At 35.9% G+C, this 1001762-nt stretch overlaps 1 protein-coding gene across 6 annotated transcripts; it reads right to left on the reverse strand.

Annotated features, from left to right (window-relative positions):
- Positions 1–120711: 120711 nt before the first annotated feature.
- Khc-73 (Kinesin heavy chain 73) lies at positions 120712–962951 on the reverse strand. 6 transcript variants are annotated; one of them, XM_090407553.1, is made up of 43 exons: positions 962729–962951; positions 916734–916818; positions 781733–781748; positions 773436–773586; positions 752870–753050; positions 727048–727135; positions 724149–724283; positions 716258–716370; positions 679691–679802; positions 670794–671006; positions 662523–662558; positions 654058–654093; positions 644020–644124; positions 573023–573157; positions 558755–558891; positions 550548–550657; positions 545084–545224; positions 520479–520668; positions 492409–492453; positions 471725–471887; positions 438920–439066; positions 431368–431514; positions 412762–412920; positions 403827–403997; positions 390611–390768; positions 378583–378715; positions 351347–351590; positions 345149–345275; positions 341813–341868; positions 332431–332558; positions 298808–299023; positions 280392–280445; positions 275138–275290; positions 253485–253562; positions 245205–245388; positions 239061–239182; positions 220830–221063; positions 213037–213209; positions 181524–181944; positions 166862–167105; positions 151389–151589; positions 139547–139726; positions 120712–123264 (listed from the first exon to the last, which is right to left on the reverse strand). In XM_090407553.1, the coding sequence occupies exons 1-43, from the start codon at positions 962781–962783 to the stop codon at positions 123041–123043; spliced, it is 6201 nt and encodes a 2066-aa protein (XP_090263679.1). In that variant the 5' UTR covers positions 962784–962951; the 3' UTR covers positions 120712–123040. The 6 variants fall into 6 exon arrangements, with proteins under 6 accessions (XP_090263679.1, XP_090263678.1, XP_090263676.1 ...); XM_090407552.1 differs by having other exon boundaries at positions 332431–332555; positions 403821–403997; XM_090407550.1 differs by having other exon boundaries at positions 181527–181944; positions 403821–403997.
- Positions 962952–1001762: the final 38811 nt, after the last annotated feature.

Here is a 1001762-nt window from a genome sequence, read left to right on the forward strand (position 1 = left end):
TTGCTTTGGGTCTTGCAAATGTCACTGAATTTCAACTAAGATGAATTTTCGAAGTGACTGTTATTCAAAAATACACCTGAATCTTTCTGGAGCCGAGAAGGTAAAGCACGTTAACATTACTAACATTTCAGACCATAAATGGATCGTGTTACTTACTGCCATCCACACAAAATAGAAATTGATCAGGGCCCTAGAAGCCACCAGATTTCCCATTATTTCCTCAGCTAAGCGTCAACTTACTCCTGGAGAAACCCAGTTTAGGATTGAAAAAATTGGGCACATTTCAAAATATGACAGAATGGGATCAAGAACATGCCTATCTTTCAGATCTCGCACCCAGAAGGCCACACGAAAGAAGCTAGTTCGTAGCCAGCCAAAGCTAAGGAATACTATGCGAGAATATCATGAATAAATCAATATGGAAATAGATACAGAAAGGCAAGTGAGAAAAGACTTTGTTCATCACTTACCTACGCTCGGAAGATAGACCATTATCATCTGTTACAAGAGGCACTTTGTAAAGTTCAGATAGGAAATTAACAAATCACCGAAGGCGGTCACATCAAGACGTGACGTCCTTCAGCACTTACAAAGCAGCTACAATGAACTATACAAAAGATTGTATAGTAGAGGGGAAATGTCCCTCAAAACGATTACCCTCCTGGAATATTATTACTAGCAAGCATGGTTGCATCATCCTTTATATAGCGGCTGAAATAACCTTCAAGCAAATGACTACAAGAAAGCGCCTGATATCGACGGATTGGCGACAAAGTTTTTTTCAGTGAAAGAACTTCACGCTCTCCGTTGACGTGATACTTGCTACCACCTTCTTTACACTGGAGAGGTACCAGCGACTTCGCTCAGTGCCACGCTGCCTGGATGTTCATCCAGGACCAAAGATTCTTCTCTGAAGGACTGGCACCATATCTTACAAACACAGACTACAACATCCTAACCGAGACACTCAAAGTGTTGAAGAAATGTCATCAACAACACCAAAGTATATGGCATCCCTGGTGGAACGATATCATTCGATTTATTCCTTAAGATTTTTCTATCTATCAAGAAATTCCCAATGACAACTTTTCATCGATCTAAATCGAGTGTTTGACATAATCTGAAAATGCTTGTTTCACATCGTCTAGAAAGTTGGGAGAGGAGAGGTCCTTTCTGTTCTATAGGGAGTTACAAAAACTCTTTCGTATCCAAATCATACTATACTATTTCTATCAGAACCCATACCCCTACGTTTTGCACTAGTCCCTGTACATTTCCTAGAAGCAATTAGCAACACCAGTGCGGTTAGTGGAATATCACTTCCACTCACAACAGAAGTATCCAAAATGACTTCAGTAATCACAACATCCTCGAAATATTGAGATTACAGAATTTAAAAACCCGGGATTAAAAGCGAACCACAATAAAAACACAGTTGAATACCTATACATTTGGTCCTAGTTACTTCCTAGATTTAATTACTAAGGAAAATTCCATCTTAGCGATTCCGTATCGACAGTCAAGGAATATGAAATTCGACCAATGTAAACAGCCTTGAGGCCAACAGTAATTAAAACCATTTTGTGCCAAAACTATTAACACGTCGTTGCCGACGAAATAATACACAAATATTTTAGCACAAGAGAATCGGCTATACAGAAAAAAAATTTTCGGCGGCAACCTATGCAAAAGAGTTGACATTAAGATCCGACAGTCAAGAAATAGGAAACCGACCATCGTAACCAACCTTGAGGCCAACATTAAGACCCGAGTAATATCGCTTTCTATCTCAAGAGCATACTGCAATCCAACCATCTTAGTAACAATATTGTTTAGTAATACCTCTGTTTCAAACGTCACTAATTTTAATGTACAGATCCAAAGAGGATATTGGGCAATACTACAATTAGCTTTTCCAGCTTCTTATCCAGGTACAGGCAACACTAACCATCATCGGAAGCAAGAACCGGTACAATCTGATTTTTACATTCTATGTATGGATATCGGTAATTCAGGGATAAGAAAGTACCTGTCGTAGATGGTGTATACTAGCATTTTAATCAACTAACACTTGACGATTTTACAACACAAGGAACATCCTATTACTTATGCCCGGGACGGAACACCGCGAAGAAGGATTTTTATAAGTTCAGATCCCGGAAACATTTGGAGGAGGTTAAAAAGCATGCTCTGCATCCTTCTAACGTAGGATGAAGTTGTCCTAAAGTTCCTAACCCCAATGTACAATAGCCAAAGGATTTATGAATAATAAAAATTAGAAAATTTTCACGTCTAAAAAGGTGTCGGAAAAAAACATGCGAATAACATCAATTCTCCTAGCTGGACGGAAATCTCTCAGATTATTCTCTACGTTTCCTCATGATATAAAAACCGATTGAGTGAGCAAAACATCCGGTGTTCGCCTCCCAGAGCTATGAAGTTTACATTCCTCTTATTATGAACAGATGCTACATTTAGTATCTTCATTCCGTTTCTATTTCATTCTTCCACAGGGATTTACTCGAAAACGAATCCATAAAGCATAGCCCAGCGAAAAAATAACAACTGAATCAGTGACAAAAGTTCTGGCGGTGGAGTTTCGGAATCGCGAACTACATCCCAAAGTAAGAGCTGACAGTAGTATGTCTGCCGCTTTTGATAGTTGAAATTTGCGAAGAGTGGGCGAGGTCTTTCACCACACGAGTGAAAAAACCTGGTCTTCAAGCCAGAATCTATGTCGAATGGCATCCAATACCCAATGTCACCGCTACCAAAAATTTTGCCATTCATAATGCTGAAAGGGCCGACTTTCGGCGAGTCAAACAACGATTATAAGAAAGAGAACGAAACCAGCAAAATGCGCCTACTGCAGTGGCCACGCCCTGCCAGTTATAAAGGACGGAGTATCAGATCTCCAAGAAACTGGTAAAACCAACTGGTAAGCATAGCATGGGTGCCCGCGGAGCACCCATGCTATGCTTAGTTTTTGCAAAGAGTAAGCTCCTACTTAATGATAGTAAGAATATATTGCAGTGAAAAATACCGCCATAAATGGTACTCACAGGTGCAAATAACTATGTTTCTCGTGTGCGGTTGGCGACACTTCGGTAAGATATCTTGAGACATTGTAAGAAGCTGTCTTTGATATGCGTATGGTTCCAATGTTCCATCACTTTTTCCAGTGAAAAGGCTTATGTTTTGCTAACTGGACAGAAAACTATCTTACTAATCCTTTAGGTGATTTGGAAATATTCCTTTTCATCGTATTATATCAGTTTATATGAATGATTTCCGATGCTTCCAAATAACGCTATGTTCAAGTAACAGAGCAGTTTTGTTTTGGTTCTCTTCGAAACTAAGGGATGTTATATAAAGTTTTAAATTTAGTTTGTGTTCTGTAACAGTGATGACATTTTCACAGCCAATGGATCCTGTAAGGATCCAAACCATCCGTGCCATCGGAGAAGAATCCAGAGAAACCATGGCGGCTTGTCCCGCTCGGAGAGATTAGCATTAAAGGCTCTTCTAGAGTTGGGCGCGGGATCTGCCAAACAAGAATCATCACAATGTCTTGATTCAGCGAAATCTGAAGTACTCTCAAGTGACCTGTCTCGTTCAACCTCACCCGCCATCCAGCATATTAATAACCTTACACGTCGTATATATGTGGATAGATGAGCAAGTCACCAGCGAATCTCAAGATGCACATTCTGACTCATACAGGAAAAAAAATTAATTTTGATTCCGCTATGTAATATTCACAGACTAACGTGCACTTTATTAAACTTGATGAAATTGGAATTTATTTTATTTTATCAGGCGAAAGGAAAGACATCTGTTCGGTATGTGCGAAATAGTTTCTACGTAGCGACCTACCTCAGCAGACACGTGAAAGAGGATCACTTGTTTCTTCGCCAAATATTTGAATAATCATGTGGTCAAGGTTCATCGTGTAGCAAACAATCCCTCCCGAAGAACCAGCAGCTGATAATCTTCTATAAGATATGTTTTGAGTTTTAATTATACCGAAATCTGTTAAGGAAGTTATTTCATTGGCTTTTGATTTGCCACTGCACCCTGTGCGATTTTTGTTCCAATCGATTCTTCTTAAGTTACGCGAATAAAGCTTTGCAAAAATCAGAAATTTCGTGCCGTCTTTGGAATATGCAGAATTCCTGATCTAAAATTAAGTAGAAAAATTTCATAACCTTTAATGAGATTTGCACACTGCGAGCATCGTCTTCGATTATAACCATATATTTCTGTCCTTATAATTTAAGTGTTAAGCTTTTGTTTTCTTAACAATGTATGTGGTAAAAGTTCTTAGATTATAATTTTTCACCTTTTCAAATAATGCTAACTTAGCTCGCGTGAGGATGTTACTGGCCGATTTCTACTTTTTCGAAGGTCAGTGATATTCTTCAGACAGTGAGCTTTTTCTGTACGATCAGCTCGACAAAGTGCTGTATCGTAGGAGGTTTTGACAATGCACTTTAGTTGAGAACATTTGGTTTTAAACTTCGGCTAGGAAGCAATTTTTTTTTTTTTTATTTCATATCGCAAAAAAAAACACACCCAGTTTGATAACTATAACGAACTTCGGAGATTAAAGTATTAATTAGTTTCACAGCTAAATAAATTGGCAACTGACAGGGCACTGAGTATAATATGCAAATTGTAAACAGGCCGTGTCATCTTGCTTAATAGTCGAGCCAAACGTTCATATTTCCTTAATAGCTATTCGTGAATCAGTTTGACGTTTGATTAAGTAAATTGCTATATTAGTCTGCACATTCGGAACATGTTTTCGTTTTCTATATGAAAACGAAAACATTAACCCGTATATGTCACACACCGAAAGAACAATTTTTGCATTTTGATAGTTATGGCAGATCAGACACAAATTCTTCATGATGATGTACTCTTCGTGTATATCCATGCAAGGACAGTAGATGCGCGACTTCTACTCGGGTGGTTGTTGGAAATTTACTCAGCATTAGAGAAAGCGAAATGCTCATGAAGGGTCTTGTCCTATAAATTTGCTGAAGAAAGTTAAGCCATTACAGTATAGAATAAGAAAACGCTTCCTTGAGATAGCGAAACGTCCTGTATATAATTTTCAACATTTTAGTTCTATCGGCTTGTGGACGAAGGGCTCCCCCATAGTTTGCCAGGGCACTCGGTTTTCCGTCTCTCCCATCCATCTCACTCCTGGAACTTGTTCCAATTCATTCCTCGATCTTTTTTTCGGTCTTCCTCAATCCATTGGCTCCACTGTTGTTTTCCTAGTCCACCTTTTGTCATTGCAGCTGGTAATATGGCCAACCCATCTGAACTTAGCCTGTTTAATGTTTTTCATTTTAGGATATCCATGGTACGAGTTTGAGATTTTATCCATGTGTTTGTTTTCCTATCTCTTAATGTTAATTTTTAGCATACTTTTCTTCATTCGATGTTGTTGTCAACTTCTGTTAAAGTCCATGCTTCATTTCCATATGTTATCTCAGGAAGTATGTATTGGTTGAAACCTTTTATTTTCAGATTCATAAGGATATCACATCTGAGTATGTCTCATTTTGTCACAAGTCATCCAACCAATGCGAGTTCTCCATTCAAACTCTTTTCTTTCGTAGTCCTAAAAAGACATCAGCTTGTCCAAATATATAAGAGGTAGCTTGTTCTATTTCATGGTTTTCAAATTTGACAGGTCTTTGGTTTATTTAATAATTGTTTTTGTTATTTTTAAATGCATTACTCTGAAGGTTTCATTTATAGCCGATTTAGCGTTCCTTTCAGCTCTTCTGCTTTTAGGACATCTGCAAATTTAAGATGACGAATCCTTTCTACACATGTTTATTCCTTTTGTTTCCCAATCAAGGCTTCTAAAGACTTCTTATACTGCAGCTGTAAATAGTTTGGAAGATATGGTATCGCCTTGTCGGATGCCTTTTTATGTTTATATTGGAAACTTTTCACTGTTTTTATATAATTTAATTAAATTACTCAAGTTGCAATATTGTAAATATATTTTAGTGTTTCGATATATGGTTTCTAAGTTCCCTGGGCTTCCAGAGCTTTTAATATTGCAGATATTTTATTTTAACTAAATCAAACGCTTTTCCTAATCTCTGTATCGACTACGTGCGATTCGCGTAGTGGCTATGCGGTTCGCAATCATATTCCTGGGAAAGTAGTATCGTGGATTCGATTCCCTTCACCGAAGTGAGATTTTAAGGATCATTCTCAGACATGGCCATTCAGCCGGTCTTGGGTGTGGACAGCAGCGTTTTTGTTCCCAGTTTATCTGGGATTTTTCCCAGACCACCTGACCCGCAGCTACAGCCATAGAATATACCGGGAGCACAGGACTAGTCACCTTATGCTTGGGACGGGTATGACTTAAGATGACCCTGTAACAGGCCAGTAGGCCTGACCAAGTAGAAGATATATATAGGCCAGACGTAAGGCCTATTGTATTCAATTGATTTTTCAATAAGTTTTCTCAATGTGTGAATATTGTCCATAAGGTATTGTAATTTTTCCTAAATCCATCTTGTTCACAGGATTGCATTCCCTCAACTTTAGATTTTATTCTATTGTAATTTTTGTGAAGGTGTGTGTATATTGTATTATATATATATATATATATATATATATATATATATATATATATAGTGGGTGGAGTAGGCTTATAGGTGTGTAGTTTTTTGATTTCTGCCTTATGCCCGTTTTTTTTGTTTAAATTATTAGGAGAAAATTGTTTCAATTTTTTGGAATTAATGTTTTAGGCACTAATTAAAGCGTTTGGTCAGCTGTATGAGGACAGGACTTGTTCTCACTTTCAACACGTCTACCACAACTCCATCTTCTCCTGGTGCCTTTCTACCCTTAGCTTCCCGCACTGTCATTTCCACTTCACCTTGTAAGATTTGAGGGGAATCGTTCTTCTCATTACTCGAATTATCCATATTTGATTCTTGGGTGTCTTGTTCTTTGTCATCTTAACGTTCAGCATAAAATTACTGAATTTCTTTTTTTTTTTTACAAAAGTTCATTTTCCTCTTACAGCAGCTATTATTATTACCTGACACCTCCAGTGAGTCCAAAGACTCCTCGCAAGAGGGCAACTATCACCAACTACAACGAATCTCAACTACCGTCTACCATCTCTAGTATTTTCACAAGCATTCGACTCTTTCCTTTGTTCGTCTTATGATCTTCATATTTTGATTGCTTAATTTTCTATATACACGATCTAATTTTATTTTCATCCATTGGCGTATAAGATTATAAATTTCCGAATATTCTATTTTATTTGTAGTGTACAAATCTTTCTTTTCATCAGAACTAGTTTCCTGTCTTAACGTTCTTCTTTGGTGGCTTTTTACACCTATTTCTAGTGCACATTTCAAGAGAGATTTTAAGATTTCGTTAGCATAACCGATGGTAGTTCATTTGAATGATTCTCTATCAGCTTTTATTCTGAAAAAAAGGTTTCGTAGGTTCATTAAATTAGTCATTTTTCTTCTGAGCTTATTCCGTAGTTCTTTAATTTTGCTCTTATTAGTCTGATCAATTCCTGTATTGAATCTATTGAGCACTTCGTTATTATTAAAGTATTTTGTAGGAGACGATAGAGTCCATTTCTTTATGTTTATTTGGGCTTCTACATGTTCTTTTCGGTTAATCTTCTTGAAAAAGCTGTTCATAATAAGGAGGTTATTTTCTTCTACGAATTAAATATTTTCCCCCTTTCATTTCTCTTTCCAAATCCAAATTTGCCGATGGCGTTTAGATGGTCATCTCCGATTCCAATCTTGGCAATAAAGCAGCCCATTTGACATATCAATCGATTCAACGTCTCTCCATTTAACGTGTTTAAAGACTATTTCTCATAAGCGAGTACCTCATGTCTCAGAATTCATAAAAATGAACTGTCTGACTTTGAGCAGTTATCAAGAGGGAATTATTATTGTGAAATTTCATTCCCAAACACTTCTTCCTCGTGACTGGAAACATGTTTGGAATGAAACAAAAATTAAAATGTCTCGAAAACCAGAGCTGTAAATATTCGAAATGCGCAAAACGGAATATTTAAATGGAATCTTGCATTGCACAATGAAAGATCTTATTAGCGACATGGTGGTAACAAGGGCTGACCTCAAGAGATGCACACTTGGCCCTAGAATGAGATGTGTAACCCATACATTGCATTTGGTTGTCCCCAATAGATTGAACTGATGGGTCTGCAGTAACAACCATCATGTTTTAACCTGTTCGCTCAAACTCGCACCACATAGCTTTGAACTCATTGCTACATAGAACGTTATCATTTTCACCAGTGTCACTAACTAGATTCAAATTTGATAATAGTACCCCTGCATCCCCAAAATACTCTATGCTGGATTCCACTTATATCTGGATCTGACTCAGAGCCAGCTTTCAATAATGCCAACAATCTTAAGCTGCAACGTATCCACCAGTTCAAGGAACTCAATCCATTTGATTGTAATGCCACTGGTATTTGTGTGTAGACAAGTGTTACATCCTGTGGAATTGAAATGAATGCATGAAACAAAATGCTACATAGTAAAAGTTGTCAAGAAAAGTTGAATGCGTTTCAATTTGTGTCCAAACAATTCATCTCATCGTGGATGAATCTTTCGGAGGGAAAATTCATCGCGAGAAATTTGAAATAGTGTAATGATACACACATTAACTAATGCATAAACAAGCCGGTTTACGAAAAGTTTATTTCAGTATTAATTACTGAAAAGAATTAACTTTATAACATTCCGAATAAAGTTAAATTAATATTTTGCATGATACTGATAAGCGATTTCCCTAATTTCTTACATTAGGTCTCTTTGATAAGTCTTTGTAGATGAGATATTAATCTTTCTATTCTAATAGGAGTAACATTGTCCAATTTGAGAATGTTTATTTTTGTAACCATTTGCTATTTTTATACAGACTTTAGACACTCATCTAGATAAGTGCTTTTCTCTGAACTAATTCAGAACATGAGGTGCTTTCAATTATAAGACCCGCGTATTTTGGAACTTGCTTTTTTCCATAGTAAAGATTTAAGGCAATTGTTTTTCGCGAAGACTACACTTACACCTCTGAATAAAATTAAACAAAGCGATAGGGAAATTACAAATCTTTTCATTTATAAATCAGCTGTGTAATCACTTAGTTGACAATACATTATCAATGTAGCATTGGTATTGTAATGAGAGCAAGATTTCGGAACTGGTCACTGCTAATTTAAAATTACGTTCCGATCTATTAATTTTCTTCCAGAAACTTAAACATGACTCCTCTCGTTAACAGATAGAATCAAGGAAAATTTATTGCTTGGAGGATTATACGAGTAATGAAAATATTTTCAGAGGAATTATTTATTCCTCATTACACATTAATATCCGCAACATTCTTTTACGGATATTAATTATGGATTACGGATATTAAGAATCCAAGTGGATCTGCAATATTTTTTTTCTGTATTATATAATAAATATGCTCGGCATTCATTTTATTTCTGTACACCGCAGTCAGCTTAAACATTCAGTGTTAAGCCCAACTCGTTTAATGTTTGCAAAGTCAGATTGTGCTCTCAAAGTATTTCGATTTTAAGGTTAGCCTAGGTCAGAGATTTGCTATCTCCGACATAGGCTAACCTAAAGAATCCTCGTTAACAGATTACATTAAGAAATCTGCTTTTAATTCTATAGCGAAAACTAGATTGCCAGTACTTGATCATTCGTCTCTCCCTTCAGCGTATTTGAAGTTCTCAAAAGTGAATATCTTACGTCTGCGGAATCAGAAAATTAACTTATTCAGTGAGCAGCAAAGAATTGTTATTGGTGGCAATTTCATTTCATACATGTCCTCTTCTTGGAGACATATTTGGAATGAAACAAAAAAAAGATTAAATGTTGACGCAAACGAAGAATTTTAAATGCGGATAAATTTAATTTTTAAATTAAAGTCTTTCATTGCAAGATATTTTATTAGCGTGATGGTGGTAAGAAATGCTGAACTCAAGAGATGCACAGTTGGCATTAGAATGAATTTCTACTTATGAGATTTCATTGTACCCAAATAATTTTCGGATTATTCATGCAATGCACTTCATAGTTCCCAATAGATATACTGCTATGTCTGTAGTAACATCCATATCTTATTGTCTCATCACACCAGAGACCTCCAACCTAATGCTACATGGAACGTTATGGTTTACATGAGTTTAACTAGACTGAAATGCGATATTAATAGTAGTACCCTACACCCATAAACGTCACAAAAATAATATATATCGATTCCACTTAAATGCGATTCAGAGGCAGCTTTCCGTTATGCAATCTTAGGCTTTAAGGTATCCAGATCAAGAAATTCAATCCATTTCTGTGTGATGCTCCTGGTGTTTGTAGGGAAGAACGTGCTTTTGGTTTTTGTATACAGGCAACCAGTGTATAAGACATTGGTACATGCCTAGAGAAATGAACTGCATTGCGTGGGGAACCCTGTTATCTTAGATGTAATTTTTCGGTATTTTTCCATTATTTTGTGAATCCCTGCTATTGAATCCATTTATTTCTTATGCGCCTGACTTTCCTGCATAAAGTATCACGTGCTGTGGAATTGGAAGGAATCAATATGCCACATTGTGAGAGTATGTCAAGGAAATTTGACTACATTCAAATTTGTGTGGCCAGACAATTCACTGAGAATCTTTTACTAGGGAAAAGTTATTGGTTAATTTCACTTTATGTTCTGTATAAAGTGAAATTAATATTCTCTATTTTGCGTATCAGTGAAATCCTCCCAAATTTATTTTTTAGATTCCACAGACTCGTAGATTGATATTAATATTTTATTAAAGTGTGTTAGGGAGTAAGAGCATCAAATGTAAGAATGTTGATTTTTCGTAAACACCATTTTTCTCCGTACTTAAGACTCATCCAGATGAGTACTTTCATTGAACTATTTCCGTTCAATGAAATACTGGCGCACTTTGACACTCCATGCAATGCACATATTAATGATTTTGAAGACTATTGTTTAACAGGAACATTGAGACTATACATTCCTCTTTCAGTGATTAAAACACATTGACAATGAAATTACACAAGTAAATCAGATGTTTACTCACTTAGTCGACAATATATTCGTTATAGAAAAATTTGATTCAGGATAGTTTGTCAAAACAATATTAGAAAGTAATGAAAATCAGAAAAAAATCTTTCAAGTTACAAAAGTGTTTTATGCGCTTTTTTGTAAAATATTAATATTCCATCTACAGCTATTGTACAGGAGAAAAATTGAAAAAAATAGAAATTAGAAATACACTGATGACAAACTACAATATTAGGTTCTTTACACAGAAATATATGAAATAAAATAGAATTAAATAAATTACAGAAAGAAAGCTATAATCTAAAATGTTTAGTCTCTGCATATCATTACAATATCTCAATTTTCTGATTATGAATTTTTCCCTGGAGAAAAAATCGAATTTTACACGCTATAAATTTTCTATGAACCATTCCAATTCTGTTTTGCTCCTATATAAATAGCACCTAAACATCCCAAATTGTAACAAATAACCCGAGGATAGGTTACGTTTGAAGATACCGGTCATCTCTAATGACTATTTCACCTAAAACGTTGATTACTAATATCAACTTTTGTTTCTAATAACCTACCGCATATTTGATCCGAAAGATCAGCATCTCACAAATTATGAAATTAGGCTGATGATTAATCTTATAATCTAGGATTTCAAGTAACATGCAAATTAAGTCAATAAAAATTTAACATAAGCAGATGTCATCTCTTCTAATTACACCAAGAGAAGCTAGTGACTTATTCAATATCCTGCTCTGGAAAGCAGACAGCATTCAGTGACCAGTTGGAAGAGAAAATTATTTGAATGGGAAAGATATTGGGTGGGCAGTAAATTTGTTTTTATTAGTAAATGAAAAACATTCTCCTAATACCAATGCTTCTGTATTCTTCGTCTCCTGCGTAATTTCTATTCTTAAATTAGCAATGAACGATTGCTAAATGTTGCAGTTACGTTGATGAAGGATAAGAATTTTAATCATTAAGGTGTTCAAAGTCTAAATTACTTTCCTGCTTAGATTACCAAACGTTTTACCACCTGTGTCGTTTTTTAATCTTTATATGAAGTGATAACATGCTGGGGAAGCCATGGATTCATTCTTTATATTATACTCGTTTCTGATTTATGGGAGTATCGGAATAAATTTTATTTCGCTATTAGATTCATTAATAATTTGACTTCATGAATATCAATAAAAGAATTTAACTGATCCACCGTACAAGTTAAACGTCACTTGTGAGATTATAGGGAATAATGCTTTGTCTCGTGGATATGCCTGTCCCCAAGTATGGTCCGATACGCGAGGTGATGTTTGCTAGTCGAGATATCCAGATCTCATCTGGATACCTACTGCTGGATAATGCACCATGGCTGATTACTGGTTCGTCTCCATTAAGCTTTAACCATTTTATTAGCCGGAGGCTGACCTTACTGATTTCGTAGACATAAGATTGTTTTAGAAATAATCACTGGCAACCATTGTTTTCCCATATTTCCTTATTGCGCCGGGATTATTAGCGTTTGTTTCAGTACACGGAACAAATACTGAGAACAAGATGTTTTTGATCGATAAAGCTTCCCTATAATTACTATTAAATAATAATATAGAATTTCTATGAAAACGTAAACAAAATTGAATTTATTCACTCCAACACTGAAGGAGACTCAACTTGGGAAAAAAAACAATACATTAGATTTAATTTATACTGAAAATTTTCCACAACTCGTTTTAGGTTTATTGCATCTGCAGAACTATAGTTGGTTGGGAAAGAAAGCCTTCGGCTGAATTTGCGTGAGTCAACTTTCAAGCTACTTTAAGGCCTGATCTTTGATGTGGGCTGCAGATCTCATTTAATTCTACACTCCATGTCAAGTAATTTTACTAATAATGTATACAAAAAAGTCTGTTTAGAAAATCTAAACAGTGTTTTCACAAGATAGCATTCAGCGATATATAATAACTACACTTAGGATGGTTTACTAGCTGTAATTTTCTACTTTAAGTCTTCTGGAACCAGACGTCAGAAAATTCTGGACCATTGACACTGAAAACGCAGCAAGTGATTCCACCAGGCTACATCAGAAAGGTTTGAGTATATTAAGTAAAAGCAAGTGTTTCACTACTTAAGGAAAGAGGCAAGCTCAACACATTTCATAACAATTTTATTAATCGATCGACAATCAGTTCAGATAAAGTTTCACATGTAACAATATTTTCTTAGCCTAAATATGCAATGATTGACAAACTAACTGCTCTAAGTTATAAAACACATTCACAATAGTCTGAAAATATTTGATTTAACAGCAGCACCATTTGTGATTAAACTTTTTCAAATTAACTGGCGATATTATTAAAGATTGCACTTTCAAATTAGAAGAACTGACATTTAGAATATTCTTTTTACACTCAATCCACTTGTTTTACAATATTGAAGTAGGGTTATGTGCAATTATTGAAGTCACAAAAATAGAAATTAAATAAATAAAATATGGGCTTGAAAACTTCACGAGATGATAACACTTCGTGATCTCGAGTGACAGTTGTAGTTTACAATGCTAAATTCATAAAATTGCACTGAAGATTGTTCATCGCGTGAAGGTTTCAAGTGGGATCTGTGGTCAGTTTCTCCTTATAAACAGCCCAACCTTAACTGATTGGGCTGTCTGAATTAGATTAATATTCTAGTGCAGAATTTACATTCGGCGTTTGTAAAACCACGCATTCGATTTCTATTACTGAAAAGTAAATTAGCATGCCATTAGCAGTTTACTCAAATATCCACCTAAACAACAATGCCTTAAACTGACGACAGACTCTCCTGGAGGAAGTTTGATTGTTAAGTTATGAACAGCTACATACGTTCAGGCTGCAGTAGCCTGCAAGTATTTGTAAAGTTCCTTGAGACTAAGATTTAAAGGAACACATCGAGTACAAGCCAGTTTGTTTTTGTTAACCACCATAAAATTGAAATATAGACAAAATATTAATACTATAATAGCATGGACCACATGCTAATTGTACACTTGGTGAATTGAAGGTGAATATAACGGTGGCTTTGCTATGCTTCCGATCCTAATAGCAACGGAGAGTTAAGCCAAATTATTTCTGTAATAGATGTGTTCACGTATGGCATTTTTAATTTAACTGGTTCATTGATTTGTTGGATTAGTGGGTCTTACCTCGGCAACCTGTACAGCAGAGGTAAGAAATCTTGGTTATACCAATTAAAATATTCAATACAATGATATGCATCTCAAATCTTAGATCTGCACAATTTTTGCAATCATGAGTTTCAAAGTTTGCTGCATTAGTTATTAATTTACATACAAACTAAGAGAAAGTACAGACTATTCACGATACGATTAAGAGAAAACAGCAACCTGTTGTCAAGTATTTATTCCTCAAAATCCATCCTGCAGTTAAAGTAGGTATCATTTAGAATTTTGCGATGTCGACCAGGAATATTTGGTTTAGATTTATTCCAGGCTGCCCTTAAACTCAGCATAAAAACCTCATTTCTGAATGAGGTTTATTGCCAAGTTGTGGGTCTTTTTAAAACGGAATTCTTAAATTTATCATCTCCAGTTCTCACTGACAATTACTTTCAGATTAAAAAGTTCGTACATGCATAAATAAAAAATGAATTTCTTTTTCAGTAATGAAAGCTTAATTAGTTTAAAGAACCACGAAAAGTGCCATTTGTCAGAATCTAGTATTTGGAACTAGACGAGGTCTGTTAAATTCAATGTTAATGCTTACACAAAAATAAACTCTGCACGTCATGCTGATGCGATAATTCGACTTAATTAGAAAGCCATTCCTTCTGTTCAGTGGAATTTTTTAAACCCACACATCGTATACCTTATTGGAAATGAATATCTACCCAGTATTCTTTATAATGGGAATCCAAATTTTACGTGAAATTGCGTCCCAAGCGCATTACTTTAACTTTGATTAGGTTTCAATGAAATAATTGGAAGTGCATGTAGGTTGAAGTTCTTTCCCTCCCCTTTAATAGAAGAGGGCACCATCGAATCCAATTAAGTGAAACTAACCTTGAATATCTAAGAAAGCTAAACATTTCTTGGCCATTAAAATGATATCGCGATTAAATTCGGAGATGGAAGTTAGTCTGCTTTACATGTAAGGAGCTTTGGCTTCTAAGTGACTTATTTGAGAAGAATGTTTTGACAAAGGAAATTTAAGATTAGTTTTTATGGTTACTAGATAAATGCATGCTTTATGACTTCAATATATAGTTTTGTAATATACGATAGAAGTTACTAATTCGTAGCCTCATTGTTAAGTTCAATTAGATCCGAGTCCGCAATTTAATAGCGAATTTTAATTCAGTGAAAGACTTAACGTTAACTTCTATTTCCAATTAAATATGGAACTGGAGTTCAACTATTAGTTCAGTAATGAATGTTTCATTCTTGACAATAAAGAATGCTGATTACATTTAGTTGTTTCAAGGTTCAAAAGCCACGTCCCATTAAGGCGGTTTGCAATGCTTAAGGCAAAAATCGTCTTAATAGAAAACTTGTTTGTCTTATGATATTTAAAACCATTTAACTAAACCCGAGTTTCTTTTTAAATACTATGAGATTTAAACATTTATAGCTACTAGTCCTGTTGTGCTCACATTCGTAAAGAGCACCACGGACGTTCCGATAAAACCTTGATTAAAATTTCATTGAAACAAATACGATTAAAATACATCCTAGCATATTGTACAGGAATGGAGTTACTGTTTTGCCTCTTGAATACGTTCAATCAAGAAAGATTTCCACGTAGTTTAATTCCTGAGGGATTGTGCATTATTCTTAAGAAAATTCATTTGGAGATAGTCGAGTACACCAGTCACTCATTTAAAACCAATTGAACTAGATGATACAATAAATGAAGTTTATAAAATTGTACAGAACGTAAACTTTCAACTGCGGCTTGAATTACATCGGCCAAACTTCAAAGAGCCTTGAAATTAGGCAAAAAGAACATAGGTGACGTCAATAATAAAGAAAAATCGGGGTTAGCGTTTCGTTTCTCAAGAACGAACCATACCATAGAGTGGGATAGAAGCACAATTCCTTACATGAAGGAGAAGTCCGCTCCCGAATTTTTAGGAGGCCACAAGAGTTACCCGCTGTACACAAAACCTTAACAGGAACCAAGGACTAATCTTGCCCGTGATCTGGAAGACCCTTATCAGATCCTTCAACTCGCCAGAACTGAATTATAGTGCCAACTATAGAACCTTCTTAAATAAGAAGCGAAGCCATCCACGCTCTATGAATGTGTTGTACGCGCTCTGTTCTTTGTTTCATATAATTGGAATCTGTTGATTTTAGTTTGTAACAGTTTTTACTTTTTAGTGCCTTACATCAGTTATGTACCCTGAAGATACCAGACTTAGTTGGTGAAACTAGTTGGTATAACTTAGTTGTTTATTATATACACTTGATCAATATAATCCCAATAAAAGTTTTTCCTGGATGGTATTTTCAAAAGCAAAGTCTGGTGAGAGAGATTTTGGAAAATACTAAATACAAGGGTGATGTGTGTATGTAGGGAAGGGGGTTGGATGAGAAATAGCCAACTGAGTTGCTTTGAATAGGAAGATACTACACAGTTGCATCTATAGTAGCATTGGTTATATAAAAGATCAGTTTCATCCTAGTAGGAGTATATACCAAAAGCGTCTCCCTATAATTGAATAAAAAGTATTTCCAAAGGAATAACTGCAGCTGTGTTTTACAAGAGCTATAATGTTTAAGGTAAAATTGAAGCTTTGGGTTTGCCAGAAAGCAAACACGGAATTAGCCGGTTCATTCGCAATTATGGTAAAAATATAGCCGTGTCAATTTATGGTTAGTGTAGAACTCTGGCCATGGCAATTGATGAAATTAACCCGTTTCAGCATACGAAAATAGCTGAGATGGGTGAATGTTTACCTAATGGGTAGCATAAAATGTTGAAGTACTTTTTTTGTTAATACTTTTGCCACTGCCTCCTCCGCCAAAAAGAACCTTACAGGATGACTCATACCATTATAGAACATCGAGACAATCGCCATAACGCAGGAATCTTAGGAATTGGATAAAATCTGGAAAAATTGAGTTCATGTTCAAGTAGGCTGGTAGTATACGGTACTTACTGCTACAGTGCTGCTTTCTTAGGGGCTGCGGTATTAGGGAAACATTCATTATGAACTGTGTACTTGCATCCTAAGTATGGTCCTATACTTGAGTAAAAGTTATTTCGAATGGAAGAAAATTCACCTTGGCTTTACAAGTGCTAGAGTTTTGTTACTTGCATCAGTAAATATTTACAGCTTTCAGTTTACTGAAACTGAAGATTGAGTCTATGCTCCACGAGTAACAATGCTATGGTGTCCTGATTTGTGTAATTGGTCATTAGTTCTCATGCAAAGGCGAGTGCTGAATAGGGCATTATCTCACGGTTAAGAGCAGTCTCAGTAATGATCGTCTCAGGTTAGCTCAATTCGTTTGGATCCTTCGATGAAATTTTGTACAAAACGGTCAGACATGTTTGACCGCTGGTGCACAAATTTTGCAGGAGTTTAGATCGTGTAGGTCTGAGCTCTTACTACAAAATTGGACAAACCATGTTTTATTGTACGTATCGTTGAGCAATGTATTTATGATGACAAGAGTATCGTCACCCATGCATTATGCCTTTATAAAAAGCATCCTGGCACTTTGCTCTTCACTCTAGCCAACTTGCGTTGTGCTTTGATATATGCAAGTTAGTGTATATCGCAAGACAATCTTACTAAAATAGGAACTTTACATTGTTCTTAAGTAGAAAGTTCGTAAGACCAGCTATTCCTCTCATTTCACTTCAGTTTTCAAGAGTGATTCTATCTAAAAGATAGAGACCATATGAGCATAGCAAAATAATGAATTTACGTTATTGGAAGAAGATGCAATTAAGACTACGAAAATACAGTTGAAGTGTGTTTATCACTGGATGGAGCTACGGCTGGTTCAAAGTACCCGTTTCCTCTGGGTTTTATAATTTTGGACGATCTCGGGAAAGCTTAGTGTGCTCTTAGTGCTCCAGCCAGTGTGCCCACAAATCGAGTGGCGTTCCTAGATCTTCACTCAGAATGCTTGATTACATAGAAGCTAGCAGTTTAATTGATGACCGCTCCCACCAGTCACTTAGTATTCTGTTAATGCATTATTTCTTCAAGTATGTTCATATGTTCCATTGCTGCTCTGAATTTAGCACTTCAATCCTATTCTCATGCACTCATACGAACAGCTGCCCATTTACAGTTCAACTTCAAACTTATCGAATCAACTGCCCATCCTCCTCTACACCTTAGCATTTGCGAACAGTCTTCCCATTGACTACAATCTTCAAGTTTTCAAAACATTTCTCCTGCTCAACCACCCGGCACTATCGAATCATTAGATATTGAGACCTCGAGTGTGGGAGAAAAAAAGAAATAAATGACTTCTGATGAAGGTTGCGAGAATTGATTAAAATGAAAGCAGTGGAAAAGGTTATCGAAAAATAAAGGATGAACCATTGGTATGCCGTTACGGTAGTTTAAGCGTAGATAAATATACATCGTACAAAATTCTAATTTACGCAAAATTCTAAATTCTAATTTTTTTAATTCTAAATAAACTAATATTTAGAATTAAAAAAAAATAGATATTGAACAAAAATAATTGTTCAGTTAAATATTCCTAGCTTAACGTAACACGTAGGAATGCTTATTACATCTTTAAGATGGAAGCATTATCCTCAGTTATCTTTTGAAAGGGTTAACCTTCAAACCAAGATAATTCCTATTCGAGAATAACTAATGCAAATGATCTGTAGTCCATAGAAGCAATTCAGGAAAAAATTCAGTGAGCGATAACACCTTTTATGTTACAGGAAGAATGTTAATATTAGCGTTAATAACTTATTAACAGCGATTTCATGAGGTGTTATGGATTTTTATTCTCTCCAGTAACATTCCAAAACAGGTAGATTGTTTTTAATCATACAAAAGTGTAAATGTGGTTTATTGCTTTTTATGAATTTATTTCCTTTGTACTAGTAACACAATACTGATTAAGAATTTTTAAATAGCCTCAAAATCACGCGCTATCTAGAATTACCGCACAGTAAAATTCTCGAAGTAGCCTCGACAAACGTTAGTGAAGTTGTCTATTTCACTTTTATTATACTAATCAGAACTGATGAAATTCAGGTTCTCTAAATAGCCTCGATGTCAATCTTTATTGTTCAATTGTGTATTTGGTTTAATTCTAATTAAACCAATATGAGACTACTATTCTCGTTAGCAAAGCTTGAAGACAACCATATAAATATGGGCAATTTTTAAATATACAAATTTTGTGTAGTTTCGGATTACATTTCCTACTAGAATCACCAACAAACATGGCAGAAGTTTTGAGTACAGATCTTATCATGGGTGCATCTTCTTGCAGCGATTCTCATCTTGCAAATGTGAAAGGAAATTACAGAGGTCTCGAGGACCTGGACTTGCACGAGAGAATAGCTGTCGTGGCACTCCTGGAACTGGGTATTGAAACAGTGCCACAAGAAGAACTCTGTGACCGACCAACATTTAGAAGAAAAACTGGCTCTCCAAAACCCGTTGGTGTGAAATTTGCAACTGGATTAGGAAGTCGAAAGCTAATCTAAAATCTCATCTTAACTCAGTTAAGCATTTAATTATCAAATGTTTGTTTTTCAGTTAAAAAACTGAGGTTTTCAATATTTGAAGCTGGATTTAACACCAAATATTTTTGAAGCATTAGAAAAATAAAATTTCCCTAATTCATTTATTATTAAATGAAAATGCTTAATATTTAAATTTGGCGTGGTTCAAATATTATTTGAGCATTATATTTTATTTTAGCAAAATAAAACTTTCTTCATTATTGAAATTACTTGTTTAAATTTGTCGTTCCTGATTTAGAAGTCAGAATTGTTATTCATTAATCGAGGTTAATTCAGGGTATCATTTACAAGAACGAGTAAATTTTAAAAAGGTCTCTATCATTGAAAAAAAATTAACCTTGCAATCTAATTTTTCATTTAATTTATTTATTCGTGTTATTTCTTTACTAGGGGAAAGGAAGTACTCCTGCGAATAGTGCGGAAAAACATTTTCCAGGAGCGACACATGCAAGACACTACCAGTCGACTCATGAGAAGCGATCGCATCAGTGCGAGATATGCTTGCTTTCGTTTGTTCGGCGGGACCACCTTGTAAACCACATGGCGAAGGTACATCGTCTGGAAAACCCTTCATCATGAAGGAAATAACATTCATCTGATTTTTCTGGTGGATTTTGAAAGTCGCTCCTACTCCCATGCACTCGCATTTTTTGATGGTCCAACTATTATATTTTCTAATTTTATATTTAAAAATGTTTAAGCCTCTATTCATTCAGAATATATGCTAAGGCAGTATTATACTCAGATTAACGTGTTTCGCGTTTATACATGGGATATTGCTGTTTTCGTGGTGTTTCATTGTTGCACTTACGAATTTATTACTTTATTTTTACAATTCGTCCTTCTCATTTCTCTATAGTTGGATAAGACCTTTTCGTGTTTCCGGATGAAGTACGTTTTTATGGAGTATTTTAATCATTATTAATTAGGGCCTTTATACTGTTCTGATGTAACTGATTCAGATTAATTCATTAAATGAGTCACGAATCGAGTTCTTTCACTCAAATCTAACTTTCGCCAATTTCTCTAACCGAAATCTTTTCTTTTTCTATTCTCTTTCAAAGTTGTCTTTATAGACAAAAGCCAGTCAAAATATGACAATTTTCCTTACGACTTCTACGTGTACAAGATATTTCAAACTTGAACTGCGAAAAGCAGCTCAAGGTTGAAGAAAAACCAGATCGTTGTGGTTGCTTCTCGTAGAAGAATCAACCACCGCATCTCTCGATTTGACACGGTAAGATATCCTACTGAAGGGCATCTAGGTTTGCCTTGTGACCCTGCTGTGGACATACTTGAACAGTCGATTAGAGTTGAGCAACAGGAATTTGATGGATGCCTACTTCCAAGGCCCATACCATGACGGTATGTTGGATAAGAGACTGATAAATAACTATCCCCTCTTAAATTCCATTCGCACCCTTTCTACAGTTCGTCTGTGCACTAGCATAAAGTAGAATAACTTTGTTTCTAATGAAAACTTCCGCACCTTTGCAAAGTGTTTGTAATTGAATCGACATTGCACGTGCAGTTTGACTGGAAGACCTCGGTTCGAATTCCTCATAGCATGTGAAAATTCTTGTAATGATGACAAAAGCGATGACAAAAAACAGTAATAACTATTTAAAGATAATTGAGTAAGAAACAAGAGCGGAATAATTTCATGTATTCCTTCTCATTTATTCAAAAATGTACATTTATTGGAGATTTAAAACATCAAATTGAGCTAAAGTAATACTAGTCTCGCGTGAAAATTTAATTCAGACTTCTGAAATATGATTTAAAAATTCAAATTGCCATGCTACGTTTTGTATACACTTCTGTATACAAAAGAATTTCAAAGTTAATTCGGTTGTAATCTTAATTCGGATTAAGCTAGAGAGAAGAGCAGACAGATTTGGAAAAACATCTGCATACAATAATACAATTATCTTAATTCATAATGCAGGATAGATTTTCTAAGAGAAACTGATTTTTAATTTTAAGATTTAGTGCTCAAGCCTACTAAAACTAGATTTGAGCACCAAACTATGAAAATAGCCTCGACATCACAAACCGAAATTTAACATTCAGTGTAAAGAGGCAAGCTGTATGGCAAAACAACCAATTAACATATAAGTTCACATGCTATTACATAATTCACTAGATTTATTGTGAACACTGAGCAAAAGAAGTAAAATGTCTATTGAAAACCAAGTCACGTTCTATAGCAGTGATGATATTTTAACAGCCAATGGGTCTGTAATGATCCCAAACATCCGTGCAATCAGAGGAATCCACAGAAACCTTGGCGACTTGTCCCACTCGGAGAGATTAGCATTAATTGCTTTTCTACAGTTGAGCGCGGGATTGATCAACCAGGAATCACAATCGATTGATTCAAAAAAATATAAAGCACTCGTTTCCGGTTTATTAGCGATCCGTTTTGTTCCACCTCACCCGCCATATTAATGATCTCACATATCGTATGTGGTTGGATGAGCAAATCACGAGCGAATATCAAGACGCACATTCTAACTCATACAGGTAAGAATTTAATATTCATGGACTAACCTGAAGTTTAATAAACTTCGTTGATGAAATTAGAATCAATTTCATTTTATTTTTTAGGCGAAAGGAACTACATCTGTTCAGTATATGCGAAATCCTTTCTACGCAGCGATACTTGTAGACGACACTACCCTCAAACACTTGAAAGAGGGATCGCATAAGTGCGATTTATGTCCTCACTCGTTTCTTCGCGGGACTATTTGAATAATGGTATGGTTCATCGCGTAGAAAAAATTCCCTCACGGAAAAGCAGCTGAACATATTAAATGTATATATTTTGATAATTTAATTAAAATTATACTTAACTACTGTTAAGTTATTTCATTAGTTTTGATCTCCCTGGTATACCCCCGAGATTTTTCAAAATCTTTGAAAATAACAGCGAATAAACCTTTGATTTAAAAAAGCAAATTGTTTGGAATATGCAGATTTTCTAATCTGCAATTAAAATATTGAAATTCCATAACTGTAATGAACTCAGCTTACAAACGTATTTCTGTCCTTAATCGAAATCTTTAGTTTTTATATTCTTAAGTTGTGGTCAAACACATGCCCTCCTGAACCCGACGTAGCTTAACATCTTATATCAGATACGTTTTGACAGATTATTATATCCAACCACTGTTAAAGAATTTATTTGGGTTATGATATACCTTGGCATCCTCCGATATTTTCAAACGATTCTTGTAAATAACACCGAATAAATCTGATTTTCAAAGTGCAGTCTTTGAAATATGCAGTACTTCTGAAATTATATAGAATGGAAATTCCTTAACTAATGAAATTTCCATACTGCGAGCATTGTCTTCAAATTATAAATGAGAGAAGTAGGTTTATAATCTAAGTATTTATACTTTGTATTATTAATGGAATTTGTCCTGATAAAGTTGATTATATTTTTTAAACAGGGCTGGCTTAGTTTGTCTCAGAAGCTACTAGATTTCCTTTTTCGAAGGTCCGTGATATTCAACAAACAGTTAACCACTTCTGTAATCTACTTTCCATTTAAAGTGCATTCGATCGGAAACCTGTCATAGTATCCTTAAATGACTCTCAACTATCGTAGCTTAGTCGATTTTGAGAATGTCCTTTAGCTGAAAAGCTCTGGGTTTAAACCTTTCGGCTAGAAAGCCAACGACCTTTGTGCTTTTCAATTGAAGGAGAGTTCGGTCTCATGGAGGTTTTGTTCATCCAGTAATAATATTCGAACTCTCATCATACACTCAAATTCTTCGTGTATCCCTGTCGGGAGATTATAGACACGTTATTTCAACTCAAGTCGTTCATGAAAATTCAGTATTAGAGAAGGCAGTGTACTGAAGCAAGCTACGCCATTGGAGGATAGATAAAAGGCTAACTTAGATGGTGAAAAGTAGTGCATGATTTTCTACTAATATTTTAATTAGTTTTATTTTCCAAATGAAAATAATTTTGAAATTTATCAGAGACTGTTTCACACGCTGAAGGTTAAGTTTCTTTCCCATACTAGTTTATGGTCTTCCGAATTAACAGCCGTCTTTGAAAAGGTCTTTCAACCTACTGAAAGTGGTTAAGCTTAAGACACAGCAGGTAAAATGGTGAGAGAAGGCTTCGGCTTTAATTCTATACTAGATCTATGCTGACTACAAATGGTTAACAATCTTTTTTCTTCTAATAGAGGGGAAACGCGGATGACATTTTAAACGAGCTTTACAGGACACGCATATAACAAATGTAGTTTTAATTATCCTTTGTAAATTTGAATTAGTGTTCAGGAAAACAATGAAAACTCATACTAGCTGAAGTGCACCCTTAAGGGCGAAAACCCATTACTCGCATTCCAGGTGAAATCCATCTTTTCCACATTGAATTTTGGAAGTTAACTGATCGTTCAAAGATCGTGAATGGAATTTTGAATAATGTAATTACTGTAAATTTAATAATTTGGTCATTGTCCAACATTAACGTTGGAGATTACTGGCCATTTCGAATGGTTTAATTCGAAGAAATGTCATCCGGATTATAGTGAATTCGTACGTCTGATTTGAATCAAGTTTGCATTGTAGTTTAGAATTTACAACACTAAATCTTTGGAAATTATATTCACTGCAAAACCTAATTTCGTTTATGAGAGCACGTGAATAATATGCGGTTCCTGCTCCGAAATGATTTTGATAATGCATAGCCTGTTTTAATCCAGAAAATTAATCTGACAAATTATTACTTTTATCTATTAGACTGAAAACAGCAATTCTTAACTGTATTTGGACTAATTAAATGCAGATAATAATGAACTGGAAAATTAATCTTGTATGTTCATGTAATTACAATACAATTTGATAATACAACCATTTAAAGTATTACTAATAGACAGGTTCTTTTCTGCTGATTGTTACACGAGCAAGTGACAAACATTCAGTAATTAGGAATGTTAGAAACACTTCAGATTAACAGGAAACAGTAATACAAGAACATTTCGCCATGTGTCATGTGAAATTTTGGAACAGGTTTGAAAAATCTTAGTATAATCTATGAACCTCTGCGAGGCGATTAAATTTAAGTTCGAAAGTCATGATTATGTTCAGGAAAGAAGTGATTATCCTATCACATTACATAACTATTAACTACCCCATTAAGACATTTAATATTTAGAGGTGTCTGAAGTTGTCATTCTGAATAAACAAATGTTTGAATATATTTTGTTCTAAACAGAATTAGGTCATCGGCATATATTACCTTAAGCATAATGGACTTGCGAAGGAGATCTTTTGCATTATCGAAGTTTTCAATCAGAATGGGACAAAAATAACGGTCAGGTTTATTCTTTAACTGAATTAGTTGGATGCTATTTGAGCAAAGCGGTAATGATCTAGTTACAGATCGCAAGTTTCTGTCATGGTGCTTCGAAGCGTTTTGTTTGGCATGTTGCATGAAAGCATTAGCCAATAGCGACTAACTGAAATTCTTGGTTGTCACCTATCATTCCAAGTTATCAGATCATACAAAAAGCATAACAAAAACGTTCAAAACGGAACTTCAGATTCCGGAAAATCTGTTTTCATTTGAGAAATTACTTCATTTACAACGTACGCATATCTGGTTACTCAGATTGCTAAAATGTGTTATACAAGTATGTACCTGCCAAGTCCGATAAAAGACTAAGATCTTCACGTAGATTATATTTAAAACCCATTGTGGTTTGAAATGAGTTACTGAAGTCAGAAAAGCATCACCCCTTCCCGAAAGTTAAATACCTGCGTTTATAAAACCTTAAGATTTTTACATTCCCAATTGTCAACTTGAACACCGCTTTCGAATTTTTTTCTACTTTTATCAAAGAAAAGTTTTAGAATGCGGTAGAATCTAAAATATGGATAATAATTTAAAATAAGGGAGTAAACGTTTTAAAAACAAATGTCAAATGAGAGTGAAGAAAATTCAGCCGATCGTTTCGTAAATCAAATCTAAAACAATTTAGTCCAAAGGGCATTTCATGGTGATAAATTGAACTAATGAAATGTATGGAACGAATCGAATTCCGAATGACCGTTCACTCGAATTTAATATACTAGACTACGAATATTAGTTGGGGTTCTTGACAGGTTCCCTTGAATGGCACAATTAGGCTTAAAATCAGTTGTCTAGGACAATCTGAATTGTTAAAGATTTTACGTGATAATTCGTGAACTGGATTTAAGGAGAGCGCTAGGTAAGTGTTCCTTGCCGGTTATCTTCCTAGAATGCAGAATCTGGGTTGGAATCATACAAGTAACTAGGATGATTCTTTGCGACTCCCATTACGGGAAAGTTTAAAACCTACAGCACAATTAATGTCTGATAGTTTTTGATCATTAGTCCGATTATTGGTCCTCATATTTCAGGTCTATCTGACTTTCTCTTCCGTGAGATGGAAGAAAATCAATTAATGATTTTCCCACATCTATCCAGTAGATACCAATTTATGAAGGGCAGCTGTTGATGCTGTTCGGAGCCAGCAAGTTAACTTGCTATGTTCACTCATTTTCAAAGCTTCCACCTCCACGTATTGGACGCACTTCAGCTGACTACTTCAAAGTTGGCAAATTGCTTATAAATTTAGATATCTATGTTTGCTTGCAGAAAAGCGTTTTCACGATTAAAGTAATTTTACGTGATAATACGTGAAATGGATGTGGCGGTGGCTATGAAAGAATCTTCACAGGACAATTGATATTAATGAGTTCATCTTAATTTAAGATGAAATTAAACTTTGATGCCTACTTCTCAAATATTGAGAAGCTCAATTTGACCCAATAAAGGATGAAGTGCTACGTGAAATTAGCGCTTCGTAATGGGATTAGTAAAAATAACCCCATTTTATAACTAAAATTTAGTTACAAGTAGACTGGAAATTAAAAATTTACACTTATAAAATGCAAATCGTTATTTTCGGTCACTTATCTGAATGTTTTTCAGAGAAGTTCCTGCTACTTTGGTATGGGAATAAAATGGCGTTAGCTGATTTTTTTTTAGAAAGGAAAGTGATAGTAAGTTATTAATTGTTGTATTATCTTACAGAGATAACCGAATCACCGAGGCATTTGTGATCAATTGGTGTGGTGATAGCATTTAATATAATTTGATTTTTTGTATGCACAATATTAGCAATTAATATCAAACACTCTTCCAGAGAGTTGTCTTTGTTGACGAAGATTAGTTGCATTTTCTCTAGAAATGGCGGAAGTTTACTATCTTTGTGTTCTGCGGATGTGCGAAGCTGCAGAAATTTCTTAAATCGGATACTGCATATTTAAAATGTATTTATAATAGATGTGGAAAGTCGCTACTGGTAAACAGCATGGAAAATCAAGGTTGTTTGATTGTAAACCGTTTTATTAATTTCATGTTTGGTTTGTATTTGACAGATTGTATGTGTATACAATCTTTGCCGTTAAGCCTAATGTTGCTATTGTGATCGCATTGTTGTTATTAAGCCTAATCTTTTCATTCTCTGAGCATGTGTACTGGGTGTCAAATTGAAACTATTGATTATAAGTGCATAATACTGATATGATTATTGAAGCAAGTGTAATGATGATGCATTTTGGCAATTCCTGCAATTTTGTTAAGTAGTTATGGGCACGGTACTTTAAAGAATCCTAATTTTCTTGTCAAAGAATCCTAATATGAATATATTATTTAATTCTAGTTCAGAAATCAATAAGATCACAAAATTTGCTTGAAAGGGCACAAAGATATTATATTAACCGCTTTTGGTAAACTACTTGCTAGTGAACGTTTGGTGGATGTAACATTATCGTGCGAGGGAATGACCCTTAAGGCCTCACAAAGTAGTTCTATCTGCAAGCAGCTCTCTTCTATACAGCTTATTTTTTTAGAATAACTCAAGTTTTCATTCCGTTGTGACATTAAGTGATAAAGTTTAATGACTTAAGGTTGATGGTCCAATATATGTACCAGGGAGAAATTAATATTTCACGGGATAGGCTTCCATTGTCAAAAGCTGCGGAATTCCTAAAAATGAAGATTTCTTGGAAGTTGCTAGTAAGTGCTATGATTCTGTGGAAGGCACACAGCAGGAAGCATGTAAACCGAATATGCATAGTCATATTGTGTCTGGCCAAAGAAAACGGCATTCAAAGAAGGAAACACAGATAAGTGAATAAGGGAAATCGTCAAAAAGACCTATGGACTTAGATCTTAACTTTACGAAGAGTCAAATAGCCAAGAAGACTGATAAGGATAGTCTAAGGCAGTCGTTGTCAGAGGTTAAACATCTTGAAATGCTGGTTTCGGTTTCTATCCCACTTGGTGGAATTAAAGTGGGTAAATATTCGAAAACAAGATTTGACAACTCGGGTGACAGTGTTAAGGATGACTGTGTCATTGAGAGATAAGGAGTCGAACTTCAAAATGAGTATGGTTATTTAATTCAACATTCAAGCGGCATTGATCTGGTTGCCGAGGGACAGCTGTCAGGTGAATGTACATGCCAGTGTGTTGTCCCTTTCAGTAGGGAATTCTCACCTACCAATGGAAGTCCTGGGTAGTGATGACAACGATCCTTTCATCAATTCAGATGAATGTTAATGCCAGTGTATTGTCCCATTCAGTTACTGATCCTACAGTTAATTCTGACCTGCCAGTCAAAAGCTTGGCTAGCGATGACATCAATCCTTTGTTTTCTCGTTTTGATATGTCACCTGGGTCAACCGTTTCTTCTGTGGTTGCTGGGGATGTCAGTCCGGATTGATTGACATCTTTATCATCTTGTGTATGATATCACCTCTAAAATCGGATGTCAGGGTGGAAATGAAAGATTGTGCAGTCCATTTCACATCGTCTGGTGTATCAACTGTTTTGCCATGGACACTGAAGTTTTAGTGTAATACGATAATACATCTGGTTTGTCTAATGTCCCAAGTTTGGGTGTTGTGGGCTGTGTTGTGCAGGTTTTTCTGTGACAAAGGAACTGAAATTTTTAAATGACTAATATATTTTATGATTTTGATCTGAAAAAAATTGTATAGTCTATCTTTCAGCATTCCAATGTTCTAATGTTTTTTTTTTTAATGGAATAGAAAGTATGGGGGATTAAGAATGACGAAGACTGATTATTTAGTAACGGATTAAGTGAGTGTGCATGGAATAAGTAGTGCAGAAATACATAGAGATTGCTGAGTGATATACAAAAGAATGTGGGAGAAGATGGACAAAATCAAGCAGTTGGTGTCAAGTTAAGGAACAGAAAAAAGTGCTGTATGGGTATGAAAGATAGTCAAGTAATTAAAGTGTATCCAGGGTCAAAGATTAAGGATATAATTGAGGCTGAAATTGCAGAACGATAGAATGAGCGAGATGATTGCAGTTATAGGGACGAATGATCTAGGTAGCAAAAGATTCTGTTAGACAGAATTTGAAGGATTTAATGATAGCAATGAATGCTAAGAGCGAGAGTGGAAAGATCATGAGTGTGCTACCAAGATTTGACAGTGATGAATTAAACGGAAGATCAATTATAGTAAATGGAATGATGTCAAGATTATGTAAAAGCTTTTGCAAAGAAATGAAATTGAATATTAATTTTATGAATGTCTGGGATGGGTTTGATAAAAGGAGTATTTTAAGATAGATGGTTTGCATTTAAGTGGATTGGGTGCTTGGCATTTAGAACATTTATTGTTGAAGGATACAGTAAATGGTCAAAAACAGGGAAATGGGATTTGCTAGGGAGGCAGGTGATAGAGGCAGCTGTAAATAGTACTAAGGTCATTAATCGCTGTGAAATTGGGATTAATCGTTCGCAGAAAATTAATAGTATGCAAAGTGGACTAATTCACACAGGGAGATTATGGGAGGAAGGGAGTATTGCAGTTTATGTATACTAATACTCGAAGTATTCGGAATAAGTGCGAAGGACTTTTGTCATTACTTAGTACAACTTGGCCAAAAATTAGGAATTAGTGAAACTTGGTTAAGTAAGAATGACACAGTTATAGAGATTGATTGTAAGGGGTACAGTATTTGTAGGCAGGACAGAGATGACAGAATGGGAGGAGAGGTTTTACGATTCATAGACTAAGCGTAAAAGCCAAAAAAGGTAGAAGTGCCTCAAGGTGACATATGTAGAGGGCAGTTCATAGGAGGCTGTTTGGTGTGAGATAGAGATCAACAAGGTGAAATATGTAATCGGTTGTTGCTATAATCCAAGGGACATAAGGAAGAATGTAGATAGTATGTATTGGCAAATTAGCACGATGAGTGAAGGGCTATTAATTATTATGGGGATTTTAAATTTGGGGGGATATAGATTGGAAGGAGGAATGATCTCAAGGAACAAAGGAAATGGAGTTTGTACAGTTAAGAGATAACTACCTGAGACAGCATGTAATGAAAGGGACAAGAGATTTGAGTATTAGATCTGGTCATAACACCGGAGAACATAATTTAGTTACACTGTCTCCACTTGGGGAGAGCGATCATGTGGTCTTGACCTGGAAGATGTAAGATGTGCTGAATATTCTGTTAAGGGGTATGTGTGGAATTAAAATGCTGGTGATTATGACAAGCTGAGAAGTCAGCTTTCAGCAATGCTATGGCATGAGAATTTGAAAGATGATGCGTGGGAGATTCTCAAGGAATATTTAAAAAAAAGCTGTATCAGAGTGTATTCCCAGAGCCAGAAGGAGAAATCAAGTAAGATGGATGAATAATATTATTCAAGAGTTGCAAATAAAGAGAAGGTTATGGAGGAAGTACAAAGAAAAAGGTGATGAACATTCCCATGAGCAGTACAAAGTACAAGCAAAGAGTCACCTGTATGGTAAGGAAAGCCAAAGCTAATTATGAGAGGAAGCTAGCTGATGAATCCGAAAGAAACCCTAAAGGATTCTTTGGCTATGCGGCAAGTAAAAGGAAGAATAACCATGGAAAGATTACTTTAAAATGTGTTGATGTTAGAGAAATAACAGAAGCAAATCAAATAGTCGAGTTGATTAGTGATCATTTTGCAAGAGTGTACCATCATGGTTGTGATGTGCAATGTTAAATGTGTCATTCACTGATGAGAGTCTACAGCCAGCCGAAATAGAGGTGCTTAATATATTACAGAACCTTAATACTAACACTGCAATTGGGTTAGATGGCATATCGGCCCATGTGTTACGAGAATGTGCAAGAGAATTAGCGCCTCCTCTAACCAGGCTGTTTAATTTAGGCCTCAGTTCTGGTATAGTACAAATAACGTGGAAAGAGGGGAAATAATCACTTCACAAGGGAGACTCCAAGACTGAGGGTGCAAATTATAGACCAATCAATGTCTGGAGTGGTGTTTAAGGTTTTGGAGAAATTGGTAAAAATTAGAATTCGGGACTGGGTGGACAGCAATGATACTTTATAAGGGACAACATGGTTTTGTGAAAGGTAGGTCTTGCCTCAGTAACTTGCTTACTTTCTATGATCAAGTAACAATAGTTGGATAAAGGAAATCCTTACTCAGTAATACTGCTGGACTTTGCAAAGGCATTCGACAAGATTCCACACGGAACCTCTGTTGCATAAATTAGAGCAAATGGGTACCGATCCGAAGCTGGTTATATTGATTAGAGGTTGGCTGGTCGATAGATATCAAAGAGTGGTTTACGGAGGAGCTGAGTCCAGGAGAAGGCAAGTGACTAGTGGTGCACCTCAAGGCTCAGTGCTTGGTCCTCTATTGTTTAATTTGTACATCAATGATATTGGGAATACTTTGAACGGAAATGTCCACTTCTTTGCTGATGCAAAATTAGCAAGAGCGATAGTCAATTCAGATGTAGATATCTTGCAGGATGACTTGAATAGGCTGGCGGTATGGATAAAGTAAATGGCTGTCAGTTTAATGTGGCTAAGTGTAAGGTGATGCACTTTGGGAGGATGAGATCACATGCTGTTTACTATATTAACGGAACTGAACTGCAAGAAGTTGACGAAGCAAGGGACTTTAGAGTCATTGTGGACAGAGAACTTAAGTTTAAAGGACATATCGCAAAGATAGCCAAAACATCACATCAAATTACATGGCTGTTGAAGACACTAACAAGCAGGGATAAGGAAGTTATTGTTCCACTTTATAAGGCACTAATAAGACCACATTTGGAGTATTGTGCACAGATCTGTTCACCTGGATTTCTTGAAGAAATGGTGGAGAGGATTCAGAGGCGAGTTACAAAGATTGTTGCAGGGCTGTGGGATGTTCCCTACGAGGATAGATTGAAGATCTGTGGGCTCCAAAAACTAGCTGATAGACGTAGGAGAGGAGATATAGAAGCATATAAATTATTAAAGGGATTTTACAGGATTGATGCTGATGACAATTTTAAGACCAGTGCAGGACTAGAGAACGAGGAGCCATTCCTGGATATTATTTAAGAGTGGTTAACAAGGGTGTTAGGAGTAGATATTTTTTACTTGGAGGGTTGTGAAGGAGTGGAATGCATTGCCAGGTGGTTGTGAATGAATTTAAGGCGAATTACGATAGGTATTGTGTAAATAATGGTTAGTGTCAATGTGGGGTCTCCCGCGATGAGTCTTTTGACTCCATGGAGACATCGTTATAATAATACTTGCGGTTGCCTGATTATCAGCTGCAATTAACCGGCAGGCGTTACTTATTCCTAAGAAACGTTTAGCACGGTAATCAATCTGTTAAATCATGTACAGTAGTATCGATTAACAATGAGATCTACGAGTAGAAAAAGCAATGCCGATTTTTCGGAGTGGAAAGGCAGAAAACGTTTTCATTGAGTGGATAATTAATCAAGTAATTGGCGCTGCGACAGGTTACATGAGTACAGCACACATCAAGATGGCGAGTTGCAAATTCACTTCGTACGTGAATCTGTAGCAGCCGCTTGTCCTACAAATGTGCATAATCTTGTAGAAACTAGTTAAAGACAAGCACATCAAAAGTTTATCAATTTCAAATTTATGTTGCTAGTCATTCTGAAGAATAACTAGAAATATTATCAATATCGATGAGTGGAAAATTGGACAGTGTTAAGCATTAATCAAGATGAAATTCGGATTTAAGGAACATTAGTCTAATAGTCGCTTATCCTTTAAACTTGAGTTTTGTACACATTTCAATTAGTTGATTCTCATTTTCTGAAAGTGGAACTTCATTTCCATGAATTATGCTTATTTCATTTAAAGGACTATTTCAACTCATCAGATAGTCTCCTGCAAAAATTAAGTGCGACTGTACCGGCTATTTGGAATGTTTCATGTATTAAGAGAAAGGAATAGGCTGATATTCATCTGGCTTAATTGAGTACAAATAACAGCTTTAGTGCTGAGCATTGTTTAAGCACCGCATGGAATACTTAAATGACCAGACATATTTTCAGCAATTTAAAATTCTTAGTTTAAAAGCAGATTGGAAGTCATTACCTACCAAGACGAAGTTCCACGTGGAGAAGCACTCATCTTTAATTACAAAAGAAATACTGTAAATTATCCTCTTTTGGCACTAATTACATTTTAAAGAAACTAATGTACATGAGATTGACGCCAATGTTTGAGACGGCCGAGAATTTTCAGGCGTAGGAACTAGTCTAAACAGCTACTGATAAAAAATGCACACAATTGCCTTGTATCAAGGTACATCAGTTCTGAGATATGCCGAGTTCAAAATATTCTTTGTTATTCAGCGGTTGCAGGTTGGCGCCAGTTTGAGACAAATCAATGCAACTTTCAAGAATATTTTACTAGATAGCAGATCGGTAGGGATGAAGCCCTTCGGTCGGAAAGACCTGGGGGTATCTCCCGTTCATGACGGGAAGAACCTTTATTTCGTTTATCAACTAAAGGCGAGTTGTGGTCTCATACGGAGGTACGGTTTTTATCCGGAAACTGGCTATTCGTTCCCCAGAATATGGAGAAATTACACAGCGAAATGCTTAACCACACAGGGGCTCAACTGGCCCCAGTAGGACAAGGTGAGAAAAGGGATGAAAACTGCATAACGGTAAATGACCTAGATACCATAAACGTGGACAGACTTGTGTTCGTCGAACATGTTTATTTTTTAACAGTATATATTAGAACACAAACTAAGTAAATAATTAATTTATTAACTTATTGCTGATATTTCGCTGGTGTTATAACCAGCATCTTCAGAGCACAAAAACACAGTTTGTCACAATACGCGAGACTATAACAACATGGTGTAATCAACGGACTAGTTGAACAAAATTGTAGCAGCAACAGAGACTAGAGTCCTGATTTTTGGCGCCCTCTATCTGAAAGGAAAAAACTAGCTATCACATAAGACTAGGGCCCTAAACAAAATTAGTTTTTAAGATGACTGTCTCCCAGATCTTAGGAGAGTTAATACAGCCATATTTGTTGAGATCGAGTGTTTCAGGGCTTCTGTCGCCTCTAAGAACAATCTCTCCGACTTGTAAGAGCTGTGTAGTACTTGTGTTTTTCCAGTTGATCCTGTGTGAAGGGGTATCGAGAGCAAGGTCTGCTAGGCCCGACTTGCCAGTGATAATTACGGACGTATCTTGTGTTCGCCGATGTTCACAGTTCCTGTTTGACTGTAGTAGGCTTGATTACATGAGCAGGGTACTAGGTAGACTCCTGGATGTGATAAAGGGGAAATGCTGTCCTTGGGTGAGCGGATAAGGGTTGCTAATTTGCTACATGTAGTGCGTAGTTTATTAAGAATTCTTGAAATCTTATCGGATGTGCCTTTAATGTATGGGATGGCGACTGTTTTTTTGTTATAGTTCTGTGGTGGATGGTGGGAGGGGTTTCTTAGGAGCGTTTAGTATTTTGTTTATACTATGTGGATTATAGCCATTGGCCAAGAAAGTGTGGCGTAAGGCGAGCCAGTTCAGCAGCAAGAGCATTGTCATTGGAACAGATTGCTCTCGCTCTATGGGTTAGCGTTTTTAAAATGCCATATTGTTGAGAAGGATGGTGTGATTGTTTGTATAAGTATCTCCCTGTATGTGTGGGTTTTCTAAAAACTGAAAATGATAAGGAGCCATCTGGAAAACGTGTGATAAGTGTATCCAGGAAGGGCAGACAGTTATTAGCTTCCAGTTCCATTGTAAAGTGGATTTTTGGATGTTGGCTATTTAAATGCGCTAAGAATGTTTCCAATGTCTCTGGGCCATGTGGCCAAATAGCAAGCACATCGCAACATAGCGTAGCCAAAGTGTTGGTTTGAGAGTGGCTATATTGATTGCTAGTTTTTCCAGGTGTTTCATGTAAAAGTTGGCTAGAGGGGGGAAAGGGGAAGCCCATGGCTGTCCCATCTATTTGTTTGTATATTTTCCCTTACCATGTGAAATATCCTGCATGTATTGTGAATTTGAATAGTTCAAATATATCGGGGGAGTGTGACCTCAGTAGATGGGGGTTTCTATTAGTGGTAGATTTGTGAATAGCGAGGTGATATCAAATCTTACTATTAAGTCTGAGCTTTTTAGAGGTAAGGTGTTGTAAGATGCTTTTTAGGTGGGCTGAATTTTTGATAGAGGGAGAACTGTTTGTGAGAGTAGCTAGTAGCTTCGCTAAATGTCTAGCCAGTTTGTATGTGGGACTATTTATACTGTCCACAATTGGGCGTAAGGGTGTATCTTGTTTGTGAATTTTTGGTGCTCCATAGATCCTAGGTGTTTTAACATGGAAGGGCTCGAGTTTGTTAACCGTCTTTGGGCCAGGAAGTGACTTTTTTTCAAAAATTTTCGTGCCTTATTCTTTTGTGTTGGTGGGATTGCGATCTATAATTTTGCATGTTGACTGATCTTGTAACAGTATGTGTGCATTTTGTTTTCATATGCTGTTGTGTCCCTCTTTGTGTTGCTGCTACAATTTTGTTCAACTAGTCCGTATTGTGACAAACTGTTTGTGCTCTGAAGTTGCTGGTTATAACACCAGCGAAATATCAGCAATAAGTTATTTACTTAGTTTGTTCTAATATATACCGTTAAAAAATAAACACGACCTAGATATCAGTTAAGTGATTAACTGTCCTGAGATGAAGTGAATTTTTTCTTTACAAAAGAACGAGGGAAAAGACAAGTCACTGTAAGGAAGTTAGCTTCAGATTGACATCCAATAAAGTGTAGAATGAGAGGAATTCAACCATTGTTCTGTTATAAGCAAATAAATAAACTGCAATCTCCAGTTATGTTAACTAAGAGTAACCATTCACAAATGTGAAAACGGGAATCAGTAATGCAAACTAAATGTTCACTGCGATGACTTTCTCAGATGTAACATTTCGCACACAAATTGTAAACAAAAATTGTAGGACTGTTCACACGATCCCTGTGGAAGTTTTCCAAAGAAAACTCTGCAAATAAGGAATTTAGTGAAATAATTTCAGCTGTGGCAAGATGCTGTATACTTTCAGATTAGAACTCAAACCTTTGACGTGCTCACTGATGTGATTTTACAAATCAGTCTACATAGAGGAATCCATACCAACGAAAGACCATAATGTGATAAATTTCAATCATTCACATTCGTGTAAATCAGCGAATTTCGCAAAACATTTAGACAAGCCATTTTTTCAGACAAATTTACTACTAATGAACCATTGGATGGTTTATGACCAAAGACGTTTGGTATCGCATCGGTGAAAAGTTGGAAGAATTCACATTTACAACCTGCTTCTCCCGGTCACATCTCATGGTAATTTAAGTTCAATTGCTGAATCTCGAAAGTTCCCTTGCACCTTGGCTTTCGTAGAATATTTAAGTTAGCAGTACACGCTTTTGTGATCAGAGGGACATTTACGTATTGATAGTATTTTAAATACAAAACGGAAACTAATACTTAATATTCACTATCGTTCAGGTAATAAGTCACTAATTGAAATTAACTTGGCAATGAAGCTAAGTTTGTGCTCTTTACACATTAGGGATCGTTATAAGGTTATACATCATCGCAAACCTTGATGTTCCCGATGCACCCAGAGTGAAGTACAACAGCATCAGTTGGGTCGAGGCCATTAAACTCGATATTTTGACGAAGAACATCTATGGAGCATCGTTAATTACGACCTTATCACCCTATTAGATAACTTCAGCACTAAGAATTTACCACTTCTGAAGATTTAGATCGAAAAACCTTCACACCGTTTAAGTCATTCACACCATTATGCAAAGTAAGACTTAACCACAAAATAAAAACAAAACCAATGCAACACCATACACGTGATATATTGTTTTACTTATCAAAGCGACTATCTAGCAATGCAATTAGGTTATTATGGGAGTATTTCCCAGATTGAAAATTGAAAGAAATGGGAGCATCGCAAAGAACTATTAAAAATGGTACGAGAAAAAGAAATCCTAAAGCTCTAAGAGCCACGGCTCACGTAATAGAAACCAGAAACGGCATTGTGTTTCTGGTTTCTATTACGTGAGTATGACAAAACTAGCAATCAAACGAAAATAGTAATGTGATGAATATTCATAACCCCTGTATAGATTTGTGCATCCTAGCATATTAAAAAATTGCTAAAAAATCTTTCTATTCAAGGGAGTAGGAAGATCAAGCCCGACGACCGTTCTCGGGGCTTGATCTTCCTACTCCCCTCCCCAGGGCCTAAAACGAGATGGCAGGTATACTATGCATCGACTGGGAAACTCCAGGCATTACTTTTCAACGTCTGCACTCCACAGACGAAACTGAGCTTTCTCACAAATCCATACCTTTACCTACACAGCGTTCATCACATAGCTGGTGGTGACGAACTGTATACAAGACACGCAAATCAAGGTCGGGAGCAACTGCATACCAGGTACAATACAACAGGCTACAAAGCGCTAGCGCAATATAGTTCACCCACCATTTCTAGATCCCTTCTTGGCTTGGTGCCAAGAATAGTCGAAAGAAATGAAGGATGTACGAATTGGTCGCCAACATGTGAAATCACGTTCCTTCTCGTCTGTCGCTGTACTAGTACTAGCTTGATTTTTGTTGTTCTCTTTTTGCATTTTTTTATTATTAAAATGTATGATGGATCCAGTACAGTCAACAAGTTCTATTGTTCAGTAGCTCTTGCAAAAGAGTATTGAATAATGTGCTACATTCTGCGAAAAAGAATGTCAGAAGGCCGTCTTCTGGTTCCCCTTTCTCAAGTCAAAGTCATAAAACGTGCAAGTGCAATTGCGGGCGTATCGGGGTCGACTGTTAAAAGAAGTCGTAGGGAATCAAAAGGTGAAGGTAATCCAAAATTTAAATCTAAAAAAGGGCCAGAGAAAGAAAACCATCGAAACCGTAGCTTTGAATGATTTTGATGTAGACGTTATAAGAAGAGCTATTCACGAATTTTACGTGGTCGAGAAAAGAGTGCCAACTGTTCCGAGATTGATTCCTGTGCTTAAAGAAAAAATTAAAGTTGGTTGTTTTCCAAGGAAAGTTAAGGAAAATACTTCATGAAATCGGATTTTGTTTTGAAAGGTCCCAGAATAAAAGGAAACTTATCATAGAGCGAAGTGACATTGTTTTATGTAGAACGCAGTATTAACACTACTACGTACATTTTTCGAACTATTATACAAGCAACAGTTACTTTAAAAACAGCAATGTTCGTAAAAGAAAAGCTAAATTTTCCGACATGTAATAAACTCAGTTTGTTTATTATTACATCCCAGAAGACAGACTGATTACCCTATTATCAGAATGGATTCTCCTTTTTCTGACATGCGCAGAAGTGTCGAGGGACCTCAAATCGGTGGGCGAACTATACCTGACCAGTGTTTGGCGATATAAACACCCGAGCCTATACCGCTGGAAACGTCCATACAAGAATTTATAGGATCTACACATCACTTGCTTAAGATCTTCCAAATCAAACATCGACGAAGGTATTGTCGACCACAGGCTACTATTTTGCTATTGCAGTTGGTAACCGGCGTAGAAATGGGACTTGGACCTTGGAGACATGCACCTAACCTTCTGGTAACCCTCTGAGAGATTACACGGTTTTTGTGACCACTAGAAAACGATCGCCTGGAACAACGGCTTTCTTTAAAATTGACATCAAGAAAAAATCGACTGAATGATCCAATGAATTGGCATTTGGTAGAATAAGCGAATACTAAAAGGAGAGGAGCTGGATTGAGGATAACCAGCACCTTACTTCGGTAACAAAATATGGTTATTGAAGAGAGGACGAAGAGCATGGAAGCAACAAGTTGTGTACCAAAGGTTAGCAAATACTCCAACAGCGGTATTTTACAGTAGAAACTTGTATTTTCGAACAACGGTCGTACAAACGCAGACTAAGGCATGGAAAATATATTTTCTCCCTCACATTCAGATGGATTTTCAATTCCTATATCGGTTTAAGTAGTAAAGGAAGCCTTCACGAAATGCAACAGGAAGTTCCCAGATTCAGATTGGCTCGTCAAGGAACTACAGTGAGGTCTGAGTATCTTTCCCAGCTGTAGCAGTGTACATCGCTTCCCGTAATACAGGAATAATACCTCATGATTTCACTGTTAATCCTTTCAAGTGTAGCAAAGATTAGGTAAACAATCACTGGCGAACAATGTTGATTATAAAATTGTAATCGGTTATTAAGAGAAATAAAAATGGGAATGGAAAGCGTAATTGAAAGCACTTAAATCTATGTAATTCCAGCCGAGCCGGATATTTCATCTACTTCGAGATAAAAGATAGTCACCAGGTCAATGACCATCCTTTCAGTGCTTTTAGCCAAAGTTTTTGGCTCGTTCAGCACACGAATTCATTTACTGTCTTAGAGCAGGTAAAAATAGGAACAAGCTCCTTATCTTTGTCGGACCCGATACAAATTAGGGTGTAAAACAAGGCTGTCCACCGAGTATTTGTTAGTTTAAAATACCTCGACTTTATTCACTGTATCTGAATTTTCTTGAGAATTCAATCTATTGACTTTCATAGTAAGGATGCTATGGTTTATTTCACGCACTGAAAGATTCTTAGAATTCCCTTGCTCCCTGTCGAAAGAGAACAGGGTCACTTACTTTGAGTCCTACAGAACATATCGCCCTACCCGTTTCCAATATACATATTTGCACCACTAGTAACGACATCTTCAATAATCACGCAATTCATACCAGATGAATTCTACCCTTCAATCGCTTTGTTCCATAACTTTTGGCTTCTTGGCTGCAAATCACCATCTGAGTTTAATGATAAAGAGAAATTCCAGTGGCCAGCGGTAAAGCAGCATAAGGAACCCAACAACTGTTTATATTTCCCCATAGGAGTTCAGTTATGTCTAAGAAAAATTCTTAGACCACCATTTCTAAATGGATATCCTGGAGACAAGATCCTATTTTTCTAACTTAACAGCCATTTCATAAATGAAATGGCTATGCAGATGCCATTGTCAAACAAGCAAAGTGAAAACTGATTTGAAAAGCAACTGCTGTCAGTTTCCTTACGCACAAATGAAGTACTTAATAATTAGCAAACGCGAATGATAAAAATTCGAAATGTGCAACATGTTTACTTTCTGACATAATAGCTATCAAACTTGTGATAAGTTCGTTACTGATACTAACGTATTTACAGCTTACACGACGCATGTACAACTTTCAGGAAACCAGCCAGACACCGTCTTAACTTATTGTGCTATCCTTCTATCGAAGGTCAGCAACCATCTTAGCGAACAAACTGCGCTCTTGTGCTAATCTGAGCAGTTGTGCACTGCTCTTTCCTGTCCACGTCTTGATGTCAAACCATGATATTCTTTTTCTTTCTCTAGTTCCTTTGCCATCAATTCTTCCTACCAAAATAGTTTGTAGAAGTTGGTATTTGCTGTTTCTCATGATGTGGCCAAGATATGAAGTTTTTCGTTTCTTGATTATTTGTACAAGATGTTTAGCTTTGCCAATGGATTTTAAGACATCTTCATTGGTAATTTTTTCTGTCCATGATATCTTTAGCATTCTTCTGTATAGCCACATCTCTAAGGCTTCGATTTTCTTGATGGTTGTCGCCTTCAATGTCCATGTTTCAACTGCATAGAGCAGAATAGACCACACGTAGCATTCGGCATCTGGCTTCCATGTTTAGGTCTTTATTGCAGAATAGTGTTCTCATTTTCATGAAGGACTACCGTGCAACTTCGATCCTTGTCTTTATATTTATTTCTGGATCCCACCGTTCATTAAGCCAGCAACCAAGATATTTATATCTTGGCACTTGATCGATATTTTTTCTCATTGAGTGTCAGTTTCATTGATGAAGCTGGATGTTTGCCGATGATCATGTATTTTATCTTGATGTTTATGTTTATTCCAATTCTTTGGCTTTTTATGTATTCTGTCAATGAGGTTTTGTAGATCCATAACGTTATCTGCAATTAGCACGGTGTCATCTGCATATCGTAGGTTAACAATCTTTCCATTTATTGCGATTCCCTCTGGACATTCTTCCAATGCTTTTTTAAAGATTACCTCTGCGTATATGTTGAACAGGAGTGGTGAGAGCACACATCCTTATCTCACTCCTCTTTTGATGTTAATATCACTCTTGGTAATGTTGTCTAATTGAATGGTAGCTGACTGATTCCAATACAGATTTGTTATTAGTCTTATGTCTTGTTCGTCTAGCCTTATTTGTTGAAGGACTTCTATTAAGTTAGTGTGTCTGACTTTGTCAAATGCTTTTTCAAAATCTATGAAACAGACAGATTTCTGTTTTTCTATGCATTTTTGTATCAATATTTGGGTACAGAAAAGGGCCTCTCTAGTACCAAAACTATTCCGAAAGCCGAATTGTGTTTCACTTAGAGTTTCTTCACTTTTTCTATAAATGCGATTCGGAATTACTTTCAAAAATTTTTAATGTTTGGCTCATTAGACTAATAAGTCTGAAGTCACCACAGGAATTCGCTTTCGGTTTCTTTGGGATAGTGATAAATGTAGATTTGAGCCAATCTGATGGAAATTCACTTTCATATATTTTATTATGATAGTTTTAAGAATTGTGATGGTATCTGGTTCTATTAATTTTAAAAATTCTGTTTACACACCATCTGGTCCACTGGCTTTTCATGTTTTACTTGTTCGTATAGCATTCTCTATTTCGCATTTCATGATTGCTGGTCCTTGAATGTCATCTTTTATATTTATAGGCTTCTGTCTAGTATCATTGAAAAGTTCTGTTACATATTTTATCCAAATCTGTGCTCTATTCTCTTCTTCTAGAACTATTTTTCCATTTTCGTCTCTTAGAGACACTATTTGCTTTTCATGAGTTTTCCGGAAATTTCATTGATTTTCTTATACAGATTGAAATTATGTTTCTTCTGAAGCAGTTCAATTTCAGTACATAAATTTTTCATCCAATTTTCCTTGGCTTCTTTTATTTTTTTCTTGATGTTATGTGTTTCTGTATACCTGGCAATGTCTTTGTTTTTGTACATTCTTCTTGTATCAATAAGAGAAAGAATCTCATCTGTCATCCATTCCTGTTTTATATTATTCACATAACCTACTTCAATACTTGTTGTTACGATGGCATTCTTTAAGCTATTCCAAAGAGATTCACTCTTAACTAGCAACCATATAGTACAAAATTATGAGATACTGTGTTATAAATCTTCGAGGAAAAAAGCTAATTACATTTCCCCCGAGAGCTTAAAAGAATATTACTTATTTTAATAATTAATGTATGCAGTCATTTTCAGTTCACTTATGAAACTAAGGCTGCCATGTGATTGCTACTATTAGATTGAGGGTCTATTGAGACTCAATACAGCTTAAATGTACCAAGCCGATGTCTGACAGACTAATTTGAGTTAGTAATTCATGAGCTACTGAGACAATCAGTTCCTAGACGAGAACTCCGGGCTTAAGCCACGAAGGCTAAGCGTCAGAAAATGTTCCTACAGAACAGGTTCAAACATGGGCATTTAATGTGTGGACTATGAAATAAATTGCAATCATTGCCTGTTTCGCCTTTCACGCTTAAAGTTAGCAGAAACTGTTGAATAAAACTGAAGTTTATGGGAGGGAGGAAATTTAATGCAACTATTAATGCTAGGAATGATGCCTTCTTGAAAAAAGGACTAACTACTCCCATTAGTCCCGTTTAGAAAGGAATGTAGAGGCCAACATGAGCGAGCACTATAAGAACGCTTAGTAAAGTTTCTCTCAAGATCTTTATACAACTTCAATTTAGTTGTGTAACACGGCTACTTTAAGCTGTAAATCTAAGCACTAGCCTTAATTTAAAGTTCAGCGGAAAACCAAACATTAAGCTCAATTATATTTGCATATTTATTGGCTCCGGATATTCTCGTTGTCGATCTTTTAGATGTGGGAGCTTTTGTTACCAAGTGATCTGCAAGTTTCATTAAAAGAATTGAGCCAAGAAAGTAATCTGCCTTTTGTTCAATTTACATAAAAGGAGAACGAGATGTATTTGCATAGGAAATGCAAAACATACCGACCTGTTTTATCAGGTTAATACTAGTTAGTATCAGTGAATAGCCTATCCCTTCAACGTTGTTTCGTATTTCAGACACGAATAGCAACTGTCCGGAGACTAGACCGTTTTCTACAACTATCTAAGTTTGAGCAGTACGAATTACTCATCGACGTTCTATCAGACAAGAATGTTTTAGATCTCTTGTCTCATTAAATGAAACAGTTAAAACCACTTAATGTCACGTGCTTGTACATACAAAGCTCGGCTAGGGAATTTTGTAATTATTCTGTTCTAGAAAGTAATAGCCGCGGGCACGCTAAATTCAAGTCGCGTACATCCACACTGCTTCGAATAAACTTCAAAATTGGAAGCATTTTAGTGGAGCATATAGAAACTTAACATTTCATTAAATGCTTTAAGATGCAATTTATTCACAATAAATATTCCCATTAATGACATTTTGATTGTAGTTCAGAAACAAAGTTAATAGGTTCGACAAGAAAGGCTATTAATTGCGTCACTTGAAATTCAGTTCAAACCATTCAAGCTAGAATTTTTCAGGTTTTTTGTGAAAGCTCGTAAAACTCGCTAATGAAAGATAATTTAGTGATTCTTAAGATGTCTAATGTCAATTATTAGAAGTGTAGTGGAAGACACTACAATCTTTGAGCACAAACGTATAACAGTAGATGTAATATCTTGATATTTAGGGTCGAGATGTCCAGGCTAGCAGGTGAAAAGACATACCAGAGTAGAAAGATTTGCTATTTGTTGATTTAGTTACTATGACTCTTGAAGTAAGGCATGTATATTAAAGTGCTGACCTAGTTTGTTCATATCGAGTACTAATGAATATATTTGATAACGCACCTAGAAATTTCAAAAGGGTGTAACAGACTTAGTTGCCAGGCAAGCCTTTTCAGGGCCCTGCTACTTCAAATAAGGTAGAGCATTGGGTTCCCTTGTTTTAGGGAATTGTCCATGCAGGGCGTTACCTGCTTTATCAAAAACGCTTTATTCAAATCGTGGGGGACCTACAGCTATCGCATATTACAAGGTTGTAGGAGCCGTGAATGGGAGAATCTACCCGCGCGGTGGACTGATTTGGCGAAACGTTTCACTCCCTAAAACACTGTTCGCAATAGTGTTTTAGAACTCTATACTCAACGAGGAACAGAGCACCATTGCGAAGTCTGAATTTATATCGCAGTTAAGCAGTTTTTAGAAACTGTACCAAAGCCTTAGAATATTTCGTTTTCTTAGATTTGTGTATTTTAGTGTAGTCATTGTGCTACAGCATTTTATAAAAATTTCAGAAATATTTAGTTTTTATTACTCTTCAAAATGACGCCAAAAACTCGTAACAATGCAGTTACTAAAGCTGTAACTGTTGCCAATGAGCAGAGCGTTTGTCCTAAACAAAAGGATGCGATAATTTAAGTGAGGTTCACGTTGACATTAGAAATAGCTCAGTTAAAAGAAATTAGGAAATCGACCAGGGAATTAGAAAACGTGGAAAAACGTTTGTCTAAACTTCGACAGGATAAGAAAAAGAACAGGCGAGAAAATACTGAACATGGAAATCAAAATATTAGGAAGGTAAGTCAATATCTAAGGGAAAAAAGGTAATATGGAATGCGACTGAATTTTCAAATATTAAAAACACTTAAGTCCACAGTAATAACTTTAATTAATAAATAAGGTAGATATTTCGTACTAAAAATAGTACATCTTCAGTGTTACAAACAGATAGGAATAGAATACAAGTAACGAATATTCAGTGGATCACCTATTAAAATACAACGTTGTCGCGAGCTAGGAAATTAAAGAAATTAATATTTAATAGTTTTTTAATGATTACATAAAATAAGTCTCCCAGATCTTCGAGGGAGAGGCAATCATTTCGATTTAAATTCAGTCGGTGTAAAAAAAGCTTCAAATTTCTTTAAAGAGGCGTTCATATTTGAACCTGCATCTATGAAGGAGATAGCTTTATCCCACTGGATATTATGGGTAGTGGTAATACTGTTGTGCTAGACCAGACTTCTAAGGTTTGTTGTAATCAACGTAATATTGAGGTTCTTTAATTCTTTTCACCACAGAACAGCCAATTTGTCCAAAATAAGAAACATCGCATTCACACGGTATTTGGCAAACGCCAGATGAGTTTCTTTTGTAGAAGGCAATAAGAAATTTTGTTGATAGGAATATACGTGGGAATCAATTGGTACTTCTTTAAAATTCTACCTATAGGTTCTGAGATTCCTGGAATGTAGGGGATTGGAACTCTGCGGACTGTTGAAGAAACCTTCAGGTATTAGAACATAAGATTCAATTATCTGTTGGATTTGATTAGGGTGGTAACTATTAGATTCCATTAACTTTTTAATGATGGAAAGTGCTTGTAAGATTTCTGGAGAAGAGCAAACTTTGTGCTCCATTAAAGACAAAGAAAGTTTAAGCTTTTTTACACCAATCGAATTTAAATCGAAATGATTGCCTCTCTAGAAGATCTGGGAGACTTATTTTATGTAATCATTAAAAACGAATTATCTTAAATAATTTTTCAATTCCTAGCTCGAGACAACATTGTATTTCAATAGGTGATCCACCGAATGTTCGTTACTTGTATTCTATTCCTGTTTGTAACACTAAAAGATGTACTAGTAGTTTTAGTATGAAATATCTACCTTATTTATTAAAGTTATTACTGTGGACTTACGTCTTGTTTTTAATAATTATACTATGCCACAGGTCCCTCTAAAAATAAGAATCAATTTTAAAGTTTGATAAGAATCAATTTTAAAAATTTGAAGCTGGATTTAATACCGTACTTCAAAGTGTTCGAATATTATTGAAACATTCGCAAAACAAAATTTGAATAATTCATTCATTAAATGCTTAATATTTAAATTTGACGTTCCTGATTTAAAAGTCAGAATTGGTATTCATTACTCGAGACGATTTCTTAGTGCAAGGTATCCACCAAGAAACAAGTAAATTTTAAAAAGGTATCATTGTAAACAATTTCCAAGCTTGAATAAATAAAATGAAATTAGATTGCATGTTATTTCTTTACTAGGCGAAAGGAAGTACGCCTGCACATTGTGCGGCAAAACATTTTCCCGGAGCGACACGTGTGCAAGATATTACCAGTCTACTCACGAGAAGAAGCGATTGCATCAGCATGAGATATGCTCGCGTTCGTTTGTTCGACGAGACCAGCTTATAAACCACATGGCTAAGATGGTGGATTCATCTGATTTTTCTGGTGGATTTTGAAAAAGTGGCTCCTGTCTTTTTGATGGTCCAACTTACTTTTTCTAAGTTCATATTTTCCAATTTTAGGCCTCTGTTCATTCAGCTTATATGCTAGGCAGTATTATACTTTTGCCAACTTGTTTTGCGTTTGTACATGGGATATCGCTGTTTTTGTGGTGCTTAATTGTACTGAAAAACAGATTTTTTCTGTCCAGGTCCGTCTCACTTCTGTATAAAGTTAGATTAAACGTCTTTGTGCTTGTTGATGAAGCACATTTTTATGCTCATTTTCTTTTCATCATGATTAGGGCGAAATCATGAGATTTGAATGCATTTATTCTACTTCACTATCACAATTGCATTTCTTCGGTGTTCTCCTTTAATTATTTTCGTCTACTGTTCTGATGTACTTGATACAGATGAGGTCATTAAATTTGAGTCACCAATACAATTTTTTCATCCAGATAACTTTCGCGAGTTCATCTATTCGAAACCTTTTCTCTGCCACTATTCTTTTGGAAAGTGGTTTATATAGCGACAAAAGACCCATATCTCTCGTTAACACGATCCGGGTGAGCTACAGGATTTACTTCCCGCAGTCATAGTGCTATTTCTATCGTATTCAGAAACAAATACTTGTGAATATTTGTTTGACTCGATACGCTATCCTATTCAAACTCGTCTGGGGTAACCTAGTGACGCCGTTGAGATCATACTTTGATAGATTAGAGTTGAGCACTGGAACTTTTGATGAATACCTACTAATAAGGACTGACATGAGGTTATGTTGGATAAGGGACTGATACATGACTATTTCTCCCTCTGGATAAAGTCCATTCGCAGAATTTCTACAATTCGTCTATGCCTTGCACTAAGTAAAATAACTTTCGTTGCACACGAAAGTGGATGCTTCCTTATTTCAAAGACCTGTTCATTACTGTGTCCTACTCTTGGAAACTAACCTCGCAGCACTACCCTAATAGTCCGCATATCGCCAGTTGGTTTAATGAATACTTCCGCACCCTTTGCTTCGTATAACTCAATCGATATTGCGCATGCAGATTGACTGCAAGAACTGTTCGAATTGCTCTTAGTATGTGGATAACCTTGCAATTTTAACTCTCATTTAATATTTCCGGATGTATATTATAATCTTGCGAACCTTTAGTAAACTAAGTCGGGTGAAGTTTGCACCATTATCTTGGTTTTATGAAATGCTATGACCAGTGTACTTAATGTGATATGGATTCTTTCAATAAAATCAACACAAGATTCAGCAGTTAAAATTTTCTCCTTCGTTTTTCTAGAGATAATGTCTTTACGTTTTGTGTTTCTATTTTTGAAATAAGTGTTTATCTATAAATTTCTAATAGTGTTTGAAATTTTACACTTTTGTTGTACGTTTTCTATTCAAGCTTTAGCTTTTTTAGTCTGTTTTCTTTTTTGTAATGAAAGAATTTAGTTACCATTCCAGGGATTTAAACATTGCTTGTGACCGTCGTCTTATGTTTTCAGTTTGTGCTGGCTGTTTTAAGCAGTAATGCTTCTCGATTTTTTCTTTTTATGGGCATTCAGTTTATTCATGCATTTGCTATCGATAATACGAGAATTTTGGTTTAAATCTTTTCTTTTGCCATTATTGTTCAGAATTTGATTCCAAAACCCAACTAAACTTAATACTCCTGTGCTCCCCCTCACATACCAATTGTTTACTTGATTCCTCACTGAGACTGTGTTTCTCATTTAAAAATCTTTCAAAGCGTGCAAGTACAGTGAAGCATACAAAAACTAGTAAAAAAGTTTAATTTGTCTTCATACAAGAAAACAAACTAATTCCAACAACCTGACAGGCTGCTATCGAGTCTCGCTGAGTACTTCCTTCTCAGGAATTCGTTGTTGGGTCTATTAAGGTTATTACACGCATGCATAGCGTCTCCAATCTGATTTTTAAAAGTTTGGATCAAGAGAGGGCGAGTTTGGCATTGGAGTGGGAGCGATTATTTTACATTTCGCCAATTACTTTTAAAATTTTAACTGGAATATCGTGCGACCTTAATTTTCTTAACGTACGTAATTTAATAAACCCTTTTATTGCTAATAAGTACTCGTTTATTTAATCCTTAATATCTACAATGCAACTGCAATGCAAGGGGAAAAACAGTTTTCATAAGTCGATACTTTGAAATTCCTTCGAAGAACAATTCTCCGGATGTAAAATGAATTTCATAATATTGAGATTCAACTTTAGGATGTCTACTCTAGTTTATAAAATAAACTGCGTTCACCTATTTTGTAATCAAAATTCCAGATTTGAAGAGATTACTTGCAGCACCCTATTCAAACTGTGCAGAGCCAACTGAAGATTAACAGTTTTTCTATTATAAATGCTAATTTATAAGGAATCGTCTCTTCAAAATGAGCGAAAGAATAGATTCAGATAACATTAAAAAATACTAATATTGGTCTAATTATAAGCATTCAGTAAACGTCCCTGGATTAGTTCTCATATTAATCCAAGTAAAACGAAAGCGATTAGTTGGCTTTTTAATATAGCTTCCTCAATAAGTTCATCTATAGATGATTCATATTTTATCACAACTTATTAAAAATGCTCTAATTCTGAAATTTGTATATTTGGAGTGAAAATATTAAGGATCTGTGTGTAAACCAGTTACAATTGATCAAATACCAAGAGAGTTTTAGCTCTATAGGAAGTTTTAGTTCAGAACCTAAACAGGATACATGTCAAGCTGATTCAATTTCATTGGAGAAATTTTCGCCGTAGTACTAGAGGGTGAATTGGTACAACAGCTGCTATAATCACATCTAGAACTCCTGAATGAAATCTTTTATATTGTCATAGCCATTACTAGAACAAATGACATTCGATAGATAATTCATATTCAGGCCTTCTTGAAGATTAATTTCTCCTTAAATGCGAATAACTACAGATAGTTAGATCTGTCTTTAAATATTTTACTATTCACGTAAAGCTAGGAATCTAATACTTTAGGAATGGTAGCGTTGGAATGTTTGCGTTCTGCTAAACAAACTGATCAGAATACACAATGTTGCCGTCAGTGTTAATCTTGGTAAGTCAAACACTGACAGGATACAAATTAGATCCTTCAGAAAACTACGAAAATAGTAGAGAGATTATGCACAACAGTAGATAAGTATCTGTTGTACTGTTTCTGCACTAGAAATAATCCACGTTCATTCACGTGTTGCGCCTATTCCAAAAGGAATATCTCGGTACTCAGGAAGCTGTGCATGGTGAATCGTGCCATGCACTATTATTCAAAGAAAAATATTTGTTGGTTCAGTTTACTATTTCATATCATAAATTTTAGAAAAACTAGTTTTGCACGACACTTCTGAATCCGCCCATTTTCATAAAATGCTGCCCATTAAATATAAGGGCACGTCAAGGAGTTGTCGAGATCAGTTGCGCACCCAGAGCGGACCAAGTGGCCCTGCCTCCAAAGAAAAAGGCAAAAACATTTGAAAATTTCACAAATTTTTCCTTAATTATTTTTTTTTAATTTATGTTGTCTATTTCTAAACTACTTGTGAATTAGCTATCATTGCAGATGCTCAGTCACAGGTCGTATGGGATTTCGTAGTGTGTATTCTGCAATCGTCTACTCAACTTCCAAGATTAAATCGCGAGTGCGCTAGTGGTCGAATTTCAGATTTAGAATGCCTAATTAACTTCGTGCGCTTAGTTCTCACGATAAATAATGACTCATGTCCAATGAAACGGGATCTAGCCATTTTAGATGAAAAAATTCAGTGGGTTGGAATTGGCAACCAAGGCAAAAAGGTTAATTGCGCATTCTTGCTGTTCGATTTGCTGCATAGAAGCAATTCTACGTGTGAATGCATTCTATTCACTTGAATTCTTTTACACTTAATTAGTATTCAAAGCCACGTCTTTCCAACCGCAGATTATCTTTAAGAAGGGCAATGTTCTCTAGTGAACTCAATCATCGCAATTGGAAGAACGGGAGATTTTCCTTCGATTGAAAAAAGTTGAGGAATGTTTATGAATCTCTTATGCAGATAGGAAGTTTCCTCATCCCTGAAACAGATTTTATCCGGAATAGACAAATTTGCCAGAAATAGTATTAGTGGACGAGAGTCCACGTTGCGTGCATTTGGAGGATTACGTAGGGAAGACTGAATTGTCTTTAGTGTAGTGTCATCTCACGCTGTACCCATAGAGGCGTGAAGTAATGGTAACTAAGTTGAATTTAGTTTGTTGGCAAAACAGAATTGTTTTATGAGAGTTCCGAAATTTTGATATTACCAGTGAATTTTATATTCCAGAAAATTTCCATTGAATTTGTTCATTGACGAGCCACTTCAGTATTTAATGGGAAGCATTTGATGAAAGTGGGCGGATTCTGAATGAAACACTATAGAAATCCGTCTGTCGCCCACCACCACCAATAATGTTGGCGGGAGGCAGATATTGAACAACGTTGAAAGGGCGCTTCCATGAATATAATTGGCGCTTTTAAAACTAACGTTAATTTTTTTTTTAACCGAATCATGTACGTAAAATCTAGATACGGTGGTCTAGTAAGCTGAAGGAAACTTAAGTTTGTTTGAATTATGAATGAGAATTTAGAAATCCTACTTTAATTTCTGGAATAACTTTTTCAATCCAACCCACGGAGCAGCTATTGACTGAAGACTAATTTTATATCAAAGTTTGAAGCTTCTGAAAAGGGCTACATATCCACTTAAATCAATAAGGAAAACTCTCGTTAGTATCAAGGAATACGTTTGATTCCTTGGATAATAGAAAATCACCCCAATCGCATTCATCTTAATGGGAGATTTCACCTACGTGAAATCCGATCCTAGAAGAAGAATTTTAGAATCCAACTTCAGGGACATCAGGCTACTGTGAACTATAAATTTAATTGGGAAATGCTCATCACCGAATTACGATGATCACAAACCCAAAACTAACGTGATTTGGCAAAGGACTTGATACTAGGCTCGACTTTTTTTAACCTATATTACTTCCATTCAAAAAGGTGAAGTTAAACCGTCAACGAATAGTCTATTGGACACTTAAGGATTAGCAAGTATTCTCGACGCCTCTAACGAATATACCGAAAGATTCGTATTGTAGAAACTGTCCGTGACAGTATTCTCCACCCTCACGGGAGCAGAACACTAATGCCATACCACGCCACAAGACCTAGCGTATAAAATGTAATATTTTGTTTAGTCCTGTAACATTAATTCCAGTTTACAGGAATAATAGACTGATACAACCTAATTCAGTACTTTATTTACTTAGCATTGATTTTAAACATCACGGCAAACAATTCCCCTTAGATTAGTAGACGTTAGATTGAGAAAGGTGGGTTCTCAGACCATCAGCCAAAGTTCAGAGAACTTGAAATTTTGACGCCATCACGATTTAGATGCATGAGATCAGACAATATTTCGATAAAAGTTTAAGCGTTTCCATATTCCTGCTAAGTTCTAGATCTGGTTTATATAAGGGGGAAATTATTCAAATTAAGTGGCTTTGATTACAACATTATATAAGCAGGAAAGTTTCAGAACTCATCTCTTCAAAGTACGAATGTACTTACTATTTCTAAAGAGCACGTAGAGAACATTCTCAGGAAATGTAAAAAAAAGAGTCTGCAAAACATTCATAAACTATCGTACAAACATTGAGATATTTCAGAGATGAGAATGCGCAAAGTTGTATAAATGAAGGCACATTCATATTGCATGTCCAGTGAGTACTAGACATATGGAAATGATACTTGAGTAGCATTTCACTAAGACGTGTAATTGCCATCCAAACCTGGAAGTAACCTGTCATTTTTACAGGATTTAAGAATAACGAGCCAATTCAAAGGACTAGTGCTATGAATAGCAATGAATTAAGCAGAAACATTGATCACAAGGTGATCGAAACCAGATGCGAGGCATTATTCTGAATGAAAACAAGATTTTAAGCCGCCAAAAGAATATGGATACAATGGTTCCTTCTACACCAATGCACATTTCGTATTCAAACCTTTTCCAATTTCCTATTCTACAAGTTTTAGGCTGCTGTTATCCATTAAATTTATACCTACTCCTCTTTTGCTCATGATTAGCTAATTATCTATTCAAATTAATTTTTTTTGCGTTTCTGCATAGGAAATCACTATTTTCTTGGCGCATTTCCCTGTACATGTTATTTCCATCGAAAGTTGATGTTTTTGCACTTAGGATGAATGAAGTATTTCGACCCCTTTCAAGGTTCGACATTCTAATGGTTATCCTATTTGCTTCATTAAAGCAAAATTCAAATTTTCTGGACGTATTCAGGTTTTCACTGCTCCTCTTTTTTCTGGAATACTTTTCTTGTACTATTCTGACGTAGAGGTTTACCCGAATGATTTCATTTATCTTTAGATAGGTGGAAGCTAATACAATTCGTTCACCTGCATCGAATTTCTGCAAGTGCCAATTCGATTCTCCGCTTGAAAGTTAGTCCAGTCGAAATGATTACCATCTACCATCTTGGCGTTTCTTACCAAACTTGTTGCAGTAGCTATTACACCTCGTAGAATGGTCCTAAACGTTGAATAGTCGAGGTTTGTTCCAATCCGTTATGGTTGCTCTTCGCAGAGATAATTGGAGAAAGTTTCACAATAGATCTCTCCAAACGCAATCCCGGAGATGTGCTGTACGATTTAAAACTCTCGTTCAGAGTATCTTTTGCTGAACCTGTCATTCGGAAAATCATACGCGATAAATATGAGCAGTGTGAATAGCAAGTTCTTAATAAAAGCATCTGGGATTGTTCACTGACGTTCCTCGAGTGTGTTATTAGTGAGAACGGTACTTCAGATGGATTACCTAAAAGGCCCATACGAATGAGGGCATTTTAGAAGTACAATCGTATTGTCAGCCGTACTACAGATGTGCATAATTGCACCCCATCTATCCAGAAACGTTTGGCTTTTTATCTTACTCTTGGAAACTAAACAGCACTACCCTAACAATGCACATCAGCAGCTGAGGTGTACCCCAATTAGACAGAATTTCAGTAATTGAATAGAATTTCACTATTCACGTTGCATTTAAAGACGTCGGTTCCAATCTCTTCGAGAATTGGAAGTTCCTTTACAGAGGCACATTATGCTGACTTTACAGCCTTTTTTGCCGCAAATTCAAATACTTACCACTCAGTCTTGAACCGATGAAGTTCAAGGCTAAATAGCCAAGTTAGTATTAGCGAACAAATTAATCCGAACTTATGTTCTTGTAAAATCTGTTTACAAGTACAAAAATTTATCTAATTTTACCCAATAAGTTATAGCTACTTCTGTTCCTAATAAGTTCATTAATTCGCTTTAGGAATGGACTATTAACCTAACGTACAACACATTTCAGCATCTCGAAACTATACTGTTGTGGATTGTGTTTAAGTTATCAATGTAATTTTCAAAGTCTTTCAACTATAATCCCGTGGACTATTTCCTTCGCTGTCTGCCTTCGATGGGCTTCCAACTTCTGCCGGATTTGACATCTTAAGAACCTGTCCCGTGAAATCTTCGCATAATTTTGCGTAAAATGTGTGTAGTTATAGGACCCGTTTAATTCTTTTAAATACTGAGCTTTCGCAATGCCGTTAAACGAGTTATTTCGGTAAAACTTCAAGTGCGCGATCCTTCGGTAATGGCGGCACTGTACATAAAGAAGTTTCCTATTCACAGGCAATGAACTGTCGCATTCGCCAGCTACCTGCTTTTATAGCAGCATAAATCATTCGGAAAATGTATTTGCATTAATGATAGGGTTGCAGCGTTTCACTGCGTACCAGGAGTATACCATACGCACCTGAACGTTTACACAAAAAACTAATTCCGGCAAACATGTTAAATCGTTCCGCTGAGTAGAACCCAGCTACATCCTTCCGAAATTTTAAATTTAATTGTCCTGTATATTATAATCTGTTTATCTTATCAAGATTTACGAAAAACAACTCGCCTACACTTTGCACTAACGTTTCATGAGATGCTACGACTAGTGTTCCTTGTGAGACATGAATGCTTCCAGTAATCCACGAAAAGATTTAAGTTTTATTTAAGTTATCCATATCAGAAATAGGAATAGACAGAAAGATTAATATTAGCATTTTTACTACTGTATGTTATCTGTTGTGGCTTCAGCATTCAGTTCGGTTTCTTTGTAATACAATTTAGTCTATTCCAAGGATAGAAGCATTGCTGGTTACCATCGTATATTAATTTTCCATTTGTTTATAATGGAGCCTTCGTTTTAATCTGTTATCCTTAGTATAGGTCTTTTTTCTGGCAGTTTATTTTTTTAGAAATAATGCTGTCCGATCCCTCGCTTTGTTCGTATATTTGTTATGAATGTTCAGCATCAAATTGTTTCCGAACCAATCAAACTGAATATTCCTGTGCATTTATAAAACGATCAAGTTCCGTTTGAAAACGGATTCAAAACTTCCGAGATACTAGCTTCTTGCATCTTTTGATCCTCTGGATGATCAGAGAAGAATCCATTCGAATAATGGGAATTATAAAGGACGAATATATCCTCATTAATCTATCCTACTGGTAATGAACGCGATCCTATTTTTCGTAATATCGTATACACTTTCTCAGAAAAGAGCTTGGGATATTATATGCACAACCCCTCAATGCGTTTTAAAGATGTGCATTGTAATGAGTTCATAAGTATCATGCCTGCAAATCTATTCTTTGCAAAGGCGATAGTTGCTGTGGAGGAGGAAAAGCAAGCATGCATTTCCTCCTCCACACACTTTGACTAACTCAGAGTCAAAGGGTTTGTTTCGTCATTTAAAATATTCGGATGCAGTACTAAAGTTTTACACATCTGTCTTAACACCAGAATACTAAATTCCAACACCGCCTCATAATCACACTAAATTTCCTCAGTCTACCCGCGTATTTGACTAAAAATAGAGTTCATTATCAGATTATAATTACACTTCAGGATTTCTTTACGTGTAATTTAAGGATTCCTTTAAGTGCAATGATGCAAAAATGTTTTTCATTTGTTTGCTCCAGCCGTATTAATTTTATCTAAGAAATATCCATTTTGTAAATGCATTCTATAAAATGCAAAAAACGGCTAAATTGGTGCTTAACACCAATTTTGTTATAATTCTTTGAAGTAGCCAGTTTATTTTCATCGCCTTCATTTCATTCTACGAAATGTTACGGTTGTAGAAATTAAAGATAAATTAATATTCGCTTAGTTTAGTTTATGAACTAAAACCTTCACATTCATTCTAGTATGTCATGTCGTTATAATTTCGTGCAGTTTTTTCCGATACTTTTCTTTGGGTTTCTTGAAAAAAATTCGCTGCGGGTAGTTGTCAATGTTAAACTAATCACGAAGGAAATTAATGGAAACGAAATTACGACAGTACTTAATTCACTAATATTAGAGATCAAAAGAAACCTTTAAGATGCCCTCAAGGAAGACGTTCTACACATGGATATCCTCATTCGTGAAAGACAAATGATGCAGCAACAAGACACCAAGTAATTTAAATTTCATCTAAAGGACTAATTCAGTCCTCAAAAAGGAAACTTCGTCCAAAGACTGCATCTGAGTACAATTCAAAGCAAGCTTTGTACGTGTAACTTAAGTTTTCCATCTGCGCGAAGGTAATCCATGCTGATTCGGAAACTAATTAAGTTACCGGAAAGTTCCATTTGCATTAGTTGCTATAATGTTTTTAAATATCGCTTATAAGCAGTGTTAATACATTTTCTGTATTAATACTTTATTCAGAATGCGAATAAAATTAATACTGCAAGCTGTTAGTAACTGAACACAAATATAAAGTTTCTGGCTTCGAAATTTAAATGTGTGCAGTGTTGGTTATACCATCTCACCGATATGTGGCTTACAGTAGATCCATACACCAGCAAGGCAATTGTAACTTAATGAGACAAGTCCGAGAGAACGTACCCGATAGCCGTTTTGGGAAGAAATTAGCACGAAGGTGGGAAAAAAAATCAGTTACTGATTTCGTATAACTGTAGCCGTTGTACAAAGGAAAGGGGCTTTTTTCTGATCAGCTAACTTTCTATTTCACTTGGTAGGTGGATGTTCATTAACTTTGCCGTTTAGGCTTAGGATTGAACGTTATGGGAATGTTCCCATGCTTTAAGCTTATGGGAGAACGCAAGAAATTTCTTGATCCATCAAAGTGGAGTTACGAAGCAAGTGAACGACTGATTTGCACACGATTAGTAAGATTGATGGACAAAATTAGAACAAATTGATGAGTATGCCAGGAAAATCAAAACTAAATTCCAGTGATTTATTAGACAATATCGATTATAGGACTAATTTTGGCCGGAAAGAGCATTAAAGTGTGCTCAGATTTCTTTGTGCATTTGACTAAATTGATTGGATATTGAAATCGTACATATCGAAAACGTTTTACGTTCAGTTTTATTTCCGTGTGATGCGACATGGATTTGTAAGTACTGTTATGGAGTATCTTCCAAATCTAAAAATATTAAGTGTTCAGTAATTTTTCTAGGGATAATTATCTTAATGATTTCATGTTTTCTCTGAACGAATTAAATGCTTCTACACCGAGCATCTTAGATTACCAGCTAAATTTTGGAATTAGCTTCCTGCTAATCGTATATTTTGTACAGTGCAAAAAGTCCGCACTCAGTTATGTTTAATTCGAGTGGTAGAGCTAAGACGGCAGGCACAGTAATGGAACGTAATTTCGCTCTTAAGGAATCTAAGAAGATTTAACTGATCAGTTAAATCTTACTAATTGATTCTGTAAATTTCCATCCTTCAATTTTCTTGATTATAGCATTTTATTAATAGCACAGGCTGCATTCTTCAGGTAAGGATGGTACTTCCCTGTTCTAATAGGGTTGAAAATTTAAGCTCGGATTTTAGTGGCAGGAAGCATATGCTAGATAAGAGAATATGCAACATTTTTCTCTATTATGAATACTGAAGAAAATATTATTCAATTAACGCGTGCTGCCATCTAATCAAGATCTACATCGAAATTAGGAGACAATTAGATATCAATGAAGAGCATTAAAAGGGAATTTGTCTTCAGAAAGAATCTGATCAAGTTTTAGTACTAAAACTCTTTCAAAATAATTAGTCTAATATTTAGCAGAATTTCGGCTGAAAACATTAAATTTTAAGTTTGCCAAGTTCCACGAAAGCACCTCCGTAGCATTAACCGGAGATTGTTGTCCATAAGCGACGTTACTAAAACATTGTTAAGTGCATTTGGGTCAAGTATTCAACTGCAGAAGTTGCCAACTTTACAGGGCTCCTTCACTTAAGAGATTGTAATCGGTTTGCATGAGTCAATTACTTTGAATTAAATGCAATGGTAAAATTTTTCCATCAGGAAAATCGTAGGAAAATTCTGAGTTCACTTGAAATCGCTTTATAATGGGATCAAACTGACTGAATTATATCCATACGAGGCTTAATGAGACATGCAGCTTAACAAGAAACAAACTAATAACTGCAATACCGAGAGGTTCATCTTGTCTTAATTTCAATTAGATTCAGAGTTGGAAACACATCAAGTCGTGAAACAGTTTCCTTCCATTTTTAATTCTTAAATAAAAAATTTAAGAATTCCGATATTTCCTGCGTTGCATATGAGCAAATTGATAATTTGGAACGCGAATTAAAGGACAGTTTTAGAAATTTGTTCCTGTGAATTTGACCTCCTTCAGTAGAGCAGGCTCTGCTACAAAGTATTTTTGTTTGCAATATTTCACTTAATTATCGAGCTAAAGCGAGTAGACTTGCACAAGACTATACTATGATCGAAGCTGTTGGGTTATGAATTCTTAGGGTGTTAAAGATTTGAGTACATAGCAATTAACCATTACATCAGGTGATCAAAAAGAATGCAATATTTTGCAAACATTGCAATTGAACAGTCATCAACTCTGAGCAATAATTTGCTAGTCAAACTTTTGAAAAGCTACTTCAAATAGTTAAAGCAGTTTTGAATGTAGTGCCCGAGTTTTTGCCCTTCACGCGCAATGAGCATTCGTGTTAGGTTCTTAAGACGTATGCACACCTGAAGTAGTTTCCGAATAACTGCTTAACAAGCATAAGTTTGCTTTGACATTTTGATATTAACCCAAGGGGGTGTCGAGTATTCCATGATAACACTACATAAGTTAGTAATTAATAGTCTTAACAGATCCATATATGGAGAACAGATATCAAACCGGAGATTGTTCTCTTGTCTAATTTAAGATTTAACTAGAAATACTAAAAATGGCTATTTTGAGATCCTAAAATAGTTTCATATATTCAACCTAGCTACTGCAGAATTTGCAAAAATTTCAATCAAAATTAAACTTCACCGATTGTCACGTTAGATTCCATCAATGAATAGTTGTTGCAACATAATTTTGACAGGTTTTGTTCTTGATAGTAGTTCCACAGAAAAAAGCATTTCGAAAAATTCTGTCCATTAAGTATAGTACACCCAAATAGCAATCTCCTGTATTCAAGTATTCATTACAATAAACGTAATTTGTAAAACATTCACTTAAAATTTACTTACTGCAAAAGATATTTCATCTGGTAGTCTATTATCAGAAATATTTAAATGGCGATGCGGCGACTTAACCGCACATCAATCAATCAAACGCAGGGCCTTTCCGGAAGGCCCAATTGTTCGAACTATTAGCTTATAAACTGAAGTAGCAGATACATCTAAGTATCACAAACAAGGCTTGCAGCAGTTGCAAGTTACGCGACGGAAATAGGCGTATTGAATAAAATACTGTACGCCATTCTTGTCGCAGAGTTATGGTTAACGGGTAGAATCTTTATCTGAAATCCAAACAATTTGGACCAAGTGTCTTTAAGACTACTATGAAGAACGGTAGCCTTTTGTCTTGAGATATTTTTAGACTACTTAAATGCAAGAATGAGTAAAGCAATGTCATCTTTTAGACTTTCAGTGAAGTTGAACTGCGATCAAGGTTGTACAAAAAAATAAACACGTAACCGAGGTCGTTTTTCGAAGTTGAAAATTTCCTTGTGCTTCCGAAAGTATTTAAAAATGGTGTTAATAGTAGATTCACTTTCAGAAACGTACCCCTATTATGTTATATAATAATCACACTGGTACTCTCATTTTGAAGAAAGAATGAAGAAAGACTTGCATTTCTCAGCGAGGCAAGTGCTAGTTCAACACCTGTTAGACATTAAGCGAAAGGCAGTTTCGAAAAACAAGGTTCACTTGCTTTTAGTATTCCACTAAAGTGTCTGATAAGCACATTCAGCAACATAACCATGCAATAGAGTAGAGGCTAATAACCATATATACGCGTCAGGCAACTGATCCACAAATCTCAGTAGTCTGTCGAATATTCAGTATTGATTAATATGGTAGTTTTATAGTTTGCTGGTTGAAGATTTTCAATAACATAGCACTGGTAGTCTGACAAGCTACTCTGAAGATAATCTGCACACATATTTAACAGAAAACAATAGGCAATGAACATTTGAACAGGGAGTTAGACAACGAACAAGATTTAAACGGTCGAATCACTAGTAAATAATTCTATTTCAAATCAAATACTGAAATTAACTTTACATTTTAAGGTAAATTATCCGGATAATTCAGCTATATTCTTCAAGAGGACGCCTTTCACTACCTGTTTTATATCACTGATCCTATGGTGATAACACGTGAACACATTCATCTGAATACGGGAAGAACTGATGCACGATCGACATGCAACGTGGGGAGGTTGTAATAAATCAGCCACTCATTGTGAAATCATTTTCCCTTCTCCCCCGCTACAATATTATTATCACACAAAAATTATAAAGACAATACAATTTCAGACGAAATCTTTAACTGAAATTTGTAGGCATGTAGTGCTTTAGATAAACTAATACTCAACCTGCATAAAAGGTTTATTTAGATATTTCTTTTCATAAAGGGTTATGAATAGCAAGAGGGTAAATAGTACGAAATACAAAAACACCTAACAAAATAAACTAGCGTAACATTTAATCTGAATGCAAGTTAGAAATGTCGAAAACTTGTTAATGATTTCTTACTCAAAACCCACGAAGAAATTCTCAAAAAATTTAAAACTCCGAGGTGTGTTATCGAATAATTTAAGAGCCTTAATTTCTGTTTTAGCAATTTATAATTGGAAGGCGAATTCTCCAATTACTCTGGAACTACTGGAGAAACAGGATATTCAGTCTAGAATGTCACTCTTGGAGAAATTTATGTATACCTCGTCTACTCCTTTCAGATGAATGAAAGACGTTAGTGCGTTTATTTAGAATAATTTGAAATATGGCCATAAACAGCGGAATATAGCGGAAGCCACTTCGACAGACTTAATAAAAACAATGGATGCGTATTAAGAAACGTCAATTACAATGTGATTGAAACCAGATGGGTGATTTCTGAATGAAAACCATTCAGAGGGATTTACTCTGGCTGCAAGTAGATCTAAAATTTGTTCAAACTTTAGATTTGAGTGTTAGCAGTTTGAGATCAAACTACCTAGAGTGGATAGGGACAAGTTTAATCAAGTTGTAAAAGAATATGGATGTCATGCGGTTGTGCCAGCTAAGGGTAGAGGTATGTTAACACATTTATGAAACGGGCCGAGTAAGTGATCTTTGAGAAAAAGACTGTAGTTGGCTGTCCAAACTGCACTGCAATATGGCAAGGAAATTAGCGCCTCAAAGAGAGTCGTTACAGATATCTTTAAATCTGAATAATATGGATGCCCTAGTTTGTTTCACTTGAAATCATGATGAAAATGGATGTGTAAGATCGTCGTCATGTAGGATAAAACAATTTCTTTACATGTTATGAGACCATCTTCTCTCCTCCGTGGTGGCTGAAATAGTTTGCATAGCAAACTAAACTTGAAAGTGCAAAGTTCCCAGATTACATGAAAATATATATAAAAACTTAGATAAAATTAAATAAAAAGCCTTACTAATATAAGGAGGTTAATAACTTTCTGGGAGGCATTACCGGTTTTAAATGGTAACGAAGAATGATGTGCGTTGTTAACAAAACTAGAAATATTACAAATCAGTCAAAGAAAAGGGGTGAAAGTTCTAGGATACTACTATTAAGGCCATATAAGAGGCGAAAACCGCTCCGCATGATAGTGAACGAGAGAATTGCAAAGCAGAAAAGATAAGATTTGTTTTGTAAATAACTGGATCAATGCGTTTGATCCGGTCTCGCAGTGGAAAATATCAAGACTGATTAGTTCTAACTTCAATGACCAAACCTTATTAAGAAGGTTCCAGATATTGAAATTCATACTAAATATTGAAAGATATTGAAATTAATTACTGATAATTTAACCCCCTGAAACTATCAGTTAATATCCGATTCCGTTATTTTTTCGACTTAAGTGAACGAACCAGCAGATTTTCCCTGATATCTCCTTTGACGAATGCGACTAGAGGGGAGCCATGCAGTGAGGTGCCTTGGCATAGTACGAAGTGAATTGCTTTAGTGAAATATGGAGGTACCGACTAACCCCAAGGAGTCATTTGTGTGTTTGGGAAATTTTATGATGGTAATTATTTGGATGCGAGATGGCTGGAAGGATAGATGAATGGAATTTTAGTTTCCTTTACGAAAGTAAATCCTGCACATGTTTGAGAAGGGGGTAGATTAACACCTACAAAAGTGTCTCATGAGAAGGATTTGAGGTAAACGAGATGTAAGAATACAATCGCATTCATTCGACTCAACATAAATGGGAACTTTCTAATTTAGGGAAAGTAATATCGTGTATCATGTCCTAAATGAAATGTGCAAAAAAAGTCCATCCAAAAGAAATCAGATCAATGAAATTAAAAAACGAACGAAACGAAGAACCAATGTCAGAAGATTGCTTTAATTAATGAAAAACCTTAACGAATAGCATTTTCTATTAATTGAGTTGCCAGTAACAAACTGTTTTGAATACATGGACTTTTGCTGAATATTTCATATTCTCTTACGCCTTAGGATGAGTGGTCTATGACGAACACGTAAATTGGCATTCGTTATAACCTAACGGAGTCATAATAGGACGAATAATTCACTGCGTAATGAATGGTTGTCAATTGCGTGTTCTCCTGGCCAATTTGGTTTGAGAAATTAAAACTAGTATTAGAACTGGAATAGTTTTAGAACTTGTAAAAAATGAAAGAATTCTTGCCAATGAAGAGAAACGTAAAGACATGCTGTGATTACTTACAGAAAATCCCAAGGAAAACTAACCATATTGAAATCAGTTAATATTAGGAAGCGAAATGACGTAACTACTTGGGAACGGAAAACATGGGAATTACTGACTTGTTAGATTATTTTCTTCAGTAACGTTCTAATATTATTCAGTTAGATTCTTTTGTAATTGGTGATTTTTGCTTTTAATGCATTTATTTCCTTTGTACTTTTAAGTAATTATTTTTAAATTGCCTCTAAATCATGCACTATCTAGAAATACCGTCCAGTAAAATTCTCGAAATAGCCTCGACATCGAACGTTTATGTAATAGTATATTTAGTTTCATTATAGTAATCAGAAACAATGAAATTCGGGTTCTCTAAATAGCCTCGATATCTAACTGTATTGTGCTATTCAATATTATTAAATGGTACTAACTAGAACCAATGAAAGACTACTCTCGTTTACAACCCTTGTAGACAACCATAAATATGGGCAAATTTAAAAAGTTTATCAAATTGCGTGTAGTTTCGGATTCGATTTTCTACTAGAATCACCAACATGCATGGCTGAATTTTTGAGTACAGATCTCATCGTGGGTGCATCTTCTAGCAGAGGTTTTCATCCTGCAAATGTGAAAGAAATTTATAGGAATCTTGAGGACAAGAATGAACAGGTTCATTAGTGTCCTACATTTGGACTTGGACGAGAGAATAGCTGTCGACACTCCTAGAACTGGGTATTAAAACAGTACCACAGGAAGAACTCCCAGTGACATTCAGAAGAAAATAAACTGGCTCACAAAATCCCGTTGCAGTGTGAAATTTGCAACTGAGTTAGCAAATCGAAAGCTAATCTAAAATCTCATCTTTTAACTCACAGGTTAAGCATTTAAATATCAAATATTTTGAATTTCAGTTAAAAACTGAGGTTTCAATATTTGAAGCTGGATATAATACCGTACGTCGAAGTGTTGAAACATTAAAATTGATATTATTGAAACATCAGCGAAATAAAATTCGACATTCATTATTAAATGAAAATGCTTAATATTTAAATTTGGCGTTTCTGATTTAGAAGTCAGAATTGTTATTCATTATTCTAGATGATTTGTTAGTGCAAGGTATCAATTTACGAAGAACACAAGGTAAATTTTAAAAAGTCTATTATTGTAAAATAAAAATTCCAAGCTGGAATATAATTTAATTTCTACGTGTTATTTCTTTACTAGGCAAAAGGAAATACTCTTGCAGATCGTGCGGTAAAACATTTTCCCGGAGCGACGCGTGTGCAAGGCATTACCAGTCGACTCACGAGAAGAAGCGATCGCATCAGTGAGAGAGATGTTCGCGTTTGTTCGACGAGAACATCTCATAAACCACATGGCTAAGGTACATCGTCTGCAGAACCCTTCATCACGAAAAAAATAGTGGATTTTGAAAATGTGGCTCCTGCTCCCCTGTACTCGCCTTTTTGATGGTCCATTTTTATACTTAAAATTTTTAGGTCTCTATTCATTCAGTTTAGATGCTAGACAGTTGAAGGGAGTTGCAGACCTGTTTGATAGATAGGGTTGAGCACGAGAACTTTTGATAGATGCCTGCTTCTCATGCACGAGATGTTGGATAAGCAACTGATACATAACTATTTCTCCCTCTCGATAAATTTCTACAGTTCGTCTATGCTTCTGTCTTACTTTGGCCAAACAGGCAGGACAGCGAATATCGGAACACAAGGACTACATCCGTTTTCACAAATAGTCATTCTGGGCTTGCGGACCATGCTCTGGATACACGCCACAGAATACGGTGGAAAAAAGCTACAGTGATACACCGTAGCAAATACAAATTTGAAAGACTCTTTATGGAATCAGCCTCAGCCCTGAGAAATTCTCCAAACCTCAACAAATTTGGGTGTATGCGACTGCCCCAAATTTGGGAGACCTACATCTGCAGACCTTCAGCCCAACGGCCTAGAACACCTACTTAGCCCGCTAGAGGGCACCATCAGGACTGTTAGGAGAACAATAGCTTCATCTTTTCATTCCCAGTTTGTGTTGTAGTGCCTAAGTTGCACGTAACTTTTTTTATAAGTTCCTTTAGAAAATGGCAATGTGACATTGCCAAAATATCGGAAAATATTTATTAAAGTTTAATTTAATTTATATTCCTAACTACGCTGTTCTATTCCTTAAGTGTTTTAATAATGCATAACCAACGTATAAGCCTGTCTACGAGTTCGTCTATGCACTTGTAAAAAAAGAAAACTTTCGTTGCACACGAAAGTGGATGCTCCCTTATTTCAGAGACCTGTTCATTACTGTGTCCTACATTTGGAAACTATCCTCACACCACTACCCTAATAGCCCACATATCGCCAGTTGGTTTAATGAATACTTCCGCACCCTTGGCTTTGTAACTATCGATATTGCGCATGCAGTTTGATTAGAACTCCGTTCGAATCGCTCATAGCATATGAATAAGCCTTGTAATTTTAAACTTCATTTAATATTTCTGGATGTATATTATAATCTTGCATATCTAGCAAACTAAATAGGCACCAATAACTTGGTTTTATGAAATGTTATGACCAGTGTACTTCATGTGATGTGGATTCTTCCAATAATCCAGACAAAAGATTCAGCAGTTAAATTTTTCGTTTTTGTTAGGATAAATGTCTTACGTTTTGTGTTTCTATTGCTGAAATAAATGTGTTTATACACCTATATATATTTCTAATAGTATTTGGAATTTTACACATTTATGTTTTCTATAAATGAACAAAAAAAGCCAAAGCTTTTTTATTCAGTTTATTTTTTCTTATAAAGAAAGTATTTTGTTATCATTCCGGTGATTTAAGCATCGCTGGTTATAAGCGTCTTTTGTTTTCGGTTTGAGCTGGTTGTTTTTAGCAGTAATACTTGCTCCATTTGTTTGTGTGCATTCGGTTTGTTCATGCATTTGATACGAGAATTTTGGCTTAAATCTTTTTTGCCATTATTGATCAGAATTTGATTTTGAAACCAAAGTATCTGTAATACTCCTGTGTATTCATACAACTGAGTTCCGGTATAAAATCCAAATATTGAGCTACAAGTTTCTTTCACCTTTCATGCTCTTTGGAAGAAGAGCAAGATTTAAGATGCGAGAATTCCCCTTCCCCACACTTCATTAGAACAATGCGAGGTATTATAAAGGATGAATATATCGTCATTAATCTATACTAAGGGAAAGGGCGCGATCTTGTATTTCGGCAATGTCGGATAGATTATTCTCTGAAAATAACGTAGCTTGAGAAATGATACGTGCAACTACTCGATATTTGAACAGATACTCATGTTAATGAGTTCATAAATCTCTTGCCCGCAGATTTCTATTGGTTGCAAATATGATAGTTACTAAGCACACATGCATCTATACCTCACAAATTATTCACCTGATTCCACACTGATTCAAAGGGTTTCTTTTGTCTTATTTAAAATCTTCGAAAGAAGAGCATAAGTATACCAAAAACTCTAGTAAAAAGTTTGAGATTTGTCTTCATACCAGAAGACAAATTCTAACAACTTGCTATCGAGTCTCGCAGAGTACTTCCTTCTCCGGGCATTCGTTTCTTTTGCTAAGTCGATTGAGGTTATTACACGTATGTCGAGCGTCTCCAATCTGATTTTAAAAGTTTGGATCAAGAGGGCGAGATTGGCATTGGAGTGGGAGCGACTGTTTTACATTTCAATTTCTTTAAATTGAAAACTGGAATATCGTGTAACCTCAGCTTTCTGTAAACTTGTTTAACTTAATGAACCCTATTGTTGTTAAGAATTATTCGTTGTTTATTTAATCTCCACAGTTAAAGTGTAATGGAAGAGTTTTCACAAGTCGTTAACTTTGAAATTCAGTCGACAAACAATCCTCCGGATGTTGGCCGACAACGTCACGAACATAGAATGAATTTTATGATATTGAACTTTAGGATGTTTACTATAGTTTATGAAATAACCTGAATTCACCTATTTTAAAATAAAATTCTAGATTTCAAGACATTAATTGCAGCACCCTATTCAAAGTATGCAAGGCAAACTGAAGATTAACATAATTTCTATTATAAATGCTAATGTCTACGGAATCGGTTCTGCAAAATGAGCGAGAGAATAGATTTAGATAGCATGCTAATACTAATATTGGACTAATTATAATCAATATCAAATAACGTCCCTGGATTAGTTCTCATTAATCCAAGTAACAAAGCGATTAGATTGTTTTTTAATATTGCTTCCTGAAAGTTTATCTATAGACTTGGTATTTTATCAGAAATTCTCTTATTACTTAAATCCTCTAATTCTAAAACTGGAATGTTTGACGTGAAAATGCTAAGGATCTGTGCGTAAACCAGTTACAATTGATCGAGTACCGAGAGATTTTTTTTAGCTATATAAGAAGTTTTAGTTCCGTACCTAAACAGGATATGTAAAGCTGATTAAGTTTTTGCTGTAGTACTAGAGGATGAATACAACAGCTGCTATAATCAAATATAGCAATCTTAAATGAAGTGCTTACATTCTGACATAGCCAAGTTATTGCCGTTACTAGAACAGACGACATAATCGATGGATAATTCATATGCAGGACTTCTTGAAGATTTAATTTCTCCTTAAACGCAAATAACTATAGATAGTTGGATCTGTCTTTAAATGTTTTACTATTCTTCATGTAAAGCTAGGCATTTAATACTTCAGGAAGGGTAGCGTTGGAATGTTTCAGTTCTGCTGAACAAGCTGACCAGAATAATACACAATTACGTTGTCGTCAGTGCGAATCTTGGCAAGTCAACCTGACAGAATTCAAATTAAATCCATCAGAAAACTTCGACAATAGTACGGAGATCATGCGCAACAGTAGATAAGTATCGGTTGTGCTGTTTCTGCATTAAAATAATCCACGTCCATGCACAAGTATTGCGTTTATTCCAATAAAAGTACCTCGGGTATTCATCACAAGCTGTGCATGGTGGATCGTGGCATGCACTATTTAAAAGAAATTTGTTGGTTCAGTTTATTATTTAATGTCATAAATTTTAGAAAAGGTAACTCGTTTTGTGCGACACTTCTGAATGCATTTTCCATTAAGAAATGAGTTGTCGAGCTCCGTGACGTACCCAGAGGGGGTACTACCCCCCCCCCCCAAAGAAAAAACACTAGATTTATTTATGGGGATAATAAATCGCTCATTTCAAAGCCGAATAAGAAACTCGACTGTAGAAATCTCAGTTTCATACCGAAGAACGTTCGGTAAGTCAATGCCTGGTGGTAGAACACCAGGGCATCTCGGATGTAAAACGCAGCTCCTAGGAGATGCATTACTGTTTTACATAACGAGGGAATGTCACTACACAGACTGGTTTCGACCTTTGAGGTCGAAGTGATAGTAGACCTGGATAATACCAAGGTTTTTTGTGACGTTATACATTGAGAAAATATAAAGGACAGTGATCGAAGCTTGGTCCATCTTTGCTCCGAGTTACCGTAGTGTTTCCACAAAGCATTGACTTACCGAACGTTCTTCGGCACGAAACTCTGATTTCGATCGTTGAGTTTCTTATTCGGATTTGAAATAAAGGACTTATTATCCCCTTAAACAATTTACGGCGCCAAAAAAGCCTTTCGACTCTTTATTGTAGTAATAATATATGGGTACACCTTTCTGGCAATTCGTATAGTAAAGTATGCAAGCTCTGTTCACAAAAAACCTTGGTATTATCCAGGTTTCACTGACGAGATACGCTTTTGGATCGATGAAAGAGGATTTGCATTTTTATCTGCTTACTTCGATATATTAATCGTTATTTTGCTAACTTTGTTCCTGTTGCTTATTGTTACTAACCTTAACCACATTTTAAGCGCTGCGCGATTTTTCCAGTCTTAAGACTTATTTTTTTCAGACGCAGAGACCAATAATAAGCCGAGCGATCCCCGTTCCCCACCAGACCCGGACCTTATGAGTAGAGATCCCAGGTTGGAGGACCCTGCGGTCTTAACCAAAGTCCTCAAGGAACTTGTGGGAGTGTAGAACATGTTCTCCCTCACCACCTACGGAGGAGGACGATTTCTGTTTGTAGTGAAGAACGCGGCGACGAGAGATAAACTTCTGGAGGATTCCCCGTCCAAGGCAAGCAGGTAATCCCTACCGTAGTGGGGTCGCAAGTTCACCAACTTAGAATCGACCGCTTCCCGATGGAATACCTTGAAGCCAGGAGACAAGGTGCTCATACAAACTTTCAGCAAGTGGAGAAAAGTGAGCAATATAAAGAGCGTCTCCAAGGAGGACCCCACTTGGTACTCCGGTGAAGTCACCTTCCCATGGACATCTGACAGCCTGTGCCCAACATCGTCACCATCGGCACGTCGCGTGTTATGGTGAACTCTCCCGGGGTACAAAGGCAGTGCTTGCGATGTTGCTCGATGGAACATCTTGGGAGCGACTGCCTCCGAGCGAAGTGCCCGAGGCGGTTGAAACACATTTCCAGTACAGAGCACAAAGTAACATCTTGTCCTCTGCGCACGTTCGCCCACTGAATCACTTTCCCCGCAACCTGCTCGAGACGTTGGGGAATTCCCAGAGCTTCCCAACAACAGGGAGAAAGAATTTACCCAAACTATTCTGGGAAAAATAAAGCGTCAACGCGCAGCAACAAGGGCAGATAAAGCTGTTCTTCCCCAGCAACAACATCAGCTGAAGAAACAGTCCCCTCGGCTACTTCCACCGTTCCATTACCAACGACGGAAGAACATACAGCGGAGAGTACAGACAAAAGCTAAGGAGAGCGTTCCACCAGCTATTCCCCTCAACACCAGAGAAAGCTTCGTCGGTCGACTCTTCAGACCTCCCCTGCAGTAGTCTGTACCCCCAAAGAAGAGGAAAGAAGCGAGTTCCCTAGAAAGGACGAAAAACATCGAAGCCGTTCCAGGAGAAGTACGGACTCATCAACATCCGAGTCCGAAATGGAGGTGGAAACCCCTTACCAACGGCAAGAGTGTCAACTCAAAAATGAGAAAATATACATGCTCCCAGTTCAACTTCTAGGATTAGAAAGTTGAAAACAATAAGATCATAAGTTTTAAAATCAAGAATATTCGCTACGAGTTCCTCTCGAGCACGTATACAGAACTGGAAGTCGGGGTCTGCAGGGTGCCAGATACTCTACCCCCCCGCTACAGATCGAGTCTCTCAAGAAATGTGAAACCATATATAATAAAAATTCGGCTCCTTTCTGTTCGACCTCTTGCAGAAGGAGGTCAGCAGTGGACTACTCATCATGAGAGGCTACAACAGCTCCACCCACCTCCTCAACATCCAGAAAGGGGTCAAACAAGGGTGTCTGCTGCTTTCCTCACTAGCCCTTGAACCATTTCTACGGGCTGTTAACAGTTCACGTGCAGTCAGGAATTCCACTTTCTCACACGGGTGATTCCAAAGTGATTGCTTACGCGGATGACGTGATGGGCACTGTTAGGGACAACGACTCCATATGGAATTTCTTCAACATAGAAGTTCAAAGTGTCGGGGCTACCATCGATCCCCGACAAAACCAAGATCAAGATGTATGGAGTCTGGGACCTGAGTAACATCCATACAGGTCTCGTACTTGAGATCGAACACCTTGATAACACAGTCGAGAGTATCAAGGACTGGACAGATGTCCCTCTGTTCTAGGGCCTCCGTCATCAAGACCATCATATACCCTTCACTTCAGCATGCTGTAAACATCAGCGAGGATCAGGAAATCTGGCTTTATAGGAAGCCGCTGAAGTTCTTCTGGGGCAATCTATGCCAGGAGGTTGATAAAGATCTTTCAACTTCCGGAGAAGCTGGGAAGCTTCGGCCTCCTCTCAAGGGGGCCTGCAGACCGAACATCCCTGTAGTTATCCTGTGCGGTATTTCTTAGGTTTCAAGCTTACCCTATTTGGGATCCTAGTCCACCAGGGTCCCAAGACGGATATTGTTCCAGAAGTCTACAACAGACTTTGCCAGCTCATGCAGCTCCGCTCGTCTGGTGTGAACACCGTCGGGATCCGGAACAGCCACACCTGGTAAGGACACCTCTCCAAACATCGAGGCTACCCACCGAGAAAGGACCTGGCATGGAGGATAGCCAAATGATAGCTTCCAGTCAACAATCTGGTGGTTTCACTACACCTGGAACCCTTTGTGACTTCTGCTGGAGCTTGGACACTGTAGGGCACTCATTCTACGAGTGTCTTCCATCTAACACCATCTGGAGGAGACTTGGGGGATGTGCTCTGCCTCCCCTCCTGCTGCAGGAAGTCATCTTCCTGCAGCTTGCTCCCCCAGCCAACAAGCAGACGTTAGTGCTATTTATAATCAACGAACTTAAATACCACGCTTAAATATCTGAAAGGTAAGAAAGAAATTTAACTCCGCTAATCCTCCAAGTCTGTTGGAGGTCTCTCGAATCGTTTTATATAAGTTCTACAGCTCTTTAAGGAGGTTCCTACATCTATAGAAAGATGGTTTAGGTGACACCAGATTTAACAAGTGGTGTTTACTTACTATCCTGTTTTTGCTAAACAGAAATAACACCATAAAGTTCTGCTTGCTGCTGTTTTAACATCTTCTGCAGCAGCATCTCCACTTATTAGCTATTTCTCTGGTCTCCTACGAAGGATGTTTTGTTCCCTAGGCTCTCACGGAGGTAGCCTGGACGAAGAATCCAGGCAGCGCAGGCCTACTCGAGGCGGGATGCTCTGAAGGCGCTGGTCACCCGCTATCTCCGTGGTCTTTTCCATCTCATGAGACAGGCAGTCAGGGGTGAACAGTTATTTTATTGCATGGAGCTAAGAAAATGAGAAGTATGAACTGAGGCCTATTTTTCTTCTTTTTCCCTATTCCCTTTCCCATCCACCCCACCTTCACTTCCTTACCCTTCTCTTCACTTCAGGGGCGCTCTGACCCCTCCATTCTTCAATAAGCCATGATGGGTTTCTTTACTTTCATTCCCTGCAAGTGCAGGGATGCAGGATATCCGTTATTCAATGTTTGCTCTTTTGTTGTATTTGTTACTTATATTGTTGTACTAACCTTTTTTTGCATTTTTGGTACTAACTTTACCAACCTGCTGGTAGTGCGTTTCGACGCACTACGGGATCTTTTCAGAGTCTTAGGATTCTGAATATTCTTTTTTTTTTTAGAATGCAGAGACCAGTCATGAACCGAGTAATCCCAGGACCCAGACATTAGGAGTGGAGATTCCAGTCTTAAGGAGCTAATAGGAGTTCCCAACATCTACTTCATCCCATATGGAGGAAGATTCCTTATTGTTGTAAAGAACCAAGCTTCCAGAGAAACTTCTGGAGGGTTTCCTGGTTCAAGGGAAGCAGGTAACACTTACCACGATGGGGTCGCAAGTACATCAACTTAAGATCGACCACTTCCCAATTGAGTATCTAGAGGCCGGAGACTACGTGCTCGTACAAACCTTCAGTAAGTGGGGAAGTGAGCAACATGAAGAGCGTCTCCAATGAGGACCACGTCCGGTACTCCGCCAAAGTCACCTTTACCATGGATATGCGACAGCCAGTGCCCAACCTCGTTACCATCAGTACGTCGCGTGTCATGGATAATTATCTGAAAAGAGTGCCTGCGATGTGGCTCGGTAGAACATCTGGGAAGTGACTGCCCGCGAGCCAAGGGTTTCAACTGCGTCGGCATATCTCCAGCCAGTGCCCACACCCCTGCCGAAAGTGCTCCAGTACAGAGCACAAGATAACAGCGTGTCCTCTTCGCACATTCGTAGAGGAGGCAGGGGCGCCGATCGAACCTTTGAACTCGCAGCCTGCTCGAGAAACCGGTGAATTTCTGGTACTTCAACACAATAGGGGAGAAAACATTTTCACAGACAGTTCTGGGAAAATTAAAGCGTCCTGCATCAACAAGAGCAAAAGAAATTTTTTCTCCCAGCAACATCCGCTGATGGAACAATCTCCTCCTCGGCTATTTCCACCATACCACTAACGACGGAAGAACATACAACGAGCGTACAGATGAAGCTAAGGATCCACCAGCTATCCCCACCTTAACAATACCAGAGGAAGCTTCGTCTGTCGACGTTTCTAAGACTTACCCAGCAATATTTAGCGTTCACCTGCAGAAGAAAAGACAGGAAGGAGTAGGCTTCCCCTAAAATGAGGAAAAAAACGCCGAAGCCGTTCCAGAAGAAGTACGGACTCATCATGCGATTCCGAAATGGAGGTGAAAATCTCTCCTCACAATCAGGAGAGTATTAATTCCTAAATAAGCAAACGCACCTGCTCCCAGTTCAACTGCTATGACCACCAAATAGTGGACAATAAACTAACACGCTTTAAGATCAAGAACAGTCGTTACAAGTTCGAGGTCCTCTCGAGATCGTGTGCAGAACTGGAAGCCGTTCTGCAGGGTGTTGGATATTCTACTTCCCCTACAAATAGAAGATTTAATCAAATATGTCAAGCAATTGAGAATCAAGGACCTAGACTGGGTATAACAACGTAAAACATAATGCCGACACCCTAAACAGAGGGCTCCATCCCCCATCTAAACAAGAGGGTGTGGAAGCTAATGCAAGCGTTCCACATCCGGCTTTTGTTCCTGTAGGAAACTCACTTCTTCCATTACAAGGACATGCAGGAACTAAGCCATACCCAGTAGCATCGTTTTGGAGATACAGAAACAGCGCCTGGGTACTTATGTTAGCACCCCTCCTCTGAGCCTTCCATAACATCGAGAGAGACGCGGAAGAGACGGTTCTCCCATCGACTGGAAGTACCGGGGCTGTACCACTAGTTTCATTAACATCCACGCCCTGGCAGATCCAACATCAAGATCGACATTCTTCCAGTAGCTTTATACTTATATGGCACCTATCACAACTTGACGGGGCACTTCAATTGCGTGGCGGACCCGGCCTACGATAAAGTAGGGGGTAATCTCAAACAGGTTCTGCTGGCTACAGGCAACTTGAAATTCACCTCAGGAATCTCCAGCTGAGACATCTGGAGGATCACAACCCCTACTGTCGGGATTATATGTGGACAGATCAAGGTATCGGCACATGGCTCGACCTGTTCTACTTGTCATCGGATCCGAAGCTATAAGGTACGTTCAATTATACCATCCAATTTACCATCCATTAGAACCAGTAGAAGTTGGTCTGGACCCCTGGAAGTTAGCAGGCTTCCCTTACCTGTTCTCTGAACAAGCTTCGCCTGTGCTCCACTTTGGGCACCGCTGGCTAGGACTGGGACAAGTGCACACAACTTATTTTTTTAGTTGTGTGCACTTATTTTTGATGTTCTTGATGGCATTGACATGGAAAGCCTTGGCCGGCCAAGAACGTGCCTTCCTCAGAAGATTTCAGCTAAGTGATCCATACAAGAAAAGAAGCTGGTTCGTGGCCGACCAAGGCTTTCCATGTCAATGCCATCAAGAACCCATGCAGCGCAGGCCTACTCGAGGTGGGGTGCCCTGAAGTGGCGGGTCACCTGGGCACTGGTTACCTCCGTGGTCCTTTCGATCTTTTGAAGCAGACCTTCGAGGCAGGTGAAGAGATCTGATAGCTTTAAGCTAGCAAGATTTAAATAATCAGCTGAGGCCTATTTTCTTCCTCTTCCCACCCTATTCCTCTCCCCTCCCTCTAGCACCCCACCTCAATCTGTCACTTCCTTACCCCTCTTCATTCTCTTCGGGGCACTCTGACCCCTTTTATTTTCAATAGGCCGATGGGTTTTTCTTTACTCTCACCCACCTCAAAAAGGTGGGAACCGGTCTACGTAGTGACCTATCATAATGTAGAACAGCAATACATCTCCTAGGACGCCGTTTTACATTATGGGAAAATATTAAGGACAGTGATCGGTCTTGCTCCACCTTTACTATGAGTTGCCATGGCAGTGCACTATAGTTCGCCCACCGTTTGTAGGTCTGCTTGGCATCTTGCCAATAGTCGATTCATGCTGAAGGTGAAAAAGAAATGAAGGACGTACGAATTGGTCGCCAACAAGCGAAATCATGTGCTTTATAGGTAAAATTTTCCAACTGTTATACAAGCAACATTGTTAACTATGTTGCTTGTATAACAGTTGGAAACTGAAATAATAATATAACAACATAACCATGAAAGAGAAGTTAAGTTAATAATATACAACTCATTTCACAATACGGACTGATTACCCTATTATCGGAATGGATTCTCCTTTTTCTGAGATGCGCAGAAGTGTCGAAGGATCTCTAATTGGTGGGCGAACTATACCAGGTGTTAGCTTACGCTTCGACTATAACTTCCTTAGTTTCTATATTCGGCATGAAACTCTTGGATTAGATTTCCTATCTTTGAGTTTCTTATTCGGCTAAGAAATAATGTGGTATTCAATATCCACTTAATTTTTGCTTCGCCGAAGTGAAGCCTGTTGGCTCTTATTTCAGTAATTAATTTCCTAATTTAAATTTCATTTATGAGAGCACGTGAATAATATGGTTTCTGCTGCAAAATGATTTTGGTAATGCATATAGCCCGTGTTAATTCAGATCTAGGGAATTAATCTGATAAATCATTACTTTTATCTAGTATTAGACTGACAACAGCAATTCGTAATTGTATTTGGACTAAATAAATGCAGTTAACAATGCACTGGAAATTTAATCTTGCATTTTCATGCAATTACAATTCAATTTGATAATACAACCATTTTAAGTATTACTGATACAGGTTCTTTTATGCTGATTGTTATTACATTAGCAAGTATCAAATATGCAGTAACAGGAATATTAAAATACTTCAAATAAAACAGTCATACAGGAAAATTTCGCCATGTGCCATGAAAATTGTGGAACAGGTTTACGAAATTTCAGTGTAATTTATGAACCTCTGCAAGGCAATGAAATTTCAGTTTAAAATTCATGATTAAAAATTCTATCAGATTAACGTAACTATTAACTACCCCATTAAGATATTTAATATTTGGTGGGGTTTGAGGTTTATTCAGAATGACAAATGTTTGAATATTTTCTGTTCTTGTTAACAGAATTAGTTCATCGGCATATTACCTTAAGAATAATGGACTTAAGATATATTTCATTATCGAAGTTTTTAATCAGAATGGGACAAAAATGATGACAGTCGGGTTTATTCTTTAACTGAATTAGTTGGGTTTTATTTGAGAAAAGCGGCAATGATCTAGTTACAGGTTTGCGAGTTTCTGCCATGGTACTTAGACGCGTTTTGTCTGGCATGTTGCATGAAAGCAACATGCAAGATAAAATAAAGCTAATACCGATTAACCGAAATTCGCGGTTGTCACCTATCATTCTAATCTGTCGGATCATACAAATATACCGACAATGTTCAATACTGAACGTCAGATTCCAGAAAAATCAGTTTATTTACAAATGACGTATATCTGGTTACTCATTAATTATGAAATACGAGTTTCAAATATGCACCTTCCAAATATGAACTGGTGCTTTCAAACCGATCTGGCCACTGATAAAAAAACAGCCGTGACCAGGATTCAAAGCCGAGTTATCGCCATAATTGCGTACGTCCAAGCAACTAGGGCCCTGATAAGTTTGAATTACAGCTACAATGCTTAGAAGAAAATGTAAATGCCCACTTTTGCCAAACAAACCAGAAACATCTGATGCTGCTGCTGACACAGAACACTTTCAGCCATATTTTGGTAGTCCCAAACAATCCATAATGAACAGTATGCTCTTCATGATCGCTGAGAAATTAGAATAGTCTCTGCCAAGCGTAGTTGCAATTATATGTGCGATACTGGATATTTGTTTGCTTGATTTTCCAACTCAGGGAGATTCACCAGGATCTCCACTCCATATATCTGTTGCTGCAAGATTGCTTATATACTTGGTCTTCTTACTACATTATACCAATCTTTTGAAGTCAATGTTTCCAACGTCTTGATTGTGAGAGCCATAAATAGCTTACAATAAATTTGAACAGTTGAGATCACAAAATTCTTTGGATTTTTATATAATAAATTACATAACGTTCGGACGAAATATTAAAACTTTGAAGACTTGGAAATTGCTTTGAGCAGTCAAAAAACATGTACATGCAAGAGATTTGAAGAATTAACAATTTGAAGAATTGTTAATTAAGCGCGTGATACCATCGTATCAATTTCAGTTGATTGTTCTAGTTTTTCCTACGATGAAAATTTCCGATTTCACTTAATCCCTTTAATAACATGCTCAAAAAGATTCTTAAAATTAAGTCTACACCCAACGTTATTTGATATAACATGCTAACGAAAACCCAACTAAAAACCGGTGCACTGAGGCGTTTATCCTCCCATAATTGAATCAACTAGATTCACGAAGTCGCAAACACATTAAATGTTACTTTATTTCGTTTAAAATTTGTAATTCTTGGATATTCTTTGAATTCGGATATCCTACCTGCCATGCACAAATTTGATGACACCAATGAAGAGCGTCCTTATATCTGAAGTTCTTTGCACCGTCTACTAGATGAGGTACGGATCGTAATGGAACGATTAGTTTTAGAGATTTGTTCTGTATATTTAAATTGCCTCAAGTCGAGCTTGCACTACCGGAAAAGCCCGAATATTTCACATATCGAGCTGACGCGAATCGACTTGTGTAAGTCCATTGCATATTAAATGGCAATTCGTAGAGTGCTCAAAATTTAGTATGTAATAGCTAACGATTATATAGCAGATGATTGAAGAGAAATGAAAGAAATTTTGCAAATCATAGTTAAATCGGCACCTTCGACTCCGATCAGTAATTTGCAGTTTAAGGTCCGTTTTGATAAGCGATTGCCAAAACGTTGTAATTAACAATTTTGAATGTAGTACTCGAGTTCAATCCTGTTTTGCACTTCTCACGCATTACGTTCTTAGCACAGTTTACACTGTCTGAAGTTGCTTCTAGTGAACTTGAAGTGCAAGAAGCACGTTTAATTTTGCTTTCATTTGATATGAAAGCAAGGAGGGAACAGTATACTATGATAATACTACAAATTGTTTTAAGTGTCCTATCCATTTCATACTAAAATTGTTATGTCCCAAACATATGGAGAACGGTGGACATTTCGTTAATACAGGCACTTAGAAATGTCAAATCGGAAGACAGTTCTCTTGTCTAATTTAACTAGACATGCTGAAGCGACTTGATCCTAAATTCATTTCCCTACATTCCACCCGGCTACTGCAGAAGCAGTAGGAATATTTTAGAACATTTCAATCAAAATTAATTTGTGACAGTGAAGTTGTATCATCAGGAAATGTTATTGCAAAAATTCGACTCATTTGCTCCTGCAAGTAGTTGCTAATGGTAAATAGATTTCTTTGAATGTGTTCTACTCTGCTATGACCTCATATTGGAAGTTCTCATTACATTTGAGTATTTTGGAAAAATATTACTGACGAAAGAATTATGGTCGATTTATCATCGAAGGTGGGTCGTTAACTTTGATGTGGTAGTTTGTTAGGAGAAAAATATTGAACAGAAGTCTTCGACGTTTCCCTATATTCATTAAGAGATTTACATAAGCTTAACATGAATATAAAATCAAACTCGCGGAAATAATCATGAATTTTACGCCGTTTTCCGTGCTACAGTGATATGGTTAACAACGGGTGGAAGGGTTATCTGAACCGTAAAACGTGGTTAAAGTATCTGACTTATCTGAAAAAGAGAAGTCTTGTCTTTAAAGAAAAAAATTCAGCGTACTTGAATCCAAGAATGAGTAAACGAATTCACCTTTGACACTTTTAGTAAAATTGAGATGCGATCTACGTTGCACACAAGACTTCATAACCTAAGTTGGAAATTTCTTCTCGCTTTCGAAGTACTTGACCAAGGTTTTAATATTAATAGTAGATCCATTAAGGTTGGTACCCACGTGTTTTATATTAATCACACCGGTACTCACATTTCATTTTGAAGAGCGATATATATTAGAACCTAGAACGAAAGACTATTTTTTAACCCAGGTCAGTTCAGCTATTACGGCGAATGAAAGTTCCGGGAAATTTGACCAGGTTTTCACTTTCCTTTAGTGATCCATATTAGTCGGAATTATATTTTGAAACATAACCTTACAAATGTAAGGTAACAGTAAAGGCCTACATGTACTGGTCACGGAATTGATAAAAAATCTGGCAGTCCACCTACTGTTCAGTATTCACCAAAACAGACAAATACTTCATTGCTTGAAGAAACTTACTTTTCCACAACACTATCGCACTGGAAGTCTGATAAGCTACAACTGAGATATGCACGCCATTGAACAATCAGTCAGAGCATTTGAACTGAAAGTTAAAACGACACTGAACAAACTTTAATTACCAAACAAGTAATTCTCTCATTCCGAAGAATTCGTTTATCAGATCCAAAATGTAATTATTTTACTTATTAATGTAATGCAAAACAATTATTTCATAGTGTTGGTCTACATCACACGTTAGAAATAATTATCATTCCAAGTCACCTGGCGCTACCTGCTTTTTATCACCGATCGTACACTACACGTGTAGGCATTCATCTTATGACCCAATGCACGATCCACATGTAACATGGGTTGGTTATAATAAATCAGCGACTCACTGAGAAGTTACTCCTCCCCTCATTTAACAAAAATGAATACGATTTCCAGGCGAGATCGTTATGCAATTTAACTTTATGTTCGGTGTATTAGATCAATTTCCAGAAGTTAACAGTTCCGACCTCTAAGTACTACCATACATAGAATTTCAATAATTTAATTTCTCTGCACAGTCGGATTATATTTATAACTAAATAAATGTCGCAGTTCGTTTGGTTTTTGATTTCTTACAAGCAGAAAGCATCGAATATTTATATTAAAGCTGAAAGTAGAAATTTGGCTGATTTGCTCGAGTGTCTATTAGGTACACTTACCTATTGGTGATTTATTAATCCGGTAAAAAATGATCAGAAAGCGAAAGATATGCTAATGAATGCAAATTCACTTCAGAATGTCCTCCATGAGATGTTTAAGTTCAGGTCGAATGGGAATTTTGATTTGCTAACAAAACTATTTTCATATGCTTGAAAATAGTATTCCTAAGAACGTTAATTAGAAAGTAACCTTGAAAAGATTGTTCGAATTTGGTAAATAAGTTCGTTCTCGAGTAGGTATAACGAAGCATTTAAAATGTTATTTGAGCAAGGAATATTTTTACAGGAAAAATGCTGTTCTGCTTTCGAGTACATTGCTATGTCCTCGAAGAAAAGTTATGAAAATGACTGACGAAATTGAAGATGCGATTAAGGTTGAGTAGGTGACGACTATTCTAATCGTGGGCTGTTAAAGTACATCAGTTATGAAATTGGTGAATGTTAATATCTGAATCCAAACACCATGAAGAGAACCTCGAATAATTTAAACGTGTATACCTGTGCTGTATAATTTAGCGAAAGAATTCACACAATGAATTGTTTGGAAAAAAAATGTTTTCATACAAATACGCTTAACTGTTATTGTTCAGATTTCTTTGGCAATTTCGATTTTCGACAATATGCAAGATACTGCCCGACGAGTTCTGAAAATGTTTCATCGGCAAGGGAGGAAAAGTAAGGAACTGGGATTTTTCCCACAGAAAAATTAGACATCTTCTCATCGGAGAGATTGTACGGTGATATGAATGGGGTCTGAATTAAATGCCATCAGGGTAGTAAGAAAAGATGAATTGAAAATCAAAACTGGACAATTGAAGGGAAGAAAAATCCGTATTGTAGAACTTTAAACGCTATTAATATAATTGTAGTATACCCATTCAGACAACAGCATGCAAAACCAATCTTAAAATAAAAATGATCTTGAGTTATCGGTGTGATGTGTTCGAATAACTTTGGCTCGTGAGTAGTTAACTATAATTTGCTAACAAGAATTTTTGGATAACTGATCGGAGAATTCTCTCAGTCTAGCTTCCAGAATTGAGTTAGATTAAGTTTTTAGGTAGTGGTTTATACACTCATTCCAAACAGATTTTTTTTCTCTCGTATTTGCAGTATGCTGTGTATTGCAAATGGCCAGCATATCTATATGAATTAAGTATCCGAATTTGAGATTTGTTATTTAAACATAAAATTAATGGTTGACGTTCACTTTGTTACGTTTGTTTTTATTGCATTAGATATAAAGGACACGTACTGTCAAATTGATGCGTTTATATTTTTCTCGATAGAGCTGACACTAGGTGGCGCAATTAGAGGCAGCGTAATTGACACACTTCGCTTCTTTCCATAACTTAGTTTGGAATCTTGGGTGCTGCATCATATGTTAAACTTATTTCACGTTTTTTAAGTCTTTTTTTATCTAAGATAACAGAAATATATTCTTTCCAGATAAAAATCTGATATAGGCCAAAAGAATCTGATTTTTGGAAGATCAAGTGATTGAGGTTTGCTCCACCTTTGCTGCGAGTTGCCCGATATTGTACAACGTCATTCCCCTCGAGATATCGCTTCTCGGAATTAATATAATTAAAAATATTTCAGTCGCGTTGACAAAGTGAACTCTTCCGAGTTAGTTCGTCTGAGTGGCAGAAAAAAAAACCCGATGAACATAGTTCAGGCGTTTTCTGAAATTTAGAGAAACCGAGTTAACATGCTGCAGTATAAACTATTTTTATTCAACACGGAAAGGCATTTCTTATTTGGGGGAATATTAGCTATATTTGAAGCTCAACCATCAAGGAATAGTCTAATGGACACTTTTAGGGATTAGATGAAAGTATTCTTGACGCCAGTAACGAATCGTTACTGGCGTCAGTAACGTCAGAACCGAAAGACGATTCGTATTGTATAAACGATGTCCGTGACAGTATTCTCCACCTCACGGCAGCAAAACACTAATACTATACCACGCTACAAGACCTAGCGTATAAAATGTAATATTTTGTTAAGCCCTGTAGCATTAATTGCTGTTTACAGGAAAAAATAAACTGATACAGCCTAAGTCAGTACTTTATTTACTTATCATTATGATTTTAAACACCACGGCAAACAATTCCCCTTAGATTAGTCGCAGACGTTAGATTATCAGCCATTAATCTAAATCAGCCAAAGTTCAGAGAACTTGAAATTTTGACGCCATCACGATTTAGATGCATGAGATCAGACAATATTTCGATAAAAGTTGAAGCGTTTCCATATTCCTGCTAAGTTCCAGATCTGGTTTATATAAGGGGGAAATTATTCAAATTAAGTGGCTTAGATTCCAACATTATATAAGCAGGAAAGTTACAAAACTCATCTCTTCAACGTACAAGTTTTGATAAACTGCGAATGTCATGACTCTTTTGCAGGGAAGGAAGAGAACATTTCTCGGGAAATGTAACAAGTTTCTCTGAAACATTCATAGTACACCATCGTACAAAAGTCAGACATTTCAGAGATAATACCCAAAGATGTATAAATGAAATTGTGCTTCAAAAAAAAAAAAAGCGTTTCATTTTGAATGGCTAGCGAGTACTTGACATATGGAAATTATAGTTGAGTAGCATTTCACAAAGACGTGCAGCTGCCCTCCAAACTATGTCAAGTAATCACTCATTTTTACAGGATTTAAAAATAACTCTAGACAATTCAAAAAGAATGGTGCTATGAACATAAAGAATGAATTAAGCAGAAGCATTGATCACAAGGTGAACAAAACCAGATGCGAGACTCTTCTGAATGAAAATTATTTTAAACCGCTAAAGGAATACGGATACAATGCGATTGTGCCAGTTAAGGCTAATCGTACGTTAACCCATTTATGAAACGGTCTGGGAAAGAGCCGAGAAGTTTGTCCTCACTGCACTGAAATACGGCAAAGAAGTTGGTGCTTCGAAGACAGCGATTATGAAGATTAAATATGAATATGGTTTTTTCCATTATGTGAGGAAGTTCGAATCCACCATAAGAATGGATGATTGTTGTTGTAAGATGTCATTTGGTATGAGATTATCCCTCCATTTGTTTGGGGTGAAATAGTTTGATAAGTTTCATATTTTGTCCGTGAACTGAAATATACATGAAAATATGCAAAAAAATCTATTAAAGGTTTAACCTTCTGTAAGACAGTGGCAGAAACGATCATAAGATACGTGTAGTTTGATTAACTTGTTTGATCGATATCACATTGGAAATCGAAAAATTCCAAACTATGATCAAAGTTTAGTAAAGAGAGAAGATCCAGAGTGAAAACTATAAAGATCAGATTAATTGGTAAATTCCAGGTGGTTAAGATAATTTGTATTCTATTTCTTTGACTAAAAGATTCCCTGATATCTACTTCAAGGAATGCGACTAGACGAAGTGAGAACGGAACGTGATTTTGCTTTTTCAATCATGGTCTTTATTCTTTGCACTTATCAAAGAACCTTTAAGACAGTTTTATGGCGTTATTTTCGAAGTGGAGTGGCCTCGAAATCGCATTCTATTTAGAATTACTATCGTCAAAGAATTTTTAAGAGCCTCGAAATTTCCTGAAATGGAATATCCGTTTATAATCAAAGAAATTGAAAACTTTCGTTAGTGAACGTTCTGGACAAAAATATTGGCGGTTTTAGTTTTTCAATTAAATTCGGTGCAAGTCATTTCGCTACTAAGTGGTAATCGAACATGGCCCAAGCTGAAACATGGAAATCATGTATTGAACTTATAACAGCGGTTCTCATCCTCTAAATGTTAAAAAGGAATTTACAGGAATCTTGAGGAACTGGAGTTGAACGAGAGAATAGCTCTTGGAACTGGGTACAACAGAACCACAGCAAGAACTCCAATGACTGCCCAACAGCCAGAAAAAGAACCCACAAAACCCACTACGTTGCGAGATTTGCAAGTGGATAAGCAAACCAGCTAATCTGAAATTTTACCTCATACAGATAACCGCTGAGGGATCATTTTACTCGATTAAAAACTGAAAGTTTCGATATCTGATTTTATACCGAAGTTAAGATTTGGTTGGATATTTAAATAATTCCTATTATTGTAATAAATGTTACTTCATGTTTAAATTCGGTGTTGCTGATTTAGAAACCAGATTATTTTCCTTTATGATTATAACTGCCAGTGATATCAGTTAATAATTTCAGCTAATTTAATTTAGAGTTAATACTCCAAAATTCATTTGAGCAAGATCATTTACCAACATAAAAAACATTGTAATAAGTGCTTTTTCACTGCAAGCATGAAGTTTAAACATCTTCCATTTTATTTCTTCATTAGGAGAAAGAAAGTATTCCTGCAGCGAAGACATTTTTCAGGAGCGACACCTTGCTGATACGAAGGCTCATGTGCGATCGCATCAGTACGAGATATGCTCGCGTTCATTTAATCGACGGGACCATCTTGCAAATAACAGACTACAAAATAACCCTTCGACACGAAGAAATTAATGGATTCATCCGCTTTTCCTCATGAATTTAAGACAAATGGTCCCTTCTACACCGAGGCACGTTTCATGACCAAATTTTTTCCCCATTTTCTATCCTATAAGTTTCAGGCAGCTATTGTCCATTCAATTTATACGTACTACTATTTTGCTCATAATCAGCAAATTATCTATTCAAATTAACATTTCAATTTTTTTGAATTTCTGCATAGGATATCACTGTTTTCTTGGCGCATTTCGCTGTACATGTTATTTCCATCTAAATTTGATGTTTTTGCACTTAGGGATGGATTAAGTAGTTTACCCCCTTTCAAGGTTTGACATGCTAATGGTTATCCTGTTTGCTTCATTACAGCTAATTCAAATTTTCTGGAAGTATTTACGTTCTTTGACTGTTCAGTTTTTTTTCCTTTGATTGCTGTTCATTTTCTTACTCTTCTGATGTACAGGTTTACTCGAATGATTCGATCTTTAGATAGCTACTACCTAATACAATTCGCTCAACTGCATCGAATTTCTGCAAGCCCCAATTCCATTCTCCGCAATTAGCAGCGACCATCTCGCCATTCTTGCTGCAGTTGCTATTACACCCCGTATAAGTCTTACACCTTCAGCATAGTCGAAAGATCTTTTCCATACCGTCATTGTTGCTCTTCGCAGAGATAATTGGAGAAAGTTTCACACTAGCTCTCGCTAAACTTAATCCCAGAGATGTGCTGTACGATTTAAATCTGGCGTTCAGAGTATCGTTTACCGAACTGTCACATTCGGCAAATCAGAGATAAATAGCAGTGTGAATGGCAAGTTATACTACTGAAAGGATCTCAGATTGCTCAGTGACATCCTTGAGTGTCATTATGAAGTCTTATTAGTGAGAACGGGTACATTAGATGGATTGCCTACAATGTCCATACGAATGAGGGTATTTTAGATAACGGTAAAATTTCATTGTCAGCCATACTACAGTTTATAGTATGGGTTTGCATATAATTGAACAAATTGCACCCCCATCTATCCAGAAAATTTCTGCTTGCTATCCTACTCTTGGAAACTAAATACAGCACTACCGTTACAGTGCTCCTCATTAGCATCTAAGGTGTATCCCACTTTAACGGAATTCCTGTAATTGAATCGAATTTCACCTTTCACTCTGCATGGAAAGACCTCGGTTCCAATCTGAGCATAAGATCCTTTACAGAAGCAAATCATACTGACTAAAGATCTTTGGCTGCTAATCCAAAACTTCCCACTCAGCCTTCAACCGGTAACTTACACACGTTCAACGTTAGAAATAATTTTTGACCCGCAGTAAAATAAAGCTCGTGTCAAGATACTGATCTTAGTCTTTGCATACTTCATTTCCTACATATATTCTTGCAGTGATAGTTTGGATTTAAATGCTAATATTTTGAACAGCAACTTCAACCGATTTATCGTAATCAATAAAAGGTGACAGGATTCCTTTTCGAATTAGAGTAGTTCGAAGCATTTTCATATCTCAAATCAACATTTAGTTCAAGAGAACAAATTAATCCGAACTCATGTTCTTGTAAAATCTACTTAAAACATAAGTACTGTACAAAAAATTAAATTTTACCTAATAACTTATAGCTACTTCTGTTCCTAATAACTTCATTAATTCGCTTTAGGAGTGGACTACTAACGTAGAACACATTTCTGCAAATCGAAACCATACTGTTATGGATTGTATTAACAGGACTATAGTTGAAAGACTTGAAAAATTAAATTGGCACAAATAAATTAATTTTTAATTGTACCAATTTAATTTTTCTAGTCTTTCAACTATAGTCCTGTTAATACAATCGACTTCAACTGTGTCGTTCGTTGGGCGTCCAACCTCTGCCGGATTTGACATTTAAAGAACCTGTCTTATGAAATCTTAGCATAATTGTGCAGTTATAGAACCCGTTTAATTCTTTTAAATGCTCTGAACTTTTGCAATGCCATTAACAGGTGTTATAGCAAAATTTCGAGAAGCGCGCGATCCTTCGGTAATGCCACCAACGAAGGAAATAAGATACGACGGCATTACCGCCGTATCTTATTTTCCATTTGTTTATATAATGGAGTCTTCGTTTTAATCTATTTTAATCCTCAGTGTGCGTCCTTTATGGTGGCCGGTTTTTTTTTTTGTTGTTTTCAAAAGTAATGCTGTCCGATCCCTGCTTTCCATTTGGTTTGTTCGTACATTTGCTATGAATGTTTAGCATCAGAATTTGATTCCGATCCAATTAAACTGAGTACTCCTGTGCATTTATAAATAAAACGAAGTTCCCTTGTGAAAACCGATTCTAAACTTCCGAGATACTAGCTTGCACCTTTTGATCCTCTTTGAAAGATCAGAGACGAATCCATTCGAACAATGGGAATTATAAAGGACGGATATATTCTCATTAATCTATCCTACTGGTAATGAACGCGATCCTATTTTTCGCGATGTCGTATAGACTTCTTTCTCTGAAAATGAAACTTGGGAAATGATATGCGCAACCACTCAATGCGTTTTAAAGATGTGCGTGGTGATGAGTTCATAAGTCTCATGCCAGCAGATCTATTGTTTGCAAAGGCAATAGTTGCTAAGCAAGCATGCATCTCCTACCGCACACAACTTAACTCCGAGAGTCAAAGGATTTGTTTCATCGCATTTAAAATCTTCGGAAGTGCAGTACTAAGTTTTTCAGATTGTCTTAACACCAGAACACTAAATTCGAACATCACCTCAGAAGCACAAAACTAGATTTCCTTAGTCAACCCGCGTATTTGACTAAAAATCGAGCTCATTCTCAGAATATAAATTACAAAATTTCGTAGATAGCATCTAATACACTTGAGGATTCCTTTTAGTGCAATGATGCAAAATGCAAAGCGAAAATGTTTTGCATTTGTTTGCTCCTACCATATTAATTTTATCAAAAGAAATATCCATTTTGTAAATGGATTCTATAAAAGGAATAAACGGCTGAATTGGTGCTTAACAGCGATTTTGTCTTTGAAGCAGCCAGTTCAGTTTCATCGCCTTCATTTCATTCTACGAAATGTTACGGTTGTAGAAATTAAATATAAGTTAATAGTTGATGTTCGCTTGGTTTAGTTCTTTATGAACTAAACGTTCATGTGCGACACTTTCTAGTATGTCATGCCGTTAAACTTTCATGTAGTTTTTCCGATTTTTGCATGATGATCTTTTCTTTCGGTTTCTTCAAATAATTCATTGCGGGTAGTCAATGTTAAACTAACCACGTGGAAATTAATGGAAACGAAATTACAACAGTACGTAATTCACTAATATTAGAGATCAAAAGAACCTTTAAGATGCCCTCAATGAAGACTTTCTACACATGGATATCCTCACTCGTGAAAGACAACTTAAATGATAGAGCAGCGAAAAGATACCAAGTAATCTACTCTTATCGGCGAGTTTCTGAATTGCACAAAGCAATAATTCAGTCCTTTAGATGAGAACTTCGTCCAAAGACTCATTGCATCTTAGAGTTCAAAGCAAACTTCGCACTTGTAATTCAAGTTTTTCATCTGCGCGAAGAAAGTTCATCCATGCCTATTCGAAAACGAAGTAACCGGAAAGTTCCCTTTGCATTAGTTGCTACAATATTTAATTGTAACCCTCATTACGGGTATAGACCATATTGGTCTGTTCCGGTCTCATTAATCGACTTACAATATTTAAATATCGCTTATAAGCAGTGTTAATGCATTCTGTATTAATGCTTTAATATCATTCAGAATGCAAATAAATTAAACTGCAAGCTATTAGTAACTGAACGCAAATAAAGTTTCTGGCTTCGAAATTTAAATTTGTCAATGTTGGTTATACCATCTGCTCACCAATGTGGCATACAGTAGATCCATACACCAGCAAGGCAATTGTCACTTAATGAGACGGGTCCGAGAGAACGTACCCAATAGCTGTTTGGGAAGAAATTAGCATGAAGGTGGAAAATATTTACTACAGTTACTGATTTAGTACAACTGTAATAACGGAAGATAGGGGCCTTTTCTGATCGGCTAACCTTCAATTCCTCTTGTTAGGTTCAAGAACTTCGCTGTTCAGACTTAGGACTGAACGTTACCATGCTTTAAGTTTATGGGAGAATGTATGACCGGGAGAAAACTTTCTTGATCCATCAAAGTGGAGTTACGAGGCAAGTGAAAGACTGATTTGCACACGATTAGTAAGATTATACAAATTTAGAAGTGGATTAATATGCCAGGAAACCCAAGAATAAATTCCAGTGATTTATTCGACAATATCGATATTATACGACTAATAGTTGTCAGAAAGAGCACTATAGTTTATATATTTCTAATCTGTGCGTTTAGCTGAAAAAACGCCTGGTGTCATGTGCATTGATTGGATATTGAAATCCGAGTTACTTATATCCAAGATGTTCTACAATCCATTTTCTATTCATGTAATGCGATATGGATTTGTAAGTACTGTTATGAAATAACTTGCAAATCGAAGAACATCGAGTGTTCAGTAGTTTTTCCAGGAATAATTACAATACAACCTTAACGATTTCCATGTTCTCTGAAAGAATCGGATAAATTCTTCCAAAAACCCTACACTAAGAATCTTAGGGTAGGATTGGCAGGTAAAGTTTGGAATTAGCTTCTCACTAATCGCATATTTTGAACAGTGCAAAATGTCCGCACTCAGTTACGTTTAATTCGAGTGGTAAAGAGGGGGCAGGAATAGTGGAACGCCATTTCGCTCCTATGCAATCTATGAAGATTTAATAATCCGGTAAATCTTACTAATTATTGTAAATTAACACTTAAATTTCCTTGGTTATAGCATTAACCGGACTGACTATATTCTTCACGTGAAGACGATACTTCCCTGATCTAATATTGTACAAATTTCCAAATTTAAGCTTGGACGTTTTAGTGGCCGAAAGCATACACTAGAGAGAAAGCACCATTTTTTCCGTGTTGTATTATGAATACTAAAGAAAACACTGCCTTGAATTAACGCGTGCTGAATGCCATCCAATCAAGATCTACATCAGAAGACATTAATGAATGCCATTAAATAAAGGCAATTTGTCTTTAGACTGAGAATCAGATCGAGTTTTAGTGCTAAACATTTTACAAAATAATTTCTATTGTTAAGTCGAATTTCGACTGAAAACGTGAAATTAAATTAAGTTTGCCAAGTTCCACGAAAACACTACCATAGCTTTGACTGGAAATTGTCCATAAGCTAGGTTACCAAAAACATTGGTTAGTGCAGTAGTGTCAAGTATTCAACTGTAGACGTAACCAACTTTGCAGGGCTCCTTCACTTAAGATTTTAATCCGTTTGACTGATGCAATTACTTTACATTAAATGTGAATGGTAAAAGTTTCCCCATCAGGGATTTGATAAGAAAATTCTGAATTCACTTTATAACATTATCAAACCGACTTTGAATTATGTCTATACGAGGTTTAATGTTACATGAAGCCTAACGAAAAACAAATTAACTGCCATACCGAGGAGTTCACCCTCCTTTAATTTCAATTATATTCAGTTGCAAACAGATTAAGTCGTGACAACAGTTTCCTTCCAATTTTAATTGTCAAATGCCGATATTTCATCCAAGGAACATTAATGTTCCTTAGATGGAACCAAAATTAAACGGCAGTTAGTTTTAGAAATTTGTTCCTGTGAATTTTAGCTCTTTCATAGAGCAGGCACTGCTACAAAGTATTTTGTAATATTTCACCTAATTACCGAGATAAAGCGAGTCGACTTTGCGCAAGTCATTTTATACAAAACTGTTGCGTTATGAATTTTAAGTCTTTAGCAGATATAAGTACACATCAACTAACGATTACATCAAGTGATCAAAAAGAATAAATTTTCCTGCAATCATTAAGATTGAGTTAAGTTCTTAACATGTATGAACACTTGAAGTAGTTTACGAATAACTGTTTAAGTTTACAAGCATAAATTTGCTTTAACTTGATATTAACCAAAAGAGGTGTAAAGTATTCTATAATAACATTATTTAAGTTAGTAATTAATAGCGTCTTAACAGATCCCAAATTCTGAGAACAGATATAGTAAGGCACATGTCAAACCAGAGACTGTTCTGGTGTCTAATTTAACTAGAAATACTGAAATGTCTATTTTGAGATCTAAACATTACCATAGCTACTAAAAAATTTGCAATTAAAAAAATTTCAATTCAAATTAAACAAACCGATTGTCACGTTAGATTCTATCATTAATAGTTATTGCAACAATTTCGACAGGTTTTGCTCTAAGTTGTAGTTCTACAGAAAAAAAGTATTTCGAAAAACGTTTTTCGAAATTTACTCATTACGATTACGTAATTTGTAAGAAATTCACTTAAAATTGACTCACTGGCAAAAGATGGTCTTTCATGGTCGATAGCTTTCCTCTGGTAGTCTATTAGCAGAAATCTATTTAAGTGGCGATGCGGCGACTTCTCATTAAAGCATATACGTGGGCTTTTTTGAAAGCCCAATTGTTCGAACTACTAGATATTTTTGTTGTTTAAGTTTAAAAAGGCACGTCTCGTAGAAAAGGCTGGCAGCAATTTAAATTACCGACGGAAACAGTCGGGTTGAGTAACTTTATGCCATTCGTGATGCAGGGTTATGGTTAATAACGAGTGGAATCCTTATCTGAAATCCAAACTTAGACCAAGCTCTTTAAGACTACTCTGAAGAACGGTAGCCTTTTGTCTTGAGAAATTTTCGGACTAACTTAAATGCAAGAATGGATAAAGGAGCGTAATCTTCTAGACGTCCAGTAAAGTTGAAATGCGATTAAGGTTGCATATAAACATAACCGAGGTTGTTTTTCGAAGTTGAAAATGTCCTTGTGCTTCCGAAAAGTATTTGATCAAGGTCTTAATAATAGATCCACTTTCACAAAAGTACCCACATTGTGTTATATATTAATAACACTGGTACTCACATTTTGAATAAAGGATGATTAGAACGAAAGCCTTACATTTCAGAGCGAAGCAAGTGCTAGTTCAACAACTGTTAGACTTTCCGTGAATAGGAGTTTCGAAGAATATGATAAGGTTTTCATTTGCCTTTAGTGTTCCACTGTGTCTGATATACTGAAAAGCACATTCTGCAACATAACCATGCAACAGAGTAGAGGCTAATACCATTTATTTATCAGGCAGCTGATCCACAAATCTCAGTAGTCCCCTGAACGTTCAGTATTCGTTAATATAGTCGTTCTATAGTTCACAAGTTGAAGATTTTCTACAACACTAATAGCGCTGGTAGTCTGACAAACTACCCTGAAGGTAATCTACACACTATTTAACAAATGAACAATCGAATAGAAAGTTAATCAGCGACACCAAACGAGATTTGAATGATCTGAGTTACTAGCAAATAATTCTCCAATTTCAAAACAAATACTTAGTTTGTTACCTTTCTATTTTTAAGATGAATTATCGGAATGTTATAGTCACCACTAAAATAAGTTAAGAGGGTGCCTGGCGCCACGTGTTTTATATCACTGATCCTATGGTGATGTCACAACACGTGAACATATTCATCTGAATACGGGAGAAACGATGCACGATCGACATGCAACGTGGGTAGATTGTAAAAAATCAGCCACTCATTGTGAAATCATTTTTCCTTCTTCCCCGTCACAATATTATTTTCACACAACAAAAATTAAAAAGCCAATACATTTTCAGACGAGATCCTTACTTCACTCAATTTCGTAGAAAAGTAGTGCTTTCGATAATCATCTAAATTTGGGAGATGCATAAAAAATTTATTTAGATCTTTCTTTTCATAAAAAAGGATTATGAATAGCGAGAAGGTAAATGGTACGAAAACATAAAATACAAACGACACATAATAAAATTAACTAGAGTAACATTTAATCTGAATGCAAGTTAGAAATGTCGGAAGCACGTGTGGTTACTGACCTTTTACTCAAAAACCATAAAGAAAATATCAAAAAAAATAAAATAATAAAATAAAATAAAAAAACAAATACTACTACTAATAATAAAATAAATAATAAACCTTGGAGGTGTGTTATCGAATAATTTAAGAGCCTTAATTTCTGGTTTAGCAATTTATAATTGGAAGGTGAATCCTCCAATTACTCTGGAACTACTGGAGAAATAGGATATTCAGTCTAGAATGTCACTCTTCGAGAAATTTATGTATACTTCGTCTACTCCTTTTAGAGGAATAAAAGACGTCAGTGGCTTTATTTTGAATAATTTGAAATATGGTCATAAATAGAATGTTTAAGGAGATTTATTTTTGATCGCTTCTGTGCTTCACACTTATAACGAACGAATTGTTAACGATTATATTTGGTGTTGATTCTGACAACTAGAAACTATCGGATATTTATATGAAAGCTGAAAGTAGAAATGTAACTTTTTTTTTCCCTCCGGTTTCTATAGGTAGACCTTATCGATTGTTGATTTATTAATTCGGTAAAAATGGTTCGCTGGAAGCGAAGATACAGTATACTAATGAACGGAAATTTACTTCGCAATGTCCACAATGAAAATCACAATGGGAATGGAAATTTTATTTTGCTAACAAACTATTTTCATGTGCTTGAATATGTATTTCTAATAACGTTAATTAGAAATAAATATTCAAACGATTATTGTTATTCGAATTTTGTAGGCAGTTTTCTATTGGTTGGAAGGAAAAGTTTTCCTTATACATAGCTGAGGACGAGTAGTATTTGGAATGTTATTTGAGCAAGGAATATATATATATATATATATATATATTTTTTTTTAAGGGAGTCTTGATTTCATACTCGCATTCTTCAGAATTCAGAAGATGTTTTTCTTGCATTTGCAGTATGTTGTATATTGGAAAGGCGATATTTATCGCTATTCAGGGATATTTTAATTCGTTTTCGGAAAGAATAGGCGAAGTGAGAAAAACTCTGCATATTCACATGAAAAAAAAAATGAATCCTATGTTTTATGGACAGCAGATCCATACCATTAAATAAAATATTTCCGAAATTCTGTTTATGTTCAGCTTTTGTATTTTGAATTTAAACGTGAATAAAATTAATGGTTGATATTAACTTTGTGACGGTTTTGATTTCAATTTATTATACAGTATATAGAAAGGACACGTATTGTGAAACTTTGGTTTCAGTTTATATCTTTATCATCACAGAGAAAACTGACACTAGAGGAAGCGCAATTCGAGGCAAAGATGGAGTAATCTACATGCACTTCGCAGCATTCCAAAAAAAGGGACCGATGAAGCCATATCATATGTTAAACTGATAGAAACAGATACTGCATTTATTATTATTATATATATATATATCCTCTGTCCAAAATGAAACCGAACTTTTGATAGAAAATAAAACACAGGCCAATTATAATTATTCAAATCATTTATCTCAATCAATATACTCTCCCTCAACTTCGATACAGCGTTTGGCACAGTCAATTAAAATCGGTAAATGAGTTTTTTATATCGGTTTTTGGGATATTGTTGAGGGTCGTGGTTACTGCCGCTTGAACGTTGAATTAGGTGAATACGGCGATTGATCCAATACACAATCTTAGTTTCTGCCCACAAACTTTCTCAAATTGTTCGAACGATGAGATGGTGCATTATCGTGCAAAAGCGACCAGCTGCCTACATCACGATATTAATGCCGTATGCGATGAATTCTCGCTATCAATCGCTTCAAAACTTCGAGATAAAACTCATCATTGACGTTTGGCCAGACGGAACGAATTCTTTGTGGATAATATCCTTGGAATCATAGAAAAAAAATCAGTATCGTCTTTACTTTTGACTTCTCCAAGCGACTTTGTTTCGGATGCCTCTCTTCTGGTGACCTCCACTCAACATTCTGGCGCCTTGTTTCGGGCTCATACACAAAACACCACGTTTTGTCACCAGTAATGATCGTTTCAAAAAGTTTGAGTCCTTACGAACGGTTTTAATGCGGTCCTTGCAGTTCAATTCGATACATTTTTTGGTCGTCGGTCAACTTGTGGGGAACAAATCGCGAATTCAAATTACGAAGGCCCAATCTCTGGGTCAAAATGTTGTGCACAGTTTATTTTGGAATCCCAATTCATATTCAACCAATTTCACTGATGATTTCTGGTTTTCTTTGATGAAATCACTTTTTGGATGTTAACTTAGCTCAGTCCATTTTTTGGACGATTCAGCTTTTTGTCGTCCTCAAGCGTCTCACGACCACTTTGAAATCGCTTAAAACAACCGTGAACTTGAGTACGGGATAAAAATTCATCGCCTTATGCTTTCTGAAACATTTGATGCGTTTTGGTAAAACGTTTACCAAGTTTAACACAAAAGTCAATCGCAGCTCTCTGTTTGAAACTCATTTTCCAACCGTTCGTCAAAACACACTGTCACTCTTGGCACTATAACTCGGCTTCTAATGAAACAAACGTCATAAACAGTTGATACAACACTAATGAAGGTTGCCGCTTTCGACAACAAAAAGATACAACAGGTGGCACCACTGGTTTCTACTATTTTCGAAAAGTTCTGTTTCTTTTTGGACAGACGGCGTGTATATATCTGATATACTCCAAAGAGTGCCCACCCGCGCTGAGTCCTTCGACTCCTTGAAGGCGTCACGTAAGATTAATAATCTTTAAATTAATTTTTGGAAGAAGGCAAAAAAAAAAAAAAAAATTGCTTGATGCTTGCTCCACCATTACTGTAGCTCTCCTTATTGTACAAGCTCATTCCCCTCGGGAATCGCTTCTCGGCCTTAATATAAGTATATGCGCGTGCTGAGTCGAGATGTCAAATGCATTTTTTTTTTTTAAATTGTGAACCGCGGTCGAAATAGTTTCAAACACACACTGCCCTAAGTAACTAACGAGTATTTTTCTCCCGCATAACCGATGAAATCTGAAAATGAGCACAAGACATTAGGACTACATGGTATATTTGAATGCGACAAATCCCTGTACTAAACAATAATTCTTCATTCCAGTAGATTCATGTTAATCTGTTCTTTGAAACGTCACGAAATCGTCCAAACCTTAATCTCTCTCTCTCTCTGATTGTACGAAACTTTCAAACTTCTTCGAAATGATTATCATTAGACGTTCATAACCTAATCAGTGTTTTAAATATTTAATTTTGGTTACAGAATAGTCATCGGAGCTTGCTCTACCCTTGCTATGAGTTGCCTCAGTTTGCACTACCAAATGGGTTATGTGTTGCACTATCCAGGTATTTGCTTACGCTTGGACTCGCCGAACTTTATATAATTTCTACATTCGGCATGAAACTCTTTGAGTTTCTTATTCGGCTAGGAAACAATATGGGATGTAATATCCCTTAACTTAAATAAGGTCATGTCGCCGAATTGAAGCCTTTGGCTCTTCATATAATTAATAATGAAATATTCAGATTTTTACTGCCGCGACCATTTTGTGCAAATACATGATTAATTCCATACATCAAAGTGAAGACCGATTCCCATAAATTTTAAGGTCTAGTTGGCTCGTAATTTAAGTGGAGAAATGGAAAGAAATCATTGTGTCATATTCGTCTCCCACTACCCTCACGATTGTAGGACATGAGGATACTCTACTTTCTACTTCATATATAAAATATTTTATACATGAAGTCTTGTAACATTTCTTTAATTCCTGTTTACAGGAACAATGAAATTAAGCCGATAAAGCCAAATCCAGTACTTCATCTACATAGTTATATTTTAAACACCCAGCCAAAACGTCTGTTTAGTAGCTTACATCTGAAAACTACCACCCCTTAAAGTTTAGAGCACAAATAAAATATTGACGTTTTTACGATTTAAACGCATGAAAGCAATAGTCGGTTTTTGATAAAACTGAAAAGGGTTTCCCCATAAAAATCCTACTGATAGATTGGGATGAGATTTAGGTAAGGAAGTTTTTAGAATACAATAGGCGTTAATCTCACAACACATGCTTTAAATTTCGGTAACTGCACTATGAATATTACTACTCTTTTTTGAAGGGAGGGAGGCGAATTTTTTCTCATGAAAAGAGAGTTAAAGCAAAACTCTGTGAATATTCATTACGCTAACCATACAAAAGTCACGAAAAGCCAAATTTCAGGGAAATTCATGGGAATGTGTGAAGTTGTATAAATGAAATAAGCTCTTGTTTCCGAAAGAACTGCAATCTTACATGCCTAGTAAGAATGAAAAGTGTCATATGGGAATGATCGTTTAATAACATTTCGGAAAGGTGCGGAGCTGCCCCTCAAACATTGTTTGAGGGGCAGCTCCGCAATAACTCGTTTTTATAAGTTTTGTTAAGCGTAAGAATAGCGGAAGCCACTTCGACAGTCTTTTAATAAAAAATATAATATGTTCGTGTTAAGAAACGTCAATTACAATGTGATTGAAACCCAATGGGTGGCAATCTTCTAATGAAATCAATCCATAGGGGGTTTACTGCGGCTGCAAGTCACAAGCTAAAATTTGTTCGAACTTTAGATTATTGGAGTGTTATTGCTTTAGTGAAATATTGAGGTACCGACTAACTTCAAGAAGTCAATTGTGTGTTTGGGCAATTTTACGATAGTACATATTTGGATGTAAGATGGGTGGAAGGATGGATGAACGGAATTCTCCTAATTTCCTTTACAAAAGTAAATCCTGCACATGTTTGAGGAGGGAAAGATTAACACCGAGAAAACAGTGTCTCACGAAAAGGGGGTGAAAGATTAAAGAAATGTAAGAATACAATCGCATTCATACGACTCAACCCAAATGGGAGTTTTGTAATTTAGGGAAAAGTAATATCGTATATCATGTCCTAAATGAAATGTGCCAAAAAGTCCATCCAAAAGAAATCAAATCAATGAAATGAAAAACGAAACGATGAACCAATATTAGAATATTGCTGCAATTAATAAGAAATATCAACGAATAGCATTTTCCATGAATTTTAGTTGCCAGTAACAAACCATTTGTTTTGAATACACGGATTTTTGCTGAACTTTTAAAAATTTTACATATTCTCTTACGCCTTAGGATGAGTGGTCTCTTACGAAGAAGTAAATTGGCATTCGTTATAACCTAACTGATGTCATAATAGTATGATTAATCTTACGTGCATAATAAATGGCTGTCAATAGTAAGTTCTCCTGGCCGATTCCAGTTTAAAACTACTATTGAACTAGTATAGGTGTAGATCTTTTTAAAAAATGAAAGAATTCTTGCCAATGAAGAGAAAAGTAAAAACTTTCTGTGATTACTAACAGAAAATCCCAAGAAAAATTGACCACATTGAAATCGGTTATTAATATTAGAAAGTGAAATGACGTAACTGCTGGGGGACGGAAAACACGCGAATTACTGACTTGTTATAGATTTTTATTTTCTCCAGTAAAAAAAAGTGAAAATGTGATTTTTGATTTTTATGAATTTATTTCCTTTGTACTAGTAACACACAGTACTGATTTAAGAATTATTTTTAAATTGCCTCTAAATCATGCACTATCTAGAAATATCACCCAGAAAAAATCTCTTAATAGCCTCCACATGAAACGTTATTATGCAATTGAATATTATTATTAATTTTATATAGTACTTTCTAGAACCCATAAAAGACTACTCTCGTTAGCAAACCAGCAACACAACCATATAAATATCGGCAAATTTCAAGGTTTATCAAATAGCGTGTAGTTTCCGGTTAGAATTTCTACTAGAATCACCAACAAACATGGTTGAATTTTTGAGTACAGATCTCATCATGGGTGCAACTTCTAGCAGCGGTTCATCCTGCAAATATGAAAGGAATTTACAGGAATCTTGAGGACCTGGACGAGAGAATAGCTGTCTTGACACTCCTGGAACTGGGTATTAAAACAGTACCACAGGAAGACCTCCCAGTGACCGACCAGCATTCAGAAGAAAAGAAACTGGCTCACCAAAACCCGCTGCAGTGTGAAATTTGCAACTGGATTAGCAAATCAAAAGCTAATCGAAAATCTCATCTTTTAACTCACACAGGTAAGTATTTAAATATCAAATAATATGTATTTCAATTAAAACTAACGTTTCAATATTTGAAGCTGGATTTAATACCGTACTTCGAAGTGTTGAAACATTGAAATTGATATTATTGAAATATTAGCAAAATAAAATTCGACTAATTCATTCATTATTAAATGAAAATGCTTAATATTTAAATTTGGCGTTCCTGATTTAGGAGTCAGAATTGCTATTCATTATTCAAGATGATTTGTTAGTGCAAGGTATCAGTTTATGAAGAACACAAGGTAAATTTTAAAAAGGCCTTTATCATTTGTAAAAAAAAAAAAAAAACAAATTCAACCTTGTAATCAAATTTTTCATTTTATTTATTCGTGTTATTTCGTTACTAGGCGAAAGGAAATACTCCTGAAGATCGTGCGGTAAAACATTTTCCAGGAGCGACGCGTGTGCAAGACATTACCAGTCGACTCACGAGAAGAAGCGATCGCATCAGTGCGAACTATGCTCGCGTTCGTTTGTTCGACGAGACCTTCTCATAAACCACATGGCTAAGGTACATCGTCTGCAGAACAATTCATCACGAAAAAAATAGTGGATTTTGAAAAGGTGGCTCCTGCTCCATTGAACTCGCCTTTTTGATGGTCCATCTCTTAATTTTTCCAGTTTTATATTTAAAACGTTTTAAGCCTCTATTCATTCAGTTTATATGCTAGGGAATATTATACTTTTGCTAAAAATTTGCAAACTTGTTTTGCGTTTGTACATAGGATATCGCTGTTTCAGAGGTGTTTCATTGTACTTCGATATTGGTTATTAATTTTTTTACTGTCCACTTCTGTATAAAGTTGGATTAGACGTTTTCGTGCTTCTTGATGAAGTACATTTTTATGCTGTTCTTTTAAGCTCATTTTCATCATGATTAGGGCGAAATCTGGAGATTTGAATGCATTTACTTATTCTACTACACTATCACCATTGCATTTCTTCGGTCTTCTCCTTTGAATGCATTTTTAATTATTTTTGTTTTCATTTCATTAAATCTGAATCGGCAATAAAATTTTTTCACTTCTCTCTCTCTCTCTCTCTCTACATATATAACTTTCGCGAGTTTCTCTATTCGAAATCTTTTCTCTAGCACTATTCTCATGGAGAGTTGTTTAAGTAGACAATCCAAAATATGTCCTCATGAGTTCCTACTTGAAGTTGGAACTGCCACTACGCTTTACAAGATCTTTCAACCTTTAACTGCGCAAAACCAGATCGTCGTAATTGCTTCGCGTAGAAGATCGAAGAGAGGGTTCAAAGACCATATCTTTCATTAATCGTATTCGGAAAAAAAATACTATATGAATATTAGTTGGACTCGATACGCTATCCTACTGAAACGCATGTGGGGTTGCCTAGTGACGCTGCTAAGATAGATTAAGGATTGAGCACGATAACTTTTGATGGATGCCTACTTCTAAGGTACATGAGGGTATGTTCGATAAGGGACCGATACATGTCTATTTTTCTCTCTGGATAAATTCCACTCGCAAAATTCCTACATTTCGTCTATGCACTTTGAAAAAAGTAAAACAACTTTCGTTGCACACAAAAGTGGATGCGAGATTGATGCTTCCTTATTTCAGAGACCTGTTCATTACTGTGCCCTACACTTGGAAACTAACCTCGCAGCACTACCCTAATAGCCCACATATCGCCAGTTGGTTTAATGAATACTTCCGCACCCTTCGCTTCGTAACTCAATCCATATTGCGCATACAGTTTGACTGGAAGAACTTGATTCAAATTGCTCATAGCATGTTAATAACCTTGTAATTTTAAACTTCTCATTTAATATTTCCTGATGTATATTATAATCTTGCATATCTTGTGAACCTTTAGTAAACTAACTCGGGTGCAGTTTGCACCATTATCTTGGTTTTATGAAAATGCTATGACTAGTGTACTTCATGTGATATGTGGATTCTTCCAACAATTCCCACACAAGATTCAGCAGTTATTTCGCCTTTGTTTTTGTTAGGATAATGTCTTTTACGTTTTGTGTTTATCCATTTATATAATTCTAATAGTGTTTGCAATTTTACACTTTTTTGTTGTATGTTTTCTATGAATGAGGGAAAAAAATGCTTTGGCTTATTTATTCTTTTTTTTGTAATGAAATTATTTAGTTACCATTCTAGGGATTTAAGCATCTCTGGTTACCGTCGTCTTATGTTTTCCGTTTGTGCTGGTTGTTTTTAGCAGTAATACTTCTCGATTTGTTTGTGTGCATTGAGACTGAAAGGTTTCTTTTGTCTTATTTAAAATCTTCGAAAGAGCAGCGTAAGAAGTATACAGTAAAGTATACCAAAAACTGGAGTAAAAAGTTTCTGAGATTTGTCTTCATGTCAGAACGCTAACGAATTCCAACACAACCTGACAGGCTGCTATCGAGTCTCGCTGAGTACTTCTGTGGCCATTCGTTGCTCAGTCTATTAAGGTTATTACACGCATGCCTAGCGTCTCCAATCTGATTTTAAAAGTTTGGATCAAGAGAGGGCGAGTTTGGCATTGGAGTGGGAGCAATTATTTTACATTTCGCCAATTTCTTTAAATTTTTAACTGGAACATCGTGTAACCTCAGTTTTTTGTAAACTTGCCTAACTTAATAAACCCTATTATTGTTAAGAAGTATTCGTTGTTTATTTAATCCTCAATCTCTACTAATTCAATTGTAATGGAAGGGGGAAAACAGTTTTCACAAGTCGTAACTTTGAAATTCCGTCGAAAAACAATCCTCCGGATGTTGGCCGACAACGTCACGAGCATACAATAAATTTCATGACATTGATGTTTAGCTTTAGGATGTTTACTATAGTTTATGAAATAACCTGTATTCACCTATTTTGTAATAAAATTCTACACTTAAAGACATTAATTGCAGCACCCTATTCAAAGTATGCAAGGCAAACTGAAGATTAACAGTATTTCTATTATAAATGCTAATGTCTACCGAATCGGTTCTGCAAAATGAGCGAGAAAATAGATTCAGATAACATGCTGATACTGAGCTAATTATAAGCAATATCAAATAACGTCCCTGGATTAGTTCTCATTAATCGAAGTAACAAGAAGGCGATTAGTTTGCTTTTTAATATAACTTCCTCACTAAGTTAATCTATAGACTTCTGATATTTTATCAGAATTTCTCTTATTACTTAAAAATCCTCTAATTCTAAAACGTCTTAGTTCCGTACCTAAACAGGATATATGTAAAGCTGATTCAATTTAATTGGAAAGTTTTTCGCCGTAGCACTATAGGGTGAATTGGTACAACAACTGCTATAGTCAATTATAGAACTCCAAAATGAAGTTTTTACATTCTGACATAGCCACGTTATTGCCGTTACTAGAACAGATGACATAATCGATGGATAATTCATATACAGGCCTTCTTGAACATTTAATTTCTCCTTAAATGCGAATAACTACAGATAGTTTTATCAGTCTTTAAATAATTTACTATTCACGTAAAGCTATGAATGTAATACTTTATAAAATGGTTGCGTTGATATGTTTCCGTTCTACAGAAACTGACCAGATTAATACACAATCACGTTGTCGTCAGTGTTAATCTTGGTAAGTCAAACTAGACAGAATAAAAATTGGATCCTTCATTTAACCTTCGACAATAGCGGGGAGATTATGAACACAACTATCGGCTGTACTGTTTCTGTACTAAAAATAATCCACGTTCATGCACACGTATTGCGCTTATTCCAATACAAGAACCTCAGGTATTTATAGGAAGTTGTGCATGGTGAATCGTGGCATGCACTATTATTTAAAGAAAACTATTTGTTGGTTCAGTTTACTATTTCATATATTAAATTTTAGAAAAAGTAACTCGTTTTGTGCGACACTCCTGAATGCATTGTTCATTAAGAAATTAGTTGTCGATCTCAATGGCGCACCCAAGGCAATTCCCCCCCCCCCCACCCCTGAAGAAAAAGGAAAAAAAAAAACACTAGAAAATTTTCTAAAAATATTTTCCTAATTAAAATTAATTTTTTTTTTTAATTTATGTTGTGCCTGTCTTCTATTTCTATACTACTTATAGATTAGCGATCATTGCAGATGCTCAGTCATAGGTCGTATGCGATTGGGTAGTGTGTAATCTCAAATGGTCTACTCAACTCGTCCTCCCTCCCACCACCACCACCACCACCAAGATTAAATCCCGAGTGCGCTACTGGTCGAGCTGCAGATTTAGAATGTCTATGTAATTAACCTCGTGCGCTTAAGTTCTCCCGATAAGTAGTGACTCATGTCCAATTAAACGCGATCTAGCCATTTTAGATGAAAAAAATTCAGTGGGTTGGAATTAGCAACCAAGGTAAAGGTTATTAATTGCGCATGCTTGCTGTGCGATTTGCTGCATGGAAGCTTTTCTACGTATGAATGCATTCTTATTCAGTTGAATTTTTTTACACTTAATTGGTATTCAAAGCCACATCTTTCCAACCGCAGATTATCTTTAAGAAGGGCTAGTGAACTCAATCATCGCAATTGGAAGAACGGGAGATTTTTCATCGACTGGAAAAGTTGTGAGTAATGTTTATGGATCTCCTACGGAGGTAGCAAGTTTACTCATCCCGGAAAGTAGAGATTTTATCCTGAATACAGACTACAGCCCCAAAGTAAACGGACAGCAGGCATACTGCAATGCCGCTTGTGATGGTCGAAATCACTGAAACGCAGCGCGACATATTTGACGGTACGAGTGTTTGAGACCTGGTCATTAAGCTAGAATCTGTCGAAGGGTAGCTTATGGCCAAATATCACCGCTAACAAAAATTTGACCATTCACATCTCTGCTGTAAGGCAGAGGTTTGAGTCAAACAACGATTACACATGCAAGAAACCGGGAACAGAACCAGCAAAATGTGCCCACTGCGGTGGACCACATTTTGTCAATTATAAACGGCAGAGTATATCATATCTCCAAGAAAATGGTAAAACCAACGTAGACCCAACCCGATAACAAGCGGGAAAACCTATCGCATCCAACCCACACAATCTGAAGATAAAAAGTGATAGTGCCTTAAAAAAAAAAAAAAAGCCATAGCAACCCCAGGGTTCCGATAAAACTGTCTAGATTGCAGCCATTCTGGCAGGCATGCATATTGGACATTACAAATCCATCTTGACTCAAGACTTAATCCTAGTAAATAGTACACCTCCACCCAGCCGATAATCTAATGCTCAGAAATTATGTTTTATATCGAAAAGATATATCAAATTTTTATGTTTCATAAAGATGAAATCGAAGCCCTGGATTTCATCTTCACCTGCAAACAATGAGATCACAGGAGTGCAAATCCAGGAAGCATGAAAATCTACTCCGGGTATAACTGCCAGCAAATGGCTACTTGAAACCGACTTAGCGGAGATACTGGATACGAACCGAGCAGTGCTAGTAACAGCAGAACCGAACGCCAAGCACCTAACAGAGAATAGCAGGAGCACTAATCGGAATTATGAAATCCTTACATTTCTTCCATAAGAAAATTCTTCACGTAAAACGTTCCAAGTTCTTAAGAGGAAATGTTGCATTAAGAACTACTTGAAGTACAAACTGATCGCTGTTCGGTTTCTCTTGAGTTTGTTCTTGGTCCCGTTAAGTGAACTTTTGAAATTCAGTGTTCAGTATTTCGTTTCCAAGGTACCTCTTTCCTTAAAGTTCTGCTCTTTAGGAGCCAGTACACTATTCTTTTCTTTCACACGTTAGATTTTCATTTCTCCATAAATCCTTTCAATATAGGTTTCGCCACCTCGTGTTGCTTTATGCAGTGCGTGGCCTAGTTAACTCAAGTAAATCACAAGCTTTAAATCTACTAAATCATCATTTCGCTAAATTGCAGCTCACATTTGTTCTCATCCATTCTTTCAATTAGGATGCATTACATTGATATTCAAGAACCGACGATTCGAGCCTCCTCCATTACCTTTTTATTCTTTACTCATTTGATGAATTAGCCTTTCGATTTTTCCTTTACAGAGCACTATCCTTCCTGGTTCTTGGCGAGAGAAGGAATCCTTCCGACTTCGCTCTTTTCAAGCCATTTAAATCTTCTCATTTATTCGTTTCATCCTGACACTCTCGAACGACATATAGTGACTCTTCTTCTCTCCCATAGTCCTAAATGGACCATTGGGTCATTCATGGCTACTAGATGATGTTCTTTATCCTCCTCCAATCATCTCGTTCTCTTGTTCTTGGTGTCATAATGTCAGTTGAGAAAGGGAGGAATTTGTCCATGTTTTGATGTTATCAGTCCATTTTAATCGAGGTCGGCCCCTAACCCTTGATCCCAGAGCGATTCCTTCTAGCGTTTGCTTTGGAATGCCATTAGCCCTCTCCACATGTCCGAACCATTTCATCTGTCTTCTTCTGATGACTGACAGAATATTTTCCCTTTTATTTCCCGTTTATCAAATTAATCACTTTCCGAACATTTTCATTGGGTTTGTGAGCAGTATAGGGAATTCGCAAGAGTCTTCTGTAACTTTTCTTTTCGAAAGACAGGCGTCTCCTCTCATCTTCCCTCAAGTCCAGGTCTCACAACCATACAAGAGGATAGAATATACTCACTACTTTTTTTTTAATCCTAGATACACATCCAATTGTAGTCACAAATCTTCATCTCAACGTTAATGATTTTCTAGTTGCATTTTATCTGTAATTATACTAGATATTCTGGAATCACTGGTTTAGTACGAATCCAGTTCTACGAAAGCACCTTCAGGAGAAATGCTAATAGAGTTTTACCAAACAATCTGATCAAATACATACAGTTTTCAGTCTTGTGCTTCTGTTTTAATCTACTAACTTCGAATTCATTTAGGTCTTTCGAGTATTTTTTTTTTTTTTGACCGTACACTAAGAAAACAGCCTAGATTGCCTACGACTCAAAGGCATCCTAAACGAGACTTATAGAAATACAATTCTTCTCCTCGTAAGTGCCCTATTGGCGTATGATTGTCAGCGTAATTTGTGTATTACACAAAACCGACGTGCAGGTAAGAATAAATCTCTTAATTACATATCGTGGTATGTTATTATCCAAATTAAAAAAAAAATGTATATACAAGCCTGTCGTTTATCATAGGTCTTCAGTAGGTGAAAATCAGAAATATTTCCGTAACAATGAACTGATATGCTTGGCTGCTGGATTTACACATTGTGACACACTGCTATGGTAAATGAAAACAAATTGTTTTTAAGTAGCATATTAACGACGCGTGTCAAGCAATAATACCTGTAATTATGTAATATCATGCAAATATCATTGGCGAAGTTATTTGAACACGAATTCTAAGATGTTTTGGAGTAGTGGAAGAATCCACAAGCATAGAGGTCTGGGGTAGGAGAGACCAAGTTGCACAACCACCTCTCCCAAGTTTATAAAGGAATAAAACGAAGTTTACTCTGGCATCGAAATCCCATTATCTTTAAGTTTAAATTTCCTTAATGTTAATTATCAAGCTTTAAAACCGAATCTAATAAGTGAACGTCTCTTCTTAAACCCGAAATTAAAGATTATTAAATAAATCCATTTTGAAATGAGATTGGTTTGGTATTAAATATCTTGTCATGGTGTATGAATATTTCTACATATCGACATTTCGAAATATAAATAAAAAAGTTCTGTATTAAATTACTTATCATATGAAATAGTCTTCCAAAACCGTCTAATTAGAGAGAATCCAACTTGTGGGATAACACCTCAATATTCTGCTACGCTGCTTATACCTACTGAATAACTATTCTTTATCTGAAACTCAGTTGCCAATCACAAAAACCCCGGCACAGTTGTTATAATGGACATCAGTCACAATTGTTGAGTTTCTGGTAGTTTGAATCAGTTCGTTTGTATCACAATGCAGCCCAAGTTGTATTTTTATTTCTAATTGCGATTGTGCTTTAATTAGTAATAATGAGAGACAATGTGGTCAGCTACTACAATTGTTGCGTTTATTTTAATTTTCATTGTTATAACTTTGTCTTCATGCACTTACAATTAAACTTTTTCTCGTTTGTAAATAACACAACTAAAACTAGAAATTGAGTATCAGACGGTCAACTTTATTGTAGACTGGTGTATCCTTTTGAAACTCCTAAGAAAGAAAGATTATTGTTTTAAATAACACAAGTTGTGTGGTCGATTTGTCTTAGGTGAGGGTTCTAATGGAAGGAGAAGTTTAGGCAACCACCAAACATCGATTAAGTCAGGAATCGACCAAACAAAGATCTAATAAAAGTTGTTGCACGTGTACATTTATTGAGTAGTTAGATTAGAATGCTGTAGGTTCATGCAATGCACGTGCTGCAGCAAGACAATTAGATTTGACATTCACAACGGTATGGAGAACTTTGAGTAAAGGGTTGCAATGTTACCTGTATAAGTTCAACCACAGCCAAGGATTGCAAATGGGGAGGTGCCAACGTCCGAGAAACGTTTGCGTTGAAATTTATGGTGCTCATGAAGGTGTATAAGCGGCAATGGAATATCTTGTGGAGTGATGAACTACATTTGCATGTTTGTTGAACAATAAAAACTCAAAGCTGCTGCATCTGGGCGCCAGGGGCGCGTCAATAGTATCCAGAGCCTGTGTGCAAAACTTTAGTTGGCGCCCCTATACCCCCTTATACTAATTGTAGAAGTTGGTCTACAAATTGTAGTAACTCTTGTTCAAAGCGGTTTCGATAAAAACACTGTCTACAAATTATAGTAACCTTTTTATCTTTTCATATAGTTTTCACCGCGCAACTTAAAAATTAAATTTTATCTTCGTTAAATTTGCTTCTTCCCGTATCGCGAATGTAGTTATAAGTAGCGATTTATATTAGGGGAAATACCCTTTAACACGCATGTTCGTCAATTGTTTATCGTATAAAGTGTTTATTGTTGAAAGTCCTTCTGCCAGGAAAGCGTGTTAATCTCAAGCTGAGCACTTTATTTTCTGGTGAGTTACATAATTAACATGTAATGCTTTTTTTATGGAAAAAAATTATCTTTATAGTAATGGCCACTTATAGGGCTTTTGCGATATGGTTGAGAACGAAATTAGCGAATTAATGGGAAAACAGATTTAAATGAGAAGAAAGTGGTACAATTAATAGATGACGTCGAACCAAATGGCGGGGAAAGTTCTGCCGAAGATTGTGATGAATCCGTTAAAGAATTCAGTTTAAAGAAATTAGCAGAAGGTTGGAACTTGGCAAGAAAGTTGGGACGTTATTTTATGGATAATGATCCCTCAATGGAGGGCTACCGAAAATTCACGAGACAATTGGATATTTGTTTAGCTCCGTATTATGAACTTAGTAAAAAAATTGCTTCTTGATAACTAAACCATCCGAAGTATGCAAGGTGAATTATACAAATAATGTCCAAGAGATTTCAAGTGATGACAACGACCGGCCACTCATAAATAAAGAACATCTACGAAATGTTCGTTTTGAAGACAGTGACGACGATCAAATTATGCACTTTATTTTATTTTGCCTAAAACCTTTATACAATAAACATACAATTTGTACGTGTAAGTTTGTACGTTTTCTTAACTTACACGAATTACATTAATTAAATAAAAATATATTTTTTTTGTTGGATTTCATTGTTGTTTATATAATTAAAAAAAAAAAACGATTTCGGAACATAACCATACTTTTTGTGATCTGAGTCTCGCATAACGCGACATTTCTCTGGAACCTAACAGACGCGTTATATGAGGGTTACCTGTATATTAATTATAAGTTTATTGAACAAAAAGCAGAGATTACGAAAACAAAATGCATAAAAAACAATAAACATACAAGAAGAGTACAAAAACAACAAAAATAATTTGGGAAAAAATAAAGTAATTTATGTTATTTGGCAAGAAATTCATTTGCGAATTGCACCTTATATAGAAAAACAATCAATTGTAATTAATTTTATTATAATTGGGTGAAATTGGAAAGTAAAATAAAATTCGAAATTATATTTTTTATAATATTAATAAAAAAAATTAATACAAAACACAATTTTTACAATGAGCATTCCATGTATAAATTTACTAACATAAATTAATATTAAAAGGAAATGTCGAATTATTAAATATATGTGTATATATATTAATTTCTTTAGCGACATATCTAAAAGCGTGAAAATTTAATTTTTTTCGTGACAGTTTAACAAAATTAAAATATGTATATATATATTACGCTAAATGTACGAGAAAAGAATGAATAACTTACCTTAGATCTTAGTTCAAATTGAAATTTAATTTCTGCTCTTATGTTATTACTGATGCTCTGCGCTTTACTGTCCTATGTCTAATTACAAAAACTTACAACTGATACCTTTTTTTGATTAGTGATACGATACAGTACGTACACTGTAACAGCAGAATATAGAATAAAGTTGAAAACTGCAGCAGATTTTCTTATATATATATGTTTAGAGCAAATGCGAGTTTGAACAAGATTAAACAAATTCAAACGCGCGTCATCCTGTAAACAGTAAACTCACGCAAGTTCAAGTTTTACTTGTTTACACTAAACTACTTGTCAGAACTAGGATGAAAATAAAATAAGATCTTAAGGAATAATAACAAATAAGTGATCATAAATAATTTAAGACAAATCTATAAATAATTAAAATAAAAAAAAAAAACTTAATTTATTTTGACATAATTAATGAATATTTTTTTAAGTATTTCCTCCTCGCCTGAAATCTTTGACGCTTGTGTGCGTCGCGCATATTGCCGGTGCGTCCCTGATCTGGGCTATAGAGAATCCTGTACATTTCAACAAGCTACCACACATTAACGAAAAATCGCAGTATGGAGAGGATTTTGTTATCAGTCCGATTTTTAATTATAAGATTGTTTTCTCCGGTTTGCTGGATTTCTTCGAAGAAATTCATCGAACTGGACCTGTACCTTGCAGTCACCTCAACAAAAGTGTTCATGCAAGGAGGAGCACCTCCTCACATAGGACATGAAGTTCAACAATTATTGCGTGAACATTTCACAGAGGATAGAGTAATTAGTTACGCCATTTCCTATGACAGGGGTGTTCAACCCGTCGATCGCGATAGACCGGTCGATTGCGGAGCGATATTTGGTCGATCTCTTGTGTATTCCTCCTTACTTACATCAAAACTGAAAACATAATATTTTATTTATTATTATTATTAATTCGCTTTAAGTGCATTGCTATTGTTTATTTATTTTTCGTTAAAATTGTCAAATCAGTAATTTTCCTATAAGTCCGGGTAAATGAATTAATTTGGATCAGTGGAAGTCAAACAGTGAATACGATTGAATTATAAGCAAACCGAGTGAATACGATTATAAGCAAAGTGTAAAAACTCGATTGTAGTTTTAATATTAAATATTCCAAAGCACATTACATCGATTTTTTACTTAGGTTAAGTCCCATGTGAATATTGTAAAAAAAAAAAAAAAAAAAACTTGTTATATAGTTGGTATAGTTTGTTTTAGATGTTTTTGTAAATAACTCTTTTGAAGCTAACTGTATATACTGCTTTAATAAGAATATGTTAGAGTGCTAAGAACAAAGGCAATGTTTTTGTTGCCGAAGCTGTACATGGCTGCATTAGAAAGATTGTTATTGAAACTGGTATGTATGTATGAGAAAGGCTTGCAGGCTCTAAGTGTAAACATCTCCGAAGTCAGTCAGAAAGAGTTCAAACAACTTTCAATTGGCCGGTAACTTACAATCAAAAGAAAGCGGAGGATAACCAAAGGCATGCCGAACTTGAAACGTAAGATGAAAGACTCATACCGATTCTCTGTGGGGTTGCCAAACTTCATGTGAGGTCTCAGTGGTGGCCTAATAAAAAGAGACTGAAGCAAGCAGAAGGGGTCCCGGTTCCAGAATTGCTGTCAGAGAGGAGGCTGCCAGATCCACGTTGCTTGAGAGAGGAGTATCCCGCTTCCAGAAAGGAGCTTCTCGGTTCGAGACGTCGCTAGGGAGAGACTACTTCTAGGCCGCAGACAAGGTTTCAAATTGCCAAAAGGAAGAGTTCTAATTGCCGGAGAAACGTTTCCAGGCCAGAGAGGGATCTAGTTAACAGTTGGCGGCAGTTCTAGCTATTGAAACAGCAGAAAAAGAAGGCAGTCGTCCAAGCATTTTTGGCGAGCCAAGCAGAGGAGAAAAGGCAAGGCAAATTTCCCGAAGCACCTTCGCTCGTAAGTTTTTCTTTTCGCCAAGGGAGAGTAACCTTTTGCCGGAGCTGAATGAGCCCACAGCCCGCTACGTTCCCGATGAGATGCAGCCGAGCCAAAATTTCCTGAAGAAGATATGAGACTAAAGAATTGCCATAGCACTTTTATTGAAAGACTTTTGACTGAATGTGAGATACAGAGCCTTTGTAAGTTTAAAACTTTTATATAATTCCTGTTATAGTTGATACAAGAAAGACTTTTAAGATATATGTTTAATAGTTTTAAGAAATGTCCATAAGAAAATCAATTGGCATGTTAGAGGTTGATATCAAATGTGTAAAGATAACTTAACACAGATTTAGGTAACCTCTTTACGAGTAAGCGTAGAGATTAATAAGTAACATTTTGTAAACTGAGAGTAGGTAACCTTATGTGTTAAAGAAAGTATTTAATGTTGAAGAAAGAAGGTTCTAATTTTTGCTAAACAGTTTTTATGGATGGATAGAGAAAGCAATCTCCCTAACGTTAAAATTGTGTATATTTCATAGTAATGTAACTAATTGTCATTTGACTTTTTTTGTTAAAAGAGTTCTGCCTGTTTGTTTATTTACAACTGCACTGTTTCTAAAATAAATCGGACTTGTTGAGCGGGAATCTAAGTGAGTTGGCTAAAGCTTGAAATTAAGAAGAAAAAAATAGACCACGACTGTTTGTGAAAGTTTTAATGTAGGAATATGTGTTAGAGAAAGAGAGAGAGAGAAATCTACCAGCTGTTAGTTATTTTTGCTAATCAAAGATATTAGTGGCGCAGTCTCATTTTAAATAAATTTTCTAATATCTTAGGAATAAGACTCGTAATGTGAAAGGTATGGAGGCTGTTCAATAAGTTATAAGACTATATTTATACAGAAAACAGATTACCTTTAATTGTCATCATTTACATGGTCTTTTCGAAGTAACTACCGTGAGACGCGATGCATTTGTCCCAACATTGCGTCCACTTCTTAAACGCATGTGAAAGTCATTTTTTGAGAGTTCTTTCAAAACCGCCTCCGCAGCTTTTACACATGCTTTGTTGCTTTCGAAATGGCGGCCTCTTACTGGTTTCTTGAGCTGAGGAAACAGCCAGAAATTGCACGGTGCGAGATTAGGACTGTATAGAGGGCGTGGTAGGATATCTATGTTGTTCTTCTGCAAAACGTCCACTACACCACCAGCAATATGTGGCCTTGCATTATCATGGTGCAATAAGAAGCCATTCTTCAGCAATGGACGCTTCCTTTTGACATGCTGTACCATTGTCCGTAAAACATCCGCATAGTATGAGCCGTATTCCCGGGTTCTACAGCGTGTTGGTATACAATGCCTCGTAGTCAAAAAACATTATGGTCATAACTTTATCAGCCGATTTTACAGTTTTTGCTTTCTTGGGGGTAGGCGAAGACAGATGCTTCCATTCACTGCTTTGTTGTTTCATTGTAGGGTCATAGTGATACAACTACGCCTCATCTGCTGTAATGGTGCGTTTTAAGAAGTTCTTGCCTTCTTGTTCCAGTCTTTCTTTCCATTCTGTGCACACATCCACTCGATGCTGCATTTGCTCCGGTGTCAAGAGTTTGGGAATCCATCGGACACAAACACGTTGCAGTCCCAAATGTTCAGCCATGATTGAGTGAACACTTCCCACAGAAATATTTAGGACAACATGCAGCTGGCGTACTGTAATTCTGCGATCCTCCTTGATGATAATCGCTGTTGTGTTGATCATTGTCTCTGTGATGGACATTGAAGGTCTTCCCTCACGTTCAAGATCTTCCACATTTTGCCTTCCTCCCTTAAAAGTTTTATGCCAGCGAAAAACACTTGCCCTCGACATTGCTTCATCGTGGAAAGCTTCGCGTATCATGTTAAAAGTGTCCGATGCCGATTTTTGCAAACGAACACAAAATTTAATCGCATAACGCTGTTCCAAGGACGCTTCCATTTCGACGACTGGTCGCGGCTTGTAGGCATGCCGAAACAAGCTGGCGTTTAGTCACGTGACACTTTGTCACATCAGCCCGTATACGCCATCTATCAACCTCTTTTGTTAATACAGACTTTTCTTTATTCCACAGAAATTAATATAGCGATGAGTGGTTTTGCGACAGTAAAATTAGTCTTATTACTTATTGAACAGTACTCGTAGATAAACATAGCACGATAAACAAGAGAGATTCTGAGAGAGAGAGAGAGAGAAAGCGCGTACAGCAAATTAGAATAATGGAGAATAAGTATAGAGTAAAAGACATCACAAGTAATTAATAGAAATTACAAGTATACAAAGTTAGATAATAAAAGTTTACAATGTCGCAGTAACGACTGGATAACAAAAGCACATCGTATGCGTTTCGTTTAATTTGAGGATAATCATGCGTGTATCAAAGAAACAGAAGACGTATCCTTTTCACAAGGCATGGGAAACGGATTTTTTCTTTACAATGGTAAATGGAAAGTGTTGTTTGATTTGTAATTCATCTGTAGCAATTCCAAATAAAGGTAATATTGAGAGACATTTTCGATCGCTACATGCAAACTATGAAGATTTTCCCAAAAATTCCAAAATACGTAAATCAAAAGTTATAAATTTAAAGGCAGGACTTTCTGGACAACAAAATATCATTTCGAAAGTAGTAAACAAACCGATATCAGTCACTATTGCATCACTGAAAGTGTCATTTATTAGCAAAAGCAAAAAAGCCTTTTACTGATGGAGAGTTAATAAAAGAATCGTTTCTTGCTGCAACAGAATCTTTATTTTCTGATTTAAAAATAAAAATGAAATCATTTCGAATATTAAAGATTTACAACTTTCCAGAACAACGGTTATGAGAAGAGTTGCAATTTTAAGTGCCGATCTGAATACTCTGTTAATGTCAGACATTCACCAGTCTGTTGCGTTTTCTTTACAATTTAATGAATCAAACGACTTCACTGATATTGCTCAGTTAATGGTATTTCAAGATTATTCAAGTAAAGAACTTTTGAAAATTATACCATTATTGGGAAGGACTAGGGGAGAAGACATTTTTTCGGCATTTGATGAATTTTTGAAACAACACAAACTTCCGCTTTTTAAACTTGTGTCTATTACTACTGATGGTGCTCCTGCAATGATACGTAATAAATCAGGCTTTGCATAAATCATTTCATTATGCAAAAAGGATGACAAATATCCAGATTTTTAACGTACCACTGTATTATTCGCCAAAAAAGTACTGTGTAGTAAAAGATTAAACACAAAAGATGTTTTGGATATTACATTTAAAATTGTAAATTCTGTTGGAGAAAAGCCCTGCAACGGCGATTATTTAAATTACAGGCAGATGATGATAGGGAACTTCTGTTGTACATTAATGTTCGCTGGCTCAGCAGAAGTCAATTTTTAGAAAGCTTTCTTGTATTAATTAACGATATAAAAATTTTTCTTGATGAAAAAGGAGATACTTATTTACAATTGAGTGATAAAAGATGGTTGTTACACTCATCATTTTTTAGTAGATTTCTGTACGAAATTAAGAAATTTAAATTTCGAGTTACAAGGTAAAGATAAAAATTTAATTGACATGTTAGTTCAATAAAAACTTTCCAATACTTACTTTTATTAAAGAAAAATATAAATGACCGCGAATTTTGACATCTCCCATATTAAAATTTTTTGAACAAAATCAAGAAATGCTTCGCTGTGATTTAAAAGAATTTATTCGTGAAATAGAATTAGTTGAGGAAGAAATTCAAGATTTAAAGATTTTAATAAAACTGATTATATCTTTTATCAATAATCTATTTCAAGAAAACTTGAACATCACAGAAATTTCAAATAAAATTAGTGGGCTGTTTAATATAAACCAAGCTGAAGTAGAACTTGAGATAATAAACATTCAGAAATATTTACAAGTAAATAATTTTCACTGTGGTTAATAACGCGTTTCTTTTAATTAGAATAGTTTACATTTAAAATCAATAAGCAATGAAGTCATTTGGAAGTATTCACATGAAAAATTCCCAATATTAACTGATATTGCGCGAAAAATTCTATCGTGTTTGGGATCGACAATACTTGTCAGAATCCGCTTTTTCAAATATGAACGTCATAAAAAATCAATTAAGAAACCAAATTACAAATGATCATTTGGATGATTGTCTGCGATTGGCTACTTCTTCATATCAACTTGATTATGAAAATATTGCGAGGTCCAAACAATGCCAAATTTCACATTAACTTTTTTTTTTTAATCAACCAGCATTTCCTGTAACTTGTGAGTTTGTAATCAATCTGTTGTTTTTTCTAACTTTGGTTTTCCAAAATAGAGAAATAAATATTTTATTCCAATATAATTAAGTGATAAATAAATTTTTAAATACACAAATTAGTTGTGTATTTTTTTTTTTTTTTTTTTTGTTTATTTGTGCGTAATCAGATATCGGGTTGGGGGAACGTGATATATATAAGAGAGTAGATCGCCGAATAACTTTTTATAGAAAAGTAGCTCGCGTAGTGAAAAAGGTTGAACACCACTGTCCACGGCGTACACGAGACTTTAATCTCTGTTAAGTTTTTAAACTTTCGGTTTACTTCAAAAACACAGTGTTCCGGGAGAAAGTTCTTCCCCTAGCAGGCTTGAAAGGCGAAATCGTACATCATGTATGAAACCTTAACACATATCAGTTGCTTTCTGCAGTAGACGATACTGTATGACGGTATGATCTAGATCGTGACAATTCCTAGCAGCATATTCGCTCTATACGAATTTTTTTTTTTTGAATTACATTATTTTATAAAATTAGCAAAATAAACACTCAAATTATTTTGGCTGCCATTGAGTTTGAATCATCTCAGAATTTCATACCATCCGGTTCACACTAATGTAACTTTTTTCATGCTCACAGTCATATTTCTCCTAACAGTCATTTTTGCACTCTTTTTTTTTCAGCCAAAATCTCTTACCAGTGATATGGTTAGGGTACCCACCAAGGTTGTGGGTATTTCATCAACTGGTCCTGTCTAGAAATTGCTCTGAATAGGGATACTTTAATTTGAAACAGTGTATATGCATAGTATAAATTTTGATGTTATAAAAAAGCAAAATAGAGAAATTAATTAAGTGTGGGCCTGGTTGGCTGAGTAGATAGCGTATCTGCTCTCCAGTCAAAAAGGCTGTGGGTTCGAATCCCGCTGTGGATATGGATGTTTGTGAATGTCTGTGAAAATACTAGTGGTGATGATGAGCAGTAGATGGCAATGGTGTAGATGATGACAGAGTGGAGACAGAAAGTTGTAGAGTAGGTGTCCTCCCTCGATGAGTCTTTGAACTCCCTGGAGGTGTCATATAACAATAATAAATTTTTGTTTGAATCACAGGAATAAAAACTGCAATGAAAAAACTATTAATCAATAGAAAATTCAGAAGTTATCCACCCTAACAAACAAAACTGTTTGAGATTATTTTAATATTTGTTGATAATGGAGGGTTATTTGTGTAAATTTACTGTGCATGTGTGTGTGGATTTGCTTCTTTCCTTTTGATCTGAAGAGAAAAGTTATAGCAAATATGATTTGTTTTGTTCATATTATATAAAATTTATATGGGACGACTCAGCCGACACTTCACTACCCACACTCTCACCATCCTCTCAGATAATGCAGTGCTTGCCTGTATGGATAGTGCCTCAACTTTCTAATCAATACACTATGTGTAGGCTGGTTACAACCTGACAGTATGTTTGCATATGTCGTTAGGTGAGAGAGATGTTTCCTCACCTGGTGCAAGCCTATCATCTTGCTTACTGGAAGTCTGTGGCAGCTTGATAAAATTTTATAACTGCTCTCTTTGAGCAGCTTTCTGTACAATTGAATCCTTAGCCTACCCACAATTTTAATATATTTTTCAAAGGTGGAATTTAAATAAAAAAAAATCCATGCATCTCCACGTCCTGTAAAAAAAAATTAAAAAATCATTTAAATCCTCTTTATTCTTTAAAAAAGAAAGTAGTAGGCTCTTTTGTTTCTAACTTCTTTTTTTTTATTAGTAGGTAATCAGTCTCCAAATGTTTACTATCACTTTTTATTATTCTAAGATCCCATGGAGTCAGAGACTCATCTAGGAGGTCCCTTTCTTTTATCCTACACATAGCTCATCATACCATATCTTATACATTCCAATTCTTAAAAATTTCCTGTTTTTAGAATTTCAGTTTATCTAATGTTATGGTTTCTGATTTCCTTCTGCTATTTATTATGTTTTTAGTATTTATTATGGCGAATTCCCTAGCTTCACTACTATGTTCGAAAAGACTGGATATAGAGCCATTTGGAGACAGACTGTACAAATGGGACTCCAGATGGATGAGAGGAAGAATTTATTATGTTATGTTGTTAAAATACAGATGACCTGGGAAGGAAGGCCACATCTAGAAGTCAGAGAACAAGTTGCAAAAGCTGCAAGAATATCAGGATGTTTGAATGAAACAATATGGAAAAATAAACATCTTAGAGTAGAAACAAAAACCATAATTTATAAAGCAGTAATCAGGCCTATTATGATATATAATGCAGAAACAAGACCAGACAGTATGAAAACAAGATAAATGTTAAACACGGATGAAATGAATATATTAAGAAAAAATAGTAAATAAAACTAGACTAGATAAAATTAAAAAAATACAAATATAAGAAAACAATGTGAAATACAAGCAATAAACAACTGGGTATCAACCCGAAGAATAAAATGTACTGAACATGTGAAGAGAAGAAGTGAAAATAGAATAATAAAACAAGTTTATATAGTTGGAAACCAAAGAATAGGAGAAGAACAGGAAGATCTAAAAGAGATTAAAGGATACTATTAAAGAAGATGAAGTCTTGGTCGCAACAGATATTACATCTAATGCATGAAGAAGTTGCTAAAATCATTATCTTTCCATAATTATTTCATTTTTTTTTTACTTATATCTATATACCTTGTTCGGGTACTTCAAGATTTTAAATTATTTATTATTTAACTCTGTTTCTCGTTCTTTTATATATAATTATTCAAATTTTCTCTATAGAAGGTTCTGATTTTCCTTTTAACTATGGCATGCTTTCTTTCAAAAATTATTTTGTTTCCAACTATATCAGAAGACACAGTTGAAAACAAACCATTTTATCCAACCTTCATTTTTCACTTTAATTTATTCTATATGTTCCTTCCAATTTTTGATGCCTCTTTTCCTGTGCCTTTGTTTTTTTCCTAAACCGTCACCAACTACTTTCTTTATTATGCTTCATATATTCTTACATTCTGTTTCAATATTTTCATTTACCTTTACATCTAGTCAATTGTCTTCTAATTTTCCTTAGTACAGGTTTCGAAAAATGTGTGCATGTTACAATTTTATTTTAAATACACTTTGTGTTCGTCTTTTATTTGTCTTCATCTTCAGCCCTTTTGGAAGCACTGATATGTTTCCAGTAACTGCTTAGTAATCTCTATCTAAATTTAAGCTTCTGTAAACTTTGACATCTCTTATTAAGTTTATTTTTATTTCCTGTTACATAATAATTATTATTATTATCCTAAGACCCCCACTGAATCACACTCATCTAGATAGTCTCTTTTGTCATACACAGCTCACCATACCATGCCTTAAATACATTGAAAATTCTATGCAGACACCACGTTCTCAGTCAGTGCATTCCAATCATTTATGACTCTCCATGCAAAACAACCTGTTTCTTACTCCCCTGCTCATATCCTCCTTATACAGCTTCCAGGGATGACCTCTTATTCTCCCCAATCTCCCACATTTTATGAAAATTCTCTTTATCATTAATCCTATAACAACTTGTATGTCTGTATCATATCACCCCGCTTCCTCCTATTCACTAGATCCTGCAAATTGCATTGCCTGCAAATTAGTTGATCACCTCTTGACCCACTCCAACATCTCTTCATCCTTTTGAAAACCAGGTGACCAAAAAGCCACACATGCACAGTAGTCCATGTGTGGCTTTATCAGAACCTTATACAATGGAACAAGAATCTCCTTACTTGTACAAGTCAGTGCCCAAATCATTGCCAGAATTTGTTGCATTTCCTCAGAATTTTGACAATATATCCTCTTAAATTTTAGATCCTTATCCATCCCAAGATCTTTTATTCCCTCCACCTCCAACAAGATATTCTCAATAAGAGGAAATCATGTATCCCATCTTTGTTTTCCAAAATTTAAAAACTTATATTTTTGCAACACTGAATTGGCATTCACACTCCTATGCCCATTCATCAGTCTATTCAACTCTTTGAAAGGGCACATCTGCTCTATTCCTCATAGTTCATCTCAACTTTGCATCATCTAAACAACTGTTTATCCCCATTCAAATCTTGCCCAGTATCATTAATATGCTAAACAGTTAAACAGTAATGGCCATAAAACAGACTCCTGAGGCACAACTAGTGACTTTCCTCTTCCCATATACAACTTGTTGAATCCAATGCACCAGTCTAATATCCAACCGCATCTGCTCTAATTTGATTATGAACTTATTGTGCAGTAATCTATCAATAGGAAAATATAGCTTAATTATTATAGCTGAGTTGATTTTCTGTGAGAAATAGTGAATTATTGTAAATTTTTTAATTTTTTAGATATATATATATGGATAAAATCTTAGCTACCAGGAGGGGAAAAACTACTTGTTGTGCCAGAGATTGATTCATTCATTAATCTGGGAGATGTCCAGGAAAAAAGTCCCACGAATTTGTAAATGAAATGAGTCTAACCTACGAGTTTTTCTTTTGGCAGCTAGCAAAACATTATAGTAACAGACAAACTGCCAAAAGGCTACACTGGAACTTCCACTTTCTATGAGAAAAAAAGAAAACTATGAAATATTTGTACATGCACTTGATGTACATCACTCCTATATTATACTATAGCTGACCTTCCAGAGGCTCAATAACTTTTTTTCCTTATCTACTTTTCACCTTCTCCAAATTTTCTTTATGTCCTCAGATTCAGTTAATTATCAACAAAATTTGTCAAAAAAAATTGTTTTTTTTTTTTTAAATGAGTTATCCTTTTGATGAACTATTTATTTGATGAATTGAATTTTCAGTGAATTTTTTTTTTTTTTGAAGAACTGACATTCGATAAATAGTTTTTTGAGGAAATTTTTCCTGGAATAAGCCATGATATCAGATATAGTTTTACACAATTAAGAAAAAAGAATAAACAAATCCTTTTTTCAGAACATAATTAAATGAGTGACTAAGCTACACTCATAAATGTATATGTAAATAGTAAATATACATTTGTAAATGTGGTCATGTTTACAATGACCAAAACAAAAAAAATAAATGATGGCACTCTTATTTCATCATTCATTCTTCTGCAGAATGAGGACATAATTCCATACAATTGTGTTGCTGCATTTTTACCATATAAAAACAGCTGGAATTTGAAAGTTTATTAATTACGCAACTAGTTTCGTGAAATGTATGTGTTTCATACTATCATTAGAAATAAATGAATAAACTAAACAAATAAAATAAAAGTCGGATTACAAACAGGAAATGTTCATAATAAAATATTTGGAAACGGGAATAATAATGGAAGACCTGCATGTGCTATGAAGGTTTTAGCTGGTTCGTGGCCTTCTGGCAACCACAGACATATTGTGTTTAATGAGAGAAGACCAGACTTGATATAAAATTCCCCCCCCCCCCTTTTTTTTTTTTATTGTTGCACTGTTTTGGAAGAAAAAAGTCTTAAATTTGTTAATGCAGAGCAAAGTAGGTCTAAAACTCTGAGTTATGTAAAGTTTTGCGATGAATTAATCAAAACTTATTTTATTACTTTATTCTATAACTTTTTTATCACTTTATTGTATAAAGTTTATGTATATGCTTTATAAAACATTTGTTCACAAACTTAGTTTGAAACACATACCTTAAATAACAAAATGAATTGCATGACTTCATAAATATATAGTTCTTATTACAAATTTTATATAAATAATAAAAAATGTTAATACTTTTATTATTTGTATAAGAGCCATAATAAAGGACTGAAAATGATTAATGAATTTAAATACATCATTATATTTAATAATATTTAACAAATAAACAAGCAAACAATTCAAGGATCAAACTTTATTGACTTCAATCCTACATTTATTCACAAACAAGACTGGCAGGTAGAGAAAGAAATACTGTACAAACTTGCTGGTCCAACATTATTTGGAAGCAATAACCTGGGCAGCAAGTACATGTCTACCAGTTGAGCAAGGGTTGGAATCTACTGATCTCCTCTTCATTATTAACACCTAATTTACATTTACATCTTTTGGAGAGCTGATAAAAGTGCTACAAATATACACAAAAACATCAGGATAGAAAGCCTCTTACTGATACTGGACGAATGAGATAAAATACTTCACTTGTCACAAGACGACAAAGTGCTACCAATTAACAGTGATCATTCCAAGAAAGGTATATGCTAGCACAATTACCTGAAAAGGAACATATGTAAACGAAAGGGATTAAATACAGCCTGCCACTTCTGCCTCATTTGAAAAAATGCTAAGTTTTAGAAACACCAAACAAGTTTACTAAAACATTAATTATGTACATGAAAACTGTCTTCTGTAATGAACAAATGTGATGCTTGCCAATAACAACACTGTCAGGTTTATTATAAATAATGCCAGTGTTGTTATAGTAGAGCCAAACATATGTTTCAAGCTTTAGTTCTAAATGCAAATGTTATTTTTCTAATGGTATTTTGAAAAAGCATCTTCCAGATGACAGCCAGATTTGTAGTATATAGAGGTTATTATTAGAAGAATCTATATCTAAAGAAAACTCATATTTGCATTATGTGTGTTGACAGAAGTTGAAATTGTGCAGACTTTTACCATTTAAAGTTACTTGGAGGACGTTTCTGATGAAGTGAAGAATATATTCATCACAGATGTAAGCTATAAAATAACTAAAATAAACAAACAAAACTGCAATACCGAACAACTGTTGGAATGTCTTATCTATCACAGCATTTTGCTTTGTTAAAATATTAGCTGCCAAATTAAAACTTTACAGATCACTTAAAAAAAGAGGGGAAGAAAGAGACACTGCTAGAAAACTTTCGCATGCTTTGATGTTATATTATATAATGCAGCTCCTTTATAGGTACTATTTAAATAATTTGCACATTATATTTAAAATTACTACTGAAAACTAAAAATTACTATTAAAAACATTGGAATGGTATAAAAAAAATAAAATGCCTTCTAAATCAGTAAAATCTAACTCTTAGATGTAAATTCTATAACTGAGCAGAATAAATACGTTGAACTTATTTTATTATAAGAAGATGCATTTAAATGAAAAATAAATAGTATTTTCTTCATATTAGTAATATTAAAAAATATATTTGTATAATTACTACAAAAATAAAAATAAATAGCATTTCTTTAGAAACTTGGTGATTTTACATTAAATTTATTAGTTAAAATACTAACTACTATTTGTCAAATAATTTTCCCCAGAACTTTAAACCAATCTAAATTAGAGTAGTCTCTATAACAAAAATAAACCATGTTCACAACATAAGGCTAAATCTTTGGCTTTATGAACTTAAAGTAGTCCATTCTCAATATTTACAAATTATAACACCTACAAAATATTTATAAAAATATGTGCCAGGCACATTTATAAATTAATATTATAATACATCTAGGTTGTCAGAGAAATACACATGCTCATGCTCATGCCATGCAACATTCAATAGGGCTAACAATGTGACTTACAAAAATTCCAGCAGTGCCTTTAAAACCTCTTCTAAAATGTAAATAAAAGAAGTAACATTACACTACTCAATATTTTCATGGCACACTTGGCAGCAGTTCTAAACATATGAATTACCAACTGATAATTTATATATATATATATTTATATATATATAACAAAGTACAATAGTGTCTCATTTATACAGTATGTACCATTTAACTGGCATCCTTCCACACCATTTTACAAATATATCATTCCATTTATGAACACAAAGAAAAAAGGTTTCAGATAAAAATCACTATATAAATATTAACAATATGCTTATAGGTTTTTTTTTTTTTTTTGATATAATTAAACAAACATCTCAATACCAGTATGGAACCTTCATTGTTAATAGAAAGAGGAAGCATTGGTCTGCAGAAGATGATTTGTATTGATTAATTTGGTGGACAGCAATTGGGACTCAACTACTCTCTAATCTTGGCAGGTGACAGTAATGGAATGGATGGATGGGTAAAACTTGTTGAAGTTCTACTCTTGCCCAGCAGGGCAGCTAAGTGATAAACTAGTGATCCTGGCACAGTTGATGGACAATACTCACAACATGGATCACTTGAGGCCTAGTGATGAGTCCAGTTCATGCCTACTGAACACGAGTTCTCTTTTCAAAGTTTTTAAATCATTTTTTAATTTTAGGACCAAGTGTTCTACTTTTTCCTAATGTAGATCCTTCCATCAGCCCATCACCACGACTCCTCCTTATCCTACCATCTGTGTGATCAGAAGCTTTGGAAAGACCCTCTCCTTTGTTTTGACTACGAGATATATTAACTCCTATTGAAGAAAGTCCCTCTCCTCGACTATGACTCCTTTGAAGTGAATTTTCTATTGTTGAACATAATCCTATAGGGATATAAACATGAATTACATCACAGAAAAAGTTTATAAAATCATATAATGCTGTGAATCATACAGGAATTACTTTTTCTGAGAACAGTTTCAAATTTGCAATTCTAGAGCATTATAGTTATAATTATTAATTTAACAAATTATTTTCTTTTTATAGAGAGTGAATTTTAACATGTCCATCTTTTCTGCATTGAGTTTTTAAATATCTTGTAGATTTATCAGTATTTATGGGATAGGTGGTTTCATTTATTTATTTTTTTTTTTTGTAGAATTTGTGTATAAAAGAAGTATTTCTGAAAACAATTTCATGAGAGCACAAATCATATAAGTAATATCATACAGCATTAGTTTTATGACAAAAGTAATGATATATATAATGAATATTTCAAGTACAGAAGTAAGGTCAGTGTCTCTGAATGTATTAATTGTATCAGTAATAAGACTATTTTATTGTTGGAAAGTTAAATGAATGAAAATGTATCACCTGTTGTTTTTTCTTGAGAAATGGGAAAATTAAAAAAGAAAATAGCATGGAAAAGTTGAGGATAGAAGGGAGTGGTAACAAAGTAATCTCAGTAAAAGTGGACCATACCTTTTTTTTTCTTTTTATCTATGACTTCTTTGGATTGGGGTCAGTAAAGGAAGAAACAGTTGTGGTAAGTGAAGGGCAACCTGGACCTAAAAGGGGAGTTCTAAATAACAACCCACATCTATCTTCAACATATCTTTAGACAGACATACACACACTATACCAAGGAACTGTGACTGTGCTGCATAGATCAATTGCAAGTTTATATTTTTAGACATTGTGATACCTCAAAGTTGCACATGTTTGGCTCATGCAATTTTATGGTAGAGCGGTTCCCCCCCCCCCCCCAGAAATTATGAACTGGATGTATGTAACATTAAGCATTTGTACATGATTTTCAAATATATTTAAAGTTACAAAAAAAAAAAAAAAAAAGAGTTGCTCTTTTTTTCTACTCGTTATTGCCGTTTAGAAAACTCTTTCTTTATACAAGTATCAGAAAAATGCTACTGTTAATGTTTTAAGCCAAGTACCTGAACTGATGTGTGGTGTTTCTGTGTACAATGAAATTTGTCTTTGTTTATAAACTCTTAGCTATTTTACTTTAACTATTTTAAGACAGAATTTTTTTTTTGAAGAAAAGAAGGGCTATTACTGGAGAAAAAATATGAAACTAAAAACTGAAGGATATAAAATAAGTGACTGGACTTAGTGAATCAACACTTTGTACCATTAGAGCCAATGATGAAAAATGTTATAGAATAGTGCTATGCAGTGAGTAAGTGGAACAGTCTCTCTCTTGAAGTGGTGAAGCAAACTTTTCCACTTACTTACTGAATGAGTTTAAGAAAAGGTGTGGCAATAGTCTGGGTGATGTATAGCCTCCCTTGATAAGTCCCATGACTCCCTGGAGGTCTAGGATAACAATAATAATATGAAAGCAGCTTGAATTTCTATTACCTGATGAGTGATTATGAAAAAACAGTAAAGAGTTCTAACTTCATGGACTGAACATCAAAATAAAGAGTGTTCCTACTCAAGCTATTTATTCAAGATAAAACTCTTATTATTAGTTCTTAAAAAATGAAGATTCTGAGGCTAAAAACATTTAATGCTAGTGCTGAGTGGTTCCAGAAATTCAAAGACCCATCATGACTTTCACAATTTAAAACTGATGGGAGCTGGTGCCACTGACAAAGAAGCTGGAAATTTTACATACTGAAGGCTGTAATTGTTAACCAAAATTATGAACCAAGGCAAGTGTTTAACTTAGCGGGAAATGTTCTATTTTGGAAATAGGTGTGAAGCCTGGTTGCAAAGCAGCTAAAAAGTGATGTACTCTTTTGTTCAGGTTTAATACTGCAGAAGTTGTAAGTTAAAACCACTGATGGTTTACTACTCCGAAAAACCAAAAGTTTAACTTGTTTGTCAGAATCAGAACTGTCAGTTGAGCAAAAGTCAAAGAAGTGTATACTTTGAGAGATTACTTTATCAATCTATTTATTCCTGAGCTGGAAAGTTACTATGAGAGGAAAAATGGTTCTGGGACATCTGTAGATTTTCAGAGATATGAGAACATTAAAGTGCTATTCTTGCACCAAACACTACTACATCACAAATCCAGCCTATGGATCAGAGGCTGGATTTGTGATGTATACTGATGAATACTGAAGAAAATGATACAAAAACTGGATACACCCACAAAACAAACAAACAAAAGAAAATGAAAAAAAAAATTTTAATATTAAAATAACTATAGACATTACTGGAGAATTCTGTAATGGAGTAACACAGAGTTGCTTACAAGACAAGTGGAAGAAATTTTTGGCCTGCAGAAGATTCGTGATAATTACCAGTAAACAAGTCAACAGATAATACAATAAGCAAAAGGATTGGCAAAATCAGTATTTGATCAAGTGGATGAAGAAAATGAAGAAGAATCATTAGTTTCATATCATCAAGAATAACCAATATATTTAAATGAGTTATTATATACTGAAGAAAACAATGAGTAGTCATAAAAAATCTTGACTGTCAAGTGGAATGACTAAGGCTTTTCTAACATTTGGAAAGTTATTTATTTTATTGAAAATGATCCAAATTAAGAAAGAAGTTTGAATGTTTCAAGGATGACAAAGATAAAAATGTACATTATAAAGAAGTTTATATAGAGAAACCACACACACAACAAAAGTCAGATGCCTTCTAAATTTAATGTCAGTTTAATTTATTATTTCTTAATTGTAGTTTTACTGATTTTTCTGCTATTAAATTTTCATATGATAAATTGCAATACACATTTGCTTTTGGAATTATATCGATGTGAGGGATTGCATTTGAATGGCTTTGGAGTGAGTGAACTAGAGAAACTGTTGATTGAGGGAGGTGCAGTGCAAATCTGAAGTAAGAGATGAATTGAAAAATCAGGAGAGTAGTTGAAAGTTTATTTTTCACTTGGTTAGACTATAATAAATTTAGTTTAATCCTTTATCCAAGTGTGAGCAAACAAAGTTTGCACCTGAAAGTATCTTCAGGACTGGGGTAAGGTGGTACAACACCGGGAAACTCGTTGCAAAGGTGGAGCAAGCCAACATCACTCCTATCTCAGTATCTCCCATAATGCAAAACACATCTCCTTGCGGATATGTATAATGTTATGCATTAAGGGAAGGGCCACTACCCAGACTAGTTTCGACCTTTACTGAGGTCTCCTTAGTGGGAGCCAGGCCCAAGTGCAGATACCAGGCAGAAGCACCAGCAAGGTCATCTCTACCTATAGGAGTTGCCAAACAGTGTGCCACCTTTTTATTAAATTACTCTGGATTTAGAGAAAGATGTTGAAAGTTTATTTTTCACTTGGTTAGACTATAATAAATTTAGTTTAAACTTTGATAAAGGATTAAACTAAATTTATTATCTCAGTTGACTGCAATCTCATTCCTGATAGAGTGTCTTAGGGCCACAGTTACATCTCTTAGACAAGCATGTGAGTTATTTTTCCACTGATTAAACATCCAGGATATCTCACATTTTGAGACAGCAATCAGCTGTGCTTTGCCTTAGTCATATCCTCCTTATATAGTTCTAGATATAGACTGTTTTCTACCTTTTGTCTCCCTCCATTCTATGAAAAATCTCCTCCACATTAACTTGATCACAACCAATTTACATATCGCAATCATATCTCTCCCTTCTCTTCATCATGAAGTTCTGCAAATGGCATTCCCAATGTATGACCTATTCACAATATTCCCATCCCCATGAGTAATGGATGATTGAAATGCATTGTCTTGAGAGTGTTGAGATGGTGCAGCACGATGAGCCATGCACCTGACAGATTAACCTCTCATGATGAGTCCATGGACCCTGTAGATGTTTGATGATAATAATGCTTAGATCTACTCATCAGCTAGTACATGTGACATCGTTCTCTGCAAAGCTTTCATCTCTCATAATATCACTTTCTGCACTCTCACAGGATAGGATTAGGGTGGAGTGTGCCTTCGCAACCCTAACAAGCTGTTGTCCTAATGCAGCATGGTCAACCTGTCCTTTGGTGGTTAGATACGTCTTCTGTATCATTATAACAGTTAATAGTCAGATATACAAACATCCTACCGATCCCGAGTGTTTTAACATGCTGAAAATAATAGGTGGCTGCATTCTAACCTTGTGAAGGACTATTACAGTTACATGGCTCTTCCCACTGCATGTTAACCAATACAGCTAGACAACTCTCTCTCTCTACTGATAAACACATGAATATTGACTGTGCACAGCACCACTATGGAACTGGGCTTGCACAATTCTGTGGACAGTGCAAGAAGGGGGTGTGGCAGTTCTAACAGTATTTATGGCAAGTAGTTTCCCATCAATTACAACTATACCTAAATTAAATGAGCTTTTAAATGAGTATGCAGTGATTTCCATGTTACAGTTTTCACAGTTTCTGTCTTTAATTCTAAATATATGAAAATATATTTTGTTTATCAGATTTTGCAACTAACATTATTCCTGTACTTACTGCATTGTAAGACTTGCTGACTTACAATGCAGTACATATACTGCTTTGTGTGATATCAGTTTACTCCATACAAATGTGTAGCATTTTGAACATATTTACTCTTTATGACATCTCTTACAGTTCTAAATCAACTTAAATACAGATCCATTATACATCAATGATTTTTCAACAATATGTTTTAAAGTAAACATGCAATCCCTATTTAGCTTGAATCCAGTTTGTCCTTCCACAAATTTCTCTTCAACAATTTTTCTTAGTCTGCTTTCAAGTATGCTAACCTTAATTGTTGGCCACTTGTTGGTCAATTTATTTTTATTTTTATTTATTTATTTTTTTTTTGTCAATGTAGACCTTTCATTTCCATATGTCATGACCAGAAGTATACAACTGTAGAATATTTTTTTTAAGGAAGAGTGGCATGTTACCTTTGAGTACTTCATGGTGTTTATCCACAGGTTATCCAACCAAGCAGAATTCTACATATAACTTCTTCACAGTCTTCCTCTACTGCAGTCTTTTGTCTAAGGTAAATATAGAAGGCTACTATATAAATATAGAAGGCTACTATATCAATTTCCTTATGTTCCATTTGGACTGGCTTTTTGGTGATGCATTTGTTATACCTTATTTTTGTTTTGTCTTTATATTTTAATATTTACTTTTTATTTTCTGCATTCAATTCACTGATCACTTGTTGAAATTCTTCTGCAGAGTTTCTCAAAAGAACAATTTCATCAGCAAATCATAGGTGACTTAGTTCTTTCCCATTTATCATAATTCCTCTATTTTTCCAATCCAGGTCTTAAAAAATTTCTTTTAGAGCTGATGTAAATAATTTAGGTGAAAGGAATTTCCTTGTCTAACTCCCTTTTTTTTTATAGGAAATTTCATATCTGTTCCTGATTTCACAGATGCAGTTGAATTTTTATATATATGGATAGTATATCAATGCAAGTTTTTTTTTTTCAGTTCCTTTATTTTTAAGCAAATCTAAAATAGCTAATGTTGAGATTGAATCAAATGGCTTTTCAGGTCAATAATTGCCAGCCCAAAGGATTTTTGGTGTCCATTTATCTTTTCAATTATTTGTCTTATTACATAGGAGGAAGAGCTGGAAAGTTCTGATAAACACCTAGAACAAAAATGATATTATAGGGGACTTCAACTATGGGAACAAAGACTGGAAACAAGAAGAACCACACAGAGAGAAGTAAATGGAATTTATACACATATTAAGTGATAACTACTTGAAATAAAATGTAATGAAGGGTATTCAGGATTGAGCAGTGGATTGGTGATAGCATCAGAAGATTTGTCCATAACTAAGGCAGTTAGATTGCTTTAACTGGAAAAAGAACTGATCATGTAGTTGATTTAGGAGGTTGCTAAACATGGAATTTTCAGTAAAGAAGGTGGATATGTGGAACTACAAGGGAAGATAATTATGACAAGATTAGAAGGCAGCTTGAAGCAGTCCCATAGCAGAAGAATCTGCAAGGGAAGGATGTTAGCAGTGTGTGGAAGATAGTCAACGGGTGTTTGAAGGAAGCATTATCATGTGTACGCAGAGTCATGATAATCAGTCAAGTAGGAGGAGTTAGATGGATGAGTAATATAATTAAGCAGAAGCTAGTAACAAGTTATGGAGGATATATTTTTATGTTCACTATAGCGAACACCACTATAAAAAATTCACTTACCATAATAAACTACTGAAAAGTCCCGACCAATTCTACATGGATACAATATTACATTAAAAGACTACAGAAAATTATTCACAATAACAAACTATTCTTGTGGTCCCCTCTAAAACCACTATAGTAAGAGTTGACTGTACATAAGGAGATCAGCACACTCACGAGCAGTACAAATTGCAAGCAAAAATGGCCGAACAACATGATAAGAAAGGCAAAATCAGATTTTGTGAGGGGGTTACAGCAGGAAAACAATCAACAGAATTGTTCACAAAATAAATCCAAAAATAAAAGATTATAATAAGGTCACAGCCATCCCTTATATTAAGGAAATAATAGAAAAACAGAATATTGGTAGGTGACATCTAGTATCAGCTCCTATGTTTTGAGTGCTCCTGAAAGATAAGCTGTCTGTTTTTTTTGTTTTTTTTTAAGTAGCAATATTAGTCAGAAATTGTATTAGAGGTAGATTATACTGTGGTAATAGTTGATGTTTTGCTTAAATATAAGTCCTGTATGTTAAGATACAAGCATGGCACTAATATGAAGTAAATAATAGCACCCAAAGCATCATCATTCAAGGAGTTCAACTTGAGGGATTTCATGCAGTGCAATGTGGGAGACTGAAGTGGCAAACATAACAGAGAATGTGTGTGAAATGTATGCAATGAAGGTGCTAGGGAATTTACAATGCATTTGATCACAATGCTAATTTAAGTTTCAGCTCTCAGTTGGTTCCAAGGGTGTAGGAAGAAAAGAAAATGATTTTAATGCATAGAGGAAACTCCAAGACTGAGGCAGCAAATTTCTGACCAATCAGCATCCCTGGGGTGGCAGTCAAGGTATTGGAGAAATTGGTTAAGGAAAAAACCTAGGAATGGGTAGACAGGAATGGGATACTATACATGGCTTTGTTAAGGATAGGTCAAGCCCCAGTTATTTAATCACTTTTTATAACACAGCGTGGGCCGAGTTGGATAAAGATAATGGGTATACGATAATACTGCTGGACTTTGCAAAGGCTTTCAATAGGATACCATGGAATTATGATAAATAAACTGAAACACATATGAAGGTGGTCTGAAAGTTCTCTGACTCGACCATAGATGGCAACACTATCGGAAAGATTTTTTTTTTCTAAGTTGATACATCTGTCATAAGCATCCATGTGAAATTGCAATTCATTCTATCAAGTACTTTGTTTTATACAGCTGTCTGAAGCAAAAGTGTTGTCTGTATCCCTTGAAATGGATAAAATTGAGTAACTTGTGGTTATAAAATTCTTTGTAAAAGAAGGTTTAAAGCCAAAAGGAATTCATTCGAAGTTCATAAAAGTTTATGGGCACTCTTCTCCTTCATTTTTGACAATAAGAAATGGGCTGCTGAGTTTAAACATGGCCATACCAGCCTTGAAGATGATACATGTGAGGGAAGTCCAAAATGCATAACAACAACAGAAATCATTGATCAAATGCACGATATGGTATTGGATGACTGGCGAGTCAAAGTGTGTGAAATTGCTGAGACTATAGGCATTTTAAAAGAACATGTAGGATATATTTTGCATGAAGAATTGCAAATGAAAAAAACTTTGTGCAAGATGGGTACCGCACTTGCTCACAGCAGATCAAAAATGCACTTGCATGAAAATCTCTTAACAGTGCTTGAAGCATTTTAACAAGAATAAAACTGATTTTATGCATTGATTTATTATTATGGATGAGACTTGGATTCACCATTACACACCAGAATCCAAATAGCAGTGAAAACAGTGGACAGAAGCTGGTTGTTCAGTGCCAAAGAAGACCAAGTCGGTTCCATTAGCAGGAAAGGTTATGGCATCAGTGTTTTTGGATGCTAAAGGCATTTTGTTTATTAATTATCTTGAAAAGGGTAAAACAATAACGGGGGAATATTATTCCGATCTTTTAACCAGACTAGATGAAAAAATTCCCAAAACTAAAACTCTTCCTTGCTGATCAGCTTTTTTTTTCAAATCAAGAGGTGATTGCAGTTGTAGAGGGGTATTTTTGCAGATCTTACTGAGAACCACTACAGGGACGATAATGGTGCTGGAATAAATGTATTAGTCTTAAAGGAGATTATGCTGAAAAATAAAAATAATTTTGAAATTATAAATTTGCGTTTTCATTGTTAGGCCAAGAACTTTTCAGACCACCCTCGTAGGGATAAATATGAAGTTACGGAAGTGAGTAATAAAGTGATCGATGGAGATATACCAGACACTAGTTTATTCATCAGTAGAGGCCAGTGTAACTAGTGATGTGCTACAGGGCTCTGTACTTTGGCCACTGCTATTCAATTTGTACATTAATGATATAGGAAATGATCTAAGAAGAGATACTCAGTTGCTTGCCAATGATGCAAAACTGGGTAAAGCAATAGTCAATAAAGATTATGTTAAATTTTTGCAGGATGATTTAAATAGACTAGCAGTATGAACAAAGGAGAATGGATATCAGTTTAATGTAGCAAAGTGTATGGTTATGTATTTTGGGATGAAAAAATTACCAGTTGTGTACATATTGATGGAACCATACTTTAAGAAATTGAAGAAGTCGGGTATTTCAGGATGTTAGTGGATAGGGAGTTGAAATTTAGAGATATATTGCAAAAGTGTCTAAAACAGCTCATCAGATTACTTTGTTACTGAAGAACACTCAGAAGCAGAGATAAACAGGTTATTATACCTGTTTATCACAAATCTGGTCACATGGGTTTGGAATGAGGAGTGGGTGGAGAGATCCAGAGGCAAATCACCAACACTAATCCTCGTGTAATCTATGGATTGCACGAGGATTAGTGTGTAATAGAAATTGATTGATAGGCAGAAAGGGGGGGGGGATATGACAGACAAATTACTGAAAGGTTTTCACAGGATGAATAAGGAAATTTTTCAGAGCAAGTCTGGTGGTGAAAGAACTAGGGGTCATCTTTGGAAATTGAGCAACATTGTGATTAGCAAGGGTGTGAGGAATAGATTTTTTTGCTTGGAAAGTGATGAACGAGTGGAATAGGTTGCAGAGTGGGGTGTGCATGGAAATCAATTCCACAGAATTAAATTCCAGCCAATAGCTACTGATATAGACCCACTTACAGTGGAGCTATGGAAATTTTAACAAAGGGCTCACATCGTCGAGAGAGAGGAAAAAAAAAAAAAGGCCTAACTTAGCCCTTATAATACTTATATTGCGACTTTGTAGAGCTTCTGACAGATATAATTCCTGTAGGATATCAATCATTAATGCTAGATCTTCTAAAATTCCAAATTGAGAAGTTGGTTTAAAAAGCCCTTATATTTATCGTTTGATGCAAAATGCTTGCATAAAGCTGGGTAATTTCTCCACAAAGCAAGAGCCGTTCGTAAACTGCAAGCTGCCCATCGTGGTCCAAACACATGGCCTATCTTTAACACGTTCGCTGCCAACTACGAGTATACTCGTAGTTGGAACATGTTTTAACATGTTAAAATTTTGATACCAAGGTCTTTTGCAATCGTATTTAATTCTTGTTGATTTTTTGGTGATTGATGATGAAAAGCATATAATTTATCCATAAATATTTCAAAATGATTTATTTCTTTAATGTTTTTTTATCGAATTGTCTAATGCTAAGTGTAAACGATGAGCGCAATGCCAAATCACAACGTTGGGAAATTTTTGTAGAAGTTTGATTGCAACACCCGATTTGTTTCCTAACATTACACTAGCTCCATCAGAACAAAATGCAATGAAATGATTTTTTATATAGTTATCAGAAAATCCATATGAATTTAAAGTAGCAATTATGGTAGCATGTATACATTCCACAGTGGTATTTTCTAGTTTTACAAAATTATTAAACAAGAAGAACAAGGGGCTCGCAAGTTTGAGAAAAATTTAACAAAGGGCTCGCACGAGCCCCTTATAGCTCACCACTTCCCACTTATATACAAGTTGTATTTATTTATTTTTTAATATGTTCCTTCTAGTGTATCATAACATAGCTTCTGTCCCTGTGTATAAATATGTATTTCTGATGATCTTAAACTAGCAGTATACAAGTATCCAAACCAGTTTTAAGTTATGGATTGAAGAGTTGGGTTAAAAATAAAGCACTTGATCAATGATTAGAGGCCTGAACAGATGGCATCAATAGCAGAATCATATTAAAAATGAAGACATTAGGAAGGAACTTGACATTGTTTGCATTCAAGAATGTAAGAACAAGACTAATCTAAGGTGGTATGGTCACTTAAACAGAATGGGAGAGGAAAGAGTAGCAAAACAGGTGTCTGATGCCAAGATAGTAAGAAAAAGACCCAGAGAAATACCAAGGTCTGGGCAGATTGATTCAGTCAGAAACGACTTAGAATAACAAAATGCTAGATATGACAATATTGGAGTGCTGACAAGTAATAGATTAATTTGGAGGAAAACTATTGATAGGAAGTTAATAATAATGCAAAGTTGATCATATAGTGCTGTCATAATACCAGAACACCCTTTGATGATACATATCAGGAAACTGATGATAATGAAGGAATTTTATGCAATGGAAATAAGATGCAAAGATGCATGGTTATCTTTTCTCTGCCATCCATTTCCATTGACAAATTAGCAGCAGTCTCTAATTTCTATTTGTAAGACATCAATAATAAAAAACGTTAGGTTAGTTATACAACAGATTTTTACAACCTCAAAGTTTTTTTGTTTTTGCTTATGCAATCCTATTTGAGATCCCAAAGGTAATATGTGGCTAACTAGGTAACCCATTCTTTTATTACTATTATTAACATTAGACCAAGAACCAGTAATAGAAAAAATTAAAAAATATAAACATAAATGGATGGAACACATTTAAAGAATGAAAACAGAAAGATTACCAAAACAAGCCTTAAAATACAAGCCATTAGGAAAACGAAAAACCAGGAAGTCCTCTTAAACGATGACTTTTAAGGCCAGAACAGGCCATGCTAGGTGCCTAAATCCTTGATATGCATGATGATGAACATTAGACCTCTATGGAATCAAAAGACTCATTGTGGGAGGCAAACAGTTACACAAAAAGCCCATCTGACTGTGCCTTAAACTCATTCAATGTATCTGCATTCACCACAATATCAAGCATCTGCTCCATAAGAGGCCTGGTCAAGGTCTTATACAATGGAACCAGAACCATTTTCTACAAGTTAAGGTCCTCTGCATCATTACCATAATCTGATGTGATGGCTTCATGACTTGTGCAATGTGACCTCTGAACTTCAGATCCTTGTAAACCACCACTCTATACTCTCTTATCTCCTCAAACTCCTCCAAAAGTTCACCACCAAGTGTATACTTTGCATCCCATTGTTGCCTACCAAATTTCAGAACCTTACACTTTGCAACACTAAACTGACAGTTCTATACCGATGCCCACTTGTACAATCTATTCAAGTCCTCCTATGATGTAACAACATATGCTCCATTCCTCATCACTCTCTCCAGTTTTCATTATCTGCAAGCAGTTGTATATTACCAGTTAAGTTTATTCCATTATCCTTAATATACAAATAAAATAACAATGGTTCCAAAACAGATCCCTGTGGCACACCACTAGTGATTTTCCTCTTTCGAGATAGTGCCTTCCCCCCGCATCCACATGCTGAAGCCTATTCAATCCCATCTACTTCAGTTTAGTGACCGACTTGTGGTGTGGAAATCAATCAAAAGCCTTCGGAAAATGTAAGTATACTACTGTATATGCATCTCCCTTGTCCAATACATACATTTATCACCTTGTTATAGTATGTAAGCAAGTTGGTAAAACACGACTTTCCTTTAACAAACCGATGCTGACAAGCACAAAAAAAAAAAAAAAAAAAAACACTGTTATCGACTCATTTTTGTATCTCATATCTCACCAACTTCTCCAATACTCAACTACAATTCCAGATATACAGATTGGCCTATCATTTGTTGCCTTAGCCTTATCACCCCATTGTGTGGAACCATTTCGCCTTCGTTCCTCTCCTTTGGGACACTTGAGCTGTTGCAAGACTCTTGTTAAATAGGTAGCTTAAGGCAGATGCTAATTTCTTGGAACATTCCCTTAAGTCATGTGGTGATATATCATCAAATTATATTGCCTTATTAACATCTAGCTTGTTGAATTGAATTTAAACGGTATTGATGCGAACACAGATTGATAAGAAAATAACTATTTATTAATTTAAAAGCTAATATTTCGCTGGTATTATATCCAGCATCTTCAGAGCACACAAACAAAGTCTGTTACAAATGTGAGGCAACCACAATTCAGTGCAACAGTGGGGCTAGTATAAGTAATTGCAGCGTGCAACACAAGACTAAAGTCCTAATACAGCACCATCTAAGATAAAAAAATAAAATAAAATAAAATTTAAAAAATAAATAAATAAATATTAATTTAGTCTTAGGATGACTGTCTCCCAAATTTTTGGTAGATTTACACAACCAAATCTACCAAAGATTTGGGAGACAATCATCCTAAGACCAAATTAATAGTTATTTATTTTAATTTTATTCTATTTCAAAACTTTGGACTACTGTTTTTTTTTTTTTTTTTTTTTTTTAAACTAAGATGGCACCGTATTAGGACTTTAGTCTTGTGTTGCACACTACAATTACTTATACTAGCCCCACTGTTACATCGAATTGTGGATGTCTCGCATTTGTAACAAACTTTGTTTGTGTGCTCTGAGGACGCTGGATATAATACCAGCGATATATTAGCTTTTAAGTTAATAAATAGTTATTTTCTTATCAATCTGTGTTCGCATCAATACCACTTAAATTCAATTCAACATGTGTGATGGATGCATAAGCCTATCCATTTAACATCTAGCTTACTTAACTCCTCATATAACTTTTGCTCACAAGTGTTCTCTTCATTCTCTACACTTGAGTTTCTGATTTCACACTGAGGATGAAACACCCTGATGAACTGTTCGCTGAATACTTCGACTATATCCTCTGCAGCAGTTACCAATCTCCCACTTTCATCCATTAACAGAATCTTACCATAATCATTCTTCTTCCCACTTGTCACATATTGTAAAGACTCATGAGGGTTTTTCTTGACATTTGCTAATTTCTGCTCATACTGCACTTTTGTTGTCCTTATCAAATGAGTCACTCTCCTGATTTGCTCTTTATATGCTTTGTACAACTGATTATTACCATTATTCATCTTGTGCTGTCTCTAAAGTGCCATCTTATTCGAGATTTTATGCTTAATCCCCTCATTCATCCATTTTCCACCTACCTTATTCAGCCCTTTTGACCTTCAGAATACATTCACAGATTGATGCTGTTATGTATTTCTTTCTCAGTTCCCAAGCAGAATTTATTTTCTTACCACTCAACTCCTCATTCCACACTATAGCTCCAAGCTGTCGCCTAAGGCTGGCATAATTACCAGCCTTGTACTTCCACATATATCCTCTCACAGAAGTCTTCATATGACTAGCTACAACCCAGGTGATCACATCATAATCACTGAGTTATTCTGAGAGTTTCTTCTTCTTTTCTTGTCGTGTTCCATGTTTCTGATCCATATGGAGTGATGGAAGAATGTCATTATTAAATAGTTTTGTCTAATAACCACAAGGTACTCAATTTTATCCATTTCAAGAGATACAGGCAACACTTTTGCTTCAGACAGCTGTATAAAACAAACTACTTGATAGAATGACTTGAAATTTCAAATGGATGCTTATGACAGATGTACCGACTTAGGAAAAAAAAATTGCGGCGAAAGTGTTGCCACCTATGGCCAAGGCCGAGAACTTTTCAGACCACCCTCGTATATCCTTTCAGTCTTAACTATCTCACTCATGTTCCAATCTATTCCATTTCTATGCTGCTCTTCTCCATACATATATTCATTACTACTACTAACATCTACTCTCCCTATGCCATGTCTCCCTTTCCACTCCCCATTCCCCAATTTCCCTTGCATTCCCATTCTCTCCATCTCTTATACTACTACTCTTTTCACTGCCAAGCACTTCAGTCTCACCTGTACCACTCTCCTGATCTTTCACTTCACCTCTTACTTTTGATTTCTTGCTTGCATCACACTGCACTTCCATCTAGCAACAGTTTCTCCAGTTCACTCACTCCAAAGCCATTTGAATGCAAGCCATCACATCAGTAAATCCCATTCTGCCCTCAAATATATGCCACTTCCACAAACTGCACTCCCTTCTCCTCACACAGCTCTGTCAGCATAACATTTATTATTCTGACTCTCCATCTCAACTCATCATTGTCATATCTCAGCAACAAGCTAATAACTGTTCCCACTATACTGTTATCTTTCACTCTCCTCAATAACCTCCTGATATCTGCCCTTACATTCCTCCTGATGTCCACTTAAATCATTTGTTCCCATAACCATCACTAATTCTGTTGCTCATTTCTTCCTCATATCCAAAGCATGAATTATCCTGCTTGTTTTTTCTCCTGGATAGCAAACCTTATGGGCCCACTCATTTCTCAAATCATTTGTCACCTCTTTCTCTCTTTTATTCTATTCTTTGGCAATTGTTCACTTGTTTCTGCTAAACATCTAATATCACGCCGCATATTCCTCATTTCATTTTTCATTTTGAATATTTCTTTCTTCAAATCTTTCATTCTGGCAATTTAACTCTCTGTTACTCCGACATTCTTGTTTGTTCTGCCATACCTTACTTCAATTTCCTCATTCATACTTCCTTTCATTTCCATATCACTTACTTTCATTTCTTCATTCTTGCATTCTTTTACTCTCTCAATCTCACTAACTTTTGTTCTGACTATAATTACATTTCTTTCATTTATGCCAACTTTCATTCCTTCAGTCTGTTTCATATTTGCTGATAACTTAGTCTAAAAAATTATCGCACTTTCCAACAAATCCATACCTTCTCTTGTTTCCTGTTCAGTCTCTGCACAAGCACATCTTTCACATTTTGCCACACACATACATGTTGCACTCACGATGTTGAACCATTTTTGAAAAGTCGACATTGTTAATGGCATTTGATCTTTGTGCCACACAACAAGTTAACCTGGCTCGAAGGTGTTCCCTTCGAGAAAGATTCAAAACTTCAATAAAAAAATGGCAGTAACAAAACCACAAGGCCAACGATCATGCATGCACATTAAGTTATCAAAAATAAACAACAGTATTCTAAAATGCAAGCAATATCACTAATTATTACACAAAATAGCACATCTTTTCCAGAGCCAATGGTAAGAATGTTGCAGCCCTCTAGTGGCCAAAATTCTAGACTTCAATTTAAAACAATTTTATTTCAATCAGTTTGATGCAAAGGAGTTTTTTTTTGTGTGTGTGTGTTAGCCTGATGGTATATTAGTAATGATGACGGATGAGTTTGAAGTGAATCAACATTATTATTTTTCACAGAGCATATAAAAATAGTTTCACATTACACACAAGAATCACTATATTACATTTACTTGTAACATAAAAATTATTTCAATAGAATTCCATCAAAAAAGTAAACATTCAATGTATATATATAGACAATGACTTTTTGGTTATTTATTTATGTTCTTGTAATTCATTCCTGAAATACAAGAACATAAATAAATATACATAAATAAATCCTGAAATGTTATTGGTTACAATAAACAATATAACATAACAGGTGAACAAATACACTGACTTTAATTGTGTGAGTTCAATAGGGTCAATGGTTTTTGAGTTCTGCCATGTTTCACTGTTATCAGTGACATGTTATGCATCATGCATTTAGTCTGGCCTTGCTTATGTAACTGTGATATGAAATTATACTATTATATCTTATAATGCTAATGTAGAACACTATAAACTGATAAGCATAAGTTTGCCATTCCTGTTAAACATTTTACCTACATACTTGGATAAACAAAATAATGCAGGTCTAGAAATCTCATCTATAAATAACAAAAAATCTAGCAAGTCTATTAACATCAGTTAATAAATGTAACATAATGCCATTTTTATAATAATTACCTTCTCCTCTGCTTCTGGACCTTTTTAATACTCCATCTGAAACTGTTCCACTGGTCTGCCGTGCTATACGAACAACCCTTCCTCTTTTATCCAGTACCAATTTATCCGGACGTACAAAAATACCAAATCGTGGTTTGCATTGGAAATACCGTACTCCATTTACAGAGCCATCATTTTTACCTATTAACATGAAAAAAAGTAATTAAAAAAATAAATAAATAAATAAACTGCATGCATATATCCACCACTGACAAGTTATGCATACTGTCTTTTCTCCCTCAAAAATTAATCTTTTAAATGTGGAATTTTAAGTGTCGATAGAGAAGGGGAATGAGAAGCAGATTGTGGAAAGATAGAAGAAGATGAATGTGAATATGTGGATCAGCAAAATAGTAAGGTGGATACAAGAATGACAGCTTGATTGTGACAGGGTGAAAGACATGGGAGTGGCTCTCTGCAAAAAGAACAGAGAAACAACAGTGGGCAGAGTAAGGTAAGAAGTATTTCTGGCATGTATCTAATGAGATACATGACACAGAGGCAGTACAGGATAGTAGCATAGGTGGGATCTTCTAAAAAAAAACAAGACTCGTCATATATGAAGAAGTAGAAAGATAGGAAGAGAAAGTTTAAAAGGTTATAGACTGGTGAAACAGTAAAAGAGAGTAATAACATAAGTATGACTTATGAGCCTTTATGTTTGTATACTAATGCAAGGTGTATCAGAACCAAGGATGATTAGTTTGTGAGAATATATAAATCAGCTTGTTCAATGATTATTGGCACATATGAAACTTAGTTAACTGAAGGGTAATATACAGGAGAGAATGAAAATCACATAATGTGGAATCTTCTAGGAGGACAGGAAAGACAAAAGTATGAAGAAATTATGTCGACTCAGGTAGAGGATATGTCATGACGTTGATTAAGGCTATTTCATATGCAATTGACACAAGCAGAGCAGAATATCCAATAGGATGTTGACATAGGCCTGTGAAGGTTTAGATAAGTGTACTGGGTAAGAAAAAATTAAGATGCCTAATGGGGAGAGAGAGAGAAAATTTCTGGAATTCCTGCAGGATATCTACCGTATTTTCCGGTGTATAAGACGCACCCAAGAAATTTAATACAATTTTCTGGAAAAAACCTAACACAAAATATCTCAACACATCAACTCAATACTGATAAACATCGGTAACTGATTATTCGGATAAGATATTATGAAACTTTAATAGGGACTCCCTGTTCTTAGCCAATGATGCGCTAAAAGTCACGTGAAAGTCACGCATCAATTTGATTGCACCATTAACCGCCTACAAAGATCTTGGAACATAAAAGGGAGTGCGTATGACTTTGAAAAGAGGAAACAATCTTTACCTTCATTATATAAGACGCACCCCATTTTTAAGATGAATTTTTAAGGTAAAAAAGTGCGTCTTATACACCAGAAAATATGGTATATTAGGCAGCATGTGATGAAAATAACATGACATTTAAGAGTGTTGCATTTGGTGATAGCTTCAGAGAATGGAATTGTGAATGAAGCATAAATGCTACCATTGCTATTAAGAGTAATCATTAACTGCTAACTTGCTGGAAGTCAAAATACAGGATATATATGTGGAACTCTAAGGAGGATGATTAGAGAAGGTTCTGGTCAGCTTAAATCAATAAAATAGGATGAGGAATCATGAGGGGAAAGAGACTGATGGGGCCTGAGATTTTGGTTTGAAACATCTGAAACAAGCAATATATGCAAAGCTGTTAACTAACGAGATACATGACACAGAATGTGCAAAGGAAGATAAATAACACAGGAGTAAAATAGACAGAAGATAAGCTTAAGTAAACACTAAAAAAAGTTATGAAGGCGGGAGGAAGTAGGATACAATGCAATGACCAATGCATGAGGAATATAAGATGCTGGCTAGAAATGTGACAAACATAGTGTTATATCTTGGATGTCTGTGTGACTATGTGACTGCCTTATCGTTATATCCTTAATTGTCTTTAATTTAGCCTTACAGTTAACATAAATTTTTGTATCACTTAATATCAGATATTCGTTTGCCGACGAATGTGTATTAATTAAAGACTGCGCCAGCCGGCAACTAAATTCTGATATGTCATCCAAGAATACTTAAAAAAAAAATGTAGGGATCAAGAAGTAAGCAGTCGTGGTCCCAATTCTTCTATCACTAATGGTTTCCCCTTAAATGCATGGTACGAAATTTTCCAAACAGTAGCTCAAATCCGCAGAAAGGATGACAAACTCATTTGATTATATTTTAAGAAACACATTTATTATTGCACAAAGACAAGTATACATGTTAATCAAATCCTTAATCTTAAAAGAGTCTGGGTTCCCTTTACTTAATTAATCGCATCCATAACTTCTATACTAGTCCCTACTTTGACATAAATTCCTCACTTCTATACGTACGTCTATTCTCAGACTCTTATAACTAAGTTACTCAATATTATCACACATGTAATGTTGCACATATACACAATACAACTCAATAATTCTGACATGAACTTCTCTAGGATAATACTTCCTATTTTACTTAATCCCCCCTCCAAAATTTTAGTTAACAATTAGTTTCGTTCTGACCATATAACATTACTGTTCTTAAATCACACAAACAGTTCGGACCTCGGCCTCCTGTTCGGCTGGAGCCTAATATGCTTCCTTCTCAATTGCAGACAAAAGTGTCCAAATCGCAGACTGTTCCTATAACACTACAAAGAAATAGCATGCTTCCTTAACTTCTGTTTCCCTACTCTTCGGTTACTTTAATTCAACATTTAACATAAGAAAATCTTCCGCTTACCGTTGTTGCCTTGAACTGGATACTTTGGTCAGCTTACTGTACCTTCACTAATGGGGTCTTGCTATTCCTTTGTTTCCATACAAACCGAAAAACACCCATACACAGATTTAAACACTGACGTTGATTTCATCAGTGGCTCTTTCTTCTTATGGATCTGAATACATTGTAGTTGCAGCCTTGGCCCACGTAGCACACATAGCAAGGGGGAATTCTTGCTACACGTGGCGGCAAGCTCTACACAGCTCTCCGACAGGACTAGGTGCTGACAAAACCTGGAGACAAGAGATAAGAGAGTGATTCGAATCCCCGCCGAAACCTTTATACCTCAGAACAGCTCCCTCACTCGGCGGTGTCGTCACGCATACGGCGGCTGCTGATTGGACGCCGTGGCTACGAACTGCTTTTACATGGCTTAAAGTTTGCTCTGGCTTATACACATTTACTTGGCAATTTATACATGATTTTATATTTTAATTCATTTAGAATTATTCTCTATTAAACTAATGGGTTATTTTAACATTGTTTAGAGCTTACACACTTGGATATTTATGTACTTGGATTGTAAAAAGGCACATTCTCTGTCCGGAGGCATAAGCATGTCCTTATACTCTCCTTATGAGGTAACTTAATGTTGGGCAAGAAAAAAGGATGACTCATCATTTTTTTCCGACACAACAATAGCAAGGAAAGAAAAAAAAAGCACAATATGAGAGAAGATGCACCAGCCAAGCCAAAGGAATGGTGGCGATGTCGCCACTGCTGTGAAATTAGTGATTGAGTACATTGTCAGTATATTTTATACTGGTGATCATGATGATATTTAAAACCCAGCAAAGAGACTAAAAGTGAATGCACTGACATTTATTCTACTCAACACCCATACACCTCCAGTATGGAATAAACGTCAGTACATTCATTTCTAATCTCTTCACCTCTTGAATGATATATTGTAAGGCATTTTTAGGAAATGTGCAAAGGTATTCAACTCTGCCCTTAAATTAGTTATTTAACTCAGTGACAGACTGCTACATGATAAGCTGAGATTATAAGCAACACTTAATCTTCACTTGTAAGTCAGCAGTTAGAATTGAAGGAAGTACAGGAAGATGGTTTAATGTTAAATTTGGTGTCAGACAAGGATGTACATTATCCCCTCTGTTATTCATTATCTATATGGATCACATTATGAAGGAAAGTGGTAATAAACCTGATATCAAAATTGGCTATGTTAATGTCAGCTCTTTGTTTTATGCAGATGACGTTATACTTCTAAATAAATCCGCTAGAAGTCTGCAAGATTCCCTGACTAAACTGAATAACTGTTATAATAGATATGATATGAAGGTCAGCAATAACAAGACAAAGACAATGAAAATAGGCTGAAACATTGCAAATAACCACTGCATCATGAAAGGAGAACCTATAGAACAAGTGAAACATTTCAGCTACTTAGGCACAATTTTTAGTGAAGATAGTAAATTAAATATGGAAATAGACAACGGAATTAACAAAGCTGGTATGGTAGGAAGTCAACTAAATGAATTTATATGGAATAAGAGAGAAATCAATGCCCCATTGACACAATATAACTGTAGTGTTTTGAATAGCTTTTCTCTTGGCACTTTGTCATATGCCTTTTCCAGATCTACAAAACTAAAATGCAGACGTTTGTTATATTCCCATGATTTCTCAACTATTTGTCGTAAAGTGAAAATCTGATCCTGACAGTCTCTATTTGGCCTGAATCCAGCTTGTTCTTCACCAAGCTCTTCTTCCACAATTCTTCTCAAGTATATTTGTGTAAATCTTACCAGGAACATTCAGTAGAGAAATATCTCTGTAATTCTCACACATTCAGTTTTATTTCTCTTTTTATATATGGGTACTATGAGACAGCTCTACTCCAATCATCCACAATTCGTCCCTCTGTCCAGGCCTTCTGAACTGTGCAGTGCAGTCACTTTAAGGCTTTTAATACCTCCATACTTGAGCATTTCTTGTCGAATATCATCTGCTCCTGCTGCCTTTCCACATTTCAAGCCTTTGATGGCTTTTTCTACTTCGAGTATGGATATGTATTCCTGACTGCATGCCTGATGATTGTTTTTTTAACGCTGTGCTGTCACTGCTTGTTTCATTTAGCAATTTTTCAAAGTAATTACTCCATACTTTAAGGATATCTTTTTCTCCCATTTTTCATGTCACCTTTATCATCTCTAATTCCTTTTACAATACTCTTTCCTCCATTTCTGAGCTTCTTCAACAACCTCCAGAATATCTTGCCACCTTTTTGATATTTATTTTCTATGTTCTTACCAAAGTCTTCCCATGACTTTTGTTTAGCTAGTTTTACACAATGTTTAGTTTTCTTACATTTGTCTCTGTATTCTCTAAGAGCCCAAGCTGATTTATTTGCCAGGAACTTTTGATATGCATTCTTCATTTCCTTCACTGCCTCTTTAACTTCCTGTGTCCACCCATGGAATTCTGATTTTTCTATCCATGCAGATAGAAAACCTCACTACATGTCTCTCTGGCTGAATCAATCATGTTTTCTTCAGGACTTGCCACTGAATCTTCAAGGTTTGGTTCCTGTTCTCAAACACTTTCATCATTTGTTCTTGAATGATGTTTCTACAGTTCACATCTGAGAGCTGTTCAACTTTTATTCGCTTTAAAACTTTCTTACATGTTCTTCTTTTCAAAATTCAATTTTATCCTGCTCAAAACAATAGTGATCAATTCCAATTTCAAATCCTCAGTACACCCTGGTGTCCTGCACAAGGGAGAAAACATCACTATCAACAATAACATAGTCAATGAGACTTTTTTATTCATTGCCTCTTCTTTCCATGTGAATTTGTGCACATTTTTATGTTGGAACATTGTGTTAGTAATAACAAGTCCATGTAACGAGCAGAAATCCAACAGGTATTTGCCATTATTATTAGCTTTGCTCTTTTCTCCAAATTTTCCCAAAATATTTTTGTATGTCTGGCAATCATTTCCTACTCTGCTATTTAGATCCTCAACAAGGACCAACTTTTCCTTTTTCATTGTGTCAGTTCCTTCTCTAAAGCCTCAAAAAATTTCTCCACTTCTACCTTAGTAGAACCTTCTATGGGACCACAGGCACAAATAATCATTGTCCAGTTCCCCATTCTGATATTTGCCCACATTAATCTATTTGAGACTGCCTGCATTCTAGAAGATTAGCCTCGTATTTAGTGTTGAATACTATGGTTACTCCTTTTTTTCCTTGATTGTCATTGCCTGAATATAACATTTTGTATTTATTGCTCAGAAAGATCTCACCAGTTTTTGTCTTTTTTGTTTCAGTCACCCCTATTATGTCGATCTGGTACTTATCTAATTCCTCAGCTAGCTCCATTTCTTTGCCATTTAGGCTTCTTATATTGACAGTACCGATCTTGAAAACTCTGGTGATGTTGAGCTGGGATATGTTTTAAGATTTGTTCCAGTAGCTGACTTTTTGCCCTGGTTCCCTGGTGAAAACAACTGGGGTCTTGTTTAACCCCATTCAGCATGAAATTCTCTCATGTTGCATCATAATTTTATATTTTGGTTTAAGCCAATAAGAATACAATTTGGTCGGCTAAATTCTAAATTTCCAGCTCATTGTCGTCCGTTCAGTATCCAGGTAGATAACAGGGTACACCACGAGAAGGTGAGGATTGGACATTAGGTCAGAAGCCCTGGTCGGTTCTCCGCATTCCTTTAAAGGCTATGTGGAGGTCTCCTCTCAGTGATACAGCTTTGAACCTTAAGCACCCCTTTATATGATTTTGTATTACTTTTAAGATGCTATTCCTGTTCAATCATTACACTCCTATTCCATTTACTTGCATAACTCTTGGTGTACAGCTGTGCATCACTTATGTCCAATACTTCCTTATCACTTCTGTCAAGCTCTTTTCTCCATAGCTCATCAAACTAAGGTACTGATGCTAGTTGACTATGTTTCACTAACCAATTCCATATTCCCTTGCTGGCAGTAACCCTTCTCTGTTTATCCACCTCCTAAACCAGTACCCTGCTATCACTCTCACCAATCAACATCAGTGTTGATACCTCATTTACAAACAAATCCTGGGAAGATATTAGCAAATCCAGAACTCAAACCTTGTAGTGCTTTAATCACATGCTTATTAAGATAGTTATCCCTCAAAAACTCAACAAATCCACTCTTTTGTTTTCATACATGATTTCCTATGTCACATGATCATCCTTTAGCATATGCATCATCCACATTAGTCTATCAATCAATTTTATCATTCCCATGATTCATATCAGTCTTCATTTTCATCACATAATTGTGATTTATATGATTTTGTATTACTTTTGTGATGCTATTCTTGTTTTATTAAGCACTTCAGTCCACCACTACATACACATGAAAATTTTTATAGCATATGCTGAGAAAAATCCAGCAGAAAAACTGATCTTTTGAAACTTTCTACCCTGCTGATATGTGTGCTTCCTTACAAATGCCATTTTTGAAACATCAACCAGACACCAAACAAAAATCAACCCAAACCCAAGAGGCAGTTTATTATCAGTTTTTTAATGCTTGTATAAAATAGGTGATTTATATCTGTCTTATTGTGTTTTTTATCTAAGAAAATTTATGTTTTATCACATATTAGTGCATATTTTCATGATTTATAGTATCAGGTGTTATTATAATGTTGTAAAATACCAAAAATGCGCAAGGAATAGCGTGAATAGTGAAATCGAGAACAAGAATGCTTGCACTACTGAAGTAAAACTTGAGGATACTGAAAATGCAGTAACACGTAAAATCGCAAAATTAGACAGACAATGTAGAAATTATAGAAATGTAAGCTTTTAAAATTTGGAAAACAAAGATGGTTTGTAGAATTTACTCTTGGTGGGAATATATTGTTATTGGAAGTGGAGGAAATAAAAGATCTTGGGGTAAGGGTGGATAATGATCTAAAATTTAGAGTATTGCAAAAATTGTAAGGACAACACAACAAATCCTGACAATGATGTGGAGTACACATGTAGAAGTAAGGAGATTCTGGTTCCATTGTATAAGGTTCTGATAAGGCCACACATGGACTGTACACAGATTTGGTCACCTGGTTTTTTCAAAAAGAAGAAGAGATGTTGGAGTGGATAGAGAGGTGATTGACTAAAATAGTTTCTGATCTCTGAAATGTTGGATATGAAGAAAGGTTGAGATGAAACAATTTGCAGAGCCTATTGGATAGGAGGAAGTGGAGTGATATGATAGAGATGTAAAAGTTGGTAAGGATATGCTATAGGATTAATGATGAAGAGGAATTTCATAAAATGGTGGGAGATTGGGGGAGAACAAGAGGTCATCCCTGGAAGCTGTATAAGGGTATGAGCAAGGGGAGTAAGAAGTAGGCTTTTTGCAGAGTCATGAATGATTGTCTTTATCTGATCTCATTCTCAGGAATTTCATTACCTGAGATCATGGTGTCTGCAGAGAATTTTGAATATGTTTAAGGCATGATATGATGAGCTGTGTATGTCAAAAGGGACCACCTAAACGAGTCTGTGATTCAATGGGGGTCTTAGGATAATAACAATAATAATCATTATTATATAACAGGAAATAAAAAAATAACAAACTTAATAACAGAAGCTTAAATTTAGATACAAATTATTAAGCAGTTACTGGAAACATATCAATGCCTCCAAAATGGCTGAAGATACACAAACACAAAGTGTATTTAAAATAAAACTGTTACAAGAACAAAATATTAGAAAACTGTACTAAAGAAAGTTAGAAGAGAATTTACTAGATATAAAGGTAAATGAAAATATAGAAACAGAATGGAAGAATATATGCAGCATAATAAAGAAGGCAGTTGGTGACAGCCTGTGGGAGGGCACAGGAAAAGAGGCATTAAAAACTGGAAAACAAACTAAATTACATATATTAAAAAAAAAAAAAAGAATGCCATAGTGAAAAGGAAAATTAAACAATACAGGAATGGCAAACATGGTGGTAAGTATTGCTTATGATAAGTGATTTGTTATGTCCTCTCAGAGTGGAGGATTTGGATGGCAATGGGACTAATGATTTTAAAAGCATACGGGTTGAGATAGAGATGGGCAGAAAAGGATATTTAGTGGAGTGCTGCTTTAAGCCAGGGAGCATACAGGATGAAGAGCAGGAGATGTTTAGGCAGTTGAGCCAAGCTCAACTGCCGAAATAGAATGATTAATAAATGTAAATAGAATGATTCGTATGGGAGATTTTAACTACAGCAGTATAAATTGGGGAGAGGAAGATGCATATAGAAATAAGGGAATGGAATTTCTAGAATTCTTGAGGGACAAATATCTTAGGCAACATGTAGTAGAAGGAACACGAGGTTCAAGAGTTTTGGATGTGGTCATAGCATCAGAAGATCTGATTATAACTGAGATCTCTGCCTCTGAATTGAGAGAGTGACAGGTGGGTTTGACTTGGAAGATAAACAGACATGCAGGAGTATCAAAGAGAAAGGAATGTATATGGAATTATAAGGCAGGTGATTATAAAAGTCTTAGATATAAGCTTGGGGCATTCCATGGATGGAGGAATTGGAAGGGTGAGATATCATCAGTGCTTGGAGACTGATATCTCACCTCGTGAAGGAATATTTATTAGCTGCAATAGCAACTTATATACTGAGAGTGAAGAAGAGAACACAATTTGGTGTAAAGTGGATGACAAACAATATCAAATGGGAACTGCAGGTAAAGCAGAGGTTATGGAAGAGATATAAGGAGAGGGGTGGAGTGCAGATGCATGAAGAGTATAAGACTCAGGCTATCAGAGTGACTAGTATGGTAAGGAAGGCAAAACTGCAATATGAGAAGAGATTGGTGCTGAGATCCAAAGATGATAAAATCCTAAGGAATTCTTTTATGTGGCCAGTAGGAGGAGAAATTATTGTGGAAGAATGACATTGTTGGATAAAAAATGTGAATAGAGTGAGTGATGCAAAGGACATAGTGGAGTTTTTCAATGAACACTTTGTTGGAGTATTTCATACTGAACCCTGGTCCCACAGGGTTCAGCAATGAGACCTGTATTGTTTAGTAAGGATGCGTGGACTAGATTTTTTGATCAGAGAGTTGGTAAATGAGTGAAAACGATTGCTAGAATTAGCTGTGAGTGTCCTGACAGTGAATCAGAGATAAGCGCCTCTGTAGCTTAGTCGGTATAAACAAAGCCCTTTGGTCAGAAAGACCTGGGTTCGATTCTCATCCGTGATGTGAGGAACAAAGAACGAACAACAATATATGAGTTAGTTGGTCTCATACAGAGGTAGAGATTTTTTCCCCCACCTGGAAACTTGGATTTTTCCTCCCTCAGAACAGGTAAACTGGTCCCATGAACACAGATGGATTTACAGCCAAGAATACTTATAATAATGTGGAAGAGATAGGGTCCTCACCACATTATTCTTACACCCATAGTCAACCATAAGTCACATCATGGTAGTCATTATGTGGAAAGTCTCATCAGTGGGAACTAGACCCAACCGTCACTAAAACTCAGTTCTGTCTGAAGAAAGAGCTTGCATACTCCCCCCCCCCCCCCCCTTACCTTCCGTAATACTGATCCAAACATGATCAGCTTTCTCTTCTTGGAGTGACCTGCACCTCTGATCTTTCCTGACACAAGCATATTCCAAATATAGCTTCCACAGCTGCCACAAAACTTGGTGTATTTTTTGCACAAGACACTACTCACACCTGTTAACTCTATACAAAGCCCAAATCCACCCAGCTATGGGACATTGCTCCCATTTTTGGGGTGGTGCACTAAAATCCTTTCTAAGATTGTTCGATTCTATCCAGAAGAGGCAATCTAGCTAATTAATGATCCCTCTCTGTCTCTCACAGATGCTCAGTTCCTGCATTGTACTTCTACAGATACTTTCATGGACAGTGTTCTGCTGAATTGGCCACTATTATTCCTCCACAAAATCCTTAAAACAAGAGCCACTGCTAATCAACACCCTTTTCCAGTTCATCTTGAAACTCACCAGACCAACTTCACTGCCTCCTCTTTCAATTCATCTACTTCTATCCTCTGGAACAGTCTCCAGCACTCTGCCTTTTCCAAAGATTACAACCCTCAGCTGTTCAAGCAAAATGTGAACAGACTCCTCTGTTCTATTCCTGTTGCCCACACATGGCACTAATGTGCTATAGGTCTTGTGGCCTTTCATGTGTGGATCAGATAAAAAAAAAAAATAAGTCTACCTCCTGGACAGAGATGACACATGATGATAATAGGAAATACCAATATAATAATAATTATGGGAAAGAAAGGGTCACTACCCCGACTGGTTTTGGCCTTTATTGAGATTTCATCAGTGGGAACTAGACCCAAGAAGATGCCAAGGTTAAATATTAATGCAGAAGTCATATATTTTCCATATACAAGTACGAAAAAGGGTGTATCACCTTATCTTTATATACTCTAAATGAGAGATTTGAGTGTAGTTCCCACTGATGAGACTTCAAATAAAGATCAAAATTGGTTTGGGTAATGACCATTCCTATGATGTTTATACATTATGGAAATGCTAAGGTAACTGATGTGAAGTCAACAGTCTCTGTATACAATAGACTAGTGGTGAATCCTTTATACTTAGACTTGGGTGTCAAGTATAATATAGTAGTTACTTGTGTCCATGATTAATTTGAAACATCTATAAGGCAAGTTAATAGAATTTATTTTTCTATTTGTTTCTTTCCTTCTTTCTGTTAATTGAAATGATATTTCTCTTATCAGTGTGGGTGGAAACATTCTACTGTTAAAGAAAATCATTTCCTTAACTGAATCTTATCACAGAACAAGCACTCACATTAATATTTAACAAATAATTATTTAAAAAAAATTAATTCAGATTAAATCTCATTGAATAATCTTAAATAGTATATCCCATTAGAGGTATCAAGAAATAGAACAGTGAACAAATACATACCTGTTGGAGTATCTAATTCGATTCCAACCCAAGCTCCAGGAGCAAAGTCAGTAGGTCCAATGAAGGCAACAACTCCTGTTTTGTTGTATGGACTAATCATAACACTTTCTCCTAGAGTGACCCAAGGAGGCAGTGTCACATCAATAGAATGAAGATCAGCCCGACTACCAAAGGAACTTATGCTGAGACTATCATCTGGATCTGAAAAATGAGTATGTTAAAAAAACAATGCTTAAGAACACTTCAAATGGAAAACTTGGAATTGCTCTTTGTTTGAAAGAGCTTCTTTTATGAATGAACAATATAAAGAAGTAAGCCCATTTACAAAAAATAACATCTCTATAATGTAAATAAAGAGCACTATGGTTAATTTTAAAAAATTCATTACATATAAAATTAACAAAGCTATTTATCAAGTATGTGATCAGACTGTTAAACATTTTATTATATGAGAATTAATGTTTTACAATCTTAGCACTGGGGAGAAGGAAAAAAGGATTAAATCTGATTGACACCAGATTTAATGCCCCCCCCCCCCCCCAAAAAAAAAATAATGAATATTAACATTTGATTTAGTGCTGATCTGTTTAAGAAGAATATCTAGTCAGATAGTTTTATTACTATTTGTCTATCTTTAAGAAAAAAAAATAACTACTGGAATATGGAAATAATTGTAACAAGCAATAAAAAAAGAACATTTACTCTATTTTGCAACAGAAAAGAAGAAAATATCATTTTTGTCAGTCTTGCCATTATTTGTACAAATTTTGATTGAAGGTTAATCGGGAAGTAGTCTTGCAAGTCCTTCTGAGACATGCTTGACACAGAGAATGGAATTTCTAACAACTTATTCTAGAGGAAAATTTGAATGATGGCCATAATTTATTTATATTACATCCAGATATTTGTAGAAGGGACTGCTGTCTTTTGGAAATATAAGGAGAGACAGTTGGACAGGCTTGTAAACTACTTTGAAATTATAACTTTTGAGTAGGGCATCAGCATTGATGAAAAGATTTCCAGTGTATGGGATGGAAACAGAATCATAGTATGGAATGTTAGGATTTTAGAGAGGGAGGTGTATCAGGCAATGCATTCTACTCTCCATGCAAAAATATCTGCCCCCCCCCCCTCACTGATTGCAGATTCCAGAAATGGAATTTTTGTTTTGCTCTTATTTCCAACCATTCTATGAAAAATTTCTTCCATGTTAATCTAGTAGCAATCCCTTATCAATTTACAAGTTCTCAATCATATCATCCTTCTGCTAACATCCCAGCTGTGTAAATGGTATTCCTCAGCTATAGAATAGCACATATGCCACAGTAAATAACTTTTTTATTATGTAAATATTTCGTCTTATGTATCATAAAACATCATTAACACAAATAACAAACAACAATAGGAAATTAATTCAAAAAACAGTAATGAGCATGCTTAAATTGGAATCTCTCTATGTATACATTCGCATGTTCACGGATTAAAAACTAATGGGCTGAAATTAAAATTATTTAAATAAAAATAAAAATATAGCAGATGAATTATTGAATACAGTTGAGGATAACAATTTCCCAAACTTTTGGAATAGTGAGACAATCATTTCGATTAAGATTCGGTCTATGAAGTAAGGCTTCAGCACTTTCTTTATATAACTGTTTATGTGGATCTATGTAGTAACTTGGCATTTTGCCACTGGATCCTGCGGTTAGCATTTTCAATTCCATGTTGTGCTAGGCCATATTTGTGAGGTTCGATAAGGTGGATGTGCTCTTGATGCTCAGAGATACGTTTATTTATAGATCTTCCTGTCTGTCCATAGTAAGACACGTTACATGAACATGGTACTTGGCATATACCAGGTGCCACATTATAGGTGAGAGTTTGTCTTTTGGAGAAGGTAGCAAGTTGTAAATTTGGTTGATGAGTTTGTACATAGCAATAAGTTGATATCTTTTCATAACTTATCCACGCAACCTCTTTGATAAAAAATTCCATAGAATTTCATACAAGGATAAAGGACATTAAAAAGGTGAGAGACATCGGAGAGTGTTTACCTTTTGAAGAGGGGGAAATAAATTGAGAGTTTATTGATGGGTATAAAAATGTATCCCATACATTTCTGGCATTTAAGAACTGATTTCCAGAATTCTAAAAAAATACGATTTAGTAGCTACTTTTATACTTATCAATAAACTCTCAACTTATTTCTCCTCTACAAAAGATAAATGCTTTCTGATGTCTCTCCCAGGTGTATACTAAGTTCCTTGTGACTGTCATCTATACTACTTTGAACAAACTGGACCTCAATAGAAAAGAGATTACAAAAACATCAATCATATATGTTCTGCAGGAAATCTAATAAAACTGGATTGGCTCAACATGGAGCAGATACAGACCACAACATTCTAGTCTGAAACATGCCTAATACATAGCTCTTGATACAAATTTGAACATTTATTTAAGGAGCGTGCTGAAGCCTTGCTTCACTGCACGAATATGAATGACTGCCTGTCAATATCAAAAATATGGGAAAGATTGATTAGAATAACGCATCATTAATTAAAAAAATTTTTTTTATTTAATACTGTTATGATTAACCTTTTCCGCAGAACATAACATTACTGGAAATATCACGTCACATGTCTCACTCTATTTGAAATAAACCCATTGTTTGCATTCTACCTTGTATCAACTGTTTCTGGCCACTGAAGATGGTCTGTAATTTTCAGACTGAAATATATGGCCTTATAAATTATTACCTTTACCCTGAGTTTATGTTTAAATAATTCATAAAACTATAACATAGGTTTCTGTAAAAGAAACTTATTATGCTTTCTTTTCACAATTCTCTCCAGTTCTGTATCATGTGCAAGCAACTTCATATCCTATTTACACCACCACACCCAACATCAATAACATGTTAGTTAAATAGTAAAAATTCCCAAACTCTGCAGCACACCACTGGTGACTTTATCCTTCCAGGATACCCAACTTGCTGATATCCTGGAAGAGGAAAGTCACCAATCAGCAGCCAATCTACTATCCAGCTCTCTGATCAATTATCTAACTCCAGCTATCCTGATTTTATTATCGACTTGTCATATGACAATCTAGCAAAGGCCTTTGGAAATTCTAAATATACAAGTGTATATGCATTTCTATTTTCCAATGCATTTCTCACTCTACTTGCAATAGACAGGTTGTCAAAATATGACTACCAAATCCATGTTGACCACCACAGAGAATCCTGCTGTTTACTTAATTTTGGATTCTAGCTCTCCAACACTTTAACTGCAACTCTAGACATACTGACTGGCCTACAATCTGAAGCTGCAGTTTCACGATCTTTTGTGAAGTAGAACAGAGCAGTGAATGTCTTTCCACCTCTTTAGTGCTTCCCCATTGCAAGGCTCTTGTTCAACTACTACATCAAGGTTAACTCACTGGAACAATACTTAAAACATATGGTGATATGCCATCATTCCTCATATAATGCAAAGAATTCTTTTGCTGTGTGGTGAGTAAAAGGAAGAATAACTATAGAACTTTAAAATGAGCATTGATGGTAAGTAGATAACACAAGCAAATGAAATAAAAATCACTGGGGTGATAATTTTGCAAGTGTACCATCCAGGTGAAGACAAAACAAAGATTTTACAAAGGTATTTGAACAGGATACTACATGATGGACAGACTAACTGAAAATGTGCATGAATTGCAGATGCATAAGATATTGCAGAACCTGAATGCAAATTTGGCCATGGGATTAGATAGAATATCAGCTTCTGTAATATAAGAATGTGAATGTTCAAGGAATTGGCAACTCCTCTAACCAGGCTGTTTAATTAAGTCTTAGCTCTGAGAATTTGTCAAAGGAGAGGAAAGAGAGCAAAACAGTCCTGCTGTAGATGAATATATGATACAAGGCAGAAGTGCCAAATTATAGACCAATCATTATCTCAGAAGTGATAGTTATAGTATTGGAGGAATTGGCAAAAAGCAGAATTTAGGAATGGATGGAGAGGAATATGCTACTCTATTGGGGACAGCATGATTTTGTAAAAGGTAGGTCTTGCCTTAGTAATTTGTTCTCTTGTTATAATAAAGAGAGAACTGTGTTGGATAGCAAAGGAGTCTCCTCCTTGTTGCACTTGAAGACTGGAATGGAAGAATTAACAGATGACTAAAATTTAATTTGACAATGGCAACGAAGGCATGACAGCAAACTATGTGACATTGTCCGGGCACACTCTGAGACAAAACAGAGATGTGGCCAGTCACCATGGAAGATACAGTAACCACACCACGTAACCTTCCATAGTAAACCATGAAAGAGAAAACCATGATGAATTTAAGCAATAGAGACAAGGTTGGATCCTCTGCAACTTTTGTCTCTTGGAAACATTACCGAGAAGAAGAGAAAGAAACTAGGGAATGTAAGACATATACTATGAAAATAGCATATGAAGAAGATACCTTAACCCCTCTGGGAAGGGTATCTCCTGATCCTTCCTCTCTGAAAACCAAGAATATTCTCTTAAGGCTTGCAACTTGGGACATAAGGACCTTATATGAAGCTGGGAAGTCAGATAACCTTATACAAGAACTTGACATTGCTGGTATCAGTGAAGTCAAATGGACTAATAGTGGAAAAATAAACAGAAAGAGTCATTCAATTATATACTCATGTGGAGACAGTCATAGGAATGGAGTAGTATTTGTACTAAAAAATAAGATTTCCCAATCCTTACTTGGATTTTGGCCCATAAGTGACAGAGTAATTGCATTTAAAATTGCAGCTCAACCTTTTAATATTTTTATTGTCCAAATATATACACCTACTTCTGATTACCCAGATGAAGATGTAAAATATTTCTATGAAGGCATTGAAAATGCACTTAACAATGCTAAATCAGATGACATAACTATTGTTATGGGAGATCTAAATGCTAAAGTAGCTCAGAAAGGATCTCTTCCTGCATGGGAAACCAGGGCCTGGGACACAGAAATCCAAGAGGAGAAAGATTAATACAGTTCTGTGAAGTAAACAATCTGGTAATAACAAATACTTTATTTATTTAGCCAGCCTCCTAAGACTTTACACATGGAAAAGTCCCGGAGACAGCTGTAGAAACCAGATTGATTATATAATGATTAAAAAAATATTCTGGAATAACATCTTACAAGCCAAAACATACCTGGGAGCTGATACTGGATCAGACCACAACTCTGTGGTCATTAAAGCAGCAATAAAATTAAAGAAAACAATATAGAAAAATATGATCTTGGCTCCCTTAAAAATGAATACAAGATAAATTTTTAAAGGAACTGGCACAATCCACTGTTAATGTTCCTGATTCCACCAAGTATCCTTACCCTAAAGATGAGATTGAGGATAGATGGCAGAAATTTAAAGAGGGCATAAAAAAGGCAGTAAAACAAACAATTTCCAAATTTGAGAAGAGATGAGTAAATCCCGGATGAATGACAAGATACTGAAAATGATGGAGGAAAGAAACAAACACAAAAATTGTCCTGAATGCACGAACTTAAACAAAGAGATCAGATTTTGCAATCCTACGAAAAAATGTAGGATTGAAAGAACTATGGTACAACAAATGCAAGGAAACTGAACTTTTGGACAAAAAGCACAAAACCAGAGAACTTCATGAAAAAGTTAGGGAGCTAACTAGCAAATCTTGCAAAAGGATAGGTTCTAATTGCATTGAAGATAACAATGGAAACATCCTAATGAAGAAAGACAAAATAAGGGAGAGATGGGTAGGATATTCAAAGGAACTCTACAATCATGATAGAATAGATAAGCCATTGCAAGAAGATTTGGAGGGGCCTACTATTCTAACATGGGAAGTAACAAATGACAGTAGGAAATTGAAACCAGGAAAAGCTCCAGGAATGGATGGAATTATGGCAGAATATCTAAAGGCTTTAAATGATAAGGCTTAAGATCACTGACTGACATATGTAACAAAATATACAAAACTGGACACCTGCCAAAAAGATTTTAAGCACTCGACATTCCTACCGATACCTAAAAAATCGAAGACAATCAAATGTGAAGAGTACAGAACAATCAGTCAGATAGCAAATGTTATGTTATATGTATCATCCTAGAAGGAAATAAACATAAAATCAAATTGGTAAGTAATGAAACACAATCTGGTTTATCAGGAAAATAAAGGAACTAGAGAAGGACTCTTCAACATTAGAATTATTATAGAAAGATATCTGGAGAAGTAGAAAGAAATCTACTTATGCTTTATTGACTACACAAAGGCCTTTGACAATATACAACATGAACAACTAATTGAATGCATCAGAAAATTATGAGTATATGGTAAAGATATCAGATTACTGATAAATTTATATTGGGAGCAAACTGCCTCAATAAAAATATCAGGAGAAAAACCTCAGAGGAATTTCCAGTAAAGAAGGATGTCACACAAGGCTGTGTTCTTTCTCCTATATTGTTTAACCTCTATACTGAAAATATCTTCCAGCAATCAAGAATTTAAAGGAGTCAGCATAGGAGGCAAAAATATAAATAACTTAAGATATGCAGACAATACAGTACTGCTAGCTGAAAATAAAAAAGATCTTCAAACCTACTAGAAGAGACGCTGAAACTAAGTGAAAAATATGGACTTAATTTCAATTTCAAAAAAAACCAAAGCCATGCTGGTAACAAGAGAAAAAGGGAAAATACCCAATATAAATATTAAGATCAGAGGAAATACCTTGGATCAAGTAGAGAGTTATATATATTTGGGTCAACTAATTACAGAGAATGGAAAGTGTGATAAAGAAATATTAAGAAGAATAGAAATTGCTAGATCAACCTTCATTAGCATGAAAAACATTCTGACCTCAAGGGAAATTCACACAAAAAGAAGAATCAGGCTGTCCAAATGCTACATATGGTCAACACTGCTATATGGAACAAAAACTTGGACAATATCAAAATATTATGAAAATACACTAAAAGCCTTTAAGATGTGGATCCTCAGAAGAATTCTTAGAGTGCCATGGACTGCCAAAAAAACTAATTTAGAAATATTAGAGATGATTGGAGAAGATAGGTTGAAAACCATTGAGAAAAGGAAAAACACCTACCTTGGTCACATACTAAGGCATGAATCCCTACAAAAAAAAAACTCCTAAAACATTCTTCTTTCCAGAAGAATGGTACAAGGAAAAAGAAGAGGAAGGCAAAGAACAGATTGGATGGGAAATATTAAGGACCAGACCTTTTTGTCCTATGAAGAATGTAAAAGAAAAGCACAAAACCATACATGGTGGAAGCTCATGGTAGTCAACCTCCTGGAAGGAGATTACATCTGACAAAGACAAGGTGTTGGATAAAGGAAATAGATGGATACTGGATTTTGGAAAGGTATTTAACAGAATACTACGTGATGAACAGATAGCAAAGAGTAGTATATGCAAAAACTGAATTCAGGAGAGGCAGGTGACTAGTGGTGTACTTCAATGCTCTGGAATTAGCCTACTGCTAATTAACACTGCTGATACCTAAGTAGACAGTGAATGGTTGCCAGAAGTCACTATAAGTGCTTTATTCATGTTTCAGTTCAAGAAGAAGTATGATGGGTATTGTGTGAATAATGGTCAATTCTGGTTTCTCATAATGTGTCTTGGATTCCATTGAGATGCCCAAGAAAATAATAACGATCTCTCCTGCTCACTCACTCACTGCAAGTTCCACCTTTGCCATTTGGGACATTAAATTTTGTTATTGCAGAATTAAATAATAAAGACCATAACATATCTTTAAATATTCAATTCTTGGTATAAAAATATACAAAACTGTAAATAAGGTTTAGAGCTGTTCATCTAAGCGATATAAACCTTTTTATATCTGATGTGTAAAAACTAAGAGGGGGGGGGATACTGAAGTAATATGTCCCTTGTGATAGTTTCCTATTTAAAAGAGATATATAAATGAAATTTAAAAAAAAAGATCAAATCAGGTTTCTACTTTAATTTTATACTCTACTATTTCTCAACATAATCTCAGTCCCTCCCTTTCAATAGATTTTCCCATTTTAATAAGTTTTTCAAAGACATCCCAATAAAACTGAGTTATTTTTGGAACCATTTTCTTACCTCTGCTTGCAATTATTCATTTTTAAAATGCATATCCCTGAGATGTCTTCAATTTAGGACATAATCACAAGCCAGACAGACTAAAGTTCTTAGGCTGTAGAAAGATGCTCCACAGTTTCATGCTGAATATCTTTGATAGCTGTCATCAGATTCAAGATATCCAGCATGAATTGTGGAAATCCTCCCCAACCCTAAAACTTGGGACTTGGCTTTTGATTATTTCCTAAATTTAAGATGCAACTTAAGTTATCCATTTTGAAAATGAATAGGTGAAAGCAGAGGTGAAAAAATGGTTCTGAAAATAACCTAAAGTTTACTACAATGGCTTTGAAATGAAGAGAGATTGTGCTGAAAAGCAGGTCATGAAAATAAAATAGACATCAAACTTTCTTACAAAATAGGCATCATTTTTCAGAACACCCGTTATACAGAAATCAAGGAATAATTTCCAACTTACCACATGAAAAAAAAAAAAAAAATATATATATATATATACACACACACATACACATATAGAAGAGAGTCCATGGGACTAAGATGGCCTAATCTTATTAAAAGGTATGCTGAAATAAGTGGCTACTTGCCAGTTTTTGCCAGCTAGTTGGCTGAGTGGCTAACATAACTGCTTTCCAACCAACGTGATGTGAGTTTGATTCCTGCTGCAGGCATGGATGTTTGTGATTATCTTTAGGTAAGATCACTGCCCAGATTATTGGAGGCCTAAAGTGGCTTGAAAAAAGTTCCATGCTTGGTCTCTAGAGCAGGGTTTCTGAACTATGTAAAAAATAAATTAAAAATACAAAAAAAAATATATAAAATTTATAAATATAGAAAAAAAAAATTCTTAGCTTAATCACAGTACAAAATGTATTATAGATTTGCAAATAACCTTTCGTGGCAGGGAACAACATAAAAGAAAGTTTCTCACATTTTACCTCATCCATATTGCTAGCTGTTTCATAATCATAAGTCAAATGTCTTGTGATTCTTCCTTTTTCCCATTATGTAGTCACACATGTGCAAAATTAGCATAAGAACAGCAACTGCCTGGACTTTGGATCAGAAGAGGAGGCCCAACTGTTTGGCTGCCATGTTCTCCAGATATGATGCTATTGGACTTTTTTTGCATGGGGCTTTATTGAATTCTCTGGTGTGTACCAGAGAAAAGTTTGATTGGACAATCTGAAACAGCATATCATTGTGGCAGTTGCTCTAATAAAACCTTAGATGCTGGAAAACACTCGACAAGAGCTCGCACATGGTTTTGACATGTGCGAGCATGTCAAATGAGTTACTCTGTATAATAACAAAAAATTATTCTAATAACCCTTAATCATATGCTGAGCTATATGTGTGCATTTTTGGATATACCTCTAGCCATATCAAAATGAATGTCTGACACAAACATGAGAAAATGAACCTCCCATCCTCAGAGAGGTGGTGGAACTACCTATCAAAAATATGAAAACTGGAAAAACAGCATGTAATAATGTAATTTATACCAAGATGATAAAGAGCAATGATTTGAAGAGATTAAAGAGCAGAGATATGGGAAGAATAGGGGTTAAAGTAATAGTGAGATTATGCAATCAATATTAAGGCATACTGTACAGTTCCAGAGAAGATATAGACTATTCTTCACTGAGGTCACCGGTACTGGGTTCATCATCATCTGTTTGGATATGCTGTACAGCTGGTTGAAGCTGCATATACAGCTGCAGAACATTTAGCAGGAGGTTGAAATTCCAACAAGATGAAGTTCTCTCCTCATTTTCAGAAGGAAGTGTAACTATGTTTTGTCTATGCTGAGTATAAACACTTATACTCGAAAGTACCATTCAGCATGGACAAGTTTTTGATCCAAGTGATGCAGGTTACAAGAATTTCATACATGAAACCAAAATCAGTCATTAATCTGAGCTCTTTACAACATGAAGATGATATTATACTCTTAAATAAATCCAGTATAAGTCTGTAGGAGTTTATCAAGCAAACTGAATAACTGCTGTAATATACGGAGGCTGTTCAATAAGTTATAAGACTATATTTATACAGAAAACAGATTACCTTTAATCGTTATCATTTACATGGTCTTTTTCGAAGTAACTACCGTGAGCCGCGATGCATTTGTCCCAACGTTGCGTCCACTTCTTAAACACATGTGAAAGTCCGTTTTTTGAGAGTTCTTTCAAAACCGCCTCCGCAGCTTTTACACATGCTTTGTTGCTTTCGAAATGGCGATCTCTTAGTGGTTTCTTGAGCTGAGGAAACAGTCAGAAATCACACAGTGCGAGATCAGGACTGTATGGAGGGTGTGGTAGGATATCTATGTTGTTCTTCTGCAAAACGTCCACTACACCACCAGCAATATGTGGCCTTGCATTATCGTGGTGCAATAAGAAGCCATTCTTCAGCAATGGACGCTTCCTTTTGACATGCTGTACCATTGTCTGTAAAACATCCGCATAGTATGAGCCGTTTACAGTATTCCCAGGTTCTACAGCGTGTTGGTATACAATGCCTCGTAGTCAAAAAACATTATGGTCATAACTTTATCAGCCGATTTTAAGGTTTTTGCTTTCTTGGGGGTAGGCAAAGACAGATGCTTCCATTCACTGCTTTGTTGTTTCATTGTAGGGTCATAGTGATACAACCACGCCTCAATCTGCTGTAATGGTGCGTTTTAAGGTCTTTCTTTCCATTCTGTGCACACATCCACTCGATGCTGCATTTGCTCTGGTGTCAAGAGTTTGGGAATGCATTGAGCACAAACACGTTTCAGTCCCAAATGTTCAGCCATGATTGAGTGAACACTTCCCACAGAAATATTCAGGACAACATGCAGCTGGCGTACTGTAATTCTGCGATCCTCCTTGATGATAATCGCTGCTGTGTTGATCATTGTCTCTGTGATGGACGTTGAAGGTCTTCCCTCATGTTCAAGATCTTCCACATTTTGCCTTCCTCCCTTAAAAGTTTAATGCCAGCGAAAAACACTTGCCCTCGACATTGCTTTATCATGGAAAGCTTCGCGTATCCTGTTAAAAGTGTCCGATGCTGATTTTTGCAAACGTAAACAAAATTTAATTGCATAACGCTGTTCCAAGGACGCTTCCATTTCGACGACTGGTTGCGGCTCGTAGGCGTGCCAAAACAAGCTCGCGTTTAGTCATGTGACACTCTGGCACATCAGCCCATATACGCCATCTATCAACCTCTTTTGTTAATAGAGACAGCAACATTTCTTTATTCCACAGAAATTAATATTGTGATGAGTGGTTTCGAGACAGTAAAATTAGTCTTATTACTTATTAAACAGCCCTCGTATTTCATATGAAAATCAGCAATAAAAAGACAAAGACTATGAAAATAGGCAGGAACTGTAAACATCAATTACATGATAACTGGAGAAGTTATAGGACCAGTAAAATATTTCAGCTACTTAGGCACAATTTTTAGTGGAGATTTCCAATTAAATATGGAAATATATACAATAGAATTAGCAAGAGTGGTGTGATAAAAAGTCAACAGAATAAATTTATGTTGAATGAGAGAGAGAGAAATTGGTCAAAACATTAACTAGCCATACACAAAACAGTATTCAAATCAGTTTTAACTTATGGATCTGAGAGTCAGGTTAGAAATAGAATACTCGATAAAAGACTGAAGACCACTGAGAAAGATTAAGAGAGTGAAAAGATAGCATCAATGATGGAATCATTGATGCTATCTTTTTATTAATATTAAAAACAATAATATTAGGAAGGAACTTGATACGTTGTTAGCATTTAGGAATGTGTGAGCAGAGCTAAATCTCAGGCAGTATGGTTACTTCAAAAAAGCGGGAGAGAGAAAAGGTTAGCAAAATTGGTTATCTGTTTCCAGGATGGCAGGAAAAAGATGACCCAGAGAAAGTCTAAAATAGAGTGTGGTGCGAAGGTCATGTTTTATTAGTAATTTCTTGGCCAATGGCTACAATTCCTATAGATTAAATACTACATAGTCCCATTACTTTTTGCTCCTCCAACACATACACACACACACACACACACACAAGAACAAAACATCACTATTCCTATTCCCTATGTCAAAGGTACAGCAGAAATAAAACAATGCCTTTGCACCACATGTTAAATTAGCAATTATGATCTACCCTCCTAAGGATAAACTCTGTCCTCCAGCAAATCTGGAGTAAATGAAGTTCCTTGTGATTGTGACTTGGCCTACCATGGGCAGAGAGGAAGGCCTGCTAACATCCACCTTAGAGCAGGGGTTCTCAACCTTTTCCAGTGGCATACCACTATATTAGATGTACCAGTAAGGCAGTGGCTCACATACCACCAGTGGTATGCGTACCATAGGTTGAGAATCCCTGCCTTAGAGAACATAAAAAAATATGTTTACTACTATTATTATAGCAAGTCAGGATTGGCAGACCATGCTTTGGACATCCCTTCACACAGAATTAGATGTAAGTAAACCAAAGTGCTGTTCAGAAGTTGTTACAGGATAGAAAGATTATTTTTAGAGTCATCTATGGCTATGAAGAATTCTCCTAACCTGAACAAGTATAGTTAAATATGCATTAATTTGCCAAAAATTTGGGAGACTTATCGTAAGATCAACACCTACATAGTCATAATAATTCTTTCTTTACAACATTAGAGGGTGCCAAATTAGGACTTTAGATCCTTTGTCTGTTACAATTTGAGTTTTGTTTCACTTGCTTATTGTCATGTGTAAACTATAACATGCTACTTTGTGCTCTGAATTTGCTGATTGGAAATTCAGCAAAACAGAAGCCACTTAATAAACTTTTTTTTTTTTTTTTTATCAAATAGTTTGTTTGGTGTTGTTAAATAAATTATAAATGAGAGTATACATGTATTGTGCATTTGATGAAGATGACGATGATTGTTTATGATATCATACCACACCTGGTAAAATATAGCAAGGATATGTAAAAAAAGTTCACATTCCATTACTATCAAGGATAATTGATGAACTGAAATAATGCATTTGGGAGATCATCACATCAAAGAATATGAATGAACTATGTTATGTAGAACTTGGCAGGAGGTTGAATATATGAGGCACCGCACATTTAGATTGGATGGTCCATATATAAAATCCTTGTAACTTGCATCACATGGGATAAGAACTTAGTACTATGCTCAATGGTATTTTAGAGGTATGTGCATTTATTATTCATGAAGGCTTATAATACACCATTCAATGCGTGCATGCATGTGTGTGTGTGTGTATTTATGTATGTATGTGTATTTAGGCTGGATGGTGCATATATAATATTCTTGTAACTTGCATCACATGGAATAAGAACTTAGTACCAAGCTCAATGGTATTTTAGAGGTCATCATGTTGGAGGCTTAATGGATTGTATACAGCACTCAGACTCAGTCACTGACCCATCTTCAGGGATTACACAAAAAAATTAATGTAACATGCACACAAATATCACACAATACTAAGCTAAACCACGTGGGTGACTCTAAAGTCCTATCTAGGTGGAGCGCCCTCTAAGGGCGGTTGTAGGTGGCCTGGAATGTAAGGTGGGATCTCTGATGATAAGTGTTTCCCAAATCTTAGGAAGCTTGATGCAACCGTATTTATTAAGATTTGGTTGATTTCTGAGAGCTACTGCTGATTCTAAAAATAGTCTCTCTTTTTTGAATTTGCTGTGGTGGAGCATGGTGGTATTTTCCCATGAGATCCTGTGGGTTGTATCCAACACGTATATACAACCCACAGGATCTCATATCTCACCTAGGCCTGACTAACCATAGTAGTGGCTGCAGATGTATGACATGTTCCGTGAACTGGTTACAAGTGTTCTGCCGGTAAAAGATGTCACATGACACAGTTCTGAATGTAATTGGCTACTCTGAATAAAAATGTAGAGGGAATTATTTTCGTTATAACACAGCAATTAACTATATTGGAAGAAGAGATCTCAAGTTACTTTCTTCCTTAAATACACACAATTATGACTGGATACGAAATCCATTTGGCACTGTTAATACATCGAGTTGTGAATTTTCGTTACAAGAAGAAGAACAATTAGCCAATGGATCGTACTCTAAAAATGACACTTCTATGAAATAACTCCTGAGGAATTTTTGGATTTTTGTCCAAGCCGAATACCCAGCTCTCTCTCTCTCTCTCTCTCTCTCCACAACAGCAGTGAAAATATTGTTATAGTTTCCAACATCATACTTATGTGAGCTCGGTAAAAAGCGTGACAGACTTGCTAACATATACAAAGAGATGAGGGTAGCAATATCACATATTAGATCTGATATTGCTGAAATCTGCAAAAGCCGACAAGCTCAAGTATCGCATTAAAATAAGTTCCATTTTTATAAAAGGCAAGTCCATGCATATTTTTATTGTTCGTTTTATGACACTAATGCTTTTGGTATTCCCCAAATTTTTATTATAATCAAAAATGTTCCGTGACGTTGAAAAGGTTAAGAACCACTGCTCTAGGTGGATGGTTGCTGATCTGCCTGTCTGTCCAAAGTATACCGGCTTACAAGAACAGGGTACTTTATAAACTCCAGGCACTGAGAGAGGAGGAAGCTGATCTTTTGTAGACCAGATAAGGGTAGCAAGTTTGCGGTGGGGCTTAAATGCTGTGTGTAGGTTGTACTTATTCAGAATCTTGGCTATTTTTCCTGATGTGCTACGGGTGTCGGGTATGGTGATGGCATTTCTAAACTCTTTCTGACAAAAAGACCTGGGAATGGGGGAGGAACTGATTATTTTTCTAATACTGTGATCGTTGTAGCCATTGGAGAGGAAAGTGTTGTGTATGTGGTTGAGCTCAGTTGTAAGGATGGTTCCACTGGAACAAAGATTGTGGGCTCTCTTGGTTAGAGTTTTAATAATGCCATATTGTTGAGAGGGATGGTGGTGGGAGAGTTTGTGAATGTATCTGCCTGTGTGTGTGTAGGTTTTCTATATACAGTGAAGGAAACAGTCTACATCCAAGAATCCATCGTAAACTGGATTCTTGGATGTAGACTGTTGAGGTGACTGAGGAGGAAGTCTAATATGTCAGGGCCATGGAAAATATAATATAATTTTTATTATATTTTATTATAAATATGTCATATTTTATTATAAATAATATAGTAAAACATCTGAATTAGGCATTTTGGGCTTTAAAGAAATGACTGACTTGTAATTGTGCATCTTCCCAAATTTTTCAGTAATATTATGATTAAACTATAAAAGAAAAGTGATGAGAAATAGCATTAGGTCAAAAAATAAAAATAAAACAAATAAATAAAAGGCAAGCCACACACCAAAGTCTTCTGAATTCTTGCCAGGTGTTGCATCTCCATTAATTCTGGAAGTGAGAGGTTTGGACTGGCTACTTCCAATATTATTCATATGCAAAGGCAATTCAGTTTGTTCCCTGATTGTAGATTTTGGATGTCTTGTTGGTTGGGCAGCTGGGTAAGAAGCTCTGTGTGTAGCATGGTGGAGATGGGTTTTTTTGTGGCGCTTTTTTACTGTAGTTGATGTATTGATTACAACAGGAACAGTCTGAAAATAAAAAATAACAGTTAATGGAGAATAATAAGATGTAGTGGGAAATGCATTAATATGACAATGAAAATATGAAATATGATAATATGAAAATATAACAATCAGAAAATAAATTAGTTTGTAATAGGAGCATTATGTTGGCAACATCAAAAATAGACCTTTCAAAAGGTCAAGTAATTCAGATAACCTACATTTGTTTCCTTAAATGTTTTTAAGAAGCACTTTAATACATTTCATACATAAAACCCATTTTATTAAAGAACAGGTTGTTTATGTTTGATTATTATTATTATACAGGTATCTTCATGGAGTCAGAAGACTCATCATGGGAGTCCCATTATTCACACAGTATATATATCATACCTTACCTTAAACTCATTCATTGATGAAGCATTCACAACACATTCTACCCATTTACCACACTACATGCAAAAAATGTAATCCTAAGACCCTTGCTAACCACACCCTTACACATTTCTACAGGTGAAGACAGGTGACTAGCTTGTCACCTATCTTCACCTCTTGTCTCTTCCTTCCTGCTATGACTGAAAAACATTTACTTTGTCAATCCAATAAAACTCCTTTAATAACTTATATGCTTCTATCATGTGTCCTCTTTTTGCTTATCAGTTAGTTTTTGAAGCCCACAGATTATCATAATCTATTCTCATAGGGAGCATTCCATAGATTTGACACAATCTTTGTCACTTGCATCTGGATGCTCTCCACCACTTCTTCATTCCCACAGAATCCGGACATCCAGTTCTGTGCAGAGGTACAGATGCTGGCCTTATTAAAGCCCTATATAGGGGGAACAATAACTTCTCTATTAGTTAGTGTGCTCTTCAACAACCACGTAATCTGATGTGTTGTTTTGGTTTCCTTCACAATAGGCCCTCTAAAGTTCAACTCCCTGCTCACAATCACCCCAAGTCCCTGGCTTCATCAGTTTCCTACAGTTTAGTTCCATCAATATAGTTTATAGCCTGTGATCTTTTCCATCACCTTACACTTGGGTACATTAGACAGGCAGGCATTTACCTCTGCCCATACTGTAAGTCTATTTAAGTCATCCTGCAGGATCTCTACACCCCCTTCATTTACCACTGCTCTTCCAAATTTTGCAGCATCAGCAAACAACTGAATATTTCCCATTAAATCATTTCCTATTTATCACTGATATACAAATTAAACAACAGAGGACCAAGTACTAAGCACTGTGGTACACTGCTAGTCACCTGTCTTTTCCTGGACTCAACACCTCCATAAACCACTCTTTGATATCTGTCTATCAGCCATCCTCTAATCCAATTCACTAGATTCATATCCATCCCTATAGCAAATAGGGATGGATATGAATATGTTACTTTCACAATATGGGCATATTGTGAAGGTAACAATTTATGCAGCAGAGTTTCTATGTGGAATCTTATCAAATGTCTTTGCAATGTCCAGCAGTATCACTGAGTAGCCATTTCCCTTAAACAACTCTACTGTCACTAAGGCAAGACCTATCGTTCACAAAATCCATGTTGTCACTTATAGAGTATCACATTCCTATCCACTTAGTCCTGAATTTTTCTTTCACCAATTTCTCTAATACCTTAACTATCACTCTTGAGATTGCTGATTGGCCTCTAATTTGCTACCTTTGTCTTGAAGCCTCCTTTATGCAATTGGGACTATTTTGTTCTCTTTCAAATTCATATCAACAGACAAAACAAAAATCATGGCTTTTAAAGGCACATTTTCAATTAGAAGTAAAATTATAATTGAAAATAAAATTTTAGGACAAATTACCTCTTCAAAATACTTTGGATGTACTGCATCATATACAAAAGAAGCCAACACTGATATCAAGCAGTTACTTCAGCAGTTACTCCCCCCCCCCCACACCTTACCCAAAGGTCAGGTTTAGGGGATCTTTATTATTTGACATATTTATTAATGATTTAGGTTCATGTATTAATAGTAAAATTTCCCTCTTTGCTGACAAAGTAAAATTACATAAAGCAGTAAATTGTTCAGATTATTTTAAACCTTTTTTAATTTTTTTAATAAAAACCTTTTTTTAAACCTCCAATCTTAAAAGGTTGGAGGAGTGCACAGTGTAATGGCAATTAACACTCAATTCGGAGAAATGTAAATATATTAGATTTGCTTAACAAAGAGGATCAGATGAATATAAATTGAATGGGAAAGATCAAAAAGGAGTTACTGATTATATATAAGGATTTGTTATGGTGGATAAGGAATTTAAGTTCAGGATTCATATTAGACAGGTAAATAGTAAAGCATAGCAGAGTTTTGTCTAATTAAAAAGAAGCTTCACTGCAGGAAGAATGAAATTATGATGCTCTTAGATAAGTGTCTCGTCAGGGTCAGGCCAGTCTTAAACCATAGCTCTCAGTTTTGATCACCCAGATTTCTAATAGATACTAAAACAACTAACAGAATACAGAAGAGGTTCAATAAGTATGTTGATGGATTAACTCAGCGAAGCTATGACTGATAAAATGCCAATTACTGGACTTAGCTAATAGGAATTAGAAAGGGAGATTTAACTGAAGTTTGTAAATTATTTCATAACAAATATAATTAGATATTCTGTCTCTTCTGCACTTAGCTGAGCCTAGACTTACTCAAGAACGTAATAAAAAGATAATGAAGGAAAAATGTTAAAAATAAGTAAGGAACTTGAGATTGTTTACAGTCAAGATAGAAAATTTATGGAATTTTAAGTGCTGCAGATCAGTGGTGGCCCATGAAGTTTTAAGCGGGGTGCTGCCTATACAAAATAATTTTTAAAAAATTCTTTTTTTCCTAATTAGTAACCAATTTATTAATAAATAAATCTACAGATTTATTTATTAATAAACTGGTTACTGATTAGGAAAAAAAGAATTTTTTAAAAATTATTTTGTATAGGCAGCACCCCCACTTAAAACTTCACGGGCCGCCACTGCTGCAGATACAGGTAGTATGAATGGAAGTATGATTTAAGAACTACATATATAAATCTTATGGGTAGAGTGTAGATTAAAAACATAAATGTATAAATATAAAATTTTAAATAATAATAGAATAATAAAAAAGACATGTCTATGTTTGTGTTGGTTGATAGAGGATATGACTAACTTATATAATTAGAATTAACATTTTAATCATTTTGAGACTAAGCAGGATTATTATACTACAACAGTTTCCTGGTATATTCAGGTATATTCATAACACATTCCAGCAAAAGCTGGAATGTGTTATGAATATCATCTATTGTTATCATTACTGATAACTTAGGTAGTTCATATGAGAATCAAGAAAAAATGGTTACTTGATCAGACATTTGATCATATGTGATTAACACTGTTGAGCATAATGGAGACATGAGTGTGAGAAAGTGCAAGCCATCTTATCGAACCAAGAATTCAGAAAGATAATTACATGTTTCAGTGTTATAATGGTGGTGTTATTACCAACAGTGCCCTAAATATTAGCAGTTGAGTGTTGAACCCGTATATGGCTCAAATGTTGGTACTTGGAGCTATTTTTCCTCCAGGTGTTTAAGTTTTCCCCCTCAAAAACATGAAATATGAATGTAATCTAGAACACTTTTTAAAACTAAATGAGATTTGATGTTGTAATCCTTCTTGAATCTTGGTACCCTAGTTGAAATAATAATACATACATACATACATACATACATAAGAAGAAGCTAAGAAAAATTGTGGAAGAGAAATTTAAAGGAAGAAAAGCTGAGCTTGTGGCCAAACAGGAGGATTGTTAGGATCAAATTTTCATTTGAAGACAAATAGACAAGAAATATAAGATTAGTATTTCAGTTTTGTAGACCTACAAAAGGCATAAGACAGGAGGCCATGTGAAAAGCTGTTCAAAACACTACAATGATAGGGTAAATGGGAAAATATACAAAATAATATACAAACTTTATAAGTCAGCAGTGAGAAGTGAGGGAAGTACAGGAAAGTAGTGTACATGTTATCTCTACTCTTATTCATCATCTACATGGATCACAATATGAAGGAAAGTAGCATTAAATTAATAAATAATAAATCAAGACATTAAAGTTAGACCTTTTGCTTTATGCAGATGTGTTATCTATAAAATATTATCTCATAAAAACCACCATCTCCTAAATAAACACAATACAATTCATCAGGATTCTTTAAACCAAACTAAAATGAATAAATTTGGCATGACAATCAAAATAAAAAAATAAAAATTATGAAAATAGGCACAGAAATAGAAAACATCAACTATATTCTCAATGGACAACTTATAGAATTTCTCAGCTATTTACATCAACTATATTCTCAATCACAACCTGTAGAACAAGTACATTTCAGCTATTTGCATCAACATATTTTCAATGGAGAACCTACAGAAAATTGCACCCAAAACGTTTCAGCTATTTAGGAATAATTTTTAACAAAGATGACATACTAAATAAATTTATATAGAATAAGAGAAAAATTAGTCAAAACATTTAACTAACATTATACAAAGACGATGTCTAAACCAGACTAGAAACTAAAGATATGAGTGTTCTGAAAAACAAATTAGAAGAAAGAATCGATGGCATTAACTGCAGAAACATAAGAAAAATTAATACATTAGAAAAAAATTTGACAGTGTCAAATTTCAAGATTATTTATATGTGACAATCAAAATTATTTAAGTTTGGCAATCTAGGTTTGATGGTGTCACTTAAGCAGAATGGGAGAGGAAAGGATACACAAACACGTGTTGATGTCAAGAAAAAGATCCTGAGGCAGACTACAATCTAGGTGAATCGATGTATTTAGAAGTGTATTATTATTATTATTATTTTCCTGACCTTCATGGAGTCACAGTACTCATTATGGGAGGTCAACACAAAGTCTATTATACCACTCCTTAAACTCATCCACTGTCTGAATGTTCACCACCCTCTCTGGCAATACATTCCATGATCCTACTATTCTCCATGCAAAAAAACTTACTTCTCACCCTTTTATTCACCACATGAAAAATCTCAGTGCTAATACGAAAATAACCCTTGTTATTTCTATCCTTTGTTTTCTATCCGCCAAACTCTGCAGTCTGCATATCCTTAGTCTGTCCTCATAATCAATATTGTACTGGCCTAATATCATTTATGCCAACTGATATCCACATTTGTCTGCTTACTTTTACAGCCTATTCAAATCTGCTTGAAGAGCCAAACTTCACACTATTAATAATAATCCTCCCAATCCTCACACCATCTGCAAACAACTGAACATTTTCTTGTAGTCCTGTGACAATAACATTGACATAAAGATTGAAAACAATGGTTCCAGTACTGAATTCTGTGGAACTTCACATGTAACACTTCCTACTTCCCTGATACTGCATCCCCCAACCCCCATATGCAACTCTCTGATATCTACAAGAGAGTCAATCACCAATCCACTAATATGATATCCAAACCCATGTGTTACAAATTAAATGCCTTTGAAAAAATAAACAAATCCATGCTTGCCTGCATAAACAATATTGCCATCATCTACTCAATATAGCCTGCTATATTCCTAAAATATAAAAAAGCCTGAAACACTCTAATAAAGTAATCATTAAATAGTTTAACTATGTCATCTCCTTTGGTCACCTGATTCTCATCTCCATATATCCACATAAAAAAAAAAAACTTCTTGGATTTCTGTGCCCATCTCCTCTTATATTCAAATTTTTTTTCTCCTTCCAATATTAGCTCTTAGCCTAAGCCTTATATTCCTCATTTGTTCTCCACCTCTATCTTTATATGGCTTCCATAATCTCTTTTTCTTCTGCAATTCCTCTTTTATTTCTTTTGTCATCCATTTGACTCCAAATTGCTTCATTTTCTCCACTCAAAATATACAACATGTCATTGATGTCAACAATTATTTTTTAACTATCTGTCATGCACTAATGACCCCTTCCTTCAAATTCTTTCATCCATTGCTCTCCCAAGCTGGTTTCTAAGTCTATGTTAGTTGACTACCTTATAATTCCATATACATTCTTTCTGTTTTGTTACCTCCACATGCCTATTCATCCTTGAAGTCAGGACTATCATGGTCACTCTAACCAACAGAGGGCAAGTATAACATCTCTGTCACAATCAGATCCTCTGATGCCATAACCAAATCCAAAATTCTGGATCCTCATGTTCCCTCTGCCACATGCTGCCTAAGACAGTTGTCCCTCAAGAAATCTAAAAATCTTTCTTCTTCTTATTATTACATCCTCAATGGAGCTGACAGACTCATCGTGAGAGGTTCCATTCAGCTGACAACATATTTATCATAGAAGCTTAAAATCCTTAACACTCCTCGTATTAGCAACACATTCTGGTAATGCATTCCATTCATTGACAATTCTCCATGTAAAAAATCTACTCCTCACACCCCTTCTTCACCACACTTTTACATAACTTCCAGGAATGACCTCTGGTTCTTCCTCTCCCATCTTCTACTCTTTTTATAATCCCCTCTGGATTAATCTGATAAAATCCTCTCACTAACTGAAACATCTCTAACATATCACCTCTCTTCCTCCTATCCACCAAACTCTGCAATCCACATTTCTTCAACCTCTCTCCATAGCCAGCATTCCAAACTCCTGATATTGTCTTAGTCACTCATCTCTGGACCCTCTCCAATGTCTCCACATCACATTGAAAACCAGGTGACCAGATCTGAGCACAATAGTCCAAGTGTGGTCTGGCCAGTGCCTTATGCAGTGGCACAACCACTTCCTTATCCTTGCATGTTAGAGTACTTCCAAACATAGCAGCACTACGATGTGCAACCTTTGCAACACTAGCAATATGTCCTCTAAACTTCAGTCTACTGTCAACCATCACTCCCAAATCTCTAATCTCATCCACTTCCTGCAGTACAGCACCATTGATATAACACACAGCCTTATATTTTTGCACTCCAAAATGCAACACCTTGTACTTATTGATATTAAAATACAATCCCACTCTTTTGTCCAAGTAAAAAGTGTATTCAAATCTTCCCGAAGGGATTCAGCATAAGTAGTGTTACTTATAATTCTTCTCAACTTTGCATCATCAGCAAATATCTGAAGATCCCCAGTCAGTCCACATGATATATCGTTTACAAACAAGTTAAACAGGAGGGGCCCAAGAACAGAACCCTGGGGTACGCCACTGGTTACCCTTCTTTTTTTGAGACACTGCTCCATCATATACAATCTTCAGAGAGCCAATTTCTTATCCATCTAACCGATATACTATCTATTCCTATTCTCTGCAGCTTGTAGATCAACTTATCATGTGGTAGTTTAATCAAATACTTTTGCAACGTCTAAGAATATCACTGTATATGATTCTCCCTTATCTAACACTCTTGTCACCTCATCATAAAATGCAAGTAAATTACTAAAACAGAACATACCCTTTACAAATCCATGCTGACCATCATAAAGAATGCTATGTTCATCAACCCAATTCTGTATTCAGTTTCTTACCCATCTCTCCAACACCTTGACCACAACTGCAGTTATACAGACTGGTGTTAAATTTCTCCTGTATTTTTTTTTTTTTTACTTTATCTTAACTTAAATTCTTACCTTGTGTGTGTGTGTGTGTGTGTGTGTTTGTTGTGTTTATAATTTGTTATTAGTAAAACTTACGATTATTATCTTTAGTGAATATCCCTATTACTTGATATAATTTCTCACGCTTACTTTCACCCTTTCCACTCAGTGACCACTACTTAAATTGCTCACATGTGCAAAACTTGGTAGACAAAGAAATTGCCCATGGCTAGAGCCAAATTTCCTTGATAAAAATCTGGAATTAACTCCGTGTCAGAATATGGAAAAATTTGTTTGTTAAAGCTGTGCCATCCAAATTCTTAGGAGAATCTTCCTTGTCAGGGAGTTAATCTCTCAGTTAAGCTAACTCAGAATGACACACTATTTGATAATCAAGCAATTAAATTTCCCAATTTAAAAAAAAAAAAAAACTTCATATATCTTTACTCTTACTGCAGTCGTAGCTATCCCCACAATTTAACTCGCACCGGTTCTATTTTTTTGAGTGGTGCATTGAGTTCACAGATCAGGCAATTTGTTAGATAAGAAAAAGAAAGGTTTATTCATTACTCTAATACAATGCACAAATATTAAGATCACTTAACACAACTGAATCTCTCCTACAAAATTTAAAATGATTAACCAGACATAACCCTAATACTCCTAGTCATAAACAATATGAGACAACATCTACTACCAGTTAAATTTCTGACTTGATCCTATTCAACTAACATTCTTGTACAAGCATTTATCTTATTCTAGATTCAAGAACTATCAGGCTATAACAAACTTTAGCAATTCAATACTACACTGTACATGAATTCTTACTCAGAGCTAAGACAATATACCAGTTGATTAGATACGAAAGTCCTGGTTCAGTTTTGTAAGTCCAATCACTGAACATATCCGCACAAATCTGCACACTAACTGTTTCTTGCATACAAAGGAATTGAAGTTTCTACATTACCGAGCATCAGGATCTCTCATGCCTTTTCTCACGATCTCCCAAAAAATTCACACAGCTTGTTACCCTCTCTTACGGTCAATTGTCTTCAGGTAGGACAAACTAGTGATTATGATCACGAATCACCCTTTCCGATGTGGGCGAAGCTGCTCTGCTGGGTTCGGTCCACATGGTTCTGCATGTTGATCGGTTTGCGCTGGCATTTCTGCTGTACCAATGATTATGCCTGCACTGGATCGCTATCTGACTGCATGGCTGCCACCGTTCTTTTCGACGCTCTCATGCAACTTCTCCGGGAATGACTGGAACAGGAATCCTGAACGAAAAAAAGAGCCCTGAGTTGGCGTCGTCAAGCTCTATATATCCTTGCTGAGCTGTTCTCCCTCTTACGTCACACTTTTCTGGCTGGCACCTAAAGTTCTTGCACTCGGTACCGTTCTCTCCTCATTGCATTCTCCACGTGCACAACTTGGACCTCGCATACGTGACTGCCTGGGGTCATTTCTTTAAGCCAATTATCTCGTTGTATACTTAGATCTAACTTTCTCGTGTTAACATAATTTTCACTAAATTCCAGCCCTTATTGGTTTTACAAGGACACAACAATATAATACATAGGAGAATTTACAATTAAATGATTCGATACTTCTGTCAACAATTTCACTTATACCTATATACAAGCATTTTTTCCAGGAATTTTTTTGTACCTGTTAAATTTGAATGAAATATTTTACAATATAATAAACCTTTCATTCAAGATTTAACACTGGCCTATAGTTGAGACTTCTGTCTTAGAACTATGCTTGTGGAGTGGTACTATTTTGCCTTCTTTCCATTCCTTGGGGGGGGGGGGGGACTTCAACTATAGTCATATAAACTGGGCAGAGGAGACAGCATGCAGTAATAAGGAATGTGCATCACAATTGGTTATGCCCTTGACCTGGTTATTTAATGAGTCTTCTTTGCCTTTTTTCCATTCCTAAGGAATGAAAAGAAGGCAAAATAGTACCACTCCACAAACAATAACACTAATGGCTTTGAGAGTATATAGTGTGAGACAAATGTTTATGAGACAAGATATTTAGTGGAATGTTTTTACAGACTAGGAAATATAGGTAGTGATGAGCAGAAAATGTTTAGGTAAATTAGTTTGGCAAGTGCAAAGTGAGTGATCATTATTGGGGGGGGGGATTCAACTATAGTTATATAAACTGGGAAGAGAAGACAGCATACAGTAATAAAGAATGTGCACCACAGTTGGTTATGCCCTTGATCTGGTTATTTAATGAAAGTTTTCTTTGCCTTCTTTCCATTCCTAAGATATGTAACTATAGTTGAAGCCCCATAATGATTGCTCACTTTGCACTTGCCAAACTAATTTACCTAAACATTTTCTGCTCATCACCATCTATATTTCCTTGTCTGTTAAAAACATCCCACTAAATATCTTGTTTCATAAACATCTATCTTACACTATATACTCTCAAAGCCATTAGCGTTAATTCCACTGAAATTCTATGCCACGAGAGTGCACAATTCATCTGTTATCATGAGTAACACTCTACCACCATGTTTACTTTCCCTAACCTGCCAAAATATGCTACACCCTTCAATTTCCATCCCTGTTAGAACATCCTCCTCAGTTAACCAAGTTTACCTGATACAAACAACCTTTGGAGACACTGAGTCAAATTCATTCCATTTATTCCCAATGTTCCTAGCATTTGTATACAGAACCAGTGTATTGTCAGTATTCTTATAGCCACTATTACTCCCTTCATACTTCACCTGGCTCTGTAATATAGTGTACAAATTCCCTCATTTCTCAAGCTACTATCCCTACATGATGCCATCCCTGTAACATTTCACCTGTGCAATTCTAGTTTCCCTATAGTTATATAACTGACATACTCACTTGCACAAAAAACAATAGTCTCATATAGCTCTCTTCTATCCTCAAATGTACTCCACACATTCATATATTCCAAACCTCTTTTCCTACACATTCTCGCTATCATCTCATTCATCATCACTGCTTTTCTCTGTTAGTTCCTTTGGCACTAAAATGTGCCAAAGGAACTAACATTCCTTTGGCACATTTTAGCTGCACTATGTCTAACATCAACTTCAAATCTCATGCTATGCAATTCGCACTTCCTCTCAGGTCCTCTTTGTCCAATGCACCTGTCATCTTGTTATAGTAAGTAGATTGCTAAAACATGACCTTCCTTTAGAAATCCATCCTGTCTATCAAAGAGTATGTTGTTATCATCAACCCGATTCTGAATCCTGATTCTTAGTAGTCTCTTCACTATCAGTGACCCCTCCTCCCTTCCTGCAAAATATCCCCAAAATTTCACGTCTGAAATTTCAACTGCTCTCAAGTTCTGAATGATGCTACTCTCGTGAGGATGAAATACCATTATGAATTGATAAATGGCCAGTTGTATTCTTGTGTGTCATTCAAAGAAAAATAGATTTGTTGTTTTTCTGCTTTGCTTTTTTTTGGGCAAGGAACTTGGGGAGATAAGAATATGTTGCCAATGTTTTTGTAAAAGTCTTCCCAAGTGTGTTGACAATCGCTGACGGATGAGGATAGAGAAGTTTGATAGTACATGTGCCTTTATTTTCCAGATCTTTACCCATACTTCTTTGCTGTTGGTGGATCTTGATATAGAAGAAGTTAAAAAAAGAAGAAAAAAAAAAAAAGAAGTAGCAATGTTTTTGAGTGTGCTATGAAAAGCGGTTTCAAACAGTGTATAGTGTGGCTTTTTTTCTTAAAATTGTGCTTCATATTTTTTGTGATGGATACAAGTGTCTTTCAGTAGTGTTGTTGTTGTAATTTTGTTGGTTTATTTGTGTTGTGCTACTTGCTCCTACTGCTTCAACGTTCTGAAAATGGCATCCATAAAGAAATGCACACGTACAGCACAGAATGATTTGGCACAAAGATCAAGCTCTGCTCTGGATTTTTCCCAGTGGATGCATTGTGAGAATTGCTTCATGTATACATCAACAAATGTGAAAGATCTGTGGACTGTTAAAGTGAACAAAAAGAAAGGAAGTGTTAAAGTGTGTGAAAAGTATACTGATAAGTTAGAATGTTTCAAAATGGGAGCTAGCATCAGGACTGTAGTAGAAGAGCTTAGGCAAGAGTTGGTGCAAATGACAAGTGAAATGAAGCATCAGGAAGGTGAGATTAAACACCTAAAGAAGTTGATATTACAAAAAAGTCAAAGGATAATCATACATCGTTGTATAGACTCAATCATTAGGGGTGTGATGACTAATAAAGTACACAAAACATGCTTTCCAGGTGGAACACTGAAGCAAATAACCATCTGAATTAGCGATAGTAGTAGGCACGAATAACTTGAAGAAAAAAAGAACGTTGACAGAGACTCGAGGAAGTTGTTGCAGGAGGTAAAGGATAATAGTGTTATTGGAAAAGTTGTTAGTGTATTGCCCAGATGTGACAATAGTGAATTGAGAAGAAGAGCAGAGATAATGAATAGTAAGATGGCTTAGTTATACGAGTTCAGTTTGTGAATCTGTGGAGTGAATTTGAAGGAAAGGTGGAATTGGTTTAAAGTTGATGGATTGCATTTGAATGGGTTTGGTGTTGGGCATTTATTATTATTATTATGTGACACCTCCAAGGAGTCCAAAGACTCATCGAGGGAGAACATCTACTCTACATCTCTCCGTCTCCACCACTCAAATCCACCAACTACAATGAACCGCATCATCTACTTCCCACCACCACTAGTACTTTCACAGTCAATCACAAACATCTATTTGTCACGCAGTCTTTTGGCTGGAGAGCAGATATGCTAACCACTCAGCCAACCAGGCTAGCTACTATTTTTTTTAAGAAAGGCTACTGTTTTTTGAGAAGGCACAAAATCAAGAAGTTAATGAAGATAATGATCATTACGAAGTTTTGATAAACACCTAGAACAAAAAATTATATTAAAGAAACTGATATTTTACCACAAGAAAGAACATATCTTAAAGCCCTTTAATCCTCATGTTTCATCAAATTGTAATAATTTGTTCTTTTTTTCTTTTAGGATATATAAGAAGACATGTCAGAGGTTTTGAAGAAATTTGAAGACACAGAGGTGCAGGCCATCATCAAGTTTTTCAAGTGCTGCAAGAAAAGTTGACAACGAAGATTCACCAAACTTTGTGTGAGACTTTACAGGACAGTGTCACAGCATATCCAACAGTTGCCAGATGTGTGGTCAAGTTTAAAACTGGGCATCCTAAGACAACAGATCCTCCAAGTCAGGAAGGTCTTCCACAGTGATCACATCCAAAAACATCGATGCAGTGCACGCCATGATCCATGATGATAGATGAATGCAAACCAAAAACATTGCGAAGACTCTGAGGATATCCAGGGAATGAGTTGAGGTTGTTATCCACCAACATCTGGACATGCAGAAGCTCTCAGTGAAGTGGGTCCCCAAATGCTGACCAAAAGAGAGAATGTGTGCTGTCATCTCAAGGGATTTTGGGTCATTTTGAGAAATCAGGTACAAATTTTTTAGCTTGTATTGTGACTGTTGATGAAACATGGCTTTATCATTATGACCCAGAGATGAAACAACACAATGGAGTGGAGACACAAAAGTTCTCCACTTTTATGATGCTTGCATTTACTTTGATCTTTTCTTTTGACAGTCCATATTTCTGAATTATATATAACAGAGTGGGAGTGGCCATTACTTTATAAAACTGAAGGTGAGTTTCGTATTTTGTTTTTGATTCTATGTTCTTTAAACTGTTCTACAGATTTTCTGAAATTTATTTATTTTTTCATCTGCATCTTAGTCTTTTAGATTTGGTTGTCAATTTAATATTGCAAAATGTAAGTTACACACTTTGGAATGAAATGAGTGCATACCATGCATTATGGAACTGCAGAAAATTGAGAAGGCTAGAGATATGTGGTAAAAGCAGTCAGAGAGATGAAGTTTAGAGGGCATATTACAATAGTTGACAAAATAATTCAAAGGATTGCTTCAATGTTGAAAAACACACTAACAAGTGAAGATAAGGGAGTTGTTATCCCTCTTTATAAGGCTATGATTCATCCATATTTGGACTATTATGCAAATATTTGTAACCTGGATTTCTTGAGAATCAGGTGTGGAGATGAGTGACCAAGCTAGCGATGGGTCTGTAGAATGGTTCCTATGGGAGTAGGTTGAAGGTGTGTGGGATGCAAAGAGGAGAAATGGTAGAAACTAATAAATTAATAAAAGGACTCTATAAGATTGACACAAAGGAAATTTTTAAATAGATGAGGGAAAGCGAGTACCAGGGTGACTGTGTGGTAAGAGTGTGCAGACTACATTTTTTGCTTGGAGAGCAATAAATAAGTGGAATGGATTGCCAGAAGTAGTTGTGAGTGTCCTGACAGTGAATGAGTTTAAGGAGATAGCACACACACAGAATGATAGGCATTATGTGTGTGTGCATAAAGTTTAGTGGGGGTTTCCAATGACGAGTCTTCTAATTTCATGGAAATACCTGTATAATAATGAACTCTGAGGCCTTTCACTGAAAAGGCTACCATATTCAATGTAGAATTCACATACATCAATGAAGCATAAAAAAAAAAAAATCAATGTTTCATAGAGTTAACTTTTGTTTATCACTGCTTGGGTGAAAAACAGCATTTGTATCCTACTTCAGCTAAGATTACAATAATTCAGATAGTGATAAATGAGTAATATAATACCTCTGAAAAGTTTTTGTGAGATATGCAAAGAATTACTATTCCAAACATCCAATAAAACATAACAAAAATACAAATTTTATGTTTGAAAAGCTTAAAACAAAACAAAACATACCACCTTTTGCTTTTCTTCTATGATGGCATCATCATGAAGAAACAAATCTTCAGCAGATTTTATTAGTTTTTCCACTCCAACTTCTACAGGAAGAGAAACTAAACTAGATTCAGATAATGTCTCATTTATGTGAACAGTTTCAACAACATTCACTTCTTGAGGCATGTCTTGCACTTCACAAATGTCAGATATTCTATTCCCTACACTTCCCTGAATTAAAAATTTATTATCTTCATTTACTGATAAATGCTCATGACAAAACTGTTTATTTAATTTAGAAGGTGTAGAGCTTACAGGTTGTAAAGCAGGTATTAAAAGTTGTTCATTTTTTGTGTTTTCAAGCTCAGTCCAATGTTCTTCACTGTAACTTCCTGGAATGGATGGCATCACTTCAGGTAGAAGAGGTGGAGGTAACGCTTTGCTATAATCCGAGAAAAAGAGGAGAAAATTAATATGAACATAAAATGCAGTGGATACAAGCAATTTGAAAATGGCAACATATAAATTATGTTTCAATAATTTGTGGTAGCTTACCTACCATACTAGCCATGACGTGTTTACACATTAATCCAAACATGGATACGAAGTGTCCATTAAAATTAAAACAGCATCTGAATAATAGCATTAAAACAACATGGATATGAAGTACAAATTATCAGATATATTTTAATCATATGGCCAGTTGGGTAGTTAAATATCAAAGATGAATGGAGGAAACCTCCATATAACCTGTAAGGAATATGGAAAACTGACTACGGCTTCTGACACAATGCTCAATCCTTACTTTTCCAATAGTTAAGGTAGGCTGACAATTTGGAACTTAGCCAACTAAACTATATTCTGCATAGATTTAAACAATATATACAACATAATGACAATAACATAATGAAATAATTATTATTATTCAGGCCTTCATGGAGTCAAAAGACTCATCGAGGGGAGGTCCCCCCCCCCCCCAAGAAACACAAAGTCTATCATACCACTCCTTGAACTCACTGACCGTTCTCGCTCTCACCACTCCATCAGGCAATGCATTCCATGGTTCAACCACCCTCCATGCAAAGAAACCACTCCTCACCCTCTTGCTCACAGTTTCCTTTCGTAACTTCCAGGGATGGCCTCTTGTCATCACTCGTTCCTGCTGTTCAACCAAGCAAAAGAACTCCCCAGTGTCAACCCTGTAACCACCTCTCAACAGTTCAAAAGTCTCAATCATATCACCTCTCCTTCTTCTATCCACCAAACTCTGCAGTCCACATTCCCTGAGCCGATCCTTATAACTATCATTGTACAGTCCTGAAACCATCTTTGTTATCTGCCTTTGTACCCTTTCCACAGTTAATTTATCCCCCTTCAAATCCTGGGGACCAAATCTGAGAACAATAGTCCAAATGTGGTCTGATCAGGGTCTTATACACTTATCATTCTGTTGTATAAGACCCTGATCAGACATTTTATCTCTGCAGGTCAGTGTCCTTCTCATTATTGTAGCAATCCTCTGTGTTATCTTTGCAATATGTCCCCTAAATTTCAGGTTTCTATCAATCATCAACCCCAGATCTCTTGTCTCCCCTACTTCCTCCAGTATAACTCCTCCCATAGAGTATGCAGTGTCCCATCGATGTTTCCCAAACCTCCAGACCCAAACCTCATTTTGGTGCATTAAACCAACACCCACATTCATTTGCCCATCTATCTAGCTTATTCAAATCCTCTTGCAGGGCTGCCGCATCTGCACTATTACTAATAATCCTTCCCGGCTTTGCATCACCGCAAACAACTGAATATCCCCTTGCAATCCACTGACAATGTCATTGATATAAAGGTTAAACAATATAGGTCCCAGTACTGAGCCCTGTGGGACCCCACTTGTAACCCTCTGCTTCCTTGAAACTGCCCCCACCATACACAACTCTCTGATACCTATCAGACAGCCAATCCTGAATCCAGTTGAGCAATCTGACATCTAGACCTATGTGCTGCAACTTAAATATCAGCTTATCATGTGGCACCCTGTCAAATGCCTTTGCTAAGTCTAAGAAAATGGCAGTATATGCCTTTCCCTTATCTAATGCTCTTGTAACTTTATCATAAAAGGCTAGCATATTTCTAAAACAAGAGTGCCCCTTCACAAATCCATGTTGACTCTCAGAGATAACATTACCCTCATCTGCCCAATGCTGTATATGGTCCTTCACTACTTTCTCCAAGATCTTACTAACTACTGATGACACACAAACTGGTCTATAATTAGACACTTCCAGTCTGCTACTGTCCTTATGCAATGGCACTATCTTACCTTCTCTCAAAACCCATGGTGAAATACCATCCAGCCCCACAGCTTTACTGACATCCAAAGTACTGAGTATTTGAAACACACTCTCTTCCTGTACCTCTAAACATTGAACCTACCCTATCCCTCTAGCATTGAAACTGACTCCTCCAGGATGAAATACTCCAATAAAGTGTTCATTGAACAATTCTACTATGTCCGCTGCATCAGTCACTCTATTCCCATTTTTATCCCACAATATCATTCTTCCACAGTCATTTCTCCTCCTATTGGCCACATATCTAAAAAATTCTCTAGGATTTTCTTTGGATCTTAGGGCTAATCTACTCTCATATTCCAGTTTCGTCTTCCTTACCAGACTAGTCACTCTTCTGGCCTGTGTCTTATATTCTTCATGCATCTTCTCTTCTCCTGTCTCCTTATATCTCTTCCACAGCCTCTTTTTCGCATGCGATTCCTGTTTAATATTGTTTGTCATCCACTTTACTCCAAATTGTGTCCTCTTGTTCACTCGTGGTATACAACTTACCATTGCTGCTAACAAATATTCTTTCATAATTTCCCATGCACTAACGATACCCCGGCCTTAACATATTAGCAAATTAGTGGAAATAACATATTAGCTAAGAAGTGAACTGGTTCATCAGAGATGCTCATGTTTGTCAAGAAACCAGGTTAAAAAATTAGGAACTTGAAATTCAGTGCAATTAAAGATAACTAATATCAACATGAAGCATCAACCATGAAACTGGGACAGAATTAGGAGAGAAATTACAGAAATATGATAATGACAATACTGGCATTATTGACATGACAAAAAGTAAAGCAGCAACATACTTCTAAATAATAACTACAAGATGACTTCATTGAGCAATACTAATCACAGAAAGGAAGGAAGGAGTATCTATAGATGTTCCTTTCATTGCTGATTAAAAAAAGAAAAGGGTACCTATAGTATTCAGCACTAAAACATGAAGATAACTTCCAGAATAGAGCCAATTTCTAAACAGAGTGACAATCACAAATTTCATAACAGAAAATCTGGACAATGAGACTTATTTGAAGCATTAGAGAAATCAGCTGACAGAAAGAAAAAGGAAAAGATAGTTCTTGCTGGACAATTAAACAAAAGAGAAGAAAATGAATCTCAGGCATTAGTAAAATTTGGTGAAAAAGACAGGACTAATAATAATAATAACAATAAACACCTACTAGATTTCTGTTCAGGACATGGACTATTCATGCTCACTCCATGTTTCAATGTAAGGATGCACATAAATTCACGTGGTTGCAAACACATGGAAAATAAGACAAGGGTTAGTTATTGTGATATCTTCAGACTAGTTCATGATATAAGACTAAACAAGAAATTAGAACAGAAAAGTCATCAGTTAGCTCTGAGAAGGATAACAAAAGAGTATAATATTGGGGAAAAAAGTCCACTAAAGTTTTTTATTATTATTGCAGGCTCTATGGAGTTTTAAGAGTCATCATTTAAAGACACATTTCCCAAACTATGAACAGTAACACAATACCTATTATACCTCTCCTTGAAACCATTAACAGACAATGCACTTACAACTGACTCAGGAAATCGATTCCATTCCTTCACCACTCTGCAAGTGAACAATCTAGTCCTCATACTCTTGTTGTTAACCACACTTAAACCCAACTTCCAGGGATGAGCTCATTTTCTGCCACTTTTGACAAGTGATGAAAAAAATCCTTGCCTAATCCTATAAAATCCTTTAAGTAACTTAAATGTTTCTATCATATCCCACTTTTTCACCTATCAACCAACTTTTGCAATCCACAAACTTTAAATCTATCCTCATAAGGAGCATTCTGCAGACCACTCACCATCTTGGTCACTTGCCTCTGAATCCACTGCACAACTTCCTCATCCCCAAGAAACCCTGGTGACCAGACCTGAGTACAGTAATCCAGATATGGTCATATCAAGGCTTTATAAAGAGGAATGATAACTCCAAGTAATCTAGCGAGCTCCCCTGGCTACTTTAGCAATATGCCCTCTAAAATTCAACTGTCTATCTGCTACTACCCCAAAATCCCTGGCATTATCAATTTCCTGGAGTATAGTTCCCTCAATGTGGTACACAGCCTGTAATCTTTATACCCCAAAATGCATAACTTTACACTTTCCCACATTAAATTTACATCCATTATGTTTTGGCCATACCTTCAGCCTATTTAAATCATCCTGCAAGCTCTCTACATCACCCTGATTAACTATTACCCTATTCAACTTTGCATTATTATCAGCAAACAACTGAATATCTCTCTCTCTTAAAATTATTTCCTATATCATTTATGCACAAATTAAACAGCAGTGGTCCAAGTACAGAGCCCTGAGGCACACCACCACTAGTCAACTCCTGGATTCTGCTCCTCCACATACTACTTTTCGTATCTGCCTATCAGCCACCCTTTTATCCATATCACCAGTTTCATATCTCATCATGACAGGAGAAATCTTTATATGGACTTTTTCAATTGAAGGTGAGTTAGTCAATCTCAAAGGGAGGTAGTGGAGTTTTTTCTTCTAAAAACTCAGGTTTTTCATTCTGCATACAGACAAATCAGCCCTTCAGAACACATGCAATTTTACAAACAATAAAATACTAGTTGTGGTGGTGGTTGGAGGTAGATGGCAATAATGTAAATGATTGGTAATAGAGGTTCGGTGTAGTGGTGGAGACAGTTGTATAGAAGGTGTCCTGCTGCAATGAGTCTTCAAACTCCTTGGAGGTGTCATGAATAATAATAATAATATCCATCCCCATTTGTTGCAGATTGTGTAATACAATTCCATATGGCCTGTAAAATGCCTTTGCAAAATCCAGCAGTATCAATGTGTAGCTATTCCCTTTATCCAACTCGGCTATCACCCTATTATAAAATATTTGTAGATTACTAAGGCATGACTGACCCTTAACCAAGTCATTCTTTGTGAAGGGTTGGTCATGCCTTAAAATATAATAAGAAAATATTATATTCTTACCCACCCATTCATGAATTCTATTTTTACCCAACTTTTTCAGTATTTTTACCACCACTCATGAAATACTGATTGGTCTATAATTTGATACCACAGACTTAGATCCTTCTTTATGGAAAGGAATTATTTTGCACTCCTTCCACTCTCTTGGGACTTTGCCATTTCCTCTGCACATTCTCTTAAAATGCAAGCCTATATCCCATCCAATCCCACAGCTGTATTTGCATTCAGATTCTGCAATATGGAGACTGAATGAAGAAACTCAGGTGTATGAAGAAGAGGTATTACAGCTGTTGCACAAACTGAATAAGAATTCAATAATAGGGACTGATAGGATTCATTCTCTGAAACCCATCAGTTCCTATTACTGACTCTTTTAGCATGGGTGCTAAAAGAGTGGTTAGCTGAACTGGCTATTCCTATATAATTTAAGTCTCAGAACAGGGAAGATTCTGCAGAATGGAAAGAATGTATTGTAATCCCATTGCACAAGGGTGGTGTAAAGACCAATGCCTTCAATACTATTGACCAATAAGTCAATAGTTGAAGTGGTGGTTAAGATTTTGAAAAAATTGGATAGGGCTCACATTCAGAAATGGGTTGACAGTGAATCTCTACTTTGCAATGGACAGAATGAACAGCACTACCCTTGTGCAATGGGATTACCATACAATCTTTCAATCCTTGCAGAATCTTTCCTGTTCTGAGACTCAAATTATACAGCCTGGACTAAGAAAGGATCATGTTTTAGCAATGTGCTCACATTCTATAATAATGTTACCATTGAACTAGACAACATTAAACCATAATATTTTTGGATTTTGCTGAGGCTTTTGACAGAATACAGCATGGAAGACTGTTGCATAAACTGGAGAATATGGGTTTGGATTATAAAATATTAGTGTGGATAAGAGGATGGCTGACTGACAGATGTCAAAAAGTGGTGGTATATGGGGGATGTGAGTCCGCAAGATTTGGGAATCCGAAGTGTTGTTGTCTTGGCTTGCACATCCCCTGAGACACTTTGCAAGTGTGGCAGTAGGCAGCCTTCTAGGGGCAATTCCTGGACACCTTTGGGTGACTGACTGGCCTGCTACGCTATTCCTCCCTTCCAGGGTTAGCATCCCTAGTAGGGTTAAGTTTCCTCGCTTGCAATAACTCATCAGATGAAGGTTCCTACTCTTATAAGCCGGAGCCAGGAAACTCGTCAAGTGTGAATCCAGATGTCTGTTTCTTGTTTGGAGGTGATCCTGGACCTCCAAAAAGCCTTTGATAGCGTCTCCCTTCCTGCTCTCCTTTGAGCGCTGTCTATTGCTGGATGTCCAGAATCCTTTCTTTCCTATGTTATGGAGCTATACTTGGGTAGCTCCATCACTATCACTACAGGGTCCAGTGCAGCTTTTATTCCTGCAGTGTGGGATGTTCGCCAGGGTGATCCTCTATCTTCCCTTTTCTTTAACTGCATCAAGATGAGTTTCTTCATTCTCTTCCTAGCCATATAGGCTACTCTCTAGGCACTTCTTCCTTTAATGCTATGGCCTTTGCGGACGATCTTATTCTCGTAGCCTCTACTAAGATAGGCTTGCAGGAACTCCTTGACTGGGCAGTTGACTTCTTCTCTATTCGAGGCCTTTCTATTAATGTAGAGAAGTCCTGCTCTTTAGCTCTTGTCCCCTCTGGTCGTGACAAGAAGCTTAAGGTTGAGACTATGAAGTTTTCCCTGCACGGGAGGCCGTTGCATGCTTTGACCATCCTGGAAGAGTGGAGATACCTCGGTATCGTGTTCACCCCAAAGGGAAGGTCTTCTGTCCCTTCTATCCTAGAAGCTGGGATTGCTTCTTTGAGGAAAGCTCCTCTCAAGCCTCAGCAAAGACCGTTTCTCCTTTCTCACTATCTCCTACCTTGCTTTTACCACAACTTGGTGCTTGGTAGGACATATACCTCGGTACCGTCCCGAATGGACAGGGCTATCTGTTCAGCCATGAGATCATGGCTCCAACTGCCACCTGACACTCCTACTGTATATTTCCATGCGAGGGTGAAGGAGGTTCCATCACTTAGATGGTTGATCCCATGCCTGCGGCTGTCAAGAATCACGCAGTTAGAACTATCATTTTCCCCCATCTGCAGAGAGGCTTTCTATAGCCCATTAATAGAAGAAGACTTTAGGTGGGCTAAAGGCTGGTCCCATTATCAAGGTACTTTAATCGAGTCAGCACCCGCAGAACACAAGAAATGGGTATCTCTGTTGCACTGTTCTGTAGATGGTGCTCCTTCGAAAGAGTCATATCTGGTGCCTCCCCATCATGATTGGGTAAGGGATGGCACCAGACTCCTCCCTGGGTTCGAGTATATTGACCTTATCAGGACGAGGATCAATGCCCTGCCTATTTGAGCCCGCACAGCTCGATGGGGTAGTGATGACTTCAACTGTAAGGCTGGCTGCCACTATAGTGAGACATTGTCTCACATAGCCCAGTGTTGCTTCTGCACCTATGGGGTCTGTGTGAGGAGGCATGATGCCGTGGTCTCCATTCTGAACAACTGCTTTAAGTACAAAGGTCGGGAGACTACGGTGGAACCACATTATAGGACATCCACGGGTTTGTGTAAGCCAGACTCAGCGATTAAAAGAGATGGTGACGTTTGGGTAGTTGATGCCCAGGTGGTGGGAACAGCTCGCCCACTAGCCTATAGCCAAAATAATAAAGTAAATTATTATAAAAATAACCAAGATCTAGTTAGTGAGATATGGGAGGAGCATGGGGCAACTCCGAGGTTTACCAGCACCACCATCTCTTTACATGGCGTATAGAGTGCAGATAGTTATAAGGACTTAAAACAGCTTATGCAGAAGGATATAAAAGTTCTTTCCTTGAGGGCCCCACAGGGCACACTGATGGTATGGCATTGCCACCAGAGAATGACTACAATGATAACTAGAATAAGCATAGAGTAAAACACTTGTAAAGGCTTAGGCCTATATCAAGTCTGGACGTGATGTAAGGGTAGTACTGCCCATAACCAGTACAAAGATTAATTAAAAAAAAAAAAATTAAACTAGTGATGTACCACAAGGATCAGTCCTTGGTCCACTGTTATTCAATCTGTACATTAATGATATTGGAAAGGATTTGATAGGTGACATACAGCTATTTGCTGATGATGCAAAGATAGGTAGGGTAATCAGGAATGCTGCTGATAGGCAGTACTTGAAGGATGATTTGAATAGGCTGGAATTGTGGGCATAGGAAAATGGATGTCAGTTCCATGCCAGCAAATGCAAAGTCATGCACTTTGGTGTGATTAGATATCCAATGTCGTATTACACTGGTGCGATTATGCTAGAAGAAACTGATAAGGCTAGGGATCTTGGAGTGTTAGTAGATAGGAAGTTGAAATTCAGGAGCCATGTAGCAAAGATTACAAATACAAATCAAAAAACGAACTTTCACATGTAAAGATAAGGATGTCATTTTGCCTTTTTACAAGGCCTTCATAAGACCTCACTTGAACTATTGTGCACAGGTCTGGTCTCCTGGTTTCCATGGTGATTCTGATATGAGAGAGAGAGAGTGCAAAGGAGAGTGTTAAAAATGATATCAGGATCGTGGAATACTGATTATGAAGACAGAATGGAATTTATAGACTGCAGACACTAGCAAACAGGAAGAAAAAAAAAGGTGATATGATTGAGACTTACAAACTCCTGAAAGGGTCATATAGGATTTCAGTTGATGGAATTTTTTCATTTTATGTAGGGAGAAGAAAGGACAAGAGGACATCCTTGGAAGATGAGAATGAATGCTGCTAAGAAGGGGGTGAGGGCTAGATTTTTCTCTCATAGAGTGGTGCATGACAGGAATGGATTGCCATTGGATATTGTGTGTAGAAGCAGCTGAATGAATCGAGAATAAGTATGATAGCTGGGGCGTGTACTAAGTGGCCTCCCTTTGAGTTCCTGACTTCCTGGAGGTCTCTCTTAATAATAATATCTTAAGTACCTCCAATATTCATCAACCTCTGTTCTTACATCAGTTCCCATCATCTCTGCCATAACAATATCTTTACTTGAATGATATATTTGTAAAATGGTCACTCAGTAGCTCAACAATTTCATCTGCCTGTGTCAATTCCCTGCTGTCCACACTTATTAAAGTTATCTTTCCATTGTCATTCTTACTCCTACTTGCCACATAACAAAAAACTCTTTGGGATTTCCTTTAATCTGTTAGGCAAACTTCTTCCCATAACCTTATTTTGCCTTCCTTACCATTTTAAATGGAATAAAAGTCAAGCAGTTTTTCAAATGTGAATGGAGCACTCAATTATATAAATAATATTAGAGAACATGTGAAAGTGTTTGAAAACAAGAACTCCGGAAGCCTAGTGACAAAATTGGAAGAAAACAGACTGATTACCACCAAGGATCCATGTGATGTAATTTTCTGTAAGAATAGAAAAATGGGAATTTGTGACAGACTGAAGATGATAAAGATGCAGTTCTAGAAAAGAGGTAATTCTGTTGAAAGTTTTTGAAAAATATATTTGCATGAACTCTTAGAAAATATAAAGAAAAGTGCAACAAAGTTTATATTTTTCATTTAATTTCAGAAGTAAATTATGCAAAAAAGTAACAATAATAAGTATGGGAAGACTTTGGAAAGAATATAGTAAGATGTTCTGGAAGCTGTGAATAAAGTTTACCACAAAAGGGAATCAGAAACGATACAGGTAACATAAAAACTGAAGTTGAGAGGATATTTGGGATGACTGGAGAAGCTACTTTGAATAATTATTAAATGAAATAAGATGTGACAGAACAATGGTAGAAAATATCCAGGAGGAATGTGGTCATAAGTAGATATCAATACTCGAGGTAGAAAAACTAATGGAAACTTGAAATGTCAGAATATATGATATTTGATCAGAAATTCTCAAATTTGAAGGTATAAAAATTTTACACAAGCTATACTACATAATTCAACAGACCTGGTTAACTTTCAGATGACTCAAGTAATGCACTCATAGTATCCATCTATAAAAAGGGAAATAAAACTGCATGCATAAAAATCTACAAAAACAATACAAACAAAATCCCTGAAAATTGGAAGGAATATGGTTAACAGTAACTGAACTGTCAATGATGAATCCAGAAAACGAGTAAAATTTCAACTACTTATGTGAAAGTTTTAGTGACAATTACAAATTATATACAAGGGTATGAGGAGTGGCTGAATAAATTTATATGAATTATGCAATATATTCTTGTTTTCCCATTTATTTTATGCATTTATGAACAAAAAAAAGTTTGCGTGAGAAACATCTTCATGAATAGGCTACTTGAGCATGACCTGAAACAAGAACTTGGTCAACTCATGGCTTGAAACAAGAACTTAATCCTCGTTCTCTACTTACATTGATGCAGAACAACCATCAACAAACGGTCAAATTCAGAAAAGACACTTCTGCATAAATCATAGTGGTCTTCTAATCTCTTGCAAAGGCCATTTGATGCAAATTCAGCTCTTCTGCATTTCTACTGCTCCCTCTCACCTACATAGCGCTTCTGTAACAACTCCTAAAAATAAAGCAGATTTTTAATTATCCTCATCCAACTCCAGCCACGAGGTGCTTAAGGGTCAAAGCTGTATAACTGAGAGGAGACCTCCACATAGCCTTTAAAGGAATGTGGAGAACCAACCAGGGCTTCTGACCTAATGTCCAATCCTCACCTTCTCGTGGTGCACCCTGTTGGGTATCTACCTGGATAATGAACGGACAACGATGGGCTGGCAATTTAGGATTTAGCCAACCAAATTGTCTTCTTACTGGCTTAAACCAAAATACAAAATGATGGTGTAACATGACAAAATTGCATGCCCGGTTAAACAAGGCCCCTGTTGTTTTCACCAGGGCGAACAGCGAAAAGTCAGCTACTGGAACAAATCTGAAAACACACCCCAACTCAACATCACCAGAGTTAAAGATCGGTACTATCAACATAAGAAGCCTGAATGGCAAAGAAATGGAGCTAGCTGAGGAATTAGATAAGTAACAGATCGACATAATAGGGGTGACTGAAACAAAAAAGACCAAAACTGGTGAGATCTTTCTGAGCAATAAATACAAAATGTTATATTCAGGCAATGACAATCAAGGAAAAGAAGGAGTAGCTATAGTATTCAACACAAAATACGAGGCTAATCATCTTGAATGGCAGGCAGTCTCAAGTAGAGTGATGTGGGCAATTATCAGAATGGGGAATTGGACAATGAGACTTATTTGTACCTATGGTCCCATAGAAGGTTCTACTAAGGTAGAAGTGAAGGAATTTTTTGAGGCTTTAGAGAAAGCAACTGACACAATGAAAAAGGAAAAGTTGGGCCTTGTTGGGGATCTAAATAGCAGAGTAGGAAATGATTGCCAGACATACAAAAATATTTGGGGAAAATTTGAGAAAAGAGCAAAGCTAATAATAATAATGGCAAATACTTGTTGGATTTCTGCTCAGGACATGGACTGGTTATTACTAACACCATGTTCCAACATAAAAATGTGCACAAATTCACATAGAGAGAAGAGGCAAGGAACAAGAAAAGTCTCATTGACTATGTTATTGTTGATAGTGATGTATTCTCTCTGGTGCAGGACACCAGAGTGTACAGAGGATTTGAAATAGGAAGTGATCACTATTTTGAGTTTATAAAATTGAATTTCATATTGAAAAGAATAACATGTAAGAAAGTCTTAAAGCGAATAAAAATTGAGCAGCTCTCAGATGTGAACGGTAGACTAAAATATACAAAGATTATTGAAGAAAAAATGAAAGAGTTTGAGAACAGGAACCAAACCCAGGAGATTCAGTGGCAAACCTTGAAGAAAACCCTGATTGATTCAGCCAGAGAGGCATGTGGTGAGGTTGTCTGCAAGGATAGAAAAATCAGAACTCTATGCTGGACACAGGAAGTTAAAGAAGCAGTGAAGGAAAAGAAGAAAGCATATCAAAAGTTCCTGGCAAATAAGTCAGCTTGTGCTCTTAGAGAATATAGAGACAAATGTACGAAAGCTAAACAGTGTGTAAAACTGGCTAAACAAAAGTCATGGGAGGACTTTGGCAAGAACATAGAAAATAAAGATCAAGAAGGTGGCAAAATATTCTGAAGGTTGTTGAAGAAGCTTAGAAATGGAGGAAAGAGTGTTGTTAAAGGGCTTAGAGATGATAAAGGTGACATAAAAATGGGAGAAAAAGATATCCTTGAAGTATGGAGTAATTACTTCGAAAAATTGTTAAACGAAACAAGCAGTGATAGCACAGTGGTAAAAAACACTCAACAGGGATACAGTCAGGAATACATATCCAAACTTGAAGTAGAAAAAGCTACCAAAGGCTTGAAATGTGGAAAGGCAGCAGGAGTAGATGATGTTCGAACAGAAATGCTGAAGTATGGTATAAAAGTCTTACAGTGGCTGCACTGGATAGTTAGAAGTCCTGGACAGAGGGACAAATTCCTGATGATTGGAGTAGAGCTCTAATAGTGCCACGTATATAAAAAGGAAAATAAAACTGAATGTGAGAATTACAGAGGTATTTCCTTAATGAGTATTCCTGGCAAGATCTATGCAAGTATACTTGAGAAACAGTTGAGAAGAATTGTGGAAGAAAAGCTTGGTGAAGAACAAGCTGGATTCAGGCCAAATAGAGGCTGCCAGGATCAGATCTTCACTTTACGAAAAATAGTTGAGAAAGCATGGGAATATAACAGAGATCTGTATTTAAGTTTTGTCGATCTGGAAAAGGCATATGACAAGGTGCCAAGAGAGAAGCTATTCAATACGCTGCAGTTATATGGTGTCAATGGGGCATTATATCAAGCAATACTTAGTCTTTATTTGAGTTGTAAGTCAGCAGTTAGAATTGAAGGAAGTACAGGAAGATGGTGTAATGTTAAATCTGGTGTGAGACAAGGATGTACATTATCCCCTCTGTTATTCATTATCTATATGGATCACAATATGAAGGAAAGTTGTATTAAACCTGATATCAAAATTGGAGATGTTAATGTCAGCTATTTGCTTTATGCAGATGAATGTTATTATTGAAGACAAAGACAAAAGGCAATAAAAAGACAAAGACAATGAAAATAGGCAGAATCGTTGAAAATGTCAACTGCGTTGTGAATGGAGAACCTGTGGAACAAGTAAAACATTTCAGCCACTTAGGCACGATTTTTAGTGAGGATGGTAAATTAAATATGGAAATAGACAACGGAATCAACAAAGCTGGTATGGTAGGCAGTCAACTGAATAAATTTATATGGAACAAGAGAGAGAAATTAGCCAAAATTAGCTGTATACAAGACAGTATTCAAGCCTGTTTTAACTTATAGATCTGACAGCTGAGTCAGAAGTAAAACACTTGACCAAAGACTAGAGTCTGCAGATATGAGAGTCCTGAAAGGTGTGAACAGATGGCATCAATGGCAATATTATTAAAAACGAAGATATTAGGAAAGAACTTGACATTGTCAGCATCTAGGAGTGCGTTAGCAGAGCTAATCTCATGTGGTATGGTCACTTAAACAGAATGGGGGAGGAAAGATTAGCAAAACAAGTGACTGCCAGGTTGGCAGGAAAACGACCCACAGGAAGACCAAGATATAGGTGGATTGAGATGGTACAAAGTGCCATAGATGATAGAAATATAAGATCTGATAATGTTGGAGTTTTGACAAGTAACAGACTGATTTGGAGGAATATTGCAGACAGGAAGTTAGTAATGATGTAAATTTTTCATGTAGTACTATCATATCCCGTACACCCCTTGAAGGTACATAGCAGGAATCTGATGATGATAATTATGAACTCCTGCCACACCAGATACAATACACCATATGCTTCCTGTAGTCATTTGGCAGTAAGACATCAAAACAAACAACCTAAATACCAAAGATGTCTTCTGGTTCTGATAATACCTCAACATAAAAGTTGTGCTCTAGAACTATGTCCATTGTGCATCATCTTTACATTATTTTAAAATTAAATGCCATATATTCTATTTTAAGACATGGAACAAGCTTATATTCAATCCATATAGTTTGATGTCAGACTTTTATCTCCCATTTCAAGAAAGGGAGATAAAAGTCTGACATCAAACTATCAAACTCATTGCATTCCCCTCAAAGTCCTCTCTAGAATAATGAAGATCATCATTTGTCACCTTGTACTATAAGAAGGGGACAAATACCTTGGACAAGGGAGATGCATATATATAGTGGTGTACTTGGATTTTGCAAAGGCTTTTGATAGACTATCACATGACAAGCTCTTAAATAAACTGAAACAGGTGGGATTGAATAGCAGACCTGTATTGGATCACTGACTGGCTGTCGGATAGGTATCAGAAAGTTGTATATGGGGGTGCAGTATCTCAAAACAGAAAGGTCATCAGTGGTGTGCCGCAGGGGTCAGTTTTGGGGACATTGTTGTTCAATTTGTATGTTAATGATATTGGGTTGGGTTTAATTAATGACATCCAACTGTTTGTGGATGATGCAAAACTGGGGAGAGCAATGCACAGTCAGGCTGATGTTAATGCCTTACAAGAGGACTGAATAGATTGCATGAATGGGCAGGTAAGTGGAAATGTCAGTTCAATGTTGTGAAGTGTAAGGTTTTGAGATTTGGTAAGCAATGATGTGATGCAAAGTATACACTTGGTGGGGAAACTTACACAGAAGTAGAGGAGATGAGAGATCTAGGAGTGATGGCAGACAAGAACTTGAAATTCAGGGGCTACAATGCACAAGTTGTGAAGACATCACATTGAATAATGGCAATGATGCGGAGAACCCTGACATGCAAGAAATAGAGAGGTCATGATTCCATTGTATAAGGCCTTGATCAGGCCTCATATGGATTATTGCACACAGATTTGGTCACTGGGTTTTCATGGTGATGAGGATATGTTGGAAAGGGTACAGAGAAGATTCACAAAGGTAGTCAGTGGTCTTTGGAATGTGGAGTACAAGGACAGATTGAGAGAATGTCAGTTGCAGAGCCTGACATTCTCTCAACAGAATAGGAGAAAGAAGGGGGGATATGACTGAGACATATAAGCTGGTCAGGGGTTGTTATCAGGTAAACATGGAAGAGATTTTTCATAGAATGGGAGAGGAGAGTAGAACAAAAGGCCATTGATGGAAACTATATAAGGAGGGTGTGAGCAAGGGAGTGAGAAGCAGGTTTTTTTGCATGGAGGGTGGTTGGTAAGTGGAATGCATTGCCTGAGTGTGTTGTGGATGTGGACACATTGAATCAGTTTAAGACGCGGTTGGATGAGCATTGTATGCAATAGTGAGTACCTCCCAAGATGAGTCTCTGACTCCATAGAGGTCAAATGTTAATAATAATAATCATTTGACTTCTTCATTACCTGGAGGCCCACCAGTATGATTCTACCACTCTAGATCCATGGTACATATTTTCAGTACATATGGCATGGAATGATCTGATGAAAGTATGCTGTAGCTCCTATCTCTTCTAGGAGATGAGATGGGATCTGGCAATGATAGCAAATTGTCTTCCTTTTGTCTACTACTCCCACTTTCAACAAATGGGCAGTCAGTTTTTGATCTGATCAATGACAGTACACTATATTGGTACTGCGTCCTCTCTTCAGACCTCATTAATGCAAGAGTTCCCTGGGCTCTGAACACTTACGCTCTTTTTCTTCTATATACGTAGGTGGTCTGAAAAGTTCTCAGCCTGACAATGAAAAAACAAATTTATAATTTCAAAATTATTTTTATTTTTCAACATAATCTCCCTTAAGACTAATATATTTATTCCAGCAATGCTCCAGCGCCATTATCCCATCCTGTAGTGGTTCTCAGTAAGATCTGCAAAATACCCCTCTACAGCTGCAATCACCTCTCGATTCGAAGAAAAATGCTGACCAGCAAGGAAGAGTTTTAGTTTTGGGAAGAAACAGAAGTCAGAGGGAGTCAAATCTGGGGAATAGGCTGGATGTTCCAACAATTCAGTGCAGATCCCTTAATTTTTCCATTGCCAAAACACCTTTGTGGGCAGGTGCATTGTCCTGATGAAAAATGATTTTTTTTCTTCTGGAAACCAGATCTTTTCTCATGAATTTTTTTCACCTAGTCTAGTTAAAAGATCAGAATAATATTCCCCAGAATAATATTTGAAGTTGATTCCGTTGCCCTTTCCAGTAGAAATAACAAATATATCCAGTGTCCTTAAGACAGATGAAACTCTTTAATCAGCGTTTCCTCGAACATTCCTTTAGAAAATCGACTGCAATATCTTCTTTTATTTACTAATTACTTGCTGATGGTCTCAACTCCTCCAGTTTAAAGATTCACAGTTTTATTATTCCTTTTTGGAATCTACTATTAATATTCTTCTGACTGTCACATAAAACTAAATAAACTTCATAAGAACAAAATTCCTTTGGTCTGCATTCTTAAACTTCCATTTATCCTTTCTTTTAGGCTTGCATGGTGATCCAAATGCATTTTTGGAAATTATGGAGACAACTACCGTGTTTGAATAAAAACTTTAGTTTAATATTACTAAAATTTTACAATTCGACGTTTCGACCTTTATGTCAAGGTCATCTTCTGGAGCGTACAAATATACACAGGAAACAAGCTATACTACAATCATACTGGTTCGTTAAAGACACTGACTAACCGCTACCACAATTGTTGGCCTGACCTCTGGTGAGAAAAAAAAAAAAAAATTATACATCAACGCTAGAGTCCTATTATTTGTGTTGTCTACTATATACATATATTAACATCATTCCATCCAGTTGGAGTGGAATGGTTTCTAATACTAGCGGATTGGCTAGGGTCCTGACTTATGTTGAATCTTTCATATTAGGTTGGCTGAATGTGTGCCATCCAGATCCTTGGAAATTTCATACCATCTTTATTGTTGATATTTGGGTGGTTTATCAGGATTTCGCAGGATTCTTTAAATTTTCTTTCATACCATGTTTTTGTGCGATGTAAGGAGCAGGTGCTTTTCCAGTTGATTTGGTGTAAGGTGTTAAGTGCATGGTCTGAGAGGCCTGCTTCACCATAATGGTTTTATTTAATGTGTCTAATGTGTTCTTTCCATTTACTCTCTCTTGTTTTTCTTGTTACTTCAATACCAAACGCTCTCTCTGTCAGCTGTTAATCACGCATTATGTTATTTTGTTATTATATTACGCTAACAGAGTTAGCGTAATATAATAACAAAATAACATCAATAATGGACACATCGCAAGTGCCGACAATACATGTTATGAAATCAAAACTAATAATGTACTAACTGTACAAACATAAACAATTTGTAAAAATATTCATAATTTTAAATTATGATTATTTATACATGCTTTACATTTCATTTTGCCAAAATAAAATCAATAACAGGCACATTGCAAGTGCCAACTATACATGTTATGAAAACAAAACTAATATTGTACTAACAAAAATAATTTGTAAAAATATTCATAATTTTAAATTATGATTATTTTTACACTTTCATGGTCATGGGCATTGTTCCACTGAAAATCCATCGTTCTATTTTTCATTAAGTCAGTTAAAACATGAATAGTGGCTACCCAACCAGTGTTCTCCCTAGAAATTTTTACCAGCCGGGCGGAATGAAGCATTAGCCAGGCGTACAAAAAAAGATGCTGCACAGTATTTTCTATTATTTGTAACAATAATAACAGTGAAAGCTTCAGAATTTCATATTATCTTCATGGAATACCACCAACTAAAAGCTGACATCAATATAATATTAATATTGTAAATATAACTTTAGTGTTTGTTACATACTAAATAAACTTCAAATGCAAAAAGTTTCCATCATATTTAACTGAAAAATGTAAATTCCAATATCCATATAAACAAACAAATCTTAGCATAAAGAAGTGAATCTTCAATAGAATATTATAAAAACACACATTTTGAATATGAGTTAAGAAAGACCCTTTTTCATAACAAATTAAAATAGTAATTTTATTAGAAATTACTTCAAACAACAATAATATTTTATATAGTAATTATAACAAACAAGACTAGGATTTTTCTTATTTTCTCATTAAGTAATGAAAAACCTAGTAATGCTCACAGCTTAAAATTCTACACATTAATTCTTCTCTTCTTCTTAGAAGCCCAGTTGTCAGCAGCTTTTTCGTAATTAAAATCTGTTGGATCTGGTCCCTCCAGTGAAATCAGCATCTGATTATTTAGAGTGTTCTGACTGATGCGATTCTCATACAGGTTTTTATCCTTTTTAAGGCAGAGAAACCCCTTTCACATTCAGCTGTGCTCACAGGTTATGGCCAGTCCAACAACAGCTAGTTTTGCTAAATTTGGAAAAGACTCTTTGAGCTCAGATGTTGTTAATTTCAGCAGTAGTTGTCTTGGATCTAGATTTTTTGTATGACTGTCCATTAATCATTTTTGATGCAACTGCCTATTCTAGTTTAGTACTTTCATAGTTTAAAACTGTAGGACTTCCATTTCTAGAATAATAATCAAAAAGAATCTCGGAAGCCTCATGTTGATCATGACTTTTTGCATTGAAAAGTCTTGAAAAGCAGGAAATGATTGGCATATCTGGAAATCTTGCTTCTAGATGTTTAATAACTGTGCCTATGTATTTATCATATATTGTAGTCTTAAACATAATAACATTAGAATCTGAATAATCAATGTGAAGGTCTGACCATTCACCTGAAAGATGCTGATGAAGATTTTGAAAATGACTGCCAGGAGTGTCTTTCAATTCCATGATGGATAGTTTTCTGGCTTCTAAGAATGGCTGTTAGATCTTGAATGGGAACTCTTTTAACAAAAAAAGTCATTCATTCAAGATTTAACAAGAAACACAATTCTGAGCTAGAAATGCTTGCACTATTAGTTAAGTAAGAAAAATATAAAAGAAAACCTGTTACAATTACCTTAGAAAGAAGTAAAGTTGAGGAGAAAACTGTATGTCTAAGTAGAATTATATTGTTAAAATTATTGATGTCAAAATTATATTGTGTAAGAATGTAAATCTAAGTGCAAATAAAGGTTCAAAGGTTACTAGCTAGCTGCCTACGATGACGTACCGCTGCAATGGAAGCATTCGTGGAAGGTGAGCTGAACTCGCGTTCGGCGAAATGAGTGCTCTTCAAGGAGAAGAAGTGTGATGCAATCGCGTAGGAGCGAATAGGAGAGCACAGTGAGAGATCCTCCATTACGAAAAGAGGGAGCTACAAAGAAGAATAAAAAGTGATTTCATTCGGGTTTGAATCCCCGCATTTTTTCTGTTCCTGTTTTCTCGTGTGGACAAGCAGGGTGCTGACCAATCAATGGCACTGGAAGTAATCTCCTTCCCGGTTGCTAGCTGAAGGAGTCGGGCATGCTATACGTGAGCTGACGGCAGACACCAACTAGGGCCATTGGTAAAAGTTTACCGATGCGAAACAGCGGAAAAAGTTCCCCAAAAAGGATGGCCGAAATGACGATATCGATCCAGTAGATGAGCGTTTGTGCGGCAAAGTGCAAGGAATGGCAATTTGCGTCGATCAGCATAACCTCCATGTGGATGCAACTTGATAAAGCAGAAAGACATCTGACTACAAAGGACGGACGAAAAGAAGCACGATATCCTCTCAGGACACTGGTAACGTACAGTAAATTCCTTATTCTTGTAACAATTAGTATTGGGGCAAAGAGAGAAGAACAGATTTCTAATTGAGAAGAAAGAGAACTTTTAAGTGACTTTTGTGCTCAGTAACGTGTTAATCATATTGGACTAGTAGTCTGAAAGTCTGAGAGTATTGTAACACTTAGTTGAATGTGAATTGATCTTTGTTAGCAAGTTTTACTTAGAATTTTGAATTAGTGTTTTATGATGGATGTGTACTTATTAACCTAGAGATGTAAAATGAGAGTATTTTGACAATTAGAATGTTCCTTATAGCTCAGCTAGTGAATTAGAATTTTGATTTGACATACCTTTGATGTGTGGAAGTTTATTGTATGTAATACTGATAATTAATAAACATGTTTTTTCTATGCAAGTCCAACTTTGTCTGAACACGAGACTGAATTTACCACTCGCTAATGTTCGAACCTGTGAATAAGGGGAAATTAAAGAAAGTTTAGAAAGTTTAGGCCATGACTGCAATGTTGAAGTTTCTATAGGCACTTAATACTTTATCAAGATTAGGTAATACTTGAACTCTGGGAAGGTTTCTTTGCACAAGAATTCTTCATTGCTAGGACTCTGGCTGGTGCATCTACAATAAACAAATTTTGTAAGAGTTCCAAAAGGAGAAGCGGCCCCAGAGAGATAGGTTAGAGATTTCAGGCTTAGTAGGTACGACAGGGATAGAGGATAGAGAAATAACTGGAAAGTGACGCCATAACCAAGGTGTGCACAGAGAGACACATGATCTATAACATGGCTCTGTTTCAGTTAAGTCAACATCTTGCCTTTACCATGATCTAGACAAGTCAGATAAATGTGGTAACGCATCTGAAAGCATCATTAAGAAGCTATGAAATTGTATGCTCTGATATATTTACTTAATCCTTCAGCTGTGATATCATTTCATTCGGTGGCCTCTCTTTCCAATGCAGCTATAACATTCACCATGCATTCTCTTAGAGACTGTACTGCAGAATCATGAGACAGCCATCTAGTGTCACTAGCCATTTTAAGTTTAATCTGAGGACTGTTCAGTATATTTTGGATTTGGGTTAAACCAGCCATCCTGACTGAGGAATTTTGGAAGAAGAAAAACAATTGCCTTAAGATATCATTAAACATGACTAAATAAGGCACTTCAGCAGCTGCTTGGGCACTAGCAAGAGCCAGTGGTGGTTTACACAATGACAGTTGACCCATGAGTCCATCTGTTTTATCTTTGAGCAGTTTTGCAACTCCCTTTTGCTTTCCAATCATGACAGCTGCTCCATCAGATCCTAGGCCCACCAGATTACAAGTTTTTAAGCCTAGACTGTCAATGGTTTCAATTACTTTATTAGTTATAGTCTCAGCTTTGCCATCAATAATATTGCAAGTTGATACAAAACTAACCCTGACCTCTTTTCTAAGTCGACAAACATATTTAATGTACACAATCAGCTGTTTTAAAACTGAGATGTCTGTTCCCATAAAACACTGAAATAATCTGCAGAATGGATATTTTTCAGTATTTCAGATCTAATTTCTGAAATACTGAAATTAGATCAATCTAATGGGATCAATCAACTCTTGCATTATTCTTTCTCAGGTATAATGTGCATTTTTACCAACGTTAAGATGTTCTAAGTAGGAACAGCCCATAGCCTTGCAATGCTCAAGCAATTTTTCAAATAATGTAGTATGTGGTAACTCATTTTTTGCTAACCAATACAGATCTTAAAGTTTAAAGATCTTTAATGTCTGCAAATTATTCAAAATTGAAATTGATTTTTCAATTTGCACTATTCCAGTTTCTTCTAGTATACATTTTTCAATTATATCTGAACAAGAATCAGTGTGTTACTTGCTTTGTTCATGGTCAACCAAGCTTTCTTTTCAAAGTCTTCTGCATGGCATAGTCATCCAAGTCACTTCCTTGTTTTGGGTCGTCTCTTTCCATATTTTATACATGTGGAACACATCATTCCATTATCTTTCACCACTAATCAATGGAATTTTTTAAACCCACTCATTGTTAATATCCGATAAGCGGTGTTTAGATGCACATTTTACATTTGAAAGAGACTCTGCAGAAATCGACGATTCTGTTGTTGGTTTGGTGTCTTCGCTACTATGCTTATCAGTTTCATCTTTCTTAAAATAACTTAAGAGTGTGGTTTTCTGACTTGGCTTTTTACTCATTATGGGATAATTTAATAAATACAAAATATCATTGTTATTAAATTAATCAGAACAAATCACTGAATTGTGCACTGACAGTAATACCCGAGACACATAATGCATGTTATTTCGGTCCTTATTTACAGTCTTAACTCCTCCACTTTAAAGGCTCACAATTCTACGATTCCTTTTTCAGAATCTTCTATTAATATGCCCCCTATTGTAACAAAAACTTAATTTCCTAAGAACAAAATTTTGCCCCACCTGCATTCTTAAACTTACATTAGCTCTCTTTTGTCTATCCTCTGTTCTCTGATACCGAATGCTCTCGTTATCTTCATTACAATATTGAATGCTCTCTCTGTCAGCTGTCAATCACCCATCAAACTCCTTGGTGAGCATGTGCACTACATGAAAGTGGCAAGCAAGAAGTTATGTATAATTGCTGACGTGTCATCGCCGTTAGCGTTACGAGAATGTCTTTACAAAACACGGCACTTAATAATTTTAAACTCAATCCTGTTCCTTTACCACAACAAAATTTCTGAAATTAATACAACTATTCAAATCCAGTAAGTACATAATTATTTTTTAAATGCTTCACATTTCATTTTGACAAAATAACATCAATAACATGCATATCGCAAGTGCCAACAATATGTGGTATGAAACCAAAACTAATAAGTACTAACATAAACAATTTGAAAATATTCAGAATTTTAAATTACGACTATTTTTACAGGTGTGCATCAAAGTGAATATCCAAAGCTCTCGAGATTGGCTTGCAGAGTAAGAAATTGAGCTGGTCTCACGAGTATCGCGACTCTCCGGTTCGATTCTCATGACTGTTAATTAAAAAATGTCTAAAATTATTTTTCCATTCTTGCTCATTATTTAGCCATGTCAATTCACATCATTAATTAGCCGGGCAGTTAGTAAAACCAGCCGGGCAGTGGGTCCAACATTCTTTTACATCCAACTGCAACCCCCCCCTCCTTTCCCACAAAAGCTTCTCCTCTGTCTTTCACTCCATCTACTTCCCTAATTTATAATTAGGGAAGTAGATGGAGTAATTCCATAATTGCACTTCCTTATTATTCATGTGCAAAAATGTGTTCAATTGTGTGAAAATGATCATGTATCATTATTAAATAAATAAATAATACATGGTATGTGTCATTCATAAATGCATGCCTCATAGAATGATAACTAAATTTCAAGTAGTTAACATATTTGCTTCAACACCTGTGAGCTATACACGGTAAAAATTAGTCAAACATTACCAAACTGTTTAAAATTGATCAGGTCCATGATTAAATACATGACTATGATCAGCATTTAAAAACACACACATCTGCTAGGGGTGCTTAAGGGTCAAAGCTGTATAACTGAGAGGAGACCTCCACATAGCCTTTAAAGGAATGCGGAGAACCGACCAGGGCTTCTGACCTAATGTCCAATCCTCACCTTCTCGTGGTGCACCCTGTTGGGTATCTACTTTGATACTGAACGAACGAGGATGGGCTGGCAATTTGGGATTTAGCCGACCAAATTGTATTCTTATTGGTTAAACCAAAATAAAAAATGATGGTACAACATGACAAAATTTCATGCCGGCTGGGGCGTCGCCCGGTTAAACAAGGCCCCCGTTGTTTTCGCCAGGGAACCAGGGCGAACAGCGAAAAGTCAGCTACTGGAACAAATCTGAAAACAAACCCCAACTCAACATCACCAGAGTTAAAGATCGGTACTATCAACGTAAGAAGCCTGAATGGCAAAGAAATGGAGCTAGCTGAGGAATTAGATAAGTACCAGATCGACATAATAGGGGTGACTGAAACAAAAAAGACCAAAACTGGTGAGATCTTTCTGAGCAATAAATACAAAATGTTATATTCAGGCAATACCAATCAAGGAAAAGAAGGAGTAGCCATAGTATTCAACACAAAATACGAGGCTAATCTTCTTGAATGGCAGTCAGTCTAAAGTAGAGTAATGTGGGCAAATATGACAATGGGGAACTGGACAATGAGACTTATTTGTGCCTATGGTCCCACAGAAGGTTCTACTAAGGTAGAAGTGGAGGAATTTTTTGAGGCTTTAGAAAAAGCAACTGACACAATGAAAAAGGAAAAGTTGGTCCTTGTTGGGGATCTAAATAGTAGAGTAGGAAATGATTGTGAGACATACAAAAATATTTTGGGAAAATTTGGAGAAAAGAGCAAAGCTAATAATAATGGCAAATATCTGTTGGATTTCTGCTCAGGACATGGACTGGTTATTACTAACACCATGTTCCAACATAAAAATGTGCACAAATTCACATGGAGAGAAGAGGCTAGGAATAAGAAAAGTCTCATTGACTATGTTATTGTTGATAGTGATGTTTTCTCCCTGGTGCAGGACACCAGAGTGTACAGAGGATTTGAAATTGGAAGTGATCACTATTTAGTCTTGAGCAGGATAAAATTGAATTTCATATTGAAAAGAATAACATGTAAGAAAGTTTTAAAGCGAATAAAAGTTGAGCAGCTCTCAGATGTTAACTGTAGACTAAAATACAGAAATATTATTGAAAAGAAAATGAAAGAGTTTGAGAACAGGAATCAAACCTTGGAGATTCAGTGGCAAACTCTGAAGGAAACATTGATTGATTCTGCCAGAGAGGCATGTGGTGAGGTTGTGTGCAAAGATAAAAAAATCAGAACTCCCTGGTGGACACAGGAAGTTAAAGAGGCAGTGAAGGAAAAGAAAAAAGCATATCAAAAGTTCCTGGCAAATAAGTCAGCTTTTACTCTTACAGAATACAGAGACAAATGTAAGAAAGCTAAACAGTGTGTAAAACTAGCTAAACAAAAGTCATGGGAGGACTTTGGCAAGAATATAGAAAATAAATATCAAGAAGGTGGCAAAATATTCTGGAGGTTGTTGAAGAAGCTTAGGAATGGAGGAAAGAGTGCTGTAAAAGGAATTAGAGATGATAAAGGTGAAATGAAAACAGGAGAAAAAGATATCCTTGAAGTATGGAGTAATTACTTTGAAAAACTGCTAAATGAAACAAGCAGTGATGACAGCACAGTGATAAAAAACACTGACCAGGCATGCAGTCAGGAATACATATCCATACTTGAAGTAGAAAAAGCCATCAAAGGCTTGAAATGTGGAAAGGCAGCAGGAGTAGATGATATTCGACCAGAAATGCTGAAGTATGGTGGTATAAGAGTCTTACAGTGGCTGCACTGCATAGTTCAGAAAGCCTGGACAGAGGGACGAATTCCCGATGATTGGAGTAGAGCTCTCATAGTACCCATATATAAAAAGGGAAATAAAACTGAATGTGAGAATTACAGAGGTATTTCCCTACTGAGTGTTCCTGGAAAGATCTATGCAAGTATACTTGAGAAACGGTTGAGAAGAATTGTGGAAGAAAAGCTTGGTGAAGAACAAGCTGGATTCAGGCCAAATAGAGGCTGTCAGGATCAGATCTTCACTTTACGACAAATAGTCGAGAAAGCATGGGAATATAACAAAGATCTGTATTTAAGTTTTGTAGATTTGGAAAAGGCATATGACAAGGTGCCAAGAGAGAAGCTATTCAATACGCTGCAGTTATATGGTGTCAATGGGGCATTATATCAAGCAATACTTAGTCTTTATTTGAGTTGTGAGTCAGCAGTTAGAATTGAAGGAAGTACAGGAAGATGGTTTAATGTTAAATCTGGTGTGAGACAAGGATGTACATTATCCCCTCTGTTATTCATTATCTATATGGATCACATTATGAAGGAATCCGGTATTAAACCTGATATCAAAATTGGGGATGTTAATGTCAGCTCTTTGCTTTATGCGGATGATGTTATACTTCTAAATAAATCCGCTACAAGTCTACAAGATTCTCTGACTAAATTGAATAGCTGTTGTAATAGATATGGTATGAAGGTCAGCAATAAAAAGACAAAGACAATGAAAATAGGCAGAATCATTGAAAATGTCAACTGTGTTGTGAATGGAGAACCTGTGGAACAAGTAAAACATTTCAGCTACTTAGGCACAATTTTTACTGAAGATGGTAAACTAAATATAGAAATAGACAACAGAATCAGCAAAGCTGGTATCGTGGGAAGTCAATTGAATAAATTCATATGGAATAAGAAAGAAATTAGTCGGAACACTAAATTAGCTGTATACAAGACTGTGTTCAAACCAATTTTAACTTATGGATCTGAGAGCTGGGTCAGAAGTAAAACACTTGACCAAAGACTAGAGACTGCAGATATGAGAGTCCTGAGAAAGATTAGAGGTGTGAACAGATGGCATCAATGGCAATATCATATTAAAAATGAGGATATTAGGAAAGAACTTGACATTGTCAGCATCCAGGAATGCGTTAGCAGAGCCAATCTCAGATAGTATGGTCACTTAAATAGAATGGGAGAGGAAAGATTAGCAAAACAAGTGTTCTCTGCCAGGTTGGCAGGAAAACGACCCAGAGGAAGACCAAGATATAGGTGGATTGATACGGTACAAAGTGCCTTAGACGATAGAAATATAAGATCTGATAATGTTGGAGTCTTGACAAGTAACAGACTGATTTGGAGGAAAATTGTAGATAGGAAGTTAGTAATGATGTAATTTTTTCATGTAGTACTGTCATATCCTGTACACCCCTTGAGGGTACATGGCAGGAATTTGATGATGATGATGATGATGACATCTGCTAATCCGTGATGGATGGGAATTCTTTTCTGATGAGTAAGAATCAGAAGAGTTTCAGTTTAATCGTCTGTTTTATTTACATAATGCCAATTGTTTCATGTTTTATGCTATAAATAAACAGTTTTTTTTTTTTTTTTTTGCATGTTTACATTACTTATTTCACCCATTAGGAATGGTGGTCATTACAAATGCCTGTTTGGTTATTATTTTTTTTTGTTGTAATGGAAGAAAGGATAGGATATGCACACATCATTTTAAGTTCTAGAGGCAATCATAATTCATGAATGCACTAATAATATAGTTATATGTGTATTTTTATTAAGAGTTTTTTTAATGATAGTGAATGGTTTTCAATATTTATAGTGGCAGAGAAGAAATTGTTTTTATAAAAGTGATTAATGATATAAGTGTTAGAAGTGCAAAGATAGTGAAAAATAGCATCATTACAAAAAAAAAAAATAATAATAATAAATAAATAAAAAAAAACAATAATAATAAATGGTCTTGTATCTTTGTGTAAAATGCGTGTTTTTTTTTTTCTTTGCAGACTGATGAACACACTAATGCATAAGTAGTTAACACATTTGCTTTTTGACTTCACATCAAGTTATTCAAATATTACTTAATTCACAGTACAAAACAGTGGTAGTTATACAGAGGCACTTCAATACTGATAGTTATACAGTGCAAAAATTAGCCATAGAATTAAAAAAAATTTAGGAACTGATTAAATACATGACTGTGATATATCAGGCAACTGTGTAGAGTACATCCTTCTGAATTACTTCACCTTTGGTATCAGTGGAAGCTGACCCAGAAGAGATAAGACCTTAATAAAGGTTAAAACTGATCTAGGTAGTGCCCCTTCCCATAATGTATAGCATTATAGACACCTGAATATATACAAGTAGCCTAGTTGTGAATAAACTTCAAGCACAAACTTGTTTACTTACACTTAAAGGATTAAATAAGAATATAATTTCCTGGCATTTTAAATGTAGTGTCTGACTAGTGAGTCAGCACAAAATTTTTCTATATTTCACGGATTAGATTTTCACAGCTATTGGACATTTTTCCAAACATTACCTTATATGACCATATAGCTGAATAATAAAGTAGAAAAAAAACTATTTATTTCTAAAAAGCACTACTAGTTTCATCTTTCTAGAAGATTTCACTGGGTGTATTATGTAGAAGTGAAAAAATTCAGAGATACATAAAAATACATTACTTGAGTACATTCACCATAGTTTTAATTTATTAACAGACTTATTTTTCACGGTATTAACAACACTTTTATCACAAAGATGTTTTATTAACGCTTATATTTCGCTGATTTTCAACTCAGCATCATTGGAGCACAATACACTTGTATACATGACAGTGAGTGAGTGAAACAATATAATTGCAAAAGACAAAAGCTCTATAACAAGAACTAATCAACGTGTTAAATCCTGAAATATGGACTGTCTTACAGCACATCTCCAAAGTTGCAGCAAAAAAAAAAGAATTCACAAAAGTAAAAAGCAAACCCCTAAAGAAATATGAACTCCTACAACAGCGCCAACATACGAAGTCCCGACCACAACTTCGACGAGACCACGTGGTCGTAAACCTATCGTCAGAAACAATCACTGAAGAAGCCAAAAACGCTCTCAGTCTAGGACATAACTTTGCCATCATGCCCAAACAAATTTCTAAACTAGAAATTATGATGAAAGTAGAATGAGGTATCCACGATCATCTACCAGCAATGGCCAATAACGTGTGACTAGATATAGCAAGTTTGCTAAACAAGACTAAGCCTCCAAGAAGCAATATGCCACATAAGCAAATAACTGCCCTAAAAAAGTTATATAATAATAAAAATATTTTCGCTGATTTTCAACTCAGCATCATTGGAGCACAATACACTTGTATACATGACAGTGAGTGAGTGAAACAATATAATTGCAAAAGACAAAAGCTCTATAACAAGATCTAATCAACGTGTTAAATCCTGAAATATGGACTGTCTTACAGCACATCTCCGAAGTTGCAGCAAAAAAAAAGAATTCACAAAAGTAAAAAGCAAACCCCTAAAGAAATATGAACTCCTACAACAGCGCCAACATATGAAGTCCCGACCACAACTTCGATGAGACCACGTGGTCGTAAACCTATCGTCGGAAACAATCACTGAAGAAGCCAAGAACGCTCTCAGTCTAGGACATAACTTTGCCATCACGCCCAAACAAATTTCTAAACTAGAAATTATGATGAAAGTAGAATGAGGTATCCACGATTTTCTACCAGCAATGGCCAATAACGTGTGACTAGATATAGCAAGTTTTCTAAACAAGACTAAGCCTCCAAGAAGCAATATGCCACATAAGCAAATAACTGCCCTAAAAAAGTTATATAATACTAAAAATATTATCATTACAAAAGCCGATAAAGGAAATGCAACAGTTATCATGAATCAAGAAGAGTATAACAGAAATATGCAAGATCTCATATGTGACAGTTCCACATATCAAATTATACATCAAGACCTTACGATGTCTCAAAAGAAAAAAGTCTGAAAATTACTGAAAAAAGTGACATCATGGCCCAAAGAAATCATCAGGAAAATAAAACTAATTCATGTTAAACCACCCCGTATTTATGGCTTACCAAAAATCCACAAAACTAATATCCCCCTACGTCCCATAGTTGATAGCATAGATAGTCCCACATATAAACTGGCCCGGCATTTAGCCAAGTCGCTTCCCCCCTCCACACACACACTGGCAACTCCTCTACTTTTGTAAAAAATTCAGTCCATTTCAAAATACTGGTTAAAAATCTATTCTTAAAAGATTCAGACATAATGGTTAGTTTCGATGTCACCTCCTTATTTACCAATGTACCACATATAGACACTCTTGATTTAATCAAGTCTAAATTTCCCCCTGATATTTTTGAATTATTTCAATTTACCATGAATGCAGGTTACTTTACATGGGGAGGAAAATTCTATAAACAGATTAATGGTACTGCTATGGGTTCCCCCCCTCTCCCCCATTAGCAAATTTTTACATGGAACACTTTGAAAACAAAGTACTTACCACAGCTACATACAAGCCATGTGTGGTTATGCTATGTAGATGATGTGTTTGCCATCTGGCCCCATGGACAAGACACTCTGGATGCTTTTGTCACCTACCTAAACAGCCAACACCCCAAAATTGACTTCACAGTAGAAAAAGAATCAAATAACTGTTTACCATTTCTTGACACATTAGTCACCCGCCTTTCAGATGGATCAGTATCTTTTTCTATTTACAGAAAGCCTACACACACAGGAAGATACCTACATAAACACCAACAGTATGGCATTTTAAAAACACTTACACACAGAGCCAGAGCCATTTGTTCTAACGATACAGCTCTGACCAGTGAACTCCAATACCTGAGCCATACGTTCTTAGCCAACAGCTACAATCCCTACAAAATAGATAAAATAATACAAATGCCCATTACTCTGCCCTCCCCTAATACACAAGAATACAACATGACCATTTCTATTCCCTATATCAGAGGTGCATCAGAAAAGATAACCAAAGTATTGTTGAAACATGGCCTTCGCAACACTTTCATACCTCATGTCAAGCTGGCAACTCTGATCTGCTCGCCTAAGGATAAACTTCGCCCTTTAGCACACCCAGGAGTGTATGAAGTTCCTTGTGACTGTGACTCGGCCAATTATGGGCAAACAGGAAGATCAGTGAACATTCGCCTGAAAGAACATGAAAGATACATTTGCTACTATTACCATAGCAAGTCAGGACTGGCAGACCACGCTATGGACACTCCTCCACACAGAATTAGATGGAGGAAAACGAATGTGCTAGTTAGGAGTCGTTATAGATCTGAAAGATTATTTTTTGAGTCAGCAATGGCTTTGAAGAATTCTCCCAACCTTAACAAATACGGTTGCATTAATTTGCCAAAAATTTGGGAGACGGTTATCCTAAGAAAAACTCCTGGATAGCTGCCCCCCCCTGTTAGAGGGTGCCAAAAATAGGACTTCATCATCATCATCATCATCATCATCATCAAATTCCTGCCATGTACCCTCAAGGGGTGTACAGGATATGACAGTACTACATGAAAAAATTACAAAAAATAGGACTTTAGATGTTGAAAGTTTATTTTTCCCTTGGTTAGACTATAATAAATTTAGTTTAATCCTTTATCCAAGTGTGAGCAAACAAAGTTTGTGCCTGAAAGTATCTTCAGGACTGGAGTAAGGTGGTACAACACCAGACAACTTGTTGCAAAGGTGGAGCAAGCTAACATCACTCCTATCTCAGTATCTCCCATAATTCAAAACACATCTCCTTGCGGATATGTATAATGTCATGCATTAAGGGAAGGGCCACTACCCAAATGCCATCTATCGCCTATCATCACCACCACTAGTATTTTCCATACAATCACAAACATCCATGCCCATGGCAGGATTCGAACCCGCAGCCTTCTGGCTGGAGAGTGGATACGCTGATCACTTGGCCAATCAGGCCAGCTATGATAATTCAAATACTAGATAAAATAAGCAATTAATTTTTACTCACCACTCTTCAATTATTAATGACTCCTTGTGGGCAACAGGAATAAATTCTTTATCAGGCGTGTCATCAACACTCATACTACGGATGGAGGTGATATCTTCTAATGAAACAGGTGTGGCAGACATACCCTGAGAACCATAGCCACTGGAAACTATGCTTGGAGTGCCTGCCTTTGTCTACAATCAGAAAGTTAAAAAGTATTTGAAATGTAAGAATAAAAAAATTCAAAATGTCTATGCAAATATGCAAAATCAATTCACAGTGAAGAACTTATGGAGACACAATACACATGTTAGAATGATTACTTTATTTAATACTAGGAAAGTAACACATTCAACGTTTCGACCTCTGTATTAAGGTCATCATCAGGAAAAATATATATGTATAAGATGCAAGCTACATGACACTGCACTATACAAAAGTAAGAAGAATCTAAATGCTTGTTAATCATTTAACCTAGCCTGACCTCTTGTAGAAAAAAAAAAAAAAATAAATAAATAATAAAGAAAATAAAAAGAAATATATATATAAAAAATTTATACTTAAAAATAAAATAAAAACGAACTATATTAAACGTTCTAAAGTCCTCTCGTATTCAGATTTTCTTCTGTTTGGGCTTGTTCTGATTGCTATGCAGATTGCTGATGGGTCCTCCATATTCTTGGGATGATTAATCCATCATTTTTGTTTTCAGGTTTGGATAATGTTGCACTTCACAAGCTTCTTTGAATTTGAATTAGTTTTTTGGTTGTTACAACCAAAAAAAAAACAAAAAAAAAAACTAATATCCATTACGCCTGCACTCCCAGAATTTATGGCCTGCCAAAAATACACAAAACAAACACCACTACGACTGATAGTTGAAGGAATCGACAGCCCTAATTATCACTTAGCCAAGAAATTAGCAGCCAAACGATGTAAGTCAAATGACATATGAAACTTGTCAGGTTTGTTTATTTTTATATATCTTAATAAACATGTGGTCGCAATACCAGAATCTTTCTTTTGAAGATTTATTAGTTAGTTTGACATAACTGTCCTTTTCACTAATGTCCCAATCAATGATACTATTCTTCTCTTACAAAATATATTTCTGCCCAACATCACGGCCCTCTTTGCCCATGTACTCCGTTCCAGGTATTTCGTGTGGCAAAATGATTTTTACCTACAAAAGAAAGGTACGGTCATGGGCTCACCACTCTCCCCTCCCAGCTAATTTTTACATGGAAGACTTTGAGCAACGAGGTTTAGATTCGGCCAGCCTAAAGCCCAAAGTCTAGCTCAGATATGTTGATGATATTTTTGCCATTTGGCCCCATGGACGCAAAACTTCAAATACATTCCTAAGCTACCTGAACAAACAACACAAACGTATCCAATTCACCATTGAAATTGAAAACAACAACTCTCTTCCTTTTCTAGACACACTTCACATGTCTTCTCTCAGGCTGTCTCTCCTTTACAGTCTACTGCAAACCTACAGACAGGAGACAATACATACATAAAAATTCATACCACCATCCAACATAGAAACTAGGGATCATCAGAACACTCAAACACAGAGCCATAACAATTTGCTACAATGAACAAGCTCTGAACCAAGAATTTGAAATCATTAACCAAGTATTTGTAAAAAAATGACTACAATAAAAAATTTAAAAAAATAATAAAAAAAAAAAAAACGGTTCACAAGATCCTCCATAAAAATGCCATTAAAAACAAAAAAAAATTATAAAAATGCCAAAAGTCATACATTAGGGGCATTTCAGAAAAAATAGATAGAACACTACTTAAATACATTAAGCCTACCTTCAAACCCTTGACAAAATTAAGAAATTTACTTAGCTCTTTCATATCTGAAAGAGAAAGAAAGAAAGAAAGAAAGAAAGAAAGAAAGTTTTCCATAATGTAGTTGTGGCATTTGTCCTCCAGCTGAAAAAAACTGAGTTTTCGTCCCATCTAGATGTGAGGAATTTATACTTATAAATAATTTTGAAATTACAGGTATGTTTGCTAGTATAAGGTTTTTTTTTCACCTCTTGTCAAAGAGGGTTTTCATACCTTTCCTTGGTTGTAATGCCAACCGGTTTAAACTTATTTAAGAAAAAATTAAGTTTAGGAAAGCCTAATTATTTGCTGTGACATGACAACAGGCAGAGTACATAATGAAGATGAGATAAAAATTTTTCTGTTATATTTATTGTGCAGGAGTGTAATTGTTCCAAATGTAACTAACACTTACATTGAAAGTGAAATTCATTCTAACACTCAACTTTATATGCATAGCATTAATGGTTAGCAATAATCATACTTGCTAGTGAAAAGACAACAAAAAAAAAAAAAAACTTTTTTTGTTGTCAAATTTCAAATATGATTTCTCTCTCCCCTCACATTTCAATTTATTTCTGCTTTATGATCATAACTGAACTCGATGCCAATAGTCTATTGTCTTTTGTACAGAACATGTGGAGCTATGTGTTCAATTTTTGAGATAAGCTGACATCTAAAAGATGTTATAATTTTGTTTTATGATGGATTTTTAAAAATTTTTCCAAATATAGGTCAAAGCCTAGAATGGTAATGTATACACAGAACAGACCAGAAGCAAGTAAGAAAATTATCATGGATAATCATGAAAAGATGTATTTTGTAATTGCATTCTTATATAGTTACATCTTCATTATTATAATATTGAATAATGTTACCGTATAAGAATGCAATTTTTTGGTCCACTTGTGATAAAAACAAGAAAAATAAAATTATTATAATTTTGTTTAGACAATAGAAATGCAATTAAAAAAAAAGAAAAAGAAAGAAAAAAAAAGAATTTTTCTTAAAGCAGTCTGTAACCAAGGGCTCCTTAAACAAAGTTTGTACTTTCCCATACAAACTTTGTCTGCTTACACTTGGATAAAGGATGAAACCAAGAATATAATTTTTTGGCATGTTTAATTATAGTATAACCAAGTGAAAAAACTTCAACATCTATCTCAAATCCAGAGTATTCTAGTAATAATGTGTAACACCTTTTGACTACAGTACTTGTATATGGAAATATGACTTCTGCATTACTTCAACCTTGATATCACCTCTTGGTCTGGCTCTCATTCATGAGACCTCAATAAATGTTGAATTGGGCTTCCAGTCTTAAAATTCTGCTATTTAAGCAATATAGCTCTAAAAAAATCAACAGTGGTTGCAGACATACTACAACATTCTGTGCTTAACTCTAAGATTGCTACAACATTCTAGCATTGACATTCTTTCCATGAAAAAAAGTTACATTGGGTATAAAGAAATCTTTAATCTCTTTCACTGAACTTCTGCAGATCCAATTGGATCTTTAACATTGGAGATCCATTCTGTGACATCTGCCCACTTGCCATGCATATTTGGAACAGATCATATATGTTGGGAATTCCATTACTTACAACAGAACAGGTTATTTTTTTTTTGCAGTACCCACCACCTGTCAGCAATCATCATCATCATCATCATCATCAAATTCCTGCCATGTACCCTCAAGGGGTGTACAGGATATGACAGTACTACATGAAAAAATTACATCATTACTAACTTCCTATCTACAATTTTCCTCCAAATCAGTCTGTTACTTGTCAAGACTCCAACATTATCAGATCTTATATTTCTATAGTCTAAGGCACTTTGTACCGTATCAATCCACCTATATCTTGGTCTTCCTCTGGGTCGTTTTCCTGCCAACCTGGCAGAGAACACTTGTTTTGCTAATCTTTCCTCACCCATTCTATTTAAGTGACCATACCATCTGAGATTAGCTCTGCTAACACATTCCTGGATGCTGACAATGTCAAGTTCTTTCCTAATATCCTCATTTTTAATATGATATTGCCATTGATGCCATCTGTTCACGCCTCTAATCTTTCTCAGGACTCTCATATCTGCGGTCTCTAGTCTTTGGTCAAGTGTTTTACTTCTGACCCAGCTCTCAGATCCATAAGTTAAAATTGGTTTGAACACAGTCTTGTATACAGCTAATTTAGTGTTCCGACTAATTTCTTTCTTATTCCATATGAATTTATTCAATTGACTTCCCACGATACCAGCTTTGCTGATTCTGTTGTCTATTTCTATATTTAGTTTACCATCTTCAGTAAAAATTGTGCCTAAGTAGCTGAAATGTTTTACTTGTTCCACAGGTTCTCCATTCACAACACAGTTGACATTTTCAATGATTCTGCCTATTTTCATTGTCTTTGTCTTTTTATTGCTGACCTTCATACCATATCTATTACAACAGCTATTCAATTTAGTCAGAGAATCTTGCAGACTTGTAGCGGATTTATTAAGAAGTATAACATCATCCGCATAAAGCAAAGAGCTGACATTAACATCTCCAATTTTGATATCAGGTTTAATACCACATTCCTTCATAATGTGATCCATATAGATAATGAATAACAGAGGGGATAATGTACATCCTTGTCTCACACCAGATTTAACATTAAACCATCTTCCTGTACTTCCTTCAATTCTAACTGCTGACTCACAACTCAAATAAAGACTAAGTATTGCTTGATATAATGCCCCATTGACACCATATAACTGCAGCGTATTGAATAGCTTCTCTCTTGGCACCTTGTCATATGCCTTTTCCAAATCGACAAAACTTAAATACAGATCTTTGTTATATTCCCGTGCTTTCTCGACTATTTGTCGTAAAGTGAAGATCTGATCCTGACAGCCTCTATTTGGCCTGAATCCAGCTTGTTCTTCACCAAGCTTTTCTTCCACAATTCTTCTCAACCGTTTCTCAAGTATACTTGCATAGATCTTGCCAGGAACACTCAGTAGGGAAATACCTCTGTAATTCTCACATTCAGTTTTATTTCCCTTTTTATATATGGGTACTATGAGAGCTCTACTCCAATCATCGGGAATTCGTCCCTCTGTCCATGCTTTTTGAACTATGCAGTGCAGCCACTGTAAGACTCTTATACCACCATACTTCAGCATTTCTGGTCGAATATCATCTACTCCTGCTGCCTTTCCACATTTCAAGCCTTTGATGGCTTTTTCTACTTCAAGTATGGATATGTATTCCTGACTGCATGCCTGGTCAGTGTTTTTTATCACTGTGCAGTCATCACTGCTTGTTTCATTTAGCAGTTTTTCAAAGTAATTACTCCATACTTCAAGGATATCTTTTTCTCCTGATTTCATGTCACCTTTATCATCTCTAATTCCTTTTACAGCACTCTTTCCTCCATTCCTAAGCTTCTTCAACAACCTCCAGAATATTTTGCCACCTTCTTGATATTTATTTTCTATATTCTTGCCAAAGTCCTCCCATGACTTTTGTTTAGCTAGTTTTACACACTGTTTAGCTTTCTTACATTTGTCTCTGTATTCTGTAAGAGTAAAAGCTGACTTATTTGCCAGGAACTTTTGATATGCTTTCTTCTTTTCCTTCACTGCCTCTTTAACTTCCTGTGTCCACCAGGGAGTTCTGATTTTTTTATCCTTACAGACAACCTCACCACATGCCTCTCTGGCAGAATCAATCAATGTTTCCTTCAGAGTTTGCCACTGAATCTCCAAGGTTTGATTAATGTTCTCAAACTCTTTCATTTTCTTTTCAATAATATTTCTGTATTTTAGTCTACAGTTTACATCTGAGAGCTGCTCAACTTTTATTCGCTTTAAAACTTTCTTACATGTTATTCTTTTCAATATGAAATTCAATTTTATCCTGCTCAAGACTAAATAGTGATCACTTCCAATTTCAAATCCTCTGTACACTCTGGTGTCCTGCACCAGGGAGAAAACATCACTATCAACAATAACATAGTCAATGAGACTTTTCTTATTCCTAGCCTCTTCTCTCCATGTGAATTTGTGCACATTTTTATGTTGGAACATGGTGTTAGTAATAACCAGTCCATGTCCTGAGCAGAAATCCAACAGATATTTGACATTATTATTAGCTTTGCTCTTTTCTCCAAATTTTCCCAAAATATTTTTGTATGTCTCACAATCATTTCCTACTCTACTATTTAGATCCCCAACAAGGACCAACTTTTCCTTTTTCATTGTGTCAGTTGCTTTTTCTAAAGCCTCAAAAAATTCCTCCACTTCTACCTTAGTAGAACCTTCTGTGGGACCATAGGCACAAATAAGTCTCATTGTCCAGTTCCCCATTCTCATATTTGCCCACATTACTCTACTTGAGACTGACTGCCATTCAAGAAGATTAGCCTCGTATTTTGTGTTGAATACTATGGCTACTCCTTCTTTTCCTTGATTGGTATTGCCTGAATATAACATTTTGTATTTATTGCTCAGAAAGATCTCACCAGTTTTGGTCTTTTTTGTTTCAGTCACCCCTATTATGTCGATCTGGTACTTATCTAATTCCTCAGCTAGCTCCATTTCTTTGCCATTCAGGCTTCTTACGTTGATAGTACCGATCTTTAACTCTGGTGATGTTGAGTTGGGGTTTGTTTTCAGATTTGTTCCAGTAGCTGACTTTTCGCTGTTCGCCCTGGTTCCCTGGCGAAAACAACGGGGGCCTTGTTTAACTGGGCGACGCCCCAGCCGGCATGAAATTTTGTCATGTTGTACCATCATTTTTTATTTTGGTTTAACCAATAAGAATACAATTTGGTCGGCTAAATCCCAAATTGCCAGCCCATCCTCGTTCGTTCAGTATCAAAGTAGATACCCAACAGGGTGCACCACGAGAAGGTGAGGATTGGACATTAGGTCAGAAGCCCTGGTCGGTTCTCCGCATTCCTTTAAAGGCTATGTGGAGGTCTCATCTCAGTTATACAGCTTTGACTCTTAAGCACCCCTGTCAGCAATGGGAAGAGAATATTGATTTTTATACTTAATGAATTAAAATATCATTAATGGATGGTAAGAAAGAAACGTGGATTTGAAAACCAGCAATATGACATACAAATGCTTTATAATATTGTATTGTGAAATTTTATTGTTCATGAGATGATTTTTATATTTAGAAAGAAGCATTCTATTTTTACTATGAGAGGTATTTTAAATGGCTCTATCCAATTAGTTCACAATGTGGTTAATTGCAGGGATGACTGGAGAGCAATTCCAGACAGAGAAAGCCAACTCGAGGCGATTAACTCAGATAAGGTTTAGTTTCAATCTTTTGGCTGTTTATCTGCATGAGACTGGTGAAAAAGGAAAACTGATAGCCTTTTTTGGTTATATGATGATATAAAAGAGATGAGGCCTTTTCTCTCTCTCATACTATCTATCTGTCTTTTCTTTCTCCTCATACTATTATTCTTTTGCACCTCTAGGACTATGATGAGCACCCATTTATTTTTTCACCTCAATAAAGGTCGATACCAGTATGGGTAGTGGTCCTTCCCATAATGCATAACATTATACATGTCTGTAAGGTTATGTGCATTGCATTATGGGATACTAAGGCATCTGATGTGAAGTCATTAGCCTTTATACACAAGTAGCCCAGTCATGAAGTGACTTCATGCACAAACTTTGTTTGCTTACAGTTGGATAATGGATGAAACCAATAACATAATTTCTTGTCATCTTTAATTTATGATATTTTATTTAATTTCCAAGTTCACAAATGTGTTATATATTCATTTGGGAAAATTATCTTATGTAGGCCAAATAAATGAAAGTTCTTAAAGTTTAATACAGCTATTTTCCTGAAGTTCTGTAACAATACATGCACAAAAAAATATTAAACTTCAACTGAATTCCATAAAGACAAGACCACTGTACGATGTACTCAAGAGTTCAAATATGAGGCTTACCTGTAAATCCACCAAACTATCACAAGTAAATGAATGCTGAATTCCTAATTTTTCTTGTTCTGTTGAATCAACTTCTATACTTTCTGTGCTACTTTTCATTTCACTCAAGCGAGTTGTGACTGTTTCACTTTCAGGTCCACGATAAGATTCAAATTCTGTAAATTCATCATCATCATTCTGATTCTGCATAAAATGCTTGCAATTTTTTTTATGCCTTTCATCCTCGTCTCCAGACTATAAAAATTAAATAAACACATATAAGAACTATCTTTTCAAGATATCAAGTAATTTTATATAAACTTAGTTTTTAAATTTTAATTAAAATTTTAATTTTAATTTTGTCTAAGAACTATTTTGTCATCTATAAATGTAGCTGCCAAATAATAATCATTTTATATTAAAAAAAATATTTAGTTTTTATTAGGTTTAGGATTATTATAAAAGATTTAATGGATTAAAAAACAATGTTGAAAAACAAAAGGATCAGTGTATGATAAACTGACATTGCTTCTCTGATGACACTGGATAATGTAATTAATATTTAAATGAGATAAAAAAAAGTATATTATATAAATTCATGGAAAAAAAAACAATGACAGTCATTGTTATACTGGCATGGCAGAACCGAGCAAATTCTATGAATAATTATAATGTACTCATTATGGTTTAAATTGGATATATTCATCACAACTCTGACAGATACTTTTGAAAGTTACACAAACTGAAATTTTAGATTTGTTTATCAGAGAGATTTTTCTTTTTTCCTGTTAATGTTTGAGATTCATTTTGATGGCTAGTTGATTTGGACTAGCTGAGAATGCTAAAAATGGACTACAACACCAGCACTGGTAGTCAGTTGAAGCCATCTGCCATGACATGTACTGAATGAGAGAAGAATCTACCAGAATGTCCATTTTGTAAAAGACAAAGGGTAGACCAAAAAAGATAGTAATTTGGCAAGAAGTAATTTTGTGGTAAATTCTATGAATATAATGAACGCATTATGGTTTAAATTGGATATATTCATCACAGCTCTGACAGATATTTTAGAAAGTCACACAAGCTGAAATTTTAGATTTGTCTACCAGAGAGATTTTTTCCAGTTCATTTTTATTTTGGGATTCATTTTGATGATTAGTCTGTTTGGAATAGCTGAGAATGATGTAAAAAGTGACTATAAAAATCAACAGCATTGATGGTCAGTTTAAGCCATCTAATTTTGACAAGATGTTTGGAAAACCCATATATTTGCTCTTGACATTTCCAAGCATTTGATTAGATCAAGTATAGAAGCTTATTCAGCAAAACTACTATCTTATGGTCTATCTTACATCCTTTGTAATTGGGTGACAGGTTTCCATTCCAACTTATTAATTACATCCACATCTAAAAGAATCCTCTCTTTGGATTTCCTACAAGTGCTGGACTTTTCCAGGACACTGTACTTTTTGATCACCCTCTTCCTCCTATAAATAACTTTCACTGATGGGAAATTCTATTCATAGTTTTTCTGATATGCCTTATTTTCATTTGATAAACTTTATAGTGACCAAACATTTCAAGCTTGAAGCTCTTCCATAATCACTACATGAAACATAAACCTCCTTGTCAATAATCTATGGGCTTACTTATCAACTTCACTGCTACTAAAGCATAGCCCTATCTTCTTTCTTGCAAAAAAATTTATCTCACCTCTATCTACATTTGATTAATGAGCTCCCCAGACAAGATAAAATTTCTCATCTCAGGGTATCCGGCCATTCTTGGCATAAATACACTGCATCCATAGCTTCCTCGGCTTCCAACAAAGTGTGTGCTTTATTGAATTAAAACACTTCTTCTCTTACCCCAATTACTAACACTATATAAGTATCAAATTTGCTCAGCCTTTAGATACTATTTTCACACAGACTATTACACTAAAATGATTGATGCTATCTAGAAGAGAGTAATCTGGTTAAACAATGACTATCTCTCACTCTCTCTCTCAGACAGGTTTCTCAAACCTCACTTTACCCAATGTTTCATCTTTAATTTGTGAAATGACTTCCATCGTTCCTGAAATTTCCTGTAAATGGATGCTGCTGTTCACCATCTATTCACAAACTTGGTAAATTATATATATTATTATATATTATATATATAATAATATATTTAATTATATATATATTTCTCTATTATATATAATTACATCCTCTTGTCAGAGGATGTAATTATAAAGGAGGTGTCAAATCACCCACCAATTGGTGAGAGTGACCATGAGGTGATTACCTGGGTAGTTGCCAGCAGTGTGAGAACCTCTGTGAGAAAAGGGTTATGTGGAACTACAAGGGGGGGGGGGGGTGATTATGAAGAGCTCAGGAGACAGTTTGCAGGTGGCATGGAATGAGGAGTTAGCTGGAAAAGAGATCAGTGCAGCTTGGGAGATTTTCAAAAACTATCTAGTAGATGCAATGTCTAATGTATTCCAAGGGTGAGAAGATTAAATAAGGTAAGTGTGAAATGGATAAATAAAGAGATTAAGCATGCGATACAGAGAAAAAGGGCATTATGGAGGCAGCATAAGAGAAGTGGAAATAACCAATTCCATGAGGACTACAAAGACCAGGCAAGGTGGGTGACCTGGTTGGTGAGTGGTAACTAAAGTGAGGTATGAAGAAGGAATGATTCTGGAAGGATGACATTGATTGGAGATACTTAATGAGCAGTTCATAAAGATCTTTCAATCCTGTGGATGTGATTTCATGGAGAGATTGAGATTTGATGATGGGGAGGAGAGACTGATAATAATAATAAATTTAGTTTAATCCTTTATCCAAGTGTGAGCAAACAAAGTTTGCACCTGAAAGTATCTTCACGACTGGGATAAGGTGGTACAACACCAGGGCAACTTGTTGCAAAGGTGGAGCAAGCTACCAACACTCCTATCTCAGTATCTCCCATAATGCAAAACACATCTCCTTGCAGTTATGTATAATGTTATGCATTAAGGGAAGGGCCACTAACCAGACTAGTTTCGACCTTTATTGAGGTCTCTTCAGTGGGAGCCAGGTCCAAGTGGAGATACCAGTCAGAAGCATTAGCAAGGTCATCTCTACCTATAGGAGTTGCCAAATGGTGCGCCACCTTTTTAATAAATTACTCTGGATTTAGAGGAAGATGTTTAAAGTTTATTTTTCACTTGGTTAGAATATAATAAATTTAGTTTAATCCTTTATCCAAGTGTGTGCAAACAAAGTTTGCGCCTGAAAGTATCTTCGGGACTGGGGCAAGGTGGTACAACACCAGACAACTTGTTGCAAAGGTGGAGCAAGCTACCAACACTCCTATCTCAGTATCTCCCATAATGCAAAACGCATCTCCTTGCAGTTATGTATAATGTTATGCATTAAAGGAAGGGCCACTACCCAGACTAGTTTCAACCTTTATTGAGGTCTCTTCAGTGGGAGCCAGGCCCAAGTGGAGATACCAGGCAGAAGCATTAGCAAGGTCATCTCTACCTATAGGAGTTGCCAAATGGTGTGCCACCTTTTTAATAAAGTTTCGACTAGTTTCGACCTTTATTGAGGTCTCTTCAGTCTGGGTAGTGGCCATTCCCTTAATGCATAACATTAGACATATCCGCAAGGAGATGTGTTTTGCATTATGGGAGATACTGAGATAGGAGTGTTGGTAGCTTACTCCACCTCTGCAAGAGAGTCGCCCCGGTGTTGTACCACCTTACCCAAGTCCTGAAGATACTTTCAGGCGCAAACTTTGTTTGCTCACACTTGGATAGAGGATTAAACTAAATTTATTATATTCTAACCAAGCGAAAAATAAACTTTCAACATCAAGAGGAGAGGCTGACTGTAAGTGAGCAAAGAGGTTTATGGGGAATTGAGCAAACTAGGTGTTAATAAGGCTGTGAGACTTGATAATATATCACCATGTATTCTGAAGGAATGTGCCAGGGAGTTGACGCCTGCCTTGACAAAATTTTTTTAATAAAAGTCTTGCACTGGGTCAAGTTCCTATGGAGTGATAGGAGGGCAAGATTGTGCCACTTCATAAAGGAAAGTGATAGAACTCAAGCATCAAACTATAGGCCTATTTGTGTGTCAGGTGTTGTGGTTAAGTTGTTGGAGAAGCTTGTGAGAACTAGGATACAGAATTGGGTTGACAACAATGGTATCATCATTGATGGACAGCATAGATTTAAAAAGTAGATCTAAAATATGACCTTCCTTGCTAAAGGAAGGTCATATTTTAGATCTACTTTCTTATTACAATAAGGTGACTGCTTCCTTGGACAGAGGAGAAGGATACAGTAATATACTTAGATTTCGCAAAGGCTCTTGATAAATTACTGCATGATAAGTTGATAGTCAAACTAGAGTAGATGGGATTGGATGTTAGACTAGTGCATTGGATTGGAGATTAGCTGCCTGATAAGTATCAACAAGTTGTGTATGGAGGAGCAATATCCCAGAAGAGGAAAGTCACTAGTAGTGGTATGCCTCATAGGTCTGTTTTAGGGCCATTGCTGTTTAACCTGTATGTTAATGATATTGGGTAAGATTTGAATGTTGATATACAGCTGTTTGCAAAAAAATATTTCATCTATTTTTAGATGATGGAAAACTGGGATGAATTATGAGGAGTAGAGCAGATGTTGTGGCCTTACAAGAAGACTTGAATAGACTGAGTGAAGTTGTGTATGGAGGAGCAATAGTGTATTGTGGCTATCTGATAGGCATCAGCAAGTTGTGTATGGGGGAGCGATATCCACGAAAAGGAAAGTCACTAGCGGTGTGCCTCAGGGGGTCTGTTTTAGGGCCATTACTGTTTAACTTGTATATTAATGATATTGGTGAAGATTTGGATGGAGATATTCAGTTGTTTGCAGATGATACAAAGTTGGGAGGAACCATGATAGAGAAGATGTTTTGGCCTTACAAGAAGACTTGAATAAATTGAGTGATTGGGTACGGGAATGGTGATGTGAGTTCAATGTTGCAAAATGTAAGGTTTTAAAATTTGGAAAACAAAGATGGGATGCAGAATTTATGCTTGGTGAGTATATATTGTCGGAGGTGGCGGAAATACGAGATCTGGAGGTGATAGCGGAGAAGGATCTGAAATTTATGGGATACATAGCTAAAATTGTGAAGACAACACAAAGGCTTCTGGGAATGATGCAGAGGACACTGACTTGTAGAAGTTGGGAGATTCTTGTTCCATTGTATAAGGCTTTAATTAGGCCATACATGGACCATTTTGCCCAGATTTAGTCACCTGGTTTTCAGAAGGACGAAGAGATGTTGGAAAGGGTCCAGAGGCAACTGACTAAGGTAGTTTCTAACCTCTGGAATGTCAGGTATGAGGAAAGATTGAGAAGATGCAATTTGCAGAGTCTGGTGGACAGGAGGAAGAAAGGAGATATGATAGAGACCTATAAGTTGGTTATAGGATCAATGCTGGAGAAGTTCTACAGAAAATAGTGGGAGATCGGGGGAGAACCAGAGGTCATCCCTGGAAACTGTATAAAGAGGGGTGTGAGTAGAGCATTGAAAAGCAGGTTTTTTTCATGCAGAGTTGTGAATGATTGGAATGCCTTGCCTAAGAATGTGTTTGAAGCATGGTATGATGAGCTGCGTGTATGATAAAAGGACCTCCCAGATGAGTCTTTGACTTCATGGGGTCTTGGGTAATAATAATATTATTCTTATTATTATTATTGCTACCAGCACTGGATGGTGGACCACATCTACATCACAGTATAAGATGAAAAAATAAATAAATAAAAAACAACAACTATCCACTTCTGCAGTGCAGATGGAAGGATGCGATGTGCAGCATTTAGTTATAAAAAAGACGATTTCAATTCAAACTTGTTAATGCGAGGGACATTTTCTGAAATAATATGATTTTTTCAATCGAAGGCAAGTTAGCAGTTTCATGTGAGGGTGATTTGGTTTTGGCCAGTCAGACAACTTGAGGTTTCATTCTGCAAATAGAAAAATAAACATAATTGTTCTGTTTGCAGGATGGGAAAAAAAAAAAAATTAGGGATGATAAATATTAAGAACCTATATTCAGGAGTGGTAAATAATGCGAACTCAAATAACTGAAGGGTGTTTGGGCAGAAAACTTGGCACTGACTATAAAGAAAGAAAGAATGTGTTAGTAGTGTACGGAAAGCGGTCAGATTGTTTGAGAGAAACAATCCCTGACCACTTCATGACCCAAAGACTATTACTTGATTATTGTTGGGAAAGGAGTAGTGAGAGATGGAAACCACTAGAACCAATTGCTTCCCCTCCCCTGATAATAACTAGCTAATATATTGGAAAAAGTTGAAAAGTGGTTAAAGACACACTCGAAGGACAAGAAAGATCAGCAGCAAAAGGAGAAACAGAAAAGCATTCAAGTAAAGATAATCAATCAGGTAGGTAAAAACGATTACAGAAGGAAGGATATTATATGGTATGGAGATTCAATCATAACACGTGATTGATGACCATGTCATTACTTCTAGTTTTACAGGTGCAAAAATCAAAAATTTAATGGATGTAATTTGTTACATTTGTGATTCCAGCTCCAGTAAATCTGTGCAAAAGAAAAGAGATGGCGATTTTGATAGGAACATATGATTTGTCCAGTGATAAATACAACATGAGGGAGGATTTGGAAGAAGCGAGAGTGAAGAGTGAGAAAGTTAAAATATTACTTGGATACAATAGAAATAAATTAAGAAGAAGAAGGGCTATGATGGCAGATGATTCGATGTGTAAGCTGTGTAGAAACAAGAGATATGAGTACTTAGATGTGTGGCATGAGTTTGAGGAAATAATATATCTGTATAAGAGGGATGGGCTATAGTTGAATTTATTTCACACACATCACCAGACAGGATGAACTCTCTCTCTCTCTCTCTCTCTCTTCTTGGACTGACATTTACCTCTGTCCTCTCTTGGCACAAGCGTATTACATTAATAACTTCCTCAGCTTCTATAAAACCAGGCATTCTTTTCCACTCAAGAAGCTATTTACATCCACCCAGCTATCAACCATATATAAATCCCAAATCCATCCATCCATCCTTAGAATACTGTATACACACATTTGGGGTGGTGCACCTAAAACCTCCTTAAAAATTCTTGATGATGTCCAGAGGAGAGCAATTTGGCTCATAGATGACCCTTCCCTCAACAGGCTCACTTCAATCTCTATCTCACAGATGCAATGTTTCATCTCTCTCTGCTACAAGTACTCCAAGGTCATTGCTCCAGTGAATTGGCAAACATCATTCCTCCACTTGCTGTTAGGCCTGTTAAAACAAGAGCAGCTGCTATCCAACATCCCATTACAGTACAACTGCAAACTCACTGAACTTCCTTCTCCTCATTTATTCCATCTACCTTTGCCCTCTGGAACAGCTTTCCTCATGATGTGTTTCCCAACAATTTCAACCTACAACTCTTTAAGAAGAATGTCAATAGGTTTCTTCTTTCTCAACTCCTCATCTGCACCTCACACATGGCACTGACATGCTATAGATTCTTGTACCTCTCAGGTGTGGGATAAATATATATATAAATTGATATTAGGAGGCTGGTGAAATTATGAACAGGCATGAGAACTAACAGAGAGAGTCAAAGTAACTAGATTATGAAATGATGAGAATGTACACATAAGTGTGACCACATTGCAACTGTATTAATGATAGGAATGTGTATTATAATGGAAATGATTATGAGAAAAGAATGGCTGTGTGGTCATCTAGTTTAGTCTTATTAAGCAAGTGCAAGGATGACTGCATAAGTAATTCATTAAACAAGAACAGAGATCTGCAATTTGTGCAACTGGGTCAAAGAGACTTCAGAAGTGAGCACACACACACAAAAGCAAGTAACTTATTATGTCTATACGAATGCAAGGAGCATCAGAAACAAACAAGCAGTGTTTGTTGCCTTAGTGAATATGCTGGTGCTCAGATTTAAACTGGTATTGAGTAGGAAGGATAGGAGAGGAGATGTGATGCTAATGATAGTAGATGATTTGAATCCACTTGGAGTAGAAAGTATGACTGCAATATTAGCAACAATTTTCTATGTGGTAATGAGTTTGAAGCTATCTGGTGTGAAGGGAAACCCAATAAGATCAAATATACCTAGTGGGGTGTTGCTACAGACCTAGTGAATTGGTTGTTAGTGATGACAAAATGCATTACAAAATAAACATCATATGTGCTAAATTAGTAATCATCATGAGTGACTTTAATATCCAAACATTGTTAGGATATGGTGAAATCTCATAAAAAGAATGACTCCAAGTTTAATGAGCAACTGTGAAACAACTTACTCGAGAAACATGTGAGAGAAGGAACTTGAAATCAAAGAGTGTTAGATTAAATAATTGGAGTGAGTTTCAGCTCAAGATGCAAGTGTATACGCCTCCAGCTGGTGTGATCATGCTCTACTGACTTAAGAAATCTCTACATTTATGGATGATCCATTCAAAAAAATGTTACATGCTAAACCACAAAGCAGGAAATTATAACCAGCATAGGTGGCTGCTAAGTTTTGTCTCATGGTACTGGCTGGTAGATGGAAAGAATATCGACAGTGTGTGTGTGTGTGTGTGTGTGTGAAGCATTTAAAAAATACTTAAATGATGCAATATTGGGATGTGATAACAGAGTTTGAATAATAAATTAGGTAGGAGTGAAATGGATGTGTAACCTTATTAAGCAAGAGACTCTTAAGAAAAGATGTGGAAGGAATACCATACATAAGGATAATGTCAGTTATGGAAATTATAAGAGCATGCCTGAAGAGTTATAAGTACAGTGGTATCTCGCTAATCTTAACCTTTTTAGTCCAAACCCTCCAGTAATCCGAACTGCGGTTTGAAAGAAAAAAAAGTTTTATTTATTAGATATTATTTTGTGTACCAACATTTTTATTTAATAATTATTATTATTTATTTTATTATTATTACAGTACAGTATTTTTTTCATATTGTCGATTGTACGGTTATACTGTACTGTAGGCCTATTTTGATTTATTGTGTTCACGTTTGCTTTTTTATACCACACAGTAGGTATTGTAGGCATGAATCACCGATGTTGTTAATGAACTGATTAGTCACCACTATTGCACAATGTTTGTGTATCTTTACATCCCTTCAACAACAACGACGACTTAGCCTAAAGCCTGGTTGTATATAACGCTTAGTTTTTCTTTGGTTATTGAAATGAAACATTGTACTGAGTTGCCGTTTATTGTTTTGTGTTTTCATAAGTTTTCAGTGAATGATTATCGATTGTTTTAGTTTTTCATTAACTTCATTTTTTATTTTATTCTTTTTAACACTAAAATTTATTTCATTAAAATGGCTACCGGGTGAAGCCTACCAAAGGAAAAGACGTAACGTTATCATTGTCGGATGTAAAATAATTCGGCGTCTAGAAAAGGGTGAAGCAGCCATATAACTTGCTACTGAATACAATGTCAGCAAATTTACAATCAGTGACATAAAAAAAAATAATAATAATAAAAAAAGACAGGATTTAATTCTTATGTTTCAATCACAGAAGAAGGACCAAGCCTCGCTTGGTCCTTAAGAGACAAACTCTGAAAACAAGTGATTTTTCTTTACTTGATTCTGCTGTTTACACATGGTTTCTTCAAGAAAGAAGTCGTCATACTCCCATCTCCGGAGACATTTTAAAGCAGAAAGCTAAGCATTTCCATTTACAAATTTATCCGGATCAGAAATTCAAAGCAAGTGATGGTTGGCTAGAAAAATTTAAGAAATGCCACGGTATTCGGTATCTATGAATATCAGGGAAAAAACCGTCTAGTGATGTTTCCACCCATAGAACCATTCCAAAAAGCTTTCTTAGAAAAAAAATTCTTGAATTAAATTTAACCAATGATCAAATTTATAATGCAGATGAAAGTGATCTTTGTTCGAGAAAAACTCTAGTTCACAGAAATGAATACTCAGCGTCTGGTTGAAAAATGTCCAAAGAGCATGTCACGATCATGCCTTGTGCAAACGCCTCAGGAAAACATAAATTAAAGTTACTTATGATTGGAAAATCAAAAAAAACTCAAGACCATTTAAGAACTGCTGCTTTTCGGTTTTGTACCGAAGTCAATGTAAACGATGGATGAATATCGAACTTTTTTCAAACTGGTTTCACAACGATTTCGTACCGTCTGTTAAAACTTATTTAAAATCCCAGAATTTAGAACAGAAAGCACTTTTATTATTGGATAACTGTCCTGGACATCCTCTGGCAGATGAATTGATTAGTGAGGACGGAAATTTTATGGCTATGTTTTTGCCTCCAAACTGCAATCCACTGTTGCAACCTGATCAGAACATAATACAATCCATTAAATTAAAATAACGTAAAGACCTGTTTTTAAATGTCAGAATTTAGAACAGAAAGCACTTTTATTATTGGATAACTGTCCTGGACATCCTCTGGCAGATGAATTGATTAGTGAGGACGGAAATTTTAAGGCTATGTTTTTGCCTCCAAACTGTAATCCATTATTGCAACCTGATCAGAACATAATACAATCCATTAAATTAAAATAACGTAAAGACCTGTTTATAAATGTAATTTCCCAAAATTATGATGTTACCACATCAAAAAAAAAATATAATTTGAAGGATGTAGCATTCTCAGTTGCTGCTGCTTGGGAAGCTATCGAACCTGAAGCAATTCGAGCGTCATGGAAAAAAAAAAAAAAAAAAAACTGTGGCCTTCTAGAATTTACCAAGATAACTATGGTGATACACAAAAAGAGGAAATTCAAGTAAAACGTGAAGAGGCAGTTGACAGTTTTAATATGTGTATAGAATGGGCTAAGCAGAATGATACGCGACTCCACAAAATTTTATTGCTAATGCAGTTCTGAGAAGAAGCATCCGAAAAAAGTTTAGCTTCCAAGAAGCAAAAGAAAATCAATGAATTTTTTTACAAAGAAATAAAAAAAAAAACTTTTTTTGGTGTTATTTTGTGAAACTTTTTTTGTGTTGTGTACTGTAATGAACTATGCAATTTTATTAAATCAGAATCCCCAACAATACAGGTACACACAAACTAAATTTTTTACTAAAATAAACTTGTGTACTGTATTATTTTTTAAGTTTTACATTACAGTATAGTAGCTTTTTTTTCTATCAGTTACTTCATTTATTTACAGGATTAAACTGATGTACCATTAGAATCTGATTATTTTTGTCTCTTAAACGCTAGTTGTTGTTGTCTCTTGGGGGAAATTTCGCTAATCCGAACGAGCACGGTTTTTATTAGTTCGGATTAGCGAGACACAACTGTATTGTACAAAGAGCTAAGTCTGAGCATGAAAAGAAACTGGTTTTCCACAAGCTACACACAACCCAAAAGAATTTCATCATTATGCAGCAAGTAAAACAAAGAATGAATGTGAAAGAATAACTCTACTGAATGCAGATTGTATGTGGGTGACAGATGCAAAAAAAAAAAAAAAAAAAAAACTAATGAGTGCCTGTTTTGCTAAAAACTATCAACCTGGTGTATGCAACATCGATATCACTGCCGCCACTTCAATGGATGAAGAAATGCATGGATATGGGGAGGAAAAGTACATATATGTACACCCACAATTGTTACAAGAAATTTATTTCTTGTAACAATTGTGGGTGTACATGTAATAATTTATTCTTTCTTTTCATCATGTATACAGTTGCAAAGATTTCTTCATGTTGATGTGAATGTAGCATAAATATCCTATCCTATAAAAGGTTAGTTAGCTGGTCTCATATGGAGGTAGGGGATTTTTTTCACCCAGAAACTCAGGTTTTTTTGTCCGCCCAGAACAGACAAACCGGCCCTGTGAACACACGCATCTACAGACAGCACCCATGACCTTTCCAAGTATTCTTGGACTTTGCAACCACAACTATAACTCAAGGATAACGTGGCTAGCCCAATGCCTTCCGGTGTGTCCTATGTCTGCAGATGCATGTGTTCACGGGGCCGGTTTGCCTGTTCTGGGGGACAAAAAAAAGTTTCCGGGTGAAAAAAAAACCCTACCTCCATATGAGACCAGCTAACTAACCTTTTGTCTAAAGAGACCAGATAAAGGTTCCTCATGTTACTGATGGAAATTGAACCCAGGTTTTTCAGACTTCATCTATACCAATTGAGGCTCTTAAGCATGAATATAATAGGCATAATAATAATAATAATAAAGATAGTAACTTATGAACAGCAGAACATGCACTCTTCAATTGGAAAAGACCTTGGTTTGATTCTCATCATGACGAGGGGAATCCTTATATGGGCTTTTTCAGTGGAAGGTGAGTTAGCAAATTTCATATGGAGGTAGCCGGGTTTTGGTTTTTTCTCCCAAAAACTCGGGAGTTTTTGGGAGACAAATCAGCCTTCAGAACACATGCAATTTACAGACAAAAAAAATACAGTTGTTGGTGATGATAGGTGGTAGATGGCCTTGGTGGTGGTAGTGTCGTAGAAGGAAAATTAAGTAGTAGTGGACAGGGTGAGATATATTTAGCAAAGTGGAGTAGAGTGCCCTCCTGCAATGAGTCCTTGGACTCTGTGAAGGTGTCACTTAATAATAATTAAAAAAAAAAAAAGAGCCATTATTGTGAAAATTCTTGAATTATATTTTAAAAGGATGCTCCTTTCAGAAATTTATGTCATTTCTTTTAATGCTTGATTTGCTTTTCTGAACTTTCATTTAAAAACTGTTGACTTATCTTCATTTGTTTTTGGATTTAATCCCTCCCACCCACACACACTTCAGATTACCAGACTCAATTTTTTGGATAAATTTATAAAGGGAAAGATAATATAGGATAGGATAATGATAATACTCTATACTTTTCTAAGGATTTTTCCCACATCCAAGCAATTGTTTGAGGTATTTTGTCCCTTTTTCAACATACCTTTTTAACTTCAATTCCCTGTCCAACACTGCAGTGATATCCCTAGTGTCACTAATTTCTTGCAGTCCAATTCTATCAGGGGCAATACACAGCTTGTAGTCTTTTCATTCCAAACTGTATCCACTTACACTTTGTCATATTAAATTAACAATATCCTCCTTCACCTGCAATGTCAGTCTATTCAAATTATCCTGCAGTGTTTGCATCGCCTTTAACTGCTGTCCTCCTCAGTTTTGTCTCATCAGTAAACAATAGAATATTTCCCCTCAAATCCTGCGCTATTAATGTACAAATTAAACAGCAGCATCCACAATCCAGGATCTTGTAGAACACTACCTATATAAACTAATCTTTGATATCTGTCTGCCTGTATGTCAAATACCCTTTTATTATTGTCACCAGCTTGATACCAATCCCATTTGCACTAATATGTGTAAATGATGTCCATGTGGTATTCTGTCGAATGACTTTACAAAGTCCAGTATCATGGTGTATCCATTTCCTTTAGCCAACTCAACTATCACTTAATTATAAGAAGTGGATAAATATTTAAGCAAGACCTTTCCTTCACAAAGCTGTACAACCCCTATATAGCACAGAATGCACCATATTCCTATCCACCCATTCTGGAAAAATGGCTTTAATAAAATTTTCTAATAACAGGAAATATTCTGAAATACTGATCAGTCTATAATAGTTCAGTTCAATAAAGGAAGCTCTTGGAGTTTCCTGCCAGAACTGATAATTCAACAGTCTGGTCCAAGACACTGCAATTCTCTTTCACATTCTTGTAACATCCCATTCAATCCAATGGCTCACACTGAAACCTTGTAATATGCTAAACTCTTCTTGGTCATCTACCTCTATTATCACATGTGTCACTACACCTAGATGAAAAACTCTTGGTGATCACTCAGTAATTCAACTATTTTTTCTGTGTCTATTTTTCCATACTATCAACATTCATAACGTTATACTAGCATAATTTTCTTTATTTATCACATAGTTTCATCTCATAATCTGATTTCTTCTTCCTTATTACAGTGAGTTTGATGATCGCTTTCTTCCTTACAAACACTTCACAATTTATTTTTATTCTTTTTATTCAAAAAAAATTATGCTGCTCATCCATTTAACTCATACTTGATTTATTCTCTTGAACACAGGGAGGAAGGGGAGGGTATGCTGTCTGATAGTGCTTCAGTCAAATGCTACTTGAATATTTCACTCATTATTATTATTATTTTTTTTTTTTATGTGTGGTACCCATCTAAGAAAGGCTAACATTAACCGATAGTACATTTTGTACTGTGGGTGGGCTAAGGATTTTTTTTGCCATTTTATCAATTTTATACATAGTTTTTGTAATTATTTATTTATTTATTTTACATACATGCTAATATCCTTTTCTTGCAGCTTTTTATGTCATGGCAATGCTCCAAGCTTCACAATATTTGTCATAATCATCAGCTCAGTAGTTCGACATATTCTCTTCTTAATCAAAAACTGCACATGTTTAGCTATCTTTCATGTAGGTTGCACAATCATATCTTTAGCCTCTGATTAAGTCATATGTATAACCCAGTCACAGGCTACTGTTGCCTTGGTTATAAACAAATCCTTGGATGCTATCAAGCAAAATGAAATCCCAGATCTTATTTATCTCATATTTTAGTAGCTGAATAAATTTTATTTCTTAACTGTTCTGTGTTCCTTTTCCCTTTCTAATTTATATCCCATAGTTGATTCCTCATATAATAAATACTCATCCTACGCTCATTAAGCAAATCAGCTAATGCCTTATATGTATATATTTCTATGAGAATCAGATATATCCACATGCAAACAAGAGTTCTGGTTATTCCTTCATTCAATCAATCAAAGGAAAATTTAAAAAAAAAAAAAATAGAAATATTTAAACTAAACAAAATATATATTCATTTTATACTCAGTTATGTTGTCAATTAAAAGAATTTATATTTTATGTGACTCCCACCCATGAAAGGTTGTAAACTGAGTTAATTTTTAATTCTTTTTTTTGCTTTTATTTTTATTGTTTTTTAATATTTTTTTTTTCTTGAAATTTTTGCATAATCTGCAAATGTTGCTCTAGAAACAGGGAACTTCCTCTGCCTAAGTCACTTCAAGTCTCTAGTGAGGCTGTGGTCTTACGCTGGGTAATAAAATTCATCTCCTACCTAAACATATTCATAAGTTCTTAGTAAGGGAATACTGTGAGTAGACATATAAATACAAAATTAATGACGGAAAATCTCACATAAAAAGATTTTTTTAATAGTATAATTTTCGCCTGTATGTCACAGGCATCTTCAATACTATTAAAAAAATCTTTTTACATGAGATTTTCCGTCATTAATTTTGTATTTATATTCATAAGCATTCATGCATGTAGTAAGACTGGAACCCATGACCTATTTATTGGAGGGCAGAGATGCTACTGACTTGACCAACTAGCCTGGCAAAAAGAACTGTAGTGATGAGAATAGGCTCTAAACCCAAATAGGGCAACCCCAGTGGATTAGCAGTCCATCAATCTAACCACTTAGCCACCTCGTAAATAAAAAAATTCCTCAGCATTTGGTGAATATGAACAAGCCATTTAAAATTTTATATTTTTAGACTTTTGACCAAAAAAGGAATGAGGGAAATCTTCTCTCTCTTAATTGTATTATTTTAATAGCCAGACAGACTGATACAGAATGACCATAAACAATGCTGCTTGGGTGATATTCAGAATTATCTAGTAAAAGCAATGTTTAAATGTATTCCAAAGGTCAGAAGGTTAAATAAGGTAGGTGTAGAATGTATGAATGAAGAGATTAAGCATGCAATACAGAGAACAAAGGAATTATGTAGGCAACATAAGAGGAGTGGTAATAATAAATTCCACGAGGAATACAAAGAACTGGTAAGGAGGGTGACTCAGTTGGTAAAGGTAAAGTAGCAAAACCTCAGTATGATCAGCAGTTAGTTAATGAAGCCAAAAAAAATGAGAGTTATTTTGATATGTAGCCAGCAAAAATAAGAAAGATTATGGTAGTATGGCACTGATTTTAGAAAATGGTATTATAAGGATAACTGCTGTAGAGGATATAGTTGAGATATATAATGTGCAATACATAAAGGTCTTTCAGCCTTGTGAATGTGACATCATGTAAAGTTTCAGAACAGTGGATGAGGAAAAGAGACTGACTGTGAGTGAGGAAGAGGTATATGGGAAATTAAGCAAAGTTGATATTAACAAGGCTGTAGGATTGATGATATTATCACCCCATATTTTCAAGGAACATGTCAGGGAGTTGACATCTGCCTTAACATATTTGTTTAATATGAGTCTTACATTTGGTCACGTTCCAAAATAGTGAAAGGAAGGCAAGACTGTATCTCTTCATAAGAGGTGAGAGAACTCAAGCATCAAATTATAGGCCAATATGTGTATCAGGTGTTGAAGTGTTGGCAAGACTAGTGAGAATCAAGTTCAGGAACTGGGTTGACAACAATGGTATTATCTTTGATGGATAGCAGGAATTTGCTAAAGGGAGGTTATGTCTTAGCAATCTACTTACTTATTACAATACGGTGTGACAGCAACACTGGATGTGGGAAATGGATACACAGTAGTATACTTAGACTTTGAAAAGGCTTTTGATAAATTACTGCACGATAAGTTGATAGTCAAACTAGAGCAGATGGAATTGGATATCAGACTAGTGCACTGGATTGGAGATTAGCTGCCTGATAGGTATCAACAAGTTGTGTATGGAGGAGCAATATCCCAGAAGAGGAAAGTCACTAGTAGTGGTATCCCTCATAGGTCTGTTTTAGGGCCATTGCTGTTTAACCTGTATGTTAATGATATTGGGGAAGATTTGAATGTTGATATACAGCTGTTTGCAAAAAAAAATTTGATTTTATTTAGTTTTAGATGATGCAAAATCAGGATGAACTATGAGGAATAGAGCAGATATTGTGGCCTTACAAGAAGACTTGAATAGACTGAGTGAAGGGACATGGAGTGGGGATGCCAGTTCAGCATTGCAAAATGTAAGGTTTTAAAAATTGGAAAACAAAGATGGGATGTAAAATTTACTCTTGGTTGGGATATAATGTTGAAGGCGGAGGAAATAAGAGATATTGGGGTGATAAGGAGCTGAAATTTAGAGGACATATTGTCAAAATTATGAGGATAATGAATTTATTGCAATGATAAGGAGGACAGTGACTTGTAGAAGTAAGAGATGCTGGTTCCATTGTATAAGGCTCTGATTAAGCCACATATGGACTACGGTACACAGATTTGGTCATCTTGTTTTCAAAAGGATGAAGAGATGTTGGTGAGGGTCCAGAGACAATTAATCAAAATAGTTTCTGACCTCTGGAATGTTGAATATTCCAGACTTTCAATGAAAATTCCAAGTCAGGTGGAGCTGTCAGTTCTTGTGCACAGTCTCTCAAAACCTGTGGCGAAATCCCATCAAGTTCCATTGCTTTATTGGCATCGAAAGTGCTCAGTATTTGAAACACACTCTCTTCTTGCACTTCTAAACCATGAACCTACTCTATCCCTCTAGTATTAAAACCTACTTCTCCAGGACGAAATACCCCAATAAAGTGTTCCATACAACCTCAAGCATGAACCGCAGATCTCTTGCCACCTGATTCACACTGCATCTCAAGTCATTCGTGCCATTACAATCATCTCATCCACCTCACTTAACTGCTGTAGTCACATTATCTATCGTTCCTCCAGGCAAACAATCTTGTACACCATGGACCATCAAGTCTTCATACATCACACCTCTTGCCACTCTGCTTTTTCCTTGCTCGTCCTGTCATCTCTCCATCCCTGGTCTCTGCACTGTCTTGCCTTTCTCTCATTTCCTCTCTTTTACTGGTTCTCCTATTCTCTTACCCTCTATCATTTCCCTAGCTTTCTCACTCCAACACTGTTTCACTTTGCATTTGTTGTTTCCAGTCACCTAATCTCTTCTTTCACACTTCTCAACTCGTTCCTGATATATTCTACTTCTTCTTTCAACGCATCTATATCTGTCTGCAAGCTACTTCTTACTCAACATTCATCCTCCCAATCAACACTATCTTCGAAAACTTCATGACGTTTCAAACCTATTCACTCCTTACCTTTATATTTTGAATATGCATTAATTATAAAAAAAAATAGCATAATAATATATATGCATGTTAAACACTAATAATGGATGTACTGGCAAAGAATGAATCAGCTGATGTTACCTCATCAGATTCTTCTTTTTCTAAAAGGGGACGTTCTTCTCTGTGACTTTGTTCCTCTAACAACGTCCTCATAGGTTTGACTACTTTAGTTGGTTGGGGACTAATGCCAGTTAAGGTTGATGCTGAAGAATGATATACAAATATTTAAGTTATATGAGTTTCTTTTAAATGAAAATAAAATACTTTAAGTTAAAATTTTACTGTTACAATTACAATGCTTTCTTTTCTTTTTTTTCATTAGAAGAGAAAGTAAAATAAAAAATATTAATCAAAATTATTATGGGTATATATTTATGACAAAATAAAGTTATGATTTATACATTTTTGTTTTTAATATATTTTTTCTGTAGCTTGCATTCATAATATTGAAATCAAGGGGGAAAAAAGTCACAATGGGTGTGCATACATATATATTTCAGTAATCATGCAAATATTTCAGTGATATTACACTATGCAATCCATTAACAGGAGGAAATACTGATCTCATAACACAATGAAACAAACATATTAGAATATGTTTGCTTTGAAATTTTGAAATTTGAAAAGTTTCTTAATACGAAACTGAATATTATTTATTATTTTGCAAGAATAATTTATCAATCAATTCCATTTCCACATAATATAGCAAAAAATAACATAACCAGAGATGACATTCATAATTAAAAATTACTCACAATTCATATAAAATAATTATTTTAAGAGTTTTATATTTTTTTTAGATTTGATATCTTTTATAAAGTTAACAGATATTACATTAAATTTTTTGTTATTGTTGTTGTTTGATTAAATCCCATATTCTAAATTTAAACAGTTGGTTGCCAGTCAGATCCACCTATCAAACTGAGGGCACAATTAAAATTTTACTGATGGTTAAATAAATCACTGGTGCAGGCCATTATAAGGATTAGCAGCATAGGTTCAATGGCTCCAATATTTTTACTGGCTGGAAAAGTTTTTTTTTAAACAAAAACGAATTTCTGCATAATCATCATTGTTAATGATTGAATCTAGTAGTGTATTATAATATTCAAGAAATAATATTTTTGTTTTCAACCATACCATACTTAAAAAATATGTGAACAGAAGTTTGCTTTTATTTGTTGTTCATTATTCATTCATTCATTATGACTGTGAGATTAGCTGTTCTATGCAAAGGAAATGATTGCAGATAACTTCAGTCAGATTCAAAGAAGTCCTCTGGTCAGAAAGATCTAAGTTTGAATTCAGTCTAGGACGCGAAGGACCTTTACCACAGCTTTTGAACTGAAGGTGAGTAAGCTGGTCTCAAACCAGCCAGAACACACAATTCCCCCCCCACACACACACGTGTGTGTATATATATATAGGCATAAGACTTTATTCTAAAATTATGGTTATGAAAGTCAGTCTGGGCAGGCAGTGGACCTTAAGTACTGTTATTATTATTATTAGTGACATCATTCATTACCATACCGACTTAACCAAGGCTGTTTTTGACATATGAACTGTAGATCTAATTTTGCCTGGCCTAATTTTGGTTAAAATGATCCAATTATAAAGAAAAAAAAAAAAGATTTCAAATCATTATATGTAAACAGAATTATAAAAGGGAAAACCCTAGGACTGGTTTAAGAATGAAAATTACTATGCAGTTATCTATTCATTTTACCACAAAGACAATCAGTTTAGCATTTCTTATAATTGTCTACACAATAACATAGTTTAAAATCAGTCCAGATGAATTTTCAATTGCTGATATTTCTATTGTTTTTGTAGGAACTATAAAAAAAATGACTCCATGGAGTTGTGGTTGTGCTTTTAGAAAAGTCTGATAAGTGTGAAAAGTTATAGATAAATGCTTATTACCTGTCAACCTGTTTATGGCTTCTTGGCCTCAAGAAATAATTTTGTTTTGCCTAATTTTGGCACTGTCAGGCAAAATTTGCCTATGCTTTTTGTTAGTAAATTACACTTGACAATATATATATATATTTGTTTAATCTTTTACCCAAGTGTAAGCAAAGGAAGTTTGCATGTGAAGTATCTTCATGACCAGGCTACATATACACAGAGAAGCAAGCGATTGACTTCACATCCATTGCCTCAGAATCTCAAAATGCAATATATAACAAGAACTCTAGTCGTATATTGCTAAGCATAATGGGAAGGGCCACTACCCAAACTGATTTCGACTTTTATTGAGGTCTCATCAGTGAGAGCTAGACCTGAGAAGACACAAATCTTCCTGGATCTGGTTCCCACTGATGAAACCTCAATAAAGATCAAAACCAATCAGAGTAGTGGTCTTTCCCATAATGGTTAGCAATATACACTTCCAAAAGGAAGTGTGTTTTGCATTATGAAATACTGAGGCAACGGATGCGAAGTCAATAGCTTCTATACAGAAGTAGCATTGTGAAGATAATTCACATGCAAACTTTGTTTGCTTACACTTGGGTAAAGGATCAAAGAAGAATATAATTGTTTAACAAGATTAATTTACTTTAGAACTAAGTGAAAAAAAACTTTCTACAATTATACATTAGTGTTAACCACGGGAGAGCTAAGAGTTAAATATTTTGGAAACCTTGCTCATGGGACCAAATGAACTTTTTCAAACCATTTAAGGTCTCCAATAAATGGAATTGTGGTCTCACACTAGTGATTAAATTCTTAATTTCTCATGCTTGTAGTGGGAATCTGAATCCATGACCTGTTGGAGAGTGGAGATACTATCCACTTGAGTAAAGAGCAGGCAAATTTCATTAAATTCATTCAATTAATGCAGAATCATTATCAGCTTGAACTATTTGGGCCAAATTTTCTCAGTAAAAACGATATGATTAACTCACATGAACATCCTGCATACAACTCAAGTCTCAAATTTTATTAAATTAGATTTAGCCTGAGCAGTTACTGCAATATATAATTTTGATGTTTTGCCCTTTATGCCTCGTCATTTGCTCTGATTGACACACAAATTGTAAAGGCTTGAAAATTTTTGGTAGTAAGGATTCTAAACAACAAATTTCAATAACATTTTTCAGCTAGCCAGAATCTAGAAGTAAATTGCATAGATGAATGGACATAATGAATCTAATGGGGTGCTTATAAAATTTGCAAAACATACCTAAAGAGCAGGTAAGAATGTAATTTCATGCACAAGCTACTGTTTGCACATACTTGGATATAATATGGATGAAATAAATATAATTTCTTAATAAGCTATAACATAGATATTTCATTTTTGTACAATATTTAGAATCTGATTATATATATATATATATAGCTTGCATATTAATTACATTATTAAATAATTGTATGAAAAACAAACATGAACTACACAAGAAAAATATTTCCTCCTTATTTCTGAAACTAACATCATAAGATCATGCACAACATGAAACAGAAATTAGAACACAGCAAAATAAAATTACGAAAACAGAAATAACAAAATTAAAAGACTTGAAATTAACAAAAAATCTGCCTACTAATATTCTATGACAAAACAAAACAAAAATGTTGCTCGGCAAAAAATAATATGAAAACGTTCCACAATACAGAACAAGGATGATGATCATCATAAATTAATAAATAGACATACATTTGGAAGCAATGGCTTGCCTAAGACTGAGATTCAAATTGAAATTGAGATTCAGGAATGTTGGGCGAGCTGAAAAAGAGCATGAATTTATTTTATTCTAACATCATCAAATTTATTATGATTATTGCCAAAACAGTACAGCTACTGAATTAATATAAAAGTTTAATTTTTATATTAATAAGATAATAAGTAGTGAATCAGGTTTAATATCAGATACAGATAAAGTTAGAATAAAATTCTCTTAGGAGAATACTCTGGTAATTTTTCATACACAAATATCCAGCATACCAGAATAAAGTTTATCTAAGAAACAAACTAACTATATAACTAATATGCCGAAATGAAGCAACTGTTATATTCAATAATAATAAAGTCATAATATATCTTGAAATAAAGATTTTTTTCCAGTCAGAAACATATAAAATTGGGATGTAAGACAAGAATGATTCCAAATCTTATAGTTCCTTTTTATTCTTATTTTTTAAATGATAATTTGCACTTATTTATTTATTTTTATTATATAACTTTTAAAACTATCTTATTGTATAGATGATATATTTTACATTATCAACTGACACACATATATATAAGTATGGTGATGATATAAGATTTGTTTACACAGGAATTTTTAATTTTGCTATGCATTCTCATTTCATATTTTTTGCTGTTTGTACTTAATTCTTTTTTGTTTGTTTTATATTAATCCCATACATGACAAGTTACAGACCTGAAAAACACAGCAATGACATGTATGGGCAAGTAGTTAAGGAAAAAGAAGGAATATATTAACAAATTTCTTTAAAAGCTTGAGTTATATTCACTGTGGAAAACTATGGAGAGCTGTTCCAAAAAATGAAGTTAGATGAAGATAAGAAGCAGTTTGATATGTTTGGAGTTGGACTGTGTAAGGAAGTTAACCATTGGCTGTAAGTATTCATACTCAATTAGAGGAAAGTGGAGGAGTGATAGTTACCAGCCTGGTGGAACAATACCTATGAAAATATCTATAAAGAAGGCATAATGCAGAAAGAGAGTACATATGAGCAAGTGACTTGAGGAAGTCTGTGTGTGTGTGTGTGTGTGTGTGTGTGTGTGTGTGTGAGTGAGTGAGTGAGAATAAGTGAGTGAGTGAGAGAGAGAGAGAGGGGTGGGATTCACTTATTAAGTGGATTGCCTTTCTCTGTATACAATTAAGAATTCTTAGGGAAGTTTGTGTACACCATTCCAAATGTGAGAACAATATTCTAAGGTTGGTTCGGTATTGGCCTCATAAACTGTCTGGAGTGCTGAAGAAAAGAAAGATTTTGAGGGGGAAAAAAAGAAAGAAAGAGGAGAAAAAAAAAGAAAGAAAGAGGAAAAAAAAGATACCTGGTCTTTTGAAGACTGAGAAGATAATTGTGATATGTTTATTCTGGGATAAATGTTAAATGTAAAATCAGTTCAAGAAGAGAAAACTGACTCCAAATGAATGAAAGGAAAATGTTTTGATAGCATTGAAATCACTGGTTATCTTCACTTGAATACTGATGTTTAAGACATTGGTTTTGGAAAATTCTGCAGCTTTAATCATCAGTGCACTACAAGGTTTCTCAAATGAAGTTGAATGGATTGAATTATACTCTATAACAATTTATTTTATTTTATTAGTTTTTTTTTTACATCAACTGCTTTCTTCATTTCTTCCATAAAAAGCCCTAATGAAGCTGCCAGGTTATAGGTGTTTGTGTCATAGTTAGTTTTGATTAATATCTCTAGTGTATTGTGCAATAAATAATAAAAATTCCTAAATGCTTATGTTCTTCACTTTTTCTTTGGGATTATGATTAGATTCTTAACATGACTGAGCCTTTGTAATACAGTAGGCTTTTTATGAAATCCTTTGGTTTTAAAGATCTGGGTTTGAATCTGATCAAGAACGTAAAGAACCTTTACTTTTCAGAACTGAAAGAGCATTAACTGGCCTCATATGAAAGTGGCAGGATTTTCTCTTCTAGAAATTTGGATTTTTCATCCTGCAGCCAAGCAAACCAGTCAGGAAAACAACTGCAATTTACACACAAAAAATATTTAGGTATAAGATGAGCCATCTTTTCTTAAAATTAGAGTTATAAAAGTCAATTTGGGCAGGTCATAGTCCTTAAAGACCTGCAAGTAGTGTGGATTATCATCAGATATTTAAAATGGTGGCCAACAATAAAATAAAATTTCATTTCATTTGTTTATGCAGAACTAGCACATTAATCAAATTAATTTAACATATAATTGTCAGTTCATATTTATGGTATATGTTTATGTTTATGGTATATGTTTATGTTTATATTTATGGTATTGTTTTATCATGATGAGTTTTGTACTTTTGTTTTGCCATCATTTTGCTAACAAATATCAATGTTTATTGTTATTTTTGTTAATTTACTAGGGTACATATTGACTATAGACACTGGTAAATTGTATTGAATAACCTAACTTAATTTTCAACATGAAGAACTTTAGACTCCTTGGAGGTTATAATAATAATAATAATGATAATTTGCCATAGAAATAAAATAATTGCTACTTACTTAGTCCAAATGGATTTCCACTGACTACATTATTTCCTGAAGATGATTTGCAATCTTTACCAACATCCTTTAGGGATGTTGACCTAGAACAGAATCGATCTAGGGTACTAGTAAATGAATGCAATGACAAATCAGTGACAGAGTCTGCACGACATTCTTCTAGTTTGCCTGAGGATGGCAATATCTTGAAAGGAAAGGAAAAAATAATAATAAAAGAAAACATATTTCACATGTTCTATTATTAAAAATTCTCTATGATTTTAGAGAAATTAGAAAATTTACAACCACTTTTTTTTTTGAAGTTTTATTATACCTATACAGCCAGTTTTTCATAATAAAAATTAATAAGATACTCTTACAGCATAGTCCTATAATAGATGATTGTAATAATGAAGGAGACAAACATTTAGGAATTCTTCACACAGAACAAATAATAGCATATATGGAGATCATGTGTGTCTTCATCTGTAATTTGTATTAATTACAGCAAAACAGCACCTGTCATTAGTATACATTGTGACTATAATTTGGCCTAGAACCAAAATTTTGATAAAATCTGGTATTTTCACACTTTTAAACAATCCTATTCTATTATATGTTTAACCTCATATTTTCAATTTCATTCTTTGTACACTTTATAAAAAAGCATAGGATATTATTATTATTACTATTTATATGGATACTCCATGGAGTAAAAAGACGTGGGAGACCCACTCTATCCATTAACACAATTCCAATCATATATATCCTTAAACCTACTCACTACTGGGGCTCTCACAATCATCTGGCAATTCATTCCACTCATTCACCACTCTCCAAGTAAAGAACCTACTTTATATCCAAGTATGATCCTTTGTTTTCCCCCATGTACTAAACATTTTTTTTATGTCAATCTTATGGAATCAATTATAAGTTTCTATCATATCCCTGCTCCTCTGCCTGCCAGCTAAACTCTTCAACCCAACCCACAAACCCTCAATCTATCCTTATAGGGAACATTCCACAGACATGTCACCACGTTGGTCACTCCTATCGGAATCCTCTCCACCACCTCCTGATTCCCAAGAAACACAGGTGACCAAATCTCTGCATAGTAGCCAACATGTGAATGAATCATAGCCTTATAAAGAAGGATAGTAACCTCCCTATCTTTACTTGTAAATGTGTTCTTCAGCATGCAAGTAATCCTCTGAACTATTTTGCCAACACTTGTAGTATGTCTTCTGAATTTCAAATATCTATCGACCATCACCCACAGATCCCTAGCCTCATCAATTTCCTGTACAACTTGTACAATCAATATGATATGAAGTGTGTAACCATTTCATCCTGAAGACCATTTTACATTACCTTGCATTTAACAACACTGAACTGAATACCATTGTCCTTTGCTAACACTACTAATTTATTTAAATCATCCTGTAAGATATCTACATCACCTTTATCAACTATTGCCCACCCCCCTAGTTTTTGAATCAGCAAACAACTGAATATACCCCTTCAAATCTTCCGCTATATCATTAATATTCAAATTTAAGAGTTGTGGTCATAATACAGAGCCCTGGGACACCCCGTTAGTCACTCTTGTTTGCCTTGATTGTACTCAACCACACATCTCTGATATCTGTCTATCAGCTACTCCCCAAATCCATGGTGCCAGCCTCATATTCATCCCATTTGCTCCAACTTATACTATTAATGTGGAAAATTTTCAGTATTGAGATCACATTATGATGCAAAGAAAGAAAGAAACCAGATTCTGGTTTATCATTTGTATATAACAGCTGTGAAGTTATCATAGCATCTAATATGTGTAATTAATTGTTTATAGTTTTTTGATGTGTAAAACTTTTTTTTGTACCAGTACTCCTGATGATATAAGTCTTATGACTTACAAAACTTGTCGGGTTTTATTTGCTTATTTTTATTTACATTATAATGTGGTCTCAATACTGAAAACTTCCCACAGAATTGCTAAACCAGAGAAACTTATGTTTTCATTATATTATTATTATTACTGTACAGGCACCTACGTGGAGTCCAAAGACTCATCACAGGAGACCGAATCTATCCACACAATCCATCATACCTCTCCTTGAACCCATTAACAGAAAAAAGCACTCACAATTGACTCTGGCAACCCATTCTACTCATTCTCTCCAACTCTCCAAGCAAAAAATCTAGTCCTCACACCCCTATTAAACATACCTTTATTCAACTTCCAGGGATGACCCCTTGTTCTGGCCCCTTCAGCGAAATGCTGAAACATATTCCCTGCATCAATCCTATAAAACCCTTTAAGCAAGTTAAATGTTTCTATCATATCCCATCTTTTTCCCCTACCAAACAACTACTGCAATCCACACACCCTCAATCTATCTTCATAGAGAATATTCCACAGACTACTAACCATCTTGGTCACTCACCTCTGAATCTTCTCCACCCCTTCCTCTTCTGCCAATGAACACAGGAGACCAGATCCGAGCAAAGCAGGCTTTATACATCCAGATGTGGTAGTATCAAGTGCCTTATAAAGTGGAATAACAACTTCCTTATATCTACGTGTTAATGTGTTCTTCAATAATAGCCAAGTAATCTTATGGGCTACCTTAGAAATGTGTCCTCTAAACTTTAACTAGGTAATAATTTACCTTGTTCATCTGTGGCACTAAATGCTACCCCCCCCTCCCATTATATAAAATTCTAAAGGTAAGTTTATTATTAAAAACAAGTTTCATGCTATTTAACACCTTACCGGCCATTATGGATCAAATACGCATCCTCATACGCTTCGTATCCATCATATATATATTAATGTAATATCAATGGTATTATAATTTTAATATGCACTTCGCATCCATGTTTACTTGGATGTATATATACATCCTGGCCGGTAGCATGGTTAATAAAGCAATCACATGTAATTGTTTGAATTTTATTTGCAAATTATATTTAATCAAAAAACCCACAACCTAACTTATATTATACTATCCTATCCCAATGGCTTTAACAGGCCTTTTAAGGCCCACAACCTTCCAAGAATGTTTGGATTTTGTAACCAAAGTACGAGGATAGGATGGTCACCCCCTATGCCTGTAAGTATTCTTGGCTGTATCTCTGTGTATTCATGGGGCCAGTTTGCCTGCTTGCAGGATGAAAAACCCCAGATAAACTGGTGGAAAAAACCCTGCTGGCCACACACAAGACCGGCTAACTTGGCTATGGCTGAGGAAGATCCTTAAGCTCCTCACGTCGATGACGGAAATCAAACCTAGGACACTCCTTCCCCAAGGCATATGGTTGTGAAGCGCAAAGCCACTAGGCTAACTGTGCAGACACTTATATTACTGGTGTGATAAATCTCATATTACACATATCAGTTTGAAGACAGTGCTGATTAGTCAATATATTTCACCCGATATTTGATGTCTCTTTCCCCATCCACACAACACTAATCAGTCTCAGGCTGATTATGTGGTTGTTTTCCTCATCTCCACTTCCTCCTCATTTCTCTTAAAAGAGGAAAGCAAAACTGGAAAAACCCGTGGCAGTAGCAATACTTAACCTTCATGGATTGGGAACCAGGTAAATCATGGAGCTGATGCTACTACTAATACCCTAAACTCATAAGCTTAGAATCATTCAGTAAATTGAAAACAGCATGTGCAAATAGATGCATCAATTTCTATCACACAATATTATTTCTCATCTTTCAAGAACAATTTTGATAGCAGTATCAAAAGTGTATTAAAAGTAGAATCTGAGACACCATCAACAGAAAAGAAATGGAACTAGCAGAAAAACTGGATAGGTACCAAATCAACATAACAGGTGTCACCAAAACAAAGACACAAGCAGTTGAGAATCTTCTAAGCTTGAGTCTTTGTTTATAGTACTTTGTCTTCTTAAAGACAAAGTACTATATTCATGTAATAATGATTAGGAAAAAGAAAAGCAATGGAGAAATTTTTTTGAGGCATTAGAGAAGTCAGATGATACAAAGAAAAAGGAAAAGATGATCCTTGTTGGAGATCTAAACATTAGAGCAGACAATGACTAAAAGGCAGACAGTTATGTTTTGTTAAGATTTGGACAAACGAACAAAGTTAATAATAATGGTGAGTACCTGCTGGTCCACCACACAGACTAGTCATACATTGTTTTCCAACATAAAGATATATTATTATTATCATTATTTAGGCCTCCAAGGAGTCAAAAGACTCATTGCAGGAGGTCCTTCCTAGGAAACACAAGTCTATCAAGACTCATCGTGGGAGGTCCATACAAAGTCTATTATACCACTCTTTAAACTCATTGACCGTTCTAGCTCTCACCACTCTATCAGGCAATGCATTCCACGGTTCAACCACCCTCCATGCAAAGAAACCACTCCTCACCCTTTTGATCACAGTTTCCTTTAATAATTTTCCAGGGATGGTCCTTTGTCATCACTCTTTCCCACTGTTCAACCAAGTGAAAGAACTCCCTAGTGTCAACCCTGTAACCTCCTTTCAACAGTTTAAAAGTCTCAATCATATCATCTCTCCTTCTTCTATCCACCAAACTCTGCAGTCCACATTCCCTCAGCTGATTCTCATAACTAACATTGTACAGTCATGAAACTGTCTTTGTTATCTGCCTCTGTACCCTTTCCACACTTAATTTATCCCCTTGAAATCCTGGGGACCAAATCTGAGAACAATAGTCTAAGTGTGGTCTGATCAGGGTCTTATACAACGGAATGATAACTCTTTTATCTCTGCAGGTCAGCGTCCTTCTCATTATTGCAGCAATCCTCTGTGTTACCTTCACCAGATTTGCAATATGTCCCTTGAATTTCTGGTTTCTATCAATCATCAACCCCAGATCTCTAGTCTGCCCTACTTCCTAAAGTATATCTCCTCCAATATAGTATGCAGCGTCCCATCGATGTGTCCCAAACCTCAAGATCTTACAATTTGCTGCATTAAACTGACACCCCATTCATTTGCCATCTGTCTAGTTTATTCAAATCATCTTGCAGGGCTGCTGTATCTGCGCTATTACTAATAACCCTTCCCAGCTTTACATCATCTGCAAACAACCGAATATCCCCCTGCAATCCATTGACAATGTCATTGATATAAAGGTTAAACAATATATGTCCCAGTACTCAGCCCTGTGGGACCCCACTTGTAACCCTCGGCCTCCTTGAAACTGCCCCACCATACACAACTCTCTGATACCTATCAGACAGAGAGTTGTGTATGGTTGGCCAATCCTAAATCCAGTTGACCAACCTGACATCCAAACCCATGTGCTGCAACTTAAATATCAGCTTATCATCTGGCATCCTGTCAAATGCCTTTGCTAAATCCAAGAAAATGGCAGTATATGCCTTTTCCTCGTCTACTGCTGTTGTAACTTTATTATAAAAGGCTAGCATATTACTAAATCAAGAGCACCCCCTCATATATCCATGTTCACTCTCACAGATAACATTATCCTCATCTGCCCAATGTTGTATACGGTCCCTAACTAATTTCTCCAAGATCTTAACAACTATCAATGACACACAAACTGGCCTATAATTAGACATTTCCAGTCTGCTCCCACCCTTTTGCAATGGCACTATCTTACCTTCCTTCCATTACCTTGGCCCATAGCCAGAATTTCATTGAAAAGCCAGGTCAAAGGAGTGTCAATTCCATAGCACATTCTCTCAAAACTCGTGGCAAGATACCATCCAATCCCATAGCATTACTGACATCCAGAGTACTCAGTATTTGGAACACGTTCTCCTCCTGCACCTCTAAACCTCGAACCTGCCCTATCCCTCTAGTATTAAAATTTACTCCTCCAGGATGAAATACACCAATAAAGTGTTCATTGAAGAATTCCACTATGTCCACTGCATCAGTCACTCTATTCCCATTTTTATCCCACAATGTCATTCTTCCACAATCATTTCTCCTCCTACTGGCCACATAGCTAAAAAATTCCCTTGGATTTTCTTTGGATCTTAGGGCCAATCTCTTCTCATATTCCAGTTTCGCCTTCTTTACCGTACTAATCACTATCCTGGCCTGTGTCTTATATTCTTCATGCATCTGCTCTTCACCTGTCTCCTTATATATCTTCCACAGCCTCTTTTTCACATGTAGCTCCTGTTTAATATTGTTTGTCATCCACTTTACACCAAATTGTGTCCTTTTCTTCACTTGTGGGATACAGCTTACTATGGCTGCTAACAAATATTCCTTCATAATTTCTCAACCGCTAATGATATCCCGGCCTTCCAATTCCTCCCTCCATGAAATGTCCCCGAGTTGATGTCTAAGACTATTATAATCACCTGTCTTATAATTCCACATATGTTCCCATCTCTTTGATACTCCTGCATGTCTATTCATCTTCCAAGTCAAAACCACATGGTCACTCTCCCCAACTGGTGGGAGAGATGTCATCTCAGTTATTATCAACTCTTCTGATGCTATGACCAAATCCAAAACTCCTGAACCTCTTGTTCCCTCTATTACATGTTGCCTAAGATATTTGTCCCTCAAGAATTCTAGAAATTCCATTCCCTTATTGCTACATGCATCTTCCTCTCCCCAATTTATACTGCTATAGTTAAAATCTCCCATAACAATCATTCTTCTTGCACTTGCCAAGCTCAACTGTCTAAACATCTCCTGGTCCCCAATCTCTGTGCTCCTTGGTTTGTAGCAACACCCCACTAAATATCCCATCTTGCCTATCTCTACCTCACACCATATGCTTTCAAAATCATTAGTGTCACTGCCTTCCAAAGCCTCCACTCTTAGAGGACATAAGTCATCACTGATCATAAGTAGTACTACACCACTATGCTTTCCCTTCCTATCCTGCTGAAAAATGCTGTACCCTGCTACTTCTATTCCTGATATTATATCCTCTTCTGTCAACCACCTCTCAGTGATCCCAATAATCTTTGGCCAGGCTGATGCTATCAGTGCCACCAATTCCTTTATTCCAGATACTCCTGGCATTAGTAAAAGCATAAAAATGCCACTATTTCTATATCCAGCATTATCCCCTCTAGACTCCACTGGGCTCAGCGCTATCTGATGTTGTCCCCCTTCTCCCAAGTACCCTTTCCCACAAGAGGCTACCCCTGCTACCATCCACCTTGAACACAGGAAATAAAAAAAGTCTCATTGATCTTGTTCTTGTCGATACTGATATCTTCAAACTGATTTAGGACACAAGACTATACACAGAGGATCTGAAATTGGAAGTGATGGTCATTTAGTTCTGAGCATGATAAAATTGAATATCATATTGAAAAAGAAGAGTGTGTGTAACAGAGCTTTAAAAAGAATCAAAGTTGAGCAGCTTTCTGAAGTGAATTGCAGATTCAAATACACAAATATTATTCAAGAAAAAATGAGAGTCTGGGTGACATAATATTTATATAGTACCAATTATAGATTACCAATATTAATGATCTAAAAATCAAAGTCTCAAAGAAATCAATTTAAAAAAAAATTTTTTTTCAACAATTTGCTTTTAGAGTTAATTACTTTCAAGACAAGCATCCTCTCCCTTTCAATACTCCCACCTGTAAGTTTTCTGGTACACAATTTATAATTTTTTTTCTCTCTTTCTTTTCTACATATCAAAATATCATTTATGCCAGTAGTATAGAATAGTATGCTTCTTATTTTTTTGCAAAATGTGCTTTCCATCTCTTGCTTCCTTCTTTCTCTTTCCTATTTTAATAAAATGTTTTAAAATGTACCAACTATACTTGATAATCCTGTGCAAAGGCAAGTAGATATATAATTTTTTTATTATTACATAATAGCAAAATTACTTTATTTTGGCTACTTCATTCAGTTATACACACTTAACACTCATGCTGGGAGGATATTAAAAGCAAATCAAAACTTTTTACACACTATCCTCACACACACACTGCTTGTATTGTTCTCAACATATAATCTTTAACAATGTTTATAATCTTTAACTTTTTTTTTGACAAAATTGTCATACAATTTAATAATATAGTTTGCAGCTAAAGCTAAACTTCCTTATCAAGGATAGCTAAAACTATAAATGCAAAAAAAAAAAAAATAAATAAATAAATAAATAAAATAAAATTACTTTTTATATTATGTCTTCTTCCTTTTTTACTTAATATAAAAGAAATTTCTTTTTTCTGCAGTAAGCATTATTAAACTAATTGTGCATTTATATTATACAGTATCTATAATTTATTAGGAAAAGAAAATACAATTATGAGAATATTTAACTTACATGAGAAATATTTGGTACACTTGCTGTTTTTCTTAATGGTCTTCCTTTTGATGCTAGTAATTCTTTTACTGCTACTTGCTGCAAAGAGAAGTTTTTTCCACTTTTAGGTAAGCATCAAATATATATATATATATATATATATATATATAAAGGGTTCAAAATTCCACGTATAAACTTTGAGGGGAGGTAGAAACATTAAAACCAACCATATTCACATAGGAAAGCATGACCGGAAATGCCACCCAAAAGTGATAGATGACGCTGTTCGCCAGCGCTCTACGTGAGCAATTGGGGCTTCCCCAATCAAGCTTTCGACGTCATATGAAGAACATCATTTTATGAACGCTGAGATGGCAGACATGCACCTCGTTTACCATATTATGTATACAACTGCTATTGAACTGTTCAGTTACACCTAACAGTTATGCCTAATGAAAACACGATGTTTCCTACTAGAGGAAAACTTCATTGCTCTCTCTCTCTAGTAGGAAACAACATGTGGGTAAGAGCAATATTGGAACAGGGAAGTGCAGGGCATGTCAGATTTATGAAGAAATCCCTATAGCAAGTGATGATGATACTTTTCCAAATCATAGAACAAAAAAAAATAGGCATCTAATTTCTCATAAACTATATCCATAATAGTCACTTTTGTTTAAACTTTATTTTTTTGCTTTTAAGCTGCACATATATATGTACACCACACAGAGCAGGTGTGTGTGTGTGTGTGTGTGTGTGTGTGTGTGTGTGTGTGTGTGTGTGTACACAGGGTAGTTCAAAATTCCACATACAAACTTTGAGGGAGGTACTTACTGCCTTGTGTTATTTCTGTATCTTTCAGTCCCTGTAAGTACCTTCCAGTGGCATTTCCGGTCATGCTTTCCTATGTGAATATGGTTGATTTTGATGTTTTCTACCTCCCTCAAAGTTTGTATGTGGAATTTTGAACTACCCTGTATACACACACAAACACATACCTGCTCCGTATTTTCCCATGCGTGTATAAATCTTTAAACTGTGTGGTGTACATATATACGTGCAGCTTAAAAGCAAAAAATAAAGTTTAAACAAAAGTGACTATTATGGATATAGTTTATGAGAAATTAGATGCCTATTTTTTTTTGTTCTATGATTTGGAAAAGTATCATCATTACTTGCTATAGGGATTTCTTCATAAATCTGACATGCCCTGCACTTCCCTGCTTCCAATATTGCTCTTACCCACATGTTGTTTCCTACTAGAGCGAGAGAGCAATGAAGTTTTCCTCTAGTAGGAAACATCGTGTTTTTTACTAGAGAGGAAATAGAGCTGTTTTAGAATAATTACTTTACACAATATGTGGTGGAAGTAACATGCAGAACATGAGTGCTGAAGTTAATAATAATGTTATATACAGTAGTAATAGAAGAAGATGCCATGAGATTGCAGTTAGTGAGACCAATTTTGTGATTTTGAAGCAAAGAGAAGTAGCACTGTAGAGCAGGAGTTTATGATAAACTTAGGAACATATCAGTGACCTGAAACATATTAGTGACATGGAATGATCAATTGCAAAGTTGGGAAATCTGTAAGATCTGGGACTTGGTTCAAGATCAGTAAATGATCATGATTCATATCAATATCAGGCTGTATTCCTAAGTTAGGAGAATGATTTAAAGTTGGGGAAAAATGGATGAATCATGAAATAATGCAGATGCTGCAGAGGAAGAGGGTAGTATGAAGAAGATGATAATGGTACTCATTCAGCTGTATAAGGAATATAAGGCACAAGCTAGGAAGCTGATGCAAGTGAGAAAAGAGAAACTGGTATATAAAAGGAGACTTACTGATGCAGTAAAGCAAAACCCTACAGAATTCTATGAATGCATGACTAATAAAAGAAATTATAAGTATGGAAGATTTCTTTAGAAGGTAAAGATGGTGACACATAGGTCACATACATAAGCATATACAGTACAAATGTTCAACAAGTATTTTTTCAGCATATTTCATGTTAGAGAGTGGGAGCAGTGCTGAATATAGAAGGAAGAGAGAAATTGGCAGTTTAGGTATGCAGAGCATTTGGAATATTATTTAATTTTGATACTGATAAGGCTTTGGAACTGGATAGAATATTGCCACACATGCAGCGAAATAGGCAAAGGAATTAATAAAACCCTTGACTTAAATGCTCACCAAGAGTCTGGAACAATCTTTAAATGGCATAACTATAAAACAACAAAATTACATAATAATCACAGTAATAAACTTCATGAAAATAAAGATATTTTGTTCTGAAAATTATCTTCATCAGTGTTAGTAACCATAAGAAAATCAAAGAATAGAAATACAATATACATACAACAATCAGTTTACCAATTAAAAACAGTTGCCACATGTTTTTAATTAATATTATTGATTAATATTAATTAATATTAATAAATAATATTAAAACTATTTTTGATGTGTACATAAAATGAGAAGTTCCCAAACTTTTGGGGGGGGGGGAAGAGAATGGTTATGATTCAGGTTAGGCCAATTTAAATGGCTTCACAACTTTCTTTGAAAAGGCATCCATATTTAAAACTGCTTATATGGAGAAGATGAGCTTCATCCTACAGGAGAGTGTGTTTGGTGTTAATACTATGCTGTGAACCAGACCACTCTGCAGGAAGAAGAATTAATGAACATCAATACTACAATGAATATGTGAAACCTCAAGAGTCTGTCTTCCTCCTTTTCTAAATGTACTGCCAGTTTCTCTCAGATTGTTCACTAAGTGTAATGGTGAAAGATGTTTTCTCTTCCGATTTTCTTATTAATATTAATAATATGTTCTCTTTAAAACGACCTGACCCTCACATTGGCCTCAAATCCTATTTATAATTTTGCAGCTCATAGTATTCTCCACTCAATCTACTCATATGACAAACTTTATAATGCTCAAGCATCTGAATCTTTCAAGTTCATCTATAAGTGCCCTAAACATCGATCTCTACACCATCCTTCAATAGAGAGATAACAATCTACTCACTTTCAATGCTACCAAAAGGTTTTTTCAGAAGCATTGATTTTTCTGTAGGTTGTTTTCTCTCCATTTTCACAGTTCTTCATAATTTCCATTTTCACCAAAAGGTCTTTTTTACTACTCTTATCTTTAAAAATACTCAACAGTTAAGACTAGATTTCTTTCTTCTCAGATTGACTCTTATTCCTGGCCTTTTCAGACATAATTACATCACATTTATAGCAAAAATCAGCTTAAAAAAAAAAAAAAAACTGTTCAGAAGAGAGCAGTTCGAATGATTAGTGACCCTCAACCCTCTCTCTCTCTCTCCTTCTTGTTCTTGGACTATTTTCAGCTATTATATAGATGGTCAATTTCTGCATTATACCTCTTCCATAGATATTTCCATGGTCTCTATGCACCAGAATTATGATTATGATCCGAACCTCCATTATGGCTCCATGGAGGTCAGGAATAATAATAATAATAATTTCTTCCATGTCAGTTAATTCTGTCCAAGTAAATTGCGGGTAACACAAAATTCATTACAACATATTTCATATCTATCTCAAACAAAAAAAGTAGGAAATTATGACCACCTGAGGAGAATGCTGGGTTCCGCATCAGGGAGCTGTTGGATGAGGAGAATATTAACAGTGAAGGGGGAGGTGTTTAAAAAATACTTAAATGATGAAATATTGGAATGTGTAACCTAGAGGTCAAAAAATAAATAGAGTAGGAGTGAAATGGATGTGTAATCTAATTAAGCAAGAGATTTGTAAGAAAATGATGTGGAAGAAATACAGTGTGCATAAGGATGTCAGTTACGAAAATTATAAGTAGCAGGTCAGAAGAGTCACAACTGTTGTATCAAAAGCTAAGTCTGAGTATGAAAAGAAACTGGCTACAAGCTAAAGTTATGCTGCAAGTAAAAATAAGAACGAATATGAAAGAATAACTCTACTGAATACAGATGGTATGCAGGTGACTGATGCAGAAGATAACTGACGATGGTAAATATCCCCCAACCATTCTAGACACCCAACATACGATGCTCCCCTATATCTTTTTGGCAGGATGAGATCAGAAAAATACTGCCCAAATTAGACACAAAAAAAGTCTCCTGGCCCTGATGGCATTCCCCCAATTGTCCTGAAAGTTTGCACACCAGAGCTGACCCTATCCTATTGTGCCTATATATATACAGTCATCCCTCAACTTACATCCATTCAAGTTACATCCTCTCAAAGATACGTTCATGATCCCATAAGTGGATAAATAACATTTTCAGCTATACTTTCGAACAAGATGCAAGCGAGCATAAGGTAAAGCATGCACAGTGGCAACAGCACTATCAGCGGCAACCCTCAGCAGTCGGCACGTGTCTTCAACAGTTCCTCTGTTGATTTTGTGTTTGAAAAATAGGTTATTTGTGTACTTATCATTACATATTTTGTGATGTTTTGTGCAACATGGCCCCTACATGCACAATGAAAAAACCTAGTGAAGAATCACAGAAAAAGAGACGAGCAATTGATCTTGAAATGAAGTTGCAAATTATAAAGCAACATGAAGCTGGTAAACCCGTCAATGTGATCGCACATGACTTCGGATGGTCTCATTCTACAGAGTGACGATCGTTTTGAAAAATAAGGATAAAATCGTAGAGGCTGTGAAAGGATCTGCTTCCATTAAATCGACGATAGTGACGAAGCAACAACAAGGTCCTATCAGTGATATGGAAAAGCTACTTGCATCATGGATAGAGGACCTGAATCAAAAGCACATACCCCTTAGCACTGTGACCATAAACGCTAAGGTACTAAGTCTCTTCAACATGTTGAAGGAGAAAGCAGAACCAGATTATGACTACGAATTCAATGCTTTTTCCAGATGGTTCATGAGATTCAAGCAGCATTTTGCACTACATAATGTGAAAATGTATGGGAATCTGCAAGTGTTGAGAAGGCTGCCAAGGAGTTTGTGGAAAAATTGAATAAAATTATTACAGAGGAAAATTATTTGGCACAGCAAATATTTAATATGGATGAGATGTCCTTGTTTCAGAAAAAAATGCCTGAGCAGACATTCATCCACAAAAAGCTATACCTAGTTTCAAAGCTCTTAATGCCCGTATTATGATTCTGTTATGGGTAGTGTAGCTGGATATAAACTGAAACCATTTGTGATATGGCACAGTGAGAATCCACAAATCTTCAAAAACATTAGGAAGCATACTCCCAGTTCATTATCGGAACAATAAGAAATCGTAGATGACTCAAAAATTGTTTGAGGATGCCCTAATCAATTGTTATGCAAGCGAAATAAAAAGCTATTGTGTGAAAGAAAATGTAGAATTTAAACTTTTATCAATTCTAGATAATGTTCCAGCCATCCATCTTACAAGTCTTATAGCAGTGTTTATCACCAAGTTCAAGGTCATGCTTCTCCCTCCAAACAATACTTCATTGATCCAACCAATGGATCAGGGAGTTCTTGCAGTGTTTAAGGCTTATTATCTATGGGGAACTTTTTCACAAGTAATTTCTGCAACTGAAAGAAATGACCAAACTCTCATGCATTTCTGGAAAACATTCAATATTTATCATGCTATTAAAAATATTGCTGTGGCTTATACGAAGTGACCTCTCAAGGTATGAGTGGCATATTGAACAAAACATTAAAAAGATTTGTGCATGATTTCGGAAGTTTGTAATAGTGAGTGTAGCAAACAATCTGAATCTCGAAGTGAATGATGACGACATAATTCAACTCATAGAAAGTTCCCCTGAAGAGTTAAACAACAAAGAACAAAGATGCAAGTCGAGGGAACTGTACTCTCTTACTCCACTGGAATCTATCCCACAAACTGGAAGTTGGCCCATATTCAACAATTCCCAATAAGAGTGACAAGTCACTGCTGTCTAACTACCACCCTATCTCACTTACCTCAGTCATGTCTAAAGTAATGGAAAAAATCATCAATCACCAACTCCTACACTACCTCGAAGACACCCACCTAATAAACGATCGCCAATATAGATTCCGTCGCTGCTGATCAATATATAGATCTGCTCACACACATCACCCATCTCTGGACAAATGCCATGGAGAAGTTTGGTGAATCTCAAGTGGTTGCACTTGATATCTCCAAAGTCTTTGACCAGGTCTATCACAAAGGCTTACTAAGCAAACTACCATCATTTGGTCTGAACCAGGACTTCTGCAGTTGGATTGCCAGCTTTCTGTCTGGACACACACACACTGTGTGTGATGGTGGATGGTTCCCTATCCTCTCACCATTCAATTAATGCTGGGGTTCCACAAGGTTCTGTCCTCTCACCAACCCTCTTCCTTCTATATATCAATGACCTACTTCAGTTGACCTCCAACCCAATACAGTTTTGCAGACGACAGCACATTACACTCCTCACTTTCATTTGATAAACCTTACCCTACACAACTTGCCTCAACCCACAGAACATCAACCACCACCACTCTCAATTCCGATCTTCAAGCCATCCTACAATAGGGTTCGAATAACCTCATCAATTTCAATGCTAATAAAATCCAGTTCTGTTCTATTTCCCATAAAAAAAGAACCATTTTACTAACTATTACAATAACGGAATTAACTCACGTAAATTATTCTTTATTCGTAGAATTTTCACCTGAGTATCACAGGCATCATCAGTACAGGTACAAGGCTAATTAAATGATAACTGTTATATTCACAAAGCGCTACCTAAGTAGCTAAGGTTAAATTTCCTAAATTTATTTAATTATTATTATCATTTTTTTTTTTTGATCAGGCCTCATATGGATTATTGTGCACAGATAAAAAGAACCATTTTTTCCAAGTATCCTTTTTGACGATACCCAAATTTCCAGACAATTTGAGATCACTCTTCTTGGAATTACCCTCACTTCAAACCTCTCCTAGCATAAACACATCACAACCATTGCATCCTCAGCTTCAAAAAAACTAGGATTTCTCTTTCGCTCAAGACATTACTTCACCCCTGAACAGCTGTTAACATTATACAAATCACAAATCTGCCCAGTTATTGAATTCTGCTCCCACATATGTGGCAGGGCCTCTAAAAGCTTCCTCACAATGATTGACTCAATATAGAGGAGAGAAATTAGACTTATTAATAACCCATCTCTAACTAACGCTCTCCCCCCACTTTTGCATAGATGTTTGGTTTCTGCAATATGCATATTCTAAAAATATTTCAATGGGAAATGTTCATCTGAAATAGCATCAATAATTCCTCCACTTAATGCTAAGCTCGCTGGAACACGTGCAGCTGCTGCTCAATATCCCTTCACAGTACACCTAGAAACAAACAGAACAAGTTTTTTTTTTCCTCCTCCTTCATCCCTGCAACTGCTGCACTGTGGAACAGTCTCCTACCTGTTGTGTTTCCCAATGAATACAATTTACAGTCATTTAAATCAAATGTAAACAAGTTCCTCCTTTCCCAACCCACTACCAATACATGGCACTAAGGTACTATAGGTTGATCAACCAACCTCTTGAGTATGTGCACAAGATTAAAAAAAAGAAGAGAATGCTAATCTAATGAGTAGTGAGTGGCCATTTTGCTAAAATCTGGTTAAAAGCTATCAACCTGGTGTATGTATGTAACATTTAGCTCTCTGCTATCGCTTCGCTGTATGAAAGGGGGAGCGGTTACCAGAGCAGTTGCACAAAATGAATAAGAATTCTGCAAAAGGAATTGATGAGATATCAGCACAGATGCTAAAAAAGTATTCAGCTGAACTGGCTGTTCTGTTCCTTTGATAGCTTATATAATTTGTGTCTCAGAACATGGAAGATTCCCCAGGGGCAGAAAGAATGTATCTCATTGCATAGGGATGGTGCAAAGACTATTGATGTATCCAACTATCAACCTATCAGTATTTCTCGAGTGGTGGTGGCAAAGATTTTGGAAAAGTTGGTTAGGGATTGCATACAGAAATGAGTTGACAGAGACACCATACTTTGAAACGAACAGCTTGGGTTTACTAAGAGAAGGACATGTTTGAGTAACTAGCTCACATTCTATAATAATTTTACCATTGAGTTAGACAACGGGAATGGATACAACCATGGATTTGGATTCTGCTAAGGCTTTTGACAGAATACAGCATGAAAGAGTATTCCATAAATTGAAGAATATGAGGTTGGATTATCATTATTCTTAACACCACACCTCCATGGAGTTAAAAGACTCATGAAGGCAAACACTGTCACACACAAAGCCTATCAAACCATGCTTTAAAAACTAATTCAATATGTATCTGCATTCACCACAATGTCAGGAAATGTATTCCACTCAATTACCCTCCATGCAAAGAACCTACTCCATATGCCCCTGATCATACACTCTTTATACAGCTTCCAGGTATATTTCCTTGTTCTACACACTTCAACCAATCTATGAAACATTTTTTCCACATTAACCTGGTAACAACCTTTTACTAAATGAAATGTCTCAGTCATATCCACTCTCCTCCTCCTATTCACAATGCTTTGCAAACTGCATTCCCTCAATCTCATCTCATATCGCACATTCCAAGGATCAGTTACAACCTTAGTCAGTTTTTCTCTGTACCCCCTAATCCAACATATCTTCATCACCATGAAAGCCAAGGGACTAAATCTATGCTCAATAATCCATACGTGACCTGATCAACACTTTATACAATGGAATCAGAACCTATTTAGTTCTACAAGTTAAGGTCCTCTGCATCATTGTTACAATCAATTGTGACCTCTGAACTTCAGATCCTTCAGATAAAAGATCTTGGCAGTGGTGGTGGTGCACCACTGCCAAGATCTTTTATCTCCTCAACTTCCTCCAATATTGGCATGGATAAGGCAACTGACAGATATCAAACAGTGGTATATGTAGGATGTGAGTCTGTAAGATTTAAGGTAATCAGTGGTATGCCACAAGTATCAGTCATTGGACCATTGTTATTCAATCTGAACATTAATGACATTGGGAAGGATTTGACATGTGGCATACAGTTATTTGCTCATGATACAAAGATAGGTAAGGTAATCAGTAGTGCTACTGATATGCAGTACTTGCAAAATGATTTGAAAAGGCTGGAATTGTGGGCATGTGAAAATGGCTATCAGTTCAATGTTAGTAAATGTAAAGTGATGCACTTTGGTGTGAGTAGATATCCAATGATGTATTATATTGGTGAGATTATGCTAGAAGAAACTGATCAGGCTAAGAATCTTGGAGTTTTAGTAGATAGGAAGTTAAAGTTCAAGGTCATATAGCAAAACTTGTAAATACAACTCAGAGAATAATGCAATGCTGAAACGAACCTTGATATAAAACGATAAGAAAGTCCTTTTGCCTCTCCAGGCACTGATAAGACCACACTTGGACTATTATCTGCAGGTTTGGTCTACTGGTTGCATGGTGAATCTAATACAATGGAGAGACAGTGCAAAGGAGAGTGTTAAAAATAATATCGAGATTGTGGAATACTGATCATGAAGACAGACTGAGAATTTGTAGACTGCAGACACTAGCAAACAGGAGACAGAGGAATGATATGATCGAGACTTACAGAATTCTATAAGGATCATACAGGATTTCAGTAGATGGAATTTTTCAATGTATGGAGGATGAGGAAAGGATGCAATGACATCCTTGGAAGTTGAAAATGAATGCTGTCAAGAAGGGGATGAGGGCTAGATTTTTCTCTCATACAGTGGTGTGTGACTGGAATGGACTGCTGTAGGATGTTGTATGTGCAGGTGGTGTGAAAGAATTCGAGAACAGGTATGACAGCTGGTGTGGATAGTATGGCCTCCCTCAATGAGTCAATGACTCCCTGGAGGTCTCTCTTAATAATAATAACATTGAAATTGCATTTATGTTTACTGGTGCTTCACTAAAGCTGTTCAACCATAATTTTTCTTCTCCTTGTTTGGATAGTGCTACTGCTTCATTATCCAAAAAACCACCAAACTATCAAATGTAAACAAGTACCTCCTTTCCCAACCCACTACCCATACAAGGTACCAATGTACTATAGGTTGAAAAAATAGTGTACTATAGGTTCAAAATTATTTTTATTTTTCAACATAATCTCCCTTAAGACTAACACATTTATTCCAGCAATGCTCCAGCACCATTATCCTGTTCCTGTAGTGGTTCTCAGTAAGATCTGCAAAATACTCTTTACAGCTGTAATCACCTCTTGATACGAAGAAAAATGCTGACCAGCGATGAAGAGATTTAGTTTTGGGAAGAGCTAGAGGTCAGAGGGAGCCAAATCTGGGGAATAGGGTGGATGTTTCAACAATTCGTATTGCAGATCCCTTAATTTTTCCATTACCAAAACACCTTTGTGGGCAGGTGCATTGTCCTGATGAAAAATGATTTTTTCCTTCTACAAACCAGGTCTTTTCTCACGAATTTTTTCATCAAGTCTGGTTAAAAGATCAGAATAATATTCCCCGGTTATTGTTTTACCCTTTTTCAAGATAATTAATAAACAAAATGCCTTTAGCACTCTAAAACACCGATGCCATGACCTTTCCTGCTGATCTTTGGCGCTGAACAACTGGCTTCTGTCCACTATTTTGAGACCGCTGTTTGGATTCTGGTGTGTCATGGTGAATTCAAGTCTCATCCATAGTAATAAATTGACACACAAAATCAGTTTTATTCTTGTTAAAACACTCCAAGCACTATTCAGAGATTTTCATGCGAGTGCATTTTTGATCTGCTGTGAGCAAGTGTGGCATCCATCTTGCACAAAGTTTTCATTTGCAATTCTTCATGCAAAATATATCCTACACGTTCTTTTGAAATGCCTATAGTCTCAGAAATTTCATTCACTTTGATTCGCCCGTCATTCAATACCATATCATGCACTTGATCAATGATTTCTGGTGTTGTTACAATTTTTGGACATCCTTCACGTGGATCATCTTCAAGGCTGGTAAAGCCACCTTTAAACTCGGCAGCCCATTTCTTAATTGTCGAAAATGAACGAGAAGAGTGCCCATAAACTTTTACGAACTCCGAATCAATTTCTTTGGGCATTAAATCTTGTTTTACAAAGAATTTTATAACTGAACAATACTCAATTTTATCCATTTCAAGTGATACAGACAACGCTTTTGCTTCAAACAGCTGTATAAAAAAAGTTGCAAGTCATTCTACTTGATAGAATGACTTGCAATTTCACATGGATGCTTTCGACAGATGTACCAACTTAGAAAAAAAAATCTTGCCATTAGTATTGCCATCTATGGTCGAGGCTGAGAACATTTCAGACCACCCTCGTAGATGACCAAATTTTTGCACAATAGTCAATATTTGGTCTGATCAAAGGTTTGTATCAGCTACTTCAGCGTCTTCTTTATTATGGCAACAATTATGTAATGTGGTGATCTTTATAGCTCTTGTGATGTATCTCTGCATCTGAATTTGAAGAGCACCATTTCACCAGTACAGTATGTCATACTACATTTCAGCATTACACATTAGGTGTGGAAGGAGATTGAAAAGAAGACTGATTATACAAGGTTGGAGCTAGGACTGATGCAGTGAATTATCCAATCAGTACATCTTGTATCAAGATCATGAAAAGTGGTTAGGAATGCCATCCAAAGGTGGGTAAAGAGCAGTAGGATCTTCTACAGAGGACAGTTTTGTTAAAGGTAGGATTGTTTTAATAATATGCTTAGATTCCATAATAGAGTGACAGCAGAGTAAGCTGGATAAGGGAAATGGTATGCCATGTACATCTGATTTTTCTAGGCCTTTGACAAGATTTCATGCTCATCATCATCATCATTAGTGTTCTGTCTCTTGAGAGGTCCAACAATATATCTCAGTAAATTCATTTCCTCCAATTTCCTGTCTCTTGCTTCTTCCTTCATTTCTTGATATCTCCCTTGTGCCCATTATATCAGCAAGCATCATTAGTAGTCTCCTTCCTCTTGGTCGCTTTCCTTCAGTGTTCCCTTCTATCATTCTTTTCAGTAGACTATCTCCTCTTAATACATGTCTTATCCAGTTATGCTTGCTTTGTCTTATGGTATTTAGTAAATTCCTTTCTTCTTCTTCAACTCTTTGTAATACTTCTTTATTGGTAATTTTTTCAGTCCACTTTGTTTTCTCCATAACCACATTTCAAATGCCTCCAACATTTTAGCTTCCTTCTTCCCAATTGTCCATGTTTCTGACCCATATTAGGTCATACTCCAAATATAACACTTAATAAGCCTTTTCTTTAAATTTTTATTCATGTTATTAATAAACAAATTTTTCTTGCTATAAAATGCATATTTTCCTTTGCTAATTCTTTCTTTTATTTTCATGTCACATTTTCTTGTATTATACTACCAAGGTATTTGTACTGTCTCACTTGCTCTACACTTACTCCATTCATCATCACCTTGACACTTTCTGGTTTCTTGGAGACTCTCATCCCTTTTGTTTTCTTTGTGTTAATTTTCATACCATATTTCTTACATATACTTTCAAAATTTTGCATTGGGTGCTGCAGTTCATCTTCAGTATTAGCTAATATTGCTTGATTATCTGCGAATCTAATATTTTGTATTGTTCCTCCACCAATAGTGATTCCTCTTTTCTCTTCATCAAATGATTCTTTTATCATTTTCTGCAAATATATTGAAGAGTGTTGGTGACAGGCAGCATTCCTGTCTTACACCTCTGCCACTCACACATTTTTTTAGTTTTTCCTACTTTTGTCTTTATTTTGGCAGTCTGGTTCATATATAATTCAGCTATTAACCTCTGGTCTCTCCAATATAAACCTATTTTGAGTAACACTTCCATCAGATTTTCCCATTTCACCATGTCAAATGCTTTTTCAAGGTCGACGAAACATATATAAACTTCTTTATTCCTTTTGCGTATGGTCCTCATTACTCCAATTGCATCTCTAGTTGTCTTTCTAAATCAAAACTGATTATCCCCCAGAAAATACTCTACTATATTATCCAATCGTCGATTTAATATTCTTAGCAGTACTTCAGAGGCATGCGAGAGTATGCTTATAGTTCTGTAGTCACTGCACTTTGTAGGATTGCTTTTCTTTTCAATTAGTATAAGAATACTCTCTGTGAAATCTTTAGGCTATTCTCCTGTTTTGTAAATGAGGTTGCATAGTTTTTCCTGTTTCTGTTATACCTTTGTCCTCCAGCTGTTTTAAGATTTCACTAGGTATTCCATCCACTCCTTCCATCTTTCCACTTTTTAATTCCTGTTTCTACTTCTCTCTTTAGTACTCCAGGACGTCTTTCTTCTATTGAGATTTCATTTTGCTCTTCTAATTCAATTTTCGTCAGTCTTTCATTTTTTGCATAAAGTTCTTCGATGTGTTCCTTCCATCTTTCACCTTGTATTTCAATATCACAAATTAATTTTTCTTGCTTATCTTCTAATGGCAGATTTCTTATGCTTTTTTTAATATTTGTAAGTTCTTGTAAGTTCAAACATTTCATCATATCGCACCCTTTTATCCATTTCTTCAATTACTTTACATTCTGCTTTTAACAATTCCACTCTTGCTTTAATAGTTTCTCTTCTTAGTTCATTATTTAATACTTTGTATTTTTTTCCTCTTCAGTGTTTACATTTTTCCATCTTCTTCTTTCCTCCATTTTTCTTATAATTTCATTTGTAATTCATGGTCTCTTAATTCTTTACCTTTCCACAAAACCTATTTCTTCAGCGACTGTTTTTTGCATTAACTTCACTCTTCAAGTGATGTTAATCTCTTCAGGTATATCTTCTTTGTTTCTTATTTTATTCTCCAGTTCTCTGAATTTCTTACCAGCATCTCCCTTGAGTTTTTCTAGGTTCCACCTTTTCTTGCTTTTACCTTTGTTTATTTTCTTAAATGGTATTCTTAATTCCATAACAAGTAAATTATGGTCTGGGTCAATATCAGCTCCTGGATATGTTGATATCCTTTTTACAGTGTTACTATACCTGTTTTGTATTAACATATAATCAATCAGGTATCTTGCAATATCTCCTGGCATTTTCCATGTATATATTCTTCTCTTTGGATGTTTGAACCAAGTATTACCAATAATTAGTTTGTGTCTTTTACAAAACTCTATAAGTCTTTCGCCTATCTTATTCCTTTTTCCAAGGGCCCCATCTTCCTATTATTCCCTTCTCTACCTTTTCACCTACCACTGCATTCCAGTCTCCCATCCAGATGGCCTTTTAGTTCTGTCTTCTTTCATTATCTCTTCTATTTGATTATATATTTCTTCTACTTTATTTTCATCATGGTCACTTGTGGGCATATATATCTGTATAATCATTATGTCCACAGGCTATGCTTTAAGTTTAATCATAATCACCCATCACTTTTATATATTGTTTTTTCTACTGAATTTTTAAACTTTTCATTCAACACAAATGCTACTCCATTTTTTCCTCATGTTCTACAGGAATTTATAATTCAATAACCATCACTTTTAAAATCTCCTATATCTTCCCATCTAACTTCACTTAGACCAACCACAAATGAAGGTTGTTATACAATCTTAAAGGGATGGGTGTTCAAAATAAACTTGTGACATGGATTAGAAAGAGACTGACTGACAAGTATCAAAAAGTGATGTATGGAAGTGATGCGTCTATGAGAAGGAGGATGACCAGTAGTGTACCACAAGGCTCTGCACTTGGATCACTGCTGTTTAACTTGTATGTTAATGATATTGGGAAGAGTCATAAGTATGATATCCAGTTGTTTGTTGATAATGGGATGCTAAGTTAGGAAGAATAAGGGCATTTGGACTAATGTGGGCAGACACATCACCTGAGTTCAATATTCATGAAATATTACTAGTTTATATTAAAATCATCAAATGTTATAGGCATTAGTGAGACTTAGCTAACAGCAGATGATGTAATTACAGGGATAGAATGCAAAGAGTTTAGTATTTTCAGGAAAGATAAGATTGGGGGGGGGGGGAGTACCACTGATAATAGCAGATGAATTTTGCAGTCACAAAGAATAGGAGATAAGCAGGAGGGCGGCTGTTCATTTGAAGCAGTCTGGTGCGAGATTAAGTCTACAAAAAATAGTTGAGTAACTGAGTAAATGCTTTGCAAGGGTATATCAAACCTAGTGAGGTTACTGCTTTAACATGTGACAGACACTATGCAGGAACAGAGGTAGATGAATTGGAGGTTCCTAGGATATTACAGAATCTCAATGTAAATACAGCTGTGAGATTAGATATCAGCTCAGGTTTTGCAGCTGACTAGGCTCTTTAATTTAAGTCAGCTCTGGTAGAGTTCCAAGGGAGTGAAAAGAGGGTAAAATAATTCCCTTGCATAAAGGAAGTTCTAAGACTGCAGTAGCAAATTATAGACCAATCAGTATCTTAGGCATGGTGGTAAAAGTAGTGGAAAAATTAGTCAAAAAGAGAATTCAAGAATTGGTGGATAAAAATATTATACTGAGGGCAACATAACTTTGTGAAAGGTAGGTCATGCCTTAGTAATTGACTAACTTTTTATAATAAAGTAACAGCTGAGGTAGTTGAAGGAAATGGCTACACAACGATTCTTCTGGATTTTGCAAAAGCATTTCACAGAATAACACGTGAAACTCTGTTCTCAGGCAAATGTAGATAAGAGAGTTACTGGTTATGTGGATAAGAGAGTGACTGCTGGACAGATATCAAAAAAGTGGTGTGTGTGTGTGTGTGTGTGTGTGTGTGTGTATATAGAAGGGTACAATAAAGGGGAAAGCAGGTGACTAGTGGTTGCTGAATGGTTCAGTGCTGGGACCACTACTGTTTAATTTATACATAAACAATATAGGTAATCACTTGAAAGAAAATATTCAGTTGTTTGCTGATGATGCAAAGTTAGGTAGAGTAATAGTTAATCAAGGGGATGTTTAGAGCTTGCAAGATGATTTAAACAGGATGTCAGTATATGCAAAAGATGATGAGTGTCAGTTCAATGTAGAGTTATGCATTTTGATATAAATAGATTACAAGCTGTGTATCACATTGATGGCGCTGTACTCCAGGAAATAGATGAAGTTAGAGATTTAGGGATGGTGGTAGACAGAGAGTTTAGAGGACATATTGATAATGTCGCTAAGGTAGTCCATAAGATTACTTAGCTATTGAAGAACACATTAACAAGTAGAGATAAGGAAGTAAGGACTTGATGTGTCCACATCTGGATTACTGCACTCAAGTCTGGTCCCGTGGGTTTCTTGGGTATGAAGGAAGTGGTGGAGAAGATTCAGAGGCGAGTGACCAAGATGGTGAGTAGTCTGTGAAATGTTCCCTATGGGAATAGATTGAAGGTGTATGGATTGCAAAAGTGGTTGATAGGAGAAAATGAGTGGATATGATAGAAACATTTAAGTTGCTTAAAGGGTTTTATAGGATTGATGCAAGGGGATATGTTTCAGCACTTGGATGGAGGGATCAGAACAAGGGGCCATCCCTGGAAGTTGAATAAAGGTGTGATTAGTAGGGGTGTTAGGACTAGATTTTTTGCTTTGCATGTTGTGAATGAGTGGAATGGGTTGCCAGAGTTGGTTGTGAGTGCTTTATCTGTTAATGGGTTGAAGGAGAGGTTTGATAGAATGTGTGGATAGTATGAGTTTCTTGTGATGAGTTTTCAGATTGCATGAAGGTGCCTGTTCGATAATGATAATAATTCCTTATTTCTCTTAGGCAATTCACATATGTAGTCATTTAATCATGTGTATACTTGATTATTAATTGGGTATTAATTATGCATACATATTTGATTGTTAATACTACACTATTAACAATCAAATGACTGCACATGGAAATTACATAAGAGAAATAAGGAATAAACAAGTAATATTTTGTGAGGAGTATCTCCCCAAAACCATCAGAGTGAGTACACCCAAAGGGAATGGGCTGTAACAACAGGCAAGAAAGAAACCAACAGAGGTTACAGAATGTTTCTGTTCTACTGCTCTCTGGCCAGTCATGTTATATTATTGGGAACCCATGAGATTAAGTGTTAATGACCATTTTCTCAGTTCCCATAAGTTCCTAATAGTATTGCATGACTGGCCAGAGAGCATCAGAAGAGAAGAACTCTGTAATTACTATACTTTTTCTTTCTTGCCTCATGTAGAGGTCCAATCTCTTTGTATGTACACCATCTAACATTGTAAACGACTTATGGAGTAAACTACCATCTATTGTAGACATGGAATGTCTACAATAGATGTAGACATTCCCATATTTTGGTGTACAAGCTAAACATACACCATCCAACTTTTAAGGAAGAGTTTTGGGTTTTTTCTATCCCACAAGACACTCAAACCAGCCAGAGACTACAAACAGTTAAAAGTCAGCAGCTTATGTAGGCATGATTATCCCCTCTATCATAGCATTAATTAGGTTTCTAAAGCCAAATAATTTGGCTATAATGACTGGCCATTGAGTTTAACATGTAAAGATGAATTCTGAATAATGCTATCATATACATAACTTTCTGGTATCTGTCAGATGCCAATCTTCTATTCATTTGACTAATCTCATTACATATCACCCACAGTTTGTATAGTGACTTGCTGTGCAACAATTAGATGTCTTCACAAAGTCCAAAAATGCCATTGTACATATCTCCATTTCCACCAGATTTGTCACTTTAACGTAAAATGCAAGTAAACTGCTAAAGCAAGACCTCTCTTAAAAATAAAAACTTATGCTAAACATATTCATTTCATGAGAAGAAAAAAAGCAATTTGTCATGAGAAAAATCCCACTAACTTCAACTTAAAGTCAACTTAAATCTGGATAGAAAAAAATTTAAAAATACTTCCATCACGAAAGAGAAAGCAAAAAATATTCAGAATTATTTGAAAAGTTATAGTAAAGATAAAGTCAATAAATTTCAAAAAATTGACCAAGCAATTCTATGCCAAAGAGAAAAAATTTTCCAAATTTCCAGGTTTTTATTTATTTATTATATATATATATATATATATATATATATTTTTTTTTTTTTTTTTTTTTTTTTTTTTTTACTGGAGAATCCATCCACAAGAGGTTGGTCAACCTATACTACACTAGTAACATGGATGGGCAATAAAGTAACTTGTTCACATTTGACTTGAAAAACTAAGTTGTGAGAAGTATGTGGTGGAAGACTGCTCCAGAGGACAGCAGTAGAAGGGATGAATGAAGAGGAGAAATTTGTTCTGTGAGACAGTTTTGGTTAGCTGCTGCATGTGTTTGGATGGATTTGCAAGAGAATGGGGGGAATTACTGATGAACATCAGCCACAGAAGTATTTAGAAAAGCAGACTGTAGAGACTGAATGCCTGCATGGAAGTGAATGGAGTGTATTAATGAGAGAGCATTCATCAATCAATCAATCTAACCGCTTTTTTCTGTATAGTAGCATCCAGTAGGGAGCTCTTAGGGGCATTACTCCAGACATAAGAGTATTATTCAATGGTCAGGCAGATTTGTGATTTGTATAGGGTTAGGAGTTAAAGTAACACCTTGAGTGAAAGAGAAAGCCTAATTTTTTGGATGCAGAAGAGCAATATTTGTGATAAGGTTATGTGCCAAGAGAGATTTGAGGTTAGAATTATTATAAAAAGGTAAATGTCATCCCTTGTGTTTTGCTAGCACTGAAGTTTGAAACCTATTGACGAATGTTTTGAAGATCAGAATTTAAGGTAGTACAAGGTTAGAGTTCTGCAGGTTGTAATGATTTGTGCTTTGCAAGGTTTGTCAAACAAAAAGGAGGAGTGCAATGTGTTGTCATCAGCAAAACTCTGTGCTGACTGGCAGTCAGTAGAGTAGATCATTTATATATAGAAGGAAATGGGTGGGTGAAAGAATAGAGCTATCCACCATCACTCGAAGTGAATATCCAGAACTTTCCATGGTGTTTATCCAGAGATGGGTGACAGGTTAGTACCAGGTAACCAAAACTCTTCGTGCAGTTTTTCATACTAAAAATTAAACAACTGCAGAAATTTTCATAAAATGTTTTATTCATTAAAATGCACCTTCACAATTTGTAACTCTTTCCATACTAACAAGAATTATTTTGGCAATTCTTTCCTGCATACAGGTTTGGCTCAGGTGACTGGAAATAGTAATCTGACCAAGGAAATGAGGCATAGAAGTTGTGAAGATTATCCCACTTAGTTTTGTCCCACTTAGTGTAGTGCAGATCTCTTTTCCCTTTTCAAGGGAAAAGAGATCTGCGCTACAGGGAACTGCCTGTAGCGCAGGCAGTTCCCTGTGGATCCTTCTAAGTATGCTGTGAGTATTGTCTTCCTAGAGGGAAGACAATACTCACAGCATACTTAGAAGGATTGCTAGTGAAGAAGAGATCCAGGGTATTTGGGAAGGTTCTGGTATTCTGGTGGGCATGTGGACAATTTCTGTGAGATTGTTTGTGATTGCAAAAGTCTCAGTCTCTCTCTACCTGCTTGATTTGTGCAGTTGGAAGAGGGCAGCCAGCTGGTGTTGTGAACACTGAAGTCTCCAAGGAAGATGACTTCACTGTTTGGGGAGTTGGATTGAAGAAATTGAATATTTAAGGAAAGGTGAATGAAGAGTTAAGAGTGGTTGTTGGCATTGGACAGTTGGTAGAGAAAGCATATGAATTTGGTATAATAAGGTATGGTGATTTTTAGCCAAAGGAAGTCAAAATTGGGAGATTCCAGGTTGGATACTCTTTGGCATGGCATATCAGAGCAAACATATATGCAGATCCCACCTCTGAGGTGAAAGGATTCAACGAGTGAGTGTGTAGTTGGGAAAGCAGAGATGAGTAATGTTTGAGGAAGTTGAGATCCGAGTTTCTGTCAGGAAAAGTAGTTCTGTGAGGTTTTTGCAGATCGAAGGTGGAAGTGAACATTAAGATCAGAACTGAGACCGCATATATTTGTAAAATGGATCTGAAAGGTTTGTGAAGTTTGATGTTGACCAAATAGATCCCACACATTCTCTATGCAATGTTTGGAATCAGGTTATTATGCTCGCTATTTGCAGAATTTGATTTTCTCACTAGCTTTCCTTCTTTATAATTAATTGCCATGCTTTGTCTCTACTTTTTCAAGTTTCTCTACCAGTTCCTGTCATAATTGCCACTATTTTTTATGCAGTGCACAGGCTAGATCTGGCCAGGCTAGTAAATGTGATGTTGGTGCCTTCCAACTTGCTGTTCACAGCTGATATGAATGCAGATCTGCTTGTCAGGTATCGCAGGTCACTTTTATTAAGTGTGGGGAGACTCTTTTTTCTTTTCTGAAATGTCTAGTTTGCAGCTTCAGCATTTTAAAGCCTCAAGAGGTCTATCTGCAGTAGCGAGACTAAAAGTGCTTTGTCATCACTCTGCTTTGTTGCTGCCATCTTTGCTTCATGCTGCAGGCATGGTTACATGTGGGCTGCTGGTGCCAATATTAAAATACGAGAAAACTTTTTTTTTGAAATGCTAAGAGTACTTATGATTGGTTTAGTGACCTTAAGGTCCCTTAAAAACTATTGTTCTACTCTCTTTTCTTTTGGGACAGAAGATTAAGTGAAATCACTTCTAAAATAATATAATAGCAGGGCACAATCCACAACACCACTTCATATTAATAAGGTTAACCATATTCTGATATGAAAATCAGCAATACAGGTAGAAAATCATAGTGTGTAATGTGAAAGCTGTGAGACAGTTTATGTAATATAGACAATTATATAGTTTGAAGTAAACTTTGTTACTGTTCAGTCAAAACTGCATATGTTTGTGAAATATGAAAGGACGTGACTTTCCTTTCAGTATGTTCATCATTACTGATAACATTTTTATTATTTATTTATGAAATATGAAAATCTTGGATTAACTTCCAAACATAGCATGGCCTCAATAATATTACAAGATAACATGAGTCTTCTTTCAGAAAAAAATTAAAGATGCCAAGAAATTATATTCTTGGTTTAATCCTTTATCAAAGCCGTGTGCTTTATGCAAGCAAACAAAGTTTGCACGTGAAGTAAATTCACGACTGGGCAACTTGTATATAGAGGCTAATGACTCTATATACGAGTTTCCCATCATAAATTTACTTTAATGACTTTATTAGAGGTTAATGAAGTCATTAGCCTCTACATACGAGTTGTCCAGTCATGAATTTACTTCATGAGCAAAGTTTGTTTGCTTACACTTGGATAAAGGATTAAACCAAGAATACAATTTCTTGGCATCTTTAATTTAATTTAATTTTTTAAAAATGTAATTTAAGTATAATGGCAGAAAAGCATGGAAAAAACATGTAAAAATTGATCTGAAAGCTTCAGAAGTGTTAATTATGGCCAAGACTACATTTCAATAACAAGTTTGCATATCTCTTTAAAGATGTATTCTCAAGGAGAGAGGTTTCTCAATGTGCACAATATATCTCAAAAGGACACTGAAAAAAGGATGCAAGAAATTAAGAGAGATCCAAATAAAATATGAGTTTGCCAACTGAGATTTTATCATTTTATTTCAGATGTTTTAACAAAATGTAACAATGCTTACTTTAATGAAATGCTCTGTTTTTAGTTCTCTAATTTTATAAATGTTCTTCAAATTAAATTTATAAATACTAAAAACTTACTTGTCTTAACCGATCTAATGTTAAAATACTTTCTACAGCAGAGACTCCTCTGGAGTATTTTTCAATGTAACTTTCACCATCGTTAGTTGCTATATCTTCTCCTGAAGCAGCCATAAGAGCTAGACTTTCTCTGTCTTCTGGATCTTCTGATGCCTAAGTTTAAAAAATTGCTAACATCAATAGATGAAATTTTTATTTAACACTTATTTAATAACTATGTTTCTTACCAAACTGAAAGTCATGGTATTTAAAAGTTTTTTCTAACTGCTTTTAATGTAAAATAATTTCTAATATTTGTTAAACTTTCCATCATTTCCATAGTTATACATTGTTATTCTGCGATCAGTTGGCAAAGCATATATGTATCTAAATAAAGTTAATATATCCAGGTTAACTTAGCTAATATTTTGTTATTTTCTAAAATAAAGTAAATGCTAGTTAATAATAATCTCATCAACCAGTGCTCCGCATTTGTATTTATTTATTTTAGCTATACGTGTATTCAAATGTATAGAGTTTGAACTGTATTTAGTGATAATATTCATGAATGTTAATTAACACAAAAAATATTAGTCAATTAATTATTAACATCAGTATTAATATTTGCACAGCAGCATAATTTACACTTAATGAAGAATGCTGGCCAATAATGAATCGATGAAAATAAAATATAAAATAATGATAAAAATCAGCAAAAAGTTCTTTTTTGTTTCATTTGGATGTGCTAGAAACTATATTCAGTGAATTTTTCAAATAAATTATGTTACTTAAAACAACCAGAAAAGCAACTTTTCAGCAGTATCCTTCTCAATTCAACATACAATAACTATAATAACTTTATTATAGTTATTGTATAGTTATTGCAATAATATAATAAAGTTATTATATTATTGCAATAATAATATAATAACTTTATTATTTTATTATTGCAAACATTTCGACCAGAAACTAACTGGTCATCATCAGTGCATCAGCATAATCATAAGATGAAGCTAGAACGAAGAATGTTAATCCTATGAATGGATAAAAGATAATACGCCAAAATATTTATAATCTCACATCCAATCTCTCAATCCAGATCAAAAGAATTAATTTCAAAAATAACAAACTGAGAAAAGAACAACAACAACCAAAATTTATTTTTCACATCATAAAATGTAGACATGTCGGCCTGTTAGCACTTCTGTAGCATAGGTAGAAGAGTGATCGAACATTGTGCATCAGCAAAAGACCGAAATTTCATTCTTGTCATGATGATGGGAATAATCTTAATATGGACTTTTTCTAACTGAAGGTGAGTTAATCAATCTTATATGGAGGTGTTAACAGGTTGACATATCTATATTTTGCAAAGTGAAAAATAATGGGGCTTGGTGAGGGGGGGGGATCAAAAGTAAAGGGTTTTTGAGCCAATAAAAATTTAATGTGAAGTATCTTCATGCTATCTTCTCAAACATCCTACTATAATGCACAGCACACTTTCTTTTAGATGTGTGTGTTGCCATGTTACAGAAAGGATCACTACCCAGACCAGTTTTGATCTATAGTTAGGAATACAATTTGTTCAAACAGTTTTGGAAACAGGGTTTCCAAAAACTGAATAAACTATGATAATCTGATAAGATCGCTTTAATCACTTTAAAGATACATTACCATAAGATATTGGTGTAAAATCTCTTGCAAGAAATTAAACTTCATAAATTTTTCGCTATAGATTTTCCAGCTTTTTATTTTAAATTATGAAAGAAAAATATACTAAATAAGATGTTATAAAATTTGCTATAAGAATGCACATACATTTAACCTGTTAGTAAAGCTTAGTAGTGATTAAGCCAGATTAGCAGTGATCAGTACCATCCAAAGATTTTATGGTCGAACGGCCAGCAATGACGTCATTTCGCTACTGGCTAATCCTGGTAACTCCATAAAACAATTAGGTGATTCCACCTGTAACACCAAGAAGAGCTTTGATAGGCTGAAAGAAAAATCCTCAAAAGAAAGGGAGAAAAGAACATAGATCTAGAGAATAAGGCTAATATAAGAGTTTTAGAGAAAGAAAATTTGACCACCAAACCAAAGTCAGCAGATTCTTCAGACATGGATGAAATAAGATTGATTATTAGGCAGGAGATAGAGAAGATATATCAGCCAGTTATGGAGCGACTAAATGCTATTACTAAGCAACTAAGAGAGCTCAATGCAAGAACCTCCAAAAATAGCTCATGTCAGGATAAGGAAATAGTGAGGGGAAGAGCAGCAATTGCTACAATTTGCTACAATTGTAACAAAGTTGGACACTTAGATTACAACTGCTATAACATCATCTGCATAAAGCAAAGAGCTGACATTAACATCTCCAATTTTGATATCATGTTTAATACCACTTTCCTTCATAATGTGATCCATATAGATAATGAATAACAGAGGGGATAATGTACATCCTTGTCTCACACCAGATTTAACATTAAACCACCTTCCTGTACTTCCTTCAATTCTAACTGCTGACCTACAACTCAAATAAAGACTAAGTATTGCTTTATATAATGCCTCATTGACACCATATAACTGTAGCATATTGAATAGCTTCTCTCTTGGCACCTTGTCATATGCCTTTTCCAAATCGACAAAACTTAAATACAGATCTTTGTTATATTCCCGTGCTTTCTTGACTATTTGTCGTAAAGTGAAGATCTGATCCTGACAGCCTCTATTTGGCCTGAATCCAGCTTGTTCTTCACCAAGCTTTTCTTCCACAATTCTTCTCAACCGTTTCTCAAGTATACTTGCATAGATCTTGCCAGGAACACTCATTAGGGAAATACCTCTGTAATTCTCACATTCAATTTTATTTTCCTTTTTATATATGGGCACTATTAGAGCTCTACTCCAATCATCGGGAATTCATCCCTCTGTCCAGGCTTTCTGAACTATGCAGTGCAGCCACTGTAAGACTCTTATACCACCATACTTCAGCATTTCTGGTCGAATATCATCTATTCCTGCTGCCTTTCCATATTTCAAGCATTTGATGGCTTTTTTTCTACTTCAAGTATGGATATGTATTCCTGACTGTATGCCTGTTGAATGTTTTTTACCACTGTGCTATCACTGCTTGTTTCATTTAACAATTTTTCGAAGTAATTACTCCATACTTCAAGGATATCTTTTTCTCCTGTTTTCATGTCACCTTTATCATTTCTAACTCCTTTTACAGCACTCTTTCCTCCGTTTCTAAGCTTCTTCAACAACCTCCAGAATATCTTACCACCGTCCTCCCATGACTTTTGTTTAGCTAGTTTTACACAGTTAGCTTTCTTACATTTGTTTCTGTATTCTCTAAGAGCACAAGCTGACTTATTTGCCAGTAACTTTTGATATGCTTTCTTCTTTTCCTTCACTGCCTCTTTAACTTCCTGTGTCCAGCATGGAGTTCTGATTTTTCTATCCATGCAGGCAAGCTCACCATGCCTCTCTGGCTGAATCAATCAGGGTTTTAAGGCTTGCCACTGAATCTCCAAGGTTTGGTTCCTGTTCTCAAACTCTTTCATTTTTTCTTCAATAATCTTTGGGTATTTTACTCTACAGTTCACATCTGAGAACTGCTCAACTTTTATTCACTTTAAAACTTTCTTACATGTTATTCTTTTCAATATGAAATTCAATTTTATCCTGCTCAAGACTAAATAGTGATCGCTTCCGGTTTCAAATCCTCTTTACACTTTGGTGTCCTGCACCAGGGAGAAAACATCACTATCAACAATAACATAGTCAATGAGACTTTTCTTATTCCTTGCCTCTTCTCTCCATGTGAATTTGTGCACATTTTTATGTTGGAACATGGTGTTAGTAATAACCAGTCCATGTCCTAAGTAGAAATCCAACAGGTATTTGCCATTATTATTAGCTTTGCTCTTTTCTCCAAATTTTCCAAAAATATTTTTGTATGTCTGAAAATCATTTCCTACTCTGCTATTCAGATCCCCAACAAGGAACAATTTTTCCTTTTTCATTGTGTCAGTTGCTTTTTCTAAAGCATCAAAAAATTCCTCCACTTCTACCTTAGTAGAACCTTCTGTGGGACCATAGGCAAAAATAAGTCTCATTATCCAGTTCCCCATTCTCATATTTGCCCACATCACTCTACTTGAGACTGCCTGCCATTCAAGAAGATTAGCCTCATATTTTGTGTTGAATACTATGGCTACTCCTTCTTTTCCTTGATTGTCATTTTCCTGAATATAACATTTTGTATTTATTGCTCAGAAAGATCTCATCAGTTTTTGTCTTTTTTGTTTCAGTTACCCCTATTATGTTGATCTGGTACTTATCTAATTCTTCAGCTAGCTCCATTTCTTTGCCATTCAGGCTTCTTATGTTGATAGTACCAATCTTTAACTCTGGTGATGTTGAGTTGGGGTGTGTTTTCAGATTTGTTCCAGTAGCTGACTTTTCGTTGTTTGCCCTGGTTCCCTGGTAAAAACAACAGGGGCCTTTTTTAACCAGCAACACCCCAGCCGGCATGAAATTTTGTCATGTCGTACCATCATTTTTAATTTTGGTTTAACCAATAAGAATACAATTTGGTCAGCTAAATCCCAAATTGTAAGCCCATCCTAATTCATTCAGTATCCAGGTAGATACTCAACAGGGTGCACCACGAGAAGGTGAGGATTGGACATTAGGTCAGAAGCCCTGGTCGGTTCTCCGCATTCCTTTAAAGGCTATGTGGAGGTCTCCTCTCAGTTATACAGCTTTGACCCTTAAGCACCTCATTTTCTCATATAATAATAATAATAATACAAAGATTGTGAAGTCGACCTATAGGATTACCACAACAATGAGGACAGTGACCAGCAAGAACAAGACGGTGGTAATTCCCATTGTATAAGGGCCTAAATTATATATGAATTACTCTGCTTACATATTCACTGAGCTCATAGTCCATAGATGTTGATGGAAAGAAGACAAAGGAAGTAGTAAATAAGATTGTAAAAATTAAGTGTTTACATGGAGAGTTCTAAGACTCGATGTGAGGAGGTCAGCCTTAGAACACTTCTTAAATTCATTTATTGTCTGTACTCTCAGACCACCATGTTATTGGATAATTTGGACATCTCATGATGAGATAAGACTTTATGCAGATCAGGAATAATAACAATAATAGAAATATTTAAAAATCCTGAACATTTTTTAAGACTTAAATACGTTATTAAGTTAATTAAAGTGCACACTTGGTATTTACTGATTTACTCACTTTTGGAATGTTAGACACAACTTCATATATTACACCGGTTACAGAAAGACAGTCCTAAATAAATAAATAAATAAAAACTGAATGGCATATTTCAACAAATAACAGTACAAAAATATGTCAAAATTTATGATTGTCATATTAATTGGACTTATATTAATCAAAAAGAAAGGAGTTAAACTAATTAAATTCACTGCTACACAGAATAATATACATAATCTGCATATTCATAGTATGACTATTATCTGATTTTTTTTTTTTGCATATTATGAACCATTATGCAAAAAAAAAAGAAAAGAAAAGAAAACTAGTGAATTTTATACAAGATCTCTATAAAGTCTATGACTCATATCAATAATCAGTCAAACATGTATATCCATCAAAATATAAAGACAAATGTATCATGTCTGTGAAATGCATCTTTTTTTTTTTAAAGATGCATTTCTGAGTTAATTGCTTTCTGAAAAGAAAAATCCTGAGTTTCTAAAAAAAATAAATAAGCACCTCCATCTACCAACCAATTAACTCGGTTTTGGTTTAAAAGGCCTGGAAAATGGTCCATGGATTGGCATTCAAATTCATCTTTCTAATCAAGACATGAATGTGTCAATAAGCAGAAAACAAGACATCTTCTGAAGAAAAAACTTTGATTTGCCCACTCCCCCCCCCCCTTTTATGATAATTCCTGTTATGAAAAGTTAGAAACCTAAAGCATATTAAGTATATGGGTGATTCAATGATAGATTAATTTAGGAGATCTTTCCTTCCCCTCTCCCACACACCCAAACCACTTCAAACTTTCATGAATCTATTCTTTCTTTCAAGGTTACACAGTAGTCAGCATTCACTGTGAAAAATTAATGGAGGCAAAAACACACGTGTTAGAGTAATTATCTTACTCATAATTATGAAAGTAACACTTGATGTTTTGACCTGTGTATCAAGGTCATCATCAGGAAAACACACGTATGCACAGGACACAAACTACATAACACTACACAAAAGTAAGATAAATCTAAATGCCTTGATGTTTGTAATCACCCTAGCCTGACCTCTGAAGAAAAAAAAAAAAAAAACAATAATAATAAATAAATAATTATACACCAATATAATTAAATTAACAAAATAAAAGAATTTTTTTACACATAATAAGTATAATAATATACAGATGAAAAAAATAAAAATAAAAATAAAAAAAAGTTTTATAGTGAAACTACATTAAACACATCTCTACAGTCCTCTTATATTAAGGTTTTCTTTGTGTTGGGGTTCCTCCATCATGTTCTGGATGCTATATAGGTTGCAGTTGGGTCCTCAAGATTCTTGGAATTACTAATTTTAAGAATTTAATGAATCTAACCCACAAGGAAGTTTTACTTCTCCAATTCAGAGCATTATGTAGCACTCAAACTATCAACCAAAATGTCACTAAATTTGGTAGGGAGACTAATCAAGACATGGAAGGATTCTGAAAAAACAACAACAAAAAAACCTTAAGTTCAAAAAGTTGCCGATAGGAGGAATATGGCACTGTTGTAACCCAGGAAGCTGAAAATTTGCATAAACAAAGTTAAACACCTATTTTGTTGGCGATCGTAAGAGCAATAAAGTAAATGGAAAACTTCATACACGCATTCCTATTGATAATATACAATAAGGTAAACTGAGGTACTTGTGTAACACAAGTACCTCAGTTTACCTTATTGTATATTACTTGTAAAGTTATTTTATCTTAATGAGTGCAATGCATCAGCCACTCTTTGTGAATTTCAAACTCACTAGAACTTGCATAAAAGTCCTCTGTCAGCTAATGCAGTTAGATCCATAATTCAGAAGTTTGAAGAAAGAGGATCTTTGAAAGTTTGACCTAGCAGAGGACAGAAACCAGTGCCACCATAGGTAATTGAAGAAGTTCCACTGTGATTGTCGACAGATCACATGAAAATGATGCTGGTAGTAGCAGCGTGACAATTGGATATGCCTTATTCCAAAGTATGGAAAGTCTTGCACAAAATTATCACATTTTATTTTATATAAGATCAGCTGGGTACAGCAGCTACTACATGATGATTATGAAAAGCAACTGACATTCCTGGTCAGACTGGAAGTCGACAATGGCCTTGGAAAATTCTGTAGGGAGATGAGGCACATTTTTATCTTAACAGGACTGTAAGCACCCAAAGTTGCCAAATTTGGGTTTCTGAATCACTCCATGTGATTCAGAAACCAAAATTTCCCCCATCGGCGAGTTTTGGTAATAAATCTTTTTTTCTCAGAATTCATCTCCCCACGTCTTCGAAAGTCTCAATATTATTATTATTATTATGGGCAACTCCAAGAAGTCCTTAACTCATCGAGGGAGGCCCTAAACATGATGTCAACAACTATTCAGCTCCACACAGTATCTATCATACCTTGCCTTGAACCCACTCACAGTCATGAAACACCCATTATATTCATCGAAACCCACTCCAGAAACACCCATTATATTCATCAAAAATTACCATTTGTGTGGCTTCAGAGCAGATTTTATAATAGAGCCATTCTTTTTCGAGGACATCACTCCGACAGGACCAGTAACTTGTTCCATTGCCACTCAGAAATATCATGATATGCTGAAAAGTTTCATCATTCTGCAACTTCAGCAATGATGATGTCTGAATGAGACCATTTTTATGTAAGATGGAGCACCTTCCCACATTGCACGACCAGTACAGCAACTTCAACTGCATCGCTTCACAGAAGAAAGAGTGATTAGTCACTTCTTTTCAGCTGCATGGCCACCTCACTCTCCTGACATTACTCCATGTGATTTTTGGTTGCGGGCTGTGATGAACATTCCTTCAGACATGTTATATTCTGCTGTTGAGAATGCTGTATACAGGATGCAAATTCACATCCACAAGAGCAAGGGTCACATTGAACCATATCCTCTTTCGCATGGGTGAACTCAACATGCTAAAGTTGTACAAGAGGTTTGTGACAATACTTACACTCCAGTAACTGTAATACTGTAATTGCTGTGTTATATTAAATTGATTTAACATTTTGTTGTGTTATCATAAGTGCAACACAAAGGTAATCTTTCATTTCAGTTTAGTCTTTGTTATTCATTTGTCTACATTTTAACACTTTTTTTTTTTTATTTGCACAACTTCTGACATGCTCCACTCACACACACTGACTTCAATGGTTGCTACACAAAAATTGCTGCATCACCTGACTCAAAAGTTACAACTGCAATTACAGTACACTCTAGTGGACAAAGCTGTAAACACGTTTGTTACTTTTATTCAAATTGCTGTCCTGTAAAAAATCAACCTCATTACATAATGGGCACACTGTGTGTGTGTGTGTGGTTATTATGTAATGATGTATACAGTTGCATTTTATTCAACAATGAACAGACATTTTATTTGAGACAGACTATAAAATACTTGTAACAAGCATTTATGGAGTGGTGAAAAATGTGTGTGTGTGTGTGGTGTTCTCTATGAGGAAGGTGGAAGGAATAAAAAGGAATATGCCAACAATTGGGGGGTTAATTCCTTGAGTGTTGATCAGGGAGATAAAAAAAAAGAAGAAAAAACAACTACACACATGTATACCATGATCAAGTTATGTAATCTAATTCCTGAAAGCATTCTCTGAACTTACTGAAAAGGTGCTGAATAAATTTTCAAATGAAGAGCATGCCGACATCCATTTCATTTATGGAGTATGTAATGGCAACGTGAAAACTGAAGTTAAGGAACACTGATGATGAGTTCCTGACTGTAACCTGCTCTTGATAGCAAATAGTATTTTTTCAAGTCATTTCTTGCCTCCAATAAGTAAGCTGGTGGTTTCACAGAGCAACAAATTCAGAATTTGAATCCATGGCCTGTTGGTTGGAAAGTAAAATGTGCTAGCTGAGTTTAAAACAACACACTCAAGCAGAACAAGTAGAGTTACTATCTATCTACAGGGGTGGCCATAAAATAACTTTCCCTCTTTGGAGGCATCTGTAGCTAAAACCAATAAACGGAATGAGACCAACTTTTATATTGAGACTTTTGAAGGCATGGGGAGATGATTTCTGTGAAAAAAAAAAGATTTAGTACTAAAAGTCGGTGATAGGGAAATTTTGGCGCTGGTGGAGCCAAAAACAAGCGGATAATTATATTAAAGGCAGATAACATTTCGACGGTGTGAGCGACAGCAACGTTACTCATTCCAGCTGGATATGTGGCACGTTACAATGATAAGAATAATAATAATAATTATTAAACTAAATCAACAACTTGCGAGAGACACAGAAATGTAGTGATTGAACTCACAGGAAATAATGTTTTATTCATCAGAATCAGGGTCCCCTGGACCACATACACGATTTTCAATGTGCTGACCTTTCTTGGGTACAACGAATTGCATCCGGTGTGCGACATGCTCTACAGCTGAGCGTAAGGAGTCAGATCGGATGTTCATAACAGCCCGTTTTATGTTCTCTTTCAAGACATGCAAGTTGGGAACGCAACCAACATACATGACGGATTTCAAATACTCCCACAGCCAAAAGTCACATGGAGTGATGTCCGGGGATCGAGGCAGCCATGCCGTCAGAAAGAATTGACTGATAACCCTCTCATTACTGAATGCTGGCGTAAAAGGCGCTGTACTGAACGTTCAATGTGTGGCCATGCTCCATCCTGCATAAAAATTATGGAGTCCAAACACTGTTTTTGCTGCAATGCAGGAATGACAAAATTTTGCAGCATTTGTTGATAAATCTCTCCAGTAATGGAGCAGGACCTGTAGGGGGTAATACACTCAAAAAAGTATGGTCCTATTATGAAATCAGCTGTGAAGCCACACCACACGGTTACTTTTAGAGAATGCAGTGGTACTTGCTGGATCGCTTGGGGATGTTCAGATGCCCAAATTCTGCAGTTGTGAGTGTTGACCGATCCATTCAGATAAAAATGAGCCTCATCACCCCACACCATTCTCCAAGGCTAGTCATTGTCGACCTCCATTCGGGCAAGAAACATAAGCGTGAAGGTAATGCGCTTATCATAATCTGCGGTAGTTAGTGCTTGCACATGACTGAACTAATACAGATAGAAGCGAAGCATTTTCCGTATGATTTTCCAGAATGTACCATAAGGCATATCAAGTTTGCAAGCTATGGCATGAGCGCACTTGGACCATTACTGGTCCCTGTGTCGTCGAACACTGCAGTAGCAAGGTCTGTTACTGTCTCTTCTTGCACTGATTTCCATCCTCTGCCAGGTCTAACTCCTAGTGATCCAATTTCTTCAAACTTCTTAATCATAGCTCTCAGTGCTAGAACTGACATAGAACCTGTACACAGGTTATGGGATGTTCAGATGCTCAAATTCTGCAGTTGTGAGTGTTGACCGATCCATTCAGATAAAAATGAGCCTCATCACCCCACAATATTCTCCAAGGCTAGTCATTGTCGACCTCCATTCGGGCAAGAAACGTTAGCACGAAGGTCATGCGCGTATCATAATCTGCGCCTTCTAAATTTCCGAAGGGCCACTACAGAATTGCACTGTTTAAGGCAAAACAATTTAACAAGTAAAGCACACTGAGGCAAGGCAGGACGCATATTGAGCACAATTCGTCAGTCATTCGAATAACTGCCTGAACGTTCCCAATCCCTTTTTTTAAGTGGAATTGGTGGCGCTGACGTCACATATGGACAGTAAAATTTCCATAATCCTTTTTTACCTGCGTTTACTGCAAATATTTGGTTTGAGTGCTTTTGGCTCTGCCAGCGGCAAAATTTCTCCCATCGGCGAGTTTTGGTAATAAATCTTTTTTTCTCAGAATTCATCTCCCCACGTCTTCGAAAGTCTCAATATTATTATTATTATGGGCAACTCCAAGAAGTCCTTAACTCATCGAGGGAGACCCTAAACATGATGTCAACAACTATTAAGCTCCACACAGTATCTATCATACCTTGCCTTGAACCCACTCACAGTCATGGTACCCACAACAGACTCTGGCAACTTATTCCACTCATTCACCACTCTCCATGCAAAAAATCTAGTTCTAACACCTTTGCTAACCACACTCTTGTCCAGATTCCATGGATGGCCCCTAGTCCTCCCACCACCAGTCCTATTCTCAAAAATATCCTCTGAATTAATCTTATAGAAACCCTTCAGTAATTTGAATGTCTCAATCATATCACCCCTCTTCCGCCTATCAACCAATGTCTGCAACCCACAAATCTTCAACCTGTTCTCATAAGGATCATTCCATAGACCTGCTATCACCTTGGTCACTCACCTCTGGATCCTCTCTACCTCCTTCCCATCAAGAAGAACCCTGGTGCCCAGATCTAGGCACAGTAGTCAAGATAGGGTCTTACAGAGGAACAATAACTTGCTTGTCTCTGCTCGTCAAAGTATTCTTCAGTAACCAAGTGATTTGATGAGCTGATTTAGCCACTTTTGCAATATACCCCCTAAACTTCAACTCCCTATCCACCAACACCCCCAAATCCCTGGCTTCGTCAATCTCCTGTAGTACAGTTCCACCAATGTGATATACTGCTGCTAATCTTTTCACCCCAAAATGCATAACGTTACACTTTACCACATTAAATTGACATCCATTCTCCTTAGCTCAGTCCTCCAATCTATTCAAATCATCTTGCAAAATTTTGACATCATGTGCATTCACTATTGCTCTACCCAACTTTGCATCGTCAGCAAGCAAATGAATAGTTCCTCTCAAATCCTTTCCAATATCATTGATGAACAAATTAAATAGTAGTGGTCCAAGAACAGAACCCTGCGGCACACCACTAGTCACAGGCCGTCTTTCTGACTCTACTCCTGAATAAACTACTCTCTGATATCTCTCCATCAACCACCCTCCTATCCATCTCACTAACCCTATATCCATCCCCATATGTTACAGTTTGCTGATTAGAATTCCATGTGGTATCTTGTCAAAGGCCTTAGCAAGGTCCAGCAGTATGACTGTAAACCCATTACCTTTATCCAGTTCAGCCGTCACTGTGTTATAAAACGTGAGCAAGTTAGTGAGGCATGATCTACCTTTCACAAAACCATGCTGTCCTCCATACAGTATCCCGTTATCATCTATCCATTCCTGTATTCTTCTCTTGACTACTTTCTCCAAAACCTTGACAACAACTCCTGATATGCTGATCGATAGATAATTTGCAACAGCAGTCTTGGAGCCTCCCTTATGCAGTGGAACTATTTTCCCTTCTTTCCACCCCCTCGGGACAAACCCGGACCCGAGACTCAAATTAAACAAAATGGTCAAGGGTACTGACAATTCTTTTGCCGCTTCATGTAAGACCCGAGCTGGTATACCATCCAAACCCACAGATGTATTCATATTAAGGTTTTGTAACATACTATTCACCTCCATTTCATTTACCTCAATCCCTGTATAACCTGTTGGAGCTTTCGTTCCTGCAATATCACCACCTGAATGATATACTCTTGCAAAGTACTCACTCAGTAATTCCACTATATCAACTAATTCAGTTACCTCCCTACCACCGGCATTGCTTAAAATCATTCTGCTGTATACATTTTTTCTTTTATTTGCAGCATATTGAAAAAACTGTGTGGGATTCTCTTTAGCTTGCATGGCTAATTTCCTTTCATAATCAGCTTTTGCTTTCCTTACCACACTCAATACCTTTCTGGAATGTGCTTTATACTGTTTGTGTGCCTGCAGGTCACCTTTCTCCTTAAATTCCCTCCACAGTTGTTCCTTTTTTTGAAGATCAAGCTTAATGCTGTTATTCATCCATTTACTACTTGATTTACTATCCGGACTCTAGGTATATATACAGTCAGCCATTACCTCCTTCAAACACTCCTTTACCACTTCCCATGCACTATCAATCTCCTGAGCTTGTCATACTTACCAGCCCAGTACTTCCAAATGTACCCTTTCTTAATTGAAAATTCCACACATTTGGCCACCTCCCAGGTCAAAACCTTATGGTCACCCTCACCAATTGGTGATAAAGTGGTCATATTCATTACAGTCAAATTTGCAGATGCAATTACTAGGTCAAGCACTCTCGAACCCCTAGTATATTCCATTACATGCTGTCTCAGTCAGTTATCCCTTATTAACTGCATAAAATTCAATTCCTTCATCCCATGTGTCCTCTCCTCCCAATCGTTACCATAGTTGAAATCCCCATAATAATTACTCTCCTTCCACTCATTGCATCTATTTGTCTATGCATACTATCTCCACCATCTATTCTATCACCTATCACCTGGTCTATAGTAGCACCCAACTGTATATTTTGTTCTGCTTGTCTCAATCTCACACCAAATAGCCTCAAATGTGCTCTCTTCACTATCCTGCAGTTCAACTTCAATTCTCCTTGTCTGCAGTTCATCAGCTATCATCAATAACACTCCCCCCCTCCCATTTTTTCTCTGTCCCTCCTGAACACACTATACCCTTCACATTCTATCCTACTAGCTATATCATCTTCTGTCAGCCATGTCTCACTAATGCCAATAACCTGTGGCCAGGAAGAGCCAACCAGGGCCAAAAATTCTTCCTTCTTGTTCCTAATTCTCCTGGCATTAGTATACATAAAAGTGCAGAAACCTGTTAGTTCCACCTCTATCTTCATGCCCTATACTAACTATCCCATTCTGATTTGTTGTCCTTTGTACTAGCTCAGGCATATTATTCACATTCTTACACTAAACTGCTTCACTGATTTCTGCATATGCACTCCCCCCCCCTTAACAGCTCTAGTTTCCCTGATTCTGCACATCCACTTTCACTTCATTCAGCAACACTTTTTCCAGTCTCTGACACCAAACCCATTCAGATGCAATCCATCCATCTTATATAAGTCCTTTCGCCCATCAAACTCACTTCACACCACTCCTCATACATAACCTGCGCATAAAGTCATTTGCAATTATGGCCCTTCTTCTCAACTCTTCTCTGTCATACTGCGGCAACAGATTCACTATCTTAACTCTCTCACTCATTTCTTTTGTTACCTCTAGTAATCCCTTCAAGTCTTCTCTCACATCAAATTTATCTCCTTTCAAATCATTCGTTCCTGCCACTACTATTACTTCTTTCACTCCCTGCTTTTGCACTCTAATAACCTAACTTACATCCTTAATTTTCGCACCTGGCATGTACGATTTTATCGAACTCTCATCTATTACACCTCTTACAAGTGAATCACTGTACAACACTCGTTCCTTCATTTTCCTTTCACCACCAATCATGCTCTCATTTTTCGTATCACACACTTGCTTCCTTCTGTTAGCTGACGCACTCGGAAAGCAATTTTGTAATCGCTCCAGCTGCCACTTCGCCCTATGTATCACTCCGCGCAACCGTGCGATCTCCCTTATTGCAACAAACTATTTTTTTTATCACTCAAACTACTCTCACACTCTGTACTTTTACTTTCACTCTCAACCTTAACACAGTTCTCAATACTATCTGGCACTACATCGCAAATTTCTATCATATCACTATGTTCTACAACATTATGGCTTTCATCCATTAAATCAATCTCGCGACCTGAGACACACTTCAAATTCTCACATTCCTGACACTTTCCCACCACTATCATTTTTGAACCAAGCTCCTGCCGCTCTCAGGAAAGCATACATCCTGCAGATGTTACATTGAACAAAATCCCTTGGGTTAAATTTATTCAACAAAGAAGCAGATTTGGACACCATTGTTTTTTTTCTAATTGGCACTATGTTCAAAGCTAAGTATGTATCTTATCAAAATACTAATTAACATCATCATCATCATCAAATTCCTGCATATACCCTCAAGGGGTGTACAGGATATGATAGTACTACATGAAAAAAATTACATCATTATTAATTTCCTATCTACAATTTTCCTCCAAATCAGTCTGTTACTTGTCAACACTCCAATATTATCAGATCTTATATTTCTATCGTCTAAAGCACTTTGTACCGTATCAATCCACCTATATCTTGGTCTTCCTCTCGGTCGTTTTCCTGCCAACCTGGCAGAGAACACTTGTTTTGCTAATCTTTCCTCGCCCATTCTGTTTAAGTGACCATACCACCTGAGATTAGCTCTGCTAATGCATTCCTGGATGCTGACAATGTCAAGTTCTTTCCTAATATCCTCGTTTTTAATATGATACTGCCATTGATGCCATCTGTTCATGCCTATAATCTTTCTCAGGACTCTCATATCTGAAGTCTCTAGTCTTTGGTCAAGTGTTTTACTTCTGACCCAGCTCTCAGATCCATAAGTTAAAACTAGTTTGAACACTGTCTTGTATACAGCTAATTTAGTGTTCTGACTAATTTCTCTCTTATTCCATATGAATTTATTCAGCTGACTTCCCACCATACCAGCTTTGCTGATTCTGTTGTCTATTTCTATATTTAATTTACCATCTTCAGTAAAAATCGTGCCTAAATAGCTGAAATGTTTTACTTGTTCCACTGGTTCTCCATTCACAACACAGTTGACATTTTCAATGATTCTGCCTATTTTCATTGTCTTTGTCTTTTTATTGCTGACCTTCATACCATATCTATTACAAGAGCTATTCAATTTAGTCAGAGAATCTTGCAGACTTCTAGTGGATTTATTTAGAAGTATAACATCGTCTGCATAAAGCAAAGAGCTGACATTAACATCTCCAATTTTGATATCATGTTTAATACCACTTTCCTTCATAATGTGATCCATATAGATAATGAATAACAGAGGGGATAATGTACATCCTTGTCTCACACCAGATTTAACATTAAACCATCTTCCTGTACTTCCTTCAATTCTAACTGCTGACTTACAACTCAAATAAAGACTAAGTATTGCTTGATATAATGTCCCATTGACACCATATAACTGCAGCGTATTGAATAGCTTCTCTCTTGGGACATTGTCATATGCCTTTTCCAGATCGACAAAACTTAAATACAGATCTTTGTTATATTCCCATGCTTTCTCGACTATTTGTCGTAAAGTGAAGATCTGATCCTGACAGCCTCTATTTGGCCTGAATCCAGCTTGTTCTTCACCAAGCTTTTCTTCCACAATTTTTCTCAACCGTTTCTCAAGTATACTTGCATAGATCTTGCCAGGAACACTCAGTAGGGAAATATCTCTGTAATTCTCACATTCAGTTTTATTTCCCTTTTTATATATGGGTACTATGAGAGCTCTACTCCAATCATCGGGAATTCGTTCCTCTGCCCAGGCTTTCTGAACTATGCAATGCAGCCACTGTAAGACTCTTATACCACCATACTTCAGCATTTCTGGTCGAATATCATCTACTCCTGCTGCCTTTCTACATTTCAAGCCTTTGATAGGTTTTTCTACTTCAAGTATGGATATGTATTCCTGACTGCATGCCTGGTCAGTGTTTTTTACCACTGTGCTGTCATCACTGCTTGTTTCATTTAGCAGTTTTTCAAAGTAATTACTCCATACTTCAAGGATATCTTTTTCTGCCGTTTTCATGTCACCTTTATCATCTCTAATTCCTTTTATAGCACTCTTTCCTCCATTCTTAAGCTTCTTCAACAACCTCCAGAATATTTTGCCACCTTCTTGATATTTATTTTCTATATTCTTGCCAAAGTCCTCCCATGACTTTTGTTTAGCTAGTTTTACACAGTGTTTAGCATTCTTGCATTTGTCTCTATATTCTCTAAGAGCACAAGCTGACTTATTTGACAGGAACTTTTGGTATGCTTTCTTCTTTTCCTTCACTGCCTCTTTAACTTCCTGTGTCCACCAGGGAGTTCTGATTTTTTTATCCTTACAAACAACCTCACCACAGGCCTCTCTGGCAGAATCAATCAATGTTTTCTTCAGAGTTTGCCACTGAATCTCCAAGGTTTGATTCCTGTTCTCAAACTCTTTCATTTTTCCTTCAATAATCTTTGTGTATTTTAGTCTACAGCTCACATCTGAGATCTGCTCAACTTTTATTCGCTTTAAAACTTTCTTACATGTTATTCTTTTCAATATGAAATTCAATTTTCATATTGAAATACTAATTAACACTAATTTAAAACAAACTTTTTATGCTAAACAGATTAACTCCGCAATATACTATAATTCTAGCACAGTTGTTAATTAATAATCCTTTTTTTTTTTTAAAAAACTAAATTACTTATCTTTTGCAGCTCTTCAGACATAGGCCTACCAACAACTCGCCCATTAATGTCCCATATAACATGTGGTCATTCCGTGTATTAATTTTAGCTACAGATGCCTCCAAAGAGGGAAAGTTATTTTATGGCCACCCCTGTACATGCCTTGGAGTTCCTGAAATAATTGTTTGGAGAGTGTTAAATAAAGGGTATTTATATCTGTATCATTTGCAAGAGGTGTAAAACTTTGAAGAGGCAGATTACAAGCTACAAATAAATTTTAGCTCTTCGCTGCTCATAAATCCTGATGTATGCAGTTGCATTTTATTCACCACTGAACAGACATTTTATTTGAAACAGACTGAAAAATACTTGTAACAAGCATTTATGGATGGGTGAAAAAATTCCCTGTACAACAGCTGAAATAAATTTCCAACATTTTTTGATAAATACATGGTGTGAATTAATTATGTGTTCAATGATCATCTTAGTGAGAAAATTTTTTTTAAAAAACTGACCTTCCAGACCAAAGGAAGATGTTCCTTTATTGATGCAACAACACATGCATCCATATCACTAGGTACCGTATTTTCTGGTGTATAAGACACACTTTTTTACCTTAAAAATTCATCTTAAAAATGGGGTGTGTCTTATATAATGAAGGTAAAGATTGTTTCCTCTTTTCAAAGTCATATGCACTCCCTTTTATGTTCCAAGATCTTTGTAGGCGGTTAATGGTGCAATCAAATTGATGCGTGACCTTCACGTGTCTTCTAGCACGTCATTGGCTAAGAACAGGGAGTCCCTATTAAAGTTTCATAATATCTTATGTGAGTAATCAGTTACCGATGTTTATCAGTATTGAGTTGACGTGTTGAAATATTTTGTGTTAGGTTTTTAGGTTTTTTCCAGAAAATTGTATTAAATTTCTTGGGTGCGGCTTATACATGGGAGCATCTTATACACTGGAAAATACGGCATTTTTTCTGACAGGTTCCCAATTTGCTGAACAATCACTATCCCAATCCAAGAGACTGGTCAAGGAAGTCTTTATCCTTGGCCAGTTAGATCTCCCACTCCTTTAGACTACTAAGTGTGGGATACCACTAAAGCATTAGTGTACCATAAAAGATTAAAGACAGATATACAATACAACTGGAGATTTTGGATACTGCACACTTCTTTAAAATTATTGATCAAAAACAGGGAAAACAAAATAGCACTATTTTAATCACAGATATGTGGATACACATTTTATACATATATGAAATACAGGTAACCCCTGTATAACACGGCATTCCTACAACACAGTTCGAGAATTGGGGAAATCCCTGTACAACATGGGATGTGATGAGAGCTTTTAAGAGCAAGCACCATCTCATTTGATATTTTTTATTTGAGCATGTATGTCGTGTCAGATTTGCATACAGAATTTTACAATTTATTAGAATTTTAAATTCATTTTGTTCGTGGAGTATTAAACATATTTTAAGACTTTCACTGTTTTCATCTTTGTACTATTCTTTGTATGTATTATTGAACCTTTTTTAAAGAAGTGTTAAATATTTCATTTTTTGTGAATTAATATGTAGCCCTGAACAATGTCTGCCAGAAGTAAAAAAGTACCTCTTAAAAGACATTTCATCTCGCTAGAATTAAAAATACAGATTTTGGATCGTCTTAAACAGGGGGAAAAGTATCATATGTTGCAAAAACTTTGGATTTAAATGAAGCAACAATCTGGACAATATACAAAAATGAACAGAAAATTAGAGCTTCCGTTGCTGCAGGTTGTTCTATCTCTGCAAATATGATAATTCATCCCTGAGCACCAATACTTGAAAAAATGGAAAAAGCTCTTAGTATTTGGATTGATGACTGCTCAAAAATATGGATCCCACGGGACACCAATGTTATTAAACATAAAGCTTTAAAAATTTACAACTACTTAAAAGAAAATGGAGAATCTGCTATTAACCCCGACTTTGTTGTAGCAAAGGTTGGTTCAGCCGTTTTAGAAAACGCATCAGCTGATAATGAAGCTGCGAAAACTTATCCAAAGGAATTGCAAACAATTATTGAACAGGGTGGATATAACACATCAGGTTTTTAATGTTGACAAGATGAGCCATTGGCGGAAAAAAATGCCCAAGAGAACATTTCAAAAAATGAAAAAGTTGCACCAGGTTTTAAAGCATCAAAAGACCATGTAACATTACTCATGTGCAGTAACGCTTCAGGCAGTGGCGTAACTAGAGCTCTTGCCACCCAGGGCGGTTCCTGAGTTTGCCGCCCCTCTCAATACACACCAAAAAAGTCAAAATTATGTATAGGGAAATAAATTAAATCACTATATTTATTTTTGAAGTAAAAGTTTAATTTCAACATTCTAAAATGTTATTTTTTCTTGCTGTTCAGTTAGCGTCGATGACATTGGCGAAGTCTATTTCATAGTAATGTAGGTAATTCTTAATCAAATTTTATTTAGAAAACTCCTCTCACAACTAGCAACACTTACAGCAATTGCGAGGAAAATTCACAGTAGTATTACAATAGTTAAAACTGAGTTCTCGAGACTGTATTTTAGAATTAACTGCAAAAGTTCAAAAAGGTTCAAAGTGCCGTCTGGGGCGGACCACCCCCTACCTATGCCACTGGCTTCAGGTGATCACATGGTAAAACCCATGAATCCTCATGCAATGAAAAACCTAAATAAGAGTGCTTTACTGGTATATCGGACGGCAAATAAGAAAGCTTGGGTAACTACTGATTTATTTAAAAAATGGTTTCTAAACTGTTTTGTACCAAGTGTGGAAAACTACTTACAGCAATAAAATCTAGATTTTAAAGTTCTATTGATATTGGATAATGCACCAGCCATCCAAAAGATTTAAATCACCCAAATGTCAAAATAATTTTCTTACCACCAAATACAAGTTCATTACTTCAACTGCTAGATCAGGGAATTACGGCTACATTTAAAACTAATTCCATCAGGAAATTGTTGCAATGAATTTTGAATAAAGTCAATGACAAATCTATCGAAGTCATGGAAGAATGGAAACTTTTTAATGATTAATTTTGGACTGTATTAATCTCATAACTTCATCCATCAGGGAAATAAAACCAACAACATTAAATGTCTGTTGGAAAAATATATGGCCAGAGTCACTTCAAAGCAAAAATCTAATTGAGCCAGCAGAAAGCAGAATGGATGCAATAATAGAACTTGCTAAGTCTCTAGGAGGAGAAGGTTTTGATGATATGAATGTTGAAGATATTCAAGAATTATGGTGGAAGAAGAGACTGATGAAGCAAATTTGGTGGAAATGGCATCTGGGATAAACCAAATTAATTCAGAGGATGATAGCATGGATGGAAACGATGAAGTTAAACATTTTATCCTCCTCGTCGTCCAGTAGCATCCTCTAGCAAGAGGGTTGCAGCAGATGAGCAGCTCTTCTCCATTTCTCTCTGTCTGTCGCCTCCGTCATTCTTAAACCAGTCCATTCCACGATGTCATTGAACCACTCTCTAGCTCTTCCCCTCAACTTTCCCTTGTAATATAGTTCTTGTCAGGTGTCCCGAAGAACCTCTCAGAAGATGTCCTGCAAATCTGATCTTTCTTTGCATAATATTCTTGAACAGTGTTCTTTCCATCCCAACTCTTCTTAAAACTTCTTGATTTGATATTCTCTCTGTATAGCTAATCTTTTCAATCTTTCTATAACACCACATTTCCAATGCATTACTTATTTCCATCTCTCTCTTTCTGAATGTCCATGACTCAAAATTCCATAACTTGCAATACTCCAAACTGTTGCTTTAACTATTCCAATTCTAACACCTATTTTAATATTCTTGCTTATTAAAATTCTCTTCATTTCCATAAATGCCGATTTAGCTTTGCCTATTCTATTTCTAATGTTCAACTGTGAAGTTCCTTTCTCTGAGATCCAGCTACCTAAATATTGAAATCTTTCCACTTCTTCTAAAATCTTTCCTCCACATCTTATCTTTACATTATCTATTTTTCTGTCCATTATCATTATCTTGGTTTTCTTTGTGTTAATCCTTAGTCCGTACTCTTTACAAGTGTTTTCAATTCTTTGAACAATTTGTTGTAATCCATTTTCACTTTCTGCCATCACCATTACATCATCCGCATATCTTAAGTTATTAATGATTCTTCCATTTATTTTTATTCCTTCTTCTACATCCTCAAGTGCCTCTCTAAGCATCTGTTCACTATAAAGGTTAAACAATAATGGTGATAACTTACATCTTTGTCTAACTCCTCTCTCCACTGGGAATTCTCCTGTTTCCTCTCCATTTACACATACTGATGCTGTTTGTGACCAATATAATCTCTTTAAAATTTCCAAATCATAAGGGTCAATATCAATATTTTCTAGAATGTCAAAAAGCTTTTTATATTTCACTGTATCAAATGCCTTCTCAAAATCTAGAAATCCCAAAAACAACTTTCCACCATGGTTTAGTGTTTTTTCCCCAATAATTCTTAGACAAGTTATAGCCTCTCTAGTTCCTCTGTTGGTTTGGAATCCAAACTGTTCCTCATTCAATTCTTTTTCTATTTTATTCTTAATTCTCTCTAAAATTATTTGTGCCAAAATGTTTGCTGTGTGAGTTATAAGGCTTATTGTTCTAAAATTTTTACAGTCTAAAATTCCAGTCTTTTTTGGAATGGGGATAAAAATTGATCTTTTAAACTCCTCTGGTAATTCTTGTCCCTCATAAATTCCGTTAATAATTTGCTATAACACTTCCATACCTTTTTCACCTATATTCTTTATAAGTTCTATCTGTATACCATCTATTCCAGAAGATTTTCCTTTTTTCATCTTCTGAATTACTAGATTCAATTCCTCCCTCATGATGTACAGCCTCTGCCCACTATGCTCTTTCATTTGATTTTCTCCTCTTTCTCTGTCTTCATAAAGTTTACTTACATATTCTTCCCATCTCTGTAATATCTTCTCTTTTTCTATCAGAATTTCACCTCTTTCATTCTTGATTGCTCCAGTCCTTTGCATCTTTCTCCTTCCTATCATCATATTAAAGTTAAACATTTTACCCTAAAAAGCATAAAGAAAGGCCTAGACTTAGCCAAACCAATCAGAGGTTATATTTTCTAAATGAAGATCCTTCCACTGAAAGAAGCACAAAATTTAAGAGAGAACTTCACAAGTGCTCAGCTCCATACAACGAAATTTATAAAGAGATCTCTCAGCTAAAAGCAAACAATCGAAAATACCAGATTTTTTGCAAAAAGTAGAGCATAGAACTCAAGATGCTGCTGAAGAAAGCTGAAAAGATGAGGATATTTTGCCAGAAAGAAAACGCCCTCATTTAATGGTGCTTAGTAGTGATGACAAACAAAACATTATGTAATAATATTAATATGTAATACTTTTGATCAATTATTATTTTAATAAACATACATTTATCTTAGTTATAAAAAGAATATAGTATATTTTTTTAACTTTTGGAACCTAACCCTGTTTTTTGTACTACTTCTTTGGTTTCGTATAACACAAATTTGCATAACACAGCATTTTTTAGGAACCTAACAACCGTATTATACAGGGGTTACCTGTATATATATATTTCTGTAAAGAGACAACTCTTATAAATGATTTATTGATGTTCATTTCTTAAAATAATTGATTTTCAAAGTTAAGAATGAGTTTTAGGATAGAATTAAAATATCTTAATAACCTCTATAAAAATAAATCAATCCTCCAACAGTTTTTTTCTCCAAAGGGAGGAAGCAGAATACTTTTAGCTATAACTTTTAGAAATTAGGGAAAGTGGCTACCTCTACCTTAGTCATCACTGAAAGCAGAGTCAGTAGCTCAGCTTTAGAAGGTACTGGTTTAGAAGCACTGGATGAGAGTATAATAGACCACAAACTGACAGATCTCATGATCCTAAACTTGAACACTCATATTGCTCACACTATTAGTGTGAGTTCTAAGATCTGTTTCTGAGATATGATAAAAAATATCTGAGTTTTAGGAGAGAGAGAGATAGTTTTAATACGATTTCAGTTTAGTTTTTGCTTACAACTGCCATATCTCTATATCAGTTCAAAGATAATAAACAAAATTTTTTTGCTTAAAAAAAAGAAGAAAAAAAAATTTATATTATTTTATAAATTTTTGCATTTTTATTTTATTTTTGTTTAGTATATATATGAATATATGGATAATGTGTAAATAGAATGCATACCTGTCTTCCTATTTTCTTTCTTATTCTATCAGTTATGGACTGTTTTTTATATACATTAATTAAAAGTCTTTTACGAAGAATGAGATCCATAGTGGCCGGATGGCTGAGATGAACTGATGCTTTTAATATTAAATAAACTCTCTCATTTTGAGGAGTGACTCTATTCAAATACACAGAGTCATGGATGGATGAATCCCAAGATGCTACTGCACATACCTGATTACAAAACAAAAGACAAGTGTCTATAATAAAATATAAAACAAACATATTCAAAATCAAATTTTGATAATGAATTTAACATATACTTTAAATATGCATTCATTAATAAAGTACAAGTGAATGAAAGATCCAATAAAGTTCAAAAGTTAAGGAAACATCTAATATTTAATTAAGCTGAATATTCAATATTAAAAATCAAGATCAAATAACTGGATGAATGTGAAAGAATAACTCTACTGAATGCTGATGTTGACAGATACAAAAGTGATTCTTCAAATAATGAGTTCCATTTTGTTAGAGCAATCAACCTGGTGTATGCAACACTGAGCTCATTGCTACCTTTTCAATAGATGAAGAAACTCATGTGAATGAGGAAGAAGTACTACAGCTTTGTGAAGTACTACTATTACATAAACTGAATATGAATTTGGCAAAAGAGACCAATGGGATATCAGCACAGATGCTATAAGTGTGTTCAGGTGAAGTGGCTATGCCTTTGACTAGACTGTATAATTTGAGTCTCAGAACAGAAGATTCCACAGGAGTGGAAATAATGTATCATAATTTCATTGCACAAGGGTGGCACAAAGACTGATGTGTTTAACTCTCAACCTGTCAGTTTCTTTGAAGTGTTAGTGAAGATTTTTGAAAAGCTGATAAGAAACTGCATACAGAATGGGTTGACAGAAAATCATACTTTTCAGTGAACAACATGGGTTTACTAAGTGAAAGTCATGTTGTGTACCTTGCTCACAATTTATAATGTGATGGTTGAGTAAGACAAAGGGATGGATACACCATGATATGTTTGGATTCTGTCGAAGCTTTGACAGTATTTATCATGGAAGGCCGATGCACAAGTTGGAGCATATGGGACTAGTTTACGTAAGAAAGTGACTGACTGACATATAACAAAAATGTGGTGTATGGGAGTTTACAAGATATAAGGTGACCAGTAATGTATCATTTGAATCAGTCTTTGATCAACTGTTATTCAATCTTTACATTAATGATATTGGGAAAGATCTGACAGGAGACACAGCTGTTTGCTGAGATGATGCAAAGATAGGTAAGATAATCAGAAGTGCTGCTGATATGCAGTATTTGCAGAATGATTTGAATAGGCTGGAATTGTGGACATGTGAAAATGGCTATTAGTTCAATGTTAGTAAATGTAAAGCCAGGTACTTTAGTGTGATTAGATATCCAATGTTGTATCTAGAAGAAACTGACAAGGCTAGAGATCTTGGAGTTTTAGCAGATAGGAAATTAAAGTTCAAAATAATATAGCAAGACTGCAAATATAACTCAGAGGATAACTGCAATGCTGAAACGAATGTTGACACATAAGAGTATAGAAGTCATTTTGCCTTCATACAAAATTGGATGCAACCTCATCTGGACTATTGTGCACAGATCTGATTTTCTGCAAGGTGACGTAAATACAGTGGATTGGGTGCAAAAAGGAGAGTGCTAAAGATGATATCAGGAGAAGAGAGATTAAGAACCGATAGACTGCACATGCTAGCAAACAGTATCAGTGTCAATGAATGAGACCTACAAACTTTTGAATGGGACATAAAGAATACTAGAAGATGGAATTTTTCATTTTATGGAGGGTAGGAAGAGGATATTCATGGAAGATGAGAATGAATGCAGTCAAGAAAGGAGTGCAAGCTAAATTTTTCTCTCATAGAATGATGCATGACTGAAATGGTTTACCTTTGGAGATTGTGAGAACAAATGAATTCAAGAGAAGGACAACATGTAGCGTGAGTGATACCTCTCTATCCAGCATTCTTTAAACAGAGAGAGAGAGAGGTCACATATCACTCCCTGCTTCCTGACTCCTTGGAGGACTCTTGTAATACTAATAATAATTGTATTAAGCAATTCACTCTGTGAGCCACAGTTCTAACCTGAAAGACAGAAGATTTACATAGAAATACCCTTCCTGTTCCAAGTAGTATAATCATGCATGTTAGTTAAACAAAAATAGCACCTATTCCATGACTTATTTTTGGTTTACATTCTACTATTTGGAATAGTAAAAGAAAGGGACTTTTTATTACCTTGAGTCCATTTCTTAGCTGTAGTGGCAAAGTCTATGTGGTGCTTACAATTTATCTTGCTTCCCAAGTTTCATCCAAAAACATGCATAATTTTGTAATGTCATAGTACTTCTTTTTCAGTATGAAACCACCATCATCATAACAAAATCTGTCTGGATATAAGCTCTTGATAACATAATGAGTAAATGAAAAATAAATATGTTCACAAACAGAAAATATTACTTAGACTGAAATGTTCCATGTGATGTTCTGACCCTTACATGCACACAAATATACAAACACACATTTTATTATTTTTTTTTTTTTAATATCAATCCAATACAAAAATTTACAAAACCTGTAGTGCAGCAGTACTTTGTGTAGACAAGTGGTAATAAGAAAACAAGGAAATGTATGTTTTTTGAACAGCTCTGAAGGAGATAATTTTTATTAGAGAAAACAGTGCAGGTAAGACAGTTCCAAAAAATAGAGGTATATGGAATGAAAAAGGGAAGGATGAGAAATTGAGATGAGAAGGGTGAGTTGCACATGGATGCTGAACTAGCAGCATTCTCTGAGCATGTAAAAACATGCTTAGAGAAAAGTGTTAAGAACAGTGTCCATAAATCTGTCTCATGCCTTTTCTGTAGGTATCTTGTAAGCAAGTCTATTAGAGAGAGAAAGAAAGATAGAGAGAGTGAGAGATTCCATTCTTGAGAGATACTTGTGACATTAAACTAAGAAATATAAACACGTTAACACAAGAATATTTTAATATTTGCCAAATATTTCAGTCTGAAATTAACAGACTCAGTGGCTTGATAGGAACAGTTTTTTTACAAGGTGGAATACAAACAATTGATCATTCAAAAGTAGAACGAGCCACATGATGTTACATTGCTAAGCAATAAAGAGAGGTAAATTTCATCAGAGTGATGAACCAGTATCGATTCACCTACTTACTGCGGAGCCAAATATTTAGTGGAATTATTGAAATCACATATAGGCAAATCATGCTCATTTTTGAAAAACTCTTCTGATTTCTTAAACAAATTAAAAAATATCTTTACAACCTACTGATCTTATGGTGAGCTTTGATGTACAATTTCTATTTACCAATGTACCTCTCAAAGAGACCTTACATTTACTGGCGGACATCTTCCCACGAGATATCGTAAAATTATTCGATTTTGTGAGGCACTCTGGATATTTCTTGTGTCAAAACAAATTCTACAACCAAGTAGAAGGAACAGCCATGGGAAGTCCACTTTCACTTGCTCTAGCCAACTTTTATTTGGAACATCTAGAAGACATCCTTTTTCCATCTTATATACCCTCAACCATCCTTTTGGGTTAGATATATAGACAACATTTTTTCAGTGTGGCATCACAGCAGAGATTTCCTTACCTTCTTTTTAGCCAAAATCAATTCTCTACACCCTCATATTAAGTTTACCATGGAGATTGAAAAAGACAACAAGTTATCCTTTTTAGAAATACTTCTCATCTGCTCACCTTCAGGTATTCTGACAACAACAGTTTACAGAAAACCCACTTTTACTGGACGTTACATTCTCAAACAATCTGCACATCATCCTTATCAAAAACAGGAATTATAAAATGTTAATCAGATGAGCTACAACTAATTGCTCAACTCCCCACGAATTACAGAAGGAACTTTCAACTATCAAACATCACATGAAATTAAATGGCTTATCCGAAAAGACAACACAACATCTGTTCGATTCCTACAATCCTATCCAGAAAAACAAAGAATCAATATGTCCAGTTCCAATTCCATATATTTCTGGAATCTCAGAACCAATTTCAAGAATTCTGAAGAAATATGATTTAACAGACACTTATATCCCTATTAACAAAATATTCACATATTTCCCATCTTCTAAAGATAAACGCTCAACTATGTTGCTTCCTGGTGTATATCAAGTTCCTCGTAACTGCAATCCATCATACTTTGGACAAACCAGATGCTCTATAGAAAAAAGAATACAAGAACATTAATCATATATTCTTCACAACAAATCCGATAAGTCTAGATTAGTGCAGCATGGGATAGAGACAAGCCATAAAATTCTCTGGTCCAGGACTCGCCTTCTATACAGATGTCACTATAAATTCAAACGCCTATTCAAAGAGCATGCTGAGGCCTTACTTCAACCCCTAACTTGAATGAAATGATTGCCTATCCTTTGTCAAAAATAAGGAAAAGTTTAATCCAGATAACACACTAGCTTTTTTTTTTTTTAATTCAGACCTTCTAATTCCTACATTAGTCAAATGTTATCTTTAATTGAATTTATAAATCATCATCATCAAATTCCTGCCATGTACCCTCAAGGGGTTTACAGGATATGATAGTACTACATGAAAAAATTACATCATTACTAACTTCCTATCTACAATTTTCCTCCAAATCAGTCTGTTACTTGTCAAGACTCCAACATTATCAGATCTTATATTTCTATCATCTAAGGCACTTTGTACCATATCAATCCACCTATATATTCTGGTCTTCCTCTGGGTCGTTTTGCTGCCAACCTGGCAGAGAACACTTGTTTTGCTAATCTTTCTTCGCCCATTCTGTTTAAGTGACAACACCACCTGAGATTAGCTCTGCTAACGCATTCCTGGATGTTGATAATGTCCAGTTCTTTCCTAATATCCTTGTTTTGAATATGATATTGCCATCGATGCCATCTGTTCACGCCTATAATCTTTCTAGGCTCTCATATCTGCGGTCTCTAGTCTTTGGTCAGGTGATTTACTTCTGACCCAGCTCTCAGATCCATAAGTTAAACTGGTTTGAACACTATCTTGTATACAGCTAATTTAGTGTTCTGACTAATTTCTCTCTTATTCCATATGAATTTATTCAATTGACTTCCTACCATACCAGCTTTGCTGATTCTGTTGTCTATTTCTATATTTAATTTACAATCTTCAGTAAAAATTCTGCCTAAGTAGCTGAATGTTTCACTTGTTCCACAGGTTCCCCATTCACAACACAGTTGACATTTTCATGATTCTACCTATTTTCATTGTCTTTGTCTTTCTATTGCTGACCTTCATACCGTATCTTTTACAACAGCTATTCAATTTAGTCAGAGAATCTTGCAGAGGATTAATTTAGAAGTATAACATCATCCGCATAAAGCAAAGAGATGACATTAACATCTCCAATTCTGATATCACGTTTAATACCACTTTCCTTCATAATGTGATCCATATAGATAATGAATAACAGAGGGGATAATGTACATCCTTGTCTCACACCAGATTTAACATTAAACCATCTTCCTGTACTTCCTTCAATTCTAACTGCTGACTTACAACTCAAATAAAGACTAAGTATTGCTTGATATAATGTCCCATTGACACCATATAACTGTAGCATATTGAACAGCTTCTCTCTTGGCACCTTGTCATATGCCTTTTCCAAATCGACAAAACTTAAATACAGATCTCTGTTATATTCCCATGCTTTCTCGACTATTTGTCGTAAAGTGAATATCTGATCTTTACAGCCTCTATTTGGCCTGAATTCAGCTTGTTCTTCACCAAGCTTTTCTTCCACAATTCTTCTCAACTGTTTCTCAAGTATACTTGCATAGATCTTCCCAGGGACACTCAGTAGGGAAATACCTCTGTAATTCTCACATTCAGTTTTATTTCCCTTTTTATATATGGGCACAATTAGAGCTCTACTCCAATCATCGGGAATTGGTGCCTCTGTCCAGGCTTTCTGAACTATGCAGAGCAGCCACTGTAAGACTCTTATACCACCATACTTCAGCATTTCGGTTGAATATCATCTACTCCTGCTACCTTTCTACATTTCAAGCCTTTGATGGCTTTTTCTACTTCAAGTATGGATATGTATACCTGACTGCATGCCTGGTCAGTTTTTTTTTACCACTGTGCTGTCATCACTGCTTGTTCCATTTAGCAGTTTTTCAAAGTAATTACTCCTTACTTCAAGGATATCTTTCTCTCCTGTTTTTATGTTACCTTTGTCATCTCTAATTCCTTTTACAGCACTCGTTTCCTCCATTTCTGAGCATTTTTCAACAACCTCTAGTTAATTTTGCCACCTTCTTGATATTTATTCTTTCTTTTAAGGTTACACGGTGATCAGCATTCATATTGAGATATTTAGGGACACAAAACACACGTGTTGAAAAGATTATTTTACTGATTAATAATAAAATAATAACTTTACGTTTCGACCCCTGTGTTGAGGTCATCTTCAGAAGGATACATGTGTATAAGAACAAGCTACATACTGTTGCACTCTATACAAGTAAATTACATCTACGTTATTAACTAATCTTTTTTCTTAGCCTGCCCTCTAGTGGGAAAAAAAATTAAATAAATAAATAAAATAAAATAAACAAAAATAAAATAAAAACTACAATAAACTCTGCTAAAGTCCTCACATACTGGGATTCTTCTGGAATTATACAGTTTATATTGTTATATTATGATTATCTTCTGGATTTGTACAGTACAGGTTGCTGCTGAATGTTCAGGAGAAAAAAAAAAAAAATATTTCAAGTCTTCTTGTATTAAGATTTTTCTTTGTGGTTGCTATGAAGGTTGTAGATGGGTCCTCCACATTCTTGGTATTGTTAGACCATCATTTTTATTCAGATTTAGATCATGTTTGAGCATTTCACATGCTTCCTTGAATTTCCGCTCGAACCAGATTTTGGTGCGGTGTAGGGACTTGGTACCTTTCCAGTCTATTCTGTGGTATGTTTGGAGTGTGTGGTCAGAAATCAGAAAGGCCAGTTTTTCCAAAATGACGGTATTTTATGTGACATTTGTGTTCATCCTTTCTGATTGGGATGGTTCGCCTTGTTTCCCTTATGTATGGTATGTTAAATGTGCAATCTATTTTGTAAACCTCTGGGTGCGCTAAGTGTGGCAGGGGATCCTTGGAAGAACTGAGTAGGTGTCTTAATTTTGTCGGGGGTTTACAGGTGGTTTTGATGTTGTATTTGTGTAGTGTTCTGTCTATTTTTTCTGAAATGCCTCTAACATATGGTATAACAATAGCATTCTTGAAATCTTTTTTGTTATTAGTGGTATCTTTGTGGAGGATCTTGTGAATGGTTTTTATACTGTATCCATTTTTTTATAAAGGTATGTTTGATGGTCTCATATTCATGGTTAAGAGCTTGTTCATTTGAACCAATGGTTTGAGCTCTGTGTTTAAGGGTGCTTATGACCTCTAGTTTTTGTGTTGGTGGTGATAAGAAGTTTTGTGTATGTACTGGCCTGTGTGTGTAGGTTTGCGATAAACTGAGAAGGAGAGACAGCATGAGGGAAGACGTGTGACAAGTGTGTCTAGGAACAGAAGAGAGTTGTTTTTTTCAATTTCAATGGTGAATCGGATGCGTTTGTGTTGTTTGTTCAGGTGGCTAAGGAATGAATCTAGTGCTTGGCGGCTGTGGGGCCATATGGCGAAAATATCATCGACGTATCTGAGCCAAATTTTGGGCTTTAGGCACACTGATTCTAGAGCACGTTGCTCAAAATCTTCCATATAAAAGTTTGCTATTGTGGGGGAGAGTGGTGAGCCCATGGCGGTACCCTCTTTTTGAAGGTAAAAATTGTTTTTCCAAATGAAATATCCGGAGCGGAGTACGTGGGCAAAGAGGGCCGTGATGTCTTGTGGAAATATGTTCTGTAAGAGTAGGATAGTATCATTGATTGGGACATTGGTGAAAAGGGAAGTTATGTCAAAGCTGACTAATAGATCTTGGTTGTTGAGTGTAATATTTTTAATTTTGTTTATGAATTGTTGTGTATTTTTTATGTAGGAAGGGGAATGACCAACCAATTCCTTGAGTGTGGCCGCTAATTTTTTGGCTAAGTAGTAATTCGGACAACAACAAACAAACAACACAAACGCATCCAATTCACCATTGAAATTGAAAAAAATAACTCTCTTCTGTTCCTAGACACACATCTTCCCTCAGGCTGTCTCTCCTTCTCAGTTTACCGCAAACCTACACACACAGGCCAGTACATACACAAAACTTCTTATCACCACCCAATACAAAAACTAGGGGTCATAAGCACCCTTGAACACAGAGCTCAAACCATTTGTTCAAATGAACAAGCTCTTAACCATGAATATGAGACCATCAAACATACCTTTCTAAAAATCATGTTGGAGACTTAATGGATTTTTTACAACACTCAAAAAGAATTAAAATAGAAATTAATACTTCCTATATTTTGTCTTAGTCACTACGGGGATTACAAAAACAATTAATGTAACATATACACAAATAACAAACAATACTAAGCCCAACCACGTGGGTGACACTAAAGTCCTATCTAGGTAGAGCGTCCTCTAAAGGCAGTAGTAGGTGGCCTGGAATGTAGGCTTGGCTGACCATGTTTTGGACACCACCCATAGGGTATCATGGAAGAAAACTACCATGCTCCACCACAGCAAATTCAAGAAAGAGAGACTTTTCTCAGAAGCAGCAGCAGCAGCTCTCAAAAACCAACCAAATCTCAATAAATACGGTTGAATTAAGCTTCCGAAGATTTGGGAAACACTCATCACCAAAGTTCCCACCTTACATTCCAAGCCACCTACTACTGCCCTTAGAGGGCGCTCTACCTAGATAGGACTTTAGTGTCACCCACGTGGTTGGGCTTAGTATTGTTCGTTATTTGTGTATATGTTACATTAATTGTTTTTGTAATCCCTGTAGATGTCCTAGTGACTAGGACGAAATATAGGAAGTATTAAATTCTATTTTAATTCTTTTTGAGTGTTGTAAAAAATCCATTAAGCCTCCAACATGATGTCCTCACAGCACTTAAGCCTCTACACACATATTCTAATCATCCATGGAGAAGAATTAGCATGCAAATCCAAGCAATACGGTAAGTCAAAACTACGACTATCTAGGCAACTAAATAGGCTGGCCTTTTTAAAACGATGTCGGGATACAAGAGTGATACCAAACTGCGTTAAAATGAAGATCAATTTCCATTCCAAAAAAGCACTTCGTATATATAACTGTGCCAGCCGGGCATTACTCCGCGAGCAAATCGCCTCTGCACTTGCTACCCTCGCAGTGACGAATGGCGCCATTGGCTCCTTACATTCCGAGCTCTCCACCGTTCTTAACCCTGAACTTTGGTCGATTCTCTCTGGCATTTCGGACACTTCCGCACAGAGAGAATTCCAAAAAATAAAAAATAAACACATCAAGAAATATAGCAACGTTGTGAAAAACAAACCACAACCACAAATTCAACCGCTCCAGACAGTAATAAACCTCTCTTCCAAAAGGCTCAACGGCGATGCCGTCAGCACCCTTTGCCTCGGCCGTAATTTTGCCGTCGCTCCGAAGGAAGTGCCGGTGCTTGACGTAATGGTGAACATCGAACGGGGAATCGGTCGCTTACCATCGGAGATAGCTAACAACATCAGACTTGACGTAGCCAACATCCTTGCGCATTCTTCGCCGCCAAAAAGTAATTTATCATATGCCCAACGTACAGCTCTCCTGAAACTACGTAAAGAAAAAAGTATCGTCATCACCAGGATAAGGGTAATGCCACAGCCGTTCTTAATACCAGTGAATACAATCGTAAAATGAACATTATCCTCCAGGATCGCGCTACCTACATCCCGCTAGAACACGACCCCACAAAAACACAAGCTAAGAAACTAAAAATCTTACTCAAAAAAGTATCTTCCTGGCCCCCTGACATCACGAAAAAACTTAAACCTTTCTGCTCCTGTCCCCCCCTGAATATACGGTTTACCAAAAATCCACAAACCCAATTCCCCACTCAGGCCTATAGTAGATGCCACCAATGCACCTTGCTATAGACTATCTAAACAGCTGGCCAACTCTCTGATCCCCCTCACTGGAAGGTCTCCTTCCTATATAAAAAACTCGACCCACTTTAAAGCCCTCACAGAAAATTTAACCTTGAATAAGACAGACATATTGGTAAGCTTTGATATCTCCTCTTTGTTTACCAATATCCCTTAATTGACACCTTATCTCTCTTAGAAAACGTTTTCCCTCTGACATCTTAGATCTCTTTTCCTTTGCCATTAACTCTGGGTATTTCTCTTGGAACAACAAAATCTACAAACAGAAGAGGGAACTGCCATGGGTTCCCCCCTCTCACCCCTCCTTGCCAATTTCTATATGGAAGATTTCGAAAAACGAACCATAGACTCAGCCCCACTCAAATCCTCTATCTGGCTAAGATATGTAGATGATGTGTTCTCTATTTGACCTCATGGCCCAGACATGTTAGACTCCTTCCTCATTCATCTCAATAGTCTACATCCAAGAATTCAGTTCACTATGAAAAAGGAAAAGAACAATTGTTTACCCTTCCTAGACACCTTAGTCACACACCTACCTAATGATACACTTACCTTCACCGTATACAGAAAACCCACACACACAGGCAGATACATTCACCAACTCTCCCACCACCACCCCTCTCAACAATATGGCATTATTAAAACCCTTACCAAGAGAGCCCACAATCTTTGTTCCAGTGGAACCGCCCTCACTACTGAGCTTAACCACATACACAGCACTTTCCTCTCCAATGGTTGCAGCGATCACAGTATCAAAAAAATAATCAACTCCTCCCCCATTCCCCGTCCTTCTCGTCAACAAGATTTTAAAAATGCCATCACCATACCCTACATCCGTGGCACATCCGAAAAAATAGCCAAGATACTAAAAAAGTACAACCTACACACAGCATATAAGCCCCACCGCAAACTTGCTACCCTTATCCGTTCTACGAAAGATCAGCTCCCTCCTCTCTCTCTGCCTGGAGTTTACAAAGTACCCTGTTCCTGTAAGCTGGCGTACTTTGGACAGACAGGCAGATCAGCATCCATCCGGCTAGAGGAACACAAGTCGTACATCTTCAAACACAACTATGGCCATTCAGGCTTGGCTGACCATGTTTTGGACACCACCCACAGGGTATCATGGAAGAAAACCACCATGCTCCACCACAGCAAATTCAAGAAAGAGAGACTTTTCTTAGAAGCAGCAGCAGCAGCAGCTCTCAAAAACCAACCAAATCTCAATAAATACGGTTGCATTAAGCTTCCGAAGATTTGGGAAACACTCATCACCAGAGTTCCCACCATACATTCCAGGCCACCTACTACTGCCCTTAGAGGGCGCTCTACCTAGATAGGACTTTAGTGTCACCCACGTGGTTGGGCTTAGTATTGTTCGTTATTTTGAGTATATGTTACATTAATTGTTTTTGTAATCCCCGTAGATGTCCTAGTGACTAGGACGAAATATAGGAAGTGTTAAATTCTATTTTAATTCTTTTTGAGTGTTGTAAAAAATCCATTAAGCCTCCAACATGATGTCCTCACAGCACTTAAGCCTCTACACACACACACACACCTTTATAAAAAATGGATACAGTATAAAAACCATTCACAAGCTCCTCCACAAATACCACTGATAAGAAAAAAGATTTCAAGAATGCTATTGTTATACCATATGTTAGAGTCATTTCAGAAAAAATAGACAGAGCACTACACAAATATAACATCAAAACCACCTTTAAACCCCTGACAAAATTAAGACACCTACTCAGTTCTTCCAAGGATCCCCTGCCACACTTAGCCCAACCAGGGGTTTACAAAATAGATTGCACATTTAACATACCATACATAGCGGAAACAAGGCGAACCATCCCAATCAGAAAGGATGAACACAAATGTCACATAAAATACTTCCATTTTGGAAAAACCGGCCTTTCTGACCACACACTCCAAACATACCACAGAATTGACAGGAAAGGTACCAAGTCCCTACACCGCACCAAAACTTGGTTCAAGCGGAAAATCAAGAAAGCATGTGAAATGCTCAAACATGACCCGAATCTGAATAAAAATGGTCTAACAATTCCAAGAATGTGGAGGACCCATCCACAGCCTTCATAGCAACCACGAAGAAAAATCTCAATACAAGAAGACTTGGTGAAGTTTTTTTTTTTTTTTTTTCTCCTGAACATTCAGCAGCAACCTGTAAGGTACAAATCCAGAAGATAATCATAATATAACAATTATAAACTGTATAATTCCAGAAGAATCCTAGTATGTGAGGACTTTATCAGAGTTTATTGTAGTTTTTATTTTATTTTTGTTTATTTTATTTTATTTAATTTTTTCCCCCACTAGAGGGCAGGCTAAGAAAAAAGATTAGTTAACTACTTAGATGTAATTTACTTGTATAGAGTGCAACAGCATGTAGCTTGTTCTTATGCACATGTATCCTTCTGAAGATGACCTCAACACAGGGGTCGAAACGTAAAGTTATTATTTTATTATTAATCAGTAAAATAATCTTTTCAACACGTGTGTTTTGTGTCCCTAAATTCTTCAATATGAATTCTTGATATTTATTTTCTATATTCTTACCAAAGTCTTCCCATGACTTTTGTTTAGCTAGTTTTACACAGTGTATAGCTTTCTTACATTTGTCTCTGTATTCTATAAGAGCACAAGCTGACTTATTGACTAGGAACTTTTGATATGTTTTTTCTTTTCCTTCAATGCCTCTTTAACTTCCTGTGTCCAGCATGGAGTTCTGATTTTTCTATCCTTGCAGGCAAGCTCACCATGCCTCTCTGGCTGAATCAATCAGGGTTTTCTTCAAGGCTTACCACTGAATCTCCAAGGTTTGGTTCTTGTTCTCAAACTCTTTCATTTTTTCTTCAATAATCTTTGTGTATTTTAGTCTACAGTTCACATCTGAGAACTGCTCAACTTTTATTCACTTTAAAACTTTCTTACGTTATTCTTTTCAATATGAAATTCAATTTTATCCTGCTCAAGACTAAATAGTGATTGCTTCTGGTTTCAAATCCTCTTTACACTTTGGTGTCCTGCACCAGGGAGAAAACATCACTATCAACAATAACATAGTCAATGAGACTTTTCTTATTCCTTGCCTCTTCTCTCCATGTGAATTTGTGCACATTTTTATGTTGGAACATGGTGTTAGTAATAACCAATCCATGTCCTGAGCAGAAATCCAACAGATATTTGCCATTATTATTAGTTGTGCTCATTTCTTCAAATTTTTCCAAAATATTTTTGTATGTCTTCACAATCATTTCACAACTTGTTGGAGATCTCACAATAGATCTCCAACAAGTTGCTTTTTCTAAAGCCTCAAAATATTCCTCCACTTCTACCTTCGTAGAACCTTCTGTTGGACCATAGGCACAAATAAGTCTCATTGTCCAGTTCTCCATTCTCATATTTTCCCACATTACTCTACTTGAGACTGACTGCCATTCAAGAAGATTAGCCTCATATTTTGTGTTGAATACTATGGCTATTCCTTCTTTTCCTTGATTGTCATTGCCTGAATATAATATTTTGTATTTATTACTCAGAAAGTTCTCGCCAGCTTTTGTCTTTTTTGTTTCAGTCACCCCTATTATGTCGATCTGGTACTTATCTCTAATTCCTCGGTTAGCTCCATTTCTTTGCCATTCAGGCTTCTTATGTTGATAGTATCAATCTTTAACTCTGGTGATGTTGAGTTGGGGTTTGTTTTCAGATTTGTTCCAGTAGCTGACTTTTCGTTGTTCGCCCTGGTTCCCTGGCAAAAACAACAGGGCCTTGTTTAACTGGGCGACGCCCCAGCCGGCATGAAATTTTGTCATGTCGTACCATCATTTTTTATTTTGGTTTAACCAATAAAATACAATTTGGTCGGCTAAATCCCAAATTGCCAGCCCATCCTCGTTCGTTCAGTATCCAGGTAGATACTCAACAGGGTGCACCACGAGAAGGTGAGGATTGGACATTATGTCAGAAACCCTGGTCGGTTCTCCGCATTCCTTTAAAGGCTATGTGGAGATCTCCTCTCAGTTATACAGCTTTGACCTTTAAGCACCCGCATGAAATTGTGAATTTATACCTATAATTTTTTCATCACTCTGATGAAATTTACATCTCTTTATTGCTTAGCAATGTAACATCACGCAGCTCGTTCTACTTTTGAATGATCAATTGTTTGCATTCCTACTTGTAAAAAACTGTTCCTATGAAGCCACTGAGGAGTGTCTGTTAATTTCAGAGTGAAATATTTGGCAAATATTAAAATATTCTTATGGTAATGTGTTTATATTACTTAGAGAGAGAGAGAGAGAGAGACTACATCTATGAACTTTTGGATATCACTAATCATTTTTAGGAAAATTTCTGATGCACTACATGTTCATTCTAATATTCTAAGGTTGGACAATTTGGAATTTATATACTGTTAGGAGTTATACAAGTAAGAGTTGATATCTTGAATGGAAAGGGATGCTAAGGAACTAAGGATGTGCCTGGAAATGCCAAGGTTTGGTTCATAGTTTATTTGGCACAAAAACTACAAAGGTCATACTGTGCCATACTAAGGTTACAACTAGACATGAAGCAGTTAAAGAAAATTGTAAACAATATGCCTGTACAAAAATTAGCTTCTACAAAGCAGCATCTACATAGAAACAGAATTGCTGCAGAGGGCACACACAAGGTTAAAGGTTATAGTAGTACAAAAATTGTCAACAATACAAGTTAAATAAACAAAATGTGTGTACAAGACACCAAACCAAGGAATGCAGTATCTACATATAGTTAAAATTATAACAGATGTTTTTACAGCCATACATAAATAGGCAAAAAGGAATTATTATACAACATGCATGCATAAAAATAAAATTTCTCAATGTGTTATCTACATATGAACAAAATTACAAGAAGGTTACACAAATATACAAGGTATCCTGCAGCAATACATAATTAGTCAAAAAAATAGTAAATAATATGTATGCAGAAAAGCTGGACACTGCAGTATCTACATCATCATCATCATGCATATCAAGGATTTAGGCCTAGCATGGCATGTTCCAGCCTTAGAAGTCATCTTTGAATCGTTTAAGAGGACGTCCTGGTTTTCTTTTTCCTAATGCTTGTACTTTAAGGCTTGTTTTGGTAATCTTTCTGTTTTCATTCTTTAAATGTGTTCCATCCATTTATGTTTATATTTTTAGATTTTTTTTTATTACTGGTTCTTGGTTTAATTCTTTCATAATATCTTCGTTTCTTTTGTGATCAAATAGGTATACTTTGCAGTTTTTCTCATAAACTTCATTTCTGCTGTTGTTAATCTTTGTTTGTCTTTTTGTTTTATCGTCCAGATTTTGCTTCCATATATTAAGACTGGTAGGGCAAATGTATTGTATGTTTTAAGCCTGGTTTGTTTTTGAACTAGGTTTGGTTTAAATATAGAGTTAATTACACCTGTTATTTTTAAATATTTTGCAATTTTTATGTTTATATCTTTTTCATTTTCATATGTGATCATACATCCTAGGTAGTTAAATGAATTCACCTGTTCTAAGATCTTGTTATCTAATACTATTTTAGTTCTTGATGGATCTTGTCCTTTAAAGGCCATAGTTTTTGATTTTTCTGTTGATATTATCATACCATAATCTTTGGATATCTCATTTAGATCTAAAATAGCTTTCTGTAAGTTATCTTCAGAATTTGTAATAATTATTTGGTCGTCGGCAAAGAGGAGAGTGTTTAAGTTAACTGTAGGAGAAAGTTTAATTCCTTGATGTAAATTTTTATTCCATTTTATTATTATTTCATTTAAGTAGATATAAGAGTTGCTGAGAGGGGACACCCCTGTCGGATCCCTTGATTTATCTCTCTTGTATATGATAGCTTGTGATTTAATCTTATTTGTATTTGATTATTTTCATATATACTTGTGACAGCTTTAAGGATATCATTTGGTAATTGTCTTTCTTTTAATATGTTAAATAATATGTTTCTTTTAACTTTGTCAAATGCTTTTTCAAAGTCAATAAATGCAATATGTGTTTCTAAATTGTATTCTCTTCTTTTCTCTATTATTAATTTTAGGCAAAAGGCCGGGTCTATACATGATCGTCCTTTTCTAAATCCATTCTGTACTTCTAGAATAAAGTTTTCAAAATATTTCATTAGTTTGTTATTTAAGATTCTGCTATATATTTTGTAACAGGATCTACATATAAACAAAATTACTGCAGCATTTAAGGCAGTACATAATTAGACAACAATACAAGTTAATAAACAAAATGTATGTACAACACCAAGCCAAGGAATGCAGTATCTACACATAAGATTACTACAATAAGATTACAACAAAAGTTATTACACTAATACATAGAGTTAAAGAGGAATTATTATTATTATACAATATGTATGCATAAAAATTAAGTTTAGCAGTGTGATATTTACATATTAACAAAATTACAACAAGGTAACACAAGGCTACAGAAATACATGAGTGGTCAGAAATCAAATTAATAATATATACATTAGTACTCAACTCCTGCACATATACATCACAAAAAATTACATATTTTGTAATATATATGTACAAAAGTCAAGTGAAGCAATACACTATTTACATATAAACAAAATGACAGTCAAATGTGTTTGTATAAATTAATTCTTTGTAAAAAATTAAAACCATCGTGCAATCTGCCCGAGTGTATATGGTCTGGCCAGGTAGGCAAAAATTTCATTCCTCTCTCGTGCAAAGTGCTGGCACTCTACCAGTATATGATAAATGTTGAGATGTGTATTGCATTTTTCACACATGGGAGGGTCATTAGCTTTCAGTAGATAAGAATGTGTAAGATGACTGTGACCTATGCAGAGCCTAGTGAGAACAACTTCCTCTCTTCTCATTATTCGTTGACTAGAATGCCAATGCTTAATTTCAGGTTTAATATCATATAATTTGTTTGTTAATGCTTCCTGCCATGATGACTGCCATCGAGCAATTAGCTTTGATCATATAGATTGTCTGTAGTCTGTATATAGTACTGTCAAACAGTACGTGGAGAAAGTTTGAGCTGATTTAGCATTTGCAGCCTCATTTCCCTTAATTCCAATGTGGCTGGGAATCCAGCATAACTGAACATCAAAATTAAGGATTTTCATTTTGTGAAACAGGTGTAACACCTCATAAAGTACTGGATGTAGATTATGCATAGGAGAGGAGATAGCCTGTAAACAGCTCAATGAGTCTGTATAAATTATACACTTTTGGTAGCAGTTTTCTTTTATATGAACAAGTGCAAGCTAAATGGCATGTAACTCTGCTGTATAATTACTGCAATCAGGTGGGATCTGGTTGGAGATAATAATGTCAGGAAACACAGCAGCACAGCCAACAGAGATATTAGTTCTTGAACCATCAGTATAGATAGGCAAGAAATCAGAGTATGCTGCTCTGTGTGCATTAACAATTGGAGGTAGACAGATGATGGAGTATGAGATTTCTGTAGCTAACAAAGTGAGAGGTTACAGGATGGTGTGCAAACCTGCCATGGAGGGATGCTGTTATGTTTAGTGTAAGCAATGTTGTCAACATTTATACCAAGAGCTTGCATAGTCTCTTTAACATGCATACCCAAAGGACGTACGGCAGTTTGAAGTGTGTGATATTCAGCTTCCCAGTGCAGAGAAAAGAGACTAGTTCATGTAGGATGATCTGGGAGAGATTTTATCTTTAGGGCATAATTAAGAGACAACTGTTTCTGAAATGATAGAGCTGGTTCATTTGCTTCAACATAAAGACTCTGAGTGGGTGATGTGAGAAAGGCACCAGTAGGTATACTCTGATGATAGATGGAATCCAACCATAGCAGGTTACTCTGTGTTGCAGAACCATAGACTTGAGACTCATAATCCAGCTTTGAACATTTGAACGTATAAGTGAACGATAAAGATGGAGCAATGAAGCTCGATCAGCATCCCACTCAGTAGAAGATAGAGTGCAAAGAAGGTTCAATGCTCTCTTGCACTTTTGTCTTAGTTGAGAAATGTGTGCTAGAAATGTAAGTTTACTGTCAAAAATCAGTCCCAAGAACTTGGCTTCTGTAGCTACTGGAATAATAGTGCGTCCCATTCTTAATTCAGGATCTGGGTGAAGAGTGCATTTTTGACAGAAGTGTACACATACACTTTTTTTCTATTGAAAACCTAAATCGATTATTAAGACCCCTCCACAGAGAAACATGATCAATTGCTTGCTAAAGTTGTCTTTCAATTATCCTCATGTTATGGTAGTGACAGTAAATTGTGAAGTCATCAACATATAGAGCATTGTCTAAAGTGGGAGGAAGCTGTTCTGTGATTGAGTTAATTTTAATAGCGAAAAGTGTCACACTTAAGACAGAGCCTTAGGGAACACCCTGTTCTTGATATGATCGAGATGGCGTATTTCCCACTTTGACTTGGAAAATTCGACTGGAAAGAAAGTTTTTAATAAATACAGGAAGGTGTCCTTTAAGACCCAGGTTATAGGGGTCTTTTAATATGCCATATCTCAAAAAAAAAAAAAAAAAATTGAAACAAGATGTTCTTGCTTCAGAAATGCATCTTTTATACAAGTTTCTAAACGAACCACATGGTCTAAAGTTGAGCAATGTCTATGGAATCCACATTGTGTATTGGAGAGAAGATTGTTGCTTTTTAAATACCAGAGAAGTTTGGCATTAACCATTTTCTCTAGTATCTTACAAAGACAGCTGATCAGAGCAATGGGTCAATAATTATTTACTTGTGTTGGATCTTTTCCTGGTTTTAGGATAGCAATGACAATTGACTTATGCCAAGAATTTGGAAACTCTTCCTCTGCAAGTATTCTATTGTATAATAAGAGGAGGAGATCCATAGAAGATGATGGTAGATGTTTTATCATTTCATAATGGATGTCATCAGGCCCTACTGCACTAAGGTGAGATAATAGGAGAGCTCTTTTTAGTTCCTCCTTAACAAATGGCTGATTGTATGGCTCAAGAACATTGGTAGAAAAATTTAGCCTTTGTTTCTCTTGCTGTTCTTTCAGAATTAAAAATTCAGGAGGATATGAAGCTGTTGCTGAGATTCTGGCAAAAGTTTCTCCCAGAGTGTCTGCAATGGCTTTGGGATCAGAAATAACACTTCCATTATGGCCTAAGGTAGACAATCTGTTCTATATCTGCCTTTCATTTTCCAGATTTTATCCCATACAATTTTTGGACTGGTCATTTGATTAATTGATGTAGTAAATTGGATCCATGATTTTTTTAACTCTGACACCTCACACAGTGTGCTTTGGCTCGAGCACGCTTGAAAGCTCTAAGGTTTGATGTGGTGGGATATCTACGAAATATATCTCATACTCTGTGTTGATCTTTTTTTGGCTGTCTGACATTCTGGTTTCCACCAAGGCTTTGGATAGAGTGGAAACCAAGATGATGTTTTTGGGATGGAGGCTGTTGTTGTCTGGACAATGCACTCTGTTATATATTTTACAGCTTCATTGATAGGTGTTTAACTGATGGCATCAGCATTAAATTTTGCAAGATGAAAGAAAGTGTTCCAGTCAGCCTGGTTCATTTTCCATATAGGTATCCGTGTGGGTGAACATGGTTCCTGTGAAGATATTGTGCAGAGAAGAGGAAAGTGATCACTTCCATATATGTTCTCTTCAATGTCCCACGTGAGCAATGGAAGGGGAGCAGATTGTAAGATCAATTGTAGAATATGAACGGGTAGGCATATGGAAGAAAGTATTGAGTTTAATATTTAAAAGAGAGGTTATTATTATCAAGAATTCTTTCAATGATTTGACCTTGTTTATTAGTGTTGGCACTACCCCATAGAGTATTGTGACCATTAAAGTAACCCATCAAAAGTATGGGTCCAGGCAGTTGCGAGATAAGGTTATCAAGATCAATTTCATTTAACTCAGCATTTGGTGGTAAATAAATTGAACATATTGTAATAAGAAATCCCACAGAGAAGTGAATCGCTACTGCTTCCAGAGAAGTATTAAGTTGGGCCTGATGGAATGGAATATGACTGCCCACTAGGATAGCTACTCCTCCATGAGCAGGACCACTCCAGTTCTATCCTTGTGTAAATTCCTAAAGGTAGGGTACTTATTGGGTCTTAAGTATGTTTCCTGTAGACAGAAACAGAAAGGTTTGTGTTTCTGCAACAACATCTTGATATCATCGATATTCTGGCGAAATCCAAGACAGTTCCATTGTACAAATTTTCCTACTGTTTTGGTTTTTATCATCATCATCATCATCACCATCAAATTCTTGCCATGTACCCTCAAGGGGTGTACAGGATATGATAGTACCACATGAAAAAAATTACATCATTATTAATTTCCTATCTACAATTTTCCTCCAAATCAGTCTGTTATTTGTCAAGACTCCAACATTAACAGATCTTATATTTCTATTGTCTAAGGCACTTTGTACCATATCAATCCACCTATATCTTGGTCTTCCTCTGGGTCGTTTTGCTGCCAACCTGGCAGTGAACACTTGTTTTGCTAATCTTTCCTCGCCCATTCTGTTTAAGTGACCATACCACCTGAGATTAGCTCTGCTAACGCATTCCTGGATGCTGGCAATGTCAAGTTTTTTCCTAATATCCTCGTTTTTAATATGATATTGCCATTGATGCCATCTGTTCATGCCTATAATCTTTCTCAGGATTCTCATATCTGTGGTCTCTAGTCTTCAGTCAAGTGTTTTACTTCTGACCCAGCTCTCAGATCCATAAGTTAAAACTGGTTTGAACACTGTCTTGTATACAGCTAATTTAGTGTTCCGACTAATTTCTCTCTTATTCCATATGAATTTATTCAGTTGACTTCCCACCATACCAGCTTTGCTGATTCTGTTGTCTATTTCTATATTTAATTTACCATCTTCAGTAAAAATCGTGCCTAAATAGCTGAAATGTTTTACTTGTTCCACAGGTTCTCCATTCACAACACAGTTGACATTTTCAATGATTCTGCCTATTTTCATTGTCTTTGTCTTTTTATTGCTGACCTTCATACCATATCTATTACAACAGTTATTCAATTTAGTCAGAGAACTTTGAAGACTTGTAGCAGATTTATTTAGAAGTATAACATCATTCGCATAGAGCAAAGAGCTGACATTAACATCTCCAATTTTGATATCAGGTTTAATACCACTTTCCTTCATAATGTGATCCATATAGATAATGAATAACAGAGGAGATAATGTACATCCTTGTCTCACACCAGATTTAACATTAAACCATCTTTCTGTACTTCCTTCAATTCTAACTGCTGACTTACAACTCAAATAAAGACTAAGTATTGCTTGATATAATGCCCCATTGACACCATATAACTGCAGCGTATTGAATAGCTTCTCTCTTGGCACCTTGTCATATGCCTTTTCCAAATCGACAAAACTTAAATACAGATCTTTGTTATATTCCCATGCTTTCTCGACTATTTGACGTAAAGTGAAGATCTGATCCTGACAGCCTCTATTTGGCCTGAATCCAGCTTGTTCTTCACCAAGCTTTTCTTCCACAATTCCTCTCAACCATTTCTCAAGTATACTTGCATACATCTTGCCAGGAACACTCAGTAGGGAAATACCTCTGTAATTCTCACATGCAGTTTTATTTCCCTTTTTATATATGGGTACTATGAGAGCTCTACTCCAATCATCGGGAATTCATCCCTCTGTCCAGGCTTTCTGAACTATGCAGTGCAGCCACTGTAAGACTCTTATACCACCATACTATAGCATTTCTGGTCAAATATCATCTACTCCTGCTGCCTTTCCACATTTCAAGCCTTTGATGGCTTTTTCTACTTCAAGTATGGGTATGTATTCCTGACTGCGTGCCTGGTCAGTATTTTTTACCACTGTGCTGTCATCACTGCTTGTTTCATTTAGCAGTTTTTCAAAGTAATTACTCCATACTTCAAGGATAACTTTTTCCCCCGTTTTCATGTCACCTTTATCATCTCTCTCTCCTTTTACAGCATTCTTTCCTCCATTCCTAAGCTTCTTCAACAACCTTCAGAATATTTTGCCACCTTCTTGATATTTGTTTTCTATGTTCTTGCCAAAGTCCTCCCATGACTTTTGTTTAGCTAGTTTTACACAGTGTTTAGCATTCTTGCATTTGTCTCTATATTCTCTAAGAGCACAAGCTGACTTATTTGACAGGAACTTTTGATATGCTTTCTTCTTTTCCTTCACTGCCTCTTTAACTTCCTGTGTCCACCAGGGAGTTCTGATTTTTTTATCCTTACAGACAACCTCTCCACATGCCTCTCTTGCAGAATCAATCAATGTTTTCCTCAGAGTTTGCCACTGAATCTCCAAGGTTTGATTCCTGTTTTCAAACTCTTTCATTTTTTCTTCAATAATCTTTGTGTATTTTAGTCTACAGTTCACATCTGAGAGCTGCTCAACTTTTATTTGCTTTAAAACTTTCTTACATGTTTTTCTTTTCAATGTGAAATTCAATTTTATCTTGCTCAAGACTAAATAGTGATCACTTCCAATTTCAAATCCTCTGTACACTCTGGTATCCTGTACCAGGGAGAAAACATCACTATTAACAATAACATAATCAATGAGACTTTTCTTATTCCTAGCCTCTTCTCTCCATGTGAATATGTGCACATTTTTATGTTGGAACATGGTGTTAGTTTAGTTTTTATAGACTTGTCTAATTTTTGGGAGGTTGAGGGCTTACCTTTGTCATATTTATATTTATCAATTGTTTTGGGGAAGTATGGAAGGCCAATGTCCATCTCTTCCTCTGGCAGAGTATTCAATACATCTGATGTGTTAGGGTCAGTTGGTAAGTTTAGTTTACTTTCACTGGGTACTGAAGTATCCATTTTTTACTGTGGGAGTATCTGGTGGTTTATCTTTAAGTGATATCTTGGCCATAATTTTTTGACAAGTGGGTTTTCATCAAGTGGGATCATTTTTGGAGTTGTTTCTGGAGTAAGGCCATAGGTCATGTGATTGATGTGCTCAACAGAGAAGTACTTGTGATCATAAGATGCAGGCATGATGAAATTAGCAGATGGTGGAACAGACATACAAGTTTGAGTTGCTACTGTCACTTTCTTAATTGTTACCTTCTCAGCATAAGAGGATCTCAGAGCAGGTGTGATAGTGGCTAGCTTTCATTTTGCATCCTGGTATGTTATATTTTGCTCTGTTTTCATTCTTTGTATTTCTTTTTCATCTTTCCATTTTTGACATGCATGAGAGTAAGCTGAATGATTTCCCTGACAGTTGACACATTTAGCTTTTTTTTTTTTTGCACAGCAAGATTTGTTATCATGCTCTTTACTACCACATCAAGCATAGGTAGTAAAACCACGACAGGCGGTTTGGGCAAGTCCATATCGCTGACATTTAAAACATCTCAGTGGGTTAGGGATGTACATTCTAACAGGACAGCTGAGATACCCTGCTTTTACAGATGTTGGAGGCTTAGATATATCAAAAGTAAGGATGATGTTCTTGGTTTGAATTAGGCGACAATCCCTATGTATCAGGATGTGCCTCACACTTGTCACTCCTTGATCTTTAAGTTCTGAACATATCTCTTGATCAGGAACATCAAGGAGATCTCATTCTGATATCACTCCTCTACAGGAGTTAAGTATTTTATGAGGTGTTACTGTAATTTCTATTCCACCCATTGTTGTTGCTTTCAGTAGTTTCTTGGAATGTTGCGGACACAATGTTTCCACAAGGACACCAGAAAGCAATTTCTTAACAGTTTTGGGAAGTCCTGCCAGTCCTCCTAAACCTTTTTGAATATAGAAAGGTGACATTTTCTCTATTAGTTTTTCACCTGTAGTATGAATGATTAAAAATGTTGGTACATTTATGTTAGCATCATATATCTTTTGTTTCTTAGTTCTGTTTCCATATGCTGTATCTACGGTATCAGTACTTGGTTGGGACTTTGTTAGGACCTCTGAAACATTTGAGGATGAAGGATTCATGCTCAAAAGGGTGTAAGTCAGTTCAATAATAAGAAGAAAATATGATCTTGCTTGGAAATCTGGGTATTATCAATGGCATGAAGAAGTGAAGTGAGATTATTCTTATGAGAAATAAGACAGGACTGGGTTTTGGTAGCATTGAAAATCACTGAATTGTCCTCATCTCATTCTTTAATGACAAAGAGATCATATTTTCTTCTTATTGGTGGGATTCACATTATTTTTATTTTTTTTTATATAATGTGAATCCTACCAACAAAAGGATGTAAACTCAGTAGATTAGTATTAGTACTGTGGGTGGAATAAGGGTTAAATAGCTAAATATGCAGCTTTTTTTCTACTTATTAGAGGCTACTTCAAGCCTCTAATAAGTGAGGTGGCAGTCTCATGCTAAAAGATGACAGTCCTCTTCTAGAGACATTTATAAAGACATTCACCCCAAGCAATGACATTCATCTACTATCTAAAGATATTCATTAACATCATATGAAATTCAAACTCCCATATCTGTCGGATGAAGAGCAGGTATGCTAATGCATCCGAGCAGGTATGCTAATGCATCCAAGCAGGCTAAGAGATATTTATAAGATTATGGAAGATATTGAAGCTTGAATTATTTGAGTACTGCCATAAGTTTTGACAAATGAAGAGTAACTGAGTACTTTATCATCAGCAAAACTATAGAAGAGATTTTGGAATAGTGAAAGAAGGTCATTCGTGTAGAGGAGAAAGACTGGAGATGAAAGCTCAGACTTAGGTTACTCCAGCATTGGTGAGGGAATCTGAAGAAATTAAACCAAGTATGAGACATCGTGAACAATCAGAGAGAAAACTGGTGACCCACTTGCAAAGGGCAAAACTTTAAGAGGGTGGATTCATAAGAAATATTGACTCTTGAATTTCCTCCTTGAAAATCAAGAGTGACCACTATCAAGTCTCTCACTAAAACTTTCCATAATTAGTTTTCAAAGGCAAATAATGTTTGGAGATGTGTTTCAGAGAAAGAATGGAAGAATACATACTGGCAATCACTTATTAACTGGTTACACCTCCAGGTAGTGAAAAAGTTGCTGTATGATGACTTTTTCCATTCATTGTTAATAGAGAACTAAGATGAATACAGTGAGAAGATAATTTGATGGATAACTTTTTTTTTTTGTTTTGATGGCCTCAAAAAATGTTTGCTTCTGTGTACAAGCCAGACAAGAATGACATAATGTAAAAATGATTTTTTTTTTTTTAATGATAATCTCATTAAAACTGAACATCTGTGTGAAAGGGAGTGGAGTGAACTGGTGAGAGATGGGTTAATTATTCAAGTACTAATGCAGAGCATGCTATCATCCACAAAACTGTGTAACAGATTTGCAGTCAAGTGGAGAAGATTGTTAGAATATAGAAAGAAGTAAGTGGTAATGACAGTGACTAGTTCAGTAGAACCCAGTCTATTCAAGTCCTCTTATAAAGCCACAACACCTGCTCTACTTCTCTCTAACCAACTGACCATCACCTCTGAAAACAATTGAATATCTCCATTCAACCTTCTTCAATATCATTAAGATATAGGTTAAACAGCAATGGCCCTAAAACAGACTTCTGAGGCACACCAGTGGTGACTTTCCTCTTTTGGGATGCTCCCCCATATACAACTTGCTGATATCTTTCAGATAGCCAATCTCCAATCCAATGTGCTAATTTAATACCCAACTCCATCCTTCCCCACATGCCTCTCTGCTTGAATCAACAACCCCCCACCACCACCACCAGGGTCTTTCACCGAATCTCCAAAGCTTGATTCTTGTTTTCAATCTCTTTCATTTAAGTTGAATTATTTAATACCTAATTAATTGTATTTTCTTGTTACAAATAAGTTTAATGATTACTGTGGAACATGAATATATGGCCAAGAAAAACAAATGCAATTTCAAGACACACAAGAAGTAGTTGGTGAAACAGGCCATTGCACATAGCATGAAGGGAAGATGGAATATGTGTATGTATATATAGGAAAAGAAAGGCTGAATTTTCATAACACATGGACATATATTGTTTATATTATGCATGAAAAAAAAAAATCACTAAATTTACTTAAAACATGGTTACTACTCAATAGTTATGGCAAGAAGCTTCTATAAAAAAATAAATAAATAAAAATAAAAAACAGTGTACAGAGCAATCTAGTAATGAATCCCACAATTATACAAAAGTGTGGTCACCATTGTATTTATGAGAGCTATTAGAAATCACTTAAAATACAATTGTGTATCCATGATGCTGGCCAGCTGTTGGAGATCTGAATAGAGGAGCACATTAGCAAAGATCATGAAAATGGGCTGAATTAGTATTTCTATGTTCTGTGAAACATAGTACATTCAAGTCACTTGAATGTACTATGACTTGAATTCATTCAAGTCATTCAAGTGACTTGAATAAAGAAATAGAGATAGCAAATTCATTTGCTATCTCTATTACTTTCAGAATGCTATCATTAATTCTGAGCATTTCTGATTTTCTTTCTTTAAATATTGAATTTCCCTTTTCTAACTTGTCCAAATGAAGCTTTCTGGCTCTATACTTTAAGTAAAAATTCATAGATACATTTCACAGATGTACTCAATTACACACTCTCAGACTCTGTGTCAAATGTGGCATATGTCCACATGTTTATGCTAATTTCCATCATCAGAAAATACAAATACTATCATTATTGTGGGAAACCCACACCAACTTTTACACATATAGTACCTATCATACCTTCTTCTTAAACTCATTCTGTAAGGGTACTCACAGCTAATTCTGGAAATCCATTCCACTCGTTCACCATTCTCCATGCAAAAAATCTAGTTCGCACATCCTTACTGACCACACCATTACACAATTTCCACATATGACCCTTAGTTCTCTGGCTATTTATCATATATTGAAAATTTTCCTTTGCATCAATTTTATAAAATCCCTTTAATATCATATAAGTTTCTAACACGTCCCCTCTTTTCCACCTATCAACCAAACTTTGTAACCCACACACCTTCAATATATCCCCATAGAGAGCATTCCATAGAAAGTCCAATTTATTACTCAACTCTGAATCTTCTCCACCATCTCCTGGTCTTCAAAAAACCCAGGTGACCAAATCTCTGCACAGCAGTCAAGAAGCGACCAAATCATAGTCTTATAAAGAGGAATAATATCTTCTCTATCTTTAGTTCTTAGAATATTCACCAACATCTAAGTAATCCTTTGAGCTTTTTACCAACTTTTGCAATATACCCTCTGAACTTCAATTCTCTGTCCACCATTACCACCAAATCTCTAGACCCATCAACTTCTTCCAGTATCATCAAGTGCAATACACAGTATGCAACCTTTTCGATGTGGAGTGCATAACCTTACATTCTGTGACATTAAAGTGACAATCATTATTCTGTGCCCACAATTCCAATTAGTTAAATCAACCTGCATGATATCGGCATCACCTTTATTAATTATTGCACTCCTCAGTTTTACATCATTAGCAAATAACTAAATATCCTTCTCCTTAATATCCAAGCGAAAATTTCTTTTTGATTTTTGGGTAAAATTTTCTCTCTGGTTCATCCTATCATTTCCCACTGGAATTTTTATAAGGAATTACAATGTGGAATATATGTTAGTTAGAATAATTTAATTATATTTCAAAAAGCTGCCATCATCTGGAAACAATGAACAAACTAATTTGTATCTGCGTGCACAAATCAGTTTGTACATTGTTCCTTGATGATGCAATTTGACTTTGCCAAAATATTAGAGGTATTAATTAAATTATTCCAATTAATATACATTATATTGACAAAAGCATTTGGAAACCTAGTTGTGGTAATAAAAAAAGTGTTTTAATTACATTTTAGTACTAAGTGGGACCATCTTTGGCCTCAACGACAGCAACTACCCTATGGGATATGATTTCAACCAATTTCTAATATGTCACGGCAGGAATATTCTTTTATTCCTTGCACCAAGCTACCCTCCATTGCTGAAGCTGATGATGGTCGCTGTGGTCTGGAGTGAATTTGCCATTCTAATTTGCATCAAAGATATTCAATGGGGTTGAGCTCTGGACCTTGAGCTGGCCAGTCTAACACTTCAACACTGTTTCGTGGAAACAAGACTCAGACACGCAGTGAAGTACATGCAAGGTCACTGCCATAATACTTTCACAGAGTCGGAAGCATGAGGTTGCCCAGGATATCCAGGTAGTCATCAGATGTTATGGTTTTGGTCACATCCCCAAATGAACCTAGCCCAACCAACTGAAACATCCCTATATCATTACCAAACCTCCACCAAACTTGGAATGACACAGTTGGAGTAACGCAGTCCTGCTGGAAACGTTTCCCGGCTAATTCCTGATCCAAATATGACCATCAGAGCAAACATCTGGAAGTGCGATTCGTTGCTCCACAGAACTCTTTTCCAATTATCTACAGTCTAGGAACAGTGTGAAAGATACCAGTCCAAAAGTCATTTGGCATCGAGAGAAGAGGAGGGGGGATAAGCGTGGCTTGTTTGCAGAAGCTCTGCCATGATAACCTAAGGCATGCAACTTTCTGCAGACAGTTCTAGTGCTGACACGTCTCTGCAACATTTTCCAGATTAACTGCGATGAATGCCCCTGATGATGTTTGGGATGCTCGAACATTCTCAGCGAGCTCATCAATCTCAGTCAGTGAGTGTCAATGGCCTCCTGGGGGGGGGGTCGTGCTGTGGAAAACTCCCAATGAATGACATAAGCAACAGTGGATTTTGGTCCACTGAGATGGGTAGCAATGTCATGTCATGGACAGAAAGACCACTCACATGACACCCAACTACCATTCCATGTTGGAAGTCTGTCATAGATACAGTACAAAACATGCAGTACATCTCGCCTTTTATGACCAGACTTATGCAGACACTCCCTGAATATATGCATGTGGTAGAATGCAAAATTTTCATGGCATGTAAGGTGTCCAAATACTTTTGTCAACATAGTGTATATTCTATATCATAATTTCTTGTGAAAATTCCAGTATGAACAATTTTTTTGACAAGCAAGTTCTCATTGAATGGAATCATTTTTGGAGTTGTCTCTGGAGTAAGACTGTAGGTCATGCAATTGATGTGCCTAACAGAGAAGCACTCACAATCATAAAGTTCAGGTATGGTGAAATTATCAGATGGTAGAATAGACTAAGGTATTTGAGATACTGTTGGCATTTTCTTAGTTGCCATCTTCTCGGCATAAGAGGATCTCAAAACAAGTGTAGCAGTGGATAACTTCCTTTTTTTGCATTCTGATATGACATATTTTGTTGTGTTTTAATTTTTTGTATTTCTTTTTCATCTTTCCACTTCTGACGTACACAAGAAAGAGGAAGCTGGATGATCTCCCTGACAGTTGACATATTTAGCTTTATTTGTAGAGCAAGATTTGTTCTCATGTTCTTTACCATCATATTGGGCACAGAGGGTAGAGCCATGACAGGTGGTCTGGATATGCACATATTTCTAACATTTGAAGCATCTTAGTGGATTAGGGATGTATGCTCTAACAGGAAAGTTGAGATACCCTGCTTTTACAGATGTTGGAGACTTAAGTGTATCAAAAGTAAGGATGATGTTCCTGGTTGGAACCCGGTGACCATCCCTATGTATCAGGATATGCCTCATACCTGTCACTCTCCGACTATTAAGTTCTGAACATATCAACTCATCAGGGAAATCTCATTCTGATATCACTTGTCTACAAGAGTTGAGTGTTTCATGAGGTGTTAGTGCGATTGATATTCCACCATTGATGTTGCTCCTGGCAGTTTCTTGGAATGTTGCTGATATAATGTTTCCACAAGGATATCACCAGAATGTAATTTCTTAACAGTTTTGAGATATCCTGCCAGTCCTTCTAAACCCTTTTGAATAAAGATGACATTTTCCCTATTGGCTTTTCACTTGTTGCATGGATGATACAAACACACTGATACATTTACACTAGTATAGTACAACCACATAAGCGAGAGCTGTCGTTGGCAGACTGCCAAGAAGAGTCAATTCATGTTGAAAGGGAGAAAGAAATCAGGCGATGTATGAATTGGTCACCAACACGTATGTAAAATTTTCCAACTGTCATACAAGCAAAATTAGCAAGATACACTTTAAAAACTGCAATGATTATAAAAGAGAAGTTAATTTTCCGACGTGTAATAATAAACACTCATCCCACAATACAAATTGATTACCCTATTATTGGAATGGATTCTCCTCCTTTTGAAATGCACAGAAGTGTCGAAGGGTCACGTGTCTGTGGGTGTACTATATCATATATCTTTTGTTTCTTACTTCTGTTACCAAACACTGTATGTACAGCTTCAGTACTTTGTTAGGACTTTGTCAGGTCCCCTGAAACATTTGCGGATGAAGAATTCATACTCAAGGGGTTTGGGGTTCGGCACTAGAGCTCCCCACCTACTAACTGACATGCAATGACCATTGCAGACAAGCCTGCTGGCCAACTGATCCTGGCAGGCCATCCAGGACCACTCATCTTGTCAAAGCAAAACAGAGGCCAAAGTAGTGAGCAGAATCCCTCTTTCCGGATGTCCATGGGTTGCACTGCACAGCAAACATGGCATCAGAGTGTTGGGCAAAGTAGAGTGAAGAACATAGGAAGAAAAGTAAAGAAAAAAGAGAAAGAATGAAAAGGGCCAATACCATCACTGGGAGGTCCTGTCCACCATGAACAGGTTCCCCACAGGGAGGAGGATTTCAGTGGAGACTAGTTTGGTCTGAGCAAATGGTTCTAGCTCAAATAGCTAAGGTTTTGATAAAACCATATTGCTGGAACAAGTGGTGATGTGACAAATGTATGTACCTTCCAGTTTGGGTAGGTTTTCTCTAGACAGAACACGAAGAGAAGGATCTGTTGAGTAGTCCAGTGACAGCGTCAAGGAAGGGGGCAGAGAATCACTGTTTTCTTTTCAATGGTGAAATGGATCCCTGGGTGCTGGCTGTTGAGATGTGCTAAAAATGTTTCCAATGTATCCCAGCCACGTCACCAAATAGAAAAAAATACGTGCACATAGCTTACCTATATTGTAATGAATTACAACATAGATAAGCTATTGCACCTAAATGAACATCGCTATGAAAATACAGCACTAAAAGTTCCTCTCAAACTCGCAATATGGCTATGATATGTGATAGATGTGTTCACCATTTGGCCACACTGCTGAGGTACGTTGAAAACATTTTCTGCACCTCAATAGCCAACATCTGAGAATCCATTTCAAAATTGAAAAGGAAAACAATTATGCTCTCCTTTTCCTTGAGTTATCAAAATCATGGCTTTGATAAGAGTTATCAAAATCTTGGCTAATTGAGCTAGAACCATTTGCTCAGACCATACTAGTCTCTCCACAGAACACAGTCACACCACAGTATTTGTTTATCCGATGACTTTCTCCTACACAAAATCAAGAGAATATTCTCCCATCTTATACCACCCCCCCCAAAAGCAATTCTCTTCCTAAAAAACACTGCAGTTCCTTACATTTGGAGCACCTCAGAAAAAATCTCACAGGTTTTAAAAAGGTATGACATGTACACCTCCCTCAGTCTATACCTAAAATTAGCTAGCCTCATTTGTGCACTAAAAGATCCTCTCCACCAACTAAACTAATGTTTCTCAAACTTCTTATTTTAGTAACGGGTAGTTTCATCTTTTCATTTCACAATATATTTATAGAACAATTATATTCACTATGGAAGATACCTATATTTATAGAACACTCATAATTAAAACTCAAATGCATTTTATTTTTGAAAACAAAATCAAAATAAACACATAAAAATTATAAAATCAGTTGACGATTAAAGCTGCATTCTACATAAGTTATACGCATATATACCAAAACAACATGAATTATGATTTTAAATGAAAAAAAAAAAGTTGCATTTTAATGAGAGCGGTGTTTCTGTCTTTGAATCATAAATTTCTTTAATCTCATCAAGTATAATGTAATGCTGGAAAGCATAACACCTAATTATATATATATATATAATCATTAATTAAAATTTTGCACGAAACACTTGTTCCGTGAAAAATCGTAAGTTGCACGGAACAATCTCACAGAAGATTAGTGTTCGCTGGAACACGGTTTGGTAAACGCTGATCTCTATAGCATCTCTTGCTTCTGCAAACATTCATATTTTTCGGTCAAACAGAATGGAACAAAACCTCCCTTTTATATAGGCACTTACATTGGAGTAATTAGATCTGGTATCTGCAATACAACACTCACCATATCTGAACAAACTTGGCTGCCTCATTTTACCTAAAACGAGTAAGACATTTATTTTATAACTTTCAATAAGTTTCCATTGCTGCACCCACATAGGATGCCAGTTAGGATTGTAGGATCCTGCCTTCCCTACTCTGTATGCATCACCGTCAACAGGGTGTAGCATAGAGGCAGCCTGCCTCATTGCGCGGCTTAATAAGGGTGCTTGTTCAGCCATATTGCGGTAGGTGCCGTCACTACTACGCTAATTCCTGTAAGCATAGCAAGTAAGGAAAGAAGTTTTTCCAAGCTTAAACTGATTAAAAATTATTTGCAAACAGCAACGACCCAAGAAAGATTGGTTGATCTAGCAACTATATCGATAGAGGCAGACATAGTTTATAACTTAAATTTAGAAGAGCTTATAAACAGTTTTATTGTGCGATATCCCCATAGAGCAAACATTTAATTAATATTATTATGTAATCGTTTTGTTAATGTTTGTCTATGCATTATGAAAGGACCACTACCCAGACCCAAAAGCGATACAAAGATTGAAGTAATGAGATGTCATATTTCCATATATAAGTAGTCAAAAGGTATCACATCTTATTACTAAAATACTCTGGATTAGAGAAAGATACTTGTAGGTTTTTTCACTTGGTTATATTATAAATTAAAGATGCCAAGAAATTATATTCTTAGTTTAATCCTTTATCCAAGTGTAAGCAAATAAAATTTTGCACATGAAGCAGCATCATGACTAGGCTTATTTTATTGTATATAGAGGCTAATGACTTCACATTAATTGTCTTAGTATCCCATAATGCAATGTACATATTCTTAAGGACATGTATAATGCTATGCATTATAGGAAGGACCACTATCCAGACACCAGTTTTGACCTTTATTGAGGTCTCATCAGTGGGAGCTAGATCCAGAAGTGATACCAAGCTTACACTTGGATAAAGGATTATACCAAGAATATAATTTCTTGCCATTTTTAATTTATAATATAACCGAGCAAAGAAAAAAAAAAAAAAAAACTTTCAAAAATCATTTGTTCATTTTGTATATTCAGGATATATAAAATTATATATTCTTACTTCTTTTTCAAAGTGATTAATTACAGCTAGATTATACAATTTGCTTCCATGTTCCTTTGGTAATATAGAATTAGCTCCTGCTACTCTAATTCCACTTTCTCCAGACATAGGTGCATTCATATCATCTGCTAAAATGAAAACACAATAATGCACTTGTATGATTGAAAATTTCATTGCCAGATAGAATGAGAAACATTTAGTGCACATAATAAATAATCATAAACAAAATTCCTGGGTATTATGAAAGATAAGAATTTATTTTTTTTTATTAAGTAATAAGAGCATTGGTTGGTTACTGTATGGGGGAGGGTCCCAATTTTTATTTATTTATTTTTCCTCCCCTATAGCTTGCATTTCTGATATCTGAGTCTGTTATTATAGAAACTGAAATGTTTCTACTAACTTTGGGTTCAACTTAGGATATACCTAAGTGCTCTATCATTTAGACTATCCTTAACCAAACACTCTGAAATGAAGCAACATGCACTGTCCCAATTTACCCTGATGTTCACGTTGGATGTATCAGGTTTTCCTCCCAGGTAACATGGATTTTTCACCCTCCAGACAGAGATTGAGAGAAACATGATCAGGAAGAACTCTGCGACATCTGACTATTAATCCTCCTTAAACTGAATATGATCCTTTCATTCCAAAGAAATGTTTATCAAACCTGTGGAGATTTGAACACACATTGTTTCCTACCAAAGGACACAGATTCGCATTATTCACCTACCTGGGCTACAGAGGCACTACAATACAAACACAATATTTTTAATTATGGTATATCATCTGACATCTAAAAGTGTCACAAACTAAAGTGATTTGAAAAGTAAGATTTTTTCAATTTCTGTGCTGGTTCCAAGTTTGGTCTCTAGAACAGAGTTTCTGGATTATTTAACCCTTAGCCTGTCCACAGTACAGTACTAACACTGCTGTCCTACAGATTTACAGTCTTTGAAGATTGAGATTCACATAAAAAATAAAAAAACATGATATATAGGATGCTTATACCAATATATAAGTCAGTCCTAAACTTAAGACATATGTGACTTATGATAGTCATCCCATTAACATGTTCACAAAATCTATCACCTCACTACTGCAACCAATGGATGTTATTGCTGTCTTCAAAATAAACTATTTAAGAAATATTTTGCAGATCTTACTGAGAACCACTACAGGGACGGGATAATGGTGCTGGAGCATTGCTGGAATAGATGTATTAGTCTTAAGGGAGATTATGTTGAAAAATAAAAAATATTTTGTAAAAATTATTTTTATTATAATTTTTTTGATGTTATACAGAAATTTGTGTTATAATTTGAGCATTATTAATTTTTTCATTATATTTTTTCAGGTATTTAAGGAACATTTAGGAAAATAATCGTGGAAAAATTTACAACCCAACAACGAATCAAAATCATGCAATTTATTTCAAAAATCAGCATTCAATTATTATTAATTAGCCATTAATTTGATATTAATAATTGGCTATCATGTTCTCCATATCTGACAGCTCTTGACTTCCTCCTATGGGGTTACCTGAAGGAAAAGGTGCATGTGAGCAAGCCACAGACACAATTCAACAGCTGAAGATTAGAATATTCATGCAAAAATTAGGATGCTAGAAACATTAACAGCCATATGTCATGGAACATGCCATAGAAAGGACCCATTTTTGTGAAGCCAAAAATGGAAAACATTTAACATGATGTGGTTTTTCATAACTAATAAAAAAAAAGACTAGGTTCTACATTTTATTATAAAAAAAAATAATAATAATAAAAAGTAATAAAAAAAGTACCTGAATGTCCCCCCCACCTTTGTGACTTATGGGCCACCCTGTATTATTTCACTATAAACAAAGAGTAAAATTAGTTAAAACATATAATAAAACATTAATTGTTAACATGTCCTTATGGTTCATGTAGTAATTTCCAAATTATGGGGAGATCGTTGAATGGAATCCCATCATAAGTCAAGGACTAACTGTATACACACATACAAATTTCCAAAAATTCAAATTTCAAAATCCTATACCTCATAAAACTTAAATGGTAGCCCTATTCATGTGCCCACACAGTCATCATTTTCAAATCCTCCAGCAGAGCACAAATCTACTTCACCTTTCATAGTGCTCCTCAGCTTTGTATCATCTGCAAACAACTGAATAAACTGATTTATACAATATTCTTCTCCATTTAACTACGAACTTATCATGTGGTGATTAACAAAGGATGCTGTTAAATTACTGCATGACCCATTACAAACTAATGATGACTATCATAGAGAATCTTATTTCAACGTGATACTAACCTCTCTAGCACCTTAATAAAGTCCAGATACAGAGATCAGTCTGTAATTTGAAGCCCGAGTGTTACTACCGCAATTCTCTTTTTGAAGTGGAACAATTATGCCCTCCTTCAACTCCTTTGGGACCTCTCCATTCCATAGTTCTAATTGAGCAAACCCATCAAAAGCCACTGTTAACATTATTTTGCATTACTTCCTGGAAGATTAAAATACACAGTGATATGTCATCATCTTGTCTATTAATACTGAGTTTACTTAATTTCTCATATATCTCCTGCTCATCCATCATTAATCCCACTTTTATTGTTCTCTTCTTACTTAAAATTTGTACAATATTCCACTTACCAGTAAGACATACTTTGACGAACAGCTTTTCAATATATTTTCCTCAGTGGCTAGCTGTTTACCATTTCCATCAACAAATATCATCTGCCTAGGAAGATGTAATATTCTCAATAATATTCTATACTATGATGATTCTTTCTTCTGCTGACCAAACATTGAAGGAGTGCTCTGAGATTTTTTGGCTAGATGGCTGATTTTTGCTGCTGTTCATGAAGTGCTTTTCCTTTCAAGGTGTTAACCTTCTTACCAAGCTCTTTATACTCCTAATTGATTATTGCTTAAAAACCTTACGTGATTCCATAATTTAGGTTTTTTTCTTCTTCTGGATTACCTGTTTAATCTTTTCCCTCCCTACATTTAGAATACATTCAGATATTGCAGCTGTTAGGCATTTATTGACCAACTAAAAACAGCACTGATTCCTTTCCCACTTCATCATCTATCTGTAGTTATTTCCATATATATATTTTTTCTCACGGAACCTAAATATGGCTGACCACCACTATCTAGATAATTACCTCATATCTGGACTGCATTCATTCATTCATAACTCTTCAAGCAAAAAAAATCTACTCCTCACACCCCTAATAACCACACCTTTATTCAACTTCCTGGGATGACCTCTTGTTCTGGTCCCCTCTAGCCAAGTGCTGAAGCATTTCCCCAGCACCAATCTTATAAAACTCTTTAAGTAACTTAAAAGTTTCTATCATATACCCTCTTTTTTTCCTATCACCCAACTTCTGCAATCCACACACCCTCAATATATCCTCATAGGAAACATTGTACAAACCACTCACCATCTTGATTGCGTTCCTCTGAATCTTCTCCACAACTTCCTCAACCCCAAGAAACCCAGAAGACCAGACCTTGAGGAAAGTAATCCAGATATGGACGTATCAAAAGGCATAACAACTTCCTTATCTCTATTTGTAGCATGTTCTTTGATAGCCAAGTAATCTTATGGATTACCATAGCAAACTTGAAGCAACATGTCCTCTAAACCTTAAATCTCTGTCTACCACCACCCTAAATCTCTAGATTCATCTATTTCCTGGAGTATACAGTGCCATCAATGTGATAGACAGCTTGTAATCTATTTATTCCAAAATGCATAACTTTACATTTTCCACATTGAATTGACACCCATAATCTTTTCCATATATTGACATCCAGTTTAAATCATCCTTCAAGCTCTAAACACTGCCTTGATTAACTAACTTTTGTATCATCAGCAAACAACTGAATATTTCCTTTCAGGTTATTACCTATATTGTTTATGTATAAATTAAATGTCTGTGCAGTTAGCCTAGTGGTTGTGCGCTTTGCAACCATATGCCTGGGGAAGGAGTGTCCTAGGTTCGATTCCCATCGACGACGTAAGGAGCTTAAGGATCCTCCTCAGCCATACCCAAGTTAGTCGGTCTTGGGTATGGACAGCAGGGTTTTTTCTCCGGTTTATCCTGGGGTTTCTCCTCCCGCAAAGCAGGCATGCCGGCCCCATGAACACACACTTTGACAGACATAGGATACTGCCAGGAATAAGGAGCAACTAACCTATTCCACGCGATTATCAGTTATGGAAGCTTACAGCATAAAATGTGTAGGCCTGAGCGAAAGTGTAACATACGATGATGATGATAAATTAAACAGTTGTGGTCCCAGCACTGAACCATGCAGCAACCACTAGTCACCTGCTTTCCCCTTTATTGTGCCCCTCTATATATATACCACTTTTTGATATCTGTCCAGCAGTCACTCTCTTATCCACATAACCATTTCTTTTAGGGTTACACGGTGATCAGCATTCATTTTAAAAATTTTATGGAATTTACAACCGTATTAAAAAAACTTTTTTTATTTTCCCGACGTTTCGATCTTCACATCAAGATCATCATCTGGAGCATACATAAATATACAGGACAAGCTGAGTTACATCATTAACTATACGCTAGAGAAACAATGATTTAATCACATGTTATTCTTCTACTGGCGTGACCTCTGGTGGAAAAAAACAGAATTGACTGGAAAACCACCAGCTGTCTACATCACACTAGAACATGGCATGAATGGAAATTCAAGGAAGCCTGTGAGATTATCAGCAACCACCCCAATCTGAACAATAATGATTGGTTTAAAAATCCTAAACATATGGAAGGTATATATTCGACCTTCCTCACTAAGAACAATTATAAACAGGACTGTAGAAAATCCAGTATTGTAAATCAAAAATAAGAATTGTAATACTAAAAATAGGACACCAATTGTTTTTGAAAGAAAACCATCTAAAAGAATGTTTATTCCTGTCATTGTAAAAATAGAATTTAGCTTGATGTAAAAATTTATTATTTTTATTTTTTTTCCACCAGAGGTCATGCCAGTAGAATAACATGTGATCAAATCATTGTTTCTCTAGCTTACAGTTAATGATGTAACTCAGCTTGTCCTGTATATTTATGTATGCTCCAGATGATGATCTTGATGTGAAGATCAAAACGTCAGGAAAATAAAAAAAAGTTTTTTTAACACAGTTGTAAATTCCATAAAATTTTTAAAATGAATCCACATAACCAGTAACTCTCTTATCCACATTTGCCTGAGAACAGAGTTTCTTCATGTGTTATTCTGTGAAATTCCTTTGCAAAATCCAGAAGAATCATTGTTGTGTAGCCATTTCCTCCATCTACTTCAGTTGTTACTTTATTATAAAAAGTTAGTCAATTACTAAGGCATGACCTACCTTTCACAAAGCCATGTTGCCCCTCATATAGTACCTTATTTTTTTCCACCCATTCTTGAATTCTCTTTTTGACCAATTTTTCCAATACTTTTACCACCATGCCTGAGATACTGATTGATCTATAATTCACTACTGCAGTCTTTGAACTTCCCTTATGCAATGGAATTATTTTACCCTCTTTTTACTCCCTTGGAACTCTACCCGAGCTGACTTAAATTAACTGGCAGTTACCTTGCACATTCTCGCAAAACCCGAGCTGATATCCCATCTAATCCCACAGCAGTATTTACACTGAGTCTCTGCAATATCCTAAGAACCTCAATTCATCCACCTCTTTTCCCACGTTAGTATCGGTCACATATGTTAAAGCAGTAACCTCACTAGGTTTGATGAACCCTTGCAAAGTGGTCACTGAGTAACTCAACTATTTTATCCAATTCTGTGTCCTCGTGACCATCATCACTCATTAAGATTAATCTTCAGGTTAGTCATTCTTCCTCTTACTTGCCACATGACAAAAGAACTCTTTGGGATTTCCTTTGGCCTGCTCAGATAGATTCTTCTCATAATTTGATTTTGCCTTCCTTGTCATGCTGGTCACCTTTCTTGCTTGAGTCTTGTACTGTTCATGAGTTTTCTGATCACCTTTCTCTTTATATACCCTCTACAGCATTTTCTTCTTCTGTAGCTCATACTTAGTGATATTAGTCATCCATCTAATGCCTACTTGATTAATCCTCCTTACCTTAAGTATACAATTTAATATTGCTTTCTCTAGATGACCCTTAACTATCTTCCATGCACCACTATCATTATTAACCAACAGTGTTTTATGCCATGGCACATATTCAAACTTCCTCCTAAGTTTGTCATAATCATCTGCCGACTAGATCCACACACATATTCTCCTCTTACCCCAGTCCTAAAGATACTTTCAGGTGCAAATTTTGTTTGCTCACACTTGGATAAAGGATTAAACTAATTTTATTATACTCTAACCAAGTGAAAAATAAACTTTCAACATCTTTCTCTAAATCCAGAGTAATTTATTAAAAAAGGGTGGCACACCATTTGGCAACTCCTATAGGTAGAGAAGACCTGCTAATGCTTCTGCCTGATATCTCCACTTGGGCCTGGCTCCCATTGAAGAGACCTCAATAAAGGTCGAAACTAGTCTGAGTAGTGGCCCTTCCCTTAATGCATAACATTATACATAACTGCAAGGAGATGTGTTTTGCATTATGGGAGATACTGAGATAGGAGTGTTGGTAGCTTGCTCCACCTTTGCAACAAGTTGTCTGGTGTTGTACCACCTTGCCCCAGTCCCGAAGATACTTTCAGGCGCTTTAGTAGTAGTGCTTTGTGCAAAAAAAGTACACCAAGTTTTTTGGCAGCTGCAGAAGCTAGACTGTCCTTGCTCTACTGGGATAATATAGCTAGGAGACTATGATTCTTTTACAGCTATTGTAAGCCACAGTATGGACAGCAGTGAGCAGTTGGAGTTTTGGTCTTGAGCCATTCATGGTATGCATAAGTATTTTTTTCTTTTACTGTGTTGACACATTTTTTTGAGAACTGAGGCTTGGATGGCAGCTGTGAATTTGGGATGATTTCTGTTTCTGAGAGGATGATTTCTCTTATTCAGTCTCAGCAGATGTTTAGATCCAAAGAACTGACCATGGAAAGAAGGAATAGAAGTGATGAAGGTCATCCCATCTAGCACTCTTGTAGTGCCAAAGGAAATGAGAATGAGGCCTGTTGGGTGATATTTGTTCTGTGGCAAAAGAGAATTGTATGAGGTTCTGATCTGAGTTACCAAGAGGAAAGATGACATTCATAATATACGAAAAGATCATGTGTCTTGGCAAATTAGAGGAGTTTGCCAGGTATTCTAGTAGGGAGACTGATGATCTGTGATAGGTCATTGCTAATGGCAAACTCTTCAGCATCTCTGCCTGCTTGTTTGATAAAAGTGGAGAAGGGAAGCCAATTTGAGTTGTGGATGATGTCTCTAAACAGGGTGACTCACAATTAAGATATTTTGACTGTAGAAAGTTGAGCGTTAGGGAGAGATAGTTGAAGTCAGAGTGATTGGAAAACAATAGAGATTTTGAAAAGGGCAGGTCGGTTTGGTAAGGAAATTTTTAACCAAAGCAGGTTGGACAGGGGATTTGAGGTTTTGCAATCTCTGGTATAGTATGTCAATTCTTATGAATTCATGAGTGCTACCCTTGTGATAGAAAGAACTGTATAATGTGTAGTCTGAGCAGTTGAGATGGACAATAGTTGTGAAGTTAACAGTTGGAGTTGTGATAAGAATAGTAGTTTTGTGGGTTAGATATTTTTTGTTTGTTTTTTATGATTTTCTAACTATTTTTGTGATCTGCAGTAAAATTATGTTTCTTTGGATTGTGGTTCATTGTATATGGTGAGGAAGAGATAAAAGGAAATGCAGCACTGCAGGGGGAGGTGACAGACTCAAAAACATACTGCCCACACAGAGGGAACCCAGTCTTGTATCCATATGTGGCCTCAACAGTTCCTCCTGCAGCCACAATACTTAGTCTCTCTCCGGTAATGAATTGACAAAATATGTGGCAGCAGGATTTGATACTAGCCAATCAGGAAGTTCTAGATTTGTTACTAACTAGTTTGGTCCAGTGCACTAATCAGCAGCTTGTCTGCAGAAGCATTTTACTGCTGTACCCTCAAATGGGGGAAGGTCTGGGTCCCCTACAGTGTGAGTGGCATGTCATTGAGGGTATCAGTTGCACTGCATGTAGGAAGAAGGGGTGACAGAAACCAGAACCATTGCTATAGTGACTATACATGGTTGCAACCACTTCATGTCTCTAATAAGCAAAGCGGTGGTATTTCACCAAGTGATGAAAGACATCTACCACCTGAAAGTTAGTCAGCATTTCCTCCAACTAGGGAACATATATATCTGCAACAGCAATGCTTGCTTGGTTTGCCAGAGTCCCATTTGTGGGACCAGGTTATACGGCATGTTGTTAATATGATATTTCCAAAAGGATATCTCCAGATTACAGTTTCTTACCTGTTCTGTGAGATCCTGCCAATCCTCCTAAACCCTTTTAAATAAAAAAGGGTGACATTTTCAATACTGGCTTTTCACCTGCTACATGGATGATGAAAGAAACTGGTGCATTTATATTGTTGCCACATCTTTTTTTTTTTTTTTTTTTTTTTTTTTTTTTTACTTCTGTAATCAAGTGATATACATACAGTATCAGAACTTGGTTGAGGCCTTGTGAGGTCCATGAAAATTTTGAGGATGAAAACTTCATATTCAAAGGATTAGAGCCAACCACAAATACCCACTCATTGGCAAGCAATTAGCAATTATTGCACTCGAGAAAGGAAAGCTACGATTTCCCCTGGATGCTATACTGACACCACAGCAAGCCTTGGATCCTAACCCTGGAAGAGGTACAAGACTTACTACAACAGCATTGCGCCTTGCGAGCAAAAGCCCACTAGGGTCATCCAGGACTGCTACCCTTCTGAAGCAGAGGCCAAAGTAGACTACCAGGATCACCTTTTCTGGATGTTCACAGGTCACAATGCCCTGCTACATGGTGGAAGAGCATTGGAATCCCAGTAATGGTAGTCTGGAAAAAATTATTTCTATAGTACAACTTTCTGTAGTGATAATTAATGGAATCACAATACAAAAATCACTAAGAAATGTACTGTTTGATAATTGTGTGTGATCATTTTTTAGAAAATGAGTCCATGAATGAAAGGCTGTTAGCCTATAGTACACATTAGTATTAGTACTGTTAACAGCAAAGAATTAGATAATCTAGATGATATTCTTACTTATTTAAAGTAAAGTGGCAAACAATAATACTATAAATATTTAAAATTAGTATTGTTAACTTAAAAATTCTCTATATGTTTTCTTTTAAAGATCACAATAACAGTAGATATGTCACAAATATTTACATATAAACTTACCATTTAAATCTAGAAATATGACAGGTATGTGTTTTTCCATACCTGGAGGAGGATCCCTACAAAAAAAAAAAATAAATAAATAAAAATAAGTCCATTTTATATCATAAATGTAATACAAACAGAATATGTACGATCTAATCAAGAGTTGACATGAAATGTAATTAATACATAATGATAAGTTTAATTATAATTATTATTAATAAATTCATCACAGGAGGGGTTTAGACTTAACTGCCAACAAGATATATCATAATAAACCCAAAACACATTCCACTCACCACTATTTTCCATATAAAAAATGCATTCCTCCCTCTTTTCAACCATAGTATTATGAAACTTTCAGATAAACACTGGTTCTTGTCCTACAATCAATGTATAATCCCTTGCATATTAATTCTGTAAAATCCATTCATCAGTTTAAAAGCCTAAATCATAAACATCTGTTTTTCACCTATACAATGAATCCTGCAATTTCACATTTCCTTCAGCCCCCTCCCAATAACTAACATTCCAGAGTCCTATTAAATTAGAAACCATGTGACAAAATTTGCACTGTAGTCAAGGTGTAGTCTAACCTAGGCCATGTACAATAGTGCTAAAACATCATCAGTACTAGTATCTGTGTGGAAGAGATGAAAAGATTCACAGGTGAGTGATCAAAATGGTGACTTGTGGAATATTCCTTCTGAGAATAAACAAGGTTTCAGAGTTACAGAGCTCAACTAACAAAGGTGGAAAAGTGGGAATAATCCCCTCAATAAAGGTCGAAACTAGTCTGGGTAGTGGTCCTTCCCTTAATGCATAACATTATACATATCTGCAAGGAGATGCGTTGTGCATTATGGGAGATACTGAGATAGGAGTGATGTTAGCTTGCTCCACCTTTGCAATGAGTTGCCCAGTGTTGTACCACATTACCCCAGTCCTGAAGATACTTTCAGGAGCAAACTTTGTTTGCTCACACTTGGATAAAGGATTAAACTAAATTTATTATGGGATAATCCCCTCTTAATAGCATATAAATTATTAAAGAGGATTTTATAGATTAGATGCTTAAAAAATTTCTGAATATATGACTGGATGGAAGAGAACAATGTAAAACCCCCATTCCTGGAAGATGTGTAAGAGTGTATTTAGTAGAATATAATAAGCATAAATTTTTTTGATAGCATTCATTCTTAACTTACACAGATGCCTTCTCATCCTCTCCCCACTTGCATAAAATGAAAAATTCTATCTACTAATATCCTGTGTAACCATTTCAAAATGTTGTAAATCTATACCATATACCCCTCTTTCTCCTGTTTACTAGCATGTACAGTCCACAAATTCTCAAATTCTCTCCTCATAATCTACATTCCAAAGTCATGATAACATCTTTAACACTCTCCATTGTACCCTATCTACTGTATCTGCATCACCTCAGAAACCAGAAAATCAGATCAGTGCACAACAGTGTAGATAAGGTTGCATCAAATTTTGTATGAAGGCAAAATGATTTCTTTGCTCTTACATGTCGATGATAATTTCAGCATTGCAATTATCCTCTGCGTTGAATTTGAAATCTTTGCTAATATGACTCTTGAAGTTTAACTTCCTATCTGCTAAAACTCCAAGATCTCTAACCTGTCAGTTTCTTCTAGCATAAACACACCAATATAATGTTGTGGTTATAGCCTTTCAGCTGTTTTAGGGGCAGCTATATACACGTCACCATCTAGAGAAATTACTATGAGCAAGGTGGTTTCCTGTTGCCTTCCTTGCTGTACTATATCCCATGACTGTAGCCTGTGTGTTCACAGGGCCGGTTTGCCTGCTTGCAGGATGAAAAATCCCAGATAAACTGTCAGAAAAAACCCTGCTGTCCATGCCCAAGACTGGCTATGGCTGAGGAAGATCCTTAAGTTCGATTTCCATCATGTCGTTGATGGGAATTGAACCTAGGACACTCCTTTCCCAGGCACATAGCCACCAGGTTAACCGTGAAGACCACCAATATAATACGACACTGGATATCTAATCAAATCAAAGTGCATGGCTTTACAATTACTAGCACTGAACTGACAGCCATTTTCCCATGCCCACAATTCCAACCTATTCAAATCATTCTGCATATCAGCAGCACTTCTGATTATCCTACCCATCTTTGCATCATCAGCAAACAGCTGTCTCCTGTCAGATATTTCCCAATATCATTAATGTAAAGGGTGAATAACAGTTGATCAAGGACTGATTCAAATGGTACATTACTGGTCACCTTATGTCTTGTAAACTTCCATCTCCAATACACCACATTATAAAATTTGAGATACAAAACATGACTGTCACTTAGTAAACCCATGTTGTTCACTGAAAAGTATAAATTTTCTGTCAAACCATTCTGTAAGCAGTTTCTTACCAGCTTTTCCAAAAATCTTCACCTACGCTCCAAAGATACTGACAGGTCAAGAGTTACACACATCAGTCTTTGCACCATCTTTGTGCAATGGAATTATGATACATTCTTTCCACTCCTGTAGAATCTTCTCCGTTCTGAGACTCAGATTATACAGTCCAGTCAAAGGTATAGCTGCTGCTGAATACCCTTACAGTGGCTGTGCTGATATCTCATCATTTCCTATTTCCAAATTCATATTCAGTTTAAATAACAGCTGTAGTACTTTTTCCTCATTTATCTTTATTTCTTCCTCCAGTATGTAGCACTGAGCTCAATATTGCATATACCAGGATGGTAGCTTCAGCAAAATGGGCACTCATTAATTTTTTTTCGTACTCGCACTTAACTATAAATTAAAGATGACAAGAAATTATATTCTTGGTTTAATCCTTTATCCAAGTGTAAGCAAACAAAGTTTGTGCCAGAGATCTCCATATAGCCTTTTAAGGAATGCTGAGAACTGCCCCAGGCCTCTGACCTAATATCCAACCCTCACCTTCTTGAGGTGCACTCTAATAGGGTGCACCACACTAACTACATACTAAAGATGCAGATGGGCTGGCAATCTGGATTTAGCCAACCAATTGGCTTAAACAATAATGCAAAACGATGGCAAAATATGAAAGAATTTCCTTATATCATTAATATATAAATTAAACAGTAGTGGGCCTAGTACAGAGCCTGTAGACATTCCACTCATTCACCCCATCTCCTAGACTCTACTCCACAATAATTAAATGCCAAAATAAATTATTTCTATTCTCAAGGCCTGTGTTAATTATATAAGTTTTTTCTTATGGCAATTCAGTTTAAGTGCATTTAATGACATTACAAAAATAAAGGTTTCAAGTAAATTATTATTTAATAACAGAATTAAAATAACTGAAATAAAAGCTCACCAATCAGCAGGAGCACCTGGTATTCCTGAACCAGGAGCAGGAACTAGCACAGCATTTCTTTCTTCTGTTAAGCATACCCATTGATCAATAAGACTCTGCTCTCTATCAATGTCATGATCTGATTTGTCTGATAAAGAAAAAATTTGCCATTATTTTAGGAGTCAATCAGTGAAAATATAAAAGATATAAACGTATGCGTATGTACAATCACTGTATGCACACAGTGAGCAGATTTACTTTACTCTTGTGAGCAAATGATGCAGGATAATGAAATTAGACTGGAAAAAGTGCAATGACAATAACAGCTTGTGTATGTGTGTGTGTGTGTAAGAGAAATGGAGAGGATTTTTGTCTAAAGGCCTTCACAGTTGTTTCTATTTTGAGTGTTACTGATAACTCCCATCTTCAACATATACATAAAAATCTAATAGTGTCATTTGCAACCAATTAATAAATGCGTACACGTGCTTTTTTCAATTTTCTAACAAACCAGTATAATGGTCACTTATAAGTGACTATTTTTGTTTTAGAAATTAGTAATTCACTTATTCAGATCTCTATTAATACCTGATGAGAGTCCTGTGTTGGGAAAGAGAATTTTTAAGGCTGATATATATTTTATTAACTTGTGGGAGATTCTCTCTTGTCATGTGTGCCTTTTTAAAAGGAACATATCTAATAAGAATCAACCACTCATTCTAGCAATATGCTCTATGCTCTTGGCACTGAAGAAGTCAGGAAATATTCTAACTACCTGTTCATGAATTCTTCACCCGACTATTAAGACTCTCCTATCTTCTCATATTCCAAAAGGAACATTCAAGTTTCTCTCCCCTCCCCAGAAACCTCACTTTATCTAAATAGCCTGTCCTTGACTACTGTTAAATCTTGAATGAAAGAGAATTTATAATGTATTATCTTTCATTCAGATTTAACAAGTATCTAAATTCTCGATATAATACTTGTATATTAATAAAAAGAAATTGAATGTAAATGAAATGATAATAACATCCTTGATTTGAAATTTGCTGAATATTGTATTGTCAAATGTCCCATGAAAAATAAAAAAGGGGGAAAGCAATTTAGGAATGGCTGAAGTATGTGTTAGTATGTGAACATTAGGCTAAAATCCCAGACAAGATAAGAAGATTAAATCATGACCTGAGACCATCACGTATGCAAAGGTCTACGTTGCGTGTGTGTGTGGGGGGGGTTCCCATGGACGAGAACAAGAAGTGTCGGAACGGAGTGCAGAGGAATTGAGGTGCCATGTGAAGGTCATCGAGGGAGTATATAGTTTTTGGCGACACAAAAACGAGGCTTTTTTGCCTTGGATCAGTTCCAGTTGTTCCCAGAGAAAGGAAGTTCCAGTGATGTCGGGGTGAGTTGAATTAGAGCTATGTGGCCAAGTAGAATGCCAACGTGCATATAGATCTTGGCATAGCAGAAGGTCAGCGTAGGCCGAGAAGGAAATGCGGAACCTTGTGGACCAACATCGGCAGCAGTGCTTCATGAACATTGTAGGCAATGAATCGTGATCGTATTCACATATCTACCTTCCAGAAGCAAGAACCTAAGGAGCGTATCAACCAGGTAACCTCGTCAAAAAGCGACCAGATAAAGAAAATGCGAGCCATACAATTTTAATTGATGATCACAAGTATAAGCTAGTTAGATCCCGACACCTCAGTAAAGTAAGAACTTTTTTCAAAATTTTGTATACAAAGAAAGTTAGATTGCGACGGTAAAAGGGACTAATTAGAATTGTGATTTATGAAGTGTTGTAGGACTTTAGGAGTTGAACCATAGGGAATGATTGATCTGAGTCAGAAAACTTGAAAAGGTGCAGTGTGAAAATATTTTAGTTTGTCATTGTCAGGTAGTTCTTGAACCATTAATTGTGTGAAAATAATCTAGGAGTGTTAAGTAATTAGAAGGACATCCCATTTTAATAGTATTAGATAACATTTCATGTTGTAAGGGAACTAGAATGTCCATGTTATGTCGAGTTATCTTATTTTACCATTCATACCAACATTAGTTAAGTTAGTGTCTATGAAGATAATTATAACTTGCTTTATTAATAATGAATAAATTTTTTCGTCAACCAAATAACCTGCCTGATCACTAATCTCAATGCACCACTCATAAAGAGAACCTATGCATAAAATTATTGGGGATAGTCACGACTGCAGTACCAAATTATTGTGTTTGAAAATAGAGAAGGAAAAGATACAGGATCGTGTGCCATACTAGGTGTTTGCTCTTAGATAAAGAAATTTCTCTTATCTACAGAATTTTGGTGGTGCAGCATAAACAAATAAATTTTCTGAAATTTGAAACAGGATTAATACAAGTATTATAACAAAGAAATTGGCTCTAGCCAGAGGCATTTCCTTTGTCTATCGAGTTTTGTACACATGGGCAATACACTAATAGCGACCAAGGGTTAGAGATAATAATAAGGGTAGAGTCTGTAAGAATTGTATAGGACAAAAATTTAGAATTGAGGAAATAACAAGTAAAAAATAAAAATAATACAACATAAGCCAAGATTTAAGGAAAGGATACAAAATCATAGAATAAACACAATCAACAAATGAATCTATACTCATAATACATCAGAAATATATCAAAAATATATATATAGAAAATTTTACACTATTCTATGTCTTGATCAAAATCTATACCCTTTAATATCAAGTTTTGCAAACAGCTTTCATAAAATTAGTGATCATAAAGCATATTTTGTAGTGTCAGAAATCAATTTTGTGAGTACATAAAGAATATAAAATAAATAAAATATTACATGTACCCTCCCCCATCCCCCCTACACCCAACACACAGGATCACAGCAAAGCCACTCCCATTCCATATGTTAAGGGTACATCGGAAAAAAATAGCCAAAGATCTTTGCGAATATGATAATATGATCTCCATGCCACTTTCAAACCTTTCATTCAACTAGTTTTATACATTCACTTAAAGATCGACTACATCCTCTCGAATATCCAAGAGTGTATAAAGTTCCTTGTGCCTGCAAGTCAGACCATTTTGGACAGACTGGTAGATCAGTTAAATATATGCCTTGAAGAACATAAAAATTACATCTAAGATCATTTATATGGCAAGTCAGGATTGGTAGACCATGCTTTGGACACTCCTTCACATAGGACTAGATGGAGAAAAACATATCTATTACATAGAAGTCATTACAGGGTCTGAGGTGCATTAATTTACCAAAGATCTAGGAGACTATCATTTTAAAGACCTAATAACCGGACTTCTTTGAATTAACTTTGTAATTACCTGATCCATAAAGAGTACCATGTAAGGACATCAGGTGTCAGTTACAATTTAAATTGTTTCTACAATTACTTGGTTTAGTGCTGTGTGCCTGTCACAGTTATCACTGTACTCTGATGATGCTCAGCAGAAAACCAGCAAAATATTGGTGAGTTTAATAAATATATTTTTCCTCTTGGTGTTAGTTATACCATTAGCCTTTATTATGAACATGAATTTTGTGAGTAGTCTGACATTACTGTCAGACTGCAAAACTGACTTACAGTCCTCACACCCTCTACTAACTGCACCCTTACTCAACTTCCAGGGATGACTTCCTTTTCTGCTCCTTGTAGCCAAGTGCTATAACATATCCTTTGCATCAATCTTATAAAACTCTAAGTAACTTAAGGGTTGTATCACATTCCTTCTATTTTTTGCCTGTTAATCAACTTCTGCAACTTACAAGCCCATAGGATGTACTCCACAGATCAATCACCTTCTTGGTCACAAGTCTCTGGATCCTCTCTACTGCTTCTTCATACCCAAGAAACTGAGGTGACTAAACCTGAGCACAGTAATCCAGATATGATGTATCAAGGCTTTATAAAGAGGGATAACTTCCTTATCTCTACTTGTTAGTATGTTCTTCAATATCCAAGTAATCCTATGGGCTGCCTCGGTAACCTTATCAATATGCCCTCTAAACTTCAACTCTCTACTTACTAACACCCCTCAATCCCTAATCTCATCTATTTCCTGGAGTACAGTTCAATCAATGTGGCACACAGCTTGTAACATATTTATCCCAAAATGCAAAACTTTGCATTTCTCCACGTTAAACTGATACCCATTATCTTTTGCCCATACTGTCAGCCTATTTAAATCATCTACAACACCTTGGCTAACTATTACTCTGCTCAACTTTGCATCGTCAGCAAACAACCAAATATCCCCCTCCCCTTCCTATATCATTTATATACAAATTAAACAGTAATGGCCCTAGCACAGAACCAAACACCACTATTCTCCTGATTCTGCTCCTCCATATTGTAGAATATCATATTCATCCATTCGTTACATCTCTTTTTGACCAACTTTTCCAGTACTTTTACCATCACTCTTGAGATAATGATTGATCTATAATATCTATAATTTGCGACTGCAGTCTTAGAACCTCCCTTATGCAAAGGAATTATTTTGCTCTCTTTCCACTCCTTAGAACTCTGCCAGAGCTCACACTTAATCAAACAGCTGAGTCACAGGACTAAATATAGTGTTGTACTATCTTATCCAGTAAGTAGTGCAACACCAAGGCAACTCGTGGCAAAGGTGGAGCAAGCTACCAGGCACTTCTAACCCAGTATCTCCCATAATGCAAAACACATTTCCTATGTGGATATGTATACTGTTATGCATTAAAGGGATTGGCCATCTACCCAGACTAGTTTCGACCTTTATTGAGGTCTCTTCAGTGGGAGCCAGGCCCAGAGCTGGAGATACCAGGCAGAAGCAGTAGCAAGTCATCTGTGCCTATGGGAGTTGCCAAAAGGTTTATCACATTTTTTAAAAATTACTCTGGATTTAGAGAAAGATGTTGAAAATTTATTTATCACTAGGTTAGACTATAATAGATTTAGTTTAATCCTTTATCCCAGTGAGAGCAAACAAAGTTTGCGCCTGAAATTATCTTCAGGACTAAATATAGTGTTGTACTATCTTATCCAGTAAGTAGTTGCTCCACCTTTGCCACGAGTTGCCTTGGTGTTGCACTACTTACTGGATAAGATAGTACAACACTATATTTAGTCCTGAAGATAATTTCAGGCGCAAACTTTGTTTGCTCTCACTGGGATAAAGGATTAAACTAAATCTATTATAGTCTAACCTAGTGATAAATAAATTTTCAACAGCTGAGTCACAGTCACTTGCATAATTTGCATATTGATGATATCTGTATCACAGAGACAAAATACTGGAATCATTAAACTTTGTTTAATTCATTCAATCATTCATTGTGCTATCTTCATATCACTAAACAATAAAATTAACTTAGACTAGCCCTGAAGTCTAATTTTTTTATGTTTATTTCTATTTTTTTTTAGGTAGCTCCTACAAATAAACCTACAATATACATTAGTATGAATTGCCTTAGGATATTTTTTCTATTTTTTTTATTCATTTTATACATATTTTTGTTTTATGTTTTGTATAATTTGGACCCTTCTCTTAGATACCAAACATGGAACTTTTTCCAGCTACTTCAGGCCTCCAATAAATAGGGTGATAGTCTCACAGTGAATGATGAAATTCATCTCCCACTTAAGGCCAATCACAAACATCCATGTCTATGGTGAGATTCAAACCCATAACCTGACTGGCCAACCCACCAGCTTCATGAATACATTCCTAAATACACAATATTTAGGAGGAGATTAAAACAACAACAACAAGAAATAAATAATCTTTATGCAGCACACATTTCACATGCCTATCCTGTGGTATACACTGTGTGGTTTCTTTTCTTATTTGCATACTACTACATTTAGAAACTGCTTCCTGAAATTTTGTTTTTCTCCCTTCTTCTTCCTTCTGAACAAAGACTTGTTTATTTCTTTCGAAAAAATTGCCTCATATAGCATAGTCATTTTATTTCAGAACCATGATAAAGCACACATATGCTTTACAGCAGACTTTAAAGCATACATGTATGAAGTGGCTCAAGTTTTTCTATGTCACAGAATTTACATATATAAGCTCCTTCTATCTCTCTCTCTCTCTATATATATATATATACAAAAGAAAAAATATAGACTAAATATGAATGATTTCAAGCATAGAGGCTTCAGAAGATTAAACTTCATTTATATCAACATGTTTCATAATTCACATTAAAGGAAGTTGATATCTTGCCTTGTTTATTGATTAACTTTTGAATATGATCATCTAGGTACTGCCGCCTCCGCATCAGTGCTTCAGACCATTTCTCCCGTAGAAGGCTGAGATCTTCTTCTTGGTAGGAGTCAAGTGGCTTCTGCAGCTTAGAACGGGAGCTAACACAGCCAATGGCTATACTTGTAATTTGTTCACAAATAATAGGAAGTGTACCAGAATTCTGAACTGGCTGAACTCTAACTACTATTCTTCTTTGCTGCCCCTATAAAATCAATAAAATGGCATCACTACTTAATTCAAAAATAATGAATAAAATTTACCGAATTTATAAAAATATTTTATTATACTCAAGATAATGGCATATTCAGGATATAATAAATGTCTATCAACAGAAAATGCACTGATATTTTGATATTAATATTAGCATTTTTTTTTTATTTTATTTTTTTTATGTAGCTCCAATCAACAAATGGTTGTATATGTGCAGTGGGGATATGCTAATCATGCGGCCATTTTTTTATAATTTTTATTTATTTATTTATTTGCATAATCTGCAAACTCTACAGACTGTACCCTTTCACGCAACTTCAGTCCTCCCCTTCTTCCCATAAGTTGGGCAGTGGTCTCACACTGGGTAACGAAATTGATTTTCAACCTCAAGACATTCACAAGCATCCATGCCCACAACAGGAGTTGAACAAGAAGTCAGCTGGTCAGAGAGTGAGCATGGAAACCTTTCAGCCAACCAAGCTTATCATATATAATTCTGGTTAAAAAAAACTTTAAGTACATACAAGCAAGGATGTAACATGAATAGCTGAAAAATGAGCCTAGAGGGCATCAATGATGGCTTATGAGAATATAATCTTCAATATGCTGAAAATTATATTCTCATAAGCTCTCTGGTCAAGTTTTAAGTTGCAAATTTGATTATTTAGCTATGAAATAATGATGGATTATAATACCATTTATTTCTATAATTTCACTATTATTAGCTTAATTTTTATGCTGATCTCTTTCTATAATTTCTTATTTCTCCAATTTTTGAATTCAATCCACTGCAATGGTATTATAATATTTGTGGACTGCCTTGGGTCAGTCCACAAATATGCTGCATGGAAAAAAGGCTGCTTGGAATTACAACCCAAGGATATGACGCTGAGGCCAGTACATTACACTAATTAACTATGTATTCCACCAGCAAATGCAAATGCTTTGCATTATGAAAACATTATTATTATTTTGTAATATCTCCAGGGAGTCCAAGGACTCATTGAGGGAGGACACCTACTCCACCACTCAATTCGCCACAACTGTCTCCACCCATTCAATTCACCAACTACAACGAACCGCACCTACCATCATCTACACCAACAATCATCTACTGCCCACCACCACACCTAGTATTTCCACAGACAATCACAAACATCCATGCCCATGGCAGGATTCGAATCCGCAGCCTTTTGGCTGGAGAACAGATACGCTAACCACTTGGCCAACTAGGTCGGCAAAATACTTGAAGTTTCTGGGAAGAAAAATCCTGTGACAAGATAATTCAAATTCACTAGGAAAATTTCTTTACAGATTGTTTATAGCAGCAGCCTAGAGTCAGTATATGATGTTCACAGTATTCCTGACAATTCTGTCAAGAATTTTACACAGATTGAGATAGCACAGTAAACTGGTCCCCAAATAACTGAAACCCTGTTTAATTTGTCCTGAAAGAAGTTAGCCAGTATTATTCAGTAACACAGAGAAACAGTTTTCTGACTCTCGTAGACAGGCTTATACATTGGTTATGCATTATTAAATCACTTAAGGAATTGAACAACGTAGATATGAATATAAATTAAATTACACTTTGATAAATATTTCCGATATTTCGGCAACATCACGTTGCCATTGTCAAAAGGAACTTACAAAAAAAGGCACGTGCACATAGGCACTACAACACAGTAACTGAGAATGAAGAGATGAAGTTATTATTCTCCTAAAAGTCCTGATGGTGCCCTCTAGCAGGCTAAGTAGGTGTTCTTGGCCATTGTTGTTTGAAGAGTTTCTTAGAGCTAAGGCCTGCTTCCATAAATAGTCTTTCGAATTTGTATTTGCTACAGTGTATTAGTGTAGCTTTCTTCCATCGTATTCTGTGGCGTGTATCCAGAGCATGGTCTGCAAGACCAGAATGGCTGCTTGTGAAAACGGATGTAGGCCTTGTGTTCAGAAATTCTGATATTCGCTGTCCTGCCTGTTTGGCCAAAGTAAGACAGTTTACAACTGCAAGGGACCTGGTATACACCAGGTAGATCTAGGGGAAGTGGTTGGTCTTTGGAGGAGGAGATAAGGGATGCCAATTTTCTGTAAGGCCTGTAACAGGAGGTCAGGTGATGTTTTCCGAGGCACCTCGGAAAAAATTACCAAAATTTTAATTCCACAATGTGGAATATAGACCACCCCCCCCTCCCTTACAGTGTATTTCAAATGTCCTACTTTTATGAAGGCTAGAGGGCTGAAGGCTTCAAATGTAATGAAACTGTTATTAGTTGGTACAAGGCTGACATTCATATGCATCAAGATTTGTTTTATAGCTCATTCTTTGTCCCTTCAATTTGGAATGAATCTGCTGGTCTGGAACACCAAGGAAAGTGCCATTATATTAAGACTACACTTGATAAAATTAAGTTTTTTTTGGGGAGGAGGGGGGGGGGATTGGGAATACTGCTAATTTGCATTCCCTACATTGATGTTGCATGAAGGAGTTGCTCAGAATGTTTTTTTGTTACAGATTTATGGAGATATTGCAATCCTTTTAAACCCATTAAGATAACGAATGGTGATATTCTTCGAATTGGATGTTCAGTTATTGAATGAATAATTAAAAATGATGGCATATCAATATCATTTGAATGAGGAAGGACATACGCATCTGGAGAGATTGCTTTTTTCTGAACGAGTCAGTGTGTCAATGCAGGGAAACTAGAATTCTCAGTGTGGATGGTAGCAGGGGTGGCCTCTTGTGGGGAATAGGTGCTTGGGGGAAAAAGAGGGATGACATCATGTAACACTGAGCCCAGTGAAGTCTGGAGGGGATAATGATAGGTAAAGAAGCAGTGACATTTTTATACTTTATACTAATGGCAGGAGTATCCGGAATAAAGGAGATGAATTGGTGGCACTGATGGCATCAGCCTGTCCAAAGATTATTGGGATCTCTGAGATGATATAATAACAGGAATAGAAGTAGCAGAGTATAGCATTTTTTTGCCAGGATGGAAGGGAAAATGTGGTGGTGGAATACTGCTTATGATAAGTGATGACTTATGTCCTCTAAGAGTGAGGGCTTTGGAAAGCATATGGTGTGAGATAGAGGTGGGAAAGACAGGATATTTAGTGGAATGTTGCTACAAGCCAAGGAGCAAAGAGCACGGGAAGCAGGAGATGTTTAGGCAGATGAGCTTGGCAAGTGCAAGAAGAATGATAGTTTATGGGAGATTTAACTATAGAAATATCAGTTGGGAAGAGGAAAATGCATGTAGTAATAAGGGAATGGAATTTCTGGAATTCTTGAGGGACAGATATCTTAGGCAACATGTAATAGAGGGAACAAGAGGTTCAAGAGTTTTGGATTTGGTCACAGCATCAGAAGAGCTGATAATAACTGAGATGACATTCCCCCCCCCCCCTTTTGGAGAAAATGACCATGTGGTTTTGAGTTGGAAGATGAATAGACATGCAGGAGTATCAAAGAAAAGGAAACATATGTGGAATTATAAGGCAGGTGATTATAATAGTCTTAGATATCAACTTGGGGCAATTCCATGGAGGGCTTCTAGTAGCAAGACTTATACGTTGGTTAGACATAACTGGTAATTCGTTTACGGAATTAACAACGCATATAAAGTATATTAATTAAAGGTAACTTTAATGAATAACTTCTATATTTCGGCAATGTCACATTGCCATCTTCGGGAACATAAAGATGTGGTATGTGCACTCAGGAACTAACACAAAGCAAATGAGGAAGAAAGCAAGAAACTAATATTGTTCCTAAAGTCCTAATGGTGCCCTCTTGCGGGCTAATTTGGTAGTCTTGGCAGTTGGGCTGAAGTTCTCATAATGAAAGTCTCCCAAATTTGGGGCAGTTTCATGCACCCAAATTTGTTGAGGTTAGGAACGTTTTTTAGAGCTGCTGAAGATTCTTTGAATAATCTTTCGTATTTAAACTTGCTGCGATGGATTATTTTTGTTTTCTTCCAACGAATTTTATGGTGGGTATCTAAGGCATGGTCTGCCAGCCCAGAGCGGCTGTACTGGTGAAACCGGATGTAGTCTTGGTGTTCTGAAATCCTGATATTTGTTGTTCTGCCTGTTTGGCCAAAGTAGGACAATTTGCAGCTTCAAGGGACCTGGTATACACCAGGTAGGTCTAGGGGAAGTGGTTGGTCTTTGGTAGAGCGGATAAGGGATGCCAACTTTTTATATGGTCTGTAACAGGAAGTAAGGTCATATTTTTTGAGGATATTGGTTATTTATTCAGAGGTGCCCTGGATGTAGGGGATGGTGATAGACTTGGTGTAATCTTTATTGTGGAGTGGGGAAGGGGGTTGTGGTTTACAGGTTTTAGTATTTTTTGGATTTTTTTGGGGTTATAGCCATTGGCTAAGAAAGTGTTGAGGATGTGGTTTAGTTCAATAGTCAGGGCCTTGTCATCTGAGCAGATTAATTTTGCCCTGTTATATAGTGTTTTTATCACCCCATATTGTTGTGAGGGGGGGGATTGCTGGTGAATGTATCTGCCAGTGTGGGTGGGTTTTCTGTAAACAGAGAAAACCAAAAGATCCATCAAGCTGGCGGGGGTGATTAAAGTGTCTAGGAAGGGGAGGGTGTTGTTTTCCTCTTTTTCGAAGGTGAACTGGACTCTGGGATGTTGGTTGTTTAAGTGTGTTAGGAAGGAGTGGAGTGTGTCTGAGCCATGTGGCCAAATAGCAAACACATCATCCATATAACGAAGCCAAATAGTGGGTTTTTGTGGGATGGAGTTTAAGGCTTTCTCTTCAAATGTCTCCATAAAGAAATTGGCCAAGGGTGGGGAAAGTGGTGAACCCATGGCTGTCCCCTCTATCTGTTTGTAGAACTTTCCTTGCCAAACGAAATAGCCTGAGTTCATTGTGAGCTGAAACAGGGCTGAGATATCGGGAGGAAAACCGCGACGCGCGTTCTCCTTGCCGATGAAAACAGAACCTTACGGGTGCTAGAGGAAGAGCTTTCTAATACACTCGGCCTTGATCTATGGTCTATACTTCATGACATCTCATGCACATCGGCAAGAAAGGAATTCGAAAAAATACGTAGTCGGCACGTGAAAAAATACGAAAACCTGACAAAGACTTCTACTTCTGTACCCCAGCCACCACTCAACACTGTAGTCAACCTCTCGTCGGCAGTTTTAAAGCCTGAAGCACTCACCGCACTTTCACGTGGTCACAATTTCGCCCTAGCTCCTAAAAGGATACCTGCTGAAGAAATCATGATCCAAATAGAGCGTGGAATTCGCAACCTGCCTAACCATATCGCCAACAACATGAGACTGGATGTAGTCGGTGTTCTCACCAAAGCCAAACCTCCAAAATCCAACTTATCCAAAAACGAATATACAGCCCTACAAGAATTGAAAAACAACAAAAAAATAGTAATCACCAAAGCTGATAAGGGAAGCGCCACTGTGGTACTCAATCAAAAAGACTACAAAGGTAAGCTAAATTCTTTAGTACGAGACCGTACTACTTACCTCCCCATTGAATATAATCCGACCAGCTCTCAGATTAGAACTATCCACAGACTCCTTAAGAAAGTCACTTCTTGGCCTGTGGAAGTCACCAACAAACTTAAACCTTATAACTCTAGATCCCCACCCCGATTATATGGACTCCCAAAAATACATAAACAAAATGTGCCACTGCGTCCCATAGTGGATGGCATTGATTCCCCCACATATAAATTAGCCAAACATTTAGCCAAAACGCTCACACACTACACTGGCAACATCATCACACATAAAAAACTCGGCCCACTTTAAAGCCAGTATAGAAAACCTCACACTCCAACACACTGACATAATGGTCAGTTTTGACGTCTCCTCCCTATTCACTAATGTCCCACTCAAAGAAACCCCTTGAACTCATCCAAGCCAAGTTTCCTCCCGATATCTCAGCCCTATTTCAGTTCACAATGAACTCAGGCTATTTCGTTTGGCAAGGAAAGTTCTACAAACAGATAGAGGGGACAGCCATGGGTTCACCACTTTCCCCACCATTGGCCAATTTCTTTATGGAGACATTTGAAGAGAAAGCCTTAAACTCCGCCCCACAAAAACCCACTATTTGGCTTCGTTATGTGGATGATGTGTTTGCTATTTGGCCACATGGCTCAGACACACTCCACTTCTTCCTAACACACTTAAACAACCAACATCCCAGAGTCCAGTTCACCTTCGAAAAAGAGGAAAACAACACCCTCCCCTTCCTAGACACTTTAATCACCCACCAGCTTGATGGATCTTTGGTTTTCTCTGTTTACAGAAAACCCACCCACACTGGCAGATACATTCACCAGCAATTCCCCCTCCCCCCCTCACAACAATATGGGGTGATAAAAACACTATATAACAGGGCAAAATTAATCTGCTCAGATGACAAGGCCCTGACTATTGAACTAAACCACATCCTCAACACTTTCTTAGCCAATGGCTATAACCCCAAAAAAATCCAAAAAATACTAAAACCTGTAAACCACAACCCCCCTCCCCCCCTCCACAATAAAGATTACACCAAGTCTATCACCATCCCCTACATCCAGGGCACCTCTAAAAAAATAACCAATATCCTCAAAAAATATGACCTTACTTCCTGTTACAGACCATATAAAAAGTTGGCATCCCTTATCCGCTCTACCAAAGACCAACCACTTCCCCTAGACCTACCTGGTGTATACCAGGTCCCTTGCAGCTGCAAATTGTCCTACTTTGGCCAAACAGGCAGAACAACAAATATCAGGATTTCAGAACACCAAGACTACATCCGGTTTCACCAGTACAGCCGCTCTGGGCTGGCAGACCATGCCTTAGATACCCACCATAAAATTCGTTGGAAGAAAACAAAAATAATCCATCGCAGCAAGTTTAAATACAAAAGATTATTCAAAGAATCTTCAGCAGCTCTAAAAAACGTTCCTAACCTCAACAAATTTGGGTGCATGAAACTGCCCCAAATTTGGGAGAATTTCATTATGAACACTTCAGCTCAACTGCCAAGACTACCAAATTAGCCCGCAAGAGGGCACCATTAGGACTTTAGGAACAATATTAGTTTCTTGCTTTCTTCCTCATTTGCTTTGTGTTAGTTCCTGAGTGTACATACCATATCTTTATGTTCCCGAAGATGGCAATGTGACATTGCCGAAATATAGAAGTTATTCCATGGAGGGCAGAATTGGAAAACCAGGATATCATTAGTGCTCTGGAAATCGTGAAGGAATATTTGTTAGCAGCAACAGTAAGCTGTATTCTGTAAGTGAAGAAGAGGACATAATTTGGTGTAAAGTGGAAGACAAACAATATCAAACAGGAACTGCAGGTGAAAAAGAGGTTATGAAAGAGATATAAGGAGACAGGTGAAGAGCAGATGCATGAAGAATATAAGACACAGGTCAGGAGAGTGACTAATATGGTAAGGAAGGCGAAACTGGAATATTAGAAGAGTTTGGCACTAAGATCCAAAGATAATCCTAGGGAATTTTTTAACTATGTGGCCAGTAGGAGGAGAAATGATTGTGGAAGAATGAAATTGTGGGATAAAAATGGGAATAGAGTGACGGATGCAGAGGACATAGTTCATGGAGTTGTTCAATAAACACTTTATTGGAGTATTTCATAATTGAGAAGTAAGTTTTAATACTAGAGGGATAGGGTAGGTTTGCGCAGGAGGAGAGTGTGTTCCAAATACTGAGTACCTTGGATGCCAGTAAAGCTGTGGGACTGGATGGTATTTCACCACGGGTTTTGAGAGAATGTGCTAAAGAACTAACAGCTCAGCTGACTTGGCTTTTCAATGAAAGTCTGGCTATGGGAAAGGTACCCAAGGAATGGAAGGAAGGTAAGATAGTGCCATTGCATATGGGTGATAGCAGACTGGATGTGTCTAACTATAGGCCAGTTTGTGATTTATCAGTAGTTGTTAAGATCTTGAAAAATTAGTGAGGGACCATACACAACGTTGGGTAGATGAGGGTAATGTTATCTGCGAGTCAACATGGATTTGTTAAGGGGAGCTCTTGTTTTAATAATATGCCAGCCTTTTATAATAAAGTTACAAGAGCAGCAGATGAGAGAAAGGAATATACTGCCATTTTCTTAGATTTAGTGAAGGCATTTGACAGGGTGTCACATGATCAGCTGATAGTTAAGTTGCAGTACATGAGTTTAGATGTCGGTTTAGTCAACTAGATTCAGGATTGGTGTCTGATAGGTATCAGAGAGATGTGTATGGTGAGGCAGTATCAAGGAGGAAGGTTACAAGTGGGATCCCACAGGGCTCACTAGTGGGACCTGTATTGTTTAACCTTTATATCAATGGATTGCAGGAGAATATTCAATTGTTTGCAGATGATGGCTGGGAAGGGTTATTAGTAATAGTGCAGATGGAGCAGCCCTGCAAGATGATTTGAATAAACTAGACAGACGGGCAAATGAATGAGGGTATCAGTTTAATGCAGCAAAATGTAAAGTCTTGAAGTTTTGGATACATCGATGGAAGGCTGCATATTCGAGTGAAGAAGCTGTACTGGAGGAAGTAGAGGGAGACAGGAGGTGTGGGGGATGATAACTGATAGAAAACTGAAATTCAGGGAACATATTACAAAGGTGGTGAAAGTAACCCAGAGGATTGCTTCAATAGTGAGAAGGAAACTGACCTGCAGAGATAAAAGAGTTATCGTTCCATTGTATAAGACCATGATCAGACCACACTTAGACTATTGTTCTCAAATTTGGTCCCCAGAATTTGAAGGGGATAAATTAACTGTGGAAAGGGTACAGATGCAGATAACAAAGATGGTTTCAGGGCTGTGCAATGTTAGTTATGAGGATTAGTTGAGGGAATGTCGACTGCAGTGTTTGGTAGATAGAAGAAGGAGAGGTGATATGATTGAGACTTTTAAACTATTGAGAGGTAGTTACAGGGTTGACACTGGGGAGTTCTTTCACTTGGCTGAACAGCAGGAAGCGATGAGAAGGGGACATTCCTGGAAGTTGCAAAAGGAAGCAGTGGGCAAGAGGATGAGGAGTAGTTTCTTTGCATGGAGGGTGATTGAACGATGGAATGCCTGATAGAGTGGTGAGAGCAAGAACAGTCAATGAGCTCAAGGAATGGCATGATAATCTTTGTGTTTCCTAGGAAGGACCTCCCACAATGAGTCTTTTGATTCCATGGAGGCCTGAATAATAATAATAATCTGCAATAATCCAGATATAATGTTATTATCACCTTATAAAGACAAAATAACCTCCTTTTCCTGATTGCCAGTGTGTGTGTGTTCTTCAACATTTAAATAATCTAATAGAGTATTCTGACCACTTTTTCTCTATAAACTTCCACTGCATATCCATAATAATTTTTTGACCACAACTCCTGAGATAGTGATTGGTCTGTAATTTTCAAAATAACTATTTTGCTCCTTTTCCACTCTCTGGGTGCCTTCTCACAGCTCAGACTTTAAATTAAATAGCATGGACAGAGATCTGCCAGTTACCCTGTCCAGTTGCATAATACAACGGCTAATATTTCATCTAATCTCATCCCTGTGTTTGCATTAAGCTTAGTTCCACAATATCCTAAGCACCTCCAATTCATCTCCCTCTATTCTGCCATCAGACAATATCACATCTGGCACTGCAAAATTCTCACTTGGATGATAAACACGCACCTTTGCAAAATGATCACTCAGTAAATCAACTAATTTGTCTGCTTTTGTTATCTCCCTACAATCTGCACTGATTAGCATTATCCTCCCATAGTCATTCTTTTATTCATCACAGAGCAAAAGAAAATAACTCCTTGGGATTTTCTCTGGCCAGCTCAGCTAGCTTCATCTCATAATCTGCTTTTGCTTTGCTTACTATACTGATCACTCTTTTTACCTGCTCCTTATACTGCTCATGAGTTTGCCGATTAACTTTCTCCTTATATACATTTTAATCACACCTGTTTCTTTTCTGCAACTCTTGCTTAATGATACTTATCCATCTAAATCCTGTTTCATCTTTCTGACACTGGATATACAGTCTGATACTACTTCCTTCAAATGCTCCCATCCCCATCATCTGCCATGCACTACTAACATCTTTTCCCTCTAGATTTTTATGCCTTGACTACTCCATGTTGCCTCCTCAGTTTGTCATAATCACCAGCTTATGATTCCAACTATCGCTTCTTAATTGAAAATTCTGTGTGTCTAGCAAATCTCCAATGTCACAACAGCATGATACTTTTATGTGGCGACTCTGGGTAGTAACTAGTTCTCTGATGTTATCACCATATGTAGCATTCTCGACCCCATCCCAGTCTCTTCCATTACATGCTGTCTCATATGCTACCTCTTAGCAGTTGTAGAAATTCCATTTTCTTCCTCCCTGGGAATGTTCATTCAAATCTCTGTCCCCATAGTTTTAGTTCCCCGATAATAATAACTCACCTTTCATTCATTGTGCTAATTTTTAATGCATGCAATCCACATTCTATGTTCTCTTCCCTACACACACACACAGCAATCAATAATATATTTCATTCTATTTGTCTTTATCCCACACCAGACAGCCTTAAATCTAATGACCTCCTGATGAACTAGCTTTTAATTATTCTGCTATTTCTACTATCATTAGCCAAACTACTATTTTCATCCCATTCCCTCTATCCTCACTGAAAATATAATAGCTATTGCATTCTATCCCTATGACTATATTGTCTACTGTCAATTAGATCTCATTAACACGTAAAGTTTTTGGTCAAGTCAAACTACTCAATGCAAAAACTGCTCCCCTTTTTTCTGGATGCTTCTGGCATTGGGATGCCAGAAGGATGCTTGCACGCATACGTGCGCACACTTGCCTATGCCCCCCCCCCCACCTCACAAAAAAGGGCTTCAGTTCCCAACTCTATGCTTCTGAACCCTCAATGAATAATACTTTCTCAAGACCCCACCCCCCCTCCATGTTACTCCCACTCATGAAAAGATATTGTAAACCTGTAGTACATTCATACCATAGGTGAAATAAGGATTTTTTCCCCCATTTTTATTAATTATATATATTTTTGTATTTTTATTCATTATCAAGTACAGAAGCCCTGCTCTAGAGACTAAAACATGGAACTTTTTCAAGCCACTTCAGGTCTCCAATAAGCAAGGTGTTAATCTCACACTGGCCAATGAAGTTCATCTTCCACTTAAAGGCAATCACAAACATCCATGCTCATAGTGGGATTCAAACCCACACAGGTCGAGAATTCTACATCACCATATGTAGCATTCTCGACCCCACCCCGCCACAGATACAATAAACACTTAGCCAACCAGGCTAACAAATCCATTACCATTTTTAAATTCTTTCATCCATTAAACTCAATCAATGCATCCACAAACTCCATATTATTCCTTTTGCAAAAGCTATTCATTAACTCATCTACAATCTTGGTCTGTTTTCTTAACTTTCCATTATCGCACCATGACACCAGACTCACATTTTTTATTCTCTAACTCATCTTATTTGCTTGTACTAGCAGTTCTTTCTTCTTGCACATACCAAACTTATCACTCAAGATCATTTGTAGCTGCAGAAATAATCATCTTTTTCACTTTTCCTCTCTGCATCCTAACAGCATCACTAATATTATTAATCTCTACCCTTTGGAAACATGATTTCACCATGCTCTTCTCACCAGGCATTTCTCCTGTTCTATCTCTCATTTTGTCCCATGAAGAATTCCATGTAATTGCACTCTCTCTCTCTCTCTCTTGTTAGCATGTTGTTATTCTCCTCATCTTCTACTCTTTTTTTTCATGCTTTTCATTCATACTGCATTCAACCTTGCTCACTTCCACCATTTGACTTTCAATAAACTTGCAAAACATTTCACTCACTCACATTTTGCTATCTATTATATATTAATGATGTGAAATAATGTGAATTACTTTAATCAATTATCCTAGGATAGTTGCTGTTATGGCAGTATATAAAAAAATTAGAAAAATTCCAAATGCAACCAATAAAAGGCCTCTGATAAGAAAAATCATGTAATATTAAAAAAATATTAACACTATAGATTTCTAGCTAACTTTGTTTTGATGTCATCTGTGATTTCTCACTAAATTCCCTGCATCAACTATCCTTGAAAAAATTTCTTCTAGGAATCGCATTCCTATTCAGCCATGTGAGAAGGCAAATTCTTGCTAAGAACTGCTTAAATACAACATTTCAAAAACGAAAAAGAATTCTTTCATGAGATTTATATACTGAAAATGCCTGTACTTGTAAATGATAATTGAAATTAAAATTTCACTTATCATTTACTTCATTTACAAATTTTATTTAGCAAAATAAAGTTACACAAAACCATGTACATGAATACTGAACTCCACTTCCAGAGTTTTGGTAATTCAGAAAATATAGCATGAAGCAGTGGTTAAAAGCTAACCTTAACAAATTATATAATTTCCTTTAGGAAATATCATGCAGCGTTGCTTAGCCTGCACAAAATGTTGAACTGTTCTAGTCCACTGTAACAAGTAAACAAAACACGATCAGGTTTCTTACTCAACTAAGCTAATAAGTGATTTAAAAAAATGCATTATTAAATTCTGATAAACAGGCTAAATAAATTTGTATTTTGCATCACACACTCAAACTGAAAAATATAAGTTAAGACAGAAAAAAAAAAGTGTGGAGTAATAATTCAAACAAAAATAGTAAAACATAAGTCAACCTAAAGAAAAAAGTCTATATTTATTATTATTATCTGGAAACCTCCATGGCGTCCTAAGATCAGGGGAAACTCACAGTGATACCAAACGCTGTTTTATGACAATGCACTCATAACTACTTGTGCTAATACAAGTAGTTATGAGTGCATACTTGTGCTACTCATCTGCAAAAAATCTATTCCTTGCATTTGCTAACCACACTTCCAGTATGGTGAATGATTGTTCTTTCTCTATTCCTATCATATATGAAAGGAGGAGGAGAATGCAGAAGAAATGAAAAAATTCTTCCACATCTAAAAGGAGAATTGGTAAACAACAAAATTACATGACAACCACAGTAATAAACTTTAATGAAAGTAGAGATATTTTGTACTGCAAATAACAGTGCATCATTAGTGTACAGAAACAACAAGCAAATCAAAGAACAGGAAAACAACATACAACAATCAAAGAGAGAGAGAGAGAGAGAGAGAATCATTTCGATTCACGTTAGGCCAATGTAAAAGGGATTCACAACTTTCTTTGAAACGACATTCATATTTAAAACTGTTTCTATGGAGAAGATGAATGTCATCCACAGGATAAGAAGATTGTAGATCTGAAGAAAACAGTTCATTTGAGGCTATCTAGTGTGAGATAAAAGCCAATAGGGCAAAATATATTGTGGACTGCTACTATAGACCTGAAGAGATCCAGAAGAAGACGTGGATGAAATGCATCAGCAGATTAGCAATAAGTGCAGGCCAAGAAATTATCATGGGAGACTTCACTATAAGAATACAGATTGGAAAGAGGAAAGGCATTTGGCAAATTGGAAATGGAATTTATACAGATACAGTTACTAAAGGGATTCTATAAGATAGGATATTGTATTTAGTGTCAATACTATGCAGTACCAGACCAGACTTTTGAGGTTTCATGCATTCAGCATAGTAATGATGTTCATTACTTTTCTCCCACAGAACAGTCAGTCTGCCCAAAGTATGTCACATTACATTCACAAGAGATCTGGTAAACACCAATTAAAGAAAGAGGTGACAATTTGTCTTTTGTAGATGGTAAGAGATGAGAAATTTTGTTAACAAGAAAATATGTGAGATTAAGGTAATACTTCTTCAAAATTTTACCAATAGGTTCAAGGATATCTATTAGAAATATAAGGGATTAAAACTGCATTCTGTTGAAGAATTTGCTGAGGGTTGTAAACCACTTAATTCCATTAAAGTTTTGATATTGAGAAGTTCTCTCTCAAGCTTACAACAATTTATGCAGATGATGTTCTAAATAAATCCAATATAAGTATGCAGGATTATCTGACCAAACTGAATAAAATAGAATTAAATTTGGCATGAAAATTATATTATATAAAGGTAGCTGTGGGTTTAAGGGGATGTTGAAATGAATGTACAGAAATAAAGGAGAGGAGTTTTAAGCACTGGTTAGCTCAAGTTGGCAAAAATTATTGGCATCAGCAAGGCCTGGTTCACAGAGAATGATGTAGTTACAGAGAAAGAAGATAGAGGAAATAGGAGAGGAGGAGGAATGATATTACTAATGATAGCTGAATTAAGGAAGATTGTAGATCTGAGGAAAACAGTTCATTTGAGGCTGTCTAGTGTGAGATAAAAGCCAATAGAGCAAAATATATTGTGGACTGCTACTATAGACCTGAAGAGATCCAGAAGAAGATGTGGATGAAATACATCAGCAGATTAGCAATAAGTGCAGGCCAAGAAATTATCATGGGAGACTTCACTATAAGAATACAGATTGGAAAGAGGAAAGGCATGTGGCAAATTGGAAATGGAATTTATACAAATACTAAGGCATAATTATCTGAAACAGCACATAATGGAGGGGATAAGGGGTTTGATAGGGTTGGACCTGGTAATAGCATCAGAAGATCTATCTATAACTACAGTAGCAATTCTGCCTCCAATTTATTTGAAGTGGTTACAGGTTGTTGGAGCCAGGCATACCCAGATATCGGATAGCATACCCAGAGTCAAGAGGATAAACTATGTGTGGATTAAGTAAGTGGATGAGTAGCAAAATAAAGCAAGAGCTGCAAAAAAACACTGTGAAGGGAATATAATGAAAGAGGTGATCAGCATGCTCATGAGGAGTACAAAGTGCAAGCAAGAAGGGTGATTAGTAATAAGAAAGGCCATATCAGATTACGAGAGAAAATTAGCTAAGTGTAACAAAGTAAATCCAAAAGAGATTTTTTGGTATGTAGCAAGTAAGAGAAAGAATGATTATGAAAAGATAACTTTATTAGTGCTGATGGTAGGAAAATTACAGAAGCAGAAGAAATAGTTCAGTTACCAAGTGATCTTTTTGCAAGGGTATATCACCCAGGTGGTGACTTTGCAGTTACTGAGGTGACAGAGGCTGATGTGAGCATTGCAGTAGATGAACTGGAGATATTCAATATATTGAAAAATATCAATTTACAAAAATGTAAATTGATATTTTTTATTACTTTACAAGCTCCATTATATAAAGGTGGCTCCAAGACAGAAAAGTAGCAAATTACAACCCAATTAATATATCGGGAGTAGTTGTTAAAGTTAGTTAAAATAAAATTCAAGAATGGGTGGATAGGAACATGATATTCTACAGGAGGCATCATGGCTTTGTAAAAGGTAGGTCCTGCATGAGTAATTTATTCACATTTATAATAAGGTAACAGCAGAATTGAACAAAGGAAATGGCTACCCTATGATACAGCAATATACTTTGTAAAGGCATTTGACAGAATACCACATGGAAAACTATCGCATAAGTTGGAACAAATGGAATGGATATGAGGTTGATGACAAGGATGGGGGTGGCTGATTGACAGACATCAGAGGAGGTAGTATGGTAGAGTGGAATGAAGGCAAATGAGGGTGACTAGTGGAGTGCCCACAGCTCTGCACCAGGACCAGTGCTTTTTAATTTGTATATTAATGATATAGCAGCAGATTTAGGGGAGATATTCAGTTGTTTTGTTGATAATGCAAAACTGGGGAAGGCAATAGTTCCCAAAGGTGATCCTGTAGGATGATTTAAATAAATTGGCAGCATGGACAAAGGCCAATGGTTATCAATTTAATGTTGAAAAATGCAATTCTGTATCAATATCGATGGTACTAGATTACAGGAATTTGATGAGGGTTGGGATCTGGGGGGTGATGGTGGATAGAGATCTGAAATACAGAGAATATATTGCAAAGGTTGGCAAAGTAGCTTAGAGGATTACTTGGATGCTGAAGAACATAAACAAGTAAAGATTGGGGGGGGGTATTATCCTTCTTTATTAGGTTATTAATCGGCCACATGGTAACTACTGTGCACAGATTTGGTCACCTGCATTTTTACTGGACTAGAAGGTAGTCAAATGGATTGAGAGAAAAGTGACCAAGCTTGTGAAAGGTCTGTGGAATGTGTTCCCTATGAGGACAGAATGAAGGTGTGTGTGGGTTGCAGAGTTTAGTTGACAGTGGAGGAGAGGAGATATGATAGAAACTCGTAAGTTACTAAAGGGATTCTATAAGATTGCCACAAAGAAATTTTTCAATACACAACGAGCATGGAAGAACAAGGGGTCACACTTAGAAGATGTCTAAGAGTGTGGTTAGTTAGGGTGTGTGGACTAGTTTCTTTTCTTGGAGAGTGAATAATTAACACTGTTAAGGATTAATTAAATCTTTAATTAATCCTTAACAGTGAATATTTTAAGGAGATATATGATAGGTGTTGTGTGAATAATGGGTAGTGTGGATCTCCAGAATGGAGTCTTTTGACTCCATGGAGATACCTATCTCAATAATAATAAAATGCAGCAATAAAAAGGCAAAACCTATGAAAATAGGCAGAAACATTGAAAACATCCAATGAAGAACTTATAGAACAAGTAAAACATTTCAGCTATATTCAGGCACAATTTTTCTGTGAAGATGGCAAATTAAATTTGGAAATAGATATCAGAATTAGCAAAACTGTTATGGCAAGAAGGCAACCAAATAAATTTATAGGAAATAAAAGAGAAATTAGTCAGAAAACTAAACTAGATATATACAAGATAGTATTCAGATCAATTTTAACTTATGGATCTAAGAGTTGGGTTAGATATAAAACACTTACTCAAAGACTGGAGACCACAGATATGAGAGTTCTGAGAAAGACTAGGGGAGTCAACAGATGTCATCAAAGCTGTATCATATTAACAATCAGGATAACAGGAACATAGAATCATTAGCATTCAGGTAGTATGGTCACTTAGACAGAGTGGGAGAGGAATAGTCAGAAAAGAAAATTCTTTGCAAGAATGGTTGGAAAAACACCCAGAGGAAGACCAAGATCTAAGAGGATTGATATAGAAGGAGGTCATTTTTTTTTCGATAAAAACCTGATAAAAAAAAAGAGCCTTAAAAGAAAGAAATATAATTGATCTTTAATTGATTTATAAACATCTAATACCAACAAGTTTTGCCGACAGGGCTGTTTGGCTTCTTCAGGGCTTATAACGGTAAGAGAAAAAACTTAAGTTGGCTAGTACAGAGAAAAACGGAGTAATACTATCGTATAAATTAAACATTAAAACAGAACGCGTAAAATTACACGCATGGAGCGTGTTGTGTTAGTCACTGTTATGAAAACATGTACTGTAGTTTTAAGCGAAATTAAATTCTGGCAGACCGAGTGATCTTATTAAGATTTTCCATATGTCACCTATTATCATTCCCTGGTTTCTGTTAAGATATTCTCCAGAACGGAGGACTACAATGGCTTCTATGAAATTTCTACAATAGAAATCTTCTTCTAGGTAAGGCATAGAGCTGCTATCCCAATCAATGGTATGGTTAGTAATTGCAAAATGATGGGCTTGACCTGAGTTGTCTGTTCTGTTGTTATTAACATCTCCTATATGTTCTTTTTTTTTTGGATTTCAAGGCTTCTCGACCAATGTGTTTGAAAAAAGGATTAATGTCTTTTGGCGATCTTAAAACATGATGGACAGTCTTGAATGGTTTGAACGCAACTCTGATGTTGAAAGGATTAAAAAGTTTTGCAATCTTCTCAGACACTGTACCTGCATAAGAAATAACTAAGGATTGACTGTATTGAGTGATAGTAGGTTGTTGTTATTGTTGTTGTGGGGGGGGTTTCTATGAAGAATCTTGTTGATTAGATTCTTTGGATAGCCATTTTTTATTAATGTCTCTGATATATGAGTAATTTCATCATAGAGTTCTTTTTCTTCTGAGATGATGTTCGTAGCTTTATTTTTGAGCATATGTATTATGCTGAGCTTCTGGGAAATATAGTGAGTTGGCTTGAAATGAAGGTAGCGTTCAGTGTGTGTTGGTTTGCAGTAGACTGTTAGTTTGATAGGGCCATCTGCTAGTTTCTTGATTAGGGTATCCAAAAATGGTAGTTGATTATCTTTTTCCAGTTCCAAAATGTGTATTTTTTGATGAAAAGAATTAATTTTGTTAAAAAGTCCAAAAGAGCTGTTTTTTTGTCCCTCCAAATGATGAATACATTGTCTACATACCTCCACCACACTAAAGGTTTTAGGTCTAATTTTGAGAGGATGTCTGTTTCTAGCTTTTCCATGAACAGATCTGCACAGGGCGGCAAAAGGGAGACTGCCAATAGTTAAGCGATTTAGTTTCTCATATATCGTTTCATTCCATTTGAAATAAATAGATTTAAGGCAGTAACGAAAAAGGTGAGCGGTATCTTCAGGGAAGAGATTGTATAGGATACTGATAACTTCTTCTACTGGGATGTTGGTAAATAAAGATACCACGTCCAAGCTAGTGAGAATGTCTGTCTTTAAGATTGAGATGTTTTTCAATTTTTCAATAAAGTGCTTTGAATTCTTAATGTAAGTGTCCGATTTTCTGATATCTCCTTTTAGGAGGCTGGAGAGGTGTTTGGACAATAAATATGTGGGAGTATTTCTTCCGTCAATGATCAGGGGTAGTGAACTCCACTTTTGTGGACGTTCAGGGCTCCATACAATCCTGGTATCAATGGGTGTAGTGACTTCAGATTCCGTTGCAAGTCTGCTGTGGACCAACTAGTCATGTTCCATAATAAGTTGTTAGTGTGCTTGTGGTTTTTCCATATTGGGTTCAACTCTAATACGTGATACACTGATGAGTCTGATAGTACTTCTGCAATCTTGGCTATTTAGTCTTTAGTGTTTAAAATGACTGTGGCATTACTTTTGTCTGCTTTTAAGATGGTTACCTGTTTATCCTTTTTCAAGTTTGAGAGAGCTCTTTTTTCTTCAAGTGTTATGTTTAAGTTAGGTGGCTCTGAAGTTGAAAGGATAATAGCACTTTTTAATCTCAGATCATTTGCTGTTGTTTCTGGAAAGGATGAGAGCGCTTTCTCTATGTTACTGATGATGTCGACTTTAGGAATATGATCTGGGGTGATGGCAAAACTGAATTCTTTCTTAAGTATTTCAGATTCTGGTTGTTTTAATATATGGTCCGAAAGGTTAAAAATCACTTTCTCATCACAGAGGCTCAGTCCACAGTTGTAATACTTTTCATATAGTGTGTTGAATTTTTTGATTTGAGTTTCTTTACTAATTAGAAAAGCTTTATTGAAACTGTTATAATTCATGTTATCTAGAAGTATCTATAAGTGTTCTATATGTTATTAGAAATAACATAGTTGCGATCAAACCAGTCAAGACTGTCCATCATGTTTTAAGATCGCCAAAAGACATTAATCCTTTTTACAAACACATTGGAGTGTACAACATCCAATGTGTTTGTGACCTAAACTATATAGGACAGACGTCGAGAAGCCTCAAAATCCGAAAAAAAAGAACATACAGGAGATGTTAATAACAACAGAACAGACAACTCAGGTTAAGCCCATCATTTCGTGATTAGTAACCATACCATTGATTGGGATAGCAGCTCCATGCCTTACCTAGAAGATTTCCATTGTAGAAATTTCAGAGAAGCCGTTGTAGTCCTCCGTTCTGGAGAAAATCTTCACAGAAAAAAAGGAATGATAACAGGTGACATATGGAAAACCTTAATAAGAACATTTAGGACTGCCACAATTTAATTTTGCTCAAAACTACAGTATGTGCTCTCATAACAGTGACTAACACAACACGCTCTATGCGTGTAATTTTACGCGTTCTGTTTTAATGTTTAATTTATACGATAGTGTTACTCCATTTTCTCAGTACTAGCCAATTTCAGTTTTTTCTCTTACCGTTATAAGCCCTGAAGAAGCTGGACAGCCCCGTCGGAGAAACTTGTTGGTATTAGATGTTTATAAATCAATTAAAGATCAATATACATTTCAATTTAATTATATGTTTGAATGACCAAACATAATCTGAACAATGAGCATTATCAGATCTTTATTATTTTATTATTATTATTACGGGTATCTCCATGGAGTCAGTAGACTCATTGTGGGAGACCCAAACTAGCAAATCCATATCTATCATATCTCTTCTTGAATTCATTTATCGACGAAGAACTCACAACTGAGTCAAGCAATGCATTCCACTCATTCACCATCTCCCAGGAGAAAAAAAACCTCATTCTCACACCCTTGTTAACTGCACTTTTCCTTAATTTCCAGAGATGACCTCTTGTTTTTCCATCATTATCACACAGCTGAAACATTTCCCCTGCATCAATCTTATAAAAACCTTTTAGTAATTTAAATGTCTCTATCATATCCCCTCTTCTCTGCCTATCAATCAACCTCTGCAATCCACAAGCTCTCAATCTATCAATGTAGGGAGCATTTTTTTTACATCACTCACCAACTTAGTCACTCTCCTCTGATCCCTCTCCACAACCTCCTCATTTCCAAGGAATCCAGGTGACTAGACCTGAGGGCAGTAATCCAAATGTGGAAGCATCAATGCTTTATAAAGCGGGATAATAACCTCTTTATCTCTGGATGTCAGTGTGTTCCTCAATAATCAAGTAATCCTATGTGCAATCTTGGACACCTTAGAAATGTGTCCCTTGAACTTTATCTCCCTATCTACCAACACCCCTAAGTCCCTAGCCTCATCAATCTCTTGGAGTACCGTTCCACCAATGTAGTACACAACTGGTAATCTTTTAATCCCAAAATGCATAACTTTACCCTTTTCCACATTGAACTGACATCCATTACCTTTTGCCCATTTTGCAGCTTATTTAAATCATCCTGCAAACTCTCAATGATTTTTTATTGCACTACCCAACTTTGCATCATCAGCAAACAACTGAATATCTCCCTTTAAGCCATTTCCTATATCATTTATGTACAAATTAAACAACAATGGCCCAAGCACAGGGCCCTGAGGCACACACACACCACTGGTCACCTGCCTCATCCTGGATTCTGCTCCTCCATACACCACCTTCTGGTATCTCTCCCTGAGCCATTCTCCTATCTATATCACCAGTTCAGTATCCATCTCCCATATGCTCCAATTTGCACAACAGTATTCCATGGGGTATCCTGTCAAAAGCCTTAGCAAAATCCAAAAGTATCACTGAGAAGCCATTTCCTTTGTCCAACTCAGACGTCATTCTATTATTAAAAGCTAACAAATTGCTAAGGCAGGATCGTCAACAAAACCACGTTGGCCCCTATAGAGTATCATATCCTAATCCACCCATTCTTGAATTTTGTCTTTAACCAACCTTTCCAATACTTTTACCACCACTCCCGAGATGATGATTGGTCTGTAAATAACTACTGCAGTTTTAGAGCCATCTTTATGAAGAGGAACTACTTTGCCTTCCTTCCACTCTCTAGAGACCACACCAGAGTTCAAACTTAAGTTAAATAACCAAGTAAGAGGCGGTGACAATTCCTTTGCACATTCACGCAAAGGAATTGTCAACGCTAATTGCCAAAGCGATTTTTTGACTTCAATTCTCACATTAGTTATTGCTACAGGTACAGAAATATCCTCACTTGGGTGATAGACTTTTGAAAAGTGATCACTCAGTAACTCTACTATTACATCTGAATTTGTCACCTCAATACCATCAGCACAGACTAAAGTTATCCTTCCGAAGTCATTCTTCCTTTAACTTGCTACATACCGGAAGAACTCTTTGGGATTACCCTTGATCTCCCTAAGATCTTCTCATAATCTGATTTAGCTTTTCTTACTATGCTGGAAACCTTCCTAGCTTGAGCCTTGTACTGCTCATGAGTGTACTGATCACCTTTCTCCTTGTAAATTCTCCATAACATTTTCTTTTTTTGCAGATCAAGCTTGATACTACTACTCATCCATCTAACGCCTACTTTGTTTGTCTTCCTGACCATGGGGATGATCTGAGGAAGGCAATACCAGGAGGATATTGCCTTCCTCAGATACCCGCTGCTTTTATCCCATGCACTGCTAACATCTTTCCCCTGCAATATGTTCTGCCATGGGACTGCTGCAAGCTCACTCCGAAGCTTGTTATAACTGCCTAACCTGTAGTTCCATATATACCCCTTCTTAAGAGAGAGAAATCCACAAATTTTGCAACCTCCCAAGTATACCACATGATCACTCTCACCAATTGGGGGTAACGAGGACATCTTACTTATGCATATATCCTCTGAACCAATGATCAGGTCCAACACTCTCACAACACGTGTCCCTTCAGTTATGTGCTGTTTCAAGTAATTATCTCATAGAAGATGTATGAATTCCATTTCCTTTTTGCCATGTGATATTTCCTCCTTCCCATTGATATCACCATAATTAAAATCCCCCAAAATAATCACTAACCCTGCATCCGTTGCACTAATTTGCTGATGCACGAATTCAATATCACCATCTGTACCCCCCCCCCTGGCCTATAGCAGCAACCAACTGTATATTTGGTTGCGTTGATCACTATTTCACACCAGACCGCCTCAAATGAACTATCATTCATATGTCTATCCTCTTGATATACTACTTTCTTTGGCTGTAACTCATCAGCTATCATCAACAGTACTCCCCCCCCCCCATTCTATCTCCTCTACCCTCCCTGAAAATACTGTACCCATCACATTCAATTCCAGTGACCACATCTTCTGCTGACAGTCAAGTTTCACTAATGCCTACAACTTTTGGTGAGATTGCACTGGCTAATGCCAAAAATTCTTCCCTCTTATTTCGAATGATTCTTGCATTAGTATACAAAAATTGCAGATTCCCTTTAGTTCTTGTACCAGCTTTAGAACTGATATACATGTCACTAATTTCAGTAGTCCCATGCCGATTTTTATTCACTCCATTCTGCAATTTATTCCACGAATAAGGATCAACAAATATACAATCACTGCTTATGTTTCTCCCTCTTACACTCAACCTTTTCAATTTTAGTTTCCCTGCCCAATTTCTTCAACTTGTTCAGAAAACAGTAACTTCTTCAATCGCTTATGACCTTCCACGTTCAGATGCAACCTATCTCTTGCATACAGTTGTCTTTTGCCTTTAAACACACTCCAGACATCAACAAATTCCAGCCAACCTCTTTTTTTTTGTGCACATTCTTGCAATCATATCATTCATCATCATCGCTCGTCTACTTAACTCATAATTGTCAAAATGAGGCAGAAACACACACACTATCCTTCCATTGATACTTTTCTTCTTCACGATATCTAACAATGTTCTTAAATCTTTTGCTACCCGATTTATATTACCACTCAGGTCATTTGTACCCACTATAACTATCATCTTTTCTGCATCATGCCCTCTCTTTATTGCTAAAGCCACTCTCTCTATTGTTCCACCAACCAAGCACTCCTCAGGCATACTGCTCTCCATACCCTTAATCATAGAATCACCATATATTTTCCACTCATAACTTTATTCAAGTCCAAACAATCCCTCACTCTCACAACATCTCGTTTATTCTTGACCTCTTGTGCTTTCATTCTGTTGACTCCCAATAACTCCCACACTATTTATTACTTCATCAATCACCAAAGACTCTCCCATACTAACCCATTTAACTCAGTTTTAATTTCTAGAACCTCCTTACTGAGCACTTCCAATTACTCTTGCAGAAGATGATCGCTTTTCATTTTCCTGAACTCCTGCCGAAGTTCTTCCGGTACAGTCCCGATGTCTGCTTCCATTCCTAATCGCTCCAGCCCATCCCGACACCTCTCACATACGTCGACGTTTTAATTCTTCTCATTTAGCCAAACAGTCCACAGATCCTTCACATTCCTCAGCGCATACATATAGCAGTTTCTGCAACACATCCACTGCGAAAAATCCAACGCAGAGCCAGACATTCGCATAGAAGTCCTCCGAGTCACTGACGTACGTCTCTTGTTGGATGCCATCTTTAGTCGCTGAAGTAGTGAAACAAACAGCAGCAAAAACACAATATATACAACAGAGTTTCAAACAATAACACCATTGAAGGACACCTGTATCCAACCGAAGCACAATTTGAGACAAAAAGCCACACTATACTTTAATTTAAAAACGCTTTCCAGCACAACTCAACACGACTGCCACATTCACTAGCGACACTGATGTTATACTGAAGTCATGACAGATAGCAGGTTAATTTGGAAGAAAATTGTCAATAGGAAGTCAGTAACAATGTAACTTTTTCATGCAGTAATACTATACTATCCTGTCTCCTCCCCCCACCCATGAGGGTTTATATCAGGAATTCGATGATTTTTTTGATATAGCATACGATGATGATACAACGGCCATGAGTCTCCTTTTACAGGGATGATCAGCACCATCTCAATCCCCCCATTTTTTATCTGGTCTCAGGACTGGCAGATAGGTGATGAATCAGGCCTATGGCTGGGTCTTAAGTATTCCTGACTGTGAACCATGTTTGTTCATGGGGTTAGTTTGTTACGGCTCATTTTGAACACAAAAAAAAGAAATTCATAGTGAAGAATTTATGGAGACACAACACACATGATAGAATAATTACTTTACTTATCATTAAGAAAGTAACATTCAACATTTATTGCGTGATGATTTGCCCACCAGGAGGGGGGGGTACAAAATTCAATGTACCTGTAACCTACCTTACATAGGGAAAACAGGAAGCACCATCTCAATTAGAAAAGATGAACACTATTAATTACCTCCACTATGGTAAAACAGGCCTATCAGACCTCGCACTCCAAACATGCCACAGAATTGACTGGAAAGACACCAAGTCCCTACACTGCACCAAAAAGTGGTTTGAAAGAAAATTCAAAGCTGCCTGTGAAATGATGAAACAATCCAAATCTGAACAAGAAGGATGGATGAATTATTCCAAGAATTTGGGCACCCATCTTGAACCCATATAGTATCCAGAACAGACAAAAATCTTAATATAAGAGGACTTTAGAAATCGTCTTTTGGATTGTATCCTGTACATAACGTATGTTTTCCTGATGATGACCTCAATACAGAGGTCAAAACGTCAAATATTACTTTCTTAATGATAAGTAAAGCAATTATTCTAATACGTGTGTTGTTGCTCCATAAATTCTTCACTATGAATGATGACTGCCATGTAACCTTAAAAGAAAGAAATGGAAAAAGAAATGATGTTCACAACTATAGACCTATTTTTTCTTCTAATTTTTTTGCAACTAATTTGCCTCTCATCTCTAAACTTCTTGAAAAAGTAATACACACAAGACTGCAAAAGTACTTACAGAAATATAACCTTATACAAAAGCAATACAATTTCCAGAACAAAAAGCACAACCAAGTTATTAGAGAACTTTATAAATGAGCTTAATAAAGCTCTTGATAACAAATTTGTTATCCTCACACTTCTTGACCTGACCAAAGCCTTTGACTCACTTGACCATGAAATACTGCTCACCAAACTGTACTCAGTCAGAATAAGTGGGATGCTGCATACCTGGTTTAGAAATTATCTCACAGACCAAAGGCAAGTAACAAAAATAGGTATACATCACATCCAGGGAATACAGATACAGCACGGTGTCCCACAAGAGCAATATTATCTGTAACACACTGTTCAACATATCCATAAATGACATTATGCAGAAGATATAGCACTACTGATGGTCCACACAGATATTGGCACTGCTCTCTCCAAAGCACCACATAACCTAAACCAAATAACCACCTACTTCTATCACAATTCAGTTATAGTTAACAACACTAAAACACAAACGCTAATAATAAAGAACCCAAGAATCATGCAGCCTACATCTCTAATAATATATATATATTATATTATAATGATACATATGATCATTGCATCAACCATGGAAGCTGCTAGTGTTCCAAAATCACACCTGTTTTTTTTTTTTTTTTTTTTTTTTACTGTGGATGAGCTAATGGTTAGATACTCCAGAAACTCTGATCTAGATACCAAACATGGAATTTTCAAACTATCTCATACATCTAATAATCAGGGTAGTACTTCACATTGGACAATGAAATTCATCTCTCATCTCAGAAATACAGCAAAATTTGAACCTTAAGGTAACCAGGCCAGCAGTTTGCTGATGATGAAAATTATGTTAACTCTTTTCATGAAGATTTAAATAGATTTGAAATTTAGATACTGAATGAGCATTTGCAGTTTTGATGCTAATAGTAGATACAAGAATAGGGCTGTGGATCATTGGCAGAGCTGTGCCGCAGGAGATGGATGAGATTTGAGATATGGGAGTGACAGTTAGTAGTGGCCAAAAGTTCCAATAGTGTGTTGCAAAAGCTAAAGTGCATTGCTGCTATGTTAAGGGGCACATTGACAAGTGGAGATGAGGAAGCGGTTGTGTCACTGTATAAAGCATTCGTCAGAGCACACAAATTATCGTGCTCAAATTTTCGGTGTGATGTGGAAGCTGCAGAGAGTTACTAGAGACAATATCAGGACTCTGGAATGCTGGTTATAGGAGGAGAGGCAGAAAAATATATAAATTGCAGAGTTAAGTTAACATCAGGCCTCTGGAATGCTGATTACAGGAGGAGAGGCAGAAAAATATATAAATTGCAGAGTTTAGAGGATAGGGAGAATCAAGGTAATATGATGGAAAAGTTCAAGTTAGTGAGGGGATTTCACCAGAGAAGATATTATACACAGTTCTGAAGGTGAGATAAAAAGAAAAATTAAGCTCTCTCATACTCTACAGAGGTATGTTATAATAATAATAATTAAAGTGTTAATAAACTTATTTAAAAGTCCAATCAACTACAATAATCTTATTTTCATAAATGAGATTTTATTTTTTACCTGTCTTAATTGGTAAATTCCACCTGTTAAAATGTCGGGTTTGGGAATAACTTCAACGGGAGCATATTCTCCTTGTTCATTAAGCTCATGAATTTCTACTCTTAACTCTATTTTTCTGGTTAGTTCAACCCATCTACAGAGAGAGAGAGAGAGAGAGAGAGAGAAAATATACTGTTAAAAGAAAATTCAATCAATTAAGAATGAGAATGATGTTTATGAAATATAAATCACAGAAATAACAGTTTAACAAAAATGAAATATATATTTATAAACTGAACAGTCTGGAAAGTGAAATCATTCTTCTACAAAGGGAAAACTGCTCCTGATAATAATTTACTCTCACATAAACAGACTTGATCAGGATTCCATTCAATTTTAAGACCACATGTATGTCATTACAGTTAGTTCCAACTCAATTTTGTTATAAGATAATTTATATTGATATGATGTAAGCAATAAGAATAAATCCTGTAATACCATTTTATTTCCTAGAGGGATGTAGATAGTGTTATTTTAGCTCTGACCTGGTTATTAAAAACCATTACTAATGGTTTTTAATAACCTTAGTAATGCTCCAGCATGCTAAATAAAAGCCAATGTTTCCAAATCCTAACTAGTATCTGTTTGTATATACTCATGTCTGTTCTATAGTCAATCTGCTAAACTTGAGAAATAAATCTCAAGTTTCTTCTAGAAGAAAAATACCCACTCATCTACACCAAAAATCAACTGATTTTAAAATTAGTGAAAAATAGATAAATAAATATTAAAAGAAAGGAAAAGAAAAAAAAAACCCTTGTTCCTCTGAAAACATATCTTTTGTCAGTGACTAGAAATGAACCTATAATGGTATTTCTTCTGAAGAACCAATGCAGTCCTTTCATGGATGTGATCTACTCTTTTACTTAAAAAAGTACTAAATTTCAGGTCAGTTAGAAAGTTACCCACTTTTTAATTTTAGAAAAATGAAGATGCTGAGAAAGTATAAACTTCATATGTGATACCTTACAGAAAGTACCTCAAGCATAAAAATCACTCCATACACTCTGTTAAAAAAATAATTTAAAAAAAAGTTGTAAGCTGAAATGAATATGGCAGTAATGCTTCTGTAACACACGACCTATTTCAAACTGAAAAACTGTGACTTCTATATAACACTGTTGCAATATCAACTTCCTCAGAATTTAATCATTAAAATGTTACAGATGCAATTTGGATAGGAGTCACAGCAGTACAGGCTACAGGAGATGGATTATTTCAACCATCACTTCACCAATGCAGAATGACAGAGGTCAAAAAAAAAAAAAAAAAAAAAAAAAAAACATTAAAATAGTTCTACTATTACAAAGATCTGCAATGTATTAAATTATGCTTGAAAAACCTGAACTTAGCAAATTTCAGTGAGAGAGAGAGAGAGTGTGTGTGTGTGTGTGTGTTGGATCATTGTTGTTCCCTTTGTAGAGTGATTATATTGGAAAGAATCTTAGAGGAGATGTTCAATTGTTGGCTAATGATAAGTTTACAAATGAAATGCGACATTTAAAAATGAAGATTTGCTAGCAATTTAAATTGCATATAATAAAGTCAATGCAAAGAGAGAGAGAGTCATGCCACTTTTGAAGTTCCTTTGAGGTAACAAAATGAGGGAACAAACTTTTAGTAATTACTTCATTCCTCAGAAAAGATTCTTCAACAGGACGTTATCATTTGCTGCGGTTTTCATTGCTGATTACAAAAGCAGTGGATATTTGCTGGCCTGGCTGGCCGAGTGGTTAGCATATCCGCTCTCCAGCCAAAAGGCTGCGGGTTCAAATCCCAGCATGGGCATGGATGTTTGTGATTGTCTGTGGGAAAACTAGTGGTGGTGGTCGGTGATAGATGGCGTTGAGGTAGTTGCAGTCAGTTGGTGGATAATTAGTGAATGAGTGGTGGAGACAGTTGTAGAGCAGGTGCCCTCCCTCGATGAGTCTTTGGACTCTCTGGAGGTGTCAAATAATAATAATAATATCTACCTCATCTACCATATCCTAAGATGGGTTGAGTTCCCCTCTACTGAGGAGGCTTACAGCTAATTATTGCAACCAGGTCACCATTCCTTGCTGCATCTCCTAAGGGCAGTATTTCTGACTATAGTCCGTATGTGTTCACGAGGCTGGTTTGCCTGTTCTGGAGGAGAAAAAAATCCCAACCTCCATATGAGAGCAGATAGCTCACCTTTCATCAAAAGAGACCAGATAATGGTTCCTCATGTCACTGCCGGGAATTGAACCCAGGTCTTTCTGACCAAAGGACTTGGTCTATACTGATTGAGCTACGGAGGCACAAAAAATTACCAGCAAAGATTACCAGCAGTATATCCATCTTTCTCACAACTGTAACAAAAAAAAAAAAAAAAAAAAAAAAAAAAAAATCCAAACACAACAATTGTTCCACAGATAGCATACCAAATATTTTTATAATTAATTATTATAAGCATATTTTTTGTATTACAAAAAATACAAAGTACAGGGAAACAGAAATAACAGTTCACGCCCTTGAACAGAAACATACCCCGCAAATCGACGACAAGGCCATAATAATAGAGAGAGACAAGACAACGAAACAATGCTTTCGGAATCCACTGACTCTACATGATCTCTGAATGTTGGAAGCTCCATAACATAAAAATTAGGTCACAACTCTGACCAATAGGAGATACCAGCACTTCAAAGGCAGAAACACCAAGCCGACATAACATAGCATCCACTTCCCCCATAAGTTCTGAGGACGACACATGGTCGAAACGGCTCGCATCCTGTTAACTCTCTCCATGCCCCCCCTTTCCCATAAACCCTTCCCCTTCCTCAAAAAAAAAAAAAACAATTTCTATTTTCAGCCCCCTCTTGCATCTCTCCCCCCTCCAGAAAAAATCACCCTTAAAAATAATAATATATGTATACATTATATAAAAAAACCCAGGTGTTTCAAATTAATTCTCCCACACTGCCTCAACCCCCTTCCTTTTTAACACCCTAACAGCAGAAGTATGCACATCGCAGAAAGAAGACAGCCAACAAGCATCCAAAAAAGGTATGTGCGAATTTTCTTCCTCTATTATTCTGCATACATTTGTCTCTAAAATACACCTGTAATACCCTAAAAATTCTTGAGTAAAAAGCCAATGACATTAAAAAAGGGGCACTCCTAAATGGAAGCAGGCAAAATAGCTGTAAAAATAACATACAATCATTCTGATTTAAATTAGTGCAGTGTATTAAGACACTGCCCACAAAATGTTATTACTAAACCTACAGTACATTTGCATGGGTGGGCAAGGATTTTTTTTTTCTCCATTTTTGTCAATTTTATACATATACTATATTATTTTAATGGCTAATATAGCCTAGTTTCATTTTTTTTTTTTTTTCGTAATTTTTAAAAATTCTATTTTTACATGATCCAGAAACTCTGCTCTAGAGACCAAACATGGAACTTTTTCAGCCACTTCAGACCACCAATAAGCAGGGAGGTGGTCTCACATCAGACGATGAAATTCATCTTCTACCTAAGTGTTGCTTATGTGGTTTGCACATTTTCTAACAAAGTGGTGCTCATATACTGCAGACAAGAAGCAAAACTATCTTGACACAGAAATAGGAATAATTCATTAAATGGAAGGATTATCGAGAGAATAAAGAGTTCTCTGCCTATTTTGTTATTATTGGATATTTTTTAAAGAAAAATAACTTTAGTAAGGAAAAATTAACTTAAGTTAAAAAGAATTGCTTTGCATTTTTTAATTCAATAAATTTAAGAAGGTGAAAAAAAAAACAGCTCGAATGATGCTAAGAGACTTACTTCAGTTCTTATCTTAACTGAATTTTTTTTTTCTTTTCCTCTCTAGTGTGAGCTAGAGACAATTATTATTTAAGAATGATAATATTTGTGCTGAGGAGAACTTGAGTTATTTTGACAGAAGTCTGTTTGTTTGTCAAATTTTAAACTTCTGAAGATAAATTTGTGTGTGAGTGAGTGAATTAGTGTATCTCTAATTGTTTTAAATTAAATTATATAAATAAACGTGTGTATTTTTTCCCTGCATAATTACACAGTCACAATAAGTGAATGAGATTTGTTTATGATTTAAATTTAAGGATATATATAATATAAACTTAAAAAAAAAATATATATATATATGTGTGTGTGTGTGTGTGTGTGTGTGTGTGTATATGTATTCAAGATACCAAGCAATTTTATATGAACTTGGTTTTTAATCCTATTTCCCAAGAATGCAAACAGACAAGAAAGTCAAGTTTGCGCCTGCAAGCCTAAGGCAACTGATCCCTAAGGTAGTGCCAGTTGAGGCAACTCGTGGTAAAGGTGGATAAAGCTCTGATCACTATTCTTAGTATTTTTCCTCTAATGTAAAGCACATCCACTTGAGGAGATGTATGATGCCAAACATTAAAGGCAATGGTCACTACCCATACCGGTTTCGACCTTTGTTGGAGTCTCGTCAGTGGGAGCCAGACCAGAAAATGCTAATAAGAGTGAAGTAATGTAGAGCTCATTATGTTTTGGCAACTTGTTTTACCAAAACAAGTTGCCAAAAGCTGTTTTAACCTTATAAATAAAATCTCAGGATGAGAGATAGATGTAGAAAATTTTAACTCGTGTATATATTATGTATTCATGATACCAAGCAATTTTATATGAACTTGGTTTTTAATCCTATTTCCCAAGAAAGCAAACAGACAAGAAAGTCAAGTTTTCACCTACAAGTTAAAATTTTCTACATCTATCTCTCATCCTGAGATTTTATTTATAAGGTTAAAATACCTTTTGGCAACTTGTTTTGGTAAAATACATAACGAGCTCTGCATTACTTCACTCTTATTAGCATTTTCTGGTCTGGCTCCCACTGACGAGACCTCAACAAAGGTCGAAACCGGTATGGGTAGTGACCATTGCCTTTAATGTTTGGCATCATACATCTCCTCAAGTGGATGTGCTTTACATTAGACGAAAAATACTAAAAATAGTGATCAGAGCTTTATCCACCTTTACCACGAGTTGCCATAAGGCACTACCTTAGGGATCAGCTGCCTTAGACTTGCAGTACTTGCAGGTGCAAACTTGACTTTCTTGTCTGTTTGCATTCTTGGGAAATAGGATTAAAAACCAAGTTCATATAAAATTGCTTGGTATCTTGAATACATAATATATACCCAAGTTAAAATTTTCTACAGATATATATATATATATATATATATATATATATATACACATATAGTATTCAACACAAAATACGAGGCTAATCTTCTTGAATGGCAGTCAGTCTCAAGTAGAGTAATGTGGGCAAATATGAGAATGGGGAACTGGACAATGAGACTTATTTGTGCCTATGGTCCCACAGAAGGTTCTACTAAGGTAGAAGTGGAGGAATTTTTTGAGGCTTTAGAAAAAGCAACTGACACAATGAAAAAGGAAAAGTTGGTCCTTGTTGGGGATCTAAATAGTAGAGTAGGAAATGATTGTGAGACATACAAAAATATTTTGGGAAAATTTGGAGAAAAGAGCAAAGCTAATAATAATGGCAAATATCTGTTGGATTTCTGCTCAGGACATGGACTGGTTATTACTAACACCATGTTCCAACATAAAAATGTGCACAAATTCACATGGAGAGAAGAGGCTAGGAATAAGAAAAGTCTCATTGACTATGTTATTGTTGATAGTGATGTTTTCTCCCTGGTGCAGGACACCAGAGTGTACAGAGGATTTGAAATTGGAAGTGATCACTATTTAGTCTTGAGCAAGTTAAAATTGAATTTCATACTGAAAAGAATAACATGTAAGAAAGTTTTAAAGCGAATAAAAGTTGAGCAGCTCTCAGATGTGAACTGTAGACTAAAATACAGAAATATTATTGAAAAGAAAATGAAAGAGTTTGAGAACAGGAATCAAACCTTGGAGATTCAGTGGCAAACTCTGAAGGAAACATTGATTGATTCTGCCAGAGAGGCATGTGGTGAGGTTGTGTGCAAAGATAAAAAAATCAGAACTCCCTGGTGGACACAGGAAGTTAAAGAGGCAGTGAAGGAAAAGAAGAAAGCATATCAAAAGTTCCTGGCAAATAAGTCAGCTTTTACTCTTACAGAATACAGAGACAAATGTAAGAAAGCTAAACAGTGTGTAAAACAAGCTAAACAAAAGTCATGGGAGGACTTTGGCAAGAATATAGAAAATAAATATCAAGAAGGTGGCAAAATATTCTGGAGGTTGTTGAAGAAGCTTAGGAATGGAGGAAAGAGTGCTGTAAAAGGAATTAGAGATGATAAAGGTGAAATGAAAACAGGAGAAAAAGATATCCTTGAAGTATGGAGTAATTACTTTGAAAAACTGCTAAATGAAACAAGCAGTGATGAGAGCACAGTGATAAAAAACACTGACCAGGCATGCAGTCAGGAATACATATCCATACTTGAAGTAGAAAAAGCCATCAAAGGCTTGAAATGTGGAAAGGCAGCAGGAGTAGATGATATTCGACCAGAAATGCTGAAGTATGGTGGTATAAGAGTCCTACAGTGGCTGCACTGCATAGTTCAGAAAGCCTGGACAGAGGGACGAATTCCCGATGATTGGAGTAGAGCTCTCATAGTACCCATATATAAAAAGGGAAATAAAACTGAATGTGAGAATTACAGAGGTATTTCCCTACTGAGTGTTCCTGGCAAGATCTATGCAAGTATACTTGAGAAACGGTTGAGAAGAATTGTGGAAGAAAAGCTTGGTGAAGAACAAGCTGGATTCAGACCAAATAGAGGCTGTCAGGATCAGATCTTCACTTTACGACAAATAGTCGAGAAAGCATGGGAATATAACAAAGATCTGTATTTAAGTTTTGTCGATTTGGAAAAGGCATATGACAAGGTGCCAAGAGAGAAGCTATTCAATACGCTGCAGTTATATGGTGTCAATGGGGCATTATATCAAGCAATACTTAGTCTTTATTTGAGTTGTGAGTCAGCAGTTAGAATTGAAGGAAGTACAGGAAGATGGTTTAATGTTAAATCTGGTGTGAGACAAGGATGTACATTATCCCCTCTGTTATTCATTATCTATATGGATCACATTATGAAGGAATGTGGTATTAAACCTGATATCAAAATTGGAGATGTTAATGTCAGCTCTTTGCTTTATGCGGATGATGTTATACTTCTAAATAAATCCGCTACAAGTCTGCAAGATTCTCTGACTAAATTGAATAGCTGTTGTAATAGATATGGTATGAAGGTCAGCAATAAAAAGACAAAGACAATGAAAATAGGCAGAATTATTGAAAATGTCAACTGTGTTGTGAATGGAGAACCTGTGGAACAAGTAAAACATTTCAGCTACTTAGGCACAATTTTTACTGAAGATGGTAAACTAAATATAGAAATAGACAACAGAATCAGCAAAGCTGGTATCGTGGGAAGTCAATTGAATAAATTCATATGGAATAAGAAAGAAATTAGTCGGAACACTAAATTAGCTGTATACAAGACTGTGTTCAAACCAATTTTAACTTATGGATCTGAGAGCTGGGTCAGAAGTAAAACACTTGACCAAAGACTAGAGACCGCAGATATGAGAGTCCTGAGAAAGATTAGAGGCGTGAACAGATGGCATCAATGGCAATATCATATTAAAAATGAGGATATTAGGAAAGAACTTGACATTGTCAGCATCCAGGAATGCGTTAGCAGAGCTAATCTCAGGTGGTATGGTCACTTGAATAGAATGGGAGAGGAAAGATTAGCAAAACAAGTGTTCTCTGCCAAGTTGGCAGGAAAACGACCCAGAGGAAGACCAAGATATAGGTGGATTGATACGGTACAAAGTGCCTTAGACAATAGAAATATAAGATCTGATAATGTTGAAGTCTTGACAAGTAACAGACTGATTTGGAGGAAAATTGTAGATAGGAAGTTAGTAATGATGTAATTTTTTCATGTAGTACTGTCATATCCTGTACACCCCTTGAGGGTACATGGCAGGAATTTGATGATGATGATGATGATGATGATGAAAAAAAAAAAATATATATATATATATATATATATATAATTTTTTTTGTTTTGTTTTTCTCAAGTAAATAATTATAGATACCAGAAAAGAAAAATAATACTTGTAGCCCTGAACCTTAGCTACATTAAAAATTTTGGCATAACGTTTCAAATTGTTATTTATTTATTTATTTTTTAAAGGCAAAGTGAAGACCTAATTCTGGGGGAAACTTAATGCAGAGGGATTTTATGCTGTTTGTATGAACTGTGGATTTCGATGGTTAATAATAGCAATAGTAACATTTATTGTTGATCTTTTAACAAAGTGATAAATAAACCATCATGATATTGCTGATTTTGCAAAGGATTTTCACAAAACACTCCAACTTGCTGCCAAAATTCAGATAGGCTGATGGATAATAAACTGATAGGAATGAATGAGCAAGGTTAGTGAACGAAAGTGCCAGTAAGATGTCTTAAGGAGTTGCCTTGGTATGCTCCTTGGAAAACTATTGCTTAATGTTGATATCTTCTTCAGAAAGGAGAGAGAGCTGTTTGGTTATAATGAAAAGTTAGGAGGGATGATAAGGAAAGACCATGTGCTATTTTCAGCACTTAAAGAGAGAGAAAAATGTTACCTTCTTACAATGGGAATCTTTCTGAATTGAAGAGAGTGCTGACTATGTATTACACTGGTGAGAATGCATCCCAGTAGTTGGAGCTAATAAGAGTTCTAGATGTGACATTCAACAGAGAATTTTACAATATCTTGAGACAATGCAAAAGAATTTTCACAATTTCAAGAAGGGCATAATGAGTAGAGATGAAATTAATGATCACCTTTATAAGGCCTTGATCCTGAATCTGAGATTTGCTTATATTTGTAAATCAGGTAATTTGGTTCTGGAAAGATGTAGAGAAGAATAATTAAGGTGAGATTGGGGCAATGGAATGTTGATAATGGAATGGAATCCAAACAAGTGGGAAACAGGAATATGATAGAGCAAAATTTATGACTTAGTGAAAGGATCTTTATAAGACAGATACATGAGAATGCCTTAATATATGGTAAGAGAGAGAAAGTGGAATAATTATTCAAAAAAGAACGTATGCTCCTGTTTTTATCCATATCTTATGCTAGTGTAAGAAAACAAAAGTTCTCAGGTGATGAAACTTCATACTATGCTATTGTATTATAGAGAACACTGGCTTCACATTGAATTGCTTGTTGTACGCCTACAATGCATGGAAAAACGTACTTCTGAATATGATGCTACACATTTTGGTCAGCATCACTACTGAGACTAGTTTCAAACTTTACCAAGGTCTCATCAGTGGGAATTAGATAAATATACACAGTGACAAAGAGTATCTCCATGGCAGATTTCTCATCTACAAGTAGCCAAACAGCATATTACCATATGATTACAATACTTTAGACTTGAAATAGCTATGAGGTTTTTCTGCTTCACTGGCTCTTTACACCATGGAAAACAGTTAATCTCACTCTGTTGTGAGATTAACTGCTATTAAAATAAGACCAGGCCTTATATTAATTTTTGCTCAAAAAGATGTATTAGGGCTTATTTTCAGGGGATGTCTTATTTTTTCATGTACAACAATCTACATTTATTCATTTATTCGTGTACAAAAATCTACATTTATTCATGTAAAAAAATGTATCTTTATTCAAATACAGTCATGTCATCTTCTTCTGAAACATCATCATAACTCTCCAAACCCTGAATTCCAGCCCTGAATTTCTTGCGACTCCATTTCCTGTAGAACCATTGGCCCCAATCTCTCATGTCCAGCAATAGAGCTCTCCTTAAATGAGCACTTCTTGTCCATGTAGCCTGTTCATAGTGCATTGGCAACACAGCTATCAGTGATTTTATCTCATGAATTCTTCACCCAAGTCACGACCTCTTGCAGGCTAGGATTCACAATATTCCCACACTGATTTCTCTCCATTCTATTTTCAATGTAGTCATTGATTTCCATGCACAAATGGTCCTTGAATGGCTTGATTATTGCAATATCAAGAGTCTGGAGATAGGCAGCCATTCCTGAGGGAACCATTATTTGATTTATTCTTCTCTCTACAAGAAAGTTCATGTCTTTAGCATGGTGAGTGCTGGCTGAATCCCAGACTAGCAGACCATTTGGCCACATTGCAAAACAAGTGGCAACATTAAATCGACCCACTTCCTTATAACTGCTTGTGTGCACCAGGCTTTTTCGGTTCCAAGAACATAAATGCCTGAAACACGTTCAATCTTATATTTTTTGTCCTTAGTAATGATTAGAGGTGGGGCTTTCTTTCCATCCAGATGAAGTGCCAAAATACAGGTAAGACGTGCACTTTCGTAACCAGTGGAGGGAATGTAGATTGACGAGGCACCCCTCTGATCAATTGTCGTTTGAGATCCTTGGCCCATAAACACTGCTGTTTCATCCATAGCAATCATGTTGGAGAGTTGGTATTTAGAAAAGTCGATGCCATCAACAAAGGACTTGAATGCAAGTGCATGTTTAATAACTTTAGTTCTTATTTTTCTTATTTAGTTCAATCTTCCAGCTTGAACAGTGTTGTCGATCTTCTTAGAGACAGTTCATATTGCTGAAGGAAGCCATCCAGCCAGTGTTGTGATGCTTTGAATTCTTCTGGGGATATTTCTAACTGTGGTGCCATTGCAAAGGCAAATGCTTGAATATCAGCCCTGTACATAACCAAAGCCTTTGCTCTCCTGTCAGCATTCCATTCACAGGTGATGTCTTCCAGCTAAGGAAATAATGGTTGCTGACCTAATCCACACTTGTGCTTCTTAGCATTTCCCTCATCCACCTGTTGACTGAGGTTATCATACTCTGCTCACCAGTTTCGGACCATCCGGAGATCTAACTTCTTCTCTTTGCAGAAAGTCGTAAGATTCTTGTCCCGGGCGTTCTCCACGATTCCTTTCTTGTACTCGACAGAACAGGTCTTTCTTTTTGCACTCATCTTGTCTGGGGATCAAAATATTATTCCCTTTAAATCTACCATTAAATCAAGTGTTAATTGAAGACTTACGAGACAGGAGTGGCAACAAAAATGATGACAGTTAAGAATAATGGTCCACACAAAAGCGACGAAAAATTGCAATCACCAAAATTCAGAAAACGTTTCTTTATTTCACACAAGTGCATTAAGTATGTCCGTTACAACACACGACGTACTGAATTATGAAGATTCGTATTAGACACAACCACGGCCGTTCATTATCAAGTGTGCACGTTATTCGTGCGTTGTGTCTGTACTTCGATTGGTCATTCGGCAATAAGTCTCGAGTTTATCTGTTTATATACGCATTTACCTCTTGTCCAAAGGCGCCAGCTTGGGTATTTACAAATACTTAATTATAATTTATATTATCATTTATTTTAAGTATTAATGTCAATAATATTATTTATTTATATTTAATTATACATTAATATTATTATTTTATAATTCAATACGTCCGTCGTGTGTTGCAACGAATGTACTAAATGCATCCATCTGGCTGACGATTTAACTGGGGCTTATTTTTGGGATAGGGCTTATATTATGAGCATCCTGAAAAATCATGCTAGGGCTTATTTTCTGGTTAGGTCTTATTTTTGGGGAAATAGGGTATATAAATTATTTTGCACAATACTGACAGGGTTTTTTTGGGAGTTCAAATGGTTACATTTTAAATCAATTCACCCACTGAAGGTTGAAACTTGTAGCATAATTTAGTGCTGTTGATAGTCTAGAGTTAGATCATTTAGAAATCTGCTTGTTAGACATGGAACTGTTTTTCATGCTAATTCATATAATACTTCAACAAACAGAGTTGTAGTAGTTTTACACTAAGTGATGAAATTCATCTAATTACTTAAAACTGTAACACAAAATATGATAAGATTTAATTAATATCAAAATAATTTAAATGTGAAAAATTGATAAAGGAAAAAGTATTTGAATAGGGATTTACCTATCTGCTAAAGAACGTGACCGTTGTAAATGAGTCTCAACTTCCCAGCCTGGTTTAGAGGAACTAAAACCAGCACTCCTATGGCCCCAAACTTCAATGGATAATGCTCCTTCTCCACAGTGTTCTACAAATTCTTCAGTTACATTTACTGTTAATTCCTGAAACCAATTATTCATAAATATTATATATATATATATTAATTAGCTACCTTAGTGAAATAAATATTTTAACATAACAAATTTCCCCCATGTCAATAAAGATGAACATGGTTAAATATGAAATGAATTTACCTTATTATTATTACTATATTTCCATAAAAATCTTCTTAAAATATTATAAATTTTTATATTGTTATAGGAGAATTTTTATATTTTTAAATCATCAGAGATTCGTGGAAATTCCGTTTCATATTGATTATTTAATGACTATCCAAAAAACAACAAGACCAAATAAGTGCAATTACTGATCTTAATCAGTTATTTTGGTGGACTTACAACTAGTGTAGCAGATACAGGTTTCTCATAATACAAATACACTACAAGTAAGTGTGGAAGAAAAACAATTCAAAATTGTAATGCACAAAAGGATTAAGATCCTATCATGGAAAATCTAGGGTTGGATTTAAAGTGATCTAGGCTGCTAGGTATAAGGTGGTCTTAAAAGGATAGTTCCAAACTTTTTTGGTAAATTAATGCAGCTGTATTTTTACTTTATATTTTTCAAAACAAGGCCACACATGAAAAGTTGCAGAACCTATAGCATATCAGTAACATGTATAGGCAAACCATCAATCAAACTCACAAAAGGTTGGAAACCTATGGTGCATCTGTACCATGACTGTAGTACTGGTTAGATAATTCAAGAATTCTGCTCCAAAGACCAAATATGAACATGTGCCACCTAAATTTAGGGCAGAATAGTCTGAATTATTAAAATGACTAACTACATTTTGACTTTCATATCAAGATTACCATTAGGAATAAAGATAATCTACCACTGCACTATGGTAAAATGCAGTACTATTGAACTAGTTAATCTTCTTGCATTTGGGGACAGCAGTATTAAACAAAAAAAGCCTTGTTGTTAGCAATCAGCAACATTATGAGTAAATAATTACACTTAGAAATCTGTTGTTATTATTATTATCTTAAATTGTTATCTTCTCAACACTGAAATGCAATAACGAATAGGTGGTAGTCTATAGTTCTATTTATACTTTACATCAATATAAGCGTAAACTTACATTGGTGTAAACTGAAATTTCTAACAGACAGCGATTATTAGAAATGATCTAGAATCCTCTTAATAAATTCATCCAACAGGTGAATAACTGAAAGTCCTGTTTGAAAATTACTTTACACGAGCAGCTTTTATACAGAACTGTTATTAGAATATATTTTTGAATCACAAGAAGTGTGGAGCCTTAAAAAAGAGCTTGGTATACTTGATGGTATCTTAAGTTACAAGTTAATAATTAAGTGAGAGAGAGAGAGACTGCTTCAGCAAGTTACACCTATAGCTATAACTAAAGAAATCAGAGAAGAATGGCTTTCTGGCTAGGATGGTTGAAGTGACTGAATATGTGCTGACCAAAAATTTTAAGGCCTTCATTTTTTGAGAAAATTTTGATTCTGAAGGAATCAGCATCGAGAAACCATTATTTAGATTATTATTTTTTAATTTGATTACTACATATTTTGATTCAAGGTGATGTAACATGACTTCAGAATTCCTTTTTAACTATTCATGCCTAAAATGGTTCTAGTAAATTAGCACAGCATTTCAAAGGATTCTATCTCAGTGTGCTGATGACCACACTGAGTTAAACTATACAAAAGGCATTCACCATAATGGATTTAGTTTTGGTAGTCACTAATCATCTTTTCAAAAGCACAGCAGCTTGTCAAAAAAAGGGGAGAGAAGGACAGTCATAGGTAACCCAACCTGATATACAACGATAAAAACAGGGGAATCAGCTAAACTTTGCTGGTGGACAAAAATATGAATTTGCCAGAAAGTACAAAGGTGGAGACAAACTGAAATATCTTCAAAATCCTGGTGATCTGATTGGAAATACCCAAAATATATGGAATCAGATACCTTCTCTCATTGCAGGAAACATGAGGAGAATGGATTGAGTTTTTTTTCCTGAAATGCATGAAGTCAATCAATAATATTCTTACTAGGTTTATATAAGACTGCAGCAATTTATAATAATTGCTATTATTGTATGGGCACCTCCATGGAGTCCAAAGACTCATCGTGGAAGACCCAAAGTATTCATACAATCTATTATACCTCTCCTTGAACCCATTAACAGATAAAGCACTCACAACTGACTCTGGCAACTCATTCCACTCATTCACGACTATCCAAGCACAACATCTAGTCTTCACACCCCTATTAACCACACATTTATTCACATTCCAGGGATAACCCCTTTGTCTTCCCCCCCCCCCCCAAGCCAAGTGCTGAAACATTTCCCCAGCATCAGTCCTATAAAACCCCTTAAGCAAGTTAAATGTTTCTATCATATCCTCTCTTTACTTCCTATCAACCAATTTCTGCAATCCACACATCCTCAATCTATCTTCATAGATTGAGGATGTGTGGATTGCAGAAATTGGATTGCGGAACTCCACAGACCACTTGCCATCTTGGTTATTTGCCTCTGAATATTCTCCACCACTTCCTCATCCCCCAGGAGACCAGACCTAAGCACAATAATCCAGATGTGTACATGTCAAGGCCAAATAAAGGGGGATAACGACTTCCTTATCACCACTTGTTAATGTGTTCTTCAATAGCCAAGTAATCTTATGGGCAACCTTGGCAATATGTCCTCTAAACTTCACCTCTAAATCTCTAGCTTCATCTACCATATTTACTTGAATATAACTTGCCCTCACATATATCTCACATTCCTGATTTTACTTTTGGAAAAACAGAAATTAAAAGTTTGCATATGAAGTTTCACACACGGAAAAAAAAAAGCTTAAAACTTTAGGAAATAGATAGTGAATATTGTTATGGCAGTTTCAGATAATTTGGAATTTGGTTGAAGAGAATCAGCATTTCAGCTGAGCAATGGTTGGCTTGCCTTTGTCGTTGATGTCTTCATATAGACATTTTATAGCTGTGTTATCTCTACCAGCACACCATTCCTGCGCGTTTCGTGACTCCGCTCTCACTTCTCATTAGACGTACATTAAGGATTGTGCATAACATATCTCAAGACTTATGAATTACCAGTGATTTTTGCTTGAAATATAGAGAAACATTCAAGTTACAGCTGGTTTCAAACTTTAAGAGAAATCAAAGTTATGATAAACTCAAAGATCATATGATCCCAAAATGATAAAAGGACAAGCAATAATGAAATTGTTTGTTCCAATTTAATTATATAGAAGCACTGCCACCAAGGATTCAAATATATCGTGTGATGAAGGTGATCCACCAAGTGCATAAATAACATTGATAATTAAAATTTAAATGCATTAATTTTATAAATAATTTGAGCAATTATAAATTACAATACTGAGAATTTAATTATAAACGTCAATTTAGTTTTTTTCCTGAAAATCCCTGCATATATCTTGCACCACGATTTTTTAACTTTAATTTTGGAGAAAAAAGTATGAGTTATATTCAAGTAAACATAAATAGTATTTCCCAGAGTACAGTGCCATCAATGTGATACACAGCTTATAATTCTTTATCCCAAAATGCATAAGTTTACATTTCTCCACAAACTGACACCCATTATCTTTTGCCCATACCGACAGCCTATTTAAATCATCCTGCAAGCTCTCCACATTGCCTTGATTAACTATTACTCTACCTAATTTTGCATCATCAGCAAACAACTGAATATTTCCTTGCAGGTTATTTCCTACATCATTTATGTACAAATTAAATGTGTTGCAAAGTGGATGGCAGCCAGGAGACAGATCTGGAGCTGGAAGAAAATGTCATCAGGAAGGTCAGTGATTTTAGATACTTAGGTTCAACAATGAAAGAGGATAGTGAGGCTGAGAAGGAAGTGGGATGCAGGATATGGAGAAAATACAGGATTGGATAGATGAAAATGTGATACTGTATGGGGGAAAGCATGGTTTTGTGAAGGGTAGATCATGCCTTAGTAACTTGCTCACATTTTATAACACAGTGACAGCTGAACTGGATAATGGATTTACAGTGATTCTACTGGACCTTGCTAAGGCCTTTGACAGGATACCACATGGAATTCTAATCACTAAACTGCAGCATATGGGAATGGATATACGGTTGGTGAGATGAATAGGAGGGTAGTTGATGGAGAGATATCAGAGAGTGGTTTATTCAGCAGTAGAGTCCAGAAGACGGACTGTGACTAGTGGTGTGCCGCAGGGTTCTGTTCTTGGACCACTACTGTTCAATTTGTTCATTAACGATATAGGAAAAGAGGAACTGTTCATTTGTTTGCTGATGATGCAAAGTTGGGTAGAGCAACAGTGAGTGCACAGGATGTCAAAATTTTGCAGGATGATTTGGATAGTTTGAGGAGTGGGCTAAGGAGAATGGATGTCAATTTAATGTGGCAAAGTGTAAGGTTATGCATTTTGAGGTTAAAAGATTAGCAGCAGTATATCACATTGGTGGAACTGTACTCCAGGAGATTGACGAGGCCAGGGATTTGGGAGTGTTGGTGGATAGGAAGTTGAAGTTTAGGAGGCACATTGCAAAAGTGGCTAAATCAGCTCATCAAATCACTTGGTTGCAGAAAAATACTTTAACAAGCAGAGACAAAAGGTTATTGTTCCTCTGTATGAGCCTTGATTAGACTACTGTGCCCAAATATGGGTGCCAGGGTTTCTTCTGGATGGGGATGAGGTGGAGAGGATCCAGAGACGAGTGACCAAGATGATGGCAGGTCTATGGAATGAACCTTATGAGAACAAGTTGAAGATTTGTGGGTTGCAGAAATTGGTTGATAGGTGGAAAAGGGGGATGATATGATTGAGACATTCAAATTACTGAAGGGTTTCTATAAGATTAATTCAGAAGATATTTTTGAGAATAGGACTGGTGGTGGGAAGACTAGGGGCCATACATGGAAGCTGGGCAAGAGTGTGGTTAGCAAGGGTGTTAGAGTTAGGTTTTTTACTTGGAGAGTGGTGAATGAGTGGAATAAGCTACCGGAGTCTGTTGTAGGTGCCACGACTGTAAATGAGTTCAAGGCGAGGTATGATAGATACTGTGTGAATATCGAATAGTTGTTCTTGACAGGATGTTAGGGCCTCCCTCGGTGAGTCTATGGACTCCTTGGAGTTCTCGTAATAATAATAATAATAATAATAATGATAATAACTATGTAACTTATCATGTTTGCTTTTATATATTTTTCTGTAATAATCTTATATCTGTAATAAATTACCCATGAGCTTTTGTTAAAATAATGTGGTGCATGACGTCATCATGTAACGCTGTTAACTCATGTCTAATTAATAAGTCTAATTCTAAGAATTAGACTTATTAATCCTGCTGTAACCCAAAGTTGCTATATATGGCCATTTCAAAATACGCGCAAGGTATAACGTCATGTCAGATGTCAATATATGACCATATATGGAAGTTTCCAGAGAAGGATGCATATGTACAACGGAAGTCCCAGCCTATATAAAGTGTGACGTCTAGAAGGACTTTGTCTTACAGTTTTCACCTTCTCTTACCTGAATCTGCCACCATGAGAGGTCCGTTGTCTGTAATCGAAAGAGAAGCATTGTAAGTCTTGGGTTTCAGAATGTTCTACCTGGATCAACCAGCATGTAAGGTCCACTGTCGGTAATTGAAAGATGAGTGTCACAAGTTGCAAAGGTCCTAAAGGGAATAGAATAATCGACGACTCGGACAAACAAGAAATTTGGTGAGAAATCAAGAACGAGCCAGCAGAAGGAAAGAAGGATAAAAAAAGGAGCACTTTCGTGTAAAAAAAGTTCGTGTAAAAGGCAGTGCTGAAGGAGAATTGTAAGTACTTATATATGTGCTAATTCCTAACAAGAATGTACATCTAGTGAGTTTGTTTATGGGTACAATAAGATAATGTGAATTGATAATGAAATAAGCTTACTCAAGGTAAGATTTATTGTCAGCTGGGACTTCCATTGTCTTGCTTCTGTTCATACAGTACTTTGTGTATATATGACTGGCAGGATAATCTAGATTGTGATTTAGCTTTCTTCTTCTTCTGCAGCTTTTCCCACATAAGTAGGGTCGCTGTTTGTAGTGAGTCTACTCCACAATCTCCTGTCTTGGGCTGTAGCCACATCCAAGTTCTTCATCCTCAAGTCCTCCTCCACCATCTCTTCTTTGGCCGCCCATGCTTCCTCCTCCCCTGCACATCCATCTGCATGACCTTTCTTCCCACATACTCTTTCTCCCTCCTCATCACACGACCAAACAATCTCAACCTTGCCTATTGTGTCTTTGCTCTTAAGTTCGTAACTTTCACCGTTCCCCTTACATAGTCATTTCTCAGACGATCCTTTCTGGTCACACTGCACATCCACCTAAGCATTCTCATCTCCACTACCTCCATCCTGCTGATGTTATTTTTTCTCAGGGCCACAGTTTCCACAGAATACGTCATAGATGGTCTCACTGATATCCTGTAGATTTTGCCTTTCAGATTGATCGGCACACTCTTATCGCATAGCACTCCAGCCATCTCTCTCCAGTTCCTTCATCCTGCTTCCCACTTCCTTCTCAGCCTCACTATCCTCTTTCATTGTTGAACCTAAATATCTAAAATCACTGACCTTCCTGATGACATTTCCTTCCAGCTCCAGATCTGTTTCCTGGCTGCCATCCACTTTGCAACACATATATACTCTGTCTTACTTCTGCTCAGTCTCATACCTCTCTCTTCCAGTACTTTCCTCCAACTTTCCAGTTTAGCTGCCACTTTTTCTCTTGATTCTGCACACAGCACAATGTCATCTGCATACAACATAGTCCAAGGCAGGTCTTCTCTCATCTCCTCCGTCACCACCTCCATCACAATATTAAAAAGGAACGTACTTAATGCTGACCCTTGATGCAAGCCAACTGTCACTGGAAAACGTTCTGTCTCTCTGCTCTCAGGCAGGTCAGAATTCTTGTCTTCACATTTCTGTACATCTCCTGCACCAGCCTGACATATTTCTCCGATACCTTCTTCTCTCTCAGACACCTCCAGACTTCTTCCCTTGGCATTCTATCACATGCTTTCTCCAGCTCAATAAATACCAGATGTAGCACCCGTTGCTTCTCTCGAAACTTTTCCATCATCTGCTGTAACTCAAAGATAGTATCTGTCGTCAATCGACCAGGCATGAAGCCAAATTGCTCCTTTGCAATATCCACCTCCTTCCTCAGTCTTCCTTCAAAAAACATTCTCTAGGATTTTCATCGTGTGGGAAATCAACTTTATTCGTCTGTAATTCTTACAGTCTTGTGCATTCCCTTTACTTTTGTAGATGGGGACAAGAGTATTTCCCCTCCATTCCTCGGGTATATTTCCTGTTGACAAACTTTTAGTAACAGGTCCCACAGCAGGTCAATTCCCTCTTCTCCCAGTGCATCCACTGGGATCCTGTCAGGGCCCACCGATTTTTCATTCTTCATCCTCTTTATGGCCTCCTTCACTTCCACTCTACTAATGTTCTGCACCATCCCCTCATAAGGATCCCCATCTTCTCTGTGAGCCCTTGCATTTTCTTCATTCAAAAGCCCTTCAAAGTATATTCTCCATCTGTTTCCTATATCCACATCCCTCCTTAATATCCTTCCTCCAGAGTCTTTTATCTGCCTCACATGTATGATGTCCTTTGATGCCTTATTTCTACATTATGCCAATCGATAAATCTTTCTCTGTTCTTCCATTTTTCTAATTGTTCATAAAGGTCTTGATAAGCCACAGCCTTTGCCTGTGCAACAACTCATTTGGCTTCTCGTTTTTTCTCCTCTCTGTCCTCTTCCACTCTTGACTCGTCCCACTTCTGCTTTGCCTTCCTCTTAGCCATCACTGCTTCTTGTACATTATTATTCCACCACCAACCCTCCTTCTGCTCTCTAATCTATCTGGATGTTTCACCAAGCACCTTAGAATTGCTTTTGAATTATGTCTCCACCAATCTTGTACACTTTCTAGTCCATCTGAAATCCTCTCTAACACCTTCTCTCTAAAACGGTTCCTCACACTCTCTTCTTTTAAGGGAAACCACTTAATTGTCTTCCTCCCATGGCTTCCAAAGGTTCTTGTCTTCTACCTTATTTTCAAGTCTGCGCACAGCAGCCGGTGTTGCTGCGCCACTTGATCTGTTGGGATTACCTTACAATTTGTTACTGCCTTAAGATGTTTTCTTCTAGCAAAATGTAGTCAATCTGTAAACTGTTGTTGCCACTTCTAAATGTTAGCAAATGCTCTTCCCTCTTACAGAAAAAGGAGTTAACAATTGCCAGATCAAACGCTACTGCGAAGTCCAAAATCCTCTCTCCTTCCTGGTTCATCTTTCCCACTCCATGGCTGCCATGCACCCTTTCATAGTCCCTATTCTGTCTCCCTATGCATCCATTCAAGTTTCCTCCGACAATCACCATCTCCTTTTCTTCCAGTTCCCTCATTTTTCTTCATTTAACACGTTCCAGAATTCATCTTTCTATTCTGCTGTACAGCCAACTTGTGAGGCGTTGAAGAATTGAAAATAACAAAAAATTGTAATAAACTGTATATGTTAATATGAATTAAACTAAACATTCCTCTTTGATTTAATAAAATGGTTTATGAACAACACATTGGACTGATTCTGTCAATGCACTATCCTGAAAATTTCGAACCTGCATAAGATAAACTTTAGATTATCAATAATCAAGGCACGACTAATTTAAGGTATAGATTAATATAAGTGGGAAATAGAAATAAAGAACATTTATAGCAGCACATTGCTAATCAACTGTTTTTACCTCGATTCTGTCCTTTCATATACCACTATTAGATATCTGTACAGCAGCAGCCCTATTATCACATAACCAGTGTCATATTCATCTCCATTTGTTCTAATTTGCACGATAGAGTTCCATGTGGTATTCTGTCAAATGCCATTGCAAAATCCAGTAGAATCATCGTGTAGCCATTTCCTTTATCTAACTCAGCTAAAAAGTTAATAAATTACTAACGAATGACCAACCCTTAACAAAACCATGTTGCCCCTCACACAACATCATATTTTTATCCATCCATTCTTGACAAGAGTTTCTGTAGCTGAAGTTGGTGCAGATGAAACTTTTTGGTCAGAAAGACCTGGGTTCAATTCCTGTCCATGACATGACGAACCTTTATCTGGTCTCTTTCGACTAAAGGTGAGTTAACCAGTCCCATAAGGAGAAGGAGGGTTCCCCCTCCCGGTAACTCAGGTTTTTCATCCCTCAAAACGAACAAACTGGTCCTGTGAACACGCACTGCTACAGTCATAAATACTTACGGCAGGGAAAGCAATGGGAAACCACCTTGCTTCATAACTATCTCTCTAGTAATCAGCTGCAACCCTCTCAAAGAGAGGAATCCACAGGATTAGGATTCCTGACAAATTCTCTTTTTTCACCAATTTTTCCATCACTTTTATCACTACACCTGAGATACTGATTGGTATCTCAGGTGTGGTGATAAATATTTCATCAAAGGCACTTAGTAATCTTTGAACTTCCTTTATGCAAGGGAATTATTCTGCCCTCTGTCCACTCCCTTGGAACTCTACCAGAGCTGAGACTTAAAAGTAGATGCCATCATCCCAAGGTTTAACAATCCTGTATGGTACAGGATGGTTAACCATACATACTACCTTCCCATTAGTCACTTAGTAGCTGTCTCGGTTATCAGATAGACTGTCACAGTATTGCAATGCATGTGGTAAAATAACCCTTATTTTACTTAATGATGGCCCCAAAGCACAAGGGTAGTGATGCTGCCAATTCGGATATGCCAAAGAGAAGTCATAAAATGTTTCCTTTTAAATGAAAAGGCGAAAATTCTTGACTTCATAAAATAATAAATAAATGATAGTATTTATTATTTATCCTCATACACTTTGTATCCATCATATATTTCAATGTAATATCAATGGTATTGCAACTTTAATATGCACTCTGCATTCATGATAACTTGGACATACATATACGTCCTGGCCGGTAGCATTAACGATGCTGTATTAGGTGGCAGAAAACAAAATTCCACATTTCGGTATCTAAAACAGGATGGCCAAGCGCATTGTCTATAATCAATAAAACTTTAAAAGTACAGATTTTTTTCCATCAATAGCATTTAAATTCTGGAACAAAACATTGATTCTGGAACCATTCATTAAAAATTTATTTTGTAACCCAACCTTTTTTTTGTCTTCCAGTGCAGTGGTAACGTGTTAAAATCCACAGCTTTCATTGCCCATCTTAGGGATTAATTAATGAGTAATGGTTTAATATACAGGGTGCTTAGGGGGTCAAAGCTGTATAACTGAGAGGAGATCTCCAAATTGCCTTTAAAGGAATGCGGAGAACCGACCAGGGCTTCTGATCTAATGTCAAATCCTCACCTTCTCGTGGTGCACCCTGTTAGGTATCTACTTGGATATTGAAAAAACGAGGATTGGCTGGTAATTTTGGATTTAGCTGACCAAATTGTATTCTTATTGGCTTAAACCAAAATACAAAATGATGGTACAACATGACAGAATTTAATGCTGGCTGGGCCTTCGCCAGGTTAAACAAGGCCCCCGTTGTTTTTGCCAGGGAACCAGCGGAACGTCAGCTACTCGAACAAATCTGAAAACACACCCGAACTTAACATCACCAGAGTTCAAGATCGGTACTATCAACATAAGAAGCCTGAATGGCAAAGAAATGGAGCTGGCTGAGGAATTAGATAACTACCAGATCACAATAATAGGGGTGACTGAAACAAAAAAGACAAAAACTGGTGAGATCTTTCTGAGCAATAAATACAAAATGTTATATTCAGGCAATGACAATCAAGGAAAAGAAGGAGTAGTCATAGTATTCAACACAAAATACGAGGCTAATCTTCTTGAATGGCAGTCAGTCTCAAGTAGAGTAATGTGGGAAAATATGAGAATGGGGAACTGGACAATGAGACTTATTTGTGCCTATGGTTCCACAGATAGTTCTACTAAAGTAGAAGTGGAGGAATTTTTTGAGGCTTTAGAGAAAGCGACTGACACAATGAAAAAGGAAAAGTTGGTCCTTGTTGGGGATCTAGATAGCAGAGTAGGAAATGATTGTGAGACATACAAAAATATTTTGGGAAAATTTGGAGAAAAGAGCAAAGCTAACATAATGGCAAATACCTGTTGGATTTCTGCTCAGGACATGGATTGGTTATTACTAATACCATGTTCCAACATAAAAATGTGCACAAATTCACATGCATACCAAGGGAACTGACAGGAGGAGGGATATTACTGATGATCCATCCATCCTTCCTGAAAATACAATCATCATCATCACCACCAACAGTGGTTCTGGCAGGCCCTTAAACAGCAACACTCTTGAAGAATCCTGAATTTTGTAACATAATTACGAGGATCAGGTGGTTAGCCATCATATCTATAAGTATTCTTTAATCTGTAAATTGTGTGTGTTCTACTGGCTGGTTTTGCCTGGCTGCAGGAAGAAATACCCTGCCATCTCTGTATAAGACCAGTTCACTCACTCACCTTCAGTGATAAGCCCTGGTAAAGATTTTTCACATCCTAGACAGGGTTTGAACCCAGGTCTTTCCAACCAAATGGCTTCATCTATACTGATTGAGTTATAGAGACTCCCTGAAAATACGATATCTCGCACTTTATATCCCTATAACATCTTCTGTCAAAAAAGTTTCATTGATGCTGATAATTTCTGGCGAAGTCAAGCTTATCAATGCCAAAAACTCCTCCATTCAAATCACTCCACTAATAATAACTTTTGTTTTAAAAAGTTCATGTTATTAATCCGGCTCTTCCGTGTGTATACAGCTTTCAGAGTCAAAATTTTCATGACTTTTTCTTTATTTCCATTCATTCCTTTTTATCACATTTATAAAAATCAGCACTGAATATCAAACCAAATATTCAAATTAATAAGAACATGCATCTCCATTAATCTTTATATGTGATGGTGCTACTTGGATTTAATGGAACTTGATAGCATTCCCTATATAGATATTTACTAAAATTTGAGGGCTATTTTAATTTTCATTAAAATCAGACTTTAGGAACTAAATTATACAAGGTTAAATATGCTGTTAATATAGCTGTCTCATGTATCTAATTTGTGAGTCTCCACAGCTGGAAAAGGCCTAAGTTTGAATTTGATCTCTAGCAGATAAGGACCTTCATAACTGAAGGTCAGTTAGCCAGTCTCATATGGAGGCAACATTTTTTTTTTTTTTTTTTTTTTTTTTAAATCTCAGAAACTTGGGTTTTTCATTCTGAAAAACAGATAAACTCACTAAAAAATACACACAGTTCACATACATACAATCTTAGATAGAATTAGGCCACCTAATTTTATCTGTAGGCCAGTTGTGTATTTCTCATTAAGACCTAGAGACCATATAGATTTTGTCACTCAGTTAATGTTAATGCATCCATATGGGCAAATGAAAAACAGGCAGTAAATGCCACCCCCCCAAAAAATAATAATATCCATACCTCATTTTAATTAAATAAAGAAACAACTCAATGAAAAATTTATGATTATAAATATATGTAACTGACAAACATTCATTTTCAAGTGAATGAATATCAAATCATTTTTTAAAGTTTTTTTTATCTATTATTTATAGTTCTAAGCTTTCTAAAAAGCCTATTTTTAAACAGTAATCTATATAAAGAAACAATAAAATAATGAAATAGTGAATAAGACAAAAATAAATTTAAAAATGGGTGAACCAAAGAAATTATTAAAAAATAATGAATAACAAAAAAAAAAAAAAAAAAAATTTAAAAACTGCTTTCATAACAAAGAAAAATTCATGAAAGTTAACTATAAACATCAAATGTTTCTACTTGAACTAAAAACCTAATACTCACATCAATAAACATCCTTTAATTTCAATAAACATTTTCTTTTCCTGGAACAATGTTTCAGGAAAAGAAAATTAAATTAAAAACTCAAAAATGATGGATAAAAAACAAACCTTTACATGATCAAATCTAAAGGTCATTCTTTCTTTTCCGAGTTTGGAAGTGGCAGGATAATCTGGATTGACAACAGGAGGAACTACAACAGGGTCTGCATATCCAAAAAGAATATACTGACAAAAGACAAAATTCGACAGTGATGGTGGTAAGCCTGATGCAGATTTAATTGCAACCTAGAAACAGAAGATAAAAATAATAAATGTCAGATAAAATATATAATTTCATTATGGGTAATGATAGCCACGCTATTTTTTTTTTTTTTTTCCCCATTACGTAGCAAGTAAGAGAAAGAATGATTATGGAAAGATAACTTTACTCAGTGCTGATGGTAGGAAAGTGAAAGAAGCAGAAGAAATAGTTCAGTTACTAAATGATCACTTTATAAGATTATATTATCTAGGTAGCGACTTTGCAGTTACTGGTGTGACAGAGATAAATGTCAAAATTGAGGTAGATGAACAGGAGGTGTTCAGCATATTGAAAATATCAATGTGAATACAGCAGTGGGACTGAATGGAATGTCGTGTACTATGTGAATGTGCAAGAAAATTGAACTACCTCTGATGAAATTTCTCAATCTAAGTCTCAGTTATGGTAACGTTCCAGGGAAGTGGAAAGAGGGTAAGTGACCTAGAGATCTCTGGACCTGGCTCCCACTGATGAGACCTCAATAAAGGTCGACACTGGTCTGGGTACTGGCCATTTCCTTTAATGCACAGCATCATACATCTCCACAAGGAGATGTGCATTGCATTAGGGGAGATACTAAGGGAAAGTGATCAGAGCTTACTCCACCTTTACCATGCGTTGCCTCAGACCTGAACATAGTTTAGGTGCAAACTTGACTTACTTTTCTGTTTGCTTACTTGGAAAAAGAATTAAAACCAAGTTTATAAAATTGCTTAGTATCTTTAATGTATAGCATACCCAAGGTAAAAAACTTTCTACATCTTTCTCTCATCCTGAGATTTTTATTTAATAAGGTCAAAGCACCTTGTGGCAACTTGCATAGGTAAAATTTATAAGCTCTGCATTACTTCAACATTGGCATCTCCAGGTCTGGCTCCCACTGATGAGACCTCAATAATGGTTGAAACCAGTTGAAAGTTTGGGTGATGAATGGCAATGCTGTAGCCCATGAAGTTTTAACTGAGGATCGGCTACTGCTGTCACCCAGGTCCTGGGGTTAGGGTAACGAATGGCAATGTTATAGCCCATGTAGTTAACTGAAGCATGGCTGTTGCTGTTATCCCTCAGATGACATATGAGCAAATGAAGAAATGAGCAGCTTTGCTCAGTGGTAGGGTGAGCCTGCCACGGAGTAGAGCCAACACTAAGAGTTTTTCTCAGTGGCAGGGTGAGCTTGTTACTGAAGGGAACAATGCTCAGTTTTTGGAGTTTGACCTGTATACTTGAACATTCAATAAGGATTGAAACCGGTTCAGGTCCGGCTCTGAGAGGCTCTGCTTGGAGGTAGGTTTTTGCATCGCTCTGAGTGGGGCCACCACTAAGATTATGGCTCTGCTTGGTGGTGGGGTGAGCCACAGGGTAGAGCCAACTCTGAGAGTTCTTCTCAGTGGCAGGGTGAGTTTTTTACTGAGGGGAACAACGATGAGTTTTTGGAGTTTGACCTGTACTTGAACATTCAATAAAGGTCAAAACCGGTTCGGGTCTGGCTCTGAGAGGCTCTGCTTGGGGGTAGGTTTTTGCCTATCTCTGAGTGGGGCCACTGCTGAGATTATGGCTCTGCTTGGTGGTGGGGTGAGCCTGCCACTGAGTAGAGCCAATGCTGAGAAGTTCTTCTCAGTGACGGAGTGAGCCTGTCACTAAGTGGAACAACGCTGACTTGGGTGATCTTTCAGGATCATCTTACTTTTAGAACCTGCTTCACCTATACAAAGGTCGAAAACTGGTCTGAGTAGTGGCCATTTCCTTTAATGCATAGTATCATACATCTCCACAAGGGAATGTGTGTTGCATTAGGGGAGATACCAAGGGAAAGTGATCAGATCTTACTCCACCTTTACTATGAGTTGCCTCAGACCTAAACATAGTTCAGGTGCAAACTTGACTTACTTGTCTGTTTGCTTACTTGGGAAAAAGGATTACAACCAAGTTTATAAAATTGCTTGGTATCTTTAACATATATACAATAAAACCCCTTTTTTTACACTTTTCAGGGGACTGATGGAAAAAAGCGTAAATAGCAGGAAATGTAAAAAAACATTAAAAAAAGGCTAAAAGATGACTTGCTGCTAGTATGTGAGTCTACATACACGATTACAAAATTTAATAACTGAAAATAAATGAATTTACAATTACATGTATCTATTAAAAACATCTTTAATTTGATTGTTTTTGCTATTAGTTTTTTTTTTTTTTCTTTGACATAGCGCCAGATTGCTTTACATTAAGTTCAATGCTTGACCTGTTTTTTACTATCATGTTCAAAGTGGACACAGAGAGTCCAAGATCTTTTGCTAAATGCACACGTGTTCCGGCATGCCAATCTACACATCACAGAACTGCCATCTTTTCTTCTACTGAAATACATTTTCTGTCTTTTTTATCCATGTTACTAACATGGATAATCCACCACCGCAACTTGAAGGCAACTTTTTTGCACTAAATTACGCAGCAGAAATTCTGCAATATCAATTCATAGTGTGATTGAAAAATCACAGTATCGCTCATGACTATATTACTGCTGTAAGCGTGCAGGTCACCGTGATGGCAGAAACGAAACAACAGCCGAAAGCAAAGCCACCTGGGAACAGAAATGTGCAATTTCTGCAGAAATCGACTCGAAAATCAGTATTTTGAACCCAAGAAAAAAACACAAATCACAGGAAATAATGTCCACATCAAGTTGTTAATGGTGGGAAAACAATATATCGTAAGAATAGCCCTTAAGACGGGACCAACGGAAAATGACGTAAATGGCAGGAAAATGTAAATCGTGGGAATGTAAAAATGGGGTTTTACTGTGTATGTGTGTGTGTGTGTGTATATATATATATATTACATAATCTGGAAATCCTGCTCTAGAGACCAAAAGTGAATCTTTTGCAAACCACGTCAAGCCACCAATACGTTGGGGGGGGGGGGCTAACACTGAGCAACAAAATTCATCTTTCATCTAAACACAATCACTAACATCCATGCCTACAGGATTGATTCAAAACTGCAGCTGCTTGTTGGAGATCAGATAACCACTTTGCCAACCAGGTCAGCAACCAATCAATACTATTATCTGCTTGAATCAGTTTAACCCATTCTGTAAAAGACAAAAATTGCTGCATATAGCACGAAATGAAACTTTGATATTAGTGCAGAATAGATAATTCCCCTGGAAATTTCAAATTTTTCATAACAATTCCTTACCTGTAGGCTCTGAAAGAACCAAAAAATTTTCTGGTATTTGACTTTTTTTTTTTTTCCTTGGAAAAATATCAAACTTTAAATTGTACTCTCTCTTAGGTGTTGATCAGCCATAATTTAGTAACTTTTTTCCAAAATCAAAATTATATTTTAAAAAATTATTTTTAAATTATGAATTAAACTTTTATTCTGTCCAGGTGGCATTGCACAGTGCAGAGGTTGGCAGACTGTTTGCCTTCATGTAAAATGTGAGGCATGCAATTAGTTCTGTATTTTTAAAAGGGGGTCTATTGATAGGCATTTGGAGAAAAATGCAACTAGAAGGCATGCAAAATTAATAAAATATGCTATTAGAAAGAAGTTCATTGTTGACTTTCTTACAAGGGGGGATATGAATGGGCATTCACAACTACAAAATATGGGAGAAGTAATTTAATGTATTCTCTATATATGAGCATGAAGTTACTTTTCCATATTTCCTAATTGCATTTTTCTCAATGACAATCCATATCCGCTCGTAAGAAATGCTAAAAAGAATCTGACACTTTCTGACTTTTTAGTAATTCTGTATGCTTTTGTTGTGTTTTCCTTTAAATGTTTATCTATATCCCTTTGTATATAAAAATAAAAAACAAAAAATAAAATAAATAAAATATAAAATAAAATATAAAAGTAAGTCAATTGCATGTTTCATATTTTATGTACAGTCAAAGAGCAAACTTCCATCTCAATGCTGTGTGACCCCACTTGAGCGGAGGAGGATTCCATAACTAATGAACACCCGATATGCCATTTTAAAAGTTCAATATTTTGAAAAAACAAGCCAATGCCAAAAAATTCTGTGATTTGTTCATATTTCAGAAGTAATGCTACAATTGAATGCTTAAATGATCTATTCTATCCCTACTAATAGCCAGGGGACAACTGACACATCTTTGTCACTTTTTGAATAATACTTAAAAGCATCTGATTGTGGGATTAAAAAAGATATTATGCAGTTACATTGAAAATCATTATAAGAACTTTCAAGAAGCTCTTACAAGTACTTTGAAATATTTTTCTTCTAAAAAAGAAACTTACACATGATGACTCCGACATCAGCATTACTGCATAGAATATTGAGCTTTTCTTGATACTCACACTGGAGTCATCATATGGAAGAGTTAAGAGACAGCATGACACACAAACACAGTGATTTTAATGATTTACCATGCAAACTACTCACAATGAGGAACTCATGCACCAGTAAATACATCTGAACACTATTACAAGTAATAATTTGCAGCACTAATTATTAGTGCTACAGCACTAATAATTAGTGCTTAATTATTTAGTTAATTAGGCTGTAGTTAATTATTATTTAACTACAGCCAAGAATTCTTTTAGTCATACTATTCAAAGCTTCTTAGACTGTACTGTGCAAATAATTTATATGTTCAACAGCACAGTTATCAAAATTTTTGCATGGCTCTTGCTTAAAGTTTATATCCAACAGGATATGTGAGTGACGGTACAGGCACATGAAATCTAGAGGGTTCATTGCTAAAATCGTGAAACATTACAACAGAATTATAGCAATGATGAGAAAATGGTGACAAGTATTAGTAAAGAGGTGATGGTGTTTCAATGAAAAAGGATACAAAACAGGTCATACATGGATTATTGTGCAGAGATTTAGTCACCTGGTTTTCAAAGGACAATAATGCATAGTGTTGTTCATGTCTGTGTAGGGATATGTGCTTTGCATTGTAAGATGCTGAGGCCAGTGATGTATCTGTGAGTTACTCTGTTATGAAGTTACTTTGCATGCAGACTTTGTTTGCTTCTTGGAATCTTTCAAGAAAAACTTTCAACATCTATCTCAAATTCAGAGTATTTTAGTAATTAGGTGTGACACCTTTTGGCTACTTATATATGAAAATATGACTTTTGCATTATTTCAACCTTGGTATCACTTCTGGGTCTGGCTCCCACTAATGTGCTTTTGTGCTGAAGTGGTTGCTTTCCCTGAAATATGAGCAGCTCTGCTCAGTGGTGTGGTGAGCCTGCCATTGAGCAGAGCCACCGCTAAGGGCTCTTCTCTGTGTAGAGTGGGCCTGACACCGAGTGGAACTACTGCTGAGTTAAATGATCATTCAGATCACTCACTGTTGGGTAATCTGAGGGATTGCACGAGTTAGGTATTCCCACACTTAAACATACTTCATTCAATAAATGTTGAAACCGGTCTGGGTTTCAACATTTATGGGAAGTGGCCCTTCCCATAATGCATAGCATCATACATGCCGTAAGAATACGTGCACTGCATTGTGGGATACTAGGGCAATTAACGTGAAGTCATTAGCCTCTATATACAATTAGCCTAGTCATGATGTTATTTCACGCACAAATTTTTATTTGCTTACACTTGGATAAAGGATTAAACAAAGAATATAACTGTTTTAAAGATACCAAGCAATTTTATAAGATAGGTTTTAATCCTTTTTCCCAAGTAAGCAAACAGACAAGTAAGTCAAGTTTGCGCCTGAACATAGTTCAAGTCTGAGGCAACTCGTCTTTTTGGCTTCTTTAATTTATAGTATAACCAAGTGAAAAAAACTTTCAACAAGGACTGTAACTAATCCAGGATCTTAACTCTAATATAACAACTCTCATGTAAATTATGACGCAACTTTTGCTATCTATATGAATTTGTTCTGATGATGTTATGAAGAGAATATGCCGTATTTTCCGGTGTATAAGACACACTTTTTTACCTTAAAAATTCATCTTAAAAATGGGGTGTGTCTTATATAATGAAGGTAAAGATTGTTTCCTCTTTTCAAAGTCATACGCACTCCCTTTTATGTTCCAAGATCTTTTTAAGCGGTTAATGGTGCAATCAAATTGATGCGTGACCTTCACGTGAATTCTAGCGCGTCATTGGCTAAGAACGGGGAATCCCTATTCAAGTTTCATAATATCTTATCCGAGTAATCAGTTACTGATGTTTATCAGTATTGAGATATTTTGTGTTGGGTTTTTTCCAGAAAATTGTATTAAATTTCTTGGGTGCATCTTATATACTGGAAAATACGATAACTTTGATGTAGTTTTTTTTTTTTTTTTTTTTACTAGAGATCAGACCAGTAGAATAATGGTTGATCAAATCATTGTCTCTTTGGCATACTGTTTGACATGTAATATAGCTTATGTATACTCCAAATGATGACCTTAATATGAAGGTCGAAACACTGGGAAATGAAAGTAATTATTTCTAACACGGTCACAGCCTCTACAATTTGTCAGAAATTAATTCAAAGGACAAGGATATACTGAACAGAGTTCAAAAGTCAAGTTAGTGTAGGGAGTGGGGAGTAGAGCTCTGGAATGTTGAGCATGAAGACAGATCAAGAGCCATTTGCAAACCCTCATGGATTAATATGGACAAGATTTTTCAGAGTGAAGGAAGCAAAAGAGACTATTCCTAGAAACAGCATAATAATCTTGTGAGCATGTTGATGAGTGGAGAGCTGGTTCGTTGCATAGAAGGATAGTGAATAAATACACTTTCTGAGAGTGTAAAAACAGTTTCATGCACTTTGTGTGCATGACAATGAACCTCCTAAAATGAGTTGCTTAACTTCATGGAGGTGAGTTAATAATAATAATTCACATTGATACTCAAAATCAGGGTAAAAGCTGAGGATAAAAATTCTCCTACAAGCCTTCAAACAAATTTTATTCCCAATATTATCCATGTGAAATTCTGCCATTTCGAAACCTATGATGCTAAGCAAAATATGCAACTTAACAACTTTAAGTTATTTTAGTATTGTTATTTTTAGTTGTTATTTGTCTGCGTGGTTAGCCTAGTGGCTTTGTGCTTCGCAACCATATGACTGGGGAAGGAGTGCCCCAGGTTCAATTCCCGTCAAAGACGTGAGGAATTGGAGGATCATCCTCAGCCATAGCTAAGTTAGCTGGTCTTGGGTGCGGGCAGTAGGGTTTTTTCTGCCAGTTTATCTGGCATTTTTCATCCCACAAGCAGGCAAACCAGCCCCGTGAACATACGCCCCTACAGCCAAAAATCTATCCCCCCACAGCGGCAGGCTAGGTGACAGGTCGGTGTCGGTTGGGAGTGGTACTAACAAGACATTGAATCTAAGTAACACATGGACCCTGCATAGGAAGCGGGAATAACGCGTAGTGAAAGAAGATTTTTAGTTGTTATTTAGCTGTAGAATATAGATAATGTTTTCCTAATTTCTTTCCCTTTCATCAGATTTCACCTTCTGACAAAACATAATGCATTTTAACAAAACACACATACAGGTAACCCTCGTATAACACAGATGTTAGGTTCTATAGCAATGTCGTGTTATATAAATCGCATTATGTGAGACTCAGATCACATAGAAAAAAATAGGGTTACGTTCCAAAAATGTTTTTTTTTTTTTTTTTTGTAAATTATATAAACAATAATGACATACCCAACAAAAAAATATTTCTATTTAATTCAGGTAAATCATGTAAGGTAAGAAAACATAAACTATGAAACAAATATATAGTATAAACTTATAAAAATTACAAATTGTACATAAACTTCATTGCACATAATGCATAAATGTTCTAGGCAAAATAAAATAAAATGCACATTTTAATCGTCATCACTATCTTAGAAACTAATGTTTCATAGATTTTCTTTATTTAGGAGTGGCCAGACATCATCATCACTTGAAATCTCTTGGACATTATTTGTATATTTCTCATTGCATACTTCGGCTGGTTTAGTTATTAAGAAGTCAGTAATAAGACCTTGCTCACCACTATGCTGCAATTTTTTATTAAGTTCGTAATACGGAGTTAAACAAATATTCGATTGTCTCGTGAATTTTCCGGAGCGCCCCATTGAGGGATTATTATCCGTAAAATAACTTCCTAACTTTCTTGCCAAGTCCAATCCTTCTGCTAATTTCTTTAAACTGAATCCGTTAAAGAATTCATCACAATCAGAATCTTCGGCAGAACTTTTCCTGCCATTTGGTTTGATGTCATCTATTAACTGTACCAGTTCCTCCTTATTTAAATCTATTCCCCCATCGATTAATTCAATAATTTCGTTTTCAACCATATTGCAAAAGTCTTCTAAGTGGCCATTACTATAAAAATTATTTTTTTACATAAAAGAAGCATTACATATTATATGTAACTCGCCAGAAAATAAAGTGCCCCGCTTGAGATTAACACACTTATGATTTTTAATGTGCTTTCCTGGCAGTAAACGAAGACAATTTTCAACAATAAACACTTTATACGTTAAACAATTGATGTACATGCGTGCTAAAGGGTATTTCCCCTAATATAAATTCGCTACTTATAACTACATGCATGATACGGGCAGACACAAATTTAATGCAAATAAAATTTGATTTTTAAGTCATACAGTGAAAAATATATGAAAAAATAAAGGGTTACTACAATTTGTAGACAGTGTTATATCGAAACCTCGTTGTATAAGTACCACGTTATACGAGGGTTACCTGTACACACACACACACACTCTTAAAAATTTACTTTAATTTTCATCTTTCTTCCAACTACGAAATCTTCTCCTTCTTCTGATATATCTACAGCAGAATCACGAAAGCTAACATGATCTCCACCAGCATCACTGATTTTGTCAGGAAGAACTCCTGCTATTCTGCCTATCTCAACATGGAGTCTTCCTGCAACCTGTAAAGAAAAACAAAAAAATTTAAGATGAACATTATATGTACTTTTAATTTATTACAATTATAAATTAGAATATCAATTAGATAATATATAGTGACATTTGGATTTGGTGTTCAACCTCTACACAAAATTTACACTCACAAACTCATATACAGTCATTCCTTGACTTACACGAATCCGAAGTTACGCGGTTTCTTATATGTAGGTATTCCCGTCCCACTTCACGCCTCACCACTAGTCTTATCTTTCCGGTGCCGGTCGCATTCGCGAGTGTCATACATGCTGTGAACAAGCACTGACGTGTTTCACACAGTCTCCATTCATATAGTCTACAAACCTTGCGATTGTTTAATGTTATGTTCTTGATAAAAATTTTATCACATAATAAATAATAATTTCATCCAAAGGAAGCAAGTCCGATTCTTCTATAGCAAGCAAGAAAAGAAAAACATTGACTTTGGAAACAAAACTCAACATTATTAAGGATTTTGAAGGTAGAATGAAAATTTGTGAGCTAGTAAAGAAGTTCGATCTACAGGAATCCACAGTAAGAACAATCATAAAAGAAAGGTTTACAGATTTTGGAGGACATAGATTCTAATGAGGAATGAATTGTAGCCACAAGGCAAGGAATAAAAAAATCATTAGCTTGCTATGAAGAAATTTTGCGTGACAAGAAAAAGACATTATGCCGTCGGACGAATCTATTAGATTTTATGAAACCATCGACATCGAAATAACTTTTTTTTTTTTTTTTATGTACGAAAAACTACAATTATGATTATATTAACTTCGGGGTATGACTGTATTTCTTTATATTTCTGCTAGACTGAAATATTATGCTGAGCAACTAATGCATTAGAATTATCTGCTTAGTAGAGCACGCATATGAATTTTCAAAAAGCTTCAGTACACCAGGACATTAACTCCAAGAGGTTCTAGAAATATTCATAGGTTTTCTAATCTCAGGTAGATATTATGAATTCCTGTAGTTACAATAGATTCAATAATTGCAAATCCTGTCATGAATATTTCATTCCATTCTGCAGATGTTCAGGGAAATTCAGAATAGTAACAGAGGGTGACTAATTCATTAATATTAAAAGTGACTATCATGATCCAGTATCTGCTTAGAAGGTATGTGACCTATAATATTACACATGATATTCTGCTGGCAGTGCCCATCACATGCAGAGCAAACAGTCTGGAAATGATATTCAGATAGGTTGCACCATTCCATTTTTACTCTACTAGAATCAAGGGCTGAGGAGTACCAGCAAACATGCATCAGAACATTGCTCAACTTGCAATGTTCTAATGCATGTTCTGCCAGCATTACTGCTACTCATAATGAGCAATGGATTTGTATTGGCATATTCACTATGCCCTTATTTCTGCCATCAGCACTAAATAACAGGGACTCTGCTTTCTACTCCATGTGACCTTTCTTCTCTTCTTCAAGTATCCAGTGCTGACTTTGCCTACTTGAGTTATGTGCTTGTTTTTATTGAATACGCATGGTACCCACGATGGCCATTTGTACCACCATTCCATTTTTATTCTACTAGAATCAAGGGCTGAGGAGGACCAGCAAACATGCATCAAAACATTGCTCAACTTACACTGCCAACATTACTGCTACTCATAATGAGCAATGGATTTGTATTGTCACGTTCACTATGCCCTTGTTTCTGCATCAGCACTAGAAGTTGAAAGTTTATTTTTCACTTGGTTAGAGTATAATAAATTTAGTTTAATCCTTTATCCAAGTGTGAGCAAATAAAGTTTGCACCTGAAAGTATCTTCAGGACTGCGGTAAGGTGGTACAACAGCAGGGCACTCCTTGCAAAGGTGGAGCAAGCTACCAACACTCCTATCTCAGTATCTCCCATAATGCAAAACACATCTCCTTGCGGATATGTCTAATGTTATGCATTAAGGGAAGGGCCACAACCCAGACTAGTTTTGTACTTTATTGAGGTCTCTTCAGTGGGAGCCAGGCCCAAGTGGAAATACCAAAACATTTAACATTTCTGGCTAGATGGGTGAAGCAAAATTGCTTTTCATATTCCCCTTTGTCTTGTAATGGTAGGACTTTAAATGGAATGTTTGTGAGCTTTATGCTCGCCCATTGAGGGCAGTGAAGTTAGTTGTGTTCAGCTGAACTTAAGATAGACTTTGGTCTTTTATATTTGTTGATTTCTTCTTCATTATATTCCGAGGCTTCCTTGATTAAAGGGTTTGGGTGGTTCCTTGTCTTGGTAAAGAACTTCTCAGCTAGATTTTTGAGAAGGGAAGAGATATAAGGGATATTAACTTCTCTATGGATCTGGGTGTTTCTTATGTACCAGGGGGCATTCAGAATCATCCTCAGGCTCTTATTCTGTAATCTCTGAAGTTTTAGAATGTTTGAATTTGCGGTGTGGCTCCAAGCTTGGGATGCGTAAGTGATAACCGGTCTAATTGCCATCTTGTAGATTGTTAATTTTGTTTGCATATCCAGTTTACTTTTTCTGTTGATCATAGGGAAGAGCTGTGCTAAGACGCTGGATGTCTTAGAGGTAATGTAACTAATATGTTTGCTGAATAGGAGTTTACTATCAAGAATCACTCCAAGATATTTAACTTCAGTCTGCCATGGAATCTTTACTCCCAATAAATAAATATCCTCCATGGTGTGAATTTTCTTTCTAGTGAACAGTATGGCTGAGCTTTTCTGGGGGTTAACTTGGATCCTCCAGTCTGCCATCCATTTTTCTAAGGTGTGTATGCTATTTTGTAATCTTTTAGTTGCCAGTTTTGGGCTCAGTGATCTTGCCATCAGTGCAGTATCATCTGCATATAATGCAGTGAATGTTGTTCTTCGGTTCAGAGGGATGTCTGCTACATATATTGAAAACAGTAGAGGTGCCAGAAGAGATCCTTGAGGTAAGTGGAAATACCAGGCAGAAGCATTAGTAGGTCATCTCTACCTATAGGAGTTGCCAAATGGTGTGCCAACCTTTTTTAATAAATTACTCTGGATTTAGAGAAAGATGTTGAAAGTTTATTTTTCACTTGGTTAGAGTATAATAAATTTAGTTTAATCCTTTATCCAAGTGTGAGCAAACAAAGTTTGCACCTGAAAGTATCTTCAGGACTAGGGTAAGGTGGTACAACAGCAGGGCACTCCTTGCAAAGGTGGAGCAAGCTACCAACACTCCTATCTCAGTATCTCCCATAATGCAAAACACATCTCCTTGTGGATATGTCTAATGTTATGTATTAAGGGAAGGGCCACAACCCAGACTAGTTTCAACCTTTATTGAGGTGTCTTCAGTGGGAGCCAGGCCCAAGTGGAGATACCAGGCAGAAGCATTAGTGTGAAAAATAAACTTTCAACATCTTTCTCTAAATCCAGAGTAATTTATTAAAAAAAGGGTGGCACACGATTTGGCAACTCCTATAGGTAGAGATGACCTACTAATGCTTCTGCCTGGTATCTCCACTTGGTCCTGGCTCCCACCGAAGAGACCTCAACAAAGGTCGAAACTAGTCTGGGTTGTGGCCCTTCCCTTAATGCATAACATTAGACATATCCGCAAGGAGATGTGTTTTGCATTATGGGAGATACTGAGATAGGAGTGTTGGTATCTTGCTCCACCTCTGCAAGGAGTGCCCTGCTTGTTGTACCACCTTACCCCAGTCCTGAAAATACTTTCAGGTGCAAACTTTGTTTGCTTACACTTGGATAAAGGATTAAACTAAATTTATTATGCATCAGCACTAAATAACAGGAACTCTACTTTGTATTCTATGTGACCTTTCTTCTCTTCCTCATGTATCCAGTGCTGACTTTGCCTACTTGAGTTATTATTATTATTATCGTTGTTCCGGGAAACTCCAAGGAGTCGACAGACTCATCGAGGGAGGCCCTAACATCATGTCAAGAACAACTATTCAACATTCACACAGTATCTATCATACCTTGCCTTGAACTCATTCACGGTCGTAGCACCCACAACAGACTCTGGAAGCTTATTCCACTCATTTACCACTCTCCAAGTAAAGAACCTAGCTCTAACACCCTTGTCAACCACGCTCTTGCCCAGCTTCCATGCATGGCCCCTAGTCCTCCCACCACCAGTCATATTTTCAAAAATATCTTCTGGATCAATCTTATAAAAACCCTTCAGTAATTTGAATGTCTCAATCATATCACCCCTCCTTCGCCTATCGTCCAATTTCTGCAACCCACAAATCTTCAACCTATTCTCATAAGGTTCATTCCACAGACCTGCTATCATCTTGGTCACTCGTCTCTGGACCCTCTCCACTTCCTCCCCATCACGAAGAAACCCTGGTGCCCATAGCTGGGCACAGAAGTCCAGATGGGGTCTTATCAAGGCTCGATACAGAGGAACAACAACTTGTTCGTCTCTGCATGTTAAAGTATTTTTCAGAAGCCAAGTGATTTGGTGAGCTGTTTTAGTTACTTTTGCAATGTGCCCCCTAAACTTCAACTCCCTATCCACCAACACTCCCAAATCCCTGGCCTCATCAATCTCCTGGAGTATGGTTCCACCAATGCGATATACTGCTGCTATTCTTTTCACCCCAAAGCGCATAACCTTACACTTTGCCACATTAAATTGACATCCATTTTTCCTAGCCCAGTCCTCCAAACTATCCAAATCATCCTGTAAAATTTTGACATCCTGTGCACTCACAATTGCTCTACCCAACTTTGCATCATCAGCAAACAAGTGAACACTTCCTCTCAGATCCTTTCCAATATCATTGATGAACAAATTGAAAAGCAGTGGTCCAAGAACAGAGCCCTGTGGCACTCCACTAGTCACAAGACATCGTTTAGACTCCACTCCTGAATAAACCACTCTTTGATATCTCTCCTTCAACCACCCTCTTATCCATCTCACCAACCCTATATCTATACCCATCTGCTCCAGTTTACTGATTAGGGTTCCATGTGGTATCCTATCAAAGGCCTTGGCAAGGTCCAGTAGTATCACTGTAAACCCATTACCCCTATCCAGTTCAGCCGTCGCTGTGTTATAAAACGTGAGCAAGTTACTGAGGCATGATCTACCCTTCACAAAACCATGTTGTCCTCCATACAATATCCCATTTTCATCTATCCAATCCTGTATTCTTTTCTTGACTAATTTCTCTAAGACCTTGACAATGATTCCTGATATGCTAATCGGTCGGTAATTTACAACAGCAGTCTTGGAACCACCTTTATGCAGTGGAACTATTTTCCCCTCTTTCCACCCGCTCGGGACTAACCCAGACCCGAGACTCAAATTAAACAAAATGGTCAAGGGTACTGACAATTCTTTAGCTGCTTCTCGTACAACACGAGCTGGTATACCATCCAATCCCACAGATGTATTGACATTGAGGTTATGCAATAGACTACTCACCTCCACTTCATTAACCACAATTCCCGTATAATCTACTGGTTTATTCGTTTCTGCAATGTCACCACCTGGATGATATACTTTTGCAAAGTGCTCACTCAGTATCTCAACTATCTCAACTGATTCAGTTACCTCCCTACCATCGGCATTCTTTAAAATCAATCTGCCGTGTACATTTTTCCTTTTACTTGCTACATATCTAAAAAACTGTTTAGGATTCTCTTTAGCCTGCATGGCCAATGTTCTTTCGTAATCCTTTTTTGCTTTTCTTACCACACTCGTCACCCTTCTGGCCTGCGCTTTATACCGTTCATGTGCCTGCCGGTCACCCTTCTCCTTAAATTCCCTCCATAGTTGATTCTTTTTTTGCAACTCAAGCTTAATGGTGTTATTCATCCATTTATCCCCTACTTGATTTATTATTCGGACTCTAGGTATACAGTCAGCCATTGCTTCATGCAAGCACTTCTTAACTACCTCCCATGCACTATCAACTTCTAGTCCTTGCAGTTGTACATGCCATGGCACTGAACCAATCAAACTCCTAAGCTTGTCATACTTTCCAGCCCGATAATTCCACATGTACCCTGTCTTAATTGAAAATTCTACACCTTTAGCCACCTCCCAAGTTAAGACCCTATGATCACTCTCACCGATTGGTGGCAATGTGGTCATATTTGTTACAGCCAAATCCTCAGATGTAATTACTAGGTCAAGCACGCTCTGACCCCTAGTATTTTCCATTACATGCTGTCGCAGATAGTTATGTGCTTGTTTTTATTGAATATGCATGGCACACACGATGGCCATTTTCTGTTATATCCCATTCTAGATAATGTCCAATTGTTGTCCATTTAGATATACTTTGCCCCCATTCCATGGATGTATCAAAGTGTCATTTGAACTTCTGTCAAGTACTGCTTTCTTCTGCACTAGTCGGCTGCTTCCAGCCACAAGCCTCATGCAGACTTCATGTTTTCTGTTCATACTGCTTCACAGTATACACGAGAGTGTGGCAATCCTATCAAAACAATGATTTCCAGGATATTCTAACTCCCCTATCTGGCTCTCACTATCACTTCCTTGTTTAAGTCACTCAATGTATAATCTTTGATTATTATCACAAACACAACACTGAACATGGATATTATCTTCCAGAAGTAATCTATTATTAGTTTATGGTATGCCTATTTTTGTTTATGCCTATGGTAGCCATGTGATGTTATTAGTTGCATGTTACTGACTTTCTCTGTGTGTTTACACACACACACACACACACACACACACACACACACACGACAGAATGATCATTGACTCAGTTAACATACATAGTTTTATGAAGAATTGAATGACTAGAACCGAGATTTAAGTAAAAAGGTTTTAATATAAAAACACTACTAGTTTCGGCCTGTAACAGCCTTCTTCAGGTGACATTATAAAAGAAGAAAAAACACTAAACATTGAGGGTTAAAAGACTACAATGTTTTCATGCTAATTATGTATAGAGACTGTCTATGTTGTTCATAGTCTTTTAACCCTCAATGTTTAGTGTTTTTTCTTCTTTTATAATGTCACCGAAGAAGGCTATTACAGGCCGAAACTAGTAGTGTTTTTCTCGGTTCTAGAGTCATTCAATTCTTCATAAAACTATATATATATATATATATATATATATATAGGGTTTAAAAAATATGCTTGTTTACTCATTTGTGATGAGTGAGAATTTTTAGTTGACAAGAAATAAAATCAGAAGAGAACTCAGTTTAATGATCCATTTTATGTACATAATGCTCATTCTGTTTCATCTTTTATGTTGTAAATATACATTTACATTATTTATTGTATTTACTGCAGAATATAAAATGATGATACAACATGACAGAATTTCATGCCAGCTGGGGAGTTGCCAGTTAAACAAGGCCCCTATTGTTTTTGCCAGGGAAACAGGGCAAACAGCGAAAAGTCAGTTACTCGAACAAATCTAAAAACACACCCCAACTCAAAATCACCAGAGTTCAAGATTGGTACTACCAACATATGAAGCCTGAATGGCAAAGAAATAGAACTAGCTGAGGAATTAGATAAGTATCAAATCATCATAATAGGAGTGACTGAAACAAAAAAGACAAAAACTTGTGAGATCTGTCTGATAAATAAATACAAAATGTTATATTCAGTCAATGACAATCAAGGAAAAGAAGGAGCAGCCATAGTATTCAACACTAAATACGAGGCTAATCTTCTTGAATGGAAGGCAGTCTCAAGTAGAGTGATGTGGGCAAATATCAGAATGGAGAACTAGATAATGAGATTTATTTGTGCCTATGGCCCAACAGAAGGTTTGACTAAGGTAGAAGTGGAGGAATTTTTGAGGCTTTCGAAAAAGCAACTGACACAATGAAAAAGGAAAAGTTGGTCCTTGTTGGAAATCTAAATAGCAGAGTAGGAAATGATTGTCAGACATACAAAAATATTTTGGGAAAATTTGGAGAAAAGAGCAAAGCTAATAATAATGGTAAATACCTGTTGGATTTCTGCTCAGGACATGGACTGGTTGTTACTAACACCATGTTCCAACATGAAAATGTGCACAAATTCACATAGAGAGAAGAGGCAAGGAATAAGAAAAGTCTAACTGACTATGTTATTGTTGATAGTGATGATTTATCCCTGGTGTAGGACACCAGAGTATACAGAGGATTTTTAAAATTGGAAGTGATCACTATTTAGTCTTGAGCAGGATAAAATTCAATTTCATACTGAAAGGAAGAACATATAAGAAAGTTTTAAAGCGAATAAAAGTTGAGCAGCTCTCAGATACGAACTATCTCAGATAGTTCGTATCTGAGAACTATAGACTAAAATATACAAACATTATTCAAGAAAAAATGAAAGAGTTTGAGAACAGGAACCTAACCTTGGAAATTCAGTGGCAAGCCCTGAAGAAAACACTGATTGATTTAGCCAGAGAGGCATGTGGTGAGGCTGTCTGCAAGGATAGCAAATCAGAACTCCATGTGGACAGAGGAAGCTAAAGAGGCAGTGAATGAAAAGAATAAAGCATATCAAAAGTCCCTGGAATAAAAGTCAGCTTGTGCTCTTAGGGAATATAGAGACAAATGTAAGAAAGCTAAACACTGTGTAAAACTAGCTAAATAAAAGTCATGGGAAGACTTTGGTAAGAACATAGAAAATAAATATCAAGAAGGTGGCAAGATAATCTGGAGGTTGAAAGTTTATTTTCCACTTGGTTAGAGTATAATAAATTTAGTTTAATCCTTTATCCAAGTGTGAGCAAACAAAGTTTGCGCCTGAAAGTATCTTCAGGACTGGGTTAAGGTGGTACAGCACCAGGGCAACGAGTTGCCCTGGTGCTGTACCACCTTAACCCAGTCCTGAAGATACTTTCAGGCGCAAACTTTGTTTGCTCACACTTGGATAAAGGATTAAACTAAATTTATTATAATCTGGAGGTTGTTGAAGAAGCTCAGAAATGGAAGAAAGAGTACTGTAAAAGGAATTAGAGATGATAAAGGTGACATGAAATCTGGAGAAAAAGATATCCTTGAAGTATGGAGTAATTACTTCGAAAAATTGCTAAATGAAACAAGCAGTGATAGCACAATGGTAAAAAACACTCAACAGGCATGTAGTTAGAATATATATTCATACTTGAAGTAGAAAAAACCATCAAAGGCTTGAAATGTGGAAAGGCAGCAGGAGTAAATGATATTCGACCAGAAATCCTCAAGTATGGAGGTATAAAAGTCTTAAAGTGGTTGCACTGCACAGTTCAGAAGGCCTGAACAGAGGGACGAATTGTGGATGATTGGAGTAGAGCTCTCATTATAACCATATATAAAAAGGGAAATAAAACTGAATGTGAGAATTACAGAGGTATTTCTCTACTGAATGTTCCTGGAAAGATTTACGCAAGTATACTTGAGAAATAGTTGAGAAGGATTGTGGAAGAAAAGCTTGGTGAAGAACAAACTGGATTCAAGCCAAATAGAGGCTGTCAGAATCAGATTTTCACTTTACGACAAATAGTTGAGAAATCATGGAAATATAACAAAGATTTGTATTTAAGTTTCGTAGATCTGAAAAAGGCATATGACAAGGTATCAAGAAAGAAGCTATTCAAAATGCTTCAGTTATATGGTATCAATGGGGCATTATATAAAGCAATACTTAGTCTTTAATGGAGTTGTATGCCAGTAGTTAGAATTGAAGGAAGTACAGGAAGATGGTTTAATGTTAAATCTGGTGTCAGACAAGGATGTACATTATCCCCTCCATTATTTATCATCTATATGATCACATTATGAAGGAAAGTGGTATTAAACCCGATATCAAAATTGGAGATGGATAAATCTGCAATTTAGTCAGAGAATCTTGCAGATTCTCTGACTAAATTGAATAACTGTTGTTATAGATGTGGTATGAAGGTCAGCAATAACAAGACAAAGACAATGAAAATATGCTCAAACATTGAAAATATCAAGTGCATCGTGAATGGAGAACCTACAGAACAAGTGAAACATTTCAGCTACTTAGTCATGATTTTTGGTGAAGATGGTAAATTAAATATGGAAATAGACAACAGAATCTATAGTACAAAGTCAACTGAATAAATTTATATGGAATAAGACAGAAATCAAAACACTAAATTCGCTGTATACAAGACAGTGTTCAAACCAATTTTAACTTATGGATCTGAGAGCTCGGTCAGAGGTAAAACACTCGACGAAAAACTAGAGACTGCAGATAGGAGAGTCCTGAGAAAGATTAGGGGCATGAACAGATGGCATCAATGACAATATCATTGTCAGCATCCAGGAATGCATTAGCACAGCTAATCTCAGGTGGTATGGTCACTTAAACAGAATGGGAGAGGAAAGATTAGCAAAACAAGTGTTCTTTGCCAGGTTGTCAGTAAAAAGACGAGGATATAGGTAGATTGATATGGTAAAAAGTGCCTTAGAAGATTGAAATATAAGATCTGATAATGTTAGAGTCTTGACAAGTAACAGACTGATTTGGAGGAAAACTGTAGATAGGAAGTTAGTCATGATGTAAATTTTTCATGTAGTAATATCATATCCTGTACACCCATTGAGGGTACATGGCAGGAATTTGATGATGATGATGATAAAATGGTTGTGTATCAATTATAAAATGCATGAACTTTTTCTTCACTGACTGATAAACGTACTAATACATAAATGGTTAACATATATGTTTTAACACTAGTAGTTGTACAGGATAAAAATTAATTATTGTATTGAAAGCTTGTAAATTGACCATATTCAAGAATAAACATATAACAATGATATATTAGATTACCCTTATAGAGTATACCCAGGCTAATATCTGATGAATGAGATATGTGCCCGAATAACTATCTAGCCAAAAAAATTTTAAGCCCTGTTTATTACGTATATAAACAAACACACATAGGGTGATAGGATGGGAACATTTGGTGGCTCAGTCAGTTTGGATGATGTACTTTGGTGGGAAAGATCTGAGTTTGAGTTCTGTCTAGGACACAAAGGATATTTATTGGGACTTTTTAACTCATGGTCAGTCAACCAGTCTCACATGGAGGTGGAAGGGTTTTTTCTTCCCAAAAACTTGGAATTTTCATCCTATAAAACAGACAATCTGGCCAGAAGAACATATGCAATTGATAGCTATTGATCGATTAGGTTTCAAAGAAGTCAAGTTACATGACTGTGCTTAAAATGAGCTTAACAAGTAAGGATAAATAGGATATATGGCAATAGGACAGTCAGAGAATAGAACAATCAGAACTTAATGCACCCATCTTACTTATACACTACCCAACAGTGATTAAATGGAACATGGAACTTCGTATATATGCTAGGTAGCATCATAGGTGAGAGTTTGTCTTTTGGAGAAGGTAGCAAATTGTGGATCTGGTTGATTCGTTTATAGGTAGCAGTGAGTTTGTATTTCTTCATAATTTTTGACAGACATTCAGAGATACCTTTGTTATATGGTATAGGAGTCCTACGGGCTTCTTCTTGTCTGGGTAGATGCACAGGGAAGTGGTTGATGATTTTTTGAGTTATCTTTGGGTTGTATCTATTTAATAAGGCTGTATCTTTAATAATTTCCTATTCTTCAGAGGAATAAAATTTGTGTGCTTTGGATACCAGAGATTTTATGATGCCATATTTTTGAGATGGATGGTGAGCAGATGAATTGTGGATATAACGACTTGAAAAAGTTGGTTTACGATAGACAGAGGTGGAAATATGTGAAATATGTAGTTTGTAGAATATATTTTAATCATATGTAGCAATATCTACATATGATTAAAATTTAATTACTTGGTATATGTGTGAATTTTTATTTATGAATACCCCCACAGGTTTCACTATATAATAGTTGCTCTCATGGTGCATGCATGTTTTCCTGTCTTGTACTGTTTACTACTGAACATGGATGTTTTATTTATATTAATACTCTTTTAGTGCTTGCATGCAAGGCATTTTGAAAGAGTATAATCATGATTGGAAAAAGGAAAAGAAGTGGAAGAAGTGTAAAAATTCTAACCAAATAACCTTTAAAGCATGTTAGAGGAACTTCAGGTAACATGGAATATAATTCTATATACAAAATAGTACTATGTATTACCCAAAGTTCCGCTACTGTAAATACATAAGCGATAGCATGTGATTAACGAGTAGGGGTGGGTTACATTTGACTTGCATGAAACTGTAATAGATTATAAGTAATAATGAAATTGTACTGATTTTTTTTTTCATTCTTTCGTTTTCTTTTTTCCAGCAACTATCCTATTACTTCTGGGATACCCATTGCTAATAATGGCTTGGTTGGTCTAGTGAAAAGCACTAGACCTACGCCATCAGTGACAATGAAATACAAGAAATTAATTTTTGTATAAGACCTCACATGTTACATTACTCATAAGTTAAAAAGATTGTCACCACGTACAAACTTAACCATCATATGTAAACTTTGCTTCTGGATATAATATACATGTGTAATAATGCATCTGATTTTCTAAATTTATAGAGCAAATCTTTAAAGAATAGACTTAGAGAATCAGATGCACTATTACATATGTATATTACAATTGTTCCTATGGCAAACTAAAGATCAGAGGAAGAATAATGTGTTATAGTAGATGGTTGTCATAATGACTTCTTTTAGAATAGCATTGATGCAGTGAAGTTTCCCTAAATTATTTTGACAGTTTGTTATATATAGAGTTTATTATAATGAGAGCCAAACATATTATATGTTTGCTCTCATTATAATAAACAGAAATACTCAAGAACTTTCTCATTAACAGAAATTTCGCATTAACAGAAATACTCAAGCATCATTTTATTTCAAATCAATTATTTGATTTTAAGATGAGGCACAAACAAAAACGTTACACATACACTCACTGCCATTACAGTGAGAAAGAAAACCGCCACTGTTTGAAACTATTTTGGTCAAGTTAACATTATTTAGCACATGCACAATTTCTTGGTTAGCTAAGTCATAACTGAGCAACAGTTCTGACAGGATTTATATTCAGGTGGCTAGAGTCGAGTACAATTTCTCTAGATTATAAAATCTTTCTCTCAGTGTGATAATATCAATATAAGCCAAATGTATTCGATTTAACTTTGTGCTTTGCAGACTGGTTATCATTTGGGTCTGCAGAAACAGTAACTTGCTGGATGAAGCACTGGATTTCCAATGTGTGATGTCTCTGATAAGTTCATCTATATTCTTGTTCTATGGATTTTCCAGTTTCTCTATAAAACAGGACATTGCAATCACATCAAAACCAGCAAACACCTCGGTACTGTACTGAAGAATGCTAATTTTCAGTTTCACAAACTGAAGCCAGTTAGAGCAGAGATTCTCAACCTATGGTACGTGTACCACTGGTGGTACATGAGTCACTGCCAGGTGGTACAAAAACAAAGTATACAATAAAAGGGTAAATTAACATATTCTTTTACTCGCAACATGAGTTGAGAATTAAAAATATATGCACAAATATTTAACAGTTCTACTTAAAATATTTCATGCAACTAAATGAAAACAATTAGATTTTATATTATCATTAAAAACTTTTGTATAATAATATACAAAAATAATATGGCAGTTCAATTTGAATTTAATAAGTATTAATCAAATGACAATGACAGAAAGTAATTCAAATATATTTGATCGGATAACAATGGGCAACAGTTTGTCCATTGTCGTTTGTTTAGCCGCAAACCACAGTTACAGTTAAGAAAGTAATGGTGTTAAATCATTGTCTTTGAATGTGATATTTTATTTGTGAAATTGTCATATTTATATGTAGTTTGTGCCAGAAGATAGAAACCGGAACATAAATAAGTGGTTAACGAGCAGGTCCTCAAAAAGATCGAAGGAAGAAATGAGTGTAAGCGGGAGAAACAATTCTTCTCTGCCAGAAGCCACTACTTCGAATCCTAACCAACCGACAAAGGACATCATTGTACAAGAATGCAACAAAAAGCCCCATACAGCACAACTTAATATAATCTTAGTTATTTATCATATGATTTCACATATATTGGAAAAGAAACTACACCTGTTCCCCAGTGTGTCATTTGTTATGAAATGCTATCAAAACATTCGATGAAGCCTTCCCTTCTTAAACATCATTTTGAAACCAAGCACGATTTAAAACATAAACCTTTGGAATATTTCCAGAGAAAACTGTCCGATTTGTCAGCAAGGAAAAAACAAATATCCTAATTTGCAGAATTTAACACGAAGGCTCTGGAGGCATCGTATGAAGTCAGTTTAAGAATAGCTAAGGCAGGAAAACCTCACATGATTGGAGAGTCATTAATATTACCAGCGGCTACAGATATGGTTAGAATAATTTTGGGGGAAAAGGCAGCAAAACAACTTGAAATGATTCCATTATCCGATGACACCGTATCAGGAAGAATTTCAGATTTGTCTTCAAATGTTAAGGAGCAGTTAATAGAAAAAGTTCAGGCTAGTAAATATTTTTCAATACAATTTGATGAAACTACTGACATTACCAGAATGGCCCATCTTCTTATGTATATAAGATTTATAGATGGGAAACAGTGAAGGAAGAGTTCTTGTTTTGTGAACCACTGCCTGTTCGAACAACCTCAAATGAAATATTTTCAAAATTAGACCAATTTATGAAAATGAATGATATAGAATGGAATAAATGTGTTGGTGTGTGTTCTGATGGAGCACATGCAACGGTTGTGTAACACAGTAGCGTTGTTGCAAAAATTAAAGAAGTAGCTCCACAAGCAAAATTTGTACATTGTATCATTCATCGCAAGGCTTTAGCTGCAAGAAATATGCTTGCTCTTAAAACAGTTTTGAATGAAAGTGTGAGAATTGTTAACTTCATTAAATCCAGAGCTATGAATTGATGACTATTTTCCATTTTGTGCAATGAAATGGGTGCTGAACATGATTCTCTTTCACTTCACACTGAAGTTGGGTGGCCGTCGAGGGGGAAATGTATTGAGCCACCTGTTTGAACTTCGTTTAGAAATGCATATTTTTCTCTCTGACAAATCCTCAGACTCAGACTTGAATTATTTCACTGATGAACTGTGGCTTTCCTGGTTGGCTTACCTGGCAAATTTATTTTGCCACTCAACCAGCTGAACACAAGCTTGCAAGGTGCACATACTTCCATATTCTTGGTACAGGATAAAACTGCAGCTCTTAGGAAAAAACTTAGTTTCATCTTTAAAGAAACCAATACTGGAAACACGTGTTCCTTTCCATTGGTGGATGCTTTCTTAACTGAGAATGAAATTCTTCTTCATAGTGAACTGGCAGTGAATATAAAGTTGGGAGTCTAATCACAGATTTCAAGGAATACTTCCCTGAAAACCTGGCTTCAGAATTTTGGATTAGAGAGCCGTTTTCCATTGATGACACTTTACCAGAAACGTTAACTCCTTCCAAGAAAGATGAACTCATCAAGCTCTCCTGTGATGGAAGTCTCAGGCAAGTGATCAAGAGGATGGATTTAACAGACTTCTGATTGGCAAGAAGAAATGAATATCCAATGATCTCAAAAAAGTTGTAAAATTTCTGTTGGTATTTGCAACTACTTACCTTTGTGAATGTGGGTTTTCTTCTCTCATTTATATCAAAGTACAGGAATAAGTTGAATGCTGAACCAGATTTAAGACTCAAATCTGGTTGAGCACTCAAAGCTTGTGCTTGTTTAGCTAAACAAGCACAACCTCCACACTGAAACAAGAATGTGAGTTCTGTAATTAAAAATATTATTATTATTATTATTATGTGACACCTCCAGGGAGTCCAAAGACTAATCGAGGAGAGTGTGTCAACAGCATCGAACAATTGATCTCCGTCCAACTACTAACCGTGCTGAAACTTGCTTAACTTTTTGCGTGAGACATTAGTAGCAGAGGCTCTACCAATCAACCAACCTTTGCTAGTGTTAGATTTATTATATGTAACATTTATATGTTACATTTATAGCTTGTACTGATTGTAAGTTTATTTGAGAACTGGAGCACCATTATTAGGAATATATGTTTGTCAAAATTTGTTTATGTATTCACTCATTATTATTTTAATTTTTAAAAATTGCACATTTTACAGATATATATTTACATATAAATATCTGAATAAAATAATAAATAAATAACTAAATAAATCACTAATATTGTAGAGAAATGTTTATTTTGCCTCTGGGACCAACAAATCATGCTTTTCCAGAATGAATTCGCTTACTGGCACATCTAATATCCTGAATTAAATATAGTGGTACGCCACTGGAAAATGTTGAGAACCCGAGTTAGAGGAATAAATGTTGTAATTCTAAAGAATATTTCACAGCCTTGTTGTGAAGAAGATGATGTATATATGTGATATATATATATATATATGTATATATGTGATATATATATATATATATATATATATATATATATATATATATATCCTTTATTAAACTATATCAGTTTCTGGGCATGTTTGTGGATAAAATAGATGACAGTTTCTTCTTCATGATCATTCTTCTAGACTGTGAGATAAAAATGTCAGCATCATCATCAAATTCTAGATATGTACTTTCAAGGAGGTGTAAGGATACTAAGATAGAATGACATATAAACTTCAAATTATTGTTACTAACTTCCTAACAATTTGTCTCCAAATTAGTCTGTTATTGTTCAGGACTCCAATAGAGTCAAATTTTATATTTCTATCTTCTAAGACAGCTCTGACTGCATCAATCCATGTAGATCTAGGTTTCCTACAGATCTTTTCCTGTCATCCTCACATAAAAATTTACTTTGCTAATCTTCCCTCTTCCATTTTAGTTTAAGTGACCATACTGCCTAAGATTACCTTTGCTAACACATTCCTGAATACAACAGCATCAATTTCCTTCCAAACATCTTCATTTTTAACATGATTCAGCAAACTGATGCCATATATTCACATTTGTAATATTTCTCCAAATTCTTATTTCTATGGTCATTATCTCTGATCAGCTGTTTTAATTCTATAACCTAGATCAAACTGGTAAGTTAAAATTGGTCTAAGCACTGTCTTGCATACAGCTAGTTTAGTGTTAGGCTAATTTCTCTTATTCCATATAAATTTATTCAGCTAACTCTCTCCCATACTAGCTTTGCTAATTCTGTTATTTATTTCTATCTTCACTAAGCATTGTGCCTAAACAGTTGAACTATTTCACTCGTTTACAGGTTCTCCATTCCAAAACATAGGTGATGTTTTCAAGGTACCTGCCTCTTTCATAGTATTTGTCTTTTACTGTTGATTTTTATGTCATATTTGTTGCAGCAATTATAGTTAGAAACCCTCCAGATTTATACTAGATTTCTTTAGGAATATAACATCATGTGCATAAAAAAAGAAGGAGCTGAAATTAACATTTCCAGTGTTGATTGATATCAGGTTTAATGTCACTTTCCTTAATAATATAATTCACACAGTTGATTAATAACAGTGGAGATGGTAGGCATAGTTGTTTACTTGATATTAGAAACTATCTTCTTGTACCTCTTTTAAATTCTAACTGCTGACTTACAATTTAAATACAGACCTATGTATTCCTTGATATAATGTCCAGTTTATACCATATAATTGTAGGGTCTTGAACAGTTTTTTTTTCTTTATATTTTATTTTTTTAAGCATCTTGTCATATGGCTTTTCCAGATTTACAAAACTTAAATATAAATGTATGCTCTATTTTGATGATTTCTCAACTATTGATCTTAAAGTGAAATCTGATCCTGGTAACCCTATTCATCCTGAATCCAGCTTGTTCTTCCCCAAAATTTCTCTTTACTTCCCACTCTCCTCTGCTCAAGTATGCTTGCATAAATTTTACTTCGAACACTCAGTAGAAAAATTAACCTAATTCTTACATTCAGTTTTACTTCCCTTCTTTCCTTATCATTTAATATGATAATATTTTTTATTATTTTTTTATACTAAATCTTGAGCATAGTTAATTTAGTTTAATCTGTTGCATGCTTAACAAATTAATCCCACAATTATGTTTTTCTCCATTAAGCCTAAAAAAAAAAAGATTCATTGTTGTGACTGTTTCTCACTTGTGCTCTTTGGCTCCTATGACCTTGACATAGTGGTCAGGATATATGACATGCTGTTGTGAGAAACAGTGACAACACTGAATCTTTTTTAGGCTTAATGGAGAAAAACACAATTTTAAGTTATTAACTTTAGTTCATTAAAGTTAATAAATTAAAATAGTGTTTTTCCCATTAAGCCTAAAAAAGATTCATTATGTGTTATCCAAGGATAAAAATAAATTACATTTTTAAGAATGATAGATAATGCGTTGAAAATAGCAAGTTTTTTTCTCTAGTGCGCGTATTAATATCACACATATACACACATGCACACACACACACACACACACACACTTCATTCTTATCAACAGTAAACATTTCAGCATATACTAACCTCTCCTTGTTGACTAATAATAGGAACATGATAATCTAAGGCTACATCATGAAACAGAATCTCCAAAAATACATTGGCAACACCTATAAGATTATGGTTTTCTTGAGATTCATAAAATGGATCCACACCTTTTGGAGAACTTTCTTCCTAAATAAAATAAACATTTATGTCTAAATTATCTTCATTATATTATAAACAGTTTCATTACACTGCTTCATTACATGGCATATAAGACTTGATTATAAATTACTGAGCTGCTTATATGTGGTGTACTGGCGTTTAACAATCGAGAAATGATTTTACTTGCACTAGCAGTATGCTGCTAGTAGCCATAATGGAAAAGTGTTCTACACTTCTGTCAGAGATGAATCATCACTCTTTAGAAGAAAGAATTAATGCTAAATTTGTTAGTTGAGAAAATGTACAAGTAAAAGCATATGAAGCATTATGCCATCAATAGCTAGGTGTCCATACTACTTCTAATCCATGAATGTTTCAATAAATTGTGACCCATCTGATTGTTGAATACCACTTGTTTTACCTTTTTAGGAACTTATAACACAATTTGAAATGGATTAGCCTGACAGATAAATGCACTGACAAACAAAAATCAATGAATGCAATGATGAAAGTGAAATTATTTTGCACAAGACTCTAATAGGTGCATTATTGGATTAAAGTAAAACCTGGTTGTAACCAATGAGATCAATCCCACTTATCAATGAAAATTGTAGGTTATTAATATTTATATAGTCTTTGACAATATAATCTAATGATTGTCACTAATTTTTGACAGTTATTGACTCCTAAAAACAGGATTCTTCTTTTTTTTTTAATGGTATAATATCCTACATTAAGTTACCTGCCAGCCTCATGTAACAGACCATGAGGCGAATGAATATTCCAAGTAACTCTTCAAACCTGACTGGTTCAAATAAGCATCACAAATTCCTCATCCAAATTCCTTGTTCCACTGCTGCAGCCATCTTTTTCTTTTCCCTTACTAACAAAACTAATATTACTATTCCTTCAGACTTTACCATACTAAAGGTTAATGTGTGCATCTGAGCTCTCATACACCAACCACCCTGACACATCTAATTTCCCTATATATTTATATTCAATCTTTCACAGAACAACAATTTCTATATCTCCTATCTAAAACTAAATTCATTTAAGTGTAATCCACATTGCAAGTAAAAATCCTTTTGACCATTAAAATTATCCTAAGCATGTGATTATGCACAAATTTTGTATGATTCTTATCTGTAAATGCAAATAGGATCAAAAATTATTGCACTGGCTAACATATATATCCTTACAGGAATAAAATATGATGGATATGGGTATATTCAGCCCCCCCCCACACATGCAATGGGAAGGGCATGGGAGTATTGATAATAGAATTTAATTCAGCCAGACTAGAAATCCCAAATGGCAGCAATAGTATAGGTAATAAACAGGCAGTGAGTTTCACGTTGTTTGATATGAGATATAACGAAATATGCATTTATCTTCATTTCATTTTTTTTTTTTCACTGCTCTTGATGTATGATACTACTCATTCATTTAATTCTCATTGGAGTTAACCCACTTAACTCTGGATATGCTGTAGACAGCAGCATTCACCTAGGAACTGAACTTAAGAAGTTGTACTGTCAACATCTCTTTTTTGTAGTTATATATGGCATAAATATGTTCCAAAATGTGCCCTGAGCTGGCAATTATGACCCTGAGGTCATAATTGCCAGCTCTATTCTACACCTCTCTCTCTCTCTCCCCACACACACACATCAATATATTGACCCCCCCACACACACACACACAAGAGTGCACAAGACCTATAATACAAGAATGCCATGTGTGGGCAATATATATATACACCCTTTCTTAAATGAAAATTCCATATGCTTAGTAACCCTACAGGTCAGAACTGCATTATCATTTGCTCCAATCAGAGGCACAGTGGCACCTTGATGATGGACAAATACTATGGTGGTATCACCAAATCTGGAAAACTCAATCCTGGACCTTTATGTAACATTCTGTATTAGATAATTAACTCTCAATAACTGCAAAAATCGGAATTTAAAAATCGGATCAGAATTTAAAACCCAAGGGTTTTAAATTTGCAAAGACAACTCAGAGGATTGCTACAATATTAAGAACCTGAATCAGAAGAGATAAAATGGCAACGATTCTGTTGTATAAGGTTTTGATTAATTCACATCTACAAGGGTAGTCTGAAAAGTTCTTGGCCTAACAATGAAAAAATGAATTTATAATTTCAAAATTATTTTTATTTTTCAACATAATCTCCCTTAAGACTAATACATGTATTCCAGGAATGCTCCAGTACCATTATCCTGTTCGTGTAGTGGTTCTCAGTAAGATCTGCAAATTACCCCTCTACAACTGCAATCACCTCTTGATTTGAAGAGAAACGCTGACCAGCAAGGAAGAGTTTTAGTTTTGGGAAGAGATAGAAGTAAGAGGGAATCAAATCTGGGGAATAGGGTGGATGTTTCAACAATTCATAGTGCAGATCCCTTAATTTTCCCGTTGCCAAAACACCTTTGTGAGCAGGTGCATTGTCCTGATGAAAGATGATTTTTTTCTTCTGCAAAACGGGTCTTTTCTCATGAATTTTTTCATCTAGTCTGGTTAAAAGATTGGAATAATATTCCCTGGTTATTGTTTTCCCCTTTTCAAGATAATTAATAAACAAAATGCCTATAGCATCCCAAAACACTGATGTCATGACCTTTCCTTCTGATGGAACCGACTTTTTCTTCTTTGGCACTGAACAACTGGCTTCTGTCCACTGTTTTGACCAGCTGTTTGAATTCTGGTGTGTAATGGTGAATACAAGCTCATTCATAGTAATAAATCGATGTGCAAAATCAGTTTTATTCTTGTTAAAATGCTCCTCAAGCACTGTTCAGAGATTTTCATGCGAGTGTGTTTTTGATCTGCTGTGAGCAAGCATGGTACCCATCCTGCGCAAAGCTTTTTCATTTGCAATTCTTCATGCAAAATACATCCTAAGCGTTCTTTTGAAATGCCTACAGTTTCATCAATTTCACACACTTTGACTCGCCAGTCACCCAATACCATATCGTGCACTTGATCAATGATTTCTGGTGTTGTTACACTTTTTGGACGTCCTTCACGTGGATCATCTTCAAGGCTGGTACAGCCAAGTTTAAACTCAGCAGCCCATTTCTTACTTGTCGAAAACGAAGGAGAAGAGTACTCATAAACTTTAATGAATTTCAAATGAATTTCTTTTGGCGTTAAACCTTCTTTTACAATGAATTTTATAACTGAACCACTATACTCAATTTTATCCATTTCAAGGGATACAGACAACACTCTTGCTTCAGACAGCTGTGTAAAACAAACTGCTTGATAGAATGACTTGCAATTTCGCATGGATGCTTATGACAGATGTACCAACTTAGAAAAAGAAAAAAATCTTGCCAATAGTGTTGCCATCTATGGTCGAGGCTGAGAACTTTTCAGACCACCCTCGTATATAAGCCCTCTATACATCTGATTTAATTTAACATCAAATCATCTTCATGCATATCCTTCAGTTCTAACTGCAAATTAAAACTTAAGTTATGTATCATTATGTGTATAAAATTCCATTTACTCCAGACAGATTCAATATTTTGAACAATCTTTACTCTTTATAGCTTATCACACAGAAAAGATACCTAAGTTCATTTGTGAACACACACAAGGAATCTTTATATGGCCTTTTTCAAGTGAAGTTATGTTAGCTGGTCTTATATGGAGGTAAAAGGGTTTTTACTCCCAGAATCTCATATTTTATTGTCTCACAAAAGCATGCAAATTACCAGAGAACATATGCAATTAACCAAAAATACTGTGAAGGATGTAGGAGATGATGTAGGCAGATAGTGATTGTGCAGTGTAGTGGTGGATAATATAGAATGGCTGACTGCAATGTGCCCATAGGTCTCCATGGACATGTCATATAACAATAATAATAATATACTTCTTTTAGATCAGCAAAGCTGAAAAAGAAATACTTATTATATTTTCAATGAATTCTCAACCATTTGTCATAAAGTAAAAATCTGGTCTTGTTCATCAGAATTTCAATTTCAGGAATTTCACTTTCTGACTATATCTTTTGCAATTTATGCAATATAGCCACTGCAAAATTTTATACTTCCATATATGAGCATTTCCTCTCTTACAGAATGCTCTTTCTTCAGACATTTCAATTTCATGTACTATATTATTAGAACAGTGAACAGAACCCACCATCCAAGCTTCAATTAAGCTCACGCTAGTGCTCACAACAGTTGCAAAAGCATCAACAAATCCAAATTTGAAAGGGAAAATGCAGAAAACTTGCTTCCTTTTCTAATGGCAGTTGAACTTTCTGGACACTTGCCAGAACATCCTTACTCCACGCTTCCACCTCTCCTACATCTTGATGATATCATTCTAACACACCCAATGAAAAAAAAAGTTACCTCCTTGCATCAGTTTTAAAATTTTATCTTCCAATTCCTACGCAAATGATGCAAAGCAAACCACTTACAACTCTACTAAGAACAGCACTGCAAACCTAGTCTTAATGGATAGAGGAAGTCTATAAATTAAAAAAAAAAAAGTTAATGATATTATTTAGACATCTTTTTTGATATGAAAACACACTTTCTCTGTGGAAAGGATATATTCCTTAAGATATTCAGCATTTCTTCAACAGGGATGTTAGTAAACAGTGAGACAATATCTACTACACATTCTTTCTTTGTATCATCTAAAGTCCATTCTCTTTAGCCAAAATATGGAATGCAATGCAGTACTGAGAAGTCATTCCATACACATCCAGAGAAACCTGTACTATAGATGAGGAAGGTTAGAATGTAGATCAAATTTGGTTAACAACTTTAAATGTTCCTTGGATATCCTAAATATTTTAAGAACCTGGAACTCTTTGCCAATTCTACTAGTAGAAATGGAAATGTACCATTTTCTTGAAATCTTAGTGCCCACAATATCACAAGGAAATTTTGGAGGATAGTTTAATTATTTCCCATTCCCTAATGTGTCTCTTATTATAGCTCTTAATCATGCACCTTTGACCACTTTGAGCTTTTGTTCCAATGCTGTACAATCTTTTACTAGGTCACAGTGCCTTTATATAAATATCAAGTCATGAGTGGTTTTACCTGGCATGTACTTCTTCTCCATACTCAATTTATTATGAATAAGAATGTGTAAGGTCAGGGGAACACATTGGCCATACTACAGATGTCCCTCTACCAATCCATATGCCTGGTAAACAGATGTGAAGGTATAACCTAAGGTCTCTCTCAGGTAACGAGGAGGTGCTTCATCTTGCTGGAAATGTAAGCATCCATTGTGGTCATCGCTATCTAATTGTCGTATTAGGTACACAATTAGACAGCGATAAGTCCAGATACACATGCCACCACCAGTAACAGTAAACTCCATGGGTCCATACACTTTCTTCTTGCTTATGACACAAAAATGTCATCTTTTGGGATGCTGCAAACATGTTCTACAATGGCATGTGGATTTTCTTCCCAAAATTCTGCAGTTGTGAGTGTTTACTTGCCCACTTATATGAAAAGCGCACTGTCACTGTAAAACAATTGTGTCCAAAAAAGTCCCCATCTTGTTCTATCCTACTGATCATTTCCATACAGAAATCCTGGCATATCTTTTTATCGTCTTTCTTTAAATGTTGTACAAGGGTAAATTTGTAGGGCCTTAAATATAGATGCTGTCATAAAATGTGCCACACAATCACATGTGGAATTCCAATTTCACAAGATGCAAGTCTGGTTGACTTTCCAGCACTTCTCAGGAAACTTTCTCAAATTTCTTCCACAATAGCATCAGCAACATGTGGCCTTCCCATTGACCTTGAATGACACACAGAGCAGCCTATTTCCATAAAATTCTTGATCCACATGTAGATCATGCACATACCAAGAGGTTCTTTGCTGTATTGCATGTGGAAATTCTTCTGAACTTGTGTTACTGACTTCATTTTTTGAAACCAAAATACATGACGTGTTCAACTCTTCACCATCAAAAGTAGCAGCCATTTTCAAATGGTGTGACATATCATGCCATCTAGTGTTCTCATTTGGTAATAAAGTTATGTGATGAAAAATTGATGTGTTTCACTACATTATGCTCACTCACTTTTGTATGTCATCTGAGTTATTTTCTATTCTCCTGCAAAGTTGTATATACCCTTTTTTGAAACACCCTGTGTGTGTGCGTGCGCGTGTGTGTAAATTGATACATTACTACATAATACGTTGGAATAGTCAACATGGTCAGCATGGGATTGTAAAGGGTAGGTCTTGTTTTAGCAATTTACTTGCATTTTATATGGTAATGAGTGCATTATATAAGGGAGAATCATATACAGTAATATTCTTGGACTTTGCAAAAGCATTTGATAGATTACCACATGATAGGTTGCTGTAAAAGCTGCAGAGGATGGGAATGGTTAGTATATTGGGTAGATAAATGAGAAATGGGTTCTCTGAATGATACAGCAAGTTGTGTATGATGGAGAAGTATCACGAAAAAGGAGAGTAACCAGTGGCATTCCCCAGGATTCTGTTTTTGGCTTCAACTGTTTAACTTGTTTGTAAATGATATATCACGTGGATTGATTAATGATCTTCAGATGTTTGCTGAAGAATCATAAGTAGGACTGCTGATGTTAATTCCTTGCAGCAAACTTTCATATCAAACTTTCTTTTCTTCAAATTACTTCAGGCTTCCAATAAGCAGAGCAGCGATTCGCCTTCCCCAACACTCACAGTGATGAAATCCATCTCCCAAATAAAGAAGTTCATAACATCTATGCCCAGAGGAGGAATCAAGCTTGCAGCCAATTGGATAGAGAGTAAGTACACCAACCAAGCTGCAAGAAATTATGTTTTAATCCCTTACTCCAGCGAAAAGTTTCATGAAGATAAATCAGGAGCAAACTTTGTTTGCTTATGTTTGAGCAAAGAATTAAAACAATAATATAATTTCTCGTCCATTATAATTTACTTGAATATTATTTATTATATTTTTTGTTGTGGTTAACAGAATTTCATAAATCACTAACTCAATATGGATATTTATAGATAGTAATCTACTGGTTATTTGACCTTCAAACCACTATCGTCATTATCGGAATAGCAAACTGCCTTCCCAATGTGGTCAGATAAATGATACATTACTGTATTCATTTATTACTGATTTTTTTTCCATTTGTTTCTTTAACAGAAGTGCATACATTAAATAAAAAAGATAAATACTAGAAATTTTAATTTTATCAATTTATATCTTTAATATAATTTAAAATTTAATTTAAATATAATTTATATTTAATGTAATGTATCAATTTATATCATACCTATTTCATACCTATATGTATATTTGCACTTTTAAATGAAATGGTTATTTCTTTATACAAGAATTAATATATATCAAATAAAATACACAATATTTTTGTAAAAATACTAACTTGGTTGGCAAGACCTTTTTCTTTTCTTTCTTCATACATCTCTCTCATATCAATTAGTTTATTTTCTAATTTTTCCATAGACCAGACTTGGCTGCCCTTATTTTTTCTCATAACAAGAATTGCTGGTTCACTAACAAAGGCACCTCTCTAAAAGAAATTAAGAAAAGCTTATTTATGAATGTACTGTGAATTTACTGAACAAATTTAGTGTCAGGTCTAAGAAAAACTGTGTGAGAATTATATGTTGCTAAGAAGAACACTTACTCTGCCCCCTCCCAAATCAAATATGTAACATGATTTGATACATTTCTAACAAAACAAGTGATACTGTGTGTTAACATGCAATGTTTTCAAACCTTGTTTATTTTCTAACCAGTATCTATGTCACCTGACAGATGGCTCTTTAGGAGTGCAGGTGCTCCTAAACAAATCTCTTATATGTGTTTCTTAAAGGATAAACATATAAGAGATTTGGCATAGAGAAACATTAGAAGAAAGTCAACAAAGAGCTAGATTATCTAAGTTTTGATATCACATGAACATTAGTTTGCATTCAGCTTAATTAACATGGTAAACAGCTTATCTATTCAAAATTACATAATATTTTATTTGAACTTTTAATTTTAAAATGAAAATTGTAAATTATTCCTGACTTCCCATTGACAATTTCCTCAGCAAATTAGTCAAATTAGTCCATTATCTCTCACAATTCCAATATTTAAGATCTCATATTTTGATCTTCTAAAAAAAAGACAGTTATGTGAATGATAGAAGAAGAGAGAATAAGATAAGTGGAAAAGAGGGAATGAGAGAGAGAGAGAGATATGGGAATGATAGAAGAGGAGAGAATAGGAACAGTGGAAGGGAGGGAATGAGAAGAATGTGAGGGAGCACTGAAACCAGGGATAGATTGATGTCAGGAAGGCAGGTAAATAGGGGAATACAGAGAGAAAATGTTAGAGGAGGGAGAAAGTGTGAGGGATGCATGGGAGCAATCAAGGAACAGGGTGGCAAGAGGTGTAATGCATGGGGACTCAATGATCCATGGTGTGCAAGACATGATGCATGAGGAGTATTTGCCTGGAGGAACAATAAAAAGTGTGGCTATGGCAATTAAGAGAGGTGAAAGAGTGGATGAGATGATTGTGATGATAGGAACAAATGACTTGAGAAGTAATGTAAATTGGGCAGCGAGAGATATGATATTCTTGCTTGAGGTTGTACGAAAGAAGATGTAGAGAAGAAAGATAGTGTGAGTGTTGCCTAGGTATGATAGTGACGAGCTGAGCAGAAGAGCAGTAATACTGAATAACATAATAGCTGTAATGTGTCGGAAGAGAGGATTGGAATATGTGGATGCTTGGAGAACATTTGAGGACAGAGAGGAAATGTATGCGAAGGACCACTTGCATTTGAATGAGGAAGGACGTAGGCATATGGCAAGATTGCTGTTCTGAACGAGTCAGTGTGTCAATGCAGGGAAACTAGAATGCCCAAGGTAGCAGCCTCTTGTGGGAATGGGTACTTGGGAGAAGGGGGGGGGGGGATGACATCAGGTAACAGTGAGCTCAGTGGAGTTTAGAGGGGATAATGCTGGGTATAGAAACAGTGGCATTTTTTATGCTTTATACTAATGCCAGGAGTATCCGGAATAAAGGAGAGGAATTGGTGGCGATGATAGCATCAGCCTGGCCAAAGATTATTGGGATCACTGAGATGTGGTTGACAGAAGAGGATATAATAACAAGAATAGAAGTAGCAGGGTACAGCATTTTTTTGGCAGGATAGGAAGGGAAAGCGTGGTGGTGGTGGTGGTGGTGGAGTACTGCTTATGATAAGTGACGACTTATGGCCTCTAAGAGTAGAGGCTTTGGAAGGCAGTAACACTAATGATTTTGAAAGCATATGGTGTCAGATAGAGATGGGCAAGACGGGATATTTAGTGGGTGTTGCTACAAACGAAGGAGCATAGAGGATGGGGGACCAGGAGATGTTTAGACAGTTGAGCTTGGCAAGTGCAAGAAGAATGATTGTTATGGGAGATTTTAACTACAGCAGTATAAATTGGGAAAAGGAAGATGCATGTAGCAATAAGGGAATGGAATTTCTAGAATTCTTGAGGGACAAATGTCATAGGTAACATGTAATAGAGGGAACAAGAGGCTCAAGAATTTTGGATTTGGTCATAGCATCAGAAAAGCAGATAATAACTGAGATGACATCTCCCTCTGTTGGAGAGAGTGACCATGTGGTTTTGACTTGGAAGATGAATAAACATGCAGGAGTATCAAAGGAGTATTAATGCAGGAGTAGTAAAATGAATGACAAACGATATCGAACAGGAACTGCACTTGAAAAAGATTATGGAAGAGATATAAGGAGAGGGGGGGTGGAGGACAGATACACGAAGAATATAAGACGCAGGCCAGGAGAGTGACTAGTATGGTGAGAAAGGCAAAACTGAAATATGAGAAGAGATTGGCCCTAAGATCCAAAGAAAATCCAAGGGAATTTTTTAGCTATGTGGCCAGTAGGAGGAGAAATGATTGTGGAAGAATGACATTGTGGGATAAAAATGGGAATAGAGTGACTGATGCAGAGAACATAGTGGAATTGTTCAATGAACACTTTATTGGTGTATTTCATCCTGAAGGAGTAAATTTTAATACTAGAGGGATAGGGCAGGTTCAAGGTTTAGAAGTGCAGGAGGAAAGTGTGTTCCAAATACTGAGTACTCTGGATGTCAGTAAAGCTGTGGGACTGGATGGTATTTCATCACGAGTTCTGAGAGAATGTGCTAAAGAACTGACAGCTCCTTTGACTTGGCTTTTCAATGAAAGTCAGGCTAAAGGAAAGGTGCCAAGGGAATGGAAGGAAGGTAAGATAGTGCCATTGCATAAGGGCGTTAGCAGACTGGAAGTGTCTAATTATAGGCCAGTTTGTGTGTCATCAGTAGTTGTTAAGATCTTGGAGAAATTAGTTAGGGACTGTATACAACACTGGGCAGATGAAGGCAATGTTATCTGTGAGAGTCAACATGGATTTGTGAAAGGGCATTCTTGTTTTAGTAATATGCTAGCCTTTTACAATAAAGTTACAAGAGCAGTAGATGAGGGAAAGGCATATATGCCATTTTCTTAGATTTCGTGAAGACATTTAATAGGGTGCCACATGATAAGCTGATATTTAAGTTGCAGCACATGGGTTTGGATGTCTGTCCTGAAACCAATTGGATTCAGGATTGGCTGTCCGATAGGTATCAGAGAGTTGTGTATGGTGGGGCAGTTTGAAGGAGGCAGAGGGTTACAAGTGAGGTCCCACAGGGCTCAGTATTGGGACCTATATTGTTTAACCTTTATATCAATGACATTGTCAGTGGATTGCAGGGGGATATTCAGTTGTTTGCAGATGATGTGAAGCTGGGAAAGGTTATTAGTAATAGTGCAGAGGTAGTCCTGCAAGAGGATTTGAATTAGCTAGACAGATGGGTAAATGAATGGGAGTCAGTTTAATGCAGCAAAATGTAAGGTCTTGAGGTTTGGGACACATCAATGGGATGCTGCATACTATATTGGAGGAGCTATACTGGAGGATGTAGGAGAGATAAGAGATCTGGGATTGATGATTGATAGAAACCTGAAATTCAGGGGACATACTGCAAAAGTGGTGAAGGTAACATAGAGGAGTGCTGCAATAATGAGAAGGATGCTGACCTGCAGAAATAATCGAGTTATCATCCCGTTGTATCAGACCCTGATCAGACCACACTTAGACTATTGTCCTCAGATTTGGTCCCCAGGATTGGAAGGGGATAAATTAACTGTGGAAAGGGTACAAAGGCAGATAACAAAGATGGTTTCAGGAATGTACAATGTTAGTTATGAGGATCGGCTCAGGGAATGTGGACTGCAGAGTTTGGTGGATAGAAGAAGGAGAGGTGATATGATTGAGACTTTTAAACTGTTGAGAAGCAGTTACAGGGTTGACACTGGGGAGTTCTTTCTCTTGGTTGAACAACAGGAAGGAGCGATGACAAGGGGCCATCCCTCAAAGTTACGAAAGGAAACTGTGAGCAAGAGGGTGAGGAGTGGTTTCTTTGCATGGAGAATAGTTGAACCATGGAATGCATTGCCTGGTGAGAGCGAGAATGGTCAATGAGTTTAAGGAGTGGTATGATAGACTTTGTGTTTCCTAGGAGGGACCTACCACGATGAGTCTTGATAGACTTGTGTTTCCTAGGAAGGACCTCCTACTATGAGTCTTTTGACTCCTTGGAGGCCTAAATAATAATAATAATAATAAAGCACTTCTTACTGCATCAAATAGGAAATCTGGATGAAGAAGGAACTGGAGGCAACACAAGATGAATGTTGGTAGTGATCAATTTGCATGAAGAGTACAAAGAACAGCCTAGAAGGTAACTTGGTTGGAAAAGGCATCGAAAGTAAAGAATGAGAAGTTAACCAATCCGGCTAAGAAAATTTCTAGTGAATTCTTTCTATATGTGGCAAGTAGAAGGAAGAATGAATGTGGAAGTATGATGCTAGTTGATGACACTGGAGGATTGGTAATCAATGTGGAGAATACAGCTGAATTATTCAATGAATGGTTTATCAGTGTATTTTATTATTGTGATGGCAACATCAGAAGAAGCTGGAGTGTAGAGGGTATGGCAGAGGAGGGACTGATGGTGAATGCACAGGAAGTACATGAAGAATTTAGTAAACTTGACTTTAATAAGGCAATACTACCTGACAGTATATCGTCACATCTTGAGGGATGATCTATGGAATTAATGGCACCTTTGGCACACCTGTTTAGCATGTTTACCTTGCAATAGGACAAGTCCGAAAGGAATGAAAGATCGGAAAAATTATCAAATTAAAGGCCAATCTGTGTGTCTGGGATTGTTGTTAGAGAAGATGGTGAGGACTAGGATTCAGAAGTAGGCTGTTTATAGTAGCACGAAGGTAAAGCATCTGTTTTTGGGATTATTATTGTATAGCTTATACGCTAATGACATTGTGAACAGTTTAACTGGAGATGCATAGCTGTTTGTTGATGATACAAAGCTGGGAAGGACTATGAGAAGTAGAGCAGATGTTGTGGTCTTGCAGGAGGATCTGAATGGACTGAGAGTGGCAAATGAGTGGAGCTGTCAATTTAATATCTCTAAGTGCAAGGTTTTGAAATTTGGTATGCAAGGTTGTAATGCACAGTATACATTTAATGGAGAAATTATGAAAGAGGTGGAAGAGATGAGAGATCTGGGAGTGATGGTGGACAGAGACTTGAAGTTTAGGAGTTACATTGTTAACATGTTCGCTGCCAACTACGAGTATACTCGTAGTTGGTATATGAGCCACACAAGCCAGCTACGAGTATACTCGTATGACGCTTACTGCCAGCAATGAGATTACACATACTCACCTTGAAGAAGTGAAAATGCTTGGCTTGTGGGGCTAGCAGCAAAACTGTGTATACTCATAGATGGTATATGCTCAGCACAAGCCAACTACGAGTATACTCGTATGTCGATTACTGCCGGCAATGAGATTACATGTACTGACCTTGAAGAAGTGAAACTGCTTGGCGTACGGGAACAGACTATGCCAAAGTAGCATGGCAGTGAATGTGTTAAAATTGTAAGAACATCAAAATGGATTATGACAATAATGAGGAGGACATTGACATACAAAAGCAAAGAGGTTATGGTTCCCTTTTATAAGACTTTGATCAGCCAACATTATGGACTACTATGTACAGATTTGGTTGCCTGGCTTCAGGGGGATAAGGTTGCATCAGAGAAGGTCCTGAGTAGATTTACTAAATTAGTGTCAGGTCTGTGGAATGTCAGATACAAGAAGAGATTCAGGGAATGCAATTTACAAAGTCTTGTGAATAGAAGAGGGAATATGATTGAAACATATATGTTGGTGAGGAGTTGTTATCAGATTAATGTGGAGAAAATATTTCATAGGGTAGAGGGAGGCAAAGGTAGAACTAGAGGCCATCCATAGAAGCTGTATAAGGAGGTTGTGAGCAGGTGAGTAAGAAGCAGGTTCTTTGCATTGATTGGCGAGTGGAAAGCATTGCCTGAAAGTGTGTTGAGTGTGGAAACTGTGAAATGGTTCAAAGCACGGTTGAAAGTGCATGGTCCTTTGACCCCCATGGAGGTCAGATATTAATAATAATTCTTTCAATTTTAATTGCTGACTTATAACTTAAATATACTTACCTATTGCTCACTATATATTCCATTTATCCCATATAATTGTGATATTGTAAACAGCTTCTTGGAACACTGTCATATTCTTTTCCCAGATCTTCAAAACTTATGCACAGAATCTTCTTATATGCTTATGATTTCTCAACTATTTGAGAAATCATAAGCATGTGATCCTGACAATCTCTATTTGGCATGAATTCCAGCTTGTTCTTCTACAAGTTTCTCTTCTACAATTTTTCTTAACCTCTTCTCAAGTATGCTTACATAAATCTTACTAAGGAATGTCTTAATCTAATAGATAAGCTTAGGCGTTGATGGTTATTCATGACTTATTTTTCACGGTATTAACAACACCACAAACACTTTTATCAACAAGGATGTTTTATTAACGCTAATATTTCGCTGATTTTCAACTCAGCATCATCAGAGCACAACACACATGTAAACGCGACAGTGACTGAGTGAAACAATATAATTGCAAAAGACAAAAGATCTAAAGTCCTATTTTTGGCGCCCTCTAATGGGAAAAAAAAAAAAAAGAAAAGAAAAGAAAAAAAAAAGCAGCAGTTATCCAGGAGTTTTTCTTAGGATAACCGGAGTGTCCAAAGCGTGATCTGCCAGTCCCGACTTGCCATAGTAATAGTAATTTTTTTTTTCCCGTTAGAGGGCGCCAAAAATAGGACTTTAGATCTTTTGTCTTTTGCAATTATATTGTTTCACTCAGTCACTGTCGCGTTTACATGTGTGTTGTGCTCTGATGATGCTGAGTTGAAAATCAGCGAAATATTAGCGTTAATAAAACATCCTTGTTGATAAAAGTGTTTGTGGTGTTGTTAATACCGTGAAAAATAAGTCATGAATAAGGAATGTCTTATTTCCCTTTTTACAGATGTACTATCAGAATTTTATAGCAATTACATGGAATTTAACCTTCTGACATGACTTTTTAATTATACAGTGGAACCGATGTAAAATTTTTATACCATCATACACCCTCTGTCCAAAAAGAAACCAAACTTTTGATAGAAAATAAAACACGGGCCAATTATAATTATTAAAATAATTTATTTCAATCAATATACTCTCCCTCAGCTTCGATACAGTGTTTGGCATGGTCAATTAATTCATTAAATGAGTTTTTATATCATTTTTTTGGGATACTGATGAGGGTCGTGGTTACTGCCGATTGAACGTTTTCAATGGTGTCGTATCACTTTCCTTTCATTGGCAAATGAAGTCGGGGGGGGGGGAATTCACATGATGCTAAATCAGGTGAATACAGCGAGTGATCCAACACACAAACTTGGTTTTTGCTCAAAAACTGTCTCAAAATGTTCGAACGATGAGATGGTGCATTATCGTGCAAAAGTGACCAGCTGCCTGCATCACGAATTCTCGCTATCAATCACTTCAAAACTTCGAGATAAAACTCGCCATTGACTGTTTGGCCAGGCGGAATGAATTCTTTGTGGATAATGCCCTTGGAATCGTAGAAACAAATCAGCAGTGTCTTTACTTTTGACTTCTCCAAGTGACTTTTTTTGGATGCCCCCCACCCCCCCTCTTCTAGTGGTCTCCACTCGGCACTCTGTTTCTAGCTCATGCTCAAAACGCCATGTTTTGTCACCAGTAACGATTGTTTCAAGGAAGTTTGAGTCCTTATGAGCAGTTTTAGTGAGGTCCTTGCAGTGTTCAATTCGATAGATTTTTTGGTCGTCGGTCAACTTGTCGCGAATTCAATTTACGAAGGCCCAAACTCTCAGCCAAAATGTTGTGCACAGTTATTTTGGAATCCACAATTCATCTTCAATCAATCTCACAGACAATTTCGAGTTTTCTTTGATGAAATAACGCACTTTTGGGATGTTAATTTCGCTCAGTTAAGTTTTCTGATGGCCCGGCTTTTCGTCGTCCTCAAGTGTCTTACGACCACTTTGAAATTGCTTAAACCACTCATAAACTTGTGTACGTGATAAGCATTCATCACCGTATGCTTTTTGAAGCATCTGATTCATTTCGGTAAAACTTTTCCCAAGTTTAACACAAAAGTCAATCGCAGCTCTGTTTGAAACTCATTTTCCATCAAAATACACTGTCACTCGTGGCACTATAACTCGGCTTCTAATGAAACAAATGTCATAAACAGTTGATACAATACTAATGAAGGTTGCCACTTTTGACAACAAAAAAGGTTGTGCCACTAGTTTCTTCTATTTTCGAAAAGTTCAGTTTCTTTTTGGACAGAGGGTGTATTTTACCATTTCTTGGCAAATGGTATCAACTCCATTTGCCTTTCCACATTTCAGGATTTTGATAGCTTTATCTATATCATGTATTGTTATGTACTCATGATTGCATTCTTCTTCAATATTTTCTACCATTGTTTTGTCCCTGTTTGTTTCATTCAGTAGTCTTTCAGAGTAATTAGTTATTTCATATATCCAAAATATCATTAGTTTCAGTTTTCATATTACCTTTACCATCTCTGATTCCTTTTATTGTACTCTTTCATCCATTTCTAAGTTTGTTCAATAGTCTGCAGAAAAATTTTCCACCTTCCTGATACAGTACTTGACAAAATTAACAGAACAAAATCAGAACATCTCAAGAAGAATGCTAGCCAAAGTAAACCAAAACTGACCACTGTCTGGCTATAACATCACGAAAATCCTACAATGTTCTGTCATAAACTGTCCCTTGAGGTTGCTTCAGCCACAGGTGAGAACATTTCTAACCAGACTGTGTTAAAAAAAAAGCTCAATTCAAGTGGATTCTATGTTAGGAAGTCAGTGGTTTGTATCCCATTAACCATAAACCCACCACAGGGCTTGACAAACTTGATGACATGAACATGTGGCTTGAGGCCCAAATTAACTGTTTACAATTTTGGTCTCTGATGATTCCCATTTTAGCTTACAAATGGATTCTAGATGCATAATCTGTGATCTTATGTGTGACTTTGTAGGAATGCAGTTGGCCCAGTTTTATATATTTATTTTTGATTTATTTATAAAACAACAGAGTTGCAAGTGGTGAAGAAAACTGAAACTGAAAAGTGGTAGAGAATCTTGAAAATGAGGATATCCAAAAACTGCTGTGACCAGCACAATCACCAAACTTAAATCTGATCAGACTTCTGTGGGATGCCTCGGGCATCCCATTGCACACAACAGCCACCACCTCAGTCACTTGGGAAGAATGGAATTTGTTGCCATACAATCTTCTTCTTCTTCTTTCGCTATGCCTTATCCTGTGTTAAACGGGGTCGGTGTTCCCATCTTTAATCTTCTTCTTCCAAATTCTCTGGTTCAGGGCATCTTCCCGACTATCTTTTCTCTCTAAGATCCTCTGCCACCTTATCCCTCCATCTGAGTTTGGGCCTGCCTCTTTACCTCCACCTCCACATGTTTACCAACATACTCCTCGCTCCTTCTCTCTACATGACCGAACCACCTCAGCCTGCTTTCTTGTACCCACTTACCGATCGGTCCCACCTTGATTATCCCTTTGATGTAGTCATTCCTTATCCTGTCTTTCTTTGTCACACCATTCATCCATCTCAACATCCACATCTCCACCACCTCAATCTTCCTCTCCTGTGCCTTTGTTATAGGTTACGTCTCAGTGCCATGGAGCATCGCCGGCCTCACCATCATCTTATACAGCTTTCCTTTCATCTTACAACTCACTCTCTTGTCGCACAGGACCCTGCTCATCTTCCTCCAGTTCATCCAGCCGCATGTTATTCAATGCTGTATTTCCTCATCCAAGTCACCATTGCTCTCGAAGACCGACCCAAGGTACTTGAATTTCTTCCCTGAAGTTAACCTTTCACCCTGGAGTCGTATGATCATATGCTCGTCACTGCCCGTTGACATATATATTCGGTCTTTACCCGGTTAATTTTCATACCTCTCTCCTCCAATACCTTTCTCCACTCTTCCAGGGTCTTTTCAAGTTTCTCTCGTGATGATTTGCAGAGAACAATATCATTAGCAAACATCATTCTCCCTGGCACCTCCTTCTTGACATCCTCCACTAGTACATTCATGACCAGATCAAAGTTGATCCCTGATGGAGCCCTACGACAATGGGGAACCCGTCATGCCAACACTAGACCTGACCTGAGTTTTTGCTCCCTCGTACATCTCCTTCACCAACCTCACATACTTTTCCGACATCCCCTTCATCCTCATACACCTCCATACCTCCTATCTGGCCACTTTGTCGTATGCCTTTTCCAGATCTATAAACACCATATGTAGCTCCACCTGCATCTCCCTATATTTCTCCATCAATTGCCTTAGCACAAATATTGCATCCGTTGTCCCTCTTCCTAACATAAATCCAAACTGCTCCTCACCAATTTTTGTTTCCCACCGCATCCTTCCTTCAATTACTCTTTCCCATATCTTCAATGTGTGTGACAGCAGCTTGCTCCCTCTATAGTTGCCACAATCTTGAACATCTCCTTTTCCCTTGCAGATTGGGACAAGAATGCTTTTCATCCATTCCTCTGGTATCTTTTCCTGTTTGGCTATTTTCCTCATCAGATCCCATAGCATGTCTATGCCCTCGCTGCCCAAGCTTCTCCAGGTATATGGTCCGCCCCCACAGCCTTTCCATTCTTCGTTTTTCTCAGTGCCCAATACACTTCCTCTCTGCTTATGTCCTGCACCGATCCTTCGTTTGCCTCTCCATCCTCACACCTCTCTCTTGGATTCTCCTCATTTAGTAGATTACGAAAATATTCTTCCCATCTTCTTCTGATTTTGTCCTCCTCTTGTAGTATTACTCCTGTAGCGTCCTTTATCTGCTTAACTGATGCTATGTCTTTCGAGGCCTTATCTCTAGCTTTCGCTATTCTCAACAATTTAGCTTTAGCTTCACCACCGTTTCTCTCCAGTACTTCATAAACCTCTTCAACTGCCCTCGCCTTCGCCCTTGCCACAGCTCTCTTTGCACTTTTCTTCGCTATCTATATGCCTGCTTGTCGGCTCTGGTTCCAGTCATGTCCCATTTTTTCTTTGCCTCTTTCTTTTCCCTGATCTCCAACTGCACCTGCTCATTCAACCACCATGCCTCCTTATCCTTGGGCAGCCCCTTTCCTGATGTTATACCAAGCACCTCTTCTCCAATTTTTCTAATATTCCGAATATTTACGTCCCACCATTCTTCCACATCCTCTGGTAACTTCATTCCTTCCAATAGTCAATTCATTCTGAGAGGAGTGAATTGACTGTGATTGCTAATGAGTCAATGGAAAGATTGAGCAGGAAGAATAGTGTACATTTTATAGATGTATGGAGTGAATTTGATGATGAAAGGACTTGTATATGCCTGACTGCATTTATATGGTTTTAGAGTTAGATATTTGGAGAGAGTGTTGTTCAGTGAGAGGCTGGAAATGCAAAATCAGGGAAATTAGAAGTAATTGGTTGAGAGGCAGTCAAGTGTGGAGTCAGCTACTTCCTGAGACAAACGAGTATATTTACAGAAATGATTATCCAATGCTGAAATTTCACAGGTTTCAAATTCAAATGGGTTGATGACGACATTACACAAGGCAGTTGAAATGCATGCACATGAATGACAGGAGCATCAGAAAGAAAGAAGAGGAGCTTTTGAACAGAACAGCTCAACCTGGCCAAAAATTATATGCATCAGTGCAAACTGGTTAACACTGGAAAATTATATAGTTACAGGGAGAGAATGTAAAAGCTATTTTAAGAGAGGATGGACAGAATAGGACAGTAGGTGGGGTAGTTGATGGCTGAAGAACTTCAAATGACAAACTTGGAAGTTAATGAGGATTTTAGGTCTGGAGGGAATGTTCATTTGAGGCTACAGAAGCCAATAGACCAAAATATTATGTCAAGAGATCCATAGGAAGATGTGGATGCCATGCATTAGCAGATTAGCACAATGAATACAAGCCAAGTAATTATTATAACTTGACATATAAGAACTATAAGATAATTAATAAATAACATAAAACAGATTTAATTTATGTATATATTTTTATTAGTGTAAAATTTCTGCTCTAGTATCAAGGGCATCTTCAGTATGACTCAAATTAAACAAGAATACTGTAGAAACTGGTATAATCAACAATGACACGTGCACAAACAGCATGCACATGATGTAGAGTGTAATGATCTAATTATATTAAAGATCTCATAAAAATAACTTTAACAAGATTAAAAATAAATAAATATATATATATATATATATAATTTAAGTTAATTTTAGAATTTGTGAAGAAGAAATATTTCCCATAAAAGAGATAATTTAAGTCCATCATTTCTATTCAGATTTAGTCGATGTAATAAGATCTCACAACTCTCTTTGTATAAATGTTTCAAGAGATTATTACTTTTATGGAGGATCTTAATTTTCTTCCAAAGAACTCAGTGTTTGTTTCCGATAGAGTGCTCTGTAAGACCCAATTGCTTTGGCTTCTATTAGAGCAGTTAAGTTCTGTTCGCATGTGTCATTGTTGATTATACCAGTTTGTTCTTGTGACTTAATTTGAAAATCACACTGAAGATGCCTTTGATACCAGAGAAAAGAATTTATACTAATAAAAATCTGTATATATGTTAAATCCATTTTATGTTATTTATTAAGCAATTATTATGAAGAATTTTAATTATAGAGACACAGATTGGAAGGACAATAGGAGACATGGCAGATGAAATGGAAGTGGAATTTATACAGCTGCTGAGGCATAATTACCTGAAACAGCATGTTATGGAGGGACAAAATTAGGGAGATTGACAATGCAATCTTGTTCTGGGAGGTCAATTAATGTGAATTTTCTGTTAAAAAAAAAAAAAAAGATTTATGTTCAACTATAAACTTGGTAATTATCAGAAACTTAGAGGGCATTTTTGAGTAGTGCCATAGCATAAAAAACCACAAGGAAACAATATTAGTAGTGCATGGAGTGTGTCTGAGAAGCAGTATCACACTGCATACCCAAGCTGAGTAGAATAAACGAAGTGTGAGTTAAGTGGATGAGTACGGATATAAAGCGAGAACTACTAAAAAAAAAGAAAAACAAAACATTGTAGAGGGAATATAAAGAAAAGGTGATCAACATACTTGTGAGCAGTACAAAGTGCAGGCAAGAAGGGTGATTAGCAGTGTTTTTTTCCTGAGGTACGCAACGGCATGCAGTACCGGCACCTTTTTTCTTAAGTTTTTAAAAATTTGCGATTTATTCACAACAAAATGAATTATAAATATTCCGGTAGATGGTACTGTGATCACAAATTGAATTTTCAGTATTGATTATTCATAAGGTGGTATCCTGCTTTCCTGTTTCATAGGTTGGTACGCAACTGGAAGCAGGAAGTTGTGTTCACTTCCGATTGCTTCCAATATCAGTTTATCAGTTCTATATTCACTCTGCAACAGTTGTTCACATGAGTTTTGAATTAATCTAAGTTAAATCAGTGCAATCATTGTTCAAAATGAGTAAAATAAGTAGTTACTTCATACCAATGAGTAAAAAAAGGAAGACTGAAGAAGCAGAAATTGCTGAATCTTCTTGTGATCCTGTAAAACAGAAAACTAGCACTGAAAATACATTTGGTGAAGAGGATCACGAAACCAAGACCGAAAATCCACGTGGTCAAAAGGAAGCAGATTCTGATAATGTTTGCCTGAATGTTGGACTCTTTTGCAGAAAAATGACTTCTGCAAGTGAAACGAGTGGCTGTATGTCAAGAATAAAATGTTGGGCTGTAAAGTGTGTCGTGATGTTGGAAGTCTTACCGTCGATAAACACATGGGAACGAAAATTTCAGAGGAGTGGACAAATGGTAAAAACAAAGCATGCCAAAAAATGAAACATTAGAGAAAGTTTTCCTAAATACTTTGTCTCATAATAAGACATAACAGGAAAAGTGTTTCGAACTGCTTACAAAGTTGCGAGGAGAAATCAATCATTTAACAACTTTGAAGAAGAAATAAATTTACAGGAACTTAATGACTTAGACATGGGATATATTCTTCACTCTGCAAATGCTTGCATTAACATTGTGAGCCATATTGCAAATGAAAGGAGAAAAACATTAACAGACAATATAGTGAACTCCAAGAACAAAATATCGTTACTTATTGATGAATCAACAACTGTGAGTAACACAACAACATTGATTGTTATTGTTTGTGTAGTTCTTCCTGAACTTCCGGCTCCTGTGAGTCTTTTCCTAGATTTGTTCGAATTATCAGATGTAACTGCTAGAAGAATTCTAAACTCTTTAATTAGTCATCTTGAGTGTTTAGAATTATCTGAAGATTACTTAAAGGAGTATTTATTGTCTGTAACTTGTGATAGTGCAGCCGTGTTTTTTGGTGTACGTAATGGTGTAAGGAGGCTAATGCAAGAGAAGTTTCCTAGTGTTATTTTCTGGCATTGTGCAAGCCATCACCTTGAATTGTCTGTTAGTGACACAGTAAACAATGTGGCAGGAGTGAATCACTTTAAGAGTTTCATGAACAAACTTTATGTGACTTATCATGCTTTACCTAAGAATGCTAGGGAACGACAGGAATGTGCAGCGACTCTAGAACTTCAACTTCTTAAAACTGGCAGAATTTTAAGCACTTGCTGGGTTGCACCTAGCTTTCGCACTGTTTCTGTAGTGTGGCATGACTTTGAAGCCCTTGTCCATCATTTTCTGGAGGCAAAAGAAGACAGCAGAAGAAACGAAACAGATCGCTTTCTTTATGAGGCGATCTAAGTTAAATCGCCTTTTCTTAAAAGGATACCAAAAGTCTTTTAAGAAAAATAACATCATGTGAGTTTGTTCTTGATTTGGGCCTTATATGTGATGCTCTCCAAGAATTCAGTGAACTAAGTCTTGATTTACAGAGAAAATACTGACTTGTACAAAGCAGACAGGAAGATAAAGAATACAGTTCAACTTTTTGAAGAAAGAATTGAAAATTCTGGTCTGTACTATAGTATTTCTCTTCAAAGTCAGAAGAACATGAAATTCAAAGGGATGAGCTCCACAAAAATGAAAGACACAGTCCTGCAATAAGTTCATCTGCTTTCTATAAAAGTCTGAAAGAAGCTGTTGGAAAGCATCTTCTTGAAGGAAATGATGCTGATTTGCCTAAATGCGCTAAGATTTTAGATTCCAAGTATTGGCCAGAAAATCATGGGAAGCACCTGATATTTGGTGAGGCTGAAATTAAAAAGTTAGCATGCAAATTTCGCTTAAATGAAAGAAAAGCAGTTTGTGGTTTCCGAGAATATCTTCAAGAAAATAAAGTCCCAGACATACTACTTCTTCTAAAGCACACTTTGGACACAATTGCAATATCTCCCAATGAATGTGAAAGGGGTTTCTCTCAGATGAATCTTATAGTAACTTCATCTAGGTCATCTCTGCTTGTATGGACAACTTCTGCAGTGATGTTCATCAGACTACTAGGACCTCCTCTCACTCAGTTCAACCCTAGCAAATATGTGGACTCATGGCTGCTCTGAGGTCATCATTCTGCAGTTGATACCAAAAGCAAGAGGCAATCTAAAGACGACAAGGGTATATCGGAGGATATGTTAAAAGTGTGGAAGTTGCTGTAATAACATCTCATTGTGAGTATCGGCACCTTTTTTTCCAGAAAAAAAGCACTGGTGATTAGTATGGTAAGAAAGATAAATCAGATTATGAGAGAAAATTAGCCAAGTAGGTCAAAGTAAATATTAAAGAGTTTTTTTTTTTTTTTCATTATGTAGCAAATAAAAGGAAGAATTACCTTAATCAGTGCTGATGATAGGAGGTGACAGAAGCAAAAGAAACCAATGAGTTGCTAAGTGATCATTTTTGCAAAAGTGTATCATCCAGATGAAGATTCTACAGTTGCTGAAGTGATTGGGATTGATGTCAACTGAGGTAGATGAACAGCAAGTGCTCATCATGAAAAATATCAGTGCAAATATGGCAGTGGGACCAAATGCATGTTGGTCTGTGCACTATGCAAATATGCAAGAGAACTGGCAAGTCAGATGAAGTTATTTAAATCTAAGTCTCAATTCTAGCAATATTCCAAGGGAATGGAAAGAGGATAAGATAATTCGATTACCTAAAAAAGAGGAACATCTTCTTGCCTTTCGTGAAGTCTCAATAGCTACAGAAGATATAGAACATATCAATGAGACTTTGCATAAGCAGACAATAGTTGCAATCAGAATGCATTGTAAATTACCATTCTACAGAGAACTATTGATGTGACTGGAAAGATCTATGTTAGAAGATCCCACAAGAACAGGTAATACTCCCATACCATCACTATCATCTCAAGAGAGGAGCAGTGCCAGTACAATTTCATGTTTTTCTTCATGTATCCCTTACAAAATCTCAGGATCAGCCTCCTCTCCCTCAGTATAGGTACTTCATTTTCATTGAATGAAGGTGCTATCACAGTAAAGATGAATAATTTGGAGGTAGAGTTTTTCAGGCAACATCCACATTCCCAGTTAGTAGAGTATCTTTAATCCAAGAGGAAAGTGAGAAAGCATCTTTATGCCCAAATGGAAGCGTTATATAAAAACAGAAGCATTTCTGCTAGAATAATATTGGATGGAGCATCTCCTCCTGTAACTGAGATGCACAAGGAGTTTATCCACTTTTGAAGCAATGTCTTTTCCACTCTGCCACCATACCTATCTGATTCAGTCTTTCCTTCTATTTCAAGGTCCATTCCAGAAGCAATTTTTTTTTTTTTTTGGCCACATGTTGTGCAATAATAATAATAATTTCTTTTGATGAAATATGGTCATAACTTCCAGCTACTTCATCAGCTGTGGGACTAGCTAGTCCTGCAGTACATATACGTACATATGTACTGCAGGACTAGCACGGTTTCTTATATGTACAATACATACATATAAGAAACCACGTAATTCCGGATTCACGTAAGTCGGGGTATGACTGTATTATATATTCAAGATACCAAGTAATTTTATATAAACTTGGTTTTTAATCCTATTTCCCAAGTAAGCAAACAGACAAGTAAGTCAAGTTTGTGCCTACATGGAGTGCAAATCTGAGGCAACTCATGGTAGTGTCAGTCTGAAGGAACTTGTGGTAAAGGTGGATTAAGTTCTGATCACTTTCCTTAGTATTTTTCCCTTAATGTAAAGCACATCCTCTTGCAAAGATGTATGATGTTATGCATTAAAGGCAAAATGTTTAGGTAAAATTCATAAGCTCTGCATTACTTCAACTTTAGCATTGTCAGGTCTAGATCCCACTGACGAGATCTCAATAAAGATTGAAACTGGTATTGGTAGTGACCATTGCCTTTAATGCATAGCATCATACATCTCTGCAAGGGGATGTGCTTTACATTAAGTGAAAAATACTAAGGAAAGTGATCAGTTCTTAATCCACCTTTACCACAAGTTGCCTCAGACTGGCACTACCACGAGTTGCCTCAGACTTGCACTATGTGCAGGTGCAAACTTGACTTACTTGTCTGTTTGCTTACTTGGGAAATAGGATTAAAAACCAAGTATATATAAAATTACTTGGTATCTTGAATACAAATATGAGAAGCTATTCCTGGAATCTGCCTTAGCCCTGAGAAACTTTCCAAACCTCAGAAAATTTGGGTGCATGGAACTTCTTCAAATCTGGGAAGCACTCATCCTCAGATCTTCAGCCCAATGGCCAAGACCACATAATTAAGCCATGGGGGGGGGGGGGGAAGCATATAGGAATCCTGGCCCTACTTTGATTACCTTTCTTCAGCCTCGTTTACCCAGTGCTAGTGTTTGTGTGCACATATCAATGTATTTTGTGATCCCTCATGATGGCAATGTAACATTTCTGAAATATAGTACGTATTAATTAAAGTTATTATAATTAATATTTAGTATGCATTGCTATTTCCTGAAAAATAATAGTTAGATTACATCTATCCAGATTACAGAAATTCTCTGTCTCCCACTTCAGAAGTACAGGTATCCCTCAATTAACGTGGTTAATTAATCCCTCGATGATGTTACTGCGTATATCAAAATTGCGTTAATCAAATCTAATAATCAATGGAAAAAATTACAATTCATCCATGATCATATGTACTGTATTAATAATTTATATGACACTCTTTTAGGAAAGATAAAAAATGAATGCAAAGTAAATGTTTAATAAATACTTGTACCTACATTATTATTATTATTATTATTATTATTATTATTATTATTCCTGATACCTCCAAGGAGTCCGAAGACTCATCGCGGGAGGACATCTTCAACTGTCTCTACATCTTACCTCTACTACGAATCAACGCCATCTACCGCCCACCTCCAACACTACCACAACTAGTAATTTTTGTCTGTAAATTGCGTGTGTTCTGAAGGGCCGATTTGTATGTATGCGGGATGAAAAACCCGAGTTTCCGGGAGAAAAAACCCTGCTACCTCCGTATGAGATCGGCTAACTCACCATCGATTGAAATCGACCAGATAAAGATTCCTCCCGTCGCGACGAGAATCGAACTTAGGCCTATTCCAATCGAAGGGCGCAATGTACCGTCGTTCTTTCCAATTGCGCTACGGAGGCGCTGCAATTTTTTATCAAAAGAAATTATGAAGAGTCGTTTGAACAGTTCTAGTTTTTTTCTGATCGGCATAAATTCTACGATAACAAGCAAAATGACTCTCCAGACCTCGGCAAACAAGCAATAAAACATAAAGAAAAAACACTGCAAATATAATACATAATGGTACAAATTAAGTGGATATTGAATCCAACATTATTTCATAGCCAAATATAGAAACTACCAGAGTTTCGTGCCGAATATATAGAAACTACCAGAGTTTCGTGCCGAATATATAGAAACTAAAAGTTTCGGTAGATGCAAGCATAAACAACCTTATGGGCAACTCGTAGTAAAGGTGGAGTAAGTTCCAGATCATTTTCCTTAATATATCCATAATGTAAAGCACATCTCCTAGAGGATATGTATGATAAATAATCCTTTGGCTCTATCTATTTCAGTAATACATGATGGTTTATTTATTTTCAGTTACAATCTAGAAATTATTGAACAAAGAATAAAAAAACCAACAACTAAACCATACTATACTGGCATCGGAGGTCGCGGTATCTCTAATATACAATTTACTGATATCACAAACCTTTACATAACATGTGTTAAACCAAACTGACAGCAAAAAACAGTGTGGAATATCACCCGTAACATATGAGCTACTCATGACCTCCAAGCTATACACTGAATTGTGTAAGAATATTTATATTAAACATTTTGTATCCGTCAGATCAGCTGCCAGCTCCGCTGGGTTCAAGGCACGTTAATCAAAACTCTTGTTGTGTATATCAAGGGATTGCCGCAATTATTTTCGCCATGTTAAGCAAAATCACGTTAAGCAAGGAATACCTGTATATCCTGCTGTGCCTAAGACTTCATGTATTACAGATAATTACTGACATACCTCTGGATGAGTGCATGATGGAAGGACACTGATTACAATGCCACAGATGGACAAAGGAGATGGGCTTCAATGCTGCACCATTTACTCAGTGAAGTTGCATTACAAAAATCTAAACACATTCTCTCAGAATCAAAGGATGAAAAGTGGTACTTTCTTCCTGTCTGGTTTTGAATGTATATATTTAATTGACAAGAACTAATGATCTGCCGACTCAAGCTTATAAGACATGGCGAAGAAGTGATGACAAGAACCACAGATTAGATTTCAAAGTACAGAAACTTTGGCTCACATTATTCAATGTTGTTATCGCACACATGGAGTACATGTTGGAACACACAATGCAATCGTGAGGGTTAGAGAGGTTGAAGAGCAAAGGTTGGATAATGGCAATAAAACACCACTGTAGGACTAACATTGGATTATGAAAGACAGACCTTGTAGTAAAGAGAGAAGATCAGTTAGTCATTATTGGCATACAAGCAGTGGCAGACTGGTTAGGGTGTCAGCTAGCCTGATGGCAAGTGGGCCCCCCTTCAACATTAGACAATATGTTAAGAATGTTAATGACTTTTTAGTAGCTTGAAAATATAATAGAAGTTCCAATATTATTACTGTATGCAACTAAAATTTACGCTGTATTACTATTTTAATAAAATCATTTTTCGAGGATACCTTATATTTAAGAATATAATAAGTAACTCTGAAAAAATAATTCTGATTTGAGTCATGTGAGGCCGATGCATATGTTACATAGGCTTGGATCTTTAATATTGTGACTGCACAATGAAGCTTAGCTGGGAATCCCAGCCTGAGATCATGACGTGCTGCCGGAGTCAACTTTGTATCAAGCTATTGCATATATTGCAAAGACACCAAATATATTTCATTGCATCAGCCTCAGTTTGAGTGTACTTCGTCAGCTCTTCACCTTGTGCTTGTTGTATTTCATAAATATTTTCATATACTGCAGCCTTATGCCCTTTAATTTAAATATAATGTTTTTTTTTTTTTTTCACTGTATAAAATTAGTATAAAAATACTAGATAGTAAATATATTTAAGCTGCAGTCTCAAATAATAATATATAATGGTAGCTTGCTTTGCAAGCATAATTCGTTCCGGAAACGTGCTTGTAATCCAAAGCACTCGTATATCAAAGTGATTTCCCCATAAGAAATAATGGAAACTCAGATGATTCATTCCAAAACTCAAAAATATTCATATAAAAATGATTAATACAAAATACATATATATCTTCGTATACCTTTTTATATTTTTATTATTTAAATGTAATATACATAAAGTAATCGAATTTATTAATTACATTACAATTACATATTACAGTAATTGTATTGGGTAGGACGACTTTCATTGTCACTAACGGAATCACTGCTATTTGTTGACTCTTTTTGTGCGACTTTCACAAGGAACCTATCCAATGACACTTGCTTTTGCTTCTTTTTGAGGATTTCACGGAAATATGACATTGCATTGTCATTAAACAGACTCACCAAAGAGGACCTGCATGTAATGTAGGTCCTCTTCGGCATCTTTTTCCAAAAAAGCCAAGTCTCTTCGCAATTAAAAACTTGTTGCGGCAGGTAACACTCGGAAACCATGAGCGAGCTTCTGGAACTCCGCAACGAACGCCTCAGCTGCCTTTGGTCTGAACTCGCAGCTTTTCCGTGCCTCACAACACTATGGATGCCACTTCTCCTCTTAAAGTTATCAAACCATCCCCTGCTCACCTTGAAGCCTTCTTCGTTTTCTGCAGACGTACCTGGCAGTTTACTTACGAGGTTGGCATACAATGTCTTTGCCTTCTCACAGATCAAGTTCTTGGTCACAGTATCACCTGCTAGTTGCTTCTCGTTTATCCACACCAAGAGCAACTTTTCTACATCTTCCAGAATATGCTGCTGTTGCTTTGATACTCTCCTGACTCCTTTTGCTACATCTAGCCCCCTTAGTTCTTTCTTCTTTAATACTGTGCAAATCATTGACGTAGACATCTTATAAAATCTTGCGATGGCGACCACTTGCATACTTTGTTCGTGCTTCCCGACGATTTCCTTCTTAACTTCCACTGTAATCATCTCCTTCTTCTTACGCCTTCCTTTTCAACCCTTTTCTTCATTATGGCCATTGTCGTAGCATAGTTAATAAAGAACAGTCACTACATTTGGACACAAAATAAAAAAATGCTTTACACACACGTGGTCACAACGCTAGCACGAATGTTGACTATACGAATGAGGTATGCCGACTGACACCGAGCATGCGAGACGATTACCCACAATCCCGAGCGGCTTGTGATCGCATGACACTCGGCAGACAAAGCGTATAGGTAATACTTGTATTGCAAGACCTCGCTCGTTTATCAAGTTAAAATATGTTAAAAATTTTTGCTCGTCTTGCAAGATACTTGCAGACCAAGTTACTCGCAATCCAAGGTACCACTGTATACGCATAATGCAAGTTCATTAAATAATGATGCCTTTTATTTACTCTACAGTTAAAATTACTGTGATTGTTAAAAATTGTAACTAATAATAGATGCATCTATAAAGTATATTTCCATTGATGTGTTCTTGAGGCGTAATTGTAATCATAGATGTTCATTTTTCCCAATGTGCATTATTTTAAATTAATTTTTAATTTCAGGAATATTACACCTACCAGCATGGAAAAGAAAAGCACAAATCTGCATCACTGAAAAGCAAAGAGCGACAAGAAGCAGAAAGGCATGAATCAGCCAAGTGATGTCAGTCTATTACAGATTTTATAATACCACAATCGCCGTCCATATCAATGTACAGTTCCGCAACAAATAAATCAAGAAGCAAGAAACAATATTCATGGTGATGATGCAATGACTTGTGAGTTACAAGAACAGGAAAGAGCTACTTCGAATGTAGAGACAAATACAATAGCATCCTTTACTCACCAACCCAGGCCCAGTACTTCTTCTGGCTTCATTGTTCCAGTATCTTTACTATTGCAACATCTGAACACGTAGCTTCAACTAGTTACAGGGAATCAGATATACCTTCAGGCATAAATGACTTCATTTCTGAAGCACATCCTATAAATGAACCTACACAAGAAAATGAAAGATCAACTGCTTGAATTTTCTAATATCCATCACGAACAAATCTGAAACAGTTTTTTGCTGAACATCCATTTCAGCCACTTGATCTGCCATTTGATGCTCGTTTGTACGACAGGAAAATTATGAATGACTCAGTCCCAAGAAAATGGCTAACATATAACAAAAAAATAGGTGCTTATATTGTTCATACTTGGCCTTTGAGTCTCCCAATACTTGTAATCCATCACCCTTTGCACCATTCATTACTTTAGTGACTACAGGCGTATTAGCCAGAGCTTGGCTTTATGAATCGACAACATGTCAGAAATGTTCAGCAATTTATCAGTGTGGTTAATGATGGCACCTTAGATAATTTTTTGCATCATCACTAATTAAAAAGAAAGAAGAAGTGTTGAAGCAGAGGAGTATTGTCATGAGGATTATAGCCATCATAAAGATGTTAGGCAAATAAGCAATATCTTTTCGAGGTCACAGAATGAATCGGCCTACACTCTGGATAATGAGGTTCTGAATTATAGCAATTTTTTAGCTACAGTGCAGTTGATGGCAATTATGGCAGTTCGCATTTCTGCAGTACAAAACAAGTCTACACAAAGAATCAAATGATTAGAACAACAAGGAAAGGCTCAAAGTAAAGGCCGTGGCGGACTTGTTACATACCTGCATAAAACAACTATTAACATGTTAATCCAAATTATGGAGAATGTGATAAAAAAAAGTAGTTGTGAAGTTTCTCAAGAAAAATATTATTCTATTCAAGTTGATTCAACACAAGATAATTCAGCTATCAATCAGTTTAGCATTATTATTTGGTATGTGCTTAAAGGGTGTTATCTGTGAGTAACTACTTTTCTGTTATCTGTGAGTGACTGTGCCAAGTAATGATGGCACAGGATAGAGACTTTTTGATCTATTGACTGAAACATTACAGCATCTTAAAATTGATCCCAAAATAGGTTTATCTGATAGTACAGATGGAGCTGCAAGTTACCATGGCTAGTATAATGGTTTACAAAGTAAAATTACTGATGTGGCTGATCAATATGTTCATATATGGCATTACGCCCATGTCTTGAATTCGGTGATAACTGAAACAACAAAATGTTGCATGCCTGCAGTTTCTTTTTTCAATTTGCTCCAGAATTTAGCAACTTTTGTGAAAACATCATACATGAGAATGGCTGTATGGATAGAAGTTGTTGGAAAACATCTAGGACAAGAAAAAAAATGAAACGATTAAATCTAATTGGTGAGACAAGATGGTCACAAAAATCCAATGCGGCAACAACTATATTTGGACGTTTTGATGATGCCGCTGTCAGTACTTTTGTAAATCAATTGACATGCTTATCAATGATACAAGATTCGGACAAGTTTGATGCAAAAACAAAACAAGAAGCAAATGTTTTACTTCAATTGATAGCATTTACTTATTTGTATATATTTGAAACTACAGCCCCGTTATCAAGTTATTTACAGACAAGTGGTTTAGATATGTTTACAGGGAGTTTAATAGATTCGGCTACAACAAAGTTGAAGGAACAGACAAGAACATTTGATAACATTCACAGCAAGGCATTGGAATTTGCAAATAAATGTAATGACAAGATTTCACAGCTGAATATGGATGAAAATCAAACATTGAAAATTGACTCTTTGGAAACAGCATTGCCAGTTAAGAGGCAGAGGAAGAAGAAGAAAAGAATGGCAGATGAGCATATAGATGATGAAGGAAATTCCTCAGAATCTCTACCTGAGCTTCAAGTAAATGTGTTTAACCAAATAATGGACTGTACTGTCCAGTCACTAGATTCACCCTTTGTACAACAGAAAAAGTTGTATAAAGATTTATCCTGCTTGGACCCAGCAAAGTTTAAAACGACTGCAGAGAAGGACCTTGAAGATGAAGCATTGGAAGGTATTATTAAGCTGTCTCCACAAATCAGCAAAGATCAAGTAATATTGGAATTGTTTTCTTTTGTTTCGAACTTTGATGTATTAAAGCTATTGCTTATGATTGATGGTGAGAATATGGATTCTAGTTGCAACAAGTGTAAAATTTGTAGTACTTGCCCATCGTGTGTACTAAAAATTCTGGCATCCAACAGACTTCATGACAAGGCATATAACCTTTATGAACTTTATAAAGTCACTGCACACTATCAAGTTCAATGTGAGAGGACATTGTCAAAGCTAAAGATCATGAGGAGAACTTGGAATCATACATGTTGCTATCCATTGAAAAGGAATTGGTCGATGAATTGGATGCAGAAGCAATTATTGACAGATTTGCACAATCACCTAGTGAATTCAAACAATTGCTCTTAATATAGTGGACTGCATGAAATATGTTTTTGAACTGCCTGATAATCTGTAAAATGTTCAGTACAAGCAAACTATTTAAAAATACCCACCATTTATTTAAAATTAAAAAATTCAATTATAACAATCTGTATTTACATTTAGTAACTACTGTATAATGCCAGTAATATGTACAATACATGTATACTATAATTACTAAAAAACGTACATTTATTTCGTCAAAATTTTAATTGTAACTTTTTTTTCACTTATGTATTTTTTGAAAATTTTAGTTATTTCTTATAAAAATTAAATGATAGCCTTATAGTTGTGGGTGCCCCCCCCCCCCCTTTGTCCTGTGGCAACCAATATTTTTAGGCCCAGTCCACCTCTGCATACAAGTTTTGGGTGCTAGGCAACCACTCACTACCCTTCATCAAGAGCAAGCTGCCTAATGTGATGAAAACCAAGACTTGTTATAGGTACTTCAGAAAGAACACTATATTGTATCAAAATTCACCTCTGTACTGTATCCTTTAAAGATGTATGGTGTCAACAGAGTTATATGGACTTACTAAGCTACGACCTCTCTCAGACTGATTTTGAATCCTTGCACAGCACACTAGTGGCATGGAGAATTTACCTGAGAAAAACTTCTTGAATTTTCAGATCTGGGGCTGGATGGCACAAGATGTTGTGTGTGTGAGTGGGGTGGGGGGGGGATTAATATCTCAGGGGTGTGATGAAAGCATTAAAAAAGTTGGTTAAAAGTAAAATCCAGAAGCAGGTAGATAGAAATATCATACTCTATGGTGGGCAGCATGGCTTCATGAAAAATGGGTCCTGCTTTAGCAATTATTCACTTATAATACAGTGATAGGAGAATTAGATAAGGAAAATGGCCAAATTGGGGGGGGGGGATACACCAAAGAGCAGTATATGGTGGAATGGAATTTAGGAGAATGAGGTTACTAGTGGAGTGCCTAAGAGTTCTTTACTAAGGCCACTACTCTTTAATTCATATATTAATGATATAAGGAAATATTAATAATCTAAAGAAAGAATTAAGGAGGTATTCAGTTATTTACTGATGATGCAAAATTGGGAAGGGCAACAGTTGATAAAGATGATGTAGATATTCTATAACTATGATTTAAATAAACTGGCATTATGGGTGAAAGATAATAGTTGTCATTTTAATGTTGCAAAATGTATAGTTATGCACTTTGGGTTGAAAAGATTAAATTACATATACTGTATCACATTGATAGTACAGTAAAACCCCGAAGTTACGCGGTAGGTGAGACCAACAAAAAGCGCGTAACTCGAATTCGCATAACTGGGGGTATAATTTTGCATATAATTTATATATACAAACATACAGTTGGGACCAAAGATTTACAAAAACACCTATATTTTTTAAGAAATATAATCATAACTGTAGTTTTTCGTACATAAAAAAAAGAAAGTTATTTTGATGTCGATGGTTTCATAAAATCTAATAGATTCATCTGACAGCATAATGTCTTTTCTTGTCATGCAAAATTTCTTCGACGCAAGCTAATGATTTTTTTTATTCCTTGCCTTGTGGCTACAATTTGCTCCTCGTTAGAATCTATGTCCTCCAAAATCTGTAAACCTTTCTGTTATGATTGTTCTTAGTGTGCATTCCTGTAGATCGAACTTCTTTGCTAGCTCACAAATTTTCATTCCGCCTTCAAAATCCTTAATAATGTTGAGTTTTGTTTCCAAAGTCCATGTTTTTCTTTTCTTGCTAGCAGTGGAAGAATCAGACTTGCTTCTTTTGGATGACATTATTATTTTTTATGTGATAAAATTTTTATCAAGAACGTAACATTAAACAATCGCAAGGTTTGTAGACTATAAAAATCGTGTATGAATGGAGGCCGCGCGAAACACGTCAGTGCTTGTTCACAGCATGTGCGACACTGGCGAATGTGGCCAGTGCCTGAAAGATATGACTAGTGGTAAGGCGTGAAGCGGGACGGGAATACGTACATATAAGAAACCGCATAACTCCGGATTCGCATAAGTCGGGGTATGACTGTATTGGATAGCAGGAAATTAATGAAGCTAGGAAACTAGGGTAATGGTAGGCAGATAGAGATGCTCATAGACCATAGAGCAAAATTTGGTAAATCAGCTCAAAGGATTACTTGGATGTTGAAAAATGCACTAAAAGGTATTTATAAGGATATGAATCGCTTGTGTATTGAGTACTGTCAACACCCGGGTGTCTCAGGGGATCAGGAGGTGGCAGGAGAGGATTCAGAGACAAGTGACTAAGCTCGTCACAGGTCTATGGAATGTTCCCTATGAAAATAGGTTGAATGTGTGGGGGGTGCAAAACTTAGTTGATAGTCAAGAAAAGAGAAGAAACGACAGAAACTTATCTATAAGATTGACACAAAGGAAATTTTTCATTACATGACGAAAACTGAGAGAACTAGGGGTCACCTCTAGAAGTTGCTTAAGAGTGTGGTTAGTAAGGTTGTGCAGACTACACTGTTTGGAGAGTGGTGAATGGAGCATAAACTTTTCTTGCAGAATTAGTTGCGAGTGTCCCAAACAGTGAATGAGTTTAAGGAGAGGTATAATAGTCGTTGTGTATATAAAGATTAGTGTGGATCTCCCAGGATGAGTCTTCTGACTCCATGAAGATAGCCGAATAATAATAATAACCCGCAGTTCACCTGTAAAATCTTCTCAACTTTAATTCTTTTTTTAAATCTTTCTTATATATTTTTATTTCCAATATGATATTATTTATCCTGCTTAAAACTAAGTGATGATCACTTCCAATTTCAAATCCCCTATATACTCTTCTATCCTTAATCAGTGAAGATATCATCATCAATGAAAGCATAGTCAATAGGATTATTCTCTCTCTCTCTCTCTCTCTCTGTGTGTGTGTGTGTGTGTGTGTGTGTGTGAATTTGTTCACATTTTGATGTTGAAAGTGCTAGTGATGATTAACACTGTGTTAATGTAATGATAACTAGGTTCATACGGTTAGCCTAGTGGCTTTGCGCTTCACAACCATATGACTGGGGAAAGAGTGTCCCCGGTTCGATTCCTGTTGTAGATGAGGAATTTGAGGATCTCCCTCAGCGATAGCTAAGTTAGCCGGTCTTGGGCACGGGCAGTAGGGTTTTTTCCACCAGTTTATCTGGCATTTTTCATCCCGCAAGCAGGCAAACCGGCCCCATGAACATACACTACTACAGCCAAAAATAATCCCCCCAGCGGCAGGTCGGTTGGGAGTGGTACTAACAAGAAGTCGTATCTAAGTAACACGCGGACCCTGCATAGGAAGCAGGAATAACGTGCAGTGAAAGAAGAAGTGTAATGATAACTAGCCATATTCTAACTAGTCATGACTGCACTATTTGCATATAAAGGCTAAAAACTTCACATCAATTGCCTTAGTATCCTATAATGCAATGCACATATCCTTATGAACATGTATAATGTTTTGCTTCGAAATGACTTCACAAGCAAACTTGTTTGCTTACACTTGAATAAAAGATTAAACTAAGAATGTAACTTCTTGGCATCTCTAATTTATAGTATAGCCAAGTGGAAAAACTTTCAACATCTATCTCTTATCCAGAGTATTTTAGTAATAAGGCATGATGCCTTTTGACTACTTGTATATGGAAATATGACTTCTGCTTTACTTCAACCTTGGTATCACTTCTGGGTCTGGCTCCCACAGATGAGAGCTCAATAAAGGTCAAAACTAGTCTGGATAGTGGCCCTTCCCATAATGCAAAGCATTATATGTGTCCTTAAGGATATGTGCATTGCATTATGGGATATTAAGGCAATCGATGTGAAGTCATCAGCTTCTATATACAAGTAGTCCAGTCTTGAAGTGACTCCATGCACAAACTTTGTTTGCTTACACTTGGATAAAGGATTAAACCAAGAATATAACTTCTTGGCATCTTTAATTTATAGTATAACCAAATGGAAAAACTTTCAACATCTTTCTTCATTTTGAAATTCGCCCACATAACTCCTATTGGAAGTTGTCAGTCACAATCAGGAAGTTCATCTTTGTGTATGGTGTTGAATGCTACTGCTGCTCCTTCCTTCTCCTGATCACTCTTGCCTAAATAGAACATCCTATATTAGTGGGATCGCACCTGTTTTAGACTTTTTTTTTTTCAGTAACACTCATTATGTTCATGTGGTACTTCTCTAGTTCTTCTGCTAGTTTGATCTCTTTTACATTGACATTTATGTTGATGGTGCCTATTTTGAATTCTACTGACAATGAGTTTGCTCCAGTGGTTAACTTTTCAGTGTTTGTTCTGACTCCCTTACAAAAAACAGTTGAGACTTCATTTAACATGACAACATACCAACTATCATGAAATTTCATCATATTACATATTTGAATCCAGCCAATACAGAATACAGAATGGTCTGCTAAGTCCAAAACTTCCAGCCCATTCTATTTGTCTTTAGTAACCTGTGGATATTATATTGACTTTACTTTGACTTTATAATGCATAATATATCAGGAGTAAAACTTGAACAATTTTAAACCTGAACAATTTGATGAAAAGACTTCATTTCACTTCATGGTTTATTCTAAGACCAAAAAAAAAATTCTCACAATTCACTAGCTGGCAGCAGCTTTAATTTTAATAGCAACTTTTAAAAGGTATCCTTTGCAGATTTAAAATCTTAAGTTGTAACATTAATAAGAGGCCTTCATGGTGTATAGCTGAGTTGCCTTACATTTTAGTATATCACATCTGCAACAAAAAGGGAAATACACACACATGTGTAAAAATATATAGATCAGGAGATACGGCAGCACTTCATTATCTTAAGATATTTATAGCTTATAATGTTTATGTAGACTTTCAACCAGTAAAATCAATTATAAGGGGAAATACATTGGGTTTATTTGGGCATAATAATATGAGAAAATGATAACAGACTAGTTTCACTGCAGATACTTGTGGCTTCATCTGGTTTATGATAAAAAATACAATAAAAGGCTGACGTAAACTATGACATTGTTAAAATACAGAACATATAGGAATCGTTACAATATTAGTTAAAACTGGAAACCACATACATTGTGGGAGCTGGCACAGGCTAGCATATGTTCAGTAATGTGTTCAAGATGGTTGGCTGATAAGCTCAAGTCTGACATGCAGAAAGATCTAATGAGCAATTTCCAAATATCACCAGAATCATTCCTTGGTTCCTTTTGAGTGTGCCTTGTGAATGGATGACCATAGTAGATTCCTTTATGTTGCAAGAATTGAAGTTGTCCTCTATGTAAGGTATGGAGCTCTTATCCCATTCAATGCTATAATGAGTATGGAAGAAGTGAAAAGCTAGGCCAGAGGTGTCTTCTCTGTTGTTATTAATATCTCCAATATGCTCTTTCTGTCATATTTCCAAACTTCTAAATGCCTGCCCTGTGTAAGAAAGGCCACAAGAACATGGAATATTATAACCAGGGTGTTTGTAGAAAGGTTTGTGGTCTTTAGCAAATGCAATAAACTTAATATAGTCAAAATAGGTTTGAAAGCCACTCTTATATCATGATATTTGAAGAGACTGGTAATCTTGAGAGCTACCAATATAAGGGATGGAAAGGAAACAGAAGTTCTGTAGGGAATGTTGGGGACATCAGACTGAAGCCTGTCATTCTTCCCTCTTCATTTCAACCTTCTAAAAACAATATCAACTCCTCAGAAAAAAAGAACAAGGATACTGTAATATTAAAAGCTGACAAAGGCAATTCAACTGTCATATTGAATATAGCTGATTATATGACTAAGATTTCACTCTTACTCTCAGATTCTGCCAATTATGATACATTACATTATGACCCTACATGGACAAATCATGAGGAGACCAACAATGCGTTATGAAACATGCCTGCATGTTGCCTACAGATCTAAAGAAAAAGTTGAAATCTATAAACCCTTTAACTCCAAGACTGGTATTCCTTTTCAGATGATCACAGATGGCATTAGTTCACCTACTTATTGGTTATCAAAACATCTCATAAATCTTCTAATTCATTTAAAACTATGGGAAATTTCAGTCTTACCATCAGACATTTTAGCTAGTTTTTAGATATTGTATCTTTGTTCACTAATGTTCCAGTGGATGAAGTCATGGAACTTATAGACGATCTGTTCCTTCCTTCCTTCCTGACCTCTCAGCATTTTAGGGCATTATCTCCACTCAAGTTATTTCAGATGGAATGGAAAAGTTTGCAAAAAAAAAAAGCTATCTGGCATTGCAATGGGAAGCCTTCTATTCCCCAATGTGCTGACTTATTCATGGAAATCTTGGAAAAACATTTTCTCACATCTACAAACAAGAAGTCTTCAATTTGGTGGCGATATGTAGATGAAGTCTTTATCATCTGGAAATACAATACTGCTGAGTTGCATGATTTTCTTTTGTCTATCAACTCCTTTCACCAAAAAGTTAAATTCCCTTTGGAATGTGAAAATGAAGGAAAATTATCTTTCCTAGATGTCTTAATTTCAAAAAAAAAAAAAAAAAAAAAGAGAAGCCAAACAAGGTTTCTCTCTTAGTGTATACCACCAACCCATTCATACAGTTATTATTTACACTCATTCTGATTACATCATACAACTCAAAAACTAGGTATTATAAATATGCTCAAAAAAGGGCAATCTGTGAGCAATGAGTATTCTAAGAAAATGGTATGAAAAATACTATTCTCTACTCATTCTCCACAACCAAATCCCATTATTCTCTACAGAACTTCTGTTTCCATCGCTTATATCAGTAGACTTTCTTCAAAATTGCCAGTCTCTTCAAATCTCATGACAAGAGTGGCTTGCAAACGTATTTGACTATACAAAATACAATAAATTTTGTATAGTCAAAATTTATTGCATTCGCCTAAAGACCACAACCCTTTTTACAAACATCGTGGAGTTTATAACATTCCATGTTGTTGTGGCCTTTCTTAAATAGGTGAAAAATTTAGAAGCTTGAAAATTAAACAGAAAGAGTATATTGGAGACTTTAATAACAACAGAAGACAGCTTGCGCCTAGCTTTTCACTTTTTTGCAAACTCATCATAACCTGAATAGAATAAGAGCTTCATGCCTATGTACAGGACAACTTCACTTCTTGTAACATAAAAGAATCTACAATGGTCATCCATTCACAAGGCACACTCAATAGGAACCAAGAAATGATCTTGAGTGATATTTGGAAATCAATCATTAGATCTTTTTTGCATGTCAGACTAACTTTTCAGCCAAGTATGTTACAGACATTACTCAACAATAGCTAACCTGTGTCAGCTCCCACACACCACATTGTTTCCATTTTTAACTTATATTGTAATGGTTCCTATAGTTCTGTATTTTTGTAATGTTATAGTTCACATAAGCCTTTTATTGTATTTTTTTATCTTAATCCAGATGAAGCCACAAGTATCTGCAGCAAAACTAGTCGGTTATCATTTTTTTCAAATTGTTATGGTCAAATAAACCCAATGTAGTTCTTCTTATAATGTTTATGAAATACTGCAAAAGAAAAAAGATAATTCCTAATAACTGACTATGATAACAAATAATAAGGTTTTTATTTTAGTTGAGTATCAACAGTAGACTATATAATTGCACAATAACATACCTTGCGGTTAGGACTAAGATTTGCTGCTGGAATTTGTAAAGTAACTTTAAATTCTGTCTGCTTGCCTATCTCTTCACCTAGGAAGTTGGCCTCACGGACTAAGGCATTTGCTTTGATTATATCTTCTCTTAATTTAGCTAAACTTTTCTTGAACAGCTCATCTCTATGAAAAGTAAATATGTGCAGATAAGCAAATAAATGCTCTTAAATAATGCAAACAATATTACACTACATGCATTGTCTGCTGAATAGTTTGGAATACAGGGTGCCATTCTTCACTTAAAATTAAAAAAATAATTATGTGTTAACTTAAGAACCATATTATTTACACATCATTATGCACATGATATAGTGAAATAAACTCATTAAGTGCTAAAGTGTCTGAGCCACTGAAGATGCAAAAAACTTACTCATTCTTTTGAGCATCACTTTTTTTTGCATCAGCTTCTTTCTAATGAGAAGAAAAAGATTTGATACAGGTGGTAGCAAACTATGTATGTTCAGAATAACCTGCATGTGTCAATGTGGTTTACTTAATAGGCATGCAAAGGATAGCCCAATCTTGTTGTTAGTTATTTGGTTATCTTTTGAGCACTACTCTTCTGTGGGTTGATTTGTTTTAGAAATATTCATGGGGAAAAAGTTAAGAGTTTTAATTTAATAGGGCAGAGAAAACATAGGACCAAAATGTTGGGAGGGGAGGTAAAAATTACTAGACAAAGCATAGGCTCCTGGTAGAGAGTGACATTCTTAAAAGAGACTAATGCATAAATTTGTGAGTACATGGGGACAATGTTGGAGCACTGGTGGAGATGAATGGGCATTTATTTAGTGAATGACGTACATATCAAAAGTGATATGAGAATGAATACGTGAAACTGTTATATAAAACAGAAAAGGCATCATAGTTTCAGAGATTTAGATTTTTCAGGTTTAAATTAATAAAGCTTAACAAGTTTAACATCAAAATAGTCTAATAAACTCCAGGATAAGAGAATACTGGCTAGTCACTAACAATATGATTAGGAGCTGTGTTTTACATTATGGGAAAATATTAAGGATAGTGATGGAGCTTGCTCCACCTTTGCTCTGAGTTGCCCTAGTGTTGTACCACCCAGGTGTAGACTTACACTTGGACTTGCCGATAGTTCTTCGGCATGAAACTCTTAGATTTCGATCTCCGAGTTTCGTATCCGGCTTTAAAATAATGAGGGATTTATTATCCCCTTAACTTAATTTACACCGCTGGAAAAATAGCCTCTTGGCTCTTTATCGTAGTAATAATAATATATGGGTACACCGGTCTGACAATTCCTTAGTAGGGGTATATGTAAGTTCGGTTCACTTAAACCTTGGTATTATCCAGGTCTACCTACTCACTGATGAGACCTCAATAAAATTTGAAACCGGTCTGGGTAGTGACCTCTCCTCATCATGTAAAACAGTAATACATCTCCTAGGAGCTGCGTTTTACATTATGAGGAAATATTAAGGATAGTGATGGAGCTTACTCTCTTTGCTCTGAGTTTCCCTAGTGTTGTACCACCCAGGTGTTGCCTTATGCTTGGACTTGCCGATAGTTCTTCGGCATGAAACTCTTAGATTTCGACAGATTTAGATCTCCGAGTTTCGTATCCAGTTTTAAAATATGGTTAGTGGTCTAGGCTAAACTATAACAACTACAGTTACAGAAAGTCAGTTTTCTATTTGTGAAGCATCTGCTTACATCCCCCACATGACCAGTTCTGACCAAGTTAAGTGTAGACCATAGATGTATCAGGTCAAAACCCTTTAGTTGGTAGCTGGATCAGGAATAGTGACATGTAAGTTGATGTTTTTGTCAGTACAGTTTCCAGATTGATGTGATATCAAAGGTTTCATACAACATTTGCACAGCAGTTCTCCAGATTTCAGTTTATGAGTAGATGAGAGGTCTTCATTTATAAGCAAGCCACTGTTCTCAATAATTTTATTCCACAGGTTGCCTAAAGCCCTCTTCTTCCAATGTAGGAGAAGCAATATTATTAACAGTTGGAAGCCAATAAGTAGATGTTGATCTTATCATTCCAGAGAGAGAGAGAGATCTCAAGTTTTAGTTGAGATGTAAACCAGGAAGGTGCCACAATATTGCCAAATAGTGTGGCTTAACTTAAATTAACTTAACAAAACACATCTGTTGTGTGTAATGTACTAGCATTTACATCCTATGAAGCCTACAAATTTCTGCAAAATGTTAGTTTTTTTTTTTTTTTTTTAATCTGAAACATGCAAACATAACCAGATTAATGAGGGATATTGATATTTTGTGTCAATTTGAGAGTAATACAAGGCAGGCAGTTGGGGATGGCTGGGTTAGCTTTTGTAAAATCAAATGTATGCATGGAAAGACTAAAAAAAAAGGAGAAAAGGACATGGTGTACTTTTGAGTTTTATATATGTACGTAAATGTTTTTTTTTCAGGGTGAGCATACTTGCATTTCACTTCAAAAAATGGTGTTATTATTACTAGAGAACCTTGATGGAGTCAAAAGACTCACTTTAGGCTCCACAGAGTTTATCATGCTACTCAAACTAATTCACTGTCTTCATTCTAGCCACTTTCTAAGACAATGTACTCCAAACATCCATCACTTTCAAAGTAAAAGTCATAATTTCTCAACTTCCTAGAATGGCCCAATGTTCTTACTACATACAATGAAAAGATCCCCAGCAACCATCCTCTCTAGATAACTCCCAAAAACTTAAGGACAGTTCAATCATATCATCTCTTTATCTCCTGTACCAAACATTGTATATTCCATCCTCAATCTACTCGGACTTTATACTCATCTGCTTGCCTTTCAAGCATACTGAAATATTCCATCGGTCCCCATGGCAGCAAAATTTAAAATTTGAAAATGAAAATATAATATGATTATTTTTTTGAAACCCTATTTCAGGCCCCTCCCTTTATCCTGGGCCCAGTGCTGTAACTAGGCAAGTGCAACCGGTGCACAGGGCCCAGGATAAAGGGAGGGGCCTGAAATAGGGTTTCAAAAAAATAATCATATTATATTTTCATTTTCAAATTTTAAATTTTGCTGCCATGGGGACCGATTTTGTAATGTTTTTGGTTAAAATTAAAAATTAATCAATCCATTTCCATTCATGGGCCCTGTGCAAAATAAAATTTTGCACAGGGCCCATGAAAAGCTAGTTACGGCACTGAGTAACAGTTCCAGTATGAGCCCTGTGAAAACCCACTTGTAAACTACTCCTTTTTGATACGAACTGTCCATAAGTCATAAATCACTAAATTCACTACAAATTTATTATCAACCTAACCTGCTTCTACCTGTCAAATGCTTTTTCAAAATCCATAAAACACAATATATGAATTCCCAACACTCAGTATTCTAGTTACTTTATTTTATTATAAAATATGATAAGATTACAAATGAGAGTGCTCTTTAAATAAATCCATGCTGACCTTGATAAATAATTTCTCTTATCTGCTCTATATCTTAAAAACAAAAGAATTAGTTATTGGGTTATGAAGAAATGGGGGGGGGATGTCAGAGCTCTTTCATGGCAAGATGACAGGAAAGAGATACAGAGGAAGACCAAGGTTTAGGTGAATTGATTCAGTTAAAAATGCCTTAGAAGACTGAAATGTTACATACAACAATACTTATATGCTGTCAAGTGATAAACTAATTTGGAAGAAAATTGCTGACAGGAGATTAATAATGTAATCTTAATCATATAGTGCTGTAATAGTAGCCTGAATACCTCTTGAGGGTAATTGGAAATATCAGGAAATTGCTGATGATATAAGTTACAACAATGAATTTTTTAGGTGATGCTGAAGAAATTTGTCAATATATGACAAGAAGAAGGAGAGGACATCAGATCACCCCTAGAAACTGTGTAGGACGTAAGTCAGTAAGGACATGAGGGCTAGATTTTTTGCTTGGAAAAAGGTCGATGAGTGGAATAGGTTGCAATAGGCAGAGTGGTTTCAGTGAATCTTGACAAATCACTCACGTGTTTTGTCAAGAATGAGTTCATGGAGAAGTATGATAGGTACTGTGTGCATAATTTGAACTGCAGGATGGGGAAAAAAGCACATTTGAGGCTGTTTGGTGTGAGATACAATCTAGCAGAACAAAATATACAATTGGGTGCTGCTATAGACCGGGTGATGGAGTGGATGGTGGGAATAGTATGCATAAGCAAATAGAAGAAATGAATGGAAGGAGGGTAATTATTATGGGTGATTTCAATTATGGTAACATTGACTGGAAAGAGGAGAGGGCACATGGGAGGAAGGAATTGGATTTTATGCAGTTATTAAGGGACAACTATCTACGGCAACATGTATTGGAAAATACCAGGGGGCAGAGAGTGCTGGACCTAGTAATTGCAACTGAGAATGTAGCTGTAACGAACATGACCATGTTGCCACCAATTGGTGAGAGTGACCATAAGGTCATGACTTGGGAGGTGGCTAAAGGAGTCGAATTTACAATTAAGACAGGGTATATGTGGAATTACCGGGCTGGTAAGTATGACAAGCTTAGGTGTGTGCTTGGCTCAATGCCATGGCATGTAAAACTGCAAGGGCTGGATGTTGATGGTGCATGGGAGGTGGTTAAGAACTGTTTGCAGGAGGCAATGGTTGACTGTATACCAAGAGTCCGAATAATAAATCAGGTAGGGGTTAAATGGATGAATAACACTATTAAGCTTGAGCTGCAAAAAAAGAAACAATTGTGGAGGGAATTTAAGGAGAAGGGTGACCATCAGGTGCATGAACAGTATAAAGCTCAGGCCAGGATGGTAACAAGGGTGGTAAGAAAAGCAAAAGCAGATTACGAAAGGAAATTGGCCATGCAGGCTAAAGAGAATCCCAAACAGTTTTTTCAATATGTTGCAAGTAAAAGGAAAAATGCTCATGGTAGAATGATCTTAAAAAATGCTGAGGGTAGGGAGGTAACTGAATCAGTCGATGTTGTGGAATTACTGAGCGAGCACTTTGCAAGAGTATATCATCCAGGTGGTGGCTTTGCGGAAATGGAGGAACCAACAGCTTATACTGGAATTGTGATGAATGAGGTAGAGGTAACTAGTCTATTACAGAACCTCAATGTCAATACATCTGTGGGATTGGATGGTATACCAGCTCGTGTCGTACGTGAAGCGGCCAAAGAATTGTCAGTGCCCTTGACCATTGTGTTTAATTTGAGCCTCAGGACTGGGTCAGTCCCAAGGGGGTGGAAAGAGGGGAAAATAGTTCCACTGCACAAAGGTGGTTCCAAGGCTGCTGTTGAAAATTACCGGCCAATCAGCATAACAGGAATCATTATCAAGGTCTTAGAGAAAATAGTCAAGAGGAAAATACAAGATTGGATAGAAGAAAATGGGATACTGTATCGGGGACAGCATGGTTTTGTGAAGGGTAGGTCATGCCTCAGTAACTTGCTCACGTATTATAACACAGTGACGGCTGAACTGGATAAGGGTAATGGGTTTACAGTGATTCTACTGGACCTTGCTAAGGCCTTTGACAGGATACCACATGGAATTCTAATCAGTAAATTGCAGCATATGGGAATGGACATAGGGTTGGTGAGATGGATAGGAGGGTGGTTGACGGAGAGATATCAGAGAGTGGTTTACTCAGGAGTAGAGTCCACTAGACGGCCTGTGACTAGTGGTGTACCACAAGGATCTGTTCTGGGACCACTGCTGTTTAATTTGTTCATAAATGATATAGGAAAGGATCTGAGAGGAACAGTTCATTTGTTTGCGGATGATGCGAAGTTGGGTAGGGCAATAGTGAATGCAGATGACGTCAAAATTTTGCAGGATGATTTGGATAGATTGGAGGTCTGGGCTAGGGAGAATGGATGTCAATTTAATGTGGCAAAATGTAAGGTTATGCATTTTGGGGTGAAAAGATGGGAGGCAGTTTACTGCATTGGTGGAACCGTGCTCCAGGAAATTGATGAGGCACGAGATTTAGGAGTGTTGGTGGATAAGGAATTGAAATTTAGGGGACACATTGCAAAAGTGGCCAAATCAGCTCATCAAATCACTTGGTTGCTGAAGAATACGTTGACAAGCAGAGACAAGCAGGTTATTGTTCCTCTGTATCGAGCCTTGATAAGACCTCATCTCGACTACTGTGCTCAGATTTGGTCACCTAGGTTTCTTCTTGATGGGGAGGAGGTGGAGAGGATCCAGAGGCGAGTGACCAAGATGATAGCAGGTCTGTGGAATGAACCGTATGAGAACAGGTTGAGGATTTGTGGGTTGCAAAAATTGGTTGATAGGCGGAGGAGGGGAGATATGATTGAGACATTCAAATTACTGAAGGGTTTCTATAAAATTAATTCAGAAGATATTTTTGAGAACAGGGCTGGTTGTGGGAGGACTAGGGGACATCCATGGAAACTGGGCAAAAGTGTGGTTAGTAAAGGTGTTAGAGCTGGGTTCTTTACTTTTAGAGTAGTGAATGAGTGGAATGCGCTCCCTGAGTCTGTGGTGGATGCTGTGACAGTGAATGAGTTTAAGGCGAGGTATGATAGATACTGTATGAATGTCGAATAGTTGTGATGAAAATGATTTGGGGCCTCCCTCGATGAGTCTAATGACTCCCTGGAGTTGCCCGTAATAATAATAATAATAATAATAATAATAATAATGGTTAGTGTGGCTTACCATGATGAGCATTTGAACTCATTGGTGGTGATAGTATAATAATAATAAAAATGCAAACTCTACAGCTATATGTCTCCATTTTATCACAACCATTAGTCAACACCATCTTGTTTTACTTCCACTTGTTTGGAACTCCTTTTCATTCAAGATACTTTCTTAAGTTTTAAAACAGGTATACCATGAGTAGACAAATCGATACAAAATTAATAACGGAAAAAACTCATGTACAAAGATTATTTAATAGTATAATTTTCGCCTGTGTGTGTGACAAGCATCTTTAGTACATATTAAGCTCAAATTAAACAATAACTGACAATTCCAAAAAGTGCCACCTAAGTAGCTGGTGTAAGATAACTAAATAGGTCAATAAATTTCCTAAAAATAAAAAAAATAAAAAAAATAAATTTAAAAAAAATACAATAAAAATTTAGGAAAGATTAGCTGATTTGTAAAGTACTATCTCCCATAAAGGGGATAGACGTAAGCCATCGGATCTGTTTAAGTTAGGAGAATGAAGTACAGTTTCACATGCTTCTTTATTAAGGTGTTCCATGAGGAACTGACTTTTGTGTTTGGTGAAGATGTTTAGTGAAGATGACATGTTCTGCAAGTCCAAACTTTTCAGGTTTAAAGTATTCAATATAAGATTGGTGTTCTTCTAGCTGAATAGAGGCAGATCTTCCCGTTTGTCCGAAATAAGATAATCCACAAGAGCACGGAATCTGGTAGACACCTGGATGTTTAAGATGTGGGAGCTTGTCCTTAGGAGAAGTGAGAAAGGTGGAGATTTTCTAAACGGTCGAAAGGCAACAAAAATATTCAGTGGTTTTAAAACTTTTGCTATACATTCACTGATGCCTTATACATATGGGATAGGAATGCGTGTTATTTCTTCTGGGTTTGAAGAGGAAGACATATTAAAACTACTCAAAGTTCTTTTAATGAAGCAATTCTTATAACCATTAGATAGAAAGGAAGAAGTTATATATAAGTTATAAAGGCCCACTCCTTTTGTCTTCGGACGATCTTTTACAGAAAAAACTACAATATATAACTGAAGATGCCTGTGACACAGGCAAAAATTATACTATTAAATAATCTTTGTACGAGTTTTTTCCGTTATTAATTTTGTATAGATACTTTCTTGAACAACCAAGTTAATGGGAATATCTACTCCTGAGCATATCATTGAAAGCATGTGAAATCTCATTCGGCTTTACCATCCTGCTGATATCCAGAATACTTAGTATTCTAAATACATTAGTTTCATTAATTTCCTCTCTCTCAACTTTCCCTGTCCTTCTAGATATAAAATCTGTTTTGCCAGAATAAAGTACCGATAAAGTAAGCATAAACATTTCTGTCATTTACATCAGTTAATCCTATGTCACTCAACCACCTTCTTTAATCAGTAATAGTCGTTTTTCCATGCTCCTTTCTTCTTCTATAGGCTAAAAAAATGGTAAGGTCATCTTTGTTGGATTTCTGTGTCAGCATCTCTTCACTTGGCTTTTCTTTTCCAACTGCAATGGAAGAGAGATTCAGAAGTATTTGCAATTAACAATCATCTAATACACTGTCCATCTATTAACCAAAATACCAGATAACCCTCTCAACAATCCATCCTTTTCAAACAAGTTCTCTTCCCTGAAAGTTTATTTTTCACTTGGTTAGACAATAATAAATTTAGTTTAATCCTTTATCCAAGTGTGAGCAAACAAAGTTTGCACCTGAAAATATCTTCAGGACTAGGGTAAGGTAGTACAACACCGGGCAACTCGCAACCGGCGAGTTGTCCGGTGTTGTGTTAAAGGAAAGAAAATCATGTGTATTAGAAGAATGTGGACAATTTAGAGAACTTTAGAGAGAATTATTATTTGGAGTAGCTAATTTCCATTAAACAAAATTGTCTGGAAGCGATTACATATATGAGTGTGACTGAATTTAATAGGTGAAGATGATATTGCAGAAAGTATTTAATTGAATGTCATCAGAACGTATAATGTGTAATGAATGAGTAATTTGTGGAAAAGGATTATAGTTTATCTAGTAATGTGTTCTATTTACCTTATCTAGTTTTGTTTAGTATTTTCCTGAACTAACTTAGTATGATTTGAATTAACTTAGCATATACTGATTTCTCTTAGCATGAATTTATTTAGTATGAATTGAGAACATTGAATATATGATACATCATAGTTGTAAATGTCTTGAAATCCCAATAAATATGTTTTATTACTTATGCCTGAGTTGTGCTGATTACGAGATCAAATTACCACTTATAAAAATTGAACCTAGGCAGGAGGGAATAGAAAGTGTTTGGAGATAGATTACAGGTCACGACTGCTAACTGAAATCAATATGGTCGTAACAGAGTGTTTATTAATGTGTATATGCCTAAAATTCTAGGAAAGTCTTCCTGAATAAGAGTCACTAGCTGGTGCAGCTTAAAATATAAATTTGCCAGTATCCGAAAAGGAGACAACCCTAGATAGAAATTTCTTAGGTACAAGTGCAGAATAGATAATAGCGATTATAGAGATAATAAAGGTTAGAAAATAGGAGAAAGCAACGACATAACAGCAATGTTTGTGATTGTCTGTGAAAATACTAGTGGTGGTGGTTGTGGTAGGTGGTGTTAATGTAGTTGCATTTAGTTCTAGTTGGTGGATTGAGTGGTGGAGACAGACAGTTGCAGAGTAGGTGCCCTCCCTCAATGAGTGTTTGGACTCCCTGGAGATGTCAAGTAATAGTAATAATAATAATAATAATAAAAATAATGTATATCCTTATCTCATACTTAATTTATCCCATCTTCCTGTACCTCCTCTACTTCTAACTACTGACTTACAACTCAAATATAGATGAAATATTGCTTGATATAATGTCCCATTTACACCGTATGCGTAGTGTTTTTGAACAGTTTTTTTTCTCTTGGCACCTTGATAAACACAGATGCCACTTTATATTAATTTATTATTTATTTTCGTAGAATTTTTGGTTATGTTTCATAGTCTTTTTCAACATAATAGGAAGGGATAAACATAAAAATGAACAACAATTAAATTGAATGCATACAACATTATATGCACTATCAACTGCAGGAAGATAACTCCAACTACATTATAAGGATTTTTTTTTTTTTTTCACTATATAATTTAAGGAAATTACAACGTGCTAGGATATACATTAAAATAAATTTTAACATACTTCAATATTTTGGCAACGAAATAATGAAGTATATTAAAATGCCATTTTCAAGAACTTAAGTACAAGACACGTACATGCAGGCACAACAAATCCAAACCTACACAAATTTGGCTGCATGAGACTGCCTCAAATTTGGGAAACATACATCAGAAGACCTTCAGCCCAATCGCCCAAGAATACCAACATTGCCCGCTAGAGGGCACCATCAGGAATTTAGGAAAAATAATAGCTTCCTACTTCTTCCTCACTTACTGTTTTGTTGTGCCTGCGTGCACGTGTCTTGTACTTAAGTTCTTGAAAATGGAAACGTGACATTGCCGAAATATTGAAGTATATTAAAATTTATTTTAACGTATATCCTAGCATGTTGTAATTTCCTTAAATTATATAGTGAAAATGCATAACCAACGTCTAAGCCTTTCCACGAGAATTATTAGAATTGAAGGAATAAAATAAAAATTAAATAATTAATTATAATTTTTATGAAACATATGAGTAAGGGATATTATTTAGGATAACTTCCCAAAGTTGAGAAAGTTAGAGACAATTGTTTCTGTTGAGGTTAGGAATGAGAATGTGTGCTTCACAGCTTTCTTTATATAATCTTTCCTGAAGAAAATAACTTTTGTGTAGAACCTTAGTATTATTCCAATGAATAAAATTCATTGGAATAATACTAAGTGGCTAGCTAAACCAGATTTATCACTCTTGAAATAAAATATCCTAATCTCTCTTATCCCGCAGTTTATAAAATCCCTTGTTCTTGAAGCCTGTGTCATGATAGACAGACTGGTCATTCTGCTCAAATTCATCTTGAAGAACATCAAGAATATATTTTACTTCATTCATACTACTTGCACATAAATGGCAATCCGATCCTATCATGCACCACTCTATAAGAAAAACATCTAGCTCTTCTGTCCCCCCCCCACTTGATGGCATTCATTCATTCTTAACCTGCAAGGATGTCATCTTGTCTTTTCCCCACCCTCTATACAATGAAAAATTCCATCTACTGAAGTCCTGTATATGACCCTTTCAAACATTTGTAAGTCTCAATCACATCATCCCTCTTTCTCCCATTTGCTAGTGTCTGAAGTCTATAAATTCTCAATCTGTCTTGATAATCAGCATTCCAGAATCCTGATATTATTATTAACACTCTCCTTTGCACTCTCTTCACTATATCAGAATGACCACAGAAACTAGGAGACCAAACTTATGCACAATAATCCAAGTGAAGTCATATCAAGGCCTTGTTAATGAGGCAAAATGACTTCCTCATCTCTACATGTCAAGATTCGTTTTGGCATTCCAATTATCATCTGAGTTATATTTGCAATCTTTGCTATATGGCCAGTGAAGAATATATATTCTTTTATATAATATAATATATAACAAGTGAGTTCACTAATATAATATAACATTGGAAATCTCATTCCAAAGTGCATGACTTTACATTTCTAACATAGAACTGATAGTCTTTTTCACATGCCCACAATTCCAGCTTATTCAAATCATTCTGCAAGTACTGCATATCAGTTGCATTATTGATTAACCTGCCTATCTTTGTATAATCAGCAAACAGCCATATAGGATTTCTCAAATCCTTTCCAATGTCATTAGTGTGCAGAATGAATAACAATGGATCAAGGACTGATCCTTTTGATATCTGTCAGTTAGCCATCCTCTTATCCATGCCAATAATTTATAATCCAATCCCATATTCTCTAATTTATAAATTTATAAATTTAGGGACACAAAAACACACGTGTTGAATAGATTATTTTATTAATTACTAATAAAATAAAACTGGGGTGCTTAAGGGTCAAAGCTGTATAACTGAGAGGAGACCTCCACATAGCCTTTAAAGGAATGCGGAGAACCGACCAGGGCTTCTGACCTAATGTCTAATCCTCACCTTCTCGTGGTGCACCCTGATGAGTATCTACTTGGATACTGAACGAACGAGGATGGGCTGGCAATTTGGGATTTAGCCAACCAAATTGTATTCTTATTGGTTAAACCAAAATAAAAAATGATGGTACAACATGACAAAATTTCATGCCGGCTCGGGCGTCGCCCAGTTAAACAAGGCCCCCATTGTTTTTGCCAGAGAACTAGGGCGAACAGTGAAAAGTCAGCTACTGGAACAAATCTGAAAACAAACCCCAGCTCAACATCACCAGAGTTACAGATCGGTACTATCAACATAAGAAGCCTGAATGGCAAAGAAATGGAGCTAGCTGAGAAATTAGATAAGTACCAGATCAACATAATAGGGGTGACTGAAACAAAAAAGACAAAAACTGATGAGATCTTTCTGATCAATAAATACAAAATGTTATATTCAGGCAATGCCAATCAAGGAAAAGAAGGAGTAGTCATAGTATTCAACACAAAATACAAGGCTAATCTTCTTGAATGGCAGTCAGTCTCAAGTAGAGTAATGTGGGAAAATATGAGAATGGGGAACTGGACAATGAGACTTATTTGTGCCTATGGTCCCACAGAAGGTTCTACTAAGGTAGAAGTGGAGGAATTTTTTGAGGCTTTAGAAAAAGCAACTGACACAGTGAAAAAGGAAAAGTTGGTCCTTGTTGGGGATCTAAATAGCAGAGTAGGAAATGATCGTGAGACATACAAAAATATTTTGGGAAAATTTGGAGAAAAGAGCAAAGCTAATAATAATGACAAATATCTGTTCGATTTCAGCTCAGGACATGGACTGGTTATTACTAACACCATGTTCCAACATAAAAATGTGCACAAATTCACATAGAGAGAAGAGGCAAGGAATAAGAAAAGTCTCATTGACTATGTTATTGCTGACAGTGATGTTTTCTCCCTGGTGCAGGACACCAGAGTGTACAGAGGATTTGAAATTGGAAGTGATCACTATTTAGTCTTGAGCAGGATAAAATTGAATTTCATATTGAAAAGAATAACATGTAAGAAAGTTTTAAAGCGAATAAAAGTTGAGCAGCTCTCAGATGTGAACTGTAGACTAAAATACACAAAGATTATTGAAGAAAAAATGAAAGAGTTTGAGAACAGGAATCAAACCTTGGAGATTCAGTGGCAAACTCTGAAGAAAACATTGATTGATTCTGCCAGAGAGGCATGTGGTCAGGTTGTCTGCAAGGATAAAAAAATCAGAACTCCCTGGTGGACACAGGAAGTTAAAGAGGCAGTGAAGGAAAAGAAGAAAGCATATCAAAAGTTCCTAGCAAATAAGCCAGCTTGTGCTCTTAGAGAATACAGAGACAAATGCAAGAATGCTAAACACTGTGTAAAACTAGCTAAACAAAAGTCATGGGAAGACTTTGGCAAGAATATAGAAAATAAATATGAAGAAGTTGGCAAAATATTCTGGAGGTTGTTGATGAAGCTTAGGAATAGAGGAAAGAGTGCTGTAAAAGGAGTTAGAAATGATAAAGGTGACATGAAAACAGGAGAAAAAGATATCCTTGAAGTATGGAGTAATTACTTTGAAAAACTGCTAAATGAAACAAGCAGTGTTGACAGCACAGTGGCAAAAAACACTGACCAGGCTTGTAGTCAGGAATATATATACATACTTGAAGTAGAAAAAACCATCAAAGGATTCAAATGTGGAAAGGCAGCAGGAGTATATGATATTCGACCAGAAATCCTCAAGTATGGAGGTATAAAAGTCTTAAAGTGGCTGCACTGCACAGTTCAGAAGGCCTAAACAGAGGAACGATTGTGGATGATTGGAGTAGAGCTCTCATTGTAACCGTATATAAAAAGGGAAATAAAACTGAATGTGAGAATTACAGAGGTATTTCTCTACTGAATGTTCCTGGTAAGATTTACGCAAGTATACTTGAGAAATAGTTGAGAAGGATTGTGGAAGAAAAGCTTGGTAAAGAACAAACCGGATTCAAGCCAAATAGAGGCTTTCACTTTACGACAAATAGTTGAGAAATCATGGGAATATAACAAAGATTTGTATTTAAGTTTCGTAGATCTGGAAAAGGCATATGACAAGGTGCGAAGAGAGAAGCTATTCAATACGCTACAGTTATATGGTGTCAATGGGGCATTATATAAAGCAATACTTAGTCTTTATTTGAGTTGTAGGTCAGCAGTTAGAATTGAAGTAAGCACAGGAAGATGGTTTAATGTTAAATCTGGTGTGAGACAAGGATGTACATTATCCCCTCTGTTATTCATTATCTATATGGATCACATTATGAAGGAAAGTGGTATTAAACATGATATCAAAATTGGAGATGTTAATGTCAGCTCTTTGCTTTATGCAGATGATGTTATACTTCTAAATAAATCCGCTACAAGTCTGCAAGATTCTCTGACTAAATTGAATAACTGTTGTAATAGGTATGGTATGAAGGTCAGCAATAAAAAGACAAAGACAATGAAAATAGGCAGAATCACTGAAAATGTCAACTGTGTTGTGAATGGAGAACCTGCGGAACAAGTGAAACATTTCAGCTACTTAGGCATGATTTTTACTGAAGATGGTAAATTAAATATAGAAATAGACAACAGAATCAGCAAAGCTGGTATGGTAGGAAGTCAATTGAATAAATTCATATGGAATAAGAGAGAAATTAGTCAGAACACTAAATTGGCTGTATACAAGACAGTGTTCAAACCAATTTTAACTTATGGATCTGAGAGCTGGGTCAGAAGTAAAACACTTGACCAAAGACTAGAGACTGCAGATATGAGAGTCCTGAGAAAGATTAGAGGGATGAACAGATGGCATCAATGGCAATATCATATTAAAAATGAGGATATTAGGCAAGAACTTGACATTGTCAACATCCAGGAATGCGTTAGCAGAGCTAATCTCAGGTGGTATGGCCACTTAAACAGAACGGGCAAAGAAAGATTAGCAAAACAAGTGTTCTCTGCCAGGTTGGCAGCAAAACGACCAGAGGAAGACCAAGATATAGGTGGATTGATATGGTACAAAGTGCCTTAGGCGATAGAAATATAAGATCTGATAATGTTGGAGTCTTGACAAGTAACAGACTGATTTGGAGGAAAATTGTAGATAGGAAGTTAATAATGATGTAATTTTTTTCATGTAGTACTATCATATCCTGTACACCCCTTGAGGGTACATGGCAGGAATTTGATGATGATGATGATAAAATAAAACTTGACGTTTAGACCCCTGTATTGAGGTCATCAGAAGGATAATACAAGTATATAAGGAACCAAGCTACATGCCCTAGCTCTGTATACCGGTAAACTAAATCTATGTAGTTAATTAATCCTTTTCCCTAGCCTGACCTCTAGTAATAAAAAAAAAAATATTGTAGTTGTATAAAAAATACAACTACAATAAACTGCTAAAGTCCTCATGTATTAATATTCTTCTGGATTTGTACAGTTCTGATTGCTATAATATGATTTCCTTTGGAGTGTGTGTGGTCAGAAAGGCAAGTCAGTGGAACCTCGTCCATGTTTTCTATTTGCGCAAGTTCAAAATATTCTCATTTCCTTGCATTAATGACAGCCTTTCTGACCACGCACTCCAAACATACCACAGAATTGATTGGAAAAAGATCAAGTCCCTACACCGCACCAAAACCTGGTTTGAGAGAAAAGTTAAAGAGTCATGTGAAATGCTCAAACATAACCCAAATCTCAACAAAAATGATGGCCTAACCATTCCAAGAATGTGGAGGACCCATCTACAACCTGTATAACAACCTAAACTAGCCGTAGAAAAATCCCACTACAAGAAGACAACCTAGTGAAGTGTTTGTAACATTCAACAGCAACTGAAGGAAATCATATTATAACAATCAGAACTGTAAAAATCCAGAAGAATATTAATAAATGAGGACTTTAGCAGTTTATTGTAGTTGTATATATAAATATTTTTTTTAAATCACTAGAAGTCAGGCTAGGGAAAAGGATTAATTAACTACGTAGATTTAGTTTACCAGTATAAAGGGCTAGAGCATGTAGCTTGGTTCCTTATACACTTGTATCATTCTGATGATGACATCGATACAGGGGTCGATACGTCAAGTTTTATTTTATTAGTAATTAATAAAATAATCTATTCAACATGTGTGTTTTTGTGTCCCTAAATTTATAAATATGAATAATATAATTATGTTGTTTTCTTAAATCAGTTATAACATGTATGTATTACATATACAGATTTGATAATTAATAGATTGGTAAAGATATGATGATCAATTGGATTAGATGATCTTCCTTGTATAGTGAGATCTGTAGAGTTTCCATAATTAAAATATTCACGTGTGCCACAATACAAAAAAAAATATTTATTTTGCAAATATGTGTGCCCTCCCACGATGATTCCTTTTTTGAGAATTAGCAGCTGACTCCCTGGAGGTGTCACGTAATAATAATAATAATAATTTGTCTTACATATCATAAGACATTATCTGTGAGAGAGTGAAGAACAATGGTAAGGAATTTGAACAATAAAACAGTACAAAATACCATATTTGCCAGCGTATAAGATGCACCAGCCCATAAGACGCACCCCCTTTTGTACACATTTTTCAGGAAAAAAACTTTATCACTGAATATTATAATCAATTTACGGTAATTCAAATATAAAGTAATAAGTAGGTCTACTTTCAACAAAAACCTAATCTAACTAGAAAAGAGTCCCATCTTTTAATCTTCTTCGTCAAAACCCAGAAATTCATCTTCAGAGCTAAATGAAGAAACCTTTGAAACCTCTTCTAAATCAGAATCTGAGTCCTCATACAACAAATTGTCCTCTGTATCATCCAGTGCATCACAAATGCCACACTTCTTAAATGATTTAACCACTGTCTCAGTTTTCGCAGCATCCCATGAAGCTTTGACCCACTCACAAACTTGAGAAATGCTAGGCCTCTTCCTTCTTCCTGATGGCGTGACCTCAAAATCTGAAGATTGCATCCAGCTGTTCTACTTCCCCTTCATAAATCCCTTAAATGGTTTATTAATACAGACATATAAAGGTTGAAGCTGACTAGTTAGACCTCCTGGAATTACAGCTGAATTTTTAACATCTTCTGTTCTGTGAGAATGAAACCGATCCCATACTAAAGAGCACGCTTCTTCAACAGTTCTACAGGGCGCCTAGACCAAATTTTATCTATCCATAACTTTATTCCTCCTCCATCCATCCAGCCTTTTGCGTGAACATGTACAAACACTCCTTTAAGCGTTTTTTTTCTTTGGGTAGCGTCTTCCTTTTAAAAATCAATAGTGGCGGCAATTTTATCCCATCAGCACAGCAGGATAAAACAACCTTGTAGTGGATTTTTTCGTGACCAGAAGTTTTAACAGTAACACTTTCTGTGCCCTTGGAATCTACAGTTTTATTTAAGGGCACATCAAAAGTCAGCGGAACCTTGTCCATGTTTCCTATTTGCACAAGTTCAAAATTTTCTCGTTTCCTTGCGTTAATGACAAATCGATGAAATTCAATTTGTAGACACTGAAAGTCAAGCTTTTCTGTGGTCAAAAATCCAAGTATTCAGTTCTGTCTTAAATACTGGCCATTTTGCAGTTGCACTTCGTAGATTACATTTATTGTGAGTTGCTTTTTTTTAGATCCTCTTCCTGATTCCGTCAAGTTCTTATCATTTTCTCAGTTGGGGGTAGCCCGAAATGCCTCTCTGCAGTCCTGTTTCCATTTTTTTTAGCATATGCAATCACATGTAGCTTGCATGCAATATTGTAGCAATGCCGACGTTTTTCAGCCATAATTTGCCAATAAATTTAGAGAAAATTTAACAGCAGAAATTTATCGCCATTCACAACAACCACGACAACAATTGGAAAGTTTAAACAAACAGGAACACAGCTGTGATCATCTATAACAGTGCATGGCATCCACTGAACTCAACGCAACTGGAATACTCTCACACACCGCAAGGAAGCAAGAAAGAAATTGCGTAACTTGGAACAGAGAAAATTTCCAGAAATGAAAGTAATAAAAAACTGAATATTGGTGTATAAGATGGACCCAGTTTTTCAGACCTATTTTCGAAGAAAAAAAGTGCGTCTTATACGCCGCCAAATACAGTATATGTCAAATGTAAATCCCTCTTTATAAATAGTTGCATATTTGTTAAGTTAAAACTACTGCAGCTGAAATGGTAATTAATTAAATTGTATATGTAAAAGCTTTGTGTTTTCCCATTTGATCCTATGCTTTGCATTTTCAATTCGATGCTATGCCCGGCCCAGGATTTGTGCAGTTTGATGAGCCAGATGTAGTCTTGATGTTCAAAATTATGTTTATAGACTGATTTTCCTGTTTGCCCATAGTATGACAGATTGCATGAACATGGGACTTGGTATACTTCAAAAGACAAACTCTCAACAATGATGCTACCTAAAGTATACCAAGGCCTGTGTTCATGCAATCTGTCATACTATGGTCAAACAGGAAAATCAGTCTATGAATGTATTTTTGACCATCAAGACCACATCTGGCTCATCAAACTGCACAAATCCTGGGACTGGCATAGCGTGGAATTGAAAATGCAAACCATAGGATCAAATGGGAAAACAAAAGGCTTTTACACAGATCTACGTACAAATATGAAAGACAATTTAAAGAAAGTACTAAAATTCTAATTCATAAACCAAACTGCAAGAATAACAATTGCCTTAACATCCTAAAAAGTCAGGAAATTGTTATACTTGATTGTGTTAAATAGATTGTATTATAATAATAACTTAATTATCATTTCAGTTTTACAGCTGTACAAGTTTAAAGACTGAAATGGATAAAATAGTTGCAGGTAATGGTTACTGATACGATACTCCCTACTGTTAGATGTTGAATGGAGAACTTATTTACAAGTTATTCATTCAAGATCTACCATGTAAGCTTTACAAAATAACAAAGAAATTTGCATAATACCTGCTTACCAGCAGAAGGTGAGAAACATCTAAGTTGTTGTATATGAAAGTATATATCAGTATGAGTAATATATTAGAATTTATTTATTGTAAAACGGAAAGCTAAAAATCAAGAATAATGTCAGATTAGCATTTCATATAAAGGAATAATAGATTAATTCATGTATTATCAAACTATCATAAAATCGTAAGTCGCTAGGTAAGAAATGACCAATAGGATCAACGGTCACATCTAAGCTGCAAGTACCTGTCGTAACATCAAAGGCTGTAGCTTACGGGGAAGGCTGACGTAAGTGCTTTTCCTCGAAAACAACACCTAATAGCAAGGAGGGAAAGCAAAGGGATCAACCTAAGGGCGATGTAGACTGTGGATTGTGCGAAAAAGAATACAGAAAAGAGGGCACTGAGAAAAAGTATTTAAGGCAATACGCACCAAGCTCAGGTTTTTTTTCCTGTTTTCTTCGGAGATTTTGGAGATCGAGGACTCTCGACGAGCGATCGGAGATAGGACAAGCCGAGGGTGCTATGTCGATGACAGCCGGCCGTATTCATGACCTGCGCTGAGAGGTATTCTGCGGAGATCCGTACGAGAATCAACAGCTCATGCAGAATGGTGCCAAATGCTGAACGATCCACCTGAGCGAGCGGAGAAAGCTCATAGCAAAAGCCATTTCTTGATTTGTGTCCAGTAGCAGAGAACAGAACAACTCAGTCACAAGACGAAGGATGACCTGAGAAACACGTGGCAGCTAATAGACCTTCGGAAGGACTTGGTAAAGTAAAGTAAAGATTCTTTTGTTTTATATCTTGAAATTGTTTGAAAGTAGAATTTGTGTCTTGACAAAGCAAGACTGAGGACATTTTAGAGAACTTTGATAGGATAGAGTAACTAATACAGCCAATTCTATTAGACAAAGAATTGTATATCATAAATCTCTAACGTGTATATGATTGAATTAGTGAAACCCTTTGTTGACTGAGTAAACTTAACTAAGAGAGAAATGATTTGAGAAGTGTCTATCTAAAGTAAAATGTGAATGAAGGAACTTAACTTGAGTGTAACATTGTTTAAATTATCCATTTGTATTACATGATTTTGCATGTCAGTTTATATGAGAAAGTCAGATTAGTATTGAACAGTTTGTATAGATAAGCATAAGACATTCACTTAGCTAGCAATGCAGAAGTTTTGATAATTTAATACAAGATTTTGTGTACCTGTTTTTTTTAACATGTTTTGTTACTTGAAACTGAGTCTTGCCTTAATTCGAGGTGTCAACCTACCACTTATAAAATTCGAACCAAATAGCGGGAAAGAGTTTAGAAAATTATATAATAGAGATTAGATCTTAGGTCATGACTGCAAGGAACCGAGATCTATATACTCGCATGTGAATTTAGATTAACATATATGCCTAAAACCTAGGAACATTTCCCTGAGCCTGAATTATATTCTTGTTATAGGAAGCTGGCTGGCACAGTTAAAATATAAATTTGCTAGTTTCTGAAGAGAAAATATCCCTAGGAGTCAACCCAGGTTATATATGATAGACAAGATATTAAGATATAAGATAGAGAGGTAGAAAACAATATATATAACAAATAACGATAAGTAAAAACATTACACTACATGTAAAAATAGTCATTTACAAATTTGTATATATGATACACATACTTCATTCTGAAAATTTCACTTTCTACAAAAATAATAAGATAAGTGTGAATATATTAAAAGTTAAGATATAAGGCAAAATAATATATTTTTTTGTCATTAAAATTTTAAAGTATTTCAGTACACAGATGAATATGACTGTGTGATATGAAATCAGTTTCAATATCAAAGTGTACTTGTCGCTCACCTTTCAAAATATAAAGGAAATAAATTCATAGGTAACATGCTCCACCTTTAAAGATAAACAAGTCCTCAAATGAGTTTAGACAAATATGGTTGCACTTGTCATTACATTCAGCAGTTCTAAATGCAGAAATTGAGAGCAGTATCAAAGTTCATGCTAATTCTAATTTTGTAATGGATGAAAAGTGCATATTCACCATCAGACACACAATATTGATTTTTGTTATCTATATTCAAGAAATACTGAAGCTACAAAAGTTGCTTAAATAGCTGTAAATTTAAGCAAAAAAAAAAAAAAAAGAAGAAGAAGAATGAATATGGGCATATATTTAATCTTAATGCTTATCATATATAAATGAACATTTTTACCCAAAATTCAACCTGCTTCCATTATGAAAGTCTCCTCCTGTTGCATGCAGTTTATTCATTCAAAATTTTTATCCTTGACAGTAATTTAACCATATACATTTTCAGCTTATATCTCAAGAAATACTAGTCCTACTATTAAGAAATTCTGCATCTATCCATTTTACAGTGGCATATATCATGCAATTCCATTAACCATAATAGTGTATAGGATATTAAGATGAAAAAGAATTACTTAATCTACATAGCTATTTTTAATTTTAATTCTAAAAAATGCTTAAAAATGCTTTTTTTTTTTTCATATAAGTTAAAAATCCATAAGATGGACTGACATTTTTAGCAGAAATACGTCAGTAATGTGTTGTGTGTCATCAGACAGTTGATGTGCTTCTTCAAAATGAGTCAGGCTCAAAAATTTAATCTTCTGTTTATTATTATTATAATTTTCTTGACCTCCATGGAGTCACAAGACTCATTGTGGGAGATCAACACTAGTTAATACCAAGTGTATCATACCAATCCTTAAACTCATCTGTCTGCTCTTTCACCACCCTCTCTGGCATGCTCCTACCACTCTCAATGCAGAAAACTTACTTCTTACTCTTTTATTCACTACTTGCTTTTAAAACTTCTAGGGATGGTTCCTTGTCCTTCTTCATGAAAAATTTCCCCAATCCAATCCAATAATAACAATCCTAATCCAATAATAACTTTCAATAGCTTAAATGTCTCAATCATATTCCCACTTTTTTCTTCTATTCACCAAACTTTGCCGTGTACATGCCTTCAGTCTATCCTCATAATGAAGAATGTAAGCAGTTCTGGTATCATTTTTTTTTTAAAAAAAATCAGTCTATGCACCTTCTCCAAGGATACTCAGATCTGAGCATGGAAATCTGGATGTGGTATTTATACAAAAATTTATACAATGGGACTATCACCCTTTTATCTCTAATGGTCAATGTCCTCCTCAATATTGCAGCAATTCTCTAAGATGTCTTCACAACCTTTGCAACATGTCCTCTGAACATCAAATTGGTATCAGTAATCACTTTATCATCCCTTGCTTCCTCCACTTCTTCCAGCATAAATCCACCAAGTGAGTATGAAGCATCCCATCTGTGGATCTCGAATTTCAAGAACCTTACATTTAATTGAATTAAACTGATATCCCCCATTCATTTGTCCACCAATCCAGCTTATTTAAATCCTCTTTAAGACTTAAAACATCAGCAATATTACTAATAATCCTCTCAAGCTTCACAGTTCCTTTAAATGAACTAACTGATTATGGATCTGAGCAAACATTAGGTAATTAGCCAATACGTAATAGCAGACAAACAGCTTTTAACAGCAATTTCTTCTAAGGTCTACTGATATAATATATGCATCTTTAGAATTATATGTACAAGCACAAATAAACAAAATCATTATAAATCTGTTTATGCAGAATAAAAGACAGGATCATTAAATTAACACTTAAACAGTAATCACTCAAGTATCCAGTCCTCAAATAAGGCCAGCAAAATAATTTCCTATTATAACTAGTTAACTGAGATCCCCGTGACTGAAAATGATTCTAGTCAGAGCTATATATATATATACTCTGACTGGTAAGCTGGTTCTCCTTCAATTCTGATGCCTCAAGACATAACACAACAATGCATTTGTCTCATGAAGGCAAACACATTATTGGATGTTGCAAAACAATGAAGAGAAAAAAAAACTTTTCAAATTTTGGCTTATCTTTATACACACACACACACACACACACACACACACACACACACACACACACACACAAGACAATCAATTTCTCAGTACTTCAGGTATTTTCCCATAACACACTAAAACCAGATTCTTAAAATAGTTACTTGAGGCAGAAGCAACATTATGTGATTTATTTTAGCTTTTTTCCAACTCATTATGTGTGAAATATTGATTATGCTATCGTATAAACCTGATCTACCTATTATAAGGAAGTGCACATAGTTTTTAACCATAAGCATGAACTATAGAGTTCAGAGACAATATAAAGCACATAGACTCTCCCTGCCAAAACTGATTTCAGTGATCAAGCAGGTTACTTGCTGAACTTAGATATATCAAGCATTTTAGAAATTTCAAAGTAAAATAAAAAAATAAAAAAAAAGAAATAAAAAGAAAAACAGTGAGAATTATCATTACTGGAATGGAAAAAAGAAAAGTTTAACTTTTCTAAAAGTAATTGAAGGGATGTTTGAAACATCAATAATTCCAATTTTTGGTAGAAATATATAATAGCAAAGATCAATGGAATTTGAGCTGCCCCCTGTATAACTAACTCATAAGACTAGAAAGTAACTGTTTATTTCTAATTAAAATTTTATTATTATTATTATTAAAATCTGATCTCAATGGAGTCAGAGACTCATTGTTGGATGTACACAATATCACACACAAAAACCATCCAACTGTACCTTTTTAACTGATTCAATGCATCTGTACTGACACACACATTCAGGCAATGCATTCCACTCCATGCAAACAACCTTATAATCACTAGTTTTTGCTCACATCCTCCTTATACAGTTTTCAGGTATGGCTACTTGATTTAGTCTGCTACCTTTTTATTTTATTTTCATTTGCCAAAGAAAAATATGTCAAATTTAATATATGGAATAAGTAATACAAGTACTTACTTTAGTTTTATGCTAAATTAGGGAAATCCTTTTATTATTAAATTTTGTATTCTACCCTGTATGTGAGTTGCTCATATAACACTCCTTTTAAAAAAAAAAAATATATATATATATATAAAATAAATAAACATTTCAAAATAAAAAAGCAACCTTCAAGCTTCAAATTAGAATATGTTAAATCAACATGAATTTGGTACTGCTCATTTTTTTTTAAAAGAGTAAAAGGAAATGTTAGTATGATGAAAATAAAATTAGAAAGTTATTTTTTCATGCAATAATGAAAAGAGCAAAAAACATTATCAGTCAGATTATGACAACAAAAAGATATATAAGCATAAGTCAAAAAATATATAAAATAAATAAATAAACAGAATAAGTAAGAATCATTAAAGAAAATAAGATCATAAACAATAAAGAAAAAGGAGAAGACCGAGCAATTCTAGTTAGGTAGAAATAATAGCAGCATGAAATGATAAATTTAAGCATAAAGTCATATTTTAAACCATACTGATGTTTTTAGAGAAATTTGCTGGATACCAATAATTTATCTTTAAATCAAAGTAACTATCATTCTTTGTTTTTTACTCTCTCTCTCTCTCCCACTTCTATACAATACACACTACTCGCTTTCAAACTAAAATAGGAAATAATCAAAGTATTTCCACTTTTTTTTTGCTTTGTTTTATATTTTATGCCCTGGCCATATATGAAAGAACACCCACAAGGCTTTTTTTCCTCCTTTAAGTAGCAAATTCTCAAAGAAAATTTCCAAAGAAAACAACTGATGCTTAACAAGAGCACATTCCATGTTGACATCTTATTCCATATTCTGCTCAGTTACAGAAAAATTCAAGTAATACTTCTATGCAAACTTTAGTTGCCAATACTGGTTGGCAATTGCCAGCCTGGTTGGCCAAGTGGTTAGTGTATCCGTTCTCCAGCCAAAAGGCAACAGCTCCGAATTCTGCCATGGGCATGGATGTTTGTGATTGTCTGTGAAAACACTAGTGGTGGTGTTGGTGTAGTTGTGATTGGTGGATTGAGTGGTGGAGACAGAGCTGTAGAGTAGGTGCCCTCCCTCCCTGGAGGTGTCACATAATAATAATAATACTGACTGGACATATCTCTCTTTCAGTTTCAGTTTTAGTGCTTAATACTATAAAAGTATGCTCTGGTTGGCTTAGTGGTTAGCATATCTGCTCTCCAGCCAGGAGGCTGCAGATTCAAATCCTGCCTAGGCATGGATGTTTGTGATTGTTCCACCTTCATACATTCATTCATAGAAGTGAATAAACACTCTCCCAAGATGGAGTTGGGTCACAATGGGAGAAGCAGACCCTACCCTCCCACAATGGGAGAGGACTTTACCCCAGCAATGGGGAAAGTTACAGGCTGGTTTTAAAAAAAAACAATATATGTGTGTGTGTGTGTATATATATATGTGTGTGTGTGTGTGTGTGTGTGTGTGTGTGTGTGTGTGTGTGTGTGTGTGTGTGTGTGTGTGTGTGTGTGTGTATACACACACACACACACACATATATAAAAGTACATTTATTAATTTAACTAAAAGTATCAATGTAAAAATGTTAATTAAGTAAACCCGAAAATAAAAGGATACATGTAAATTTAATTTGTAAACCAAAACAATGTCTATCAGACTGCCATGTACAATTTTTTCCCACTGTGGGCAAAAAAACACTTGGTGATGTCAGATGCTCTGGCAAGGATTTTGTTTTAGTGGCAAACAGTAATGACAGATACTGACATCACAAGTCTCTCTGCTTCCACATAAACACTATAAACAAATTTTAAAATTATCATGTTGTAATTCTAACTGCCTGATGGTAGATAGGATCCAACCACCAATGCATTGTCTTTGGTAGAAATGTAAACTGGAGATCCATAATCAAATATTGATCTGATAAAAGCTCAATATACACAGATCAAAGAACATCTGTCCAACCTTTGCATCCTCTTCCACCTCAAGAGATTGAAGACAGAGTGCAAAGAAAGTTAATGATTTTGCAGCACTTATCTCACAACTGATGTAAACATGGTAAAAATGTTCATTTTTTCTTGTTGAATATGAAGCTCAAAAATTTTGCCTCTGTTGCAACTGGAAGAATGAAGACTACATTTCAGTAGCTATATGTCTAAACAGTTTCCTGAACCTATTTGCAAGTGATCAGTGTAAAAGATAATCAGTGGCTTGCAACTCTCCATCTCTCTCTCTCTCTCTCTCTCTCTATATATATATATATATATATATATGACCCGTCATACTGAAGAAATGTAAAATCATACACCAATGGCATTACTTACAGCAGGAATAAGTTATTCTGTTACTGAGCTTGAATGCAAATAATGTGATACTTAAAAACAGAACCTTGTAGAACTTCACCTAAAAAAGAAGAATGGGGTGAGATAAAGGGTTATCCCAACTGGGCATGGAAGAGGTATTCAGTGACCAGTTCATCAGGGTGTTTGATCCTCAGAGTGAAATCAGAAGCTCAAGTGTATAGACTTTAATTAGAGAAGACATAAAAGTGAGGAGTTAAGTAAGCTAGATGTTAATAAGGCAACAAGCTTTCATGACACATCACCACTTGTTTTAAGAAAAATATTCCAAGGAGTTAGTATCAGCCTTGGTCTATGTGTTTAACAAGAGTCTTGCAACAGCACAAGTCCCAAAGGAGTGGAAAGAAGGTAAAACTGTTAAACTTCACAAAGATGGTGATAAGGGTAAGGCTATAAATTATAGACCAATCTGTACATCTGGATTATAGTTAATGTACAGGAAAGGATGGTGAGAAATAGGATACAAAAGTGGTTGATAACAGTTGTATTCTTTGTGCTTGTCAGCATGGGTTTGTTAAACGGGGGTCATGTTTTGCCAAATTGCTCATGTATTATAACAAGTAACGAATGTATTGGACAAGGGAAATACATATACAGTGGTATACTTAGATTTTGCAAATGCTTTTGATAGAATGCCACAACACAAGGCAGATGAGATTGGAATGATAGATTATTGAGATAAATAGGCAACTGTTATGGGACCATTTTTATTTAATTTGTATATTAATGATATTGGGATGGATTTCAATGGTGATATACAACTCTTTGAAGCTGATGCAAAACTGGTGGGAGTAGTGAGGAATCAAGCAGATGTTGTGACCTTACAGAAGGACTTGAATAGGCTGTATGAGTGGGCAATAGCATTGAACTGTCAGTTCAATGTTGCAAAGTGTAAGGTTCTGAAATTTAGTAGGGAACAATTTATAATGCAAAGTATACACTTGGTGGGGAAATTCTGGCAGAAATGAACAATTTATAATGCAAAGTATACACTTGGTGGGGAAATTCTGGCAGAAATTGAGGAGACAAGAGTCCTTGAAGTAGTGGTGAACAAGGATCTGAAGTTCAGAGGGCATACTGCTCAAATTGTGAAGTTATCATATCAGATGATGGCAATAATGCAGAGGACTAACATGCAGAAATAATGAGGTTCTAGTTCCATTGTATAAGGCCTTAATCAAGTCCTCATATGGATTATTGTGCAGAGATTTGGTTGGTTTTCATGGCAAGCAGGATATACTGGGAGGGGGCCAGATAAGACTAGACCCTTGGTCTTAGGGTTATGGAATATGAAGGCAAATTACGGTAGTGCTGTTTGCAAAGACTTATAAATAGGAGGAAGTGACAGAATGTGATTAAGCCATTTAAGTTGGTAAAGGAGTTCTTACTGGATTAATGTGTAAGAATTTTTTCACAGAATGGGAGAAGGGGTATATTAATGGGACATCACTGGAAGCTGTATAAGGAGGGTGTGAGCAGGGACATATGGAGCAAGTTCTTTCTATGGAGAATGAGTGGTAAGTAGAATACACGACTTGACATTAGGGTGAATGCAGATACACTGAATGAGTTTAAAGAATGGTTTCAGAACTTTGTGTGTAACAGTGTGTACCTCTTACAATGAACCTTTAACTCCATCGAGGTCTTTTATTATTATTATTACGATTTAATAAATCATAATAATAATAAAAAATATTTGGTTGAATATAAAGTTTTTGGTAAAGAGAGGGAGGCAGCCTCTGAGACGAAGGTTGTGTAACTACTTAAACATATCAAACCTTCAAGTAGTGTGATGCACATTTTCCATGTCAAAGAAAACAAATATTTGGGGAAAATTTGGAGAAAAGAACAAAGCTAATAATAATGGCAAATACCTGTTGGATTTCTGCTTAGGACATGGACTGCTTATTACTAACACCATGTTCCAACATAAAAATGTGCACGAATTCACATGAAGAGAAGAGGCAAGGAATAAGAAAAGTCTCATTGACTATGTTATTGTTGATAGTGATGTTCTCTCCCTGGTGCAGGATACCAGAGTGTACAGAGGATTTGAAATTGGAAGCGATCACTATTTAGTCTTGAGCAGGATAAAATTGAATTTCATATTGAAAAGAATAACATGTAAGAAAGTTTTAAAGCAAATAAAAGTTGAGCAGCTCTCAGATGTGAGCTGTAGACTAAAATACACAAAGATTATTGAAGAAAAAATGAAAGAGTTTGAGAACAGGAATCAAACCGTGGAGATTCAGTGGCAAACTCTGAAGAAAACATTGATTGATTCTGCCAGAGAGGCATGTGGTCAGGTTGTCTGTAAGGATAAAAAAAATCAGAACTCCCTGGTGGACACAGGAAGTTAAAGAGGCAGTGAAGGAAAAGAAGAAAGCATACCAAAGTTCCTGTCAAATAAGTCAGCTTTTGCTCTTAGAGAATATAGAGACAAATGCAAGAATGCTAAACACTGTGTAAAACTAGCTAAACAAAAGTTATGGGAGGACTTTGGCAAGAATATAGAAAATAAATATCAAGAAGGTGGCAAAATATTCTGGAGGTTGTTGAAGAAGCTTAAGAATGGAAGAAAGAGTGCTATAAAAGGAATTAGAGATGATAAAGGTGACATGAAAACGGGAGAAAAAGATATCCTTGAAGTATGGAGTAATTACTTTGAAAAACTGCTAAATGAAACAAGCAGTGATGACAGCACAGTGGTAAAAAACACTCAACAGGCATACAGTCAGGAATACATATTCATACTTGAAGTAGAAAAAGCCATCAAAGGCTTGAAATGTGGAAAGGCAGCAGGAGTAGATGATATTCAACCAGAAATGCTGAAGTATGGTTGTATAAAAGTCTTACAGTGGCTGCACTGGATAGTTAGAAGTCCTGAACAGAGGGACAAATTCCTGATGATTGGAGTAGAGCTCTAATAGTGCCACGTATATAAAAAGAAAATTAAACTGAATGTGAGAATTACAGAGGTATTTCCCTAATGAGTGTTCCTGGCAAGATCTATGCAAGTATATTGAGAAATGGTTGAGAAGAATTGTGGAAGAAAAGCTTGGTGAAGAACAAGCTGGATTCAGGCCAAATAGAGGCTGTCAGGATCAGATCTTCACTTTACGACAAATAGTCAAGAAAGCATGGGAATATAACAAAGATTTGTATTTAAGTTTTGTCAATCTAGAAAAGGCATATGACAAGGTGCCAAGAGAGGGGCTATTCAATATGTTACAGTTATATGGGGGCATTATATCAAGCAACACTGAGTCTTTATTTGAGTTGTAAGTCGGCAGTTAGAATTGACGGATGTACAGGAAGATGGTTTAATGTTAAATCTGGTGTGAGACAAGGATGTACATTATCCCCCTCTGTTATTCATTATCTATATGGATCACATTATGAAGGAAAGTGGTATTAAACATGATATCAGAATTGGAGATGTTAATGTCAGTTCTTTGCTTTATGCGGACGATGTTATACTTCTGAATAAATCCGCTACAAGTTTGCAAAATTCCTTGACTAAATTGAATAACTGTTGTAATAGATAGTATTAAAAAGACAAAGACAATGAAAATAGGTAGAATTGTTGAAACTGTCAACTGTGTTGTGAACGGGGAACCTGTGGAACAAGTAAAACATTTCAGCTTCTTATGCAAGATTTTTAGTGAAGATGGTAAATTAAATATAGAAATAGACAACAGAATCAACAAAGCTGGTATGGTAGGATGTCAACTGAATAAATTCATATGGAGTAAGAGAGAAATTAGTCGGAAAACTAAATTAGCTGTATACAAGACAGTGTTCAAACCAGTTTTAACTTATGGATCTGAGAGCTGGGTCGGAAGTAAAACACTTGACCAAATACTAGAGACTGCAGATATGAGAGTCCTGAGAAAGATTAGAGACGTGAACAGATGGCATCAATGGCAATATCAGATTAAAAACGATGATATTAGGAAAGAAATTGACATTGTCAATATCCAGGAATGCATTAGCAGAGCTAATCTCAGGTAGTATGGTCACTTAAACAGAATGGGCGAGGAAAGATTAGCAAAACAAGTGTTCTCTGCCAGGTTGGCAGGAAAACAACCCAGAGGAAGACCAAGTTATAGGTGGATTGATACGGTACAATGTGCCTTAGACGATAGAAATATTAAGATCTGATAATGATAATATTGGAGTCTTGAAAAGTAATAGACTGATTTGGAGGAAAATTGTAGATAGGAAGTTAGTAATGATGTAAATTTTTCATGTAGTACTATCATATCCAGTCCCCCCCCCCCTCCCTCCTTGAGGGTACATGTCAGGAATTTGATGATGATGATGATGAAGAAAACAAATACTAAGTGCTGACATCGGAGGAAGAAGGCTCACAATCAGATTATATGATCTAATGTTGAATTATATTTATCAAGGTCAGATTGTGTGCTGAAAAATAATTTGATGCAATTTTGAATCCTGTTTGCCAGGATTCCAGAAATTTATTCTGACAGAAAATTTTGTTGAAGAAGTAGGAGCAACTGATTCATGGAAGACAGCAATCTCATGATAGATATCCTCTATCGTCCTACAGGAGGTCAGTGGCATTGAAGCAATGCAGATTTCAGGTTTTTCTTGAATGGCCAATAGCCTTTTGTAAACTTCCAGAGAAAAAAAAAACAAAAAAAAACAGAAAGTGAAAAAACTTTTGTGTGTTTCTTCTTGAGTTTTAAGGCTAGGAATTTGTGGAAATATGAGGACACTAGCAATGACCAGTCTCATATAATCAACAAGAAATCTGAGAAATGTGACTTTGCACAACATGAAATAGATACAGACCACAATATGCTATGAAATGCGCTGAATCCATCACTGTTGAAGTTCAAACATTTATTTAAAGAAAGTGTTGAAGCCTTACTTCATTGCCTGGCTTGAATCAGAATGACTGCCTCACTATCAAAGAAAATACAGTTAATTAATAAGTAATAATACAATATTTTCTCTGTTTTCCTTCACGTGTTTTTTGTATACATCATGTGGCTCACTGTTTCAAATTAGTCCATTGTTCACATTCCATTATGTATTCAACTACCTGTTGCCACTGATGACAAAATGTAATTTTCAGGTCGAAAAATGTGGCTTTTAAATAAATATTATTCACTCCTTTCCTTGTGTTATTATGTAAATTTAAGAAATATTCATATTTTGTTTGATTTACTTGAGTGAGATTCTGAGTACATGATGCAGTTACGAGAACGTGAGATAATCATGCACATTTCTGTCCCCTATACATGCAGCGCACGCACACACACACAGAGAGAGAGAGAGAGAGAGAGAGAGGCATTTTACATTTCCTCTATTTATGAAGATTGAAATTAACAAATATTTCAAAATCAACAGCAAAAAATCCAAAACATACATGCATCATGGTGGCAGTTTTCACGCTTGTCTTTTGTTTTATATTCTATAGCATTGTGAGTAAAGATTATAAAATGGTTTATGTTGTTGTCCACCATGAACCACATTGCAAAGACTGCTAAAAAAAATAGTGAAAGTTTTACTAATATTAGTATTTAAACAATAAATTAAAAATGTCATCCTAATGTAGAGCCAATTTAATATCTTCCTTAGCTAAAAAAAAAGCAGAAAATCACTTACTATTAAATTAAAAATGGAAGTGATTTGCTGAATCAAATCAGATGAGAATCATTATGATGCACGTGTAAAGCATCTAAATTAATGCCTTCTAGAGTTTCAATAATAGTAACTAATGCAGAGAAGATAAAGTATTCATATGGCAGGAATTTTTAATGGAAAAGCATCAAGAACATTATACTAAAGGAGTGGAGTATGTGAACAATGGAAAACATTTTAAAGCTGTAGATGAATGATATGAATCAAAACAACATGCCTGTAATTCAAGCAGTAATCATGGAAGGCAAAATTCTTGTTTAATGAAAGAAATAAAGATGGTAATGGAAAAGAGTCATTCGTGGAAGCCATTCATACGAAGAAACTAATATTGTTTAAATACATTATAATCTGAACTCAATTTACAAAGATTCATGTTATGAGCAGTGGGTTGGGAACCTAATCCCTTCATAAAATGAGGACTTCCTCTCTCTCTGTGTGTGTGTGTGTGGGGGGGGGGGAACCTGCAGGGATGGGGGAACCTGCAGTCCTTAGGCCACATCCAACTCTTTGAGGTGTTCTGCAGACTTTTAATACATTTTAATAAGACTTTTTTTTTCTTTTTTTGAATCAAGGTGATGTTACATTGAGTGCCCATAGTGGTTGATTTTTTTTTTTTTTCCCCCATTGTGTATCTTCATCATTTACAAATCATACATTCTCAAACACATGTATTTTAATTAATTCTATTTAAAAAATCAACCACTATTACTGATCTGGCCATTGTTGAATGGTTAGCACACTATCATATTATATTAATTTGTCACTACAGGCCACTATGGGCACTCAATGTAACATCACCTTGATTCAAAAAAAGAAAGAAAAAAAAGGTGGTTTAGTTTAGCACATGTTGCTATATTGTGCTGCTGTCATATGCATTGTCATTTTATAACAAGCTAAATGAATACAAGTTTTTGTTTAATTTGTTTATTAATTTTTTTTAAAAATTTGATTCCATATCTTAAATATGTAATATTTAAAATTCAAGGGCGCCGCAGGCAGAAGCTAGGCTATATCTCTCGATTTGCAACAATTAATATTGGAACACTGACTGGATAAAGCTGCAAATTGGCTGATATATACTCAAGCACAGACATTTTGACATCATTTGCACCCAAGAAACAAAATGGAAAGGGGCAAAGACCTATGACATTGGGAAAGATTATAAAATCCTACACTATGGAACAACATCTGGCTGAAATGGAGTAACCATTGCAGTTTATGTATACCTACAGGACTGCATTACTGAAGTTAACCATATCTCTGATTGTCTGATGAGCATCTGGATTGCCACAGAGACCATACCTGTGTGCATTATCTGCTACTACCCACCTCAGCAATGATACCTAGCTGAGGAGCATGACAAATTTTGGATGGACTTGGAAACATACATCCACGCGATCAATGCCAAATCTGATGAATCACTAATTATTAGTGGAGACTTAAATGGCCATGTTGGTCATTCCTGAGATGGTTGTGACTGTATACATGGTAGTTGTGGATATGGCACATGCAATGATGGAGATGAACACATCTTGGAATGCACTGAAGAATGTGATCTGACACCAGCGAATACATTTTTTAGGAAACGCCCATTGCACCTCATCACCTATTGCAATAGTGGCCATTAAATACAAATTGATTACTGGATGATACGGAAGAGATCTGAAATTAGTGATAGACTTCAAGGTCATTCCATCTGACAATAATGCTCCCAACATCAATTCTTGGTCCTTGATTTCTGTCTTCAACTTTGCCCACCCAGGCAACTAGTAACATCTACTGAACGAATTAAGTGGCGGAAACTTGCTAACCATTCACAACTTATAGATGGTGTCAGTCCCCTCAAAATAGAAACTGGCCACACAGCCAGAGAAACATGGAATGGGACTACGGCGAAAATCTGGGAAAGCGCCAAGAAAATTCTAGGTGCAACTAAACCAGGCAGCCAATTCACAGATAAGCAAGTTTGGTGGCAGAATGCAAATGTCCAGCATATAGTGAAGGCCAAGAAAGATGCATACAAGAACTGATGACAGCCTCACTCACTCAATCAGTAGCGGTGGCAAAAGCTGAGCAATACCACAACCTGTATACCCACCTGAACAAACCTGAAGGAGCTAATGACATATACAAACTAGCCAAATTCAGATATTATGCTACACTACTACTGCCAAAACCAGGACATCCTCCAATGATGGTATGATAATTTTAATGCAATATGTAACAAAGAGTATCTGCATCCACCAAATTCCTTATCACAGATACAAATGTTGCAAATGCCATGGAAAACTGCAAGGTGAACCAGGTGATGTTACATACCCTATAGAAGCCTGGAAAACATTACGACAACGAACGGTGGAGTTTTTGACAGGACTGTTCAACAAAATGCATCAAGGAAAACAAGATCCACCTGACTGGCAGACTAGCATTACAGCACCCAATCGGAAAGGCAGTGGTGATGTCACTGTCTGCATTAACTACAACCCCCATTCATCTCCTTTGCCACACCATGAAGATTTTGAATGTATAATCAATGCCAATTTAAGAAATACTGTTACTATATCACTAAATCAATGTGGCTTTGTAAAAGGCTGTGGGATGACAGATGTAATCCATGCTGCCTGCCTACTAATGGAAAGATACAGGGAGAAAAGAAAGACAGTCCACATAGCCTTCCTGGAGAAGATATTCAATCAGGTCCCACATAAACTGATTTGGTGCTCTCTAAACACCCATGGCAGCTCTGAAGCTTTTATACGCTAGGTGCAGTTCCTCTACATTAACACTACCAGTTCCATCTGCAGTGCTGCTGGCATCACCAAGTCATTTAACATTCAAGTTGGCATCCACCAAGGATCTGCCTTACCACCACTTCTGTTTATCCTGTGCATGGACATGGTGAATGCAGACCTGCAATAACCCACGCATGGACCCTACTGTATGCCAACAATGTCCTGCTGGTCCACAAGACCAGAGCTGGGCTTGAATCACTGGTCAACCAGTGAAAAACATGACAACTTTGGTTTACAACTCAACCTGACAAAATATGAATATTTAGAATGTGGCAACCAAATAGATGGCACAATTCTAGTCAATGTTAATGAACTTACTAAGACCTCTAACTTTCAGTACCTTGGATCATGTGTGACGTCTCATAGTAGTACCCTCCCAGATGCCAGAACACGCATTAATACTGCCTAGCTGAAATGGCACCAGGTCACTGGAATGCTGTGTGGCAAGAATATACCCTGGTATCTCAAATCCAAGATCTATTGCACAGTCATCCGACTAGTTGCACTTTATGGAGCAGAGTGTTGGCCTGTAACAAAATATCACGAACAGGCACTACATGTTATGAAAATATAGATGCTCTGATGGACACCGCAATACACTTGACTAGACCATATTACAAATGATGATATCTGGAAACCCTTGGTGTTGCCCCAATTCCAGAAAAGATGAGAGAAGCAAGCCTACGATAGTATGGGCATGTGGACAGGGCTGACAAGGAATCTGTTGTAGGATGGGCCCTTACATTTAGCCCAGATGGCTGATGACCTAAAGGACACCAGAAAAAGCAATGGATGGATACCCTAAAAGAAGACATGTGGGCCATGGGTATCTGCCCTACTGATCTGCAAACTGAATGAAATGGAGGGCCAAATGCAAAACAACGGACCCTATGCCAAGTGGGACATAACAATAGGAATAAGATGTTAAATATGAAGAAAGAACAATTAAGGAGAAGAACAGAGTATATAATGAAGAAGGGTGCTGCAGTACTAGGTGCTCACAGTCAAAGATAAAATTATGTATTTATTTTGTGATACTGTGATTTCAGCAGTGAAAAGATACAATGCTCATCAGCATTACGGTACACACAAGGACCACTAATGAATATGATAATGTGATTATGAATGTGATAATGTAATAAAATTAATGTGATACTAATGATACAGCAGGATCTTAAACACAGTGATATCGAAGAATACAATGACAGGTTTAAAGATTTTGAGAAATGTGATCTCACACTAAGATTGGCTTTCCATCCACATCCAACCATATCTGATGTCTCTAGAGCACCTGAAAATTTATAAAAGGAACTGATTGAGCTCCCAGAGGAAAATATTCTGAAATATCTATTTGACAGTAAAAAAAAAAAAAAAAAAAAAAAAAAAAAAAAAAAAAAAAGAGATCTCAGTGAAATCTGGAAGAATGCTATAGAGAAGTCAAAAATGCATTAACATGCTCATATTTGCTGTCTTATTTTGGCACACTCTACTGTTGTGAATCAACATTTTCACACATGGTTCAAATAAAAAGGTGCTTGAGATCACAAATGATAAGCACTCACCTGGAAGACCAACTGAAGGTAAAGACTTCAGTTGGTCTGAAATGCTGAAACCAAATATCTGCTTCTTATCCAGCAATAATTAGCAATCTCAAATAAGTCATTAAATTATATACCATTAGTTAAATAAATTAACGTAAAGCTTGTATTCCTAGAATATAATAAAATCAAGCGTTTTTGATGAATGTGGGAATTAAATGCTTTATTAACTGTTGAGATGTTTAATTTGCAGACTTCCATTCTTGAATTATTAAATTTTTGTAAATAAATTAAACACTTGAGAGTTTTAATGTTCTGATATCGAGATTCATACTGTATACATATGACCTCTTTTTAAATTTAGCAAAATTTATTATATATGAGGTGTGTAACCTTATGAGGCATCTGCAAAGTGATATACGGCTTTCTAATGCTGCCAATGCCTAAAGGTCCCCTCCACTACTTTAGATATTGCTATTGTGGTATACTTCCTCCATGGAAATGTTCTGTTTAGTAGTGATCTTTTGAATGTCTTTCTTATCACTCCACCTTTGGCATATTTGGGAATGTACTAATGTTCTCCCTCACAATTAGCACATTATGTTTTACACATAGCCTTTATTTTCACTCTTTATTGATGCACTGGGTACAAATGGCAAAACCACAATTAGCAGGTTGAGCATGGCTAACAGTCAAGATGTAAAGACAGGAGACACTGATTTACCCTGCAGCAGGGATAGTGGAGTTTCACAGTATTAAATGTAAGGATAATGTTCCTTTTCGGTACCAGGCCATGAATGAGAATTCTTCTTATGACTGTTGCTCCTCAATCTTTTAAGGAAATCTTCTTATCAGATACTGAGGAAGTCCAACTCTGATATCACACTCTCCAGGAAAAAGTTCAAAATTTTGACACTGCATGGAGGAGTTGCTCTGAATGTTTCTTTGATTAAAATGTATCCTGAACAGTTTTTTTATTTATTTTTTAAATTTTTTTTTTTGGATGATCTCCCCCAACCCTTCTAAATAAAGATGGGTGGCATCTGCCTAGATTTGTGTTGATTTACACAAATCTGGGCAGATGTATAATTAAAAACAATAGTATGTTTGTTAGAAGCTTCACATTTTTTTTTTTTTTTTTTACTTTTCATTTCACATCAATGCTTTCTGTACTAGATTGAGCTTATTTGAGGACTCTGATATACAGCAGGATAAATTACTCACACTCGTTGCTATCTCAAGATCAATCAATTAGTGGGGGAAATAGAAGAGTAAAAAAAGATAGAAATAGAGAAGCAGAGTAAAGAAAAGAAAGAAGCAGATGAAAGAAGAGAAAGAGAGAGAGAGAGAACACATATATAGTAATCTTCTGTTACCTTCAAACAGAAGACCATAGTGTCCTAAGCCACAGTCGTGACTTTGCCTTAGCACCAAAGAAAATACCTGCTGATGAGATGGAAATATCCTTCCTATTTGGGAAGGATATTTCTTCTATCCCAAACAGGAAGGGTATTTCTAAAATTTCTATATGGCCAAAGCATCTCAGGTTTCAAGACCAGTTCATTTATGTTAGTTAACTATAACTGTTTCACTGCCTGTTTTATGGCGTCATACACTCAAGTTTATGAGGGGAAAAATCCTGCCCCCTCTATATGATACTAGATCACTTGCTTTTAATTGTCAAGCCCTAATAAAGATATCTCACAGATGGGATTAAAACCCAGAATTTTCCAGCCAAAGTCAAAATCAATGCAACATATGACATTGTATTTATTTATTTATTTTATTTTTTTAAATGGCGATTCTATCTATTAAAAGTTACAAACTTACAGCATATCAGTACTACTGCAGGTGGGCTAATGGTCAGATAATCCAGGAGCCCTGCTCTAGGTAATCCAACATGAAACTTTTTCAAGCGACCCTAAACCTCAAATAAGCAAAGTGGTTTCTTATTGACTAATAAAAATGATTTACCATCTAAAGACACTGATAATCAATCCTCCAGCCTGAGAGAGAAACCAAAGTTGCCAAAAAAAGTGAATGCTATGAAACTGTCAGGTTACTTGCAACATAAATAACATAATATGGTAGAAAACTGTTAAGTGATTCAATCTGTCAAGGTGATCCCTCCCTCCCCCACCACTACATCTACCCACAAACCTCTAATCCAGGATGAATTTCTCAGTCAACCTTAATCAAAATCAGAGCTGACTATATCCCAAATCTTGTTGGATAATGTGCTGAGCAGCACTGCTTGTGAAGGAAGCACCTTTCCACTTTATTTATCCAGGTAGGTGGAAATTCTTAAGGGAACAGAAACAATGTAAGGAACAACTATATTCTAAATATGACTAAAATGGATTATACAATCTAAGACGAAAAGATGTCTGAAGAAAATCTCACACCCATTTGCTTTTTCCATTATATCATATAAACTCCACATCTGTATTATAGATTTGGCAGTTGTGAAATCAAAGAAAGTTTTTTACACAGATTTACTTTAAAATCATAATTTGTTAAGATCTCCAGAATCTTTACAAATGCTGCTCTCACTATGGCAAAATTCCTGTTCATTGCAATTGTGAAATGTTTACAATAACTCAATCATTCTCTTCAGTGATACAAGAACTGCAAATTAGTTTAAAACAAAATAAGAAATATTTACAATTAGCTAATAAAACAGGTTCTGCACACCTCAGTTAAACCAACTGTTATGCATTCTTAATTGTTTTAAACTAGCATGAAATGCTAGGCTGACTATTCTTTCTGAAATATCTGAAAGTTAAGTAATCAATAAATAATATTTTTACAGTGCTTATTAATTTTTGTACTAAGCCAGAATCATAATTATTAAAAGCACATGTCTGTTACAAGTTGTTCATTTCAAATCCAATGCATACGACTTGTTATTACTATATGTTAATGCTTCTTAGCACTTTCAGTTTCATATGTAGTTCCCTGACAAAGACTACTGTAATGCAGGAAAATCAATAACTGAAAAAGTCACCAAAATACATAAATCAGGAATGTTTACATATGATGGGAAAAAAACATATTTGCATTACTGAATTAATCTCTAATCAAAATTAAATGGCTAATGAGACTAGAATATTGTACAATCATTTTAAAGGGTAATCAGGGAAAAGAAGGAGTAGCCATAGTATTCAAAACAAAATTTGAGGCTAATCTTCTTGAATGGCAGTCAGTCTCAAGTAGAGTAATGTGGGCAAATATGAGAATGGGGAACTGGACAATGAGACTTATTTGTGCCTATGGTCCCACAGAAGGTTCTACTAAGGTAGAAGTGGAGGAATTTTTTGACGCTTTAGAAAAAGCAACTGACACAATGAAAAAGGAAAAGTTGGTCCTTGTAGGGGATCTAAATAACAGAGTAGGAAATGATTGTCAGACATACAAAAATATTTTGGGAAAATCTGGAGAAAAGATCAAAGCTAATAATAATGGCAAATACTTGTTGTATTTCTGCTCAGAACATGAACTGGGTATTACTGAACACAATGTTCCAACATAAAAATGTGCATAAATTCACATGGAAAGAAGATGCAAGGAATAAGAAAAGGCTCACTGACTATGTTATTGTTGATAGTGATGTTTTCTCTCTGATGCAGGACACTAGAGTGTACAGAGGATTTGCAAATGGAAGTGATTACCATTTAGTCTTGAGCATGATAAAATTGAATTTTATATTGAAAAAGAAGACATGTAAGAAAGTTTTGAAGCGAATAAAAGTTGAGCAGCTCTCAGATGTGAGCTGTAGACTAATAATGTGTATTCCAACACATTATTCAAGAAAAATGAAAGAGTTTGAGAACAGGAACATATCTTGAAGAATCATGGCATGCCCTGAAGAAAACATTGCTTGATTCAGCCAGAGAGGCATGTGGTGAGGTTGTCTGCAAAGATAGAAAAATCAGCATTTTATGGTGGACACAGAAAGTTAAAGAGGCACTGAAGGAAAAGAAGAAAGCATATCAAAAATTCCTGGCAAATAAGTCAGCTTGTGTTTTTATAGAATACAGAGACGAATGTAAGAAAGCTAAACAACGTGTAAAACTAGCTGAACAAATGGGAAGACTTTGGGCAAGAACATAAAAAATAAATATCAGGGAAGTGACAAAATATTCTGGAGGCTGTTGAAACAGCTCAGAAATGGAGGAAACAGTGCTATAAGAAGGAATTATAATAAAGGTGACCTAAAAAATGGAGAAAAAGATATCCTTGATGTATGGAGTAATTACTTCAAAAAATTGCTAAACAAAACAAGCAATGACAGCACATTTGTAAAAAACACTCAATGGGCATGCAATCAGGAATACATATCCATACTTTTAGTAGAAAAAGCTTTGAAAAGCCTGAAATGTGGAAAGGCAGCTGCAGTTGTTGATATTCAACTAGAAATGCCCACGTATGGAAGTGTGGTTGCACTGCACAGGTCAGAAGGCCTGGACAGAGGGACAAAATCCAGATGATTGGAGCAGAGCTCTCATAGTACCATATATAAAAAGGAAAATAAAACTGAATGTGAGAATTACAGAGGTATTTCTCTACTGAGTGTTCCTGGTAAAATTTATACAAGAATACTTGAGAAATGGTTGAAAAGGATAGTGGAAGGGAAGATTGGTGAAGAACAATCTGGAATCAAGCCAAATAGAGGCTGTTATGATCAGATTTTCAGATTTCTCAACAAATAGTTGAGAAATCATGGGAACATAACAAAAGTCTATATTTTAGTTTTGTAGACCTGCAAAAGGCATATGACAACGTGCCAAGAGAGAAGCTATTCAAAATGCTACAGTTTTATGGTGTCAATGGGACATTATATCAAGCAATACTTAGTCTTTATTTGAGTTGTAAGTCAGCAGTTAGAATTGAAGGAAGTACATGAAGGTGGTTTAATGTTAAATCTAGTGTTCAGACAAGGAAGTAAATTATTGCCTCTGTTATTCATTATCTATATGGATCACATTATGAAGGAAAGCCATATTAAACCTAATATCAAAATTGGAGATGTTAATCTCAGCTCTTTACTTCATGCAGATGATGTTATACTTCTAAATAAATCCGCTACAAGTCTGCAAGATTCCCTGACTAAATTGAATAACTGTTGTAATAAATTTGGTATGAAAATCAGCAATAACAAGACAAAGATAATGAAAATAAGCAGAAGCATTGAAAATATCAACTGCATCATGAATAGAGAACCTATAGAACAAGTAAATCATTTCAGCTACTTAGGCACAATTTTTAATGAAGATGGTAAATTAAATATGGAAACAGACAACAGAATCTACAAAGCTGCTATGGTAGGAAGTCAAATGAATAAATTTATATGGAATAGGAGAGAAATTAGTCAAAACACTAAATTAGCTGGATACTTCAAGACAGTGTTCAAACCAATTTTAACTTAAGGATCTGAGAACTAGGTTAGAAATAAAACACTTGGCCAAAGACTAGAGACCACAGATATGTGAGTTCTGAGAAAGATTAGGGGCATGAACAGATGGCATCAGTGGCAATATCATATTAAAAACAAGGATATAATAAAAGAACTTGACATTGTTAGCATAGCTAATCTCAGGTGGTATGTCATTTAAACAGAATGGGAAAGGAAAGATTTCTCTGCCAGGTTGGCACAAAAGAGATCCAGAGGAAGACCAAGATATAAGTGGATTGATGCAGTAAAAAAGTGCCTTAGAAGACAGAAATATAAGATCTGATAATGCTGGAGTTGGAGGAAAATTGTTGATAAGAAGTTAGTTATGATGTAAGTTCTTCATGCAGTACTATCATAATATCCTGTATACCCTTTGAGGGTACATGTCAGGAATTTGATGATGACAACGAGATTTGAATCTGCATTTATGCCAGAACTGAAAACAAACTTTATAAGGTTATTTTCTAAAAGATCCTTTAAGTAGTTCATGGGGAAAACTGCTAGGTGCAATAATCACTGCTGTTCCCTTAGACTTTTCAGGAGTAATAAAGGCATATATTCAGTTGTCACATTCTGTAGTGCTGTTAAAAAAATTATAGCATGAAATGTATATGATGTATGAAAGATCATAACATTTTATAAGAAAAATATGAGAGAAATGTTTTCTGAGTCACTATTATATTGTAAATTTTATATTAAATTGTAATGGTCAATGGGGTTGAGATTTGCATTTGAATTAAGAAGAAAGTATAAGTTAAGGGGATAAAGTATTTCACATCTGGAGAAGAAGAAAGTATTTCATATCAAACAAGCAAACTGAAAAGCATGAAATCTTTATTTCATTGTTAGTTTGTGTGTGTGGGGGAGAGGGGGGATTTGCTTTAGATTAAAGGATAAGTCAAATTATTAGATTAAATGAAATTGGATCTGCTATAATGAATTTTCTTCACAAGTGCTAATACTATAAGATTTTTCAAGTCATTAGAGAGGGCAACTGATAAAGAAAATTCAAAACCCAATTCTTTTTAAAGACAACAAGAACGAGGCTTTGAGTAGGAAATGAATCCACATACAGAAATCCGTTGAGAATTTGAATTTTTTGTGAGAAAAGAACAATGTCAATAATATTAATAACTGCCTGCTCCAATCACCCAGAATTTGATCTTCTGACCAGGTCTCCTGAATTATCTAGTTGTCACTGTAACATTTATACTTCCATACTCCAGTTTCTGTTTAAATAGAAACCAAATGCCGGATGATGATGATAATTAGATGAGAATCTGTGTTTAAGCCAGAACCGAAAACAAACTTTTCAAGCATTAGAGCATTTCAATGTGATTGCATTTATCTTTGGATATTTTCTATAATTGTTCTGACTGTTTATTTCATTTAATAATATTTCAAAGTAATTACACCAGACATTGATAATCTTAATTTTTTTATCTTTTATGTAAAAGCTTCCTTTATCATCTCTGACACTATTTACATTAATCAACTTCCTTCAATTCTTAAATTTTTCAAAAGCTTCTAGAACATTTTCTTGCCTTCTTAATATTTATATCTTATAGTCTTAAATTCTTAACAAAGTCTTCCTATGATTTTAGTTTATCATTTGTATTTTTATATTTTAGTCTACACTGTACTGATAGCTGCTTGACTTTGATTCTTATAAAATCTCTTGTATACATTTTTCTTTGAAATATGTATTTAATTTTTATCCTGTTCAAAACTAAATAGTAACACCTTCCAATTTTAAATCACTCACGTGCTTTCTTGTGTCTTAGACCAGTGTGAAGATGTCACTATCAACAATAACAGTCAATAAGATGTTTCTTATTTCTTGTGTTCTCTCCATGAGAATTTATGTATTTGTGTGTGTGTGTGTGTGTGTGTGTGTGTGTGTGTGTGTGTGTGTGTGTGTGTGTGTGTGTGTGTGTGTGTGTGTGTGTGTGTGTGTGTGTGTGTGTGTGTGATTATCATATGTGCATCAGCATGATTATCAGTATTATTATCATACGGGTATCTCCATGGAGTCAGAAGACTTATCGTTAGAGATCTATTATATCTCTCCTTAAACTCATTCACTGATGACATACCCACAGCCACCTCTGGCAACCCATTCCACCCATTCACTACCCTCCAAGCAAAAAATCTAGTCCTAACACCCTTGCTAACCTCACTCTTATGTAATTTTCATAGGTGACCTCTTGTTCTCCAACTTGGCATCCATTTACTGAAAATAGTTTTTAGTGTCAATCTTATGAACCCCTTTAATAACTTAAATACTTCATTCATGTCCCCTCTTTTTAGCCTATCAGCTAATTTTTGAAACCTACAGACAATCAATCTATTCTCAGAGGGAGTTCCACAGGTCTGCCACAATTCTTTGCAAATCACCTCTGGATCCTCTCCGCAACTTCATCTCCATGGAATCCGATAGTCCAGATATGGCCTTATTAAAGTCTTAAATAGAGGAACAATAATCTCTCTATACCTGCTTGTTATTCAACAACCATGTAATCTGATGTAGTGTTCTGGTCACCTTTGCAATATACCCTCTAAACTTTAACTCCCTCCACATTCACATCCAAGTCCTTGGCCTCACCAGCCTGGTTGACCAAGTGGTTAGCATATCTGCTCTCCAGTCTACTAACTGTTTACCATATGTGCTGCCGTAATCTGTGTCCTGGTGCATTATGACCTTTGATCTTTGCATCATTAAAAAAATCAAATCAAACTAAAAAAAAAAAAAACCTTAGCTTCATCAGTTTCCTGCAGTTCAGTTCCATCAATATAGCACAGAACTTCTGATCTTCCAAAAGTGCATTAACTTACACTTAGCCAAATTAAACTGGCAGACATTTACCTTTACCCATACTGTGAGTCTGTTTAAGTCTTCCTGCAGGTTCTCCTCATAACTTTTATTTATCATTGCTTTTCCCAGTTAACATCATCAGCAAACAACTGAATATTTCCTGTCATATCATTTCCTATATTCATTGATAAAATAAACATCTCTAAAATAAAATAAATATAGAATAGAATAAAATAGATAAATAAATAAATAAAACAAAAATAAACAAACAGCCAAATGTTCACCCTGACTCTCTGCACCCTTACAGCATAACTGACGTCTTTTATCTTTGCTCCAAGAAAACACAATTTTGTCACTCTTCTCAAGGACTTCACATACCAATGAATCATCAGAGCAAATCCTATTCTTATTTTCATCTTTACTCTATCATGCTCTGCTTTCTCTCCGTGTTCTTTCATTTCTGTGTCACTATCTGCCAAGCATTTCTCCAACCACTCAATCTCACGCTGTGTTCTATGAAGAACTCCACATAAATGCACAATCTTTTCAATTACCTTATGGTCATTCTCTTCATTTTCCACAACACATCATTTGTGCTGTCACTCATACCACTTGGAACACTTTAACTATGCTAATTGCATTATCATGCATTTCATCTTTCAACTCACCACAATTGCCCTTCTTACTTTCTTCACACTTTTGGCATTTGTTCACAAAACACTTTCTACAAACATGTCCTCCAGTTTCATTCCCCTTTCCAAAAATCTCTCGCTCTGCAAAGGCCATATATTTCACACATGCTACAGCAAATGTAATCATGCACATTAAAATCATTCACCATTGTTTTGCACATCAGTGCCATGCTGCACAATACAGTGTACATGAAAGCAAATATTAAACCTTTAAAAATCAGAAAATTAAACACACTATCATGCAAATGATGCAAAAAGAATGACATTTATTAATAAATGACTTATATTGATGCTAACGACTTCCAAAAATAACTTATTTTGTGGCACCGATATTATTAGTTATGCTCTTTTTACAAAATTCCCAAAAACATTTCTCTGTGTTCTGATATTCACATTTATCTCTGATATTTAGATCACCAACAAGAACCCATTTGAGAAGTTCATCTTATTTTTTATGTTATGTTAGCTATCTTCAATTCTGCTGATGTTGATTTTGTTCCCTTTTCACTAGTGTTCTGGTTTCTTCATGAAGGGTCTCATTTAACTGGGCAACACACTAGCACATATGATATATAATCATGCCCCCCCCCAATAATGTATTCTTGAAATAAATAAGTAAATAAGATAAGGCTGAAAAATTTCTTACTTTAAACTGAATAGTCACTATAACAAATTTAATATGAAAATTTATAGTGACGATAACAAACTGAATATGTAAAAACAAATAAGAGAATATGCTAAGATGGTACTCTTGTGATCTAGTTAAATTAATTTATTCATAATAAAAGACAAATTAGTTAAAACATTAAAATAAGTATACAAGACAGTTTTGACTGTCTTGAACTTATGAATCTGTAACAGATTAGGAAGAGAAAAAAAAATGATTAAAAAAAATAAAAATACAGGCCACAGATACAAGAATGAGGAAAATAAGGAAAGCAAACAAATGGTGTTGAAAATTTATTTATCACTAGGTTAGACTATAATAGATTTAGTTTAATCCTTTATCCGAGTGAGAGCAAACAAAGTTTGCGCCTGAAAATATCTTCAGGACTAAATATATAGTGTTGTACTATCTTATCCAGTAAGTAGTGCAACACCAAGGCAACTCGTGGCAAAGGTGGAGCAAGCTACCAGGCACTTCTAACCCAGTATCTCCCATAATGCAAAACACATTTCCTATGTGGATATGTATACTGTTATGCATTAAAGGGATTGGCCATCTACCCAGACTAGTTTCGACCTTTATTGAGGTCTCTTCAGTGGGAGCCAGGCCCAGAGCTGGAGATACCAGGCAGAAGCAGTAGCAAGTCATCTGTGCCTATGGGAGTTGCCAAAAGGTTTATCACCTTTTGTAAAAATTACTCTGGATTTAGAGAAAGATGTTGAAAATTTATTTATCACTAGGTTAGACTATAATAGATTTAGTTTAATCCTTTATCCCAGTGAGAGCAAACAAAGTTTGCGCCTGAAAATATCTTCAGGACTAAATATAGTGTTGTACTATCTTATCCAGTAAGTAGTGCAACACCAAGGCAACTCGTGGCAAAGGTGGAGCAAGCTACCAGGCACTTCAAAACAATTTTGTTTTGCATTATGGGAGATACTGGGTTAGAAGTGCCTGGTAGCTTGCTCCACCTTTGCCACGAGTTGCCTTGGTGTTGCACTACTTACTGGATAAGATAGTACAACACTATATTTAGTCCTGAAGATATTTTCAGGCGCAAACTTTGTTTGCTCTCACTGGGATAAAGGATTAAACTAAATCTATTATAGTCTAACCTAGTGATAAATAAATTTTCAACATCTTTCTCTAAATCCAGAGTAATTTTTACAAAAGGTGATAAACCTTTTGGCAACTCCCATAGGCACAGATGACTTGCTACTGCTTCTGCCTGGTATCTCCAGCTCTGGGCCTGGCTCCCACTGAAGAGACCTCAATAAAGGTCGAAACTAGTCTGGGTAGATGGCCAATCCCTTTAATGCATAACAGTATACATATCCACATAGGAAATGTGTTTTGCATTATGGGAGATACTGGGTTAGAAGTGCCTGGTAGCTTGCTCCACCTTTGCCACGAGTTACAACACTATATTTAGTCCTGAAGATATTTTCAGGCGCAAACTTTGTTTGCTCTCACTGGGATAAAGGATTAAACTAAATCTATTACAAACAAATGGTGTTGGAAATTTTTTCCCACTTGGTTAGACTATAAATATAAATTTAGTTTAATCCCTTATCCAAGTGTAAGCAAACAAAGTTTGCACCTGAAGTATCTTCAGGACTGAGGCAACTCGTGGTAAAGGTGGACTAAGCCCTCATCACTTGTCTTAGTATCTCCCATAATGCAAGGCACATCTCCTTGCAGACATGTATAATGCTATGCATTAAGGGAAGGGCCACTACCCAGACCTGTTTCGACCTTTATTGAGGTCTCGTCAGTGAGAGCCAGACCCAGAGGTGGTGATACTAAGTGGAAGTAATGGAGAAGTTATATTTACCTATACAAGTTGCCAAAAGGTGTCTCACCTTATTATTAAATTACTCTAGAAAAAGATGTTAGAAGTTTTTCCCACTTGGTTAGACTATACATATAAATTTAGTTTAATCCTTTATCTAATTGTAAGCAAACAAAGTATGCACCTGAAGTATCTTCAGGACTGAGGCAACTTGTGGTATAGGTGGATTAAGCTCTCATCGCTTGTCTTAGTATCTCCTATAATGCATAGCATTATACATGTCTGCAAGGAGATGTGCTTTGCAATATGGGAGATACACTAAGACAAGTGATGAGAGCTTAGTCCACCTTTACCATGAGTTGGCTCAGTCCTGAAGATACTTCAGGTGCAAACTTTGTTTACTTACACTTGGATAAAGGATTAAACTAAATTTATATTTAATGAACAAATGGGGTAGCTGTATGTAGTTGGAGAATGAAGTAGTAGTGGAGACAGTGAGATCCATGTAGTGGAGTAAAGTAAAGTGTACTCCATGACGAGTCCTTGGAGGTCTCGTAATAATAATAAAAAACAGCAAAATTATATTAAAAACGAAGATTTATGCATATTAGATTATTAGCATTCAAGAATGTGTGAGAAGAGCCAGGAGAGCAAAACAAAACAAAAAATAATAACAATAAAGACCCAGATAAGGAGCAACATAAAATTGAACTGATGCAGTTTAGCAGTGGCAAAAGCATTTTCAAATCCAACAAAAATATCAGATTTGAAATACTGCTTCTACTTGCCAATCAAGAAGCAATGGGTTTATTTAACACCAGTTATTAGGAAGATGGCATTAGTCTTCTTGACTAAGAAGCTCATTTATTTGACACAATGGTCAGTTGGATGCACTAGTATCTGAAAATCCTGTTCAGATAATTAGCTATACAAGCACATAATCCTTATTAAAATACACAACAGGCTTGCAGCCTTTTGTCAGTGGAATTCATATAAATAAAGAAATAAATAACAACAGATTAAACACAGAATAAACTAGAAGAAAACTGTTAATAATAAGAAACTAGTAATAATGTAAACTTAATTATATAGTGCTATTACAGAATTCATATTTGATTTGTACCATAGGGTACATTTCAAGAAATAATATTTTTAACTACATGTTATAGCTTGTAAGGATAAGAATAAGGAGCCATATATAATTATTTGCAGAAGAAACTTAATTTGTTTAAAAAAAAAAATTACCTTTCTTTTGCCCATTTTTCCATTTTAGATTGAACACTCGGACTTGGAATACCAGTAGGGGTCATTTTTCCTAAGCCTAAAGGATCAAACGCACCCATAGAATAAGGGGCATAAGGTGTACTTGGGGACATCTGACTTCGCAACATATGGAGTTGACGCTCGTACATTTGACGTTGCTTTTCAAGAGCACCTAAGGATAGAAAAAATTTAAATCAAATTAGCAGTAAACAATGTCAGCTACCAGTATCTGAACAAACAAACAATTAACAATCAGTAATCAAACTTCTATCTACTGATATTTCATACTCAGCAAGGTTACATTCTACTCAAAAAAGTAGAGTGCAAAATTAAAAATCACTCATAATTTTCGAAGTTAATTTCTCCTTATTCTCTTTCAGTACTTAACTTGAAACTTGCAGTGAATATGTTTAATAGTTGTGAAAATTTATGAAGGCATGAAAATAAGCATATCAGATATGCTTATTTTTGTGGTAGATATTTTCACTGCCAAATGAGAACACCACCGCCCAACTTATTAGAAGCCTGAAGTGGCTTGATAAAAAAGTGTCCATGTCTGGCCTCTAGAGTAGGATCTGAGGCTCATGTAACCTATAATCCATCCAAGCTGTTTATACTCCACTTACAAAGTATAAGTTCAAAGCATTATGTGGATGCAATTATCACTAGAAAAAAAAAAAAATAATAAAATAAAATAATAATCTATCAGTCATTCTATTCTGGGCATGCCAACCTGGTTGATTTGGTCGAGTGGTTTAGCATATCTGTTCTCCAACCAACAGCCTGCAGGTTGGAATCCTGTGGTGGGCATGGATGTTTGTAATTGTCTTTAGGTGTAAGATAGATTTCAATGCCTAATGTGAGACCACTGCCCTGCTTCTTGGTGGCCTGAAGTGGCTTGAAAAATCTCCATGTTTGGTCTCTAGGGCAGGGTTTTTTTGGATTAAGTAAAAAAATAAAATAAATAATAAAAAATACAAAACAGTAAATAAAACAAAATAAATCCTTACCCAACGCATGGTATGAATGTACTATAGCTCTATATATAAGCCTTCCTTGGATGGAAGCCAGATTAAAAGAAATCTGCTGAATTAACCAGATAGCAGAATTTATTGAGCACAGGGATGTATACATTCTCTACTTACGGACATGTGCAATTTTGTAATTAATTAATTAATGTTATGGATTCCTTAATTTCCTGTTAGCTTTGAAAATGAAATTATTCAAAGTGAAACTTTCTTTTAAGGAAATCCATTAAATAAAAAATCATGAACAATGTTTTTTCAAGCTAGTAATACAAAGTAAACATTAAACATTAATCAGGTGCATATATCTAATGATATTTGAGTTTGTTATTTTAAATATATCTTTGTCTTTTAATATCTTTGAAATGTCAGTTATAAGGAGGGATAAAAAGATAAGAAATTATGTATTAGATTTATGATTAATAATTTACTATTAAATTATTTATCCATTTAAAACTTACTTTACATAATGAAAAAATTTTAAAGAAAAAATTACTTTATAGGTTCATCAGCCTAGATTATTCAGCTTAGGTTAACATAGTACACATTTTCATAGACATTGTTCAGTTTATGTTTCTTGAATTTGAAAACAATATTTCCAGTCACTACTCATCTAAATAAGCACTTGTGAGCTCACATTCCTCTAAATCTGTTAAAACATATGTGACAGCTATTTAACTATTTTTCACATAATAGATGAATAACTCACAGAACACCCCCCCTCTTTATTTATTCTTTCTTCTATTGTCATCTCATTTGGAACAGTCTCCCCTCTTATGGTCAAGTGGTCTAAGGTGCCAAAAACTTGATAGTAAGCTCCTTTCATGTATTATGATTGTGAATTCTGGTTCAGGAATGTTGGTGAAGGTTTGAATCCCACTCCCAACAGCTTTTTTTTTCCCTAGATATAGGAGGTGGTGATGGAGATTCAAGAAACAGTGACCAAGATTGTGACAGGTCTACACAATGCTACTCATGAAGTCAGACCAATGGTCTCCATGGATACAAAGGCTAGTTTATTACTATGATGATTCAGATGTGAGTCCTCCGTGGAATCACAAGGCTCATTGCTGGAGGCCCCTAGAAAGTTTATCATACCACTCCTTCAACCCACTGACTGTTCATGCTCTCACTACTCTATCAGGCAATGCATTCCACGATTCAATAATACTCCATGCAAAGAAATCACTCCTTATCCTCGTGCTCATAACTTCCAGGGATGGCCCCTTGTCCAGGCTCCTTCCCCTCTGTTCCACCAAACAAAAGATCTCCCCGGTGTCAACCCTGTAACTACCTCTCAACAATTTAAAATGTTTCAATCATATTACCTCTCCATTTTCTATCTACCAAACTCTACAGTCCACATTCCCTCAGCCTATGTTCATAGCTAACATTGTACTGTCCTCATGTCATCTTTGTTATCCACCTCTGCACACTTTTTTTGGTTAATTTATCCCTTTCAAATCCTGAGGACCAAATTTAAGCACAACAGTCCAGGTGTGATATGATCAGGGCTTTATAAAATGGAATGCTAACCCTTTTCTGCAGGTAAACATCCTTCTCAGTATTGCAGCAATTCTCTGAGTTACCTTCACCACCTTTGCAAGATGTTCCCCGAATTTCAAGTTTCTATCAATGTATCCCAAACTTCAAGACTTTACATTTAGCTGAATTAAACTAACACTCCCATTCTGTCCATCTGTCCAGTTTACTCAAACCCTCTCGCAGGGCTACCACACATCTACACTATTACTAATAACCCTTCCCAGCTTCATATCATCTGCAAACAACTGAATATGACCCCTGCAATCCCTTGACAATGTCAGTAATATAAAGGTTAAACAATAAAAGTCCCAGTAATGAGACCTGTGGGACCCTCTTGTAACCTTCTGCTTCCATGACACTGCTCCTTTAACTTCCTGATACCTATCAGATAGCCAATCATGAATCCAGTTCACTAATCAAACATCTAAACCTATATGCACCAATTTAAATATCAGCTTATCATGTGGTACCCTGTCAAATGCCAATCATTTCTCCAAAATCGTAACAACTACTGATAAAATACAAACTGATCTATCTATAGTTCGACACTTCCAGTCTGCTACCACTCTTATGTAATGGCTGGGCACCTTTCCCACGGTCAGAGTCAATGAAAAACCAGTCAAAGGAGATGTTAGTGCTTTTGCACATTCTCTCAAAACCTTTGGCGAAATCTATCCAGTCTCACTGCCTTATTGACATTACTCAGTATTTGAAACACACACTCTGTCTCTCTTCTTGACCTTATAAACCTTGAACACGCCATATCGCTCTAGTATTAAAACATACCTCTCTAGGATGATGTATTCAATTAAGTGTTCATTGAACAACTCCACTATGTCCTTTGCATTAGCTACTTTATTCCCATTTTTATCCAACAATGTCATTCTTCCACAATCATTTCTCTTCCTACTGGCCATATAACCAAAGAATTCCTTAGAATTTTCTTTGGATCTCAGTGAAATCTCTTTCCATATTCCAGTTTTGCCTTTCTCACCATAGTAGTCACTCTTCTGGTCTGAGTTTTATATTCTTCATGCATCTGCTCTCTACTCCTTTTCTTATATCTCTTCCATAACCTCTTTTTTACCTGCAGTTCCCAGTTGATATTGTTTGTCATCAACTTTACACCAAACTGTGTTCTCTTTTTCACTTGTACTATACAACATGTCATTGCTGTTAATAAATAGCCGTGATGATATCTTGCTCTTTCAATTCCTCCAGATATGAAACTGCCCCAAGCTCATTTTTCAGATTATTATAATCACCCGCCTTATAATTTCACATACGTTCCCTTTTCTTTGATACACCTGCATGTCTGTTCATCTTCCAATTCAAAACCACATGGTCACTCTCTCCAACTGGGGACAGATATGCCATCTCAGTTATAATCAGCATTTCTGATGCTATGACCAAATCCAAAACACTTGAAACCTTGTGTTCTTTCTACTGCATGTTACCTAAGACATATTGTCACTCAAAAATTCCAGAAATTCTATTCCTTTAATACTACATGCAGTTTCCTTTCCATAATTTATACTGTAATTAAAATATCCTATAACAATCAGCTCAACTGCATAAACATCTCCTAATCTTCACTTTCTATGCTCGGTGCTTATAGTAACACCCTATTAAGTATCTTATCCTGTCAGCCTCTACCTTGCACCACATACTTTTAAAACCATCAGTGCCATTATCCTTCAAATCCTTCACTTTGAGAGGACATAACTCATCACTTATCATAAGCAATACTCCATCACTACATTTGCTATCCTATCCTGTTGAAAAATGCTATACCCTGCTACTTCTATTCCCGTCGTTTATTTTTTAACGGTGTATATTAGAACACAGAAACTAAGTAAATAATTAATTTATTAACTTATTGCTGATATTTCGCTGGTGTTATAACCAGCATCTTCAGAGTACAAAAGCACAGTTTGTCACAATACGTGAGACTATAACAACATGGTGTAATCAACGGACTAGTTAAACAAAATTGTAGCAGCAACACAAAGACTAGAGTCCTGATTTTTGGCACCCTCTATTTGGGGGGAAAAAAAAAAAAAACAATTGTAGCTATCACATAAGACTAGAGTCAAAAAAAAAAAAAAAAAAAAAAAAAAAAAAAAAAAAAAAAAAAACCTAGTTTTTTCTTAAGATGACTGTCTCCCAGATCTTAGGCAAGTTAATACAACCATATTTGTTGAAATTTGGAGTGTGTTTCAGGGCTTCTGTCGCCTCTAAGAACAATCTCTCCGACTTGTAAGAGATTCTGTGTAGTACTTTTGTGTTTTTCCAGTTGATCCTGTGTGCAGAGGTATCGAGAGCATGGTCTGCTAGGCCTGACTTGCCATAGTGATAATTGCGGACGTATCTTTTAACGGTATATATTAGAACACAGAAACTAAGTAAATAATTAATTTATTAACTTATATTAATATTATTAATAATAATATTATTATAAGAATAATATTAATATTATTAATATATACCGTTAAAAAATAAACAATATGTTCAACGAACACATAAGTCTGTCCACACGTTATATTCCTGTCAGTACATCATCTTTTGTCAACCATGTCTCAGAGATCCCAATAATCTTTGGGGAGGCTAATGCTATCAGTGCCTCCAATTCATCATCTTTATTCCAGATAATCCTGGCATCAGTATAAAGAATTAAGGCATTGCCACTGTTTCTACCCTATCATTATCACCTCCAGACTTCACTGGATCCAGCATTACCCATTGTATTCTCCCTTATCCCAAGTGCCTATTCCCATGAGAATTCAAAAAATCGTGCCTATGTACATGGAATATTTTGGGTGTTCTATAGGTTCAGCTCCATTCAGAATGAAGCTGAAGTTTTATATATTCCTGCCCATTTTCACAGTTTTTGTCCTTTCATCTGAATAAAGCATAGAACTAAGTTTGATACTCTAATTTTAATATCAGATTTAATGCCACTTTCTTTCATAATGCGATCCATAATGATGATAAATAAGAGTGGAGATAATGTGCATTGTTGTCAAACCCCTAATTTTACATCAAACCATCTTCCTGTATTTCCTTCAGGTCTAACTACTGATTTAAATATAAAGTATGTCATGCACAGTATAATGTTACATTTACTCCATATACTTCTATTCCTGTCAATACATCATCTTTTGTCAACCATGTCTCAGAGATCCCGCTAATCTTTGGGGAGGCTAATGCTATCAGTGCCACCAATTCATTGCCTTTATTCTGGATACTCCTGGCATTAGTATAAAGAATTAAGGCATTGTCACTGTTTCTATACCTATCATTATCTCCTCCAGACTTCACTGGATTCAGCATTACCCAATGTATTCTATTTCATCTATTTCATTACCCAATAGAAGTTTGGTCATCTCAAGTCCTCTGTAATTGGATTGCCAGCTTCCTGTCTGGAAGCACACTATGTGTGGTGGTGGATGGATCCTTATCCTCTCACCATCCAACTAATGCTGGGGTTCCACATGGTTCTGTCCTCTCACCAACCCTCTTCCTACTATATATCATTGACATACTTCAACTGACCTCCAACCCAATACACAGTTTTGCAGATGACAGCACATTGCATGCCTCCCTTTCTTTTGATAAACCTTACCTCCACACAACTCACCTCAACCTACAGAACAGCAACCACCACTTCCCTCAATTCTGGTCTTCAAGCCATACTCCAATGGGGTTCAGATAACTTAGTCAATTTCAATGCTAATAAACCCCAGTATTGTCTTATTTCTCATAAAAAAAAAACATTTTCTCCAAGTATTATTTTTGACACCAAAATTTTCTAGCAATTTGAGATTTCTCTTCTTGGAATTACCCTGACAGCAAGCCACTCCTAGTATAAACAAATCACAGCTATTGCATCCTCAGCTTCTAAAAAACTAGGATTTCTCTTTTGCTCAAGATGTCACTTCACCCCTGAACAGCTGTTAACCTTATACAAATCACAAATCTGCCCAACCAATGAATATTGCTGTCATATATGGGATGGGGTCCCCAACAGCTCCATCAAAATGCTTGATTCAATACAGAAGAGAGCAATCAGACTTATTAATGACCCATCTCTTACCAACTCACTACCCCCCCCCCCCTCACACAGATGATCGGTCTCTACACTTTGTGTATTCTACAAATATTTCCATGGAAAATGTTCATCTGAAATTGCATCAATAATTCCCCCACTTAGTACTAAGCGTGCTGGAACAAGTGCAGCTGCTGCTCATCATCCCTTCACAGTGCACCTTGAAACCCACAGAACAAGTTTCTTCTCCTCCTCCTTCATCCCTGCAACTGCTGTACTATGGAACAGTCTTCCCACTGATGCATTTCCTAAGGAATACAATATACAGACTTTTAAATCAAATGTGAACAAGTACATTCTTTCCTAACTCACCACCCATACCTGGTACTAATGTACTATAGGTTGATCAACCAACCTCTCGTGTATGGACTCAACATAAAAAAAACAAAAAAAATTGTAGTAATTTGAAAAACTTTCCTCTGCACACCTTGTCATATGCCTTTTTTAGATCTACAAAACTTAAGTACAGCTCCTTGTCATTTCTCATGATTTCTCAACTATATGTCATAAAGTGAAAACCTGATCACAATTTTTATTTGGATTGAGCCCAGATTGTTCTTCTCCAAGTTTCTCTTCCACAATTTTTCTTAATCTCTTTTCAAGCATGCTTGTATAAATATTACCTGGAACACTTAGTAGAGATATTCCTCTTAATTCTCACATTCAGCTTTGTTTCCCTTGTCATAGATGGGAACTATGAAAGTTCTAATCATCTGGCATTCAACCTTCTCACTAGGCCCTCTGAAGATTTACAAAACTTTTATACCATATTAATAAGTGCAAGTTGTTGCATTTTGGAGTTCAGAAATATAAGGCTGTGTACAACATTGATGGTGCTTTACTGCAGGAAGTGGATGAGACTCAAGATCTGGAAGTGATGTCTGACAGTAGACTGAAGTTTAGAGGGAATATTGCAAATGTTGCAAAGACTGAACACCATAGTGCTGCTATGATAAGAAGTATATTAACATGTAAGGATAAGGAGATGGTTGTGCCACTGAAAAAAGCACTGGTCAGCACTTGGACTACTGTACTCAGATTTCATCACCTGGTTTTCACTATGATGTAGAAACATTGGAGAGGATCTAGAGTTGAGTGACTAAGATAATATCAAGACTCTGGATTGCAGTTTTGTGGATAGGAATCAAAGAAGTGATATGATAGAGATGTTTAAGTTAGTGAGGGAGATTTTATCAAATTAATCTAGAGGGTAGTGTAATAAGAGTAGAAGGCAAGAGGGGATAACCCCCCCCCCCCCGTTCTCCAAAAAGTGAGCTAGGACTGTCCAAGAGAAGCAAACAGCCTTTCACAAATGGTTTTTTCATACTCTGCCACTGAGACTCCAAGGTCTGGATTTTGTTTGAAAACTCATATATTTTTTTTTTCCAATAATGTTTGTATAGTTGAGTCTATAGTTTAGATTAGTTTTTTAAAATAATCAACTTTGATTATTTTAAAAACTTTTTCACATACTGTTCTTTGTCATGTGATATTCAGTTTTATTCTACTCAGCCTAACTGATAGTCACTTCCAATTTCAAATCCTCTGTACACTCTCATATCTATCTTGCATCCACAGTCAATGAGAGGGTTCTTATTTCTTTCATCTTCTCTCCACATGAACTTCTGAACATATTTATGTTAGAACATGGTGTTTGCAATGACTATTCTGTATCCTGAGCAGAAATCCAGCAGATACTGTTATCATTAGCTTTGCCCTTTTCTCCAAACTTTCCTAAAAACTTCCTGTCCTGCTGTTTAAAATTCCAACTAGGACCACTTTCTCTATTTCCTTTATGTCAGCTGCCTGCTCTAATGACAAAAAATTCCATCACTTCTTCCTTAGGAGAACTGTCTGTGAAACCACAGACACATATAAACAAATAAATTATGTGGAAAAACTTCATTTGTTCACATAACTCTACTTGAAACTGCGTAGAAAGTTTTTTTACCTTGGGTATAAAGATACCAAACAATTTTATAAACTTGGTTTTAATCCTTTTCCCCAAGTAAGCAAACAGACAAGTAAGTCAAGTTTGCACCTAAACTATGTTCAGGTCTGAGGCAACTCGTGGTAAAAGTGGAGTAAGCTCTTATCACTTTCCCTTAGTATCTCCCCTAATACAAAAGCACATCCCCTTGTGGAGATGTATGATCTTATGCATTCAAGGAAAGGGCCACTACTCAGACTGGTTTTGATCTTTATTGAGATCTCGTCAATGGGAGCCAGACCCAGAGATGCCAAGGTTGAAGTAATGCATTACTTCATATCTTACTTAGTATCTCCCCTAATGCAAAGCACTACTGGTGCTTTGCATTAGGGGAGATACTAAGGGAAAGTGATCAGAGCTTACTCCACCTTTACTACGAGTTGCCTCAGACCTGAACATAGTTCAGGTGCAAATTTGACTTACTTGTCTGTTTGCTTACTTGAGAAAAAGGACTAAAACCAAGTTTATAAAATTACTTGGTATCTTTAATGTACTTGAAACTGCCTTCCAATCAAAAAAGTTTGTCTTCATGTTTGGTGTTGAATGCCAACGCTACTCCTTTCTTTCCTTGATCGTTATTGCCTGAATACAGCGTCCTATACTTATTATTTAGTAAGATCTCACCAATTATGTCCAAGTGATACTTTTCCAGTTCTTCTGCAAGTTTGATTTCCAATCCATTAATACTCCTTATAGTGATGGTTCCTATCTTGAGTTCTTCTGCCTTTAGGTTTATTCTTCTTTTACACTTATTTATTACAATCTTATTAAAAATATTATTAAAATATATTATTAATATTAAAATATTCTTCTTCTTCTTATTGTGCTATCTTCTATCGAAGGTCAGTGACCATCTTGGCGAACAAACTGCGCTCTTGTGCTAATCTGAGCAGTTGTGCACTGCTCTTTCCTGTCCACGTCTTGATGTTGTCAAACCATGATATTCTTTATCTTCCTCTAGTTCCTTTGCCATCAATTCTTCCTACCAAAATAGTTTGTAGAAGTTGGTATTTGCTGTTTCTCATTATGTGTCCAAGATATGATGTTTTTCGTTTCTTGATTATTTGTACAAGATGTTTAGCTTTGCCAATGGATTTTAAGACATCTTCATTGGTAATTTTTTCTGTCCATGATATCTTTAGCATTCTTCTGTATAGCCACATCTCAAAGGCTTCGATTTTCTTGATGGTTGTCGCCTTCAATGTCCATGTTTCAACTCCATAGAGCAGAATAGACCACACGTAACATTTCAGCATTCGGCATCTGACTTCCATGTTTAGGTCTTTATTGCAGAATAGTGTTCTCATTTTCATGAAGGACTGCCGTGCAACTTAAATCCTTGTCTTGATATCTATTTCTGGATCCCACCGTTCATTAAGCCAGCAACCAAGATATTTATATCTTGACACTAGATCAATATTTTTCCCATTGAGTGTCAGTTTCATTGATGAGGCTGGATGTTTGCTGATGATCATGTATTTTGTCTTGTTGATGTTTATTTATTCCCATTCTTTGGCTTTCTATGTATACTCTGTCAACGAGTTTTTGGAGATCCATAATGTTATCTGCAATTAGCACGGTGTCATCTGCATATCGTAGGTTGTTAACAATCTTTCCATTTATTGTGATTCCCTCTGGACATTCTTCCAATGCTTTTTTAAAGATTACCTCTGCATATATGTTGAACAGGAGTGGTGGGAGCACACATCCTTGTCTCACTCCTCTTTTGATGTTAATATCACTGGTGGTAATGTTGTCTAATTGAACGGTAGCTGACTGATTCCAATACAGATTTGTTATTAGTCTTATGTCTTGTTCGTCTAGCCTTATTTGTTGAAGGACTTCTATTAAGTTAGTGTGTCTGACTTTGTCGAATGCTTTTTCAAAATCTATGAAACACATAAAGACAGATTTCTGTTTTTCTATGCATTTTTGTATCAATATTTGGGTACAGAAAAGGGCCTCTCTAGTACCAAAACCATTCCGAAAGCCGAATTGTGTTTCACTTAGAGTTTCTTCACATTTTCTATAAATATGATTCTGAATTACTTTCAAAAATATTTTTAATGTTTGGCTCATTAGACTAATAAGTCGGAAGTCACCACAGGAATTCGCTTTGGGTTTCTTTGGGACAGTGATAAATGTAGATTTGAGCCAATCTGATGGAAATTCATCACTTTCATATATTTTATTAAATAGTTTTTCAAGAAGTTTGATGTTATCTGGTTCTATTAATTTTAAAAATTCTGTTTGCACACCATCTGGTCCACTGGCTTTTCCTGTTTTACTTGTTTGTATAGCATTCTCTATTTCGCATTTCATGATTGCTGGTCCTTGAATGTTATCTTTTATATTTATAGGCTTCTGTCTAGTATCATTGAAAAGTTCTGTTACATATTTTATCCAAATCTGTGCTTTATTCTCTTCTTCTAGAACTATTTTTCCATTTTCGTCTCTTAGAGACACTATTTGCTTTTTCCTCAGTTTTCCGGAAATTTCATTGATTTTCTTATACAGATTGAAATTATCATGTTGTTTCTGAAGCAGTTCAATTTCAGTACATAAATTTTTCATCCAATTTTCCTTGGCTTCTTTTATTTTTTTCTTGATGATGTTATGTGTTTCTGTATACCTGGCTAGGTCTTTGTTTTTATACATTCTTCTTGTATCAATAAGAGAAAGAATCTCATCTGTCATCCATTCCTGTTGTTTTATATTATTCACATAACCTACTTCTTCAATACTTGTTGTTACGATGGCATTCTTTAAGCTATTCCAAAGAGATTCCACACTTTTATTTTCTTCTATGTTAATCTGTTGTAATCGCAGATTAAGCTGTGTCTTGGCACTTTTATTTATGTTTGGGTCTTTCAGTTTTTCTACATCAATTTTCTTTTTCTTCTTTTGTGATTTTTTAGCTGATTTTAATCTAAGACGTACTTCTGCAACTATGGGATTGTGGTCTGGTGAGATATCTGCTCCAGGATAAGTCTTTGCACTCTTTATACTACTGTGGAATCTTTTATTTATCAGTATATAATCAATTTGATTTCTGACAATATTATGTTGGTTATCTTGAGGCGATTTCCAAGTGTACAGTCTTCTTGGTGGAAGTTTAAACCAGGTATTTGCTATTGTTAGATCTTCTTCCTGACAGAATTGGACTAGGCGATCTCCTCTGTCATTTCTGGTGCCTAAGCCATGTTCGCCAACAATTTCTCCATCACCCCCTCTTCCCACTTTTGCATTGAAGTCGCCCATCACTATGTTTATATCATGTTTCTTTGTTAGGTTTTTAATCTCTTTTAGGTGTTCATAAAACTCTTCAACACCTTCTTCACTTTTGTCAGCTGTGGGTGCATAAGCTTGGATGATATTTATGTTAACGGGGTTTCCCTTAAGTTGTAACAGCATTATCCTTTCAGAAAATGGAATCCAATTTATTACTGATTTATTGATTTCTTCATCTACTATTACAGCTACACCATGTCGATGTTTGTTCTCATCATTCCCAGAGTAATACATTGTCATATTATCTTGTTGACACTTTCCAGATCCTGGCCATCTTGTCTCGCAAATTCCCAAAATCTGGATGCCCAGCCTCTTCATTTCTCTTGTGGCATTTCTTAATTTGCTAGCTTCATACAGAGTTCTGACATTCCAAGTTGCAATTTTAAAAGTGGACACCATTTTGTGATTTTTAATATAATAACAAAATATTATTAATATAAATATATTAAAATATTAAATACTATTAAAGAAATATTAAAAATATAAATCTTATTAACTGGGAGATGATTCTCTGGTTTGGATACCTTCTGTTGTTGTTCTTTCAGTCTTGAATTTTCTAATCAGTTTGTACTTGTGTTTTAAATGTTATATGCTTGAGAGAAAAGCATATTTTTAACGCACTGCCATAAATTAATCCAGAGTTCCCGTTCCAATGAAGCAGATATCAATATCTATGGGAATTTAAATGTGTTAGATTTCTCTTGGTATTGGTCATTCAGATCTTTCTTTGCTTTGTAATGAATCCTTTTTTCCCATAAAATGGCTTTAACGGCTTCTTGGAACTAATAAACTTTGGACAAAACATCATTTAACTTACACTTTACAAAAACCAAACTGTTTATATAGTGAACAATCTGACATAATGTCCTTGGCAAATAACCAATGCTTCTGTAAGTGGCCTCATCATAAAGGCCAGCTTTTTATAAGGAAATCATTCTCAACTGTCAGACATTTGCAAGTATTTATTAAGACAATAAATGCCATGGGAGAATAAGAATAGAGTATAATGTAAACTTTATTCTTTAAACTGCATGAATAGTTTAGTCTTCCTAGACTGCAACAGGTGCACAGACACAAAAGCTGAAAAAATTAGCAAAATGCATTAAACATCACAAGAATATAAATTGTCATTACATTAAAAATGGAATGCTAATCATTTGATGCAATTCCAGATCTAATTGTACTGTTGGTCATGTAAGCATGCTGGTCTCACATTTGCCTAGGGAATAGCAGTGGAGTAACAATGAGATAGGTTGTAACTAACATTTACATTGAGAACAATTTCTGTTGAATCCAATATTTTTCTCTCAGTCTCATCATCATCATAGCATTTATATATGATTTCCAATCAATTCCAATTCACTGGAAGCATGGTGGATTGGCCATCATGAGGAGCTCTATCTCTGACATGATCTTCCATACAAAGTTATATGCATTTTTCAATGGAATAATGAACCTGTATATCATGTTGAAGATATAATGGAATAAAAGATTATATCTTTCTCCTGAACATCAGCTCCATTACAACCAAGTTAGCAAAAATCCATAAGAAATATAAGATCTGAATAACATCTGGACCTCTAACCAAACTTTGATCATTGCTTTGTCTGGTAACACCTAAACAAGAAGGACTAAAGTACCTGGGTGCACTGTCTGGTGCGAATATGATTTCCCCACCAAGTGTATACTTCACATCCCATTGTTGATTACCAAATTTCAGAACGATATGCTTGGCAACATTGAATTAACAGTTCCATACTGTTGCTCACTCATACAGTCTATTTAAGTCCCACTGTTAGGCCTGTCTGCTTGATTCCTCATAACACTCATCAGTTAAACCTATCCCAATATCAATAATATACAAATTAAAGAACAAAGGTCCAAAATGACAATTACAGCACACTGTAAGTAACTTTCCTCTTTTGAGATAGCGTCTCTCCCCATACACAACTTGCTGATACCTATCTGATAACTATTCATCTATCCAAAATCATCCAGTCCCATTGCTTCAGTTTAGTGACAACTTGTGGTGTGGCAATGTATCAAAAGTCTTTGCAAAATCTAAGTAATCTCCCTTGTCCAATACATTGGACAAGGGAGATCCCAGGCTACAAGAGATGTCGGAGTACTGCATGGTTTGTCAAATGAGTAGGATGAATGAAGAGTACTATCGTCTGCAAAGCTATTATAGGATTAGCGGTTAATGTGAGAAGATCATTTATATAAAGGAGAAAGAGAGCGTGTGATAGGACAGGGCCTTGAGGCACTCCAGCATTGTCGGTGAAGATATAGAGGGTGGCAGGGAGAACAAAGGATGGCAATTTGTTTAGTCAGTCTTACTAAACATGATCAAAATCTTTGGAAATGTCAATGGTGATAGAACAAGTTTCTCTGAACCTTTCTATGGCACATGTCCTTTAGTATGTGTGTGTGATGTAAGCTACAAGGTCAGCTGCGGATCTTAAATGGCAGAATCCATATTGGTGGTCACTGATTAATTGGTGGACCTGTAAGTAGTGAAGGAAGTGGCTATTGATGACTTTCATCTTTATTTTGAATAGGACAGAGGTGATGCCAACTGGTTGGTAGCTTGACAGTAGACTTCTATGACCCTTTTTTGGAACAGGATGGATATGACATTGCTTCCATGCATTAGGATAAGTGCCAGATATGTAAAATGAATTATAGAAGATGCAGGCTAGGTGTTAGTTCTGGAGTACAATGTTTGAGAACTATTAGAGAGAGATGCCATCAGGATCAGAGTATCCAAGCAATTTAGTAGTTTTCTTATGTACTTATACCAGAAAACTATAAAATGCATATGGTTCTTGGATTCCAGTATGGTAGGAGGTGATTTTCCATGGTCATCTATGCAGGAAAGAATGATGCCAGGAGGTCAGCTTTACCTTTGGGTGAAGTAACAGTGCTGCCATCAGGATAAGAGAGAGAGAGAGAGAGAGAGTGAGGTAGAAGTGCAGAAGTTGCATCCAAACAGCCATAGCAAAGAACCAGAAGACATGACTTCCATTTGCATAGGAGGCACGTTTTCTGCGGTTCGCCTTTATGAAATCTGAATTGGATCTTCTGACTATTGATTTGCATATGCTGCATGCATTGGTATAGGCAGAGCAAGACTGCAACATCTGACTTAGGATGCAGTTTGAAGCAGTGCCTACAGCATATCTACAAAGGAAGGATGCCACATTCATGGGAGATGGTGAAAGGGTGCTTAAAAGAAGCAGAATCAGACTGTATACTCAGGAACAGGAAGATAAATCAGGAAGGAGTTAAACAGATGGTTACTATCATTAAGCAGGAGCTTTAAAATTTAGAGAAATGTGATCAACAAGCTCATGAAAAGCACAGGTAAAAAGAATTATCAGCATAGTAATGAAGACAAAATCAGAATATGAGAAAGATGTTGGAAGTTTTTTTTTATTTATTATAGGATATGAGAAAAAAAATAGATGAGTTAAAACAAATCCCAAAGAGTTTTTTATCATCATCATCAAATTCCTGACATGTACAGGATATGATAGTACTACATGAAAAATTTACATCATTAATAACTTCCTATCTACAATTTTCCTCCAAATCAGTCTGTTACTTGTCAAGACTCCAACATTATCAGATCTTATATTTCTGTCTTCTAAGGCACATTGTACCGTATCAATCCACCTATATCTCGGTCTTCCTCTGGATCGTTTTCCTGCCAACCTGGCAGAGAACAGTTGTTTTGCTAATCTTTCCTCGCCCATTCTTTTTAAGTGACCATACCACCTGAGATTAGCTCCGCTAATGCATTCCTGGAATCCGACAATGTCAAGTTCTTTCCTAATATCCTCGTTTTTAATGTGATATTGCCATTGATGCCAATTGTTCACGCCTCTAATCTTTCTCAGGACTCTCATATCTGTGGTCTCTAGTCTTTGGTCAAGTGTTTTACTTCTGACCCAGCTGTCAGATCCATAAGTTAAAACTGGTTTGAACACTGTCTTGTATACAGCTAATTTAGTGTTCCGACTAATTTCTCTCTTATTCCATATGAATTTATTCAGCTGACTTCCCACCATACCAGCTTTGCTGATTCTGTTGTCTATTTCTATATTTAATTTACCATCTTCAGTAAAAATCGTGCCTAAGTAGCTGAAATATTTTACTTGTTCCACAGGTTCCCCTTTTGCAACACAGTTGACATTTTCAACAATTCTACCTATTTTCATTGTCTTTGTCTTTTTAATGCTGACCTTCATACCATATCTATTACAACAGCTATTCAATTTAGTCAGAGAATCTTGCAGACTTGTAGCAGATTTATTTAGAAGTATAACATCATCTGCATAAAGCAAAGAGCTGACATTAACATCTACAATTTTGATATCATGTTTAATACCACTTTCCTTCATAATGTGATCCATATAGATAATGAATAACAGAGGGGATAATGTACATCCTTGTCTCACACCAGATTTAACATTAAACCATCTTCCTTCAATTCTAACTGCTGACTTACAACTCAAATAAAGACTAAGAATTGCTTGATATAATGCACCACTGACACCATATAACTGTAGCATATCGAATAGCTTCTCTCTTGGCACCTTGTCATATGCCTTTTCCAGATCGACAAAACTTAAATACAGATCTTTGTTATATTCCCATGCTTTCTCAACTATTTGTAGTAAAGTGAAGATCTGATCCTGACAGCCTCTATTTGGCCCGAATCCAGCTTGTTCTTCACCAAGCTTTTCTTCCACAATTCTTCTCAACCGTTTCTCAAGTATACTTGCATAGATCTTGCCAGGAACACTCAGTAGGGAAATACCTCTGTAATTCTCACATTCAGTTTTATTTTCATTTTTATACATGGGCACTATTAGAGCTCTACTCCAATCATCGGGAATTCGTCCCTGTGTCCAGAGACTTTCTAAACTATGCAGTGCAGTCACTGTAAGACTTTTATACCACCATACTTCAGCATTTCTGGTTGAATATCATCTACTCTTGCTGCCTTTCCACATTTCAAGCCTTTGATGGTTTTTTTCTACTTCAAGTATGGATATGTATTCCTGACTGTATGTCTGTTGAGTGTTTTTTACCACTGTACTACTATCACTGCTTGTTTCATTTAGCAATTTTTCGAAGTAATTACTCCATACTTCAAGGATATCTTTTTTCTCCTGTTTTCATGTCACCTTTATCATCTTTAACTCCTTTTACAGCACTCTTTCCTCCATTTCTAAGCTTCTTCAACAACCTCCAGAATATCTTACCACCTTCTTGATATTTATTTTCAATTTCTTGCCAAAGTCCTCCCATGACTTTTGTTTAGCTAATTTTACACAGTATTTCGCTTTCTTACATTTATCTCTGTATTCTCTAAGAGAAAAAACTGACTTATTTGCCAGGAACTTTTGATTTGCTTTCTTCTTTTCCTTCAATGCTTCTTTAACTTCCTGTGTTCACCATGGAGTTCTGATTTTTCTATCCTTGCAGACAACCTCAGCACATGCCTCTCTGGCTGAATCAATCAGGGTTTTCTTAGGCTTGCCACTGAATCTCCAAAGTTTGGTTTGTTCTCAAACTCTTTCATTTTTTCTTCAATAATCTTTGTGTATTTTAGTCTATAGTTCATATATGAGAGCTGCTCAACTTTTATTTGCTTTAAAACTTTCTTAGATGTTATTCTTTTCGATATGAAATTCAATTTTATCCTGCTCAAGACTAAATAGTGATCACTTCCAATTTCAAATCCTCTGTACACTCTGGTGTCCTGCACCAGGGAGAAAATATCACTATCGACAATAACATAGTCAATGAGACTTTTCTTGTTTCTTCTCTCCATGTGAATTTGTGCACATTTTTATGTTGGAACATGGTGTTAGTAATAACCAGTCCTTGTCCTGAGCAGAAATCCAACAAGTATTTGCCATTATTATTAGCTCTGCTCTTTTCTCCAAATTTTCCCAAAATACTTTTATATGTCTGACAATCATTTCCTACTCTGCTATTTAGATTCCCAACAAATACCAACTTTTCCTTTTTCATTGTGTCAGTTTCTTTTTCTAAAGCATCAAAAAATTCCTCCACTTCTACCTTAGTAGAACCTTCTGTGTGACCATAGGCACAAATAAGTCCCATTGTCCAATTCCCCATTCTGATATTTGCCCATATCACTCTGCTTGAGACTGCATGCCATTCCAGAAGATTAGCTTCATATTGTGAAGAGTTTTTTAGATGAGTAGTAAGTATAAGGAAGCGTGACCATGGTAGGATAACTTTGGTGAATTCTGATGGTAGGGAGTTAACAAAAACAAAAAAATAGTTGAATCACTTAATGATTGCTCTGCAAAGCTGTATCTTCCAGGTAAAGATATTATCAGATGTGAAGACAAGGGCTGATAGAGCAATACAGGTAGATTAATTGGAGGTACTTAGGATATTACAGAATGTTGATGTAAATGAGCTATGGACTTAGACAGGATATTAGCTTATTTACCAATAATCAGACTGTGTAAATGATGCTCCAAAACAGAAGGAATGGTGGTCAACCTATTGGAGAAGATGAGCAAAATTTAAGGATGGGTAAACAGGAGTATGACACTTTATGGGGAAAATGGCACTGATCAGTGGAAAGCAGATCATGTTGTAGTAACTTTCTAATAGCCAAAAAGCTGACTTGGATAAAGAGAATGGCTACACTGCTAGACTTTGCAAAGAGCATTCGACAAAATACTACATGGAACTCTGTTACATCAACTGACACAAAACGTGATAGACATGCATCACTGCTATTTACTTTGAGCATTAATGATGTTGAAGGGAAACATTCAGTCACTTCCTGATAATGCAGAAATGAGTAAAGTAATAGTCAATGCAATGTTAGAGAGATCCTGCAGAATGCTTTAAGTATGCTGACATCATGAGCAAAAAGATAACACATGCAAGCTTAATGTGGAAAAGTATAATATTATGCACTTTGCAAATGAAAAGACTATAATCTAAGTACTACACTGACAGTGGCAATGTCTTATGACAACTTCTTTAGTCCTTTCTCTAGATTAACAATGATGTCAATCTTGGGTATATTAGATGGAAAAAAATGCAAAATTGAAACCTTTGACCAAGATGTTTGTTAAGTTTGGTATTTGTAAGCACATGGGACAGGTAGAGAGAAGAGGTAAGAGGTCAACCAGGCAGCATCTCTGAATAAGCTACTCTAAACTTGTGCTCTGCATTTTATATATTGTAAGTTTTTAATTCAAATTAATCATTAAACGGAAATCTTAACAATGAGTACTAAGGAGCCGATTACTTCTGCACAACCTGTAAGTCCTTATAATGCATTAAATCAGTTATCTTTCCAGTTAAAAATCAGCCACACATAAGTGCCTGCTATGCCTACCATACGAAGCAAAGATGGTGACAACAAAAGCCAGCAACGAATGAACAACCCATGTCTTGCCAGCAGATTGCTGTCAAATGGCAACAAACCAACAAAGTGCCACAATTGTAAAATTGATGTCACTGATAAAAAAAAAAGTATATTGTGTGAGTTCCGTTACTGACTATGGACTTCCTGCACAAAAATAGATCAGTCGGCACACAAGTTACTTATCAACCTCAACCAGCCCTTTTTCTGTTCACTGTGCCTCCCTATTTGTAAAACAGCTCTTGAACTTGGGAAACAAGTTGAAAACCTTGAAGAGCACATCAATGCTATGAACGAAACTTTTTCCTCCAAAATACAAGCACTGGAAGCTAAGCTTAAATTAATTGACAATCAGTGGCACAGCACAAGTTCACCCTTGCCTGCAAATGAATTCTGTGACCTAAATGCATCAAAGGTATACGTCTTGATGGAGGCCAAAAACAAAAATCCAATGCTATTATTTTGAGCTTTCTGGTGGAAAATCACTAAAAGAAGACATCATCAAATTAGCAGAAGAATGCAACATTGATTCTAAAAATATCGTCAGTGCCCATAAATATCGTCTCAAACCTATAAATAAAAGAAAGGGCAGAACGAACTTTCCACACCTTGTAAAAGTGACTAGTGACACGCCGACAAGCAGATCTAAATTTATAACAGCGATCAACAAGTTCAGAGACACTTTCCCCCCCAATCGTGCATACATGCTCGATCAGACCTAACATTTGCCCAGAGAACAAAGTAGTCAACTTTGAAAACAACTAGAAGAAAACACTAAAATGAGGAAATCAATTGGATCATAAATTAAATTAAAGATACCAAGAAATTATATTCTTGGCTTAATCCTTAATCCAAGTGTAAGCAAACAAAGTTTGCGCCTGAAGTAACTTCAGGACTGGGCAACTTGTATATAGAGGGTAATGACTTCACATCACTTGCCTTAGCATTGGATTGAATTGGATCACAGACTACAAACAAGCTAAATTAGTGCAAAAATAACGTGATGACACTAGTAGCCACCATGGAGACCAGTATGCAAGAAATGTGCAAGACCATTGCACTCAAATATATGCCTAACAGAACCTTGCATATCCACTTCACCAACATCCGTGGCCTAAACTCCAACCTTAATAGTGTCTGCTACCATCATCAGTCTACCAAACTCCACCTACACTTTCTGGAAGAAACTCAAAATCTCACCTCCTCCCCAGCACTATTCATCTCAACCTTCCAAACTAAACTCTTTAACTCCTTTTGATCTAAGGATGGCATCTGTACATACCTTTGCAGAGAACACCCAAACTAGAATCGCCCAACTTTGATCTACTTTGCTTGAAAATATCCTTTCCCCACTCAGTTAAATTCATCTGCTGTCTCTATTGCTCCCCTAATGCAACCAACCACTCTGAGCTCTTTAATTTCCTCTTCTTAAAAACTAATTTTCTCCAGTCCCACTTTGTCAAACAGAGAAATCATCCTCCTAGGAGATTTTAATGTCCAACACCAACTGGCTTTTCTCATCCAGTTGTAAAGATCTTGCAGGCAGAGATGCTGAAACATTTGTCATCACTAATAACCTTACACAACTTTTTCAGATGCCAAACAGAATACCAGATAACCAGAAACACTCCCCAAACACACTAGATCTCTTCCTAACCAATGACCAAAAATTAAAGATACCAAGAAAGTATATACCGTACTTGGTTTAATCCTTTATCCAAGTGAAAGCAAACAAAGTTTGTGCCTGATGTATTTTCAGGACTAGGGCAACTCGTATAAGGAAGCTAAAACTTCACCCAAATGAAAATAATGAAAAATCTTCTAAGATCTTTAAATTACTCTGGATTAGAGAAAGATGTTAGAAGATTTTTCACTTGGTTCTACTATAAATTAAAGATACCAAGAAATTATATACTTGGTTTAATCCTTTATCCAAGTGTAAGCAAACAAAGTTTGCACCTGAAGTATTTTCAGGACTAGGGCATTATACATGTCTGCAAGGAGATGTGCTTTGCATTATGGGATACTAAGGCAAGTGATGTGAAGTCTTATCTTCCTTATACAAGTTGTCCTAGTCCTGAAATTACTTTAGGCACAAACTTTGTTTGCTTACAGTTGGATAAAGGATTAAACCAAGTACAGGCGGTCCCCTGGTTATGAAAAAGATACGTTCCTGAGAACGTCTTTAAGTCAGATTTGTATGTAACTCGGATACCTGATGAACAGCGTATATACGGTAATAATAATAATAACAACAATACTATAATAGCTGATATGTGGTAATAATAATGCCCATGTACTCTAATAATAAGTTGCAGAAACTACTGTGCTCTTTCTTTTAATTCAAACAAATAGAACTAAAAACACAAACTCATACATGTGGGTTTGTTCACATGTGTGGAAGAAACTAGTCCACAAATTATTAATTTGATTATTTAATTCAGTGGTTCCAAAACTTTTTCGGTTCACATCACCCTTTGTATATCAGGATTTTTTCATGGTGCCCAAATTCAGAACATAGGCCTACCTAATTGCGGTGCACAGTTATTGCAGTTATTTCAATTATTTCAGTGAAAATAATGGAATATTTCATGGCGCACAGTTTGGGAACCACACGAACTTATCAACAAAGTAATCCTCACCGGCACAGAAACATACATTCCCCACGCTACTCTGAACTGCCATTCCCTAACAAAACCCTCGGTCTCCAAAAGATGTGCCAAGGCTGTACAAATGAAAAACCAAGCATACCATATATGGGGGAGTTCTGATAAACATCTAGAACAAAAATGATATTAAAACAGTTATAACCACAAGAAAGGACATACTAGTAGCAGAATTATGAAGGTAACTTGTTTTTATATTCTTATATCCTTGTATGTTCTTTTTTATGGTTATATCAGTTGTGTTAATATCTTTTTTTTGTTCTAGGTGTTTATCAGAACTTTCCAGCCTCCCACCCCAATGTCTGTTTATAAACATATAAGAATATTACAAATAGATTGAAATAAATGAAAAATATAGAATTGTTAGGAAGAATGTCTTATACAAAGAATGTACGATAATAGATAGGCAAAAAAAGTAAGGAACTGGATACTAAAGAAGGTAAGCAGAAGAAAATTAAGGAAGAGATAGCAGGATGGTCTTGAAAACAATTGCACTACAAGCAACTAGGCTTAATACTGAAAGAAAATGAAGAATTAAATTAAAAAAATTAAATCTTTATACATAGAAAAAATATATAAATATGAAGAAAATGGAGAAGAGGAAAAAGCTGCAAGTGAATATACAAAAGCACTTTTTAAATGGGATGAATCTTGTTTTGCATGCATCAGTTATGCCACAGCAATTACTCAGTATATGGTTCACCTAATTTTTGTTTTCACTATCCACCCACATGCTGCATTGAGTTAATGAATCTCAGGATTGGTTTCCTCTCACTGCTATGGATTTCTATTCAGAAAATTGAAATTTATCACAAACATTAGGTTGTACAATTATATGTACTGTAAAGATGTAAAGTGAAAATTTGTTAATTTGTGGCATTCATACTATTTTCACCTAAGTTCAACTTAAGCCTCCTGATGGAAGGCTGATGATGATGAAGAATAAATAATATGTGAAAATATACAGGTGGATAAATTAACTAAACATAATTCCAAATATGGACAAGAATATACATAATACATAATATATAACACATACGTCTGAAAGAAGATAAAACAATTTTTAAAAAAATTTTCACTTTGCCAAACAACAGCATTTTCCATAATGTAGAGTAATATAAATAATCTTAGGAACCATGCAAAAAAAAATTTTAGTTTGCAAGTAAATTACAAATGATGCCCTTTGATAGAAAGATCTGGGGGTTGAATCATATAATGTGAAGAAGTTACTAGGGGTTTTGTCATCAGAAGGTGAGTTAACTTGTCTCATACAGGTGGGGAGGGAAGAGGGGTGTTTTTCCTATTCCTCATGGAAAGTTGGGTTTTCCAGTCCACAAACTAGTAAGAACACCACACAAACATGCTGGCTTCATTGCCTTAGATGCTGAAACCATAATTTCAAACAACTGCAGCAAAACAGCGTAATTCATCGAAACCTCATTACACCAGTAATATAATTCAGAGACTTCTATTGGTAGACTGAAACTTCACAAAATTCAGGATAGTCTAATCAATGAGTAATGGGGGGGGGGGGGGGCATTACTTTACAGAAAAGCAAACCACTCTCACTAATAGCCAACACATTATCACAAAATGGATATCCTCAAAACATCATCAAAAAATATCTATACAATGACAACCCCAGACAAGAAGAATCCCACCGTCAGCACATTTCTACTGAAGTGATACCTTTCATCAAGTCAATTTCTTATCAAATAGCAAGAATACTAAGAGCTCACAACATCAGAGTGGTCTTCAAACCAACCACCAACATCAGACAAGTTATAGGATCTCCAAAAGATAAACTTCCGTTCTACAAATATCCAGGAGTATATTACATTCCCTGCTCCTGACTACATCAGACAAACTTCACGAAGTTTAGAAATTAGACAAAAAGAACATGTTGGTGATGTAAACCACAACAGAAGCATCTCTTCCGGCTTAGCACATCATTTCTGCACATCTAACCACACGATAGATTGGCAAAACAGCTCCATGCCATATCTCGATGACAACTACAGACATAGTGTATTTAAGGAAGCCACAATAGTACTAATAACCGGCGGAAACCTCAACAGAAATCAGGGTGTAATTCTAAACAGTTCATGGAAAAACTTGATCCTCTCTCTCAATCAATCTGAACTGCAGCTAGCCAGTAATCACATTACAAGTCTACAACAAACACGCATGCGTGATAATGAATAAAAACAATAAGTCATCTCTGTCACACGAAACGTGTAACCATAGATACTGGTTTGGTTTACAACGTTTTTTATGTTCCTTTTAATTTGCATTTACTAACTTTCATATCTCCGTAATGCCTTGAAAAAGCCAGACAGTTTGCTGGCGAAACTGGTAGGTTTGAATAAATGTTTTTATTGTAAAATACTGGTCTGAATTAATAAAATTGTATTTCTATTGTAAAACGACCAAAAATGTATAATTTAAACATCACACACACCTTTTATTTATTTTTTTAGAATTTTAAGCCAGATCAAATGCAATTTGATCTGAAACCAAGTTTACTTACTATGCTTATCTTCTTCATGCTGCCTTTCTAGAGATTTCATGGCTGAATGGATAGGATCATTACTCAATTCTTTCATCATAAGCTCTTCTCTGGCAAATTCATAATCAATAGGTCTTCCAGGTGTCTCAACAACTTCAGGATCTATAAATTAAAATAATAATAATGATTCAGAATATCAGAATTGAAAAAAATTGTGCAAAGTCATATATATATATACACACACACACACACACACACACACACGCGCACGAACAAAATAACAACAACAAAAAGAAATATAAAGTTACTGTCCATTTAGGTTTTGCCAATATGGCAATGTGTGTGTGTACATACAGGGTTCAACAAATATGATTGACCAGCAACACATGGCAAGCAGCTAAAAAATAACTTATAAAATTATTTTTTATCCCAAGAAAACACAGAAGAATATATGTAATATAAAGTGTCATTCTAGTAACAAAAATTAATACAATAAATCATATTGTCAAAAAAATCAGTGTTGTTTTTCCTGTTCTTCTTGTTCATATTATTTATTGAAAAAAATATATATTATTTTCTGAAAATATATTATTTATTTATTGAACAAAAGAAATGGTATCCATCCATCCATATACTGCACACAATTAATCACTTTATGGAACTCCAATTGATTTATTACAACATGTTAAAAAAAATGAGGGTTGGGGGGGGGGGGGTCTTCATGAGTACATTATTTTGTGTGGCAAGTAGTTTGTTGAACCCTGAATCATCATCTTCATCATCAGTTGCATCAATCTTGGGACTGGTAGCTCAGCAGCAATTTCCTCCATTCCGCTCTGTCATTGTAAATTTGATAAATTATTTTCCTATCCCTCAAATCTATGCCGATATTAGTTAGGCAATTTAAGAGTATTTGCTGGTTTACTTTATCAAACGCTTTCACTAAATCAAGGAAGCAAATGTAAGTATTTTGACTAAGGTCTAATTTTCTCTCTATTATTGTTCTTAAACAGAGCATTGCCTCTCATGTTCCTTTATTTTTTCTGAATCCAAATTGGTCTTCATCCAATAGCCAATCTATTTTTGAATAAATTCTATTTTGAATAATTTTTAGCAGAATTTTGCTAACACGTGGGATTAAGGCTATTGTTTTAAATTGGCTGCATTTGTTTGCATTATTTTTTTTTGGTATTGGCATTATGGTTGATTTCATAAACTCCTTTGGAGCTTGAATGGCAAAGAAATGGAGCGCTAGCTGAGGAATTAGATAAGTACCAGATCGACATAATAGGGGTGACTGAAACAAAAAAGACAAAAACTGGTGAGATCTTTCTGAGCAATAAATACAAAATGTTATATTCAGGCAATGACAATCAAGGAAAAGAAGGAGTAGCCATAGTATTCAACACAAAATACGAGGCTAATCTTCTTGAATGGCAGTCAGTCTCAAGTAGAGTAATGTGGGCAAATATGAGAATGGGTAACTGGACAATGAGACTTATTTGTGCCTATGGTCCAACAGAAGGTTCTACTAAGGTAGAAGTGGAGGAATTTTTTGACGCTTTAGAAAAAGCAACTGACACAATGAAAAAGGAAAAGTTGGTCCTTGTTGGGGATCTAAATAGCAGAGTAGGAAATGATTGTGAGACATACAAAAATATTTTAGGAAAATTTGGAGAAAAGAGCAAAGCTAATAATAATGACAAATACCTGTTGCTGTTTTGCTCAGGACATGGACTTGTTATTACTAACACCATGTTCCAACATAAAAATGTGCACAAATTCACATGGAGAGAAGAGGCTAGGAATAAGAAAAGTCTCATTGACTATGTTATTGCTGATAGTGATGTTTTCTCCCTGGTGCAGGACACCAGAGTGTACAGAGGATTTGAAATTGGAAGTGATCACTATTTAGTCTTGAGCAGGATAAAATTGAATTTCATATTGAAAAGAATAACATGTAAGAAAGTTATAAAGCGAATAAAAGTTGAGCAGCTCTCAGATGTGAGCTGTAGACTAAAATACACAAAGATTATTGAAGAAAAAATGAAAGAGTTTGAGAACAGGAATCAAACCGTGGAGATTCAGTGGCAAACTCTGAAGAAAACATTGATTGATTCTGCCAGAGAGGCATGTGGTCAGGTTGTCTGTAAGGATAAAAAAAATCAGAACTCCCTGGTGGACACAGGAAGTTAAAGAGGCAGTGAAGGAAAAGAAGAAAGCATACCAAAAGTTCCTGTCAAATAAGTCAGCTTTTGCTCTTAGAGAATATAGAGACAAATGCAAGAATGCTAAACACTGTGTAAAACTAGCTAAACAAAAGTTATGGGAGGACTTTGGCAAGAATATAGAAAATAAATATCAAGAAGGTGGCAAAATATTCTGGAGGTTGTTGAAGAAGCTTAAGAATGGAAGAAAGAGTGCTATAAAAGGAATTAGAGATGATAAAGGTGACATGAAAACGGGAGAAAAAGATATCCTTGAAGTATGGAGTAATTACTTTGAAAAACTGCTAAATGAAACAAGCAGTGATGACAGCACAGTGGTAAAAAACACTGACCAGGCATCCAGTCAGGAATACATATCCATACTTGAAGTAGTAAAAGCCATCAAAGGCTTGAAATGTGGAAAGGCAGCAGGAGTAGATGATATTCGACCAGAAATGCTGAAGTATGGTGGTATAGGAGTCTTACAGTGGTTGCACTGCATAGTTCAGAAAGCCAGGACACAGGGACGAATTCCCGATGATTGGAGTAGAGCTCTCATAGTACCCATATATAAAAAGGGAAATAAAACTGCATGTATGTGAGAATTACAGAGGTATTTCCCTACTGAGTGTTCCTGGCAAGATCTATGCAAGTATACTTGAGAAACGGTTGAGAAGAATTGTGGAAGAAAAGCTTGGTGAAGAACAAGCTGGATTCAGGTCAAATAGAGGCTGTCAGGATCAGATCTTCACTTTACGACAAATAGTCGAGAAAGCATGGGAATATAACAAAGATCTGTATTTAAGTTTTGTCGATCTGGAAAATTCATATGACAAGGTGCCAAGAGAGAAGCTATTCAATATGCTGCAGTTATATGGTGTCAATGGGGCATTATATCAAGCAATACTTAGTCTTTATTTGAGTTGTAAGTCAGCAGTTAGAATCGAAAGAAGTACAGGAAGATGGTTTAATGTTAAATCTGGTGTGAGACAAGGATGTACATTATCCCCTCTGTTATTCATTATCTATATGGATCACATTATGAAGGAAAGTGGTATTAAACATGATATCAAAATTGGAGATGTTAATGTCAGCTCTTTGCTTTATGCAGATGATGTTATACTTCTAAATAAATCTGCTACAAGTCTGCAAGATTCTCTGACTAAATTGAATAGCTGTTGTAATAGATATGGTATGAAGGTCAGCAATAAAAAGACAAAGACAATGAAAATAGGCAGAATCATTGAAAATGTCAACTGTGTTGTGAATGGAGAACCTGTGGAACAAGTAAAACATTTCAGCTATTTAGGCACGATTTTTACTGAAGATGGTAAATTAAATATAGAAATAGACAACAGAATCAGCAAAGCTGGTATGGTGGGAAGTCAATTGAATAAATTCATATGGAATAAGAGAGAAATTAGTCGGAACACTAAATTAGCTGTATACAAGACAGTGTTCAAACCAGTTTTAACTTATGGATCTGAGAGCTGGGTCAGAAGTAAAACACTTGACCAAAGACTAGAGACCACAGATATGAGAGTCCTGAGAAAGATTATAGGTGTGAACAGATGGCATCAATGGCAGTATCATATTAAAAATGAGGATATTAGGAAAAGAACTTGACATTGTCAGCATCCAGGAATGCGTTAGCAGAGCTAATCTCAGGTGGTATGGTCATTTAAACAGAATGGGCGAAGAAAGATTAGCAAAACAAGTGTTCTCTGCCAGGTTGGCAGCAAAACGACCCAGAGGAAGACCAAGATATAGGTGGATTGATACGGTATAAAGTGCTTTAGACGACAGAAATATAAGATCTGATAATGTTGGAGTGTTGACAAGTAACAGACTGATTTGGAGGAAAATTGTAAATAGGAAATTAATAATGATGTAATTTTTTTCATGTAGTATTATCATATTCTCTACACCCCTTGTGGGTACATGGCAGGAATTTGATGATGATGATGAGGTTTTTGTGTAATCACCTAGATTTTTATAGCTGTTCTATAGGAATATTGTCTACACCTGGACTTTTTCCCTTACTCATTTCGGACAGTGCTTTATCAAATTCTTCTCGCATTATTGAGGTTCCTAGATTATCTTCATTTTGATTTTCTATGCTGATATCAACATCAAGTTCGTCACCATTATAGAGATTTTCAAGATAATTCTTCCATTCAATTAATATATCCTGAGATTCTATTAGTAATTTTCCATTTTCATCTTTGATGGCATTGTTTTTGCTGTTCTTATTAAATTTGAAAGTCAGTTTGTTAATTTCTTTATAGACTTTCTCTATGTTTTCTTTTTTAAATAATTCATCTATGTTGTTACACTGTTCTTCCAGGTATTCTTTTTTGGCTTGTCTACATTTTCTTGTAATTTGATTTTTAAGATATTTGTATTTGGCCACATTTTCTTCTTTAACAGCATTTTTATATTTTCTTCTTTCATCCATAAGGCCAAGTATTTCATCAGTTATTCCAATGTTTTCTTTTTTCTTTTTCTTTTTCAATAATTGATTTGATGAATTTGTAATTAACTCTTTAATCATATTCCATTGGTTTTCAATATTATTCTGACTATTTATGTTTTCTGGAATATTATGATCAGTTGCATCTTGGTATCCTCTCTTTACTCTTTAATTTTTCAAGGTTCAATCTTATTGGTTTGTATCTTTGGATTTGTTTCCTATGTTTCAGTTATGTTTTCATTAAGACAAGGTTATGCTCACTACTAATGTCGGCAACTGGATAGCTTTTGCAATTTTTTATTTGGTTTCTGTATCTTTTCTTGACCAATATATAATCTATTTGATATCTGATTTGAATCCCAAGGTGCTTTCCAGGTGTATCTTCTTCTTTTTGGAACTTGAAATAGTGTATTTGCTCTAACTAACTGTTTTTGTGTACAAAATTCTATTAATTGCTTTCCTCTTTCATTCCTACGTCCAAGACCAAATCTTCCTGAAACATTATCATTGCTCTTTTCTCCCACTATAGCATTCCAATCTCCCATTATTATTGTATAGTCTCTGTCTTTAAAGCTGCTCCAGATTTCTTCTATTTGTTCATAAATTTCTTCTATTTCTTCATCGTTATGTTGTGATGTTGGCATGTAGACCATTATAATATTGAGGTTTACTGGTTCATTTTGAATGCTTATCGCCATGATTCTGTCACTATATATGTGACAGAATCATGCTATAATTAACACTGTATATGTGCATATATTCTTTTCCCCTAACTGCTTAATTAAAAATATAAAATAACACATACTTGTGGCCTTTGGACAGTTAACACGGAAGAAATGATTATTGCCCCACAGAACTCTATCTCCATGACGAAGCTGGGTTTTTGATGTTATGACAGATCCATTGACACAAGTTCTAATTAAGAAATATATATAAAAAAAATTCATAAACATATATTTATATTTATATAAATGGAAGATTAAAATAAAATAATTCATAAATGGAAGAATGCAAGATGTCCACATGTTAAGTAATGAATGTGCTACAGGATTGCACAAGTTAAATAAAATTATAATGAATTTTAAAACAATTTCATGCAAGCAATAACTCACTGAAAAACTGCAATTAAAAGTTACTATATATATATATATATAATTTTAATACTTGAGTAGCTGTTTATTTTAAATCTGTGTGAATGCATAACATTTATTCAATAATTTAAATTCCACAGTGGTTGGATGGATTTAAAGTGAAACACTTTAAATAAATAAGACTATGTAGCTAAGTATATTGTGTCTGTTAACTGCAAACACTCTCTGGCTGGGATACCTATTTCTAGGCAGAACAACTAACAACTATTACCAATATAATACAAAAACCATACCCAGGTTTAGTAGTGCACTCAGGGTTTAATCTTGGGGGGGGGGGGGGGGGGGTGACTTGAGTATACAATTTGAGAATACAAACTAAGCATCACATGCGATCTATGACTGAGCATCTGCAATGCTGTTCAGTTATTTTTTTTTTTCAGTTTTAAAATTCAGTTATAAAAAGAATTTTATAACTGCATGAAACTCAATTATATCCATTTCAAGGGATACAGACAAAACTTTTGGTTCAGGCAGCTGTATAAAACAAACTACTTGATAGAATGACTTGTAATTTCACATGGATGCTTATGACAGATGTACCAACTTAGAAAAAGAAAATCTTGTCAATAGTATTGCCATCTATGGTCAAGGCCAAGAACGTTTCAAATGACTCTTGTATATAAGCAAACTTCTTTTTGAAGATGAGCCATGAACTCATGAACCATCTGACACTTACCAATTGGCATAAAGCAGAGCACCTTGGCTCACTTTCATCTAACAGATTTTAACTCCATGAGTTTTTTTGATTTATGAGTATTTCTGTATATAATTCCCTATTCATAGATGAATAAATGATGATGATGATGATGGAATAAATTTCAAGGGAGAAGAAGGATGTTTGCTGCAGATGGTAGGCATTAGAGTGAGAGCAGTATTCTCAAGCTGGGTAGTTTGATTATGAGAGGAGGGAGTGTGTAACCAGTCAGGGAAATGAAAACTAGTTGGTGGGACCTGATACCAGAACTGGTGTGAAATAAAGGATGAAGGAAGATAAGCTACAGATGGCCTCAATGGGAGGAATGGAGTAAAAAGACTTGAATGATGGGTTAAGGAATTGTGGAAGGAAGAGAATGGGAAAACTACTGTATGTATAACACCAATAAAAGGATTATGGGTGTAGAGTTTGTGAGCTTGATACTGTTAGTCAGTCAATCAACAAATCATCAATGTCAGTGAGACATGGTTAATGGAGGACAACATACTCAAAGGAATAAATAGACTGTGATGGGCATGGCATTTTTCGTAAAGACAGAAAAGATAAGAGAGGAAGTGGGATAGTACTGATTATTTCAGAAGAGTTGTATCCTTTCAGTGTGGAAGTGAAAGAAAGCAGTCATGATAATGACTGTAGAGCCAAATGGTGTGAGGTTTCGGTAGGTGTGAATTTTAGATATTTAGTAGAGTGTTACTACAGTCCAAGGAATACAGATAGAGACTCATAATGTCTAATATTTCTGAATTAAATATTCAGATATATGAGACTGGTGAGCAAGAAATGTGACAATAATGGGTGATTTTAACTAAGGAAATGGAATTGCTTGAACTATTTAGGGACACTTATCTTATGCAGCATACAGCTGAAACAGCATGTGGGACACAAGTATTAGATTTAATATCATCTCATACAGCAAAAATAAAAGAGATCACCATGATGATACAAATGTCTTACTGTCAGCTTTACTAATTTTGTTGTCTATTTCAATATTTAATTTGCTATCTTCACTAAAATTGCTTAAAACAAGTAAAACATATCAGCCTAAATAGCTGATATGTTTTACTTGTTTTATAGGTTCATCTGAGTCTCCATAGCTCAGTCAGTATAGACGAAGCCTTTTGATCAGAAAGACCTGGGTTCTATTCCTGTCAGTGATGCGAGGAACCTTTATCTTGTCTCTTTCAACTAAAGGTGAGTTAGCTGGTCTCATACAGAGGTGGTGGTGGTGGGTCCACCCAGAAACTCGGGTTTTTTGTCCCCCAGAACAGGCAAACCGGCCCTGTGAACACACTTCTACAGACATAGGACACCTCCAGGAATAAAGATTAACTAACCTATTTCATAGGATTTTGGTTCCGAATACCTACACGATAAAATGTGTAGGTCTACGCGTGAGCTTAAATTAGGATAGATTCACCACTCAGGATATAGTTGATGTTTTCAATGTTTCTGCCTAATGTTATTGTCTTTTTATTGCTTATCTTCATTCCAAATTTAATACACAGGTTATTCAATTTGGTTAGGGAATCTCGCAGACTTGTACTGGATTTATTCAGAAGTATAACATCATCTGCATAAAGCAAAGAGCTACAATTAACAATGCCAATTTTGATATCCGATTTAATAAAACTTTCATTCATAATATGATCCATATAGATAATAAATAACAGTGGAGTTAATGCACACCCTTGTCAGATGCCAGATTTAACATTAAACCACCTTCTTGTACCTGCTTCAATTCTAACTGCTGACTTACAGCTTAAATGGAAACTATGCATTGCTCAATACAATGTGTCCCATTTACACCACATAACTGTAGGGGAGCCTTAGCATATGCCTTTTACAGATCTACAAAACTTAAATACAAATCCTTGATATATTCTGAAGATTTCTCAACTATTTGTCTTAAAGGATAAATCTGATCCTGACAACTTCTATTTGGCCCAAATCCAACTCGGTCATCCAAGCTTCTCTTCCACAATTTTTCTTAGCTATATTTCAAGTATACTTGTATAAATCTTACCAGAGAATACCTCTGTAATTCTCACATTCAGTTTTATTTCCCTTTTTATAGATGGCTACTCTCTACTCCAATCATCTGGAATTTGACCTTCTCACAAGGTGTTCTGAATTACAGTCCAGTCACTGTAAAACTTTTATGCCTTCATACTTAAGCATTTCTGGTCATCTACTTCAGCTGCCTTTCCACATCTCAAGTTTTTGACAGCTTTTTCTACCTCAAGTATTGATATGTAATCCTCTTTTCATTTCTGTTGAAAACTTTTTAGTACAGTTCTGTCACTGCTTGGTTTGTTAACATTTTCAAAGTAATACTCCAGACATCTAGGATATCCATATCTCCAGTTTTCATATCACCTTTATCTTTGATTCCTTTTATGGTACACTTTCCTCTATTTCTAAGATTCTTCATTAACCTCCAGAATATTTTGCCACCTTCCTGATATTTATTTTCTATATTCTCGCCAAAGTCCTCCCATGACACACAGGTTAACTCTCTTACATTTTTCTCTGTTTTTTGTAAGAGCACAAGCTGACTTACTTGCCAGGAACTTTTGATATGCTTTCTTCTTTTCCTTCATGTAGTGAAGGTATCTGTAAGGAAGAATGGAAAAATCAGAACTCCATGGTAGACTCAGGAAGCTAAGGAGGTCTGATTTTTCCATCCTTAGATCCTTACAGATACCTTCACTACATGCTTCTCTGACTGCATCAATCAATATTTTCTTCAGGGTTTGCTAATGAATCTCCAAGGTATCTCCAAGGTTTGGTTCTTGTTTTCAAACTCTTTCATTTTTTTCTTGAATGATGTTTGTGTATTTGAGTCTACAGTTAACTCTGATTCATTTTTGAAACTTTCTTACACATTCTTCTTTTCAATATGATATTCAATAATATCCTGCTCAAAACTAAATAGTGATCATTTTCCATATCAAATTCTCAGTATACTCTTGCATCCTGGACCAGTGGGAAAACATCGCTATCAACTATAACACAGTCAATAAAACTTTTCTTATTTCTTGCATCTTCTCTCCATGTGAATTTGTGCACAAAACCAAATAGTGATCATTCTGACCATTATTATTATTAGCTTTGTTCTTTCCTCCAAATTTTCCCCAAACATTTTTATATGTCTGGTAATCATTTCCTACTCTGCTTTTTATATCTCCAACAAGGACAAACTTTTTCTTTTTCAATGTGCAGCTGCCTAATGTCTGCAAAATTTCTTCCATTTCTTCCTTAGTAGAATTTTCTGTGGGACCATAGGCACAAATTAGTCTCATTGTCCACTTCCCCATTCTGATACTTGCCACAGCACTCTACTGAATACTGTCTGATATTCAAGGAAATTATTCTCATATTTAGTGTTGAATATTATGGCTACTTCTCATCCCATTATTATTATTGCCTGAATATAACATTCTGTATTTATTGCTTAGAAAGATTTCACCGGTTTTTGTCTTCTTTGGTTCAGTCACACCTATTATGTTGATCTGGTACTTATCCAATTCTCCTGCTAGTTCCATTTCTTTTCTATTGATGCTTCTTACATTATAGTATGAATCTTGAACTCTGTTGATGTTGAATTGGTTTGTGGCCTGGGATTTGTGCCAGTAGCTGACTTTTCACTGTTTGTCCTGGTTCCCTGATGAAAACAATGATGGGCCTTGTTTAAATGGGCAATGCCCCAGCCAGCATGAAATCCTGTCATGTTTTACCATCATTTTACATTGTAGTTTAAGCCAATAAGAATACAATTTGGACAGCTAAATCCTAAATGGACATTCATCCAGTATCCATTTAGATATCTAATAAGATAGACCACGAGAAGGTGAGGATTGGACATTGGGTTAAAAGCCCCAGTTGGTTCATACTGATCACACAACATGAAATAAATGATTGAATAACTCATTTCATTCTCATTATACTAACACTACATAGCTAATTGTAAAAACAGGGAGTTTCAATACTGAAGTGCATATGAAATATGTTCAAATGAAAAACAAGTGTGTGTGTGTGTGTGTGTGTGTGTGTGTGTGTGTAAAATCCACACTTGTAAATAACAAAATGAAAAATAAATAAAGTAACATAATTCATGAAATTTCCCACAGTTCTGGTGGATCATCCTTTGTCATTGTTGTTCTGATTCAGGATAGACATTGTAACAGAGCTTCAGAATTCTTAAAATCAAGTGCTCAGGCCTAAAGGTGCTAAGTTAACTTTGACTATCATGTGTGTCAGACTGGACATGTACAATTCATCATAGCAGATATAGTCTTGGTGCTCTATTAAGCTTCTATATGGCACAGCCAGTCAGAGAAAAAAAAGAAAACATTACACTCATATGGTATTTCTTATGGACCAGTTATAGGAACAAGGACTGTTTAAATATGGTAGAGTACTTGAATATTCTCAATGTCAGACTGGCCACGAATTGAGAGGAGCATTAGTAAACATTCACCTTTGGTTCATACTGATCACACAACATGAAATAAATGATTGAATAACTCATTTCATTCTCATTATACTAACACTACATAGCTAATTGTAAAAACAGGGAGTTTCAATACTGAAGTGCATATGAAATATGTTCAAATGAAAAACAAGTGTGTGTGTGTGTAAAATCCACACTTGTAAATAACAAAATGAAAAATAAATAAAGTAACATAATTCATGAAATTTCCCACAGTTCTGGTGGATCATCCTTTGTCATTGTTGTTCTGATTCAGGATAGACATTGTAACAGAGCTTCAGAATTCTTAAAATCAAGTGCTCAGGCCTAAAGGTGCTAAGTTAACTTTGACTATCATGTGTGTCAGACTGGACATGTACAATTCATCATAGCAGATATAGTCTTGGTGCTCTATTAAGCTTCTATATGGCACAGCCAGTCAGAGAAAAAAAAGAAAACATTACACTCATATGGTATTTCTTATGGACCAGTTATAGGAACAAGGACTGTTTAAATATGGTAGAGTACTTGAATATTCTCAATGTCAGACTGGCCACGAATTGAGAGGAGCATTAGTAAACACAAAGCTACATCCATTATGGTGAATGACACTAGTTCAGTCTGAAGTCATAGTGTTAGCACTGAGAATTATTTGGTACACAGAAAATAATGAGGACAGTCAAAAGTAGGGATACAGAAATGATATTCCATTGTACTCACACAAGGATAAAGGAATCAATACATTCTTACCTATCTTCCTAAAGAGGAGAGTAGCTAAGAATGTCTCAGGACTCTGAAATGTTGAGTATAAAGGAAGGTGGGGGGGGGGGGGGTATGTTGTTATATGCAGAGCTTGGCAAATAGAAGGAGAAGAGGGGCCTATACTACAGATATATGGAAGACAATACGCAGAGTCATGATGGTGGGAAAATGAAAGGTCATCCCAAACATTATATAAAAGTCATGTGAGGAAGGAAGTGAAAACGTTTTTTTGTTTTTTTTTTTCCCCACGGGCAGTGTTGAGGTGAATGCTCCACTGTTGAATGTTTTTAAGGTCATGTTATCATGGTATGATGTATATCATGGCTTGTGAGGGTTTGCCCTATCAACAGGAAGTGTTCTAACTCCAGGTAGGCCCAGAAATAATACTAATATTATATTAAAATTCAGTTGCTTCCAATGAATACAGTATCTTCAGTTATCTAAACTATTCAATAAAGAAATAATCAATTAGTCCAGTAAAGCTTTAAAGGCAAACCTGGTTAGCTAAATGATAATGTTTCCTCTGGACTGTTTACAGAAACAGTCCAGAGACTTGAATTTGATCTCTGGCTAGATATGTACAAATGTCTTTAGGGGTAGATGCCTTTCATAGCCCAGAATGAGACCACATACTACTTTTTTTAGAAGGCTGAAGTAGCTTGAAAGAGACAATGTTTTGTCTTTAGAACAAGGTTTCCAGATTATCTATTAGCCTGCTCATGATACTAACACAAATAAGACTACAACTTTTCAGGGTGAGACTGACAAAAATAAATAAATAAATAAATAAAAATTATAAACAGCTGCTAATTTTTAAAAAATAGCTTCTTTTTCTGATCTATGTGAAAATGCCAGGTACATTAGACAGTCTTACTGAATGTAACAACTACCATATTTACTCGAATATAACTTGCCCTTGCGTATATCTCACATTCCTGATTTTACTTTACAAAATAAATAAATAAATAATAAATAAAATAAAAATAAAAAGTTTCGCATATAGTTTGCACATGAAAAAAAGTTTAAAAGTTTAAGAAATAGATAGTGAATGCTGTTATGGCAGTTTCAAATATTTTGGAAATCAGTTGAAGAAAATCAGCATTTCAACGCCATCATTGGCTTGACTTTGTAGTTGAGTCATATAATCTTTTGTTAATACCGCACCAATCACATGCACAGAGATGGAAGCAACCAGTAAAGGAAATGTGGGAGTGAGAGCATTGACTTCTACTCGATCTTAGATTGCACAGAGGTGGATTAAGAGATTATCATTAGAACTGTAGTGCAACTGGATTTTGAGAGCTTGGGAGATGATTTCTCAGAAATAATTTAATTACAGAAGCATTGTTCGCTAAAAGCTTCAAATATGCCACATGATAAAGGTAAGTGACGATCACGTAAATAATGTTGATAATTAAAATTTAAATGCATTTATTTTATAAATAATGTGGACAATTATAAATTATAATGAATACTGAAGATTTAATTATAAAGGTCAATTTGGTTGTTTTTTTTTTTCCTGAAAAACTTGAGTGTCTGAAAATCCCCACATATATCTCACACCATGATTTTTTAACTTTAATTTTGGGGAAAAAAGTGCAAGTTATATTCAAGTAAATACGGTATATGGCTTACTACAGTAACTAAATAGTAATGCTTATACTCAAAGACATGCACATATAGAGAATCAATGAAGATGTGGAAGATTATCAAAAGAATAAACACTGTTAAGTCTATCTGTCATCAACTTTTATTGCATTTACTATCGTGTTGTTCAAGGAAAGATTTCTAATTATTTTACATACTGTTTGTTATTTTATCTAATTTTAGTACCATAAAGAGCAGAGTAATTGTGTTCAGTCATGATAAAACACAAAATAAATCATCTTAACATTTCATAAAAAATACATCACCTAGCTCCTTCAAGTGGAGTGATATAGAGATCTGAGTTTTCCATTGTTATGATACAGTGTTCAGGCATAATGCCTAGTCCATTTAATTGAATATCTTGTTGAACTGGAGCATCTGGTCTACCTACTAATGTATGCTCCTGAAAAAGATAACATTCCATTGTTTTAACAATTATTTTTCATAACAGATTTGACAAGCTTTTGAACTGAAGAAAGACTTAAAATCATTAAGTATGAATTTTTATGTGCTTTAAAAATATATATTTATTTATTATTACTATTTCTACTGCAATTACTAAAGAAAAGATTTACAAGCCATTTAAAATATTAATAAATTAGTTGCTTATTAGTGTATATTTTTCATAGCAGTAACAGAAAACAGCTGCATCCTAAAAGTTCTAAATGTTCTCATCACCCCCCTTCTACTGCAAATTCTTCTTATTATTATTGTTGCACAGGCACCACCATGGAGTCCTAAGACTCAGAGTGGGAAACCCAAACTGTCACCACAATATCTATTGTACCTTTCCTTGAAATCATTAGCACACAAAGCCTTACAAATGACTCCGGAAATCCAATCCATTCATTCACCACTCTTAAGCAAAAATCTAGTTCTCATGCCCTTGCTAATCACACTCTTACCCAACTTCCAGGGAAGACCTTCTGTTCTGCTCCCTCATTCAATCCTATAAAATCCTTTAAGTAACTTTAATGTTTCTATAATATCCTCCCACTTTTTTTTTGCCTAACAACCAACTTTTGCAATCTGCAAATCCTCAATCTATCTTCATAGGGAGCATTCCACAAACCACTCACCGTCTTGGTCACTCACATCTGAATCCTCTCCACCACTTCCTCATTCCCAAGAAACCCAGGTGACCAGATATTAGCAGAGTAATCCAGATGTGGTCATATTAAGGCGTTATAAAGAATAATCTTCATAGTGTCCTTTATCTCTGCTTCTTAGTGTGTTCTTTAATAACCAAGCAATCCAGTGAACTACCCTAGCCTTTAGCAATATGTCTTCTAAACTTCAATTCTCACCACTATTGATACTACTGTACCAAATCACCGGCTTCATCAATTTCTTGAGTTCAGTTGCCTCAATGCTGTACACAGCTTGTAATCTTTGTATCCCAAAATGCATAACCTATACACTTTTCCACATTAAATTGGCATTCTTTATGATATGCCATTACTGTCAGGCTATCAAATCATCCTGTAAGCTTTACATCGCTTCAATGAACCTATTATTATCTATCCAACTTTGCATAAACAGCAAATAAATGACGATCTCTTTGAATTATTTCCTATACCATTTCTGTACAAATTAAACAGCAGTGTCTTCATGTTGGAGGCTTAATGGATTTTTTAACAACACTCAAAAAGAATTAAAATAGAATTTAATACTTCCTATATTTCGTCCTAGTCAGTAGGACATCTACGGGGATTACAAAAGCAATTAATGTAACATACACACAAATAACAAACAATACTAAGCCCAACCACGTGGGTGACACTAAAGTCCTATCTAGGCAGAGCGCCCTCTAAGGGCAGTAGTAGGTGGCCTGGAATGTAAGGTGGGAACTCTGGTGATGAGTGTTTCCCAAATCTTCGGAAGCTTAATGCAACCGTATTTATTGAGATTTGGTTGGCTTTTGAGAGCTGCTGCTGCTTCTAAGAAAAGTCTCTCTTTCTTGAATTTGCTGTGGTGGAGCATGGTGATTTTCTTCAATGATACCCTATGGGTGGTGTCCAAAACATGGTCAGCCAAGCCTGAATGGCCATAGTGTTTGAAGATGTACGACTTGTGTTCCTCTAGCTGGATGGATGCTGATCTGCCTGTCTGTCCAAAGTACGCCAGCTTACAGGAACAGGGTACTTTGTAAACTCCAGGCAGAGAGAGAGAGGAGGGAGCTGATCTTTCGTAGAACGGATAAGGGTAGCAAGTTTGCAGTGGGGTTTATATGCTGTGTGTAGGTTGTACTTTTTTAGTATCTTGGCTATTTTTTCGGATGTGCCACGGATGTAGGGTATGGTGATGGCATTTTTAAAATCTTGTTGACGAGAAGGACGGGGAATGGGGGAGGAGTTGATTATTTTTTTGATACTGTGATCGCTGTAGCCATTGGAGAGGAAAGTGCTGTGTATGTGGTTAAGCTCAGTAGTGAGGGCGGTTCCACTGGAACAAAGATTGTGGGCTCTCTTGGTAAGGGTTTTAATAATGCCATATTGTTGAGAGGGGTGGAGGTGGGAGAGTTTGTGAATGTATCTGCATGTGTGTGTGGGTTTTCTGTATACAGTGAAGGTAAGTGTATCATTAGGCAGGCGTGTGACTAAGGTGTCTAGGAAGGGTAAACAATTGTTCTTTTTCTTTTCCACAGTGAACTGGATTCTTGGATGTAGACTATTGAGATGACTGAGGAAGGAGTCTAACGTGTCTGGGCCATGAGGCCAAATAGAGAACACATCGTCTACATAGCTTAGCCAGATAGAGGGTTTGAGTGGGGCTGAGTCTATGGCTCGTTTTTTGAAATCTCATCATCATCATCATACGTATCAAGGATTTAGGCCTAGTATGGCCTGTTCCGGCCTTAGATGTCATCGTTGAATCGTTTAAGAGGACGTCATGGTTCTCTTTTTCTTAATGGCTTGTACTTTAAGGCTTGTTTTGGTAATCTTTCTGTTTTCATTCTTTGAACGTGTTCCATCCATCTATGTTTATATTTTTAAATTTTTTCAATTACTGGTTCTTGGTTTAATTCTTTCATAATATCTTCATTTCTTTTGTGATCAAATAGGGTATACTTGCCAGTTTTTCTCATAAACTTCATTTCTGCTGTTGCTAATCTTTGTTTGTCGTTTTGTTTTATTGTCCAGATTTCGCTTCCATACATTAAGACCGGTAGGGCTAATGTATTGTATACTTTTAGCCTGGTTTGTTTTTGAACTAGGTTTGGTTTAAATATAGAGTTAATTACTCCTGTTATTTTTAAATATTTTGCAATTTTTATGTTTATATCGTTTTCATTTTCATAAGTGATCATACATCCTAGGTAGTTAAATGAATTCACCTGTTCTAAGATCTCGTTATCTAATACTATTTTAGTTCTTGTTGGATCTTGTCCTTTAAAGGCCATAGTTTTTGATTTTTCCGTTGATATTATCAAACCATAATCTTTGGATATCTCATTTAGATTTAAAATAGCTTTCTGTAAGTTATCTTCAGAATTTGTAATTATTGTTTGGTCGTCTGCAAAGAGGAGAGTGTTTAAGTTAACTGTAGGTGAAAGTTTAATTCCTTGATGTAAATTTTTACTCCATTTTATTATTATTTCATTTAAGTAGATATTAAAAAGAGTTGCTGAGAGGGGACATCCCTGTCGGACCCCTTGGTTTATCTCTCTTGTATATGATAGCTCATGATTTAATCTTATTTGAATTTGATTATTTTCATATATACTTGTGACAGCTTTTAGGATATTATTTGGTATTTGTCTTTCTTTTAATATGTTAAATAATATGTTTCTTTTAACTTTGTCAAATGCTTTTTCAAAGTCAATAAATGCAATATGTGTTTCTAAATTATATTCTCTTCTTTTCTCTATTATTAATTTTAGGCAGAAGGCTGGGTCTATACATGATCGTCCTTTTCTAAATCCATTTTGTACCTCTAGAATAAAGTTTTCGGAATATTTCATTAGTTTGTTATTTAAGATTCTGCTGTATATTTTGTAACATGAATTTAGTATACTGATACCTCTATAGTTTTTAGGGTCATCTCTATTACCTTTCTTAAAGATAGGAATCACAATTGCTTTTTTCCATTCTATTGGGGGGATACCAGTTGAGTAAATTTTATTTAAAAATAATAAGAGTCTTCCTTTGAATCTTGTTCCTGCGTATTTATATAGTTCTGAACCTAGTTTATCTTCTCCAGGTGATTTTCCGTTTCTTGTTTCTTTCAGGCTGATTTCTAATTCTTCTTCAGTTATTTCCTTTTCATTTTCGTTAATTGTTTGCCAGTTGTCTTTTTTAAAATATATGTCTGTCCACAGTTCTGTGTAGTAATTTAGAAATTCTTCTAATTTCAATTCAGTGTTTACTTTTATGTTTTCTTTGGTATCTGCATTTAGGTGTTTCAAAATCTTATATACATTGGGTCTTATTTTATATAAATCATGTTCCAAATTAGAAACAAATTTATTCCATGATTCTCTATGTATTTTTCTGACTTCTCTTTTAGCTATGGCACTTATTCTTTTATATTCTATTTCATCTTCTAATCTTTTACTGCTTAACCATTTGTGATAGGCTTCTTTTTTCTTTTTGATTATTTCTTTGATTGTATCATCATAGATCTTCAGTTTTTTTCTTTTATTGAATTTTTTTGGTCTTTCCTAAGCTTTCATTTGCTGCTGCATTTAGTATCGTTTTTATATTAAGCCATTCTATTTGTATTTCTTCATTTTGTTTTATTTTATCTAGATACTGGTTAATTCTTTGTTCATATAGCCATTGTACATTTGTGTCATTCAATAGTCTAGTTTTATAAACAAATGTTTCAATTTTTCTTTCTGTTCTTACTTGTAGCCATTTAGGTGGTAATCATAATTTTATTTTAACAAGGAAGTGGTCACTGCTTATTTCATATCCTCTGTGAACTCTAACATCTAGTGAAAATTTTGATGTCTTTTCATTTAATATGAAGTAATCTAATATTGATTTCCATCCTCTTGCTGCCCAAGTATATTTATGTATGTCTTTATGTTTATAGAAGGAATTCATTATTTTTAGGTTATTATAAACTACAAAGTCGATCAATTTTTTACCATTTCTGTTTAGAGTGTGTTTTCCATGTATTCCTATATTATTATTAATTTTCGTGTTTCCAATTCTTGCATTTAAGTCTTCTGCTAAAATTATGTAATCATTTTTATTTATTTTATTATATATGTTTTGTAGCTGATTATAAAAATCAATATTATCCTGTTCTCTTCCTTCTTCTGGGGCATATAAACCAATTATTGTTAAATAGCCTCTATCTATTTTTATTCTAGCTTCTATTATTCTTTCATTCCATAATTTATAATGTTTTAACTGTTTTGAAAGGGAGTTATGAATCCAAATCATGGATCGTTTTTCGAAATCTTCCATATAGAAATTGGCAAGGGGGGGTGAGAGGGGGGAACCCATAGCAGTTCCCTCTATCTGCTTGTAGATTTTGTTGTTCCAAGAGAAATATCCAGAGTTAACGGCAAAGGAAAAGAGATCTAAGATGTCAGAGGGAAAAACGTTTTCTAAGAGAGATAAGGTGTCAATTAAGGGAATATTGGTAAACAAAGAGGAGATATCAAAGCTTACCAATATGTCTGTCTAATTCAAGGTTAAATTTTCTGGGAGGGCTTTAAAGTGGGTCGAGTTTTTTATATAGGAAGGGGACCTTCCGGTGAGGGGGATCAGAGAGTTGGCCAGCTGTTTAGATAGTCTATAGCAAGGTGCATTGGTGGCATCTACTATAGGCCTGAGTGGGGAATTGGGTTTGTGAATTTTTGGTAAACCGTATATTCGGGGGGGGGGGGGGGGAGCAGAAAGGTTTAAGTTTTTTCGTGACGTCAGGGAGCCAGGAAGATACTTTTTTGAGTAAGATTTTTAGTTTCTTAGCTTGTGTTTTTGTGGGGTCGTGTTCTAGCGGGATGTAGGTAGCGCGATCGCGGAGGATAATGTTCATTTTACGATTGTATTCACTGGTATTAAGAACGACTGTGGCATTACCCTTATCCGCTCTGGTGATGATGATATTTTTTTCTTTACGTAGTTTCAGGAGAGCTGTACGTTGGGCATATGATAAATTACTTTTTGGCGGCAAAGAATGCACGAGGATGTTGGCTACGTCAAATCTGATGTTGTTAGCTATCTCCGACGGTAAGCGACCGATTCCCCGTTCGATGTTCACCATTACGTCAAGCACCGGCACTTCCTTCGGAGCCACAGTTGTTCTTAATACCAGTGAATACAATCGTAAAATAAACATTATCCTCCGCGATCGCACTACCTACATCCCACTAGAACACGACCCCACAAAAACACAAGCTAAGAAACTAAAAATCTTACTCAAAAAAGTATCTTCCTGGCTCCCTGACGTCACGAAAAAACTTAAACCTTTCCACTCCCGTCCCCCCTTGAATATACAGTTTACCAAAAATCCACAAACCCAATTCCCCACTCAGGCCTATAGTAGATGCCACCAATGCACCTTGCTATAGACTATCTAAACAGCTGGCCAACTCTCTGATCCCCTCACCGGAAGGTCCCCTTCCTATATAAAAAACTCGACCCACTTTAAAGCCCTCACAGAAAATTTAACCTTGAATAAGACAGACATATTGGTAAGCTTTGATATCTCCTCTTTGTTTACCAATATTCCCTTAATTGACACCTTATTTCTCTTAGAAAACGTTTTTCCCTCTGACATCTTAGATCTCTTTTCCTTTGCCATCAACTCTGGGTATTTCTCTTGGAACAACAAAATCTACAAGCAGATAGAGGGAACTGCCATGGGTTCCCCCCTGTCACCCCCCCTTTCCAATTTCTATATGGAAGATTTCGAAAAACGAGCCATAGACTCAGCCCCACTCAAACCCTCTATCTAGCTAAGATATGTAGATGATGTGTTCTCTATTTGGCCTCATGGCCCAGACACGTTAGACTCCTTCCTCAGTCATCTTAATAGTCTACATCCAAGAATCCAGTTCACTATGGAAAAGGAAAAGAACAATTGTTTACCCTTCCTAGACACCTTAGTCACACGCCTGCCTAATGATACACTTACCTTCACCATATACAGAAAACCCACACACACAGGCAGATACATTCACAAACTCTCCCACCACCATCCCTCTCAACAATATGGCATTATTAAAACCCTTACCAAGAGAGCCCACAATCTTTGTTCCAGTGGAACCGCCCTCACTAATGAGCTTAACCACATACACAGCACTTTCCTCTCCAATGGCTACAGCGATCACAGTATCAAAAAAATAATCAACTCCTCCCCCATTCCCCGTCCTTCTCGTCAACAAGATTTTAAAAATGCCATCACCATACCCTACATCCGTGGCACATCCGAAAAAATAGCCAAGATACTAAAAAAGTACAACCTACACACAGCATATAAGCCCCACCGCAAACTTGCTACCCTTATCCGTTCTACGAAAGATCAGCTCCCTCCTCTCTCTCTCTGCTTGGAGTTCACAAAGTACCCTGTTCCTGTAAGCTGGCGTACTTTGGACAGACAGGCAGATCAGCATCTATCCGGCTAGAGGAACACAAGTCATACATCTTCAAACACAACTATGGCCATTCAGGCTTGGCTGACCATGTTTTGGACACCACCCACAGGGTATCATGGAAGAAAAATCACGGATGTAGAGAACACATCATCCACCATGCTCCACCACAGCAAATTCAAGAAAGAGAGACTTTTCTTAGAAGCAGCAGCAGCTCTCAAAAACCAACCAAATCTCAATAAATACGGTTGCATTAAGCTTCCGAAGATTTGGGAAACACTCATCACCAGAGTTCCCACCTTACATTCCAGGCCACCTACTACTGCCCTTAGAGGGCGCTCTACCTAGATAGGACTTTAGTGTCACCCACGTGGTTGGGCTTAGTATTGTTTGTGTGTATGTTACATTAATTGCTTTTGTAATCCCCGTAGATGTCCTAGTGACTAGGACGAAATATAGGAAGTATTGAATTCTATTTTAATTCTTTTTGAGTGTTATAAAAAATCCATTAAGCCTCCAACATGATGTCCCCACAGCACTTAAGCCTCTACACACGTAAACAGCAGTGGTCCAAGGACAAAGCCTTACAGCATACCACGTCACCTGCCTTCTCTTGGATTCTGCTCCTCCATATACTACTTTTTGGTATCTGTCCATTAGCTGCCCTTTTATTCATATCATCAGTTTCATATCCATCCCCATTTGTTGTAGTTTGTGTAATAGAGTTCCATGTGGTATCCTGAATGCCATTGCAAAATCGAGTAGTATCATCATGTAGTCACTGCTTTATCAAACTCAGAATTACAGATGAAATTGAAAATTAGACAATCAGTTCACATTAGTCCCTGTCACCTTTGCCATAACAATATCATCACTTGGATGATATACCTTTGGAAAATGATCACTCAAGTAGCTTAACAATTACATCTGCTTCTGTTACTTCTCTATAATTTGCACTCATTAAAGTTATTCTACCATATTCATTCTTCCTCCTACTTGCCATATATCAGAAAAACTCTTTGGGATTCCCTGTTCAGCTCATTTCTTATCATAACCTGATATTGCCTTCCTTACCATGTTGGTCACCTTTCTTAACTGATTCTTGTACTGTTCATGAATTAGCTGGTCACCTTTCTCCTTATATATATATATTCTCTACAATATTTCTTTTTTTTTTTTTTTCAGCTCATGCTTAATGATACTACCCATCCATCTAACTTCTACCTGATTTACCCTTGGGTATACAGTATGATTTTGTTTCTCAAGATACCCCTTGACTATCCTCCATGCACTGTGAACATCCTTCCCTTCCAGAACTTTATGCCATGGTACTGCTTTAAGCTGTCTCCAAAGTGTATCATAATCGCCTGCCTTATAGTTCCACATATACCCTTTCTTAATTGGAAATGATTGCTTTCCAAATTGGAAGCAATGTAGACACCTGAGTTATGGGCAAGTCTTCTGACTCTATAACAAGATCCAAAACTGTGTGTCACATTCTGTTTCAATTTAATGTTAATTTCTTATCATAACCTGATATTGCCTTCCTTACCATGTTGGTCACCTTTCTTAACTGATTCTTGTACTGCTCATGAATTAGCTGGTCACCTTTCTTCTTATATATATTCTCCACAACTACCCATCCATCCAACTCCTACCTGATTTACCCTCCTGACACTTGGGTATACAGTATGGTTTTGCTTCCTCAAGATACCCCTTGACTATCCTCCATTCACTGTGATCCTTCCCTTCCAGAACTTTAAGCCATGGTACTGCTTTAAGCTGTCTCCTAAGTGTATCATAATCACCTGCCTTATAGTTCCACATATACCCTTTCTTAACTGGAAATTATTGCTTTCCAAATTGGAAGCAATGTAGCCACCTGAGTTATGGACAAGTCTTCTGCCTCTATAACAAGATCCAAAACTGTGTGTCACATTCTGTTTCAATTTAATGTTTTAAATTTTACTTTCATGTGGGTTTACCCAAGGGTAAACCCACATGAAAGTGGGTTTACCCAAGGGTTTACTCTTTGTTCCTTCAGAGTGAAGAGATTGCAAACAGCAAATAAGTATAAAAAAGCCAATAAACTTATGAGTGCTTGACTAAGAAGATGCAACATTCTTGATTCAAACTGAGAGGTTTCCACAGTTCCTTAACAGCAAGGCACCAACGTAGTTAAGGAGATGTCACTAAATAATGCTGAGGAGGAGCTTCAAAAACCTTGAATAATTGTTGCAGTTCTTCTGTTTGAATAATTGCTGTCTTCTGTTTACATTTAGTGTGTTCTGAAGGGCTGTGCTGAGTCCAACTGAGAGTATGACTCCAGTTTTCTTCTAAATGATTTTATACATACATTTATAATTTTTTTTTATAAATTATTGTATACATTTATACAATAATCTTTCAATTACCTAACCTTCAAATAACCACTTCCTAAATAGGTTAGTGTGTCGCCCAATTTCTGGAAGAGAAGTATGTAACCAACATTCAGTTAATTATACCCTCATTTAAATTAAAATTAAAGTGATTTTAACATCCAAGATAACCAATTGCAATGTCCCTGGTTCTTCACTTGTGCTGATTTGGTTCACTTGTTGAAAAATTAAGCCTTAAACAAGGGATGGGAATTTAAAGTGTAACAAGGAATAAATGCTTCCATACCAACAAGAATTGGTTTTTCAGATTGCTGAAAAAATTAGTTCAGTGTAAATATGCAGATTGAAAGACTGAAAACAACAATCCAACCAAAAGAAATTAGACATTGCAGTAGAGAAAATCATTCCACTTAATATTCTTATAATGCCAAATCATTAAATGAGAGTGGCTGTATGAATATTCTCCATGAAAAAAGAAATCAACACTAGAAATCAGTCCAAACTGCCTAGATGACAAACTACATCCACAGTAAACCATAAATAAGAGATCTAGAGTGTTTGGAGAGTGGTAAGTGTTATCTGGTATTCTAGTAACCATTACCTGCTTAGTCTATACAGGTGAAAAAGGAAACCCAATTGAAGATGGAATATTAAACTCTCCAGGAAGATGAACTCAATGTTAGAAAAGTTTGACTACAGAACATCAATATTTAAAGAAGGAAATTAAGAAGTTTAGAATGGTGAGTGGCATTAGGAAAGTGATAGTGACAGTAAATAAACCTGATAAAATGGGAAAGAGAAATTTTTAGCCAGAGAAAATAAAATGAGTGGATTATTTTCTTGCTTTTCTTGTTAAAACATGCTTGCAATTCTGAATGAGAATTTAACATAAGTCCTTAATTCCTTACTTCTGTAACTACAACAATGCTTTATTTATTTAATTATTGTATGCTATTCCACTAGTTCTGTGCATATCAGCTGTTTTGTTCTGGACTGCAAGTACATAAAAACAGTAAATGACTCATAAATCAAATGCATGGAAACCAAATGTAAGAATCTTAAAATCATTCCATTAAATACTTTTATTACTTAACACATGTAATGCACTTACTTTTACATTACATTTTTCAACACTAGATTAACAATCATGCTTTACCCATATTGCCAATTTATTTAAATTATCCTGTTGGATATCTGCATCACTTTTGCCAACTACTGTCTCAATTTTATATTGTCAGAAATTGAATATCCTCTCTCCCTACATCATTTCCAATATAATCAATATACAAATTAAAGAGTAGTGGTCTCAATATGACACTAGTGGAGTGTCTCAGAGTGTCATAAAGAGTAGTGGTCTCAATATGACACTCTGAGACACTCCACTAGTCCCTGTAGTTCATCTTGATTCCATTCTGCCATATATTACTCTCTGGCTTCTATCTGTCAGCCCCCCCCCCCCACACACACCTCTAATCCATGTTGCAAGCTTCATATTCATTCTTATTTGCTTCAACTCATACAATAGTTGACCATGTGGTATTATGTCAAGTGCTTTTACAAAGTCCAGATGTGATCTTTGTAAAAGACCACATCTGAACTTGGAATGGCTATACCATATCTATGTAGAAGACCACATCTTCCTTATTTAATTCTACTTTTACTCTATTATAAAATGTCAGTAAATAACTAACACGGGACCTACCTTTCACAAAGCCTGATGATCACCACAGAGTATCATATTCCCATCCACCTACTAATACATTTTACCTTTAACCTAATTTTCCAATATTTTAACCACCACTCCTGAGATATTAATTGGTTCTGTAATTTGCTACTTCTATCTTGGAGTCACCTTTAAGTAGCAAAACATCTTACTCTCTTTCCATTCACTTGGAATCTGCAAGAGCTGAAAGTTAGATTAAACATCTTTTTCAGAGGTACACTAGTTCTCTTACACATTCTCATAGAACACAGAACAGCATGCCATCCAGTCCTGTTAGCTGTGTTCTCACACTGATATTATTAAATATGCTGAGCACCTTCAATTCATCTATCTGAATTCTCATATTTTTATTTCTTATTTATTTTTACACAGTCTGAAAATGCTGCTGATGTTATGGGATTAGATCATAAACTATTTGGCATGAATAAGAAAATGACTGACTGACATATATATAGGGCAGTGCAAATCTGCAAGCTTCAGGGACTTGCAGATTGACATGCTTAAGAACTTCAGCAGCAAAATCATAAAAAATAATATTTAAAAAATTTGTTTTTGTAAAATACCTTCCCACTCTATTCAATGTCTTTAGCACCCTTCTTCCTAACTGAAGCTCAGGTGCAACTCTTTGAATTTTTTTAAGATCAAAAATGGCTCTTCACTTAAAACAGGTTGCTGACCCCTACTCTAAGAACAGATAAAGATGTATGAAAGCAAAGTAAAGCACAGAAATGTAACTAAAGAAAAAAAACCTTGGGAAGACTTTTTAAGAATTTAAGAATACAGAAGATAAATATCAGGAAGATGACAAAATGTTCTGGAGCTTAGAAATGGAGAGAAGAATATCATAAAAAGTACACGTGCTTCCTGAGAATATTCATGAAAAATTTTTCTAATTTTTAAATTCCCAATTTCTGGAAATAGTAGAAATATTTCCAGATAAGATTTGTTATAATCTTTTTTGACCTAAAACTTCTCATTCTTGCTGCATAAGAAATAAAGTAACTAGTATATTCTCTCTAAGTTCACCATAATCTCAGTTCCTGTCATATGTGCTATACATATGCAGCATGAAATCAGGGTTAGTAATATAATTATAAATATTTAATAATTATTTTTAAGTAAACATTAATTTTACTTACTTTAGTACCCTTAACAATGAAAAAAATGTACTAGGAATGGTTGTAATATTATAAAAAAATAAATAAATAAATAAGGCAAAAATCAGACAGCTCTTTATTAACTGTATTCCAAAACACTGCAATGTAAAGCATCATTAAAAAAGTGAACTACATTGTCATCTCAATCATATTGGAAAGAAAAGCAGTGAAGATGATGTACAAAGCACATGCTAGAAACAGATCAGTTGCAAAACTTGAAACAGTAGATGGAATTTCTATGTATGCTACTGTAAAGGGTGATTTTTTAGAAAAAAAGTCTCTCTAAAAAAGGCCTACAGTTACCATCAAAGATAATAAGAAATAAATAAGGATTTGTGGTACTTGTTCTGCACCAAATGCCTATTCTTCTGTTAAACAAACATTGGTGTCCTTCCAGATTTGTTTTGAAACAGATGTAATTACAATTACTAGTGAGGGCCCTGTAGTTATGAAAACATTCGAAAAATTATCACTGCTCTTTCAACAACTTATGTCACAACATAAGTGTCATTTCTTGAACTAAAAAGGGTGCCTCTCCTTAGGCTGACATTTCCTTTCTAGCCTTTCACATAGTGATATATCACATCCATAGTCACCTCCAATCAATTTAATGTTCTTTACTGTCTATCAGCTATTATCTCTGCACTAATCTAAAATATAATCTTAGAATACTGTTCTCACAGTTGGAGGTGGTTCACCAAAAAACTTCCTACAAATTCTTGATGTTATCCAAAGATGGTAATTTGGTTAACAGATGATGCTACAGGTTAATATCTCATGGTTTAAGTCTTTTGTGTAGGCACTTTCATAGGTGCTGAACTGGAATCCAACATTTGTTTAAGCATATTAAAATATGAACAGCAACTAGTCAACATTCATGTCTACTGCTATTACAATTCCACAGAAACAGTGAGCCTGCACACTTCAGTCAGTATCAAAGACTGGATCTGAATCTAGGATATTAGGATTCACAGAGCTTTAAACTGAAGAGGAGTTTGCCAGTCTCATAGAGTGGTTGCACAGATTCTCTCCCATCATACAAACTGACCAGAAGCACACACCACATATAATGAAACAGCCAAAAAACATGAATTGTTTTGAACTGGAATACTCATTTATTGTAATTCAAAACAACCCAACCCACCAAAAGAATCCCCCCTCCCCATATTAGTTTCATTTCATCTACATCTATTCTCTTGAGAAGCTTTCCTCACCTACTTGTTGCCAAGTATTACAATATGAAGCTGTTCAATGAGAGCATATGTCCTCCTTTCTTTTCAGCCTCTAGTCAACACAATTTTTTTTATGTGACTCACACCCATAAAAAGGTAGTAAACCTATAGCATATTAGTTGTCAGTGGGTTAGAGATTTTTCTCCTACTTTTATTAATTTTATATGTTTCTTTACATATTTTATTTTATTTATTTATTTATTTTTTTTTGCATGAAAACCTGTTCTACAGACCAAACATGGAACTTTTTCAAGCAACTTCAGGTTTCTAGTAGGCAGGGCAATGGTTGCACACCTATAGACAATCACAAATATCAATACAAGTGGCAGGATTTGAACCTGCAGCATGTTTGATGGAGATTGGAAACACTAACTACTCAGCCAACCAGGCTGGGCAGATAGTACTTATGTGCCAAAAATTCTCAATCTCTTCTGTAGGACTGATAAATAAATAGATATATATACACACTATATAAAACTTCATGATACTTACCTTTAAATAATAAACTAATAGTTCATTCATGGAAGGATCAGCATTCAGGTTAACCAGATAATATTTGTCCTTTTCTACTTTAATCCCTGAGGCTTGTACAGAAATTCCCATCTTTTCTAATGCTTGCTGTCGTTCCTATAGAAATAAAGAATTCATTTATATGACTATATATATATATATTATTGTTCATAATTTTACTCGGTAGAAAATGTATGTAAAAAAGAATTTAAATGACTCTATACCAAGAAAGAAAAGTTTAATGTTAAGATACGACTAGTTTCGTTGAAAATTCAACTTCTTCAGGTATAACAGGCAAAGAATTAAATAAAAAAAATAACAGAGACATGATAAAATACATTAACAGTTCTAGTATAAAATACATAAGTACATTTAAAAACAGGAATGCGTGCTTGAGTTCCAAATGAAGTTGACTACGTGTGTGAGCTGACACGAGTGCGCCAGTATTGGACAGTGGCAATGTATGCATCAGAAATATTGTGGCTAAGGCTGTTATTAATATGAGATGAATCAAGCGATATTTCTCTAGATTCAACTATTCTTCTTTCAAGTTCATCATAGCACACATGGATATTAGAAGTTTGTGGCCAGTCTACGAGGTGTTGGCGGCCTTCATCCGAGTTGATAGAGAAGAAAACGTGACTAGAGAGAGCGGTGGCCCTGGTTCTGTTGTAGGAAATGTCTCTTTGGTGTTCTTCCATGCATAAAAGGATGGATTTAGCTGTCTGGCTGTAGTATGGTTTGCCACAATGTATGTATGAAAGTTTCAAGAGTGCATAGCTCATCAGAGTTCATCTTAATTGGCCCAATGAAAATTGTAGGATAACTTAGAATAGTTTAATTTATCAATTAAATGTAACCAAATCTATGCAGAGTGGAGGACAATGTGTTTGTTTTATGATATATTAGAAAACAATAATAAAGGAGAATGTTATATTTGGTTGGTATATTTGAATTACTCCAAGGTGTAAAATTTGGAAGAGAAGGAAGAGGCTTACCTCCTTCAACTACAATACTGTTTTTCAATGTAAATATGAGCAAAAAAGTTATAAATTTATCCAAAATTATATATAAAAACTGCATTAACATGTCAGTTCACACTTCACATGCACAAAACAGATGAAACTCAGAAAACAAAAACAGCAACTCATGACAAATAACAATGTTCAACTGGATCGTTGACACAATTACCAATCACAGCCTCAAGGCTCACTCCAATTGCCTTCTGAGTGGTTTAAAACTACTAGAAAGCTCACAATTTGATCTGCTGTGCCAACTGTACATCTTTTCAAAGGGTTCAAAGGTGTATGTATTCTGAATGCATACCCAGGCTATTAATACGAATGTGATGCAATGTTTATGCATTGAAAGCACCCTCTTCATGAAGCATTAGTAAATTACTTTTAGAAATCATGCAAAGTCTGGAAACAATTAGGAGAGTCTTTAACAGGAATAAATGCAAAAAATATGATATTTGGTGGATGAGCACCGCACACCCGGAATATTCGCCCCTGACTGACAGACACACACACACACCTTTATTCCATATACATATATAATTTATATGGAATAAAAAAGAAATTAGCCAAAACAACTAGCATTATACAATATGGTGTTCAAACCACCAGTAAGTTATCGATCTGAGAGTGGTTAGAAATAAAGCACTTGATCAAAGACTAGAGACTATACAGATATGAGGATTCTGAGAAAAAAATAGAGGAATGAACCGATGGTATCAATGGCAGAATCATATTAAAGATGAAGATATTAGAAAGGACCCTGACATTATTGGCATTCAAGAATGTGTCTCAGGTGGTATACCTAAGAGCTAATGTATACCACCATAGATTAGCTCTACTGACATTCTAACCACTTAAATAGAATGGAAGAGGAAAGTTAGCAAAACAGGTGTTTGATGCCAAGCTGGCACTAAAGAGATCGAGAGGAAGACCAAGGGTTAGGTGGATTGATTCAATCAGAAGTGGCTTAGAAGTACGAAATGTTAGATATCACAATATTGGAATGTTCACAAGTAACAGACTCATTTGGAGGAAAATTGTTGATAGGAGATTAATAATAATGTAATCTTAATCATGTAGTGCTGTCATAGTAACATTAACCTTGGGGGTACGTATCAGGAAACTGATGATGATTAAATGAAAGTTATGATAATATCAAGAACAAAAAATAAGCAATACACTTACACCTGGCAGAAAAATCTCGAGCAGATGCAAAATTTTAGCATTTACTCAAAATAGAAGTCTGAAAGAGCTGAACAGAAGAATAGCAACAGCAGCTGGGCAACTGTATCATGCATTACACAGATGATTTATGAGTAAACCAGAAAGAAGTGAGCAAACTTAGCTTTCTATCACTTCGCTTATATCCCTACTTCACTAAATATTAGAAGCATAATGATCAGTCAACATTATAGATAAATTCAGATGATGGAAATGCTCTGCTTATTAAAGGTCAACAAAAAAGAAACAATAATAAATCAAGCTACCATGTAGAAACATAAGAAGACTTGTAAGAAAGACCTGCAGAAACTCAACTTAGGTGGTTTATGCAAATCAATAGGATGGACATAAGACAAAAATGACATAAAAAAGCATGAACGTGAGAAGCAAAGGTAATGAGATGCAGGGGATGGTACCAAATAAAAATGGCAAAATAATATGAAGAAGTATTTACAAACAAGCAGGAACAAACAGGTAAGAGAATGGTATAAGATATTTGCATTCTATCTGTAAATGCATTGAGATTCTGCAATATCCTTACTATTCCTAATTCACCTTGCCTATTCATCTATTCTCACATCAGTTTCTGTTCCAGCAATATCTTCATTTGGATGATAAATGCTAGCAAAGTGGCCACTCAGTAACTGAACTATTTTGTCAGCATCTATTACCCTCCAACCAACAGCTCTCATTAAAATTATCCTTCCAAGAACTTTTTTGGGATTTTCTTTAGCCTGCTTTTAGGATTTCTCTCATAATATGGTTTTGCTTTCTTATCATAGTGATTATTCTTCTTGCCTGTGCCATGTACTGGTCATGAATTTCTAATCACCCTTCTCTTTATATATCTTCCATCCACAACTTTTCCTTTTTCTGTAATTCCCACTTAATGATGCTACTAATTCATCTAATTCCTGTCTGATTTATGCTCCTGACCTTGAGTATACCATCTGGCTGTTTCCTTCAGACATCCCTTGACCATCTCTCATTCACTGATATCATCCTTCCCTTGAAGAGTCTTTATCATGGCACTGCTTCAACCTGACACCCAAGCTTGTCATAATCATCTACCCTGTAGTTCCACATAGTAATATTACCTTCCTTAATAGAAAATTCCACATAAAGGGGAACCTCCCAAATCAAGAGTATAAGGTCAAGAGTAGAAGGAGGCATGATCATGTCCAGGGGGGATGAATAAAATTCATCCCCCCTGGACATGATCATGCCTCCTTCTAATATATGTCCCTGTGGGTGAAGTCCTCCATAATAATTACTCTGTAAAATCTTTCATGATATGTAACTACGTAAATTATCATGTTCGCTTTTACATGTTTTTTTATGAGGAATGTACTTAGAAAAATGTCAATTTTGTCTGTAATAATCTTGTAATTTTAATAACTTAAATGAGCCTTTGTTAAAATAATATGCTGCATGATTTCATCATGTAACACGATTAACATGTAACATGTCTAATTCTAAGAACAGTGAAGAAATCTAAGATTGTGATATATGGAATTTTCCAAAGGCGTGCAAAGTATGAACATCAGCATGTCCAACGGTCAATATATGACCATATATCTTGAAACTTCCATATATGGAAGTTTCAAGAGACATGCATACAATAGAAGTCCAGTCCTATATAAGGTGAGACATACATCGAGAAGGACTTTGTCTTAAGGTTTTCACCTTCTCTTAGCTGAGTCTGTCATCAGTAATCTGAAGAGGAGTGTCATAGGTTCTGAGTCTTCTACCTAGGTCCACCACCATGTGGGATCCGCTGTCAGGAATCAAAAGAAAAGAGCTGAACATTGTTGCAACATAAAGGATCCTATAGGTCATGGAATACTTGATGACTCAGATAACGAAGAAATCTGGCGGGAAATCAAGAACGAGCCAGCAGAAGGAAAGAAAGAGTACTTATGTGTGAACGATATTCATGTAAAAAGCAGTGTTCAACAAGAATTGTAAGTAGTTATATATGTGATAATTCCAAATGTGTACATCATGTGTGTCTCTTTATGGGTACAAGATAATGTAAACTGATATTGAATTAAGGTTACTCAAGGTATGCCTTATTGTGAGTTAATGTATATATGACCAGCAGGATATTACAGATTGTGAATTAGCTTTTAAGGAAGGAAATTGTAACTAAGTTTGAATTAAGAAGAATTGAGAATAACAAAAGAATTGTAATGAAACTGTATATATACAGGTAACCCTTGTATAATGCAACACTTATACAATGTGATTTTGATATAACGTGGTCTACAAATTGTAGTAACCCTTTATCTTTTCATATATTTTTCACCATGCGACTTAAAAATCAAATTTTATCTTCGTTAATTTTGTGTCTGCTGTATCACGCATGTAGTTCATCATCATCATCAAATTCCTGCCATTTACCCTCAAGGGGTGTACAGGATATGATAGTACTAGATGAAAAAAATTACATCATTACTAACTTCCTATCTACAATTTTCCTCCAAATCAGTCTGTTACTTGTCAACACTCCAACATTATCAGATCTTATATTTCTGTCGTCTAAAGCACTTTGTACCGTATCAATCCACCTATATCTTGGTCTTCCTCTGGGTCGTTTTGCTGCCAACCTGGCAGAGAACACTTGTTTTACTAATCTTTCTTCGCCCATTCTGTTTAAGTGACCATACCACCTGAGATTAGCTCTGCTAACGCATTCCTGGATGCTGACAATGTCAAGTTCTTTTCCTAATATCCTCATTTTTAATATGATACTGCCATCGATGTCATCTGTTCACGCCTATAATCTTTCTCAGGACTCTCATATCTGTGGTCTCTAGTCTTTGGTCAAGTGTTTTACTTCTGACCCAGCTCTCAGATCCATAAGTTAAAACTGGTTTGAACACTGTATTGTATACAGCCAATTTAGTGTTCCGACTAATTTCTCTCTTATTCCATATGAATTTATTCAATTGATTTCCTACCATACCAGCTTTGCTGATTCTGTTGTCTATTTCTATATTTAACTTACCATCATCACTAAAAATCGTGCCTAAATAGCTGAAATGTTCACTTGTTCCACAGGTTCTCCATTCACAACACAGTTGACATTTTCAATGATTCTGCCTATTTTCATTATCTTTGTCTTTTTATTGCTAACCTTCATACCATATCTATTACAACAGCTATTCAATTTAGTCAGAGAATCTTGCAAACTTGTAGCGGATTTATTTAGAAATATAACATCATCCGCATAAAGCAAAGAACTGACATTAACATCTCCAATTTTGATATCATGTTTAATACCACTTTCCTTCATAATGTGATCCATATAGATAATGAATAACAGAGGGGATAATGTACATCCTTGTCTCACACCAGATTTAACATTAAACCATCTTTCTGTACTTCCTTCAATTCTAACTGCTGACTTACAACTCAAATAAAGACTACGTATTGCTTGATATAATGCCCCATTCACACCATATACAATGCTAGCGTATTGAATAGCTTCTCTCTTGGCACCTTGTCATATGCTTTTTTCAGATCTACAAAACTTAAATACAGATCTCTGTTATATTCCCATGTTTTCTCGACTATTTGTCATAAAGTGAAGATCTGATCCTGACAGCCTCTATTTGGCCTTAATCCAGCTTGTCCTTCGCCAAGCTTTTTATCCACAATTCTTCTCAACCGTTTCTCAAGTATACTTGCATAGATCTTGCCAGGAACACTCAGTAGGGAAATACCTCTGTAATTCTCACATTCAGTTTTATTTCCCTTTTTATATATGGGTACTATGAGAGCTCTATTCCAATCATCGGGAATTCGTCCCTCTGTCCAGGCTTTCTGAACTATGCAGTGTAGCCACTGTAAGACTCTTATACCACCATACTTCAGCATTTCTGGTCGAATACCATCTACTCCTGCTGCCTTTCCACATTTCAAACCTTTGATGGCTTTTTCTACATCAAGAATGGATATGTATTCCTGACTGCATGCCTGGTCAGTGTTTTTTACCACTGAGCTGTCATCACTGCTTGTTTCATTTAGCAGTTTTTCAAAGTAATTACTCCATACTTCAAGCATATCTTTTTCTCTCGTTTTCATGTCACCTTTATCATCTCTAACTCCTTTACAGCACTCTTTCCTCCATTTCTAAGCTTCTTCAACAACCTCCAGAATATTTTGCCACCTTCTTGAAATTTATTTTCTATATTCTTGCCAAAGTCCTCCCATGACTTTTGTTTAGCTAGTTTTACACAGTGTTTAGCATTCTTGCATTTGTCTCTGTATTCTCTAAGAGAACAAGCTGACTTATTTGACAGGAACTTTTGATATGCTTTCTTCTTTTCCTTCACTGCCTCTTTAACTTCCTGTGTCCACCAGGGAGTTCTGATTTTTTTATCCTTGCAGACAACCTCACCACACGCCTCTCTGGTAGAATCAATCAATGCTTCCTTCAGAGTTTGCCACTGAATCTCCAAGGTTTGATTTGCTGTTCTCAAACTCTTTAATTTTTTCTTCAATAATCTTTGTGTATTTTAGTCTACAATTCACATCTGAGAGCTGCTCAACTTTTATTCGCTTTAAAACTTTCTTACATGTTATTCTTTTCAATATAAAATTCAATTTTATCCTGCTCAAGACTAAATAGTGATCACTTCCAATTTCAAATCCTCTGTACACTCTAGTGTCCTGCACCAGGGAGAAAACATCACTATCAACAATAACAGTCAATGAGACTTTTCTTATTCCTTGCCTCTTCTCTCCATGTGAATTTTTGCACATTTTTATGTTGGAACATGGTGTTAGTAATAACCAGTCCATGTCCTGAGCAGAAATTGAACAGATATTTGTCATTATTATTAGCTTTGCTCTTTTCTCCAAATTTTCCGAAAATATTTTTGTATGTCTCACAATCATTTCCTACTCTGCTATTTAGATCCACAACAAGGACCAACTTTTCCTTTTTCATTGTGTCAGTTGCTTTTTCTAAAGCCTCAAAAAATTCCTCCACTTCTACCTTAGTAGAACCTTCTGTTGGACCATAGGCACAAATAAGTCTCATTGTCCAGTTCCCCATTCTTATATTTGCCCACATTACTCTACTTGAGACTGACTGCCATTCAAGAAGATTAGCCTCGTATTTTGTGTTGAATACTATGGCTACTCCTTCTTTTCCTTGATCGTTATTGCCTGAATATAACATTTTACGTGTGAAGAGGCTTAAGTGCTGTGAGGACATCATGTTGGAGGCTTAATGGATTTTTTAACAACACTCAAAAAGAATTAAAATAGACTTTAATACTTCCTATATTTCGTCCTAGTCACTAGGACATCTACGGGGATTACAAAAAAATTAATGTAACATATGCACAAATAACAAACAATACTAAGCCCAACCACGTGGGTGACACTAAAGTCCTATCTAGGTAGAGCGCCCTCTAAGGGCAGTCGTAGGTGGCCTGGAATGTAAGGTGGGAACTCTGGTGATGAGTGTTTCCCAAATCTTCGGAAGCTTAATGCACCCATATTTATTGAGATTTGGTTGGTTTTTGAGAGCTGCTGCTGCTTCTAAGAAAAGTCTCTCTTTCTTGAATTTGCTGTGGTGGAGCATGGTGGTTTTCTTCCATGATACTCTGTGGGTGGTGTCCAAAACATGGTCAGCCAAGCCTGAATGGCCATAGTTGTGTTTGAAGATGTAAGACTTGTGTTCCTCTAGACGGATGGATGCTGATCTGCCTGTCTGTCCAAAGTACGCCAACTTACAGGAACAGGGTACTTTGTAAACTCCAGGCAGAGAGAGAGGAGGGAGCTGATCTTTCGTAGAACGGATAAGGGTAGCCAGTTTGCGGTGGGGCTTATATGCTGTGTGTAGATTGTATTGTTTTAGTATCTTGGCTATTTTTTCAGATGTGCCACGGATGTAGGGTATGGTGATGGCATTTTTAAAATCTTGTTGACGAGAAGGAAGGGGAATGGGGGAGGAGTTGATTATTTTTTTGATACTGTGATCGCTGTAGCCATTGGAAAGGAAAGTGCTGTGTATGTGGTTAAGCTCATTAGTGAGGGCGGTTCCACTGGAACAAAGATTGTGGGCTCTCTTGGTAAGAGTTTTAATAATGCCATATTATTGAGAGGGGTGGTGGTGGGAGAGTTTGTGAATGTATCTGCCTGTGTGTGTGGGTTTTCTGTATACGGTGAAGGTAAGTGTATCATTAGGCAGGCGTGTGACTAAGGTGTCTAAGAAGGGCAAACAATTGTTCTTTTCCTTTTCCATAGTGAACTGGATTCTTGGATGTAGACTATTGAGATGACTGAGGAAGGAGTCTAACGTGTCTGGGCCATGAGGCCAAATAGAGAACACATCATCTACATATCTTAGCCAGATAGACGGTTTGAGTGGGGCTGAGTCTATGGCTCGTTTTTCGAAATCTTCCATATAGAAATTGGCAAGGGGGGGTGAGAGGGGGGAACCCATGGCAGTTCCCTCTATCTGCTTGTAGATTTTGTTGTTCCACGAGAAATATCCAGAGTTAATGGCAAAGGAAAAGAGATCTAAGATGTCAGAGGGAAAAACCTTTTCTAAGAGAGATAAGGTGTCAATTAAGGGAATATTGGTAAACAAAGATGAGATATCAAAGCTTACCAATATGTCTGTTTTCTTCAAGGTTAAATTTTCTGTGAGGGCTTTAAAGTGGGTCGAGTTTTTTATATAGGAAGGGGACCTTCCGGTGAGGGGGATCAGAGAGTTGGCCAGCTGTTTAGATAGTCTATAGCAAGGTGCATTGGTAGCATCTAATATAGGCCTGAGTGGGGAATTGGGTTTGTGGATTTTTGGTAAACCGTATATTCGAGGGGGACGGGAACGGAAAGGTTTAAGTTTTTTCGTGAAACGCCCTCACTAATGAGTTTAACCACATACACAGCACTTTCCTTTCCAATGGCTACAGCGATCACAGTATCAAAAAAATAATCAACTCCTCCCCCATTCCCCTTCCTTCTCGTCAACAAGATTTTAAAAATGCCATCACCATACCCTACATCCGTGGCACATCTGAAAAAATAGCCAAGATACTAAAACAATACAATCTACACACAGCATATAAGCCCCACGGCAAACTGGCTACCCTTATCCGTTCTACGAAAGATCAGCTCCCTCCTCTCTCTCTGCCTGGAGTTTACAAAGTACCCTGTTCCTGTAAGTTGGCATACTTTGGACAGACAGGCAGATCAGCATCCATCCGTCTAGAGGAACATAAGTCTTACATCTTCAAACACAACTATGGCCATTCAGGCTTGGCTGACCATGTTTTGGACACCACCCACTGAGTATCATGGAAGAAAACCACCATGCTCCACCACAGCAAATTCAAGAAAGAGAGACTTTTCTTAGAAGCAGCAGCAGCTCTCAAAAGCCAACCAAATCTCAATAAATATGGGTGCATTAAGCTTCCGAAGATTTGGGAAACACTCATCACCAGAGTTCCCACCTTACATTCCAGGCCACCTACGACTGCCCTTAGAGGGCGCTCTACCTAGATAGGACTTTAGTGTCACCCACGTGGTTGGGCTTAGTATTGTTTGTTATTTGTGCATATGTTACATTAATTTTTTTGTAATCCCCGTAGATGTCCTAGTGACTAGGACGAAATATAGGAAGTATTAAAGTCTATTTTAATTCTTTTTGAGTGTTGTTAAAAAATCCATTAAGCCTCCAACATGAAATATAACATTTTGTATTTATTGCTCAGAAAGATCTCACCAGTTTTTGTCTTTTTTGTTTCAGTCACCCCTATTATGTCGATCTGGTACTTATCTAATTCCTCAGCTAGCTCCATTTCTTTGCCATTCAGGCTTCTTATGTTGATAGTACCGATCTTTAACTCTGGTGATGTTGAGTTGGGGTTTGTTTTCAGATTTGTTCCAGTAGCTGACTTTTCGCTGTTCACCCTGGTTCCCTGGCGAAAACAATGGGGGACTTGTTTAACTGGGAGACGCCCCAGCCGGCATGAAATTTTGCCATGTCTTACCATCATTTTTTATTTTGGTTTAACCAACAAGAATACAATTTGGTCGGCTAAATCCCAAATTTCCAGCCCATCCTCATTCGTTCAGTATCCAAGTAGATACCCAACAGGGTGCACCACGAGAAGGTGAGGATTGGACATTAGGTCAGAAGCCCTGGTCGGTTCTCTGCATTCTTTTAAAAGCTATGTGGAGGTCTCCTCTCAGTTATACAGCTTTGACCCTTAAGCACCCCACGCATGTAGTTATAAGTAGCAAATTTATATTAGGAGAAATACCCTTTACCACGTATGTACGTCAATTGTTTACCATATAAAGTGCTTATTGTTGAAAATTGTCTTTGTTTTCTGCCAGGAATGCGCATTAAAAATCATAAGTGTTAATCTTAAGCTGAGCATTATTTTCTGGTGAGTTACATACAATATGTAATGCTTTTTTATGTGACCATTACTATAAAAATTTATTTTTATAGTAATGGTCACGAATTGCAACGAAAGGGAGAAACCAACATTTAAAAGAAAATTCATTTCTCTCCAAAAAAAAATTAAAATCGGCTGAAAATTGGAGAAAAACCAAAAGTTGTTGCAGGGACTTAGAATTTAAATTAATCAACAATTCGAACAATCAAACAAATTGAACATAAAATCTGAGAAAGCATTTATTGCTGGGTCAACGATAAGTACAAAGCACGTTGCTCATGTATGCTATATTCTAATAGAAAAAAATGAAGAAATTTCTAATGATTTGGATTAAATCATTTGGATTGCACTCAAAAGAAAATTCCTTTGGATGGAAATCTTATTAAATAAAAAGCTCGGAAAGTTTATAAACATTTATAGTGCAGACAGGTGTTCAATGCGGATTAATCCAGGTTACACTGGGGGAGGGGGATGCAAAAAAGGACATATATATTTCGAAAAATGAAAGATCAGCTCCTGGATTCAAAGACAGAATTACTCTACTGTTTTGTAGTGATGCACAAGGTGATTGCATGACAAAACCAATGTTTATTAACCAATCCTCAAATCCCTGTGCTATGAAAGATTAAAATATGCACTTTATTTTATTTTGCCTAAAACATTTATGAATTATGGGCAATGAAGTTTACGTACAATTTGTAATTTTTATAATTTTATACTATGTATTTGTGCATAGTTTATATGTTTTCTTAACTTACATGAATCATGGAAATAAAAATATTTTTTTGTTAGATATGTCATTGTTGTTTATATAATTAAAAAAAAAAAAAAAAGATTTCAGAACATGTCTCTACTTTATCTATGTGATCTGAGTCTCCCATAACACGATTAATATAACACAGCATTTCTGTGGAACCTAACATCCGTGTTATACGAGGGTTACCTGTATATGTTAATATGAATCATACTGTAAATATTCCTTTTTGATTTAATTAAGTGGTTTGTTAACAACACATTAGACTTATTCTGTCAATGCACTATTCTAAAAATTTCGAACCTGCTTAAAGTAGAAGTTTATGTGATCGATAATTAAGCCACGACTAATTTAAAGTAAGAATTACGATAAGTGGGGAATACAAACAACATCTGCTTTGTCTTTAGTTTAAAATCTTATAATCTTGCACTCAATACATAGTCTAACTGGCACAGTCATAAAACAAATAAATTTGTTGGACTATAGAGCATGAGGATATAGGATCCAATAGAAATAAATAAATAAATGGCAACAGTCGGTAGTTAAGGCAATCATCCATTCCCAAACATTAAGTAAGGAAATTAAAGACAAAGCAGGGTAACAGAAATAATTCCAAGGTTAAAGTAATGCAGAAGTCATATTTTCATATATGAGTAGCCAAAAGGTGTCACACATTATTATTAAAATACTCTGGATTAGAGAAAATTGTTTGAAGTTTTACCACTTGGTTATACTCTAAATTAATGATACCAAAAAATTATATATTTGGTTTAATTCTTTATCCAAGTGTAAGAAAACAAGTTTGCGCCTTAACTATTTTCAGGACTGGGGCAATTTGTATAAAGAAGCTAATGACTTAACAACACTTGCCTTAGTATCCCATAATGCAAAGCACATCTTTGGGAAGGGGCACTACCCTTCACATAACACATAGCATTATACATGTCCGCAAGAAGATGGCTGCTTGTATATGAAAATATGACTTCTGCATTACTTCAACCATAGTGTCACCTCTGGGTCTGGCTCCCACTGATGAGACCTCAATAAAGCTCAACATCGGTCTGGGTAGTGACTCTTCCCATAATGCATAGAATTATACATATCTGCAAAGAGATATACAGTGGTACCTTGAGATATGAGTGCCCCAACATATGAGTTTTTTTGAGATACGAGCCGTCACTAGGTCGATTTTTTGACTTGAGTTACGAGCCTGCTTCGGTGACATCACAACCACCACTCTGCTCAGATTCCCGATTCTTGCGTGTCGTTCAGTTCACATGTTTACCTCACCACAGAAGCATTTCTGTCATGTTGAGTTTTAATTTTCTTCTTCTTTTTTTTTTTTGTATGTACAGTTATTTAACTAATTTTTTTCGTATAACCATGAGTCCAAAAAAGGTGTGTGTAAAGAACAGTGGTGAGAAAAGGAAAAAGGTGATATCCATGGAATCAAAGCGTGAGATAATAGACAAATATGAGGTAGGCGTAAGAGTAATAGACTTGGCAACACGGTACAATTACACTACTTCTATGATATGTACTATTCTGAAGCAGAAGGACTCGATAAAGGCTATAACTCCAGCTAAGGGCGTTAAAATTATTTCCACGCTACGCAACTCTGTCCATGAAAAGATGGAAAACCTGCTGATTTTTTGGTTGGCAGGGAAGTAGCTCACAGGAGACACTGTGACAGAGACTATAATTTGCAAGAAGGCACGAGCCATTTACGCACAGATTTGCTGCAGCAGACCCCAGATACTTCAGCGCAGGAGGCTTCACAGAGCAGTTCAAAGCCAGTCGTAGATGGTTCGAAAATTTCCAAAAAAATACCGGCATTCACTCCATTGTCAGGCATGGTGAGGCAGCGAGCTCGCTGAGGAATTTGTAATAACCTTTGCTGAATTGATCAAAGCCAAAGGATAGATTCCCCAACAATATTTCAACTGTGATGAGACAGGGCTTTGGTACTTTGGTACTGCCGTTAAGGAATACCTCGAGGTCAATGACTTACCCCAGCAAGCCCTTCTCATCCTTGACAATGCTCCTGCTCACCCACCAAATCTGGAGGATGACATCCTCGAGAAGTTCAGCTTTATAAAGGTTCTCTACTTTCCACCAACACCACCCCTATCCTACAGCCTATGGACCAACTGGTGATCTCCAATTTCAAGAAACGTTTTACCAAACACATGTTCCGATGCTGCTTTGAGGTTACGGAGAGCACAAACCTCACCCTTCAAGAGTTCTGGAAGGACCACTACAGCATTGTCATATGCCCCAAAACTATTGATATGGCCTGGCAAGGTGTTACAAAAAAGGACCTTGACCTCTGCGTGGAAAAAGCTGTGGCTGAAAGGGACTTTGAAGGATTTAGACCTGACAGGAAGTGCTGGAGGAGATTGTGTCCCTCGGAAAGTCCATGAGCCTGGAGGTGGATGAGGAAGACATCGAAGACCTTGTCGCCGCACATTCTGAGGAACTGACGACGGAGGAGTTGACGGAACTACACATGAAGCAACATACGGAGGTTCTGCAGGAGATTGGTACAACCGCAGGAGGTTATCTCTTCAAATGAGATAAAGAAAGTGTTGGCAATGTGGAAAAAAGTTTCGGACTTCATTGAAAAGAAACACCCTGAAAAAGTTGCAACTAGTCGTGCAGCAGCGCTATTTAATGACACTTGCCTAACTCATTTCAGAGACATTCTAAAAGGGAGTAAGAAACAAAGCTCCTTGGACAGGTTTCTATTGAAACACCCTGCGGATGAAAGTGACAAAAGCATGGCAAAAAAGAAAAAATTAGTGAAGAAGAAAATTAAGTTAAGCAAAAGTGAAGTGAAAGAAAAAATTAATACCATATGCTAATCGGCTCCACCAACATCTGTTTATTTCTTTACATTCTCTTTTACATGTATGTATGTATGTATGTACAGTATTTGGTTTTATTTTGTTTGTATAGAATATTTGTTCATTATAAATACATTATTATAAAAAAATTGGAGTGGTTTTTGGGGGCTGGTATGAATTAATCTCATTTTAATTAATTTCAATGGGGAAAATTGATTTGAGATACGAGCATTTTGACTTATCACCTCAGTCATGGAATGAATTAAACTCTTATCTCAAGGTACCACTGTACTTTGAATTATGGGGCACTAAGGAAAGTGATGTGAAGTCATTAACTTCTTTATACAAGTTGCCCCTGTCCTGAAAATAGTTCAGGTACAAACTTGTTTGCTAACACTTGGATAAAGGATTAACCATGCTACTGGCCAAAACATCTATAGATGTCAAGGTTATCATGGATACGAAGTGCATATTAAAATTGTAATACCATTGATATTACATTGAAATATATGCTGGACACAAAGCGTATGAGGATGCATATTTGATCCATAATGGCTAGTAAGGTGGTTAAACCAAGTATATAATTTCTTGGTATCTTTAATTTATAAAATGGATGTTAGTTGAATGTCAGTAAATGTAAAATCATGCACTTTGGCATGACTAGATATCCAATATCGTATTGGTGGGATGCTGGAAGAAACTGATCATGCTAGGGCTCTTGTAGTGTCAGTACATAGGAAGTTGAAGTTAAGTGGCCATGTAGCAAATATTGCAAATACAACTCAAAAGATAACTGCAATGCTGAAACGAACTTTGACATGTAAAGATAAGGATACGAGTGCAAAGGAGAGTATTGAAAATGATATCAGGATTGTGGAATACTGATTATGAAGACAGACTGATAATTTTTTGACTGCAGACACTAGCAAACAGAAGAAAGAGGGGTGATATGACTGAGACTTAGAAACTTCTGAAAGTATCATACAGGAATTCGGCTGATGGAATTTTATGGAGAGTGGGAAAAGAACACGAGATCATCCTTGGATGCTGAGAATGAATGCTGCTAAGAAGGAAGTGAGACCTAGATTTTTCTCTCATAGTGATGCATGATTGGAATGGCCTGTCATTGGATGCTATGTGTGCATTCAGTGTTGAATGAATTCAAGAACAAGTATGATAGCTGGTGAGTGTAATATATGGCTTTCTCGGTGAGTCTTTGACTCACTGAGGAATACCACTTCCCGCCACCCTATTCTCTCTCTCTCTCTCTCTATATATATATATATATATATATATCCCTTAAAATACTATACCTCTTCACATTCTTTAATATACTATAATTACTATAGAATATTTACAAGTGCTAATACCTCCTCCCTCCTATTCCTGAAAACACATATAATCCCAGCCATGACAAACTGAAAAATCCAATGCACACTGTTTTGCGAATGGCATCTGTAGTTGGGGAAGGGGGGGGGGGAGCTAAGGATGACTACTGTAGAGATCAGAGCTAGATCATATGATGAAAGAAAGCCATTAGTTGTAATGCAGCAATATAGCAGCAAAGCTTAGCTGAAAAGGAGCTGCACCTGTATACCTAACTGATGAGGAAATAAAAAAAAAAAATTATGAAGTGACCAAAATAAATAAAAGCAATATTCTTGAAGGAAATGATTGCCATATTTGTAGAACTTTCAAATTTAGTTATTCCGAGGATTTTTTATATTATTTTTATTAGTATTGAACTTAGTAATGAACAGAAAATATTATACAATTGAAAGTACATAGAAATATAAAATAGCAAGAAACAAAACATAAGACAAAATAAAACAAAAACTGCAAACTAAAAAACTTGGAGTAGCAATTATTAATGATGGTATGGTGTGATGTATGTTTATAGTTGCCGTTTTTTTTTCCCTCTTAATCAGTTTCTTTGTTAAATAATTTTTAATCCATAATATTCCGTGCGAATAATAGCCCATACGTTTGCATTGTGAGCTGAACTACCACACATGTCGTGTCATGACCTTATTGGCGTGTTATAAGGGGATGCTCCAGTGGTGTAGCTAGAGCTTTTGCTGCCCTTCTCAATACACACCAAAAATACTACAAAAAGTCAAAACGACGTATAGGGAAATAAATTAAAACACTATGTTTATTTTGAAGTAAAACTTTAATTTCAACATTCTAAATTGTTATTTTTCTTGCTTTTCTGTTAGCAAAATCGTCGATGACATTGGTGAAGTCTATTTAATAGTAATGTTGGTAATTCTTAATCAATTTTATTTAGAAAAACTCTTCTCACAACTAGCAACACTTACAGCAATTGTGAGGAAAATTCGCAGTAGTATTACAATATTTGGAAATGATTTCTCGAGACTGTATTTTAGAATTAACTGCAATAGTTCAAAAGGTTCAAAGTGCCGACGCCAGGGGCAGACCGACCCTTCCGCCCCCCCCCCCGCCTCTGGGGCGCTCATTCCATAATATTCTGCTGTTATATTGCAATGAAGACCTTAGCTTTGGTTGGTTTGAAGCTGCATTGTGGAGGGATGTGAACATTTATACCAGTCCTACACAACAGCTGGCAAGTGTTAAAAGTGAAAAAAAAAAATAAATAAATAAATAAATAAAATAAAAATGGCAGTTCGGTAAAACAGCTCCCGTGAATGTACTTAGCGGGAAAATTAGTAAAATAGAGAAAGTCTGTTATATCCAAGCGAAAATTACCCGAGGCGAGGGAGGGCAGGCTATTAACCATAAAAGGTTAGCTCCGAACATGGGCGATTATCACTTGTCTCTTTTTACGCTTTAAACGCACTGAGTAATTAAGTACAATAGTTAGCGGATGATATATATATATATATATAATAGATATTTCATGCATTTCAACTTAATTGCAACAGAGTTAAACTATTTATTTTTTCTTTATTTTGCATCCTTTAAAAGTTAAAAGTGCATGATGCCGTTCAGTAACGAACCAAAATAAATTCGCGCCCCGATCAGAATCCGTATGTGGTCCCCCCCCCCCCCCCCATAGGTAGTGCTCACTTTACGAATTTTTTGGATTGGAATTTTTATTTTAAATTGTACGCGGCGAAGTACGTAATGATCCGTTAAAACGAGCCTGCCTCAGTCACTCACGAGCCTTGGAGACGCGAGTATGTTATTCGTAGTTTTTTTTTTTTTTTTTTTTCCAATTACACCTGATTTTTTATTTTGTTTTCTTTTTAACTATAACCCTTTCACTGTGATTGCGACGTTTAAAGCACATTATCTCAAAGATAATGTGCTTTTGAAATGTTAATAGAAACAACTGATAAAGATGGAAACTTTTCTATCAAAAACATAAAAGTTTCGCAATTAGGGTAACACAGAGTGCTTGGCATAAAGTTTCCGAAAAAACTATGAAAGGAGTAAGGCATAAACTTTGCCTTCAGTGTAACGATAATTTCGAAGGCTTTGAAAACCCAACAGAGATTTTGAATTCTCAAACTCAAGCGATCTTAGGTATGGCTAACCAGTTGCAAATGGGAGTTTCGGAAGGTGATGTTAATGAGCTGCTTCAATCTTACCCTGTGGAACTCTCACGCAGCGATCTCCTTGAATTAGAGGAACAAGAAAGAAACAAAGAAGATAACGAATATGAAGTTCCAACTCGGTTTTTCACTTTAAAAGGCCCAGATGAAGCATTTAAATTTCTCGAAAAAGCTCAAGCAATCTTTGAATCACAAGATTCTGACTTTGAACGATTTAGTAAATTTTCTCGTGAAATGAATAATGCTTCTGCTTGCTATCGAGCTATTTTAAACGAAAAGAAGCGAAAGTCAACGAAACAGATGACGCTTGAGGCCTTGAAAAAAAAAAAAAAAAAAAAGTGCACCGATTCATCCGGTGATACAGAAATTTGCTAATTTTTTTTCCAAAGAATCATTTTTAATTTAAAATTTTTCTTATGTTCTTTTTTAAATATGTAAATCTTTGGGCAGTAAAGTATTTTCTATTCATTTAGTATTCATTTTATATATTCCTTCTTACGAACGTAACTCTCACTTATAGCATTATTTCTAAGGCAAATAAACTCCAGCTTTATGAATTCCCGATTTACGAACGGTCGCCAGGAACCAATTAATTCGTAAAGATGGTAACTACCTATATATATATATATATATATATATATATATATATATATATATATATATATATACATACATACACTTAAGTACTTTCTAATTATAAGTATTTTTCCAAATTATTAATAATTTCATAACTTCAATATTTCTACTTATCATTTTTATTCACTCAGATATACTAGATAAAAGAGAAACAAATAAAAATTATTACAAACAAAAATTATTTTTAAGAAGGGAGATGGTAAATCCCGTTTTATTTTATAGCCGGGTACGAAACTCGGATCGAAATCCATTGAATCCATAAATTCCAGGTCTACCTACTCACTGATGAGGCCTCAAAAAAGGTTGAAACCGATCTGGGTAGTTGACCTCTTCTCATGATGTAAAACAGTATATATATACATCTCTTAGGAGCTGTGTTTTACATTATGAGAGAATATTAAGGTTAGTGACGGAGCTTGCTCCACCTTTGCTTGGAGTTGCCCTGATGTTGTACTACCCAAGTGATTACTTACACTTGGGCTCGCCAATAGTTTTTTCGGCATGAAACTCTATGGATTCGATGGATTTCGATCCGAGTTTCGTATCCGGCTATAAAATAAAACGGGATTTACCATCTCCTTTTAACTTAACTTAACAAGCCAAAAGGCTATTTTACGCCGGTAAAATAGCCTTTTGGCTTGTTATCACAGTAAAAAATTATTTTTGTTTGTAATAATTTATATATAAAAATTACACTTACACTGTATTTTTAATTTAATCAATTATAAAAATATATATAGTTATATATTTTCTTGATTTTAAATCTGCGAAAGCTTATATTCTTTCACTAATCGTCTGTTTTCTGAGCAACCGCACTTTCAATAGATAACAAGGCTGAAGTATTTAATCTCTCACTCCCCATTGTCGATCGCAAATATGTTTTGATAAGTTTTAATTTGCTAAAACTTCTTTCAGCTGTTGCTGCCGTTATAGGAATCGTCAGCAAAATTCTCAATGCGAGCCACGTATTTGGAACTATATTCTGCAAATTGCTCACTTTTAAAAATAAGTTTCTAACGGCGAATTGATGTTTTCTGGAAGTAAACTGTTTAGAGATTTAGTTTCTTCAGAGTTCATTCCGGTCAATATCACTATTTTCATCATTAAAAATTGAATGCAGATCCATACAATGTTTTCTTAATTCCTTTAAATCGCCTATTTTAGTTTTAAATTAAAGAGAAAACCCCAATTTTGTTCATAAGTTTTTATTTACTCAAATCCTTAGCTTTGGAGCTTCCTACGTTTGGCGCTCTGGGCGAGTGCCCAGTCAGTCCACTCCTTAATTCCGCCCTGATGCCGTTTTAAATACAGCTAAAATTTTCAGCATATAGGAATACTGCTAAGTTATAAACATTGCAAGCCGGTTTTCTTAAAGTAAAGATATAAAAGTCCTTCATATATTTTTGCAAACTATATTTGACGGATGATCTTACGTGGAAACTTGGGATTAATCTCAGTTGGTATTCCCTACATTGTTCATAATGTCTTACTCTTAGTGAATTATACTACTGTATGAAGAAATTTTTGAGACGTTTATTTATCAATGTCATGTCACGAACAGTGAAGCGAAAGATATGCCGCGATATTATTATTATTGATAATGATTACTATTCCGCAAGCTATTTTCGTAAATCACGCAATAGTCAAATTTCTTTTACAGATACAAGTTGACCGGTTTAACATCCCACAAAATGTGAATTAAATTTAAATAACGCAGAAGATTTTTTTTTTTTTTCATGATGGAAACTACTGCAGTTAAACTTTTCATCCAACAGAAACCACACTGATATATAGCAAGTTTTTTAACTTGGGTATACTATGTTAAAGATACCAAGCAATTTTATAAGCTAGGTTTTAATCTTTTTTTCCCAAGTGAAGCAAACAGACAAATAAGTCAAGTTTGCGCCGGAACGTAGTTCAAGTCTGAGGCAACTCGTAGTAAAGATGAGTTAAGCTCCGATCACTTGCCTTAGTATTTCCCCCTAATGCAAAGCACATCCCCTTGCGGAGATGTATGATGCTATGCATTAAAGGCAAGGGCCACTACCCAGACCGGTTTCGACCTTTATTGAGATCTCGTCAGTGGGAGCCAAACCCATAAAGGGGATGTGCTTCGCATTACGGGAAAATACTAAGGAAAGTGATCGGATCTTACTACACCTTTACTACGAGTTGCCTCAGACTTGAACTACGTTCAGGCGCAAACTTTACTTATTTGTCTGTTTGCTTCACTTGGGAAAAAATGATTAAAACCTAGCTTATAAAATTGCTTGGTATCTCTAACTAACCTCTCCTCATAATGTAAAACAGTAATACATCTCCTAGGAGCTGCGTTTTACATTATGAGAAAATATTAAGGATAGTGACGGATCTTGCTCCACCTTTGCAACGAGTTGCCCTAGTGTTGTACTACCCAGGTGATCACTTACGCCTGGACTCGCCGATAGTTCTTCGGCATGAAACTCTTAGATTTATGGATTTCGATCTCCGAGTTTCGTACCCGGCTGTAAAATAATATGGGATTTACTATCCCTCTTAACTTAAGTAGTAGCTGTGTTTGAAATCGAGTCCGAGCGTTAGTTCTGGCATGAAGAACTGGGCGTGTGAATGATATCATGAGTGCGCCAAAACTGGATTACAGCGCTATGTGAATCGGGTAGGCTGTAACTGAGATTGCTGTTTAGATGGGTAGGGTCGAGAGCTATTTCTTTGGGTTACAAATACGTCTTTCTAATTCATCGGAGCATTTAAGGATGTTTGAAGTTGAGTTCCAGTCTATTTGATGTTGTCGTCCTTGAACATTCGCATTGGCCGAGAATAAAACGTGGCTGGATAGGGCACTAGCACTGACTCTGTTATATCAAATGTCATTGGTGTTCTTCTAGGCGGAGAGAGAGAGAGAGATGGACTTTTCTGTCTGGCCATAATATGGTTTGCCTCAACTGCAAATGATTTTGTATACTCTTGGGAACTGAAGAAGGTTGTGTTTTACTTTAGGTTGACTGAGGTAAGATCGGAGTTTTGGAAAGGTGGAGAAATATGTTTTAACATTAAATTTCTTCAGGAGAAAGAGAACTTATATACGGTAAGGAGATGTTGGCTGTTGGGTTTGAGTTATCTTCATTACTATGTTGATTACATACACTAAAACGATTATAGATATTTTCAGGAGAGTAACCGTTATTTAAGAAAGTCCTTTTGAGGTAACTAAGTTCTTGTTGAAGTTCATCTTCTTCTGACAACAAGGATCTCGCCCGATGAGCTAGTGTGGAAATAATTCCTAATTTCTGAGGGGGGTAGTGGTGAGACGAAGCATGTAGGTATCTATCGGTGTGTGTTGGCTTTCTAAAGATAGAAATCTTGAGACCATCCGTTGTTCTAGTAAGTTCTATATCTAGAAAAGCTAAAACACCATTAACTTCTGTTTCGGATGTTAAGTTTATATTTTGATGAAAATTGTTTAAATTATCCAGAAAGGTTTGTAAGTTTTTATCGTTATTTCGTCTCCCAGATCAGGCAAACACCGTTTGCCTGTTCTGGGAGACGAAATTTCTATTGTATGAAATTCCATTGCGTAAGGATTTTTAGGAACACACATATATCGCATTATAGGAGTTGAAGCAAGGTGTGGTGCGGTGCGGAGCGGAAACAATCTCATTTTGCAACCAGATCCCATAGAATCTGCATTTGTAGATGATAGCATGCACAAACAATCGCAAGTAAGGCGCTAGATGTCAGGAATTTTCATAAAAGCTGTAGGTCATAGGCCTCTAAAAACAAAATACACATAATCGATTTGCACGCAAATTGGAGACGAAGGGCAATGGAAACGATTCTTGTAGAGTGACTAGTCACTCTACTACCCCCCCCCCCCCCCACGCTCGAATCAAGTAAGCATATTTGGATTCGGAGAATGATTTTTACCGAGTACATTGTCTGGTATGGTATAGACTAGGTTCATTTGGTTATAGAGTATAAAATCATGACTGATAGTTCCTACACGGATGTTCTTCAACAATTATGGTGACAATTTTATGATACCGGCTTGTACACTTTCCAACGCTGCATGTCATATATAAACGTATGGTTTGGAGAAAATAATCGGAAAACTGTAGTGAACAATATCAGCTCCTAACACGAATCCAACAGAACATCTATGAGATGAATTAGAAGGCAGAATGTAGATTAAATAATGTATTGTTCTGACTTGTAATGCCTTTCAATGTCTTAATTTATATTTTACCATGTCTCATCTTTTGGTGGAGTGTATGTACGTAAAATTCCAAATATATCATTCTTAGTTTTTAAATTACCTTTAAAAAAAAAAAAAAAAAAAATTAAGGGACAGTACTTCAAATTTTAATGATCTAAACAAATTTATATACATTTTGTAATTTTGAAAACAAACAACTTGAAATTCATACCAGTTCTTCTGAAGTATTTTTAATGAATTGATATGAACTATTATATTACTCTCAGGGATCATTCCCAAGCTCTTTCCATGCAATGAATTACTCCTGAACTTACATAAACGTAAGTTCATAAATCAAATAAATGTAACTTACATAAATCAAAATGAGAGCAAACTCCGAAATGCCAGTCGTTTTACGTATACAAATTCGGGCTGCATTTCACTTTTTTTTTTTTTTTTTTTTTTTTTAATTCCTGCCATATTTCACCGTACGCATTAACGTGATCGACCCGAGAGGTTCAGTTTCCAAGAATAAAAGTCCGTATTAAGCCATATTAAACAACGAACGAGTCTGGTCACGCCAGAGTACCGAAACAGCAGATCAATAAAAAATAAAATAAAGCAATTAGACCTACGATGAACCTCTGTATAGCAGTGGGATGGCCGATCAGCCATGAGGCCTCGGTTGAAAAAAAAAAAAAAAAAAAAAAAGAGAGTTCGATCTCGACTCTGACATGAAGAATATTTGTTCGGAATAGAAAGGCTATTGCAACACTGAAAATGAATAGACCAGTCACACACACAAAAATGGCAACAGTAACTTTTGGCTTCCAGAAACTCAATTTTTCATTCTGCACAGAGACAAACTGATTTATAAACAAACGAAGAGAAGAAGCGTATAATTCGCCAACTACAGATGACGTGAATTCAAGGTGTTGTTCAGGACCTTGTTCTTCAACCTGTGGTCCGGCGGTCCGCCAAAAATTTCTTCGTCTCTCAGAAACAACGTTCCAGCCACGTATATCAAATTTTCTAACCTCTAAGCAGCATCAGATGTCGCACTAGCTAAAAATTGTAATTTTATAATATTGCATTTAATAAATAAAATACTATCTACCAGTTTATGTTTCTGCCTTAGCCGTCAGCCGGTCCGCGAAATATTTCTTCTATTTTCCCCGGTTCGCAGGTGTAAAAAAAGGTTGAAGAACGCTGGTTTAGGAGATCGAAGAACCGGGGGGGGGGGGGGAAAGACCTACATCTGTGGTGGGAGTTGGTAATAAGTAAGCCTAAATTAGACTCAGACTATCGGGAATCTTTTTTTTTTTGGGAGGGGGAGGAGCAACCTTGGTTATGAATGTAGACAGGAATGAGAGTAGCTGATCAGGAGAACCGACCTAGGCACTAGTTCAAGAACATTATCACTGAGTTTATTCGATTTCCTTATTGTCCAGTGTGATCTGTCGTTAATACTGATCACAAAATAATCATCAATAAGAATGTCGATGTGACAACTGATCAACAACCACTTATGCACACACTCTGCATTCAGGGTGATATGTAGGATTGTTTTTATTTGTAACAGTAATTTAAACAAGCAATTTTGATAAAACAAGTGTGAACTTTCAAAAGACAAGTAGATATGAACAATGGAAGTTTATTCAAATAGGAGAGAGAGAGAGGAGTGGCGACAAGGCTGAATATAAGTTATGTGTTCACATATAAAAACTATTATTCAGCTATAATTCAGCTACAGAAAGCGTATTTTCTGTAATAATCTTTGGACAGGGCGAAATAATTATAATTTTTTCGGCATCCTCACAAACACTTTAATTGTATCTTTGAGGAGTTTCCATAAGACCCTAGAAGATGACATAATATCCTCCCCTCCTGTATTACAAAGAGTAATTATGGGATGGGCTGTAATTTTTATTTTATAAAATATCTTCAAACAGAAGGTTGGTTAAAAATACACTGGTGTCCAAGAGCTAAGAACGAACTACATGCTTACCTATATATGAAAAACATTTCATGACTACAGCCAAATGTGGACATAAATTTATTGCCAGCATATTATTAAATTATATTACACAAAAATGTGTAATAAATTTCGTATAAATTAAATTGCAATATGTTTTTCACAAAAGTTATCCATTTCCTAAGGAAGGACGTAGTTAAGGAATTAATGCACAGTGCATACAGAAAACTAGGCGGAGACACATCTCAGTATGGAATATGTCCACCCCCGAACTGCGACACAGCTCTCACAACGTCGTACCATGCTCAGCACCAAGTGATTCAGGAGTTCTTGAGGCACACTGGCCCACTCCTCCTTCAGAGCAAAAGCCTTGTTTTGCGTCTCCCTATTGCGTCCTAACGTGTTCTATGGGGTTGAGATCTGGGGAGCGTGCTGGCCACTCGATGCGATTAATATCCTCGGTCTCCAGAACTATCGCCATTGCTCGTGTACGATGTGGTGTGGTGTGGCAATTTCATCCATAAAAATAAATTCTTCGCCTACAGCACCACGGAACAATAGAACATGACAATGAAGAACTTCATTGCAATAATTTCTTTCCCTAGTCACAGTCCCTTTTTTCCAGTACTTGTAGCTCGGTGCATCCATTAAGCATAATACCTTCCCACACCATCGCCGCCGTATCTATCCCTTTCACGAGCATTCTCGCGATGGTAAGCAGTACCACTTTCACACCAGATCAAGTGTCTTCTAGAATCGGAGGAAGGACTAAAACGACTCTCACCTGTAAAGAGTTCATTAGCCTACATCAGACTACACTACGTAGTCTGCATCTCTTTATCCACAGCTTATGATAAGTTGTGGATAAAGAGATGCAGACTACGGGCATTCGACGTATAGGTCTACTTTGTCGCAGATGTCTTTTCACAGTTTGTTGAGATATCTGCGTACCTGTGCTTGAATGGAGCCGACTTGCAAGGTGACCTGCCGTGGTACGTCGATTATGTTTTACTGTTATAACCAAGAATCTGTATTCATGCTCCGGATATAGCGATGCGACCTCTTAGCAAACGTCTGGAACGCATTTCATTGAACGCTGCCTAGAGCCTGGATACAACGCTATGTGAGATTTCAAACTCTCTGGCAATATCTGTAATTCTGTCAAGCGTTCCAATAATTCTTTTCCGCGTGGCATCATCTACATGATGTCTGAGACATTACAGGACAACCAAGTTTGCAACTTTATTTCTTCACGAAAAGAATTTCCTTCAAACGTAATTCGCTTAGCGCAGTCTTTTATCCTGTTGAGTGCTACCACGTGACCCATTTGCGCGTAATTCGAAAATTATAATATGTATCCGCTTTCTACTCAAAATGATCAAGGTGTTCAGAATACCAGGCGTTCACAATACAGTCTTTTAACAGGTCCAGATTTGAAAGAAAAGGACCTTGCTCCCGGACCTATTTTTCTAACATGTCTCATACATTCTCAATGGGGTTCAGATCCGAACTTTGTGGTGGCCAGGGAAGAGAGTGGAAGTCGATGTCATGCTCGTTGAATCACTGCTGAACGATTCCTGCGCGATGGACAGTAGCATTGTCATGCATGAAATACCATCACCTGCTGGATAAAAAGCCAACATTATAGGATGGACTTGATGGCAACAATGTTCAGTTATTCCTTGGAGGACACCCAACCTTCCAGCAATATCAGGGAAACCGTTCCGTATACCAACAGAACATGCCCCACACCATGAAACCACCTCCAGAACCTTGAGTTGTGTTTACAAAGCAAGCTAGGTTCACCGCTTCATGGGGGAGCTACCACCAAACTCTCTGCCTACTGCAGTCAGTACAGAACAAGGTATACCATGACTCTTTGGTCCACATGACTTTTTTTTTCAGTCTTCCTGTGTCCAGCCAGAGTGTTCCTGATATCACTGTAGACTTTGCTCTTTTTTTCACCCTTTCCTAAGTGTATGTATCCAGCAAATAAAGATTCTGTGGCATGTGAAATTGTTCATATGCCTAGAGAATACCAGATAATCCTAACCACTGTCTCTTCTCACGAGTCATTCTTCTATGCACACTGTCGATGATGTTTGTTCTCTGCGCAATTCAGATCACAATCTAGTGCTGATTCTACCCCCGTGAAGAAATGGTGTTCTATGTTCTATTAAGTCTATTAATTAAGCTTCTTTTTTTTTTATGTGCTATGCCATGTCCATGGTTGGATTGTTGCTTTCAAGATTCTGATCTAAAAAGATGAACTCGTCATTAAAACAATTCTACCATCATGGAAATTCTGGTGTGACAATGCTGCATAACAGAAGAATCGAGTAATCGCAACTGACTGACCATAAACATACAATGTCAAGAAAGTTGATATAAAAAGTATTGCAAATGGGCAACTAAGAAAATAGATTTTCTGTTTTTCTCAAGTAGTTACTTATCTTCTGAACTGCTTTTAACTCTATACAAATCCACTCAACCATCGCATACTAGTCCAGCAGCTGGGATGGTGCAGGGGGGGGTTCTCTGAAATGCTTGTCTTAGCATGGAAGTGAGCAATAAGGTTAATTAATGATCAATTTCTCAAATTCCCTCAATTCCCTTTCACACAGTCATTAGGTTTCTGCTGCTATATGTATTTTCTAAAAATATTTCCATGGGCAGCGTCAGAATTGGCACTGGTTAAGCGTCCACTCCTTTAAATTTGGTAAAGCATGTGCAGCAGCAGTTATTCCTTGGCACTTCACCCCAAGCTCACAGAGGTTTTTATTTCTCTTCATTTATTTTTTTTACTATTATCTTTTTAGAAGCATCAGCCGCCTCTTACACGCATTTCTTAGAGTTCAATCTACAACTTTTCGAATAATATATCACCGTCGTCTATCCAATTTTCTCCCCATTTACGGCACTATTCTATAGCTATAGAATAGCGCCTTCCTGGTTTGCACAGTGGAACAATCGCTTCCTTAACCTTACTTGTCAATGACTTTCTTACTTGAGTAGAATATAGTCTCTTTTTTTGTTTGTTTTTCTCCCTCTTTATCAATATACTGTATATATATGGCGTCAATTCTATATCCACCTACAGTCGGTATCGAAATAACCCTTCGGGCGGACAGATCAGAATTCGAATCTGCCTAGGGTGTAATAACCTTTATGTGTGTGTGTTTTTTTTTTTTTAAACTGACAATAAGTTAGCGAAGAAACATTGTTTTTTAATTTTGCAAACTAGGCAGAACACAGCAGAACCCAAGATCCAGAGCCTGTCCTGTTCTTTCTCCTGCACAATAATGAGCAACACTACCAATGCGGCACCTTACATTACTCTTTCTGAGTTCCAAAGTGCAAAATCTTATCTTATATAAAGCACTTATATATATATATATATACTGAATAAGATCCCAGGTCTTCTGCACACACAGTCGATGTTTTTAAATCTGCAGAAAATCCAATACATTCCTAAAAATTATCTCGATATTATTAATGTACAGGTTAAACAGAAGCGGGGAACCCCACTGTTAAGTACTTTCAATTAGAATGTTGGAAATGAACAGACTTAATATCGATATAACAGCTAATAAAGCATGGAAAAGGATAGCCCTTCCTTTGCAGAGAGAAACAGATTATAAATAAACTTATCAGCCATATATTTTAAATACATTTCAATCAATAAACGTCCTGTAACCCTGCGTCCGGAGCTGATCAAGAATCAGCGTTTATTCCCCAACTCAGGAATACTGACGCGAAGATTTCTATGCCAAACTGGAGACCACTTTGTGCAAAATCCCATGACAAGACAACGATTCTTCATAATGTCTTTGGTGTGGATTTGAATGCGGGTCATCACTTCGGAACTGAATCAGTGAAGAGGAGTGCTTTTAATTTTTTTTTATTATTTTTTCTTTTTTTATGTGGCTCCCACCCAGTTGTATCGTAGAGACCAAACGTGGAACTTTTATCAAACCGCTTCAGGTCTCTAATAAGCGTGTCGGTGGTCTCGCACCGAGCGATGAAGTTCACCTTCCACCTAACGTTGGCATATCAAACTGAAATGAAATTCTCAAGATGTAGAGTGCTAAAAATATCACTGTCAGTGCTCAAGATCATAATGATGTTCTTATCGAAAGTCTATGACTAGTGTTGATGCTTACTGGACCAACCACTATGCTTATTTGCTCTACCGTGGCCAAAAAAAAAAGAAGATTGCGAATAAGGGATGGGGGCGGGGGATGAAAACAACACAACCAAGATGAACCAGATAGGCTTAATGTTCATACTCAGAAAGATCCTGCAAAGTAGAGAAATTTACCCAGACGCATCGTAAGGGCGTTGGACAACAATAGTCAGCAATTAAATGTCACAGCAGAAATAACAAAACTTACTGGGTGATGGCGTTATCCTGCTCTCCGAGGAAAGGACAAATTCGATCTTCATGTAAAATTTTGATTTATATTAAACAAGTAATTAAAAATACATATCTGGTTAATTTTAGAAGGTACGGATAACGAGATATTCTGGGCTAAACTTGATTAGCCGAAGTGTAGAATAAGAGAAAGGCGTTGAGAATGAAGCTCGATTATATGAACACTCAATAGCCGAAAATGAAACATGGATAAAATTGATAAGCAAAGAAGATGATCAATGGAATGCACTGTAGATTTAGAAACATTAAGAATTAAAGTTATGAAGACTGAAAAATGTTGGAGAAGTGAAAATTAAAGATCAAAAAAGAAACAAGAATTAGATGCTAATTTTAAGTTCTCAGTTTTTTGTTTCGCTAATAGTTATAAATAACATTAAATAAACTGTTATTTGATGCTTCTACTATGAATTAGCCGTCTCATACGGGGTTGGTAGGCTTTTTCAACCTACAAAACAGACAAACCAGCCAGTGAATACATGATTTAATACGAACAGGGGACCACTTAGGTTGGACTACATACAGTACAGTCGACAGGGTGTAACATAGAGACAGCCTGTCTCACGGTGCGGCTTAGTAAGGGCGCTCGTTCAGCCATATTGCGGTAGGCGCCGTCGCTACGCTAACAATTCCTGTTAGCGTAGCAAGTGCAGAAAGAAGTTTTCCCAAGCTTAAACTGATCAAAAATTATTTGCGAACAGCAATGACCCAATAAAGATTGGTCGGTCTAGCAACTATATCACTAGAGGCGAACATAGCTTATAATTTAAATTTAGAAGAGCTTAAAACAGTTTTATACGATATCCCCGTAGAGCAAACATTTCTTATATTTTTGTCTTATAATCCATCAAGGGAGATATTTAATTGTTTGCCTCAGGGCGAGATGTAATCTATCGACGGCCCTGACTACATAAGTAGGCTTAAATGAAGCCAAGTTACTTTGTCGTGACAGACTATTTGAGCGTAACACGCTAAGAAGGTGAAGGTCAGTACCTCAAAAATGGCTCTGCTTCAATTGCTGTTATAATGAATGACGTCCACAAGAATCAACTGTAAAACGCGATTTGATTAACTGTTATCTTTTACAGATAACAGGTTTGTACATAAGAATTCTGTATTTCTTCGAATCGTTATCACTAAAGTTTGATTTAAAAACAGATATTTCCTAACAGTATGGTATTTTCGATAGTAATATGAAACAAATCCTTCCAGTAACTAGTCACTAGAAGGATCCACCAAGCAGCAATAAAATTTGAACACACACACAGAGAGAGAGAGAGAGAGAGAGAACAGATGTTATATGCATAAGAATGAACAAAATAAATTAATATATACTCAAAGGATTTGGCGGAACACACTGAAAATCATCAGCCAGCTATTCAAAATCTAGCTGAAATTGGACGATGCATTTACGTTTCTATATGTAAAAAGGGAGCATAAAAATAATTGAAAGAACGCGAATGGAATGACAAAACAAGAGGATAGATAAGAGTAGTAGTAGCGTAGTCAAAACAATTAAAGAAAAAGTACTGCCCAAAGGATACGGAATTTAAAACTTAAAAGAACAATACATGTATATATATAAGTAAATGTGTAACTAAAGCATTAATCTATCTTTACCTGGTAGAAAAATTCATAATCATTTCTCCTAACATGGAAGTCACTACTCTCAGTAACACATAATACAGCATTATAACCTAATGTACATGACCACGTGCACAGACCAACACTGGAATCAAATCACAGCGGTGTGCACGTAAACGAAATGGGGCGGGGCACGGAAAAGAAAAATAGTTCAGTGGACACTAAATTTGTCGATCTACGCACGTAACTGTGGAACGGAAACCCTGACGACAACCAGCTGGAAGATCGATAAAGTTAATATTCTCAACAGGCCACTGTCCACTTATTATCTTCCTCTGCAAACCACTTTTTATTTTATTATTTTTTAACGAAATTGGAGTATACTAAATAATACTGTCATATGAATGTATTATTTTCTATGCCTTCACGTGTAATTTATTTAAACGTGTGCGTAATAAATAGAGGCGTTTCAGAATATCTTAGTATATCTATCTCGAATCTCTGAAATATAATAGCACAGGAAAAGTCTCACCAATCTTCGCCTCTCAAATAAATAACCTCCGATTCCAAAAGACAACACTGCTTTCCAATTCTCATTCATTTTTCCTTTATTCACAAGGAATGCTCATTATTCAACTCCAGTTATTCAACTAACCCCCCGCCCCAACTCGTTTAGGTCAGTTATTCGAGACTCCACTTGAGTATTTATACCGAGACTACTTGTAACTAAGTTAACCCTGCATTCAACATGTAAACTACTTTAAATGAAGTTAATCATCGTTCCATAAAATCATAGTCATAGATGTTGCTCCACAAATTTAACAGCTTTCATTAAGATTTAAATTTTATAAAGGGCCATTAAAGTAAAAAATTAACAATAATAAAGTAATATAAATTATATTTTCCAAAAAACTAATGTTTTTTTTTTTTCAATTCAAATGGTTCCCACACAAACGAAAACTTCTCTAACCACGATACAGCACTCAATTCCTTTACAGAACTTCTATTGACATATTGGGAGACAAAAAAAAAATGCAGGTAGCCTTGGGCAAGAATAATTTTTGTGGTGGTGTTTGCAAAATTTTTCGAGCCCTGATTATAAACATAATTCAGACTGTTTGGACCTATAATTCACGGTATAATAACCTGACAATAAGCTGTGTATTTAAAGTCATAGGATGACTGTAAATACACAGCGTAGTGAAGAATAATCATATATGACTAAGTGACAATTTGCAAGACCAGCAAGCAGAGCATCCTGTTAATTCACGGCTACAGAAATCCATTCTCCCACTAGCCACAGGCGAGTTATTAGAAACAAGTGGCAAGTGAATTTTCAGCATCCTTCTAAATGCGTTAAATATATGGGAAATGGAGTAAAACCAGGTTTAAAATAGCTTGGCATCTTTAACATATATTATACCCAAGGTAAAAAAAAAAACTTACTACATCTATATCTCATCTTGAGATTTTTATTTAATAAGGTCAAAGCACCTTATGGTAACTTGTTTTGGTAAAATACTTATAAGCTCTGTATTACTTAACCTTAGTATTTCTAAGCCTGGCTCCCACTGATGAGACCTCAATAAAGGTCGAAACCGGTCTGGGTAGAGGCTCCCTTGCCTTTAATACATAGCATCATACATCTCCTAAAGGAGATGGCTTTTCATTAAGGGTAAATGTCAAGAATAGTGATCAGAGCTTATTCCACCTTTACCACGAGTTAGTTGCCTAGGCTTGTACTACTTTACGGGTCACTTAGACTTGCATTACGTGCAGGCACAAACTAGACTTATTTGTCTGTTTACTTACTTGGGAAATGGAGTAAACCCAGGTTTAAAATAGCTTGGCATCTTTAACATATATTATACCCAAGGTAAAAAAACTTCCTACATATATATATATATATATATATATATATATATATATAATAAAAAACATTTCATTCACTGTCAAGCTATTTGATCATTTATAAAACTTGTTATCGAATTTATAAAACAAGTTTTATTTCCAGAGAGCTGTTCGTTTATTTGTAGTAATAAAAGACTCAAACTGCCGTATCTCCCCCACCGCCCATACAACAGTTGTTCTGTTGTCATTGTCGTTACATAATAACGGATAACTTATTAACGTTTTTATTTCTACATAAAAGACTTCATAAATATTCCCTTTCGAGTTCAAAAATCCCCTAATTTCTCACAAACAATATTATGATGTTCTCTCCTACACTACGCGTAATACTTTCGGTTTTCATCTCAGTCATAATGAGAGAAAAATGAGTCGTCATTGTGTGATAGTTACGGCACTTCATTTGAAAATAGTAAATCTCGCACACTTCAAGTGTGAGAGAAAACAAGTAATTTTTTCATATTATGAATACATCCATTTAAATTAAATCAGTTATCATTTCCGATTAAAAAAATAATCAAATTAATGCATTCATTTAGTTCCATATTAGCCTTACACGGATGCGCAATACACTATGCAGGACATATATAATAGACAACCTATTATTCAAAAATAATAATAATTGTACTTCTCACAATATAATTTCATTAACAAAATAAACCTGTGATTATAAACACAAATTAAAACTGGCACAATCTAATTAAATACCGTAGTACATCCATCTTCCAGCATCTTAATCCCTTGAATACGTGCGCAATTGTAATAAAGTATTGTCCTAAGCTTATTTTCACAGCTCAACATGAATTAGCTCAGTGTAATGACATGCTTGAAAATTTTACATGACAAAAATGCTTTTTAATATTATTATTCAAAAAATACAATTATCTTGCAAAGACAAATCAAAGACCGGATCATGTGACTGAGCGCATCTTGAAAAAGTGAGTCTGGCTCCACATCGAGCACTAACTACTTTCCTATTTTTGTGAATTTTATTATCCTCTTTCCCACTAAATTAATAAGTTCAACCTTCATTATGAACAAAAACGAAAGAAAACACAAACTGAGTTGCGAGAATGCACTGCTTTGTTATTTTTAACATAACATTTAAAGTTCCATCAACTGAAGAGGAATGGAGTGTACTGTCATCAGCAAAGTTATGAATAAGGCTACGGATAAGATTTGAGTCAGCGATAGGTTATTTATGTACAGAAGGAAGAGAGAGCTGAAAGTACAAAGTCCTTAGGTACTTCAGCACTGGTGGGGAATTCAGAAAAAAGGAAGCCATCAAACATGATATCGAACTACCATAGGGGGGGGGGACTATAAATCCAATTGCAAAAGGTAGGTGGCAGACTAGAAGAATACAGTGTGATTAGCAAGCTGCTGTGCCAGACCTGATCCGATGACCAGGAAATGTCAACAGCAACCATATACCGTATTTTTCGGACGATAAGACGCACCCCAAATTTATGAGACGATTTTCAGAAAAAAAATATTTTATTATATAAAGATATTTACAAATTCTTACTTAATTTATATTTATTGTTACACTCATTTGTATTAGCAATATTCGGTTCATCTTCACTCTCGGTACTATCACTGGTCTCGTTAATGTCACCGTTCGTATTACTTTCGTCTGAATTATTGTTGTCACTCCCTTCAAAAAACTGCGCCATCTTCGGTACCATCCATCGCATTACTTATCCCGCATTTCTTAAATGACTTTATAATCGTCTCTTCTTTCACAGCTTCCCATGAATTTTTCACCTGGACGTTTTGCCCATATCTTTATCCATAATTTCATTCCTATTTCGTCCATCCAGCCTTTATCTTGAACGTGGATAATAATGCCACGAGGAATCTCTCGGTAACGTTTTTCTCTTGAAGATTAACATGGGGGTAGTTTTGTTTCGTCCGCGCAGCAAGCTAAAACTACAATGTAGCGAGTTTTTTCGTGACCTGTTGTTTTGATCACTATTGATTTGGTGCCTTTTGAATCTACTGTCCGATTTGAAGGAACATCAAAAGTTAGAGGCACTTCATCCATGTTCGCAATTTGATTAAGCTCAAAGTTAAATTTCCTTCTCGCTGATATGACAAATCTATGGAATTCTATAATTTTAGTTTTATAGCCAGCCGGCATTTTTGGGGCTAGAGTGGTTTTGGTACGCATGCATAACCCGTGTCTTTTCATAAATCTAAAGCACCAAGACGGTGATCCGGTAAAATCTAAAATTCAATTAGCAGTTGTCCATCGTTTCGCTTCAAAAATTATCATTTTCGTAGAAACAGATATTCACATGTTTCGATGATTTGTTACCCAATTGTTCATTTGTACTTCTAATTCTGGCCATTTTTCTAGGTGCGAACGGAATGTTTTCTTGTGTTTACATAGCAGTTTTAACTATTCCTCTTGTTTTCTCCACTCGCGAACCATTTTTTTTTTTTTTTTTTTTTGTTGGTGGTGGTGGTGGACCAAAATGTCTTTCTGCTGCTGCTGTTTCCATATTGTTTTGCATAATTTATCACATTTAATTTATAACTCACGTTATATGAAAGTCTTTTTTGTTTTACACTCATTTTTTCTAATTTTAAGATAAAAATTTTAACGACTTATAAAAAATAATTCAAATGAGCCGTACAAAAGCACACATGTTTGCACACTAATGACTACTGACGCTCTAAATCGGTGATTCACCCACATGCAGCGAGATAACTAGGTACCGACCTTCAGTGGTACTTACTAATTTTATTAACATATTGCGCCAGTAATTGAACTTCGCTAACAGCTTCGGTACAGTGTAAAGATTCGTATTTTAATGTTACCTTCGAACCATAAGACGCACCCCAATTTTAAGTCGATTTTTCTATGTAAAAAAAGGTGCGTCTTATGGTCCGAAAAATATGGTAAGTTTCTCAAAATGTTTCCATCACTCGAGTCCAGAGGTGGATTACGAATATGCAACCAGAGTGTGGCGAAATCCATACTGGTCACTAATTGGTTAACCATCCTCTAGACCAGTGGTCTCCAAAGTGGGGTACGCGAGTCGATACGTGGGGGTACGTCAAAAAAAGTTTTATATTGATAGGAGAAAAATTAAGTAATTAATTAAAGATAAAGAATATTACTTTCTTTATCAATTAAACATAATATCTAATATAGACAAAGACGTTATAAAGATCCTGTAAACTTAAATTTGCGAGTAGCGCACATTGGGCGACTTTGCACACATAATCGTCCATGGCAAAGCTGTCATGTTTTTTAAAACTAGGGAGTAAATCTCTTACTTCTTATCATTGTCATTGTTTGTAGAGCATCCTAGTGTTGACAAGCCCAACTAGAGAAGGAAAATTGCTTAGTTATCCTGCTATCTATAGATGACACCACAGTTGTATTAATTATTTGACTATTAGTAGTAAGTTTAACGATTTTTTAGTATATATTGTTTCTTTGCAATTCCAACGCCTTTTTGTGCTTACTTTTACGTTTACACTAGAAATAGTGAATTAATATTTTAAAAATTGCTTACATTTTTTAAAAGTGTTTGATATTATCAATAGTAAATGAATTATTTAAATTTTACAAATTAACCCTCACAAAATGGATAAATGGTTAAAAAAATTTCCTCCAAAGAAACCGCGAATTGAAGATAATTATATTAGTACTTCTATATCAGACGAACAACAAGGAAAAGATAGGATTGATTCTTCTATTCAAACAAGTTCGTTATCAGTCAAATTAAGTGATAAAAACAGTAATCTGAAAATTAACAAACCTTGCCCAAGAAAGTTCGAAATTATCAAGAAGACTACCTGAAATGGGGATTTGGATTTACATCGACGATAGTCAACAATGAACCTCGTCCTACATGTATATTGTGTCATGAGAAACTATGTAATGGAAGTATGACACCATCATTATTAGTAAGACATTTAAAAACTAAACATCCTGAACATGAACACAAATCTTTACAATTCTTTGAACGATATCTGAAGACATGTAATTCTCAATCCAACAACTTAAAAAAATTCACTAAAATTAACGATAAATATTTGGAGGTATCTCTTGAGGTTGCATTCTTAATTGCAAAAGACCAAAAGCCACACACCATTGGGGAAACACTTGTACTCCCCACTGCCATAAAAATGGTAGAAATAATCCATGGAAAAGAATATGCAGATAAACTAAAATGTATTCCCTTATCAGCAAATATTGGTAGACGTATAGAAATCATTGCAGATAATTTAAAGAAACAACTATTAAAACAAATGACTCAATGTGGGAAATTTGCTATACAGCTTGATGAAAGCACAGATGTTGCCAACATGTCTCAGTTATTGGTATTTACTAGATATTATTTTAATAATGAATTGCACGAAGAACTACTTTTTTGTGAGGCAGTTCAGGAAAGATGTACAGGGGAAGATATCTTCTCAACAGTAAATAACTTCTTTGTTAAAAGCAATATTTTGTGGAAAAACTGTTTAAGCATAACTGGCGATGAGCAGCTGCTTTAATTGGTACAAAGAAAGGATTCAAAGGAAAAGTAACCGAAATAGCATCACATGTCAAATTCAGTCATTGTATTATCCACAGGCAAGCTATTGCGGCAAAAAAAAAAAAAAAAAGCAGCCTGATATACACAAAATACTGCAGGATGTTATCAATATAGTTAATTTTATAAAAACGAGGCCTTTGAATAGTAAAATATTTACAGTACTATGTCAAGAGATGGGTAGTATCCACGAAAATCTTCTATACCACACGAAGGTTCGTTGGTTATCTCGAGGAAAAGTGCTTAAGAGAGTTGTAGAACTAAAAGATGAGTTACGCATTTTCCTACTAGATAAAGATAAGAAATTTGCAGATCTTTTCAATGACGATAAGTGGTTAATAATACTATGCTACCTAGCTGATATTTTTGAAAAAGTAAACATGCTTAATTTGTCTCTTCAAGGAAAAGGTAACATTTTAACAATGAATGAGAAAACAACTGCATTTCGAAAGAAAATGGTGTGCTGTGGAGAGAGAAATTTGAAAAGGGATGTTTACAAATGTTTCCATCTTTACCTGATTTCGTTACAGAAAATAATGTAAATGTAAAACAAACAAAAAGTCTAATATCTGCACATTTAAAAAGTTTAGAGACATATTTTTTGTAGCTTATTCACAGATCTTCCTGGCGAAGAATTTCAATGGATTTTATACCCATTTGCAGAAAATGTAAAAATCGACGGCCTTCCGATTATTTTTCAAGAGCAATTAATTGACATTAGATACAACACAACTTTGCAAAACGAATTTCAACAGAAATCTCTTCACAATTGGTGGATGGGACTGAAGTCCGAGTATAGCAATTTAGTAAACACAGCAAATGATGCACTCCTACCGTTTGGTTCTACTTATTTATGTGAGGTATCATTTTCTGCAATGACAGGTATTAAAACCAAATATCGAAATAAATTAAACTTGGAACCAGACCTTCGTATCGCAGTATCAGAAGCCATCAAACCAGAATTTCAAGAAATTATGAAAGAAATACAACCACTGTTCACATTAAATATTGTAATAAATATGTTTGCAAGCTGTTAATAATAAAAATAATGTGTAAATATATCTAGCTTTTTTAATTATTATATGATGATACAAGGCATATTTCCTCTTTATAATACTTATTACAATAGATTTTTGCTCAATCAATTGGGGGTACCCGCCATTTATTTTTTCTGTCTTGGGAGTACGCGATCAAAAATGTTTGGAGACCAAAGCCACGAAAGCAAATGTGTAAGTCATAATATCTTCTGCGCAGCAATTGGGTTGGCCTGAGCAATCCTGAGCTTGAGGAGGGGGGGAGTAATTTTCGGGGGGGGGGAGTGCATAACATACTTTGCATTTATAAGTTCCTAAATTTATAAAATAAAAAAATAAAAAAAAAAGAGAAGTTACACATTTTTATTCAACTGAATAAAAACTCAACTTCATTTAGCCACGATAACTGAAAACTTCCTGTGGCCTTATTTTCTTAAATGCCATCGTAAGTGCATACTTTGGGAGCTTGGCGTGGTCAAACTACTTAAGTTTTTTTTTTTTTTTAATCATTAACTAGTATCTACTGCTGCGTTAATACTACGATAACAAAATACACGCTTCGTTAATGCTTCGTCTTTGATGGGGATTGCGAAACTGTCGCGTGCGAGAAAATGAGATAGCCTCTAAGCTACACACGGCGACTGTGCAGCTTAGAGGGAACATTGCCTCAAGAAATAAAGAAGTTTATACCATTCCAGGATACAGAAGTAAACTGGTTCTTCAGACCCACACAGTAGACAGGATCGCAATGATAATCAGGATGTTTCGAGATCAGCTAGCAGATAAAAAGGCTGTCCCTTGCTCTACCAGACTGTGCCTGAATGAAATCTGAATAATGTGCAGCAAACATTTCTGAGGCAAAGCAAGGATAAGAGAATGGGTACCCAAAGTGTACGAAACATGACTGCGAGTCTTTCACCGCCAAAATAGTGGAAAAAGACTCAACACATGGCTCTCACTTTAGTAACAGAGATCATGACCTTGACCATGGTTTATTTTCTGAGAAACAATTTTCCCATGCCACTAACTCTCGTGTATTCTGTTCCCACGTAATTTCTACCTCCCCCCCCCCCCTCCATAGTCTGGATGAAGAGACTGAACAATAAGTAAACGCCTGCTAGAAAGGAAGAACGAATAGAATTCGTGATGAAATTCAAGTTTTATTACCATCTAGTCAAAATTCCCGATTACTTTTTGAGAGCATTGGTTCTCGAAAGTCTGCCAAAGGCGAGGGGGAAAGTTGGCACACATAACAGGTGGCTCGAGTCAAAATTTATACTTCTCAAGTGCTAGAAAAACAATTACAATTGGAATGAGACTTTTAAAGGGCTAAGTGCAAAAGGATTTCCCTCCTGTTCAAATGGCATTTGAACCTTGTAATCCATCGCTATGGCATTAGATGCAACTTTCTTCCCTTTAACCTCTCTCCGCATTCTGATGGTGTTTTGGTAACACTGTCCACATACAAGGCGAGCTGATGGCCATTTTCTTCTATGCCAACTACTGCATAAATGACCAAAGAAAATAGCCTCCCACCTATTCTAAGAACAGCTGAATGCATGGCGCCTCTGGTTTAATGACAAAGTCACGAAAAGAGTTCTGAATAGCTAGAATACCAACTCCAATTGAAACATGCCCAGAACATGTCATCTTTACCATCTTCCATAAAAGAAAGCCTTGGAATACATTGTATATATACCGTACAGTGTATTCCAAGGTCAACAGTCATGCCATCGTCTCCATTGCTTTCAGTTCAATTTTATCAAAAATAGTAGAGAAGGTCATCAAAATCCAAATTTTTCAGCACCTGAAAAGCAAACACGCATGGATTCTGCCACTCTCAATCTACAGCAAATCTACTAGAAGATATTACCCACCTTTGGCAATAATACATAAAAGGTTTGATAAACTGGTGTGATTGTTGAGGCCATTTTCAGGAAATCAGGCCACTGTGCCACACCCAGGATATCAAACTAGCATGTTATTTGCCTGCGTCCCACCCTTTGCAATTACGAAGAGGTTGGCAATTTCCTCTCGGATCATGCGCTTCTCTCTCTCTCCAAACTTCGCCAGTGATAGAGTTCCGAGGATCTTCACCCCTATCTCTTCCTATATATAAATGGCCTTATCTATCCTCGAATCTTGTCTCTTTTTTTTTGATAAGAGTACACTTTATTCCTCTTCATATTATAAACCTTGTAGTTCTTCTAAGCTTAAACATCTATAACTTTAAGCATTGATCGTCTAAGACCAGTGGTTCCCAAAGTGGGTGGTACTGCCCTTTTGGGGATGCTGGAACGATCCAGGGAAGGGGTAGTAGTGGCCTCATGAGCAAAAGGGGGCGGTGAAAGCATAAAGGACAAAAATTAGGTGCTGAAAAAAATTTATCATAAAAAATTTTGATGATATAAATGTTGTATAACGTAAGTTAAGGTCGTAATGGTTACTTTATTTTTCAAGGAAACGTACAAAATGCAAGTTACAGCAGATTGGCGTTGAAGTCCGACAACAGGTCTTAACAAGCAAAGTGTTGGCGGGCGACACTTTCAAGTGATCGGGATTTTACAAGTTCAGTAAGCATAGGCAGGAACATGTGCATGTTATGACTTGTTCACAGTATAATACTATAAATACGTGAGACTTATGAAATTAGTTTTAGATTGTTTCTGAATTGTGTGACAAGCGGTTAGCAATTTGATGTAGTGCATAAAAATTGTAGTTCATATTCGATACCTAGCCGGTACCTTACACGGATTACAAACAAAGCAAATTATTGTTGTTCCAATAAAACAGCAGGTTTCACGTGAGTATTTTTATACCTTTTATTGTAAAAGTAATTTGGTTTAGGTACGTGAGAAATTGCATTCTAGCGATTTTGTAACCCCCCCCCTCCATATAATATCATGGCTGAACCCAAGAAGAAATGTAGACAATATAACATCGAATATTTGAAATGTGGCTTTTATTCTCGTCTACAAAACATTACAATGTGCCTGATTTGTCAAAAAAGTTTTTTTTTTCCAATAAATCTGTGAAGCCTTCAAGACTAGAAAACCATTTGCCGATAATAAAAAAAAAAAAAAAGATAAGGATTTATCATATTTTCAAGCACTTAAAGAAAAAAATTTTAAACAACCAACATTGACAAGTATGTTTTCAGCAGCATCCAAACTAGATGATGGGTTGCGGACCTCTTACAACATTTCCTTACTGATTGCTAAATCGGGAAAACCGCATAATATTAGTAAAGAGCTAATCCTACCAGCTGTTAATGAGGTCATATGCACTGTACTGCACAAGCCAGCCTCTGATGTTATCAAGAAAATTCCTCTGAGTAATAATACAGTACAACGAAGAACTGATGATATGTCCCAGGATGTTGAAGACTCTCATTACATGAGTATTTAAAACAATCCAGCTCTCTATACAATTTGATGGGTCTACTTTACCAAAAAATGAAGCCTTACTTTTAGCGTATGTATACATAAAAGAAGAAAAAATTTGCCTAGAAGTATTATTTACTAAAAACTCTGACACTAAAGGAGAATCGATATTTCATGCACTGGAAGTTTTTCTTTAAAGAAAAAGAAATACTTCTGAATAATGTGTCAGTTGCTACTAGGGTTGCCACCTTTTGGTAAGTCCAAAGAGGAACACACTTATCGAATATGAAAGTCTTCCTCTCCTCTAAATGTATAAAATGAAAAAGCCAAAGTTGAATATGTAATTCTAACCTTACAAAAAATTAAAAGATTGAATACATTGGTACCGGTATTAGTGATTTAATAATATTTGTATTTTAAATATATAAGTTGTCCCGCTTAGGTGTAATTCGGGACAGGTGGCAACCTTAGTTGCCACCGATGGTGCTCCACTAACGGTACGGCGCTATCGCGATTTTATTGCATATTTCAAAGAGGCAGCGCCAAATGTACACTGTACACTGTGTGATTCATTGTCAGCATTTGGTTGCAAAATACCTGAGTGATCGCGTACACGGGTCATTAAATTATGTAATTACAGCAATCAACAAAATCATTCATTGAATGACAGATTGTTTGGACAACTTTGTATTGAAAACGATGAAGAATTCAACTGCTTGCTGCTCCATAAAGAAGTTCGTTGGCTCTCAAAGGGTGCCTGTTTGAATCGATTTTATAGACTCTTTGACTCAGTGCTATAATTTTTAGAAAACAGAGATGATTCTTTACGAGCCAACTTGATTAATTTCAAAAGTGGCATAGCTAATTTGACCGACTTGTTTAACAAATGTAATTAAACAAATCTAATTCAGCTCCAAGGAGATGAGCTGAATATAATAAGAACAAAAGCTGATATTTCTGCGTCTGTGTCAAAACTTGTCCTGTACAAACGAAACTAGAACGAGGAGAATTCAGCCAGTTTCCAAATCTATTAACAGTGGAAAAATGTGATGAAGACGTGCTCAACTATTGTCAGCACTTTAACTCTCCATTGTGATTTCAACAACGATTTAAAGATATTCTTGAAATGAAAATACCGAACTGGGTTTTGGACCCGTTTACAAGTACAACACAGAAGAATCTTTACAATTACAAGAAGAACTGACAGAAGTAACAACGATTGAGGAATTAAAAATTCAAAAACGGGTACCAACAATTCTGGTTGCAAAAGCAAATGCCAATACTTTATCCTGGATTGTGGGCTGTATTAAAAAAAAAAGTTTTAATCGCATTTCCATCATCATATTTAGTGGAACGTGGGTTCAGTGCGGTCACAAATCTTTTAACTAAAAACTGACTGCAAATAGCTGATCGCGGTGATTTAAGAATGCTGCTGACAAATATAGAGGCAAACATCAATAAATTGGTAGCAGCACACCAAACTCATCCTTCTCATTAGGATTGTTTTTAATATTATTGATCGTTATTTACTATTTTATGTGTGATTTTTACATTTGTGCAATTTTGTTTTCTTACTTTTAATAGTGTTATTAAATTTTCAGCTCCAACTTGTCCAATGTTTACGTGCAATTTATGTTTCTCTTAATGATTTCAATAAATAGTTTAAAAATTTCAGCTCCAAGGTGTCTTATTTCCAAACTTCAAAAATCGTTACTAAATGCATAATAAAACGCAAATTTGTTCTGTATCTATCAGTGTGTGTTCGCTTAAAACTCGAAAACTGCTGATCCGATTTTCTTTTATCTCAGACAGTAGTTTCCGAGGGGGGGTTGGAAGAGAGGGGGCGGTAAGTCAAATACGTTTGGGAACCACTGGTCTAGACCTTCTCTAAAGGGATAGCCATGCCAATGTTAATGCTACCAAACCACACACGTTTCAATGATTTCACAGAAGAAAGTTTTACTTCCCATCCGCATTATTCTTGATAATATACAGGCGCAACATAAAATTTCCTTTCTTACATACCAAGACCTTTTCAGGCACAAAAATAAGATCCGCAGCACCACCACCACCCCCTCAAAAAAAAATTGTTTATTTTATTTATTTTTTTTTTTTCACTCAGTACACTGAATGTTGCACAGAAACTGGTCTTACAACTCACAAAAAGTTGTATACCAGTACTACATTAGTATTATGGGCAGTTTATTTTTGTATTTTTAATTTGTTTTACATCATTCGAAAATCCTGCTATGTAGATCAAACATGGAACTTTTTCACGCCGTTTCAGGCCTCCAATAATAGGAGCACACAGGGCGACGAAATTCATCTCTCACCTAAAAATAATTACAAACATCCATGCCAACGGCTGGATTCGGACTCATAGTCTGTTTAGTTGGAAATTGGATAAGTTAACCACTCAGCAAACTAGGCTGGCAAATTTCGGATGGCGTACCCCGAGAATGCTAGGTAGCGGTGGCAAAGGAGAACAAATCAGTTAACAAATAATGACTCACGCACTTTCTCATACATGTTCTGTTACTGCATTAGTCTTTTTCTATAAGTATTTTAATGGACAACGTGGTACTGAACTGGCCACCGTCATTCCTCTATTTGTCTATAAGCCACAAGCGGTTACAGGTTATCAACTATATATTGTTCAACTCCAAATCTATCGAGCCACCTTGTCATTCTTTTTTTTCATCCCAATAACCCTTCTTCGGAAAAGCTTTCCTCACACTCTTTTACACAAGAATTATAACTTCAAGCTGATCATGAAGCATATCTCAGCAGGTTACTTCTTCTCCCCCCCCCCCTTTAAACACTTGCACACACCTAGCAGTTATATATTATAGGTTTTACAACCGTTCACGTACGGGATAACCTAAAATAAAATAGAGCGATTAATTGGGCGCATGGTTTCAGTTAGTTTTACAATTACATTATCTAAAGCAGGGTGACCGAGAACACAGCCTAGCAACTTTCCAACCAACAAGCTATGGCTTGGAAGTCTGTCAATGAATTCTTTAGATGGTATATGAATTTCACTGCCCGGTATGAGACCATGACATTTTTAGAGGTCTTTAGTGGCATGAAAAAAGTTCCATGTTTGATCTCTAGAATAGAATTTTAGAATTATATAAATCTTACTTCACCCAAGGTGCTAATATCAATGGGTTATCTTTAATGTTTGCGATTCAACATAAAAAAAAAAAAAGTTTAGTTGGTTAAGCTAATTAAGTCACTTAAGTCCACAAGCTTTGCTCGATGAGGACGAGCATTATCGTCTCGTAGGATAAATGTCGACCCGATTGCACCCACATACGGACGGACATAGGGATCTAGAACCTCTTCTCTGTAAGTTGCGACATTCGTTGTTCTGCTACACATGCAAGTGGGTGCATCCACCCAACGAAAAACTTCTCCAAATCATCAACACTGCCTACAACCATAAGCGTCCCTTTTCAAGGATATTAGAGGAATGATAACGTGTCCCTGGTTCTCTCCAGATCGGGGCATGCTTGATATCACTTTGCGGAACAAATTGAGACTCGTCTGTAAACAATATCGATCTCCATTGGTCTTGGAACTAGTTCACGTGGGGGGGCCTGGTCCATGTTAAACGTTTTCTTCTACGGAGTAGGGATAAGGGCACTTAGACTATCGGTCACCTGGCAAATTGTCCATCTTCGTGAAGAATTTTGTGCTCAGTGGAAGCAGATACCAATGTTCCTGCAGCTGAAATAAATCTGATTGTAGATGATTCGGGATAGCATTACTGTTTCGGCCAGCTGATAATCGAAGATATCGGTCACCCACTGTGGTTTTTAGCCTATGGTCTTCCTTCACGGTATCTCCGGGATGCTGTTTGCGACTGTTGGAATTGGTTCCACAGGCTGTGAATCACGCTACCCTTGCCTGACTTGAGCAGGTCTGTAGGTCTTAGTCTTACGATGATTCATCACCTGAATTCACCAATCAATTAAATGATGTCTTGCAGCCATACCCAAGAAATCTGCTGTAACGAAATGTCTTGTTCTCACTCCAGAATGAAATGGGAAAACCACTTGAAAACCCTCCGGCTTTTACGTCATGGTTCATTTTGATTACCGAAGACATCGTAACTGGTATATGCGATAACGAGACTCGGCGTTACGTTTTACATCAAGTACCTGGCTTTCACATGTAGTTTTTCTTTTCCCCAGAAGTTATCGCAATTTTTCTCTTTGGTTCCTAATTTATGGAAACTAGTGTAGCTGCTTTTCATAATTTGTATCTTCTATATAGTTACTCGAGAGAGAGAGAGAAAACGATGAAAGGCAATTATTATTTATTAGCACACGACATAATGCAAGTCTATTCAACTTATTCTATTTGTGATTATTATTTGGGGTATTAATGGGCTAGTGATATGCAATTTATATAGCCTCGCAAAGCCAAGTCACTTCCACTTTTTCATGGTATGGACGGTTTCTGCAAACGGGGTATGGTGCAGGGTGATGTAGCGTAGCGATGAGAGGAAAATATTGCAACCGTATACGCATATTTTTCCTAGCAGATGACTTTTATCCCTCACAGTAAAACACCATTGCGTTGCTTATTGGAGATCTGAAGTGACTATTGCCACGTTTCATCTCAAGAGGAGCCTCCACTCTTAAAACAAGGAATGCGGGTGGCAGCTTTGATGAGGCTGTTCAGTACAACTTAATTAAGCAGGGAGCTAGCGTCTCCTCCATTCGAGGATGCAGAAGAAAAGCGGTTCCACAGGCCAACATCTAGAGAGCATATGAAACCAAACCTGATGGTAACGTATTAGGATACTTCACGACTAGCTGGTGGATAATTCTATTGCTACTTACTCTATGCCTGAACTTATAACTTTGTAACCACTGGTTTACAAAGTTTGCGTGTGAAGTAAATTCACGCACAAACTTTGTTTACGCCTGGATAAAGAATTAAAGCAAGAATTTATTATCAAGTGTAATATGATTTGTAATCCAGAGTTAAAACTTCTACAACTATTACCTTCTTATCCCTACTCGTCAGGGTCATTCTTAACATGGCAAAAACATGCTAAGCAACCGCCTGTTCCAAGTATATATGGACGAGAACAAAAGTAAACAAAGAACACTGGATAATGGATTACCACAAGGAACAGTTCTGGCTCCGCTCCTTTTTAACTTATACTCATATATCGTAGATGACATTGCTCTAGCCATCAAACACACCAACTTTACTACAATGGAAGATATACTAATAAATAACCTTGAAGTCCTAGATGAATACTTCTGCAAATGGAGATTACACCCAAATCCTAGCAAAACAGAAGTTTCATGCTTCCACCTGAACAATATCCACGCTAACAAAGAACTGATGGTCTACTTCAACCACAAACTGCTACGCTACAACAGATTCCCGAAATATCTGGAAGTCACTTTGGATAGAACTCTATCTTTTAAACCACATCTCATTAATACAGCATCCAAGCTAAAAACACGAAACAGTATACTGCAAAAACTATGCGGAACAACTTGGGGTGCCTCAGCAGCACCGCTTCGCTGCACTGCTCTTGGTCTCGTTTACTCTGCAGCTGAATATTGCTCACCAGTATGGCTGAACAGCGGCCATGTGTACTTGGTTGATGCTCAGCTTAACACCACTATCCGACTTATTTCTGGATCTGTGAAATCAACTCCAACCTACTAGCTCCCAGTGCTAAGCAACATCCTACCTCCACAGATCCAACTTTCTTCTACATGAATATAACAAAATCATGGAAACCCAAGATCTCCCAATCCACGAAGAAATCCCACCCCTAGAAATAAATAAAGTCAATGTACCCTCCAATCTTAACAGCGAAAAATCTTGTGGAGAGAGACAACATGAAGGGGAAGTGGAAAGAGTCCTGGTGTAACACTTCAACAGGGGACTTCCATGAATTAGTGGACCCAATACAGATAGATGCCTTCGGGCAGTATATGACCTACCACAGAAAACTTGGTCTATGCTTAACAGAATCCGCACCAATCACGGCAGATGTGCAGACCACCTTTACAAATGGGGCATGATTGCCTCACCCAGATGCGACTGCGGATCACCCCCCCCCCGCCAGACAATTAATCATATTACAGTAGAATGTGCCATCGTGCATATAATGGAAACCTGTCGGACTTATCCACGCTACACCAAGTGCAGTTGACTGGATAATCAACCTAGACATACAGTTCTAGTCTATTCTTGAGTGTCTCTTTTTATATATATATATATATATATATATAACTCAAACATGGCAGAAATCTTCTGTGTGATCCATAACATGCGCCTTAAACTTTAACACACTATTCATCATTGCCCCAAGATTCGTAACCCACTACTTTCTGTAACATTTATATTAATTTCTTTGGTGAAAGGCAGTAAGAGGAAATGGAGCGAAAATTAGTTCCAATGAAATCTATTTTCTCTAGCTAAACTGCAAAACTTTATATCTTGAAATATTAAAATCCACTCCAGCACATGAGTATGAGCACATATACACTCATGTGCTCGCAACCTGCTTATTCAAATTATGCTGATACCACTCCCAATAGCCAACTCAGTGGCATTTCACAGCCGACCATTTATATGCACAAACCACCAATCTTATCTCACTCATCTGAATTGCAATACTAATTTGTCATTTGATATCCTATCTAACAGAGCATCCATGACATTACTGTATCTTCATTTCCTCTGTAATGTCACTGCATTACCTGGTGCTCTCTTTAGAGATTCCAAATTCAACAATTCATCTATGTATTCTTACCCCAGCCAACCATATTAGCACCATATCAACTATTTCCGAAACACACACACTGATCAACAGTTCGATATTGTTTTGGACCCCCCCCCCTTGTGCCGTGATGGCATCTTCCCCCTTCTTAGAATCCTTCCCTCTCTTGCAAATGCAGTGTTTGGAATTACGGCCAAAGCAACCAAGGCTATGAGGCCACTCTACTATGTCTCTAAATTGAACGTGTTTTATTGGATGGGTTATCTGTTTTACAGAATGAAAAACTGAGTTTCCGGGAGTTAAAACCCTACCGCATCCATATGTACCCCGCTTGCAAGACTTACTGAAGCACCTGGTCAAGGAACACTGCATTTGCAAGAGAGGGATATCCCATACTGAGGGCAGTATGGGATATCGGTCCGTATATTCGTATAATACACGTACCGATATCCCATACTGCCCTCAGGCTAATTAACACCAAGCTTTGTTAATATCTACAACTTCATATGTTTAAACTTTATCTACCTCAACTATACTCAACGCTAGTTGAGTATAGATGTAGATGATTATAGAAAATAAATGAGGTAGATAAGAATAGTTCCTTCTACAGATATGAATACACAAGCAAAATGTTAATAAATACTTTTAAATATTTCTCCACTAGCATGAAGTACTATCCCCAGAAGTCAGATTCATTCTTACCTTAAAAAAAAAAAATTATAGGAGTGCACTAGACCTGTCCAACTTCTTTTCCTATTCCATTTATTCCTTAGTACATCGTTCCTTTTCTTTTCTGTGCTTCATACTTCTCATGAAACTGCTAACTATTCTCCCCGTTAGCAATATCTTCATTTACAGCTTTTGCGTCATCTCACAATTCATCCAGTTCCACCATTTTGTTGATTTTCTTAGGGAATGCATTTTGTTTTCAAACGGTGTGAGATTAGGTCCAAGCAGGTTTTATCATCGGGTAAACCTAGGCAATCGCCTAGGGCACCACATGTGTAGGTGTCCGTGTGCTTGTGTGAGTATGACAAAATATATATAAAGAGACAATGTATAGGAGAGCCTAAATGTTCTTTGCCTAGGGGCATCAGATACTCTTGCACCACCCCTGGGTCCAAGGCATAGTTGATCTTTTGTTCTTCAAGCCATGATATATCCTGCTCAGGCTGACATAATCATCTGTTTTATAGTTCCACACATCTCGTCTTTTCAATATGGCACATATCTTCCTGACCACCTATCACGGCAAACTTACGCGATTACTTTCACTAAGGATAGACAACATAGTACTTCATACATACTGACAGTTAATCATAGTATGTAATTATACAACTGTTCAATGCGGGAAAACTCAAGACAGTTGCTTCTATTAGGCTCTTTCCAATCGATGTGACTATAAAATCTCCCATGATAATCAATGTTCTCCTGCTTAACTTGCTAGTCTTACCTGGCCATCCTGTAATATCATAACGTGGTATTTGATTAGCAACAGCAATCAAATACCACGTCCGCGCGGTTAGCCTAGTGGCTTTGCGCTTCGCAACCATATGCCTGGGGAAGGAGTGTCCTAGATTCGATTTCCCGTCAACGACGTGAGGGGCTCAAGGATCTTCCTTATCCATAGCCAAGTTAGCTGGTCTTGGGCGTGGACAGCAGGGTTTTTTCCGCCAATTTATCTGGTGTTTTTCATTCCGCAAGCAGGCAAACCGGTCCGAGGACACACACGGATTACAGGCAGGAATACTGACCCAGCCATAGCTCTGATTCATCAGCCTATGCCGGTTCCGGAGCCCGGATAAAATTTGGGGGGACTAGATGGTACCGTGAACCTCCCATAAAAAGGGGGAGCTATATCATCACACGGAATTTATTTATTTATCAAATACCATATCGTTTTCACTTCAACTTCGTAAAGGTTATAGTGCGTCCCATAAAAGTGTCCTAATCTGTATAATCTGTCCTTCAAATAATCTACTGACAGCCACGTCTACATCCATAATACTGAGTCCAACGATTGTCAACACCATAAACTCCTCTGATTTCTACCTACTCTCACTTCTGGCATTAACGTCAACTTCTAATTTACTCCCATTCCTTCTCACATTCTCTCCTCAATGAATGCTTTTAATTCTGGCTCTTTTGAGTTAGTCCCTTCTGTTATCTTTTCAGCAGATCTGCCTTGAGATTTGCTGACACCCCCTGATATATCAGTTAGAGATTCTAGTGTCCCTCACTCAACACATTCGCTTTCTCATCCAACAGCAATTCATCATCATACAGTTATCCTTCCTCTAAATTTATTCCAGATATCCCCCTCTTCCTACATATTCTAGTCATCATACTGCTTACAGTTATCATTTGATTTCTCACTTCCCCATTACCTTAACTAGGCAAAGAGGTTTACTATTTCTCTATCAATACTCGTAACATCTATGTGGCATCTTTTAAAATTCATTGCAAAGCATCTTTGTCAACCAACACAAAGACTTGCTGCATTTCTCTCTACACAGCTGCTCTGCAACATTCCTCTTCACACACTTACAAAAAAAAGCAATCCAATCTCGCTCATCTGAATACTTAGGATACTCGCTTATCTCTTTTATACAAATCAGTATGACACAGTACTGCTCTTCTCACCATGTGAAATTTCAGCTCTGCACTGATCTCTCTCTTACATTCATCCATATTTCAACAATGCAATAACGCCCTATGCAAACTACACTTATCTTTTGATTTCATTTTATGTTAAGATTCCTTTCGTTACCGTATGGAATTCTCTTCTCACTTATACAGTATGGCGAGAGAGAGAGAGAAAAGTACTGAATAACTACAACTATATATATTATGGAGTAAATGGGTTTATTAACAAAGAAATATATGTTTACACAACTATTGGTAGAATCTTGGTCGAATAAAGCATTAACGACGCTAGATTATGTGCTCGAAATGGGCACTTGTCTTTCAAGACAGGCTTCGTAGCGCATATCGCATGCGAAGGTTCTCTGTCATCTTGGAGAACAATAGTTTGGATATCTGCTGGCCATATTCGTGCAATTTTATTCCTTAGTTCATCAAAGTTTGAAGGCGGGTCATGGTGGAATACCCATTCCTTTAACATACTCCAAACGAAAGCATCAAGTGATGTGAGATGAACCTTGAAATGAGCCTCCAGGGGAAGTGTTCTGATACATATTCTCTAGAACCACGTGATGTATGACAGGTTGCTCCGTCCTGTTGGAATACGTCTGCACGAAACGGAATGTTCGGATCATTTGCTCTACCAACTCCGTATGAAAGAAAATAATGCTCAACAATAAACGTCTTTTCTTCCAACGTCAACACCATTGCTACAGCTAAATGTAATGGAGTAGACACTACACATACTCTTTAATTAATGTGCATGGAGTCGAACAGCGTATCTCATAGCGCGTGTACTGAAGGGGATGTCGAAGTGAAGTTCCCCCCCCCGCCATACCGTACATAAAACTTCTCCAATAGTGCTTCTACCTGTGACAGAGAGTATGCAGTTTGTTTCATTTAGTATAATGAATATCTTTTTTCGTTTCATCTGGGTTCAACAAAAAATAAATGCTGAGATGAACAAGCCCAGAATAACATTTACTACATGCAGTAATATTTCGAACAAATCATATGAAGACAACTTCTCGAATATGGCGGTCATCCAAATTTAATGCCACTTAAATACAAAAAGTCGATACTTCAAATATTCATGAAACACTAACCTAATGTAATTCGCAGACCACTTCAATATTTCAGAGTGCAATTCGTTAATGCTTTAATACAGCACACGTACATGGCTGTCTATCCCACAAAATGCTGAGGAATCAACACAACAGTTTTTCTGGAAAGTTCTATGATTAGTTTGCATGACTACCTGAACTTTCTAAAACGAGTAGAATCTAAAAATTCCATAAAAACAATGCACGAAAATGCTGCCATTCTCGCACGCTATTATCAATATAGTAATTAATACTGACTTGGATATAAACGAAAAATGATTCGAAGCTCGCCAACATCATTAGGGTTTTTTTGGGGGTTTGAGTACCAAGACTGGGACTCGATACTTAAATATTCACAGGAAACCAAATTTTGTTAACAATCACACACACACAATCATTAGCGTCATATCTACAATTCTAATACTACACATAATGCTGAATTTAAATTTAGCAAATATTTTACCTTTTATATTTAAACACATTAACGCTTGACGATTAAAAAATATGTTGCTAACATTCAGTTAATGAAAAATATATATATATTAATCTTCTTAACATTTAGATAAATAAATAAGATAAATAAATAAATAGATAGATGACCCTATCAGGAAAGAAATAGGTCTTGATCAGCTAAATGCCCACATAAACAAAGAACCTCTATTTTCGTTGAAAGTTTATTTTTCACTTGGTTAGACTATAATAAATTTAGTTTAATCCTTTATCCAAGTGTGAGCAAACAAAGTTTGCGCCTGAAAATATACTCAGGACTGGGGTAATGTAGTACAACACCGGGCAACTCGTAGCAAAGGTGGAGCAAGCTACCATTACTCCTATCCCAGTATCTTCCATAATGCAAAACACACCTCCTTGCGGATATGTATGATGTTATGCATTAAGGGAAGGGCCACAACCCAGACTAGTTTCGACCTTTATTGAGGTCTCACACTTGGATAAAGGATTAAACTAAATTTATTATAGTCTAACCAAGTGAAAAATAAACTTTCAACATCGTTCTCTAAATCCAGAGTAATTTAATAAAAAGGTGGCACACCATTTGGCAACTCCTATAGGTAAAGATGACCTCGATATTGCTTCTGCCTGGTATCTCCACCTCTGTGCCTGACTCCCACTGAAGAGACTCACAATAAAGGTCGAAACTAGTTTTGCATTATGCATAGGAGTGATGGTAGCTTGCTCCACCTTTGCTACGAGTTGCCTGGTGTTGTACTACATTACCCCAATCCTGAAGATATTTTCAGGCGCAAACTTTGTTTGCTCACAGTTGGATAAAGGATTAAACTAAATTTATTATAACCTCTATTTTCCAGTCCTTTACCTTCAAATACTTCCATAAATCTAAACCTTACCAAACTCTGTACAAAAAAAGAACCAAAAGAAATGCTCAAAGAAAAAGGCCTAAATACTATCAACCTTCTTTCATCCTCCAAACAGGTTATTTGTTATACCGATGGATCGTCAGACACCAATATGATTAATGGAGACGCTGGTGTTCTCCTTCTACTCCCAGAAGGTGAAAAACTTGCAATAAAAGTTGGATCTGGGAGAATCGCTTCCAATTTTACCAGCGAACTCTACGCAATAAATAAAGCATTTGAAGCCTACTTAAAACTATCATAATCTCAACGATCTGAAGGAATTATAATTTACAGTGACTCAAGATCAGCTATGAAGGCAATCAAAAATGGCAATACCAAGATCAGCTATGAAGGCAATCAAAAATGGCAATACAAGCTCACACAAGACATCCATAAACTCTTAAATCAATTAAAGTGTTTAGGAAAAAGTTGCATTTTACAATGGATTCCTGCTCATGGAGGCATTGATTACAATGAAGCAGCTGATAAATTAGCAAAAGAGACCAGAGAACTCAACCCAGAAACTCACATGTTATCGATAACCCTTGCTGATGCCAATACTAAACTAATTCAGTGGAATTAGTTTAGCTTTTGCTAAACTAATTCCACTGAAATCAGTGATACAACATCAAATTCCCGAAATCAGTGCAGACAGAAAGACCTCCACCACGTTAGCAAGACTACGAACAGGACATTATAGAGGAATGAAGATCAATACAGATGATACGAGAATATATAGAAACTGCAACAACTGCCCCAATACTGAACTGACACCCACTCACATCTTTACCTGTCCAGCAATTACAGCAGCCATGCAAGAAATAGATCCTAATCCTGAACAACAGCTCTATACAAACAAAATTATCGGCATAGCCAAAGCAGTACAAGGAGCACACGGAAACATCTAAGACTCTTCAAAGGACAAGACAACAACAAGCAAAACAAGCAAAGTAATATGCCTTTCAGCAACAAAATAAAATTTTTCATATGTTTGATCAAGCATCATCTTTCATGCAAATCAATCTTCAGTGGTTTGTAAACATTCCACTATGCTCATATGCTTTATAATAAACGGGTTTACTTTCGTCATATGCCGTATTTTTCACCTTATAAGACACGCTTTTTTGAACCTAAAATATACTTGAAAATTAGGATGCATCCTATAAACCGGTGGATCTTACGGTGCGTGTTATACACCGATGTGTTATATATATATCGTCATCATCTCATCCGATTGGTAACGGGTTGAGTCCACTAAGAAGAAAGGTTCTCCACTCATCGCGATCTTTAGCCATCTCAATCATGACTCTATAGCTGGGTAGATGTGAATGTTCTTTCAGCAACTTTATACAAGTATTTCTTGGTCTGCCTCTAAGTATTTTTCTTCCGACATATCCATTCAGAGCTAAATATGGGAGTCTATGAGGGGGCCATTCTCTGAATATGACCAAACCATCTCAGTTGATGCTTAATGATTGTGTCTATTATATTATCTGGGAAGTCTAAATCTGTTCTGACTTGATCATTAGTCTTGTGTTGCATCCAGTGGGTGTTATTAATTTTTCTGAGGCATTTCATTTCAAATGCTTGAAGTTTCTTGATTGGTTGCTGAGTTAATCTCCAGGCTTCTGAAGCATAAGTAGCTGTTGGGATAATAATTCTTTTATATAATTTTAATTTTAGACTCGTTGGAATTTTTTTATTTTTCCATATTTTGTTTAGTTTATTCATGTTGGTCCAACCTAAGTTTAGCCTGTGTTTTACTGTTACCATATTGTTGAGGTTACTAGATATAAGACTGCCAAGATAAACATATTTATTAACTTGTTCCAGCAGGTGATTTTCAAGATTTATAGAAATATTTTCTTCTTCTCCACCTATCTTCATGATTTTTGTTTTATGAAGATTTATTTTCATACCATAAGTTTTACAAGAGTCATTTAAAATATTAATAGTTTTTTCTAGCTGTGGTTTAGAATCTGCTAAAATAATGATATCATCCGCGTATTTTATGTGATTAATGTTGGTACCATTGATTTTACACCTGGTTCATCGGCTATGGTTTTGCAGACTTCTTCTAGGAAGAGGATAAAGAGTTGAGGTGAGAGAGGGCATCCCTACAATACACCTTTCTCAACTCTGAAATTCTCGGTTTTAATGTTGTTTGTTTTAACAAAAGCTTTGGTGTCTCCATAATAATTTGTAATAAATGTTAAAATATCAGAATCCATTTTTATGTTTTTTTTGGATAGTGATCAATTTGTTTCTATTAACTGAATCAAAGGCTTGCTTAAAATCTATAAAACACCAGTATATGGACAGGTTGTATTCCCAATATTTTTCTGCTATATTATTAATGGTGAAGATATGGTCTATAGTGGATCTATGTGGCCTGAATCCTGCTTGGTTTTGCTCTATGATTTTTTCTGTAAGCACCTGTGTTCTCTTTTGAATAATTCAAATGAATAGTTTATAACTATGACTCAAGAGTGTTATGGGTCTGTAATTTTCACATATTCTTTTGTCTCCTTTTTTGTGAATTGGTATAATAATTCCGGTATAAAGAATTTGATTAAATAAATTCATTAAGAAATTAATGGCTTCCTTGCCACCATATTTCCATAGTTCTATAGATATTTCTTCTTTACCCGTAGCTTTTGAAAGTTTCATTTGGTTTATTGCATTTATAATTTCTGCTGAGGTTAAGGGTGGTGCCTTTTCATATATCAACTTTTCTGTTATACTTTCCTCCTCCTGTTCTTTTTGAAATAATGTTTGATAGTCCTTCCAAATTATTTTAATATTTTGTATTGACCCAGTTTCTAGATTGTTTTTATCTTTCATTGTTAATGGTTTATCTTTATAGATCTTAGTTAATTCTTTGATAATTTTGTATACCGTTTTATTATCATTTCTTTTATTAGCTTCTTTGCAGAGTTTTGCTTTCTCCAATTTTATCCACATTTTATCAATTTTGTTTTTAAGATTCTTATAATGTTTGTTTTCTTCTGTATTTTTTATATTTAATATATGCTTTGCTGTTCTTTTTTCTTCTAAAGTATTTAGAATTTCAGGGGTTATCCATTCATGATTTGGTCTTGATGTTGTACCAAGTATGTTTCTTGCAGTAGTTGTAACAATTTTTTTACCTTGATTCCATGTATTTTCTATATTGTCATAGGATAATCTTCTAAACTCATTTCCTATTAGTGTCTGATAATTATCTTGCATAGATTTCTCTTTCAGTTTTGACAGGTCCACTTTGTTGATAGGAACTCATGATTTAAGATTACTTGAATTTTAGTTTAATTTTTGCTGCTAGCAGTTCATGGTCAGTGTCGAAGTCTGGAGTTTTTAAAGTTCTAACATTTTGCACTGCTGATTTCCAATTGCGTTTTATTAGAATGTAATCAATACAGTTCTTTGTTGTACCATCTGGTGAGGTCCATGTGTATTTGTGGGAAGGTCTATGGAAAAAAAGGGTGTTACAGATAAATAGATTATTTGCTTTACAAAATTCTAAAATTCTTTCACCTCTTTCATTTCTGTTATCAACTCCGAACCTGCCCATAACATCCACCATGCCTGGGGTGAACTTCCCAATTTTGGCATTAAAATCTCCCATCACTATTAATATATCTTTCTTATTGGTCTTGTCTATTAGATCTTGCAACTTATCATAAAAGGTATTGATTTCTTCATCTTCATGTGACTGGTTGGAGGTGTAGATTTGGATAATTGTAAAGTGAACATTTTTTTCTTTACCTTTTAATCTGATAGCAATCATTCTCGGGCCATGTGGTTCTATGGCCATGACTGCATTTTGTAAACTATTATTCACTAAAATGGCGACTCCTTCTCTATGTATATTGTCCTCTCTGCCCGAGTAGAATAGTTTTCCTGAATTTAGATTTATAACTCCTTCTCCTGTCCAATGGGTTTCAGCCAAACCTAAAATGTCCCATTTGATCCTAGCAAGTTCTTTTTCCATCAAATTTATTTTCCCAGGTTTTAACAGTGTCCTTATATTTAAGGTTAAGAGATGCGAAATTCTATTGGCTGACCACATACTAAACTTCTCGACTGCTCCCTGTGATCTAGGATCAGTCATGTTGGTTTCCTCAGACGCAGTAACATTCTCTTGACACAGTGGAGACTCCTGATTCATAGGGTTGAATGGCAGAATGATGCAGCTGGCTTGCCACTCCTCTGTTGCATCCTTTGATCCACGACTCCTTATTCTTTATTTGGAGCAACTCGTTGGGGTTTCCCTCATCCGCCACCCGAGGGATGCGCCTGGTAGGAGTCAGGTCTCCCCCATGTATATATATATATATACATATATGTATATATGCGCATTTACGGTGTGTCATCGCCTGTCAATAATGCATGATCATTTTGAACACGGTCATTAACAATCACACATTTAAAATAGTAATCAATACATTATTATATTTAATTTTTGTTTATAACCCATGGATTCTACGAAGCACAGACAGCTATATGATTGCATTTAAGTGTAGTGTGATTGAGTACGCAAAAAAGAAATAATGGCAATAGGGCAGCAGAGTGTCACTTTGGGCCTCCGCCTACAGAAAAATTGACATGAACTTAACAGTATGAATAGTACAAACAGATTCATCAAAAATGCTAAAAAAAAATGCTAATTTTGAACTTTCACAGATAGCTAATATGGTGAGGTGCCTCTGACTTTTCATGTGCGCTCGAACAAGACTGTTGACTCCAAAGATTAAAAAATATATATATATTATTATTAAAACTTCTAGTCAGGTAAAAAAAATAATAAATAAAAAAAACTATACTGTTGTTTTGTCATGTTGTGTGGATGGAACAAAACTGCCATCGTCTTTAATTCTTAAAAGAAAAAAAATGCCCAAAGAAGTTTACATTCATGTTAAAGATACCAAGCAATTTTATTATAAACTAGGTTTTAATCCTTTTTCCCAAGTAGGCAAACAGACAAGTCAAGTTTGCGCCTGAACACAGTTCAAGTCTGAGGCAACTTGTGGTAAAGGTGGAGTTAGCTCCGATCACTTTCCTTAGTATTTTCCCCTAATGCAAAGCACATCCTCATAGCTATGCACATCTTTATAGCTGCTCTCTTGTGTAAAACAAAATTTAACTTGTACATATTGTAATACTTAAAAAAAAAAAGTTGAATTTATAAGCGTATAAAAGGATATCACCTGTAAATCGTTTACGTGCCAGCAAAATAATCGGACGTGCCAGAGGTTCGCCATCTATGCCCTAGAGCCTTGAAAGGTATTAAAATTTATTCTAATATACCATTCAAATAAAAATGACTGGATTACCACAGAGATTATGTTAGAATTGTTCAAAAAAATGTTTGTGCCTTAAGTCCAAGCACACTGTGCATCAATAGACCTACTGGAAGATGGCAAAATTCTTCTTTCTGGAAAAACGTTCAGCTCACCCTAGAGCTGAACTCCTTTGTAAGAAAAATGTTTACACAGTGTTATTTAACAATAAATTGTACATCTCTTATCCAAGACCAGGGAACATTATGCTCTGTGAAGGTTAAGTTTCACTCACTTTTCATGAAACATTTCTTAGATGCAAATACTATCAAGATTGGAGAGACATTTATTAAAAAATTTAACATGAAGGAAGTAATTTGGTTCATTGCTAGTTGACTCGGAGAAGTATAAGCACAGACACTAAAGAAATATTTGCATAAGTTGTGGCCTCTTTTGATGTTTGATAATTCCTCTGATGAAAATGCCAGCAATAACTTTACAGGATTTAATGGAAAGGAAAGGAAAACGAAGTTGTTCTCGAGTTGCCTGAGTATGCAAAATGTTAGCACGTAGGCTTAATCGGGAAAATCTGGCCAAGCAGATGAACAATGATGAAGAATCATATATTGGCTCCAAAATTTTAGATATTGTTCAAAATCCTAATAAGAAACAATGAAAGAATGGCAATATATCATTTATACTAATGTATTTCATTTAATAACTTAAATCACATTTAACAATAAATAAATCGGCTAATGCCTTTTATTCCCTTATAGGGAGTAAGCAAAGCCTTTATACCCTATCTAGCTATTGGAGACTGAGTGGGAAGTTCAATCTCCACTGGTAGCCAATCAGAGATAGTTGGCCCATGTCGTCACTAATTATAGTCAGCCACCGATGAAGAGGCTGGCAAACAAGTGCTATGATCTCTTGATACCTAACCCTAACAGGATATGTTACAGTCTGAAATAATGTGGGTACTACGGTCGATTTTCTCGAGTTTACAGGACGAAAATCCCGAGTTTCCGGGAGAAAAAACTCGCTTGCCCTTGCCAGAGATTAACTAACTTGGGAACCGGACGAAAATAGGCTTGGAAAAAATTCCTCCAGTCGGGACTAGACTTGAACCTAAGTCTAATTTCGGGCAACCAAGCGAAGAGGATGCACCACTTCCACTGAGTTATACAGATGAATTATTACGTGGCCTTAGTTGTTGCAGCAAAAACGGCTAATCGGGCAAGGCTCTAGAACCAAGGATGCCAGAAAATCAGTAACAGACCTTCTTTTTGTATTAGTGATATCGGAGGATATAAGATAAGGAACCTTTATTTTATGTAGATGTGAATGACAATTTCCCAGATATCTGGAGCACCTAAGTCATTCCAATTCAGATTTGGATGAAGCAAAGAAAGACCATTCAACTCACTTTGAATATATGTTCATATAAATACTGCATAAATTATGAACTCAATGTTTTGAATGCATACATGAATAATGAGAATTCATACACTTTACAAAAACAGTTATCCATATACAAGTGCATGGCAAATAAAACGCCAATACTTGCCGCCAAGATACAAAACTAATCTTAATATTCTAGTTCACACATGTGACTTACATTATGAAAAGCAGCTAGGATGTTACAGTGTATCCAAGGAGAAATCCATTATGCATAAGTAATGAATTAATCCTTGGATTTATAATATATGTGTTCAAAGAATATCTAGAATGGAAAATATTTCTGATGTCAACCACACACACACACAGTAATTATGATAGTGTAGTATATATTAATGCAGGTTTAGTCAAGTTAAGCACAAAGTCATATGATGTCTAAGATATTTAAAATGATGAAATAACATGCTTGCATTACATTTCATTTTAACATTAGCTATATGGCTAGTGAAATAATAATTATTAAACTATAATCTACTGCTTATCAGACGTTCAACAATGCCAGACTGGTTCGAATCCCGCCATGGGCATGGATGTTTGTGATTGTCTGTGAAAATACTAGTGGTGGTGGGCAGTAGATGGCATTGGTGTAGATGATGATGGTAGCTGTGGTTCGCTGTGCGGAGATGGAGAGTAGGTGCCCTCCCTCGATGAAAAAAATTTTTCATTGAGGGAGGGCACTCATGTTCTGTTTTATTTATGTTGTGTTGTGTCTTCTATTTCTATACTACTTATGAAATAGCAATCATTGCAGATGCTCAGTCATAGGTCGTATGTGATGAGTAGTATGTGTTCTCAAATTGTCTACTTAACTTGCCCCCCCCCCACACACACACAGAGATTAAATCCTGAGTGCACCGAGGAAACTGATGTGAAGTTAACAGTACATATATACAAGTCTATATACAATATTGTATGTGTGTGTATATATATATATATATATATATATATATATATATATATATATATATATACACATATACATATATATAAAAAGTGGAGATTTATTTATAACTCAGCAAACAATGATGAAACTGGAGGGGTTGGAACAATACTCAAGAAGGAACTAGCAGAAAAAGTAACATCAACTGAAAAAGTGGGCGAAAGAATTCTTCTCATAGCCATAAATACCAACCCAAAACTGACAATAATATCCACATATGCTCCTAATCTTTCTGAAGCTGTCATGAAAATTCAGTCCACAACATTACACTCATTGGTGGTGATTTTAATGCCCAAATTGCTAAAGACATTGCCAGTACTACTAAAAACATGGGTAAATATACTTATCATGAAACCACAAATAACAATGGATATTTTCTTAATCAAATGGTAATCGCTCAAACTAAATTTCTCAATACAAAAGGAAGACTATGGACCTGGGAACATCCAAATGGTTCTCATTCCCAAATAGACCACATCCTAATCAATGGAAAGTGGATCAGATCATTCAAGAACTGTCAAGCATATAATACTATTGACCTAAATTCTGACCACAGAATAATCAGTGCCCATATTAAACTTTCCATAAAAGCCTCTAAAAATATCAGGCCTACAAGGAAACAATACAACTGGAACAAACTAAATAACTCGCAAATTGCAGCATCTTTCCAAAGCACATTAGAAGACAATATGGAACACATTCTTAAAGATCCAGTTAATGAAAAGTATAAGGTATCATTGAAGCAATGAACATAACATCCAACAAAATTCTTGGAAACAGCAACAAAAAAGACTTGGAAAAATGGATTACTCCTGAAACTGAAAAATATATAAAAAAATTTTTAAAAAAATCATCAGGGAGTAGGCTATCTACCTTTTGGAGACTGAGTGGGCAGTTCAATCTCCACTGGTAGCCAATCAGAAAGAGCTGGCCCAAGGCTATCACTAATTAATTTGTATACACAGTGAAGAAGACGGCTAGCAAGTGCCTCCATCTCGTGGTCCCTAACACAATATTTTTGATGTCTGAAATTAGTGTGGGTTCGATGGTCGATTTTTTTGAGTTTATGGAACGAAAAACCTGCTTGCCCATGCCAGAGATCAACTAACTCGGGAACCGGTCAAAAAAAGGCTTAGAAAATGTTCCTCTAGTCAGCGACTAGATTTGAAACCCATGTCTTTCTTTGTGTGGTCAAGTACTGTAGAGTGCAAACACTACTTCTACTGAGATACACATAAGCGAAAAATATATAGATGAAAGAAATAAAACAAGGAAGCTCTATCGCTTAAACAGGAATGAAATAAATAAAGATAAACTAGACATTTTAAATAACAAGGTCAATAAACTAATGATCAGAAACAAAGAAAATCAAATAAATAAATACTCTGAGGAATTCGAAAATTATAATAAAACTGGGGATACTAGAAACACTTTTCAAATGATAAACCAAGTCATCACAAAACAGAAAGAAGTGGAAATATTGTCACATGACAAAAACGGTAAAGAGCTATCAGTAAATTTGAACTTGATGAAAGAATGAAGAAACTACTTTCGAGAATTACTGAATGTTGATAATCCCCAACATTCAAGTCAGTTAGTGAACCTGCTCTACCAATAAATTGTGAAGACTTCACTGAAAAGGAACTAAAAAGCAACAGATCAAACAAAAGCAGGAAAATTCCCAGGGATGGTGGAATCAGAGCAGAAGCTTTCAAAAATGCTGGGTATAACACGTTCCAATCTCTTTGCCATAATGAATCATGCTTTAAACACCGGAATAATACCTAAACAATGGAAACAAGGACTTATTGTCATTATACCCAAAAAGGGCTGCTAAATCTGACTTAATACAATGGATAACTACAGAGGTATGACTTTGCTATCAAGCACAGTTAAAATTTACAATAAGATGTTACTCAATAGAATAGAACCTTACCTAACACTACTTTTAAGAAAAAACCAAGCTGGATTTCTAAAAAAACGATTTACAAAAGACTAGATACATTGCATCATAAGAATCACAGAAGGTTTACATGATTAAAACTTACTACTCATTTTAACCTTTATAGATTTCAAAAAAGCCTTTGACTCCATTAATAATAGAAGCAATGTTTAAAATACTCAGTTCTATGGTCTACCCTCAAAAATCATAAGAGCAATCTCAGCACCTTATAAAGATTACAATGCTACAATAATCTTCAAAATAGAAACATCTGAATCCTTTCTGGTGACAACAGGAATCCTGCGAGGTGATGTACTAGCACCTTATTTGTTCTTGGTATGCTTGGACTATATCTTCCGGACCATCAACACAGAAGATCTTGGTTTTTAACATTAGAACATCCACCCACACCATGCAAATAACTGATCTTAGCTTTGCTGACAACATTGTACTTATTGATACAGACCCAACAGATGCACAAAAACAATTCAGTGTACTAGAAGCACAGGCTAAACTTATTGGTCTGCAGATCAACATCCAAAACTCTAAAGCATTCTCAATAGGTTATGAAAACAACTTTATACTTCGCATCAACAATAAACCCTTAGAAAGAGTAAAGAACTTTCAATTTCTTGGATCGTACATCAGCAATACAGAAAATGATAGTAGAAAATGTAAACAGCTGGCTCTAGTCTTCCATAACAAACTCTGTCCCATCTGTAAATCATCATTAATATCATTAAAGACAAAATTAAGACTATATGATGCAACCAGTAAATGCTTCTTGTATGGTTCTCAAACCTAGACAATAAGCACCAAAAAAAAAACTACAGATCTAATTAACTCCTTTGGAACTACACGTCTCTGACTGACTCTTGAATATACTTGGATGGACTGTGTCACTAACTCTGCTGTGCTAAATCTGACTAAGCAAGAACCACTTGTCAATATAGTCAAAAAACTAAAATTAAATTACTAATTATATGAAGAGCCAAAGGCTTCAATTTGGCGACATGAACTTTTTTAAGTTAAGGGATATTACATCCCATGTTGTTTCTTAGCCAAATAAGAAACTCAAAGAGTTTCATGCCAAATACAGAAACTATATAAAGTTCGGCGATTCCAAGCATAAGCAAATACCTGGACAGTGCAGCACCTGACCCATTTGGTAGTGCAAGCTGAGGCAACTCATAGCAAGGGGTGGAGCAAGCTCCACCCTTGCTATGAGTTGCCTCAGGAGCTGCATTACTGCTCTACATTATGAGAGAAGGTCACTACCCAGACCGGTTATACCAAGAATAGTGATCGGATCTTGCTCCACCCTTGCTATGACCTTGCACTACCAAATGGGTCAGGTGCTGCACTATCCAGGTATTTGCTTACGCTTGGAATCGCCGAACTTTATATAGTTTCTATATTCGGCATGAAACTCTTTGAGTTTCTTATTCGGCTAAGAAACAATATGGGATGTAATATCCCTTAACTTAAATAAGTTCGTGTCGAATTGAAGCCTTTGGCTCTTCATATAATTAGTAATTTATTAGGACACCTTCTTGGCAATTCTCATAGAAGGGATGCACGTTCTGTTCGCTACAAACTTGGTATTAACTAGGTCTACCTACTCACTGATGAGACCTCAATAAAGGTTGAAACCAGTCTGGGTAGTGACCTTCTCTCATAATGTAGAACAGTAATACAGCTCCTAGGAGCTAAGTTCATATTATGGGTAAATACCAAGAATAGTGATCGGAACTTGCTCCACCCTTGCTATGAGTTGCCGCAGCTTGCACTACCAAATGGGTCAGGTGCTGCACTATCCAGGTATTTCTTTTGCTTGGAATCGCCGAACTTTATATAGTTTCTATATTCAGCATGAAACTCTTTGAGTTTCTTATTTGGCTAAGAAACAATATGGGATGTAATGGCTTAATTTAAGTTAAATTAAATTAAGCCATTTAGTTTAACTTAAATTAAAATTAAATGGCTTGGACAGAAACTTAGATGTCCTGAAGTTGCACTCATTTTGGAATCCCTCATCACCTGTACAAACCAGAAGATGGCAATCACAGTAAAGGAAGACCATGCAAACAATTTTGGCAATACATATGTGAACCCATCAATAGGCTGAACTGTAAAACTCCATCTGACATCTACCAGTTAGCTCAAGATAGAGAGACTTAGAAGATCATAATTTGCAATCTTTAATTTTTAATGTAAATCTCTTTTCTCTTTTCACATTGCATCATATTGTGAATAAATTATGATGATGATATAGACTATATACAATCTATATATAATCTATATACAAGTAGCATTGATGTAAAGATATTTCGCATGCAAACTTTATTTGTTTCCATATGCCTGGGTCAAGGATTAAAACAAGAATTTAATTTCTCGTGTATTATAAATTTACTTTGTAATCAAGTAAAAAAATTTGCTGGACATGAAGGCTGTTTCAGAAAAGTGATGTCATACCTAGAAAACAAAGAGGAGTAACATCTTTTGACTTAAAAAAAGAAAACTCCATATTCTTTGAACTTACTGGAATGCAAAACTTGTTTTCAAAAGTTCTCAAGGCTTAAAAAAATTAATAAATAAAAGATAGAGGCTATTAAAGGAAGTTTAATGAAGAGGCTTTCTGACATCCTAAAACACCTATTTCAGTAAATATTTATAGCAGTTGAAGAAAAGGCAGGCAAAGTAGTATATACTGCTTTATAATGAGAGCTACCTTTATTTAAAAAAAAAAAAAAAAAAAAAAAAAAAAAACTCACACTAGTGGCGCACTCAGGATTTAATCTTGAGGTGGGGTGGGGGGAGTTAAGTAGATGATTTGAGAATACACACTACGATGAATCACATACGACTTATGACTGAGCGTCTGCAACGATCACTAATCATAAGTAGATAGAAATAGAAGACAGGACACAACATAAATAAAAAAATGAATTTCAATTAGGAAAAGATTTTTGGAAAATTTTCTAGTGTTTTTTTTTTTCCTTTTTCTTTTGGGGGTGCCAGGGCCAGTTTCCCCCACCCTCTCTAGGTGCACCACTACTCATGCTATGTAACAGTCTCATGTATAGTTGTTTGTTAAGAGACCTGCTTGCCTACTTTGGAAGAACTATGCAGTCAGCATGTATGAGAAGCATTTTTACAATAAGTAAAATACTTCGCTCACATTTTTTTGTCTTACACTCATCATATCTAAAAAGATTAATTTATAAAATTGCACATAGAAATATATTTAGTGTGTCAAAGAAACATACACAAGAAATATCTATGTGATGTAAATCAAAATCATTTACTATGCCAATGAAACTGAAGTATACAGCATTTCTCCATGGAAAATATCGACCAAAAATGTTAACACTAAGTACTTTTCTTTTAGGCAAGAAATTAGTGTCGACACTCCAGGAGTTGGTAGGTCATTTTCCCCCTCCTATATAAAGAACACACAACACTTTATAAACAAGATTAAAACCATAACACTCGACAAAGACAACTTATTAGTCAGTTTTGACGTTTCTGCCCTTTTCACAAATGTCCCCATCAATGACACAATTCTCTTACTACAGAACAAATTTCTGCCCGACATTACGGCCCTCTTTGCCCACGAACTACAGTCTGGTTACTTCATGTGGCAAAACAAATTTTAACTACAAAAAGAAGGTACAGCCATGGGCTCCCCACTATCCTCCCCCCCCAATCGTAACTTTTATATGGAAACTTTTGAGCAAAGGGCTCTGGATTCCGCCACTCCAAACCTACAATATGGCATAGCTACGTTGATGATGTGTTCGCTATCTGGCCGCATGGGCAACAAACGCTAAACACATTCCTTAGCCACCTGAACAAAACATGAATGCATACAATTTACCATCGAAATTGAAAATCAGAACTAGCTCCCATTCCTAGACACACGTCTCCCCTCAGGTAGATCCTTTACAGTCTACCGAAAACCAACACACACGGGTCAACACATACATGCTAATTCATACCACCACCCATCACAAAAATATGGAGTCATTAACACCCTTAAAAACAGGGCCATAACAATTTGCTTTAACCAGCAAGCCCTGAAGCAAGAACTAAAAATCATCAGCAACACATTCATAAATAATGGGTATAACAAAAATACTATCAATAAAATACTCCATAAAACATCAACAAAAAAGAATCTAGAGTAAAACCATAGCCATCCCATACATTACAGGGTTATCAGAAAAAATCAACAGAATCCTACACCATTATAACCTCAATGCCACTTACTAAACTTAAAATCATATTCAACTCCTCTAAGGATCCTCTCCTCCCTTTGGCACATCATGGAGTCTATTGCATCCACTGTACCTAACTTACCATACATTGGTGAAACAGGACGTACAATCCCTATACGTAAGAAAGAACACATAAGACACATTAAATATAACCATTTTGGTGAAGCAGGCCTCGCAGATCACGCACTCAACACCTTACACCAAATTGACTGGAAAAACACCCGCTCTTTAGACCATACAAAAACCTGGTACAAAAGGAAATTTAAGGAAGCCTGCGAAATTCTGATAAACCACCCAAATATCAACAACAATGGCAGCATAAACATTCCAAGAATCTGGATGGCACACATTCAGCCTACCTAATACATTAGATCCAGCATAAGTCAGGACTCTAGCCAACTTCTAGCTAGTATTAGAAACCATTCCATACCAACTGGTTGGAATGTACATGTATAATCATATTGTAAATATATATATATATATATATATATATATATATATACACATAGACTTTTGTTGTGCCCAATGTAATTCTACAACCAACAGATATTAATAATAGGACTCTAGAGTTGATGTATATTCTATTTTATTAATTTTTTTTTTTTTCACTAGAGGTCAAGCCAACAATTGTTGTAACAGTTGGTCAGTAACTTTAACAAACCAGATAGACTGTAGTGTAGCTTGTTCTCTGTATATATTGCATGCTCCAAAAGATGACCTCGATATAAAGGTCGAAACGTTGAACGTAGAATTGAGTTATATTAAACTAAAGTTTTACTCAAACACGGTAGTAGTCACCATAATTTTCAAAAATGTTAACACTTAGTACGTTTGCACTACCAATGAGGAGGGATCAGTTCTTGGAGGCTATGGAACATTATGTTGAATGACTTGAATTTTAATTTTGATCTACTCCTTTCTCTCAAGAAAATAATCACATTCATTACGGTAGCATCTGAAAACAATCCTATCTGATAAATAAAATTTAGGAAATTGGTTGGATAAAAATGTGCCATAGTTCAGGATAAATTGCTGCAAAAATTAACACTATGACATCCATTTTCCTGGTTTCAATACTGCAATTTCACATGCCATAACATCTCCCATATTGATAATCTTAATGCTCAGTCTTAAATATATTGTTTACAGGTCACTCACTTTGTGATATGTAACAATATATAAATATACAGTGTAAACTTGTCCAAGGCAGAATGTGAATAAGGCGAAAACTTGTTCAATGTTAACAAATTATATAGTCCCAGCCAGAAGAATAGGCATTACAGTGTTATTTATTTTGTATAATGCAGAATCTACCCAGCACAGAAAAGGAAAGCAACACTTGAAGAATTCATTAAAAATTACTTGTATAAAGTGGAAGGTGTTTTAAAAATACACCTAGAATATTTATTAGATTTTGACACTTGTGTTGCTTTTACTGTTTCATTTGAGAATTAATGTTGGTCAGTTTCTAGTAAGTCCAAACATTTCAGTAACCCAAAAATTTCAACAAACCAGTTCATTTTTTGCATCATGGCTAAATCGTACGTGCCGTTGTCACTAAACGAAAAAGTCAAAGTTGTTGAAGCAAAAGAAAAGGATAAACTTTCGATACAGGAAATAATGATGTGGTTTAAGTGTGGAAAAACACAAGTATACAGCACACTTAAACAAAAGGATTAAATAATGAACAAGTGGCTGCAAGGAAATGGTCGAATGAAGAGGAAGGCAAAGGTTCGAGGCAATGAGGTAGTGTGGGAGTGGTTCATGAATGCAAGATCAAAAAACATTCATATATCTGGTCCAATGGTCCAAAGTGAAGCTCTTGCAGTAGCCAAATCTCTCAGGAATGATCAGTTTAAGGCATCTACAGGATGGTTGGATAGTTTTAAGAAGAGGCACAATATTGTGTGGAATGAAGTCTATGGGAAATCTAAAGATGTGGACAAACATTTAGTGAGTGAGTGGAAACCAAAACTGCTAGAATTGATTTCACCATACGAACCTAAAACATTTACAATGCGGACAGAACAGGATTGTTTATTCAGGCATTAGCAACAAAATCACACGCGGTTAAGGGAGAAAATTGTACTGGGGGCAAAATGTCCAAAGAAAGACTTACAGTGTTATTGTGTGGGAATATGGTGGGAGAAATGAAAAAGCCTCTCGTCATTGGAAAAGCAGCAAAACCAAGATGTTTCAAGAATCTGAAAATTAATAATTTACCAGTGATTTGGAGAAACAATAAAAAAGCATGGATGACTGCAGCTACAATGGAAGAGTGGTTAAACATGTTTAATGCAAAAATGAAGAAGGAAAATAGAAATGTCATCCTTTATCTTGACAATGCTACCTGCCACCCAAAGGTAACACTTTCAAATGTGAAAATCACCTGGTTCCCAGAAAATGCAACAAGTGTATTACAGCCCATGGATATGGATGTTATTTACACATTCAAATCGCGCTACAGATGATTTCTGATGCAATCTTTGATTTCGAATGTAGAAGCCGATAACTCTTATGCATTAGCAAGATCTGTATCGGTTCTGGATGCTGTGAATTGAATCGGGTTGGAAGTGAAGAAAATTAAAGCAGAAATAGTAAAAAAGTGTTTTGCTAAAGCTGGGTTCGGGAAAAGTGATGTGGCAGATAATTTGGAGGAGGCGAGTGAAAACATTTGCTGTAATATCCAATCTCTGTCGAGGAAAAAAACTTTCCTGTGATACAGAGAACTTTGTTTGGAGTGATGACTATCTAGCCACACGTTACAGCTTTGAATCTGCTACAGCTCTATTAGTGGTAAGAAATACACGAAACGAAGATGTAGAGGATGAAGAGGAGGAGGAAGAAGGGGGAGAAGAAGCAGCCAGAGAACATGATATTTCAACGAAAATTCTTACACATGAACAGGCCCTTCATTGCACCAGTGAAGTAATGCAGTTTGCAATTGATTCAAACTCTTCCAGCCTTATTGAACTATTGTATACAGTTAAGGACTGCATTCAAAAAGACATGATCACAAAAAAGTGGAAACAAGTTTCTTTGTTGGATCTGTGGAAGAAATCTCAATGAGAGTTGTATATTGGAAACGTGTAATGTGCAGTGTAATAGAGCATTAATACAGTACTTTAATAATGTGTTGTTATTATTATTATTATTAATATTATTTTAATAACATAGGTCTACAAGTATCACCTACTTACAAGAGCCAGCCCTGCTGATTTTCACTCATAAACAGGTATGCACTATGTAATACGATTTTAATGGATTTTAAATTTTTTTGCAATTTTGTATAATGCAAAAACTTGACCAATGTGGAAAATATATTCGGTCCCTTGCAATTTAGCTTTGAACAAGTTTCACTGTATTAGGTCTCCAAGAATACCAGATTAAGATACTAGAAAATTAATCCTACTGACATTTCATTAGAATATTATTTTAATTATTAGAACATTATTAATCCTATTGATATTTCATTACAATTATAAAATGTCATTTTTAGAAGGTTTTGATCATCATTTAACTGACCAAATTACTACTTACTGGAATGAAATGTTGACAGCAAAACCAATGAGTTAATAAGGTTCACATTTTTAGTGTAAACATTGCATCGTAATTGACAGAAATAATTCTAACATGATTATATATCAAAAATTCATAAAATGCATACAAAAATTATCCTGTTACCTGATGAATTTTTTCTGTTTTGCGCAATTTTTCTTCCCATGTTTGGCTCATTTCCTTCATAAGTTTTTCAGATTCTAGTAACCTTTCATTTAAATCCTCTTGCTGCTACAAGTATAAAAAATTTCCAAGTCTTGATAACTGATTTTTTTAAAAAAAAAAACAAAATAATCATTAACAAAAAAAAAAGCATTTAATCTAACATAATGGAAACTATTAATATTAATCTACAGAAAGTATGGATAACTTTAGTTAACATTAATAATTGTAGTGTGACAGTATAAATATGAAGATTTGTTTAGATTCTGGTTTGAGGATACATTGTGGTTGATTGGCGAATTTGGTGCTCCTGTGAAATTAGTGATTTTTGTCTGTTTTTATTGTGTTCTCCTTTAGAAAATTAGTGTTTTGTAGTATACTAGTGTAGATTTTAGTGTATTTAGTGTATTTTATTAAGATATTTCAATATTTAGTATATGTTTGAAATGGTGCCAAAAAAGGGAAAGAAATGTAATGCTAAAATAAAGTGCTGTAAGCAAGAACAAGAAGGTTAGCCCTGCTAACGAGGTTATTGAGGAAGTTAATGAAAATGAATTAACCTCCAAAATAGCGGAGTTGAAGCAGATCGTCAGAGAGATGATGAGGAAATTGCAAAAAGTTGAGAGGCATTTAAATGGACAGAGGGAGAAAAAGAAAATTAAACAGGAATATTATTATTATTAGACACCTCCAGTGAGTCCAAAGACTCATCGAGGGAGAGTGTGCCAACAGCATCGAACGATTGGGCTCCTTCCAACTACTAACCACGTTCAAACTTACTTAAATGAGCCATTAGTAGCAGAGGCTCTACCAATCAACCAACCTTTGTCGGCTCAATAAGAAACAACAAAGCAAGGAAACAGGCAAGTCAGGAAATAACAGAAATCAGGTAAGTGACGTTGTTAGTCAAGAGAAAGAGTTATTTGGTACAGTGACTGTATAATAATACATGCTATAGATGAGCAAGTTATAACATCGAGTTTTCCTGGAGCGAAAATTAAGAATATAAAGGAAGCAATTCAAAAATAGACAAAAAAGTAAATGAAATCGTTGTAGTAGGTATGAACAATTTAACTGGCAATAAGTTCAGTATGAGAGAGAACATGAAAGGGTTGTTGGAAGAGGTGAGAGTGAAGAGTGAGAAAGTGAAAATGGTTAATACTTTACCTATGATAAAAAGTAAATAGTACTATGATAAAAATGAATTAAGAAGAAGAAGGGCTATGATGGCAAATGATTCGATGTGTAGGCTGTGTAGAAGGAATGGATACGAGATTTTGGATGAGTGCAGTGAGTTTGAGGGAAGATTGGATTTTTATAAGAGAGATGGTCTACACCTGAATGCTTTTTTTTATCAGGAGTCTAGAAAAACTAATAACTGGTAAGAGACCTAACACAGAGAGTCAGGGAAACTAAATTATAAAAGGAGGAATGGTGTGAATGTGAGTGTAAGAGTAACAATGTTATGTAACTGTGTTAATGACGGGAATGGGTTTTGTCTGGAAATGTTTACACGGAGAGAACAATTTCAGGTTTGTGTTTGTCTGGTTCAGACCCATCATATGTGTGCAAAGATATCTACATGTGTAAGGCATTAGAGAATAAGAGATATCTGCAAGTTATCCAACTGTGTAAGGCAGACTGCAGACAAGACAATTACAAAACAAACAGGTAGATCACTATGTCTGTATACGAATGCTAGGAGTATCAGAAACAAAAGGATAGAGTTTGTTGCCTTAGTCAATATGTTCTGACCTCAGATTGTAGGTATTAGTGAGACCTGGCTACCAGAATCAGACCTACTAACTGGTATCGAGTGTCAAGGGTACAGTATTTTTTGAGAGGATAGAGAGGATAGGAGAGGAGGGGGCATGCAGCTAGTGATATCGGATGACTTGAATCCAGTTAGGGTTGAGACCTATGATAGTAGTAGTAGTACTATGATTATAGTACTACTACTACTAACAATATTTCATGTGGTAGTGAGTTTGAAGTCATCTGGTGTGAGGTGGAATCTAACAAGACTAATTATAGTAATAAGGTGTGACACCTTTTGGCAACTTGTATATGAAAAATATGACTTCTGCATTACCTCAATCTTGGTATCACCTCTGGGTCTGGCTCCCACTGATGAGACATCAATAAAGGTCGAAACCAGTCTGGGTAGTGACCCTTCCCATAATGCATAGCATTATACAAGTCCGCAAGGAAATGTGCTTTGCATTATGGGATACTAAACAAGTGATGTGAAGTCATACCACCTTTACCACGGGTTGCCCCAATTCTGAAAATACTTCAGGCGCAAACTTTGTTTGCTTAAACTTGGATAAAGGATTAAACCAAGTATATAATTTCTTGGTATCTTTAATTTAGCCTTTTTACATTTAAAGAGTTCAAAACGGCGTACCTTTCATTTGGTTTCCCCATGGATTCTATTCATGTTAAAAAAACGTTTAATTTTCTTGACCATAAAAGCTCTGGAATGACTTCTAATGGGACTATATTGATCAAGTACATATAATAAGCAACTATGTTATACCAACTAGTTTCACCAACTAAGAACTAGTAGGCGAAATTCTAGAACTCCTAACAAAAACATCACTCCTCTGGAAAAAAGAACATTGTATAGTTTGAAGAAAAAGAAAGACATTATCATATTAAAGGCAGATTAAGGGAAATTCCACAGTGATTTTAAACACCAGTGATTACGAAGATAAGATTAACAGCTTACTATCGGATACATCAACCTACTGTGTCCTAGTCACAGATCCAACACTAAAGAATCACAATGACACCAACGATTTAATACATCACATGGTGAATTGGCGTACAGACTTAAAACGAAGATTGAAATCCATGCATCCAACAACACCAAGACTATATGGTGATCCTAAAGTACACAAAAATGGAATACCACTATGCCCGATTGTAGATGGAATCAATTCGCCCACTTATCTGTTATCTAAACACCTGGCAGGCCTCCTCAAACCACACATCCATAATTCGGATACTTATATACGAAATTCACAACATTTCCTAGAGAAACTGAACAGCATCTCGATATCTAATACGGATCTACTTGCCAACCTGGATGTTACATCTCTATTCATTAACATCCCTGTGGAGGAAGTCATCAACATTTTGGGAAGTTTGTTCCCACAAGATATTACTTCTCTGTTCCGTCATTGTTTAACATCAAACTTTTTCATGTGGAATAAAACCATATATCAGCAATTTGACTGGCCTTGCAATGAGTAGCCCCCTCTCTCCATCTTGTGCTGATCTCTTTATGGAGGATTTTGAGAGTAAAATCTTATTTCAAGTAGACCCTACACCCACAGTATGGTGGAGATACATGGACGATATCTTTATTGTTTGGAACCACACAATAAAGGACCTGTTAGACTTTCTAAACAAGATCAACTCTTTACACCACACAACCAAATTCACTCTAGAACTTGAAAAAGATAACCAATTACCATTTCTGGACGCTTTAATTAAGAAGCTAACGAATGGTGGTATCAACCTCTCAGTTTACAGCAAAGCTACCAATACAGGATGTTATTTACATTTCACTTCCTCCCACCACATTTCTCAGAAACTCAGCATTGTACACATGCTGAAGAACCGTGCCTCTCTCTCTCCTTACAACAGATCAACAAGACTTCCAGGAAGAACTATCCCTGATATCTAACAACCTTACCATGAATGGATTTCCTTGAAGACTCGTCCACAAGATACTTTTCTCTGACCCCCCCCACAAAGACAACGAGATGACATACATTATATTTCTACCATCGTCATTCCATACTTATGGACAGTTTCGAATAAGATAGCAAGACTTCTTAAACCACATAAAATAAGAGTGGCCTTTAAACCTACAGAAATGATTAGGCAATTCTTAAGATCTCCAAAAGATAGCCATTCTTTCTTCAAATATGCTGGAGTTTACAACATACCCTGCTCGTGCAGCTTGAATTACATCGGACAGACTTTAAGGAGCCTTGAAATTATACAAAAAGAATACATGGTGATGTCAATAATAACAGAGAAGAAAAATCGGGGTTAGCTTTTCATTTCTCAAGAATGAACTATATCACAGAGTGGGATAGCAGCACAATTCCTTACATAGAGGAGGACTTACGCTCCCGAATTTTTAAAGAAGCCACAGCAGTTGCCCGCTGTATACAAAACCTTAACAGGAACCAAGGACTAATCTTGCTCGTGATCTGGAAAACCCTTATTAGATCTCTTAACTCACCAGAACTGAATTATGCCAACTATAGAATGTTCCTAAATAACAAGTCAGATCATGCATGCTCTATGCATGTATTGTACGTGCTCTGTTCTTTGTCTAATATAATTGGAATCAGTTGATTATAGTTTGTAACAGTTGTTTACTTTTTAGTGCCTTACATCAGTTATGTACTCTGAAGATGCCAACAGCCTTAGTTGGTGAAACTAGTTGTTTATTATATGTACTTGATCAATATAGTCCCATTAGAAGTCATTTAAAATTCCACACACTAAATCAAAATGTTCATGATTAAGTTCGTTCTTCAGAAGGTTTTCAAGCCCATAGATTTCAGCATTATTTGAAATGAAAATCTTCTTAGTATAATGAATATGATCTATTAATAATCCCTACTGGCTTCTTGGAGCAGTACACAATTTAAATGCTTCCTTGATTTTTATAAAATTAGCAATAATATCAGCATTGTGAAAACACTTTACAAACATGAACACACTTTTTTTTAAATGCAGCTTTAAAAGTCTTCCAATCTGACAAACTTCTACTCTTCTACACTTCTAATTGGAAATCTGACAAACTTCCAATTCTTCACTGTAAAGACCTGTTATCCTATAAAGTTTGCGCCTGAAGTATCTTCAGGACTGGGGTAAAGTGGTACAACACCAGGGTACTCCTAAAGGTGGCACACTAATTGGCAACTCCTATAGGTAGAGATGACCTTGCTAATGCTTCTGACTGGTATCTCCACTTGGGCATGGCTCCCACTGAAGAGACCTCAATAAAGGTCGAAACTAGTCTGGGTAGTGGCCCTTCCCTTAATGCATAACATTAGACATATTTGCAAGGAGATGTGTTTTGCATTATGGGAGATACTGAGATAGGAGTGTTGGTAGCTTGCTCCACCTTCGCAAGGAGTGCCCTTGTGTTGTACCACCTTACCCCAGTCCTGTTATCCTATAGTAGATTTAAATTCAATTGTCTATTCTTTGAAATGTGTCAAACATGATGTCATCATCTAAATCTTAATTGAACAGACTGCATGCTATCTCTAAATTTTGGGAAGTAATAGCCATCTTCTTCTTCTGGTTCCCATCTGCCATACGGCCGGGGGAGGGTAGCTATATGCTACCATTCTAGGGAGAGATGATTATGAGCAAGGTGGTTTCCCGTTGCCTTCCTTGCCGTAAGTATTTATGACTGTAACCTGTGTGTTCACGGGGCCGGTTTGCCTGCTTGCGGGATGAAAAATCCCAGATAAACTGGTGGAAAAAACCCTGCTGCCAATGCCCAAGACCGGCTAACTTGGCTATGGCTGAGGAAGATCCTTAAGCTCCTCACGTCGTGGACGGGAATCGAACCTAGGACACTCCTTCCCCAGGCATATGTTTGCGAAGCGCAAACCACTAGGCTAACCGCGCAGACTAATAGCCATCATTTGGATAATTTATTTTTAGTTATTATTATTATTATTTTTTTTTAATTACAAACTATACCTGACCTGTTCCTTGGAACTTTATAGTGTTGTCACCTCCTCATTAAGCTGTGAATAAGAGATGGAAAGCATGACTCAAGCTGTTTAACTCATTCTTGTGTTAAATGATACTGATGTTACAGTGAACAAAATATGAGTTGGAAAGGAAATTAAAATTTATTTATATGTGTTAAACTGTTTTTTTTTTTAATATATTATTACCAGCTTGTAACCAGACATGATATTCTTAATGGAACCTCAGCTTTCAACAATGACCATCCACTTCAAACTATACCCCACACAATTCTTTCTATCACAAGAATGGCACATATGTATCCATCAGAAATGACATCCCATGTTGAGATTCATTTGTTGTCTCTATCACTTTTCAAATCAGAATTTGAAAAGTGAAAGAGATCATCTATTTCTAAAGCATGTTTTTCTGTGGAGTAAACACTCAAACAGTGGAATCGAATTCTTCAGGGACTGCAATGAACACAGAGCCTGAAACAGTGAGTGTAATTATTTATTACTTTTAAAAAATTTTATTATATCACATGGTAGTATAACCGACAAAGCTTTTACACAGCATGCTCTACAAATCCAACATTATGAGAAAGAACTACTAATATCTAAGATTTCAATCTGGAATTTTGCCAGTAATACTATAAACACTTTCCTGAGAAATTACCAACTGTTATCCACCAATTTCCTTGGCTTACTGTATTATTGGCTATAATATTGGCTAGTGGTAATTTTGGAAAATTGAAATTTGATTGGCATGAAATAATAATCATCATTAGCAATGCCCATGGGCATTGTCTGATGCTTGTTTCACCATTCTTCCATTTGACTCAAACTGTGCAAACTCATTCCACACTACACCTTCACATTATCTACCCATTCTCATCACAGTTGTTTTCTTCCACTTATACCCATGAAGGTTTTGATCTTTCAACTTTATCCATCCTACAGATATGTCCAAAAAAAGATAAAGTTGCTTTTGAATTATCTGCTGATTAGATTCTCTTTGCAGCTTACTTTTTTTTAATTCAGTTTTTCATTTGTTATCTTTTGCACCTATCCAATTCATTGATCTTTCTATAACATGTTCTTTCAAAAGCTAATATTCATTTCACAGAGTCTCTGACTAGTAACATATGTTTCACAACCACAGAAAGCACTTGGGAATATGCACATTGCAACAATCTCAGCCTTGTAGCAAGGCTCACTGTTTTACTTTTCTATATGCCCATTGCCTGTACGTTTGTCATTGCTTTTCTTTTGTTATTCAAGATTTTATCTCCCTCTTTTTAACAGTTTAAATCATTCATGATGAAGTTCTTAATCTCTTCCAACTCATGTCCATTGACCCTTTATTTCCTTTTTCATCCTCTTCTCTCCAAATATAATTTTTTTGTAGTTTTTGCAATGTTCATTATCAATCCACATCTCCTTCCTCCTTCACTTAATTTCAGTACTGTTCTTTCTGGTCTTCATCTTCTTTAATAATGACTATGTCATCTGCAAATCAAACTATTTTTGTACCTTGAATTGAAATTCCCTTTATAAGCACCTTTATGGCAATGATTATCCTTTCCAAATGCATGATAAATATTCTTGGGGATAGTAGGTTTCTCAGTCTCATGCCTCATGTTGTCCATAACCATCTTCCTTTTACTCCACAATTTCTCACAGCAACTTCTGCATTACTATTGATATTCGGCAACAGACATATCAAGTATTCTTATCCATTCCATAAGATGCAAGTATAAAGCCCATGCCACTTTCCAAACTACATTGATGAATGTGTCTGGAAGTCAACAAAACAGTCATGAGAATTATTTTTCACAGAGCTTTCTTCATAATTAACCTTAATATTTCTGCACACTACTCTCATCTCTTCTGAATCATGCTTGCTCATTTTCTAGATTTTCTTCCATTAGTTTCTTTATTCTTTTCTTTATTCTGGAAACTCATAAGGCAGTATCTGACACAAGTAATGTAAATATCATAATAAGTACTTTTCCCAAGACTCATTACAGCAACTGTTATGAGTTGCTGTAACGAGTCTTGGGAAAAGTTCTGAGTTAATGAATCGGTATCAATATTAATACCGATTCATTTTTCCATGAATCGGTATTAATATTGATCTTGTCCATTCTTTTGGTACTTTCCCTTCATCCCATGCAATGTTACACAACCAATGCAGTTCATCTTTCCTATGTTTCAGCATCTCCACGATGATTACATCATTCTGAGGGGGGGGGATCTTTTATGTTCTCCGAAGTCAAAGGATAATTGTATATCAGAGTATGGGGAACTCAATTATTATTAGGGGTGTGATGACTAATAAAGTACACAAAACAGGCTTTCCTGGTGTTACAGTGAAACAAACAACTGACACTGTGTTGTTGGAAAAGTCATTAGTGTGTTGCCCAGATGAGGTGTAGTATAGTAGCTATAGTAGAGAATGTTGGTGCTGATAGAATGGCCTCAACAATTAGAGTAATCGAAATAAGAGAGCTGAGTTTATTGCATTGATTGAGTCAGTATATCCAAAGGTAAACAGTATAGGTAAAACCTGGTTGTCTGAGGATGATGTGATATCGGGAATAGAAATGGAAGGATATACAATTTGCAGGAAGGATAGGAAGGTGAAAAGAGAGGAGGAGGAGGAGGGCTATTAATGATTACAGAGGAACTGTGTTGACAAAGTGTGAAAGTTGATAGAACATGTGTAGATTTTGAATCTGTGTGGTGTGAAGTTGAAATTAAGAGGCTAGTATATCTGATAGGATGCTGTTATAGGCCAGTAAATATAGAGAATACTGACTGTGAAATGTTTAGGCAAATTGGTTGGGCATGTGAAAAGAAAGTGATCCTAATGGGATACTTCAATTACAGGAATACGGAATGGAAAGAGGAGAAAGTGTATGGGAACACTTTCTCCTCTTTCCATGGAGAATGAGGAGAAACGACTCAATCTCCTTTCAGGAGAGTGAGGTAGTTGATTTTCTGAGGAATAAATATCTTGAAGCTTTAGTGTTTTGGATTTAGTGATAGCTTCACAAGATGTAGTTGTTAATAAGGTAATGATACTGCCACCAGTTGATGAGAGCGATTTTGAGATACTTGTTTGGGAAATAGTGAAATAAAAGAAAAGGTTACTGCTAGAAAAAGATATATGTGGAATTATAAGGTGAGTGATTATGGGAAGCTCTGTAGTAAACTAGCATCAATATGTTGAACTGCACAGAAAAGATTTTGACAGTGCATGGAAACTCATGAGGCAGTATCTGACACAAGCAATTTATAACTGCATGCCAAAGGTTAAGCGAGTAAACAGAGTACGAGTAAAATGGATGACCAGTGAAATCAACCAAGCTGCTGTAGTGGAAAAGAAAATGCAATGGAGGAGGTACAAGACAGTTTTTGGTGATCGGATCCATGAACAGTATGAAGTGAGGCTAGAAAGGTGATGAGCATGGTAAAGAAAAAGTGCAGCATTAGAAAATATTGGTTGGTCAGCCTAAGGTTAATTCAAGGGAATTCTTTAGCTATATGGCAAGTAAGAGGAAGAATAATCATGACAGATTGACAGTGGTCATGGCAGAAGAGGGACAGTTGCAAAGGAGATAGTGGAATTACTGAATGAGCACTTTATTAGCATATATTAAACTGGTGTAAATGATGTTGTGCCACATACATAGGGGAGGAGGAGAGTATTAGAAGAACTGGATGTGAAAGAATCAGAAGATTATCAAGTGTTCATTGGGTTAGATGTTAATAAGGCTGTGGGAATGGATGATATATCACCATGTATTCTTAAGGAATATACACAACAATTAACTATACTCTTGACCTGGTTATTTAATGAAGGTCTTGCAGTGGGTAAGGTTCCTAAGAAGAGGAAAGGAAGTAAAATAGTATCACTCCACAAGCATGGTTCTAGTACAAAAGTTACCATTTAAGAACCTATCTGTATAACTGCAATTGTAGTGAAGGTGTGGGTGTTTATGAAGATCAGCATGGATTTATAAAGGGTAGGTCTTGTTTTAGCATGCACTATCTCATTAGTGTATGCTAAATGCACTCTATTAATGACCTAAATCTCGTACTTTGGAATGGTATTTAAGTGCTTGTGATATGATAGTGTATATATTAACCAGGGTGTGATCAACAAAAGGCTGTTTGATTTTCCTAACACATATCAAAGAAACTAAATGAAGAATCAAAATGTTATATAATATATATATAAAACACACAATGTACATACCTCTCCATTACTTTCAAAACCTCCACACCGCAACTTCTATAAAGTAACAAAAGAATCTGTTATAGTACTGCAAAGTAAGAGTGAAAAAAATAAATAAATAAATAACTAAACTGAAATCTAAACTTTTATGAAGATTTTTAAGTTAGTTTTATCACATAATTAAAAACTCTGGATTTTATGTGCAGAGTTGTTTCTCATTCCTTATTGAAAAAAGTTTAAATTTTCATCTTACTCAACTACTGTATTTGTAACGATGAAGCTTTTACAAGCAAATTCCAATTAAATATAGTAAATATATTAAGCTAATATCAGCTTTTAACTTTTAAAAATATGGTTAATAAGGTTTACTGGGATTCTGAAATGGATTCCAATGAGGACCAAATAAGCTGAAATGCAGCTATCAGGCTAACAGTATCCTTTATATATGTGTAACAAAAGGCACAATCCTTCCTCCCAAAAGGAGAGAGTCTTTTACTTATAATAATACAACAGGAAAATAATGACAGAATTCATTACAAAAGCCATTAAGATGGCAATGGATGATGCTAACAGAGGCTGAATTTTTCTATTTCTGCAATGCATTCTTCTGTTTATTGTTGCTTACTGAAAATAAGCACTAAAATATTCAATGTTACACTACACACAGCACTAGTACTTTCCAAGATTCATTTCATTTGGGTTTTTTAATTACTTTTTTTTTAATTATAAAAAAATTCATAAGGCAGATATTATATTATATTTCCTGAGTAAGATGCATGCATGAATATGCTATGTGATGGAAAATCACCTCTGGAAGCACTTTTTTTTTTAATTTTTTTTTAAAATACTTCTATTTATATATATAAGCATGGTTTGCATATATACAGTAATGATTTTAAACAGTAGGCCTAATGCAAAAGGTGACCATTTTAAGGGGTGGTAACGAGCGGAAGACAATGGTAATTACCTAGGACAGGAGTGGGCAACCTTTTTTAAGTGTGTGTGTGTGCCACAATCGTCAAATCTTTGATGCAAAATTTTTCTCACATGCCAACTGAAATTTTGGAAAACATAGTATTTGGTGTTTTTTAAGTATTGGGAGAACCTTTTCATATAATCAAAAATCACACTACAGGTAAAATCAAAGAATATTGTAAGAGTGATTATTGAAAGTCATGTAAGATTGAACGAATGTAAAAATCACTGACGGAATTTTTACTTAAAAGTACTTCTACCCTGCTCATAACATGGATATCTTTTATTTGCCTTTAAGTGTAATTCTAGCTGCCATATACAGCCACACAATATAAAGATGCAATTTTTAAAATCAGCAAAAGAGTGCACAATAATTCTGAATTTTTTTTTTTTTTTATAAAGATCAATCACACAAGTTTTTTCCAGTTTTTCCAATATGTTACAGTACACAATCTCATAATCGTTTTACTTGACTAAAGCACAATAAAAGAAAATAAAATTAAAGATATTCTTTTATTAATTCTTAATCCCTTGCAAGTAATACATAAAAATCACAGATAAAATAAAATGTTATTTTACCTACATATATATTAAACAGAAGTTAATCTTTACCATTTTCTAGCAGAAAACATCAAATCAAAACTAGAGACAGAAAATTAGTGGGCATTTCATTTATTTAGCATCAATGAGACTTCTGCTGCTGCATTACTGATGACAGATAATTTATATCAGGTTTATATTTTGTAACCTTTAGGGATATGCATGTTCTACTAGTTTCATCTGTAATCACAAGACTTAACAAATTTCATCACTGAGAACAATGATTCACAAGAATATGTAGATGCAAAAATGGATAGTAATGTGTTGCAAAGGTTTTGAAACATTCAAAAGTTTCTGGAATAGTATTCCAAGTCTTTAGTACCTCATTTTCCACACTTCTCTCTGTTACTCCTGTATCTAATCACTCTTTTCAATATTTTCCAAGTCAACTCTGAGGACAACAAATTTCTGCCTCCAAATTGAGCTACTTTGAAAACCAATCAACTGCATTTTAAAATCATCCATATTTATCCACAAAAACATTTGCAAGTTTAATTCATCCAGTTTTACAGTGTCTAGAAACGTAATGAAGTTTGCAGTCTCTTCTAATTCTGTGAACTTAACAAATTAAGTTCACAGAACTTAACTTAGAGAGAACTGTCCAACAATTGACAAAATGACATTAAAAAATAGCCTTTGAAGGCACTGGCAGTCTGTTTTGTCATTTTCTTGGAGATCATTGATGTATTTCTTTAGGTTTGGAAAATATCTAAATCTCTCACTCTCATTCCTCTTAAAACTTCCTACTTTCATTTCAAGTGCTTTTATCATCAAACATAACATCAAGTCTTACCAGAACCTCGTAGTTTAAGGTTTTCAAGTCATTTAAATGTCTGCAAAAATCTGCAAAAAAACATCAGTTTACAAACCAACACTATGTCATACATTTCTTTATAAGGTATTTGTTGATTAGTCAAAAAGAGATTTATCTCATCCAGGCATTCAACAAATTGTTTCAGAATAAGACCTCGACTAAGCCAACAAACATTGTTGTACAAGGGTGGACTGAAAAATTTCAGCCTCGACCATAGATGGCAACAGCAAGATTTTTTTTTTTTTTCCTAAGTTGGTACATCTGTCATAAGCATCCATGTGAAATTGCAAGTCATTGTATTGAGTAGTTTATTTGATACAGCTGTCTGAAGCAAGCGTTTGTCTGTATTCCTTGAAATGGATATAATTGAGTATTGTGTGGTTATAAAATTCTTTGTAAAAGAAGATTTAACACCAAAATAAATTCATTTGAAATTCATAAAAGTTTATGGGCACTCTTCTCCTTTGTTTTCAACAATTAAGAAATGGGCTGCCGAGTTTAAACGTGGCCATACCAGCCTTGAAGAAAATCCACATGAAGGATGTCCAAAAATTGTAACATCACCAGAAATCATTGATCGAGTACATGATATGGTATTGGATGACCAGCGAGTCAAAGTGCGGGAAATTGCTGAGACTATAGGCATTTCAAAAGAACTTGTAGGATATATTTTGCATGAAGAATTGCAAATGAAAAAGCTTTGCGCAAGATGGTTGCCATGCTTGCTCACAGCAGATCAAAAACGGTCTCGCATGAAAAATTTTAACAAGAACAAAACTGATTTTGTGCATCGATTTATTACTATGGATGAGACTTGGATTCACCATTACAACCAGAATCCAAACAGCAGTCAAAACAGTGGACAGAAGCCAGCTGTTCAGTGCCAAAGAAGACAAAGTCGGTTCTTCCATCAGCAGGAAAGGTCATAGTATCGATGTTTTGGGATGCTAAAGACATTTTGTTTATTAATTATCTTGAAAAGGGTAAAACAATAACTAGGGAATATTATTCCGATCTTTTATCCAGACTAGACTAGACCGGCTTGGTTGGCCGAGTGGTTAGAGTATCCACTTTCCAGCCAAAAGGCTGTGGGTTCGAATCCCACCGTGGGCATGGATGTTTGTGATTGTCTGTGAAAATGCTAGTTGCAGTTTGTTGTAGTGGGTGTATTGAGGTGTGGAGATAAAGAGTTGTAAAGTGGATGCCCTCCCTCATTGAGCACCTTGGACTCCCTGGAGGTTTCACGTAATAATAACAAAAAAAAATAATAATAATAGACGAAAAAATTCATGAGAAAAGACACAGTTTGCAGAAGAAAAAAATCATCTTTCATCAGGACAATGATGAAAGTTGATAAGCATATTTCTTGTTGATAAGCATATACCAACGTATATGCTTATCAACAAGAATTACGATTATCCACAGAGATTCCATTGCATGCAAGGCCCATCAATATAGCAGGTTAAAGCTGAAGATATCCACTGAATTGATTAACTTTTTAAAATGCTACTGGGATAATAATGTGATCCCTAATAATGTAAAATTAAAACACTGATTTACATCACCAAATGCCCTGTGCATTTACAGACACACTATCTTCACTCTTCTACAGGAGCAGAATGCCGCCATATGCATTCTCCTGGCTGACACCAACAAAGCTATTCTAGCTAAGAGTAAAGCTTGCTACTATTTGGTAATCCTTTCTGACATCTCAAACACTTCAGCAGAAAAAGAATTTCAAAGAATATGATGATGTCGGCATATTAAAAAATTTGAAAGCCTACAAAAGAACTCGATTTCCAAACCTCGACTACCTCCTAACACATTAATAAACCTATCATCCCTAAGCCTGAAGCAATTAATGCACTCACATGTGGCCACAACTTCACAATAGTACCTAAAAAGATCCTTGTAGAAGAAATAATGATACAAGTAGAACAAGCTATCTGCAGCCTCCCCAACCATATTGTCAACAAGATCAGACTGGATGTAGCCAGTGTTCTCACCCAAGCCAAACCACCAAAAAGCAACCTACCAAAAAAAGAATTTGAAGCTCTGCAAAAAATGGAAAGCAACAAAAAAATAGTAATTACCAAAACAGATAAGGCAAGGCAAATGCCACTATGGTTTTAAACCAATCAGATTACAAGGGTAACCTTTCCTCTTTATTTTAGATCGTTATGCCTACCTCCCTACAGAATATGATCACACCAGCACACAAATGCGAACACTCCATAAGCGCCTTAGGAAGGTGCTTGGTCTGTGAAAGTAACAACAGACTAAAACCTTTTAACACTAGACCTCCAGGGATATATCGACTACCAAAAATTCATAGGCATCATATTGCATTGTGGATGGCATTGATTCCCCCCACATACAAATTAATCAAACGTTTAGCCAAAGTGCTCACACAATATGCTGACAACACACCTTCACACATAAAAAACCTAGCCCACTTTAAAGCCAGTATAGAAAACCTCTCACTCCAACACACTAATATAATCCTCAGTTTTTGTCTCCTCCTTATTCACCAATGTCCAAAGATACCTTAGACCTAATCCAAGCCAAATTTTGCCGATATCTCAGTCCTATTTCAGTTCCTAATGAACTCAAGCTATTCCGTATGGCAAGGAAAATTCTACACACAGATAGAGGGAATAGTCACTGATTCTCAACTCTATCATCCCTGAACCAACTGCTTTATGGTGACCTTTGAAAAAAAAAAAAAAAAAGTCTTAAACTCTTCCCCACATAAACCCACTGTCTGGCTACACTATGTAGATGATGCATTCTCTATTTGGCTACATGGCCTGAATACACTCCAAAATTTCACAACATACTTAAACAATCAACACCCATGGAGCCAGTTTACCTTGGAAAAGGAAAACAACTGCAGTCTCACTTCCTTTTCTAAACACTGATTACACGCCAGCCTGATGGATCCCTGGATTTCTCTGTTTACAGAAAACCTACACACACAGGAAGATACATTCACCAGCAGTCACCCCCCCCCCGCCCCAACAATATGAGATTATAAAAACCCTATATAACAGGGCAAAATTAATCAGTTCAGATAACAATGTCCTAACTACTGAACTTGACCTGAAAAAATCCAAAAAATGTTAAAACCAGGTAACCACAATCCCCCTTTAAAGCAAAGATTGCTCTAATTCTATCACCATACCATATATCTGGGGTACATCCAAAAAATTATCAAAAATCCTAAGGAAATATGACTTCACAACCAGTTATGAATCACATAAGAAATTGGCACCTCTTACTTGCTTCACCAAAGACCAGCCACTTACCCTAAACCGACTTTAAGTATACCAGGTCCCTTGCAGTTGCAAACTGTCCTACAATGGCCAAACAGGCAGGACAGTCAATTTCAGGATATATGAACACAAGGACTACATCTGGTTCCACATGTAATGAGCCTTAAAGGTCCTTATGACCCTATGGTCTAGAGGGTGAATTAGACACTTGTGTTTGGGGCAAGGAGACCACTTTGACATCTTCTGCATTGAACCCATGTAGTTCTGAGTGGCCAGGGGCAGTGTCCAATATCAAAAGAACTTTAAAATGGAGTCCCTTACTAGCAAGGTACTTCCTGACTTCAGGTAAAAAGCATCAATGGAACCAATCCAAAAAAAAAAGGTTCTCATTGTCCAATCCTTCCTGTTGTACGACCAAAAAACTGGCAACTGGTGTTTATCTTTTCCCTTCAAGGCTCGGGGGTTAGCAGGTTGATAGATAAGTCCTGATTATAAACCCAACTGCATTTGCACAAAACATTTGAATTAGCCTATCCCTTCCTGCCTTAAATCCTGGTGGTCGCTTCTCTTCTTTCCTAATAAATATCCTTTGTGGCATTTTTTTCCAGGGCACTTTTGTCAGCATTAAAACTCTGTTCAGACACATATCCTTTCTCCTCAATGATTTTCTTAATGGCATTTGGGAACTCATCTGCTGTTTCTTGGTTGGCAGAAACTGCTTCTCCAGTTACCCTGACATTTTTAAGCCAAACCTCTTTCTAAAATTATCAAACCATCCTTTGCTGGCATAAAATTCTCCAGCTTTTAGATTCTTCACCTTCTTTTTGCTTTAAGTTGTCATGTAATGACTTCACTTTTTCTCAAATCATATTAGAGTCTATAGGTTAGTCACAGGTTCATGTTGGATGTGTGTGTGTGAGAGAGAGAGAGAGAGAGAAATGGGGACTAAACCGATGTAGAATATTAAGTCTGGGAATGGTGAGGAGAAAAAAAAAAGATAAACTATATCCTGCATAGTCACTACAGAAGCCAAATATCTCTAACAAGTAACATAATATTTGCCCCTCCATGTATATATGTTGGATTACATATCACATGCTTGGAGTTTATCTCTCTCTCTCTTCTTTCCTGCACTTTCTTACATCTTTATTTAGAGATAAACAATACCAACAAGAGGAATAGTAATAAGTATATAGTACTATCGCAGCATTTATATACTTCCCCCTTAAGGAATAAAGGATAATATTAGAAATTGATGATGAATATGTATATATGTTCAAGAGTGCTAATTTATAATTATACATAAATTTTAATTAGCCTACTTTCAACTACCTAAGTCTTTCTTAGTTACAAAAATTCCTTACAGATATGACCTGCTATCATTCCATGTGTTTTTAATTCTAAAAAAAAAAAAAAAACTTAGTATATTTGTTTTAAATCTCTTCTTTACTAATTTTTTATTATTCCATCTATCAGACCCTAGTGACAAGAGCAACATACTGCTGCTATCTATATTATAAATGTTCTATGCTAACTTATAAACTTCAATTAAACCTCCTTTTATCTTCTGCTATGTAAATACAACAAATTGCAACTAACCAACAAAATTATTCTTGCTGCTATTCTGATTCCTCCACACTTGGGGAATCTCTCTCTCTCTCTTAATATCTATTAAAAATATGAGTAAAGCTGTGAGCCATTATTCAATACTGGCTTGACCAGAACCATGCATAATGATATATTCTAGGAATTAAACTCATAATCTGTAGGACTTTATTTCTCTTCTTACCAATATAAATCCTGAACTTAAATTCTCTATCAACCAAAACCAAAATGTTTGTGTTTATTATCTCTTCTAAAGCCTGTCCATTCAATGTAGATCTGTCAAATACCAGCTTCTTACCAAATTACAAATACTTACATTAAATTTTAAACTCCAATTCATTAGTATACCTTGAGTATTTTAAGATCATCCTATGGGATGTTGAATTCAAATCCCAATTGGACATAAATGTTTGTGGATGTCTTTAAGGTGGCAGACAATTTTCATTAATGAATGTGCATGCATCAATTTTTAACTGAAGATGTGAAATGATTTGAAACAATTCTATGTATAGTCTCTGGAACACAGTTCTCAAGATGATCTAATCCTTATCCCAACTACAGCAGTAACATGATTCTTTATCCATGAAAGCTTATGAGTCTTTCATGGGTGAAGTGACATAAAAAAAAAAAAAAAGAAAAAGAAAAGATAAAAACAATTCTGTATGAAATCCAGGAAAAATTTTATATTTGACAAGGACAGGAATAATAAAAGAAGAATAATTTCGTTAAACATTCATCTTAAGGATTTCAGGCAAATTTGGCAAATTTTAATATTTGCCAAATATTTCAGTCTGAAACTAACAGACCAAAATATTCTTGTGTTAACGTGTCTAAAATCCCTAATTATAATGTTACAAGTGTCTCTCAAGAGTAAAATTCATAAGTTAAGAAATGTTCATAAACAGTTATTTGTTAAGTGATCATTATAGATGTCATAAATAGCATATTTTAAGAAGTGTTTATAAATTCCTAACTAAAGGTACAGTATAGCATCATTTATTTTAGTCGAGAAAAAGTGTTCAATTTCTAGTTCTCTATGTTCCCTAGATGAAAAATATAACACATATGTACATATATATGCAAGCTATGGAAAAATAAATAAATAAATATATAAAATAAGTGCCATTTTTTAATGCATTCCAAAACAATTTTAATCTAAAAATTAAAATTATATACTCAAAATGTATATATATGGAAATTATTTTACATATACATACCTCACCATTAGTTTCAAATGCTCCATACCTCAACTTCTATAATAAAAGAAATTTTAAAATAAATGTATTACTAATCTATAAGAGAAGTGTGGAAAATTGAAAAGCTTTCTAGTTAAATTATTAACAGAAGTGACACTATTAAGTAAATGTTAAGAAAGAAAAATCTGAATGTAAGGAACTATTATAAACTTGTTACATTTTTTTTTCTGAATTAATTATTTGCAACCATTCAGCACTGATGATTTGCATTATTACTTCTGATTGAATTTTAAAGATAATAATAGCATGTGATCTAATTGTTATGCTGGCTGTCATGATTATCACTAATTCCAGAAGTATTAGAAACAGAGGGGAAAAGTTTGTAACAATAAACAATAAGCAATGCAATTTGTATAAAAATTAGAACATGAATTTCATGAATGAATCCTTCCTAAAAAATACTATATTCGACATACTCTATCCCCATCACTATATCCACCTTGAAGATACAGGTGACAAGAGGAAGGGAAAGTTTTATTAATGACAGAAAGAGAACTGTTCATTAATAGTACAATTTAAAAGAAGTGTTATAATAGTAGGTTTTTAGAATATAGAAAGTACTAACGTATAAGGGTTATGTTTCACAGATTTTACAAAACTTGAATTTTAAGTTAGTCAGATTTAACCACCTAAATTGATTTTAATGAGATGTTTGGTTGAAAGACTGGGTTCAAATCCTGTCTATGAAATGAGGAACCTTTATCAGGTGTTTTCAATCAAATGGCAAAAAAAAAAATGTTAATTCAGAAATTTTAACAGAAATTAAAATAAGCTTTACTAGAAAAAAAAATGTTTAATTTGGCTGCTCATTCTTCCATATGCAATTATCAAGAGATGAACCGAACAGTGGCTTCTTTCACAGAAGCACTCAATAACAAGCTACAAGTGTCATCTATTTCTGTTTGGACTTTTAAGATCAAAGGCATTATAATCCATCCTCCAACTGCTTTGTCTCCATCTTCATATTGATAGTTATTCAAAAAAAAAATTTTGTCATAAAAATCATTACATTACAGGCATCATGTTCAAGTGTTGCATGTGCACATGACAAGGGGAACTTATAGCAAAGACATTTAAAACCTGCAGTGATGCAAAAGTTAACTTTGCAAACTTCTAAATATATGGAAGGACACATTATGTACCTAGTCTATCCATAAATTGAACAGCGCAAAAACCTTTAATCTATCAGCCATTATATCTTTAATGGCCGATAGATTAAATGGCTGATCTTAATCAACCACACGGTTGCTGCTATATAACATGCATATAGCAGCAACCAATGTTCAAAATTGTCTCTTTTTGCTTTCACATTAGCCCAAAGTCTGTGAGGCCACATATCAATGGTGGCATGCACAACATCCAATGGAAACATTGCTGCTGCTCACTACAAATAGACCATTGGGCTGGCTATGCTGGGGTATTATTTTTTGCAGGCTATACTCTCTCAAGTTCTGACCACAATTTGAAGTCCAATGGATTCAGATCGGGGCTTCCAGACAGCCAATCATATAGTGATATGTAGCCAGGCACATCTGTCTCCAACCACTGTTGTGTGGTCCTTGCCTCGAGTGCAGAGTGAGTCTTGTTGGAAGATCTACTGCCTTCTGTGAAACCAGGTGTTGTTCTGGGGCTGCACCACAGGTTCCAGCATGGTGTTTTGATACTCTCTAGCAGAAGTTTTGACCTCTTTCTCACAGAAATGCAACTTGGATATTCCCCCCCCCCCATACATCACCCTCGTGCCAAACCATCACTGATGCAGGGTGATGACCTCTCTAAATCATGGGTGCTATGGCATGTGCTGTGCAGCTATCCAGGTCATATATCCAGATGGTTGCACAGCATACACAGGAGTTGGTGGTTAAATGACTCTTCAATCTTCAAATTATTCTCATTTGTGAAGAAGATATCTGTGTCTGTTGTTTACCACCAGAGAAGTGCCTCTGATTTTATCATTCACTGTCACATAAGTCGTGTTGTTAGGAAGTGTCCAGTAGAATGACGATAGGCTATTACTTACAGGTCAGTTAGTACAGGTGACATTGTGAAATGTTTGTCTCAAAAAATATTCATGCCCATGGTAGAATTTAAACCAACTACTTGTTTAGTTGAAAGCCAAATATGCTAACAATCCTGATCAGTCCAGAAATTGCAAACATTATACAGCAGATGTATTACCTCTGCTCTACTGTCAGGTGCTAAACCTTGATGAGAAAGGAGGAGGATTGGTGGCAGATAACAAAAGAAGGTAAACTCTGCTAAATCATGGACTCAATTACAGCGAGTGAAGGTAATAAGTAAGGATTCCAGAATAATTCTGTGGATGGAAAGTTAAAGAGGAACCCAGAAGATAAGAAGAGTGGTGTGGAACAATGAAACTTCACAGGAAGGGGTCCTCACTTAGTGGGTACATTGGATAATTAAAGAAAAGAGGGCACATGGTATATTTGCAAGTAATTAAGTGGAAGGGAAAAGCCAAGAGAACCTGAAGAAGATATACAGGTAAGAGTAATTCGAGCTATGGTATGTGCATTAGGGTAATTCAAGCTAAGAATAAAATACAATAATGGAAAACTCATGTGGAAAATCTTGATTTCGTAAATTTTTGATTTTAAAAATTCAAAAAAAAAAGCAGCACCTTAGTAGCTAGTGTAAGATAATAACAAAAAAAAATCCATTAATGACGATATTTACCCAACTGAAAAAAAAAAGTAATTTTTATATATATATATATATATATATATATTATACACACACACATTTTTATCTGGTTCCCATCCATGAAAGGTTTATTTGTAAACCTACAGTACATTTGTACTGTAGATTTGTAGGTGGGCTAAGAAGTTTTTTTTTTCCATTTTTATTGATTATATATTTTTGGTATGTTTCACTTATTTTTTACATAGGCCACAAACCCTGCTCTAGAGACCAAACATCTTTTCAAGCCACTTCAGGCCTCCAATAAAGAAGGTAGTAGTTTTCAGGTGATAAAATTCATCTCCCACCTAAAGATAATTACAAATGCATGCCCACAGCAGGATTCAAACCCTCAGCCTGTTGTTTTAGGAGACTGAATACACTAACCACTCGACCAACCAAAGCAGCAATATAATTAGTTAGGAAAGATTAGTTGATTTAAAGAGTACTCTCCCATTAAAAAGATATAAACCATCAGATCTATTTAAGTTAGGAAAATTGAGCAAAATTCCACAATTTTCTTTATAAAGACATTCTATAAGAAACTGGTTTTTATGAAGAATTCTTGTCTGATTCTAGTGAACTCTATGCTTGGTAGGGATGTAATGTTTAGCAATGCAGACCGTTCAGACTTATAGCATAAGTCCAAACAGTCTGCATTTGCGATTAATAAAAGTAGATCTTCCAGTTTGTTCATAAGGAATCTGGTAAATGACTGGAAAACAAAGAGGAGGATGCTTTTGTCTTTAGGAGATGTGAGAAAAGGGAAGATTTTTTCTGTCATTATGAAAGGCAACAAACGTCAGAAAAAATCTCCACTTTTCTTGTATTTCTTAAAAACAAGCTTCCTCCTCTTGGTTTTCAGAGTGTTTACTAAATTCCTTATTGTTGTGGCATATCTTATTATGAACAAACTGGGAGAACTGCTTTTATTCTTCACAAAAAACATGTCTTATATCAAATATCATGAGCCCAAACAAGTCTGGATTTGTTAGAATAAGACAAGAATCCTTCATAAAAGCCAATTTCTTATAGAATGTCTTTATAAAGAAACTTATGGAATGTTCCTCCACTGTCCTGACAAACAGTTCACATCAAATTTTTGGAAAAAAAATATTCTTCGCAGTATAAGATGCAAAAATTATGCATCAAATGTTTCATGTAAATATTATTTTTTTTATTGTAAATTTTAACACATGTATTAAAAAAAATCATTAAATCATTAAAAAATCTAACACCACACACATATATATATTATCTATTACATATATAATAGAAACTATGGAATAAGAGAGAAATTAGTCGGAACACTAAATTAGCTGTATACAAGACAGTGTTCAAACCAGTTTTAACTTATGGATCTGAGAGCTGGGTCAGAAGTAAAACACTTGACCAAAGACTAGAGACCACAGATATGAGAGTCCTGAGAAAGATTACGGGCATGAACAGATGGCATCAATGGTAATATCGTATTAAAAACGAGAATATTAGGAAAGAACTTGACATTGTCAGCATCCAGGAATGCGTTAGCAGAGCTAATCTCAGGTGGTATGGTCACTTAAACAGAATGGGCAAGGAAAGATTAGCAAAACAAGTGTTCTCTGCCAAGTTGGCAGGAAAACGACCCAGAGAAAGACCAAGATATAGTGGATTGATACAAAGTGCCTTAGACGATAGAAATATAAGATCTGATAATGTTGGAGTCTTGACAAGTAACAGACTGATTTGGAGGAAAATTGTAGATAGGAAGTTAGTAATGATGTAAATTTTTCATGTAGTACTATCATATCCTGTACACCCCTTGAGGGTACATGGCAGGAATTTGATGATGATGATGATGATGATAGAAATAAAATAATTTTTATAAATTTCATTAATCTTGTTTTCAAATCTTTATTCATCTTCATCTTCACTCTCAAAATTTTCTGAACTTGATTATTCATCAGAAACCAAATCATTGCTGTCTTGAAATAATAAATCATCCTCCGTACTATCAAGAGAATTACTAATGCCACACTTTTGAAAAGATTTTATGATAATTTCGAGTTTCACTTCATTTCATGAACTCTTTATCCATTCACACCTGCGAAATTGTGGCCTTCTTTCTCCTAACTCACCAGGAATACTTTGTGGGTCAAGACTACAAAGTCACCTATGATTGGAAATGATTGTAAGGGAAAATCAAATCAAATAGTATGCCTACTCACAGTAGGTAGGTAGGTAGAGAGAGAGAGAGAGAGAGAGGGAGAGAGAGAGAGAATGATGGAGGTTCAAAGGAATAGCAATAAGCTGATGGCCTAAGGTCAGTACTGGGAAAAAAAAAAAAAAAGAGCCATATAATATATATAAGTGTTTATGTACCACATATACATGCAGATCTGAATGATATTAGTATGATATAGTTCTGGAACTCACTAGATGAGCTATTGCACAAAATAAAATACAAAATGGTGCTACAGAAGAACACCTTAGTGAGTATGTAAGGAGTAAGAGAGTGAGTGATATGTGAAAGGATCTATGGAGATGGGAGGTTTTGGAGAAAGGAATAATGAAGGATTTGTGATATATATATATATATATATATATATATATATATATGGGAATAGCATGTAACTAGGCCATGGTGAATATGCTCTTTGAGAAAAGAACTCAGCACCTGGAGGCTTAAGAGAAGTATTTTGCAGAGAGGCTATTTTATGATGAGGAGAAATAACCTCCTAGTATATCAAAAATTGTAAAAGTGATACTTGGAAGAGGTTGATGACAGAGTAAAAGTGATAGATAAAGTCAAGGAAGATGAATGTTCAGTTAAAAAAATTAGACAATTAATGTTCAGGAAAGGAATGCACTGGTAAAGATTTTAGAAGAGGGAGTGAGATCAGGAAGTATATGTGATGTGGCAGCAGAATAAGTGACTGTGTAAAATTAATTAGAAAAGCGCCTATTTGGAATGTCAAAGGGGAAATGTATAAAAACACTAAATTTATGGCAACTAACAATAATAGTGTACTGCAAATCAGAAAATCGGATTTGCAGTACACTTCTGATTTTCTGCAAATCAGAAAATGCTAGGTTATTAAGTATACAAATCAAGAGTACTGCTAAAGGAGGAGGCAAAGGAAAAGATATTAACAAATATCTTCTCCTTAACTTTTTGAAAGAAGAATTTTTAAATGAAAGAGGTGTATTTCTCACTTCTCAGTTTAACCACTGAGCAGTGAGAAATGATTTGGTAATAAAAAATAGAAAAACCTAGGGATGTGATGGAATTTCTCTGTGAAGATATGGAAGGTAATGGCAGACATGGGTACTGAATGGTGAACTAGATTCTTTAATAAAATGTGGAACAAAAATAAAATATCTAAAATACAGAGAAAGAATTGTTATGTCGAGATTCCCAGTAAAAAGGGTGCTGTCACACTACCAGAAAATATGTAGAGTTAACTATCAAGAAATTCAAGGTAATGAATCATACAATGAAGTTAATGTGAGGAGCTGAGAAAAATCTAAGACAGTATCAGAGAAAATTCAGGTCGTATTAATGCCCAAAAAACCAACAGCAGAGGCAATATATTAACTGTTAGTCAAGTAATGGAAAAACTTACAGAAAAAAAAATGCTTTTTTCTCTAAGTTTCTCTTACTCAAAAGAGAGCCTGAGATAGGAGAAGTAAAATTAGTAGTATTGGCTAGGAAAAGAATTCCATGCAAATATAATGATAGCACTTTGGAATTAAAAAGAGAAATACAATAAGGAACAGCACTGAGCCCCCCCCCCCCCTTCTTCATGAAGTTGAACTGCAAGAAAAGAGTGCCATGGTGGTTGAGATTTTCTGCTATTGTGGCATTAACTGACCAGTCAAGAGAAGATTTAAGTGGTATGTTGGAATTGTGGACAGAAAAATTGGAAGTCAAAGGGTTCAGTTGTGAATCTACTCGACTTGTATTGAATCTTTTGTATCAGTATATTTCAGACAAAATATATGATGTACAACTCTGGTGAGGGAAGAAATATGGAAGGACTTCACTTAGACTTGCTGAACAGACTAATGGTAAGAAGAATTGGTTTAATTCACTATCCTCCATTTTGCAATATAATGGAGGAAATGATAGTAAACTTACAAACAAAATTGAGAATGGATGAATGGTCATAGCAGGGGAATATTATGTGATTACAGAGTTTGCTGCACTCTATAATCACATATTCCACTGGCTTGCGAAGAAAAATTTTCCAGAAGAATGTTGAACAGCAAATCAAAAACATTAGCAAAAAACTGAGATTCGCAGAGATGAAGATGGCGAACTGGAACTGTAATGTCACAGATGAAAAGAGGATTAGTAAGCATATTATTAGAGAGAGAGAGAGAGAATCCAGGGTGTGGCAACAACTGGAGAAAAAATGGAGTTGAAAATTAACTAAATTTGGGTCTGTCTCTAGTCTTCTGGTATACAGCAAACTAGAGAGAGAGAGAGAGAGAGATCCAATTGGAATAATAATACATTCACAGCTCGAAAAAACCTAGTAAAGGGTTGAAGACCAAGAGAGATGTGGTTACAGTGGTGAGAATAGACACTAAAAATTGTGGAATAAGTGAGGAACTAGTCCAAAGACAGAGGGTGTCATAGCAAAGGACTCAAAAAGCTAATCTCATATAACTGGGAAAAAAGTTCAGGAAAAGAAGAATGAGAAGATATAACCACAATGCATACATATGCAATTCTGGCAGGTGATGTTTTTGGTAATATGTTTACAACCACTTTGCAACCCTACAATGAGCACTAGTTGTTTTATGCATTAATTCAGCAAGTGGAATTTTCTTGAATGGATTATTGTAAACACAATGATCTCCAACTTGTTTTTAAGACATAAAAACACTAATCCATATGAGATAATAATTGAGCTATTTCTTTATCCAACTTACAAATAACCAAACCGTCATTTAACCAATCCTTGAAACTGACTCCTGAAACATTGCTATATAACTATATATTTAGTTGACTGCACCTTCAAGTTTAGCAAGGAACAAATCATTTTGGTAACATGACTAGATAATTGAGAGAACACTATATATCGAATAAGAAGACCTTATATATATATATATATATATATATATATATATATAAATGAATTGTATAATTTTTCAATTTTATACACTGTTATACACAGATATGTCTTACTGATGAAAAGTATAGGTTTTAACAAAGAAACAGTTTTTGTTATAATACTTCCTTCCAAATAGCACTGATGTTATAGGACACTTAGATCAGGCTTTTGTCATTTCTTATAGAAAGATATGACTGTGTATGACATTATATGTCAATATATGACATATAATAAAAGAAAGATATTTCATTTCGGTGAAGATGATTCATTCCATTTCTTTCTGGGTTCTTAAACTATTCTGCTAATTTATCACTATATATGTGCCATATGCTAAATAAATAAATAAATAAATCACTATATAAAATGGACTGTGGTAAAGCCCTCTACTTTGCAACTCCCCCCCCCCCAAAAAAACATCTAATAATGAACTTACTGTAGCATGTTTCAACTGTTCTCTTAGCATCTCAACTTCTTCTCTTAGCTCTCTAATTATTCTGGCATTGGGATCTTCATTTACAACAGCATGATTAACAATTCGCTTGGCCCGATCTGCATAACGAAGGGTTGAAAGAGTCTCATCATAATTATCAGCAGCAGGACTAATGGTAGCTACCATTACTGTTTTGCTATTGCCACCAAGATTGTCCTAAAACATGAAAAATACAGCTTAAAAAAACATTTTGCATTCTGAAACATATAACACATTATAAAATTTACATACATTGGTAAGACAAATAATATGTAAATGGAACGTATACATCGCTTTTAAGAAGGGAGATTTTCAAATTTAAAGTATAAAATAAGAATTACTGATATAATGGTTGAAACAATGAAAATAAGGTAATTAAGGCACTAAAGTAATTAAACTTATTTTTTTATCAGAACAAGAAGCATCAAATAAGACCAATTATTTCCTCACAAAACCTCAACTGGTAGACTAAAAAAAAACAACAGTTTGCTTTAACTATACAAACTTCCTGCCTACTAAATTATTTAAGGAATTCAAAGGAATACAAACTTCCCTTTATACAATTTCTCTATCACAAGAGCAGTACATATGCATTTAGAAAATCTGACATTACATATTATTATTATACAAGTATCTCCACAGAGTCAGTCAGAAGACTCATCGTGAGAGATCCAGTATTCATTCACATACTAGCCATTATTTACAGAATACCTATCACAACTCTCCTAAAATTCATTCCCTGATAAAGAACTCACAACCATCTACTCACTGCCCTCCAAGCAAAAAATCTAGTCTCAACAACCTTGCTAACCATGCTATTACATAATTTACATTGGTGATCCCTCATTCTCTCCCTTCTTGCCATGTACTGAAAAAAAGTCATCATCAATCCTATTAAACCCTTTTAGTAACTTACATGCTCTATCATGTCTCTTCTTTTTTGCCTATCAGCTAATTTCTGAAACCCGCAGATAGTAAATCTATTCTCATAAGGAGTACTCCAAAGACCTGCCACAATCTCAACCTCTGGATCACCTCCACCAGTTTCATCCCCATGGTGAACAGATCTGTGCACAGTAGCCAAGGTATGACCTTATAAAAACCTAGTAATGGAGAATGATAATATCCCTATGTCTGCTTGTCGTTGTGTTCTTCAACAACTCATAATAATAATATTATTATTACGTGACACCCCCAAGGAGTCCAAAAACTCACTGAGGGAGGGCACTACTCTACAACTCTCCATCTCCATCACTTAATCCACCAACTATCATACAACAAACAACAACTATCATCTACACCAATGCCAACTACCACCACTAATGTTTTTGTCTATAAATTGCATGCGTTCTCAAGGCCAATTTCTATGTAAGTGGGATGAAAAACCCGAGTTTCCAGGAGGGAAAACCCTGCTATCGCCATATGAGATCGGCTAACTCACCTTCAATTGAAAAAAACTCATAAAAAGATTTCTCTCATCACAACAAGAATTGAACTCAGGCCTTTTCCAATCGAAGGGTGTAATGTACTGTCATATGATGTGCTGTTTTGGCTATCTTTGCAATATGTCCTCTAATAGAAGGAAATATTGCACACAATATTTCTTACCAAATCAATTCCTACATCATCGATACACAAACAACATAAGACCAAATAATGAGTCCTGCGGTAGACTGCATCACCTATTCGATTCAACTCAACTCCTCCACAAATCACTCTTTGGTATCTGTCCTTCATCTACCCTCTAATTCAAATCACTAGATTCATATCCAACTCCATTTGCTCCAATTTATGCAACAGAGTTCTATGCGGAATCCTGTCACTTAACATATTTGTATAATTTGAATCTCAGCTGAAGAAGAATCTCACAGGAATGGAAAGAATGTACGATGTGTCTAATTACCAAACTATCAGTATCTCTATAATGATGGCAAAGATTTTAGCAAGATTGGTAAGAATTCACATACAGAAATGGGTTCAGAAACAAGCTATACTTTGCAAGGAAGCATGTAAACAGATTACATATTATTGATATGTAATCCATTTGCTCCAATTTATGCAACAATGTAAACAGATTACATATTATTGATATGTAATCCATTTGCTCCAATTTATGCAACAGGGCTCTATGTGGAACCCTGTTGCATAAATGTGTCATATGCCTTCAAAAAGTCATATGACAGGATTAATTGGAGAAAATATGTGCTAATTACTCATATGGATTACATCCATATGAGTAATTAGCACATATTTTATAATAATGTTATGTGATGAAATGGATAAATGAAATGGATATATTATGATATTGTTGAACTTTGCTAGGGCATTTAATATGCTACCACATGAAAGGCTGTTGCATAAATTGGAGAATATGGGATTGGAATATAAACTATTAATGTGGATAAATGGTTGGTTGACAGACAAGTATCAGAAAGTGGTATATGGTGGGTATGAATCTGTCAGATTTAAGGGCACCGGTGGTGCATCTCAGGGGTCAGTCTCTGGATCACTATTGTGCAATCTATACATTAATCATATTGAGAAGGACCTGATAAGGGATGATATCTAACTGTTAGCTGATGATGCAAAAATAGATAGGGCGATCACATATGCTACTGATATACAGTACTTAATACAGTACAGTACTAGAAAAGGCTGTCGATTCAGTGTTAGAAAGTGTAAGGTACTTTGGTATCATAAAATTTCAAATGTCACATAATACTGGTGGGTTTATGCTTGAAGAAAACTCTATATAAACCCGAAATCCCAGAATGCTGCTCTCAGATGATGCACCCAATATACATTCACAAACCTATTACTCAATGTTCATTTTTCATTCCATCTACTTCTGTTCTCTTGAACAGCCTTTCCATGAAGTATTTACAGAAGACTGTAACATTCAGTAAGAAAATTAACAGATTCTCTCTTTCTCAACTCCCAGATATGGCATTAATTCACTATATGCTGTAAAACCCATTTATAATTTTTATAAAACATGGGTTTATATATGGGTTTTATAGTATTTATAATGCTATAAAACCCATATATAATTTTACCAACATAATATATCACTCCTGTGGGAGTGATATATTAGGTTGGTAAAATTAAGCATGCAGTTGATAGTATTTAGGTGATCAACAGTATTGGCTAACCATTCCGTGCAATATCTCAGCTGTTGAATACCTTGACAGAGGTTTCATTCTGAGATAGTGATTGGAAACATGACTGGATTCAAGGCAATAGCAGCACTACTGCATTTTGTAAATGAAATTTAAACTCTAATTATTTTTAAATGTAAAGCAAAAAAAAAACTTTTTTTTTCCCTATTGATGCTAAATGATATGCTAAGTAAAATATTAGCAGTCTAATTTATAAATGTGTTATAAAATTGCATTATAAATTATATGTAGTAAATTATTTTAATTATTTCAAGATATCAAAGAATCTGAAAAAGCTAAAGTTCATAGAAGACATAATTTACAGAATACTTTAACAATGATTAAAGGATTTAAAAAACATAAGAAATTATAGATTTAAAAAAATGAAAACCAGCTTTCTTTTTTAACTCCATCAGGAAAGAGATTACCTCCAACATGATTTCGTAGGAATATACAAAATTCTATGTTACTGTAAAATCTCTTACTTTAGAAAACAAGCTAAATAATGGAAAGTTAACTGTAAGAATACAGGGATTATAGTCACCTTGTAAAAATGGTAAATCATGTCTTGTAGATTATTGATTCCATAAAAAAAAAAAATTAAGTGGAAGATGACCTCCAGAGGGGGGGGGAAAAATTGAAGTATAAAGTTCTGTTTCAATAATTTATTAAGACCCAGATCAGCATGACTAATCTTAACAAAAGTGTGATTACATATTACTCTCTGAGAAGCTTCTTCAGAATTATGTGGGATCAACATTTACAACTATTTGCACTTGTGCAGTGTACACATTCTTGTCACTATTAACAGTTTTTAATTTATTTGTTTATTTTATTATATATTTATTAATAACTGTACTCTGAAAACACAAAAAAGTCAGTAATATGTTAATAGTGCATCATCACTCCATTATGTGATATATAAGAGAAGATAGGATGAGGAGAGGAGTACTGCTGATGATAGCAGATGAATTGCAGCCAAAAAGAACAGGAGATAGGCAGGAGAACAGTTCTTCATTTGAAACAGTCTGGTGTGAGATCAAGACCAATAAGGTGCATGTAAAGTCGCATCATATAAAAGGCCGACTCCAAATAGATGGGATAAGGCACAAGAGGAGGAGGAGGAAGAAGAAGAAGAAGAAGAGAAGTGATTATGACAAGCTTAGGAGGAAGCTCAAAGCTGTGCCTTGGCAATAAACCCAGCAAGAGAAAGATGTTAGTAATGCACAGGAGATAGAGGAAGCTATATTAAATTGTGTGCCTAAGGTAAGGAGGGTTAATCAGGTAGGAGTTAGTTGGATGAGTAATATCATTAAGAATAAGCTTCAGTACAACAGTCAGGCAAGAAGGGCGAGTATGGCATAGAAGTCAGATTACGAGAAGAAACTAGCTGAGCAGGCCAAGGGAAATTCTGAAGAGCTCTTTCATTATGTGGCAAGTAAGAGGAAGAATGACTATGGAAGATTAACCTTAATGAGTGACGATGGTCATGAGGTGACAAGCAGATAAAATAGTTGAGTTACTGAGTAACCACTTTGCAAGGGTATATCATATATGTGAGGTTAATGCTGTGACATATATGGCAGCGATTTATGTGGAAACAGAGGTGAATGAATTGGATGTTCTTGGGATATTACAGAATCTCAATGTGAATACAACTGTAGGATTATATAGGATATCAGCTTGCATTCTGAGGGAATGTGCAAGGGAACTGGCAATGCCTCTGACTAGGCTCTTTAATTTAAGTCTCAGACTGGTAGAGTTCCAAGGAGTGGAAAGAGGACAAAATAATTCCCTTGCAGTTCTAAGAGACTGCAGTAGCAAATGACAGACCAATCAGTATCTCAAATGTTCTGGTACAAGTACTGGAAAAAATTGGTCAAAAAGAGAATTCAGGTGGATATGAATATGAGGTGCTCTACGAGGTGCAACATGGCTTTGTGAAGGGTCAGTCATGACTTAGTAATTTACTCAATTTTTAAATAGAGTGACAGCTGAGTTGGATAAAGGAACAGCTATACAATGATTCTGTTGGATTTTGCAAAAGGCACTTGACAGAATATCACATAGAACTCTGTCACATAAATTAAAACAGATGAGGATGGATATGACACTGGTTAGTTGAATAAGGGGGGGAGGGATACTGGACAGATATCAATAAGTGGTATATGAATGGGCAGAATCAAGCTAAAAACATGTGACTAGTAGTGTGCCACAAGGTTTAATGTGCTGGGACCGCTACTGTTTCATTTGTACATAACTGATATAGTAAATATTCTGAAAGGAAATATTCAGTTGTTAGCTGATGATGAAAAATTGGGTTGAGGAATAGTTAAACAAGGTGATGTGAAGAGCTTGCAGGATGATTTAAACAAGTTGATAGCATGGGCCAAACATAATGCACACAATTGTAATCTTTGTCTTCCAAAATGCATAACTTGACACTTTTCAGCATTAAACTGACATCTATTATAGATGTTGATTTAATGCAGAAAAGTGTAAAGTTATACATTTTGGAAGACAAAGATTACAAGCTGTGTACCACCATGATGGAACTTTATGCTAGGAAATAGATGAAGCTTGGGATTTAGGGGGTGGTGGTAGACAGATTTAAAGTTTAGAGGACATATTGCTAAGATTGTAAAGTAGCTCATAAGATTACTTGGCTATTCAAGAATACACTAACAAGTAGAGGAAAGGAAGTGGTTATTCCTCTGTATAAGGCCTTGATACATCCATATCTAGATTACTGTATTCAGGTCTGGTCTCCTGGGTTTCTTGGGGATGGTGAATGGTCTGTGGAACATTCTGTGTGAGGATAGATTGAGGGTGTGTTGATTGCAGAAGTTGGTTGACAGGTGAAAAAGAAGGGATATGACAGAAACATTTCAGTAACTTAAAGGGTTGGTTTATAGGATTGATGTAGAAGAAATGTTTCAGCACTTGTCTAGAGGGGACAGAACAAGAAGCCATCCTGCAAGTTGAGTTAATGGGAGTTGAGTGTGGTTAATAAGGGATGAAAACTAGATTTTTCAACCCATTGGTTGAAATTGTCTGTCAATGGGTTCAAGAGAGGCAGGATAGATTGTGTGGATAAACTGAACCTCCTGTGATGAGTGTTTGGACTCCATGGAGGTGCCCGTACAATAATAATAATAATATTCAAACCATACTGTGTGCCATATCTAACAAACCACACAAAAAACTAGGAAACTAAGAGGAAAGAAAATTCTATTAAAATAAATCACGTTTTGGAAAGACTTTTAATGGGATTATATTGATCAAGTGCATATAATAAACAACTAAGTTATACCAACTAGTTTCACCAACTAAGGCTGTTGGTATCTTCAGGGTACATAACTGATGTAAGGCACTAAAAAGTAAAAAACTGTTACAAACTGTAATCAACCGATTCCAATTATAGTGCCAACTATAGAACGTTCCTAAATAACAACAAGTGATATTATCCACGCTCTATGAATGTATTGTACGTGCTCTGTTCTTTGTTTAATATAATTGGAATCAGTTGATTATAGTTTGTAACAGTTTTTTACTTTTTAGTGCCTTACATCAGTTATGTACCCTGAAGATGCAACAGCCTTAGTTGGTGAAACTAGTTGGTATAACTTAGTTGTTTATTATATGCACTTGATCAATATAATCCCATTAAAAGTCTTTCCAGAGCTTTTTGGTCAAGAAAATTAAACGTTTTTAATATAAATCAAGTTTGTTTATTTTAATAGAAATATTCTATCTATGACAGGTTGGGAATGTACTATACTAATATTGTGGTAGATGATCAGAGCAGCTCAGAACCCTACTCAGCAGACCAAACAAATTTCTAAATGCAACTTCAGGTCTTCATGTAAGTACAGTAGTGATATCACACACAACATTCAAATTCATTTGTTACCTAAAACATTCATCTGTGTACAGTTAAAATAAACTTCCAGTAGAAAATACTTTCAATGCACTTGCTGCCCATCTTTTAAGCTCTGCAAAGCAGGCACCAAGAACAAAATTTTCAGAAGTGATTCAAATACCAAATCTGATCTTCAATATTTCACAAACAGCCATGCTAAGATGAGATATGAACCTACTCTGTAAAGCAGAGCATTAGAAAAGAAAAGCAGCTTTTTTTTTTCCATAGTAAACACTATGGGAAAAAAGAAGAAATTACAAACAATAGAACTTTAAAAAAAGCTAGCCCTATACATCATTATTAATTACAGTGTTTCATTCTAACTTTTTCTAATTCTATTTCATAACCAATAAAATCTTGGTTATGAAATAAATTTGTCTGCTTTATTAGTACTTTCAAGAGGTATGGAAAGCTCTAAAAATTACTGATAGGCAGCAAGGAGCAGAATTTGTTCTGAAGAATACATTATAGCAAGGCAAAAATATTCGTACACAGAAAATAAATAAATGCAATCAAATTCTATTAAGGATTACTACATTTTCCTGAAAGATTAAATTAATGATAAACTGATTTTGTTTTAACATCAGTTTACCATTAAATGAATATTACTAACCAACAGTTTGGTATCATTAAAATTTCCTGTGATGTAGTGAATATAAAACCATAAAGATCTTATGATATTCAGCACAATACTGCTTACTGTGAAATGCAACACTTGAAATGACTCATAATTCTGATCATCCTGTATGTACAGTGTTTTAAGTGTTATCAGAATGTAATGACCAGTTTCAAAACATCTATATTTTTAATGTACCTTTTCAAAATTTCTGATGCATTTAACTTTTTCAGTAAAATTTATATCTGACAATCATAGCTATATGAGTTAAGTGATTACTAATATAAGGGTTGAATAAAAATCGTAACAAGACCACAGTGGAATGTGTAGCTGAAAATTGCCCATTCATACAGAATACTGCTAAGTCCATATAATTCAGTGTCATAATATGGTGGTGTCCTGAGACATTTTGAAGTTAGAACAATGGTCCTGGACCAAACGCAAAATCCTATGTAGCCCTTATGCAAAGGGCTGTTAGTGATGTGTAGGTGCTGCAAAATGAACAAACATTGGATGAAGGCATTTTCTAGGATAAGACATTATTCAGCAGGATATCCAATACACAGAATGGCCCATCATCCTGGATGAGCAAGTACAGCTACTAAAGCTAGCAAATGATACAACAACTGGCAGTTGGGGGGGGGGGGGAGATTAGTAATCTTCAGTCGATGATAACATTAAAAACATAATCTCGATATGACTATGTCTTTAATGATGTAACCCAAAACTGTTTTCCAAATAGCTCATACCAGTGTAAAAATGGCAACAGCTACACTCATGCAAGCCTTTATTTGAACATTAAAATTATTTAGGAGGAGGAGGACTCTACCACATCATAGAGCTTAACAAAACCTGTGCACAGTCTTACAAGCCCCAAAGAAGTTAAATACTCATATATAAAAATTAAATGCAAGTTTCAATTCTTGTTATAGTTATTAATAAGAAATGACTTGCTGATGGTTATTTTTCATCTTCCAAACATTTGGAATAGTCTTGACATGCTGCCATTACTTTTCATTCACCCTCTTGTATAATATAAAAATAAAAATGCAATTAATGAATATTTAAATCAGATAACATTATTTTAAAGGATTTCTTTAAATTTTATTTTCTTAATGCAATAAAAGTCAGACAAAAACTTATACCACAGAACACTATACTCTACCTTCAATAACCAAGTCAAGACTGAGTCTCTATAGGGAACAAACCTATCACAGGTTTTGCCTGATGACTGATCAGCAAGCTTTGAAATGACGAGTCCTAATGTTGTTAATGACCTGTTGAAGTTATATGTAGAATTAGCATATCTATCAATCATCTTTAATATTAATCACTATCATCTTCAGCAGTACACTTAAGAAAACTATACTGAAGGACATTAATAATAATGACTGAGTAATATACAGACATCAATAGTAACTGAACATTTCAAAAGCAACTATCATTTTTTTTCATTGAGTGCATGATGCTGCATACTTTATCAGACAATCCCAACTGCTTAGGATTATCTGGCACAGTCTCAAAAAAAAAAAAAAAAAATGGCATGGTTCAAGTCAAATTGAATTTCTTGGTTTTGCTTAGTTTATGGTATTTGTGCCATTTTAATGCAATAAAAAATACAATAATAACTTCTCTGAAAATGTATTTTTTTTTATTACAGTGAAGCCAGCGAACATTATTGTACAACAGAAGTTTCCTATCATCTGCCTGTAATTTAAATAACTGCCATTGCAGGGCTTTTCCTCGAATAGAATTTACAATTTTAAATGTAATATCCAAAACATCTTTTGTATTTAATCTTTTACTACACAGTACTTGTTGGTGAATAATACAGTGGTATGTTAAAAAATCTGGATATTTGTCATCGTTTTTACATAATGAAATGAAGCCTGATTTTATTACCTATCACTGCAGGAGCACCATCAGTAGTAATAGACACAAGTTTAAAAAGCGGAAGTTTGCGTTGTTTCACAAATTCATCAAATGCTGTAAAAATGTCTTCTCCCCTAGTCCTTCCCAATAATGGTATAATTTTCAAAAGTTCTTCTTTACTTGAATAATCTTGAAATACCATGTGAATAAATATTATTAACTGAGTAATATCAGTGAAGTCATTTGATTCATCAAATTGTAATGAAAACGCAACACACTGGTGAATGTCTGACATTAACTGAGTATTCAGATTGGCACTTAAAATTTCAACTCTTCTCATAACCGTTGTTCTGGAAAGTTGTAAATCTTTAATATTCAAAATGATTTCATTTTTGTTTTTAAAATCAGAAAATAAAGATTCTGCTGCTGCAAGAAATGATTCTTTTATTAACTCTCCATCAAAAAATGCTTTTTTGCTTTTGCTAATAAATGACACACTTTCAAAGATGCAATAGGGACTGATATTGGTTTATTTATTACTTTCGAAATCATATTTTGTTGTCCAGAAAGTCCTGCCTTTAAATTTATAATTTTTCATTTACGTATTTCAGAATATTTGGAAAAATCTTCATCATATTTTGCATGTAGCGATCGAAAATATCTCTCACTATTACCTTTTTTTTGGAATTGCTACAGATGAATTACAAATCAAACAACAACACTTTCCATTTACCATTGTAAAGAAAAAATCTGTTTCCCATGCCTTGTGAAAATGAAACGTCTTCAATTTCTTTGATACACTCATGATTATCCTCAAATTAAACAAACACATATGATGTGCTTTTGTTATACGTCTACTTTTGCTATCCAGTCGTTACTGCGACATTGTAAACTTTTATTATTATTTATCTTTGTATACTTGTAATTTCTATTAATTACTTGTGATGTCTTTTACTCTATACTTTATTCTCCGTTATTCTAATTTGCTGTGCATGCTTTCTTTCTCTCAGACTCTCTCTTGTTTATCTTATTACGGGCTATGTTTATCTACCTTTTGCATTACGAGTCTTATGCCTAAGATATTAGAAAATTATTTAAAACAAGACTGCGGCACTAATATCTTTGATTAGCAAAAAGAACTCAAATATACGGCTGGTAGATTTCTCTCTCTCTTTCTCTAACACAAGTTCCTACTTTAAAACTTTCACAAACAGTCGTGGTCTATTCTTTTTCTTAATTTCATGCTTTGGCCAACTCATTTAGATTCCCGCTCAACACGTCCGATTTATTTTAGAAACAGTGCAGTTGTAAATAAACAAACAGGCAGCACTTTTTTAACAAGAAAGTCAAATGACAATTATTTACATTACTATGAAAAATACACAATTTTAACGTTAGGGAGACTGCTTTCTCTATCCATCTATAAAAACTCTTTAGCAAAAATTAGAATCTTCTTTCTTCAATAATAAATTTAGTTTAATCCTTTATCCAAGTGTGAGCAAACAAAGTTTGTGCCTGAAAATATCTTCAGGACTGAGGTAAGGTAGTACAACACCGGGAAACTCGCAGCAAAGGTGGATCAAGCTCTCAACTCCTTGTCTCAGTATCTCCCATAATACACAGCACATCTCCTTGCAGGCGTATACTGCTATGCATTAAGGAAGGGACCACTACACATACTGATTTTGACCTTTATTGAGGTCTCGTCAGTGGGAGCCAGGCCCAGAGTGGAGATACTAAGGCAGAAACAATAGGAGAGGTGATCCTTACCTATAGGAGTTGCCAAAAGGCGTGCCACCTTATTATTAAATTACTCTGGATTTAGAGAGAAGGAGTTGAGAGCTTGATCCACCTTTGCTGGGAGTTTCCCGGTGTTGTACTACCTTACCTCAGTCCTGAAGATATTTTCAGGTGCAAACTTTGTTTATTCACACTTGGATAAAGGATTAAACTAAATTATAGTCTAACCAAGTGAAAAATAAACTTTCAACTTCTTTCTTCAACATTAAATACTTTCTTTAACCCATAAGGTTACCTAGTCTCAGTTTACAAATTTTTACTTATTAATCTCTAAGCTTACTTGTAAAGAGGTTACCTAAATCTGTGTTAAGTTATCTTTACACATTTGATATCAACCTCTAACATGCCAATTGATTCTCTTATGGACATTTCTTAACACTATTAAACATTTATCTTAAAAGTCTTTCTTGCATCAACTAAAACAGGAATTATATAAAAGTTTTGAACTTACAAAGGCTCTGTATCTCACATTCAGTCAAAAGTCTTTCACTAAAAGTTCTATGGCAATTCTTTAGTCTCAGATCTTCTTCAGGAAATGTTGGCCTGGCTGCATCTCATCGGTAAAGTAGCGGGCTGTGGGCCCATTCAGCTCCAGCAAAGGGTTACTCTCACTCAACGAACAGAAAAACTTATGAGTGAAGGTGCTTCGGGAATTTTGCCTTGCCTTTTCTCCTTTGCTTGGGCTCACTGAAAATGACTGGACGACTGCCTTCTTTTTCTGCCGTTTCAATAGCTAGAACAGCCGCCAACTGTTAACTGGATCCCTCTCTGGCCTGGAAACTCTTCTCCGGCAATTAGAACGCTTCCTTTTGACAATTTGAAACCTTGTCTGCAGCCTAGAAGTAGTCTCCGTCTAGCAACGTCTCAAACCAAGAACTACCTTTCTGGAAGCGGGAAACTTCTCTCAAGCAATGTGGATCTGGGAAGCCTCTCTGTCTCTCTGACGGCAACTCTGGACCAAGCAGCCTCATCTCTGACAGCAATTCTGGAACCAGGACCCCCCTCTGTTTGCTTCAGTCCCTTTTTATTAGGCCTCATCTGAGACTATGCACGAAGTTTGGCAACCCTCAAAGAATCGGTATAAGTCTTTCATCTTAAGTTTCAAGTTCGGCACGCCTTTGGTTCTCCTCCGCTTTCTTTTGATTGTAAGTTGCCGGTCATCAGAAAGTTGTTTGAACTCTTTCTGACTGACTTCGGAGATGTTTACACTTAGAGCCTGCAAGCCTTTCTCATACATACAATTTCAATAACAATCTTTCTAATGCCGCCATGTACAGCTTCGGTGACAAAAACATTGCCTTTGTTTTTAACACTCTAACATATTCTTATTAAAGCAGTATATACAGTTAGCTTCAAAAGAGTTATTTACAAAAACATCTAATACAAACTATACCGAGACAAACAGTTTATTTTTTTACAATATTCACATAGGACTTAACCTAAGTAAAAAATTGATGTAATGTGCTTTGGAATATTTAATATTTAAGCTACAATTGAGTTTTTACTCTTTGCTTATAATCGTATTCCCTCGGCTCGCTGTTTGACTTCCACTGATCCAAATTAATTCATTTACCTGGACTTATAAGAAAATTACTGATTTGACAATTTTAACGAAAATTAAATAAACAATAGCAATACACTTAAAACGAATTAAAAATAATACAAAATAATGATAAATAAAATATTATGTTTTCAGTTTTAATTAAATTTGTAAGTAAGGAAGAATACACAAGAGATCGACCAAAAATTGCTCCGTGATCAACCGGTCGATTGCGATCGACGGGTTGAACACCCCTGATATATACTATGACCAACCTAGAAATTTCTATTGTTGGTGTATCAATTTTGTAGTATAAATTTATATCACTCTCTGACATGCTTTAATAAATGATGTAGCATTAACATACACTACTAATACCTAGATCAGCAACAAGATAACCATGCAATGCCATGGTTTACTATAGACATAAATGATATGTATTGTAAACACATAAAAATGTATATACAGATCATTAATATTATTAATGATATTACTGTTATGTATCAGTAATGATATCTGATAATTTCAGTTTGTTTAGAATGGAAACAATAATACTAATAACGTCCCATGTAGCAGTGAGTTTGAGGCTATACTATCAGGTGTGACGTTTATGGGTGACATGATTGGGCAACAGAGAAAACGCATGATAAGAATGAAGGAGAATTTATTGAGTAGCTGCAAGACAACTTTCTCAAGCAGCATGTGAAAGAAGCAACTTGAGGTCAATGAGTGTGTTAGATTGGAGCATAGTGTCCTGTTTTGCCATTAGCTGGTACAGTTATGATGTCATACTGTCCTGATAAGTAGCCAACTATGTGGATGTTCAATTAGGACAGGTTACATACTGAACTAAAAAAGCTGGATATTGTGGCACACTCAGAAGAATACAATGTTCAATCCCATGGTATCAGTTACTAAATGGGGAAAATATTATTATCAGCAATGCATGGAAAAATTTCAAAAGGTGCCTTAATAAATCAATATCTGAATGTGTCCCTAGAGCCTGACGAACAAATAGGGTTGGAGTGAAATGTGTATAATTTTATTAAGCAAGAGATCCATGAGAAGAAGATGATGCTGAAGCAATCACGAGAATACGAGCAAGAGGAGTAATGTAATATATGAACCACAGGCTAGAAAAGTTGCGAATATTGTATGGGCAGCTAAATCAAAGTGTAAAAGTAAATTGGCCATGCAGGTTAAGGCAATCCAAAAGTATCATTATGCAGCAAGTAAAAGAAAGAATGAGCACAGAAAAATAACTTTACTAAATGTAGATGGTGTCAGAAGCTGATGAGACTGTTCAAGTAAAGAGTGCTCACTTTCCTAAGATCTATGAAAACCAGATGGATGTAACATGGCACACAATGCTATTACATTACACTGAATATATATATATATATATACACACACAGTAAAACCCCTTTTTTACACTTTTCAGGGGACTGATGGAAAATGTGCAAATAGCAGGAAATGTAAAAAAACAATTAAAAAAAAGGCTAAAAGATGACTTACTGCTAGTATGTGATCTACATACTAGATTACAAAATTTAATAACTGAAAATAAATGAATTTACAATGTACTTACATTTATCTATTTAAAAAAATCTTTAATTGTTGATTGTTTTGGCTTTTCGTTTTTTTAACTTAGCGCCAGATTGCTTTGCATTAAGCTCAATGCTTGACCTGTTTTTTACTATCGTGTTCAAAGTGGACACGGAGAGTCCAAGATCTTATGCTAAATGCACACGTGTTCCGGCATGCCAATTTACACGTCGCAGAATTCCCATCTTTTCTTCTACCGAAATACATTTTCTGTCTTTTTTCTCCATGTTACCAACATGGATAATCCACCGCAACTTGAAAGCAACTTTCACACGTTGCAGAAATTCTGCAATATCAATTCGTACTGTGATTGAACAATCATGGTATTGCTCATCACTACAGTACTGCTGCATGCGTGCAAGTCACTGTAATGGCGGAAACGAAACTACAGCCGAAAGCAACGCCACCTGAGAACAGAAATGCGCAGATTTCCACTGAAATCGATTTGAAAATCGGTATTGCCACCGAGAAAAAAAACGCAAATCACAGGAAATAACGTCCACATCAAGTTAATGGCAGAAAAACAATACATCGTGAGAATAGGCCTTAAGACGGGACCAACAGAAAATGACATAAATGGCAGGAAAACGTAAATTGCGGGAATGTAAAAACGGGGTTTTACTGGGTGTGTGTGTGTGTGTGTTACATTAGAGGAAGAGCTAGTAGTACACATGAGAAGAATTTGAAAGAATGTTCAGCCAAACTGGCTAGGTCTTTGACATGTTTGCTTGCATAACTTGAGTCTCAACTCAGAAAAGATCCCACAGGAATGAAAAGAATGTATGATAGTTCCATTGTACAAGGGTGGTGCCAAAACATAATGACCTAACAGTATCTCTGGCATGGTGGTGAGGATTTCAGAGACGTTACCAAGAACTATTATATGGAAGTGGGCTGACATACAGTCCATGCTTTGCAAGAAACAACATGGGTTTACTAAAGAGGAGGGTGGATCACACTTGAATAATTTGCTCATGTTTTATAATAAAGTGATGGCTGTGTTAGATTTTGCGAAGGTATTTGATAGAATCCCACAGGAAAGGCTGTCGTACAAACTGGAGGATATGGGATTAGAATATAAACTACTAATGTGGATAAGTGGGTGGTGGAGAGACAGACATCAGAAAATGGTATATAGTGGGTGTGAATCTGTGAGATTTAATGTCACCAGTGGTGTACTCTAGGGACCAGCCTTTGAATGATTACTACACTAACGATTCAGTAGGACCTGAGAGGAGATGTTCAACTGTTTGCTGATGATACTAAGATAGAAAGGGCAATCATGGGTACTACTAATATCCAACATTTACAGAATTATTTGAAGAGGCTGGAATTGTAGGCACATGATAATGGCTATCAGTGCAATGCAATGTTAGTAAGTGTAAAAATGCAAAGCAAAAATTGCAAATACACACGCAAAAGATAATTGCGATGTTGAAATGAACACTGACATATAGGGATAAGCAAGTTATTTTGTCTCTTTACAAGGAATGATATGACCACACATGGATTACAGTGCTCAGATTTAGTCTCCTGAGTTCAGAAGGAATAAAAAAAGCTATGGAAAGGGTGCAAAAGAAGAGTTACAAAGATTATATTGGAATTATAAAGTGTAAATTATGAGGACAGATTGGCAGACACAGGTAGTAAGCAGAAGAAATAGGGATGACATGATAGAAGATATTATAGAGGTCTATAAACTTCTGAATGGGTATTAAGATATCATCTGGTGAAATTTTTCCTTATATAGAAGATGCAGAGAGATTATGGGGACAACATCCATGAAAGTTAAGTTTGTATAAGCTTAAGAAAATGGATGAACACTATATTTTCCTCTCAAAGAGCAGTGAGTTAGTGGGACAATGTGCCTGCCAAAGTGGTGAGTGCATCTAGAATGAATGAGTTTAAGAGAAAGTACGGCAGCTGGTGGTGGTGACGTTTGGCTTTCATCAATGATTCCTTGACTCTGTGGAGATCTCAGATGATAATAATAATAATAGTAATAATAAATAGATAGATTTTTTTTAAAATAACAGTCTTACAAACTGGGATAACTGGCATTAATTAACATAGATTTCTCTACATCCAGGCAGATATTTTACATATACAATAATTACTAAATGAATAATTACAAGATTGATGATAACAACAAAGTCAATTTTAGGATCATTGTTCACATGGTTCTAGTCCATTAAATTAGCAGAAAAATCTCTTCCAGGGATGTTATTTTCACTGTGATGATGATACTTGTGAAGATGTCCTCCCACTTTTTTGTTTAAAGGCTGCACTCAGGGTGTAATGATGTCTACTTTTGTGTTTTGAAAATAAGTCATATATATATCACTGCTTTCAAGTAATAAAGATAAACGTGAATTTTGGGTGGTTTCTAGACTGTGCATGGTCAAGGTACATATGTGAGATACAGATGAGTAATGGAAAAAAAAAAATCTATCGACATTTTTCTTAAAGAGTTTGGGGTTGTAGCTTTTGGGAACACTAAATGAGGAAGTTTGTTCCAGAGGAGAGGAACAGATAGAATAAATAAATGAGGAAGAGAAGGTCTGATGTGTTTGCTGTTGGACTAAAAAGGAATATTGGGCAGTTGATGCTCATTTTAACAGGCATAGCAAAAAAGCATAAGAATCATTATTGCCAGTTCACTGGAGCAGTAAACATGGAAGAACCTGAAGAAAAGACACAGCTGAAACAGTACATATGTGAGATAGAAACGAAAGTAAATCAATGATGGGGGGGGGGGGCAATTATCTATTAGCCAAATCTCTCTTCTTTGGACAACATCAAGAATTTTGAAATATAAACTACTGAATGGCATTCTAAGGATGTACAGATTTGGGATATACACAGAGTTAGCAGATGGATAAATGGAATAATACATATCATGTAAAAAATGATGCATCATAGCTTAAACACTGATCCCCATACTATCCTTCAAGATACAGTCTTGTCTAGTTTTTTAGAGGTTGAGAAAGTTATTGATATGATGTTGTATATGCCAGGAGAGGCTGGTAGTGAATATCAGGGGACAGTGGATTTCAGTCTGGTAATCTGTATATAAGGGTAGGTGGCTAAGATCCTTTAGTGAAAAAAAAAAGACAAGATTGCATTTTGAAGGATGGTATAGAGATCAGTGTTTAAGGCACTACTTGCAGATGACTGGAATATCTGATCACTGCATAGTTTTTTTGAATGAGTAAGTCAAATGAAGTGTACTATCATCAACAAGGCATGGATAGGATTAGGATAATGGAAAGTATATCATTTATTCAAATTGGTGACAAAGCTTGGAGAGATGGAATCATCCACTATGACATGCAGTGAATGATTAGAGAGAAAGCATGCTAACCAATTTCAGAGCAGCACGAAGACTTACAAATGGCAATGCCAGACACAATCAAATGCTTTGGAAATATCAAGAGAGACAACATTTCACAAACATTTCCATGGCATGTGTCGCGAAGTGGTGGATGATGTGAAATGGCAGAATCCATACTCATAGTCACTGATTAACTTCACTAGTAGGCCTAGAGGTAGCACAGAAGTTGACTGCTGATAACTTTCTCCATTATTTCAGAAAAGACTATGGTGATGTGATCAGTTAGCAGTAAAACAGCAGACTTCTTATCCCTCTTTTCTGGAATAAGTTGGATATATGCTTGCTTCCCCACACTGAAATAAATGTCAGTTGAGTATAAAAGACTGCAGAGACAACATAGGAAAGATGCTAGTTCTGGAGCACAATATTTGGTAAAACAGTTGTGGAATTTTTATAGGAAATTTATCATGTTTTATACATTTGGTTGAATTTGTCATTTTTGTTGAAAAAGAGAATGATTTATTGCAGTGACATTATCACTGTTTATTGTATTTTTTTGTATTTTATTGTATTGTTGATGATTCATTGTAACCAGATGTGGTTACAATGAATCATCAGCACATATGGTAACATATCAAATTATTTAAGTAATTTACAACGTATACTGGAATATTAATTAAAAGAAACTTTAATAAATACCTCTTATATTTCGGCAATGTCACATTTCCATCTTCATGGGAACATACAACTATGACACGTGCACGCAGGCACTACAAAAAGCAAATGAAGCAGGAGAGAGAAAACTATTATTGTTCCTAGAGTCCTATAAGTGTCCCCTAGCAGGCTATTATTAGGTTGTCTTGGCTGTTGAGCTGAAGTTTTCAAAATGCAAGCTACCCAAATTTGTTGAGGTTTGGAAAGTTTTTTTAGAGCTGAGGCTGATTCCATGAATAATCTTTCATATTTAAATTTGCTGCAGTGTATTAATGTGGCTTTCTTCCAACGTATTCTGTGGCGGATATTCAGAGCATGGTCTGCAAGCCTAGAGTGGCTGTACTGGTGAAAACCTCTCAATCCAACATACTGACATAATGGTCAGTTTTGCCATCTCCTCCCTATTCACAAATGTCCCACTTAAGGAAACCTTAGAGCTCATCCAAACCAAATTTTCTCCTGATATCTCAGCCCTATTTCAGTTCACAATGAACTCAGGCTATTTTGTTTGGCAAGGAAAATTCTACAAAGAGATAGAGGGGACAGCCATGGGTTCACCACTCTCCTCACCCCTGGCCAACTTCTTTATGGAGACTTTTGAAGAGAAAACCTTAAACTCGGCCCCACAAAAATCCACTGTTTGGCTTTGCTACGTTGATGATGTGTTTGCTATTTGGCCCACATAGCTCAGATGCATTTCGCTCCTTAACACACTTAAACAACCAACACCCAGAATCCAGTTCACCTTGGAAAAAGAGGAAAACGACAGTTTCCCTTTCCTAGACATTCTAATCACTCGCCAGCCTGATGGATCCCTGGTTTTCTCTATTTACAGAAAACCCCCTCACAACAATATGGGGTTATAAAAACACTATATAACAGGGCAAAATTAATCTGTTCAGATGACAATGCCCTAACCAATGAACTAAACCACATCCTTAACACTTTCTTAGCCAATGGCTACAACCCCCAAAAAATTCTGAAACCAGTTAACCATACTCTCCCCCCCCCCCTTCATAACAAATATTACACTAAATCCATCACCATTCCCTATATCCAGGACACCTCTGAAAAGTTAACCAAAATCTTTAAAAAATATGACCTGACTTCTTGTTACAAACCATATAAAAAATTGGCATTCCTTATCCACTCCACCAAGACAAACCACTTCCCCTAGACCTACCTGGGGTATACCAGGTCCCTTGCAGCTATAAACTGTCCTACTTTGGCCAAACAGGCAGGACAGCAAATGTCAGGATTTCCGAACATAAATACTACATCCGGTTTCAGAAGTACAGTCACTCTGGGCTTGCAGACCATGCTCTGGATACCTGCCACAGAATACGTTGGAAGAAAGCCACATTAATACACTGCAGCAAATTTAAATATGAAAGATTATTCACGGAATCAGCCTCAGCTCTAAAAAACTTTCCAAACTGCAACAAATTTGGGTGCATGAGACTGGGGCAGTCTCATGCACCCAAAGCTTGCATCTTGAGAACTTCAGCCCAACAGCCAAGACAACCCAATATAGCCTGCTAGGGGACACCTTTAAGATTCTAGGAACAACAGTAGTTTTCTCTCTTCTGCTTCACTTTCTGCAGTGCTTGCGTGCACGTGTCATAGATGTATGTTCCCATGAAGATGGCAATATGACATTGCCAAAATATAGGAGGTATTTATTAAAGTTTATTTAAATTAATATTCCAGTATACTCATTGTAAATTCCTTAAATAATTTAATAGTCATGTGTTACCAACATATAAGCCTATCTGCAACATATGGTAACAGATGAAAAGATAGAGCAGGAGTGTGTGTGTGTGTGTGTGTGCGCGCAGGTGAGAGGAGCTACTCCTTGATATGATACCCACAGAGAGAAATCAGTCTCCTCGCAATAACAGTGCACAGATAATGACAATGCCTCACATAATCCACCACTTGGACTCTCTCTCTCTCTGGAAATATGTATAGTTTACTGAGAAGCCACCTGACTCCTTACTGAGAGATTTTGGGCCTGAATACTATCTGGCACCAGTCAGAAGCATTATTTTACTGCTATACCTTAAAAATAGAGGAGGAGTACATGTCCCTAAGTACATTTTGCAAGCCCTTGAAAGGTTATCACTCACAATGCATGGAGAAGAAGAGAGTAAACAGAAACCAAAACCCCTACTCTGGAGATCTGACTGATATTTCCTCCAACTAGAAAGATATCTTTTTGAAGTCTTTGAATTAACTAAAAAAATACTATACTTGATATTAAATACTGCAGCTAGATTCATTTTATAACTGGACTAAAAGAATAAAGTGGACATGTATTAAATAGCTAAGTAATCTCATCTCACAAAAAATAAAATAACAAAAAAAAAAAAAAAAAAAAAAGAATGTAAAGGGAGATGACTTCTTTTAAAGAATAGGGATGCAGAATGACAAGCTAAAGGAAATTCTCTCTGGGATTCTTTCAGCATAAAAATAAATAAATAAAAGAGAGAGTTGTGAAAAAGAGAGAGTTGTGGGGTGCTTAAGGGTCAAAGCTGTATAACTGAGAGGAGACCTCCACATAGCCTTTAAAGGAATGCGGAGAACCAACCAGGGCTTCTGACCTAATGTCCAATCCTCACCTTCTCGTGGTGCACCCTGTTGGGTATCTACTTTGATACTGAACGAACGAGGATGGGCTGGCAATTTGGGATTTAGCCGACCAAATTGTATTCTTATTGGTTAAACCAAAATAAAAAATGATGGTACAACATGACAAAATTTCATGCCGGCTGGGGCGTCGCCCGGTTAAACAAGGCCCCCGTTGTTTTCGCCAGGGAACCAGGGCGAACAGCGAAAAGTCAGCTACTGGAACAAATCCGAAAACAAACCCCAACTCAACATCACCAGAGTTAAAGATCGGTACTATCAACGTAAGAAGCCTGAATGGCAAAGAAATGGAGCTAGCTGAGGAATTAGATAAGTACCAGATCGACATAATAGGGGTGACTGAAACAAAAAAGATCAAAACTGGTGAGATCTTTCTGAGCAATAAATACAAAATGTTATATTCAGGCAATGACAATCAAGGAAAAGAAGGAGTAGCCATAGTATTCAACACAAAATACGAGGCTAATCTTCTTGAATGGCAGTCAGTCTCAAGTAGAGTAATGTGGGCAAATATGAGAATGGGGAACTGGACAATGAGACTTATTTGTGCCTATGGTCCCACAGAAGGTTCTACTAAGGTAGAAGTGGAGGAATTTTTTGAGGCTTTAGAAAAAGCAACTGACACAATGAAAAAGGAAAAGTTGGTCCTTGTTGGGGATCTAAATAGTAGAGTAGGAAATGATTGTGAGACATACAAAAATATTTTGGGAAAATTTAGAGAAAAGAGCAAAGCTAATAATAATGGCAAATATCTGTTGGATTTCTGCTCAGGACATGGACTGGTTATTACTAACACCATGTTCCAACATAAAAATGTGCACAAATTCACATGGAGAGAAGAGGCTAGGAATAAGAAAAGTCTCATTGACTATGTTATTGTTGATAGTGATGTTTTCTCCCTGGTGCAGGACACCAGAGTGTACAGAGGATTTGAAATTGGAAGTGATCACTATTTAGTCTTGAGCAGGATAAAATTGAATTTCATATTGAAAAGAATAACATGTAAGAAAGTTTTAAAGCGAATAAAAGTTGAGCAGCTCTCAGATGTGAACTGTAGACTAAAATACAGAAATATTATTGAAAAGAAAATGAAAGAGTTTGAGAACAGGAATCAAACCTTGGAGATTCAGTGGCAAACTCTGAAGGAAACATTGATTGATTCTGCCAGAGAGGCATGTGGTGAGGTTGTGTGCAAGGATAAAAAAATCAGAACTCCCTGGTGGACACAGGAAGTTAAAGAGGTAGTGAAGGAAAAGAAGAAAGCATATCAAAAGTTCCTGGCAAATAAGTCAGCTTTTACTCTTACAGAATACAGAGACAAATGTAAGAAAGCTAAACAGTGTGTAAAACTAGCTAAACAAAAGTCATGGGAGAACTTTGGCAAGAATATAGAAAATAAATATCAAGAAGGTGGCAAAATATTCTGGAGGTTGTTGAAGAAGCTTAGGAATGGAGGAAAGAGTGCTGTAAAAGGAATTAGAGATGATAAAGGTGAAATGAAAACAGGAGAAAAAGATATCCTTGAAGTATGGAGTAATTACTTTGAAAAACTGCTAAATGAAACAAGCAGTGATGACAGCACAGTGATAAAAAACACTGACCAGGCATGCAGTCAGGAATACATATCCATACTGGAAGTAGAAAAAGCCATCAAAGGCTTGAAATGTGGAAAGGCAGCAGGAGTAGATGATATTCGACCAGAAATGCTGAAGTATGGTGGTATAAGAGTCTTACCGTGGCTGCACTGCATAGTTCAGAAAGCCTGGACAGAGGGACGAATTCCCAATGATTGGAGTAGAGCTCTCATAGTACCTATATATAAAAAGGGAAATAAAACCGAATGTGAGAATTACAGAGGTATTTCCCTACTGAGTGTTCCTGGCAAGATCTATGCAAGTATACTTGAGAAACGGTTGAGAAGAATTGTGGAAGAAAAGCTTGGTGAAGAACAAGCTGGATTCAGGCCAAATAGAGGCTGTCAGGATCAGATCTTCACTTTACGACAAATAGTCGAGAAAGCATGGGAATATAACAAAGATCTGTATTTAAGTTTTGTCGATTTGGAAAAGGCATATGACAAGGTGCCAAGAGAGAAGCTATTCAATACGCTGCAGTTATATGGTGTCAATGGGGCATTATATCAAGCAATACTTAGTCTTTATTTGAGTTGTGAGTCAGCAGTTAGAATTGAAGGAAGTACAGGAAGATGGTTTAATGTTAAATCTGGTGTGAGACAAGGATGTACATTATCCCCTCTGTTATTCATTATCTATATGGATCACATTATGAAGGAATGTGGTATTAAACCTGATATCAAAATTGGAGATGTTAATGTCAGCTCTTTGCTTTATGCGGATGATGTTATACTTCTAACTAAATCCGCTACAAATCTGCAAGATTCTCTGACTAAATTGAATAGCTGTTGTAATAGATATGGTATGAAGGTCAGCAATAAAAAGACAAAGACAATGAAAATAGGCAGAATCATTGAAAATGTCAACTGTGTTGTGAATGGAGAACCTGTGGAACAAGTAAAACATTTCAGCTACTTAGGCACAATTTTTACTGAAGATGGTAAATTAAATATAGAAATAGACAACAGAATCAGCAAAGCTGGTATGGTGGGAAGTCAATTGAATAAATTCATATGGAATAAGAAAGAAATTAGTCGGAACACTAAATTAGCTGTATACAAGACTGTGTTCAAACCAATTTTAACTTAGGGATCTGAGAGCTGGGTCAGAAGTAAAACACTTGACCAAAGACTAGAGACCGCAGATATGAGAGTCCTGAGAAAGATTAGAGGCGTGAACAGATGGCATCAATGGCAATATCATATTAAAAATGAGGATATTAGGAAAGAACTTGACATTGTCAGCATCCAGGAATGCGTTAGCAGAGCTAATCTCAGATGGTATGGTCACTTAAATAGAATGGGAGAGGAAAGATTAGCAAAACAAGTGTTCTCTGCCAGGTTGGCAGGAAAACGACCCAGAGGAAGACCAAGATATAGGTGGATTGATACGGTACAAAGTGCCTTAGACGATAGAAATTTAAGATCTGATAATGTTGGAGTCTTGACAAGTAACAGACTGATTTGGAGGAAAATTGTAGATAGGAAGTTAGTAATGATGTAATTTTTTCATGTAGTACTGTCATATCCTGTACACCCCTTGAGGGTACATGGCAGGAATTTGATGATGATGATGATGATGATGAGAGTTGTGAAAGACAAGCTATTGAACTAAAGGACAGGAAAGCATCAACTATAAAAAAACTAATTGGAAACCTTAATGACAATTTGTACTGATTTGATTAACTGGATAAAATCAGCATGGTACTAAATACCGAAGAGAGTGCTGGATGAGAGAACAGAGAAGCAAGAATGTAAAATAATGCAAAATTTTGATGCCAACCGAAAGCAGAGTTTCAGCACATAAGAAATGAATATGCAGGAAGCTAACACTGCTTTTGACAAGATTGAATCTTAATATATGTATGTAGCAGGGTTTTTCCCCCAGAAACTTGGGTTTTTCATCTTGCATATAGGCAAATCAACATCCAGAATCCATGCAATTTAAAGACAAAAATACGATTGTTAGTGGTGATGGGTGGTAGATAGTGTTGATGGTAGTTGTGCGTAGTGGGTAATGGGAAAATTAAGCAGTAGGGGAAAGGATGAGATTTGTGTAGTGAAGTCCTGCAGGGAGTCCCTGGACTGCTTGGAGGTGTTACATCATAATACAAGGGTGGTTTGAAAGTTCTAGGCCTCGACCATAGATGGCAACACTATCAGCAAGATTTTTTTTTTCGAAGTTGGTACATCTGTCATAAGCATCCATGTAAAATTGCAAGTCATTCTATCAAGTAGTTTGTTTTATACAGTTGTCGGAAGCAAAAGTGTTGCCTGTATCCCTTGAAATGGATAAAATTGAGCATTATGTGGTTATAAAAGTTCTTTTTGTTTTTCCCCTTTGCTTTTCTTCCTGTATTCTTAACTCTACTTCTTCTGAGTCTTTTTGTAAAAGAAGGTTTAACACCAAAAGAAATTCATTCGAAGTTCATAAAAATTTATGGGCACTCTTCTCCTTCATTTTTGACAATTAAGAAATAGGCTGGCGAGTATAAACGTGGCCGTACCAGCCTCGAAGATGATCCACGTGAAGGACATCCAAACATCTTAACAACACCAGAAATCATTCATCAAGTGCACGATATGGTATTGCATGACTGGCGAGTCAAAGTGCTTGAAACTGCTGAGACTACAGGCATTTCAAAAGAACTTGTAGGATATATTTTGCATGAAGAATTGCAAATGATAAAGCTTTGTGCAAGAATGAAACAAGATTGAATCTTAATGTATGACACGCTTGCTCACAGCAGATCAAAAATGCACTCACATGAAAATCTCTGAACAGTACTTGGAGCAATTTAACAAGAATAAAATTGATTTTGTGCATCAATTTATTACTATGGATGAGACTTGGATTCACCATTACACACCGGAATCCAAACAGCAGTCAAAACAGTGGACAGAAGCGGGTTGTTCAGCGCAAAGAAGACAAAGTCGGTTCCATCAGCAGGAAAGGTCATGGCATTGGTGTTTTGGGATGCTAAAGGCATTTTGTTTATTAATTATCTTGAAAAGGATAAAACAATAGCCAGGAAATATTATTCTGATCTTTTAACCAGACAAGACGAAAAAATTCGTGGGAAAAGACCGGGTTTGCAGAAGAAAAAAAATCATCTTTCATCAGGACAATGCACCTGTCTGCAAAGGTGTTTTGGCAATCGGAAAATTAAGGGATCTGCACTATGACTTGTTGGAACATCCATTCCCTGATTTTGGCTCCCTCTGACTTCTATCTCTTCCCAAAACTAAAACTCTTCCTTTCTGGTCAGCGTTTTTCTTCGAATCAAGAGGTGATTGCAGATGTAGAGGGGTATTTTGCAGATCTTACTGTGAACTACTACAGGGCAGGGACAGGATAATGGCAGTGGAGCATCACTGGAATATATGCATTAGTCTTAAGGGAGATTATGTTGAAAAATAATTATAATTTTGAAATTATAAATTCGTTTTTTCATTGTTAGGCTGAGAACTTTTCAGACCACCCTCGTAATAATAACAACAACAATAATGTATTGGGGTGACTAATGTATTAAGGGGCCTAGGATGCAAGAATAGCAGTTGAGTCTAGAGAAAACATGGGACACCTAGTGATAAAGAGAATGGGACTAAAAGCAAGAAAAAGAGATATTATGGCTGAGAGGCTGCATGATTAGGACTGGGTACACACCCAAAAATTAGAAGACAAAAATTATTATTACTACTACTACTATTATACATACATCTCAATGGTGTCCCAAGATATATTTGTGGCAATAAGCATTATTAATACAATGACTATCATATCTCTCCTTAAAGTGCTTCATTGACAAGGTACACTCTCAACCACCTCTGACAACACATTCCACTCATTTATCACTCTCCAAACAAAAAACATTCTTACACCCTCGATAAACCACACTCTTCCCTAGGGTGACATGCTGTTCTCTTCTGTCCAATCAAGTACAGGAAAATTTCTTTAGCATCTAGTCTATAAATTTCCTTTAGTAACTTACATGTTTTTATGATATCCTTGCTTTTCTGCCTTTTAGCTAAAGTTTGTATCCCACCAATGTTCAGTCCATCCTCATGGGGCACACAATTACAAACTAGTCACCATTTTGATCACTTATCTGGGAATCCACATCCCAAAGAAACCAAAGCAATCATATTTGTTTACTATAGTCCAGAATGTCATATCAAAGCCTTCTAAAGAGAAATAATAACTTCCTTATCCCTACTTGACGGTGTACTTCTTAGCATCCAAGTGATCCATTGAAATGTTTGTCCATTTCTTCAATATGTTCTCTGAACTTCAACTCTCTATCCAGCATTATCAATATTTTTTGCAGTCCAGTTATGCAATATGCAGCCAGTAGTTTTATTATTATGATGATGATGAATTGCATAACTTGACACTCTGATGCACTGAAATGGCGATCAATACTCATTGTATAAACTATAGTATGAGTGGTCAGATTTTAGGTAAAGACAATGTATACTATAATATTAATTAAAAACTTTAATTAATACTTCCTATATTTTGGTAATGTTACATTACCATCTTCAGGGATCACAAAATAATGATAAGTGCATGCAGGCACAAATGCTAAGCAAACGTCGCTGAAGAAAGCAGCTGAAGTCAGTTTTAGAGTCCTAAAACTGAAAACCCAATTTAGCCTCCTAGGGGAATAAATTGGGTTGTATTGGCTGTTGGGCTGATGTTCTTAGAATGCCAGCTTCTCAAATTTAGGGCAGTCTCATGCACAAAAATTTGTTCAGGTTTGGGAAGTTTTTCAGAGCTCAGGCTGATTCCAGGAATAATCTCTCATATTTATACTTACTGCAGTGTAGTAGAGTGACTTTCTGCCAGCATATTTTTGTGGTGGATGTCCAAAGCATGGTCAGCAAGTCCTGAGTGACTGTATTGGTGGAATCGGATATAGACGTTGTGTTCAGATATCCTGATATTAGCTGCTGTTTGGCCATAGTAGGACAATTTGCAACGGCAAGAGACCTGGTATACTCCAGGTAGGTCTAGGAGAAGTGGCTGGTCTTTGGTGAGCAGATAAGAGATGCCAATTTTTTATATGGTCTGTAACAGTTTGTCAGGTCATTTTTTTTTTTTTTTTTTTTTTTAGGATTTTTGTTAGCTTTTCAGAAGTACCCTGGATATGAGGAATGATTATTTAGAGTAATCTCTGTTATGAAGGAGGGGGGAGGGGGGGTTTCTGGTAAATTGGTTTTAATATTTTTTGGATTTTATGGGGGTTGTAGCCATTGGCAACAAAGGTGTTAAGGGATATGGTCAAGTTCAGTAGTTAGGGCATTGTTATCTGAACTGATAACAATACCCCCGTCCCCCCCAAACAATATAGGATTTTTATAATCCTATATTGTTGGGAGGGGGGATTGCTGATGAATGTATCTACCTGTATGGTATGTATAGGTTTTCTGTAACCAGAGAAAGCCAGGGATCCATCAGGCTGGCATGTAATCAGAGTGTTTAGAAAAGGGAGATTGTTATTGTTTTTTTTTTGCCAAAGTAAACCGGATCCTGGGGTGTTGATTGTTTAAGTGTGTTAAGAAGTTGTGGAGTGTATCCAAGCCATGCGACCAAACAGCGAACACATCGTCTACATAGTGTAGCCAGACAGTGGGTTTATGTGGGACCGAATTTAAGGCTTTTTCTTCAAAGGTCTCCATAAAGAAGTTGGCCAGGAGTGGAGAACCCATGGCTGTCCCCTATCTGTTTGTAGAATTTTCCTTGCCAAACGGAATAGCCTGAGTTCATGGTGAACTGAAATAGAGCTGAGATATCGGGAGGAAATCTGGCTTGGATGAAGTCTAAGGTATCTTTGATTGGGACATTGGTGAATAAGGAGGAGACATCAAAACTGACCATTATGTCAGTGTGTTGGAGTGAGAGGTTTTCTATACTAGCTTTAAAGTAGGCTGAATTTTTTTTATGTGTGAAAGTGTGTTGCCAGTATATTGTATGAGCACTTTGGCAAATTTGTATGTGGGGGGGGGGGGGGGAATCAATGCCATCCACAGTGGGATGTAATGGCACATGCTTATTAGCCTATTCAGATCATCATGCAGGACATATTGCTCTGCTCCTATTTAGAATCATTCAGCAAATGGATATTTCTTCTCAAATCATTCCCAATATCACTGATGTACAAACTGAATGACTGTGGATACAACCAGAGTCCTGTGGCATATCATTAATCACCTGCCATTCAACTCCACTATATACTATTTTCAGATATCTGTCCATCAACCACTTTCTTATCAGATGCCAGCATATCCATTCCCCATTTGCTCCAACTTACATAAAGAGACTTCATGCAGAATGCCTTTACAAAGTCCAGCAATACTGTGGTTCTATTTCCCTTATCCAACTCAGTGAGTAATTTACTAAGACAAGACCTCCCTTTCACAAAGCCATGCTCTATCTCTCTCCACTGTGTATCATATCCCATCCATCCATCCTAATTCTTCCCTTAGCCAACTTTTCCAGTACCCTAACCATCAATCTTGAGATATTAAATGGTCTACAATCTGAAACCTCAATCTACAAGCCTATTTTGTGTAATAGAACTATTTTGTACTCTTTTCACTACCTTTGCCCTCCAGCAGTGCTGAGACCAAAATTAAACAGTCTGGTTTGGGACAATTATTTTTCTTGCATGTTTCCAGTGATCTAATCTAACCAATTGGCTATATTCACACTGAGATAAGAATACAGAACAAGAATAGAGGTAGATAAAATCATTTACCTCTATTCTCATCTTGTCCCCTTCTTTGTCACACAAATCATTGCATTATCTTCATATGGATAATACAAACTTGCAAAGTAACCACTCAGTAATTCAACTATTTCTTCAGCTTTTGTCACCTCCTATCATCAATGTTCATTAACGTTATCCTCCATAATCATTATTTCTTTTGCTTACCACATAGCAAAAGAATTTTTTGGCCCATTCAGCTAATTTTCTCTCATAATCTGATTCTGCTTGCTCTCAATTTTAGCTACCCTTCTTGCTTATACTTTGAATTGCTCATGGTCCTCATGATGGAGGCTTAATAGAGTACTGACAGCACTAAGAAAGGATTAAAAATTATTTTTTAATGTTTCCATTAAATATTTCATCTCAGTCACTGAGACATCTTCAGGGAGTACAACTAATACTTTGTAGCACACGTACACACACAAAGGCAACACACTGCAAAATGAAACACATAGATCTAACTCTAAAGTCCTATCTAAGTGGTGTGACCTCTATGGCGGCCTAAGATTAATGTTTCCCAAATTTTGGGAAGTTTCTTGCAACAGCCTTTACAAGAAGTTGCAAGAAAGTTCCTAAAATTTGGGAAACATTAATCCTCAGAGATCCCAATTTACAACCTAGGCATATATATATATATATATATGTGTGTGTGTGTGTGTGTGTGTGTGTGTGTGCACGCGTGTGTGTTAGTTGAAGATGTCTCAGTGACTGAGATAAAATATTGGAAGCATTAAAAAATATTTTTTAATCTTTTCTTAGTGATGTCAATATTCCATTAAATCTCTAATGTGATGTCCTCCCAGCACTTAAACCTTAACACACACTCATAAGAATGTTGATTACCTTTCTCTTTATATAATGGGTTTTTTCTTTTTGCAGTTCCTTCTAAATTATTATTATTATTATTACATGACGCCTCCAGGAAGTCCAAAGATTCATCAAGGAAGGGCACCTCTATAACTCTCCGTCACCTCCGCTCAATCCACCAACTACGACAAACCACAACTACACCAACGCCATCTACCATTCACCATCCCCATTAGTATTTTCACAGACAACCACAAACATCCATGCCCACAGCAGGATTCAAACCTGCAGTCTTTTGGCTGGAGAGCGGATAAGCTAACCAAAAGACTGCAGGTCGGCCATTTAACTCTACCCTGATTTATCCTCCTAACTCTAGTTATGCAATCTGATACCACCTAACTTAAATATCCCTTGACTATTTCTCATGCACTACTAACATTCTTCCCATGCATTTTCTTAAATCATGATACTGCTCCCAGTTGCCTCCTGAGTTTGTCATAATCAACAGTGTTGTAGTTCCCCATACATCTTTTGTTCATTGAAAAGTTCACATTACTTAATAACTACCAGGTCAAGACAATATAATATCTCTTCTCAATAGGAGGCAAAGGGGTTACATTTGTTACAGACTAATTCTCTGATGCTATCACCAGATTCAATAGTTACAAATCCAAGGTAACTTCCATCACATGCTGTTTTAGGTAATTATCTCTCAATAGCTGTGTAAATTAAATTTCCTTCCCTTTCTTCTCCCTGTGACATTTCTATTTTCCATAGATGTATCCATAGTTGAAGTTCTCTCTAATGACTACTTACTCTGTGCTCAGTGAGTTAATTTAGCAATGCATGCCATCCATATAATTGGTAGAATTACAAAGAAGGTGATCATGACAAACTTAGAGCAGTGCCATAGCATAAAAATTTGGAAGGGGAAGGAAAATGTTAGCAGTGAATGGGAGATGGTCAGGGAGGGGGGAGCAGTATCAGACTGCATACTTTGTGTCAGGATAAATCAGGTAGGAATTAGATGGACGAACACAATAATTTTTAACATTTCAATAAGATATTTAATTTCATACAGCTCAAAACTAAATGGTGATCAGTTCCTACTTCAAATGCTATGGATACCTCTTGTGGCCAGAGATAGGTGGAGGTACAATGGCTGTGTTTATTGTTTCTATTTTCCAAGTGAATTTGTGCCTACCTTTATAATGGAAGATGGTGTTAGTAATGACTAGTCCATGTCCTGAACAGAAATCCAGCAGATTTATTATTATTACCTTTACTTGTGGGGTGCTTAAGGGTCAAAGCTGTATAACTGAGAGGAGACCTCCACATAGCCTTTAAAGGAATGCGGAGAACCGACCAGGGCTTCTGACCTAATGTCCAATCCTCACCTTCTCGTGGTGCACCCTGTTGGGTATCTACTTTGATACTGAATGAACGAGGATGGGCTGGCAATTTGGGATTTAGCCGACCAAATTGTATTCTTATTGGTTAAACCAAAATAAAAAATGATGGTACAACATGACAAAATTTCATGCCGGCTGGGGCGTCGCCCGGTTAAACAAGGCCCCCGTTGTTTTCGCCAGGGAACCAGGGCGAACAGCGAAAAGTCAGCTACTGGAACAAATCTGAAAACAAACCCCAACTCAACATCACCAGAGTTAAAGATCGGTACTATCAACGTAAGAAGCCTGAATGGCAAAGAAATGGAGCTAGCTGAGGAATTAGATAAGTACCAGATCGACATAATAGGGGTGACTGAAACAAAAAAGACCAAAACTGGTGAGATCTTTCTGAGCAATAAATACAAAATGTTATATTCAGGCAATGACAATCAAGGAAAAGAAGGAGTACCCATAGTATTCAACACAAAATACGAGGCTAATCTTCTTGAATGGCAGTCAGTCTCAAGTAGAGTAATGTGGGCAAATATGAGAATGGGGAACTGGACAATGAGACTTATTTGTGCCTATGGTCCCACAGAAGGTTCTACTAAGGTAGAAGTGGAGGAATTTTTTGAGGCTTTAGAAAAAGCAACTGACACAATGAAAAAGGAAAAGTTGGTCCTTGTTGGGGATCTAAATAGTAGAGTAGGAAATGATTGTGAGACATACAAAAATATTTTGGGAAAATTTGGAGAAAAGAGCAAAGCTAATAATAATGGCAAATATCTGTTGGATTTCTGCTCAGGACATGGACTGGTTATTACTAACACCATGTTCCAACATAAAAATGTGCACAAATTCACATGGAGAGAAGAGGCTAGGAATAAGAAAACTCTCATTGACTATGTTATTGTTGATAGTGATGTTTTCTCCCTGGTGCAGGACACCAGAGTGTACAGAGGATTTGAAATTGGAAGTGATCACTATTTAGTCTTGAGCAGGATAAAATTGAATTTCATATTGAAAAGAATAACATGTAAGAAAGTTTTAAAGCGAATAAAAGTTGAGCAGCTCTCAGATGTGAACTGTAGACTAAAATACACAAATATTATTGAAAAGAAAATGAAAGAGTTTGAGAACAGGAATCAAACCTTGGAGATTCAGTGGCAAACTCTGAAGGAAACATTGATTGATTCTGCCAGAGAGGCATGTGGTGAGGTTGTGTGCAAGGATAAAAAAATCAGAACTCCCTGGTGGACACAGGAAGTTAAAGAGGCAGTGAAGGAAAAGAAGAAAGCATATCAAAAGTTCCTGGCAAATAAGTCAGCTTTTACTCTTACAGAATATAGAGACAAATGTAAGAAAGCTAAACAGTGTGTAAAACTAGCTAAACAAAAGTCATGGGAGGACTTTGGCAAGAATATAGAAAATAAATATCAAGAAGGTGGCAAAATATTCTGGAGGTTGTTGAAGAAGTTTAGGAATGGAGGAAAGAGTGCTGTAAAAGGAATTAGAGATGATAAAGGTGAAATGAAAACAGGAGAAAAAGATATCCTTGAAGTATGGAGTAATTACTTTGAAAAACTGCTAAATGAAACAAGCAGTGATGACAGCACAGTGATAAAAAACACTGACCAGGCATGCAGTCAGGAATACATATCCATACTTGAAGTAGAAAAAGCCATCAAAGGCTTGAAATGTGGAAAGGCAGCAGGAGTAGATGATATTCGACCAGAAATGCTGAAGTATGGTGGTATAAGAGTCTTACAGTGGCTGCACTGCATAGTTCAGAAAGCCTGGACAGAGGGACAAATTCCCGATGATTGGAGTAGAGCTCTCATAGTACCCATATATAAAAAGGGAAATAAAACTGAATGTGAGAATTACAGAGGTATTTCCCTACTGAGTGTTCCTGGCAAGATCTATGCAAGTATACTTGAGAAACGGTTGAGAAGAATTGTGGAAGAAAAGCTTGGTGAAGAACAAGCTGGATTCAGGCCAAATAGAGGCTGTCAGGATCAGATCTTCACTTTACGACAAATAGTCGAGAAAGCATGGGAATATAACAAAGATCTGTATTTAAGTTTTGTCGATTTGGAAAAGGCATAGACAAGGTGCCAAGAGAGAAGCTATTCAATACGCTGCAGTTATATGGTGTCAATGGGGAATTATATCAAGCAATACTTAGTCTTTATTTGAGTTGTGAGTCAGCAGTTAGAATTGAAGGAAGTACAGGAAGATGGTTTAATGTTAAATCTGGTGTGAGACAAGGATGTACATTATCCCCTCTGTTATTCATTATCTATATGGATCACATTATGAAGGAATGTGGTATTAAACCTGATATCAAAATTGGAGATGTTAATGTCAGCTCTTTGCTTTATGCGGATGATGTTATACTTCTAAATAAATCCGCTACAAGTCTGCAAGATTCTCTGACTAAATTGAATAGCTGTTGTAATAGATATGGTATGAAGGTCAGCAATAAAAAGACAAAGACAATGAAAATAGGCAGAATCATTGAAAATGTCAACTGTGTTGTGAATGGAGAACCTGTGGAACAAGTAAAACATTTTAGCTACTTAGGCACAATTTTTACTGAAGATGGTAAACTTGACCAAAGACTAGAGACCGCAGATATGAGAGTCCTGAGAAAGATTAGAGGCGTGAACAGATGGCATCAATGGCAATATCATATTAAAAATGAGGATATTAGGAAAGAACTTGACATTGTCAGCATCCAGGAATGCATTAGCAGAGCTAATCTCAGATGGTATGGTCACTTAAATAGAATGGGAGAGGAAAGATTAGCAAAACAAGTGTTCTCTGCCAGGTTGGCAGGAAAACGACCCAGAGGAAGTCCAAGATATAGGTGGATTGATACAGTACAAAGTGCCTTAGACGATAGAAATATAAGATCTGATAATGTTGGAGTCTTGACAAGTAACAGACTGATTTGGAGGAAAATTGTAGATAGGAAGTTAGTAATGATGTAATTTTTTCATGTAGTACTGTCATATCCTGTACACCCCTTGAGGGTACATGGCAGGAATTTGATGATGATGATGATGACCTTTACTTGTTTCTCCAAATTTTCTGAAAATATTTCTTAATGTCTGATATTCATTTCCTACTCTGCTGTTTAGATCTCCAAGGAGGACCAACTTTTTTTTTTTTTTTGTCAATTCTTTCACGAGACATCTGTGAGGCTGCAGGCACAAATAAGTTTCATCATTGTCTATTTCCTCATTTTGATGTTTGTCCATTGCTCTACATGATACTGTCTGCCATTCAAGGTGATTATTGTTATGTTTAGTATTGAATGCAATAGCTACACATTCCTTTCCATGGTCATTACTATCTGAATATAACACTTTATATATTTGATATTTATATAAGAATCACAATAGTACACTAAGATGTAAGATGATATAAAGATAAACAAACAAACATATATACCTACACAAATATTAAAAAATTCATAATAGTTTACTGTAATCACTTCCCAAAATTCTGAGACTGGCAATAAATGATTCAGTGGATGATAAATTAGTATTTCACAGGTCTTAAAAATAAAAAAAATAAAAAAAACTGATCACATCCGAAAAGTTTAGCATAGAATTGTGTTTGATCCGCTGACCTTTTCAGCTAGTGATGATAGCATGGAATAAGAGACCAGATTAACTGAGATCGTATTAAATAATAAGTATAGGATGTTATATTCAGGTAATAATAATCAATGAAAGGAAGGAATAGTGACAACATTCAATGTTAATAGAAAGATAAGCTTCTTGATTGGAAGGCAATTTCAAGAAGAGTTATGCGGGTAAACTGCAAAATGGGGAAATGGACAGTGAAACTTATTTGTGCCTATATTCCAACAAAAGTTTCTTCTAAAGAAAAAGTGGAAGAAGTTTTCAAGTCATTAAAGCAAACAGCTGAAATAAAGAAAACAGAAAAAGTGGTCCTTATTGGAGATCTGAACAGAAGAGTAGGAAATGAATCCCACCAGGCATATAGGAACTTGGAAAAATTTGGAGAAAAGAGCAAAGCTAATAATAATGGTAAATATTTACTGGACTTCTGCTCAGGACACAGACTAGTCATTACTAATATCATGTTTCAACATACAGATGTGTGCAAGTTCACCTTGAGAGAAGGCACAAAAAATAGAAAAGCTCACTGACTATGTCATTGTTGATATTATAACTAATAATTAAGGAATTGACAGCGTACACTAAGAAATATAAATTAAATAAACTTTAATATATACTTTCTGATATTTCAGAAAGTATATATTACATAACAGCAAAAGAGAACCGAAGCTAGGAAGCTAACGTTTTCCTAAAGTCCTGATGGTACCTCCTGGCAGGCTATATTGGTAGTTCTTGGCCTTTGGGCTGAAGTTCTTCTGATAAATGTTTCCCAAATTTGGGGCAGTCTCATGCATCCAAATTTGTTGAGGTTTGGCATGTTCCTAAGGGCCGAGGCTGATTTCATGAATAGTCTTTCATATTTGAACTTGCTGCGGTGTATTACTGTGGCTTTCTTCGTGGCGAGTATCCAGAGCATGGTCTGCAAGCCCAGAGTGGCTGTACTGATGAAATCAGATGTAATCCTTGTGTTCTGAGATTCTGATATTTGCTGTCCTGCCTGTTTGGCCAAAGTAGGACAATTTACAGCTACAAGGGACCTGGTATACACCAGGTAGGTCTAGGGGAAGTGGTTGGTCTTTAGTGGAGCGGATAAGGGATGCCAATTTTCTGTGTCGTCTGTAACAAGTGGTCAAGTCATGTTTTTTTAAGATTTTGTTGATTTTTTCCGAGGTGCCTCAGACGTAGGGAATGGTGATGAATTTAGAGTAATCTTTTTTGTGAAGGGGAGAAGGTGGGTTGTGGATAACTGGTTTAAGTATTTTTTTGGATTCTTTTTTTTTTGGGGGGGGGGGGGGGGGAAGCCATTGGCTGAGGAAGTGTCATGGATGTGATTTAGTTCAGTGGTTAGGGCTTCATTCACAAAAAATAATCTGATCATTTGAACAGATTATTTTTGCCCTGTTGAATAGTGTCTTAATAACTCCATATTGTTGTGAGGGGGGGGGGGGGAGATTGTTGGTGAATGTATCTGCCTGTATGGATGGGTTTTCTATAAACTGAGAAAACCAAGGTTCCATCAGGTTGGCGGGTGACTAGTGTGTCTAGGAAGGGGAGGTTATTGTTTTCCTCTTTTTCCAGGGTGAACTTGATTCTAGGGTGTTGGTTGTTTAAATGTGTTAGGAAGGAGAGGAGTGAATCCGGGCCATGTGGCCACATAGTGAACACAGCATCAACGTAGTGAAGCCATATGGTAGGTTTTTGTGGGGCTGAGTTTAAGGCTTTCTCTTCAAAAGTCTCCATAAAGAAGTTGGCCAAGGGTGGGGAAAGTGGTGAACCCATGGCTGTCCCCTCTATCTGTTTATAGAATTTTTCCTGCCAAACAAAATAGCCTGAGTTCATTGTAAACTGAAATAGGGCTGAGATATCGGGAGGAAATTTAGCTTGGATTAGCTCTAAGGTTTCTTTGAGGGGTACATTCGTGAATAAGGAGGAGACGTCAAAACTGACCATTATGTCATTATGTTGGAGTGTAAGGTTTTCTATACTGGCTTTGAAGTGGGCTGAGTTTTTTTTTGTGTGTGTGTGATGGTGTGTTGCCAGTATAGTGTAAGAGCGCTTTGGCTAAATGCTTGGCTAGTTTGTAAGTGGGGGAATCAATGCCATCCACTATGGGACGTAATGGCACATTTTCTTTATGTATTTTAGGGAGCCCATATATGCGGAGGGGTCTAGAGTTATATGGTTTCAAGAAGTGACCTTCTTAAGGAGCATATGGAGTTTTCTAATTTGAGAGTTGGTGGGATTGTATTCAATAGGGAGGTAAGTGGATTGATCTAATAGTAAAGCCTTGAGCTTACCTGTGTAGTCATTAAGATTGAGTACCACAGTGGCGTCCCCCTTATCCGGTGATCACTATTTCTTTGCTCTTCTTCAATTCTTGTAGTTACTTGTATTCACTAATGGATATGTTGGATTTTGGAGGTTTTGCTTTTTTGAGAACACAGGCTACATCCAATCTAATATCGTTGGCGATGTGGTTTGGAAGGTGGCGAATCCTGTGTTCAATATAGTCCACCAGGGGGGCACCATCAGGACTTAAGGAAAACGTTAGCTTCCTAGCTTCGGTTCTCATTTGCTGTTATGTATTACTTGTGCACATGTCTTTGTATTAAGTTCCCAAGAAGATGGCAACGTGACTTTTGCCGAAATATCGGAAAGTATATATTAAAGTTTATTTAATTTATATTTCTTAGTGTACGCTGTCAATTCCTTAATTATTAGTTATCATGTTTAACCAGCGTATAAGCCTCTCTACAAGAGTCATTGTTGATAGTGATATCTTCAGGCTGTTTCAGGATACAAAATACTTAAACCAAGAGTGTAGAGAGGATTTGAAATATAAATCACCATCACTAAGATAAAAATGAATATCACATTGAAAAGAACAATGTGTAAAAAGGTTAAAAAGAATTCCAAGCCGAGCAGCTTGTATTGAAGAAACATTATTGTTGAAACATTATTGAAGAAAAACCAACATATTTTGAAAACTTGGAGTCTCGGTGGCAAACTCTGAAGAAAACATTGATTGATTTGACTAATGAGATATGTGATGAATTCTGAAAGGATAGAAAAAAGAGATCATCATGTTGGACACAAGATGTTAAAAAAGCAGTCCTGGACAAGAAGAAAACATACTGAAAGTTCCTAGCATATAAGTTGGCAGATGTCCTAAAAGCATACAGAGAAAAATGTTAGAAAGTTAAGCTATGCATAAAAGTAGCTAAACAAAAATCATAGGAAGACTACAGTAAGAATATACAAAATAAATATCAAAGGGACAAAATTTTCTGGAGGATATTGTAAAAAGCTGAGAAATGGAGGAAAGAGTACTGTAAAAGGAATCAAAGATGATAAACATGACATGAAAACTAAAAATAAGAATGTCCTAAATGTATATTGTAATTACTTTGAAAAACTGAGTTAAGCAAACAGTACAGAACAGAAGCAGAAAATTTTTAAGAAAATGCAAAAAAGGAGTACATATCAATACTGGAGGTAGAAAACATTATCAAAAACTTGAAACGTGGAATGGTAGCTGATATGATATTTGACAAGAAATGATTAAATATGGAAGTATAAAATTTTTGTTGAGACTACACTACACAATTCAGTGAGACTGGTCAGAAGGTCGAATTCCAGATGATTGGAGTAGAACTCTTATAATTCCCATGTATAAAAAAAAGAACAAAGATGTATGTAATAACTGCAGAAGAATTTCTCTATTAAGCATTTCAATTTCAGGTAAGATTTATGTTAGGATACCTGAAAAAAGATTGAGAAAAAAATTATGTAAGAAAAACTTGGAGAAGAACAAGCTAAGCTCAGATTTTCAGTTTACAACAAATAGTTGAGAAATCATGAGAATATGACAAGGATCAGTACTTAAGTTTTGTAGATCTGGGAAAGGCATACAACAAGGTGTACCAAGAAAAGTTTTTCAAAAACACTACAAATTATATGAAGTAAATGGAACATTATACAGAACAACACATAGTCTATATTTAAGTTCATGTTAAGTTTTCATATTTTCTACCCATATATCTAAGTTGTAAGTTAGTAATTCTAATTGAAGGAAATACAGGAAGAGGGTCTGATGTAAAATCAGGAGTAAGAGAAGGACGCACATTATCTCCACTCTTATTCATCATCTATATGGATTTCATTATGAAAGAAAGTAACATTAAACCTGATATTATAATATTATAATATATAATATATTATATACATAATATTATATTATAATATTATGTATATGTTTAAGTTAATATAAACATTCTGTTTACACTTCAATGCAGAAGAACACTTTTTGTGATATTTAGCCATCAGTACATCATACTACAGCACCCTAATTTCTGCATGACTGTTCTCCTTCAGCTGATGGATTGTCTAGGGGTTCACATACATTTATCTTTCAGGTTGCCCCATATGAGAACATTCATACAGAAATTAGGGTGGTGCAGCCAGAAACATTAACAGCTGACGTGAAAAATAGTGTAGTAAGAGCTCATTTTTGTGAAGCAGAAAATGGAAGACATTTAGGTGATGTGGTTTTTTATAATTAATAAAAAAATATTCTCTAGGTTCTGTATTTCATTATAACAACAAAAATAATATAAATAATTCATAAATAAATAAGTTATTAAATGTTTAAACCCCTTCAAGACTCATAGGCTACCTTTCATTAACATAACAAAAGGAAATAAATACTTTCATTTTCGAAATTATGGATTTTACAACCGTGTTATAACTAACTCTTTTTATTATCCCGATGTTTCGATCATCATCATCTGGAGCATACACAAATATACAAGACAAGCTGGGTTACATTACAAACTGTAAGCTAGAGAAACAATGATTTGATCAAATGTATCTAGAAATGGAAGTGTGTTCTGTTTTTCAATCTCAATTATGAACTGTATGCATTTGTGTTTGTTTAGGTGGCTAACAAATGTGTCTAGTGTTTGGCAACCATGGAACCAGATTGTGAAAACATCGTCAACGTATCTAAGCCAGACTTTGGGTTTTAAAGGGGAGGAACCTAAAGCAAGTTGCTCAAAATTTTCACTAGAGTTCATGACCTCAGTTTCACTAGAGGTCATGCCAGTAGAATAACATGAGATCAAATCATTGTTTCTCGAGATTACGGTTTGTAATGTATCCCAGCTTGTCTTGTATATTTGTGTATGCTCCAGATGATGATCTTGATATGAAGATCAAAACGTCAGGATAATAAAAAGAGTTAGTTATAACACGGTTGTACAATCCATAATTTCGAATATGAATGCTGATCACTGTGTAACACTAAAAGAAAAGATTATGATAATTCATGGAGATTCAACCCACAAGCGATGCAATCAATAGGGTAAGCTGAAGATTCATGTTTCTAATGTGATCAATCGACTGGCTTTTCTAAAACAATGTAGGGACAGCAATATCACTCCAAATTGCATCAGGCTAAAGAGAAAATTCACCTCAACAAAGGCGCAACGAATATACCTCTGCATGGAAAAAGCACTACTAAGAGAACAGATTCAAGCTACCAGAAAGAACTTAGCTGCTAGACAAAACCAGCTACAAAAGAAAAAAGTGGAACTTTCAAGCTACATAAACGCAGATATCTGGATGATCCTGGAAAAGATTACGAAAAACACAGCAAACCATATCCTCCAAATGAAGAAAGAAAACCTAATTTCCAAATTCCAAAGACTAAAGATCGACAGAACCAGCCGCCATATTCAAATTTCTCCACAGTGAGAAATAAAAACCAACCAGAAGCAAGAAACAACAGGAGCCACCAATTGCCTACAGGTAACAGGAACATTGTTAGCATATCCAACCACAGTTTAAACAAAGACGAAATCTCGATACTAAACAAAGGTTTAAATTATGTTGTAGCACCCAGATTGATAAACAAACTTGAATTTATTTGTAATATTGAAAGAGGCTTAAGATTCATCCATCCCAAATAACATAGCAGAAAAAATACATTTAGAAACCGCCAACATTTTAAATCATAACAAAACAATAACAAGCAACCTAACCAAACATGAAGTAACAGCGATAAAATCACTAAAGTCAAATCCGAACATTGTAATAACTAGAGCAGATAAAGGAAATGCCATCGTTATTTTAAACCAAACCACTTATGTAGAAAAAATGAATCTGCTGGTCTCAGACAATAACACATACCAATTAGTTAACTACAACCCAACCAATAGAATAAAAAATAAAACAGAGAAACTACTTAAGTCAATTACCACATGGCCCGAAGATACGGTCAAAAAACTATTTCTGCACAATGCTCGTTCCCCAAGAATTTACGGACTACTAAAAATTCACAAAGAAAACACACATCTAAGGCCTACAGTTGAAGGAATAGATAGCCCGACTTATCACTTAGCCAAAAAATTAGCAGCAACACTCAAGGAGTTGGTAGGTCATTCCCCCTCCTATATCAAAAACACACGCTTCATAAACATCAGCAAAGACATTACATTAGAAAAAGATGACTTATTAGTCAGTTTTGACCTCTCTGCCCTCTTTACGAATGTCCCAATCAATGACACAATCCTTCTTTTACAGAACGAATTTCCTCCAGATAGCACGGTGCTCTTTGCACATGTATTACGTTCTGGTTATTTCGTATGGCAAAACACTTTATACCCACAAAAAGAAGGCACAGTCATGGGCTCACCATTATCTCCCTGTATTGCTAACATTTACATAGAACATTTGGAGTAACTTGCTTTAGGTTCCTCCCCTTTAAAACCCAAAGTCTGGCTTAGATACGTTGACAATGTTTTCGCGATCTGGTCCCATGGTCGCCAGACACTAGACACATTCCTTAGCCACCTAAAGAAACAACACAAAAGCATACAGTTCACAACTGAGATTGAAAAACAGAACACACTTCCATTTCTAGATACACTTGTCGCACATCTTCCTTCTGGCAATCTTTCCTTCACAGTTTACCAAAAACCAACACATACTGACCAATATATACACATAAACTCCTACCACTACCCAACACAAAAACTAGGTGTCATCAATACTCTAAAAAACAGGGCTCTGAAAATCTGCTCCAATGAACAGGCACTGAAAGACGAACTTAAAGTGATCAGCAATACTTTCCAAAAAGGGTACAGCCAAAACACTATTAACAAAATTCTCTACAAGACCTCAATAAAAAACAAAGACAAACCAGACCACAACAAAACTATAACCATTCCCTACATTAAAGGGGACATCAGACAAAATAAACAGAGTACTACAAAAATACAACCTCAAAGCCACCTTTAAACCCCCTGCAAAATTAAAAAACTTACTCAACTCATCCAAAAATCCACTCTCCCCGCTGGGAGTGGGTCTTTGGATGAGTTGAGTAAGCACCCGTAACATACCATATCTAGGAGAAACAGGACGCACAATTCCTATCAGACAAAAAGAATATAAATGACACATTAAATATAATAATTATAGTGAAGCTGGCCTTTCTGATCATGCCCTGAACACCTTACATAGAATTGACTGTAAAAGCACTAGTTGTCTACATCACGCCAAAACATGGTATGAACGCAAATTTAAGGAAGCCTGTGAGATCATTATCAACCACCCCAATTTGAACAATAACGGAGGTCTAAAAATCCCATACATATGGAAGGTATATATTCGACCCATGGAACCTTCCTCTCTAAGAATAACTATAAACAGGACTATAGCAAATCCAGTATCCTAAATCAAAAATAACAATTGTAATACTAAAAATAGGACATCATTGTTACTGAAAGAAAACTATCTATCAGAAAAAATGTTTATTCATGTTATCTTAAATTAATTCTAGCTTGATGTAATTTATAATTTTTTTTTTTTTTTTTTTCCCACTAGAAGTCATGCTAGTAGAATAACATGTGATCAAATCATTGTTTCTCTAGCTTATGGTTTGTAATGTAACCCAGCTTGTCTTGTATATTTGTGTATGCTCCAGATGATCTTGATATGAAGATCGAAACATCGGGATAATAAAAAGAGTTAGTATAACACAGTTGTAAAATCCATAATTTCGAAAATGAATGCTGATTACCGTGTAACACTAAAAGAAAAGAAATAAATACTTTATTTATGGAATTTACTGCTACTTAACTGAATTTCTAATCAGCACCTTCAAGAGTACAAATTACAACCAGAGTAAAACACACAACACTCAATTAAAATGTCATAGAAACAAATTAAATTGTAAATGAAAAGAACTATAATCCTATCAAGTGCCTTCTAGGGAGCTGGATAAAAGCAGAGTTAATGCAGGGGTTAAATGCTGTCTTAGAATGGCTGACTCCCAGATCATTGCCAAATTGATGAAGCTGATATCCAAAGCCTGGTCTGGCAGGGTTGTCAGACCATGCTTTGGATAGGAGTTGCCATACACATGTTCACAATGTAGTTTTTATGTTCATCAAGGCAGCTGTTAATATATGCAACAATCTGCCCAAATTAAACTAAGTTACAAGCACAAGGAACTTTATACACTCCAGGATGCATAAGAAGACAAAGGTTTTCCTTTGGAGAATGGAGTGAGGTTGCCAGCTAGATTTGAGAAAAACTTTAGCTATCTTTTCAGATATATATTCTGGATATAGTGGATGAGAAGAGTTTTGCAAACACGGGAAGGATGGGAGAGATATAGTAATAGTTTGTTTATTTTATAGAAGTTGTAGCCATTGGCTAAAACATTGTTGCAGAGGTGTCCAAATTCAGTGGCAAGAGCTGTCATAAGAAAAAAACAGTCCTAGCTCAGTGTATAAATGTTTGAAAGATGCAACACTGTGGGGTATGTAATAGTGTGATTGCTTATAAGTGCCTTCTGGACTGTGTGTGTGTGGGGGGGGGGGGGCTGTACATTAAGGGCTGTACTTAACAACACAGGAAGGGTGGGAGAGGTATAGTAATATTCTGTTTATTTTATAGAGGTTTTAGCCATTGGCTAAAAAGTATTGCAGAGGTGGCCAAATTCAGGTGGAGGGAGGGATAAACAGAAAAGGAGAATGAATAGATTATATCATAGGCATGTAACTAGTATGCTTAGAAAGGAAACACAGTTATTTGTTTCTTTTTGTAGGTGAAGTGTATTTTGGAATGTTAGCTGTTGAAATGCACTAAAATATCAGGACTGGCAGATCGAGCTTTGAATAGGCCTTCACAATGGTATTAAATGAAAAAAGAAGAACTGCGCTGCAGAAGTTATATGTCTTGGTCACATTTGGCATCGCTGGATGCTGTATGTCACTCCCATATCTCATGGGGTTTTAAAAGTGAAGCCTTCTGCTAGAAAAGTGGTAGGGTCACAGATTCCCTTTCTACACCGAGTGAGTAGGACAATCACAAACATCAATGGTGGGATTCAAACCCACAGGCTCTTGGCTGGAGAGCAGATACACTAACCAGGGAGGAAAGCGTATATCGAAGAGACTTTTTCCCTTTTGGAACTGTTATCACTCATGAAATACGTCCCTAACCTCAAAAATTTTGACCACATTAATCTGCCAAAAATTTTGGAAACAATCATCATAAGATCTAAAATTTGCATACTCAGGACACAGAATGACTTTTGAAAAGACTATTTGACTATTAGTCAAATGAACATGATCACTATAGCATTCTATGCAAACATAATGGATATAAACACAAAGCCCAATTAAAGATTTCCATAAACCTATTCAAAAGTGTGTCAACGAACATACTGCAACATGCCATGAAGGGCTGTACTTAAGCTTGGGCGCATAAGGCTCTAGTAGGGACCTCCAAAAAATTAGAGCCATTTCAATAGCCCCGAACAATGAGGGGGGGGGGTGCAGCACTCTAGCGCCTTGGGAAAAGTGTAAGTATGGCCCTGATGCCATGTTAGTTAAAATACACAGATGAAAACAATGATACATTTTTCCAGCTGTTCATATAATCAACTTACTTGTTAATATTAGAACCCTCCTTTAATCTTTCTCCAACTGCACCAGTTTTCACTGCTCTTTCACTGCCCGCAAGATCAACTAAGCTCATCTTTGATACTTTTTCACCAGTTACCTATATGAATAAATAACTTATAATATAGAAAGTACAGTTACTCCAATCTACAATAAAAATTTGAAAGATGTTAAAAAAAAAAAAAATTCAGGGCATCGAAGTGAGCTAACACTGGTAATAGATATTTAAAGTAGAATGTTAGGAGACGTATTCTGCAAATGTTCTCTGAATTACTCAAAAGATAAAATAAAAATCTCTGTTTTAATATATCAACTAGAAATTTAAGAAGAGGAGCAAAGATGCAAGTTTAATCTCTTTCATTTTTGTTTTTTATAGAAGAGATTAATTTAATTCTCAAATCAGTTTCTTTACTGTAAGAGAATAACAATTGGTTTGGATTAGTTCCTTTTCCACTTGAATATCTTAACACTTTCGCACTGCACAGTGTAAACATGTGTAAACTGTTGACAGGAATTAGCTGTATGCCACTTCTGCATCAAGTCGTCACATTTTCACAAAGCTTATATGCCATATTAGTTGCAACGTTTTTGGTAGATTTGTAAAATTAGCATTTCTCAAGTGTCTGGATGATGCTAAATATCTGAAATGTAATTCAAACTGATTTCAAGTTTTATATATATATATATAAAAAAGGTTTAATGACTATTACTGAGAGAAAAGATGACAAGATATATTTAAAAAAGATACTACTAGTTTACTAGTTTCGTTACATGAACATCCTCAGGTATCACAATCAAAGAAGTATATAAAAAAATTACAGAGACTTAAAATTGTGCTAACAGAACAAGTATAAAAAACAGTAGCGTGTTTGAAAAAATGCAAGTATGAGTTCCAAACAAAAACGAATACTACGCGCTGTCACGAGTGCGCCAGTAGTACTGAACAGAAGCAACGTGCGCGTCAGAGAGATTGTAACTCAGGCTGTTGTTGATATGAGAGGAATCTAGAGAAATTTCCCTAGATTCAACAATCTTTCTTTCGAGTTCATCGTAGCACACATGGATGTCAGCAGTTTGAGTCCAGTTTACAATGTGCTGGCGGCTTTCGTCTGAGTTAGCTGAAAAGAGAACGTGGCTAGAGAGAGCGCTAGCTCTAGTCCTGTTATAGGAGATATCTCTACGGTGTTCATCCAAACGTAGAAGGATGGATTTAGCAGTCTGTCAATAGTATGGCTTTCCGCAATCGCACAGAATCTTGTATACTCCTGGAAACTGAGTAGGAAGATGTTTCTGTTTATGTTGCTAAGTAATGAATGAAGTTTTGGAAGCATAGTGAAGCACGTTTAGAAGTTGAATTTCTTGAGAATCTTTGCCAGTTTTGGTGAAAGAGAGCTGATGTAAGGCAAGGAGATGAAGCTCTTGGGGAAGAGGGATCTTCAGAAGTAGTTGAGTGCCTGGGGGAAAGAAATTTGTCAATTTTCTTTGGAGAGAAACCATTGTTAATAAACGTTTTTTTAAGAAAACGGAGTTCATTTTCAATTTCTGTTTCTTCTGTAAGTAATGATTTGGCTCGGTGGGCTAAAGTGGAAATAATACCACATTTTTGTGGGGGATAATGATGGGAGGAAGCATGAAGGTATCTGTCAGTATGAGTAGGCTTTCTAAAAATTGAGATTTTAATGCTCTCAGCACATCTGGTAAGTTTGAGGTCTAAAAAGGGAAGGCAGTCATCTGATTCTAGTTCGAGGGTGAAAGAGATTTTTTCATGGCACTTGTTTAGGTGGTCCAAAAATAAATAGAGGTTACTGAAACCGTCTTCCCAGATGAGGAAAATATCATCAAAACCAAAAGTCTGGTACCACTATATTGATGATATTTTCCTAATCTGGGAAGACAGTTTCAATAACCTCTATTTATTTCTGGACCACCTAAACAAGTGCCATGAAAAAATCTCTTTCACCTTCGAACTGGAATCAGATGACTGCCTTCCCTTTTTAGACCTCAAACTTACCACATGTGCTGAGAGCATTAAAATCTCAATTTTTAGAAAGCCTACTCATACTGACAGATACCTTCATGCTTCCTCCCATCATTATCCCCCACAAAAATGTGGTATTATTTCCACTTTAGCCCACCGAGCCAAATCATTACTTACAGAAGAAACAGAAATTGAAAATGAACTCCGTTTTCTTAAAAAAACGTTTATTAACAATGGTTTCTCTCCAAAGAAAATTGACAAATTTCTTTCCCCCAGGCACTCAACTACTTCTGAAGATCCCTCCTCCCCAAGAGCCTTCATCTCCTTGCCTTACATCAGCTCTCCTTCACCAAAACTGGCAAATATTCTCAAGAAATTCAACTTCAAAACGTGCTTCACTATGCTTCCAAAACTTCATTCATTACTTAGCAAACATAAACAGAAACATCTTCCTACTCAGTTTCCAGGAGTATACAAGATTCTGTGTGATTGCGGAAAGCCATACTATGGACAGACTGCTAAATCCATCCTTCTACATTTGGATGAACACCGTAGAGATATCTCCTATAACAGGACTAGAGCTAGCGCTCTCTCTAGCCACGTTCTCTTTTCAGCTAACTCAGACGAAGGCCGCCAGCACATTGTAAACTGGACTCAAACTGCTGACATCCATGTGTGCTACGATGAACTCGAAAGAAAGATTGTTGAATCTAGGAAAATTTCTCTAGATTCCTCTCATATCAACAACAGCCTGAGTTACAATCTCTCTGACGCGCACGTTGCTTCTGTTCAGTACTGGCGCACTCGCGACAGCGCGTAGTATTCGTTTGTTTGGAACTCATACTTGCATTTTTTTCAAACACGCTACTGTTTTTTATACTTGTTCTGTTAGCACAATTTTAAGTCTCTGTAATTTTTTTATATACTTCTTTGATTGTGATACCTGAGGATGTTCATGTAACGAAACTAGTAAACTAGTAGTATCTTTTTTAAATATATCTTGTCATCTTTTATCTCGGTAATAGTCATTAAACCTTTTTTATAATATTCCAACCGAGTAAAAATGAATTTTGAAAAAAAAAAAAAAAAAAAAAAAAAAATATATATATATATATATATATACAGGGTGTTCGGGATAAATTTGACATATTTATAATTAATTATATTTTTCCGTAAGTTACATGTATTAACACACACTTCTCTTCATTTAAAAGTTTGGACCCTTCTTCATTCATATACAAGATGTCAGAAAGGATGGATAGCTGGAACCCACCTGAATCATGGAAGAGAATAACTTGTATCATGATGATTCGTGCCCGCCATCAAAATAAGGATATTACGACTGCTGCCCAATGCTCCCTGAATACAGTAAAAACAATCAGGCATGAACTAGAGACTTGCAATGGTGACTACGAGGATGTAGCAAGAAGAAAGATCCCTAGCAGACGATCTGATTGCGTTCGTACAGCAGAATTCCTCGCAAATCTGCAGGAACAGGTGTTGAAGAACCCTGGCATTGGAATTCGGGCTTTGTTCGTGGAGTTGCTAACTGTAGTCAAGCCCTGGATAACAAGGGTAGCCAATGGTAGGCCATATGTATGGCAGCAGGATTCGGCCCCTTGCCACACCTCTGGGAAAAGTCAAAAATGGTTGTCTGAAAATTTCTACGACTTCACCAGTCCAAATGTTTGGCCTCCAAACTCCCCAGACCTTAACCCCATGGATTATTTTGTATGGGGCGCAGTTGAAAAAGACACCAATCGCACTTCCAGTAATACAAAAGTCCAGTTAATGGATAAAATTAAAACAGTTTTTGCGGCCCTTCCCAGGGAGACTGTAGCATCAGCTTGTTCGAGGTTCCGAAGCAGAATTGAAGCTGTGATCGATGCTAATGGTGGTTATTTTGAGTAAATCTTGTTGATAGTATTGTAATTAACTCTGCCTGTAATGTTTTTTTGTCAATTCATTAAATTTAATAGATACAAAGAAGATTTTCTTTTTCCTTACGAAACTGTCAAATTTATCCCGAACACCCTGTATACATATACACACACATACACACAGTAAAACAGCGTTTTTAAGTTCCTGTAATTTACATTTTCGTGACATTTACGTCATTTTCTGTTGGTCCCGTCTTAAGGCCTATTCTGACGATATATTATTTTCCCACCATTAACAACTTGATGTGGATGTTATTTCCCGTGCTTCGCGGTTTTTTTTCAGGTGGCAACATTGATTTTCGGATCGATTTCCTCTCATTCAAATTGATTTCTGTGGAAATCTGCACATTTCTGTTCCCAGGTGGCATTGCTTTCAGCTGTAGTTTTGTTTCTGCCATCACGGTGACTTGCACAATTGCAGTAGTGATGAGTGATACCATGATTTTTCAATCACAGTACAAACTGATACCGTGAAGTTTCATAACAGTAATTTCAAACTATCAGTAACTCGTGGCACCCGTAACAGTTTATGATGTGATTTCACATTCACAGTGCTGTATTGAAATCGTGAACAAGGATCATACACAAATTGTGAAATCACATTCACACTTCTACTAAGTAACAGTTGTTACTTGTGAATATTAGATATCAGTGAATAAACCACAATTCGTGAAATATCACTTCACTACCTTGCAGTGTTGGTATTCGTAGTCACAATTCAGAAGCATGTGGTATATTGCAGAATTTCTGCATGTAATTTAGCGTGTGATAGTTGCTTTGAATTTGCGGTGGTGGATGATCCATGTTAGTAACATGGATCATCCACCATGGAGAAAAAAGACAGAAAGACAAAAAGCGTTTTTTACATTTCCTGCTATTTACACTTTTTTCCATCAGTCCCCTGAAAGTGTAAAAAAAGGGGTTTCACTGTATATGTATATATTATATTCTAATATTGATCTTTTTGCTTTATATAAATTGTATGCTTTCTGTATCCAATGATTGTATTATAAATAACTGTCCTAAGTATTTGATAGAACTGAAAACTTAAAAGAGAATGTTAGGACAAATGTGTTTAGTTAGCAGCTATGTTTAGTGCTACAATAAATGTCATGCATGCAGACACTCTGTGAGAGGGGGAGTGTTTTTCCAATATGAATGCTATTCCAGTTGTATCTAATTACACTAATTGTTGGTAAATATAGCACATAGACTGTAAATGTCTGTGTACTATATTTAGTGATAAACAAAGCTACTTGTTTTTCTTGCTTCTGTAGTATAGCATTTGTTGAGGTTGGAATTCTTTTCATGGTATAGGAACATTTTTATTCCAGTCTTCTGAAACAAGATGTAGAAATTTATCTATTCCTGAATAAAATTAATAATTTTCTGCATTGTAAGAGGTGGTTGATCTACAACAAAATACCAGCATATGTGAGATCCCTATTACTGATAAGACAGAATTGCTGAAGAAAAAAAAAAGTAATGAATGTAGGTAGGATTTGCGAAAACGTGGATAATTCCAATAATGATCAGATGTTATGTATCCTATTACTGTGTAAAATGTATAATGATCCTCAGTAAAAAAAAAGAAAATTCTTAGAAAATAAAACAAATTATAAACAAAGCAGAGAAAAAAAATACACATAACAAGCATAATAGATTTTACAAGATGATTTGGTGCTCCATCAACTCACATGCCTGATCAACATTAGTTCTTTGGATTAGCCCCTCCCTATAGTTATTTATTGACCTACCAAATGTATATAACAGCTGTTTATTATTGGTTAGTTATTTATACTTTGCAAATAAATCTCTTTCCATCTCCTAGTAAGGTTTCTTTTTTTTTTGTCTTTTAAATAAAGATGTATGCAGCAGTTCTTCCCACAAGACTGTTTAATATGAGTCTCAGAACAGGGAAGATTCTGCAAGAATGGAAAGAATATATGGTAATTCGATTGCACAAGGGTTGTGTAAAGACTAATGTATCCAACTATCGACCAATTAGTATTTCAGGAGTAGTGGTGAAGATTTTGGAAAAATTGGTTAGGTAGGGCTCACATTGAGAAATGGGTTGACAGTGAATCTCTAATTTACAATGAGCAACATGGGTTTACTAATGGAAGGTCATGTTTTAGCAACTTGCTCATATTCTATAACAATGTTACCATTGAACTAGACAAGGAAAATGGATACACCATGATACTTTTGGATTTTGCTAAGACTTTTGACAGAATACAGCATGCAAGACTGTTACATAAATTGGAGAATATGGGTTTGAATTATAAAAAATTAGCATGGATGATAAGAGAATGGCTGGCTGACTAATAGATTTCAAAAAGTGGTATACTGGGAATGTGAGTCTGCAAAATTTAAGTAGCCAGTGATATACCACAAGAATCAGTGCTTGGTCCACTGTTATTACATTTGTAAATTAATGATATTGGGAAGAATTTGACCTGTGGCATATAGCTATTTGCTAATGAATGCAAAGATAAGTAGGATAATTAGGAATGGGATTAATATGCAATATGTGCAGAATGATTTCAATAGGCTGGAATTGTAGGCATGGGAGAATGGATGTCAGTTCAATGTCAGTAAATGTAAAATCATTCACTTTGCTTGATCAGACATCCAATATTGTACTATATTGATAGGATTATGCTAGAAGAAACTGATGAGGCTAGGGATCTTGGAGTGTTAGCAGATAGGAAGTTGAGGGGGCATGTAGCAAAGATTGCAAATACAACTCAAAAGATACTTGCAATGCTGAAACAAACGTTCACATATAAAGATAAGGATGTAATTTTGCCTCTTTACAAGGCCTTGATAAGACCTCGCTTGGACTATTGTGTGCAGGTCTGTTCTCCTGGTTTTTGTTGTGATTCTGATATATTGGAGAGAGTACAAAGGTGAGTGTTAAAATGATATCAGGATTGTGGAATACTGATTATGAAGACAGATTGAGAATTTGCAGACTGCAGACACTAGCAAACAGGAGAAAGAGAGGTAATATGATTGAGACTTACAAACTTCTGAAAGAGTCATATCGGATTTCGATTGATGGAATTTTTCAATTTATGGAGGGTGGGGAAAATACAAGAAGGTATCCTTGGAAGCTGAGAATGAATGCCCCTAAGAAGGGGTGAGGAATAAATTTTTCTCTCATAGGGTGGTGCATGATTGGAATGGATTGCCATTGGATGTTGTGAGGGTAAGCAATGTGAATGAATTCAAGAATAAATATGACAGCTGGTGAGTGTAGTATGTGGCCTCCCTCCATGAGTCCCTGAAGGTCTCTCTGAATAATAATGCATGGCAACATGGGAGGGGTCCATGCAATAAAGGTTAAAAATCCAGAGTACTCTATTTTAAGGTGTTGGAAAGATTAGATAAGCCATGAAAGACACTACTCAAAATGATGAACTACATTTTTTTTAAACAAACAAAGGTGGCTGTGTGTGAAACAAAGAAGAAGAAAGTTCTATGTGCTGTCTAATCTTTGATTGATTTCACATTTTGTATAATGTGAAATCAATAAAATTTTTATTTGAATATATGAATTACTCCATAATTAGGATTGGCTTAAAATGAATGAATGAATACTGCATTGTGGGATACTGGGAAACTATGACAAAGTGAAGATGTCTAATTTGCTTAGATAAATACTCAACAAATGTTTGTTTGTTGAGTTTGCTTCATTTAAAGAAAAAAGGCAAAAATATAATTTATGGTCAAGTATAATTTATATTTTAGCATAATCTATCTGTCTGCTTTGTGTGCTAAACTGCAGTTTTGTAACAGAACTCATAGATAAATCCACATAACAGAAATATGTGAAATAACAAACTATACTGCTGCTTTACACAGTGTCAAAATTCTACAGAATATTAAAATATAATTATTTAGCAAAAATAAGAGATACAAATTAAAATGAAAATCAATTTGAACATGACTTACTCCTGATTGTCTATCTGTTATTGAACATGTAAGCGTTATTGTAAATACAGCATGAGATCTACTGGATTCACTATTCATATTTGTAGCAGCAACTGTTCGAGATTTGTTGCCTTCTGTCATGAGATTATTAATTTCCTGTAAATAATGAAGATACCATTAATACTGATTTACTCTCATATTATTAAAGTGTATTATTACAACATCATTAATCTCATATACTATAGATATTATTAACTTGTATTAATGATAAAATATCTAACAGCCAAGACAAATGTAATGATATGTCATTATTATTTAAAGCAATCCTGCAGGTGAAAAGTTAAAAATCCACAGTCCTCTATTTCAGTATGTAAGGAAAGATTAGATAAATCCCCACTGCTCAAACTGATGGAGTACATTTTTTCTAAACAAACAAAGATGGCATGTGTGTGAAATAAAGAAAAAACAAATGCTATGATCTCTCTAATTTTTCATTCATTTCATATATTGAAGAAATATTTCAATTTTATTGAATTACCACATGATTAAGATTAACTTTTAGAATGAATTTATATTAATTAGTTTGGACTTAAAAGTCAATTCACTGGAACTAGCACACAGGATATGCAATAACTGTCACCCATGCAGAGTTATGTTGGCTATATGTAGTGCAAAGAATGTGGCAAAAGTAATATTAATAGTATTTGTTGAATTAATTTGTTCAAGAATCAGCTGAATTAAAGGAAATACTACAGAGAATAAACAAATAAGACTGGAATAGTGAAGTGTCCTCCTCCTATGGGTAATATGAAAGGAGGAGGTCAGTGACGGTTATATAGATATCACATTAATGAAGGATCATGTAAATGTGGAAAGTGTGTAACTGAAAAGAATTAGTTACACACTTTTGTAACTTTTATTTTACACACTTTTATTGACCTTCCTCTTTTGGGATACTGAACCCCCATAAAGAGCTTTCTAATACCTACCTGACAGCCAGTCACTGAAGTCTGTTGTCCAATCCCAGAAGTCTATTATCCAATCCCATCTGTTTCAATTTATTTAACAGCTTGCCATGTGGCAGTCTATCAAAAGCTTTTGCAAAATCCAAGTATGCCACTGTATATGTATCTTCCCTGTCCAAAGTATTTGTCACCTTATTATAGTACATAAGTAAGTTATTAAAACATGATCTCCCTTTAACAAACCCATGCTGATAACCACAGAGAATACTGCTGTTATCAACACATTTCGGTATCCTACTTCTCCCCAATCAACCAGTACCTTCACTACAACTTCAGATCGGCCTATAATTTGAAGCTACAGCCTTATTACCACCTTTATGCAGTGGAACAATTTTACCCTCCTTCCACTCCCTTGGAACCTCTGCTGTTGTAAGACTCTTATTAAACAGGCATGCCAATGCTACTGCCAATTCTCTGGAACATTCCCTTAAGATGTGTGGTGATATGTCATCAAATCCTATTGCCTTATTGACATCAAGGCTATTTATTTCCTCAACTATCTCCTGCTCACTCACAATTAAGCCATCCTCTCCTTTGTCCTCTAAAATTAAGTTCCTCATGATTCCACCATCATCAGGATGAAACACCCTTATAAACTGATCACTGAATTCTACCATTCTCATCCATTATCATTATTATTTCTACTTGCCACATATCTAAAAAACTGTATCGTTTTTCTTCTCCTGATATGCCGATTTCTGCTCATACTGCACTTTTGTTTTCCTTACTAACTGAGTCATCACTCTTGAATTGTTCTTTATGCTCTTCATGAAACTGATTCATGTAACATTCATATAACATCAGCAACACCACAGTATAAAAATTCACAGTGCAAAAGGAAAACAACTGACCCCATTTAGTTTTCTGGAATTTATCCATGGTATATTGTAAACACAAACAGATATGTCTGTAGTGATCATCACCAACAACAAGACCTTGTGATTCTTGTCATAAATACAGAATCTTTTTTTCTTATAACTACAACCAGAAAAGGTTGTAAAGTTATAGTACATTAGTACTGTGGGTGGTCTAAGGAATTTTTTTTTTTATTAATTTTATAATTTTTTTTCACTTTTTATTTATTTTTTACATAATCTGGGAAAAACCTGCTCTACAGACCAAATGAAACCTTTTCAAGCGACTTCAAGCCACCAAATAAGTGACACAATGGTCTCTCACGAGATGTTGAAATTTATCTCCATCATGAGATTCAAACCTGCAGCCTATTTGCTGGAGAGCAGATATGCTGACCACTTGATCAACTAGGCCAGCAAATCTGCTTCCTTAAAGGAAGGAAGTAGAAAGAGAAGGTAGTATTAGATGAGATTAAAGCTATGAGAATACAAAACATGGTATGAGAATGAATATGAATGAATTATTGTTTAGTAAAACAGCAAGACTGTAAATGTAAAGGTCATGAGTCTGTTGTCATGATATGATAAAAGTAAGTTGAAATGGTCTGTGAATGCAAATGGATAAATGGAATGGAATATATATATATATATATATATATATATGATGTTCTGCAAGAAAGTGAGCAAAGATCCAATTTCCAACTTTTGCTGGAGATTCTCCTTTTTAATCTCAGTGAGAGTCCCCTCACCCCTCATAACTGACTTCAACATGTTTATTTAATTATATTTTTGCTTTTAAGGTTACTAAGGTTTTATTTTGTTTACTTGCTTATTTTCCACTTCAAAAAGTTAGAAAATATTTTCTACCTGTTTGAAGTAGTGCCACTATGGCACTATAGGATACCATAATTTTTTTTGGCTGTAATGATGCCTGGCATGATACAGTAAAATAATGCACGTGGATAAATGAAATCTAAATTAACACTAAAATATCGTCACATAAAATATGACATTAAAATAATAACTATTCAAAGAGAATACCTCAAATGATGATACGGCAAGTGTGGATAATCCATCTACATATGGTCCGAGGATGTTGTGTTCACGAACCCTTAAGTTCTGTTTGTTTCTGGGGAAAAAAAAAAAAATGTGAAAAAATTTTAAAGAAAACTGATAAACTGCACAGATTAATACACTAGACTCTCACTATAACAAATTCACAGGGACCATAGTTTGAGTTTGTTATAGTGGATTTCATTTCACATGGCATTATACCTATGAAGCTTTGGTAGAGACTTTTCAGTAGTTTGTTATGTGGTATTTATTACAGGGATAATCAACAGGTAGCATTATTTCAGTTTTTCAAAGTAATGTCATCGCATTACTTTGAATGTCATCATAAGAAAAACACACATATTATTATCATCATAGCATTTATTGATAATTGCTGAATCAGGGCATCAATGTTAGTCCCTTAAATTTAATGATAATTAAATGCTGCCTGACAAATTTAGGACATATACATCATTTTGAAACGTGTAGAACTCTGTCAGATCATGGCTCATGAACAGAAAATAAAACAAAATATGCTAAAGCAGTCACCTGTGAATGCCATTTAGTAAACATCAACCAAAATGATGATTCGTATATTAGTTCAGATTAAAAAAAAAAAAATAGGGCATTTCTGTTACTTTTTTTCTTTTTTTTTTTAAGTAATCAAGAGATTATTGCAATGCTATAAAGGTAAAAAAGATAAAAAAAAAGTTGTGGAAAGGAAGACTTAACACTGGATTTAAAAAAAAAAAAAAAAACGAAGACTAGGCACAGACTTTTCCAAAACACAAAGTAGTAGGAATGAATGAATGAATGAATGAAAGGGAAGGAAAAAATATTTCTGAGTTTGGAATTAAACCATAAATGAATAATGCACATTTGTTACACATGACTTAACATATTTAGAGGAGAGTGGAGAATACATTCTGATGTATGCTAACATGAAAATATCTGCAGAAAATGCAAGCAGCAGAAACTGAACATTATATGAAAGCGGGTGCTTAGATTGGTGAGAGATGAGCTCCTAAATTACCTGACTGCTCTATCTTGAACCAAGTTAAGCATTTATGAGGCTCTTGGGACCAAATGTGAGAAACTTTAATATTTGGACAGATTTGAATTTGTATAGAATTAGTAATTATCTAGTTGAATGACTACCATCATTCACCTAGCCTTCTTCATTGTTCTCCTACCTTGAACAAAAGAGAAAAAAATAAAGCATTATATTTTATTTTTATTATTTTTTATTATTCCATACATGAAGATCACAGGACCTATAACACAAAAGCGTTATGTGTGGGCAAGTGATTAAGGAGAAAGAAGTAATCTATAAATATGTTTCTTAAAAAGTTAGGTACTGTACCTGGGAAAAACAGCATGGGGAAGATTATTTCAAAGAACAGAGGAAGACAGAACGAAAGAAGATAATAAGAATTTCAATCAGTATGTTTGGTGTTTGATAGAGTATGGGTGTTGACCAGGGATGTTTTAGTTTTTACCATGATTAGAAGAATGTGGAGGAATGGTCCAGTTCAACATAGTAATACCCATAAAAGTACATATAGAAAAGGCATAAAGCAAAAACAGAGTGCCTATGGGAAAATGACTGAAAAGAGTCTGAGAGGGGGGGGGAGGTCACCTATTAAGTAGCTTGCCTTCTTCTGTATATCATGAAAAATTAATTCTTAGGGAGGTTTTTGCTGCATCACCTCAAATGTGAAAACAATACCTGAAGGGTGGTCGGGCAGGGCTGAGAGTTAAGCAGGAGAGAAGTAATGCTTTAAATGAAAAAGACCACAAAGTTTTTCAGAGGCTGAGAAGGCTATTGATGTAAATACTTGTGCCAGAATAAGCTGGATATGACAGTCAACCCAAGAAAGGAAAGCTGATCTCAAAAGAATATCAGAACATTATCAAAAGCCTGTAGGAGTGAAGTAGGATCTTTCTTGCAGGTAAATAGGATAGGACTGAGTTTTAATAGACTGAAATTCACTAAGCTGTCTTCAGCCCACTTGAGGATGGTGAGGAGATCAGTATTTAAGTCACTGGTTGTGGAAGATCTTAAAACTTCAATCATTTGAGTACTGCAGGGTTTCTCAAATGAAAAGGAGGAATGGAGAGTGCAGTCATCAGTCAAACGATGAATAGGATATGAAGTCAGAGAGAGAGAAGGTCATTTGAAGTAAATGAGGAAGAGCATGAGTGAAAGTATAGATCCCTAAGGTACTCCAGCATTGATAAAAAAAATCTGATGAGAAGAAGCCATCCACTGTGACAAGCAACAAAAGAAAGCTGACAATCTAATCACAAAGAGCAGGAGGGGAAATCATAAAATTGTAGCTTGTTCAGGCCTTTGAAATATCAAGTGACCATATGGGTTTCTCCAAATCTTTCCATGGCCTGAGTCCAAAAGTGAGTAAAATTAGCAAGGAAGAGCTGTAGAATGAGAATGGAATCCATATCGGTGATCACTAATTAAATGATTCCTCTCCAGGTAGTGAAGTAGCTGTTTGTTGATGACCATCTTCATTACTTTCAAGAGTACTGAGGTGAGAACATATTTTGATCTAACTTTTTATCTCCCTTTTTTAGGCACAGGTTAAATAAAGGCTAGTTTTCATGCTATTGGACAGATATTGGATAAATATGACAGCCTATATATGTACAGGATGGGTATTAATTCTGGCGCACAAGTTGTTCTGAGCACAACTGGAATGATGCCATCTGGATGAGGGGACTTAACAGTAATAAGATTAGTCAAGATTTTTCTGATGTCCTTCTGTCAAGAGATAAGAGGAGGCATGGAATGTTTATGGTTTATGGTAGTGAAAGAGGTGATTTACTTTGGTTGTCTAAACAAAAGTTGGAGGAAAGAAGATTGCCTTATCCTTGGATGAGATTACCATGGTATCATCAGGATATGAAAGAGAGAGAGAGAGAGAGAGAGTGAGGTGGAAACAAAGGAGGGCAGAGTTACACCCAACAGCCTTGGTGAGAAACAAAAGGTTCAACTACCAGTTGGTACAAGCTTATTGTATTTCATCCTTATGAAGTCTGCTTTGGAACTGTTAATAACTGATAAGTTTTTACACTTGTTTCAGACTGTATTGTAAGCCAAATGAGAAGCTGGAGTTCTTGTTCTAAGACACTGAACACATGCCAGATTTTGATCATGGACTGTTGAAGTACATTTTTAAAGAATCAGGCCTTGGATAAGGGTTGAAGATTTTCAGGGGCATGTGTAATAAAGGCCTTCATTCCAGAATTATTTCACTATTAATTTATTGCAGATATTTGAGTCAGAAGAGCAAAACCAGTAACAATTCCTCATGTTATCCCAGTTAGCAGTACTATGGTGCCATAGGGTACAAGGCTGAGATTGGCTGGAAGGAGATTATCAGTAGAAAAGGAGACCTGGATAAGATTATGAACATAATTACCATGAGGAGAGAAGATATCCACAATGCATTTGGAGGGACAGCTGGTTAAGAAAACGTCCAGAGTGTTTGGTAGGTTAACTACTTCTGATAGATCAAGATCGAATGCAAATGATTCAGCTTCCCTTCCAGATTAATCTGTCTAGTTTGTGTTATGGATGTTAAAGTCTCCTAGGAAGACAATCTTGCAATTTAGGTAATCAGAATGTAGGAAATCAACTTTTAGGAATAAGGAGTCAGAAAGGGCTGCATAGTTGTCAGCATTAGGAGAGCAGAAAATGAAGGCTATAAAGTGAGTAAGGAAATATTTACCCAGAGTAGATTGAAAAATGGAGATTCCAGGTTGGATAATTTTTTCGGCAATGGATATCAGATTTAACAAAAGCACATGCTTCTTTCTTTTTTTTTTCTGAACTACACCATTCAAGATAAAACTGGGAGGGCTGTAGTTGTGGAAAATGCCAAATGGAGTTCCATTAGGAACTCCAGTTGGCGTTTTTGCATATTCGCATAGCAGATTCGGGTTGTGATGCCTGTCAACAGTGGTGTATATCATTAATCTTTGTATGGATGCCTTGCATGTTGGTGAGATGATGTGGAAGTGTTTTTAATTGGAAAAATTTTTGGTCTTCATTTTTTAGATTTTTAGTCTTACTCTTGCAACATCCAAATTTATGGCACAATGATTTTTCTCTTCTTATTACAAATATAACCTCCTCAGCATCCAAGCAATTGGGTAACAGAAATCATATTCAGTTCATATTAGGTGCATATTACACTTGACAAGAAATATTATTCAATATTTCTTGAATATATAATACCTAAATATTTTAGGTAATACTTTATATGTCCCAAGGGTGGTGTCTGTGCATACATCCGCTCCAAAATACCTTGCCAGAGAGCACCCAACCTAGAATCACCCAACTTTGACCTTCTTTGGATGAAAATATCCCTACCCAACTCAGTCAAATTCATATGCTGTCTCTATCACTCCCCTAATACAACCAACCATTCTGAGCTCTTTCATTTTCTCTCCTTAAAAATTGACTTTCTCCAGTCCCACTTTCCCAACAGCGAAATCATCCTCCTCCTAGGAGATTTTAATGTCCAAAACACCACCCTTGGGTCAAAGGAGTTAAAGAGAGTGTAGTTTGGAAGGTTGAGGTGAATAGTGCTGTAGGGAAGGAGGTGCTGATCAACAGGAGATCTGTTCACATATGTCACCCATCTCTGGACAAATGCCATGGAGAAGTTTGGTGAATCTCAAGCGGATGGACTTGATATCTCCAGTGTTTGACCAGGTCTGGCACAAGGACTTACTAAGCAGTAAGTCCTTGCACTGTGCATTCTGTCTGGATGCACACTATATGTGGTGGTGGATTGCTCCTTATCCTCTCGTCATTCAACTAATGCCGGGGTTCCTCAACGTTCTGTCCTATCACCAACCCTCTCCTACTATATATCAATGACCTACTTCAGCTTACCTCCAACCCAATACACAGTTTTGCAGACGACAGCACATTGCACTCCTCCCTTTCTTTTGATAAACATTACTCCACACAACTCACCTCAACTCAACCAACAGAACAACAATCACCACTGTCCCCAATTCAGACCTCCAAGCCATCCTCCAATGTGGTTCACATAACCTAGTCAATTTCAATGCAATAAAACCAAGTACTGTCTCATTTCTCATAAAAAAGAACCATTCTCTCCCAGTATTATTTTTGACACCCAAATTTCCAGACAATTTGAGATTTCTCTTCTTGGAATTACCCTGACATCAAGCCTCTCCTGGCATAAACACATAACAACCACTGCGTCCTCAGCTTCTAAAAAACTAGGATTTCTCTTTCTCTCAAGACGTTACTTCACCCCTGAATAGCTGTTAACCTTATTATTATTATTACGGGTATCTCCATGGAGTCAGTAGACTCATCGCGGGAGACCCAAACTAGCAAAACAATATCTGTCATATCTCTTCTTGAATTCATTTACAGATGAAGAGCTCACAACAAAGTCAGGCAATGAATTCCACTCATTCACCACCCTCCAGGCAAAAAACCTTGTTCTGACACCTTTGTTAACCACTCTCTTCTTTAATTTCCAGAGATGACCTCTTGTTCTTCCATCACTATCACACAGCTGAAACATTTCCCCTGCATCAATCCTATAAAAACCTTTTAGTAATTTGAATGTTTCTATCATATCCCCTCTTCTTCGCCTATCAGCCAATCTCTGCAAGCTCTCCACAAGCTCTCAATCTATCAATGTAGGGAGCATTTTTTATATCACTCACCAACTTGGTCACTCTTCTCTGAACCCTCTCCACAGCCTCCTCATCTCCAAGGAATCCAGGTGACCAGACCTGAGCACAGTAATCCAAATGTGGAAGTATCAATGCTTTATAAAGGGGAATAATAACCTCTTTATCTCTGGATGTCAGTGTGTTCCTCAACAACCAAGTAATCCTATGTGCAATCTTGGACACCTTAGCAATGTGTCCTCTGAACTTCATCTCCTTATCTACCAATACCTCTAAGTCCCTAGCCTCATCAATCTCTTGGAGTACCTTTCCATCTATGTAGTACACAGCTGGTAATCTTTTAATCCCAAAATGCAAGACTTTACACTTTTCCACATTGAACTGACATCCATTTTCTTTTGCCCATTTTACCAGCTTATTTAAATCCTCCTGCAAACTTTCAACATCAGCTTGATTTTTTATTGCACTACACAACTTTGCATCATCAGCAAACAACTGAATATCTCCCTTTAAGCCGTTTCCTATATCATTTATATACAAATTAAACAACATTGGCCCAAGTACAGAGTATACAGAGTATACAAATCACAAATCTGCCCAACCAACGAATACTGCTCCCACATATGGGATGGGCCCTCCAAAAGCTGCCTCAAAATGCTCGACACAATCCAGTGGAGAGCAATCTGATTTATTAATGACCCATCTCTTACCAGCTCACTCCCCCCACTTTTGCGCAGATGATTGGTCTCCGCACTGTGTGTTTTCTACAAATATTTCCATGGAAAATGTTCATCTGAAATAGCATCAATAATACCCCCACTAAGTACTAAGCTCGTTGGAACACGTGCAGCTGCTGCTCAACATCCCTGCACAGTGCACCTTGAAACCCATAGAACAAGTTTCTTCTCCTCCTTCATCCCTGCAACTGCTATACTATAGAACAGTTTCTCCTTGATGTGTTCCCTAAGGAATACAATCATTCAAATCCAATGTGAACAGGTACCTTCTTTCCCAATCCATATACGGTACTAATGTACTATAGGTTGAACTACCAACCTCTCATGTATGGATCAACATTTAAAATAAAAAAAAATAAAAAATAAAAAATTCTACAAAAACAGAAGAAAATTATCTCATTTTTGGATATGCTAATTCTTTATTTTAATAAAGATAATGAACATTATCTGAAGGAAACCACTTAGAGTTAACAAAAAGAAGTGGAACAAGTAAACCAGCAAACAATAAATATGCAAAAAAAAAAAAAAATCTACAAAACTTGAAAATGACACAAACAGAAAAGTCAAGGTAAATGCCCTTGATAAGGAAGAAGAACTGGGGAATAATCCGAGACTTTGGTGTGCTGACTTGCAACTAAATCCAGCTGTCATTTGATTTCTAGTAAGTAGCAACAATGGATATTGTCGAACATCCTATTTGGCTACCACTTGGATAATATTAGCTTCTCTTCAAATATTCAACAGCATCAAATTATTCAATTATTCACTGGAGCTATCAATAGTCAACTTCATTCAAAAACTGATTCAAAAACCAAAAATTTAACTGTTTGTACATTAAGTAATTTTTTTATTTTTTTTCTATAACATGATTGTGATTTAAAAAACAATATCAATGCAATCCATTGTTATATTTTTGCAAAACTTTAAGCACATAAAAAAATGCTCAGACACCATATGGATCTCTCCAATCAGCCAGCTTTATCTGAAAAAGCAACCTACCAAGGTATGGTTGAAAAGTGTGTCTCCCTGCCATGCCCTCATAAGAGGATAAATAAACAATAAGTGGTCAGAGTGATAAAAGAGACCTGAAATTACAGCTACCTAACCATGTATTATATGTGTGAATGCATGCATGCATGCATACATACATAAATGGAAAAACTTATTTCTCACCCTTTTACTCACTACTTCCTTTTTCAACTTCTTGAGACAGTCCTTGTCCCTGTTCCTTCCGCTTGTTTTACGATATGAAAAATTTCCCCATTATTAATCTGATTATAATCCTTCAACAGTTAAATGTCTCAATCATATCCTCCCTTTGTCTTCTACCACCAAACTTCTGCACTATGCATGCCCTCAGTCTAACTCATAACCAACACTGTACACTCCTGATGCCATTTTTCTGTTATCTTGTCTCTGTACCCTCTCCAAGGGTACTTCATCCCCTTAAATCCCAGTGACCAGATCTGAGAACATATATCCAAATGTGGTCTGATCAAAGAAAGCTTTAAACAATGAGACTATCATCCTTTTATCGCTTGTGGTCAATGTCTTCCTCAATACTGCAGCAAATCTCTGAGATGTCTTCACAACCTTTGCAATATGAAGGGGTACCATAAAAGACTGGAATCATTTATTTTTTATAATTTTATTAAGGTTTATAATATCACATTCTAGTCTCCTTCAAAGTACTCTCCATGTGAGTCAATGCACTTGTCTCACATGGAGAGCACATTTTCTCCATGCTGGAAACAGTTCTGGATTCAACTGGAATACTGTTTATGGCCTCCAGCAACTTTTCTTTCATCTTGTCTGTATCAATGAATCGCTGCCCTTTCATGATTATCTTTATCCATAGGAATGAAAAAAAGCCATTTTCAAAGTTATTCAATGATGAGAAATTAAATTTGTCAGTTGGCTGTTTAAATCTTGCTGCTGTTTCAATCTAAGAAATTTAGCTATTAGTTATACTTTGTTTGTTTCCAAGGTATGTTTAGCTGAGTTGTCAGTAATTCTCTCAAGGACATCCCAAATATCTTGATTTAAATAACTAAAAAGTGCCATTTTAAATTTAGAATCTGATTTTGAGCAATGTTAAGTTTTTGTATATAAAAAATTTGAATCTGCTCTCTAAGCATTATTTTCTTCATATGGCTGTAAATTCTTAGTCCATTTGCTGAGTGAATTTCCTTTTTAGCTTGATGCATTAGGAATAAGATTGCTGCCTTTGCATGCTCTCTCTCTCTCTCTCTCTCTGAATATCTCCCTGTAGTTCCATAACAATATTACAGACATAAGGAGTGAACAGTAATGCTCCTAGTAATGAACCCTGTGGAACTCCATTTGTAGCTTTCTACTCTCAGATACTGCTCATAAATGTACAACACTCTGATATCTATCAGAAAGTCAGTTAACAATCTAATCGACTAACCTGATATCAAAACCCATATGATGCAACTAAAAAACCAACTTGTCATGTGGCACCTTATCAAATGTCATTACAAAATCCAAAAAATTACAGTGTATGCCTTATCCTCATCCACTGAACTTTTTACTTTATTGTAAAAGGTAACCAGATTACTAAACCAAGAGTGCCACTTAACAAATCCATGCTGGCTTGCATAAATAATTTTACCCTCATCTGCTCAATTCTGTATACAAGTTCTTGCCAATTCCACAAAATCCTGTAGTAAGATTTTGTATTTCTTCTAAATAGCCTTATAATTTGATACCCCCATTCTACCACACCACCAGGATGGAACACCCTGGTAAAGTGATCATTAAATAGCTCAACTATTTCATCTGCATTGGCCACCTGAGTCCCACCTCTAACAAGCAAGACAATCCTGTCCACAATCACTTCCTCCTACTTGCCACATGGCAAAAAATCTTCATGTAATTCTCCTTGGATTGCAGCACTAGTATCCTGTCGTATTCTTTTTCTCTCCTTACAGTAATAATCAATTTCTTAGCCTAAGCCTTATATTTTTCATGCAATTGTACTACATCTCTCTCTCTCTCTTTTACGTCTTCCATAATCTTTTTCATTTGCAATTACTGTTTAATTTCTCTAGTCATCCAAATGATTCCAAATCACTATCTTCTTCACTCATAGTATGCAATCTACCAATGTTGTCCACACTTTTTTTCTTAAGTATCTCTAATCACTGCTGATCTCTCTTCCTTCAAATTCTTTAATTCACTGTACTACTGGAAGTTGTTTTTCCCAAGTCTATGATAACTGCCTGTCTTATAATTCAACATAAGTTCCTTCAGACTTGACAGTTCTATATGCCTATTCATCCTTCAAGTCAGGATAATATGGTCAATCTCACCAACTAAGGACAAGTATGGCATCTGTCATAATCAAATCCTCTGATGATATGACCAAATTCAAAACTCTTCATCCTTATGTCCTCTCGCACCATGTGCTGCCTAAGTTATCCCTCAAGAAATCCAAAAATTCAGTTTCCTTACTACTACATTTTCTACAGTATATTGCTAGAGTTGAAGCAACATACTGTAGAATTTTATATTGCTAAGCAATATACTGTAGAAATATACTGTAGAATTTTATATTGCTATAGTTGAAGCCCCCCCATAATTACCACTCACCTACTTTGCACTTGCCAAATGAATTTGCCTAAACATTTCCTGCTCATCGTCATCTATATACCCCAATCTATAGCAACATTCCACTAAATATCTTGTCTTATAAACACCCATTTCACACCATACACTGTCAAAATCATTAGTGTTATTTCCACTTTCTTCACCCCCTAGAGAGAACAATTCATCACTTATCATGACTAGCACTCTATCACATATTTACCCTCCCTAATCTTGCCATACCATAGCCTTTTGTTTCTATCTGTGTCAGAACATCCTCCTCAGTTTACCAAATTTCACTGATATCAATAATCTTTGGAGAGACTGAGCCAATCAATGCCACAAACAAATTCCCTTTATTCCTAATGTGCACAGCATTTGTATACAGAAAAAACAGTGCACTGTTAGTATTCTTACAGTCGTTATCACTCCCTGCACACTCCACCTGGCTCTGCAATATACATAGACGCTCTCATTTCTCAAGCCTTTATCCCTGTATGAGGCCATCTCTGGAATATTCCACGCTTGCAATTCCAGTTTCTCAGCCCTAACACAATCTCCTTGCCCAGAAAACAAGTTTCTCCAAATGTCTGCATCCTGCATTCAAATATAACCAATCTCTTGCATACAGATTACTTTTATTCTCAAATGTACTCCAATCATCCACATATTCCAGACCTCTCGTCCTACATACTCTCACTATCATCTAATTCATTATCATTGTTCTTCTCTTCTACTCCATATTGTCATACCAAGACAACACACTCAGTATCTCCCCTCTGACATTTCTACTACACTATCTATAACATCAATCTAAAATCTCTTGCTACACAATTCGTGCTATCTCTCAGGTTATTCATACCAACCGGTACTATCATCTCTGCTATATTTTCATCTTGTCTTATTGTCATTGCCAAACTCTATCATTTCACCAAGCAAGCAGTCCTCTACATACCTTGAATCATAAAATCTCTATAGATAATGCTGAGCAGATTCATTCATCCTTCTCCCACTGACATCCCTAACACTTTTCTGCTTCTGATCTCCTTTCTCTCTCACACCTTCCCTCCTTCTGCCCATCTCATTATCTCTTTCTTCCATATTCTCTCTGCTGGGGACCTCCTCAAATATCCTCTCTTCTTCTGTCTTTCCCATTCTCTCAACTGCGCTCCTCCATCCTTCTTTCACATCTACACTCATTCCTTGCATTAGCCAACCTCTTCGCCTCCTAGTCCCTTCATTTTCACTCTCCTCAACTCAGTCGTCATGCCTTCTATCTCTTTTCACATCAGTTCTATTTCTCTCTTTCTTCACACATCCTGATTTCAACTGACATTCCCACACACACACACACACACACACACACACACACACACGCGCGAAGTTTCAAATGCAGGATTTCTTGATTTAGTGCTGTATAGCATGAGCAATACTTGTAACCACTGATAAACTAAATTAAGATATAACACTCTTTTATATTAGGATGATTGTAAGAAGTAAATTGCAAGTAATTTGCTAACTGTAGGTTTTGATAAACCGTAGAGTATATTGATATGATATGAGTTAAAAAATTTAAGATTTTTCTTGTTCATATTTTCCTGTGAATTTGAATTTAGAGTAAAACTGCAGTGATTACTCAATTCAATAAATGCTGTATAGTGTCTCCCTCCCCCATCTATAAAACATCTCCACACATCTTCTATGGAAAGTAAGCATATAGTGGGAAAAGGGGCACTGAATGAAGTTGAGCCATGAATAGTTTGGCAAGCTGCCTGCTTGCATTTTGACCTATTAATAACTCGAAGACTTGATATTAATATTTTTTTTTTTATTTTCTGATATTTAAAAAAAAAAAAATTGCTGAAATTTTATTTTTAAATAACAGAATATCTGCTGGGGTTAAATTTATACAGAAATAATGATTTATTAATAAGCAACGACTCGACAATGCCAAGTCTGCTGAAAACTCCATGTTAGTACAGAGGGTGGTAAATTTATTATGTATTTTATATTCTGAAATAATTAATCTGCATTTTTATCACAAATTAACTTTTCAATTAAATTTTTATTAAGTTAACGAATATGAACAACAGAGACATAATAATATATTTATATGAAATAATTAAACATCTATTATAGTCTGGCTTGTGTATTTTGATTTGGCCAAATACATGGGATATACTATTTGTGTATGGTATGATTTTTTAAGATGTCTCTTAATTAAGATTTTTGAGATGTGTTATTAAGATTTTTAATATTATTATTAAGCCCTCCAGGGAGTCAGAGACACATCGAGGGAGACCACATACTACACACACACCAGCTATCATACTTATTCTTGAATTCATTCACACTGCTTGCACTCACAACATCCAATGGCAATCCATTCCAATCAAGCACCACCCTCTGAGAGAAAAATCTAGCCCTAACACTCTTCTTGGCAGCCTTCATTCTCAGCTTCCAAGGATGCCCTCTCGTCCTTTCCCCACCCTGCATAAATTGAAAAATCCCATCAATTGAAATCCTGTATCACCCTATCCGCAGTTTGTATGTAAGTCTCAATCATATCACCCCTTTTTCTCCTGTTTGCTAGTGTCTGCAATCTACAAATTCTCAACCTGTCTTCATAATCAGTATTCCACAATCCTGATATCATTTTTAACACTCACCTTTGTACTCTCTCCAATATATCACAATCACAACAAAAACCAGGAGAACAGACCTGCACACACTAGTCCAAGTGAGGTCTTATCTAGGCCTTGTAAAGAGGCAAAATAACATCCTTACATGTGAACATTCATTTGAGCATTGCAATCATCTTTTGAGTTGTATTTGCAATCTTTGCCACATGGCCCCTGAACTTTAACTTCTTATCTATTAACACTCCACGATCCCTAGCCTCATCAGTTTCTTCTAGCCTAATCCCACAAATATAATATGATATTGGATAGGTAATCATGCCGAAGTGAATGACTTTACATTTACTGACATTGAACTGACACCCATTTTCCCATGTCCACAATTCCAGCTTATTCAAATCATTCTGCAAGGACTGCATATCAGCAGTATTCATGATTACCCTGCCTATCTTTGCATCATCAGCAAATAACTGTATGTTGCTTGTCAAATCCTTCCCAATAGCATTAATGTACAGATTGAATAACAGTGGACCAAGCACTGATCCTTTATATTATATGAAACTTCCCTAAGTACACCACTTGTTACCTTAAACCTTGCAGACTCAGATCCCCCGTATACCACTTTTTGATATCTATCAGTCAGCCATCCTCTTATCCATGTTAATGCTGTATAACCCAAACCCATTTTCTCCAATTTATGCAGCAGTCTGTCATGTTGAATTCTGTCAAAAGCCTTAGCAAAATCCAAAAGTATCATGGTGTATCCATTCCCCTTGTCTAGTTCAATGGTAACATTTTCATAGAATGTGAGCAAGTTGCTAAAACATGACCTTCCCTTAGTAAACCCATGTTGTTCATTGCAAAGTAGAGATTCACTGTCAACCCATTTCTGAATGCAGGCCGTAACTAATTTTTCTAAAATCTTCACCACCACCACTCCTGAGATATTAACTGGTCGATAGTTTGATACATCAGTCTTTGCACCACCCTTATGCAATGGAATTACCATACATTCCTTCCATTCCTGCAGAATCTTCCCTGTTCTGAGACTCATATTAAACATCCTGGTCAAAGGAATGATCAATTCAGCTGAACACTCTTTTAGCACACATGCTGATATTCCATCAGCCCCTATTGCTGAATTCTTATTCAGTTTGTGCAACAGCTCTAATGCCTCGGCCTCACACACCAGTGTTTCTTCATCTAGTGAAGAGGTAACAGTGAGCTCAATGTTGTGTTCACTAGGTTGATAGCTTTTAACGAAATGGGCACTCATTAACTGAACAACCTGTTCTGCATCAGTACCCCTCACTCCATCTGGATTTAGAAGAGTTATTCTTTCATATTCATTCTTTCTTTTACTTGCAGCAAATCGATAGAATTCTTGTGGGTTGTCTTTAGCACACAGAACCAGTTTCTTTTCATAATCAGACTTTGCTTTCCTTACAACAGTTGTGACTATTCTAGCCTGCTGCTTATAACGTTCATAACGGACGTCATCCTTATGCAAACGGTATTCCTTCCACATCGTCCTTTTCTTACGAATCTCTTGCTTAATAAGATTACACATCCATTTGACTCTTACTCTATTTATTCTTCGAACTCTCGAGACACAGTCTGATATCGCATCATTTAAATATTATTTAAATGCTTCCCATACACTGTCGACATCCTTTCCATCCAGCAACCGATCCCATTCCACTGAACTCAGTATACTCCTCAGTTGGTCATAATTTCCTGCTTTGTAATTCAACACATAACCTTTTCTGAATGGAACATTCATAAACTTAGTCACTTCCCAAGTGAGTACCGCATGATCACTGTCACCAACTGGAGGCAGAATAGTTACGTCTTTAACTGAAATGCCCCCTGACACCATAATCAAATCTAGCACTCTTTGACCTCAAGCTCCTTCTGTCACATGCTGCATGAGGAAGTTGTCCCGCAACATCTCAATAAATGCATTTTCATTCTTTTCATGAGATTCTACTGCTACCCAATCAATATTTGTATAATTAAAGTCTCCCATTATGATTACCCTTTTCACCTTTTCTATTTTTCTGCTCACCTTTTCTATTTGGTGATGCATTTCTTTATCACCAGCAATTGATCCACCAGGTCTGTAACAACACCCCACTGTGTAATTTGTCTTGTTAGATTCCACCTCACACCAGATGGTTTCAAACTCACTGCCACGTGAAATATTGTTAGTAGTATTACTACATTCATAGGTCTCAACTCTAACAGGATTTAAGTCATCCAATATCATTAGTAGCACACCCCTTTCTCTCCTATCCACTCTATCCTCCTTCCTAAAAATACTGTACCCATGACACTCGATACCAGTTAATAGGTCTGATTCTGATAGCCAGGTCTCACTAATTCCTACAATCTAAGGTCGCAACATATTGACTAAGGCAACAAACTCTACCCCTTTGTTTCTGATACTCCTAGCATCCATGTACAGATATAATAATCTACCTTCATGTTCTTTAGTATACCCTTGTTTGCAGTCTGCCTGACCCAACTGGACAACTTGCAGATCCTATTCTTCTCTAATGCTTTACACATGTAGACATCTTTGCACACATATGATTGATCCAAACTGGACAAACACAAACCTGAAATCGTTCTCACCTCGTCAACATTCCCATCATTAACACAGCTATATACCATTTTCGCTCTTACACTCACATTCACATCATTCCTCCCTTTATAATGTAGTTTCCCTGATTCTCTGTGTTAGGTCTCATACCAGTTATTAGTTTTTCCAGACTCCTGATACCAAACGAATTCAGGTGTAGGCCATCCCTCTTATACAAATCCAATCTTCCCTCAAATTCACTCCACACATCCAAAAACTCGCATCCATCCCTTTTACATTGCCTACGCATTGAATTGTTTGCCATCATAGCCCTTCTATTTCATTCATTTTTGTCATAGTAAATCGTTCGTACCTACTACAATTACCATTTCATTTACTTTTCGTTTCTGTTTTTGAATTACTTGAGTTATATTTTTAATTTTCGCTCCAGGAAAACTCGATGTTATAACTCTCTCATCTATAGCATGTTTTATTATAGAGTCACCATACCAAATAATTTCTTTCTTTTTACTAACAACGTCACTTACCTGATTTTCATTATTTTTTGACATACATGTTTCCTTGCTTTGTTGTTTCTTATTTTCCTGTTCATTTTTCTTTTTCTCCCTGTACTCATTTAAATGTCTCTCAACTTTTTGCAATTCCCGAGTTGTCTCTCTGATGATCTGCTTCAACTTCGCTATTTTGGCGGTTAATTCATTTTCGTTAACCTCCTCCATGTGCACAATAACCTCGTTAGCAGGGCTAACCTTCTTGTTCTCGCCTGCGGTGCATTTTTTAGCATTACCATTCTTGCCCTTTTTTTGCACCATTCGAAACGTATACTAAATATTAAAATGTCTAATAAAAATATATGATAAAATACTAAATACACTATAAAATACTAAACTCTATCCTAGTATACTACAAAACACTAATTTTCTAAAGGAAAACACAATAAAAACAGACAAAAATCACCAACTTTACAGAAGCACTAAATTTGTCGACCCAAATATTAAAATATCTTAATACAAATATATGATAAATTTATTGTCTCCAAGGTGACTCCAAGATAGAAGTAGCAAATTATCATCAAATTCCTGACATGTACACTCAAGAGATGTACAGGATATGATCGTACTACATGAAAAACTTACACCATTACTAACTTCCTACCTACAATTTTCCTCCAATCAATCTGTTACCTGTCAAGACTCCAACATTATCAGGTGTTCTATTTCTGTCTTCTTCTAAGGCACTTTTTATTGTATCAATCCACCTACATCTTGGTCTTCTCTGGGTCTTTTTCATTCCAACCTGGCAGAGAACACTAGTTTTGCTAATCTTTCCACATCGATTCTGTAAAGTGACCACACGACACCATCTGAAATTAGCTGTGCTAACACATTCTAGATGCTAACAATGCAAGTTCTTTACTAATATCCTCATTTTTAATATGATATTGCCACTGATGCCATCTCTTCATGCCACTAATCTTTCTCAGGACTCTAATACTGTAGTCTTTAGTCAAGTGTTTCATTTCTAACCAAGCACTCAAATCCATAAGTTAAAATTCATCTGAACACTGTCTTGTATACAGATAATTTAGTGGTTAAATTTTTTGGATAATTTCTCTCTTATTCCATGTAAATTTATTCAGTTGGCTTCCTACCATACCAGCTTTGTTGATTCTGTTGTCTATTTCCATATTTAATTTACCATCTTTCCTAAAAATTGTGCCTACATAGATAAAATGTTTTACTTGTTCTATAGGTTCTCCATTCACAATTCAGTTGATATTTTTAATGCTTCTATCTATTTTCACTGTCTTTTGTTGCTGACATTCATACCAAATCTATTACAACAGTTATTCAATTTAGTCAGGGAATCTTGCAGACTTATACCAAATTATTTAAAAGTATAACATCATCTGCATAAAGTAAAGAGCTGAGATTAACATCTGCAATTTTGATATCAGGTTTAATACCACTTTCCTTCATAATGTGATCCATATAGATAATGAATAACAGAGGAGATAATGTACATCCTTGTCTAACACCAGATTTAATCAAACCACGCTGTACTTCTTTCAATTCTAACTGCCGAATTACAACTCAAATAAAGACTAAGTATTGTTGATATAATGCTCCACTGACACCATATAACTGTAGCATTTTGAATCATTTCTCTTGGCACCATGTCATATGCCTTTTCCAGATCTACAAACCTAAAATACAGATCTTTTTTATATCCCCATGATTTCTCAACTATTTGTCATTAAGAAAATCTGATCGTGTGTGCCTCTATGTGGCCTCGTTCTTCACCAAGCTTCTCTTCCACGATCCTTCTCAACCATTTCTCAAGTATACTTGCATAAATCTTACCAGGAACACTCAGTAGGGAATTATCTCTGTAATTCTCACATTCATTTTTATTTCCTTTTTATATATATATATATATATATATATATATGAGTACTATGAGATCTCTACTCCAATCATCTGGAATTAGTCCCTCTGTCCAGGCCTTCTGAACTATGCAGTACAGCCACTGTAACACTTTTATACCTCCACACTTGAACATTTCTAGTCGAATATCATCTACTCCAGCTGCCTTTCCACATTTCAAGCTTTGATGGCTTTTTTTTCTACTTCAAGTATGAATATGTATGTGCAGTCTGATGCTTGCCGGTTGAGTGTTTTGTACCACTGTGCAGTCACTGCTTGTTTCATTTAGCAATTTTTTGAGTTAATTACTCCATACATCAAGGATATCTTTTTCTCCAGTTTTCATATCACTTTTATCATCTCTAATTCCTTTTACAGCTCCTGATATTTATTTTCTAAGTTAAGATATTTATTTTCTGTGCTAAACAAAAGTCTTCCCATGACTATTGTTTAGCTAGTTTAACACAGTGTATAGCTTTCTTATATTTGTCTCTGTATTCTATAAGAGCACAAGCTGACTTATTCACTAGGAACTTTTGATATGTTTTCTTCATTTGCTTCAATGCCTCTTTAACTTCCTGTGTCCACCATGGAGTGCTGACTTTTCTATCCTTGCAGACAACCTCACCACATACCTCTCTGGCTGAATCATTTTCTTCAAGTCTTGCCACTGAATCTCCAAGGTTTGGTTCCTGTTCTCAAACTCTTTCATTTTTTTCTTGAATAATGTTTGTATATTTTAATCTATAGTTAACATTTAAGAGCTGCTCAACTTTTATTCTCTTTGAAATTTTCTTACATGTTCTTATTTTCAATATGAAATTCAATTTTATCCTGCTGAAGACTAAATGGTGATCACTTCCAATTTCAAATCCTCTGTACACTCTAGTGTCTTGCACCAGTGAGAAAACATCACTACCAACAATAACATAGTCAGTGATATATAGCCTTGTATCTTCTTTCCATGTGAATTTGTGCACATTTTTATGTTGGAACATTGTGTTAGTAATAACCAGTCCATGTCCTGAGCAGAAATTCAACAGGTATTTGTCATTATTATTAGCTTTGCTCTTTTCTCCAAATTTTCCCAAAATATTTTTTGTATGTCTGCCAATCATTTCCTACTCTGCTATTTAGATCCCCAACAAGGACCAACTTTTCCTTTTTTTTATTGTGTCAGTTGCTTTCTCTATAACCTAAAAAAATCCCTCCACTTCTACCTTAGTAAAACCTTCTGTGTGACCACAGGCACAAATAAGTCTCATTGTCCAGTTCCCCATTCCGATATTTGCCCACATCACTCTACTTGACATTGCCTGCCATTCAAGAAGATTAGACGTGTATTTAGTGTTGCATACTATAACTACTCCTTTTCCATGATTGTTATTGCTGAATATAACATTTATATATATTGCTTAGAAAGATCTCACCATTTTTGTCGATTTTTGTTTCGGTCACTCCTATTATGTAGATCTGATACTTATCCAATTCCTCAGCCAGCTTCATTTCTTTGCAATTCAAGCTTCTTATTTTGATAATACCAATCTTGAACTCTGATGATGTTGAGTTGGGGTGTGTTTCAGGATTTGTTCCAGTAGCTGATTTTTCACAGTTCGCCCTAGTTTCCTGGCGAAAATAATTGGGGCCTTGTTTAACTGGGCCCCAGCTGGTATGAAATTCTGTCATGTTGTGCTATCATTTTATTTGTGGTTTAGGCCAATAAGAATGCAATTTGGTTGGCTAAATCCCAAATTGTCAGCCCATCCTTGTTCATTCAGGCAGATACCTAACAGGGTTCATAATGAGAAGATGAGGATTTGAACATTAGACCAGAAGCCCTAATGTCAGAAGCTCCAAAAGAGTAGAATTGGAAGGAAATGGCTATATGATAATATTGCTCAACTTTGAAAAGCCACTTGACAGAATACCACATAGAAAACTATTACAAAACTTACAGCAAATGTGAATTTTATTTTATGAATGTTGCTATCCCCCCCCCCTCACCACCATCACCACCATGAAAGGTTATTTTCAAACCTATAGTATATTTTATATTTTGGTGAGCTAGAGCTTTTGTTTTCCATTTTTAGGTGACATAAGTATGATCAGATATGAATATGACAATGGATTCGAAGCTGGTAGTATGGGCGGGGGTGACTGACAGATACCAGAGAGTAGTATATGGTGGAGTGGAATCTAGAAAATGAGGGCGACTAGCGGGGTACCTCAGGGATCTGTACTAGAGCCCCAGTTAATTTGAATATCAATGATACAGGCTAAATCTTTGCCTGTATCATTGATAGTATATCAATGATACAGGCAAATTTAGTTATTTTTGTTATTTTGCATAATGTTACATTTCCTCAGGGGCTCACTTTAGTGATACGGGTGTGGCAAACCCGAGGTACCTGATGCTGGACCATGCCTTACTTCATGTAATATACATCTGTTATATTATCTGTAGACTGGTCCCTCCTCTTCCTCCCTTGATTCTTTCTTTCTTCTCTTCTTGCTCCTTCCCCCGAATGCTATTAGAGTATTCAAGGGGAATCTTTCCTATTTTTCTATGTCATTTCATCTTGTGCTAACAGGACATTATCAAACACTGTAACATGATCAGGCTATCAAAAAATGTTCATACCACATCGTCCGTCACGTGGGTTACCAAGGGACGTGTACGGGTTTTAGGCAGAGGGACCTGTTCGAAAAATATGTTACAGTCTCCCTTAGACACCACTCCTCAGCACTCTGCTAGAGGAAACTTCATCAATGGGCCCGCTACCCATTTAGGGAGGTGTTTAGGGGCAGCGCAAAGAAATGGTTCTGCAAAAGGATGGAAATGGCAACAACAACGGCACCAGCCTATGGCTTTAGACAACTGGAACATCTTCTCTCTTACAGGGAAGGAGTTGGAACTGGTTGAGGAAGCCAAGCGCTACCGGCTAGACTTAGTCGGGCTTTCTCTAACCAAGAGGAGAGGCTCTGGAACTGTCGACCTGGATAAGGGGTGGAAGCTCTACTACTCTGGTGTGAGCCCAACAATGTCTGCTCAGGCAGGTGTGGGGATACTCACAAGCCCCCAGCTGTCAGACCGTGTTGCTGAGTGGATCCCATTGGGGGGGATGGGTATGTGTGTTAAGGCTTCAGATGAAAAACCATGATTTGGCTGTGGTGCAAGCCTATGCACCTAATCTGGAGTCAGAATACTCTGCCTTCCTAGAGGAAGTGGATGCTGCTTTTGACAGGGTGGCAGCCATGGAATCAGTCCTGCTAATGGGTGACTTCAATGCACATGTTGGAACAGATGACCAGACATGGAGGGGTGTGGTTGGGAGGAACGGTGCCCCTGACCTTAACGTGAATGGGTTGAAATTATTGGACTTCTGCTGTACTAACAGCTTGTCCATAATGAATACCTTCTTCCAGCACCGAGAAGTCCATAAGTATACCTGGTACAGGGATACACTAGAACAAAGGTCTCCGATTGACTTCTTTATAGTCTCAGCAGACCTATTTTCCCTCAGTGTTGGACGTTCGCGTGAGAAGAGGGGCAGAATTGTCAACTGACCACCACCTTGTTGTGTGCACTCTACGGCTTCAGAAACCAGATGCTACCATCAATGCTGGTAGGCCTAAGCAGCTATACCACGTGAAATGGGAGACATTTGGAAAATGAGGTGTGAGGAAGAATTTTGCAGATAACATTTCCTCCACGTTCAAAGAGATTCCCAAGCATACTGCAGATGTTGAGGAGGAATGGAAGCTGTTTAGAACAGCTATCACTGCCTCTGCACTCTCATGGTGTGGCAGAAAGCGGCTCGGCTCGGCATGGCAACGGGCAGTGAGAAAAGGACACCTTGGTGGAACCAAGAAGTCCGAAAAACTGTCCGGGCAAAAAAGGAGTCCTACTTAACATGGCTTAGAGTCAGGTCACCTGAGATGCGTTTGTGGCATGCTGAGGCACGAATAGCTGCTGCTAAGCCAGTAAAGACAGCAAAGCAGAAGGCTTGGGAATCCTTTGGAGAAAGATTAGACTCATCCTATGCAAATACAAACAAAGTATTCTGGCAGACCATCCACCGCCTTCGAGGGAGGAAATCGTGCACAGCAAGGGCAATTAAGGCCTCTGATGGTGCACTTTTAACAACCGAGAAGGATATCCTCCACAAACGGAGGGAATACTTTGAGAGCCTTCTTAACCCAGGTGGCCCAGCAGTTGTGGACATCCAAGAGGTGCAGATCAGGGCAATGAGTAGTCTCACAGCAGAAGAGGTCCATTTAGCAATAAAATTGCTAAAATCAGGCAAGGCTGCTGGTGATGATAAAATTCGGCCCGAAATGCTAAAAGCCTTAAATCGAGACGGTGTTCTCTGGCTGACTTGAGTATGTCAGACTGCTTGGATATCTGGGCAAACACCAAAGCAATGGCAGACAGACATAATAATACCAGTCTTTAAGAAGGGAGACCAGAAGGATTGCAGTAACTATCGTGGCATCTCTCTGCTCAGCCTGCCTGGGAAAGCGTATGCTAAGTGCTTGGAAAGACGGTGCAGGAGCATAGTTAAGTCAAAGTTCCAGGAAGAACAATGTGGCTTTCGTCCTGGTAGAAGCACAACTGACCAAATCTTCACTTTAAGGCAAGTCTTTGAGAAATCTTCAGAATATGCCAAGAATGTCTACACATGTTTTGTGGACTTGGAGAAGGCATATGACCGGGTTCCTCGGGATAAGCTTTGGCAAGTAGTACAGGAGTATGGAGTGGATGGTCAACTATTAGCTACCATCAAGTCCCTGTATGAATGCCCAGAGTTTTGTGTCAGGGTAAACAGCACAAAGTCTGAACCTTTCACAGTCTCTGCTGGCCTCCCCCCAAGGGTATGTTCTGTCACCCCTCCTTTTCATAATATTTAACTGGATTGATAGGCACAGCTGAGGCAGTGAGTGTCTCAGAATTGGAAAATGTAGCATTGGACATCTGCTTTTTGCAGATGACCTAGTTCTGCTTAGCTCTTCCACAGATGACCTCCAGCAGACCCTGGATAGGTTTGTAGCTGTTTTTGCAGACGCCGGAATGAAGATCAGTATGGCCAAAACTGAAACATTTGTGGTCTCAAGACAACAATCCCAGTGCACTCTAAATGTAAGTGGGGTCCCAATGAGATAGGTGGAGAAGTTTAAATACCTTGGGTCCATATTCATGAATGATGGAAAATGGGACGTAGAGCTAGATACTCGAATTGGCTTAGCAAGCTTAATATTGCAGGAGCTTGGCTGTTCGGTAGTATTGAAGCAGGAGTTAAGCCAGAAGGCAAAGCTGGCTGTCTTCAATACAGTCTATGTCCCCATCCTCATCTATGGCATGAGAGTTGGGTAATGACCAAAAGAATGCGGACACAAATCCAAGCAGCTGAAATCAGGTTCCTTCGAGGGGTTGCGGGGCTGACAAAACTCGACAGAGTCAGAAGTTCTGCAATTCGGGAAACCCTCAATACTCAACCACTGCTTCTCCATGTTGAGAGATCACAGTTATGCTGGTATGGGCACCTGGTCAGAATGCCACAAGAGAGGCTCCCTCAGCAGGCCCTCTTTGCCAAGCCAGAGGGTGGGAGGCCAAGGACTCACTGGATAGATTATATCCAAAACCTTGGGTGGACACGTTTGGGAATCCCACCAGAACACCTGAGCTTGGTGGCAGAGGATCGTGACCATTGGAAGTTCCTCTTGCAGCTGTTGCCCCCACAACCCAATTAGGAAGAGTGGGCCTTGAAGATATATATATGTATGTATAATGTTACATACTGTAATTAAAAGTTACAGTATGTAACTTTTAATTTTACAAAAGTTACATACAGTACGTACCAGATTGCAGGAAATTGATGAGGCTAGGGACTAAAAAAAATTTGTAAATATTAATATGATAATAATGATGTTTTCTTTTTGATTCACAAACTTAAATCAAGGTTTCCCCTAAGAAGTCAGAAGGGAGATATTTGTTAGGAGGATAATGGCGAACAAAGATGAAGTTCAGAGAGTATGCTGCAAAATTTAGTAGAAGAGTTCAAAGGATTACTGGGATGCGAAAAAATATGCTAACAAGTAAAGATAGTGAGATTATTTTGTCTTTGTATTAGGCTGTGATTCAGCCACATCTAGACTACTGTGGTCACATGGGTTTCTTGGGGATAAGGAGCTGACAGAGAAAGAGAGAGAGAGAATTCAGAGATGAGTGACAAAGCTGATGAATGGTTTGTGGAATACTCCCAATGAGGATAGGGTGAAGGTGTGTGGATTGCAAAGTTTATTTGATGGGCAAAAAAGAGGAGACATTATAGAAACATAAGATATTAAAGAGGTTTCATAACATTGACACAAAGGAAATTTTTCAATATATGATGAATAGAGAGAGAACTAAGGATCATCTATGGAAGTTGTACGAGAGTGTGGTTAGTAAGGGTGTGGCAATTCCTTTGTGAGGATGGATGGCAACATCTAAGCCCCCCCCCCCCAAAAAAAAAATTATCAGGGCTCTGGGACCGGCATACCTGATGAATCAGACCTATGGCTGGGTCAGTATTCCTGACTGTAATCTGTGTGTGTTCACGAGACCGGTTTGCCTGCTTGTGGGATGAAAACCCCCAGATAAACTGGTGGAAAAAACCCTGCTGTCCATGCCCAAGACCAGCTAACTCGGCTATGGCTGAGGAAGATCCTTAAGCTCCTCGCATCATTGACGGGAATCGAACCTAGGACACTCCTTCTCCAGGCATATGATTGTGAAGTGCATAGCCACTAGGCTAACCACGCGGACTTGTGGCATTCATTCCACTCGTTCACCACTTTCAATTTTTTTACATGGAAAGTGGTGGATGAGTGGAATAGATTGCCAGAATTAGTTGTGAATGCCCCAATATTGAATGAGTTTAAAGAGAGTTATGATAAGTTTTGTGTGTATAAAGGTTAGTGTGGCATCTGCGATGAGTCTCCATACTCAATGGAGATACCTGTATAATAATAATATGTCTTGGTTCAAATCCCATGCAAGGCACTGATGTTTGTAAAAGAGATTGCAGCCTACTCTATACATATATATATATATATATATAGCTCCCAGAATTTACAAAGTCTGTCTCAAAAAACTCGATTTCTGATCTGAAATCAATATGTGTTCATGAAACACATATGATTTCAAGTGTTCCTAGTATTTAAGAGGATTCGTAAAGACATATGAAATCATGTATTTAAGAATCCTCTCATGATTCAACCAATGCAGAAGACTGCATACCCACATATCCTTCAAATATATTTAAATTCTGATTTCAAATACACACATCCCATTGCATTGCAATGTTACCCACAGTTTTTGAATTTGGATAACTAACACCTTTGTAGTGTAAATATTAATAATAATGACTTTAATTTGATAAACATAGGTGTGAATCCAAAGACTTTAAAAGAGTAAGTCAGCTGATCTCATATGAAGTTGCTTTTCCTCCAGAAATGCTGAAAGCATTTAACCTGCTTAAACAGACAAATCAGACTGAAAGACCCATGCACATACTGATAGAAACAGTAGACTATTAAGCTAAGAAGTATCTTGGCCATTTCATACAAAAGACTCATACTCTCCTTGGACATGCTAGGACTCATACAAAAGGAAGACAAATATATATAATTTTATTTTTAAAAAATTTTGGAAATATTAATATAATACTACTAATAATAATGTTTTTTTTTTTCTATTCACAAACTTAAATCAAGGATTCCCCTAAAAAGTCAGAAAGGCATATAGCACAGGGATTGAGATGATCAGCACTCAAAAAAAGATCAAATCAGAAACTACATAACACAATAATGTGAAGAAAAAAAAACTGTTGATTGAAAACTATCAATGAAGTCTTAAAAACAAATTTCAGATAATAATCTTTCAATCTTCTGATAACCTCAAGCTAATCCTTAATGAATACACTAAAAGCAATTGATTACTTTATTTTATAGCAAACCAGCATAAATATTTTTATATAATAAATAGTGGTAATATAATATGTAAATTAAATATTAAATGCCATTCTGACTGATCAACTTAAAACTCACCCTTTAGGATCTAAAAGATCATGAACTTTTTCATTGTAAATTTCCATATATGAAACCTCAACTTTGTAGCTGCTATCAACATCAGTATTTGAAGCTATTCTTTCAAACAAATCATCACACATACGGGGAATTAACCCTTTATTATCTTCTGATCCCATCATCGTGAAAGACTTGCCAGAACCTAAACATATCAAACAAATCTTTAAGCAATTTACAAGAAATTAAATCGTCTTTACTTGCTTTTCTTAACAAGAGAGAGAACCCTTTCATTAATATCACATTTCCAATTAGAGTTCATCAATTCAGAATAAAACTTAATGTAATAATATTATTATTATCATACAGATATCTCCAGATTACAGATACAGGAATCTAGAGCCAGAAGACTCATCATGGGAGATCCATTATTAACATACTAGCTATCATTCACATAATATCTATTATACAGCACCCACAACCACTTCTGGCAACCCATTACACCCATTCACCACCCTTCAAGCAAAAAATCTAATCCTAACACCCTTGCTAACCACACCCTTACACAGGTTCCACTGGTGACCCCTTGTTCTCTTCCTTTGCCACCATGTACTGAAAAAAGTCTTCAGTGTCAATCCTATAAAAACCCTTTAATAACTGAAATGCTTCTATCATGTCTCCTCATTTTGGCCCATCAGTTAATTTTTGAAGCATACAGATTATTGATCTGTTCTCATAAGGAGCATTGCACAGACCTGCCACAATCTTTATCACTCGCCTGTAGATCCTCTCCACCACTTCATCCACATGAAATCTGGAAGTCCAGATCTGTGCGCAGTGGTCCAGGTGTGGCTTTATTAAAGCTTTATATAGGGGAGCAATAACTTCTCTACCCCTTCTTATTAGTGTGTTCTTCAACAACCACATATTTTGCTGTTTTGGTTACCTTTGCAATATGCCCTCTAAACTTAAACTCCCTGTGCACAATCACACCCAAGTCCTTGGTCTCATCAGTTTCCTGTAGTTCAATTCCATCAATGTAGTACACAGCTCTGATCTCATTCCCCAAAGAATTTGCATATAATGTATGCAAACAAACAAAGCATTACTGATCTGACTATTATAATACAAACAGCAATTAATAATAATAATGATAAACTCTATGACTTGTCACCAAATTAACTGATACTATTAGTTAAACTTCCCAGCTGCAGTAAGCAGAAATTTCTATTAACCCTTAAATTATGAGAAATGACTCTTAAATTAAATTTAACTCATAAATTATGACAAAGTTCCTCTCAATAATCTGAAGAACTGGTATTAAAGTTGCAGTTTATATTAGTATGATTTCTAAGCCTCCAAGGAATCAGAAGATTCATTACAGGGGACCAAATTATCATATACCAAAATACACACTATACTCTGCCTTGAAAAACATTCAGCATTGGACCCACACAACCGATTCTGGCAATGAATTCTACTCATTCTACAGTTACCATTCAAAAATATCCTTTGACTTTCTTACTCATGACTCATATTACAGTTTAATGTAATAGCTTCATGTTCTCCTGCTACCTGTTACCCCTATGCAATATCTCTCCTTTGTGTATCCGATAGTCTCCTCTCACCAACTTGTATGTCTCAATCGTATCACCTTTTTCTCCCTCTTATTCCCTTAGTCTTTGTAACATTCCAGTCGCCTCCTTACTCTCCCTCCCTCTCTTTAATGTTTCCTTTTGACACATATACACGTAACTCTCATGCAGATATCTCCATTGTACGTGGGGATTGCATTCTCAAGAATTGCCATGTATATTGAAAATGTGTAAAATGGGAGACTTATAACAAAGATAACAGAGGTTGCATTCCCAAATGGGCAAGATTCTGATATTTCAAGATTAATTTAATCAAAAATATACCTAATTTTAATACATATTATGGCATAAGAGTAGTAAATAAAACATTCAGCACATATAAAAGAAATAACTCTTAAAGTAGTTCATTTTCAAGATTAATACATCATACAACTCTTCCAAAAAATATTTGCTGAAAATCTGTGATGTTATTCAGCCCTTCTTATTCACTCTCCAAACAACAGGCAATCTTGTCTTTACATATCCCTTCATGTCACACATTATGAGAGAGGTCTTATATTGTGGTTCATGGAAGCACTGCTTCCCAAAAGCAATGTGAAAGTCTTTCATGGCATTAAACCAGGGCACAGTCTTCTCTTTGATGGATATGTAGGTATGACTGGTAGGTATAATTTTGTAAAACCGCACATGAAATTCGTTGAATCATGTTAATTTTTACAAATTTTGTCTGAAGAAAAATATATATAAAGAATTGTCATTGTTTGTAAAATTACTAAAATTTTTGTAAGTAATAATTTTGTTATGAAACTTTTGTGTTATTCAAATTGGTGTCACATGAGTTGTAACGTCAGCATATATCGTGGTTAACGTGACTCTGAAATGGGAATCTCGAGAGACAAACATGTACTAGGTGCAAAAATTGAGATATAAAAGCTCTCACTTCGGGAAGGAAAGCATCTTTTTTCTTCCCTGGGATCGTTGCCATGTAAAGTCTACTACTTATCATCAGTATCTCACATGAGGAGGTCCACACATCATCACTGACAGCTCAACAGTAAGAAAAAAGGTTTATGGGCAAGAAGGATATTCATCAGCGAAAAGGCAATTGCATTCAGCCGAGGTCGTACACATCACTATGAAAGGAACTCTGAGGATAAAAGGAAATCAGCGACCAAAAAAAAGAAACTGGTGGGAAAGATGAAACAGGCAGACAACACAAAGAAAAGGAACATTATCGTTCAGACAATGAAACAAATAAGTAGCGTCAGGACTGAGACAGAACAAACTATGAAGTTGATTGAAACAATAATGGCCCAAGGACATGCATACTGATATGCATTGGCAAATTAGCATGAATTATTATGGAGACTCTAATCTGTATCTCAATAGTTGAAGTCTCCCATAATAAATCATGAAGAGAAAACGATTACGTGGAAGGTGGAAAATGGAATTTATACAGCTATTAAAACATAATTACCTGAAACAGCATGTGATGAAGGAGGATGAGGTTTGATTGCACTAAATCTTGTGACAGCATCATGGGATTTCTTCATAACCCAGGCTAGGCCAAATTAACATTCTTAATTTTCTGACCGGGGAAAATATTCATGAGTTTTCAGTTAAGAAAAAATATTATGTGAGCATAAAGATGCATTAGAGGTGCTTAGGATATTATCGAATCTTACTGTGAACATGTCTTAGATCAGGCTTTTTAAATTACAACTCTGCTAAGATCCCAAAGGAAAGGAAAGAGGGCCAAAACAGTTTTTGTATAAAGAAGGCTCCAAGACAGAGGTAACATATTATAGACTGATCAATGTTTCAAGAGTGATGGTTAAGGTAGTGGAGAAGTTGATCGAAGGCAGAATTCAAGAATGGATGGACAGGAACACGATACTTGATGGGGAAGAAGCATGGCTTTAGGGTAGTTCTTTATAATTTTTCATTTATAACACAGTGATAGATAGTTTTGAGTTGAATAAAGGCAGTGGTGAGCTATGGAAATTTTAACAAAGGGCTCGCATCGTCGAGCAAAAAAAAAAAAAAAAAAAAAAAAAAAAAAAAAAAAAAGCCTAACTTAGCCCTTATAATACTTATATTGCGACTTTGTAGAGCTTCTGACAGATTTGTAGAGCTTCTGACAGATATGATAATTCCTGTAGGATATCAATCGTTAATGCTAGATCTTTGAAAAATTCCAAACTGAGAAGTCGGTTTAAAAAGCCCTCATATTTATCATTCGATGCAAAATGCATGCATAAAGGTAATTTCTCCACAAAGCAAGAGCTGTTCGTAAACTGCAAGCTTCCCATCGTGGTCCAAATACACAGCCGATCTTTAAAATTTCGATACCAAGGTCTTTTGCAATCGTATTTAATTCTCATTGATTTTTTTTTATCGAAGCCAAATCACAAAGTTGGGAAATTTTTGTAGAAGTTTGATTGCTATACCTGATTTGTTTCCTAACATTACACCAGCTCCATCAGAACAAAATGCAATGAAATGATTTTTTATATAGTTATCAGAAAATCAATATGAATTTGTATATTTGGTATTTTCTAGTTCCAGAAGATTATTAAACAAGAAGAGCAAGCGGCTCGCTAATTTGAGAAAAATTTAACAAAGGACTCGTGCAAGCCCCTTATAGATCACCACTGGATAAAGGAAATGGTCAAAACTGCTGGACTTTGCAAAGGTATTTGATAGAATTAGCACATGAAACGATATGTAAATTAGAGCAAACTGATATGGATATGAATCTGGTGATAAAGATAAGAAAATAGCTGATGAGAAGGAAAGGATACAGAAAATTATTTAAGGGGAAATATCAAGTTGTTTGTTAAGGATGCTAAACTGGGTAAGGCAATTCTTAATGATGAAGTAGAGATCCTACTGGATAATTCATTTTGAGATGCATTTTGTTATAAAGGTTAAGCATTTTGAGATGAAAACATCACAAGCCATATGTCATGCTTATTTTATAACTGGGGAATCAAAGAGGTTTAAGATATGGGGGAGAAGGACAGGGAGTGCCAGCTAAATCTGAAGGAGAATGATTCCATACTGATTTCTTGTATTAGTATGATACTTGTCCAAAAGATGCACATCAATGCTGTTTGTTATTAGAGTATGACATATATACTCTAAAATGTGTACAAATTCACATAGGTAGAAGACACAAGTAATAAAAAAAAGCCTCACTGACTATACTATTGTTGATAGCAATATCTTAACACCAGTTTGGGACACAAGAGTATACAGAGGATTTGAAATAGGGAGTGTTTACTACTTAGTTTTGAGCACGATAAAAATGAATTTCATATTGGAAAAAAAAACTAGGCAAGAAAGTTTTAAAAAGAATTAAGGTCAAGCAGCTTTCAGAGGTGAACTGTAGACTCAAATATACAAATATTATTCAAGAAAAAATGAAAGAATTTGAAAATGAGAACCAAACTTTGGACATTCACTGACAAACTCTGAAGAAACCAATGATTGATTCAGTTAAACAGGCAAGTGACGAAGTTGTCTGCAAGTATAGAAAAATCAGAACTCCAAGGCAAATGCATAGAAAAGGAGAAAGCATATTGGAAGTTTCTAGCAAGCAAGTTGACATATGTGTTGAGGAAATATAGAGAAAAATTGTAAAAAAGCAGAAAATCATGGGAGGACATTGACAAGAATCTAGAAGGTGAATACCAGGAAAGTGAAAATATAATCTGGAGGCTAATGAAAAAGCTTAAAAAGGGAGGAAAGAGTATTGTAAAAGTAATCAGAAATGATAAAAGCAACCTGAAAACTGAAGATATCCTAAATGTTTGGAGTATTTATTTTCAAAGACTTAAATGAAACAAGAATTCTTTTTTTTTTTAAATATATATATATGATCCATATACAAAAGGTCACAAGACCTATAGCAGATCAGTGTCATGTGTAGGCAAATGGATAAATTACAGAATGATGGTACAAAATATTCAAGAGGAATGCAATCAGGCTCAATCATCTACAATAAGTGTCCTGAAAATGGATGTCTGCACTATCACTGAATAGGATAATAACCTAGTCACCATCAATGCTTCCAAAAGATATGTGCTTTTCTCCCTCTTACATAAAAAAAAGTTTAGTTCTTCTCCCTTTATCTTTGATAATGCTTGAAGTCAAAACCACTTCTCTCTCTCGAACTGACTCTTATGCCTGGCTTTCCTAGCATAATAAACATCATTTGTATAGCATCTTTGGTTTAAAAAAAAAAAAAAAAAAACTTGACATCCTTTTTCACTTATTCCTTTTCATTTATCCAGCAACTTACACTGCCTAGATCTCAAATCTGTCACGCTCTGAAATAATGCTCTCATATTTGGGGAGATGCACCTAAAACATTTCTCAAAATTCTTGAGAGAACAGTTTGGTTGATTGAAGACTCCACTATCAGAGAGCTTTTTCAGCCACAGTCTCACAAATCTCAGATACAGATCTTTTACAGATACAAATATCTGTAAAAGAGATACAATGTGGAAAGCATGCTGTTCAACAGAAATGGCATTCATTATGCCCCCATTCCTGCAAACTCTACAATAATATGCAGCTATTGAACATCCTTTTACAGCTGAATTCCACTCATCTTTCACCTCGCTACCTCAGTTCTGTGAAAACTTTCCCCCACGAAGTATCCTCAAAGACTACAATATCCCAGCAATTCAAAAAGAATTTCAACAGATTACTTTGCTTCTGATCAAGCCCATAAATGCCATTTATTTGCTACATGCATTGCAGCTTACTATATATTCAGAAGTGATATAAAAATCAGGAATACAATCAATACTTGAGGTAGGAAAAAAAAAGTCATCAGCTACTAAAAACTTGATATATGGACAGGCATCTAGAATAAATGATATTCAACCAGTCTTATATGAAGTCTTATATGAAATGCTCAAAGACAAAGGCATGAAGTTTTACAGTGGCTGGCTGTTCAGCATAATCCAGAAGACATGGTCTGAGGGTCAAATTCTGGCTGATTGGAATAGAGTCCTCATAATATATCTATCTGTAGAAAGAGAAATAAAACTGAATGTCATAATTACAGGCAAATTTCCATAGTGAATGTCAGGAAAATTAATGTAGGATACTTGAGGTTAAGAAAAATTGTCGAAGAGAAATATGGGGAAGAAAAAGATAAGTTCAGACAAAATAGCTTGTTAGAATCAGATTTCCATTTTGAGACAAACGGCTGAGAAATCATGGGAATGTGTATTTAAGTTCTATATATCTGGAGAAGTATGACAAGGTGACCCCCCCCCCCAAAAAAAAAAAAAAAAAATCTTCTAAACACTATAATTATATTAGTGTAAATAGGACATTATACAGAGCAATATGTAGTTTATATTTAAATTGTATCCTAACTGAACAGAAATTCAGCAATTCAAGCTGAAGGAGATACAGGAAAATGGGTTGATATAAAATCAGATGTACACAAAGATGCACATTATCTCCACTGTTATTCATCATCTATATAGATCATATTATGAAGGAAAGTGTCATTAAACCTGATCTCAAAATTGGATATGTTAATATCAGCTCTTTATGATATTATACTACTACTATAACATCATATGAATAATGCTATACTACTAAATAAATGCAGCACAAGTCTGTAGGATTCTGAAACTAAATTGAATAACAGATGCAACAAACCTTACATGAAAATGAACAATGCAAAGACTTGGAAAATAAGAAGAAACACTGGAAACGTTAGCTGCATTCTGAATGAAGAACCTATAGAACAAGTAAAACATCTCAGCTATTTAGGCACAATTTTTAGTCAGAATAGCATATTAAATAAGGAAATAGACAACAGAATAAGCAAAGCTGATATATAATGGAACTGTAAACATGCTGTATACAATACAGTGTTCATTTTAACTTGTGGATCTGAAAGCCAGGTTGGAAATGATCAAAAACTAGAAACTACAGATACGAGAGGCTAAGAACAGATGGCATGAATCATAAAATCAGCATATTAAAAATAAAGATAGCATGAAAGAAACTTGATAATTAGAACTCAGGAATGTGTTACCAAAGTCAATCTCATGGGTCACTTAAACAGAACTGGAGAGGAAAGGTTAGCAAAACAGGTGTTTTATGAAATGGTGGTGGCAGGAAAATGATCCAGAGGAAGACCATGATCGAGGTAGACTGATGCAGTTAGAAGTACCTTAGAAGATTAAAACATAAGATCTGACAATATTGGAGTCTAACAGATAACAGACTAATTTGCAAGAAAATTATCAATAAGAAGTTAGTAATAATGCAAACTTTTTTCATGTATTACTATCATGGTAATCTATCATGTACATCCCTTGAAAGTACATATCAGGCATTTGATTTTTATAATGAACTAAATCAATTATATATTTGCCAGCATATAAGATGCACTTTTTTCTTTGAAAATAGGTCTGAAAAACAGGGTGCGTCTTATACGCCGATACTCGGTTTTTTATTACTTTCATTTCTGGAAATTTTCTCTGTTCCGAGTTAGATTTCTTTTTTTGTTTCCTTGCGGTGTGTCAGAGCATTCCAGTTACATTAGTTATGTATTCCAGTTACTGGAATACATTCTAGTATTCCAGTTATGGATAGATAACATTTGGTCTAGGTGCTCTGGCAGACTGTTGAAGAAGCCTGCGCTGCTAGTATGGGATCAGTTTCGTTCTCACAGAACAGAAGATGTTAAAAATAAACTCAAGGAATTGAAAACTCAGTTAGCTGTAATTCCAGGAGGTCTAACTAGTCAGCTTCAACCTTTAGATGTCTGCATTAATAAACCATTTAAGGGATTTATGAAGGAGAAGTGGAACACTGCATCCAGAAGACTGCTGTATGCAGTCTTCAGATTTTGAGGTTACGCCATCAGGAAGAAGGAAGAGGCCTAGCATTTTGCAAGTTTGTGAGTGGGTCAAAGCTTCATAGGATGCTGTGAAAACTGAGACAGTGGTTAAAACATTTAAGAAGTGTGGCATTAGTAATGCACTGAATGGTAGAGAGGGCAATTTGTTGTATGAGGATTCAGATTCTGATTTAGAAGAGGTTTCAAGTGAGATAAATTTCTTGGTTTTGAAGAAGATTAAAAGGTGGGTACTCTTTCCTAATGAGATTAGGTATTTGTTGAAAATAGACCTACTTATTACTTTATATTTGAAATACTGTAAATTCGTTATAATATTCAGTGATAAAGTTTTTTCCTAAAAAATGCATACAAAAAAAATGGGGTGCGTCTTATACGCAGGCAAATACGGTAATTTGTCCCCCCCCCCCCCCCAAGAAAAGGATGTTACTTTGCATTACCAGTAGCATACGTGTCTAAAAGAATTGAATTGAATGTCATTTAATGGTTTATTTCTTCCATGATTTAACATTTAACCACTAAAATATTAGTGGTTAAATCCTTAATAAATTTAAAGATTATATTAAAGATTTAAATTAAGCTGTATGGTGGCCATTTTTTTTAAATTTTTTTATTTTTATTTTTTATTAAAATGACATTATGGCAACATGTAAGTTTAAAATCTAAAATGAACCATCACTATATAGTTCACAATGAAATGAAGGGGAAAGTCCTATAAGAGCTTCCACAGTGGTTGTTAATGATGACGTCGATGATAATGTCATTTTGCTGAAAAGATGAAATCCAGCCTAGAACATGGGAAACCTATAAATCTATAGACTTTTTTCAAGATAATGAGCTATTCAATCTTATTTGAACTGCTGTGTTTTGCAAACAGATGAAGATATCACCTGAAAGGTTTTACATAAACTGGAGGAGTGATATGGAAGGATATTAAATTCTTAAGGATATTAAAGTGATATGGTATGAATACAATAGCAACTGACAGTTATCAGTAAGTGGGGAAAGAGAACCAAGAGAATGCAGGTGACTGATTAGTAGCACCATAGAGTTTGCTACTTGAACTACTGTTGTATAACTGTATGGTGGGAAAATGATAATAGATGCCAGTTCAAATACTACAGTGAGGTTATGCTTTTGGAATGACGACATTGCATCTCATTACTGATGAGATTACACTGCGACAAATTAATAAGACAAGGGATAAGGCATGACAGCAAACAGGGAATCACTTTCAGAGAAACAGATTGCAAAAGTGTATAAATAGCATAAAGGAGAATTTAGAGAGAGAGAGAGAGAATAGGAAAGGATTAATATTTGGTAGTTGAATATTTGGTAATACATCTGGTAATGAATATTTGGTAATATATCTAAATATTCATTACCAGATCTTAGAACTTCATGAAGTTTTAATAATAAACTTCTTTAGTAATAAACTCAACTCTGGGTGAAATAAAAATTATTATCATTAGAAAGAGAAGTGAAAAATGAAAGTTTTTGCACTTGCCTATGCTACCAATTATATATTTGGTTTAATCTTTTATCCAAGTGCAAGCAAACCAAGTTTGCACATGAAGTATTTTCAGGACTGGGGCAACTTATGGTAAAGGTGGTATAAGTTCTCGTCACTTGCCTTAGTATCTCCTATAATGCAAAGTACATCTCCTTGTGGACATGTATAATGCTATGCATTAAGGGAAGGGCCATTACCCAGACCGGCTTTGACCTTTATTGAGATCTCATCAGTAGGAGCCAGACCCAGAGGTGGTAATATGCAAACTTATCTCTAATCCAGAGAATTTTAATAATAAGGTGTGACACCTTTTGGCAACCAGTATAGGTAAATATGACTTCTCCATTGCTTCCACCTTAGTATCACCACCTCTGGGTCTAGCTCCCACTGACGAGACCTTAATAAAGGTCGAAACCGGTCTGGTAGTGGCCCTTCCCTTAATGCATAGCATTATACATGTCCACAAGGAGATGTGCTTTGCATTATGGGAGATACTAAGACAAGGAGTGATGAGAGCTTGGACCACCTTTACGAGTTGCTCCAGTCCTGAAAATACTTCTGGTGCAAACTTTGTTTGCTTACACTTGGATAAAGGATTAAACCAAATATATAACTGGTAATATTTGGTAGTCTAATCATATAATACTACTTGGGTTTCCTGAGACCAAGTGACAGAGAGAAATCAAAGTAACCAAAGTGGTATGGTGTCTGTGGAATATTTGTTATGAAGAGAAACTAAATTAATGGAATTCAGAGTAATGTTAATAGGATGAAAAACAAATATGACAGAAAGATATAACATATTAAGGGGATTTTATGAATAGATGCAGGAATAGTATATTTAATATGTGGAAAAAGAGCAAGAACATAGGAGAAGAATATCCCTGGGTGAGTGAATAAATAAAGATATCATTAGCACACATTCAGGGGGTATGATGTATATGGTTTAATGGGACTTTCTACAGCAATCTTAGAACTTCATGAAGTTTTAATAATAAACTTCTTTAGTAATAAACTCAACTCTGGGTGAAATAAAAATTATTATCATTAGAAATACACAGCTGTGTCTTCAGGGAAGGTTCTTACTATCTGTAACATCCTACTGCACCTTACATTATTCACCATCTCTGGACTCACCACACTGTAATGCATTCTGCACAACAACAAACTGTTCATCATTCCCTTGATCTCATACCATCCTTACATAGCTTACACTGAAGCATTTTAATACTCAGTCTGAAAAACATGATACAACATTATGTTGACTTCCCTGTTAACATTTTAAACTATAAGTCTTAGAATATAGGATGATGACATATCCATAAAAATAAAAAATTAAATAAATAAATAAAAGTTCTATCTTTAATCCAGATTTTTAATGATGAACATCATACATCGGGATATATACAGTAGTAACAATAAAAAAGGAATTATTGTGACATAATATCATACCTCGAAAGGAAGGAGGAAAGGAGGAGGAGGACCTGGAAAATCAAACTGTGACATTATTATGATTATTATTATTATGTAGGTCTTCAAGGGAAGACTTCTTTCAGTTATATAAAGATACTTACATATCTTTCTTTAAAAGCATTTACCAAACATGCACACAAAATATTTGCTGCGCCTTATACACACACACTCTTATCACATGCATGAGAAGAACCTGACCTCATATACTTTCTTATGAAGCCCTTACTTAATCTGTATTAAATTTTATTTCAGAAAAATATTAAAATGTTTATGAGAACAATTTTGAACTTTTCTGATTAGAAAAGCATCATCTTAACATATTCTGCTTGGTGGCACAGTGCCTAATAGTCATGTGAAACAGTGTCCATAGTAAACAACGTTTTAATTAGTATTCTATTTAAAAAATGTGTTACCGTAATTCCTGAAGTGTAACCTATAACTTGCTCTACCAGGCAATGTAATGCTCAGCTCTATGAAAGTTAACCTCTGCAAGCAGTTTTAAAAAAATTGCATATTCAACCTGCTGTTATTCAACGGTCACTCAATGGCGACTGTTGAATAACAGCAGGTTGTATTGGCTAGTATACAAGGTGAATATCTAGAACAAAGAATAGGATTAACTTTTAGTACTAAACTCTATCTAACATAATGGAGTCCAGTGCAAAGTTTGTGAAGAGACATGTACTGACGTTACTTCTGTTATGAAGTGTGCAGATAAATGCAAAAGTAGTTATCATTTTTATTGTGCTAGTCTCAGCGAAAGCCAATTTAAAAAGCTCTCCAAAGACAAGAAACAAAACAGGAAATGTGCTTTATGCAAATTCAGCGAACAACAAAGACCTGCTCAGTGTTTCAACTCTTTTGTTCCACAACGGATGCCATTCAAGTGCTAGCCAATGCCTGCCGTCAACTTCTCCCAGGAGTGATAACACGTGCATTCCAGAGATTAGTAACACAGACAATATATCTGTAATAGATTTAATGGGATTAATAAAAGAATTAAAAAAAAGACATCAATGATTTAAGAAGTTTGACTGAATATACCTCGAATAAAATAGATGACTTTCTTACTATCATTGCTGGCCTGACACAAGAAGTTAAGGAACTTAAAACAAAGAACTTTGAACTAGAAAACACAAATATGGAGCTGCGTAGGGAGCTAAAAAAAAAATTCACGAAACAGTGGATGACTTGAACCAACAGACAGTTAGTTCAAACCCATAAACTGTTGGTGTTCCTCATGAGCCATGTGAAAATGTGCATGAAATAGCGAAGAAAATTGCACATAAAATCAAGATTAAACTATAAATGAAGATGATATTGAGGCTATACATTGTTCCTAGTGGGCAGAAAAAACAGAGCAATGCCTATCATTATAAAATTGAAAAGTAAAGTGATCAGAGACAAATGGCTGGACAGAAACAAAAGTATCAAATATAGACTATGTACAACTAATATATATGTGACAATTTTAAGAATGGTAAAATATATTTAAACAAGCACTTGACTAGAAACCTAAAACACCTACTGTTTATTGCCAAGAAACGTAAAGAAGAAATCCTACAAATATCTCTGGGTCAAACAGGGCAAACTATTTATGAGAAGAGACAATACATTTAAAATATGGTGAATCAGATGCGAAGAAGACTTGTCTAAACTCTGAGAAAAAAGTGAGAGTAATAACTAATTACGAACAACAATGGCAGATGAGAATAATAACTGTGATGTCACTTTTCATAAATGTATAATTTGTCATGATTCAGTAGAATTGTGAAACTTTTTCTCCTCAGACACTGTAAGTACCTTGAATATTTTGCATATAAATATAAGAAGTATTTGAGATGAATTAGAACACATTGAATTACTGCTAGACAATTTAAACTATGGGCTAGATGTTCTGATATTAACAGAAAACTGGGTTAAATATGAAGAAATTGATTTGTACCTTTAAGCAGATTTAAAAATTATTATCAATGTAGAAATTATAAATATCTGGAGGTGCAATTATCTTTATTCGAAATTCCATATCTGTTAATAACATTACTAACATAAAAATGAAAATAGCTGAAAATGTCAATTTATATTTAGAACATCATAATATATACATAATGGCTGTATATAGGCTGCATTACTACACAGAGTCCAACTTTATACAAGAACTCAAGTGTAGTCTAGATGAGATCAGAAGTGACAATGTACTCATAATTGGGGATACGAGTATTGAATTGCTGAGGAATAGTGGCTCTTCCCAAGATAATCTATATCTACTTGCCATGAATGGACTCTAACAATATATTAATGTCCCCACGAGAGAATTCAATGGTGGTAGAACATGCCCAGATCATGTATTCCAGAGAACTTTAAGTGGAAACAAAATCCAAGCAGCACTTCTGCGCCAACCTCTCGCGGATCACTTTTCAATCAGTATTAAAGTGCATTTGCAAGTACAGCACAGAGATAGTAAAACCGAAAACTTCCCTACACAATAATTGCCTCTAGAGCATTGAAGCGTAACTTGAGCACTGTCTCTTAGGAAGAGATAACGACATAAACAAATATTGATACTTCGTATCATAAATTTATTGCAATATTAAACAATAAAATACAAGACTCAATTCAAGTTAAAATAACAGACAAAACGAAAGAAAGAAAACCCTGGATCACATAGGAAATCAGAAAATTACATAAAAATTAGAGATCAAGTGTATAAAAAGTTTAAAAAATAGCTGCACAATCCATATTATGAGCACAATTTCAAGTACTATAGAAATCTAATACACCATAAATTAAAAGAAAGTAAAAACGAATACTACAGAAATGAATTCCAAAAATGCCAAGGAAATCCCAGAAAACAATGGAAGTTTGTGAATAAATTAATCTGCAAAGATATACACAAACAAACCCTCCCCATACTTAAAGATATCAATAGGAATAGTGAAAATAGAGACAGAGGATTAGCTGAAGAATTCAATAATCACTTTGAAAGCATTCAGTGAAAGTCAGTGAAAGCATTCTGAAAAATGCTAAATCTACCACCACTCAGAATTGCACTCCCAAGAGAATTAATAGCTCCATACATAGTAGGGCTCCATTATGGAACCCCTAATGTACATTTTTAACTTATCATGTTTCACTTTTAACTTATCACATCAGGCACATTTCCATCAGATTTTATGAAGGCTGTAGTTGTACCTATTTACAAAAAGGTGAACAAAAATAACTTGAAAAATTACAGACCAATCTCCCTTCTACCGATCTTTTTGAAAATATTAGAGAAATTGGTAAAAATTACACTCATGAAATTTTTGGACAAAAACAACTTTTCAAAGAATTAATTTGGGTTCAGGCAAAAGTTTAGCACAGAACATGCTTTACTGAACTTCACAAACACAGTTTATACCTCCCTTGATGAACATAAACTAACATTAGCAGTATTTCTAGATATACACAAAGCTTTTGAACACTGTATCACGTGAAATTTTAATGAAAAAAATTACAAGTCAGGAATATGATGTACTGGCCTAAACAGGTTCAAAAATTACTTAAATGCCAGATCACAAATTGTAAAAATAAACACCAGCTATAGCAGATCCAAAACAGTAGACTGTGGTGTACCACAAGGATCTGTCTTAGGACCAATTTTATTTAATATTTATATCAATGACTTCTGCAATCTTAAACTAAATTGTAAAATAAATACTTTTGCAGATGATAGAGTACTAATTTTCTCTACAGACACAGCCGAACAAATGCAAACCATAGTGAATGCTGATCGTTTAAAAGTAACAAATTGGTTCCAGTCAAACAAACTCAGTCTGAACGTCTCAAAAACTAAATATGTAAATTTTAACTTGCAAAATACAACATGCAAAATGAACTTCACTGCACAATTAATTTTGCATGATTGGAACTGCAAGACAAATTCAAATTGCAACTGTGAGGCAATAGAAAAAGTCAGTATAATAACTTACTTGGGATTAAAAATTTATAGTAATTTAAGCTGGAAACCATATATTACCGATGGCTTAAATAAAGTAAGGATTATGTTAAACAGACTTTACTACCTAAATAGAGTCTTAAATTTAAATATGCTAAAAATGTTATATTCTGCCTGGATTCAAAGCACACTACAATACGGTGTATTAAGTTGAGGAGGAATCTATCACATTACACTGAAACCTTCAGTCTCGACTCAGAAAAGAGTAATTCAAATCTTAACTAGAAACAAATATAAGGATACTGCGATGTGTAATAAATGCACCATACTAAACATACTATCCCTTAAATATTTCGGCTGAGGGAATGTGGACTGCAGAGTTTGGCGGATAGAAGAAGGAGAGGTGATATGATTGAGACTGTGAAACTGTTGAGAGGTGGTTACAGGGTTGACACCGGGGAGTTCTTTCACTTGGTTGAACAGCGGGAAGGAGTGATGACAAGAGGCCATCCCTGGAGTTACGAAAGGAAACTGTGAGTAAGAGGGTGAGGAGTGGTTTCTTTGCATGGAGGGTGGTGTTGAGCCGTGGAATGCCTTGCCTGATAGAGTGGTGAGGGCGAGAACAGTCAATGAGTTTAAGGAGTGGTATGATAGACTTTGTGTTTCTTAGGGGGAACCTCCCCTCGATGAGTCTTGACAAACTTTATGTTCTTAGGAAGGACCTCCCACGATGAGTCTTTTGACTCCATGGAGGCCTGAATAATAATAATAATAATAATAATAATAAAAATATTTATATGCCTATAGGGTACTATTATTCATAAAAAACGACAATGAATACGTAAAAATCAAACAAGATGCTTTCCTTAGTGGGCATAACGGCCTAAAATATATAGCTGCTAAATCAAATAAAGAAGCGATACACAAACATTATACTTATTTAGTGCCAAAAATATTCAACACACTACCTTTGACAATAAGAAATGAAACTAACCCAAATACAAAACTCAAATATATTTTTTTTCACACAAAAATTAGGAAGCTCTGTTCAGAATAATAATATAAATGATTGGTTTTTTGCATATCGGTATTAAAAAGATCCTGTTGCAGGTGTAAAATTTACAAAATTTAAATGCTGTTTAACTACTTTGTTTTATTTTGTTCCTAATTAATGTAACATAATTTGTTATATAATTATGCAACTTTCTCTGTACATATTAGCATGTCTCCTGCGATTTTATTATTTTATTATATTATAATAATAAATAATATGTATATTATATGGATGTACATATGTGTATATAATGATAATGCATTACATTACATAACTTTTTGCAACTTTATGTATATAGTAATCTGAATGAGCTGTTGCTCTTAGGTTATATATATAACTCAAAATTTTGTATTAGAATATGAAGCTTACAAAATAAATAAAAATAAAATAAAATAAAAATAAATATCTTAGACATAAAAATCATTTTAAAATAATTTTAAACAATTGATTGTAAATTGACAATCATTAAATATTTCAATGATTGTTATTTCACCCTGCTATTGTTTTACCATGTGATGACCAGACATAAAAACAAAGTTATTTTGAATTTTTTATACATAAAATTTCATTTTTATATAAAATTATTATTATTATTTTATTTTATTTTTTTGCAATTGTAATGCATGATGAGAAGGGAAAAAAAAGTCTGATCAAAATGTCATGGAAAAAAAAAAAGTGATATTTAAGAAATGACAATATATATGCACAACTCAGAGTATCATAGAGTATCCTGAAATATTCAGACATGTACATGACAAAAGTGATAAACATAATTTAAGCTGTTACCTTAAAGGAATCAGCACATGAAGAGTATAAAAAGTATTCTTTTTTTTTTTTTTAAATAAAGTTATTTAAATTAAGTGATGCTATATTCTATGAAAGTAAGAAGTATTTTTAATAGTCAAAGCTTTTTACACAAAAAAAACGTATTATTTACATTTAAACTATAAAAAGATCAGATTTTAAAATTTTCATCTGGACACAAGTTTCTACATACCATTATTTTCTACAAATTAAAGATGCCGAGAAATTATATTCTTGGTTTAATCAAAGCATAAGCAAACAAAATTTGTGAGTGAAGTATCTTCACAACTGGGTTATTTGTATATAGTAGAGGTTAATGACTTCACATCAACTGCCTTATTTTCCCATAATGCAAAGCACACATTCTTTCAGGTGTGTAAATGCTACGGATAATGAGAAGAGCAACTGCCCAGACTGGTTTCAGCCGTTATTGAGGTATGTTAAAGTGCAGGAATACCTTTCCAAAAACTCTGAGTGATCTACAAGATCATCCATCATTTGGACTGTCTCGGGACTTCTGCAGATGGATTGCCAGCTTCCTGTCTGGACACACACTATGTGTGATGGTAGACGGCTCCCTATCCTCTCACCATCCAACTAATGCTGGGGGTCCCACAAGGTTCACTTCACTCACCGACCCTCTTCTTTCTGTATATCAATGACCTACTTCAGTTCTCCAACCCAATACACAGTTTTGCAGACAACAGCACATTGTATTCCTCCCTTTCATCTGACAAACCCTACACTACACAACTCACTTCAACCCACAGAGCATCAAACACCACTGCCCTTAATTCTGACCTCCAAGTCATCCTCCAATGGGGGCTCAGATAACCTCATCAACTTCAATGCTAATAAAACCCAGTTCTGTCTTATTCCTCACAAAAAAGAGCCATTTTCCCCCAGCATTATTTTTGATAACACTCAAATTCCCAGACAAGATGAGATTTCTCTTCTCGGAATTACCCTGACATCAAGCTTCTCCTGGCATAAACACATCACAACCATTTCATCCTCAGCTTCCAAAAAACTAAATTTTCTCTTTCGCTCAAGAAGCCACTTGAACTCTAAATAACTGCTAACCTTATACAAATCGCAAATCTGCCTGGCTATCGAATAATGCAATCACGTTTGGAGTGGAGCTCCTAAAAGCTCCCTCAAAATGCTTGACTCAATACAGAGGAGAGCAATTAAATTGATAAATGACCCATCTCTTACCAACTCGCTCCCTTCACCCTCGCACAGACGTTTGGTCTCTGCAATTTGTGTATTCTATAAATATTTCCGTCCGCTCGGTTAGCCTAGTGGCTGTGTGCTTTGCAACCATATGCCTGGGGAAGGAGTGTCCAAGATTCGATTCCCATCGGAGACGTGAGGAGCTGAAGGATCTTCCTCAGCCGTAGCCAAGTTAGCCGGTCTTGAGCAGTAGGGTTTCTTCCCCAGATTATCCCGGAGTTTTTCACCCTACAAACAGGCAAACTGGACCCGTGAACATACAGGATACAGTCATAGGATATAGTACGGCAAGGAAGGCAACGAGGAAACCACCTTGCTCATAGTCACTTCCCTAGTATGGTAGCATAGCTGCCCCTGCCATCCATATGGATGAAAGGAAACTAATCATCCTCATAAATATTTCCATGGGAAATGTTCATGTGAAACAGCATCAATAATTTCCCCCACTCTGTACTAAGCCCACTGGAACACGTACAGCTACTGCCCAACATCTCTTCAGAATACACCTTGAAACCCACAGAACAAAGTTTCTTTTCCTCCTCCTTCATCCCTGCTACTGCTGTACTATGGAACAGCCCCCCCCCCCCCCCCCCTGACGTATTTCCCAAGGAAAATATACAGGCTTTTAAATCAAATGTAAACAAGTTTTTCCTTTCCCAAAACCCACTCCTCATATATACGTTGACCAGTCAACCTCTCGTATATGGGCCCAACATTAAAAAAAAAAAAGTAAAAAAACTTTCAATAATACCATTATTTTCGTTTTGCAATATTCTCATTTCATTTTTTCATATATATATTTGTTCCAATAATATTTTTATTTAGTAATAAACCCAAAAATAGCATGGGATCTATATGGACATCTTGCAAACTTCACATTTTTCAAATAGAATTTCTTCCTATTGCTAGCATACAATGGATACACATTTACACATTTTTTATTTATTTGCATGGGGTTCCCCCACGTTCCTCGACCATCTCTTAGGACTGATTAAGCCCTCCTAGTGAGGGATTAAGTATGTATTTATGACTGTAGATCCATGTGTGTTCATGGGCCGGCTTGCCTGTTCTGAGGGACAAAAAACCCAAGTTTCCAGGTGAAAAAAACCCCTCTACCTCTATATGAGACCAGCTAACTCACCTCTAGTCAAAAGAGACTGGATAAAGTTCCTTGCGTCATGGACAAGAATCAAACCCAGGTCTTTCCAACCAAAGGACTTCATACCGACTATGACGGAGGCCCTACACTTACACATCATGAAGTATGATGTGACTGAATCATATTTTTTGTTAATGTTTTTACTTACATGAACAGGATATTTTTTCTAAACAAAATAAAATTATCAGTTGCAACTATGTTTCAATAGTATCCATTTATTCCATAAAAAATCATCCTAATTTATCATGACTACCCACAGCTCATTCCATATCTTCTACTGATAGCATAGGAGGTAAAGAATTTTCAAGAACAAGCACTCTCATGAAAATTCCAAAATGTTAAATTCAATTTAAAAATGTGATGCACTGAAAGTATGTTACTGAATAAGCAGAATCTATTTTCTTAAATTTTCTTAACACATACACATATATCACATGCATCCCTATCAATATGTGGATATGAGCAAAGAATCTGACTGCCACAGCCCACCATGACTTTGTGACAGAATGGAAAGATATGTGTGACCTGGTTATTATTTATTCTTTTGTACATATGTATGAGACACTTTCAGTTGTGTCACTTATGAAAGAATATTTATTTTTTATTCGTTTTACAACTGCAGATATTATGAGGAAAAATTATTCAGCAAAACAGAACGTTGCTAAATGCAAACAACAGATGTATTGTTGTTTGCATTTAGCATAGCATTAAGCCAAAAATGTACATCTGGAAGCACGTGAAAATAAGGAGCTTAAGAACTGTTTTTCAAATGCATCATTAAAAATACATAAAAATACACTATTCACAAAAATGAAATTTCAATGAAATGAGAATTTCAAAACTATTAAAATATTTTATCCATTTCAAAAATATCACAAAGAAAAAATAACTACTTTTAATATAAACATGAAAACTTCTCACCAGTCTGGCCATAGGCAAAAATACATGCATTATAGCCCTGGAAAGCATTATCCAAGATATCAGCTCCAAGACTCTGGTAAACAACCTTTTGGCTGGCATAATGGGAATGATTTTCATCGTAAGACCAAAAGCATCCATCAAAGGCAAAACTCTAAATAAAAATAAAATAAGGTTCATTAAATCAAAAACAAATTAGGAAAGAAAAGATAATTCACTGCAAAGCTTAGAGGTATACTTCATATATCTGGTAAGTATACTTTGTATATTTGACAATGCTGGCCAAGGTTAGTCAAGTAGTTCACATATCTGTTCTCCAACCAATAGGCTGCAAGTTCGAATCTTGCCATAAGAATGAACAGGTGAAGCTGAATTTCATCAACCATAGTGAGACCACTATCCCACTTATTGGAGGCCTGAAGAAGCTTGAAAAAGTTCCATGTTCAGGTCTCTAGAGTAGGGTTTCTGGCCTATATAAAAATAAATAAGAAGTACCAAAAAATATAATTAATAAAATCAGAAAAAATCCTCAGTACGTTAGTGCCAATCCTTGGTACAATGTATTAAGGATTGTACTCATCAGTAGGTATAAATTAAAGATACCAAGAAATTATATACTTCGTTTAATCCTTTATCCAAGTGTAAGCAAACAAAGTTTGCACTTGAAGTATTTTCATGACTGGGGCAACTCGTATATAGAAGCTAATGACTTCACATCACTTAAACCAATTATATAATATTTTGGTATCTTTAATTTATATTATAACCAAGTGGAAAAACTTCCAACAACTATCTCTAATCCACAGTAGGCAAAAGGTGTCACACCTTTTGCCTACTCATATATAAAAATATGGTTTCAATATGGCCACAACTGGCTCAAATCAAGAATCCCATCCTCATTCAATGCATACACTGAAGCCCAAAACAAATGCAAGAAAACTATCAATACTTCCAAAACAGATTTTGAACAGGCAAAAAGCAGGAAGCTTGCAGCCTGTCCAAACGGAAGCCGTGCCTTTTGGTCCCTTGCCAAGGCAATTGGCCGTAACTTTTGCCCTACACTATTCCCACCTCTATCATACCCAGATGGCTCATTTGTAACATCACCCATAGAAAAAGCTAACCTCCTGGCATCACACTTTGCCTCCAATGCACACATAACTGACAATGGCAAATGCCCTCCAGTCATTCCAACTGCCCAACATACAATGCCCCCTATATCCTTTTGCCAAAAAGACATCACAAACCTGATGTCTAAATTAGACACAAAAAAGTCTCCTGACCCAGACAGAATTCCTCCAATTATTCTGAAGGTCTGTACATATGAACTAACTCCTATCCTACGTCACCTGTACACACTCTCTTACTCTACTGGTATATATCCCAAAACCTGGAAACTGACCGATATTCAACCCATTCCTAAAAAGGGTGACATCACTACCATCTAACTACTGCCCTATCTCACTCACTTCAGTCCTATCTAAAGTAATGGAGAAAATCATCAACGCTCAAATCCTAATCTACCTTGAAGGTACCCAGCTATTAAGCGACCACCAGTACGGATTCTGCCAAAGCCATTCACAACAGGAGATCTATTTTCATACATCACCCATCACTGGACAAGCGCTATGGAGAAATTCAGCAGATCCCAAGTAGTTGCACTTGATATCTCTAAAGTCTTTGACCGAGTCTGGCACAAAGGCTTACTAAGTAAACTCCTATCATTTGGACAGCCTCAGGACTTCTGCAGATGGATTGGTTACATGAAAAGGTTACAAGACTGCCATACTATACTTTAGGGGCACATTAGAAAAAAATAGATAAAAACACTACATAAATACAATATTAAGACAACCGTCAAACCTCCTGGAAAATTAAGCAATGTACTAAGCCCATCCAAAACACAACCTACCCTACATAGGGGAAAACAGGGAGCACCTCCCAATAAAAAAAACACAAACATAAATGGCACATTAAATTCCTCCACTATATCAAAACAAGCCTGTCAGACCATGCACCTCAAACATGTCCCAGAATCAACTGGAAAGGCACCAAGTCCTCACACCGCACCAAAATCTAGTTTGAAAGAAAGTTCAAAGAAGCTCGTGAGATGCTGAAACATCATCCAAATCTAAACAAGAATGATGGATTAATAATTCCAAGGAGGACCCATCTTCAACCCATATAGCATCCAGAACAACCCCCAAACAGGAGAAAACTTTAATATGAGAGGACAGCTATAGAGATAATTTAATGTGGTGCCATTATAATCTTTTTTTTAATCATCTGTATATTATTATACTGATATGTATTAAAAAGTTTATTTTATTTTGTGAATTAATTTTTAATTTTGTATATTTTATTTAGCAATATTTTTATTTATTTATATTTTCACCTGAGGTCAGGATAGGGTAAACAATTAACAAAGCATTTAGATTTATCTTTTTTTTTTGCTTTGTAATATGTATGCATTCCTAATGATGACCTCAATACACACAGGTCAAAAAGTTGTGTAATTATTTTTCTTAATTATAAGTAATTACTCCAACACACATCTTTTTGTCTCCATAAGTTCTTCACTATGAATGCTAGTTGAAATGTCCTCTTCTGGACAGCATCAAGCATCATTTAAGAAGTTTCCATGTGTCCAAAGTTGTGCAGATTTGAAATATGGGAGTTCACAGCATCAGATGAGAAGTGTAAGCAAATACCAAGTTTATTGCTAAAGTTGATTAGGCTCTCATTGCCCCACTGGAAAATGACAAGATGATTCATGTTTATAGAATCTGTTATGAACAACCTTGAAGTTTGAATACTTCTCTCTCTCTCTCAAATAAAGAGAAGCAATAAAATGTGATATTAGCAAAATTACTGATTGGACATGGAATCACTGTGAGAACTTTCTATATAAATTAAAATAAGAAAGGAATATGGATTACAATATGCAAGTCTGGGATACTCCCAGCATTAATACTGAAATCCAAAGAAAGACATCCAATGTGATGTGTGACGAATAAACAGAGAGGAAACTAGTAATCCAACTGCAAAGGATAAAAAGCAACCATAAAATTGTTAAGTAGGCCTATATGACAGATCAATAGATCAAATATCCTAAAATACCTAGCAAATATGAGTCTATTGTTATTTCTGTGTTCAAAAAGATAGGTAAGTTGATTAGGAGATTCACAGTGAACTAAAAAGGGTTGAATCTGAATTCATGGCTATGATTAATAGATTAACCTTAGAAGTTGATTATTAATATATATATATATATATATATATATATATATATATATTTTTTTTTTTTTTTTTTTTTTTTTTTTTTTTGAAAATTGCAGTGTGGGTGATGAGACAAGAGATAACTGGCTGACTTTTATTCCTCTCTCTTTTTTTTTAAATGGACCAGCTATGATCTACAATAGAAGATAGATGAATGTGGTATACTGTAAAAATAACATAACGTGGATGTTAATTCTGTAATACATGCTCTGAACACAACAGGGTGTAATGCTATTATGATGGGAGGCTTGTTGTTATTCAAGCTATTCATGATTTTTCTGATGTCTTTCTAATGAAAAACGAGGTGGGGGGGTAACATGCAGTGAGCTGTTTTGTTATGGTGAGAGGTAGTTTACCTCTCATTATAACAAGAATAGCTTGTTATAGTGGATACGTAAGTCATCTACACAGGAGATGGAGGAAGAGAAGAAATAATGGCAGGAAGTCATCTTTTATCTTTGTGTGATGTCATGGCAGCATCATCAATCAGGATGTGAAAGAAAGAGAGTAATGGAAGCATGAAGATACTGCACCCAATAGTTTTAGCAAGAAGCCAGAAGGCTTGACTACTATTTTAACAAGAGGTAAAAGATTTCTATAATTGGCCGTTTCCAAGTCAGATATAAATCTGATGCTTCTTTGTGAAAATCTTGTCATCTGCAGTATATACTGAGTGAACCTGAAGATTTGCCTTTACCCACTATGCTGCATTTTTTTTTTATTTGCGATGTCTTTGCATATTTGCTTGAAAATCAAGGCTTGGATAGTGGTCAGAAGTTTTTAGTGGAATGGAAAATGGAGGCCTTCGTTCCAATAATAATTATTTTGGTTATTTGGTAGAATGTATGGACCAGGAGAATCAAAACACTAAAAAGACCATGGAAAGGATGAGAAGAAATTATAAAGGTCTATATTTACAAAAAAATGATATATGCTGGAAGATGTTTATAAAAACGGTCTCTTCCAGTATATCCGGAAGAGAACTGGTTAAGAAAAAGTCATAACCTCCTCGACCATTTATCAGATCTTCTATGAGTAGGTAGACAATCTGCATTAGGACACTGCTAACAGTAAATACCTGTTGGCAAGTTTTATGTCCTGAAGTCTTATGCATCCCTATTTATTTAAATTCGGTTCATTTCTGAGTGCTGCTGTAGATTCTAAAAACAGTTATTCCTTTTGTAGTGGTACTCAGAAATCAACCGAATTTAAATAAATACAGATGCATAAAACTTCCCAAAATTTGGGAAACAAAAATTGTCAGAGGTCCCACTTTACATCCTAGGCCACCTACAAATGCCCATAGAGGGAGGGCTTTAGTCCTATTTATAGGCATATAGATAGGACTTTAGTCACCCACCTGTGTTTCATTTAGCATTGTGTTAAAGGAGTTATTTGTAATCCCTGATGATGTCTCAGTGACTGAAATGAAAAATTGGAATTAGAAGCATTAAAATTAGTTTATAATCCTTTCCCAGTGCTGTAAATATTCCGTTAAACCTACAACATCGTATCAAATGTTGGAGGTTTTCCGTCCTCCCAGCACTTGAGCCTTAAACACATGGATTGGAATAGCAGGCTGTGTGTAAATATCTTTATGTGGGAGTGCACATCGTTTATGTTAGTGTCACGGCTACAAATGTTAATCAAGTGGAAATATTTTTAATGCAATTTTTGCTAATTGATTTCATTTTTAATTAAATACAGCATGAGATCTTATGCTGTTGTCATTGAAGTAGCCCACTGGTCTTTTGTTTCTCAACCTTCTTCCATATTCTCAGTTGCATCAATCTACCATATAGCATAAACAGGAAAAGGTATATATATATATATTTTTTTTTTTTTATTTATTTATTTATTTATTTATTATTATTATTTGTGACACCTCGAGAGAGTCCAAACACTCATCAAGGGAGGGCACCTACTCTCTGTCTCCACCAATCATCAATCCACCAACTATACCAATGCTATCTACCATCACCACTAGTATTTTCACAGACAATCACAAACATCCATGCCCACAGCGGGATTCAAACCCACAACTTTTTGGCCGGAGAGCAGATATGCTAACTACTCAGCCAACTAGGCCGGCATATATATATATATATATTATTGTTCAAATTTATTTAAATTCTTTTTTACATATATATATATATACACACACATATATATATTAAAAAGCTTGAATGACTGATACCAAGAGATAAAGAGATGACATGGTATATTTGAAAAGATACTACTAGTTTACTAGTTTCGTTGAATTGATCAACATCTTCAGGTATCACAATCAAAGAAATATATAAAGAATTACAGAGACTTAAAATTGCATTAACAGAACAAGTACAAAAGGACAAATATCCTTTTTTTAAATAACGAAACTTGTGGTGAGATCATAATTAAAAGACACACACATATTAACCATAGTAGTTTAAACAATAATAGGAATAACATACAGTTAGGGCACATGATTACAATAGAATCTCATTAAACGTGCGTAACATGTTACAGAAGTAAAAAAAAAATGAATAATAATTATTTTACACAATTTTGTATGACAATTTCCCATACTTTAGGAATAGTAAGAACGTTGTTGCGGTTTAAATTTCGTCTGTATAGTAGGGCTTCAGAACTTTCTTTATATAAATGTTCATGTTTATATAAAGAGCTCTGTAAAAGTTTAGACTTTTCCCAATGGATCCTATGGTTTGGATTTTCAATTTCGTGTTGAGAGAGGCCAGAATTCTGCAGTTTAAAAAGACGAATGTGGTCTTGATGTTCCGAGATGCGTTTCTGAACAGACCTACCTGTCTGTCCAAAGTAAGACAATCTGCATGAGCATGGAATCTCATAAACTCTAGGCAACATCAAAGGTGAGAGTTTGTCCTTAGGAGAAGGTAACAAGTTGTAAATTTGGTTGATAGGTTTGTAAGTAGTGACAAAATTGTATTTCTTCATAATTTTAGAAAGACGTTCGGAGATGCCTTTGATGTAAGGTATGGGAATCCTATGGACTTCTTCTTGTGTGGTTTGATGTGTGGGAAAGTGACTGATGATTTTTTGAGTTGTTTTAAGATTATATCCATTTAGGATGGCTGTGTTTTTGATTACTTCTAATTCTTGGTTTAGAGATTTTTTTCAGAGTTTCAAAAGTGAATATTTTTTCCTCAAGGTGTTCTATCCATATCCACTCAGTCTCTTCAATCAAAAATTCTACAGAGTTTCACACAAAAATGAAAGACATTCAACTGTCAAAAACTGACTTGTTAATCAGCTTCGACATTGTCTCCCTCTTCACGAACATTCCCCATAAAGAAACAATAGAATTACTAACTCAAAAATTTCTGTCTGATATAGTTGAATTGTTCAAGTTTGTTATTGCATCAGGTTACTTCAGCTGGAAAGGTCAAATTTACAAGCAAGAAGAAGGAACAGCAATGGGATCTCCTTTATCACCAAACCTAGCAAACTTGTTTCTAGAACACTTTGAGGAAAAAATATTCACTTTTGAACTCAAACCAGGTTGCTGGATGACTTGAAGCCAGGCAGTCACAGGCAAAGGTGATATGTTGGCTTAATGTGGCACAAAGTGTTATCTTAGTGCGTTTCAATAGACAGGAACCATTACAAGAGCTGGCCAAGGTCACTGAGGATTACATCAACTAGAATAGACTGTCTGGCTCTAACAGCAAGTCGGAATTCTATGATATCCAGTCACCAACTGTCTCTTGAGGATGTTGCAGCCAAAAGGTCAAAATATTTCCAGACTGTCAAGAAGGCTTAATTCAAGTGGACTCTATGCAATGAAACCAGTGGTTTGTACCCATTACCCACAAACCACTGCAGAACTCATCAAAATTAATACATGAGCATGTGACTTGTAGTCCTGCTGGGGTACAGTTCTGTTCTCTAAATTTCATTTTAGTCTACAAATGGATTCCAGCTGCTGTTTGATTTGGAGAGAATGAGAAATGCAGTATGATCCCTCTACCACCAGAGAAAGAAACACTTACAGCAGAGGCAGTATTCTCACGTGGGTGGAATAATGATCAATTAATATATTTATATAATTGTCTTCCAATGAATATCTTTTGAGCTGAACAGATATGAGAGAGAGAATTAAAAGTCTGATTACTCCTCTTCATTCAATTCTGCACTTCAACCATCTCATTTGGTTGGCTTGTGATCATTACTCCTAAATATTTAAAGTGTTCCAGTTTTTCTATTTTTCCCACTTTTTGCACTTGTATCAGTTAAGTGATCCTGCCTAGTATTAATCATTATTTTGTTTTTTGTTAACTTTTTTTCCCTATCTCGTATGCTAATTTTTCTAATTCCACATGTTTCCTTTGTTTTCTGTTTGGTTTATGAGATGATGTTAATGTCATATGTTACTATCCACACTGATTTGTTTATTAGAGAGCCTTTGGTATTTACTAGCAACAATCAGATACTGTATTCCAAAGCCAAGTTAAAAAGTACTACAGCTAGACTATCTCCATGTTTTAATCCTTGATTTATTGGAAAGGAATCTGCAAACATCATTTTATATTTTAACCTCTGCTCCTGAGTTTTCCATTGTTAATCTTGTAAGTCTGAGCTTATCTGGTATTCCATAGTGTATAATTTCACATTTTTCTCTATTAATGCTGTCATATGCTTGTTTGAAATCCACAAAAATCTGATGAATATTTTATGTCAAATCGACAATTTTTTTCTAATAATTGTTCAGCTTTATGTATCTGATCAATTGATACATTTGCCTTTCCTGAAACCTGCTTGGTAGACTCCAATTATCTTCCCCATACGCGGATTTAATCTGCTCTTCAAAACAGAAGTAAATACTTTATGTTGTATATAACAGAGATATACTTCTATGATTTCTACAAACTGATTTCCATAAACAAATAAATAATATGCATAAAATAAAAACAGTAGTTATAAACAGTGATTTTCTACCTTTTTCACAATAAGTATTCAATATCCTAAAAAAATTAATAAAAATAAAATGCAAATAATCTTACCTTTGGTTGTTTGCGGCTGAGTTTGTTAAGGTAAGGCCATGCATATTATTATGCCAAACAAATGCATAATAACAGATGAAGTAAGGACAAATGCATAGGGAAGTGATTAAAAAACAAAGTGTTAGAATATACAAAGTAGTATTAGAGGTACACTTATGAAAAAAAAAATAATAAATAATAATAATAATAATAAATAAAACAGTTAAAGTATAGTTGTGTTCCTTTGATAATGTATAGCTTAATCATTGTGCATGTGTGCTTACTGTATACACAATGAACAAGTCTTCCATAATTAGAGGAACACTTATTAGTAAATCCAAATATCACCATGCTTCATTATTATGTAATAAAAAATATGCATACTGGAAATGCACTATAAAGAAATGATTTTTAAGAATAATACAAAATATTAGTTCAAACAATGTAAAATTATTAAATTTAATCACTTAAACATGCAATCATCACAAAGAAATATAATAAATTAATCTTTATTCCACTAGGGAATATATATCATATACATGAAATATTTTAAAAAGTTAGTTCTCTCTCAGGACATGAGAGCATATCCTAATTATTTTACAATGAAAGTAAACAATACAAATGCAGAATTGCTGCAATTGACTAATATCTTCCACTACTAGTAATATATTTTCTAGTAATACATAAAACATAAACATAAGTTCTATCAAAAAACACCTAATATCACTCAAAACAACAAATTTTGTAGGATCACTTTATCTTTTCAAAATATGGATAATATAGCTCCTGCTTAAATGAATTAGCTGCCTCACTATAGAAAAAGAATCAAAGCATTGCATGCCTTACTTGGACACATTGGTTACCATCTTTCATATGGTTCACTCAATCTTTATTTATAGAAAGAACAAGAAAGTGTGTTTGTGTTTCCTTTTTTTTTTTAGGATACTTTATTGATAGTGTAATCAGTTATATGAACTATGGCACTTTCTTCAAAAAGATCAATAAAGTATACTATATAAATATAAACCTTCACACCACTTCTAAACCACATGTCAAACTAGAAAATGATATCTATTCTACTGTAGGCAAACGCCATACTGAGTTTGCCAACAGTAGATAACCACCTACTGAGTGATATATATATAGTGCACCCTGTGCATATAAAATGGTCTATTATAGACAGACAGGAATGACTATTAAAATCTACCTTGATAAGATATGCATAATACTACTAATATCATTGTGACAGGTTAAGACTGAAAAATTATTTCATTCTTGTCTTTACGCAAGTAAGCAAACAGACAAACAAGTCAAGTTTGCACCTGCAATTGTTGCAAGTCTAGCTGACCCTGCACGTAGTGCAAGACCAAGGCAATTCATGGTAAAAGTAGAATAAGCTCTGATCACTAATCTTAATATTTACCCATAATGCAAAACACATCTCCTGGAGGAGATGTATGATGCTTTTATTAAAGGCAAGTGGCCACTACCCAGACCGGTTTCGACCTTTATTGAGGTCTCATCAGTGGGAGCCAGGCAAGAAATACCAAGATTTTAGTAATACAGAGCTTATAAGTATTTTACCAGAACAAGTTACCAAAAGGTGTTTAACCTTATTAAATAAAAATCTTAGGAGGAGATATAAATGTAGAAAGTATTTTACCTTGGGTATAATAAATGTTAAAGATACCAAGCTATTTTAAACCTGGTTTTACTCCATTTCCCAAGTAAGCAAACAGAACTTGTTCTGGTAAAATACTTATAAGCTCTGTATTACTAAAATCTTGGTATTTCTTGCCTGGCTCCCACTGATGAGACCTCAATAAAGATCGAAACCAGTCTGGGTAGTGGCCCCTTGCCTTTAATACAAAGCATCATACATCTCCTCCAGGAGATGTGCTTTGCATTATGGGTAAATATTAAGATTAGTGATCAGAGCTTATTCTACTTTTACCATGAGTTGCCTTGGTCTTGCACTACATGTAGGGTCAGCTAGACTTGCAACAATTGCAGGCGCAAACCTGACTTGTTAGTCTGTTTGCTTACTTGGGAAATGGAGTAAAACCAGGTTTAAAATAGCTTGGTATCTTTAACATTTATTACACCCAAGGTAAAATACTTTCTATACTTGTCTTTACGCAGTTTATTATAGAAATGTCAACATGGAGGAATAAAATATGTTTCACAAAAATGAAAATGCTCTCATAAAGTGATCCTGAAAAGGGGTATTATGTAATTGGGATCAGTATTTCAGTTTTTTAGAACCATGTCTTCTCCTACTTGCCATATAACAAATAAGCACCTAAGAATTTTCCTTGACCTACAGCATTAGTTCCCTCACATGTTCTAACTATTTCTTCTTCCTGACTATACTGGTCAGTTTCCCAGCTTGAAAACATTATACTTAAATTTCTTTCTCTGCAATTCTTATTTGTTTGATTTCCCTCTGATGAGGTATTTAATCCTAAATCCCTGTACATGACTGTGTACCTGGAGTTCTCATTCCAGGTACACAGTTATTCATGACTCAGCATGATACATTCCTGTACCTGTATCTAATTGTGTAAGTTAGATACAGGTACAGGAATGTATCAAGTTGAGTCATAAATCTATCATAATCGCTTGCCCTATTATTTCACTTTTTATTTCCTTTAAGCTACTTTCCCTAAAACTGAAGAGCAATATCAATATACTAAGCATAGCATTATTAGCATACCTATCACATCAAGGGATGTAAATGAGATAACAAGGATAGCATCTCAATTGCATACCTCTGAAGTTACAACCATATCTAAAACTCTTGTATCTTTCTATTCCTCCATTACATGCTGCTTAGATAACTGTTGTTCAAGAATTACAATTCAGTTTTCTTATTACCATATGTTGTTTACTTTGCATAATGTATATTACAACTGCTGAAATTTTTATTAATGATCACCTGCTTACTTGCTAAACAAATCTGCCTAACATTTTTTACCCATCACCCTCACCTCCAATTCCACACCTATAGCAACACCCACTGAATATCTTGTCCTGCCCAACCCTACATCACATACTATATGCTGTAAAAATCATTACAATTTGTTGATTTTCTTACTTAATGACAGACAAGTTGTCTATCATCAACATCACCATAAGTAACAATCCATTACCTTTTTTTTCTTTTTGTCCCATTTTCACAAAATATTATATCCTTCAGTTTCTATTCTCCTTAAATTAACGATGTTTTGGCAACCACATTTTACTAATATACCAAGCATCTTTGAGTATAAAGAATCCATCCTAGAGTCACAAATTCATCTCTCTTATGCTTGAGAATCCTAGCATTTGTATAGAGACAAAGAAGTTCATTATCCATAATATCATGGGTAAGTGCATAACTTACTTACTACCATATGTTACATACCTACTAATATATGATCCTTCAAACTGCAAACAGCCCAAAAACTAATGATGGAAGCAGAAGAACAAAAATGATTGTATATTAGCATGTTCTGTAAAACAGACAAATATATTGGACTGATATAAAATTGGAAAGAATTAGCTTTTTTACTAAGAAGAACTGAGTCAGAATACTGTATACTGTTTAAAAGATTAATCAAAATGCTCTGCCCAACTTGTCATAACTGTCAACTGTTTCTTTTAAATCTTTTAATGATATCATTACTCATTCTTGCTTTTCCTGAATAATTTATTAATAACTTTATAGACTTCTGTAATTATCTGATTATGCTCACTAGCTACTTGTCCTGCAATGATGTCAGCTAGGCATTTTTATTTATTTTCAATTACACTTTTACTAAGTGTGTTTAGTCTATTCACATTATCTGACTATTTCACCAACCTCTTCCTGTACTCTTTTCTTTTATCAATACCTACATAGTCCAACTGCTAAAATATTTCTGTTTTCACTTGCTCCTTAAAGAAACCAACTAGTTTTGTGTACAGCCTTCTTGCCATCAATTTTGCTACTTAGTAGACTAGATCTTATAAAGCCTACCACAGTTACTTTTAACACTGAGACATTAAACACTATTAACATGACTAGAATTTAGTGCATTTTTGAGTTTCAACAGCAATGTGTTCTTAACAAGTAGTGATCAGAACCTAATGCTCTACACCTCAGGACACCTAGTGCTTTGCACAGAACTTATTCATTTACTAGTTTTTATTGGCACTTGAGATATAGTAGATAGTTTTCTGGAAATCCACAGACACAAGAAATTTAATACCTCATTGATGCAGATATTTTGATCTGAAACTAACAGATCATCATCAAATTACCAAGCAATTCAAAAGGTGGAGCAATAATAATATATATGATATTTATATCACATATATATATATCAGTGATATATGATATCATGAGGTATACAATACACACATCATATATGGCATATCTCAATGTCTGTCATATGGTATTGCTCTAGCACAAGACCCATATCTACTGAAGTGAAAAACAATTCACTGTTGTTGCTCCAATCCACCTTTTGAAATGCTTGTTTATCGATCATGATGATGATCTGTTAGTTTCAGGTTGAAATATCTATATTAATGAAGTATCATTCAATTTCTTGTGCTCACATGCTTCCAGAAATCTTTATCCATTTACTACTTATTAGGGCATAATCAACATGTTATTGTGCAGCACAATCAGGTGAGACACAGGTATACATATAAATATCTTAATGTTTGAAATAGGTATTGGTTATTCTTGATCCATTTAGCTTACATAATGGGGGAAGTCTCTTCCACTAACATCGCAATTACTCGTGTCAAGTGTTCCAACCCAGTAACTAGAATCAGCATCAACCTTGGCATTAACTCATAAAATAGCTGTTATATCACCTTTTTTTTTTTTTTTTTAAGTTCTAAGTATGTCTTCTAGCTGGTCATAAAGTCCCCTCCTTCTTTTAATCTTCTCAGTTGGCAGTAATTTTCTATTATGCTCCTCAATAGTATAATAGCAAACAACATTCAAAGCTTTACATTCAGCGTCCCATCCTCATATCCAGAGTATATGAATTAAGTGCTACCTTTCCAAATATCATCTTTCTGGTCCATCTTAGTGAAGTGGGATGAACAAAAAAATTCTTCAGTGAAATTTTTCATCTCCTTGTGCTGAAGCCTTAAAGCCAATCATGAAATGCTGCATAAGAGTTTGGCATTGTTTCCGGAACCAGAGTTCAGGTGCCTGCCCTCTTATTCTATGCACAAGTTTACATAGATTAGGCACCCCAAGAAGACAAAAGAACATACTGGCAGCTTTTCTTTCAAAAAGGCCTATCAATGGCCTATATGGGGATTATGCATTTATGCCTTTATGCATTAATCCTCTTTGATCATCTTAATCCCTGGTGTAAAAATCTATCAATTTATCAATGTATTAAATAACCAAAATACTTATAAAATATGAAATTTTAAAAAAAAATCTTCTAATGGTTTTTTTTTTAACCTTAAAATGCATAGATAGAAGCCCTTTAGTCCTAACTAACTTTTTTTTTCTTTCTTAATTTCTTTTCGTTTTTCTTTTTTTTTTAATCAGTAGGTAGTCAGGCTCCATCCATAATTGTCACTAGTATTGAATTCAGATCTATAGATGATTTCCAGATGATTTCAAAGGAGAGAGAGAGAGAAAGAGACTGGCAGAAACTGCTACCACCTTATACTGCTAAACTAGGATTGCTCTATGAAACAGTGTTAGTTTTCCAGTGATTTTTTCTAAGATACAAGGTTAAAAGGCAATATCTAAATATGTCCCTAGATTTCAAAGAATCAATAAGATGGAAATTAAAAAATTGTGGAGCTGTATTGAAATTTAAGTTTGAGTATGAAAAGAAATTGGCTGGACACAATAAAGACAACCAAAAAGAATTTTATCATTATGGTACAAGTAAAAGAAAGAATGAATGTGGAAGAAGAACTTTACTGAATACAGGTGACAGATTCCCTTATGTCACAAGCAGATAAGAATGTTCAAATAATAAGTGCTCACTTTGCTAAGATCTATCAACCTGGTCTATGTAAAATAGTCCACAGTGCTACTACCACTACATTGTGCAGAAGAGATAGAGGTTCACTGAAAAGAAGGTGCTAGTGCTGTTGCATAACCTGGATAACAATTCAGCAATAGGGACAGAGAGGACATCAGCACATATGCTGAAACAATGTTCAGATGAACTGGCTAGGCCTGTGACATTTTTGTATAATCTGAGTCTCATCTCAAAAAAGATCCCACAGGAATATCTGATAATCCTGGTGCGAAGGCTGATGTTTCTAACTCTTGATCTATCAGGATCTGTGAAGTGATTATGAAGATTTTAAGTAAGTTAGTAAGAGCTCAAATACAGAAATGGGTTAATAAACAACCTATACTTTGCAAGGAACAACATGGGTTACTAAAGTGAGGTCTGAACAGTTCACACTGTGTTATTTTATAACACAGTTACTGATGAGTTAAATAAAGTGCATGGATACACTATGCTGCTATTGGACTTTTCTAAGGCATCTGATAGGATACCAAATGAAAGGCTGCTACATAAACTGAAGAATATGGAATTGGAATATAAAATATTGCTGATGGATAAGTATCAAAAGTGGTATATGGTGGATGTGAGTCTGCCATATTTAAGATGACCAGTAATGTACCCCAAGGTTCAGCCTTGGACCATTGTTTAATCTGTATATTCATAATATTGGGAAGAGCCTGACAGTAGATATTCAATTATTTGTTGATGATGCAAAGGTAGGCAGGGCAATCAGAGATGCTACTGATAAATAGAATTTACAGGGCGATTTGAATATGATAGAAGGATAGGAGAACAATAATGACTATCAGTTCAATGTTAGTAAGTAAAGTTATGCACTATGGCATCAGGAGATATCCAATGGTATATTCATCATCATCATCAAATTCCTGCCATGTACCTCAAGGGGTGTACATGATATGATAGTACTACATGAAAAATTTACATCATTACTAACTTCCTATCTACAATTTTCCTCGAAATCAGTCTGTTACTTGTCGAGACAACATTATCAGATTTTATATTTCTATCTTCTAAGCCACCTTTTACTGTATCAATCCACCTATATCTTGGTCTTCCTCTGGATTGTTTTCCCACCAACCTGACAAAGAAACACTTGTTTTGGTAATCTTTTCTCACCCATTCTGTTAAAGTGACCAGACCACCTGAGATTAGCTCTGCTAACGCATTCCTGGATGCTGACAAGGTCAAGTTCTTTCCTAATATCCCCATTTTTAATATGATATTGCCACTGATGCCATCTGTTCATGCCCCTAATCTTTCTCAGGACTCTCATATCTGCTGTCTTTAGTCTCTGTCTCTAGTCTTATCCAGGTATGATAGTGACGAGCTGAGCAGAAGAGTAGTAATACTGAATCACATAATAGCCAGAATGTGTGAGGAGAGAGGATTGGAATATGTGGATGCTTGAAGGGTGTTTGAGGACAGAAGAGACCTGTATGCTAGAGACTGCTTGCATTTGAATGAGGAAGGACGAAGGCATATGGAAAGATTGCTGTTTTCTGAACAAGTCAGTGTACCAATGCAGGGAAACGAGAATTCCCAGGATGGATGGTAGCAGGGATGGCCTCTTGTAGGAATGGGTGCTTGGGGGAAGAGGAGTCGAGAGGGGACAATGATAGGTATAGAAGCAGTGACATTTTTATGCTCTATACTAATGCCAGGAGTATCCGAAATAAAGGAGATGAATTGGTTGCACTGATAGCATCAACCTGATCAAAGCTTATTGGGATCTCTGAGACGTGGTTGACAGAGGATGATATAATAACCAGAATTAAAGTGTCAGAGTACAGCATTTTTCAATAGGATAGAAAAGGAAAACGTGGTGGTGGAGTACTGCTTATGATAAGTGATGACTTATGTCCTCTAAGAGTGGAGGCTTTGGAAGGCAGTGACACAAATGGTTTTGAAAGCATATGGCGTGAGACAGAAGTGGCCAAGACAGGATATTTGGTGGGATGTTGCTATAAACCAGGGAGCACAGACGGTGGGGACCAGGAGATGTTTAGGTAGTTGAGCTTGGAAAGTGCAAGAAGAATGATTGTTATGGAAGATTTTAATTACAGCAGTATAAGCTGGAAGAGGAAAAAGCAAGTAGTAAGAAGGGGATAGAATTTCTGGAATTCTTGAGGGACAAATGTCTTTGGCAGCATTTAATAGAGGGAACAAGAGGTTCAAGAGTTTTGGATTTGGTCATAGCATCAGAAGAGCTGATAATAAGTGAGATGACATTTCTCCCACCAGTTGGAGAGAGTGACCATGTGGTTTTTTTGACTTGGAAGATGAACAGACATGCAGGTGTATCAAAAAAAAAAAGGGAACATATGTGGAATTATAAGGCAGGTGATTATAATAGTGTTAGGTATCAACTAGGGGTTCCATGAAGGGCAGAACTGGAAGGCCAGGATCAGAACCAATGCTAGGGTCTTTGCCGCCCGCATGCAATTTATATCTAAGCCCCCTGTAACAATCCGGGCATATGAGGTTGGTTTACGATAATAAAAATTTAAATTATTTGAAATTTCTTAAATAAATTTTGACAGAACAGCCACACGATGGTTCGCTAAATGTAACGAACCGTGAGTGTTGACTAGGCAGGATAATCGTTAAAAACCCGAATATCTAAAAATTCTCAAAAGTTAAAGCAAATTTTGATAAAGCCACTTCACTTTAATCGTTGAATATAATGATACAGGGATTATAGCCTTCTCACCGACCGAATCGCTAACAAAATTAAAATGAATTTTAATTAAAGTTAAAATTTATTTGAACTAAAGTTTAAAATATTCTTGCATTTTACAGGTTACTAAATTCTTAGTAACTTGTAAAAAATTTTTAATAATTTTTATAAGTGTAACTATCTTTTAGGAAAATAAAAGAAACTCAAGATAGATGAGAAAATAAGAAAAGAATTCAGATATAATTAGAACATTTAATATAAGTATTCAAAAAATAACATCTTTACAGAATAACAGAAAATAAATTAAATTACATAAATATACTTGAAATTTTTTTATTAAAATTTAGGGTTTTTGATTTCATATTCAAAAAATTAGAAATAATGGTCTTAACGTCTAATTTCGCACATATATTATTTTCAATAGCTATTAACGGCAAACTAACAAGCCTTTTTTTTGTGACATACTTGTTCTAAAGTAGGTTTTAATCAATTTCAACTTGGAAAAGGAATGTTCACCACTCGCTAGACTAACAGGTAAAATTAATAGTATTCTTGAACCAATTGAAGAGTTAGGGAAAGATAAATTATTGGACACAATAAAATTAAGAATATCGAAAGGGTTTTGAATATTTAAATTATCCTTCCGAAAAATATCCCGGAAAGCACATAACTCATCATATAATTCTATTGCATTTACGTCTTTATTGTCGCCGTTTCTTCAAGAGAATCTCTAAATCATCACAATTTTTTCCGTAAATCTTCGTTATTAATTTATAGTAATCTATACAAAAAATTGAAATTATCACAATATGTTTTTAGTTGTTCAAAACGTTCTATTAACAAACACATTGCAACGTCTAGAAGTGTATAAAACACATTCACTCTAAATTTATCTTCTGGCGATTGTCATGATGCTCATAGTCAAATTGTCGTGTCTTCTTTCGTCGTCGAACTTCTGTACCAGTTTTAAATTCTTGTTCTTCATCCACCTCTTCACTCAGTTCTTTTGCCGTTTTTAGAACTTCTTTAAAATTTGTATATGATCGACACTCTTGTAAGAATATTTTTAAGTTTTCAATAGATTCAAAAACAAGTGTAATGTTCATATTTTTGTCTTGAAGCATTTCACTCACACGGTTTATTCTGTTAAGTAAATCATGCCAAGTTATAAGAGAGCAAATAAATTTGTAGTCCTTTATTTTAGCACATAATGATTGTGCATCATAATCACAAACATTATGTGCTAAAATAAAGGACTACAAATTTATTTGCTCTCTTATAACTTGGCATGATTTACTTAACAGAATAAACTATATATGCAAACATGAAGTTCATACTGAGTTTCTTTATTAAAATTTTCATTATTCAAAATTTCAAAAAGTGCATCGTAAATTTCTCTTAACTGATATCGTAGAGGGCAGATTGCATTAATTTTACTTTCCCATCGCTTTTCTGATGGCTGCTTCAATGTTAAATTTTTTACGAACTTTAAAAGGATTGCCCAACGTTTGTAAGAGAATGAAAAGAAATTGTATATTTCTTGAATAATGCAAAGAAACTAATTGTATCTGCATTCACTTTGGCTGCATCGTTAATGATTAAATTTAGAGTATGAGCATCACATGGCACGTAAAAAGCTCGAGGATTTTTGTTTAAAAGCAAATTTCGGAGCCCATATTTTTTCCCTTTCATATTTTCCATATTGTCATACCCTTGACCTCGCACGTCTTCAATGGGAACGTTCCATTTTTCCAGTTGTTCCATTATTGTTGCATATAATCCACTCCTGTGGAATCTGATATATCTGCAAAATCCAAAAAGGTTTCCCTGATCTGGACAATTCCATTGTCATGGGAAACAAAGCGAATAATAATGGTCATTTGTTCTGTTTTACTTGCATCAGGTGTGCAGTCTAAAATTATGGAATATTATTTAGATTTTCAAATAGATAATAAAATTGTATCCCTGATTGCATTACTTAAAGTTTCCAATATTTCATTTTGACTGTCTTTACTCAAATAGTGTACTCTATTGTTTCATTGTAGGGCCCTTTCAACATGATTTTCCATAACGGGATCAAACTTAGCAAACAGGTCGACTAATTTTAAAAAATTTCCGTTATTCCTTTCATATAATTTATCAGATGATCCGTGAAAAGCAAAATTTTGGCCAATGTTTCTTTTCCATTTCATACATGCTTTGAGTCTGGCAATCAATAGTAGTTTTGTTTTTTAAATTTTTATCAAGTTCCTTCTATTTTAAGAAATTTTAATTGTGAGTTAAACTAGTCTCATGTCTATGCAAAGTTGTACTTACATTTCTCCAATCGTTATAACCTTCTACAAGACTACTTGATTCAGTAGGTGGGAAAAGTTTGCAACAAAAGCAAAAAACAGAATTTAAAGTTTCGGAATAAATGAGCCATGTTCTTGACACGAGCTTCCTGTTTTCCATCTTTCTATTATAATACGTGTCGCCAAATTTACGACCATATATATCTCTACGATATATTATATTTTTCTTTTGAACAGGCCCCACTTCAATTAAAACAACTCGTAATTTTTCATCATTATTTCCCCATTCACCTGGATCTTCTAAAGATCCAGGTGAATGGGGAAATAATGATGAAAAATTACGTCTTGTTATCTTGTTCAATAGTTGCAATAGTACTTTCATGTAAACTGGATGATGTGCACAGTTCTTCAATTCTGATTTCTGATGTATCAAGTTGGTTACAATCTGCATCAGAACATTTCAATATTATAACAAATTTATTAAGAGCCCCAGTTTGTTTCTTAATATCTGCTTCTTGCGCAGCATGATGCTTATGATTTTGTGCACCAGATAACTTTTTTTTTTTGATTCCATTTCTATTTTATACCCACAAGAAATTATTACACAACACGATACAGAGACGAAATAATAGTCCACACTGTGCTATTGTCAGTAGCATACTGAGATGCGTACCATATGACTGGTTAACTAGCAACAAATGTTTTGTACGAAAATTTCTTTCTGCACATAAAAACCGTTCACCGTTTCACTTTAGATAGACTGCAGTAGATACAACATACTGCAGGCAAGCATTTAGCCCTGCTCTCGCTGCAAAATTGTAAACAGCCGGCTGAACAAAGAGGCTACAATATACAATTTTTTTAAATTTTTATTCGGTGTATCTGGCCTTATTTATTTTAATATTGATCATTGTAAGAATTTTTTGTTTTTACGATAAAAATTTTGTTTCTTAAAAATGAACTTATGAACCGTGCCCCCGACGACGGCGCCCCCTTCGTAGCACCGTCCACGTGCACTGCATGCCCTGGCCAGGATATCATTACTGCTTGAGAAATGGTGAAAGAGTATTTGTCAACAGCAATAGTAAGCTGTATTTCACAGGTGAAAAAGCAGACACAATTTGGTGTAAAGTGGATGACAAATGATATCAAACTGGAAATGCACTTGAAAAAGAGATTATGGAAGAGATATAAAGAGAGGGATGGAGGACAGATACACGAAGAATATAAGACGCAGGCCAGGAGAGTGACCAGAATGGTGAGGAAGGCAAAACTGGAATATGAGAAGAGATTGGCACTAAGATCCAATCAAAAATGTTTTGTAAATGAACGCAAGATATGCAAGTTGTGTAGGGAGCAAAAGAATGAAGTGACTGATATTATGGATATAAGGCAGGATTGTGGAAATGTTGTGGAGAATGTAGTGGAAGCAGTGAATGACAGTGCATGAAATATGAATATGAGTTTGAAGGAAGTGGTTGACATTAATAATATAGATGATGAAATGCCAGCATGGAAAGAAATTGCATGCTTACGCATACTCCTTCACAGGACAAAACGTGAGCTCAAGCGACTGGAGAAATTACTGGCATGTTGTGGAGAAGGATGGATAGTGAAAGAAAGAAAGAATGAGAAAAACATTTATGCCTTTCCCATTCACTTTTAGTAAGTGTGAGAAACCAGTAGAAAAGGGATAGTATTTTATGGGGGGGGGGGGTCAATGATAAGAGGCATACTTAATGAGAAAGTGATAAAAGGATTTTTCCCAGATGCGAAGATAAAGGATGTTAGTGAAGCTATAAGTTAGCAGAAGAAAGAAGTAAACATGGCAAGCACAAAGGATTTGAAAGGCGAGAAATATGCAATGAGAGAAGATATGAAAGAGTTGTTAGAAGAAGCAAAATTGAAGAGCAAGAAAGTAAACATTGTGAGTTTGCTGCCTCTGTATGATAGCACAGAAGTGAGAAAAAGGGCCATGATTGCCAATGAGTCAGATGGACTGCACTCAAATGATTTTGGAGTTAGGTGCCTGGAGAAAGTGTTTCTTCACTTAGTGTTTGGAAGTGCAAAAGCAGGGAAACTAGAAATATTATGGAGCAAAGCAATCAAGCATGTATCTAGCCACCACTCCTGGCCTGACAAATGAATGTGAGTGCAGGAATGACTGTGCAGAAATAGCCACCCCTTGGGATAGATAAATATGAGTGCAGGAAAGATTGTGAACAGCTGGGTGCAGTTTTTCCAGGTTTCAAATCTGAATGGGCAAGAAACGGCATTATGTAAGGGTAACTGTGGGGCCAAGTGGATGCTGAAATGTATGTACATGAATGCCCAAAGTATCAGAAAATTAAAGGAGAGGAGTTTTTGGAAGTGGTCAGCTTGACTCTGCCAAAAATTAATGGCATCAGCAAGACTTGGATGTCCAAGAATGATGTAGTTAAGGGGATAGAATGTTATGGATATTGTATTTTCAGAAAAGATAGAGGAAATAGGGGCAGGAGGAGAAGGGGTATTATTAATGATAGGTGAACTTCAACTAACAAAGATAGAAGTTAACGAGGATGGGAGATATGCGAGGACAAAAATATATTGTTTGTTGCTGCTATAGATCGGGGGGGGGGGAAGAAAATATGGATAACATGCACCAACAGATTAGCACAATGAGTGCAAGCCGAGCAATTATCTCGGGAGACTTAAACTATGGTGATATAGATTGAAAAGAGGAAAGGGCACATGACAAAATGGAAATGGAATTTATACAGTTACTAAGGCATAATTACCTGAGACAGCATGTGGAAGGGACCAGGAGGTTCAAATGTGTTGGAGTTGGTAACAACATCAGAAAATGCTATCTACAGCTACAGTAGCAACTCTACCTCCAAAAGAGGAAAGTGATCATGTAGTTTTGACCTGGGAGGTTGCTACTTTAGTTGTAGATAGCATCCTCTGATGTTGTTACCAGCTTCAACACATTCGAACCCCTGGTCTCTTCTGTCATGCTGTCTCAGGTGATTATGCCTTAGTAACTGTATAAATTCCATTTCATGTGGAAATTTCAGTCAAAAAAGGATTTGTGCAGCACTACAAAGCTGATGATTATGACAAACTTAGGAGACAACATGAAGCAGTGCCATGGCATAAGAAACTACATGAAATGAATGTCGTTAGTTCATAGGAAGCAGTCAAGAATTGTTTGAGCAAGGCAGTATCAGAGTGCATAACCAGTGGCAGAAGAATAAATGGAGTAGGGATTAAGTGGATAACTAACAATATAAAGCAGGAGCTGCAAAAAAAAAGAAAGCATTGTGGAAGGAATATAAACAACAAGGTGATCAGCACACACACACACACACACACACACACATGAGCAATATGAAGCACAAGCAAGAAGGGAAACTAGTATGGTAAGGAAAGCCAAATCAGATTTTGAGAGAAAATTAGCTAAGCAGGCCAAAGTAAATCCAAAAAAGTTTTTTTTCAATATGAAAAAAGTAAGAGAAAGAATAATTATGAAAAGATAACTTTACTCAGTGCTGATGGAAGGAATGAGGCAGTTACTGAAGGGGACAGAAACTGATGTGAGATGATGTTAGATGAACTGCAGGTACTCAGTATATTGAAAAATATCAATGTGAATACAACAGTGGGCCTAGACAGTACGCTAACTTGTGTGCTACAAGAATTCAACTGAACTGGCAGTGCCTCTGATGAAGTTTTTTTAATCTAAATCTCAACTCTGGAAGGTTCTAAGGGAGTGGAAAGAGGGTAAGATAGTTCCATTACATTAAGGTTGCTCCAAGTCACAAGTAGCAAATTACAGACCCATTAGTATCTCTGGAGTGGTGGTTAACATATTGAAAGAGTTGGCAGAAAGTAAAGTTCAGGAATAGGAATATGATATTCTATAGGAGGCAGCACGATACTTTGTAAAACATAGGTCATGCTTCAGTAATTTACTTACATTTTATAAAAAAATGACAGCAGAATTTGATAAAGGAAATGGTACACTATGATACTGCTGGACTTTGCAAAGGCATCTGACAGAATACTGAATAGAAAACTATTGAATAAATTAGCACAAATGGGAATGGTGCTAATGGCACAGATAGGGGAATAGCTAACAGACAGACAGACATCAGAGGGTGGTGTATGGTGTAGTGGAATCAAGGCAAATGAGGGTCACTAGTGGAGTACCCCAGGGCTCTGTACTAGAACCATTACTCTTTAATTTATACATTAATGATATAGTGGAAGATATGAAAGGGGATATTCAGTTGTTTGCTGACAATGCAAAAGTAGGGAGGAAAATAGTAGTAATGGTGATGTAGATATTTTACAGGATGATTTAAATAAACTGGCAGTGTGGGCAAAGGAAAATGGTTATCAATTCAATGTTGTAAAATGTAAGGTAATGATTGTTGATTAATTTTAATGGTATAGATAAGAACATGGACTGATAAGAAGATAACTATTTATAACAAAAATTAAAAGCCAAACGGCTATTTTTCTGGCATCCTTAATAATAATTAAGGGGATACAAATCCCTTGTTGTTCAACTGCCAGTAAGCAAAACTCTTAAGATCAAGAACTACGAATCTATGAGTTTCATATATACCGAAAAACTATCGGCGAATCCAAGTGTAATGACCACTTGGTAGTACAACACTAAGGCAACTCGAAGCAAAGGTGGAGCAAGCTCCCTCACTATCCTTGATATTTTCTCATAATGTAAAAACACAGTGTGTTTTTACATTATGAGCATTTAAATTATTTAGCATAATGAAAAAAGTTGCCAATTTGACACACGGTGTAAATACGGTGCAAGCTGATGTTAAGTACTCTGGATATCTTTTCAGATGTGCTTTGAATGTATGAGATGGTGACATTTTGCTGTAGTCTTTTGTGGTAGACAGTGAAGGGGGGATTTCTGGGGAGCATTTATTATTTTGTCTATCTTATGGAGATTATAGCCATTGGCTGAGAAGGTGTGACGTAAATGAGCGAGTTCAGCAGTGAGCACATTGTTATCGGAACAAATTGCTCTAGCTCTGTGGGTTAGTGTTTTTGGAATACCATATTGTTGAGATGGGAGATGGTGTGATTGTTTGTGTGGGTATTCTCCCTGTATGTGTGGGTGGTCTATTAATCGAAAATGATATAAGTTACTAAAGGGATTCTATAAGCACACACACACAAAAAAAATGTTTTTCAATACATGGGGAGTAAGGGGGAAAACAAGTGGTACACTTGTAAATTATCTTGAGAGTGTGGTTATAAGGGTGTACAGACCAGGTTCTTTACTTGGAGAGTAGTGAATGCGTGGAATGGACTGCCAGAGGTGGTTGTGAGTGTCCCAACAGTGAATAGGTTTAAAGAGATGTATGATAGGTCTTGTATTAATGGACAGTGCGGGTCTCACACAATTAGTCTTTTCACTCCATGGAGTACCAATATAAATAATAATAATAATAAAATTATATCCTTTCCTTTATGCTTACACGGTGATCAGAATACATTATGAAAATTATGGAAACAACTATAGCGTTAGAGTAAAACTTTAGTTTAATATAAACCAAATAAACACTCAATGTTTCAACCTTCACACTGAGGTCATCATCTGGAGTATACACAAATATACAAAGAGACAAGCTGCACAGCAATCTACATGGTATGCTAAAGTTACTGATCAACCATTAAAACTATTGGCATGACCTCTAGTGTTAAAAAGAAATTTACTACATCAGAGCTAGAGTCCTGTTATTATTATTATTAGGTTAAAATTAAATTAAGCTGGAGATCAACATGTTCACAGCAAAAAAAAAAAAAAAAAAATTACTTATATAAGTATACAAAAGTATACATATAAATTACAATATGGATAGCGGCCAATAAAAGCTGAAATTTGCTTAGAGTAAAATTAACTTAGCAAAATTGCATTGAATGCAGCTCGGGGGTTGAGTATACTAGTGAGTATACTCAACGTAGGAGCTGCATTCAGTGCAGCCCTTATGGAAGAAACGCCACTGTCATATACCATTATATATATTATAATGTTATATAACATTATATATATATATAACATTATATATATATATATATATATATATATATATATATATATATATAAAATGGTATATATACCCCAGTTCGATTTTCATCGTAACGAGAATAATCTTTGTATGGGATTTTTCAAATGAAGGTAAATTGGCTGATCTTATTGGGAGGAAGCAGGGTGGGAGCTGCATTCAGTGCAGCCCTTATGGAAGAAACGCCACTGTCATATACCATTATATATATTATAATGTTATATAATATTATATATATACCATTATATATATATATGTCATATATATATATATATAATGAATGGTATATGTACCCCAGTTCAATTTTCATCGTAACGAGAATAATCTTTGTATGGGATTTTTCAAATGAAGGTAAATTAGCTGATCTTATTGGGAGGAAGCTGGGTTCCCTCCTCTCCCTTCCGGAATATCGGATTTTTCTTTGGTCAGAAAGTTCTGGTAAAGGTTCTTTGTCTCCCACACGAATTCGAACTTGGATCATTCCAACTACAGGGCTTTGTCGATGCTGACTGAGTTACAGAACTCAAATTTAGTCAGGACCTTGTGTATTTTTTCAAAACATTATTCCATTAAAAAAAAAAAGCAAAAGTTAAATTAAGCTGGAATTACTTGACGAATTTTAGATGATTTCAAATACTAAATTTCAATTAAATCTATCCATGCAGAGTGGCTTTATTATCAGTGCATGCACGACCAAAACGAATTTTGTAGGCAATATACATATCATTCAAATCTGAAACATAGGTTTATGCCCATTTGATGGGTATGTCAATATACATGATGCTATTGCGAAAGGCACCTTTTTATGATTTATCGAGTATCAATTCAATACTCATATGAATGAATTATAATCAAACTGAAAATTTGAAATAAATGCTATTAATTAAAACTTTAAATAAATTATGCTAATAAAACAGGAAGTGTTTCTCATCCATTCCAACACCTAATTTCAAATGTCTTCTTCTAATATTTGTCAATTGCCAATATGAAAACTGACCTTTGGGTGCGCCGCTGACATTCTGCGCTCCCACTATTTAAGACTTGATGGCTAGATCATGGTTTGGGTGGTTTTGTAATAGCAAAGAGTCTATCAACACGCCACTAGCATCCAGCACGTGAAAATAAACTAACATTCTAATTCCCTTGTCAAGAAAATATGGAAAGCTTTAAATGGATCCAAGTGGTATGAAATATCAACACTAATGTGCTCTTGTCTCCACATATACACAACAACTGCTGCTGTCATAATACTGTGTGTGTGTGTGTTATATACACACACACACACACAGTACCGTCGACAGGGTGTAGCTATAGGCAGCCTGCCTCAAGGGGCGCTCGTTCGGCCATATTGTGGTAGGCGCAGTCGCTACGCTAAAAATTCATGTTATTATTATTTATTTATTATTGTTACCGTAGCAAATGCAGAAAGAAGTTTTTCCAAGCCGTTTTAAACTGATGAAAAATTATTTGCGAACAGCAATGACCAAAGAAAGATTGGTTGGTCTAGCAACTGTATCGACTTATAAAGAAGCGCTTATAAACAGTTTCACTGTGCGATATGCCCGTAGAGCAAACATTTAATTAATATTATTATGTAATCGTTTTGCATTAATATTTCTCTTGTAATAAAAACAAAATAGCGATTAGAGATTTTCTTATATTTTTGTCTTATAATCCATCAGGGGCGATATTTAATTGTTTACCTAAGGGCGCGATCTGATCTGCGACTGCCATGTGTGTAAAGCACCGAAGGCTCGATAAACAATTAATACAGCAACCGATATTTAATCAACCAGCACGTTTACTTTCTCTGTAATTTGCAATAAATAAATAATATGCAAAAGCAAACACAAAATACTGTACTACTGCATAATGTTTTCTAATATCCGCATTCATTTACTGCGATAATATGAATAACAGTTAATTCCTAGACGAGAAGACACTGATATTTGTTTATGAAGCAATATTCGTGCAATCACCAACCGGTTTATTACAATAAACCGGTTGGTGATTGCAGCAAATGTGATGCAATACCTAAGAATAGTAGCTGAAAGCAGGAACTATTTCTCAAGTAAATAAAAAATTGCAGCACACTTTTTTTTCTTAATCTATTACACAACATACAGAATGTAATGACAGGTGTTATATCGACACGGAAAACAAACTTTATGGTAGAACTTGTATGTAGTCGATGATACACATTTTCTTTACAATATTGAAGGTGTCACGAAATAATAATATTTCCCTCAAATAAGCAGCTTGTATCATTGAGCGCAATTAAACAGGAAGCAATATAAAATTGTGTATTTATCATTAAATAACGTAATATGTCTTAAATGCCTTCCATAGACATTCTTGCTTGTTAGTGATTACACCGAAGTAAACACCTGCTCGTACTCTAGCAGAAATATATGAAAAGAAGAGCGTGTGGCAGAATTTTATTACGCAGCTAGGATTAAATAATAATGGCTTACGTATACACGCATATAAAGTTCTGTTGTTGTTTTTAACTACAAAAACACCAAACGCGAACACACACGGTGTAGTGCCAGACAATAACTAACTACTGATATTTATGAATTAACAAAATACAGAGTCTATATATACCAGAACCATTTTTCCTATACAGGCGTTTCAAACTATCCCGAATATCTTTCAGACATTAGTAAAGTGTGGTCCATCAGTCATGGAACATTCCATAATTTTTTTTTTAAACATTACCAGATTTATTTTATTAGTTATGAAAAACCACATCGTGTACGCTTTTATTTTCGGCTACACAAAGACGAGCCCTTTCCAAGGAATATTCCATTACTTATGGGCCGCCTTGCAGAATTCATGTTATCTCAAATTTAAGCTGTTCTTAATGCAAATGAACTTACACAGTACTCAAGGTAGGCCTTCCGATTCTAGTAATGCAGTGTAATTATTCTGGCCACAATAACTTTCTCTTTTACTGAATTTCAAATATTAAAACAGGAAACCTGCAAAAGGGTAATATATTCCAAGCAAAATACTAGGAAGTCACTTACATCGGAAAGAAGTTCCGGTCTAGTTTCAACAAGACTGTTCTCGATGCGAACAGTTAAAAAGATAAAATACAACAATTGAAAATAATTAAAGTGAGTGACATTATTATTATTATTACATTAACTATCTGAGAGTGAGATTCATCGTGGAGGACAGAGGTTTATACTAACATTTAATATGCAATATAGATTATATAACAATTATACAAATATTACAAAAGTCCACAGACTTATCACAGAAAGTCTTCCCTACTTGCAACATATTTACTGTATTAAACCTTCAACTGATACAAACTATTAGCATTCACAAATATTCAGACAATGCCTTCCACTGACCACCACTCTGCATGTAAATAGCAAAAACACTCCTCATTCTCTTATTTGCCACTACTACCTCGCACAGTTTCCAAGGATGATCTCTAGTTCTTTTCCGTTTCTTTTGTTCCACCATCTGGAAATTCTCTCTTGCATCTATCCGATAAATAGTTCTCTGAAGAGCTTACACGTCTCGATCATATCATTACTTCTCCTTCTATCTGCAAAACTCTACAGATTAAATAACTTTAATCTATCCTCATTGCTAAAATTCTATAACATTGGAAAAAAAAACCTGTTAACTGTCTATGCCAACTCTTTAAATTGTCTTCCCCCCCTCCGAACTCTAATAACCAGATCTGGGCATAGTAGTGTAGATATGAATTAATTAGGACCTTATACAACAGAATCATTGCCATTTTCTGATTCAGGTTCTTAAATATTGTAGCAATCCTCTGAGTTGTCTTTACAACCTTTGTAAATGTTCCCTTGGGTTTTAAATTTCGATCCGCCATCACCCCAACATCCAGTGATTCCTCCACTTCCAGATATAGAGTCGATACTAGCGTCCCATCCGTAAATCCCAAAATTCACAACTGAATAAGAATTAAACTGTCATTGTTATTCATATGCCCATCTTTCCAGCTTATTCAGATCCTCTGAAGAGCTACCGCATCAGCACTACGTTTATTACCCTTCCCGAACTTCACACCGTATGACCCCCAAAAAAAAAAAAAAAACTGAATATATTCCTGAATTCCAGTGTGACAATATCACTGATTAAAATAAAAAAAAAAAAAGTTGAACAGTAATAGACCTAGAGTAGAAAGCTCTGTGGAACCACACTGGTAATTTTTCTTCTTCCTGGTACCGTCCCCCACCGCGCACACACAACTCTCTGATATCTCCATCCCACCAACTTACTATCTAAACCCATACAATGCAACTTAAATATCAGCTTATCACGTGGAACCATATCAAATGCTTTTCCAAAAAAAAAAATAATAATAATAATAATAAATAAATAATATATATATATATATATATATATATATATATATATATACACACACACACATTTTCCTCATCAGCCACTCCTGTTAATTTATTATAAAAGTTAACCAGATTACCGAAACAAGAATGCCCTTAACAAATCCCTGCTGACCTTCATAAATATTAGTCATAACTCCAAGTCTATATACGAGTTCTAACGAAATACGGGTATACAATCCAATGCTTCCATCCTCCCGCCACCCTTAAATCAGAGGATTTAAGGATGGTGGGAATTCTAATCCTATGGCACTCTCCCACTCCACAGCAGCTTTTTCCAATTGCATGGCTTCAATCAAACAGCCAAATCAATGGTGCTGTTTTCTTTAGCACATTCCTTTGGAAGATGTGACGAAATTTCATCCAGTCCCACCGCCTTCCTGACATCCAAAATACTTACTATTGTAAATGCATTCACTTCTAATCCTTCAGTCCTCTCCCTCTAGTTTGAATAAAACTTGCCTCGCCAGAATGAAATACTCTAATAAAGTATTAGTATTCATCAAAGAGATCTAATATATCAATCGTTTTGGTCACTCAATCAGTTGTTCTACCTACTAAGACCATTCGTCCACAACGTTCTTTCTCCTGTTGGTCACTAACGACAGAATGCCTTGGGACTGATTGTCCCTTGAATGGATTGCTAGTCTCCCATCATATTCTAATTTCTCTCTTTTATTCTTGAACTTTATATTTCTGTCGAAATGTTCATCACCTCTCACTCAATTACTAGGGATATCACCTCTCACTAGGGATTACATAATTTCTTGTTCATCCGCAATTCTTTCTGTTTTTATATCATTTAGCCATTGATTTTATCCCAATTATTTTTTTTCTTCGCTTGTGATCTACATTTTGCCAATGCTGTTAACAAATGTTTCTTACCTAATTTCCCATTTACAACTGGCCTCTTTATCTTCCAATTCCTCCATCCTTGGTGATATTGCCTCAAGTTAATGTCGAAGAGCATTAAAATGAACTAGGGATTACATACCTATGCAATCCGCCGTTCGATAACAAACGGTCACTTTTCCCAACCGGAAGTAAATATGACATTTCATTCACAATAAAACTCTCTGAGACTATAACCAAATCCAAAATTCTTGATTCTCGAGTTCCCTCTAACGCATGCTGCCTAAGACTAAGACATTTGTCTCAAGAATTCCAAAAACTGCGTTTTCGGAATTTTGCTACTTTCCCTATCCAATCTATATTGCCAAAGCTGAAATTTCCCATAATGATTATCCACTTTCCATTCATCGACTCAATTTGCTTGAACATTTCCTGCTCATCATCTTCCACATTCCCTGGCTTATTACAATTGAAATCAAACACTCAAAGCCATGCTCATTATAATCCTTTTGACTCTGTATCAAGCGTGTGCATCTCGTTAGCTATTATAAGCAACACTCTACCATCGTGTTTTTTTTTTTTTTTTTTCCCTATCCTGTCGGAAAATAGTCCATCCTTCTACCCCTATTACGGCATGATCTCCTCTGTTAACCATTTTCCAATAAAATCAGTTATCTTTGGAGAAACTGACTCAATCAGCGCCACATAGAAAAAGATGTGCATTCCCAGTCCTTTCTATATATATATATACATGCCAAATGAGTCGGTAGCCTCACTACCCCCCCCATATTCATAACTGCCCGTTCTAGTCTCCACTGTGGTCCCTGATAACTTGCCTCTTAAAACGCCTTCTTTTAGTGAGGGCGAACACCAACTTCTTCTACTTAATTAACTTTGCAATGTCGAAGCGAGGCAGTACTCACTATCCTACCTCTCGCTTTTCTGCTGCATAAACTCTAACATCCCTTGACACTGTATTAACGCTGCTTTTCGGGTCATTTCTACCAATCGTCACTATCATCTCCTCAACATTTCGTCTCGTCATCGCCACTCTTTCTATTACTCCACCAGGCAAGTCAACAGGCTTCGAGTTAAATATCGCTAAGGGCATGGATGTTAGTGATGGTCATTAGGTGAGGAATGAATTTCATCGGCAAGTGTAAGACCACCTCCCCGCTTACTGGAGGCCTGAAGTAGTTTGAAAAAAGTTTCATGCTTGGTCTAGAATGAAATTTCAAGATTATGAAAAATTAAATACAAAATAAATAAATAAAATAAACAGAAAAAATCCTTAGTCCACCCAAGGTTCTAATTTTCTATAAATTTACAATCTTTCGTGTATTGGAAGTCACAATATAGCAAACGATAAATAATAACATAATAAAGTTAACATTATAACAAATCTAGTGACATCCTCCAGAAAAGTTGGCTGTATCAGAAAGGATAATATGCGTAAAGAATGAATATTAATTAGTTGGCATATTTAGCACAATGTATTCAACTAATGTCGTTTGAGGAAAGAGGAAATAAAGAAATGTGCAAATACACTAAGTTTAAATAAGTATTATGACACCTCGTTTCAGAATGAAACATATTCTGTGTATATTCTTGTCTTAACAGGTGTCAATGGAGCATACAGACTTCGAAAGAAATATATTATCATATCAGTGGCCTATACATGTGCGACGCTGATAAAAGACCGCCTCACCCAAAATCAACTGCAGGCAATATTATCGGCGAATGGAAAGGTAATCTTGGCAAAAAAACATTTGGGAATTTAATACCATGGGACCACAGAGGTGCTCGGAAGGATAATACGAAACCTCAGCAATCTGAAGAGGAAACGATCCACCAAAGGTTCAAAGGCACTATTATGGGTTCAGGTTGGTAGTATAGTACTTATGTAAAGAGCTGTACAGTCTCTACGGGACAACCTACACAAAAGCCAAACATTTACTATGGCAATTAGCAGCGAACAATACACTGGTGTAAATAACATCGTGACCGATCCGTAGGCACTGGAAGTCCTTGATAATGGACGGCAAATCGCTTTCACGTAAACCCATTTTCGATATGATGAGGTAATGTGAGGTGTGGCGGATGTCTAGAGAATGCATTATGCCCCAGCTTACTATCTCAAATGCGATGTCTGGTGATGTAAGAGTCTGGAGCTGCTTCTACTCGTATGAACTTGGTCCTTTGGTTATAATACCTGAAAATGGAATACCGAGAATCCGCAACATTCCTAAATAATACAATGATTACATTGCAGCAGTTTTAAGGAACAGACCAATGTCTCTTATAATACATCCACCATGAGACGAAGTTTGAGGGAAATGATGCGGAAAAACTTTACTAGACAGTCCTTCTCAACAAAGAAGAAGAAATGGAGAGGAATTGGCACATCAGATGCGATCCGGATCAGATCTGTCTAGTAATTGCTAGAGCAATTACTAGACAGATACAATTTTTCAAAATTCGGAGAGGAGATATGGATAAGATGTTACTCCTTAAAACTGTTTGGTTTGAATTACTTTGAAGATCAAAGTAACAACGGCTATGATATTCGTATATTATGACTGTTAGTGGCATATATATAATAATGGTTGGTTAGCCAATTTTGAGAGATGAAAATCTTGCTATCTCTGTATTATGATTCCGAATAGCTCAGCTCAGCGCATCTTCAACGATTCATTTCTTATACGGGATTCAAAATCCATGTCTTTCAAACAGAAGATCAAAGGTCGCAAGGTACTCAACTGTGGGCCCTAGCCTAGAAATTGCATAAATAAGTAGTGAGCAAGGCATTAATATTTTGCGGGGACAGCTACTAGTGGTAAGCACAATTCGCTATCGTATGAGGTTGACAAGTGCTGAGAAGGGGAATCAATTTAAGGCGTAGTATATCAGATATCGCGCTTGTCATACTGAGTTCATCTCTAGATATCTCACTCGATGAGTTTAACTCAATTTATTTGTGATTATGTGATTTTACTGGAATCACATATACAGCAGCTGTTGGCTCAGTGCATTATTAAGAAAGTTTATAAACAGAAAAATTAGAAAGTTCCCTAAAATATTTAATACGTTTTGCAAATCGGGAGAGGAAAGTGATTCTTAATTTCAATTATTTAAAACATTTTACTAATTTAAAATGTTATTCTTTATGTAATTGAAAATTTGTGTTTTATGCTATAAAAGTTAGTTCTAATAAAATTTATTCAAATGAATCTATGCATGACACTGTCTGACAAAATACGTTCTATATAAATATGAAAAACAAAGGTCACTTGATCATTGTATGATGATGGTGAACAGCCTACTTTTTCACCCACTGCAGGATGAAGGCTTCTCCCATTGAGGGAGGTTTTGGGTCTGCTATTCCCATGGTGACTCAGTCCATATTGAGAGAGCGTATCTATACTTGGGTGAATGAATGCATGAAGGTGGAAGACAATCACAAACATTCATGCCTACGCGGGATTCGAACCCGCAGCCTCTTGGCTGGAGAGCGGATACGCTAACCACGCAGGCCGGCTGATCATTGTATAATATAAAAAAAAAAATAAATGAATAAATATTCCACTGTTAAGCAAGTTGACAATGATACTACTGGGAGCATGCCGATCTCCTAGATCTAATGAAGAATCTTAAAAGCTCGTAGTACTAATAAATCCTTAAAAAGGAGGACGTACATAAAGAAAAATATAGCTCTCGAGCTACTTACTTTCATATGAGATCATTACCAAAACCACTCTGATCTCACACACTTTCGGTTACGAAACGACCTCAACAAAAATCGCCATGTCCAGAGAACAAGAATAAGAACAAATAAAAACAATGTTCTTGCGTTCTTGTTCACTGGCTATGTAAAAATAGGATATAGCTTTGATGTAGTTTTTTTTTTTTTTTTCACTAGAAGTCAAGCCAGTAGAATAACAGTTGATCAAATTAGTGTCAGTTTGGCGTATTGTTTTGAACTGTAATGTAGCTTGTGTGTGTGTGTGTGTGTGTGTGTGTGTGTGTGTGTGTGTGTGTGTGTGTGTGTGTGTGTGTGTGTACACTCCAGGTGTTGACCTTCATATGAAGGTCGAAATCAACACGGAAGCTGTATCCATAATTTTGTAAAAATGAAAGCTTTCCTACATGAATTCGCCTACCTTAATATCGCTTATTCTCTCTCCAAATTCTAACGATCCATTTTTAAGTACAAGCACTACTTAAAAATAGGTCACTTAATATGATATAAGAAATTAAATGTATGAAGTACATATGTAAAATTTGACTGAATATAATATTATTGCCGCTGTAGTACAAATGGAAGAACTACGGTACGTTGCGCCCTTCGACTGGAAAAGACCATGTTCGACTCTTGACGAGGGGAATCTTTATATACATTTTGGAAAATTATAGAGACAACTACCGTGTTTGAGTAAAACTTTAGTTTAATATAAACTAAAATCCACTTTCGACGTTTCGAATTTATATCAAGGTCATCTTCTGGAGCATATGCACCATATACAGAAAACAAGCTACACTATAAGCGCCTCCGTAGCGCAATTGGAAGAACAACGGTACATTGCGCCCTTTGATTTAGTATAGGCATAAGTTCGATTCTCGTCGCGACGGGAAGAATCTTTATCTGGACGATTTCAATCGAAGGTGAGTTAGCCGATCTTGGACATTAAGGAGGTAGCAGGGTTTTTCTCCCGGAAACTAGGGTTTTTCATCCCGCATACAGACAAATCGGCCCTTCAGAACACACGCAATTTACAGACAAAAAATACTAGTTATGGTAGTGGTGGAGGTGGGCGGTAGATGGCGTTGATGGAGATGATTCGTAGTAGAGGTTCGGTGTAGTGGTTGAGACAGTTGTAGGTGTCCGCCCGCGATGAGTCTTCGGTTTCCTTGGAGGTGTGACGAATAATAATAATAATAATCTATACATGGCTTGATTTCTGTACATGGTGCATATTGTTACAACAATTATTGGCCTGACCTCTGGCGAAAAAATAAAAAATAAAATAAGAAATGAAAAATAAAAATATGCATCAACGCTAGAGTCCTATTATTAATATTATCTCCTGGTTGTAAAATTACATTGGGAGCAACAACAAGTCTATGTGTGTGTATGTATACACACATACAGTAGGGTCTCTTTTTATGCGGTAGATATGTCCCACAGAAAACCGCATATAAAAAAATCGCACAAAAAAGGCCTAGCTTACGTTGAAAAATCTGGGATACATTCCATAATTTTCTAAAACCGCATAAAACCGAAGCAATGAATTAAAATAAACCTAAAATCGCATAAAAAAGTTTACGAAAACTTAGGAAAATAAGAATACCTAAATTTGTTTTAAAGCTTTATTCATTTAATTTTATTGAAAAGTAACATTTTTTTTTTTTTTAACATTTTGTCATCAGAATTATCATCGCTATTAGACAATATTCGGCAGCTTTTGCGAACTGATGCAAAATCACTTTCATCACCAGAAGATAGTCAGTGCATCAGATCTGTATGGTAAAGGCAATGATTCTTCACAAACAGAATTAGCTTCACCCTTGTTCTGTGCTGATTTTTTTTTCTTCTGACAATGTAATCAGTGATTAAACTTTGCGATGACGATTTCACTAATTTTTTATACAGCTCGCGATATCCAGATACAGTTCTTCCGCTCACGTTGGAATTTAAAGGCTCGTTCAGAATTTGTGTCATTAACAAGAAAATGATTTCCCAATTTATTGGCCAGTTCAAGACCTTCGCGAATTATATTTGCAATGAGGGGGACAGGTTTTTCTTCCGCTTCACTATCGTTTTCTGGATTTCGACGATATCTAAAGTTAATCGATATCCAATAATATCATCGTCACTTAAGGCATTATCCACAAGCAATTCGCCTACATCGTTCTGGCTAAATGTATCAAAACCTTCTCCACCAATTTCATGTGCCGATGTAATGATTTCAGCTGATAATGTAGATGTTTGTATGGTTGCACTGTTTGCAATACATCCAGGCCAAGCTGCTTTCCAGCAAGCATTTAAAGTTTGTGGTATTATTTCAGCAATAGCAGATGCAACATGATTTAAGCAGTCCAAAATAGAATTTTTTTTTCCAAAGGTCAGTTACTGTTAATGATTATTTTCTAGTTTATCCAATATAAATTGAAAATGCGCTGAAGATAATATTTTTTAAAAGTAGCAATTATGGCTGAATAATGCTTGTTGTATTGGGTGGAAAAAACACTACCTGAATGTTCTAAATGCGGATGACCTGGTGCATTGTCAACAATTAATAAAATTTTAAAATCGAGAGCTTTTTGCTTCATATATGTTTCCACTTCTGGTAAAGCAATTACTGAAGCATTCAGTAAATACAGCAGTTGTTACCCAGGCCTTTATATTAGCCATCCAATGTACAGGTAGCAGTTTGATCTTTGCCTTTTAGAGCACATGGTCTTAGAAATCGATCTAGGAGGGGTTTCAACATTAGATCTCCTGATGCATTGCTACAAAGTAACAACGTTACTCGATCTTTGCTTGCTTTAAACCCACTTGCTTTTTTCTCAGACTTTGCGATGTAAGTTCGACTAGGCATTTTCTTCCAAAACAATCCTGTTTCGCCAGCGTTAAACACTTGATCGGGACAATATACATCATCTTTAATAATTCTGGCTAACTTCTCTTGAAAATTTTTGGCTGCTTCTACATCTGCTGCTGCAACCTCGCCTGTAATCATCACGTTATGAAGTGCATTCCTTTTTAAAAACCCGGTTTACCATCCTTTGCTAGCCGAAAATTCTTTATCAGCCTGGGAAGCGGAAGTAGATGGCTCCAATGGCTTCATCTGTTCATATAACCGAAGAGCTTTTTGTTTAATTAAATAACCACTTATAGGAATTTCCCTTTGAGCAATCTAAATTACGAGCGCTCGTTCCGTGTTTTCTAATAAAGCATCTCTTGAGTACGATGATAATTTGACACTTAGTTTTGTGCCAGAAATGACAGATTTTCTTATTGTTCATTCTTTTAATTGCTCTTATAGTAGATTCGCCTAAATTAAAATGTTTACCAATCACCGAGATCCCTCTCCCCCTTTGCTAAGCGATCTAAAACTGCAATTTTCATTTCCAAAGAAACTGCTTTTTCTTTGGCGCTTTTTTTCTCCCTTGGGCCAAATTTAATTAATTATTAATAATAAAAAATCAGCTAAATTAACAATTAATTATTAATGAATACATTACAAAATAACCCAGGTGTTCCATGAAAATTTTAGGATTTGTGAAGTGTTTCCGTCGTAGGAAAAGTTTGTGAAACGTTGGATTACTCTATTATCGGAATGGATACTCCTTCGGTTGACATGCGCAGAAGTGTCGAAAGGTCTCGTATCTGTGGGAGTGCACCACGTAACTTCAAATCCGCATGAAAAGAGAATTAATATATACATTCCATACCAACTGGTTGGAATGTATATGTATGATCATGGTGTTATATCTGTGTGTGTGTACACACACACACACACACACAGACTTGTTGTTGCTCCCAATGTAATTTTACAACCAGTAGATAATAATAATCATAAGACTCTAGCGTTGATGTATATTTTTATTTTTCATTTTTTTTTTCCGCCGGAGGTCAGGCCAATAATTGTTGTAACGGTTGGTCAGTAACTTTAACAAACCATGTAGATTGTAGTGTAGCTTATATTCTGTATATAGTGCATATGCTCCAGAAGATGACCTTCATATAAAGGTCGAAACGTCGAAAGTGGATTTTAGTTTATATTAAACTAAAGTTTTACTCAAACACGGTAGTTGTCTCCATAATTTTCCAAAATGTATTCGGATCACCGTGTAAGCCTAAAAGAAAGAATCTTTATATGGGTTTTTTCAATTGAAGGTTACTTAGCCGATCTCATACAGGGTGTTCTCTCCTGGAAACTGGGGTTTTTCAATCCGCGTAACAGGAAAATCGGCCACGAGAACACACGGAATTTACAAAAAAAAAAAAAACAGTGGACAGTAGATGGTAGTGGCGCTCTGTGTAGTTGGTAGATTAAGTAATGAAAACAGAGAGCTGTAGATTAGTCTGCCCTCCCTCGATGAATCCTGTTTTATTTATTTCATTTTTAAGGCGCAAAAACATCAAAGGCCATACTGCGCCAGGACACAGGTCACAACAGTACGTATAGTAATTTGTTAGTACGACAATCACAAACATCCATGCCCTTTGCGGGATTCGAACCGCAGCCTCTTGGCTCGAGAGTGGATATGCTAACTCGGCCAACAAGGCCAGCGTGAGTTCTTGGACGTGTCAGATAATAATAATCTTCAAAACTGTAATACTATGAATTTGTGTGTGTGTGACGATTTTACATATGCGATTAAATGCAATGTGATAACTCACAAGTGTAATTATGACTCGTCAAACAAACCACATACCCTACACGTAGAAAATAAGACGTGTGTGTGTGTATGGGAAAGATCTGAAAGATCTTTTAAAATAAAAATCATTCAGATTTTTAAACAAATTGCAGATAATTGGACGCATTGACACTACAGCTCACCAGGCCAGTCCGTCCCTAAGTTTTAGACAAAATTCTGATTTTTTTATTTTATTATTTTTTTATTTTATTATTATTTTTTTATTTTATTATTATTTTTTTATTTTATTTATTTTTTTTTTTTGTAGGGAATGCTTCTTCCGTAAAAATAAATGAACAACCAGAAGTCCGTTTTGAACACACATTCTTCCAGTGGAGGTCGTAGCCAAACTCGGATTCCTTCCCAAACTGGTCTCTCTCTCAAACTGTGATCAGCGTATCACTGAGGATCCGCTAGTTATGTACAAGAATCGAAAAGTTTTTTTTTTTTTTAATGCAAAATTAAATTTAAGAGATTAAAAAATCAAAATTTTAAACGTTTTATTATAGTTTCAAAACTGTGTGATAAGAAATAAAATAAAGTACAGCCACTGACTCAGCATACATCAAAGAATGCAGTTGGGATTTAACATCAGTGGAATATTGTCTTGTCTTAAGCTGTGGACTTCACAACCGCGACCGTCTCGAGAATAAGACAGTTGGCCCCATGCCTCCCGGTGTGTCCTATGTCTGCAGATGCACGTGTTCACAGGTTTGTCTGTTCTGAGGGACGAAAAATCCGAGTTTCCTGGTGGGAAAAAAAAAAAAAAACCTACCGTATGAAACCGGCTAACTTACCTTTAGTCGAAAGAGACCAGATAAAGGTTCCACACGTCTTGGATGGGAATCGAACCCAGGTCTTTCCGACCAAAGGGCTTCGTCTATACCATAGGTTCCCAAACAGGGCGGTACCGCCCCCCCCCCCAGTGGGAGCTGAAGCCTTCTAGGGGGGGATATAGTGGGATCAGAAGCATTTGGGGGCATTGTTACATCCTGAATGAAGAACTTTATTAAAGAAATAATTCATTCAGGATTTAACAAGTCAGAAAATTCAACTGAGAGAAAAAACTTGTACTGGAGCAGAACTAAAGTACTAACTGTAAATGGAAATAGAGTTACCTCCTTTTAGTAGAATTGTAATGCAATGTAAAGAACTTCGTGTATAAATTAGTATTATATGAAATGCATCATGTATACAATGAATGGGTAAATCAGATGTAAACAATAGTCCAAAGGTCATGGGTAGGCCTGAGGCATTGGCAATCTAGGAAAGTTACGCACATTCGGTTCCCGGAAGACGCTGCTATGATCTCGCGATGTGCCGAAGTTGCCGTGGTCCATGAAAGTAGCGGGCGGGAAAGGATCGCAGAAAAAAGTAAGAGGGCGCTATCGTGGTAAGAAACAGGGTACAAAAAGGGGGGAAGTGAATGGAGAATAAAAAGAGTTTGCACCCTTGTTAACTGTGCAGAGCAGCATACAAATGTCTGAAATGTGGCGAGGGACACCAGACCAACACCTGTACCAAACCACGCACAACTCCTGCACGATGTGCAAACTGTGGAGGACCTCACCCAGCCAATTACAAAGGATGCCTCTACCACCCAAAAAATCGAGAATCGGCAAGAAATAACCCAGCTCCCACTCGCATTTACACCAAAAGCAACAAAACAGGTCACCCTTCAATCCGAAACACATCAACACAGGAAGGCACGAGACCCACAACCAAGATCAAACTTATGCAGAGGCTGCAAGTAATCGCATCCCCACCACCCATGAGCAAGCAAGCCCAGATTTAACAGCAGCCTTAACAGCTTCGCTGTACAACATGATGCAAGAATTTAGCAAAACAATCATCCAGAATCTCACCACCTTCCAGAAAGATACCCCCACAAGGAACCCAAACCACCATAACAGCCACACACGATGAACAAAAAATTCAACCAAAGTCACTCAAGATAGTTGCATGGAATGCAAACGGATTGACAAAGTCCTGGAGCTGCAAGAATTCGCAACCAGACACAGTCCTGATATCATCTTAATTGGAGAAACCCACTTAAGGCCAGCAAACAACCCAAGAATACGTGGCTACACTACATACAGAAATGACAGACTTGGTGCAAGAGGAGGAGGCACTGCTATATGCATCAAAAGCTACCTAAATCACAACACAATACCAAATCCCAAAACAAGGAACCTGGAAGTAACCGGAGTGGAAGTACATACCAGCAATGCCAGCAGCATAAAAATTTATGCTGCTTATAATCCACCAAGCATAGCTATACTGACAACAGATCTGGATTCCATCCTAGGATTCAACGACTCCATTATTTATCATAGCAGGGGATCTCAATGCAAAACACACATCTTAGTACAGTTCATCAAACAACACCAAAGGCACCACGCTATTCAACTATGCACTGCTCAATTCTATGGTTGTGGCTAGTCCCACTGAACCAGCCACAACCATAGAATTGAGCACCCACTACAGCCCTACAGGCAGCTCAGATGTGCTAGACATCGCCATTCTTAAAAATATTAAATACCAATACCAACTGAAAACAATAAACGAACTCTCTGCGGACCACAATCCCATAGTGCTCCAGCTAGGATCATCAGACCTACACTCTCCCCCACACACATTCATACCATGGGACAAGCTCGCAAATGTCCTCCCACAGCACATCGGTCCAGTTCCAATCATCCGCAAAAAGGAAGAGATAGACACAGCGATAAACAGTTTAACCAGCCAAATCCAGAAAGCAATGGAAGCAGTCAGGCAAACCATAGTCTACCACCCAGCCAGCCACATCCCAGAGGAAATACTGGATCTATTAAGAGCAAAGAATAAAGCCAGAAAGCGATACCATAACATAAGAGCACCACAAGACAAAAGATCACTCAACAACCTAAACAGACAGGTCCAAGAGGCTCTTCAAAAACATAGAAATCAAAAATGGGAAGACAAACTGACCAACATCAATGCTGAAGATCGCTCTGTCTGGAAATTTCTAAGAACTATCCGCACCAAACAACAAATCATACCCCCATACAAACCAAGAAAGGAACGGCACAAACAGATAAAGAGAAAGCTGAAGCACTAGCAGATAAACTGGAAACACAGCGCATTTCATCTTATACAAACTTAAACATCAACCTTATATATAAGATACACTGTCAGGTTAAGACAACCTTACAACTGCAGAAAGATAACTCAGAAGCCATCACTCCCACCACTCCGGCAGAAATAACGAACATCATAACCCATCTAAACAGCAAAAAGGCTCCAGGCCCAGATGGCATAAGTAACCGAATAATAAAACTTCTCCCAAGAAAGGCCATATTACATCTCGTCAACATAACTAACGCTATCCTCAGATACCAACATTTTCCCACAGCTTGGAAGATCGCAAATATCATACCATTGAAGAAGCCGGGAAAGAACCCACAACACCCTGAAAACTACAGACCAATCAGCTTGTTACCCAGCCTCGGAAAAGTGACCGAGAAAGTGATACTCTCATGGCTTCAAGCGGAAACAGACAAAATGGGAATTGTACCAAATGAGCAGTTCGGCTTCCGCAAGGGCCACAACATAGTCCAACAAATACACCGGCTAGTGGAGATCATCACACAAGGCTACAACTGGAAACAACACACAGCTGCCATCTTCATCGATGCAGCGAAGGCATTCGACAAAGTTTGGCATCAAGGCCTCCTGTACAAACTCATAAAATTTAACATGCCAGTTAAGTTAACGAAAATCATCCACTCATACCTAAAAGAAAGATATATGCAAATAAAAATCAATGAAACACTATCATCCAGACGAAAGGTATCGGCAGGCGTTCCTCAGGGATCACTTCTGGCACCTCTCCTGTTCTCAATCTTCATAGCGAACATCCCTCTGAACCCAAGAACAACAACCACAGCATTATACGCAGATGATACTGCAATACTGGCAAGATCTAGGAGTCCAAATCTGGCAATTAGAAAACTACAAAGCAACATTCACATAATTGAAAAATGGCTGGCAGACTGGAGGATCCAAGTAAACCCTGAAAAAAGTTCAGCCGTTCTGTTTTCCAGAAAGAGAGTCCACAACATGGATGACATTCACCTCTTAGGAGTCAAGATCCCATGGCAGAATGACATCAAATATCTCGGAGTAACACTCGACAAAAAACTCAACTTCAACAATCACATAAAGCACACTGCCTCAAAGACATCGAAAGTAATCGTGCAGCTCTACCCTATGATCAACAGGAAAAGCAAACTGGACATACAAACCAAGCTTCTCATCTACAAGATGGTAATACGCCCGGTCATCACATACGCATCCCCTGCATGGAGTCATACCACGAATACAAACATCCAAAAACTACAGAGAATACAGAACAAATGCCTGAGGATGATCTTAGACGCCCCTTGGTACATCAGAAACTCACAAATCCACAGAGAAATGAACATCCCTTACATCTCCCCCCTACTCATAGATCTTGCTGAGAAATTCTTCGCCACAAGCAACCATCCAAACCCGTTGATCAAGGAAGCCTCAGAATATAACGAAGAAGAAAGACACAAACACAAAAGGCCAAAGTCCATCCTACGTCCAGCTAAACTCACAGCCATCAGGTGGCGAGCATAAAGCTCATTAAACAACCCATTCAAAACACTTCCGTAACAGACAAAGGAGAAAACGAAAAGCATATTTGCTTCACCCATCCAGCCAGTAATGTTATGCGTTCTCGGAGCTTTTTTTTCGCCTGCTTTCCTGGATGATGATTTGACTTCTCTCGTGGACCGGTGTTTCCTGATGGTGCTTCGTGGCGATAGTTCGATATCAGAGGGTGCGCCTTTCCCTTCGATGTCTGAACTTCTGTCGGTACTAAAGCATGAGATTTCGTTGTCTTCGCTGAAAGTTTCGACGGAATAATATCGCGAACGTATACCAGAACCGGTAGTAGAAATGACGATGGTCCGAAACATATCGAGAATAGACGAGAGAAAACACCAGGTGCAGAGCATAGCTTAATCTGACGACCATAGTGACCCACCACGTGGACGTAGGCTTATGGAGGTATCGAAAGAGAATTCAAACAAAGAAGGACAGTTCAGACGGACTTGGAGACCCTGCCCCAAGAAATGGTAAAGTACAGATTTTGTTGTATAATTACCCAGTCGGTAAAAGGGAAGAATTATTGCAGTGTATTAATCGAGTGTGGGCAGTACTTAAAGACTTTAAGTGATTATTTAGCAGTGTTAATGTCCATAAGACAAGTTGTTAGGAATGATCATAGATGATTGTGACTAGTTTAACATGCAAGATTAACACAGTAGGTAGAATAATGATTAGAAGAGTATAGTGTGTATATTATGTGTGCTTGTAGTGTATTAATTGAGTATGGACAGTATTTAAGGACTTTAAGTGATTTAGCAGTGGTTAATGCCCATAAGACATTGTTAGGAATGATTATAGATGATTGTGACTAGTTCAATATGCAAGATTAACACAGTAGGTAGAATATTGATTAGAAGAGTATAATGTGTATATTATGTGTGTTAAATCCCTAACTCAAGAGAAGGATTTATTGTTCGTACGTTAGAGTATTAATAAGTTTGATTTAGCATGTCATTGAATTAATTGAAAGTGTATATTATGTCTTTAGATTCCAATAAATGTTTTTTTTTTTCTTTTATACCTGATTTCGCCTGTGATATGAACCAAAACTACCACTCATTAATTCGAACCATAGCGGGAGGGGGAGGAATTGAAAGAAAGGTATAACATGTTGTTATAGAGCTACAACTGCAAACCTGAATTTACTTAGCCATAGTAGAGCATTTGATTTATGAGTATAAGCACTAAATTTATTCTCCTATGTGCACCAAAGGTCTGGAAAAGTCTCCCTGAATAAGAGTCCCCTCTATTCTAAGATATTGGCTGGCGCAGCATAAACAAAAATTTGTCAATATCTGAAGAGGAGACGGCCCCCAGGCAGAAATTAGAGGATTCGTTTCTTATAGCAAGAAATAACTTTTAACAGTCAGGGTATACACGTGAGTAAATTTAGGAATCGGCCAGAGATATAGAATTTGCTTTCCTTATAGAATGAACATATAAGAAGTGATACAGATATTAGAGCCAAGAAAATTTTGTAAGTCTTGTAGTTAAAGTAGGGAGGTTAAAAGAATGAGGGAAGTAAAATAATGGAAGAACAACGATATTTAAAATGGCGCTCACGGTGATACATAACAATGGCGGTGAGCCACACACACAAAGAAGAGATATAACAGAGTTCAGGCGGTCTAGGGGTCGGTGGCTCTTTATAGAAGAAATTAATAATATATATTTAAAAATTAATTATTTTCGTGATTTTGCGATTAGATAATCATTTAAAATTTAAATATTGCATTTTAATTCATCTTATGCCCATCTTACACGATCAATTTTTTTATCAATTTTCTATTTCAATTATTTAATCATTTGAAAATTTACCATGTCAGATAGAAATAGATGTGAATTTTCTATGCCAATGAGAAAATAGAGCATGTATATATGTGTGTATAATAGGGGAGCGTTACAAAATTTGTCTTGCAAAAGTGGGCGGTGGCCCGAAAAAGTTTGGGAACCTATGGTCTATACCGACTAAGCTACAGAATCTCTTGTAGAATATTACTTTAGCAGAAAATTATCACCTGATTTTTTTTTAAATTTTTTTTATCTAAACGTTAGATTAATGATTCCAAAATGTATCGCTTTACTCAAAAATAATGTTTTAATTTTTTCTGGCTCTAGGTTAAATAGTTATAAGTGGCATCGATTTACAAGAATGCAATTATGAACACACACGTGTTTTATAATTATCTGATGTCATGTCGGTATTTTTGTTAATTAATACTCAAACTACACAAAGGTTTCGCATTCTGCTACGCATATACAACTTTGAATACTGATGATTACATTGTATGCGAAATACAACCAGGCACAATATAATTTTAATTTATAAGATTAAATATATTTAGTGATGTTTAAGAAGATTCTAAAACAGCCTACCGAGGTAACAGAAATACTGGGAGTGCAACAGGTGTATACGAAGCAATTGAATTTCTGAAAAATTCAATGGCTTCGTCTTAGTTATTTGGATGATTTTGAATTACGGCTGAAGCAGCTAAAACTATTGGGTACAGTATTATATATCGATCAATTACATATGTTCTGAATGGTTTGCCTGTTTTGCGGGATGAAAAAAAAAAAAAAATGAGTTTCATTTTTTTTTTTTTTTCTTCCATGGGCGAAACACCGAGACTGACTAGCTCACTTTCAATTGAAACGTCCTTATAAACTTGTTTAAGTTAAGGGATATTACATCCCATATCGTTTCTCAGCCGAATAATAAGATGAATGGATATGGCAGAATCATCATGAACCAGAAGTCTACGTTTTAAACATTCAACTGTTTTAACAGTTGGAGGCTGGTGTTCAATTCACACACACCTAGCACAATTCAAGTCAGCGTTAAATGAGCACTTTTTTTATTTATTTATTTTTATTTAATTTATTTTGACAATGCAACATATAAAGTTAAAAAAAAAAAAAAAGAAGAAGATATCAAAGGTATGTCTGGTTTGATAGGGAAAAAAGATATTTCATTGCGGTCAAAAGCATATAGCCGTAGCGCAGTGGTGAGGCCGTGAAGACTTTTGCCCTTCCGTTACTAAAACATGGTTTGAATTTTATCTTGGAGATGCGAGGAGCGTTATAAGGTCTTTCCAAGTGAAGGTGAGTTATCCGAGCTCATATGAGGAAAGGAAGAATTTTCTTGAGGATCAGATGCAGTTACCAAACATAAGACATCCATTGCTCTCTCTCCACTTCCATCTTTCAAATAAAATCTGACATGTTATTCTAGGGAATATGAATGACAACTTCAGTGAAAGTATACTTCTGAAGTACAGAACTATCACACAGGGTTACTGCTATTCGTGAGCATCCAAAAGTCATTAAACCTTAGGTTCTTCGGTTGTAATCCCAATCGAATCAACACAAGAAAAGATATTCTGTGGATGATCAAAATCAATAAATACCATTAACTGAAGCTGAGACCATGCAGGATTAATAGACTGTGTTAATGAGAAGCATATAAAAACGTGATGTTTTATATACGCAATGATGCGCTGCAGAATACTAAAGGTAGTAAGCACTGCTTGACATTTCAGTTTTTCTATGTTCATTTCAGGATTTATCATCTCTTTAAACCATTAAAGAGATGATAAATGTTACATTTCTCGTATTTCTTTGTATACAACTAAATGTATTTTTTGGAAGGCAGCCAAAAGTAAAGAAATCTGTTGATTTTGAGCTAAACTGGTGCCCGCCGAATGAAATATCTGTTAACGTTGACCAGATGTAATCAATAGACTCTCTCCATGTCACTCCTTCAAATAAAATCTTGGGTCTAATTCTAAAGAATATGAATAATAACTTCACTGAAAGTGTACTTCAGAACTAAGGAAATACACAGCTATATTATTGCTATTCATGAACATTCAACTGTCATTAAAATATAAAGCACTTTCAACAAAAGTGGATTCAAACAGGTAATTTTAAACAGTGTCTAAAAGTCTGGTTCATTAAGTTAACGTCACAGGTTTATGCGTATCTGTAAACAACAAAAAAAGACACTATTTTAACTGATTAGATTTTTATCATGTAGCCAGGGTGCAGCCAATATAACTCGGCATATTACTTGGTTATATAAGCTGCGCCTATTTATATTTCCATTCTATTATAAAAGTACCTGGGTGAGCCAGTACCTATTAATAAAAATAAATAAATAAATAAATAAAAAACATCCCTGGATTACGTGGATCGAGAGATTCGGGTTTGACTCGTCAACCCTGAACGCTCGTAGATCTTCAGGCAGCAATCCCAACAACGTGATACAGAATATCTCATTCAAGATCCACAAAGTCTTACAGAATCACCGTGTAGTAGAGTTCTGGCACGACGTTTGAAGGGGGGGGGGGTATAATATTTTGGATTGTCTTTACAGATAATCCAGTCAAATTTTTATTAAATCTTTGCCAGCGTAAGTTGGAAGCGCGAAACAAATACAGTGGTAATAATAATCTCTTGGCAAGTTATTAATCATTTAATTGTAAGCAATGTAAACTTTCGAACCAGTGCGAAAAGCAATATTTAATTGATTTATTTTGAAATTTTTGACATGCGAACTGATTATATATCATCATCAAAGTAAATGGTATTTACTTACTTTTAAGTAAGTCTCACCATTTATCTCTAGGATGGTACTATGATCAATTTGCAAGTCCAAATTACAAAATTATTTCTTTATATTTTTTATGTGAATATCTCCGCACCCACTAAAGATTATTAACCTACAATACATTTGCATCAGTACAGTGAGTGGAACAAGGATTACATAATTCGAGAACCCTGCTACACCAAACATGGAACTTTTCATGCCACTTTCTTTGGGCATCCAAGAAACAAGGTGGTGATTGTTTCAGTTTCACAGGGGGCAATAAATTCATCTAGAACCTAACCTAAAGACATCTAAACGTCGAAGTTAGAATTCAAACCTAGCAGCCTAATTATTTTTTGACCTTAGTTTAAACAAGAGAAAATAATCTCTTGTCAAGCTGTTAATTCTTTTAGCTGGATCAACAATGCCAACTTTTGAATACATTAATTACCACAATATTTAATATTAATTATTATTATTAACTAGAAAAGTAGTTATTATATCATTAAATGATAAACGGCAACATTTACTAAAAAACTGATTTTTACCTATCACGTTTTTTATATATATTGAACTTAACGCCTTAATCTGTGGCGAGAAGGTTGTGTGTGTAATTGAATACAGAGCGACATGAGTGCATGTATATACAATCTAACATGCCAATTAATCATAGAAATTCGGGAAGACCTTACCTCGGGTTTAAGGAAATAATTGGTTAATACTAATAACGGAAAAGACCCGGGAGGAGATTGCAAATCCAGGCCTCTCCCACACCACGACTATTTTGGATTTACTGATCTTCTCGTGGAGGAGTGAGAGAGAGAGAGAGAGAGACACCCATTCAGAACTTCCACAGATGACTGTTGAAAGGCGTTTGGTGTTCAAAAATTTCCTAATTTCATGGCTACGAGCGTGGGATTACATTACATATTCCACTCTATAACATGTCATATATATATATATATATATATATATATCAAAAATAATCACTCGATGCACGCGCACACAAGTAATCACCAGATGCACACGAAATCGAGTTACCAGTATAAAATGAAGCACACTATTTACTGTCAATACTTCAATAACATAATTATCAAGTTATTCAATTGTATGCTACTACCACACTTGAAAACTTTGTTAATGACCAATCCTCGTGAGAAGATATAAAAAATTCAGACATTTCTTCCCCGTCTACAGCAAATTAACAGAGTCAAGGAAGCTTCGTAGCACAGACGGCATCAACGACGCCCTTTGCTGGAAGGACCTGGGTTTGAATTCCGTCAGGAAGCAGGAATCGAACACGCAATCTACTGAATGGAGAACAATATCTACTGCCAAACAACGAAGTCGAGCTGTCAGGATGAAGAAACAACCGTCCCTACTTTCCTTTCCTATCACCCGCTTATCCTCTAGCTTCCGCTCAGTTGTCTTACTCATGCACACTTTGCACTGCTTGGAAAGAAGTCAATGCAGCAATCCTACGAGGTATACTTTCCACAAGCGTACAATAACGATCAATGGGAATTTTGGACAATTCTTCTGTAGGAATGTAATGAGGTCCTGGGCTGCTGTGGTGCAGACGTCCCTTGACCTCACAAGGCACTCCAGTTCATCCCAGAGATGTTTAATAAGGTTGAGATCAAGGCTCAGTGGAGGCCAGTCAAGTGTGGTGACGTTTATGTCCACAAACATGCAGTTACACACCAGTCTTATGACACAGTGCATCTTGTTGAAAGAGACAATAGCCAGTTCTGTAGAAAAGCCACAAAGTAGGAAGTATTGCATTATCCAGAATGTTCAGATATCTCTCGGAGTTCAATGTTCGTGACACCACAGAGGTTCGAGGGCCACCTCCGAATTTTATAGTTAGGATTATGCACTCTGGTAAGAGACGATCACCGAGCATCGGCCACACCGTCCATCTGCTCGGCAGAGGGTAAAGCGCGATCCGTCGCTCCATAACACAGCTTTCCGATTTTCCATGTCCCACTGTACAGAAACTTTGCACCACTGAAGACAACACTGCATGTTAGTTCGGGTGATGTGGGGCTTGTACAGGGTGGCCATAAAATAACTTTCCCCTCTTTGGAGGCATCTGTAGTTAAAACCAATAAAAACGGAATGAAACCAAATTTTATACCGAGACTTTTCAAGGCATGGGGAGATGATTTCCGCGAAAAAAAAAATTAGTACCAAAAGTCACCGATAGGGGAAATTTTGGTGCTGGAAAAGCCTAAAACAAGCGGCTAATTACATTAAAGGCAGATAAAATGGAATAATAACATTTCGACGGTGTAAACGACAGCCGCGTCATTCATTCCAGCTGGATATGTGGCAGATTACAATGATAATAATAATAATAATAATTAAACAAACAACTTGCGAGAGAGACAGAAATTAATGTAGTGATTGATTGAACTCACAGGAAATAATGTTTAATTCGTAGAATCAGGGTCCCCTGGACCACATACACGATTTTCAATGTGCTGACCTTTCTTGTGTACAACAAATTGCATCCGGTGTGCGACATGCTCTACAGCTGAGCGTAAGGAGTCGGATTGGACGTTCATAACAGCCCGTTTTATGTTCTCTTTCAAGACATGCAAGTTGGGAATGCCACCAACATACACAACGCATTTCACATACCTCCACAGCCAAAAGTCACACGAAATGATGTCCGAGGCGGCCATGTCGGAAAGAACTGACTGATAACCCTCTCATTACTGAAATGCATATAGAAGGGAAGCAATTTCCCTAAGATTTTCCAGACTGTATCATAAGTCATATCAAGTTTGCGAGCTATGGCACGAGCGCTTGGACCAGTACTGGTCCGTGTCGTCGAACACCGCAGTTGCAACGTCTGTTGCTGTCTCTTCTTGCACTGCTTTGTCTTCTGCCAGTTCTAACTCCTAGTGATCCCGTTTCTTCAAACTTCTTAATCATAGCTCTCAGTGCTATAGCTGACATAGGACCTGTACGCAGATTATGAAGCCTTCTAAATTCCCGAAGGGCCGCTACGGCATTGCACTGTTTACGGTAAAACAACTTAACAAGTAAAGCACGCTGACAAGGTAGGACGCATATTGAGCACAATTCGTCAGTCATTCGAATAACTGCCTGAACGTTCCCGATCCCTTTTTAAGTGGAATTGGTGGCACTGCTGTCACGTATGCGCAGTAAAATTTGCATGCTCCTTTTTACCTGCGTTTACTGCAAATATTTTTCTGCTTTCGGCTCCACCAGCGCCAAATTTACCCCTATAGGCGACTTTTGGTACTAAATATTTTTTTCGCGGAATTCATCTCCCCATGCCTTCGAAAGTCTCGATATAAAATGTGGTCTCATTCCGTGTATTAGTTTTAGCTACAGATACCTACAAAGAGGGAAAGTTAATTTATGGCCACCCTGTATATTGCAGTCGTACCATGTGAGCTTCGCTGAATGTTTTTGTGCAGATTCGTGTTCCGGTCGATGCACAGACTCTGCATTCCACGTGTCGAACGACGAATAGCGGTTTTTACATATTATCCTTAGTAGCACGGTACGTTTCCGTTCGGTGAGTGTGTGAGGCGTCCACTACGGATGGCACTTGCATTTGACTCTCTGAGCTTCCATCTCAGTATGGTATCACTGATTGTTGACCTCAGATAGTCCAATTTGCCGAACAGGCAAGCATGCAAAATGGCATCCTATCATAACGCTTCTTTCAAACTCCGTCAGTTCCCTTCTTGCAGCCATTTCACCCGGACACGGTTGCACTGACTTGGGGGTATCATGTCTTTCTAATTTATATCGGCTACAAACACGTGACTCGTTACATGGCACGATGCACCTTGCCCAGTGGGGTGTCAGTCAACTTCTATAAGAACTCCAGCAACACATTCTGCTGGACTTTCATCTGTGGATACATATTCTTTAAATAGTTATTTTAAAATTGTACATATCATTCATTTTCTATTAACCACATATTCGGTCCACAAAAGATCTGGCTATCACCTTTAGGAAAGTATTTTGAGGAATGTAATCTCTTCTCGACTTTTCCATTGCATTTGATCGCGTTTGGCAGAGAAGTCTACTCACGAAATACCATTCACTTTTATAGCTGGGTTGTCAGTTACATTTCTAGCCATTCACTATGTGTCACGGCGGATGGCTTCCTCTCCTCATATTTCCTTACTAACGGCGGAGTGCCACTAGACGTTAAACTTTAATCCACACTCTTCCACCTTAAATAAATTACCTCCTTTGGCTAATCAGAAATACTATACACAGTTTTGCTGATGACAGTGCACTTCATGTCTCATCATATGATAAACCTTAGAGCAAACAATTCGTCCCAAATTCACGATTTTTCATAAGTACGTTGATCTCTTTGCGATTTTCCATGAGGTAAAGTCAATCTTGTGAACTTCGATGCTACCAAAGCGCCATACTATCTTATTTCTAACAAAACAGAAAAAAAAAATTTACTTCATTTCCGCTTACCTTCGTCATCACAGTACATTTCTTCAGAAGGGCGAAATAAAATTTAACTGACATTACACTGACTGGGCATCGATACAAGCAAGCTAACGGTTATACTAATACAAAATATTTTGAGATCGCAACATTATTATGATTAGCGATATGATGCATAAAATGTCTGAGATCTACTTGCAGATCCCGAACATTCCCCGCATTCTTTTGATGAAAGATGTTCAAACCTGATGAGATTATACCTTGTTTCTTGTTATACATATAAGGATTTTTTTAACCTTTCCGATTATTCTTTGAATGCTCTGAAGAAGAAATTCTAATAAATACAGGCTATTTCCGCATGCTGCAGGAAATATAAATTTTTAGGCGAAACCCACCAAAGAAGAGTTTTAAACCTAGAGTACAATTAGTACCGTGGGTGAATTAAGGATTTTTTTTCTATTTTTTATTACTTTTTACCTTGTACAGAAGCCCTACTCTAGAGACCAAACACGGAACTTATTTCGACCACTCCACTTCAGGTCTCCAATAAACAGGACGGTGGTATCACACACGGTAATCACAAACATTCATGCCCACGACGGGATTCGAACTGGTTGGAGAGCAGATATGATAAACACCCAGGCAACTAGGCTGGCATTGATTTTTCTCTGTTGCTTCTAGTCCACAAATTCCAATTCCACGTGAACAAGATCATTTGTTCATATGAAATTTGTTATTTGGAGGAAATAGGCCGGTTAAGAGAGATACACGTGCCAGAACACATCACGAATATAGCGGGGAAGGGGGTTGTAATCGGGACTAGCAACATGCAATATACAAAAATCAAGAACTATGATAGAGTACGGAAATGGCCTACAATGATTGCAATGTCATCGAAGCATTAAAAGAATCATCAGAAATGCTAAAACCGTTAAAGTAACAAGAAACTAGGTATGATCTTTCACCAGGTATGTTCGTTTTTCATTCTACATAGCGTAACCAGACCCGGGTCATGCAACGATCACATGGCTAATCATAATACAACGCGATTGTGCGTATGAAACATTGTCTTATTACTAATACCGTCAGCTTGGTTGTTGCAGTTCCCATTTAATGTATTATCACTTGAGTTTTATATATATTTCACCCGCTTAAAGAACTGTAGCATAATGCAGACGACACTAGCAGACACTAAAAGGAGACGTCTTTCAGCAAAGCAAATTTTTGTTTATAGTAGAACTTGTTAAGTGTCATGCTTGTGTACAAAATCCATTAATTAGTTACTAGTTTTTATTTTAGCGAGAAAATCTCAGGAATATTTTGCATAAATGTTTGTTAAGTAAAGGCTTATATTGGAACAGGAATTAAGAGTCGAAAATTCAGTACAAAGAAATCATGTAATGAAAAGAGCTAGGTTTCCCAGCCATTCAAGTTTAAAAAAAAAAAAAAAAAAAAAAAAAATCTTACTTTGACAGTGATATCTTTTTTGACTTTCAATAAATGTCTCTCCCCCCCCTCAACGGCCACTTGATTTTAAAAAAATGCTCTCATTTACTAATTCAAAGAACATCCGAAAGAGGAAAGCCGAAATCTTGCCGCATCCTTTTTTTTTTTTTTTTTTACTGTCTCAGGCCACAAAATTTTCTAGCCGTATTTGTTGTCTCCATCCCATCTCAGAACCCTACAAATCATTCCAACACATCCTTGCCTAATAGTGCTCCAAATAGCTTTCCTATTCTAATTCTACAATTCTATTAAAATGCTAAAATATCTACAATACGCAAATATTTCAGCATGAGAATATCAACCCAATTCTGAAAAATATAACATTTTCCTAATCCGTGACATTTTAAGTAACTGTACATGTTAGCTCTCCGTCACGCAACTTAAACCATAACTTATGGGAAGTTCTCTCCCCCCCTTTTGTGAAACCTGTCCCACTGAAAGTTTCAGTATCGCATTGCTAATACACAGTAGTGCAATAGAGTCATATTTTTATTTTCTATCCCTTCTAACGTCTCTTTTACATCGATGAAATACTGTCTAAATTCTTCAGACTCCAGCGGCGTTAATGAAATAATTCTTGCTAAATTGACCGTATGTAGACTCTGAGTCATCGCCGAGTATCCAAGCCATGATTCGTAAACAACTGTATAAGGCAGTCAGAGCCAAAAATGCAGAGTCACGTCTCAACCTCATTCTACGCCTATATGGAGGTTCACCCACTGGCAAAACCAAATCCGAATTAGAAGGGGGGGGGGGGAAGTGGGCGGATGCTTTTCTCTTATCCTGAAAGCACTATAATTAGTAGATGGATCATACTAGAGACAAACGGTACTACTGCAATATAAATTGACAGAGACAAACCTGATCTGAGATGTTTCTCATTTCAGCTGATTATCTAGCCCAGGGTGGGGAGCCTATTACAATAGTAGAAGCTGAACTGGTCATGATGATATTTCCAGCAGAGGCACATTTTTAATCTAAATATGCACCACCTGAAACAGTCTTGAGTAATACTGTCATAATATATATATATATACAGAGTGGCCATAACTAAAGAGGAGTTATGAAGCGAAAAATGGATTGGACGAAATTCAACCAAACTTGGTTGTAACAGGGGGTGTTGATTTACAGGGGAAAAAAAAAGTATAAAATTCTGCCACTAGCAAACAACTGGTGATAGAATCGCGTGATATTTGCATAATCTCAAGGTTTCTACTGACGAGTTGGTGAATGTAAGAAAGAAAAGACCGAAACGCATTCGAATCATTCTGATAAGACTGAAGTGCTATGTATCTCACCTTACCAGAACGTTCGTTGCTAATCAAGCTTTACTATCAACAACGAGGTAACGCTAATGTCGCGCTCCGAGAATTCCGGCGTTTGAATAGGAGAAAGGAGTCCAATGACAATAAACAAATCTTAGAAAATTGCGGTTCTTTAGCAGTGAAGCTAGACAAGGGCGCAAACGGATTATTCAACAACAAGTTGACAAAGTTGCAACTGCCATCGTGGAATACGCAATGAATAACGCGCAAGGGTCCAACAGTGCTCGGGCAATATCAAAGCAACTGGATATGCCACACTCAACTGTGTGGAAAATCCTGCGTCAAATGCTGATGTCCCTACAAGATCTCCCGTACTCAAGCTTTGCTTCATGGTGATGCGGAAACTCGACTACAGTTTGCCCTGACGTTCTTAACTCGAATGGAACTGGATGATGCATGGTCGTGAAAGATCTTGTGGTGTGACGAGGCATATTTTTATCTGAACGGTAGTGCGAATAACCCTCATGTGTTCCATCGGACTCTTTTACACACACCGAAAGTCAGTGTTGTGTTGTTTCATTGCATCGTTTATTATCGGTCCGTATACATTTTCGAAGAACTTCGCCCGACATGACCAGTGACTTGCACCATCTCTGCTGTTAGATATCGAGAGATGCTGCGCAACTGGTTCCGCAACTCTAGCAGCGAAGATATCTTCACTCTACCATATTCTCAAATGCAGGATGGAGCACCACCTCACACTGGAATACCGGCATAGAGAATGTTACGAAAACACTTCACAGAACACAAAGTGATTAGTCGGGCATTTCCTATGGCATGGCCACCTCATTTGCCTGATCTCAACCCCTGTGACCATCTGAAACGCGTGTTGTAAGGACATACTCCTGATTTAGCAATCTTGAAAGGCAGAATAAAGCAGCACGTGAGGCAAACCAATTAGGATCTGTTGCATTCCGATGTAAAAATTGTCATTCACAGAATGCAGTTCTTAGAACATCTGAAAGGAGGACATATTGAACCACTAAGTTATACGAACCCGAAAATTGATTGGTTGTGTCTCTTCTAGCCATTACTGTTTAATTAATCCCAAACCACGCGCTCATAGCGTTAAATGCCTCCTAGCGTCAGACTTTTATATTATTTATCTTCTGTACATTAAAAACCCCATGTTCCAGAGTGTACTTACACCAAGTTTAATTGAATTTCGTATATTTTTTAGCTACAGGGCTCTGAACACCTCTTCTTTAATAGTAGGCAGAATTCGAACATTCGCATTTTAAAGAAAAATTTATCTTCGCAAGAAAATAAGTACAAAAATAATTAAATTCCAACATTACCTAATAATTTATATGATTATGCTCCTCTGTTCTAATAAGTTCATTAATTTGCTTAGGCATGAACTCTGCCAACGTATAACACATTTTTCTTATTTCAGCATCTCAAAACCATACTTTTATAATGGACTGTATTAAGTTATCCTTTATATCACAATCTCTTGTTCACTATGGCCTACAAATTTTCTATTGGATTAATGTCAGGAGAGTTATCTGATCACTGAAGCAACTGAATGTTATTATTATTTTAGGAAATTTTTCACTTTTTTTTTAAGTGTGGCATGGAGCGAGATCCTGTTGGAAGTTCAGTTCTTTGTCTTTCAGGATCTGTGGAACCACTCTTTTCTACAGAACCTTTATATGAAGGTGGTCTAAAACGTTCTCGGTCTAACTTAAAAAAAAAAAAAAAAAAAAAAAATTTATAATTTCAAAATTATTTTTATTTTTCAGCATAATCTCCCTTAAGACTAATACATTCATTCCAGCGATGCTCCAGCGCCATTATCCCGTCCCTATAGTGGTTATCAGTAAGATCTGCAAAATACCCCTCTACACCTGCAATCACCTCTTGATTCGAAAAAAAAGGCCGACCAGCGAGGAAAATTTTTAGTTTTGGGAAGAGATAGAAGTCAGAGGGAGCCAAATCTTGGGAATAGGGTGGATGTTCCAACAATTCATAGTGCAGATCCCTTAATTTTCCCATTTCCAAAACTCCTTTGTGGGCATGCGCATTGTCCTGGTGAAATATGTTTTTTTTTTTCTTCTGCAAACCAGGTCTTTTCTCACGAATTTTTTCGTCTAGTCTGGCTAAAAGATCGGAATAATATTCCCCGGTTAATGTTTTACCCTTTTCAAGATAACTAATCAACGATTTTGAAGTTCTATAAAGAGTACAAAAACCTATCCTAGTGCAAATATTGCTTCTGATCATAACCTACTGGTGGCAGAGTTAAAACTGCCTAGATTGAAAGTTATACTTAAGAAACATCAACAAAAAAGGTTTGATTTGGGAAAATTAAAAAACCCAGAGATAAGAAACAAATTGATTCAAGATCTGAATCAAGCTAGCACTTATCAAGAATGATGACATCATGAGGGTTGATGAATCATGGGACAAATTCAAATCTGTCTTCATAGAGAAATGTACCAATACCTTGTATCCTAGTAGAGCAGTAAAAAAGAAAGATTGGATAATTGATGAAATTCTTTCTCTCATGGATCAACGCAGATCATATAATAAAATCATAGGCCAACAAAATATAGAGGTTCAGAAAATTATTAAACGCAAGATCAAAGAAGCAAAAGAAATCTGGATGAATGAAAAATGTAATGAAATAGAAATTCGACAGGAAAAGCATGACAATTTTAATCTACACAAAAAAGCTGAAAGAGACCTCAGGTATATTTAAGAAAAAACAATTCTGTATCCTTCGAAACAAAAAGGGAGAAATAATATCCGAAAAGGATGACAAAATACAAGAATGGGTGAAATGTATGGAATTCTTTACTGATAACAGACAGATTCCAGAAAATACTTATGAACATATCGAAGGTCCATGCATTCTAAGATCAGAGGTGGAATGTGCACTAAACTCAGCTAAAAATGGTAAACCCTTAGGCCTGGATAGAATACCAGCAGAAATAGTCAAGTTATTAGAAGGTGACAACATTAATATATTAGTAAAGCTATTTAATAAGATCTACGATACAGGCATAATCCCTCAAGACTGGTTACAGTCGGCCTTCATCATGCGACCTAAAAAAAGCAAATGCGAAAACTTGTAATGGCTATCACGTTCTCAAAATGTTTCTGAAAATAATTCAAAAAAGAATATACAAAAAATGTGAAGACACCATCAGTGATATTGTTTGTTTGTTTTTTGCTAGTTTTTTCAGTGTTAGGATTTAGAAACGGTTTGGGAACAAGAGAGGCTCTTTTCTGTTCTCAGATCTTATTCCAAAAATGTATCGACCAAAACAAGGAAATATTCATTTGCTTCATCGACTTCTAGAAAGCATTTGAACTAAGTCCAACATGCTAAAATGATTGAACTATTAAAAAAAAATTGTATTAGATGGTAAAGACATCAGGATCATTTAAAACTTATATTGGAACCAAAAGGCATCTGTTCAAGTAGATGACTAGTTCAAGTAGTCTGTTCAAGTACAGACTCCATTAACATCAAACGAGGAGTAAGGAAGGATGTGTGCTGTCACCACTTCTTTTTAACATATACTCAGAAGCCATATTTCAAAATGTTTTGAAAGGAAGGGATTAATGTAAATAGTGAAATTATCAGTAATCCGATATGCTGATGACACAGCTCTCCTGGCTGACAATATTCAGATCTTCAAAATCTTCTGGAACTAGTGAATGAAGAGAGCGAAAAAATGGGATTAAAAATAAATATCACCAAAACTAAATTCATGGTCATAAGCAAGAACCCAATTCTTAATTCAGCACTTTCTTTAAATGGAAAACAAATAGAAAGAGTAGCAAAGTTTAAATATCTCGGATGCTGGTTAAATGAAGATTGTACTCCAGAAATGGAAATAAAAGTTAGAATTGAAATCGCAAGAAAAAAAAAGTTTTGATGAAATCAACACTGTGTAACCACAGTTTAAATTTAGAGCTTAGAGTACATATTAAATGCTATGTATGGTCTGTACTGCTGTACGGTGCAGAAACTTTGACCTTGAAGACAACATCAATAAAAAGACTTGGAAGCATTTGAGATGTGGTTATACAGACGAATGTTAAAAATCCCATGGACAGCAAAAACGTCCAATCAGGAAGTACTGGAACAAATGGGGAAATCACGTGAACTTTTAGATACTATAAAAAGAAGGAAAACTGCATATCTTGGTCACCTACTTCATAATGAAAAATATAAGATACTTCATTTGATTATAAAAGGGAAGAAAAATGGAAGAAGAGGACAAGGAAGACGAAGAAAATCTTGGCTAGCAGACATCAGACAGTGGACTGGCATGAACTCTAAGCAGAGCTGGTCCGAAAGTATCTGATGCTCCTAGGCAAATTTAGGCGCCCCTATATATTGTCTCTCTATATATATATTTTGTCATACTCACACAAGCACGTGCACACCTACACATGTGGATATTTATAAAAATAATATCATTATGAATATTAAAAAATTCATTAATCAAAACCAATACATTTGTGACGCCTAATATCTGGATAGCAAGAAAATTATTACATCTTAAATACAAAAATTATGAAAAATTAATCTTTCTGGATTTTGCTTTGGCAAAGTTTTGAATTAATACATCTATACTGATTGTAGATGCAATTTCATGCTCTACAGATTATTATTGCTAGACCAGTGAGTCGTTCCTGAGCCATTGTAGAGCGAGTGTAAGTTTTTGTAAGTTTTAATTTCGAGAAATTCCTTTCTGAACTTGCTACCGATACAAGTAAAGGGAACGAAGAGAAAGACCAATCAGGTCTTATTTCACGAATACTACCAATCAGAATCCCTGCGACTGCAATTCTATGAAAATTCCCACGGCATTCTTGTACTGATTTAGAATAAACTGAACTGAATTAACAAGACGATTCTGTGAGAAAATGAATGACGTAATCCCCAACTTCTCAGACCTTACAAAAAGAGTGCTTAATCTAAAAATCAACAGAATTAAGCCTATAGGGAATGAATATAAGAAGTGAGAACAGTCGGTTAGTTGTGACCACTGATTGTTAGTTTGAGGGATACCCCGAAACTTCTGGCATCTGTCCCTCATCTTGGGACAGATGCCAGAAGGAGGAAAAATCTCTGCACTTGAGGTTAAGTATACAAAGAACAGGGGAGTGGAAGAAATGGAGAAACGCGAAAATAATGTAGGATCATCAGCGAGCACCAGGAAGGTTTGACTTATTTCAGTTTTTTATTATTAATCAAAGTTTTACTATTTTTTTTTTCGAAGGTTGTAATTTTTCCCCGAACTATGTAGCAAAATCTGGCACCCCGAAGTCTTATCGCCCCTAGTCGATTGCCTAGGTTCGCAAAATTCGCCAAAGTGGTCGCCGACCTCCGACAGGAGATGGCATTCAAAGAAGAAGATAATAAACAAAATGCCTTTAGCATCTAAAACATCGATGCCATGACCTTTCCTGCTAATGGAACCGACTTTGTTTTCTTTGGCGCTGAACAACCGGCTTCAGTCCACTGTTTTGACTGCTGTTTGGATTCTGGTGTGTTAATGGTGAATCCAAGTCTCATCCACAGTAATAAATCGACGCACAAAATCAGTTTTATTCTTGTTAAAACGCTCCAAGCACTATTCAGAGATTTTCATGCGAGTGCATTTTTGATCTGCTGGGAGCAAGCGCGGCACCCATCTTGCGCAAAGCTTTTTCATTTGCAATTCTTCGTGCAAAATATATCCTACACGTTCTTTTAAAATGCCTATAGTCTCAGCAATTTCACGCACTTTGACTCGCCTGTCATCCAATACCATATCGTGCACCTGATCAATGATTTCATGTTGTTACACTTTTTGGACGTCATTCACGTGGATCATTTTCAAGGCTGGTACGGCCACGTTTAAACTTGGCAGCTCATTTCTTAATTGTCAAAAAGGAAGGAAAAGAGTGCCCATAAACTTTTATTAACTTCGAATGAATTTATTTTGGCGTTAAACTTTCTTTTACAAAGAATTTTATAACCACATGATACTTAATTTTATTCATTTTAAGGGATACAGACAACACTTTTGCTTCAAACAGCTGTATAAAACAAACTACTTGATATAGTTCGCCCACCGTTTTCAGGTCTCTCCTTGGAATTTTGCCAAGAATAGTCGATTCATGCTGAAGGGGAGAAAGAAATGAAGGATGTACGAATTGGTCGCCAACATGCGAAATCACGTGCTTTCTTGTCTGTCGCTGCACTAGTACTAGCTTGATTTTTGTTCTCTTTTTGCATTATTTTTTTATTATTAATTTGTATGATGGATCCAGTACAGTCAACAAGTTCTATTGTTACACGTTTCAGTAGCTCTTGCAAAAGAATATTGAATAATGTGCTGACATTCTGCGAAAAAGAATCGTCAGAAGGCCGTCTTCTTGTTCCCCTTTCTCAAGTCATAAAAAGTGCAATTGCGGGCGTATCGGGGTCGACTGTTAAAAGAATTCGTAGGGAATCAAAAGGTGAAGGTAAGCCAAAATTTAAATCTCCTAAAAAAAAAAAACCACAGAGTAAAGAAAACCATCGAAACCGTAGCTTTGAATGATTTTGATGTAGACGTTATAAGAAGAACTATTCACGAATTTTACGTATTCGAGAAAAGAGTGCCAACTGTTCCGAAATTGATTCCTGTGCTTAAAGAAAAAATTAATTTTCCTTGGAAAAGAGAAACTTTAAGGAAAATACTTCATGAAATCGGATTTTGTTTTAAAAAGTCCCAGAATAAAAGGAAACTTATCATGGAGCGAAGTGACATTGTTTTATGTAGAACGCAGTATTTGCACGTATTAACACTCTACGTACATTTTTCCAACTGTTATACAAGCAAAATAGTTACACTTTAAAAACAGCAATGTTCGTAAAAGAAAAGCTAAATTTTCCGACCTGTAATAATAAACAAACTCAGTTTGTTTATTATTACATCCCAGAAGACAGACTGATTACCCTATTATCGGAATGGATTCTCCTTTTTCTGACATGCGCAGTAGTTTCGAGGGACCTCAAATCGGTGGGCGAACTATAGAATGACTTGCAATTTTACATGGATGCTTATGACAGATGTACCAACTTAGAAAAAAATCTTGGTCACCTTTCATCATACCGTCAACAGGCAAAAGTGATCCTAGACCGTGATTTGTAAAACAACCCTAGAACATCATTTCAGCTGGGTGTTCTTATGTTCGCAAATCAGCGATTGAAAGGTACTCGCTCTCCTTGAAAAAAAAAAAAAAAAAAAAAGACTTTCATCTGAGAATATGATCTTCTTTCGCTTTTCAACAGGCCAATCTTTATACACTTTTTGTCTACTGAAGCCTCCTCTTTTTCTGCATAGCCTTCTTCAACAGTTGTATTAATTTGTGGGCAGTCCTCCATGCTTTCAACAATCTTCGGAGGTCTGTCATGTTTCTGACATGACATCTATGGTCGAGCCCGAGAACCTGTGAGACCACCCTCGTACTAGTACACATACCGGCCACTGAATTAGAAATCTTTATGCAGATATGCGAAAACGTCACTTACGCAGCGTGTGTGTGTGTGTGTGTGTGTGTGTGTGTGTGTATATATATATATATATATATATATATATGCAAAATACTTCGTCACGTGCGCTAATACGTGTACTAGGCAACTATTTAAGAATGTTAGTGATCAGTAATCGTCAACAGCACCAATCACAATGAAAAAGAACTTCCGTAGCTCAGTCGGTACAGACGAAGCTCTTTGGTCGGAAAGACCCGGGTTCGATTTTCGCCCATGACGTGAGGAACCTTTATCTGTCCTCTTTCGGCTAAAGGTGAGTTAGCCGGTGTCATACGGCGGTAGAGGGGTTCCCCCCCCCCCCCCCAAACCAGAAACTCGGGTTTTTTGTCCCTCAAAACAGGCAAACTGGCCCAGTGAACACATACACAGATCTACAGTCATGAAATACATCATTAATCCCTCATTAGGAGGACTCAACTCAATCCTTCCTAAGTTGAGTCCTCCTAATGAGGGGTGAAAGCGAGAACTCCCATATGAAATAAACAACAATGGGAAAAACAAAGGATCTTTTCGGAGTTCGATAAATGGCTTACTGTGGGTGACCGTCTGGCTGGAGCCACGACTTTGAAAAACAGCAGAGCTAGCTGGTTTCTCAAAAAGTGAGATATCCTGGATGTTCAGTCAGTGGAAAAATAACCCACTCTGTTTGTCTAAGAGCCATAAAGGTCGTCTTAAGACAGTCTGTAAGGAGCGAGATCGTGGTCTGACTTGTACGTACAAACGGACTTCATGTATGCAGCAATTTACCGAAGCATTTAATGAAGGCTGTTCCCGACCCATCTCATTGGACTAAACGCAGGGAATTGAACAGGATCGGTATTGGCAGTCGCATGCCTATGCGAAAATCACTGATTTCTGCAAAGAACTGGAAAGTTCGTCTATCGTGGTGTCAGGAACACCGTAACTAGACAGTGAAAGACTGAAAAAAAAAAAAAAAAATCATGTGGTCTGACAAGTCACGGTGCACCTTGTTCTGTACCGACGGTAGGCAGAGAGCCTGGCGGAAATCCTATGAAGCAATGAGCCCTGCTTCTTTGTAAACAACTCGAGGTTCTGGTGGTGGTTTCATGGTGTGGGGCATGTTCTGTTGGTACGGAGCAGGTCCCCAAATAGTGCTGGAAGGTCGGGTGTCCTCCAAGTTCACCCTGCACTGTTGACATTTTATCCAGCAGGTGACGGCTGTTTCATGGACGACAATGCTACTGTCCATCACACAAGAATCGTTCAGCAGCGGTCCAGCGAGCATGACATCGACTTCCACCATCTTCCTTACCACCACAAAGTTCGATTCTGAACCCAATTGAGAATGGGGACATGTTAGAAAAACAGATCCAGAAGAGAAGTACTCTTCCATCAAATCTGAGTCAGTTAAAATACTCTCTGGTGAACGCTTGGTAAATTGTAAACGTAGATGCAATCCAACACATCTTGTGGAATCTAAGACAAACCGCATATGTGCTGTAATTTGGGCTATCTGAGTTTCTACACGGTATTAAATAAAAGTTTCTAATTCAGTGACCGATATGTGTACACTCGCAAAAGTGTGTCGCTTTAGTGCTCATATTCACTAATTTTTAAAAAATATTTTAACACAACACACATTATATATATATATATATTATATATATATATATCAGAAACTTCATGGATAATAACATAATTATGTAACACAGCTCAACTCTAAGCACATTCTCATCACAGAGATGGTTATTTTTTTTATGCAGTCTCACCCAAGAAAAATTGTAAACTTATAGTATAGAGAGCTGGCAACCAAGAAAAGTCCATTCATGTTGAAGGGGAGAAAGAAATAATGTGATGTACGAATCGGTCACCAACACTCGAATTTACGTGCTTATACGTAAAATTTCCCAGCTGTTATACAAGCAAAATAGTTATCACTTTAAAAACTATAATGATCATAGAAGAGAAGTTAATTTTCCGACGTGTAGTAATAAACAACCCACCCCACAAGACGGATTGATTACCCTATAATGAGAATGAATTCTCCTTCTTTTCACATACGCAGAAGTGTCGAAGGGTCTCGAATCTGTGGGCGTACTATACCATGAGTGGGTTGAAGGTTAGATTATCTGGAAACCCTGATATATATAGATCAAATATGGAACTTTTTAATGCAATTCGGAGCCTCCAATTTAACAGGCTGAGAGAATGGAGATGTTTTCCAATTGATTAACAAGGTCATGAGATAGTATAAACTAGCTTCTGTATCTCCATATAGTGGTAACAATAAAAACAAATGCCTTCATTTATGTATTAATATATCCTGATGCACATTTCGACTACATCGGCAGGAAAAAATCCATCAGTAGAAAGAGAGAAAATTCGGTTTCGTGTGGCGGGAGTATAACCAGCTATTATAAATAAAAATAAAATAATCCAAAAGTGTTCTGCATGGTTCTCGAAAAAACTGGTAACACTGCTCGTAGTAAGCCGCGACACCAACTTTGGAAAAGACTGGTGAGACGCCCGATCAATGGCAATTTATCAATTTCATTAACTTACACACCCACACAGCCTTTCGGTTATAGCAAATTCCATTCAAGAAAGGTTAAACCTGTGCAACTACAATATTTTGGGTGGGATAAATTAGCAAGAAGCTTGTTAACTTCTTTTATTTATTTTTTTAAACCTACAGGCTGTCGTTCTTTAGAAATGCCAATAGCGAGACATGTTCTGTAGTCAGAGGTCGTAAAATGAATGAAAGTAACTGGTATGACGAGTATGCAGCTGAACTGTAAACTGGTGTTGAGAGAATACTGCTCCTGTTTTAACAGAAAACAATGAAATTGCAGATGCACGCTCAAATGAACATTCTACAGAAACACCTATAGAAGATCTCGGCTGAGTTGAAATTCGGGAAATAAGATTTGAATCTTATCATAACTGCATGTGTTCTCCGGCCTGACTGTTTTGTGGGGAAAAAATTAGACAAGACAAGACGTAAATCATGAACTCCTGTGGAGCGAATAGTAAGAGAGGAAGTGATTAATTAATCGGATTATTCTCGGAAGGGCAGAATTTTCGGGACAATTTTCGGGAAAAACTCACCACACCTGGGAGCAGTTCCCCACAAATTTAGGATTTGTATATGTCCAGCAATTGTTTGAATAAACAATAATATCTAGAGCGAAAGATGAAGCCTAGCGTTTTGGATGTGCAGAAGAAACTATAGATGCGATGTGTTTATGCCAGGAAATATATTAAGTTACACTTATTCTAAGGAGTGATATGAGTATGGTTAATCCACTAGCATACAGTAGGTAGAGAGTTGATGAAAGACCAGAACCCTGAGACTCATCATTCATTCATAGAAGTCTGAGAATAAAATGGTTTAGAAATGAAACAAATTTATAAAAGAAATAAGAGACAACTTTCAGGGTTTCAACAAATCTCGCAATGGCATTTGTCCACAGGTGAGTGACATAAGGAAGAATATATATTGTGGAACGACTGCGATGGAATACATAATGGCGATCGATAATCAGGGATTCCCAAATAGTAGCGTAGCATTTAGCTAATAATGGATTTCTCCTTTATTTTGGAAAGGTCTGAAGTGAGTAAAATGATTAGCTCATTTCCTACTGGTTAGCTGACAGTGGAGAGTTATTAAAAAAAAAAAAAAACAGCAGAAATTTTAATCATATAAAATCTAAACGACTATATCTGATCAAAGAATATTTATCCTTCTATCTACAAATATGAAACGCAAAAATAAATATGATAGGCTAATTACATAAACTATCAATTATACAAGAAAACGTACGAGTGGTTAAGGATTCTGTAAAACATTCTGTATAAAATATGTATAGGGTAGTTTGTTCTATAGCTGATGATGTATATACAAAGATTTTTAAAACTAGGATTCGAATTCAAATTCACCAAGCTGGAAATTGGAGACGACATCCACTCTGACAACAAAGCGTCAAGAAAAACTGAAGAAGAGGTGTTGTGCTTCTATGTGCTTTTTTTCTATTGCAATTAGAAAACAGCACATAGTGCTGTTTTCTAATTGCAAATTTGCAAGATGTGTTTCATCTCCCTTTTATTATACCATATGCTAGATTATCATGTAATAAGGGAAAGAGGAGACAATTCTTGAAGCAAGAAATTCACTCTTACCATGGCCTCCTCTCTCAAGATAACCAAATTAATACCACCTCCAAAGATTAGTTCATAAGCACAAAAACAACTGTTTTCAAATTTTTCTAAGACAAATATAAGATACTGCTTCATAACTTGGCTATACCTTCCAAGCATAACAATTAGCTCAACTTCTGAGGTATGGAAATCGACCAACCGTAGGTTGGCAGACATTTGTTATCGAGTTATTAATGAATGAAATAGAATGTGTGAAGTTTCCAGAAAATAGTCATTTTCCAATACTTATGAGACAAATTTTCAATCAATAATTATCCTTCTATATATTAGAAGTCACAACTTCTGATGCATTATAACGTGAATCCTGAGAAGTTTTTTTTTTTTTTGTCCCTATCGAACATAGTATTTTAAAAAAATCAACATTTAGTCAAGTTCTTCTTTAAAAAAATTCGTGAATGTAGTAGAATGACTGGCCTGTATATGTAATGGAAGATTTCAATTCCGATAAGCTACTATGAAAAATTACCTTTTATTTCTTCCTTTTATAAAACGGATTGTAGGACATTGATGTTTCAAAACTGATTTTCTCAGCTGTTATTCAAGATGAGTGAAGAAAGCTGATACTTTTCTTCAAAGCCAGTAATATTTTGCTGATATGGAGACGTTATACATCGAGTACTGAATTACAAAAACAAGTGGTGGCATGTTATGGTTGAAAGCTGAGTAAAAAGCAGTTCAAGGAAGGACTAGGTCCAGCTAATACATTACTGAACTAGCTCATGTCAAAATCCTTTTCTGTTTACTGAATAACTTGTATACTTGGAATTAACACTTTATCTTTTCAAGCAAATTTTTATATTGATATAATAAACGTAAGAGTCCCTCAATTGATACTAACATGCATACGAATATAAGTATAATACGGAAAGGAAAATAAATATTAAAATTCTTTACATTATAAAGAGCCAAAAAGGTTTCAGTTCGGCGGTGCTAAATTATGTAAGCAAAGCGGATACTAGATCCAGCATTATTTCAATTTACGAAAAATATATTTCTCTGACATTTCAAGTTCCTTAGTACTGAAAGAGAGTTTTTGCTCTCTTAAGGTTTCTGCATGGTCTCTGAAGAGAACAAAGCAGTTCGAAGACATCCACTCAGGAGAACGAAACCTTATCAAAATGGACTAATAAAAGGCGAATATATATATATATATATATAGAGCGCCTATGTCTTTTAAGTAATCCACACTAAGGCAAGCTCTCTGGTCAACTTACCTTAAGAAACTTTCGTAGTTTCCACATTCGGTTTGAAATAATGCTGGATCTAATATCCACTTTACTTGTATAATTAAAATTCTTTAATTTACTGATGATTCTTTTTCTGAAAAAGTTCCTTTTTTTTTTACTTTAAGTATTTTATCTTTATCATTTGATAATTCTTTTTATTATCATTATTTTTATGGTTTATATGAGCAGTGAACAGCGCAAATATAAATACACCTGAGATTTTTCATGCTACATGTTCATCTCAGCGTATATTTATATTCGCTGAAATGAACGCTTATATACGTTCGAGAACTACCGGATTTTTCTCTAAACAAGAACGTGGTACAATTTAGTTAGGAATATACTAAAGTAAGGGCACATGTCTGATAAGATGGTTCGCATTCGAGTGGGTCAGGCAAATTAAGTTGTATATGTAATGTAAGTATTCCAATAATTTTTCGGTCAATCACAAATAAAAAATTAAATAATTCATAATAAGGATAAAAACTGTTTATTTTGATATAACACAAAATGTGCTCTCAAAAACTCATTGCCACTTATTGCTCAAGCGAAGAATTATACTGCATTTCCTACAAATACCTATTCATATGGATAAGCAACTTTAAATCATCCTGTAAAAAATTAGAAAGCCATCTATGATACTGATAATGACGGATTAGTGAAGATGGGGGAGGAATTCCTAGTATGTAAGGTGATCAAAATTAAAGTACCCCTGTTTAAGACCTTGTGGTATTTTTATGTGGTCTTTTCATTGTGGTCTATTCGTGCAAACTAAGCTTTGCATGAATAGACTGTACGTCATGCATATCTGATAGGGAAGGGGGGGGGGGAGTAGTTAGTTCCTAAATTCACCATCAGTAAACATCAAATGAATGGAATTTGAATATCACGCATATCGCCAGGTCCCAGAAGGGTTTAAAAAGACGGACACGGGATTTTTCCTTTCATTCTGGTTATTAATACCGTCCATGTGTTCTATTTGGAAATAGTGACCCACTATTTTCATGTCCTCTGTGACGGATGATTAGTCGTTTTGAAGAAATGGGATCGTTGGGAATTAGACCTGATAGAAGCTGCAAACCAAGCAGTTCCCAACAAGTGAATGAAGTTGTTACTGCCATGGAGCACGTCATGAAAAACAGCGTTGGTTCCTGAAGTGCAAGTGCTGTATCAAGACAAATGGATGTACCTTACACAACTGTCTGGAAAATTCTAGGGAAGATTCTGCATTTCTGCCCATTCATGATAACCCTGACACAGGAGTTGTGGCCACAGGATTTTGAAAGTCGACTGTTATTCGCCTTAACGCTCCTTGCTCGGGTGGAGTTAGGCGCTACGTGGCCCATACTTGCCTGTGGTATTCACAGCTCCGTTCAGGTGAAAGTGAGTCTCCTCTCCGCATAAAATCATCCAAAATACGCAAACCCGCATGCCAGCCAACAAATTCCTTTGCAATCACCCAACGTTACTGTCTAGTGCGGGTTTACAGCTTCGTTTATCATTGAACCATTCTTCTTTGAGGACATTCACAGTCAGGCTATGTGACCTTGTCTGTTACAGCTGAGAGGTATTGCAATATGATAAACAATTTTGCTGTGCCACAGCTATAGCAGCGACTGTGCATGGATTCAGTCAATTTCATGCAGGATGGAGCCCCTCCACACAATGGTTCGATCCATACATCTTTGGGAACATTTCATGAAAGCCAGAGTGATCAGCCATATGTTTCCCAATGCAAGGCTGCCTCGTTCACGTGATCTGATCCCTGTGACTTCTGGCTCTGGGGAATTTCTCAAAGACAGGGTTTATTGGAATCATCCAGATAACCTGTCAAAGCTGAAAGCGCATAACGTGCGTAACATCAGTTCCAACCAGCTGCGTTCTGCCATTGAACACGGTGCAAAGGATGCAGTTTGTGGCATACCGATAAGGGCAGCACACTGAACTGTATAGCCCGTAAATGCATAATGGAAGTTAATAAAAATGAGTAATTTATGTTTGTTCCACTTTTCTCCTTACATACACACAGAAAAATTACTGCATTTACATTCGGCACAACAAAAATCCCTGGTGGTGGATTTTGAAACTAACCCCCCCCCCCTCAAATATCGCTTCAGCGTGACGGGCAATGTATTCCTGCAAAGTTTCGCAGTACAGCAGTCCCTCGATTAGTGCGCCTAATGCGTTCTTTAAAACAGGCGCATTAATCGAATATAATAACCTATGGGAAAAAGTATAATTCGTTCCTCAAATTTCTTTTTTTGAACCTTAATTTTTTTTTTTTATAAAAGAATTAAGGTATGTCTCAGGGTCTAGTTAAGGGAAAACCATGAAGCTGAAAATCAATAAAGCATATTCAGAATATAAATTTTATTATTCTACTTCTTAACAAAGAATTGAGCTAACGTAGTTTGGAGGGCATTTTGTTTCTTTTTTTCATACAACTGACGGTATAGCCCTATTGCCTCTTCTACTAATGCAAATTTTACTGCTTCTCTCTTCATCAGGGTCAGCCTCTAAGTTTTTAAGTAACTGCTTAAAAACTTCGATTGTACGAAAAATATTTTCAAATTGTTTCTGTGGAATCTCTTTTGGCTGACTATCAGTGGTTAAATTTTCTTCATATTCTTCGGGATATTCCCACTGTGCATCTAAATTTAGCAGGTCGGAATCATTCAATTTTTCAGAATGAGATTTAATTAACTCTTGGACGTTATCATTGACGGGGAGAAAGAAATGAACGACGTACGAATGGTCGCCAACACGCGAAATCACGTGCTTTATAGATAAAATTTCTGAAATTTTATACAAGCAAAATAGTAACCACTTTAAAAACCACAATGATCATAAAAGACAAGTTAATTTTCCGACGTGTAATAATAAACAACTCATCCCAGAAAACGGAATGATTACCCTATTATCGGAATGGATTCTCCTTTTTGTGACATACGCAGAAGTGTCGAGGGGTCTGGAATCTGTGGGCGTACTATAGCAGACGACAAATTTTGGCGGTAAAAATTTGGAACATAGTATACATACAGTACATGGAAGTAGTGTAGTATGCCATTAAAAATAACTTTGTAAAATGTTTTAAATCGGTAACTAAATTATTTCATTCTGGTGAGTGATTTTTTAAAATAGTTAGCCATAAAAATGTATAGATAGAAAATTTTTAATATCTGTAACATTTATTTTTAAGATGTATATAGGCGCACTAATCGAATTTGGGTATCGAAAAAAAAAAAATGACGCATTAATCGAGGGGTTACTATTTAGATCACTAAACAGAGATATTAATTTTAATTTATCGATTTAATTTAATTTTGATCACCCTGTACTTTACAAACACCAATACCTCAATGATAAATTATATCACTGTACAACTTACGGTTTCTCCTGGGGTATCCTATATATATGATACAGCACTAACATCGCTCGCTGTGCAGAAAAACTTCGATAAACTGAAGTCTTTCATTTCATTGCAATGCGTTGTTTTAAGGGTAGAACAACGCATTGCAATGCGTTGTTCTATCCTTAAATGCTGTTTGTTTAGCATCCTAAAGTCATATTTTAGAAACTCCAGTGCTTGCAGATATTCGCCGAGCACTTGTTCAAGACTGCTCGAAATATGTGGTTTTGATCTTGATTACTGTATCTGAAAGTAACTGGCATCACTTCAGATACAGCAATTCGATTTTCTACAGATATATTATCCACTAAATAATTAAAAAAAAAAAAACTTTTCGATTATGGAATAACAGTTAGGAAATTGCTGACCGTATTTCTCGACAGTAGCTTTCTCGTTGCCGTCACATAACCCGTCAATGAAATAGGTGCCAGTGACCCTGTTGTTTGAAAACTTGGCCAGCAACTTTTTAGTAAATGCACGCAGTTAAACATGGTCAACCTAATAACGCACAATACTACTAACAAACTCAGATAAGACTCGAAACACTAAAATACATAGCTATACCACGTAATTATATGTGCAGAGTGAAGAAATAAAGTTACTAGTAACCGAATCGTGAACTGTCCCTATCTTCCAACCTATCTAGAATTGGGCCCAAGTTTATATAAATTAAATCTTCTCTTTGCTTAAATAGCTCAAGGAAATCAACCTCGATTAGCAGATTTCTCCTGTTCTCTATATCACGAATCTAACGCAATTTATTTAATTTGGTACGATATATATAATTTCATAAGATGCGTGAAGTTTAAAAAGAGTTAGATAATGACCCACACCAAATATTGTTTCGATCTCTTCCACAAATGGAGAAGAAGCATTTGAGGACTTTGCATAAGAAGTATGAATAATCGTGATCTCTATCGATAGTAAAATTAGATGAAAAACATTCGCCTCAGTGGTCAATTTGTGTTCGACTGACGAAAAAGTATCAACAGTTGTGTCTTTCTGCGTAAAAGCATATGCTGCGAGAAAATAAGAATTGGAATGATAAATTCCATAAATGATAAATGACCAATGAACGTTGGAATGATAAATCATTGTTTCTCCTTACAGGCAGAAGCCTATTCGATGCTTTAAATGTCTGCAAATGATATCTACTATTGATGTTATGCGAAAATCACGTAATTCCAAAATACGAATAAAAGTGGCCAGGGCCTAGCAGCGATCGAAAAAGTAACTCAAAAAATTTCGTGGACGCTGCTGCTATAATGTTTAATAATGCAATAGGATGAGAAATTAAAAGAAAAAAAACTTTAAATATTTAAAATTTATCGTACTGCCTATGCTACAGACAGAACCAATGTTACCGAAAAAAGAGTTTGAGTGGTAAATCAGTGTAATGTCACACACATCACTTTAATGGTCTACGATATGATAAAAGTATAATAACAATCAATAACGATGGAACGTTAGAAACCAGATTTAAAAAAAATCATAACATAAATCTTGTTTTATGTTAAATTTTTTATTCTGCATTACACTGAATTGAACTACAAAAACACTTCAATACAAAGGAACTCTGACAATCGAATATTTATTCGATGTTTTTAATTATATCTAATACAGATTTCGATTTCAAAATATTTCATTCTGCCCTATAAATGCCGCTATCAAGTAGCCCAGTGAGTAACATCGCTTTGTTACAGAGAGCCTGCTGGTTATATATACACACATACATACATACATACACACATACATATATATATACATACATACATACACACACGCGCACACAAGCAAAAATGACAATATTATTGTGATGTTTGCATATATTCTAATAACTAGACTGTTTTAGATATTTTATTTAAAAAATGCACAATATGAATGATTTTTTATTAATATGCAAAGGTTACGATAATATAAGTGAGAACGTAGCAAACACAAATATTAGGGGTTACACATCTTGCATACCGCAGGATGGATTTTCCCCTCATTCGATTTGCTAAATACAATGTCATGCATGACGTCGGAAAAAACAGTTGGGTAAAAATCAGGGTTCGCATAGTGTTTGAGATCTGTGAAATAAAATTATGGATACATTTTTGAGCGTCACCTTTTATACAGCGCACCATAAAGTGGACGATCTATGTATTTTATGATTAGCACGAGTCAGTCAGGATATGGAAAGCAAAAATTCGTTAAAGACATTTAAAAACGATAACAAATTTAAATTACTAACTGTATAAAAATAACAATCGTATGGAAATGATAAAGCAAAATAAGTTAGTTATTGTCATATGCATAAAATCTCAAGACTGATAAATATGATGAAATTTTTTCCTTATTCTGCTAAAGTACATCATGCTTCAAACATATTTTTTCAAAAGGGCATCTTTTCTGCTGGAGACACCCGCTGCTCTGCCAGCAGCACACCTCCTTAATATTCCCAAGCCTTGGCCAAGAACTGCATTGATCGGTTCTCGAGAACCTAAAGTGAAGGCTTCTGGGATAGTCTTCTCAGAGCTGCTCTCGCGAAAAATAAAATTGCTGTCTAGTCAAACGAGCCTGAGCAGACAGCCGAATCAGAAGATAGTGCTTTACCATCACCAGTAATTCAACTTAAGAAAACGAAAATAATTAATGTCACTATCATATGTACTCTAAGAAATATGACGATTTTATTGTAAATTAACAGTGATAAAATAGTTATGTTAATAAAGTCGTTTCCTTCCGAGAATTTTTTTTTTTCTTTTTCCTCGTGTAGTCAAATTCTGCCCAACTTAAAGCAGCTGTAACGAAGTTTATTAAACTATCAAGTTTTAAAACAATTTCACATTAAATATAAGTTGACGTATCCTTTTAAGTTGACGTAAATTGTTGTATTCAATGAAATTAGGAAAACACAAACTTCATCTAGAATGCTTGAATTACAAACTGTATTAATAATAATATTTTTCAACAAAACTACACACTAAAAATTACTAATTCTCATAATGTTCTCTGAGAAACTTCGGCATATTGGTTCGTATGGCAACTTTCCGATTTTCTTCTACTCAGCTACTGGCATGAAAATGGCAGTTTCGTGGCATAAATATAAATTGTGAGAACTTAATGCAGAATTTAATGGCCAAGCTTTAAACCATCTTGATTAAAAAAATAATATTTTTTTTATAATCCAGAATAACACGAAATGCCTTAAGGGAGAGGACTAGCAGGTCCCCTGCTAAGTCCTTAAATGATGAAGAAAGTACCTATGTAGTTGCTTCTACTTGGGGGTAGTTGATAGAATTGTCAGTTGTATTTGATATAATGATAGCATATCGAATGGAACTAAATGCACTGCAGAAGAATTCAGTGAAGTGAATACTGTAAGATTTTTTTTAGAATTGTTCAAGAAAAACAATGTGCATAATTCTTTCCCCACTCTGGATAATCTACAGACGAGTTTTTTTGGTGGAAGTCGGAAAGTATCGACTCACCAGTTTCGACGCCTACTGACATGAAGAGCATAATTTTTTAACCCTTGTGCAGCAGAATAATAACATAAGCTGTGAAGGATAAAGAACGTGTTTATTTGTGTCCTAAGATCGAAATGAGAAATATATTTTACTGTTGTTTCTTTATTAACTGCCACTGAATGATAAATATTGGCTTCGGATACTTGAGCTCATAAAATACGGTTATAACAAATGTTTGGTAGATACAGATCGTCAGGTCTAAATGCATAAATATTTAGTACTTTCTGGTCATCTGACTTACATGAAAATTAATTCGCAACTGATCCTCACAGTAAACTGGAAAATTGTGTTAGATCTTCGGTTAGTCTGCAGTACGTACATCTGGGAATGTAGGCAACGCAACGTGCTCTGCTGGCGAACGCGCTAGTCAATGCAGGTTGTGCATACCAGTTGTAGTAGTAAATGACAAATTGTTTCATGCAAAAGCAGTAGTCTCGTTTATTTTAACGCTGAGTTTTACGTGACTGCTACTGAATAACTGGTGGTACAGTGTTTATCGATTTTTTTTTTACCTTAAGATCGCCTACTCGTATTAAAGTTGACATATCTAACATAGCTGCACCATTTAGTGATTGATATGCCATCATCAAATTCCAATTGAAAGTTTTGGAAGTCGTGGTCATCTGCTATACCTGCAATTCGTACTACAATAGAAAACCAAATTCTAAGTGTCGCTAAACTCTAGACAAATATATGATGTGCAGAAACTTTGAATTCTTTGAGCTACCATGCTGCAAATGTGGCTTCTATATCTTTAACTGTTTCGCCATCATATTTGGTATATATTATTCTGATTATTTATCTCCGAAAGCTGATCACATATAGTCTAATATTCAAACAGTGAGCAAATCTTCCTTATATCGACGTCCGTAATTCACATGGGCTTCTCTTCTATAATTTCACAGACTAATCTAAAAGAGAATCAGAATGTCATTATTTAACATAAACCGTCCAAAACTCCAAGAGATATTTCTCATCATTCTCCCAAGCCTTTTACAACCAGTCCTCTCTCCAAATACTCCACCTGTTATCTCTCCTCCTGACTCTGACCACAACCTTGACCACGTTTCTTTTTTTATACAGATCATGCTTCTCTCGGCCAATCACAATATCGTATTCAACAGAACTACAACGGTGGCAACCGGAATGACCTTCGCGATTTATATCCCTCTTTTTTCATAGTGTGATCCGTGTTGCCGTTCTCCCGATCCAAACGCTTTTCCGATAAAATAATGAAATTATTCTTACAAGAATGGGTGTCTTTATTCCTCAACTCCATTCAAAATATTCAAGTTCAGTTTTCTAAAAAATGCGACAAAGCAGTCTAAGACAAAAATTCAGCACATATTCAGTAGTTCAAGTTTAAAAAAAAAAAATAATTAAAAAAAAAAAAACAGCTTCTCATACTAGTCCCTAAAAACTGTTAAAATAAACTCTAACGCAGACTTTGTAAGGGCCAAATGCAATACGTTTGCCTCCTATCGTTGGTGGAGAAATGGAGACATGGAGAAACTTATGTGATCATTCTTAATATTTCAGGTATTTGATTGTGTCTGGCATCGAGGTCTTCTTATCAAAATACCATCTTATGGTCTCCCTCCTGCTCTTTGTGATTCTATTGCAGTTTCCTCTCTCTCTCTCTCTCTCTCTCCTCGTTCACTGCATGTAATGGCGGTCAGTTTCCTCTCATCAGATTTCTTATTATCAATGCTGAAGTACCCCAGGGTTCTGTATTCTCTCTCAAGCTCTTCCTCTAATATGTCAGCGACCTTCCTAACTTTAAATTCTATCCGTACTTTTGTTGATACTACTGAAATGACTCAAGATATTCTATAACCAATATCTTAAACACTGGGCTCTTCACCATTCTCAAGAGGGATGAAGATAATCTACTGAATTTGAATGCTATCAAAACACAGCCCTGTTACTCGGAAGAAAGATACTTCTTCGAGGGCCAATTTTAACATCTTGCTTACCTGATATAAACATATCGGAATCGTAGCATCTTAGCGACCAAAATTTTAGTATTCGTTTCAAAACGCTACTTCTTTCCTGTGCAACCTCTAACACTTTATAAATTCCAAATCCGATCAACCTTACAACAGTGTTTTCATATTTTGGGTGGTGCACCCAAAACCTCCATAAAATTCTTTATCGGATAAAGAGGGAAATCCGCTTAATAGGTGACTGCTCTCTCTCACAGACCACCTCCAGTCATTCCAGTCTGTTTCTACATTATGACTTTTTCATAGGTACATTCACGGGCGTTGCTACAACACACTGGTCATCACCACAGTTCAGCTATAAACATAGCGAACAAACTTTTCATCATCCTTCCTTCATTTCATCTACTTCTACTCTTTGGAATGATATTCTTCTGTGTTTTGTTCTCCAATTATTACAACCTGCAGCTTTCCGAAAACTTGTTAATGATAACTTCTTTCTCCTCAAAAGCAACTCTTGAAACTTCATAAATCCCAAATACGATCAACCATTGAATATACTTAGAATATATTAACATTTTTCACATTTCCTTAACACTTGCCTAAATACACATACACTGTTGTGGTACAGGTATTTGATCTCTCGAGTGTGGGGTTAATATATAATATTAAAATAAAATTTTGTACAAATATAATTATTTTAATGAATTCCTTTAAAAACCACAAGCGTGGATTATTGTTTATTAACAAAAGGATTAAAATAAGGCAATAAATACAATCTTTTTCTCATCAAACTTCATATAAGTATAATGATACTTCACACGCATCACATTAAATAGTGGTTGTAATATAATTACTGTTTACATATTACTGAACAATATAATTTTTTAATATAGTCTCCATTTAATCATTAAAATTTTATATAAAGAATGGTTCGTTATAAGTGCTGGTGAACTTCCATACAGTTTAATCCAAACATATCGAACCAACTTCATCTTCATTCATCATTCCTATAAGCGCACCCACGACCGCTAGTTCCTGGTAATCGTTGAGTGCGCGTATTGAACTAATTAAATCAGCCAATATATCGGCACCCTACTTTAAGATGTTTTAGTCCTTTTTGACTTTTGAGAACCGTTGAGGTTTTCAACTAGATTGCAATGACTAAGTGGTTATTGCTGTTATTTATTACTATTAAATTTAATGAGTTATAAAGAGGCTGCATACTAAATTAATTATCAATATGCAATCACTATTGTTGAACATGATATTATTAGCGTTGTTAATTACGTCATCTACCAGTATATTAAAATAGTGGTAATAGATAATTGTTAGATAATTCGAATGGTTGAACATTTATTATTTCTCTGCATTTATAAAAAAAAAATATTAATATACAGAAAAAAAATAAAGTATAAATAAAAAGGGATGATTTTTATCATCCTTTATATAAAATAAAAGGATGGGAAAAAAAACGACAGTGCACCTCTGGTCAGTATTCATTAGCTACTAAAACTAGTATTTGGATATTAGGTTATCGGGTGATTTGAAACTGTACAAAATTTCACAGCATTCTCTAATAACGCCGGGCAGAGGCTTTTAACTCCTATACTATAAAACTGCGTAACGCATGGCCTCCACGCAGTACAGTAACGAGAGTACGAAGCGCCTGTGGCAAGTGTCTAACTTGCGCCCCCCACTAACCCAAAAATGACAAAAACTTCGAAAAATTTAAATGTAACAAGTTAAATTTTACTAAATGCAATATGCTAAATAGTTACTATTGACCCCATCAAAATGAGTTGCAGTGTGTTGCAAAGGGGCGTATTGCCGAAATTTAAAAAATGCAATGTAAAATAGCGGACTTTTATATCTATTTATTTATTTTTAACGTTTTGTGCCGCAAACCTAGTTGCGCGTGGCGGGCGCCTCTTTCGCCACGCCCTGGTTACGGCACCGCCTCCACGAATTCAGGAAGAAAAACTTCCAACGAAAGCATGATGTGCGGGCTTCAAAACTCGTAATATGCCACTGAACGATATATATATATATATATATATATCCCACACACGAGGTGCAAAACTATAGCACTTTAGAACCATGTGAAGGAATGTTATTCAGAAAAAAAGGATCTTACTGATATTTTTCGAACAGCTAAAGTTTGAAGTCTTGGGGAAAACATTGCGAGGAAGGCTGTTACGAAGAATAGAGAGAGAGAAAGAGATGACATGAAACTGGAGAACGAGAAGTTCGTTCGATCCTTCCTACCATTCCTCCACTTACCTATTAGCATGCAAACACGTGTTTAAAGGATAACAGAGGGAGGAGTAGTTCAGCAAAAAGTGCTCATGAAAATACCTACAGAAAAGACATAGGCCAAAAACAGAACGTCTAACTATTTATCTTCATTTAAACTCAAGAGTAGTTTTTGGTGTGTGTGTGTGTCGTCATAATGAAAGAAATGTGATAGATGCAGTTTATTCACATTTTATTTTTCAACGAATACTTACGCTGGAACTTTCCAAGAGCTGGAAAAAAAAAAAAAAAGCACTTGGAAAGAGCACATTTTATCTTCCTTTGGTGCACTCACGCTTGATCCCAGTGAATGATTTTCTGAGTGTTTAAACAGAAAATCATTTTGATTTATTCAAAAAAAAAAAAAAAAATATATATATATATATTAAATATTACACTTTTTGTTATATAACTAAAAATCCATAAAATGCCAATACCAGATTGTAACACAAAAGAAACATGGGTTCTTAGTCTTGACAATAACACACTGTAGATGTATATGGCAGTATGCCAAGGAAGACGACGAAATAGTTACATGCGACTATTAAACATCGCCGTGTTATCGAATAGGTGCAGAGAAAAACTAAGAGGACATTAGCAAACTATGCCGCATTAAGTAATTCGTGTGAAAGAAAAGAGGGGGAAAGAAGCATGTAAAGGATTCTGCATGGTTTATAATGTTTGCGTAATAACTGCAAATATTTTAGCACGAAGCCTCAGATATGTTTTATCAGCAGTGAAAGAGAATACCTACGTATAATAACATTTTTTCTTCTTTCACCTTTCAATAAATAAACACTTTTTTGTGTTTATTTATTGAATAAACTGCTGCTGAAAAATAAGAACTAACAAGCAGTAGACATTGTAATAATAGCGATGCATACTGCACTGGCAGATAATCACTTTAACGAAGAAAAAGAAGAAGAGAAAAAAAAAATTCGGTTTTATTAATTCGATGGATTATTTTAGTTAATCGTCATACTTCGTCATTGGCCATGATTTAATAGTGATATGCTCACTATTAAAATTAACACTAGAGAAAAAGGAAGGAAAAAAAAGGGAAAAAAAACAGTAAATGTAATATAAACTACGAGAATGCGCTCTGTCAATAATTTACGGTTTTTTTTTTTTTTTTTTTTTGTTGTTGTTGCTTGTTTCACATAAGAGTGGATATGCACCAGTTTGATTTTCAGCTTTTTCTTTCTATTTTTATTAAAGCAACAAAGACAACAATCTGCAACAAACCCTTGCTTACTGTATGGCTTTATATGTTGTCGTTTTTAAAATTTCAATTCATTCTTAAAAACTTAGCATTTTTTATTTGATTTCTTAGGTTAGGAACTACTCTGAATTCACGATCGAAAATTAGAAAAAAAGTCATTTCAGGTAGTTTTTAACAATAAAAAAAGTTTCGTTTATGTGTTGTCTACAATTTCAAAAATAAAGGGAAAAAATTAAAATCGACTCTTCGAGAGTGGCCTGGTTGAATTAGAGCATGCTGTCGTGACTTTACGACCATTAGACACTGTAGTATGAATGTGTGGCTGATTTTAGATGATGAATTTTATCAGCCAGTGCAAGAAGCCCTGCTTACCAGAAAATTTAAGCGGATTACAAAAAAAAAAAAAAAAAAAAGTAATCATGTTACAAACAGGGTTTCTGCTTATCTGAACCTTAGCCAACCGTGGAAGTAATATATATATATAACAATTTTACAACCATTCGTGACTGAAATTATATAAAAAGTATAACTGAGTTACTGAACCCGAAAAAAAATTAGAATTTTTGCCGATCGATCACTCACTAACTCTCAGATCCCTCGCTTCTTCAAGAGGTAGAAGTTATAATACAATACACCTCATTTCATTCTCCTCTAGCCAAAGTGCATCCCTTGACGGCACTGAATTGAGATCGCTCTATTTATCAGTCCAAATTTCCAACTTATTCAAACCATGTAATATCACATCAGAGCTTCCTGCCGTTACTTTTTTCCAATTTAACAGACAACTGACTCCTCTCAGATCTTGAATTACGTTATCGATATATAGCAAGTGGCAATTCTCTGACTTCTATCAACCAACCATCAATTTAACCAAGCGACTATTCATTCTCCTAAATTTCAGCAGCAGTTCATCCTTCGCAAAAACTAGAAAAATCACTGAATATACTGAAATTGATAAAGAATCACCAATGTGAAAAAAAATCATAGTATTAAGCATATATAAGAGCGTCTCTCGAAGATACACTTAGAACAAGGAAAAGGCAGTGGACAATATATGTCAATTTAAAGTCGATTGCTATACCATTGCATTTACTCAACGTATTACCACTTATGATTAAAAATCCACTAGGAACGTTTATCGATATGCAATATTTTGGACTGTGCAACACTGTCGGGCTATAACATCGGTATTCATTAAATCACAGCAGAAAAACAAACTTCCAGTAGAGTTAATGACGTATGGTTGATATTTTATTTTTGATTGTAAACTAATATCTGTTGTAACTATTTCAGTATCAATTAATTCTTGCAATCAGTAGATATATATAAAATCCATGAAATAATTCTAAGATTGAAAGTATCTTTTTGATGTATAAGAATTTGAGAAAGCCCTGATCTAAGACGTGCATGATAGAGAATAAGAACTCTTCAGTTCCAAGAGGCACTTCAATTGCTTCGGTTCTTAACGTGTAATATTCGATGTTTTCAAACTAAAGGAACAGGTTTCCATCGAGAAGTTTCACGGCAGAAGCCTGCCCTCTTGAATAATTATCGGTGAGATGGGAGAGTAAATACTGGATTAATATTGAAAGTTTATTGAAATATATAATAAATTTAGTTTAATCCTTTATCCAAGTAGGAGCAAACAAAGTTTGCGCCTGAAAGTATCTTCAAGACTGGGGTAAGGTGGTACAACACCGGACAACTCGTTGCAAACATCACCCCTATCTCAGTATCTCCCATAATGCAAAACACATCTCCTTGCGGATATGTATAAGGTTATGCATTAAGGGAAGGGCCACAACCCAGACTAGTTTCGACCTTTGTTGAGGTCTCTTCAGTGGGAGCCAGGCCCAAGAGGAGATACTAGGCAGAAGCATTAGCAAGGTCATATCTACCTATAGCAGTTGCCAAACGGTGTGCCACCTTTTTATTAAATTACTCTGGATTTAGAGAAAGATGTTGCAAGTTTATTTTTCACTTGGTTAGACTATAATAAATTTAGTTTAATCCTTTATCCAAGTGTGAGCAAACAAAGTTTGCACCTGAAAGTATCTTCAGGACTGGGATAAGGTGATACAACACCGGGCAACTCGTTGCAAAGGTGGAGCAAGCTAACATCACCCCTATCTCAGTATCTCCAGTAATCATTTCCGATTTTAATATTTAAGAGAGAAAAAAAAAAAAAAGGCACCTAACAAATCTGTATTTATACATAATCATTCCCAAATGTATGTTTGTCTTTGAGAATGGACCCCGAAAGCATTAGACGTCCATTCAAGATTTACTCAAGGTGTGATATAATTACTTAAGTTTTCACCTTGAAGTAGTAACAACAAGAAGATAAAAAGAAACTCATGACAGGCATAAAGTGTGCAAATCTGAAACGGAGTGATCAGCAAGTACAGTTTTGTCATCCTTTCATGTTTAAGAAGTGCATTTTAGATTACCATCGTTCATAAAGAAATGAGAGTTCGCCCTTCGCTATGAATAGTCGCAACACCTGGAATGGCCTAAACACGTACTGTTTCAGTTCTAAATAATCCGAAATTTATTCTCTTAATGACCTTACTATATAAATTTCAAACTGGAATTACACAAGACTAGCACCCGTCATTTCTGAATGCACTACGTTAGCAACGTCATAAAACAATCATAATTATGTTTATAGCAGCTTCGCAATCTCCATAAAATATATGATATCCTACGTACCTTAAGAAGTTGGATCCATCGTAAGTGACAAGACCAAGCTATAGTGAGATTAGAGCCTCACTGTCTTATCTTTTTACTGCACATTATGGATCGCGGTAGACAAATAGTCAACCTCCTGGATGGAGATGATACTTGAATGTACAGCATTTGCCCAGTACTTTGTAGTTACATTTTTTTAACTGATTTTTGATGTACGGTATACCTATCTATAATCCACTGTATTAAAAAAAAAAAAAGGAAACTAATTTTATTATTTCTAGTTCATTCTTCTTTTTTTTTTTTTTTTTTTTTTTTTTTTTTGCTTATTGTATGTTACAATATAAAATCCTATGAAAGCTCTGGTCCGATAATAGAATTTTAGCAGCCAGTCACTACAATAAACTTTCATATGTTGTTAAGTATGTTAATATACTAACATTAACTATCATAACAGTCTGATTATTACTACTAACTGAAACCAACAAATCTGTAGAAGATATAATTCTAGTTCGTTCTAGTCCAGCACGACTGAAATTTTGAAGCATTTACTATTTTTGCTTCTCATTTATTACTGTCTTGAAAGAACTAATACCTGTTCGCTGCAAGAACAAACACTGAAACAATAAGAAATCACACACAAAAAAAAAAAAAAAAATTCTACAGTGTCATAACGACAGATACTGGAAGTCTGCCTTCCAGAAATTATGATTATCCACAACTGAGTTTTCTTCAATGAAAATAAAATTGGAACCTTACAACGCAAAAGTACCCTTAAAGGAAGGAGATACAAAGACTGTCTGTTACACATCATTTCTTCATTCATCATTCCAAACATTGCTTATTTTTGATGTAACTTAAGCTGTTCTTAGTTGTAATTAATATCTTGAATGAAGACCAAGATCAAAACCTAACTTAAGCAGAGTTATAAAAAAAATAAGGGGAAGGTTTGCAAATGTCAAAACTTTCTCCAGATTTGTTTTTCTTTTTTTTCTTTTTTTTTTTTTGGAAGGCTTTATAAAAGTTTCTAGAGAAACAGCGTGTGCTGCTCTTTCACAAATTTTCACGCCCTGGTTATTACTCAAACAGTTGTAGAAAAAAAATCACTGTCTGTGGATTATCCACAGACAGTGATTTTTTGAGTGGAAAAAAACTTTCCAATACTGATTCCTACTTGCTCTTGACTTAAAGATGCACTTTACTAAGGTTAAGAGCTACTGTAATTCTGAACAAATCAGTGACAAAAGCGGATTTATTATTTACGTTAAAGATATGTAATATATGTGTAGAATAAATATTACAGTTTAGGTGACATTGCCGACCTTGCGAAAAGGTTGTCCAATTCTTAACTCCTTTAAAAAAAAATATTACTGCTAATGTTTCAATAATCCATTGCAATCTGTATAAAATAGCCATTTCACATTTTTTGAAGAAATGGAAGTCTATTCTTGAAAATAATGTCGCCCCTTAGCACATTTTCTTCTAAGCTGCATTTGTGTCCTATTTAAAATACAATTCAATAAAATGCCAGTATACGTAAACTAAAGAGAATTAAAAACTGAGTAACTTAATAATGTGTCAGCGTGTTTCTTTTTCAGATTTTGTTTATACTGCTTCTCATAATACACTGCTTCATCATGTTCTTTATGAAATAAGTTTTTACACTCCTTGAGAACAAAGCTTATTTGCAGCAGGCCGCGAATATCCTACGTTTCACCTAGTAAACCACTTGATAAAATTTGTTTCACTTTCATCTTTCTGGTATTACTATGATAAGAATGAAATTTTTCATTTGCTTAAGATTCTGTACGTTAACTGGGTATTTAGGTAACTGACGATAGGTGCAACGAAACTACTGCTGCTGTTTTATTCTTCTCCCTTCGGCCCGATCTTCATTTTTGCACTGGTGAGAAAAGAAGAGATGTATTTTAACATGGAGCTGACAAGATTATCGTGCAAGATATTTTGAACTAGGGACTAAAAGTCAAACCTCTAAACCTAATAGAGTGTAAACACCTTTAGACAGCTTTCATAGGCCTAGTTTACATTAATGGTCTGTATTGATTTTATGCTGGCCGCGTTTCCTTCTTGTTTAACATCGACAGACAGGACAATCGCAACAGCCTATTTTCTGAGGGGAGCACGCTAAAGGCATGAATATTCAGCGTAAGCTAATAGCTATTTATATTAAAGCTGAATCATACTTGTATGATTCAGCTATATGGAAACTAGGGTGACTAACATGAAATAAAAAAGCGACTTCGTTAGAGCATAAGAGAAAAATTAAATTAAATTGAAAATAGAAATCAATACTTCGGAAATTACGAATCCGATAATTAGCCAAACATATGTAACTAATATTAACATCATACATCTAACATATATCAAAACCTGCTGTCCCAAATCTGCACTTATGAAGTTTAAGGAGACAATACGTATAAGAGTACGATATGCAATTTAGAAGTAGCTGTTTATTTGATTTATTCGTCTATTTTTGTGATTTTTAACATTTATTATTCAATCTTGCCGATTCAAATTTGTAAATAAACGAAAATGTTAAATCTCTATGTAAAATTAAAACCGAGAATTGTAAACACGAAAAACGCTACGTTATTCCTCACATGTTAAAAATGTTTTATCCTACAATATAAAAATGTTTTATACTGTTTATCCTATAAAAATGTTTTATAGGATAAACAGCATTTATTTTCCTGCAATATATATTTTAATGTGCTAAGAATTATATAATCAAAAAACCCTCCTTCATGCACCAAAGATGGGGGGGGGGATGAAACTTTTTCAAGTCACACTTCAGGACTAATAAGCAGAGCCGATGAAGGGGGGGGGGGGAGTCAGGACAAATATTTTACCGGACCCAGCGGTGCAGAAAGAGGCCAGGATCAGACTATATTCCATATGTGTTCTTCTTCTTCCTCTTCTCGATTGTATCATTATCAGCCAGCCGATCCTTCCTTGCCTTGGGTGGGGGGGAGGGGGATTTCACTGAACCCAAACTCCTTTTCGTCAGCCTTCTTAATGAGAAGAGTGGGGTCTCACACTGGGCGTGAATCACTTAAACCAAAGCGGAAATTAAGAACATTGAAAAATCTGATATCTCAAACTAATATTGAAAGATATGAACCCATAGTAAAAATTGTTAAGTTCGAATGAGGAGTAGCCGACATCAGTGATATCATCTAAGGAGGATTAGTCGATGCCTAGAAATAATCAAAAACCTCTTCATAATCGGTTTGTAAAGAAAGGTCGCATGTCTTGTGACTATTCATGTACATGAACGAATCACTTATGATTCGCATGACTGTGGTCATTAGTACGGAGTGATCCTTCACGTCACTGCAAACATATACATAGAAACGTGGTCCAGATTTTTCATTTTGTCAGCCATGAGTACATTAACCTCATTTATCCGTTGTCTCTGGCAATATTTTTTTTTCTTGTTTTCATAGTAACGAAATGATAGTGCAGCAATCAATATCATCTGAATTTTTTTTTATCACGGGCATATGGCACTGTTACAGCTTCATGTGCCTATTCATCACACTACTAGATTAACGTTATAATGAAACATTTTCTGAACACGCTCTTTTGGCGCGATACGATAAAACAAAAACAGGAACTATTAATTAACTTTTACAAAGAAATCCTGCCGCATTACTGTAATATATAACAGCATCGCATAAGTAATCGTTTTATAGTTCTTTTCACTCAGTATCCCTATATATATAGGGAGATTCAAAATAATCTCCCTCCAACTCCACACAACATTTATATCTGCCGCACGGGTGTTCGAAGGCACAGAGGAAGTTCGAACTCAGGATTCTCCTTCAGTGTCTAGGTCACACTGCGTTGGATGTCCTCAATGTCGCTGACGCACTCCTCTTTCAAAGTACACTCTTCATCTTTGAGAAGAGGAAAAACTCTGCGGGACTCTGTCTGTTCGTGTGTCATCGTGTGCCGTACAAACCTCGAATAAATCTTCCTTTTGTGCAAATCACTCTAAAATCGGATGAACCATGTCTACAGCGTGGTTCACATCTCTTTGCTCCATGAAGCAACTTCTGGCACGCTCCATTCACACGCTCTAACTTCAACGGTTGCCACACGAAAACTGTTGCACCACCCGACTCGCAAATTGCACCTGCGATTACAACACGCACTAGCCGGCAAAACTATACACAAGTTTGTTACTTTTATTCAAAGGGATGTTCATTACTTAACGGACACACTGTGTGTGTGTGTGTTAAAGATACCAAGCAATTTTATAAACTTGGTTTTAATCCTTTTTCCCAAGTAAGCAAATACAGAGACAGGTAAGTCAAGTTTGCGCAAGTATTTTCACGTCTGAGGCAACTCGTGGTAAAGATGGAGTGAGCTCTGATCACTTTCCCGTAGTATCTTCCCTAATGCAAAGTACATCTCCTTGCGGACATGTATGATGCTATGCATTAAGGGAAGGGCCACTACCCAGACCAGTCTCGTCCTTTATTGAGGTCTCGTCAGTTCAGGTTCAGAGGAGCCAGAACCTGAGATGCCAAGTCTGCAAGGAGATGTGCTTTGCATTAGGGAAGATACTAAGGGAAAGTGATCAGAGCTTACTCCACTTTTACTACAAGTTGCCTCAGACCTGAAAATACTTGAGGCGCAAACTTGACTTACCTGTCTGTGTTTGCTTACTTGGGAAAAAAGATTAAAACCAAGTTTATAAAATTGCTTGGTATCTTTAACGTATAGTATACCCAAGGTAAAAAACTTTCCACACACACAAACAATATATTAGTTGAATTATTAATATATACATTAAACACGGGTGCTCAAAGAAAAACTTCTGTTGACTCCACCTTATATATCATTTCACGAGACTGTCTCCATATGCCTATGTTAAGGTGCATATTAGCCTCGCAACAAAAATCAGAATTTTGTTGCGAGGAAAGCAATGGCATTTCCTGTGGTACTGTATGGATGTGAAAGTTGGACCCTGAGAAAGAGTGAAAGAAGGAAGATAGATGCATTTGATTGAAGTTTACTAAGAATACCATGGACTGCAAAGCAAACCAATAAATCAGTGATAGACAGAATAAAGCCAGACTGCTACCTCGAAGCTATGATCATCAAGCAAAAATTGTCATACTTCGGACATATTATGCGAGCAAATGACAGTCTGGAGAAGATGCTTGCTAAAGTTGATGGAAGCAGGAGAAGAGGAAGACCAAGAATTAGATGGATGGATGGAGTTAAAGAAGCAACTGGAATGCGCTTGGAAATTCAGAAAGTATGGCAAGGACAGATCTGAATGGAGGGTGTATGTTCATGGAATCACCAGGAGTCGAAAATGACTCGATGGAACATAACACACATGCACCATGACTAAAAATCGGAATTTTGTTGTAAAATGTAACTAAAACTTATCTTAACAGGAGTGACCTCAACAAAAGCCATGGGGATATTACATTGGGGCGATTCTGAACAGACTGGTTATTTAGGCAGATGAGTTAGATATAAATTCAGCACCAATAACTGTTGAACACGAAATTGTAATTAGGTGTATCACATTAATGGGAATGTATGCGAGAGACCTGGGTTGCTGGCAGATATTATATATATATATATATATATATATATATATATATATATATATTAGAGAGAGAGACTATGTCAGAGCTTGCAATCCGAAGAGCTGCACTTCAGGTCCACCTGAGGTTGATTTTTTTTTTTTTAAGTTGCAGCATTCGTGGTTCCGATAGGAAGCACAAACAGGTAGGTCAGTCCACCCAAAGAGATGCCTCCCCCAAAGTGTCCCTGGTTCTCTCCAAATCAGAGCGTGGCTGGTATTGTTTTACACAACAAATCTGGACTTGCCTGTAAAGAATATCTATGTAAACAATACTTATGGCGCAGGTAGTGTGATGTAAACCATCACACTACGCTCACCCATAGTGGACGCACCGACTGTATGTTCTTCCTAATGGAACGATGAATGCTACGACTTGAGAAGACGTTATGCACCCCTTATGTTCGTCCGTATGTGGGTACGCGCATACGGACGAACATTATCCTACAAGACAAGACTATCGTAGGTATGGACTACACAGCCAGGTCTCCTGACCATAATCCTATTGAGCATGTCTGGGATGCTCTAGGACCTAAAGTCTAGGTAAATGTGTTACTTCTCTACCTCCACAAAAAAAAAAAAAAAAAATTGAGAGACTTATGACAGCTTTGTAGGAACAATGGTTGTTATTATCCGCTGTGCATCCGAACACCATTATAAACGGTACGAAACATCGTTGTGCGCGCTGTATTGCTGTGAAAGTGACAATATTCCTTATTAAGGCAATTTAACAATCTCAGTTTTCCCTCTTGTTTTTGACCTTCATCTACTCATTTGCTACTGAATTAAATTATGTATTTAAAATTTTTGTGCGTGTTTCCTTTCACATCTCATATCATACTGCTCGTATTTGAGTTATCGCGATGTGTTTTTGTTCCTTAATTTATGGAAAGCAGTGTATAACCTGCAGAAATTTCCTTCATTCGTATAATTGCATAGCAGGTACTATTGACGGAACCAATTATGGCCGAATCTTGCATAAAAATATGTGAAAGAAGTTAGTAATTAGGTTTACTGGCAAGATACAAGAATGATTCGATGGTGAAGAAAATGCCTGACTATATGCCAAGTCAAATGGGCTGTGTTCTAAAAAAAAAAAAAAAAAACGTTTATCTATGATAGTCCAAATCGCCAAGGGGGTGTTTGCCGACTGTTCAGACAATCTGAAGACGAAAGATAATAGTAGTCACGCTGAAGCAACATCGTCAAATATAAAGCATCGTCCGGCACTGTTGAATAAAATTGTTTCTGGAATGCTCGGTCAGCGTAAGTCAACGCTTGACACGAAAGATGCAAACGAAAAGGTTGGTGAAAGAATTTTGAAACTGCTGCGGAAATACAAAATACATCGTGTACGTGCGCACGGCAGCTGAGGTATAAACAATAAGCAATTTTCGATTTCAAATTGTGATATCTTATTCAACGTAACAAAGAACAGATCATTATCGATTTTGCAAAGTACGAGTAATGCTGCTGCTAGGTATTACCCATTGCTTGCGAAGAGGCGTAACTGTGGTCCTAAGACAGTCTGTCAGAAACGAGACCGCAGTCGTCTTAGAGGGTTTGTACGAACAAATAGAACTTCCTCTGCGCAGCAATTGACCGAAGCATTTAATGAAGGCTGATCCCGACCCATACCTCACCGAAGTATGCGCAGGAAATTGAAGAGAATCGGTACTGGCAGTCGCATGCCAATACGAAAACCAATTATTTCTGCAAAAAACGGAAAGTTGGTCTATAATGGTGTCAGAAACACCGTGACTAGAAACAGTACACCTTGTTCTGTACCGACGGTTAGCAGACAGTTTGCGGGAGTCCCATGAAGAAATGAACCTAGCTTGCCTTGTAAACATAACTCAAGGTTCTGGGAGTGGTGTCATGTTCTGTTGGTACGGAACTGATCCCCTAACAGTGCTGGAAGAACGGGTGTCCTCCAAGGAATATATGAACATTGTTGCTAATTAAGTCCATCCTGCAATGTTAACTTTTTATCCAGTAGGATAAAAATTTAACATTGTTTTTTTTTATTATTTATTTATTTTATGGATGACAGTGCTACTGTCCATTGCGCAAGAATTGTTCAGCAGTGATTCAGCGACTTTCACCATCTTACCTGGCCACCACAAAGCCCAGATCTGAACTCCATTGAGAATGTTCGAAAAAAAGACCAGCAAGTAACGTCCTCTTCTGTCAAATCTATGCCAAACAGCATATATGTATATTCGGACTAAAGGAGATCCAACAAGGTATCAAATAATTTTTTTTTTAGTTCAGTAGCCGGTATGTGTAGGAGAACGATTACAATATACAGTAGCTGGAAATATCAAATATAGTCAAATATTATAAAGTAAGAAATGCAAATTAGGTTATTGAATAACAAGTAAAATGTCCATCAATTACTTTAGAAAATGATATGTAAAAATATTCGAACCATATTCAAAGTACAGACAAAAGTCACATTAATTTATAGTAAAAAAATAATAATAAAATTGGATCAGATTACCATGGGAGATCATTTAAATATGAGAATAATGTCGAAAATTTTAAATTTCTTAATATACGATGGCAGTGGTGTGACAATATTTTTAAAGCCATCTTTTTTCATTCCTAACGTCGTTTGAAGTGGAATACAAGCACTTAAATGCAAAAACAGATAGGTCGGAACTACTAAGGGCTAGGACACCAGTGCATTTGTGTATCAACTGTGTATGCTACTGCTTGTTTTGAAGAATGAAACTCTTATTATGTCCATGTAAGACGGCCAATTCATTTTCAGCCGAAAAGCCTTGATTAAAATTCCTCGCATCCTAGACGCGAGTCAAAGTCAGGCATATCCAACCAAAGGGTTGAATATGCCTGATTCAGTGGATAGTATTCATCAGGAACTGTCCGTCAGTTTTTTGTGGGCAAAAAAATCTTTAAAGACAGATTAATAAGGCCGAACGTTTTACCAAAGAAGCTAACAAGACCTTCGTATCGTGACTTCTTGCCAAACTAGTAGAAAACAAATTATATATGTGATGCCGTTCTCTTAGCGTACAGGAGAAATAAGTGGTTCATGCACGACGGATGCAGTGGAGAAGCCTACGTCTCGAAAGATGGACTGGTCGGGCTAGACTGTTTACATGGCTTTCTCGGTCACCTTGAATACGTTCATCCTACAGGTTATTATTATTGCGAATTACCATGGGCTTATTTCTTGACATTTTTTCTTTTATATGCATTACAATTTATCAGAATTTGTTCTACTACTACAAAGAGCTCCGGAAACACGAGATTTCCTACTCTGCTAGAATGGCTAAGTGCAACAGTGCGTCTCAGGTATAACAAGAATAGGTGATAAACACAAAGCATCGAGTCAACATTGAGCAGCAGCGCAAAACAAGTGATCGATGCAAGAGGCAGACGAACGATCGATAGGATCGTAAAATCCAATAGACGAGCTTCCATTGGTCAAATAACTACGTGATGCAACAAAGAACTGCGAGGGAGTATATATGAGCATCAGACGTTGCTACAACAGCAGGCGACCACTGAGAGCATATCGTGCCTGCTAACAATGGACAAAGATTTAATAACCAATGATCAGCAGAAAGATGGCATGTCGTAATGAATCACAGATTTATATATATATATGGAATAAACAAGGGAATACCTCCGTTATAACCATGATCATAAGGACAAAAATATAGCAACAACCATGAAGAAATTGACTGGTTTGCGGCGACAGATTGATCATCTAGAGAGCGTTCTTTCATGGCATTCCTTAGCTAAGCCTCCTGGATACCAATACAGCAAATGCTGATTCGTGTAGATAACATCAGCAGCGCTGCCGACAAACTACATCCACACATGTTTACCATCTGCTCTGCATAGACATTTCCAATAATATAGCGTGCTGGGTTACGGGAACAGTGATGACTTTAATGGAATAGATTGGTCCCTTAGTTACAAGATTTCGACTCCACTCGGTTGTACAGGTTTGTTGGAATGACGGCCTTAACAACAAAGGCCAGCGAATGTCTGTTAATTGCGTGAGGTCTTCGGCCGGTTTTCATGTTCTGCAAGATGAAAAACCAGAGTTTTCACGAAATAACTCTTGCCACCTCCATATAATAAGCCCATTGAGCACGTTTAGGTTGTGGTAGAAGAAAATGCTTCTCACAGGGACACGCCACAAACAATTCAAATGGGAGTTATGCCTGGAACAGAATGTTCGAGAAGTGTTTCCAGAATCCCTCCGCTTCAGTTTTGATGGAACTTACTTTAACTTCTCTTAAAGATTTAATATTCAAGAAAAAATTGTCGGGTAATTTCAATTCGCATTCACTGCATCAGAGGCACACGCAGTGGAGTTGCTCATGGACGTCGATGACTGCAGTCACTTTCTAGGAATATCGAATTGTTTTTAATAGAAGGGAAAATGTCAGGTCATTCTTTGCAAAGGCACTTGTGAAAAATAATACACAATTTATTTAGAATTCTAAATACACGATATATTCAAAAAATCAGTTGGGTTAGAGCCGGCTTGGCCACGTATTTTAAGTGGCAATTTATTGGCAATTTACCTGTTATCAGAAAAACATTGGCTAAGGTCTCGATTCGGATTGAGCGAGACCGATACGTAAAGTTCAGAATAAATCATCGGGCTATTTTGCACAGATCATCGCAAATTTCATAAATAAAGATTTTGAAGAGGATAAAGAAGCAGGAAAGGATTGTGCCTGAACTGATATTTGACAAACTGCACGTAATCTGTAGTCTGGCAAAATATTTATTAAGGGACAGTATAGTTTATTATTCAGTTTTTATAATAATGCAACAAGAGTAGCTTTATTATAAAATACTACATTGACTACAAGAGTAGTCAATATAGAGAACAAATATGTGACCTTTCTAGATTTTGCAAAGCAATAAAGAGATTGCCTCATAAGCTGATATTTAAATTCCAATGAATGAGTTTAAACATCCAAGTGGATTGTCTAACTAGTAGATGTCAAATGGCGTTCTATAGAGCAGCGTGGTACGACTGTTACTTTTGATTTTTATATATTATAAATCTACTGCAAAGTTGAAGTCAAACAGTGAGGAAGCCACTTTAATGTAGAAAAGTTGAAGGCTTTATACTTTGGCCAGAGGTCGAAGGCTGTGTATTCTACTGCTGAGAGTACACTCTAGAATCAGTGGTTCCTAGAGTGTACTCTAGAAACTACTAATCTAGAGTACATTCTAGATCAGTGGTTCCTAAACTATGGGCCGTGACCCCTCTGAGGGATTGCATCAAACATTGATAAACGCAAGCAAATTATAGAATTCTTGAAAATATTACACACAACCTTTCATTCGATATTTGCTTAGTTTATTGCAAAAATAAAGTTATCAAGAATGATTTACACTGATTATATGATTATTTAAAAGAGGTTGCGGAGTGACCTATGCTCTAGAGAAAGTGGAGAAGGCTATGAAGACAGGGAGTTGAAGTTCAAACCACCCACCGAAAGATGGTGAAGGCAACACAAATGACGGCTGTAATAAGTGGGGCTTTGAACAACAGCGGGGTCTGGGGAGGGGGGGGAGGGGGTGATCCAGTCCTAAAGCTCAGAATAAGTCATCGGTCTAGTTTGCACAGATCGGATCGCTGGATTTCAAGGGGATAAACAGATTTTGACGAGGATAAAGAAGCAGGAAACGATTATGCCTGACCTGTGATATTTGACAAACTGCAAGTAATCTGCAGTTTGGCAAAAGAGTCAGTCAGCCAGCCAAATACGGTGAGAGCAACATTATCTGCCAATGGTGAGTGCCGACAGCAAACAAATGTGCGCATAGAACTTAACAGTTCAGCGGCAGCAGACTTCCCGCGATGAGTTGCCTAATTCCGTGGAGGTTCTGTGATTATGATGATAATAGCAATGTCTGCACAGACAGTCAGTTGGAGAAGATAACATACACTGCTTGGAAAGAACTGACAACACAGTGTGAGGAACAAACAGCCATGGCGACCACCTTAATAAAATGTAAAACCTCCTTTCATAGAGATGACTGTAGCACTCTTTCCACAAACGTCCATCAATGGAATTGGACCATTCTTCCTGGGTATGTAATAAAGTGCTGGACTGTTGTGGGGGTGGGACGAATGTCCCTTGACCTAACCCAACACTCCAGTTTATCCTACAGATGTTCAATAGGGTTGAGATCAGGGCTCTGTGAAGGCCAGTCAAGTATGATGATATTCATCTCCACGAACCCACGCAGTTGCAGCAGCCTTATGGTAATGTGCATTGTCTTGTGAAAGAAACAATGATCAGTTCCGTAGAAACGCTGAAGTAGGAGGCACTGAATTGTCCAAAATGTTCAGATACCTGTGGGAGTTCATTGTTCGTGGCACCACAAACAGAGAGCCGAGGCCAAACCAGGAAAAACAGGATCACACCATCACGCCCCACGTCTGAATTTAATAGTTGGGGTTACGCACTTGGTAAGAGACGTTCACGGAGCATATGCCATATCCATCCGCTCGGTAGAAGGTGTAGCGTGATTCATAACTCCATAAAACAGCTTTTCAAGTTTCCATGTCTCACTGTACACGCTCTTTGCTACACTGAAGAGGCTGCAGGTTGGTTCGGTTAATGTGGGGCTTGCATATTGCGGTCGTACCATGGAAACCATGTTGTGAGTCTCGGTTCTGAATGTTTTTATGCAGCTTCGTGTTCCAGTCGATGCACGGAACTCCGCATTCAACGCCTCGGACGACGAATACGAGTGTCACATATTATAGCACCATACAGTTACGTTCGGTAAGTGTGGTAGGTCGTCCACTGCAGGTAGCACTTGCAGTTGACTCCCTGCGCTTCCATCTCAGTATGATATCATTGATTGTTAACCTGGAATGGCCCAATCTGTCAAATAGGCCTGAAATATGTCTCCTTCAAACTCCATCAGCTCTCTTCTCGCTGCCATTTCACCCGGACACAGTTGCACAGACTTGGAAGCATATTCCTCCAATTTATAACGGGAGCAAACATGTGACTCGTTACATGGCACGATGCATCTTGCTCATGGTAGGGTCTGTTGACCTCTTTCTAAGCAGCATATAAAACTAGAAAGCGAATAATATATATTTAAGCAAGGCTCAATTAATATGAAAGTTTAACGCTTGAAAAGAATAAGTGCAAATGACCAAATCTCTAAAAAATTACTTACCTACAGACAAAAAACTGTACTTTAAAAAGTTTATAAATGCGTATTATCTTCTGCAAAGGTCGTACCTTCGTAGCCTCCCTAGGAAAATACCTAAAGAATTGATATTAGCAAAAATAGAACGAGCACTACTATTCTATCTACTCAAGAAGCTGCACGTTCTGAATGAGCTCTCATATTAAATGTTATTGTCCACCCCTCCTACAGACAATATGACATTATTTGAGAGGTCAGCACATAAGACCCGCAGAATATCCAAATAATTATCCTCTGAAACGACAAATGGAATGCTACAGTAATTCTCAACTACAAGTAGTGTAATGCCAAGATCCAACATATACTTCACAAAGCCAGATACATGACATTAAGTAAAGATCCTCAAGGCGTTTACAAAACTAACTAATAATATTCTTAAAAGAATATATGAATTCACTAAAAAGAGAAAAATTATTAATTAGATCTCCTTATTTCGCAGCCGTTAGATTTCAGAAATTAGCAAAAATACTTCCTTTCGGGTAATCGTTGAAAGAATATGTTCCTCGACGTATAAATTGTCGAAATATTAGCAAGGTGTTTAAATTGTCTACAGGACGGACATCATCGTTGAAAAAACCCGGCCTTCACATCTATAGTTTTCAATGGTCAGCGAGAAGAATAAAACATTATGACAAGATTTTACATCAGATATGAAGAATTCACACATCAAACTCCGGAATGACCGCCTATTTCCAATTCTAGCTAACTATATGGAGACATCTGAAAATAATCTATAATTTGTAGATATGTTTCACATAACCACAGATTATGGAAAAGATTTATTGATGTCATACGAAGCACTGGTCAGCAAACCCAAACAATATTTCTTAAACTACTTCAACAACCAAACAAATTTACCACTGAACTACAGTATTCCATTTTACAGACAAATGGAATACTACCATCGTTGAATATAAAATCATCCAAATTTCTGAAGAATTAGCCAACACACACACATAAATGGATACCTCCTTGCTGACTGATACTATACATTTCAGGAAATAGGCATCCAACAAAAATTATCTGAAAAACATACCATTTCAAGCCATCACTCTTGTCAACAGATTCAGAACACTTCTAACAAAGAAATTAGATGATATATTTCTTTTCCCTATAATGGATCCGGTGCCCAGTTGGTTTCGACAATGTCATTTGGGTGAAAAGAGCTGGGTTCAAATCCCATCTAGGAAGCCAAAAATGTTTATCATGGCTTTTCAATTAAAGGTGAATTAGCCAGTTTCATACGAGGTAGCGTAGTTTTTTCTTCTCCCAGAAACCTGGATTTTTGATCCCTCAAAACAGGCAAGCCGGCCAAAAGACTACACGCAATATACAGATATAGGATACTAAGGGAACAAGGATTAACTACCTCGTTTAGTCGGATTTGGTCTCGAAGGCATGCGTATTACGCTTATGAATAAAACAGGAGATTGTATGCTATGTTTGAGGGTCCATAGCAAAATCGCAAGTCAGTAGCAATATTGCTCATCGAGTGAAAAATGGCTGGATTCGGATGCCCTGAAAAACAAAGCTTTAAAAAGCTTTTCAACTGAAAGTGAGTTAGTCAGTCTCGTAGTGATTGCAAGGTTTTTCCCTCTCGAAAACTGCAGTTTTCCATTTCACCAAACAGGCAAACCGACTAGAAGAACATGCAGTTAGTAAACATAATAAGGTAAGGCGCAAAAAAAAAAAAAGTACTGAACTTCGACAACCCTTCAGTACACGCACTATGAAATATGCCGTTCGACTGCATGCACATTAACAGAAGAGCACGTGTAGACTCTACGCCAGTGGTCCTTAACCTTTTCGAAGTCACGGAACAATTTTGATTATAAGAAAAATTTGTGAAACACCAAAAGTATTAGGGTCATAAAACTAACAATAAAAATATGCATGGAGTTGCCTATTATAAAAATGGAACTTATTTCAAAGGGATACTTGAGTATGTCGGCTTTTGCAGATTTCAGCAATATATGGTCTAATATGTGATATAGCTATCCTCATCTCTTTGTGTATATTACTCATCGAGTAAGACTTGCATGCTTTTTAGTTTTTATACTGGTTAATATTGAGAAACCGCGCTCACACAAATATGTTGAAAACTGTAACAAAATTTTCAGTGCCCTTGTGGAGAGATATGGGTGTTCGGCTTGGACAAAAATCCAAAATTCCTCAAGAGTTATTTCATTTTTAGAGTACGATCCGTTGACAAGGTAACGAATTGTTCTTCTTCTTGTAACGAAAATTCACGACTCGATGTATTAACTGTACTAAATGGATTTGTTATCCAGTCATAATTGTGTGTATTTAAGGAAGGCAAGTAACTTGAAATCTTTTCTTCCAATATTGTTAAATGTTCTGTTATAACGGAAATAATTCCCTCGACATTTTTATTATGGATCGAAGGAAACATATCTACAGTATTTTTTTTCTGATATGCGATTTTTCTAAAGATACTATTTCTGCAAAGCTGACAATTTGTCAGTGGATGTCAAAATATTTTCATTTTTCCCTTGGATACTTGTATAAAAGCTATTTAAGTAATTAAAAAAATATCGGCTAAATATGCCATTTTAGCACACCAAATATCATTTTGAAGGCATTTTACATAAGCATCTGTACCTTCATTTTGAGAAAAGGCCAATAATTCATTCTTAAGTTCTGAAATTCGGAATAGCACTTTACCGCTGGATAACAATCTTATTTCAGTGTACAAAAGCAAAGATTTGTACTTGGTTTCCATAGATATGCAAATTTTTTTTAAAAAAACGTGCTTTTAAAGATCTTAACTTGATGTAATTTACTATATTTATAACTTGGTCTAGTACAGGTTTTAATATTACCAGTAATGTTTTTGAAACTAGGGATTCTCTGTGCAAAAAACAGTGCATAGATATCAGTAGGGCACTCGGGATTTTAATCTTGCGGGGGGGGGGGTTGAGTAGACGATTTGAGAAACACTACGCATCGCATACTACCTATGACTGAGAATCTGCAATGATCGCTAATTCACAAGTAGTATAGAAATAGAAAACACGACAACATAAATAAAAAGAATTTAATTAGGAAAAGATTTTTAGAAAATTTTCTAGTGTTTTTTTTTCTTTTTCTTTGGGGGGGGGGGGGGCAGGGCCCCTTGTCCCCCCCCCTCTGGTTGCGCCACCGGTAGATATAATATTTGGGTTTATTTTCTTTGCAAGGTAACAAATTCTTGAATACAGCCTACCATTGACCTATAACGATATTCTGTTGGTTTAGAAGTCAATGCGCATAGCAGTCTTCAGTTGCCAATTACGCTCAGAACTGTGTCATGTGACATCGTTCACCGGCGGAACATTTGTAACAAGTTCGCGGAACACAAGTGTTCCGGTGAACACCGGTTAACAACCACTGCTCTACACCCTTACATTTAGCTGTAGCAATATGTTGACGTTGGAAGAAAAGATGTTTATTGTTGAGAATTATTTTCGTTCATACGGAGTTGACAGACCAAATAGTCCAAGCCTACGACATGTTTGTGAGCAGTTTACTCGTCGTTTCTGTGTGTGCTAGAGCAAGCGTTACAGTCTCTGAAACAATTTCTCGTGAGGCTTATTCTAGGTTTACAGAATTCCTGTACCCTTCACGTTTTCCTGATCTCACATCGCTTGATGCTTTTGTTTGGGGTATGTTGAAGGAATGGGTATTCCACCCTGACCCGCCTTTAAACCTTGATGAACCAAGGCAGTGCTTCTCAAACTTATGGATGTAAAGGCCCCCTTTGTAAAAATTAAAATATTTCACGCCCCCCCCTCATCGAAAAAAAATCGTAATACAGACATATATTACAATTTTTTTCTCGATGGGGGGCCGTGAAATATGGTTTATTGTATTTATATTCAATACAATTTATATTCAAGATTTTGCGTTTGTAATCTATTTTGTGCTTCTTGTCAATACCTTTGAAATGAAACTTATATGAATAAGCATATATTTACTAATATTCATTAAGCGCCGAAATACGCAGGAAGCAAAATTTGTGAAACAACATGTGAGATTTTTTTTCGATTAAAATATAAAAAATAACAAAAAAAGAAATAATAATAAAAATTAAATACGTTTCTTTTAAGATTAAAAAAAAAAACGAACGACTTAAGTCTGAAAACATTTTAAATTTGTTTTCATTATTTCACGGCCCCCCTCAACAAAACCTACGGCCCCCAAGAGGACCGCGGCCCACAGTTTGGGAAGCGCTGAACTAAGGGATAAAAGTACACGATAAGTCAAGCAGAGGTATCGACCCCCATGTTCTGCAAGATAACAGAACGTTCGCATGCGCTACGAAACCTGTTTTGAAAGACAATGTGTCCAATTTCGAGCACGTACTGTAACTTACCGTTGTTAATGCTTTATTCGACCAAAATTCCACCGATATTTGTAGATGTACATATCACCATGTTTAAACATCCATTTCTTTGTTAATAAACCCGTTTACTCCGCAACATATATCGTTGTCGTTATTTATTTTTTTATTTTTTTGACATGCTGTATTAAAACTGGCTTCCATGCATTATTATCAGTTTTAATTCCGATTAGCTTCATCGAATTACAAGAGGAAATTTCCGAAAATAATGCTTTCAATGTCATAATCCTCTCTAAAAAGAGAGCGATGTTAACTATATATATATATATATATATATACATACTGACTGAAGTCTCTCAACATAATCTCCCTCCGTTTTAATAGATTTTCTCCAATGCACACTGCATAACAAAATTTTGAATAACATAACAGCAAAACTCCTCAGATTTTTTTTTTTTTTTTTTCCTGAACCACTCTCTTGCCTATGCTTTGCTTTGAACAGTTCGTCATTTTCAAAACAGATACCCTTGGGGTACACCTTCATTTTAAGAAATAACCAGAAATCCAACGCTCCTGATAATTACAGCGATAAGAATCAATTAAGTGTAAAAAAAATCGCGTAAGCAATAAAATTCGTAATTTACCATCTTTCACGCAGTGCTTTCATTAATGCGTGGATGATACGTTTACAGGGGGTTAGATAAAAAATTAAAATTTCAGTTATAATCAATTTAACTAGGGACAGTGAGTGATCTTCAACTTAACGTTTCGGAAAATTATTTTTCAATAACATCGATGTTTTTCTCAAATGGGAATTATAAGTTGCTGAGAAATGTATGCAATGCGCGAGAGTAATTATGCTTATCAGTGGATATCTGGGAGCAAACAAAAGAAGCGTTTCCACAAAGTCTTTCAACAAGCTGCATTTAAGTGTTTCGCAAAATGCGTAAGCATCTATTAGATTCGCTTTCATCCTCAATCAGTAATGAAGTTATTTCAGGACTCTAGCTAGACGATATTTATGTAAATTTGGTATATGGAATCATTACAGACATCTGTTCGGCCATCCAATTTATTTATTTCAGTCGGACCAGTTTCAGGAGTAAAAAGACAAAAGCTGCCGACAGCAAGCAAGCGCGCGCACACACACAAACCAGGCATATTCTGAATAAACGGAATTTAATCAAATTCGGGATTTAGGATGTGTAAAAAATGTCCTTGTGGATGAGGTTTATTCCCCCCCCCCCAATAGGAGCATTTTTATTGGCAAAATACAAAAACAATTCGAGCTGATAATTTCGACAACAGGAAGGAATTTAATATGTAGAATCCGTATTAAATTAAACTTTTCATTTCAATCCATTTTATTTATTTATTTTTTTTTAATTGAATAGCAAAATCTGTAATGGCAAAAATTAAGTATTGTTAATCTGGAAATAGAGGGTGATCAAATATCCCTGTTTAAGGCCTTGTGGAGCGCCATTCAGTGATTCAAATACTGCGAAACTTTGCGTGAATACATTGTACGTCACATGGGAGCAATATTTGAAGGGGGGAGTCCAAAATTCACCACCAGGGGCAATATAAACACCAAATGCACGGGATTTGAATATCACGCAAATCGGCAGGTGACAGGAGAATTCAAAAAGATGGGCACGAGATTTTTCTTTTCATTCTGGTTGTCAATACTGTCCACAGTGATGGCACTAACTTTGTCCCAACATGCTTTACTCGTAAGGCTATACTACCTCAGCAATTGCAATGCTGTTACTTCACTTTGAGAATTTCGTCGCCTGAGGAAATGTCGACGACGTCCACTATCTCCATGTACTCTGCAATGAATGATTAGTCGTTTTGAAGAAACTGGATCGTTGGGTGTTAGGCCTAGCAGAAGTCGCAAAACCAATCGGCTCACAAGTTGCTACTGCCATTGCGGAGCAGGCCATGAATAACATCGTTGGTTCCTACAGTGCACGTGCTGTGTCAAGACACATGGATGTGCCTTACACAACCGTCTGGAAAATTCTACGGAAGATTCTGCATTTCTACCCATTCAAGATAACCCTGGCACGGGAGTTGAGGCCGCAGGACTGAAAATTCCAAATTCAAATTCCAACCGAAGTCGTGCCATCCTCAGAAATGCAGGATGGGTGAAATTAAATGAAATTTGATACTTGAGCTCTCTAAGATTTCTCGTGAATATCAACCTTGCTTTCAGTCGGAGCATGGGCAGTGAAAAATACGCAAAAAGGATTAGAAATGAGATGACAACAGCAGAAACTCACGAATTACTCGATTTCATATTAACGCCGTTCGAAGATACTTTAATGTTTGTGAAAGACAAGCGGGAGTATGATTATAAAGTCGATATGCAACACAAGAGATTCACCTCGCTAGGATTAGATTGTGCATATTCACCCATAGTAGTTTTATTCTTCCTCTGTCCTTGTGTTCGCATACGTTTTAAACCATATACATTTATTTTTAAATAAAACCATAATTATTTTTACAATAATATGAAACACCCTTCACATATAAAGGAAGATAAACATGTAAACAACCTGGTATCATCAAAACATTAACACACACAACAAGCGCGCTATTTGCTCAAATAAAGCAGCACTTTCCACTAAACTAGATTATCTATGCCAGACTTTTCAGTAGATGGTCTTCTCCCGGAAACTTGGATTTTTCATCCCACAATTTACAGACGTAGAAAATAATAATAATAAAATATTGGCCTCATATCTTTCCATCAACTATAATCCCAAAACTTAGATAGCTACCACCCCAGAAAAATAAACTACTGTGTTATTTCCATTCGACATTCCATATCATAGTAAATTTATTAACATTTCTTATGTCCAGGATAATTCTGAAAACATAGTCAATGTGTTACATTTACACCACTTACTAAACATATCTTTTGACATGTCCTGTGCTGCGAATTTGGACAAACTATTAGCAATGTTAAAATCCGTAAAAAAATAAAATAAAAAATAACATTTGACGTTTGTAGACGCCGTATGGTCACTCCCGTACCTCAGAGGGTTTGGGAATGAAGTGCTAGAAAAAGTGGTAGGGTCACAGATTCCCTTTCTACACACAGGTCAATCACAAATATTCATGCTCATGGCGGGATTCGAATCCGCCGCCTCTTAGCTGGAGAGCAAACACTCAAACCACTGGGCCAACCAAGCCGGCACCGGTTTGAAAAACATAAATACATTCACTACATCCTTAGGGTAAACAGGAACCAGCAGAATATCATTTAGATATTTCTTCGCCTCACTAAAGAAGGGGATCAAATGAAAGACCATCTCTTCAGAGACAGCGACAAATCCAAACGTTTCTTTAAGTCAGCAATGAGTCATTCCCCTAATCTCAACAATTATGGCTACACACGTTATCCAAAATATGGAGAATGTAAGACCTTAAGCGCAATGGTCCAGAATGTCTATGTCTTTAGTCCCGGAAGACCTCGCAAGAACTTGGTTCTTGTTAATTCCGTTATAATTTGAATATTATCACTACATTCTCGTTGTCGTGCCTACGTGTTTCTAAAGATAGTTTCAATCCAAAAAAGTATCAGATGGCGTAATAAATATATTTTGTCCTGCTGATGTGGTTCTGTTAGTGATTACTGCTAAAAACATGAACCTAGATAATTTAGTTATGTTGGTAGTAGACTCCTCACCGATAAACTACATTCCAGATTTATGTTCCAGATTCTCAAAATTGGGCTGAGATGTGAAGTTGTGGTGGGAAGATAGTCGATTTAATCATTGTCTTCCTCGAATTATAGCACGCGCAAACAGTGACATCATCGAATGAAGTATCAACTTCTTCAGGACGGAAATGTAACACTAATATGTGATGTGAAATACTGTTTGAGCACATGACAACACTTAGTCATCTCTTCAAAGATATCAGCGGATTCAATACCCATTTCATGGACATTCCATCACATAATTATTATATTTTCTGCAACAGCAGAATCCGAAATACAGTGCACAGGAGTCCGTTTCCGATTTATATATGAAATGAAGGGTTTTAGAATCATTCATTTCCTGCAGTCACTTAATATTCTGGCAAGGTAAGAGACAATAGTTAAGGTGATTTAACCTCAACGTTCACTTTAAAGGCTATGTATCTCCTGAATCCTGTTTTAACACAGCTATCCCCAATTTCAAGTGATGTCCCGTCTTCTATTCATTTATATGCTTCTGCGATCAAAGTTTTTGATTATCGTTGATTTCCAGTATTAATATGGCTGCCTCCACTTGTCAAACACCAACCAACCGATTGCGTTCCAGTCTTACTGAAACGCAATCGGTATTTAATTTTGTTAATTTCAAATTGAATTTGGGGTTTTTACTTTTGCAGTCTGTATTTAAGATCTGAAAGATAGTGATCATTGAGTAGTATTAATTTGCAAACTTTTCTCAGGAACACTTACCTCACTTTTATAACGAATTCGTACAAATTACTACCATAAAAAATAATAATAAAGAGTAAATGAAAATTAGTGAGTAAAGTACTTCTAGTGACTAGTATCCAGGTAAATAGATCAATTTCATTTTATTCCTTGATTTATGTCTCATACAGATGTGTGGCAGAGTTTTTACCCCTTCTGGAAACTCGTTTTTAACTCTCTCTTAAAATAGGTAAACCGGTAGGAAGAACGCACGCAATTAGCCGACCCATCATTTTTTTTTTATAAGAAATTAGTAATCATATCATATGGTGGGGCATACTACGCAGTACGAGGAAGAACAAATGTTCTAAAATATAATATCTAAATATATTATCTAAAACAAATGATCTAAAATAAATAAACATCATCGTGAAAAATAAAAAGTATGCTTAAACATTTTAAAAGGCAAATTTTTCTGAGAAACTTATTTGTTTTCAATTCTTATAGGCATATCAAAACTCTTAAATTCTGCTATGGATTTCACCACTATCCCTGAAGTTTGGAAATGCTTATTTAATAACAAACTAGCTTTTCTACACACACACAACTTGGTTTCTGTACTATTATTTTGCAAGCATAAAAATGTTTCATGAAGTAGACAGTGGTTTTATAATGCCATGTCCTTTTGACCGAAGAAACACAGCAAGTCAGAAATGGGGGGAAAAAAAAACTAAAAATATCTGAAATAAATGTCTCCAGTGGCCTTTTGTACGCGCCGATAACTCATTCAATGAACCATGTATCAGTAGACGTGCTCAGCAGGTTAAAAAAAAACTTAAGGTATGAGAAGACAAAGAATTGTTTTCTACGCTCGTACGGAACAGCAGACCGGAATAGATCTCCAATATTCTCTATTCTCCAAATAAATATATGTAGGTGCCTTAACATATACAGAGAATGATGAACGCAATTCCAAAGAATTAGATAGAGTAAATTTATTAAATACACTTGCCGAATAAGTCTACGCTATCTGCTTCATTGCCTCCAAAATTCTAGGAGGAGGATATATATTCCAATATCTGTTCGCAAAGTTTATCTTTGGATTGCATTTCTTATATTTATTGAAATATTTTACTGAAAGCACTACCACGAAACGAATGAAGCATGAGCTTTATTACTATTATTATTATTTATAAAGGGTGTCCCAAAATTCACGCAAGATTTAAATTTAGCGCTATTTGTGCGGTAAAGTGTTGCCAACGAGAAAAAAAAGACAGCGTGACAGCTGACAGTTCAGGGTTATTAAAAATGGAGCGCTACACGAAAGAACAATACATTTTCATTGTTGAGCAATATTTTAAAAATAATCAAGGTTTGGCAGCTATAGTTCGCAATTTTCGTACAAAATATGGTTGGAATAGTGATTTAACTTCAACTGTGAAAAGATTAATTAAAAAATTCAAGGAAACTGGATCAATTTAGTGACATTAGTGATCTTATACACTCTGGCCGTCCTTCAACAAGTCGTTCAACAGAAAACATCGAAGCAGTTCGTGAGAGTGTTGCTGAGAGTCCAGGAACATCAATTCGGCACCGTGGTCTTGAATTGGGCATTTCGAGAAGCACTCTACAGCATATTCTCACGAAAGATTTGCATCTTTATACTTACAAAGTTCAATTGACTCAAGAACTGAAGCCTACTGACCACACACAGCGAAGAGAATTCGTTGAATGGATTATGGAACAACAACGAGTGGATGCTTATTTTTCGAACAAAATCATCTTCAGCGATGGTTTCGTTAACCGACAAAATTGTCGCATTTGGGGTTCAGAAAATCCACGAGTGATTGTTGAGAAACAAATGCATCCACAACGTGTCACTGTTTGGTGCGGATTTTGGGCTGGAGGCATCATCGGTCCATTCTTCTTCGAAAATGCGGCTGGTAAGGCAATAACAGTTAATAGTACTCGCTATCGCGACATGATAATCCAGTTTTTTGTGCCTAAATTGCAAGATATGGATGTGGACGACATGTGGTTTCAACAAGACGGTGCCACATGCCATACAGCCCGAGAAACAATTCAATTACTGCATGAGTCATTTCCTGGTCGTGTAATTTCCCGTTTTGGTGATCAGAATTGGCCGCCCAGATCATGTGACTTAACGCCGTTGGACTTTTTTCTTTGGGGTTTTTTGAAGTCTAAGGTTTATGACAACAAGCCCACGACCACCCACGCCTTGAAGGAGGAAATTGAGCGCTGTATCAACGAAATTCAGCCACATTTATGCAAAACGGTCATGGAAAATTTCGACAAAAGAGTGTGCATGTGCCAGCAAAGCCGTGGAGGCCATTTACCCGATATGCTATTCCATGCATAACCTTATACTGTATACTTTATGAATCAATAAGAAATTACAAATTTTTAATTAAAAACCTGTGTTTTCTATCAAAATTACTTCTTGCGCGAATTTTGGGACACCCTGTATATTTTCGGGATATGATCCCTGTGCACACAATCACAATAACATTTGCACAAACATTGCCTCAGTCAATCATACAAAGTTTGATTGACTGAGGCTGGTGTTCTCCACAGCAACTGTATTTCTGTCTTCAGCGGTACAGAATGTATCAACTTTAAAGAATCACCCATAAAAAAATAACTACATTGATTAATACTGGAGAGTACAATAGTTCACAATGATCCATTTCAATAACGTATCAGATAACGATTCGGTGATAAAAAAAAATAGCAGAAACAAACACCAATGATAAACAGCAAGTTAGAAGTGTTCTGTGACTCTTAAGTTAATTATTTCAAGTGAAATACGTGAATAAATGCAAACAAAACAAAGCATCTCATATAACTGTTGCCAGGTGTGGTCTAAATTATGTAACGCTATTATTCGCATTTTTAGAGGATTTCCCGTCTCCGCTATCATAAATTAACAATATAGTGACTGCTGCATTATATAATGGAGATTTGACAAGAGAAAGTCAATAAATAAATCAAGAAAGTTTGTTGTAATTTTTTCTTACAAAATATTATCTTTTTTGATATCTTTTTTCTGGTTAGCTGAGCTTACATTAAAAAAAAATAAAATTAAAAAAAAAATTAACTACCCTCTCTTAATATACTCTATTTTGTACTTTAATTGCGCTTCTTTGCATCAGTATCTTCTCGGGTGGTCACCATGGATGATATTAAAAACAAGAACGGTTTCCGTGAATCGGTTTCCAAATCATTTAAAAATTAATTGAAGGCTGGTAAAAACATGTCTATAAAGATTTTTAGAAATGTTTTGACCAGTACTAATGCAATGAAAAATTGATTCAGAAGACAAGCTGTGACAGTATGATAATGATTAAGTATAAGGGTCAAAACACTGTCAATGTATTCCTGATAAACACGTGTCACAAATTTAAAACATTATGCGCAGGGAATTAACATCACTAGATTTTTCCCAGGCGACTTCTTTCCAAACATACGCATGTCAAGAGCCGACAACTCATCAGTGGAAGCGATCAAAGTGGCTGGCACCGAAGTATTGCAAAAATTACCTTATAAATTGTTTCTAGCGTGTTTACCTGGATTATTAAAAATGTGATTATCATAAAAATATTTCGAAAGTGATCCTGTGGCCGTGGATAAAGCTGATGTATTTGGAGGGAAAAAAAATAAAAGAAAATATCAAATTTTCCACAGTATTTATGGAGAGAGAAAAAAAATGAAGACTATTCCTTTGTGGATGGAGAGAATATTTCGCCAAAGGCAAAAGGTACAGTCTGCTAAAAATAAAGTACTTCTTTTTAAACAAATATTACTCTGAAATTCAGTGGAAACTGAAAACAGAACAATATATAACCAACATTTCCCGATTACACATGATAACGTAATTTACTGGACCTGAAAAAGTTTAGCTGTCATTTAGTAATTCAAGTTAAGAAGATAGCAACTATTTTTCCCTATCACGTAAGATTCCTCACAAAATATCGTTAACATTCAAATAAAATCATAAAATAATGCTTTTATTTTTTAGAGGAAAAGTTGAGAAACATACATTATGGAGATATCTCTCATATTTGTGATAGAAAAACATCTATTTAATGAGAAGTAAGAACGACAGGCATATCAGTGTCAGAACATTCACAGGATATGCGTTTGTGCATATCTTTATTTTGCATTTCATTTTCAGTCACACATTATCCAACCAAGACTATGGAGTCAGTGTATTATGCCTATTAGTTGCATGTGTTCTTCGGTGAGGTCGCTTCTTTCGCAGGACAAAAAAAATTTACCACCTTCACATGGGAACAGCTTAACTCACTTTCCACTGAAAAAGTTCATATCAAGGGTGGGAGGGATTTAAATCCCTGTCTTTATAACTGAAGAGTAAATACCATCAAGTCCTCTAGCCTGAGAAGCTAGTTCAGAAACAATGTAATTTTGTACGAAATTAATCCTTTTTCCTCAGAGCTGGAAAATTTTCAAAATTTGAAGCTGTCTCCCTTTGTTGCCCCAAACTGCATAAAAATAGGCTAATCTAAGGTAAATAATTAAAATAAGTAACAAGATGTTGTTACAAAACTATTTATTATTACATGGGAATATATCAAACGACACAGTTTTATGAAAATGACAATGAAATATTTACAAGAAATCATCAATATTAGTTGCAAAATTGTAGGGCGCAAGTAGTATAATCATTATGACTGCACTGGCTTATTTGAGCTTCGTTCTTACATCAATCTGTTCGGCGATTTTTTTTTTTTTTTTTTTTACATACAGTGCAACATTCCTTAAACAATGGAGCTGCCTCCTTTTTGCAGCAATGTCTTCAATTTCTCTAATAAACAAAGGTTGCTTTTCTCTGAAGCACTTGCAAATGGTATCCATTTGCGAACATTTGTAGCCGCAAACGTTTCTACGCTAGAAAAGTTTGCGGAAATATGTTCTCATCCTCTTCTGTCACTTAGATGGCATATTTGTACAAATTCATTTTGGTCTCCGAAAAAAGTGCAATCGAATAATCCTAATACCTGACGCGCATCGCAAAGTCATGCGATGCGTGCCAGCACTATCTGAGGATGATGATCAGTAAACCAATCACCACCGTAAATAATGCTGCCGTTTTCCTAAAAAATGTGTAAACGCAACATTCGTTTTATCCGTTTCCAAATAACTCCGCTATGGATGGAAGATTTTAATGTAAGCATTTAGAAACTTATTAAAATTTATTAAATCGCCGCAACTTTGATTAAAAGGTTTATGATATTGGGAAGGATTTGACAAGCGACATACAACTATTTGCTGATTATGCAGATAGGTAGGATAATCAGGAATGCTGCTGATATGCAGCACTTGTAGAATGATTTGAATAGGCTGGAATTGTGGGCATGGGGAAAATGGGTGTCAGTAAATGTAAAGTCATTTACTTTGGCGTGATTAGATATCCAATGTCGTATTATATTGGTGGGATTATGCTAGAAGAAAGTGATCAGGCTAGAGATCTTGAATTGTTAGTAGACAGGAAGTTGAAGCTCGCGGGAGGGGGGTTGGACATGTAGCAAAGATTGCAATTATCCTTTGAGTTGTATTTGCAATTTTGAAACGAAATGTACATTTCGCCTCTTTTACAAGACCTACTCACTTGGACTATTGTGTGCAGTACTGGTCTCCGTTGTGATTCTGATATAGTGGAGACAGCGCAAAGGAGAGTGTTAAAATGATATCAGGATTGTGGAATACTGATTATGAAGATAGATTAAGAATTCGTAGACTGCAGACACTGACAAACAGGAATGATATGATTGAGACTTACAAACTTCTGAAAGGTCGTACAGGATTTCAGGTGATGGAATTTTTCAATGGAGAGTGAGGAAAGGACAAGAGGGCATCCTTGGAAGCTGAGAAGGAATGCTGTTAAGAAGGGGGTGAGGGCTAGATTTTTCTCTCGGAGGGTGGTGCATGATTGGAATGGATTGCCACTGGATGTCGTAAGTGCAAACAGTGACTGAATTCAAGAATAAGTATGATAGCTGGTGCGTGTAGTATGTGGCCTCCCTCGATGAGTCATGACTCCCTGGAGGTCTCTCTGAATAATAATAACATGTATATATTTCCATACTTGTTCTTTTTTTTTTAATCATATCTAACATAAAATTTAATAACAAGGCGTTGGTTTAAATTCCACGACGATGAGATTGAAATATACCTTAATTCTAATAGGAATGATATTGTAAATTCTTCCCAATAACGATGTGTCAAAACAACGGATTTCTATTTCGACAAAACTGTTGAAAATTTTCGACATTCGTTTAGTTGTTTTCGTCTCTTACAAATTTACGAGAAATACATCGCAGCAATAATCGATATGAATTGGCTAATTTTAAAGCAATGAAAGAACCCGAACTTCTCAGAAGGGCGACTTTGCTCCCCACTCCTTAAAATGTTCTAAATGTCCTTAGAGCTGATTTTGGTTATCACTGTCATTTCTCATGAAACAGGACTCCGCTAAGGGAAGGAGGGAAAAATCCTTTGTTTCTTTTTTTGTGAAGGGTCTTTTTCCTTCCCCCTCTCCAAGATGTGGTAAGCTGGAGCCACAACCAGGTAGAGAAAATCTTTCACAACTGTAATATTTGATTCAGCGATGCAAACGTTTTCTTCTTGTTTGATAATTTGAAATATTGATAATTTGAATGGTTGAGAATCGTTTAAAATCTTTTCAGTCTCTAAACTCGTCCTATGGAATGTTTTGTATAATATTTACGTGCTTCTGTTTGTTTTAATGAAGTTATCCTGCATAAAGTACAAATGAACTGTTCTGCAGACAAGTAACTTCAATTACATGAATTAGAATAACATGGGGGTAATTTTCAGCACTGATGTTTCGTATTGTAGTACATTTAATGTTTAAACAGTCCTTCGCAAAAAAATTATTTTAAATTTATGTATCAGAAATTTACTGTCTTAGTTGTGGTAATTCCATAAAATGTGCTTCCAGGTTTATATCCAACCTAGTAGCATATTCTGATATTTTATTTATGAGCATTTCGGTACACTGCACTCTATAGTCATAATCCGAATAAAAAATATACCAGAACGAATCGGTCTCTGAAATAAAGTTCGCTCCAAGTCATTCACTTGTGTCAGTTACGCCTCGAAACATCGAGTTAAAAATAAAGAGCGATCATTCGGATCTTCTAAATATCTTATAGTTTTGGTACAGCATATGCTGCTCTTTCAATCGATTTTTTTTTTTTTTTCCGCGAAGGCAAAGCTCGAAAATGAAACAAGCGGGAAAATAAGAGATAATTGTGAATTTAATGTTTTTTTTTTCCTCCTCTATCGACTTGCAAAAATATAAAGAACGAAATAAATGCATACAAATAAATGCATTTGGAGTACGAAGTCGAAATTAAACAAATCAGAAATGCATAACCACTAATAAACAATGAAAACGTCGTATCAACCACACGTAAATAATTCACACTGAAGATACTTCATACATTGGGAGGTGGAGGGGGGGGAGATATATGCATTAAAATTTTTAATTAACTTACGTTTCAATTAGTCGGCATATGCTAAAATATCTGACAACTATCTGAATTTAAAAGCAGTTTCATTTATAGTCACCACGAATGAATTATCGATTACTAATTTAGAATGCTGGTATGTATCCAAAATTATGTTTGCATCTTGCAACCTTAAGTATTTGGGGAGCGGGGGGGGGGGATTAGCTGAAGATGAGTATTTGACATGGACATCATTTACTCTGCTTCAGCTAACCTTTTCCACTCAGTTTCCTATTTCATTCACTACTAGTATAAATGATTCGTCAGTGCAAAAGAGTTCTATGCGCTAATCATGCAAGCAGTTAGCTGTTCCTAGGAGAATAATACACTGGTTTAGGTCGCCAAATTGTATTAACTAATTATTATTGCATAACACCGCCAGGGAGTTCAAAGACTCATCGATGGAGGGTACCTACTCTACAACTCTCCGTCTTAAATTAAGAAATATATCAATTAATAAAAGAGATAAAACGCTGTCAAAAAGATGCTCCCCTTCTTGGATGTAAAGTTTCATTCTTTTATAAATATTCATATCCTAATTTCCCTTCCTTAAGTACCGTTTTGTGACAAATTCATAGGCATGTTTTGTTATTCTATGAAAGCTTTGCGCTTTTGTATTAAAAATATTCTTCAAAGACCTAGAATATAAAATTTTAGTTATATAACTAGAAAATAGTTCTAAATAAACTATGTATATGTATTATAAAGCCAAAAGTTTTTGTTGTTAATTTAATTAAAATTTAACTTTATTTTATACGTATGGTTAATTTCTGGTTTGCCTATCACGTTCTACGCTTCCCTATTCCTATGCATTTCACAATTTTCAACACCGCAGTTTTTGTTTTGGTTGTTATACCGATGCATAGGTTCAAACATTTTTCTACTGCCAACTCATTCAATTCACGATTTTAAATAAGTTACAGTATTCTAACCCTTTGGAGGTCGCGAGTGATCTGACAGATACAAACAAACTGTTTAATATAAATATTCTTATATTTGACTTGTATATATTTTGATATATACAAGATGAGATATATGATGAGATGCTGATATCTCTTACACATATCCTCGATGAGTCCTTGGACTCCCTGGAGGTGTCAAATAATAATATCCAGTGTATAGCTTGGAGGTCATGAGTAGCTGCGCATGCATATATTACGGAGTGATATTCCACATTGTTTATGCGGTCAATTTTGGTTTAACACGTGTTATATAAAGGTGTGTGATAGTTCATAGTAAATTGTATCTGAGAGATACCGCGACCTCCGATCAGTATAGTATTGGTTTTAGTTTTTATTATTTACCATTGAAAATGGCTGGAAAAATATATCGATTAGATAATCCATCAGATGTTGAAGAGATTCGGCGATTTTGTTACTCGAGTCCGATGATGAGAATGAAAAAAGTCGAATGCGAAAGTGATATTTGATAGTAAATTGTATCTGAGAGATACCGCGAACTCCGATGTCAGTATAGTATTGGTTTAGTTGTTTTTTACGTCTTTGTTGTTATTTTCAATAATTTCTAGATTGTAACTGAAAATAAATAAACTATCATGTATTATATTTGCAGTTTTTTTTTTTTTTTTTTTTTTTAAGTTTTATCGCATTTAGAACAAACTAGTAAGCAGGGGCGAATTCTCCATGCTTGCTATGCAAGCTCATTAATTGAGAAAGAAGTAATATTTATTTGTTAATAAATGCATGCATTTATAAGCATTCCGTTTAGACTTTTATTTTTGTAGACAGAAGACGTCTTAAGCTTGCGCGGCAAAATTGAGCTTTGCGTTGTGTATCGAAGGCCAATGCTCTTGTGTAGTCAAAGCTACTTGGGCTTGCTCGGTTGTAGGAGCTTCCAGGTCCTCGCAGCAGCGCTGTGATTTCACGCGCGCATAGCCATTTCACGTCGTCTCACTATGTTGCTTAAACACAGGCTATACGCAGTCAACATAGCTCTAAGTGAGCTTCAGCCAGCCTTTACAAGTGTGCGTGTTGCTTGGGAAAATTAAGTTACAACCAACTTTTTTATGACAATGTTATTGACCAGTTCATAAAGAAGAACCGTAGGGTAGAAATTGTATTCAAGTAGCTAAATTGAAAAAGACAGAATATCATTTGTAAAATAAATGTTGTATTTGTATGATTAAATGTACATGAATGTCTAAATATATAATTTTAAATGGTCTAATTCATTATTCCGCTAATCAGACTTCAATCACACCTCTCACTCCCTGAATGATAACAAGAGCAAGCGTGAATTTCAAGACCAGCATTCGCTCCTGCTAGTAATGAATGTATCTCTCAGATACACGCGACCAACGCTGCAATTTTTTCGACCGCTACCTCCGCAGGGTTAATTACGAGTGCAAGAACTAGATGCGTCAAGTTAGACATGACAGGTTCCATTTCTGTTTAACTAAAAAAACTTGTATATGAACTTTTCAAATTGATCATGAGTTAGAAGATCTCGCATGGGTGAAAGTATCTCCTACAAAGGAAGTAAACCACCCTGAAACAAACAATTTACAAACAAAAATACAGTACATTCGATGGGTGGAATGCATTCAGGCGACGAGTCTTGAAACTCAGAGGTGCGAAGTCGTAATAACAATAATGACGTAAGCAAAACACACAGAAAACTAATACTTGCGAATGCAATGATGCGCTCAGATACGAAGCCACATGCAGACACACCTTTTCACATGGGAATACTTAAATTGAATTCCTGGAGTAAAGGTACCCTCAAAATGAAAATATTCATTATTGTACCGCTTTAATATAGTGAAGAAATACAAACGATGTTTAAAAACTTTTTCCTCCCGACAAAGTTAGGCTACTCAGACAATGCATGGAAAACACGTTTCTTGCATTTCAGGATAAATATTGGGAACAAACGGGACCTTCCCATGGATTACCTCTGTCCAAAGTCCTAGCAAATTTCTAACTAGATAAACTCATTACAGGCCAATTTTCATTACACATTTAGAAATATCATATGAGAAATGCAAAACCGTAATAAAAATATTTAAAAAAAAAATTAACTGACATTTTATATTTGATGTAGGAGTAATAAACTGACATTCACAAACAATATACACTATTTTTAAGTCAATTTCCACAAAGTAAAAGGTTGTAAAAAGTTATAGCAGATTTAGTACCGTGGGTAACGATATATGGAAGGTCCATATACGGAATATGTAAGGTATTGCACTGAACAAACACAGAATATTGCCAATGTAGTCAACAAAGTCCAGCAATCTTCTGTGGGAAAAAAATTTAAAAAAAGATAAAATTATATAGCGTAGCCCAGTGGAAGTGGTGCTTCCATCCTCTGTGCTTGGTCGCTCGAAGTCAGACTTAAGTTCAAATCTAGTGGCTGACTGGGGGAACTTTTTCTAAGCCTTTCTTCGGCCGCTTCCCGAATTAGTCGATCTCTGGCACGGGCAAACGGGTTTTTCCTCCCGGAAACTCGGGTTTTTTATCCCGTAAACTCAAGAAAATCGACCAAAGTACACACATTATTTCAGACAGTAACATATCTTGTTATGGTTAAGTACCAAGCGATGGCAGCACTTATTTGCCAGCCTCTTCATCGATGGCTGCTATAATTAGTGATAGACATGGGCCAGCTATCTCTGATTGGCTACCAGTGGAGATTGAACTGCCCATTCAGTCTCCAAAAGCTAGATAGGGTATAAAGGCCTCGCCTACTCCCTATAAGGGAACAAAAGGCATTAGCTGATTTATATATATATATATATATATATATATATATATATTGGCATAAAGCTTTTCTACTTTATGCTAACACTACATATACAGGAAACAAAATATATCAGGGGCAAATATTCAAGGTATGCGGTGCTCATCCATCGATATTATATTTTTGCATTTATTCCCATTAAAGAATCCCATGTTGTTTCCCGATTTCGCGTGATTCCTGAAAGTAAACACAATATACTAATACTTCATGAAGAGGGCACTTTTCTACACATAAACGTTGCATCACATTCACGTTAATAGACAGTGTGTGTTCAAAATGCATCCACCTTTGAATCCTCAGATGGCGAGGCAGGGTGAGCTCTGAGACAACAGCACTAAGAAGCTGTGTCAACCAATCCAATTGAACTATGTCATTTGTCATGAGTTTCATCTGTTTTGCGGGGGGTGAAGTGTAAAATGACGTGGTAGGCAAGTTTTTATGTATAATACAGAAAAGTTTTTAATATATAATTTTCGATAAATTTATAACTTTTTTGCCCATATTTACAATGGGAAACAGTATTGTAGTCAAAGGAGGTAAACTTCGTCCTCCTCTTCCAAAATTTTATACCTCAGAGTAATGCAAATATACCAACCAAATATAGCATTAACCTTCATTATTGTTCTCTAATATACAGTATCTTAAAACAATGTTCCCACTCTGCACAGATTTGGTTACAATTAATTGATAAATTCAAGTATTCAAAGTTCTCCTACAATTAATTGCATTAGACCAATTAAGATGAGCACCGATGTGCTAAACACTTTTAAAACTTTCATACATAGACAAAAATGCAATCATACCATACGGTCAAAAAACTGACATGAATTTTGAAGCGCTGGTTGCATAATCCATGACAGCAGCTCAACCGATATGGGCACGCGATGCCACTGGTGTATAAAATAGAGAGAGAGAGAGAGCTACTACATACAGATACTCTATTCTTAATAATGATTAACATGAGAATTACATAACCGGGCTAATAACCTCAACACTACTTTTGAATTCTCTAGAGAATCAAGATTATCTCTCCGATCCCTGCATCCCCTCATTCCTCGCATGTGAGATTCCAAAAATACACAAAGAAATCACCCCACTAAGACCAGTGTAGATGGAATTGACTCCCCTACTTTTAAGTTATCCAAACATTTGGCAAAATTATTGAAAGTTTTTACAGGTTCTTCTAATTCTTACATTAAGAATTCCAAACACTGTTTCCATGATTAAAAATATACATTTACAGAAGAACGAAATCTCAACCAGCTTTGATGTCACTTCTCTATTTAACTAATGTACCTTAGTTCTTTGATAAGGTAAATTATCTAAAAAAAATCTTGACACTCTTAAGTCGCTGTATAAATTCAGGCTACTTCATTTTTCGAAAGTTATCCTATAGTTAATTGCATTATGATGAGTGTTGATGCGCTATGCACTCTTAAAGCTATCATACATCGATAAAAATGCAATCATACGGTCAAATTGATGTGAATTTTGTAGCACAGATTGTATAAGCCACATAACAGCATACCCAACCAAAATGGGCATGTGACGCCACTGATATATAAGTAATGTATTCAAAGAGCATCAATGAAACCACTGCATGTCACAGATTTCCCATAATTAGGCAGCATGTTTGACCTACATTAAGGAATACCGAAATGTAACAGAAGTCCGTTTCCCCCCAAAAAAATAGGGAAAACAGAATTAAATGACGAAGTAACCAGTATACGATCAAATTATACCAATTAACATATTATATGCTGACATTAGCGAAGCCACTGATATATAAGTAACGTATTCAAAGAGCGTCAATGAAACCACTGCATATCACAGATTTTCCATAATTAGGCAGCATGTTTGACCTACATTAAGGGATACCCAAATGTAACAGAAGTTCATTCCAAGAAAAAAATACAGGAAAAAAACAGAATTAAATGATGAAGTAGTCATTTGCTTATATACAAATTATACAATGAACATATTATATGCTGACATAAGAACCCACATGGACAATCACTGGCTCAGTGCGAACTGTCATGGTTTATAATGTTCAGAGTTAATGTTTAAAATACACTGATGTATTTTTTTTATACATTCTAAATTATTTATAATTTATCATTATTCTTATCATGTAAAGTATTACTATAAAGCACAAAAACTCACCTCAGAAAGCATAATATGAATAATTCATGTTTCCCTATATGGACTTGTATCTTATTTATAGAAAGTTTTTTTTTTTGGATCTTAAGATATTTTTTGTATCTTATTTCCTTATTGTATTTTATTTATGTAACAAGTAAATAAAATATACACATGAAGCACTCTCAATACCTCTCAAACTTTAATAGAAAAAATAATTTAGTAACTTTAATAACAATAATTTGTTGTCATATACTGGATAACTGTTTATAGAATAAACAATTATCCCATACTATTTTCTGATAAATTTAGATATAATATGAAATAATTTTTCTCGAGAGAATTCTGTAATCCTCACAATATCATACCAAAATCGAATTTCATAAGATATCAAACAGTGCATGGAAATTTTCAATGATATGAGATTTTGATACTTGAATAAGAGCATTTTAATGTCATTCATATCAAATGTACAAAACTTATTCATATGAATGACACATTAAAATCCTTAAAATTCCTGGCTAAGAAATTCTACACAGGAGAAATATGTGATTCGGTCTGAATAAATGAATATAAATATTTTAAAAACATTATCTACAGAAATCCTAAATAACATATAACCTGGTAAAATTTAAAAAGCTATGTGTATATACACATGCAAATATATTTGTATCAATCTCATCCATGAAAAATTGTGCATACCTATAATACATCAGTGCAGTGTATGACCAAGTGTAGATATTGTGAGTTTTATGGTCAATCTTAGTCAAGTGGGGAAACTTTGTCCTGTCATCAATGCAGGAAATGGAACAGAAGAGTGATGGCAGTAAGTGAGCCTCGACTTTGGGCGTGTATGGTACCATCCAGATAAGAGTGGTGGAAAGATGGGTGGACAAAAATTGAATCCAATGGCCTTGGCAAAGAATCAGAAGACTGTATGGACAGGAGGCACATTTGTAGCATTTAGCCCTTTCAAAATGATTTGTTGATGGTTATTTTTAATGGCTGCTGTAATACAGTCAAATAGTCAGGGCAAGTAACTGGAGTTTTAGTTTTGAGTTTTTTTGCTGAGTTTTTTTTTTTCTTGTAGTGCATTAGCACACTTTATATATATATATATATAACCAAGGTGGTATATAATCCAAGCTGGCTAAGAATTTTTGGTGGAATGAGGGACAAATGCCTCCATTCCTGTAAGGATGATTTCTGTTATTTGGTCTAAGCAAATGTTTGGATCAGGAGAACTGAAGCAGTCGTCAGACTATGGAAAGGAGAAGTAGAATTCATGGAGGTACCCTTGTAGTGTACTACTAAGTGAAGGTGTTCTATGGCAAAAGCGACTTATATGAGGTTGTGGTGTGACTTACCAAGAGGAGAACTAAGATTGACAGTACATTTGGAAGAGAAGTTTGTGAAGAAGAAATCAAATGTGTTGGCAGATTAGAGGAGATTGTCAGGTATTCTGGTAGGAAGATTGCCAATCTGCATTATGTTGTTACTAATGGTAAATACCTCAGCATCTCTGCCTATTGATCAGTGGAAATAGAGAAGAGAAGCCATTTGAGTTTGGATGTTGAAGTCTCCAGGAAAGATGACTTTACTATTAGGGTTATCTCAGCTGCAGAAAATTCAGTTTTCTCTCTCTCTCTCTCTCTCTCTCTCTCTAGAGATAGATAGATAGATAGATAGATAGAGAGAGAGAGAGAGATGGAGAGTTCAGAGTAGTTACCAGCGTTCAGAGTGGTACAGCAACAAATTGGTTTAGTAGAGAAATTTTGAGCCAAAGCAGATCAAACAGGGGAGCAGATTCAAAGTTTTGCAATTTCTAACATGAGATGTCAGTTCTGATAAATGCACAAGTGCTACCCTGGTGGCAGAAGAGAAAGAATTGTGTAATGTGTAGTTTGGGCAGTTGAAATGGACAGTGGTTGCAACTGCTAGTCAAGGTTCTGTTAGGAATAGTAATTCTGGTTTAGATGATTGTAGGTGGGGTGGTGCACATTGTTTATATTGCTGTTTAAGCCACAAATGTTGGTGAAGTGGATATGAAAACTTTTCTTTTCATGTCTGGCACTGAGGTCCACTCAGTAAATTGCCATCTTTTGATGTACATTCCACCCTCTAGAATCAGGTGACCAGAAGAAGAGGGCATGTTATACAATACAACCATCAGGCACTTCTGCATTGGTAGAGGTTTTTTTTTCACAAAGAGACCTCTTTATAAATGAATAATCTTCTATAACCAGCACCTTAAATACTGATCTTCATACCATGAAATGAGGACAACGTAGTCAACTTTAATTCTACCAAAGGTCTTAAAACTTCTTTTTCTCAAAAATGATCTCAACTCACCTTCTCTTACATTCAGTAATATAAAGGAAAAAAAGGAAACTGGAATTTTAATTAATTTTTAGAATTTTTTTATTAAATCCTAATTTATCAATTTTTTTCCCTTTATTTTTATGAGCAGCTCTGACCAAAGTCATCAATGATATTAAAAAAATATCACACAAAAGGTAAAAGGGTTATTTTATCTTACTTTTTTTTTTTAAATATGCAATTTTTACATTAACATCAAGCATATGGATAAAAGCAGGAGAATATGTAAAACATACCACTTCAACATTTCAGGTGAGTAGAAAGCAATAAAATCCCTAAGTGGAAGAATCAGAATTGATAGAAACAGCTGAACAACTACTACATAAATACAAACAAAGCTTCTAATAATTATGACTGAATATTTGCAACACTATTCACCTAACAGATATGCACAAGTAATTTCATGTGCATATTTAAATCAGACCTTCATACTGATACTAAGTGTAACAGCTGAGAGTGAATTCCCAAAAAGAACAGTTTTTTGGAAAGGAAACACACAGTCTTTTCCTAAATTCACTGTGGACCATACTTCCTGATAAAAATATTTAAAGAGCATATGGTGTATAAGATAAGGTACAAGGCTAATTCTTTCAAGTATGGGGAAAAAATGTTAACATTTTATGGGGTTTTTTGGTTTTTTTTTTTTTTAATGTATATAGTATATTATGTACTATTAAATGTAATATTGTATTAGAAATTCAATATTTAGGCAAACTTTCAACTGTCTTAAATATTAATCACTTTAAGGAAGTGATTATATATAATAATCTAAGTGCAAAATACAAGAAGATATCTTCATTAAAAGCTTTCATAAAGATAAAATTCATTTATTAAGATTATTTATGCATGTACAAATATATACTTATGTTCTGGTAATTATTGATTTAAGAGCTTAATTTAATAACAACACAGAATTGGAACAATAAAGTAATTTATTAGCAGTATTTTGATATAGTCACTATATCATCATAATAGCATAAAATTAATTAAATACTGACATCTGTGCACCTCACTGAACTCCTTTTCCATATCCAAAAGTTGCACAATAAACTATGCAACTGTAGCAACCTCAAACTGTGAAGAAAGATGCTTAAAAGGACTTCTATATGCTTGTTGCTAATATCTTTGTCTCTGCCATAGAGTTCAGTTTTTAAATTAATCCTGTACTCTGATGACATATTGATAATATCAAAATAAGATTACAAATGGCATCATATTTACTCCAATTCTTAGGTGTCCTAAGAGTTTTGTGTCTGTTTTGATAACGTTTTCTACAATTTTTTCATTCACTTCAATTACATTCACTCAGTAGAATACTTTACTTGAACAATTATGGAAAAAGAATAAAGTTATTTAACTCATGATATGAATAAGAATTCTTCTTTCTTCCACAAATTTCAACAGAAACGAAAACAAATTTGTTTAAATCTCTACCTGATGCTTTATCCATCTGAAAAGTACTTATGTTCTTGAAGTTCTTTTAATTTCTTGATCTTAGTGTGTTGTTTAATATTAAACAAATATAATAATTTAATCAATCATTAAATTATCTATAACTATTTTACTTTAGACAGTATCTTTCATATGGATGTCCTGGTCTTTTTTTTTCTTGAGAAATTCATACACTATATAAATTACTACATGTGCAGTTTTTTTTTTTTTTTTTTCAGATTATCTTCAAATGTCACTTGGCCATCTGCAAGCAACATATCTAAAATAAAATCTTCTTCTATTTGAATTCCATCTGCCAATCTTTATTTCATTCATATATATTCCAGTCCTGTTGCTTCAGATGTTCTGATCTTGCTGTGACTTTTTTTTTTTCTTCTCTACTTATTGGTTTTCTTAATACAGACTATAAAGCAATTTTAAAAATTATAAGTGACTTTTTTTTAAGAATACAAAAGAGTTTATATGTGTATCTTGTCAAAAGCTTTTTTATGATCTGATGACATATCAATCTTCTTTTTTCCATTTTGTTCTTCATTTATAACTTTACAAGAATAAGACTGATTCTGTTCTTAAATATGTTTTGCATATATTTGATAATCTGTATTTCGTACACTTTTTTCTCTATAGTTTGTCATTCTTATTTCTTTTTTAAAAAAAATTGAGAATCACAGCTGCATGGGTCAATTCATTAGTATTTCACCTATTTTGCTTATTAATGTAAGAAATCTTACATTTCCAGCTTATTTTATTAGTCCTGCCAGGATTTTGTCTTCACCTATGGATTTTCTATTTTCCATTTGTTTTAATATTTCATTTAATTCTAATATTATGTGGGAAATCAAAGTTTTACACAAGAATTCTGATTTCCTTGCCATAGTTTAATCTATTCACTGTTAGTTCAGTCTCTCTAATATCTATTGTTTCTTTTCTTTTGATTTTTTGTAAAAACTTGACTGATTTACAGACTTAAGAGATTTTGCTTTATAGGGTTGTAGTTTATATATATTCTAATTTATAGATATAATTATGTTCCTCTTATATCTATTCCATCTTCTAATTTTTTTTTTGGGAAAAGGCATTTAACGAATGCTATTTTCCCAACACTAATCAATTACATTCATGATTTCATCACTGCATGTTCAGAATCCCTGTTTTCTTTTCCATTTTTATTTAAACTTTTTTTTCTAATGGTTTATGTATGATAATTAATTTCAGATTTTTCCATTCTTCTTCTATTTCTTATTGTAGGCTTCTTATATTTCTTCTAAATATTTGGATATGCATTTTTTTTTCTCTTTATAGTAACAGATTTATTTCACAGAAGCAATCATGATTTTATTTTCTTTACCAAATTTAGCAGTATTTTAATATTTCCTGTTATTAAATAATTATCTGAATCGGTATTATAACCTTTGTAAACTTTTATATTATCTATAATTTCACCAGTTTGTTAGTTATCAAGCAATCAATTAGTGATTTTTAATCTCTAGCTGCCCAGGAAAATTTATGAGCATAGTTATGTCTTAAAAACTGGATTACAATCATTACTTATAAGTTGTTGTAGGGGCACAAAGTCTTAATTCTCCACAATATCATATCAAAGGTTGTACTGGTTCACCGTTGTCTTCTTGCATTTATCTCCCAATATTAATAAAAACTCATTTGGATTTATCTAACAAATCTTCTAATATCTTATAAAATACTTCATTTTTTCACTAGTTCTATCTGATAAATGAAATTCACTAGATGCAAAGTTTTCACTATAACCATAATTCCTTTGTCCCTACAAGTTTAAGATTACAATCAACTCCCACTGTAAAAATCTTCCACTAAGTGTGCCCAAATTATGGAAAAAACTTTCAGTCTTATGATAAACCCTTCAATTGTAGCAAATGGCAAATATTTCTATATACAAAATAAATTTTTAATATACTTTGAAATGTTTAATATCTGCATTACACATTGTCATATGATGAGAAATCATTTCTGTAAAATAATAATCATATGGTTTACATTTGTTTTCAGAATGCCTACTGTTATAATTTGTTATTCAAAACCAATTTGTTGTGGACTTGCATATATCTGAATATTACAGAAATATGCTGTGTAATTCAGGCCACATTTACTCAACGAAAAACTGCATGAAATGATTTTTTTTTTTTTAGATCAACTGACTGCCAAGAACACAATGTTCATGCAGACCTTTTTATGATAGAACATTAAAGTAATAATAATAAGAAGAAAACTCCACAACAGCAACTTTTCTCAATAAGAAGTTGGTCATATAAATGTTAGTCATATAAAGTTCCCAAATTTTAGAAGTTAAAAAAAATCATTTGACTCCATCTGTCTTACTTTCAAAGTTGTTAGTTTCACATATGATTTTACAGCAAGAAGAAAAGGCAGAAGAGTGAGACAGAATTTCCCAACAAAGCTTGGAGATTGTTCCAAACCATTCAAGCTGTATGAAACTTTGCCTGCAGAGATGCTGTGTTTTTAAGGAACATGGCATCTTGTAATTAACCAGTAAGTGATGGACAAGAGGACAGCAGCTCATAATGGACACCATTATAAGCTCCTGAATATGGTAAACTGTGAGCTTAGGATGTGCAACATAGATTCACTGGATAACAGCCAATGCCATTATAATTTTTTACTGCATATATGCTAGTTGTGTCATACATCACTGACCATTCAGAAAAAGATCACAGTTTGCTTGTTGCTGCTTTCATGCAGCAACAAGCAAACTAAAAGACTCAGAAGTTGTCTGTCACCTTCAAGTTTATGTGGAACTAATTTGATAAGTTTACATATGTGTCCCAATTGATGAAAATACAAATGAATGGTTTCATCATCATCCCTCACAATGAATCTTCTGCAAACAATTCATATATATCTGTCTTGAACTCATCATTCAGACAATTTTTTTCCCATGATTTTTGGGCTGCATTCACTCATATTTTCCCTGAATACCATACATAGCTTGCTAGCTGTTTGTGCAGCATCTGTGCTCAGTTAGTCATCAAGCATGCCCAAATAACTGCAAATGGAATAGTCATTTTTGCATTATTTTCACTATTTTAATAACTATACCTCAGACTTGCTAATTTCTAAATAAGTGTATATCTTGTACTTTCAAACTGCTTATCAAATGGATAAGCAGCATCTAAAATGGCTTCCACATAAGTTCTGTGAAAATATTAAATCTGCAAAAAAAAGACACACAAACTTTTCTAGTCATCTTATAAAAGCAGCTGGCAAGCTATATGTAGTCCATGGGCTACAGTTTGGACACTACTAATTCAAACAACTGCTCTGAAAAATGATGTAATTATTAAAAATGTCAAGAGTAACTAGAATATCAAATGCACTGGATAGAAAGAAGTCAGCTATATGTGGTGGGGAAAACAGATGGTACCTTAACTGTGTTTGAAAAAGGTATTTTTAATGGTTGGTACAACTATGCATTACAAAAATTTCCCAAAAAATATTTAAGGAAAAAAAAAATGTCAGACTGTAACATGGGCTTATACAATATCTCACTTATTTTAGAAAATAGTATATGCATGCAGAAAAAAGAAATACTCACACTGGAAAACCTCTGAGTCTAGAATGTCAAAAATTATACAGTTTAAAACACTAACCATAATTTCTGGTTTTATGGAAATATATGAAATTCAATACACAACATAAATAATAGTTTGCAAGTAATAAATTTCAAATTCATAACAAAAAAGTCAACTGAAGCTCATTTTGGTTGACTGATGTATAGAAGTGAAAATACTTGCAAATCAATCACAGTCTTTAATTAGGATAGTTTAAAATCTTATTTAACTGCCACTAAGACTATGCTATATTGACTGCATTAATAATTCTGAAAAAAAGTTAATCATAATGAGTCTAATAACAATTAGTAACTAGTTACAAAACTCCTTATCTCCGAAACCAAGTTCTGTCTTCTTATAAGCAGATCAAGTAAGACTTAAGAATATGAAGTACATTTATGAGACCATTTTACACAAGTATATTTTAAAGAAAGTTTCTCCAAGAATTTTATACAAATGTCAGTGTTTGCTATGAACTAAAAAAAAAAAAAAAAAAAAAAAAAAAAAAAAAAAAAAAGCCATAAAGCTAGCATTTAATTATTTAATTCACATCTCATTACACTTGAAGCAAATGAATCATCAGCTCAGTTTGTGAATGTGATGTCTTTTAGATGGGATCTTATCTGGGTTGCAAAGAACATTTACAGGGCCTTATCAATTGAAGCCGAGTTAGCCAGTCTCATACAGAAATAAGGTTTTTCCTTCAGAAACTTAATATACAAATAGCTGCATATTACAGTTAAACTCATCCCAATATCATTAGTATACAAATTGAACAACAATGGTCCTAATATAGATGCCTGCAACACACCACTAGTGACTTTCCTCTATAAGGATACTGTCCCCCCTGCCATATAGAACTTTCTGAAACCTATCTGACAGCCAGTTACCAATCCAACTCACTAGTCTGGTATCCAATCCCATCCATTTTAGTTTATTTAACAGCTTGTTGTGTGAGTCTCAAAAGCTTTTGCAAAATCTAAGTATACCACTGCATATGCATCTCCCTTATTCAAGACATTTGTTACCGTGTTATAATACATAAGTTAGTAAAACATGATCCCCCCCTTTAACAAACCCATGCTGATAATCACAGAGAATACTGCTGTTTTCAACCCATTTCTGTATCCTGCTCCTCACCAATCTCTTCAGTATAACTTAACCACAACTCCGGAAAAACAGAGATACCTTTTTTCCACTCTCTTGGAACCTGTGCTGTTGTAAGACTCTTGTTAAACAGTCATTCCAATGCTACTGCCAATTCCCTGTGACATTCCCTTAAGAAATGTGGTGATATCTTTTCAAATCTTATTGCCTTATTGACATCAAGCTTATTATTTCCACATATACCTACTCCTCATTCAAAATTAAGTCATCCTCTCTTATGTCCCCTACACTTGAGTTTTTCATGATTTCATCCTGATCAGGATGAAACATCCTTATAAATTGTTCACTGAATACCTCAATGATTAGTCTTCTGGAGCAGTTACTATTCTACCATTTTCATCCATTAACATCATCTTACAACAATCATTCTTCCTGCTGCTTGCCATATATCTGAAAAACTTTCTAGAGTTTTCTTGGGCTAATTTGCTAATTTCTCTCATGCTGTAGTTTTGTGGTTCCTACCAAGTCATCTTCCTGGCCTGCTCTTTATCCTCATGCAATTGATTGCTACCATTAGTCATCTTGTGATATAATAACCTCTTCATAGTAACCTCTTCTTACAAATTCCATGCTTAATCCTATTATTCTTTTGACAACAGAATACATTTGCACATCGATGTTAAATATCTTTTGGTCAGTTCCCATACAGCATTTATCTCCCTCCAATTTAACACCTCATTCCATGCTATAGCTCCAAGTTGTCTCCCAAACTTTTCATAATCACTAGCCTTATAATTCCACATATATCCTTTCCTCACAGAAGTCTTCATGTAGCAAGCCATAACCCAAGTGATCACTCTAACCAACTGTAGAAAAGTCCAAACCACACTCACAATCACATCTTCAGATGAAATGATCAGATCTAAACTCTCAGTCATCGTGTGCCCTCCTTTACATACTGTCTGAGATAGTTCTCTCTCAAGAACTCAAGAAATTCACTTTCCTTATTCCAAAATGCTAACTTTTCATTCCAATCTATGGCACCAAAATTAAAACTGCCCATAATAATCACTCTTACCTAGTTCACTGACTCAAGTTGCTTATACATTTCTTCATCACCACCCTCCACATTTCCTGGCCTATAGCAGCATCGGACTAAATATTGCTTTCTCTCAACCTCACACCATATTGACTCAAAACCATTGCCATTATTTACATTTCACATCCCCACTTAGTGCAGACATAATTTGCCTTCTATCATCAACAGCAATTCCTCTTCCCTTCTTGTTCTTTCTATCCTCATGGAAAACATCATACCCATCCATTTCTATTCATGCCAGGATATCATCCTTATCCAACCATGTTTCACTTATTCTAACAATTTTGGGGAGAGTAAGCTCAATCAACAAAACCATTTCATCACCCATATTTCTGATGCTCCTGGCATTTGCAATAAACACAGCAATTTAGGTCTATATCCAGTCCTGCCCATACCACTTGTAGTTGTGATTTTCCACACCATTCCTAAATGCCTTTATCATCACTTTACCTATCTATCTCTTTAGACTCAACTATATCCCATTTCCATACTGACCATCTCCATCCCCATTCACTATTACTTCCAACATCCACTCTCCTTATACTGTATCTCCCTGCCCAACCTGATTCTCCCCCATTTCCATGTCCCCCTTGCATTCTTGTTCTATCATTATCACTCTCGGTACTACTATTCTCATTTACAATCACTTTAGTTCACCAGTTCCTCTCTTCTGATCTTTTACTTCACCTCTTACTTCCTCTTCTCTCTTACTCACATCACTCATTCCTTCTTGAGCAATAGTCTCTTTAACTGACTCACACCAAATCCATTCAAATGCAACCTATCACTTTTGTACATTTCCATCTTTCTTTCAAATGAATCCCACACATTCACAAACTCCACTCCCTTCTCCTCACACAGCTTTGCCAACATACCATTATCAACACCCAGGCAACACACTGACAACCTGATATCCATTCATACATGTGCTTCATGTCCAAACAAGGGATTTGTTCCAACAACTACCACCAGCTTGCTTGCTTCTCTTATCTAATGCATCAATTATCCTGCTACTTGTCCCCCCCCCCCCCCAGCCTGGAAAACACACCTTATGGAATCTCTCATTTACCACCCCTCTAATAATGAATTACCATACATTGCTATTCTCGAGTCATTCATCACCTCTTTTTCACTACTTTCCTTTATCCTAACTTTTCTTGTCCATTTTTATCCACCAAACTTTTCATCTCACTATGCATATTTCTCATTTCACTTCTTATTCTGATCAACTCATTTTTCAAGTCTTGCATCTTGGCAATTATACTATCTGCGAGCCTATCATTCGTTTCCTCATTCCTGTTTTACTTAGCATCCACAGTATCACTTATTCTGCTATACTTTTTTTTTTTAATTTCTTTTCTTAATTTCTTTCATAATTTGCCTAAGATCTTGAGGGACAATCATTCTAAGATCACAGTTACCATGACTTCTCTGAAATGACTCCATTTTTATCCAGTCGCTAGAGCAATGTTTCTCAGTTTGTTGCCCACGACTGATTTGGACAATGTATATTACTCAAAAGGTCCACTAGACCCCATATCTTGTCCTTTACCAATAAGTGCAAAATTGTGGAGTAGTTGCCATAGCATACACGACCTTAATATTTTTCAGTGGGAAATTAAGTCAGGTGAAAATTATAATAAGGTTTCTCAGCATACGGTGGTGACACAGTGGCTGACTTTATGTATCACTATTCACTCGTGAACCGAGGCATACAGCATATGGCTAAATGTTATGCATGTTTATTTTACAGAAATAAAATGAATTATATAAAAGAACTTTTTTTTTAATTATTAGGATTTTTAATATACTGCATTCTAAACTGTACAAACTAAGATAAAAAAAATATTCATTTACTAAAAAAATTCTTTCACAGACACAGTGAAAAATGCTGCTCTAGAGGATACCTTGTTAGGAAATTAGTTCACTTTCAGTTACAATTTAAATTGTTTCTGCAGCAATTGAATTAAGTGATGTGTATATTTTGTGTTCTAAAGATGCTGGTTAAAATCCAGCATAATATTAGTAACTCATTAAATTATGTGCTTATTTTATTCTTCTGGTGTTAAAATGTGATCCATGATTATGAATAAAGCATACAAAAAGATCTTGCTATACATTAACAAAATCACCGGTAATAATTCAGAATTTCATTAAAGACTGTAGTTTACAGACTAAATTTTCTTCACTGAATTTATAGCCAAATCATATAACAATAAAACAGACTTTGATGCATTTTTGCTAATCATTCATACAGTTTTTATGACCAAAGGCAATTATTAACTTGCTATGTGTACATCATCAAGGTTTCGTGTGCATGTGCACAAGCAGATGAACCAGAAAAGAAGATACATGTGGATTAAAATGTTATGAAAACTTGTTGGAAGATTTTTTCCACTTGGTTAGACTATAATAAATTTAGTTTAATCCTTTATCCAAGTAAGCAAACAAAGTTTGCACCAGAAGTATCTTCAGGATTGGGGAAACTTATGGTAAAGGTGGTATAAGTTCTTAGTACACTTGTCTTAGTATCTCCTATAATGCAAAGTACATCTCCTTGTGAGATGTATAATGCTATGCATTAAGGGAAGGGTCACTACTCAGACCGGTTTCGACCTTTATTAAGGTCTTGTCAGTGGAAGCCAGACCCAGAGGTGGTGATACTAAGGTGGATGTAATGGAGAAGTCATATTTACCTATACAAGTTGCCAAAAGGTGTCTCACCTTATTATTAAATTACTCTGAATTAGAGAAAAGATGTTGGAAGTTTTTTCCACTTGGTTAGACTATAATAAATTTAGTTTAATCCTTTATCCAAGTGTAAGCAAACAAAGTTTGCACCTGAAGTATCTTCAGGACTGAGGCAACTCGTGGTAAAGGTGGACTAAGCGCTCATCACTTGTCTTAGTATCTCCCATAATGCAAAGCACATTACTTCCAGCTTAGTATCACCACCTCTGGGTCTGGCTCTCACTGACGAGACCTTAATAAAGGTTGAAACCTGTCTGGATAGTGGCCCTTCCCTTAATGCATAGTATTATACATGTCCGCAAGGAGATGCGCTTTGCATTATGGGAGATATCCACCTTTTCCACGAGTTGCCTCACTTCTGAAGATACTTCAGGTGCAAACGTTGTTTGCTTACACTTGGATAAAGGATTAAAGTAAATTTGTTATGAAAACTTATTCTTCCATTTTGTCACTAACAATGATACCATGCCTTCCACAGAATGAAGACTATTTTTATATGACTTCATATCACTCAGATGGTTGGGTGGAAAGAAATACTAGCAAATTAACACAGTAGCAAGTTTCAATAACAGGTGTCAGAAACAGTAATCACACCAACAACGTAGCAACAGAAGCCCAATCCTAAAGTTAATTCATTAGGACATTCTATCTACCATAACAAACCATTCCTTTGGTTCTTGCAAGTTCTCTATAAGCAAGTAGATTTTTAGTTCTTTTAATGATTTTGAAAATTATGCCCACAATGCTTGGAAAACAGCAAGTTGATGAGATAATTATTTGTTTCATATCAGCTATGCCAGCCTGTTTGGCTGAGTGATCAGCAGATCAGCTCTCCAGCCAGCAGGCTGTGGGTTCAAATATTGCCACAGGTATGGATGTTTGTGACTGTCTTTAGGTGGGAGATGAATTTCATTGCCTGGTGTGAGACCACCTTCCTGCTTACTGAAGGCCTGAAGTGGCTTGAAAAAGTTCCATGTCTGCTCTCTACAGTGGAGTTTCTAGACTATGCAAAAATAAATAAATAAAAATATACACAAAATATGTAAAATAAAAATATTAAAAAAAACATCCTTAGCCAACCTGCAGTACAAACATACTATAGATTTATAATTATACCTACCATGGATGGAAGTTACATAAAAAAAAATGTGATTTTATATAAAAATCATATGTGTGTGTGTATGTATGTGTGTGTGTATATATATATATATATATATATATATATATATATATATATATATATATATATATCATTTTTGACTAGTATCATCTACAACTTGAGCTGACTGGCCATAGATAATTTGACTATACAACAGAGACATACTATTCAGCCAATTTAATAGTATGTGTATGGTAGTCAATTTATTTCATGATAATTGCCCCAAGGTCTTTTTTTATAATACTTTACTCATCCACAACCTAGCTTATCTTATCAATGTAAAATGAATCAAATAGCATGTATTTTTCCTGGAATGCAGCAAACAAGCATATACTTAAAATAACTGATGTACTGATTTGAACTGATAACTAATTTTTGTGGGAGGAAAGAATTTCATAGAACCACTGTTATTATTTTCATGCCCATCAAATTAAATAAAGTATCTCAACAATCATCTGATTTTATATGAATTATTTTATAATCCAGTTTGCATATACAGTCATACCCCGAAGTTAAGCGGTAGATGGGACCAACAAAAAGCACGTAAGTCAAATTCGCGTAACGCGGGGTATAATTTGGAATGTAATTTATATATACAAACATACAAAATGTTAGTTAATTGGGACCAAAGGTTTACAACAAAAACACCTATATTTTTTAAGAAATATAATCATAATTGTAGTTTTTTGTGCATAAAAAAAAAGAAAGTTATTTCGATGTCAATGGTTTCATAAAATCTAATAGATTCGTCTGACGGCATAATGTCTTTTTCTTGTCACGCAAAATTTCTTCATAGCAAGCTAATGATTTTTTTTATTCCTTACCTTGTGGCTACGATTCATTCATAGTTAGAATCTAAATCCTCCAAAATCTGTAAACCTTTCTTTTATGATTGATTGTTCTTACTGTGGATTTCTGCAGATCGAACTTCTTTACTAGCTCACAAATTTTCATTCCGCCTTCAAAATCCTTAATAATGTTGAGTTTTGTTTCCAAAGTCAATGTTTTTCTTTTCTTGCTAGCTGTAGAAGAATCGGACTTGCTTCTTTTGGACGACATTATTATTTTTTATGTGTAAAAATTTTTATCAAGAACATAACATTAAACAATCGCAAGGTTTGTAGACTATAAAAATCATGTATGAATGGAGGCCGCGTGAAACACGTCAGTGCTTGTTCAAAGCATGTGCAATACTGGTGAATGTGGCCAGTGCCGGAAAGATACGACTAGTGGCGAGGTGTGAAGTGGGACGGGAATACGTACATATAAGAAACCGCATAACTCCAGATTCACTTAAGTTGGGGTAGCATAAGTCGGGGTATGACTGTATTGTTAAATTATAAAGACCAAAATCATCTCATTAAATCTTTATTATTATTATTTCTGAAATTTTTTGTGTTCAGATATACAGGTACATGATTTATGTACTTTGATAAAATATTAACCAGTATGAAATATATTTTTTACATATAAAAAATTTTAAATTAGAAATCAGCAGAAGTGAAAAACAGAAGTTACATGTAGAAGAGGCCTATAATCATATTTCATTATATTCGTGTTATAATTCTTTATTATGAAATGATCTGGAACACATTCCAAATAGATTTATTGCCTTTTTTTTTCCCTTAGTGCTTATTCTATAAACAAAGTTATAGCACTGCTTTTGTAAAATATTTAGTGCCATCTACTTAAATTTACAATTCATTTACATTATAAAATATTGTCTGACTTATTAAATGAAATTAAATACTTCCAGGGAGTAAGTCCTCATTGAGGAATGGTCTTGGAAAGTCTAATTCCTTGATATCTATCATACATTCGACAAATGTATGGCAGATAGCAGCCAGCTAAAAAACATTCATTTAAGACACGATGTCCACTGGCAGCTTATTTCATTCATTCACTACATGCTACAGAGACTCTGCAGCTCAGTCAGTATAGACAAGCTGATAATTCAGGCCAAACAGAGCCCTGACAGCCTCTATTTAGCCTGAATCCAGCTTGTTCTTCACCAAGCTTCTCTTCCACAATACTTCTCAACCATTTCTCAAGTATACTTGCATAAAATCTTACCAGGAACACTCAGTAGGAAAACACCTCTGTAATTCTCACATTCAGAATGTTTTATTTCCCTTTGGTTGAAAGACTTTGGTTCGATTCCCATCCATGATGTGAGAATCTTTATCTAGTCTCTTTCAACGACAGGTAAGTCAGCCAGTCTCATATGGAAGTGGGGGGGGGTTCACCCAGAAGCTCAGGTTTTTCGTCCCTCAGAAAAGGCAAAACCAGCCCATGAACATACATGGACCTATAGTCATAAAAATACATGCTTAATCCCTTATTAGGAAGGTTCAACCTGTCCTAAGAGAAGGGGGAGGGGGGAACCCATACAAAATAAATAACTACATGCTACAAAAAGAACCTTAATTTCATTTTCTTCATGACCACACCCTTAACTTCCAAGGATGACCAAGAGTTTATCCCTATGTCATAAGCTGCAAAATTTTTCCACATACTCCTTACTGGCTTGTGTATTTATTTCCTATCTCCTCTCTTTTTTTCCCTCTATTTCACAAACTTTGAAGGCCAACTGCTTCAATTGCTCTTTGTATACAAAGTTCTGCAAACCATATATAACACTGTCAGCCAGTACTGCACCTTTTTAATTGTTTCCTCATCTCAAGAGAACTCAGATGAACATATCTGAGTACAGTAGTCTAACACAAATGTGATATTATCAGGGATTTGTAGAGAATGAAAATAACTTCCTTTTCCTATAAGTTAGTGTTCTTTTCAAAATTGTAAACATTCGAAATAATGTCTTAATCACCTTGAAAATATGGCTTCCAAACTAACTCACTGTTCACCAGTACCCTCAGGTCATTAACGTCATCAACCACAATGCAGAAATTCCCATTAATATAATTATGCATTAATCTGTTCAAGTCTGCCTGCAGGAATTTGTGTCGGAAATGTCTGTTATCAGCTGATCCAACTTCGCATCATTCATATATAATTTATTTCACTTCCAGACCATCACCAGTTTCATTAATATATAAATTAAACAGGAGTGTTACTAGGACAGAACCCTCTGGTATCCCAGTTGTGGTAACTCTCAATTTCTTAGCTTCACTCCTCCATACACCACTCTTTGATACCTGTCACAGACCAAAGCTCTGATCCATACCACAAACTTATTTTGCATACCAATCCTTTAAGGTTGTATAATAATAATTTCCTAAAAATCTAAAAGAATCATTGTATATCCATTTCCCCTTATACAATTCCACTGTTGCAAATGTGAGTCGACTGATAAAACAAGACCTACCTTTAACAAAGCCTCGTTAAAGCTTATTGTTCTCCTGTAGTGAGAGCAAAAATTCAATACTAAAGCAGATAAGGGTAAAGCATTAGTAGTTCAAGATCGACAAGAGTATGTCAAAAAATTAACCTTAATACTACATGATTATTCCTCACATTCCTCATCCTCTTTCTAATGATCCTATAACTACCAGGATTAAGAAATTCAATTTGCCACTTGATGATGAATGAGGAAACCAAGAACAAACTTAAATGCAAGCATGGGCATTCTCCTCATTTGTATGGACTTGCACAAGTCCACAAAGCAAATACTCCATTACATCTTATTGTGGACTGCATCAGCTCTCCTTGCTACAAAATTGGTAAATGTCTCTCTAAATTACTTTTGGCATTGATAGTATGTCCTCTTCATTTATCAAGAATAATTCTCATTTCAAAAAAAAAAAAAAAGCTTCATCTTTGCCCAGATGATATCCTGGACAAAGAAGAAATAGATATTGTGTCTTTGCTCAAAAACATTCCTTCAGATGAAACACTTTTCTTCCTCAAGCAACACTTTTATTTCATAGCAGATATTTCCCACCTATTTCACTGTGATTCATTGGGGCCAGACATACTAGAATAAGATTTACCAACAGAGTACACTTCCTAACCACTCCATGGAAGAATTCGAACAGCAGATACTGAACAGAGTCTTTCCCAAACTGTCCTTATGATACAGATATACAAAATGATATCCTTGCAGTCTGGCATGGTTCCCTTACAGATCAACAGGACCTCATCACTTTTCACCATCATATCCAGTTCACCCAAGTAGAAGAAGACAATCAAAATATAAAAATTGCCTTTGTAGATCTCCTTTTACTTCATCTACCAGATGGTGATTTTCATTTTCAGTTTTTCGAACGAAAACCCATACAAGACTTTACATTCATGCTCTTTCACACCACATACTTTTAAAAAATCTAGCCCCATTAAGACTAGTACATCAAGCTCACTTGCTCTCATCATCATCATCAAATTCCTGACAAGTATACTCAAGTGGGGTGTACAGGATATTATAATAGTACTACATGAAAAACTTACTTCATTACTAACTTCCTATCAACAATTTTTCTTCAAATCAATCTGTCATCTGTCAAGACTCCAACATTATCAGATCTTATATTCCTGTCTTTTAAGACACTTTTTACTGTATCAATCCACCTATATCTTGGTCTTCCTATGGGTCTTTTTCCTGCCAACCTGGCAGAGAACACCTGTTTTGCTAATCTTTCTTCTTCCATTCTGTTTAAATGACCACATCACCTGAGATGAGCTCTGCTAACACATTAGTGGATGCTAACAATGTCAAGTTCTTTCCTAATATTCTCGTTTTTAATATGATATTGCCATTGATGCCATCTGTTCACGCCTCTAATCTTTCTCAGGACTCTCATATCTGTGGTCTCTGGTCTTTGGTCAAGTGTTTTATTTCTAACCCAGCTCTCAGATCCATAAGTTAAAATTAGTTTGAATACCGTCTTGCATACAGCTAATTTAGTGTTTTGACCAATTTCTCTCTTATTTCATATAAATTTATTCAGTTAACTTCCTACCATCCCGGCTTTGTTGATTCCATTGTCTATTTCCATATTTAATTTACCATCTTCATTAAAAATTGTGCCTAAATAGCTGAAATATTTTACTTGTTCTATAGGTTCTCCATTCACAATGTAGTTAATATTTTCTAGGCTTCTGCTATTTTCATTGCCTTTGTCTTTTTAATGCTAACCTTCATACCAAATCTATTACAACAGTTATTCAATTTAGTCAGGGAATCTTGCAGACTTGTACAGGATTTATTTAGAAGTATAACATCATCTGCATAAATTAAAGAGCTGAGATTAATATCTCCAATTTTGATATCAGGTTTAATACCACTTAATAAACTTAACAAATTTAATACACTGACACCAGATTTAATATCAAACCATCTTCCTGTACTACCTTCATTTCTAACTGCTGACTTACAACTCAAATAAAGACTAAGTATTGCTTGAATATAATGCCACATTGACAACCATACAACTGTAGTTTTGAATAGCTTTTCTCTTGCCACCATGTCATATGCTTTTTCCGAATCTACAAAACTTAAGTACAGTTTTTTTTATGTTCCCATGATTTCACAACTATTTGTCGTAAAGTGAAAATCTGATCCTGACAGCCTCTATTTGGCCTGAATCCAGCTTGTTCTTCACCAAGCTTCTCTTCTACAATCCTTCTCAACCATTTCTCAAGTATACTTGCATAAAATCTTACCAGGAACACTCAGTAGGAAAACACCTCTGTAATTCTCACATTCAGAATGTTTTATTTCCCTTTTTATATATGGGTACTATGAGAGCTCTGCTCCAATCATCTGGAATTCATCCCTCTGTCCAGGCCTTCTGAACTATGCAGTGCAGCTACTGCAAGACTTTTATACCTTCATACTTGGGCATTTCTGGTTGAATATCAGCTACCCCAGCTGCCTTTCCACTTTTCAGGCTTTTTTTCATGGCTTTTCTACTTCAAGTATGGATATGTATTCCTGATTGTATGTTGAGTGTTTTTTTTACTACTATGCTATTATTAATTGTTTCGTTTAGCAATTTTTCAAAGTAATTACTCTATACATCAAGGATATCTTTTTCAGCAGTTTTCATGTCACATTTATCTTCTCTAATTCTTTTTACAGCACTCTTTCGTCCATTTTTGAACTTTTTAAACAGCCTCTAGAACATTCTGCCACCTTCCTGATATTTATTTTCTATAATAAATTTAGTTTAATCCTTTATCTAAGTGTCAGCAAACAAAGTTTGTGCCTGAAAGTATCTTCAGGACTGGGGTAAGGTGGTACAACACCAGGGCAACTCGTTGCAAAGGTGGAGCAAGCTACCAACACTACTGTCTCAGTATCTCCTATAATGCAAAACACATCTCCTTGCAGATATGTCTAATGTTATGCATTAAGGGAAGGGCCACTACCCAGACTAGTTTCAACCTTTATTGAGGTCTCTTCAGTGGGAGCCAGGCCCAAGTTGAGATACCAGGCAGAAGCATTAGCAGGTCATCTCTACCTATAGGAGTTGCCAAATGGTGTGCCACCCTGTAGTGGCCCTTCCCTTAATGCATAGCATTAGACATATCCGCAAGGAGATGTGTTTTGCATTATACTGAGACAGGAGATACTGAAACAGGAGTGTTGGTGTCTTGCTCCACCTTTGCAACGAGTTGCCCTGGTGTTGTACCACCTTACCCCAGTCCTGAAGATACTTTCAGGTGCAAGCTTTGTTTGCTCACACTTGGATAAAGGATTAAACTAAATTTATTATACTCTAACCAAGTGAAAAATAAACTTTCAACATTTATTTTCTATGTTCTTGCCAAAATCTTCCTGACTTTTGTTTAGATAGTTTTATACAGTGTTTAGCTTTCTTACATTTGTCTCTGTATTTTCTACGAGCACAAGCTGACTTATTTGCCAGGAACTTTTGATAAGCTTTCTTCTTTTCCTTCACTGTCTCTTTAACTTCCTGCATCCACCATGGAGTTATGATTTTTCTATCCTTGCAGACAACCTTACCACATGCCTCTCTGGCTGAATCATCAATGTTTTCTTCAGGACTTGCCACTGATCTGCAAGGTTTGGTTCCTGTTCTCAAATGCTTTCATTTTTTCTTGAATAATGTTTGTGTATTTTAGTCTACAGTTCACATCTGAGAGTTGCTCAAATTTTATTCGCTTTCAAACTACCTTAAATGTTCTCCTTTTCAGTTTCAATTTCAAATCCTCTGTACACTCCAGTATCCTGTACCAGCAACAAAACATCACTATCAACAATAACATAGTCAATGAGACTTTTCTTATTCTTGCCTCTTCTCTCTATGTGAATTTGTGCATATTTTTATGTTGGAACATTTTGTTAGTAATAACCAGCCCATGTCCTGACAAAAGTCCAATAGGTATTTGCTATTATTATTAGCTTTGCTTTTTACTCCAAATTTTCCCAAAATATTTTTGTATGTCTGACAATTATTTCCTACTCTGCTATTTAGTTCTTCGATAAGGAACCAACTTTTCCTTTTTCATTGTGTCAGTTGCTCTCTCTAAACCCTCAAAAAATTCCTCCACTCCTACCTTAGTAGAATCTTCTATGGGACCATAGGCATAATTAAGTCTCATTGTCCAGTTCCCAATTCTGATATTTGTCCATATCACTTACTTAATACTGCTTGCCACTCAAGAGGATTAGCCTAGTATTTAGTGTTGAATACTATAGCTCCTCCTCCTTTTCCCCGATTGTTATTTCCTGAATATAACATTCTGTATTTATTGCTTAGGAAGATCTCACCAGTTTCTGTCTTTTTTGTTTCAGTCACCCCTATTAAGTCGATCTGGTACTTATCTAATTCTTCTGCTAGTTCCATTTCTTTGCCTGAATGGCAAAGAAATGGAATATAACATATATAACACACACACACACATTATATATGTTCAGTAGTGTCCCCCCCCCCCAATACCACATAAAGGAAATTGTGAAACCTTTCAACATCGTCCAAATCTAAACAGAAGTGATAGACTGATATATTTTCTATGGGAAATAATTCTCCACGAGATTCAGAAATAATTCATTTTTAATAAAATAATCATTATTAATAATCACTGTAATAATCAATTATTAATTAAAGTTATTTTATTAGTACCTTAAATGTATTTAGATCACTCAATAACATATTTGTGTAGCCCATGTTTTTTCATTGTTAAATCTCCTAGTTTATATTCTACTTGTTTAATTTGAAAGTTATATTGAAACCACCCTTGACACAAGAATGAAAATTCTATGTTAATAAAAATTACCTAAGTAAAATACACATGAAGTTTAATTAATTATTTCATCTTTATCTGGATTTTACCTGTTTTATTTTCTTCTTTAATATTTTGAGGATCTTTTCATTTTTACCAACTTTTTTTCCCCCATAATTTTAAGTTAAGCTTTCAAGTTTTACTATAAGAAATGGAAAACATCTTTCCTTTGGAATGATGGTTTCCATTCTTAACACACACACACACACACACACACATTTTTTCCCCTTTTGCTTTTAATCTTATTGAGATTAATCTTGATACCACTAGGTTAAGCTCTGTTATTCAATTAAATTATGATTTTTTACTATGACCGCTGTTCCTTTTCTATGTAGTCCATCTTTTCTTTCTGAGTAAAATATTCTTACATTTTGGATGTTAACATATCCCTCATCTGTCCAATGGGTCTTTAATATACCTACTATACTGCACTTAAATATTTTAAAATTCTTTTTTAACAATTTAAATTTTTAGTTTTTAATAATGTCCTGGCATTGACTACTCTAACAGCATTGAAGGGGAGAAAAACAGAGGGAGAGAGATGAGAATGAAAGCAGAGTAGGAACTAGTCTACAGGTAACATGCAATAAGTATACTGCATAATGTAAGACCAAGTCCAGCACTGGGACCTTGGATTTCCCAATCCCATATTCACATTTTGCCATATGAAAATTAGAATGATAACGACGATGATGAATTCCTGAGGTTTATTCCTGATGATTCCAGTATTATGATTACTATCATTGTACAGGCACCTCCATGGAGTTTACACTCATCCACACAATCTATCATACCTCTCCTTGAACCCATTAACAGACAAAGCATTCAGAACTGACTCTGGCAACCCATTCCACTCATTCACAACTCTACAACCAAAAAATCTAGTCCTCACACCCCTACTAACCACACCTTTACTCAACTTCCAGGGAAGGTCTCTTGTTCTGGCCCATCTAGCCAAGTGCTGAAACATTTCCCCTGCATCATTCCTATAAAACTATTTAAGTAACTTAATTCTAATCATATCTCCCCTTTTTCCCCTATCAACTAACTTATGCGATCCACTCCACACATATCCTCAATCTATCCTCATAGGGAACATGCCACAGACCACTCACAATCTTGGTTGCTCACCTCTGAATCTTCTCCACTGTTTCCTCATCCCGAAGAAACCCAGGAGACAGACCTGATCACAGTAATCCAGATGTGGGTGTATCAAGGCCTTATAAAGTGGAATAACAACTTCCTTTCTTCTACTTGTTAATGTGATCTTGAATAGCCAAGTAATCTTTTGGGCTACTTTAAAACCCTAGCAATATGTCCTCTAAACTTTAACTCTCTCTAGCTTTATCTATTTCCTGGAGTACAGTTCCATCAATGTGGTACACAGCTTATAATCTATTTATCCTAAAATGCATAACTTTACATTTCTCCATATTAAACTGACACCCATTATCTTTTGCCCATACTGATAGCCTATTTAAATTGCCCTACAAACTGTCCACCATATCACCTTGATTAACTATTACACTACCTAATTTCGCATTACCAACATACAACTGAATATTTCCTTTCAGGCTACTTCCTATATAATTTATGTTCAAATTAAACAGCAATGGTCTCAGCACTGAACCTTGCAGCACACCACTAGTCACCTGTTTTTGCCTTGATTCTGCCCTCCATATACTGCTGGATATCTGTCCAGCAGCCACCCTCTTACCCACACTTGTATTAGTGAACATAAACAATACCCAGCTACCAGCTTGATTAGAACTCAGCCAAGCTCTTAATACCTGACCTATCATCCCCATCTTAATAAGCACACATGAATCTCCCTTTCTTCTTCCTGCTCTTACAAATATTAGGAGAATTAATGAAAAATTAGGGAGACTTATCTTAAGACTAACCTCAGTCTAAAAGCTGCAGGTTACCTATATATCCATCCAATCCCAAAAGGCACCAAGTAAAATATTCAGCTAAGATATCCATTCTCTATTTCCTGTTACAATTTAACCTGTTTCCAAAATTACTTGACTGCAGTGTTTTCTATTCTTGTGATAAATGCTGTTGTGGTCTAAGAATGAGAATGTCAGGTTGAAATTCTGCAGAATACTAATGACTTAATAATAAACTGCCTGGTAAATTATAGATAATAGCTAATACCTGAGCCTTCCTACACTGTTACACTGAGAACTGCCCTGCCTGTAAACTAAGGTGGCAAAATTAGAAATTACTGCATACTGCAAAACAAAAATGCTGTGAAGTGTTCCATCTGGCTATCTTCCAAAGCACACTATTTTCTAAATTAATTCTAGAAAATATTCAACCATTAATCTTGCCATATTTCCATTTGTAAATAAGTTCTATTACCATAGTTGAATTATAATGTTGAAATTAGTGATTTATGACTGGCAATCATTTGTTGTCAATTCAAGGATTCAGACTAAACTTAGTGAGCAATAATTACTTTATGTACACAGTGCTGAAAAAGCAATATCATTAAATGAATGCCTCCTTATCATGTGACACAAACTGCATACAAAATATTAAGGTTAATTTCATCTGATTACAGTCTGAATATATTTGCATGGCACTGCATATGTTAAACAGTGGGCTAAGTAAAATGCCTATATTAACACTGCCAATGCTGATTAAAAAGCATTTTTCTTAACATCATTTGTTAATAAGAGATATATACGAAAAATCATCTTATGCAAACTGAATTATTAACATGATTTCAGATATTTAATTAGAATAACAAAAAGTGGTCGCTTTAAAAATTTTAATATACACTGCTGAAATATAGACGTACCTTTCTCCTTTAGTTGAGCTAGGATGATGCAGGATGGTTTGTTTTTCTTGCATTTCCACCACACATTGTGTACCCAGTTCAATTTCTGAAAGAGTAAGAATGGTTAAATAGCAAACCTATTACAACAAAAACAAACATTTCAATTAGTCAAGCCAAAACTTTCAATTTTTTAAAATGTATTATAAATACATTTATTATATCATAAATGTATTATAAATATTATAAATGTATTATAAATGAGCAATTAAATTTTGAGAGATACAGCATGAGGTATCAACATTTTGTTTGAAATGAGAGCTAACTGTTTATCTGGATGGACAGATGGTTTGTTTTATGGATGTGATGTAATGTTGATAGATGTCTTTGGAATGAAAATGATGTTTTTGGTGCATTCTGATGCATTTAATCATCAAAAATTCTCCCAATTAATTTATTTCTGCTTAAATATTTTCTTGTATAATATATATACTTTTATCTTATGGAAATTGTCTATCAACTAAAAATTATTATCTCTGGTTTCTCTGATGTATGAAAATAGAATTATTACACCATCCATGGAATCGGCAGACTCATCTTAGGAGGTTCGTTCAAATACCAACATATTTATCTGAATCTTCAAATCCTTAACATTCCCTGCATTAACATATTCTGGTAATTTGTTCCATCACTCACAATTATCCACTCAAAAAAATCTACTCCTTACATCCCTCTTCACCAAGCTCTTACATAACTTCTGAGGATGGCTCTGGTTCTTTCTCTCCTCTCACCCTGTCCTCTTTTTATAATCTTCTCTATTTATAATTATAACTAGTACATTAGAATATATAGTTCTAAAATATATTATATTACATTTTGAAGCAGTAGGATGTATTGTGGAAGTGGACAGCATGAAATGTTTATTAGGACGTTGCTATAGAACTGGTAATGTGGAAGGCACTGAGAAGGAAATGTTTAGACAAATTGGTCTGACTAATAAGAAAAGGGTGATCATTATGGGCAATTCCAATTATGGTAATACAGACTGGAATGAAAAGATGGCATCACGAACCATAGAGAATGAATTTCTTGAGTTTTTAAGGGATAACTACCTTAAGCAGTACTAATAAAGGCCACATGTGAATTGAGTCTTGGATTTGATTATCTCATCAGAAGATACTGTTGTAAATGGAGTGTCATATCTTCCTCCAATTAGTGAAAGTAACCATGAAGTGATCACTTGGGTGGTGGCAAGCCATAGCAGGATCTTGGTGAGAAAGGGTTATATGTGGAAGTATAGGGCAGGTGATTATAGCAAACTGACTGGCTTGCTGGTTGGTCTCTACTCAGGAATTATCTGGCAGAGGCAATGACTGAGTGTATTCCAAAGGTCAGGAAATTAAATAAGGTAAGTAAAATGGATGACTGAAAAGGTGAAACATGCAATCTGGAAGAAAAAGGCATTACTGAGGTGGCACAAGATGAGCGGAGATAATCAGCTACATGAGAAGTACAAAGAGCAAGCAAGGAAGGTGACTTGATTAGTAAGGGCAGCAAAAGTGCAGTATGAGCAGCAGTTAGCAAATGACACTAAAATAAATCCTATGGTGTTTTTTTTTAATATGCAGCCAGTAGAAGGAAGAATAATTATGGGAGGATGATGATGGTCAGTGATAATGTAAACACTGAGGAGGAGATTGTAAAGGCGCAGTTCATTCACAATCACAAGGAAGGAAAATAAAGTATTCCATCCTTGTGATTATAACATAATGCAGAACATGCGAGCAGTGGGAATGGCTGAGGAACCAATGATGGTGAATGAGCAGGAGGTATATGAGGAATTGAGTAAACTTAATGTCAACAAGGACATGGGACTTGATGGTGTTACACCTGATATCTTAGGAATATAGTATTCTCAGCTATCATGGTGTAACATGAAGAATAAATATCATAAATTAAAACCCCTGCATAAAAAAATGAATTATTTAATGAAAATTTTCTTGCATCCAGTAAAATGTATAAAACGTAAGGGTTGTTGTTAAAGTAGCTGATAAAGGAAGGAATGTATTAATATTGTAATATGACTTAAAATAAAGAATTCTAACTAAATAAGTAGCTAACAAAGGAAAGTATAGATTAATATTGTAATACGATTAAAAATGAGAGAGTTAAGTAAATAAGTAGAAATGGGTGAGTCATAAAATACGTTATGTGAGAGATTAAGTTATTAAGTAGAATTCATAGAAAAAGTTTGAAAGGGGATTAAGTCAGGCTAGCACAAGAAAAGCAAAGCTATCGCTTAGGGCCGATCCCCAGATTGAAACATTGAGAACGGGCTTGCAGATCAAATGACGTTTGGCGGGAAAACGCCACCCTAATTGGTCGATGATTAAAAAACAAGTAGAAGGAGGAGAAAAGAAGTAAGAAAAGGTGCCGTTAGGGGGCAGCTATAAAAGGGTTGGTAAACCCCAGAAAAGGACTTTTTTTGGATAGTCGCTTTTGGCCTGGGAGTTTGGTTTTGGTTCCGGTGGAGTTCACGGGGTTTTCCTGAGTGGCGACAGGGGTGATATCTCCTCGTCACAACACGGAAACGAAAGTGAGCGGGATTTCGATTCCCGTTTTCCCAAGTAGGAAGCAAAGGAAAAATTGCCATAGAGTCCTAGAAAATGAGGGATCTTCTACGTTTCAACGCTAGCGATAACTACGCAAAGCAGAAAGCTGTAAAGAGATCGATGTCCTCGTTGCTGATAGTAGAGCAAATATATGTGTGTTAAAGTATTCCATCCTTCCTTTTCCAAACGAACCAGAGGTTCGTTTGGAAAAGAATAAAGGCCCACATGAAGAGCTCAAGAAAGGTACTGTAAATCATAACCTATGTTAGCTAGAAATTTGTCTGTGAAAAGTATCGTGATTCCAATACAGAACTGTTGAAGTTATACTAGGACTTTAGTATATGATAGAATGTGTTATGTGTAGATTGACTAGTGTTAAAGATTTGTGAATGATTAAGAGTCCTAAGGTATTGGAATCACGATACTTTTCACAGACAAATTTCTAGCTAACATAGGTTATGATTTACAGTACCTTTCTTGAGCTCTTCGTATGGGCCTTTAACACACATATATTTGCTCTACTATCAGCAACGATAGTAGATAATTGCACAAGATATTTAAATGACATAATTGTGTGTTAGTGCAAATAACAGTATAACGGAATAGTGTGAATTAAGTAATTACGTATCCTAAGAATTGAATGCCTAATGTAACGTATAAAATAATTGAAATGTCACAAGTATGTGTTAGCAGTGAATGATTTGTTAATCTACTTCAGTATGAATAATCAAATAGTGTGAATTGATCTAATTTGTTCACATCAGGTGAATTTATGAATTAATGTGTATGGCTGCATAATCACAAATAGCCATATTGCTTGTAATGATTTAATGTTAGTCTATAAGTATTTTAGTTTAGTATTTGAATTGTACCATGTTTAGAAACTTAATAAACCTTTTTGTTCAATGATAAAAGAGTTGTCTGATGTTGCTAAATCAATGCACCGCTTAAAATCATCGTACCTAATCACGCGGGAAATTTAATGTTGAGGAAAGAGATTAAGAGTCACGACTGCAATAATATTTAAATACTAAGAGATATATTCGAGATTGACTTTCTCCCTATTTATGACAACATAAATGGTGCAGTTGATAACCACTTGAAAATATTGTACTTAGTCACGTGGAGAATTTAAGTTGAGAATCGAGTTAAGGGTCAAGACTGTAATAGTTACACTTTCAGATATATTTGAGTTCTTTCTCCTTGTTTATGTATGTAATATCCTAAACTAAATATCCCAAAAGGCGCAGTATAAATACAAATATTAGGGGTACTACGGGGAGCAATAACTTAGATATTGGTATAAGTTTTGGTAAAATCTTGGGCATAGAAGTTAGAAGAATATAGATAAAAGGAATTTGTAAGATTAGAGTAGAAATCGTAAATTGGGACACAACAATGGTATATCACTGCGTGTTTTGAGGGACTGCTCCAGGGAGTTAACAGCTTTAACTTGCATTTTTAACATGAGTCTTCGATTAGCCCAGATTAGAAAGGAGTGGTAAAGATGGCAAAATTGTTCCACTTCATAAAGGGATTGATAATGCTTAGAATTACAGGCCAGTTTGCTTGTCTGGAGTTGTGGTCAAAGTGTTGGAGAAGCTAATGAGAACAAGGATTCAGAACTGGGCTGACAGCAGTAGAATACTCTTTAATGGACAGCATGGGTTTGCTAAAGGAATATTTGTTTCAGCAATCTGCTTACTTATTATAACAAGGTGATAAACACATTGGACAAGGAAGATGCATATACAGTAATGTATTTAGATTTTGCAAAGACTTTCAATAGATTACCACACAACAAACTAGTAGTTAAATTTGGAAGATTTAACTACTAGTTTGTTCTATGGTAAACTAGTTTGTTGCAATGGATTGGAGATTGGTTGTTTAATAGGTATCAGTAGGTTGTGTATGGAAGAGTGACATCCCAGAAGAGGAAAGTCACTAGTGCCATGCCCCAGGGATCTGTTTTGGGGGCCATTGTTGTTTAATTTGTATGTAAATGACACTGGAAAGGACTAACATGTGAATATACAGTTGTTTGCAGATGATGCAAAATTGAGGAGAAGTAGAGCATTCGTAGTTTTGCAAGAGGACCTAAATAGACTGTCTGAATGGGCACGTATGTGGGGATATCAGTTTAATGTAGCAGAGTGTAAGATTTTAAAATTTGGAAAGCAAAGATGGAATGTAGAGTATAGGATTACTGGAGATATTTTAGAGGATGTGGAGAAGATGAAAGAGATGGGGGATGATTGTGTAGAGACTTAAAATTTCATGGACATTTTGCTAAATTTCTGAGAACAGAGCAGATTATGGGAATGATGTGGGGAACACTGACATGTAGGATGTTTTGATTCTATTGTACAAGGCCTTGATCAGGCCTCACATGGATTACTGTGCACAGATTTGGTCACCAGGTTTTCAAAAGGATGATGAAATGTTGGAGAGGGTTCAGAGAAAAATGACTAAGTTGGTTTCTCATCTGGAATGTGGAATACGAGGGCTGTTCGATAAGTCCGTGCAAAGTCTAAGAGATGGCACCACCAGTATGTATCGAGGTTATTTTTATTGCTGGCAACTGTTGGAGGATCACACACTAAGTTTCAGTCAGACAGATCTATTACTCTGTGATTGGCATTCATTTCAATCGATCGAGTACCGTGATTACCGTGAAAAATGGATAAGAAAGAATTTCATGTAGTGATTAAACATTACTTTTTGAAAGTCAAAACGGCTCAGGAAATCAAAGCTAAGCTTGATAAACATTATGGTGAGTCTGCACCTTCGATTAGAATGGTTTATAAGTGGTTCAGTAACTTTCGAAGTGGCCATATAAGCAAAAGTGATGCTGAATGTTCTGGATGCCTTGGTGAGGCCACTACTCCAGAAATTATTGAAAAAATCCATGATATGGCGATGGATGATAGAAGAGTGAAGGTGCGTGAAATTGCTAAGGCTGTGGGCATCTCAAATGACCATGTACATAATATTTTACATGAACATTTACATATGAGAAAACTATCCACAAGATGGGTGGCACGTTTGCTCACACTGGATCAAAAGAGTCAACATGTGAACTGTTGCAAGGACAGCTTGAAGCTGTTTCAATGGAATCCAGAGGAATTTTTGCATCATTTCATAACAGTGGACGAAACATGGATTCATCACAACCAGTCTGAGACCAAGGAACAGTCAAAACAATTGGTTGCAAGTGTCCCAAAGAAAGCGAAACCGTTCCTTCAGCAGGAAAGGTTACAGCCACCGTCTTCTGGGGTGCTCGTGCATAATCTTCATAGACTTCTTGGAAAAGGGCAAAACAATTAATGGAGTGTATTATGCGTCTTTGCTGGATTGTTCAAATAATGAAATAAAGGAAAAACGACCACACTTGGTGAAAAAGAAGATTCTTTTTCACCACAAAAATGCACCTGCTCACTCTTCTGCAATTGTGACTGCAAAAATTGTTCAAATTTACGCTATGAAGTCCTTTCACAATCCCCCTACTCTACAGATTTGGCTCCATCAGACTACTATCTGTTTCCAAACATGCAAAAATGGCTGGCAGGAAAGAGATTTTCATCAAACAATGAGGTGATTGCTGAAACAACTGCCTATTAAGAGTTGGACAAATCATACTACATGGATGCGATATCCGGCAATACAGACCTGACAACAGATTGAAGGAAAATATTTGACATGTAGTAGTTAATAATAACACTGACTTTCAATGCAGTACTATAGTATCCTGTACAACCCCTTGAGGATACATAAAGAATATGAAGAAATTTTACTATATGCATTTTCATACTTTTTGATGTGGCGTTCTTCAATGATTGGTTATGCAAGTCAATTAAATCACAGTGCTGCTTCTCACTTTTTTTTTTTTTTTTTTTTTAACTTACTCAGCTGCATCCAGTCTCAAGCAATGCATTCCATGTTCTTACCACTCTCCATCGCAAAAAGTTTTTTGCGATGGAGAGAAAGTGAAGGAATTTCTAATTATACGACCATGCACAACATAAATACACAGCCTAAAAGAAAATCAGAATACTTTGCTTATGTAGCACAAAAGATACTAATGGATAATGAGTGGCCTCTTGTGGGAATGGGTGCTTGGAAGAAAGGGGATGACAGCAGGTAACACTGAGCCGAATGGAGTCTGAAGAGGATAATGATAGGTATAGAAGCAGAGACATTTTTATGCTTTATACTAATGCTAGGAGTATCCGGAATAAAGGAGATGAATTGGTGATGCTGATAGCATCAGCCTGGCCAAAGATTATTGGGATCATTGAGACATGGTTGACGGACGATGATATAATAACAAGAATAGAAGTAGCAGGGTACAGCATTTTTCAGCAGGATAGGAAGGGAAAATGGGATGGTGGAGTACTGCTTATGATAAGTGATGACTTATGTCCTCTAAGAGTGGAGGCTTTGGAAGGCAGTGCCACTAATGATTTTGAAAGCATATGGTGTGAAGTAGAAGTAGGCAAGACAGGTTATTTAATGGGATGTTGCTACAAGCCAAGGAGCACAGAGGGTTGGGAGCAGGAGATGTTTAGGCAGTTGAGCTTGGCAAGTGCAAGAAGAATGATTGTTATGGGAGATTTTAACTACAGCAGTATAAGTTGGAAAGAGGAAAATGCATGTAGTAATAATTAAATGGAATTTCTAGAATTCTTGAGGACAGATGTCTTAGACAACATATAATAGAGGGAACAAGAGGTTCAAGAGTGAGAAAGGTCATTGCTTTCAAGAGTGAGAAAGGTCAGTCTCTTAGGTCATAGCTGATGCTATGACCTAAGAGAGTGACCATGTAGTTTTGACTTGGAAGATGAATAGACATGCAGGAGTATCAAAGAAAAGAAAACATATGTGGAATTATAAAGCAGGTGATTATAATAGTCTTAGATATCAACTTGGGGTAGTTCCATGGAAGGCAGAATTGGAAGGCGGGATATCATTAGTGCTTGGGAAATTGTGAAGGAATATTTGTTAGCAGCAACAGTAAGATGTATTCCACGAGTGAAGAAGAAGAAGACACAATTTGGTGTAAAGTGGCTGACAAACAATATCAAATAGGAACAGTATAAGGAGAGGGGTGGAAAGCATGCATGAAGAATACAAGACTCATGCCAGGAGAGTGACTAATATGGTAAAGAAGGCAAAACTAGAATATGAGCAGAGATTGGCACTATGATCCAAAGATAATTCTAGCAAATTTTGCTATGTGGCCAGTAGGAGGAGAATGATTGCGGAAGAATGGCATTGTGGAATAAAAAAAAAATGGGAATAGAGTGACTGATGTAGAGGACATAGTAGAGTTGTTCAATACATACTTTATTGGAGTATGTCATTCTGGAGAAGTAAGTTTTAATACTAGAGGGAGAGGGCAGGTTCAAGGTTTAGAGGTGCAAGAGGAGAGTAGATTCCAAATACTGAGTACACTGGATATCAGTAAAGCTGTGGAACTGGATGGTATTTCACCACAGGTTTTGAGAGAATGTGCTAAAGAACTGACAGCTCCGTTGACCTGACTTTTCAATGAAAGTCTGGCTACGGGAAAGGTATTCAAGGGATGGAAGGAAGGTAAGATAGTGCCATTACATAAGGGCAATAGCAGACTGGATGTGTCTAACTATAAGCCAGTTTGTGTTTCATCAGTAGTTGTTAAGATCTTGGAATATGAGAATGAACATGGATTTGTTAAGGGGCACTCATGCTTTAGTAATATGATTGCCTTCTATAATAAAGTGACAAGAGCAGTTGATGAGGGAAAGGCATATACTGCCATTATTTTGGATTTTGCAAAGGCATTTGACAGGGTGCCACATGATAAGCTGATATTTAAGTTGCAGCACATGGGTTTGGATGTCAGGTTGGTCAACTGGATTCAGGATTGGCTGTGTGATAGGTATCAGAGATTTGTGTATGGTGGGGCAATATCAAGGAAGCAGTACGTTACAAGTGGAACTCACAGGGCTCAGTACTGGAGCCTGTATTGTTTAACCTTTACATTAATGACATTGTCAATGGATTACAGGAGGATATTCAGTTATTTGCAGATGATATGAAGCTGGGAAGGGTTATTAATAGTGCAGAGGCTTTGAATGTTTATTCAAAAAATGTCCAGTTTATTCAAATCCCTGCAAGAGGATTTGAATAAATCCTCTTGCAGGGATTTATTCGGTGAATGAATGGGGATGGCAGTTTAATGCAGCAAAATGTAGTCTTGAAGTTTGGGATACATCGATGGGAGGCTGCATACTTGATTGGAGGAGCTGTACTGGAGGGGAGGCAAGAGATCTGCTGGGGGGGGGTGATTGATAGAAAATTGAAATTCAGGGAACATGTTGCAAAGGTGGGTGAAGGTAACCCAAAGGATTGCTGCAATACTGAGAAGGATGCTGACCTGCAGAGATAAAAGAGTTATCATTCCATTGTATAAGACCCTGATCAGACCACACTTAGACTATTGTTCCCATTGATCCCCAGGATTTGAAGAGGATAAATAAACTGTGGAAAGGGTAGAGAGGCAGATAACAAAGACAGTTTCAGGACTGTACAATGTAAGTTATGAGGATCAGCTAAGGGAATGTGGACTGCAGAGTTTGGTAGATAGAAGAAGGAGAGGTGATATTACTGATACTTTTAACTGTTCAGAGGTAGTTACAGGGTTGACAATGGGGAGTTCTTTTGCTCGGTGGAATAGTGGGAAGGAGTGATGACAAGGGGCCATCCCTGAAAGCTGCAAAAGGAAGTAATAAGTAAGAGGACAAGAAATAAGTTTTTTGCAATGGAGAGTAATAGGAACATGGAATGCAATGCCTGAGAGATTGTTGGGCATGCAGACGACTACCACAATGGGGCTTATAACTCATGTGTTGATTCATGTTGGAGGTTTAATGGAATATTATCAGCACTGAGAAAGGATTAAAACTAATTTTAATGCTTCCAATATTTCATCTCAGTCACAGAGATATCTTCAGGGATTACAAAAAAAAACCTTTTGTAACACACACACAAATACAATACAACAGTGAGTGAAACTAAAGTTCCTATCTAGGTGGTGCACCCTCTATGGCATTTGCAGGTGGCCTAGGATATAAAGAGGGATCTCTAATAATTAATGTTTCCCAAATTTTGAGAAGTTTTATGCAACCGTATTTGTTTAAATTAGGTTGATTCCTGAGTGCAGATGCAGATTCAAAGAACAGTCTTTCTTTTTTGAATTTACTATGGTGGAGCATGGTGTTTTCCCAAGAGATCCTGTGGGTTGTATCCAAAACATGGTCTGCAAGGCCAGATTGACCATAATCATGATTGCAGATGTATAACTTGTGTTCTTCTAATCGGATGGTTGCTGATCTGCCTGTGTGTCCGAGGTAAGTCAGTCTGAAGTAAGCTGGTCTTATAACTTTATGAATGACTGCAATAATAATAATTTTTTATTATTAACTCTACCATTGGACCCTTAATGGGCTCATGCCAGTCGCAAGCCTGGATAAAGGAGGAGGGTCGGTCACATGAGTGTCAATGCTCTGACCGTACAGAAAAACACGATTGACTGTGTATTGACCTTATGCATCTGGACCTGCATTTCATGCAGATCCAGATGCATAAGGTAGCAGCCCTACCACTGGACTTACTGCATTTTGGCTAGCAACCAATCTGCAGGAAATGTTCATTGATTTTAAATCTCACAAAGATATGAAGAAAGGACAGTCAAATATGGATATCAGACCTCACCTATAAAAGGGTACGACTTGGAAAAGGAAAACCATTTTAAAATTTGCTACCTGGAATGTCCAAGGAATTGGACATAAAGAACAGTTAGATGAAATTCTATCTAAAAATAAAATTACAATAGCTGCAATATCTGAAACCGAAAAGAAGTTGCAAGGTTCAAAAATTTATATCCAATTACCTGCAGTTATACTCAGGTGTTAACGGAAATGAAAAAGCAAGAAGCGGCATAATGCTGATGATTCATAATTCCTTTAAAAATAATGTTGAAAACAATACATTTCATAATGAAAGAATCTTACAGGTTAGATTAAAATATAGCCATGAACATATAACAATTCTAGCTGTATATGCACCCGTAGAAGGTAAGAATGAAGAAACTGAAAAATTTTACTTTCAACTACAGGAAATGTTCCACAAAATTAATACGACAGATTACATTCTTTTAATTTAATTTCTTTTAATTTTTAATGACTGTAGATGATATAGCTAGTGGGATTGAATGTGATGGGTATAGTGTGTTCAGGAATGACAGAGAATAAAATGGGGGAAGGAGTATTGTTGATGATAGCTGATGAGCTACAGCCAAGGAGAATAGAAGTTGAATTGCAGGATAGAGAAAAGAGCACATTTGTGGCCATTTGGTGAGATTATGGCTAGCAGAACAAAATATACAATTGGGTGCTGCTATAGACCAGGTGATGGAAAAGATGGTGGTGACAGTATGCACAAGCAAATAGAAGAAATGAGTGGAAGGAGGGTAATTATTATGGGAGATTTCAACTATGGTTGCATTGATTGGATTGAGGAGAGAACACATGGGAGGAAGGAATTGGATTTTATGTGGTTATTAAGGGATAACTATCTGCGACAGCATGTAATGGAAAATACTAGAGGTCAGAGAGTGCTTGACCTAGTAATTACATCTGAGGATTTGGCTGTAACAAATATGACCACATTGCCACCAACTGGTGAGCGTGATCATAGGATCATGACTTGGGAGATGGCTAAAGGTGTGGAATTTACAATTAAGACAGGGTACATGTGGAATTATCGGGCTGGAAAGTATGATAAGCTTAGGAGTTTGATTGGTTCAGTGCCATGGCATGTACAACTGCAAGGACTAGAAGTTGATAGTGCATGGGAGGCAGTTAAGAAGTGTTTGCATGAAGCAATGACTGACTGTATACCTAGAGTCCGAATAATAAATCAAGTAGGGATTAAATGGATGAATAACACCATTAAGCTTGAGCTGCAAAAAAAGAAACAACTATGGAGGGAATTTAAGGAGAAAGGTGACCGGCAGGCACATGAACGGTATAAAGTGCAGGCCAGAAGGGTAACGAGTGTGGTAAGAAAAGCAAAAAAGGATTACGAAAGAACATTGGCCATGCAGGCTAAAGAGATTCCTAAACAGTTTTTTCGATATGTTGCAAGTAAAAGGAAAAACGTATATGGCAGAATGATTTTAAAGAATGCCAATGATAGGGAGATAACTGAATCAGTTGATATAGTTGAGTTTACTGAGTGAGCACTTTGCAAGACTATATCATCCAGGTGATGACATTACAGAAACGAATGAACCAGTAGATTATACGGGGATTGTGGTGAATGAAGTGGAGGTGAGTAGTCCATTGCATAACTTCAATGTCAATACATCTGTGGGATTGGATGGTATACCAGCTCGTGTCGTACGAGAAGCGGCTAAAGAATTGTCAGTACCCTTGACCATTTTGTTTAATTTTGAATAATTTGAGTCTCGGGTCTGGGTTAGTCCTGAGGGGGGGGAAGAGGGGAAAATAGTTCCACTGCATAAAGGTGGTTCCAAGACTGCTGTTGTAAATTACCGACCGATTAGCATATCAGGAATCATTGTCAAGGTCTTAGAGAAATTAGTCAAGGAAAGCATACAGGATTGGATAGATGAAAATGGGATATTGTATAGGGGACAACATGGTTTTGTGAAGGGTAGATCATGCCTCAGTAACGTGCTCACGTTTTATAACACAGTGACAGCTGTGGGGGTGGATATAAGGTTGGTGAGATGGATAGGAGTGTGGTTGATAGAGAGATATCAGAGAGTGGTTTATTCAGGAGTGGAGTCTAAAAGACAGCTTGTGACTAGTGGTGTGCCGCAGGGCTCTGTTCTTGGACCACTGTTTTTCAATTTGTTCATCAATGATATAGGTAAGGATCTGAGAGGAAGTGTTCACTTGTTTGCTGATGATGCAAAGTTGGGTAAAGCAAATATGAGTGCATAGGATGTCAAAATTTTACAGGATGATTTGGATAGTTTGGAGGACTAGGCTAGGAAAAATGGATGTCAACTTAATGTGGCAAAGTGTAAGGTGAAAAGAATAGCAGCAGTATATCACATTGGTGGAACCGTACTCCAGGAGATTAATGAGGCCAGGGATTTGGGAGTGTTGGTGGATAGGGAATTGAAGTTTAGGGGGGCACATTGCAAAAGTGGCTAAATCAGCTCATCAAATCACTTGGCTTCTGAAAAATACTTTAACAAGTATTTTTGATAAGACCCCATCTGGACTACTGTGCCCAGTTATGGGCACCAGGGTTTCTTCGTGATGGGGAGGAGGTGGAGAGGATCCAGAGACGAGTGACCAAGATGATAGCATGTCTATGGAATAAACCTTATGAGAACAGGTTGAAGATTTGTGGGTTACAGAAATTGGTCGACAGGCGGAAGAGGGGTGATATGATTGAGACATTCAAATTATTGAAAAGTTTCTATAAGATTAATGCAGAAGATATTTTTGAAAATAGGACTGGTGGTGGGAGGACTAGGGGCCATGCATGGAAGCAGGACAAGAATGTGGTTGACAAGGATGTTAGAGCTAGGTTTTTTACTTGGAGAGTGGTAAATGAGTGAAATGAGCTGCCAGAGTCTGTTGTGGGTGCTACGACTGTGAATGAGTTCGAGGCAAGGTATGATAGATACTGTGTGAATGTCGAATAGTTGTTCTTGACATGATGTTAGGGCCTCCCTCGATGAGTCTGTCAACTCATTGGAGTTGCCCGGAATAATAATAATAAAAATAATGGGAGATTTAAATGCTAGAATTAGAAACAAGGATACCAGTGATTGCATGGGTGAAATGGCAGAAGATACTTGAAATAGTAGCAGCACAAAATTAATAGACTTTTCGCTTTTTAATAAATTGAGAATAATGAACATTTTCTATAAACATAAAAACTGCCATAAGTTCACCTGGTCAGCCTGTGGTTCCCAGTCAGTAATTGATTATATAATTGCCAATGATAAGCTATCCAAACACTTTTTAGATGTCAGTTTTCCATGGAAATGAAATAGAAACATATTTCCTTCTAGTGGCAAAAGTCAGATTTCCATCAAATTGGAGAAAAAATTACTCAAACATCAACATACAATATCGAATAGCTCATTTAAAGTCAGTCTTCTAAATCAGAACTTTTTAAACTGTGGGTGGGGATCACGAAAAATTTGGCAACAGTAAAAGTTTTCTGAACGCGTAACGACCAAAAATTAATTCCGATTTGAGGCTATTGTCTGCAATTCTTTATGTAAATGGTGAAATTATATGTATACCAAACAACTGTTTTAAAATAAATTTCTTTATGATTTATTATCAGTAAATGTTTGATTTGTATACCTATTTTATATACCTATATACCTGGGGTCACGTAAAAATTTCTCGGGTGAAAAGGGGTGGTGAGTGGAAAAAGTTAAGAAGTACTGCTCTAAATAACTTAGCATTCATTAGTTGCATCAAGAAGAATCCATACAAAAACAGAAGAGCTCCAGGAAAATATGAACATTAAAGAAAAGTGGGAAAATCTATGTAAAATTCCAAGAGCTGCTTCAGAGGCTCTAGGGGAAAAAAAAGGAAATGGAAGCAAAGAAAAGCTGATAACCAACAGCAGAAACTATAGAAGACAAAAGAAAAGCATTCAGAAAATAAGTATCAACTAAATTACAGGATGATTATATAGATTATAAAAAAAAAGGAGCTTTAGCAAAAAAAAAAAAAAGCAGTGAGACAAAAACACAGAGAATCCTGGAACAATTTTATCTCTGAATTAGAAAGAGATATAAACTCAACCACAGCCTAAAACATAAAATCACTTAAACAGAGATATAAAAGACAACAAGAATTACTATTATTGATACAGATACTTGGGCAACATATTTCCAAGAGCTATGGGCAGAAAAATCACATGTTGATTACCAACCAGCATATACCATTTTTAATGATCATAATATAGAACTAGATTTTAAACACGTGGAAGAAGCTTTCAATTCATTTAAGAATAACAAGGCACCAGGAGAGGATGGCATCAACATGGAACTCTTTAAATATGCCAGTGAATCATTCAAAATATGATTCCTTAAATTACTAAATAAACTGTTAATAAGAGAACCCCCCCCCCCAAATATCTGGCTTAAAACAACTGTCATACCCATTCACAAAAAGGGAAATATAAATGACTGCAATAATTATAGAGGAATCAATCTTCTAATCTAGGTTATAAAATATACAGCAAACTTATAAAAAAATAAACACAGGGAATATTATGAAGAAAGAATTTCACTTTATTATGACATATTAATAAATTACCAAGACAGGAGCTACCCTTTACAAAGCCCACTATAGAGTATCATGTCTCTATCCACCAACTGTTGGATTTTACTTTTAACCAACTTTTCCAGTACTTTATCAACCACTCCTGATATATTAATTGGTCTGTAGTTTGCTATCTCTGTCTTGAAACCACCTTTATGCAATGGAACTGTCTTACCCTCTTTCCACTCCTCTGGAACCCTGCCAAAGCTGAGGCAGATTGAACAACATCAAAGGCAATGCCAATTCTCTTGCACATTCACACAGTACACAGGATGACATGCCATCCAGTCTCACTGCAGTGTACACATTCATATTTTTCAATATGCTGAAATTAACCTCAATTCTGATATGCATCTCTGTCACATTAGCAACTGCAAAATCTCCACCTGAATGATACACCTTTTGCCACTATGAGCACTGTTTAAAGTCATCCTACCATAGTCATTTTTCCTCTCGCTTGCCACATCACAAAAAAAAAAACTCTTGGATTTGGCCTTCTTGGCTAATTTTCTCTCATAATATGATTTGGCCTTTCTTACCAAACTACTCACCCTTCTTGCTTGCACTTTGTACTGCTCATGAGTATGCTGATCACCTTTTTTTTATATTCCCTCCACCACAGTGTTTTCTTTTTTTTTGTAGCTCTTGCTTTATATTGCTACTCATCCACTTAATTCCTACTTGGTTTCTCTTCCTGATCTTGGGTATGCAATCTCATACTTCTTCTCTCAAATAATCTCTAACCACTTGTCATTCACTACTGACTTTCTTTCATTGTAGCTTCTCAAGCCATGGCACAGCAATAAAATCTCAATGTGAATTTTACATAAGATTGGGAGTTTCACCATGGAAATCTCAACTCTAGCAGTCTCAAAGAAGTTAAAAGAGGCAAAAGAGTTCCATCATGTAAAGGAGGCCCCAAGACAGAGACAGCTAATTACAGACCAGTATTGAATCAATATTTACTAGAAAGGATGGTTAAAAAGATATAGCAGAATTCAGAAATGGGTGGACAAAAATATCCACTAATGTAATAATCTATGGGAGCCAGTACAGTTCTGTGAGAAGCAGATCTTGCCATAGTAATCCACTTATTTTTTTTTTTTCAATAAAGTAACAGCAGAGTTAGATAAAGAAAACGGACACACGATGCTATTATTACACTTTACAAAGCTGACAAGATACGACATGGACCTTTATTACATAAACCAGAGCAAATGGTGGATGTATATGATACCAATGATAAGCTAGTGAAACCAATAAAAGGATGGCTGATAAGTAGGTCTCAAAGAGTATTATACAAATATCAGGAAAGTAGAATCTCAGGAAAGGCAGGTGACCAGAAGTCTGCCACAGCACTGTATTTGGTTTATTTAATTTGTGCACCGATAATATAGAAAATGATTTTAAAGAGAATATCTAGCTATTTGTTAATAATGCAAAACTGGGAAAGGCAATATTTAGTGATAGTGATGTAGTAATCCTGCAATTTTATCTAAATAAAATGACAGTGGATGATGAATGTCAGTTTAATGCTATATGTATAGAGTTGTGCATTTTGGGATGAGAATATAACAAGATGTATTATACTGAATGGAACTGGACTGCAAGAAAAGATGATGAATGTCAGTTTAATGCTATATGCATAGAGTTGTGCATTTTGGGATGAGAATATAACAAGATGTATTATACTGAATGGAACTGGATTGCAAGAAAATGATAAGGCTAGGGATATGAAAATAATGACAGACAGAGACCCGAAGTTCAGAGAGAACCGAGATTCTGAAAATGAGTTTTCTGAAGGCATACTGCAAAAAGTAGCAAGATAGCTCGAATGATTACTTGGATCACACTGACAAGTAGAGATAAGGTTACCCCCCCCCTCTGTAAATCTATAATATGGCCTATAATCTAAAGAAGTGCTGGACTGCTGTCTGTGCATGAACTTAGTCATGTGGGTTTCTTGGGAATGTGAAAGCACTGGAGAGGATTTGCTGGCATATAACCAAAATGGTGACTGGCCTGTGAAATGATAAGGTTATGCTGCAGGTGGGTTACAAAGTTCAATTGATAAGCACAATGACAGGATATAACAAAAACAAGGAAACTATGAAAAAGGTTTTATAGATTGGATGCTTACTGGAAAGTAATTTTCCAGTGCAAGATAAGACAGGAGAGAACAATGGAAGAGTGTAGTTAACAAGGGCATGAAGGGCATGATCCCAAAATGATTTTGTACTTGGAGACATGAATAAGTGAAATGGGTTTCCAGAGGAAATGATGAGTGTACTGTTAGTGAATAAATTTAGGGAGAAATACGACAAGTATTGTATGAATAACAGTTGTTGTGGGGTATTCCCACGATGAGTCATTGAACTTAGTGGAGATTCTCATATAGGTTGGCTGAGTGGTTAGCATATCTGCTCCCAGTCAAAAGGTTGCGGGTTTGAATCCCAACATGGGCATGGATGTTTGCGATTGTCTGTGAAAATACTAGTGGTGGCGAGTCGTAGATGACATTGGTATAGATGATGATTGCGATTGCAGTTCGTTGTGGTTGATGGATGACGGGGTTGTAGAGTGGATGACCTCCCTCAATGAGTTATTGGACTCCCTGGAGGTGTCATGTAATAATAATAATAAAAAATTGGAAGAGGTACAACATTAACTGCATCTAAAGTACAAAAGATATTATAATATTAAAATTATTTAAATTCACTACAGTATGTAAATATGTTGATAGAAATAAAATTCATGTTAAAAATATCTTAAATGAACTAGATCAGAATAAAATAAATGATATATTCTGATTTCAGTAACAATAATTTTGGTATGGATTTCAAATTTTCTTTACTCAGTTCGTTCTTCATTTATGAATATTCATTTCTTTATAGGTATTTTATTTTTTATGTTATGAATATCATATCCGTAATTGCTAAGAATTTGGATACATACATCTACAAAGTTGATGTGATCATTACTTAAGTAAATGAATCTTAAATTTGTGTATCTCAGTTTTGTGGTTTTTTTTTTATTTTTTTGTTAACTTTTTAGATTAATATCAGTACCTAAAAATTTGCTGCTCAACTAAATTAAAACACTGAAATTGTGGGTTTTTCAACAGTCGCATCCATCTTTTGCTTATGAACTTGTGCGCACTTGTGCTTTGAGACCAGGCCATACAGAAATACTTTGCATCCAGTATCGCCCCCTCCCCCACTTCTCTCATAAGCCAAGATGAAAAATCAAGCTGTAGTCATCAACTTACACTTATTCTATGAATGATTAACAATGAAATTCGACTGCCTTTATCCACAGTTTGCGTTTGAATATTATTAGTCCATACTTTTATTCAGCAGAATACAGCTTGCAAAATCTGTAGCCAAATCTAATTAATGAAAAAATAAAATAAAACTTTGAAATTAAGAAAAACATCCTTTTTTTTTTCAACTCTTCCTCTCCTGCCATCCACAGATAACCTCCAATAGTTTGGCAATTTCACTGATTTCAACCAGATTTGGAATTATTTGTTAGATGGTGTATGGTCCCCCTAATAATATTAACACATTCACACCAAGATGGAAGAGGGATGCAAGAGGATTCTTTCCTCTAAAGGTAAAACTGTTCAAATGATTTAGATCAAATTTAGAAAATATCATTTCTTATACTTCTTACACAGTCTAATGAAAATCTCAGCATAATCAGAAGAGACTAATAGAGTCTGATTTTGTCCACCTCTGAAAACATTATTGGCCATTATTTAAATTGAAGGGATATTAAATCCCACATTGTTTTAAAACAAAATAAGAAACTCAAAGATCGGAATCAAAGAGTTTCATGCCGAATATAGTAACTATAAAAGTATCGGCGACTACTAGTGTAAGCTAAAGCACGTAGTCCAAAGTACGTAGTACAAATTAGGGCAACTCATAGCAAAGGTGGGGAAAGTTCTGATCGCTATTCTTAGTATTTCCCATAATGTAAAATCCATCTCCTAGGAGATGTATGAGGTTATACATTATGGTGGGAGGTCACTACCCAGACCGGTTTTGATCTTTATTGAGATCTCATCAGTGAGTAACTAGACCAAAATAATGCTAAGGCTATAGTGAAAAGAACTTATATACTCTGCTATACGAGTTGTCAAAAAGGTGCACCCATAAATTATTTAAAATAAAGAGCCAATAGGCTTCATTTTAGCGATGTAAAGATCATTGAAATTAAAGGGGAGGGGGAACAACGTGGGATTTAATATCCCCTTAATTTAAATAATGTTTACATTGCCGAAAAGAAGCCTATTGGCTCTTTATTTTAAATAATTATTGGCCATGTTATTCACAATCGAATGCAGCCACTTCACATAAAAAAAATCCAAACCATAACTTCCAAAATACTAATGGCTCACAAAAACGTTAAGCAAGTTTGAGCGTAGTTGGTAGGGATCAATCGTTCGATGCTGTTGGCACACTCTCCCTCGATGAGTCTTTGGACTCCCTGGAGGTGTCACATAATAATAATAATATAAAGTATGAGTGGCTTTTTTTTATTTATGAGATTTATCCAATTTAGAAATAACTAGTTAGATGATATGATATCAATTTTCATCTTTATGGCTTTTGCATAATTTAATTAAATGCCCAATAATGAAAACAATGTTCAGCCAAATAGCCAGTTCTAAATTGCAGACTCTCTCTCTCTCACTCTCTGAGTATTAAATGTTTTTTTTTTTTTTTAAGGCATGAACAGCAAAGAACTCAACAGCTTTGATATGTTTATCTGTTTGCATAGAACAACTCAAGAGTGAATAAAGAATCTTTATGATTTTGAGGAATTAAAAATGTTTACTAATTTTACTTTTTGTGAAAATTAGACAATGAAAACTAATTTCATTGCCTAACTTTTTCATGAAGACCAAAATATTTTTTCACTGCTCCAGTAACAGAAGTAACTTCAGCATGCAAATGTTGGAGCTACCTTTGTGATCAGAGATTTCAACCACTCTTTCAAGATATTAATTATGGCCTGCAAATGAATGTAATCTCTGTGTCAGACTATAAGAATTTGCTGTCACAGCATCTATTCAGTGCACTAATTTCCATCATTAAACCAGTCCTAGGTTCAAGAATAATTAAAGAAAAATACTCTCTCTTTCTCTCTCTCCCACCATAAATATTCCATTTTTATTTGCAAAAAAATGAGAAATTATAATTCCTTCCTAGCTTTATGAAATCTAGTATTCAGGATCACTAATGAAATTTGCTGAGCCATTCAAATGAACTGTTTTAATGCAAAATTCGAGAAAACAAAATGATGTGTACTGTACATATGGCAAAAACAGCTCAAGGCTCAACTGTTGTGATAATGAATGTCGCCATACAAGAATGCAATTACAAAATGAACCATTTTATGATTATATGTGATCATTTCATATATAAAAAAATGTGATCTGGGCTATTTTCATATTAAATTTTTTTATGAATTTATTTAATTAATCCAAGATTACATCATTATTCTACATCTGTATGAATTTTACTGACAATCTTCTTTGGATATATCTTTCTTCAGAAATATGGATACGAATGGCAGGGCCATCACTTTCACTTGAAACCTGCTACTTTACCACCCAAAAACAGTGAACATCACTCACGATATAACTTAAGGCAAATTTGTGATGAAGTCAACTACTCTACATACAAAACCAATCTTGAAAATGTTTCATATGCAAACATTTGTTTGATTAACATATGATAGTGCATGGATAAAAAAGCCAAAATATACTCTCTTGTCAAGTATAAGGAACAGGAGGTGACTAGATAGAATGGCATGGGCAAATTTCAAATGCAACTTTCAAACTTTAAGCATTGTTACCTTTGAAACATTTCAAAGGTAACAATGCAACTTCACTGTATACGTTCGGTTCTGTTGAAAGTGTTGAAGTAGGAGAATTTTTCAAGTTTTTGAAAAGGAAATTTTACATTCAAAAGGAAAAAAGAATAGGTTCTTGGAGACTTAAACAGCAGAGGATAAAATGAATCCTAGAAATTGCTAGCATCGTTTGCTGAGTGGACAGTATCTCTGCTCTCTGGCTAACAAACTATAGTTCAAATCCCATTATAACCTGGATATTTTTGAATGGCTTCAGAGGTTAAATAAATTTCACTGGCCAGTGTAGGCTCACCATCCTGTTTAATGGAAGCATTAATGGTATGAAAAAGTACACATGCTTGGTCACTAGAACATTTTTTTCTAGATTATCTAATGCTTAGCCAAATGAAAATATTTAAATAAAAAAAGGAGTAATAATAAGAGTATCTGCTGGATTTCTGTTCAGACAAAGACTATGCCAACACTAATATCTAGCTTCACTATACTCATGCTTAAAAGTATATGGAAAGAAAAAGAAATAAAAATAATAATATGCATGTGCTAAAGATTAAATAATTATTATTATTTGACACCTCCAGGGAGTCCAACGACTCATCGAGGGAAGACACCTGTTCTACAACTCTGTCTCCACTACTCCACCAACTGACTGCAACTACACCAACACCATCTATTGCCGACCACCACCACCACCACTAGTATTTCCACAGACACTCACAAACATCCATGCCCATGGCGGGATTCGAACCTGCAGCCTTTTGGCTGGAGAGCGGATATGTTGACCACTCAGCCAGTCAGGCCGGCAAATCCAGAAACTCTGTTCTAGAAATCAAATAACGGAACTTTTTCAACTATTTCAGGCCTACAATAAGCAGGATGGTGATCGCATAGTAGGCAAACAAAATTTATTTTAGAAATGGAAAAATGCAAGTCAGCATACTATTAAAAATAAATGACAGAAGATTCATGTTAAAGAAATTGATCTTCAATGGTAAAATTTTTGCCCTAAGTATCAAAGGCATCTTCAGTACAGAAATGGAACAGTACAATATACAATTAACAGATTCTAAAAAAAAGCATCACCATAACTGTCAGTTATGATGATGCTTTTTTAATGATGATGAATTTGTAGGTATAGTTTATTTTAAAAGTTAAAATATCTAGAGTTACAACAAATTCAAAAGATATCTAAAAATATCATCATCATCATCAGTTTTTAGATGATAACTTTTGAATTTGTTAACAAAACAATAAACAAATTCCTAATTTCATATATAAACAAATATATAATTAAACAAATTATCAAAGGTCAGCAGATTGAGAAAAATACTTGCTCCCATAAAGGAGAAAAACATAGACCATCAGATCTAATTTAAGTTTGGACAACACAGTAGCATTTCGCAAGTTTCCTTATAAAGACATTCCATAAGAAATCTGCATTATGTAAGATTTTAGTCTTATTCCAGAACATTCTGTGCTTAGTACAGATGGCTGGTTCAGCAAGGCAGAATTGTTCAGTCTCATGATAATTGATATTAGCATTGTGTTCTTCACAAATAAAGGCAGATCTTCCAGACTCTATAATAAGACAAACCACAAGAGCAAGAAATCTGGTAGACACTTAGAAAAAATAAATTCGGGAAGTTTATCCTTTGGTAATGAGAGAAAAGTGGAGATTTTTCTAACAGAACAAAATGCCACAAAAACATTGGGATGTCTTAATATTTTTGCAATATATTCTGATATTCCCTTTTCATAAGGCAGTGGAATATGAGTAATTTCTTCTGGATCAAATGATGCTGGAATTCTATAGTTGAAAGTTTTATTAAGGAAGTTTTCACTGAAACCATTTGAAAATAAAGCTGACTTAATGTGATGCAATTCTTTATGTAGCAGGTTATCTGTAAAACATTACGAATGGCCAAAATGTATTAAGATCATAATAATCATAAGTTTTAAACTAGAATGATGGTGTGATTCTGCATGAATACAGTGGCCTGTGCGAGTCTTCTGCTGAAATACCAAGAATTATACTGCCATTACGGTTGACAAAGTATTTGCAGATCCAAAACAGGCTTTTTTTTGTTGTTGTTTGTTTGTTTGTTTTCCCTAAAGTAAACTGAATTTTGGGATGAATTGCAATTATTTTATTTTGGTCACAAAATATTGTACATCAGTAGAAGAACCATTCCAACCACAACAATGTCACTGACATATCTGTATCAAAGAGTAGGTCTGGGAGATGATGTTCGAACTATTTCATAAAGTAGTAATTAGCAAGTATAGAAGAGAGAGAACTTCTCATCACTATCCTTCAATTTGTTAGTACAGTTTATTTTGAAAGGTAAAATATACAGAGTGAATAACAAATTCAGAAAATTTGAAATCAGATGGAAAATTTATTATTTTATGATATCTCCAAGGAGTACAGAGACTCATCATGAAACACCTAAACTAACTATTATATACACAAAACCTATCATACCTTTCCTTAAACCCATTCACTGTCAGGGAACTCACAACTCTGAAATCCATTCCCCTCATTCACCACTCTTCACATAAAAAAGTCTGCACATCCTTACTAACCACACTCTTACACAAATTCCATGGATGATCCCTAGTTCACTGACTATTTGTCATATATTGAAAAATTTGCTTTGCAATTTTATAAATTGCAAAGTTTGCAATTTAAAAAATTAAGGTCTTATAAGTTTGTATCATGCTCCCTCTTCTTTTCTGCCAGTTTTCCTTGAGTAATTCGATGGTATTTGACAAAGGATTGTTGGTGTAAATTGACAAGATTTAAGCTGAATCATAAAAAGAGCTCAAATGAAGATCACAAATAAGTTGAAGATTTTCCCATGGATGTGGAAAATAAATTTCACAAATAATTTAAATGGAAGACAACCAATATAATCAACCACAGGCCTTAACAGAACACCAGGTTTGCAGATCATAGGAAGATGTGTAATCTTGGGAGATGGGCATAAATATTTTAAGATTTTATTTCTAATAATCTTCACAATCCAAAACACTGTCAGTGAGATTATTAAGCTTATTAATCTGGCTAGCAATGGGATCAGAAGAGAGAGAGACTGCTAAGTAGAATAGTCACAGCTTTAAGGAAATCCTTCCTTATCTTGAACAAACTGTAGTCTCACCTTTATGATCTTCATTTGAGTTCCTCCAATAATCAGCTTAGATACTGTGTCACTTTCACTAACATTACATTGTCAAGTGCTACTGAATTACTCAAGCAAGATTTTCCATCTGATATTGCCAAACTTTTGAATTTGTTGTAACTCTAGATATTTTACCTTTTAAAATAAACTATACCTACAAATTGAAGGGACAGTGATAGGAAGTAGTTGTTTTCTCACAATTGCTGACTACTTTATAGAACTATTAAATTATTTAAGGAATTTACAACGTATATTGTAAAATTAATTAAAAGAAATTTTAATAAATACTTCCTATATTTTGGCAATGTCATGTTGCCATCTTCATGGGAAGATACAAATATGGCACGTGCACACAGGCACTACAAAAAGCAAATGAGGCAGAAGATAAGAAACCACTACTGTTCCTAAAGTCCTAATGGTGCCCTCTAGCGGGTTATATTGGGTTGTCTTGGCCATTGGGCTGATGTAAGTCTCCCAAGTTTGGGGCAGTCTTATGCACCCAAATTTGTTGAGGTATGGAACATTTTTTAGAGCTGAGGCTAATTCTATGAATAATCTTTCATACTTGAACTTGCTGTGTAGTATTACTTTGGCTTTCTTCCAACGTATCCTGTGGCAGGTTTCTAGAGAATGGTCTGCAAGCCCAGAGTGGCTATACTGGTGAAACCGGATGTAGTCCTTGTATTCTGAAATCCTGATATTCGCTATATTGGAGTGAGAAAACCTCTCACTCCAACACACTGACATAATGGTCAGTTTTAAAGTCTCCTCCCTATTCACAAATGTCCCACTCAAGGAAACCTTAGAGCTCATACAAGCCAAATTTCCTCCTAATATCTCAGCCCTATTTCAGTTCACAATGAACTCAGACTATTTCGTTTGGCAAGGAAAATCCTACAAAACTTGCTGACTACTTTATAGAACTATTAAATTATTTAAAGAATTTACAACGTATACTAGAATATTAATTAAAAGAAAATTAAATAAATATTCCTATATTTCGGTAATGTCACATTGTCATCTTCATGGGATCATACAAATATGGCACGTGCACGCAGGCACTACAAAAAGCAAATGAGGCAGAAGATAAGAAACTACATTTGTTCCTAAAATCCTAATGGTGCCCTCTAGCAGGCTATATCGAAGGATAACTACCTCAGACAATCAGGATTGAGGGTCTTGGATTTGGTGATCTCATCAGAGAATGTAATTATAAATCAGGTGTCAGATCATCCACCAATTGGTGAGAGTGACCATGAGCTGATTACCTAGGTGGTTGCCAGAAGTGTGAGGACCTCTGTGAAAAAAGGGTTTATGTGGAACTACAAGGGGGGGGGGGTGATTATGAAGAGCTAAGGAGATAGCTTGCAGGTGTGGCATGGAATGAGGAATTAGCTGGAAAAGAGATCAATGCAGCTTGGGGGATTTTCAAAAACTATCTAGTAGATGCAATGTCTAAATGTATTCCAAGGGTGAGAAGATTAAATAAGGTAGGTGTGAGATGAATGAATAAAGAGATTAAGCATGCAATACAGAGAAAAAGGGCATTGTGGAGGCAGCAAAAGAGAAGTGGAAATAACCAATTCCATGATGTCTACAAAGACCAGGCAAGGAGGGTGACTTTCCTTTTCCTGGAAATCGCACCCCCATACACAACTTGTTGATACCTATCAGATAGCCAGTCTCCAATCCAATGCACTAATCTAATATCCAACCCCATCTGCTCTAGTTTGACTTCAACTTATCATGAGGTACTCTATCAAAAGCTTTTGTGAAATTCAAGTATATTACCGTGTATCCTTCTCCTCTGTCCAAGGAAGCAGTCACTTTATTGTAATAAGTAAGTAGTTGATGAGGGTAGCTAAAGAGCGGTATGAACAGCAGTTAGCTAATGAAGCCAAAAAGAATCCTAAGGACGTTTTTTTTTTCAATATGTAGCCAGCAAAAGAAAGAATGATTATGGAAGGATGACATTGATTGGAGAAAATGGTATAAAGACAGCTGTTGCAGAATGTGTGGTGGAGACACTTAATGAGCAGTTCATAAAGGTCTTTCAATCTTGTGAATGTGACTTCATGGAGAGATCGAGAGCAGTGGATGATGGGGAGGAGAGACTGACTGTAAGTGAGCAAGAGGCGTTTGGGGAGTTGAGCAAACTAGATATTAATAAGGCTGTGGGACTTGATAATATATCACCACATATTCTGAAGGAATGTGCCAGGAAGCACATTCCTTCAGAATACGTGGTGATATATTATGACACCTTCTTTGACATATTTTTTTAATTCAAGTCTTGCACTCGGGTAAGTTCCTAAGGAGTGGAAGGAGGTCAAGATTGTGCCACTTCATAAAGGAGGTGATCGAACTCAAGCATCAAACTATAGGCCTATCTCTGTGTCAGGTGTTGTGGTTAAGTTGTTGGAGAAGCTTGTGAGAACTAGGATCCAGAGTTGGGTGTTGACAACAATGGTATAATCTTTGATGGACAGCATGGATTTGCTAAAGGGAGGTCATGTTTTAGTAATCTACTTACATATTACAATAAAGTGACTGCTTCCTTGGACAGAGGAGAAGGATACACGGTAATATACTTGAATTTCACAAAAGCTTTTGATAGAGTACCTCATGATAAGTTGAAGTCAAACTAGAGCAGATGGGGTTGGATATTAGATTAGTGCATTGGATTGGAGACTGGCTATCTGATAGGTATCAACAAGTTGTGTATGGGGGTGCGATTTCCAGGAAAAGGAAAGTCACTAGTGGAGTGCCTCAGGGGTCTGTTTTAGGGCCATTACTATTTAACTTGTATATTAATGACATTGGCAAGGGTTTGGATGGAGATATTCAGTTGTTTGCAGATGATGCAAAGTTGGGATGAACCATAAAGAGTAGTGAAGATGTTGTTGCCTTGCAAGAGGACTTGGATAGATTGAGTGATTGGGCAAGCAGATGGGGATGTGAGTTCAATGTTGCAAAATGTAAGATTTTAAAATTTGGAAAACAAAGATGGGATGCAGAATTTATGCTTGGTGAGAGTATATTGTTGGAAGTGGAGGAAATAAGAGATCTGGGGGTGATAGTGGATAAGGATCTAAAATTTAGGGGACACATCGCCAAAATTGTGAAGACAACACAAAGACTTCTAGGAATGATGTGGAGGACACTGACGTGTAGAAGTAGGGAGGTTCTTGTTCCATTGTACAAGGCTTTAATTAGGCCACATATGGACTATTGTGCCCAGATTTGGTCACCGGGTTTTCAGCAGGATGAAGAGATGTTGGAAAGGGTCCAAAGGCGACTGACTAAGGTAGTTTCTGACCTCTGGAATGTTGAGTATGAGGAAAGATTGAGAAGATGTAATTTGCAGAGTCTAGTGGAGAGAAGGAAGAGGGGAGATATAATAGAGACCTACAAGTTGGTAAGGGGTTGTTATAAGATCAATGGTGGAGAAGTTCTACAGAGAATAGTGGGAGATCAGGGGAGAACCAGAGGTCATCCCTGGAAACTGTATAAAGAGGGTGTGAGTAGGGGAGCGAGAGGCAGGTTTTTTTCGTGCAGAGCTGTGAATGATTGGAATGCCTTGCCTGAGAGTGTGGTGTCTGCAAGGAGTTTGAGTGTGTTTAAGACACGGTATGATGAGATGTGTGTGTGTGATAAAAGGACCTCCCAGATGAGTCTTTGACTCCAGAGGTCTTGTTTAATAATAATAATAATAATAATAATATATTGTTGGAGGTGGAGGAAATAAGCGATCTTGGGGTGATATTGGATAAGGATCTGAAATTTAAGGGACACATAGCCAAAATTGTGAAGACAACACAAAGGCTTCTGGGAATGATGTGGAGGACACCGACTTGTAGACGTAGGGAGATTCTTGTTCCATTGTATAAGGCTTTGATTAGGCCACACATGGATTATTGTGCCCAGATTGGGTCATCTGGTTTTCAGAAGGATGAAGATATGTTGGAGAGAGTCCAGAGGCGACTGACTAAGGTAGTTTCTGACCTCTGGAATGTCGAGTATGAGGAAAGATTGAGAAGATGTAATTTGCAGAGTCTGGTGGATAGGAGGATGAGGGGAGATATGATAGAGACCTACAAGTTGGTAAGGGGTTGTTATAGGATCAATGCTGGAGAAGTTCTACAGAAAATAGTGGGAGATCGGGGGAGAACCAGAGGTCATCCCTTGAAACTGTTATATAGAGGGTGGGAGTAGGGGAGTGAGAGGCAGATTTTTTTCATGCACAGTTGTAAATGATTGGAATGTCTTGCCTGAGAGTGTGATTGTCTGCAAGGAGTTTGAGTGTGTTTAAGACACGATATGATGAGGTGTGTGTGTGTGTGAGATAAAATGACCTCCCAGATGAGTCTTTGACTCCATGAGGTCTTGGGTAATAATAATAATAAAAACAGAGAGGGGACAGCCATTGGGTTCACTACTTTCTCCACCCTTGGCCAACTTCTTTATGGAGACTTTTCAAGAGAAAGCCTTAAACTCTGCCCCACAAAAACCGACTATTTGGCTTCGTCACGTGGATGATGTGTTTGCTATTTGGCCACATGGCTCAGATATACTCCATTCCTTCTTAACACACTTAAACAACCAACACCTCAGAATCCTGTTCACCTGGAAAAAGAAGAAAACAACAGCCTTCCTTTCCTAGACACTCTAATCACTCGCCAACCTGATGGATCATTGGTTTTCTCTGTTTATAGAAAACTCACCCATACAGGAAGATACATTCACCAGCAATCCACCCCCCCCTCACAACAATATGGGGTTATTAAAACACTATATAACAGGGCAAAATTAATCTGTTCAGATGACAATGCCCTAACCACTGAACTAAACCACATCCTTAATAGTTTCTTAGCCAATGGCTACAACCCCCCGAAAAATATTAAAACCAGTAAACCACAACCTCCCCCCTTCACAATAAAGATTATACTAAATCTATCACCATTCCCTACATTAGGGGCACTTCTGAAAAAATAACCAAAATCCTTAAAAAAATATGACCTGACTTCTTGTTACAAACCATATAAAAAGTTGGCATCCCTTATCTGCTCTACCAAAGACCAACCACTTCCCCTAGACATACCTGGGGTATACCAGGTCCCTTGCAGCTGTAAATTGTCCTACTTTGGCCAAACAGGCAGGCAAGCGAATATCAGGATTTCAGAACACAAGGACTACATCCGGTTTCACCAATATAACCACTCTGGGCTTGCAGCCCACGCTCTAGATACCCCACAGGATACGTTGGAAGAAAGCAAAAGTAATATACTGAAGCAAGTTCAAGTATGAAAGATTATTCATAGAATCAGCCTGAGCTCTAAAAAACGTTCCAAACCTCAACAAATTTGGGTGCATGAGACTGCCCCAAATTTGGGAGACCTACATCATGAGAACATCAGCCCAATGGCAAAGACAACCCAATATAGCCAGCTAGAGGGCACCATTAGGACTTTAGGAACAATAGTTGTTTCTTATCTTCTGCCTCATTTGCTTTTTGTAATGCCTGTGTGCACGTGCCATATTTGTATGTTCCCATGAAGATGGCAATGTGACATTGCTGAAATATAGGAAGTATTTATTAAATTCTCTTTTAATTAATATTCCAGTATACGTTATAAATTCCTTAAATAATTTAATGATCATGTGTTGCCAATGTATAAGCCTTTCTACAAAAATTACTTTATAGAACACTTTCAATTATGTCTTCTCAATCACATTTCTCCTAACCTAGGCTTGGTACAATTTTGTATCCAAAATAAAATAAATGCAATTCATTCCAGAATTTAGTTCACTTTAAAAAATTTTAAATTATTACTACATTTATTAAATCGGTCTTATATCCTTAATATCCTCTCAAAAGGCATGTACACTACTGAATCAATCAATTAAGCAAACTTTATCATTCTTAATACTTCTGGCATTGGTTATACAAGCATACCAACTTGCTTTTATTTCTATTTATTCCCATAACTTCAAACTCTTCTATCTCACAAGCCACTTGGGCAAACAACTTTTCCTTTCCTTCAAATTTATTCCATTTATTCACAAATGCACATCTCTATTTCAACATACACTGGAAATCATACTAAAATTATACTGCTCAACAATTACTGCTCTTAACAAGAATAATATTGTGAATAAGAATAATCTGATTGTGTTGTTACAGAGTCATGCCTCTGCAAGACAATCATAATCCTACTCATGATGCTCTACAAGACAGAATTGAAGAGCAGAGTTATAATGAAATAAACCTTATAAGGAGGTCAAGATATTTTAACTTGACACTTTTATTGCTAACAAACCTCCACTAAGTCAAAAGACTCATTGCAAAAGGTCTCACTCAACCAGCAACATACCTATCAGATTGTAACTTAATTTATTCACATTCCTAGCATTCATAACATGCTCTGGGCAATTCCATTCATTCATCACTCTCCATGTAAAAAACTTACTTTTCGCTTTTCTTCACCACACATTTACACAACTTCCAAATAACTTCACATTTTCTCCTAAATGCCCATCATTTATCCCATATGAATCCTATAAAACTCCCTTTTTTTTTTCTTAATACCAAACTCTGGATCCTCTGCAGAGTTTTCTCATAACAACAGAAACAAGGTGACTTATTTATACTATTACCAAATTACTAGCTTAATAACATGAATGAAGATTTTGAATATATAAAACATAAAAAATACTGGTATCTTGTTTTTATTTCTTTGTCTCATTTAGGTAAGTTCTACTACTTCTTACAAACTAATGAATATAATTTAATAAATATAAACTGTCATCTCCATTTAATTCTGGCTCCAGGCCAATACATGCAAACAATGTGGATGCATTTTTGGCAAGTAGCCAACTGCCTGCATATATATATATAAAAAAAGTGAGAAGATATTAACAAGATTATTCTGTAAAAACATCTCTGAAGATACCAGATGACAAGTTCATATATATTCTGAAAGAACTGACTTGGAACACAGCTAAAGTAGAGATCAGATTAGAAAGAAAAGGAGGGTATCCAAAAGTAGCAATGAGGAAAAGCATAGTAAAGGGAAAGTGAACAGCAGTTCATCCATGGATCTGCACTCTGCTCAAATTCAAACACTGTGCTCACTATCACTAAATCCATACATTAATAACAGGGTGGAAAGAGTGTTGTAAAATATACAAATATTATAACAAAATAAGAGTATTTATGATGACAACAATCGGTCAATGAAGTACTAGGGATACCAGATGCAAGTAGTAGATGGAGATAATATGACATTTCAGTAAACGTTACGTATATAGTGCTTTGACTTTCAAATTCAGGAATAGAATATGATGTATTATAGCATTTTTCAAGAAGAGAAAAAGGATAAGTGGGAGTGGAGTATTACTGATGATCTAAGAAGATTGTCTCTCTACCTGTGGCACCTGAAGGAAGCAGCAGTGATAAATGCTTTGAATCCATATGATGTGAAGTTGAAGTCAGCAAGAATTTCAGATATAATGATTATCCTCAGACCTCCATGGACTCAAAGAATGGGAGATCCCTCTGTCATACACACAGCCATCATACCATGTCTTAAATACATTCACATTCTCTGCAGACACTACACTCTTAAGGCAATGCATTCCAATCATTCACCACTCTCATGCAAAAAAAACCTACTTCTCACTCCTTTGCTCATAGCCTCCTCATACAGCGTCCAGGGATGACATCCCCCCCCCCATTTCTCACCATTCTATGAAAAACTTCAACATTAATTTGATAAGAACCCCCTATCATATCGCTCCTCCTTCTCCTATCCACTAGACTTTGTAAATTGCATCTTCTCAACCTTTCTTCATACTCACCATTCCAGAGATCAGAAACTGCCTTAGTCACTCCTCTGGACTGACTTTCAAATATATAAATTTCAAATACATCTCCATCCTTTGAAAACCAGAATCAAATCTGTGCATAGCAGTCCATGTGTGGTCTAATCAAGGCCTTATACAATGGAACTGGAATCTCCTTACAAGTCAGTTTCCTCTGCATCATTACCAAAAATTTATTGCTGTCCTCACAATTTAGTAACCTGTCCTCCAAATTTTAGATTCGTTATCCAGGTTAAACTTAGATCTGTTATTTCCTCCATCTCCTTCAATATATTTCCACCAAGTATATACTTTACATCCAATCTTTGATTTCCAAATTTTAAAGCCTTATACTCTGCAATAAGTTGGGTGTTGCTATAGGCAAGATCATATAGGAGAAACTGATTCTGAAATGTTTAAGCAGATAAGACTGGTGAGCAAGAGGAAGGTAATAACAGAAAATTAACTATGGAAACGGTGATTAGAAACAGGAAATAACATGTGAATGAAGAGAATTAATTTCTTTGAGCTTCTCAAGAATAACTACCATACACTGCACTTGATGGAAGCAACTTTTTCATGTAACATGAGTTACATGAGAAAAACTAATGAAACCAATAAACTAACATGACATGATCAACTGAAAGAGAGGGAACTCAGTAGTACATGGGTCTTAGTTCAAGATCAGTTATTGATGGCAATGTCAAATTGGATTCCTACGATTTAAAAGAATAAACAGAATGGGGATCAAATGAATGAATCCTCAAATTTCTCAAATTGTGCCAACCCTTAACATCATCATGCCCAAATCTCCTGTCTCCTCCACTTCATCACACTGCAATTCTGGCCAAAATGCAAAACCTTACACTTAGCTAAGCTATAGTGAAATGATATATCTACTCAAAAGTGAAGGTAAACTGCCTTAGTCAATGTTACTTTTAGTTATTTTACTTCTTTTAATATAGAAGTTCTATTTAGAAATAGATACTGAAGGAAAGAGTACTGCAAAAGGAATCTGACAAGATGTAGATAAAAATTGTAGATAAAGGTAATGTGATAAAACATGCCATACTTGTCTTATCATACTCATGAAGGAACATTGCATCACATTCGAATTTTCCACAACAATGCTTTTCAAATGGTATTCTTTGAAAGCAACTGAATATTTTCCTTAAAAGAATAGACTGTAGCAAGAATCACAAATGAATTTTGTTGTCCATTAGTTAAAATAACTCAAATAACTCAAAATTGCACATTTTTACTTCTTTTAATATAGAAGTTCTATTTAGAAATAGATACTGAAGGAAAGAGTACTGCAAAAGGAATCTGACAAGATGTAGATAAAAATTGTAGATAAAGGTAATGTAATAAAACATGCCATACTTGTCTTATCATACTTATCTTCAAGGAGATAAGTAGAGAAACACAGTAGTAAAAAATATTCAAGAAAAATGCAGTCAGGAATACATATCAATACTTGAAATGGCTGGAATAGATGATATTCAACCTGAAATGCTCAAATATAGAAGTACAAAGGTTTGACAGCAGCTACAATACATAATTCAGAAGGCCTGATAAAGATCTAATCACAGAAGACTGGAGAAGAGCAATCATAGTATCTTTTATAATATTTTAATAGTATCTTTAAAAACAGAAAAAAAACAATACATGTAAGAATTACAGAGAAATTCCTCTACTGAGTCTAGGAAAAAGAGAAGAAGCTAAGAAAAATCATGGATGAGAAACATGAAGAACAAGCTGGGCTCAAACAGAAGTACTGCCAAAACTAGATATTTATTTTGACAGTACTTCTGGAGAAGTACTTCTCAAGAAACCATGAGAAATTGGAAACTGAATTTATGTTTTATAGATGTGAACATATGCCTTTTTCACATCTATAAAACATAAATTCAATGTGCCAAGACTACAATTACATATGGAACATTATACAAAGCAATATACAATCTGCACTTAAGTTGTAAGTTGAAGGATGTAGAATACAGCCCAGATGTGAGATAAGTATTCAGGCTATGCCCAGTGTTATCATCTATACAGATCACATTATGAAGGAAAGTGACAAAGTGTTTAAACCTGTTATCAAAGTTGGAGATATTAAATGGGGATTATGATAACTTCAATAAATCTACTTATTATAAGCCTTCAGGATTCTTTAAACCAAATGAAATGCACAGGAACATAGAAAACACCAGCTGTTAGTAATATCAGGAGAACCTACAGAAGTAAAACATTTCAGTAATTTGAATACAATTTTTAAAGAAGACAACAGACTAATATAGAAATAGATAAAAGAATTAGAAAAGTTTGTATGGTGAGGAACTGATAAATTTTGGAATAACAGATTAATTAGCCAAACATTAAACTAGCAGTATATAAGACAATGTTCAAATCAATTTTAACTTATGGATCTGGAAAATGGGTTGAAAATAAAATGGTTAATCAAAGATTGGAGACCACAGGTATTTAAGAAAACTAGAGTGAAACAATGACATCAATGGCAGAATCATTTTGAAATGAAGATATGCAAGCAATGTAAATCTAAAGCGATATGATAACTTAAACAGAATCGTTAGCAAAACAGGTATCTGAAAAAGATCCTCCAAAAAACCTAGAATGTTTTTTTTTTAAATGTGATTCCATTCCTCCCCACAAGTTTGTAAACCTACAGAATATCAGTACCATGGGTGTGCTAATGGTAAAATAATCTCTGCAGCTCTGAGAGCAAATATTATTATTATTACCCAAAGACCCCTTGGAGTCAAAGACTTATCTAGAAGGTCCTTTTATCAAACACACAGCTCATCATACCATGCTTTAAACACTGAAATTCTCTGCAGACACCACACTCTCAGACAAGGCATTCCAATCATTCACAACTCTGCATGAAAAAAACCTGCCTCTCACTCTTCTACTCACACCCTCCTTATACAGCTTCCATGGATGACCCGTGATCTCCCACTATTTTCTGTAAAACCTCTCCAACATTGATCCTATAACAATCCTTTAATAACTTGTAGGTCTCTATCATATCTCCCCTCCTCCTCCTGTTCACCAGACTTTGCAAGTTGCATCTTCTCAATCTTTCCACATACCGACATTCCAGAGGTTAGAAACTACTTTTGTCAGTCGCCTCTGGATCCTCTCCAACATCTCTTCATCCTTCTGAAAACCAGGTGACCAAATCTGGGCACAATAGTCCATGTGTGGCCTAATCAAAGCCTTATATAATGGAACAAGAATCTCCCTACTTCTACAAGTCAGTGTCCTCCACATCATTCCCAGAAGCCTTTGTGTTGTCCTCACAATTATGGCTATGTCCCCTAAATTTCAGATCCTTATTCACTATCACCCTCAAATCTCTTATTTCCTCCACCTCCAACAATATATCCTCACCAAGCATAAATTCTGCATCCCATTTTTGTTTTCCAAATTTTGAAACCTTACATTTTGCATTATTGAACACACATTCCCGTGCCATTCACTCAATTTATTCAAGTCTTCTTGTAAGGCCAAAACATCTTCTCTACTCTTCATGGTTCATCCCAACTTTGCATCATCTGTAAACAACTGAATATCTCCATCCATATATAGGATCAATGCTGGAGAAGATTTACAGAGAATAGTGGGAGATCAGAGGAGAACCAGAGGTCATCCCTGGAAACTGTAGGGTGTGAGTAGGGGAGTGAGAGGCAGGTTTTTTTCGTGCAGAGTTGTGAATGATTGGAATGCCCTGCCTGAGAATGTGGTGCCTGCAAAGAGTTTGAATGTGTTTAAAACATGGTATGATGAGCTGTGTGTGTGTGTGTGATGATAAAAGGACCTCCCAGATGAGTCTTTGACTCCATGAGGTCTTGGGGTAGTAATAATAATAATAAATAATAATATCTTCACCAATATCATTAATATATAAAATAAACAGTAATGGCCCTAAAACAGACCCTTGAGGCACTCCACTAGTGACTTTCCTTTTCCTGGATATAGCTCCCCCATACACAACTTGTTGATACCTATCAGATAGCAAGTCTACAACCTAATATCCAACCCCATCTACTCTAGTTTGACTATCAATTTATCATGCAGTAATCTATCAAAAGCCTTAGCAAAATCTAAGTATGGAACTTATAAAAGTTCCATGTTTGACAACCTAAAGACTCATAAACATCTACACAACAATGGAAATTGCTACTAGTTGGAGAAGGTATACTCTCCTTCTCCAACCAGTAAGAGATATGACTTTATGCACCCAGTTAGCCAACAAGGCCAAATTGATAGTTATTAGTGCCTTGGAAGATTGAAATGTAAAAAAAATAATATTGAAGACCTAACAAATAACAGATGAAGTGAAAACTATGACAGTACTCTATACACTCCATACAGTATCAGGAATTGATTTTTATTATGGACAATATCTTCCTTTAGTTTCAAGGCACAAGACAAGGGGACCCAATATCACCAATCATCTTCATATTGGGTCCCTTTGTCTTCTGCCACTCCATACAGTATCAATTCCTGATACTGTACGGAGTGGAATCCTATGATGTGGATAATAAATTGATCCGCCGGCTGAAAGATATAAACAGCCAAGCACAAGCAAAAATCAGAATAGCAGATGAGACTGGAGATTGGTTTGCCACTAGTCAAGGCACAAGACACGGGAACCCAATATCACACATCTGGAAAGAACACTAGATAAGATTAAAGAAGAAGGTGGAGGCATTTCAATAAATGGCATGAGAATAAACTACCTCTGCTTTGCAGATGGCATCGTCCTAATTGATGAAGATGTGTGATATTGGGTTCCCTTGTCTGTATAGTGTTTGCAATGTCTGTTCCAGACATTGCAAACACTATACACAGAAGGAAAAAGATATGGACTAATGTCAACTTTGAAAAAACTAAAACAATGATATTTGGACAACAGTAGTTACTGAACAGATTTCAATAGACAGATTTCAACTGGAAAATGTGGAACACTTCACATATCCTGGATGCCACATGACACATGTCTTGGACCCCAAAAAAAAAGAAATAAAAATTAGAATAGCCAGAGCAACAACGATTTTAAAAGCCATAGACAAAATATGGAAGAGCCGAGCTATAAAGATGCAAACTAAACTGTGCATTCTAGAAACCTGTATCTTCAGCAGCAAGCTCTATGGATGCGAGGCATGGGTACTCCTGAGAGAATCTGAAAGGAGGGCATTGGCATTTAAGAGGAAGTGCTATAGAAAGATCTTGAGAATAAGCTGGATACAGAAAGTGAACAATGAGGAAATCTACAGACGAATACAACCAAAAGAAAACCTGATCCAGAAAATAATCAAAAGGAAACTACGTCTATTTGGCCATATATGTAGAATGAATGATTAGAGAAAATTAAAAAACATTGCTGTTTGGAATGATTGAAGGAAAGAACAAAAGAGGAAGACCTAACAGAGAATGGGGCGATGACATCGTCAAATGGTGCGGAAACTCTATACACAAACTGAATCATCTATCATCTTGCACAAAATAGAATGCAATGGAAGAATCATATCAAGATGGCATCAGACACCTACGGGCATTGGACCCATGGTTGTTGATGATGATCTTCCTTTTTGTAAATTCCTGAGCAATAATTAGTAACTTATCCTTATAAAAATAGCTTTACTATAAGGATAAGTTATAAGGAATATGAAGTACTTTTTCTAATATTATTTTAAGAAATAATTATATTTATTGCAAGTTTGAATGAAATTCACTGCTAATGATTCAATGATTTTACTTAAATGTACACCCAATTTTTAAATGCCATATCAAAATAAGGAAATTGCAAAATGTCTGAGACATTTATGAATGGAGAGGACAGCAGTATGACAGATGAGGGGGAGAGAAAAAGGAATATCAGATGGGTACAGAAACATGGGAAGAATTAAGGCAAACAGGGAGACTGCATAAGGAGAGTGAATTTAGAGAGAGAGAGATAGTCAGCATAGGGATGGGGTAATCTGAAATGTAAATCGAGTAGTCAAGTCTAAGGAAATATGGAGTTAAGGTGGCAAAAAAGAGCAGGTATAGTTCGCCCACCGATTAGAGATCCTTCGACACTTCCGCGCATCTCAGAAAAAGGAGAATCCATTCCGATAATAGGGTAATCAGTCCGTATAATGGGATGAGTTGTTTATTATTACCGGTCGGAAAATTAACTTCTCTTTTATGATTATTGTAGTTAACTATGTTGCTTATATAACAGTTGGAAAATTCTACCTATAAAGCACGTGATTTCGTGTGTTGGCGACTGATTCAGACATCCTTCATTTCTTTCTCCCCTTCAGCATGAATTGACTATTCTTGGAAAGACGCGAAGCAGGGACCTACAAACGGTGGGCGAACTATACGAGTAGATATGGAGAAATCACAACAAACAGGTTGCATGAGTAAGACTGGTTGTAAATCTAAAAATGAACTGCTGCATTTCTTTACCAGTGTCAAAAAGCATCGGGAAAAAAAGGAGATGAAATTGAGGGGCGGCAGAAATTTCTGGGCTCTCATTTTTGTAATTATATTTATATTACGAATTTATGATATAAATAGGTTATGCATGTAAATCAACATGTTTATTAAATATGGGGGAGAGGCACTTTCTGTGGGCCTAGGGGCGGGAAATACCTAAATACGTCACTGGCTATAGGCCATGTAGAGGTTGGTGGTGAAGAACGTATAAGCAGTTTTGGTTAGTGAACAAGGGATGGGTGATCATTATAAACAATTTTAATGATAAGTTGATGGAAGTTTTTTCATTTGGCTATGCTACCAATTATATAATCCTTTATCCAAGTGTAAGCAAACACCTGAAGTATTTTCAGGACTGGGGCAACTCGTGGTAAAGGCGGTATGAGTTCTCATCACTTGCCTTAGTATCTCCCATAATGCAAAGCAAATCTCCTTGCAGACATGTATAATGCAATGCATTAAGGGAAGAGCCACTACCCAGACCGGTTTCGACCTTTATTAAGGTCTCGTTAGTGGGAGCCAGACCCAGAGGTGGTGATATTAAGGTAGAAGTAATGGAGAAGTCATATTTACCTATACCAGTTGCCAAAAGGTGTCACACCTTATTATTAAAATTCTCTGGATTAGAGATAAGTTGATGGAAGTTTTTTCACTTAGCTATGCTACCAATTATATATTTGATTTAATCCTTTATCCAAATGTAAGCACAGTTTGCACATGAAGGTCTGGGGTGGCCCTTCCCTTAATGCATAGCATTATACATGTCCACAAGGAGATGTGCTTTGCATTATGGGAGATACTAAGGCAAGTGATGAGAACTTATATCACCTTTACCACGAGTTGCCCCAGTCCTGAAAATACATCAGGTGCAAACTTTGTTTGCTTACACTTGGATAAAAAATTAAACCAAATATATAATTGGTAGCATAGCCAAGTGAAAAATCTTCCATCAACTTACCTCTAATCCAAAGAATTTTAATAATAAGGTGCGACACCTTTTGGCAACTGGTATAGGCAAATATGACTTCTCCATTACTTCCACCTTAGTATCACCACCTCTGGGTCTGGCTCCCACTGATGAGACCTCAATAAAGGTCGAAACCGGTTGGGGTAGTGACCTTCCCTTAATGTATAGCATTATACATGTCCACAAGGAGATATGCTTTGCATTATGGGAGATTCTAAGGCAAGTGATGAGAACTTATACCACCTTTACCACGAGTTGCCCCAGTCCTGAAAATACTTCAGAAACAAACTTTGTTTGCTTACACTGGGATAAAAGATTAAACCAAATATATAATTTTAATGATAGTATCACAGATTGAAATGACTGACAATATAGCAGCTCAGAATACAACAAACGAATTTCTTGAGGGACAACTATCATAGGCAGTATGCAACAGAGGGCATGTGAGGCTTGTGAGCTGAAGATCTTATCCTATCATTAGAGGATGTGATTGTAAATGGGTGTTGCCATTTACAATCTAATATCCTCTCAGTACTACCTCTGAGGTGATCACCTGAATGGTGGTCAGTCAATATGAAGACTTCTGTGAGAAAAGAGTATAATGTGGAATATCAGGTTGGTAATTATGAAAAGCTTAGAGGACAGCTTGAAGCTATAGCATGGAATGAGGAATTTAGTGAAAAGGAGATAAATGGTGTTTAGACACTGATCAAGAACTACATGACAATAATAATGTGTGAATGTATTCCAAAATTCAAAAGATTGAATAAAGTAGATATGAGTGAATGTAGAGATTAAACAATTCAAAAGAAGACACTGTGGAGACAGCACAAATACAAAGAGGAAGTCAGAAAGGTGACACCAGTTGGCAATCACAGTAAAAGTGCAACAAGAGCAGAAATTAGCTAATTGGAACAAGAAAAATTTAAGAGTTCTCTTGACCTGATTAGCAAAGATGACTGATAACTTGCAAATGACAAAGTCAAGGTATTCATTGAGCAATTCAGAATATTTCATTCTTGTGTGATATTGTGAGAAGCATACAGGAACAACTGAGGATAAGTGAGCAAACAAGAAGTAAACTTGATGTCAATCAGGCAAATCGATGTACAGTGTACTTGTCTAACAAAAGTCATGCAATAGGGCAAGTCTCGAAGGCATGGAAAATGGATAAAATTGTTTCACTTCACAAAAGTGATAATAAGACTAAGTCTATATATTAACATCTAATCTCTGTGTCTGGAGTCATGATGTTCTGGAGAGGTTGTTGATAACAAGGAAACAGAATTTGGTTGATAATAGTGTTCTCTGTGATGATCAACATACGCTTATTATTACCATCACAATGTGTTACAAATGTGATGGTAACACATTGGTAAAATGTGTTACCATCACATTTTACCAATTTACTTACTTACTACAGCAAGGTGATGAATTACATACTACAGCAAGGTGGTGAAAGTATACCACTGCATATGTATCTCTTGGTATTGGCCAAGAGATACATATACAGTGGTATACTTAGATTTTGCAAAGGCCTTTGATAGACTGCAATAAGTTTATATCTAAATTGGAACATGGGGGTTAGATATTAGATTAGTGATTTGAACAGGTGATTAGCAGTAGTATAAGTACCACATACATATCACCAAGATGTGGAGGTAGGGGTGGCAGAAAGGGAATGAGGAAAAGGTTCTTTGCATGTGAGTGGAATGCACGCTACATGAGAGTGCAGTCAGTGTGGAAATGGTGAAGTCAGTTTGATAAACTTCGGGCATGAATTCTGCAAATGAGTCTTAATTCCATGGAACTCTGGTATTAATCATGATTTTTCATTATAATTCAAAAATACATGTATGGCTCTTATTATCAACAAACTCCTGATATGTACTCTCAGAAGGGGTACAGGATATTATGATAGTACTACATAAAAATTAAACATTACTAAGTTCCTATTAACAATTTTCCTCCACATGAATCTGTTACCTGTCAACTCCAATATTATCATATCTCATATTTCTGTCTTCAAGATAATTCTTACTATATCAATCTAAACAGATCTTGATTTTCTTCAGTCATTTTTCTGCCATTCTGGTAAAAACTGATAAAAACTACATTGATATGTAGGAATAAGTAGGTGGTGCCTCTATATAAGGCAATGGTCAAAGTACATGGACTGTTGTGCTCAAATTTGGTGACCTAGTTTACACTGTAATATGGAAATACTAGAGTGGGTTCAAAAACGAATGACCAAAGTGATATCAAGACTCTGGAGTGTTGGTTAGTTATAAAGTAAGCCCTCCATAGTGCAATTGGAAGAACGACAGTACGTTGCGCCTTTCGATTGGAAAAGGCCCAAGTTCGATTCTCGTCATGATGGGAGGAATCTTCATATGGACTTTTTTAAATCAAAGGTGAGTTAGCTGATCTCATACGGAAGTAGCAGGGTTTTTTTCTCCCGGAAAATCGGGTTTTTCATCCCGCATACAGATAAATCGGCCCTTCAGAACATATGCAATTTACAGACAAAAAATACTAGCTATGGTGGTGGTGGGCAGTAGATGGTGCTGATGTTGTTGATTAGTACCAGAGGTACGGTGTAGTGGAGGAGACGAAGAGTTGTACAATAGGTGTCCTCCCGCAATGAGTCTTCAGACTCCTTGGAGGTGTCACGAATAATAATAATAATAAAGAGCATTTGAGGGAATGTGGATTACAGAAGTTGATGGATAGGAGGAAAAGAGGAGATATGATAGAGACCTTCAAGTTAATTAAAGGATGTTAAGATCAGAATAATGAGAAGACATCCGTGGAAGTTGTATAAAGATGTGGCAAAGACGGATGGGGGGGGGGAGTAGATTTTTTTACATGGAGTTGTTGGTGAGTGGAATGCATTGCTGGAGTGCACTGAGAATGTGGTTAGTGTAAATAACTTCAAAGTTCATTACGACAGACATGTTGCTGGTTGAGTGGACTTCCAGCAAAGAGTCTATTGACTCCATGGAGGTTACCAAAATAATAATAAAGCTTGTTTTCCTAACCTTTCCTCATATGGGAGACTAAGTGCCAACAATGTCAAAGTCTTTCCTAATATCCTCATTTTTCATATTAACTGAAAATTCAGATTTTTTTTTTTTTTTTTTTTTTTTTTTATTTATTTTTTTTTTTTTGGTGGTCTTTTTGAAAGACCATTTTACAGACTGGGGACTGGGAGAAGTACTCCCAGCCATCAGATTTGTCATAGCTCCATATGCATTTGTGGATATCTATCAGCCAACATTTCTTTATCCAAGCCACCAATTCCATTATACATTTCTCTTGCATTTAAATAACTTGATTTAAAGTACTTATCAAACATTTTTGTAAAATCCAAAAAAAAAAGTTGCACTTGCATTATCCCCTCTGTCCAGCTGATAGTATCTTACTGCAAAATGTAAATGGAATACTGACACAAAATTTCTTTAACATAAATAGTCCTATATAAAAATTCTTATTTTCATGGTCAAATCATATATTTTAGTCCTTTCTACTTAAAACTAGCTTTTCTAAAAGCTTTAATCCAGAAATACAAGAAACTGATAAACAGCTTGATGCCTCGGTTCTGAATCACCTTTACAGTGTTGTACTATCTGCTCCTCAGAAAGGCAATATTAGCTTGTCAGCATTCCCATAAACACAAATGGAAATATTTCACCTAGATACACTGACATCAAGCTGGCTTAAATACAATGAATGCTTTACACCTATTGACTTCTGGTCTCTCTCTCCCCAATCCATTTATCAACATGAAATATACAAATGTTTACCTAATTTCTGTTGTCAGCATGACAAGCAACTATGATCATTTTTATCCTTTCTTATATTGTAAACACAACTACAGAACTCGACTACAATTTTTTTGGACTTGCTCTGCTGGCAATTATTTTCATATTTCATTATTCTGGAGAGCGATAACATAAACTGCAAGTATGTGCCTGGTTAACTGGGTGTGGCAGGTTTTAATGAGAAGACAACTACTGGTTCACGAAGCCAATGCATTATGACTGTGTTCTTCTGACTGGTTTGCCTATTTCCTGGAATGAAACACCATGACACCTATGTGTATCAAGTCACAACTGACTGAATATTTCAAAGGGATCACTAGTCATTTACTTCAATTTCACAAATTTAATCAAAGGTTTTGACTATCAAGTTTGTGTGAAAGTAAAGTATCAGGTTGTATGGATCATGGAACCAACTGGAAAACACTGTTAATAAGAACAGATTTTCAGTCTGAACAGAAAAAAGATGAGAGCCTATTCACTTTTCATTCAACTTTATTTATTTATATATCACTACTGAGATGGAGCAAAAGGAATACAGTAAATCCCACAGTATCCAGCCATTCATTATCGTGTAGGATTTTGTCACACTGAACACGATCTGTTTGCAGAAATTACTGGTATGGTGTATGCAGTAAACACTAAGTTTTAATAAGTGACTCCATATTGTGTGGTTTCCTGTACATGAAGGCTAAAACTATTACATATGGGCACCTTCATGGAGTCCCATGAAAAATATATAATACTTTTCATGTTATAATGTAACAAAAAATTTCATAGAAATTTAATATTAACTTTTTCATAACATGAAAATGTTCATAGTATAAACTTTTGCATATTATTAGCACAGAATTCAATGTTTTTTTAAAGTACACTAGTCATTTTCTTCAATTTTACAAATTTATACACACACACACACACACACACGCACGCACATATATACACACAAAAATGTATGTATGTATGTACATGTGATGACTGCAGTTTCGCAGAGAAACAGTGCAATAAATAAACTAAAATCAAAAAAATCAAATCAGCTAACACCTTTTTATTCCCGTATAGGGAGTAAGGAAGGCCATTTTAGTGCTATCTGACTTTTGGAGACTGAGTGGGCAGTTCAATCTCTACTGGTAGCTAATAAGAGATAGCTGGTCCAAGGCTATCACTAATTAAGCAGCCCACAGTGAAGATACGACTCAACAAGTGCCGCCATCTCCTGGTCCTTAACCCTAACACAATATTTTAGTGTATGAAATAGTGTGGATTCTACAGTCGATTTTCTTGAGTTTATGGAATGAAAAACCAGAGTTTCTGGGAGAAAAATCTCTGCCCATGCTAGAAATCGACTAACTCAGGAACCGGTCGAAAAAGGCTTAGTAAAAGTTCCACTAGTCATGGACTAGACTTGAACTCAAAGTTTATCTTCACATGGTTTAGCACTGAGGAGTGCAAACATCACTTCCACTGAGCTACACGGGCTCTTATAAATAAACTATACACTATAAATTGTTATTAATAACCTTATCAAAATAATGAACAGATTACGATGATTCATGATGGCTCATACAACATTATTTCAGAGTGGTTGTGTCAATTTTAACAAGCCAGCAACACCTAATGCTATTGACACTGTTTACAGAGATGATTCTTCTCCCAGTGTCATACTGAATCTTTTATGTATCTTGGAACTATGTTCAAAAATGAATCCTATAAAAATTGTGTTGCTAGCACCCCTTCCTTTTGATGTGGTAGCAAGATTAGATTTAAAACAATATATTTAAAAAAATAAGTAAATAATTCTACATGTTGATTTTAAATCCAAAATTTTAAACTCATCTACTCAAACAAAAAATAATGCAGAATGTCACAAACAAATAAATGACTTTCTCAAATTAACAAACAAGTGAATGAGGCGCTACATTCCAATAGCCTGCCAGTTATAGTATCTACATGAACTAAACATGCAACAAAGGAATAAACAATTACTTAAAGGGGGGGGGGAACAGCAATTATTTGCAAAAATTGGTACGTGGAAGGGTTTGAGTTGATAATTATACTATAGTTTGGATATATATATACACACACACACACATTTTTCTTCTACAAAATACCATAGTTTGTAGTAGATGGACCAACAAAAAAAAAAAAAAAAAACTTTCAAGTCACGGTACAGGAATAGTTTGAACAGTTAGAAGGGGTGAAAGTAAGACGAAATGTGAACTCCTAAAATTTGAATGAAATGACATGTGAAAGAAACTATTCACGTGTATTTACATTCTGCTTAATTAAAAATAACTGATACTAGTAAAACAACATTACTACTACTTTCAAGAAAGTAGTAGTAGTAATGTTGTTTTATATATATTCACACACACACATACATATATACACAAAAATGTATGCATGTACACACACGATGACTGCAGTTTTGCAGTGAAACAGTGGAATAAATAAACTATATATTATAAATAACCCAATAGAAATAATGAACGGATTATGAATATAATATAATATTAATATTTGTTTTCATAATGAATTGCCACAACAAAAATTGTTTGTGTATTTTTTGATAAAGCCGTGATTAAATCGATTAAACTACTCCCAGAGTTTATAATCAGAGCCTCTCCATCAAACTCATCCGTTATCTTCACTCCCGAAGATAGGGGATTTTGTTAGGCACGCCTCCTGCGGTCTCACGTTTATAATGTTGATATTACACTGTACACGTACTATTCGAGACGTCTTGCCTAACTATAGCAATAACCCCCAAAGCACAGGTATAGAACACCCGTCAATGATGCGCTTACCTCGGCGGTTGAATGGGCGAACACGGACAGCAACTTTAATCTTATCGGACGTCATTTTGGATTACAACTGATGAATACACCTATTCACATATAACAGAGAGAAGATGGGAATCAATAACGTGAATGATGATAATAATCGAAAGAGTCAAGCCATGGTAGACACATAACCACAAACACACACATATAGCGTATTCAGCAGAAAACCAAATCGTATGACGCCATATTCTGGACACCTACACAAGATCATGACGTAAGAAACATTGGAACAGCTGGAAAATGCGGAACAGCAAAAGGAGGACGGAAAATTTCTGACGAAAGATCGAACTTTGTGTTGCCATCTGCTGCCATCTACCATACAAAATGTAAACAAATATTAATCGATGCAAGCAATTATTTCCCAAGATATAATAATATGTACCGAGTTAATTTTAATAAGAAATATGACAATGCACATGGTTAACGTTAAAGATTCGTCATTCTTTTTTTATAAACAAATAAAATTAAACATTTCGAAGTTTCAGTGAAACCTAATTTGCACTGGCATGACAGCTGTTGGATCTGTTGGTTCTCATCAGAAACTCCGCAAAAAGCTAAGAGAGGTAAAAACGCATCACAGTTGAATTCTTCATAAGTGAACTCTCTGTAACATAAGTATAATAACAGGATAAAATCTCTGCTAAAATTCGAAACTTTTTAAGTTTCATTTTATTTTGCTATAAAAAAAAAAGATGAGTCTTTAATATCCTCATTGTGAATTACTTAATTTGCCAAAAGCCTTTCTGACTGTACATCCTTGTATTATACAAATACCTGCAACTGAATTAGAAATTTTTACGAACATATACGTAAACGTCATTACGCAGCGTATATGCAAAATATTTGTCAACAGAGTTGATCGCAATAACTAAAACAAGGCATCTTTCAGAGTTCGAAAAAGAGTTTATTGTGGGTGCTTGTCTGGGTGGAGCCACGATTTTGAATAAAGTTGACTAGTCTCTCAAAAGGCTAGATAATCAGGGTGTTTAATCAGTGTGAAAATAATCCCGGTTAATTGTCTAATAGACAGAACTATGTCTTCCCTGCCTACCACAAAGACCGGTTCTGAAACCTATTGAGAATGTATGGGACATGTTAAAAAAAAAACAGATCCGGGAGGAAAATCCTCTTTTGTCAAATCTGAGCTAGTTAAAGGAATCTCTCGTGAACACCTGGTATGCTGCTCATGAAAATGCAATCCAACACTTCGTGGAATCTATATCAAACCTGTAATTCGGATTAAAAGTCCAACATGGTATTAAATAAAAATTTCTAATACAGTGGCCAGCATATGTTCAGGATAACAATTTACAAGTATATTTGAAACAGCAATTGAGTAACAAAGATGGTGGCACACCCATGATATGTTCCTTTTGATGACTATTTGTTGTGAATTATAGGATTTAGTAAGTGTAAAATGAGATGTGATAGACATGCATAAGTATCTTAAAAAGGTTTTATATCACTGATATAGCTGAAATTTTTCAATACATGACTGTGCTAGAGAGGGTTATTTCTGGAATTAAGTAAATCTGTAGTTGGCAATGGCATGAGTTACAGATTTTTTTGCCTGGAGCAGGATGAATGAGTGAAATGGGTGCTAGAACTAGCTGTGAATTCTTTGTAGGCCAATGAATTGAAGGAGAGGTAAGATATATTATAAAAATGATTGTCATAGAAATAAATCTACAGATTCCATGCATGTGCACATGTAAGACCAACAACAACAACAATAATAATAATTGTTGTTTGAATGGTATCTCTTATTTTGTTTGAGTTTCAGTTGTGTGAATAAAGTCATAACGAAACATGGTGGTTTTCTCGCTGAGCTAAATTGCGCTTGAGAGAGAGAGAGATGAATCTATAACGTTTTAAGCCAAAAACCCAAAGACAAGCAAATGATTAACCATTATGAACTACTCTCTCCACATCCGAAAGTGAGAAATTATTTCATGTATCTGTTTATTATCCATTTTTCTCGAATATACTGAAATTAGTAAGAAATCACGTTGTTGTTGTTGTCTTGTCCTTTGAAGAGTCTTAGATGTTCCTGTGTGCTCCTTGAACAGCTTTGGCTATGTCGATGATTTTGTTTGTATAGAGCTATTGTTCAGGATTAGGATCTATTTCTTTAGTAAAAAGAAACCATGTGATAGAGAAAGCATAAAAGCAAATGGTGAACTCTGACTAGTGTCAGTTACAATTTACAATAAAGCGTGTTTCAAAATGAGACACTTTACTAAAATGTTAATTTGGTAAGCTCACCAAACTTTCAAGTTGAGCTATGCATCACATTTTATATACATTCCAGGTCACCTGAGACTGGTATCATTAAAAGATGAAAAAGTGATAGTAAAATCGAATAAAATAAACATCAAGCAAATCATATTCAGGATTGACATTGACAGTGCTAGCCGCCAGAAGAATTACTTAAGGTAAAGTCTAGTCGCCGACTGGAGGAACGTTTTCTAAGCCTTTCTTTAGTCGATCTCTGGGATGAACAAGCTGGATTTTCTCCTCCTGAAAATCGGATTTTTCGTCCCATAAATTCAAAAATTCGTTCGAAGAACCTACAATTTTACAGACAATGACGTTTCCAGTTAGGGTTAGATAGCAAGAGATGGGATTATTTATTTGCCAGTCTCTTCATCGGTTGCTGCTTAGAATTAGTTATAGTCTTGGGCCAGCTATCTCTGATTGGCTACCGGTGAACACGGAGCTGCACACGATAGGGTTAAAACGCCTCGCCTAGTCCCGATAAGGCAATAAAAGGCGTTAGGTAATTTTTTAAAAAAAAGTTATGAGTTCATCGCGTCCTCTAGGACATCGACAATACCCTACGCGACAATGCTAGGATTCGAGGAACTCATACTAGACGGTTGTACAATAACATTACATTCTGACCACAATAACCAAGAAAGGAAGTTCTTTAACTTACTTGTTATCTAGTTCGAGAAAGGACTGTTAGAAAAATGTCTAATAATACCTATCCTCAAAAAAAAGTGTGTGGGGGGGGAATGCTGCAATTCATTTGCGTAGTTCAGAACTTCCAGTGAGTGAACGATTATCAAAAAGCAGTAATAATGGAGTTCATTCATCCTCATTCAATCAAATTCACATGTTCAGATATACTAGTATAGCAGTAGCCGAAGAACAATGCTAATCAGACCGTGTCATGTTAAAACTTGTAGTGTACAGGTACTATATGAAGATACGTTTCGTAGATGAAATCTAACTCCTTATTTGGTGGCAAGAAAAATTAGCACTAATCGTTATAATGATTTATAATAATACCTGGCTAAGAAATTTCCATGCAGTGCACACTGTGGCAATTCTTTGAAAAGCAGTTGAGCACAAACTAAAAAATGAATGTTGTACTGTTATAGCAAAACATCTGAGAATGCAAAGTACTGAATGATCATCTGGTAAAAATCTAAAGCTTATAGATCAATTGTAAGGAACGTTAAAACACTTTTTGAGGGTAAGACTAACATATCTGCGTTTTCTAAGGAAAGAGGAAATTTTCGTGGAAGGAATGCCAAGAACATAGTTCGTCTACGTTTATTGGAAAGTCTAGAAAGAGAGGCATTTTTCTTCATATAACTGTGAAGAAAAATCAAACTCGTGTGTTGAGGATTGCGAAAATGAAGGGTTCCTACTGAGAACATTGATTTTTCAGTATTTAATAGTTTAAATATCACAAATACATTATTTATGCATAAAGACTGCCATAAATATAATTGGTCAGCGCGGTTCGTAGACAATTATAGATTATGTAATAGCTAATAAAAAAGAAATTTCCAAAATTTGTTCTAGATATAAGAGTATACAGAGGTTGTGAACTAGAAAGTTGTTTCAAACCTAAAATTCCAACCTCAATGGTTAATGAGAAAAGCCCATTTATCTGAACAGGAAACGTTTTTAAGATTGGCGTTTTAAATGACCCTAGCATTAAATGGCTCTATAAAAAAAAAGAAATAATTAAAAAATAGAAAATATAAACTTAGGCAAAACTCTCGAGGAAGAATGGAAAAACATCAAAATAGTTATAACAAACGCGGCCAATAAATCAGTGGGGAAGAAGAGGAAATGACAAAGAAGAAAGGGAATTAGAAGATGAGATGATTAGATCGTCCAAATTATTGAAGACAAAATTAATGCTTTTAAAAAATACTTAGCAACAAAATCTCAAGATGACTATATAGAATACAAGAGAAAAAGGGCAATCGCTAAACAAGCTGTAAGAAAATAGAAAGTTTTTCACTGAACTTGGAACAGATATTACACGCCCACGGTCCAAAACGTTTAAAATATTAAATAATTTCAGTAGAGATATAAGAAAAACGCTCGTCTTTTACCAATCGAGAAGAATACCTGGCTAAGCTATTATAAAAGACTAGACTCATAATAATGATTTTGAAATGATAAACTTCGATAATGAGACACTCTTGTATCCTACATCAATAGACGAGTTAGAAACTATTCTAAAAGTTGTAAAAACCATAAAACACTAGGTGAAGATGGGTTAAATACTGAATTAATCAAATATGCAGGCTCAAACCTCAAAATTCGTTTCCTTAAACAAATAAATAAAATGTGAAATGGAGATCCACACCAAAAGACTGGTAAAAGGCAATAGTACGGTATTAATAACTGTGAAAATTATAGAGGAATTAGTCTCCTAAACTCTAGATACAAAATCTACATAAAATTCTGAAAAATAGACTGTCCCAATTCTATGAAGATAAGATAGGAGAAAAGAAAAATGGATTCAGCAGAGCCCGCTCTTGTGCAGATAGATACTTTATCTTAATCTTAAACTTTTATTGGAAAAGAATAAAGAATACAATGTGGAAACCCATGTTGCTTGTATTGATCACTCTAAGGCATCTGACAGAGTGAAACGCAATAAACGTCTTGAGATACGAATAAATGATAGAGTTCCTCATCACCTAATTAAAGCGATCCGTGATGCGTATGCAGACAACATGACTGCAGTAAAAGTTAATCGAAGAATCTCTGACTGGGAACCAATAAACAGGAGAGTAAGGCAACGCTGTAGCCTCACCATTCTCTTCACAATCTATATGAATTATTAGTATTATTATTATTATTTGACACCTCCAGGGAGTCCAAAGACTCATCGAGGGAGAGTGTGCCAACAGCATCGAACGATTGGCTCCCTTCCAACTACTAACCGCGCTCAAACTTACTTAACTGAGCCATTAGTAGCAGAGGTTCTACCAATCGGCCAACCTTTGTCGGCTCTATAGTAAGAAATGGAGATTCACAGTACATGGTTATATCCCAATCAACAAATACACTAATATAGACACAATACTATTTACAAAAGATCAGGCTATAGTTGCAACCTCTCAAACTGATCTGGAATACTCTATCCATCATATTAATCTAATAGTAAAAAAATTTAATAAGAAGTTTCAGAAGAGAAGAAAAAAGTACGTGCCTTTAAGGGAAAATAACCAATAATGTGTAAAATCTATTTAGACCAACTATTGAATAAGTCAACGCACTCTTTCAAATACCTTGGATATCTCCTAACCTACAGAGAATAAAAAGACATAGAAATTAAAATTACAAATTTCAATTGAGCTTTAAACATTACAAATTAAGTTTTTAAACCATCCAAGGTACAAAACCATACTCGGATTAGGGCTTATAAAACAATGGTAAAACCAGTGATGACTAATGGAAGTGAGGCATGGACGATCAGAAAAAGAAATGAGAGAAGAATAATTGCAACAGAAATTAGATTTATGAGAAGTACCACAGGATACATCTTATTAGGTCATAAAAGAAATAAAGAAATCATGGAAGAAATGAATGAACCATCAATAATAGAATATATCCAAAACTAAGATGATCACCAAACAATGACTTGAATACAAACCCGTGGGGAAGAGATCAGTTGGAAGACAATGTAAAATGCCGTATGAGAATTAGACTGTCACAGGCTTCAAGGCCTGTTACGATCTTATTCTCATATGGAGAATTTTACACAACACAATTTAATTATAAAATTTTACAAATTTTGCACAACAGTACAACTACTGGAGAGGGGTTACCAACCTTTTTGTTGCCTAGAGCACATCTTAAAATACCGGTAGGGCGACGGGAACCGTCTACTTTTTCAAGCAAATTTTTTGAATTCTCTAGTTAAATGAATGCAACTTCGAATGCGCGTCTACTTTATATTGTATGCGTTTAATAATCGCCATGTGTCACTAACGCGTGCGTCATATAGCATGCCATGAATTGTTGCGTGATGTGCACGTGATTATTTCAAACTATACGGCACACGGTTGAACAGCGGCGGGCACACACAAATTGATCGACGAGCGCCATGGTGTCCGCGGGCATAGGGTTGGGAACGCCTGTACTAGAGTTTAGTATTACAAGACAGCTTAAGTTACGAGTATGTCTCGTATTCTCACTGAGATGCCTACGAAATCATTTAGAGTCAAAGGAACTACTTTTCAGTGATCTATCCAGTCTGCAATTTCCAAATATCAGTTCATGCTAAATGAGCACTGCTGATCGTTTCTGGTGAATAAAAAAAAAAAGATATTAGATGTATTCATTGTTTACTTTTATTAGTCCTATGAAAATGACGTTTGCATCGATATAAGCAGACTTCCGGAAGAAAGATCATCCAAACGACCATTGGTCGATTGGTAGAGCCTCTGCTACTAATGGCTCACACAAAAAGTTAAAGCAAATTTGAGCGTGGTCAGTAGTTGGAAGGGGTTAATCGTCCGATGCTGTTGGCACACTCTCCCCAATGAGTTTTTCGACTCCCTAGAGGTGTCACGTAATACTAAGGCTAGTGATCATAACTTAATCCACCTTTACTATGAGTTGTCCTAGCCCTGAACTCGGTTTGCTTAAGCTTGGATCCGCCGAAACTTTTATAGTTTCTATATATTCGGCATGAAACTCTTAGAGTTTCTATATTCGCCTTTGAAATAATATTGGATTCAATATCCACCTAATTTGTATAATTTTGCATCGCCTTTGAATCCAATATCCGGTGGATGTTGAATCCAATATCCATCGGATATTGGATTCAATATCCACCTAATTTGTATAATTTTGCAAAGATAAATAAAGAGCCTTTTGGCTCTTTATTTATCTCAATAATAATAATAATAATAATAATAATAATAATAATAATAATAATAATACGCATCGTATCCATATTATTTCTCTAATATCCAAATTTTATATTGATTTCAAGGGACACTTCGCATCCATGTAATTATGGATATGTATATATATATAATATATATATATATATATATATGTCAATACCGGTACGGTGGTTAAAGTTCGATTCCAGTCGCTAACTACGAAACTATTTCCAGATGTTATTGGCATTTCTTCGAGTTTGGCGATGTGGTCGGCCTTGTGGTTAACCTGTCCACTCTCCAAGAAAAAAGATGTGATTTGATTACCCCATTAGGCATAAATATTTCATCGATAGAAGCTGAATTGGATCATCCAGTTTAACACTGCTACCTGGCTAATTGGAAACATGAACTCTGTTCATTATGTTCCATGTTTGGTCTGCAGGATTTCTGAATTTCGTAAAAATAAATAAAATACTAAAACTTCCTAGCTCACCCAAGATACTAATATGCTGTCTGGCTGCTCATCCACATTAATCATTAGATTGGTGCACTGTCATCTTCTTATTCTCCTTCCACTAAAAAGAACTGTGATGAAGACATAGTTTTAAGCACATATAAAGGCATACCTATCTAACTGTATAAACTACCAATCATTACAAAAGAAAATAATCAAAGAAAGGTTAAGCAATTGATGGATAAATTTGATTTCAATAAGTAATATCTAAAACTAGATAACTCAAAGTAAGTTGCATTGTACTTTTTCTAATAAAAAAAATTACTCATAAAATGCCATTTGCTTCGATAAACCTAGGCAGTCTGAAGAATCACCATTAGTTAGGGACAAGAAGAGCTTCCCTAATCCCTATGGGGAATATGATCAGTTCATTTATTTATACAGAGTGGTTCATAACTCTGACACATATATACAGTATGTTCCATCACTTATGACACACTTATGTGCCATAAGTGATGGAACATTCCATAGGAAGAGTCGCCTTTTTGAATCAGAAATTCGATAGCATTTACGTGATGTGATTTTTCATAACTAATAAAAAAATCTGGTGATGTCAAAAAAAAAAAAAACTTGTGTAGTTGATTCACAAATAAGTGCCTTTTCTAAATAAGACCTTTCTAGTACTTATTGGCAACCCTGTGTAAATAAATAAAACATAAATTATATTTTTTTCAGATTTTTTCTCCAAGAAACTAGTTTTTCGTCCCGTAAATTGAAGACAATCAATTATATAACCTACACTATTTCAGACGTTAAAAATATTGCGTTATGGTTAGGTACAATATGAGATGGTGACACGTGCTATCCGTCTCTTCACTGATTGCCACTTAATTAGTGATAGCTTTGGGCCAGTTACCTCTGATTGGCTCCCAGTGGAGAATGAATTGCCTACTCAGTCCCATAAAAAGTTAAAAAGCTCAAAAACGGACCTGGAATGGAATAAAGCGCTTTAACTGTTTTTTTTTTTTGATAAATTATATATGTGTCACTCGTTCCGAGATAGTCGATCTCCGGCAAGGGCAAGTGGGGTTTTTCTCCCGGAAACTCGGGTTTTTCGTCCCGTAAACTTAAGAAAATCGACCGTACAACCCACATTATTTCAGACATTAAATATATTGTGTTAGCTTAGGGACCACGAGATGGCGGCACTTGTTGAGCCGTTTCTCTTCACTGTGTGACACTTAATTAGTGATAGCCTTTGGACAGCTATCTTTGATTAGCTGCCAATAGAGATTGAACTGCCCACTCAATCTCCAAAAGTTGGATATGGCTAAACGGCCTCGCCTACTCACTATACGGGAATGAAATGACGTCAGCTGATTTTTTATATATATATATGTTTCATTAACAATAGCATTACATTTTAAAAAAATAAGATAACACCTCTTATTCCCGTATAGGAAGTAGGCGAGGCCATTTTATCCCTATCCAACTTTTGAAGACTGAGTGGGCTGTTCAATCTCCACTGACAGCCAATCAGAGATAGTTGACCAAAGACTATCACTAAGTTAATCGCCACGCACTGAAGAGAAGACTACCAAATGCCGCTATCTCGTGGTCCCTGTCCCTAATACAATATTTTTATAGTCATAAATTAGTGTGGGTTCGAAAGTCTACTTTCTTGAGTTTACTGGACGGAAAAATCCCATTTTCCGGGAGAAAAAAAAAACCCTTGCCCTTGTCAAACCGCGACTAACTCGGGAAACGGTCGAAAAAAGACTTAGAAAACGTTCCTCTAGTCGGTGACTAGACTTGAACCCAAGTCTTCATTCGTGTGGGGAAGCGCCATAGATCAAATGCCACTTCCTCTGAGCTGCACAGGCATAAATTACATTTTGGAAGAAAACACAAAATTGTCACTTAGATTTCTCTCGTTAGAATTCTTGAAGGATTATTTTCTTTTCTATCCACGTTATCATTTTCTCTTCAAGAATTTCCCAGAAGCAAGCAGGTTAAAAAGCCAAAAATGCTTCTGGTGAGTAATTGTCTATAGTGTTGATCACAATGGGGAAAATTGTTTTTCAGGGTTCAATTAAGGGCTTTTTGTCGGTTCCCGTCTGGCTGGAGCTACGATTTTGAAAACAACAGAGCTGACCTCAAATGGTAAACTGACGAGGATTTAATCATTGTTCTCATATATGCAGTGCCGTATCGTGGGTAGGAGGCGCCCTTGTGCAAAACTTTTTTCAGTGCCCCCATAAAATAAGTTTCTATGAAAAATTTTTGCGAAAGATTTTACTTTGTCAAAAGTTCAAAACAGTTTATACACATACATAAAAATAAATTTTATTTAACAATAGTAGTTTTTACAACTATTGTTACTATTGTTAAATTTTATTTAACAATAGTAACAATAGTTGTAACGCTCTTTGCAGTCTAAGTCATTACTCACAGCAGGCACATTACTGTCAATTATCCATCAAGAATTAGAGTATGCCAGAGAGACCGACTAACTCTGGAACCGGTCGAGAATATCGAGAAGAAGGTCCTCTATTCGGCAACGAGATTCGAACGCCTTTCGTCGTGTGTCAAGTGCTGTAGAGTGCAAACGCCACTTCTACTGAGCTCCACAGGCTATTTTAATAATAATAATAATAATAATAATAATAATAATAATAATAATAATAATAATAATAATAATAATAATAATAATAATAATAATAATAATAATACAGTATAATTAAATTTTAATAATAATAATAATACAGTATAAATAAATTTACTCACCACGAGTTATTAACATAAAATATTAGACAAATAGAAAAGGGCGTGCAGTTTATATGAAACTTTCTTTTAAGCGCTTACTAAAAATACTTGAATGAGTAAAAAAGAAAAGAAAAGAAAAGAAATCACCAGTCACATTGATTAATGACTTGTTCCTCACCAAATTCTCTACATTCTGCTCTATGCTTACATTTACTAAAATGTTCCCATGGTCACTGTTTATTAGATTGCAATCAAAAGATCTTCCTGGATCAGCTAAATCGGAAATCGGTAGAAGAAAGGCTTAGAAAAATTTCTCTAATCAGTGACTAGAAATTTAGGACAGACATTCTTCAGGAGATCAGTATGTGGACGAAAAACCTTATTCTATAGAAATAAATCGAAAACAATAAAAAAAACAATTGTGAATGTTACTCATTCAAATTATTTTGGTCCTTTTTTACATTATAAATCTGACATTATACCAACAGCACTATTAATGAGCGTTGCAATAGTTTGCCAAAGGGGAAAAAAAGTATAGTTGGAATGGTGAATAGAAGAATGCTCACATCTGTCATCAAGAAAGTCATCTGTCTTTGTCGTAGTCGACGAGAGACCTCGTTGTAGTTAACGAATTAAGACAGAACCAGAAAAGAAAAGAGAAAAGAAATGTGTAGTAGAAATTTGAGGATAGTTTGGAAACCATGGAGAAACTACAGAAGAGTTTCAAATGGAGGAGGAATATAGTGTGAAATATGAAAATGGAGATAACTTTCACGTTTACCGTAACTTTTCGTTCAGTCATATAGTTCTCTTATTCTTAAATTAGGTTATGGTCTCCCAGTATTATAGTGCCTCCAATGTGCAATCTTAAGAGTCTACAATATTTATTCTTTATAACGACTTTATATCCGAATATGCGAGAGACGTTTTCATGAAAAACTGGTGTCACAGTTTTCATGAAAAATTGCATCTGCTGTCAGGCGTCATTTACTAAATAGCAACTTCAAAACCTATGGATTGTGTTGAAATATATAAAAATAACTTCCTCCTCAGTCTCCAAAAGTTAAAGTAAAAAACTTTGCAAACTCCTTATAGGAAGAAAAACTCGTTTGCAGATTCCTTTTTATTTATGAAAATAAGTGAAAAAGTCGTTCTGCCATATGAAATAAACAAAGAAAAATTATAAGTTATTCTGAGATTAATCAATACATGAAGTTTCTGGAATAAGTTGAATTTTAATCTAATTAATCCAGCTGTAATTACTTGCGTAATGAATTTGAGGATTTTTGCCAAAACAGACTATAGAAATGTCGTTTGAATCCATAGCGCTACGTTATCGATAGAAAGACAAGAAAGAAAGAAAGAAAGAAAGAAAGAATAAATGAAAGAAAGAATTATATGTACAAATAATGTTGCTGAATAAGGGACATTTTTTAAGTCATTTTACCCTTTGGTTCTCGAGCTAGTGGATATCTGGCAAAGGAAGTATTCCCGAGAACTCAGCTTTTTATATCTCACACTATTACATACACTAATATGAATTTTCTAGAAGTCGAGACCGAAGAGGAAAAATTTATCATTAAATATTATTACCAAAATCACTTACGATTAATTTAAATATCTTTATTTGTAAAATTTTTGGCAAAGTTTCATAGTGATTGTAAGTAGAATTAGGAAAACACAAAAAAGAGAACAAGTTGAGAGCGCGTTATGTTACGTTAGCAATCAGTTGCAGGAGAATATCTCTATCCACAATGATTAGGCTGACCATACGTACCCTTTTGAACGTGACAGTAAGGTTTTTTTTTTCTTCATATTTCAAGGTGATCCCCTCGTTTTAATAAAAATGTCAATTTTTGTCCAGTTTTTAATAAAAACTATAAATACACATTAGTATTGGTCAATCATAAATTATTATTCATAGCCTATAATCGTATATCAATATCATGGATATTGTTAATTTATATAACCACGGAGTCGCATTGTTCAATAGTAAATAACGAATCCGCAGTGATTTATTCAGTGATAATAAAAAAATACATATTGGCAACACTTGCGCGTCTCGGACGAGGCGTCTGTTCTGCTGCTGTCGACTGTTTACGAATTGAGATTGAAAGTTTTGCGGTGAAAGTATAGAAACACTTCAATATATACACAGTCAAGAGTTGAAGAATTGAAAAACTTTCGTGACTTTGCAGGAAACAGTTACATTAAATTGTTAGAGGATGGAAGATTTTTGTCCTTGGGTCCATCAATTGACAGAATTTTAAGCATGTTTGATGGGCTTCGTTCTTATTTTCTTTCTCAAGAAAAATGCCCTGTTATGTTGCGAAAATTGTTTGAAGATCCCTGTTTAAAATTGTGGTTGTCATTTGCAAGAAATGAAATGACTACGTTCCAAACATACATTAGCTTAATTGAAAAAGATAATATTTTAGCTACAGAAGTAGCCATGAGCATTGAAAATCGTGTAAACAATTTAAAGTCCAGAAAAAGTGAAATCTTTGTAATTACTGATGTCAAAAAAAAACCCCTGAAAATGTTGGCAGATTCGGGAGAATTAATGAGGCTAAGTTATTTTGAGGTCGTTGAGAATTTCTATGAAACCAACTTAGATTATGTCAAAAAGTGGAAGTGCAGTTTAGGAAACACCAAGAAGTTTAAGCGGGTACTACTAAGAAAGACACCTGAATGGAGAGAAATACAGGACAGCCTGAACGAGGAACTCATCACATGCACAGAAACAGAAGAAATTTGTGTATTCGATCATTGGACCATCATAAAATCTATAATTGTGAGGCAGTTGGATAGATGGCATAAAGAAAACATTCCTGTATCTGATAGATGGGTACAGATTTTTTTCTGAAATGAACGAAAAACTTTGGTAATATTTTTAAATATTACCAAAGCAATTTTTAAACTTTTTTAAAAATATTTTAAACTCTTTATAATATAAAGAGTTTTAAGACTTTGGTAATATTTTAGAGTTTATTCTTTGTCTTCCAGGAAGTACAGCACCTGTTGAAAGAATATTTTCTGTTATGAACAGGATATGGTCAAAGGAGAAATCTAGATTAAGTGTTGAGACAATGAGAGCTATGTTAGTTGTAAAACAAAATTGTGTCATGGAGTATGAGAAGTTTTATGATAAAGTGTTGAAAGATCGAAATTTGCAGGGTAAGATCACTTCATCGGAGAAATATTCATGGCACAATCGTGGTGAAATGCAGTCCTATTCTACGTCTACCTAAATTTTTGTATGGGTTCTGTCACTGAAGAATAATGATAAGCTTAATATGTTTGTGTAATAAAACTTTTTTATCATCTTTTTTCATGAATACAGAATATGACATAACTCCCATTCCGTTTTTGCCATCCCAATATCCCGTTTTTGTCTCAAGGAAATATGGTCAGCCTAGCAATAATAGATATCCAAAATAAATTAAAATAAAATAATTTACCGTATTTTTCGGAGCATAAGACGCACCTTTTTAGATAGAAAAATCAACTGAAAATTGAGGTGCGTTTTATGGTCCGAAGGTAGCATTATAATACGAATCTTTACACTGTACCGAAGCTGTTAGCGAAGTTCAATTACTGGCGCAATATGTTAATAAAATTATTAAGTAAGCCACTGAAGGTAGGTACTTAAGTTATTTCGCTGCATGTGGGTGAATCACCGATTTAGAGCGTCAATAGTCATCAGGGTGTAAACATGTGTGCTTTTGTACGGTTCATTTGAATTATTTTTTATAAGTCGTTAAAATTTTTATCTTAAAATTAGAAAAAATGAGTGTAAAACAAAAAAGACTTTCATATAATGATTATAACGTTATAACGTTAATTTATAACGTGAGTTATAAATTAAATGTGATAACTTATGCAAAATAATATGGAAACAGAGCAGCAGAAAAACATTTTAGTCCATCACCAACAGAAAAAATGGTTCGTGAGTGGAGAAAATAAGAGGAACGATTAAAACTGCTATGTAAACACAAGAAAACATTCCATTCGCACCTAGAAAAATGGCCAGAAACATGGGAATATCTGTTTCTACGAAAATTATAATTTTTGAAGCGAAACGATGGGCAACTGCTAATGGAATTTTAGATTTCACCTGATCACCGTCTTGGTGCTTTAGATTTATGAAAAGACACGGGTTATGCATGCGTACAAAACCACTCTAGCCCAAAAAATGTCGGCTGACTATGAAGCTAAAATTCTAGAATTTCATAGAGTTGTCATATCAGCGAGAAGGAAATTTAACTTTGAGCTTAATCGAATTGCGAAAACATGGATGAAGTGCCTCTCCCTTTTGATATTCCTTCAAATCGGACAGATTTGAAGAAATTAGATTCAAAAGGCACCAAATCAATAGTGATCAAAACAGCGGGTCACGAAAAAACTTATTACATTGTAGTTTTAGCTTATTGCGCGGACGGAACAAAACTGACCCTCATGTTAATCTTAAAGAGAAAAACGTTACCGAGAGATGAAATTCCTCTTGGCATTATTATCCACGTTCCAGATTAAGGCTGGATAGAGGAAACAGGAATGAAATTATGGATACGAAAGATATAGGCAAAACGTCCAGGTGCGTTGTTTAAAAAGCCTGCGATGTTAGTATAGGATCAATTCAGAGCGCATAAAATAGAATCAACCAAGAAGCTTCTAAAAGAAATGAATGCAGAATTAGCTGTCATTCCTGGAAGCCTTACAAGTCAATTACAACCCTTGGATGGATCTATTAATAAACCGTTCAAAAATTTTATGCGGGAAGAGTGGAACAAATGGATGGCAATGCCAAATCACGATGTTACAGCAACATGACGTATGAAACGGTCAACAATTTCAGAAGTATGTACCTGGGTGAAAAATTCATGGGAAGCTGTCATTTAAGAAATGCGGGATAAGTAATGCAATTGATAAGTAATGCCGGATAAGTAATGCGATGGATGGTACCGAAGATATGACGCAGTTTTTGAAGGGAGTGACAACAATAATTCAGACGAAAGTAATACGAACGGTGACATTAACGAGACGAGTGATAGTACCGAGAGTGAAGATGAACTGAATATTGCTAATACAAATGATTGTAAAAATAAATAAAAATTAAGTAAGAATTTGTAAATATCTTTATATAATAAAATATTTTTTTCTAAAAATCGTCTCATAAATTTGGGGCATCTTATTGTCCGAAAAATACGGTAGTTAATAAACTATTTTAAAATATAAACAAAAATTAAATAAAAACAACAAAAAATACAAATTAAGGAACGAACGTGAATGGTGAGTATTAATCAGTATAACTTCATAAATTGAAGTTATACTGACTTTAAATACTGAAGTTATAATGAGAAAGTTTAAGACAATCGTTTTTATTCAGGTTTGGGTTGTGAATGTGTGCTTCACAGCTTTTCTTATACAGTCTTTCCAGAAGATAATAACTTTTGTGTAACGCATTGTTTTTGCTAAAGTGTATTTGTTCGGTACTTTAAGTGAAATGCATTCCTGATGTTCTTCAAGACGAAGAACAACCACTTTGTCCATAATAACATGAGCTGCAGGACTGGGGGATTCAGTAAACTCCAAGATAAAAAAGAATAGGATATTTGTCTTTATCTGACGTAAGGAAAGTATTGAGTTTGCGAACAGGATGCAGTCAGACTTGTAAGTAAATCTGTTGAAGTAGTCTAACTGTTTTTTTCTTTAATTCCTTTAACATATTGAATACAAATTCTGATAATTTCTTCTTCAGATAAGTTAAGACGGTCATAATTATTGATTTTATTTCCACATTTTTTGCATTTTAACCATTAATGATAAAGGTAGTTCTGGTAATTATCAAGTGTTTGTTTAGAAGAGAATCTATAGAACATATTTTATGAGCACTGTCAAATAAAGATTTGAGTGCACCATATTTCTGACAAGGGTGATAATGTGTATACAGTTGATACTATATACAGTTCTCAGTATATAGTATCAGTTGGTTTATTTTATATACTGAGAACTGTAGATTACCATTTGGTTGACGTAGAATGAAAACGTCCATGAAATGAAAGTGTTGTCTTCTACTTCTAAGGTAGATTTGATTGTTAGGTTTATTGAATTAAATTTTTTTCAACAAATTCATGAAGATCGGAAAAGGAGAATTTCCATTCGGCAAACTTATCATCATCATATTTGTAACAAATCGATGGTCTAAGCGGAAAAAACGTACAGAATAGATTGTTCGAAATGTTCCATAAAGTAATTTCACTTTTTCATGAATTCAGGATACTTTATCTGCTAGAAAAACTGCAAACAGATAGGTGACACACCTACAGGATCACGCCTTTCCCCAAATCTAGCTAATTACTTAATAATCATAATTATTAATATTTATATTTTGTATATTTATATTTAGTGCATTGATATTTATATTATATATTAATATGTAATTATTAATCTGTAATGTTATAATAAGTTGTATTAAGTTGTCCTATAGGACCAAAAGCCGTTCAAACTGAAACACAATCAGTGCCTCTAAGAATATCTGTATCTGACGAAATCAGAAGTCCGCTCACATAGTATAGAGCACTGAGATTTTCTGTGTCGCTATTCTCAATATAAACAGAATAATACCCTAAATCATACTGCAAAATCTATGATAACATGGTAACAATTATATTGACGAGCGCAGTTTCCAATTTCATCCTTGCAGAGTATTGAGAAGCCCAGTTGCCTTGAGCGAGAAAATAAGAGGAAATCACTCCGTAAGTATGCAGGAAATTATCTGTAACAATAACGTTTGCCCAGGATGTTAAGAAGCTTATGCTTTTAAAAAAATAACATTCATCTTCCCAAGTGTTTAATGAAACTGCCAGAGAACCTGAAATTGTCAGGGCCTAATAACATTAATGAACCTTTTTGTGAAGTGTCGTAATATTTCATAAAAATTCTCAACTGTCCCATCATGAAATCAATAATATTGATATCGATGAACGAATTTCATTTAGCTATGATGTAGTGAATTTGTTCCTCCACTTCTGCTTACAGAATTTTACCTTATTACTGGAGAAATTCTCTGAAAAATCATGGCCCTCTAAATGTTGAATTAAAGCTGATCTTTTAAGTAATGTGTAGCTCATTGGAAGTGGCGCTTGCATACTTTGCGCCCTTCGCTTGAAGTCAGACTTAAGTTCAAGTCTAGTCGGCGACTGGAGGAAATTTTTTCTAAAGCCTTTCTTCGACCAATTCCCGAGTTAGTCGATCTCTAGCACGGGAAAGTGGGTTTTCCCTCCCGGAAACTCGGTTTTTTTATTTATCCGGTAAACTCAAGAAAATCGACCGTAGTACCCACATTATCTCAGGCAGTAATATATCTTGTTAGGGGTAGGTACGAAGAGATGGCAGCACTTGTTTGTCAGCCTCTTCATCAGTGGCTGCTATATTTAGTGATAGGCATGGGCCAGCTATTTCTGATTGACTACCGGTGGATATTGAACTGCCCACTCAGTCTCCAAAAACTAGATAGGGTATAAAGGCCTCGCCTACTCCCTATAGGGAATAAAAGGCGTTAGCTGATTTTTTTTTTTGATGGTTCCATATACTCTATTTGGAAAGAAGTCAACGGACACACCTGTTGCAAGGGAGCATCGTGCCATGAAATGAGGCACATGTTCATAAACAGTAAAAACTAGAGGAACATGATGCTCCCAAGTCGGTGCAACTGTGTCCGGTTGGACGATGTGGAAAGAGAACTGACTGAGTTTGAAAGAGGCATTGTAATATGAACCATGCTGCAGGCCGATCTGTTCGTTAAATTGTTGAAAAATTGGGCCATTCCAAGTCAACAGTCAGCGGTACTATACTGAGATGGAAGCGTAGGGAGTCAATTGCAAGTTCCAGCTGCAATGGATGACCCACGACACATATTCGAACGTAACTGTAGAGTAACACGAAGTATAATGTGTAAAACCCGCCATTCATCGGCCGACAGATCGAATGCAGCATTCCAGGTATCTATTGGAATATGATACTGCAGAAAATCATTCAAAATCGATGGTTATAACATCGGTTTTCATGGCAGAACCTCAATATACAAAGCCACCTTTACCCGAACCAACATGCAGCACCGTCATCAGTGGGCAAAAAGCATATAAAGCGGGACCAGGAAGCTTGGAAAGCTGTGTTATGGAGCGACGAATCACTCTGCACACTTCACCGATCAGATGAATGGGTGTGGATGTGATGGATGACTAGTAAACATCTCTTACCAGAGTGCATAATCCCAACTATGAAATTCGGAGGAGGCAGAGTGATTGTATGGTATGGTTCTGTTTTTTCCTGCTCTGGCATCTTACCTCTGTTTTTGTGCCACAAGCATTGATCTACATGAGATTTCTGGACATTCATGCAGATCATACATGGCATTTAACCATGTGTACACTAAGCGCCAAATTTAAACTGTGGTTACACAGTATTGATTTCATCAGGAGAAAACATTTTATTGCCATTTCAATTCTAAATTTTATTTCCATTTGTGGATTGCGTTCTTCATTTATTCAGCATCCGAGATATTAAAATGTTTCATTCTTTTTATTCATTTCCTTTTAAAGAAAGTGCTGAATTAAGAATTGGTTTCTTGCTTATGACCACGAATTTGGTTTTGTTGGTATTTATTCTTAATTCCATTTTTATAACTCTCTTCGTTCACTAGTTAGAGAAGATTTTGAATATCATGAATATCATCAGCCAGGAGAGCAGTGCCATCAGCATATCGGATTTCTCATGATTGCAACATTCGCATTAATCCCTTCCTCTCTTCCTTTTAAGATTTCTTGAAACACGGCTGCTGAGTATAAGTTAAAAATTGAGGCGACAGCACACAGCCTTGCCTTATTCCTCGTTTAATGTTAATGGAGTCTATAATAACTTCATCAACTTGAACAGATGCCTTTTGGTGCCAATATAAGTTTTCGATGATCCTGATGTCTTTATCATCTAATCCAATTCTTTTTAATAGTTCAATCATTTTAGTATGTTGAAATTGTCAAATGCTTTCTCAAAATCGATAAAGTAAATGAATACATCCTTGTTTTGGTCAGAACATTTTTGAAATAAGATTTGAGAAAAGAAAAGACCCTCTCTTGTTACCAAACCGCTTCTAAAGCCGATGTGGGTGTTACTAATGGTGTCTTCACTTTTTTTTGAATTATTAAATAAATAAATGCCCAACTCACCTGCATGTTATCATAATCTTGTGGAATTATGCAAGAATGCCTCTTCGCTAGTACTGTATATACAAGCAATTAAACCTTTCTTCTTAAAAATACACATCACCATTCATACAAGGAACCAGTATGGTAAAACGACACCTGAAAATCTGCCTATTAGTCTATGCTAGTGATGTTAATTTTTTAATATCTAAGGACAAAAAAATGAAGTAATTCCTGCAACACTACTTTCTGTTTGTCACCAGCTTAATAGACCGCTCGGGTCTAATACAGCGATCACTAGGTTTTTACATTTGTCTCTGTTATAAACTGCATCGGTTTTAAAGTGTTCAACAAGCTGTCTTAAGTCTTTCACAACAACATCCATCCATTTTTTCGTGATCTTCTTGTGTATCCTTTCTTGTTCATTTCATTTGTCCTGTTTGATTAAGTAGTATTATACTGTATTCTCTAATTGTGACCAAACGACATAATTCTCATACTGCTTATAAAAGGATAGCATGTGCGTCTTTTGAGTATATTAGTTAGTTACCATTATGGCTTCGTGGGTACACTACTCTTTCGAATGTAGGATGGTTCAAAATTTTTCTTCAGTACCTTCCTTTCAAATGCAATGTTTCCTATTCTCTCCCTTTCTTGTTGACCGTCTTTCACAAAAGTATATTCATATCGGTCACAGATAGCTTAAATAGAGTCATTCCATTTTATTGAATTCCAGACTTCAGTAGTTGTAAATTCGCAAAATATCCACTAGTGGTCTTCACAGGTCTCTCTGGTCTATTTCTTGATGGATATCATTGTGATTTTTAATTTATTATTTTAACAATAATAATAATGTTGTGCCCAATATAGTTAAAATTATTCACATTCTCAAAGATATACTTATCAATATTTACTAAAAACAGACAGAACAGGAAAGTTTTCAGAACAGGAAAGGGGGGTCTATAGTGGATGAAAAGACGCTAAAGAAGTAGGAGAAGTTTGTATAATATCCTGATGAGAATTCTCAAGGATAACAATATCATTAGCCTAAGCCAACAGGATGTTGTGCCCTTTCATTTCCATTATACATTGTTATTTATGTGTCTCTATAATCACTATTCCAATGCTTGATTGAAGCAGTCTAGTTGGAGATTTTCAAAGCTTTTTCAAAAGAGCCCTCAACTGACTGACGATATTTTGGACGGAATTTTGCCATTAGGTTCGGAGGAAGGAGATTACCCGATATTAAAAGAAGTGATTGCAGCAGTTACTCCTCAAAAATAGGAAATTCACCGTGAATTGATGGTGTTACAATGGAACTGAGACGCGAAGGAGGTGACATCATCATACACATCTTGCTGAATTTATTACAGGACGTATGGAACACAGAGATTTGGCCTTCTGATTGGCGGACTTCTGTCCTTGTACCTATTCCTAAAAAGGGAAACAGCAATAAATGTAGCAACTACAGAACAATAAGCTTTATTAGTCATCCAAGCAAAATCCTGTTAAAAATACTATTGTCAAGAATTGAAAAGAAAATAGAAAGCAGACTATCAGATGTACAAGCGGGTTTTCGGAAGTCAAGAAGTACAATCGACCACATTTGTACCTCCGTAGCGCAATTGGAAGAACAACGGAACATTGCGCCCTTCGATTGGAATTGACCTAAGTTCGATTCTCGTCGCGACGGGAGGAATCTTTATCTGGACGATTTCAATCGAAGGTGAGTTAGCCGATCTCATACGGAGGTAGCAGGGTTTTTCATCCCGCATACAGACAAATCGGCCCTTCAGAACACACGCAATTTACAGACAAAAATACTAGTTGTAGTGGTGGTGGAGGTGGGCGGTAGAAGGCGTTGATGGGGATTATTCCTGGTAGAGGTTCGGTATGTGGTTGAGACAGTTGTAGGTGTCCTCCCGCGATATGTCTTCGGACTCCTTGGAGGTATCAAGAATAATAATAATAATAATAATATTTTTACAATACGCATACTAGGCGAAAAATACATAGAACATAACAAAATAATCTGTCACAACTTTTTAGACCTTCAAAAAGCTTTTGATTCAATATGGCGTGAAGCATTATGGAAAATTTTAGAACATTATGGTATTGACAACAAATCATTAGGATTATTAAATCTCTTTATTCCTCATCTGATATGATAATGGAAATTAAAAATTATAGCAGTGAACCGTCCTGAGCAGAACGGGGAGGGGAGGGGGGTAAGACAGGAATGCATTTTTCCCCCTTTCCTTTTTAATTGTTTTCTGGAATATGTCATAGATGAAACTCTTCATGAACATGACACTGGAACAGTAGTTGGTGGACTAAGAATAAATAACTTACGTTTTGCAGACGATATAAGGAGCCTGTGTAGCTCAGTGGATGTGGCGTTTGCACACCACCGCGCTAGGCCGCACGAAGGAAGTCTTGGTTTCGAGTCTAGTCGGCGACTAGAGGAAATTTTTCTAAGCCTTTTCAGTCATTGATATTAGTCATAGAGGGTCGCTTGGTGTCGCACGGATTAGATCGTCGGCTTGTCGAGAGCTCCTGAAAAGATCAGTATTATTTTGTGTTAACATTAGATATTTTACCAGAATTTTAAGTAGTATTGTTTGCTTTTTGTTTCTTGGTGTGTCTGTGCAATTTTTGCGTGTTTTCTGTTATTTTAATTATTATTTTTAAGAAAAGATAGCGTACACATGGCACCGATAAAGAAAAAAATGGCGGCCAGGTCGCCATGCTTGCTTAAGAGTTTTGATGTAAAAGAATTTATGCAATGTGCTGTCTGTGAGATGTATGCCTTGCGAAGAGCGGTAGGAGTCTGGTTAGAAAGTGATAGTGGAGTTAATATGTGTAGAAAGTGTAAAGAGAATGAGGACTTCAAGCGTGTTTCGTGTATCGAGACTGATATCGTTAACGGTAGTCAGAATGTAGAAAATGGCGGTGTACTAGAGAATTGCGTGGTAGTGCCAGATATGTGTGAGAGCGTCGCTGAAAGTGTAAATGAAGGTAGAAACACCGAAGGAATGGACGATTTGATCGATAATGAAAATGGTGAGATAAATGCGAGTAGCGAAATTGCCCGTTTAAATGGCGCGATACACAGAGCCAAACGACAACTGGAGCGTATGCAAAAATGTGTGTTGAACGTACCGACAAATAACCGGCGGAATTCTGTGACGGCAAATAATAGAATGTACGTAAACGTCAATAAAATGAAGGAGCGAGTGCTGTATGGGGATTCGCTATTAAGAGGCGTAATAATTGAGAGTTTAACGAAGTCGTACCAGCCGGGTGCGAACATAAAGGACGTCAGCGAATCTATTCGACTGCAAAAATAGAGGGTGAAAGAGATGATAATAGTGGCAGGAACGAATGATTTGAAAGAGGACAAAATGGAAATGATAGAGGATGTGAGGGAGTTGTTTGAGGTAGCAAAAGAGAAGAGTGAGAGAGTTAGGATGGTGAGTATCTTACCGCGGTATGACAGCGAAGTGTTTAGAAGGAGGGCCATAATTGCCAATGACTTTATGCGTGGGTTATGCATGGAGAGTGGTGTGGAATTTGTGGATGTGTGGAATGAGTTCGATGGGCGAAAGGACTTATATAAGATGGATGGGTTACATTTGAATGGAGTTGGTGTACGGAGACTTGAAAGAGTGTTGATGAATGATGTGGAAGTGGATGTACAGACTCAGGGATACTAGATTTATTAAGAGGGGGGGAGTAGATATGCAGACTTTAGGGGGGGGGCAGTTAAGTGTATGAATGAGTATATTATGCCCGGGCGAGTACGACGGACAACAAATCAGAATGGGAAAATTAGTATAAGGAATCAAAGTAGGAATGGGACAAATGGGCTTCTGCGATTCATGTACACTAATGCCAGGAGTATTAGGAACAAGAAGGAAGAGTTTTTGGCCATGGTTGGCACTTCCAGGCCACAGGTTGTCGGTATTAGTGAAACATGGCTGACAGAAGATGATAAAGCTAGTGGGATTGAATGCGATGGGAATACCGTGTTCAGGAGTGACAGGGTGAATAAAAAGGGGGGAGGAGTGTTATTGATGATAGCTGATGAGCTTCAGCCAAAGAGTATAGAAGTTGAACTGCAGGATGGGGAAAAAAGCACATTTGAGGCTGTTTGGTGTGAGATACAATCTAGCAGAACAAAATATACAATTGGGTGCTGCTATAGACCGGGTGATGGAGTGGATGGTGGGAATAGTATGCATAAGCAAATAGAAGAAATGAATGGAAGGAGGGTAATTATTATGGGTGATTTCAATTATGGTAACATTGACTGGAAAGAGGAGAGGGCACATGGGAGGAAGGAATTGGATTTTATGCAGTTATTAAGAGACAACTATCTACGGCAACATGTATTGGAAAATACCAGGGGGCAGAGAGTGCTGGACCTAGTAATTGCAACTGAGAATGTAGCTGTAACGAACATGACCATGTTGCCACCAATTGGTGAGAGTGACCATAAGGTCATGACTTGGGAGGTGGCTAAAGGAGTCGAATTTACAATTAAGACAGGGTATATGTGGAATTACCGGGCTGGTAAGTATGACAAGCTTAGGTGTGTGCTTGGCTCAATGCCATGGCATGTAAAACTGCAAGGGCTGGATGTTGATGGTGCATGGGAAGTGGTTAAGAACTGTTTGCAGGAGGCAATGGTTGACTGTATACCAAGAGTCCGAATAATAAATCAGGTAGGGGTTAAATGGATGAATAACACTATTAAGCTTGAGCTGCAAAAAAAGAAACAATTGTGGAGGGAATTTAAGGAGAAGGGTGACCATCAGGTGCATGAACAGTATAAAGCTCAGGCCAGGATGGTAACAAGGGTGGTAAGAAAAGCAAAAGCAGATTACGAAAGGAAATTGGCCATGCAGGCTAAAGAGAATCCCAAACAGTTTTTTCAATATGTTGCAAGTAAAAGGAAAAATGCTCATGGTAGAATGATCTTAAAAAATGCTGAGGGTAGGGAGGTAACTGAATCAGTCGATGTTGTGGAATTACTGAGCGAGCACTTTGCAAGAGTATATCATCCAGGTGGTGGCTTTGCGGAAATGGAGGAACCAACAGCTTATACTGGAATTGTGATGAATGAGGTAGAGGTAACTAGTCTATTACAGAACCTCAATGTCAATACATCTGTGGGATTGGATGGTATACCAGCTCGTGTCGTACGTGAAGCGGCCAAAGAATTGTCAGTGCCCTTGACCATTATGTTTAATTTGAGCCTCAGGACTGGGTCAGTCCCAAGGGGGTGGAAAGAGGGGAAAATAGTTCCACTGCACAAAGGTGGTTCCAAGGCTGCTGTTGAAAATTACCGGCCAATCAGCATAACAGGAATCATTATCAAGGTCTTAGAGAAAATAGTCAAGAGGAAAATACAAGATTGGATAGAAGAAAATGGGATACTGTATCGGGGACAACATGGTTTTGTGAAGGGTAGGTCATGCCTCAGTAACTTGCTCACATATTATAACACAGTGACGGCTGAACTGGATAAGGGTAATGGGTTTACAGTGATTCTGCTGGACCTTGCTAAGGCCTTTGACAGGATACCACATGGAATTCTAATCAGTAAATTACAGCATATGGGAATGGACATAGGGTTGGTGAGATGGATAGGAGGGTGGTTGACGGAGAGATATCAGAGAGTGGTTTACTCAGGAGTAGAGTCCACAAGACGGCCTGTGACTAGTGGTGTACCACAAGGATCTGTTCTTGGACCACTGCTGTTTAATTTGTTCATAAATGATATAGGAAAGGATCTGAGAGGAACAGTTCATTTGTTTGCGGATGATGCGAAGTTGGGTAGGGCAATAGTGAATGCAGATGACGTCAAAATTTTGCAGGATGATTTGGATAGATTGGAGGTCTGGGCTAGGGAGAATGGATGTCAATTTAATGTGGCAAAATGTAAGGTTATGCATTTTGGGGTGAAAAGATGGGAGGCAGTTTACTGCATTGGTGGAACCGTGCTCCAGGAAATTGATGAGGCACGAGATTTAGGAGTGTTGGTGGATAAGGAATTGAAATTTAGGGGACACATTGCAAAAGTGGCCAAATCAGCTCATCAAATCACTTGGTTGCTGAAGAATACGTTGACAAGCAGAGACAAGCAGGTTATTGTTCCTCTGTATCGAGCCTTGATAAGACCTCATCTCGACTACTGTGCTCAGATTTGGTCACCTAGGTTTCTTCTTGATGGGGAGGAGGTGGAGAGGATCCAGAGGCGAGTGACCAAGATGATAGCAGGTCTGTGGAATGAACCGTATGAGAACAGGTTGAGGATTTGTGGGTTGCAAAAATTGGTTGATAGGCGGAGGAGGGGAGATATGATTGAGACATTCAAATTACTGAAGGGTTTCTATAAAATTAATTCAGAAGATATTTTTGAGAACAGGGCTGGTTGTGGGAGGACTAGGGGACATCCATGGAAACTGGGCAAAAGTGTGGTTAGTAAAGGTGTTAGAGCTGGGTTCTTTACTTTTAGAGTAGTGAATGAGTGGAATGCGCTCCCTGAGTCTGTGGTGGATGCTGTGACAGTGAATGAGTTTAAGGCGAGGTATGATAGATACTGTATGAATGTCGAATAGTTGTGATGAAAATGATTTGGGGCCTCCCTCGATGAGTCTAATGACTCCCTGGAGTTGCCCGTAATAATAATAATAATAATAATAATAATAATATCGATCTTCTGGCAGAAAGTGAAGAAGAATTACAAGAGATGACCAGCCGCGTTTTCGGAACATTAAAAATATATGGATTATACATAAACCTACAAAAAACAAAAACAATGATAACCTCAAAATCAGACATTGAATTCTTAAAGATACAAATTGGCAATAAACAAATTGAGAATGTAAACAAGTTCACTTATCTAGGAAGCACGTTGAGTCAAAATGGTCGTTCAAAAACCAACATTAAATACCGAATTGTTAAAGCAACTGTGGCCATGGAGTAGTTAAAACCATTGTGGGAGATAACAGAATAGCAATCACACCCAGATTAAGACTAATTGACACCTTGGTGAATTCTATCCTCTTGTATGGCTGTGAGGCTGGACTTTATTGAGGGAAGATGAGAGGAGACTCCTGTCTTTTAAAATGAAAACTTACAGAAGACTTTTGAGAATTCCTTATACCGCTCACGAAACCAATGAATATGTCCGAAAACATATTGATTCAATAGACGGCAGAAGAAGGGAAAATATTCTGACAGTCATCAGAAGAAGATAGATGAAATGGTTCGAACATGTGGAGAGGGCTAATGGCATTCCAAAGCAAACACTAGAAGGAATCGTTCCGGGACCAAGGGTTAGGGCCGACCTCGATTAAAATGGACTGATAACATAAAAAAATGGACAATTTCCTCCCTTTCGCAACTGACATCAAGAACAAGAGACCGAGATTATTGGAGGAGGCTAACAAAGAATATCACCTACCAGCCATGAATCACCCAACGGTCAATTTAGGACTACGGGAGAGAAGAAGTTGGAGATTTCACCAATAAGAAAAAATAAACGGTTTGTGCTGCTATAGGCCAGGCAATTCAAGAAATGAACTGGAAGACGTATCAGCAAATATGTTCAATGAATGCAGGTCGAGTGATTACGAGGACTTCAACTATGAAGATATAGATGGGAATGAAAAAAGATCATGGCGGTAGGAAATGGAATTTTCACACTTGAGAAATAATTAGTTGATGCAGCATGTGATGGAGGAGACAAAGGAAGTGAGAGCATTGGACTTGATCATAGGTACAGAAGAGCTATCAGTAACCAAGGTGGTCAAATTGCCTTTAATTGGCATCAGTAACCATGATGTCTTGACTTGGCAGATTGTAAAACAAGAAGAACATTTTGCCAGGTGTACAGAGAGACACAAGTAGACAGAAAGTTAAAGTTTAGAGGGCACATTGCTAACGTTGCTGATGTAGCTATAAGATTACTTGGTCATTGAAGAACACATTAATAAATAGAGATAAGGAAGTTGTTATTCCTCTTTCTAAGACAATAATACGCCCACTTCTGGATTACTGTACTCAGTAATCCAGAAGCGGATTACTGAGTCCAGTAATCAAGTTTGGTTCCAAGGGGGTTTCTTGTGTATAAGGAAGTGGTGGAGAGGATTCAGAGACAAGAGACCAAGATGCTGAGTGCCTGTGGAATGTTCCCTATGAGGATCGATTGAGGGTTTGTGGATTGCAGAAGGCGGTTGATAGGTGAAAAAGAGGTAATTTGATAAAGATATTTAAGTTTTAAACGTTTTTATAGGATAGATGCAGGGAAATGTTTAAGATTAGATCATTCCCTGAGGCAAACAATCAGGATTATAAGACAAAAATATGGATTATAAGACAAAAATATAAAAAAATCTCTAATTACAATTTTGTTTTGATTACAAGAGAAACATTAATGCAAACGATTACATAATAATATTAATTAAATTATAAGCTACGTCCGTCTCTATCGGTATAGTTGCTAGACCAACTAATCTTTCTTGGGTCATTGCTGTTGGCAAATAATTTTAAATCCGTTTATGCTTGGAAAAAACTTCTTTCCACACTTCTAACAGGAATTTTTAGCGTAGCGACGGCGCCTACCGCAATATGGCTGAACGAGTGCCCTTTAATAATAATAATAAATTTTTTCCCCAATAATAATACTTTATTATCTGTCAAATAAATTGCATACATATACCTAAAATTTAATTATAGATACAATTTACATAATACATACAATTTAATATAAGTATATTAAGTTACATACATACATACAATTTTAAAGATAATACTATAATCTTTCACCTGTGGTTCAGTTCAGATTCCAATTTGTCTCATACTTTGTATAGTGCGCAAGTCGTACAACAGTTCGTGTGTTATCAGCAGTAATAACGATTTTAGTAATAGTTTACAATCAATTACGGTTCAGTTACACAGGATAGATTACACGATTATCTATCTATCAATCCATCTATTTATCTATCTACCTGTCTATCTATCTAGCTATCAAGCGAACGACAAAGATACTTATGCGCCTTGGCAACACCAAAATATATAACACACTGAAATGGACACAGCTGCACAACCGTTTTAAACAGGTGCTAGCTAAATGGAACAGCGTTTGATCCATGTCTTCACTTAGAGGAAGAGCACTAATAGTTAACCAGATGGCTGCGAGTGTCTTATGGCATACACTCAAAGTACTCACACCTCCTGAAGAATTTCTCTACCACATTCAAAAGGAGATCAAACATTTCCTCTGGAACAAAACTCACTGGACAACATTCAACTCTGCAAGCCACTCAGCAAGGGAGGTCAAGGCCTGATTTCCCTTGAAAACAAGATTAGATCCTTCGGGATAATGCTCCTCCAAAAGACACTTCAATGCAATCACACTTATGTAACCACCTCCGATTACATCATGAATTCATCCACCAGAGGACTTACACTTTCCACAATCCTCCGAATGGCCAGTCCTCCACCATCTCCTCCTAAACTACCTCATTTTTACAAAGCTGCTCTACAGCAGCGGAAAAACACAGGACTTCATCACACACTTACAGGACCAACAGAGTCAGCTGTACTTACGGAACCACTATTTTCGAACAGAAACATAACAAGTCTCACAACTGGCCAGCCTTTTCTTTTCCCTACATGGAACTGGGCAGCAATAAGAGTCATACGGGACCTCCTAACCCAGACCCTAAAGTGGAAAGCATTCACAAGCCTACCAATGAAGAACTCAAAAACTGAAAAGCAATATCAACAGCTGTTAGCCTCCATTATGAAAGCCTGTCCAGATATCGCTACACCTCAGGAAATCCGTATTCCTTCTAGAAACTGCTCGGGGCCGATATTTCATCTTGTACGATCTGAAGCCTCACTTCCAATTCTTCCCTCCAACTACAAGAAAATATACCACTCCCTCATTCAGTGTCTCCATCCGCGCCCTTCTTATTTTCATCCTTAACCCTCTCATCTACAAGGCTTCATATGCCACTCAGTTTTCAGTGGGATCTCCCATATAAATCAAAGTGTGCCAAACCAGATTCCGATATACAGTGCAGACTATGGCATAACATCTTGCCAACTCCTTCTAAGATCTACAAATTTCAGCTAAGAGAAACGGATCTGTGTCTATTCTGTGACGTTTCAGGTACCTTGGCACACATATACTAACCTGTCCAGCAAACAAAGTGATAATCACCTACGTCCTGAATACTGTCTTTAATACCTGTAACTACGCACACAGCCAAGAAGACTACTGGAATTTAGTCCACACAGAAGAAAACAGACACAGAACATGCAATTTCCTCTTCATCTGTGCTAAGGCCGTCATCTACAGCTTCTACCTAAAACAGACAAGAAATAACCAACACCCATCCATCACTGAAACTGCACAACCCTCATGTATATCCTCCGTCAGAAACTAAAAAGCTGGCTTTTATTGGAACTTGAATACTTCAAAGAAACAAGAAGTGTCGCGAAATTCATAGAGGAGTGGAATCCAACTGGTACCCTCTTCTGGATTGACGACGACAATACACTTCATCTGAAAGATAACACAGACTGAAACTGAACTGTAAATTTTGAATTCGTTTATTGCATTCTCTATTGTATAACTGAAAGGAAAATGTTTTCTTTCTCTGTAATATATATACTTATATACTTATAATATGTAAATAGTCCTTGTAACCTATCATCTAATGTATATTTTAACAAGTTAAATAAAAAAAATAAAAATAAAATATCTAGCTATCTATAGATCTCGCTAGGTGGCCAAAGTGTTGCACGTGCGTTTATACCGCTCCTGCCTTCCCCCACCTTTTATACGTTTATCCGCAAGGAAGGACTTAATTTTTTATATAGGTATATTCTCCAAGCTGAGCGCTATCTACTCATTCTAGTCGTGTATGCGTAAGTGTAGTGATAAGTGATTTATAACAGTGTTCTTCTCCTGGTGTACGAGTTCCTATATATCTTCAATTTCGATGCCATAATTCCTTCTCCGACATCTGCACCCCTCACCTGAGGCTAAAGCCGGCGAAGGATTACCCGCCATGGCAACTGCACATTCATGTACTACCAAGGATTTAGCAATTCAAAGACCCCCTACGACTTCGGACCCGGAAGGAAGAGTAAAGTTCACCGGAGCTATGTACATGGAAAACAGGTTAGTCAATTCAAAATCTTACGCTAATGTTGTATCTAATGGAAATATCCTATCGCCTCCCAAAACACTGATCTCACACACGAATGCCACGTCAGCCAGCAGTAAACCGAGAAAGTGGGATTGTTATTTTCACCACCAAAGAAAATATCCCATTAGAAGATTATCTGACGGCGATCGCTAAAATTGTGCTCGCAAAAAATATTATTGACGCTTCCCGCATAGCTGGATTTTAGCCATATCTCATGGGCACATATGGTACTGCAAAAAGGCGTCGATATTGGCGATTATCACTTCGAAGCAGCCCCAATAGCACTGGCTCCGACAAAAGTATCCAATATTTCCCCTGAAATTCCTCATCAACTCATTAGATCCATGTTATCAAGATACGGTTCTGTCACAGGAAAAATATGCACATTGTCAGCAGCCACGAAGAAGCCCGAATTTGCCCATGTCAAAAGCTTTCGAAGACAGGCATTAATGCACTTTCCAAACAACGACGCACTACACGACCTCCCAAAATTAATCAGTATGGACATAAATTGAATAACCTACACTTTATACTTATCTTCCTCATCACAGTGCTTCTTCTGTCATGAAGATGGTCAGATTAGGAAACAATGTCCCTATATTACCAACAGTTCATCAACAAACATCCCAGCCCAGAATAACAAACCAGTTGAACTGAATAACATCGTACATGAAGAAACTGAAAGCATAGAAAAAAAGTAAACCAAAAATTCTCTCCCCATCACGAACTTCAGAGGAAAGAAAATCCCGAACTGAAAAAAAAAGCGCTCATGTCGCTCTTGAACGCCTGCCAAGTAATGAGATCCAAGGCTCTGATAACGAAGTCTCACTGCACGAAAACAAGGATTCTCCCAACAGAGATGACAAGGACAAAATTAAAAGCAATCTCCAGACCCAGCAACCAGAATCACCAACCCAGCCTCCCACTAATTCAAAACCTCAACCTATAGAAGAAACTACTCAAAATGGCATTTCATCACCTGCAGCCAGCCAAGGAGAAACACAGTTTCCAGACGATGAGGAAACTGTATTTCCACATGACGACCTAGAAGAAGAGGAAGATGAGGGCGAACACATTGAGGGTCCCCTAAGCAGCTGTCGTCCTTCATACAGAAAGTGCGAGGCTCTCCTCACAAACAAACTATAGCCCTTAAATACACCGCAAGAATCCTGGAACTAATATCTCAACTTCAGAACCTACACTCGAAACAGAAATGTAAAAAGAGCAGAGCAGAGGTTAACAGGAGTAAGCGAATCTACTACCTAATTAATGGGCTACAAACACAGTACCAGGACCAATATTAGATTAAATTTACAATCAAACTTTCATAAATCATAATGTCTATAAGCCTTTTCTCTCTCAATGCAAGAGGATGTGCCTCTGCTCTACGCAACAGAATAGTCTTTGACCAGGTACAAAAATATCATATAGACCTAATACTTCTGCAAGAAACAAACATCAACTCCTCACCCAATTTATCCAGAAGACGGGCAGAGTGGCCTTATGACTTACAGCACTCTGCAACCCAACAACTCATGGAGCAGGAGTTAGCTTAGGTGTACATCATAGATCTCCCTACAAACTAAAAGTGATTGCTGATATATCAGGATATGCCTTGTATGCTCACATAATAGCACCCAACCATAATACCCTGCATGTGTTCAACATCTATAACACAGCAGGATGCTCTGGCATGACAAATCCTGGATTTCGTTCCAAACCATCTTTCTAGTATAGACCAAAGTATAAACTCTCCCGCTATTATGTTTTTAAAAAAACATAATAGCGGGAGAGTTTAATTGCACTCTTGACCAAGAAAAAGACAGACTTCAGTGTGCTGAACATCGTAGCCAATTAATAAACAAACTTCAAACACTGCTAAACGATAATGAACTCATTGACGTCTTTCGGCATCGACATCCTGATAAGAAATCCTACACATGGAGGTCAGCAATCACAGCGACAAATAGGCCACTCTACCAAGCACGACTGTACAGATACTACATTTCCAAACAGACCTTGCCTCTAGTTAGAAACATCTCACACATCCCTTCCTACATTTCAGATCATTGCTTCGTCAAGCTGAAACTTTCGTTATCTTTGGAAGCATCCAAATCAGGAAGTGCCTATTGGATTTTCAACAATACTCTCCTGAAAGATGCAGTTTATATAATAAACACTCAGGCTTTAATAACCAACCTCACTCACTCGAAAGTGGATACAGAACCAATGAAAACATAGTGGCCCCACTTAAAATCACGAATAAAATCCCTTACGCAGACCTACAGTCACCAGAAAAATCAACAGAGGAACATTAGAATCCGACAGCTTGAAGAACAGCTCAAATATCTCACAGAAGAAAGCCCTGAACATCATTCTGCATTACAAACCATGCAAAGACAGGCAGAATTATCGGCAAAAGGTGCCCTACTTATATCGTGGCACACACAAATAATTCTTTCAGACGCCCCCACAAAATATTTTTTCTCTTTGGAAAAAAAATGCCAGGCAGCAAATTCCATCTCTGCTATCAGACTTCAAGATGACGGCATCACAGAAGATCTAAGTAAAATCACCTCTGAAATCCTACAATACTACAAGTATTGTAGGATTACTTATAATATCTAAACAGTCCTTGTTACCTATCGTCTAATATATATTTTAACAAGTTGAATAAAAAATAAAAAAATCTATCTATCTATCTGTAGTTAATCAGCTGGCACTCTCATGTTAATAGATAATATTGTGCAATAGTAACTTCTGTGTTCTTCCACATTTATGTTCTTATGTTAAAATAAGATCTTATGTTATCAAGTTAAAATAATTCTTAATGGCTTTAATTTAAAAAAAAAAAAAAAAAAAAAAAAATGTAATTAGCCTTATAAGTGACTTCGATGTAACATACCTCAACAAGAGTATGAGCATATAACCTCTCTGTCTGACTGCAGAGAACCAAAAACCGGTTAATCCTGTATATAAGATTGTTATGTTTACAATAAAAAAAAAAAAAAAATATCTATCTATCTATCTATCTATCCATCTATTTTTTTTTCAGTACTGAATGATAGAAAAATGTCTTATTTAAATTGCATAAATAATGTTAGAGATATTAAAAATATGCTTTTACATCTTTTTTTCATATACATATTTGCAATGATTCATTTGAATTTACAATGGTTCACTTTTTATTAAATCGATTATAATATTTACTTGTTTCTTTGGGTGGCATTTCTAATTTCTTACTCGAAACTTTGCAAAGCAGCCTATGCAGCTCAGTGGATGTGGCGTTTGCATACCACGGCGCTTGGCCGCAGGTAGGAAGATTTGGTTTCAAGTCTAGTCGGCGACTAGAGGAAATTTTTCTAAGCCTTTTTTAGACCGGTTCCCGAGTTAATCGATCTCTGGCACGGGCAAGCGGGATTTTCCTCCCGGAAACTCGGGTTTTTCGTCCCGTAAACTCAACAAAATCGACCGTAGAACCCACATTATTTCAGACATTAAATATATTGTGTTAGGGACCACGAGATGGCGGCACATTTGAGCCGTCTCTCTTCACTGTGTATCGCTTGATTGGTGATAGCCTTGGGCCATCTATCTCTGAATGGTACCAGTGGAGATTGAACTGCCCACTCAGTCTCCAAAAGTTAGAGGGCTAAATGGCCTCGCCTACTCCCCGTATACGGGAAAAAAAAAGGCGTTAGCTGATTTAAAAAAAAAAAAAAAAAACTTTGCAAGGCTTATCTGAGGAAGATAATATACGGGGGTGGTTTTGTTTCTATACCCGTCGCAAGCCAGGGATTTTACTGTTTGTGGGTATGTTCGAGAATATGCATAGATCTAATTTATTTGAAAGCTATGGTTTTTTTTCTATCAGTGACATAAAATTATCCACTGGACGTTTTGTTCCAGAAGAAATGTATAATTAACTTTTGAATGCGAAGGGAAAAGACTTAGGGATCGTGTATAATATCGCAAATAATAAGAAGATCGTGTATAATAATAATTGTGATAATATATGTCGGTTGTTAAGGGTGTTCCTTTAATTTTTAAACGTCAGGTTAATATTAGATTACTGGAATTCTAGAAGAAGCTATCAAAATGAATAGCTCTGGTCAAACTTAGGACATTTCTACTTCAGTAGAAATGTCCTAAGTTTGGAAATTTCTACTGAAGTAGAAATGTCCAAAATGGAATCAATGGAATCAATGATAAGGTTTGCTATACATTTGGCAACATCCAAATGTATAGCAAACTCAACTGGACCCAGCTGTGCAAGGGCTTCAAACAGGCGTGTTAGTTAAATGGCATAGCATATTACAACTTCTTAACTCAGTTGAGTTATCCCAATCATCGAGATGGCAGTTGTGGTGTGGCTCACCTACAAAGAACTACACCTACGATCCCTAAGTCTTTTCCCTTCAGATTCAAAAGGTAATTATACATTTCTTCTGGAACAAAACGACCAGTGGATATCCTACATAATGCTTTTAAGTCACTGAAAGAAAATAAAACCATATCCTTCAATAATAAATTAGATATATGCATACTCTCGAATACACTCTCAAAGTATCCACCAGGGCATTCGTGTTATCCACAATCGTTAGAATTGCCAGCACTGTCCTTTAACTTCTCAAAGTCTCTCTCTCTCTCCTAGTGAGATGTCCTACAGCGCTAGAAAACTACAGAATCACATCGCACTGATAGGATCAATACAGTCAATAATGTTTAAAGAACTGCTTTTCTTAAACATCAACATGCCGATTCATGTGGGAATCGATATCTTTCTGTTTTGCTTTCCTTTTCTTACAGGAACTGGCAGGTGTAAGAATGATATTAGACCTCCTGACTCAGAACCAAAAGTAGATGACCTTCAAATGCTACTGAAGAAAACCTGCAAAGAAAAAATATTAAAAGTTATAAAACCGCCGAAATGCAAGAATTTTCGGTTATCATCACCTCGGGGATTTAATTTCCTTCATCTCACATGAACCTACATTTCAACGTATATCATCTGAAGTCTCACTACAACTTCCTTCTTCCATATACAAGAAAATATACCACTTCATCACGTCCGTGATTGCAACCTCATCCTGTGCATATTCATTCTCATCTTACTTGTCTGCAAACATATACATGTCATTCAAATTTAATGTTATCCCCCACTACTAAACAAAATGCATCAGACTAACTGCATTAGATATAGATATAGTAGACATACAGGTAATGGAAAAAGTGGAATCAATGATAAGGTTCGATTATTATGGCGTTGGTCCACATGAGCATCTAGTACAGCTTGTATTCTTCGAGAGAGAGACTCTGTCAGTGCTTGGTACTAAACAGGAGGAATTTTACAGTACTCGCTCCAAAATGTTCTATAGGTTTTACGTGTGGCGACTGGGATGGCCATGGCAGACAGGACACCTCACCATGGTGTTTCGCAAACCACTGGGTGACTATATTTGCTCGATAATTTGGACCATTATCCAGTTGAAACGTGGCTTGCTGCATAGCAGAAAAGTGTATCATTATGGTCTGAAGATGATCATTCAAGATTGAGTGATAACATGCAGCATCCATTTGACTTCCATTACTACAAGGGACCCATTTGATTGTACCCCAGACCATTACAGAACCACTAAATCCTTTTTCAGTTAAACAAGAACTCTAGTTGGAAAGCTTCCTTCAGCTGACGCCAGACGTATTTTCCCGTTTCAGCAAAAAAGTGTGAAGGTGGGTTCATCGGTTCATATCACACCCTGCATTGTTGTGCAGTCCACTGCCTGTGATCTTTGCACCATTGGACGCAGCGACGTGCCTTGATAGGAATTTGAATGACCAAATGCTTGTGTAAGGCAACAGACCGTGATATCGAACTCTGTTTATTTCTCGGCTCAGAGACTTTGTTGAAATGGGTTTCTCACGAGGAGAGTTTAATTTTCACACAAATGCTCTGCATTAATCCGCCTATTTTTGGTGTACAGCACACTAATGCTCGAACGTTCCTCTGATGATTTTTTTTTATCGACTGCCATATTGACATAACCTTAGAGACTGTTCTTCGACTAACATATAAGATTTCAGCTGTTCTGTCGCAGATGCACCTGCCAGCCTGGTTCAAACAATCACGCTCCTTTCAAAGTCACTAAAGTCCCTCGATTCCATTCTAACATTTAATAAATGGCACCAGGCTCCTGTTGGCCTTTATAACCACGTCGCTAGGAATGTCCGGAGTATATTTGCATATTTACTGCACCTGAGTTTGGTGCATCGTAGACGCTTCACTGCAATTACCAAAATCGCTACCCGATATTTCAATGTTTCTAGTTTTTTGTGTCCATTACCTGTAGGTCTGTGGCGTTTGCACACTACGGCGCATGACAACACGAAGGAAGACTTAGTTGCGAATCTAGTCAGTGACTAGAGAAAATTTTTCTAAGCCTTTCTTAGACTGGGCCCCAGTTATTCCATCTCTGGCATAGACAACAGAATTTTTTTCCCCGGAAATTCGGGTGTTTTGTCCCGTAAACTCGAGAAAATCGACTGTAGAACCCACAATATTTCAGACATTAAATATATGCTGTTAAGGTTAGGGACCACGAGATGGTGGCACTTGCTAAGCCACTTCTCTACACTACGTTCCACTTAATTAGTGATAGCCTCGGGCCAGGTATATCCGATTGGGTAGCAGTGCAGATTAAACTGCCCACTCAGACTCCAAAAGTTAGATAGGGCTAAAACGGCCTCGCCTATTCCCTATACAGGAATAAAAAGTCGTCATAATATATATATATATATATATATATATATATATATATATATATATATATATATATATATATGATTTTTGATTTATATTTTTATATATATATGATATATGAAAAAAGTATTTTACCTTCGGTATAATAAATGTTAATGATACCAAGCTATTTTAAACCTGGTTTTACTCCATTTCCCAAGTAAGCAAACAGACAAACAAGTCAAGTTTGTGCTTGCAAGTGTTGCAAGTCTAGCTGATCCTGCACGTAGTGCAAGACCAAGTCAACTCATGGTAAATATAGAATAAGCTCTGAACACTAATCTTAATATTTACCCTTAACGCAAAGCACATCTCCTGGAGGAGATGTATGATGCTTTGTATTAAAGGCAAGGGCCACTGCCCAGACCGGTTTTGATCTTTATTGAGGTCTCATCAGTGGGAGCCAGGCTAGAAATACCAAGATTTTAGTAATACAGAGAGTATAAGTATTTTACCAGAACAAGTTACCATAAAGTGTTTTAAACTTATTAAATAAAAATCTCAGGAGGAGATATAAATGTGGAAAGTATTTCACCTTGGGTATAATAAATGCTAAAGATACCAAGCTATTTTAAACCTGGTTTTACTCCACTTCCCATGTAAGCAAACTTTCAGGCGCAAACTTGACTTGTTTGTATGTTTGCTTACTTGGGAAATGGAGTAAAACCGGGTTTAAAAAAGCTTGGTATCCTTAACATTTATTATACTCAAGGTAAAATACTTTCTACATTTATATCTCCTCCTGAGATTTTTATTTAATAAGGTTAAAACACCTTATGGTAACTTGTTCTGGTAAAATACTTATAAACTCTGTTTTACTAAAATCTTGGTATTTCTAGCCTAGCTCCCACTGACGAGACCTCAATTGCCGCAGGACAGTATTGTATTTATTCATTGTTGAATTTTTTACTTACTAATATTTTGTTATTTATACTTGTTGTTTAGTTTGTTGTACTAACCTTTTGTATTCTTAGTACTAACTCTACTAACTTGCTGGTAGTGCGTTTATACGCACTACGGGATTTTCTTACAGAGTCTTAGGACTCTTTATATTTCTCTTTTTTTCTAGAACGCAGAGACTAATAATGAGCAGAGTAATCCCTGTCCCCCCCAGGACCCGGACATTAGGAGTGGAGATTCCAGGAATGGAGGATCCTAGAGCACTCACTACAGCCCTTAAGGAGATAATAGGAGTTTCTAACATCTACTCCTTCACCCCGTATGGAGGAGGACGATTTCTTATAGTAGTCAAGAATTTAGCTTCGAGAGATCAACTTCTAAAGGGTTTCCCCGTCCAAGGGAAGCAGGTGACCCGTACCATGGTGGGGTCACAAGTACGTCAAATTAAGATCGACCGCTTCCCTATGGAATATCTAGAAGCCGGAGAAGACGTGCTT

The sequence above is a fragment of the Typopeltis vanoorti genome, chromosome 17 (genome assembly GCF_054136105.1).
Source record: "Typopeltis vanoorti isolate ZY-2024b chromosome 17, IOZ_Tvanoo_1.0, whole genome shotgun sequence".
Classification (NCBI taxonomy): domain Eukaryota; kingdom Metazoa; phylum Arthropoda; class Arachnida; order Uropygi; family Thelyphonidae; genus Typopeltis; species Typopeltis vanoorti.

Coding starts and splice junctions, on each gene's coding strand:
- Khc-73 (XM_090407549.1), bottom strand. CDS start 962,783: ATGACGTCCGATAAGATTAAAGTTGCTGTCCGTGTTCGCCCATTCAAC. Junction 671,007..679,690: donor TCTTGACTTGGTTATTGAAG/GTAGAGTATAGT, acceptor TTCATGTTTTAG/GACAATCTTGGTGGCAATAG. Junction 253,563..275,137: donor CATTAGATCGGTTAAGACAA/GTAAGTTTTTAG, acceptor TTCTCTTTGCAG/CAAGTAGCAGTAAAAGAATT.